The sequence below is a fragment of the Balaenoptera ricei genome, chromosome 10 (assembly GCF_028023285.1).
Source record: "Balaenoptera ricei isolate mBalRic1 chromosome 10, mBalRic1.hap2, whole genome shotgun sequence".
NCBI classification, from domain to species: Eukaryota; Metazoa; Chordata; class Mammalia; order Artiodactyla; family Balaenopteridae; genus Balaenoptera; species Balaenoptera ricei.
In genome coordinates, this window is record NC_082648.1 from 36,760,358 (window position 1) to 37,913,790 (window position 1,153,433).

General features: G+C 37.3%; 3 protein-coding genes, 1 non-coding gene and 1 pseudogene across 15 annotated transcripts; 3 read left to right on the forward strand and 2 right to left on the reverse strand.

Annotated features, from left to right (window-relative positions):
• Positions 1-6,215: 6,215 nt before the first annotated feature.
• Positions 6,216-6,288, reverse strand: TRNAE-CUC (transfer RNA glutamic acid (anticodon CUC)). Its single transcript has one exon. It is a non-coding gene; the product is annotated as a tRNA-Glu (tRNA).
• Positions 6,289-28,113: 21,825 nt separating this feature from the next.
• Positions 28,114-556,148, forward strand: TMEM117 (transmembrane protein 117). 12 transcript variants are annotated; one of them, XM_059935704.1, is made up of 9 exons: positions 28,114-28,201; positions 38,345-38,649; positions 124,747-124,879; positions 315,635-315,734; positions 371,795-371,892; positions 459,482-459,641; positions 470,245-470,319; positions 544,104-544,233; positions 555,167-556,148. In XM_059935704.1, the coding sequence occupies exons 2-9, from the start codon at positions 38,373-38,375 to the stop codon at positions 555,811-555,813; spliced, it is 1,620 nt and encodes a 539-aa protein (XP_059791687.1). In that variant the 5' UTR covers positions 28,114-28,201; positions 38,345-38,372; the 3' UTR covers positions 555,814-556,148. The 12 variants fall into 12 exon arrangements, with proteins under 12 accessions (XP_059791687.1, XP_059791696.1, XP_059791697.1 ...); XM_059935703.1 differs by lacking the exon at positions 28,114-28,201 and adding an exon at positions 28,510-28,790; XM_059935706.1 differs by lacking the exon at positions 28,114-28,201 and adding an exon at positions 311,257-311,300 and having other exon boundaries at positions 38,497-38,649.
• Positions 556,149-653,826: 97,678 nt separating this feature from the next.
• On the forward strand, positions 653,827-654,162 carry LOC132372492 (E3 ubiquitin-protein ligase RBX1-like; annotated as a pseudogene).
• A 15,424-nt stretch (positions 654,163-669,586) lies between these two features.
• On the reverse strand, positions 669,587-1,036,831 carry NELL2 (neural EGFL like 2). Its single transcript, XM_059935715.1, has 21 exons — positions 1,036,751-1,036,831; positions 1,036,275-1,036,360; positions 1,035,702-1,035,830; positions 986,419-986,569; positions 943,792-943,965; positions 943,609-943,705; positions 940,436-940,508; positions 940,183-940,265; positions 938,821-938,949; positions 937,232-937,334; positions 888,162-888,253; positions 884,911-885,013; positions 872,824-872,952; positions 825,267-825,392; positions 770,664-770,786; positions 767,802-767,897; positions 702,505-702,645; positions 683,190-683,383; positions 681,496-681,672; positions 679,787-680,011; positions 669,587-670,230 (listed from the first exon to the last, which is right to left on the reverse strand). The coding sequence occupies exons 2-21, from the start codon at positions 1,036,327-1,036,329 to the stop codon at positions 670,180-670,182; spliced, it is 2,451 nt and encodes an 816-aa protein (XP_059791698.1). The 5' UTR covers positions 1,036,330-1,036,360; positions 1,036,751-1,036,831; the 3' UTR covers positions 669,587-670,179.
• Positions 914,489-916,134, forward strand: LOC132373118 (dihydrolipoyl dehydrogenase, mitochondrial-like). The gene has a single exon (XM_059935716.1). The coding sequence runs from the start codon at positions 914,747-914,749 to the stop codon at positions 915,977-915,979; it is 1,233 nt and encodes a 410-aa protein (XP_059791699.1). The 5' UTR covers positions 914,489-914,746; the 3' UTR covers positions 915,980-916,134.
• Positions 1,036,832-1,153,433: the final 116,602 nt, after the last annotated feature.

The window sequence follows — 1,153,433 nt, forward strand, 5'->3', positions numbered from 1 at the left end:
AATTGAAAGAGAAAACCACATGATCGTCTCAGTAGATGCAGAGAAGGCTTTCGACAAAATTCAACACCGATTTATGAAAAAACCCTCCAGAAAGTAGGCATAGAGGAAACTTACCTCAACATAATAAAGGCCATATATGACAAACCCACAGCCAACATCGTTCTCAATGGTGAAAAACTGAAACCATTTCCACGAAGATCAGGAGCAAGACAAGGTTGCCCACTCTCACCACTATTATTCAATATAGTTTTGGAAGTTTTAGCCACAGCATTCAGAGAAGAAAAAGAAATAAAAGGAATCCAAATCAGAAAAGAAGATGTAAAACTGTCACTGTTTGCAAATGACATGATACTATACATAGAGAATCTTATGGATGCTACCAGAAAACTACTAGAGCTAATCAATGAATTTGGTAAAGTAGCAGGATACAAAATTAATGCACAGAAATCTCTTGCATTCCTATACACTAATGATGAAAAATCTGAAAGGAAACACTCCCATTTACCATTGCAACAAAAAGAATAAAATACCTAGGAATAAACCTACCTAAGGAGACAAAAGTATGCAGAAAACTATAAGACACCAGTGAAAGAAATTAAAGATGATACAAACAGATGGAGAGATATACCATGTTCTTGGTTTGGAAGACTCCACATTGTGAAAATGACTATACTACCCAAAGCAATCTACAGATTCAATGCAATCCTTATCAAACTACTACTGGCATTTTTCACAGAACTAGAACAAAAAATTACACAATTTGTATGGAAACACAAAAGACCCTGAATAGCCAAAGCATTCTTGAGAAAGAAAAATGGAGCTGGAGTAATCAGGCGCCCTGACTTCAGACTATACTACAAAGCTATAGTAATCAAGACAGTATGGTACTGGCACAAAAACAGAAATATAGATCAATGGAATAGGATAGAAAGCCCAGAGATAAACCCACTCTCATATGGTCACATTTTTGATAAAGGAGGCAAGAATATACAATGGAGAAAAGACAGCCTCTTCAATAAAAGGTGCTGGGAAAACTGGACAGCTACATGTAAAAGAATGAAATTAGAACACTCTCTAAGACCATACACAAAAATAAACTCAAAATGGATTAAATGTGAAGCCAGACACTATCAAACTCTTAGAGGAAAACATAGGCAGAACACTCTACGACATAAATCACAGCAAGATCCTTTTTGACCCACCTCCTAGAGAAATTGAAATACAAACAAAAATAAGCAAATGGGACCTAATGAAACTTAAAAGCTTTTGCATAGCAAAGGAAAACATAAACAAGATGAAAGGACAACCCTCAAAATGGGAGAAAATATTTGCAAGTGAAGCAACTGACAAAGGATTAATCTCCAAAATTTGCAAGCAGCTCAATATCAAAAAAACAACCCAATCCAAAAATGGGCAGAAGTCCTAAATAGACATTTCTCCAAAGAAGATACACAGATTGCCAACAGACACATGAAAGAATGCTCAACATCACTAATCATTAGAGAAATGCAAATCAAAACTACAGTGAGGTATCACCTCACACCAGTCAGAATGGCCATCATCAAAAAATCTACAAACAATAAATGCTGGAGAGTGTGTGGAGAAAAGGGAACCCTCTTGCACTGTTGGTGGGAATGTAAATTGATACTATGGAGAACAGTATGGAAGTTCCTTAAAAAACTAAAAATAGAACTACGAGTAGTCCTGCTACTGGGCATAGACCCTGAGATAACCATAATTCAAAAAGAGTCATGTACCACAGTGTTCATTGCAGTTCTATTTACAATAGCCAGGACATGGATGCAACGTTAAGTGTTCATCGACAGATGAATGGGTAAAGAAGATGTGGCACATATATACAGTGGAATATTACTCAGCCATAAAAAGAAATGAAATTGAGTTATTTGTAGTGAGGTGGATGGACCTAGAGTCTGTCATACAGAGTGAAGTAAGTCAGAAAGAGAAAAACAAATACCGTATGCTAACACATATATATGGAATCTAAAAAAAGAAAAAAAATGGTTCTGAAGAATCTAGGGACAGGATAGGAATAAAGACGCAGAGGTAGAGAATGGACTTGAGGACACGGGGAAGGGGAAGGGGAAGGGGAAGGATAAGCTGGGACGAAGTGAGAGAGTGGCATGGACTTATATATACTACCAAATGTAAAATAGATAGCTTAGTGGGAAGCAGCTGCATAGCACAGGGAGATCAGATCGGTGCTTTGTGACCACCTAGAGGGGTGGGATAGGGAGGGTGGGAGGGAGACGCAAAAGGGAGGAGATATGGGGATATATGTATATGTATAGCTGATGCACTTTGTTATAAAGCAGAAACTAACACACCATTGTGGAGCAATTATACTCCAATAAAGATGTTAAAAAAAATAAAAAATAAAAAAAAAACTCACATCCTCCATAAAGTTTTTATACAATGGAAGAGAATACAATGTGTACAGCATTAATGTAAGTAGTACACGTTTGTATATAATGGGTATACACATAAAACATAAAGAATCATTCATCCACCTTGTCTCTGAATGAGAAACTTGATGGAAGCAATCATTTCTTCTTTACTTTGTGAGATAATTTATTATAAAGAGCTGCACTATTTGCTTTAGGCTTTCCTGAAGAACAAACCCTGTTACAGGATAAAAAGCCGTGTAGAAGCTCTATGTCCCCGAACAAAAATTTTTAACCTGAGTCTCAGTTTTCTCTTATGTCAATACCGATGTCTCATGATTGTCATGGACATCAAGTGAGATACGATTTTATAAAGCTTTTGACATATAGTAGTCGCTCAGTGTATGTTAGGCTTCATATCTGCTAGTTGGAATTAAGTTCAACACAATACTGTATTTTTGAAGCATACAGTATGAAACATACAGTATGTTTCAAAATAATGTCATTAAAAACAGAACAAGTAAAGTTAGATTGAATTTCCAAACATCAAAAGCAATGATCCAACGTTGGTTTCTTATATAGGTTCATAAAACCACAATATCACTGTTAACTGCTTTGTCTTATTTACATTTCCTTAAAGTTATAAAGCATCAAATAAGAAAAATAACCCTTGGTCATAAAAAAAAAGGATCAAGCATTAAGCAACTCTTTATATGCATGTAATTATAACCCCCAACAATCTGTAATAAACACCTGGCAATATTGCTGAAACTTTTAACACAGTAGAGTATACCACAGAAGATTCTTCCATTTCAGTGGGGCTCTGTGTGTTTGAATGAATCACCAAGGAAACAGAGCAGTTTGGGTTAAAGATCAGTTCAAGCAAATAATATCGCTTTGTTACTCTCCCTGAGTGAAATCTGGGCTGAAGTAATCTTAAGTGATATGTACTTTCTAATGAAACAGTGAACGCTTTGGTTCAAAAGAGCTGTTTATAATGACAAGGATGCGTATTGGAATCAAAGTGCAGGAAAGCACAAGGCAATCAGCTTTTTAATGCATTATTTAAAGTGGGATTTTTTCACCCTGCTTTGGAGAAGTGCCTTGGCAACAGGATCTTGAACCTCATTCTCATTATCTCTAATGTCTTCATGTGAGTAGGATGGTTTAAATGGCTAATGGGGATATTTGCAAACTACTTTGAAAATACAGTGCTCTTTCCTTCCCTTTTTCTTTGTCTTTTCTAGGGATTCTAATTAACACCTAAAAGCTCCCCTAACATTTTAAGAGCACGCATGAGAAAGCCTCTCTAATACTAAGTCCAAAATGGGGGACAACCTTCTATGTCCTTTAAGTATTTTTGTAGTCACAAAAGAGGCAACTTCAGCATTTCCATATTAGAGGACTTTAGGGCTGGAATCTGCAGTATAGTTTGAAAGCAGTGCAAGGGATTGTGAAGCTGAGCTAACCTAGCAGGGGGTTTTGTGCTTGTGTATGTGTATCTGTGTGTGAGATAAACTTGAGAAAACCATTCATATCACATAATTGAGGGGGGGTGTGGAGTTAGAGCTGAGCAAGATTATGGGAGGGTTAAGGCCCCTTCACTCTCATCCTAAACTACACTTTGGGGGTGTCTGAAAACCATAATTTCATTGTTGGGATCCAAAACGGATTAACATTTTACTAAGTACAGCTCCTTAACAAAGACTATACTAAAGCTTCAGTGTATCTTATTCTGTTTTTTAGGGGTAGCCTAGTTTCATGTGGTGACTTTTATTTAGGAATGTGCCAGTAAAGGAGTTAACTTACATTTTATATGTTAATGATGGGCACAGTAGTACAATGAATTCCAGGAAAGGGAGTGTTCAAAAGTCATTGAATAATTATATTGGATCATATGTATTTTTAATGCTTTAATAATAGCTTTCGGTGAGACTGGTGGGTACTACACAATATTATTCTTTTTTAACAAGAAAGATCAGATTTTATTTGGTATGGCAAGGTACCCAGATAAAAGTTTGCATTTCTACCTCACTTGCAGCTTGATGTGACCTTGTGATTAAATTCTGGCCAATGAGATGGAAAAGTTGTTGGGTGAGTCTTGAAGGCTTCTTAAAACAAGGCTAAATAGCTGGTGAGGACCCTTTTTAATTTCCCACTTCCTCCTGTTTCCTACTAGAATGAGGATGTGAGGGCTGAAGTTTTAGCTGCTCTCTTGGACCTGAGGCAACCTTGATGAGAAAAGCCACAAATTTGGAGAGTGGAAAAGAAAGAGAGGAATCTCTCTCTCATATCAGACCTGGCATGCCTACCTTCAGACTTCCTTTACATAAGAAAAACATCTTCCGGGACTTCCGTGGTAGCACAGTGGATAAGATTCCGCGCTCCCAATGCAGGGGGCCTGGGTTCAATCCCTGGTCAGGGAACTAGATCCCACATTCATGTCGCAACTAAGAGTTCGCATGCCACAACTAAGGAGCCCGTGTGCTGCAACTAGGAGGCTGTGAGCCACAACTAAGGAATCCTGGAGCCGCAACTAAGATCCAGTGCAACCAAATAAATAAATAAATATTAAAAAAAAAAAGAAAAACATCTTCCATCCTATTTAAGCCACTATTATTTCCAGTCTCCGTTATTAGCAGCCACATATATTTCATAAGTGAGAGATTTTGTTTCACCAAAACTGTTTCATTTAGTTCATAGGGACCCAGGATAGCAGGTCTGTAAAATGAGAGATGTTGTTATCCAAATCCCTTTGGTTTCTGAATTTTGGATAACAATGAGCGAGAATTTGGTTAGCAAGGGATACATGTAGTTTTAAAGGTGAAATCACAGCTAGTTGGTATTCTACATTCCCTATAATCACAAGATAGAAAGTGTCAAAGTTTTCCTTTAACTTTGCTAAATAAGAGAAACAAATCCTCCTAGACCTAAAAATATTCCTTTGTACAAAAGCAGAGAAATATGCATTCTTTATCAAATTTAGAAATACTGTAGATCTTACAGAATATATAAATGTTTCTCTATTCTTTAAAAAACATTTTTAAACTTTAGCAAGACTCACTTCTATAATAACTGAAACATTTGGCATATATTTTTTGAATTTCAGCATTTTCCTAAATATTGACAAAATGGTATTTAGAAATTCAAAGAGTCTTCACTGTCTTGAAAAAATATTTAGGAGTCTGTTTGTTGCCTAGCTTTGCCAAATAGCATTGTAAACAGGTATCAATATTCCCTCTCTGAATTTATGATGTCATCTTACAATCCTGGTTTGTACCTCCTTCTTTGTTACCTACCGCCTTAGATTGGACATTATTTTATCTGTTCTCTCTTAAATGAGTTCTCAGAGACAGCTCCTAAAAGAGAAAACTCTTAGGAACAATTTCTCTCTGGTGTTTCATGTCAGTTATATCTGACCTGTTGTCAGTAGAGAGTCAAGCTTGTTGGAGAATTGAGTGGAATGTGACCAAGGATTCCTCGGGAGCATGGAGACTCGTCTCACCTTTTCTTTCTCTTTATTCACTGCAGTGCAGCACATTTTAATACAAGTCATGTGCACCTTGGATTTACTACAGTAAAAGGAAAGTGAAGGATATGTTGATATACCAGAGAAAGAAATGGCAAATTCTTACTTTTGTGCTTGCTATTCAGTTATCAGGTTGGCAAAGTTTTCTCTAGTTAATGGATTCTTCCATGTACTTCTCATTTCTACCTCCCAATTCATCATTAGCCTTTTCACTTGGCAGTTCTGATCAATCCATTTTTTTCTTCTTTTTTCCTGGCCACACCGCACGGCTTGTGGGATCTTAGTTCCCCAACCAGGGATTGAACCTGGGCCCTCGGCAGTGAGAGTGCCATGTCCTAACCACTGGACTGCCAGGGAATTCCCTGATCAATCTTATTAAACCAGTTTACTTTGATCCTAGGACTAGGCTGGTCTCTCTCATTAAGAGCAAGCTGAATCTGCCACTTGGCTCCCAGGTCCAGTTCCATTTGGCCTCAGTATTAGAACAGTGCTGCTTGGAGTCACGTGACTCACTGGCTCAGTGGATCCATCCCACCTACACTCATAATAATACTTTTACCAGTCTTCCCGATGATGCTGGGTGCTGGGTTTCATTCAAGTTTTCTGAACTGTTTTTCCTTTTCACCTTTCACATCCTGAACTCTTCTTTTTTTTCCTCCCTCAGAAATAAAGCACAGCTTATTTCTTTATGCAGTAGCCCTCTGCTGTGGCAGCCCACATCAGCCCACATCAGTGCATTTCTCTTGCCAGGGTTCATTAGGCTCCCTCTCAAAGAAGCTCATTTCACAGCCCTTACTCACTGGCTGTTGTTTCTTCCTGAACCATTCTTTCACAGGACAACAGCACAGGTCCAGTTAAATCACAGCTCACTTTCCCTGGCTCTAGACACGATAACCTCCAATCCACTTTAACTTTGATCCTGTTTGTTTTTAAAGATTGTTTTTCTTCCCTCCCTCCCTCTAGCCCTTCCATCCCATCTTTCCTCCCTCCTTCCTTCCTTCGCCCCACAGCCATTGTCAGTGCCCTGGTGTTTTCCATGTCACTATCCTAGCTCGTCAACAGTGAAGTGGAACAGAGGGAGAGACCCCCCAGGGGACCCTCAGGTATGTTCTTATTGTTGCGGCACATCTTAGATGATTATAATGGGGCTAGAATGAGTGTTGTGGGCTGCACCCCACAGCACTGCAAGCCCTGTACTTGCCCAGCCTCAAGACTGAAGAGCCTAAAGTCAGTGACAGAGCCATCTATGGTTTGACGGATGGTGGGAAGGGGGGCTTACGGGTCTGAGGCGAGCTCCTGAAGCAACACAGCACCACAGATGGCAGGCAGGACATGGCAGCCGTCTTCGCTAGTGGGGAGGGGGCGAAGTTATAGGGGGAACTGACGTCAAGGTGGCTCTTCGGTTACCAGGGAGACCAGCAGAGGAGCGGGCCTCTCACCTCCCCTTTGATAAGCCATCGTAGAGGAGTTGCTCTGATGTAAAGATTAGAACAGTCACTAGCTGGGGCGAGGGCAAGTGTGTAGGCATTTACTGGTTAGGCTCTATGATTAAGAGAGAAGGTCAGTCATGTGAGTAGCGTGTAGGTGAGGCAGGGACTGGTCGAGCAGGGGATGTACAGAGAGCAAGAGAACAGCCATCTTGGGTGGGCTGATCATACAGTGTTCAAAAGGATGTAGATCTTTCTGTTCTACAGTTCAAGTCTGGATAGAAATACATTTGAGAGAATGGGTAATGTGCCTGAGAAAAATACAGCTCAAAGTGAGGTAAATTGCACTTCTAAGAATTTAAAGTCTGAACGTTCAGATGGGAGGCTGTATTTCCCAGTGGTTCTACTCTCACGTCCGTGACTGCCTAGCTGTGTGACGTCGTATGTGAGATGTTAAAGCGGGTGAAGAAGGGACGAGAGCAGCATAGTCATCTTTGAGCAACAATAGATCCCCGAGGTGTTTTGGTACTTTCTTATCTTGCTGGGTTTCTTCTTTCCATTCTCCTCACTGCTGTCCTTCTAACATTACAGTAATTTTGTGATTCTTCCCTGGTTTCTCCGGGTGGTGTCTCACCCCAGCCTGCTGGTGCCGGGCCCTCTGCTCTAGACTGTACCTTTCCTTCCTCCTACCACAGCTAACTTGTCCAGGCTCTCACTTGTTGAGAATACCTGCCAGGTAACCGGAAGCCAGTCTGGTAAACTAATTCACCGCAAGGTGCTCATTCACGGATTCATCAAACATTACGGAACATCCCAGCTCCTGTGCGCAGTGTGAATGACTGACCAAGGCCATTGCTCTGCATTATCAACATACACGGTGGCAGCCTTGAGCTTTGGGGTCAGACAGTCCTCGGTTTGAATCTCACCCTGTCACTTGCTAGAAAATCTTCCATCCTGAAAAAGTTACCTAGTCCTTCTGGAATCTCACTTTCTTCATCTGTATAATGGATACAAGACAGTAATAACTATTTGCAGGAGTTTTTGAGTTCTAAGGGCAATTACATACAGTGGCTAGCTCAGAGTAGATGTTAAAGATATAGTGACTATTATGGTATTATCGGTTATCCTTTCCGTATATCATTTATGGGGGCCTTTCACATTTTAAGTTTGGATGTAAATTGACAGTGCCTTAACAATAATAAGAATTACAAGTCATATGCCAGGTTGTGAGAGACATTTAGTGAGTCAGAAGTCTTTCCCGGCCTCTCACCCACACCAGTTGTCTCAGTTCTGACACTAGAATACGCAAGTATCAGCTGTCTGAAGAACGGAAGCAGAGCGAATTGCTGAAGACACAGGAGAGGTGTTAAAAGGATACACAGAGGTATGTTTTCAAATGAGGCAGCCTGGCTCTCAAATGCCAGGAAACAGCGACAGCAGATCATGAAGTGAAAAGTAGGTCACTTGGGTGGAGTCAAGGTGTCAGGTAGCATGCAAGGTGAAGAGCCCAAAGCCATAAACAGTAACACGCTGTGAAGATTGCTGCAACAGCCGTGAACCAAATGGCTGCCTTCCTGCTTATGCCTGATGGATAGAACTGCTGGTCACGCAGCCGTCTTTTTGCCACACTTTCACACATGCAAAACAACACTGTCAGCCATCAGCAGTATCATTTTGAACGTAGAAGACAATGATAAATCAAGAGACCAGATAGCTGGTTATGCACATGGGCAGGAGGGCGACACAAGAGAAAGTGGGAATAAAGCTCCCCATTTGTTTAGTTTGCCACCTAAATGTGTGTTGTAATTTTCAACTGTTTATGGCTTCAGATTTTAGGGTGTCAAATTTCAGAGTGCCTAAATGAAACACCTGCTTGTTTGCATATTCTTGTACGTTGAGTAGGCCTCCTACTATTGTAAGATGTTCCTGTGTTGTGAGATTTTTTTTAAAATACTGGTTTTGTGTGCAGGTTATAAAGGATTTTAAACTCAAAGCCTGGGGCTACCACTTCAAATGGCATTTGAGCAGTCATCTGGGACTGTCAGCTTGGGGGGAAGGGAGGAGGGAGACAAAGTGCTGTTTGGATGGTGAGGGACACTAGTGGGCCGTACATTCTGCTCCATTACACGCATTGTCATCCCACAGTTCTCTCTTCTTACATTTGCCTCCTGCGCACTACCCACGACAGTCTAAAACTCTGGAGAGATGATTGAGATAAAAGAGTAGCTGAGGGAACAAGGATTTTGGTGAACCCCGGATTTAGGAACTCGATGCGAAGAAAGAAAAGACTTAGCTACGTATGCCAGTGAGTCATTTTGGCCATTTGATTCAAGCAGAATCCTCCACATTTCTTAGGCTCCTGATATTAACTGCATTATGATTATTACTTTTTAAAAGTGACTTATCTATCATGAACTAAAGAGTTCTTTACAGTGATGTATTAATATTGTTGACGTTACTGAAAATAAACTGCTTGAGACCCAAACTGTGATGTGATGCTAGCATTATTTTCTCTGACATCTGATACATATTAATTTTATTGCAAAAGGGTGTAACTAAAATTTCACACAACCTGAAGTCCATGAAGAGTTTAAAATAAATTGAAGTTACTTGGACACTAGGAGCTGTCCAAGCTGAAAGAATACAGAAATATCCTAGCTTCCCTAACCCTTTCAGTTGTCAAGGAGCACACTGGATTCTGGAGCATTCGAGCAGATAAAGGGCCTTCGAAAAGTCAACAAGTAAATGAATACAAATATTGGTTCAAATATGCTCTTTAAAAATAAGAATAAATGATGGAATTGAATAAAACTTCATATAATTTAAATTGCTAGGAAAAGCAATTTGTGTAGAAAGTGTGACTGTTAATCTACTCTCAGAAAGTAATTTTTATGGATCTCTGTCAAAGGCATTGGCCTTACCTGAAAGGATAACAGGCTGTTAAGGGAAATATATATTCCTGTTAGTAAGAGTTATGTTTAAAACTTAATTATTGAATAAAAATTCCTCTTGGGGGAAGAATTGAGGGTGATTTAGGAGATATTCCCTTTGTTGTATGATTGAGAAGAATACATACATTTTTTTATGTATTTATTTTTTTGGAGTCCTGACTTGACAAGAGCAAAATTTGAATTTATGGCCTTAAATGACTGGAATGGGTTTAGGATTTCCATAGATCTAGACAGCAACTAAGGAACGCTTCCACTCTTCCTAAAGGCAGTGGAAACTATTTAAGTATGTTAGAGTCAACTGACAAGGACCTACACCATTCTTTGGAGTTTTTTAAAAAAACAAACTTTTATTTTTCAGACTGTAAATTATGTTAGTATATGAACATCATTGTCCTGGAGTATTTTGGATGGAACACTCATTAAATTGGTTGATTCCACTTAGCATCAATGCAGAATATATAAAAGCACAGTTTTTTCTAAGCTCAGACTTACACTGAATTATTTCTTTATTTCCCACTAGCATAAAATTTACTTATATCAGCTATACTAATGCAAACATAAGAGCTTTATTCTTCAGAGAGGTTAGTTTCATGATCTAAATTTAGAGCTGCTTCTCAGTTTATCTCATGAGTGATGATGCTATTTAAAAAAAATAATAGAAGCAAAGAAACTTTATGGCCACTTTTGACTTTTCTTCTTGAAAATGTGTTCTAAGTGGTAGAACAGGTATATGCTTGCACTTACTTAGCAGCTCAAAAATATGGAGGAAGAAGGTCTCGCTTTTCAAAGATGCCTCTCTCATGAGTTTGTAGAATCTTAAGCACACCTTCAGAGTGTTATTTTTAAAAAGGACTTTGGTTCTTTTCCTATATGCACTTTAAAACTTGCAAGTAAGTTTATACAAATAGATTCTCACTTGTACCCATTTATGTATGATTAGTTCTAGGTGTCTGAGTGAATCAAATTTCTTGTGGAGAATAGAAAGTACATAAAAGTAACTGCTGACATTTTTTAAACATTCCATTTACTGGAAAATAAAATGAACTTTTCAACAAATGTTTTTCTAATTTATAAGGAATCTGCACTCCCCTCTCCCCATCTTAGCCTTCTCTTACTTTTTAATTTTTTATCAGTTCTCTTAATCTTAACTTTTTAATATCACCCTTATGGGCTCAGTTCAGATTTTGACATATTTTTTGACGGAGTGAGAAAAAGCAATTAGAGGGATGTGTATGTCCATAATTTGTTAAAGAACTACATATCTTCATAATACCTCTCCACTCTTGATTTCTTTTCATCACTTTCCTTTTCCTTCCTTGTCATTTGTTCTTTCAACTTGAAATTCCTCTCAATATCACATCACTCTTGCGAAACTGATGGGGTTTCCATAATTCTCCACGATGGACTGCATAAATTGAGAACACGGGGTTAACATGAGGCCAAAGATTCTGAATTGTAGAGGGAGAGGCAGCACTAGTTCACAGCTACTGATTAAGTCACTAAATAAGTGGGGGGGAGGAGGCCTTGTTGAACCAGTTGTTTGTTGACCTAATCATTCACTTCCTATGACGTGGTGTAGACACAGTCTATGCCAAGCTTTTACTTGTTTTCTTGCTTCTTAACTTTGGTCAAGGAAAAAAAGAATAGGGGCCTCTACCTGTCTCGGAGTCTTTCTATTTATTGCAGGTTTTTCTGATTTTCAATTCTAAAGCTTGATTGGTGGCAGACTCCACTGTAAGATGAACTTCCCTATCTTGTTTCTCGGAATAGTATTGCATTTCCCCTTATGATATTTCAGAAGGGATGTGTTTGACCCAACAGCATTGATTTTCTCTATTATCCTAGTTGTGATGGGGCAGTTAAATTGCAATATGCATCGTTACAGCACATAACTCTGTAGGCTGATGCTGAGTTCTAGAAAGAGTTGTATCGCCATTCTAATCATTTTGTGGTCCTTTTCTGTATGGAAAAGATCTAAGCTTATATTTCCCAGATAAAGGCATTTGCATAAATATGGTAAGATAAAATTAGAAAAAAAAAAAAGAAGTCTATGTTTTTCAGATATTCCAGCTCTCTAGTCCTTACCAGTATGTAATTAAAGGAATCAATGCAGAATCAATGCATTGCTGTAGAAAAATAAGCAACAAGCATTCTTTATTCTGCAGATGTGCAGAATCTGCATCTTGCCCATGTTATTGTCCTCATAATCAAAAGACATCGGGAGGAAGAGCACTGTTCTCTCATAAGTATAAGACAATTAGTCTCAAACATACAGAGACAAATAAGTGATTTAAATCTTTACCAAACCTGTCAATCTATCTATGAGCAGTTTTAAGACACAAAATGAATAAAATTTGCATTTATTACCACTCGGTATAAATTATTTATAACTAGAATCTTAGGGATTAAATAAGCTTAATTATCTGTGTCCAGTACCCTTATTGTTCACATGAAGAAATCTTGTGTATGTGTATTAGTAAAAATACACATAAGTACATGGAGTATAAACCTTGGGTGCGTTAGGCCCTGAAGGCACAGAGATTAATGAATTATCCAAGGTGATACAGATTGGCAGTGGCAGAGCTGACTAAAACCCACCTTTCCTGACTCCCCTTTTAATTCTCCTTTTGTTATATTTCAAATGTGATTATTTGCAAGACTACTGCAAATAATAATTTGCAATATGCATCATTACAGCACATAACTGTAATGTGCGTGTAATTTAAATCATTGTGTTTGTTTAGTGGGGAAGGGCAGGGATTTGGACCTCCTCAAGGAAGATACATTTTTATAGTAATTTATTTTATTTTGTGTATTTCTTGAGTGTCAGCCCTGAGAGTATAGAAGAAGACCACTCTGGGTGAACAAGCTATAGGTGTGCCCATGTGGGTGTGGGCCTACCATGATCCTGTTTGTGTCTTTCATGGGGACGACTACAAAGAAGTAAAAGATGATGGGTCTCAGTGTCTTTCCATAAACTTTAGGAGATCTGGGCATTTGTGGATATGGAACTGATATTCAAGATTTCAAGACTTCTCTGTGGGCACCCAAGGTTCAACCTACATGCTTATGTGTATCTTTACTAAGGCACAAATGTGAGTTGACGTCTATGAGAGACCAGTTTCAGAAAGATAGTCACTTAGCTATTGTGTGAACCCTGATAACCACACCCACATTAAAACAAGATGTTTATTTTCTTGCTGTTAAATCCTGCAGAGGAACTCATATGAAGTATTAGAAACTCTGGTTTTGCAGATTCAAGTAAATTCATGATTACTGCTTGTTCGGTAATGATAATATTGTAACATAGGTCAGTTACAAGACAAAACTAACTTTAATAATTTGAAAAATGGCTATAACTTAGTATTTATAACATCATTAAATGTCTAAAGAGCTCTTTAACGTTTTTATTATGTTTTACACATAGTTTATGAAAAAGTTATATAATATAATGATATTTTGGAAATGATGGAATCTTTTTTATAAGTTCCCTGGAGTTCTCTCTCTTAAATGCAGTAAATCTATTTGGGGACAAGGCATTCATACACAAAGTAACCTATGCATTCACAGAGAAGAACGCAAATTAACATAAAATAATATACAAGTAAAATGCCATTAAAACATGCTCTATTTGTAACGATAAAATTCTTTTCATAGTAATCTTATACTATCACCTGTTACTACTTCTGTGGATCCTTCTATGTCTCCAGGCAAAGCTACTGGTTCATAAGATACTAGTTCCTCAGTTTCTTTGTTGTAATAGAATGATACATATACTGGTCTTTTTCTCTATAAGGTAAGCAAGATAATGCTATCTTAGTTGTTCCTACAGTACACAGTAAATACTTGCTAAACAAATGAATTAAATATTGTTTGAAGTGGCGATCCATTGAAATTTGAAAATCTTTTTCTCTACAGAGAATTCTATTGTACAAATTGAACATATAACATGCATAAGAGGTACTGAGTAAAAGTCATGGACCCAAAGGGGTTCATGAGTTTCTCCATTAAAATTTTGGTGAAATATTCATATAGGAATTTTTTGGTAAAAATGTGAGGCCTTTCACTAAACCTGTTACCCATGGAAATGAAACTTAAAAAGAAGGAATAGAAGATGTACAAGGATAGACCAGATGTTTTACTATTTTGTTTAATCCTTCCTGTGTTCCATAACTTACATATTATTAGCCAAATATTTTAGACAAGGATATCTGTTTTAGAGTTTGTAGCAAAATAAGATTTGAACCCAGGCCTGTCTATCCAACTCCAAAAAATCTACTATGTTTTCCTTATACTACACGTTTACTCAAGGTAAGCGATGAGATGGTCAAGAATATTCTTTTGAGTAAGGCTGAAAACTATCTCAGACAAAATTCTATGAGTGAGTTTTATTTTTAATTTTTGTGTGCTAATAATAAATTAACTGAAACACTTTCCCCATCAGTTCAAATGCTGATTTTCAAGTTTTCCCCTGTTATTGTAGAGAGAAAACACTTTGTGCCAGCTTAGCAGTTTTAAGTGACAAATTGCTTGCATTAATATATGTATTCTTCCAGCACTAAAACACTAAAAATTACATGCAAAGGTCTAGCATTGCTATTCTCAAAAATAACGACCAATCCATTAGCTAATATCTGTGGATATAAGGGAAACAAGAGGCTTGAGAAAGTTCATTATTACAGGGAAGAGCATGCTTCTCAAATTCCTCTCACCAAACCCAGCCCTCCACAGACCTAAGGAAGCTCTCTGGTTAAACAAACCAGCGCTGCTACCTCCCAAAGAAGAGTGATTTCACTGAGGTAAGGGGCTTGCCAGGGTTCATTCTGGGGAACCCAGGTGTCCAGCTGATTTGTGGTAGCAGGGAGCTTAGCCCTGCTGGTAGAATGCAATAGTATCCATATCGGTGTCGGACTTCACCTTGGCCTGAGGTGAGCGCTGCTTCCAGGGCAACTGCCCCAGTTCTCGCCATGTGACCTGAGATGTTGGCAACTACAGCTCCAAGAAGTGTGCTTTGAATCAGAGGATAAAACCAGCAGATGAGGTAGGGCCCGTTTCACATGATTTCCCCATCTATGTGCCATGCTCAGGGGGACTTTGAAATCTGTGACAAGAGGCTAAGGAGATTGGGATGCAGGGGGTGGGGGAAGCTGAGAGGATAAAGCCCCTTGATAGAGTGCGTTATAGGCCTCAAATGTCTTCAGAGGTCAGGGGTCCAGGCATGTATCTCAGAAGGCCATTTTGGGGCAGCTGTTTTGCCAATCAAGAATGTAGGTCCAGCAAAGCCAGTTCTTCAAGTTTTCATGAGAAGCTAGAAATTCATTTTTTTTTTTTAATGTGAAATCTGTTGGTTTTTAAATATTTGCAACTAAGTTAGAGTTTTTTGTTTGTTTGTTTTGTTTTGGTTTTTTGGCCTTGCCGCGCGGCACGTGGGATTTTAGCTCCCCAACCAGGGATGAACCCGCACTTCCTACAGTGGAAGCTCGGAGTCCTAACCACTGGACCTCCAGGGAAGCCTCCAAGTTAGAGCTTTAAAGTGGTGTGAGGTCAAAGAAAATAATTCCACAGGCCAAATTGCCACCAGTTTGCAAGCTTTGATATAGGGCAGCTATCTGGGACTCTGGAGGGAAAGGACCTGCCTCATTTCCTCAAAGAGAGATGGATTTCATTGGTCTGGGATGAGTCCCAAGCATCAGATTACCCTAATGTGAAGTTGAGGTTGAGCCCTACTCACTTAATAGGTGGCATGAAGTGATGGAATTCCAAATGCTGCAGGGCCGTATCAACAAGGCTTCCCTGGCTGCCTTTTCTCCCACATTCTCTTATGCAACTTATCAACAGAGCCATAACTTCAATAATTCCCTCTGCCTGTGTTTCTCCAACGTAAATGTGCATAAGAATAACTCAGGAGCTTATTAAAACAGAAATTACTAAACACACTGCAGGAGATTCTGATTCAGTAGATGGGTTCTAGAATTTGCTCTTAACATCCACCTTAGTTTACTGTAACACAGATGGTCTGGAGACCACACTTTAGAAACACTGACTCATGATGGATACTGATGGCTGGCACATCTGTTATTTCAGCCCTAGTTTCTTGCCTAAGTTATATAGATCTGTATACACAACTGCCTGCTGGGAATCTCCACCATCTTTACCTGGATATCTCAAACTTATTGTCTGAGTCCAAGTGTATTATTTTCTTCCAAAGTCTGCATACAGGCATATTTTTTATTTCATTGAAATGCATCATCATCAACTTAGTTTCCCAAGCCAGAAATCTGCATTTGCACCTTTGATGGGTAGGGACTAGCATTCAGGGTGTAAGGGGTATACGGTGGGCACCAGCATGCCCACCAAGCAGCTGCTTTCCTATCCAAGCTTTGCCGCGTCTGCTCAGTTATTCTACCTTGGCTTTCTAAGTGTAATCCAGTTCTTCTGGGACAAGACAATAATAATAATAGCTTTATTTATTGAGGTTTACTTTGTACCAGGCACTCTTCTAAGTGTTTCACATGTATTAATTCAATCTTTTCTTGAAGCCACTGAATTCTCTGTCTAGTTTTTGCCAGCTCCATACTCCCTGAAGCTGAATCTGCTCCCCATCTTTCCATTTGCCGGCTGCGACCTCTGCTTCAAAATAGATAATGTCATCTTTTCCCCACAATCATACCAACCACCTAACTACAGACCCCGGGATCTAGGATCCCTGCTATTATTTTCTACTCCTGATTCCAGGGATATTGATGGCTTCCTGAATTGAAATCATATTTAACTATGGTATGATAAATCAGGTTGCTGCCTACTCTAAAACAATGGAGTGCTAGAGTCAGAAGGGTATTCAGAGATTGTCTAGTCCAATTTCTTTACATTACACACTTGGAAACTGAGGCTTCGAACCACAAAGTGATTTTCTAAGGGTAAGAGAGAAGTAGGAGAGCTGGGGATCAAACCTCAGTTTTCTGTTTTCATGTCTAATGCTGGAATGCAAACCCTATTCTAAGGGAGCTACCTGATACTGGGGATTTTTGTTGTGTATTTTCTGTATCTGCCTGCATATAGAATAGTGCCTGGAACAGTGCAGTGATTGTGAATATATACACCACAGACGCATCGATCTATGCTTGGTTGGCAATACAATGACCAGAAAACCCCTCTGACATGAAGAACTGTGATTACATTGCAGGAATTTTATTATGTTTAAGGTAGTATGTGGACTATTTACCACCTCTAGTAAAAATGCAATGAAGGAAATAGATATAAGATTGTGGCAGCAAGGAGCTAGCTTAATTATTCTGCGCAAGTGTCCCTCAAGAGAAACCTGCCCTGGCCACCCTTTCTAAAATTTCCATATCTTTCTCCATGCTCTGATTCTACCTACTTTTATTTATTTATTTATTTTTCCTTTTTTTTCATTGAAGTATAGTGGACTTACAATATTATATTAGTTTCAGGTATACAGCATAGTGATTCAGTGTTTTTCTGATTATACTGCATTAAAAGTTATTACAAGATAATGGCTATAGTTCCCTGTGCTATACAATATATTCTTGTTGCTTATCTATTTTATACATAGTAGTTTGTATCTCTTAATCCCATACCCCTAATTTGCCCCTCCCGCCTCTACCTACTTTTCTTAATAGCATGTCTCACTGCCAGAAATTATATCATTATGCATTTTGTGTTTACTATCTACACAGTCACTAAAATAAACTATATGAGAGCATGGGCTTTGTTTTTTTCAACACCACATCACTGGAAGTGTCTGACACAGTAGAGCTTCCTGAAAATGATGGTTTTAAGTTTTGGAACGGAAGCTTAAATAACATGCAACACTTCTGCATTCAGAGGCCTAATATACCTCTGCAAATAGAAACAAAATAAAGACCCAGGGCTGTACAGTGCTGGAGTCATAATGTGAGAGATTTGGATAACATTATTCAGAGGAATATTTACAAAAAAACACCTTATCATTAAGTAAATGACTTCTCCCATGTGTTTTTTACCCTGTATTGGAGGAGAAACCCAGTACTGTAAGTAAAATCATGACATTTGGACAGGGGATACTTGCTCATTGGTGAATGCAAATGTAATAGGTTGAATAGTGTCCCCCCAAAATTCATGTTCCCTTGGTAACTCAGAACATGATTGTATTTGAAAATAAGTTCTTTATAGATGTAATTAGTTAAGGATCTTGAGATGAAATCATGCTGGATTTGCGGTGGGTCCTAAATCCAATGACTGTATCTTTATAAGAAAACTGAGAGGGAGATTTGGACACAGAGACAGAAGAGAAGGTGATGTGAAGACTGGGGTGATGCACATACCAAGCTGGGGGACACCAGGAGCCTCCAGAAGCTGGAAGGGGCAGGAGAGGGCTCTCTCCTACACTCTTTGCAGGGAGAAGGCCCTGATGTCACCTTGACTTCAGACTTCTGGCCCCCAGAACTGTGAGCAAATCAGTGTCTGTTGTTTTAAGCCACCATTTATGGTGATTTGTCATAGCAGCCTAGGAAACGAACACAGTGAAAACAGGAGATATTTGCTTACTTGTGGATAGGAGGATGTGGATTGTGCCGTAGATAAATTAGTCTACAATATTTTGAAGTTAAGTATTATAATACCTAACTCACTATAAGAAGATAATGCTCTCTGTGAGACTCATCCTTCTTTTAAAATTAATTAATTTTTATTGAAGTATAGTTGATTTACAGTATTACATTAGTTTCACATGCACTACATAGTGATTCAGTATTTTTGCAGATTATACTCCATTATAGGTTATTACAAGATAATGATTATAATTCCCTGTGCTATAAAGAATATCCTTGTTGCTTATCTATTTTATGTATAGTAGTTTGTATGTTAATCCCGTACCCCTAATTTGTCCTTTCACCTCCCCTCTCCCCTTTGGTAACCACAAGTTTGTTTTCTATGTCTGTGAGTCTGTTTCTGTTTTGCATATATATTCATTTGTATTTTTTTTTGATTCCACATATAAGTGATATACAGTATTTGTCTTTCTCTGTCTGACTTATTTCACTAAGTATAATATCTTCTAGGTCCATCCACGTTGCTGCAAATGGCAGAATTTCATTCTTTTTTTATGGCTAATATTCCACTGTGTATGTATACCACATCTTCTTAGTCCAATCATCTGTTGATGAACACTGAGTTTGTATCCAAGTCTTGGCTACTATAAATAATGCTGCTATGAACATTGGGGTGCATGTATCTTTTTGAGTTAATGTTTTCATTTTCTTCAGATGTATACCCAGGAGTGGAATTACTGGATCACGTGGTAGTAGTTCTATTTTCAGTTTTTTGAGGAACCTCCATACTGTTTTCCATAGCGGCTGCACCAACGGTGTACAAGGGTTACTTTTTCTTTGTATCCTCTCCAACAGGTGTTATTTGTAGACTTTTTGATAATAGCCATTCTTACAGGTGTGAGGTGATGTCTCTTTGTGGTTTTGATTTGCATTTCTCTAACAATTAGCGATGTTGAACATCTTTTCACGTGCCTGTTAGCAATCTGTATATCTTCTTTAGAAAATGTCTATTCAGGTCTTCTGCTCATTTTTTGCTTGGGTGGTTTATTTTTTTGATATTGAATTGTGTGAGCTGTCTATATATTTTAGATATTAACCCCTTGTCAGTCACATCATTTGCAAATATTTTCTCCCATTCTGTAGGTTGTCTTTTCATTTTGTCGATGGTTTCCTTTGCTGTGCGAAAGCTTTTAAGTTTAATTAGGTCCCATTTGTTTATTTTTGCTTTTGTTTCCCTTGCCTTAGAAGACTGATTCAAAAAATGTTGCTACAATCTATGACAAAGAATGTTCTGTCTATGTTCTCTCCTAGGAGTTTTATGGTTTTCATTCTTACATTTAGGTCTTTAAACCATTTTGAGTTTATTTTTGTATATGGTGTGAGGGAATGTTCTAATCTCATTGTTTTAGTACGTGTCTCTCCAGTTTTTCCAGCACTACTTGAAGAGACTGTCTTTTTTCCATTGTATATTCTCACCTCCTTTGTCATAGATAAATTGACATAGGTGTGTGCGTTTATTTCTGGGCTCTCTATTCTGTTTCCTTGATCTACATATCTGCTTTTGTGCCAATACTATACTGTTTTGATTACTGTAACTTTGTAGTATATTCTGAAGTCTGGGAGGGTTATGCCTCCAGCTTTGTTCTTTTTTCTCAAGATTGCTTTGGCAATTTGAGGTCTTTTGTGGTTCCATATGAATTTTAGGATTATTTGTTCTAGTTCTGTGACAAACGTTATGGGTATTTTGATAGGGATTGTGTTAAATCTGTGGATTGCTTTGGGCAATATGGCCATTTCAGCAATATTAATTCTTCCAATCCAAGAGCATAGGATATCTTTAGATTTCTTTGTATCAGCTTCATTATCCTTCATCAATGTTTATAGTTTTCAGAGTATAGATCTTTCATATCCTTGGTTAAGTTTATTACGATTTTTTTTTTTACTTTCTCTTTCTGATATTTCATTATTGGTGTGTAGATATTCAACAGGTTACTGTATATTAATCTCATATCTTGCAACCTTACTGAATTCATCTACTCTAATCGTTTTTGGGCGGAGACTTTAGGGTTCTCTATATAAAATATCATGTCATCTTTATTTTATTTATTTATTTATATTAACTAGAAATAGAATTTAGTTAAATATTTAAGAAAACAGAATAGAGGGCTACATAAAAATCCCACATGGTAAAACTTAAAAAACACTTATTCTTTTTAACAAAGGTTTAGGCATATTGTTTAGACTTTCACTTGTCTTCAATAATATTAATAGCATCTAACATAATATTGGATGTTGTATCTGCTATTTCACAGGTAATATTCTATGCCACCTAACATATTTTGACTCATTTATTCCCAACAAATCTATGTCCTAGATACCGTTATTATCTTCATTTTACAAATGAGGAAACAGAAACACAAAGATGAGTGAATTGACCAGGGTTAAATGACGATCATGTCATCTTTAAACAGTGACACTTTTCCCTGTCACTATTTGCAGAGACATCTTTTTAATGACTTTCTAAAACTTGGAGGAGTGGGCCAGCCAGGCTTCTGGGTTGAGCAGCTCTGATGGAGGAGGGGGCCCCAGGCACTGAAAAAAAGGCTTTTGAAGCCCCTCCTTATTTTTTCATAAATTGAAGAAGTGGAGGGTGGGGAGGACAGCTCCCCCTAACCCTTATGGGAGGCAGGGAGAACAGCCCTTCTGGTCTACGGGTAGAGTCAGGCTACTGTTTTTTATTTCATGGCTACATAAAAACAGGGCCATTGTCGTCAAACACAGAAGTAAATCATTTTCATTTCTTATTTTTTAAAAAATTCCTGGTGCTAATTATTTCTCTTATTATCCCCCTGCCCTGAGCCCCTTAGTGCTAACATAGCTAAAACTGAAAAGTCCATTTTCAATAATCTGGCTTTCCTTACTTCTCCAAAGACATAATTCACTGTCCCCTACAATCTGCTCCTGTGAATGGACCATAACATTCCTGATCCTTCCAGCTTCTTCTCTTCATCCCCTCTTCCCACTTTCTCTCCTACTGGTCTTCCCTCTTTTTCTCCCCTGCTTCAGCGTGTATTGATTGAGAACCTTATGGGGAATGAGCATTGTTTCTGTGCTGCTCCCCTTTGCCTGGAATTTCTTCTTTCTCCCTTTTCTGCTTATCTAAATTCTCCTTATCCTTTAACGTTTGCTTCTAACACCTTCTTCCATTTTGTTAATACAGCAATTACTAAGGATAGTTTTTGGGGTTTTTTTTCTCCATTTCAAATTTCTATAGCTCTTATGGTCAGTAAAATGCATTTGGCCTTGATCACATGTCATCTTTTATTACTGTTTATTGTGATTATAATCCATCTCTTGTCTGCTCATTTCGATCATGAGTTTCCTGAGGAAACAGACAGGCTGTGTTTGTCTTTGAAACCTCAGCACCTTGCAGTGCTTTGATGGACTAGCTGCTTTGGATATGTTTATAGATTGGGTGGTATATTTGGTACTTTATATGAAATCAAGAGTTTTGGGGCTTCCCTGGTGGCACAGTGGTTGAGTATCTGCCTGCCAATGCAGGGGACACGGGTTCGAGCCCTGGTCTGGGAAGATCCCACATGCCGCGGAGCAACTAGGCCCGTGAGCCACAACTACTGAGCCTGCGCGTCTGGAGCCTGTGCTCCGCAACAAGAGAGGCCACGATAGTGAGAGGCCCGCGTGCCGCTATTAAGAGTGGCCCCCGCTTGCCGCAACTAGAGAAAGCCCTAGCACAGAAACGAAGACCAAACACAGACATAAATAAAAATAAATAAATTAATTAATTAAAAAAAAAAGAGTTTTGAAGGCTCTCAAATCAAGCTTCTCCCCCTTGGGCTAGGTCTATGAAACCTGTCTAAATGGGTCTGTTGGAAACAGTGTGAAGAAGAAAAAAAAAAAGACCATTTGTTTTAGGAGAAATCAAGCAGGAAGAAAGCGAAGGTCAGCTCAAAACTGCCCAAAGGCAAATTTGCCATTTAAAACCAGCAGTCGCATTCCTGTGGATGAAGTCATCCCCAATCTCAGTCAAGGGCTGCTTCTTGGCAGTGAGGCACTGGTCAGTTCTTAGGGTCTCTTGTATTTGCAAGAGTGGGTGAGAGGCAGAGGAGAGAGCGAGAAGAGGTAGTAAAAAGAAGTGAAGGGTGTGGCCAGTGAAACAATTGCCCCTCTCTGTCATCATAACAGAAATGGTTCTTTGAAGGAACTGTTGCATTTATGCAGACTCTTCAGGACGGGTGTGAGTCAGGGCTGATGTGGCCACCAAGTATGTGGCAGCTCTACTTCTGCTATGACTGCTAGTCTGCCCTTTGTTTGCATGACTCCTTTGTTCTAAAAACTGTACAGAAAAATCCCTTTGCCTGGCCATTTATAGGCTGAAATGGAGGCTAGGTGAATCAGTCATTTGGTAAAAGAAACTCTGTGGGAATATAAGCAGGGCAGGGATGAGATAAATAATTATGATAATAAAAAGAACATTTATGGAGAACTTAATATGAACGAGGCCAAATGTTAAAAGTAAAACACACATTATTTAATCCCTCTAACAACCTGTGAGGCAAGTACTAAGTAATTTGCTTAATATCACATTGCCACTATCTGTGCAGAACCAGGATTTCAGAGCACAGGCTCTAATATTCCAAGCAGTAGACATGTAATGATCTTTTCTCAAGCAAAATTCAGGACATGTGGACTAACTAAAATATATCAGGGACTTGCCTGGTGGTGCAGTGGTTAAGAATCTGCCTGCCAATGCAGGGGACACGGGTTCGAGCCCTGGTCCGGGAAGATCCCACATGCCACGGAGCAACAAAGCCCGTGTGCCACAACTACTGAGCCTGCACTGTAGAGCCCGTGAGCCACAACTACTGAAGCCCGCGAGCCTAGAGCCCGCGCTCCGCAACGAAGAAGCCACTGCAATGAGAAGCCCACGCACAGCAACGCAACTAGAGAAAGCCCGCGCGCAGCAACGAAGACCCAACGCAGCCAAAAATAAATAAATAAATAAATTTATAAAATATATCAGTGTACGCTGGGTACAGTGGGACTAGACATTTACAATTACGTCTGCTGAGGAAAATCCTGGCAAGAGAGTCATTGACCTTTAAATACCAGAAGAAAATTATGGATCAGTTTCAAATTTCTATTCTTGCCTCTTTGGAAACAAGGGAATTATACTGTTTATATTTTGAGTGTGCAGTAAGCATCATCTTGATTGACCTATTGGAAGTTAAAAATAATTTTGCTTGGAATACATCAAATCACTGATGAAAGGGTTTCCTGATAGACTTGGTACAGACTACTGATGCTTCCTCCTATAGTTTCCTTTTGCTTTCAAAGGGCCATTTAGAGAGGATACAGTTTGGTCATGATCAAAGTTTTCACCAAATTTTGAAATGTATATTGAGCTTGTCTTTTCCTTTTTTTAAAATACAGAGTATAACTGTATTATTAATCTACTGGGATAGATGAGGCAAACAGAAGAACATCATGTGGTTACTTCTAATTTCTGCCCTCTTGGGTCAGACTGTACAAAGGAATTATATGTAAACAAGACATATTTTAAGCCTGTCTGTCTGCAGGGTTGACTCTGTATGTGGAGGTAGAGTAGGCAGAAGACCGGATAGTGGCATTTTAGAGTTTCCTACTTGAACTATTTATATCATTGCCCTGACATTGTCTGAAACTGTGGCCAATTTACTGCCTATAAAGAAAAGAAACGGAGCTGTCTGGGTTAAAATATGGATGGGATGAGTGTGAGATATGCAGCTCTGCCATCTTGGTTTCTTCTTGGGGCTTCTATCTACAATACCATTTTCAAACACTGCTGGCCAACACTAGAGAAACGGTTAATTTCTGTGAGTAAACAGTCACCATCTGTGCACTGGACCAAAACATTTTGGTCTGGAGGAAAGTTTTCATAGACCATTAAGGTTTGATGGGAAGGAAGAATGGCCTTTATTGAGAGCCTATCATGTACCTGGCATTCTATATATAGGTGTCTTACACACATTAAGACATTTAAAACTCCCAGTAGGTCTGTGTGGTAGGTGGCAACTGGGATGGAAAGAGACTGGAGAATAGGGAGAACAGTAGCCTAAATCCTGAATAGGATCTGTCCTTGAACAGGCCAAAAGACCTACCTTGGGCCCATAAGTCCATGTCCAGATGTAACATCTCACCACTTTAATGGTGAAGAAAAGAAGACCTAGGGATTCTTACGGTCATCTTATAGTAGCAATCTGCTCAGGGTTGCAGCTAGGGTTGTGATGGAACCAGAATTCACACCCATATTCCTTATTCAAGGCCTCCTAACTGTAAAGCCAACATCACTTTTGAGGTACACAGGGAGGAAGTATAAGATGAGAGGTTAAAATGTGGGCTGGTGAGACACACGGCCTGGTTTCTGATCTTTACTCCACCGCTCTGGCTAGTCCTGAGATCCTGCATGAACTGCTCAGTCTCTGCTTGTCTCTTTCCTCAAAGGCAAACATAGAAGTGAAACTAACAGCAGTATCTCACAGGTCTGTTGCAGAGATTAAACACTTTAATACATGAAATGGGCCTGGTGCACAGTAAGCCTTCAGGAAATCAAGCTTTTATCACTACATGTTATTGTGACAGAGATCAAGTGTAAAGGCTATTCTCCTGTCTGGTTCTTAGATAAGGGTGAACGGGAGATCGTGGATGGCTGTTAAAGCAAAGGGCACAAGCTTCTTGGTCAGTGGTAAAAAGGGAGCATTGATATTGAAGAAAATCCTGCTCATTTCAATATTTTGCCTTGAAGTGGTCCTGGAGAACTGTATTCTTTAAAACTTGAGACCTCTCAATTAAGAACAAATAGTAAGCATTGGTTAAGTTTATTCTTAAAATTATTATTAAAGGAAGCCAGACCATGAGTTAAGAAGGCAGGGATCTAAAGGTAGGGTAATGAGCACCATGCAACCGAGGCCAGACTTTTCAGTTCTGATTAACTGAAATTCATTCTAGTAGATACCAGAGTAATTCAACCAGTCATGGTGTGGAGTGAGTTCTATCTTTCAAGTAGACAGAAGAGAAGCTGCTCAATGATTTTTACCCCAATATCCTTTGAAATACAATGTGTTGTACACACTGTCTTTCAGGGATAGGAAAAGTGTCTTTTGTTTTGCTTTGTTTTGTTTTTCTGGGGGAGGGGGTGCTAGTTAAGAACCCACAGGCCTCAGTATTATGCTGCACAATTTTTGAAGCTTTAATATTTTCCAGTTTTAACTGATTGAAGATTCCTTGCTTTAAATGAAGATATAAGGAAAATATAGCACGTGGTGAAGAGGTGGAGAAAAGGAAACCCTAGTACACTGTCAGTGGGAATGTAAATCGGTGCAGCCACTATGGTAAACATTATGGAGGTTCCTCAAAAAACAAAAAATAAAACTACTATATGATCCAGTAATCCCACTCCTGGGTATATATCTGAAGAAAACAAAAACACAAATTTGAAAAGATACATGCACCTCAATGTTCATTGCAGTATTATTTACAATAGCCAAGATATGGAAGCAACCTAAGTGTCCATCAACAGATAAAGAAGATGTAGTATGTGTATATATATAGATATATATAGATATATATATATAAAATGGAATACTACTCAGCTATAAAAAAGAATAAAATTCTGCCATTTGCAACAACATGGGTGGACCTGAAAGGGTATTATGTTTAGTGAAATAAGTCAGACAAAGACAAATATTGTATGTTATCACTTATACATGGAATTTAAAAAATAAAGCAAATGGATGAATATAACAGAGACTCACGGATATAGAGAAAAAACTACTGGTTACCAGTGGGGAGAGGGGTGGGGGGAGGGGCAACATTGGGTAGGGAATTAAGAGCTACAAACTACTATGTATAAAATAAATAAGCTACAAATATATATTGCACAGCACAGGGAAATATAGCCATTATCTTATAATAACTTTGACTGGAATATAATCTATAAAAATACTGAATCACTCTGCTGCACATCTGAAAGTAATATAATATTGTAAATCTATAGTTAAAAAAAAATATATATATAGCATATGGAACTCATGTTAGTTACATGGTTTAATAATTTTTTGTAAAATAATCCTGATTATAGTTACAAAAGCACAGTAGACTCTAATAGTTAAACTGTGGAATTAATCTGCTATTTATTGAGCCATTACTATAACTCATTATGTTAGGTATTGAGGATGCAATGGTGAGTAAGATTTAGTCTCTGCCTTCAAAGACTTTGTTGTTTAGTGGGGGAGAAAAAGAAGTTGTAAAAAAGTACAGCAAATGTAAGAAATGTCACAGTAAAATGTACAAAGTCCTAGCATAGGAAATAACTCTTTCTGGGAAAACTTGTGAAAGCTTCACTATGCTGAGAGTTCCATAAGATGATCACAAACTGTGACTACAATGTAGATATATGTGATCATTCTTAGAAGTAGAACAGATGTCAGACTAGTGAGAAGTATGGCAGTGGACTCCCAATGATTCCTGTGTACACTAGCTACACTGCAGGACTTGGGAATGGCTCTCTCTATACCATCTCAAAATCTGCTGACATCTCAGCTCTCCCTGTTGCTACCCAATTTATTCCTGAATCATGCTGCCAGGCCAGGAGAGAGGCTCTTCTCCTCCTAAGTTTGCTACTGTTAAGTAGATATGAATTATCACATTTTCCATTTGACTATACAAACTAGTGGTCACTTCTGTTAGCATGGAATATCAGTATGCCGGATAGCAGTTTTTAATACATTATAAGCAACCTGTAAATTGAGGTAGCAGTTGTTATTGGGTGTGGATGGAAACAAGGCCACACACATATATGATGGAAAAGACGCTACAACAGGAAGAAAGGAACCTGTTAAATGTGGTCAGAGGGTCTTCCTCCTGCATGCTGCAAAGGAATCATTTAAGCACTACAGAATGATAGTTTATTGAGAGCTTCAGGCTGCAAAAAGGTTAAAAATTGTGCTCCTGTGTGCTTCCGTATATATGTGTGCATAAATGCATGTATGCATTTATATATGTGTGTATACATATGCAGCTCACTTCTAAGCGTGTATGAATGTGTTTGTGCTTATAAAAGTGTGTACATGTGTGAATATAGTAGCATATGTTTTGTGTAAGTCAGGCTGGAAAGTAAGTTTCAGACTTCTCAGATCGTCGCGGGCTCTGTCTCTTCCCACCCCCAGCCCTCCACGCCACCAATAGACAAAAGCAGGAAGGATGCCCTGTGACCCGACCGCGTTAGAAAGTTTGCAGCTCTTAGAGGACATTCCACCTGGGAACCTCATTGGTTGCCCGCAGGATGGTGGGTTTTATAAGAAGTCGGCCGATTCCCCCCGGGAAGAAGGGGCTGCTGTTGACAGGCTAGGCTGAAGCCCTGCCGCCCCCGGCCGCTACCCCCTACCCCTCCGGGTACCGAAGTCGGCCCCCGCCCGCCGCCGCCGCCACCGGCTCTGCAGAGGAGGGCCCGGCCCGGGCAGCTCGGCCGCGGCGCACGACCCGCGGGCTGGAGTCGGGCCGCGGCGCGGGCCCGAGGGGAGGGAGCGGGAGGCCAGGGGCGGGGGCGGCGGGAGGGCAGAGGCGGGGGCGGCGGGAGGCCATGCCTCCAGCTGCGGAAGCTGCCGCACAGCTGGAGCCGGCGCAGTCTGCGCGGCGCTGTCGCCCTCGCGCTCCCGCTGCCCGGCCGGCGGCCGGCGGACTTTGCGGAGGGCCCCCGGCGTAGGCGGCGACGGGTGTGGGCCGAGCCGGTATTTATAGCTCGGTGACAGCTGCGGTGGCAGCGACGCCGCCGGCCCGTCTCGCCGCGCTTGCCAGCGAGGCCGCGGGCGCGGCGGAGGGCTGCGCTCCACCGGGTCTCCCGAGTGCGGACGCCCTGAGCCCGCGCGGCCCCCTTGGTGAGTACGCTGCCCGGGCGCCCGGCGCGCCTCCCCCGCCGCTCGGTCCCGCTGCGGCGGAGCCCTCCCGGTCCGGCCGCCCGCAGCCGCGCCGCCTCCTCGTCCTGCCCGCGACTGCGGCCCCGGCCGCGTCCCCCGGCCCGCTGCCCAGCGACTCCTCTCCTCCCTTCCCGGGGTCGGCGCGCCAAGGGGCCGTGCAGTGCCCGGGAGGGGGGCGCGCACCTGCCCTCCAGCAAAAGGAGGAGGAGGAGGAGGAGGGCTAGGGGAGGGCTCGGGGCTCGGGGCGGCGGACCCTCAAACTACCGGGATCCGAGGGTGAGGGTAGTCGCCAGGACGGACGGTGAACTTTCTTCGCTTCAGGGGTTCCTAGGATGCGAATAGAGTAAAAGCCCCAGTATTGTTCGTTAATTAATTTAACAGGTTGTAGTTCAGGAGTGTTCGCCTTAAAAAACAAACCCCTCCATACCCCACAAAACTTCAGTGTTTGGGTGTTTACTGTCTTCATCGTGATTAATAAAGCTATTTGTCGAGTCCTGTTTTTGAAAATGCCCGAGGCCCACAAGTGTGTTTGACTCATGTGGGTCCACTTTGGCTGCCCTTATTCATTCTACTCGCTGTGGAACAATAAACGAGTGTGTGTGTATGAGAGAGAGATGCTAGTAAACATCACATGCTTATTTTAGTATTTATGTGTAGGTAAAAGTCTCATGAACAACATTTTTTTTTTCGAGTAAAAGTGTGTTGAATAAATGTATTTGAATAAACGTATTTTCCCCCTAGTTATAAATGATATGTTGTTTGAAATCCAGAGAAGGACTTCCAGGAAGATTTCAGGGTTTTGTTTTGTCTTCAGAAAAAAAGTTCTTCCAATTTATTGAATGTGAAGTGTAGTAGAATCCCTGTAAAAACAATTTTTGTTGTAAAGTATTGAATTTTTGCCATGCTTATACTTTCTAACTCTATTCCTTCTCCCCCAGTCTTTGTACTTTAAAGGTAATTATGGATTTTGACATTTTGACTCAGATATTTACTCCCACCCCATCCCGCCTTCACCTGATCCTTGTGATCAGAAACCAGTACTTGTTTGTTGTATTTAATTTGCTTCTTAAAACTGTCAGTCAATTAAAAGCAATTTCAGATTGAGTGAATTTTATTTTATTCATTAACTGTTACCTTATTTGATGTTGTGTTTGGAATATGATCATGGCAATTAATTTTTTATCATCAACACATGTAATGAAAAGGAAGTCTAAATATTTTTAAAGAATTCATTGGTGATTATTTTTCAACTTTAGGACATGAAAAGGACATTTTGATCAAAATTTTGCCATTTTGATGGAAAGTTGGCTAATGTGTTAGTTCAGAGAGAACCCCAGAGCTGCTTTGCTTTCATGTTTTCTATTTTAAACACTTGCATTGGTTCAGTGCTTTGTTATCCCAAAGACTGAAGGACAATAACAAGGGAAGAACATAATTTAAAGGTTGAAACTATGTGAAGAGAAAGTCTAGGAAGTGATTTATGGATGCGATCCTCTAAATTAGCTAGGGTACCACAAATACAATCCTGGTATTTGTACAGAGTCACTTATGGTGGTTTCATTGATTGACTAAAAGGTTGATTTTTATTTAAAAGGCTGTGTGGTCTCTTGCATTGGACTAAAAGTAAGAAGTTCCAATTTTACCTCTGTTATTTACTGCTGTTTGTATTTTTAAAACCTGTATTAAGCACTTGCATTACGTAAAAATACTGTGTGTCATCTCCTCATGCCTGCCTGCCTTTTCATCTAACAATTCAAGATAGTAAACTAAGACCTATCCTAACCTCAGGACTGGTCCAGGCAAATATATATTTGGTTTTCTCACCTTCTGACATTTCTCATTTTACAGACTTGGATATTCCATTATCCAGAGTCTGTTCTGTCTGGAATGGAATATTCAGTGCTTTTTTTCTCACCCAAGACTGGCCTGGTATCCAACCGTCATCACACAGTTTTTCATTTACTCATCCATCAGCAAAGATTTATTGGGTGCCTACTAGGTGCACATCATCACCTAATTCTTACCCTTGCTCCCTCCCCATTGGAAGTTTATTAGGTGTTATACTTTTCAGGGTAGGGAATACACAGTAATTAAGAGTATTGACTTTGGGGTAATAAAGAGGTAGTTCTCTCTGCTTCTGCCAGTTGGTAGCTGTATGACCTTGGGCAAATTAGAACCTTTTAAAATCTCTATTTCTTCACTGGTAAATCCAAAGGTTTGGTCTAAATGTTAATTGAAATAATGCATGAAGAATGCTTGCCAAGAGCCCAACACATAAAAAGCACTACACTATGTTAGTTGCTATTATGTTGCCTGTCTGCTCCAACAGTGGTCATCTCAGGAAATGCATTCCCATCTCAGGAAATGGCAAATCCATTCTGGGGTTTGCCAGGCCATGTGCACATCCAGTCTATCAGTACATCTTGTCATCTCTTCTTCTTAAATGTATCCAGAATCTGATAAATTTCCAAGCATCAGGCAGAGTGGTCAGATTGCATCACTCTCTGCTTCCCATCTCCCACAGGGTGAAGCCCACATGGTAGGATGGCCTCAAGGCCTGATGGTGATGCTGCCTCCCAGATCTCTAGTCCTTTCATACTCCTCTGCACCCACACCCTGTCTAGTCACACTAGCCTCCTGGCTGTTCCTTAAATGCACTAATCATGCACCCGGCACAGGCCTTTGCAACTGGGAGTTCCCTCTGTCTGGATCACTCTTTCCCCAGATATCTGCTTGCCTCACTTCCTTCTTTCACGCCTGGGCAATTGTCCCCTTACAGTGAGGGCTTCTTCAACTTCCCTCACTCCTGACACCCCCTATTAACTTTCTCCTGTTTTAATTTTCTCCAGCGACTTATAACTTTCTAAAATAGTGTGTGTTTCATTTTTCTCTGTTTAATGTCTGTTTCCCTCAATTGAGACTCTAAGATGCAAGGCAACAGGGGTGTTGTCTGTTAGTAACCTTCCCACATAGGCCAGTGCCTGGCACAAATAGGCAATTGGTAAATAGTGAACAAATGAATGAAGAAATTATGGAATTAGTATGGAATTAACAAAAAGTGGACTTCACCACTTTCTGTATATGATTTTGGAACAAGTAGCTTGACCTCTCTGAGCCTCATTTTCAATATTTGTAAAATAAGGATGATATTCATCCTTTATGTTGTTATATTAAAATCCTTTGACACTGAGAATAGCATGTGAAAAGCACTCAGTAAATGTAATATAGAGTTGATATTATTTTCATGCTCATGTTTAGTGGGAATGACCAAGAGACACTTGTATTTTAATAGTGGTGCTCAGGGTAGGAAGTTCCTGAAAGTGACCAGGCACTTTACAAATGAAATCTCCTTTTGTCTTCACTACAACCCTATGAGGAAAGTACTTGCATTAGGATTCTGCTGGTGAAGAAATGGAATCTCAGGACGGTTAGGGATTCCCTCAAGGTCACGGAGCTAGTGAGTAGCAGGGTCAGGTAGAACTGGCCCATATTCCTCCCACCGCCATTTGTTTTGCCTTCCTGATTCCTTTGATCATTTCTATAAAGTCATTCTAAAGGTGTGATTTCACCCATTAAGAACACTAAGAGGTAAAATGTGATATAAACATAGGCTATCATTGTTTATCTGTTAAGGAAACAGTATTAAATAATTTAAAGTTCTGTCTGCCCTTTTGACAGGCAATTTTAAAAGCGATGATTTCCTAGGGATTAAATGAAATGATTGTAAAAAGTGTTCTGTTAACTGCAAAGAACTTTACATACATTAGCATAATACTATAGCTAGGTAACTGAAGAAAATAGCCTTTAACTTTGTCTTGTACTAATACAGCCAAGAAGTGTCCAAAACACAGCTGTCTGCTGCACAAATTGCATACCGCAAAAACTAAAGCACAAGAAGTCTTTTTAAACGTTATTTTTTAGGAAATTAGACTCAAGGTGCTGGAAGAAAGTTCACATTCTTGGCAGAGTACAGGCGCAGTCATCTTTAATAAGCCCTTTGACAAGAGCTAAGAAGGGTTACAGGTGAATTTTCAGACATAAATACCAAGGAGCTTCAAAAATTTTGGAGAAATTCTTTTTTTTATCCTAGAATAGTACTCCACAATGAAAATGATGTTATTACCTGGTTAGGTATCACTAGATGCTAAGACCTACGTTAGCAGAGCTGGGCTTTGAGGGAATTTGACTTGGCTAGTAACAATGTCTTTTGTATAGCATATTTTATTAGTTCTTCAAGGACTTTGCCATACGCATTCATAAATTTTTTAAAATAGAAGTGATACGCTCTATCTTGATGATACTTGTCATTATGCAAAAAGTATCACCTGAGCCAGGGTTCCTGCTGAGGAAACATGAAATTCATACTCCTGAAGTTCTTGAGTATTTTCACTTATTTGTAAAAATCCTAATAAGTAAGGAAGGCAGGGTACTCTTGGTGTAATCAAACAAATTATTACAACAATTATTAGGGCGTCGATGTTGTCCAGGTCCAGGATCTGCTTATCTTTTACGTAAACTGTTGGAGGGGCCTCCAAACTAGTCTCGCCATTTTCATCATACCTCATACCAGTGGATCATTTTCCAAGCTGGCAGAGAAATCTTTTTAAAACCCTGCTCCAAACAATTGTACTGCTCTTCGGATCTGAAAACTTTGAATCTGTAGTGTCTACTCAGTAAAATACAGAACAGTACTTTTGTATAATCTTCCTTGTATAACTGGCCCCAAATTACCCTCAACTCTCCCAGGATACTCCCAAGTGCTCTATGTTCCAGCCACACAGAACTACTGATACATCTCTGTGCCTGTCCCAGATAGCCTTTCCTGTGCCTTTGCTCAGCTGATCTTCCCAACTTGAGTGTAATTACCCTACCTTCCATTTTTCCATCCTTAGCCTTTAGTACCAGGTGAAATACTGGCTTGTAGTAAAATGCATGACGTTTCTAACATCTACTCTAAACATTAGTCCCTCTAGAGTTGGAAACCATGACTGAAGGCCTATGGATTATCAGACGGTATATAAAGTTTCAACCTGTAGTTAACCATCATCTTCGTCATTGCTATTATGTGAAAAAGCAGAGGCTTCCAAGGTATTGATGGTGGCATCTACCTAATGATGATATTATCAGGAGAGAGAATTGAATGGTGTGAATTAGTCTAGTTCTCAGAGGTGCAGTGTTCTCCCTAAGCAGAGTTGGAAAATCACAGAATGAATATCAGTGATGCATTGCAAAAGGACACTCAGATCGACTCAACTACTTATACTGATGCTCAAAGGAGAAGGAAGAAATTCGAGGAATCCCAGTTCTTTCTGATCATGCTACCAAGTCAGTTTGAATAGTAATAGTAGACTCATTTATCCTACAAGTACTTTGAATCTTTTATATCAGTGGGCTTTATTATTAGGAACTTTATAAACAACATGAAAAGGGCAAGATTTTGGAATTTATGTCTTCGCGTGGGGAAGGTGTAGCATAGAATGTTGAAGCCACGTAGCTTGGATTTGAATGCTGGCTGTGGCATAGGCTTGTTTTGTTCTGTCATGCCAGTTACTAAACTCAGTTTCAACATTGCTTACAATAGATTATCTCTTCATTGGACTGCTATGAAATGTAAATGAGATGTCTGTAAAGCTCATTAGCATAGTGTCAGCTATATGTTAAGTCCTGAATAAATGTTAGCCTTAGTAATAATGATAACAGTGCAGAACCTGGGGCTGAAATGAGATAGTAACTGTAGGGGTGGGCATGGGGTGTGTCAGTGCTTGTTCCTGGCTGAGTCATCCTTGCAGTCTTTGGACTCAGCTGTTCTTCTCTTCCCTTAGCGGAAGGAATGGCAGATTGCTCTGCCTTCTCATCTCGCCTAAATGAGAGGACTGATCTCCGCTCAGCTTATCCACTAGGTGCTTACTGATCACCCACTATGAGCCCAGCACTTTGCTTGCTCTGAAAGTAAAGAGCCCCTTCTCTGGGGACTTTGTGTTCTAGTGAGGGAGACAAACACATAAAAAACAGATCATTTCACTACTATCTGCTAAGAGCTACGATAAAAGCACATTTATTTGCGATAAAAGCTCAACTGTGGTAGCAGAATTGAATTTTAAAAAGTTAAAAAAAATTTTTAGACTGTGTACACAGTGGAGCATTGCCAATTTGAACAACCTCAATCCTGGATTATTAACATTAGAGTCAATTGGTTGTATTGATCATCAGGATGCTTTATGGGAACTACAGAGAGGAAAGCAGTAGTTTTGGTGCTCTGGATAACAGGCCGAGATCACTTGGCAAACTTTTGGCAACCTTGTGTATGAAGTCAGGAAGTGGAGATGAGCACAGGTGTTGTTTAAGTTATGATGTAGGTTTGGAAATTTGGGACCCTCTAGAAGACATCACTTCCCCTTTAGAGTATGAGGCAAGAATAAATAACCACATTTAGCATAAAATAAAAAGACCAAATGATCCTGTTCACTAAGCTAATGTCTAAGTCACTGAATCTAGTTAGGGGAGATGAAAACTAAGCTGTAAACACGATGGGAACTATTTATTGGAACAAACACTTCTGGCTTTGTGGTGGTGTATTAGAGAGATCAAGGGCTAGGAATGGATTTTGATTGAAGTGCTGGCTCTTCCACTCGCTAGATATGCAAATTAAGTAGGCAGCACCTGCTCTGCTCCTTTGTTTTCTTACCTGTAACATGGGAATGATAGTAGCATTCATAGCATGCTGTGGGAATTAGGATCTCTACTAGGGCAGGATTGTTGTTCAGTACTATAGTTCTCTCTCTTGAAACAATATAAATATTGGAGAGGAACAGCTGTCTCCAAGTTTTTTGAATGTTGTAATTCAGTTTGGACATGTGGACATTACATAGCCCACAAAGCAAGGTTCTGAAGTTAACAACAACAACGATAAACTAAGTATATGCCAACTCTCCACAAAGCATTTATTTAAAAAAACAATCAAGGTTATATGTAATCAGTGTTCTAAATCCTGCTGCCTTGCTTGTGTGTGGGTGGGGAAGGGAGGTGGTGGGACAGTTACACCAGAATTCCCCACTGGTAGGAGAAGCAATGTAGAAACCTGTTAACTTGTGAACTGACACCCCTGTCCAGTTCTGATGGGCATGTAGGAACGATTCCTGCTTCAAGACTCATTGGCCTTGAGGTGTTTCTATATATTCTCTTCTAACAGTGGTCTTTCGACATTTCCAAAGATGTTGCATAAAATCAAATTGACAGCTGACCCATTCTGGCATTCTAGCATATTGAATACTGTGAAAATGCATGACGTGTTTTTTCTTCACCACTTTCTCTGCTCTCTTTGGTGTGAGAACCACACAGGTGTTTGGGTGATGAACCTCACATAAAAAAAAAAAAAAAAAATCACCATTCTTTAGTGATCTGGGCTACACATGCTGGGAACAGATATTTTGGAGTATTCATGAAGATCACAAAGGACTTGAAATTGCTTAGAAGGTTTATGAATCCGAGGCACAGTAACTATTTGTTGTGCTAAATTTTACTGCCAGTTGTTTTGTGTGTTTACATAGCTTTTCTAAAATAGCTAAGCCAAGTCTTCATTAGCTTAGATTGTGGGTTGACTTGACATTCATCAGCCCAGAATTCTGGACTGGAACTTGGGAACCAGCCTTGGAGCCTGTTCTCAGATCTTCCATTGACTTCAAGTTACTTCAGGTTTGTGACTTGCTCTTTGTATTTTTAGCCACGTGTAAAATGAGAATTTTATTATTATTATTATTATTATTATTATTACCCCGGATTTAATCAGCTTTCTTGCTGGGAAAAAAAGAGCTATAGCTTAGTCTGAGCACCAAATGGGCTCCCCAGAACTGAACCCCAGAACTAGATAGACTTAATCACCCAGGCCCAGACCTGATGGACCTAGACAGGCTTGTGTTCCTATGGGCAGGCTGGCTCCCAAAGAGGAAAGAGAGAGGAGCCGAGCAAGACTTAGGGGGCGGGGCCTGGACATCAGCATTTTAAGAAAGCTTCTGTACTCGAAGTGTACATCCACGTTAGGGCCCAGCCCTTTAGGCATATCACATCTTTTGCGAGGCTTGTGTGCCTTTGCATACGCCTAAATTGAGCATCCTTGCCTTCTTCACTGGGGAAAAAACCCTGCTGATCCCCCAACCTCCAATTCGGGTATGTCCTCCTCTGTGAAATCTTCCCTTTCCTCTTCACTTCCCACAAGCAGAGTTGCCCAAGCTCTCCTACCTGCAACTACTCTGCCCTAGACTTAGCTATTTCATGAACCTTATTCTGTGTTGAAATTATTTGCCAGGTAGACTGTGAACATTTTTGTAAAAGCCCCCCCCCACACACATTTGTCAATGTGAAAAAAAAAAGAAAAGGTCTGAAAGTATATCCATCAAATTATTAAGGGACCTTAACTCTGAGGAGAGGGGTTTGGTCAGAGGAGGATTTTTTTAAAAATAAATAAATAAATACATTGATTTATTTTTAGCTGCGTTGGATCTTCATTGCTGCCCGTGGGCTTTCTCTTGTTGCGGCCGCGGTGCGCGGGCTTCTCCTTGCGGTGGCTTCTCTTGTTGCAGAGCACGGGCTCTAGGGCTCATGGGCTTAGTTACTCCACGGCACGTGGGTTCTTCCCGGACCAGGACTCGAACCCGTGTCTTCAGAATTGGCAAGCGGATTCTTAACCATTGCGCCACCGGGGTAGCCCAGGAGGATATTTATATTTTGTTAATATGTCCTCAGTTTACCTCTACATTGCTTTAATTTTTAAATGATACGTATTATGATTGTAACATAAAAATGATAATCTAAAAGAGGAAGAGTGTTGCATTATTTTTTTGCTGTATATTGCCTCCTGAGATGATTTTTTTTTAAATGGTTTTCCTTTTTTTAAAACATTTTTATTTATTATTTATTTATTATTTATTTTTCGCTGTGTTGGGTCTTCGTTTCTGTGCGAGGGCTTTCTCTAGTTACGGCAAGCGGGGGCCACTCTTCATCGCGGTGCGCGGGCCTCTCACTATCGTGGCCTCTCTTGTTGCGGAGCACAGGCTCCAGACGCGCAGGCTCAGTAGTTGTGGCTCACGGGCCCAGGCACTCCGCGGAATGTGGGATCTTCCCAGACCAGGGCTTGAACCCGTGTCCCCTGCGTTGGCAGGCAGATTCTCAACCACTGCGCCAGCAGGGAAGCCCCTGAGATGATTTTTACCTATTGTTTCAGTCATCATCCCAATTTTGGACCATGATCTGCCCTCTCATGTCCCTCCCTCTCCCCCTACTCTTTCCAATACTCTCCTTCTTTGCTAAATCCCCATAGATCAGATGAGATGATGGGGAAGGGACCATCCTCAATCTCACTATCTTACTATCCTCAATCTCAGGCTTGTCTTGGTGCCATAAATAGGAATAGGTCTTTTCCAAATACCTCTCTATTGAGCTGTTATAAATCTGAACAGATAACAGGAAGAGAGATACCACTTGTTTTTCTGCTCTAACCCTGTGTATCTTTTCTTATGCAGGTAAACTACGGAATTGAAGTTTTGAAGGATGGATAAAGACTTCCGTTATTATTTCCAGCATCCCTGGTCTCGGTTGATTGTGGCTTACTTGGTGATCTTCTTTAACTTCTTAATATTTGCGGAGGACCCGGTTTCTCATAGCCAAACAGAAGCCAACGTTATTGTTGTTGGAAACTGTTTTTCATTTGTAACAAATAAATACCCTAGAGAAGTTGGCTGGAGGCTTTTGAAGGTGCTTCTATGGCTACTTGCCATTCTCATAGGACTGATAGCTGGCAAGTTTCTGTTCCATCAGCGTTTGTTTGGTAAGTACCCATGAAATGTAATGTAAATAATTATTTAGTTCTATACTCCAAGATAGAACTTTGTTATTTCTAAATGCCAGTTTAGAATGCATTTCAGTTTGCCTTCCAGCCTTAATTAGTTATGTGCTGTTGTAGCTCTGGTTCTTCAACTGTTCTGTGTTTAATGGTGTACTTTTCTATGGCCTAAGGAATATTAGCATGAGGTAAAATTAGTTCTAAACTTAATTTTAAAAAATGGTGTTACATCTAAAATGATTGTGTGTGTAATCTTATTTAAAGAAGACATGTAAATAGCTCTTTTCCCATAAGTAGTACCTAAGTATGATATCATAAAGGGTTTGTAAATCATAAAGAGAATGCTTCCGTATCACACCACATTCTCATTAAAGTAAGTTAACCATTGCCCATATATTTACACATATTGTTCATTCGGGGAATTAGAACAGGAACTCTTAACTTTTTCCCCTCATTTCTTTCTTTCCTTTTTTTTTTTTTTTGTTTTTGAACATTGGCTTTAGAATGTTTATTTTGAGCCTCATCAACCACAGAACAGTATTATAGTAAGGAATCTCTTGGTAGTAAGCAGCAGAAAAAGAGACTAAATTTGTTTAAGTTTAAAAGGTAACTTACTATACGGGTATTGGGATATTTCACAGAGACCAAGAGTAGAATTTGTTTTGATAATTGGGATAATGGAAACGGGGGTTGAATTCTACCAGGATGTTTTTTGTCTCGACTTCTCTCTCATATCTGCTTTATTCTCCTTTCACACTGAAGATCAGTTTACATCCACTTAGAGAGACTGGCTTGACTCTTGGTCCCAAGTTTAAACTCTTAGATTTAAACGAAGTTGACCCAGGTTGGGTGTGATTCCTACCTCTGGCCCAATCGATTTTGGCCAGGAGGTGGGTGCAATTTATTCAACAAATTCATTGGTTACTTATTATGCCAGGCACTATTCTAGACATCGAATCAAAAAAGCAGGGTATCTGCCCTCATAAACACATCCTACAGGAGGGAGAAAGGTTCTAAACAAATAAATGTATAAAATGCAAAGAGGTGATAAATGCTATGGGGGAAAAGAAAGTTTTAAATGCTACTGGGTCAATTAGGGAGAGAACTTAGCAATGAAACTTGGAATTTAGCAATTATAAGATCATAGGTGACCTAGTGTGGGTGTTTTCAGTCTAGAAGTTTGGTTAGAAACAGATGGCAATGGTTCAGGGTATAAACAACAAATATATATGCATACATACACATAATATTATATATATATTCTTCTCAATCTCTACTCCTCAAACTGTTGCCATCTGTTTCTATTGCATAAACATATAAAATGTACATATTTTATATTATAAAATATGTAGTTTCAAGAAATTTGATGAGGAAATGGAAGAAGGAAATGGGAAGTAGCTATAAATGGAAAAACGGCTAAGGGGAGATTTTGTTTTTCTTCTTATTTTTGATGATGGTGATTTTATTTGAGCAGTGAGATTAATTGATCTGCTTGTCATGGGGGAAGAAGCTAGACTGAAGTGCAGGTAAAGATATAGAAGGAAGACAGCATCTCTGAAGGTTGCTTTGGTCTGTGACTTAGGACACAGGCCACAAACAGTGGCCTTAGAGAGGACAGGAGGAGAGACCCCAGTTCCTCAGAAATAGTCATGAGTGAGATCAAGGTTGGTACTCTAGGAGGTACATTTGAGGTGGAGAAGTAGAGAGGTGAGTGTGCTCCCTCCTGGTGATTTCTATTTCACTACGAGGAAGGAAGAGCTAAAGATAAAGATGGAGGGATTGATGAGCAAGGGGCTTAAGAAAGTGGTCAAACTTCGGAAGAGCTACTGTAGGGAATATGGATGTGAACTGACTAGGACAAATGAAAGGGTTACTGATGACCACCGAGGGCTGAGGTGGTTAGTCACTATAAATTTGAATGATACCAATCTGAATAGTTGAGCAGCTTTCTCTGTGAGAGCTTAGTCACCTGGAACAGAATTTGAGTGATTCACCTGGTCGGGGAATACTCAGGCTTGCTGTACTGGAAACAAAGGATGGAAAATCAATGGAGAGTTCTAGTAAAAGAGGTATTGATTTGATTAGCAGGGGGTTCTGGCTGGGTGTGGAAAGGAGGTGAGGAAAAGGGTGGTTTCGGAGGAGTGGGCAAGGGCCTGAAGATTTGGGTGCAACGGAACAGGTGAAACCGGAGTAAGAGAAGGGAACGGACTGCTGGGTGTGGTTAGATGGCATGTTGTAACAGGAGTATAGCCATTCTTTAGTGGTGATTCCCAACTAGGGTGTGTTCTTTAGAGAGTGGGTGCTAAAGTTAAATGGAGAGATGGGGGTCATTGACACAGGATAACTGGGAACTGGGTGTGAGCTGGGCCATCCACCGAACATTGAACAAGCGTGGTGTTGTTTATAGTAATCATATGGATAGAAGAGGTCAAGGGGAGGGGGTAAGCGAGAGACGGTCAGTTTTCAAAAGCGGGTGAAGGGTGCTGAGCAGGCAAAACAATAGATGTCCATTACAAGCAATGGCTGGATGCATCTGTAATCCACTCCATAAACTTGCTCAGGGTGGAAAGCTAAGGCAAGCTTAGACCAAAATATACAGTTTGGAGAAAAGTTATCAGCCTATATTATAAAAGACTGAATGAAAATCATATGGTGGAGGTAATGATATTAATAATAAGGGCAGATCTTTGGTTTTGTAATTACTACATTTCATTAAGTTATTCTATTGCCGTCCTGTCTCTTATACTAAAATCACATTTAGTCGTGGCTTACTTTTTAATTCTCTTATTGGTATAAATAATTCAGCCCTGAAAAAAAAATCATTCTAGATTTCAAGTAGTTTATTGACTACAAATTATTTTAAAACAATGCAAAAGTGTGTCCTTTTTTTTTTTTTTTTTGCTTGCGATAGCTAAGATTTTATAATATAGTGAACTTTATCATTTCTATTTGGTAAGTTACTTTTTTCTTTTTTTCCTGTTATTGAAAGTCTATGAAATTACATGGGGCATTAGAGAAGGGATGATAATCTGCAAATCTTGGTGATAACTGGCTAAGATAACTGGACTCCCGATTGAATTTTCTAATGAACTCCAAACTGGTCTTCTCCTTCTTTCTTTCTTCATGGCCATTGTTTCTTCCTTCACTCACAAACTGTTATTAGTCGTTTGCTCCTAATAGTTCTCTCCTCCTCCAGTTCATTCTGGATTTTGCTACTGGAATAATTTTTTTACATGGCTAAGTGGCTCCTTTCACCTACAGAATAAAATCTAAACTCCAGAGCATGTTATGATCTGCTCCTGCCTGCCTTGTAACCTGGTCTCTTAACATTCCATACTCTACAGAATTATTTGCTGGCTCAAACCTGTTGTCTTCTCTTACGCCTCTGTGCCTTTGCATATGTGCTTTCCTATGCCCATCATGCTTGTCCTCTTCTTGTTAACTTGGCCAATTTCTCTTTGTCCTTCATATCCAAGTTCAAGTATTATCTCCTCTGTGGTATTTTCTCTGTCTCCCTCCTGTCAGACTGAAGTTGTCTTTTCTTCAGTTCCCACTTGTGTCCACTTGCACCAAAGCATGTACAGCAGGGTGCTTTGGAACTGACATCCAAGCAACCTTAGGGAAAAGAACCCCAAATTTAATGCAAGCACACACATTGTCCTCACTGGCTTGGAATGTGATAAATGATTCCACCCTTGTCCCCCACAAAGTAGTATTTGTACGTAATTCACTTTTTTAAAAGGCCTTATTTAAACCTTTAACAATTTGTAGATGCAAGCTTGTGGTAGGTGGTGGTAATGGTAATGATGGTGTATGTAGGTTGAGAGGAGTGGGATTGTTCACTACAAGCACAGAAACTTTTGTTACAGAAATTGGAATGGTTTACAAAATAGTCAGAATCATTTTGTGTGATCAAGTAAACAGTTTCTTTTTTTTTTTGTAGTTCTCCAATGAAATGCCAAATAAAAACATTAGAGTGCCACTACCGCTTTCATTTCATTAACTTGAGTCTTCCCTCACTTATTTTATTATGGAAAGTCTCTTCTTTGTAGATTCCAAAAAGACGACACAATATTGCCATTTTAAAGCATGCATGAGGAAGAGTGAATGATTCTGTGATCACATGATTTAATCCAGTTCATTGGTTATAAATTTTATTTTTTATGAGACATGAATATTACAATGCTGTGGCTATTTAGTTAACAACATGAAACCCTCTCATGATTTATAATTTGTAGTGGGATTTGTCCCAAATAAAAATGCTGACTCTTGCAAATTGGAAATTACTTTTTATCAGAGACAGAAACGATTAAATGCATTTAAAACTATTCCTCTCTCACCTGTGCTGTATGATTGGAATAAAATGAGAGAGTTGGTTTTCCTACATATTAGCACTAAACTTGTAAGATTTCAGGCTGGTCACAAATCCCAAATTTCCCAAATGCAGAGTATAATTTAAGAGCACATGTGAAATGAGAATTAATACATTTCAAAAAAATTTCTTTAGGTTTAACACTGAATCTTGTTGAGGTAAGTATTATATCAGGATTTATGAAAATTAGATTCCATTGGAATATCAGTTTATACTTTTCCAGTGCCTCTCTTTTCAATTTTTTTGGATGATTCCATTGTTTAAAAAAATAAGCGTGTGTTCAAATAATGCATCCTACCCTTTTGGAGGATTATACATTTGGGATATCCATGAATAGAGAAATCAAATTATTATGCTGATAAGGCTTACATAGAAAGGGGAACTTAATTTTTTGAGCTTATTGAAGAAATCATTTTTATTCCAAAAAAAGAATTGAAATGACTTACAAACACATTTATGTTTAATACAATAGGAATAGTAAATAAGTACCACAGAATCAAATATGTTTTGATTTCATGAGTTTTGCTACCTTGTTGGTTTTGAGCTTCCTTGGAGGCTGGGCAAAAGGGGAAATGTGATACATTACATAACTTTGGATATCAGAAATGAAAATTGCAAGTTTCACGGGGGAATTTTTCTTTGCACTAAATTCTGGAATTTCTTGCCCTAAACTCTGGTAAGGAATTTTTTTTTTTTTTTTGGTATAGGACACACTGCATGGTGAGGTGGCAAGTGCAGAAATGGATTTCGTATTCTTGTGTTTTAAAGCAAACTTTCATAAAACTTTCAAAAAGCATAAAAGAAATTTGTGATATTGTATTCACTGAAAGTAATTCTATGAAGGGCAAAGTGATCAGGGTCTAAATAATGCCTTCTGATTGAATAGCTTTATCTAGGGATGGATATTAGAAGATCAAGTTTATGACAAATGTATTTCTCAAACAGACTGCTCTTGCTATTTGTATTCCTTCATTTCTTTTTGTTTTCTAACATGTGCAGAAAGCCTCTATTAGTTGCACTTTTCTTTTTAACATGGATGAAGGGCAGGCCGACTCAGAATGCTCTGACAAGTATAGTGTATAGAAATGATTCTAGACCTGTTAATATTGCGTAGTTCCTTTTTTGAAACGTATATATTCATGTATATAGTTATTTCCCTAATTATTTCATTAATGTTTCATGTCTTAGCCATACTATAAGCCTCACAAGGGCAGGGATTGTGCTGTGTTGCTTATCATTTAATCCTCAGTGCCTAAAACAATGCCCGGAATGTAGTATTATTTGATAAATTTGAATGAATAAATAAATTAATATTCCTTTGTCTTTTACATGTTATCTTTGCCAGTGTTGCCTTTTTATTGTAAGCTATAGAAGAGTATTCATTTGTTCATTTATAAAATATCAGACATGGTCTCCGCTCTCAAGGAATTTAAAATCTGGTTAAAGAGATAAGATGTATATGCATGAAAAATTAATTACTCTGACAATACAAGGAAATGCACATCAAGTATCAAATGTACAGACTGTGAGAGTTGTGGGAATTCAAGAAGGGAGGTCACGGTGGGCCAGGAAGGGGAAAGAAAACTTTGCTGCCAACGTGGGATGTAAAGGAGTCTGAAGCATGAGTGGGATTAAAATAGTCAAATATGATGCAAAGAATTCATTAGGAATTTTAGGTCATGAGGTAGATGGTGTGAGCAAAAGAGATGAGAACAGTTGAGATTTTTTTTAGAGTGGGGGAAAACTGAGGAGGTCGTGCTCATTTTGACTGGAGTGAAAGGTTTGTGTTAGGAAAGAGCAGGAGATGCAATAGCAAGGTAGGCTGAGTCTGAATTCTTTGTCTTTTTATGACGGTCTTGTACTTTGGTCTTTCTCCCTTCTACTGCAGTATTTGGATCAAGGAAAGTATTTGAACAAGATGGGAGATGATGACAGGATTAATCTTGAAGCAGAATCTAGAGGGAATTGGAGAGGGAGAGATTAAGGGAGTAGAAAAGAGTAGGAAAGTATTTTTGGAGCCTTGTGCAGTCATGCAGGCTTGAGATAGTTCAGGCCAATCTGGAATAGGGGTGGTACAGCGGGCATCAGGGTGGGGATTCTCGGAACCTTGTGAAGCTTCAACAGTTGATGAGAAGATAATGAGTTCAGTAAATGATGAGTTGAGGTAATGAGAACATAGGCAATGGCCCATTTACCTTGAATAGTGCTCAGTACAGCACAGTATGGATTTATTTACCTTAATCCAAGCCCACCATTTCTTATCCAAACCTTGAGACCAGACATGTTTCAGACGTCAGTGCATGTGCTTACATTTAGTAGCTTGCCCTATGGGACTGAGGAAATACTCCATCATCAAACACATCGATATATCTGTAGCTGAATGTGTATGTATATGTATATGTATATGTATATGTATATGTATATGTATATGTATTCACATGAAGTGGTGTAAAGGCTATAAACAGCCTCAGATCAGTTCAGATTAGGTCTTGCTGCTAAATGAATTCAGGTTTGGTCAGGTCTTACCAACACATCAGCTACAAATATAGAGTCTTTCAGATTTCAGAATTACAGTAATTGGATAATGGACCTGTACTTGACTATAAGCAACATTTCATGTAAATCTTTGGTCCCCCCAAGATATCCACCTGCATAGAAATCACAATTCTTCTTTTCTTAAATCACAAGGCTGTGATTTAAAAAAAAAATTATGGTTTGACTGATAACTAGACATCTACAAAAGAAAAATACATGTTGAAGGTTTTTTTCTTATGTTTATATTATGCAAAATACTAAAGAGTTTGCTATTTTCTGTGTACCTATGTCTGTTTTAGTTTTAAACAGGAAATTCTAAATAAAGCATTCTCAATACATCTAGAAATCTGAGGAAACAAATTCTAGGGTTTTTTTCTTTCATTTTATTTAAACAAAAAGCTGTTGCCCATAAAATACCAAGTAACTCAACAATGTTTTGTCATTTAATGGATTTAATAAAGGTAAATGCTTGTTTGTTTTCTGTTGTCTTAGCTTTAAGTCTAGTTTGAATTTTTTTCTTTGTGTTTGAGCTACACATGTGATTTTATCATTTCAGAATAGAAAAGTTTCAGATATTCCAGAAAGTGTGAGTAAGATAGTCTTGGGGATACAGGAAGATCAACACATGAAGAAACAGATTTCATCAGATATTTAGGAAGGAAAAACTATTATTTTACTGCAATGATGTGGGTATGATCTGACCTCTTTTGTGTTAATTTAAGATCTGAATACCTGAGTAGTGTAAATGACTCTGATAGTTGATAGTAACTATCCTGATAGTTTATAGTACATTAAAAATAGTATATTTATTATTACCCAGGGTGATTGTCAACAACTGATTATTTTAAATATTGCATTCTCAAGATGGTAAGTACTTCCTTTTGGAGGAATTACTTGAACAAATGCTATATATGTGGTCAAATGATACTTAGATAGAATATCTACAGTTTTAAGCTTTGTCTTCTCAAGATACAGTGTTTGATACTCATGATAGATATTATTTAAATGTTTATTACCATCTTCATTCTCAACCAGTGTATACACCGTGCCAGAATCTTCATTTTTCTAGACGCTTGAATTGTCAACACATAATTCCTTTTTGTGGAGTAAAATAATTTTGAGCTCAGAGTGACCACAGAATTCATGTTAGAGAAAATGTTATACCATTGCTTGGAGTGGCCTTTCACATGGGAGAAAAAAAGCAAGGTTTTTGATATGAGAGGTTAGGAAAGGTAAGCTGGGAAAATGATATTTAGCATTAAAATAATCCCCAAGGAACACCCCTCTTCAAAGGGGAATTTGATGTCTAATAGTTACTGAACTTGGTAGCCCTTTACAAAAAACGTATCCTGTTACTTTAATGTTCTCTCTCATTGAGCAGGAAAGGAAGGTGAAGCTGGAAGCCCCAACTGTACAGCCGCTTCCTCCCATACCTACTTATTTGGTGCCTTCATTAGTTTGCAGTGCAGTCAGCTGTGCACCCATTAACACTAAAGGGCCACCAGCTGCAGCTTCCAATGTGCTGGGATTGTCTGGCTGCTTAGTTCCCATAGGACAGAGGATACAAACGCTGTAAAAAGATACCTCGAGGACTTAATAAAACTAACTCAGGTTAGAGCATTGTAATTAAGCAATTATTAACCAAGCACCTTTCTCGGTGCGTTTTACTGTACTTGGTAGAGATGAGTCATTCAGGGGCCAAGGCACTCTTTCCTTTCCAGGTCCAATCCTGGCCTCCACTTCCTCTTCTCATGTCCCACCTATGGGGGGTAATGGCAGAAATTTCTTACGAAAGCAGCTATCAAATGGAATTGCCGCAACTAGACCCTCACACGCGGTGCTAAGAGAATCCGCTTCACTGATGAGTGAAATATAACTTGCCAGGGTGGAACTAGCCAGCTGGTTAAACAATACATAGTAAAATTGGAAGCGAAGAGTGCTTGATCACTTGTTCATTTAAAACCACATTGACAGAAGTTTTGTTTGTTTTTCAAATGATAGGGTAAATAGTCCTGGGTGGGAGAGGAGTGTGATTTGAAAGGACCCTGACAAATAAAAGTTTTCCGTGGTTTGTTTTCTTTTCTCTTTTATTAATGCCCATACCTAGAATCATTTCTTGAAGGTATTTTCACTGGCTTGAAGTCTTGCGCTACTTGGGAGGGTGATGAACTAACAAGGATGTTAACAGTCGGCATCATCAGGAGATCTGTTTCCAAGGGTGAGTGTTGGTAGATGGGAGAACGCAGGAGAACATTCTGATATGGTAGCTGTGTTGCTGTGCAGGATTCCAGATAGAAGGGGGAAAAAAGGCCATTAGAAGACCTGGGGGTGCACAGGGGCTCAGGCTGGAATACGGGGTGCACAGCCTTGCCAAAGTCTGGTTGCTTTCCGGTGGTGGACTTGAAGCTGCATATTTGATTTTGAGTATCAGTGGTAGTCGAAGCAGTTCTGTTGTTTTTGATTTGTATTTTTATTGTGGCTGTGACCCAGACTCATTATTGATGGGTAAACAGAAATGTACAGGGTTGATTTGCCTGGCTCCAAGGTCACAACAATAGCCAGCAGTAAAATTGGAACATAAACTGAAGCCTCCTGGTTCCCAGACAGGTGCCTTTTCAGGCATCCCAGATGGGGAAGTGGCAGCCGGCGAGCCTCAGGCCTGGGTTGTGCAAGGCCACTCCCCACGGCTTCGCTCCACTTTGCCTGCGTGCAGGGATCTTTTCTGGCACCACCTCCTGCCTGACCAGCCCTCTCTTTTGGACAGAGAGAGTCATTTAGTTGACCCCACAAGAAGTTGTACAGTTCCCGGACAGAGCCTGTCATTGGTGCTGACCCAGAAGATCTCAGCACGGTGCTGTCTGCCCTGGCAGCCATCAGGAATCTCACAGCCTGTGCTGGACTTTACTTCTTCCCTGGATTCCAGAGGAATGTGATTACGCTTCAGGATTTGCCTAGGCTTGTCCGTGCTCATGGTGATTCTTTGTGTGTCCTTGAGGACACGCCCATCGAAATGGATAGACCCGCTAAGAGTACGTGAGTGTGTACACAGGTAAACCTGGGAGAGCGAGTTTGAACTTACCTTCCAGCAGCCCGGGGAAGTTAACGTTTGTACTGTAAATTTTAAACTCCATATTTTCCTGCTGCTTCCACATCCCTATTAACAGGCTGTGAGCACCTGACCCAGGTGACCAGGTGCACCAGTGTGAGGCTGGCCTTTCCCACAAGTTCCCCTTCTTACCCTCCCCTGACTGTGACCTAGTGACATTCAAACACACCAGTCAAATCCGTCACACCTTTTGCTTATGTGGCCCTGACCCCCTGTAAAGGCACTTGCCCACGGGTCCTTACTTTCTTGCTTCCTGCCTGGCTGGTTGAGCTTGCTCCCTTGGCCCTCCAAGCCTCTGACCCTGTGTGGCCTCCTTGTGGCATGTCTCTCTAGGACCTGTGAGCATAATAAATGTTTTCCTTTGTCTCTCTTTGTGTTTCCTCTTGTGACTGTACCTGACTGACCATCTCATGAGAGAATATAAAACAGTTTCTTGCTGCTTCATGACCTATCTCCCTCTTTCTTTTATGTCCTTCCCAATTGATTCCTGTTTGAACTGTACCATTTTTCAGCGTCATCACTGACGAACATCAAGTACCTCTCATTTGCAAGGGACAGTGCTAGGTGCCATGAGACACTGTCTTTCAGGAGGTTGCAGTGAGCTAAGAGATTAGACACATACATGAAAATACAGCTGTGCTATAACTGCAATGCCAGCATATGATAATTGCCATGTAAGCAGGATGGGCAGTCTATTCTGAAGGGGCAAGTGGTCATTCCCAATAGAAATGGTTAAATAAGTCTTCTTAATAGGAGTAGGAATTCATGGGAGCCATAGCATCTCAGTGTGAATGGAGTTGGTGAGAGCATCCTTGTTATATTTTCAGCCAGTATTTGAGCACCTCTAATAATGGTGAACTCACCATCTCCCAAGTACTGTGTATCTGACCACTGTTTCTACAGCAGTTCTTGAGTCTGAATCTGAGCCTTGCCTTGCACTTCCAGTAGAATTCTGTTGGATAGAGAAGGAGGGCATTCCAAGCTGGAGAAATGGCAAGCACAAAGTTGTGGGGAGGAAAAGGACGAATGGTTCTGGGGTACAGTGTGAATCTGCATCAGCAGATTTGAGGCAGGAAAGGGAAGCTGCTAGGCAAATTGTGGAGCGTATTGAATTTCAGGTTCAGAAGCTTAAAATTTATTTTGGAAACAATAGCAAGCCATGGAGCATGTCTGTCCCTTCCAAATTTTAAATTACAAAAGTAGTACAAGCTTGTTGTGGGAAAAAACCCAAAGCCTAAAATATGTGAAATCAAAGAAGAAAATCAAAAGCTTTGACCACAGGATGACAAGATCAAGGTACTGTTGTTGGAAGATGAACGCAGGATGAGTTGACCTTGAGGCAGGAGGTGTGCTTCTGTGGCTGGGGTGCACCTGCCCTCAGGTGATCAAGGCTCGATTTAGCAGAGGCAGTGAGGATGGGGTAGCAGGGAAGGAAGGAAGAGAGGGTGTGAAGGAGGTTCAGGCACACTCACTATTCTCCTTTTATTGATAAAAATAAGATCTTGATTTCAAGGACTGCAGTTTCCTGAGTCCATGCCCATCATTTACCAAACATAAGATATATCAATCCATTTCTAAGATTGGAACTTAAATTATCATGAGATCATCCTACCTTCTTTTGTAAGTTTGCTGAAAGAAATGAATGTATTATTCTGGTTACTTGTAACACTAGAAGACACTTTAGGAAAAAGCAGATTTACGCTCACAGATATAAATAAAGCTGTGAAGACACTGATGGCGCTGAATTTCTGTTTTGAAGCTTAGTGTCTGTTTGCCCTTGTCCACTCTTTTGAATCATGCTCTTTGAGTTGTCTCAATTCACTTGCAAAGTATAGGAACCTTAATTATATAGGGCTTTATTTTGTTCATTCAGTCAATATTTACTGAGCATTTTCTAGGCCCTGGGGATCCAGCATGGAACAATACAAAGTCCCTACCCTGATGGAGCTTATATTTTAGTGGGAAAAGATGGACAATAAACAAATAAGTCATTACATGTTATGTCAGAGGGCAATAAATTCTGTCATGACAATAAAGCAGGAAAACTCTAGAGAGGGTTCTGGGAAGTTGCTCTAATTCCCTCTCTGAAAAGATGACATTTGAGCAAAGGCCTGAAGGAGATGAAGGAGCAATCCAAGTAGCTTTGTGGGGTGGGGGGGAAACTACAGAAGAGAACAGGGCAAGCCCCAAGGCAGTCGTGTATTTTGTGTTTGATGAACAGCAAAGAGGCCAGTGGCTGAGCAGAGTGAGAGGAAAAGAAAATGGAAGTGGGGTTGAGATGTGCTGGCAAGATCACAGGCATTTCATTGTAAACAGTCCTTTTCCCTTAAGTGCAAAAAGGGGAACACCAATGAACAAACACATCAGCGTGACTTTAAGAATGTAGTTTCTAATATAGATATACTGTATTTAAAATTGGTGTTTTAGTGAAGCCCTTGAGTCCTGCTTCTTGGTTTACTCTGAAATAGTGCACAATCAATCATTTTTATTCTGGCAATTTCTTTACTCTTCTGAACTCCCCATTATGGCTCTTTTATGGGAGTTCTTACCTCACCTCCCTCCCTCTAGTGGGGTATAGAAGGGAAGAAAGCTGCTTTTTTAATGGTGAGTGAGTTTTTAAGTGATTTTAAATAATTTTAAAGGCGCTCTACTCTGTGCCTGTTCCCAACCCTGCCGCTAGCCGTATTAACTCTGTAGTGGTATTTTCAGCAGTGGAGGTGGGGAAGACGTTCCTGGGGGGCAGCCCCAATTGTCTGTCCTGACTCTCATATTTCCCCCATAGAGTTTTAAGCATCTTTTCTTTCTTTAGGGATGAATAGATGGTCTGTCCATATAAGGGAGTGGGGTGTTGTAGAGATGGAGGTTCGCAGCCCTTCCCAGGTTTTTCCCCCATTATAACCCCAGCTATGAGTCTGTTAGTTTAGCCCCAGGAAAAATGACCCTATTCATTTATTTCTAGGTTGCTGTCCTGCTTCTATTTAGAGCCTAAATAGATTACTAGATTGTCCCCTTCATTAAATTTTGTAAACACAAGCACTTGACAGTCCTTGTTTAAACCAGGACAGAGAATGTATTTAACAGCTGAATTTTAGATGGCAGATCAAATTGAAAATGAAAGGAGAGTATTCTTACTCTTTCTCAGGAAACTATCAGCAGTGGTGGAGGAAGATTTTCAGACAAAATACTTGGAGCAAGTCTAGATTTTCTAGCCCTAGATATACAAGAAAGATTAATGAAAGAGATTCATTCAAGAGGTATTTCTAGAGTGCCTGTTTTATGGGAGACCCACCCAATTCCAGGCACTGGGGATACAACAGTGAATAATAATAAAAACAAGAAGACACTCAGGATTCTTTTTCTCATATGTTGTATGCTCTGGTGGGGATATATAAACAATAGTGGTCATTCATGCAGTTCATCAAATATTTCTGTCTCACACATCTCTGGAACATGGTGGGGTTGTACTTTGTGGTCTTGTAATTAATTCTGACTGATTAGTTGTGAGCAGGAGTGGTGTGTAGCACTTCTGAGCTAGAGCATTTGATTGCACATGCAAGACCCTCCAGTCTTGTTTCCTTGTTTCCTCAGCAACCAGCAATGCTCCAGATAGTTGTTGCTCTATTGACCTGAGACCCAGAGTGAAGGCAGTGTGGAATAGAGCTCTTAGCTGACCCTTAATGGACATGTAGTATGAGAAAGGAATAAACTTCTGTGCTTTAAAGTCATTGAGATTTTGGAGTTGTTTGTTGTCGTGGTATAACCTGGCTTATGCTGACTGATATAGTAAGTTAAAAATAAACACAATTTTAAAAAGATAACTTCAAATAATGCTATATTCTATAAAGAAAACAGGACAGGGAGCTGTGACAGAAAGTGCCTGGAGTACAGTATACAGTCTCCTCTAAATAGGGTGAGGAGGTTAGATTGGAACTAAGACTTGACTGGTGAGAGGGAGCTAGCTGAGGGAAAATCTGGAAGAAGTGCACTGCAAATTGAAGGAAGAGCAAATCAAAAATCAAAAAATCAAAAAGCAAACCATTTTGGTATGATTGAGAAACATCAAGGATGTTCATGGAGACTAGAGAGGGCGGAGGAAGAAGAAGTAGGTAAGAGCTAATGTTGTAGGAGTTGGCAGGTCATGGTCAAGAAATTTTGTTTCATTTTAAGACTAAGCTATCATAGGGCTTTGAGCAGAGAAATGACATGATCTGATTTTTATAGTAATTATTTGGGTTGCTCTGAAAAAAAATGGCTGTATGGGGGAAATAATGAAAACAGGGAGACTAACTTCTAACTGGTAGTTAGGAGATTGCTGTATTGGTCCTTATCAAAGAGTATGATGGTTTGATTCAGGATGGTAGTATGGAGATGGGGAGAAGTGGATGGAATTAGGATGCATTTTGGAGGTTGATCCTATAGGATTTGATGATGGTTTGGATGTGGGTGATACACATAAGATTTAAGGATGGATCGTGTGTGTGTGTGTGTGTGTGTGTGTGTGTGTGTTTGAGCAACTGGGTGGATTGTGTTGCTATTCAATAGAGAGATTGGGGGAATAAAATATTTAGGTATGAAAAATCAAGTTTCTGTTTTGGACACATTGAGTTTGAAATGCTTATCTATATTCATACTTATTCAATACATGTTGGGTATGTTTGAGATTCCAGTTCTAGTAATATGAAGTAGCTTATATCAGACTAACCTTCCTGCAGATAGAAATTCTAACTTTTTATCCTTCCTCCTCCCCCAGTACTACTATGTTAAGGCATTGGAGAATGACCAAAATAAGGCAGAAACAGGAGGGGATTCAATCTTGTTAAAAGGGTGCCATACTTGTGAGATCCATATAGCTTTAACCCTGAAGGTACTTCCCAGCCCATTAAGCATGGTAACAGCTAGAACTCCAGTATAAAGCCACAGTTCTTTTGATTTGAGGACTCAGAATATACAGTTCAGGGCTGATGGAGCAGTTGGAAAGTAATGAGGGAAATCCTGGAAAAGTCATATCCACAGAGTGGAGTGCTCCAAATTTTATGTATAAACTCTGCTTGAATTCTTGACTGGCCCTGGGCTGTACATTCTTGGTGGAATCTTCAAGAATCCCAACAAAAGCACTAGCTAGAAGGTTGAAGGAGCTGAACAGAGGTTTCACTGTCTGTCTACCACAGGAGAGACAGTTTGGAGTTTGACTCAAACTAAGTTAGAAGGATTGGTAAACACCTTGGGCTTTCCATTGAAACTCCAGAAGGGCTGTCCCTTAGAAATAAAGGCTATATCCTAGGGCTATGGGATTTGCCGCAGGCCTGAGGAGGAAACCAACACAGACCCACCCTAACCAAGTATAAAATCAAGCCTACACAAGTTCCAGGTGATTAGCCAATAATTTAAGTGCATGGTAGAACAAGAAATCAACACTCTTTAGAGGAAGATAACAGAATGCAGAGTCTCTACAATGTATCATTCATAATGTCCAGCATAAAATAAAAATTGATTATATTTGCAAAAGCAAAACAAAAACAAAACCCCAGGACAATTTGACCCATAGTCCAAAGAAAAAGTAGTTAATAGAAACAGACACCTAGATTACACAGAAGTCAATTAGCAAACAAGGACTTCACAGTAGTGTTTATACATTGTTCTTAGGCAAGTAGGATAATACGAAGAAGACCACTAACAATTTCATAATCAAACTGCTGAAAATCAAAGATAAAATGATAGTGTTGAAAGCAGCTAGAGAATAAAGTCACATTTTATATAGGGGAATAATAGTATGAATGATGGCTAACTTCTTGTTGCAAATAGAAATCATAAATATGGGGATAAGTTAGAAGACTATTTTTTCCTTTTCTTAATTTCTTTAAAAGACAACTGGATGTATAAAGGAAAAATTATCATATTGTATTGTGGAGCTTTATAAAATATGATATAAAATATATGACAATAACACAAAAGATGGAGGTAAATGGAATTATACTGTGGCAAGATTCTCATTTTTATGTGAAGTGGCACAATGTTAATCTTAAACTATGATAAGTTAAGGAGTCATGTTGCAATCTTTAGAACAATCACTGAAAAATAATACAAAGAGGATAGATCAGAAATCTAATAGGAAGGAAATTAAAATTAACTAAAAAAAATATTTGATTATGCCAAAAGAAGACAGGAAAGAAGTAGCAGAGTAGCAGTACACAGATGGGATAAGGATAAATCAAACAGCAGAGTGGTAGACCTAAACCCAAACATATCTATAATTAGATTGTATGCAAAAAACCTAAACATTACAATTAAGAGGCAGAGATTGTCAGACTGAATTTAAAAAGCTTTATCCAAGCATATGCTTACTGTTTGTAAGACATAAACTTTACGAAGACAGAGCAATTGAAGTTGACAGGATGGAAAATGAATATATCACATAAACAGTTAGTATAAGAAAACTGGTGTGAATATGTTAATGTCAGACAAAGTAACCAAGGTAGACATATCAAAATGATGAATGGCTCAATTCATCCAGAATATGTAGCAGTCATAAATATATATGTACCTGATTACAGAGGTTCAAAACATCTGAAAGTAAAACTGATAGTATTAAAGAGAGGAAAATCAAATCCATAAACATAGTTGTATAATTTTACTGTTTTCATTTTAGTAATTGATAGAATTAAATTAGACAGAAAAATTAATAAAAATATAGGTTATTTTAAAACTAATATCAAACATCAAACAAAAAACATCGGAATACACATTCTTTTCAAGTGGAATGGAATATTCACCAAGGTTTATTCTTCTCTAAGCAAAAGGGAGAATCAAGGATTTATTTATTTATTTAATTTACTTACTATGGAACATACAACAAGTCTAAATGAATTTCAGAAGATACTCATACAGAGTATGTTTTCTGATCACAGAGGAATTAAATTAGAAATAAAAAACAAATACACACAACACAGAACACGTATACACACACAGAGGAAATCCCCAAATATTTGGATATTTAAAAACACAATTCTAAATACCTATGGTCAAGGAAGAAGTTACAAGAGAAATTAGCAAATATTTCTAACTGAATGATGATGAAGATATAACATCAAAATTTATGGGATGTAACAAAAGCAATGCTTAGAGGTAAATTTATATTTTAAATGCTTGTATTAGAAAAGAAGAAAGGTTTTAAATCATTTCTCTAAGTTTCCATCTTCAGAGGTTAGGAAAAGAAAAGCAAATTGAACCAAAAGTAAGTAGAAAGGAGAAAAAATAATGAAGATAAGAGCAGAAAGGAAAGAGAAGAAGGACAAACAATGGAGAAAATTCACAAAGCCAAAGGTTGATTATTTTGAAAAAATTAATAAGACTAGAAATTATGCTAAGATTGACCAAGAAGCAAAGATAGAAAACAAATTACCAATACCAAGAATTAAAGAGGGGGTGTCACTGCAGATTCTAAACAGATCAAAAGTGTAGGGAATGCCAATTTATTTATGCCAATAAATTCCCTCAAACCCCACAAGAGACATAGATAAATTTCTTGATAGACATAGTTTAACAAAACCGACTTAAGAAGAAATAATCTGGATAGCTTTATATGTATATAATAAATTGAATTCATTATCAAAAATCTATCCACAAAGAAATTTCCTGGCTTAAATGATTCCATTTCTTGTGGCCTTGAGGAGTTATAGGTGTTATCCTCTAAGCAAAAGAGAAAATCAAGGATTCATTCATTTAATTTATTTAATACTTGTATAGTAGTTATGTGCCTGGCATTGTTCTAAGCACTTTAGAAATGATAACGTATTTGTCAGATGTTTACGGTGGTAAGGACATGGAGAGATGAAGAAAAATTTCAGGAATGATTACCTCTTACAATATATGCTATATACTTAACAAAATTGAATGCTTCTGGCTGTTTTCTGCCCACAGATGACAGAAATTTGTGGGCAAACTGGAACATGCTTTCAAATGTGTACTCTGATGTTGTGATCTATCAGTCGGTGTCGTATTCTCATTTTCTTTCTGCATGCAGAGTAGAATGCAATTGTTAAAATCCGGAATATGAGGCCTAGTTGTGTTGCTTTCTGTTCCCTGTTCTTGCCTCATCATTTTCTGCCTTTCAGATTCATGCCGTCTGTTCCCTTGCATCTCTACATGTCAAATCTTATCTATTCATCACAATTTATTCCAAATGTTTCCCCCTGATTTGTCTTTGTATAAACCCTTTTCATATTGCATATTGTAGGGGTTTCATAAGCATTTTTTGAATTGCATGAATAGAGGAATGAATGAAGGCAGGTATCTATTATGTTCGATGATGCAAACAAGCCACCTCCTCTTTGCAGTTTCATCCTCACTGGTATCGTGCTTTTATGACTAGAAATTAACTGAATAAAATGTCTAGTTTGGCTGCACAACAGTGACTAGCATTTAATACAATTGCTATTACAGAGCAATTTTGCAGCACTTGAGAGTGGATTGCCTTATTGATTTGATTTTGTAATTGATGTATGCCAACAAGAAGTTAACGTTTCACAAAAGATTAATTGGAGGTATTTTTCTAAGCATTTATGAGAGATCTTTTTTTCCTGTGTTTGGAACACAGTACTAGGCCTTACTGGGTCTTCAACAATTCATCCAGGTATTGTTCTGATAGAAAAAAAGCATGCTATCAGTTGATAAGCTTTCTGGGTCCTATCTTAATTCCTTCATTCCTTAGACAACATATTTGTTAATTATTAAATATGTAATTGTGCTAAATCATAAATGGTAATTGCTCAAAGGCTATTGATGTAAATGAGTACAGTAGTCTCTGCTGTCTCATGGGGTGAGTTGTGACTAAGGCTTTTCAAAGTCCCCTATCTTCAGAACCACCTGCTACCTATACAAACCGGAGGCTCATCATTCTTCCTTTTTGACTTAATATCCTGTAGTTATCAAGGATTGGCTTGGAAACAGTACAGGTACAGACCATCATTATGAGCACAGATACTATTCTAAAAATAAATGAAAAAATTGTCGTAGAAAACCTATGACTAAAGCATTGTATCTATTTGGCCAATGTAGAATGCAGTGACATAGCAGGTATTAAAAAGCAGGAAAACTTTTTTTTTTTTGCAAGATACTTTCTTTTAGGCATCTGATTTGCTAACTTTTAGTTGAGAATTTCTGATTATTTACCTTGTGTGTGTGTTTTAAATGTTTTTCTTGACAATGACCCTGACTTTTTTTAATATTTATATTTATTTATTCATTTATTTATTTATTTATTTATTTTGGCTGTGTCGGGTCTTCGTTGTGGCATGCAGGATCTTTGTTGTGGCATGCGGGATCTTTTTGTTGAGGTACGTGGGCTTCTCTCTAGTTGTGGCGTGTGGGTTTTCTCTCTCTAGTTGTGGCACCCAGGCTCCAGAGCACATGGGCTCTGTAGTTCGCAGCACACGGGCTCTCTAGTTGAGGCCCGTGGGCTCAGTAGTTGTGGTGCATGGGCTTAGTTACCCTGTGGCATGTGGGATCTTAGTTCCAGGGATCTACAACCAGGGATCGAACCCATGTCCCTGCATTGGAAGGAGGATTCTTTACCACTGGACCACCAGGGAAGTCCCTGTGTGTGTGTTTAAGTGTTACCAGAGAACTAGCTTACTCAAGAATGAAAAATTATAAATCATTATATGACCTACTTGAAGAGGTTGAGCGTGATTTGTTGACAATCCCCCGGTTGCAAAGGTAATTTTGAATCTTTCCATCTTTAAATAATGGCATTTAAGATAATAATGTGCCTCCCCACTCTACCATCAAGTAGTATATGACTTGCTCCATGGTGCAAAGAAATAATGTCATGAAGTAAAATTTAGCCATCTTTGAATTCTTAATACCCTTACAAGCATTATGCAATTTCTATAATATCCATAGATTATAGCCTACTTTTCTTCTTGTGATTCTTTTCTGGCAAAGAGAGAAAGAAAAATGATGATACAAATGAGGTATTTTACTGCAATGGAAAATATATTGAAATAGAATATTATAAAGTCAGAGTCTGAAATGTAGGGACAGTAGTCAAAGAGGATGGAGGAAGACCAGAAGAGAATTCTTCAAAGATGCCATGGGAAACAAAATTTTAAGAAGTGGGTGCTCAGTAGAGATGAATGCTTTAAGAAAGACAGAAAGATGTTGCAAATAGAGAAAGAGTCATCAAATGTGGTGATAGTTAAAATAGCAACAACAGTTTATAATAGAAAACTGCTTCCATTTTGTCCTTCTTTATGGAATGATAATGCTTTATAGATTTAAATTCTTAGAGTGTTATCCCTCAGTTTGAAAAGGAATGAAAATCTTACTTTTCTTTCTCTTAAAAAAGCTTAGTACAGTATAAGATGGCACATTTAACAAGTGCTGTGTAGCATAGGAATTATTTACAAAGTTAATTATCTGTTTAAGAATCTACTTTAATCAAAACCTTTAGTATATGAGAGTATATTTACATATATCTGAAACCTTTTAACTCTAATGTAGGATATAAAGGAATCAAGCTCATCCAGCACATTCACATGTTCACAGCTCTGATGAAGCTCTAATTTATCAGTTATTTTTTGTATCAAATGTAATAAAAAGATTGAATCTGCTATTGTTTTTGCTTGTCATGGATATTAATCAAAATCTGCGACTTATACTGAAGCAGGAAAACATTTTTGTTAATATTGTCTCATTAAAAAAGAAATAAGCTGCTCACTTTCATTTTAATATTTTAAAGTTTTTTTCTTTCTTTACTGTTTCTACCCATTTTTACTGTATCTTTTTTTGTTAGCTTTTATTTCTTACCTTTTGTTACCTCTTACCTCTTTCATTCTGAGAGTTTGTCTCTTGCCTTTTCCCAACATCAGTACTTGAGTTTTTGCTATTTTGTTTCTTGCATTCTTTTTATTCTAGCTTAAAGTTATCTGCATATACTTGTTTCCTTTTTTATTTCTTTTTATTCTTTCAATCATCTTTTACTTATTTATCATTACAGCCTGTGAGTTATAATTGTTATTTTGTAATAGCTTACTATTAATCTGAACTGAAAAATCCATATATATCTTCACTCACTGTCCTCTAATCTATTTTGACTTCCTGCTTTTCATTTCTTTATTTTACTCTTCTTTTCTTATCCTAGTTTCTCCCACTTTGTAATTGTTGGTGTTTTTTTCTTTGGACTAGTAGAACTAAACTTTCTTACTTTATAACTTTATAGGAGGGAATGAAAATAGTGAAGAGAAGAGAACATTCTGCTTTTCCATCACAATAAATAGGAAGGTATTATGGAACTTTAATTTGTCTCTTCTTTTCGGGGTGAGAGCTTCAAAAAGATGTATAAGCAGTATTAAATCCTGGAAGATAGCGTCATCTAGTCTGTCTGTTTTCCCCAATTTCTATTCCCTCTTTTTGTTTTAATCTAAACAGGTTCTTGGATAGTTGATCCCGCATTCTTAGTGTTCTTTTTAATTTGACTTGTTCTTCAGTTAAAGTCCTTTGTTAGTACTTGGCACTCATATAACACGCCGTACATTATCAGTTGAGTTAATTTGAGCTACTATCTAATGTACCGGCTTCATCACACACCCAAACCTGTAATTTCTGGAAGGGTAATGGTGATACCAAATTGAATCTTGTGGAATGGAGTAAAGCCAGCGTAGCCTAAAACCCTCTGGGGGTGCAGGTGGGAATTATGTTTTCTCAGTAGTAAATAACATTTGATATTTAATAAGTTTTCTCTCCTAGTTTCTCAAGTAATAGGAGATCCCCAAGGGAACTGAACTGGTTAATACAGACTGTATTAATTCTTCTCTGTGAAATACAAGTTAGCCTCAATCATTCAATAGATACAAGTTACCCCAAAGTATTTTATAAATGATACATTTTTTAAAAGTGAAATACAAATAGTTTCTTTGTATCATTAAGATTTGCTAAAACCCAGGACAAGGGGTTGGAAAGAACGGTGGGGAACAATGTGTGTATGTGTGCGTGTGGGGGGGTATATGTATGTGCGTGTATATATGTGTGTGTGTGTGGTGTGGTAATGAGGTGTGTATAAACAGAGTCAGAGTCTGGTAGGTCAAAAGGATAAGCAGAAAGGGCTGAGCCTAAGCTGAGTTTTACAGGAGGTCCAGTAGCTGCATGTCTCCTACTATCCATAGTCCTGGGTGCTCAGACCCCTGGACCAGATGTGACTGAGTTTTTTTTTTAATTGGATTAAAATTTCTTTACAATGTTGTGTTAGCTTCTGCTGTACAATGAAGTGAATCAGCTATATGCATACCTATATCCCCTCCCTCTTGGACCTCCCTTCCGCATCTGAGCTTCTGAGATATGTTACTACTTTATGCTTCAGTAGCTCAAGCAATTCAATTTGGCTTCTGTGTTTCTCATTTCCATTCTAAACGTCATGCAAGATCATGTCTAATGGAGTTTCTTTCATAAATTCATTTCTCAATCTCTTTATTTCCTTTTTCCCCTGACTATGACTTTGGCCGGATTGAGCCTCTATCTGCTTAAAATTCAAAAAATCTAATTTGGGACAGAACCTAGAACAAAAACATGCTGGGCTGCTTTATTTATTGTTGAAAGGAAGAGTGACAAATTATCACACCGTTATTGAGTTTGGCGACCAACGAGCAAGGGAAAAAAATGTGAGGCCATTTTGCCTTGTCTTTATATCTCACCCTTTTCTCTTTCCTATTATGTATTACTTTTTCAGAATGATGTGGGTCCACAGGCCCAATCCACTGTGTAGCTGGAGCCTCTGCCTTTAGTTGCATTTGGTAAATGTACTCATGTGGAATAATTTGAACAGCTTAAAATTGTAGTCTGTTCAAACACCAATACCTTGTTGGGGTAGTTTTGATGGACTTAGTCCCTTTGGGTAAATTACTCGTTATTTCAGATTTCCTCTCCAAAATGTCATCTTGAGGTATGGTAGAAGAGTGTGCCTTTCATGATCTGCATGGTGTCCAGTGGCTCATCCTGTCTCCATGGCTTTGTCCCTTTCATTCTGGCTCTTGTTTGTCTTACTGGCATTTATGGTAAAGATTGGCAGTTGATAAAACTCCTGATTTGGTTTCTCTTAGATTGTTCAGGTGTGGTGGTGATCCCTGGCTGATTGGGCTCTCTGGGTCTTGACTGGTTCATCTGTTGGCTCCTACCCTAGGTGTTCCACCTCTTCTTTGCCATGGCTGGCCTCAGCCAGGTGTGGGCTCTCCACTCAGTTTCCTTTGGTGGTGTTCTGTCATCTCTAGGCTCATTCAGGAACTTAGGCTGGCCTTCAAGATGTGGTTTTCAAGGGCACCCCTCTCATTAATATCCAGCTGCCAGACAGAGGACAAGAGGATGGAAAAGGCATACTTGCTTCTAACTACCTCTGCTTGGAAGCAGCACACATTATTTCTGGTTATATTCTATTGGTGAGAATGTTGGAATCTTAAGATCTGAGTCTTAATATTCTACTGCTTACCTGCTCAGTAACCCTCACTAGGCATGGTAATAGATTAAATTATACAATTTCAAGTGTTTTTTTGAACCTTTGACCTGCCCTCTCCACCTCCTAAAGACTCTCTCTTTACCCTTTCTGAGTGCGCCTGTTCTCTTTCTGCTTTAACAGACACACAGTAATTTTCATAAAGTTACTGCTTTTATCAACACTGTGCTTAGCATAATGCCTGATATATAGATATACAATAACTATTTTTTGAATAGATGTTAGACAAGCAAAAATATGAAGTGAAAAATTATACTTAATCTTACCCCAGAGAAATAACTATTTTTAGCATATCTTTTTCCTCAGTATCCCTCTCTTTGAAATTATTTTACAAAAGTGAAATTCAATTAAGTATTTTCTTTCTTATTGAGCAGTATTTTTATAAACATCTTTTCTTGTCAAGAAATATGTATTTTCAAAAATTTTAATGCATAGTATACACTCAATTTTAGTGTATGCTTAGTGTTCCATTGGGTGTGTCCAACATAATTTAATAGTTTCTTTAAATTTTTGGATATTTCCCATTTTCCTCTTTCATAAAGTTTCAAATAATATTCATGTACATGCATTTTGAAAAAAATCTATGCTCCTTTGCTCAATTATTTCTTTCCTAGAATTGGAATTTGTGAGTCAAAAAATATGCAAATTTTTGAGTTGTTATTTATTGCCAATTTGTCCTATGAACTTTGATTTTCAACTTGAAGAAATATCTGTTTATTCAAAAGCAGCTATAATCTTTGACCCATTAATTGGGAGAATCTATCCTATAGAAATAAAAGTGGTTTTATGTAAACGTATGTGTAAATATTTATGGGACTTGTAGCAGCAAACAGCTGAAATCAATGTGAATGACCACAAATAAGAAAAAGGCTGAATAAAATGTGGACCATCCATGCTACATAGTATTATGTAGCCATTAAAATTTTCTATGTCTATTGACCCATGGTGATGTCCATGATGCTAAGGGAGAAGTACAAGTTCCAGAGTAATGTGCCTGGTATAATTTTGTATTTGTAAAACCAAAAAGCAAAACACATGCACACATATATACATATAATCACACTTTATATGTGTATATACTTTTTTAAATTTGTTTGAACACAGAGAAAGTTGTGAAAATCCTTTCACTCAGGTTTTTAAAACTATATCTCAGGCAGTGTGTGTGAATACATCTTTTTATTGTTTCACATGTTACAGTAGGGAAGTTTTACTTTTGTAATAAAAAGTTAAAAGCAAAAATCAAGAAAAATATCACAGCCCTAACAAACCACTCTAACTTTTCTACAAACTGCTTTCTGGACTAGAGAGCTTCCTGCAGTCCCCAGAGGAATTTCAGAGCTTTGAAGCGTGTGCCCTGAAGTTGGGATGACTTTTATAGTTAACTTAATTGGTATATTATTTTATGCAAGGTAACAGCTAAACTATTGGGATTTCTCCAGTTATTGATGTTCTCAGAGGTGATCATCCTCAGAAAGACCGCTGAAAATAATGGTCTGCTTACATCCTGGCCTGGTTCATGTCAAACAACCAATTTTTCAGAAGAGGAAATAGTGAATGAAATAGCAAAAGTATATCAATTTAGGAAATTATTTTTAGAACTAATCTATAACTTTCAGTAGATAAGAGGAAGGAACAAATTTTGCAGCAGCTAAAAATATAGAATCAAATAGGGTGAAACAATAAGGTGTACTAAACTTTGCTTTTGGCAACTCATCAGATTTATGAAGATTTTGATTGAAATTTCATCTTTGTAAGGGAGAGCAGTAAGTGTTAAAAGGAAAAAACTTTTGTTATGTTTTAGAAATTTTAAAGTGTGGTACTATAGAAAAATCATTTTATAATGAGACATTTTAGTAATTTAAAGAACATACATAAAATGAGTACCTTATTTAGAAAGTAAAATTGGTTATTGCTCATGGATAAGAGTTTGATAATTGAAAGCCTCTGAACAGACAACACAGTAACTTAAATATAATAGTTGATCAGTTTATAAATGTGTACCAAGGATATTTTGAAAATATCTATTGAAGTGAGTTCCTGGAAAGCTGTACTTATACTTGATTAGCCAATAAACAAAATATATTTGAGTTAAATTATAAATGATAATCATAAATGCTAGTATACATGCTGATTTGTGATTAAGTTTGTTAAATATTACTAGATTAGGGGTCTGAACACTACAATGTTAATATTATTTTAATATGGTTATATTTTAGCTGCACATATAGTTTTATCCATGGCATATGTTGAAATTATTCTACTCCTGTAAGAGTTTCAGAATTTAAACTCTGCGATAAATTCAACACAGGTCATAAATGAGTGGTAACATAAGTTAATGAATAAGGCAGATTTTATCTTATATTTTCTAAAACTTTAAAATCAATAAAATTTAAAGCATTTTTTATTCAAAAAATTTAAAGCATTTATACAACTTTATAAGCAAAGAACTTTAAAGTACTCAGTGATATTGGATGGCGAAATAGAAATGAAAATCTTCTATGGTAGTTATTGGTGACCACCATATGTATCAGTATATAATTCTTTCTATAATCCCATTGCTCCGCATTGGTAAGGTCAGTGGGAGTACCACATCTCTCTGAAGCAAACTTTTTTTTTTTTAACATCTTTATTGGAGTATAATTGCTTTACAGTGGTGTGTTAGTTTCTGCTTTATAACAAAGTGAATCAGCTATACATATACATATATCCCCATATCTCCTCCCTCTTGCATCTCCCTCCCACCCTCCCTATCCCACCCCTCTAGGTGGTCACAAAGCACCAAGTTAATCTCCCTGTGCTATGTGGCTGCTTCCCACTAGCTATCTATTTTACATTTGGTAGTGTATATATGTCCATGCCACTCTCTCACTTCATCCTAGCTTACCCTTCCCCCTCCCTGTGTCCTCAAGTCCATTCTCTATGTCTGTGTCTTTATTCTTGTCCTGCCCCTAGGTTCTTCATAACCATTTTTTTTTTTTTTTTACATTCCATATATATGTGTTAGCATACGGTATTTGTTTTTCGCTTTCTGACTTACTTCACTCTGTATGACAGACTCTAGGTCCATCCACCTCACTACAAATAACTCAATTTCGTTTCTTTTTATGACTGAGTAACATTCCATTGTATATATGTGACACATCTTCTTTATCCATTCATCATGCGATGGACACTTAGGTTGTTTCCATGTCCTGGCTATTGTAAATAGAGCTGCAATGAACATTGTGGTACATGACTCTTTTTGAATTATGGTTTTCTCAGGGTACATGCCAGTAGTGTGATTGCTGGGTCGTATGGTAGTTCTATTTTTAGTTTTTTAAGGAACCTCCATACTGTTCTCCATAGTGGCTGTATCAATTTACATTCCCACCAACAGTGCAAGAGGGTTCCCTTTTCTCCACACCCTCTCCAGCATTTATTGTTTGTAGATTTTTTGATGATGGCCATTCTGACTGGTGTGAGGTGATGCCTCACTGTAGTTTTGATTTGCATTTCTCTAATGATTAATGATGTTGAGCATTCTTTCATGTGTTTATTGGCAATCTGTATATCTTCTTTGGAGAAATGTCTCTTTAGGTCTTCTGTCCATTTCTGGATTGGATTGTTTGTTTTTTTGATATTGAGCTGCATGAGCTGCTTTTAAATTTTGGAGATTAATCCTTTGTCAGTTGCTTCATTTGCAAATATTTTCTCCTATTCTAGGGTTGTCTTTTCGTCTTGTTTATGGTTTCCTTTCCTGTGCAAAAGACTTTAGGTTTCATTAGGTTCCATTTGTTTATTTTTGTTTTTATTTCCATTTCTCTGGGAGCTGGGTCAAAAAGGATCTTGCTGTGATTTATGTCATGGAGTGTTCTGCCTATGTTTTCCTCTAAGAGTTTTATAGTGTCTGGCCTTACATTTAGGTCTTTAATCCATTTTGAGTTTATTTTTGTGTATGGTGTTAGGGAGTGTTCTAATTTCATTCTTTTACATATAGCTGTCCAGTTTTCCCAGCACCACTTATTGAAGAGGCTGTCTTTTCCCCATTGTACATTCTTGCCTCCTTTATCAAAAATAAGGTGACCATATGTGCATGGGTTTATCTCTGGGCTTTCTAGCCTGTTGCATTGATCTATATTTCTGTTTTTGTGCCAGTACCATACTGTCTTGATTACTGTAGCTTGGTAGTATAGTCTGAAGTCAGGGAGCCTGATTCCTCCAGCTCCATTTTTCTTTCTCAAGATTGCTTTGGCTATTCGGGGTCTTTTGTGTTTCCATACAAATTGTGAAATTTTTTGTTCTAGTTCTGTGAAAAATGACATTGGTAGTTTGATAAGGATTGCATTGAATCTGTAGATTGCTTTTGGTAGTGTATACAGTAGGATTAATTTGCTATCAACTTCATTCTTAGGACTGCTTTTGGTGCATCCCATAGGTTTTGGGTCATGTGTTCTCATTGTCATTTGTTTCTATGTGTTTCTTTATTTCATCTTTGATTTCTTTAGTGATCTCTTGGTTATTTAGTAGCATACTGTTTAGCCTCCATGTTTTTGTGTTTTTTACAGTATTTTTCCTGTAATTGCTTTCTAATCTCATAACGTTGTGGTCAGAAAAGATGCTTGATACAATTTCAATTTTCTTAAATTTACCAAGGTGTGATTTGTGACCCAAGATATGATCTATACTGGAGAATGTTCCATGAGCAGTTGAGAAGAAAGTGTATTCTGTTGTTTTTGGATGGAATGTCCTATAAATATCAGTTAAGTCCATCTTGTTTAATGTATCATTTAAAGCTTGTGTTTCCTCATTTATTTTCATTTTGGATGATCTGTCCATTGGTGAAAGTGTGGTGTTAAAGTCCCCTACTATGATTGTGTTACTGTCGACTTCCCCTTTTATGGCTGTTAGCATTTGCCTTATGTATTGAGGTGCTCCTCTGTTGGGTGCATAAATATTTACAATTGTTATATCTTCTTCTTGGATTGATCCCTTGATCATTATGTAGTGTCCTTCTTTGTCTCTTGTAATAGTCATTATTTTAAAGTCTATTTTGTCTGATATGAGGAGTGCTACACCAGCTTTCTTTTGATTTCCATTTGCATGGAATATCTTTTCCTATCCCCTCACTTTCAGTCTGTATATGTCCCTAGGTCTGAAGTGGGTCTCTTGTAGATAGCATATATATGGGTCTTGTTTTTGTATCCATTCAGCCAGTCTGTGTCTTTTGGTGGGAGCTTTTAATCCATTTACATTTAAGGTAATTATCTATATGTATGTTCCTATTACCATTTTCTTAATTGTTTTGGGTTTGTTATTGTAGGTCTTTTTTTTCTCTTGTGTTCCCTGCCTAGAGAAGTTCCTTTAGCATTTGTTGTAAAGCTGGTTTGCTGGTGCTGAATTCTCTTAGCTTTTGCTTGTCTGTAAAGGTTTTAATTTTTCTGTTGAATCTGAATGAGATCCTTGCTGGGTAGAGTAATCTTGGTTGTAGGTTTTTCCCTTTCATCACTTTAAATATGTCCTGCCACTCCCTTCTGGCTTGCAGAGTTTCTGCTGAAAGATCATCTGTTAACCTTATGGGGATTCCCTTGTATGTTATTTGTTGTTTTTCCCTTGCTGCTTTTAATATTTTTTCTTTGTATTTAATTTTTGATAGTTTGATTAATATGTGTCTTGGCGCGTTTCTCCTTGGATTTATCCTGTATGGGACTCTCTGCACTTCTTGGACTTGATTAACTATTTCCTTTCCCATATTAGAGAAGTTTTCAATTATAATCTCTTCAAATATTTTCTCAGACCCTTTCTTTTTCTCTTCTTCTTCTGGGACCCCTATAATTTGAATGTTCGTGCATTTAATGTTGTCCCAGAGGTCTCTGAGACTGTCCTCAATTCTTTTCATTCTTTTTTCTTTATTCTGCTCTGCAGTAGTTATTTCCACTATTTTATCATCCAGATCACTTATCCATTCTCCTGCCTCAGTTATTCTGCTATTGATTCCTTCTAGAGAATTTTTAATTTCATTTATTGTGTTGTTCATCATTGTTTGCTCTTTAGTTCTTCTAGTTCCTTGTTAAACATTTCTTGTATTTTCTCCATTCTGTTACCAAGATTTTGGATCATTTTTACTTTCATTACTCTGAATTCTTTTTCAGGTAGGCTGCCTATTTCCTCTCCACTTGTTTGGTCTGGTGGGTTTTTCCCTTGCTCCTTCATCTGCTGTGTGTTTCTCTGTCTTCTCATTTTGCTTAACTTACTATGTTTGGGGTCTCCTTTTCACAGGCTGCAGGTTCATAGTTCCCGTTGTTTTTTGTGTCTGCCCCCAGTGGGTAAGGTTGGTTCAGTGGGTTGTGTAGGCTTCCTGGTGGAGGGGACTAGTGCTTGTGTTCTGGTGGATGAGGCTGGATCTTGTCTTTCTGTTGGGCAGGACCGCGTCCGGTGGTGTGTTTTGGGGTGTCTGTGACCTTATCATGATTTTAGGCAGCCTCTCTGCTAATGGGTGGTGTTGTGTTCCTGTCTTGCTAGTTGTTTGGCATAGGGTGTCCAGCACTGTAGCTTGCTGCTCGTTGAGTGAAGCTGGGTCTTAGTGTTGAGATGGAGTTCTCTGGGAGAGCTTTTGCTGTGTGATATTATGTGGAGCAGGAGGTCTGTGGTGAACCAATGTCCTGAACTTGGCTCTCCCACCTCAGAGGCACAGGCCTGACACCTAGCCGGAGCACCAAGATCCTGTCTGCCACATGGTTCAGAAGAAAAGGGAGAAAAAAAGAGAGAAAGAAAAATAAAATAAAGTTATTAAAATAAAAAAATAATTATTAAAAATAAAAAAATTAAAAAGTAATAAAAAAAGAAAAAAAAGAAAGAAAGAAGAGAGCAACCAAACCAAAAAACACATTCAACAATGATAACAAGCGCTAAAAACTATACTAAAAAAAAGAAAAAACAAAAAAACCAGACAGACAGAACCCTAAGATAAATGGTAAAAGCAAAGCTATACAGAAAAAATCACACAAAGAAGCATACACATACACACTCACAAAAAGAGAAAAAGGAAATATATATATATATCGCTGCTCCCAAAGTCCACCTCCTCAATTTGGGATGATTCGTTGTCTATTCAGGTACTCCACAGATGCAGGGTACATCAAGTTGATTGTGGAGATCTAATCTGCTGCTCCTGAGGCTGCTGGGAGAGATTTCCCTTTCTCTTCTTTGTTCGCAGAGCTCCCGGGGTTCAGCTTTGGATTTGGCCCCGCCTCTGCATGTAGGTCGCCTGAGGGCGTCTGTTCTTCTCTCGGACACGACAGGGTTTATGTAGCAGCTGATTCGGGGGCTCTGGCTCACTCAGGCCGGGGGAAGGGAGGGGTACAGAATGAGGGGTGAGCCTGCGGCGTCAGAGGCCGGCGTGACGTTGCAACAGCCTGAGGCGCACCGTGCGTTCTCCCGGGGAAGTTGTCCCTGGATCACGGGACCCTGGCAGTGGCGGCTGCACAGGCTCCCAGGAGGGGAGGTGTGGATAGTGACCTGTGCTCGCACACAGGCTTCTTGGTGGCTGCAGCAGCAGCCTTAGCGTCTCATGCCCGTCTCTGGGGTCCGTGCTGATAGCCGCGGCTCGCGCCCATCTCTGGAGCTCCTTTAAGCGGTGCTCTGAATCCCCTCTCCTCGCGCACCAGGAAACAAAGAAGGAAGAAAAAGTCTCTTGCCTCCCTCTTCGGCAGCTCCGGACTTTTTCCCAGACTCCCTCCCGGCTAGCTGTGGTGCGCTAACCCCTTCAGGCTGTGTTCACGCAGCTAACCCCAGTCCTCTCCCTGCGATCCGACTGAAGCCCGAGCCTCAGCTCCCAGCCCCCGCCCGCCCCGGCGGGTGAGCAGACAAGCCTCTCGGGCTGGTGAGTGCTGGTCGGCACCGCTCCTCCGTGCGGGAATCTCTCCGCTTTGCCCTCCGTACCCCTGTGGCTGCGCTCTCCTCCGTGGCTCCAAAGCTTCCCTCCTGCCCACCCCGTCTCCACCAGTGAAGGGGCTTCCTAGTGTGTGGAAACCTTTCCTCCTTCACAGCTCCCTCCCACTGGTGCAGGTCCCGTCCCTATTCTTTTGTCTCTGTTTTTTCTTTTTTCTTTTGCCCTACCCAGGTATGTGGGGAGTTTCTTGCCTTTTGGGAAGTCTGAGGTCTCCTGCCAGCGTTCAGTAGGTGTTCTGTAGGAGTTGTTCCACATGTAGATGTATTTCTGATGTATTTGTGGGGAGGAAGGCGATCTCCACGTCTTACTCTTCCGCCATCTTGAAGGTCTCTCTCCTGAAGCAAACTTTTTACAAGCTGTCCTGGTGCAGGACCCAAAGTTGTAAATAAATATAGTTCTGCTATTGGGTGAGGCAAGTGTATCAGTAGTTAACATGCAGAGAGGTGCAGTTCCTGCCTACTCCTCATTATGGGTCTGATGTGGGCTATGACTTTTCCACAGAGAGTTTGGATTCTAAATGATCTTTTACCTACTTGCTGTATTTTAAGGAGAGCCTGCCTCCTCTCTGCAGATTTCATCAATGTATACTTTATCAGAATGCACAGTTTGAAACATTCACTTATTCAAGTTTATCTAACACAGATAGCTGCTGATTTGTTTCTGCTGCATTTGGGATAATCTATCCCCAGGCCTTTCTGTGTTATCTTGAATAATCGAGAGCCTGCTGGTACACAGAGCAGCAGTGCTATAGAAGCGCTGCTGAGCTTCCAAGAGGCTCCCTTCACTGGTGGAAGATTGAGAGTGATTCTGGCTGGCTAGAAAAAATGTCCATGAAGGCTGTAATAGACCTTGAGAAAGGAAATCTGTTTCACCAAGACAGAATAATGATTCATATGTAAGGGAAGTAAATATTTTTCAAGTATCATTTTATTTTTTAACATTCCTTAGTTCATCAACTTTCAGTAGGAGACCTTCTGAGTCTTAGTTTTCTCATTTATAAAATGAAGTAGTAATAACTGCCTTCAATTCTACAGTTTTGTGAAGATCAAGTAGTTAGGGGGATGCAAAAGCTCCTATAAATTATAAATTTGCACACCACTCTAAGGCATTATTTTCTTTCTCGGTGTTTTTTTTTTTTTTTGCCTTTTTATTACTTTGATAACTTCCTGAACTAAATACTACTCCTTGAATACAACATATAACTATGTTACATAGTTAGAGGACTTTTTAAAAATTTAATTTCTCATTAACTTGAATTTTTATCTTTTATTTTTTTCTGTGCAGAAGGGAAATCAGCCTGCAGTCACTCATGTCCAGTTTCAAAATTATCTTGTAGAATTAAGTAGTTGAGGCTTTGCAGAAACTTAGGGGACATGAGGAATGGCAGGTGAGCGCCCATTCCTTCTGGATGTGCCATTCCTAAGGAAAAAGTTATATCGCCCACTTCCAGTTAGTTGTGCCTTGGAACCGGGTGCAGGGGTCCCTGAAGACGCACCTGCAGGCCCAGAGGCAGTGCTTTCCTTTAGCCACTTTTCCACTGAGCCAGAGTGTGTGACCTCTTTCTGCTGCAGGTTCTCAGAGTGATTGTATTTCACTGCTCTCATGAACACATTTTGTAAAAGAAACAAGGTTGTCTTTTAAACTTGTGCTCCTGTTGACAAGAAAAATAAAACCCAGTCTACTTTCAGGACCTTAGGTCCTGAAAAGGATTCTTAACAAAAATGAAAACGATTGACTTCTCTTATGTCCTAATGAGAAGTCAATCCTTTTCATTTTTGTTAAGAATGCTTTTGTATCAACTTCCCATTTTTCATGTAGAAGTACAGCATATTATGAAGAAAGAGAATCGGTATTGATAAATAGGCCATTTATGCTTTTTCTATCTGGGACTAGAAAGTTCTAACTAGCAGGGCTGGTTAAATAGAGAATTCTAAAACGCATAATGAGAAGATGCTTGTTAAATCCATTTTTTAATGCTTGTTCTTTGTTTTCATTATTATAATCATGACATGCAATACCCATCTTATGTATGTGACAGCTTGCAAATTTTTGGTCTGCTATACCTTCCTATATATTTTATGCCTGGCTATGTCAGTAACACAGATATTATTAAATAAGGCCAGGATTTATTTTATTTTCCATCCATAGGTTATGCTCCAGTTCAAAGCTTATAGAGATGAAGGGAATTTAGACCAATTATTTTCATATGATTTATGACAAAAAAGCACTTGTGAATTCTTTTGTGTCAGTAGTGAGGGTAAGAAATCTATTTGCATTTTTGCTTATATATATTATTTGACCAAATAAATATAGGCTGAATGTTTAGTTTTTTAATCAGAAATTAAATGTGGTGCTAAATGAAGTAGGTTAGATTCTCTAGATTCTCTCTCTCTCTCTCTTTTTTTTTTTTTGGAGCAGAGAAAGTTTTATTGCAGGGCCAGGCGAGGAGAATGGGCAGCTCATGGCTCTTGTCAAAAAACCTGAACTCCCCGATGGTTTTCAGGGAGTAGTTTTTATAGAAAAGATTTGGGGTGAGGGCTACAGGGTATGTGACTTTCTTCTGATTGGTTGGTGGGGAGGTAACAGGGCGGTGCTACAGGAATCTTGTGCTCAGCCTGCAGTTACCGTCTTCCACCTGGGTGAGGACCTTAGTAGCCATTGGCCACATGTGACTATTGAGCACTTGATGTGAGGCTGGTACAAATTGACATGTGTTGGACAAGTAAAATGCACACCAGGATGAGTACAAAAAAAAGATGTAAAATATTTTACTAATAATTTTTACATTGATTACATGTTGAAATGATATTTTGGATATATTGATTAAGTAAGATATTATTAAAATCAATTTCACTCTTTTTTTTCTTTGATTTTTGACTGTGGTTACTAGAACATTTAAAATTGCATATGAAACTCATTATATGTCAATTGCACAGTACTGCTCTAAACAGTCTTGGTATAGATGTATTGTTTAGATCCTTCTCTTCATCGAGTTCCCTCATTTAACCCCTGATTCTGAGGGCAATTTAGGGAGATGTGCACTTTCTGGAAGCATTAATTTTCATTGTTTTGCATCAAAAATTTCATTAGAATTATTTCAAAAGTTTGCTCATTTCTTAGAGGTTTCATTTATAGAAAGTCGATTTTAAACTCACTTTGGGTCAGTGAGCATGAACATTATGCAGTTTAGCTGTGTATATAAAGGAGGCTCTTTTAGGGAGAGGGCACCGTCTTGTGGAATGTACTGACTACAGCAGTTTATTTCAACGATCAGTTGTAGTTTTTAAGATCCTGGAATAGGCAAGTAATTTATTTCAGATATTTGGAGAAAGAAACTAAGACTAATGATAAAGATATCCACTTTTCTGTAGCATCTTCTTTCACAACTAGGTCTCATTTCAGTTCTGGGACTTATATTTCCTAGTTATGCAATGCTTAGTTTGAGACAATGTAATAACATGCTGATTTGGTGTGCTTTTTAAAAATAATGAAGCTCCCATTCAAGTTCTTGACCTATTTTTTTCCCTCCCCAAATTTCCAACTGAGACTTTTGTATTTCATTATAAAAAGAGTTCTATATTTTTGTCTTTTTTCTTTGCAAAACATGAGGGTGTTTAAATTATTTGATCCAAACAAGTAAGCTTCATTGGATAAATGAGGGAGAAAAGATATACAAACAAGTCATTAAATTCTCAAGAACTAATTTTAGTTATTTTGTAAACACAAATTTTAAAAAGGGAAACTGTTGAAAGAGTCTGGTTCATGTATTTCTTGGTTTTTTTAAAATGTTTCTTCTTGATGTATTATGTGTACATATAAAGACTAATTATTCAATTTATATCTTTTCATCATCACATTTCATATTCAAAGCCTGTCAAAAGTAACTGCCAAATCACTGAGATCTTAATACTGAGAACAGAATAGATTTCTCATGATTTGGAATTACAAACCAGTCCAGCAAAACAATTAGGATATGAGGCAACATCCAGCCAATCAGTTAACCAAAATTCTCCAAAGCATTTGTTGCCTTTTTAAGCTGATGTAAGAGAGACTAAATATAAAGAACGGCTATGAGGGAATGGGTCAGTTGGATTTTCCTTTCATTTGGAGTCCCTGGCAGCCCATTTCTAAAATTGTGGTTGTTTTATACATATTACCTTTTTCGGAATCCAACAATAATATGAAAAACTATGGAAGCATAACACAGATACCAGGACAAGACAAAACCAAGAAACTAGCCAACCAAATCTGTCTTAAGAAGGAAACATGAGATTGGCTTACTGCATTAGAGAAAGGAGCCAAAAGTTACCCATATTGACAGCAAGGAGCTGAAATAATTGTTTCATTCTTATGAAAATATTATTGCTCTCTCTTGCTTTTTTAGTTAAAAAGCTTTCATGCATTTCAATGTGGGAACAGACTTTAAAATCACTATTTAATATTACATAGTATTTTATTTATTTATTAGATAAATAAATTCTCAATGAAATAAAAAGTTCATTCAAACTCACTTTACCAAAGAGTCAATTTTTAAATTTACAATATTAGTTTTAGTCATAACTATTGTTCAGTTCTATTTCCAGAAACATATGCTTGTTTCACAGCCTCCAGTAAAGGCTTCTGTTGATGAGAGACCTTGACTCATGTCCTTTCGAGAGGACAACATTTTTTCGGTAGGGCTTATCCATTTAAGTGGAGTCTTTCAAGCAACTGTCTCCACCGTCTCCCTTTGTTCTTGCTCCACTCCTGCTGTTTTCGTTTTTCTGTCCCATCCCATTTGTGAAAGCGAGGCAGTGAGCCAAAAAACACCTCATGGATTAGTAGCAACTGCAGTCACTTGAGAGCAGGGTGGCCACCTGGCCTCTTTTGGTGTGAACAATCCAGCTCTGTGTGTATTGGTCCTAGTCAGGGCGGGCTCTGTAAGGACACTGTTTGAGAACAAGGTGCCCCGTGCCCAGGTAGGCTTGTTGTCAACACGTGAGTGCTTCAAAGAGAACAGGATGCAGCTTCCCCCTTTGCTGTTCTCTTGCTCTTGACAGAGATGGAAGGGCCTCACCTATCTTCAATGAGGTGTTGAATGGTTGCGCCAGCTGTCATTCTTTCCCAAAGTAGGAATCAGGACTTCTGCTTGGAACAAAGCTAGAATCCAGTTCTCAGGAGGAGATTTCCTAGGAGAAAATGTTATTTGGTATCTTGTAAATAGCTGTTCTCTAGGGACAGTAATGATTAATGCAGGCTAAGAATAAAGAATGTACTTTTCTTCCTGCTATTTCCTGCAATGTACACAAAACTGATTGAAACAAATCGTTGCAGGTTGTTGAAACAGCATCATGAAAAATAGTTGGAAGGCAACCTTTGGTGGCAAATATAGGGGCTTTTACAAGAAGCTAAACTAAATATCCTTTTTAAAAAGGTGCAGCTGGAGTCTGCTTAGGGTTCGGTCTGCTTTGTGACCAGGACTTTGAGCCAGTGTAGACATGAGAGCTCAGAACAGGGGCCCCAACTGCAGGAGGGACAAACACTCAGACTCCAGCAGATCTAATGTGCTGCTTCTCACTGCCAGGCCTGGAGGATGGGAAGGGGTAGCAGAAATTATACTCATTTGGAATCAGAGTGAGGGCTGGTGTAGCCTCAATGCCCAGGAAAAAGTCAATCTACTCAAGGATGACAGGGGTGAGAAGACAGATTCCATAGACTAGGTGTGGAAGCAAAGGGAATGTGGTATTGAAGAGTAGATTGACGATCAAGTCAGGGATTACAGACTCCTTTCTGCTATGCTCTGCAGGCGGTAGTCTCTTAGATGGCTCTGTGTTTCTTTGTATTGCTGGTATGCCAGAGGTAGCCTCTATATGGGGAAAACCTGTAGAAGCGGGGTGAAGCAAAAGAGATCTTATAGAGCAATACACAATATCTATATGCAGAAAAACTAAGTTACATATTGGTTCTACCACTTAACAGATGGGTAGCTTTGAACAAATTGCTTTCTCTGAGCATCACCAGTTTCATATCTGCAAAAGGGCATAATACCTACCTCATAGTGTTTTTATGAGGATTAAATATAATATAGTATATAAACACTCCACATTGTACCTGGCATATTGTAAATGCTTAGAAAGTGCTAAGTTACTATTATTTATCAGATTCTATATACTATGAGTACTACTTTCTCATACCTTATTGATCAGATATATCATCCGTTAAGCACACACATCTTTCATATTGCATGCTCTTCATTATTAGGACTTTGCATCATCAGTGCAAATGCGTGGCTATTATGGGAAAGCAACTCTAAACTCCTGACCCATTGTTAATGAGTGGAGAGAAGAGAAGGGATATTTGTTGGGCTGTTACTGTATGCTTTTGTGTACGTCACCTTAGTTTACCTTTACAACAGCTTTATGAGATAGGTGCTATTATCTTTTTGTTAATAAGAAGAAACTGGGAATCAAAGAGTTTAAGTTGTCCAAGCTCACATGGATTAATGGTGGAACTGGAATAGTTTTTTTGAAAGCAGGATGTATGCTTTTTCACTTTTATCACATTTCACTTTTTTTAAATAAAATGAATTTTGGGGGGAATATACTGTAATAACCACTTTGCTGAAATTGTAAAAAAAAAAAAAAGTAATGCATAGATTCTATTTACATTTCATTCTTAGAACAACGGGTGAATCATTCACCTCCCAGGCAACCATTGGATGCCAGCTGGGAAGGGAGCATGACCCTGGTGATGGGTGAGGCAGCTCTCTTCAGCAAAGGGTCATTCTTGGAGAGGGCTGAAAGCTGAGAGCTGTCAGCTGACAGCATTCCCAACTGACGAGAAAGCAGTTTTGAAGGGGGACTTGGTAGGTGTAGCCCAGCATCCATGACACCTTTGGTGATTGATAGTAATTTAGAAAAAGGAGGAAAGTCACATTTAATATAGGAATACAGATTTATTTTCAGTGTTCTGTTTTCAAAGCAGTTATAAACTGTTTGAAGCTTAATTTTCTGTGTTTTCCTTTCAAATATTAACAATTCCCTTTGCAATTTCTGTATTAGGTTAACTGTTTCCACACGTTGGTTTTGCCTCTAAGACCACTATTGAAAATCTGTCAATAAATCTCACTCCAAGCAGTGTAAAATAGTGTAAAAGTACTTTTTCTCTCCAGTTCACATGAAGATCATTTGTATGTACAGCCATTCTGGTTGGGTTTAAGATAAAACTAGTGTCTTTTCCTTTTTTCATCAGGTTTTAGGCCTAGAGATAAGGACTTTATCTAAGGATTATTTTCATATGAATATTATTAAAGAAGACACTGATTCAGTTCAATTCAATTAGGTATCATGTTATATATATTCTATAAGTATTTTAGAAATTCATATTACTTTTTTATCTAAAGAAGAAATCTGGGTAGAAAGACAGTGCTTTCTGTTACTCTTATTGGTTCCTTAATGATTTTTTTCCAGAGAGGTGATCATGGACCTTGCCTCTTCTCTTCCAGGACCTCCTTCTCTGCCCCTCATAGCCTCTTACTTTACTGAGAGTTATGAGATAATCATATTTGACATCTCTCCATTTCCTTCTTCCATACTGCAAGCTCTGTGTTTTTTATATGACCTTTCTTCTTTCCTTACCATTTGTCGAGTACATACCATGTGTTACGTTCTCTTCTAGGTGCTTAGAATATGCCAAAGAACAAAACACACTGAAGTCCCTGCCCTCACTGAGCTCACAGAATAATATACATTTATATTAAATAGGTCCTTATTTCCATTCTTAAGTCCATCTCTTAAATGTTTCCTTTGGAAAATTCCTCTTGAATCTATAAACTTTCTAAAAGTATACTCATATTCACTTACTTTAATATATATATATGTTTATAATCAGGCTACCCTAAAACCACCACACTCTCTTATTTTTTTCCTCCTTTGTCTGAGTAGTCTGCATCTAGTGTCTCATCTTCTTCAGTTCTCCTTCATTCCTTGTAATCCAATGTCTTACGTTGAACGTTTGCAAAATTTTTTCTGGGAAACTATACTCACACATTTACCTCTTTTAGCTTCCACTGCTGCCATACTGCCTCTCTCGGACCATTGCAACAGACTCTTTCCTAACAGGCCTCTTTGGCAATTACTTCAGTCTTCAAGTCTACCTTATAAACTGCTGGCAGAATATGCTTTGTGATGGGAAGTCCCCAACACTAACCCCAGTTTTGATGATTCACCAGGACTCATAGGCCACAGTATATATTAGTACTCAATGGCTGTGATTATGTCAAAAGGATACAAAGCAAAATCCATGAGAGGAAAAGCTACATGAGGCAGAACACTGGGGAAACCAGGCACAAGCTTCCAGAGTCCTTTCCCAGTGAAGGCACACAGAACACATGCAATTCTTCCAGAAAGGAGTTGTAACGCCATGTGTGAAATGTTTCCAGCCAAGGAAACACATTAGAGACTCAGTGCGCAGAGTTTTTATTGAGGGCTGGTCACACAGGCACCCTCTGCCTCTGGCAGATATCCAAATTCCAGACTCCCAAAAGGGAAGCATGTTTTTATTTTTTTATTTTTAATTTTTAATTTTTTAAAAATTCACAATGAAAGCAAATTTTATTTTGCTATCTTTTGTATTTAGTTTCATTTACCATAGCACTAGAGTTTAAATTATATCAATTTGACTCATTTGGCTTAATTTCACACTTAAGAGACTGCAAATTTGGAAATCACACTTACACGTAGCATAGAGTTTAAATGTTTTTAGCATGGTCGTATTATTTATACAAATAGTTTAGGCACAATGAGACAGCCTTATTAGTTATAGAATGGTGAGAATTTCCAAATCCAAATTCCCACATGCCAGCCAAGGGCCAACTTTGCAAGCAGGCCTTTCTAAGGATAGCAGTTTAGGCCCTCTATGTTAACTCTGGTCTGCACACTCCTCTTAAAGAGTAGCTCTGATATTCATTCATTCACTAAATATTTATTAAATATCTACAATGTATTGAATACAGTGTTAGGTACTAGAGATGCAGTAGTGAGCAAAATAGATAAAATCCCTATCTTGGGTAATACAATTTCAGGTGGTAATCAAGGTTATGAAATAAAATAAAGCAGTTTAATGAGATAAAGAACAGTGAGATGGGGTGGACATTGTTTTAGATGGAGTCACAAGGGAAGGCCTGTCTGAAGAGGTGAAATTGTAGTAGAGACTAAAAAGAGGATTTATGCAGAGGGAATAGCAAGTGAAATGCCCAGAGATGAAAACAGCAAGAAGATTACTACAGCTAAAGTGGAATGTGGAAGATTACTACAGCTAAGAGAGTGGAAGGAGATAAGTTTGGAGAAATTGTCAGAAACTGCACTATTTCTCAAAGCTTTGGGAACAGTGAGTGACATAATCTAACATTTTTAAATGTTCATATTAGTTGCTGTCAAAAACTAGGGCAAGAGTGGAAGAACACTCTGTTCTAGAAGTCTTAAGATGTCATGGAGGGTTGGACTAGAGTGGGAGCAGTGGAATAATGAGAAGGTATTATGACACTTTACTGCTTAAGAACTCCAGTCACCCAATGGCTACAGTATGTAGTTCTGATACCTTACTCTGACCTTCAGTGCATTTTTGATCTTGAACCAATCTCCTAACCACCCAAAATTTCTCAAAATTTCCTCTTATATACTCAATATTTAAACCAACCTAAGTTTCTAGCCATTAATTAAATATGATATATTTTCCTCACCTCCATAATTCATTTTATACTCGTCTTCTTGTGAAAAATTATGATCCCCTTTAGCTATTCTTTTGCATCCGGATGTTACTTATTCTTCAAAACTCCTTTTCTATGCATCCTTCCCGATTTTCCACTTTGGAATTAATTTCTCTTCCCATGCATTTCACTTCTCTACTGCCACCTAAAACTCTAACTTAAACTTTGTGGCTTAAAATACCAGTTTTACTTTGCTCATGATTTGTGGGTCAGAAATGCAGGAAGGGCTCAGCTACATCGTTCACCTGATGTGTCGTCAGCTAGAGTAGCTGAGACTGGAGGATCCATTTCCAAGATGGCTACTTCACTCACCTCCGTGCTTCTTGGCATTTCTCCATCTCCACCTGGTGCTTCACCCTTCAGGGCTTTGGTTTCTCGCAGCATGGAAGCCTCTCACATGGAGCCTGAGTCCTCTAAGAGACCAAGATGGAAGCTGCCAGTTGTCCTAAAGGTTAGGCGTGGAACTGACATACCATCACTTTTATCATACTGTACTTCTCACTGCAGTCACAGGCCAGCCCAGATTCAAAGGAACGGGGGAAAGGCTTTATGCCTTGTCAAGAGAATTACATGTGTATACAGGGAGGAAAGGAATTAATAGCAGCCATTTTGGAGACACCTATCACACCATAGTACTTTACTCAAATATCTATTTTCATAGTGTTCCCTGGTATTATATGTATTTGTATAGATGTCTCATATCTCTTATTAGATTGAAAACTCTTTGAGGGAGGAAATAATGGCTGGTTCATCTTTGTATTGCTAGTGTCTAATCTGTTGTCTGATTTTCAATGCTCATTTCTTGAACAGAACTTACATGGCAATATTCTTAGAAAATACATACTGAAATGAAAACATAATTCAGTTCAACAAATAATTATTGAATATCTACTAAATTCAGTAGGTAGATTAATAGTAGGGTGTGAACATTTCTTACATTTGAATAGTTTTACAGTTTACAGGTGAATTAAAGTCTTTAAACATTTACTGGGTAAACATCTGTGATGTGTGCTATGGGGGATCTGAAGATTAATAACACCTTATTTAACATCCATTTTTAAATTTCATTTTCACAACCATGTTTGAGGTGTGTGGAAAGAATTTGCCAGCCTCATATTACAGATGAGGGACAGTCAAGGGAACTTTTGGCAGATCTGGGCCTGTAATTTAAGTTATTCTCTTGATTTCCAGGGCAATGATATTTCCTACACCATGTGGAGGTCTAATGCTCAGACATTAGAGGCCCTGCATAATATGGCCATAAACCTACCCTTCCATTTATACTGGTCACTACTCTTTAAGTACTGGGTATTCTTCTCCTGTGAACAGACCCAAAACATTCTCATAATTTTGCTGATGTTTCCATCTAGTTTCCCCTTACTTATTTATACTTATTAACATTTAATATTAAAATATTAATATTGATTGAGATGCTACTTGGTGAGATACTGTACTGGGCACTAGAGATACAAAGGTGAGAGGGAAATGTTCCTTACCCTCAAGGGGTTCTCAGCCAGTGTTAGAGACAGTGTCTCCTAGATAGGGCCTCATCCCTCTTCCGCTTCCTTTTCCCATCTCTTGTTGAAATCCTACTCGTTTTTCAGATGTCAGAAAAAAATGTCACCTCCTCTAGGAAGTCATTTTTATTTCTCTGGTCATCTTATCACTTTTATATAGTAGTTTTTGTATTGTTCACAGTTTGTAATTGTATGGTTGTCTTCAATTTCTTTGAGTCTCCGACTGGGCTGACATTCAGGAAGAAGCAAAATTTGGGTTCAGTTTATAGGACCTAGTATGATATATGTACCCCCCACAACTTGGAACACTGATTAAATTATAACAGCTACTCCCAGGTTGCCTGAAACAAACACGTCTTTTGTGGTTCCCCCCTCCTACACACCCTTTTGGAATTCTGCCTCAGTCCATGGCCTCTGCTAATGGCCTTGGTGACCATGATTATCCCATGTGACTTCCCCTTACTGCTGTTGATTGGACTAGGAGTGTGGACATGACCCAAGGCAATGAACTCATTAGCTGAACCACAGCTTATCAGCTGAAGCTTGTCAGATTCTCTCATGAGTTTGCACTAAGACTGGGAAGTTTCAGTTTGTGGTAGACATTCGCCCTATAATTTAATCTGCTTTTGAGTCAAACGACCGTATTGGTCTGTACACAAAGAGAGAAGACAAAAATTAGAGACTCTTGAGAGGGTGGCTTTGGTTGTAATTGTTCCCCAGTTCAACTTCCTCTATGTTTGAACTTCACTTTAGTTTCTTTCTTTATGAGATTGCCTCTCAGATGATTAAATAAATCCTCCTTTGCTTGAGTATTTTTTGCAATCCAAAATGCTTTGACCAAAACATTGCCAGATTCAGTCTTTTCTCAGTCCATAGCTTCCTGTCTCTGACCACATTTTTAAACTGCTGGACCACGTTCTCGAAATGTATGTTTTCCTTGGCTTTTAAGGTATTGATTATTCTAATTCCTCCCTCACCTGACATCTCCTTCTGTGCTTGCCTTTCTTTTTATACTACAAAATATAGGAATTCCCTGTGGTTTTTCTCTTGGCTTTTGTTTCCTTTGCACATACTTCTCTCTTGTTCTTATCTATTCCCATGGTATTAGCTGTCATCTCTATGAAGGTGACTATTAAATATATTTCACACACACGCACACACACACACACATGCACACATGCAAACACACTCTTCATAGCCTTGACTTCTCTCCTAAATTCCACTGTTTGCTTATTGGCATCTGAAACTCAACAAGTCAAAGCAGAATTCTTTATCTTTCCCTCCAGATGAGTTCATATAGCTACTGTATACTTTTTAAATTAATCCTATGAATCTGAGTCCTCATGACTTTCTTATTTTCTTTTAATAGTGTTATTTTTCTCTTAGTAATATAGTTAGAATTTTATTTATACCCTTCTGGGTACTTTTGGTGTCAATCTAGACTTTGAGGATATATTATGATTAATAATGATTGATAATAGACCCTACTTGAGTCATGATTAATAATAGTGAACCCTACTTGAAGTACGCATTTCTAGACCTGGCCTAGATCTGTCTATGGGGTAGGAGGTTGTTTTCATCTCATCTGTAATTCATTTTAGATATCTAGGATGTAGGAAAATAGTGACTCCAGAGTCCCAGCAGTGTGTTGATCTTGACCTAATACGGTGTCCCCTAAACAGTTCTGTATGGGTGAGAGCACCTTGTGATGTTGGTATTGAATAACTTAGTTCACAATGTCCAGCACAGTAGTTATTTGTGCTCTAACAGACTGCTTCTCTTATACAACACTTCTCTTGAAATTCAACTCCTGAACTGATTTGTTAACATTTGCAATAGAACCAGAGAGTCTGAGACCTACAGAAGGTAGGATTGGCTTTAAGATGCAAGTGGCCTTACAGGTAGTTGGAAAAGCAACCTATCTGACTACTTCAAGAACTTTCAGACTCTTAGTCCAGCCAAAGGAGACAGTAATCATCTTCCACTTGGCGTGGAGCAGCTGTCAGTCAATGGGTATATATCAAGTATACGTGATAACCAAGCCTTATGGCAAGATCAAAAAGATCTTGAGAATGAAGCCTCTGCCCCAGGTACTTTTCAGACTAATGAGAATTCAATACAAGGCCTAATTCAATCATGTGAGAGCAGCTGATTATTATGCTGTTTTGTTTAAACTCATATTCCTTGAAGTCTGGTCCTGAACATTTTTAATAAAGAAACCTAAAATATTTCCTTTGGCTCCAATTGAAGGCATCGTAATAGCAAAGAGCTTTGTAAGGCATGAAGTAAACATCGGATTATCTAGAGCACAGTTTCCTGAATATCTTTACTGATGGGTCCTCCGTCTAGACCACAGTGGCAATTTATATTCACGATTTGTGAAAGATTCCAAACTGTCTCCTGGACTATCAAAAGACAAACTTATTTTCAGTGTATGTTAGAGGATTTTATTGTGTAAAACACTGGTGGTCCATATATGCATTTTGAAGTAGCAATGCTAAACAGCCTTATTTCTTGATCATTCTGAATAAACAGAAATGTACTACATAGTAAATTCAGTGTATTGGACTCACGTAGGAAATTGTGCTTTGTTTTCTTAATGAGCAAATTCAATGAACAGAAAGCCTTTGAAATTCATTTTAGGTGCATTTTCCCCACATTTTAATTCTTTTTGAAGTGAGAATGTACAAAAGTCACTAACTTTCAGCAATTGTAAAAATAACTGTCATTATTGAGCACTTGCTCAGTGCCTAGCACAGTGCAAGGTACTTTATATACATAATTCTCTTTAGTTGTCCTGTCTTGAATTAGCAGAATCATTAGCCCTAAGTAGTGTATTAGAAAGAAAATGAGCTTCGGAGGCCATCAGATCTGGATTTGCCACCACGTAGATTTGCGACCTGTACAAACTAATTTTCTTATCTCTGAGGAGGTTTGTCATAAGGATTCATGTGTACTTGTTTTATCCTCATATGTATATTAATATAAAGCTGGTCAAAATCAGTAGCACTCAGTAAGAGTTTACACTAATCCCTTGGATGAGAATTGAAAGTGAGTTTTTATTTTGAAACTTGGAGCCCGCCTACAGTTTTCTCAATCTGTTCTCAAACTGTCTGATTCTCCTAACAGCAGTAAAAATCTACTGGTGGGATTAGACAGCTGGAGCTTGCTACCTTGTATTGCATTTGAATAAGATATTTACATACAGTGCTTATGGTGTATTTGCTTGCATGCGTTTTTCTTAAGATCAGCCTTAGAGATCTGCTGGGGCCGTGTTCTGAGGATAGGAGCAGCCGCCACACAGAGGTAGATTAAGAAGTTGGGGCTTCCCTGGTGGCGCAGTGGTTGGGAATCCGCCTGCCAATGCAGGGGACACCGGTTCGTGCCCCGGTCTGGGAAGATCCCACATGCCGTGGAGCAACTAGGCCCGTGAGCCACAATTACTGAGCCTGCGCGTCTGGAGCCTGTGCTCCGCAATGGGAGAGGCCGCGATAGTGAGAGGCCCGCGCACCGCGATGAGGAGTGGCCCCCGCTTACCACAACTAGAGAAAGCCCTCGCACAGAAACGAAGACCCAACACAGCCAAAAATAAAAATAAATAAAATAAATAAATTAAAAAAAAAAAGAAAAAAAGAAGTTGTAGCACTGAGTGCAACTCTTTTGGGAAACCATCCCTGTTAATTTATTAACGATTTAAAAAGGGAAATCAATTCGATCCTTTATTATACTTGAAGATACTCTCATGCTTTTAAAGTATTTTATATTCTTTATATTTTTTCCAGGTTAAGAGCAATGCATACTTAGTATAGAGCATTTGAAAACTATAGAACCAAATGCTCGTGCGAGAGACAGAGAGGAAAGAAGATTAAAATCATCTGCCATTCCACCACTCTTGACTAACCAGATTACAGTTTTGATTCTGGATTTTGCCCATTTTATTAAGTATTATAAGGCAACATAATTTAAAAAGACTATATGGTTTCCCAACATATATCTATCCTGTAATTTATTAAACCAAATCTCGTTGATTACTTAGGTCATTTTTTTTTCTGTTAATATAAATGAAACATTTTTGTGTATAAATCTTTGTCTCAATATCTGAATTTTTTAAGGGAAGACCACTAGAAAGGGAATTATTGGGTCAAAATAAATTGAATGTTTAAAAAATTCTGGAAACAAATTGTGCAATAGCTTTCTGAAAAGAATGGAACAAGTTACATTTCCACCAGTAGCATATAAGAGTTCCTTTTTTTCCAGATGCCTTCTTTTTCAACAGTAGAGCATTCATTTGGCCTTCTTTAACTTATTTGCATTTACCATTTTCCTCACCAAGAAAATTAAAGTTAAATTTGTATTAGTGTACAAAATAAGAGAGCAAAGGAATTTCAGAACTACTAACTTTTTAGAAGGATTTATGAGGAATAAGTGAAGCATCTGAAGGCATACTTAAGATTTGTTTCAAAAAGAAAAAAGTGTACATATTCCATGAAATTATTATTAATCCTTTTGCCTAATCATTTTTGGGGGGGAGCCTAGGAGAGAATGGGATTCAATTTTCAGCAAATATTGTACTATTTCTATGTCATTGCCTAAAATTTGTACTTCTTTTTCTGTTATGTGGTTATAATGATGTCATATATAGAGAAAATGATAATGTTAACATTTCATGGCTTTGGTAAGACTATTGGTTATTCAACCTACATAAGTTTAGAAATCTATCAAAAATCCTTTTTGATCAATTATGCATTCCGTTGGTATTGGTGAATTTCCAGTTGGTTGTTGTATATCTTGAGACAGAGTCAGGCGAGACAGTGTTCACTCCATTGGAACAGAGGAAGTTTAGGGGATCTGGAAGTTGGAACTAGACATGCCCTTGAGTGGAGGAAGTTGAGGATAGGATAAGATGTGGGACCAGGACATAACTACAGACACTGTGGGGGAATCCATTCAGGAAAGTACTTTGGGGTACACAGAGAACAGATGTAATGGTTTTATCAAGACAGAGAACCAGGCACAGAGGAAGTGAGCAAGAGACCCAGTTACCACAGCTAGAGGATCAATTGGGACTTGGTTTCAGGAACAAGCCAGAAGCCTAGTTGTTAAAACTTTGCCAAAGGATCAGTTATCAGAGTTGGACTAAATAAGTTTGACCTGATATCTAGTGCCCTATATTGAGCCAAAGTTCCTGTCTCATGAGGATGCTATTGGTCCAAAGCCCGAGATAAGACTGAACATCCAGGAGAGATTAAATGGCTCCCAGTGTGGAGAAAGGAGACATGGGGGTAAGAGGGTATTGGAATGAGACAGACCACAATAGTATCACTGAAAAGTGACTATCAATGTTTTAGAAGAAGTTAGATGGGTATTTGGTGACCCAGAGGAGCCAGGCCTCAATTTAGTGCTATTTAACACTTACATTAAATTGATAAATTAGAGAACAAGCCATTAATTACTCAAATGACATTAAATAAAAATAGTAGCTTGTAATTTGGGAAATAAGATTTCAATATTATCTTGAAAAACTGGATAAATGATTAAAACCCAACAGTAGCTTAGCAAGGACAAATGCCCAACAGTAATTTAAATGGAAAAACAAGTGCTACCAATAAATTATTTCTACTAAATTACAGACTAAAGGATTGAAGACCTTTATTTTATGGTTGATCTTTTCTGGAAAACTAATGAGCTATTAATGGAATTTTTTAATTGTGACATTAGTAATTTTATTCTTACCAGTTTTAATGTCTCTTGAAATTTACTTGATTTTGTAGTGTCCAGTTACATTTAGAACAAGAGTAAAATATATATCAGACCTTTCTTGGTGCTACTTGGCAGGTGCTTTTCAGAATAAGTATTGTGTTTTTTTGGCTCCAAGTTAAAGAAAGTGGATACCATGAAATTATGAAAAGGAAAATCTGGTTTCTCTAATGCTGGTTGGGAAAAGGTCACTAAGCACTACTGATTACTGCTTCTTCTGGTATTTTAATAAGAACTTTTATAAGATACTGAGTTTTGAGGACATGAGGCCAATTGAATACAAAAGGGAGCTATTGAATATAGAACAGAGAAAAATACAAATTAGCTGAGAAGACATCAGAATGAGTCATCCCACTTTTCTTAAATGGAAATATCAGTGCAGCAGAAAATTTTATTTGAATGATTTTCATGTGTTGCCTTCAATTTCATTCAATTGTTATAATACTTGAAAAAATATAACCCATTGAAGTGGATTTTTAGGTAAAGACAAGATGAAGAGGTTAGTGATAAGGGAACATTTATAGCCTAAGATGTGGGCTTTTCAGGAGCTCTGACATTAAAGAAAATGTAAAAATGTCTGATATAACTGCACTTTTTAAAAAAAGTTTCTGCCAGTGGGCTCTTTTTCTTGGAGATGATTCAACCCAAGCAACACTCTATCTGGCGGCTCAGCTCAGCCTGGACTATTTATATGCCTAGCCATGGTTATCTGATTATCTGACCTTTTGGAACAGGAATCCTGTACTTTATAATCTTCCTACCACCAAAAGTGGGTGAGTGAGTGTTTACTTCTGCCTCAATGTCTCCTTTATGTACTCAAGTACCATTCTTCTGATGTCTTAACTTTTTCTTCCACAAAATGAAACAAAGCTCAACTCTTTAACTTTATCACTATCATATTTAAAGATCGTGCATTCACAGAGTATTGCGTTTTATCTAAGTCAAAGCATGATCATCTTGTCAGGTGGTATAATTTAAGAAAAGAAACATTTTGATTTTTCTAAAATTGGTTTGCCTGAGCAATCTTAGCACTGTCACAGATTAAAAAGGATGATTTAAAAAAAATCTTTTCAAAATCATAGGATAAACCAGATTCTTTAAATAATTCACTAAAAGAAATTTTATTTGGGTCTTCCCTGGTGGCGCAGTGGTTGAGAGTTTGCCTGCCAATGCAGGGGACACGGGTTCGAGGCCTGGTCTGGGAAGATCCCACATGCCACGGAGCAACTAAGCCCGTGCACCACAACTACTGAGCCTGCGCGTCTGGAGCCTGTGCTCTGCAACAAGAGAGACCGCGACAGTGAGAGGCCCGCGCACCGCGATGAAGAGTGGCCCCCGCTTGCCACAACTACAGAAAGATCTCGCACAGAAACGAAGACCCAGCACAGCCAAAAAAATAAAATTAAATTAAATTTAAAAAAAATTTTTTATTTACTTAAAAACAACCGTTTACTTTTAAAATCCTTTATGATATTAGTGTTTTAAATGATAGCTTCATCTTTTAAATGGGAATTTCTCAGTATACCCGGAATTGCTGGCAACCATTTTATAATGTAGACGGTTGGTTTTTAAAAGATTCAGAAACTATTCCTTTCATTTGTGAGTGAAACAAGCATTGAAATTGGTGGAAAAATTCATGGCTAGACAGATGAGGCATTTTTCTGTTTCTAAATCCAAATAGCAGAGAAGAATGTGTTTGAATCAGAGAGATCTGCTGACAATGATTTGATTTTTGAGTTGCCACTGAATCTCCATGGCCTGAAGAAAAATCTTCACCCAGTCCAGGGAAATGTTTACATTTCAGTTCAACATGCATATATTAAAATACACTTAACATCAGGCCTAAAATTACATGAGTTCATTAGTTGGCCTATAGCATAAATGTTAAAATTGATTTTGATACTACCAGCCCTAGAGTCCTCACCTGCCCTTTCACAGGGGAGTCTTCCTCCCGAGGTCCTGGCCAGCTCTTTTGTACCAGTTGACCATTTATCACCCTCAGGTGAACGCCTTGGCTTCCATCTCTCTGGTCCTCTACCCATCTGAAGAAGGAAAAACAATCATACAGCTAATACTCTCTGTATCCAAGAAAAACAACTCCTCTATGTCATTATACCAAGCAGTTTAGTCGCTTATTGTTCCAGTTTCTTCATTCCAAATAGCATTTGATTCAATATTTGCATATCAAAAAGTCTGTTTTTTGAGCGCAAGGGTGTGTGTCCAGTCTCAAGATTTCTAGTTCCCTAAATTTTGCAGAGAAAGCTTTGAAATTGTGGCTTCGGTTGAAAGGCATCAGATGAGTTTCTTAGTACTTAAGCTAGAACACTTGAAGATTCCTTGTTCTTTCTCTTATCCTCAACATGTACCCAATTGAGTTTTTGAGGCACACAATGGGACAGTTGGTGGGCAATCCTGATGGGGAGTGGGGAGCAGAGAATAATTTTGCTTCTCTTCCTGACCGACCCCATGGATCCATTACATTTCTCTCATCAACTGTTATATCAATTCACATATACTTTTTAAACCATTTGTAATATCTTATTCTATTTTATTTGTGTGTGTGGGAAAGAATAATGCCAGAAAAATACCACGTCTGGGCTTTTTATCTGTAGTTTAAGTGTGTTAGAAATAACCTGAAGTGTTCAGATTAGAGAAGGATGAAGACTAACTTATTCATTTAATTTAGGACAGTTATTTAGGCTTGGAGCAAGAACTTTCTTTTTCCATGAACTCCTGGATCTGGCTCTGACATATCCTTATACTTTATAGAGAAGGGAGTAAACTCTGCCCCCAACCTATTCTGTTGACAACCCTATTTTTCATTCCCTACATGTTATCTTATGATCCTGTACTCCCAAATCCCTAAAATTTTTCTGTTGCTTTTGTTTAGATCAGGTGACTGAATATAGTCAAGAAGATATATTTTCTTAGAATTATCAAGCACATAATATCCTTTATTTCTTTATTTATATACAATATGTTGTGGTTACCATGATTCTGTTCATTTTTACCAAATATCTTTACCAGCATGTTAAGCATTACGTTGTATTTTACCAACTAATAGTTTTCTACCCAAACATTATTTTCTCTGTAACATATTTTCTTTTTATTTCTATATTACTTTTTCTATTTTATTTCTATTCATACTTATTCATAGTTGACCAATATATGTTAGATGAATTATTAAACAAAGATGGTAGAATGGAAGCTCCATGAAGGCAGGGATTTTTGTCTGTATTTTCAACACTTACAAGAATGCCCAGTATATGGTAGACACTCAATAAATATTTGTTCAATGAATGAAGAAAATATGATTCCCCCCCCCGCCTTGGTTAATATTGTCCTTAAGGTGCTGATGTTTTTATTGGTGATTTTCCATGTGATTTTCAATTAACATGTAGCCTTTAATCCCTTTTATGTCCTTCAAGAAAATTAGTCTCATTACTTTATATTTTCATTTCAACCAGAAATAAACTTCACAGTTTAAGCATTTACCTATCATATTTTTACACTGTGATTTTGGATGACTTTAAAAACCAGAGCCCACTCGAAGGAAGACTTGGCATCATTGAGATTTTTCACAAAAGATGTCCTAGGCTTTGAAACATTCCGAAGGAAAAGTTCAAAAAATGTTTTGAGCAACTGGAAATATTTTGAGAGATGGAATACTTTTTATAAGCCCCAAGTCAGTGGTTCTTAACCTCATTGGGGCCACCAATCCTTTTGAAAATTTGGTATCTATCAAACATCTGACCCTGCCAAATGGACTTACCAATGTATAACACAGTGCATTTGCTTTAAGAGGTATATAAGCCTCTGAAAGCTTATTCGTGAACTGTCTATGTGTTCTTGGACTCCTGTTAGGTAACCTGACTTTAAGGACATAAATACCAAACTTTAAATCCTTGAGCTGGATGTCTGATTCTGATTCACCCTCCACCACGGTAAAGTGCCTTATGCTTAATAAATATTAAGTGAAACGATGTCTAGTAATAAAAAAGTCATAGTTTTATGATCATATTTTAAACTTTTTACTGCCCACATATTCACATAGGTTAATAAAATTTGTCTTAGGTATCTGTCCTGTCATGTTGCAATATAAAGGACCTAATTATATCCAAGGGGAAGGGAGCTAACTGAGAAGGACTTTTCTTTATAGAAGGCTGGGACTATTTGAATGGCATTTGCACAGGAACTGGACACAAGGGAAGGAGCAGAAGCTATTAGAGGTATATTTGACTGTGTGCAACTGTCACTCTATTTAATCCTAACACCCAGTTGTCTTAAGTTTATGAGTCATTTCCATTTTTGCCACTGTGTGACAAGTTGCCATTACTGCTAGACTGTATTATCTCCAGAAAATCAATATAAATTGGATTTATGCAAGGCACAGTGTCACACAATATACTTTAATACGAGAATAAAGGAGAACTTGATGTCTCCTTTTCATCAAGCACTTTGTTCACTTCCATCTTGGCAAAAAGAAAAATAATTTTTTATTTGTTTACAGAAATACAGTTGAGAGCAGCAATATTACAAGTGAGAGAATGTTAAATATATCTTGTCAAATAGGATAAAAGGTATCATGGGGACTTCCATTTATATTGATGCATTTCAATAGACTTAATTCTCCCATATGTTTTTGGGATGTTAGGTATAAATATCCAGATGTGAAAGGTAGAAATGCTTTATCCTTTCCAATGTTTCTCTGGTGCATCCTGAGGTAGACAAAGGATCACAGGAGAAGGCTTGGGGTAAATTCAATTAAGTGCAAGCCCAGATCCTGCAGCCTGATGTATAATCGATGTGTGGAGAGCGGGGGTCAGGAAGCGGGGTAGGGAAAGGATAGGTGTGGAGGGCTTGGTGCTAGCAACACTTGTCTATGGAGAAAAAAATGGAGTTAGTAAACTTGTTCTGATTCTGCGTTGGTTTTTACTCCTCTTCCTCTCCGTCAGTCCTTATTCCCCTCCTCATAGCTGAAGGTGTCTTAAGAATGAACACACTCATTCTTCCTTGAGATTGTGATCACTTCTTATTCTTCCTTATCTTGGCTGCAAGTCTGATATGGTGATTGAATGAACGAATTCATTCATTTCTCAAGTGATTGTGGAGCTCCTACTACGTTCCAAGCACTGTGCTAAGTATTCAGTAGAGAACAGAAGAGACACAGTTCTGGCCATTGGAGCTCTCAGCCTCTGGTTAAATGCGTGATAGAGAAAGATATGGGGAACAGTGGGTTACTCTTACAGTCTCGGACTGATAAATCTCCATATGGAAGGGTGCTAGGATTGATGAAATTGGGCAGTAGCAGTGGCTCATCTTTCTTCTTCTCTCTCTCGTTTATGAAATCAATTCAATTTTAAATCGAGGCTCTGTCTAAAATGCATTTGCGTATATGGAAACTTTGGGATCAAAGGGAGAGGAAGCAGGAAGCTTCAGAGGGTAGAGGTTTGATCATAGTTGACTTTGTTCATAGTGTAACAGTTATGGATCACTCGATAATACTCAGTGGTGTAAATTCACCACCACCACCTCCCCCAGCCCACAAATTTGAATTAAAACCAGTTATAGATCTGCATATCAGAAAGTACGCAGTATCTCCTTGGGGATTTCCTTCTCCTCTTGATTTGCCCAAGAACCCCAAGCTTATACTCTAAAGGGACGGTCTGGGTGCCTTCATCCCCAAAGCAAAGCACTGATGTTTGAACCGTATTATTGCCGTTTCTTTTTCTGCTTCTACACCCTGTCAGCATAAGTGATGGTCCCTCTCAGGCCGACAGGTACCCCTGTTCTGCACTGCCCTCAAGGCACAGGTCCTACCCATTGTTCTATGAAGGAGGTTTGGCCCACCCTTCAGTGGCATTTACCAAAGGAGCTTCACACTTAGCTTTCCCCTTCAGTTAATATTCCTGTGACCAGACATTGCCCCCTAGGGTCCAGGCACTGTGACAGGTGGCTGGAAATGGAGGACAGGCCAAAGTCATCCCTCTGCTGTGGACCCTGGACATCTTGTTTTGAGTCTGGTTCATCAGCCATGGCTCTCCTTGCCTCGGTTATTTTGTTTCTAGACCTTTATTACTCTTCTTTGCCCCGGACCAATAAATCTGCCTAACTTCAAATCTTAGTGGCTCCTTATGCTAATTGATCTACATCCCCTTCAATGATAACTTTGCGTAGCCAAACACTCTTGCTTGATCACAAAAGGGTTTATTGCATCTTAGTCCCGGGATAATGGTTGTCTACTAACCCTAGAATTGCCTAATTTAGATGACTGCTCAGGTAAAGGAGGATAGAGAATGTTTGCTTCCATTATTGAAAGAAAAAGAAAGAAAGAAAGGAAGGAAGGAAGGAAGGAAGGAAGGAAGGAAGGAAGGGAAAGAAAGAAAGGGGGAAGGAGGGAAAAATTCAGTAATGTTTATTGAGTATATATTATCCTCACGTAGAGGAGCAGGTGAGGGTAAGGAAAGACTATTTTTTTTTAATGGGGGGATATGACCACATTTCACTGTTGCTACTATAGACATTGCCACTTCCTGCCCCTAACACTAACAATTCTCCTATTTGATCTAGAAAAAGAACTGCCATGGCCATTATGGTGAATAGTGGCAGGGAAAGGGTGAGGACTGGGTAAGGAAAAAGGAGAGGATAGAGTCATAGCAACTACTAACTCATTCTCCTCTCCCCAGCTATATTTTGGGGCCACCTGATTGTACTGGTCTCTTTGGCTAGCAGAAGAGGGAACGCATGGAGGGAGAAAGGTACAAGGGGAAATGGAATGGAGAGAGGGGAGGGATTCCCTGTCCCAGCTGTTTGCTCTTCACTGCCAAACATTTTCAGTGACTTAATGCAAACCATGTTAACCATTTTTTTTTCTTAAAAAACATCGCTTATATTATTAAGCTAAAATAAGAATATTGTATTGAATTTAGAAAATGTAGCAAGATTCAAAGAAGAAAAATTCTCTTGTAATCCTTTTGTCTAGAGACCACCACTATTAATATTTTGACGTGTTCTTGGGAATATGTATTTATAAAATATGAACTTAGACTGTGTATTCAATATTTATTATAATTCCATCCCTTCCAGGTCATTAACTATCATTTATAACTGCATCTTAATGGCTGCATGATTTTATCACTTTATTGCACCCTGATATTTGGTTGAACATTTAGGATGTTCATAGGATGCTGCCTTTTTTACTAGTTACAACACTCCAATGTGAACATCTTAGTCCATAAATTTTTCTACATTGTCAGAAAGACAAACACAATGAAGTGCTGTTACATTACTGCTGCTGGAATATGTAACTGCTAGGTCCTGATGGGGCTCTCTCTGCAGCTCCTGGGACTGAAAAATCAAAGATTATCTATTGCAGCTTTCCTACTCCATCACAGGACTCATCTATTCCCTAGGGTTGAATGGGCTAAACCATAAGCCAGGTAGATATACTGGGCAGAGCCTCTGCTTCCATCTGATTTCTTGTTGTCCTGAAGTAGATGTAGGCTTCTTCTGGCTGGTACAATTTCAGTATTCAATGCCTACACTCCCCTCTGCTATTCCTCCGTTGTCCATCCTTCTTTCCTGCTACAGTTAGATCCAGGTTAGGGTTGCAACCTCCTAGAGCATATTCAGATTATCTGACACCACTTAGGTAAGACCCTTCTATGCCCAGTTGTAGATGTGATGAGTTGCATGCAGAGATCAAATGTGATTTACTGATGCAGAGATAAAACAATAATAACAACTCACCTTGAGGGCATGCTTTGTGTCAGGCTCTTGAGTAAGTGATGTATAAGTTGCAATACAACCCTAAGAAAAATCCTAAGATGTGGTTAATATTAGTACCCTCACTTGGCATATGAAGAACCAGAGGTGGAGAGGGTTACACAGCTGGCTCTAGGTCATCCCAGTGGGCAGTGGCTAAACCATGATTCGAGCCTTGGTGGTCTGTTTCCCAAGCCCTCACCCTTACTCATTATGTATAGCGTAAACGTAGGTGTATAATTTTTAGCTTAATTTATTTTTTTTAAGTTCCTGGGCTGAAATAAAACCAGGAAGGTTCATAATTCTTACATGAATTTCCAAACTAATTATTTTATTTATTTCTAACATTAGGTTTCTTTTAGACTTTTATCAGGCAAAAAGCAAGAAATTTTATAAGGATTTATAAACTCACAGAATGTTGCAGCTGGAGTGAGGGATCTCAGCGATGCCCTTTCCCTATGGTCTGGTTGTGTAGACTTAGGTTGTGATTTTAGACCTTGGCTGGTTGAGGTTGATTTAGATTTCTGTTCTGATCTCTATTCCAGTCTCTCAGTCTGTGACATTTAGTCATCCTTACTGGTTTGTTAGATTGATATCTTAGTGTTCTTCTCTAGTGGGTAGGGGAATCCTTCAGTTTCTATTTCCACTCCATCAGAATGCACTTATCATCAAGGACACAGCCTGGGATAGAACATAACTGCCAGACACACTCATATTATTTGACAAAAATATTGCATACATGGTGCTGTAGGACTCCCGGCAGAGTGCTGTGATCACGGTTTTTACCAGAGACCTCAGTCTGTCCTCGCCCAAACATTTCTTTTTTATTTTTATAGTTAGTGACTGTGCACTTTTTGTGTAGGCAGGCTCCATCTGGTGTAGTCCGATGAAAGTTGATGGTTATTTTTATGTCGTCAGCAATCATATTTTTTGGTTCCATTTTTAGAACATCTCTTGCAGGAATTTTGAATACATTTTTAAAAAATTTCTCTTTTTTAACTTGTCACCAAATTCCAGCAAAGTTTTTCAGTGCCAACCTCACCTGAGAATTAATCACTGCCTAAACAAAAGGTTATTTCACCATACTAATCCTTTTGGATGGCTTTGTATAACTGAGTAGTTAGTTAGAAGCTACTTCTGATTCTATATTTCAAGATAAATGCTTTCTGGACTCTAGGCCTTTGAACTTTTTCCCCCTCTCCTTTTCTTTCTTTCTTTCTTTTTCTTTTTTTTAAACTAATATGATACTTGCTTGGTACAATGCTTGAAGTGGGTCTGGGTTGCTCTTGGCTCTATGCCTGCCTCCTGTACACAGTTTTTTTTTTTTGGCTGCGCCTTATGGCTCGCGGGGTCTTAGTTCCCCAACCAAGGATTAAACCCATGCTCTCGGCAGTGAAAGCGCGGAGTCCTAACCACTGGACCACCAGAGAATTCCCTCTATGATTGCCTCAACACTGGGAATTACCCTGTGTTCTACTGAGTTCCACAGCTGTCTGTCTTAGCCACCACTCAAAGCCACTTTAACATTCTCACCATGCTTCTGGAAATGCTTTCTTCAGTCTCAAATGACCTGTCTTCATTCTTTCAATCTCTGTAAAATTTGATACTGTTAACTGTACTCTCCTTGAGGTTTTCTTATTTGATTTCCATAGTAAACATTATCTACTATATTACTCTGCTTTTGTTTTTTTTTGTTTTTTTTGGTCTCCTTCTTTGGTTTCTTAACTTCCAGTTTCCTACAAGTACTAAGTGAACCACATGACATAGTTGCTTCTATGATTCAAAAGCTCAAACTTCTATGATTCAAACACTAGAGATAATGTTGTATCTCTAGTCCTCCTCTCCATTCTTTTCTTCCTCAATGGATGCTTTCTCTTTTGGTGACTTTATTTACTCTAAAGAATTCACTGATTAGCTCTGGGTTCATGCAGTCCAAGTTCATATCTCTAGGTCCAACATCACTCATGATATTTCCATCTCTTTTAGGACCTCTCCATTTTGAGATTTTACTAGAACTGCAGATTCAGATTCGACCTCTGATTCCTTCCCTCCACGGCACCCCTACCCCAGCTGTCCTTCTCTACATCTTTCCCTTCTCTGTTACCGCCATTACTATTTTCCAGTTTCCTGAGTTTGAAACACTGAAACCGTTCTCTGACCTCTCTTTCCTTTATACTCAAGAGGATATCAGTTACCAAATTTTATGGATTTTATCCCTTAAATGTCTTTGTACCTCTTCCTACCCCTCTCCTTTTTTCATTCTTTTTGCCATCATACCACTTCAAACCTGTACTATTTCAATAGCATTTTAAAGTCTATTCTTTACAATGTGGATAACTTTGTATAAATTTATCTTCTGAAGCATAACACAGAGAATCCCTCTTCTCTGCTTGGAAACCTAATTATTCATTGTGTTCAAAATTAAACATAATACTTAGCCAGATATTTGAAGTCTTCCACAATCTGACCCCAATTTACCTTTTTGCTTTCCCTCCTGCAGTCTGCTTCCTGTATCTTATACTTCATTTACACTATTGCTTTTTGTTAGTCCTTGATCTATATTTGCTTTGTATATCTTTTACTCATGCTGTCCTCCATAACTGGAGTCTTTGGCTCCAGTTGTAATAAACCTGCCCACCTTTCCATCTTTTATTATGCCTTTATTGATTCTCTTAAAATAATGTTATCTACCCTCATTTGAACCCTATAGCATTTTCTGGTTTTTCTGTTGTGCTTTTCCTACTTAGTTCTGTTTATTTGCATTTGTCGGTCTGCCATCTATCTATCTATCTCTGCCTAACTACCTATCTCTAGCCTAGAAGCTTGAAAAATGTAGACACATGGTTTTCTTTCTGATCATTTCCCTCCAGCACATGCATGTACTCAGAGAAGGTATTCAGTAAATATTTGGTGGATGCATAGATGAATCAATGTGTTTTGCTCCTTTTCCAGCACTTGGTTTCCCTTACATACAGTTTCTTATATTAAAAAATTATTGTTTGGTGGAAAGAGAAAAAGATTTGGAATCTGATAGAGCTAGATTTAGATCCTAGACTTACTAGTTATGTGATCTTGGACAAATTATGTAATTTCACTGAGCCTTTACTTTCTCATCTGTAAATTGGGGGCAATCATACCTAGTGCTTACTGTGACATTTGAATGAAGTATATGTGAAAGACCTTGGCAAAGAGGAAGAGTGAGTAAAAGTTTTATTTTTTCTACTCTCTCTTTCTTCCATTCTTTCTTCCTTTTTTCTCTATTATCATATATTAAATAACAATGCAAGTGTTATTTAATCATATTTTGTTATTTACATTTTGTTACTGTGTGTCTCATCTCCCCAGCTAATGTCAAGTTCCTTAAGGGAAGTAAGAGTTTTCACATTCATAACAGAAGTTAAGATTAGGCTCTACATAAGAGAGTCGCTCAACACATATTCATTGAATAAATGAGTTTCACCTCTTTACTCAGTTGACATTCTTTCCATTCAATGACTTTCTTATATTGGCTGCTTTTCCATCCTTTCCTCTGTTTGGTTGCTTTCCTCTTGTTCTTCACACATCTTCCAAATGCCCGCTCTTATGCTCTTAAGGTGACCTTTCTTCCTGAACCTTACTGTACACAGTCTTAAATCTTTCTTTCTCCAAATTGCCTGCACTAGAGCACCTCTTGTCAGCAGGACCAGAAAAAAGCACAATAGGGAGTCTTTTTGTTGGATTTAACACTGAGTCAAATATATCTCACAAACTTTGGTTTCTCTCAACACTTGCCTAGTCATTCCTTCTCTTTGGTGTTAGAAGACAGCGTGCTTGCAATGGCTTCTCTTAATAGGAAGGGCTGTACATTTAGGGATTGGAGCAGTAACTTCATTGTCTGTAAAGGTTGATTATGAATCTAATTATTTCTAATTTTTTGTTTGTGCTTAAGGACATTTTAGAAAATAAGACATCCTTGATGACATCCTGATAGTGATGGAAAACAGAGAATGCTACTGAAATTAACAAGCAGGCAAATCTAGCCTTATTTGTGCTTCTGGTTTAATTATACTAAGTGATTTATATGTCTGTTTTTTTTTTAAAGCAAAGTCATTACACTAAGGTGATGAATTTGGTGAATTTATGTTAGCATGACATCATCTTAATATTATGTTTCAGTTGGTCTGAATATCATCTTTGCTTTGAGGTTTTCTTGGTTAAGCCATGTTAATTTATTAACCTTACCTTTGCCTAAATTCTTTGAATCTCCTTATTGTGACTTCAAACAACTTAGGTAGTTTGTATAAGTATAAAAGTTGGAATTCATGAAAATGCTGGTTATTGTCTGGGTGGTTGCATTTTGTCTTTCTGTAGAGTATTTGTTTGTTCTAATCACTGATGATTTTAAGTCCTTTAGGAGACCCAAGAAGAAGCACCCCTCTTCTCTGCCCAAGTTTTAAATAAATTAAGAAGTAAGACAGAAATAAATATTATGGTGACCAAGATATTACCTCTATTCTGACAATGTACTGGGGAATGTAGCTTGTATCTGCAGACAAGAGGACTTCTTAACACTCACCTCCAGAATTAAGTAGGCTTCCCAGTCCCAGGCAACACGGCATGGACACACCTCCCCTGGAGGAGCAGAGCAGAATTTGTCAGGCTCTCTAGGAGAAACTGGGTCTCTAGAGAAAAGATGCTAAGCTACACATGCCAGTTTTCTTCCAGAATGATCAGTCAGATAAGTCACTTCCCCTCTGAAGCGGAGAGAGGCGAGAAGTAATGTACCTGGTGGAGTATTTTCTACCTGGAAGGAAACAACCTGGTGTGGGGAATAGACATTCTCCAATAGTGTTAATCATCTTGTGATAATTTGGTGGTTAGAAAAAATGGTATGAACAGTTATAATGGATTTATCTTGACATATTTAATAAAAGAAATAGCTGAGATTTCAGATAATACTTTGCATTTAAAAGCTGCCTAAAAATTTTTTTTTCATGTATTTGATGTGCAAATTACGGTGACATCTAGTCACACATTGGCAATTACACAAATGATTCCCAATGTGGTCCTACAATAGGTATCACTGTTTTATCTTATGTCTTAATGATAAACCACTGTAGCATCTAGCCTGTTACAATATCAATATTCATCACCACCAACACATCATAAGTTATTACTTCCCCCAGGCACTGGCAAATAACTATTTCTAACACTGTACAAGAGACTAATTCAAATGAGATTATATTTGGAAAGATTTTCCTACTGATCTCTCTGAAGCTGCTGGTTTGCATACTTGATTGAACAAAACCAAAATTTGTCTGTCATAATTTCAAGTTGGTGTACTACAGAAATAGTCAATTCCATTTTGTATAGTCATGGAACTGCACTGAGGACAAATAGTTCTTTGAATTGAAAGTATTGAAATATACCAATATTCTAACCACAGATTTTTCATGCCCTCTCATACAGAAAATAAATGTCAGTAATATTCAACAGTGATTAAGTCATAGAAGAGAAACAGTTGTGATGTTCAGGATGGGAAAGCAATTTACACTATACAAATATTAAATATTAAATTATAGCCATCAAAGCTTAGAATAAAGCTACATAAGTAACTCTTTAATAAAATACCTATAACACAGCCTAGAAGACCATAACACTACATAAGTGTCTATTATATAAGAACTAAATAAAAATAATGGATTCTGTAGGAGTAGGATTTCAAGCAAAAATGGTACAGTAGATTCTAATGGGTTGTATACATTTATCTCTTTTCTGTAAATACAATTTGTAAATGCAGAATGTGGTGTGATTCTTTGTTTTGCTTGTTTATTCTTTTTATATCTGAGATAAATTATAAATATTAGTAGATTAAAACTTGGAAGTACTATTGCTTGCATGCTCAAAGATGAAAAAAAAACCCTAACATCTAAATTATAACGCATTGTTATTCATTCAGTTTGCATAGACACTGATCATCTAAAGTAACTCCTATATTTTAAATTTTATTGGTAATATATGCATCAAAACTCTGACTAATAGTGTATAAAATATAGTAAGAAATATGACACATTATGTGCATTATAGAAGAGATCCAAAGAAAATATTAATAACATTTTCTCCACAAAGGTTGCCCTTTGAAATTCCTCAATTATTTCAAGGCTTTTATGCTATGATGGTTATTTCCACAAAAGTTCTTTTGCTCTGTCACCATAATGTCAAACACTTTATTAAGGTAAAGTAAGCATTTACACTATGAATATTGTACTTTTATTTTCTATTTTGTGATCTCAGGTCTTTCATCATAAAAACCATATATCATATTAGGTTTTGTTATTTCCATGCTTCACATTCTGAAGTGGCTCCTATTAGCTTTTGGAATAATTACAGAGCCTAGAGTTATTTATTGCTGTGTAACAAATTATCCCAAAATTTAGAGGCTTAAACAACAATAAATATTTGTGATCTCACACAGTTTCTCTGGGTGAGGAATTTGGGAACAGTTTGGCGGGTTCTGCCTTGGGAATCTCTCATGAAGTTGCTGTGAATATATCAGCCAGGGCTACAGGCATGTGAAGGCTTGACTGGAGAGTTCTCTTCCAAGATGGCTCTCTCAAGTGGATGGCGAGTTGGTGCTACCTGTTGGCTGGACCCCTCAGTTCCTTACCACGTGGATTTTTTTTCATAGGGCGACTTGATTGTCCCCAAGACATGACAGCTGATTCCCCCAGAGTGAGAAATTCAAGAGAGAAACCAAGGTGGAAACTGCAGTGTCTTTCAAACTTTGTCTTGGAAGTCACTCATTGTCACTTCAAGCATATTTTATTGGTCACAGGCCAGTCATAGTTCAGTGTGGGAAGATTCTACACAAGGAGTGACTAGCAAAAGGTGAGACTCAGTAGGAGCCATCTTGGAGTTTGGCTATCACAATTTACAAATGTGTGTTTTGGTTAAAAGTATTGAATTGGGTTAGAGGATCGTATTTATGTGCCTAACCATTTCACTGACTCTTTGCAACCTCTAATTTCTAGCCTTCTTTAAAATCTCAAACACTTATTTCTTTTAGTCCCCAGGGGCATATCATATGGGCTGATGAAGCTATATTCTGTTCTAGTGCCTTCTGTTGATGTCTACTGCCTGGAGGTGGAGTGGGGTTGAAGCTGGTTAAGGCTGGTGCCTCCATTGCTATGGCTTCATGTTTTAACCTACTCAGTTTGAGATCCATGCCTATGCTCTGGTTTCCAAGCGCTCCCAAAATTATAAGCTCTCAAGCTGCTAAAATAAAGATGAACTCCATGAAATCCTTCTTATTTTAAATTTGTACCAATTTCCACCCAAGAATAGAAAAAAGTTTCTATTTGCATCTCTGAATTATATACTTTATTCCTAAGTACCCAAAAAGTATGCTCTTATGTCTCACAGGGCTCAGACCTTGATCCACAGGCTGAGCTTTACCATAATATGTACCACCGTACTTTAGAAACAGTGTTGTCTTGCCTGTTTCATTTTATACTCAGCTAGAATATCTCAAGAAAATAAAGTATTTAAATTATTAGGAATTTTTCCTTTCAATTCATCAGACCAGTCTGAATCCCAGCTTTAGGCTCAAACCAGCCGTCTGCCACGATCTGCATAACATGGCATGTGTTAAACATATGTATCCCCAGTACTTTTAGTAGCTGTGTAAATAATATTTGTTGGAAAAATATTGAACTTAGAAGATTGTTAACCTATATGCTCATTAAATATATGTTGAGAAATATCCAGATTTGGTTCTGTATGTTTTGGAATTATTTATTGCAAACATCTGTCAAGGTATCTTTGGTACTTTAATGGAATAATTCAACTCAAAATGGGCAGTGTGAAACTCAGGAGAAGCACTCTGGCATATCCTTCCCAAATACGGATAATTGATTTTCCTACATTTTATGTAAAGTGCTATGTAACTGTAGATTCAACGCTCTTCTTCCCTCTTCCAACCAGCTGCATCTACTAAACTCCTATCCTATAGAATTTCAGGAACTGTAGTGCTTAAGTTCTTCTGAGAAGTTTTTTTCATAAGCTGTGGAATATGTCTGAGAAAACAAATAACAACATCTGAATTTCAGATTTAAATTAACATTAGCCAACTTAGTCAATATCTATTCTTTTAAATAGACATTTTAATGAATTATAAAATCCTAGAGGAAAGAGTTTTTGAAAGATTGAAATTATGTGTTACTTAAATGTTTAAAAGAACTCCATTATCAAACCATCTAGGCATGATATTCTCTTTATAAAAAGATGTTTGAACTACTGAAGAACTCTTTAGTAGTTTTAGAATAATTCAAGTTTTATGCTTCTTTAATCAGTTTTGGCAAGTTAAATATTTTTCAAGAAATTTGTTTCTTTTGGATCGCTGTTGTGTTTGTGGTTATGTACCTTTTTCATTTCTAGTACTTTTTATTGCCTTCTCCCTTTTTTCTTCATCAATCTAGTAAGACATCTGTGTGTTTTATTAAATTTAAATTGTTTTGGCTTTGTTGATTCTTTGTATTTTATTTTTACCTTCAATTTAATTAATAATTGTTCTTGTCTTTAACATCACCTTACAAGTTTATTCTTTTTTCCTTAAGTTGGATATTTAGCTTATAGATGTTCAGGCTTTCTTTTTTAATATAAGCAATAGATGACTAAATTTCCCATTTTGTAATGCTTTCTTTTTTATTCTATATATTTGATATGGAATATTTTAAAAATTGTTTAATTCTAAGTATTTCTTCATTTCCGTTAAAATTTTTGTGTTATGCATGAATTATTTTGAAATACGTTTTAAAATTTCTGAACTGTGAGATATAAAAATCATTAAATTTTTGTTATTGATTGCTAACTGATTGTATTTTGTTTGGAAATGTGGTCTGTGTGATATCTGATCTTTGAATTTTGCTGAGATTTGTTTTGTAGCATAATACATGGTCAATTTGTAAAATTTTCAGTGCATGTTAGAAGAGAATATGTATTCTCTAATTGCTGTATGGAGGGTTCAATATAAGTCCATTAAATCACGTTTTAATTTTATTATTCAAATATTCTATTTCTTTGTTAATGTTTGGTGTCTGCGTGACCTATCAATAAATAGCAGAGGGATGTTAAAATCTCATACTATGATAGTGGGTTTCTTAATTTCTCCCTCTAGTTCTATCAGACTTTATTTATATATTTTGAATCTATCTCATTTGATGCATTGTGCCAACTTGAAGATCATTGTATTTACCTGGAGAACTTAATGTTTGTCATTATGTAGTTATTCTCTTTGTTCCTAATATTATTTTCTCACTTAAAATCTATTTGTCTAGAATTCATACCCATTCTAGCTTTCTTTTGGTTAGTTTTGTCTGATATATACTTTTACACCCTATTACTTCCAACCTTACTGTATTCTTGCACATGTCTCTTGCAAACACACATCTTTGATTTTATTTTTCTGTCAGTTTTCTATCTTCTATCTAACAATTATTGTACTATGTAAGATCAACATATTACATTTATATTATGATCTGATTCTCCCACTTTTTTGTGTGTTTTCTATTACATAGTTTTTCCTTTTTTTTCTTCTTTCTTTACTTTTTTGGGAAGGGGGGATGAGGGTGATTGTATTTTATTCATTTGTTTCTTTCACTTTTCTATCTCTCCTCTACCTCTCCATTTGGTTTATAATTTATGCTTTCAATACCTATTCTTTTAGTGGCTATCCTTGAAGTATCACTGTTTCAAGTAAAATTTAAAAACCTAGCAACTGTACAGCTAATCAATGTCTTAGTCATCTCCCGTATGATAAAAATTCTTAAAACATTTTAACTAAGGTCAATGTTTTCTTAGTTACATGGGATTGTTGTTGAGTATTCTGGTTTATTTTTATTTTTTATAAATTTATTTATTTTTGGCTACATTGGGTCTTCATTGCTGCACAGGCTTTCTCTAGTTGTGGTGAGCAGGGGCTACTCTTCATTGTGGTGCACAGGCTTCTCACTGCAGTGGCTTCTCTTGTTGTGGAGCAGGGGCTCAAGGCGCACAAGCTTCAGTAGTTGTGGCACGCGGGCTCAGTAGTTGTGGCTTGCAGGCTCTAGAGCGCAGGCTCAGTAGTTGTGGCACATGGCGTTAGTTGCTCCGTGACATGTGGGATCTTCCCAGACCAGGGCTCCAACCATGTCCCCTGCATTGGCAGGTGGATTCTTAACCACTGCACCACCAGGGAAGTCCTCTGGTTCTCTTTTTAACCCCATAAAGTAGACAATAATATTTTTATTATTTTATATAAACAGTGTTTGTTTAGATTGGATGTGTGTTGATCAGTTTCTTTTTTCACCGTTCTTTCTTGTCTCAGATATTTCTTTTGAGGTCATTTCTGGAGGCAGGTTCATTTTCCTTGAAGTACAACCTTTAGAAGTTTTTTGAAGGTATATAGAAGATATGCTCTCTCAATTTTTTTTTCCTTCTATTTTTAAATCCTTGTGACATTTGTCTTTCAATTACAATTTTTAGTCCATTTGTACTTATGTAATTATGAATGTATGCATGTTTAAATCTGTCATTTTGCTACAAACTAGCTTTTTATTTGTCTAATATTTTCTAAGTTCTTTTTTTCCTCCTCTTTGCTTTCCTTTGGATAAATAAAATATTTTTGTATTTTATTTTTTCCCACTCTATTTCTTTGTTGGTTATACATACTTTTATTCTTTCAGTGATCACCCTAGAGCAGTGGTCCCCAACCTTTTTGGCACCAGGGACTGGTTTTATGGAAGACAATTTTCCCATGGACTAGGGGGTGGGGGATGGTTCAGGATGATTCAAGCACATTACATTTATTGTGCACTTTATTTCTATTATTATTACATTGTAATATATAATGAAATAATTATACAACTTGCCATAATGCAGAATCAGTGGGAGCCCTGAGCTTGTTTTCCTGCAACTAGATGGTTCCATCTGGGGGTGGTGGGAGACAGTGACACCCGACGTGTGTTGCTTATGTCCAGTCTACTCCGTAAGATGTAGCTTAATTGTCACTTGCCACTTACTGATAGGGTTTTTTTTTTTGTTTGTTTTTTGTTTTTAAGAAGCACTGGTGGGCACTAAGGAGGCTTGGTTTCTTTTTTTTTTTCTTAATTTTATTTATTTATTTATTTATTTGTTTGTTTGTTTATGGCTGTGTTGGGTCTTCGTTTCTGTGCGAGGGTTTTCTCTAGTTGCGGCAAGTGGGGGCCACTCTTCATCGCGGTGCGCAGGCCTCTCACTATCGCGGCCTCTCTTGTTGCGGAGCACAGGCTCCAGACGCGCAGGCTCAGTAGCTGTGGCTCACGGGCCTAGTTGCTCCGTGGCATGTGGGAACCTCCCAGACCAGGGCTCGAACCCGTGTCCTCTGCATTGGCAGGCAGATTCTCAACCACTGCGCCACCGGGGAAGCCCACTGATAGTGTTTTGATATAAGTTTGCAAGCAGTTGATTTATTACTGTCTCTGTGCAGTCAGACCTCTCTGCTAATGATGATCTGTATTTGCAGCTGGTCCCCAGCACTAGCATCACCGCCTCAGCTCCACCTCAGATCATCAGGCGTTAGATTCTCATAAGGAGCGCGCAACCTAGATCCCTCACATGCGCAGTTCACAGTTGGCTTCGAGCTCCTATGAAAATCTAATGCCACTGCTTATCTGACAGGAGGCAGAGCTCAGGTGGTAATGTGAGCAATGGGGAGCGGATGTTAATACAGATGAAGCTTCACTTGCTTGCCCACCTCTCACCTCCTGCTGTGTGGCCCAGTTCCTAACAGGTCACGGACCAGTACCGGTCCATTGCCTGGGGGTTGGGGACCCCTGCCCTAGAGAGTAAAACACATCACTGACTTATCAGAGTCTACCTTTAATTAATATTGCCAACACTTTACAAGACCTTTATAGCTTTTAACTCCATTTACTCCTTATTTTTGTCATAACTTAAATTCCACATATGTGTTAAACCAAAAAGATAATATAATTATTGTTTTATTTTAAAACAACTTTATCAAGGTATAATTGGCATACAATAAAGTACATATATTTAAGTATAATTGGCATACAATAAAGTACATATATTTAAGTGTATAGTTTTGACATATGTATACATCTGTGAAACCATCACCACAATCAAGATTAAAGTTTCTCCATGAGCTTTTGTAATCCCTTTCTCTTATCCCTTCAAACCTCTGGGCAACCACTGTTCTGCTTAATTTACATTTTCTAGAAATTTATATAAGTGAAATCATACAGTATGTACATATGTAACTGCTGTTAAATTTATCTATTGGTTATTAATTTCAGTTATTATTTTTTAGTTCCAGACCGTCCAGTTGATTTCAAAAAATAGATTCCAGTTCTTTGATAAAATTCATAATCTTTTAATCTATTTCTCGAACATATTAATTATAGTTATTTTGACTTCTATGTGCATCATTAATGAGTTTATATTATATATTTTTTTCTATTGGGTTTTCAGTAATTTTTCTTGTCTTGTTGTCCTGTGTGCTTATTTATTTATTTTTTTTATTGAACATCAAGGATAATATATGAAGAATTACAGAGGTTCATGATGATATAATCTTTCCTAGGGAAAATTTAATTTTCTTCTGGAATGCACATAGAAAATGAGTTTCAGGCTTTGTTTGGGCTGGTCTGTTTCTGGTTTGCCCTCACTGTTGTGTTATAGCCCTTAATGTACCACATCTGAAATCCTAGACTTCATTCAGAGTTCCTGGTGTATCCTGAATTGGTGTATCCTGAATTCCAATTTTTGTTTCCTCAACATCATGAGACTGCTAAAACCTATGCTTAGGGTTTTTCTCTTAGTTATTCTTTGCTTGGTATTACCTCTCGCCTACATAGTTTAGGTGTCAGCAAATACTCTATAGGAAATTGTGTTAGAATTTTGGGCTTACTTTCGGAGTTTCCCTTTTTCTGGTAGTTGGTCCCTTGTGTCCTTGTGGCATTGGTAGCCCAGAATTCCAATTTCTGTCTCTCTCACCCAGTGAGACTGCTTCAAATTATAAGCCACAGTTTTCCATATGGTCTCTGAAAATCAGCAAATCTCCCAAGGGGAAAAAGCAGCAATAAATGAGAACTTATCTAAATGCATTTTTCTTTCAAGGATCTTGGCCTTCAATCTTGGCTGCCTTGTTTGTTCTTTGGTGCCTTCAAATAGCTGCCTTTGTTACAATAGACACTTTTGCTAGGTTTACAATTCTAGGTTGACAGTTATTTCCTCTCAGCACTTTGAAACACTGTTTTATGACATCCACTGTTACAGTTAGGATATCTTCTATGGGTATGTTGTTGTTACTTTGAAGAAATCTGCCTTTACTGACTGGTTTTAAGATCTTCTCTTTGTCTTTTTACATAAGTGAGCCCTCCAATTACTCCAGTTTACTTCTTGGAGAGAATTTCCTGGCTTCAATGCAGGAAGAGGGAAATCAGGCAGAGCCTGGTGTCTTCTTGAATTGAAGAGACAGAGTTTGGTGTGTGGGGAGGGCAAGACAGATAGATTTCACAGGGCAGAATACTGGAGAGGAGAGAGGAACACAGCAAAATAACTCCAAAGATTTTTCAGATCTCCCTTGAGTCTTCAATTGAGTCATGATCAGCACATGCATGTGAGGAAACCACCCAAGGTGGGGAAGGAACCATTCAAAAGGAGCAGGGGTAAAGTCCTTGGCTCTCACACAGGGCCAGGAATAGTTTGTGTCCCCACAAGTCAGAGGAAAAATCTGGAATTTATGGTGCATCAGGTAGAGTACTCAGAACGACGGTAGTGGGACAAAATTAGCCCTAGATTAAAGGCTTCTTTGATCCTACCTAACAAAGTCTAAAAGCAAGACTCAATAGGATCAAACTGTTCACAAGTAACTTAAATGCATCTCAGAACAAAACTCAGAAGTACTAATAGGAATACAAAAATATCTAGCACCCAAGAAGATGAAAATTCATAATGTTTGGAATTCATTAAAAACTTATCAGGCATGCAAAGATGCAGGAATATATGACCCATGATGGAAGAAAAATTAATCAATAGAACAAAGCCAGAAATGACACTGTTGACATAATTAGTAGACAAAGGTATCAGAAATTATTACTGTAATTCATATGTTTAAGAAGGTAGAGGAGGTGGGGTGGGGATGGTGGTGTGCTGAATTGGGCGATTGGGATTGACAGGTATACACTGATGTGTATAAAATTGGTGACTGAAAAGAACCTGCAGTACAAACAAACAAACAAACAAAAAAAAACAACTAATACTAAAAAAAAAAAAAAAAAGAATGAAATACTGACATGCACTACAGCATGGCTGAACCTTGAAAGCATTGTCTCACTGAAAGAAGTCAGACACGACAGGCCACGTATTGAATGATTCCATTTCTATGAAATGACCCAAAGAGGTAAATCCATGGAGACAGAAAGCAGAGCAGTGGTGACCAGGGACTGGGGTGACAGGAATGAGGAATGACTGCTTATGGGGGGGTGGGATTATCTCTTGTGTTGATGAAAATGTTCTAAAATTGGTTCTGGTGTTGGTTGCACAAGTCTGTGAATATACTAAAAGCCAGTGAATTGTGTACTTTAAATGGGAGAATTGTGTGATATATTATCTCAATAAAGTGGTTTATAAAAAAAAAAAGAAGGTAGAGGAATGCTAACATGTGTTAAGACAGCAGATTTTAAATACTTTATATTTGGTAATTCCAATATCTGAAGTACTTGTATGGTCTAAATATTTTATTTGCTGTTTTTGTCAACTCTCACTCATAGTAACATTTCTTTTTGTGTTTGGTGAGTATTAATTTTGAACTAATAATTTAATAATATAATCTGTGGGAATTCTGAGGATTTAAATTAGGCTTGTTTTCTTCTAGAATGTATTTGGGTTTGCCAAGTTTGGAATCCAGGAGACACTATTCTTTTAGGACAACTTTAGACTCTTTGGAGGATCGTGATTTACTGTGGAGACTCAGGTTCAGTTCCTAGTATGCAGTACCTCCAGGTTTAGTTTTATTTCATTTTCTTAGTGCTCTTATGGGCCTTTGGCCCTAAAGTAACCCTAGATTTTAAATTTGCTCACTAGTACCCTTTAAATTTTAGCTTACTATACTTCTTGCTTCCTGCTCCTTTGCAATACATGAAAATGTACATTTGTTGTATTTTCAAAATTATATTTATATTATATTTACATTATATTATATTTATAGAATATAACACTTGACAGGCACATAGTAGGTGTTCAACAAATGTGTAAAATGAATCTTTTTGTTGTGAAAATATTACCAACAAAATTAAGAATTTTCCATATAAGCTACTATCATAAACATCAAAATCTGTTTTTACTTTCGAGTATGCCTTGTAATCTTTTTCTTGATAACTGGACACGATGTACCAGGTATACATAGGCCTTTAGTAATATGGTGGTAAGAAGTGGGGGAAGAGGAGGCATTCTATAGTCCTATGATTAGGCCTCAGTGTTTTAGTGAGCCTATGCCTCTGGACTGTGAACTTACACGTGCTTCTTAGTTCCCCCACGGTTCTCTAAGGTGGGAGAGGATGGTTAGAGAGGGCTAGAGTTGGGTATTTCTTTTCCTCCATATCACTTAGGTTCTGATTGAAATTCAGCAAGTTAGGTCTGGTGAAGTAGCTTCTCCTGAGGGCAGTCCTTGTTAAGAAGAATAGTTTCTATATAGGGGCAGGACAGGAATAAAGACGCAGACGTAGAGAATGGACTTGAGGACACAGGGAGGGGGAAGGGTAAGCTGGGACGAAGTGAGAGAGTAGTATTGACATATATACACTACCAAATGTAAAATAGATAGCTAGTGGGAAGCAGCTGCATAGCACAGGGAGATCATCTCGGTGCTTTGTGACCACCTAGAGGGGTGGGATAGGGAGGGTGGGAGGGAGACGCAAGAGGGAGGAGATATGGGGATATATGTATATGTATAGCTGATTCACTTTGTTATACAGCAGAAACTGACACACCATTGTAAAGCAATAATTAAAAAAAAAAAAAAGAAGAATAGAGTGTTCTGACACATTTTAAAATGAGCCCCCCTCCTACCTCTCCTATGGCTAGGTTTCTCTGGAGTTTTTAATTTAAGTCTTGTACACACTAAGCCCTCCAGCAATTTGTTAATTACAGTTCAAGTCTTCCTATGCCAGCACTGGTTCCCAAGGCAGTTTTTTTTCGTGAGTTTCTGCTGCAGTCAGCTGTGACTCCCTGTATTCGCCTGCCTGCCTCTCTAATCGTGGGGGCAGTGGTTTGACTTCACCTCTGTTACAGAAAAGTTATGATTTCTTAGAAAAGTTATGGATTTTTCAGTCTGTTCAGATATATGTGGAACTGGGAACCTGTTATGAATTTTTAATATCTTTATTTAGTAAATCTATAAATGGAATAGGCAGAGAAAACAACAAGTTTGCAAATACAAGGAACCAGTCTGAGTTAGAGGACTTGTGGAAAGCTGTGAATGAAAGCCAAGTTCAGGATAGCAGGAAGGAGTCATGTATACATGGATACAGATGATAGGATACTGGAAATGTGGGTGACATGGCAGAATTTTGGCCTGGTTTTGCCTTGCCAGTATTTACGGTTGTGGGAGGACCATTCCCTCCTGTCCCATCTCCATCTGTGATCAGGGAGCCAGTGTCCAAGCCTTGTGATTGACCAGGATTGCTTGAAACCATGGATCAGCCTTCAAGGGATTAGTTTTGACAGCTTAACCTTTCTTTTTCAGTTGGATCAGTAGAATGCCCAACACTAAATAAAAACCTATTTTAAAAGTATAAGTATTGGGCTTTCCTGGTGGCACAGTGGTTGAGAATCTGCCTGCCAATGCAGGGGACACGGGTTCGAGCCCTGGTCTGGGAAGATCCCATATGCCGCGGAGCAACTGAGCCCGTGAGCCACAATTACTGAGCCTGCGCATCTGGAGCCTGTGCTCCGCAACAAGAGAGGCTGCGATAATGAGAGGCCCGCGCACCGTGATGAAGAATGGCCCCCACTTGCCACAACTAGAGAAAGCCCTCGCACAGAAACGAAGACCCAACACAGCCATAAATAATAAATAAATAAATTTTAAAAAAAGTATAGGTATTATTATTTTTCAAAGCTGGTATCCATATAATAATGATGATGTAAAAATTTAATAATAATAGTGATGATATTAATGTTTAAAAACAGGAAGCTATACTTTCTATCCCATCGCCCATTTCAAAATACAAAATTGTGATAGTAACAACCTGTATCATTTCCAAAAATATTTTATTTTTTACTTTTTTTTTGACGGGTTTTGACTCCAGAAATGCTGTTTAATATGATTCCACTTAGTAGATACCTAGGAAAAAAGAACAAATTGATTTCATCAAAATTATAGACTTTTATAATATTATATGTGTGCATGAATTAAGTGTGCTGCTAAATCTTATCTTACAATCTTATCCTAGGCTACAAGCTAAGATGTAATGTTAATTTAATATTCATTTTCTTCAATAGCTCCTTTCTCCTTAAAAGGAAAAGTAACAGATAATAATAAGTGAATGCCTTTTATTTCCTTTTGGAGTTATGTTTTTTCCTCTTGAGCAATAATAAGCAATTTAAATCAATTAATTCTAAGAATGATCTAATGGAAATAGCCATATTATAATAGTAAAATATAATATTTGGACTTTCTCAATGAAATGGAAGATTTATTCCTGTTTTTCCTGGGGAGAATAATTTATGTCAATATTTGTTTATTTAGTGGATACATATTTTACTCAAAATTATTGTAATACATACATTTTTTAAAAATTGACATTAAACCCTAGATCTGAAAATACTATAGTTTTTGCTGTTTCTAACCATGGTCTTATTTTCCTTTCTTTCTAGAACCTTTTGAAATACATATTATAATGCATATTTTTAGTATCATATGCAATTATATTTCAACTCTCCATATTTGATTTTCTGTCGAACTCAGTGAATCACAAACATTTTCTGTGTAAGCACCTACTTCTAATAAGGGATAATAGCCATCTGTTCAATGTTTTAAAATTCTCTTTGTACACTGAAATAACAAGATTTGATCTGAATATTAATGAAATGGTGCCCTTATGGTATAAAAGTTTCATCATTTTATACTTATTATATAAAGCCATGTTTGTCTAACTAGAATATCCTTCATCCCTAATGATATTCTGGTGTGTTTTGTTAGATAATTTTCTTTGTTGGTGTCCCATGCATGGAATGATTCTCTTATTTTAGTTACTTTTATTTTATTGACATTTTAAAATTAGTAAATCTTAAAAAATATCATGTTCTTATAAACTATAATTTATACAAATCCATCATGAATTCTTCATATACTAATTTTAGTCTGATTGGAAGTAAAGTTCAATTAATTTTCAAGTGCTCTGATCCAATTTCACTTTATACTTTACTCTTCTAGATATAAGAAACAGGACATATCAATTGTCACATATTCTAATATTTAAAATGTTAAATGTTAACTTTAAAGAATCTTGTCAGTGTGTTACTTTGGGTTCATTTTATATATTAGGCATATGATGACAGATAAGACATAAGAAAGAATACTGTTTCTCTTAACGGGTAAGACTAATTTCTTTTTTTAAAAAATAAAAGTGTTTTGAGTTAGCAGACTTTGAGCTAGTCTCTCACCAATACAACAAACCCTACAATCCTCAAATTTGACTGGATCATAAAAATCATGTAATCCAACCCATTACACTTGGCTTCAGTAGTGCCCATTCCTCCTTGTTTGCCCTGAAGGGAACTTACTACCTCCTGAGAGAATCGATCCTATAAGCTCTTCTGACGATTACTCCAATATATGAAATATTTAACAGTGGGGATGATTTCCTAGAGGAGATCATCTCTGACTTACATTTTAAGGCCCACAGGAAATATAGGTGTTAGTTGAGTGATGGGAGAAGAAGAGTATCTCAGGCAGAGGGTCAGCATTAACATAGGAATCTGCAATCTGTTTAGTGTTTATGCAACTAGAGTGAAAGGTAGGGAGTGGTGAGAGAGGAAAGATAGCGTGGGTCAACTCAAGCAATGCCTTGTATACCATGATAAGGAACTTGAATTTTATACTGTAGGAGAAGAGTGATCATTGAAAGATTTAAAGTGAAGGGACGATGTGACCATATTTATATTTTAGTTAGATTTATTGGGGGTAGATTGAGATGGGAAAAGAGGCTGGAGTAAGGAAGACCAGTTAGGTTGTTGCAACAGTCCCATTTAAGAGACAATGGGAATCCAAATTATGGGAGAAGAGCATGCATGGAAGTTTATAAAATAATAAGACTGTTGATTGAAATGGAAGGTGTGGAGGAATCAAGAATCAAGAATGAATCTAACCTTTAGTTATTTTGAAAATGATAAGATGGTAAAGTCAGAAGTAGGGGTGGATTTAGGGACGGAAAAGGTCAGATTGGAAATGTGGGTATACTGTGTGTTGGGATGAGAGGTGGAAAATTTGAATTCTTTTCTGTATACTGAGTTTGAATTGGCAGTAGGACATCGAAGAGGACAGTGGGTAAGTGGCTCTTCCAGTCTGAAGATCAGGAGGAAAAGTCTATGCTGGAGATATTGGATGTTAAACCCACAGATTGAGTGAGACTGTTACTGAACCCAGGTCTGGCTGCTCGCCGCTGGAAAGCCAGTTCTTGAGAGACAAGTGTTGGTAGGAAAGGAAAGGTTGCTTTATTTCGGAGGGTGGCAACCAGGGGGTAGGGCAGATGCCTGTCCAAAGACTGACTCCCCCCTTGACAATCAGGGGGCAAGAGCTTTTATAGACAGAGGGAGGGGGCTACATGCAGAAACAATATAGTCAGCTCTGACAGTCATCTTGAAATTGGTCATCGGTGGTCTGACCAGCGTCGTCTTGGTTGTTATAAGTACAGTTAATCTTTAGTTCCAGGGTTTGTTCCCATTTCTTTGAGGCCAGTTCTCGGAATTGTGGCAGCTTATGTCATGGCTTCAATTTCATGGCTTCAATTTGGTCATCATGTAGTCATCCTCCTCCACTTGGTGGGGGCTTCAGTATCTGCAAAACAGCTCATGGAATATGGCTCAGAATACTATCTGTAGACCTTAAGGAGGAACTAAAGGTCCTTGACTATGCTTAATGATTAAACTATTATTATTCGGTCTCCTTTGATTGTTTTCCTTTGTTTCTGCATTTTCTCACTTCTCTGATTAACTTTTTTTAATTTTTGGCTGTGTTGGGTCTTCGTTGCTGCACGTGGACTTTCTCTAGTTGTGGCAAGCGGGGGCTACTCTTTGTTGTGGTGTGCAGGCTTCTCATTGCGGTGGCTTCTCTTTGTTGTGGAGCATGGGCTCTAGGCACGTGGGCTTCAGTAGTTGCAGCATGTGGGTTCAGTAGTTGTGGCTCATGAGCTCTAGAGCGCAGGTTCAGTAGTTGTGGTACATGGGCTTAGCTGCTCCATGGCATGTGGGATCCTCCCGGACCAGGGCTCGAACCCGTGTCCTCTGCATTGGCAGGCAGATTCTTAACCACTGCACCACCAGGGAAGCCCTCTCTGATTAAACTTATTCTCTGGCTAAAGTTTTTCCACAGGCGAAAGGCAGGCTGAGGACATGGGGGGGGCAAGGACCATAGGGTCCTGCTCCATTTCAAGACCACGTAGTGGTATGACAAAGAGAAAGACTGAGGGCAGACCATGGGGAACATTATCGTTTATGTGACAAGCAGAAGAGATGCCCCCAAAGTGATAAGAATAAACAAAGTGGAAAAAGCACAAGGAGTATTTGGTGTTAGGGAAGCCAAAGAAGTAGAGTGTCAAAAAGGACAGAGTGGATACTGCAGTGTCAGATGCAGCCAAAATGTCCTGTAAGTTAAAGGCCAGTATATTTCTATTGCGTTTGGCAATGGTGGGGGCCATTAACATTTGCCAGAACAATTTCAGTAGAGTGTTTGCATTGCAAGTAAGATCTCAGTGAGTGGGGCTGATGAAGATTACTCTCTCTTGAAGTCTGGATGAGAAGGAAAGTTGAATGGATGGTAGTTCAAGGATATGAGGTCAAGAAAGCCTTGTTTATAGGATGGACCTAAGAGGCTTTAGAGGCAGAGGGAAGAGAACCCGGAGAGTGGGAGAGATTGGAAACACAAAGGAGAGAAAGAATGGATGATGAAGCAAGGCACCAAGAGAGAGGAGGGTATGTTTTTAAAAAGGCACACATGGTCTCTTTTGCGGGAGGAACACAAAGAAAAACAGAAGAAGAAAGTAAGAATAACAGAGAAAGTAGATAAGTGGATGAATGTGAGTGGGAAGAATGTTGAAGGAAATCATATTTAGTAGTAGCAACATTTTCTTGAGGTTGAGACTAAGGTCATATTCTGAGAGTGAAAGAGGCTTAGTAGGAGTTTTGAGATGAAATTTGAAATGGATGTATTAATGTGCAGTGCTGTGGTAGCAGCTGAAGTTGGGGATCATGATTATGTAGTAGCTTATCAACCCATTTGTGTAGCTTTTTCCACAGTTTACTGAAATTGGAGAAAACAAATTGTAGCTCTGAATCAGAGTTGGGGTTTTGAAGGGCAAGTATAAAATAAACCTGGGGTGCACAAGAAACAAGGGTGCTGCGGAAAAGAAAGTCTGATAAGGAAACAGGAGCTTCATGCTGAGTAGGAGGGAATAGATCTCAGGAGGTAGTTAATTTATGGGGAGAAAATGAGGAGGAGGCAAAGCTTGAAGAACTGCAGGGCTCCACGGGGCTCACAGGGCGGGTGCAGTAGGCACCAGATTTACAGAGACAGAGGGCTTTTAGTCATACAGTGGAATATTGTTTGTTCATTTGTTTGTGTGTCCCTTCCTTTTTAATCCATTGGACAAATATTTATTTATTTAAGACATTCTATGTGTCAGTGCCATGGGGACACCAGTGGTGAGGAAGACAAATATGGCCTCACCGTGTTGCAGCTTGTAGACAGGTGTGGTGCATGCACAGTAGACAACAAACTATACAGTCTTGGGCATTAGGTCTTTGAGATTGAGTGGTCTGAGTGATGACTACATCATTGCCAACAAGATGTGTTTTCCTGCATATTTTACTTGTAGAATTTTTCTTTTGGAGGACTTGAGGACAGGTCTTAATTTTCCTTCTAGAATCTGCCCATCAGGATTTCATCCAATATAAATATTTTACCATGTGTTTTGCTGAGTACTAGGGACATAAAAAAGAAAAAGAAGTAAAGATTCCACTTGGGCCATTTTTTTTTTTTTAATTTTTAATTATTTATTTATTTATTTATTTATGGCTGTGTTGAGTCTTCGTTTCTGTGCGAGAGCTTTCTCTAGTTGTGGCAAGTGGGGGCCACTCTTCATCGCGGTGCACGGGCCTCTCACTATCGCGGCCTCTCTTGTTGCGGATCACAGGCTCCAGATGTGCAGGCTCAGTAATTGTGGCTCACGGGCCCAGTTGCTCTGCGGCATGTGGGATCTTCCCAGACCAGGGCTCGAACCCGTGTCCCCTGCATTAGCAGGCAGATTCTCAACCACTGCGCACTTGGACCATTTTTAACCCCATTTTTTCTTACCTTCTCAGGGCTTTTTATTCACTGGTCATCTTGTATCTGGTAAGACAATGCTAGCTGCAGTAATAAAACCCTACAAAACATAGAATGACTACATCTCAATTGAATTTCTCACTCATTTAAGCCCAAAACATGGCAGGCACCTCTGTTCCAAGCAGTGATTCAAGGACCCAGGGACCTTTCATCTTAGGGCTCTACATTTTTCAACTTGTTTGCCATACTTGCCTTGCATTTGTGGATCAATGTAGCGCTAGGGAACTAATTTCATCTGGCTCTAGGAGTGGAGCATGTGACATAGACTTAGCTAATCATTGCTTTTCATAACTCCGGCTATGGTGTTTGGTTCAGGACCCAAACAAGCCCAACTGGAGTTAATCACATGACTTCTCAAGAAATCCTAGGGCAAAAGTAGCATGCTTTCCTCCCAGACAAAAATGAAGACACATTCGTCAGGATTGCTACAGTCATTTTAGGATTACAAAGAGTATGTATGAATGTGCTGGAGGAGCTGGCTAAAATGGGACTCCACCCTGAAGAAACAGAGCTGGGAAATGGAGATAAATCAAACCTTGGTCATATTGTTTGAGTGCTGGATGAAGCCTTTCTTGAAATCATATTATTGTTTAGTTAAACTAAATCTACGTTATTTTCTAAACATTTATAGTAAGGAGAAAACTATTTTTTGTTCAGGGAACAAATATCCTTGTTAGGAAATATGAGAAGCCTATAGACTTATAGTTTAAGCTGGTATTAGTTTTTTGTTTGTTTTATTTTTCATTTTTGTTTTTTAATTTAAAAATGATATTTATTTAACTTATATCTTTTGTAACACCATTTTTGGAGCACATCTGAAGTCCAAGTGTTCCGTAGTGATTAAAAGCAAGGGTTTGGAACCATTGTTTTTGTTATTTGCAACAGAAAATATTCTTACTGGTATGTTAAATGCCTGCTATGTTGATTTTGACTGCTTTTTGACCCCAACAAATTAAATATATTCCTTTAAATAACTGCAGATTACATTTGTTTCTTATGTATATCTATGAATACATTAAGTAGTTGCATGTACACATTATGTATACATTATAATTGGCTGCATCATATGTAGGATATTTTGCAGCAGAAGACTTAATGGATAGTAGTGTTAACTTCAGTTTAGCGTCCTCTTGAGGAAAATGCCTCCTTTCGTATTTCCTGGTCAGGGTAGTATGTGTAATGCCATACTTTTCCCTCTAAATTAAATAAACCTTGCTTGAACTTCCCGCTTACCAAGGTGAACAGAGAGTACAAAATTGGTAATTTTTTAGATCATCTTTTTTATATCTAAAGTTTAAAGCAGTCTCAGGGCTTATAGGGGTCCTGGAAACAAATCCTTGAGTCTGCATTTACCTGTCTTCCCCTCTCCCATTGCTGCTTGGGTGATGGTTTTCTGCCTCTTCTTTAGCACAATGGTGCAGTCTAAGAGAGCGTAGGTTTGCAACCTCAGGAACTTCCTGGGTGAAATCTGAAACTGGCCCCGTTCTCAGAGGGAAAGGACAGACCAAAGAATGAGGCAGACTGCTCCAGATTGGTAGGTTTAGCAAGCAAAGGAACTTATGTATGAGGCTTGTCTTGAGCGGCCGCAAGACAAGTAGATCTCTATACCTGCCCACCAGGGTCAAAAGTTTATACAGAGGCCTTAACTGGGTTCATCACATATTCTGTGCAGATGGTCTCAACAACACATTGCTCTCTCAAGACTGTCTTCTTGAAAATGGTCCCACTGGGGGAACGGTGGGCAGAATGTACATTCCAAGGCCAGGGGAGGGGGTGAGGAACCTCTGATTGCCCAGGTCCAGCTCCTGGGTCAGCCAGCTGTCACATCCTCTCGATGACCTCCACCATCCTAACCAGGTCACTGTGTTCCTAATGAGGGTGGCTGGCTGGCTCCTTCCCTTGGGGCCAGCTCAGTCTCCTTACCTGAATTCCAAGGCCATGACCCTTGATACTTTGGCCTTCACCAACATCCATGGAATCAAACCCAAATGAGGTTCTGTCACCTTGGAGGCCAAAATCTTTGTATCCTTAGTGAATCTAGACACCCTCACTCTAATCTTGCTTTAACAACTTCCCAGGAGTACCTTAATCTCTTACCTGGAAGCACAAACACTTCTACTCCTTCTCCTCTGAGATTGTATAGTCTATTTCTTTGTTCAAGGCCTCTTTGTGAAAACTACTCCTGAAGAAAAGGCACCCAGAACTTAGCATAAAAGTCTGGCTGTGAGGTACAAAGGAAATGTTCCTTTCTATTCTTTTGCTGATGAGAACACAGCAGCAAAAAAGCCAAGAAACCGAGTAGTTTCTCCATAATTCTCTTACACTCATCTACCTCCATCTTCCACAATATATGTGAGCTCATCATATATTTTAAAATATGCTTTTAGGTCATTATCCTTGTTAGAATCTTATGACATCTTAGTGGTTCTAAATCTACTGTATCTCCAGGAAAGATTCTGAGGTTCTAGGCTATTTCAGTTTACTTTAATCAACATTTGTAACAATTAATCCCTGTGCCCTCCAACCCTAACCTCCAACACAGATATAGGCTTGTGTACCACCTTGATGCTTCGGATTGTTTTAAGATTTGTTTTCCAATTACCTTGACCATATCAAAGTAACATAAACATACACTCAGATTTACAAATATATCTATGATTAAAATAAAAGTCATTATCACCTTGTCAGAAATGTACCCCTCCTAGTGATGTCTTTTACCTCTGTTGACCTATGAAGACTGTTTTCACTCAGTTATCTCCTGAAACTCCTCTGACGTGTTAAAAAAAAACTCTGAATTCTGTGACCTATAGGAAAGCTGGCATATAACTTATTGTCCAAACCAGTGCACTTCAGAAAGGAAGGGGGCACTATTAATAATTATTCCAGGACAACAGTTATAAGCCACTGATGTTCCAGGGAAACCAAATATATGGTCACGTTGCAGGGGGAGGAGATAGTGCATTTTCATGTGACATCCTGGGGTAAATCTGAGGTTCCTGGTTTGATTAGATTTCATGGGGAGTCAGCTGATGGCCGTCTGTGTATACAAGTTTCTATCATTAGGATGGACACTCAATGAGTTAAGTTTAAGTAGCTTATGGGGAATTTTTTTAATGTGATTTGACTCAACATTTGGGTCACACCAGTTCTGGCCTTAATATATTGCAGCACTTTTATTGTGTGTTTCAAGTGAATTGCAAGCCGTGTTAACCTGCCATTTTGTTCTAATGACTCTAATGACTGAAATTAGTGCTAGGCAATGAGTTTGGCGATGACAGCATAAATGGTACTGTCACATTTCTCATTTTACTAACTCTGTATTATTTCAGCCATGTACAGTTAACCCACTGTATTTTATTTGCAAAGCACTCTTAAGTCACCAGCATTATTATTTGACTTTTAAAGTACATCCATTAGTGAATTTTTTGACATATGCATATGTTAAGAAAGAAATTCACATTTTAATTTTCCAAGAACTCTAATTGCTGGTCTTAGCAGTTCTTCAATATCAACTGCTGAATTAAATAAATAGGTCAAGGCTGAAAGACTTGCAGCAAAGGGAACATTGAGTCAAATCAGTCTAAAATAAGATCACATTTTCATTAAATACCCAAATGATGGTTGACTTTGAACACCTTCCTACCCTGCTCACAGCTGTATCTCCAGCACCTAGAACCACAGCTGGCATGTAATAAGCACACATTAAATATTTGTTCAAAGAATAAATAATATTCTTTACAGCTTGCTTTAAGATATTTGTGGCATGGGTTTTTTACTCTCAAGCATTCTGTGTTAAATATCTATTTATAATATTCCTGTCAATGTGTTGTGTGGAGACTTGCAAATCCCTGGCTTTCTATAATAATTATTATTTTTTTATTTTTTATTTTTTAATTTTTTCTAAAGCCTGCCTTTTTTCTGATTTGCATATTGTCCTTTAAACAAGGCCTGGGAATGCACAGTAAGACTGATTGGCATACTTATACTACTTTATATATTCAAATTTTTACTTTATGATTATACTTGCTGATACTAGGATTTTTAAATAGAAAATATGCTCTATTGTAAATATTTTTGAATATATTAGAATCATAATAGCTTGCTAAACATCAAAAAATCACATTTATGGTCAATTAATACTATGGATTATGTATTTCTCATAACTCTAAATCTTTGTTTTGTGTAAACCATCTCTCTTTGAATTTTTTTTTTTCTTTTAACATCTTTATTGGAGTATAATTGCTTTACAATGGTATGTTAGTTTCTGCTTTATAACAAAGTGAATCAGTTATACATATACATATGTTCCCATATCTCTTCCCTCTTGCGTCTCCCTCCCTCCCACCCTCCCTATCCCACCCCTCTAGGTTATTGATTCAGTTAATCAACAAGTTCTGTAAGGCTGTAATATGCAGCGTTAGTATCCTTTGCTTCAGTAGAACATTTTCCACATTCTTCTTTCAGTTATAATTCACATTCCCCCTGACTTTCAGATTTGTCCTTTGCTTCTCTTGTTCAGGCCACGAAACCAGATAATGTAACCAAATCTCCCGTTTTTGCTCCATTTAAAGTTTTAGCTAGGGTAGTGTTTCTGTGAGTCTGGTTTCCAAATGAAATCTGAAGTGCTATGTTAATAAAAGAAAGGGACAAGGGAAAATTAGTAGTTAAATCTTAAAAGATGATTTCTTCCTATGCTCAGTAGCCTACATGAGAGCTACTGTCTGTCCCTAGAGAGAACATTTACAGATGGAAATATACATATTTTCCCCATACCTTTAACATATCATCAAAAAAAGGGAATATTTTCTCTAGTGAGAAATTTTACTGTTAAGGTTTCAGGCCTACCCTATTTGAATTGTAGTTCCTATATGTGAATCATCTCCTTTATCATTATTTAGATAAACTTTCTCTTAGGAGAAGCCAGGGTGACCTATGTTTATTTTTTTCTTAATCCTGTTTTTTTTTTTTTAATCTTCTTCACCTTTCAGGTTACTAGTGCGCTCAGTTCTCTTTATCATAAATCAAAATATTTATCTGGACTAATTATGATACTAGTAATTTTTACTTTAGTGTTCATCTTAATACATTTTCCTCTTTGAAGTATTTGCATTTTAACATTCTTTTTTTCTTTTTTTATTGAAGTATAGTTGATGTACAATATTATATGTTACAATATTATACATTGTTTCACAATGTTTAAAGGTTATACTCCACTTATAGTTATTATAAAATATTGGCCCTATTCCCTGTGGTTTACAATATATCTTTGTAGCTTATTTTATACATAATAGTTTGTACCTCTTAATCCCATACCCCTATATTTCCCCTCCTCTTTCCTTCTCCTCATTGGTAACCACTAGTTTGTTCTCTATATCTGAATCTGCTTTTTTTTTTTTTTGTTATATTCACTAGGTTGTTTTAGTTTTTAGATTCCACATATAAGTGACATCATACAGTATTTCTCTTTCTGTCTGACTTATTTCACTTAGCATAATACCCTCCGAGTCCATCCATGTTGTTGCAAATGGCAAAATTTCATTCTTTTTTCTGGCTGAGTAGTATTCCATTGTGTATATACACCACATCTTCTTTAGCCATTCATCTGTTGATGGACACTTGCTTCCGTACCTTGGCAATTATAAATAATGCTGCTATGAATATTGGGGTTCATGTATCATTTTTAATTAGGGTTTTTGTGAGGTTTTTTTTTGATATATACCCAGGAGTGGAATTGCTGGGTCATATGGTAGTTCTATTTTTAGTGTTTTGAGGAACCTCCATACTATTTTCCACAGTGGCTGCACCAATTTACATTCCCACCAATAGTGTACAGGGGTTCCCTTTTCTCTACATCCTCACCGACATTTGTTATTTGTGTTCTTCTTGATGATAGCCATTGTGACAGATGTGAGATAAAATCTCACTGTGGTTTTGATTTGCATTTCCCTGATGATTAGTGACGTTGAGCATCTTTTCATGTTCCTGTTGGCCATCTGCATGTCCTCTTTGGAAAAATGTTTATTCAGGCCTTCTGCCCACTTTTTAATCAGGTTGTTTGTTTTTTTGATGTTGAGTTGTATGAGCTGTTTATATATTTTGGGTGTTAACTTATTGTCAGTCATATCATTTGCAAATATTTTCTCCCATTCAGTAGGTTGTCTTTTCGTTTTGTTGATGGTTACCTTTGCTGTGCAAAAGCTTTTAAGCTTAATTAGGCCCCATTTGTTTATTTTTGCTTTTATTTCCTTTGCTTTAGGAGACAGATCCAAAAAAATATTACTACAATTTTATGTCAAAGAGTATTCTGCCTGTGTTTTCCTCTATGAGTTTTATGGTTTCCAGTCCTACATTTTGAACTTTAATCGATTTTGAGTTTATTTTTATATATGGTGTTAGAGACTGTTCTAGTTTCATTCTTTTACATGTAGCTGTCCAGTTTTCCCAAGCACCACTTATTGAAGAGACTGTCTTTTCTCCATTGTATATTCTTGCCTCCTTTGTCATAGATTAATTGACCATCCTTTCTAATTTTAGCCATTGTCTTTGTGAATGGAATTTTAGGTATCAGAGTAGAAATTATGTTTTGCTAGGAGCCATACCAACTCCGTAACACATGCACACGCCACCAGGCCCCACACGCCCCACAGACTTGGGCACCAGCCTGTATGTGGTTATGGATATTTTAGCTAAGAGTAGGGCTAAGCCTTCTCTCTCTTACAACAGAGACTTTATTTTTACTGTTCATGTTTTCATGTACCTTTAACAACTGGATCTTCTTATAAGTGAAGTATGACTTGGTTTTATCATCTGGCCAGTATTGGGAATGGGTCTATGGGAGCAAAAGGGAATTATATGGAATTTATGCAACATCGTTACCATTTGCCTTACTTAAGTAGTTTCAGTAAATGAACCAAAAACATATTTGTGAAATAAAAAGTAGCTGGTAATAGTGTTCTAATTAATCTTGTTTTCATGCCAGCCTAATGAGTGATCTCTGTATACCAGATTCTCATACTAGTATTGTTTGCTCTAGGTTGATGATATGGGGGTTGTCTTGGGCTTCATCATTTATGTGCAAAAGAGCAAAAAGACATTAGATAGTGGTTTCACCTGTAAGACAAGTGCTAGGGCAAAGGCTTCAGAATATTTGTGAGATAATAGAGATTCACTAAAATAAAGCAAAGCTGTATGGATTTTGAGTTACAGTGTACACTGATTTCCAATAATATTTATATTGCAGGTCAGTTGCTTCGGTTAAAAATGTTTCGAGAGGATCATGGATCGTGGATGACAATGTTCTTCAGCACAATTCTCTTTCTCTTCATATTTTCTCACGTATACAACACGGTTCTTCTAATGGATGGGAACATGGGGTAGGTTGTCTTTCCCCTTTCTACTGTGGTGAGTGTTATATTTGAAACTTGTAAGAATTCAATAATTTTTCAGTTTGTAGTAGCCTAAATCTTTGTTACAAATATTCTACCCTAATAAGGATAATCTGTGCATTTTTCTTAAGACATTTAGAGTCTTTTATCCAAGAAGCTTATCGCACTTTGCAATACTTATATAGTTTTCCTTATTCTTTAGGTCTTCTCTGTGGAGTAGTTTGAGAGCAGGCAGTAATTTCATTATAGTGACAGAGAGTATGAGAATCAGGAAATCTTCTTGACTTGTTTATAATCACGCAATCAGTAGAACTGTCCTAAGATGTAGCTCTCCAGGTTTGCAATTACATTGCTCTACAATGTGTGGCTAAATAAAAGTGTTTGATACTGGTGGCATTTTTTTTTTTTTTTAAACTCTCTTGGCAGTTCCAACAGAGAGACCTTTGTTATAAATGGGCCTTTTTAAAAGTGGGCCACCCTGTATTAAGTCCAAGGTTGTAATCTATACTTATCAAATCACTAATCAAATCACCATGGCATGAAGATGTGCTAACAAGTAGATTGTAGATTTTTTTTTTAAACTTTCTCCAGTTCTTGGTTTGCTCTTTACAAGTTTTAAGGGCAGAATGTAAGGAGAATGTCTTAACTTACAGCTTTAAGAATTAGATTAGTGACAATAAGAAACCACTTTAGATACTTGTTGTACACTGAAGTAGTTCCTCTAGAAGGTTTTGATCTATCCTCCCCTATAGATTGGAAAGCTAGCTCATATCCTTTTCTTCTAAATGTAGGCCAGGCAAGACTGCCGGCCAGTTCTACAGTGCAATTATTTTGATGTTATGTATAGATTTTATCCACCACTGTTCAGTGCTGAGAGGGATAACTCAATTAAAATTTTATTGTTTTTTTCCCACCATTAAAGAGATGAATAGTAAAAGAAAAGCAGGTACTTCACAAGGTTTATACTTTAGTCCATACTAACAAGTGGTAAATTCAAGAATGTGATTGCAGATCAAATGTTCAGGCTTTAGGAAGTTATTAAAATGCTTTGTCTGTAATTATTTCTTGGGCTTCAAATGACGCCATTCCTACTGGGTCTATTTTTAAATGGTGGAGTTACAGATTCTAACCCATGGCTAGTCAGAATAAGCCTCAGCCTTAGAACAGTGCCTGTATAATGGACCCGGGTAATGGTGTTCTTGGATTTATCTAACACAATCAAAAGTCTCTCTGAGAGGAACTGTGCATTCTCAGCCCTGGGACCAGAAGAGGAAGTGATCGATGTAAAACTTACTCTTTTTAAGCTGTTGCTGGAAATAAAATGTTAAATAGTATATGTACATAAAATATATCCTTTGCTCTGAAGTTGACTTTTCATCTAATTCTACTTTTTTATTTTTTTATTTTTTTTATGGAGCTAATGAGGTCTGTGCTAACCAGAAGTGCTTATTCTGAGGAAGGAAGCAGAATTAAAAATAATAAATTAAATGCAATAATAGATATTCCCTGGCACATTGTAAAACAATCAACAGCTAATAACAAAGCTAACCTTAGTGAGAGCTAATGGTTATTGACCACTCAGTAAGAGACACGAATTGTTTCAAACCTCACAATGACCCTCTGCAATAGGTATTTTTATTATCTCCATTTTACAGATCAAGAAACTGAGGACCAGAGAGCTTTTGTCACTTGCCCAAAGTTACATTATAATTAAATCTCTATTTTAAGCAGTAATAGAGAAGGGGTTGAGCTATTAAGTAGTGAATTCTAGTAATACAGCCTGCTTTTAAGCTAGCACACATTTGATGGATGGTTGATCCTGTTACTCAATCACCATATGCCTATTAGCCTTTCTTTGTATTTTTATCATTCAAGCTGAATTTGAAAATTGAAAGAAGTAGGAGATATGTGCAGGAAATAAGAGAAGGGTTAGTCTAGAATTTATGTGTATCTGTCTTAAGTAAAATTGAAGGTGATTGTCTTTTATTCTCAGACTATATAAATTCCATATTCTTATGTAACTCTTGAACTCTTCACCAATATGCCTCATCTTTGTTGAAAAGGATCTTTGCTTGAGAGGACATCTTTAATGGTGCTACTTCTTAAAGAAAAATCCAAAGCAAGGGGAAAATGGTATAGTTCTACAGATTAAAAAATTAAATCTCCATTTATAAAAGAAGTATTATCAACAATTACAACACATGCCATTTGAACTAGTGAGCGCTTTAATGTAGGAATGCAAACCTGGAGGAAAATCAGTTCTTAGAGCAGGTGGATACCACTGTGCCTTTGGGGTAGAAGCACCATGTTACCTGAGGCGTTGCCCTATCCTGTTTAGGGCAGGGAGTGAGGGAGCCAGAGGGTACAGAAAGGACAACAGGCTCACAGATGTCATGACTGACTGGTTTTCTATCAGAGGATTGCTGGTGGTAGAGAGGAATTCTGGATTCTTTACACTGAATCTGATTTGCATTGGGGATTTCAACCTGTGCTGGTCTGTGGATCTTTCTAGGAATATTGGTCTAGAACCATTCTGAAAAGGATTTCAAGGATTTTCTATGATGGCTAGACTTGTGTTTATGTATTTTAGAACTCCTTTCCAAAACAGAAGCCATTAGGCCTACAGAGAGTGGATTTAGGATTTAAGAAAGGAAAAAAAGAAGTTTCCCTAGAATGATTTGCTTTTTTCCCTCCCTTCCCGTCCCCCCACCACGCAATTTTAGAATTGTTTGTAAATTTAGTCTCAACCAGAGTCCCTTGATCCCTTGTTACCGAGAACAAAGTCCCTAGGTTTATCTGATCAGAACTGATAGTTTTAGCCAGAGCGCCCTTGATAAGAGTCAAGTTGCGTGCTCCTGGATCTCTCCTTACAGCTAGTGCCCTGAAGTGTGCACTCACTCATGGCTTCAGCCATCTGTGGGGAGCCAGGCTGAGAGGGAGTGAGATGGAGAGGGAAAGAGGGGAGTTAGAGATGTGCTGAAGGGACCAAAACAATCCTACACTCAGGGGAAAGTCTCCTCTCACCTTTGATTCTCCCTCCACACCTCCTGCCACCAAAGTGCTGCTTTATTCTTTAAGTCACCAAGATGAACTCAGTTCATCTTCCATAAATGTGTGAGGTCGTAGGTGAGGGATCTTCTACAGAGAAGGCTGTCATCCTGGGCAGAGTTTTACATCTAGACATTTTATGAACAACTTCCTTTTTACAAGGTGGCAGACTAGCTAACCTGAAGCCTCTCCTCCTACAAAACCTTCAGGAATGCTGAAAAATACAATGCAGCCTTAGACTTTTTTTCCCTCTTCATTTAATATTATTTGCTTATTTTTATTTTTTAGATGCGATTAACATTGATTGAAATATAGTTGATTGACCATATTATGTCAGTTTCAGGTGTACTGTACAGGGATTTGACATTTGCATACATTATGAAATGATCACTATGATAAGTTTAGTAACCATCTGTCCCCATACAAAGTTATTACAATATTATTGACCATATTCCTTTTACTTAATATTACATGCCTGTGGCTTATTTATTTTATAACTGGAAGTTTGTACCTCTTAATCTCCTTCACCTATTTTGCCCCTATCACTTCCCTCCCCTCTGGCAACAACTTGTTTGTTCTCTGTATCTATAACTCTTTTCATTTTGTTTTGTTTGTGTCTTTGTTTTGTTTTTTAGATTGCACATAAAAGTGAGATCATATGGTGTTTGTCTTTCTCTGTCTGACTTATTTCACTTAGTGTAATACCCTCTAGATCCATCCATGTTGTTGCAATGGCAACGTTTCATTTCTTTTTTTTAATGACTATTTGTATATGTAATACCACATCTTCTTTATCCATTCATATATGGATGGACACTTAGGTTATTTCCATATATTGGCTATTGTAAATAATGCTACAATGAACATATATCTTTTCAAATTAGTGTTTTTATTTTGGGGGGGTAAATACCCAGAAGTAAAATTGCTAGATCATATGGTAGTTCTATTTTTCTTTTCTTGAGGAGCCTCCATACTGTTTTCTATAGTGGCACCAATTTACATTCCCAGCAACAGTGCACGAGGGTTCCCTTTTCTCCACATCCTCACCAATGCTTGTTATTTGTTGTCTTTTTGATGATAGCCATTCTGACAGGTGTAAGGTGACATCTCATTGTGGTTTTGATTTGTATTTCCCTGATGAGTAGTGATGTTGAACATCTTTTTATGTGCCTATTAGTCATCTGTATGTCTTTGGAGAAATGTGTATTCAGGTCCTCTGCCCACTTTTTTTTTTTTTTTTTAATTAATTTATTTAATTTTTGGCTGTGTTGGGTCTTCGTTTCTGTGTGAAGGCTTTCTCTAGTTGGCGGCGAGCGGGGGCCACTCTTCATCGCGGTGCGCGGGCCTCTCACTGTCGCGGCCTCTCTTGTTGCGGAGCACAGACTCCAGATGCACAGGTTCAGCAGTTGTGGCTCACGGACCCAGTTGCTCCGCAGCATGTGGGATCTTCCCAGACCAGAGCTCGAACCCGTGTCCCCTGCATCGGCAGGCAGACCTTCTACCCACTTTTAAATCTGGTTGTTCTTTTGATATTGAGCTGTATGAGTTCTTTGTATATGTTGAATATTGACCCCTTATCCAATATATTGTTTACAAATATCTTCTCCTATTCAGTAGGTGACCTTTTCATTTTGTTGATAGTTTCCTTCGCTGTGCAAAAGCTTTTTAGTTTGATGTAGTCCCATTTGTTTATTTTCACTTTTGTTTCCCTTGCCTGAGGAGACAGATCCAAAAAAATATTGCTAAGACTTATGTAAAAGAGCATACTGCCTATGTTTTCTTCAGGGAGTTTTATGGTCTCAGGTCTCACACTTAAGTCTTTAATCCATTTTGAGTTTATTTTTCTATGTGGTGTGAGAAAGTAGTCCAGTTTGATTTTTTTGCTTGTAGCTGTCCAGTTTTCCCCAAACCCTGATGATAGACTTTTTATAAATGCATAGCTGAGCTTACCCAAAGATAAGGAAAAACCCTGAGGCCAAAAATGAAGAAGGATCTGAACACCAAGGCAGTGAGCCTGTGAAGTGACACTCAGGCAGTGACTCAGGAACTTGAGTTTTAACTTTCACATTTGCATCAGAAACAAGGATCTGGGCTTGTATAAGTGAGAAATTGAAACAGAAGCCTCCACATTAGATGGTCCTGCAAACTGCTACTGAGAAAGGATGGACTGGAAAACATATATAACCACTAGCACAGGGAACATCAAGAAGCTTATCTGACTTAGATTGGGCTTTGGGTAGAACACAAAAGTCTTCCAAGAACTCATAGCCACAGGTGTGGTTTTATGGTTTTCATATACATTTTCCTTTGGACTTTAGAACCCTCCACCCCCCCACCCAAGTCTCCCTGGCTGTTCTCTTCTCCCAGTTTCAAGTTTCTACTTCTCTCTGGAGTACCTCCCCACCCCCAAATAACTTCCAGAATTCCTCTGTTTCCTTATACAGAGCAATTTAGTTCCCTCCAACTTTTGCCCACTTTGATTTATCTGGGGCTTTTCCTTTCATAACCAAAATCATATTAATGCATGTTCCCATCAAAAGGACCAATACTCTAAGATGAATGCTGTTGACTTCTCAGAATATGAAAGGGCTGCTGCCATGGCATTTTGCAGATTTTAAAAATAGCAATTGTCCTTTCTCCGTTCCTTCAGCTGTGTATTTAATTAACTGTCTCTTGGGAGAGAAAAACGAAGATGCTCAAAGAAAAAGGGGCAAAGCAAGTAACCAAGTTAAAATTAGGGTTATGTAATAATCACAGTTCAACAATACAGTGACTTGTTTACATACAGGACTGAAGCTTCAAGGCAGCGAGACATAAATAGGAAAGAAACACGAAACCATTTTCTCCTACAGTTACAGGACTTGGTTAAAATTGATTCTAAATGAATCTCTCTCCAATTTTTAAAATTTCCTCTGTGTTCACTAGGTGCCTTAAAGCCAATCTATTAGAAGTTCTTTATGGATAGAAATGGAGAGCTCTGCTCCCAAGTCCAGATTGAGGACTTTAGTGACAGAAACTGAGTGAGACACATAGGGCTGGGAAGGGTTTTCAGTGTTTGGACACTTCACACCCCTTTTGACGTTGTCTTTCTGAAGAACTTCTTAGTCATGGAACATTTTAGCACCCATAGTATTACGCTCTAATTCAGGAAAGGCTTGCCTGGTCTTTTCAAATATGCCAGTCTCCCAAAGGATAACACGTGTGTAATGTGTGAGAAATGAAACTGGGGGAAAGAAAAGCATTTGCACCGTGGTTGAGGCTTATAAAAAGATTCTGAAAGCAGCCACTTGATGGCAGCAAAGGGCATGTTTTCATCACTGATTGTTTCAATGTCATCACTGGCAGGTTTTCTCTCCTTCGAAAAGAAGACTCTTCCCCCTCTGAATTTCTGAAACTTGGTGTTGAAATATTTGCTCTCTTAGTGTTTAATGGCAATCTTTAAGAAATCCACATAGTGAGCTCTCTAATAAGCACCTATTTCGTGATGTGCTTGGCCCCCTTTTACGTTCTAAAACAAGTTTAAATAATAGCACATATAAACATCTGTATGCACACATGCACATCTATATGTTTATAGACTTATTCCAGTGTTACAAGGATAAATATCGTGTTTCTCACTGAGGAAACTAGACACTTGACTCACTGATAAAAATTCCTCTATGAACTAGAATGTGTCCAAAGAGTGCATACTATTTAGAGTAGGATATGAAGAAGCTGATGTTTTCTAGTGTTAATCACAAAGAAAAGTTTTATTTTTTTCCTGATACAAAGCCTTTTCCAGAGGAGTTTTACAAATATTAATTAATATATCAATATGTGTTAAGTATTGCAGGGACAGAATTTGAGAAATTAAGACAAAGTGATTCAGGCAATTTCAAAAAATAAATATTAGTATTCATATTCAGGACCTGAAAAAAATGGAGGTAAGAATTAGGTGATGAGTGTAATGAAAATGGAGTAAATTCTGTCTCTTCTGTTTTCTTTCTGATAAGTTTTAGTAAGAACTTGTACGGAGCACTCACTGATCGCCGTGAGCACAGTGGGCGCTTGGTTGAGGAGAGGAGACAGGAGGGAATATTTGAAATGGACACTCTCTTAACATCTAAAATGCATGGCTTTTAAGTACAGAAGTGGCAGCAAAAGCAAGCAAGGAAAAATAAGAAAAACAAGTGAGAGACTGGTTTAGACTACTTGTCTATAGGTTGCATGAAATTGTTCAAGATCTAATAATGCTTTGTAAAGTCCATGTGTACGGCTGGCCTAGGCCTTAGCGTGTCACTCTATTATCGTTTTTTTTGTTGTTTTTCTTTTTAAAGAATGACCATACTCTGGTCCAACAGTGTGTCCATACATTGTATCAGAAAAGACTCTGATTTATAGCTTCAGTTTCTCTTGTCAGGGATGTATGTTTCAGCACGTTATTTTGCCCAAAGATGAATTATCCTTTAATGGAAAAAAATCAGGTGAAATTATACTCTAGGCAGTACTTTTTTCTTTACTAAATTCACTACTTTTAAAACCTTCACTAATGCTTTCAGATTCCTTAATCAAACTTTTCCTCTTTCTAGTCACCACTGGTCTAGAAATAGGAGCTCTGGTACATGTTTTTATTGTTAAGAACTGTGATTTTCATTTGCTTTTGCTCTTCAGCACAAAGTTGGTTGACCTGCTACCACTGTTTATACTGGTAGCTTCATTCTAAGGAAGGAATGTTTGTGAGTTTTTTGTTTTTTTTTTAAAGATTTTAATTTATTTATTTATTTTTATTTTTGGCTATGTTGGGTCTTCGTTTCTGTGCAAGGGCTTTCTCTAGTTGTGGCAAGCGGGGGCCACTCTTCATCGCGGTGGGCGGGCCTCTCACTATCGCAGCCTCTCTTGTTGCGCAGCACAGGCTCTAGAGCGCAGGCTCAGTAGCTGTGGCTCACGGGCTTAGTTGCTCCGCGGCATGTGGGATCTTCCCAGACCAGGGCTCGAACCCGTGTTCCCTGCATTGGCAGGCAGACTCTCAACCACTGCGCCACCAGGGAAGCCCTGTGAGTTTGTTTTGAAAGATGCTAAATTTATTTTGGGAAATGACAAGACAAAATTTAAATTGTCTTTAATAATGTTAAACTATACAGTTTTTGTATGACCTAAACTGACAAAATAACTGAAGTACAAATGTATCCATTTAAATTGTAGTAAATGAAAGAAGGGATCTGATGTTACCTTCAGTGGCATGTAATTAAACACTGAATTTAGGGATGGGTAAAGGATGGAGGCCTGGGGCAGGGTTCAGGAGCTGGGGTGGGGAGAAAGCCTAGCTGTGTTAGTGAAGCCTGGAAGTACTTGAGTCAATGGCTGAAAAGCTTGATTGGCTGCTAATACAAGGCTGAATGCAAATTTTGCTAGAGTGGTGCTTTAAATAATTTGTTGGCTTCACTCTTAATTAGGCTAAACATTGACTTGCTCGTACGTTTAATTCACAATAATAGCAGAATTAATTACTAAGGCTGGGAGGAAGGGGCAGAGCTGGTTGCCCAGAATGGGCTCGTGAGAAGAAAAGCTGGAAATGAATAGCTGAGTCTGGTCAAGACAGCTGACCCAGTGGGGTACTGGGGAGAGGGAGGGAAGGAGGGAGGCTGGTGAGAAAGAAAGGAAGGGAGAAAGGGAGGCGGGGGGAGAGAGAGACAGACAGACAGACAAACTTATTTAGCCAAAGGCAGTATAGCAACAGGGCTCAGGTGGCTGCTTTTAATACTATTGGTTGCACGTTACTTGGTTTTGATGGTACAAGGGTAAAATAGCGCAGTGTGCCCAAATTGTCACAGGTTTACTGTTAGTGTTGTCTCCATTGATGAAATTTTAAAACATTAATGAAAAACACAATCAATGTTGCATCCTTATTACTCTACGGCATACATTATCATCTGTCCAGAATCGACATTGATTTGACACACTTTGGAGGTATTCTGTGATCATTGTTCATAGTTGCTTTTTTCAACTCTCTTATTAAATAGTTTATCAGCTTGTTACTGGGGAAGAATTCTGATCCAGGAATCAGATACCTGGGTTGGAGCCCCATCTTAGCTATGTACTGGCAAAAATAACTCAGAAAAGTTAAACAGTTTCCTTTTTTTTTTTTTAGAAATTGGTTGTTGTGATAGGATTCTTATTAGTATTAGTGTTATCAGCATCATCATTATTATTATTAATCTGGGGGAAATGCGTGCTTCTAAAGTGGAGAAACAAACTAAATTAAAGATTGCTAAAAATCTTGATTGCCTTTTGTTTTGCTTGGTATGCAAGGCAATGTGGTGTGGTAGAAACAGCATGGACTTCTGTCCTGACACCCTGTATCTGTGTGACCCTAGGGAAACTACTTCCTGAGCCTGAGTTCCTCCAGCATACAATGGGGATATTGGTACCTACCTTAGTGTTGTTGTGACAATCAGAGATAACAATGTATGCAAAGCAGTTGATGTGGTTCCTGCCATGCCATGAGCTCCTGATAAATGCTAGCTGCTGTTATAATAACAGAACATTTTAGCTTCTCAAATCTTTAGCTCTCAATAAATATCAGTTGTTATAGTAACAAGTACTTTGGTTAATGTAATGAAATGACATACTTTATGGCAATGATCTTATTACATTATAATCAATTATAATAATTACTATCAATTTCATAAAAAATGCCCAAATCAATGCCTGGCACCAGTAGGTCTTCAGTAAGTATTAATTTCCTATGCCATGAAACATCATACATAATCTTAAATTTACTTGATTTAGGAGTGAAATTAGTACATGGAATACATAGCACCTGGCTCAAATGCTATTGGAACACATCTTTATGAGTGCGCATAAGCTATTCTTTCTTTTGTTTTTCATCAGTGAAAAGTAAATACAGAAAACGAATATTTCATTAGGATTCAGAAAAGCAAATCAAACACATATTAAGTTACTAAAGGATTATTCGCTAATTTTGACCTTTTTGAAAAGAGAGGGAAAATTTGGTGGAATTATGGCTGACATCATGTAAATTAATGACATAGTGGTCTCTGTGTGTGTGCATGTGTGTTGTGTGTGTATCTATTATCTAGAGACTATATAATAATAAGCATCTTTAGGTTCCTTCTCAATTCCTTTTCCTCAGTGGTGAACATGCAGGAAATAAATACTTTCCAGAAATGAAAAACTGATGTATACAGTAACCCAAGGTTCAAGGTTTACCAAAAGTTGTATAGTTAAATAAATTAATAAGAGATGACTCAGCACTAGCTTAGAAGTGACATTTCTATGACAAGTTATCCCATTTGTAATCTATTAACCCCGTAGTTATTCTTGAGGGATTGATGAAAAGCAGTAAACAGAGTTCTATTGATAAAATATTTCATCATTCAAATAGTTCCTTGTTCTAGTAATGTCAATGGCAGAATAATTATAGACACTGCTCTGGCAGCTTGGTTCAGAATGTCTACAACCTCTTTTGCACCAGAGCAGGAGGATAATGACTTTTTCATGAAGCCTGCCTGAGCTCTTCTCAAGGGGAGAATCACATTGGAGCTGGTTAACTTCTCTCTATTTCAGTTTCCTTTAGGCTACCATGAGGGTACCCTGACACTCTACATTTTTTTTTTCTAGAGAAGCAAGTGTGCATAATACACTGGATTAAGTTACTGTCAAAAGACACAGAAGAGCATAATAATAATTGAAATATTGAAATTCCTTAGAAATGGGATATGCAAAGACAGATCCTGATTAAAGCAACATATTAAGTGAATATTCTTACCTAGTTAAAAAAAAAAACTGTATTACATCCTTTATAATAAAAGATCAAAAATATAAAAAAATTTGAAGAAAGTAAAGAGGTATTAGATTTTGACTTATATTTTGTAGGCTACATATTTTAATTCTCTCTCCTTAAAATACGTATTTTAAAAGATTAGGAGGATGGTTCTCAGGTATGTTGAAAAGTGTAAAATATTAAACATCATGTGCAGTTAACAGGAAAAAATATATATCACATATAAAATGATTATATTCTTTTAGCAAAAAAATTAATGGATTTGTTTGCTTCAAGACTGTCCATATAATATATTTAATGTATATTCTGTTATTTTGATATATTATAAAATATACATTATATATAATAGTATATATTATTCAGTATACTGTTATACACATATATGTATATATGTATAAAATGTTAATTATTAGGTAATCAAATCTATTTATTAATTAAGTCATTTACTTTTATTAGAGAGTTTGATGTGTAAACTTAAAGCTAAGCACCCAAAATAATTCACTGATGATAAAGTTATGAGTAACTACCCAGGGAGAAGAAATTGCAGCAGTATGTATGTTCTGAACCTCACAGAGTCATCTTAATTGAATATGTGGATATTCATAAAAATGAGAAATAAGTAAGATTTTGTAGGTGTTAAACGAGTAACAGATGTGATATTTATGTTGGGATTATGTCAAGTTAATGCATACATAGGGTTCAGAAAAAGGAGAAAGCTAAGTCAGCTTCTTAAACAATTTAAGTGTCTGGAGAAGATGGCATTAATCATCATTTCACTACACCATCTACAGTGGAGTCAGTTTAGGGTAAGTTTATGAAAATTCACTGACCTAAACTAGTGAAGAAGCTAGATTTGTGCACCTATTTGGTGAATTGCTTCTAGGGAATTTACCTATTACTTAGACCCTCAGGCTATGGGACAGTTCTTAGTTAAAATTCACAATAGCGGGACTTCCTGATGGTCCAGCGGTTAAGACTCCATGCTTCCATTGCAGGAGGCATGGGTTCAATCCCTAGTCAGGGAAATAAGATCCCGCATGACGCATGGCATGGCCAAAAAATAAGTGAATAAAATAAAATAAAATTCACAATAGCCATTTCTCCTTATGTTTCTTAGGAACAGGGTCTCAGACAAAGTCAGGCTATTGACACTGTTAATTTCTCTGAGCTTGGCCTCATTGATTAAAAAATACACTTTTTGAGTCTTCCTTTGGGTACCAATCACCAGTTATAGTTTAGAGACTCATCTCCCTGAGATCAAAGAAATATCCAGAGCTGGTTCAGGAAGCAGGTTACAGACACATTTAATCATAGCCAGACAATGAGTGATGATGGATTACAAAGATAAGGTAAGAATCTAGGACTAGGAGATCCAAGTCAAGGTTGGCAACAAGAGATTATCTGTCATGGTTATAGACTAAATGTATAGATTACTTAAGAGTCAGCAACAATTAAAAAAAAAAAAGAATCAGCAACAAGGTAGAGATAACATCAGGAGTTTTGGAGTGTCTAATGATCACTGTGTACCCTCTTTCCCAGCCTCCCAATTTTTGTGTACAATATGAGGAAGTTTATAGACTTCATGTTGAGAGCCGCTGAAGTAGGTATCTCAGAATTAGGACACTAAATAGGAGGCTCCAATGAAAAGATCTTAAAACTAAGATATATCAGTCAGGAGAGGTTAGTGTCTGTCTCTACTTCTACTTCTCAGTAACAAATGTATTGTACTTCTCCTTCCTATGTACATTGCCTTTAATAGCCTTCTCTACCTTCTAACACACAGTGTCTGTCTTCCTATGAAGGGAATAGATATATAAACTTATTTATTTATTTATTTTTAAAATTTTATTTATTTATTTATTTTTGGCTGTGTTGGGTCTTCGTTTCTGTGCGAGGGCTTTCTCTAGTTGCGGCAAGCGGGGGCCACTCTTCATTGCGGTGCGCGGGCCTCTCACTATCGCGGCCTCTCTTGTTGTGGAGCACAGGCTCCAGACGCGCAGTCTCAGTAGTTGTGACTCACGGGCCTAGTTGCTCTGCGGCATGCGGGATCTTCCCAGACCAGGGCTCGAACCCGTGTCCCCTGCATTAGCAGGCAGATTCTCAACCACTGCACCACCAGGGAAGCCCTATAAGCTTATTTTTTTAAAAAAAAGTCATCCTCCTGTGATTTGACATAAAAGGCAAAGATGAATTTTTCATCAGAATCTAATACTTATTCAATTGTATATGGTGATAATATTAGATGGCCGATCAGGATGTTAAGTGTGCCATGACTGATCAGAGGAGAAATCTGTTTGATAGCAGGAAGGAAAGATATCCAGGTTAGTTCGATTGGTGATTAGTATGCCCTTGGTTTGGTTCTTGTCTATAGCTAGTATACATTCTGATTTGGTGAATACATCCATTCTGATAGGTACTTCTCATGCCAAGTCTGTTCTAAACACTTTGAATAGCATCCCTGGTTAATAGAAATAAATGAGTTAATTTAGTGAATTCGGGAGAAAAGACACAGGTCAGTGAGATCTTAGGAAGGTATGGATAAAATGTATAATAAGTCAGAGGAATTATGAAGTGTTTTACCTTATTATGACTACAAAAATGAGATGAGTCAAGAACACAGAATTTGATCAGTTAGAATAAAGGAGCCAACTGAGGCCAAATTTACGCAGTCCTTCTGGTTTCCCTGGCAACAGGGCCCCCTTCCCAAGCAAGTAATGTTATAGTATGAGTGAAGTAATAACTGGAGGTAGAAGAATATGTGTTCAAGTCAACTCCTACTTCTGGGAAAGTTAAGGGAGCAGTTTGCTAAAGGCAAAGGATGAGGTCATGAGAAGGGAAGAATTTAAATTAAAAAAGAAAAATCAAAGAATTAAATTAAGGCTGAGCTTGAAAGCTTCCGGGCATAGTACTGCATATAACAATGTTTCTTCCCTGATTTTGGTTGAAGCCAGAGTAGATAGTAAATCGCATGGCTGAATATCTACATTATCTTTTCCATCATAGCCCAGAAATGGCACTGAGAAATGGTGATCTGTGTAAATTGGCTTGGATTGGAGCCATATGCTGTGTGGATAGCTCTGCCTGCTTTTACAGTTACCCAGGAAGTTCTCATTTGCCCAGAAGGATCAAGAGGCCGTCAAAACAGGCTTGCCCATATATTTCTGTGAATTTAGTTTACTTTGTTTTTAATGTTTCTGTAGGTTTTATTTTTCCCTGCTAAATACATCTTTTCAAAATCTGCCCAATGGTCTGAGCATTTTCCACTTTTATTAAATGTATGTCATATGTGCACCACTGCTTGGAGAACCGAGAGGCTGGGAAGAGTCCACAATGGGACAATGAGAACCTCACTTTTTCAATTCTATTTTTCCTTCTCTGAACCTTTCTCACTAGAAAAAGAAGAGGAAAAGAGGTATTCCCTCCATTCCACTCTCTATATCTCCCTAAACAAATCCCTATAAAAAACAGAATAGAAATAAGGAAAAAAACCCCACACAGTATTACCTAAATATAGGATGACTTTATAATTTATTATCCAAGCCAGGACACTATTGGAAAGGAAGGGGAGTGCTATTAATAGTAACATGAGAGAAAAGGCATAAACTGTCATGTTCAAGGCTAATTGAAATGTATGGTTACCCTACCTAAAATCAGTAGGTGATAACAGAGAGATCAGGAGGGAAAGAAGATCATCCGGGGATGTTCTAGAAGAAAGTCTTGGCCTTGATGCACACTGAGTATTTGAGTTCCTGGACAGTTGTAACTAATTTGCAATCAAGTTCTATTCTAATAAGGACCATGAGATTCTTCTTTTTAGCTACACTGTGTCTTATTGTTTTGGATTGGTGCCCACTTTTCATTATTTTATCTTTGCAGTATTTTCTAAAATAGCTTGAGGTATAAAAATTACATACAGTAAATTGCACATACTTAAAGCCTTCAATTTGATGCCACCCTCCTGCCTTTCCCTATCCTGACCTTCATCCCCGGGCACCTCTCGTCTTTCTATCATTATAGTTTAGCTTTCTTTTACTAGAATTTTATAAATTGAATCATACAATATGTGCTTTTATTTGGTCAGGATTCTTTCCCTCAGTAAGATTGAGATTCATCTATGTTGTTGCATGCACTGACGGATCTTTCCTTTGAATTTCTCAGTAGTATTTCTTTGTATGAGTATACCACAATTTGTTTATCCATTTGCCTGTTGATGGCTATGTGGGTTGTTCACAATTTTGGGCTATTTGAGATGATTTTAAGATTAAAGATCCTTGGATCTTTTCCAGAAATAACCTGTATCAGGTTAAAATGTAGGAAGAATGAGTTATTAGGGAAAAAATGAAGTGGTAGGGATCCATATTCATAGTGAAGCCTCAGAAAGGGCCTTAGTGATTGACCAAAGAATGGCCAAGGTTAAGGGCTGACTTCTGCACCCATGGCTATAGTTTAGGAAAATTAAAATCAGTTCCCTTTTGCTTAGGGCAAAGCAATGGAGCACCATTTTCTCATCTTAGATCCCAACAGGAGTGAAGAAGAGTCCCCGTAATGTGAGGAAATGACTGCAACTGTGTGCAGTGGGCAGTGTCTGAGATGGTCCCAATGATTCCCCACTCCTGGTGTTCAAGCCCTTGTGCTCCCCTCCCCTTGGGTGTAGGTTGAACCTAGTGACTCACTTCTAATGAATTGAATATGGTAAAAGTGATGGGATGTTAATTCCAAGATTAGACTTCTGTCTTGCTTTCCCTTCTGTTCCCTTCCCTTCCCTCCCATCCTCTTACCCGCCCCCCGGCACCCTTACTCTGGAGAACACACTGCCCCATTGGGAGTTGTCTTATGGAGGAGGCCCACCTGGCAAAGAACTGTCTGCCAACAACAGCCAGCAAGGACCTGAGGCCTGCCAATAGCCAATAGCAAGCCAAGTGAACTTGTACCCAGATCCTCCCTAAATCAAGCCTGGAGAAGACTATAGCCTCAGCGAACATGGTGATTATAGCCTGTAAGAGGCCGTCAGGCAGAGGACCCAGTTAAACTGTGCTCATATTCCTGAGCCACAGAAACTATGAGATAATAATTGTTTGCTATTTTAAATGACTTCATTTTGGGATAATTTGTTTTCCAGTAGCAGATACACTGTGCTTAAAATAGTGAGTTCTACGTGATGAAAATGTTCAGAAAGAAAAGCAATACATACATATTTAGACACACACACATCCAGAATGGCCACAAAATCCCTGTGTATGCTGGATGGGAGTTTTTCCTATGTTTTCCTCCATTCTCTGCCCTAATTTTTATTTTCAGCTCTGTTTTTCTGGCTGTCTTCTTTCATGTTGATGGTGGAGAGAATTTAGAGCAGTCCCATGGAATATTAGCAAATAATCAACAGATAATATCAGGCACAGAGACCATATATTGTATCATACGGTGAATATTTAGGAGAAGCACTATTGATCTTTCTTATGGAAATGGTAGAGAAAATTTTCCAATGAGTTTTCATAGAGAAGACCCTCTAAAAATATAGAGAATGGCATCCTCAATGACATTTCTAGTAATTTCCTTCCAGTAACTAGAACATTAGTGAATTTTAGTGAACTGATTCTTTTCAAGTGTGTCAATATGGTCTTTATTTCCAGTCTTAAGGACTAACCTAATTGTAGGTATGGCACCCAAGTGGAACTCATTAGTTTCCCAGGAGAGCATCTTACATACTGGGCTTTTTCAACAATATCAAGCATCACAGCAAAGGCGTTTGTCAAATTTTTTCTGCAGGTGGTTGGTTTCTTTTATACATAAAGTTCTACTTGTGAGCAAGGAAAAAGTAGTTGGCAGGTAACATCTTAAATTTTTTCTAGTTATATAATTCCATGATTTGTTGTCTAAAACAGATTTTTTTTTCTTTTTTAGTATTTGTTACAAAAAAGGTATATATTCAGCTTGAAAACCTGCTGAAGGAAGGTTAAATCCAGGCGACTTCTCATCCTATTCTGACTATAGGGGTAGCTAAAACTCTGCAGGATTTTTCTATTTCTCTCTTTAGAGCAGTGCAAATTCTTCGAGTCATCAGATTAGAGGTGCCATATACCACTTTAATTTAGGAGTAATTGTGCAATGCTCTTTCAGTTAGGCCTGAGAAAGTACCTGTATTTAAAACGATTTCCAGACTTGGCAGTTTTTACTGCAGCCTGCACAAGAGCAAATAATTCTTACTAAAATCACTTAACACTTTCTCGTGAGCTTTGTGTGACACACTGATTTATATGTATATCCTTTTAGCAGGAAATGAGGTTGAATTTTACTTCAGGAAGTAAGAATGATATTACAAGCAGAAATATAAAAAGATATGATAAAACACTTTCAGCTAGTAATGTCATAGCATCCCTTATCAAAGAAGGCACAACAGAGCCATGGGAATATCCTTTTACTTCGCGGAATGAAGCCGAAAATTCTCTGTAATAGTTTTAAGAAAAGATAGGAGCAATATACTCTTGGTGATAGATGTCTGTTAGTGTGCTGCAGATTTATTATCATCCCTTCAAAAATCAATTTAAAATTATACCCTACTCTCATATAAAAACGCTTGGAGGCTTCCGGCATTCACTTTGTAATTCTTCCGTCCTGTCATCTGGCAACTTGCTGATCATCCTCTCTCACTCACTAAAAGGCTTTAGCACCTGTCTCATAGCCTTGCTCTTTGCTGTAAATCTTGCCATTGTTCTGGGTGTATCCAAAATCCACATGGTCACTTACCAACTACCTGTAAAACCATCTAATGTATACTTCTCAGTCTTTATTTTACTTGACCTCTTCTTCTCGCAATTGGCCCTTATGATCATTCCTGCCTTCTTGAAATGCTCTATATTCTTGGTTTCTATGTCCTCCTCTGTTCCATACAGTGAATGGCACTATTATCTAACTAGTTTCTAAGGCCAGACACTTGAGTACTGTTCATTCGTTCTTGTCTTTGTTTATTTCATACATGTGATAAATCACAAAGGGTCTTTGATTCTACCTGTTAAGTATCTCTCAAATCCATCTACTTAGGTCTGTCCTTACTGCTACTCCCTTATTGCATTGTTCCTTGGATTTCTGCAACAGCTGCCCCTTCCCATTCATTCTCCACACTATGGTGATTCCTCTAAAACATGGATATCCCTGCTTACAACTCTTCAGTCGATTTTCATTGTTTTCATAATAAAGTCCAAGTTCTTCCATGGCTTAAAGGCTCAAAATAATATGGCCCCAGCTTACCTCATTATTTTGCTGTTTTGTTACTTTTGCCCAAAGACTAAGTTCCATCCAGAGGGAACTTTTAGTTCTATGAATAGAACGTTCTCTTTCTCACCTCTGGCTAACTCTATTCAGATCTCTGCTTAGATATCACTTCCTCTGAGAAAATCTTCCTAACGCTTAAAGGTCAGGTAAAATGTTCCTTCTTTATATTCCCATAATTTTATGCATCATCCACATCATAACATTTCCCACACTGTGTTTTAATTGCCTTTTTACCTGTACATATTTCCAATCAAATTATGGGTTTTATGAAGGCAGTAGTTTTTTAATTTTTGTTTTGTTTTGTTTTTAGGCCAAAATGCACTTTGTTGACATTTGTGCACATTATGAAATGATCACCATGATAAGTCTAGTAACCATCTGTCCCCATGCAAAGTTATTACAATATTATTGATCATATTCCTTATGCTATATATTGCATCCCCATGACTTTTAAAATTTTGTAACTAGAGATTTGTACCTCTTAATCCCCTTTAGCTATATCCACCCCTCCTTCTCCTCTGGCAACCAACTGTTTGAGTCTGTTTTCATTTTGTTTTTTTTGTTTGTTTTGTTTTTTCGATTCCACATATAAGAGAGATCATATGGCATTTGTCTTTCTCTGTCTGACTTATTTCACTTAGCATAGTACCCTCTTGATCCATTCATGCTATGACAAATGGAAATACTTCATCTTTTTATGGCTGAGTAATATTCCATTGTGTATATAGATACCATATCGTTTTTATCCATTCATCTCTGGACAGACACTTGGGTTGCTTCTCAGAAGTGAAATTGCTGGATCATATGGAAGTTCTATTTTTCATTTTTTGAGGAACCTCCATACTGTTTTCCATAGCAGCTGCACGAATTTACATTCCCATCAGTGAGGGTCCATTTTTCTTTACATTTTCACCAACACTTGTTACTTGTTGCCTTTTAGATAATAGCCATTCTGACACATGTGAGGTGGTATCTCATTGTGGTTTTGATTTGCCTTTCCCAAATGATTACTGATTCCTGAGTGAGCATCTTTTCATGTGACTGTTGGCCATCTGTGTGTCTTCTTTGGGAAAAGAGTCTATTCAGGTCCTCTGCCCAATTTTTAATCAGATTTTTAAAAAAATGTTGATTTGTATGAGTTCTTTGTATACTTTGGACATTAATCCCATATTGAACATTTCATTTGGAAATACCATCTTCCATTCAGTATGTTGTCTTTTGGTTTTGCTGACAGTTTCCTTCACTGTGCAAATTTTTTTGTTCAATGTAGTCCCATTTGTTTATTTTTGCTTCTGTTTCCCTTGCCTGAGGAGATGGATCACCAAAAATATTACTAAGAATTTACTGCATAGGTTTTCTTCCGGGAGTTTTATGGTTGTAGGTCTTACATTTAAATCTTTAATCCATTTTGAGTTTATCTTTGTATATTGTATGAGAAAGTAGTCCAGTTTGATATTTGCACAAAGCTGTTCAGTTTTACCAGCACATTTATTTAAGAGGCTGTCTTTTTCCCATTATACATTCCTGTCTCCTTTGTTGTAGATTAACTGACCATGTAAGTGTGGGTTTATTTCTGGGTTCTCTATTCTGTCCCATTGATCTGTTTTTTTGTGCCAGTACCATACAGTATAGGTGAAATCAGGGAGTGTGATACCTCTGTTTTTTCTTTCTCAAGATTGCTTTGGCTATTTGGAGTCCTTTGCGGTTCCATACAAATTTTAGAATCCTTTGTTGTAGTTCTGTGAAAAATGTCTCTGGTATTATGATAGGGATTGCATTGAATCTGTAGATTGTCTTGGGTAGTATTGTCATTTTATCAATATTAATTCTTCCAATCCATGAGCACAGTATATCTTACCATTTGTATGTGTTGTCTTCAGTATTTTTCATCAGTGTCTTTTAATTTTCAGAGTACAGATCTTTAACCTATTTCATTATATTTGTTCCTAGGTATTTTATTCTTTTTGAAGCAACTGTAAATGGGATTGTTTTCTTATTTTTCTCTTTCTGATAGTTTTTTATTAGTGTATAGAACTGCAACATATTTTTGTGTATTAATTTTGTATTCTGCAATTTTACTGAATTCATTTATTAGTTCTAATAGTTTTTTGGTGGCATCTTTAGGATTTTCTATGTATAGTATCGTGTCATCTACAAGCAGTGACAATTTTACTTCTTCCTTTCCAATTTGGATTTCTTTTATTTCATTTTCTTGTCTGATTGCTGTGGCTAGGACTTCCTATACTGTGTTGAATAAAAGTGGCCAGAGTGGGCACTTTTGTCTTGTTCCTGATATTAGAATAAATGCTTTAGCTGGCTCTGTCATATATAGCCTTTATTATGTCATGGTCCCACTATATCCACTTTATTGAGTGTTTTTATAATAAATGAATATTAAATTTTGTCACAAGCTCTTTTTCTGCATCCATTGAGATGATCATATGATATTTATTCTTTATTTTAAAATTTGGTATATCATATTGATTGATTTGCAGATACTGAACCATCCTTGCATCCCTGGGATAAATCCCACTTGATTATGGTGTATGATCCTTTTAATGTATTGTTGGATTTGGTTTGCTAATATTTTGTTGAAGATTTTTACATCTATGTTCATCAGTGATATTGGTTGTAAATGTGTGTGTGTGTGTGTGTGTGTGTGTGTGTGTGTGTGGTGTCTTTGTCTTTAGTATTGGGCTGATGCTACCCTTGAAGAATGAGTTCAGAAGCATTCTTTCCTCTTTAACTTTTTTGAATTGTTTGAGAAAGATAGGTGTTAAGTCTTCTTTAAATGTTTTGTAGAATTGTCCTGTGGAAAAAAAAAAAGTCCTGGACTTTTTGGGAGTTTTTTTATTACTGGTTCAATTTCATTACTGGTAAATGGTCTGTTCATATTTTCTATTTCTTTCTGATTCAGTCTTGGAAAATTGTACATTTCTAGAAACTACTCATTTTTTCTAAGTTGTCTATTTTATTGGAGTATAATTGTTTGTAGTAACCTCTTATGATGCTTTGTATTTTTCTTGTTTTGGTTGTCATGTCTCCTATTTCATTTCTGATGTTATTTCTTTGGGCTCTCTCTCTTGTTTCCTTGATAACTCTGGCTAAAGGCTTATAAATTTTGTCTCTTCAAAGAACCAGCTCTTAGTTTCATTGATCTCTTCTGTTTTTTAAAAAAATTCTCTATTTTATTTATTTCCTCTTTGATCTTTATTGTTTCTTTCCTTCTAACTTTGGGTTTTGTTTGTACTTCTCTTTCTAGTTCCTTTAGATGTAAGCTTAGTATGTTTATTCAAGATTTTTCTTGTTCAGAGGTAGGCTTATATTGCTATAACCTTCCCTCTTAGAACTGACTTTAATGTGTCCCATAGATTTTAGAGTGCTGTGTTTTCATTTTCTTTTGTCTCCAGGTATTTTTTGACTTCCTCTTTGATTTCTTGAGTGACCCATTGGTTGTTTATTAGCATATTGTTTAGACTCCATGTTTTTGTGTTTTTTTGCAGTTTTTTCATGTAGTTGATTTCTAGTCTTATACCATTGTGGTCAGAAAAGTTGCTTGATATGATTTTAATCTTCTTAAATTTATTGAGACTTTTTTTTGACAAAGCATGTGATCTATCTTAGAGAATGTTCTATATATACTTGAAAAGAATATGTAGTCTGTTGTTTTAGAATGGAATGTTCTGTATGTACCTATTAATTCAATCAGACCTAACGTGTCATTTAAGACCAATGTTCTTCTGCCTGTTTTCTTTGCTGCAGTATTAACGGCCCCTACTGCAGTGTCTACCTGGCGCATACTAAATAAATATTTGTTGATTGAGTGGACTTATTGGATTTTCTTTCCAAAAGATGTATTATTTAGCAGCCTATAAAGGTGACATTTTAAATGATACTACAGTGAACTGAAAGAATTAATATAATTATCAATTGCCTAAATTGCTACCAGAGAATGACTGTCCAACACATATAGGAAAATCTTATAAATGTGTCAATGGTATAGTACCATGGCACTAAATTACCAATCAAAAAATAATAAGCTGATCACATGTTAATGAGATAAGTGTTTTGAATGATTTTTCTAGGACTGATGTGTCTCTAGAACTACTGTGTTTACTACTGGCATTTTACTTATTTAGTTCTTTAGCTTCAGTGAGCCTTTCAAAACTTTTCAGCTCACTCATCATATTTTGTCAGCATTCCTCCATGACATGGAGTTTGCAGATAGGACAAAAATATAAAGCTGCTTTACAACCAAAAGGTTTTACCCTAAGTTAAGTGATGGATGCATCCTTTTTTACAACATTGAGAGATTTTTTAACATCAGTACCTTGATATCTGTCTGAAGGTGCCAAATTGCAGACTTAAGACCCCGAATAGCCAAAGCAATCTTGAGAAAGAAAAACGGAGCTGGAAGAGTCAGGCTCCCTGACTTCAGACTATACTACAAAGCTACAGTCATCAAGACAGTATGGTACTGGCACAAAAACAGAAATATAGATCAATGCAACAGGATAGAAAGCCCAGAGATAAACCCACGCACATATGGTCACCTTATCTTTGATAAAGGAAGCAAGAATATACAATGGAGAAAAGACAGCCTCTTCAATAAATGGTGCTGGGAAAACTGGACAGCTACATGTAAAAGAATGAAATTAGAACACTCCCTAACACCATACACAAAAATAAACTCAAAATGGATTAAAGACCTAAATGTAAGGCCAGACACTATAAAACTCTTAGAGGAAAACATAGGCAGAACACTCCATGACATAAATCACAGCAAGATCCTGTTTGACCCACCTCCTAGAGAAATGGAAATACAAACAAAAATAAACAAATGGGACCTAATGAAACTTAAAAGCTTTTTTACAGCAAAGGAAACCATAAACAAGACAAAAAGACAACCCTCAGAATGGGAGAAGATATTTGCAAATGAAGCAACTGACAAAGGATTAATCTCCAACATTTACAAGCAGCTCGTGCAGCTCAATATCAAAAAACCAAACAACCCAATCCAAAAATGGGCAGAAGACCTAAATAGGCATTTCTACAAAGAAGATATACAGACTGCCAACAAACACATGAAAGAATGCTTAACATCATTAATCATTAGAGAAATGCAAATCAAAACTACAGTGAGATATCATCTCACACCAGTCAGAATGGCCATCATCAAAAAATCTACAAACAATAAATGCTGGAGAGGGTGTGGGGAAAGGGAACTTTCTTGCACTGTTGGTGGGAATGTAAATTGATACAGCTGCTATGGAGAACAGTATGGAGGTTCCTTAAAAATCTAAAAATAGAACCACCATATGACCCAGCAATCCCACTACTGGGCATATACCCTGAGAAAACCATAATTCAAAAAGAGTCATGTACCACAATGTTCATTGCAGCTCTATTTACAATAGCCAGGACATGGAAGCAACCTAAGTGTCCATCGACATATGAATGGATAAAGAAGATGTGGCACATATATACAATGGAATATTACTCAGCCATAAAAAGCTTTTCATTTTGATTTTTGTGTGGCTTTAGCTTGCTTGATCACAGATGGTGTTAATCTGTGCACAGCAAAGGTTCAAACACTGTATGTGTCAAATAACCACAGCTGGCACTCCTCACCACAGCAGTTCAAAAGAATGGTTGTCTATGGCCATTTTGATCACTATGAGCATGAATATGGCATTTGCTTTGAGTTATTTTCTGTAGTGATTCAAGATTTAAGGCAATCTTCCTGGGCTCTCTTGCATTTTTTTCTTCATGGAGAAATATAATTTTTATTATAAATAAACATGTCTGGGAAGTGTTACATTTTCCTCCATATATTTCTTGCTCTTCTTAAAAAAGGGAAAGCATACGTAGAGGAACCAAGAGGGTAAGACTTTGGAATTGGAATAATGGACAGCCTTTGCTGGTTTAGGAGATTTGGAGACAGTTAATTGGGCAAATATAACTTTCTCAGTAAGGCGGTGGAGGTTTGAGTCTTGATCTGTTTATTAGATGTCAGATCTTAGGCAAACTGTTTATGTCTTTGAGCTTCAATTTCCATATCTATAGATTGAAAAAATAGCTTTTAGACTTGTTTTGAGGAGCATATGAGATGATGATGGTGGACTTGAAAGTGTTCATGCAGTGTAAAGTGATGTAACCCTTTCAATGATGATGTTTTGTTGTTTTCGATTTGTTTTTCTCCACATTAAAAACCAGTTAGTACTTTGGAGTGTATTTAGTGGAAAAATCTGAAACAAGACAGGCTGCCCTTTGCAATGGTATGTACTTTGGGACTGTCATATGCTTACTGCTGCAGAGCTTGGCATTCAAGCCTACTCAGGCAACCTTGGATCCTTGGTTTGGGATTAGTTTCCAAGATGGTATAATTCTTACTAAGATACTTCTTTGGATGCCTGCTATTTAAAGGAAGCTACAATTGATCTTTGACTATTTCTAAGTCAAGATTATGACCCATTTTTATAAGCCAAATTTTAGTGACTTTCTTATTTTTTAGTAGTGAAGTTTGCTTGAGTACTGAGACATCTGAGAAGCTAAAATAGACAGTTTTGCATAGTTTTGTCAGTTTAGGTATATTAAACAAGAATTCTTATGGATTGTAGTAGAACTGTATGTGACCTAGTCTTTTCCACAGAACTATTCTAGTTGTCAGGCAAGAAAAAGAAGGGCTTAATTAGATCGAATAAATAACTTTTTCTATACCCTTCAGTCATTTGAGTTTAAGCCACAATTGGAAGAGTTTCCTGCCATTGTTATGCTCTGAAAAGATCTGTCTGTATCATCCTACCTGGCTTTTCACCTGACACAGAACTGTGACATTTCACTATCTTTTGTCATCGATCTCAGTGTCTAGAGAAGCCCTGATTGTACACCTCTGATTGAGTCCTAATATTAGAGACTTTAAGTAAACTTCAGCATTTTAAAATTTGATCTTATTCAGAAAACTTTTTATTTTATAGGAGAATATTGATGTTATTGTTTGTTTAAAATGAAAGGACATGTAACTGGGAATTATTCTTTGAAAAGTAAGTTTTATGAAGGACTTACTCTATTTCTGAGTTCTTGATTCTTTAACATATTTTTAAAAGAGTGCTTAGTGCTTAAATACACGTTACACCGACTGATATCTGATAGTGGAAGAATGCTCTTTTCTGTTCTCTCAGAAGAACAGAGTTCTGTCCTTAATTCTCTTTGTCTTCTTAATCTGATAACTAAGGTAAGCCAAATTTGTGATCTGTCCCTCTGTCTTACCTTACCTTGTTCCAGATGTACATTTTTTGTTGTCTTTCATCCCAGTTACCATGTATTTAATACATCCTCCTCAATTTTGTTACAACATGGAGATAGATTTTTTTTAGTAGAAAAGCATAAAGTAGACAATTATGTTTTTTTGTATCTTTATATTCTTCCTCCCCAGCTTTACTGAGTTATAACTGACAAAAGTTGTTTATATTTAAGGTGTACAATGTGATGATTTGATATATGTAAACATTGCGCAATGATTCCTAAAATCAAGCTGGTTAACATATCCATCCTCTCACATAATTACCTTTTTCTGTGGTGAGAACATTTAAGACATACTCTTTTGGAAAATTCCAAATATATAATGCAGTATTATTGATTTTAGTCACCATGCTACACATTAGATCTCTAGACCTTATTCATCTTGCATAACTGAAACTTTGTGCTCTTGGACCAACATCTGCCATTCCCCATCCCCCACCGCCTGCCTCTCAGCCCTTGGTAACGACCTTCTATGAGTTCAACTTTTTAGTTCCACATATAGGTGAGATTATGCAGTATTTGTTTTTCTGTTTCTGGCTTATTTCACCTAGTGTACTGTCTTCAAAGTTCACCCCTGACGTTGCATATGACATGATTTCCATCTTTTTAAAGGCTGAATAATATTCAATTGTATATATATACCACATTTTCTTTACCCATTCATCTTTCTATGGACATTTTGGTTGTTCCCATATCTTGGCTACTATGAATAACACTGCAATGAACATGGGTATCTCTTTGAGATAATGATTTTCTTTCCTTTGGGTATGTACCCAGTCATGGAATTGCTGGATCATTATGGTAGTTCTATCTTTAATTTTTTGAGGAACCTCCATACTGTTTTCCATAATGACTGCACTGATTTGCATTCCTACCACCAGTGTAGGAGGGTTCCTTTTCTTCCATATCCTCACCAACACTTGTTATCCTTTGTCTTTTTGATGACAGCCATCCTAAGAGGTGTGAGGTAATATCTCATTGTGATTTTTTTTTTTTTAATTTTTTTTATAGACTTTTTTACTTTTTTTTTTTAAGTATTTGTTTATTTATTTATTTATGGCTGTGTTGGGTCTTCGTTTCTGTGCGAGGGCCTTCTCTAGTTGCGGCAAGCAGGGGCCACTCTTCATCGCAGTGCGCAGGCCTCTCACTATCGCTGCCCCTCTTGTTGCGGAGCACAGGCTACAGACGCGCAGGCTCAGTAATTGTGGCTCACGGGCCCAGTTGCTCCGCGGCATGTGGGATCTTCCCAGACCAGGGCTCGAACCCGTGTCCCCTGCATTGGCAGGCAGACTCTCAACCACTGCGCCACCAGGGAAGCCCCTCATTGTGATTTTGATTTGCATTTCCCTGATGATTAGTGATGTTGAACGTTTTAAAAATATATCTGTTCAACATGTGTATGTCTTCTTTCAAGATTTATATCCTTAGTAATATTGATGTGTCTGTTAATAAAGTGTAATGCTAATGAATAATTTAGCCTCCTGAGTGTAAATTTAGGGGCAATCTAAAGCCCAGGAAGTTCAGGGAGGTATTAAAGACCAGAAGAGTTTATATAACCCATCAAAGTCAAAATGCCATTCAGCATTGCCCTCAAATACTTAGCAACAAAGGAATTTGTTGCTACCTCATGAATGTCCTACCTTGAGCTACCGCTTCTCTATCTTGTAACTCATCTTGATCCTGTGACCTAGTTCTTAGCCTGGTTTTTTTTCCTTAAGTTGTCACTATAAAATCTCTAACTGGCCTATGTCTTTGGTTCCATTTTTCCTTTTATTAGTCTCAAAATCTTATTTCTATTTTTTATTGCATCAAAGGATATGATCAGGAAGACTAATTGTATTTGCTAATAAGTAAAAATTAGTTCTATATGTCCTTGACAATGCATATTTGTAACAGATTTGGGGTCAAACTCTGCTTCAAATCCTGCCTCTGCCACTTTTCTAACTCTCTTGTCTTCGGCTATAATAATTATAGATAATACTTATCAAAACCTTACTGTTTTCCAGGTGCTGTGTTACATGATTTATGTGTATCATTTTATGTAATGCTCATGAAAGTCTTAGGAGGAGAGTCCACTAACAAAGGTTAAGTAGCTGATACTGTATTGGACAGAGTCAGAATTCAAATGCAGGCTGTCTGACTCCAGAGAATTTGCAGTTTTTGCCACATTGAGTTTTCCTAGCTATAAAGTAAAAATAGTAATACCTACATTATAGGATTCATTTGGTGATTAGTAATATAATGTGTGAATATGATTCTCTTCTTTTTAAAATCAACCTTTAAACACCAAATATTAGCAGACTCTCAGGGTACATTGCATTCTCCACTAAACAAAGATGATTTTTGCTGGAAACCCAAATGCCTTTGTGATAGCGATTCATTATCTTATAGTGAAAAAATATATAGAGAGTGTTTTGGTTTTAGGATGACATGGAGAAGCACATGTTAAAAAGACCAATAGCCAGATGACCCTCAGCATCTCTAATGGTGTGCCACTGGGCTCTGGATCTGCCCCTGGCCTGTCAGCCTATCAGTAGCGTGGGTGATGGTAAAGAGGCTGAGGAACTTGGCTAAAGGAAATAAGAATCCTTTCTCCATAGACTAGAGTGATGGGTTGAAAGTAACAGGAAAATTAAAGGCAACTTTAGACCCTACTCTTGGACTCTACCAGAAAAATACAGGTTATACTCTTAATGGAAGTTTCTTTAGTAAAACTCTTAAAGTTTTAGCCGACTAGTGTGTCATGACTATTAACAGAGCTAATACCATAATACATAGAGTTGTTTTCCAAAATAAGGAAAAGATTTGCACTCTGCAGTATCAGACCATGTCTCACACATTTTGATCAGGTCTCGGTTCATATGCCCAAAGGTTTATGGGCCATCTGCTTGTATTTGGAGACCAGACCACACTAATAAAGGATTTTCTGACTATTTGATTTGAGGAACTGTTAAATCTGGGTTTTAGTCCCAGGAATGTTATCTCTATTTCAAACACTTGAAGAGCTGTCATGTACAATTGGGAATAGTTTTAATCTTTTAAGTGCCAGAGGGACAGAAAAGAAAGATGAATGAATCACAGTTACAGAGAATCAGTTTGGGCTTAATATAAGAAAGAGCTTTTTAACTATTAAAGCCATCTGAAACTAACGTGACTGTTCTGTTGGTAGAGCAATGAGTTAGTTCCCTGCCAGGATTCAAACAGCTACTAGATAAACCACTTGTCAGGGAGAATACAGAAAAGATTTTTGCTTTGAGTGACTGTTTAAACCTGGTGAACTCTAATGTCTTTTCCAAGTCCCAAATCCTTTATTGTTAAGAAAAAAGGAGACATTAATGTTTGCAACAGAGCAAAATATTGCCTCATAAAATGAAGTCTAAATGAGGAGAAAAATGGGTTCTACTATGAAAAGTAATATCTACTTTTCAAGAGATATTAACTTTTAGTTTTTTTAATTTGTACAATTTTAAAATTTATTTTATATGTATTTAGTTTTACTTGTACAAGTAAATAACACTTTCTTTTTATCTATAAGTAGGAATGTGAATTTATTACTTTAGGACAAAACTCCAAATGTCAGGAAAACTGGGTCAGCTTAAATAGTTTCCTTGAAGAATGCAATATTGGAAGTCAGATTGTCAGAGGGATCCAGGGTGAGTCTGAATCTGAACAAAGGGGAGTATGTGCATAACTGAATGTTTACTCACATCAGGTTCTAATGCCTCCATCTCCACGAAAGGGAGAGGTCTGGTAGACAGACTCAATGGACCCATTGACTTGACAACTACCCTCTTTACTAAGTATAGGAAAGGATAGGTCCAACCAAGAAACCCACACACTCCTGTTTTCTGGCCATTTCCCTTCTAATTAAACACATTAAAAGATAGTACCTTGGATCAAGTTATAGTTAAATCCATAGTCTTGTAGTTAGTTAGTTATTTTAAGATACTTTTATTTTTGCTTGGACCCTATATTTGTGTTTTATTGCCCAAATTTCTCATGAAGTACTTTATTATGACCCATTTTTAAAATTTTTATTTTTTTAATTAATTTTTAAAACTGAAGTATAACTTCAATGTTGTGTTAGTTTCTGGTGTATAGCAAAGTGATTCAGTTATACATATATGTGTATATTCTTTTTCAGATTCTTTTCCATTATAGTTTATTACAAGGTATTGAATGTAGTTCCCTGTGCTATACAGTAGAACCTTGTTGTTTATCTGTTTTATATGTAGTAGTTTGTATCTGCTAATCCCAAACTCCTAATTTATCCCTCCCCCATCCCCTTTGGTAACCCTAAATTTGTTTTCTATGTCTGTGAGTCTGTTTCTGTTTGGCACATAAGTTCATTTGTATCATTTTTTAGATTACACGTGTGTATGACCCATATTTTAAAATTGCCTATTTTGATCTATAAAGTATCTAAGAAGCCCAGTGATGAAGTCTCTTTTTAAATTGATGGTGAATTTATTATGATTTAATTTTTTACATTACTATAATTATTTTTTTCCATGCATATACTTGACAAGTTTTTGAAATATCATCGTAATATTTTTCACTTTGCTCATACTAGGGAAAGGTCTCTATTTTCTTTCAAAAGTTATTATGTCTGCCTCTTTCTTTCAGGAAAAATCACACACTGAAATACTCAGTTGCAATCTCTCCTGGGAGTAACCTGGGAATAAAATATTCTTTCCTTTACTTCTCTTGTGATATCACCAATCAGAAAATAGAGAGTATTTATGTATTATATATTTTGTTTAGAAGCTCAGCCATCAAAGACTTGAGCTACATGAATTTTTGGAAAAAAAGTCCTTTGACCCCATTTCCCCTGGTTAAGGATTTTCTTAATATGTGTCTTTTTAAGCAAATTCTTATTTTAAAAATCTTACTACAAAGATGAAAATAACTATGCAGTTGAAAAAGCTGCACAATAAACCACCTCAAAATTGAGTGGCTTAAAGCCAACTTATTTAGTGGCTTAAATGAGATAGCCATTTTATTTGTTCATGTTATCTGTGGGTCAGCAATTCAGGTTGGGTTAGCGGGTGTTCTTTTGCCCATCTCATGCAGCTGTAATCTGACATGTTTTAGGATGACCTTACATGTTTGTTGGTTCCTGCTGTCGGCTGCACCACAAGTCCCCAGCAGGGTTGTATAGGCTTATTCACATGGTGGCAGCATTTCAAAAGTTGCAAGAGAGAGTTCCCAATAGCAGGAAGACAAGCCCAATGAACAAACAATTTTTAAGCCTTTGTTTGTGTCACATTTGCTTATATCTTATTGGTCAAAGAAAGTCACATGCTGGTGATGAAGCGCACAGTGCAAGGTCATGGATGCAAGGAGATGTGACCAATTGAGTTGTTACTATAGCCATCTATCATATTTGTGTGTACATTTATTTTAAATTTTTTGATGCACTTTAACTTTTGGTTTTGGTCAACATAAGATGAGCATAGACTCTAAAGAAAGTAAAAGTGGTATGGACAGGAGGGTATAAAATGCATTGAGAGCTCATGGTACCAAGAACTTCACATATGTTATCTCATTTAATTTTGTGAATCAGAGTGAAAAAACTGAGTTTAAGAGAGAGTAAATAACATGTCTAAGGTCACAGTTAACAAGTCTAATGGTCTCAAAATCAGTTTAAAAAAGAAAGAATAGAGTAGAAAATATTAGTAATGATACATATGAATGATATCAACTGTTTTAGAAACTGTCTTTATTTTTATGTGTTGATTCACAATGCATAATAAAATTCTTACAATGGATAACTTTTCAAAAAGCTTTCAAGCCACTCTATTAGCCTGTATGGTCTCCCATGAGCATGTGAAACCAGAATGCTCATAACGAGGGGGGATTAAAAATATACCACTATTTCCCATTCCTGATTTATCTGAAAGGTGTACCTTGACTACTGTATTACATTGACATAGTGTTTTAATCAGGTGATGAGAACCTGACCTTTTCCACTGCAGCTAATCTCTTTTTATCAGCGTCTGCTAACATTTCTTTGAGACTTAAAGAAAATCATGACCTTAGGAAAGATTTGATATTCTGGAGTGGAAGAGATTAGAACATAAATTTCCCTTATTGATAGACCCTTTTAGAAACCAATAAAGAGCAAAGCAGGCATTGAAATAGTTTGGATGCAACACTGGTTTGAACTGAAACATTTGTTACTCAGATGTGGTGTCTGAAAGAGGTGAGGGGAAAGCATTCTATCACAATCTATTACTATTTCTTTTAAATCTCATTTTTCTTCAATCATGCAAAATGGAAGGTTCATTTTAAAATCAGCCCACATACTGAAATGTCTTCTTTTATTTGCAAAGCGGAACCTTTCCATTAAATGTTGGAGGAGAAAGAGACTTTTAAAGAAATATCAACAAAATAGGAGCATTTCCAATGGAAGTTTCTTTGAACTGAAATAAGTTTCTGCTTGATGGGTTTATTTGAAGCTTCTCCCTTTGAGATTATTTTTTCATATTTACCCAACATGAATAAAGATTGCAAATTAATAAACTGGAAAGCACTTGGTAGAAAACAATAGCAAGAAAAAGTCCATAAATTCCTACAAATCTCTGCATGCAAAGAATTCAAACAGTAGCTTGAAATTCACAAGAGTGCTTTATAGATTGAGTAGAGATTTTTTAAAGCTGTCATCTTCTGTGCTCACCAAGTAAAGTGTGGGCTGGAAAGTTATTTTAAAGTTATTTTATTGCAAGGAAAACAGCAGGATTCTGCCAGAGCCCAAATGCTAGTAAAATTTCAATGGAACATTGAAAATTACAAGGTCAAATCTTCATATGAAAGTAATATTCAGACAAAAATGAAACATTGAAAATTACAAGCTCAAATCTTTATATGAAAGTAATATTCACACAAAAAAAGGTGATGATTTTTCTAAAATGTGGCATATTCCAAAGAAGCACTGAGAGACAAAATAGCCAGCTTATTTGTCATGATATATTTTGATAATTACCCCCAGTTTAAGAAATTATAGTGAAGAGCATAACTTTAAAGACATGACGGGTTTTCATTTTAAAAGTGCTTGTGAAATGTAATTGTGGTGTGATTATTTCTTACTGACTTTATTTTCAAATACTGTTTTGTATTTGGAGTATTGTTTTGGAAGGAAAGATTCAGCAACAACAGTCAGCTTGTAATTACTGCCAGATATGTTAAATTAAAAAAAAGATGTTAGTAAACAAATGATAGAAACTGAAAATGAAGGTGATTAAAAGAAGGTAATTTCCCAAACAAAATAAGATTAACTGAGTATGGAACCCCAGCAGGATTCCTACTTTGGTTCATTGGGCCATACTTTTGACTGCTGACATAATAGGCTCATCCATGCTGGAAGAACAAACCATTAGGAGAGACCCAGTGTGGCCACCTTGAATAGAAAGTTCTATAATTTGTTGGTTCAATAATATTTTGTTAGTACAATGTTATAATTCCATTACACCTGAATTCCAATCACCCTCCCACTTCTTGTCTTAAATTGTCATTTTGGGGTCACAAATTTTATTGGAAAAGAATAAAATCCTTTGAATGAATATTTATTTATTTATTTAGGTTTTTGTTTTTTCACTTTGTGAAATTATACTTTTATTAGAAGTACTTTTACTATTTACAGTCAAAGTTATACCAAACAGTAAACAACCCGATACAAAGAATCCCCTTCACTATACATCATTTAAACATGAATGATCAATTCGGTTTTCTATTAAATCCATTTAACATTTTTAAATTGAAGTATAGTTGACGTACAATATTATGCTAGCTTCAGGTGTACAACATAGTGATTTGACATTTAAATACACTATGATACGATTGCCACAATGTCTAGTCACTATACAAAATTATTAGAGTATTATTGACTATATTCCTTATGCTGTATATTACATCCCTGTGGCTTATTTATTTTATAACTGGAAGTTTGTACCTCTTAATCCCCTTCACCTATTTCACCCAACCCCCAAACTCCCTCTGCTCTGGTGACTACCAGTTTGTTTATCGTATCTATGAGTCTGTTTTGTTTTGTTTGTTCATTTGTTTTATTTTTTAGATTCCACATAAAAGTGAAATCATATGGTATTTGTCTTTCTTTGTGTGACTTATTTCACTTAGCATAATACCCTCTATATCCATCTGTGTTGCCACAAATGGTAAGATTTCATTTTTAATGGCTAAATAATATTCCAGTGTGTGTGTGTGTGTGTGTGTGTGTGTGTGTGTGTGTGTGTACCACATCTTCTTTATCCATTCATCTGTGAATGAACACCTAGGTTGTTCCATATTTTGGCTATTGTAAATAATGCTGCAGTGAACATAGTGGTGCATATATCTTTTCAAATTAGTGTTTTCCTTTTTTTTTGGGTAAATACCCAGATGTGGAATTTCTGGATCCTATGGCAATTCTATTTTTCATTTTTTGAGGAACCTCTGTACTGTTATCCATAGTGACTGTACCAATTTACATCCCCACCAACAGTGCATGAGGGTTCCCTTTTCTCCAGATCCTTGCCAACAATCGTTATTTGTTGTTTTTTTGATGATAGCTATTCTGACAGGTGTAAGGTGATATTGTTATTTTAATTTGCATTTCCCTGATAATTAGTGACATTGAGCATCTTTTCATGTGCCTGTTGCCCATCTGTATGTCTTTTCTGGAGAAATGTCTATTAAGGTCCTCTGCCCATTTTTAAATCAGATTGTCTCTTTTATATTAAGTTTTATGAGTTCTTTGTATATTTTGGATATTAACCTCTTAACATACATACCATTTCCAAATATCTTCTCCCATTCAGTAGGTGGCCTTTTTATTTTTTAATGGTTTCCTTCCCTACGCAAAAGGTTTTTAGTTTGATGTAGTCCCATTTGTTTATTTTTTCATTTGTTTCCCTTGCCTGAGGAGTCAGATCACCAAAAATTATTACTGAGATTGATATCAAAGAGCTTACTGCCTATGTTTTCTTCTAGCAGTTATATGGTTCTAGGTCTTACATTTAAGTCTTTAATCCATTTTGAGTTTACTTTTGTATATGGTGTAAGAAAGTGGTCCAATTTAATTCTTTTGCATACAGCTTTACAGTTTTCCCAGCACCATTTACTGAAGAGGCTGTCTTTCTCCCATTGTATATTCTTGCCTCCTTTGCTGTAGATTAATTGACCATATGAATGTGGGTCTATTTCTGGATTTTCTCATCTGTTCCATTGATCTTTGTGACCATTTTTGTGCCAGTACCATATTGTTTTTTATTACTAAAGCTTGGTAATATAGTTTGAAATCAGGGTTGTGATGCTTCCAGATTTGTTCTTCTTTCTCAAGATTGCTTTAGCTATTCAAGGTTTTTTGTTCTATACAAATTTTAGAATTATTTATTCTAGCTCAGTGACAAATGCCATTGGTATTTTGGTAGGGATTGCATTGAATCTGTAGGTTGCCTTGTTTAGCATGGTCATTTTAACAATATTATTTCTTCCAAACCATGAACATGGGATATCTTTCCATTTATTTGTGTTGTCTTCATTTGCTTTCATCATTGTCTGATAGTTTTCAGAGTACAGGTCTTTTTTTTTTTTTTAATTAATTAATTTATTTATTTATGGCTGTGTTGGGTCTTCATTTCTGTGCAAGGGCTTTCTCTAGTTGTGGCAAGTGGGGGCCACTCTTCATCGCGGTGCGCGGACCTCTCATTATCGCGGCCTCTCTTGTTGCAGAGCACAGGCTCCAGATGCGCAGGCTCAGTAATTGTGGCTCACGGGCCCAGTTGCTCCACGGCATGTGGGATCTTCCCAGACCAGGGCTCGAACCTGCGTCCCCTGCATTGGCAGGCAGACTCTCAACCACTGCGCCACGAGGGAAGCCCCAGAGTACAGGTCTTTTACCTCCTCAGTTACATGTATTCCTAGGTATTTTATGGTTTTGATGCAATTGTAAATTGACTGTTTTGTTAATTTCTCTTTCTGATGGATTGTTATTAGAGTATAGAAATGCAACGGATTTCTCCATATTAATTTTGTGTCCTGCAACTTTACTGAATTCACTGATGAATTCTAGTAATTTTTTGGTGGCATCTGTTGGATTTTCTATGTATACTATCATGTCATATGTAAGCAGTGACAGTTTTACTCCTTCCTTTCCAATTTTGATCCTTTTTGGGTTTTTCTTGTCTGATTGCTGTGGCTAGGGCTTCCAATACTATGTTGAATAAAAATGGCAAGAGTAGTCAACCTTGTCTTGTTTCTTATGTTAGAGGAAACACTTTCAGCTTTTCACTGTTGAGTATTATGTTAGCCTTAAGTTTGTCATAAATGCCCTTTATTATGTTGAGCTATGTTCCCTCTATACCCATTTTATTGAGAGTTTTTAACATAAATGTATATTTAATTTTGTCAAAAGCTTTTTCTGCATCTGTTGAGAGGAACAAATGATTTTTATTCTTCATTTTGTTAATATGGTGTATAACATTGATTGATTGACAGATATTGAACCATCCTTGCATCTGAGATCAATCCCACTTGATCATCATGCACGATCCTTTTAATGTATTGTTGAATTTGTTTTGCTAATATTTTTTTGAAGATTTTTGCATCTATGTTCATCAGTGATATTGGCCTGTAACTGTCTTTCTTTTCTTTTCTTTTTTTTTTTCTTTTTTTTTTTGTGGTGTCTGTCTGATTTTGTTATCAGACTGATGCTGGCCTTTTAGAATGAGTTTGGAAGCATTACTTCCTCATCAGTTTTTTCTGATAGTTTGAGAAGGATAATTTTTAACTCTTATTTAAATGTTTGGTAGAAGTCATCTATGAATCTGTCTGGTCCTGGGTTTTTTGAGAGTTTTTGAATACTGATTCAATTTCTTTATTAGTTATCAGTCTATTCAAATTTTCTATTTCTTCCAGATTCAGTCTTAGAAGATTGTATGCTTTTTGGAATTTATCCATTTCTTGTAGGTTGTCCAATTAGTTGGCATATAATTGTTCATAGTAATCTCTTATGATCCTTTGTATTTCTGTGGTGTCAGTTGCCACTTCTTCTCTTTCATTTATGATTTTATTTTGTCTCTATTTCTTGTATTTCTGTTCTGACCTTTATTATTTCCTTCTTTCTACTAACTTTGGATTTTGATTGTTCTTCTTTTTCTAGTTCCTTTAGATGTAAGCTTAGATTGTTTATTTGAGATTTTTCTAGTTTCCTGAGGTAGGTCTGTATTGCTATAAACTTCCCTCTTAGAATTGCCTTTGTTGTGTCCCATAGATTTTGGAATGTTGTGTTTTCATTTTCATTTGTCTCTAGGTACTTTCTGATTTTCTTTTTGATTTCTTCAGTGATCCATTGGTTGTTTCCTAGTATGTTGTTTAGAGTCCATGTGTTTCTATTTTTTTGCCATTTTTTTTTCTTGTAGTTGACTTCAAGTTTCATTGCATAGTGGTTGGAAAAGCTGTTTGATATAATTTCAGTCTTCTTAAGTTTATTGAGACTTTTTTGTGGCCTTGCGTGTTATTCATCCTAAAGAATGTTCTATGTGCACTTGAAAAGAATGTGTATTCTGCTGCTTTTGGTTGTAATATTCTGTATATATCTAATAAGTCCAACTAATGTGTCATTTAAGGCTAATGTTTTATTATTGATTTTCTGTCTGGATGATCTGTCCATTGATTTAAGTAGGTATTAAAGTCCCCTACTACTATTGTATTACTGTCAATTTCTCCTTTTATGTCAAGTAAATATTTGCATTATGCATTTAGGTATCTCTCTCTTATCCTTCTGGGACCCCTATAACGCGAACATTAGCATGCTTGATGTCCCAGAGGTCTCTTAAACTGTCCTCATTTCTTTTCATTCTTTTTTCTTTTTTCTGTTCAGTGGTAGTGATTTCCACTACTCTGTCTTCCAGCTCACTGACCCATTCTTCTGCCTTATTTAGTCTACTATTGATTCCTTCTAGTGTATTTTTTATTTAGTTATTGTATTCTTCAATTCTGTTTGCTTGCTTTTTATATTTTCTAATTCTCTGTTAAAAACTACTAATTTCTCGCTCTGTTCATCCATTCTCCTCCCGAGTCCTTTGACCGTCTGCCTATCTCCATGGCACTTAGGTTTTCTTCTGGGGTTTTATCTTATTCCTTCATCTGAAACATATTTCTCTGTTGCCTCATTTACTCTAAATTGCTGTTTGTATTTTTATGTATGTGGTAGATTAGCTATGTTTCTTGACCTTGGAGAAGTGGCCTCCTGTAGGAGACATCTTATGCATCCCAGCAGTGCTGTCCCAAGGGCCAGGGGCCAGCTGGTCCCAAGGTAGTGTTTGGCCTATGTTTGCAGACTTGGTCTATAGGCTGTGGGACTCTAGTTTTCTTGCTTCTGGTGTCTGCCCCCTGGTGGGTGAGGCTGGGTCTTGGCCCTCTGGTGGGCAGCACTCTGTCTAGGAGTATGTCTAGAGGCAGCTGTGGGCTCAGAAAGTCTTTAGGCAGTCTATCTACTGATGGGTGGGGCTGTGTCCCCACCCAGTTTTTTGTTTGGCCTGAGGCATCCCAGCATGGGAGCCTACAGGCTGTTGGGTGGGACCAGATCTTGGTGCCAAGATGTCAGCCTCCAGGAGAACTCACGCAGATGAATGCTCCCTGATATGTTCACCACCAGTGTCTGTGTCCCCAGGGTGAATCACAGCTGTCCCAGCCCCTGCCTCCCCAGGAGACCCTCTAAGACCAGCAGGTAGGTCTGGCCCAAGCTCCTATCAAATTACTGTTTTTCTTGTGGGTCCTGGTGCATGTGAGATTTTGTGTGCACCATTTAAGAGTGAAGTCTCTATTTCCCCCAATCATGTGGCGCTCCTGCAATCAAGTCCCATTGGCCTTCAAAGACAAATGCTCTGGGGGCTCCCCTTCCCAGTGCTGCATCCCTGGGCTGGGAGGCCTGACATGGGACTCAGAACTTACACTCCTGTGAGAGAACCTCTGTAATATAATTATTCTCCAGTTTGTGGGTCTCCTACCCAGGGTTTATGGGATTTGATTATATCTTGAGTCCACCCCTCTTACCCATCTTGTTGTAGTTCCTTCTTTATGTTTTTAGTTGTAGAAGATATTTTCTGGTATGTTCCCTTCTTTTTCATCAATAGTTCTGCAGTTACTTGTGATTTTTGTGTGCTCATGAGAGGAGGTGACCTTAGGGTCCTTCTACCCCGTCATCTTGGCTGCTTCTGTTTAATGTTAATTGTTAATGTTAAAATATTAGATGTTAAAAGCAACATTGGTTCACTGTAGAAGTTTTTAAAACACAAAAAGTATAAAGAAGAAACAAAAATCACCTATAATTCATGTACTTAGAAGTAATTATAATTAACTTTTTGGTATAAATACATGTACTTTTTTGTTTGTTTGTTTGCCTTCTTTTTTTGAATGAAGGTGTAGCTGGATATGGAATTACAAATGACTGTTATTTTCCTTTGGCACTTTGAAGATATTATTCTGTTGTCCTATTGCATCTATTGTTGTTGACATCTGTATAATTTTTATTCTTTTCTAGATAATAATTGTTCTACTTCCATTACTGCTTTTATGATCATTTTGTGTTTGAAGTTCTGCATTTCCCTGCAATATGTCTAAATGTGGATTTCTTTTCATTTATCTTGTGTAGAATTTTTTTTGATTCCCAAATTTTAGAATTAACATCTTTTGTTATTTTTGGAAAATTCTCAGCTATTATCACTGTAGATATTGCCTCTTCCTCATTTCAATAATATCCTTTCTGGCATTTCAATAAGACATAAATTGTACCATTTCATCTTATTCTCTTTCCTTCTTAATTATTTCTCCTTAAGAATAAGATCTTCTTTTTCTATCTATCTCTCTGTGCCATATTATATGTTGTCCACAGATGTTTTCCAGTTCACTAATTACCTCTCAAAACTTTGAACTAAACTTCTGCTGTTTAACCTACCACTTGGAGTTTACATTTTAGATTGTGTTTTTCATTTCCATAAGTTTTATTTTATTTTAAAATCAGTCTTTTTCCTCTTTCCATACTGTTATGGGCTTAACTGTGTCCCCCCATTGAAAGATTTTCATCATGAATTTTGTCAAATGTTTTTTCTCATCTGTTGGGGCAATCATGTGATTTTTATTCTGTACATTTCTTGGTGGCAGTTTTTCTTTTGGCACTTTGAATAGGTTATCCCACTACTGGCCTGCAGTGTTTCTGTTGAAAAATTCACTTATAGTGTTATGGTGGTTCCCTTGTATGTGACAAAGTCACTTTCCTGTTGCTGCTTTCAAAATTCTCTCTTTGTGTTTAACTTTTGACAATTTGATTATATTGTGTCTTAGTATGGATATCTTTGGGTTTATCTTTTTCTTCCCCAGACTTGGGACATTTTCAACCATTATTACTTTGAATAAATTTTCTTGTCCTTTCTCTCTTCTCATTATGGGACTCTAATAATGTGTATAACAGTTCACCTGTTGGTGTCCCATAAATCCCTTAAGCTTTCTTCACTCTTTTTCATTCTTCTTTTTTCTTTTTGCTCCTTTGACTTAATTATTTCTAATGATATATCTTTGAGTTCACTAATTCTTTCTTCTGCTTACTCTAGTCTGCTGTTGGATCCTTCTGGTGAATTTTTTAGTTCAATTATTGTGTCCTTCAGCTCTATGATTTCTGTTTGGTTACTTTAAAAAATATTTTCCATCTCTTTGTTAAAATTCTCCCTTTGTTCCTGCACTGTTCTCTTGACCTCAGTGTTTATTTTTATGACAGTTATTTTGAATTATCTGTCAGGTAAATCATATAAGTTTTTTGTTCTCTATGGTCAGTTTCTGAAGCTGTACCTTATTCCTTTGCTTGTGATATTTTTGCCTGATTTCTCATTTTTCTTGACTCTGTGTGTTGGTGTCTGTGCACTGGACAAAGCAGACACCTATTTCAGTCTTCACAGAGCAGCCTTGTACAGAAAAAGACACCCATCAATCATCCTTGCCAGCAGTTCTGGAGGCCTCTATAAGCTCTTTCCATCTTGAGGGTGAAGTAGGCAGCTTTTGTTTTAGTCTACTTGTTCTGTGGTGAGCTGGGGAGGAGGGAAGAGCTACAGCAACTATCAGTGCAAACTTCTGTCTATTCTCCCTCAGGTAGCTAGACGATGCTTGACCTGTCAGAACTTCAAAACTGGTAAGACAAATGCTAATTATTTAGGCATCCCTGGAACAGTTAGGGCACTGGATGTACGGATCAACTTTTCCTCCCCAAGGGGAATCTGACAGTTGGGATTTTTCATCTGCTTTTGGTATGTTGAGCAAGGGGGAGGATCTGTGGTCTATTAGCCCAAGGTGTCACCTTCATTCTCCCCCAAGCTGCTAGACTGTGTCAGACTCCATTGGAGCTCCAAGATTGGCAAGACAGATGCTAGTTCTTTGGGTGGTCCCAGAGAAGTTAGGTCATTGGACATACAGATCACCTCTTTCCCTCCCCAGGGGGAAATAGAGATGGGATTTTTTTCATCCACTCACTTGTGCTTAGCAGGGGGAAGATCTATGGTGTCTACCAGCCCAAGACGCCATCTCTGTTTTCCCCTGGGTGGCTAGTTTGTGCTGAATCCATCAGAGCTCTAACAGTCAAGGCAGAAGCCATTTTTCTGGGGAGGCCCTGCTCGACACATGAACCGATCCCTTTCCTTTCCTGAATGAAGCTGGGTGTTAGGGGGTTTCTTCCTGATCATATGGCATTATACCAGGGACAGGACTCTGACAAGAGGATATCCAGAATCTCCCAACTGGCTTCATTAAGTCTGATTTTGCATTCTCCAATGTGTAGGAGCCTTCCAATGAGTTTCTTGATTTCTCACAAAGGTAATTTTTCTGGGAATTGTTGCTGAATTAGTGTGTTTGGTGGTGATGGAGGGAAGAAGAAGGATTCAGGGCTTCCTACTCCACTGTCTTACTGATATCACTCCATTTTTCTAGTTAGTTTGTTTCTTGGGAGTCTTGTGTGCCCTAGGTCAGTTTAAAGAATAATGATCGAATGGACAAAAATCGAATCTCATTTTAATTTGTTTTACTTTAGGTACTAATGAGTTAGAACGTTTAATATGCTTACTGACTACATGCGTTTCCTCTTTTGTAAAATTAGGGTGAGTATACATATTCATCTTCTGGAAACAAAAGTGAGTTCATTTATCAGCCTACATTCTGTTCTGATGATTCAGTGTTATCCATTTCTGGGTTCTGCCATATCTGCAAGTTATAAGTCTTTCTTGGCCTCCTCCAGGAAGTTGAAAATTAATATTCATTTCTATATTTGACAGAAAAACACATGAGTGTTTGCAGATGGGGTGGAATCTTGTTTTTAACTCTATTTAATACCTGCCATTAATCATAGAAAACCACCAATTTCAATCTGCCAGGATATTGTTACCATATTCTAATTTTGTAACAACTAAAATAATACACTCTTTTTGGGTTAAAACCCTTTTAGAATCTTAGCCTTAGGAAAGGACATTAGTGCTTTGGAAAACATGAACAATTGAAACATTGTAATAGAAAAATTTCAGTTAAATATCTTCTTATAAAAGAATAAAATAAGATACTGTGTGGCAATAGATCTCCACAAAAAGGGCACATAAGACTCACCTGTTGATTAAAAAAATATATCAGATGCCTAGCAGCATTTGCAAAAGTGAGGTCTAGATATATATCTTTGTGTTATTTAGCCCTTGGTTTAGAATTACTTTTCACAAGAGATAGCAGAGTGTGAGTTACAAGGTTTAACTTTTATAAATTACATATATGTCATATATTTTTCAATTTTTAATGACTGAAACTTGGCAGTGTTATAATTTATGATTATACTACATTAATATGGTAGTGTTTCATTTGCTGTCATTGTTTTTCTTTAGGAAAGCTATTGTTAAATTGTTGTAAATTAGAATGAAAACATTTAGACTTGAGGAAATATGAGAGATTATAATGCCTTAGGAAATTCTGTAAAGAATTGCACTAAATATTTAACAGTGGTTACCAGTGGGAATTGTATGGGGGGTAGGTTGGGAGGTCAATTAGAGGTTGCTCTGAATGATAACTGGCATTTTTCAAAACTATTCTATGTATTTTAGTGTTTGTTAAGTGTTAACACATAAATGAAAAACCACTACTTTTTATTTATAAGCAACTTTTTTTTCCCATTGACTTTCTAAGTTGGGCATGGGGAAATAGATGTCACCTTAGAACCAACTTCAGTTGATAGGTAGTGACTATGTGGGGGCAGTGTTTTAAAGAGGATTCAAAGACCCTCTCTGAGCAAAGGTGCTCAGTGGGAAGTATCATTTTCCAGTAAGCAGTGTTTACGGTGCAAGAGGAAAGGGAGGGATGGTATCAGTGTGGGGTGTTTACTGACACTTCTACAAGTGCTAATAAGATAGAAAATGTAACATCCAATTTTTTATTATTTGGTTCTCATAAAATATTTTAACAATAGATTTACAAATGGCACAACTTTATTCCTTCCAACTTTTTTTTCGTATTTCTGGGACAGGTTTACGGAATTTGTTATTCTTGGGCATATGTTTATTTTATTCATTGCTTTCCAGTCACTGCTCTTGATTCAGACCTTACTGGAATTGGAATTAGGCTGACTGGCAGTTTTGCAGTTATACTTTCCTGATAACTCATTTGTATTTGAAATTGAGTTCTGGTTTTACAAATGTGAGGCCTAGAATCTCTCTACTGCTACATTTTCTTTAACTGCAGTATTATTCCACATTCTACCGTTTATTCTACCCATGGATGGTTTCTCTATCCTTTTGCAAAAACTGGTTGATAGCTGTGAATGTAGCTTAACATTTGGGTATTGGAGATTTCAGCTCTGACTTACAAGATTCCAATCAGATTAATGACCTCTTTTCATCTGAACATATATATTTTTCTGGACAGTTGTCCTCTCTGTTAGGGGATTCTGCAATTAGCTGCTTAAGCCTTCTAAAATGTTAAAGCTCTTTTTAGCAAATTCCGGCTCCATGGAACCTGTTCCTCTATTTCTCAAGTAGGAGTAGTAGTAGTAATAATAACAATAATAATAATAATGACAATTATTATTATTACTTGGTTTCTGCCCAAGATTTCATCCTCAAATGACAACATGGAATGATTTACTTACATTTGTGAGCTTAGATCTTAAAATCTCTTTTATCTTCAGGATCAGTGGCATTTCCTGACTCCTAAAGAAAGATTTTTATTTCTGTATTATATCTGAATACCTTAAAGGCAATACATTTGAATGAAACAATGACTATATTATATACTTGCTCTCAGATAGCATTTTAGGCTGTATCTCCAAAATGGGAAACATGCCCTTTGGTAAGATTTAACCTAGTACATAAATCAAGCCAGCATTTCCTAATGTAGAAGTTGATCTGCCTTAGGAAATATTAATTGTAAGAAAATTGATTTAAAAAAAGCTCTTAAAGGCAGTGCTTGGAATGGAGAGTATTAGAGCAATGGATCATCACCCCTCAGTCTAGAACTCTAGCATTCCTGGCAGCTGTTAACCCTCTGCCTGCTTTAAACCCACATTAGAAATGTAGACAAATGTAGGTATTGAGGGTCAAGCGAATATGAGGTCTTTTCTCTTGCAGTTTCAGAAATTAGACTTTAAACCACTTTATCATCCAAAAATGACTTCATGGTAACTGCATTTCCTTTTAAAATGCTATCATGAGATATTTCACTATCCTCTGGAATTTTAGAAGAAGATGAAATTTAGCACTACTGGCTTTTAATCTAAATGGTGAGAGCATTTAGAAAATGATCTTGTATTTAAAAGTTTTTATACTTCACACTGTAGAAGTTTTTGTAAAGTTTATAATATCGCAGTCCATTCCTCTGAAGTGTATACATTAATAGGATTTGTATACATCTTTAATTCATTTAAATTAATTAGGATTTAATGTGTTGGATCTTTGATCCAGAGATCTCAAAGCCTCTTACCTGTCTATATGAGCTCATTATTTTTTCACTATATCCCTGTGAGGTAGTTGTTAAGCATTATTCCTTATTTTACAAATGAGGTACAGATGAAGCTGAGAGAGGCTTAAGGGACTTGCTTAAAGTCCCAGAGCAAGTTAATAGCAGAAAAGCAATAAAGGCATAGTCCCCGGACTTGAGAGATTTTCAATCTTTCCTCAAAATATATTCCTAATTCCACTCTAAAATGCTACATTGTCCATGAAAATTAGCATATTATTACATGCCCAGTGCTTTAGGAAATTAAAATAGACCTAAGAGGAATTTAATAAAATATCTCTTTCTCTCTATTACAATTGTTAGTGTTTCCAAAGAGCTATGTGTGATCGAAGTGTCCTCACTGCACATAAGTAGGTATTTTCTTTTGTCCAGTCATATAAGGAGCCCTGAAAGACGGCATCAGAAATAGTAACCAGAAGAGAACATGGTGACTGTAAGTGTGGTTGAGATTAGTGGTAATTTTCTTACTAATGGAGATTCTTACAAACTCAGGGATTTTTCTATTAATTAGCAGGTATTCGTCCTTTAAACTCACTGAATCATACAGTCATTGAAATGTTAGTGTTATTAGGGGCTTTAGAATTTTCTGGAAGCTTACACAAAATGCAGGATTTTGTTCCAAAACATTCTTGACAAGTCATCACACAGTCTCTGCTTGAGCACTTTGGGAGATGGAAACATCTCTTTCCAAGAGACTTTGTTCCACTGGTGAATAATTGTGATAACCAATGCACAAATATTTATTGGGCACCATATATATTTATATATATTTCTTTTATATATATTATATAATGAAAGAAATATAAGGTAATGTCTCTGATCTTGAGAACCTTGGCCAAGTTAATTTCTGAACCTCAAATTCCTCATCTATATAATGAGAAATTGTTTTGAGGACAAAATGAGTCAACCATAAAACTTTCAGGAGAGAACCTGCTATGTAGTAAGTGTTCAATAAATGTCAGTTCTTATTATTCTCTATGGACGAGATGAGAGAGAGAGAGAAAGTTACTTATTTGTTTATTTGTTCCCCATCCCATTGCCTTAGATCAGCCCATCATCACTTCTTACTTGAATTACTGCAGTAGCCTCCACACTGGTCTCCCTGTTTCCAGCCTCTGCCTTTGCAGTCCATTTTCCCACATCGAAAGAAAAGAGAATTTAAAATACAAATCTGAGCATGTTAATCACCATCTTAAAAGTCGTTGCTCTGCATGTACTTCAGTATGAACTGGTTTATATGACTGACAACGCCCTTGGTGATCCAGCCCCTGACTGCTTCTTCAGGCTTATTTATACTACACCTGTCCTCTAACTTATAATTCCACATTCTGAAATTTAGACAATGTGGCAGCTCTGCATGCTCTCTCAGGTCTGCAGGTCTCCAGGTCTGGCCTGAGCTCCCATCCCACTCCTTGCCTGAGCTGCGGTACACTTCCCATCGTCTGACCCTATTTTACTTCCTTTACTAAGGCTTTGTTCTACTCTTCTGTCAAGTTCAGTTTATACACCTTCACCAAGAAGTAATTTGATCTCTAAGGTGCTCTCAAAGACTTTTATTCCTACATTCCTATCTACTTACCACATGGGGTTACAATAACATTTTTTCACTCTCCACCTCTAAATTCAAGAGCCTTGAGATCAGGGACCATGTCTTACTTGCTGGTCTTTCCCCAGAGTCCAATTCTTGGCACATGGTAGATACTCAGTAAATGCATGTTGAATGAATAATAATAGGCAACAGTGTGGAACTGTTAAATAATTGCTTCAGAAAAATAGTGTGATAAAAGTTACAGAAAGGGGAGACTGTCCCTGACTATGAAGTCAGAGAAAGGAGCACAGAGATGGAAGTACTTGAGCTAGAATATTTTTCTTTCTGGAGTAAAAGGCATTCAAATAAAACTCTAGGGCATCAGTTACTCAAACTGTAGTCTTTGTGCCAGAATGTAATCCCAATTTAGCTACTGCCTAGCTGTAAGACATTATACATCTATACAATGGATATTATAATGATATCTATTACTATTATATACCTCAGCTCAATTAAACCTATTCTTAACTCTTTTGAGAGATAGACTAAGGAGATGTAAGCTGTCTTCCTAAGCCTGATGATGGGGAACACATATATACTTGGTATATACACTAAAACTTATGTTAAGGATTTGGGATTGAGCAGAGAGCCCTGAAGAAGATGGAAGGGGTGAAAGGTCTGAGGAGAAAATGGAAGGGAAATGAAAACATAAATTACTATATATATGTATATATTTATGTCTCAGAACAGTTATAGAATTATGTATGTGAAATTCTTTTCAAAATACCTATAGTTAAGAAATTTTTTTCTTTTAAAACTCTAGTTTTATCATGAGAATGTTTGAGTTGTTGTATTTTTTCATGACAATGGAGATGTTAATGTAGAATATTTAGATATACTTAATCTAAGCCAGGGATGAACCCGAATCTATTGGGACTCCTATGAATAGGAGTTCTGGATGGGGTTACTCCTGGAAATTAAAAAAGTGCAAAAGTTTGTTAATGCATTTCTCTTTCTCTGAGGAGAGAGACCATTTTATTCTTAAAAGGTCCCATGGTGTTACAAAAGTCAAGAATCACTGGTATTTCTGTACTTTCTCTAGTCAGAGTCAGGTAATGAGCAGTATCTCTGTATCTCTGAGGAACAGAGGTGTGCTTATTAATAATAGACCCCTCAAAATATTTAGTTACAGTGGAATATCATGATTCAACAGACTTGATATATCTTTATCTTCTAATATTCCTATTTCTCATTATAACAAAAGAAAGCTTACTAGGTCATTTTAAATTTAGCATTTAATGATGTATAAAAATTCTTTCCATAGCGTAACTTTTGTATAATCATTAAGTTTTGTTATTTTTCAGGATCAGAGCTTGGAAAGCAAGCAGACAAACAAACATACACATAAACAACAGCAACAAAACAGTAGTAAAGTCCAGGATTTTGGTGATTAGGAATAGCTACATGGTCTTGACATTTTGTATTTTTCTTTCTTTTTTATCTAGTAGTACATTTCAGTGCTCCTTTTCCTTTTCAGTAATTGAAAGGCTTCTATTATCCCTTTGTCAGAGTGAATATATATGTTCAAGGGAAATAACATTTGTGTTTATTTACCTGGCACATGATTGTTAGAAAGTGGCCTTTGTTGGGATTGGGAGAGGAGAGAAGGAGAGGGGTTAGGATGGGGGTTGAAGGAGAAAAATGGACTTTTGATCCATGCCCAGTGTGTGCCAGACCCATCATGCGTATACTGCAAGTGTTAGCTCATTTAATCCATACAGCAATCCTGTTGTATGTTAGAAGCAGCATCTTTGTTATAGGTGAGAAATTTGGGGCTTCAGAAATTAAGGAATTTGCTGAAGGTCACACAGCTTGCAAAATTGGCCTTTAACCTCAACTTTGACTCTGAAGCCTATAAGGTTCCCTCCGCCTCCCCCCGACCCCCAACTAGATACCTTTTGCAAAAACTGGTATCTTCCAAAGGCCTTTTTAGATGCCTTAGTGTTTACACAGGAAATGACATTACTGTTACCAGATAAATTGGAACTATTTCCCCATACTCTTTGGAGAGCTAGAATAGCCCTCAGAGATGAAAGCATCCCCAGTAGTTAGTTGTCTTCTCATTAGCTAGTCTAGCTACTGATCTGGACTTTGTATGATCTGTAGAATACTGAATGATCAGAGGTCACAGGCTATAACAAAGTGGACTATTAAACATCACAGAAATAATAATGGTAATATGATAAACAACCAGATTATGAAATTAGCAACCTATGTGATTTTAATGGGTCATCTCTGAAAACTTCCTCTTGCAGCTCTGTCTTTAAATAAGCACATAATCGCTAGACAACTTTCACAAATCCTATAGAAGTCACAAGAGAGTTTATAAAACTTCTGTCTCAGGCTCAAGGGTTGTTACTAGGGTTATAAACTGAGCTGAGTATGAACCAGAGTCTCAGGTATTGCAGGATTTAATCTGAAACAAGTATTAAAACAACAATAATAACAGAAATCTTTTATTGTTTTCCCTCTGATTGTATAAGTAATAATACAAGCCTGTTTAAGAAAAAAAATGTAATGCAGTAAAACATTTTTATGAAAATGAAAATTATTTATGATTCTATTACCCATGAAAAACACTTAATATTTTAGTGTATTTTCTTACAATGATTTTAGTATATATTATTTTCTAAAGTTTAGATTGCACTCTATATGCAGTTTTATATCCATTTTTACTCAAATTTGATGTACCCATTTTCACTGAAACATATTATTAAACTTTTTGTAAACATTATTTTGATATTTAAGTGGTTTAGAAATATAAATTTAGTGGATATCTATGGGATTTTCTGCTTAGCATCATCTTGTCTCCTGTGTCTGGTCCTCCGCTGCCTGCATGATTGCTGTAGAAGCAACCACGTTATCATTTAACCATATTCCATTGGCTGTATTTGGTTGGATTGGAGGTGGGCACTTGGCCAAACTTAGCTAATTGGAGTGCTTCCCCAGGAAATTTTTAAACGTGGGATTTCTCTGGTAGCTGAAACCCTGGGAGCTTTCGTTGGCTATATTTGTTGGTCCTAGTAAGAAAAAATTAAATTGACAATGCAGAGAGCAGATACAAGAGTTAGAAAAAAGCACCCTGCCAGTGTCTTTAGTTCCAGTTGTTCTTGAAACTCAGCTTCTTCTCTGGCTGCCCATGACTCAAGTTCAAACTTTCTTTCAATATCTTGAGCCAGTAAATTCTCTTCTGTTGAAGCTCGTTTGAGCTGGATTTCTGCTGCTTTCTACAAAATATTTTGACTAGCACGTTAACCTTGGAGGTTATAGATGAGAAAACTGAGGCTGAGAGAAATTAGGTAAGCTGGAAAATGGTAGAACTGTGATAAAACTCAGATATATTTGACTTCAAAATCTGCACACTCAACCATTAAGATACATACTCCTGGAGCAGAGATTTTCTGGGACTTCTATTTCCACGTGGTTCTCTCCAACAAAAATAGCAGCAAGAAGGGGAGAAATGATGTATAGGCACCTATTAATTTTAGTTTAGTTTTAATTTTTTATTTTCTTCTTTTCTGGTACAGGGACAGAGAACTGAATATATAACAGTGAAGAGATTCTCTTTCTGCCTTTGTGTTTCTGTGTTTCCCACCTACTACTCTCAGTGTATACCCTGTCCATAAAGTCCAGACTGCTTCTCATACAGTTGGGACTAGTTATCAACTCTTTTGTTAAAGATAACTGGTTTCTTGTTTCTTCCTTTGCCCTCCCCATTTCTCCCATTACCCTCAAGGTTTAAAAATAAGAACATCCACATGGAACCTGTGATATTTCATCATCATCATCATTACCATCATCACTGACATTAATATTTACTGAGTGATTGTCATGGGCCTGGAGTGATTTAGGAACTTGATGTGTATTTTCTCATTTAATTTTTACTAATGAGACTTTTTAGGTACTTCTACTATTACTCTTCTTATTGATGCCATTGGTTTTGTTTTCTCCATTTTACATATGAGAAAACTCTAAAGAGATACCTTTTCCAAGGTCGGATACATAATAAGTGATGGAGCCCAGATTTGAATCCAACTCTGTCTTCTCCCAAAGCCCATGCTCATACCCACTCTAATGTTACTGCTTACGACAAATTCAGTGGTAGGCATGGTTCCCTCAACTGCACAGGGCAAGGGAGGTAGATCAGGAGACTGTATTCTTTTTAGTAGTGGGACTGGCTTCTGTGCCAAAGGGTTCAGTGTTTAAAGGGTTGTGGAATGGAGTAGACAAGATAAGATCAACACAAAAATCCATCTCAACTTGTGTAATATGCAGATCACTTTGCAAGGAGGATTGTGGTTCTGCCTCTAAGTGTAGGATGTAAATTACTGCTTAAGAATTACGGAGACAAGGTAATCTAGGCATTGGCAGAGGGAAAGGCAAGGACTGGAAATGTTGTCAGAGCTCCAGCCAAGAGTATAGCTGTCAATGGAGATCTCTGGATTCAGCCAAAGAATTGAAATGCATTAGAAAACAAAGGCAAAGTCTAGTTGTGGAAACTAGCTGATCACAAGCAAGGTTGAATGGGAAAGTTGAAGAAGCATGTCTGTGGGAGCCATGGTGTTATTGCAGCTGTGTTAGCATGTAGGTGTGCTATATTAGTAGGGGTTCTTCAAAGAAACAGAACCAATAGGAAATATATATATGAAAAATATATGAAAACTATATGTAATATATATGAGAAAAATTATATATATGTAAAAAATGAGATTTATTCTAAGGAATTGGCTCATGTAATTAGGAGACTGGGAAGTTTTATGATCTACCATCTATAAGCTGGAAGGCCTTCCGTCTAAATTCCAGTCCTAGTCCAAAGACCTGAGAACCAGGAGGGCTGCTGGCACAAGTCTCAGTCCAAGGGCAGCAGCCTGATATCCCAGCTGAAGTAGTTAGGCTGAGAGAACAAATTCTCCCTTCTCCTGCTTTTTTTGTTCTATTCAGGCCCTCAACAGATTGGATAATGTCCACCCACATTGGGGAGGGCCATTTGCTGCACTCAGTTCACCAATTCAGATGCTAGTCTCATCTGGAAACAACCTCACAGACATATCCAGAAATAATGTTTAATCTGAGCACCCCATGATCCAGTCAAGTTGATACATAAAATTATGCCAAGTAACAGCCTTTAGAAAGACTAATTTTAGAGTGTATCAACGAATGGGCAAGACCAACGATTTGGAGATTAGCCAGCACCTGCTTAACCACTTGCTTGCCGACTGTCCTTTAGCAAATTATTTCACCTCTCTAAGCCTGCATTCCCTCATCTGCAAAATGAGGATAAAAGTATCTATCCCATACAGTGGTTAGGAGAACTGAATCAACTTATAATTTATATGTAATGGGATGCTATTTTGAAATATTAAAATAAAAATTCTTTGGTTTAAAGAAGGGAGAGTAGGAGGAGAAATATATTAGTCAGGGTTCTCCATAGAAACAGAACCAGTAGGGGATGGAATGAATACACACACGCACACGCGCACACACACACACACACACACAAAATGATCCAAGGAATTGGCTCATGTGATTGTGAGGGCTGGCAAGTATGAAATCTGTAGTGCAGGCCGGCAGGCTGGAAACTCTTAGGCAAGCGCTGATGCTGCTGTCATGAAGTAGAATTTATTCTTCTTCAGCAAAAATCTCAATTTTGCATTTAAGGCCTTTCAATGGATTAGATGAGGCCACCGTACATTACTGAGACTAATCTCCTTTACTTAAAGTCAACTGATTGTAGATGTTAACCACACTTACAAAATACCTTCACAGCAATGCCTATAATAGTGTGTGAATAACCGGGTTATTCAAGTGACTCATAAAACTAACCATCACTGGAAGTAAGAGAGTAAGACACCTGCTGATGTTGGCTACTGAGAATACCCAGCGAGCTTTGCAGGGAAGTGGCACAGGGAGAAAAACTGTCTCCTCAGACACATTTGGGGAAGGGAAGTTCTGTGTCTTGATCATTGTGTACAGCCCGGGAGGTGAGATGCCATGCTCGGTAGCCTCTTCATTCCTAGAGCACAGCGGCCATAGAGCAGAAAATGTTGCAGGTTGATAGGCCAAGGCAGGTGGAAGGGCAAGGCAACCTTACGGAGTTCCAGTGGGAACTCTGATGCAGAGAATAACAAAATCCTTTCCGTCCTTGCCTCTGACAGTGGTATGGACATGTTCTGTCCACAAGTCAGGTGAGATGGGAAAGATGAGAGGATGAAAAAATAAGAAAGGTGGACAGAAGACCTTAGACCCGGGGCACTGAGGAACTGCATTTATTATAACTAACATGAAGTTTCTGCTTCCAGGCAGAATATGAACTAGAGGTGCGAATTTCTATTACAGAGAAAATAAAGTGATGTTTTTGCACATATGGGATGATAGACTAAAACATTGTAAGCACAATACTTGGCACAGTGCCTGTCATATAATAAGCACTCAACCAAACAACACTAGCAATAGGAGTAATAGTAGTAGAGTGAGCAGTGGTAATAGCAGAATTGGGCTGCTGGAGATGGTGATGGTGGTAGTAATAGTGGTACATTGACTACCAGTCTCAGGGTGGGCTCAGAGACTAGATGGACCTCAGGCTATGGCTAGAAGGTTCTGAGTGTCTACAACTGTGGTGTTGAAAAATGGCAATGATGTTATAGCACATCTTGGCCTCTAGGATATATCAGTTTTCTGTGGGAATTTTTCAAAAAGACATTCTACCCTTAACCTCCACCTGCAGCCTCATACAATGTTCTAGTGAACTTCTGATACTGATGGAAGTGTACCCCTTCCCGCAGGTGTGTAGATGTCAGCAGGAAGTCTGAGAGCTACACAGACTGTCCCTTATTTATTTACCTAATTTATAGTTGAGGAAACTGGCCCTAAGTGCTCAGGGTAAATTAATTGCTAAAATTGAACTCAGGTCCTCTGCTACCCGGTAGTATTTCTACCATACCACCTTACATCTCCTCAGGAGAGACACACAGCCACTTACATCTTGTAAAGAACATATCAGTGTATGCATTGTAGGAAATCAAAATAATGAAAGCAAATCTAGAAATATACCATTGGAAGAATATAAGGCCCAGTTTCTAAAGCTCAACTCCATGAGATGTAAATATAAAATACAACTTTTCATACTGGTGTCTACATTTGGTTAACAATATTCTTCAGGAAGTCTCTTCCTGTTGAATATTTAAAAAGAGAAACTTCGTAGGAAAGTTTGTTTTTAGGAAAGGTAAGTAATGCGGAGGTGACTATAAACTGTATTCCAGGAAATCAGACTAATGACTAGCAAAGTAGTCATGGTAAAAAAAGACTCCAACATTTCTGTTTTTGTTTCACAGACTATGATATTGATATTTTGATGTCCTGGGGAAATATATGTTGCGTTTAGCAATCCTTGTTTCTCAGACTTTTAGGAAATTGGTAGGGGTGACTTTCAACATAAATCTCCAGATTTTCTTGAAACAAGAGCCTGGGAAAAAATAGCTGGGAGCACTGGCCCCTGGTTATTGAGCCTTATCCTCCACGTAGATTCACTCTGCACAGCACACAGAAGAGAGCTGGAGAGGAGAAAGGGTAATGATGAATCTTAGGCTCCAAGTGGACATAGAAAATCACCTACTGATGCTTGAGTCTCTTCTGTGACATCTCTACTAAGACTTCTTCAAGTCTTTGCTCACATGCCACATGCCCACTGAGACCTGCTCTGGCCTTATTTAAATTCTAATCCCAACTCAACTCCAGTACTCCCAAACCCAAAGATCCTACCTAATTTTTTTTTCCTTAGCATTATTTATCATCTAACTTACTAATAATTTCCTCATTTAATGTGTGTTATGGGTTGAATTATGTCCCTCCCAAAAAAGATATGTTAGAGTCCTAATTGCCAGTAGGATTAAGACCTCAGAATATGACCTTATTTGGAGATAGGGTCTTTATAAGGGTAATTGAGTTAAATGAGATCATTGGGCTGGCACAATCCAGTACAACTGGCATCTGTACAAAAAGGGGAAACAGAGACACAGAGACAGACATACACGGAAAGAAGATGATTTGAAGAGACACAGGGAGAAGACAGACTCCTGCCTTATGGCTCTTAGAAGGAACCCACCATGCTGACATCTTGGTTTCGGACCTGTAACCTCTGGAACTGTAGGAAAATACGTTTCTGTTGTGTAAGCCGTCCAGTTTGTGGTCCTTTGTGATAGCAGCCCTAGGAAAGATACAATATGTTTACTATTTAAGGTGTGTTTTATTCCACTGGAATTATAAGCTCCAGGAAAGCAGGGATTTTTCAATCTTTTGTTCACTGATAGATCCCAAGCATCTAGAACAGTTCTTGGTAGGTGCTCAATAAATATTTTAAAAAATATGAATGAATGAATAATTAGGCTTAAGCACTAGTGGTCTCAAGGAGCTGGCTACCTGTATCAGGTGGGTATTACGGTCTTCTTTTCAAAGATGAGGAAACTGATGCCCAAGATCAGGCTGTTCAGAATCATCACAGAACTTGAACACAGGTTTTCTGAATTCTGCTTCCAATTAAGGTCAATATATGATCCATCACAATGGATCTCAAACTGTAGTGTGCAGCAGAATCACCTGCAAGACGTGTGAAGACCTAGATGTTCAGATTCAGAAGGTCTAGGGTGGGGCCTGAGAATTTGTAGCAAGTTCCCAGATGATGCTGATGCTGGTTCTGGGAGAGTACTTTGGAAACCCCTGTACTATGTTATAGCCAACTTTCTAACCTTATATGATTTGGTAGGTATAAGTAGCTCAATGCATGATCAAAAGCTATGATACACTACTCATTACCATGGGTTGCGTATCTTTTGAAACTTGATGATTAATCACCTAGATGTTGCAAAGAAAATGGACACTTGTATTTCCATTTCTTGGTTACTACTATTTTTTCTTTCTTTAATGTTGTGCTTTTATGTTGGCTCTTTTCTTTCTTTCTTCATTTTCTTTGTTCTCCTTACTGTGATCTTTCTTTAGAAACTGTGTTTGTTATATTGTGTTTTTTCCCCATGTTTTGTAAAATACTGTGATAAGTATGTGAAAATAATATAATATAATTAAGCTTAAGGTGAATTATCTTGCATTTAGCCCGAGAACAGCACAAAGCCTGCCATAATTTCTATTATTAAGTTCACTTTGGAAGTTTTATTTGTTGAGGGGCATCTGAAAAACCTTAGAAACTTAGTTCAGAAAAAACAAATTGGATGACTGCAGTAATAATGTATAAATCAAAGATTTGAGATTTCAGGCACAGATGATGAAGTTACCATGGTAAACATTATTTTCCCCCTCTCTGGCTGTTATCACTCGGTTACTAGCTATAAGATCTGTCCAGGAATAGTGCATCGTCTGGAAGAGGGGAAGCTGGACTTCAAAAAACAAAAAGAAAATAGAAAATTCAAATCAGAAAAATGGCTGTCTTAAATTGCTCATTATTGTGTCCATATGGATGTCCTTAATTAAAAAGAACAAAACCAAGGGAGGCCTAGATTGATTCCTCAAATGACATATTTTTGTGTCATGACCAAGTGAGCAGTGATTAAATTTTGACTGTATAATAAACTCAATAATATTTACTAGTATTTCCCAGATACAAAATTCTTAGATTGTATATTTCTGAGACTTTTAAATATACACAGTCATTTCAAATATGGAACTTTGTTCTCGGAGCATTTGCTCAGAGGACTCTTTTTTTTGTTGTTGTTATTTTTGGTTTATCTGTGTTGAAATGACAATTAAAACAGCTAGAGGGCACTATGGATAAACACTTGTACCAAAGATATCTATTCAAGAGATCTAACTTGCCTGAATTTAGTTGTACAGGAAGTTTTCAATTACCCCTATGTACTGTTCCAAAATTTTGTTTTTAAATTACTACTTTGGAACTCAGAATGCATTTTTCTCACAGAACCAATAAAGTAAGTAGTGATATATTCCTAAGTTAACCCCCAAGAGTCTGTTCAATACACATTGTAACTGAGGTTTATTTGCTATATCAAAGTAAAAACAACAGAAAAGCCCCAATAAAATTATACAACTCATTTATGTACAGTGGGGTTTAAAAAACGGAATGTAGAGGTTTTTTGAGGGGCGAGGGGGCCAGTTTAATTATAGAAGCCCACTGGCTTAGAAATACTGCAAAGCTGCAATCTCTACTTGAAAAACGATAGAACAAAAATACTCAGTCATGAACTGCTAATCCGTGGGTGCCCCCACTAGCTAGATTGCTAGCACTAGCGCCCCCCTCCCTTCTGTTGGTGGTGGGCCGGGTTGACTGCATTCTGCCTCCCTAGAGCCTGATTAGCTACTTCGCTTTCTGATGACCACTACTTCTGGCCACCTCTGCTTCCTTACCTGGTACTCTTCAGGAGCATTTCTTGCTCTTTTTCCTTTACCTTAAAGGGCAGCCAGCTGTCCAGCCAGCAGGATGTGTGCAGTTATTTCCTCCTGGCCTCAAGCTAGCAAGGGTGATTTCCTTTAGCAACCATCTCCTCCAGATCTAGTTTCGGGAATTCCACTCAGCTCTCTTCCCAGAGGGAGCAGGACCACGCCGACAGACACAGCAGTCTCCCCTCTTTCCCTCTGTTCCTCTGCCCCAGGAATGGTTCCCTCTTCGACTTTTGTCCTCCTAGCTTAATGACTGTTTTTGGAATATCCAATTTTTTTTTCTCTAGGGCTTTCACTCCATTAGTCTACATTTCAATCAATGACTATTTTGACCTAGATGGGAAACAACACCATGCTTCCCTTTGCTGTTTAGCCAGAGTTGAAAATCAGTTTTCTTTCTTCTCCTCAGAGCTCATGGGGGTGAAGACGGAGGTGAATGGTGAGCAAAGTGTCTGAAGGTGTGTGGATGAGAGGAATATCCAGAAGGGCTCTTCCTCTCTGGATGGTAAACACCACAACCGCCCTCATAATTTACGTTGTATCAGTATCACCTGGGAGTGCTCGTCAAAAATGCAGGTTCCCAGAGGTGTGGAGTGAGACCTAGGAAGCATCCATTCCGAGGAGGGTGGTATTCAGGCTACACACTGATAAATTATGCAATAGGCCTTCCATCCTCAAGCCTCTTTCAGGCAAATGTGTTGTGATTTTAGAGTGCAATCTTTTGTTTATGGGTTTTTGTTTTAAGGCAGCACACGTGTCACTATCACCAAGGAGACAGGAAAGGTATTTAGTTGGTTTGTTTGGTGAGGTTATGAAAAAATAATGTTTAGTAAAGATGGGCATCGATCTGATCTGCCCATTTAGGAGTATGCATGTAAGTATTTCCACCTACACTTTTCACAAAAAGGGAAAACATTGTTCATGAAACCTTCTGTGTGTGTGTTCTTTTTAGATGATAAATAATTGAAAGTAAAGGTTGGCATCAGTATGCCATGTCAAGCTTTTCTTTTCCTTTCTTTCTTTTTTTTTTTTTTAAGGGTAATGAGGAGACAGATGGTATTTTTTTCTACAGACGCCAAAAAAAAAAACAAAAACCTCCCAAATCTCACAGTTGTGGAAGCAAGTCTTACACAATTTCTAAAAGCATCTCTCAGATGCTACCAGCCCCTTCTTAGCCCCCAAGGACAGTGAATTTCATGAACGGTACATTCACCTATCCTGACTGCCTAAATAGAGGGGTTTTGGTTGAAACCAGAGCTTTCTAAATATACAGAAAATAAACATGTAAGAAGTGAGAACCGTGTCCAGCTGATTAGTAGTGGCTAGATTTCAAAGATGCTGGGGTTTAAATGAATAATAGGAACTGCACTATCCCCCTATACACACTTCAAAGTATTGCTTCATTTTAGTATTTATAGCCTTTCACAACATCAAAAGTAACATTATTACTTAAACAGAAGGAGGAAATCAGTTTTAGAAAGGGAAAAGTTTTTCAGTGTGTTTTGGCTAGACAAATGATGGCAAAAAACCCCAACTTTCTGATGCATCGTTTTTATAGATCACTGAAATGACAGAACTTTGATCTTTTTCAGTGTTCTTTTTAACATTTGACAAGTCTAAGTGCTTCTATCTGCATAAGTCACATACTAATTAGCAATTAACCACTGTTATTTAATTAGGCTATCTAGTTGGTGGATCATGCATTAATCACTCTCAATTTGGTGTGTGCCGGCTGCTTGTGGTGACTAGACCACTCTGCTGGGCTTCATTTCATGCTGTGTGATATGCAGCCACAACCTTTTGCTTGCCTTTGTCTTGAACTTAGAGAGGAAACATCAAAATGGGTGGAACTGTGCTAACCTTAGCTAGTCAACTAGACTTCCAAAATGGTTACAAAAGACAAAAAGGAGTCTTTGCTGATTGAATGAGGAAAGGACTCTTTCATTTAAGAGATTCATTACATTTTCTTCTTTCTTAAGCTTTGGATTTGCTCTCAGATCATTTGAAAATATGTATGCTTTAAGGAAAGGTCAAAATTGTATCTTAGACCTACTGAATTTGCAGGAACTGTAAGCATGCAATAAAAACTCAAATTTTCAACACTTTTCTAAAGTTTTTGGTAAATAGGTTATATTAGATGAAATACATTTGAAAGAACCTTAATTAGAAATGGCCACGGTAATTTGGAGCCAGTTATTTTAATAAAAATGTTAGCGATTCTTAGAATTTTGAAACTAACTCTTCTTTTATTTTTATTAGTTTATTTTTATTAGTACTTTTTATTCTATTAGTTGTTACGTAAATGGAGACTACTGCTACTATGAATTCTTCTAACTGCATATAATATGTCTTGAACAACAACTCCAAGGACCTTATCAATTATTTTATCCAGAAAGTACTCTTGATAATTAACTCTCCACTCTTGTAGCTGCACTTAACCATAAGTAGACTTCATCTAAGTCAGTGGTTCCCAGCTCTGGGCAGAGGTCAGGGAAGGAGGTGATTCATTTATCCTAATTGCCTGTGGAGGTTTTTTGCTTGCTTAATTGTATTTCTGTATGGAAGACTGTTGTTTCCATGGGGCTTTATGATGAAAGGCAGCCATTTTTTTCCAGATCTTGGGGCAAGCTTATCTGGTGTGACCAGACTCATCATTCCCCCACAATGTGAAACGTGCAAAAACCTGAGGTAAAGACCATTTCAGGCAAATCTGTACAGCAGTCAGACTTCCCTAAATGATCGCATACATGCAGTTCTCTCTGCTGGAAGATCCATTATATTTCCCAAGCATGCTCACCTACAGCAGCCCAGAGACAGAGGCAGCCTAGAAACTGAGGCTCTGAGAGGATATTGACTCATTCACATTTGCACTGTTAATAAGCCCTGGAATCAGGAGCAGGACCCAGATCTTTTGATACCTGGTCTGCATTTCTCTTCAGTGTACATTTCTCCACCTCCTCCTTATCTTCCTTATCTTCCTCTTTTATCTTCTTCTGAATAAAGGCATTTAGACAAAGAAGTTCAAGTTTAATGTGGTCATTATTTTAAGTTTTATGTAATGATTTAGTCCGTAAACATAATTTTGGATTAATTTTTATTTCTCTAAAATGGCAGGTTCATCAATCAGCATAAATATTTATGGATTACCAACTAGTCAAGTGATGCCTTATATACTGCATACATTCCTAATTATTGAAAGATGGAATTATATCTCTGGAAGTGTTTAAATAAAGGTTCTATGAACATGAATAATGAAAAACCCTGAGCTGCTTTGACTTTCCTCATTCCATGTATGATAACCCCTAACTTCAGAAAAAAGCGTCTTTGAACAGAATGAAGGTTCTGTTCTTTGAACAGAATGATTGTTGTCACATTGTGATAGAATCTGATGGTGATAATACTCAGCAAATAGAAATCCTTCGTCCCTCTACCACTCTAGCATAGGAAATGTTTTAGTCAGTAATAGCATTTCCTTATAAATTTGCAGGTATTAACTACGTTTATTAAAAGTGAATTAAGAACAAACTGGGAGACTTCCCTTGTGGCACAGTGGTTAAGAACCCGCCTGCCAATGCAGGGAATACAGGTTCAAGCCCTGGTCTGGGAAGATCCCACATGCCGCGGAGCAACTAAGCCAGTGTGACAAAACTACTGAGCCTGCGCTCTAGAGCCCGCAAGCCACAACTACTGAGCCCACGTGCCAGAACTAATGAAGCCCGTGTGCCTAAAGCCCTTGCTCCGCAACAGGAGAAGCCACCTCGATGAGAAGCCTGCGGCGCCGCAACGAAGAGTAACCCCTGCTCGCCGCAACTAGAGGAAGCCCGCACACAGCAACGAAGACCCAACTCAGCCAAAAATAAATAAATAAATTTATATATACACATATAAAAAAGGAAAAAACTGGGATTAAAAAATTCCAGGTCTTTTGGACAAATCCAATGATCAGATCTATGATATCTTTGATAAGAGAAACAGCTTACCTTTTTAAAAAAAATTTTTAATACAATTTTTAAAGGTTACTTTCCATTTACAGTCATTACAAAATATTGGTTATATTCTCCATGTTGTACAATACATCCTTGAGCCTATCTTACACCCAGTAGTTTATATCTCCCACTCCCCAACCCCTATATTGCCCTTCCCCACCCCCCACCACTGGTAACCACTAGTTTATTCTCTATGTCTGTGAGTCTGCTAGAGAAACAACTTAACTCTTTCAATGAAAATAGTAAGTTTCTGTGTTAGCAGTATTCAGATATCACAATCAGTGAATCAGAGTTATTTTATGTCTTTAAATTACATGGAGTCCCATCTGACAAGAATCAACATTCTAAAAGAACACATGGTGTTATGCCTCATACTACCTTCTGTATATTCTTCCTCTGGTCAAAGATCAACTGTGAAAGATTTATCAAGTGGTAGCGTGGCATAGTAGAACTCAATAACTCATTTTGAATTCAAGACTCCTGACTTCTATCATTGGCTGCCATCTACCATTGTGATCTTGGGACATCATTAACTCCCATCTATAAATTGAGGGAATTGTCCTAACATTATCATTTATGCCTTTTAATCCTAAAGTTTTGTGTGAATATTTAAGTAAATATGCTTCAAATTCTGGGCAAACTCCCCCTCTATGAATGCTGATTGAAACCTGGGACTAGGGAGTTTTCATTTAAACTCCAGTGATTTTACAAACATTCTTGAGTTCTCAATAGTCAGGGTATTTTATGGATATTTTTAAGGGGTTGGCAGTTTGCTAAAATTAGCTAGCAGCTAGAACTTAGTCCACAATCTCTACTCCGTCTAGGAAAATGCTGAAAACACAACGGAGACTATAATACATAGAAATGACAAAATCCAAAATTGTTCTTCAGTATGCTCCTCAGTTTGTTAAACCAAAAATGTATGCCATGATTTCTAGTGCTATTGAGGTTGGTGATAGAAATTACAAAGCTTGCAAAACCCAGGTATTTCTTTCTTTCTACTCGAAGTCTGAAATCAGAGCAGAACGTATGAGCTTGTTTGTTAAAAATATAAACAGGAGTAAAACTCATGTATTTAACTATTATTCTTTTCCACGGCACAAATTAATTAACATTCAGTCTTTAGAGTGGAGATTTGTATATAATTATGTAAATGACCCAAAGATGGCATCTGTGTACGAATTAGTCTAACAAGGGTTTCTATGTTCACTTCATAGCAGGCTAGGATAGTTAGCTGGCATCAAACAAATTCTCATACATTCAGTTGCTTTTCTATGTGTCTGGTGTGTTCCCCCTTGGGTTTATCCTGCCTGGGACTCTCTGCTTGGTGACTAGGGTGACTGTTTCCTTTCCCATGTTAGGGAAGTTTTCAGCTATTATCTCTTCAAATATTTTCTCAGGTCCTTTCTCTCTTTCTCCTTCTGGGACCCCTATAATGCTAATGTTGGTGCGTTTAATATTGTCCCAGAGGTCTCTTAGGCTGTCTTCACTTGTTTTCATTCTTTTTCCTTTATTCCATTCTGTGGCAGTGATTTCCACCATTCTGTCTTCCAGAGCACTTATTTGTTCTTCTGCCTCAGTTATTCGGCTATTGATTCCTTCCAGTGTATTTTTCATTTCAGTTAAGTATTGTTCATCTCTGTTTGTTTGTTCTTTAGTTCTTCTAGGTCTTTGTTAAACAATTCTTGCATCTTCTCAATCCTTGTCTCCATTCTTTTTCAGAGATCTTGGATCATCTTCACTATCATTATTCTGAATTCTTTTTCTGGTAGGTTGCCTATCTACACTTCACTTAGTTGTTCTTCTGGGGTTTCATCTTGTTCCTCCCTCTGGGACTTATTCCTCTGCCATTTCATTTTGTCTAACTTTCTGTGATTGTGGTTTTAGTTCCGCAGGTTGCAGGGTTGTAATTCTTCTTGCCTCTGCTGTCTGCCCTCGGGTGGATAAGGCTGTCTAAGAGGCTTCTGCAGGCTTCCTGCTGGGAGGGACTCCACTGGTGGGTGGAGGTGGGTCTTGTCTGATCCACTGATGGGCAGGGCCATGCTCAAGCAGACTGTCTGCTGATGGGTGGGGCTGTGTTCCCTCCCTGTTGGTTGTTTGGCCTGAGGTGTCCCAGCACTGGAGCCTACAGGCTGTTGGGTGGGGCTAATGGTAGCCTCTGGGAGGGCTCATGCCAATGAATACTCCCCAGAAATGCTGCTGCCAGTGTCTTTGTCCCCACAGTGAGCCAAAGCCACCCACTGCCTCTCCAGGAGATCCTCCAATGCTAGCAGGTAGGTCTGGCCCAGTCTCTTATGGGGTCACTGCTTTTCTTCCCCCTGGGTTTTGTTGCACACAGGACCTTGTATGCGCCCTCCAAGAGTAGAGTCTCTGTTTCCCCCAGTCCCATGGATTTCCTGTGATCAAACCCTGCTGGCTTTCAAAGCCAGATTCTCTGGGTGCTCCTCCTCCCATTGCTGGACCCCCAGGATGGGAAGCCTGACATGGGGCTCAGGACTTTCTCTCCTGTGGGAGGACCTCAGTGGTACAATTGCTCTCTAGTCCGTGGGTTGCCTGCCCAGTGGGTATAGGATTTGCTCTTATCATGATTGCGCCCCTCCTACCATCTCCTTGTGGCTTCTTCTTTGTCTTTGGATGTAGGGTATCTTTTTTGGTAGGTTCCAGTGTTTTTCTGTTGATGGCTTTTTAGTTGTGGTTTTGGTGTTTCCGTAAGAAGGGATGTGCCCATGTCCTTCTACTCTGCCATCTTGAGCTCCTCCTGACCAGTACTCTTCCAAAATGTCAAGATCTTCAAAAACAAGGAAAGTCTGAGAAACTGTCACAGCCAAGAGAAGCCCAAGAAGACAGGACAGTCAACTTTAATGTGGCATCCTGGAAGGGATCCTGAGATAAATATATTGGGACAGGAAAAACTTGTAGGTGATCCTCAAACCTTATCAGTGCCACACAATCCTTTCTCACCTCAGGGGGCTCAGTGCTCAGTGCTACAGCAAGTTATGAAGACTGAGAAGTCCCACAATCTACTCGGCAGGTTGGAGACCCAGGAGAGCTTATATTTCAGTTCAAGTCCAAAGGCAGGAAAAAAAACTGATGTCCCATTCTGGAGGCTGGAAGTCCAAGATCAAGGCACTGGCAGATTGAGTGTCTGGTAAGGAAAGCCAGCTTCCTGGTTCAGAGGTGGTATCTTCTTGTTTTTCTCACATGATGGAAGCTCAGTTGCTTTAAATATATCCCCAATAAGCATATTTTTAGCCATTTAGAGCCTGCCTACTTTACGTACCCATGAAACTGCACCTAACATCTACTAACTATAGGTAAGACAGACTCTAGCTATGAAAGACCCCCAACTCTTTTGCCCTTTGGAGTCTCTGACCCAGAGACTCTGCCCATTGGTGCTGAGCAACATCATCTAGACACAGAAATCCCCTCTCCAGTTTCTCCTGCCCCATGAGGTCCCTTGCCCTATTCCCCTTCTGAGTGGTGGCCGGTGCTGCTGTCTCTGGAAGGTCTGTAGTTGGGAGGAACTTCCCCTCTTAAGCAACTCTCATGCTGTCCAATAAAGTACGTTGTGTGTTACTGCATCTCATGGCTCTGCCTCTTCCTTGATCAATCCCCAAGTCCTCAAACTTACCACATATGCTCTGATGTATATCTATGAGTATATTTTTTAAAAACAATAAACCAGATAGGCTTGCTTTAGTCTGGGCATGGAGAAAAATGAATCTATATAAATGATGTGCTAATAATTGTTATTCCTTCATGGTGTGAAATAGTAATTTGGTTGATTTATGTGAACAATAAAGGCAGCATGATATAGTGAAAGGAGTTAAAGTCAGAAGCCTTGAGTTTGAACCTTGACTATTTATTACTGGGTGACCTTGGACAAGACACATAGCCTCTCTGAGGTTCAGTTTCAGAGCTATAAAATAATGATGATACTACTTACAATCCTTTTTATTGACCTCACGACAATACAGAGGTGACAAAAAAGGCATAAAATAAGTTGGTAAACTCTAAAGCACTGTGTAATTAAGAGTATAAACTCTATCTTCAGATCTTGACCATACAACTTAGGTGACCTAGGGGAACTTCCCTGAACCTCATTTTCTTTATTGCCAAATAAGGATAACAATACTACTTCCTTCATAGGGTTGCCCTGAGGATCAAAAGAATTCCCATTCAAATATTTCTAGTGAGCAGACATAAATGTGTATTTATGAGCAGACATAAATGTGTTTCAATGGTAAAAAGAAGTGAAGTACAAGTATCATATAAGACATCTACAGGTGTCATGAGGCATGTGAGCATATTACAGAAGCAAGATGTGTCAGAGTATGTGATACTCAGTTCTAAAAAGCCATTAAGACTTTGGGCAATAATTCTGCATTTATGTGAAAGACAACTCTGAAATGTGAATAGTGTGAAATATTAAAAGGAAATAATATTTAAGAATAAAAATGCCCTTAAATGATCAAAATAATTCTCATATGTCCCTTTCTCATGGTTCATATTTATGTAGTCTTCACATATATTATACTTAAACCACAAAAATATTACCCAAGTACAGAGATGGATTAAAAAAAACAAGTAAGCTTCCTGTTTTAATTTAATTTCCAGACAGTGAATTACATCAATGAGTTCTGGCATCTAATAAAATACTACAAAAAAAGAAGCAGATTAATTATCAGACTACAGTTCAGTGGCTGCAACATGATGCTGAATGCCTTTTGTCATGTTGGATTGATGAAGCCCGTCTTCTTAACAGAAAAAAGTAGAGACTGTGCTTGAACAGCAACAGTAAGGTTACTTAGTCTTCCTGAAACTATCCACATGAGGATGGGAAGCCCTTTCCAGAAGACTAGCATGGTAAAGTGGGATAAGAATACACAATGAACTTTTGACATTTGCTCTTTGTGAGCCAATGCACAATATTGCTAAGTGCAGCTATTAGGTGTGTACACTTGGTCTGGTGCACTGCATTAAGGGGGTTACAGCAAAGACAATGTAGCTAAAATGAAGAAGTCAATTCACACATCTACTTAGACTACATGCTGAGCAACAGAAATGCCTTTGATGGAAAATGAAGAAATAAAAATAAGGTGACCTGGACAATGTATACGATAAAAATATTATTGCTGGATAGGCAGATGGGAAAGGGAGCACTCCTTAACCTTACAGTGTTTATTTCTGTGATGAATGGTTTAGAGTAGGGGTCCCCAACCCCTGGGCCACGGACTGGTACCGGTCCTTGGCTTGTTAGGAACTGGGCTGCACAGCAGGAGGTGAGTGGCAGGCAAGCACACGAAGCTTCATCTGTATTTACAGCTGCTCCCCATCACTAGCATTACCGCCTGAGCTCCACCTTCTGTCAGATCAGTAGCAGCATTAGATTCTCATAGGAGCACGAACCTGACTCTGAACTGCACATGTGAGGGATCTAGGTTGCGAGTTCCTTATGAGAATCTAATGCCTGATGATGTGAGGTGGAGCTGAGGTGGTGATGCCAGCACTGGGGAGTGGCTGCAAATGCAGATCATCATTAGCAGAGAGGTCTGACTGCACAGAGACCGTAATAAATCAATTGCTTGCAGACTCACAAAACCCTATCAGTGAGTGGCAAGTGAAAACAAGCTCAGGGCTCCCACTGATTCTGCATTATGGTGAGTTGTATAATTATTTCATTATATATTACAATGTAATAATAATAGAAATAAAGTGTGCAATAAATGTAATGCACTTGAATCATCCTGAAACCATCCCCTCCCCCCACCAAGTCCATGGAAAAATTGTCTTCCACGAAACCAGTCCCTGGTGCCATAAAGGCTGGGGACCACTGGTTTAGAGAGCATAGATTGACCACATGCACTGATGAAAACAAGTTATTAAGAAACAAAGCAAGGAGTTTATTTAATGTCTGTTATATGACAGATAGCTATGCTATAAATCTTTTGGGGAAGAAAGCAGGATACAGCTGAATAAATGCAAGGAAGGAAGGGAGGGAGAGAAGGGTAGAGGGAGGGAGGAAGAAAAGGAGGGAGGGAAAACAAATAACAGATGAAAAGAAGTCAAGGGATTATGGTGATTGAGGGACAAATTTACCCAAACATCTCCTACTTGATTTTTCTTAACATATGGATAAGTACTTTAATCATTAGTCAGTATAGGTATAAAATATTGTATCTTTGAATATATATATATATATATATATATATATATATATATATATATACATACATACACACACATATATACCTTTGAATATGTATGTGTGTATATATATATATATACCCATATTCTTTATCCATTCCTAAATATAGACTGTTTAGATTAGTTAGATTTCCAGTTACAACTAAAAGGTGAATAGGTTGCCCCACCACTTATATGATAGGGCTCACTACATAGTAACTAAATGAGTGAATGACCTTAGACAAATAACTTGATTTTGCTAGGCTTTAGTTTCCTATTGTATAGGATGGAGATTGTAATGCTCAAATGGTTGTAAGGAGTAGATGAAGAAATGCCTGTAAAATACTGACATACATTAAAGACTTAATTTTTCGTCATCATCATCATCAACATCATCAAACAATGAGGGAGAAGGCAAGTTGAACAGATAAAACCTAGGAGCATTTGACCATCATAAGCAAGGAGTATGCAACTGTGTAGATTCATGCAATACTGATTTTCATTTAAGAAGGAACTAGGTAAAGTTGAGATTTGTTTAACTTTTCATAAATATACATCCTAGTCAGCCTTCTCCTTCTGCTAATATAGAAATAGGCAGAGTTGAGACTTTAACTCATGTGGAAATTTAGGAAAATAGACTATGAGGGTAAATGAAAGATATGGAGAAATGAGTAAATGTTAGAATTGAATTCACTTATTTAAAGGTAAAAAACAAGAATGCAGAGAGAAATTCCTCTTTTTTTCATTGCTCTATTGATTGGTGTTGAAAGGACTTTTCATGAGTTTAGGAACATTTAGTAATGAAATGCTGGGACAATTTGCGAATTCAGATGTTGTATTTTAGGGAAAAAAATGATGCTGGCAGCCTGTTGGAACACCTCATATTTTATTCTACTAAATTTGTATTAAAGAATCTTCTTTCCTTGAGAAAAGGAACATTTCTAGAGAAGATTTCTGAAGTTTAAATATGATAACAGATGGTATTTCAAATCTTCTGTCAATTACATATGTGATATAATTCCAAATTTAGATTCATTGCACAGCTGCAATTCTTAACTGAAATATTATGAAATTCAGGTACCGTCAAAGGGATATCCATCTCCTCATGGACCACTTATATATCCGTTTGGAGGAAACTTCAGATTGCCCAGGTCACCTGTCCTTCCCTTTCAAAGATGACTCCGAGAGTGATTACTCTTTAGTTGTCAACACAAATCAGTGTGGGACCAAAAAGCTTTTCCACCTTTTTCATGGTAAAGCATATTGACTAGTGTGAGGCTGCAGCAAGTGACCCTGTTCGTCTATAACTTATCACTTCTTGGCCTTGTGATTATTCTAACTCTTTCACTCAGATGAGAAGTACGGGCTTTTTCCTCACTGTGGCTATTTTCTAAATGTCTACAGTGGTATTATCAATACTTTGTTTGACGCATGTCCATATGTCCAAGATAATACCATAGGCTATTCTGATTTTGTACTCCTGCTGCTTTGGCTCCCTGCTGCCATACTTATTTTCCCCTGTGTTTCCTTGTAAATTTAGACACTGATTAAAAACCTGAGACCCACTCCATGACCTTAACACTTACTATCCCATATGCCTTTGTTGCTTTTCCAGAGGTTTTCATGTGTCTGTGCTTGTATGTCACTTTCTCAGAAAGACATTCCCTGACCTTTATATCATTGGTTCCCACTGGTTCCCACCTTCCACCTACTTCTATTATTTCTTATTTAAGTACTGTGGGTTTTTTTCATAGCACCTACCACAGTTTATAATTATAGTATATTTTACTTTTTAAAAAATCTGTTTCTCCTCTACAGTCATGAAGGTGGGCACCGTGTCTGCCTGAAACATTTTTATATTCCCAGATCCTTGACTGGTTAATAGACATTTAGTTATTTTCTTAGCCATTTATTTGACATAATTTTTTTTAAACATCTTTATTGAAGTATAATTGCTTTACAATGGTGTGTTAGTTTCTGTGACATAATTTAAAACTTGTAAAGAAGTTGCTATAATAGTAGAAGAACTCCCAGATATCTAGATTCACTATTACCATGATTGCCATACTCGCCCAATCATTTTCTCTTTATATATACCTATTGTTATTATGTATAAACCCCTAAATACTTCAGTTTTACATTCTAAAAATGTCCCTTTAAGGACATTTTTTGTTGTTGTTGCTTGTAAACACAAGCCAATTGTAAAGATCAGGACACTTAACACTGATATGATATTAATGGTTAATCCACAGTCCACATCCAAATTTTGACAACAGTTCCATCAATGTCTATCATAGCAATTGTTTCACCAGTCCAAGATGCAAGCCAAGATCACACATTGCATTTAGATATCACATCTTTTTATTCTCCTTTAACATCAAATGAATGCTTAGCTTTTCATAACTTTGACCTTTTAAGAGAGGATAGTTCAATAATATTGTAGAGTATCTGTAAATTTGGGTTTATCTGATGTTTCCGCATGATTGGATTCAGGCAGTGCATTTTTGTCAGGAATATTACCTGAGAGATGTTTCCTTCTCACAATATCACATGGGGAGGCACGTGATGTCAACCTGCCACATTTTAATCAAATTTCCTTTTTTGAAAACATTTAAGTTCTGTTCTCTTAGCAAATTTCAATTATACAATACAGTGTTATCAACTATAGTCCCTGATATTGTACATTAGATCTTCAGACCTTATTCATCTTATAATTGAAAGTTTGTGCCCTTTTACCAACCTACTTCCCTCACTTTCTAGCCCCTGGCAACCACTTTTCTACTTTCTGTTTCTATGAGTTTGAGTTTGACTTTCTTTCTTTTTTTTTTTTTTAAGATTCCATATATAAGTGATACCATGCAGTATTTGTCTTTATCTCTCTGATTTATTACTAAGGAGTTTATTACTAAGGAATTTGTTAATCAAATTCCTTAACAGTGACTGACTGAGTGAATGGTAGAGGGTTACATTCTAGAACTTCAAACATACTGTTAGTCAGTATGCCTTACAAGTGGTTTTAATGAAACTGTTCAAATATAGAGATGACTTGTGTGTGAATCCGGGCCTCTAGGGTCCTTCTGTCAGGTCTAGAGTTGGATGTTAATGCACTCTTAGGTTTTCTATATGTATTTGAAGTATATACCTGTTATTTACTGTCAATAAGTAGTTTGACAAGGTATAGGTTATTGTTATTTTAAAAAATATTATATATTTCCATACATGCCTGTATGACTAGAATATAAGCATGAGGTGAATGAATCAATGAATCAATCAGTGTTCACATTTAGGTTTATTCCGTGATAACATGCCATTTCTGAAAATTGATCCTTTGATTGTCTCCATAATATGTCCTTGATAGAACCATACTATATCATAGCTATAGAGCATTTCCCTATTTCCCTCAGCCATTTTCCTCAGCTAACAGATGAAATAACTGAGGTCTTAAAATTATGGAGTGGTTTGCCAAAGTTCACGCAGTGGCGTGATTGGGATCCAAATATTTCCTTAACGGTGGTCTCCAGATTTTAGGGTAATTCTCTTAATCTCTTTACCAGAAAGGATTTTCTAAGTGTAGAAGCATATTTTGACATCAGCTTCCAGTTTTCTTCTTTCTCCTTCAAGGATGACAAGAGAATCTAATAAAAATGCTTTTACTGTAACTCTCCTTGATTGGAGAAGGGTAATGGACTGGATGGGGCTCTGCCAAATGGGTGTTCTCAACTCGCCTCAGCTTAAGGATGCTGGTGATTTTCTCAAGACATAATCAAAGGCCATTAATAGAGCTTGATGTTTTCTTCAGTTCAATGGAGAAAGAAATGTACTGATTTTGTTTTTTGTGATTCTCGTCTACCTTGTCAACAACAAAGATCATTTGTGTCATTATGGTATTATCCATTCATTCTCTGATGCTGTTAATCTTAGAGCACTGTGTGCGTTTTTAAATACCTCAACAAAAGAAAGATGAGAAAAATAAGGAGATGGAAAATTCATTCCTTCTTAGGAAAGAGGTTACACAGCTATTTCCTGCTTTTCAAAGGTTTCCTTTACACCACTTCACTTTAATGAAAGACTGATATTGGTACCTGTTTTCACTAACCAAAAAAAATCTTGCTTTTATGAGGAAGGTGAAAGTGAAAATAAGGTTTAGGGTTTGTTTTGTTGCAGTGAGTCATTATGGAGACAGCACACACCCCAAGCAGCAAGAGAGCGACTGCCAAACTCCTTTCCTGGGAACTGCAGGTAGCATCTCAGCATCAAGCCACCATAGCTTTGAAATGTGTCTGTGAGCATCAGTACTTTTTCTTGATTTATTTTGTGCATCCGTTAGCAGGATGTGTCCTAAGGTAACTGCTTCTTCACTTTGCATTTTTTCAGCTTTCGAAAGGTTTCATAGGAATGCTCTACTTTTGGATAGTGGGGGAAACCTGTACTTCCACTTACTACATTATGACAGATTTTACATCGGAGAAACCCTCCTGCTGCAAATGTCTAGAAATGCTGGATAAGAAACAGCAAACATACTCTTACGTTAGTAGCTGAGACCATAAGAAAATAAAAGAAATTCACAGGGACCAAACATTGAGAGTGATGAAAACAGGGGTTCTGTCCTGGGTTTTAGTGGCCTCGCAGGTAAATCAGTAACATTTGGCTTTGCATGTTATTGTATTAGTGTTAGAGTTAAATAATAGATATAAATAATAAAATAATAGATATAATCAATATAAATAATCGTTGTTAAATTAGTCCAAATAAATTAAAACATATGTGTGACTTTAAGTGCAGTTAGGTTTATGGAGATTGCTCCTAAAGTCATGTTAGAATTCTGCAGATGCATAATTTTGTTTTTGGTAGCTATGGTAGACTTTAATCTTGGGTTCAAAAACATTGCTAAGAGAGAGGGCTCACATAACATTTTAGTGGTTGAAAACCTACCAGAGCTATCCACTCAACAAATCAAACTAAAATAAAATCAAAATTCAGAAAATTAAAATGAATGATTATTTTACATTTTGAAAAACGTGAACTTTGTAAGAAGGTACTATATTATATACATTAAAAAAAAAAGATTCAAACAAAACAACTCTCTAGGTATTTGAGAAGTCTTCGTGGTCTCAATTTTCTCACCTGTGAAAACAGAGGATTCGAGGATATGAATGTTTATGTATTGTGATTAGGATTTTGTTCATTTTGTATTTATTAACTGTTTACTATATGCCTGATGCTGGCATTTGAAGATGAATAAAGTATCGCTCCAGCACTCAAGAAACATGGTCTAGTGAGGGAAACAATCATATGCTGATCGTTAAGACACAGTATTATATTTACCTAGAAATATACATAGAATGGACTGATTAAAGAAACTTGAAGCAGGGAGACTGGACAGAAGACAACTGCATTAGTCCAGGGTTAATACTGAACTGATTGTTCTCATTCATTGCTGTTACCTTAACCTAGCATTTTAAACTGAAATATGCTCCTTCTTTAAAGTCCATGGTCTTTATCATTATTCTCAATCTGGGTTAGATTTAGATGACTTTCACCTGCTGGTAGTGCTACAGTGTTGAGGCCTTGCAATGAGCTAAACCTGCTATGCCTGATAAAACCTTCGGTGGGTGAGAATGGGATCATTCATTCCCTCTGTGTGAATGTCATTTGATAACAGATGAAAACAACTAGAATCACACTAGAAAGGTAAAGCTGGCAATTGTAGAGACTGTTGAGGGTCTCTTGAGTTTTTTTTTTAACATCTTCATTGGAGTATAAATTGCTTTACAATGTTGTGTTACTTTCTGCTGTATAACAAACTGAATCAGCTATATGTATACATATATCCCCATATCCCCTCTGTCATCCGTCTCCCTCCCACCCTTCCTATTCCCACCCCTCTAGGTGGTCACAAAGCATTGAGCTGATCTCCCTGTGCTATGTGGCTGCTTCCCACTAGCTATCTATTTTACATTTGGTAGTGTATATATGTCCATGCCACTCTCTCACTTCATCCCAGCTTACCCTTCCCCCTCCCCATGTCCTCAAGTCCATTCTCTATGTCTGCATCTTTATTCTTGCCTTGCCCCTAGGTTCATCAGAACCATTTTTTTTTGATTCCATATATATGCATTAGCACACGGTATTTGTTTTTCTCTTTCTGACTTACTTCACTCTGTATGACAGTCTCTAGGCCCATCCACCTCACTACAAATAATTCAATTTCATTTCTTTTTATGGCTGAGTAATATTCCACTGTATACATGTGCCACATCTTCTTTATCCATTCATCTGTCAGTGGATACTTAGGTTGCCTCCGTGTCCTGGCTATTGTAAATAGAGGTGCAATGAACATTTTGGTACATGACACTTTGAATTATGGTTTTCTCAAGGTATATGCCCAGTAATGGGATTACTGGGTCATATGGTAGTTCTATTTTTAGTTTTTTAAGGAAACTCCATACAGTGAAGAAGGGAGAAGACTCAAATCAACAGAATTAGAAATGAAAAAGGAGAAGTAACAACTGACACTGCAGAAATACAAAGGATCATGAGAGATTACTACAAGGAACTATATGCCAATAAAATGCACAACCTGGAAGAAATGGACAAACTGTTAGAAAAGGACAACCTTCCAAGACTGAATTAGGAAGAAATAGAAAATATAAACAGAACAATCACAAGCACTGAAATTAAGACTGTGATTAAAAATCTTCCAACAAACAAAAGTCCAGGACCAGATGGCTTCACAGGCGAATTCTATCAAACATTTAGAGAAGAGCTAACACCTATCCTTCTCAAACTCTTCCAAAATATAGTAGAGGGAGTAACTCTCCCAAACTCATCCTATGAGGCCACATACCCTGATACCAAAACCAGACAAAGATGTCACAAAAAAGAAAACTACAGGCCAATATCACTGATGAACATAGATGCAAAAGTCCTCAACAAAATACTAGCAAACAGAATCCAACAGCACATTAAAAGGATCATTTACAATGATCACGTGGGGTTTATCCCAGGAAGGTAAGGATTCTTCAATATATGCAAACCAATCAATGTGATACATCATATTAAAAACTTGAAGGATAAGAACCATATGATCATCTCAATAGATGCAGAAAAATGTTTTGACAAAGTTCAACACCCATTTATGATAAACACTCTCCAGAAAGTAGGCATAGAGGGAACCTATCTCAACATATTAAAGGCCATATATGACAAACCCACAGACAACATTGTTCTCAGTGGTGAAAAACTGAAAACATTTCCTCTAAGATCAGGAACAAGACAAGGTTGACTACTCTTATCACTATTATTCAACTTAATTTTGGAAGTTTTAGCCACAGCATTCAGAGAAGAAAAAGAAATAAAAGGAATCCAAATCAGAAAAGAAGACATAAAACTGTCACTGTTTGATTAATATGTGTCTTGGCGCATTTCTCCTTTGGTTTATCCTGTATGGGACTCTCTGCACTTCCTGGACTTGACTGACTATTTCCTTTCCCATGTTAGGGAAGTTTTTGACTATAATCTCTTCAAATATTTTCTCAGACACTTTCTCTTTCTCTTCTTTTTCTGGGACCCCTATAATTCGAATGTTGGTGCGTTTAATGTTGTCCCAGAGGTCTCTGAGCCTGTATTCAATTCTTTTCATTCTTTTTTGTTTATTATGCTCTGCTGCAGTTATTTCCAACATTCTGTCTTCCAGCTCACTTATCCGTTTTTCTGCTTCAGTTATTCTGCTGTTGATTCCTTCTAGAGTATTTTTAATTTCAGTTGTTATGTTGTTCATCACTGTTTGTTTGTTCTATAGTTCTTCGAGGTCCTTGTAATGTTTCTTATGTTTTCTCCATTCTATTTCCAAGATTTTGGATCATGTTTACTATCATTACTCTGAGTTCTTTTTCAGGTAGATTGCCTATTCCCTCTTCATTTGTTTGGTATGGTGGGTTTTTACCAAGCTCCTTCATCTGCAGGATATTTCTCTGTCTTCTCATTTTGTTTAACCTGCTGTGTTTGGGGTCCCCTTTTCACAGGCTGCAGTTTCATAGTTACTCTTACTTTTGGTGTCTGCCCGCAGTGGGTGAGGTTGGTCCAGTGGCTTGTGTAGGCTTCCTGGTGGGGGGGGGGACTGGTGTCTGCGTTCTGGTGGTTAGAGCTGGATCTTGTCCCTCTAATGGGCAGGATCATGTGGTGTGTTTTGGGGTGTTTGTGAGCTTAGTATGAGTTTAGGCAGCCTTTCTGATAATGGATGGGGTTGTGTTCCTGTCTTGCTAGTTGTTTGGCACAGGGTGTCCAGCACTGGAGCTTGCTGGCTGTTGGGTGGAGCCAGGTCTTAGTGTTGAGATGGAGATCTCTGGGAGAGCTCTTGCTGATTAATATTCCCTGGGGCCAGGAGTTCTCTGGTGGTCCAACCTCCTGGACCCAGCTTTGCCACCTCAGAGGCTCAAGCCTGACCCCTGGCCAGAGTACCAAGACCCTGAAAGCCACATGGTGCAGAAGAAAAGAAAAAAGAAAGAAAGAAAATCAACAGACAAACAAAACCTCAAGACAAATGGTAAATACAAAACCAAACAGACAAAAACACACAAGGAAACACACACACATACAAAAACAGGGGGAAAAAAGAGAAAACAAAAAAGAAGAGAGCAAAAAATAAACGGCCCCCAAAACAAAAACAAACAATAAAACCTAAACTAACAAAAACAAAGAACAAATCGAAAGCAGAAATCAAAGTAAAAAAAGGCAAAGAAAGCATAAAACCAACACACAAAAACGATTAAAAAAAGATAAAAACAAAAGAGAGAAGAAAGCAAAAGGAAAAAACACAAAACAACAAAAAAGTGAACTAAAATAGAAAAATATAAAATATAGTTTAAAAAGATAAAGACAAAGCAAAACAAAGGGCAAAAACAAGGAAAAAAACACAATATAACCAAAAAAGTAGAGTAGAAATAGAAAAAAACAAAATAAAAACATATTAAAAAAAAGCATAAAAAAGAAAAGAAAAAAATTTAAAAAGAATTAAAAGAATAATAAAAAACAACAACAGAACAAAACAAAACAAAATAATAATAGTAATAATAATAATATTTTCCTGGGTCCTCAGCTGTCAGTGTCCTTGCTGCCACACTGAGCCACAGCCATCCCCTGCCTGCCCAGGACGTCCTCCAACACCTCCAGGTAGGTCTGTAGACCTGCTGTGGGGCCAACTCAGACTCTGACCTCGCCCAACCACTGTGTGTACTTGCCCCCAAAGTCCACAGTTGCCCCCAAAGTCCACAGCCTCAATTGTGGGAACACTCATTGTCTATTCAGATATTCCACAGACTCAGGGTTTACCAATCCTATTGCAGGGATTTAATCTGCTCCTGTGGCTGCATGGAGAGATTTCCGTTCCTCTTCTTTGGTTGCACTGTCTCCGGGGTTCACCTTTGGTTTTGTCCCCGCCTCTGTGTGTGGGCCACACTCAGGCAACTGATCCCCACCCAGGCCCAGGCAAGAGGGGGCAAAAGCAGAAGCTGATTAGGGCACACTTACTTACTCAGGCCGGGGAGAGGGATGAATATGGCAGCCACAATTGGGATGTGGTGGAGTGTCTGCAGTGGCAGAGGCTGGCAGGAAGTTGTAACAGACTGGGGTGTGCCGTGCTGTCTCCCGGGGAAGTTGGCCCTGGATCGCAGGCCCTTGGCAGTGGCGGGCTGCGCAGTCTCCTGGGAAGGTGTGGGCAGTGACCTGCACTTGCTCACAGGACCCCTGGCGGCAGCGGCGGCAGTGGTAGGAGCTGCATCCACCTCTGGGGTCCAAGATAGCAGCTGCGGCTCATACCCACCCCTACAGCTCATGTAGGCATGCCCTGCTGTCTGTGAGCACACGGAGAAAGAAGCTTCTATAGCAGGCCCACCCCTCTCCTCACGTACCCCCCAATAATGGTCCCCTGTCTCTGTGGTGGGCCCAGGCTTCTTTCTGGACTCCCTCAGCTGTGGCACGCTAGCCCCCTCAGTCTGTCTTCATGCAGCCAACCCCAGTCCTCTCCCTGGGGTCTGACCTCTGAAGCCAAAGCCTCAGCACCCAGCCCCCACCTGCCCCAGCAAGCAGACAAGCATCTCAGGCTGGGGAGTTCTGGTTGGTACCAATCCTCTGTACAGGATTCTCCCTGCTTTGCCCTCTGCACCCCTGTTGCTGCGCTCCTCTCTGTGGCTCTGAAGCTCCCCCCACCCCACCCCATCCATACCAGTGAGGGGGCTTCCTAGTGTGTGAAAACTTTTCCTCCTCCACAGCTCCCTGCCAGAGGTGCAGTTCCTGTCCCGATTCCTTTGTCTCTTTTTTTTTTCTTATCTTTTTTTTTCTTTTGCCTTGCCCAGTTACGTGGATATTTTCTTGCGTTTTGGAAGTCTGAGGTCTTCTGCCAGCGTTCAGTAGATGTTTTGTGGGAGTCGTTACACATGTAGATGCATTTTTGATGTATCTGTGGGGAGAAGGTGAGCTCCGCATCTTACTCCTCCGCTGTCTTGATGATTCTCGAGATGATAATCTCTGAGAACTGCAATGATCCCTATGATCTAGAAACTTTTGACTCTATTATTAGCACACAAAAACCTGTATAGAAGAGTGCAGATCTAAACCACTGACAGTAAAGAGTTTGAAAACACTCTGTGGGAGAGAATGGGACATGGCCTCCAATTGTGCAGTAAAATACTTGCCATATCTTTCGTTTGATAAAACACATAAAGAAAAATCAAGAGAAAAGATGCTTCAGGCAACTTCCTTTCAAACTCCACTTTTCCCATAAAAAACGTGGTGCCACCGCTTCCAGTTTGAGGTGGCTGCTCTTGTGGAGTGGACTATGGCAACTCAGGAAGTCACTCCAGGAAGCCAGTCACAGGAGAGCAATGCTTTGGACCTGCCATCAGCTTATGATGTAAGGGATTATGTGTTGCAGAGACCCAGACAGGTGGCCAACAGTGAGGCTTTTAGTTCTGAGGAAGTGCTTTCTATTTCTTGCTCTTTGGATGTGATTCCAGCCGTGTGGCTGACAGGGTCTTGGTGCTCCGGGCTGGTGTCAGGCCTGAGACTCTGAGGGGGGAGAGACAAGTTCAGGACATTGGACCACCATAGACTCCCACATAACGTCAATCAGCAAGAACTCACCCAGAGACCTCCGTCTTAATGCTAAGACCCAGCTCCGCCCAACAACCAGCAAATTCCAGTGCTGGATGCCCCATGCCAATCAACTAGCAAGACAGGAACACAACCCCACTCATTAGCAGAGATGCTGCCTAAAATCATACTAAGTTCACAAACACCCCAAAACACACCACCAGATGCAGCCCTGCCCACCAGGAAGACAAGATCCAGCCCCACCCACCAGAACACAGGCACCAGTCCCCTCCAACAGGAAGCCTACACAAGCCACTCAACCAACCTCACCCACTGGGGGCAGACAGCAAAAACAATGGGAACAATGAACCTGCAGCCTGAGAAAATGGGACCCCAAACACAGTAAGTTAAACAGAATGAGAAGACACAGAAATATGCAGCAGATGAAGGAGCAAGGCAAAACCCCACCAGACCAAACAAATGAAGAGGAAATAGGCAGTCTATCTGAAAAAGAATTCAAAGTAATGATAGTAAAGATGATCCAAAATCTTGGAAATAGAATGGAGAAAATACAAAAAACATTTAACAAGGACCTAGAAGAACTAGAGAGCAAACAAACAATGATGAACAACACAACAAATGAAATTTAAAAACCTCTAGAAGGAATCAATAGAAGAATAACTGAGGCAGAAGAACGGATAAGTGACCTGGAAGATAAAATAATGGAAATAACTACCGAAGAGCAGAATAAGGAAAAAGAGAATGAAAAGAATTGAGGACAGTCTCAGAGATCTCTGGGACAACATTAAACACACCAACATTCAAATTATAGGGGTCCCAGAAGAAGAGAAATAGAAAGGATCTGAGAAAATATTTGAAGAGATTATAGTTGAAAACTTCCCTAATATGGGAAAGGAAATAGTCAAGTCTAGGAAGTGCAGAGAGTGCCATACAGGATAAATCCAAGGAGGAACATGCCAAGACAAACATTAAACAAACCATCAAAAATTAAATACAAAGAAAAATATTAAAAGTGGCAAGGGAAAAGCAACAAATAACATACAAGGAAATCCCCATATGTTTATCAGCTGATGTTTCAGCAGAAATGCTGCAGGCCGGAAGGGAGTGGCAGGATATATTTAAATTGATGAATGGGAAAAACCTACAGCCAAGATTACCCTACCCAGCAAGGATCTCATTCAGATTCAATGGAGAAATCAAAAGGTTTACAAACAAGCAAAAGTTAAGAGAATTCAGCACCACCAAACCAGCTCTATAACAAATGCTAAAGGAACTAGTTCTCTAAGTGGGAAACACAAGAGAAGAAAAAGACCTGCAAAAACAAACCCAAAACAGTTAAGAAAATGGTAATAGGAACATACATATTGATAATTACCTTAAATGTGAATGGATTAAATGCTCCAACCGAAAGACACAGACTGGCTGAATGGATACAAAAACAAGACCCGTATATATGCTGTCTACAAGAGACCCACTTCAGACCTAGGGACACATACAGACTGAACATGAGGGGATGGAAAAAGGTATTCCATGCAAATGGAAATCAAAAGAAAGCTGGGTTAGCAATACTCAGATAAGATATACTTTAAAATAAAGACTGTTACAAGAGACAAGAAAGGACACTACATAATGATCAAGGGATCAATCCAAGAAAAAGATATAACCATTATAAATATATATGCACCCAACATAGGAGCACCTCAATACATAAGCAAATGCTAACAGTCATAAAAGGGGAAATCGACACTAACACAATAATAGTGGGAGACTTTAATACCTCACTTACACCAATGGACAGATCATCCAGACAGAAAATTCATAAGAAAATACAAGCTTTAAATGACACAATAGACCAGATAGATTTAACTGATATCTATAGGACATTCCATCTGAAAGCAGCAGAATACACTTTCTCCTCAAGTGCACATGGAACATTCTCCAGGAGAGATCACATCTTGGGTCACAAATCAAGCCTCGGAAAATTTAAGAAAATTGAAATCATATCAAGCACATTTTCCGACCACAGCACTATGAAATTAGAAATTCATTACAGGAAAAAAAAAGCTATAAAAAACAGAAACACATGGAAACTAATCAATATGCTACTAAATAACCAAGAGATCACTGAAGAGATCAAAGACGAAATCAGAAAATACCTAGAGACAAATGACAATGAAATCACGATGACCCAAACCTATGGGATGCAGCAAAAGCACTTATAAGAGGGAAGTTATAGCAATACAATCCTACCTCAAGAAACAAGAAAAATCTGAAATAAACAATCTAACCTTAAACCTAAATGAACTAGAGAAAGAAAAACAAAACAAAACAAAAAAACCCCAAAGTTAGTGGAAAGAAAGAATTCATAAAGATAAGAGCAGAAATAAATGAAATAGAAACAAAGAAAACAATAGCAAAGATAAATAAAACTAAAAGCTGGTTCTTCGAGAAGATAAACAAAATTGATAAACCTTTCATCAGACTAATCAAGAAAAAGAGGGAGAGGACTCAAATCAATAAAATTAGAAATGAAAAAGGAGAAGTAACAACTGACACCACAGAAATACAAAGGATCATAAGACAACTCAAGCAACTATATGCCAATAAAATGGACAACCTGGAAGAAATGGAGAATTTCTTAGAAAGCTATAACCTTCCAATACAGAACAGGAAAAAACCGAAAATATAAATAGACCAATCACAAGCACAGAAATTGAGACTGTGATTAAAAACCTTCCAACAGGGGCTTCCCTGGTGGCGCAGTGGTTGAGAATCTGCCTGCCGATGCAGGGGACACGGGTTTGAGCCCTGGTCTGGGAAGATCCCACATGCCGCGGAGCAACTAGGCCTGTGAGCCACAACTACTGAGCCTGCGCATCTGGAGCTTGTGCTCCGCAACAAGAGAGGCCATGATAGTGAGAGACCCGCACACCGTGATGAAGAGGGGCCCCCGCTCGCCGCAACTGGAGAAAACCCTCACACAGAAACGAAGACCCAACACAGCCAAAAATAAATAAATAAATAAATAATTTAAAAAATCCTTCCAACAAACAAAAGCCCAGAACCAGATGGCTTCACAGCCGAATTCAATCGAATATTTAGAGAAGAGCTAATACCTATCCTTCTTAAACTCTTCCAAAAAACTGCAGAGGAAGGAACACTCCCAAACTCATTCTATGAGGCCACCATCACCCTGATACCGAAACCAGACAAAGATGTCATAAAAGGAAATTACAGACCAATATCACTTATGAACATAGACACAAAATCCTCAACAAAATACTAGCAAACAGAATCCAACAGCACGTTAAAAGGATCATACACCACGATCAAGTGGGGTTTATCCCAGGAATGCAAGGATTCTTCAACATATGCAAATCAATCAGTGTGATACACCATATTAAGAAATTAAAGAATAAAAACCATATGATCATCTCAATAGATGCAGAACAAGCTTTTGACAAAATTCCACACCCATTTATTATAAACACTCTCCAGAAAGTGGGCATAGAGGGAACTTACCTCAACATAATAAAGGCCATATATGACAAACCCACAGCAAACCTCCTTCTCAATGGTGAAAAACTGAAAGCATTTTCTCTAAGATCAGGAACCAACCAAGGATGTCCACTCTTGCCACTATTATTCAACATAGTTTTGGAAGTTGTAGGCTTGGAAGAGGAGAAAAAGAAATAAAAGAATACAAATTGGAAAAGAAGAAGGAAAACTGTCACTGTTCACAAAGAACATGACACTATACATAGAAAATCCTAAAGATGCCACCAGAAAACTACTAGAGCTAATCAATGAATTTGGTAAAGTTTCAGGATACAAAATTAATTCACAGAAATTTCTTACATTCCTATACACTAACAACAAAATATCAGAGAGAGAAATTAAGAAAATAATCCCATTCACCACTGCAACAAAAAGAATAAAATACCTAGGAATAAACCTATCTAAGGAGGTAAATGACCTGTACTCAGAAAACTGTAAGACAGCGATGAAAGAAATAAAAGATGACACAAACAGATGGAGAGATGTACCATGTTCTTGGATTGAAAGACTCAGTATTGTGAAAATGACTATAGTACCCAAAACAATCTACAGATTCAATGTAATCCCTATCAAATTGCCAATGGCATTTTTCACAGAACTAGAACAAAAAATTTTACAATTTGTATGGAAACACAAAAGACCTCGAATAGCAAAAGTAATCTTGAGAAAGCTAAACAGAGGTGGAGAAATCAGGCTCCCTGACTTCAGACTATACTACAGAGCTACAGTAATCAAGACAGTATGGTACTGGCACAAAAACAGAAATATAGATCAATGGGACAGGATAGAAAGTCCAGAGATAAACCCACGTACCTACAGTCACCTTATCTTTGACATAGGAGGCAAGAATATACAAGGAGAAAAGACAGCCTCTTCAATAAGTTGTGCTGGGAAAACTGGATAGCTACATGTAAAAGAATGAAATTAGAACACTCCCTAACATGATACACAGAATTAAACTCAAAATGGATTAAAGACCTAAATGTAAGACCAGACACTATAAAACTCTTAGAGGAAAACATAGGAAGAACACTCTTTGACATAAATCACAGCAAGATCTTTTCTGACCCACCTCCTAGAGTAATTAGAATAAAAACAAAAATAAATAAATGGGACCTAATTAAACTTAAAAGCTTTTTCACAACAAAGGAAACCATAAACAAGATGAAAAGACAACCCTCAGAATGGGAGAAAATATTTGCAAATGAAGCCACTGACAGAGGATTAATTTCCAAAATATACATGCAGCTTATGCAGCTCAATATCAAAATAAAAACAAACAACCCAATCAAAAAATGGGCAAAGACCTAAATAGACATTTCTCCAAAGAACACCTACAGATGGCCAAGAGGCACAGGAAAAGATCCTCAGTGTCACTAATTATTAGAGAAATGCAAATCAAAACTATAATGAGGTATCACTTCACACTGGTCAGAATGGCTGTCCTCAGAAAATCTAGAAACAATTAATGCTGGACAGAGTGCAGACAAAAGGGAATGCTCTTGCACTGTTGGTGCGAATGTAAATTGATACAGCCACTATGGAGAACAGTATGGAGCTTCCTTAGTGCAATCTCACTACTGCACGTATACCCAGAGAAAACCATAATTCAGAAAGTGTCATGTACCACAATGTTCATTGCAGCACTATTTACAATAGCCAGGTCATGGAAGCAACCTGAATGCCCATCGACAGAGGAATGGATAAAGAAGATGTGGCACATATATACAATAGAATATTACTCAGCCATATAAAAGGAACAAAACTGTGTCATTTGTAGAGACGTGGATGGACGTAGAGACTCATACAGAGGGAAGTCAGAAAGAGTAAAACTAATATTGTATATTAACGCATATATGTGGAATCTGAAAAAATTGGTATAGACGATCTTATTTACAAAGCAGTAATAGAGACACAGACATAGAGAACAAAGGTATGGATACCAAGGGGGAAAGGGGTGGTGGTGGGATGAATTGGGAAATTGGGATTGACATATATACAGTATTGCTACTATATATAAAATAGGTAACTAATGAGAACCTCCTGTAAAGCACAGGAAACTCTACTCAGTGCTCTGTGGTGACCTAAATGGGAAGGAAATCCAAAAAAGAGGGGATATATGTATACATATGACTGACTCACTTCACTGTACAGTAGAAACTAACACAGTATGGTAAAACAACTATACCCCAATTTATAAAAAAAGAGATTATCTTCTCACCTTGCAGTGAGAACAACTCTCCCACCAAAATTGCTATATATATTACTCTTTCTAGAATCAATATAGGTATTATAGAACATATCATGTAGCAGAGTATATAAAATGTTTGCAAGTTTAAAGAATAATAATGAAAGGAACAATCCTCTACTCACCACTCTGCTTAAGCACAAGGACCTTAGCGACATCCTGACACACTCTCTGGGCACCCCCTTCCCCCTACTCCCTGCGCTGGGGAAATTTCCATAATGAATTTTGTGTTTATAATCGTTTGCTTTTCTTCATATTTTATCACATATGAATGCATTTAAATGAATATACTATTTATTTTTGCATTTCTGGAACTTAATATGAATAATGTATGTTTCCAAGACTTGCTTTTCTTCACTCAACTTATTTTGTCTGAGATGTATATTGCTGTTCATGACTAAGGTTTATTCATTTTCAGTGCTGTATCACATTGAAGGAAAATACCACACATAATTTGTCCTTTCTGTTCTTAGTGGAAATTTTGGTTGTTTGCAGTTTTTGCCATTTCAAACATTGTTGATAAGAATATTCTTTTACATGTCTCTTTGTGTAGATATGTACAGATAGCAAATATTAGTAGGAGTCAAATTGTAAGTTGTAGGTTATGGGCATCTCCACTTTGTTAGATAAGAGCAAATTATTCTCCAAATTGACTGTTCCAATTTACACTTCTATCAGCTGTAGATCAGTTCTTATTTATTCACATTCTCATCATACTTTTAAGTTTTTGCCCACCTGGTAGGTATAATATGACATCTGCTTGGAGTTTTAATTTTAATTTCCTTGACTGTAGATGGAGTTGAGTGTCTCTTTTTATGCTTATTGATATCTCATGTTCTTCTGTGGAAAATTTTCATGTCTCTTGCCCCCACCCTTTTTTTGTGATTGAATTCTTTATTTTTTTTATTAAAATTTTTAGGAGTTCTTCAAATGCTTTGGAGGTTAATCTTTTTTTCTAGGTATACGTGACATTAATAATTTCTTCAAATTTGTGGCCTTTTAGATCTTTTATTATGAAACGTTTCAAACACACAAAAGTGGAGAGGATTGTGCCCTGAGCCCAGGTAACCATTGTCTGGCAACAACAGTATCAATTTCCTCCTCAGTATGTGGTTACTCTTGTTTCATCTGTATCTCGACCCACAATCCACTCCCCATCCATCAAGCAAATCCCAGTTGTCATATAATTTTATTGTGGTTCGGTTTTCACTTTGTTGGTTGTTCTTTTGATGAACAAAAAAGTTCTTAATTTTAATGTAGTTGAGTTCATTAACTATTTTTCTCCACAGATTATGTGTTTATATTTCTTGTTTAAGAAATCCTCTGTAAACTTAGATCATGAAGATATTCTCGTGTCTTCTTCTGTATATTTTAAAGCTTTCTTTTTTTTTAAACATCTTTATTGGAGTATAATTGATTTACAGTGGTTTGTTAGTTTCTGCTTTATAACAAAGTGAATCAGCCATACATATACATATATCCCCATATCTCCTCCCTCCGGCATCTCCCTCCCACCGTCACTATCCCACCCCTCTAGGTGGTCACACAGCACTGAGCTGATCTCCCTGTGCTATGCGACTGCTTCCCACTAGCTGTCTATTTTACTTTGGTAGTATATATAAGTCCATGCCACTCTCTCACTTCATCCCAGCTTACTCTTCCCCCTCCCCATGTCCTCAAGTTCATTCTCTATGTCTGCGTTAAAGCTTTTTTTTTCACATTTAAGTTCTTATTACTTTTGAAATTAATTTTTATGTATGGTGTGAGATATAGATCCAATTTTCTTTGTTTGCTCATTTTGTTTTTAAATAAGAATACCTCTTCGTCTAAGCACTAGTTATACTAGGTACCCCCTGCCCTTCCCAGCCAATCTTTAATGCTATCTCTGGCATGTATGAATTTTCCAAATTTGTGAGGATTTGTTTCTGGACTCTTATTTTGACTCTCTGCTAATGCCATGTTATCTTAGTTACTATAACTTTATAATAAATTATTAATAAAATAAAAGCTCTCAACCTTGCTCTTCATCAGAAGTCTTGACTATTCTTGGACCTTTGCTTTTTCTTGTAAATTTTTGAATTAGATTATCAAGTTCTACCAAAAACTTTTGGGATTTTTATTGGTACCACAATCCACGTATAGATAAATTTGTGGTGAAATTCTATGTTTCAAATTTTGGGGTTGTAACATGTGAATGTGTTGCTTTTTTCCATTTGTTTAGTTTTTTCCTCTCTTTATTCTGTTCTTTAATTTTCTTCTTCTCAGTGAGGTCTTCCCTGTCCAGCCTACTTAAAATTATAACCCCTGTCCTCTCCTGCAATGCTTTTATTTTACTCCCATAGTGTTTAACCCCGTATTACATATTGTTTCTCCTTGATATAAGTGAGAGCAGATTTTTATCTGTTTAGTTACTTCCTGGACTAGTTCCTGGTACACAGTAGGTACTCAATAAATTAATTTTTATAATATCCTCCATGAAGATCTTTAACATCTTTTGAGAGGTTTATTCCATGGTTCAGTGATATGTTGGTAAATGTTTAACAATAGGTCTTCTGGGGTAGGGGAGAAGGGGAATGATTGGTAGAGTTTGCTAATTTCCATGGTGTAAATTATCCTACCATGGCCAATTTCAAGCTACTAATGTGAATGCAGAGTTGGGAAGAGATGTGAAGTAGTACACAATTATAGTATTCCCACCAAACAGAAACAATAGATGTAAATAAACTCAAGGTCATAGATAATTGTAAAAATTTTTTTAACATCTTTATTGGAGTATAATTGCTTTACAATGGTGTGTTAGTTTCTGCTGTATGACAAAGTGAATCAGCTATACAAATAATTGTAAAATTTAATAACATAACTGAGTATTTAATTGTACATTTATATAATTTAATTTTTAACAATGGCTTTGCTTAACAATTGGCTTGCAAAATTCTTGAAAATTTAACAATGAGTTTTTGCAAGCTGTATATACCAACTCCAGAATACCACTGTCTAGGTTCTTTCTGTTTTGTGTGACTATTCTAAATATCTTTTCTCGCTTTATGAAATTAAGTTTTCTAACACTTTTTTTTTGTTGGTGTATAGGAATACATTTAAGTTTTATGTAATGTCCTTATATCTGGCAAACTGGGTAAAATCTGTTCATAATTTGAATAATTTATATGTACATTTTCCTAGGTTTCTTTGTAGACAATCCTATGATCTGTAAATAATGACAGTTTTATTTCTTCACTTCCAATCCTTACATATTTTATATCTTATTGTTCTGTTATTGCATTGACATGAACCTCCAGTACAATATTAAATCTTAGTGGTAAGGGAAAACGTCTTGCTTCTGATTTTCAATGAGTGATTTAAGATTTTGTTTCTTTTTGATATCTTCTTAGTTAGACAAAAAGTTTTCTTTTATTCATAGTTAGATAAGAATTTGTTTCCTTTTTCCATGAGTGGGTGTTAAATTTTATGATATGATTATTCTGTATCTATTGAGATGATCATATACTATGTAGCAAAAAATGTTAAACTTGCCAGGAGTATTTTGTCACATACCTAATAACATAGCATCAAAATACAGAGAACAATGATTAACAGAAGTAAAAGGAGACATGGAAAAATAAGTACACCGAAAAAATAAATGTATGTGAACAATATAATTAGATACTTGATCTACTGGAGGAAAACAGATCACTCCATTGAATAATGTAAGAATATGTAATATTCTCAAATCACATGGAATATTTACAAAAATTGGCCATTTAATAGGTCAGCTATAAAGCAAGTCTCAGAAAACTTCACAGAATCTGTATCATGCAAGCAGTGTTCTCTGACCACACTAAGTTTCTTTACTACCTCTGAGTAACATCTTCATATTTATACTCCATTTCACTAATTCTCCTTTCAGCTACATATAATTTTCCTTTTAGCCTATTCATTTTTCTTCACATTTATAATTATAGCTTTCGGTTCCTAAAATTCTATTAGTTTTTTGAGGGGAAATCTGCTGTGGTTTATTCACCTATTTTTAATAATCTCTTAAAATCTTTGCAAAAACTTTCCTCAAATATCATTAAACATAGTTATTGTATATTAGATTACATGCTGAATATAATTTCAACAATTTTTGCCTGATTTTGTTGTTGTTTCCTGCTATTTCTGTATTCTGGTTGTTTATTTCCTCATGTTAGTATAATATATACACTTGAACTTAGAATCCATGGAATTTTTTGAGCTTTGCATTTAAAGTGCTTTACTGCTGAGAGAATTTGAGTTTGCTTCATGCATAACTATAGCCCCTAGCGGCCTTGGATTACTTGATATCAGTATCTCAGCTTGAGTTTTTTTTTGACCACACAAATATTGTGAATTCAGTCTCCAAATCCCTCACCTCCATCTGTATTCAAGACAAGTACACTTTTTTCCTCTCATTCCCTTCTGTAGGGTGTATTTTATTTTCTAGTTCATTATTTTGTAGAGGGTATTACTTTTTCAAAATTCTTACTTTATTCAGGAGTCTATAGTTTTACTAGCTAATTTTCATAGTCCATAGGCTTTGTCTCCAATCCCTTACATGATTATTGACTATAAAACCCAAAGTGCTAGGCCTTCAGGGAAAAATCCCAAATTGATCAGTGTTCCATTCATTATATGTTTTACTGGATATGGTTGGCTGATATTTTGTTTAGGATATTTGCGTTTATGTCCACAGGTGAAACTGACTTCTAATTTTCCTTTTGCATCAATTTCTTATCAGAATTTAGTATCAAGGTTATGCTGACCCAAAATAAGTTGAGAAAATGTCCCTTTTTACCTCTTCTCTGGAAGAGTTTGTATAAAGATGGCTTTATTTTTTTTCTCTAAATGCTAGTGGTAGTTCCCAATGAAAGTATCTAGGCTTGAAATTTTGTTGGGAAAAAAATTTTAATTACAGATTTAATTTCTTTAGTAGTTATAAGACTGTTGAAAATTTTTTTCCCTTATGTCAGTTTTGTTGTACTGTTCTAGAAGTGTATTAATTTTATTTACATTTTCAAATTCATTATCATAAATGTTCTAATAGTCTTATGATTTTAATATTTATAGATTTTTATAATGATGTCCCTTTTTATTCCTAACATTATTACCTTTGCTTTTTCTCTTTTATTCTTGATTGGTCTTTCCAAGGGATTATCAGTTTTATAGTCATTCCAAAGACCCAACATTTGGCTGTGTTGATCCTCTCTAATTTTTCTTTGTTTTCTATTTCTTTAATTTCTTCTCTAACATATGTTAATTTTCTTTTTCCACTTTATTCATATTTATTTTACTGTTTTATAACTTTTTGAGAGGATATTTAAGTCATTAATTTACAGCTTTTTTCTTTTATATACATTAAAGGCTATACACATTCCTATACATTTCTACAACAGTATTAGCAGAATCTGACAAATTTTGGTGTGTAATGTCACTTGCAAATCTTTTTTTTTTCAGCTCTTATGGATTAAAACTGTTTTCATTGCACACAAATACAGGGCAAAACAGTTAAATGAACAATAAATATTTCAAAGCATGTTCAACTCCTAGCAAGGTAGTATGCACATTGGTTAAGAAAATTTTTAGCTTGGTAGAGTAATGCCAATTGGCCAAAACCGTGCAAAGTGTATTTGTCACACTAGCTGTCAATGGGTGTGAGCATATTAACATTCAAAGCATAGGAGATATAAACACACATCATTTGGGGTGTTTCTTTATGGAAAAAACTAACACTTTCAGAAACAGTATTACAACAAATCAGTATTTCGTAGGAGTGGCGTTTAATGATGTAATGATGTTTGTCTTTATATTCTTTACAGCTCTTGGCACAGTACTGATATTTGAATGGACAGTATTAGAAAATATATATTAAACAATGAATAATTCCATCCTAATTTTAATGGTGGTTGAAGAATCCCTCAGTTAGCCCCTATACATGTGTTTATTTCTTTGCATGTGATGTTATGTGTGAGTACCAATAGACAAGTTTATATGTATTCATGAATAAAATAATGACTTTTTTATTACTCTACAAAATCATTAATCTAAAATTTCAAATTGCCTGTAAAAATGATTTTTACCCATGACACATATTCAGAATATAATTTGAAGAATTAAATAAAAATAAATGATTATAGTTTTACAAATTATTATTGTGGGATTCAGATTAGGAAATACCTAATTTTTTAATATTTTTAAGGATTAATCAAAACGTGTGCAAAATTTATAAAATATTTTTAAGACTATTGAAAACAAAGAAAACTGAAACAAAATTTAAATACAGTCAAACCATTTAAGAAACATGACATCAAACATAATCATTTGTGCCCTCCTGTGAAATGAAAGCCTGGGTTAATGGGCTTTTCAGTTGGAAAGAAAGGCCAATGAATTAACTTAAGATTTTGCCACCTTGCAAATAAAAAACTTTCCAGAGCAAGTAATGACCACTGCTCAGTGAATAATAAAGCTTTGTTTTATTTGGCAAATGTTACAGAAAAGTTAACTACAGTCAATATTTGGTTAACCAGGGGGGTGGAGGGACAGATAAGGCACAGCAATCATTAATTCACAGTTCTACTGCAGAATGAAGGGAAGTGAGGTGTGGTGGCACCACTGGAAAGCTAGGAGCTCTGTAGGGGAACAAGCTGCTGGATAGTTGGGCAACCCAGACCACAGTCTTTGTTTGCTGGGTGGGACTTTCCAAATGGCAGCTACAGCAGGTCAGAATGTAAAACAGGTCAGTCTACCTAGCAGACTCTAGGTACTGAAAAGTTGATTTGTAGATGAATCTCTTTCCTGGTTGTCTCTCCCAGCCCTTTGCCCCTGTCTCTCTGAATCTGTTTCTGTCTCTCCTTTAAAATCTTTTACAAATCTAATATTGATGGCACAAGCATATTTTGAGGCATCGTACTTGCTAGGTACATGATCTCAAGGAACTATCAATCTGGTAAGAGAACCATTCAGAGATCTCTTGCTAATAATATAGTTCTAAAGAGTGATTTCTTAAACCATTTTTAATCTGTCACCTTTTGTTTCACAAAGAATGTCTTATAGTGCCTTGAGTTAAGAATTTACATCAGTAAAGAGTGAAGATTTAATCTTACTGACAGCCCTGAGGACATTCAAGGGCAATATCACCCATGTTCTGGAAAGTTTAGGAGTGAGAGTGATGGCATGTATTAAGGATATTCAGATTGCTACTTCTTCTAAATGAAAATTTATTATTTCATTATTCCTGAGCCTTCATTTATTACGATCCTTGGGATTTGAGATAATTGAAGACAACAATAATAATCCTTTTATGTGTTATATACTGTGGAGTCATTCATTTTGAAGGATTCCCAACTGTGTCGCAGGCTGCATATAAAGTTCAGGGTGGGGAGCTCTGGAATGGTGAAAGAAATGTACATAGACATACACATGGATGCCCTAAATATCCTGAGGGGAACTTGCAGTCTCAAAATATGATAAATCCTGTGGAATGTCAGAGGTGTTGCAAGCCCTCCCCCCTAATTCACAATAGCTATGGCAATTTGATGCTGGAGGGAGGATAATAATAATAATGATGATGATGATGATAATAATAGATAATATCTACATTTGTTCTAATGAACAACAGTAGCAAAAACCATGCTATATATATATGCAAGAAATGTCAAACCTCTTTTCATTTCTCAGGAAGAAATGAATAATAAAATATACTGGAAGCCTGGGGGAATATAATTAAAAATTATTGTAAAACTAGGCTCTGGCAGGGCTAATGTTGTAAGAGGAAAATTGAGCATTATGTATTCTTTCATTACATATTTCCCCTCCTGTCAAGTGGTAAATCAGGTAACCATTTAGGGGCATTATTTAGATTTTCCATGATCAAGTTGTTTGACAATGCAAATCATATCATCCTAGTAAAGAAGTTGAGATGCATAAAATGGTAACTAACAACTGTGTGAATGGGAGCAATGGTGAGACAGAGATGGGGACAATATGGGGGCATTAGTCCCTGAATGGCCGTGTCCCACATGCACCCCATTTATTATTCAAGTAAATGGAGAAACAGTTGAACCTGAGTATGTAGTAGCAACTTTAAAAGAAATCATATGGACTTAATCAGCATTATCCATTTTGGCAATATGTTTTTAAAAACCTACATTCAGTTGGCAAGCTAACATGATACATTAATTAACGGCACCATCACTGATGTCAAAACGATCTGGATTCAGATACCAGCTCTACCCCTAAGTAGATGTGGAATATTGGTAAGTTACTTCGTTTTCCCAAGTTTCAGTTTCCTTATCAAATATAAAGATGAAAATAATAGTAACCATAGTTCACAGAGTGATCATGTAGATTAAATGTGTGTGGCACATAATAAAACAATAAATACTAGCAATGCTGGTAAAGTTATAGGAAGATATTTATCTCATTGAATGATTGGTTTTCTTCAAAATGTTCGAGGCGTTTTTTTTTGCAACGGTTCTGTGGGACTTGTTCACCCTTTCCAATCCCCTTTGATGAAATAAAGGCCATATCACATGACTTCTCTGGCATCTTTTATGTAAAAATAAATTCACGTGGCTACTTCTAGTCCCCCTTGAAGTAGGCTCAGTACAGTCAGGGGCAGTAATCAAACTTCCCAATGTGCTTAGTGAAAGCCCCTTTCCTTCTGACTCAGGCTGCTTCAGGCTGACTGCTTGCAATGGTTGGCCTATTTATTTCATCACCTGGCACTCTGATTTCTTTTCCCAATTTTCTAGGCTGCCTCTGGCTCCTCCAGCAAGGGAAGGGCCAAGAGGTAAGGGGTTGGAAAAGTCATAGTTGACTGTAACTGTCATGGTGAGCTTTGCTGGCACTTTCCAGGCAGTCGTAGGTGCTTTTGTGAATTCTTTGGAAATCCTCATGCAGCATAGCTGGGAATTTCTCCCTCCTAGTTCCCTTGATGTGGATCTCTTTGACTATCAATTCTGGTTCCACCCTCATTTTCCAGAATGGTCTCTCCATTGGCTAGAATCTAAGAAAACTCTTGTTGGCCCTCTGAAATGTGGCCCATCCCTGACCCAGGGCAAAGAGTCACAAACACTTTAGCTCAACTCATTCTGCAACTGTGGCCTGTCCCCAGTGCAGGGACCACTCTGGTCAAGGGTGTTGGGTCAGGTAGCCAGCCAGAGTCTCTTCCTTGTTAGATTTCTCAGGTGTAGACCACATACCAGCTGAGTGTATCATCTTAGTTCTAAAGACACATATGAATCTCTCTGATATTGCTTTCCCAGGGCTTATTGTTCAAGAACATCACTCCTTAACTGTCAGGAATACCAAAAGCTCTTATAATTTCCAGCCTCTCCTCTCAGTCTCTCCAGCCTCAGATGTGGGTATTCAGGTCAGGGTTGTAGAAGGTTCTTGATCACCTCCTTTGTAAGGTTTCTTTAGAGGTCTCTGACACAAACTGGGCATCCTACAATTCAATTCAATTCCTAACTACCCTAGTTAGCACACACCCTACAGGTTAAGGGTCTGAGTTCCACATGACAGTTCTCGTTTCAGATACTAGCTGCACGCCCTCCATTCCACTGCTGCCTGCACTTCCGTCCAACTTGGTTACAAATTCAGGAGTTTCCACAATCCTCCTTCATGTTTGAAAATATACTAGAATGACACAGAACTCAGGAAAGGACTATACTTACAAAGACTATTTTATTATAAAGGATACAAATGAGCAGCCAGATAGATAGATACTTAGGGTAGCAAGTTCTAGAAGAGTCCTGAGCAGAGCTTCCATGCACCCTCCAGGCACATCACCTACCCAGCACATCAGTATGTTCTCCAACCAGGAAGATCTCCAAGCCTCAGTGTTAAGAGTTATTCTCTAGGTTTTATTTCACAGGCATGGTTGAGTAATTCATTGGCAGCATTATTGAACTCAATTTCTAGTCCCCTTTCCCTCCCTGGAGGTTGGGGTGTGGAGCTGAAAGTTCTAACTTTCTAATCCTGTGGTTGGTTTCTCTGGCAACCAGCCTTTCCTTCCAGAAGCTACCTGGCCACACTCCACCCCTCCCTCTCACCACCATGCATCACTTCGCAAGCGTAAACTTTGGTATCATCCAGAGTGGCTTGTATGGAAAACAAAGAGACTTAGGAAACCCAAGAATTTCTGAAGATTTTTGTCTGGAACCTGGGACAAAGATCAATATATTTTTTTTTATTACACCACCACCTTGAAATTTGGGAGTGATTGGTACCTACTGTTTAAGGTCCCAGCCAAAAGTGAGACAGAAGAATCCCATTTAATATCCTGTTAACAGTGAAAGTGCAACATAACTATTCTGATGTAAATGTTAGTTCATATAGGACAAGTATGACCTTTAAATTTGGGTGAGATAATTTTAAATGTTCTTGGAATTTTGTAATCATGAGTGAAAGGAAATGATGCAAATCAAAGCACTTGTTGAAAAATGGCATCCCTGATAACTAGTGACATATTTTTAATGTTTGCTGTAAACACCATGAAGGTCTTACCTTTGGTGGACCAATTTGAATGGAGATCCCCTGGGTACCAAAGCATATATTGAGAAGGATATTTTCCTATTTTGAAAGGTTTGTATTTAGAAAGAATCTTTGTGCCTGTAAATCTTAATCAAGGATTAGAGAGGAATAATTTATCTGGTAATTTGTAAATTTTCAAAGATGTCTGAGGAAACTAAAATGCTTTGACTTTGAAGAACGCCTTGGGGTCATATTGAGACTTCTCAAAAGGCTGCTCTTTTCCAGCATCTGGAAATTGATTTTCTTGCAAATCTCCCTGAATATATGAACAATCAGTTTTGAAATTCAACTGAACTGTGTCAAAGCGTTGGTTATGATAATTGTGAAAATCTGCATGGAGAGGTTATCTTAAAAACCATATGTCATATTTCACAAAAGATGGCATAAATAGAATTAGGAAACTTTGGAATTCTTTGCAAAATATGTTTTAAAGATCAGAAGTATCTGTTATCACTTGGAGCACAATTTTCCATTAGCTTTTTTTTTTTTTTAATACTTTATTTATTTATTTATTTATTTATTTATTTATTTATTTATTTATTTATTTATTTATTTATTTATTTATGGCTGTGTTGGGTCTCTTAGTTTTCGTGTGAGGGCTTTCTCTAGTTGCGGCAAGTGGGGGCCACTCTTCATCGCGGTGCGGAGGCCGCTCTTCATCGCGGTGCGCGGGCCTCTCACTATCGCGGCCCCTCCCGTTGCGGGGCACAGGCTCCAGACGCGCAGGCTCAGTAGTTGTGGCTCACGGTCCCAGTTGCTCCGTGGCATGTGGGATCTTCCCAGACCAGGGCTCGAACCCGTGTCCCCTGCATTAGCAGGCAGATTCTCAACCACTGCACCACCAGGGAAGCCCCTCCATTAGCTTTTAAGCTTATGAGTTAGGTCGTGTGATGAATGATATTTTAGATAACAATAAGACTGTTGAGGTAGACTTACCCTGTTCTCCAAAAAATGTCCATGCCCCCAAATACCAGCATAGTCTGCAGACCAGCCACACCATAAGCTAACCTGTGTTAACTCTACTCAGATATTTAGCAGAGAGCTTCATATGAAATCAAGGGTGATAATTAAACAAATCCATTTCATCTGCCATCACTAATCAAGGTTGTTTTAATGGTTGCTACAGAAGAATTGCATGTCCTCAAAAGGGCACATCGCCTACATAATTAGATGTTTGCCTGAGTTATTTTCCAGGACCTTGGAGTCAGCTATGTCTAGTTTGAACTGAGCTGGTTAAGACTGGATAGGACCTCTGACCCTCCAAGCTGGGCATGCGCAAGAGTCCGCTCAGTGACCTTTTGAAGTCAGGGGGGTGAAAACCCCGCCCTCAGGTCTTGCTAAGCGCCTTTATTTTTGGACATGTTAGAGGCCTATATCTTAGTTACACCTGCACAGAATGACAATTACCACACCTTTTCCCAATCACCTTTCCCCACGCTCCCCACATTCCCCACACTTTAGACCACCCCGCTTCTTTATTCTTTATCCCATAAATACCCCTAGCCCCTCACTTTCAGGGAGGCAGATCTGAGACTCGTTCTCCTATCTCCTGGCTTGGCTGCCTTGTGAATAAACCCTCTCTTAGCTGCAAACCTAGGCATCTCAGCGGTTTGGCCTGCTGTACATCAGGCAAATCAAACCTGGTTCAGTAACATATTTATTACTTTATTTATAATAGATAGACAATTGTATGATTCAAATTCATACTGTTAACATAGAAAGCAACTTAGAATAAGGCAAGTATAAATTTGTGGTACAAATTTTAAAAAGTTAGCAGGAAGCTTTTTATTTTGTTAAGCAGAGACAGGAAAATTCAAATTAGATAAACCTGTATTAAATAAAAACTTTTTATATCTCTACTGATTATTTATACCTATGACTTTTTTTTCATGAAAATAAATACACACTTTGGTGAAGAATAAATATTTAGCTGTTGGGAACGTTTTCCTAAAAATAATACAAATTCACTGTAGAAAAATTTAAAATATTGATAGTCAAAAATCAATCTTAGGAAAAAAATTTAGTGAATAAGAGCATGGACTCTGGAGCAGAACCCTTGAGATCAAATCCTGGCATGTCCACTTCCTAAGTGTGTGACATCAGGAGGATTTGCTTCCCTCTCTGTGCTTGATATTCCCCATCTGTAAAGTGGTAACAATAATAACACCTTTCTTATAGGGTAGATATGAATATTAAATTAGTTAATGTTTGTAAAGTGTTTAGAACAGTGTCTGAAACATATTGAGTGCTGTATAAATTTACTTTAAATAAGGTATATACACATGCTCTTTGAGCAAAAATTTTATCCTACTGTACTTGTTCCTGTTTTTTCATGTATATTATAATCATTTCCACATCTTTAATATTTTATACAATTTAATTATTAAACTCTTAGAGCAATTTATCGCCTGTTTAATCCAAAAATTGTATAACCTATTATTATACTTTTGGCTTTGTTGACTGAAAGAAAACACACAATGTAAAAGCTGTGAGACGAGTTTATTCAGTGTCTTAGTGAGGACTGTAGCCCAGGAGACAGCCTGTCAGGTAGCTCTCAGAAACTGTTGCAAAGAGGTAAGGGGGGAGGTCAGTATAAATGTGATTTTGGTGAAGGGGGTCCATTCAACCATGCACACATGCCAGTAGAATGTTGCTGCTAGTCATGAGAAATAGATATCTTAGTTAATGATTTTAGTGCTTTTCTAAGTATGGGAAGATGCAAGAATCAGGTTCATAAAAATTTTCTCCTGAAAATATCTATCTGAAGAACTGTTCTGCCAGTTTTCCCAGAGCACAGAGTGCCTCATTCCTGATCTCCACCGTGAACTCCTTTCAGGGTGTGTTGAGGGCCAGCAACTGCAGTGGCTAGTGACTTGATTTGTGTAGAACCACGTGGCCAGTGACATTCTTTAGTTAGCAGCTTGTTTCCAGCCTTTTATTCTTTAAAACAAAGTCATAATGTGATTCATACATCTAAATTTGTAGCAGTCAGGATTCTAGGATAAACTGTAAGACGTGGAATTACAAGATATATACATATATACACATTCATAAGCATTTTTAAATAAATTTAAAAATTGTTTTTTTAAATGTCCCACTCATTTTTTTCCCAGGATCAGGGAATGAGGATATTGCCACCCCTTTTAAACCTCAGTTCTCAAACTACCTGTTTATACCATATTGGGAAACGTGTTTCCAATAAAAACTTTCTCATTTGTGAAACTAACATTTTAGCTTATATTTTAATCTTTTTTCCTAGAGATTAAGTATTTTAAAGTCTTAATTACACTTACTTGCACAGAGAGTTGGAAGGAATTTTTGAATGTTAATAGCAGTTGTGGGTGTTAGAATACAGCTTTGAAAAGGTGTGTAGCAACTTTAGCAGATAACAGGGACTTGAGCTTGACTGCCTCTTTTGTATTTTAACATAGATTTATACTCAGACGACATCTGTGGAAAAGCGCACGACACAGGTGGAAAAATGAACAATAGGTCGTCCATTCAGCCGGATAACAACAACTAACACTATGTACCGGGCACTGTGCTGAGTGATGTGTGTGTGAATAAGTATAAATATGAATATATATAGCACATGTATTTCACACAATTTCAAGTCTTCATAATACCTTTATGGGACAGGCTGTATTCTTATCCCAGTTTCGAAGACCAAGAAACTGAGATACAGAGAGGTTTTATAACTTGCTCACGTTTCCTTAGCTATAAGTGGTGGATCCTCACAATTTAAACCGGGCAGTCTGGTTCAGACTCTGTGAGTGACACATATTACCTTTCCAGATTCCTTAATCCAGGAATCAAAGGCAAGAAGAAAGCCACAAATTTGACGTTTGGGGAAAATTGCCTTCAGAAAGTGGAGCTATAAGTGGAGCCTACATCACGGTTTCAAGGATAGAGAAGTAGCAGCCTCGTTTAGGTCACCTGAAGGTTTAATGAGCCGAGCGTGAAGTGAGGCTTGGGTTGCACTTAAGGCCGGCACAAGCTGTTACATACAGAGCAGACATGAGCAGGTGCCTATGTGCAGGGTGGAGGAAAGGATGCCGGAGCTTGATCAAAGAAAGTCTCATGCCTATGAGTTATCTCGGACTCTCTGGGAGAAAGCCAGAGACCTCGACCTATTTGTGCCTAGGAGTTTTGAAGGAAATTACTTTATATGATGGTTCTCTTCCATTTCTGTAGCTTAAAAATTTATATTTTACTTTGAAGTGTTAAACCTAAGGCAGTGGCTGTGTGGTGTGATTCCCTGACCCCGTTAGAAAAGTAAGCTGTGTGTCTAAATCACCAAGGTGGTAAGAGTGTCTTCTGAATGAATCACTGATTCAACGAAAAATTTCTTGGTCACCTACTATGTGCCAGTTATGGTCCTGAAGTTCTGGAGATTCATGCCTAAATAAGACAGAGATATAAGCCTTGTTCTTAAGGAACTTCTAGTAGGAGGCAAATAATCTGCAAATACACAAGATAATGACAGACCAGAGGGGGAATAAGTGGTCTCAGGAGAAAACAAGGGATATAATCGAATAACTGCTTTGTGAACTCCCCAAACACAAACTGCTTTGTGTATACACTATATACACTACTCGTGTCTCTGAAAGAGTAAAAGATTTTCTCCTCTAAGTTAGCATATGGTGGCAGAAAATGTCACAGAAGTTCTCAGAGAAAATTTGCTGTAAAAAGTCAGTGCTATGATTATGTGTTTTGGATAAAAGGCTAGAAACTGTATGGCCAGCTGACAGTTTAGAAAACTGAAGATTTGTCCAAAAATATGTCAATTGCATTTAAATTATTGAGGACAACCTGAAGAACACTATTCAAAGTATTTAGAGATCTAGGCTCTGGGCCTAATCCTGCCATTGATAAGCTGTGTGACTGTGGGGGAAACCATATATTTCTCTGTTCCTTGGTTTATTTATCTAAAAATAAAAATATAAACTATATGTCAGGATAAAATTGGATAACAAAGCTTGCATGAAACTGACTTGTTTTGCATTAAATGGTGTCTGTATTTTAAGCACTGGTGACTGAATCTGGTCTATCCAGCACCTATATAGGCTGCAGTTCACAATATCAGGATTTCACCGGCTTTTCCAATTTTATTTAACCAAGGTTATTCTATGTAAAAATAAGTCATTGCTGAAACATTTCTTTCATTCCAGTTATGTTGATAAGAAGCCATTTGAAAGCAGCTGTGTTTCATTATTTATTTTTATTCAGTATTTAATTTGGAGAAAACCAACAATATAGAGTTGTAGGAAATAGAGGTGCTCTTTTCTGGAACAATCATTATACTTGTTATTGACATCAGATACTGGATAATTTAACTTGCTCAAAATAATATATTCGCTAAGAATCTCAGCAGCCTCTAGTCAAAAAGTGAAAGCTCACTTATACAACAAGAGATAGTCAAATCAGTATGACAAAATCTGAAACCTATATTTTCTCGCTGAACATGATCTCCTATAATCACAATAGAAAGCTATTTCACCAGGTGTTACCCAGGAAGGCATTGGTAGGTGATATTACCTGGATCAGTTTTGCTATGCTGTGAATACCAATGTAATCATTTTCTTGGGTTTTTGTATTTTTCTCCACTATCCATTTAAAGACGAACAAAACAGTGGATCTTATTTTCGGGATACTTCTTCCTTTACATTGTTTCAAGCAGTTAAATTCATATACTGAAGGAGTAAAAGTTGACATGGTGATTTTCAAAAAAATCCACATAGATACATTCATTCTAAAAAGTGTTTCTTCTTTAGCAGGGAAGTGGTTCCTGTAATGCACATACAGTTATCGCAGTAAATTGGGGTTGTGGATATGAAGCTGTTGTAGACTCATATGGATTCTGCTTTTAAACCTTTTCTTCAGCTTTTTTTTTGGTTCACTGTATTGTCAATGTATTTTGTACATTTTCCTCTGTCAACTTTGCAGATCAGAGAAATCAGTTGTATGAACTAAAGAAGGAAAGAATGTATTTTAGTTTATTCAGAGCATCTACAGTTTAGAAGGAAATTAGAATAACAGATACATTTATAAACAAATGGCTTATTGACACCCACCTTCTTGTCACTTTATCAAAATCTCTTTAAGATAAAGCCAAAATGTATAAATAAATAAATGTGAAAGAATTATATATCACTTTTTTTTCAGAGTCCCCACTGTTATAAGGAGAGAAGCTCATCTTCTGAGACAATTCTGCCTACCTTTGTGCTAGCAAATGTATTGCAGTAGTTCAAAAACACATGATAATCAGACTCTTTCTGTTTGGGGAGGTCCTTACTTTAAAAAACAGTGTAAATGGGTTATGGCATCATTTTGTAAGTCATTTACAAAAGTTTGCACCATTTTACCTCTTGTCACATTGAAGAAACAAGGCATAATTTTCATTTTGTCAGCAAATCACTCCGTGACAGGCAAGTACCTACATAGTGTATACAGCAACCTTCTCTAATGGATTGCAAGTCCCACATGAGAACTTGCACTGTGCTCATTAAAATTATAGCAACAGAAAAAGCAGAAAAAATTGCCACCAAGTATTTGACTATGACATTTATATGTACTTCTTCTTAACATGCCTATGGGCATGTCAACTGTAAATTGTCCATGAGGATCATAGTGACAGCTTTATGGACTAAAGTTAGAGACCCATCCTCTCACTCAGCTAAATGGTGACAGCCTCAATATGAAGAACATAGTGAAAATAGCTTATATGTAGCTGTATAATTCTGTTATGACACATTTTAGGCATAGACTATCCCAAGTACCTTGGGAAATTGAAACAAAAAATGAGAAAGTGAGTATCATCAAATGATTTCCAAATATGACTAATAGAGAGGCTCTTAGCCCTGGGACAATTACACATGCAACAATAGTATCTACCTCTTAGGAGTATTGAGAGGATTAGTGAAAGCTTCTAGCCCAGTGACTAGAATATCTGAGAGACTTCATATATATTTCATTTTTCTTCTCTTGTAGCATTACCCATCTTTTCCTTTACCAAACTATGTAAGGAAACTCATGTGAGGTGCAAAAGGTGTGGTATCAACAACAACCAGTGCAGTCATTCAGGGGGAAAGTTGGAACAACTGAAGAAGAATCAAGGGAGAGGCAGAACATAGTCTAGTCTTTGAAGGGACTTGGAATGTAAGTTAAAGTTGGGGGAAATGCAGAGATTATTCTAGACAAGAGGACCTGCAAGAGCAAAGGCTGAGCAGTGGGGGTTCACTTGGTGTTTCTGAGGGTCAGTGGAGGAACAGCTGAGGCTGGAGGCTGATGGCAGAGGGTTCAGCATGATATGCCCAGAAGACTGTGGACTTTGTCTTCTAGGCACTGGGAAGTTGTTGAACAATTTTACTTGCTAGAACAGTAGCAACATTTATAGAGAAAAGTTTGTCTGCAGGGGAGCTGTTTTCAGAGATAAGAAGATGATTCATTTTTAGACATAGGAGATTTTAAGAGAAGAAGGAGTAACAGGAGAAAGTTTAGGGCTGTCTATGTCAAAGCCATAGAGTTGGTGAGTTTTCAGAGACATACACAGAGATACAGAGAGAGACACACACATAGAGACATACAGAGAGGGAGGGATGAATGGATGGAGGGAGGGGGAGAGAGAGAGAAAAAGAGAGAGGCTAACAAGAAGATGAAGAAGAGGAGGAGGACAGGACCAAGAGGGGAAAGTACAAGGTCTTGACTAACTTTGGCATATGCTAACATGTAGCAGATCGGAGGAGGCAAAACCAGTAAAAGATAAAAGAATGGTCACTGAGTGAAAAGGAGAAAGGAGAACAGAGAGGATTGTCAAGTGTGCTGGTGGGGGGGGGGTGACTTAGCTCCTACTAGGTTCAGTCACTGTATGGTGACTTTAACTCACTTTATTTTTATAACAACCCAACTGTCGCCAAATTCCAGAACAGAAGGGGCGGTTTTGGTTATTTAAATCAGATCATCCATGCAGTTTTTAAGTGGCAAAGTTGGATTTACACCAAGGATTATCTGACTTCAAGCTCTGCTTTTATGATTACATCCCCAAGGCAAGAGTTCATAAAGGAAGGTTTTAAGTGGTTCTGAGAAGATAGACAGAAAAGAAAATTAGACAAACCCATTGGCTTTGGTAGTTAAGAGATCTTTGGTGAAGGTCAAGAAAATAGTTTCAATTGAGAGTGGAAAAGTTTCACTGCATGGGAATTAAGGAGGAGTTCATGGTTAAAAATCAGAGGCAGAGGTCCTATATTCTCTGGGGAAATTGGGCAGTGCAAAAGAGAAATATGATAGTAGGCCTTTGGTGTCTGAGGTCAGAGGAGGGTTTTGGGTAATGATATGGAGAGCATTTTATCCTCTTAGCAACTCATATGAGAATATCTTTGCAAGATGGGAAGAACTTTTCTGAGAAGATGATTGAGAGGAAGCTGCAGGAGCTTGGCTGAGCTATGTTTTATATTGAAGCAAAAAAGTTTTACTCTGAAAGATAAATGAGGGAGAAAGAGGAAGGGTTGGTCTCAGCTCTTTCTAGTGGGAGGATTTCCAGGCAAGATATAGTGGCTGGGGTCAAGGAAAGAGACTGAGGTAGAGATGTGTTTAATGGAGATTTTTTTTAGTGAAAATTTATATGTTGTATGACATGACACCTTCTGTTATCCTCACACATTTCAGTAAAACTACAAAATTCAACATATACTTGGTACTATTAGTTGTTTTTTCTTGTAAGATTTATATCAGTGTTGGTGAATTACTGAGATAGTCACTTCATAAGGAGGAAGGCTCATAGTCATAAGCATTTAATTTGTTATGGCTGTTTTATATCACTTTAAGATTAGAATAGTTGAATTAATAAATTTATGGGGTAGATGAAGGAAGTAGTAGAGAGCAAGAGATCAAAGGTACAGTGAGATTAGATGGACTCAAAAATAGGTGTGAGGAAGCACGGTTGAATGTTGGGCTTGAGGAAGGCAAGTGTTTTGGCCCATCTGAGTGAACAAATGAATAAAATGATTGCCAAGCAGCAGAGACAGATAGTTTTCAATGCCATTGCATTAGTTTTATAAATTTTTCTAGCAATGTTGCCATCTGGAGTAGAAATGAATAAAGTCTAGGGATATATTTAAGTAAGAAGGTCTATATGCTTGCTTCAAATTGTATCAGGAGGGCGTATGTCAGTTTTCTTAAAAGAGAAAGTCCCACTAATGAAATGTATATGTCTTAGGGCATCTAATTAAAGTATCTATATAGGTGTCCATATCATCTATAAAATATCTCCATTTTTTTGTCTCTGAGACTCTACCCTTTGTGGAATAATCCAAATGTGGTTAATCCCCCCATTAACTACTTCAGTATTTTTCTCTTACGGGCTATATTAAATGTTTCATGGCATTTTCTCTACCCATTGTCCCTCCTAAGAGGAACGTTCATGTTTAAAGTTCCCACTGAAGGGATGGACCTGGGAGTCATGGTTCTAACCAAATTGTCTGAATCTGCCCTGGACCACAGCTGATTGGAGTATGGGAGTCCCCTGACATGCGACAGCTAAGCGGTACTTACTTAGTGACTTATGGTCCGTGGCTGAGCAAGAAAAGATGAGCTGGGCCAATATGTTTCTCCCTCTAGAGAATCTTATTTGATAAATGCCGTGACAAAAAACTGCAAGTGGTTACTGAAATGGAAAGAATGTCCCGAAGTTTACCTGTGGCCGTAATGGTGGGATAATCGTGATTCTAGATCCAGTTTCTAAAAGGACCTTAAGATGTAATCCTAAAAATATAATTTTAACACTTTGTTTTTAAAAAGCATTAACTCTCCACCTCATGCATAAAAGGGTGCAGTGCCCCTGCTGTTGGAGCTGCGTGATGTCTTCTCACTTGAACAGTCAGAATATTTAGCTGAAACTGAAACAATGCGGTCCCACCTCCGACAGAAAGTGACCGCTCTCAGAACCCGTAAAGAGACTCAGACTTCAAATACTGTCTCCAAGAATCTTTTATGGTTTTCTTTACTAAAACATGAGGACTGTACATTAGTATTTCTTCAATATAGAATTATTTCTATTTTGAAGCAAGAAGAAATTTTTAGGAGTGTGAAAGAATGTTGAAAATCCATTAAATCCCTCACTGACAGTTTTTAGTCTCTGCATAACCTTGAATATTTTATTAGCAATGCCAGTTTGCTTTTCAATATGCAACCTTACTGCTCAAAGGAACCTCAGTAGACTTGCCAGTTGAAAAAATAAAGTTTCTATGCAGTTAAAGAGGATAAAAACTTGTCACTCCTGGTTTTATTTCTTCACTCTGTACATGGTTCTTACTCCATTTCATCCTTGGGAGATGTAATAAGGCCAATTAAAATTATATGCAATTTTCTGATGTTGTAAAGGATGCATGACTCTGAGGGAAGAAAGTGCCTAACGGTGGTTGCCAGGGACAACCAACAAAGAGGCTGTAAATGGATAGGCTTGCTCCTTTCAAATATGGCATTAATCGGATGGAAGGAGGGAAGTTTAAAATTGTTTCTTAGGGGAAAAACTTCATGCGTTTGGGGGATTCTTAGATTCTTAATATGTTTGCATGTCAAGTTGAATTTATGGGCCTCTTGGGGATCTCCTTGAAGAGATTACTGAGAAGCAATTCTGAAGAGAGACCTATGGTTTGCTGGATCAAAAAAGAAAACCACAGAGCATGAGGTGATTCGCTAAAAAGAGATGATGACAAACTTCGGAAGTCAAGCCAAAATTAAATAGTTTGGGTGGAGGTTTTTCCTTAAAGCCATGGAGACTGTGTCAATCAGTTGACGTTATTTCTGTTTTGCTTTAGAAAAGTTTAAAGAGCATCTGCTTAAATATTGATGCTTATTTTAAGTTAATTTAAACTTTAGCTATTTGCATAATATATGTGCTTTTAATTGCAAAAGGATTTGGAAGCTCATGCTAATTTGTTATTTCAATAAAGTTTAGGGCTTGCAATTTAGACCAAAAACAAATCCATGATTCTGCCACTAATTGGTGCTAAAGTTATTTAAATTGTAAGGGTATTTTGTCAAGTGGCTCCTTGAGGAAGGTGTGTGCATGTTGTGTAAGTCTGTTGGTGAAGACTTTTATGAAATGCTTTGCAGTGTCATATGTATAATGACTCAGGTGATGAATCCATTTTTTAAACAGAATTTTCTCTTCTGAATGGTACGATTCCCAGTGTGATATGATAAACTACTGTTTCTCTCTTCAGTTTTAAGCAGTAGGAGACTTATGCTTAATTTGGTGCACAATTGCAAAGTCCCTATTAGGTTACTTTTAGTAATATGACCTGATAAAATAAAGATTAAGATTATTAATAATAGTAAACTATAAACTCCATGAAGCAGAGGCTTTGGTGATTTTCACCACTATTCTCAGTGCCTAGAATAGTTTCTAGACATATTTGAAGTTCAATAAATATTTGTTTATTTATTTGAAGTATAATTGACTTACAACACTATGTTAGTTCCTGGTGCACAATATAGTGATTCCATATTTCTTTACATTACAAAATGATCACGGTAAGTGTAGTTACCATCTGTCACCATACAAAGTTATTACAATATTACTGATTGTGTTCCTCATGCTGTACATTTCATCCCTGTAATTCATTTATTTTGTAACTGGAAGTTTGTGCCTCTTAATCTCTCTCACCTATTTCACTCAAGCCCCAACCCCCCTCCACTCTGGCAACCACCTGTTTGTCCTCTGTGTCTTTGACTCTGTTTCTGTTCTGTTTGTTTACTTATTTTGATTTTTAGAATCCACATATAAGTGAAATCATAAGGTATTTGTCTTTCTCTGTCTTACTTATTTCACTTAATATAATACCCTCTAGGTCCATTCATGTTGTCCCAAATGGCAATATTGCATTCTTTTTATGGCGGAGTAATATTTCATTGTGTATATATATATATACATGCCATGTCTTTTTTGACCATTCATCTATGGATGGACACTTAGGTTGCTTCCATATCTTGGCTATTGTAAATAATGCTGCAATGAACATAGGGGTGTATGTATCTTTTCAAATTAGTGTTTTTATTTTATTCAAAAGATGCCCAGAAATGGAATTATTTTTAATTTTTTGAGGAACCTCTGTACTGTTTTCCATAGTGGCTGTACCAAGTTACAATCCCAGAGGCAGTGCACAAGGGTTCCCTTTTCTCCACATCCTTGCCAACACTTGTTAATTGTTGTTTTTTTGATAATAGCCACTCTGACAGGTGTGAAGTGGTATTTCATTGTGGTTTTGATTACATTTACCTGATGATTAGTGATGTTGAGCATGTTTTCATGTGTCTGTGGGCCATCTGTATATCTTTGAAAGAATGTCTATTCAGGTCCTCTTTAACTCTGGTAGTTTTTTTCATGTTGAGTTGTATGAGTTCTCTGTTTATTTTAGATATTAACCCATTATCAGATAAATTGTTTGCAGATATCTTCCATTCAGTAGGCTGCCTTTTCATTTTGTTGATAGTTTCCTCAGCTGTGAAAAAGCTTTTTAGTTTGATGTAGCCCCATTTGTTTATTTTCAGTTTTGTTTCCCTTGCCTGAGGAGACAGATCCAAAAAAATATTGCTATGACAGATGTCAAAGAGTGTACTCCCTGTGTTTTCTTTTAGGAATATTATGGTTTCAAGACTTACATTTAAATCTTTAATCCATTTTGAGGTTATTTTTGTATATGCTGTGAGAAAGTGGTCCAGTTTTATTCTTTTGCATGTAGCTGTCCAGTTTTCCCAACATCGTTTATTGAAGAGGTTGTCTTATTCTCATTGTATAGTCTTGACTCTTTTGTAGATTAGTTGATCATATAACTGCAGGTTTATTTCTGAAATTTCTATTCTGTTTCATTGATCTACCTTGCTGTTTTTGTGCCAGTACTATACTTTTTTGATTACTTTAGCTTTGTAGTATACTTTGAGGTCAGGGAGCATGATACCTCCTGCTTTGTTCTTCTTCCTCAACATTGTTTTGGTTATTTGGGGTCTTTTGTGTTACCATACAAATTTTAGAATCATTTGTTCTAGTTCTATGAAAAATTCTATTGGTGTTTTGATAGTGATTGCCCAGTATCTGTAGATTGCCATGTGGAGTATAGTTATCTTAGCAATATTAATTCTTCCAATCCATGAGCATGATCTATCTTTCCATTTTTTTGTGTTGTCTTCAATTTCCTTCATCCATGTCTTATAGTTTTCCCAGTATAGGTATTTACCTCCTTGGTTAGATTTATTCTTAGGTATTTTATTCTTTTGGATGCAATTGTAAATGAGATTATTTTAATTTCAATTTCTGATAGTTTGTTGTCAGTGTACAGATTATGTATATTAATTTTGTATCTGGCAAGTTTATTTATTAGTTCTAATTTTTTTTGGCATTGTCTTTAGGATTTTCTATATACAGTATCATGCCATCTGCAAACTGACACTTTTACTTCTTTCTTTCCAATTTGGATTCCTTTTATTTATTTATTTTCTTGTCTGATTGCTGTGGCTAGGACTTCCAAAACTGTGTTACAAAAAGTGGTGAGAGTGGGCATCCTTTCTTGTTCCTTATGTTAGAGGAAATGCTTTCATCTTTTCACTATTGAGTATAATGTTGGCTGTAGGTTTGTCATATTTAGCTTTTATTGTATTATGTTCCCTCTATACCCACTTTGTTGAGAGTTTTAACATAGATAAATGTTTCATTTTGTCAAAAGCTTTTTCTGCATCTATTGAGATGATCATACAATTTTTATTTTTCAATTTGTTAATGTGGTGTATCACATTGATTGATTTGCAGGTATTGAACCATCCTTGTGTCCCTGAAATAAATCCCACTAGATCATGATGTTATGACCCTTTTTATAATTTTTGAATTTGGTTTCTTAATATTTTGTTGAAGATTTTTGTGTCTATGTTCATCAGTGATATTGACCTATAATTTTTCTTTTGTGGTATGTTTGTCTGATTTTGGTGTCAGGGTGATGCTGGCCTCATTAAGTGAGTTTGGAAGCATTCCTTCCTCTTCAATTTTTTTGGAATAGTTTGAGAAGCATAGGTGTTAACTCTTCTTTAAATGTTTGGTAGAATTCACCTGTGAAACTATCTTATCCTGGACTTTTATTTTTGAAAAGTTTTTTGATTACTGATTCAATTTCATTACTGGTAATTGGTCTGTTCTTTTTTTTTCTATTTCTTCATGCTTCAGTCTTAGAGATTGTACATTTCTAGGAATTTATCCATTTCTCTAGGTTGTCCATTTTGTTATCATATAATTGTTCATAGTAATCTCTTATTATCCTTTATATTTCTGTGGTGTCAGTTGTAACTTCTCTTTCATTTCTGATTTTATTTATTTGGGCCCTCTTTTTTTCTTGAGTCTGACTAAAGGTTTATCAAATTTGTTTATCTTTTTAAAGAACAAGACCTTTGTTTCATTGATCTTTTCTATTTTTTTAGTCTCTGTTTCATTTATTCCCACTCTGATCTTTATTACTTCCTTCCTTCTACTAACTTTCAGTTTTGTAATGTTTTGACATCACATTTTACATCTTTTTATCTTGTGTATCCCTTAACTACTTATTGTGTATGTAGATGATTTTACTACTTTTGTCTTTTAACATTCCTACTAGCTTTATATGTGGTTGATCTACCACCTTTCCTGTATGTTTGCCTTTACCAGTGAGATGTTTCCTTTCATAATTTTCATATTTCTAGTTGTTTTCTTTTCTGCTTAGAGAGGTCATTTGTAAAGCTTGTTTAGTAGTGCTAAGCTCATTTAACTTTTGCTTCTCTGTAAAACTCTTTATCTCTCCTTCAAATCTGAATACCCTTGCCTGGTATAGTGTTCTTGGTTATAGGTTTTTTTCCTTTCATCATTTAAAATATATCATGCCACTTCCTTCTGGCCTGCAGAATTTCTGCTGAAGAGTCAACTGGTGGTCTTATGGGAGTTGCCTTGTATGAAACTAGCTGCTTTCTCCTGCTTCTTTCAAGTTTCAGTTTTTATCTTGAATGTTTGCCATTTTAATCACAATGAGTCTTGATGTGGATCTCTGTGGGTTCTTCTAAATTGGGACACTGTGTTTCCTGGACCTGGATGTCTGTCTCCTTTCCCAGGTTAGAGAAATTTTTAGAGAACTTCAAAAATTCTCTGCTCTTTTCTCTCTCTCTCTTCTCGTTCTGGGATCCCTATAATGCAAATGTTTTTATGCTTGATGTTGTGCCAAAGGTCCCTTAAACTTTCCTCCTTTTAAAAAACTCTCTTTCTTTTTTTTTCTGTTCAGTTTGGGTGACTTCCACTACTCTATCTTCCGGATTGCTGATCTGTTCCTCTGTATTATCTAATCTGCTATTGATTCCTTCTAGTGTACTTTTTATTTTGGTTATTGTATTCTTCAGCTCTGTTTGGTTCTTCTTTATATTTTCTAACTCTTTGTTAAACTTCTCACCGTATTCATCCATTTTCTCCTAAGTTTGTTGAGCATTTTTATTATCATTACTTTGAAGTCTTTACCAGGTAGATAGCTTATTTTCACTTAACTTTGTTCTTCTTCTGGGGTTTTAGATTGTTTCTTTGTTTGGAACATATTCTTCTGTCACCTCATTTAGGCCAATTTTCTATTTTCATTTCTATGTATTAGGTAGATTGGTTACCTTTCCTGATTTTGTAGAAGGGGCCTCATGTGGGAGACATCTTTTGGGGCCCAGCAGTACATTCACCTCTGGTCACTAGAGCTACATGCTCTCAGGGTGCCCCCTATGTGGACTGTGTGGGCCTCCTGTTGTGGTGGGAATGACTACTATGGGCACGCTGCCCTGCCTGGTTGGCTGTCAGACCCTGTCTTGTGTGGTAGCTCCTGGCCCTCTGGTGGGTGGGTCTGGGTCCTAATGCAGCTGACTGTAGGACCTGGGGGGCCCAGGACTTGAAGTTAGCTGGCTGCTGAGCAGAGCTGTGTCCCAGTTTGATGGCTGCATGGGCCAGGGTATCCTGGGACTGGTGCTGGCCTACTGGTGGGGGGGACCAGGTCCTGCAGCAGCTGGCAGCAGTTCCCAGGGGGCCCAGAGATGTTGCCAGCCTGCTGGTGGGCAGAGCTGAGTCCCTGCAAGGCTGGCTGCTCAGCCTGGGGGAGTCCCATGACTGGTGCCAACCGGCTGATGGGTGGGTAAGCCCCCGCACTAATAAGCTAGCGGGAAGATTCCTAAATAGTGCTTACCAGCACCAGTGTCCTCGTGGTAGAAGGAGCTCCCTAAAAGGGCTGTCACCAGTGTCTGTGTCTCCATAGGGAGTCCCAGTTGCCTCTTGCCTCTCTGGGAGGCTCTCTAAGATCAGCAGTTAGGTCTCACCCAAGCTCCTTTAAGATTACTGCATATGCACTGGGTCTCAGAGTGTGTGAGATTTTCCATGTGCCCTTTAAGAGTAGAGTCTCTGTTTCCTTTAGTCCTCTGGCTCTCCTGTACACAGGTCCCTGCTGTCCTGAGCAGGACCACTAGGCTGGGGAGCCCAATGCAATGATCAGACAATTTGCACCCTGGGGAGAACCTCAGCAATTGTGATTTTTCTCATGTACATGGGTTGCCTACCTAGGGGTGTGGGTCTTGATTATACTGGGTCTCTGCCCCTGCTGCCAGCTTATTGTGTTTCTTGTTTTTAATCTTTGGTTGTAGAAGACCTTTTCTGCTAAAATTCAGGTCATGCTCATCAGTACTTATTCTGTAAATAGTGGTAATTTTGGTGAGTCTGTGGGAAGAGTTAAACTTAGGGTCTTCCTACTATATATACCATCTCAGCCACCCAGTCATTATTATTTCTTGAAAAAATTGCATTAAAAATTCATAGAGAAATATATATATGATTATAGGATTATATTTTTTATTTGGAAAGTATAAAACTCCAGAAAATTACAAATTTTATTTTGTAAAACTCCATGTAAATCATTCAGGGTCGGGGGCTTCATAAAAAGTGTTGAACTGAAATTTTCCTTGTAATCAAGAAAGAGTTCATGTGGTGAGCAACAGAAATGAGATAAAGAAGAAATCCCACTCTTGTGCAGATAAACAAATGTAGCTGAAATTCAGTAAAGTTGTTACTGAGTTCAAGTTTGTGCTGCTTGCCACATGGTAGACCAGTAAAGTGAGAAACGAGTCGTTGGGGCAAGGAATAGTGACTTTATCTGGAAAGCCAGCAGACTGAGAAGATGGTGGACTAGTGTCCCAAAGAACCATCTTACCTGGTTAGAATTCAGGCTTTTTTTATACTAAAAGGGGAGGCGGGGTGGTTGGTTGTTGCAGACTTCTTGGTGTCAGAATCCTTTATTCTTGCATCTGTCCAGGTACGTCAGGTCATGATGTTCCTGTAAACCTGCAAGAGGACAAATGTTGTTGACGACAAATGTTATTCTCTGTTCTGCAACTTTTTATCTCTATGTGAATGGGAAAGTGTTATACCTTTAAAGTCAGAGCCTTGAGAATGGGCTATCCTGTATATTTCGTGCTACAGGCAGCATTCTTTTGTAGCAAAAGCAATAGAATACGGAGGTTAAAGTAAAAGAAATGGACCCAATATGGAGTCAGATTTGTTCTTCCCTATTAAAAAGTGGGGCAGCGATTTACATTGTTACCTTTGTAATGTGGTCCCTCTCTACATGTTAATGATGTTATAAGGAGAACATCACATACAAATGAAGTAAACAGTAAATTAGTTTTGAGATCCAATTAGGATCTTTAAGAATGATCAGGTGAGGCATCTGGCAAGGATTTGAGGGATAAGTAAATGAGATTATGGCTATGGGCCTTAACTTTAGAAGTAAAAGATGGTGTTCTAAGCATTCTCTGGAATTGTTTGTAGAGTTGTTTATCTTCCTGCTGACTTGGTGAGTCAGACAAAACAGGCTAACTGTTTTGAGTTACCTGTGTCACCTGCTCTGATTTGAAGCCATTGCTTAATTGGAGGAAACCCCAGGCCTTGAAGAATATGGACTGCATTTATTTGGTGTAGGCAGCTTTGTAAATTGGCATGGGTATCTAGCAGTGATGAGAGCTGGTTGTCACAATTAATTATTTTTTTGATTCTTACAGAGGAGTTTGAGCCCACCCAAAGGGTTTAGAATAAGTAGAATGGGGAATTGCCATTTAAATCGCTATTCCTTATGACTTTTAATTATGTTTATTTATGTAATGGTTTACTATGCATGTGGCTTGTTATAAAGTGCCTCAAATCTTTGTTTTGGATGTTGTCATGGCATAAATAATAATTTTAAAAAATGGTGTTAATCTTTTTACAACTCAGAAAAGTATAAGCCCTCAGGTATTAACTCAGCTTTTTGAATGAAACCTATAGTTTTCAGGAAATATAGGGATCTGTATTAATTTTAAAAGTTATGTGGATAAGTAAAACAGGGCTAGGAAGGGGGACTTTTTGCAATTTGATATTGGGTTAGCAGAAAGGCCTCACTGAAAGGTAACATTTTAGCAAAGACCTGGCGAAAGAAAGGGAGTGAGCCTGGCAGATATCGATGGGGAGGAACATTCCAGGCTGAGAAAACAGTAAAGAAAATAAAAAAGGCTTGAGGTAGGAGTGTACCTGGTGTGTTAAGTCAAGACCAAGGAGTAGACCTAGTCAGGGGAAAATGGCAGGCGATGAGGTCCAGGCGTTCACAAGAGGCAGAGTGTGTAGGGCCTTTTTCGGTCTTAGGAAGAGTGCCTATACTAAGTGAGGTAGGGGGTCATTGGGGGCGTTTAGAAGCAAAGGAGCGACATGACCCAACTTAAGTTTTAAAAAGGATTATTCTGGCTTCTATCATTGTCTCAGTTAGGAACACATGTGGCTGCAAGACACAGAGTATCTAATAGTAGTTTAAATGAATAGGGGATTCATTTCCTTATATTTGTTTTTAATACAGGAGATTTCTGGAACTGGTTCAACATTTCCGTTTTACCATCATAGACTCAGGCTCTTTTTATCTTTCTTTTCTACCATCCCCCACCTACTGGCTTTCCTCCTGTGCTCTTTGCCTCCTGGTTATAGTGTGGCTGTCTAGTACAGCATAGAACAAAGTCATCACATCTTTGTTCAGGGAAAAAAGGAGGAAGGAAAGGCAACACTAGCCACCTCTACCTGGAAATCTCTATCTTTTTTTTTTTTTTTTTAAAGCTTGATGGTATTCACATTGCTTAATTTGTGTCATGCTTTATTTATTTATTTATTTATTTAATTTATTTATGACTGTGTTGGGTCTTCGTTTCTGTGCGAGGGCTTTCTCTAGTTGTGGCAAGTGGGGGCCACTCTTCATCGCGGTGCGCGGGCCTCTCACTATCGCGGCCTCTCTTGTTGCGGAGCACAGGCTCCAGACGCGCAGGCTCAGTAGTTGTGGCTCACGGGCCCAGTTGCTCCGCGGCATGTGGGATCTTCCCAGACCAGGGCTCGAACCCGTGTCCCCTGCATTGGCAGGCAGATTCTCAACCACTGCGCCACCAGGGAAGCCCCGGAAATCTCTACCTTTGTGTAACAGGCTATTCTTTCTGTAAGAGAGGATGAAAAAGTTATAATATTTGTTTTCTTGGCCTCTACGGAGAGGCAGGAAAAGGAGTTGGGGATGGGTGCTAGGTCAGTTAACCTACAGCGTCTGACAATCGCGAAACCATTTTATCTGTGTTGCTTTATCAATTTACCAGGCTCTTTGATGTACATTTTCTCATTTGGGTCCTATAGTAATCCTTTGGGGGAAGGCAAGGAAGGGGTATTAAGCTCCATTGGAAAGATGAGAAAGTCAAGACCCAGAAATGCCTGCCTCACTGGTAGTTTAGTGACAGGTCAGGGACAAGAAAAGATGTCACTGACTCTCATGCATTATTTCCTGGCACCTAACTTTAGAATCATGTGAAAAGCCTGGCTTCTCTCCCTAGCTGATGCATTACCACATGCATGCAGCCTCCTCCAGTAAATGAGAGGCTAATAGAAGGCTCCTGCTCTCTCGGAAGGCTTGGGGACTACAGTCCTCTGTGGCCTGTTTTCTGGTTACCTGAGGTCTGAGCTCCTTGAGGCAACACAGAAACCAAGGAGTAAAGAAAAGCATTATTCTGGGGATGAAAGAGGCGGAGTCATCCATCGGGCCTGTGACCCGGTGGAAAAGTTGCTGAAAATTCATGGATTGAATGTTTTTCTGGCAGAAACATTTAAAATGCACCAGAAGAGCTCTCTCTGTAAAGGAAGTATCTTTTAATTAACATTATGAATTGTATAATTATTTTATAAAAGTAACAATTGCCCTTTGTCTCTTGACCAAATCTGTGGTTTACTATTTCTATAAGATGTGCCTGAAGCTGGGTTTCCAAGTGGCTCTGAGAAGCAGAACAGCTGCGCTCTGGGTCAGACGAGATTTTTCCTCCTGTCTCAGAGTGGATGCAGCTAAGAGGGGCTGGTGGGTGTAGCTCTTCAGCTTTAGATCCATCTTCTGTCCAGGTGTGCATTCACCCTTCCCTTTCACAAGACTGGTGTTGTTTTATCCAAGCGACCTTGGGACCAAAATAATTAATGCCCTAAGGCTCCGACTTGGCTATGAAAAAACACAGCAAGCCCCTAAGTTTAGGAATAAAAATGTAAAAAATTATAAGGAATGGAAATTTTAACTTATATGTGATACTGAGAATGCAAACTGCATTTAATCCTTTCAAAAAAACGTGAAATGTTACTATTTTTATTACTATTTCTGTTTTACAGGTAAAGAAACTGAAATCTAATTAAATTACTTAAAGTTACACCCAATAAGCAATTGAAAACCGGGTTTTAGATCCAAGCATGTTTTACTCAGTTAAATACTAACAGCTTTCTGCGTCCTAAACACTCTAGCGAAAAACAAACACACACACACAAAAGAACTCTAGGGAAAAATTAGGAAAGGTGATAAAATTCTAGAAAGTCTCAGGGACTGAATTCAGAAACAGGTAATACCAGAGGTATCCTATAAATGGGATTTGTTATGGCCTGGTTCAAGGTCAGTGTGGTTGGTTCTCAAATATCTATGTGCTTGAAAATCGTTGAAGGAGTTTCTTTTAAAATGTACATTCCTGGGCTCCAACCCAGAGGTTCTGGTTAAGTAGGGGTGAGGCAGAGTCTGGGAATCCGCACCTGGTAAGTATCCAGATGACTTTTATGCAGGTTCTCTGCAAAAGACATTTAGACAAATATTGCTCAAAATTGAAATTCAGTAGTCAGAACTGCACCAAGAATTCAGGAGCCTTCCGGCTTCACATCCAGGAGTTGGGAGAAAACAGATTGATGCACTGCTCATGAATGAAGATAAACAGATTTTCTCCAATAGAGACTTTTCCCATTTATTCCAAGACTTTGAGAACTTAGAGAAGGTATAGAAGAAGCAGAGAAACCCCTTCCTAGGTAAGATTACAGAAATTAAAATATGTATATATAAAGAGGGAAATGTACACCATGTTTATTATTTTTCCCCCTTAATTTGATTCTATAATTTTTTTTTTTATTTCCCTCACACAGCCAGACACACTAGAAGAGAGTCTCAGAGGAAGCTAAAAATACTGCTCTTGTCACTAACAGACTTCACATCCCCATTGCTTCTTTCTTTCTGAATCCTTAGTAGAGAAGGTATTTTTTTGTCTCTTGCCTTTTTCTGACAAGAATTAGGTTCCTGGGCTCTGAGTTACTTTTGTGATAGGTTCTCACCTCTCTGGCCAAATTCACCAGACCTGCATTGAGACCAAGAGTTCAGTTCCCCTGGATGTCACTCAGACCTGATGTTGGGCTCAGGCTGAGCAGGGGCTTTATTTTAAATAGAGAGCTCAGCCTGGCAACACAAAGAATAAAACAGAACAAAAGTTCCAAGGCTGTAGTCTTGAATATAAGTTTGTTCCTTCATTCAACAAATGTTTATTGAGTGTCTATTGTTTGTCAGGTGTGTGCCAGGTGCTAGGCCGAGAAATAATTTATAGTTAAAAGAACTGATTTAGAAAACCACATTGTCTTTGGTTTCCTGTTGGAAACCTTTAAAATTTGCTTACCTATTCTGTATTATAAGCTTATTTAAACATATGAATAAATAAATTACTCTTGAGAATTTATTACTATGCCTGTTGCCCAGAAAACTCTGTGTATTTTGAGGTCACGTAAAGAAGAACAGTGCTAACAGCATAGACTTAAGAGTCAAACTGATTCTGGGTCACATTTGGCTTTTGATTCCTGTTAGTGGGGTGAACCCAGGCAAGAGTTGCTTCTCTCCTTTCAGCCTCATTTTTAAAAAAATCTATAAAGTATACTTTAGAGGCTCTTTCTGAAGAGTAAATAAGTAAAGAATGTAAAGCATTTGGCACATATTTAATATTTAGTAAATTTCAGTTACTATTATTGTTGAGGTTTTTCAAATGTGCTCAAGGAGCTTATAGTATAGGTGGGGACACAGATATGTCTTTATATTTAAAGGTGAAAAGCAAGGCAGTGCGATGAGCACCAGATTGGTCAGAGCAGCACCAAGAGCTGTTGGAGATGGGAGCAAGGAGAGTTGTTGGAAGGGACCTCCCTGGGAGCCACTCCTGACCATGACCATGTGGTGTAGACACAGCCTGACACCACCTTTGACGCCGCCCTCTGACTCTATTTGCAAATCGATCTTCAGTGTGCCGTTCTCTATTTTGAGCTACGCGAATCGAGAAATATCGAAAATGTAAGCGATAGAAGAAAAAGAACAATTATTTCTGTAAGGGAAAATGAAAGGATGTGTGATTATTTTAATGTAGGAACATGGTTCTTAATAAAGTTTCTGGTCCATGAGCCATTTTGGAAAGGCAAGAAAAAAAAAATACAAGACAAGAAAAAACGAATGATAGAGCTTTTTGTTTTCATTTTTATTGCCTTCTCGTGCCTAACAGGGGTTATAGGAAGCAAGTGCCAATTAAACATGTGTTGAGGAATGAATGTGATTTCTCTGTTTTCTGACTGATTTTGCATTCAAAGTCATAAACAAAAATGATTTTTGTTAAAAACAACTTATCTGGAATGGGAGGATGGGTAACTTTTGAAGTTATACCAGTTGCATTATAGCCAGGGTGATCATAAAATCTATCATCCAAAAGGGGACACTTCTGAGAATAAAAAGGGAATTTTTATTAATAACTAAGCTGAGATGAGTGTCAACTTGGGTTGGGTAAATTGGAATATATGGGCAGCATAATGATAGTTCTTATTTATTAAATATACATCATTAGTCATTTCTTAGTTAATATCGGAAATAAATTCATAGATCCTATAAAAACAAGCTTAGAAAGGCTCAGTCATGCAAATGCTATGAGAAAAGTTAAGTGTTTAACATAAAAGAAAGAAATGAAAATAAATAGTTATTGAATGCTTATTTGTTAGGCATCATCTCACTCAGTCCTAGATATAAAGCTCAGAGAGATATAAATTCCTCAAGGCTTCATTGCCAGTAAGTAATAGATATAAATGAGGCTTTAATTCCAGATCCATCTGACTTGGGATTTTATCAGAATATACGTTGACAGTTCTGGTATTAAAGCAGAAAGATATATACTAACTGCATTTAAGTAAAAATTGTGATTCTTAAAATAGTTCACAGTGTCTCAGAAACAGCAAGAGAATTTCAGAGGAAGAGGGAAACTGAACCTCTCCATGAAGGTTGAAGTCTCTCTTCCTGGAATCCTTCAGAACACGGGAGCATCCCTTACTCTGAGTTAATTTAGAACAAAAAATGGAAAGGGATGCAAGCTATTATCCATGTACACTCATGCATTATTTTTTCTTAGTCCATTTCTTCTTTACTCCACAGGTCCATTCAATTTTCTCAGAAATTGCGTGTTTTCAATTTACCCTTGCCTTGTGCTTTTTCCGTGGTGATAAATGCTGATTTCTTTTTTTTAATGTGCTAGACCTTTTTCTTTTTCTTTCTTTTTTTTTTTTTATTGGAGTATAATTGCTTTACAGTGTGTGTTAGTTTCTGCTGTACAACGAAGTGAATCAGCTATATGTATACCTAGAGTCTGTCATACAGAGCGAAGTAAGTCAGAAAGAGAAAAATATCATATATTAATGCATATATGTGGAATCTAGAAATATGGTACAGGTGAACCTATTTGCAGAGCAGGAATAGAGACGCAGACGTAGAGAACAGACCTGTGGACATGGTGGGGGGAAGGGAGGGTGGGATAAATTGGGAGATTAGGTTTGACATAAATACACTACCATGTGTAAAATAGATAGCTAGTGGGAACATGTGGTATAGCATAGGGAGCTCAGCTCAGTGCTCTATGATGACCTAGATGGGTGGGATTGGAGGTGGGTAGGAGGAAGGTCCAAGAGGGAGGGGATATATGTATAGGTAATGCTGATTTCTTAAAGTGGCTCACTGGTAACCTTGTCTCTATGTAAGAAACTAGACTAGGGTTACTTTGTGATTCCCATCTTGAACCTAAGCTAGGCTCTCTCATTAGGTTTTGGTCAAGACTGGGCACATCTGAAGAGTGATGGTGATGTTGCATGAGGAATAGGGGAGCTGGTGACCTTGAATCTGGGAACATAGTGCTGGCTATAGTCAGACCTCTGTTTTCAAATCCCTATTCAGGCATGCAGTAGCTGTGTGACTTTGGGCAAGTTACTTCACTTCTCTGTGCAGGGCTGGCTTCAAGGATGTGTGGTCTATGCAGTTACACAGGGCCTGGTGCTCAGGAGGACTCTGCCCTTGGTTTAATGCTCTGCTATCCCTATCTTGAAATTTGTAGTATTTTTTGAACAAGAAGCCTTACATTTTCATTTTGCACTAGGCCTCAAATTATGTAACAGGTCTTGTTTCTAATTTGTTTTATTCATTTATAAAACAGGGATAGTGACATTTTTCTTCATCTTAGGGTGCATAGGATCCTCTTAGGAAAGGATATGCCAGCAGGAAGGTTGAGTCAGGCAATGAACTTAACCCAAACTGTTTAATTCATTAAAAAGGAAGGTTGAACTTGACCATCATGTGGTATTCACTCCTCTCCGTGTCTGTTGGTTTAGCTAGCGGTGGGCATGTGCCATGGGTGGGAAGTGGGCAAATAAAAGTGCTCTTTTAAATGAGGATATCTAGGAGACATTAGAAGCACAAGGCAAACGTGTATGGAAACACCATCACGTAGTACGACATGAAGATTAGGGAAGTTTCTCTTTACTTCAGCAAAGCTGGGCTGTGGTCCCACCATGTTGGTGCTGGCATCATGGCATCGGCACCGTAGCTTGGTGGACTGGCATTGGCCGAGTGCCAGTGGCAGTGCCGGCAGTGCTGGCAAAGTTCCCTCTGAGGTTCTAATCTAAAGGGCCTCAGAGAGCCAAGCAGCAGATACACCCACCACCACTACCACCACCACAAAAATGAACTGACGTCATCATGGGAGGAAGAGGGGGAGAATGGCGGGCATCAGGTGGTTCCTTAGGCACTGTATTAAAAACACAGGTGAGAAATTTTCTGAACACTCTGAGAAATAATTGGAATGGATTTTGTAAAGGGCTAGAGGTACTTTAAAAGCTAGTGAGGAAGAGGCATCGGAGAAAGGTGGGTTGTTGATAGAATTAAGACCTGTGTTGTATTCTGAGTTAGTGTGGTCTGTGACATAAAGGTTACCTCGACAAATGAGCCTCCTTTATTACTATTAATTAATGTTGGGAATAATTGTATTTCAATTATATATAAGGCAATATAACTTTCTAGCAAATCATAATCTGAACAGCAAAAGCAAGGAAAAACAACAACTCAATAAAAATGTTACTAATTCATCCCTTCTTTATAAAAAATAATAACGGATTATTCCTGTGGTGTTTAGGAAGGTTTTTATTTCTTGCTCACACCTCATGGCTCATGAAGTTGAAGGCCATTTAGTATGCAAGTGAAGGATTCTGTTCATGAGCCTACGTTTATACGGTAGAATTAAATATGGATAGCAAATCAGCACATATTCCCAAGTAGCCGATACTCAATGTATTTGAGTAATCAGTGTCCACAAAAATATGTTGATTTTTGGTAATGCATGGATAAAAAGAGTTGTCTTCTTAGCAGTTGAACTTTGTTATTGAGATGAGTGATGGATAAAGAGCTGACTGTGGATTCACTGTAGCAAGTTGTAAAATGGTTAGCCCAGTGGAGGAGACAATGACAACAAAAATAAAATCCACCACCCACTTCTAGGAACCAAAGTAAAGACGCGACTTAAACTATTGGTTTGACACTTTGTACAATGTACTTTAAAAAACGCAGCACTAAGAAGCAGATTTCTCAGTCTGCAGTGCCTGCCGTGGAGAAGAAATATGCCATTTAACAAGTACCTTGCCCAGGTGTTTTTGCTCCTACCAGCTGGCAACTACAGAATGTAGCACTGGCTTATACTCACCAGGAGACATTACAACAAGTTCCCAGGGAGTTAAATAGAAGATATCCAGGCATGCTCAGCAGGAATGAAGCTTTGATATTCTTAACCTGCTGAAGGCAGTGGAAAGTGTTCATTAGAGCAGTTGCTCAAATGAGTCACGTTTATATCTCCCTCCTAACCTGTTTCTTTACTAGGCTACTCTGAAGCTGGCATTTCCACAGGTACAACTTGCTGCAAACAGGTCAAGAACTCTGCTCTGAATTTTTGCGAAACTTAGAGAGCTTTGTTTTCCTTTAATGTTTGAACCATTTTGGTTTATAGCCTATGTGAGAATATTTACCAAAAGACTTTTTGGGGGGCTTACTTTGGAATGGTCTGAGCTACACTTATTACTTAGAAACGCAGACAATGGCTTGAACTATACACTTTCTAGCCCTTTAAGTGACCAGATACAATGTCACACTTCAGCCCTGAGCTTGGTTAATTCACTGCACCTTTATGTTGATTGGAAGGGAATGACTCCTGTAGGGTTTTGCTCTCATTTTCAAATACCATCTGCTAAATTACTAAATTATGTTCTAAGCATTTTTTTTTAAATTAAGGTTTACCTTCTAAGAACAACTTAGAAACATTAAGATAATTTCACTTGCAGTCGTATCTTGAAAAAGAGGCAAAGTGTTACTGCTTCATGATTTTGGCAGAGTACTTCAAACTAAACAAACAGCACTATTTCATTTTTATTTTATTTTTTAACATCTTTATTGGAGTATAATTGCTTTACAATGGTGTGTTAGTTTCTGCTGTATAACAAAGTGAATCAGCTATATGTATACATATATCCCCATATCCCCTCCCTCTTGCGTCTCCCTCCCACCCTCCCTATCCCACCCCTCTAGGTGGTCACAAAGCACTGAGCTGATCTCCTGTGCTATGCGGAAACAGCACTATTTTATTATTCCATTTGCCGACAATTCCAGGTTCCTGGTACATATGTTAAATTTATTATTCATAAAAAATATATTCTTCTCAAAGACATAGCTTTAGAAATTCCCTGATACTGAAATATGTTGTTATACTTACAGTACACAAATCCAAAGAAACTTGAGGGACAAAACCCCCAATAATTCCTTGACATTTCCTATAAACAAGTAATTCAAAAGAAATGTAAAATCAAGGGACGAAATTCAGAAAGGAAAATTATAGGAAGTAAATAATCATAAGTTATGTGTTGATAAAAACTCAGAAAAAGTAAATGTAATTATTTGAAATGTTTAATTTTAATAAAGGAAACACCATTTGTTTAAAAGACATTTTCATACTATTAGCCCTTTTTTTTTTTGCTTCAGCTAATGTTTTGCAGGAGCATTCCTCTGGAGCAGAGAGATCTGCCAACTATCCATAAGCATTTAAGATCCCACAGAATTATCTGATTTCTTGTAGAAGGTACTAAAACCATATCAAATAATAGAAAGTGGATGAGCTGGCTGAGAATAGATGTCATGCAACACATATGAAAGAGCTCTTTTTTTTTTAGAACATCTTTATTGGAGTATAATTGCTTTACAATGGCATGTTAGTTTCTGCTTTATAACAAAGTGAATCAGCTATACATATACATATATCCCCATATCTCCTCCCTCTTGCATCTCCCTCCCACCCTCCCTATCCCACCCCTCTAGGTGGACACAAAGCACCAAGCTGATCTCCCTGTGCTATGCGGCTGCTTCCCACTAGCTATCTATTTTACATTTGGTAGTGTATATATGTCCATGCCACTCTCTCACTTCATCCCAGCTTACCCTCACCCCTCCCTGTGTCCTCAAGTCCATTCTCTACGTCTGCGTCTTTATTCCTGTCCTGCCCCTAGGTTCTTCAGAACCATTTTTTTTTTCTTTTTGATTCCATATATATGTGTTAGCATACGGTATTTGTTTTTCTCTTTCTGACTAACTTTACTCTGTATGACAGACTCTAGGTCCATCCACCTCACTACAAATAACTCAATTTCATTTCTTTTTATGGCTGAGTAGTATTCCATTGAATATATGTGCCACATCTTCTTTATCCATTCGTCTGTCGATGGACACTTAGGTTGCTTCCATGTCCTGGCTATTGTAAATAGAGCTGCAATGAGCATGTGGTACATGACTTTTTGAATTATGGTTTTCTCAGGGTATATGCCCAGTAGTGGGATTGCTGGGTCGTATGGTAGTTCTATCTGTAGTTTTTTAAAGAACCTCCATACCGTTCTCCATAGTGGCTGTGTCAATTTACATTCCCACCGACAGTGCAAGAGGGTTCCCTTTTCTCCACACCCTCTCCAGCATTTATTGTATGTAGATATTTTGATGATGGCCATTCTGACTGGTGTGAGGTGATACCTCATTGTAGTTTTGATTTACATTTCTCTAATGATTAGTGATGTTGAGCATCCTTTCATGTGTTTGTTGGCAATCTGTATATCTTCTTTGGAGAAATGTCTATTTAAGTCTTCTGCCCATTTCTGGATTGTACTGTTTGTTTTTTTGATATTGAGCTGCATGAGCTGCTTGTAAATTTTGGAGATTAATCCTTTGTCAGTTGCTTCATTTGCAAATATTTTCTCCCATTCTGAGGCTTTTCTTTTTGTCTTTTTATGTTTTCCTTTGCTGTGCAAAAGATTTTAAGTTTCATTAGGTCCCATTTGTTTATTTTTGTTTTTATTTCTATCTTTGTAGGAGGTGGGTCAAAAAGGATCTTGCTGTAATTTCTGTCATAGAGTGTTCTGCCTATGTTTTCCTCTAAGAGTTTTTAGAGAGTCTGGCCTTGCATTTAGGCCTTTAATCCATTTTGAGTTTATTTTTGTGTATGGTGTTAGGAAGTGCTCTAATTTCATTCTTTTACATGTAGCTGTCCAGTTTTCCAAGCACCACTTATTGAAGAGGCTGTCTTTTCTCCATTGTATATTCTTGTCTCCTTTATCAAAAAAAAGGTGACCCTATGTGTGTGGGTTTATCTCTGGGCTTTCTATCCTGTTCCATTGATCTATATTTCTGTTTTTGTGCCAGTACCATATTGTCTTGATTACTGTAGCTTTGTAGTATAGTCTGAAGCCCGGGAGCCTGATTTCTCCAGCTCTGATTTTCTTTCTCAACATTGCTTTGGCTATTCGGGGTATTTTGTGTTTCCATACAGATTGTGAAATTTTTTGTTCTAGTTTTGTGAAAAATGGCAGTGGTAGATTGATAGGGATTGCATTGAATCTGTAGATTGCTTTGGGTAGTATAGTCATTTTCACAATGTTGATTCTTCCAATCCACGAACATGGTATATCTCTCCATCTGTTGGTATCATCTTTAATTTTTTTCCTCAGTGTCTTTTTTTTTTTTTAATATTTTATTTATTTATTTATTTATTTATGGCTGTGTTGGGTCCTCGTTTCTGTGTGAGGGCCCTCTCCAGTTGCGGCAAGTGGGGGCCATTCCTCATCGCAGTGCACGGGCCTCTCACCATCGCGGCCTCTCTTGTTGCGGAGCACAGGCTCCAGACGCGCAGGCTCAGCAATCGTGGCTCACGGGCCCAGTCGCTCCGCGGCACGTGGGATCCTCCCAGACCAGGGCTCGAACCCGTGTCCCCCGCATCGGCAGGCAGACTCTCAACCACTGCGCCACCAGGGAAGCCCTCCTCAGTGTCTTATAGTTTTCTGCATGCAGGTCTTTTGTCTCCTTAGGGAGGTTTATTCCTAGGTATTTTATTCTTTTTGTTGCAACGGTAAATGGGAGTGTTTCCTTAATTTCTCTTTCAGATTTTTCATCATTAGTGTATTGGAATGCAAGAGATTTCTGTGCATTAATATTGTATCCTGCTACTTTACCAAATTCATTGATTAGCTCTAGTAGTTTTCTGGTTGCATCTTTAGGATTCTTTATGTATAGTATCACGTTATCTGCAAACAGTGACAGCTTTACTTCTTCTTTTCTGATTTGGATTCCTTTTATTTCTTTTTCTTCTCTGATTGCTGTGGCTAAAACTTCCAAAACTATGTTGAATAATAGTGGTGAGAGTGGGCAACCTTGTCTTGTTCCTGATCTTAGAGGAAATGGTTTCAGTTTTTCACCATCGAGAACAATGTTGGCTGTGGGTTTGTCATATATGGCCTTTATTATGTTGAGGTAGGTTCCCTCTATGCCTGCTTTCTGGAGAGTTTTTATCATAAATGGGTGTTGAATTTTGTCAAAAACTTTTTCTGCATCTACTGAGATGATCATATGGTTTTTCTCCTTCATTTTGTTAATATGGTTTATCACATTCATTCATTTGTGCATATTGAAGAATCCTTGCATTCCTGGGATAAACCCCACTTGATCATGGAGTATGATCCTTTCAATGTGCTGTTGGATTCTGTTTGCTAGTATTTTGTTGAGGATTTTTGCATCTATGTTCATCAGTGATATTTGCCTGTGGTTTTCTTTCTTTGTGACATCTTTTTCTGGTTTTGGTATCAGGGTGTTGGTGGCCTCGTAGAATGAGTTTGGGAGTGTTCCTCCCTCTGCTATATTGCAAAAGAGTTTGAGAAGGATAGGTGCTAGCTCTTCTCTAAATGTTTGATAGAATTTTCCTGTGAAGCCATCTGGTCCTGGGCAATTGTTTGTTGGAAAGTTTTTAATCACAGTCTTAATTTCCATGCTTCTCATTGGTCTGTTTACATTTTCTATTTCTTCCTGGTTCAGTCTCAGAAGGTTGTGCTTTTCTAAGAATTTGTCCATTTCTTCCAGGTTGTCCATTTTATTGGCATATAGTTTCTTGCAGTAATCTCTCATGATCCTTTGTATTTCTGCAGTGTCAGTTGTTACTTGTCCTTTTTCATTTCTAATTCTACTGATTTGAGTCTTCTCCCTTTTTTTCTGATGAGTCTGGTTAATGGTTTATCAATTTTGTTTCTCTTCTCAAAGAACCAGCTTTTAGTTTTATTGATTTTTGCTATTGTTTCTTTCCTTTCTTTTTCATTTATTTCTGATCTGATCTTTATGATTTCTTTCCTTCTGCTAAATTTGGGGGGTTTTTCTTCTTCTTTCTCTAATTGTTTTAGGTGTACAGTTAGGTTCTTTATTTGAGATGTTTCTTTTTTTTGCGGTAGGATTGTATTGCTATAAACTTCCCTCTTAGAACTGCTTTTGTTGCATCCCATAGGTTTTGGGTCATCGTGTTTTGATTGTCATTTGTTCCTAGGTATTTTTTGATTTCCTCTTTGATTTCTGCAGTGATCTCTTGGTTATTAAGTAGTGTACTGTTTAGCCTCCATGTGTTTGTATTTTACAAATGTTTTCCTGTATTGATATCTAGTCTCATAGCATTGTGGTTGGAAAAGATACTTGATACTATTTCAATTTTCTTAAATTTACCAAGGCTTTATTTGTTACCCAAGATATGATCTATCCTGGAGAATGTTCCATGAGCACTTGAGAAGAAAGTGTACTCTGTTGTTTTTGGATGGAATGTCCTATAAATATCAATTAAGTTCATCTTTTTTAATGTATCATTTAAAGCTTGTGTTTCTTTATTTATTTTCATTTTGGTTGATCTGTCCATTGGTGAAAGTGGGGTCTTAAAGTCCCCTACTATTATTGTGTTACTGTTGATTTCCCCTTTTATGGCTGTTAGCATTTACCTTATGTATTGAGGTGCTCCTTTGTTGGGTGCATAAATATTTAAAATCGCTGTATCTTCTTCTTGGATTGATCCCTTGATCATTATGTAGTGTCCTTCCTTGTCTCTTGTAACAGTCTTTATTTTAAAGTCTATTTTATCTGATATGAGTATTGCTACTCCAGCTTTCTTTTGATTTCCATTTGCATGGAATATCTTTTCCATCCCCTCACATTCAGTCTGTATGTGTCCCTAGGTCTGAAGTGGATCTCTTGTAGACAGCATATATACAGGTCTTATTTTTGTATCCATTCAGTCAGTCTATGTCTTTTGGCTGGAGCATTTAATCCATTTACATTTAGGGTAATTATCGATATGTCTGTTCTTAATACCATTTTCTTAATTGTTTTGGGTTTGTTATTGTAGGTCTTTTCCTTCTCTTGTGTTTCCTGCCTAGAGAAGTTCCTTTAGCATTTGTTGTAAAGCTGGTTTGGTGGTGCTGAATTCTCTTAGCTTTTGCTTGTCTGTACAGGTTTTAATTTCTCCATTGAAACTGAATGAGATCCTTGCTGGGTTGAGTATTCTTGGTTGTAGGTTTTTCCCTTTCATCACTTTAAATATATCCTGCCACTCCCTTCTGGTTTGCAGAGTTTCTGCTGAAAGATCAGCTGTTAACCTTATGGGGATGCCCTTGTATGTTTTTTGTTGCTTTTCTCTTGCTGCTTTAATATTTTTTCTTTGTATTTAATTTTTGGTAGTTTGATTAATATGTGTCTTTGAGTGTGGCTCCTTGGATATATCCTGTATGGGACTCTCTGTCCTTCCTGGACTTGATTGACTATTTCCTTTCCCTTATTAGGAAAGTTTTCAATTATAATCTCTTCAAATATTTTCTCAGTCCCTTTCTTTTTCTCTTTTTCTTCTCGGACCCCTATAATTCGAATGTTGGTGCATTTAATGTTGTCTCAGAGGTCTCTGAGACTGTCCTCATTTCTTTTCATTCTTTTTTCTTTATTCTGCTCTGTAAGAGTTATTTCCACTATTTTATCTTCCAGGTCACTTATCCATTCTTCTGCCTCAGTTATTCTGCTATTGATTCCTTCTAGAGAATTTTTAATTTCACTTATTGTGTTGTTCATCATTGTTTGTTTGCTCTTTAGTTCTTCTAGGTCCTTGTTAACCATTTCTTGTATTTTCTCCATTCTGTTTCCAAGATTTGGGATCAACTTTACTATCATTACTCTGAATTCTTTTTCAGGTAGACTACCTATTTCCTCTCCATTTGTTTGGTCTGGTGCGTTTTTATCTTGCTCCTTCATCTGCTTTGTGTTTCTCTGTCTTCTCATTTTGCTTAACTTACTGTGTTTGGGGTCTCCTTTTCACAGGCTGCAGGTTCATAGTTCCCGTTGTTTTTGGTGTCTGTCCCCAGTGGCTAAGGTTGGTTCAGTGGCTTGTGTAGGTTTCCTGGTGGAGGGGACTAGTGCCTGTGTTCTGGTGGATGAGGCTGGATCTTGTCTTTCTGGTGGGCAGGACGGCATCTGGTGGTGTGTTTTGGGGTGTCTGTGACCTTATTATGATTTTAGGCAGGCTCTCTGCTAATGGGTGGGGTTGTGTTTCTGTCTTGCTAGTTGTTTGGCATAGGGTGTCCTGCACTGTAGCTTGATGGTTGTTGAGTGGAGCTTTGTCTTAGAGTTGAGATGGAGTTCTCTGGGAGAGCTTTTGCTGTTCGATATTATGTGCAGCCAGGAGGTCTCGGGTAGACCAATGTCCTGAACTCGGCTCTCCCACCTCAGAGGCACAGGCCTGACACCCAGCCGGAGCACCAAGACCCTCTCAGCCACACGGCTCAGAAGAAAAGGGAGAATAAATAAATAAATAAAATATAATAAAATAAAATAAAGTTATTAAATTTAAAAATTAAAAAATTATTAGAAATAGAAAAATTTAAAAGTAATAAACAAAGAAAAAAAAAAAGAGAAAAAAGAGAGCACCGAAACCAAAAAAAAAAAATCCACCAATGAGAACAAGTGCTAAAAACTGTACTAAAAATAAAGAATAGAATGGACAGAGAGAACCCTAGGAGAAATGGCAAAAGCAAAGCTCTACAGACAAAATCACAGAAAGAAGCATACACATACATACTCACAAAAAGAGAAAAATGAAAAAAAAAAAAATCTATATATCTATATATATTTAAAAAAAAAGGAAGAAAGCAACCAAATCAGTAAACAAATCTACCAGTGATAGTGCACTCTAAATATTAAACTAAAATAAACATAAAACCAGAAACAAATTAGATGCAGGAAGCAAACCCCAACCTACAGTTGCTCCCAAAGTCCACCCCCTCAATTTCAGGATGATTCGTTGTCTATTCCAGTATTCCACAGATGCAGGGTAGATCAAGTTGATTGTGGAGATCTAATCCGTTGCTCCTGAGGCTGCTGGGAGAGATTTCCCTTTGTCTTCTTTGTTCGCACAGCTCCTGGGGTTCAGCTTTGGATTTGGCCCCGCCTCTGAATGTAGGTCACCTGAGGGTGTCTGTTTCCATCCAGACAGGATGGGGTTAAAGGAGCAGCTTATTAGGGGGCTCTGGCTCACTCAGGCCGGGGGTAGGGAAGGGTACAGAGTGCAGGGCAAACCTTCATCCGCAGAGGCTGGCGTGACGTTGCAACAGCCTGGGGCGGGCCGTGTGTTCTCCCAGGGAAGTTGTCCCTGGATCACGGGAGCCTGGCAGTGGCAGGCTGAACAGTCTCCCGGGAGGGGAGGTGTGGATAGTGACCTGTGCTTGCACTCAGGCTTCTTGGTGGCGGCGGCAGCAGCCTTAGCATTTCATGCCCGTCTCTGGTGTCTGCGCTGATAGCTGCGCTCACGCCCACCTCTGGAGCTCATTTAGGTGACGCTCTGAATCCCCTCATCTCATGCACCCTGAGACAATGGTCTCTTGACTCTTAGGCCAGTCCAGACTTTTTCCCAGACTCCCTCCCAGCCAGCTGTGGTACACTAGCCCCCTTCAGGCTGTGTTCACGCAGCCAACCCCAGTACTCTCCATGGGATCTGACCTCTGAAGCCCAAGCCTCAGCTCCCAGCCCCCAACCACCCCGGCGGGTGAGCAGACAAGCCTCTCGGGCTGGTGAGTGCTGGTCAGCAGCGATTTTCTGTGTGGGAATCTCTCTGCTTTGCCCTCTGCACCCCTATTGCTGTGTTCTCCTTCGTGGCTCTAAAGATTCCCCCCCCCACCCCCGTCACCCCCTGTCTCCACCAGTGAAGGGTCTTCCTAGTGTGTGGAAACTTTTCCTCCTTCACAGCTCCCTCCCAGAGGTGCAGGTCCCGTCCCTATTCTTTTGTCTCTGTCTTTTCTTTTTTCTTTTGCCCTACCCAGATACGTGGAGAGTTTCTTGCCTTTTGGGGAGTCTGAGGTCTTCTGCCAGCGTTCAGTAGGTGTTCTGTAGGAGTTGTTCCACGAGTAGATGTATTTCTGATGTATTTGTGGGGAGGAAGGTGATCTCCATTTCCTACTCTTCTGCCATCTTGAAGGTCTCCCCCTCAAAGAGCTCTTTAAGATTGTAGGAAAAGCGACTCTCCTCAGCTGGATATTCCATTTCAATACCATTTATGACACACAGCTGGTTCATCCATGGTCAGGCATTTGTGGCAGAGGGTGTACTCTGTGGGCAACTCAAGAATGTATGAGTGATTGGATGAACCACAGGGAAGGCACTTTTGACTCAACTTACAATATCTTTGCTTTTACATGTTTCAGTTCCAATGTTTAAAGATATATCAATATATTTTGAATAAGGCAGATCTGATGAACTCAACATAAGATTTTATAAGACCAAGGGGAGACACTACAATATTCTTCATCCTCAGAGAGGTACTTTTAAAAATGAATTCAAATTAAATGCAATAAAAGAGTTCTTCTGTAAGTATATGCTGGTTTGATAATTCTGTCCAAGGTACCAGTTTTAGAACTTTTAAAGCCATATTAGAAACACAGTAAAGTTTTTTGAATGTCATGCATAAAGATGATAATTTTTAGAAAGAGACTTTTCTGAAAGAGAATAACTTTATATCTAAGCCAGGTTCAGTAAACTATGGCTCATGGGCCAAATCCTACCTGTTTTGGTATGACCCATCAGCTATGAATGGTTTTCTCATTTTTTTATAAAGTTAACATTTATTGAGTACGTATTCCACGCCAGGTGCTACATGTCTTAACTTACTTAATCTTCACTATATACTCTTATGAGTTTAGCATTATCATAATCTCCATTTATCAATGAGGAAACTGAAACAGAGAGAGCCAGAGTCACCCAGCTAGTAAGTGACAGAGCCAGGAGATGGGCAGTTTGACTCCAAAATCTGTGATTTCAACCAGCATACTATACCACCTCTGAAACCTAAACTCCCTAGTATGCGCTCTATGTTCTTTTACTGCTTGCTTTATCCTTATTCTTCAATAGCTTTCTCTGTATATCTTTGGCTCTAGACAAATGAAACTCTTTTCCATTGCCAACGTGTCTTCTAATCTGTGCAGGCTGTGGATTGCCACTGAGGTTTGTCCCCCTCACTGGAATGCTCTTAACCCATCTCTATCTTTTCAAGTCCTGACAGCCCTTCAAGCACTAGCTGTTGCTAGTAATAACCAACTAAAAGATGCTCTTCATATTAAAGTTAATAAAAAGTTAATAAAAAGTTAAAGTTAATAAAAATTAAAGTTTTGGTAAACTTTTAGCAACCAACTAAACAAAGAAGATATTTATAGAATCATAGGAGAAAATTTGAATAACTGGAATGGTATTCACATTTTTAAATGGCTGAAAAAAAAGAAAAATAATATTTCATGACACACAAAGTATATATGAATGAAATTTCAACGTCCATAAATAAAGTGTTATTGGACTACAGCCATGCTTATTAATTTATGCATTGTCCGTCATATATTGTCTGTTGTATGTGGCTGCTTTTATGCTGAAATAGTGGAGTAGAGGTGCTGCATCAGGGACAATCTGTACAAAACCTAAAATATTTACTATCTGGCCCTTTACAGAAAAAGTTTGCCAACTCCTGTTCTAAATTACTTAGTTTCTGATCTTGATCTGCAATTGTATAATGAAAAGGTAAGTAGTTTTTAATAGTTAAACTGGACTTTATGTCATAATTATTTATGGGCTAACATTATGAATGCATAATTGTAACATGTTTGATTGTGTTGGCATTTTCATGTTATGTAGTAGGTTCCCAGTAAATATATGGTTTTGAAGACTTGTTTAATTTAGTCATATTTGTCATGTCCCTGAAGCAATTAATGGCTATAAATTTGAAAACAATACATTTGTGAAATCACAAACCATATTTGTGCCTGATTTAACCCAGCTAAATGTAATCCTAATTAGATGCATGGTGTTCTAGCATTTCTTGTTCCCAATTCATTTTCTATGGTTCTTCTGTGCCATGCAGTATTAAAAATATGTGCAAATCTCTATGATAATTCTCGCTGAGAGTCAGAAGCTTCTGTGATCTGTAATCATCCATTTATACATAAAGAAATTGATTTGTAAAGAATCAATAGTTAGATGGCCTTGGAACATAAATCTTAGCTTTCTGCTGTAGAATGGCTTTCTTCTGTTGACACCTCTCTAGGTTCTAATCTGAGGCTTCTATGATTATTGATTATAATTATTTTTAAAGTTAATGACTCCCTTGTGACTTCTTTTGAGGCTGGAGTTAAGTCCAAAATGCAAAACTTCTGACTGAGTTAGTAAATAAATAAATCTCTAATCTTATCAAGCAGGTTCTTTACTGGAAGCTGTGTAAATTAGAAGCACAGTGTCTCACAATTCCATTAATAAAATCACATCAGCATAATATAATAAGTCACATATGTAACAGTGAGGTTTTGGAGCCAGCGCCACCATTACTGTGAGAGGGAGTTAGTTGTATAAATCTTAATCTCAGAAACTATTAAAACCTTTTCAAACAGACAGGGATATGAGAAAAACTTTCCTAGGTAAAGACTATTAAAATATTATTTAATTTCTCTTTATGAAATCTTAAGCTGTATATTTGAGATATAAGATCATTTGAACAAAAATGACTATTTGCTTATATGTAAAATAAATAGAATAATTCTCTTAGAATGGCATTGATACCATATTAATCTTTATTTATGCTGTTTAATATAAAATCAAAACTGTACACATGCTATTTATGGGGTCTCTGGTAATGTAGAAAATTTGAGTAAGTGTTAGAAAAGGATTTAACAATTAACATTTTTAAGGGTCTCTTAGTCTAAATTCAGTTTTTTCACTAGGAATATGTGAAACTTAATTGACACTTCTGACCACTTTAAATGACCTCTAAGTGTGTATGAAGTATTTTCTATAGGTTTTATAGCTACTGTTTTCTATAGGTTTTCTGTTTCAAGTTAATCTTTCTATAGAGCTATAGACATAGATATTATAAAATATTTTTCTTATAAATAAAATAGTAAATATCACATTACCTGTTCTTATGTTTTTTTCACAGCATTTATAGATGATTAATCAATAAAATATAGTTGGGGAAAATGAGTTATGTAAAAGTACTTGTAGGAAGTAAAGGAGGAAAGTTAGAAATAATTACAACTATGAAATGATAATTATGTAACATGGTGTTACATGTAAATCTTTAAAGACATGTAAATATACCAATTTACAAATACAGAATAATGCATTCAACATGCAGGCATGTTATTACAGCACAACAATATAGTGAGTACTACCGCCCACATCAAGAATCAGAACACCAGTATCCTGGATCCCTTCAGACATTATTTTGAATTTTGTTTTTATTATTCCCATGCTTTTATTTAAAAATAGTTTTATGGGGAATTCCCTGGGGGTCCATGGTTAGGACTCTGTGCTTTCACTGCTGAGGGCCAGGGTTTGATTGCTGGTTGGGGAACTAAGATCTCACAAGTTGCGCAGCTTGGCCAAAAAAAAAACCCCCAAAGGTTTTATGTATCATAACCCCCCTCCCCCATTGCCAGTATTGCTTATCTTTGAACGTCTTTTGTAATTTGTTTTTTCTATCCCCGATATTGTATCTGGTGTTATTTCATTCATTTTCTCTGCAGTAAAATATTCCATTGTGTGAATATACTACAAATTATTTATCCTTTATCCTATCATTAGACATTTGGGCAAGTTTGTTTTTTCCCCCTATTTTATACTGTGCTGCTATGAATATTAGTGTAAGCACCTTTTGACATTTGCAAAAGTTTCTCTAGGGCATATAATGAAGAAGAGTAGTTTAAGCTATGGAAGATCATAGTTTATCCAAATAATGACTTTACCATATAATGACACATTGTTTTTAAAAATACTTTTGCAAATTTATCACCAGCAATATTCCATTTGATCCACATCCTCACTAGCACTTGGTATTGTCAGAATTCTTAATTTGTGACCATCTATTGGGTGTAAAATGATCTCATTATAGTCTTTTTTTTTTTTAAACATCTTTATTGAAGTATAATTGCCTTACAATGGTGTGTTAGCTTCTGCTTTATAACAGAGTGAATCAGTTATACATATACAATATGTTCCCATTTCTCTTCTCTCTTGCATCTCCCTCCCTCCCCCCCTCCCCATCCCACCCCTCTAGGTGGTCACAAAGCACGGAGCTGATCTCCCTGTGCTATGCGGCTGCTTCCCACTAGTTATCTATTTTATATTTGGTAGCATATATATGTCCATGACACTCTCTTACCCTGTCACATCTCACCCCACCCCCTCCCCATATCCTCAAGTCCATTCTCTAGTAGGTCTGTGTCTTTATTCCGTCTTGCCACTAGGTTCTTCATGGCCTTTTTTTTTTTTTTTTTTCCCATTAGATTCCGTATATATGTGTTAGCATACTGTATTTGTTTTTCTCTTTCTGACTTACTTCACTCTGTATGACAGACTCTAACTCCATCCACCTCATTACAAATACCTCCATTTCATTTCTTTTTATGGCTGAGTAATATTCCATTGTATATATGTGCCACATCTTCTTTATCCATTCATATGTCGATGGACATTTAGGTTGCTTCCATGTCCTGGCTATCGTAAATAGAGCTGCAATGAACATTTTGGTACATGACTCTTTTTGACCTATGGTTTTCTCAGGGTATATGCCCAGTATTGGGATTGCTGGATCATATGGTAGTTCTATTTTTAGTTTTTTAAGGAACCTCCATACTGTTCTCCATAGTGGCTGTATCAATTTACATTCCCACCAACAGTGCAAGAGTGTTCCCTTTCCTCCACATCCTCTCCAGCATTTATTGTTTCTAGAGTTTTTGATGATGGCCATACTGACCGGTGTGAGATGATATCTCATTGTAGTTTTGACTTGCATTTCTCTAATGATTAATGATGTTGAGCATTCTTTCATGTGTCTGTAGGCCATCTGTATATCTTCGTTGGAGAAATGTCTATTTAGGTCTTCTGCCCATTTTTGGATTGGGTTGTTCGTTTTTTTGTTATTGAGCTGCATGAGCTGCTTGTAAATCTTGGAGATTAATCCTTTGTCAGTTGCTTCATTTGCAAATATTTTCTCCCATTCTGATGGTTGTCTTTTGGTCTTGTTTATGGTTTCCTTTGCTGTGCAAAAGCTTTTAAGTTCCATTAGGTCCCATTTGTTTATTTTTGTTCTTATTTCCATTTCTCTGGGAGCTGGGTCAAAAAGAATCTTGCTGTGATGTATGTCATAGAGTGTTCTGCCTATGTTTTCCTCTAAGAGTTTGATAGTGTCTGCCCTTACACTTAGGTCTTTAATCCATTTTGAGTTTATTTTTGTGCATGGTGTCAGGGAGTGTTCTAATTTCATACTTTTACATGTACCTGTCCAATTTTCCCAGCACCACTTATTGAAGAGGCTGTCTTTTCTCCACTGTATATTCTTGCCTCCTTTATCAAAGATAAGGTGACCCTATGTGTGTGGGTTTATCTCTGGGCTTTCTATCCTGTTCCATTGATCTATATTTCTGTTTTTGTGCCAGTACCAAACTGTCTTGATTACTGAAGCTTTGTAATATAGTCTGAAGTCAGGGAGCCTGAGTCCCCCAGCTCCATTTTTCGTTCTCAAGATTGCTTTGACTATTCGGGGTCTTTTGTGTTTCCATACAAATTGTGAAATTTTTTGTTCTAGTTCTGTGAAAAATGCCATTGGTAGTTTGATAGGGATTGCATTGAATCTGTAGATTGCTTTGGGTAGTAGAGTCATTATCACAATGTTGATTCTTCCAATCCAGGAACATGGTATATCTCTCCATCTATTTGTATCATCTTTAATTTCTTTCATCAGTGTCTTATAATTTTCTGCATACAGGTCTTTTGTCTCCTTAGGTAGGTTTATTCCTAGATATTTTATTCTTTTTGTTGCAATGGTAAATGGGAGTGTTTTCTTAATTTCACTTTCAGATTTTTCGTCATTAGTGTATAGAAATGCAAGCGATTTCTGTGCATTAATTTTGTATCCTGCTACTTTACCAAATTCATTGATTAGCTCTAGGAGTTTTCTGGTAGCATCTTTAGGATTCTCTATGTATAGTATCATGTCATTTGCAAATAGTGACAGCTTTACTTCTTCTTTTCCGATTTGGATTCCTTTTATTTCTTTGTCTTCTCTGATTGCTGTGGCTAACACTTCCAAAACTATGTTGAATAATAGTGGTGAGAGTGGGCAACCTTGTCTTGTTCCTGATCTTAGTGGAAATGGTTTCAGTTTTTCACCATTGAGGACAATGTTGGCTGTGGGTTTGTCATATATGGCCTTTATTATGTTGAGGAAAGTTCCCTCTATGCCTACTTTCTGCAGGGCTTTTATCATAAATGGGTGTTGAATTTTGTCGAAAGCTTTCTCTGCATCTATTGAGATGATCATATGGTTTTTCTCCTTCAATTTGTTAATATGGTGTATCACATTGATTGATTTGCATATATTGAAGAATCCTTGCATTCCTGGGATGAACCCCACTTGATCATGGTGTATGATCCTTTTAATGTGCTGTTGGATTCTGTTTGCTAGTATTTTGTTTAGGGTTTTTGCATCTATGTTCATCAGTGATATTGGCCTGTAGTTTTCTTTCTTTGTGACATCTTGGTCTGGTTTTGGTATCAAGGTGATGGTGGCCTCGTAGAATGAGTTGGGGAGTGTTCCTCCCTCTGCAATATTTTGGAAGAGTTTGAGAAGGATAGGTGTTAGCTCTTCTCTAAATGTTTGATAGAATTCGCCTGTGAAGCCATCTGGTCCTGGGCTTTTGTTTGTTGGAAGGTTTTTAATCACAGTTTCAATTTCAGTGCTTGTGATTGGTCTGTTCATATTTTCTATTTCTTCCTGGTTCAGTCTCGGCAGTTTGTGCATTTCTAAGAATCTGTCCATTTCTTCCAGGTTGTCCATTTTATTGGCATAGAGTTGCTTGTAGTAATCTCTCATGATCTTTTGTATTTCTGCAGTGTCAGTGGTTACTTCTCCTTTTTCATTTCTAATTCTATTGATTTGAGTCTTCTCCCTTTTTCTCTTGATGAGTCTGGCTAATGGTTTATCAATTTTGTTTATCTTCTCAAAGAACCAGCTTTTAGTTTCATTGATTTTTGCTATTGTTTCCTTCATTTCTTTTTCATTTATTTCTGACCTGATCTTTATAATTTCTTTCCTTCTGCTGGCTTTGGGGTTTTTTTGTTCTTCTTTCTCTAATTGCTTTAGGTGCAAGGTTAGGTTGTTTATTCGAGATGTTTCCTGTTTCTTGAGGTAGGCTTGTATTGCTATAAACTTCCCTCTTAGCACTGCTTTTGCTGCGTCCCATACGTTTTGGGTCGTCGTATCTCCATTGTCATTTGTTTCTAGGTATTTTTTGATTTCCCCTTTGATTTCTTCAGTAATCACTTCGTTATTAAGTAATGTATTGTGTAGCCTCCATGTGTTTGTATTTTTTACAGATCTTTTCCTGTAATTGATATCTAGTCTCATAGCGTTGTGGTCGAAAAAGATACTTGATACGATTTCAATTTTCTTAAATTTACCAAGGCTTGATTTGTGACCCAAGATATGATCTATCCTGGAGAATGTTCCATGAGTACTTGAGAAAAATGTGTATTCTGTTGTTTTTGGGTGGAATGTCCTATAAATATCAATTAAGTCCATATTGTTTAATGTATCATTTAAAGCTTGTGTTTCCTTATTTATTTTCATTTTGGATGATCTGTCCATTGGTGAAAGTGGGGTGTTAAAAAGTCCCCTACTATGATTGTGTTGCTGTCGATTTCCCCTTTTATGGCTGTTAGTATTTGCCTTATGTATTGAGGTGCTCCTATGTTGGGTGCATAAATATTTACAATTGTTATACCTTCCTCTTGGATCGATCCCTTGATCATTATATAGTGTCCTTCTTTGTCTCTTGTAATAGTCTTTATTTTAAAGTCTATTTTGTCTGATATGAGAATTGCTACTCCAGCTTTCTTTTGATTTCCATTTGCATGGAATATCTTTTTCCATCCCCTCACTTTCAGTCTGTATGTGTCTCTAGGTCTGAAGTGTGTCTCTTGTAGACAGCATATATATGGGTCTTGTTTTTGTATCCATTCAGCCAGCCTGTGTCTTTTGGTGGGAGCATTTAATCCATTTACATTCAAGGTAATTATCGATATGTATGTTCCTATTCCCATTTTCTTAAATGTTTTGGGTTTGTTATTGTAGGTTTTTTCCTTCTCTTGTGTTTCTTGCCTAGAGAAGTTCCTTTAGCATTTGTTGTAAAGCTGGTTTGGTGGTGCTGAACTCTCTCAGCTTTTGCTTGTCTGTAAAGGTTTTAATTTCTCCGTCGAATCTGAATGAGATCCTTGCTGGGTAGAGTAATCTTGGTTGTAGGTTTTTCTCCTTCATCACTTTAAGTATATCCTGCCACTCCCTTCTGGCTTGCAGAGTTTCTGCTGAAAGATCAGATGTTAACCTTATGGGGATTCCCTTGTGTGTTATTTGTTGTTTTTCCCTTGCTGCCTTTAATATGTTTTCCTTATATTTAATTTTTGACAGTTTGATTAATATGTGTCTTGGCGTGTTTCTCCTTGGCTTTATCCTGTATGGGACTCTCTGTGCTTCCAGGACTTGATTAACTATTTCCTTTCCCATATTAGGGAAGTTTTCAACTATAATCTCTTCAAATATTTTCTCAGTCCCTTTCTTCTTCTCTTCTTCTTCTGGGACCCCTATAATTCGAATGTTGGTGCGTTTAATGTTGTCCCAGAGGTCTCTGAGACTGTCCTCAGTTCTTTTCATTCTTTTTTCTTTATCCTGCTCTGTAGTAGTTATTTCCACCATTTTATCTTCCAGGTCACTTATCCTTTCTTCTGCCTCAGTTATTCTGCTATTGATCCCATCTAGAGTATTTTTAATTTCATTTATTGTGTTTTTCATCATTGCTTGGTTCCTCTTTAGTTCTTTTACATCCTTGTTAAATGTTTCTTGCATTTTGTCTATTCTATTTCCAAGATTTTGGATCATCCTTACTATCATTATTCTGAATTCTTTTTCAGGTAGACTACCTATTTCCTCTTCATTTGTTAAGTTTGGTGTATTTTGACCCTGCTCCTTCATCTGCTGTGTGTTTTTCTGTTGTCTCATTTTGCTTATCTTACTGTGTTTGGGGTCTCCTTTTCACAGGCTGCAGGTTTGTAGTTCCCGTTGTTTTTGGTATCTGTCCCCAGTGGCTAAGGTCGATTCAGTGGGTTGTGTAGGCTTCCTGGTGGAGGGAACTAGTGCCTGAGCTCTGGTGGATGAGGCTGGATCTTGTCTTTCTGGTGGGCATGTCCACGTCTGGTGGTGTATTTTGGGGTGTCTGTGGCCTTATTATGATTTAGGCAGCCTCTCTGCTAATGGATGGGGCTGTGTTCCTGTCTTGCTAGTTGTTTGGCATAGGGTGTCCAGCACTGTAGCTTGCTGGTCGTTGAGTGAAGCTGGGTCTTGATGTTGAGATGGAGATCTCTGAGAGATTTTTGCCATTTGGTATTACGTGGAGCTGGGAGGTCTCTTGTGGACCAGTGTCCTGAAGTTGGCTCTCCCACCTCAGAGGCATGGCCCTGATGCCTGGCTGGAGCACCAAGAGCCTTTCGTCCACACGGCTCAGAGTAAAAGGGAGAAAAAATAGAAAGAAAGAAAGAAAGAGGCTATAATATAGTGAAGTAAAATAAAGCTATTGTAAAGCAAAGCTATACAGACAAAATCTCACCCAGAAGCATATACATATACACTCACAAAAAAAAGGAAAAGGGGAAAAATTAATATATCCTGCTCCCAAAGTCCACCTCCTGAATTTGGGATGATTCGTTGTCTATTCAGGTATTCAACAGATGCAGGCACATCAAGTTGTTTGTGGAGTTTTAATCCGCTGCTTCTGAGGCTGCTGGGAGAGATTTCCCCTCCTCTTCTCTGTTCGCACAGCTCCTGGGGATCAGCTTTGGATTTGGACCCGCCTCTGCGTGTAGGTCGCCTGAGGGCGTCTATTCCCCGCCCAGACAGGACGGGGTTAAAGGAGAGCTGCTTCGGGGGCTCTGGCTGACTCAGGCCGCGGGGAGAGAGCGGTACGGACGAGGCGGGGCGAGCCTGCGGCGTCAGAGGCCGGCGTGACGTTGCAGCAGCCTGAGGCGCGCAGTGCGTTCTCCCGGGGAAGTTGTCCCTGGATCACGGGACCCTGGCAGTGGCGGGCTGCACAGGCTCCCGGGAGGGGCGGTGTGGAGAGTGACCTGTGCTCACACACAGGATTTTTGGAGGCGGCAGCAGCAGCCCCAGCGTCTCACGCCCGTCTCTGGGGTCCGCGCTGATCGCTGCAGCTCGCGCCCTTCTCTGGAGTTCGTTTAGGCGGCGCTCTGAATCCCCTCTCCTTGCGCGCCGCGAAACAAAGAGGCAAGAAAAACTCTCTTGCCTCTTCGGCAGCTGCAGACCTTTTCCCGGTCTCCCTCCCAGCCAGCTGTGGTGCGCCAACCCCTTCAGGCTGTGTTCACGCCGCCAGCCCCAGTCCTCTCCCTGCGATCCGACCGAAGCGGAGCCTCAGCTCCCAGCCCCGCCCGCCCCGGCGGGGGAGCAGACAAGCCTCTCGGGCTGGTGAGCGCTGCTCGGCGCCGAGCCTCTGTGTGGGAGTCTCTCCATTTTTTCCTCTGCGCCCCTGTTGCTGTGGGGTCCGCGCTGATAGCTGCGGCTCGCGTCCTTCTCTGAAGTTCGTTTAGGCGGCGCTCTGAATCCCCTCTCCTCGCGCACCAGGAAACAGGGAAGAAAAAGTCTCTTGCCTCTTCGGCAGCTGCAGACTTTTTCCCTGGACTCCCTCCCGGCTAGCTGTGGTGCACTAACCCCTTCAGGCTGTGTTCACGCCGCCAACCCCAGTCCTCTCCCTGCGATCCGACCGAAGCCCAAGCCTCAGCTCCCAGCCCTGCCTGCCCCGGCGGCTGAGCAGACAAGCCTCTCGGGCTGGTGAGTGCTGGTCAGCGCCGAGCCTCCGTGCGGGAAGTGCGGGAATCTGTCCGCTTTGCCCTCCGCACCCCTGTGGCTGCGCTCTCCTCCGTGGCTCCGAAGCTTCCCCCCTCCGCCACCCGCAGTCTCTGCCCGCGAAGGGGCTCCTAGTGCGTGGAAATCTTTCCTCCTTCACAGCTCCCTCCCACTGGTGCAAGTGCCGTCCCTATTCTTTTGTCTCTGTTATTTCTTTTTTCTTTTGCCCTACCCAAATACAGGGGGAGTTTCTTGCCTTTTTGGAGGTCGGACGTTTTCTGCCAGCATTCAGTGGGTGTTCTGTAGGAGCAGTTCCACGTGTAGATGTATTTCTACTGTATCTGTGGGAAGGAAGGTGATCTCCGCGTCTTACTCTTCCGCCATCTTCTCTCCTCCTCATTATAGTCTTAATTTTCATTTCCCTAATTACTAATGAGAGTGAACATCTTTATATTTTTATTACTTTTACATATTTCTTCTTTCATGAAATATCTTCTGTCTTGTCATGTCTTTTGTCTATTTTTTTCCCTCCCTATTGGGTTATTGTCTTTTTTTATTGATTTGTATTAAAATACATTTTCTTAAATAAAATTACCCTTAAGTACAACAAAAGACACCAGCAAAATATTTTGGAATCCAACAGGGCTTCAAAAAATTATGTGGATTCTGTAAAACAGTGATAATTTCTTTTTCTTTTTCTTTTTCTTTTTTTTTTTTAATCAGTCATCAATTTTTTCACATCAGTGTATACATGTCAATCCCAATCGCCCAATTCAGCACACCACCATCCCCACCCCACCACGGTTTTCCCCCCTTGGTGTCCATACGTTTGTTCTCTACATCTGTGTCTCAACTTCTGCCCTGCAAACCTGTTCATCTGTACCATTTTTCTAGGTTCCACATACATGCGTTAATATACGATATTTGTTTTTCTCCTTCTGACTTACTTCACTCTGTATGACAGTCTCTAGATCCATCCACGTCTCAACAAATGACTCAATTTCGTTCCTTTTTATGGCTGAGTAATATTCCATTGTATATATGTACCACATCTTCTTTATCCATTCGTCTGTTGATGGGCATTTAGGTTGCTTCCATGACCTGGCTATTGTAAATAGTGCTGCAATGAACATTGGGGTGCATGTGTCTTTTTGAATTATGGTTTTCTCTGGGTATATGCCTAGTAGTGGGATTGCTGGATCATATGGTAATTCTATTTTTAGTTTTTTAAGAAACCTCCATATTGTTCTCCATAATGGCTGTATCAATTTACATTCCCACCAACAGAAGCAGTGATAATTTTTATTTATTTAAAATGGTCTCCAACAAGAGAATGCTCATCTCTGATTAAATATTATATTCAAGGGTAGATGATAGACTAAACCATATATATATATTAGTTAGAAATATGTTTATGTTTTTTAAACCCAGAGCTAAGAGTGATCTTTCATTCTAAAGCCTTTTAATTCTAATATACATATTATTGGGACAAGCTGAGTACTAAACTTGGCTTCACACTTTTATTTTATGTTAATTAATTATCATTTTTACTTTGTACTTTGAAAAGTCTTCCAATATCCATTGAATTAAAAAGTTCAGCATGTTAACTACTTAGGTCATAGCTATCATATCTTTAGGTCTTTTTAATTTTTAATGCTCTTGCCAGTAGTATATCATCATGCCATTGTCAATGGTAACGTAGTATCAATATAAAAGCTACTTAAACACTATTATATTAATTATTGTAATTATTTAAAATACAACTTTAAAATCCAATTGTGCTCTAAAGTGATATTTCAACTGTAAGAGGAGAGTGTATTCTTTGAAGCATGAGCTTTCCCTGTTAGGTGTTTTTCGTTCTTTCCTTCATCTGTATCAGAAAAGGTCACCAGAACTTGTAAGTAATAAACTTGGTTTACTTGTTTCATAAAAAAAAAAAAAGAAAAGGTCACTATCTGGGGATAATTATTCACTTCACCTTTTCCACCTGGTGATATGGCTTGAATTCCCAAGACCTTTTCTTTTCAGTGCTTCTCACTGGATCTCAGGCCCCCATGCTAAGTTTAATTTATTCGTTGACTTCATATGTTTACAGTAGCATAACAATGACTGTGTTGGATTCGGTGCCGAAAATATTCTCCATGCTGTTGCTTCCTATATAAAAGGACACTCTACTTTGCTGGTATCATCAGACATTTAAGCCAGTGCTCCCAGATGGGGTGAGAGTTCATCTTAAATCCAGTTTCTGAGGAGTAAGGAAACTTTATATGGGAGAATTTCTCTGAGACTTTTGCTTCTCTGTACCATCTAATATTAGCAGAATATCTGAAAATTACATTCAGTAGTTGCTGTGTCTAAGGGGATTGTGAAAATTAAATGATGTCAGTGCCTGACATGGAGTTAGTGTTCATTAAGTATTACCAATGAAGAAAATGATATTGCTTCTATATTATTTACAAATTTGATGTATGCCATGTTTTGCTATTAATTCATAAGCCTGCCTTACTAAATCTCTATTTTAAATATGAGCAGCTCTTATTTTATAGCTTTTGGGGGGCTACCTTTGTACTTGTATTATTACCCATAATCAGCTGAAAACTAATTTGACAGAGACTTTGTCTCATTTCACAGATAATAAATGTTTGATAAATATTGTTTTGGTTAAATAGTAAAGGATCCATGTGTATTTATGTCATAACCACAAATTTAAGAAATGTAGTTAGCCAGTAGAAATATAGCATGTATTCACTTGAACTTTTAAATAAAAATCGTATTTATAAAGCCATTATCATTTCAAAGTGGCTAGTGGTTCTGGGGGCTCTGTTATAACCACATTCTCTGGTTCACTATCACTAAATTATCCATGGGGAGCTTGATCTGAGTATACTTTCAAAAGTAGATCACCTCCAGCTTTCTCTTTCAGGGATTCAAGAGTCCATTTTCAACAACACAGAAAATAGAAGGAGAAAGATATATTAGGGGAAAGCAAAATGGTGCTTTCTAACCTGTGAAAGATAGTTGCTAATAGTAAATTTTAGCCCATGTATATTACCTCACTGAATCTGTACTACTTCAAAATTATATAAGTTCTCTTCTCACTGGAAGAGAGAAGTCATCTTCTTTATCCCCATGCCTAATTACTTCTGAATATAACAATTTTAAAGTGTGTAAACATATTTTTGTCCCCTTCCTGTGGTTATCTTTTCCGGAGAGAAGAAGGAGAAGAAATAAAGTAGAGTTTATTTTAAAATTGTAACTTCTTCTGGAGTCACAGTTTTTGGAGCGAGAGAAAGGGAGAGAGAGAGAGTTATTAAATTTTCCCTAAAGCCATTATGGCATGCTCTAATTCTAGCCTGTCTTTTTATTGACCTCATCTTTATCAGACCTAATTTTGCTAAAGTAATCTTTATTATAGTCTTTTCTATGGATTTCAAGATAATCTCTCAGGTTACTCTGCAATATGAAGTTCTAAATTGCATGAATTCTTCTCCTTTACCAAAGTTCCCTTCTATAAGTCATCTAAAGAACAATTTACTCCCAAGCATCAGTTTTAACAAAGAAGAGTGATCCAGAAAGCTAACAGCAGGGGAAGATGGAGCTAGTCTCTGCCATACTTTTACTTCATAGGATACTGAATGTTTAAAATGCTTTGGCTTGGGGTATCCTGGATGTTGCTTCCAACTCTTCTGCTTACATCCTACTTTGGTCATGTTTTCCAATCCAAAGCTAGGCTTGTTCTCCATTCTGGCTTCATACTCGGATTCTATTCAAATTCAGACCTGCTTGACTTTCTCTGCTTCTGGCTCAAATCCCAAAAAAAAAAATCTATCTGGATAGATCAGAGGTTCAGATGTTTGAGGGCCATTTGTAGGCAGCTGTGTTGTCTAATTGAGATTTTGGTGAATTCTTACAACATCAAACAAAATGGTGAAGCCCAATTTCCCCCCCAGTTTTATTGAGAAATAATTGACATACATCACTGTGTAAGTTTAAGGCATACAACATGATGGTTTGATTTACATATATTGTAAAATAATTACCACAGTAGGTTCAGCTATTATCATCTCATCTCATACAAGTACAATAAAAAGAGAAGAAGAAAAAAAAAAAAGTAACAAAAATTTTTCCTTGTAATGAGAACTCAAGATTTATTCTCTTAACAACTTACTTATATATCATACAGCAGTGTTAACTATAGTCATCATGTTGTACATTACATCCCTAATACTTATTTATTTTATGACTTGGAGTTTGTACCTTTTGACCACCTTTCTCCAGTGCCACTCCCCACTGGTAACCACAAATCTGATCTTTTTTTCTATGAGTTTTTTTTTTTTTAATTCCACATATAAGTGAGATCATGCAGTATTTGTCTTTCTCTGTCTGACTTATTTCACTTAGCATAATGCCTTCAAGATCCATCTTTGTTGTCGCAAATGGTAGGATTTCCTCATTTCTTATGGCTCAATAATATTCCATTGTGCATATATATATATATATATATATATATATATATATATATATATACCCCAGTTTCTTTATCCATTCATCCATCAATGGACACTTAGTTGTTTCCATGTCTTGACTATTGTTAATAATTGAAGGACAATTTTTAAAAATAGTTTTCAGTTGTGTCGTAATGCATGAACACAGTATATGAGGCCAAACAATACTTTGGGGTTATTATTACGACAACCAAGATCAATTCTTGAGTCTTGTTTCCCAAGGCCAACAACTTTTGTCTCGTTTTAATTAAATTAACGTTTATTATTTATATTATCATGACTTTATAAATAATATTGATTGTGAATATAGATCTCTTCCTATTCTCTTTTTACTTTTGTCTGTGCCATACATACCTTTAGTTCCAAATTATGTCTGATTATGTTACTAATTTTACCAACAAAAAGTAACTCAGATTTTTAATCAACATATTATATTTATCTATAAAATACTATTTTGTTAACTAATTGTCTCAAGGTTTTTGAGCAGGAAGTGTGTTGGACTTTTCTTGTGTGTGCCTTAGAGCAATCTGCTAAATAGTAAAAAGTACTCAGTAAGCATCTTAGTTGATATAACAGAACTTGCAATGTTTTTATTTTCATTCTTATTATTTTTAAACTGATAAGCTCATAAGCGTATAACATTTTTTAAAAATTTATTTATTTTTGGATCTGTTGGGACTTCGTTGCTGTGCGTGGGCTTTCTCTAGTTGCAGCAAGCAGGGGCTACTCTTCGTTGCGGTGTGCAGGCTTCTTATTGTGGTGGCTTCTCTTGTTGCGGAGCATGGGCTCTAGACACATGGGCTTCAGTAGTTGCAGCACGCAGGCTCGGTAGTTGTGGCTCGTGGGCTCTAGAGCCAGGCTCAGTAGTTGTGGTGCATGGGCTTAGCTGCTCCACGGCATGTGGGATCTTCCCGGAGCAAGGATCGAACCCGTGTCCCCTGCATTGGCTAGCAGATTCTTAACCACTGCACCACCAGGGAAGCCCTAAGTGCATAACATTTAAAGATATTTCTTTCTTCCTCTGTAATCTGCACATATATTTAGCAAAGGAGCAGTGTGCGTTTTATTTGCTTATAAAGTCCATTTAAGCATCTCTAAACCTATATTATAAAACAGTAGTTCTCAAACATTTTAATATCAAAACCCCTTTACATTCTTAACAGTTATTGAGGACCCCAAAGGTTTATTTTAGAAAATTCTGGAAAACATAAATGTGCACAAGCACACCATTCCATCAGCTGATAGAGTGATGATGTCACCATATACCACTGAGCCTCAGGAAAACTCCCTGGTACACTTGAGTTAATCAGAGTGAAAAGTCAAATAACAGCTTATTTTAGTTATAAAAATAGTTTTATTGCAGAGCTAAAAGGGTCTTGGTGTTTCCAGGTCCCCCTGGACAATATTTTAGAAACTGCTTGAATAAAATGTGAAGTGGTAGTAACAAGAAATATTTGTAATTAGCTTGAAGTTTGCAATGTGATTTAACAAATGTTTTCTATTTGACTCCCCCCAGTAGCACTGTGAGATTATGATTATGTCATTTTACATATAAGAAAAATTATATTCAGGGAAATTAAGTGATTGGCTCAAGGGAGCTCAACGAGTAAAATTAAACTCAATTCTTCCAATTGCAGAGCCTGTGATTTTTCCATTATAATATATTTCCCCCAAACCTGTGCAACCTGAAAATTCTCCATGTAACTCGGTTAGTTGAGTTAAATCTAGTTCCAGCACAGCCTCTGGAGCATGAGACTGATTAGAATCAGAGCTGAAGTCTCCATTAAACTTTTGAGAGATCCTGTGATGTCTCATCTATCTGGTGCTGGGTGACACCTGAAAGGCAGATTTTGTTCCTGGGTAACCCAGAGATTTGGGGGTCTTCATTAGTTGGATCCTGGGATTATATCTATCTCGAGCCTAAATTTTTGCCTTAGAATGTACCTGTACTTTTCAGAGAGTCCTGATAGGCACAAATGGTTTGTAATTGAGCTACCACTCAGAGTCACTGGATACGTGGAGAGACTTGCTAAGATTTTCCTAGACCCCAGCACTAGACTCAAATGGCTGATGGCCAGGAGCAAAAATATCACATACTGTTCGCCTGGGAGATGGCCCTGATGTATTTATCTCTTTGGAGGACTGCACTTTCTGTACTGTCTTTAAGCGTTAACCTTTGGGCAAATCAAAATGACAGCACCATACACCCTGTAAATCATAAAAGGACAGGATCAAAGACCATTCTTTATCTCTGTTGCTGCTCAGGGCTTTGATTCTTCAAGTAATAAACATGAAGAAAATATGGATCCCAGGTGTAAGGAACACAAGTATGTGCTGGGTAAGAAACTATAAATAACAATGTTAAATTTTCTTTGAAATGAATGAAAAGGAAGGATGGATTTATAGAGATGGTGTAAAAAGCTATTTGACTATTTTCTTTGCTCTGCAGTAAACTGATCTAGTTAAATGAAACAAAATGTCTGCTTTGCTGAGAGAAAAAATGGTAATATTTTCTAGACTGTATCTTTTGTTTGTTTCACTTATCTGCTAAATCAAAGCAAAACACATAAAACAGTAACCATCATAACAAAGCTCTCTTCTGCTGACTGTGAAGAGAAAGTCCCATTTCTTCACTTGGCCTTTAGGTACTTTGTCATTCTGTGCCCAACTCAAAACCACCATTTCCATGTGGTCACCACTTCTTCAAACAATCACCCCACCACTGTAAGCCAGGTGGGTCTCTGTATTGCTCCAGGCCACAGATTCCCACCTCTGCACTTTTGCTTGTTTGGTTCCTTTGGCTCAGAGTACTCCTCCCTCATTTCCTTCCTCCACTGATTTCTACCCATTCTTTGACCCCTTCTTTATCAGTCCAGTGCACAGCAATCTCTTCTAGAGCAGGGGTTGGCAAACTTGTTTGGTAAAGACAGTAAATATTTTAGGTTTGATGGGCCATAAGGTCTCTGGTGCAACTACTCAATTCTGCTGTTGTAGCACAAAAGCAGTCTTAGATAATATTTTAAAAAGTGAGTGTGGCTGTGTTCCAATAAAATCACCTACAAATAACTTGTCATAATTATTTATAAAGGAGCCATAGTGTTCCAACTCTTGTCCTTGAGCATCTATTGTGATTAGTGGTCATTTGTCATGTACTTTCTTCTTTTCTTACTGCTTTCATGTATTTATCTGACACTTACTCAACTAGACCATAAGCTCCATGAAGACAACCTTATTCTTTGTATTCCATACATCTTTCCTGGTACCTTAAACATGACATATATTTAGATATTTGTGATTTACTTAAATACCTTTTTAAATCAAGAAAAAAACCTTGATCCCTCTTTACTTCCATACTGTTGCCTTTTTGTTTGTGTACTAATTCTTAATGTTGCATTTATGTGTTGGTTCTTTGCTGAGTGCAGGCACCAGCCCGTGCTGAGTTGTAGTGTATTGCCTCTCTATGTTAAGACATATATTAAAGATCAGGATAAATGCTTTGACATGTATCCTAAGAAAAGATTTTATGACTTATTTGCTGACAGAATGGTTGTGATGAAACCTCTTGCTTAGCCTGCCAACATAACACTCATTTCTTAGGAGAACAAAGTACCATAGGTTGGCCTCCTGATAGAAAGCCTGCTGAGTTTCACCACTTAATAAAATAGAGTACACAGTGTAATTTGTACAATGTCAAACTTCAAAGAACAATTTATAACAAGAATGTTTCTATTTACAGCATGCCACTAAGGAAGGGATAATAAAATGTCAAGTTTGACAATGTCCACTGATTGATATTAAGGTCAGAAAGGAAAATATTTCTACTCTCAGCATCGCAGAGTCAGTTGGCACAACGGAGGGCAGAATACAATCAACTTTGTATTCTTTTCAAAATTCAAGGCTTTGGAATGGGCAGCAGCCTAGATGTTATATTTACCCAAGAGAAGCTTGAGTAGAAAAACAGAAACAATTGAAAATTGCATGTTACCAGTTTTTTTCCCCTCTCTGTTAGCCTGGAAAAAATTCTAATAAATGTAGTCCAGTCATAAGTTTTTATTCATGCTGTATCATAACAATCTATTTGGATATGTTAGCTGTTCCTTGCAAATACTACACCCACATTCTCTGGCAACAATGATGGGTTATGAGAAGATTAATTATAAGCCATGAGATTTGTAGAATTGATGAGGGGGCAAGTATAGCTGCCCCAGGTACACAGGAGATACTGAGCTCAGATGCCTCATCTTGGAATATGAATAAGCGTGATTCACTGGTAGCAAAGAAAGGTTACTCCAATCACAGTGAAGCATCTGATATGTGTCAGATACTTCTCTTTATAATAAAATAACACAGAGCTAGGTATAGAATTAAGTCATTCTCATATCAGTGTGTGGGATTATTTGCTCAACTTTGTGAGGCTCTTATTGAATTCTGGATTCTTCACATGTTGATAAAATCATAGAATTTCTGAAAGTATATTTCTCACTCACACCTTCTGTCAAGATGTTGCTGTCTCAGAGCAAAACAGTGAGCAGCTAAGCTCAGCCCCATGGCCCAGGTATGAGGCAGGGCTTGAAACCTAGAACTGGGGGCTTTCCTGAGTGACGTGTGATGAGATCAACTCACCTAGGAGGTGGAGGGTGATGTGCTTTAATTCCGGCTTATGTAGATGACATTATTTTATCACCACCTAGGGAACACCCAGAGGCATTGAACACCCAGAGGCATTGAAATTGCGTCACCTTTCACCCCACACGTAGGAGTGCGGTATTGCCAATAGAATAGCGATTGTGGAAGCCAGTTCACAGGAACAAAAATGTTAAAATCATTCAAAAGTAACCACACACAATAGAAAACCAGAGAATTCAAGCTGTGTGGAAGAGTTTCAGCACTTTCCACGTAGAGACTGAGAGGCTGAGTATTAGTTTCTCACTTTTTTTTCTGCTAATAGTTATTGAACTTGAATGCTAAACCAGGGGACAGACATGAACAGAATAAGACAGACATAACCCCTGTGCACACGGAGCGTACATTGCAACCAAATAACTTTGTGGTTATGATGTTTTTAGGTGCTGCAAACGAGGAGTAAAAGTGCTCTGAAAGTCTATAATAAGGGGAATTGACCTGACCTAGTTTGGAGCAGGGTTGGGGGCAGGAAAGTTATATTGAAGCAGTGACATTTAAATTGCAGTCTGAAAGATGACCAGAAATTAGACTGAGATGGGGATAAGAAGAGAGGGCAAGTGTTCCAGGGAGAGGGAGAGAGCCTTTGAAAATTCAAGATGAGCATGATAAAGTTCTGGATCTACAAGAATGTTCGTATGGCTTCAAGCTGAATTAGGCTAAATTGGTTTTTTCTGAAGAAAGAATAACACGATAGATTTTCTCATATTATTTGAATTAAATTAATTATCCCCAACTCCCTATAGTATAAATCCAAAAAACTCTTTTCTTTCTCATTTTGGTATTTCTAATTATTACCATTTTCATCAATCCCATTTTTATCATTACTCCTATAATTGTACAGTTTTTTTTAAGTTTATGAAGCGTTTTTACATATTTTTACATGTATCATTCAATTCTCACAATTAATATGAATAAGAATCATAGAGAGCAGAAGCAAGAAGAACTACAATCCTGCAGCCTGTGGAACAAAAAACACATTCACAGAAAGATAGACAAGATGAAAATGCAGAGGGCTATGTACCAGATGAAGGAACAAGATAAAACCCCTGAAAAACAACTAAATGAAATGGAAATAGGCAACCTTCCAGAAAAAGAATTCAGAATAATGATGGTGAAGATGATACAGAACCTCGGAAAAAGAATGGAGGCAAAGATCGAGAAGATGTAAGAAAAGTTTAACAAAGATCTAGAAGAATTAAAGAACAAACAGACAGAGATGAACAATACAATAACTGAAATGAAAAATACACTAGAAAGAATCAATAGCAGAATAACTGAGGCAGAAGAACGAATAAGTGACCTGTAAAACAGAATGGTGGAATTCACTGCTGCAGAAAAGAATAAAAAAAAAAGAATGAAAAGAAATGAAGACAGCCTAAGAGACCTCTGGGACAACATTAAATGAAACAACATTCACATTATAGGGGTCCCAGAAGGAGAAGAGAGAGAGAGAGAGGACCTGAGAAAATATTTGAAGAGATTATAGTTGAAAAATTCCCTAACATAAGAAGGGAAATAGCCACTCAAGTTCAGGAAGCACAGAGAGTCCCATACAGGATAAACCCAAGGAGAAACATGCTGAGACACATAGTAATCAAATTGGCAAAAATTAAAGACAAAGAAAAATTATTGAAAGCAGCAAGGGAAAAACAACAAATAACATACAAAGGAGCTCCCATAAGGTTAACAGCTGATTTCTCAGCAGAAACTCTACAAGCCAGAAGGTAGTGGCATGATATATTTAAAGTGATGAATGGAAGAATCTACAACCAAGATTACTCTACCCGGCAAGGATCTCATTCAGATTCGATGGAGAAATCAAAAGCTTTACAGACAAGCAAAAGCCAAAAGAATTCAGCACCACCAAACCAGCTCTACAACAAATGCTAAAGGAACTTCTCTAAGTGGGAAACACAAAAGAAGAAAAGGACCTACAAAAACAAACCCAAAACAATTAAGAAAATGGTCACAGGGACATACATATTGATAATTACCTTAAACGTGAATGGATTAAATGCTCCAACCAAAAGACACAGGCTTGCTGAATGGATACTAAAACAAGACCCATATATATGCTGTCTACAAGAGGCCCACTTCAGACCTAGGGACACATACAGACTGAAAGTGAGAGGATGGAAAAAGATATTCCATGCAAATGGAAATCAAAAGAAAGCTGGAGTAGCAATACTCATATCAGATAAAATAGACTTTAAAATAAAGAATGTTACAAGAGACAAGGAAGGACACTACGTAATGATCAAGGGATCAATCCAAGAAGAAGATATAACGATTACACGTATATATGCACCCAACATAGGAGCACCTCAATACATAAGGCAACTGCTAACAGCTCTAAAAGAGGAAATCAACAGAAACACATTAATAGTGGGGGACTTTAACACCTCACTTAAACCAATGGACAGGTCATCCAAACAGAAAATTAATAAGGAAACACAAGCTTTAAATGACACAATAGACCAGGTAGATTTAATTGATATTTATAGGACATTCCATCCCAAAACAGCAGATTACACTTTCTTCTCAAGTACACACGGAACATTCTCCAGGATAGATCACATCTTGGGTCACAAATCAAGACTCAGTAAATTTAAGAAAATTGAAATCATATCAACCATCTTTTCTGACCACAGTACTATGAGATTAGAAATCACTTACAGGGAAAAAACGTAAAAACCAAAAACACATGGAGGCTAAACAATATGTTACTAAATAACCAAGACAACACTGAAGAAATCAAAGAGGAAATCAAAAAAATACCTAGAGACAAATGACAATGAAAACACGAAGATCCAAAAACCTATGGGATGCAGCAAAAGGAGTTCTAAGAGGGAAGTTTATAGCTATACAAGCCTACCTCAAGAAACAAGAAAAATCTCAAATAAACAATCTAACCTTACACCTAAAGGAACTAGAGAAAGAAGAACAAACAAAACCCAAAATTAGCAGAAGGAAAGAAACCATAAAGATCAGAGCAGAAATAAATGAAATAGAAACAAAGAAAACAATAACAAAGATCAATAAAACTGAAAGCTGGTTCTTTGAGAAGATAAACAAAATTGATAAACCATTAGCCAGACTCATCAAGAAAAAGAGGGAGAGGACTCAAATCAATAAAATTAAAAATGAAAAAGAAGTTACAACAGACACCGCAGAAATACAAATCATTCTAAGAGACTACTACAAGCAACTCTATGCCAATAAAATGGACAACCTGGAAGAAATGGACAAATTCTTAGAAGAGTATAAGCTTCCAAGACTGAACCAGGAAGAAATAGAAAATGTGAACACAGAAATCGCAAATAATGAAATTGAAACTATGATTTAAAATCTTCCAACAAACTAAAGTCCAGGACCAGATGGCTTCACAGGTGAATTCTATCAAACATTTAGAGAAGCGCTAACACCCATCCTTCTCAAACTCTTCCAAAAAATTGCAGAGGAAGGAACACTCCCAAACACATTCTATGAGGCCACCATCACCCTGATACCAAAACCAAAGATACTGAAAAAAGAGAAAAATAGAGATCAATATCACTGATGAATATAGATGCAAAAATCCTCAACAAAATACTAGCAAACAGAATCCAACAACACATTAAAAGGATCATAAACCATGATCAAGTGGGATTTATCCCAGAGATGCAAGGATTCTTCAATATAGGCAAATCAATCAGTATGATACACCATATTAACATATTGAAGAATAAAAATCGTATGATCATCTCAATAGAGGCAGAAAAAGCTTTTGACAAAATTCAACACTGATTTATGATAAAAACTCGCCAGAAAGTGGGCATAGAGGGAACCCACCTCAACATAATAAAGGCCATATATGACAAACCCACAGCAAACATCATTCTCAATGGTGAAAAACTGAAAGCATTTCCTCTAAGATCACGAAAAAGACAAGGATGTCCACTCTCACCACTATTATTCAACATAGTTTTGGAATTCCTAGCCTTGGCAATCAGAGAAGAAAAAGACATAAAAGGAATACAAATTGGAAAAGAAGAAGTAAAACTGTCACTGTTTGCAGATGACATGATACTATACATAGAGAATCCTAAAGATGCCACCAGAAAACTACTAGAGCTAATCAATAAATTTTGTAAAGTTGCAGGATACAAAATTAATGCACAGAAATCTCTTGCATTCCGATACACTAATGATGAAAAATCTGAAAGAGAAATTAAGGAAACACTCCCATTTACCATTGCAACAAAAAGAATAAAATACCTAGGAATAAACCTACCTAGGGAGACAAAAGACCTGTATGCAGAAAACTATAAGACACTGATGAAAGAAATTAAAGATGATTCCAACAGATGAAGAGATGTACCATGTTTTTGGATGGGAAGAATCAATATTGTGAAAATGACTATACTACCCAAAGTAATCTACAGATTCAATGCAATCCCTATCAATCTACCACTGGCATTTTTCAGAAAACTAGAAAAAAAAATCTTAAAATTTGTATGGAGACACAAAACACCCCAAATAGCCAAAGCAGCCTTGAGGGAAAAAAACGGAGCTGGAGGAATCAGGCTCCCTGACTTCAGACTATACTACAAAGGTACAGTAATCAAGACAATATGGTACTGGCACAAAACCAGAAATATAGATCAATGGAAAAGGATAGAAAGCCCAGAGATAAACCCACGCACCTATGGTCAACTAATCTGTGACAAAGAAAGCAAGGATATACAATGGAGAAAAGACACTCTCTTCAATAAGTGGTGCTGGGAAAACTAGACAGCTACATGTAAAAGAATGAAATTAGAACACTCCCTAACACCATACAAAAAAATAAACTCAAAATTGATTAGAGACCTAAATGTAAGACTGGACACTATAAAACTCTTAGAGGAAAATATAGGAAGAAAACTCTTTTACATAATTCACAGCAAGATCTTTTTTGATCCACCTCCTAGAGTAATGGAAATAAAAACAAAAATAAACAAATGGGACCTAATGAAACTTAAAAGCTTTTGCACAGCAAAGGAAACCATAAACAAGACAAAAAGACAACCCTCAGAATGGGAGAAAATCTTTGCAAACGAATCAATGGACAAAGGATTAATCTCCAAAATATACAAACAGCTCATGCAGCTCAATATCAAAAAAACAAACAACCCAATCCAAAAATGGGCAGAAGACCTAAATAGACATTTCTCCAAAGAAGACATACAGATGGCCAAGAAGCACATGAAAAGCTGCTCAACATCATTAATTATTAGAGAAATGCAAATCCAAAGTACAAGGAGGTATCACCTCACACCAGTTAGAATGGGCATCGTCAGAAAATCTACAAACAACAAATGCTGAAGAGGGTGTGGAGAAAAGGGAACCCTTTTGCACTGTTGTTGGGATGGTAAATTGATACAGCCACTATGGAGAACAGTATGGAGGTTCCTTAAAGAACTAAAAATAGAATTACCATATGACCCAGCAATCCCACTCCTGGGCATATACCCTGAGAAAACCACAATTCAAAAAGACACATGCACCCCAATGTTCATTGCAGCACTATTTACAATAGCCAGGTGACGGAAGCAACCTAAATGCCCACTGACAGACGAATGGTTAAAGAAGTTGTGGTACATATATACAATGGAATATTGCTCAGCCAAAAAAAGGAACGAAATTGGGTCATTTGTAGAGAAGTAGATGTATCTAGAGACTGTCATACAGAGTGAAGTTAGTCAGAAAGAGAAAAACAAATATCGTATATTAACGCGTATATGTGGAACCTAGAAAATGGTACAGATGAACTGGTTTGCAGAGCAGAAATTGCAACACAGAAGTAGAGAAGAAACGTATGGACACCAAGGTGTGTAAGCGGCAAGGGGTGGGGGTTTTGGTATGATGAATTGGGAGATTGGGATTGACATGTATACGCTGATGTGCATAAAATGAATAAGTAATAAGAAAAATAAATCAGTAAATAAACAAATAAAAGAATCATAGAGGCCAGGATACTTCTCAAGGGAAATGGAGGATGTCAGCACAGGCTTCACAGTTTTGTTTTAGGTCAGTTCTAATGTTTACAGTGAAAATCAGACAGATATCAACAAAAATTATTTTTTATTTTCAACTCAAGTATAAGAGGTTCCTATTTTTTGCCAGGAAGTTATAAATCAACCACATCACTGAGAATCATCTTTTTTCATTGAATACAATCTTTTAAAAAATGTCACTTCTCTGATGATTAGTGATATTAAACATTTTTTTTTTTGGTATACCTATTGGCTTTTTTTATGTCTTCTTTAGAGATATATCTGTTCAAGTCCTTTGACCATTTTTTTCTCCAGCTTTATTGAGATATAATTGATATATAACATTGGCTAAGTTCAAGGTGAACAACGTATTGATTTGATACACATATTTTTTTTTTAACATTTATTTATTTATTTATTTAGGCTGTTCCTGGTCTTAGTTGCTGAATGCAGGATCTTTAGTTGTGGCATGTGGACTCAGTTGTGGCATGCATGCGGGATCTAGTTCCCCGACCAGGGATGGAACCTGGGCCCCCTGCATTGGGAGCTCAGAGTCTCACCCACTGGACCACCAGGGAAGTCCCAATACACATATATGTTGACAAATGATTAGCACCATAGCATTAGCCTTTGCCCATTTTAAAATTAGGATTTTTTTCTATTTAACTGTAAGAGTTTCTTACATATTTTGGAAATAACCCCTTATCAAATATGTGGTTTGTGAATTTTTTCCCCCATTCCTTAGGTTGCCTTTTTACTCTGTTGATTGTTTCCTTTATTGTGCAAAAGCTTTTTAGTTTGATGTAGTCTCATTTGTCTATTTTTGCTTTTGTTGCCTGTGCTTTTGGTATCATATCCAAGACACCATTGCCAAGATCAGTGTCATGAAGATTTTCCCCTATGTTTTCTTCTAGCATTTTAGTTTCAGGTCTTCAGTTTCCATTTTAATTTATTTTGAGTTGATTTTTGTGTATGGTGTAAGATATGGTCAAATTTCTTTCTTTCTCTCTTTCTTTCTTTCTTTCTTTCTTTCTTTCTTTCTTTCTTTCTTTCTCTCTTTCTCTCTTTCTCTCTTTCTCTCCTTCCTTCCTTCCTTCCTCATGTAGAAATCCAGTTTTCCCAACACCATTTGTTGAAGGGACTATCCTTTCCCCGTTGTGTATTCTTGGTGACCTTGTTGAAGGTCAGTTGACCACATATGTGTGTATTTATATCTGGACTCTCTATTCTGTTCCATTTGTCTCTATATCTGTTTTTATGACAGTCCCATTCTGTAAAACCATAGTGAGATATCACCTCATCATAGTTAGGATGACCATTATCAAAAAACAAGAAAAAACAAGTGTTGGTGAGGATGTAAAGAAATTGGAAACCTGTGCACTGTTGATGGAATATAAAATAGTGGAGCTACTAGGAAACAGTATGGAGGTTTCTCAAAAAATTAAAAATACAACTTACCATATGTTCCAGCAATTCTACTTCTGGGTATATATCCAAAAGAAAATCAGGATCTCGAAGAGATATTTGCGCTCTCATGTTCATTGTATCATTATTCATAGTAGCTAAAATGTGGAAGTAATGCAAATGGTCATTGAGATATATATATATATATACACACACATATACAGATATGTATATATATATGTATAATGAAATATTATTCAACCTTTAAAAAAGGAAATCCTATCATGCAGCAACATGGATGTATCTTGAAGGAATTACACCATGTGAAATAAGCTAGTCACAGAAGGAAAAAATACTGCATGACTCTAGTTATATGAAGTATATAAATTAGTCAAACCCATAGAAGCAGGAAGTAGAATGGTGATTACTGGATACTAGGGGTAGGGGGAAAATGGGAGTTAGTGTTCAATGGGTATAAGGTTTCAGTTGTGCAAGATGAAAATATTCTAGACATCTTCTGTACAACATTGTGCGTATAGTTAATGATACGGTATTATACAATGAACAATTTGTTAAGAGGACAGTTCTCATACTATGTGGTTTTTTACTGAAATATTTTAAAAAAGAAATATCACTAACTCATTACTTTATCTTGGATGCTAGTAAGAGAGAACCATCTGAGGGACAAAGAGGTTTAATACCTGTGAGAAAATGAATTCTTCTTAAAAGAAGGCATATAGGCTGGATGACCACTTAAGATTCCTTTAGCTATGGGTTTCTATGATATAAGAACACCTCTGTTTGAAGAAGTTTGAAGTGGTTTGCATATCATTAGGAATGCTGTTTCTAGTATAGGGGTAATTTAGTAATACTAATTTACTAGCAGAGTATATTAATATACTAATGGTGGCATTTAAAGCGCTTGTGGATAAAAAATCAAGGAGAATGAAAAGCAAAGCATAAAAGGATCTACTTTAGCTATGTCATTTATGATGTATTATGGTCCTTGTTTGATACATGACTGTAATAAAGCATTGCCATTCAATTAGAGTAAGTTAACTTTAAAATTAATATTGCGCCTATGCTTGATTCCATTTAAAGGGCTGGAGAAGGGGAAGAGGATTTTGAACCATTCACTATGCATTAGCTTCAATGACAGAATATAAATCATAGTAAGTCATGGGCCTCTGCCCAGTTCTGATCTCTGTGTGGTGCATGTCAATGTCAAACTTTAAAAATGTGTACCTCGGTTAAAACGGCATGCATTTGGTAATTGGACAGAAGTGAGTGGAATGAATAGGAGGTTAAAATCTGGCCCTTTGGAAATGTTTTGACACTTTACCCAGGAGCCTGCATTTATTAATAGTAATGGTTCCTAAATTTTTATTTTGGCCAGCTTGCTGGTTATATAGAAAGCCCCAGAAGGAGTGATGAAGGAAATACATTAGCGAAAAGTATTAAAAAATTATCTTTGACATCTCTAGCACAAAGAACAAGATCAGGTGGTTGATAAAAGAGCATAATTCAATCGATAGGAACATCCATTTTAATTTTTCTTTCTTGTTAGATATTTAATTCTTCCCATTCTTGTTATGAAGATACATCAAGAATTCCATTATTACTGAGAAAATCCATCCTGTGGGCATACATTTTGATCTTTGAATTTTGGTCTTTCTCAAAATTCACTCACTATCAACTAATGAACAGGACAATCAGGGAAATAAAATGCACACATGTGGAAGTGTACATATATAGTGTATACTCAATTGAAGAGAAAAAGAGAGAAGGAATTAAAATTTCAAAAATCCCTACTGTGCCAGGGACTCTGTTAGACACTTTAACTAGTTTATAAATAAGTAATAAATATTATTTGTCTGAAAATATGTGACATTCTTTAAGATCTACATACCACCACATTTTTACATCAGTTGTGTGATCTTACCAAGAATAGTTAATTAATTAATTATTATATTACCATGATGATCAACTTTTTTTTGGTGGGGGCTGGTAAGACAAAAAATATATTCTTCAGGCACTGAAGAGATTCACTACATCACTACAACCTGTTCTTTCTGCTTCTATAATGTGGTAATCAGTGTAAAGGAAGAACATCTGTCTATTATATGTTTATCTATTTATTTAACATTTACCTATTGCATGTATATAGGTATATATACATACCTGTCCCACTAAAATAAATATTGCACAAACACATACCAGCATTTTAATGAGAGTCTGATTCTGAAGCATCAACATTTTTACGTGCTTTATTCAGTTTAATTTTTTTTTTCTGGCATTTTGTGTATGGACTCTTCAAGACAGACAATTCCTTGGCAATAACATTGAGGAAAAAATAAGCAAACTCATTCAATGACTATGATTGGGAAGTCATCTTGCATGAAGTTCATGCCGAAGATGGTTTTGAATGAAGGGGTGGGTGGTTTGCAGATAGAAATTTGGTGGGACCACATGGAAATAAGTAGGAAAGTGACATGAGAAATAGAAATTATTTCTTAGATGCAGAATGGAATGGAGGTTGGACAGTGAGTATATGTCAGTACAGGAGTAGAAATGAGAAATGAAAGTGGGCTCTTAGATTCAAAGGAAAGCTGCGGAGAAGAAGCACTGGGGATAAAGAAGAAAGAGAGAAGAAAAGACTCAGCTCACAGTTTCCATTTACTTCCAAGTAGGTGTTAATTCCCAGGACTTAAAGATGGCTTCTCGATCTTCACCAGTGGCCATGTTGGAATTATGTCAAACAGAAATAATCTGGACTAGGTCAGAGTGTTTATGGTGCTTGGGGACAGTTCACATATGCAACCATAATGAATTCTGAAATAAGGAATATAGGCTGTCCCTCCTGAGAGTTCATATTTAGTCACAGCAGATGTAGGCCAGCAGGTTCTATGGTAACCTGATTGAATATTAACGAATTTGAAACAGAATATGCATTGGTTAGCCTTGCAAAGATAGAAAAAGGTGAATTGAGTTTGTTCAGCCCACAAATCTATATTGAATGCCTACCAGGTACCAGACATGGGACATGGTGATGAACAAGAAGACAATGTCCTTGACCCTCTCACAGGACTTAGAATCATTGAGGTATGGCCATTAGCATTCTGTGTGTTATATTGGTCTACTGTGAGTCCACCCCTAAGGGATGGAGCCCTTCTTAGAGTGCTACCAAAATCAGGTTGTTGAGTCTTGAGGGCTGGGGCCCAAACCCTATGCTATCATCAATCTCTCAGGCTCTTGAGAAATAGCCAGCTTGACCACTTGGTGATATCCAATATTTTTGATTAGGTGTTCTTGTGCTCTCTTAATACTTCTGGAAGGGATAGGTCTTATTCAGTTCCTCCAAATAATATAGAGCATGGGTCTGAGAGATACTACTTTTAAGTCAGTGACAGAATGGATAAGCTCTTCTTTCTTGCTTCCTTTTAGTGGTTCTCTTGTGTCACTCCTTGATCTCATCTTATCCCAGACATCTCCTGCCTCAGGTATGGCTGGCAAAGGGCCAACCCATCATCTTATGAGATGTCTATCTACTGTTCAGGGGTCAGAGTCACCTCATGATGTGTTAAGTTGCTTTTGACATTTGTTTCCAGTCCATCTGCTTAGAAGTCTGCTGTTATTTGGTTACTGGCAGAGCCAACCTCAGGCTATATCGAAAAAAAAGAAAAAAGAAAACCTGAAGTTACCTGCGGTTTTCTAAAGAGACTGTTAAGTAGAGCAGCAACTAATTATCCTTTCACAAAATGTCTTTTCTTGGTATCAGCATTTCATTTTTCTTTTCTTCTTATTTTTTAGAACTCGTGAGCACAAAATACTTAAATAGATTTGTGCCTGATGACTAATATCTATTTTCACCATTGTCCTATGCAGATCTCAGTGGTATTTTGCTTTTCATGCACCAAATGGTATTATAATTCACAGTGGACTTGGTTGAAGAGATTAGTATTAGCACTGTACTTTTTTCATCCAAATTTGAAATGTGAATGTGAACACTTTTCTTTAGGGTGCTCTAAGTACTGGCGTATATGTTTGTTTAATTATTTCACCATTCCTTAGGTTTGTAAAAAACAATAACACAAGAGGATGTTTAAAATTTTAAAAAACAGGGTTTTGATTTTGTTTTGTTTTCAAACTAGCAGTAAACCCTGTTTCCATAAAATATGGTGAACCTGATAAAATTAGAGAGACTCTAGCTAAAGCCTGGGTGGGCAGGTGAATTTGGTGGAATCCTGGCTTAGAACTCTATACAACACCTTTTTAAAATCTGGAGGTTAGAACTGCAATGTTAAATGCTATTGGTGGAGAGAAAGAAACAGAATATTACTTTGCCATGTGTATATATGGAAGAGCACTTTGAAAAAGTCCACCAAGACAAACTGGTATCAGTAGAAAGGCTGAAATGGACCTAGAAGCCACAGCGAATTGGGAGCAGAGCAGGCATATGGCCATGGGAATGCTGAGGACGATGACCTGACACTGAGTTAAGGGGAACGCTAGTTACAGATTGCAGAGGAACATCGCAATCAGACTGCAAAAGCTTTCAGGAAGTGTTTAAAATTGTATTAGAATTTGAATGATTCTTTTTGAGCAAAGGAATCAGGACTCCAAAGATAGTGACAGAGTTTAGTTTAATCCATTTATCCTCTATAATGGTCTGGACATAGTGCTAGGTACTTTCATATTATGTGGTGTACTGAAAATAATGCTGAAGCTAAAAATTAAAAACATGGTTATTTCATGCCTCATAAACATGCCAGATGGGAATCACTAGCATTCTATTACCTACTAATATGTGGGGCAACGATATATAATGATCAATAGTGTTAGAATTGGGATTTATTCTTTGTATTTGCAACACTGGTTAATTTTTTTTTCCATATGGGCAGTGCTAGTAAGAGAGTTTGGAATATATAAAAATATCTATACATGCAGAGACCAATAAATTCCATTTAAATATCCTAATTGTCTCAGATTTAATGTACATATTAATGCTTAGATACTGCATATCGTAGGAGTATTTAGTGCCAGATTCATTCTATTTTTAGCTAAGCCTCACTCATTGCCAAGTACTGATGTGTTTTCATCCATAAAAAGATAATGCTTGATGATACTTTGCTCATATTCTGCTTATTCTCTTCTGTCTATAACCTTTCCCAAAGCAAAACTCCTCTGCCCCTTCAGTTTCCCTCACATTTATCTTATTCCTTGCCACCACCGTAAAGCTCCCAGATAGCAGTTTTTATCTCTGAGTATTTCCTTCTCAGCCCACTGCAGTTTGTCTCCTGCCCTCACTGCTCAGAATAAGCAGCCCCTCGGGTCACCGTGGCCACCCACCAAGTGCCAGTTCTGGAGCTTCTCGGCAGCCTCTGTGCCACTCTTCCCATCGCTCCTCCGGCTTCTTTGACTGCTTGCTCTCAGTCTCTTTCATGGGCTCTCCTGCTTCTGTTCTTTAATGGCCCCTGAACGTGGGCCCACATCTTCCATTTCTGTAGCGTTTGCCTTGGTTTGGGACTCATCACCTCTCACCTGGTCTGTTTCAAGAGACTCAAAATCCTCACCGATTATTGGGCACAAGCCTCTCCCACCAGCTCCAGATCACACTACAAATGGTGGTCAGAGTAGTCACCCCTTAAAACAAGCCTGATTCTCCACTCGATTGCTCAAAACATCCATTGCCCAGTGGGTAAAACAAAAGTCCTTACCATGGCACACAGACCCCCTGAGTCTGACTTCCCTTCTCCATCCCTGCCTCGTGTCCCTTCTCTCTCCTCCCTAACAGGGGCTGATGCCTCTGAACTGCTCCTGCCCGTGTGTCTGTCCCCCTCCCGGTCTGGGAGTCTCCAACGCCTTTAACCTCTTTATGCCTTTCCTCATCGATAACAATAAGGGTAACTGCAATGTCTGTATTAAGAAGAGATTGTGATGGTTGAAGGAAATGCTGCCTGTGTAACTGGTGAACTTCCTACAAGCACTGTATGATGATCTATACATGTTCATTGTGGCTCCTGTTATTAGATCACTCTGAGGTGGGCTCGAGAGGATTTGTAGAGGATGCTCAGGAAACCAATAAAGATAATTAAAAGTTTGGAAAATTAGAACCATGGAAAACAGGTAAACGAACAATTATTCAGCCAAGGGAAAAGGGGAGATACAAGAGTGAAAAATTATTTCCTAGAGGATAAACTCTGACCATCCTCTATTAATATAGAGGAGAAAACACAACAAAGCATGTAGGATTTATATTTGCCATAAGAAATTTATATTTCCCAGATAAGGGATTGGCTATCTAGAACTGTTTATTCATGAAACTCCAAAAATGTGTTTATCTATAGACCTAAAAAGATATATTTTCTTCTGTCTAACCAGTTTAGGTATGAAGTGGCCTGAATGCAGAGAATTGGATCAGGGCAGCGGTCCCCAACCTTTCTGGCACCAGGGACCATGGAAGACAATTTTTCCACAGACCTGAGTGGGGGGGATGGTTTCGGGATGATTCAAGCACGTTACATTTATTGTGCACTTTATTTCCATTATTATAACATTGTAATATATAATGAAATAACTATACAACTCACCATAATGCTGGCAGGAGGCAGAGCTCAGGCGGTAATGTGAGCAATGGGGAGCGGCTGTAAATACAGATGAAGCTTCGCTCGCTCGCCTGCCACTTGCCTCCTGCTGTGCAGCCTGGTTCCTAACAGGCCCAGGGGTTGGGGACCCCTGAATTAGGGGATCTCATGAAGTCCTTTTTCCCTCAGTAAGTCTGTCTCTTTTTGCCCCTATCCAAACCCTCTGAATATCTCTCTCTGGCTTTCTGTCTCTCTGCCTTTGTATTTCTGTTTCTTTCTCTTTGTTCTCTCCTCTTTCTCCCTCCACCCCCCAATATTTCTGCCCCATCCTCCAGCCCCAGTATACAGTATAAGCAAAAGTTTTTCAGAAATGGTCGAAACACTGCTATTCTCCTCTTCTTATCTCAAGTTCATTGTATTTTTTGGTTGGCATTACAAATATTTTGGGTTAAAGGAAAATTTCTATTTCTGTAATGAGTTGAGGGCAGAAAAGTTTTTATGATCACTTTCTTTGACAGTGTTATTTTCTGAGATCTTCTTCCTCCTGCCATATACTTTACTCAGCAAAACTCCCTGTTTCTTCCTTTTGAGAAGATTTTTTCCTATAACTTCTGGACAGTGCATTTGACCAGAGAAGTGTAAAGTTCCTTCATTGCCTGATGTTAGAAGTCCAAGGGAAGGGGCATTAATCGTAGCACTGCTCTGAGGAACACAGAGCCCTGCTCACCTTTGAGCAATATCTTTGAAGGTCCCATTTCTAACCCTGGGATTTTGTAGACTGTAGTTGTTGTATCTTTCTACTTATGTGTGGACTTCCCTTCTTTCTTTTGTTGATGCTGGTGACATTCTTCTTTGTCTTTCTCTCGTTAACATTGCCTCATATTTCTTCTCTATGATTTTTTCTATTCTTTTCATTTCTTTTTTAATTTTCAGCCTTTGGGGCAGATTTCCCCCTTATCTTTTTATGAGATTGGCTCTCCATGGATGCAACCTATGCTAGCATCCTATCAATCGGCCTGCTGATGGATTAGCACCTGCTACAGGAATCCACGTGGCAATGAGGTGACAGATATTAAAGCTCATGTATATGTGAGAAAGTCATATGGCTGAATTGATACAACCATTTTTCTTTTCTCCTGAGCAGGGACAATATCTCATCCTTGACTTTTTTATTAAATGTTTACTAGATTTTCCCCTTAAGCCCTTTAGAAGTTAAAGGGTAATTTAATTTTGTTCCTTTATTTCTTTTTCTTTTTCTTTTTTTTTTTTACTAACTCTCATGCCATAGTTGAAGAGAACCATCTAGTGTCCATTATCACAGGTTCATTGTGACCCAGCAAACCCCAGAACTAAAGCTTCACAATACAAACTCTAGGGAGAAGAGTGAAATTGACACAGCTCTTGAAGGGTAGAAGAGAGGAAATTAAGATATGAGAAAGGATCAGTGGTCACTGTTAGCAGTGTAAGTTTCCAGTGTATGAATGACCACTCTGGACTACCATTTCAACAGGTGCCTCCAAACATAAGCTGCCCTGGAACAGTTATTGGGAACTGAGTGTAAATAATGCTGCTGTAAAGTAGAATTATTTGTCAGTATATTAACTGTAACAGCAAAATCAAGTCACTTAAATCATAGCTTTGTGTTCCCTCCCTCTATCCTTTTCTTCATTTTTAAAAATTATTTTGAGCACACACAATAAATTCAATCGAAATTATATCATTTAAATGTTTTCAATGAAGTAGGGTTTAGGTTGTATTTTTCATGTGTGTGTCACAAATATTTATTGAGGCAGTACCATTTGCTAAGTGTTACTAAATTATCTTATTTATTAATTCATTTAAGCCCCACAAAGGGCCTATGATTTGTATTATTATCTTCATTTTAAATATATGCAAGCAGACACAGTTTTATAAGAGGGTTAATAACTTTCTTGAGGTCAAACCATGACTATAAGTGACAGAGCCTAAGATATTTGGAAATTGAACTCCAATTTTCTTTCTATTATACCTTAGCTGTTCCAGTGGATCTGTTGCTTGGAATGACAATTATATATTGTTATTATGGTGAATAACAATTATATATCTGGGAAAGTACAATTGAAGTATGGAAAATTTCTTCTACAGGTTATTCAAAACAAATTAATACCGACACCAAATTAATAATTGACAAATAATAGATATTGAGTATTTTGTTTTTGGAATAAAAAATGAGTTCTAATTATAGATTGAATATTTCCTATGTCAGATTTTGAGATTGCTTAGTCCCATTCAAAGAAATGTAGACTTTCTTTTGTAAAACAGAACTTATATGGTAAAAATTTTCTTGTTACTCTTATATCTCTTTTCTCTTTATTAAGCTACTTTACTACTAACACTGCACTCATAATTTAAGGTATCTTCCTTAAATGGCAGTCGGGATGAATGATGACTTGTCTACCTCTCAGTAAAGTTGATGATGGTATAATAAAACAATAACAACAGGGCTTCCCTGGTGGCGCAGTGGTTGAGAGTCTGCCTGCCAATGCAGGGGACATGGGTTCGAGCCCTGGTCTGGGAGGATCCCACATGCCGCGGAGCAACTGGGCCCGTGAGCCACAATTACTGAGCCTGAGCGTCTGGAGCCTGTGCTCCGCAACAAGAGAGGCCGCGAAGGTGAGAGGCCCGCGCACCGCGATGAAGAGTGGTCCCCACTTGCCGCAGCTGGAGAAAGCCCTCGCACAGAAACGAAGACTCAACACAGCCATAAATAAATAAATAAATAAATAAATAAAAGACCGTGAATTTCTTTAAAAAAAAAAAAACAATAACAACAACAAACAGACATTTATTGAGTAATTTTTAGGAGTCAGAGAAGAAATGTTAAGTAAACTTTCCCATATTCCCCAGGGCTGGTAAACTGTAGGGTGAGGATTTGAACCCAGGTTTGCGTGATTCCAAAGCTCAGAGTATCAACAGCTACAAAAATTTAAAAAATAAAAGAAACTCAAGAAATACAATACATTTTTAAAAATTTAATTCAAAAAATACTAGAAATTCAAAAACTCTTCGAACATCTGCCCAATTCACAGTCCCTTTGAAGAAATATTAATATTAAAATTAAAATGAATTTCATAAAACAGTCTTGTTTTCTTTGTGGACAGAATTGTATATATGAAACATTTTTTCTTCATATTTTGGAGACAGGGTATGCAATCATTGTAGGATAGAGCTTCTAAAAGTTGCTCATTTCCTACACTGAACCAATTTAATAACATGGCAAAAAATAACATGGCCATTAGTGTCTGACCTGGCTTCTAGGGGCCAAATAGGCCCTTGCAGTATTTGTTTATTTGGGTCTATAACTTTGACTGTTTATTTTTCATTCTGACACTTTCTAGTAAAATAATAAAATCTTCTCAACATTTTAAAATGGACTAAATCTTCGTTCATAGATGTGTTGAACTATGATCAATGCATCCACCAGATAGAATTTAAAAGGAATAGTTCATCTTCTCTTTCTCCTTACTTGTCGCACTAATCACTTGTGCCAAAGGGAACATATGATTTAGTTAAGTTTCTATTTTAAAGAAAAATGGCAACTTTCACTTCCCTATTTCCTTCTTATGTCTCTGCTTAATGGCAGGCAGGAATGAGGTAGCTGCTGGTGCTTGCAAATGAGCGGCTATGGAAATTATACTACTTTGTGGCAAGATAGAAACTCAAAGTAGTGGGCTCACCTCTGCATTTAGGACTGTTTTTTAGCATAGTATTGGGTGAATGTTATAACTCAGGGGTACTGAGTCCAAACCTCAAGGGGACCTTTCTCTGTACAGCTCTCGAATACTTGAGCATATGCCTAAATCAGGTCTTGGATCTGCTTGACCAAAGAAACCATTCTCACATCCACTTCTGGTTTGCTCAGTAGCCCGTGAAAAGTAATTTATTCTCTCTGTGCTTTGTTTCCCCATCTGGTCAGTGAGGCTAATCATACTTACTGCTAACCTCCGTCACAGCAGTCTGCTGAGATTAATAAAAGAATATCCACTGAGCATCATGTGCTACTCCCAGATTCCTACATGGAGATTCGATAGTCTAGCCATGCTAGTTTGGTTTTTACAAAAAAGAATCTGAAACAAGCCATGGATAAAACATCTCTCCAGTCTTCAATTCACTGTAGGATTTTCTTTTTAAAACTTTATTCTGAATGAATTTTCAGAAAAAGACCATAAATCACATATCTTTCTTACCTTTCAGAGCTGGATACATGAACTATTTTAGGGTTGGTCAATAACGTAGCACTTGTGTTACCCACTCCTCTTTCTGTACCCATAGCAGACATTGCCGATCCCTTAAAACCCTCCACTCCCTTGAGTAAAGACAGAACCTTAGACTTCATAACACTGTGCCAGGCAGTTAGGACCAATCCATCAGACTCGGGATGAATTAAAGCTTCTGTCATTCCTGATCAACTTTCTAATTCACAGAAAAAGTGTCTGAAGTCCAAATATTATGTATTTTTTTACTAAAGTCATGCAACTTGTTATTTTTTATGTCATATGAACTAAAACTCAGATGTACATGATCCCCTCCAGTTTTATTCTGTGATACGGTTGTTTCTATAAGTTTTAAGTCTGGTTGCATTTATAATATTCCTTATATTCTTCATATTTTTCTGATTGATTGCCTCATTCATTTACTCCCTGATTAAGTAACATTTATTGAGCCACTACTATGCCTGAGTTAGTGTTTCTGCAGTCAAACAACTTAGAGTTAAGTAGAGAAAATGAGTCATGTACAAAAATAGTCATGATGCATGATAACGTGCATTCTGATTCAGTTCCCTCCTTTAGAAACACAATTGTGTCTCTCTCTTTCCTTAAGCCTATGTGGCCTAATTATCCGTGTGTCTTTCTGTCCCTTTACAGGCAAGCTTTTGGAATTAAAATAAATGCCTGTACTCATTGTCTCCATTTCCTTTCTTCCTAAATATGATCAGACCCCCTGCACTCTAATATTTACCTCTACTCAACTCCTGGCATGTTCTTGCTTAGATCAACAGTGATCTAAATGTTAAATTTAACAGATATATTTCAATTCTTAATTTTTCACCTCAATTAAACATTTCATACTGTCAATCATTTTCACTTTAAAAAGTTTCTTATTATATTCCATTTTCTTGAATTTCTTATTGTATTTCATTCTGACGATACTCCTAATTTTTTCTCTCTCTAGACAGATCCTGTTCCTGGATCAGCCCTCTCTTTAAATAGTGTGGATTCTTTTTCTCCTTACAATTCCTTTGAGGTTGATGTTCTTGGGATTCTGATCTTAGTTCCTTTCTTCTCTTTATGGAACTTTACCCACTTTTATAACTGCGAAGTGCAAACTCCACCTCTTACCTAAGTGCTCTTACATCCTTCTCTGCCTTCCAGTACAGACTCGTATATTCAGCTACCTATTGAGCATGTCTCTAGTGTTCCACAAGCAGATAAATCTCAGCTTTTCCAAAACTGAATGTATTCTTCACATTGGCTTTTTTCCCTGTATTTTCTGATTTGATGAATGGCATCACCACCCACTCAGTTGCTGAAGCAGAAATACAGAAGTTACTCTTAACTCCATCCTTTCTTTTACCATCGTCATCCTACAAATGAGGAAATTCTGTCCCTTATTAGCTTTGACTGTGTCTCCACCTCCTCCTCTCTGCTGCTGGTTCCTTAGTCAGGCCCCTATCTTTCACCTGACTCATTGCAGCGGCCTCCTAACTGGTCAAATTTCATCTCATTGTGGCCCTATCAATCAAGTCTCCATGCTGCTATCAGCTTAGTATCAATAGAACACAAATTGAATCATTTGACATACAAACCTATGATCATTGAAAGCCCCCTTTACATTCAGGATTCAATTTAAACAATTCCGTCTTCCAGATCTGTTCCTGCCTGCATTTTCAGCTTTGTCACTCATCACTCTGATCCTCTTCATCAATTAACCCTTAGTTTGGGATTCAGTTTCCGAGTACTTTGAGCTCCTTGAATGCGTCATGGTTTCTCTTGCCTAGTTATTCTTGCATAGATGGTTTCTTCCACCTGAAATTCCCACTACCCCTCTTGCCTTCCCCAAATTGACTCATTCATTAAATTCTAGTTCTGATGCCATTTCTACATCGAACCTTTCCTTGAACCATAGTGTATTTTTTTTTGTTTTTAATTACAGCACTTTCTGCATAGCATTGCAATTGTCCTTTTTGATCTTTAGCTGTCTATCCCAATGCCTTTTACTATTCATAACCCATTAGTTGAATCAAATGCACCATAACTGGTTCTTTCCCCAAAGTCTACCCACTCTGTCCTGGGGCTTCTGGACATACCCTTGACAGAGTTCCTCTGCTGGGGTTTGCCAATGCATTGGCTAACGGTGAACAATACGCAATATCTGATCCTGAAGTCATCAGGGTTTGAGATAAAACCAGGCTATGTCTTGCTTTTGACTAGTGAGGGAGAGAAAAACAAGAGAATTATGGAATAACTTCCCACTTAATTTAGAGCATCATTTTAATATCATCTATATCGGGCATGCAAACTGTTTGTGTTTTTATCTTTTATATTTGTGGTCAGTCAGTACTGTTCGCTTCACAATGATATATGTCAGAATGATACTATTTGACTCTTTCAAGTACCTCCTGCTTCTTCGAGTCAAAAGATCTTATCAGTAAAATGTCTTACTATATGTTTGTGTTATAGATTTATTGGGATGTATTGATTATCAGTTGTCTTGTTTATAATCACTTTATAATTTATTTTTATAAATTATTATCTATCTAGTTATCTATCATCTCTCTAATCTTCTGCCACATTTTGTCCTTACTCACACCTTGATTCTTTTATTTAGAAAATATGTAGAAAATATATTGGAGGAAATTGTAGTAGTTGTTCTGAATGATGGAATGTCAGATGACATCTTCCCTTCAATTTTTAATGCTTTTTCTATTTTAATTGTGAATTTTTTTTACCTTTATGATTAAGAAAACTTTTTAAAAGAAGAAAAGCAACAAAATAAAGAGGACATATATTCATGAAAAATAATAACATTTTATATTCAGACCAGTTCCTTTCTCATTGAATAATGACCCAAGTTTCCATTTAAGAATTATTCAACCAGCAAAAGTTTATTAAGTACCTAGATTAACCAGGGGAAAAAGTACTGTGATTTAGAAGACAGAAAAACCCAACTCAGCTTTAGAAGGTAGGGGAAGAGGACAAGGAAGAGAAAGTGATACTGGAGCTTTATTTCAAAAGATAAGCAAGGGTCGACTGCTGAAAAAGATAAAGGAAGATATTTCAGGCATAGGAAACAGCAATGTACAAAATCTCACAGATATAGAAAAGCAAGGGGGACTAAGTATGGGTGGAGATTACTATGCGTATGAGAAGGAGAGGAATAGAAAGTTTGTTCGCCATGTTATTTTGTTCATCCATAAATTTTGGTAGGAATTGGTGAAAGGAAGTACTTCTTTTTTTCTTAGCTCTTCAAGTATTATGCAGTATATCATTTTATTAAAATTAATATACATTGCATTTTTTCTTCAGCCTCCGTTTTCCAGGTATCAGTACTTTTTCACTTCTTTAAACATCACAGTTTATTTGTATAACACCCTTTGGACAAAACTCGCTATATTTTTATTTTGTCATAAGTAGTTTCATTTTCATCTATGGTTTTAAAACACAATTCTTGCATTTTATTTTTCCTCTTCTCAGGCATCATTGGGGAATATAACTCAGCCATTAGCAAAGAGACTTTCCCCAAATTTCTAAAGAACCTAAAGTAATACTAAACTGCCCATCTTTACTCATAATTCATGTCCCATAGGGTTTTTTGGGGGGAAACTGACTCCAAAGTGAACAAGAGCAGTTAGGGTGGGGTTATAGTACTTCTGATGCTTCACTTTGAATGCAGTGTGCCAGGCACATCCCTTCATGATTGCAGCTCATTTCAACCAGAAGGTCTCTAATTTAAATAAATTCTGGTTTTGTTAATCATCAAAGATATAATTATGTCATCATATGCTTTGTGCTTTTAAATCAATGATTCTGAAGCAGATTGTTCTTTGATATTTCCATCATTTTTTCATGAGCTGGCATCGGGAATTTGGGCAGCTAAAAGAATTTGAGCACGCTGAGCAGAGTTTAGATGTCTCCTGATGGCTGGATGGTCACAGTTTTTCTGAATGAGATTGACTATTAATCTGGTGAACCGTGTCTAATAAATAAATGAGGGTCCTTTGTTGGAAGTAAGGAGGCCGTAAATGTTTCCTTTTCATAAGTCCCAGCTTTGATCATTCCTGATCTACCCAAATGTACTTAAATGTGTCATTTTGGTGCTTATCATTCTTAGGGTGCTTATGATTCTTAGAATATATTCTGCTTCTTATGGCATATTCTGCTTTACAATGGTCCTTTGTAATGACTCCCGAGACCCTTTGTGGCTCAATGTGGCCATGATGCTCGCTCCAAATTGCCTTCCAGACCACCAGGAGCAGTGTAGCAGTGCCTTAGCTACAGCAGTGGTTCTCAAGTCAGGCTGTGTGTTAGCATCACCAGGAGATTTTTAAAAAAATACTGATGTCTGAAGCCCACACCAGCTGAAGTTAGGCTTTTTTGGGAAGGGGCCCAGGCAATGACGTTCTTAAAAGTTCCTCAGGTGAATCTAGATGTAACCAGGACTGAGAATGAGCTGAGCATGGATCAAGACTGAAGGATGGGCAGGGCAAGCTCACCTGTGGACCATGGTGAAGGGAGCTGAGAAGTCTGGGAAGCAGTGTCTTGGAAAGAGAGGAAATGAAATCCAGATAGACTCTTTAAGGTAGCAGTAGTCTGGGTGGAGAGGAAGAGTCAGGCTTAAAGTCGACAGAATGACGATTGGAGGGCTTGAAGAGGGAAAACTCAAAGCGGAGGGTAGAAGATGGGGGCCGGAACAGCTGCCGTGCATTACCTGATGTCCTTGAAGTTGTGTGCCCAGATCAGGTAAAGCCATATTGTGAAGAGACAAGTTCAGGGAAAAAGGGACAGTTAGTTAAATAGACAACAAATACTTCAAATTAGTAGAACTTCAAATTAGTAGAAGTAATAATTTTCCTCGTTGCTGTCTTCTGTTCTCAATTTTGAGGGCAGCTGATTTGCATGTGGATTGTTAGACGAACTAAAGCCACTGATGACTTTATCAAGACAATGTTAAGTAAAAGGTGCCATCTTCCTGGTTTTCCTTACATGTCGGCGTTTATGCATGGCCTATAACAATCAGGTAAGTTTCACCAGGCTCTGATACTGATATTCATCTGGAGGCATCCCTTGGGCCTGATCTTCTGCTCATTTGAAGCACTCCTACCATGCCCTTGCTCCAGCTCCAGGAGCTGGATAAAAAGCTAACCATGTGGAGATCAGCTCAGTGCTCTGTGACCACCTAGAGGGGTGGGATAGGGAGGGTGGGAGGGAGACGCAAGAGGGAGGGGATATGGGGATATATGTATACATATAGCTGGTTCAATTTGTTATACAGCAGCAACTAACACACCATTGTAAAGCAATTATCCTCCAGTAAAAGATGTTAAAAAAAAAAAAAAAGCTAACCATGTGTATAACCAGAGGGCCTACTTTTAAGCTCAGTAGTTGCTACTAGCTTCCCTTGTGCCTGCCTACGGACATGGTCTGATTTTATACTTTGGTGCCCGTGTTTCCATTAAATCACCTCCCTGGAGCTGGTGATTTGGTTTCTTCAATTGTCTGAGCATCTTTAAATAGGCCTTAGTTATCTGCTAAGCCTAGATTTGGGATCCCAGTTCAGACTCCGATCGCTCAGGCCCCGTCCTGGTTTCTGGTAGTTGGGACACATACATGGCAACCATTGTCAAGAGGTTGAGAAGTGTGTCCCCATGCCCTCTCCTGCCTTGTAACCCACAATTTCACAGGGAATGAGTCACTTAAGGACTCTATAAAGATGTCTAAAAGTATATTTTTGAGTATGAGTGATCCTCAAATTTATAATGAATATATGCTTTTCTATCAATAACTGACCATAAATGTATGCAATACTCAGTTTGGTTTGATATCAACTTCCAGGCCTTCCTCACCCATCAGAGGTTGTGTTTCTCCAGAAGATGAAATTTCTCTCCCTTTCTCTTCAGATTTAACATACACTCACTGAACACCCGTAGCATTGGATACTATGTTAGATACTTCTACTTGTGTTTATATAATGCCCTGCAACTCTTGGGATTCCAAAAATAGTTTCTGATTTTCAAGGTTCTGGCTGCCAGTGATTTCATATGCTGTTAAATATTCTATGGTGTTTCTTACAGGCTGATGACTGCTTACTAGAAAGTGCTACTTGTATTATATACAAGGGATAGTGTGTTCAAAGGATAGTCTATTTTTGATGAACAAAATAGGCCATAATAAAAATGACTAATATAACCACAACCTCTATGTTCAAGAGGAACTAAAAGTGAATACCTTGGGGTTTCAAAAGAATGCTTTTTATGTTGGACATGAATGTACATAATTTACCTGTTGCCATGTAGCTGCAAACAGAAGAGTAAGAAGTTGATGCTTGAAGCAAAAATAATTTTAGTGTAAGAACCTCAGAAAGGGGCTAGAAGGAAAAGAGCTTACAGAGTCTCGTGCTGAAACAACAAAACATAACGCATTACAGATTAAGGTGCAGGTATGTGTTCATGGAAATTGAATTACAATTTCAGAAATACTGTGAAATTTCACAGTTTGAATGATAAAATATTAAGGTGTGACTAAATGAGTATGAACTTCTCAGAGTATTGATGAGAAACATCATCTCTATTTGATGAGGCACTATTTGTGTATTTTGTGTGTACGTGTATTGGGGAAAGTGGAGGCAATGTTACAGGACTTCTGTGTTAAATTCCAAAATTACAATCATAGGGATTTAAAGATGTTGTAGCAGGTGTTGGTGGGAGTCGTAGTTTTTGGCTGTAAAAACAAGTGTATCTTTAAATGTAAATTGGGAATATGACTTCTGTGCTGGTTTGTTTTATGCGTCAACTTAGCTAAGCTCTAGTACCCAGCTGTTGAATCCAACACTAATCTCGGTGTTGCTGTAAAGGTCTTTTGTAGATATGGTGAACATCTGCAATCAGTTGAGTTGAAGTAAAGGAGCTTACTCTCCATAACGTGGGGCACCTCATCCAGTCAGTAGAAATGCCTTAAGAGCAAAAAACAGGATTCCCAGAGAAAGAAGAAATTCTTCCTGATGATTGCAGAATCAGCTCCTGCCCAAGAAGTTCCAACCTGCTGGCCTGCCCTGCAGATCTCAGGCTTGCCAGGCTCCACGACTGCATAAGCTAATTCCTTGAAAGAAATCTTTTTGCTTATGTGAATGTATGTGTGTGTGTATGTACTTGTGCCCATCTTTCTATATCTATCTGTATATCTACCTATCTACCTATCTATCTATCTATCTCCTACTGGTCTGTTTCTCTGGAGTATACTGACTGATAACAGTTTCCTAAACGGAAGGCATTTTAAAGACATGAAGTCGATAATATTCAGGTAGATGTTGGGATAGTTGAGTGGGGCTTATTGTTCTAATGTTCCAATATCAGTGAGTATTTTAAAAAACAGACTTTGTGAAGGCTCTGCAAAGCCTTCAGTGATACAGCCCTGGCTTCCTGGCCTCCCTTCCTGTCTCACTGTGCATCTGGACAGCAGCCCTGAACTGCCCCCGCTGCTCCCTTTAACATGCTTGCTGCTTTCAACCCTCTTTGCCTTTGTATGTCTGTTTCGTTCTACTTCAAATGCATTTTCCTTCCTCTGTCCCTCCTCTTGAAGCCTGCTCTTCCCTGGGCCCCTCTCCTTCACATCAAAAGAATTGGGAATCTCTCATTTCTACCTCTCCCCTGGCGTACAGCATTTTCCACATAGGGCACTGTTGGTTTATTTGCATGTCTTTTTTCATTTGCTAAATGGTAATGACTACATCTTGTTCATCTTTGTATTCCCAGCACCTTGCACACTTCCAGCCGTATGGGAGGTGTTCAGTCAACACTGTTGAAAGAATGAATAAATAGGTGACCCTCTCAAGTTAAATTGCAGACTGGGAGGCATCTTAAGTGGCTATTCTTTTAGGGTTGGATATGCCCCTTGTATCTGAGGTGCCTGAAGAGAAATCTCCAGGCAAACAAACCTTTAATTCCTACCCAAGGCCTCTGCTTTCAGTGTTTGTGGAGGATGATATATACGCCAAGCAGATTTAAGCTGATTGTGCAGAAATATCTGGCATCATATGTTGGTGGCCTGATTTATTTTAACCTATCTAATTGATGACTTGAGACTCTGCCTGCATTCATTAGCAAGGAGTCCCGTCTCCCTTTTGAAGTTTTACCTACTCAATTGACCTTAAATTCAGTGCCTTACCTAGTCCAATGTGGGGTCACTGGGGTCTTTTTCAAGTATGAGCCATAGAGGAAGCTATTGATTATTCTCCTACTGTCCATGTGTCTCGCTGCCATATAGTGTGGCTTCTGAAGCTTGCACCTGCATAGTTAACACGCACTCCTATCCACTCAGCCTTGGTGCCCTCCCTGGCCCAGACCCAGCCTTGGCCATGAGCGTATCCCTCACCTCAGAATGACTGGGTTCAGAAGAGCTCCCATCAGTCACACGGTTGCTGAAAACAGCTCTCCCATCCCTGCCCCTGAGTCAGCAGTTTGGCCACCGCTTTGCTTATGATATTTGTTTGAGGAGACCTCATGATTCTTTCCTGCCACTGGGCTGCAGTCACGTCCTCCACAAGCCTCTGTACCTCCCCTCTTGAGGAGTAGATGGACCCATTTTCTCCCCTGTGACCGTCTCTGCATGTCAGGGATCTTGGAGAGCGTTGCCAGAGTCTCAGAGGTTGAATACACCCTTGCCTATTCCACTTCCCCAGTAACTTTCTTATCCTAATGCATGGAGCTCCTGGGAAATTACCGAAGTGATTCTTCCAGGAACCGAGGGAACAAGTGCTTCTAGGTGACTTTCTGCTTCACCCCTTGAAATCAGTGAAGCAGATATACATTTTTATGGGTCTTTCAAACGGCACTTGATTTAATCTCCACCTTAACAGGCATTACGGATGTCAAACTGGTAGTTCTTGCATTTGATAAGGTGATATCACCTCTTTTCCATTAAGAGATACCAAGAAGCATGGTTAGTGAAAAAGCAGAAAGATGTTTAAAATGCAGCGCCTTATGGAAGAAACTCAAGCAATCTAAATTCCAAATGTGGATTGTCCACAGGCTCTGAAACAGGAGCTAAATTACCTTGTGGGTACTCAGTAACCTTCCCTACATAATTAGTTTTCAGCTTCATCTTTCATTTTTCTTTTATACTGTGCTTGCTTTAGCCAGCATCCTTCACTAATTGAACTGCTCCCACGCAGCAGGCTTGCTCACCCTTCAGGAAGCTCTCCTGCTCCTCTACGTCCCTTTGTGGTACTCTCCAATCCAACCTAAAAATAACTTTCTCCCAAAAGCTGTGTTGGTCTTTTGCGACCCCAGTGTTTCTCGTATTAGGTGACAGTAATAGCTACCATTTCTTAATATTTTCTATAATAATAAGTACTTTCTTTTTGGTAAATTTTTTGAAAATATGGAAATAACATACCTATACAAAAGCACATAGAACACATATATACAGCTTAATTATTGCAAAGTGAATTATTATCAAATATTTTTAAGTGAACACCCATTACCCATGTTATTACCATTTGTATTAAACAAACAAACGAACAAAACATTGCCAGCACCCCAGAAACCCTCTGACTGTCTTTCCTTATAATAAAGCTCTCTTTCTCCAAAGTAACCCCTATCTCACTTTTATGCTCTATGCTTTCTTGCTTTTTGTTGTAGTTTTACCACTTATAATACTTTCCTAATCACTGTAGTTTAGTTTTGCCTGTTTCTGAGCTTTATATACTTATAATCATACAATATGTTCTCTTTTATTTTTGTCTGGCTTCTTTTATGTAAGTCTCTGAGCTCCATACAGGCTTTGTATAGCAGTAATTTGTTCACTTTAGTTGTTGAATCGTCTCCATTGTATGGCTGTGCCGTGATATATTTATCCATTCTTCTGTTGCTAGACATTCTGGCTGTTTCCAGTTTCAAGCTATTACAAATAATGATGGTATAAACATTCCTGCACATTTCTCTTTGGCTCATGTGCACATCTGGGCCTGGAACTTTCCTGTGGAGAAGTTTCTAATTATAAATTCAAGTTTGTGAATAGATCTATGTTTTAAATTCTTTTTTGGTTCCTATGTACATTTTGGTAATTTGTAAATGTTTTTCTAGACATGTGTTGATTTCATCTAAATTTCATCAAATGCACGCTTATTATTTGTTTAATCTCTGCAGGATCTGCAGCGATTCCCCTTTTTCATTTCTGACATGGTTATTTGTCAGAAATTGTTACTTGTACCTTCTCCCTTTATATTTTGATCAGTCTTGCTAGAGAATGATCAATTTTGTGTCTTCACAGAACCAACTTTGTTCATCCTATTGTATAGTTCCATTTTTTCTTCCTACTTGTTTAATTATATTTTATTTTTAAAACTTTTTATTATTTTTATCTTTTTGGGTGTATTTAGCTACTTCTTTAATTTCTTGAGAAAGATTCTTAATTCATTAATTTTTAGCGTTTGTTCTTTTTAAAATATATTTGTTTAAAATTGAAAGTTTAAGCATGATTTTAGGTATATCTAACAATATTTTTATTACTATCCAGTTCAAAATATTTTCTCTGTCCCACGGAGATTTCAATTTTGACTCACATGTTACTTGAAGTGTATTTCTTCATTTCCAAGGATCTGGAGGGATTGTCAAGTTATCTTTTTATTATTGATTTATAGTCTAGTTACATTATGGTCAAAGAATATCCTTTATATAATTCAGTCATTTAAAAAATTTTGAGACTTGCTTTATAGCCTTGTTTATTTTCAAGATGTCTAAATGTTCTCTGTTGCATGAAAATAATGTGTATTCGGTACATATGGAGTGAGTATATATATATATATATATATATATATACACACACACATTAGAGAGTTTGCTAATCATCTTATTCAAATCCTTTATGTCCTCACTGATATTTTCGTCTGCTTGTTTCATTGGTTATTGAGAGAAATATGTTGATGTACATTTTCTATGTGAATCTGTCTATTTTTTCTTACCACTTTATAAATTTACTTTAATTCCTATATTTTAGTGGTACCTTTTATCTTCCTGATGGGTTGAATCTTTTGTCATTAGTAAGGTTCTCTCAATTTATAATAATACATTTTGCCTTGATTGATATTATTATAGCTATACCACATTTCTTCTTGTTATTGTTTGCATGTTATCTTTTAAACCTTTATTACTATTCTACTTTCAACCCTCATGTAGTGTTAGTTTTAGTTGTATTTTTTTATAGACAGCATATAATTGAATTTCAAATTTGCATGTCTGAAAAATATCTTTATTCTCTCTGGACACTTTTTTCTCTGCTCTCTGTACTGTCTGTTTCCTCTGAGTGAGTACCTCATTTTTGTTTAGTTTTGAGCTTCTTTTTCTTCTTAGAAATTTACCTCAAATACATGGTAATGTATGAAGTGAGTTCATTTTCAATAGTGGGCTGTAAAAGATGATTGGAAAGTCTCTGTTCATAAAAAGCCTTGTGACCGTAAGACTTGTATGGGGGATTGTGGTCGATGGGAATTTGCTTATTTCACTGGGTGATCTTCAATTGCTAATGAGTTTTTTGGAGAGGGCAGAGCTGGTCAGTTTTCTTTGAGATGAAACTTCTGTCTTCAACCCATATAAACAGTATTTAGGTAATGGGACTCGTTTAATATAAAAAGTTGTATTTTTATAGCTTTTCTTCTCATTAAGGTGTCTAACTCTCTGCTTGAATTTCTCCAGGTAGCAAATGCTCATCTTAGCTCGTGGGACAAAAGTCATTTTCTGGTTTTATTGGCTGGAAGAGCGTACATGAACTACTCATCATGCAGGATTTCCAACTCCTGTTTTAAGTTCCATCCTTCCTCTCCCTCACAACCAGAAATACTGAGCCTTCAGTCCCTGAGTATTGTTGAGGTTCAGAGGCAGAATTTAGTTCCTTCCTTAATATCCCCAGAAGGATTTCATACAACAGAAAAAGTTGAAACCATCACTATTTCTCAATCTGCTTTGCAAAAAATTTATACTGCTTTGGGTAGTATAGTCATTTTCACAATATTGATTCTTCCAATCCAAGAACATGGTATATTTCTCCATCTATTTGTGTCATCTTTGATTTCTTTCATCAGTGTTTTATAGTTTTCTGAGTACAAGTCCTTTGCCTCCTTAGGTAAGTTTATTCCTAGGTATTTATTCTTTTTGTTGTGATGGTAAATAGGATTGTTTCCTTAATTCCTCTTTCTGATCTTTTGTTGTTAGTGCATAGGAATGCAAGAGATTTCTGTGCATTAATTTTGTATCCTGCTACTTTATCAAATTCATTGATTAGCTCTAGTAGTTTTCTGGTAGCATCTTTATGATTTTCTATGTATAGTATCATGTTCTCTGCAAACAGTGACAGTTTTACTTCTTCTTTTCCAAATTATATTCCTTTTATTTTTTTTCCTTCTCTGACTGCCTTCCAAAACTATTTTGAATAAGAGTGGCGAGACTGGACATCCTTGTCTTGTCTGTTCCTGATCTTAGAGGAAATGCTTTCAGTTTTTCACCATTAAGAATGATGTTTGCTGTGGGTTTGTCATATATGGCCTTTATTGTGTTGAGGTAGGTTCCCCCTATGCCCACTCTCTGGAGAGTTTTGATCATAAATTGGTGTGGAATTTTGTCAAAAGCTCTTTCTGCATCTGTTGAGATGATCATGTGGTGTTTGTTCTTCAAGTTGTTAATATGGTGAACCACATTGATTGATTTGCATATATTGAATAATCCTTGCATCCCTGGGATAAATCCCACTTGATCATGGTTTATGATGCTTTTAATGTGTTGTTGGATTCTGTATGCTAGTATTTTGTTGAGGATTTTTGTGTATACGTTCATCAGTGATACTGGTCTGTAATTTTCTTTTTCTGTGACATCTTTGTCTGGTTTTGGTATCAGGGTGATGGTGACCTCGTAGAATGAGTTTGGGAGTATTCCTCCCTCTGCAATTTTTTTGGAAGTGTTTGAGAACGATAGGTGTTAGCTCTTCTCTAAACGTTTGATAGAATTTGCCTATGAAGCCATCTGGTCCTGGACTTTTGTTTGTTGGAAGGTTTTTAATTACAGTTTCAATTTCATTACTTGTGATTTGTCTGTTTATATTTTATATTTTTTCCTGGTTCAGTCTTGGAAAGTTGTACCTTTCCAAGAATTTGTCCGTTTCTTCCAGGTTGTCCATTTTATTGGCATATAGTTTCTTGTAGCAGTCTCTTATGATACTTTGTATTTCTGCAGTGTCCATTGTAACTTCTCTTTTTCACTTCTAATTTTATTGACTTGAGTCCTCTCCCTCTGTTTCTTGATGAGACTGGCTAAAAGTTTATCAATTTTGTTTATCTTCTCAAAGAACCAGTCTTTAGTTTTATTGCTCTTTGCTATTGTTTTCTTTGTTTCTAGTTCATTTATTTATGCTCTGATCCTTATGATTTCTTTCCTTCTACTCACTTTGGGTTTTGTTTGTTCTTCTTTCTCTAGTTCCTTTACATGTAAGGTTAGATTGTTTCTTTGAGATTTTTCTTGTTTCTTGAGGTAGGATTGTATTGCTATAAACTTCCCTCTTTTTCGGGTTTTCATTGTCAGTTGTCTCTAGGTGTTTTTTGATTTTCTCTTTGATTTCTTCAGTGATCTCTTGGTTATTTAGAAATATATTGTTTAACCTCCATGTGTTTGTGTTTTTTACTTTTTTTCCCCTGTAATTTATTTCTAATCTCATAGTGTTGTGGTCAGAAAAGATGCTTGATATGATTTAAATTTTCTTAAATTTACCAAGGCTTGATTTGTGACCCAAGATGTGACCGATCCTGGAAAATGTTGTGAGCTATCCTGGAGAACATTCTGTGTACACTTGAGAAGAAAGTATAATCTGCTGTTTTCAGATGGAATGTCCTATAAATATCAATTAAATCTATTGGTCTATTGTGTCATTTAAAGCTTGTGTTTCCTTATTAATTTTCTGTCTGGATGATCCGTCCATTGGTGTGAGGTGTTAAAGTCCCCCACTCTTATTGTGTTACTGTCGATTTCCCCTTTCATGGCTGTTAACATTTGCCTTATGTATTGAGGTGCTCCTATGTTGGGCGCATAAATATTTACAATTGTTATATCTTCTTCTTGGATTGATCCCTTGATCATTATGTAGTGTCCTTCCTTTTCTCTTGTAACAGTCTTTATTTTAAAGTCTATTTCATCTGATACGAGTTTTGCTACTCCAGCTTTCTTTTGGTTTCCATTTGCATGAAATATCTTTTTCCATCTCCTCACTTTCAGTCTGTATGTGTCCCTAGGTCTGAAGTGGGTCTCTTGTAGACAGCATACATACAGGTCTTGTTTTTGGACCCATTCAGCCAGTCTATGTCTTTTGGTTGGAACATTTAATCCATTTACATTTAAGGTAATTATCGATATGTATGTTCCTATTACCATTTTCTTAATTGTTTTGGGTTTGTTTTTGTGGATATTTTTCTTCTCCTGTGTTTCCAGCCTAGAGAAGTTCCTTTAGTATTTGTTGTAAAGCTGGTTTGGCGGTGCTGAATTCTCTTAGCTTTTGCTTGTCTGTAAAGCTTTTGATTTCTCTGTTGAATCTGAATGAGATCCTTCCTGGGTAGAATAACCTTGGTTGTAGTTTTTTCCCTTTCATCACTTTAAATATATCCTGCCACTCCCTTCTGGACTGCTGAGTTTCTGCTGAGAAATCAGCTGATAACCTAATGGGGATTCCCTTCTATGTTATTTGTTGCTTTTCCCTGGCTGCTTTTAATAATTTTTGTCTGAATTTAATTTTTGTTGGTTTGATTAATATCTGTCTTGGTGTGCTTCTCCTAAGGTTTATCCTGTATGGGATTCTCTGCGGTCCTTGGACTTGGGTGGATATTTCCTTTCCCATGTTAGGGAAGTTAGGGAAGTTTTCAACTATGATCTCTTCAGAAATTTTCTCAAACCCTTTCTCTTTCTCTTCTTCTTCTGGGACCCCTAAATTCGAATGTTGGTGCATTTCATGTTGTCCCAGAGGTCTCTGAGACTGTCCTCAATTCTTTTCATTCTTTTCTCTTTATCCTGCTCCTTGGCAGTTATTTTCACCATTGACTTTAAAGGACAAATGACAAATGTAATTTTGCAGTATACATTTGAAGGGTGATGAAATAAATTTTCTTTCTTTTTTCACATGGATAAAATAAATGTATTTTGCTATATAGCTCTTTCACTGTTTGTGCCAGCAAATTGGCGCACGAAGTTATAGATTGATATCTAGCCTCATTTAAAAGGATTGTTTTAAAACAGTAAGATTCAGTAGATACCATGCAGAGATTTTACAATATTTCACTTTTTTCATTATTAGCCAACTAACTTATATTCAAATTAAATAAATTTCCAGTGTGTGATTGCAGAAAGTCAAAGATGGGTTCTTTATTTTGATTTGATTATATCCTACCCTCTACTTTTTTATTCTAGGAGAGATATAAACATAATACAATGATATTCTATTCTAACTTTGTTAGAACATCATAATTAATTACATAGTCCACAATTTATCTGTGGTTTTCTTTTAGTTTTTCTTATATTGCGAATCCTTGTTTTTATCTTTATCCCTTTATTCTCTTCCTAGTTGGCCCTGGTGTCAGATGATCTAAATAAACTTTTTATATTAATTCATTCATTCATTGCTTCATTCATTTAAGTATTTTTGTATTCCTAAATCATACTATACACCAAACAAAAATTTTCAGCTGCCTAGATGAAAGAAATATTTTCTTTACACTTGATGAACTAAGTCTTGTGGTAGAAAGGGGCAATGTGAGACAGTCATTAGAAGACTTTGGGAAATTTGTTTAACATAGAAGTATATTCAAAGTGTTACAGTAACACCAGGGAAGGGGTGACTTATAGGAATAATAGCAGTCGATTTCTCAGTGGACAGGCTTAGTTAGTAATCTTAGGCCAGAAGAAGGGTATGGCATTCCAGACAATGGGAGCATTGGATGCAAACATGCTAAGGTACGTCATAGAATGGTGGGATAGTTGGTGAGATTGGTTTCATGGTGGGAAAGAGGACCTAAGAAAAGGAGACTGTGAGATGAAATATGAATCTGAAAAATAAGATAGCTTGGAGAGAGTGAAGGATCTTCTTAGCCATGCTTTGCTTTTTGGGAACCACTACATTATTTTGGAAATGTGAGCCCGTATGTCAGAGATCTAACATTTTTTTTTCATACCTATTATGAAATAGTTGTGCTAGAAGCTCTATAGTCTTTATTTCATGTAATCCTCAAGAAACCCTGTGAAGGGAAGTTATTTTTATCCCCATTCTACAGATAAGGGAATGGATGATTATCAAGTTAATCATTTGTCCCAGGTCATAAAGTGGGGAGGTGTTTTGCAAATCTAATACTTTCTGGTTCTAGGACTCTTGCTCTTCTAGTACACCATATTAATTCTCCAGAAGTTACCATAGTGGCGATAAAGAATCTATAGTGAAGTGAAGATAATCATAGGGAAATAGGAGATTAGATTAATTCATATTAGAGATGGTTATGAACAGAGTTAAGACATTGGTAGTGGTGATAACAGAAAAACAGCATACATTTGAGGCCCTTTCAGAAGTAACCTCAGTGGTTAACCAAATGTTGAGGGTAAAAGACAGGGAGGAATTGATGTTATAGTAAGGTTTCTGTATCTACTACAAACGAATTTCACTGAATGGGCTTAAGCAAGACAAAAATGAAAGGAAGAGTTGATGTGTGTATGTGTCAACAATCAGGATGGATTTGTCCAATGACAACTCCATCTATAGTCTTATATATATCTTCTTTATAGAAGTTAGAGGGAATGAATGACTAAAGTTGGGGAATTTGCCTTGGTATTTTATCTGTACGCATTTTTGGGTCCAGATGCAATTTTGATAACTCCAGCCTCCTTCTAACAATTGTCTGCGACATTTGTCACCTTCCAGTGGATCTTGCTCTGTAGCTTCATACCGTAGGTCTTGCCTGGAAGGTCCATACACATGTATTGAGCTCTATCAAAGTCTTTCAATAGTCAAGAACTAGCTATTTTGAGCAGAAATACTAAAATGTGGTTATTTGGATAACAGTTGAACAAGTGACTGGATTAAAGGCTATTAATCATTTCATTACAAGTGAAAAGATTGAGAAAGGTTAATCCTAGGTTTAATTTCTGGCATTTTATAGTGACAGATTTTCACCTCAAGCCTTAAGAACATTTAGAGTTTTTGCTTGAGTTTCATTGTGTTTAATGCAGGTAAGTCAACTTCTTGTCCATGATTTACTTGTGTATGAAGCCCCCAATCTTGTTTATGTTGCCTGAACATGGCTGAGAGAGACAGCTGTGACATTATGAATCCAGCTGGCCACAGATGGGTCTTCAGTGAAGCATGAATCCATACTGGTTTGGTGATCTATGTTTACTGATTCAGGAGATTCAGCTCCTAAATCACCTGGCATTAACTGCATCTACTTACATATAAGTAGTAGACTGAAGTAAACTGGAGCCTCTGTTGCTAGTGCTCAAGACTCTCACCGGTAAGGCCAATTCATTATATTATCATTTCATCGACTATTTAGCCCATGTTAGAGTCTGTTTAGTTTATGGCCATTTAGCACATAGGTTTCACTAGGTACAGTAGGCTTAGTAGCTCATGTTTTCAGGTTGTTATGATAATTATGAACCTTTCCAAGATCCTGTTGACGTTTACACACATATGTTACGGATTTGACAGTTAAGCTTGAAATCTCAAGAAAAAAAAACTGAAGTTGTAGCTTGAAAAGAAATTCGTTTAGAATCTTTAAAGAAAATATCAACAATAAATACTTACCTGGAAGGCTGGTAAGACTGCAAGCTTTTCTAGGTCTAAGCATGGATAGCCAGCTAAAGCTCAAAGCAAAACAAACAAAAGATGTATGAATAGTTGAAATAATTAGCTAAAACTCTGAATGAAACTAAAACTTTAACGGTGCCCCCTAGCAAATAAAATTTAAACTGTTGTGTATATAAACTCCACAACTTCACATTTTCAGAGTCTAATATGACAGTCAAACTGACAAGAATTGCTGATATAAATATATACACACTCTGTCCTTTACAACCTGAGCAGGAAGTATTGTTAAATGTTAATGAATGTGCAAATCAGTGAAAGTTGAAAGTTTTTATGGCAGGTCTGCATATTTGTAATTCTTCTTTACATTTGTCCAAAACAGCAAAATTAAGAATAACTACTAAATGTTTTGGTACAATATATCTTAAAAAAAATTTTTTTTTATTTTATGTGGGACTGTAGTTGATTTACAATATTGTGTTAGTTTCAGGTGTACAGCAAAGTGATTCAGTTATACATATACATTTATCTCTTCCTTTTCAAATTCTTTTCCCAGTTAGGTTATTACAGATTTTTGAGCAGAGTTCCCTGTGCTATACGGTAGGTCCTTGTTGGTTATCTATTTTAAATATAGTAGTGTGTATATGTTAATCCCAAACTCCCAATTTATCCCTCCCCCCCACCTTTCCCCTTTGGTAACCATAAGTTTGTTTTCTATGTCTGTGAGTCTGTTTCTGTTTTGTAAATAAGTTCATTTGTATCAATTTTTTTAGATTCTGCATATAAGTGATGTCCTATTATATTTGTCTTTCTCTGACTTACTTAGCATGATTATCTCCAGGTCCATCCATGTTGCTGCAAATGGCATTATTTCATTCTCTTTAATGGTTGAGTAGAATTCCATTGTGTGTGTGTGTGTGTGTGTATATATATATATATATTATATATATATTATATATATATATATTATATATATATTATATATATAATATATATATAATATGTATATATATATATTTTATATATATATATATTATATATATATATATATATATATATATATATATATATATATATATACATCCTCATCCATTTAGGACATTTAAGTTGCTTCCATGTCTTGGCTATTGTAAATAGCACTGCAGTGAACATAGGGGTGCATGTATCCTTTCAAACCATGTTTTTCTCTGGATATATGCCCAGGAGTGGGATTGCTGCATTATATGGTAGCTCTATTTTTAGTTTTTTAAGGAACCTCCATACTGTTCTCCATAGTGGCTGTACCAATTTACATTCCCACCAACAGTGTAGGAGGGTTCCCTCTTCTCCACACCCCCCTCCAGCATTTATTATTTGTAGACTTCTTGATGATGGCCATTCTGACTGGTGTGAGGTGATACCTCATTGTAGTTTTGATTTGCATTTCTCTAATAATTAGCAATGTTGAGCATCTTTTCATGTACCTGTTGGTCATCTGTATGTCTTCTTTGGAGAAATGTCTAAAATAACTACTAAATTTTATATATCACTCTTCACTTTTAAATATATTAATTAATTCATAAATTCTCTGTGCCATCTCCTCTGCATTTTCATGGCCAGTACTCACCATGTGCCCACAGCCACAGAGGAGGGACATTCCCCTATTTTGTGCTGACATATCTTTCTAGATGAATACAGGACAGTTATTCTGTAATCAAGGAAATGCAAATGTAGTTGGAGAAGTGAAAACACAAAACAATTTAAAAACATATTTAATGGTTTTCTCTGTGGTAAATTCTTCATTATTCAATCTTATTTTATTGTTGTTTCTAGGGTTTAATATACATAGGTTTACCTATGTAATATATGAATAAATATGAATAACTTGGGTCACTTTGTTAATTCATACATTAAGCAGATGTTTATTGATCACATACTGTTTTCAAGCAGTGCTCTAGGTTCTGGGGAATTAACAGTGAAAAAAATAGCTAAAATAACTCCCAGTCCTCCTGGAGCTTATTATCTAGTTTTAGCTATTTTCTTCTCTCATGGTTTTCAGTGATGGGAACCTCTTTCTTAACATCCTAGTAATTTTTGAATGAATGATGGATTTTATACATAAAAATGTATAGAGGATCTAGATGATACTTTATTCTTCCTGAAAAGGTTCACTCTTTCCTCTGTTAAGTGGAAAGAATAGAAGCTGATCACTTTAATTCAGTCATGGAATGGACTGGGTAAGGACTGATTTACAGTTTCATCAAGGACCCATCCATCTCTGGTTTTCTCTAGCCTGCCAGACCCCTGTATATCTTGGGCCATTCTCTCTAGCAGGCTCTGAACTGTAATAGTTTCCTCAGCATGGCGAAGTTGCCAAACCTCTGCTATACTTTACAGAGGCTTTCTGCTTAGTCTCTCAGCATCCCCAGTGTTCAAGTTCATAATTTGGTAAATGTCTTGAAAGGACAACCAACTGTGTATCATGCTCTCTTCTGAGCCTCTCTTTTCTCACAAGAATCTTGGCTCCTTAAATTTCAAATGTTGCCCCTCTAACCCACTGAGACTGCCCTCTGCCCAGGAAAACCCCAGATCCTCCTCCTCTTGCCTTGCACACAGAATCAGTTAATGTCTCCAGAGAAAATATAGTATAGTTAACCTTTCCACAATTCTCTCCAATCTGGTATCTTGGTTTTTCTTGTCCTCATTGCTTCATCAGCTCTCAGATGCCTTTAAGCAGATTTTGGGAGTGACTTTTATATTTTGTTTAGATCTTTTAGTTGTTCTTGGCTGGATCATTGGTCTGTTGCATGCTTACCATCTCATCCCTATTTTTAGATACTGAAATAGAAGAATGATGCCTTCTCTTACACAAATCTATACAACCACAAAGAATGTAGCTGGAAATTTCTACCCTAGCCCAATGTATTCTAGAATTAATTGGCAGAGTGGACAGGTAAAGATGTATCATTGAACAAAATCTTCAAAATAGGTGTCATTGAAAAAGCTGGACAATTAACAGAGCTAATACTCCATAGTACACTGAGCTCACTGCCCAGGAACTGCTTAGATGGATGAACTCAGTATAAGTGGGAGTCCAAAACCTAATGGTAGCTCTGGGGAGTTGTAGCTTCTGGATGCGACTCTTGACTTCTTATTATGAATTATCTTCACAGGAAGTAATTCTTGATTGTCTGTCTTACTAAAATACTGGGGAACAGAGATATTCTTTGTGTTTTTTATATCTCTACTAACACTTGTAGGAAGAAGGTATAGCACAGTGGTTAAGTGCCTGGATTTGGGAGTCAATCAAATTTAGATTCAAATCTTGTCCATTTACCAGATGCTTGACCTTGAGAAAGTTGCAAAAACTCTCTAAAGCCTTAATTCCATACCTGTGAAACAGGAATAACAATACATTTCACTTTTCTGATATGAAAGTTGATGGAGACTCAGTTTTCAAAGTGCTAATAACAATCTCTAGAACATTGTTAGCATGCAATTTATGGTAGCTAAAAATTTTTTGGCTATTATGGAAGCACATGGAATTAGAGACCCAGAATTTTGAGATGAGACCTTAAGATATTTACGTAGTCCCTCCATAGACTTTAAGATATTTACATAGCCCCTCCAAAGAATGAAGCATGTGGAAAGAGTTGTTTTAAGAATTCATAAGTTTGTTTTTGTTGTTAAAAAACTATGTAACTATCTGTTTATATTATGGATAAAAAACTATATGAAATAACTTTGGGAAAAAATAACTGAATTGGAAATGGTTTAACTCTCAGTGACTTCAAAAATGTTCTTCTTCATAGTTTCAATAGATAACTAACAAACATATCATTCTCTACTGCATATTGTTTTAAAGTTAATACTCCAATATGAAATAAAAAGTTAAAAAATGAAGTTAATCTAAGAAGAGTCATGTTTAACTGGTACTCTAAGTTGTACAGGTATTATCATGTTTAAGAAAAGGAACAAAATTTAAAGGAAAAGAAACCTAGCAACTAACCCCAAATAAATTAAAAAAAAAATAAAGTAAAAGAAATCTGAGTGAAAAACTTAGAGTTAAAAATATAGAGAGAGACAAATTTGGTTCCTAGCTACCATTCATTTGTTATGTGGTATTGATTGAGCAGGTTAAGTGATCTCTTTGAGTCCCATTTTTCTCAGAGAAATTACAAGATGGTAAAAATGATACTTAGAATTTTCTTGACTATCAAACAAGAAAATGAAAATGCTTGATAAACAATAAGCATGGTCTTATTACTTGTATTTAATGATTGGGTGTACCTTTGAATCTCTCTTTGAGCTGTGAGGAATATGAATTGGTGTTACATAGCAAGCAAACAAGAATTCGCTATGCAAAAAGAGTGATAAAATGAAATCTTCTGGTTATTGCTACTTAAGTAATAATTTAAACCACGTATATTTGAGTCAATTTTTACATCACTTCACTGTGTGGAAAATTTTCTCTAATCTTGATATTCTTCTGAACATTATTCAGATATGATATTATACCTAAAGCTTATTCCCAGCACCTTTTCAATAGTTCTGACTCGACAGAACTGAAGGAAAGTGAGCTCTTCTCTTCCTTTCAAGTTACTCTAATTCAGGAATTGTTTTCTGCGCTCCTCATACTTGAGTGAGTGTGAAATGATGCCTTTGCTGAGTATTTCTGTTTGATTTTCCAAAAGCTATTGTCAGTCCTATAGCTCAAAAACAAAAGGCACATGGTAATTGGTATAGTCACAGTCAGTCTTCGAATCTAATTGGAACTGACCCAGACACCCGCAGAGCTCCTCCTATCCTTTCAGATTTGTAAGCATAAATGATGAGATGAAAGCAAGAAAGCTTGTGGAAAGGGGAAAAAGCCCTTTTGTGTGTTGCTGAACCAGAAAGCTTTGACTGTATGGCTCTCTGAGTCCGGACAATGTCTTGTGTGTTTGTTTCCACAGAGCATATATCATTACAGACTATATGGGCATCCGAAATGAAAGTTTCATGAAATTAGCTGCAGTAGGGACCTGGATGGGGGACTTTGTCACAGCTTGGATGGTAAGAAATTTTAACTTCACCCATTTCAAACGTCAGATGGAAGACATGTTCATAATGTTGGATACACATTACTTTTTTTTTTTTAAACAAATAACTTCATGAATTATTTTATTTCATGTTACATGTCAAATAACATTCCAAAGTAAAAAAAAGGATCTTGTTTTCATGGTTAGCATTATTACATTTGTGCAAAGCCCTCAAACATGAGAAAGTCTCATTTATTTCACAAAATTTGAACGTACAGTCATTTAGGTAACTGGTTTGTTAGATAATCCAAGTCCAGTTATCCCTGGTTTTTCAAGCAACAATTCACAGGAAATGCTGAGCTCTAACTGTTTGTGTGCCTGTCAGCCCAGCATCCTGATCTCCAGCCCCTTTTTGACACAGCCGTTCTCTTTGTTTTGTTATATCATTCCTCTGTCCTCCCAAGGATTAGAGATATAGTTTCATTTTCTCAACTAATGTGAATTGGATTTTATTGGATACACACTGCTTTTCATGGTTTAGAGCAAAATAGTTACCTCTGTTTCAAGGGGAACAAATTCATGAATATGGACAAATCTAGAGATTATATGCAATATCTGTTTACCTCAGGAAAAAACATCAATACAATTTTAATACTAATGACTGTCCACCAGGATATATTTATTTATAAAATGCATATATATGTGTATGTACAAAAACATATACATATGCACATATGTGTGACATACAAACATATACACATTCATAAAATTAGTGGAAAATTCTTTCCTGTGAAATTCTAAATAATTTTGTGACGATTGTCTGTTTGTTGTTTTTTGACATGTACACTTTTCAGGTAAGAAATGCTGTATGGCCTGTCTCAGAAGACCATATGAAACATCCTTTAAGGACTTTAAAAATAGTTTTCTACATTTGTTTTCCTCACTGAACCTACTAACTTACTGGTAACTAGGGAGTTCTGAGAGTTGTCTGTTTTAATCTCTTTTGTGCATTATCAGTCTTTATTACTATACGTCTTCAACAATTAGACAAACCATGTTTCATGCTGTGATCATCTGCCAGGAGAGTAACTTCTGTTTCTAACCATTGAGTTAATTAAAGACAATATGTAGCTTAAAGGCCTTAGGTCCTGTAAGTTTACAGGAGAGTCTCAGAGTGCAAAGAGTGTAACTCTCATAAAAAAGGAACACTTTAACCTTCATTGACACCATTCATAAGTGTAGTCAATCCTAATTAGCTTCATTCAAATTCATTCACTTGAAAATGAGAGGACTTATCAAAAGAAAGATGATGCCCAAATTAAGCACGACTTGGCAGGGACATGCAACTACAGATGTGTTCCTGATACTGCAGGGAGGTTCTCACAACAGTTACTGCCACTTCTATTGATAGCTTTGCTTCTTACCTAGAACAGGTGTTTTCAGGGCACAGGAAGCAGTTATATCTTAACTGCTACTACTGTCATCATCCTGGAAGAGTATCAAGTAACCATAAAAGAGTTTGTCTAGCCTGTTTTTGAGCTCTCTCCCACCTCTGTTCAATTTTAGAATGTTACCAGAACAAATTACCAGATGCATTCCATTTTGTTAACTTTAAAATCGAAATTTGAAGATGTTATTTATTTGTAATCATTAGAAATAGCAATGAGAATAAGCCAGATGTTAAGACCAGGCTGCCTCATCTATTTCCATTGGGAAAAACTATTTAAAAGGAAATATATGAACTTTAAGCTTGTAATTTCCTTACAATTTGAGGTAATGCCTTTTGGAAATTTCTGCATTAATTGTGGATTATGATTTTGACACCATTTTATGATGGCTCTACTTACTAAAATGGAAAAGAGAACTGGAACAGGAGTTCAGAAATTTGGATTGTCTGACTTGCCACCTACGGTTTGACCTTCCACAAATAGTGTACAATCCTTTGAGCCTTAGTCTGCACATTTCTTAAAAGGGGTCAATAGTTCCTACTGGTGCTACAGGTTTTTTTGTGACGAGTAAACGTGTGGTCCTAGAGCAGGACTTAAAATGCTGACATGTAAGGGAGGTATAAGTGCTTTATTGTTATTGTTCATGTTTTTGGACCCGCATCCTCTTGACTGGGCCCAGTTCCTTGAAGTAATGGCAAAGGCAGGTCATTGATCCAAACCTTAGTCTGCCCAGACTTCCTGTCTCTTCTGTGAAGCTCCAGGAGCATGAGAATCCCACCTTATCCCAGGCCTGGGGTTCAGAGCATCTGGAGTTTCCTTCCTATTGCGCATGCTAGAGCAGACAAAAGCAATAGAGTACATTGCTTCCTCACTTCTGCCTGTTACTGGTCCTGATCAAAGTCAGGGGAGAGCTAAGAGCTAAGAGCAAAACCTAAGAGCTGCTCTGGAGTTTTCAGGCTCAAGTCAGCCATTGGATACATAAATCATTTTCTTTCCCATGATGACATCATTATTTATTTGTAACCCAGTTCCACCCAACTTCTCCCCAGACTTTCCCACAAAACAGTGTTTCCTAGGCCATATATAGCTCTGCCCCTATTTATTGGTTATATTATTATTTTTTTTTAAATTAGGCTATTTTTCTTTTGAACCATAAGGTGGGGTCCAATGCCTAGGCAGTATTGAGAGGCAAATGCATAGTACAGCTTTGACCAAAGACCTTTAACCCTTAATCCTGGTTGGAGTTTTACCATGCACTCTTCTGCCCTACTCTTATGGTTTAGGGGAATACCAATAATTCCACAGTTCAGTCTGTAGTCTTTCTCTCTCTCCATCATCTGTCTGACCTTCAGAGTTTCTCCTAAGTTTACTACTTTAATGCCTTCTATTTCTATTAACTAACCTGATAACTTTTTACCTTTTCCTATACCATAGATTACTGCTCCAATCAATGCTTCCAATACCACAGAAGTAGGACTAGATTGAGGGTCAAGAAAACTATGTTATAGGTTTAACCCAGCAAACCTTCTGGGGTCTCTCATCTGTTCCTTTCTGAAAACTGAGGAAGAACCAAAATCCCTTTCTGCTTATGTGATCTGAAAAACTGACCTTTCCCCATTAGCCACAGGGGTAGAAATGGCAAAAGAAACAGTTCTCTCCTGATTTGAAAGTACAGTCACACAGGGAGGATTCCCAGAGCACATCATTTCTATTCCCATTTCTATTCACTGACTAGGCAATATGTTTCCATATAAATATTTATATGTCTACATATGTGTCATTGATAACATTTTGAAAAAAATAATAGTTTTCCTCATGAGGGGAGTCTAAGGAAGCTTTGACCTTCATTTCTCCATAGAATTCTCATCATGAAATGAATATCAATGATGGTTACCATTATGGAAAACCAACGGACTATTTACATTTCCAATAAAAGCGTGGCTTTCAATGCAGTTCAGAAATAGAGGCTTTTTCTTTGGTGGAAATAATTCAGAACTTTTCCTTGGTTTTAAAAGGCACATCAGGACTGATGTGCTCCACAGGCAAGGCTGATATCAACCAATCTGACAAAAATCTTTGACCCTCACACTACCGAGTGTCAAGCTCTGCTAGGTTCAGTTCCCTGGCAGTCCTGACTTTTCCGGGCTCTGTGGTATGCCTTGTACAGAAGGCTATAAGTATATGTCAGGGTTCAAGTTACTAATTTTTTTGTCAAATAGACTTTTTAAAAATTAGTATAAAAGAAATACATAAAATGACCAGTGATGTAATTCATCACTGAGCTGGCCCTTTATGTTAAAGAGTTGCAGAGACGAGCTCTATCACGAGGGCACGTGGAAAGCAAAAACGCTGGGTGTCTCATGCGACACCATTGCCATGTAGCCCCATGTTTGCCCATGCTCTGTGCCATTAAGCAAAGAGCCAATGAGGGTCGGCTGTTCCACAGCACATGTCTCCAGCTTGACCACCTTCCCCATTTGGAAGACAGAGGTCACGACCTCTGCTGAGGTCTAAGGTGGCAGGGGATCCTGAGGACATCATGATGGCCCTTGCTTCTGCCCCTTACTTAATACCAGAGGGAAAAATCACTTCCGGTATATGTATACCTAATTATCATCCCCTTTCTCCAGCTCCTGATTCCTCCCGCTCTGGTGGCTTTCTCTTACAGCAGTAAGTGGTACATGGCTCATGATGGTGACAGGGACATCAGACTCCAGGTTTGAAGTTCATGGTTGTGGGGAGGTGAAGGAGGTTACAAATAAAGTGAAGACAGTTCTGACGGTAAACACTAAAGTCATCATAAAACTTATACATACACCCTACATCATAAAACCACATACTGTGTTGTAACTCCCAGTAGTCATGGGACCTTGGTTGGCCTTGACATGTCATTCCCAGAATTGTGTGTGGGCCTTTGTGTATATATGCCACGACTGGCAAAGCTTCCACCATGGAGTCATGTCATACTCTCATAAAACAATTCACATTTTTGTCAATAGCCTTTGCCTTTATTTCAGGTTATTACAGTTTTTACTGAACCAAACCTGGGTCTGCTTGCCCGCGCACAGTAAAACCAATCTACTGACACCGGCTTGTGGTGAAGGAGAGTACAGCGTTTATTGCAGGGCGCCAAGCAAGGAGTCCAAACAGCTAGTATTTATAAGGCCCAAACTCCCCGAAGCTTTTCAGGGAAAAGTTTTTAAAGACAGGGTAAGGGAGGGGGATTATGGGGTGTGTGACCAGCTCATGGACAGTATTCTGATTTGTTGGTGGTGAGATAATCAGGAGTCAACATCATCAACCTTCTGGTTCCAACCCGTCTGGGGTCCACATGCTTGTGGGTGGAAGAGTTAAGAAGTGAACTCCTTCCACCTGGTAGGGGTTTCGGGATCTGCAAAGCAGCTCAAAGGACATGGCTCAGAATATTATCTACAGCCCTTGAGGAGGAACTAAAGGTCCTTGACTTTGTTTAATGGCTAAACTGATTATTTTGTCTTTTTGCCTGTTTTCCTTTCTTTCTGCATTTTCTTGCTTCTCTGATTAAATGTACTCTTTGGAACTCAGGGAAGCCTATGAGACTAAAGTCTTTTGACAAACAAGAGGCAGGTGGAGGACATAGTGGGGTTCTGTTCTTGGAAGGCCTCATAGGTTCCTGCTCGGTTACATAGTGATCATTTGTTTTTAAAATTATGCGTGATTTTAACAGGCTTTTTCTTCATCTTGAAATTGGAGATGTATTAGAACCAGACAAGCTCAGTCAACACCTTCATGTGGAAATGCATTTGGATTGATAAAACACAGCCTTTGTAGTTGTATTAGAACAATAGATAAACTTTTAAAATTTGCTTAGTTGTTTCTTTCTTTTGAAGCCCTAGTAAGAATATGATTTTAGAAAAAAATAAGTTTTTAAGAGTATACTTTACCCTTCTATTTAACTTATTTATTATTATTATTTTTAAAAATATTTATTTATTTATTTTCTGCTCTGCGTGTCAGTTGCGGCACGTGGAATCTTCATTGCCACGTGCAGCATCTTCGTTGCAGCATGGGGATCTTTAGTCACAGCATGCATGATTTAGTTACCTGACCAGGAATTGAACCTGGGCCCCCTGCATTGGGAGCACGGAGTCTTAACCACTGGACCACCAGGGAAGTCCCTTACCTCTCTGTTTTAATCCTTCCTGTTTTATGTGTAAATACTACATTATCCCTCTAAATATTTGAGTGAAAAATTTTGCCTTCCTATTTTTCACACATTTTTCATTTCTTCAGAGACATTTTTTTGATTCATATTTATGTTGCTAATATCTTTGCTTCAAAAGGTTGTGTTTATTTAATAGGCAAAGCTGAAAACTCTTTCTACCTTACTTGACTATAAACTTCTTGAGTGGAGTTACAATGTCAATTGTGTTCACAATTATATTCCTAGCACCCAACACAGTACCAGGCATAAAAAAATAAAAGGTGCTCAAGAAATATTTATTGAAAGAATAAATAGATATAAGAGTACATAAGCAGTAAGTTCTATTTCTTCTTTTCTCATTCAATTTTGTGACTTAGTGTTATAAAATGGGCATTCTAGAATATTGAAAATGTGGAGGGATGAGACCTGTACTGTTCCAGGTGCCTCGATATCAACTCCCTTCCTGCCTCCCCCCAATAAAGCTCTGCATTTGCTCTTGCTTAGCTTGTTTCCGTAACCAGGAGGACACGTGCTAGGAAACACCCTTGAATGGGCATACTAGATTGTATTTTAAATTTTTATTGAAATATAGTTGATTTACAATGTTTACAATGTTTACAATTACAATGTTTACAATGTTGTGTTAGTTTCAGGTGTACAGCAAAGTGATTCAGTTATATATATATATATATATATATATATATATATATATATATATATATATATATTCACACACATATATCCACTCTTTTTTAGATTCTTTCCCATATAGGCCATTACAGAGTACTGAGTAGAGTTCCCTGTGCTATACAGTAGGTCCTTATTAGTTATCTATTTTATATATAGTAGTGTGCATATGTCAATCCCAATCTCCCAATTTATTCCTCCCCCTGCCCCTTATGCCCTTGGTAACCACAAGTTTGTTTTCTAAATCTGTAACTCTATTTCTGTTTTGTAGATAAGTTCATTGGTACCCTTTTTTTAGATTCCACATATAAGTGATATCATGATATTTGTCTTTCTCTGTCTGACTGACTTAGTATGACATATATATTCTTTTTTAGATTCTTTTCCATTATAAGTTATTACAGGATATTGAATATAATTCCCTGTGCTATACAGTAGGGCCTTGTTGGTTATCTTTTTTATATATAGGAGTGTGTGTATGTTAATCCAAAACTCCTAATTTATCCCTCCCCATCCTTTCCTCTTTGGTAACCGTAAAAGTTTGTTTTCTATGTCTGTGAGTCTGTTTCTGTCTTGTAAATAAATTCATTTGTATCATTTTTGTTGATGCAATTCTCCTAAATGGTGATGTAACCTTTTGTACAATTTTGCATTCTTTGGCAAAATAAAGTTTGAGACTCTCAGATCCCCCCAGATGATTCCTTGAGTGGTCATTGTTGCTTTCAGGAACATAGTTCTGCTGCTGGGGGCAACAGAAGGAAACTAGGTTGAGATATATCCCTTTAGCCACTTAAGCAGAGAGCTTTTACTGTACTATGTAAGACAGAAAATTGGTTAAACTTCAGTGGACAGAGGCAGAGAGGATTAAAGAATGGTGTATACTTGAGAATAATTTATACTCCTGGGTTAGTATTTATTATTTACAAATCTAGAACAGAATAGAGAGAGGAACTATTTCTGCAGCATTCAAGAGTAAAGTATTCCTTCTAGCTTAAATATAGAAAATATGAAATACATTTTGTAATTATAAATACATACCTAAAATTTGGTGAGTTTTTCTATTGTCCCATGTTTATTTCACACTTACTAAGGAAGGAGTGTGATTATCTGTGCTATTTTCATTTCACCAAATTAGTAATAGTTTATTTAAAGTTTTCTGTTATACATGTCACCATTTTGTGGACTGTTCTGCACATGCTAAGTTTGTCAGTGAACAATAACCTGGAATATAACTGACATAATATCTAGCTTGTTATTCTGTCTGGAATTGAGTTTTTCAATTCATATTATGATCAATGCCAGTTTTCTAATTATTTCTTTTCCACTGATATTTCAAAATGACAGAATAAAGAGCATAATTGAATTGATTTAATATCTGAAATAAAGTAGCAATAATAGCTTTACTGAAGTTCATAATAAAAGAGCATTTAAACTGTGAAATATTGAATAGAAGGATCATAGTTAGCAAACCCATCGAACAAGTATATGACAAGTGGAAGGGGCAAATCAGATATTTAACCATTGGAGCTGGACCCAAGAGCCCAGCATTGCTTTGAGATGTTCTCTTTTGCTCTCTTTCTCTGCCTGTTCATTGAAGCTATTTTGTGGTTGCAGTCTACTTTCTGATTAGTTAACCCCATGTCTGGTAAATTTATGTTGCATTTCCCTATTTTATACAGTAAAGTTGGAAACTGGATCAAGCATTTAAATAAGTAATATACTATCTTTCTATAAAGATTCTCTCTTAAGTGAGATACCATAGAAAAAGAGCATGTCTCAGAGATTTGGGGGCACATGGTTTATTGAGGAAATGCTCTTCAGGGAAATCTGTAAGGAGAGGAGAGAAACAAGAGAGAGATGGGGAAGGAGGAGAGCAAAGGTGTAGTCATATGGTCTCAGGTCGTCTATCCTTGGCTTGACTCACTGGGCAGGTGTTATGTTCTTGGGGAGTGGCGTGTACCAGTAAGTGAAGGGGATCTGGGTGGGACACCAACATTGATTACCACATTGAGAAAATCCAAGGACATTAGATTGAGTGGCATCCATAATTGCCAGAAAACATTGTCAGTTCGTTTGATTATTTGATTGAAACAGAGAACGTAAGAGAGGAAATTTTTTACATTTCTTTTTTATGCATTAGAAAATTTGAGGGAACCAAATGTGGTCATTTTGCTTCTGCGTGTATAAATATTTTAATGTATCTATAAATATTTTAGCACTGTGTTTCATGTTCCTTCAAAATAATAAGTTCTTACTAAAAAATTAATAAGACAGGAGAGTCTAACCTCCTGTTTTCTGATAGCATCACAAATGGTGATCAGGAGTCTTTTAATTTTTAGGAATCTTAGAGTTTTAAAGTCCTAACAGAATATTATATGAAAAAAAGTGTTTCTGAGTAGAATAGATTATAGTATAGAATATAGATATTTAGGAATAGAAGCACAAATTCTGTCTCTGCTGTAACTCTCCTAAACTCAATCTCTATCAGAAATTCCATAGTATGTTATAGGTATATTGTATGTAATTTATATTCATTTATTAAAAATTTATGCAATATATTATTCTAAGTGTATGAAAGGCATCAGGGAAGTGTATTGGATTGAACTGCATTAAGATGTGAAAGACACTAAGCACATCTCTTATAGAAAGACATCCCTACTAGAGGCAGGAATGCTCACTTTTCATCTTTTCCATTCCCAGCTTAGTTTTAGCATTTTTCAATTCCATTACACTTTATTCTATTACTTGGTTTATACTTCCTCAAGGCAGGTTTCCTTTTTGTCCACACATTTGTTATGATTTTTCTAACAACATGATGTTCCACACCTTTTAAAACATCATTTATCAGTCATTTGCCTGAAGTTTAAATAAAAGCTGGGGGACATTGATATTTTTTCCCTCTGAAAGTCAATAATATAATGAAATGAGTACCAGTTGTTAATATTAGCTCAGAACCTCAAAAAAGGAGCTATGTGCTTTTTTTTGTAGTCATTTTAGAAGTAGTTAAATTATTCCCCTTATACATTTTTTTAATGTTTTATTTAGTGCCTATTCCTGTGGTCCAAGCACTATTTTATGTGTGTGTGTATTGTGTGTGTTGTGTGTGTTGTGTGTGGTGTGTGTGTGTGCTGTGTGTGTGTTGTGTGTGTGTGTGTAAAATTTTAATTAGTTTTCAGAGTTTTCAGTGCTTTCAACTACTATGCTATTTTACCAAGCTAAATAATTTTCTTGGGAATATTTAGTCATAGATATCAACAAGACATGGAATATAGCTGTAGAAGTTGGTTTGATACTTTTTTTCTGCCAGTGTGTCAATAAAATTTGTTGAATTTTGTCATTAGTTGGGAGAGGTGAGTTGCATATCTTTTTAGGTACTAAATGATAGTACATCACATCTTCGCCAAACTATTACTTTTAAATTTTAGAAAACTCAGATATTTTTTCCTGTTCCCTTTTGATAAATATAGGTGGTTGAAAGCCTCTTATTTCTGGGACTGGAAGAATGTAAAAAATAGCTTTATATAATCTTTTTAAGATAGATACTTCAATTCCTGGTTTTTTAAGTGCTAAGTGTTTTGTTTGTGTAAAATTGCTATCCTTTAGCAGTTGTTTGCCCCAAGAAAGATTTTTAAATTTACAGTGTATGTTGCATTTGTAGTTAAATGTTCTATAAACATCAAAATGAAATTTATAACATGAAGTGCTAGTACTTACGTTTTATTTTTGTTGCTTTATAAAAACTATTACATCATATTTCAAGAGACTGAAATATTTGAGTGAACAGAGGAATATTTTGATAATGAATGATCTATGTTTGGCATATATTCTTCTCTGTTCTTATATATCTGAAGGCTGATTTGGAAATAAAGAACTTCCGTTTGCCTTGACTGACAAAATACGCTAAGGTTTATCCCAGACCTGAGCTTGACTCCAGTATCCTTCACTAGTCTACCAAGTTGCTCAATGAAACATCTTATGTAGCTTTGTGAACATACTATTGCACAAGGAAAGGAGTAAATTGTGCATACAATACTAATGGAACTTATTAATTAAGTATAATATCAAATAAATGACCTTTGCCATTTCTGAAGATATCAAATAGAACAGATGATTAAGTTCACATCAGTAGTTTCTTTATTGCAACAGACCAGGGCTCACAGAAAGAAAGTTAGGACACCACATGTGCCAACTTAAAAATTCCAAATTGTTCTTGACTGCTAAGCAGAGAATATATTTGAGAAGTATTGCCTAAATGAGTCAAGTGCTTGAGATGAAACAGGAAACCTGGAGAGATGCCTTCTGTTTTCACTGAAAAGAATAACACCTCTCATAATGGTTTTAAAATATATCATGAAAGATACTGTGAACCTGTAGCTTTGGGAGAAAAATGAAAGCTAATAATTTTCAAGATCTGAGTACTTTTTCCCTCAACTTATCTTATAATTATCCTAATTTCTATTTGACATTTTCAATTTCAACTAGAGGTGACAGAATCAATGAAAGATTTTTGACAAATCCAAGTGCAGATTAAAAAAAAAAAGCAATGCATCTTATTTCACTTCAATAAAAAATTAGCAAAATGAATCAACTTTCTGTGTAACCATATGCTAGATATCTAAACTCATTTATTCATTAAATGAGTATTTATTTATATAGTGACCTTATATTTTACTCTACAACCTTATTATACAATACTTTTCAGTATTAAAGTGGATTAAGTATAATTAAAATTATAAAATTGTTGAAATATTTATTGACCAACAAATTGGATTTACTATATTGGTAGAGATATAAAATGTCTTTTCAAAGACCATTTAAAAATTCATTTTTTTTTCTAAAGTAAAAAAATAACATATACCCATGTGTAGTAAAGCAAATATATATTTTACAAGTCCTTTATTTTGATTATATGAACACAAATAAACAAGCAGAATAATTATTCTTGGCACCAGTTCATGTACTTTACTTTCCTAGTGCTAAAAGTCTCTATGGTAGTGTCATTGGTATCTTTCTGAAGTTGTTGACACCTCCAACTGACGATATAAATCAGAATATTTTTGAGAAAATATGTTCTCTAGTGTCAAAAGCCCTGTGAAACTCAGTGTATTCTACTAAATGGATGATTGTACAAATTTATTTTTAGAAGTATTTTAGCCCCAATATTTCTGCAGATATCATATTTTTGCTTCCATTCAAACTACGTTTTTTTCACAAATATTTTTACATGATACAACTCATCAAATAAGTTTTCTCTGTGTCATTTTAAAATATTTTACCAAATTTTGATGCTGCGAAGTTATAGACCTTTAGCAGCCCAAGACAATTCTGAGGGTCTCCTTCCCTTATTCATTAATCTATTCACTTAATAAATACACACTAAACACCTACAGGATAATAACAAATGAGTGATGGAGTAAACATTAGAATATATTAAATATGGTACAAATGGAGTTCTAATATCATTGCGTTTAACATTAATTTCCTCTTTTTAAAGGAGTCTCCTAAGTGCCTTGCCCTAGCCAGCCCTTCACAAGACTTGCTGGGTTAGCGAGTATTCAGGCTGTGTGGAAATTGTTGTCCTACACCAACTTTTGGTCTATTCAGATCTTCCCCACCTTCTTTGAGTATCCTCAGTCATCAATTTGTGGTGAGGTTTTAATGAGTGACGGTGGCTTTCCGTGTTAAACTTGCATAAATAATAAATGCTGGAGTTGCAAATTCCAATGCCCTGAGGGCCAGGCCACTCTAGTACACTGTGAGACATCTGGTATGAGATAAAACGGTGTGCAGTCGGGGGTAGCTGTGTTGAACCAGAGAGCATATTCTCACAAAGAGGCGACAAAAATTCAGTTTTGTGCAAAAATACCAGGAATGAGCTGTAGGCTATAATTTCAACACAGATTCTGCCCGATGTCCACCTGCTTCGTGCTCTCATTAAGCTGCAGACTGACACAGGACATGAACGTGGAGAGATGGGTGTGAGGAGTGAACTTTGGGCAGGTGCCACTTCGGAACATCTCAATCACACCTCTTAAACCTATCCATCCTCTAAGAGTTGGTTCTCCCTTTTTGGTTACGGCCACTGACATGCAGGGGAGACAAGAACTCCCTGTGCTCTAATCACAGCGGATGAGAACACCCTGGGTCCTTGTACCATTTAGTGCTCATCTCACCCAAACAGTGCAGGCTCAAGTGGGCAAAAAACATTTTCACAGTAACACTTTCTGAAGTGTTAATGAAATGCTTGTTATTGAGGTCAAGCTAGCCATTACCAGCATGGGTGCAGAGAGACCCAGAGCTCATGCCGAATTTGTTGACTGACTAGCTTTGGTTCATCATAGGAACATGGTGTGCAGGTGGATACCTAATGACTATGCATTGTGCAGTTCTTAAAGTGAATGCAACTGTCATTAAGGTTTCAACATTTTTAAAGCTCTGAAGCAGTTTCTAAGTAGGTACAATGAACCAAGCTCATTGTTTAGTTGGTAGCCCCAATCAATTTTTTTATCTGCATTCCATAAGGCAGTGGTTTGCAAATTTGTCTTTACATTGGAATCTCCTGGGGAGCTTCAAAGACCACTGATGCCTATGTCCCACTCCCAGGGATAGGGACTTAAATTATCTGGACTGTAAACTGGGTGTTGGAATTTTTAAAAGGTTTCCAGAGTTCTAATATGCAGACAAGTTTGGGGCCATTTCTCTTAGGTGATTCCAGGAAGTTTGGTGTGAGAATATTTTGACATATGCTATGCGGTCATAACCATCTGATATTAAGGCTGATGGGAAATCAAAGGAAGGAGTCTTGTGTTGCTGGGAGACTATACAACAGAGAAGCAGGCATGAAGGCAAAAAGGGTGAGAAGAGGGCTGGCCTCATCATTGAGTCTCAGCGCCCCAAAGGCACCTTGCCACAGGGCGATGTAAGTGCTCCGTAAATTTTCCCTCGCCTCCAGTGGTATGTCTAGAACTTGATTTGGGCTTCTTACAGAGCAACTTTGGCCTTGGCTTCCTTCTGATACTCACAGCAGACTCCCCTGAATATATACCAGCCTTGCTAAAAAGCTGACCAATATCATCTGCCTTGGCTTTGGCTCAAATTATTCAAGAAGTCTGCCTCTCTAGATAGCAGGACAGGCACCCCCCACCTCCTTCCAGCTCATAAGATGGAGAAGAATAGTCATGCCATCATTTTGCCTATTCTAATAGAGTATCATCTATGTAAACTTCCTTTCAATCCACCCCTACCAGCAAATGACCCACTCCCCCAATTCTCCATGTGCTTTAATTTGATTCTTTACTTCTCATTAAATGTTACTAAGTATTGGTGCCATTCACTCAGAGGGTGGGTTACTTTTAATAATTATTACTTAGAGAATATGGCTGTGAACTGCTGTGAGATAAAGATAAAGCATGTGGAATTATGACTGTTACTATTGTTAGTGTTACTTAATTTAAAAAAATTATAGTGTTTCATAAATGAGAACATCTTAAAATACAGTCTGCAATTTGCATTTTCTGAATGAAGACTTTTTGCTAATTTTAACATCTTTTTATTTTTACTATACTGTCCTTCCCACAGCTCAGCCAAACTGAACTAACATCAAGATTGTATAGTCACCATTTTACATGTTTTTTTAAAATGAGGTCAGCTTTAAGTAGATCACTCTAAATTATAAATATACATGATGTTACTGTTATGTCATTTGCCAGGATCTCCTCTGTTTATAGGAATTAATATATGAATTATATGGATTATGTTTAGTGATGAAAACTCCCAATGAAAAGTTTATATTCTTCAACAAATGCTTATATCTCAGCTATGCTTTCCAAAGGTTGACAAGAGAATCTTGAGTAAATAAATCATAGTTCCCATTTACTAAAATAAGTGATTAAAAAGTAGTATTGAAAAACGCTGAATTTTAAAATATAATTTTGACACAAAGTAGATAATTTAAACTTTTAACTGCCATGAAACTTTATCTCATAATTTTCTCTCCTGATGGGCTCTGAGTTCCAAATAGTATTGAAATTCCTCTACTAAGATTAGAGGCAAAAAAATAGGCTCATTTAAAAAGGTTTCTTGCCATTTATTTTTAGTCCTGTTTATTTTAGTAGGATCCAAGTTACAGGTTTTATTAAAATACTAATTTTATAGTCTCTAAAATGGATTACACGCAGAAAAATATGAAGGGAGGGGGTTTGGGCCAAATATGCCATTCAAGAAGCAAAATTGAGAAGCAGATGTGTAAAGATGACATTTTCCCAGTCAATGACAATTATCAAGAGCCTCTCATCTGATTTTCCTGCCGCGTTATGTTTCCACAACAGTTCATTGACTTGTCTCTAAAAGTAAAGCTTGGAGTCAATTAAGGTGTGACAACAAAAGAATTCAATAGAAAACTCAGGGGTTGTAAGATAAGTGTAGATTTTAATTCGGAAGTTTTGAAAAAACAGCTGCGCAAGAACAACAATTTTTGATGCACAGTGGATCTTGACAGAAGCTCAGATCCCTGATATTTCAGTCCTGTTCATTTGTCAACATAAAGGCGAGATAGAGTCTTATGGGATTAAGCAAACTCCACATCTAAAAATATAGTTTGACATTTCTTGAATGCACTTGACAAGACTCCACATAAAATTATATGAGCATTCTTTCCAGCTAAGAGAAGAATTTTAAGGGAGGCTGAGTTCTTTTATTCAAATTCAAATTTCATCTTTGGTTGCCATGGCATCTTAAAAATTTTAATTTTATATTGTTGAGTTTTAAATGTTAGGTATAGGGTGTTTGAGTATAGATGGAAAATAACAAACTTTAAAAATGTTATTGTAAAAATTAAATCGCATTTGGACACACACAAAAAATGAGCAAGGCCTGAAAAATGTCAATTTACAGAGATTCTACACAATAGGAAAAGTGATTATTGACTGTGTTGTCAATAACTGTCTGTGACCGCCCTGCTCTCTGGCTTCCTTGTTGCGGTACAGCTGGCTGACAGATTGTGGCTAATGGGCAAGCGGAGAAGAAAGGTGGTGAGGAGTGAGGGTTGCAGGATACAAGATGCCAGCGGCCTGAGAGACTGGGCTGATGCATGTGTGATGGCCAGCGCTGGTGAGGGGCGGGGATCTGCAGGAAAATTCTGTGGTGATTGGGATGATTGGGAGTCAGGGGCGTTAAATGAAAAATATTTAATGGAGAGAGAAGTGGAGGGAATTGTGTAGGTCTTGGAATAACCTTTCATCAGTGGGGGCAGTGAGCAGCAATGATTGCTAACCATCAAATACTACAGCTATGGGAAGTGGAAGGCTGGTACATGTAGCGCCTCAAAATGCTAAGTGCTCCTCTTCAGATATAATGTCTGTTACCACCTTAAAAGCTCTGCCTTCTTCGCTTTTCCTTCCCTTTGAGAAACATTTGCCAGCTTGTTGGACTTGAGCTCTTATTCTCTTTTCCTGCAAGAACAACAGACTGCAGCCTCCAACCACATTATTTACTCTTTAAAAACCTTTCTTTTCTTTTTTTAAGAAACAAAAGTCAGATGGTTTAGTTTTCTAAAACGAAAGCAAACGTGTGAATGGTTAATGAAGCTGAAATAATTGCAGAGCTGTGCTTTTGAAAGCTTGCCGAATGCCAGCCCCACTTTTGAGGTTAGCATTTTTTTTTTCCTAAACAGTGGGCCCATAATTTTTAACGGGCTTTGCCCATTCATCCTTGAAATTCATGAGTATAATGTGCAGCCAGATAATCACAAGATTTGGTGTCAAACTGTGAGGCATATAATTTCTGCATGCCTATGAATTAGCACTTGATACCCTCAAATATATTTCCTGTTCTCCCTAAACATACCGTTAAAAGTAAAAATGCTGACAAAATTACTATTAATTACTTTGTAACTTTGTTGAAATCATCAGCAGAATAAACTTAACTGGGATGGTTCTTGAGGTACTAAAAGTGACTTAAAAAAAGAATCCAAGCTACCAGATTACCTGGTGAGAAACAAAGTGCTGAGGTGGAAATGACGGAGAAGGCAAAGAAACAAATGTAGGCAGTTTACAGTACTGTGCCTCTCCACTCAGGCTCCGAGTTTCAAATCAGAGAGTGGATGAAAGCACAAAAACCCTGGCCAAACGAAGGCTGAGAGAGAAGCGGCAGATTGTAAATTAGCAGGACACCGTCACTAACCTGGAAAACAACATGACATTTCCCGAGCTGTTCTGAGGATCAAAATAAAGACTGAGAATGTGTAAATATCCAAGGTACTCCCTGGAATAAGGCTCATGCATTTGTAATCAGTGGTAACTGTCTTAAATCACCAAATCGGTTGTCATTTTAGTGAGCATCTAAATTACTTTAGTCATGTACTTTTTCTCATATATATATGTATATATGTATCCATATACAGATACACATATACATATATATATATATATATGATTCATATGGAGGAAAGTCAATATATAAAAAATCTAAGTTTCTCCATTCTTCCTTACCTTTTAAAATTTTTATTTTAGAAAATAAATGATGAAAGGAATGATTGGTTACAGTGCAAAATAATCCATCAATGAAGCTTATTTTTTAAAAAATGAATTGTACATAATTTTTCAGGAATACTACTATTGAATAGTATGGGATTTCATTTTACTGTTTAAAAAGCTATTCTGTCCGTGCCCTGTTTCAGATTGGTGATTCTAAAGGAATTATTGTAGTTGCCATAGTAACAACAATCACATATAAAATTCATCGAGCCCATGTGCCAGGACCCCTTCTAAATGTTTTAAATCTATTGAATTATTTAGACCCAGTCCTATTAGATGTATTTATTATTACTCCCATTTTACAGTTGAAGAAATGGAGGCATTGTACGCCAAAGATTACACAATTATTAAGTGATTATAACCAAGAGGTTTCATGAGCCTCGGGCAATGGGGTTATTAATGGATACTGAGTAACATCTCATTTATGTGACACCAAAAATGTTTTTTTCCCACTTAATATTTAATATAAATGCAACTTAATCCCTGGAGGTTTGTGATTGTAATTGTGTTTTGATGAAAATGTTGCTGAAGTTTGTTGTATGTGTCCCTATCTTAATAAGCAAAAAATGATAAAGATAAGTTAACCCTTTTTATTTATGGTGGAAAGAATGTTGAATTTGCCTAGGGCTGGGTTCAGATCTCAATCCTATTTCTTAGGTGTTACATGACCTGGGCCTTAGTTTCAGTATTAGTGAAATGTACTGATACCTACATCCTTGTAAATCACTTAGTGTGGAACTTGAGTCTCGGTAGGCTGTCATAAATGCTAGCGGTTATTACTTTTATTACTTCCATTTCCTTAAAAGGAAAGTGAATATCATGCTCACTTTATAGGGGTTTTGTGAAGTAAATCAGTAGAATTGTATATGCTGTCATTTCTAAATGTGTATGTGTGTGTGATATACCCTAGCATAATGCTTAGTAGTTAAAATTCAATAAGCATATAGATTACATGGGTTAATGCAGACGGAGCACTTAGGAAAATGCCTGGCACATAGGAAGACTGATTGCATGTTAGTTATTGTTATTACTATGGTATCATTGAGTTTCCATCCTTCAGTTTTTTTGTCCTGTTATATTTATTCCCTATTCTTGTTGATTTTTGGTTATGGTAGGTTAATTAATTCATTAATTTTTATTGAATGCCTAGTTGTGCCAGGTGATTTCTTAGGTCCTTCTCACCAAGGTCCATAATTCGGGAAGGAGAGAATTAGATAGTGAGGAAGGTGGTGAGATCAGCTATACGTGTTGGTTTGAGGCATCTATGGGACATCCGGGTACAGGAGCGGAGTCAGCAACTGGATATAGAAATTAAATCGGGCTCTAGACAGTCATTTGGGAATCATCAAAATTTTTCTATTATTTGAAACCATGAAAGAGAATTTAAAGAATAAGAAAGGGAGTTATGATGTATTGGAGCTCCAGAGAACATAGACATTCTAGACAATAATTGATACATACAAAAATAACTAAAAATAAAACAGAGTGAATAGTCAGAGACATAAGAAGAGAACCATAGCAGCTTTGGGCACTGCATGTGAGCAGAGCATTCGCGTTCCACCCTGACCTTCAAATGCCTATCCAATTCTTCTATGACAGTTGACATCGTGTCCCTTGTTTAGGCCTTCATACAGACTTTGGGGTTGGTTGCTGCTGCCTGGTCCCACTCTCCCCACTTCCTAAGTGTCCTCTGCATGAAGCAATCTGATATCTCTCCAGGAATGGCAGTTGACACTCTGCCTTCACAGTGCATTTTTTCTCCCTCCCCAGAGCTGAATGGTGTTGGACAAAAGAACTTGAGGCTGATCTTTCCTGTTAGAACTACTCCCTCATCTGTCACTCTCTGTATCTCTTAGGTCCTCAGGATCTGACCTAATGCATAGCCATTAATTGGCTGCTTGAGCTGCCCTGGTCCAGAAGCTTTTGTTGCCAAAACATTAATGCTTTCACAAATCGCTATTATCTCTTCTTTTTTTTCTTCCTTTCTTCCACTTCTATCTGTTTACTGTAGCATTAAGATGGAATGGTTGAATGCATGGATGAGGTTATGGTAGTTGTCAGATTGAATGAATACTGATCACACAGAGGCCCATGTACTTGTTCCATTGAAAACATCTCTGCTGTCATCTTGCCTCTGTTTCATAAAAGAAGACTAATGTGCATTTAGTTGTGTGGTCATCTCTATGGGTATTATACACTTGCCTTTCTCAAAATTAATTATTGAATCACAGATTTAGAAAAACAAACAAACAGCCTTTTCCAAGATATTTTTGTACCCTAGAAAAATCTTCACTGATGCTATCTGTGTATTTTGACTGGTCAGCAGCATTGGGTAAATACATACGGCTAATTTCTGCTATGCCAGCTTGTGGATCAAAGACACCTCCCGGCCAGCCTCAGCCCTCTTTTCTGGCTCACTTATATGTCTTACAGAAGGCATTTGCCATTTGAAGAAGTCAGCTAAAATACTTTAGAAATGGCTTCCTGCAAAGTTTACATTTTCTTATTGGGAAGAAAGAGAACAATTTAGCAAATCCATAGCGTCTACATTTAAACAGAAGTCTAGATACCAGCACACTTAAGAACTAAGATTAAAATTCTTCAGCAGTATGTGCATCATTTTTAAATTGCTCACCAAAGCTGATTTCAAACATTCTTAATAACTTTAATAACAATTATAACTTAATAACCATTTCAAACATTCTTAACAACTTCTGTCCACAAGATGATTCCATAACATAACATCTAGGGATATGGGGAGCTTAAAAATGCTCTAAAACCAATTTTTTTCAGGATGAGCTCTACATTTATCTAGCAATAGTATAGAATTTCTATCTTTAGCTAAGTCTGCATTTCTGAAATGATCTTTCACTGAAGTTACAAGAAGATAAGAGAATCAGTCAGTAAATAAATTCTTACCTTTGCATGCTTTGCCTTAGAAGCAATAGGTAAATGTGTGACACTTTTGAAAGCACGGTGATAAAGAATTTTGATAGTCATCAGTTTTATTTGTGAGAATTTATAGCATTGAACATGAAAAGAGAAACACTGGATTTATTTTACTTAAGCTAGAATGATGATTGGAAAAACTATTTCACTGACTCCTCTGAGAAGGAAATGGTGAACATCACCAAACCCTACTAATTTCAAGCATTGTTGGATTGCCATTGATTTGCTAGTATTCAGAAATGGGAGCTCTAAAATGTAACATTCTAGGTAGTATCCTGATTACTTTCTATGTTTTAAGACAAGCATATCTAATCTTTTAATGGCATTTAGGATTATTGAAGCCACTCATCATAATATGCCAGGTCAACTGGATTTTTTCTGAAGTATTTTCTTGTTTTCATTTAGCATTGAAGCCCTAGATTGGAGCAACCTGTTGTTTTCTTTCTTCCCAAATAAGAGGGATCCCAAGTTAATTGAACTGGCTCCCAAGACTCCTGGGGTCATGGGCAGGAGCTAGGGTGGTTTTGGGCATAATGTCTTCTCCATCGCCCATGGAATACACAGTGGAATGAAGGAGACCAGAGACACAGCACCAAGGAGTCAAAATGTAAACCAAAGCCACAGAACCATACCACTCTGAGGGGCTGGACGAAAACCCTGGTCAAAGACAACAGGATGGGAATATAGAACAAGAGTTTTGAAAGGGAGAGAATAACCTAGGAAGATTCCTTAAGCTCTAGAACCTAATAAGGGGATTTCTGAATTAAGGGGCTAGCAATCTTAGCTGTGGTCGGGTGGGCAGTTGGAGCAGCAGATAGGAATACAGTGACCCTGTCAATATTCTGAGAATTGCTTAAGCTAAGGTCTGGATGGTACATTTTAACCACATTCATGGTTAGTAGCACTAAGTCCTTCAGTTGACCTTTTTTTTAAAGTGAATCTATAAAAATGAACATTTGGGGGGAGGTATTACCAGTAATTTTGTGGAAGAAATGAAGTTTCACGCTGTGTTTGGACAAGAGTCAACTTGAATCTTCTTACTAAGAAGAGTCTTCCAGGGAGAGCCATTGAAAATGCTTGCATTTAGGGGAGGTGTCTTTATGGGGTGAATTACACAAGACTGGTCTATTTCTAAATGGACAAATCAAATGTTCTAAAATAAATATGTTTTACTACTTAAGTGGTCATGCTGCTACAAGCCTTGCAGTTAAAAGATTATATTTATTAGCCCCCTAGTCAGACTGTTATGTTCACTGATATTTAAGCATTCTGTGAAATCTTCCTTATTGAATGGTTAAGAGCAACTTCTGCACAGAATTCTCCAAGTACTCTGTCTTTGAAATTAGCCTCCTTACCCAGATTTACAAATCTTCTTATCAAACACAGAAATAGCTTAAAATATACCCAGAACCTGTCAAATCTTAAAGCCTATAATTTTTCATTCCATACTAGTATTGTATCTAGCCCCCTGTAGTTGATTGATAAATGTGTGTTGAATGAACACTCTTCTTATAAAAATTGCCACATGTGTTGTAGGACTTTTACATCTTTCTCCTACTTGAGTTTTCCAGAAGTTTGGGATACACTAGGATAGCTCCTAGAGTATTTTTTTCCTTAATGGATTTTTATCTAAAATCATATGCAGTAAAATGTGCTTTGTTGTACTAAACATGAATTTGTGTATCACAGGAAATATCTCCATGGATGATTCTACTGTCAAATCATGCAGCATAACAATACTGAATGCACTGTAGTCTTGTTGGATTATAGAGTTTGTCTTATATTAAATTCTCCTCCCCCCTAGAGACTAATACAGTTTTTTTTGGATGCCTAGGCACACTCTTCTTGCCCCTATTGTATTTGAGATTTATAGTGTAGAAAAAATAGAAATTGTGGGATCAGATGATTGGGGTTCTGGCTTCAGTTCTGCCATTTCCAATCTGTGGGACACTAAGTTACATAGCCTTGTTGAATCCTAGTTCCTTTCCCAGGAGAGTAAAGAAAGTGATGTGTACAGATACACAGTTCTGAGGTTGCATTATGTAATATAGGTCATAGTATGCATAATACAGGTGAGTAGTTCAGAGCCCTGCACAGTCAGAGCTAAAAGAAAAGTTATTTAGTCTCCTCTTGAAAATTCCAAACTGTCCTTTTATTTTCTAAGTTCCTATGTTTTTAGGTCAGGTAAAAAAATCTTGGATCTGCAGGATTGATAAGTCACCTTGTAGAACTTGCTGCTGTGATGATTATCCTCCCAAGGCATTTTACTTGTACAAGAAATATATGGGTGTTACTGAAGCAATGGAAAAGAAAAGAGAAAAAAGAAAAAAATAATCACTCATTCCAACCACCTGAGAAAACCATGGTTAATATTTTATTTTCTTTAAAAATGTTTATGCCTTTGTAAATTATTATAATTACATTTCAATGTTATATTCTAAATTCTATCATTTAGCACACTAACACTAGCATTTACTCAGTGTAATCAAAATCTTTGTAATGACTGCATCATAACTCTGTATGACTGTAACCTAGTTCGATTAAGATTTTTCATTGTTACGTATTTAGGCTTTTTCTAGTGTTGTGCTATTCTAAATAATGATGCATGTTGTGTATGAAGCTTCTTCAATTTTGTCACATTATTTTCTTGATAGAGATTCCCCAAATTAGAACTTTTGAACCCCCAAATATGTACATAATTTTTTATTGTGGTAATATAAACATAACATAAAATTTACCATTTTAACCTTTTTTTTTCAATGAGATACCATCAGACTGCCACAAGGGCAAAGAGTCATAAAATCTAATGTTGGGAAAGACATGTGGAAATGGTCATTTTCATACATTGTTGGGCATTGTTCAGCATTTCTACAAACTTTTAAGAAAGAAACTATCCCACACCAAAATTTTAAGTCAACTATCTTTTCATTCAACAATTCCACTCCTAGGAATTTAGCCAACAGAAAATACTTGCACATTGCAAAAAAAGTGAATATACCAAGAATTTCACTACTATGTTAATTATAAGGGGAAAAAGTGGGAAATAACCCAAGTGTATATCAGTAGTCAAAGAGTTAAATTATGATATGCTCAGATTTTAGAATATAATGCAACCATTAAAAAGAATGAATTAGGGATACATATGCCTTCATGGAAAGTTTTCCACAATGGAAAATATCTGGAAGCATATATGCTAAACTATTAAAAGTTAACTATTTTTAATTATACAGTTCAGTGGCATTAATTCTCATTCTTGTGGAGCCATCATAACCATTCATCTCCACCACTTTTTTATCTTTCCAAACTGAAACTCTATATCCATTAAATGATAACTTCCATCCTCTCCTTCACCCAGCCCCTGGCAAGAAACATTCTACCTTCTGTATCTATGAATTTGACTACTCTGGGTACCTTATATAAGTGGGATCATATAATATTTGTCTTTTTGTGACTAGCTTATTTTACCTAGCATAAAGTCCTCAAGATTCATCCATGTTGTAGCATCTACCAGAATTTCCTTCATTTTTAAGGCTGAATACTATTCCACTGCATGCATATACTACCTTTTGTGTGTTCATTCATCCAATAGAGGATATTTGGGTTGTTTCCACCTTTTGGCTAATATCTGGCTATGAATATTGGTGTACAGATATCTCCTGAAGTCCCTGCTTTCAGTTGTCTCTCCAGAAGTGGAATTACTGTATCATATTGTAATTCTGTGTTTAATTTTTTGAAGAACCACCATACTGTTTTCTGCAGCAGCCGTACTATTTTACATTCCCACCAGCAATGCACAAGGGTTCCATTCTCACCAACAGCTGTTATTTTCTGTTTTGCTTTGTTTTGTTTTGTTTTGTTTTTTAGTAATAGTCATCCTATTGAATGTGAAGAGGTATTTCATTGTGGTTTTTATTGGCATTTCCCTAATGATTGGTGATGCTGAGCATCTTTTCATCTGTTTATTGGCTGTATGTATATCTTCTTTGGAGAAATGTCTATTTAAGTCCTTTGACCATTTTTAATCAGATTGTTTGTTTTCTGTTATTTAGTTGTAGGAGTTCTTTATATATTCCAGATATTAACCCTCTATCAGATATATGGTTTACAAATATTTTCTCCCATTCCACGAGTTTCCTTTTCACTGTTGATACTGTCCTTTGATACACAAAAGTTTTTAATTTAATTGGATGAAGTCCAGTTTATCTGTTTTTTGTTCTGTTGTGTGTGCTTTAGGTGTCACATCCAAGAAATCATTGCCAAATCCAATGTCATGAAGCTTTTCCCTTATTTTTTCCTCTAAAAATTTAATAATTTTAGCTCTTATATGTATAGGTCTTTGATTTATTTTGAGTTAATTTTTGTATGTGGTATAAGGAAAGGATCTGACTTCATTCTTCTGCATGTGGATATCCAGTTTTATCAACACTATTTTGTTGAAAAGACTGTCCTTTACTGTTGAGTGGTCTTGCTCCCTTGTCAAAAATCACCTGGCCGTATATGCAAGGGTTTATTTCTGAACTCTCTATTCTATTCCATTGGTCTGTATGTCTCTCTTTATGCCAGTACCATATTGTTTTAATTACTATAGTTTTGTAGTAATTTTTGAAATCAGGAAATGTAAGACCTCCAACTCTATTTTTCTTTTTAAGATGAACTTTTTATAAAACTGAATTTTCTATGTAGAAATATGCACATTCATTTTAGGCCAAAGAACCAAGCAAGTTTCTTCCTACCTTCTGGAGGGAGAACCAGTAAATTTTACATCCTGATAGATCAATGCACTCTTTTCCCTGTGACTTAATTTTTTTTATTTTAAGCTTTTTTGGGGGAAATAATTTTAGACTGACAAAACCGTTGCAAAAATACAGAGTGTAACTTTGTATCCTCCAACCTACTTCCCCTAATATTAATGTCTTATATAACCATAATTTAATTATATGAAAGAGAAAATTGGCATTGGTACAACACTATTAACTAAATACAGATCTTATTTGAATTTAATCAGTTTCTCTGCCAGTGTCTTTTTCTGTTCCAGGATCTGATCCAGAATTCCACATTTTCTCTTTGTAATTGACAAAAAAACCTTTGGAGATATACCTTTGAGATAACACAAATATTCTATTTCTCCTCAGACTTTTGCCACTAACTTTAACATCCATTAGTGAATTTTTCCTGAAACAATTATTACTGTGGTGTTTTCCTAGTAATGACTTTATATTTCCCTCATTCCGTCTACATTCATTGATTGGACTTCTTTTGAAAGGAAGAACTATCCGTTCTTCCCCATTTATTTATTTAGAGCATATTTTTAAGCCTCTAATACAGTTAGCCAAATTGATTCCTAAGAGATTTCTCCCAAGTTATGCTTCTTAGCAATAGTATTTAATATTATAATAAAAATGTTTTGCTCAGTCAGTGGGTCAACATATCACCTTCTCAAAAGGCTCTCTCTGACTACCCTATCTATGTTAGACTCCCCCCACTCTAATATTCTCTATTTTATAAACTGAGCACCATGAGAGAGAATATCAGGGGACAGTAACTTAAAGGGGATGGTCAGAGACGGTAAGATTTTTGCTGAGACCAGAAGTGTGAGAAGGAGTCAGGCAGAGAGAAAATGGAGGTAAGAGTGTTCCAAGCAGAAGAAACAGTGCGTGTACAGCCCTGAGACAGCTAAGTCATTGGTGTACTCAGGAAACTCAAGGAAGGCTAGTGTGGCTGGAGCATAGTGGGCAAGGCAGAGATGCTTGGGAGATGAAGTTGGGTGGTAAGCAGTGGCCACATCCGGCAGAGTCTTGAAGACTTTGTTAAGAAGGATGGTTTTTATGGTAGGGACAGTGGAAGCCACTGGACGACAATTTTCATAGGTTGTTTCAACGTTGTCAGTTCTGTTATTTACATCTGAATTTGTTTCCTAGGGCTGCTATAACAAAGTAATACAAAATAACAGGATTAAAAAAAGAGATATTTATTCTCCCACAAGTTAGGAGGCTAAAAGGCCAAAATCAAGGTTTTAGCAGTACCGTGCTCCTTTTGAAGACCCTAGGAGAGAATCTTTTCTTGCCTCTTCCCCGCTTCTGGTGGCTCCAGGCATTCTTTGGCTTGTGGCAACATCTGTGCCTCCATCTCCACATGGCTGACTTCCCCCCGTGCATCTCTGTATCTTTATATAGTGGCCCTTCTCTGTCTCCCTGTGTCTCTCTCCTCTTCTAATGAAAGACACCAGTCATATTGGATTAAGAGCCCACCCTATTCCAGTCGGACATCTTAACCAATTACATCTGCAAAGACCCTATTTCCAAATAAGGGCGCATTCTAAATAAGGTACTAGGGGGAAGGATTTCAACATATCTTTTAGGAAGACACAATTCAATCCATAACACTGCCTGTATTTTTTTCTTTTACTTTTGCACACCCGCCTATACGGTAGGTTTTGGTAATTTTCAAAATCTTCCCTGTTGTCAAATTGTCCCCCTTTTAAGTAGCCTGTTCTTGTTTTACTAATGTAATAACTTCATGTATTTTGCTTAGGCTATAAATTAGAATTGTTTTTGCAATGGAATTTTATAGTTGGGAGCCATTTTCCCTGATATCTAGTTGATTGCCTTCTTTTGAGTTAGAATATTCATTTTTCCATACATTTGTGGGATATGTGTAATTTCATGAATTGTCTGTTTTGACATTTATCCTTTGATCACTTAGAACACTAGAAATTTTCTTGCTATCATCTATAAGTACTTAATATGGAAATTATATTAATGCTTCATCTGTTAAATTTCTGCACAAAACATCCCAATTTGTTTTTGGTACTTTAAATATTTATTTATTTTAATTTTTATTTATTATTTATTTATCTATTCATGGCTGTGTTGGGTCTTCGTTTCTGTGCGAGGGCTTTCTCTAGTTGTGGCGAGCAGGGGCCACTCCTCATCGCGGTGCGCGGGCCTCCCACTATCACGGTCTCTCTTGTTGCAGAGCACAGGCTCCAGATGCGCAGGCTCAGTAGTTGTGGCTCACGGGCCCAGTTGCCCTGCGGCATGTGGGATCTTCCCAGACCAGGGCTCAAACTCGCGTCCCCTAGCATTGGCAGGCAGATTCTCAACCACTGCGCCACCAGGGAAGCCCCTATATATTTATTTTTATAAAATGTTTAGTTTGGATTTTTTAATATATTTTAGTTTTTTCTTTGAAATTTCTTTTATAAATTTTGAGCACAGAAAATTTATTAAGAAGTCAAATAAATATTCTCCCCATTTGATCTTCTAGTTTTTATGGGTGAATTTTCTTTACATTTAAAGATCTTTAATGCTTCTTTTTCCTAATTATTAAAATGATGCACTTCATATCTATTTATAAATGTAAAATAAGTGGTTAATGTTTAAGAAAATTCAGAAAGGTTTGAAGGGAAAACAGTTTCCCATACCTCTATGACTCACTGGTAACTGCTTTTAACATTTGGTTTATTTATTTTCAGGCTTTTTTCCATGCAAATATTTTAACCATATTAATTAAATCTCTGTGTACAATATTCAGAGTCTCAGTTTTCTTGACATTATGATCACAGCATGTTATTGAACATACTTTGTAAATATTTTTAAAGATTGCCAAATGTACCATCATACAGATACTTTAATAAAGGGGTCAGAGCGCTATGGCCCATGGACCAAATCCAACCTACTGTTGGTTTTCGTAAATAAAGTTTTATTGGAATGCAGCCACACTCATTTGTTTACATATTGTGTGTGGCTGCTTTTATGCTACATTGGCAGAGTTGAGGAGTTGTGACAGAGACTGTATAGACCAAAAATCCTAAATATTTCCTATCCAACCCTCTACAGAAAAAGTTTGTAAACTCTGCTCTAATATACTTTATTATTCTTTGAGTTTTGTAATTTAAGTAGTTTACTTCTTTTGACTTAATATATAACATGGCAATAAAATTTTGCCTGTTATATTTTTCTTTATCTTGAGTTTTCTTAGGCCAGAATTTTGAATATCTTTAATATAGTTATTCGTTTATCCTTTCCTTCATTCAACAAAATGTATTAAGTATGTGTTTTATAACTAATGCTGTATTAGTTTCTGGGGATACACTTGCAAACAAGATACACATGATCTGTTTCTTCATAGAGTTTACAATTTAACAAAAACATATATATTAAAACATGTTGAGCATTTAGACAAGCATTTTGATAAGCATTATACAGAACTTATTTAATGAGATTATCACACATCAGAAAATCCTGGCTTAAACTGAGGAGGTCAGGCCACTTTTTTTTTTTTTTTAAAGTGGTGGCATGTGAAGAATGAAGATCAGCCTTCAGGTGGAAGAGTGGCATTGGCAGCAGGAATATGGAATCTCAGGGAGAAGCAACACAATGAAAACATCCAAAGAGAGATTCAGAGAAGTATAAGGACCTCAAAGTCTCAGGATTCTGGCTGAAGTAGCAGGAATAAGGGGGAGATAGAGCTGGAGAGATTGAAGGACCAGGTTTCAAAGGCTTTTTTAAGGCCGTGGTAATTATCTCGGATTGTGTTTAAGAAACTACTAAAGCAGATTTGCTCATTACGTTAGCTGGAAAATGGAGACTGTTTTGGAGAAAATGAAGAGTCAATGCAGAAATATCAGTTAGGAGTTCAGGCCAGAGAAGATGGTGGTTATGGTGAAGACAGAAAGGAGGGAACATTATTTGAGGGATATTTTGGAGGTTGGGTTGACAAGATTTTGTGGTAACTAGTGGTAGGCATTGAGAATAGGGAGAAACCAAGGATGACCCCTGTTTCTGGCTTATGAAACTGGGAAGACTTTCATGTCATTCAGTGAGACAAAGAGCATTGGAGAAGAAGGAGTTTCTTGGGAGTGGGGATGGGGATTATGATGATGAATTTGAGACGGCTGAAAGACTCCTGAAGGCCCATTACTCAGGAAGAGTATAACGTTGGAGATACGTATTCTGACATCTGTGGCCGACAGGTGATTATAGATGTCATGGGAGTTGGTAGACTTACCTGAGTATAAAGTGAGGTGAACATGATAGCCTAGGATAAAGGTCCAAGGAACATCACCATTTTTGGTTAGATAAAGGAGGTAGAGCTATAAAGTGTAGAATAATAAAGGCTGACAACACAGATGGGAGTAAATCAGAAGAATGATATAGTAAATCAAAGGACAGAGAGTTTTTAAAGAAAGGAGTGACCAACAGTGACAAATGTTCCTGAGAATCATGCCAGCAAAATACTGGAAAAGGGATTACTGGTTTTATTGAAATGGATGGTCTTTAGTGATATGTATGAAATTAGTTCAGTCGAGTTGTGATGTAGAAATGACTTGGAGATTGTTGGATTAAGTGGGAGGCGAAGGTAAGGAACAGCAAGTGTAAATGATTTATTAAGAAGTTTGTGAAAGAAGAGAGATAACATAGAAGCGCAAGGGTGAGGTAGAGCTAAGGAAGGTTTTTTTGTCTACTTGTTTGATTTTTAAGAAAGAAGCTTAATCTTATACATATTTCCAGAATTCTTCTTGAGTATTATTACTAATTTGTGCTTCCACCATTGGCATGTGAAAGTGCTTGCCTCACTTAGGGCTAACTAGAAGAGTAGAATTTAAGCTCTGCTAGAGCAGGGATTTTTTTTTTTTTTAACATCTTTATTGGAGTATAATTGCTTTACAATGGTGTGTTAGTTTCTGCTTTATAACAAAGTGAATCAGCTACAGATATACACACGTTCCCATATCTCTTCCCTCTTGCATCTCCCTCCTACCCTCCCTATCCCACCCCTCTAGGTGGTCACAAAGCACCGAGCTGATCTCCCTGTGCTATGCAGCTGCTTCCCACTAGCTATCTACTTTACATTTGGTAGTGTATATATGTCAATGCCACTCTCTCACTTTGTCCCAGCTTACCCTTCCTCCTCCCCGTGTCCTCAAGTCCATTCTCTACATCTGCATCTTTATTCCTGTCCTGCCCCTAGGTTCTTCAGACCATTTTTTTTTCTTTTTTTTAGATTCCGTATATATGTGTTAGCATACGGTATTTGTTTTTCTCTTTCTGACTTACTTCACTCTGTATGACAGTCTCTAGGTCCATCCACCTCACTACAAATAACTCAATTACGTTTCTTTTTATGGTTGAGTAATATTCCATTGTATATATGTGCCACATCTCCTTTATCCATTCATCTGTCGATGGACACTTAGGTTGCTTCCATGTCTTGGCTATTGTAAATAGAGCTGCAATGAACATTGTGGTACATGTCTCTTTTTGAATTATGGTTTTCTCAGGGTATATGCCCAGTAGTGGGATTGCTGGGTCATATGTTAGTTCTATTTTTAGTTTTTTAAGGAACCTCCATACTGTTCTCCATAGTGGTTGTATCAATTTACATTCCCACCAACAGTGCAAGAGGGTTCCCTTTTCTCCACACCCAGAGCAGGGATTTTTTTTTAATAATCTTTTTTGTTCTTTGTTGTATACCTAGCACCTAGAACACTGTCACAGAGTAGGTGCTCCGTAAATTCACCTGTGGAATGAATGAATGAGTGAACCATACATCCTTGTTAAATTGAGATGTGTAAGTGGTATCTCATTAGTGCTTAAGTGTGGAAGTCTTTGTTAACCAGTAATCGCATGCATAGAGATCCCTGTTAAACTGTGAACTCCTCGGTGGAAAGAGCTATGATTTGTTAATATATGTATCTCCACATCTTGTACATATTTTAGCACCTAACAGGCCTTAAACATGTTTGTTCAGAATGACTAAATTTCTGCCTTCCATATGTGGGGGAAGGAAGATAGTTCGATTAACAACCTAGACTCCAAGGGATATTGAACAGAGAAATTGTTTTCAGCTTTTTAAGCTTTGGTTTACTAAACCAAAAGCAAGTATTTTCCCTTTTAAAATATTCTGTAGTAAGATTAAAATCGGGTGGTCTTCACTTGACTATGGCCATTTCACTTTCTGCATTGCCCCAGTGCTGGAATTCCAGCTGATGATGGAGAGAATGTTATGTAATGGTCTTAACATAATTAAAAAGCTGCCCTCAAAGAATTTTATAAAACAACACAGGAAGAGAGGGACCAAGTTAAGAATATGAAAAAAAAAAATAGCTACTGAGGAGTGGTACGGTATAATGGAGGACCAGCTCAGAAAGGAAAGGGGTAAAGTTATATGTGACTAAGGCCCGTATGTAATGCATGTTGGCAACCTGTTATCCCAGCTGCATTTCTCAGATTTAAAAAAATTGAGTTACAAACCATTAAAGAGATACAAGTAGCGTTTCCAGCAAAAACCCCATTCCTTGCTGGTTTCTTGTAGGAAAGAACATTCTGTTTACAATGCAGTACAGACCATTTCAGGAGGGAAATAATGCTTTAGAACAGAAAGGTACACAACTATTTTGGGCAAAATGGTCAATACACAACTATTTTGGGCAAAAAAATACTGGGCAAAATGTTGAATGTCTGTCTTCCTTTCCCTCTTTTCACAAAAGATTTACTGTTATAGTTCATTTAAAGCTCAATGCCAAATGAACACTCTCTTGGCCGTCCCATCACCTAAATCTTAAAACAATCTACTCTTTCCACATGTATAATCACAGACCTGGACAGTAATTGAAATATTTATTTATTTATAACTTATTTGTATTCTACATTTGCCTGTGGCTATGATTCTGCAGGTACTGTGAAACGGATTGTTGCAAATTTCATTAAAGGTGGTGAGCTGGGTATACTCAGGCTGAAACCCCTCACACTTCTTTTTCTTAGATCTTTGCCTCACCTGATTCACCATGCCTCAGGAAAGTTATTAATAATTCAGTATTCACAACTTATAAAGTGAGGACTGATTGGGGTATGAGTTGATTAAAATTTACAGTTACAAATTATCCATTTAATTATAGTTCTTCAGTTTTGAAAGAGAATATAATGATTATTTTATTAATGTCAATTATCACTGGATTGTTACCTACAACTTTGCCAATGAATTGTCTAGATAGACTTGTATGCCTCCAGTGACAAAGATCTCATTACCTCACGGGAAACCTCTTCTAGCTCTTGACAAGTCTGACTATTTGAAAGCTTTTCCTTATAGTGACCTGAAATCACTTCTCTTGAGCTTATATTTTGGGATTGTTGTTCCAACTGTTGCAGACATACCAAAATTTCCTATTATATATTTAAAGATACATGACATAATTCACCTACATATTTTCTTCTCAGGGCAAGCATCTACAACTTAAGTCATTTCTCAATTGACTTGACTTCAAGACGCCTCAATATCCCAGTCACTACTTTATCAATATTTCTCTTTCTTTTTTTATTAATTAATTAATTTATTTATTTTTGGCTGTGTTGGGTCTTCGCCTCTGTGCGAGGGCTTTCTCCAGTTGCGGCGAGCGGGGGCCACTATTCATCGCGGTGCTCAGGCCTCTCACTATCGCGGCCTCTCATGTTGCGGAGCACGGGCTCCAGACGCGCAGGCTCAGTAATTGTGGCTCACGGGCCCAGTTGCTCCGTGGCATGTGGGATCTTCCCAGACCAGGGCTCGAACCTGTGTCCCCTGCATTGGCAGGCAGATTCTCAACCACTGCGCCACCAGAGAAGACCAATATTTCTCTTAAAATGTGGATTATGCAATATAATTCATTACTCCAGCTATGGCCCAGCCAACCCAGAAAAGAACTATACTATCATCTCTAATGTTTTAGATATACTAGTAATTTAGCCCAAGATTGCATTTGTTTTTGATAATCCCATCAATGTATTCATTCATATTGAATGTACTGACAACTATACTTCCTCACATAGGATACTGCTAAGCCATGCCTCTCCCATTCTGTCTAATTTGTTTATTGGCTATGATGATAGAAATGACATTTGACCTTATTTAATTTTAACTTGTAAGATTCAGGCCATTTCTGCATTCCTTTAATATATGCTTTGATCTTTTTTTCTAATCTAGTCTACTTATTCTGCCAATTCCTTGTCACCCACTGGTTTGAAGCATAGAACTGTATATTATCCAATTCATTTATTGATACGTTAAACCTCAGCATTCCCTCTAGGTGGGAATTTTTAATTTAAAATAACTTTCTAGATCTATTAGTTGCCTTCCCTATCTTATTATATACCCTTACTTTTTTTTCATATTTTAGTGTATTAAAATACTCCTGTGGACATAATTACAACTATTTTAAACCATTAATTGTGTTGTTTTTTTTTTATATATAGGATTGTAGGATTTAGTATACTCAGAAATACATAATGAAAAAAGCAAAACATTGCCAATAATCCTAAGGTAGAGATAGTAACAGTTTAAATTTTGGTATATTTATAATATTTTCCCCACTCATATAAGAGAATTGTTGTTAATTGTTATATTACATTATTTGGTTAGTATAAATATGTCATTGTTCATTCAGGCATCCCCTATTATTGGATGCATGTCCGCATAGCTGTTGTTGCATGTGCCATTGTATTGCACTCTACTCCCTGAATCAGGTAGAGGGTGTCTGCTGTATGAAATAACGGTTTGGGGGTCATTTATTTAATGGTTTTCCCACTTCTGTGTAACATGATGCACAGGAAAAAAGAATCTGGTTGATGTTTGAGATTAAGCAGTTTATTAGACCTCTTGTTCATTCTCAGACCTACTTAATGTATACATATAAACTCCTAATTTCTTACAGTGTTATTATTAGTGTCTTTTTTTTTACATGCCACCTACCACCCATTCTAACACAAAGTAGCAATTTAAAAACAGGTCACCAGAATGTTCTGTAGCAATATGAGCAGAACGTGATACATATCCAGTAGGAACTTCTAAGGGCATTTCAGCAGGAGGAATGCAGAGCGATCAGCAGATGATTTGCCTAGAATCGCTGCCAAAACCCCCACTGTGTGAAAAGGGCCTTTGGGAGTCGTGATAATGAGGTGTGGTTAGGATTCTGACATCTGCTCCTTCAGATATCATGGGAAGCCCTAGCCCTTCCAATACCGACACTGACAGCTGAGTCAAGCAACCCCTGTTGACTTGTCTTCCCACTGAACCTTACGCCTCAATGAAAATAATCAGAACATTTTCTCCTACAGAGACCTAGGGTTGGCAAATCAAGAAAAGTTGGTCCAATGAGAGCAGTATCCTTCACTTTACAACTTGTTTGTTTAATTGATAGCCAACTTAGCAAATTCTCTCTGAGCTGTTAAAGGCACATGAAAAGATGCAGAGAGAGAGGCTTGCATGTGTGAATTGCTTACCGTCAAACCTCCCCATATGTTGTGTCATACTTACCCAGTTTTCCTGTGGAACAGGGTAGGTGAAAACGAGAATGATTTACTATCATAATAGCCTATAAGAAACATGTTTTAAAAACCTAGTAATATTCAGAACTCTGTTCAGTTGAACATAATTTCAAGTAGCCACGTTGTATATCTAGGAAGATTAATATTACTGTCCCTAATAGAAGGACTACCTTAGCATCCTTCATTTTATAACAACTTTGTAGTAGAAAACCAAGAGGAAAAAGGTTATGAATTTGTAAAAAAAAAAAAAAAATAGATACTTTTACACTAGGCAAGCAAAAGTAATTTCATCTCCAATCTCCCAAATCACTGCTATTCTGTGCTCAGTTCTTTGGAACACATTAAAATTTCAATTCATGAGAGTAAGACTCAGTAATGGTTCTCTGGTGGGCTAAAGGAATTACCCTATCTTTATTTTATTTATTTAACATCTTTATTGGAGTATAATTGCTTTACAATGGTGTGTTAGTTTCTGCTTTATAACAAAGTGAATCAGCTACATATACATATAACCCCATATCTCTTCCCTCTTGCGTCTCCCTCCCTCCCACCATCCCTATCCCACCCCTCTAGGTGGTCACAAAGCACCGAGATGATCTCCCTGTGCTATGCGGCTGCTTCCCACTAGCTATCTATTTTACATTTGGTAGTGTTTATATGTCTATGCCACTCTCTCACTTCGTCCCAGCTTACCTTCCCACTCCCTGTGTACCCTATCTTTAAACATGCCTAACGTTCTCTTCAGGAGCGATTTGAATGGAGAGAACCTGGGAGTATGTAGAAAATAATCTTACATTAAACCAGCAGTAATTTTATATTTAAGCATCCTCCTTATTTAATTCTGAAGGCCGTCAAGTTTTCTAGTACAGATTAGTTTCTTGCACAGATGGACTCTCACTAGGGAGGCTTCTTAAAACTATTTAATGTATATGTGTTTTTTAATTGTATCCAGACTTTTATATTTGCATATTTATTTTCCCCATATCAGTTTAATCCAGATGGACAGAAGTAAATAGGAAAAAATATCAAGGTCATTATGATCTTGACTATTTTCTCTGATTCCTATGATTTGTATGTTTGTCAAAGCAAACTTCTCATTTTTCTATTTTTCAGAAGTATATTATTTTGTGTTATATGCTTTAAGAGGAATTTTGACTATGTGTAGTTTCTCCTATTATGCCCTTTAGAGCGAGTGGTGTTAACCTAATATTTCTTTTTTCATTTAATCATTTATCAAATATTTGAAAGTCCCTGAAGAGCAAGGGCCATATATTTTTAATGTTTGGCCCTCAATAATGTTTTTTGAAATAATATAATGTGCCAAAGAAAGGGTGGAGGCATTCAGGTTGAATACATTGGGATCTGTAACCTAGAGGTGCTCACAGTCTAATGGGGGAGATGGGTATATTGTATTTGTGCTGGGTCTTGAGTCATAAACAGAATTAAACCAAAGAAGTGGGTAGCTTCTCAGGCAAAGTACTATGTCCTAATGTTTGAAGATCAATCATCTACTGCCCTTAAGTAATCCCATTTGACCATCAGTATTTGCTTTTTGAGAGAGCTGCTTTATGTAAGGGGTGCAAGTATACACATATTGAGCAGAGAGATGCTTTTTAAGATCCTAACTGACTCCTATGGAGCTCTAACCAATGATTTACTTAGTATTGATCTATCCACTAGGTCTAAGGAAGAATCAATATAGCCAACTTTCTATTTCAACAGGCAGCTGATGACATTAAATCCTTGCTTTTAGGTGGCTCTGAGAATGGTTTAAGAGATGAAGTAAAAGAATCCAACCTGGTGTTTGGGGGGAGAACTTGCACATAGTGCCTCTTTCGGAACAAATTTAAAGAGGGATGTAAAATACAGTAAAATAGTTAGGGGCACCTCATGAAGCAGGAAGGCATACATTCAGGCCTCACAGATCACATTAAATTACTTGGACAATGTGAGCTACTTACATCTCCATATCTCATTTTACTTCTTCCTGATTTGGGCTCCTCTTTTAGGCCTGTGGTTCTGTGTTCTCTTTCAGTAACTTTAGTCATCTTCCGTTTGAGCATCTAATAAACGACTTTGGCTTTACTTTTCTGCTGACCCTTTGCTGCTAATCCTGATTCATTTTTCCTTATTGTTTTTCTGCTACTGGTTTTCCGTCTTACTACATCTTAATGCTTAACAGATTCAAGGACCCCTTAACTTGGTAAAGAGAATCTGAGAGTAATGGCAGATTGTCATGGTTTCTAGAGCAACTCAGCCCTAATTGTGCCATTCCTAGTGGCCAGAGGGCCAAAGAACTCATCAGGTACCAGTTACTTCTTGACTCTTGTCTTCAGAGGTCACTGGATAAATAAAGGAGGCCAGCAGACTTTAGTGCTGAGCCTCCTTGCTCCGGCTGCTCTGCATTTAGCATCTTCCACCTGCTGTTCACTTTGCTCAAATGCCACCTTCTCAACGAAGCCCAAGTACAATTGCAGTCATCACCATCTTCAGCTACTGCTTCCCCCTGGCATGCCCATCTGTCTTACCATGCTCATGTTTTTCTCTTTTCCATGTCACTTATTGCCTTATAATATACTATGTAACCTATTTATGTTTATTGTTTAAATTTTGTTTCTCCTTCTACAATGTTAATACCACAATTTTTGTTTGTTTTCATTGATGTTGCCCAAGAATCTAAACTAGTGCTTTAGCACCTTGAGAATTCTTAATGAATTAAGAATTCATAATAGAATAAGTGAGTGAGTGATTCCCATGTCCAATTCGTTGCCATAATTAGGAATGGATTTAGTTTGCATTCTTAATACTTATTTCAAATATCTATTTGCTGGGAATCTTTCTTTCAGTCAAGTGCTATTGCAGAAAATGGTATTTCTCTGTGTTGTATGAAAGGATTAGTTAGCGCTGTGAAAAATATATAAAGTTTTGTGAGAATGGTTTTGATAAACTAGAGATGCTAAAAGAATGTTAGATTTTCTTCTGTACAATAGTATATTCTGAGACATAAAGGTCTTAGGCTCATTTTATCATAAGCATGAATTTTATTAACTTGTTTGTAATGTACAAAAGGATATGACAGCATGCTATACCTGAAAAAAAAAATAACATATTGTCTTGTTACTCCTCAGAACAACAAAAAAATCTCAGCCACCTGCAATGCTTAAACATCTCTTTTGTAGAAGGGAAAGGGAAAAAGGTTCAGAAACCTTAACTAGGCAAAGAAAAGCAGTAGTGTGTTGCTCTTCTTCAAACTTAAAGGAAAGAACTTAGAAGTGGTATCAAAATTAACTTCTCTGCATCACTATAAGGGGATGTAGAAGTGATTTCAGAAAAATTAGATTTATTTTATGAATAAAAATCCAGAGTTTAAATCATTTCTTCTAAATTCTTGGAGCTATGTGCTAGATGAGACGGCTGAAAATGTGTGAAATTCTGGGGTTACCTGTTTTTAAATGAATAGCAACCAAGCATGATTTTCTGACAGAGCTTCATAGACCTATGCCAAAATAAGCTTCATAGACCTATGCCTATGCCTGATTAAATTGCTCAATTAAAGGAATAGAGATGACAAACAGGACCAGCTCTAGACCAAGGATTGATCCACACCAGCTGTGCACACAGTGTGAACTGTAGAAGTGTCCAGCTAGGGAAAGTAATAATAATGAAAATGGCCACTCAAAATACAGAATTTAATTAAATAGACAACCCACTTTCACGATATTCTAATATCATGAAATTTAATTTAACTTAACATGAAACATTCTTGTTTGTTGATTTTCTTGAGCTATTAAACCAGATATAGAGCAAAGATATTGTCTCTTAAAATCGTGGTTCTCAAAAAAAGGATGTATAGAAAATCATTTGTCGGACTGTGGAAAAAATACTGAGATCTGGATTCAGACAAATGGGATCCGATTGCCCTGGGGTAAAGACTCAGCAACTGAGTGACAGGAATGTTACTTAGGTGATTCTGATGCCTGTTGTGGCTTCTACCAGAAAGAGAATTCATTTACTAGATAACTCTGTGGATAAATGAAAGGAACAGATTGAGTAAGAAACTGATGATAAATAATTGTTTCGGGCTTCCCTGGTGGCGCAGTGGTTGAGAATCTGCCTGCCAATGCAGGGGACACGGGTTCGAGCCCTGGTCTGGGAAGATCCCACATGCCGCGGAGCAACTAGGCCCGTGAGTCACAACTACTGAGCCTGCGCATCTGGAGCCTGTGCTCCGCAACAAGAGAGGCCGCGATAGTGGGAGGCCCGCGCACCGCGATGAAGAGTGGCCCCCGCTTGCCGCAACTGGAGAAAGCCCTCGCACAGAAACGAAGACCCAACACAGCCATAAATAAATAAATAAATAAATAAAAATTAAAAAAAAAAAAAAATAGTTTCAGGTACATATGCCTGAGATTTATAACTCTTTATCCACAATTCCAAAATCTCAAAAGCTTTGAAAGCCAAAAAAAAAAAAAAAATGATTTTACAACTCACTTCATGGCAAAACCTACCCGGCCTTCATTTTTGGCAAAACCAGATCTGAACTGACACAAGGCTCTTTGTGCTCTTTATTTACCCCAACAAGTGTGAAGACTCACGTGTTTTGTTACAGAAATATGAATATGTTTTATTGTGGAAGTGTTACCTCCTAAACTTATGTCTACTATGTTCCCCTTCTAGAATCTGAAGAATTCTAAATCCTAAAATGTATCTGGCCCCAGTAAATTTTAGATAAGAGTTGGTAGACTTGTAATGGCTTCAACTGACATTTTATTTTGTCTTGAATCGAACTGATTTGAGATTTTCTACTGACTGGTTCTAAACTCCTTGAGGGCAGGGACTCTGATATGCTTGCTTTGTTCAATAATGACCTTACATATTGGATCATTTAATAGTATTTTCTGCTCTAGGCCTGTATTAGTCAAGGCTCACCAGAGAAACAGAACCAATAGGAGATATAGATTTAGATATAGATGTAGATTAGATATAGATATATGTATATATATGAGGATATTTATTATAGGAATTGGTTCCTGGGATTTTGGAGGCCAAGAAATCCCATGATCTGCCATCTGCGAGCTGGAGAGCCAGGAAAGCCAGTGGTATAATTCAGTCTGAGTCCAAGGGCCTAAGAGTAGGGGTTCGTTGATATAAGTCCAAGTCCAAAGGACTTTGAGAACATGGAGCCCAATGGTATAAGTCCCAGTCCGAGTCCTGAAGGCCCAAGAACCAGGAGCGCTGATGTCCAAGGACAGGGGAAGATGGATGTCCCAGCAGGAGCAAAAAGAACAAATTCACCTTTCCTCCACCTTCTGGTCTATTCAGGGTCTCCATGGATTGGATGATACCCCTAGTCCAAGGGCTATCTTCTTTACTCAGTCTACCAATTCAAATATTAATCTCTTCTGGAAGCACGCTCACAGACACACTCATAAATAATGTTTCATCAGGTATCTGGGCATCCCGTAGCCCAATCAAGGTAACACATAAAATTAACCACCACAAGGCCCACAGCAATCTTGTGAGGGACACAGGGCTTATCATCCCCATTATAAGGATGAACAACCTGAAACAAGTCAATGGCCTATCATAGTGCTTAGTGGAGGTCACAAGGTTAGTGATCAGTGAGTATTTAGTAAATTGAACATTGCTTTAAATTGAGTTGAAGTAGCAACTTATTTTTTTCCCCATAAGTAAAGAAGTACTTTAGTGTGTGGTGGTTCAAAACTCTTTAAAAGAAAAATATTTCATAAATACTTATAAAATACGTCAACATTTTCCAAATCCTGTGATAAAACATAAAGGAGTCAATGGAGGCATATTTTATTTGTGTATTTATGATCAGAATAAGCTTTACACATAAAGAGGAATGTATAAGGGTAAGATTGACACTAAATTGTGGATCTAAGATGTTTCTTTCTAATTTTTCAGATTTAATGCAGTAATCACACCCCTTTGTATACCATTGCCTTAAATAATAATTTCAATCTTAGTGGAGTAGACCAGCAGTAGGGGAAGTGGGTTTGGGATAAAACTGTAAAGGATAATCACATGTCAACTCATTCTCACTCCCGCAGTAGAGTCTTCAATAACAGAGCCAGGGGGCCACTCATAGCATCCAAGGTCCTCTGCATCTGAAGCTTGGCCCTTGGCTTCCTGCTCTGACTGTCTCTTAGGACATACTGGATGCCCAGTGTTTTCAGACTTTTCTAAAGGGGGTTGTCATATTCCAAATGTAAGTGTCAGTGAGGGATGAGGATTAAGAACAAGATGGCCTACTTTGGCTGTAAATGCTAAATTGCTCTGTGCATGTCATGAAACTCCTCTGTGTCTGCTTCACCATTTGTTAAATGAAGATTTTCAATTGATGATAAATTATTTCTTGGAATAAAACATCGATAATATTAATGAAGTAGACACAGAGCACACTGGCTCACAGCTTGGACTTTGGAATCGGGCATACTGGCATTTATTCTGCATCTTGGTTCTGCCACACTCTGACCTTGGACCAGTTATCAAGCCTCCTCTGTCCCAAAACTGGGAAAACAGTAATGCCTAGATCATGGAGAAAATGCATGTGAATTTGCTATCAATAAACATGTGTTAAACTCCCAAAGATATAAATTGAAAACTTGATTAGCATCTTCTCTGCTTCAGATTAAGGTAGAAATGAGTTATGTGTGGGGAGGGGAGGCATTTCTCAAGTGCACCCAGCTTTGTACTTGTAGACTGGAAAACAAAACGGAGAACCTATGAGTTTATTTGGCTATGCACCTTTGAAAATTATTGAATATCTTTATTCATTCTAGAATTAATTATTTCTAGACATTAATCTAGCCTTTCTAGGATTAATGATGAAAACTTGGTGTCTTTGTTGAAACATCATGTTCTGTACACTGCTAAAGTGAGCGTGATAGAAAGGGTGTGGAAAAATTGAACTGTTACTGGGAATATGGTGAACTGGATAACTGGGAAAAAGCAAAAACAATAACAAAATCAACCACCTTCCAATAACAAACACCTTGACTATATTCATATTTTTAAATCAAACAAATAGAAAATAAAAATAGCAATCTTTTCAAAACCATGGTCTTTTTCTTTTTGGAAAATAAAGGATATCCTTACAGACCAAAAGTAAAATATGAATCAAACCCAGATAGTTAAGGAGAGGGGCAGTGACTGGCCTGAGGGCATCTGCCAATTGTTAGTGACTTAGAGCTCTTTTTTTTTTACACTCATGTGAGGAAAAGAAGACAAAACTGATGGTCCAGACGAGATGTACTGTCAAATTAGAAACAGTCAACAAAAAGCCAGGAACCTTGAAAAACTTCACTCTCAGTGAGAAAGTTGACTGGTAAAAATTTGCCCTAAATAAGGAAACACCTTAGAAACTTGGCTGCCTTGTCATGGGTTCTGAAGAGAGAAGAAAATGAAGTCTCCCCTGAGAATTTATAACCATAAACTGTCCCCCAAGTGGGTGGATGGCCCAAATTCTCACTTCCTGCAGGTTCATAAACTTTACACTAAGAATTTATTTTAAAGTGATCCCAGGTTGGAAGTTTTCTTAAGCCCTTCACAGAACCAAGCATGAATTCTCACTGAGGGAACATGTTAACAAACCTGTCCTTAAAATATCTCCATAAATAAAATGCCAATAAACATGACTGTATAATCAAAAATTACAAAAGACACAAAAAATAAGTATCATGAGTAACAGCAGTGAATACAACTAGCAGACCCACACAGATTTTAGTTTTTAGAATGTTCTATGTAGCACATTAAAACATATTTTCAAATAATATATTCAAATGAATAAAGAAGGAATAGAAAATATGACTAAGGAGTGAAAGACTGGGTAATTTGAAAATGACCCAAACAGAACTTTTAGGAATAAAAATACATAATGATTGAAGTGAAAAATTATTTGTTGGGTTAAAGAGCATATTAGACAAAGATGGATAATTGTGAAAGTATAAAATAAAAAAAGGATAAAAGTATAAAGTATACTTATACTTTATAAAGTATAAAATACATCTGAAATATATCTGAATATATTTTTCCATAGTGATATATAGAGAAATAGAAAATATTTAAAAGAAGGTAAGAGACATGAAGTGACAAGTTCTTATGTGCATCTAATCAAAATTCCAGAAGGTGGAAATAGGACGGGGTGAAGCAATATTTGAAGGAAAAAAAAAAAAAGCTTAGATTTTACAAATTTTCAGCTTCCAGAATCACAAATAATTCAACATAGGAAAAAAATTCCATCCCTAGACAAGTGAGAGTGAAACTACATATCATCAAAGGAAAAATAACCTTAAAAGTAACAAGAGAACAAAACAAGTTACCTATAAAGAAATGACAGATTGACGATTTCTAACCAGCAACAAAAGAGGCCAGGAGAATATCTTCCATATGTTAGAAGAAAATTTTCTTAGAACAGTAAAGCCCATAAAAACTCTTGTGTAACAATAACAGCCAAGTAGAAATTTTCAGAGGAAAGTAAAACAAACTTTATCTTTACAAACTCACTAAAGAAACTTCGCAAGGCAATATTACAATGAAGATACAAGAATAATGATTCTAAAAAGGCAATCTGAGATGCTAGAAGAGATTTGTGGACAAAAAATGTTTAATATGCTTTTAAATATAAGCAAAAAAATGTGAAAAATTAACCATAATGACTTATTTGTTAAAAATAAGCAGGTGGTAATAAAAGCCAGATGGAACTAAAATTCTAGACAAATTTGCATGTAAGTTGGGAAGGGGTGATCGGAATTCAATCACTATAAGTTCTTTGAATTGTTTGGGAGAAGAGTGGTGATAGTGATTAACTATATTTTACTAATTTATGTATACTGAGTAGAATTTCTAGGACAAATTCCTAGTAAATAGAAATAAATACTATAGCATCCAAATCAATACAGAAGAAAGAAAGAAATGAAATGCAAATAAAAACTCAATCAATCTGAAAGAAGGCAAAAATGAAGGAAAAAAAGAAAAGTTGAAGCAATAGAGGTAAAAAATGAAGTGGTAGAAATAAATTATACTAGTAAGCACAGCTAATGTAACTTTCTTCTTAAAAGACAAAGATGGACAGATTAGCTTAAAGCACTTTTAAACTATATGCTGTATATTAGTTTTCTGTTGCTACATAACAAGTTATCACAAATTTGGCAGCTTAACACAAAACCCATTCATTAGCTTACAGTTCTGTGGGTCAGAAGTCTGTATGAGCTCCACTGGGTTCTCTGTTTCAGATCTCACAAGTCTGAAATCAATGTTTTGACCATCCTGGGCTCTTACCTGCAGGGTCTGGGGAAGAATCCCCTTCCAAGCTCATTCAGCTTGTTGGCAGAATTCACTGGATCAATTAGGCAAGGGTCATTTGGGATCATTCTTCGAATTCTGCCGGCCACATGCTGTTTTCAAGACTCATGCCCCAAATATAAAGAAACAGAAATTTTGAAAGTAAAGGAATGGAAAATAGGTACTAGGGGAACAGTATCCAAAATAAAATTGATGAAGTTACATTGATAGCAAGCAAAATAGACCTTTGGGAGGGAAAATAAAGCATTTTTAGGGTTAAAGAGAGTTAACCATGGGTTAAAATGAATTCACCAGGAAGGTGTAACAATTTTAAACTAATATGTACCCTATAACATACCTTTAAAATTTATAAAGGATAAATTGACAGAATTTAATAATTGATAACTCCATCAAAATACTTACATTAAAAAAAAGAAACACTGAAAATGAATAAATTAAGTATACAGCATTAAGATCTTAGGGTGAATAAAAACAGGAGAATCACTTAAAAAACAGAAGGAAGGAATAAATATGAGCAGAGATTAATATAATATAAATAAAGGTACTATAGAGAAATTAAAATAACCAAGGAAATTTTGAAAGCCTAATAAAATTGACAAATCTTTACAAGAGTAATCAAAATTAAAAGAAAAAAGGTACAAATAAACCATATGAAAAATGAAAAAGAAATTATCAATACAGATGCAGTGGAGATCAAAGGTATAACTAAATGCTTCATTCTAGATAAATCTCAGAAAAATAATGAGTGAAAAAAGCCAGATGCAGGAAAATCACACTGAATTATTCTGTTTAACTACAAATACGCAAAATATATATAACTAAATAATATTTTATTATATTTGTGGTTACATCCAGATGACATAAAGCCACAAAGAAAAACAAGAAAATGGGAATTATAAAATACAAGATTTAGAATTGTGGTTACCCCAAGGTAATTTGACTGGGGATAAGTACACAGAGGGCTTAAAAGTTTTTGTTTTTATTCTATTTTTTTCAAGGTACGTAGTGGAAGATGCTGTACTATTTATTTGTATTCTTTATGCCTTAATATACATTATATGCTCTTTGATATAGACACAATTTTAATAATTTTAATTAAAACATCTTGAATATGTAGATGTCTGTGATATATTAACAAAACAACAGAAAACATATTGATTAAAGCAACTTCCTAGGTTTAATTTTTTAAATATGCTCTAAAACCAATATTTTACTTGTATTTGAAATGAAAATATTTAGTTTTACTTTTAGACACTGAATGCTGAAATAATAATCCTACTTCAAAGATACCTATTTAGGATACAGCTTTTGAATTCTGAGCTTGCTATTATGTCACCCAAACATTTAGTCCATAGTGTTATAATTATATCAGGCACCAATATAACATAGAAATAATGCTTAAATTTATAAGGTATGTTACTTGGTGGTTGCCTTACTTGATAATCTCTCAAATTTTGAAAACAGAACAAAGGTGGTTATGTCAGATGGTTGATTTATCAGCCTTTTCTTGAACTTACTATTTACTAACAGTAGGAATGTCAAGCCAATTCTTTTCAACCCACTGGCCTATAGATTTGGATTTGGCACCTTTCAGAGTTGACTGAAACATTTTAATAAATATCATGCAAGCAATATGGCAGGTTACATAGTGGTGCTGGGTCTGGGAGACTGAGCCAACTCCATTGGTTCTGTCATTAGAGCTAGCATGTTTTAGGCATCTCACTCAGAAACTGGAATGCTGAGATCCTTAAAATGAGATTTATTTTCCCTTTAAGGAGATGTTTGCCCTTTCTGTGTTCTAAGGCTGCTTGGTGAATAATGGTTCTTATAATCACATTTCTGAAAGCATCTTTTATTATGTCTTTCTATTGGCCCTCCATTCATATGTACAGTCACAAAGCTATCATATTATGGCCTATTTTGTATAATTAATTTCTCTAGTAGCAATTTCTTATCTATGTTAACAAAATAAGGAAAGTATGGATGCTGAAAACTGCTTATTCCTTCAAGCCACAAAACAAAATAAATGCTTAACCATTTAATATTAAGCTACTATCATTTGATAATTTAGCCACTCATAAGGAATAACATGGCAGAAGATAGTCTAAATATTTTTCTGCTGGCTTCTTGCTCAGCAAAATCAGTAATAATTCTAGTTCTTTCCATTTATTCTATATTATAATTCAAAGTGCTAGACAGCAAATTGTACTGGGGCACATTGTATTTATTCTGCATCTGTTAACACACTATTTGAAACTGTGCAGACCTTGCCTGGGAAGATACTTTTAGATTGTGTATATTTCTGTATTCAGGTAAGTCAGGTATCTTTTTCTTAATGCTTTTATATAATGAAACATGCCCAATCTCCTTACTTAATAATAAAACAGTCCATGACTCTTTGTAAATCAGTAGGGATCCAGCAATAAGGTGCAATATAACACAAAAGCAGTGTAGGCTATCAAAGGAGATAATAAGCAGGTGCATTAATATTCATGCCTATGAAATCCTGGTTGTGCTTCTAAAAAGCTGTAGAATACATTCCAGGTTTAATGTTCACCAGTAGATGTTTGCCAGTGATTTTCAGATATTTCTTGTAGCAATTCATTCAAGGCATCCCTAGGTAATTTAGGAAAATTTCATCCGTATTTTCCATTTACTTAATTGTATACTCAGCTAATATACCTCAGTGAATATGCATAATCCTTTCTGGTTGGCCATTGGCTCTTTCTTTGACTCAGCTGGAAGTGCTGTTCTGTAAGACTGACTGTATGTGTGTGTCCGTGTATATGGTATGGTGTGTGTAGTGGGGGTCAGGTGGCAGCGATAGGAGAAAAACTACATGCGTTGTCCTGTACAGTACAGTATTTCCTTAGTGTCAAAGAAGTGCATTTAGACTTTGTTTCCATATAGAGTGACCTAAGAGGGAGGATAAGAAAATAATGCTATGCTACAAGAAATGCAGAGATACCAATAAAACAGGACCACTACGTAAAGATGCACAGGCTGGGTACTGTCCAAGTCCAGAGGCCACCACACACCACCCCCCAGAGTTATACAAGGTATCAACACCACAAAAAAGGCATATGAAAGCATACTACTGTTCAGTCTTTAAAATAGGGGATTGCTATGTGTCCTTATTTAGTTCATCTATAAATAAATTCATAATAAAGCAAATATATTATGCACATGGATAATGTGAGTAGCATGCATCTTAGACTTAATATCCTTGTCTGAAATTGTATTTGATTTCTTTATTTTTCCAGACATTGATAAAGACCACTTCTACCTCTTTTGGAATCTTAACTATATACCTCCTGTGTCTTCCTACCTTTCCAAGAGGTGAAGGGGCGGGGTTGGGAGGAAAAGGAATATTCTACCATCCATGTACTACACTCCTACCACCACTACTGCTACTGCCGCTATTAGCACCATCATCACCACTAATTACTGGAGAGGCTTAAACAGAGAATTCTGAAAGAGCTCTTTAGACTAACACTATTTATCCTAGCCTTCCCCACTGGTCTGTTCTGCATTCCATGCTCCTCTTGATTCCCTTTGTTTACTATTCATCCAGTTATCCTTTTATTCATTCATTCAATAAATGTTTACTGAGACCCTACAGTATACTAGATAGAATGCTAGAGGATGGGGACAGAATGTGAACAAAATATACAAAATCTCTGCAATCATGGAGCTTATATTCTGATAATGAGTAGGTTTGCAGGGTTAATTCAACCACTTTAAATCTTTTGCATTTTACAGAGTCTCCCTTTACATTCAGGATATTGTTGCTAGAGCTGGGAGCTTTTACTTCCTCCCTATTTTGTATGAAGGGTTTATACCACATCAGCTTTTTAAAAAATTTTCAATTAACACTTTTATTTTGAGATAACTGAGTCATGTGCTATTGTAAGAAATACTACAGAGAAATCCCATACACCCATTATCCAGATTCCCCCACTGTTACTTCATAGTACAGTATCACAGCCAGGATATTGACATTGGCACAATCCACCAGTCTTATACAGATTTCTCAAATTTTACTAGTACTTATCTGTACGTGTGTATGTGTGTGTGTTTTTAGTTTTATACCATTTTATCACATATATATGTTTGTGTGTCCATCACCACAGTTAGGATACAGAACAATTCTATCACCACAGGGATCCCTCATGCTGCCTTATACAACCATATTCACCCCCCGACCTTTGCCACACCTTGTTTCCTAACCCCTGGCAACCTCTAGTCTGTTCTCCAGTTCAAAAATTTTGTCTTTTCAAAATGTAATCTAAATAGATTTAAAAAGTACGTGACGTTTTGGATTGACTTTTTTTTCACTCACCATAATTCTCTGGCAATTCATACAAATTGCTGTATGTATCAGTAGTTTGCTCTTTTTCATTGCTAAGTATTATTCCATGACACAGATGTATAACCATGTATTTATCCACCAACTGAAGGATATCTAGATTGTTTCCAGTTTGGGGCTATTTTTAATAAAGCCCACATGAACATTTGTGTACAGATGTTGGTGTTATCATACATTTATTTTTGTCTAGGAAAAATGCCCAAGGGTGCAACTGTTGGATTGTGTTGAAATTGGTGTATAGTTTCATAACAAACTGCCAAACTGTTTTCCAGAGTTTCTGTAACATTTCACTTTCCCAGAATATATGGGAGATATTCTCCCACAATTTCTCCACACCCTCATCTTCATTTGGTGTTGTTACTGTTTTTCATTTTAGTCACTTAGGTAGGTTTTGTCTTTATATAATATTAACCTTTGATGCATGGAACTAGAGTTTCAAGAATACATTGACATTTCCTTGACAATCTCTTAGGAGTATCTCAGTTGATTTGAAGCCTTTTGCACTGCTGTTTGGTGATGAGAATATGTTTGTATCAGAAGATGCTAAGATTCCGTAACAAAAAGTTAGGATCTCAAAGAAGACCTGAGAAAAAAATCACAAAGAACCCTCTATTTGTCATGATGATGTCAAGTTGCTATTGTTGTGACCGTTCTGTAGAAGTAGGATGGACCCCATCTCAAATTTGTTCAAGTGTTGACAGTGATGATGCCACACTTGCACCAACAGAGTATGAAAAGGTTTATTCCTCCCATAACGAAGGTTCTCAGAGAGCATGGTGGCTCCCAAACAAGGCCAAAAATGTCTTGAAGGAGTCAGAAAAAGAGACTGACATGGGGTTTTTATGGTGGATTTGGGGTGGGTCTGGGGTGAGAATTCCTGCTCGTGGTTTGGACTTCCTGCTGATGCCAAGGGAAGGAGTACTAGGGTTTTCTCATCAACTTACCCAGATGTGGGGCAAAAGGAGAAGAGTGGATGGTGAAGCTTAAAAGTAGTCAGCAGTCAAATATCAAAAAAAAAAAAAAAAAATATGGAGTCAGACTTCTTACTATAATTTTGATGACATTGGGAAGAGTTTGGGGATAAATGGCTGCAGCATGAACAAGGACTTTCCATCAATCTGCTTAGAAGCATAGAAGTAAAATGGACAATTTAAAGAAATACGGGAGCCCTGCTCACCATCTTTTCTTCCTCTCCAGCTTAAGTGCTGACATTTCCTGGTTTGTGACCAATGACTTATTACTCACTGTCATGCTCATGTTATTCATAATGATAAGCAATCTCTCCTCTTGGCCTGGGTATGTGAAGATTCACTCATTTTGATATTGGCTTTGGCTATTGGTAAATCAATGTGTCCTGAACCATAATTCTTTGGGCAGCTAAAGCCCTCAAAAGTAAAGTTTGCTATTACAAATTAAAGGAACTTTGTAACTTCCCATCCTGTCCCTGAATGAACACTATAGGGAATTTCAAAACACCTGCCAAAATATGGGTTTGCTTGGTATTGAAAATTGGCATTAATTGCCTATTCATGCTTCGTAAGTGCCAATTACTGGCTTATAATTCCATCTAAAGAATTTTGTACAATTAATGTGTACCTGTGATATGCCTCAATGAAATCTAAATAAAAGTGGCATCAATAAAGTCAGGGAAAGAATATTGCAGCTGTGGGGCAGTATATTACTAATAATCTCAATTTACTTTCTTAACTGGACAAGGAACTAAAAACAAACAAACGAAAAACAAATCTTGGTCATAGTAACAATTACACAAGGACCTTTATCCAAGTGTTTAAAAAGTAATTGTAGAAATCCATGAAAATCATCCATTGCTGATGGCATATTTTGCTCTAATTTTCATGAGATGGAAGACACTATTAAACTGGGAAACTATTAGCACTATTACCTTTAAGAGATGAAAATTATAAATGCTCTTACAGAATACTTATCATTCCATTAACTAAAAACTTTTTCAAAATTCACTTATATAATAAATATAGGTAGCCAGATAACCTAATTAAATTTTTATATTACACATATGCTGAATACGAAGCAAAGCTTTTCTTCAGAATAATCTCTCAGAAAATCTGAAACTACCTTATGTTCAAATACCTACAAAATCTCATATTACATTTCATTATTTTATTTTGAATAAAGTTGTATTTGAGGAAGGCATTAATCTAAAACAGTGTTAAGTAAAAACTAGCTTTGAATGCTATTTAGGTCATCTGATGGATACCATTAAAACAAGGAGACAAGTATATCACAGATGTAGTAATTATTTTTGATGGTATAGCCTCGAAATGGCCCAAAATACCTGTCATCATGAATAAGGCTTTTAATAATCATTTTACATAACAATACAGAATTTCCATTTTAAAATAGGAAGATTTGGGCAATGAACTAAAAGAGTGTGGAGTATAAGTGTCAGAGATTCTAACTTTATCTTTATCTAACTTTATCTGATTCTAACTAAATCACATCTCTAAATCAGAAGCATGATCTATGGTGGAGGGTTGCCAAATGTAGTGACTGTCAACTATGTTTCATGACAATGCTAAGAGGACATATGGTGACTACAGATCTCAGGCCAAGTTGGCAAAGAACAGTTCTCCAAAGTAGGTGGCCCTCCCTGAAAGGCCTGGAATAATGGGGATGGGATGTTCTGATTGGGAGTGGGCCCTGTCACCCCTCAACATGAGCCTCTTGCAGAATGCTAGACCAGGGAAAACCTCACATCATTCAGAAGGTGATCCATTCCAAAGGAACCAGTATGAGAATTTTGTCATTAAGAATAAAAGAGGAAGAAAATAACAAGAAAATCCAATAACAGGTTAAGAACCCTCCACCAGAAAAATGATACCACAAGCCAGAGGAAAATTTTGATAAAAATATCCCAGTGAATTTAAAAAATTAGTGAAATCATTGTCTTTATAAAATAAGGTTTCAAAGCAAAGATACAAGAATTTAGAGAGGATGGTGTGAGACAGTAGAAGATGAAACAAGAGATGGTAGGCTCAGGAAAGGAATGCAGAAGAGAAAAATGTAGAGAAAAAATGGTCAGATTGGAATCTCCACAAACATTAGTCAACACACCCAAAATCGTAGTAAGGGATATGATATGACTGAGTGAGTAAAATTAAAAGTTAAAAAGAGGTGTAGACATAGAAGACAGAAAAAAACCCAGAATCTGCATAATTGTCTCTAAAAAATAGAACTAAAAAAATGGATAGGGCTTCCCTGGTGGCGCAGTGGTTGAGAATCTGCCTGCCAATGCAGGGGGCAGGGGTTCGAGCCCTGGTCTGGGAGGATCCCGCATGCCGCGGAGCAACTGGGCCCGTGAGCCACACTTACTGAGCCTGCGCGTCTGGAGCCTGTGCTCCGCAACAAGAGAGGCCGCGACAGTGAGGGGCCCGCGCACCGCGATGAAGAGTGGTCTCCGCTCGCCGCAACTGGAAAAAGCCCTCGCACAGAAACGAAGACCCAGCACAGCCATAAATAAATTAATTAATAAAAAAAAAAAAAAAAAAAAAAAAATGGATAAGTAAAGTAATGGTTAAGTTTTCCCAAAAGACTTAATAGAATAAAGAAACATGTGAATCTTTAGACTTAAAGGGCAAATTGTACCTAGAAAAGTGACAGACAACAATCAATAAACTTAGCAAAATTATTACACTAAAAAAAATAAAAGAGAGAATACTGTGGGCATCCAAGCAATTAAAATATCAATTCACCTGTAAAGATGGAAAAAAAATTTTCTGGTTCCAGTTTTCTGATACTGCTCCTTGGCATCACTCAACAGTGTTAAGAAAGTAAAACAATGCCTTCAATTCTAAGGAAAAAAATTGTGATTCAGTATCTTTATACTCAGCCTAATTATTGGTCAGGTGTAAAGAAAATAAACAATTTGGTTGTAGGCTGCATTGTTTTCACAAATCTTCTGGAAGAATGTGTTATAGAGAAAAGTTCAGGCATTGGAAGTAGTGGAAAAACTCCAGCAGTAGTACTGGAAAAGATTGTTGAGGCAATTTGATTGAAGAACTAAGGTCAAAAGAAATGCATGGCTTCTGATTATAGACCAGAATATAGAGGTATTCCCAAACCATAACAACATAGAAATGATATATGGTGTAAAAAAGTATAATATTCTGATGTTCACATCTTTTATAGATGAGGGGAAAAGATATCATTTAAAGATGATAAATAAAATAGGGACTTAATATATTCAAAGAGTCAAAAAATTAATAGGAAAAATAATATAATAAGTACAATAGGGTGATTGAGGGGGAGAAGGCAGAGGGAGAAGAAGCAGAAAAATAATTTTGTCAATGCTCATACTAGTGAATAAATAAAATCAAAAGAAATAATAAAATACATCTATTAAATGGAGTTTAATTATAAAGATAATAATCAGAAAAAGTGGAAACCTTTTATATTACAGTAAAATGCACATAAGAATGTAGGATAGAAGACGAAAAAAAGAGGAAACTATTTAAATAGTTTTACAGGTACTGATGTAAATATAATAATGTTCAAGATATATTGTTAAATAGAGAAAAGTTGTAAAATAGCATTGCAAAATTGTATGTGTATGTTTGTTCATTAATATCCTTAATGTATATATGCTCGTGTATCAATGGCATAGCACTTATTTCTCTTAAATGATACTCCACTGCATAATAGCTATCTCAAGAGAGGCACTATGTAGCTACTGTTATTGTTATTATGTTATGACCTTGTATCCTAATAAATCAGTATTTTTTATTAATATCGCATGCTTAACATAAAACTATATGTAGTACCTACATGTGAGTACCTACATGTACAGTCGGGCTAAGAAAATAAGCCTGGAAAAATTGGAGAATGGTACAAGATACAAATTAATTCTCGGTTATGTTACACAAATCTACGAAACCTTCTTAGATTATTGCAACCTTTGGTTGCTGACCTCCCTTCCCTTTGATTTTTCACAGCAATTTAATCTGTAATGTATTTTAACATTGTACTGTATCTTTGTCACTTTCTAACGGTTCAATATATGATAGTTTTGTCTTTATGAAAGAGATGAGACTGACTGTCAATCCCTTTGACTCCAAATCCAGTTATTCAACACAGTCACAGGAAGCAGAATGATAGACATCAACAATAAACATCAATAATTACTATAACACCTGCTAACATATACTGTGTGCCCATAGATGATGAATAAGAAACTGAGACACAGAGTGGTTGATTACTTTGCCCCAAATCAAAAAAATAGTAAGAGACAAAACTTGGATTAGAAGCCAGGGAGGCTGGACCCATAACTGGTGCACACAACAGTACATTAGAAGTGTGACCCTGCTCACTAACTTCTCTTTCTCCATGGGATATAATGACTTATTTTATAAAGTTGCTACAACAATTATTAAGAGGAGTACATCTAAGAGCTTTGTAATCCATGAAGCTCTCTAGCAAATGCAAGATATCACCATGCCATTGTATCTTCTTGCTGCCCTTGTTACCACCATGTCATATAGGCTCAACTCACAGAGGGGCCAAGTTTTCACTTAGATTCCTGTAGAGATCACTTGCTTTTACGATCATTGACTGACTTTTAAATCTCAACATGCATGTTCTTGCTCAGACTGTACTATACTCAAGCCCCAAAATAAGCTTATATTCTACTGAGAAAGACTACCGACAAGGCATAATGTGATAAGGGGCATAATGAAGTTCTGAGTTTTGTGCGAAGACCTAATAGAGAGGAAAGGAGAAGGGAAGGATTGTGAGACTCAAAGAGTTAGAGAAATGTCTCCCAGCTTAGAAAAAAAGACCAGCAATTTCAAATTCTAATAATCTTCCCTAGAGTGAAGCATCAACAAGTTTCACATTGTATTTATGCTACACAGCAACATTTTTGCATTGTCTTCAGTCCCCCCTTTCCTGCATCTATTCCCACAAAGACTGTCCTTGACCAACACCAGAAATGAATTTGATTTCTCTAATGCAGAAGGTAATTGGATTTTTCTTTATTGAATGCATCCCTTTAATGACTGTCTCTGCTCCTGCCAATTTAGCTGCAAGTGACCTGACATTGATCTGATGATATGACTTAAAGAGTTGGAGCTGGGAGTGGAAAAGACCAGCTGTCTGGCATCAGAAAAAATGTTTTTTGCCTCATCTTGCTATTTTCCTGAGAAAATCCTTTGTCCTTGAATGTCATTTTTACAAAACATGCTGCTGTGATAATTGGTCATATAGCAGCAGATTGCTTCCTTCTAGAAAATATGATAAGTATTTCCCAGAAATTCAAAGGATTGTGAGAGATTACTACAAACAACTATATGCCAATAAAATGGACAACCTAGAAGAAATGGACAAATTCTTAGAAAAGCACAACCTTCCGAGACTGAACCAGGAAGAAATAGAAAATATAAACAGACTAATCACAAGCACTAAATTGAAACTGTGATTAAATATCTTCCAACAAACAAAAGCCCAGGACCAGATGGCTTCTCAGGCAAATTCTATCAAACATTTAGAAGAGCTAACACCGATCCTTCTCAAACTCTTCCAAAATATAGCAGAGAGAGGAACACTCCCAAACTCATTCTACGAGGCCACCATCATCCTGATACCAAAACCAGACAAAGATGTCACAAAATAAAACTACAGGCCAATATCACTGATGAACATAGATGCAAAAATCCTCAACAAAATACTAGCAAACAGAATCCAACAGCACATTAAAAGGATCATACACTGTGATCAAGTGGGGTTTATCACAGGAATGCAAGGATTCTTCCATATACGCAAATCAATCCATGTGATACACCATATTAACAAATTGAAGGAGAAAAACCATATGATCATCTCAATAGATGCAGAGAAAGCTTTCGACAAAATTTAACACCCATTTATGATAAAAACCCTCCAGAAGGTAAGCATAGAGGGAAGTTACCTCAACATAATAAAGGCTATATATGACAAACCCACAGCCAACATCATTCTCAATGGTGAAAAACTGAAACCATTTCCACTAAGATCAGGAACAAGACAAGGTTACCCACTCTCACCACTATTAGTCAACATAGTTTTGGAAGTTTTAGCCACAGCATTCAGAGAAGAAAAAGAAATAAAAGGAATCCAAATGGGAAAAGAAGAAGTAAAACTGTCACTGTTTGCAGATGACATGATACTATACATAGAGAATCCTGAAGATGCTACCAGAAAACTACCAGAGCTAATCAATGAATTTAGTAAATTAGCAGGATACAAAATTAATGCACAGAAATCTCTTGCATTCCTACACACTGATGATGAAAAATCTGAAAGAGAAATTAAGGAAACACTGCCATTTACCACTGCAACAAAAAGAATAAAATACCTAGGAATAAACCTACCTAAGGAGACAAAAGACCTGTATGCAGAAAAGTATAAGACACTGATGAAAGAAATTAGAGATGATACAAACAGATGGAGAGATATACCATGTTCTTGGATTGGAAGAATCAACATTGTGAAAATGACTGTACTACCCAAAGCAATCTACAGATTCAATGCAATCCCTGTCAAACTACCAATGGCATTTTTCACAGAACTAGAACAAAAACGTTCACAGTTTGTATGGAAACAAAAAAGACCCCGAATAGCCAAAGCCATCTTGAGAAAGAAAAACTGAGCTGTAGGAATCAGGCTCCCACAGTTGAAGGGAATGGTGAAAACATCACAGTGGTGATGTGACTTTACCCAAGACGGGCAGGATTTGTGCACCTGAGAAAAAGAGGTAGAACATTTTTGGAACAATACTGGATAATTAGAATAAATATGCCATAAAAAGGGTTCAAGTCTCATATCTCACATATCATTGAAGGGAAAAAGGGAGAGAAAGGAAGGTAATATTTTGACTAGTGATACAGGTAAGAATCTAGACATAGCAGGAAGTGTTTGAATTTTGGAGTTTCTGATTTAGACAAACTTAAAAAGAATATGACATTTTATTTATTATGATTTTGTTTCTATGAAGAAGTTAATAGTATCTTAAAGATGCCTCCTTGGATAAGGCAATCTTGATGTTTTTTAAAAAAATATCACTATTTGATATGTTGAACAGCCTTAAATATGCTCATTCATTATGTGAAGTCAAATGAACTGTTAAAACTTTTAAATGAAGTATAGTCTTATAATTTTTATCTCTGCATATATTCTAATGTTAAAATACATACATATTTTATTCTTAGCAAAATGTGAATTATATACATATTTAAACCTGAATGGAAGATTTCTGAAAGTGCTAAATAAGTTTCTTTCATTGCTTCAGGTCACTGATATGATGCTTCAGGACAAGCCCTATCCTGATTGGGGAAAATCTGCAAGAGCTTTCTGGAAGAAAGGAAATGTTAGGATTATTTTATTCTGGTAAGAGATTGTTTCATTTATTGACATGTGTCTTGCCTCATTCACAAGGACTTGAGTTGGATTTAGTTTTCTTTAGATATATAAAATTCTATCTAGAGAGGCACTTCTAGTGGACACTGTGCTCCATTGAAATGATGAAAACCATTATCCTATTTATCAATTAATTTCTGCTTACACATTATTGCATATACACATTTACAAGAGATACATTTACTAATATAGTAAAGCAAATAAGATTTTACCAGAGGTAAGTAGGTTTTTGAGTCAGCAAAAATAAGCTATAAGTTTCATCAATGGAATCTGGTATAAAAACGTCCCCAGTAAGTACTGAATTTCCAGTGTATTTAATAGGATATAATTTTGCTTTGAAGAAATCATACAGTGAAGGAACCTCTTTACAGATCACATCTGGCTCACTGGCACTTCTTTTTGTACCAATAATTTCCTTTAGCTCTCCAGCCCAATCATTGCAATTAAAAAACAATCCATGTCTCATGGAACTTTGTTTTTTGTGGAGTCAACATTATTTATGTATATTTGAAGAAGCTTAGACAGAAATGGTAGGAATATAGAGACAGCAAGAAGGGCACTTCCACCAGGCCGTGTGACAGTGCCCAAACACAGTGATTCAACCCGATGTATGAAAAGTTATCTACATTAACACCCAGAAGCCTTGAATTGATGATGACTTGTGCTTCATAAATTGCATTCTGTTCACCTGCCTTTCAAAATGAAAAAAAAAAAGTCTGTTTATTCTTGGATCTAACTCTGAGGGTTGATTTTTTTTCATGTACAAGCTACAGAAATCATGGTCACTAAGTACTTGGGGGAAAATATACACTCTAAGCTATCTTTGTGCTTTAGCACTATTACTAAATGTTGCTTCAGATATACGGCATTTTGAACTCAATTAACAGCAAGTAAACAAAAAGTAGATTTTTCAATAACGTTGTAAAAATGAATATGATTTTGTAGCTGTTTATTCACAACTTGCCTCTGAGTCAAGTGTGGCCTATTTTATGGCACATTTAACCTTCATATTGTTTCCTGTTTGTAAGCTCCCCATGTAGCTTGACTAAATAATATGTAATATAATAATTTTAGCAAGTATTCATTGAAGATATGTTTTGCTCCAGGCACTATGCTAAGAACTTACTCATTTAATCCTGATAACCCTGTAAGTAAGTACTATTATTATAAGCATAGGTCTCTGAATTCAGGGCCCCAGTTATTAATCATTACATTAGACTGTCTCTAGAAAAACAAAGGATACATCAGTGTGCAAAGTCCAAATGATTATCCTTAATCCTTGTTTAGGTAATGGTGCTAAATAAGAACGTGAGATTCTGGGAAATCATTCTACCCTATAGAATTCTGTACAGGGGTTTTAAGAATCATAATTTAAAAGGAGATAAACGCTAATATTAAAAGTCTTTATGGGCTATCTCTCTTTTAAAATATCTACTTACTATGTTTACAGATATTTTGTATTATTTAATGTATCTTCAAAGGCAGCCCATTGATTATTGTTCAATGTGGCCAGTTACCAAGGTCACACATATATCATTTGCAAAGGTGAGCCATGCATATCTGAATGCCTCTATTATTGTTGTCATTAGCTACTCTTAGTTGCAATTGTTGTTTCAGAGGAGAGGAATCCATACTAGATTTCTCCTTAATCATCTTAGTACATTTTCCTTGAACGTTATTACTCAAATCTATGTATTACCAATCTCTTTTTATACAAGTGGGTTTATTTTTGACATATGTGATAACACAGTCCCAATGGATAATCTAAAGTGTATTTTGAATGTTGTAAAATAATTTAATTAGTCACTGACAAATAGATAATATTCTTAAATGGAGAGCAAACTAAAATTCACACTTATTCTTGTAGTCATTGTTTCTGTAAAATTATTGATTATTAGGTAATATATTTGAGAGATGATTTTTATTGTTATATTTCAGAAGTAATATTTCAAATCATGGAGAGCATAAAACAACTGGAGGAAAATTTAAATGCCACTTTGAACATATTTTTTCCTATTTTATCCATTACATACTGTTAGATTATCTTGACAACAGTATTCATGGTTTTAAAAAAGAAAAATCTGATGCAAAATGTTGAATATGGAAATTATGTGGGAAGCAAAAAATCTCCCTTTTTGTCCATACTTTTCAGATAAAAGGGATTTAGCAAGTATAAAGGGCATTTGTTTTTCTAGCTCTAGGAGATAAAAATACAGAAATCATTGGCAAGGTTTTAAATGAAATAAAAGATAGTATCTACATACTATGTGTCACCCACTCAAAAAGAGGTATTTTCTTTTGGTTTTACCCTAGTTAAGGAGAGACATATTCATGTAATAAATCTGTGGTGAAGAAATTTTGCAAAGGAAAGCTTTTATACGTTGCAATGTGATTATGAGTTTAAACAGTACAACATGCAATTTTGTTGTAGTAAACTTACCTTTACCTAAGTGAAGCTGCTTTAACTCACAAATGCCTGTCAGAAACTATTTCATTTGCAACTGTGTGGCTAAGTTCTTTCTGATTCTTCGTGATAGATGTCTCTACATTGGAAAGAATGGTTCCTATTTCTTTCTGTAATTGTGCAAACATGAGTCTGCTATAATACATGGGCCTTTATGCCTGGGAGGAGACTAAATTGTAGTTGATTTGAAAATACTAATTGGGAAAGGGCAGACTATTTATAGAACTTCCCTTACAAAGCCCCATTCCCAGCCCTTTTGTTAATTAAAAAGAATAAAAACTTAAAATCAAAATCCTAGATTAATGCCATATACTGTTCTATTTTCCAGAGGGGCTACCAATACCCATTTTCACTCACCTGTGTCTGAAGTAAATGTACACATAAACATAGACATAAAAAAAATAAGTAGTATGATATTTATATTAGCTTTTTTCTCCCCGCTTTATTTACTCTCTAGAGACACAATTTATATGCTTTTGAGGGGAAACATCTTGGGATATTTCCCAAAGGCTTAACTTTTTAAAAAATAAGGAAGACACTCTTCTGTGATTAGTAGGGGAATTGGTGGAGGAAGGAGTTGCGAGAGCTGGTGGTCATTAGGGCTTCCTGGATACTTCAATTCCTTGCCTTGGAGACACACGAGAGATTTGCACCTTTCTGCCCCCTCTGATCACATGACTTGCTTAGACCAATTAAAATGTGAGTGAAAGAGGCTTGTGTCACCTCTAGGTAGAAGCATTTAATTGCCAGCGAGAAGCACTGAAAGGGGCTCCTTTCTAGGTAGCCGTTGTGGAAGTTTGTGTCTAGCTGGAGCACTTGTCATTCATGTTCCCTGAATGACCTGGATAAGCCCAGCATCCTTTACAACACATGTAGTGTGAGCGAGGAATATACCTCTGCAAATGGTAAGCCATTGAGATTTGGGGATTATTTGATACTGCAGCATAAACCAGCCTATCCCGATGTATCCGGTCACTGATTCCTGGAAATGGAGTGCTGTCACAGCAGAAAGCAGAAATTTTAGTCTTGAGGGCTGGACAGCAAATGGCAAGAAAACCAATGAAGGCTGGAAAGATAGTAATACAGGTATTATAGTGGCAAAGCATTTGATAAAAACTGTGGTCTGTGATTACTTAGATGCCTGGAAATTGGAAAACATAGTGCATTGCTGTGTGCATCTGTGTACAACTGTCCACTTCCATTCCACTCTGTTGCACAGAGAAAATTATGTGTTTTTTTTTTTTGATTAGTATATTATATTTAAAAAAATACTTCATCTAGTGCTCTCATGGTTTGGGCGGGCATCTTTTGATCATGATTAGCTTTATTCTTGACTGAGAAACAAATGAGCTGCTGCTGGTTTTCCTGCTTTGAGTATCATGGTTATTATTCAAGTCTAACAAGGTTGTTTAACTTTAACCATTCAAGAACTAATCAAGAAACAATTATTGTCTTTTTTTTTTTTATGGGGAAACTTCTTTATTTTTATTTTTTTAACATCTTTATTGGAGTATAATTGCTTTACAATGGTGTGTTAGTTTCTGCTTTATAACAAAGTGAACCAGCTATACATATACTTATATCCCCATATCTCTTCCCTCTCGCATCTCCCTCTCTCCCATCCTCCCTATCCCACCCCTCTAGGTGGTCACAAAGCACCGAGCTGATCTCCCTGTGCTATGTGGCTGCTTCCCACTAGCTACCTATTTTACATTTGGTGGTGTATATATGTCCATGTCACTCTCTCACTTCATCCCAGCTTGCCCTTCCCCCTCCCCGTGTCCTCAAGTCCATTCTGTAGTAGGTCTGAGTCTTTATTCCCATCCTGCCCCTAGGTTCTTCATGACCATTTTTTTTTTAGATTCCATATATATGTGTTAGCATACGGTATTTGTTTTTCTCTTTCTGACTTACTTCACTCTGTATGACAGACTCTAAGTCCATCCACCTCACTGCAAATAACTCAGTTACGTTTCTTTTTATGGCTGAGTAATATTCCATTGTATATATGTGCCACATCTTCTTTATCCATTCATCCAATGATGGACACTTAGGTTGCTTCCATGTCCTGGCTGTTGTAAATAGAGATGCAATGAACATTGTGGTGCATGACTCTTTTTGAATTATGGTTTTCTCAGGGTATATGCCCAGTAGTGGGATTGCTGGGTTGTATGGTAGTTCTATTTTTAGTTTTTTAAGGAACCTCCATACTGTTCTCCATAGTGGCTATATCAATTTACATTCCCACCAACAGTGCAAGAGGGTTCCCTTTTCTCCACACCCTCTCCAGCATTTATTGTTTCTAGATTTTTTGATGATGGCCATTCTGACTGGTGTGAGGTGATATCTCATTGTAGTTTTGATTTGCATTTCTCTAATGATTAATGATGTTGAGCATTCTTTCATGTGTTTGTTGGCAATCTGTATATATTCTTTGGAGAATTGTCCATTTAGATCTTCTGCCCATTTTTGGATTGGGTTTTTTTTTTTTTTTTTTTTTGGTATTGAGCTGCATGAGCTACTTGTAAAATTTGGAGATTAATCCTTTGTCAGTTGCTTCATTTGCAAATATTTTCTCCCATTCTGAGGGTTGTCTTTTCATCTTGTTTATGGTTTCCTTTGCTGTGCAAAAGCTTTTAAGTTTCATTAGGTCCCATTTGTTTATTTTTATTTTTATTTCCATTTCTCTAGGAGGTGGGTCAAAAAGGATCTTGCTGTGATTTATGTCATAGAGTGTTCTGCCTATGTTTCCTCTAAGAGTTTGATAGTGTCTGGCCTTACATTTAGGTCTTTAATCCATTTTGAGCTTATTTTTGTGTATGGTGTTAGGGAGTGTTCTAGTTTCCTACTTTTACATGTACCTGTCCAGTTTTCCCAGCACCACTTATTGAAGAGGCTGTCTTTTCTCCATTGTATATTCTTGCCTCCTTTATCAAAAATAAGGTGACACTATGTGCGTGAGTTTATCTCTGGGCTTTCTAGCCTGTTCCATTGATCTATATTTCTGTTTTTGTGCCAGTATCATACTGTCTTGATTACTGTAGCTTTGTAGTATAGTCTGAAGTCAGGGAGCCTGATTCCTCCAGCTCCATTTTTCTTTCTCAGGATTGCTTTGGCTATTCGGGGTCTTTTGCGTTTCCATACAAATTGTGATATTTTTTGTTTCAGTTCTGTGAAAAATGGCATTGGTAGTTTGATAGGGATTGCATTGAATCTGTAGATTGCTCTGGGTAGTAAAGTCATTTTCACAATGTTGATTCTTCCAATCCAAGAACATGGTATATCTCTCCATCTGTTTGTATCATCTTTAATTTCTTTCATCAGTGTCTTATAGTTTTCTGCATACAGGTCTTTTGTCTCCTTAGGTAGGTTTATTCCTAGGTATTTCATTCTTTTTGTTGCAATGGTAAATGGGAGTGTTTCCTTAATTTCACTTTAGGAAACAATTATTGTCTTAACATACATGTGTGGGAGAGTGACATGATAATAATAATAAAAAATGGAATAAAGTAATAAAAAGGACCTAAGAATCAGGGGAAATGTCAGTTAGAAGGGTTTTAGTAATAGCTCTACTAATATCCAACTGTATGACCTGTATGACTACTTTGAGTTTCCATTTTCTTTTCTGTAAAAGGGATGTTTTGTTATTTTTTGTGGTCCTTTTCAGCTCTACAATGCTATTTTCTACTGTAAGATTAAGGTGTGGGCGAACGAGTAATTCTGTCTGCTTTGCTCCAGAGGCCAGAATATGGACTGCTCTAGTCTGAATGTTTGTGTCCCTCCAAAATTCCTGTGTTGAAATCCTAATGCCCTATGTGATGGTATTAGGCAGTGGGTCCTTTGGAAAGTGCTTAGGTCGTGATGGTGGAGCCCTCAGAAATGGGATAAGTGAGTTTATAAAAAAGGCCTCACAGAGACCCCTAGCCCTTTCCACCATGTGAGGACACAGCGAGAAGGTGCCAGCTGTGAATTAGGAAGGAGGCGCTTACCAAACATAGCCATGCTGGTGCCTTCATCTTGGACTTCCAGCCTCCAGAATTGTGAGAAATAAATTACTGTTGTATATAAGCCACCAAGTGTGTGATACTTTGTCATAAAAGCCCAAATGGACTAAGATATGAGTCAAAGAGTGTTAAGTCACATGGAAGCAGCTTTGGATACATGTATGAAAGAATTCCCTAATAATGCGAGTGTCTGAGTGCTGAAAGAGCCTGCCTGATGGACTGCTGAATTCCCCGTCAGTGGAAGTATTCCTGCCAAGGCTACATAGTCTTTCAGGGATGCTATACAGGATTTTCACATTGAATGAGAAAAAAGTAAATCACTTTAAATTTTCATGAAACTTGAAGGTTCTGTGACTCGACATTTTTAACTAGAAAAGTACTGCAGGGCTTCCCTGGTGGCGCAGTGGTTGAGAGTCTGCCTGCTAATGCAGGGGACACGGGTTCGAGCCCTGGTCTGGGAGGATCCCACATGCCGCGGAGCAACTGGGCCCGTGAGCCACAACTGCTGAGCCTGCGCGTCTGGAGCCTGTGCTCCGTAACAAAAGAGGCCACGATAGTGAGGCCCGCGCACCGCGATGAAGAGCGGCCCCCGCTTGCCGCAACTGGAGAAAGCCCTCGCACAGAAACGAAGACCCAACACAGCCAAAAAATAAATTAAAAAAATAAATAAATAAAAAAAATTTAAAAAAAAAAAAAAAAAAAGAAAAGTACTGCATATTGATTTTATATAGAGAGGATGCTAATTATAATTTGATATGCTCTGTTTAATTCCATCATAATTATGAACAGAATTTTTACATTAGACAATGATTCATGAAAGTTTCCAGGGGCAACTAGAGTATGCACAGCTTTTTGCCTCACTTCCCAAATAATAAATTAGCCCATATCTTTTCTCTGGATGGATTTTGTCTTTTTGCCTTCAGCCTTCCTTCCATCTCAACATGTCTCTTTACACAGTTGTCTATCTTTAATTAAAAGCTGCCTCTGTGAGGAAAAGCAGAACATTTTTAGCCCAAAGCATGTAACTGTACCTACTGAATCAGTCACCTTAACTTTAAACATTGCACTAAGTTAACAAGCTCCATTTAAATCTGGCTACTTCTCAGCAGAAGAATCCAAGGATATGCTTCACCTGGTTTTCTTGCTAGATGTTGTTCCCTACTTCTGGCTGAAAAGATGACTGATGTTGCATTACTGTTTTGTTGAATTAATGTGTTGTCATATTATTTAGAGATTTTCATTTAAAAACTAAATTATATATTTATGCCTGAGGGATTTAACTCTCAGGTATATATTTATGCCTGGGCATTAACACAATCCCATGCCCTTCAAGACTTAATTTTGCTGAATTAAGAACAAATCTTGTTTGCATTTAACTTATTTAAGTAAATACTTAAGTGCTGAGTACAATATGAAATAATGTTTAGAAGCAGACTCTGAAGCCAGTTGCCTGGCTTTCGGTCCTGGTTTTACTACTTACTATTGTGTGTTAGTTGTTTTAACTGGTATTATATGTTATGACTGGTATTATGAGCACCAGGTGCTCTCCATGATGCTGAGAATACAACTTTGAGAGAGAAAATAAGGACTCTGACAGCATAATTTTCTGTCCAGTGAGAAATATGGGGGCAGGAGGTAATACCCACCAAGGTGTAGGTTCAAGGTGAGCTCTCGGGATGGTTTTGCTAGGGCTGAAGTGTCTTCTCAGGATAAGTAGGAGCCAGAAACATGGTGATTGGTTAGGTATGTGGAGTGAGGCAGAGGGAGAAGTTCAGGGTATCGTTGAGTATTTAGGCTTGAGCAGCTGAACAGAAGCTTATGTTACTCACTGAGACAGGAGATCCTGGTGGAGAACTGAGTCTTAAATGGAGGCATAATGAATCCAGGCTTGAGCATGCTGAACTTGATGTACTAATTGAGATACCTAGTAAGCAGGTCCTTATACGGGATCTGAAGCTGAGGAGTGAGAGAGTGAGGTCTGAGACAGAAATATAACTAACATTTATATCTTGGTTTACATTTTTATACTTTTGTAGATGTCATTATCTACATGTATGGGGTGTTTGAGTGGGTGTACAGTGAAAATAAAAGATCTACTAGAGTAAACCTACAGAGCTCTTTTATTTGGGAGCAGGCAGAAGAGGCATCTGGAGAGAAGACAGAGAAAGAGGGGACAAAAAGAATGAAAAGTCCGAAAAGTGTGTGTCATAGATGCCAAGAGAAGAGAGAATATCAAGAGACATAAAAATGTCAGTAGTCAAATGCTAGCGATATATCAAATAAGATCAAAATGCAAAGTGTCTATGGGATTTCACTCTAAGAGGACCATCAGTGATGAGCTTGGCAAGAATGGTTTTCCGGAATGTTGCTGACAGATGCTAGACTTGTACCGGGTCAACCCACGATTAGGACAGGAAGAAATAGGGACAGGGAGGATATTCAGAAGGTAAGAGACAAGGCTGGAGGGATATCTATATTTAAAAATGAATATTCCCCAGGAAAAATTTAAATGTATTTACTGATTTGGCTATTAATTGATTTATCTTGTCCAGAGCATATTCATTTTTCTCCCAAGAGATGGAGGTCATTTCGAATTACTTGTTGCCCAGGTACTGAATAAAAGGCTCTTAAATTAAATTTTGTGGTGAAAATTTACTGTTTGTTATTCTCATTTTTTAGTAGGAAGATAGACAATAAATAGTTCATAGGGTTTTAAATTTAAAAACCTTTAAAAATTTAAAGAAATGCATTAAAATCAAAATCGTGACTAAGTTCTCTACATATTTCTGCTCAGATCGCATTACTTGAGATCAGGATAGCATCTCACTGATCGTGTCCCTACGACTTAGCATAGTGCCTGGCACACAGTAAGCGTTAAATACACTCTTGCTGAATTAACTACTTTGGTGAGGACTTTCAAATATATAATAATCTAGGACATTTTTGAAAATTTCTTTAGATAGAGGACTTCACTGAAAATGATAAAAGGACAATTAAAAGTATTTTGGGGGCTTCCCTGGTGGCGCAGCAGTTGAGAATCTGCCTGCCAATGCAGGGAACATGGGTTTGAGCCCTGGTGTGGGAAGATCCCACATGCCGCGGAGCAGCTAGGCCCGTGAGCCACAATTACTGAGCCTGAGCGTCTGGAGCCTGTGCCCCGCAACAAGAGAGGCCGCGATGGTGAGAGACCCGCGCATCGCGATGAAGAGTGGCCCCCCGCTTGCCGCAACTAGAGAAAGCCCTTGCACAGAAACGAAGACCCAACACAGCCATAAATAAATAAATAAATAAATAAACCCAAAGTTAAAAAAAAAAAAAATGTACCTTCATTCCTTGAACATTCATATCCTTTAAAAAAAAAAAAAAAGTATTTTGACTTTGTGATTAACTGATGCTTTATAAGAAGATTTATAATCCTTATGAATTTTTTTTCTGAAAAATTTTTAGAAATATTTATTTTCAGTACTTTAAAAAAATCATCTTGGTTGCAAATTATGTGCTTTACCTACAGCTAGAAGGTGCATTTAAAAATCGTGGGATATGTTTCTACAGTGATGCAATGTCAGCCCCACACTGACCCTGAGGGGTTTTAACTTAGGATCTTTTCCTCATCTCTTAAAGGTGAGTAAGGTTTAAGGAAAAAGGATTAAATAAACAATGTTAAATTACTTACTAGTAACCTCCCTATTATAGGCCTTCATTCTAATTGCTAAAGCCTGGAATAGCAACTCTGAGTCCAAGAACAATCCTCCAATTTATGAATCTTTGAAAGAAAATGCCCTTTAATAAAGGCTTGGAAATACTGCATAGTTTTTCTGTATAACAGCTGTTGGTAGAACATAGTTATTCCTCTTCAGTCTTAAATTTACTGGTTGAATGGAATACTTCCCTGAGTTGGGAGACCTAAGTCATACTTATTATATTTCTAAAGTATAGGTCGTGTTTTCAAAGTTCCCTGAGTTCGCATATAATAGTATAAATGCACGAAATTAAAATAGAAACAATAAATTCTAGAAGAATAGAAAGCAACATTTAACCAAGTTTAGTGACTCGATCCATTTCAGCAGTGTGGGAACCCCTGCCTGTCTTTTCCTTCTTTGTCATGAGTGTGTGCCCCCTGTTGCACCATCTCTAATAGACAAAAAATGCAAATCTTTCATATTAACAAAACTCCAAGTATTTCTATGACTCCACCTGTTAGAAAGCCCAGATATTCTTTTCACTTTTGCTATTTCCCCACATCTCCCAGTAACCACTGGTAGAATTCTTTGAGGTATTTATCTTCATCCTGCAAATATTTACAAAGTGGCCACAATACAAATGTCTTAAAGTGTCTTTGCTAGCATAAAAGTCCTCCTTAAAAACGTGTTTGTTTTTATGTGCTTTGGTCAAACCTGCCTATTAGGATTAAGATTTCCTATTCAGGAGACAATTATCATATCAGAAGAGCTGTCATTCTTTATTTAAATCCCTCCCATCAGCTTTTTGTAGATTGAATGGGCCGAGAAAAACGTCTCAGTGTCACCAAGGTACAGCTGGTTGTTTAGTGCCCATGATTCACTATGGTTCACATCCAGTGCTGAGATTTGCAAGCCACCAATTCAGTTTTTGTGGTACATTAGTCACTGTTGGAAACTCACAACTGATCGATTTTCAAACCAGAATTGCTGGTAACTAATACTCCGATGTTCTCTGCAAGGCAACTCTTTTACCATTATCAACTGGAAGTGAATCATTGTTTATTTCATGAACCACTGGTCAAAATTAAGGGAGATGAAGAGTACAGGCAGGCTTCATCCAAAACAAGCTGAGGCCTCTATGACAGTCCCCATCAATGTGCAGTTTCTTTCTGCTACCAGACTGCTGCTATCACCCAGATCTAATATGAATTCCCCCCATTCGTGCTGGTCCCAAAATGCCAGCTCTTGTTTTCAGAGTATCCTGTTCCTACATTCCCCCCACCCCTGCCAGCCAGAGCTCCCTGTGCCTTCTCTCTTTAGAAGAAGGGATGGATGCATTAACCATATTAAAGGCTGAAATGCTTTGATGTTTGCTGTTGCACCTAGGAAGCTTTCTGATGAACTAGAGGTAGAATGTATAGGCAAGTGTCAAATCAGATAAGGCACTCTGAGTTTGTCCTCACATGTATATTTATTAGCCTGAAGGTTAAATATAGTCTAATTATAATGGCTGGGCATATGAGTAACCCACATTCTGGAAACCAAATCAGAACCAATGTCCCCATATGTAAGCTGGACGAAGCTTTGCTATTGAGTGAAAAACAAAAATTCAAGCTTGTCTCATTCATTCATTCAATCATTCATATTTGTTGACTGTGTTAGGTATTCTACTGGGAATGCAACAGTGAATAGGAAACATACCTAGTTCTTGCCCTCATGTAAGACTTACTGTATATTTTACCAACTAGCTTGTTGGTAGGATAGAAAAAAAGAAATAATTAAATAAAAAATTATAAACAACAGTAAGTTCTAGGAAGGAAACAAATATCAGGGACTGTACCCCTTTCCACTTCTCTCCCTCTTCAGGTCACATTTCTTGAAAGACTTGCCCACACTCACTCTCCACCTTGTTATTTGCCAATTACACTGTCATCTCTTCTCCTCTTCTACTCCATGGTGGTTTCTTGCCATCAGTTCTCCTGAATTTCAGCTTGTGTCACATTTCCACTGCACAAACCAGCACTGTTTTGGATGTTAATCAAGCATTGGTGACTTTGGTGGGCCATCTTTTATTTAAAGTGGGCAGTTATGGAGGGACATAGTTGAAAAGTAAAACACTTTGACTTTTTTTTTTCCATCATTTTCAAAATCTCAGCTTTATTGAGATATAATTTACATAAAATAAAATTTTATTTACAAAATATTAAGCGTACATGGGAGTTTGGGATTAGGAAAACATTGTGCTAATTAACACAACATTGTAAATCAACTATACTTAAATTTAAAAAAAAACACATGGAGAGGGGCTTCCCTGGTGGCGCAGTGGCCAAGAATCTGCCTGCCAATGCAGGGGACACGGGTTTGATCCCTGGTCCGGGAACATCCCACATGCTGCGGAGCAACTAAGCCTGTGCGCCACAACTACTGAGCCTGCGCTCCAGAGCCAACGAGCCACAACTACTGAAGCCTGCGCACCACAACTACTGAAGCTGGCACACCTAGAGCCCGTGCTCCACAACAACAGAAGCCACTGCAATGAGAAGCCCGCGCACCGCAACGAAGAGCAACCCCCGCTCGCCACAACGAAGACCCAACACAGCCAAAAACAAAATGTAAACAAATAAATAAACAAATAAATAATATCCTGTGATAAACCACAATGGAAAAGAACAGGAAAAATAATGCATATTTATGTATAACCAAATCACCCCTGCACAGCAGAAACCAACACAACACTGCATATCAGCTATACCTCAATAAAATAAATTGTTTAAAAAGTGGTATACCTGATGAAAGGCAAGTACAGTAAGCCATGGGCATAGCAGGTAGACTTAACCCAATCTCGGGAATCAGAATGTTGCTCAAGCATTCCAGGAGAGGAAAGAACGTGTGCCAAGCTCTGAGGGGGCAAGCAGGGTGACCTTGATGAAACAAGTGAAGTCCGATACGGCTAGAGCCTCATAAGCAGCACAGGGGCTCAAGCTCATTACAGTAGGGGAGGGCCTGGGACTCTGTGTTTTTGCCAAGTTCTCCAAGCTCTCCTGACGCCCTGAGAACCACGGCCTTAGAAGAGTACTACATGAGGCTCCGTTTCCCACACCAGGCCAAACACCACCCCTCACCGGATGGAACTTGCCTCCTAACAGATCTTGTGTCAAGTCTCCACATTGTGCAATCCTCTATCACTTCTTCAATTTTTTTGCAGACTGTGGGGTTTTTTTTTTCATTATTATATGCCTTCATTTTTATTATTATTTTTTAAGTTGATGTATAGTTGACTTACAATGCTGTGCCAGCCTCAGGTGCTCAGCAAAGTGATTCAGTTATACATATACATATATATATATATACATATATATTCTTTTTCATGCTCTTTTCCATCATGATCCATCACAGGACATTGAACACAGTTCCCCATGCCATCCAGCAGGACCCCGTTATCTGCTTTATATATAGTAGTGTTATGCCTTTATTTTAAAAATCAGCTTTGTTCAGGTGCAATTTATATACAACAAATTTTACCAATTTTAAGTAAGAAATTCAATGAATTTTGACAAATGTATACAGTTGTAAAACCACCATCACCCAAATAAGTTATTTTGTGCCCTTTGCAGTCAGTCCTCTTCCCCATTCCCAGCCCTGGGCAACCACTAATCAGTTTTCTGAAAGAATAGTTTTGTCTTTTCTGTAATTTCATATAAATGAAATTATACAGTATGTGGTCTTCCACGTCTAAGTTCTTTTCATTTGTATAGTGCTTTTGAGATTCATCATTTTGATGTGCATATCAGTAGTTCATTCCTTTTAGTTGCTAATTCGTATTCCATTGTGTGGATGACCATGGTTGTTCACCAGTGGATGGACGTGTGGGTTGTTTCCAGTGTTTGTCTATTACAGATAAAAATTCTGTTAAAAAAATAGTATGAGTTTTTGTGTGAATGTGTTTTCATTTGTCTTCAGTAAATACCCAGGAGAGGGATCACTGGGTCACACGGTAAATGTATGTTTAACTCTGTAAGAAATGGCCCAACTCCTTTCCAAAGTGGTCATTTTGTGTCCCACCTAAAGTGTGTGAGCATTCCAGTTCCTCCACGTCCATGTCAACTCTTGGTCTGTCAGTCATTTTTTAAAAAAATTTTATTGAATTATAGTTGATTTACAATGTTTTGCTGTTTCAAGTGCACAGTAAAGTGATTCAGTTATACTTTTTCAGATTCTTTTCCATTATAAGTTACTACAAGATGTTGAATATAGTTCCCTGTGCTACACAGCAGGTCCCTGTTGGTTATCCATTCCACATACAGTAGTGTGTGTATGTTAATCCCAAACTCCCAATCCATCCCTCCCCACCCTCACTATCCCCATGGGTAACCGTAAGTTTGTTCTCAATGTCTGTGAGTCTGTTTCTGTTTTGTAAATAAGTTCATTTGTATCATATTTTAGATTCCACATATAAGCGATATCATATGATATTTGTCTTTCTCTGACATCAGTCTTTTCAATTTTACCCGTTTCAGATTGTGTTTTAATAAAATCACTCTTCCTGCAGGAAGGAAAATGAGTTTGAAGGGACAAAAGACCCACTGGGTGGCTCTTGCAAGAGCCTAGGTGGGAGGCTCTGAGAGAATTAGAACATCTACGGTCTACTTTCCCATCAGCAGACAGAGGGCCTGCAGGAAAGGAATTGTAAAGAAGAAGAATTTACCTTTGAATGTACCGGACACACTGATTTCACAGAGGAAACATGGACATGACCAGCATTGAATGGGGAGCGAGTGGCAGGGCCAGAAGGAAATGACTGTCCTGTGGATACCTGCTCCTGACCCTGCTTTGGGGACTGTGGACCCCAGCGGTAGAAGGGCAGGGGCAAGGTAAAGACGTAGTTCTTTTGTCCTTGGCTGAGATGATGAAGTAAATCCTCACAGGAAGGGAGTTATAAGTAGTGGTTAGTTGTCTTTAGAAATAATGCCAACAGTGCTCGATTCATTCAATATTCATTTTCAAAGTGGCTGAACTTGACGGGCGCTGCGTCCTGTCTGGGAGCACAGACCTCCTGTCAAGTTGCTCACAGTTAGGGGAATTCCCTGGTGGTCCAGCGGCCAGGACTCGGCACTCCCACCACCAGGGCCCCAGGCCCGATCCCTGGCCAGGGAACCGAGATCCCGCAAGCCGCTTGGTGTGGCCAAAAAAAAAAAAAAAACTTGCTTGCACACAGGTTAGTGAGTGAGTGAAGGGAGCTGACCATCATTTCTAACAGTGTTTCCTCAGGTGTCTCATCTATTTATTTGTAACCCCTTGCTGAGTGGGCCCAGACATGCCCAAGGACAGCCCTGGAGTGAATATCCCTGTTGGACAAGGTGAAGTTCACTGCACTAACTTTGCAAGGATGAATTAACATAGTTTCTATCTTCCAGCCCTGAGTGGGTACATCCTCAGCTCTGGTTCCCAGAAGCCACCCAAGCACCTGTTTTGCGCTGCCCTCCCCCACAACCTGAGCAAGCTGAGATGGGGGTCGACCCCAGAGAAACATTAGGAAGACAGAGGTTATAGAAGTATACCAATGCCAATCAATGGCACAGCTCGCAGCTCACCAGATTTATCATGAAGCCAATCAGCTCTCAGCATTCCCCGGGGAGAAAAATACTCATTTCTTGGGAGAACAGAAAGTGGAGCTTTGGCTGAAACCACTTTGCCTTCGAGAGCAATTTTTTAATCCCTTTGTCTGGTGCATGAAATCAGTTCCCAGAACACAGGGGTTATTAATAACTGTGGGACATTTTCCCAGTCTCCAGATCAACTGGCAGAAGCCTCTGGTTCCTTCCTTCTGGATGCTTCTATTATTTAGAGCTGGGAAGTGGCCTCCTCCTTGAAATGCGTATAGTTTTTTATGTGACTTGGGAATTGCACAGCCGCCCCCCCAGCCCCCAGCCCAACAAACCCAGTTCACCAGGAGGCCTCACTCTCTAGTCTGTCTTCCCGAGCTGGCTCAGCCTGCTGGCGTCTTTGCTTCCGCCGAGATGGCCTGCTCTCTGCAGAGCGGTGCAGCCTGTACCTCTCCTCCAGGCTGGCTCCTCACGGCCAAGTGCAGGCCCGAGTGCTGACAGGGATCCAACTGCCAGCAGTAGAGCCGGCCGGATGTAGAATAAGGTCACTCTGAGCCGGCTTCTCTCCTGCAGCTGGTGGAGGCCCCAAGGCGGCTGTTGGGTAGGTGCTAAGCGAGGCCCAGATCTCAACCTGGGGACATGGGGGATGCTAGGCCAGCAGCTTCCGTGCAAGGGGAGTGTCGTAACATAGGTCTTCCTCCAGAGCTGCCTCTGTCCTCCTCCTCCTCTTCCCCACCCCTCCTGGGGGCCTAGCCATGCCCGTGGCTTTCCCAGGCTCTCAGCTCAGGAAATTTGGATCCTCTGTCTTGTATCCTCCAAGCTCCACACCACCCCCCTGTCTGTTTGCCACCTCCCCAGAGGTGGCTCGCTGGCACCCTAACCCCAGCACAGCACGGGAGAGGGGCAGGCCTGGGGTCACCTCCTGGCCCCAGGCCTGTTAGCTCCCTGTGAAGAAGCTAACACAAGAACACCCGCCTTGTGAGGGTGGGTGACAGCGGGCTCAAAGCGCTGCCCACACGCGCACACAGCGGGCACATCCTAAGGGATGCTCAGAGCTTACCGCATCTTCCCACAAATCTGCTCCTTCCCCATTAAACACTAACCCCCCCTTCCCCTCCTCCCAGCCACAGCACCCACCCTTATACTTTCTGTCTCTATGAATGTGACTATTCTAGGTGCCTCACACAGGTGGAATCACACAGTACTTGTCATTTTGTGACTGGTTTATTCCACTGAGCATAATGTCCTCAAAGTTCATCCAGGTTGTAGCCTGTGTCAGGATTTCCCTCCCTTTTTAAGGCTGAATAATATTTCATAGTATGGATATACCACACTGAAAAAAATCCAATCATTGGTCTTTTTTTTTTTTTTCTCTTTTGGCCACACAGCGCGGCCCGTGGAATCCCAGCTTCCTGACCAGGGACTGAACCCAGCCCGCCACATTGAAAGCGCCAAGCCCCAACCACCAGACGGCCAAGGAATTCCTTCCTTGGTCTATTTTTTTAAAGGGTTTTTGGAAAGGAAATTAACACACAGAATTTTTTTTTTAAGCTTTCCAAAGTGTTTTTTTTTTAAATCACCCTTTTAATTAATTTATTTATTTATATTTATTTATTGGCCGCGCACCTCAGCATGCAGGACCTTAATTCCCCAACCAGGGATCGAACCCGGACCCCCTGCACCGGGAGCATGGAATCTCAACCACTGGACCCCAGGGAAGCCCCCAACACACATAGTTTTAAAACCCACACGATACAGAGGACTGTGTAGTGAGAGCGCGTCTCCTCCCAGCTCAAGGCAGGGACGCCCCCTCAGCACCACCCCTCTGACCCTCCCCCAGCAGTGACCATCCCACTGCCCGATATTTTCCAGTTCTCACTGGTTTCTCCAACCCAGACTCTGCCTTCTGGGAGCTCTCCTGCCGGGCTGCCAGCGGGGCAGTTTTCAGGCGAGCCCTGGCTGTGGCCCTTACCCACAAGGCATTAAATCTGTGGATCAATTCAGAAAGTGTCTTAAAAGTATGAAGCCTTTTGGTCCATGAACACGCCATGTCCTTCCATTTATTTAGGTCTTCCTTAATTTCTTTCAACAATGTTCATTGTACAAATTTTCTACTTCTTTTGTTAGATCTATTCCTAAGTATTTTATTCTTCTTGATGCTATTAGAAGTGGAATTGTTTTCTTCCTTTTCAGAGCAAATGTCTTTTTGCTTCACTGGGATCCATTGGAATCCTCTCCGGGTTGCTGCTGTTTTACTTAGTGACGTTGAGTGATGACAGAGGCCTTGTGTAGGCAGGCGTCCAAGGCCTGGATCTCTCGTGGGACACATGTGTGAGCTCTCTGAAGAAGCTTCAGGTCTCCACAGAGCACAGTTCGCTGCTGTGGGATACTGATCTCCAGTTTCAGGATTCCAACCTCGCCACTCAGCTCTGGCCCTAATGACATCCCCCGTAGCCACTTTCTGGGTTTTCCTCCCTTCAGTGTGCATCCTCTTGGGTAGAATTCAAGAGCAATAGCTCAAATGCAGTAGCTCCCACTCTGTTCACCTGACAGGTAGAGGCTGACTTTCCAGATCTTATAACTTATCAGACTGTTGTAAAGGAGCCCAAAGCACAGACAGGAATTCTGGAGGTTCAGGTCTCAGTTGCAGCCTTGGTCCCAATCAGCCATGTGACGTTGGGGAAATCATTTTTCCTTTTGGGTCCTCTATTTACTCATCTGAGTTTTGCTGCAACTCCTCAGGGGGGGCCCAACTCCATTCTCTTGACTTTTTTTTGATGTTCTTTAAGTCAAACAGTGAGGTGGAACTTTTTCATATGTGTATTAGACATTATGCTATTTTCTTAAATATAAAATGTCATTTCGATAAAATTAATACTAGTATATGAACATCTTTTCGATTATTTAGAATCAGAATGATACTCTAGAAAAGCACTTTCTCTTCATTTTTTAATTAACACATATGTGTTACATGATCACTCACTTTGTACAGGTCCTTGTAGTTCAGTATTTGCAAACTTCTGAGTTTTGGAAATGGAATGAGAGGAAGCAGAGTTGGGAGGAAGGATCTGGCATGCCTGAACTACCCATCAAAATGTGGAACAAAACATGCCTCAAGAGGTAAAATGGGAATGTTAACTGACGTGAGAGGTAGGAGACATGTATTACATGAGCGTAAACTGTAGACTGAATGTTTGTGTCCCTCTAAAATTCATAGGTTGAAACCTAATCCCCAATGTGACAGTATTTGGAGGTGAGGCCTCTGAGAGGGGATTAGGTCATGAGAGTGGAGGAGTGGAGGCCTCGTGAATGGGGTTAGTGCCCTCATGGAAGAGGCCCCAGATTGCTCCCTCACCTCTTCCACCAAGTAAGGACACAGCAAGAAGATGGCTGGCAGTGAGCCAGGAAGCAGGTTCTCACCAGACACTGAATCTGCTGGTGTCTTGATCTTGGATGTTCCAGACTCCAGAATTGTGAGAAATACATTTCTGTTGTTTGTAAGCCTGTCGATGGTATTTTGTCATAGCAGTCCAAACAGACTAAGACAGCATGTCCAGCATAAATAATACTTTAAATATTTTACTGGTTTGAATGACAAATCTAATGTTCTTATTTTGAAATATTTCCAGCTTACAAAGTTGTAAGAATAGTACAAAGAATTCCTGTATACCTTTCACCCATATTCCCCAGCTATATAATTAGGTAAATGTAATGTTTCAATATTAATTTTCTGATTTTGATAATTAGACTGCAGTCATGTGAGATAATTCCTTCTTTCAGGAAAGGATAAATATTTCACTGTACTTCCTAAAACTCTTTTCTTTTAGCAAAGAATAAATACTTTGTTTTATTTCCTAAAACAAGGATATTTTCTCACACAGTCTAGTTGTCAAAATCAGAATATTAACATCACTACATTATTTTATTCACAGACCTTATTCAAAGTTCACCAATTGTCTCAATAATGTCCTTTTGATGAAGAGAGAGAGAAATAATAAAAATTAAAACATTGTTTTGTTTTCATCTAGTTTGGTATTCAGTACAGAAACATGCAACACATTTATATGTCAAGCCTCTTTAGAATTTTTTAGATGCATGTTCTTTTATGGGTGCTGAAATAAAATATCTTCATCAATTGATGAAGATATATGAGAACTCCTTCAAGATTTGATGAGCTTTAGACAACACATCATATACTATGAATATTTTTTTATAATACACGCATTTCGGAATTGAATATATTCTTAGTATAACACATATTCAATTTGGCTCAGTGAACTTTTGAAAAATAAATGTTGCTCTCTGCCATTCTTCTTTAAACCTGTCCTTATATTTGTCTTATGTAGTTCAGAATCAGCAGTACTTTAAGCAAGCATTCAATAAGCTGCTAAAATACACTCCATTTTGGGCTTGAATTGTGGAAGAGAGAGAAAACTTGCATCATGATCTCAGCTCCCAAGATCCATGCAAATGATTTGGGCAAATCAAAACACACATAAATACAATGGATGGCAGGTAACGTGAGATGGTTCGTGAACAAAAATTATCTCATGCTGACTATGAGTTCCATTTGGGAATGGAACATTACCAAAGAGGATTAAGGTTGTCATGGAAATAATCATAGAGGAAGTTGGATCTAATTAGACCCTTGAAGAAAGCAAAGGTTAAGAAGAAGCACAGAGAAATAGAACCTTCAGATAAAGCAAGAAGTAACAAGAACACTCATATAGGAAGATTGGAACAGTCAGTATTCTAGGGTCCAAATGGGTACCAGGCAAAAAGAAAGATTTTTTTTTACATTAAGAATCTTGTCACAGGGCTGGGGTTTCAGAGCAGGAATTGCCCACAGTTCTCGGAGGCACTGGGGTACTGAGAGGTGGGTTACACACATGGACTTTTCTGAAAAGATAAGACTGCCTCTTAGGAAATGCCAAAAGCCTATTGACCATAACTAAGCTCCAAACTCAGAACTAGACAAGCAACAGTGTTGGCCCAATGCTGTGTTTCCCCTGGGTTTGAGTCGAAGATACTTAGAGTCCTCTAATCTCCAATGAAAGACTAAGATTTACAGTTTAGGCTTTATTCCCAATTATGCTAAGAAAGTCTGCATTTTTGTGGTTTTCTTACCATGATCTTCCAACTGTGAGTTCAGGGAAGGGACCATGTTTTGTTTTGCTCAGTATTCCCAGGGCCTACTAACCATTTAACAAGTATTTGTTCAACTTCTGATGCCAGAATAAACGAGTACAATCTTCCTTGGTAAACAAAACTAGAACCTTCTGTTATTTTTTTTTTTTCAGTAGAGAGTTGTTCTGGAATGAGGACATCCTTGTGGGGAGGGTTCATCAGTACAAGTAGCTCCAGTTTCGTCCCTTGGGGTCTTGCCCTTCCCTTGGGGTTGTCTCATTTGCATTCCTGCCACCATCACCAAAACCTGGGCCAAGCATGATAAGAAACACATTCTTCGTTTCTCATTATCATAGTTAATAGAGTCCAAAATGTCCCAGAAGACCAGTACTAAACATTAAAAAAGAACGAAAAGAAGTAGTTTCAGAATGTGAAGATGTCATAAACACAGTCTGGTATCCTACATACAGGTCTGTGATCCTCTACCATCTCCTCATTTCAGACATTTGAACAATTTCAGGGACCTTTTACCTTTTTCCACTTGCTGCTCTGCCTGATTCTTTGGGGTTAGGGCCACCATATTTCTGGCTGAAATGGAGTCCTTTCTGAGTGAGTTTGGCACAATGCTACAATTACCTTTCCAGATGTGAGTCTGAGTTATTGACAGACAGTGGTGATCAATCCACCACAGTCTGATCTTGCCCTCCGAGTAGCTATTACTCTACCCAGAGTATTATATGTGAACCATACAGGAGCCCAAACCTCCATAGAAGAATTAGCAGTAGCTTCAAGTCCCTTTTATAAGATTCTCAACCCTATTACCTTTTCAGTCATTGCCTCACTATTGAAATATCCTTATAAGTCTATTCCAAAATGACTGTCATTTGCTGAGTGCTTCCTGCATGCCCAGGACTGGGCTGTTCACAGTCATCGTTTCATTTTATCCACACCACCACTCTGCAAGGTGATTATCATCATTATCTGCAGTTTAAAGAAAACCTGTGGCTTACAGAGGTCACATAGCTGGTGAGTAACAAAGCTGGGATTCGAGTGAGGGCAGGCTGATTTCAGAATCTGCACAATACTGCACTGAGCAGCCTCACTTATTCCAAGATTTTAAGACATTTAGCACAGTTAACAATGATTAGTCACATTTTTCACAAATAAATTGCTATAACCCTTTCTTTCTTCTTGCAAATGAATTTGGGTTGACTAAATAAATAGACAAAGTCCAACAATCCTTTGAGTTTATCTACTTATGTTCTAATACCCTCATATTATTGACAAAGAAATTGAAACAAAAGTCAGTCCAGTGACATATTCAAGGTCACAAAATTAATTAATGTCTCTATGGCAACGAAAACTCAGGGCTATTGGTTCCTAGTTTAATATACATTTTTTTCCTGTATCACATTGCTTCCCTATATATTTTTTTTTAAATCGATATAATTTAGACTAAAAGAACTTCCTGATGATTGGATATGTTAAGGTAACAGGTCTTATAAGCCAATAGTAATAATCAGAACATTCTGTGTAGTTTAAATTAATGTAATTATATATCATTTTTTTCTCAATTATAAGAATCAGGTAAGAAGAAGTTGCACAATATGTAGTTTAATATGTCAATAAAGCATGATGTATTAACAGAACCTTCACTTAAGTGCTCATATAAAAAACCAATTGCTGTTTTTCTTATTTTATCTTCAGGAGTTTCAAGGACTTGATTTCTTTAAAGCATATTTGCAAAGTTGAAAATAAAGATTACAGTTGATGTCCTAAAAGCTGGTACTAACAACCACAACAAAAAACACAGCATTTTACTAGGGAACACTAGAAGTGAGAAGATATTAAACATTACAGCTAGTCAAAGGAGGGCCCTTTCTCCTTGGAAAACAGTTAATTTAACATTCCTGCAGAAAATATCTGCCAGAGAGAGAGAATATTTCAGCATTGATTGCAAGAATAGACTAAGTGATAACCAAAGTTTTTGTATTCTAAAATTCTATGATTCTGGGTAGACAATTTTCTTATCTAAGTTTATCTATGTGTTTGGACAGACATGAAGTGCTCAGAACAATAATTAAGCAACTCAAAGTAACACTATAAGGAAATGTTCATTTTAGCTTGCTTATTTTATGGAACACTATCCAACCATTAGAAGCTATGCTTTGGCAGGATATTTAATGACATGAAAGGTGGAGATAAAAAAAGATGCCGATCTAAGTAAATTTGGGAAACTGTTTTGACTGGGAACTGAAAGACCAAAAAAAAGGGAACTAGACATAAAGAACTGTATTTATTTGGTAAAGTTATTTCTCATGGGGACAAGGGTTAATTGTCAGAATTAACAATTCTGAGCCTGCTTCACATGCATACTGGGATTGATCAATGAATAAATGAATGGTGCATAGTTTTAAGCAGATTTCTCACTGTGGAAGAGGAAAGTTAGAAATAAGCAAGGCAGGTTGCGGGGAGGTCACCATGAATAATGTGGTACTAGATTAGACTCAGAAACATCAGTATAAACTCATGTTTAGCTTAATATAGAGACAGATGGATACTTACAGGAATAATTTTAGGTACATTTGTATATATGGGTTAGAATATATACATATATTCCCTGTTCTGTGCCCTGAGAGGGCTTAGTCAGAATGACACTTTGGTAGCAAATAACACACCCGGGGCCCAAATCTTGGTTTCTAATGTTGTTCTTCAATAAAAGGAACCAGGGCACTTGGGAGAAATGACTGATTCTAGGTCTGGGTCAGAGAATATATAAAATGATCCTGGAGTATCTTGTTGTACCAGAAGTTAAGGAAGTGTTCAAAACCAAAATGATAGAGGCATGTCATGTATCAAATAAATATTCATGAGTTCATACTAATAGAAATAAATGATTGAGTAAATAAATGGAGAAGAAGATAGAAGTCTCCCATATAGAAGAATTCTGAATAATTTATGGAGAAACTCCTCCCTTCAAGATAGTGAAGCCTAACTCCTCACCCATTGAGCATAGGCTGAAGTTTGTGTCTTGCTTCCAAAGAGTAGAGTAGGGAAAGGGGGAAAAAGTAACCTTACAGTGGAGAAATCTGGAAAACATTACCCCAGCTCTGTGTTCAAGCTTAATAACATCAGTGATGAATCATGTTGGTAGTATATAGATTAAGACTCCATACATCTCTAAAATGCTGTCCTATTATAAACATTTTATATTTACTTGGGCTCAATTTTTGAACTTCTATATCTTCATTAGATCAGAAAGAGAGAAGAAAAGGCTGTTTATCCCCTTTTCTAACAATTTGAGGGGCCCTTCTCCCAAGCTGTTAAGTAAACTTTAGTTGTTTATAGGGGGAGATGTCTACTTCTGGATAGACCTCAAGGCGGTAGCAGCCACAGGCTTCATATGGCCAGTGATCTAGTCTTTGAATAAGATTCTAATTATGGGCTTTTTTGTTTTATTTACTGATATCATTCCCATCTCAGTATAGAGATATCTCAAGCATATATGTGTTGTAGGTATGCAAAGAAGTTTGAATATATTGTGTTCTCTAACTGATCATGCCTTTCTTACAAGCTGTCACTACTAGGATTTGGAGATATGGGAGATTATCACAAAAATTTAAATTAATAGTGATACCTCGGAGGCTTTGGGTCTAAATGGTCACTTTTGGAAGACTCAGTCTTATTTAGTTAAGTCTGTCTATTTTGGGTTAATGTTCAGTTTTTCAGATCTCCTTCCCCCACCCACCCTCTTGACTTTCTTGCCTTACTTGATGACAGAGGAAAGGAAAGTCTCTGTATCTTTGCTGATCTCCACAGTGGAATTGTTGCTTTAGCCTTATCTGTGGACAGTGATGACTGAGGTACAATTGATTCTGTCTGACCTTTTAAGTCCTTTTCTAGTTAGGAATTCCATTTGGCTCTCCTGGCTTAAGTCTCAACAGTCCCTTTGTCTTGACTGCAGGTCTCTGCTGTCCTCTCCAGGAGGTATCTGGAATGGGTTTAATCTTTTGTGCCTAGCCCCATCCCTCTACAAATGCCCTAAACCTGTGATATCATTCTTTTGTGGGAAAGACCTGCCACCTTCCTTGGGCTACAGCCAGAGAAGCCTTGACATGCTTTCTTATTCATCTGGGCATTTCTACATGTCACTACTTCCTCCTTAAAGTGGACCCTGGTCATGTAGGGGAAAAAGATACTTGCAGTCTGGTCTCTTCATCCTTCTTCTATCCCTCTTTTATTTCCAATACTCCATGGCTGGAAGAGCAGATTTCTCCTCTTTCCATGGACAGGAATTTCTCTTATATTATATCCATCCTGTATCCAGTCCTCTTGATAGAAGAGCCCTGAGATATTAGAAACTAGGAATCACCAAGGATACCAAAGATTAAAATATATTGGCTTAACAGTTTCAGAATATAATCCCCATTGCATCTCTGCCCTGGTCTTGCATGCAAGCAGTAATATTATGCCCTATATTACACTTTCTAGGAATTTAAATCTTTTCAGAATACTTCATTCTGTAAACCACATATGGTGGTTGTAGACCCAGGAAGATGTTGAAACTATGAACTTTGGGGAAAAGTCATAAACTGAGAATTTGAAAAATCTCCTTGAACTTTCATTTAGTCCCCAGTCCCTAGGCCACTCCATATGAATTTCTTTGCACTGTTTCCCTTATTCCAGCATTATAATGCCAGTGTTCCTATAGATGACTTGGGCCCTTCACCTGTGTCAAAGTCCCCTCAACCTTCACCCCAGACCTTCTCTCCTCGTGGGGGCTTCTACCTAGACCATCATTTGAAGCTCGATCCTTCAGTTTTTATGTGTGTTTGAGAGAGTCTTTCTTACCACCAAAATTAAAATTCATTTATTTTTCATACATGGTTCTAAACAAAGGCTATTAAAAAATATTCTAATTTTCCCCAAATTGACACTTCCTTAGCTGCTAAGAATATGCCACTCACTTTTTTAATCCAAAGCACTCCCTTCTTCATAAACCATGAGTTTTCTACAAGTTTCAGGGTCTTGCCTCTTACTGTCCACACCAGAGTTTCACCATAATTAACTACGTCAGCAAAGTATAGGTTGTATAGGCTGACTTGGGAGGTCCTATAACAAACAGATGCAAAACTAGAAATATAGGTCAATAATAAACAAAAATACCAAAAATGCCAAGAGAAGCTTCTGAGAAGTATGATTGTTTGCCTCACTCTGCCAATTGGCTGGGCCTTTTCAGAAGATGAAGACTTCCTGGGATGTGATCCGTCACCCTGGCTGTCAACGCACCTCCCCCATATCTTGATAACTTTGTACTATTTACAAAGTTTAGTGTTCTCTCATCTTTTTTGGTAAATATTCCTTTCCCTATGCCCTAACCCTTATAAACTCCCTTCTTACTCAAGGAAAATACCTGTAAATTCATTCCAATTTCTATCGCCTGTCTTTGCCTTGATCCCCTTACACATACACACTCATGTACAATACACCTGCATGTGCATACACATTCGCACACAAACGCACACAAGCCCACACATATATACACTCAGACGTGCAGGCACACACGAACATATAGTGAACCGATCGCAATCCTTGGTCCATGACAGTTATTTTATTGACCCAGGTAAGACCGTCTTTTTTCTGTACATCTAGATAAAGTCAATCTTGCACTTTATGGATTTCAATCATTGTCAATCTGCCTAAGAACCCACAAAGTACAATACTTTAAATTGGACTCTTTTGTTCCATCCACCTCAAATCTACCTACTCTTTGATAACCTTTCTCTACCCCCTTCACCTGTGTGAAGTCCAAAACAAAGGGGAGCCAGGAATGAGTAATTATTTTTTAAGTATTTATTTTTTTTTAATGAAGTCTTAATCTAAAAGGAAATTACCTTTGGCAAAATTTCAAATATTAGAAAGCATGTGAAGGAGGATTTGGAAGTCATTGGGGACTTCATTTTTGCCTCTGAAATCCTACTGTATAAGTATGATCCCCAGTCCCTTTGTTTGTGAAGCTGGCCTTGCTTCTGAATATTCTTTTAGTAACCAAACCACGCCAGAGGTCATGTGATTCACTATGATAAATCAATGAGTGCAGCTGTCATTGTAGGAAAAATGGAGAATTTCACCATAGCTTTGTTCTCTGTAGGCCCAATGCATTTCAGTCTTCCTCAGCCCTCCTCTGCTTACATCTCCCCAGAGCTTTCTGGAAGCTTAGGGCAGAGCAGTCACCTGTCCCACCAGGCTTCCACCCTTCCCTCCATCCATAAGGGATGGGAATGCTGAGCTCAGTGCCCCAACATATGCATGTTTTATTCATATCTGCAGCTTTGGTAAAGTAGAATCACTACATGCTACGCTTTCTCAGTGCAGCATTTTCATGTGCCTTGGTGTGGAGTGGTAAATTTGGGGTAGGGAAGGGAACAAAGACTATATGTTGAAAGAAACACTTTATTTTACTCAAATGAGGAAGAACACACCGCTTTTAGGTTTTTCCTCACACTTGTAAAATACTGGCTGGGATTCTCTTGTAATGTATCATGAAGCAACTTAGTACTTGATGAAATGAAATTTGAGTACCACGATAAGGAAATGACAGGCTTAAAAACTGCCATGAAACTACATTAAAATATATTTGACGTCCATTTGAATTATCCCAGTCACATTGCAAAAATAGTGCCAAGTTGCCCTTAGGCACTTACTGCAGTCTGTTCAGGTTCCGTGGCCATTTTCTCTGTGTCAGTGGACACTGGGCTGAGACGTGGGCTCTGTTTCTGGATAAGAACGGGATGGAGGGCAGAGATAAAGGTCATTGAAATGCCCTTAAAATAGCATTAATAGAATGGGTTTTTTCTAAATAAGATATAATATGCAACCAGCAGACCCCCTGGGTTTAGATTTTCTTCTACGCTGAAGTGGGGAGAGTTTACCTCACTTAAACTGCAGTGAAATCAATAAATATATTGAACTCAAAACATCTTTATATGTGTATATATGCATATATTTAATATAAAATAGATAATACATGTCTAATATATGTATATATACACAAATATCATAGACATGTTTTATGGCCTGAATATGTCTCCCCAAATTCATATTTGAAGTCCTAACACCCAATACCTCAAAGTGTGACTGTAATTAAGTAATTAATAGTAATAAGTTAAAATTAGGTCATTAGGGTGGGCCATATTCCAACATGACTTATGTCCCTATAAGAAGAGGAAATTAAGTCACAGATACACATAGGGAAGATCATGTGAAGACACGGGGAGAAGACAAAGGAGAGAGGCCTCAGAAGAAACCAGCTCTGCTGATACCTTGGTCTTGGACTTCTAGGCTCCAGATTTGAGAGAAAATAAATTTCTGATATTTATGCCACCTGGTCTGTAATGCTTTGTTACGGCAGCCCTAGCAAACTTATACACATGTATAATATAAATATAATAAAAATCAGCCCAACCGATCCCAGTCCCCAAACAATGAATTTTTTAAAAAGTAATAAAGAGTTAAATAATTCAAAAATAACCTAATATCATGGATTTTTGCAAAGGCAGTTTCTCAAGCCTGGATGCCATTGGCTCATTACATGTTATGTCCAGTCTTCCACATATTCAGTATTTGCACTACAGAGTCACAACAGTGGTTGATTTGCAGAAACATGACCCTGGGGCACTTTATTATTTGCAGTCATGAAAGAAAAGATTCAATCATGTTTAGTCTATTACACTTTTGAAAGCAAGCAATGGATTATTTGATTTTTGAAATATTTGCAAGTTGGAACAAAATGGGTTTTCAAGTTAGCTAGAAATTCAGTTCACTCAAACAGCTTTTTCTGCCTTAACATGTGTTAAGGCAGAGCAGACTTTACCGAAAACAAACCTTATACTTACTTCTGTATTTGAACAATAATACGAACTTACACGGTTTGCATTTCTAGTGTGCTTTACAAGCGATAAAGGACCTTTCAAGGCTTGTCTCCTCTTCTGTGAAGCCTTCCCAGGCTCTGCCAATAGATTCAGCACCATTTGATCTCATGTCACCCAGCTTTCCCTCTGTTATAGCTTTCACTGCACCATAATGTGGTCTGTTTACTGCCATGTTGATCTCCTCAAAGGCAACGACTAAGGCTGTTCACATTTCTGTTCCCAGGGCCCAGCAGAGTTCCTGGCACACAGCAGGTGTCCAGTAAATATTTGTGGAGCTTCTTATGCCTTCCCAGAAATACTATTTTTACAACTGAGGAACCCAACATCCAGAAAGTTTAATTGACAAGTCGGGTTAGGGAGAGACACAAAAACCAGAAGTTGGGATAGGCGAGGTAGTGATATGGGAGCACTGATAGGCAGTCAGAGGCTGGGTCACCTTAGGTGTTAAGATTTTATTCTAAGGGAGATGGAAAGCCATGGACAGTTTTAAACAGATGCACAATATGATTTCATTTACATTTTTAAAGATTGCTCTGGCTGCTGAGGGAAACAAGGAGACCAATTAAGAGGACATTACAGGCACCCTTGAGAGAGACATTGGTGGCTTCTCAAGAAGCAGCTGAGATGAAAAGATATAACTTGATTCTAGAGATATTTCAGAAGGAGAACTGAAAGGATTTGCTGACATATTAGACACGAAGGGGTTATTTATTAATGTGGCAAATATTTATTACCTGTTGTGTGTTAAGTCACTGTTTTAGAAACTGAACAGATATGGGAAAGATCAGATAAGATACCTGGTATCAGGACATGCAGTTTACATTCTGGTGGAGTTATACAGGCAAAACCAAACAAACAAGCAAATAATTAAATAAAAAGCCCATAATGGTTTTTGCCATAAAGAAGATAAAACAGGGTGGTGACCCAAAGAGGCCACTTTAAATTGTATGGTCAGGGAAATTCCCATGGAAACTTAATTAGAGAACTGAATGACAAGAAGGAATCAACCTTATGAAGATCCAGGAGAAAGTATTCGATGCAGAGGAAATGGTTCATGCAAAAGCCCTGAGATAGGAACAAGCTTGGCATGTTCCAAGAATAGAAAAAAGGCCAGTGTGGCTTACAGGGAGTGAAAAAGTTGGAGAGTCCTTCGAGATTAGGTAGCTCCAAAAGGCAGTAGAGGGCAAGATGTGGTATGGAGCCTGTGGGTTACCCTAAAGAGTGGAGCAGAAAGCCATTGTGAAATTTTAGTCAGTTTTGAAAAATAATTACACTAGTTACTGTGTACAGAACGGACTGTAGGAAGGCAATATGAAAAACAGTGACCTGGGCAAGACATGATGTTAGCTTGCACCAAAATGATAGTGGTGGAGTTGGAGGGGTGTACCTTGATTCAGAATATATCTTAGAAGAAAAATTGACATGAGGAGTAATAGAAAGAGATGATCCGAAGATGACTTGTAACTTGTGGCCTTGAGCACCTGGGCAGATGATGGTGCCATACAGAGATGGAAAATTGGCAGAGGAGCAGATTTGGAGATGAGAATCAAGATTTCTCTTTGCACGTGTGTCTATTAAACACCCAAGTTATTATGTCAAAAAAGCTGATTATCAGAGAAAGAAAAGGAAAAGAGATGTTACTTCCAAAGTTTCTGGTTTGAGCAATAAAATATTAAATGTTAAGTTGAGATACATATTAAACATCATGTTGGAGATACTACTGAAACAACCTAGCTTATGTAGACCATTCTAGCTTAAATGAATCAATACCAAACAAAACAAAAAACCCAAACTCTGTATTTATGAATGAGTGGAGCCACACCACCATGACCTCCCATAGGTTGAGTCAAGGTTACAATTCCTAGTACATAGTTGCCAGAGAGGGACATGTGCTTACTGAACCCAGATGGATGGATGTACCATGCTCGAGGAAAGGGCACACCACACAGCTCATGCACATTGCACAGGGAATCTGGAGCAACTCGCTCCTGGATTACCGCATTCCCCATTTTTCACTTTTTAGACACCATTTTTTGACTCCCTCTAATCCCCGGGAGCCTTTCCCACACATTTGCCTCCTTGCTTTGTAAAGCTGGTAGAGACCATAGATATGCTTCTATTTTCACCAGCTCCACTGTTTATAAGACATCCTTTGGGAACTATAATTAATGTTTTAACACCTAACAAGTGTTCACTACATTGGAAGAAATTTTATTGTAGATTACACTTGTAAGCGTTGGGGGAAAATGTTACTCTTTATTCCAATGCTTTTAATATGGAGTCACATTCAACACACAAATCAATGGAAATATTTACTTATAAAATTAACACAAATCAGACTAAGTTTACATTTTAGAAATCCTGCTTTGTTCAATTTTGTGAGCTACTTAACTCTTCAGTCACATGCACGTGCTTAATGATATGTTTTTCCATACAACATCTAAAAGCACCTTATTATCCTCATTCCAGATTCAGATTCAGTGTCAAGCCACTCTTCTGACCTGAGCAAGGTGCTTTTATACTACCTAATTTAATCAGCACATCAACTCTGTGTAATAGTAATATTACCCTGTTTTGTACATGAGGAAACAAGAGTGGCCCATGACTTGCTTGATATCATGTAGTTAGTAAGTAGAGGATCTGACACCCATACCCTTCTTTTGAATCATGATCAAGTTAACTTGGTTTAAAAATTAATCATGCCACATTGCCCTACTGTAATTATTCTTCAGCTTGCTCTTTAGCCAACTTATTGAAACATATGCTATGGTTTTATAGAAATATTTACTTTCATTCACTAAATTTTCTTATTCCAAAAATACAAAGTGTAAAGCAAATGGTGGTTCTCAATTCTCTTTCTCCACCTGGCTTTTACCTGAGCTTCAGATTTATGAAAGTTTCATAAGAGCAGGGCCTCTGTTGTTTCACCCTTATATTCTCAGTGTCTAGAACAGCAGACATCTAATAAATATATACCAAATGGTTGGTTAACCCTATTGTTTTCTGAATATCTCATCTTGAATGTCCCAGAGACTCCCAAAGGGAATTAATTGTTTTCTGCTCTATTCTGCTCTTTTCTCCTCTCTCCCACCCCACCTCCCATCTCCCTCTCCCTCTCTCCCCCCCATCTCTCTGTTTCTGTCTGTTTCTCTCTCTCTCCCATTCTCTCTCTTTCTATATAAGAATGCCACTATCATCAATTTACTTTTATTTTCTATTCATCACTGCTACATCCAATAATTCAGCAAGTCCTGAAAATTCTTACTTTTCATAGCTGTGGAATCTGTCCAGTATTTGCTATCCTTTCTGCCATTTCCCCAGTTCAGATTATCACCCTTTTTCTTCTGAAATACCACAACAGCTACCTAACTTATTTTCCTGCCTACATCGTTGCCCTTTCTTAACCCATTCTTCACTCAAAAGCCAGAATAAAATGTCTGTCTTGTTTAAAGCCTTTCAGTGGTCCCCCTTAAGATGGCTCTTATGATAACCTCCAAAAAGTTTAATAGGATTTCAAAGCAAATCCAACAATATATTAAAAGGATCATACACCATGATCAAGTGAGATTTATCCCAGGGATGCAAGGATTCTTCAGTATATGCAAGTCAATCAGTGTGATACACCATGTTAACAAACTAAAGAATAAACACCATATGATCATCTCAATAAATGCAGAAAAAGCTTTTGACAAAATTCAACACCCATTTATGATAAAAAAAACTCTTCAGAAAGTGGGCATAGAGGGAACCTACCTCAACATAATAAATGCCATATATGACAAACCCACAGCAAACATCATTCTCAATGGTAAAAAACTGAAAGGATTTCCTTTAAGGTCAGGAACAAGACAAGGATGTCCATTCTCACCACTATTATTCAACATAGTTTTTGAAGTCCTAGCCACGGCAATCAGAGAAGAAAAGGAAATAAAAGAAATCCAAATCAGAAAAGAAGAAGTAAAACTGTCACTATTTGCAGATGACATGATACTATACATAGAAAATCCTAAAGAGGCTACCAGAAGACAATTAGAGCTCATCAATGAATTTGGTAAAGTTGCAGGATAAAAAATTAATACACAATCTTTTGCATTCCTATACACTAACAATGAAAGATCAGAAAAAGAAATCAAGGAAACAATCCCACTTACCATAGCATCAAAAAGAATAAAATACCTAGGAATAAACCTTCCTAAGGGGACAAAATACCTCCACTCTGAAAACTATAAGACAGTGATGAAAGAAATCGGAAATGACACAAACAGATGGAAAGGTATACTATGTTCTTGGATTGGAAGAATCAATATTGTCAAAATGAGTATACTACCCAAGGCAATCTACAGATTTAATGCAATCCCTATCAAATTACCAATGGCATTTTTCACAGAACTAGAACAAAAAATTCTAAAATTTATATGGAAACACAAAAGACCCTGAATAGCCAAAGCCATCCTGATAAAGAAAAACAGAGCTGGAGGAATCAGGCTCCCTGACTTCAGACTATACTAGGATTTCAAAGTCGATTTTATGAAATTGTGTTTGACTTTTTAGCTTCATCCCTTGTCACTTCCCACCTGCAACTCCCTTGGCACTCTTCCCTCTAGCCATAATGAATGTCTTTGATTTCTACATGGATTGACACTACCGCTTGCCTTTGTATCTTTACACATTTTTTGCCCTCTGCCTGGAGCACTTAAAACTTTATTTTTTTAATTGTGTAATAAAACGCACACAGAGAAAAAGACTTAAACATAAGGTACTATATAATGAGTAATTATAAAGTGAAAACGTGTGTATCCTCTGCTAAGTCAAGAAAAAGAAAAAAAAAAATCACCAACATCCCAGAGGCTCTCCAATAGCTCTTTTATATTAAACCCTCCTTATCGCCTTCCCTCCGCAGCCAAGTTAGCCACTATTTGGACTTCATTTCCTTGCTTTTTAAAAAAAACAGTTTACCAATCACACTTGAATTCCTAAACAGTATGGTTTAGTTCTTTCCCTTTTAAAAATTTATATAATCATGCTCTATATTTTCCTTCTTTCACGCATAATTACGTTTGTAAGCCTTATACATGCTTTAGTGAGTATCTCTAGTTACATCAGCATGTCAATTTCCCCAAGAAAATTGGAATTTAGACTACAACTTCACTGAAACTATAGATCAACTTGTGAAGAATTCACATTTTAACAATTTTGAATTCCAATTCTTTTTTTAAATGTCTGAAACATTTATATTAACATATTTCCATACAAATAACCCAATGAAAGTTTAGTATTAGTTGTTTTGTTTGTTAGTTTTTTATACTGCAGGTTCTTATTAGTCATCAATTTCATACACATCAGTGTATACATGTCAGTCCCAATCGCCCAATTCAGCACACCACCATCCCCACCCACCCCGCGGCTTTCCCCCCTTGGTGTCCATACGTTTGTTCTCTACAGCTGTGTCTCAACTTCTGCCCTGCAGACCGGTTCATCTGTACCATTTTTCTAGGTTCCACATACATGCGTTAATATACGATATTTGTTTTTCTCTTTCTGACTTACTTCACTCTGTATGACAGTCTCTAGATCCATCCGCGTCTCAACAAATGACCCAATTTCGTTCCTTTTTATGGCTGAGTAATATTCCACTGTATATATGTACCACATCTTCTTTATCCATTCATCTGTTGATGGGCATTTAGGTTGCTTCCATGACCTGGCTATTGTAAATAGTGCTGCAATGAATATTGGGATGCATGTGTCTTTTTGAATTATGGTTTTCTCTGGGTATATGCCCAGTAGTGGGATTGCTGGATCATATGGTAATTCTATTTTTAGTTTTTTAAGGAACCTCCACTCTGTTCTCCATAGTGGCTGTATCAGTTTACATTCCCACCAATAGTGCAAGAGGGTTCCCTTTTCTCCACACCCTCTCCAGCATTTGTTGTTTGTAGATTTTCTGATGATGCCCATTCTAACTGGTGTGAGGTGGTACCTCATTGTAGTTTTGATTTGCATTTCTCTAATAATTAGTGATGTTGAGCAGCTTTTCATGTGCTTCTTGGCCATCTGTATGTCTTCTTTGGAGAAATGTCTATTTAGGTCTTCTGCCCATTTTTGGATTGGGTTGTTTGTTTTTGTGATATTGAGTGGCAGATGCTGCTTGTATATTTTGGAGATTAATCCTTTGTCAGTTGCTTCATTTGTAAATATTTATGCACCCCACAAAGGAGCACCTCAATACATAAGGCAAATGCTAACAGCCACAGAAGGAGAAATCAACAGTAACACAATAATAGTGAGGGACTTTAACACCCCACTTATACCAGTAGACAGATCATCCAGACAGAAAATTAATAAGGAAACACAAGCTTTAGATGACACAATAGACCAGATAGACTTAATTGATATTTTTAGGACATTCCACCCACCAAATTCTGTGTCCTCCTAGTCTGCCATCTTGACTCCACCCCCTCACATTCAAATCTTTAATCAATTTTGAGTTTATTTTTGTGTATGGTGTGAGACAGTAGTCTAGTTTCATTCTTTTGGATGTGGCAATTCAGTTTTCCCAACACCACTGTTTGAAGATATTGTGTTTTCTGCAGAGTATGTTCTTTCCTCTTTTGTTGTAAATTAATTTTCCATATATGGTTGGGTTTATTCCTGGGCTCTCAGTTCTGTTCCATTGGTTTATGTGGCTGTTTTTCTGCCAATACCATACTGTTCTGATTACTACAGCTTGAGGTAAAATAATTTGAAGTCAGGAAGCATGATACCTCCAGCTTTGTTCTTTTTTCTCAGGATTGCTTTGGTATTCTGGGTCTTTTGTGGTTCCATACAAATTTTCGGATCTTTTGTTTCATTTCTGTAAAAAGTTTCTTTGGGATTTTGATAGGGATTGCATTGAATCTGTAGATTGCTATTGGTAATATGGACATTTCAACAATGTTAGTTCTTCCAATACATGAGCTCGGTATATCTTTCCATTTGTGCTTTCTTCAATTTCTTTCAACAATGTCTTTCAGTTTTCACAGTACAGGTCTTTCACCTCTTTGGTTAAATTTATTTCTATGTATTTTATTCTTTTTGATGCAATTATAAATAAGATTGTTTTCTTAATTTCTCTTTTTGGTAGATCATTATTAGTGTTTAAAAATACTACACACTTTTGTATATTAATTTTTTTATCCTGCAACTTCATTTATGAGTACTAATAGTTTTTTGACAGAGTCTGCAGGGTTTTCTATATACAGCATCAAGTAATCTGCAAACGGTGACACTTTTACTTCTTCCCTTCCAATTTAAACGGCTTTTATTTCATTTTCTTTTCTGATTGCTGTGGTTAGGACTTTCAATACTATGTTGAATAAAAATGGCAAGAGTGGGCATCCTTGTTTTGTTCATAATCTTAGAGGAAATGTTTTTAGTTTTTCACCATTGAGTATAATGTTAGCTGTAGATTTGTCATATATGTCCTTTATTTTGCTAAGGTATCTTTCCTCTATACCTACTTTGTTGAAAGTTTTTATTATAAATGGATGTTGAATTTTGTCAAAATCTTTTTCTGCATCTATTGAGTGATTATGTGATTTCTATTCTGCATTTTGCTAATGTGCTGAATCACGTTAATTGATCTGCTGATATTCAACCATCTTTTCATCCCTGGAATGAATCCAACTTGATCATGGTGCATAAACCTTTTAATGTATTGTTGAATTCAGTTTGCTAATATGTTGTTGAGGATTTTTACATCTATGTTCATCAGGGATATTAGCCTATAACTTTATTTTTTTTGTATTGTCTTTGTCTGGTTTTGGTATCAGGGTAGTGGTGATCTCAGATAATGAATTTCCCCTGCTTTATTTTTTGGGATAGTTTGAGAAGGACAAATATTAATCTTATTTTAAATATTTGATAGAATTGACCTGTGAAGCCATCTGGTCCTGAACCTTTGTTTGTTGGGAGTTTTTTGATTACTGACTCAATTTCATTACCGGTAATTGGTCTGTTCAAATTTTCTATTTCTTCCAGATTCAGTCTTGGAAGATTGTATGTTTCTAGGAGTCTATTGATTTCTTCTAGTTTGTCCAATTTGTTAGTGTACACTTTTTCATAGTAATCTCTTATGATATTTTGTATATCTGTAGTGTCAGTTGTAATTTCTTCTCTTTCCTTCTGTTTTTATTTATCTGGGCCCTCTCTCTTTTTTTCTTGATGAGTCTGACTAAAGGTTTATCAATTTTGTTTGTCTTTTCAATGAACCAGTTCTTAATTTCATCCATCTCTTCAATTGTCTTTTTGGTCTCTATTTCATTTATTTCTGCTCTGATATTTATGATTTTTTTTCATTCTACTATCTTTGAGTTTTATTTGTCCTTATTTTTCTAGTTCCTATGGTTGGATTGTTTATTTGAGATTTTTCTCATTTCATAAGGTAGGCTCGTGTTGCTATAACCTTCCCTCTTAGAGTTGCCTTTGCTGCATTCCATAGATTTTGGAACATTGTGTTTCCATCTTTATTTGTCTCCAGGTATCTTTTGATTTCCTCTTTGATTTTCTACAAGGACACATTGGTTGCTTAGTAGCATGATGTTCAGACTCGATGTGTTTGTGTTTTTTGCAGTTTTTTCCTTTTTGGTGATTTCTAGTTTCATAGCCTTGTGGTTGGAAAAAATGTTTGACATAATTCAGTGTTCTTAAATTTATTGTGACTTATTTTGTGCCCTAACATATCATTTATCCTGGAGAAAGTTTGATATGCACTTGAAAAGAATGTGTATATTACTGGTTTAGGTGAAATGTCCTGTTTATATCTATTAAGTTCATTTGATCTATTGTGTCATTTAATGCCAATATTTCCTTATTGATTTTCTGTTTGGTTGATCTATTTATTGATAAGTGGGATGTTAAAGTCCCCTACTATTATTGTATTACTGTCGGTTAATATTTGCTTTATGTATTTAGATGCACCTTAGTTAATCTTCTTGACTGTATTTTTTTCATTAATTTCTGCTCTTATTTTTTTCTTATTTTGTACATTTTTTACTGTTTTTTTTTCTAACATCTTGAGATGAATACTTAGTTCATTACTTCACAGGCAAACTTTTCTAATATATGCACTTAGTTATATATAAAGTATTACTTTAGTTACATATGAATATTTTTTAATTATCTATTTGTTGATTTTTAGCACCTTTGAATTTTGGTCAGAGTATGTACTTTGTGTAATATCAACATTTTGAAATATGCCAAGACGTATTTATAACCATTTGTTTACAGTCACTTTTTGAAAATCTTCTGATGTGTTTAAAAATTTGTATTCTGTATTTTGGAAGTACATAGTTATCTCTATGTCCTTTAGGGCAAGTTTATTCATTGTATTCAATTCTTCTATATTTTTGCTGATTTTTTTTGTCTGCTTATTTCAGTTACTAAGAGCTATATGTAGGTATTAAGGCTACTCCCCAAAATTATGGGTCTGTTTCTTTACACTGTATTAATAATTTATTTTAAATTTTGAGACCATCTTAATGATGCATACAATTTAAAAATTCTTATATCTGCTGTCATTTTCTAGTGATTCTCTTTATATCTGAAAATGCTTTTTGCCTTTAAAGTCTGCTTTTTCTGATATTAATATAGAAAACCTGCTCTCTTCTTTTTTTCCATTTGTTTACTTTCAGCATTTTGGATCTTTAGATGTCTCTTAGTGCACAAATGTTTTTAAAATATCATCTATAATTATTTCCTTTTGACTGGAATATTTGGCCCATGAATTTATCAGAAAATACTGATACATTTGAGTTTAAATGTATCATCTAAATTTGTGCTTTAATTTTTACCCTTCTGTCCTTTTTTGGTTGGATCAGTATTTTCCCACTATTTTATTTATTTTCCCATCAATATGAAAGTTATAAACTCAGATTTAAATCTATTAGAATTACTGTAAGAATTTTAAGAAATTAATCCTTATCAAAATATAATGTTAACATCTTTACACTTTTCTCAACTTGTTTTCTTTTTCTTTTTTCTTTTTTTAAAGTTTTATTGGAGTCTAGCTGATTTACAATGTTGTGTTAGTTTCAGGTGTACAGCAAAGTGAATCAGTTATACATATATCAATACATATATCCATTTTTTTCAGATTGTTTTCCACATAGGTCACCACAGAATATTGAGTAGAGTTCACTGTGATATACAGTAGATCCTTATTAGTTATCTATCTTATATACAGTAGTATGTATATGTCAATCCCAATCTCCCAATTTATCACTTCCCCCCCCCCCCATGTTTCTCCCTTTGGTATCCATAAGTTTGATTTTGAGATCTGTGAGTCTGTCTCTGTTTTATAAACAAGTTCATTGTATCATTTTAAATTAGATTCCACATATAAGGGATATCATATGATATTCAGATACCAACATCCAGCTCATCCTTGCTACAGAGCATCAAAAGGAGCAGCTGTGGTATCATCATGATCCTTTTCTGGATGTTCCAAGTATTCTTGTCCCTGAAGCCTGGTTTGTCCTGCACAATGATTCTTCTGGAAGCACATTTCAGATGTGCACCAGCTCAGAAATGAGTCAATGTTGTCCCACCATCAGTTAATAAAAATCCTTCTTCTGGTATCCCTGTGGGTCTCACTCTCCACTACCCCACTCCACATAGCTTTCACGCCAGCTGTGTGGACAGCCGTGGATTTCCCCAGTGTCTTGAACTTTTCCACCTTCATACTTTGCTCATGCACTTCCTCAGCCTGGGGTGTCCTTTTCCCACTTCCGTTCCCTGGGTTGAAATCAATCCATCTATCCCAGATCTCAGGTTCCTCCCTGGGCTACTGCTACCTCCAACCAGCTAGATCCCATGATCAGAAGTGCTATTCCAGCAAATGTTCTGCACACCTGACCTTTAGGTCAGATGATCATACTCAATCCAATGCCATTTAGTTTGGAAGAGATTTGGCACTTGTATAACACACTCAGGAAGAGGCACTGATCATATGAGCAAACTGCCAAGATGAGAGAAAAAGAGAGAACACACTTCTCCAATGATCCAGAAGTGACGACTTAAGGACAGGTTCCATGAAACACAACTCTGCACCAAAACTTTAAAAATCTTCTACTGGATGGAAGGATGTGACCACAGAGGGAAAGCACAGGGAGTTTCTAGCAGTGAGGAAACTGTTCTGTAACCTGATGGTGGGGGTGTTAACACAAAAACCTCTAAATGTGGCAAATTTGTGGAACAGAACACCAGGAGAAAGAAAAGTCAACTTTCCTATATGACCTTTTTCTAAATTTTAAGTGTTCCACCAGAGAAATGAACTATGCATTAATAATCAGTCATTACTTTTTCTGAAAATAGCTGTCAAGCAGGGTGGAATTAATGAATTTTGGTGTGAGTCCAGCTCCAAGGTGATAAACAGCATTGGCTTTGTGTTTGGGAATGAGGGGAGGCAGTTGAGGAAAGAGAATATTTTGTGCCAAACAATACTGTACAGTTAGAAAACTTTGGCCTTGGTCTGTGTAGCACTAGACTTAATTTGCATTTTCCTTTCCCTCAATTTGTTTTCTTTTTTCTTTATTCTTTTCTTTATCTATTATCTTCCACCTGGGATCATTTTCCATCATTACTTCTGCCTGAAGTAAATTCTTTATTATTCCTTTAAACATAGGTCTATTATTAGATTATAATATTCCCCAGTCATTTTTTGAAAATGTCTTAATTTCACCATAATCTTGAAGAACATTCTGCTGACCATGGAATTCTAGGTTGGAATTCTTTTTTGCATTTAATATACTGAATCTATCATTCAAATATATCATTTAACTGCCTTTTGGTTTCCATTGTTTCTATTAAGAACGTGGGTGCTGGTCTAAGTATTTCCTTTATAGGTAACCTGTCCTTTCTCTGTAGCTGCCTTTGAGATTTGCTCTTTGGTTTTATTCTCTTTCTCTTTTTGAAAAATGATATGCCTATGCCTTGATGTGGATTTAAATATCTATATATAAAATGATGTGTATATCTTGCTTGGAATTCTTGTCATTATTGAATCAGTAGACTGGTTTCATTCCTAAGTTTTCATAATTTCTTAATTTCTATTTTTCTCACATATTGCCACTATGCTATTCTCTTCCACTTCTCTCTCTGGGTTGCCAATTAAGTGCATATTAAATGTTCACACTATATCCTCTATTATCTTGCACTCACCTCTGTTTTTTCATCACCACTTTGTCTCTACATGCTATGTTCTTAATAGGTTCTTCTAGCCTGTGTCTAGCTAATTAGTTCTCTCTTTAATATTCTGTTAATTCTGTTCTTAATTTCATTCATTATTTTTATATATAGAGTTTGGGTTTTTTCCCCAAATTTGTCACATTATTTTACTAGTTTTTACTTCACTCTTGAAATTTTAAGTCTCAAGTTTTATTTTTTGACTTTTATTTCTTAGGACTTAGTAAGCATAGTTGTTTAATGGTCTATGTCTGATACTTCTACTATCTGAATATTTTGAGTGAATGCTTATGTTGTTTCTGTTTGTTCTCACTCTTGGTAACTTGTTTCCTTTCATACCTGGGCATTATTGGCTCTATACTGACATTTTGTATCTTAAGAAAAAAAACAAAAAATGCTTTATAGGCATAACTTGAAGCTTAAAATGATGGCTTCTTTCTTCAGAGTAATTTTTTTGTTTCTTCGACAAGATACTTCAGAGCTTCCTCAATACAAGTTCAAGGCTTGAAGCATCCTGAATTACCCATAATGAAGTAATAAAGCTGGGATGAGACTCCATGCAAGGGCTATGTTATTAACAGTTTACCCTGTCTTTAGGGTGTAGCCTTTCATGTTACTAACTTAAAGCCAGGGATGATTTATCAGAGTGCCCACCCTCGTGAGTAACTAGGCTTTCATTTTGAATTACAAACTGCTCAAGGTTGTCAAGTCAGAATTGATTGGAAGACGTCTTCCAAGCAAAACCATCTTTGACTGACAAGAGATTACCTCTCTGGTATATCTTTCTTTTATATTTTATCCCAGTAACTTCTCACTACTTTGTTAGCTCTTTGATACTTTTAAAGAATATGGTTTTTATATCTTATCTAGCCTTTTTAGTTTCTTTCTTTTTTCTTTTCTTTTTTTAACCAGGGTTTGATCTGAATTTCCTAGTTCCCTATTTCCTGATTCTGTATTCTCAAATTTTTTCTGCCTAGAACACTCACTCTTCATCTGCTTAATTTTTTATATTCTTTAAGAATTATATAGACATCATTTTTTCAGTAAAGCCTTCCCAGGCCATCAAATATTGTTTAAATTGCCTTCCTTGTTTTCATAGAATATCTTTCTTCTCTATTACAGCATATATTGTATGTTGTAATTTACAGTTGTTTATATACCCCCGCTAGTCAGTAAGGTCCTTGAAGACAGTGAGTATAGCTATTTTTTAATCATTTATTCATCATTATCCAGTACAATTCATGACATACAATAGATATTAAGTAGACATCTGTTGAATAAATGAATGAATGTTCATGTTCAGGGCACAGATGAAACACTATAATTTGGAAATAACTTTATGTATTTTAAATACACACATACAGAAATATTATTTCTGCATTCATTGAAACCATACTAAAAAACAATTATATCTGCAGATATTTATTGAACATTGATGGATGTATGCAAAATGCTGTACCATAATAGGGCACTCAAACTCATTTATAGACTCAAGAGAAAAAACAGCCGTGAAAGTAATTCTTTATATATGGTCATGGGTTTGAGTTCATCAGTGAAACATGCTTAAACTTTCACATTGTGTTAAAAATAAATGTGAAGAAATTACAGATAGGAAGAAATATGTATATTTTGCAACATAGCATTTATAAGAAAAGTTGAAAGTGAAGCATAGGCAAGAGGATGAAGCATTACTTAATTAAACAGTTCCATGTGGAGTCTATTTGCAAAGATTATAAGTACATGATGGGATTTAAAATTGAGTTTTGTGTCTCAAATGCCAATATAGTTGTACATAATAGTAACAGTAAACATTTGAGGAAGGGAGGATGAAAAGTAAGGTGGGAAGGAGGAAGCAGGCAAGCAGTGGGTTCCAATTTTACTAGATCTAGTCCTTTTATACACATAAGGCTATAAAGGCTCAACCCAATTGCAACTCTATTCTCAACAGTAATTCTCATCATAGCTAAAGACAAAGGTATGTTTTCCTTATCATCTGTGAAGTCACAGGATTTGTTCCCTCCCGAATCCTACTGACATATTCAACTAGCTTCAGTTTGATTAGGGTATCTTTTAATACAAATACACTCAACTGATCATCATGCACCACATGTGATCTTATCATTTGGATCACTCTTATCCTAGATATTATACTTTTAATTCTGCCTGAAGTTACTTTAGATTATTTTGATAGTCATGACCCACTGTGTGTTCAAATAGAGCTTAAAGTCAAACATATCTACATTAATATAGGCCTCCCCCTTTTTAAATCCTAGTGTAGGATTTTTAATTTGCCCTTGTTAAATATATTTTCTTATTTATTTCTAGGTTAAACTATCATTTCCAGCTTGTCATGGTCTTCTAAAATTGTGATTTTGTCATTCAAGGTGTTATATTTCTCAACTTTTTATGAGTCATAAATTTTGTAAGCAAGATCTGTAAATGTTTATCTAAATAATCAATTAAAATGTTGAACAGGATAAGGTTGAACACAGACCTGACAACTTGACACTACTGCCCTCTCTCCTCCAGGCAGACATTATAGCTCTTGCTGTTTATCACTTTTGGGGACTGATAATTCAACGAACTACAGCTCCACCTGCAGCATTACGGATTGTCCCATCAGAAAATGTTATCAGATACACTGAAGTTGATACTCCCTAGCACTGCATTACACTCATTTATCAACCCCTCATCAAAACATGAATTGTTCATTTGTATGATTTGCTCTTCTTGAACCCATTTTGGCTCTCAGTGATTTCCATATTTATCCTAAATAGTTCTGATCTGTTCAATAATCTGTTATAGAAATTTTCCAAAGGGTGGCATAAAATTTACCAATATATTGTTTTCAAAGCTATAAAATGTGACTTTAGAAATTGGGGCATTTGATTATCTTCACACCTTTAGCTTTTTTTTCCTTTCATAAGTTTATAAAGCAAGTTAATAATACCAGAATTAACTCATTTGTCAGATGCTTAGTTATCTTGGGATAAAGTCATACACACACACGTGTGTGTATGCACACTCATACTTGGAACTGAGGGCTTTTGTCAAAATTTTAAAGATCTTTATTGAGTCACAAAAGACATAAGCCAAGTAGACACTGATAATTTCTGCTTTCCATTTGATAAGATAACATTCTTTCTATGATTTTATTTAAAATAATAACATATAGAAATTATTTCAAATAGGAAATACATCCACATAAAACAAAATTCAAGTTAAGTGAAATACATTTGGGCAAAATGAATTTCCCTCTATATTAGTTAGGATCATGTTAAACTGAGAGTGACAGAAACCTAAGAATGACAGTGGCTTGAAAGACTCCAGAAGTGGGCAATCCAGGGCTGCATGATTTGCAGACTTCCAACCTTTTTATATTTTGCTGCACTGTAATCTTTAGCATTCTAACTCATGAGCCAAGATAGGTGCTGGAAATCCAGTTTAACTCTTCACATTTCAGCCTGTGGGTAAGAGGAAGGGAGTAAGTAAGAGCATGCATCTCTCTCTCTTCTTTTAAGGGCACTTCCCAAGAGTGCACATATGACTCACATTTACATCCTAATGGCCTAACTAGTTACATGCCTACTTTTGGTTTGGCTGCCAAGTGCATATGGAATAGTAACGTGTTTATCCCTATGGAAGAGGTGGAACAGCTTGCAATAACTATGGCCTCTGTCATCCTTTCCAACTCTCATCTCCCAGTCACTCAGTTCTCCCAGAATCTATTGGTAACTATATTTTGTATCATTTTAGAAATGATGTGAGTACATTTATATTTTATACATATACACATGTATATATTTAATTGCTTTTTTGTTTATTGTATAGCAATGTTATCAGAGTATATTATAGACACTGTTCTACGCAATGCTTTTCATTTAATAGTATGTTTTGTAGATCTTTCTGCATAACATAGATGAACCATAATTTATTTAACCACTCCCCTATCCTTACACATTTATATGTCTTCAAATGTTTGCAGTGAATATCTTTTTAACATATATTATTTCACATTTGTATGAAACTCAGTATATGTTGCTACAAATGTAATTATTGGGCTAACTGGAATGTGCATTTTTAATTTTGATAGGTGTTAATGAAATGATTTTCTTAGAAGTTGTACCAAATTGCACTATCACCAGTAATGCATGAGATTATTTTATAACTTATGTTTTATCAGACATTTTTACCAACACAGCATATTATCAAAAATTTTAACCCTTGCTTTTGATAGATTAAAGAATGGTGAGTCCTTGTAGTTTTGATTTATATTCCTCTTATTTTGAACGGGATTGATAATTTCCTTCTTATTTATTAATGGTGGGCTTTTTGGGGTTTTGAGGGGGGGTTGCCTTACAGAAATATTTTATTTTTATGTAGTTTAACATATCAATCTTTCTGTTTATGGCTTCTAGGATTTGTATTACAATTAGAAGTTCTCTCCTGCTCTGAGATTATGAAAAAAATTATTTTTCCTTCTTCTGGTAGTTTTATGACTTCATTTCTTTGTGTTTAAGCCTTTGATCCATCAAGAATTTCTTTTGTTTTAGACTATAAGGTAAGAAATCTACCATTTATTTTTAAGTGGTCAATCTAGTAGTCCTACCATTATTTGTTCACAGAGCCTTCTTTTCTCTCACAGATTTGAAATACCATGGACATTATAGACTAATCTGTGAACTTTTTAAAATTTTCTCTAGTGATGCACATTTTTCATCCTTCTATGAATACTAAACTGTTTCAGATTGTCTATTTTATTGGCATGTAGTTACTTGTGGTAGTCTCCTACAGTCCTTTGTATTTCTGTGACATCCGTTGATAACTTCTCCTTTTTCACTTCTAACTTTATTGATTGGGGCCCTCTCCTTTTTTTCTTGATGAGTCTGGTTAAAGGTTTATCAGTTTTGCTTATCTTTTCAAAGAACCAACTTTTAGTTTCATTGATATTTTCTATTGTTTTTTTAGTCTCTATTTCATTTATTTCTGCTCTGAAAAAAACATAAAATGTTTTAATTAGTGGAACTTTATATTTTAATATCTGGAGGACTGGTCCCCATTTCTTTTCATTTTCTTAAATTTATTGGCTATTCTTTTATATATTTAAGACAAAATTAAAATAGATACTTTAATTTTAGAGTGAGATTATGATACTTAAACATGCTGTTGACATTTTTGTTAAGAAGCTCTTCTCTTTTACCAGTGGCTCTCTCCCTTCCTTGCTTTTCTTTCTTTGCATATAGTACAGAAATCCCTTTATTGATATATTTAACATTTTCCTGAAGTCATCTAGTCATTTTTCCAATCAACTCCAGATAATTGTAGAAATTAGAAGTCCTTACTATTCTTGTGTTGACCTTTGATTTTGAATTCTTCTTGTTATCTTTTTGTGCATTACCTTTTTTTTTTTTTTAGCATCTTTATTGGAATATAATTGCTTTACAATGGTGTGTTAGTTTCTGCTTTATAACAAAATGAATCAGCTATACATATACATATATCCCCATATCTCCTCCTTCTTCCGTCTCCCTCCCACCCTCCCTATCCCACCCCTCTAGGTGGTCACAAAGCACCGAGCTGATCTCCCTGTGCTATGCGGCTGCTTCCCACTAGCTATCTATTTTACATTTGGTAGTATTTGTAAGTCCATGCCACTCTCTCACTTCGTCCCAGCATACACGGCCCCTCCCCATCTCCTCAACTCCATTCTCTACGTCCACGTTTTTAATGCTGTCCTGCCCCTAGGTTCTTCAGAACCACTCTTTTTTTTCTTTTTAGATTCCATATATATGTGTTAGCATACGGTGTTTGTTTTTCTCTTTCTGACTTACTTCACTCTGTATGACAGACTCTAGGTCCATCAACCTCACTACAAATAACTCAATTTCATTTCTTTTTATGGCTGAGTAATATTCCATTGTATAAATGTGCCACAACTTCTTTATCCTTTCATCCATTGATGGACAATTAGGTTGTTTCCATGTCCTGGCTATTGTAAATAGAGCTGCAATGAACATTGTGGTACATGACTCGTTGTGAATTATGGTTTTCTCAAGGTATATGCCCAGTAGTGGGATTTCTGGGTCGTATGGTAGTTCTATTTTTAGTGTTCTAAGGAACCTCCATACTGTTCTCCATAGTGGCTGTATCAATTTACATTCCCACCAACAGTGCAAGAGGGTTCCCTTTTCTTCACACCCTCTCCAGCATTTATTGTTTTTAGATTTTTTGATGATAGCCATTCTGACAGGTGTGAGGTGATACCACATTGTAGTTTAGATTTGCATTTCTCTAATGATTAGTGATGTTGAGCATCCTTTCATGTGTTTGTTGGCAATCTGTATATCTTCTTTGGAGAAATGTCTATTTAGGTCTTCTGCCCATTTTGGATTGAATTGTTTCTTTTTTTGATATTGAGTTGCATGAGCTGCTTGTAAATTTTGGAGATTAATCCTTTGTCAGTGGCTTCATTTGCAAATATTTTCTGTCATTCTGAGGGTTGTCTTTTCATCTTGTTTATGGTTGTTACCTTTGCTGTGCAAAAAATTTTAAGTATCATTAGGTCCCATTTGTTTATTTTTGTTTTTATTTCCATTTCTCTAGGAGGTGGGTCAAAAAAGATCTTGCTGTGATTTATGTCATAGAGTGTTCTGCCTATGTTTTCCTCTAAGTTTTATAGTGTCTGGCCTTATATTTAGGTCTTTAATTCATTTTGAGTTTATTTTTGTGTATGGTGTTAGGAAGTGTTCTAATTTCATTCTTTTCCATGTAGTTGTCCAGTTTTCCCAGCACCACTTATTGAAGAGGCTGTCTTTTCTCCATTGTATATTCTTGCCTCCTTTATCAAGGATAAGGTGACCCTATGTGTGTGGGTTTATCTCTGGGCTTTCTATCCTGTTCCATTGATCTATATTTCTGTTTTTGTGCCAGTACCATATTGTCTTGATTACTGTAGCCCTGTAGTATAGGCTGAAGTCAGGGGGCCTGATTCCTCCTGCTCCGTTTTTCTTTCTCAAGATTGCTTTGGCTATTCGGGGTCTTTTGTGTTTCCATATAAATTGTGAAATTTTTTGTTCTAGTTCTGTGAAAAATGCCATTGGTACTTTGATAGGGATTGCATTGAATCTGTAGATTGCTTTGGGTAATTTGAGTCATTGGGTAGTATAGTCATTTCACAATGTTGATTCTTCCAATCCAAGAACATGGTATATCTCTCCATCTGTTTGTATCATCTTTAATTTCTTTCATCAGTGTCTTATATTATTCAGCATACAGGTCTTTTGTCTCCTTAGGTAGGTTTATTCCTAGGTATTTTATTCTTTTTGTTGCAGTGGTAAATGGCTGTGTTTCTGTAATTTCTCTTTCAGATTTTTCATCATTAGTGTATAGGAATTCAAGAGGTTTCTGGGCATTAATTTTGTATCCTGCTACCTTACCAAATTCGTTGATTAGCTCTAGTAGTTTTCTGGTAGCATCTTTAGGATTCTCTATGTATAGTATCATGTCATCTGCAAACAGTGACAGCTTTACTTCTTGTTTTCCAATTTGGATTCCTTTTATTTCTTTGTCTTCTCTGATTGCTGTGGCTAAAACTTCCATAATTATGTTGAATAATAGTGGTGTGAGTGGACATCCTTGTCTTGTTCCTCATCTTAGTGGAAATGATTTCAATTTTTCACCATTGAGAATGATGTTGGCTATGGATTTGTGATATAAGACCTTTATTATGTTAAGTTCCCTCTATGCCTACTTTCTGGGGGGTTTTTATCATAAATGGGTGTTGAATTTTGTCGAAAACTTTTTCTGCATCTATTGAGGTGATCATATGGTTTTTCTCCTTCAATTTGTTAATATGGTGTATCACGTTGATTCATTTGCGTATATTGAAGAATCCTTGCATTCCTGGGATAAACCCCACTTGATCATGGTGTATCATCCTTTTAATGTGCTGTTGGAGTCTGTTTGCTCATATTTTGTTGAGGAGTTTTGCATCTATGTTCATCAGTGATATTGGCCTGTAGTTTTCTTTCTTTGTGACATCTTTGTCTGGTTTTGGTATCAGGGTGTTGGTGGCCTCGTAGAATGAGTTTAGGAGTGTTCCTCCCTCTGCTATATTTTGGAAGAATTTGGGAAGGATAGGTGTTAGCTCTTTTCTAAATATTTGATAGAATTCACCTGTGAAGACATCTGGTCCTGGGCTTTTGTTTGTTGTAAGATCTTTAATCACAGTCTCAATTTCAGTGCTTGTGATTGGTCTGTTTATATTTTCTATTTCTTCCTGGTTCAGTCTTGGAAGGTTGTGCTTTTCTAAGAATTTGTCCATTTCTTCCAGGTTGTGCATTTTGTTGGCATATATTTGCTTGTAGTAATCTCTCATGATCCTTTGTATTTCTGCAGCGTCAGTTGTTACTTTTCCTTTTGCATTTCTAATTCTACTGATTTGAATCTTCTCCCTTTTTTTCTTGATGAGTCTGGCTAATGGTTTATCAATTTTGTTTATTATCTTCTCAAAGAACCAGCTTTTTGTATTATTGATCTTTGCTATCAATTCCTTCATTCCTTTTTCATTTATTTCTGATCTGATCTTTATGATTTCTTTCCTTCTGCTAAATTTGGGGTTTTTTTCTTCTTCTTTCTCTAATTGCTTTAGGTGTAATTTAGGTTGTTTATTTGAGATGTTTCTTGTTTCTTGAGGTAGGATTGTTTTGCTATATACTTCCATCTTAGAACTGCTTTTGCTACTTCCCATAGGTTTTGGGTAATCGTGTTTTCATTGTCATTTGTTTCTAGGTATTTTTTGATTTCCTGTTTGATTTCTTCAGTGATCTCTTGGTTATTTAGTAGTGTATTGTTCAGCCTCCATGTGTTTGTATTTTTTATAGATTTTTTTCCTGCAATTGATATTTAGTCCTATAGCATTGTGGTCAGAAAAGATACTTGATCTGATTTCAATTTTCTTAAATTTCCCAAGGCTTGATTTGTGACCCAAGATATGCTCTATCTTGGAGATATTCCATGAGCACTTGAGAAGAAAATGTATTGTGTCGTTTTTGGATGGAATGTCCTATAAATATCAATTTAGTCCATCTTGTTTAATGTATCATTTAAAGCTTGTGTTTCCTTTTTTATTTTCATTTTGGATGATCTTTCCATTGGTGAAAGTGGGGTGTTAACGTCGCCTACTATTACTGTGTTACTGTTGATTTCCCCTTTTATGACTGTTAGCATTTTCCTTATGTATTGAGGTACTCCTATGTTGGGTGCATAAATATTTACAATTGTTATATCTTCTTCTTGGATTGATCCCTTGACCATTATGTAGTGTCCTTCTTTGTCTCTTGTAACATTCTTTATTTTCAAGTATTTTGTCTGATATGAGAATTGCTACTCCAGCTTTCTTTTGATTTCCATTTGCATGGAATATCTTTTTCCATCCCCTCACTTTCAGTCTGTATGTGTCCTTAGGTCTGAAGTGGTTCTCTTGTAGACAGCATATATATGGGTCTTGTTTTTGTATCCATTCAGCAGTCTATGTCTTTTAGTTGGAGAATTTAATCCATTTACATTTAAGGTAATTATTGATATGTATGTTCCTATTACCATTTTCTTAATTGTTTTCTGTTTCTTATTGTAGGTCTTTTCCTTCTCTTGTGTTTCCTGCCTAGAGTAGTTCCTTTAGCATTTGTTGTAAAGCTGGTTTGGTGGTGTTGAATTCTCTTAGCTTTTGCTTGTCTCTAAAGGTTTTTATTTCTCCTTCAAATCTGAATGAGATCCTTGCTAGGTAGAGTACTTTTGGTTGTAGTTTTTTTCCTTTCATCACTTTAAATATGTCCTGCCACTCCCTTCTGGCTTGCAGAGTTTCTGCTGAAAGATCAGCTGTTAACCTTATGGGGATTCCCTTGTATGTTATTTTTCCCTTGTCGCTTTTAATATTTTTTCTTTGCATTTAATTTTTGATAGTTTGATTAATATGTGTCTTGGCGTGTTTCTCCTTGTATTTACTCGTATGAGACACTCTGCACTTCCTGGACTTGACTGACTATTTCCTTTCCCATATTAAGGAAGTTTTCAACCATAATCTCTTCAAATATTTTCTCAGTCCCTTTCTTTTTCTCTTCCTCTCCTGGGACCCCTGTAATTCGAATGTTGGTGTGTTTAAATTTGTCCCCGAGGTCTCTAAGACTGTCCTCAGTTCTTTTCATTTCTTTTTTCTTTATTCTGCTCTGCAGTAGTTATTTCCACTATTTTATCTTCCAGGTCACTTATCTATTCTTCTGCCTCAGTTACTCTGCTATTGATTCCTTCTAGAGAATTTTTAATTTCATTTATTGTGTTGTTCATCATGTTTGTTTGCTCTTTAGTTCTTCTAGGTCCTTGTTAAACGTTTCTTGTATTTTCTCCATTCTATTTCCAAGATTTTGGATCACCTTTACTACCATTATTCTGAATTCTTTTTCAGGTAGACTGCCTATTTCCTCTTCATTTGTTTGGTCTGGTGGGTTTTTCCCTTGCTCCTTCATCTGCGGTGTGTTTCTCTGTCTTCTCACTTTGCTTCACTTACTGTGTTTGGGGTCTCCTTTTCACAGGCTTCAGGTTCGTAGTTCCCATTGTTTTTGGTGTCTGCCCCTAGTGGCTAAGGTTGTTTCAGTGGGTTTTGTCAGCTTCCTGGTGGAGGAGACTAGTGCCTGTGTTCTGGTGGATGAGGCTGTATCTTGTCTTTCTGGTGGGCAGGACCACGTCCGGTGGTATGTTTTGGGGTGTCTGTGACTTATTATGATTTTAGGCAGCCTCTCTGCTAATGGGTGCGGTTGTGTTCCCATCTTGCTACTTGTTTGGCATAGGGTGTCCAGCATTGTAGCTTTCTGGTCGTTGAGTTGAGCTTGGTGTTAGCGTTGAGTGGAGCTTGGTGTTAGCATTGAGATGGAGATCTCTGGGAGAGCTTTTGCCATTTGATATTACGTGGAGCCAGGAGGTCTCTGGTGGACCTGAACTCGGCTCTCCCACCTCAGAGGCACAGGCCTGACACCTGGCTGGAGCACCAAGACCCTGTCAGCCACAAACTCTGAAGAAAACGGAGAAAAAAAGAAAGATAGAAAGAGAAAAATAAAATAAAATAAAGTTATTGAAATTAAAAATTAAAAATAATTATTAAAAATAAAAAAAATTAAAAGATAATAAAAAAAGAAAGAAAGAAAGAAAGAAAGAAGAGAGCAGCAAAACCATAAAGCAAATCCACCAATTATAACAAGTGCTAAAATCTATACTAAAAAAAGAAAAACGGACAGACAGAACCCTAGGACAAATGGTAAAAGCAAAGCTATACAGACAAAATCACACAAAGAAGCATACACATACACAGTCACAAAAAGAGAAAGAGGAAAATATATATATATATATATCTATATGTAAAAAAAAAAAAAAAAGGAGGAAGAGAGCAACCAAGTCAATAAAGCAATCTACCTATGATAATAAACTATAAATATTAAACTAAGATAAATATAAAACCAGAAACAAATTTGATGCAGAAAGCAAACCCCAAGTCTACAGTTGCTCCCAAAGTCCACTGTCTCAATTTTGGGATGATTCGTTGTCTATTCAGGTATTCCACAGATGTAGGGTACATCAAGTTTATTGTGGAGATTTAATCCGCTGCTCCTGAGGCTGCTAGGAGAGATTTCCCTTTCTCTTCTTTGTTTGCACAGCTCCTGGGGTTCATCTCTGATTTGGCCCTGCCTCTGCTTTTAGGTTGCCTGAGGGCATCTGTTCCCGCTCAGACAGGATGGGGTTAAAGTAGCAGCTGATTAGGGGGCTCTGGCTCACTCAGGCTGGCGGGAGGGAGGGGAACGGATGCGGGGCAAGCCTGCGGTAGCAGAGGCCAGTGTGACGTTGCAACAGCCTGAGGCACACCGTGTGTTCTCCGGGGGAAGTTGTCCCTGGATCACGGGACCCTGGCAGTGGCGGGCTGCACAGGTTCCCAGGAGGGGAGGTGTGGGTAGTGACCTGTGCTCACACACAGGCTTCTTGGTGGCGGCAGCAGCAGCCTTAGCATTTCATGCCGTCTCTGGGGTCCACACTGATAGTTGCAGCTCACGCCCGTCTCTGGAGCTCATTTAGGCGGCGCTCTGAATCCCCTCTCCTTGCGCACCCTGAAACAACAGTCTCTCACCTCTTAGGCAGGTCCAGACTTTTTCCCGGACTCCCTCCCGGCTAGCTGTGGCGCACTAGCCCCTTCAGACTGTGTTCACGCCGCCAACCCCAGTCCTCTCCCTGGGATCCGACCCAAGCCCGAGCCTCAGCTCCCAGCCCCTGCCCGCCCCGGTGGGTGAGCAGACAAGCCTCTTGGGCTGGTGAGTGCTGGTCGGTACCGATCCTCCATGCGGGAATCTCTCCGCTTTGCCCTCCGCACCCCTGTGGCTGCGCTCTCCTCCGTGGCTCCGAAACTTCCCCCCTCTGCCACCCGCAGTCTCCACCCGCGAAGGGGCTTCCTAGTGTGTGGAAACCTTTCCTCCTTCACAGCTCCCTCCCACTGGTGCAGGTCCTGTCCCTATTCTTTTGTCTCTGTTTTTTCTTTTTTCTTTCGCCCTACCCAGGTACGTGGGGAGTTTCTTGCGTTTTGGGAGGTCTGAGGTCTTCTGCCAGCGTTCAGTAGGTGTTCTGTAGGAGTTGTTCCACATGTAGATATATTTCTGATGTATTTGTGGGGAGGAAGGTGATCTCCACGTCTTACTCTTCCGCCATCTTGAAGGTCTCCTCCGTCTGTTAGCTTTTGATAAAAAATCATCCCTTGGTATCTACAGGGGATTGGTTCCAGAATCTACATTACCTTTTCAATGCTGGCATTATCAGATTTAGATCAGATTAGAACTAATGTCTTCACAGAATATACAGAAATAGTTCTCTAGATTAATATCTTGTATGATTTAAGGCCAGGATCAATTAATTAGAGGCTATGCCTGAGAAACCCTGGAGGCAACTCTATTTGTTATTACAATCTAAGAGTTTACATATTTCTCAGGTTAAAAAAATCAGATTAAATACTAAGTATGAATGAATTCAAACCATTTATTCTTTAAATTTAATTATTTAAGGAAAAAATTGGGAGAGGGAACTAAGAAAGTACTACTGAGGTCTCTGGATGGGATAGTTAAGAGGGCTAAAAGGAGCACTTTTGGTGGACATTAGAATGATTATTTGGAAAAAAAGGTGGTAGGATCAGAAAAACAAGACTCTCTATAATCTCAATTTAGCTTACATTCTTAGATGGAAATGACCATTTAAAAGAAATGTATTACAGGTACAGTGGTACATAGCATTCCTATAACTTCATATGTGCAAGGTCAAAACAATTATTAATGCATCATTTTGTAGAAAGTGCTTTCACTCATTCTATATTAGGCTAGAGGTTTAAGAATTTTAATTTGACCACAGACTGTAGCATAACAAAGAGGTGAATAAATATGAAAATTATGAGGTCAGTTTCTCAAGCTGAACCACATTATGTTAAAATTAATTAGTTATATTTTATCTTTAATGACCCATGTATGAAGGTAGAAATTTTACTTTGTTGGTAGGGTAATGTACACTTCACCATTTTAAGTCTGTTTGTAAAAGAATATTAAGAAACATTTAGCTTTCTCTCTTGAGTAGAACTAAATAATAAGGTATTCTGGGTTTTAGCTTTCTGTTTCTGAGTACAAGATTTATGTTTTCTTTCTATAAATATATTTACCACATGAAGGAGAGCTAGAAGTTGGCAGAATAAGTTATTAATGTATCCACAATGTTTATTCTCCTTTTAAAGAAGACAGTGTGCTTTTGCCTTGAAAAATCTGTTTCAGCTTCTTTTTTTTTTTTCCAGCTTCTGTAACTTAGTTTGCTGCACATCATGTTTTAAAAAGCCAATTCAGCTAAGATGTTTAGTGTCATCATTTAGACATGCCGTTTTCTCCTGCTACAAGGACTTTAAATGACAGCAATATATTTTGAACAATTCCTGAAAACACACTTTTTCTTTTAATCTATACACAAACTCAATTAGCATTCAGGTCAGTAAGTAGGAAGGCATTTATAAAATCAATCATTTTGGGTTAAGGAGTAGACACCCTGAAAGCTTATAAATTAATGGAATGGAAATAATGCCTGGAACCTCTCCAAACAGTAAAAGTCTCAATGGAGCAATTAAATATGTATGAAGAATATTTGCTGAGAAGTTCAAACACATCAACCTGGGGTTTATATTTTTGGTTTAATTTATTCAGCACCTTCCGGTGAGCTGATGCTTAATCGTCTAAAGACATTTCTGGGGCCTGTATACACTGCATCCTGCACAGAGCTTTGAAGGACAATCACTCAGAAACCGTGGTTATTTTTAATCATCTCAAGAAGTGCAGGAGAGGAGGGAGAATAGGAGTTTGGGATTAGCATTCAGGAACCCAGCACTGCCTCGTGAATAAATTTGGCACTGTTAAGCGTATGCCAGACAGTCTTCAACCCATTTAATTGAAAGTATCAGCATTATCAAAACTCCTGTTTCTGCTCACAGCAGTGGCATTTAGGCCTTCAAATTACAGTTCACTTCTGTTATTGCTGTAATCTGCATCTTCAGATCATTACTTTTCCCTCTCACAAAGAGAAGTCTGTGTGGTAGTGACTTGCTGCACTTTATGCCATTAGTGAATAATGGAGCTATTGTAATATTACTGATTAAATCAACTATAAAAGAGATTTTGTGAAAAAAAGGCAACAGAGTGATAATGCAATATTTTCTTCTATGTGCTAGTCTTTTTTTTAATTACAAAGAACATGAAGATATTTAATAGAGAAGGGTTTTGTTTGTTTTTCTGGGGGTTTATATTCAAATGTATGTGGGGCACTACTGATGATCTCCAACTGGATAATGGTGCTCATTATGCTAGGCTGAAGTCTGCAGTAAATGAAATTATCAAACAACTAGAATCCATATAGTGGGCAGAATATCCCAAAAAGGTCAGGGTTTTGAGAGGGTTCTCAGTGGAATGATCGCTCTGGTAGATGTCCCTACCCTTTCCCTGTTACATATAATGTCATCCTGGGAAACTGGCATTACAGGGATGAGAGCCCTACAGCAGAGTGAGTGACAACTCTGAGGGATGCACCACAAAGCCCAGGCATTCATCTTTGAAGTAGATTTACAACATTATTAAAGGAAAAGGCTGAAGCATCACCATAATTTAACTGGATATAAAATGAAAACAGGCCTTCTAAAATGGAAACCTGAAATCCCAGGGAGGCATTTAAAAGGTGGTTACTGACAGATGTGTCATGGCCAATATATGAGCTGTGAAAGCTCCCTGCTTTCAAAGCTTCTTTTAGGACCCCGACATTTAGAGCGCATAGGCCATTGGTTGGATGCTTTCCTCACCCTGAGAAAATCCTAAAGGTGCTTAGAAGATAATTGATTCAGCTTCCCTGAGACCTGGCATTTAATGGTCTGTGATGGCAACATACGGCCAAGTGTAGTTTGACCACTGTCCCAGATCACCGAGGAAATGTTTCACCGCTCCTTCACACATATGTAAGGTAGTTTTTAAAAATGGTGCAATTAACTTGTAACCTTGGCCACTGAATATTTGGAAATATTGAATAATCTTATTAGTTTACACTGAATCTACCAGCAGTGCTAACTAATCTTTTCATTAGTGACTCTTGTACCCTAGGTGGTTAAAGAAAATGATGTTAAAGTCCTTCACCTGTAGGTAAGTCAAGCACGCATTTCTGAGGTCACAGACTAGTAGATAACAAAGTAAAACAGGCAGCACTAGCTTCTGAAAATGCTGATTGGACTGGATCACTCTCAGAAACCTCTCCTCTCTCAGTGGTAAGAACCCAGCCAGAGATCATCCCCACCCCACCCTCACCGCCCCCTGCCTCCAGCTTCATTACTAACAAAAATATAGCTTCTTACCATAGTGTTCAAGGCTTTACATCATCTGGCCCATCTCCATTTGCTGTTTCCATCCTTTGACTTCCTGTACATCAGCTTACCTGCCATCTACTCACAAGCCCACAAGCTCTCCATGCGCATCTTTGGGGAGATATGGACCATGCTCCACCCTTACCTAGAAGGCCTTCCTCCCTTTTCCACTTATTTAACTTTATCCATATCCCAAGATTCAGCTTAAATGCCATTTTTTATGGAGTCCTCCTCCATCTCTATTACATATTCAGGGCTCCTTCTCTTCATTTTATTTCCCTTGGCTCATCCTTACATTATAGAATTGCTTCCTAGTATTTGAGTTGGGTGTTGACACGGGCTTGATTTACACTGGGATGGAATGCCTTTCTCAGCTGAGTGACCTGGAACACCTTATTTAACCTTCTGAGCCTCAGTTTTTCCACAGGGTTGTGGAAAGCACCTAATGGTGTTTGACGCAGAGTAAGCATTAAAGGCATTTAAGGAATGTCAGACCCACCTACCCCTGTCCAGGAAAGAACAATACTTATTGTTCTCCAGCAAAAACGAGAACAATAAAGATTATCAACTAGGATTTTATTGTTGTTGTTGTTGTTGTTATAGTAATTACTTAGCTAAGAGAAGAAGACAAAAGCAATGATTAAGAAAGAAGAGAAGGAGAGAGAAAGATAAGAAAAAATGCAATCCTCTCTATATTTAGCCCATAATTTAAAAAAAAAATCAATGCTTGAAACACAAATGTCTAAGAACCAATGCATTTTTGATCTATGGTTTTAAACGGTATGGCTAAGATTACCTTCCTACTTCTTAGAAAAGTTACCCATCAAAACACAGGAAAGAAATAAATGAATGAGAATTTTTTAAAATTATTTTTTATTGAGATAATTATGGCGTGTAATATGTGTAAGTTCAAAGTGTACAATGTGTTGGTTTGATGCATTTGTATATTTCAATATGGTTGCTTTTTCAAGTTGGTAACCAAACATTAATGAATAGGGTGAGTATCTGTGAGTGGGGGAGGACATATTTGACCTGATTTATTATATTTTTATTTTTATTTTTTTTTTAGTTTATTTATTTTATTTTTGGCTGTGTTGGGTCTTCGTTTCTGTGCGAGGGCTTTCTCTAGTTGTGGCAAGTGGGGGCCACTCTTCATCGCGGTGCGCGGGCCTCTCACTATTGTGGCCTCTCCTGTTGCGGAGCACAGGCTCAGTAGTTGTGGCTCACGGGCCTAGTTGCTCCGCGGCATGTGGGATCTTCCCAGACCAGGGCTCGAGCTCGTGTCCCCTGCATTTGCAGGCAGACTCTCAACCACTGCGCCACCAGGGAAGCCCCATGATTTATTATATTTTTAAATTATACAATTAAAAATTAAAGCATTCTGATATTGGCCCCAGAATCAAAAAGCAGATCAAAATATTAGGGTAGACATTGCTGAAATTTTCACCATATTTGGAAAGGATGTTCAGGAGGATCAACTTAAAATGTGGACTCCTATGATTTATGCACAGCTCAATCTGCCCTAAGGTGGCACCTTAAGGCAAGAAGCAACCATCCACTCAACACACTGAAGCTAGAAAACTGGAGCATAACCACGTCAAGAGATGGAGAAAAGGCTGGAAACGGGGAATGAACCAAGTGCTGTTGTAAATGCTATGCTAAGAAGGCTCCAATTATTTTCTCCTACAAATAATGAGGCAGGGGGTGGTGAAGGTGGGGTGGCAGTAGACCAACATGAACTTCCCCAAATTGAAAGTCAGAAGGTCAGAATTGCTGAATTTCAAGTGTTGATTGTAAGGAGCTCCTTTTCCCAAAGACAAATCTAAGTAATGGACTCCAGGAGATTAGAAACCGTATTGTTTGATGGCTTGATTGATTCAGCTAGTAAGTCAGTATTCTATAGGTGCTTTATATGCTGACTTCATGCCATTCTCACAGCATCTGTATGAGGCTGACATTGTTACCCACACTTCACACTTAGACCATTTGGGCAGAGAAAGATTAGGTAATTTGTTAAAGGCCACACACTAGTAAGTGGAAGAGCCACACACATCCACTGTGATTTCAGAATGTGCATAAAAGCCACGATGCTATACTGACACCCCTGTACGCCCTGACAACACACACAAACACACAAGGACACAATCGAAGGCAAACATTACAAAAACATGAAGAAAGGTCTTGTTGTCAGTAGAGAAGCTTAGAAAATGATCTTTTGGGAAAAAAATTATTTGGTCCTCATTTCTTTCCCTTTACCCCATTTGACAAAAAAAAAAAGCAGACTAAACAACAATTCAAGCAAAGTAATAATAACCACTATGAAACAAAAAATAAAAAGAAATATTGATTAGAATGGCTTATGTGTGAATAGTTAAGTAAACTCATAACAAATTTATAACCATCAAAAGAAAAAATGACAAATGAAAATATTGTTATATTGACTACATAATATATATGTATGTATATTTGCTTACATATATTTTGGGTAGAAAATAGTTATAAAAATGTTTAAATGATTGGCACACTAGAAAACTATTTTCAGAGGAGATGATTAATATTCTTACTAGATAAAAATCAATCAATTTGAAAAACACTGTGAAAATAGACAAAGTTTATAGAAAAGGCATAATTATGACTACTAAAAATGTAAAATTCACAACTTATTATTAGTCACAGAAATTCAGATGAAAACTGCAGGATACCATCTTCACCCATCAAACTGGCCTAGGTATTTTTTAAGTTTCTACTGAGTAAGATAAAAATAGACACTCTCTTACACTGCTGGTGGAGAGTGTAATTTGAATCAAGTTTCCAAGAAACAACTTTTAAAATATGCAAAATACTCATAAAATAATCATACCCTTTGATTCAGTAATTATTCTTCTTGTAAGAGTATAACTTAAGAAAATACTAGATATTGACTGGGATCTATAATACTGACATATTAGAAACAAATAACAAGTCTAAATAAGTTAAATAAGTTTGCGTTTTGGAATATTGTTTAATATTAGCTGTTTAGCTAAGATAATGTTTTTGAAGGATATTAAAGATTTCTGATAAAAAATATCCAATGTAACAAGTTTAGTGTAAAATCAGGATACAAACTTGGAAATGGCAGGATCACAGTTTTGTAGCACACACGTGGGCATGTGTACATGCATGCACACGGGCATGCACACATAGCTATAGAGAAAATACTGGAACGAAATACAACTAAAGAATTACAAAGCACTGGCAGGAAATCATCCATCAAATTACTGTAAGAGTAATTTTATTTTCTATTATGTACTTTACTATAACTTTCATGAGTATTAGAACATAATTTTAAAATGGAAAATAAGTTTTGAAAAACAATCTTTACATATTTTACAATTGTCACTCTAAACATTGCTGGATATAGATGATAACTACAGGATTGTTGTTCAGTGAAGTGAACTATTGATCACCTGACTTAGACAATCCAGACAATGCCTCAGATCCCCAAGGGCATTTTATATTAAATTATTCATATCAGTCACTTATAACTCCAGTTACAGTACTGGAAACACTAGTTAGGGACATCATTTGTGGTCAGCAGTTTTGAAAAATCTTTGTTTTCAAATATATACATACACACTATATGCACATATATATATATATATATATACACGCATATAAAGATGTATATATAATTTATATATACCTAAGTTGATATATAAATTTTATATATCATGTATGTACATATATAACAAACTACATGTATATTTTGTAAGGAATAGCATACCTTTTTCTGATTTTTTTTATTGCATTTCTGCATTTTTAAAAATTGCAGCCACATCTGACCTATAGTATTTAAAGCTCTGTTGGTCAGATATATAGAATCTCATTATTATACTTAAAGCAGTTAGTATTGAATGTGGACCCAAAATGTCATGTTTTAACCTTTTAAATATGAAAAAGGGAAGAAATATGCAATCATATATTTCACTAAAACTAAATTTCATTTCAGCCTCATCTCATTATTTATGATTTGATCAGAATCACAAGATGAAATTACTCTTATAAATAATACATGGGTGTTTCATGTGGATTTTGATGTAGATTTATACAATGTGGAATTTTACTGCCTTATATTACTATGCATTCTTGGATTTTATACCAAAAGTTATGGCCAGTAGTAATATAATGCATCAGAATTTTGTATGATGTCACAAACCCCAAAAAGAATTTACAGATACAACTATAAAGTGTAAAATAACATGAGCTTTTATTTTATTTGAATTCTGCTTCTGAAAATAGCATTATTGGGGATAATAAAAGAAATGTTTATGTTTTAAAAACTCAGTGCCTTTAAAGCATTTTCATTATCTTAAAAAAATGCACAATTTTTTCTACAAGCTATTGATTTTTACCAATCCCAGTACGTGATGATAATTTGTTTGGTTTTAAGTCTTTTTCAAAAGGGTTTGTAACTTGGACATTATTTAGATAAACAGCCCAGTTCTATGCTTAGTCTCTTCCATTTTTCCAGGTCTGTGACTGGCTCCTGCTGCCCCTAACAAATGACCTCTACCCGTCCTATTAACCCTTCCTCACATAGAGGAAAAAGGATTTATAAAGTGTCTATTATATACCAGATGCTTATACACATGCTACCTCATTGACCCCTCAAATAGCCCACGTATTAAGTCACTGGAAGAGAGGGGAAGGAGATGTTGCACACCCATGAGCCTCTCCTCTTTCTAAAACCAGCCACGCCAATCTGGACGCCACTCGACCCCCAGTCCATTTGTTCTACTCAGTGAAATAAAACACATCATGCAGAAGAAGCTTTTTGTTTTGCATTTCCTTCTCAGAACAAAGAGATATAATATGCAATGAGGAGGAAATCCAGGAGAAAAATATGGTGTTTCTATTTTAAATAAAGTATATGTTGTGCACATATGTTTTTCAGTTGAGCCAAAATTATTTCTGCTATAACATTTCTTAACTCATTGCTGTTCAGTCATAACTTTGGTAATTTTCATCCTCTTCTTTAGAATAATTTGTATCCCATATCTTTAAAATAAGCAGATTCAGAAAACCTGGAGATTATTATATTTATTACCATTATAGAAAGAAACATAATTTGAAATGGAGAGACATTGGTTTTGTCAAAGGGTACAAAGTTTCAGTTAGGCAGAATGAATAAGTTCTGGACCACTAATATACAGCATGGTGACTATAGTTAATTATATTGTATTGTATACTAGAAATTTGCTAAGAGAGTAGATCTTAAATGTTCTCACTACGAAAAAAAGGATAACTATGTGAGGTCAAGGATTTGTTAATTAGCTTGATTGTGGTAATCATTTCACAATTATGTGTTTATCAAAACATCACATTGTACACCATAAATATATACAGTTTTTATCAATTACACCTCAATAAAATAAAAAAAAGAAATTGTATTAATAGTTTGAATATTACTTTTTTTCATGATGAAACTTAATTACCTTTTTACTAGGAATTTTCTTATCTTGGCTTAGCTTTGATTTCAACTCAGTAGGTACTAAAGCGTTAGGTAGAAATTTGTGAACAAAATGCATCTGTGCCGTAATGTTTGATGTTAGACAGTAGTACAATCCCTTCCAAAGCATAAAAGAAGCTCTCTATTCATTCCATTAAGTTTTTAAAAGTATGTGTTTATATTTTTGCTTTGACATTAGCTCTTGTGACCTTAGGCAATTACTGTCTATAATGTATGAACAGGTATGGCCTCATTGAATAATGGCTGTTCTATTTCTTTCAATAGTTTGAAAGACTTGTCGCTCATATGACTGATTATGAAGTTTCATTCACTTATGAAAAAAAATTTTTATCTTCTTCCCTGATGACATATGGTGTGTATTCTAGGGAAATATTTTTAACATTAAAGCATCACCAGGGAAAAAAAGATTAGAGTGTTTTGACACTTCTTTTATTTAAACTTTTAGAGGAGAAAAATCAACCTTGTTAGATGAAAGAATCTATATTTATTCAAACTCTTTTGAAGAAACATTAAAGATGGGTTCAAAACATTTGCAATTGCATTTTACCTTGGAAAGCTTTCCACAATTCAATAGTCAATGTTTCTTTTAAGGCATCTCGATGGAGAAGATAGATTTCCTTGAGAATCACATGTAAAACTCAGAATTAGCAAATGTGCAGTAGTGGCTGTGCTCACAGGCTGCTGGAACATTGAGATTAGTATTGATCAGTTCAGCCCCTCATCCAGGTGTTGCATCAGTCTGCATTTTTCAACAGGGGGCCACCAGCAACAGGTGGCTACTGAGTGTGTGAAATATGGCAGTCTGACCTGAGATGTGCAGTAAGTGTAAAGTACACCATGGATATCTAGGATTTAGTAAGAGAAAGAAGAATGTAAAATATCAAATCCCTAAGTTTACATTGATTATATGTTGTAATGATAATATTTAGATACATTGGGCTAAATACATTATTAAAATAAATGTCACCATTTCTTTTCACTTTTTTTTTAATGTGGCTACTAGAAAATTAAATGTTATGTATGTGGCTCACATATGTGGCCTGTGTTATATTTCTGTCTTTGTGTACAAAACATTTGAATGAAAATATGCTTCTCTATTCATGTCCAAGTCACTGTTGCTTACTAAATTACATGTAAGGAGGAACTGCTCTCCTAATGGTCTGAGCTGGGTCCTTCTCTGAGGTGGCAAGTCTTATACTCAATGTTCTAGTTATGCAATATGGCAGCCTACAGTATGAATCCCTACAATATACTGGATGAGTTACATAAATCAACTCATTTACTCTTCTCAACATGCAGTGATGTAGTTATTAACTAACCCCAGGTTCAAAAGGAGGAAACTGAATCTGAGATGGCTTAAAAACTTGTCTGATATTACAGAGTGACTAAGTATCTGAGTCAGGATTCAAAACTAAGAGTCTTTACAGCCCATGCTTCTTTTTTTTTTTTTTTTTTTTTTTTTTTTTTTTTACTGTGAACTGCTTTTCTTTCTTCTATTTCAAGGCTTTCCAGGACATCTATTAAGATATTGACTTCTATCAAGGAGTGATGTCAAAGTGTATTGATCTTTGGGGGCGATGATCATGATTAGGATGATTATGGGCAACAGTTATACAAGATTTCTCCAACCTTAGCTGCTCTACAATTAGTATGCAATTAAATATGTAACTTGAGGGACAATAAATCATGGCATTGACTGAAATGGGCACTTTGATATTTCTGTGCACATTTATCAATACAATGATTAAATAATAACAGTGCATATTAAACATATTAAAAATAACATTAGCATCTTGGAACTAAAATGATTTCTTAGAGAAAAAGGCATTGGAAAGCAAATATATGCTATAAAAACTCATTATTAAATTGTTTATACCCTTGCCCATTTTTAGTACTACTAATATTTGATGAGTTGAATAATGAAGCCCATTTGTTTATGAAATCATTTTCTTCTTTAAAAAACTAACATGAAAATGATTACGGAGGTACATGATATTTGAGAACATTTAGAATATTGTGTTGATACCTGCTTCGACTAGGTTATTCTGGTTCGCTTCACTGCTCAAAATTGGCTGTGGGGCATCTTCCCTATCAGCTTAATAGGCCAAGGTAGGGACTGGTGGTAGCTGAGGTATTTTTCCAGGGCACATAGTTCTTCTGTCCAGAAGACCCGACTTGGCCACCAAAATAATCCCACAAGTATCCATAGGTTAGAGAAAGGTAAGAAAGCATGTTCTTAAGCAATTTGTAGTCACCACTGTGTTTACAAGGGGAATTCCTATGAAATTGTGCCTTATAGATCCACTTGTGATTTTCTGACTTCTTTCCTGGCTAAGAGGGGTCTAAACCTTTCCTCAGATCCTGCCTTGGCAATCAGGAGCACAGATATAAAAACTCCTTTAATGTTAGATGAGAAGCCATGTGATATCAAAAGAAATTGTACCTAAAGGATGCTGTAATTGTTACTTATCCAAAAGAGGTCTTTAGTTAGAAAGAACTTTCCATTTTGTAGGCTTTATCTGATATCCTCTATTTTCAATCCATTGGTCATACCATCCATTATTATCTACTACAATAAATACAAAAATCAAAACTTTGTACATTATTTCTTACTTGATATTTGGGGAAAATACTATTCAGAGTGAATTCATTTTAAAGCTGGCTACTCCAGTGATCGTTATTTGCCATGACAATATGTACTTCAGGCTATGCAAGTTTAGGAGGAAAAAAAGACAAATATCAATTCATGGATAGAGTTTAGTTTCGTTTTTTTAAACTATCTTCCATATTTCTTTACTCCCCACTAGTTTTACAGTGAGAAACCATATGTAAATTATAGATCCTGGCAGCTGGAGAAGAGGCAGATGGGCATAAATCTTGAGGTTAAGCATCTTAATCAGACTCCACAAGTAAAAAGAGGGAGAAAAAATTTAACAAGCTGCTTTAAAAATATTCAAGTTGGTATTTATGAGTTGCATATTAGAATTTATATAGCGTACACTTTAATCTACTAGTATCCTTATTAATTGAATAAATAGAGTTCTTCACCATTTGTCGGAATTTTTATATATATATATTTTTAATTTTATTTATTTATTTATTCATTTATTTATTTTTGTCTGTGTTGGGTCTTCGTTTCTGTGCGAGGGCTTTCTCTAGTTGCGGCAAGCGGGGGCCACTCTTCATCGCGGTGCGCGGGCCTCTCACCATCGCGGCCTCTCTTGTTGCGGAGCACAGGCTCCAGACGCGCAGGCTCAGTAATTGTGGCTCACGGGCCTAGTTGCTCCGCGGCATGTGGGATCCTCCCAGACCAGGGCTCGAACCCGTGTCCCCTGCATTGGCAGGCAGACTCTCAACCACTGCGCCACCAGGGAAGCCCAAGAATTTTTATATATTTTTGAACAGTAAGTATATACAGGTTACAAAAATATACTGTATGCTGTCCTTCTTAAAATATAAATTTAAAAAAATATAAATTAAAAATGCAAAAAAATAAATGAAACACATTTATATTATTTAGTAAGGTTGATCCCCAGCATTTACTATATATTTGCCTATACTGGTGGGATTTTTTTCTTTCCTATAGATACTGACTTCTTCTTGTAGCCTTTTCTCTTCCGTTAGAGAAGACCCTTTAACATTTCTTTTATGGTAGGTTTAATAGTGGTGAACTCTTTTAGATTTCACTGGTCTAAAAAATTCTTTATCTCTCCTTCAGTTCTTGGTGATAATCTTGCTGGGTAGAGTATCCTAGGTTGCAGACTTTTCCCTTTCAGTACTTTAAATATAACATGCCACTCCTAGGGGTGCAGGTCCCACCTGATTGCTTATCTTGTCTTCCTATCTGATTCTGTGTGATCTTTCTTACAGCCTTGAGTATTATTTACCAGAGTTTCTCTGCCAGTCTCAAGTCAGTTTTCAGCGAGAATTGCTTCGCATGTAGGCGTATTTTTGATCTGTTCTTGGGGGCACATGAGCTCCACGTCCTTCCATCATCTTGTTCTCCCCCACCCCCACTGGAAATCAGGGTAGGTACTATCTTTTTCTCACAGGTGAAGACACTAAGGCTTGAAGACGGTAAATAACTTACTCATTATCACATAATTAGTAAGTAGCAGAGTTGTGATTCAGACATAAGTCTGTCTAACTCAAAAACTAATTTTCCATGCCATTTGATCAAAATATCAAAATATAATATGGAAAGTGAAAAACATCTGAAGTTTTTGGTCCCTATAGCACCAAAATTATGGATTTTTAGTATCTTAGTTAGAAAGCACTTTGATATCATTAAAGATTGGCCTATTTGCATTTACTTAAAGGTTTCTATTCAAAAAAGTTGATGCTGCAGATGTTTGTGAGTATTATTGTTTTATGAAAAAGTCATATTAAAAAATAAAGCTTAAGGAAGCAGTCCAATTTAATAATAGGAACATAGATAGAAGATACTGTGATGTTCAATTACTCCTGCTGTTGATATTATGCCATTTAACTGGTAAAGAAAACCGCTGTAATTTTCCCAGTTGAGTGGTAAATTGAAAAGTAAGAGTGTTTGAAAAACCTTTACATGTGCCAGCATTTTGAATGGAGTTTGGAACGATGCATTATAGTAAAGCTCAATTAAAAGCAAATCAGGAAGCCTATCTGAAAGAAGTTCTGGAGTAGCTTTTTTTTACTTTGCACCCTGTAAAAATCACCTTATTGTAATTCTCTATTGATTTGAGTATAAATTTCAAGATAGTGACCTTTGTTCAAAGTTAGAAAATTACCTTGTTTAATGAACTGGAATGTAAACAGCCAATGTTTTTGCTATTAAAAGAAAATCCATATGGGCTTTACGTAAAAGAGATACCTGTAAGGATTAATATAGGTGTGTGCCAAATTCTTCAGGGTTTTCCCTGAACATTTTTTATACTAAAGACAAGTTCTGTCTTAAGAGTAAGAAAAAAATATTATACAGACTATATTCAACATTCTAAAATTTGAATTGTACCACAAGTTTTTCAGTTTATCACACATACACATATTATGCAATGTGTATGTATGTGTGTGTTCCTATTTCTATAAATTTGCAAAAAAGCATGATTTATTTGTTTGTAACTGTAATACTATAGAAATAAAAAGAAAACTCACTTTTCCTCTGGCTGAATGTTGATGGCAGGGATCCTTTATTCACTCAATGAAGAACAAGAAGAACAGGGAATTCTGTTCATTCCTGTTGCTTCCACAAATGCACATGTTTGAGGAAGATGAAGAAGGTAGCTTGTCTGAGGTACAAAAGTAATAGATATGAATACCTTCATACTCAGCCACCTGAGTAAAGTTTCATGTGGCTTGTGTTCCATTTTGTATAATTTTATAGCAGTTAACTTAATATGATATACCACCATTTTCATGGAATATGATTCATTTTTAATATTACTGTCTTCATAAATGAAGCAGTTACCTTTAAGAATGGAAGCTAGGTAAGAAAAATCTCTTGACAAGAATTTGTGTTAATCCATGCTCTCTACTTTTTATGTAATATTATTTATTGAAATTGTGCTTTGTATAAACCTCTGATTTTTGCTCTATCACAGAGAGGTAGTAGCATTTATAAGTTAACACTTTAATTTAAATAGGCCAGTGTCATGCTTAAGTGGGGTTTATCCCAGGAATGCAAGGATTCTTCAATATACGCAAATCAATCAATGTGATACACCATATTAATAAATTGAAGGATAAAAACCATATGATAATCTCAATAGATGCAGAAAAAGCTTTCAACAAAATTCAACACCCATTTATGATAAAAACTCTCCAGAAACTAGGCACAGAGGGAAATTACCTCAACATAATAAAGGCCATATATGACAAACCCACAGCCAACATCATTCTCAATGGTGAAAACTGAAACCATTCCATCTAAGATCAGGAACAAGACAAGGATGTCCACTCTCACCACTATTATTCAACATAGTTTTGGAAGTTTTAGTCACAGCAATCAGAAAAGAAAAAGAAATAAAAGGAAGCCAAATCAGAAAAGACGAAGTAAAGCTGTGACTGTTTGTAGATGACATGAGACTATACATAGAGAATCCTAAAGATGCTACCAGAAAACTACTAGAGCTAATAAATGAATCTGGTAAAGTAGCAGGATACAAAATTAATGCACAGAAATCTCTTGCATTCCTATACACTAACAATGAAATCTCAGAAAGAGAAAGTAAGGAAACACTCCCATTTACCACTGCAACAAAAAGAATAAAATACCTAGGAATAAACCTACCTAAGGAGGCAAAAGACCTGTATGCAAAGACTATGACACTGATGAAAGAAATCAAAGATGATACAAACAGATGGAAAGCTATATCATGTTCTTGGATTGGAGGAATCAACATTGTGAAAATGACTATACTACCCAAAGCAATCTACAGATTCAATGCAATCCCTATCAAACTACCAATGGCATTTTTCACAGAACTAGAACAAAAAATTTCACAATTTGTATGGAAACACAAGGGACCTCGGATGGCCAGAGCAGTCTTGAGAAAGAAAAATGGAGCTGGAGGAATCAGGCTCCCTGACTTCAGACTATACTACAGGGCTACAGTGATCAAGACAGTATGGTACTGGCACAGAGACAGAAATATAGATCAATGGAACAAGATAGAAAGCCAAGTGATAAACCCGTGCACATATGGTCACCTTATCTTTGATAGAGGAGGCAGGAATGTACAATGGAGAGAAGACACCTTCTTCAATAAGTGGTGCTGGGAAAACTGGACAGCTACATGTGAAGGAGTGGGATTGGAATACTTCCTAACACCATGCACGGGGATAAACTCAAAATGGATTAAAGACCTAAATGTAGGGCCTGATGCTATAAAACTCCTACAGGAAAACATAGGCAGAACACTCTATGACATAAATCACAGCAAGATCCTTTTCAACCCACCTCCTAGAGAAATGGAAATGAAAACAAAAATAAACACATGAGACCTAATGAAACTTAAAAGCTTTTGCACAGCAAAGGAAACCATAAACAAGATGAAAGCACAACCCTCAGAATGGGAGAAAATATTTGTAAACGAAGCAACTGACGAAGGATTAATCTCCAAAATTTACAGCAGCTCATGCAGCTCAATATCAAAAAAACAAACAACCCAATCCAAAAATGGGCAGAAGATCTAAATAGATATTTCTCCAAAGAAGATATACAGTTGCCAACAAACACATGAAAGGGTGCTGAACATCACTAATCATTAGAGAAATGCAAATCAAAACCACAGTGAGGTATCACCTCACACTGGTCAGGATGGCCATCATCAAAAAATCTACAAACAATAAGTGCTTGAGAGGGTGTGGAGAAAAGGGAACCCTCTTGCACTGTTGGTGGGAATGTAAATTGATACAGCCACTATGGAGAACAGTATGGAGGTTCCTAAAAAAACTAAAAATAGAACTACCATATGACCCAGTAATCCCATTATTGGACACATACCTTGAGAAAACCATAATTGAAAAAGATTCATGTACCACAGTGTTCATTGCAGCACTATTTACAGTAGCCAGGACATGGAAGTAACCTAAGTGTCCATCGAGAGATGAATGGATAAAGAAGATGTGACACATATACACAATGGAATATTACTCGGCCATAAAAAGGAACATAACTGAGTTATTTGTAGTGAGGTGGATGGACCTAGAGTCTGTCATACAGAGTGAAGTAAGTCAGAAAGAGAAAAACAAATACTGTATACTAACACATATATATATGGAAACTAAAAAAAAAAAAAAAATGATTCTGATGAACCTAAGGGCAGGACAGGAATAAAGACACAGACATAGAGAATGGACTTGAGGACATGGGGAGGGGGAAGGGTAAGCTGGGATGAAGTGAGAGAGTAGCATTGACATATGTACACTACCAACTGTAAAATAGATAACTAGTGGGAAGCAGCTGCATAGCACAGGGAGATCAGCTCGGTGCTTGTGACCACCTAGAGGGGTGGGATACAGAGGGTGGGAGGGAGACGTAAGGTGGGGATATGGAGATATATGTTTACATATAGCTGAGTCACTTTGTTATAAAGCAGAAACTAACACAACACTGTAAAGCAATTATACTCTAATAAAGATGTTAATAAAATAAAATAAAGTAAAATAAAATAAAAAATAAATAAGCTGGTGTTGAAATAGATAATACTTTCCATTTAGGAAGTTAATGATATGGTAAAATAAATTCAGAGTTGCTTTTACCTATAACAAAGTTTTTTTAGAATTCTAATGCTTCTCTGTATGTTTGTTTAATATGATTTCTCATGCCATTTAGAAAAATATGAGATCAGTTCTGCATTTATTATTTTAAGCATTTCTTGCATGATATGACAGCTTTAAGGCAAGATATTGCCATCTAGATAAGAGAGCTATCCCTGGAGATAATTGGCTATTTGATTGAGTTGCCATCAATGATGCTATACCTTTTTTGGAATTATTGGAATTATTTGTCATTATGCCTCTTGTAAGGAAAAATAATGGAAAAATGCTTTACTGTACATGAAAAACACAAATAGAAAATGCACATATTCTTTCACCAGCTAAAACAAAATAGAGTAATCAAGCCATATTCTTATAGTTCATAATTTATTTCATTGAAGGTACATTTTATATCCTGGAGGATCCCATTAACATTTTCAAAGTAATAGAATTGTTTAATGTTTTACAACATTTCAACATAATAATTAGAATCTCTGTTTTAGGCTCTAAAATGTTACTTACTCAGTTTCATGTCTTTCTAAAGAATTCTCGGTATAGTTACAAACAAGCCAACATTGACTATCTATATATATGAGGTACAGTTAATATGATAGAACTATCAGTTTAATGGGTGATTAGGAGATAACATATTGTTTTCTGAATAGGTTATTTTTCCTCTGTTTCTTATTCATTATTTCTGTCTCTGTTTTCTGCCTAAAAGATTTCCCACTAGCTGGAAGTTCAGAATCCATTCTCAGTGTTCTCTCTCACCTCCTTGATTTTACAACTATTAATTAAGCTTCACCCTATAGCATTTGTTTTCTTCACCAAGCACAAATGTGAACATTGACCTTCAGCATGACCCAGTAGCAGTGCTATTCCCCTGAATATCTGTTATCTTAACTCTGTGGCTCTGGGGACATAGGACAGTGTTTTTGAGAGGAGGGTATGTGTGTGTGTTGGCGGGGGGTGGAGTGAAGAAGCCTACTCAGAGATCCCTCAGATGGGAATGACATTGATGAGGAGATGTAAGGGAAGGCAAAGGAGAGGGGAGAAGTCTCACCTAACTGAGGCAAGGGAAGTAAATAATAGCATGGGCAACCTTTGTTATTTAGTGCATATGTGTATGTGTGTCAGGTGGGCTAAACTACTCAGAGAACCACAGAAATCTGACAAAACGGATGCTTTTCTAGATACCATAAAACCAACAAAAGGAGAAAAATATAAAGATGTGGTTTGACTACATATATATTATAATATAATATAATATATATTACATTATATTATATATTATAATATGTATATTACATATAATACATATAATACTGAATTTCACCATGTATACGGTTGTTCACTGAAAGAGCCAAAATAAATAATAGTAACTACCATATATTAAAGCTAGCAACATTTTTGAACATTCTATAAACATTACCTTGTTTAATCCTCACAACAACAACCTGATGAGTTATGTACAGGTAATGTAAGTGGTTCCCAAAGTGACAGAGCTGGAATTAGAAACCAGGCTGTATGATTGCAGAAAATGTGTTGTAGGGATAGTGGGTTGATGAACAAACAAATGAAAAACCAGCAAGAGAAAAAATATCAGCTTTGTGAAGATTGCTTGTTGAGAAGTAAAATAAGATGACATGAAAAAGAATGCTTAGGTGACTAGTTTTGATTGGGAGTTCAGAGAACACTTATCTGAGGTTTAAGCTGAATACTGCATAAGAAACCAGGAAAGCAAAGATGAGAACAGGAATTCAAAGGCTGCAAAGCAAGAAGGAACTTGGTGTGATCCAGGAACACAGGACAGGCCAGAGTGAAAGTGGTACCAGATGACATTGGAGATGGGAACAAGGTGAGATCATGTAGGTCTAAGGTAGGGTTTTTGGATTTCATTCCCAGTGCAATTGAGACACCGTTGGAGGAAGCGAGTGATACAACCTGGATTATATTTAACAGGTCATTTTTGTTGCTCTGTGCAGCATATATCATAGGGAATCAAAAACTAGAAACAGTATACCAAGTACCCACTACTTAGGTCAAGAAATAAACAAATATAGGGACACACCACCCACCAGACTCTTAGATTACAGTTCTTTACTCTGTGAGGTAAACAGATTAAGGTAACCAGAATTCATGTTTTATAATAATAATTTATTTGATTTTCTTTATAGTTTTATAAACTTACACATACATCCCTAAATAATATATTATGGATTACCCATTTTTGAATTTTATGTGATTGTATATATTCTTTTACATATTGCTTTTTTTACTCAACATTATATCTGTGAGTTTCCTCTGTGTTGTTGGTGTACCTGTGGGTTATTCATCTTCATCACTGTGAATATTTCTTTGCATTAATACAAGGCAATTTACTTATCCATTGAATTAATGTTGCTTCCAGTTATCTTTTTGTTAGTCATTATGATCAGTAATGCTAGAAATATTCTAGTGTGCATTGCAAGAACTTCTTTAGAGTATATACCCAGAAGTGGCTTGTATAGTATGTGCATTTTCAATTATATTACATAACACTAAATTGTTTTCCAAAGTGGTCGTAACAGTTTAAACGCTATAATTTAGTTCACACTGTTCCATATCCTCATCACTACTTGGTATTGTCAGACTTACATTTTTGTCACACTAGCAGGTGTGTGGAAGTATTTCTTCGTGGTTTAAATTTTAATTTCCTTGAACTTTAATTAGTAAGAGCACCATTTCATATTAAGATTGACCCATAGTTTTCATTTTGTTACTTTGTCAGACATTAAATGAATTGGGAAACTTTCTCCTATGCTTTATAATAATATTAACTTTATGGAGGTCTGATACCTAAGACAAGTTTTCTTCTGTCTCTGCTGTCTAACGTTTAAACTAGAATGGCTTTGTGGTTTGTTATGTGATGTTATTACCCTGTAACTAACGTATTACGGTAAAGACAAAAATTCAAGTGGCACCAAAAGACATAAAATAAAAAGCAAACCACTACCACCTCTAGGCCCACTCCCAAGAGTGGCCACTTAAAACTTTTCCTGTATTTAGTTCTTCTGGTTTTTCTAATCTTAAATAATCCTAAACAATTTTTAATTGTATCAAGTTTAAACAGTAATAACAACAAACTATCAAAAATAGGAAATTTACTCTCCTATACCACCTTCTAATGCCCCTCCAGCCCAGTCTTTGCAGCGTTTCTTATTTATTCTCTTAGTGTTGGTTCTTCTATTTCTTGCCTTTAAATAATGGCTCCATATTTCTCTGTACCTTTTTTGCCCTTCCACACCCTCCAAGCTTCTATCAGCTATATATTTTTTACACTGTTGAGGTTAATTACACACTTATTGTTGGAAATGTAATTGCCTTCCATGTTTTATCTATTGATTCAGCCCAACATTTGTAAACCCACTAATGGTTTTTAAATTATACGCTATATTTTTTAATTTGATTCACTGAAGAATCAAATAATATGACAGATCATGCAATTAAGGTGATGACATTAAATCTGACATTAAGAGAAGACCACGTAATCAGTACCAATGTCAGATAGATCCTCTCTTTTCATATTCAAACAGCTGCCCAAGATCATGGATAGTAAAAGAGAATAGAGAGAATTCTACCACGGCACTTCTCTTCCTGCTTTTCATACCTGCCATCTCCTTGCTTTGAGCTCCCCAGAATCTTACTGAAATGAAGGCCTCTCTACTAAGCCTTTGTGTGTGCCTATGCTCCTGCTTCCTTCATTCTGTGTCACATATATCTAAATCCAATTATCCCCTTCTTCTGGAAATTCAAAGTCTTTCTCACTCATGTTCTCCTTGCTATTATGGGTTTACTTCCTTTTATAGATCATCACTAAAACATCAATGGGATTTGGAGTGGTTAACAAAAGAACTCAGTTTATCATCTTGATGTAAAAGATGTTTATCTTAGCTAATTGTGGTTTAACATTTGCTAAAAGTCCATAACTGCACCATGACAAGAAAGGCTATTGGTAGAAAAGGAAAAATTACTTTCCCTAACAAGTATAAACAGGTAAGAATTTGAGGCTTGGCACAAGCAGACATAGGGGTCTAGTCAAGGCTTATTTGGAAAAGCAAAGCATAGATTAAGACTATTTGATAAGATAGGTTCAGAAAGCTCTTTCAGGATCAAAAGTCATACATTTAAATACTAGAAAGAAGGGATTTTAAAAGACTAATTTTCTTTGTTTTTCTTTTCACATTTTTTTCTCTTTTTTCTTTTTTCTAAAATTTTTTTATTGAAGTATAGTTGATTTACAATGTTGTGTTAGTTTCTGTTGTACAGCAAAGTGATTCAGTTATATATAAATATATGATATCTATACACACATATTTTTTCAAATTCTTTTCCTTTATGGTTTATTTATAAGATATTGAATATCATTCCCTGTGCTATGTAGTAGGACCTTGTTGTTTATCTATTTTATATATAGTAGTTTGTATCTGCTAATCTCAAACTACTAATTTATCCCTCCCCCAGCCTCTTTCCCCTTTGGTAACCATAAATTTGTTTTCTATATCTGTGAGTCTGTTTCTGTTTTGTAAATAAGTTCATTTGTATCATATTTTAGATTCCACGTATAAGTGATATCATATGGTATTTGTCTTTCTCTTTCTGACTTACTTCACTTAGTATGATAATCTCTAGGTCCATCCATGTTGCTGCAAATGGCATTATTTCATGCTATTTTATGGCTGAGTTTTTTTCTCTATATATATTTCATTGTTCTGTAGTTAAGCTTCAACTCTGTGGCAGCATTCCCCACTTCCCCCTCCTAAACACATCTCACTTCTCCTTGAGGGTGGCCCATCTGGGGTCTGGAAGGGGAAGAATGTAGGAAGAAAGAGTCCCCACCAGCTAGTACCAACATTTTGGACTCCTATATCCCACAATGAACAGTTCGAACTATTATCACAAGCATAAGAGTAGATGTTTGGCATTTCTTTTGAAGGTTCCCATCCAGTATGCTGTAATAGTGCTTATTAGGCCCATGCAGTCCCAACATCTTGTTACCAAACACGCAGTGAAATTCATGTGGCATCACCAGTGTCAAAAGATCTGTGAACCAGGAAAGAGTATAAACATCTTACAGTGGAAATGAGGAAAAAAGGATGACCTTCTAAAATCCCTCAACTGGAAAGGAAGGCAGAATGGCACTAGAGCCCTTCATTCTTAGATGAGGAATGGATGGTATTAGAACAATAAGGGCCTAAACTGTAGCTCTAGGGAATGGGGCCAGTAGACTAAGTATAATAAAATGTACAAGTTTGAACTGGATGAGTTAATTTATCCAAATTTTATTTATTTCAGAAAAGAAAAAAAACCCTCCCTTTGAAAACTACCTACCAGAGAGTCACACACCTTAGATCCTTTAAATGTTCTTGAAATTAATCATAATATGATGATAATTTTTGAAAATCACCTAATTTCATTAAGTTAATGGATGATACTTTCCAAGTCTGCATTGGGCCAAATCAGATATTTCTGTGCCTGTGCAAGCATACAGCCAGCTCCAGAGTGGGTAGTCCTTTTTTAACTTAATGCTACCAAACAAAGCAGAGCAAATTACTACCAATGAGAAATAAGGGTTTGTGTATTAAACACATCACCTCTAATTTTTAAAAAAAACACACAAGTCTTATAATTCAAAAGAAAATCTCCTTAACTCCTTGAGAGTCAGATAATTTGTAGTAGCTTTATCCTTGAATACCTGCTGAATAATTTGGAGAAATAAGACTAAAGAATGATTGGATTATTACCTTTAAAATATAAAAACAATATTTAAAATCTTCAGTTATCTCACATACATTCCTCACAACATCATAAATAGGTAAGTGAGAATAGCACAGTGTCTAAGAGCTTGGCATTGAAGTCAGAGACACATGGGTTTAAAATCTAAGCTCCATATTTAATAGATTTGTGATCTTGTATTATTTAATCTCTCAAAGTCCAGTGTTCCTTATGCAAAACGAGGTGATTAATTGTACTTACCTCATATGATTGGTTTGAGAATTGAGTATATGGGTACAGTAATATAACTACCTAATACTTTATAACTGCTACATCATCATTTACTTCTTTTTCATCATCATCATAATCATTATCACCAGTTCAGAGATAAGAAATTAATCCTGAGAGGGTAACTGACTTTGCTGAGTACACATAAATAAGTACTATAAGCCATGACCAGAAGCTTGTTCTTCTCTTTCCCTTGATGAGGTTTTCTTTTTAAATATATGAAGAGTTTTTCTCATGGAGTAGATTCTGACTAATAACCTTTTAGTGCAAGGATAGTTAAATTTAACTAAGAGAAATTGCATTTGGGTATTAGGTGGCATTTTAATATGCTTGGATGCACTTTGAAAGCATCGTTTTTTCTTGTTACATTTTAAGAAAAGACATCGATAGAACCTTCCCTGTACAATTATTTATGCACTTGAAGACAAGAACCTGGACCAAAACTTTTTTTAAAGCTAATTTTGGTTTTTTAATTCAGTGAGCATTTTCCTGTGATTAGATGTTTCACAGAAGCCTGGGTTTATTTTCCAGATTGGATAGGTAATGATTTTAATTGATCTTAATTATCTCAGATTTCAAGAGCTAAGCATTTCTATATGTGGCTTGGAAATATTTCCAATAAGCAATTATTTTAGGATCCCAAGAATCCTAAATTTCTAGAGCTGTATTCGTTTTCTATTGCTGTATAACAAATCACCACAAACTTAGTGTTTAAAAAAAAAACCCACTCGTTTATTTTCTTATAGTCTGTAGGTCAGGGCTGGCAAGATGTGGCTGGATTCTCTGGCCAGGCTTTAGTCAAGTTGTCAGCTCGCTTCTCATCTGGAGCACAGGGTCCTTTCCAAGCTCCTTTCTGTTGTTGGCAGATTACAGTTCCTTGTAGTTAGAGGACTGACATCTCCATTTGCATGCTGTCTGCCAGGGCTGCTTTCAGCTCCTAGAGGGTCTCTCACATTCTTGTCCCATGACCCCCTCCATCTCAACAACAGAGAACCTCCCTCTCACACTGCAAATCTCTCCAACTGCCTCTACTGCTACCAGCCAGAGAAAACTCTCTGTTTTTAAAGAGCTCATGTGATTAGGTTAGGCCCACCCAGATAATCTCCCATTTGATTAACCCAAGGCCAACTGATTAGTAATCTTAATTAAGTCTGCAAATATCCCTTCTGGCATATAAAGTAACATAATCACAGGAATGATACCTCACAGTATTCATAGGTTCTGCCCAGACTCAAGGGGAGGAGATTGTACAAGGTCAAGGATAATTGAAGGTCATCTTAGAATTTTGCCCACTTGCAGGGCCCAGGGTACTACCAGCGCAAATATAGGTTTCTGCAGCTCTCTGAATAGCCATCTCATAGTCTGTTCTCAAACCAACTTTCTTTCCAACCTCCCTATTTCAATAAGTATTATCCGAGTTTAGCATAAGTTCTATTAATTTTGCTTTCAAATATATTTTTTATTTATCCTCTGTATCATTATACCCATATCGTTCATGTATTACTGCAATTGTCTACATTCTACTCTTTGTCAATCTGTGCTTTAACTTCCCTTCAGGACTGAAGCCATCCTGCAAAACAATGATTTTGCTTGCGATATTTGCATAAACTCTAATAAAATTGTCAATTACTTGGCTAATTGCAACCAAATGGTTTTAAATTGATTACCCAAATAATTTCCTCAGTTGTCTCTTCCTCTTCACTAGTAGAGATCCTGGGAGCAGAACACAAATTAGGCCCATATCTGAGTTTACAGAGAAAATATCTGAAACTATATTTACATCCAATTTTGCAATTTTCAAAGGAGTCGTGTTAAAGAAAGAAGTGTGCTCAACAGTGGTCCATCTTCAGTCTGTATCCCATAAAACCTCTATGTGGTATTTGGGGGTTTTGACCACAGATTCATTCCTGAAATTATCTTTCTCTCTGGCTTCTATAATATTGTTTTATTTTGGATTTCTTCATATATCATGTCATATGTCTATGGCCTTGTCATCCTTCGGCCTTCTCTGGATACCATAAAAAGAGGTGATTTTCAAGACTCTGTCCTTGATTTTCTTTGTTCTTTTTATTCCTTTTTCTTTTTTTATCCGAAAAATCTTATTAATCTTCATGTCTTTAACAATTACTTGTATTTGAATGAATCAAAATTCAGGGCCTGATCTTTCCTTGACCCAGATTCCTATCTCCAGTTGACTATTATTCATTCCTGTATAGATGTCCTACCAGCTCCTTAAACTCAACAAGGTGTTCAAAACAGGATTCGTAATATTTCATTCCTGGTTTCTTTCATATTTCTCACTTCAGTTAGTGATGTCACAATCTTTTTAGTCACACAATCTAGAAACTTTGGAAACATCTGGCACTCTTCCCTAATACTTCACTACCACCCACTACCATTTCCATATTTTCTTTCAAATTTGTCTTTTGCCTGCAATATCCATTCCACTATTGCAATCTACTCATTTTTTATGTCTAATTTCATTAAAAGTCCTAGCTACTTTTCATACCTGAACAAAAATAAATCAGATATTCCTGAAAACTTCCATAACATCATGGTTTTTGCTTAACTTCGGGTTTGATTGTTTTGTATATATTGCCATCCCTTAGCTGGTGACAAGTTCCTTAAGGGCAGAGATCATTCCTATGTCCCTTCAATTTATGTCTGTGCCTTATATGCTCAATAAGTGTTTCTTGAATTCTCTGTGCCCTTGCATGCATTACAATATGACTTTCTCTTTCAAAAAGCAGCTCTGTTTTTCAATCTTGTACATTACCTGAAATTGCTTTTTCTACCAAGGAGCTATCTAAATTCTTGATAAAATTACACTTTTATGTAGCTTTAAAATTCTCCACTGGGTTGACCAGACAAGGTGGATGATCTGCTTTTAAATTGCCAACAATCTATTCTTAATTAAATCAAATTTATAAGTTGGTCCTCTGATCACTAGTGCCAACATGCTCTTTCCCTATTTTTGAGTGAGGTAGTGTTTTTTTTTCTAGCTGGTCCTAAATTATTTATAAATAAATCAAAGATTCTTCACAGGTTCCCAAGAGAAAACAAATATATATCTGCGGTCATAAAGCTTTAGATGTTTTAAAAACTCTTTTCCATTAGAATTCAAGAATGAATCATGTCCCTTATGAAACCTAATATTAATTTTTTGATCTTCCATTGTGACATGACATTATTGCCTTTAAATATTTTTGCATAACTTTAGGGAATTTTTCTGTTCCTGGGGTCTATTTTGTAGTCTTCTTTCATAAAAGAAAGTATCTTATGTTCATAATCTCTACTTTCCTAGCTATTATATCATGTCCCCAATGTCTTTGAAAAGATTCTTTCTTCCAGGGATACTTGTGGAGAGTTCTGAAAGCATTCTTCCCAATGGACAGTCTCCTGATGATACATCTTCTTCAAGAGATATTTGAAATGATACTGAAAATATAATTTTGGTCTTGGTTTGACTTATGTAAACATCTTGGCTGGCTTCAACAAAATCACAAAATTTTACCTGAACCTTTATTTTTAATCCAGTATGTAAATTCATCCTTTTTTTTTTTTTAATTTTATTTATTTATTTATTTATTTGTGGCTGTGTTAGGTCTTCGTTTCTGTGCGAGGGCTTTCTCTAGTTGCGGCAAGTGGGAGCCACTCTTCATCACAGTGCGCGGGCCATCCTATTTTTTAAATCAAATAAAGCATACTTTCGTCCTGCTCACCCCAGAAGATCCTAGATTTTCTTATTTTTTAGAAAAGCAAATTTAACAGGAAAAAAATGCAGCATGGTATGTTTAACTTAAATTTTCTACTTTGCATTTTGAAAAGTCAAAAGTATGTTTGGAGTATCATAGCTATCATTTTATTTTCATTAAATAAACAATAATGGGTATAGTTCTTGCTGGCATTATCTGTAGTTAATGAGCATTTATTTATAGCCTTATCTCTATTACCACTTTCATTACTGAACTTGTGGTAATATTTTATACCTGGGGTAACAATTAGTAGAGTATATCTCGTATGCTTCATTCTACTGAATTGGTGAATTATTTAGTAATTAGAAGGTAATTCACTAGGAAGAAAAATTGGGCTGGTGAGTTTGCTAAGAGACACAGAGGATTAACATGCCCATTAAGTCCATGCAACCTAATTTTGCATTGCACAGTCCTCTTTCTTTGCTCTGTAAATACTGGAGGAAGTACCATGAGTTGCAGAAGTATCTGAACTTGGTGAAGGGTAAGGGATAAGTATTTCCAACATCAGGTTAAATAGATTGATTTATTCATACTGTTTTTTAAATATCAACAGTGTGCTGGTCATTGATAATCAGTAATGAATGACACAGCCCCAATCCTAAGGACTTTGCAGTCTACTAAGTACTTTTTCCTAGAACATGTGTTTTATTCCACACCTAAAACTATGAAACACAAAGAAACTAAAATGATTTCTCCTGACCAAGACTAACTCTGCTCTGTATCAATAAACTACGTTTAAGAACCTCTGAGTAAACTAACATCACTCGAACATAGGTAGAAGAATTCAAGCCACTAAAAGAAATGTGGTCATTTCATTTCCACCTCTTATATCAAGATTGCCAATGGCCAGGGCTCCGCATAAAGTTGCAATGGTTGGACACTGCAGAACTCCAAGGGACATTGTTTACATAGATTAGGATGCCAGGACACTGTCCACATAAATTACAATCTGCGTGGCCAAATGGCCCAACCCAGAGGTGCCTTTTTCAGCCACCTCTTTCATGCCCTTTCAGGAGCAAGAGTTACCAAGTTCCTTCTTCATTTCAATTTGCTCAGTGTTTTTTGAGCTCCTGCTGTGTTCAGAGCACTTTCCTTCATGGAATAATAGACAGATATAAAGATAAATAACACATAAATATATACTTTAATGGACAACATTAGAGTCTAATAATTTCCTTTATAGACTCCAGATCCCAATGCAGCCACAAATAAGACAAGTTAATAACTACATCTTCTTTCTCAGGGATCCTATCTTAACAAGTGTGTTCAGGTTGGCCAAGAACTGACTGTGACATTTACTTAATGAAAGCCACATGGAGAAGCTGTGCTCCCTCCCTAGGTCACTTAGCAAGCATCACCTTTGTGTTCCCTTGGTGCTTCCTGATCCCAAGAGTGGGAAACTGGAGGGACACTAAAACCATTTCCTTACAGACTTCTAAGGAGCAATCTTGACTTTGTCAGCTAGGCTACAGTGCTGAGTAAACTCATGAATTTCAGGATGAACTGGCTTGAGGACTCAAGTGGTGACTGTTTGACTAACAGAGTTGCAATGGCAACATTGATCATTTAAACAAGCAAAACGGAAAGTGTCAGCATTCTCTCATGGCCATCTGTGACTTCTGTGTGCTGGTAGTTGGTATTCAGAATGGAACTGGTTGCTTGAACTGGCTCTCAGTTTTGCAATGAAAAGTGAAGGAAAGCATTCTTCTGTTTATGCCTGCTTGTTGTATTTTTCCCTCTAAACCACATGGCGAGAAATTATGATATTAAATCATTTAAAATTCTATTGCCATGCCACATTTCATTTCATGTATTTCGTACTTTGAAATATGAGACTATATCTAACTTAATTGTGAGATTAAATTTGCTATCTTGATCCGTGCATTCATTCTTTTTTGCAGTGATAACATTAAACCTTTCATTTTTAATAAGATTTGCAGATTTTTATATTGCTATGAGAAAACATGAAACACGATCTGACTTGTTTTGATTGAGTTCCAACATTTTAACACAAGTATTATAGAAAGAAATTAAAGTGATTTTTTCTTCCTTTAGCCATCACAGTAATTGTGCAGCAAGATCAGAAAGGAATATGACATTCATGACTGGAATCAAAGATTATAAACATTTTAGAACATGAATAATGGCTAATATATTAAAACACATAAAAGCATATTTATTATGTTGAATCACATGAAATTGCTATTTTTAGTAGGATAAAACATGGTTAAATTTTGGCAATTTTGTTTGGCTCAACATATATTCATTTAGTTAGGAGATTCTGTACATTCTTGCGGCCTGGTTTAATCAAAATGAAATCGTGTGATAATTAACACTGAGTTAGCCCTCTGTGGATAATCGAGGCCTAATGCCAGTTCTTCTCTCTCTTGATTTAATCCCTGATTTCAGGCTATTTAACTATGCAATAAGTCTATCTTAAAGTGGTTATGATTCGAAGAAGAAAAGCAATATTAACTAATTTAGTTACTTAAAATAGAAGTTCAGTATTTTTTAAAATCCAGAAATTAGTGTGAAAGAGTGGTTTAGACTATGAATTAAACCAAATTGGGGGATTATCTTGATTCATTTATATGTACTACTCTGTTTCCAGTCAACATACACAATAGATATTTGAGTAGGATATAAAGCATGTTTCCAGATGAGATCCAGATGATATTAAAATTTCTAGCATATCTGAAGATTTTTAGCGAAAGAGAGAAAGTGGTTTACTACAGGGCAAGTCCTTGCTCAGAGTCAGTTCTCATGGTAGTTCTGTCCCTGGCAGTCCGTGTGACATGAGTGAGTCCCCTAACCTCTCTGGAAACATTTCATTTTTTCACTTTACAGACAACTCATAGTGCACATATAAATTCACACTTCTTAGCAACTCTGTGGTTCCCAGGAGCCCAGCCCAGAGATTGGGAAGCAGTGAATTAAAAAAGCTCTGTTAACGCTTCTTGGTCTCACATTCTAATTCCTATTAATCTAAGAGGAATTAGCAACAATTGAGGAAAAGCAAACAAACTGGAAATCTGAAAACAGGGAAGTGAGACTAACGACTCGAGCTGATAATTATGTATGAGTTCTTTCCCTTTGACTGGTGGCCAGAAACCAGAGACGGTAGAATTGATGAGCCAGGATGTCCTGCTGGTGCTGGCTGCATATTGAAAGGAAATAATCCAGATAATTGTTTAATTGGATGCTATTTAAAAAGAGAAGCTGAAACTCCCAAGAATCGTGATCCAGAGTAAACATCTTTTCAACCATACTGGTTAAATAAAAACCCAAGGGTGCTGCATTGAAGATTAGCATCCCTGAGGTTCCATTTTCACTGCCATGAAAATATCCCTTTTAACTGTTTCCTGTCAGTCCTTGTCAGAGTCTCTGTGAGTTTTACTTTTCAATATTAAGTACTCCTGGATGATAATTTTCCAACATTATACTTATAATAAAAATGGAAAATAAGTGAAATCTTAGCTACAGACCTAGTAACAAGAGTGTAAAATCAAGTGCTTCCTATGAGAGACAATACGTACAATGGTTGTGACACATATTGTCATGAGCCAGCCTAGGTTTGAATCATCTTATATCTTATATAATGTATAAAGTCTTTAACTCAGGTCCAGTTATTTGAACTTTCTGTGACTCAGTCTCTGCACTTGTAAATTGGAGGTAGTGACAGTAGGCTTGTAGTAAGGATTATACTATTTTGTGTAAAGCTCTTATACCAGACCCTGACACATTACAAGTGGCATATGACTGTAACAGTAATTTGTAATTGAGTCATGGCTCTTTTAAACTGGTGTTTTAACTGAATTATCATAGCATGGTAAAGTCTATCAATTTTACAAGATGTGGCTCAGAAAAACAAACCACAAGCAATACATTTGCTTCCATACCTATATCTAGATAAGGCATTGAATATAATTTTGGAAGTGGAATGACCAATTAATGTATTTTGGTCCCCCTTCTCCTTTTCTTTTTTCCATTCTCTTGACTTTATTTTTACAGCTCTTTCTCTGAGCTATATGCATTCATATTTAATGATTGCCATTTTTATTCTTTTTGTAGTATTAAATATTAAATATAGGGCAGAATACCTCCTTTAATTTCCCTTTAGAGTAATAAAATATTACCAGTAACTTTTCTTAAGATCTGTAGCAATACTCTTTGTCAAAACAGAAGTACTTAATAAAGCCAGGAAAACACCTATGAAAAGGTCTTAGGAAGAGTATTATTATATATTGGATAAATGAAATGTATCAAATAAAGCAAACATCTAAGACATGAATTGGTGCAGATTTGACCTCAGGAAGCTCTTATACAACAGGCTTCATGATAAATTCTAATTACCACAGGGTTTTAATGATTAATTTTAATGACTTTATTCACAATGATATTGTTAGCATGAATAAGAATAACTCCTTTGAACAGATTTGTGGTTGCCAAGTGGGAGGGGGTAAGGGAGGGATGAATTGGGAGTTTGAGCTTAGCAGATGCAAACAGTTATATATAGAATGGATAAACAACAAGGTCTTACTGAATAGCCCAAGGAACTATATTCAATACCCTGTGATAGACCATAATGGAAAAGGATATGAAAAAGAATGTATATATATATGTATAACTAAATCACTTTGCTGTACAGCAGAAATTAATGCAACATTGTAAATGAACTATTCTTCAATAAAATAGATTTTAAAAAAAGAATAACTCCTTTATAAATCTTGTAATAGATGAGGTTTGTGATTGCTCAGCAAACACTTATTCCAAAATCTCAGATTTTGTCACCTAAAAATATTCCTCTGCATTAGTATTTAATTTTACAGTATCAGTTTACAACAAAGTACAACAAAGTACCATTAGAGTATGAATTCCAATGTAATCATTTGTCTTCACAAAAAGAAGTTTCCAAGTAGCTCTTGGGGAAAATGCAGGGATGATATTAAAAATACTAACCTGTCGGGACTTCCCTGGCGTTCCGGTGGTTAAGACTTTGCCTTCCAACGCAGGGGGCATGGGTTCATTTTTCCCTGGTTGGGGAACTAAGATCCCACATGCCTCGGGGCCAAAAAACCAAAACATAAAAAAAATAACAGAAGCAATATTGTAACAAATTCAATAAAGACTTTAAAAATGATCCACATCAAAAATATACTAACCTGTCAACCACAGGCTTGAAACAATAGGATGGATGCTGGCCATAGAGTTGGAGTGAGGTGCTAGAGTACCCATGTTTCACCAAGACTTCACCCTGTAGTGCTAGATAACAGGAAGGTGTGGGGCCTTGTGAAGGAAGCTGGGGAGGAAAAGAAGGGGGAGCTTGAGAGAATTGGGATCCCAACCATTTACCAACCTGTACAGTCATACAGTACATCCTGAAGAATTATATATATTCATAGCATCCTTGTGAAACACACATATGAAAAGCCAAGAGTGATGAGGAAATACCCTTATTACCAAAAGGAGATTCAAAGAATAGTCAATATTTATCTGTTCTTCATGGAAGTTGTTATATTCCTTGTTGACAAAAGAAATTGTGGTAATTGCATTCAAATTTCCTTGAAGTTTATCAAACTCAAAAAGACAAAAACAAATGAATCAACTTAACCTGGAGAAAATTTTGTTTAAAATTCCAATATTCTTATGTTTGACTATATAATATTTGCAATTTCTTTCTATTGTATTTTAATAATTATTTTGGATTTCTCCCATGCTCATTTAATCCATTTGAATTTCTGGAAATGCTCAAAGATACTCTAAACAGTAGCAAAGATAATTTTTAATTTATGTTTTGGAGATCATGAGTCAAATTCTTTTGAGAGTCTGCAATTTTAATAAAATAAGTAAATTTAAAAAAAAATTTTATTTTCCAAAATAAAAAAAAAATGTATCTTTTCTATTCATGGGGGAAAAATCTAAAGAGGAGCTCATTATACTTATTTTATCAGAGTATAACTTGTTCCAAATAAAAAGTTGTGAAAAGGAAAGCCAAAATTTCAGTTTAGAAATTTGTATTCTGTTCAATTGTTAAGAGAATTCCAGGATGATTCATATTATTCCATTTTTCTTTTCTCTTATTTATTTATTCCTTTACATTAAAATTATTTTCAAAATATTTGTTGTTCTTTATTTTCCTTTTTATAATTTAAAACAATCTCTATATACAAATATAGCTCTGAAAGCAGAGGCTTTACAACATTATGGACAATTCTCTGACAGATTCAATTTTCACTGCCCAGATTTCCGATTTACTTTGAATGTCAATATTAAAGACTAATTTAAATATTTTTTGATTTCTATAAAAAGCTTAATTGATAATTGCTACAATTTCAACAAACATTCTTTGAACTCTATCTGCATATAATTATGTAAGATTTTACGGGGGCTACAAAAATAAGTAAGAGAAAAATCTCAGGCCCCTAGTATCTTATAACGACGGATGGAGGATTAGACATGGTGTGACCTGGACAGGTCACTAGGCCACAGGATATCTATGATATGAGTACCATGAGGAGAAGAGGCTACGTGGTTGGCACGTAGAGGTGGTTCCTCTACAGAGCTCATCAGGCTAGGGAATAATGAAGGGACCAGTCTATTTTCCGTCTCTTTTGTAGGATAACCATGGAATCCAAAGACTTCCTTACCCATCTGCCTTATGTTCCTATATATGTTTGTTCACCACCCTCAGTAAAACAATGTACGTGTAATGAGAGTTACAACCAATGCTCTCTTTGGGACATATATTGCACTAACCAAGATTATTTGTAATATTTTATTGTTAACTATTTGTTCTATAACCATTACCTTATTGCCCTTTAGGGAAAATCTTGGAAGAGATGCTGTCATACTTTTTTCTAATTGCTTTTGAAAGAAAGCTTTTAATTTGCTTCTTTTTTCATCTTCCTTTGGTGACTATGCCTTAGGATAGGTACTTGGCAAGGGGTAGACTTTTAATACAGGAGATCACATGCACTCTGCACTGTTTATATTATTACATCTAATGTTCTTTACTGAGTGTCTTGTTCCTTGCAGGACGGTTCTTTTCACTCTGACATCTGTGGTTGTACTTGTCATTACAACTGACTGGATCAGCTGGGACAAGCTGAATCGGGGATTTTTGCCCAGTGATGAAGTTTCCAGAGCCTTCCTGGCTTCTTTCATCTTGGTCTTTGACCTCCTTATTGTAATGCAGGTAAGTGTATTTTCCTCCTCTCACTGAAGCCACTCCATGCTTTGTTCTCAATAAACAAACATTGTACAGTGAAAGGCTCCGTAAAGCTAGAGAAATGCATAGTTTACAGTTGCTGTAAATGGAGTCTTCTCTGATCATATTTTCAGCAATTTTACTGAGAGGATAAACCAACTGGGCTTTTATGAGAAGGGCACCAAAAAGTCATTGTATGACCATTGAAAGGTGGCCCCTGGAAACCATACAGAATAGTTGTGGTATTTTTGCCAAAGCTTCAGGGAAAAAAACAAAACAAAACAAAAATAAGCCTGCCATTTAGTAAATGGAAAGCTGCAGAGATGAGGATGATATAAGCCAACAAAGCAGGGATAAGCAATTGCCAAAGCAACTTAGGGTTTTAGAGCAGTTGAAATGGAATAATATAAAAATGCTTTTTCTGGTTATGGAAATTATCACTTTCTTTCAGTATTCACCAGAGATCATTCCATTTTCATGTAAACAATATTTCTGCCTTGCTTAGCAACAGATTCTTTGTACAATGGCATCGTGCTCACCAGTGCTACTCGTGTAATCTTCTGCTGTGAATGCTTTGAGGTCTTAGGGGTGTTCCTCTGAATCGAGAGGAAAGAGACATTAACTATTACTTGGCACTTTATCTTGTTCATTAAATGCCCTTCCATTTGCTAGACATTTTCTTATTGCTTTCATAAGGCAATTTTGTGTTTTCCTCTCCAGAGGTATTGTAAGTGACCAGAACAAAGGCTCCATTGCTGAAGGGAAAGTAAACTTCATTGTGTTCTGAATTTATGTGAGATTTCACAGGATAGCAGATTGGTTTTCTCATTGCTACAGGCAAAGAGAGGCCTTTATAAGAGATTAAGTGTTTTAGTGTTAGTGTTTTGAAAGAGAATAACAATCTGGCATGTTTTTGTTTTGTTTTGGTTTTGGGGTTTTTTTGGTATATAACATAGCCGAGGTGTGAGGCTCAAGATGGTTCCTAGAGTATATTATTATTTTAATAGATGATGATTTAAAATACATTATTGTTTTTAAAAATTAAATGAAGTTGAATTCTTTGTCTCATCTAAAAATTGATGTATTCCTTTTTTTATTTCCCATGGGATAGTTTAGCATAGTGAAGAAAGACCTGGACTTTGAGTAAGGAAGCATTGGCAAGGTTCCATATCTGTCTCTCACTTGCTATAGGACCTCCTCTGGATATTTATAAAATTGAATTTATAGAACTTATGCAATAATGTCGTGCATTACTTTTTAAAGGCTATTTTATCTTTTTTCATCTAGTACTCCTCCTAACTAATATACTATTATATGTAAAATATTTGCTTTGGCCAAGTGGCCTACTGGTACCTCTTTGAACCCATCTTAAAGTCAAAGGTATTAGTAGCCAAGTAGACCGTTATCTTTTAATTTGTTTAAATTTGTATATGTGAGAGCAGAAATTTCCTGATCTCCTACTACCATCCACCGTCTTTTACCCTCGTTATATAGTTTTAATTATTCTTGCAATAGGTTCACTAAAATCAGGGACTTGAAGTGGGAAAATGTAACATTAAAATTTGCAGATATTATGGACTCACTCAAAAAGTACTTCATAAAGACAGATGGAAGGAAGGATAGTCAGGATTTATGCAGGCAGAGTCAGCAGGATTTGGAAGGGAAAGGCATTCTAGATGAAGGAAATGGCGTGAAAATGTGGAGTCAGTAAAGTCCTGAAGTGTTTACAGAGTGGCCAGAGCACCAATTGACTGAAGATGGAGGGCCCCTGCTGAGGAATATATCAGTTTGGACCATTTTGGCTACAAGTAACAATAACACTGCCAAGCCAGCTTAATCAAAGAGGGAAATGTATTACTGCCTTATAAGGATGCCCTGCATAATTAAAGTGGAGGGATGCAGTAGCATTTTAGGGACACATGAAAGCAGAGACTAAAGTGTAACAGGGAACCCCTAGCTCTTATTCTCCATCTTTCATCTTTTTTTTTCTTTCACTTCTGCTTTCTTTTTCTCTCTTACTGTAAAGCAGCTTTTTCAGCTTTCCAGTTCACGTAGAAGAAGATGGCCATAGCCAACACCTCAGAGGGAGACTACTCTTGGCTGTCGGGTCTAATTCTGGATTCTAGGGAAGGAATAGCAGGGACTGGATTGTCCTGTATCCATCTGTGAACTGACTGGGGGTGAAGCAGTCCCAGAGAAAAAGGGGGAGAGATTGGGCCTCACAAACCAAATTAATACAAGGAGGAGTTGAAAATGGGGCCCCCAAAGTAGGTCTGTTAACTCCTTTTCTCTCTCCCCCAACACCTGGTCAGCGAGCCAGGCCTATCGATTCATCGTTTGTTATGTCTCTTGTAGCCATATCTTTCCTGCTCATTTCTCTGCCACCACTCCAGTCCTGGCTCTCCTCTATACTATTGTAAAATAATTTCCAGTGAAACCTTCTGCCTCCAAATGTCGTCTTGTCCCACACGCCCTACACAGCTCACCTTCCTAAGCTTCCAAGCTGAAATGCCATGTTGTATATGTCACTTTTCAACCAAAAATATTGTCAGTGACTCCCATTGTCGGAGAATGAAGTCCAGACTCTAGGAGCTCTCTCTCAGGGCTCTCCTCGGTCTGCCCTTGGCTGTGTTTTCTCCCATATCTTCTGTGCTCTGGCTCTACCCAGCCCTGAGGGTTGTTGCTTGGCCCCAACCACAGCATGCTTATTCCAGGATGTCTGTGAGCCTCTGTTTCCTCCCCAGGTTGTGTCTCTCTCCTGCTCTGCTCATTTAGACTTTACCATTGAAGACCATTCCAATGCCCTCAGTAAAACCAGGGGATGAATTCCTCCTTGCAAGTCCTGCAGCACATTTTACCTGAACTGCATGATCAGCATTTCACCTTTTCCTGCTCTATAGAGCAGAAACCATAGCTTATAATGATATATCCCTGGACCCTCTCTAGCACAGAGCCTTACATGGGCGGCAATAGGCCCAGAGTAATAACTGCTTGATGAGGATAAAGAAGTGGCATTTCAGCATTGAGTCTCATGCAAACTCTGTCCCCCTCTGGGAGCATCATGTTGAAGTGCAAGGAACTAGTGCATGTGGTGAGAGAGTGAATTTAAGGAAATAGCCCCAGAAGCCATATATAGTCAAGCTTTTTAAAAATATCTAATACAAATGTCCTAACAAGTCCATAACCAACTAAACTCTGATCTAATCCACTTTATATTCACATATTTTAGACAAAAGAGCAATAGAAAAGTAGCAAAATTGGTGGAAATGGAGGCAGTAGTTTTACTGAAAGGTTTTCCCTCATTAGAATTAAGTGATTGAAAAGCAATAGACCCTAGGCTTTTCTAATGGTAGGAAAATTCAACTTATGATTGAAAGAGATTTTAATGTTTGGTTAAAAAAAAAGAAAAGAAACCATTAGAATATGATACTACTGCTGTAAAGATTTTATTTTAACAAAATTAGTAGACCAATTCTGAATACTTTTAGAGAAAGTGCAATTATTTATTTTTATGAATATTTTAAATAGAATTTTTGTACGTTTATTGTGAAAACTATTTGTTGTATCACATATTTCTGTAGTTTTAGGAAATTCACTAGAACTAAGGCATAAACAGATGCCAGTAAAGTATAACATGACTCATATAAATCACACATTACTACAGAACATAAGAAGTAAATTGTAAAGATCACTTCCCTCTGAGGAAATCTTATCTCAAATTCGTTTAATATTTATAATTATGTCATTTAACTTTTATATACTCCTTTAATTCCTTGCATTTAAGTATTTAATTTGCAGTTCTATCCCACCTACTCATCTTTTCTGCTAGATTGAAGAAAAGATATACCTAAGACATATAAGAATTAAAGATACAACATGTTATAGAGTAAGCAAATAACAAAAATGTGTCTTAGGAGTTCACCAAAAAAAAAAAAAGAGAGAGAGAGAGAGCAGTGTAGACGTGTAGCCAGGGTAGTAAGGGAAAGCTTCAGAGAAGAGATTAGATTAGAAGGACAGGTAGCTAGAATTTGAAAAAGCAGAGCAATGAACAAGAAAAATTTTCTAGCTGGGAGTAGTATCATAATCATCAAGGTAAGAATCAATTTTGTTCCATTAAGTTCAGAAATTGTTCACAGATTCATTTCTAGTGTGCACTGAACACGGTGCTGGAGACGGGGGACAGGGGGAAGGGAGATCAAAGATCAGTGACACACCGCACAGGAGTTTGTAGCTGCAGAGAGGAATTCACAGTTTAATAGAATAAATAGGAGTAGAAAAGTAGAGGCATTTGAGAAAGACTATCTTTATTTAGATGAATGGTTCAGGTAGAAAGTAAAAATTCCTACCTCACACTTTTAAATTCAACTAAACCACGCTGCCAGGATCTGTTTCCTGATATGAAGGCTTTAGAAGAAGGAAGTTTCTCTTCATAAGCTAAAGAACATTCTGGGCTTTTTACTAGACAAGAAGAGAGAGAGTGAGAGAGGGAAGAGAGAGGAGGAGATGGAGGAGGAGGAGGAGGAGAGGTGAGAAGCCAGAAAGATGGATACAGGCAGGAACGAGTGCAGGAGCCAGTGTGTGTGGGAGGTGGCAGGATTAGGCAGTGGTGATGACCACGGAGGCTGATGAAGTTATATCTATGGACAAGTTTCTCATAAATGCTTTACGTAACTGAACTCTGGCAGATTGGTTTAAGGAGATTAAAAAACTCTTCAGTTTCACAACTGGACCAATGTGGCCTAGCATCAAGATAGCATCTGCTGAACAAAGTGCCCAGGAGGTGGACACAGTTGTGAGCTAAATTGCTAGAGTTTATAGCTAACTATGGGAAGGTTTTACACATATATATGTATCCTTGAACCGTTCTTTTCTTTAACAGCCTCTCCCCTAGAAAGCTTCTTGCATTATCTTGTGTGTGTGTGTGTGTGTGTGTGTGTATCTTAGATTTATGTATATTACGTATATAAATAGATACATAATATAGATAAAATACACATCATATATGTAATAGCTTTATGTGCTTCAAGGTGATGAGAGAAATCTTTTAGAAGAGAGGCTTTTAAGGAGAAGAAAAAAGATTCAAGGATCATATTTTGGTGAATATATGTGTGAAAACACTGTGGATACATCTTTTCAATACCTCCCTTGTAATTTATCTATATACCTGCCTATTATCTTTGTACCTACATACCTACCTTTCCCCTGTAACATATGAGCTCAAGGAGAGGAAATGTATTTTTTCATTCCCACAGCTAACTCATGTTCAGTACATTGCAGCTTTACCATAAATATTTTGCTGAATGAAAGAATAAAGGAATGAACATAACATTATTTCAGGAAAGCCAAAGAACATGAGATTTTTCAAGAAGTAAAGTGTTTACCAACAGCAAGAGAATGAACCATCAATACTATTAGATTAGGTCATATCCACTGAAGTATGATCCCACAGTAATTAAATATCCAAATAAAAATTTGAATAAAATGCTCAGTTAAGTGTTAAAAAGGACTCTTTGGACTAGTTGGAAAGCATGTAGAGAGAAGTGATATTTCCTGAAAAGTCCTGAAAATATTTCAGTGCATTAATTCTTAATGCACTGAAAAAATAATTATGAAAATTACATTCAACAAACATCTCACTGTGTAACATCTAAAAATCTAAATTTTTTTTTTTTCTGTTTCGTGACTCATTCTTAGAAGCGGATTGACTAGTTTTAAAAAAAATAGACATTATGCCTCTTAGTAGACTTTAAAACTCTGTTGACCTGACTTTAGTAGGGCACTTCTTTTGAGGTCATAATTTTTGAAAGTGGAATCAGTTCCTTTAGAACGTAGGGCAGAGCAACAAGTGTGAAACTATTTTAATTAAAGAGCCATAGTGTTTTGACCAGTGGTCATATATTTTTAGGATAAGTTATTTCAACTGTTTTGCTTACAGGTTACTTAGAAAGGGTTGTTTAAATGTCTGTCCACCAGTTTTAACATGTTCTTCAGCTTTGGGCATACTTTATATAGCTTTCTTCAAAGTATTTAAAGTTCCTCTTCACATTTATTTTGCATCTTTATTTTTCTTATGCAAGGTCTACCCTCCTATTTGAAAATGCAGTAATGGTAATTTCTGTTATGGGTCCCACATGACGACATGGAATAAGGGTTAATCCTTTAAATAGTTCCTAGATTAACCATAAATGCCTGTTCTCTTCATGATATGTGTCTAAGAGGTTGAATCGCAACTTTATTTACTGTCACCATTTTGTGCTTCTGACATCATTGTTGGTCCAGTGGGTAGACAGACTGTTATATATTTATATATATACAGATATAAATCAATATATTTATTAGTGGTCCCAGAAACTGGTCTCCACATAGCAGACAGACTTACCACGATAAGTCATGTTCATGCAGCCTGATGGAGGCCAGCCAAGTGGGCAGGAGATGCCAGAGAACAGGCCTTGGCAGGTGACCCAAGGTATCAAGAACATTTGGCAGAAGGTAATAGGTGAGTTGGAAGCATTGGGGTTATCAGGCAAAACAAAATTTAGCATCCAATCATGGGTACTGGTGTGACAAATACACTCACTCAAAAATGAAACTAATAGTCTGCTTAACCTATGAAATAGATCACAATTTTGAAACAGGCAGTAAGTTCTATGAGGAATTATTGTGAGCAGGAAAGATCACGCAAGTCTTTATGGATAATGTGGGGAGAATGTAGCTTGAAGGAATTATAAGATTTGGTTAAGCGAGCGGAAAACAGAGACATTCAAATTTTAGCCCCGTTTAAATGCTTCAAACCCTGAGGTATTTTTTTTAAAACAAAGCTAGAATGTGTTTAAAAAACTGGGAAGATATAAATTCTATACTATTGCACATGAGCAGTAATTTTTTCAAAGCCATGCTGAGGCAGCAAAATAGATCTCCCATAAATTAGTATTTTTCCAGTGGATGCATTGTTTCCAGGTGCTGTGGAATGATCAGTGCTTGCTCATCATCCTGAAAAAGTTTTCCAGCCCTGGCCTCCACCCCATCTTTGTGTGTGTGTATCACCGTTCTCCCTGGATGTCTTGTGTAGTGTTGCCACTTGTCATTGCATCAACAGTACATGACAAAAAAAGTGCAATGTTGAAGACTGACATGGTCGGTCATTTCATCCAGCCCTCAGCTTCACTGGGGCAGGTTTCAAACAGAGTATTATACTTCAGGTCAGAGCTTTATAGGTTTGTTGGAGGAGGTAATGAAGAGGATGTGGCCCCACCAGTTGACCCACAAGCAGGACCTGATACTCGAAGACTTCTCCCTGCTCCCCTGTGTTTGGTATACCTGCTGTCCACACTCTTCCCATAGTGGGAGCTGCTTTCAAGGGTGCAGCCTTGAGAGAGCAAAATCTAGTGGAGACCATCTGACAGGTAGTTTCTAAGTCAAAGGTCCATTAACTCTGGATTTGAACATTCAAGAAATACTATGCAGCAAGTGGCTCAAAGTGCAGTCTAGTCTAGTTAGACTAGAGATTGGGTCTAATACTAGGAGACCATAGTGAGAACGTTTCATAGTGGAAATGAGGAACAAGCTATGAAGAAGGGCAGAGTGTGCAATGGAAACATAACTGGACTAAAAAGAAAACAGGGATGGAGGGAGACAAGGAAGCAGGGAGGTAGAAAGAAATGTAAAAGACTGGCATTCACTGAGCACTTACTATGACCTTGATGCCTAGACACACTATATCTTTTTTAATCTTCTCAAACCCCCCTACAGGATTCACATTGTTATTATCTATAATTTTACAAATGAAGATGGGAATTGCCCAAGGTACACAGATAGAGTCTGGCTTCAGGGGAATGGAGATTAAAAAACAGAACTGTATGACTCCAAAGCCCATACATTTTTCAGACCTTGTAGTATTGTGCATATCAAATTAAGTAATATACACAAGTAATGTCCAAAGCAAAGCACTTGACATGTGGCAGGAAGCTTGGTGAATGAAGGGAACACTCCTGCAATAGACTAGAGCCAGGACTCTATTTCTTTTCTCTTTTTTTAAAAAAATTTTTATTGGAGTATAATTGCTTTACAATGTTGTGTTAGTTTTTACTTTACAGCAAAGTGAATCAGCTATATGTATACAGATATCCCCTCTTTTTTTGGATTTCCTTCCCATTTAGGTCACCCCAGAAGACTGAGTAGAGTTCCCTGTGCTATACAGTAGGTTCTCATTAGTCATCTATTTTATATATAGTATCAATAGTGTATATATGTCAATCTCAATTTCCCAATTCATCCCACCCCCCCCTTCCCCCCTTGGTATCCATACGTTTTTCTCTACACCTATGTCTCTTTTTCTGCTTTGTAGATAAGATCATCTATACCAATTTTTTCAGATTCCACATATATGCGTTAATATACGATATTTGCTTTTCTCTTTCTGTCTTACTTCATTCTGTCTGACACTCTCTAGGTCCATCCATGTCTCTACAAATGACCCAATTTCGTTCCTTTTTATGGTTGAGTAATATTCCATTGTATATATGTGCCACATCCTCTTTATCCATTCCTCTGTTGATGGACATTTAGGTTGCTTCCATGTCCTGGTTATTGTAAATAGAGCTGCAGTGAACATTGGGGTGCATGTGTCTTTTTGAATTATGGTTTTTTCTGGGTATATGCCCAGTAATGGAATTGCTGGGTCATATGGTAGTTCTATTTTTAGTTTTTTAAGGAATCTCCATACTGTTCTCTGTAGTGGCTGTATCAATTTACATTCCCACCAACAATGCATGAGGGTTCCCTTTTCTCCACACCCTCTCCAACATTTATCATTTGTAAATTTTGTGATGATGGCCATTCTGACCGGTGTTAGGTGATATCTCATTGTAGTTTTGATTTGCCTTTCTCTAATGATTAGTGATGTTAAGCATCTTTTCATGTGTTTGTTGGCAATCTGTATATCTTCTTTGGAGAAATGTCTATTTAGGTCTTCAGGCTATTTTTTGATTGGGTTGTTTTTGTTGTTGTTATCGAGCTGCATGAGCTGCTTGTGTATTTTGGAGATTAATCCTTTGTCAGTTGCTTCCTTTGCAACTATTTTCTCTCATCCTGACGTTTGTCTTTTCGTCTTGCTTATGGTTTCCTTTGCTCTATTTCTTAGAGTGTGATCTTGGTTAAGTCACTTCATGTCTAGGAATCCATTTTCTCATCTCTGGCATGACAATATTTTCCTGACCCATGTTATTTTTATGATAGTTTTAAAAAGGCCCTTGAAGTGAGATATTTTTGCATATTGAAATTACATAATCTGGATAGAAGAAAATAATTTGGTTGGAAAGAAGTTTCAGAGTTATGCTTTGCATTACAATTAATCATTCAGGCTTGTTTTGATCTTAGCTAAAGAAAACTATAATAATGTGATGGTATATAAAGAAGTTGGAGTCTCAGTGCATTGCAGCCATAATATTCTAAAAGAGATGTATGCTAAGGGGATGATTCAAACCCTTACCTGATCATAAAAATCACCAAAATTCTTACAAAAAATGTGAATTCTCTGGCTATAGGAAGATTGCCAGAAGTTTCTGGCTTTGTATGTGTGCAGTGGTACCAGGGGATTAGGCATTACAGATGATTCTTGTGACCATGGTCACCTAGAAGCCAGTTTAAAATGCAGATTCTTGGGTCTTCTTCTTACAGCTAGTGGCATCAGAAGTACTAGAGGATTTGGCCTGTGAATATGCGTTTTTATTTAGCCTAAATGTGATTTCTCTGAAGCTCACTGCTCTAAGGTAATGCCCTAGAAATAAGTGAATGTCTATAGTTACTACGATTCAGATGGCTATACATAAAAGAAACCCAAGAAAATTCCAAATTTCCAGATGGTACTTGGAATTTATTGCAGTTGATGAATTGTTCAGAATTTTGCATTTCTCCTATAAAAATACATCATTCCTGTGGTGCATACTGTGAAAAGCTGAACAGTTAACATCAAATATGTACGTGGTGCATTTTTCTCTAATTTTTGATGAAAATATATTTTATAAATATCCCTTTGCTGAAAATGTATTTATGTCTGAGATGCTTACCATTTATTTAATCTTTGTTTGATTTCAATAGCTGCATACGTTTATTTGGCAAGTTGAGTAAGATCTAAAGTATAGGAATAGCATGAAACCAAAGAGGTATATATTTCTCAGTTTTATAACAAAATTAATTTCTACACAAAAGTATGTCTGGGAAAAAAAAGAGAATTAGTAAATTAGTTGTTTATAATTCTTTTCATTCCTTCTAAAGTGAATAGGTACCAAGGAATATCCTTTGTTTTAATGAATAGATTGATAGGTATGGATGCAAAATTAGGAAACTCAAGGACATAGAGGCAGTTCCTGCTTATGCAGTAGGACAGTAGGAGCCAGAAGGTTGGAAGGAGTTGTTGTGGGGAAAGAAGGAGAGAATACATAGAGGTGGCAGCTGCTACAGCTAATAGAACTTGGGAGAGAGAGGATTTTCTGAAAAGTTTTGTTCTATCATATGCAATGTTATACCCAGATTCCCAAGAAAATTTCAGTTAAAATATATATTCTCCAATCCTTTTGGCATTATTTTCCCCCAGCCCCATCCTGCTTTTGCAATTCAAGATGGGCTTCTGGACAAGATTCAGGGGAAGGACAAGGTTGTAGAGGCCAAGGTACGTTTTGATTACACATGAAATCAAAAATTAGTGGATGAAAATTAGTGGATCTTTACATGTAATGAGTAAGTGTAGAAATAAGATCTCAAGGGGGCATTTGCTTTATCTTACGACTGCCTCAATTATTAAACATTTGAAATTCTTCCGTTTTTTGATTTCCATGGAACTACCTCTGTATTGGTTCAAAGCCAAACTATATGTCTCTTTCTTTTCAATCCCATTTGTCAAATCCCCTTCCTCTTACTACCTTTAAACATCAGTATACTCTGAGGCCCTGTCCTAGACTCTTTATCTTTTCTTCCCAGCTATTTTTCCAAGGCAGTTTCATCCACCACCATGACTTCAAGTCCGTATAGACTGATTTTTCTCTAATATTTCCCAAGTCCAGATGCCTCTGCTGAATTTCAGACCTGGATATCTAACTGCCCACTGGCTATATCTGCCTAGATGTTCCATGGGCTTCTCTGGTTTATCATGTTTAAAACCAACCAATCATGAATCCCTCAGACTGCTATCAACTCAGTCACTCAAATAAAAAAAAAATTGGGAAATATAAAAGATGTCTCTCTCTCTCACATATCTTCCAGCCAACAGTCAAGCTTATGTGTTCTTTTTGCTAAACATCTCTTGAATTTGTTTCTCCTTTAGACCCTTTAATAAACCTCTTCCTCAGTGCAGGGTACCATCAACTTTCACTTACATGAGTACAATAGTATTTTGCTTCTTTTAGGCTAACCCCATTTCTCCAAAATAATCTTTTTAACATAAAAATTTGATCCTCAAAATTCTTCAAATAGAAATTCATTCCCATGCTATACTGGGCCTTTTATCACCTAGTCCATGCCTTGCTGCTTACCTATTCCTGGCTGACACCTTCCCTTTCCTCCCTGATCCCCACCCTTTACATTTTATATTCCGTTAATTCTTAAATATCTATTGATTACCAAATTGGTAAAGTCTTTCCTCACGGCACAGGCCTTTGCACATGCAATGCAAGAGTCTCTCCTCAATGCACATGCTTGGTTGCCCTCCGCCATCTTTCAACCCTCAGCTTAAATGCTATCTTCTCTGTGAAGCCTCATCTGCCTCTCTCAGATAAACTAAGTGCTTCTTTTCTTATATGTCCATGGAAATTTTTATAAATTTCAATTACAGTTATTCCCCTATTGCATTACATTTATTCATTTGTATGTATATAACTATTTCACTGAAAAGTTGTGAGAACTGTGTGGAATAGTTAGTTCAAACAGAGAATATTCAACAGATGTTGGTTAAACTTAGGCCAGTTCCTAGACCAGTACCTGACAGGTTGCTGGGACTCAATAAACATGTTTTAAATGAAAATTTTTATAATATTTGCAAATAAAAGTAATTTTTTTTTAGGCTTTGGGGTCAGTGTACTTGTATGAGCTACTTATAAGTTTTCTAGTGAGAATTGTATTTGTATTGATCAGAAATTGAAATATTTGTTTTTACAGGGCTTATTTAAGGTTTTGTTGATATTAGACAACTTATACATTAAATTTGGTGTAGGTTCTAGAAATATTTATCATCTAATTCAATTTTCTTTATATTTTGCAAGACACAACCATCATAGACCCAGAGTAGAGTCTTTGTTCTGACTATACTGTGTATTTCCCTGAGCCCAGTTTTTGCTCAGGTAGACTCTCCTAGTTGAAACTGGTGTCCTCCATGACTGCTATTAGCGTACCACTTACAGACAGGTACAAAAGAGGCTAAAAGAGTAAGAAATTTTGGTGCTATGATTGCTCCTCCCTGTAATATGAAACAGGCTAGAAAAGTCCTGATTGAAAAGTCATCAGAAAGAGATTCTGAGCATGACAGACCTGCTATATTTTTCCTAATCCCTGAAAGAAGGAAAAGAGGTAAGAATATTATGACTGAGCCTTGATTTACCCTGTCACTGTTGTTAGGAGAGACATGGTGACTCCCCCAGAAGGGCTTCCTTATGGATGGAGTGATGGAGAACTACAACTGACTTTCACATTAGGAGTAAAACCGTCTATTATTATGGGTGAGAAAACTACACCAAATGAATTAACACTTTAAAACTTTAAAAGCTCATAATCCTAAATTCAGTCATAGAGAGTCCATGATACTTTATTAATTTATAAAAATAGCAACCATCTATTTTCAACTCAGAACTATGTAATATTAATAATAACATCAGTCTGTTTTGTATCTTAATATAGAATCACTCAAAGGTTCAAACTTAGTGACAGATATACATTTAAATATATATTTACTAAATTTTTATAATACAGTTATAAAAAGTTATGGTTTATTTTGATGAAGAGAGGAAAAAATTTGTAGATTTTAACAAGGTAAAGTGAGAGAACTTGAAAAAGGGATTCTAATAATATAAGATGTTCTAACTGGAAAAATCTCTAGCCATATGATCTGGAGGACAATGAACTATAAAAAAGACATAATTTGATTAGAATAAAATAAGTTGATGATGTTTACCAGACAAGCCTTGTCATGGAGAAGACACTAAACCTATCATCCTCAGCATGGTCCAGGTGTTAGTTCTTTCTGCATTTGTATGGTTAGCAGCTCAAGAACATTTTCTGTTTGACCTCTAGAGTTCTCTTGATAATACAATGTGTGTTTTCTGAGATGGTCCCAATGAGATAAATTCTTAAATGAATAATGGAACTTCTTTTTTAAATTATTAATTCTCAAAGATCTAGAGTGTTTAGCAGTCTCACTCTTTCTGTTCAAATTCATGAGACACTTCATCTCACCACTAAAATGGCTTTCTGACTTCCTCATCTCGCAGTAAGAATAAGTCTGATGTGTTTTTGAATGTTTTAGACAATTATTTCCATCTCTGAATGATTGTAACTTGCTTATGAAGTCAGAAAGGGTAGATCATCCACCACCAAACTTGATGGAGGTGGGCCAGTGTAAATATTTTCAATACTTCTTTTGAGATCTGTTTTAAAGCTGTGCTATAGGGAATTTGTAAATCGAATTAATATACAAACATAGTCCCATGATGCACAGTAAGCTTCAGGGATATTTTAAAGCCAATCTGCCAGAAAGATTATGACAATATATACACTACCAACAGTGACTAAAAATACCTGGCATGGTAGGCAGAATAATGCCCTCCCACCACTGCACACACACACACATGCACACGCACACACACAAAGATATTCACATCCTAATCCTTGGAACCTCCAAATATGTTAAAGTATATGGAAAAGGGAAGTTAAGTTTGCACTGGAATTAACGTTTCCAGTCAGCTGACCTTAAAATAGGGAGATTTTCCTAGAACACCCAGGAGGGCCCAATGTAATTATAAAGGTCTTTAAAAGAGGAAAGGGGAGGCAGAACCAGAGACATGGTAACATGAAAAAGACTTGGCCCAACACTGCTGGCTTTGCAGATAAAGGAAGAGGGCCAATTAGCCAAGCAATGCAGGCAGCATCTAGAATCAGAAAAGGGCAAGGACATGGATTTTTCCTAGAGCTTCCAGAACAAAGACAGCCCTTCCAACACCTTGATTTTAGCTCCATACGAACCATTTTGAAATTTTGACCTCCAAAACTATAAGATAACAAATTTGTGTTGTTTTAAGGCACCAAGTTTGTAGTAACTTTTTATAGCAGTAATAGGAAACTAATATATCTTTCTCCACATCTTTGCTAATATTGGGTATTATTGATCTTTTAAACCTTTTGCTAGTCCAAAGGTCAAAAATATCTTACTGTGTTTCAATTTTTTCATTGTTAGTTAGAGTTTATTTCCTTCTGCTAGATATTTGATGGATATTAAAATTGCTTTATGAACATCCAGCTCATGAGCTGATCCTATTTTATTATTTATCTTTTTTTTTTTAAACATCTTTATTGGAGTATAATTGCTTTACAATGGTGTGTTAGTTTCTGCTTTATAACAAAGTGAATCAGCTATACATATACTTATATCCCCATATCTCTTCCCTCTCGCGTCTCCCTCTCTCCCATCCTCCCTATCCCACCCCTCTAGGTGGACACAAAGCACCAAGCTGATCTCCCTGTGCTATGTGGCTGCTTCCCACTAGCTATCTATTTTGCATTTGGTAGTGTATGTATGTCCATGCCATTCTTTCACCCAGCAATCCCACTACTGGGCATATACCTTGAGAAAACCATAATTCAAAAAGAGTCATGTACCACAGTGTTCATTGCAGCTCTATTTACAATAGCCAGGACATGGAAGCAACCTACGTGTTCATCAACAGATGAATGGATAAAGATGATGTGGCACATATATACAATGGAATATTACTCAGCCATAAAAAGAAACAAAATTGAGTTATTTGTAGTGAGGTGGATGGACATAGAGACTGTCATACAGAGTGAAGTAAGTCAGAAAGAGAAAAACAAATACCATATGCTAACACATATATATGAAATCTAAAAACAAACAAACAAAAAGTTCTGAAGAACCTAGGGGCAGGACAAGAATAAAGATGCAGATGTAGAGAATGGACTTGAGCACACATGGAGGGGGAAGGGTAAGCTGGGACAAAGTGATCCTATTTTATTATTAAGGTTCTAGGTTTTTTTCCTTACACGTTCATTTGACCATTAAGTTTCATTTTTGCTGTTGGTGTCTAACACATTAAGAAAAGTGTTTTCTAAGTTTTATCAGGAATTTATGGTGAATTTTTATAAAATAAAGCAGCTTTTCAATATCATGGGAGATTATCACAGATGTGTTTTCTTTTAGTATGTTTTACACTTTGAACTCTTAATATAATAAACTGTGAGAATAGATTTCTTACTTTGACCCATCCTTACATCACTAGAGTATATCCCACTTTGTGACAGTGCATTATTTATAATAAACCACTGAATCAGTTTTGCAAATGTACTTCTAAGTGAGATGTGTGTCACCTTTTTTCCTGCTAATTTTTATCCTCTTTACTTTAGTCCTATAAATGAATTGAAAGCCTCTGACTTTTGCTGTGCTCTGGAACCATAAAGGAGCTATTTGTGTTACACTCTGTATTATTCCATGCCTGGCTGCACATCCTCTTTCTCTACCCCTTTTTTGTGTAAGGTCAGTAATCTCAAAGATGTTTAGAGAGAAAAGGAAAATACCCGTATTATCTCGAACTCCTATTTTGAGGTAGTACCTCCTTACCCCCATCTTTTAAAATTAGAGTTTTATATTTTCACATCCTTCAGCCATTCCTGTCATTATGGAAGAAAAAGGAGGGGAGACATAAGAAAGGACCTCTGTGGAGAAGTGTTTTTGGCAACATAGCTTCTCGTTGCCTGTAATGTCATTAGATTTCTTTCCCTATGATGTTTTATTGTTATTACTATGACTGTCTTTATCACTATCATGATTATGCCTTATATGAAAGCCTGTTTGTAGTATACCAAATTATAAACATATTGTTAATTCATCTTTTATTATGTCAACTTGGACTGTACTAATAGAAGTATCCAGGGTAAAAGAGGTAATAGCCCCATGTTATTTTATCATGGTCAGAACATTTCAGCAGAATTGTGTTGAGTTTGGGGTACTATATTAAAAATGTATTATTAACTTCCTTTAAATTGAAGTATAGTTGATTTCCAGTATTGTGTTAGTGGCAGAAAGGCTTTCAGCTTTTCACTGTTGAGTATGCTGGCTGTGGGTTTGTCATAAATGGCTTTTATTATGTTGGGATACGTTCTCTCTATACCCACTTTGGTGAGACTTTTTATCATGAATGGATGTTGAATTTTACCAAATGCTTTTTCTGCATCTATTGAGATGATGTGGGTTTTGTCATTCCTTTTGTTAATGTGCTGTATCACATTGGTTGATTTGCATATGTGGAACCATCCTTGCGACCCTGGAATGAATCCCACTTGATCGTGGTGTATGATCCTTTTTACGTATTGTTGAATTCAGCTTGCTAATATTTTGTTGAGGATTTTTGCATTTATATTCACCAAAGATATTGGCTTGTAATTTTGCTTTTTTGTAGTGTGTTTGTTTGGTTTTTGTATCAGGGTGGTGGTGGCTTCATAGAATGACTTTGGGAGTGTTCCCTCCTCTTCAGTCTTTTGGAGTACTTTGAGAAGGATAGGTATAAGTTCTTCTTTGTATGTTTGGTAGAGTTTCCCAGTGAAGCCATCTGGTTCTGGACTTTTGTATGCAAGGAGCTTTTTTTTTTTTTTAATTACAGATCCTATTTCACTTCCAGTTATCAGTATGTTCAAATTATCTGTTTCTTCTTGACTCAGTCTTGGCAAGCTGTATGTTTCTAGAAACGTGTCCTTTTCTTCTAGGTTGTCCAATTTGTTGCCATATAGTTGTTCATAGTATTCTCTTATCATTTTTTATATTTCTCTGGTATTGATTGTTATTTCTCCTCTTTCATTTTTAGTTTGTTTATTTGGGTCCTCTCTATTTTCTTCTTGGTGAGCCTGGCTAGACATTTGTCAATTTGTTTTTCTTTTCAAAATATCAGCTCTTGGTTTTCTTGATCTTTTCTACTGTTTTTTGATCTCTATTTTATTTATTTCCTTTCTGATCTTTATTATAGCCTTCCTTCTGCTTGGGCTTTTTTGTTCCTCTTTTTCTAATTATTTTTGGTGGTAGGGTAGGTTGTTTATTTGAAATTTTTCTTGTTTCTTGAGGAAATCCTGTTATCACTATGAACTTCCCTCTAAAAACTGCTTTTTTTGCATCCCATAGATTTTGTATGGTTGTGTTTTCATTGTCATTTGTCTCAAGGTATTTTCTGATTTCCTCTTTGATTTCATCAATGACCCATTGGATTTTTAGTAGCATGTTGTTTAGTCTCCATGTAATCATTTTTTTTTTCTTGTTTTTTTTCTGCAGTTGATTTCTAGTTTCACACCATTGTGTTCAGAAAAGATGCTTGAAATAATTTCTACCCTCTTAAATTCATTGAGGCTTGTTTTGTGCCCTAGTATGTGGTCAATGCTAGAGAATGTTCCATGCCCAGTTGAAAAAAATCTGTATTCTGGGGTTTTTTTGGATGTAGTGGCATATAGATATCAAGTCCCACTGTTCTATTGTGTCATTTAGGATCTCTGCTGCCTTATTGATTTTCTGTCTGGAAGATCTGTCCATTGATGTCAGTGGGGTATTAAAGTCTCTTACTTATTATTGTATTCCTGTCAATTTTTCCTTTGAGTCTGTTAGTATTTGTTTTATATATTTGGGTGCTCCTATATTGGGTACATATATGTTAACAAGTGTAATACTCTCTTCTTGTATCATTATATAGTGTCCTTCTATGCCTTTGTGAACTTTATTTTAAAGTCTATTTTGTCTGATATGAGTATTGCTACCCCTGTTTTTTTAGTCATTTCCATTTGCATGAAAAACCTTTTTAATCCCCTCACTTTCAATCTATGCATGTCTTTTGCTCTAAGGTGAGTCTCTTATAGGCAGCATATTGCAAGGTCTTGCTTTTTTAATCCAATCTGCCACTCTGTGTCTTTTTATTGAAACATTTTGTCCATTGACATTTAAAGTAATTATTGATAAGTATGTATTTCTTGTCATTTTAAACATTGTTTTCCAGTTGATTTTGTCGTTGTTCTTTGTTTTTTTCTTCTTTTTTTTCCTTTTGTGGTTTGATGGTTTTATTTTGTATTATGCTTAAGTTCCTTTCTTTTGCATTTTTGTGAATCTATTGTACATTTATGATTTGTGGTTACCCTGATTTTCAAGTATGTTAACACATAAGTATATCTACTTGCTTTAGACTGATAGTCATGTGAGTTCAAACACATTCTCAAAGATCTATATTTTTTACTCCTTGCCCCTACATTTTGTGATTTTGATGTCCTATTTTATATCTTCATGTTTATCCTTTTGCTGTTAATTATAGTTATAATTGCTTTTACACAATTTTTTGATTGTTTTAATCTATGTATGACATTTAAGTGATCTTCAATCCGTTTTTTAAAAATTTATTTATTTATTTATTTTTGGCTGTGTTGGGTCTTCATTGTTGTGTGTGGGCTTTCTCTAGTTGCAGCAAGCGAGGGCTACTCTTCATTGCGGTGTGCAGGCTTCTCACTGCGGTGGCTTCTCTTGTTGCAGAGCACGGGCTCTAGGTGCGAGGGCTTCAGTAGTTGTGGCAAGCAGGCTCAGTAATTGTGGCTTGCGAGCTCTAGAGCACAGGCTCAGTAGTTGTGGCACATGGGCTTAGTTGCTCTGCCATATGAGGGATCTTCCTGGACCAGGGCTCAAACCCATGTCCCCTGCATTGGCAGGCGGATTCTTTTTTTTTTTTAAAGATTTATTTTATTGATTGATTGATTGATTGATTGCTATGTTGGGTCTTTGTTTCTGTTCTAGGGCTTTCTCTAGTTGCGGCAAGCGGGGGCCACTCTTCATCGCGGTGCGCGGGCCTCTCACTATCGTGGCCTTTCTTGTTGCGGAGCACAGGCTCCAGACGCGCAGGCTCAGTAGTTGCGGCTCACGGGTCTAGTTGCTCCGCGGCATGTGGGATCTTCCCAGACCAGGGTGCGAACCCATGTCCCCTGCATTAGCAGGCAGATTCTCAACCACTGCGCCACCAGGGAAGCCCTGGCAGGCAGATTCTTAACCACTGCACCACTAGGGAAGTCCCTCAATCCTTTTATATATTTGCCTTTCCTACTGTCTTCTTCCCTTTCCTATAGATTCTTGCTTATTTTCTATTTCGAGAAGACCTTTCAATATTTCTTTTAGGGTAGGTTTAGTATTGCTGTGTTCTTTTAGTTTTTGCTTGTCTGAGAAATTCTTAGTTTCTCCTTATATTCTAAATGATGTTATTGCTGGGTAGAGTATCCTAGGTTGCAGGTTTTTCCCTTTCAGGACCTTGAATATATCCTGCCACTCCCTTCTGGCCTGCAAAGTTTCTGTATAGAAATCAGCAAATAGCCTCATGGGGGTTCCCTGATAACTGACTTTTTGTTTTCTCTTGCTGCCTTTAGAATCCTTTCTCTTTTTTGCTTGTTTTTATTTATGTATTTTTTTAACTTTTATTTTATACTAGAACATAGTTGATTTACAATGTTGTGTTAGTTTCAGGTGTACAGCAAAGTGATTAAGTTATACATATATCTATCCTTTTTCAGATTCTTTTCCCATATAGGTTATTACAGAGTATTGAGTAGCATTCCCTGTGCTATGATGTAGGTTCTTGTTGTAGAATCCTCTATGTTTATTTTTTTTAATTAATTAATTAATTAATTTATTTTGGCTGTGTCGTGTCTTCACTGTGGCATGTGGGCTCCTCTTGTTGTGGCACATGGGCTTAGTTGCAGTGTGTGGGATCTTAGTTTCTTGACCAGGGATAGAACCCAGGCCCCCTGCATTGGGAGCATGGAGTCTTAACCACTGGACCACCAGGGAAGTCCCCTTTCTTTATCTTTTACTTTTGCCATTTTAATTATGATATGTCTTGGTGTGCATCTGTTTGGGTTCATCTTGTTTGGGACAGTATGTGCTTCCAGTACCTAGAAGGATGGAATTTTGTTAAGTTTTCAACCATAATTTCTTCAAATGCATTTTTGACCCTCTTTTCTCTTTCTTCTCCTTCTGGAGCCCCTATTATGCATAGATCGGCACGATTTATATTGTCCCACAGCTCTCATATGTTGCTTTCTTTTTTTCTAATTTGTCTTTCTGTCTGCTGTTCTGATTGGGTGATTTCCATTATTCTATCTTCCAGATCACTTATTCATCCTTCTGCATTATTTAGTCTGCTAGTCATTGATTTTAGCTCAATTTTTATCTTGGCAATTGAGTTATCTAATTTTTATTCATCCCTCTTTATAGTTTCTAGTTTCTTGTTACAGTGATCTGCATTTATCCATAATCTTCCTTAATTCCTTTAGCATTTTTATTACCTCCTTTTTAAAATTGGGGTCTAGTAGACTGGTGAGGTCTGTTTCACTCTTTGTTCTCTCAGGGAAGTTCTCCTGCTCTTTTGATTGGGAGTAGTTCCTCTGCTTTTTTCATTTTACATAAGTTTCTCTGTCTCTGTGAGTTTAGGAGAAACAGTTATCTACTGTGGTCTTGAAGGACTGTTTTTAGGTGGGAGTATCCCTGTGTAGACTGTGTGAGTCCAATATTTTTGGTGTGAGGGGTGTTTTTGGTATGGATGCCAGCCATGTCTTTCCTCAGTGTGTGCTGGCTGTTATCCCCTTGATAGGGGGTGTGACTTGTGTTGTGGTGACCAGAGCCTGCACTGGATGTTGGGCACTCTTTGTTCTGTGGCTGTCATAGCTCTGTTGGGGGTAGGATCAGCTCCCCAGTTGGAATAGAAGCTCCCAGATCTGGCTCCAAGCTTCAGTGTGAGGTAGGTGAGACTGGAGTGCTCTTGTGGGGAAAGGAATGGCTGAGTACTCTTCCACAGGGTCTGTCTGTGGGACGTGGAATTCTGTGATGCTGCCCATCACTTGGTGTGCAAACCAACAAAGTCTGCTGCTGCTGGACCTGCCCTCGGACCCGTCCCCACTGTGGTAGAGCTAATGACAGGCTCAGGTGTCAGCCCTGCTCCATCCTGTGTGACATCACAAAGCCTACTGCCACTGGAGCCATGCCCTGTTGAGCACGCTGACAATGGGGTTCTAATGGCAGACCCATGCCCTGTCCTGTGCGCAGTGATATTGGGGCTCCTATAGTGGAACCACACTCCACCCTGTGCACATTAACAATGGAGGCTGGGGACCACACTCTAGGCCCTTCTGGCTGTCTCTGCGCAGCTAGACTGGGTCCTCTCCCAGGGACTGTCACTGGAGCCTGAGTTTCAGTGATTAGATACTGTGCATACCAGCAGCCCCATCCAGCTTTGGTTTCCAGCTGGGAAGTACAGCAACTGACAGCCATCAGTGCCCATCTCTCTCTGTCCTGATTGTGAGCAAGCCAGCATCCGCACACTCCTGTGAGCAGAATACAGTCCTGTCTACCTCCCTATCTGTCCCAGGAGACCCCCCCAGCTGGCAATGGGGGTTCCCAGAGCAAGGGAACATTTCCTCTTTCACAGATCCCTCCCAGGGGTACAGGTCCTGTCCTGATGTGTTTTTTTTTTTTGGTCCTACCCAATTGTAAGGGAATCTTTCTTGCAGCTTTTGTTGTGTAAGAGATCTGCCAGTTTTCAGTTGCTTTTCTGTGAGAATTGTTCCACATGTAGATGTATTTTCAATGTGTTTGTGGAGGAAAGTGAGCTCCACGTCCTTCTACTCCACCCTCTTGAACTCCACTTCTCAGGTGTTGACTTTTAAATTACAGAAACTTTACAAGTTTTTGAAAAAAATTGGAAAGCATAGAGCTGAATAAGGAAGAAATACAATTATTTATAATATAATATTCCAGATAAATTCATCATTATTTGTAGACTTTAGCTTATGATAATAATTACATTTTTTTTCTGAAAACAGAATCATCCTCTACATTATTATTGCTTTATAACCTGATTTTTCACTTCACAATGTTATTAAAATTTTCCACGTTATTACATGTTCTTTCACAAAATTATTTTAATCAATATATTATAATTTTAACAGTGACAGTATTGACAGATTCTCTATTGTTAAACATTTGTTTCCATTTTATCACTATTTGTGGTGCTTCAATGAACATGACACAGTGAATATTTTCTTGAGATAAATTCCTACAAGTTGAATTGCTAGGTAAAAAGGGTTGCATGTTATAATGACTTCTAATATGCTTGACTTAATTTCCTTCTAGAGGTTGTTTTATTTATAATTCCCACAATAAGTGCTGGAAGGTGACCATCCCCCTCAACAGCAAAGAATATTGGATTTGTATTAATAGTTTCCAACTTGACTGGCAAAAAAGGAGTATTTCATTTTGATATACATTTCCTTAATTATACTTATCCATGATCATTTTAATTCAACTCTTTTAAAATTTGGATTTCTTTTTGAGTTTTAACAAGATAATACAGATCTGTACATTCTCCAACCACCTCAGGGGGCCTGGGGTAGCACAGCCAACTATAAACAAACAAAACCTTCTGCATCCCTCTGCAGTGAAACACGACTATCCACACTAAGTACGACATACAGAGACTATCAATACCCTCTCTTCTTGATGGGTTTTACCACCGAATGAGCTCAAGTCAGATTAAATTTTACTGCTGTATGAATGCTGGAAATATCTTTATTTTCAGAGCTTTTCTACTTCGAAATTGAGTATAAGGGATGGTAGACATGTAGTGAAGATGGTCATTTTTTTCCTTCTCTATTGTCTATTTATATTTATTCTTTTTATAAGTTGGTTGTTCAGCTTTTTATTAGGATGCTTACTATTTTCCTCATTGGCTTGTAATTGCTGTTTGCACATTGAAGATCTTACTTCTTTTCCTGTTACATGTATCATAAATATTTGTCCTGAGTTTTGTTATTAAGATTGTTTGCAACAGCTGTTGTCAAGCTTGAGTCTACCCAAGAATCACCTAGCATGTCTGTGTGTGGTGAGGAGAAGCTGTGTATGTGTGCATGCATGTGTGTGTATGTGTATGCACGTAAATGTTTAATGCAAATTCCTAAACACTGCTCATAAAAAATATGGTATAAAAGGTCAGGGTAGAATTCTGGAGTCTGAATCTTAGAAGGCCCAAATGTGATTCTGATACAGGTAATCAAAGACTCACATTTCGGTTTGTGGCTGAGTTTGTTCAATATGTAGCTGTTTTCAGTTTAGGTCTGGTGAAATTTATCAATCTTTTCCTCTGTGACTTCTGCCTTTTATGTTAAGCTGTGGGCACTGTGTTTCAAAAGAGACATTGACAAACTAGAGAACATGCCTAAAGGCCAACAACCAAGATGTTGAGAGAACCAGAATGACAAAGGAATGATGGAGGGAATGCGATATTTAGCTTGAAGCATAGATTTTGGGAAGGAACATGCTAGCTATCTTCCACTGTCAAGTGGAACATAACATGTAACCATTCTCTGCTGTACCAGAAGGCTGTACTAAGAGCAATGTGTTGAAGTCCAGGGCATCAAATCCATCTTCCACTGTGAATTTCCATTTACAAAATGTCTTTCATCATGTCGCTTCTCTGGAATCCTTTATGGCTTTTGTTGTCTCTAGGACAACACTCAGTGTCCTATGAGAGCCCTCACAATCCCAGCTCATCTGGCAGCCTCACCCCTTCCACACTCACCCAATGTGCTGCCCAAATGAGGGCTTGATGTTTCTCAAAATCTCAACAGGTTCATGAGTCTTTCCTCCTTCTCAAATCTGAGTTTCACAAGCTATCTGATCTGCTAACTCCCCTTCCCTCTGCCCTGAGCCAGATGTTGAGCTCTGGTCAGGCCAGAATCCTTGGGAGTTCGTTTCTCACATGATCCTCTTTCTGGAATCTCACCACTGTGACCTTACCTGGAAAAGAAGTCATTGAAAAGCCCAAAGTTGTACTTATATGCATTTACATATATTAATATGTAGTTAATATTTTATAGGCTAGGTATTAGGGCTACGAAGATGAATAAAATACGTATCCTTTTTTCTAAGATTCTCAACATCTCAGAAAAGAAGAATTAAGGAACATTAAATGGGAAAGTTTAGTGAATATTTAAAAATTGGAGAGGGCATCACGACTATGTAATTCACATTTCAGCAGTTATCGAAATTCGAGTGATTTATAATGCATCCAGACATAAAACTATGTTTAAGAGAATAAATAAAAAAGAAAAGCATTAAATTTGCCTGATTTATATAGAGGACTAGCAGCATTGCGTTCTGAACCAGATGCATAATTTTTGCCGAGATGATTAAATGGAAGATGTTTATGCTTCTGCTGAAAATTTGATTGGTGTTATACAGCATGTTAACCGAAAGACATGCTCATTTTTACTTGCTTAGGAATCCCTATAATGTTCAATAAAGCGGCTGCATTTTTTGCATAACAAAAGGGAAAGTGCCTAGTTAATCACTGAATGTCTTGGGATAATGAGCCTGTTACACATTTTAGCATCTGTTACATTTATATTTTATTGTGGCCATTAATGGATATTTTTCCTTTCCACTATATAGTAGAAATGTTTTTTTTCTTATTGTCACACAACAATTTGAAGTAGGAGTGTAGTTTTTCTAGAAGCAAATTACTCAACTATATTATTGTATTTGGAGTCACTCCTTTCAGATATCAGTGTGGTGTGCCGCTGAAGTTCCGAGTCAGTAAGAACCCCACAATTGCTAGGTCAGAAGCTCTCAATATTTTAATTCCATATCTCCACACTTCCAGAGTTGGCTAGTGAGCTGTCATGGAATGCCCATTAAGGAAAGCATTCCTCAACATTACACACAGTGACTTAAATGGCCAGACCCAAGCCCGAACTTCTGTGACAGATTACAAATGTGTTTTACTCTGTAGAGCAGTGAGCCAGCTAAGTAATTTCTAAATAGTAGACTTGTCATCCAAATGCAGTTTGACATTACCTCTAGTTGATCAAAAATCTGACCTTTTTCTCAAGGAATTAATAACACTTTTATTCTTTGACTATAGAACATCTTGAGATTTGATACTAATTGTATTAGCTAAGGCTGATTTTCTTTGCAAGTTCCAAAGCAATGCAGCATGCACTATATTGTGAGCTCCTTGAAAGCATGAGACATCATATTTATCTTAGCATCACCACCATTTGGCCAGTGTGATGCAATAAGAGTTTCCATAAATATGTATTTAGTTGAACTAACTTCATTTGCCATGGATTATAAAAAGTACGAAGAATTTCAGCACTATTAACACTCTCAGTTCTACTTAAGAGTTTGAAGCTTTAAGGAACAGTGATTTTATTCTGCCAGTAAGTAAATGACTCAATGAAAGAACTATTAGCTCTTGTAGTTCATTCATTCAGCTACTTTTGGAAAACTATCATCCCAGACCAGATACAGCAGCAAATTCTAGCCAAGACAAAGCAAATGTTATAATCGATGTTATAATTTATAACTAAAAGATATCTTTGATGGGATTTGGACCAATTTTTCCCAATCTTCACCTAAATATTTTCTACCATTTCAGCTCATTTGTTTCTAGAGAATTCTAGAATCTTCCTGCAGCAGAAAGATCTTCTCATTACCAGGGAGTTCAGAGACCATTAAAAAGCCTAGTGATATGAAGTAAAGGGAAAGTCAGAAATAGTTTTTAAAAGATACAGTATATAAACAAAGTCTCCTGTTGCGTCAATAACGTCTTCTCTCAATGACTCTTGAAATCAGGGTGAGTTGCTTAAGGAATTTAGGGAGCTGATACGATGTCAGAAATAAGAAAATACATCTTGATATCTCAAGACACAATTGTATTTCCAGAACCCTAGCTTCTGCAGATATGCCACAAGGGCCATTGAGGGGGAGTCAAAGGCAATAAAAGTGGTAGTGAATGGAAAAGGGATTATCCACCTTCAGAACATCTTCAGTTTTATTGCAGATTCCTATGCAATGTCTCTCAGAGTTTCACTGTTCAAAATATTTTGGACACCACCCCTCTAGAACAATGGACAAAAGTAATTTTAAATAACTTATGAAGAAGTGTAAGGGTTTTGAAAAATCAAGCTGCCAACATACAGAATAGAAGCTTAGTAACAACAGGCATGAAAACATTGCTGAGTATGAACCAACACCATGCTGTGGCTGCCAAATCAAAAAACAAACAAACCAAAAAACTTAATAGGAACTAAGGCTGTATTAAAAGAAATATGGAATTTAAAACATTGAAGGTAATAAATTCAGTTCTAGTATGAACTGATCAGCCCAACTTATCCAGAACTGTGTTCAGAAAGATCATGTAGAGATTGGTTCAAGATGGTGGGGTAGAAGGACATGCACTCACACCCTCTTGCGAGAGCAGCAGAATCACAACTAACTGCTGAATGATCATCAGCAGGAAGACACTGGAACTCATCAACAGGAAGACACTGGAATGATAAATGTATCAATGCAAGAAGAAGATATAACAATTATAAATATATATGCACCCAACATAGGAGCACCTCGATACATAAGGCAAATGCTAACAGCTATAAAAGAGGAAATCAACAGTAACACAGTAATAGTGGGGGACTTTAACACCTCACTTACACCAATGGACAGATCATCCAGACAGAAAATTAATAAGGAAACACAAGCTTTAAATGACACAATAGACCAGATAGATTTAATTGATATTAATAGGACATTCCATCCGAAAACAGCAGATTACACTTTCTTCACACACGGAACATTCTCCAGGAGAGATCACATCTTGGGTCACAAATCAAGCCTCAGTAAATTTAAGAAAATTGAAAACATATCAAGCATCTTTTCTGACTACAGTGCTATGAGATTAGAAATCAGTTACAGGGAAAAAACGTAAAAAACACAAACACATGGAGACTAAACAATATGTTACTAAATAACCAAGAGACCACTGGAGAAATCAAAGAGAAAATCAAAAAATACCTAGAGACAAATGACAACAAAAAAACGATGATCCAAAACTTATGGGATGCAGCAAAAGCAGTTCTAAGAGGGAAGTTTATAGCAATACAATCCTACCTCAAGAAACAAGAAAAGACTCAAATAAACAATCTAACATTACACCTAAAGGAACTAGAGAAAGAAGAACAAACAAAACCCAAAGTTAGTAGAAGGAAAGAAATCATAAAGATCAGAGCAGAAATGAATGAAATAGAAACAAAGACAACAATAGCAAAGATCAATAAAACTAAAAGCTGGTTATTTGAGAAGATAGACAAAATGATAAACCTTTAGCCAAACTCATCAAAAAAAAAGAGGGAGAGGACTCAAATCAATAATATTAGAAATGAAAAAAGTTACAACAGACACTGCAGAAATACAAAGCATCCTAATAGACTACTACAAGCAACTCTATGCCAATAAAATGGACAACCTGGAAGAAATGGACAAATTCTTAGAAATGTATAACCTTCCAAGACTGAACCAGGAAGAAATAGAAAATATAAACAGACAAATCACAAGCAATGAAATTGAAACTGTGATTAAAAATCTTCCAACAAACAAAAGTCCAGGACCAGATGGCTTCACAGGTGAATTCTCTCAAACATTTAAAGAAGAGCTAAAACCCATCCTTCTCAAACTCTTCCAAAAAATTGCAGAGGAAGGAACACTCCCAAACTCATTTTATGAGGCCACCATCACCCTGATACCAAAACCAGAAAAAGATACTACAAAAAAAGAAAATTACAGACCAGTGTAGCTGATGAATATAGATGCAAAAATCCTCAACAAAATACTAGCCAACAGAATCCAACAACACATTAAAAGGATCATACACTATGATCAAGTGGGATTTATCCCAGGGATGCAAGGATTCTTCAATATACACAAATCAATCAATGTGATACACCATATTAACAAATTGAACAATAAAAATTATATGATTATCTCAATAGATGCAGAAAAAGCTTTTGACAAAATTCAACACCCATTTATGATAAAAACTCTCCAGAAAGTGGGCATAGAGGGAACTTATCTCAACATAAGAAAGGCCATATATGACAAACCCACAGCAAACATCATTCTCAATGGTGAAATACTGAAAGCATTTCCTCTCAGATCAAGAACAAGACAAGGATGCCCACTCTCACCACTATTATTCAACATAGTTTTGGAAGTCCGTGCCATGGCAATCAGAGAAGAAAAAGAAATAAAAGAAATCCAAATTGGAAAAGAAGTAAAACTGTCACTGTTTGCAGATGACATGACACTATACATAGATAATCCTAAAGATGCCACCAGAAAATAACTAGAGCTAATCAGTTAATTTGGTAAAGTAGCAGGATACAAAATTAAGGCACAGAAATCTCTTGCATCCCTATACACTAAAAATGAAAGATCAGAAGAGATATTAAGGAAACAATCCCATTCACCATTGCAACAAAAAGAATAAAATACCTAGGAATAAAGCTACCCAAGGAGGTAAAAGACCTGTAGTCAGAAAACTATTAGACACTGATGAAAGAAATCAAAGATGGCACAAACAGATGGAAAGATATACTATATTCTTGTATTGGAAAAATCAGTATTATGAAAATGACTGTATTACCCAAAGCAATCTACAGATGCAATGCAATCCCTATCAAATTACCAATGGCATTTTTTACAAAACTAGAACAAAAAAATCTTGAATTTTGTATGGAGACACAAAAGATCCTGAATAGCCAAAGCAATCTGAGGGAAAAAACGGAGCTGGAGGAATCAGACTCCCTGACTTCAAACTATACTACATAGCTACAGTAATCAAGACAATATGGTACTGGCACAAAAGCAGAAATATAGATCAATGGAACAGAATATAAAGCTCAGAGATAAACCCATGCACCTATGGTCAACTAATCTATGAGAAAGGAGGCAAGGATATACAATGGAGAAAAGACGGTCTCTTCAGTAAGTGGTGTTGGGAAAACTTAACAGCTACATATAAAAGAATGAAATTAGAGCACTCCCTAACACCAATACAAAAATAAACTCAAAATGGATTAAAGACCTAAATGTAAAACCGTGACACTATAAAACTGTTAGAGGAAAACATAGGAAGAACACTCTTTGACATAAATCACAGCAAGATCTTTTTTGACCCACCTCCTAGAGTAATGCTAATAAAAACAAAAATAAACAAATGGGACCTAATGAAACTTAAAAGCTTTTGCACAGCAAAGGAAACTATAAACAAGACAAAAAGGCAACCCTTAGAATGGGAGAAAATATTTGCAAACAAATCAACAGACAATGGAGTAATCTCCAAAATATATAAGCAGCTCATGCAGCTCAATATTAGAAAAACAAACAACCCAATCAAAAAATGAGCAGAAGACCTAAATAGACATTTCTCCAAAGAAGACATACAGATGGCCAAGAGGCACATGAAAAGCTGCTCAGCATCACTAATTATTAGAGAAATGCAAATGAAAACTACAATGCAGTATCACCTCATACCAGTTAGAATGGGCATCATCAGAAAATCTACAAACAACAAATGCTGGAGAGGGTGTGGAGACAAGAGAACCCTCATGCATTGTTGGTGGGAGTGTAAATTGATACAGCGACTATGGAGAACAGCATGGAGGTTCTTTAAAAAACTAAAAATAGAATTACCATATGATCCAGCAATCCCACTACTGGGCATATACCCAGAGAAAACCATAATTCAAAAAGATAAATGTTCATTGCAGCACTACTTACAATAGCCAGGTCATGGAAGCAACCTAAATGCCCATCGACAGACGAATGGATAAAGAAGTTGTGGTACATATATACAATGGAATATTACTCAGCCATAAAAAGGAATGAAATTGGGTCATTTGTAGAGACGTGGATGGACCTAGAGACTGTCATACAGAGTAAAGTCAGAAAGAGAAAAACAAATATCGTATATTAATGCATTTATGTGGCATCTAGAAAAATGGTGCAGATGAACCAGTTTGCAAGGCAGAAATAGAGACACAGATGTAGAGAACAAATGTATGGACACCAAGGAGGGAAAGCAGGGGAGGAGGGGGGGGATGAATTGGGACATTGTGATTGACATATATACACTAATATGTATAAAATAGATAACTAATAGCAACCTGCTGTATAAAAAAATAAAATAAAATTCAAAAAAAAAAAGAAAGATCCATGTAAAACTGGACAATTTTCAGAAGAAATTGTCCAGGATAGTGAAGATTACTACAAAATTTGGAAGAGAAAGTTTGCAATAGAAATAAGATAATTTTCTTAAAATACTAAGACGTTGATATAAGACAGAGACTTTGTCTTAAGGATAAAGTCCTTAACCTTATTAGGTGATGGAAATGAAGTTTTCAAAATTTAGATTGTGAGAAAAAGAGAAGTATGAAAGGTATGAGCCATAGCTTGGGATTTTTTTTTTTTTTTTTTGGTAATTTTTTTATTGTGGGAAAATAATGATAACCTAAAATTGACGAACTTAACCATTTTTAAGTGTACAGCTCTGTGGCATGAAGTACATTCACATTGTTGTGCTTTTGACAAAGGCTCTCTCCTTGACCAGAGTCTAATCAGGCTCCTCTGAGTGCTCTTCTCCACTAGGTCTCCTCCTTGCGCCTTGTCCTCATGCCTGCCTAGCCCAGTTGTAGCAAAAATCATAATAAATCAGCTTAGAGTGACTGCCCAGCCTTGGATATCTGATCACCTGGTGTGCCTTCAGCAAGAATCCTGTTAAGGTGGTATAGTAATAATCCCCTATCCTTGATGTGTCCTTTTAGTAATTTTCCACCCAGGAACACCACCACCCCCATCCCCCTTCCCCAGCCACTCCGCTCCTTAGATGTAAATTCCCAGCTCTCTCTACTGTGTTTAGAGTTGAGCCCAATCTCTCTCCCGTATTACAGTGGTCTTGACACCTATTGCAATAGTCGTGAATAAAGACTATTTTAACAGTGTCAGAATGATTAACAGTGACAGAATGATTTCTTACCATTTTAACAGTGTCGAAATGATTTTTTTCTAAACAAAATCATCGCCACCATCCATCTCCAGAATTTTTTCATGTTGAAAAACTGAAACTCTGTACTCATTAAACAGTAACTCCTCATTCTCTCCTCCCCTAGGCCTTGGCAACCACGATGCTACATTCCGTCTCTATGAACTTGACTACTCCACGTATCTCATATAAGTAGAATCACATGGTATTATACCTTTTGTGACTGGCCATTTCACTTAACACAGTATCTTTAAGGTTTATTCATGGTTGTAGCATGTGTCAGAATTTCCTTCCATTTTAAGACTGAATGGCGGGGCGGGGGGCGGGTGGTGGGATGAATTGGGAGATTGGGATTGACATATATACACTAATATGTATAAAATGGATAACTAATAAGAACCTGCTGTATAAAAAAATTAATTAATTTAATTTAATTTTTTAAAAAAGACTGAATAATATTCCATTGCTTGGATATACCACATTTCGTTCATGCATTCATCCGTCATGGACACTTGGGTTGCTTCTACCTTTTGGATATTGTGAATAGTGCTGCTGTGAACATGGGTGTACAAATATCTACTTGCGCCCCAGCTTTCAATATTTTGTGTATATACTCACAAGTAGAATTGCCGTATCATATTGTAATTCTAATTTAAATTTAATTCTAATTTTTTGAGGAATTGCCATACCATTTTCCATAGCAACTGCACCATTTTCCATTCCCACCAATAGTGCACAAGGGTTCCAATTTCCCACATCCTCTCAAACACTTGCTATTTTCTGGGTTTTTTTTTTTTTTAAATAATACCCATCCTAATGAATGTAAAGTGCTACCTCATTGTAGTTTTCATTTGCATTCCCTAATGATGAGCCATTCTTGTTTTTCTTTAAAATTATAAACTTTTTGTATTTCTGAGTTATTTGGAGCCCTCTAACCTCCTAAGCTCCCATGTTGTAAGATAGCTCTGTCCAATAGAAATACAATGTGAACTATCTATGTAATTTTAAGTTTTCTAGTAGCCATATTTTAAAAAAGAAATGTATAAAATTAATTTTAATAATACATTTTAATACAATATATCTAGAAAACAATCATTTTACAATGTAATCAATATAAAAATTATTGGGATATTTTACATTCCTTTTTCATACTAAGTCATTAGTGTGTGGTTTCTGCTTATAGCATATCTCACTCAATTCTAACTGTCCCCATTTCAAATGCTCAATAGCCACATGTGGCCAGTGGCTACCGTGTTGCACAGGTCTAAGCTCTTGATTCTAACTAAATACTCATTAAAGCTATGAAAAATTATAAGGCAAGAAAAACCAGTTATCAGTACATGATGTACAGAAATCCTTTGTACACGGGCAGCTTGTGGGTGGATGAGGACACATTGCCGCCTCACCACCATCCACACATTGAACACACGTGTACACAGACTCACACATGGAAGGAAATCTCCCTCTGAACAGCAGCAGCCAGAGGGTCTCTCCATTTTGTTATATTACTGTTAGGTGATAGTATTGTTTTCTACTATTTTACATTTTTTAAAAACTTACAGCATTTCAAATAAACTCTAAATTGTAAAACATGGTTCAGCTAGTCTGAACCACAAATGCTTTGATTGCCCTTTGAACCAATATATAAACAAAGTTTGGAATCACATCATTTATGAATTGGTCAGTTTCTGTAGAGAGGTGACTTCTTCAATATTTGATTTGTGGATCAAATAAAGGCCTTTTAATCAGCTCTAATATTTCCCCTATTGGCATGCTGATTTTAAGTTTTTCGTTTTCATTTTCTTTGTTCCAGCAGCCCATGAGTCACATAAGTGGTGCCATTCAAACTCCTTGATTATCTAAGTGCCTTTCTAATCTCTGCAGAAGCTAAGGCACTATCCTGTAAATAAGGCACCATGGGTGCCAAATCAGAAATTGTCACATGACATATTAGATTTTCCGAGATCATTGTCGGTTTTAATAACAATTACGTTTCATAAGCCAAGAGTCCCCTTTGGGGCCAAACCGTCACTAATAGCCATTAAGTTCTAGCCCATTTCAGTGCTCCTCAGGGTTTCATATTTGTTTCATCTATGTACAGCCTGCATGCCAAAAAGTTAAAGAGCTTTTAAACAATTAAGAAGGAACCTCTTGTCAATTTAAGCTTAACTGTTGACAGTTTGGATCACAGGGTAATTGTTCATGAATTAGTGATAAAGTGAGGTTCATTGAAATTTAATGGACAGTATTGACTACCTTTCTAAGCTTCCTATAGAATTCAACATTTTTTACTACTCAGAGTATTGGATACCCCTTCTTGTACACTGGATTGCTCCCTCCCTTCTAGAGAGTAGCTGTGTGGGGACTGAATCCCTGCCTGCTGCCACTCTTCTGTCCCTCAGGGCACCCAGCTCCACCATAATGCTCAGTGACACGTACCCATGGGCTGGCTAGCCTGGCAAGGAGAATTTTCATTCTTACACCTTGGGCACAGTGGTTTTACCTATGCTTCCAAAAATAAATTTAGCTCATTAAAGTAATATTTATTCAATAATTATGTGAGCGCCTACCAAGTGCCATCTCTGTGCTGGAGGCATCACACTTATTAATTTATCACATAAATCAAGCACTGATTATTTTTCTCTTATGTGTGTGTAAACTGAGGCCCAGAGGAGACACACCCTGCATGGGTCACTTACCAGCCCTGGTGCACTGGATACGTTATGGAACTTCTCTGAGCTTCAGCTTCCCTTATTTATGTGATGAGATCAGTAATACTGCCATTAAGTGTTGCTGTAAGAAATAAATTATGTAATGCTTTATTTTATCCCTTTTCTTCTTTTCTTCACTTTGCAGAAATGGAATAAGTTTGTACAGAGCATTTCACTTCTTATCAGAAGTGGAAAAAATATCTCCTCATTTAGACTAATGAAGCCAGTGTTTCACTGCATTATACCAGATTGTTCTGTATCAGACAAAGAACTCGGCCAAATGAAACAAAAACTAAATCTGCTTATTTAAGGCTACCTTTGAATGTTTTGTAGTAATATGACCACTGGTGAAACTGTTCTGTAGATCCCTGTTTTAGTCTAAGTTAAAAATTATGACCCCAGCATAATTAATATGTAAGTTCTCTAGCACTAATATAATCCTAAGACTTTTTTTAGGCAGTATCAGCTTACATCTGGAGGCTTATAAAAACAAAATTAAACTATACACACACACACACACACACACACACACACACAAATGTAGAATTGTATCACTATGGAAATACTGATATTCAATTTATATTGAATACTGATATTTCTAGTCAAGCATATGAGTGTGTGTATATACAGTTTTAACTAATACCAGAGGATTTTAAATATTTGTAACTTTAAAATACCTTTAAAATAATTTTATATAAAGCTATACCTATTCATTTGAAACTGATACTAATAGATTTAAAATAGGTCTTCGTATGTTGACAGTTTTTTTATCATGTTATATATTTTTATTACAATTGATGAGTGATAAATTACTAGAGTGTTTCTTAATATTTTCAAACCAATAAACAACAATTGTGTTGTCAAAAACAACTCAGACAATTTGTACATCTCTCACCTCTCTGAGACTGTGTTGTTCCTATTGGAAGTGTCTTTGATCAACCACTCCCAAGTTTCTTGCTTCAGACTGCAGGGTATAAATGTCATTTGTTTGATAAGTACTTATTAAATGCCAACAATATTCCATGCCCTGGGCATAAAATGTGGTGGATAAAAATGGTATTGCCCTTTTGGAACCTGGAATCTAGTGGCAGAAGCAGATATTAATCAATGAAGTATAGAAATAAATATGAAAATACAAGCTGTGGTGATTTTTCTTATGGAGAAGTACAAGGAGATATGAGAATATTGAAAAGGGGGGACGTGGTATGGTCTGGAGAGCTTGATTACAGATCACTTCTCTGACCAATCAACTAGGTAAAGAAGGTGATGTAGGGAAAGACATTGGACTTTGGATGGATATAAGCTTGAGTTTCAAATATGTCTTCTTTGTCCTGACGTAAGTTGCTTAAATTATTTGAAATCTCAGTTTTCTCGTTTATAAAAGGACTTTATTGTATTTACCTCAACACAGTTCTTAAAGACTGTAAAACAGATTTGTTAGTGGCTGGCACATAATGTGCATTTAGTAAATGATAGTGTCCTATCTCTCCATTGCTCCTTTGATGACAAACTTTTTCTTAATGTCTAATAAGGTAGCATTCTTCTTCTTAAGTATTATTACAGATTCTATCCAAGTCAAAGACAAGTAGTTACACAATAGTATTGTACCTGCAGTAAATACTGGAATTCAATATAGGGCATTTTATTTCAAGTCAAATGTTTGACCAGGAGTGTAATTAAGGGAATGGATTCATCGACTTTAGGAAAATAGCATGCATTATGCATATCATTAGCTTGACTGAGTAAAACCTTGTGTCTTAATGGAAAACCCACCAAACTAAGAGTTAGGAGAACATGATTGTAAATGAGATGCTTGGAAAGTCAGGGTGCAGCTCTGGGTCTCAGAGCTAAAATTTCAAATCCCTTTTAGCTCAATCATCTTGGGAAGCTGAAAAATTAAATTAGTGCCCATTTCACATGGTTGATTCATATTCTTTCTGGGATTCTTAGCTTGAGGGTCACCTCCTCTGAGAAACCTGCTCTGACTACCTAAAGTTTGGGCTATGGTCACTCCCCTAGGCTCCCTTAAAAGAAGAATCTGGCTACTATTTACTGAATGTGTGTGCATAGGACTGACTCTTCCCCACACTATGCTCTCCATGAGGAGGTGAACAGTGCCTGCCTCACGCCTCAGCTCTTGGTACAGTGCCCAACACTTAATAAGCACCATGCTGCTGAGACAATATTTGGTGCATCATCTAAGTCAGAAGAAAAATAACCAGTTATGTGCTCAGCACCATAAAAATGTTCTGAAAAACCATATAGGCTGAACTTTCACCTTAAGGAGATTATAGTTAAGTTAGCAGTGCAAGACTAAAACACATCACAGATGTAGAGAATAAACTTATGGTTACCAAGGGGTAGGGGGGGTGGTGAATGGGGAGATTGGGCTTGACATATATACACTACTATGTATAAAATAGGTAACTAATGAGAACCTACTGTATAGCACAGGGAACTCTACTCAATAATCTGTGGTGACCAAAATGGGAAGGAAATCTAAAAGAGTGGATATAGGTATACGTATAACTGATTCACTTTGCTGTACAGCAGAAACTAACACAACATTGTAAAGCAACTATACTCCAATTAAAAGAAAAAAAGACTAAAACACAAACAAACAAAAATCAGACAATATAAGAATGGCATCACTGGACTTCCCTAGTGGTGCAGTGGCTAAGAATCCACCTGCCAATGCAGGGGACACGGGTTCGATCCCTGGTCTGGGAAGATCCCACATGCTGCGGAGCAACTAAGCCTGTGCACCACAACTACTGAGCCGGCACTCTAGAGCCTGAGAGCCACAACTACTGAGCCTGCATGCCAAAACTACTGAGGCCCACACACCTACAACCTGTGCTCTGCAACAAGAGAAGCCCGCACACCGCAACGAAGAGTAACCCCTGCTCACCGCAACTAGAGAAAGCCCGCGCGCAGCAACGAAGACCCAACACAGCCAAAAATAAATAAATAAATAAATTTATTTTAAAAAAAAAGAAGGGCATCATAAAATGAGGTATGCATCATAAATTCTTCATGGGGTCCAATGATGGTCATGGAAAAGATGGGGTTTTGAAGACTGGAAGAGAATTCACTAAGTAGAAAAGGAATGGACAGGCCATGACTGAAATATGAAGCAGTGTGTCAGTCAGGGCTGAAAAGAGCAGCAGGATCCATGGTAGTTAGTGGTGGGAACTGAAGCCGGAAGTCAGGTTGTGGAGGGTCTTGTCTATCAAGAGGAGCCATTTACAATTTTCAGAAGTTTCACACACATGATTTCATATAATCCCATAGTAACCCTCGTTTTTAATCCTCTACTCTTACATTGCCCTCCTTCTCTCTCCCCACTGGTAACCACTAGTTTGTTCTCTATACCTGTGAGTCTGCTTCTTTTTTGCTTTATTCACTAGTTTGTTGTATTTTTTACATGCGACATACAGTATTTGTCTTTCTCTGTCTGATTTATTTCACTTAGCACAATGCCCTCCAAGTCCATCCATGTTGCTGCAAATGGCAAAATTTCCTTCTTCTTTATGGCTGAGTAGTATTCCATTGTGTGTGTGTGTGTGTGTGTGTGTGTGTGTGTGTGTATATATATATATATATATATACACACACACCCCATATCTTCTTTATCCATTCATCTGTTGATGAACACTTAGGGGCTTCCATACTTTAGCAATTATAAATAACGCTGCTATGAACATTGAGGTTCATGTATCTTTTCCAATTAGTGTTTCTGGTTTTTTCAGATATATACCCAGCAATGGAATTGCTGAGTCATATGGAAATTCTATTTTTAGTTTTTTGAGGAACGTCCATACTGTTTTCCACAGTGGCTGAACCAATTTACATTCCCATCAACAGTATAGGAGGGTTCCCTTTTCTCCACATCCTTGCCAATATTTGTTATTTGTGTTCTTTTGATGATAGCCATTCTGACAGGTGTGAAGTGATATCTTGTTGTGGTTTTGATTTGCATTTCACTGATGATTAGTGATGTTGAGCATCTTTTCATGTGCCGAGAATTTAAAGAATCTTTTGTTAAAAAAAAAAAAAAACTAATAAAGGCAAGTTAGGAGAAGGATGAGAAAGAAAGAAATCATGCAAATAGTAAGACTGAGTCAATTGTATTTAAGAAACACAACTTATCTTTCTTATTTAGAAAAGATTTTGGCCTAGAATTAAGTAGGTGAGCATTTCCTCTTTAAAGTAGAGCATGGGAATAAAAGAAGAAAATGATTAGGAATGCAAAGAGTTAAGGGATAGAAGAAAAAAAAAGAAAACACCCAACTGATTCAGAATTTATACCAGCTTTGGCACAGACTTCGTCTTTTTTTTTTTTTTAACTTTACATTTAACTGTGTTTAAACATTTTAATAATGAAAAAAAAATCAAGAGGAGTGTGCACTTGATGGGTTTGGAAATGTGGGCCCCTGATGGCATTGAACGTGAAACTAACATGCTCATAATAAAGTTTCTAGAAATTTAGGATAGATTTTTAGGATAGAAGTAAGTCTAAAAGAAGGAAGGGTCTGAACAAAGTCATTTTAAAATAATATTTTATGTTTAAATAATGTCCTGAACATCTAACTCATGCCCATTTCTTTTATCTCATTGATCATCATAGCAGTTCAACCAGGTAGGGCAGCATTTACAGAGGAAGAACAGATGCTCAGAGAGGTTAAGTAACATGTTCAGGGTCATCTAGGTAATTAATGGCAGAGTCAGGATTAAAAGGAAGAATTCCTGAATTTCAAATCTATATCATTAAAGTTATAACTAAAATTTATCTAATGGTAGCAATGCTATAGTTCCGTTTTTTAGTATATATTGTCTAAAGACATTTTAACGATAATCTTGGTGAAAACATGTAGAGATTTCTGTTGGTGAGGTTTTTTTGCTTTTAGGTTAAAAACATATGCATGTTTGTAAACCCACAAAACAGCATCGAAGAACATTAGTCAGATTTTGCTGGATAAACCCAAATTTATAATACTTACATGTAATAATACTCAAATAGTAATATATGTTACTTTAGCTTACATACAAAAAGCCAGAAACAATTCTTGCCATTAAAACTACATAGACTTTACACTACAGTTTTAAAGGGAAAATACTTTAAGTATAAGAAATAAAACAAGAAATTAGTATTTACTACAGAGGCTGCTTTTTCCTGTAGAAGAGACATGATATGTGTTCTATAAATAGAGTGAATTTAGGACATGGTAATCAACACGTTTAACGTAATTTCTTGAGTTCTGTTAGCTGATTCATACCCTTTGGCCAGAGAACAATGCATGTGACCATTTACTGCTGAATGCTTTAGGGGTGTCTGTGTAGTATTTGTGCTAAAGAAGACAGATTCTAGAGTCAGATTTGCTGTGGTACAAACCCTGATCCCCCATTTACTAATCTGTTATTTTTATGCAAGTTTCTTAACCTCTGTAAGTCTTATTGTCTTTGTCTATAAAATGTGGATAATAGTAATAGTAAATTTTATCTATGAGTCCTTTAAAATAGGATAGGAATAAATAAATGAATTTATGGTAAGGAATAAAAAGTTCTCATGCAAGCAAAACCACTGCTATGCATATATTTTATACATAGGTACAGACATACATATATTCCCTATTTGCCATGAACTACTAATTTGTATTCTAGGACATGTCTATTCCATTCCATTTTCTAACCATTCGCTCCAGAAGTGTCAGCGTTAGGTTTGCAGGAAAATGGAATGGAAGCTTTTATGACATTTTACTGATTTTTAGTGATCTGTGGTGATTAATGAAGCTTTATTGGAAACCAAAAAAAATAATTCCTGTATTCCTGGTTTTATGTTTTAAAGCAATCCATTAGGCATTGGAAAAGTGCCTGAAAGTTATATTTTAAAGGCTTTTCTTTTTAAACCAAAGCTTTTTCTTTTTCCCGATAAGGTCTATACGTAAAACATGATATCAGTCATAGGGTAAGTACATGTTGCTGGTAAGAGTACTTACTTATGACTGTATTTTATAAATGTTTAAATCTAGATTTTTCTTCCTTGCCCTTCCTCCCCTCTCATGCTGCACTCTACATGTGTTACAAAATTATTCATTCAAAACAACTTGAATAAACTTCATCAACAAGACCTGCTGTTGGCTAGAGCAGTTCTTGCACACCCAGAAATTGAAGCTGCTGACAGGGCTAGTGCTATGAATTTAAACATGTGAGAAGCAAGACTGATCTTTTAAATATTATTTGAAACTCAATGCCTTCAGTAACTGATATTCCTTTCTGCTGTGTGTGATAGCCTTTGTGGTTGCTGAAACTTGTAGAAAATATCTGGTGGCATCTAATAAGGTAAGAATGTAGCAGAGCTGCTGTGAGGGGATAAAGAGGTCCAAGGAGATGGAGGGGTGATCCCAGCTCTGGTCAATCATGCCTTCCATCCTTCAGAGACATCCTCTGCTATGGACTGAAAACTCAACTCCAAAGGAGTTCCAAAGGACCAAATCATATATTTGTCTGAAAAGAAAAATTATGTATCTTCTGACAGAGATGAAGACAACCAGCCTTGCAAGAGATCCTTAGGAGTCAGAGTCACAGCATGCAAGCCGTTCTAACACGCACATTTTCACATCTAAATGCATCTCAAAAGTCAGTGAATAAATTTAATGCATTAATTCTATATTCTTTTCATTCAAAAAATTGTTATTACATTAATTGTTAGTGTATCTTACAATAGACTTTAAATATTCACTATATATATAAATATATTTATTTCATTTATTATATATATATATACTTTATATACACACATATATATTCAAAATATTTTGGCATTAAATGAATTAAGAAATGCAAAATATTTACTTTGTGAAAAATTGTATAAATCAAATGTTGATGAAAATATGTACAGTCTAACCATATTTCATTCCTTTGCAAACCACAGAACAGAGAAAGCAGCAGTGAATGATTAAGAACCACTAATCTATGGTGGGGAAATACTGAAAATACTTAAAGTAGAAGGAAAAGCACAGTTGATTTTTGATTTTATTTTTTTCCATTACTCTAGAGGGTGGATCAAAAAAGATATTGCTGTGATTTATGTCAAAGAGGTTCTTCCTGTTTTCCTCTAAGAGTTTTATAGTGTCTGGCCTTACATTTAGATCTTTAATCCATTTTGAGTTTATTTTTGTGTATGGTGTTAGGGAGTGTTCTAATTTCAGTCTTTTACATGTAGCTGTCCAGTTTTCCCAGCACCACATTTTGAAGAGACTGTCTTTTCTCCATTGTATATCCTTGCCTCCTTTGTCATAGATTAGTTGACCACAGGTGCATGGGTTTATCTCTGGGCTTTCTATCCTGTTCCATTGATCTGTATTTCTGTTTTTGTGCCACTACCATACTGTCTTGATTACTATAACTTTGTAGTATAGTCTGAAGTCAGGGAGTCTGATTCCTCCAGCTCCGTTTTTTTCCCTCAAGACTGCTTTGGCTATTTGGGGTCTTTTGTGTCTCCATACAAATTTTAAGATTTTTTGTTCTAGTTGTGTAAAAAATGCTATTGGTAATTTAATAGGGATTGCATTGAATCTGTAGATTACTTTGGGTAGTATAGCCATTTTCACAATATCGATTCTTCCAATCCAAGAACATGGTATATCTCTCTATCTGTTTGTATCATCTTTAATTTCTTTCATCAGTGTCTTATAGTTTTCTGCATACAGGTCTTTTGTCTCCCTAGGTAGGTTTATTCCTAGGTATTTTATTCTTTTCGTTGCAATGGTAAACGGGAGTGTTTCCTTAATTTCTCTTTCAGATTCTTCATCATTAGTGTATAGTAATGCAAGAGATTTCTGTGCATTAATTTTGTATCTTGCAACTTTACGAAATTCATTGATTACCTCTAGTCGTTTTCTGGTGGCATCTTTAGGATTCTCTATGTATAATATCATGTCATCTTTAAACAGTGACAGTTTTAATTCTACTTTTCCAATTTGTATTCCTTTTATTTCTTTTTCTTCTCTGATTGCTGTGGCTAGGACTTCCAAAACTATGTTGAATAATAGTGGTGAGAGTGAACATCCTTGTCTTGTTCCTGATCTGAGAGGAAATGCTTTCAGTTTTTAACCATTGAGAATGATGTTTGCTGTGGGTTTGTCATATATGGCCTTTATTATATTGAGGTAGGTTCCCTCTGTGCCCACTTTCTGGAGAGTTTTTATCATAAATGGGTGTTGAAGTTTGTCAAAAGCTTTTTCTGCATCTATTGAGATGATCATATGGTTTTTATTCTTCAGTTTGTTAATATGGTGTATCACATTGATTGATTTGTGTATAGTGAAGAATCCTTGCATCCCTGGGATAAATCTCACTTGATCATAGTGTATGATGCTTTTAATGTGTTGTTGGATTCTGTTTGCTAGTATTTTGTTGAGAATTTTTGCATCTATATTCATGAGTGATATTGGTCTGTAATTTTCTTTTTCTGTAGTATCTTTGTCTGGTTTTGGTTTGAGAGTGATGGTGGCCTTGTAGAATGAGTTTGGGAGTGTTCCTTTCTCTGCAATTTTTTGGAAGAGTTTGAGAAGGATGGGTGTTAGCTCTTCTCTAAATGTTTGATAGAATTCACCTGTGAAGCCATCTGGTCCTGGACTTTTGTTTGTTGGAAAATTTTTAATCACAGTTTCAATTTCATTGCTTGTGATTGGTCTGTTCATATTTTCTATTTCTTCCTGGTTCAGTCTTGGAAGATTATACCTTTCTAAGTGATTTTTGATTTTAAGGGATATTATAAGTGTTACATTAGTACTAAAGTTTGCAGAAATTTGTTTTTAAAATATTTTTATAAGAAATATTTTTTGAAATTTATTGAAATAATTATTTCTTAAAAACAGATGTTGACCTTCTAGGAAATTGATGAATTATTTGAGAAATTTAACACAGTGTCCTGATCTAAATTAAGGTGAAGAAACATGGAATAAGTTTGAGCATAATTTGATGGATTCAGAACTGATTGAAGATAAAAATATATTAATTAAAAAAATCAGTGTCAGTCTTTAATGTGATTTCTAAAGGTTTGCAGCAGGTGTTTATTTTTAGTCCTCTCCTATTTAAATTCTTTCTTTTTAAGAACATTATATAAATTGTATTCTGGTGAAATTTACAGATGAAACAAAGATGAAAGGTATAGATAATATATTGGATTATAAAACTCTAGACCAAATCTAAGAAGATGCAGTTTAACAGAAATAAACTGTGACTTCTATCCTTTAAACACACACATGTGCACGTGCGTGCACACACACACACAGATGAAAAAGATGGTGGAAAATAGTCTTTAAAGTAACATGTATAAAATATTTTTTAAAACAGTGGTTGAAGAGTGGATATTTATTGACTATAAATTGGCTTTCAAAGCCGGAAACTAAAGGAACCAAGGAGGAAAAAAAACCCATAAAATTATAAATGAGAAGAGTAAATAACCATGAATATAGAGGAAATTAAAGGAATAATTTCAAAAGCATTTCAAAAGCATTATGCAAATATATTTGTACCTGTGTACACAGGCACACACACTTTCAAAAGCCAGCAACATACTTAATGGTTAAATATTAGAACTCTCAATACATTTCCTTTCAACTTAGGAACAAGATAAGGATGTTCTCTCATTAGAGTTGGTTGGCAGAAACCAGAAGGCTTTCTAGCTAGTTTAAGTAAATATGGTCACATGGCAGAACTGATTATGAAATTGTTGGAAGAGTTTGTGGAGCAGGCTCTAGGCTTAGCTTCCAAGTGTGTCTCCCAGAATGCCAGTCTAGAACTGGTCTGCCAAGAGAGCTGCTCTCACTGTCATGATTATGAAATGGGGAAATCTGGCAGCCACTACCCCAATGGTTGGCTCCGTGACCACACCATCTCAGGTATGACCTATGGCAGCAAAATGAATGCCCTGCCCACTACCTCTCAATACCTACAAAAGTAGCGATTAGACAAGGATCTCTGTATGGTTGAGAAAACCTCAAAACCTCTATGATGGTGCTCCTGGTTTGCAGAATCAGCAGACCAGAAGCACAGCCCAGCTTGCCTTACTTCCACCCTCCATATCCCATGAGGAGACATCTTCTCCTTCTCAATGTGAGACAGATTACAGGTAGAATCCAAGCTTGAAGTGACCCTGGGAAATAGTGTCTTAGTTTCCTAGCCTTTAGCAAGTGATAAGTCATTTTAAGAGGAAAATGAAACAGCCATGATTGAAATGATCTAAAACATCTGCCACATTACTACCGCATTGCTCTGGAAGTAGTAGCCAATGAAATTTAAAAAGAGAAAGAAAGCAGAAGTATAAAGTAGGAAGCAGAATTATCATGTTTTTAGTTAATATGGACATATACTCAAAAAACCAAGGGAATCAGCACAAACACTACTAGAAAGTTTTCAGAAAGATATTTGGTTTTAAAATTAATATATAGAAATCAAATAGCTTTTCTATAATCAGTAACCACTTAGACAATACAATGAAAGAAGTTATCCCATTTATAAGCACAACCACAACAACAAAACGTATACCAGCTCCCATAAAGTTAATAAAAATGTGTAAGTTTTATGTGAAGAAGGCCTTGAAAATTCCTGCTAGAGTATATAAGAAAAAACACATGTAAAAACATGCTTTGCTTTGAATAGCAAGATTCAATTACCAGTATTTTAATTTTCCTTAATATGTAAGATATATATATGTATAATATATGTATTATAATATATATTCCCAAGTCAACAAGACTTTTTTTGAACCTGACAATTCCACATTTAAAATGAAAAAATACGTATGCAAAATTAGCCATGAATATCTGAGCCAGATATTAAAATATATCATGAAGCCATAACTAAAATCATTTCTGCATTAGGAAAGAAATAGAAGTTCACTGGATTAGGGTAGAGATATAGAACACATCTAAAATACATTTAGAAATAATTTAATGTAAAATGAAGGTGATATTTCATATCAGTGGGGAAAAGATAGATTATTCAATAACTCCTGAGACAACGGGCTAGGTATTTGGAAAAAAAATAAAGTTGGATCTCAACCTAAATCGTTAACAGCAAAATCACTTCTAGATGAAACAAATATATTAAGGTGAAAAATTAGTAAAAACTATGAAGAGATAGTTGATAAATATAAATGGGTAATAACCATTAAAGGAGGTTCAACCTCACTCATAACTTAAGAAAAACCAATCAAAGTAAAGATGTATCATTTTTTAGCTATCAGATCTAAAGGCCATAGGATTGCATTTGTAAACACTGTGATCTGGCTGTGCTTTCTACTTTTCTGGAAAGGTTAGCCAGCATTACCACAGTTCAGTATTAGAATGTCTGGGGAGCCTGCCTACTCACTTTTTAGCCAGTTTCCAGCTATAAGAGGTCCTTTCCTGTTAAAAACATATGAAGCTTGGGGAAGAAACATCTCATCCTCTTATCGCTAACCATCTAACTACTTAGCTGTGCATGTAAAGAATTTGTTTTCTCAAGAGATACCACATAGTTGCCTTTGGTGGGGAGGTGGGGAGGCGTGGGCTAGAGGCCTTGGAGGAGGGGGAGACTAGTTTTGAATTAGTGGCATCTATATGCCTATAGGCATGTTGGAATTTCTGACCACATGAACATTTTCATATTTTAAAAGCGCCATAGCATCTAGAATAGGGTTGGCGTTTGTCATGCTCTGTCCTGAGGGGGTGAACTGGGCTAGGATTGGGTTCAGATGTAGACACTACCCTCTAAGATTGGTCTGTGAACCAGCCAGAACGTTTTAGGAAAAGCAACCGTGACATAAGGGAATTTGCAGTCATGCCAGAACAAGCATCCGGATGTGTCATGTAGTTGGATGAGGAACTGGCATAGAAATTAGAGCAGTGTTCATGAAAGAGAGTCTGGAAAACGCAGGAAAACATGTTGGCTGTGGGCTCAAGGGATATGATGGCATCAGGGAGGATATTAAAGGAAACAATTTTGGATTGTTGAAAGAAGAGAATGCTAAGCAGTGAGGCTCTCCAAGGAGGCTGCCATGTTCGGTAGTGAGTTCTCCCATCGTGAGAGCTGTTCAGAACTGAGCCTCCTGTCAATCAGGTAAGGGGAGCAAGAGAGATAGAAATCAAACTCGGGATTCTACAGACTCACAGACGTAGAGAACAGACTCATGGCTGCCAAGGGGGAGAGGGGGTTGCGGAGGGATGGATTGGGAGTTTGGGGATAGCAGATGCAAACTATTATGTACAGAATGGATAAACAGCAAGGTCCTACTGTATAGTACAGGGAACTAACTATATTCAGTATCCTGTGATAAACCATAATAGAAACGAATATGAAAAAGAATGTGTATATATATATATATATATGTCTGAATCACTTTGCTGTACAGCAGACATTAACACAACATTGTAAATCAACTATACATCAATAAAATAAATAAAAAAACAAACTCGGAGTTCTTAGAGGCTGTCATAATCCATCTTGTACTCTCTGTTAGTAAGAGTCCCCAGATATTTTAAAAGACAAGAAAGGAATAGTTCTATATAAGAAAACAAACTTAAAATAAGTTTTAAAGCTAGGAGTCAGCCAAGTAGTCTCTCAAGAACTATTCTGGGGAACCAGCTCTTTAAAGCAGAACCACAGCAGAATGTTTGTCACGTCTAAAGGCCACAGGACCACTTGTATTACCTTTTAGATTTTGCTTTTGATTTGCTCTCTGATTTTTTCTAAAGATTAGCCAGCTTTACCACATCTCAGCTTCCTGGAAAATTGAGGGAATCAACCCTGTTCTTTTCAGCCAGCTTCCAGCTGATGAATTCCAGACAGCTGCTTGTAGGCAGCAAGAGGAGGTGTGACCTTGGGGCAAAGGTGGTAAAGCAACTTTGGTCTGACCTTCCCTTCATCACAGACCACCAAGCCCTGAAAGTGAATGTTTAATACCCTTGGGAAGATTTCTGGTCTTTGTTCCAAACAATTACTGAACTAATCTAAATTACACAAACACAGACCATTTATCAAGGCCAGCCTGCAAGGAGTTGCATATCTAGGCAAAGTGTTCCCAGTACAAAGGGTGAACTCAGGATAAATAAAGCAGAAACGAGGTGCTGATTAATCAAAAAAAAAAAAAAAAAAAAGACTCATTAAATATCTAACAATGGAAGAGTTTGCAGGCTGTTTACCTGAATGATTTTATTAGTATGTAGACAAAAAGATGTTTTTCTTCTTTTATAATAACCCAAGAAACAAAACCCTTTGCAAGTTTAGATTGAGACATTTGAATTCAAAGGATTTTAACATTTTTGACAAATAAGGAAGACGTGAAGGAAAAGAGACAGCCAGCTTGAGGGAATTGGTGATAGAGACAATATTTACAACCCAGAGACCAGATCCAACTCTCCTTTTCAGGCCTTATTTCCTACAGCAATGAGAAAATTCTCTAAAAGTTAGTGGCTGTCTATTAATTGCCCCTAATTAGAACTGGGACTCTCCTTCAGTTCTACACACTCACCCGAAAAATTTACATCAAAAGTTAATATCAAATAAGCCAGTCCCCAAAAGACAAGTGTTGTATTGTTCCACTTATGTGAGATAACTGGAGTAGTCAAATTCATAGAAGCAGAAAGTTGCCAGCGGCTAGGGGGAGGGGAGAATGGGAAGTTATTTTTTAATGGCTACAGAGTTGCAGTTTGGGCAGATGAAAAAAGTTCAGGAGATGGATGATTATGAGGTTACACAACAGAGTAAATGTACTTAACACTACTGAACTTAAAAATGGTTATGATGGTCAATTTTATGTTATTTAACCACAATTTAAAATAAACAAAAAAGTTAAAGATCAATAAATGATATTCATAGATGAGAATATTATAGTGACTGGCTTAAAAAGTCCACAGTTTTGCATCTGCTGTGTCACAGTCTCTCTGGAATAATATTTTTAGTGGGAAGAACTTGGCACTAAGCTGATCATCCTTGAGTGTGTTGGGCGGACACTGAAGTGTACCATGAGTCGGGACCATGCCCATGGTCCTGGCAGGGAGTTTGGAAGCCTGATAGGGTCAGACAGGGAGGGCAGCTCAGACTCGTAGGTTGCCTGGCTTGGTCGATGCTGAGCTCAAGGGTGATGGGGAGTAAATATAAAAGCGGGTCTTATAATAGTTGAGAAGTAAGTAGGGAGAAGCAGGCTTGCATTCAAAACCAGAACTACAATGTCGCAGAACTATAGGTAACTAATTAATGCCACCTGAGAACCAAAAGTTATGATGAAAAGCACATGTCTGCTGCTCTACATATTTTTAATAATAGAGGCATCGTATTGTTTTCATACCCTCAGAGGAAAGCCAGCTGGGAGTATGATTTTCACCACGTAAAGACTGAACAGGCATCCTGGGTCAGCTTCGAAGGCGTGCAGCCTGCGCAATCACACGGGTCCCGTGCTCAGAGGACCTGCGCTTGGTTTAAGGCTCTGCTTCGGGGATCTCAAAATTTTTAATACTTTTTGAACAAGGGACCTGACATTTCATTTTGTGCCGAGCTCCACAAATTATGTAGCCAGTCCTGCTGGCAATAATCAGAACATCAAACGGCTACCTAGGCTAAAATATCATGGTAATGCAAAGAGGTGGGTGCACAAGCCGAATTTGGGCAGATAAGGTGTATTACCAAAAGGACTGAGGTTGGTACAGAATCTGGTGGAGTCAAAACAGGATCACAGACAGGGAAATATGTACTGTTGTACACATATGTGACTCTAAGCGTGCCTGTCGGTCCACTGCTGGGGACAGAGCCCTGTGGGTGGGCAGTGTCATTATGCAGTTACACAGTTGCAAACGCACATTGTTCCTGCCTTTCTACTCACACCAGGAAGGAGATCCTGGATGGGAAAAGGCCAAGGCTCTGTCTCTGGTTCTCCAAGTGACTTGACCTAGGATTGCAGGGTCCCCCACGCCTCCCACCGGGACGTCTTATGGTTTACATTGCTCTTACAGCTCTTGCTGTCATTTTTCATCTTTAGCCCCCAGCAGGATGGGCCTGCCCAGATTGGGGCGCATTAAACCAGTCATCGGGTTTTAGACCAGAGATTTCAACCAGCTGGGAACTGGGAGGGAATTGGGATTTCCAAGCTGCAAGCTGGGACTCGAGGCCTGGGTGAAGGACAGAAGGGAGAACGGGGGGCTCCTTTGGCGCCTGGCATGGTGGAAAGGAGATGGATCCACGCCCAGGGCTCTCACCAAAGGAGGACTGTTGTCTGGGCGGAGTCACCTGAGCTGAGTCTTCTGGAGGGAATTGTATTAGCTCTGAATTTCAGTTCATTTCACTGGCTCCCTTTTCTCCAGGGCATGTTCCCCTCAGTTCCTTTGTCATGTGGAAAAGCGGAGAGCGAAGGAACGCAGCACCTTGACTTCAGTCTGACCTGAACTCATTTCCTGGAATTGTCACAGAGCAGATGGGACACTTTGAATAGGTTATTTTACCTCTCAGAGCTGAGTTTACATATTCTTAATTTTATAAAACAATGAACACACTTTCATAATATTACTGTGAAGATTAAATAACATAAAATATGTCAAATGTATGAGCACAAAACAGATCCTAAATGACTTGTATCTATTATTAATATTATAGGCATTATAATTATCATGCAGATAGTGAAGGGCTGAAAACATATCAGACAGACTAGTACAAAAGTCTATAGGGATTAAGGTGAACAGAGAGCTATCTGTGATTCATTTACATAGTCAACGTATCATGATTATTACTTTATTTTCTGATTGTTAATGTTATTTTGTAGGTATAGATTTAATTAATTCTACATTTTAAAATTGAAAATATACTGAACAGTGAGCCTGGTACTGTTAGAGTCTCTTTTTTTCTGGTTCTGCAAATAAAATGACAATTAGGGACAGTAGATAGCTGTTCCTACTGTTAGGGATAGCTTCTTATCCTCTACTAAGATTATTTATTTCGTGTGTAGAAAAACAGGATATTTTAAAGGTAAAAGGGACCTTACAGATCATCTACTAAGGTTTCCTCTTTTAACAAATGAAGAAATTGAGATCTGTGAAACTGTGTCTTTTACAGTATTGAATTACTTTCCTCTAAAATTCTATCTGTTCAATAAAAATAGAATCATTTTATTTGTTTAATTCGGTTATCTTTAAATAAGTTAACTTACATCACTTCAATCTAGGTTCTAGCTGGGAAACAAGACTTCTATTATTTGCTACCCCTGCTCTCCTTTTATTACGCCCTTGAAATGATTATTTTGGACAAGTGCTTGCCAGCGTATTTAATTTATAAATGGCATGTTGCTTTAGTAATGGTGTATACCACTTGCCATATTCCACCAGGGTGGATTTACATTATTTTACCCGCACAACCTTCAGTTCCTGCATAATGATGCGTATTCTATGCCCTTCACTCATTCAGTGGGTTAATAGGGTTTTGGTCATTCTGCTTCAAAATACGGAGTGTGGTTGTCCATAATCTCATTTTCAAAATACACAGGCAACATGCAGCACACAAAAAACACAACAGAGTCTCTCTCTCAGTCTCCCTCTCTCTCTCTCTTCCTCTTTTTCCTTTTCTCAACAGTAAAAGGACTCATAAGTCTATTTGGCTCTTAGACTCTTGCACACACTGCATGATAGCCAAGGTCTGAAGCAGCAGAACATGCTTGGTTCCTTGTTTTCTGGGCTGTGTCACTTCAGCATATGTTGCTGAGTTGCTCCTCACTGTGTCAAATGCAGCTTGACCAATTGAGAGTTGAGTGCCTGCTCTGTAGTTGACAGTCTATGTGCATCTTAACTGAGTTTTCCAACACAGGGGAAAAGATGCCATAGGCCAAATATAAGTAAAATCTTCAGCTCACTGAAGTGGTTGTGCCTTTGCAAATGGGTGTATTAAGTAAGCATATCATTGAAAATAATGTCCCTTTGAGGGAAGCCTTGTGAGAAGAAATCATTTTGGGGGTCAATGAATTAATTTTAATTGCTTTTTGCCTGATAAGGACATTGATTTGCCATTTGTTTACACAACTGAATCTAATTTGTTTATTTGTCAGTCTTCTCCATCATGATTTATATCCAGTCTATTTTTACACACACACACACACACACACACACACACACTGTGTATGTATGTGTAGTCTTGCAATTAAATCAATCTTACCTATCCTGTAATATTTTATTCCATGGTGAATAGTTTTCTAAATTAAAAGTTTGAAATTTTCCCTACAGTTTACAGATTCTGGAATGATTTCAAAGCCATGCATGTTAAACCTCTACTTAACGTACAAAGATGTAGAAATAAATTTGAACTCAAAAAAACTCACAACCTGTGATAGACTCATAAAAATCTCTGGTGTGCTCCCAAGAATACTCTTGGGTTCAAAGGAACTTAAGTTTTAAATATTCACAGAGGAAAAAGGTATTAGTTTCTCTGAATGATTCCTATCTTTCAGCATAACCTCACAGTTTCGATGGTGTGCATTAAGTATGTATTTAGTTGTGAAGGAAATTCTCTCACATAAACCCCAAATCTTCTGTGTATGAGCATAGGAGAGCTCTGAAGAGACAATCATCAAGGTAATTAATTAATTTTCTTATATCTGGCTCTGTTCCCAAAATAATTCAGGGTGGCGACATTCTGCAAGTAAGATGTTGCTTCCATCTTAGGGAACTTGGTGTTTTGCTTAATAATAGAGATCATTTTCTTATAAGAGTTAGTAATCATGGGACCAAAGTGACAGGACAGCATTTTTAAAAACTCAGAGAAATAGTCAGAAACCATTAGCTGTCCCTATCATCAGAATTTTTCCTGTAAATGTTTCCGTATTCAGCTCTTAGAACAATGATTTCAAATTCAGCTGTACATTAGAGTGTCCTGAGCTTTTAACCTAAGTGTCCATCAACAGATGAATGGATAAAGAAGATGTGGCACATATATACAATGGAATATTAGCCATAAAAAGAAATGAAATTGAGTTATTTGTAGTGAGGTGGATGGACCTAGAGACTGTCATACAGAGTGAAGTAAGTCAGGAAGAGAAAAACGAATACCGTATGCTAACACATGTATATGAAATCTAAAAAAAAAAAAAAAAAAACTGTTCTGATGAACCTAGGGGCAGGACAGGACTAAAGACGTAGACATAGAGAATAGACTTGACACGGGGAGGGGAAAGGGTAAACTGGGACGAAGTGAGAGAGTGGCATGGACATATATACACTACCAAATGTCAAATAGATAGCTAGTGGGAAGCAGCCGCATAGTACAGGGAGATCAGCTCCGTGCTTTGTGTCCAACTAGAGGGGTGGGATAGGGAGGGTGGGAGGGAGACACAAGAGGGAGGAGATATGGAGATATATGTATACGTATAGCTGATTCACTTTGTTATACAGCAGAAACTAGCACACCATTGTAAAGCAATTATACTCCAATAAAGATGTTAAAAAAAAAAAAAAAAGAATGTCCTGAGCTTTTAAAAAATGCCTATATCTGAATCTCACTGTCAAGTAATTGAAGTGACTCTGTAAGGGTAGAATCCAGTGAGTCAGGAATGAGCACCATGGCCTCAGAGGGATATATTTATGCTTTATTAAGAGGGTTAATCACAAACAGGGACCAATAGAGTAATAGAAAATACTTGACTTGGCTTTTACTTAGAATCTTACGTGGGCATTGTGATAACAAAAAAAAAACCCAGAGGAACCTTTGGGAGTTGATGTGTTTGGAGGCTATAAAAAGTGTTTTCAATGGAGATTTTCTTAAAACAAGAACATTATTTAACATAATGACGGCTCAGAAATTACCAAGGCATGCTTTAAGGTAGAACACACCAGATAAAAAGTTCTTAGTGCCTAGTAGGTCATGGCATTAATTACTGTAGTTTCAGAAACTATATATATAGTTATATATAGAAACTATACATATATATAAACTATTTTTGTATTTTTTATGTTTATATCTCAATTTTTTTCTTAAATTTTCTTTGGAATGTTAATACTAGACCTAGTTACATTTAAAAGAGCAAAGGGAAAAGCATTTTGTTTCAGTTGTGGTTTTTGTTTTTGGGTTTAAAAAAGGGGACTTTTTTTATCTTTGGGGCAATGTGTGCTGATGGCAGGAAGGACCAAACTAAAAAGCCTCAAGACATAGAAGGAAGCTTGAGGGTAAAGCATTGAGATTATTACTATGGACCTCTTCTTCCACCAGAGTTTATTTTTCTCTACAAAGCTCACTTTTTTCTCATCCTTAAAGTGTGTTGCTTTTGTTAAAGAGCTGATTCCTTTACATCCTAGCCTGTATTTCCAGGTTTAAAGTCCTGTGCCAGTGAGATAATTAAAACAAAATTTGCGGTTGAAAGCCTTTCCCAATCACAGTGAGTACTGAAATTATATTATTAATCAAGTATACATTTTTAACACAGATCCACTGGTACAGGAGTTCAAACAAACTGTATGTTTGCCCCTCTTAAAATACTATAGGCTGATATCAATGATATATTTCCTTATCACTTTCAAAGGCTTAGATCATAAAGTATGATGGAATATCTTCAAACTTTTGCAAATCTATGTTTAATTTTTTTCTGTGAAAGTTAATAGATAATAGATCAATTTAACTCATTCTTCGGGGCCTCTGTTAAACAAATTTTCTGTTGTTTAAACAAACAATAAGTAAATTTCTTTATTACAAACACATGTTAAAAGAAAACCACCCTTTCAGTAAAATATGAATGAGGTAGTTATTTTAACAGCTATGAAAACTGGAATCAGGTTGTCTGGGTGCATTGGCAGAATTTGTAATGGAGGAAATGAGGCTCCTTTTCGTGTGTGTTGATTTAAGCAGTGCAAGCTGCTTCTTTCTAAGCTCTTGTAGTATCTCTCCATTATTAATCACAGCATGGCAATTGACATTCCTGTCAGATCAACTTCAGAGTGCTGGGTGCTGGTCTATGTCACTCCATGTGAGAATACTTTCTGGAATCTACTCTTTAGGTTCCCAGACAAATGCTGAGCACTCTTTTGGAAGCAGCATCCTTCTCCCCCTGGGGGCTTAATCTGTCATTTTTTTCCTAATTTAGTAAAATGCAGCTGCCTTATGGAATAGATTCACTCAGCCACTCACTCACTCACCCGTTCTTTCGATTTTTTTTTTTTTTTTTCCATCCTCTTACTCTGTTCTCAAAACTGTGTCAGGCGCTAAGGACATAAAAGATGAATAAGACAAAGTCCTTGCCTTCAAGTTATTACAATGTAACACAGGAGAAAGACAAAATCAGCCAACTTGCCATATGCAGGGTACTCCTAATTCAGCCAGGAAAAGCAAAGATGGCATCCAAAGAAGGTCATGAGGATCCTGGCTTCAAATGTCAATGAAAGGAAATGAAATACAGGATGGAGAGAAGTAGCCAACCAATGGGTTACGTTTTCAACTGACTCAGTTTTTATCCAAAGAATAAGCTCATATCATTGATATTTTCTTAAAAATCCTCAATATTATTTTCTATTTCTTCTAAAAATAGTTCATTTCTGGGACTGGCCTATCTTCATTGGGAAAGACTTGACATACTTTTTGATTCATTCAAGTTCTACAAATAAATTTTGATTCTGGTACAGAAATCTAATTTGTCACACAGGGAAAATAATAATTACATTTTGCTTGTGTATTTTTAATAAAAATTATTTAAAAATTCAAATCAAACTATTCCATTTGTCAAAATTCAAGTGAGTTTACAGCAATTAGAATATATTTTAGAGTATTTTTGACAACTCATCCCAAGTGATTTCTGAAAACAGAACTGCTTTTAGAATGAAGTCCCTGTTCTCCACACAGCACTGAAATTGGTAGATATATCACCATGGCATAAAAAAAGCTGAAATTGCATTTCACAGCAATCGCCCTCAGTAAAGCCTTTTCTGCATTGGGGTCATATAGGAGGCTAGTGAACAGCTTTATCTTCCCTTCATTTTTATTTACTTTTCTTGCCTTTCCCCCCCTTTCATTTCTTAAGACAGACATATATGCATGATAACTAAATGGTGTAAAAAGAACATTTTACTGAAAAGAAAGTTAAGTGCTTTTAATTTGAGAATTGATTTTAGTAGTATTAAGCTGTAAAGAGAATGTCATAGGAAGAAATTTTATGTCTTCTAGTTCTTTTGAAAATTCTGTGCAGAACCATAATCACTGGAAAAAGCATGAAATTATAATTAATCTGACCAGCATACTTATAATATATAACTTTTTATTAGTATTAAAAATAATAAAATCAGCAGACCCAAAGTAAATGGATATACAGTGCTGTTTTTATTATTATTTCCAAAGGCTGAGGTAACTAAAGTTTCATGCATGATGTTGTAAAAATTAAATGATGCACAATAATTTGAAAAATGAGTTTTTCTTATACAAGTTGGCCTTTTCAGCTCTATATTTTTGTTTAGAAGTCTATATCTTTTGGTTGATATTGCTTTAGAATGATCAAGTTTCTGTTTGAATTTAGTAATGAGATAGTGTTTTGAACTTCTCAAAATGAAAGTCTAAGACATAAAAAGATTTAATTCTGTTTGATTTGACACTTCCTTTCCATTGGCTATTTGGAAATTACATAGACTCTACCTGGTTATTCCATTTGAGACATGTGGCATTACCCATGATCACCCAATCTGTATTTACCTTGAATCAGACATGATCAGATATGTATGGAGAGCCCTAGGGGACTGGCTTGCCAAGAGTTCATTTGCATGATGGATTGAGGAGGATTTGGGGAAATAATCCATCCTTTAGGAATAGAGAAGCTTGATAGAGTAGGCTATATATAGCACCAGAAGAATGGAGTGCATAGAACAGAAAGAATGACTGCAACAGGAGGCCGGATCAGCCTGATTGATACCTGACCCCAAGAAGAAGTAGAACTGGAAACATCTTCAACAGTCATTGGTTGGAGGCAAAACCAGTAATTCTAGCAGTGGAGGCAGACAGTTTCACAAAGGCTAATCAGAATCCTCAGTGTCTTTCCAGTATTTTCCTAGCAAGTTCATGAATAATATCTTTTGTGGTCAATATCTTTTGTGAGTCAGAAAAAAATAATGGAAAATGCAGATGCTACTTGGTAAAAGCAAGAACCAAGTTCATGTGCAATTGTGAGACCCATTGGTCAACTTCCTGGTACTAGTGTATGTGTGGCAGTGTGGGGGGAGGTGATGAGGCAATTTTTTAAGAATAAGAGGTCTTGAAATGCCTTAACTTCCTTTTCCTCTGGAGGTGTCTTGGGGAAGACAAATGAGTAAGATGTGATAAGAAAAAGAAGGACAGATTACAAGATTATATGTAAAGCAGATAAAGGAAAAGAACTGCACTTGTCAAACAACAACAAAATGAAACCCAAATTAAAATTATAAAGGCGCAAAGTGTAGTTAAATTAAGCTCCTTTCATCCATTTCACATTTATAGTATTGTCTTCTGAATGAGTCTGCGGAGTCAGCAGAATCCTAGGAAGAAATAACAGAATTAACAGAATAAGGGGGATCACAATAGTGCCTCACTAGGTATTCAGCTGAATTCCTATAAACTATTTTCTTCCGTTTATTATATTTGGAATATTTTTTCCAGTTTCTTTCCAGCTTTGACTTCTTCTCCAAGCTGCAGACCCACATTCCACTTGTCTTCTGGACACTGCCACTTGAATATCCCACAGGAGTCTCATACTTAACAGTCAGAACTTGTTTTATGACCTTACCATTCTCCACCAAATTGCTCTGCCTCCTATATTTTGTGGTTGTTGTTAATTATGTCACCATCTATTCAGTCTCTCAAGTAAGGAAAATAGATTTGCCTTTTGCTTCTCCCACACCTTTGGTTCTCATATCCAATATATTGACATCAGTGCCATCATTAATTTCTCAAACCTCACTCCTGCCCTCCTAGCACTGGCCTCATCAAGTCTTCCATAGACTTTTACAGTAACTTCTTATCACAAGACTCTCCCCACTCTAGTCATTAATCTACCTACATTATTACTATAGTCATCTTCCTAAGGACAGTTCTGATCATGTCATTCACCAGCGCCAGAATCTCTTGTTGGCCCCATTGCATGTTGCATAAAGTCCAATCATGGAAGCATTGGAAATAAAACCCTCAGGCCTGGCCTCTCAGTCTCATTCCTACCACTCAGATTCAACCATACCGAACTTCTCACCCTTTCCTGCACAAACCTGGCCCATTCACAACTATTTTATGCTCTTTTGCTTCAGCTGGCAAAATCTTAGCCATCTTAGTCATCTTTTCAACAGGAGGACAAAAATCACCTTCTCTGGGAAGCCTTTTTGAATGCTCTCAGGCAGGATGAATTTCTTCCCCCCTCTCTGTCCTTTGACACTTTACTTCCTACCTGCAACATAGCACTTACCATGTTTATGATGATTTCCCTATCTTGGTGTCTGCGCCCATTAGACTGTGAGATCCTGTAGGACAGAGAAGTATCAAAAATTCTCTGTGTCCCCAGAGCCTCACAGGGAGCCTACACAATGGCTAGAGTAAGTGTTGACTATATGAATGAATAAAAAAGCATAGTGAAACGACTAAGTCAGAGGATGGACACTTAGTGTGGCTTCAGAAAGCAGAACAACAGGAAGGCAGGATCTGGCTAAATGCAGAGTAGAACATTCTAAGTGTCAGAGTTTTTTTTAGGCAGTAAACGCGTCCCTTCTCTAGAAGTGCTCGGAAGTGGTTGACCACTTATGAGTGGTTGGCTAAGCGATTTGTGCATAAAGTAAGGGGTGGCCATACTATATGCCTCTAATTCAGTTCAGGAGTTGTGTTATTCTTCATTAGTACACAGGCCTCAGATCATCTGACGATTTCGAGTAATCAGTAATAGCTGAATTTTAACCCTAGCTCTGGAAGCTTATTTCCCATAAATAACTGGGAATGTATTCAGTTGGAACTCAGCAGAGTGGTATATCAAGCAAACACAAATGACACATTGTAATTTTTAGAGGATTGTACATAAAAACCGAAGTATCCTGTTTTTAACCTTGAGAGGAAGTGGGAGTTTGCCTTTTGGTACTCTCAGTGCAGGGAGCAACTTCCTCCCACTCTTGTCTTCTAGTTTGGCATTAAGGGACATTGCCCAGCCAGAACTTGGATTGAGTCCAACCCTGTCTCCTTGTGCTAAATTGTAGGTCTAATATCTCTGTGGTTTTATAATAATATAAATAATTATAATGCATTGTTTTTATATAGCACCTTTCTCTAAGGAACATAAAGTGCTGCATAGACGTTATCTCATTAAATCTCACAGCGCACTGGGGACATTGAGAGAACGCAGGTGATATTGTATCCCCTTTGAACCCAGAGTTGAAAAGGAATTGCTTCAACCAAAAGTAAATAAAAGCAAGATTGAATAAAAGCAAGATTTATAAGACAATATAAGGTTAGAGTTTAAAGAAAGAAATTGTTGGAATTAAAGAGAGATTTAAAAAAAGAAAGGAATTGCTCTGAAAAATGTGAAAGTGTCTAGAGTGTGTTTATAAATATTTGTAGCTACAAAATTAAAATAATATATGAACACTTTAGAAATTTGAAAAGCAAGGGCTTTTTAAACCATCAGTAATTTTACTGCAATACAGAACAAATTTGGTATATTATCTTCATATCTTTTGCTAGCTTTTTGTTTGGTTTGTTTTTTAATACTGTGTATATGCAAGATTACTCTTAGAATTATAGTGTATATTCAATTTTATATTATGTACTTTTAACTTAACAATATATCATAAAGTTTGCATAGTTTTAATTCTGAGAAGCTTGTATAATTTTCCATGGAATGATATACCATAATACGTTTCACTCTTCTATCATAAGATTGTTTCCACTTTTTCACTTTATTGAGTAACAATAAATTGAAACTCTATCTTTATTCATAAGGATTTTTATATTTTAAGTTATTTCCTTAGCAGAAAGATTTCCACATGTAGAATTATCAGATTAATATGGATGTATAAGTATGTTAAAACAAGTCTATATAAACATACTCCAAAATTAACAAATAAGTCAGAAAAAGAAATAGTAAGAAAATAAAACTATCTAAAGATTTACTATGTTCATAAGTTGGCAAAGCAGCCACTTTAAAAGTGGAAAAGTAAGGAATATTTGTCTATGCACAAACAAGTGTTTTGATTTTATTTTCCACCATGTCTATATTTAATTACTTTGATAGTGTGAAACCAGATAGAAAAGAGAAAGATGACTCTCATAGAAAACACAGATTTGTACCAGATGTAGGAAAGTAGATTTACTTGGATAGAACAGATAATTTCTCTGCCATTTTAATTTACATGGCCAAATGTTCCCTGAAAATAATTAGGTATGTGTGCATATACCAATACATGAAGTCCCATTTCAAGGAGGTAAATAAGATTGTAGTTTTCTTATTAATTATAGAAGCATTGGGGGAAATGGTATGCACATAGCTGTTTTCAGTGGTGAGCTGTTATATGGTAATCTGATTTATGCCATAGTCGTTTACCAAAGTAATTACCTCAAGACTGAATCAGGAGGGAATAGAAAATATGAACAGACCAATTGCCAATAATGAAAATGAATCATTAATTAAAAAAAAAAAACAAAACCTCCCAACAAACAGAAGTCCAGGGCCAGACATTTACAGGTTAGTTCTTCCAAACATTTAGAGAAGAGTCAAACTATTCCGAAAAAATTGTAGAGGAAAGAACACCTCTGAACTCTTTCTACAAGGCCAACATCACTCTGATAATAAAACCAGACAAAGATATCATAAAAAAAGAAAATTATGGGCCAATATCACTGATGAACATAGATACAGAAATCCTCAACAAAATATTAGCAAACCGAATCCAACAATACATTAAAAGGATCATACACTGTGATCAAGTGGGATTTATCCCAGGGATGCAAGGATTTTTCAATATCAACAAATCAATCAATGTGATACACTACCTTAACAAATTAAAGAATAAAAATCATATGATCATCTCAATAGATGCAGAAAAGCATTTAACAAAATTCAACATTTATTTATGATAAATCCTCTAAACAAAGTGTTATAGAGGGAACATACCTTAGCATAATAAAATCCATATATGACAACCTTACAGCTAACATCATAGTCAATGGTGAAAAGCTGAAAGCAGTTCCTGAAGATCAGGAACAAGCTGAAAATGCCCACTCTTGCCACTTTTTATCCAACATAGTATTGGAAGTCCTAGCCACAGCAATGAGACAAGAAAAATAAATAAAAGTAATCAAAATTGGAAAAGAAGTGAAAGTGTCACTGTTTGCAGGCGACATGATACTACACATAGAAAATCCTAAAGACACCAGTAAAAAACTATTAGAACTCACCAATGAATTTGGTAAAACTGCAGGATATAAAATTAATATACAAAAATCTGTTGCATTTCTATACACTAAAAATGAACTATCAGAAAGAGAAATTAAGAAAGTCCCATTCACAATTGCGTCAAAAGGAATAAAATTCCTGGGAATAAATCTAACTAAGGAGGTAAAAGATCTGTACTTGGAAAACTGATGAAAGATATTGAAAGTGACACAAACAGATGGAAAGATACACTGTGCTTATGGATTGGGAGAATTAATATTGTTAAAATTACCATACTACCCAAGACAATCCACAGAGTAAATGCAATCCCTATCAAAATACCAATGAACTTTTCACAGAACTAGAACAAATTAGTTTAAGACCTCGAATAGCCAAAACAAGCTTGAGAAAGAAGAACAAAGCTGGGGGCTTCCCTGGTGGCACAGTGGTTGAGAATCTGCCTGCCAATGCAGGGGACACGGGTTCTAGCCCTGGTCTGGGAAGATCCCACATGCCACGGAGCAACTAGGCCCATGAGCCACAATTACTGAGCCTGCGTGTCTGGAGCCTGTGCTCCGCAACGAGAGGCCGCGATGGTGAGAGGCCCGCGCACCGCGATGAAGAGTGGCCCCCGCTTGCCACAACTAGAGAAAGCCCTCGCACAGAAACGAAGACCCAACACCGCCAAAAATAAATAAATAAATTGATTAATTAATTAAAAAAAAAAAAGAACAAAGCTGGAAGAAGAACAAAGAGCATTCCCTGATTTCAAACTACAGTACAAAGCTACAGTAGTGAAAACAGTATGTTACTGGCAGGAAAACAGACATACAGATCAATGGAATAGAATAGACAACCCAGAAATGAATTCACACTTATATGGGCAATTAGTCTATGACAAAGTATGATTTCACTTATACGCAGAATCTAAAAACAAAACAAATGAACAAGCATAACTTACAGAAGCAGAGTCATAGATACAGAGAACACATGGGATGATGACTAGACTTATGGTGATCATTTTGAAATGTATAGAAATATGGACGCACTATGTTGTCTGCCAGGAACTAACATAGTTTTGTAGGTCAACTACACTTCAAAAACAAACAAACAAACATAGAAAAAGAGATCAGATTTGTGGCTAGCAAAGGTGGGGGATGAGGAGGAATTAGATGAAGGCAGTTAAAAGGTACAAACTTCAGTTACAAGAAAAATACATACTAGGGATGCAGTGTACAACATGATAAAGATAATTAATACTGCTGTACATTATATATGAAATTTGTTAAGAGAGTAAATCCTAGAGTTCTCTTCACAAGGAAAAAGATTTTCTATTTCTTTATTGTTGAATCTATATGAGGTGTTGGATGTTCACTAAATTTGTGGTAATCAAATCATGACATATGTAAATCAAATCATTATGTTGTATACCTTAAACTTATGCAGTGCTATATGTCAATTATATCTTAATAAAACTGGGGGGAAAAGTGGACTTGTGAATGATGATCCTTAGATAACCTAAAGTTAGATAAACCAAAATTATTCACTGGGAAAAGTTCATTTGGTCTGTGTTTAAAACCAGTAACTCCTCAAATTATAGCAAAGGTGAGCAATTTATATGGCTCCATCCTATTCCTACAGCATGGTGATGATCTACACACTCTCAATAGCCTGTGGTTACTGTGAAAATGGAAGATAGGAAATGATTGGTTAATTCACTTGTTCTCTCAATGTTTGAATAGAAACTCCTACTGGGGACCTGTTTAATGCCTCTGTTATTATGTTTCCATATTTTCCTGCAAGTACTGTTTAACTTGTTTACTTCTTCTCTAGGGAATGAGTTTCTTGAATTTTGATTTATATCTTTGGTATCCACAGCCTTGTACAGTTTCTGGCATACTGTAAGCACCTTGTAAATATTGATGAATAATTAAACCATGAATGGTTTTTACTTCCTACTATGTGTTTAGCATTATGCTGAGGACTGAGAGAAACATAAAGAAGTGTACCTTCAAGAAGCATATAATCAACACATAAATATGAAAAGTTAATGAACGTCATGCAGTAGTATATCATGTAGCTATAACAGAAGATTCTTTGGTGCCAGCACTGAAGAAAATAGCCAAGAGTTACATATACCAAAGACTGTGACATTGCGACGGTTAAGTGAGTGACGGATGGGCATGGCCATGCAAGTTAACCCAGAAGTATCAAGGTCTATTTCCATCATTATGTTATTCATGTCTAAATTGCCCACTAGACTATAAGAGCCAAGAAATCATAGTGCACATAGGCTTTTGTTCACCATTGTATCGCTAGGACCAAGCAGAGTAACTGGCATAAAGTAGAGAATTGAGCACTTGCTTTGCACAATATTCTCTGTTTTTTGTGTGGCTGGATCAGTCCCATCCTCAGTTCTCAGATCAGGTATCACCTCTTCCAAGATGCCTTCCTGAGTGGCCTCTTTGTTATTCTCTTTCTCAGTCTTCAGTTTATTTCCTTCAAAGCACTTATTACTTCTTATTTCATTTAATTGACACTAAGTCTTTCATCTTTTGCTCCCTCTAGACTTAAGTTACTTGAGAGCAGGGACTCTGTTGGTTTGTTTTGGTCCCTGTTGCATCCATAGCATATATCACAGTACCTGGTACCTTTCACTGGAGAGGTTTTATCCACCAAAAGATCTTCTCTAACCCTATCTAAAGTAGCTTCTGCTAATCAATCACCCTGACTTATTTTCTCTTTAGCACTAATCATTTTCTGAAATTATTCTGTTTGTGTGTTTATGCTACATTCAAACTGTAAACCCCATGAAGGCAGAGCCTAGAACCAGATCTACCTGGTTCCTTACTGTATTGACAATGCGGAGAAAAGGGGCTGACACAACCAATTGCCGTGTGTACAAATATTTAGTAAATAAAAGATGTGGCATGAAAGGAAAAGACAAGATACATTTCTTTTAAAAAAGGCAAAAAAAAAAAAAAAAAAGAGAGAGGGATTAGCTTTCAGCCAGGATAGCAAAACAAGTGTTAGCTTAGAAATGGTGGTGGCGGAAGCGAGGTCTACTTTTAATGGAAAATAACGACTGTAGAAATCACAGAGTAGGGAGGAGGGAAAAGAAACAAACAATTGTGGCCAACTCATTGGCTCCCTTAGGACTCAATGAGGGAGACAATAAAACAAAAACAACAACAACAAAAAAACAATGGTTAAACTAAGACAGTAATAGGTCATTTAGAGGCAGGACATGCTAAATTCCTAGTCACCTTCCTGAGTGTGGTATAAAGAACACCGGGTATGAGGCTGGGAAGACCTGGGTTTGGCTCCTACTCTTCCACTTATTACCTGTATGATAGTGGGTAAGTCTGGTACCTTCTCTGAACCTGGGTTTCCGTAACTGCAAAATGGGAAAAGAAAACCTACTTCATACCATTGTTTTAAAGATAAAATAAGGAAATGTATGTAAATAGGTATGCTGGTGCAGAGCCTGTTTCATTTAGCTCATTGAATAGTGGCCGTTGTCATAACAGTTCACCACTTACAGTGCCCAGCTGGAGGTGTGGCAAGCAGAATATTTGATAATATTGTAAAAAGAAATCCATTTCCTTACATTTAAATCACTTTAGAGGGCATATCTTTATTTTGGACCATAGCATGAGTAAACTATTGATCATGCTATATAATTGTCAGTGAAGGAATGCTAAATCATAAACCACTGACTTGAAAAAGAAAAATAGAAAAACTGTTAATTATGCTCATATTTATTCTTTCCCATTGTACATAATTGAGCCTCAGAAAGTACAATTGAAATCTTTCACTGATTCTGAGTTAATTAGCATCTCTTGCAGGTGCTTACATTAAAACACCCAAACATTCTTCATCTGTATTTTTTCCAAAGAAGAGATATGAAGAAGTCTGCATTTCTGGCTAAGGCAATCCTGTATCTGTACTGAAAAGCAAATGATACATGATTAGTTGAAGTTTTTAATATGGGTGTGTAGTTGTTAAAGAGTGGATTTATTATTTAAAAGAGAAACACAATATTAAAAGTCCTGGTATCTCTGAATTGGAAGTGGGGGTGGGGATCTGTCAGCAAGTCATAACTTTGTAAAACAATTTGGAACCGTTTTCAGAAAACTAATTTCTGAAGATAGTCTATTGCCTGAACAGTTTCATAACGATGTTGATTTGCCAACTTCTCCTTTAGTGAGAGGTAATGAATCAAGTGCACCTGGGTTTATACAGGAAAAATAGCATATTAATTGATTTATGTCTATGTGTTGCAGATATCCATAAAGCAAAGCCTTTGGCAACTGGCAAATGTAATAATTTCACATTTACGTATGACTCACCAAGTACAATTCAGTGCTTGAAGGCAAAATTTTGTGTTTTATTTTTAGTTTTTATGATTGCTTTCATGTAGCTTCTCTGTGCATTAAGAGTCAATTTTCAGAACCATAGGCTTACCAAATTTTACAAATAAAAATGTTAGGAGATATTATCCTGAGGTACCATAAAATTATTTTCTGATAATTTTTACCACCTTCCCAAAGTTCACTGTTACTTTGTTTCCACATATGCTTAAGGATAGTTTGTAATATTTCTAAATATGACGCATTTCATTAGAAATCTGATATATTACACAGAGATGTTATATGGAGCTTCATCCTCATAACGTTACCAATGTATTTTTCAATGTTGTTTACACGGATAATTCTGTTTAAAATCAAATATCAAGATGGGCTTTGAATAGATTATTAATAATGTTACATTTATGAAAATTGTGTCATCTTCTACCTGTCATAATTATGAGCAAGAAGAATTAATCCTTGAAGTAAGGGGTGCCCAGTAACATAGTAAATTAGTCCACTGATATACAGAAGAAGGAAGACTTGAGATAAAATAAAATAGTTTTTTAGATAACTATGCAGAATATATATATTTTATATATACATTGCATAAAATTATACTATACATATGTAGATAAACACAAGAAAGAAAACTATAAGGATAATGTAGGTTATATTTGTTATATTGTCCTTATAGTTCTCTTTCTCATGTTTTTGCACTGCCTCGAGTCACCTACATAATATAAAATTTTATCACTTAATGATATGTCCAGCCACAATGTGTTAACAGCACAAATCTCACTGTCATACAACTTCCAAAGAAACATAAAAGTTTTGTCTTTTTAGGAAGTTGCAAAGTTTGATAGCCAACACTAGTGGGCACTAAATCATCCCCAAATCCATGCTGTTTTCCAATGCAGTGATATAGGAGTCTGCCATCAGAGTGCCTATGTATGATGAAAAATTTCCTCAGGTGAGAAAACCAAAGTGCAAAGAAGTTGGGGAGATAGTATACATTACTAGAAATATTCTAAGTTTAGAGACAAATCTATGCATTGGCAGTAAAAATTCTAAGATGGTCATAAACCATCTAGAGTTAAATGTGCACCTCAACCTGCATATTTTGCAGGATTTGTCAATGACTTGCAGGATAAACGTAGACCCGCTGCCATTATTTCACTTTGCAGTGGCAGTGAGACAGGATTCCTTCTTCGTGTGCTGCAGGTACCAACATTATTTCAAGATGAGCTACAACATACCACTTAAAGGAAAGTTTCCATTACAGATAAGTTAGCATCCAAAGGAAACACATATTGGCATGACAGTTGGCTTTTAGGTGGGAAGATAATTGCAACATTAGAGCTTGAACAAGCTTGGTATGGTATAAAAAATATCTTTGGAGTCAGACTGACCTGGTAACCAATCCTTTTGGTACCCATTGTGCAGCATTGGGCAAGCTACTTGACTGTTCTCTTAGCCTCAGTTTACTTCCTTATAAAATGAGAAAAAGCTTACTTGCCATATATATTTGCATGTGGTTTACAGTGGATCAAATGCTTGACACAGAGCAAGTTTATGATAAATGTTGGTTTGCTTTGTCTGAATAGCATATGAAAATAAAGTCAATCTCCTAAACAGGGTTTGCTTTCTCCTAAATAGGATTCTCAATAAGGGGGGTGCAGTGAAATACAGTTCAAGGTGTACTGATTGAATTTCATCTAATCTTTTCTCTACCAGTTGTCTGTTGGGTAATATGGGAAGAATCTAGTGACCTCACTGACCCTCACTGTCTATATCTGCAAAAGGAAGAGTGTAATTTCTTTCTTTATTAATGCCATTAGATATTCTTTGAGAATAAATGCTTTGCCTATAGTCAGCATTCAATAAGTGTTGAATTAGTTGAATAATAGTGTGATACTATCCTATGTGGAAGTTGCGTGAGTTACTGGAAACTTCTGCAAGAAATATAGACTTCTCATTCGCTCTAAAAGTGCTATGTGGACTCTATAATCCAAACCCACTGTAATCACCTCGGGCTTTTCTGAATGCATCGTGTCAGTATAAGAACAGGGAACTGCTAACATGCGTGTAAGGCTTCTTTACCCCAGCTTGGACTTGTTTTCCAAAAGGACCCTGAGGGTGGTAGAATCTCTCTCACATGGGTTCCCAACAAGGAAAACAATGCATTTTAGGTTTTTCTTGGCCATTGACCTCTGGACTAAAAATAGGTTCAGAAAACTTTTCAGTTCACTGAGGGTATAATTCTCCAACAACAAAATGTATTTTATTGTTTCCATCCCTCCACCCTGCCTCTATATATCTTGTTTTCCTAGTCTATCCTCTCTTACTTGAAGGTTGATAATTTTTCTCTAGAGCTCAGAGGATGAACACTCTTGACCTAAAACACATTGAAGAAAGGCGTGTGTCTGGCAGTTCAAATCCATTGCTCTAAAGGTTTTACTTTCTGTTCATGTTATCACCGGGTGGTTCGTGGGGGTCAGAGGCAGACATTCTGTGATTGTCTTTACTGAGAAAGATGAAACAGAAGGAAATCACATTGGTAGAGCAGCAAGGATCCAGCCTACTGTTTCTAAAAGTCTGCTACATTCCAGATACAATTAACTTAACCTAGCGTTGTTTTGTTTTTTCAGGAAAACAGCCATTTTGACTTCACAGACAGTGATAGTCAAAATATTTAACTACTGATACAGTGGAGGTATTCATCAACCAGAATGGACACCAGCTGTAAACAATCAGCACATCGACCCTGGTGCACACCAGCTTTTAACTTTAGCCATTGCAGAAGCTACTTAAAATATAAAAACGATATTTCAGGTCCCACTCAGAGTCCCTTATCCTGCCAAAATTGACTTTATTTGACACTAACAAATTTATTTGAAATTAACAGAATCATAGTATCTCTCCAGTTACTGCCTCTTTACTCTGTTCCCACTCACAGCAAAGCTCCTCATAAGAGTTCTGTAATTATTGTCTCTACTTCTCACTTCCCATTTTCTCTTGAACCAGCTGCAGTCAGGGCTTTGTCTCCAACATCAGCTTCCTCTGGAGCTTGGAGGTCTTATCGAGATCAACAACTCCTGGAACTTCCCTGGCGGTCCAGGGGTTAAGATTCCATGCGTGGGGTGCGGGTTCCATCCCTGGTAGGGGAACAAAGATGCCGCACCGTGCAGCCAAAACAAACCCCACAACCGCTCTCCTACAGTACTGAATCCTATGGTTAACTTTCAGTCTTCTTACTTTCAGCTGCATTCAACAAAGTTGACCGCTTCTGCCTTCTTGAGACACTTTTCACCTAGCTTCTAGGATGCACTTTCTCCTGGTCTTCTTCTTCTTTTTTTTTTTTTTTAAAGATGTGCTAGAAACTTAAATGATTTTTTTTCCATATTTTAAATTTATTTATTTATTTATTTATTTATTTATTTATTTATTTTGGGCTGTGTTGGGTCTTCGTCTCTGCGAGGGCCTTCTCCAGTTGCGGCAAGTTGGGGCCACCCCACATCGCGGTGCGTGGGCCTCTCACTATCGCGGCCCCTCTTGTTGCGGAGCACAGGCTCCAGACGCGCAGACTCAGCAGTTGTGGCTCACGGGCCTAGTCGCTCATGGGCATGTGGGATCCTCCCAGACCAGGGCTCGAACCCGTGTTCCCCGCATCAGCAGGCAGACTCTCATCTCCTGTTCTTCTTATACACCATTCTTGCCTTGTTTTCCGTACTGGCTTCTCCTCTTCCAACTTCCAAATGTCAGAGTGCCTCAGCGGTCAGTCCCCAGCTCTCTTCTCTTGGCTTTCTGTACTCCCTTTCTAGATGATTTCATCCAGCTTCGTGGTTTTAGATCAGTAGGTGCACAGGTGACTTCCACACCACATCTCCCGTCTTGATCCCTCCCGTACGCTTCCCAACTGCCTGCACAATACCTCCACTTGATATATAGCGTGTTCTAAATAGACCTCTGGATTTCTTACCCACCTCCCTATCTGCTACAAGTTTATTGGTTCCCCAAATTCTCCCTTCTCAGTAAACGATGCTGTCATTTACCAGTTGCCGGAGCAACTGGTAAGTTCAGAAGCTCAGCTGGTGACACTTCAAAATACATCTTGATCTGAACACCTGACCACCATTGTTTAACCACCATCATCTCACACCTAAATTACTACAGTTTTCTTTAAATTGGACTTTATTCCACATACAGCCAACCTCCCACTCTCCATATCACTCACACTCCTATAGCCACTCTATCCTTGCTGTTTCTTGGACATTCCCAGCTCATTTCCTCCTCAGGGCCTTTGCATGTGCTCTTCCTTCTAGCTGATCAGCTCCTCCTCCAGAGATTTACAGAGCTTGTTCTTTCATACCAGTCAGCACTCCATAAAAGGTCATCCTCAAAGAGGCTTTCTTTTGACTAACTAAACTAGCACCCACCCCTAACTCACCACTCTCCATCCCCTTACCCTGTTTTATTTTCTTTAAAGCATTTATCTCTATTTGACACCATATTTTTTGCTATTTGCTGATTGACTGGTCTCTCTTCTATTAGAATATATGCTCCATGAGACATTCTTGACAAAAAATTATGAAAATAGAAATGAACTTATTGCAAGAAACACTAGAGGCCCTTTACCTCAACCACCCATCTGATATTTAGATCAACTTCATACCCTCTCTATTGTTTGTGAAGTGAATATTTTTATATTGAATCACATTTATCCACTGATCTCCACTATTATTAATTTTTCACGGAGAAAAATGACTTCAATATTAAATAAAAATTTTACCAAGGATAATATCTACTCTTTTGACAGTATGCAATTAATTTTCCTATATAGCCTATAGAAGAAATTAGTTATTCAGACAATTGAATGTGACCATTCCTGGCAGCATGCATAGAGCCAGAACAGATACTGGAGCAGTGACATTTTATACCAAATGTCCAAATACAATAAAGCACAGAATAAGCAAGGGCTGTGTGCCATTGAACTGCAGCCAGTGTCTGAAAAATAACATGAAAGTATGCTGTCTAAAAATTTCCTTCCACTAGATTTCACTCTTTCCTCTTTAGGAAAAGAGGAGTTATCAGGAGTTCTCATTTAATTTAAAAAATATCGATTTATTATGTAGCTAATATTCACTCTTCTTAAGAAGTGCAAAGTAGGTCAAGTTGCTGTTTGATGATGGATGGAAGACTTTATCCAAAAGGATCTATCATTGAGTTATGCCACTGTGTTTCTTTAGACTTTGCACTAGCTTTAGTTGTCAGCAACTTGTCCTAGTCAATGGTTTGTCTACACACCTCCACACACATATACACATAGGAGTCTCTAAAATGTCAAGCACTCTTTCCTTGCATATTGGTGAACTCTATTGCCCTAGTGAGAGATATTGATTTCCTATTATTCCTAGATGCCACATGATGAATTTCTATTAGTTGTAAACACTTACAAGACTGACTTTTATTTTCTGCTTCATCGCATCAGTCTGCCAGGGCAGGACATCTGTAAATGAGACCCAGTGCACTTCATCAGACACTCTTCCACCTTGGTGCTTAAAATAATGATGCTTTCAAGCTGTCTAAATATAAAAAACTTGTCTTTAACAACCCACTGCTATCTTGCCAGAGCCTCACGGTAAAGTCTCTTAAAATAACAAACTACACTCACTTCTCAAATCTACTCTGGGCTTGACTTATTTGCTTTTTCTACAGGCACTAAACTGTTACTTATATCTCATTGATGTACGTTGGCTTCAGAATTAGCCAGGAAAATTCCTATTGGCCTTTGCAAGTAAGAAAGATTACTGATGAAGAAAATACATTAAACCACACTACAAAATAGGCCTTCAGGATGAATTAGATTGTTTGGACAACGACAATTTTGAGAGTTCATTGGTATCTTAGAATGCATAAAAAACACATGTCAACTTCTTTAAACATTTTAAGTAAGGATTTACAGTTTGACTTGGATTTGTTTTAGTGATGAATGAGATCTGCCGTCTCTTCTACTTGTTGAAAAAAGCCTACTTCAACCAGAAAGCCAAGATTTTTCCCCAGAGGTTTTAAATCTTTTAAATAGCATATGCGACTCCTGAGAGAGAACTCCAAAAGGTTATGGAATTCATTTGCCATTGAGGGAAAAAAAAACCAATAGTGAATATTAAGAGAAAATAAGAGTATAACTTATAAGAAAAGAATATTTGTCAAAAGATATTTAAGAAGTAACCTGCTGGTCTTTCTCTTTAGTATATCCTTCACATTTACTGCAGGGTGTCTCTGATATTCAACATTGCCTTGACCACCTTCCTGGCATCATCCACTGTGGGAAATGATCCCCCATATTTGTTTAATCACATGTTGGTTTACATTCTCTTTCTTTATTCTCTGACTTGGTTGGACGTGTCTCATGAGCTTCTTTACATTTATATGATAACTAAAATATGTCTTGGATCATCCCAATGAGCATTTTTACTAATTTTCCAAACATTAACTGCCTCATCTCACAACAGTTACATTTGACCACTTTCTTCCTCCCATTATCCACTCTCTCTTCTCCTCTGTAATCTTTGACAAATGCTTTATCTTTAGGTTACTCTCTGTGTAATTCCAGTATACCTTGTTTATAGGGAAAAAAATAAAGCAACAATTTTCTTTCATAATAAAGAATCTCAGTTTGATGTGTAATATTATTTATAAAAACAAGTATTTTTTGTCTCTGTTTACCTAAATTCCATTTACATGAAACCAAAAAGAGATGGTTGTATATCTTTAAATTTCAGAGAGCTCCATTCATCAATTCAACAAATATTTGAGTTCTTACTATATGCTGAGTACTACTTCAGATATGGGGAATATAACAATGAACAAAACAGGAAAAATTTCTGTATGCTCCTTGGAGTTTACATTCCAATGGGAGAGGCAGGTAATAAACAAACAAATAAGCAACACCTACTATACGTCAAGATATCCAAGGATTTATTCAGCTAAGTGACACCACGGCAGTTTTGCTAATTAGGAGAAGCATAGGGTTACTGAAAGAAATCAGGCACTCGAGATTCTAAATAAGAAACAAAAATATCACCCAAAGCATGAGTACAATTCTTCAGGTCACCACTGCTCACTGTCATCTTAAATCTTGTTGCTAGGACATACTAAGCATAGCAAAGCTAAGGACACTTTACAAGCTGGGGACACTTTTGGTAGAATGATGTTCTGATATTCATGGATCTAAATTCAGTTCTGAATAGGAGAAATAGAAATTAACAAAGAGAAAGAAGCATATCTGTAAAGTTGGTTTTTGAAATTATTTAAAGCTTTATAATCTAATTCCTATGAAGAGGAGATATACAAATTATTACATTGAAAAATGTTGATATTTTATTGGTATTTAGGAATCTATTGTCATTCTATTCTAAGTCGTTATCAATACCTTTCGTTAAACTATAATCTAAATTGCATCTTAAATTTCTCAAAAACCAGGTGGACAGTCTTTAGCCTCCAAAATACGACTTTTGTTCTGATACCATGGTTTCATTTTTGCAGGGTAGAGTACTCAGTGTTATTACATTTTTATCCTTTAATGCTTCTCTAAATAGAAATGGGGTCCCTTCATTTGATTTGGGAAATTGAATGCCAGTTGGGGAATTCAAAACCATGTTGGTTTCAAGCTTGAGTTCCTCTGCACAGTACCAAGTTCTTTTCCTTGGCCCCAAGGCATGTGTCTCAATGAGGAAATGTGGGGAAATGATGAATCGAGGATATCCTGAGACCATCTTGCCTAGATACTTAACATTGTCCTGAAATTCTGTCTAGATGTGGCCCATGATTAATAGGGCCACACTTGGATGTAATCACATTTGGACACATCCATCCAAATTACATGTCCAAATACAATTTGGACATCAGTGTTCAAATGTGATTTTTATAGCTATAGGCAAAAGTAAACCATTGTATGTAAGAAATTGGAGTAGATACATACCATGGTGCTGCTCATTTATTTTTATATGGGAAATATACCCTTCTGAATAAAAAATAACTTTTTCTCCTATATGAAGCAAGAGACAAAGTTGGAACTCTGTTCATCACCATAAACTGATGAAAACTACAATAGGGTGCGTGACACAATGTACCTAAATCATTCTCACATCACTGAGTCACAAATGGGACAGACAGCTGAAGGCATTGTTAGATTTGATAGCAGACTGTAATAAGGAAGCTTTGAATTATTGAATACTGATAACATTTCTTAAAGAACAGAGTAAATGAACGTTTTATAATATACAATCACAGGACCAGACTGTCTCTACCCTGGTCTTAGTAGCCGAACACATCTTGCCTTGTAATTCTCTTAATTCAACACTTTCATCTGGTTTTCAAAATGTAATTTTTAAAACGTATGCAGAGGGGAGACCTTCAAGATGGCAGAGGAGTAAGATGTGGAGATCACCTTCCTCCCCACAAATACATCAGAAATACATCTACATATGGAACAACTCCTACAGAACACCTACTGAACACTGGCAGAAGACCTCAGACTTCTCAAAAGGCAAGAAACTCCCCATGTACATGGGTAGGGCAAAAGAATAAAGAAAAAATAGAGACAAAAGAATAAGGATGGGACCTGCACCACTGGGAAGGAGCTGTGAAAGAGGAAAAGTTTCCACACACTAGGAAGCCCCTTCACTGGTGGAGATGACAGGGTGACGGAGGGAAGCTTCAGAGCCACAGAGGAGAGCGCAGAAACAGGGGTGCAGAGGGCAAAGCGGAGAGATTCTCATACAGAGGATCGGCGCTGACCAGCACTCACCAGCCCGAGAGGCTTGTCTGGTCACCCGCCGGGACTGGTGGGGGCTGGGAGCTGAGGCTCTGGCTTCGGAGGTCGGATCCCAGGGAGAGGACTGGGGCTCGCTGCTTGAACACAGCCTGAAGGGGGCTAGTGCACCACAGCTAGCTGGGAGGGAGTCTGGGAAAAAGTTTGGACCTGGCTAAGAGGCAAGAGAACACTGCTTTGGGGTGTGCAAGGAGAGGGGATTCAGAGCACTGCTTAAATGAGGTCCAGAGACAGGCGCAAGCCACGGGTATCAGCGCAGACAACAGAGACAGGCATGAGACGCTAAGGCTGCTGCTGCCGCCACCAAGAAGCCTGTGTGCAAGCACAGGTCACTATCCACACCTCCCCTAATGGGAGCCTGTGCAGCCCGCCACTGCCAGGGTCCCATGATCCAGGGACAACTTCCCCAGGAAAACACATGGCCCGCCTCAAGCTGTTGCAACATCATGCCGGCCTATGCTGCTGTAGGCTCGCCCCGCATTCTGTACCCCTCCCTCCCCCTGGCCTGAGTGATCCAGAGCCCCCTAATCAGCTGCTACTTTAACCCCGTCCTGTCTGGGCGGGAACAGACGCCCTCAGGCAACCTACACGCAGAGGTGTGGCCAAATCCAAAGCTGAACCACAGGAGCTGTGAGAACAAAGGAGAGAAAGGGAAATCTCTCCCAGCAGCCTCAGAAGCAGTGGATTAAATCTCCACAATCAACCTGATGTACCCTGCATCTCTGGAATACCTGAATAGACAATGAATCATCCCAAAATTAAGACAGTGGACTTTGGGAGCAACTGTAGACTTGGGGTTTGCTTTCTTCATCTAATTTGTTTCTGGTTTTATGTTTATCTTAGTTTAGTATTTAGAGTTTATTATCATTGGTAGATTTATTTATTAATTTGGTTGCTCTATTCCTTTTTTTAAAATATATATAGATATACCTATTTTTTTCCTTTTTCTCTTTTTGTGAGTGTGTATATGTATGCTTCTTTGTATGGTTTTGTCTGTATAGCATTGCTTTTACCATTTGTCCTAGGGTTCTGTCTGTCCATTTTTTTCTTTTTTTAGTATAGTTTTTAGCACTTGTTATCACTGGTGGATTTGTTTTTTGGTTTGGTTGTTCTCTTCTTTCTTTCTTTCTTTCTTTCTTTTTATTATTTTTAATTTTTTTTAAATTTTCAATAACTTTTTAGGGTTTTATTCTAATAACTCTTTTATTTTATTTTTTTCTTTCTTTTTTTCTCTCTTTTTTTCTGAGCCATGGGTCTTGGTGCTCTGGCCAGGTGTCAGGCCTGTGCCTCTGAGGTGGGAGAGCCGAGATCAGGACATTGATCCACCAGAGACCTCCCGGCTCCACATGATATCAAACAGCAAAAGGTCTCCCAGAAATCTCCATCTCAAAGCTAAGACCCAGCTCCACTCAACAACCAGCAAGCTACAATGCTGGACACCCTATGCCAAACAACTAGCAAGACAAGAACACAGCCCCACCCATTAGCAGAGAGGATACCTAAAATCATAAGGTCACAGACACTGGAAAACACACCACAGGACGTGGTCCTGCCCACCAGAAAGACAAGATCCAGTCTCATCCACCAGAACACAGGCACCAGTCCCCTCCACCAAGAAGTCTACACAACCCACTGAACCAACCTTACCCACTGGGAGCAGACACCATAAACAATGGGAACTACGAACCTGCAGCCTGTGAAAAGGAGACCCCAAACACAGTAAGTGAAGCAAAATGAGAAGACACAGAAACACACAGCAGATGAAGGAGCAAGGTAAAAACCCACCAGACCAAACAAATGAAGAGGAAATAGGCATTCTACCTGAAAAAGAATTCAGAGTAATGATAGTAAAGATGATCCAAAATCTTGTAAATAGAATGGAGAAAATAAAAGAAACGATTAACAAGGACCTAGAAGAATTAAAGAGCAGACAAACAATGATGAACCACACAATAAATGAAATTAAAAATTCTCTAGAGGATCAATAGCAGAATAACAGAGGCAGAAAAACAGATAAGTGACCTAGAATATAAAATAGTGGAAATAACTACCACAGAGCAGAATAAAAAAAAAAAAAAAGAATAAAAAGAATTGAGGACAGTCTTATAGACCTCTAGGACAACATTAAAATCACCAACATTCGAATTATAGGGGTCCCAGAAGAAGAAGAGAAAAAGAAAGGGACTGAGAAAATATTTGAACAGATTATAGTTGAAAACTTCCCTAATATGGGAAAGGAAATAGTCAAGTCCAGGAAGCGTAGAGAGTCCCATACAGGATAAATCCAAGGAGAAACATGCCAACACACATATTAATCAAACAATCAAAAATTACATACAAAGAAAAAATATTAAAAGCAGCAAGGGAAAAACAACAAATAACATACAAGGGAATCCCCATAAGGTTAACAGCTGATCTTTCAGCAAAAACTCTGCAAGCCAGAAGGGAGTGGCAGGACATATTTAAAGTGATACAAGGGAAAAACCTACAACCAAAATTACTCTAACCAGCAAGGATCTCATTCAGATTTGATGGAGAAATTAAAACCTTTACAGACAAGCAAAAGCTAAGAGAATTCAACACCACCAAACCACCTTTACAACAAATGCTAAAGGAACTTCTCTAGGCAGAAAACACAAGAGAAGGAAAAGACCTACAATAACAAAACCAACACAGTTCAGAAAATGGTAATAGGAACATACATATCAATAACTACCTTAAATATAAATGGATTAAATGCTCCCACCAAAAGACATAGACTGGCAGAATGGATACAAAAACAAGACCCGTATATATGCTGTCTACAAGAGACCTACTTCAGACCTAGCAACACATACAGACTGAAAGTGAGGGGATGGAAAAAGATATTCCATGCAAATGGAAATCAAAAGAAAGCTGGAGTAGCAATTCTCATATCAGACAAAATAGACTTTAAAATAAAGACTGTTACAAGAGACGCAGAAGGACACTACATAATGATCAAGGCATCAATCCAAGAAGAAGATATAACGCTTGTAAATATTTATGCACCCAACATAGGAGTACCTCAATACATAAGGAAAATGCTAACAGCCATAAAAGGGGAAATCGACAGCAACACTATGATAGTAGGGGACTTTAACACCCCACTTTCATCAATGGACAGATCATCGATAATGAAAATAAATATGGAAACACAACTTTAAATGATACATTAAACAAGATGGACTTAATTGATATTTATAGGACATTCCATCCAAAAACAACAGAATACACTTTCTTCTCAAGTGCTCATGGAACATTCTCCAGGATAGATCATATCTTGGGTCACAAATTAATCCTTGATAAATTTAAGAAAATTGAAATCATATCAAGTATCTTTTCTGACCACAATGCTATAGGACTAGATATCAATTACAGGAAAAAATCTGTAAAAAATACAAACACCTGGAGGCTAAACAATACACTACTAAATAACCAAGAGATCACTGAAGAAATCAAAGAGGAAATCAAAAAATACCTAGAAACAAATGACAATGAAAACACAACGACCCGAAACCTATGGGATGCAGCAAAAGCAGTTCTAAGAGGGAAGATTATAGCAATACAATCCTACCTCAAGAAACAAGAAATAGCTCAAATAAACAACCTAGCCATACACCTAAAGCAATTAGAGAAAGAAGAACAAAAAAAACCCAAAGTTAGCAGAAAGAAAAAAATAATAAAGATCAGATGAGAAATACATGAAAAAGAAATGAAGGAAACGATAGCAAAGATCAATAAATTAAAAGTTCGTTCTTTCAGAAGATAAACAAAATTGATAAAACATTAGCCAGACTCATCAAGAAAAAAAGGGAGAAAACTCAAATCAGTAGAATTAGAAATGAAAAAGAAGAAGTAACAACTTACACTGCAGAAATACAAAGGATCATGAGAGATTACTATAAAAAACTACATGCCAATAAATTGGACAACCTGGAAGAAATGGGCAAATTCTTAGAAAATCACAACCTTCCAAGACTGAACCAGGAAGAAATAGAAAATATAAACAGACCAATCACAAGCACTGAAATTGAGACTGTGATTAAAAATCTTCCAACAAAGAAAAGCCCAGGACCAGATGGCTTCACAGGTGAGTTCTATCAAACATTTAGAGAAGAGCTATCACCTATCCTTCTCAAACTCTTCCAAAATATTGCAGAGGGAGGAACACTCCCAAACTCATTGTATGAGGCCACCATCACCCTGATACCAAAACCAGGCAAAGATGTCACAAAGAAAAAAAACTACAGGCCAATATCACTGATGAACATAGATGGAATAATCCTCAACAAAATACTAGCAAACAGACTCCAACAGCACATTAAAAGGATGATACACCATGATCAAGTGGGGTTTATCCCAGGAATTCAAGGATTCTTCAACATACGCAAATCAATCAATGTGATACACCATATTAACAAACTGAAGGAAAAAAGCCATATGATCATCTCAATAGATGTAGAAAAAGCTTTTGGCAAAGTTCAACACCCATTTATGATAAAAACCCTCCAGAGAGTAGGCATAGAGGGAACTTACCTCAACATAATAAAGGCCATATATGACAAACCCACAGCCAACATCGTTCTCAATGGTGAAAAACTGAAAACATTTCCTCTAAGATCAGGAACAAGACAAGGTTGTCCACTCTCGCCACTGTTATTCAACATAGTTTTGGAAGTTTTTGCCATGGCAATCAGAGAAGAAAAAGAAATAAAAGGAATACAAATCAGAGAAGAAGAAGTAAAGCTGTCGCTGTTTGCTGATGACATGATACTATACATAGAGAATCCTAAGGATGCTACCAGAAAACTACTAGAGCTAATCAATGAATTTGGTAAAGTAGTAGGATACAAAATTAATGCACAGAAATCTCTTGCATTCCTATACACTAATGATGAAAATTCTGAAAGAGAAATTAAGGAAACACTCCCATTTACGATTGCAAAAAAAGAATAAAATACCCAGGAATAAACCTACCTAAGGAGGCAAAAGACCTGTATGCAGAAAACTATGAGACACTTATGAAAGAAATTAAACATAATACAAATGGATGAGACATATACCATGTTCTTGGATTGGAAGAATCAACATTGTGAAAATGACTATACTATCCAAAGCAATCTGCAGATTCAAAGCAATCCCGATCAAACTACCAATGGCATTTTTCACAGAACTAGAACAAAAAATTTCACAATTTTTATGGAAACACAAAAGACCCCGAATAGCCAAAGAAATCTTGAGAAAGAAAAACGGATTTGGAGGAATCAGGCTCCCAGACCTCAGACTACAGTACAAATGTATAGTAACCAGGACAGTATGGTACTGGCACAAAAACAGAAATATAGATCAATGGAACAGGATAGAAAGCCCAGAGGTAAACCCATGCACATATGGTCACCTTATTTTTGATAAAGGATGAAAGAATATACAATGGGGAAAAGACAGCCTCTTCAATAACTGGTGCTGGGAAAACTGGACAGCTACATGTAAAAGAATGAAATTAGAACGCTCCCTAACACCATACACAAGAGTAAACTCAAAACGGCTTAAAGACCTAAATATAAGACCAGACACTTTAAAACTCTTAAAGGAAAACATAGGCAGAACACTCTATGACATAAATCACAGCAAGATCCTTTTTGATCCAGCTCCTGGAGAAATGGAAATAAAAACAAAAATAAACAAATGGGACCTAATGAAACTTAAAAGCTTTTTTACAGCAAAGGAAACCATAAACAAGACGAAAAGACAACCCTCAGAATGGGAGAAAGTATTTGCAAATGAAGCAACTGACAAAGGATTAATCTCCAAAATTTACAATCAGTCCATGCAGCTCAATATTAAAAAAACAAACAACCCAATCCAAAAATGGGCAGAAGACCTAAACAGACTTTTCTCCAAAGAAGATATACAGATTGCCAACAGACACATGAAAGAATGCTCAACATCATTAATCATTAGAGAAATGCAAATCAAAACTACAATGAGATATCATCTCACACCAGTCAGAATGGCCATCATCAAAAAATCTAGAAACAATAAGTGCTGGAGAGGGTGTGGAGAAAAGGGAACCCTCTTGCACTGTTGGTGGGAATGTCAACTGATACAGCCACTATAGAGAACAGTATGGAGGTTCCTTAAAAAACTAAAAATAGAACTACCATATGACCCATCAATCCCACTACTGGGCATATACTCCAAGAAAACCATAATTCAAAAAGAGTTATGTACCACCATGTTTTTTGCAGCTCTATTTACTATTTACTATTTACTCTATTTACCACCATGTTTTTTGCAGCTCTATTTTTTGCAGCTCTATTTATAGCAGGACATGGAAGCAACCTAAGTGTCCATGGACAAATGAATGAGTAAAGAAGATGTGAATATACAACGGAATATTACTCAGCCATCAAAAGAAACGAAATTGATTTATTTGTAGTGAGGTGGATGGACCTAGAGTCTGTCACGCAGAGTGAAATAAGTCAGAAAGAGAAAAACAAATACTGTATGCTAACACACATATATGGAATCAAAAAGAAAAGAAAAATGGTTCTGAAGGACCTAGGGGCAGGACAGGAATAAAGACACAGACATAGAGAATGGACTTGAGGACACGGGGAGGGGAAAGGGTAAGCTGGGACGAAATGAGAGCGTGGCATGGACATATATACACTACCAAATGTAAATAGATAGCTAGTGGGAAGCAGCTGCATAGCACAGGGAGATCAGCTCGGTGTTTTGTGTCCACCCAGAGGGGTGGGATAGGGAGTTTGGGAAGGAGACACAAGAGGGAGGGGATATGGGGATATATGTATATGTATAGCTGATTCACTTTGTTATAAAACAGAAACTAACACACCATTATAAAGCTATTATACTCCAGTAAAAACGTTAAAAAAAAAAAGTATGCAGAAGGAAAGAAAGCCATGTCTCTATAACATGTACATACAATCTGTGCATGAAACTGCTATACATACATAGACTTCATGCCAAGAGAATCTCAGTATTTGCTAGTAATCTCCCGTTCATCAGATCTCCCTACTCAACAATCTGATTGGAAACCAACTATCCCGAGGCAGTTGCTTAGTGGAGAAAAATTTACAGTTGGTCTTCTTGTTCAAATTAGGGTCAGATAAAATGTGAGAACCTTCTGTGGTCGTGGGGAGGGATAGTTTAAAGCCCCTGATGGAGCTGACTTTGAGTGAGAGATGAGCAGGTGATGAGTGTCATCAGTGATTCTCTATTAGAACAGGTACAGCAGGTAAAAATAATTCCAGTACTTAGTCAAAAACAAAAAGGTTGTCACTTTTCACGGTTAGAGGCTGCGTGGCCCAGCAGAAATTATGTATTCTTTAGCCCGGGCTCTGCCACATGACAGCTACATCATTTTGTGACAATTTAACCTTTGTGAAGCAAATTCTTCTCATCCGTAAAATGGGTTAATAAGAGCAACATTTGGGGATGATTTTGTATGTAATGTAACTCTGTAGCTTAGGATGATGCTAGAACACGGCCAGTGCTCAATACTTTATACCGCAAGCATCCGCAGGTTTCCTTTAGCCTCTCATGTTGCTGGCTTACCAGCTCCCGCCTACACAGTAGCAGTGCCAGCCCCACCACACTGCAAGTCCTCCACAGTTATTTCTATGTCGCCACAGTGTGACCCACATTGCACAGTGTGACCCACAATTTGCTCCTGTTCTTCTATCCTTCTTTGAAGCCACCTCATACGTCTCTTTGAGAGAGGTGCCCCTGTCTATGGTCCCGCTCCTGGTACCCTCTGGGAGGACTCAGCTCTGACCCAAGTCCCATCAGAGACCTCAGGAGGCCATTGCTGTGCCATGGATGAGGGCAGAAAGGAGAAGATGGCCGTTTTCCTTTTTCATCTGGACCTTGAGGCAGCCCTGGATGCGATCCTGAAAACAGACCTATCTGCTTCCTCTGCTTCACTCTCAGGATAACCCTGACCTTGGAATCATGCTTGGAAATCAACCATGCTTGCTGGCCTTTCTCTGTCTCTTCCATCTGTCTCCAGCAATGTGCTAATTACTGTCCAGGCATTGTGTCATCCTCGCAAGAAGCCTGTGAGATTGACAGATGAAGATGGGGATTCAGAATATCATCCTCTCTCCTCTTCTATCTCCCATAAATAAATACTTGGGGTATCACCACCCTCAGATGCCCCCATTAAGATGAGTCTAAAACATATTGCAAGTGGTAGCAATGGTTATTATTTTTATAAAGACTTTTTTGATGTGAACCATTTTTAAAGTCTTTATTGAATTTGTTACAATATTGCTTCTGTTTTATGTTTTGGTTTTTTGGCGGCGAGGCATGTGGGATCTTAGCTCCCTGACCAGGGATTGAACCTACACCCCCCTGCACTGGAAGGTGAAGTCTTAACCACTGTCCCATCAGAGATGTCCCAGCAATGATTATTATTATCATTCCATTCTAAGTCAAGGTCAAAGTTTATGCTGATTCAACGAGTCTGCAGAAATATGCAGAGTAGGAACTGAACTACAGAAATCAGAGTACCAGGGAGAGAATGGGGGTAGGGAGTTAGAAGACTAGGGAAGACAGATTTGAAAACCAAAATCTGGTCATTATAAAAAATAATGTATAAGTGGGGAATCTAAGAAAATGTACGTATCATCTCTTTTATTAGTTCTCTTTGTTTTCAATTTATTAGATGGCATAAGATACTTCTCTCACACTTTCCCCCAAAATCCCTGCCTTGATCCCTTCTTTAAAAAAATAAAAGGACAAGTAATGCCATCTTCTAGATGAAGAGCAAGACTTTCTCTTCTCTTTCCCCTACTTTCCATTTCCTTAATTCATCTTTCTATCTCCAAGTACAGGTGGGAAATAATTGAGGAACAATTTTGGGGGGAATGAAATTTTGATCCCAGTCTACAAGAAATCTCTAGAGATTACTTTCAAACTAAAATCGACTTCATACCCAGTAGAAAGCTTTCATTTCATGAAATGAAAAGCTAAATGCTAACAGTCTAAGAACATCTTTCCAAAAGAAGGCACACTAAGTGCACTTGCCCAATTACTACCAAGAAGTATTCTCTTCCATTTTTTTTTTCTACTTTTTTAAAAAAATTGAAGTGTAGTTGATTTACAATGTTGTGTCAGTTTCAGGTGTACAGAAAAGTGATTCAGATATATATATAGAGAGAGATACAGATATAGGTATTCTTTTTCGGGTTCTTTTCCATCATAGGTTATTACAAGGTAATGAATATAGTTCCCTGTGCTATACACTAGGTCATTATTGTGTATCTATTTTATATAGATAATAGTGTGTATCTGTTAATCCTAAACTCCTCCTTAAACCAAGAAATAAGAGAGAGAATTTCTCTACAGATCATGTTCTGTGTTTTTTAGCCAGGGCTAGTGAAAGATTCTCTGGTTACCATTGCCAAGCATAATTTTTTTTATGACAGATGTCAGTTATATTTTAGCAAAAGACTAAATTCATTTTCAATTCTGTTGCAAGAGTCTTCCAAGTAGCATAGAAAGAACAAGATATTATCAGTGGGGAAAAAAACCCCAAAAACAAATGCACTTTAATAAAATGCAATCGTTCACAAGTATTATTACCGATCCATTGTCTACTAATATTTTAGATCAAAATGTTCCAAATTTATTCAGCTCCAATGCTTTGGGTTTTCTGAATTTCCAAAATTACATGTCTATTTGCTGCTGAAATCTGAAAAACCAGGAGAGGCGAGACCAACAAGAAATTTGCATACACACCAATAGAAAGGGATGATATTGCATCATTTTCTTCTTATATATTTATTTCTTATTAGAGGTTTAAAGTGATCCATAGATCAAGAAATTAATAGACGTTGAAAACTTTCCTGGTTACCACCACTCACACACTCGCCTTTCCTTTAAGGTCTATTCTGCCTTAATCAGAATTTTTAGCAAAGAGGGGAGTGGAATGGAAACTCCTAAAATGTTCAGGCACACTATTATCAGCACACCTCTATTAGCTGCATATAAAGAAATCTTGGAAAAAATTAAGTTTTTTATATTGAGATAGCAGATTGAAATCTTAAATTAATATTTTGTTTATTAGTTTTTCATATCCAAGTTTTTAAAAAAATATTCTTTAAGTATAGGACTGTTAATTTAGTGATCATTTCATTACTAGAAATAAAAATATGGATTCAGCTTAAAGGTTTCTTCATTATTTAGTGTATTTCTTCTTCACATGCTAGTTATGAACTTTAGTTTGGTACCTCTATCCAAAAACCAAGAGCAGATGAGACACCTAAAAATATCTTCATTTGCATCTGTTTTCCTTCCTTATGAGAAGGAGAGCCATCCCACCTGATTTTGCCTTGACAACAAGGAAATAACTAATGACAATTTGGGAATTAATTCACTGTTCATCTTGCAAGCTAGTAGGTCAGGCCCTCCATCGTTTGGTTCAAATTGATGCTAAATTTCAAGAGAGCAGGACAGGAGTCTTTGGCATTTTTCCATTCCATATAGCTGCTAGCAGAGATGATTAATAATGCTCCCTTGATGTGAATTAAGGAACTCGGTTAAGTGAATTAGATCCTATTTACCTTGTCTTCATACACGAATATGCTGTTATAAGGTTCTTATTTTTAAAAAGTAGTGGAACAAAATATAACTAAATTACCCCATATTTATAAAATATGGATCACTTCCTTCCTATAAAAGTTTAAGACCAGGTCTCCAGAAAGAAAGACAGAAACATGTATTGATGCACATCAAATCTGCATTGGTTTCTTATTATCACATTAAAGAGACAATCTAAGGATATAAGTTATGACTTAATTTTGATTTTGTTTGCATACCACTACCCAATGTAGATAAAACAACCATCACAGAACAAAACGGATACACCCAACAGCTGGCTGCATTTAAATGATTTTAAAATAGGTGCTTATAAAAAGTCAATTTTGGGTGTTTAGCTGCTTAGGAATGAAACAAATCACAGGTATGTTTTCATGTTGATTTTCTCTGGCAGGACTGGGAATTCCCACATTTCATGGGAGACGTCGATGTAAATCTTCCCGGTTTGCACACGCCTCACATGCAGTTCAAGATTCCTTTCTTCCAGAAGATCTTCAAGGAGGAATATCGTATTCACATAACAGGTATAATTTTGAACAGTTTGATTGTCTCCTAGTTAGAGTCATGCTAGCTGCTATAAAAGGCAAAGCACATGGTAACATTTTAGAGGCATACAGGAATATGGTTTTATTTTACTCACGTAACAGTGCAAGGCGGTTGCAGATCAGCAGGGGGCTGTGGACCATCCTTCAGGGACTTAGATTCCTGGTGGCTTTAACAATTTCAACTTCAACATCCAGTGGGCAAATGGGAATAATGAGAATGGGGAAAATGACTAAGAGGGTTTGCCTGTTTCTTAACCCCCTGGCCTGGAAATAAAACGTGTCATCTCATGCACATTCCATGGGGAATAACTAGTGAGATAGCCCCACGTAGAGTTGAGGAGAGCAGAGAGATGTGGTCCCCCATTGGGCAGCCACTTGTGATGTCAGGTCTCATGTTCCAGCCTAGGAGTATCAGAGATGAGCCACACCTTTGTTATGGATCGTTTGCCATCTCTGCCACACTCCATAGACCACTACACCTTGGTTTTGTTCATTAGGTGGGTTTCTTTTTCACAACATACAGCTCAGTATATTTTTTCATCGTGAATACTCTTTACGCTTTGTTCCTCATTTGCTTCTGAGATCAAAACAGTGGTACCCTAGAGCTCCAATCAGACCATGTGCCTTTAGGGAGTTGGACCACTTCTCATTTGATTGAGTGAAACTTACTGCTGTGGCAGGGCTCATGTTTGTCTCAGGCGATTCTCTTGTGGATCCTCAGATTATTCCATTTTCAGATGTGTCCTGCTCTTGAAATAGCTCGAATATGATTTATTATAATTTTCTTTCATGACGACTCAGTCATTCTCATCTAAACAAGGCTTCCCAGAGCTTCGTTTTATACCTCTTTTTCTCTTTATAACAAGAAGCAGTCAGCTGAATGTTCACAGAGAGAGAATGGCATTAGTTCTCAAGCTGTTCAAATGCAGGTAGTGAATGTGTGTGTGTTTTAAGGACAGTGGCCTAGGATCCCACACCTGCTATAATAGAAACTGCTGAAGAAATCTGTGCTTACACGACCGTCTGTGCTGCCGAATAAAAATAGCCTGAGCACAGAAAACGTGAACATCTGAGTACTGCAAAAAAAACCTTTGCTCAACTTGAAGGCTGTTTTTTGCTTTGAGCATGAGGCAACCTTCCTAAATTGGAGAATGAGCTCATGAATAGGGAAGATGCAGCAGGTTTCTTTTCCTATTCAAAATGAATGAGGCTCTTCTATTAAATTCACTGGGTAAATCAATCAATTTGAGTTCAGGTCACATAGTGTGGTTTCAGAGTCCCCACTTAATCTCTGCAGCATGCTACCCTCTCGGACTTCTAAAACAGCTATCACACACGTGGTATCATCATATCCCTTTGGGTGGGCTTTCACTGGGACCATCTGTTCTTGCTATCAGCTCTTGTCTCAGACCATCATGGCACTAATATTGTCTCTGACTGAATATCAGAAGCCCTATCAAAAATATACTGTTTGAGTGCAGAATATCAGGTTTAAAAAAGGGGGTAATGGAGGAAGACTCAGAAAATCCACTGGCCAGAAAGAAAAATAAAACTGTTAAAAATATTTAATTTGGGGCACTTTTGCATAGCTTTGTTATATATGCTGTCATTTATAGACAGGGGCAGGGGTAGGTTTTGTGGGTCCCAAAGCTTACACAATTTGGAATGCTTTACTTAAGAATATGAATACAAAATTACAACTAAAACTTGTATTCAATGTCTGGGAAGGGAGCCAGGCATACAGGAATCTCTGATGATTCAGCATCATTACTTTCAAGGTAAAGCCTCCTGTGCCTTTGAACTAAAACCTTCATCCCACCAAGTATTATTTTCTAAAAACGTAAGGGGGAAAGGCTAGCTAAGTTTTTGCAATAGAGACTTCACATTATTAAAGTTTTCCAGAAGATGGGAATATATTATAATTAAGGCTTTGGGGTAGTATTTGTCAAATTATGCTGATTATCATATCATCCAGGAATTTTATAAATATACAGATTGTTGGGCCCCATTCCTAGTGGTCCCAACCCAGTAGGTCTGGGCAAAGGCCAAGGAATGGGACTTTTGTAAAGCTGCCTTGGGTGATGCTGACCATTGAGAACTGCTCCTTTCTGATTGAGAAGACACCGGTGAGGTCAGACTGTCTGCCTGAGAAGAACCATGCAAGTGATTGGGTATCTGGACCTACTAGGAAGGCTTTCGAGGATTCTGGGGCTTAAATTCAAAATAAGATAGGATACATGTGGGCTTTGGGGTGAAGGGCTCCACCATAAACTATTTAAATCCAGTTTGTGGTAAGATGGTCATGTGCTTCCCCAAATCCAAGATAAAAATTTCTAGGAAAATGGTGACAGGTTTGGAGGCTGAAAAAAGAACTTTCCCCTCTTGTTTTGTTCTGTTGCTCTCTTTGTTCTATGAATTGGTGAAGAGGTTGCTGAACCCACTCTGGAGTATCACCCAACTCCCCTGAAAGGCCTTTGACTTTATCTGATGTAAGATAGTTGTTTCTGGGCAAACTCAGGTAAAACCCCCAAAACACAGTGCTACATGTTGTATTTTAACATGCTCAATAATTAGTAGCCCACAAATTTGCAAGTGAACCACAAACACTAGCTTGATAGGTTCCTTCAAGTTCTACTTCTTTTTGTAAAGAGACCCTAACGCTTTCCTTGTTCAGCAAATCACCCCCAGGAGTATTAAGCATGAAACCCTCTATATCCATTTATGTTTCTCAAATTTTATGTGTATGAGAATCACCTGGAGAGCTTGTATAAAAGATCTATCAGCCACACACCCAGAGTCAGATGCCTGAGGTAGGAGGTGGAGCCCAGAATCTGCCATCCTCTTAAGCACCACCAATGATGCCTATGCAGGCGGCCAGAGAACCACACTTTGAGAAGCACTGCTTCTGAGAAACATTTTCTATAGTTAGAATTCCTCTCATCTCAGCTTTTATTTATTTTCTATGCACTTTTTAAAACAAAAGCCAAGGAGCAGAATGCAAATTCAATAGAAATGGGGTAGCCAGTGAGAAAGGCACATGGTAGGGGCCTGGCAGGAGCTAGAAAGTTCAGAGCTGGGGCCAACAGAGGAGGTCCCAAAGCAGAGCATGACCGACCGGGGAAAGGTCCAGAAGAAGCTGGAGTCAGGGCTAGGAAGGGATCCTACAGACCTCCAGATAACTCTGTCTTTTGCTTTCTCTGTCTGTGTTTGTTCTGCACCAGAAGAGCCTAGACAAGGCTGGCTGGGGTTCTCCCAGGGTCAAGGATGGCTTGATGGCCTCAACTATTATTTCTCTGTGATCTAGAAAAGATGTTCAGTGCATGCTGAGGCAATGGAATGTAAAGACTTGGTGCATAGGTTCCAGCCCTGCTACTAACTGGTGGCAGGGCCCTTGTCAAGCTCCTTAACCTCTTAGAGGTTCAGTTTTTTCATCTGTTAAATGGGGACAGTAATGGTACTTATCCCATAGGATTGCAGTGAGAATGAAATTAATTAATATGTACAAGGCACTTAAAACACTGCCTGCCATGAAGTAAGCACTCAATAAGCTCTCAGTATTTTTACCTAAAGCTTTTCCTTTCATCCCTCCAGAATCTGGCTTTCCTATTTAATTCACAAACATTAGGTAGCCTGAGAGAGGGCTCTCAAATTATTTTCCCACTATTCTGAGTTCTTTCCTGTTACTTACTGTTCTGAGTCCTCAAGAAAGAGAAATCTAAGAATGAAAAAAAAAAATCTCTCTCCCAATGAAATGCTCTGTATGTAGAGGGTCATCTGACACTGATGAGTTCCCATTGACATTTTAAAAGCCTTTAGGATCTGAGTATTTTTTAATCCTGATTCCTAGCTAGTTTTATTTATGCATGTCAGAAATAACTTGAATTGTTGCATCTGTTTAGCTCATCTGGATCCCCCTTGACAGATGGTTTGCTGCAGTATGTATGAGCTTTCAGTTTATAAGCTGGGCTACAGCTTATAAAAAATAAATCATCTCTATCCAAGGGTGTGTTAAAATATTTTTTTCTGGGAATTTTGACTTCAGTAACAAAGGGGATAAATGGTTAGTGATTCGGTCACATTGGTGTTTTTAGCCCAAGTCCATTGTTCTTCTCCTAAAAGTAAGTGCTAAATGCAACTGTGTAATTATCTCTTTTGCCCTCTTCCCTTTTACCTATAAGGTGAGTGCAAAGATGGATTCAAAATGTGATGTACTAAGTCTCAAGAGAGGAATGGCCTCTCAATTCAGTCTTGGAAGCTCCTCTGAGCCCTATTAATGCCGATCCCGGTGGAAGCTCTGCCATCTGTCATCCCAGCCAGACAAAGGAAGTGCCCCATTGGTGGCCATCATCTGAGTAAATTAGGAGAGGGTTGGGGGAAAGGCCAGAAGGAAGGCCTGTGCATCTGTGAGGCGAGAATTCGCACTGCTGGCACGATGATACCCATGGGAAGACTTTCGGCAAAAATGGAAAATGTAGAAGTAAACAAGCCTCTGTAGGTCTGTGTTCTATTTCAGTTTCCTGAGATGCGCGAGGGCACAGGTGCTTTACAATGGTGAGAATGTGGAAAATAATGCTGAAAACCCCTTCATTTTATTTCCATAGGTGCCTGATTTCTGGCAAATGAGTTCCCAAAGATTGTTTTTTAAAGAGCTCTCCTGTGTCAAACAGATCATGGAAAGTGCTGGCGAGGGCAGGCCAGTGGTCCATCCTGCAGAATATTCTGTCTGGCAAAATTAGCAAGGGACTTGTTATAGGGAAATACAATGCATCCCCTTCACCATGACAGTCCCCAGTGATCGTGAATTTATCCAAAGTACACAAGGATCTCTTGCTATTCTCTCAGTTATGAATTTTTCTCAACCTTTCCTGCAGCAATTTCCATTTTCAACACATTTGTGAAGCTCTAGGAGTTTACTATGTAAGTAAACTATGTTTACTTCTACATAAAGCAGCAATCCCTTTTATTTGTCCCAAACTCATCTTCTTCAAGGCCATGGTTGCTTTGCCCACTGTCTGTCAGTCCTTGCTGTCCCTAAGCTGGTCTGTCTTGTTCAGGCTTAGGTGTTCTGGGTTCACTTATGCATACATAGATGAGGATTTTTGTAATAAAACTCACGTGGTTTTCAGGAATTTGTCTTTACATCCAGAAGAAAGACTTGAAATATATAATTAATCATAATCTTTGAGACAAATATTTTGTTTTTCCCAATTTTCCAGATTTTATCTGATTTTAGCAGTATCCTGGAATTCACCAGATCATGGTGACACGTGTATTTGACTTGAAAGACTAGAACTTCACTCCTCGAAATTTTTCAGTATCTCAGACATTTACCTAATGATTAGTGGACATTTTCTGAGCTAACATGTGTCTAAAACTAAGCTAAGATCTAGGGAATACGGAAATAAGTGGCACAGTTCCCAATCTCAAGAAAGTCAGAATTTGCGGGTCCTCTAATTCAGTACAACTGCATGGCCTTTTCTTTCACATTTTATCTTCACAAGTTTCTACCTCTATTCATCATATTGGATTATGTCCTAAAGGAGTAGTCTCCCACTTACAGAAATGACAATGACAAGAGAGGTACTTTGAGAAGCTATATTCATTTGCTTTTAAGTCTTAAGGAGATAATTTATTAACTCAAGTAACTCCCATTAGTTCATCAATTATTTAGTAATTATCTCTCAATTTGCTAAATGATCTCCATGGCCCAAGCACTTAATGTGGTTTCTAGATATCCCTAAAATACCTAGGGGGGACTTAAAGAGATGCTAGCTCAGTGAGCACTGTTTTCACTGATCATGTCTGGAATGAGAGGACATTGAATACGGCCAAGAAACCTGTTACAGCAAACTGTTATGTATTTAATTATCCGAACGTCGGCTTCTTCAAGGCCATGGTTTCCTGCTATCCCATAATGGACACTAAATGGTTCTGTGGAGCTTGACCACTGGACGCAGGAGTCTGGCTTAGCGGTGACACCCACTTGGTATAGAGGGTGCTCACAGCACAGCTCAACCTCAATGCTAACTGGCAACCCTACTGAGTAAAAGATTTTTCAAAATATTATAATTGCATATTTGAATCATGAAAGGTTCATTATATGGTGGAAATATCAGCACTTATAGTTTTCTTCCTTAGTTGAAAAAATAGCGCTTTCCCCCAAACTGTTGTCATTTCCTATGCTGAGTGAGGGTGATATTTAATGAAGAATTCTTTTAAAATTAACTAGCCCAGGATTCTGTAAACTCCCACAAAGTAAAATGATAAAATTACCACTGTAATATCATTTTTGGCAATCAGTAAGATTCATTAAAAGCACAAAACACAAGAAAGAGGTAATCACACCTACACCATGCAGGGATTTCTCATTAAAGGAGACAGTGAGGTATTTCAAGAAGGAGATTAATAGAAATAATGTATGGATTATTACCCTTCCTCCTTGCTGATTTACATTATGCTATGTAGTTGAAACAACAGGGGAAAATGCAAAATCTCTCATGTGATAAATGCCGAAATACCAAACCTCTTGTTATGGTTGATTGTCGGTTCACAACAACACACATGGAAAAATGACAGAAGAAGTACTTCTAGTCTTTTCTTTTTTGTGTCTTATACCTTGTCATGTGTGTCATTTCAGGGACTCAAATTTATTATTTTATGGTAAACTGCGTTTCTCAAAATATACAATCTTTTTTTTAAGGAAAGCTTTCTCCATCTGAAAATTGTGTATTGCATCTTTTTTTTTTGCTCTAATGGTGAGAATTTTCTGGCCAATCATAAAACATTGAGGTTTAGGTGATGTTTATTTCACAGAATCACCAAAGAGACTTTTAGGACAGGGAAGAAATCTTAAGGATTATATAGCTCAACTCCTTCACTTTATAGGCAAGAACACTAAGGTTGAGTTGTCCCACCTGATTTTGCTTTCTAGTCTGCTGCATCTCATAAAAGTAGTTTTTTAAAGAGGAGAGAGCATTACCAAAGTAATAAAACACTGTATAGGAAAATGAAAGAATGGATGATAAAGATGAACATCCTTCCTTGTACAAATGGATAAATGGACCAGAAGTTATGTCAGGTGGGCAGGAAACAAACAAAAAGTAAGAAGAGCCATTTCGTCTATATTTTCAGCTGTTCCAAGTTTCAACTGAGTGGCTACAGCAGTGGGGGGAAGGACAATGCTACCTTCACAGAGGAGAAAAGGATTCTTTCCTCTCTGCACTTCCCCACCCCCAACACGATCTGTCTGCAGGGGAGGGAAGAATCTATCTGCTTCCAAATTTGTGTATAAAAGACCTTGTCTCTGGACTAATACTACTGCAAGCTGTAGACAAATTACAATTGCTAAGGATTTTTAACAAGTTAAATATGGTGATTCATAAAGCATATTTACATATAGCTATACACTGGATCCTCTTGGATAATTAGTCCAGTGATAGCTACCCAGTAATGTCAGTGCTCAGTAATTTATTCTGTTTTATCCAAACTGAAACATTTAGGATATATCTTTGTTACAAATCCTTACACACTCTTCTCTCTCTCTTTTCTATCACTAAGATCTTGTATTAACTGGATTGAAGAAGTAGAAGGAAGAAATGGCAGAAATAACGCTACCCTACATTTTTGGCAAACAATACATTTCAGAGAACTTTCAAATATAACTTCTCATCTTATCCTCACAATAATCCTTTGAAGTGGTTATGTTGGTATTATTCTCCATTTCATAGAACAAAAAATTGAATAGTTAATAAGTAGAAGGATTTGGGGGAAGAGGACAGAATCATAGAACTGGGAGGCATCTAGTTCTGTTTCTTCAATTTGAAAATAAAATTGCTGAGATCTGGAGAGGTTAAACAAGTTACCCAAGGTTGTATTATTTAAGATGAGTATTAGATCTCCACCTGCTGGTGTCCAGCCTGCAGTTTTTGTCAATATGGTACTCTCTCTCACAAATCAGTAAAGATGTGTTAGAGCAGGGTGATGGTATCCATGTCAGGCAACACATTCTTAATGTGTGTCTACTTCACCCTATCTAAATATTCAGACACCAGGTCATGTGAGAAACAACATAACGTGATCCTTTAGTGTGACAGTTTAGTGGTCAAACTGACCCAGCACCATTCAACTTGGGTAGAGAAAATAATTTGAAAGAATGGAAAAAGGCTCCTTCTATCCTCAGGGTTCCTTCAGTTTGATCACTGTACATTCACTACCACTTTTATTCTCTGATTTTATTTTTTTCCTTTGACTATTAAACATTCCCTGAGCATCTTCTCCCCACCAGAAAAGCACCCTTCTCCAAGCTCCATGAGCATTCCTCTTTTTCCTCGCTGATTCCGTGATGCTGCTTATATTCAGTTTCTGACGTCAATACCCTGGAAACAGGACCCTTTATGAAGGACTGTTCTGTTCATGAGTTTATAAAAGTGACCTAGAAAGGGTGCACATTTTTCCAAGGGACCTTTATGAGTCAAGAAGGTGATGGTCAGTCACACAAGTCCAAGGACCTCTTCCCCTCACCATCCAGTCTGGCTTCATAACCCATGTAGTTTACAACAAGGGAATAAGTATGGATCTTCTCAACAAAGACGCATCCAAAGCCCCTCTCCCAACTGCTTCTATCACAGAAGCTACAAATTAGTGCCTCCGAGATACTGAATGATAATCCCTGAACTTTTATATATCACCTGTCTCTCATTCTGGTTGACCTTTTTTTCCTATGATATTCTCCATTCTTTCCCTTTTCTCTCCCCTCAGGCCCTCTCTTCCACATTACCTGATCTTTTTCTGTATGTTATTCTATCTGTAGCATAATAAAAGCATATACTAAAAAGAAACATAACATTTTCCAAACTGTTCCCTGTCTTGCTTTTCTTTCTGGGACCACATGAATTGCTATGTCCTTCAAAATCTTTTCTGCAGAAATTAGCCCTCAGTTTTTATTCCATTTTCTCAACATCTGCAGCATTAATGGTTTGTATCACTCCTTTGGCACCTCTTAAATGTGGCCTCTTATTATTATTTATCTGTTGATGTCTCTATCCTATTTCCCCCATAAGATGATGAGTTCCTTCCTAGAAGGCAGTAACATATGTCTTCAGCATCTACAAAGGTACCCTCCACAGAGTCTATTCTGAGCACAATAAATGTTTGGTAATGATGCTCACCTTTGTATTTGAATTTCTCTGGCTTGAGTTTTCTTAATTTGTTTTATGGTTGATTCTGTTTTCGTTCTGAAGATTCAAGAGGGCAGGAGTGGTTTGAACTTAACAGTACCAGATGTTATAAACATTTTATCATATCTGGAAACGTTTCCAATGTTCTATCTTACTTTGCAGTTTGGGTGTGCCAAATAAATCATTCAGGCAAGAGCTTCCATTACAAATATTATAAACCCTGTATAGTTGAATGATTTCAGGACAGGCAGAGTTATAATTTCCCTTCATATGGTTTACATAAATTCTCTTCATAGAGAAGAAGTTGCACCTTCCCATGCAAATGAAGACATTATCATGACTTAGGCAAGGCTTTGATGATAATAATAGTAACAATTACTGAGTTCCTATAATGTACCAGGCATTGTGCTTAGTATCTAATAATCTCATGAAATGCTAACAGCTTAATAAGTACTCTTATTTTCTGCTTGTAAAGAAATTGGAGTTTAGAGAATTTAAACAACTAACCCAAGGTCACATAGCTAGTAGGTTTGGGAGCCAGCCCTGGATTAAAGTTCTTCAACTTGCATATAATAGGAGATTGAAAATGTGTAATGATGATGATAAAATACTTTCTTTAACTCCTTACAAAGTTATACCTTTATAGAGCTATGTGTTCTATTGGAATACATATTAAAAAATACATTTTTACCAATCTTAGTTTAAGAAGTTTGCCCAAGATCCTGTCTCTCATGTGAAGCAGTAACTTAATAATGTTCACTATCACTATTTTTAAATACAAAATAAAATAATTTTGACATAACACATATAATTATAAATAAAACTTTGAGAACCTGTTATATATATCAGTTAATTTTGCAAAACTATGAGCTGAGTATTACTATATTATTATGATACACTAAAACTTGGAATAAATTATAATAAAAATTATAATGGAATCTAGTATCCCTTGAAATTTTTTCAACATTCTTTCCATTTAAAGATGCAAAGATTTCACTAGGTAGTATGTCTCTAAATAATACCTTAATTAGGTAAGATTTTTAAATACTACAAAGAAGTCATAATAATTACAGTCTCTCCAAATCATGTCTTCTACAGCTTTGGTTATATTTATACGTCTGATAAATGGATTCTGTTCAATGAGAATTTGATGCAATTATTTTTAAAGTCTTGAAATGAATGCTCAGGATTATTGATCTGAATCACATCAACTAATGGCTTAATCAACAGGTCACCTACAAAGAGCAATGTGAATTCAATTGATATACTGCTGTGCTTGCACTGCAAAATGATTTATTTCTTTCCCTGGCTTAATTATAAAACTGTAAGAGATAGTCAATCATACGTTGGACTTTTCTTAAGAATTTCATCAGAACTTTGTTTTTAAACCTTAATTAATTAATTAACTTAATTGTTCTATAGAATAACCTACATGGAACCAAATTTGAGTATAACTGTGGTGCCTTAAAAACCAGGAGATTTAATCTAGAAAGTGTAAATACCATAAATTACTGGCTCTGGGATCTACAGTTACATTTTCACGTGCCTAGAATCCATTTAGGAAATTTCCATTGCCAATTCACTTAATGGCAGCATAATACTCTCAAAAAAATTTTAGCAGGTCTAAAATATTAATAATTTATGCTATGATACCAGTATCTCCATTTTGTAGGAGAAAACTCTATTGCAGTTTTATAGGTCTTTGACTAATATGCAGTATTTCTTTTTTAATGCAGGTAAATGGTTTAACTATGGGATTATCTTTCTCGTCTTGATTTTGGATCTTAATATGTGGAAGAATCAGATATTTTATAAGCCTCATGAATATGGACAGTATATTGGCCCAGGGCAGAAGATATATACAGTGAAAGACTCAGAGAGTCTAAAGGATTTGAACAGAACCAAGCTATCCTGGGAATGGAGGTCCAATCACACCAACCCTCAGACTAATAAAACCTATGTTGAGGGAGACATGTTCTTACACAGCAGGTTCATAGGGGCAAGACTTGATGTCAAGTGTCTGGCTTTTGTGCCAAGTCTGATAGCTTTTGTGTGGTTTGGATTCTTCATTTGGTTCTTTGGACGGTTTTTGAAAAATGAACAAGGCATGGAGAATCCAGACAAAGCTTACACACGCATGAAAAGAAAATCCCCATCAGAACAAAGCAAGGACATGGGAATCACGCGAGAAAACACCCAGGCCTCAGTGGAAGACCCGTTGAATGACCCCCCCTTGGTGTGCATCAGGTCTGACTTCAATGAGATCGTCTACAAGTCTTCCCACCTAACGTCGGACAACTTGAGCTCGCACTTGAATGAATCGACCAGCACCACAGGGGGCGACACAGATCCAACGACTTCTAAAAGTACACCGACGAATTAGAACCGCTTATTGGGGGATAGCACAAAGAGCAACCCTGGGTGTAACTTTCAAAAGTTAGTCTTTCCTTTTGTAAATGTTAAGGTTTATGTAGCGTTAAGTAAAGAATTACAAACAATGCCACAACGGTGCTCAACATGCTTTTTCTAGGACTCATTGTTTTCTATTTGTATACCTGTGCCTACAGTATATCTAACAGTCCTCTAGAGATTGCTTTTTCACAGTTGCACAAGCTACTTACTGACTTTACAGCCTAGTAGATTAGCTGGTTACCCATGTATCTGATGTTCAACCATTGTGGTGCCTTGAGACATTAAACTTTTTAACTGTACCAGAAACGAAGTGTGGAACAGTTCTCTAACCTGCTTCACATGGGTTTTTTTTCATACAATTATTTTGATCTCCACTTGATGTCTGAGCAGGAAACAGATATAGCCAAGATGTGGCTCAGGAAGTATGTCTCGGTTTCTTATTCAGCAACGGAGTTGGTGACTTTGACAGCTGGACTGCAGAGAAGCATTGTGATTACCTTTGAATTTTTATTGGCTGTCTGCCAAACACAAATACAGATGCAGAATTCAGTAATAAGGGAGTGATAATCCATCATGGGTCACTACTTGTGAAATGTGACTTTCTCCAACCAGTAATTGCAATTAGATAATAATACCTAATTATGTTTTTCCAATTAAGGTAAATTGCTACCTGATTAAAAATCCTGCCCTTCACCTTTGGGAACAAAGGTTAAGATGCACAGTTAGGTGAACTCTCAAATTTATTGGCATTTACACAAAGCCCTAGAAAACCAAGAAACTGAAGTTTTAATCATGTGAGGGTTGCACAGCCTACCATTCACAATATTTGTACATCTTTCTGTAAATATGGTTGTTGACAGTGAAAATTGAAAAACATATGCCAACCCTGAGCAAGGGAACTCCTCTAAAAAATCATGCTGTGGAACTTTGTAAGGTAGAAAAAAGGATGTGCATGAAAGGGTCTGTTTACTGGCTTGTTTTGTGTATGTGTGTTTTGTTGTTTTTGTTTTGTTTTTTTAAGAACTAAACATCACACATTAATAAATCAGAATTATACATCAGTAATTATGTGATGTAAGTTTTTGTTTATAGTAGAAGAGATCAATTGTATCTTAGTTTAACAACAGCTCATTAATTTTTTTTTTTTTTTTAACTCAAAGCCAAGCAGGCTAAGAAATGGAATGCTCCCAACTTGCTTTAATTTTGTTCCATAAATTGTGGTTACATGTTCCTTGAGGGGGTTGGGGAAGATCACTTTTAAGGTAAAATTATTTTCCTGTCACATACTGACATAGCTGTATTTTGTCTTTATGATTTTTTAAAACCTCTCTTGTTTTGATCTATCTGCTTTTAAGCTTGCAGCATGTTAAATTTAGCATACATAATAGAACTGTGCATTTATCTGTCACTTGAGAGTCAGCTTTAATAAACATCTTTCTATGATTGTTTACTAAGCAACTGGAACCATACCCCTGCTGTTTATTTTACCTTTAATAGCCACACATGGTGTACTTAGAATCATAAGTATCTCTGACACTAAAATTGCAGAGATCAAGCTCACTATAGTAACCCACTGACCGTTCTGCCCAAAGAAACTTACCATGTTATCCCTGACATGTAGGAACATTGGCCATGACCAAATTTGCATAGTGGAACATTCAACTTTGGGCTTTGGGACAAGTAAATAATGCCACTTAGGACTATATTTTTATTTATTCTGAAAGTCATTGTCTTGTAGAATGAAGAAGAAAGTTGATTTAGAAAGTGGGTGTTATTATCAGTATGTAGTCCTTATGAAGATATTATTTGAGAATCTTTATGTGGCTTTTAAGGAAAAAGTGCTTCAATGAAGGAATCTAGTCGGCAGAAGTAAGATAGAAAACAAACCAACCAACCAATCTTAGAGCACTATGCTTATACATTTCAAAGGATTGACTATCAGCTGATATGAATATTTGTCTTTAAAGTTTCCATGAGTTTAGTATCAAATAGAATAATATCCAGGTATGACACTTTAATAGTCAAACAAGATTCGATCCTTCAAAAGCTTCCAATATTCAATTGTATAGACCAATCTTGACCTTTTTATCGGCATGTGGGTCTCCCTCCTTCTTTTGCTGCCTCTTTTGTGTATTGCACATTTCATTTGCACCTATTCCAACTAAAGATTAGAAAATGAAATAAAATCTAAGTCAAAATCTCACCCATCCGTGTTTAGTCTCAGATCCTGAGTCATATGTCACTGGACTATGACTCAGCAGAGCTTTATGAATATCAAAATTTTTGGACTATGGAGGACACTTAAAAAATGTGTAGTAAATTCATAGACATTTTAAAAATTCAGAAAAATGGCGAATTTAAAAGGAGGATTAAAAAATTACTAACCAAAATTCTAAAGAAAACATAACAAATATGATGCCTTAATTGCAATGATGTTTAAAGACTATAAACAATTATATATCTACTGTTCAGTAACTATAGTATTTTCTTTCATGCAGTTCAGAATTTGTACTTATTTGACACAATTTTAGTATCCTGCATCATAGGGGACTTCATTAGTAGTATAAATTGAAAATTAAATAAACCCTATGACTTTATGCCTGATAATATATGCCTAGACATAAATCTTATCACCATGTGCCTGTTTAAATTATATAACCACAGTCAGTTATCTCATCTCCTTATCCTGTTCACTTATCTTCTAGCACATCTAAAATCATCAGTGAATCCTATTAGAAATGCTAAGAATTATTTCTTCCTCATTTGTCCTAAGAGTCAGCCAGGCATAAAATCTCCTGTCACTTTTATACCATCGGATTTCACAAGTAATGTCCAATAGTACTACGGGCTGACAGTACAAGAAAGAAGTTGTTCAACACAGACACTCATATTTGAAGGTGCGAGTAGCACTGTGGTGTCTCATCACTGGGCTCTGGAGCAATTCTGTTACATTCATTGGCTGTCCTGTGAGTCCCAACACAACCCAAAACAAAACATGAGAAAGGTAATGCTGACAAGCCTCTTATATACCCTCTTCCACCAGAGGGCAGAGAGCAGAAGCAAGAAAAACTACAATCCTACAGCCTGTGGAACAAAAACCACATTCACAGAAAGACAGACAAGATGAAAAGGCAGAAGGCTATGTACCAGATGAAGGAACAAGATAAAACCCCAGAAAAACAACTAAATGGAGTAGAGACAGGTGACCTTCCAGAAAAAGAATTCAGAATAATGATAGTGAAGATGATCCAGGACCTCGGAAAAAGAATGGAGGCAAAGATCAAGAAGATGCAAGAAATGTTTAACAAAGACCTAGAAGAATTAAAGAACAAACAAACAGAGATAAACAATACAATAACTGAAATGAAAACTACACTAGAAGGAATCAATAGCAGAATAACTGTGGCAGAAGAACAGATAAGTGACCTGGAAGACAGAATGGTGGAATTCACTGCTGTGGAACAGAATAGAGAAAAAAGAATGAAAAGAAATGAAGACAGCCTAAGAGAACTGTGAGACAACATTAAACGCAACAACATTCGCATTATAGGGGTCCCAGAAGGAGAAGAGAGAGAGAAAGGACCTGAGAAAATATTTGAAGAGATTATAGCCAAAAACTTCCCTAAAACATGGGAAGGGAAATAGCCACCCAAGTCCAGGAAGCACACAGAGTCCCATACAGGATAAACCTAAGGAGAAACACACCGAGACACATAGTAATCAAATTGGTAAAAATTAAAGACAAAGAAAAATTATTGAAAGCAACAAGGGAAAAACGACAAATAACATACAAGGGAACTCCCATAAGGTTAACAGCTGATTTCTCAGCAGAAACTCTACAAGCCAGAAGGGAGTGACATGACATATTTAAAGTGATGAAAGGGAAGAACCTACAACAAAGAATTCCCTACCCAGAAAAGATCTCATTCAGATTCAATGGAGAAATCAAAAGCTTTACAGACAAGCAAAAGCTAAGAGAATTCAGCACCACCAAACCAGCTCTACAACAAACACTAAAAGGAACTTCTCTAAGTGGGAAACACAAGAGAAGAAAAGGACCTACAAAAACAAACCCAAAACAATTAAGAAAATGGTCATAGGAACATACATATCGATAATTACTTTAAACGTGAATGTATTAAATGCTCCAACCAAAAGACACAGGCTTGCTGAATGGATACAAAACCAAGACCCATATATATGCTGTCTACAAGAGACCCACTTTAGACCTAGGGACACATACAGACTGAAAGTGAGGGGATGGAAAAAGATATTCCATGCAAATGGAAATCAAAAGAAAGCTGGTGTAGCAATACTCATATCAGATAAAATAGACATTAAAATAAAGAATGTTACAAGAGACAAGGAAGGACACTACATAATGATCAAGGGATCAATCCAAGAAGAAGATATAGCAATTATAAATATATATGCAACCAACATAGGAGCACCTCAATACATAAAGCAACTGCTAACAGCTATAAAAGAGGAAATTGACAGAAACACCATAATAGTGGGGAACTTTAATACCTCACTTACACCAATGAACAGATCATCCAAACAGAAAATTAATAAGGAAACACAAGCTTTAAATGACACAATAGACCAGATAGATTTAATTGATATTTATATAACATTCCATCCAAAAACAGCAGATTACACTTTCTTCTCAAGTGCTCACAGAACATTCTCCAGGATAGATCACATCTTGGGTCACAAATCAAGCCTCAGTAAATTTAAGAAAATTGAAATCATATCAAGCATCTTTTCTGGCCACAATGCTATGAGATTAGAAATCAATTACAGGGGAAAAAAACGTAAAGAACACAAACATATGGAGGCTAAACAATACGTTACTAAATAACCAAGAGATCACTGAAGAAATCAAAGAGGAAAACAAAAAATACCTAGAGACAAATGACAATGAAAACACTGCGATCCAAAACCTATGGGATACAGCAAAAGCAGTTCTAAGAGGGAAGTTTATAGCAATACAAGCCTACCTCAAGAAACAACAAACATCTCAAATAAACAATCTAACCTTACACCTAAAGGAACTAGAGCAAGAAGAACAAACAGAACCCAAAGTTAGTAGAAAGAAAGAAGTAGCAAAGAACAGAGCAGAAATAAATGAAATAGAAACAAAGAAAACAATAGCAGAGATCAACAGAACTAAAAGCTGTATCTTTGAGAAGATAAACAAAATTGATAAACCATTAGCCAGACTCATCAAAAAGAAGAGGGAGAGAACTCAAATCAATAAAATTAGAAACGAAAAAGGAGAAGTTACAACCGCAGAAATACAAAGCACCCTAAGAGACTACTACAAACAACTCTATGCCAATAAAATGGAAAACCTGGAAGAAATGGACAAATTCTTAGAAAGGTATAACCTTCCAAGACTGAACCAGGAAGAAATAGAAAATATGAACAGACCAATCACAAGTAATGAAGTTGAAACTGTGATTAAAAATCTTCCAACAAACAAAAGTCCAGGACCAGATGGCTTCATAGGTGAATTCTATCAAACATTTAGAGAAGAGCTAACACCTATCCTTCTCAAACTCTTCCAAAAAATTGCAGAGGAAGGAACACTCCCAAACTCATTCTATGAGGCCACCATCACCCTGATACAAAAACCAGACAAAGATACTACAAAAAAAGAAAATTATAGACCAATATCACTGATGAATATACATGCAAAAATCCTCAACAAGATACTAGCAAACAGAATCCAAAAACACATTAAAAGGATCATACACCATGATCAAATGGGATTTATCCAAGGGATGCAAGGATTCTTCAGTATATGCAAATCAATCAATGTGACACAGCATATTAACAAATTGAAGAAGAAAAACCATATGATAATCTCAATAGATGTAGAAAAAGCTTTTGACAAAATCCAACACCCATTTATGATAAAAACTCTGCAGAAAGTGGGCATAGAGGGAACCTACCTCAACATAATAAAGGCCATGTACAACAAACCCACAGCAAACATCATTCTCAATGGTGAAAATCTGAAAGCATTTCCTCTAAGATCAGGAACAAGACAAGGCTGTCCACTCTCACCACTATTATTCAACATAGTTTTGGAAGTCCTAGCCACGGCCATCAGAGAAGAAAAAGAAATAAAAGGAATCCAAATTGGAAAAGAAGAAGTAAAACTGTCACTGTTCACAGATGATATGGTACTATACATACAGAATCCTAAAGATGCCACCAGAAAACTACTAGAGCTAATCAATGAATTTGGTAAAGTTGCAAGATACAAAATTAAAGCACAGAAATCTCTTCCATTCCTTTACACTAACGATGAAAAATCTGAAAGAGAGATTAAGGAAACACTCCCATTTACCATTGCAACAAAAAGAATCAAATACCTAGGAATAAACATACCTAGGGAGACAAAAGACCTGTATGCAGAAAACTCTAAGACACTGATGAAAGAAATTAAAGATGATACCAACAGATGGAGAGATATACCATGTTCTTGGATTGGAAGAATCAATATTGTGAAAATGACTATACTACCCAAAGCAATCTACAGATTCAATGTAATCCCTATCAAATTACCTGGCACCTTTTACAGAAGTAGAACAAAAAATCTTAAAATTTGTATGGAAACACAATAGACCCTGAATAGCCAAAGCAGTCTTGAGGGAAAAAACAGAGCTGGAGGAATCAGACTCCCTGACTTCAGACCATACTACAAAACTACAGTAATCAAGACAGTATGGTACTGCCACTAAAACAGAAATATAGATCAATGGAACAGGACAGAAACCTCAGAGAAAAATCCATGCACCTATGGTTAACTAATCTATGACAAAGGAGGCAAGAATATACAATGGAGAAAAGACAGTCTCTTCAATAAGTGGTACTGGGAAAACTGGACAGCTACATGTAAAAGAATGAAATTAGAACACTCCCTAACACCAAACACAAAAATAAACTCAAAATGGATTAGACACCTAAATGTAAGACCAAACACTGTAAAACTGTTAGAGGAAAACATAGGAAAAACGCTCTTTGACATAAATCACAGCAAGATCTTTTTTGATCCACCTCCTAGAGTAATGGAAATAAAACCAAAAATAAACAAATGGGACCTAATGAAACTTAAAAGCTTTTGCACAGCAAAGGAAACTACAAACAAGATGAAAAGACAACCCTCAGAATGGGAGAAAATATTTGCAAATGAATCAACGGACAAAGGATTAATCTCCAAAATATATAAGCAGCTCATGCAGGTCAATATTAAAAAAACAAACAACCCAATCCAAAAATGGGCAGAAGACCTAAATCGACATTTCTCCAAAGGAGACATACAGATGACCAAGAAACACATGAAAAGCTGCTCAACATCACTAATTATTAGAGAAATGCAAATCAAAACTACAATGAGGTACCACCTCACACCAGTTAGAATGGGCATCATCAGAAAATCTACAAACAACAAAAGCTGGAGAGGGCATGGAGGAAAGGGAACCCTCTTGCACTGTTGGTGGGAATGTAAATTGATACATCCACTATGGAGAACAGTATGGAGGTTCCTTAAAAAACTAAAAATAGAATTACCATATGACCCAGCAATCCCACTACTGAGCATATACCCAGAGAAAACCATAAATCAAAAAGACACATGCACCCCAATATTCATTGCAGCACTATTTACAATAGCCAGGTCATGGACGCAACCTAAATGCCCATCAACAGACAAATGGATAAAGAAGTTGTGGTACATATATACAATGGAATATTACTCAGTCAGAAAAAGGAATGAAATTGGGTTATTTGTAGAGACGTGGATGGATCTAGAGACTGTCATACAGAGTGAAGTAAGTCAGAAAGAGAAAAACAAAAATCGTATATTAACACATAGATGTGGAACCTAGAAAAATGGTACAGATGAACCGGTTTGCAGGGCAGAAATTGAGACACAGATGTAGAGAACAAACGTATGGACACCAAGGGGGGAAAGTGGCAGGGGGTGGGTGTGTGATGAATTGGGAGATTGGGATTGACATGTGTACACTGATGTGGATAGAATTGATGACTAATATGAACATGCTGTATAACAAAATAAATAAAATTCAAAAATTAAAAAAAAAAGTAATGCTAATAAACCACTCTTAGCTGCCCCTATAACTAATGGTTTATGGTGCCCACTGTATTATCTGGCATTCACCCAAAATCTCAGCACCCCACCATTGCTTATCACCTATCTGTCCTCACTGTGAACTGACCCTTATTTTAAATTAACACTCTCGTATACGCAACCCCGATCTGGGTCTTGTGCTTTTATTGTCTTTTTTTCCCTCGGACAGTGACATGGCTTCTTACTCTAGCTGGCCTGATTTCCTCCAGCTTTGTCTTTCAGGACACAACTCTTACCTGTTAGCCAGCCCTGCCCTTAAGAGGGGGAGAGCAATTGAATTCGTTTTGCCACAGATAAACTGGCACTTTTCTCCTTGGTCCCTATTTTTATTTTTAAAGACGTTTGTGTGCATGGGGTTGTGATTAATGAGAATAAAAATAGATGAGACTCGAGGTCATACATGTTTGGCCTACTACCGTTTCGGCTGGACCAGAACTGTACTATAATTTGAACAATTAGAGAAGTTGAGATGTAGTATTTGTAGCTCACAAGTCACACTTGTTGAAGATAACTGGAAAAAGCTGTGGCTATTTATAATGGAAAGACAAGGTAGACGGTGGAGCATGGATGGAAGCAGCAGCAAGGAAGACTTGGAAACGAAAAACGACAGCTGTAGTGCAGATGAGCTTTAAAACTTCAGGGAGAGGAGGGAGGCGTTGTCAAAGGAACTTCAACATAAAGTTATCATGAGTGCAGTACTCCTACCTGTTAGGCAGGAGACTCAAAAACATATGTTCAACACAACTGAGCGGGTTACACAAAAGGTTGGTTGGTTGGTTTCTTAAGCATCCTTGCTTGCACTCAAGTTATGCCACTTCTGCCCCAGGGAGTGTGGTGAGACCCAGGAGAGGAGGCGTAGGACCTGGGAAACAAACTACAGAAGTAGGTGTGGGGAGAGTGGGCAACACGAGAAGAGAAGGACAAAATCAACACAACATTTCAGAGAGACTGCAGCATCCTTGACGGGAGAACAAACACGAGGGCAGAGTCTGTCTGTTAACATATTATCAGCAAATAAAAGCCGACATCTTGTAAATAAAAATATCTTGCAGATACTTCGCAATAGACATTCTGAAAATTTTTAGTGAGAAACAAAATTAGATAGTATTATTACTAATTTAACACGTGTAAAATACCACCAATATTATTTTAATTGTGTGTGAAGTATCAGTTATTTTACTTCAGAGAATATAAAACACATACAATGTATTTCATAGGTTTGTTCTAAAGCTCTGTCCTCTAACACAATTTTTCATAAGGTCTTAAGTTTTTTAACACCAAATAATTGTGTTACTGGGCATTTTGAGGACTTAACCTGCATGATTGAGAAGGACCACTATAATTTATAACTGAGAACTACAGTAATAAAACAAATTTATAGATGTTCCTCATCTTAATAAATATTTTGCTCTATCTAGATCTTTGTTCAATCCTCATCTTAATATTATACCATTTTGAGTATTTTCTATGTGCAAACAAATTATCCCACTTAATCCTCACATTAACCATTAAAGGTAAGTATGCTTAATTTCACCTTATAGATGATGGAACTGAGATTCAGGGAGGTTTCTTAACTTGCCCAAGGTCACGAAGCTGGCAAATGCAGAGTTAAGATTTGAACCCAAGTTTGTCTGACTCCAAAGCCCCATTATTTTCCATGACAATCCTTCATAAAGATCCATCCAAACTAGAGTGTCCGTTCCAAACAGGATCTTTGCTGAGAATGACCTGAGGAGCAGTTGTAAAACCATAAGATGCTTTATTTCTAGCAATTTTTATCTCTCAAGAATCTAAGTTAAATAATTTCTAACAGCTGTCTGGAAGCAATTTACAAGTTAAATCACATGATCGAAAAGATAAGTTTGAATTAAATGGCAGAAGCATTCCGTTCATTGCCAGGTGTTCTGATTTAAGCTACATTTATAAAACCACAGCACAGATTTGTCCTAATACAATTTCCAGCATTGGAATTGGTTTCTTTCATGGTTTCACTTTCCTGGGGGGAGGGGAAAGAATGGACCTCTGCACGTTTTGAATACATCCCCAGGCAGATGTCAGGAAAGTAATAGGTAGTTATGAATATTTAAACTAGGGAAAAAATGATTAGAGATTGGCCAGTTTTAGAAAGCATAATTTGAATATGGGCTCTGGAAACAACTATATTTTGAAGTAATCATCCATAATTTATCTTTTAAAATCTTTACCAAGGTGAGCAAGCTGTGCTGTGGTATAAACAAGCACTGATATTGAAAACATGTCCCTTGAACACTATGAACCTTAGTTTCTCATCCCCAAAATGGGAATAGCGCACAGAGCTTTTAAAGAGAATCAGCTTAGACTGTATGTGAATGCATCCTGTGAACTGCAGTGAGCAGTGCAGTTGGAAGGTAATATCACAGACGTGAGCTCTAGTTCCCTCCAGTGCCCCCCTTTCCAGGGAGCCCACTGGGCTTGCCTTCACCAACAGCTCCAGACACCATTGAACATGGTTAGGCAGTTTGTTCCCAATTTTCTCTCTCCCTGTAGTTGTTTTGAACTCTACAAACTGCAATGTAATCCCTTTTCACTTTTAACAGAAGTTCAGATTCCTTAGTTTAAAGCAAGTGACTAAATTGTCTGAAATCAATGGCCATAATCCCTTGGAGCTGCTGGGCCAAACTTATTCCTCAAGGTTTCCTCTGCTCTACAGTTCTTCAATTATCTCCTTCCTTTTAGGATTGCTTTACCAGCTTCTCTTATGGGGACTTTCTCATCATGCCAGTAATCCACCACCTTTCATAAATCCTGAAGTGAAAGTGCTTGTGTCTTCGCATTTAAATGAGAGCCGACACACACACCTGAGCCCCTGCCTTCAGCATCTTCCGGCTGTATTTGGATGCAGTTGAGGTAGCCATTTCTGAATCAGGGTGTCACCCCAGCCTTGCCTTTTAGGAAGAGCCCACCTCCATATCCCATGGCATCAAGCTGACACCTCAGCCAAGCCATGGTGCTTTATAGAATGATATTTTCATACAGGATCGTGGTTTTCCATCCAGCTTATAGGCTTATTTGCCTTGAATTCATTATTTTATCTGGATAGTCCGGTTGACTTCAATCTAACCAACACCAGAAAAGATCTGCGTTTAAAATAGTCACTCTTGACTGAAACAAAATGTGTAAGATCGGAGAAAGAGCAATAGCCAAATGAGGAACTCTAACAATTACTATTCAGATTTGATAATGATGAAATTACTCTAAAATTATCTTTGAACGAATTATAATGTTTCTGAATTTTAAGAGCAGTATTTAGAGCTTGAAATATGCCAGAAAGCTGGGAGATCCTGCCGTTTACATATCCAGACGGCTTCCAGTGGGAATAGATTGTATTTACTTTGTGTCTCACAGGTCTTCTCTCCGGCTGTCTGTCATTATCACTTAGTGCCATGCAGAGATCTCATCGTCTCTCCCCAGGATAGCTGCAGTGTTGTCTTAACTGGTCTTCCCAATGCTCCCCTTATCCAGTGTAATCCATTTTCCACACATTTATCAGAACAATCTTTCTAGAGTCTGATCATATTACTTCGCCTTTTCAGTTACCACTGATTGCTCAGTAGTGGTTTTTAATATTATTGTGCACAATTCCAAATTCCCAATGCCTTCACACAATAAGATTTCATTTCTTGCACATGTTGCCATTGAACTGGGTGTCCACTGGCTGGCCTTCCATTCAGCCATTTGGGGATCCAACCTATTCCAACAAGCAGTTCCTTGACTCTAAGTTTTCTGTGTATCTAGTTGGCTGGTGAGGAAAGAGAGAGGGTGAGGAAAATCTTACAGAAAGTTTTAGGAGGAGACCTGGAAGTGACTACATCACTTTCTGCCTGCCGTTGGCCAGAACTCTGTTGCGGGGTCTGCCTAACTGCACGGGATACTAGGAAACGCCTTCAGCTCTCTGCCCACAAAGGACAGGGACAATTGGGGTAATTTCTAGTCAGAGAAGCATTTACAAACTATAAACTCAGCCAGGTCTCACATCTGCAAGTTCAAACTCAGTGGCTTTAGGCAACTCTGCTATTGTCACAGTGTCTCCTGTTTGGAATCCCCTTTCCCACCATGACCCCTAAGATTAACTCAAGTATCATCTCTTTAAGTCTTTCTTCACCTTCCAAAGTGAAAATTACTGCCCGTCCACTGTATTCCTACATGACCTACCTTTTATCTATCAAAGCGTCTTTAACATTCTCTTCCTTTATAGGTTTGCATGTCTGTACCTCCTGTTCAATTATAAACTCCTTGATCTTGCATATAAGGATGACGTGAGGTAAAATTTGATTGAATAACTATGTAGTGAAGCAATGTACTTAGAACTGTCTCATTTGTGTAGCATAATATTCTCAAATTCTCTGATCCCCTTGATGATAAATACTGTAGGGGAATGGACTCTGCCAAACAAACCCTTTCAGTTAGGTAGGAGGCAGGGTCATTATTTACATTTGATCTGGGGAGTGAGGGGTGTACTAGTGAGGGTTCTCTAGAGAAACAGAACCAATAGAATATATAGATATAGATATAGGAGCTACAGATATGTACATATAGATATGAAGATATATCATGAGGAACTGGTTCAAAAGATAATAGAGGCAAAGATGTCCTGCAGCTGCTCTTGGCAAGCTGGAGACCCAGGAAAGTGGTGATGTAATTCAGTGTGAGTCTGAAGGCCTGAGAACCAACGGAGCTGATGCTACAAATCTCAGTCTGAGGACAGGAGAAGATGAAATGAGACATTCCAGCTCAATCAGTAAAGCAAGGAAGGAGGGACAGATTCCTCCTTCCTTGGCCCTTCCATTCTCTTCAGGCCCTCAGTGGATTGGATGATACCGAACCACACTGGGGAAGGCAATCTACTGAGTCCACCAACTCAAGGCCTTATACCCTCTGGAGACACCCCTACAGACACACCTAGATACAATATTTAACCTGAGCTCCCCAGGCCCCCTCAACTTGACACATAAAGTTAACCAAAATCTAATTGAAAGGGAGTGTCACAGTTGAGCCAAAAAATGTGTACAAACTCTTCCTCAAGTAAAGGAGGCTCAAGAGAGGACCTAAGAACCAAACCAGGACAAAGCATGAGCGAAGAGAAACAAATCAGAGCGGCGACTGGAAGTCTATGTTCTAATCCTGAGACAGAGGTTCTAGATCCTCACCTGACTACGTATTTCAAATACGTAGTCAGCTGCTTCTACTACACATTAGCATGGGTGAGTTTACTGTGATTGGTTGGGTAGGCAGTGACATGATGACTGACTGTGTATCCTGAGATGCTGTCTCTTAGAAGAAAGGAAATACACTACTTCATTCTATGTAACTTTGTGAGCAGTCCAGGGGCAGGGCACCACAGAGTGAAGAGAGATGATGAAACAGGTTTGCAGGATTTTACGTGTTGTTCTCTGGAAGCCAAAATTGGAAAATAAACACAAGACAGGAGCTCTGAAACTCAGATGAACGGTGATTATAGCAGTACTCCTATAACTTGTATCTCAGAATTCCTTAGAAGCCATTTACATATTGAAAACATCAATTATTCCTCCCGTTTGAAATACGTAGTCCTTGTAATCAACTGCTTTGAGTCAATGTTCAGAATTATTCATGAAAGAGTTATATTTTAATGGCATTAGATGAGAACCAGCAGCGGCATCCATTAATTTGACTGGTTTTGTATGGGCTGGAAGAGAAAACTGGCACGCAGCCTTAACTGAATCAATAGGGTGGGGTCTAAGTGTGAGTATCCCAGCCAGCCTCACCAGCCTGAGATCCAGCAGAATGATGGCTGTGGTGGAAAGCAAAATGTCAGGGAGGAGATGCCTCATGTCCTGTCCTTCTGCCTCCTTGGCATTTTATCATCAGTTACCTCTTAGTTCCAAGCAGTGAATGTACACTGTATCCTTCTCCACCCCACCACCAGCCTCACTCCTTGTTGTCCTTTCTAAAGGACAGAGCAGAGAAGTGTTTTTCTAAAACCCAAGGGCTTACATATGTGTCACAGCCCAACCTGAAAAAAACAGGGTAATGAGTCTGCACGTTGAGGAAAACAAGAGTCAGGGCCAAGGGTTTCATTTCCCTGCATGGTTCATCCATTTGAAAAGGCCGAGGAGCAGCTGTCCAAAAAGGCAGAAAATGCTCTGTATCCAAGGGATCCAGTGAGGGGGTGGGGTGGCAGCAGACACTGCTGAAGCTGTCAAGGTGTTGTCATGGTTCCAGAGTAACCTGTCCAGCTTGAAGCAGGAAGCATTCCTGGGAGAGGTCCAAGGAGGGGCACAGGGATGGCCCAGAGCTGGGAGATTGACCAGTTTGCAATTTCTGGGGCACTTGGCCTATATTTAAGTGGTGTGGGATTCAGGGAAGGATACCAGTAGAGCTGGAAGGCAGACAAGAGACCAGGCTGTGTTTTAGCCCTGCCCACCAGACACACCGAGTAGGAGGGAGAAAAGAAATATCTTAACACCCACTGCACCCCAAACAGGAGCTGGCTTATGAGAACAGACCTCACTGCTAAGGATGGCTCTTCCGGGACACTGAGAAATGTTGGTAGGAGTCACACAGTGACTGAACAAAGCTGAATCCACAGATATAAGGACGTTCTTGTGAAATTAAAAATAAAAACAAAAGCCAGAGAATAATGCCATGCTGAGACAGAAAATATTGCATTAGGTTTTACAGCAGGCTATCTTCAAAAAAAACCCAGAAGTAATGGTAGTGCTTCTCGTTAAGTCTGATTAAGTTATTATTTGTGTAATCATGTGATTACCATATATTTCTCTCTCTCACTCTAGTTGTTTTTAAGGCTCACTCCTGTATCTCTAGCTCCTCTCTCAGGTGGGAGAGGTGGGCGGGGCAGATCATGCTTAGGTCTTCTTGACCAAGTTGAGGACTTTGCATGTTTTTCTGAAGATAATGGGAAACCTCTAAAGAATTTTACATAGGAAATAATATCATTAGATATAGCATATTTTAAAAGATCATTCTGACAAAGAATGGATGTCAAGACCCCATCAGTACAATAAGATAATTAAATAAACCTAGATTTGACTTTGCTGTCTTTAGGTCCCTTCTCTACAATTGGACAACTTACTCATCTCCTGCTTGTGTGAGGATGACACACCAAACAGGCCTTGTTTTAACTAAGATTCTTAGTCTGTGAGTTCACTGTCTGCAACAGGGAAATGGTAACAAATATGGGTTGGAGCATCCAGTTTAAAGACCCCAGAAGAGGCTCTTGTAACTTAGATCTTCATAAGGACTGAAAGATTACCTGCAAAGATTTCAGGTCATACAATGAAGTGAAATATATACTGTTCTTCAAAAAGTTAACCTAAGCCTAGAGATAGGAAAATAAAGAGGTAGATGTGTCTGGGTTTACATTCAAAGATAACATGCAAGTAGAAATATAATCATGTATCTCAGTTCTAGCTCTGGTCCACTCCTTAAAAAAAAAAAAAAAAAAAAAAAAAAAAAAACAGCAAAAACACCTCGGTTCTGCAAATAGTTGTCAAAAACACCAACAATGCCAATAAAAAGCCTCTTAATGACTTGTGGTGAACATGGAGATGTGCTGCCCTACAAAGGACTTGCTGCCCAGCTGCAAGGGATGCCGTCAGCGGACACCTCTAACTGTCAGCTCTTCAGGTCAGCCTCAGCTGCAGAGCCACCCTTCCTACAGCAACATAAATACATTGTTTTCTATCTCAGTCAGAAAGGAGTATCAGAAGCCATTTACATTCACATGGATCAAACAAAAATATTTACTTACAGTGTTACCCACGGAGAATTCACCTGCACTTTATAAAAACATCATCCAAAGAAATCTGGATCATCTCAACATCCTACAGAATTTCACACTGACTAATTTCATCAATGATATTATATTTATAGGGCCAAATGAGCAAAAGATGGCTAGCATACAGAAGGTCTTGGTAAGAGATATGATGGGCCCTGAGAAAATTCAGGGGCCTGACACTTTCATAAAATTTTCAGGGGTCCAGTGGTTGAGAACATACTGAGACATCCCCCTCAAAATTAGTGTATCTTGCATCTCCTGCCACAAAAGAAGAAGGAGAAGAGAACTGAAGGAGAAGAAGAAGAAGGAGGAGGAGGGGGAGGGGGAGGGGGGAGGGAGGAGGGGGAGGGGGAGAAGAAGAAGAAGAAGAACATGGTGATGGAGGAGAAGGAAGAGAAAAGAAGGAGGAGAAGAAGAAGAACACTGCCTAATGAGCTACATTTCACATACAGAAATATAGCCCCAGTCCACATACCAGGCAATGAGAAAGGCTTCTAGATTTAAGTGGATTTAAGCCTTGATCAGGAAAGGACTGCAGCAGGTTTAAGATGAGGGGCAAGCAACTCTGCCACCACTTGGACCATAAGATCTGCAGACCCTACAGTGTTGGTGGCATCAATGATGAATAAAGAGGCTGAGTGGAGTTTGTGCCATGCCCCACTGAAAGAATCACAACACAGGCCCCCTGGGTTTCTGGAGCAAGGCCATGCCATCTGAAGCAGAGAATTATATGGGTAAAACAACTCTTGACATGGTATTAGGCTCTGGTAGAGATGGGACACCATCTGACCATACAGCTCAATTGCTTATGGGCCAGTGATAGGTTGGGTAGGCCCAGCAACAGTTCATTGTAAGATGAAAGTGATACATCTGGTATCAAGCACAAGCAGGACCAGAGAGCACAAGTAAGGGACGTAAGAAGGTAGGCCAGACCCCACCCCTCCCTGCCATGGCATCTGCATATGAGTTCCTCAAACTCATATATTGAAGCTTAATCCCCAATATGAAGGCATTTGGAGGTGAGGACTCTGGGAGGCTATCAGATTTGGATGAGGTTTTGGGAGTAGAGACCGCATGGTGGGATATGTGCCTTTATAAGGAGATAAAGAGCCCAGAGTGGAATCTCTCTGCTACATGAGGATCTTACAAGAAGACAGCTGTCTATGAACCTGGAAGCCGGTCCTTAGGAGACACCAAATCTGCTGGTACCTTGATCTTGGACTTCTCAGCCTCCAGAAATGTAAGAAATAAATGCCTGTTGTTTAAGCCATTCAGTCCATGATATTTTTTGTTATAGAAGCCTGAACTGACTAAGACAGCATGCACATCTATCATAATAGCATACTTCCCTCATCTCTTGTATGGATATATGACAGATCCCAAATGACCAATTAATAGGAAAAAACCCAAGCTTGGTTAATGGATGGTTTGACTTGGTATATGAGAGTCAGCTAAATATGAACAGCAAATCTAATATGGCTCATTCAGGGGTGACCTTGAAAGACATGGGAAAGAGAAATTCTTCCCAATGGAAAGTGCTGTGGTCGGTTTACCTGGTCACATACTTTGTGTGGAAGAAAAAAGTAACCCAAGGCTGGAATATATATGGACTTACAGGTTGTGGCATGAGGCCTGGCAGGCTAGTCAGTGGTTGTGGAGGCATATGAAAAGACATAAGGAGAGGGATCACAAAGTGTGAAGGTCTTTGTATCATATGCTAATGCTCACAAGAAAGCATTCACCATGAAAGAGGAATTAAACAGCAAAATAGAAAAAATGACTCAGCAGTTGATGTCAGCCTCTACCACTGGACACCCCAGGTGAAAAAAATATATATGACGTATTCTGCCTTTGCTTTCTAATCTTGCATTTGTGCATTTTGGGGAATTGCTGGGGCTGAGTCATCATGGCAAAAAAATTAACAAGGGTTAAACTAGAACAGGCAAGCTGGATGGGCAGCTTCTACAGGAAGAAACCAGAGCTGCCCACTGAAAACCTATCATGTTGTGAGAGATGTTTTGTCTGTCATAATCCAGAGAGATTTTTCAGCAAAATCAGTTACTTTGTGCTCATTAAAACAGCAAAAACAATATGTCAACCTGACCCTCTCCACCATCTTTCTGTGAGCCTTGGGGCTGTCCAGAAGCGATGGGGAGACCTGCCTGTCCTGACAGCTGATTAGAATACTTCAGCGAGACGCTGCTATGAATAGGAATTCTTAAATAAGTGCAGTAAGCTCTTTCCTCATTCTGCCTGGGTACTCAAAGACTTTCTAAGGATATTGAGATGCTTTTTAAGAGAGTACATTAATTAGGGAATATTGGATCAGATGTCTTCTTGCATCCAAAGAACATGTTTATTCCAGCATCTTGAGATCGAAAAGCAAAATATAGAAGACTAGCAAAGAAACAAAGACAGATACACAGATGCAGTCCTGTTTTTACTGCACTAAAATAATATCACCCTTATTGAACAGATGCAGAATTATCCGATAATCCATAACAGGTGGGAATTCACTTATTCTAGAACCATAAAGGCTGATGTGGCAGGGGATGGATATTCATTACCAGGTGATTAGGCAAGCTGTCTCTGTAAGTACCTCTTCCAGTGTGGGCATCAGAAGAAAAGACAAGCAGTGCTCCCATGGGAGCCAAATCTGATATTGAATTGTCTCCCTAGGTAGAGGAGGGAGACCCCACCATGGCATGCTTTCTGAGGTTTTCTTCTCCAAGTAGTGTGTTATGGAGCTTTAATTTTGTTTTGCAAAACAAACTTCCACACCAGAATAGTGGTCACTACACTAAAACCAAGTAGATTAGCATAAGTATTTTGTACACCCCCAAAATCTCTAAACACAAAGCTTGTGTAAGCATGCATGTGTGTGCGTGCACACACACACACACATACACTCACAAAGTGAACCATTTCAGCACCTGTGATGAGGTGATGATTTGGATTTTCTGAGTATGCAATGTTTCATTGGAAAGATAGTAACAAATTAAACGTAATGATATTCCTTCAGGAGCCACTCCATGAAACCTGTCTGGTTGATGGGATTATTGGCCCCTTCATAGCAAAAGGCATGTCTTATAAAGCTTTCTATCTTAAATAGCATCTTCAATAAATACATATTGAGTGGATGAATAAATAAAGGAAGGAATGAATGAATAAATGAATAGAGGAATGGATGAATGGAAGGATGGATGAATACAATGTAAGTGGTGTGAGAGCGTTACATAATATATGATTTTATCCCTTTCATTTTCATAACTAATCTCTTAAAACTTGCTTGCCCAAATTATCCAGAATCCAGTAACACCTCCCTGAAGGGTTCTCACTTCAATTGTTAACCCCAGGTCACTCAGCCCATCTGCATGTGAGAGATATGCCAAGTCTGCTAATCCATTATCATTACTGATCCTCATTGCCATATGTAGTTGCAGTTGGAAATTGGTCCCTTTTAGTCACAGGGGTTGATTCACATTTCTGAGATGACTCCCTTAAGAACTTATACCCTTTAAAAGGGATAGGATCAAGAGGAATCACCCCCCCCCGCACCCCCACTTTAAGTTCCCAAAATGAAGCCCTTTAGTTTATTTATCCTCAGTGTAGGGCCATTTTTTTATACAGAGCACAATGCAATGAACAGGATGCTGGGTCCTGAGAGTCCCTTGGCTTTGGTATCATAATGCATTGAAAGCAGCCCTGCCCACAAAGCATTTTTAAACTTGGTGTTGAGCCTAGACCCTCCCTTCCTATATGGTGCACACTCCTTTGGGGCCCTTGATGTTCCTTCTTGCCAGATAACTAACTGAAAGCATGGGAATCCGTTATAAAGTTGCTGATAATATTGAACCTCAAAGAGGTGATGCAGGTCTCTCTTCCTCCCAGAAGGCTTCTGGGCCCCATATTTACTCTCCTCTACATACCAAGAGGGAATCCCCTTGTCCATGACCAATGCCCTACTCCTTCTTCCTCAAGGGAAATCAGCCTTACCTTTACGTACCTATTACCTAAACACAGAAGAGCTGCCACAAGGTAAATTGATGGGTCTACCCAACAAAGGAAAAAACAACAGGGCCATGGCAAAGGACCACAGCTGCTACAAGAGTTTTGAGTTCAGTCTCACCCAACACTGCACTGCAGTGAAGACAGTAACATGTGTTGAATCCCTTACTGTGAGCCAGGCCTTTTGTTAAGCACTTCACACTCATTAGGTCACTTGATCCCCACATAATCTCTGTGATAGACACAATCATTATCTCCTTTTTACAGATTAGGAAACTGAGGCTAAGAGAAGTTCAGAAACATGGATAATGTTGCAGAACTAGTATAGCCAGATTTAAATTTATAGACATATAAGTAATCTATAGATATATAGTTATGGTAGGGGAGCAAAGCTTGCTACCCTAAAATATCTCTTTGGCTTGCAGATTATTTTGAGATGAAAACACTAGGTAGGCCCAAACAACTCGGGGAAGAAACTTTGGCCTTACCCTTAACTGCCTGAAAGAATTTAGATAGAGGGCCTGGTCCCAGAACAGAGCTATCACCAGAGATATCTGCAAAGAATATAGGCTAGCTTTGGTGGAGGAAACTCTAGGCAGGGCCTAGAGATCAGAGTCTACTCTGTGTCCCATTGTCTCTGCCTGGCCCAGCAAACGTTTGCTTTTCCATCTCCTTGTGAATTGCCTCCCCCCACTTTGAGGTCTCAAACCACTACCCCTAACATCCTCTTTGGTCTTTAGCTGAAGGTGGTATTTAAGGTGAGGGCTTTGGCCATTTTGGCAAGTTACTCAATTTTCCTGGGTCTCTCCCATGTACGTATGTTATTAAACTTTTGTTTGATTTTCTCCTGTTAACCTGTTTCATGTCAATTTCATTCTATGATCAGCCAGGAGAACCTAGAAGGGTAGAGGAAAATTCCTTCCTCCCCAACAATATGTATAGCCCTGCTCTGTGCTTACACCCAGACTTCATACCAGTAGTATGATGGGAAGACAGCAGGAGGCATGGAGGGAGAGATCAGAGAGATTCTTCCAGTAGAGGTCTGCTCATTTTGTCTTTTTGCCTGTGCCATTGTGGTCCTTTGCCACGGCCCTACAAACAGAATTTATTTTTCATGCCCTCCCTGTAACATCTTGTAGAATTAAGGTAGGGAAGTCTCAGTATCACTGAATCAAATTGGATTACAAACATATTGTATGCTTCATTTTCTGCAGCATTCTGTGAGAATTAACACACAAAATTCCTACATGTTGCAATGTGTCATTTCTTTGGCCATTTTTTGCCCTGATATGATCTTTCTTTTTTTACTCCTTTGTAAAACCAGTTTTCTTAAATGCAGATTCCAAGAAAAAATGCTAGTGGAAAACTGCTTTTAGCTTTTGCTATATGCTTCTATTGGCAGAGGATTTTACATGGTGCCAAAGAAAAGCAAAGAATAAGTAAATTTGAAAAGAGATTGTTTTTAATGATCAAACATCCACCTATTATGCACAGCTATATATTTTTGTAAAATGTCAGGATTTACATAAGCAACTTATTTTTCCTTCCTTAAAATCATTCCTCTTCTTGTATTCCAGATCTTGCTGTTATAATATGTAAAATTTACTTCAAAGTTCTTCAACATAGGGTGATACAAATGTGTGCATGTTTGTGTAAACTATGTTCTAGGCAGTAAGTGGTCCTGAAGGAAATCTCATTTCTAGGGGGGTTAGTATGATGAATGCCAGAAATGAGCTCTCATTGGTGAAATTAATATTTAAGTGATGAGGATATTTTAATGATACTTCTCATTTTTGGATGAACGCAGAATAAGAACCTGGCAAATCCGGTGAATTGTACTCTTAGTTTACTCAAGACTTAATCCCTAGAGGACCCTTGGGGGTCCAGCCACTGGATCAGGGAATCCTTGTTTCCTGATGATTACTAGAAAAGTGACCACATTCTGCCTCTAAAGTATTGTTCAATCTGTCTCAGGTGAAACTTTCATGCAAGTTGCATTGTCACCTAAGAACACAGAGAGATGGAATGTCAATAAGATTACAAGACAGTTTGTATGCACTGTTTCATGCCTATTTAGAAAATACTTAATAAATGTCTAAGGGGGAGGCAGAATTTTGTCTAAGAACCTGCTTTCATTATGAAATGCTACCCTTAACGCATAATAGGTAATCTTCATCATCTCAAATTTTAGAGACTACATTTATCTATGAAAGCATCTAAGAGGGGTGCATCATCCAATCAATTCAAGACTGTTTGCGTTTGGTTATTGTTGTCATTCATCTACTTACACAAGCCAGAAACCTCAGCATCAACTTTGATATTACTCAATTTTTTAAAAAATAAATTGAAACTAGCAGCAAATCTAAACCTTTCCAATATACTTCAGATACCTTCTTCTTTACCTCCACAGCTACCATCCAGACTACCTTTTTATCATCTATCACATGAATTACTGCCACCTGTCTTTCTTGATCTGCTCTTTCACATTTCTGCCATAATATTTCAGTGTTACCCACTGTTCAGAAACCTTCAATAATTCCCCTCCCTCTTTTCCTTTTATAAGAATAAAACAGAATTTCTTACATTGGAATTCAAGGGCTGTCACCAGTTTACTTTCTGGTTTCATCTCCTCCTCCCAATTCTCGCACAGTTGCCACACATCCGCTGGTCATCACCAAGGTCCTTGCTATTGCTCCTGGGGTTCCCTCTGCCTAGAACACACACCTTTCCTTCTTTACCTTTCAAAGCTTAAACGTAAATTTCACCTCCTCCACTAATATTTCCTGATCCCCTTACTCAGAAGTAATCTTTCCTTCTTCTATTACTACATGTATCTAAGATTGATAAGCATCATAATTCGTCATTTTATTCTGACCCCCTACTAAGATATCCATGTTTTAAAGACATGGATCACATCTTCATGTTCTTTATAGAACAGCAATAGTATATACCCACTTGATACCTTTGAATTGCATGCAGTGCATTCAAACTCAGTTTAACTTAGTGGTTTCTTAAATGTTTAATCTAAGAGCAGTGGCATTCAAATTTAAGTGAATATAAAAACTATGGTGGTGCTGGTGGAACAGGAGGATGAGGGAATTATATTTTCAGATTCTACAGCCCAAACCCCAAGATCCTGACTCAAGATCCAGAACACGCACTTTTAAACTCACAGCCCAAGTAAATCTGAAGCAGATGGTTCCAGGATCACATCCTGGTATATGAGTGGGTGGCAGGGCATGAACTAGGAAATACTAATGTGAGTCCAGGGTGAAGGACTCACTGGCACTGGGAAAGGAAGCCTGGAGAGCTAGTTGGCAGAATGTCATTCTCTCTGGGTTCTATGTCTCCATATTGCACCAATAAACCCAAATTGATGTTGTAGGGTTTCACTGAAGAGTAAAGTGATCTGTGACAACATTCTTTGTTTTGAATTACTCTTAAAGGCCACTTGCAGGAATACATCAATGTTGACTATTTCCTTATTTTGAACAGAGCATACCAGAAGTTGTTTAACAGACTTTGGTATTTATGTCAGGAAGTGGAGCGGGGGCTGGGGGGTGGGGTTGGTAGAAGGAAAGTCTAATAGAATCCCGTCATTGTAGGCTGAAACAATTTGTAACCAATCAGTAGTAGTTCTTCTGCAATCATTAATCCAAGTGCTTAAGCTCAATTGTATTATAATGAATACATGAAAAAAATGAGCAGTTGATCATTTAAAAGGATAAGTAAAACAGTTCTGGAACATGTAAAGAACTTGGAGGCTCCCATCTTTACACTGTGAAAAAGCTGAACTAACTGAAAATCAATGTTTCTTAGACTCGTCAGTGAAATTGAGGTCACAGGGGCAAACTGCTACCCTGAAAGTTGGAAAGACAGGTGAACACAGAGAATCACAGCCAAACACAGAGAATCACAGCTGACATCAGCTTATCTGGATTAGAAGCTACTGGAGCCCAAAACTGGTAAGAACACTTAACTGATAATTTTGATGAGTGGCTAGAGTCTGAGTGCAGACTAGCTTGAGAGTAAGAACTCTTGGGGGCCCAGTCTTTGGGGGGACCCCACACTTCCTTGTAATCCCCAAGTTCTCATGCTGAACAGCCAAGAAAAGAAATTCACCAATTTCTTGCAGGGAGAGGGCAAAATAAATCATTTTGAGAAATATCCATTCTTTATAACAAAAGCCCAATCTCTAAGAGAAACAATTTTGCCAGACCCTTATCCACCTGAGGGAAGAGCAATTATCCAACTCCAGTTCCTTCCAGCTCTCTCATCTCACCTACGGAGAGAAAAAAACAAATTTAGAACCTCTGTAAAAGTCACAGCCCAGGGACACAGACCCACTAAAAGACTGAGATTCATCATAAAACTGTAGAATGTTTCTCATCCCCCAAACCCTACCATCACATCAACAAGGATTCAGTATAATAATAGTGGATTACAGCTGAAAGAGCTGCAAGATAGAAATTCTATTTAAGAAGCGGTTCTTTGGGAAACCCAAGATGAGAGGATATATAAACAAGGACATTAAAGGAAACTGAAGCCTCTGTCACCTACAACTACAATAAATATTAAACATGGCCCAAGTCCCAGTCAGATTAGCATAAAACCTTACACTAGTTCCTATTATCCTACACATATCCAGCTTTCAACAAAATATTACAAGACATGTTATGAGGCAAGAATAAAACACAGTCTAAGGAGAAAAAGCAAGCATAATAACCAGACTCAGAGATGGCATAGATTTTAGAATTATCAGTTAAGGAATATAAACACTATGATTAATATATCAAGGTCGCTAATGAAAAAGTAGACAACACAGAAGAACAGATATGTACTGTAAACAGAGATATGAAAAATATAATGAAATAAACAGAAAATGCTAAAGATTAAAACCTGTAATTAAAATGAAGAATGCCTTGGTGGGCTCATCAATAGGCTAAACACAGCCAAGGAAAGAATAAGTGGACTTGAAGATATGTCACTAGAAACTTCCTAACTGAAATGCAAAGAGGAAAAAAAAAAAAAGAATAAAAATTCAAGAACTAGAACATCAAGAACTGTGGGACAATTTCAAAAGATATAACATTTATGTAATTGAAATACCAGAAGGAGAAGAAAGAGAAAACAACACAGAAGAATATTAAAATTTATAATGTCTGAGAATTTTCCAAAATCAGTAACAGACACTAAACTACAGGTAAAGGAAGCTTAGAGAATACCAAGCATGATTAATACCAAATAATCAATACATAGGCATGTCACATTCAAATGGCCGAAAAACCAAAGAAAAAGAGAAAACCGTAAAAAGAAGGCAGAGAAAAAAGTTACGTCTTACCCAAAAAGGAATAAGGATAGAAGTTACATTGGACCTCTTGTCAGAAACCACGCAAGCAAGAAGCGAGTGAAATATTTAAGAGCTGAAAGAAAAAAATCAACTTAGAATTCTCTACTCAGTAAAATTATCATTCAAAAAAGGAAACATAAAGACTATTGTAAACAAAAACTGAAGGAATTCATTGCTGTTACACCTGCCCTATAAGAAGTTAGAAGTTCTTCAGAGAGCAGAAAAATTATATAGGTCAGAAATTTAATCTACGTAAAGAAAGGAAGAGAGTTGGAGAAGGAATAAAGGAAGATAAAATAAAATCTTTTACTTTTCTTCTTCTTAAATGATCTGATACACAACTATTTGTTCAAATTAACAATACTATCATAACAAACAATAATACTTGGGGTGATTATGACTTATGGATGAGTGAAATACAAGGTTATAAGGGATGAGAGGTATTGGTAACACTCTGCTGTAAGGTCACTGCACTACATGTGAAGCAGCACAGCGTTATTTGCAAGTGAACTTAGATTAGTTGGTAGATTGCAAATCTGAGGGCAACCACTAAAAAGAACTTTAAAAGAAGTATAATTGATATGCTGAAAAAGGAGAGGAAAATAGAATCATATTAAATGACTCAATCCAAACCAGCCAGAGAAGGCAGAAAAAGAGTAAGATTAAAAAAAAGAAAAAGAAAAAGAAAAGAATGAGTACAACAAATAGAAAACAGTTACAAACATGGTAGATAAATCAACTATAACACAGGCTGCCATAACAAAATTCCATAGAGTGGGAGGCTTAAACAACAGAAGTTTATTCAGAAGTTGATTTTCTCACAGTTCTGGAAGTTAAACATTAAAGATGGAGGTACTAGCTGTTTCAGCTTCTGGTGAAGGTTGTTGTCATGGCTTATAGACAGATACTTCCTTACTATGTGTTCCTATGGTCTTCCCTCAGGGCATGCTGAGAGAGGAAGAGAGAGAGAGAGAGAGAGAAAGGGAAGAGAGACAGAGAGAGAGCAAGCAAGCGAGCTCTGGTGTCTCTTCTTATAAGCCCACTAATCCTGTTAGATCAGGGCCCCACCCTTATTACTCCTTTTAACCTTGATTGCTTCCTTAGAGGCCACATCTCCAAATACAGCCACCCTGCGGGTCATGTCCAAAAAGTTTGCCTTATATTTCTGAAACAAAATGATTCAAATAGAAAAATACACATATACAATATGTGCTGCAATATAGTTGTCCTGTTTATCAGATAGTAATGGGATTTCTAAAATATATTAATTGCATTAATTTGTATTATAGACAGTTGAGTCACAAGGTAAAGTTATATGATGAATGCCTTAGCCCATCCTTCTCAGTTTTGGTCTCTGACTGCATATAATAATTATAGTAGCAGCTAACACTTACTGAACACTTACTATGTTCTATCTCAGGACTATTAAAATCTTCTATTGACTATTAAAGTTGATAGTATTATAATCTTCATTTTACAGGTAAGGAACTTAAGGCATAGAGAGATGATACAATGTCCCCAAGTGTCACAGCTGGCAAGAGTGGACCTGGGATCTGAACACTGTTGGTCTGTGTGTATAACCCCACATTCCACAGCCTCTGCCTCTATGCAAGTCAATCAAATCATCTGGAGAAAACAAGAAAAAAAGTTTTAATTGTCTTCTTGTGAGTGTGAGATGCCAATCCCACCCTTGTAGGCACCAGCAAGCTCCTGGAGGTGGTCCCAGCCAGTGGGACCACCTCCAGAAGAAGAGGGACCACATAACTCTCACAGCCCGTGTCAGTCTCTAGGGGAAACGCCATTGGGATTTGCTCTCAGTGGCCACACAAAGAACTAGTGGCTGTGACCAGGTGCTGCAGCTGGTGTGGGCCATTCCTCTCTACCTGGCAGCCCCAGGAGACCTACAAATTCAGTTTAAGACCTCATGTGGCAGAGAGAAGAGGACACATGGCCCACCAAAGAGACACAATCAGTAAGGAATGTCTGGTGAGAGTTATGCAAATATTGCTCCTCACAAGTGCCTGACCTCGCTGAAGAGCCAAGCACCTAATTCCTTCCCCTCACAGAAAGAATCAGACATCACCATCTCCTGAAAGTCCTCCCTCAGGGTACTGTGTCTGCCCTCTCCTTCAATCTGCCACTTAGAGATGCTTCTTCCCAGTGATCACATTGTTTAATTAAGAAGCTTCATTAAGCTCTGAGACAGGCCTGGGCCTTCCAGGAACAGAGTATTTAAACAGCTTTTATTTAGAGAGAGTAACTTGATTTTCTGTTTTAGAAATAAACAAATAAAAGAAAATCCCTACGTTTCACTCACCTAGTAAAACCACCTCCCTTGTCTCCGTTGCTAAAATGACATTAATTTTTATTTTAGTAACAAAGGGCACAGGCATCATATTGCTTTTTTTGTAGTTATGTGATGTTGGGCAAGTAAGTTAACTTATTTGTGGCTTGGTTCCCTCATCTACAATAGGTACAATGATAACACCTCCCTTACAGGGACTTTTGAGGATTTATAAGGCAATATAAGCAATTAGCGTAACCATTCTGATTATTATCCATGAGGAATGGAAATCAGTCAATCTACCCAGGGTTGATTGTGCAAACGAATTTTTAACTTATATGTATACTACTCAGGCCAATTCATTTTGTCCTTCTTTTTCATCAATTCTCTTTGTATTAATGATGCCCAATTCTACATTTCTAAGACCTCGCTCCTTAACTTTAGATTTAGATATGTAAATACCTGCCAAATGTATACACTTAGTCACCAAAGGCATTGTACATTTAGTGTGTCTAAGACTTTCCCACAGGCCTTCCTATTATATTGATAATTTACTTTAAAAATTTACATTAAAAATTTACTTCATAAACAGTGTGAAGTATTTTTAAGTTTTAAACAATTATACAAGTTAATTTCATGCTACACCCCCGGGGGGTTAGTTAGTATTAGAAGTACCCCATCAGAATTCAAGCTCCAAGGGTTTTTACTAAATATTTGAATTACCATTATGAAAATCTAAGACCCTCGAGTAAGTAATTAGCCTAAGGGCTATTAGAACTTTTTAAAAAATAATTATTAAAGATATGAATGTGTTCAAGAAAAATAACTGGCTATGTTCTACAGTCTTCATTTGCACAAACACGGAGTAAGAACCCAACAAGAGCCTGAGGCTAACATGCCAGTGGTGGGGCAACCCCCCACTCCACACAGAACTTTGTAACCCAACCAGGCCAGAAGGCTGGCTGCCCCTTTTCTCAGAAAGTTCCGGAATCACTTCTCCTAAGCCTTTTCTGCAAGGTGCTAGTCAGGTGGCCGGTGCAGTGTGGCACTGTTCTTGTGACTTTTGGCTAAGCACATTTGGGCTTTTAGTAGAACTTGACCTAAGACTGGGTTTCACAGTGGCACACTATCTAGTAGCAAGGTTGTAGGGAAGAGAAAGCTTAGACCCCACCTACCTCTGCTCCACCAGAGGCTACCATATTTACCAAATAAGCTGATGTCTTCTGATCTGCCAAATAGGCTTTAGAACAGTTTGCATCCATTTTTTATTTGATAACTGGCCCTACAGTTCACCCAGATGCTCAAGTCATGAAGGTAGAAGTTATCCTAGATTATTTGCTTTCCCTAACTTCACCCATTCAATCAGTCCACATACCTAGTCTCTACATCCATATGTTTCTTCAACTACATCCTTGATAAACGTGCCATAATTCAGACCCTCCTTCTTATTCCTGGAACTCTAGAAACGTTTTTTAGCTTTTCCTCCCTCTCATCTTGCCATACCTTCTAACACACTCCCCATTGCAGCCACTCCAACATACTCAAAGTCTCACCGTATTCCTTATTCCACTGCCTTACACCATCAGCTTTCCTGGTTGGCCTCTATAATCACCTGAGCCAATCCCGGTAATAAACGTGTATTGCAATATATTGCAACTACTTTGTTACATGGTCTTCTGTCCCCTAGACTGAGGGTTTTGGGGTTTGGGGTTTTTTTTTGAAGGTAGGGGCAGTGTCACCCTTGTAGCGTAAGCCCTGAACACAGTATCCACTGTACTCTAGTTGCTCTTTGAAGTCTCATTTTCATCTACCAACCCCTTCTACCTCCCCTCTAAATCACATCCCCTTTCTTTTTCAAAGAGCATTCAGAGAAAAAAAAAAAAAAAAGAAGGAAGATATTTATCAGCCTGAACATTTTCTGACATCAAACTGATACCACTTTAACCAAAAATAACTAGACATTTGTCACCTTTTCTAGTTGCCTTTATGATGCTGGGGTGAAAGAGGCACAGCTCCTCAGACCTTGCCCTGGACAGCTGGCAGGAGGAAAGTGCTTACCAAGGCACAACAACTCAAGCTTATGTTAAAATCTTCAGCTAATGCCGTTCAGGAAGAAAAGGTTTCTGATGAATTTCTGCTGCCCAATTCATGCACAGAGAAATAAAGAACAGCAGCCAGTGTAATTAGCAAGCAGATCTTCCAGCAACAGGATTTACACCTGGACATAAATATGTTCACTGAGGTTGGGATGAACATTTGCTAAGGTAAACACTTTTTGAAAAATTGTAAAGCTAATGATCTTGCACTGACAGCATAACCTTGAGCTTATTGCCAAATAGAATGCCAAGTGTAAACACTTAATGAAAGAAAACAAGGAATGATAATGGTCCTTCTTGTGACCCCCAGATAGTGACACTTTGAGTGCTTTTGAGGTCAGTGGAAACACTTTCCTACTTGCTGGTAATTTTGTTTGCAGTTTTATGTACTTTTTGATCTGACTTGATATGGATGAGAACCACTTCCTCAGTCAGGGCAAGATGCAATAATTGCTTTTCTTCCTCTGATATCTTATCCCCAGAAGTAGAAATAATCAGCCCTGAACTGCAGTAGAGGCCAGTTATTATTTTGAAATATTGGTGAAGGCCATAGGTAAAATCATTAAGGCTCATTCTGTGGATTAGGGACATTTCTGGATTTTATCATGTGTGAGGGTCAGGAACGGGAACCACGTGAAGGTAGTAGAACACACAATAAACTTCCTATCATTGGAGCTTCCAATAACCAAACCTCTCTTAACCAGAAAAACAGCATAATGAAAGAAACACAGGGTATAGAATGAAAGGACTTGGGAATTAATTCTGTTGTCCAACCTCAAATAAGCTAGACAACTACTCTGAACTCCCAGTTGCCTTATCTCAAGAAAAGGTGGATAGTAATTTAGAGATTATAAGATAGTTATGAGAATAAAATGAAATAATAATATATGTGAAGCTGACTTGTATGGTACCTGGAACAAAGAGGTCAATAAATATTACTGAGTAAATGTGAAATAATAATAAGTATTCATCCATTCTTTAAATTAAATGATATCCATATTTTAATATTTTTCTTTCTTTCTTTTTGCCTCTCCAACATCCCATTTCTTCCCCACATTGGGAACTGCCCATCTGCATATATGTGATGAAGTGCCCACTTTGATTATTACAGAAGCGGAAATAGGAGATATGCCCTCTACTTACTTACAGAAAACCAGTAACAGGCACATCATCCTATTATATATTTGTTTATTTATCATATTTATCGTTACTGTCTGCACTTTCTTCAATACCATAAGCTTCATAAGGGAGAGCACTTTTATATATTTTGTTTGTGAGTACATCCCCAACACATGGAATGTAACCTGACACACACAAAAAACTCAGTGGATTTGATGCTTCTGTCTATAATATTGAGTTGTGAACAAATAATGCAGAAATTAAGGGAGAGTTAAAATTTATTCCAGCTGGTGGACCATAGAAGTCAAGGTGTTTGGTGGAGGTACTCAACAGAGGTGATGTCCGCAGAACCACTGCACTAGCAGAGGAAGAGTCATGCTAGAATCTTCCTGCCTTTCAGCTTCCAAAGACCTCTGGGTTCCTGCCTGTTTTCAAATCCTGCTTTAGCAGACTCTCCCAAATCTTGTGAGCTACTCAATATCCTTTCTAAAAATCCATTTTTTCTTAAAGCAGATTTGGTTCCTGTTTCTTGAAGCTATGTGACTGATACGGAACTTATGTTTCTTTGGTGCCTATAGAAGAGTAGCTGCTAAGATCACAGTTAGTGGGAACATTATGACAGATGCAATCACATTTTGATGGTGTCACATATGACTTGAACTGACCACCCATATGTTTAATCATCAACTAAACAACTGGGAAGACAATTAGCTGCATTAGATTCATGCTCTTCCAGCTCTAATAATCTTGAATTCAACAATCACATAAACATCACTGAATATCTGCAAACAGTGCCTTGAATTAGAAATAATTCTTGATTTTAAAATGGTGACATAGGTAGGCAAAGATTTTTTTAGGCCATAAATAGTACTAAGAAAAAAAGATATTTAAACTTCTGCTCTTTAAAATATAATTTTAAGAAAATGAAAAGGCAAACATCAATGGGAGAAAATATTTGCAATTTCTAACAAATGACTTCTATCCAGAATATATAAATACATATGAAAATAAATTGATATAAGTATAAATAATATAGAAAGGACTCTTACAACTCAACAATAAGAAGACAAACAAACCAATTTTTTAAATGAGCAAAAGACTTGAATAGATATTTTTCAAAAGAAGATATAGGAACAGCAGTAAGCACATGAAAAGATGTTCAACATCTTTAGTCATCAGGGAAATGAAAAATAAACTCTCACACATTGGTGGTGGGAGTATAAATTATAAAACCACTTTCAAAAACATGTTATCTATTTTATATAGATAAACAATGCTTATCGTAAAATCCACCTCTTCTACCCTGAGGTATTTACACAAAATAAATAAAAACTTTTGTCCACAAAAGGCATCCACATAAATCTTCACTGGAGCTGTATTCAAAATAGCCCAAACTGGAAGTGATCAAATGGTCTATCAGTGGGTGAATGAATAAACAAATTATAGTATATCTATATGACTGAATACTACTCAGCAATAAAAAAAAGAAACAACTGATACACACAACAACATGAATGAATTTCAAATATTATGCTGAGTGAAATCAACCAAATTCTAAAGAGTTTGTACTATATGATTTATTCTAGCCCTAGAATTGGCAAAATAAACTCTAATGATACAAATTTGATTAGTCATTGCTTGATGCAGGAATCAGTGGGACAAGGGGGACTGACTGCAAAAGGCATGACAAACATCTCTGTGGTGATGGAAATAGTCTATATCTTGACCGAGTTAGTGGTTAGATGGGGTATACATTTGTCAAACTCCTCAAACTATAAACTTACAATGTGTGTATTTTATTATATGTAATTTTTTTTACCTCAATAAAGCTGATAAAAAAAAGATGGTTGATAATTTGAATATACAAAGCATGAGGCAGGATGTGGTAGGTGCTACCATAACAATAGAAAGTTAAATATCAAAGGAAGAAAGAAAAATTACTTTCACCTGGAGAAGTTAGACAAGGCCTAATGGAAGACACAGTGTTTGAGTGGAGGTTTCGGGTCTGGATGGCATTTCAATAGAAGAAGATGGAGGAAGAAGCACCAATAGAGTGTACAGGTGATGGCAAAGAATCGGGTATGACTGGGGTGCATGTTGCACTTATTCATTAATTCATCAATATTTTGTTGATGGCCCGCTAGAACCAGACATTCTCACAGCAGACAATATGAAGTTCCTGCTTTCATGGATCTTACATTCTAACGTGGAGAGACATACGAAAAACAAATAAATTTATAATACATCAGCTGTGCAATATATAGCTGAGAAAAGGGAAAAGAGAATTTAGGGGTGGGGGATTGGGTTGCTTTGTTAGATGAGTAGTCAGAAAGGGCCTCTCTGAAAGGGTGACATTTGAGCAGAATCATGAATAAAGATCACTGCCTATATCTGGAGGAAGCACATTTCAGAACAAAGGAAGAGTTAACGTAAAGACCTTGAAGATGCAGCATGACAGGTGCATTCAGAGAACAGCAATGAACAAGGAAGGATGTAGTGACTCCAGGGGCAGGTCAAGGGGGAGCTTGGCAAGAAATCTGGAAAGTGATGGGGATGGTAGGAGAGGAGCAGAACTCACAGGGCTGTGCTTCTCATTAGTGTGCAATACGAACCACCTGAAGATCACATTAAATCTTCAGATTTTGATTCAGTTGGTCTAGGGATAAGACCTGAGATTTTGCATTTCCAACAAACTCACAGGTGATGTGAGATTACTTTTAAATAAAAAGTATTAGGACCTTGGAGGATATTTTAAGGAGTAGTATCATCTGCCAGTTGCATCTCGGGGGTCAAAGGCAGATTCAGGGAAAACAGGAGGCATTTGAAATACATTCAAGAGATAATGGTGATTTGGACTAAGATAGCTATGGAGGAGTAACAAGAAACAGTTGAGTTTTTGATATGTTTTTCAAATAAAGCTGAAAGGACTTTTACCGACAAATTAAATTTGTCATGTGAGAGTAAGAGAGAGGTCAAGGATGACTCCAAGGATTTGGTCCTAGCAAATGAAATAGTCTATGAATCTGTAGTTCAGGGAAAAGGGCCAAGGTTGAGATATAAATTTAGAAGTGGTGAGGGTAGAGATGTTACTTCATGCCATGAGATGAGATGAGATCACCAAGTGAGTGTAGAGAGATATCCTAGCACTGAGCCTGGGCATACTCTAAAATTTAGGAGTCAGGAGATTAGGTACAACTGGTAAAGGAGGCTGAGTGTAAATGATACTGACCAGGGTTCTTGGCCTTCCCCAATCAATAGAAATTGACTAGAGGCCAGACAAGAAATTCAGGCAAGGCTTTATTGGGGCCGGCTGCAGGAGGGAGAGAAGACAAGTAACAGGTTCCCTTGCTCGCTCTCTGAGGAGAGGCGAGCTGGTTCCTTATGAGGGTAGGGGTGTGCCCAGGGGTCGGGTCAGAAGGGTGGCTTAGGTGTTCTGCCTACCCCTTTGTGGTGTTGAGTGCAGGGGGCTTGCACAGTACCCTGCTTTTGCTCCCGACACCCAGTTTTTGCTCCCAGCTCTTCAGAAATGGCAGTTGGGTTTGTCTTTTTGTATCTTTTGGTCCAGATTTTGACCCAACTGCACATGCACGCAGTTATTTTTAGTCCCATGCAGTTTCTTTGTCTTCCATTCCTCGAGGAGAGGTGTGTCCAAATGCAAACACTGCAGCTCTGCAGCAAAGCTTCCCAGTCCGCAGGCCTGTCTCATAAATGGTCAGTGAGGTATGAGAATCAAGAGGATGGTGTCCCAGAAGCTAAATCATGAGAATTTTTCAAGAAACATCGATCAGTGTGTCGAATCTGCCAATTAGTTGGGTAAGATGGAGACTGAGAATGGTCATTGGGTTTAGCAAGGTAGGGGCCATGAATGACCTTGACAAGAGCTATTTTGTTGGAATGGTGAGTTATAAAAGCCTGATTAAAGTGGGTTTTAGAAAGAATGAGAAAGGAGGAAGTGGAAACACTGAGTTTCTGTGGTTCTTTAGTGAAGCTCTGGTATAAGGGAGAACAGAAAAATGAGACATAACTGGAAGAGAAATGAGGGTCATGAGAAGAATTGTTATGATGGGAATTATTACTTTATGCTGTATGTTGATAGGCATGACTTAGTAGAGAAAGAAAGATAAGGGATAATTGCTGGATGAAGTTCTTGAAGAGATGAGAGAGTGAGGTATTTAGAGCACAGTTGGAAAGAGTGACCTCAGAACCATGATAAAAGGTGGGAGGGCAGAGTATATGGGTTTAGATCTAGTGAAGTAGGTATGTATAGTGTGAGCTGGTGGAAGGCCTCATTGGTTCAGTGCTTTTTCTTTTTTCAATGAAAAAGAAAACAGCATCAGGTAAGAGGGGACAAAAGGTGCTAGACTTCTGAAGAGAGAGGGTAAGTTGTGACATAGTTGTCTGAGAGGATGGGAGAAAGGCTAGGGAAATGTTATCAGATTGGCAAACAACAAAATTCAGTTTGAATTTAAGCAGAAAAAGTCAACATATTGACTTCTGTAAGATGTTATGGAAATATCTTACAGAAAAACCCGAACAAAGTTTTTGGCCAACCCAATGGTTTGTCTTTTCTCCAACCATGACATAAACTGTGAGTATAGATTGGGAATAGGCAGAGAGTTGGAGTTAAACAGACTTCTGCCAGACAAATATGTTGCAGGGAGAAAAAGGCACAAAAGATAAGAGTATACAAAAAGAAAAATTAAAGTGATGGAATATGGGATGTAAGCATATAAGGAAATATAGGATATAAAAAATTGAGAAATACTGTAAAGGTGATCATTTGATTGTACGTCTCTGTGAATAGAGTCACAGAAGTTTTGAAATTTAGATAATAGAGTAAGCCAGTTAATGTATTATGATCGGAGAGAAAGAGTGTTGGAATTTATATTATCAAGGTTGTGTAGTTTTCAGCACTAACATGTCCTAGGATTTCCAATGAAAGGGGCATGTGGCATAAGTACTGATAAGATGAGAATATTGAAGAAGAGATTAAGGTGCCCAGGGGCCAAGACATTGGAAGGATCATCCATATGAACACTGAAATCACCAAGATTTAGGACTAGGTGGAGGAAACTCTTCCCAGTTTCAACAGTTGGTCATATATTTATGGCAAAAGCATCCTTGGAGATAATACAGGGAGCCAAATGCTAAAATAGTCAAGAAATGAGGAAGAATGGCGTATAGAGGACTCTGAAAAAAAAAATGTTTCAGGATGTCACCTGGGGTTTTTACAGATGTACAGAAGAAGAAGAAATGGTCTAGAAATAACCGTAGAGAGCAAGAAGGACAAGAATTTCACTTGTCTGAGAGGGAAATGATGATTTAAGAGGAAACCTTAGTTCAATCAGAACACGAAGGCCAAGAGAACATTCAAAGAAGAGGATGATGTGGAAGGGGTTGGTAATTTGCTGAGGATGGGCCATCAGCATGAAGCAGACTAATGCAAGATGCGACTGAAAATGTAGCTAAGGACCAATCAGGGAGAACCAGAAATAAGGGGGGTTTAAAAGAACTGTAAAGGAATACTAAATAAAATTCAGAGACAATTATAGAAAACTATCCTAGTAAAATACAAATTTCCCAAGTTTTTTTTCCTTATTTTTTATTTTTTAAAAATTTTTATTGGAGTATAGTTGATTTACAGTGTTGTATTAGTTTCTGTTGGTTAGAAGTCTAACATGGATTTCAAAGGCTTACAATCAAGGTATAAACAGGGCTGTGTTCCTTTCCGGTGGCTCTAGGGAAGAATATATTTCCTTACTTTTTCCAATTTCTAGAGGACTCCCACATTCCTTGGCTTATGGGCCTTTACTCCTTCTTCAAAGCCAGTGAAGTTGCATATTTCTGACCTTTCATCTGTAGTGAAACTTCCTACTGGCCATATCTTGGAAAGTTGCTATGGAAACGACTCATATGCTTAGATTGAGCCCACTCAGACAATCTAGAATAATTTTCCTATCTCAAGGTTCATAACTTAATCACATTTGCAAAGTCCCTCTTGCCATGTAACACAGCATATTCATAGGGATCAGGACATGGACATCTTTGGGGGGCCATTATTCTCCCCATCACACACCATGGAGGTGCTCTAGACCACCCAGCCTCTTAGGGATTGTCCTGATTGAAGGGTGTTCCTTCTTTTTAATTATCTTTATTTAGTATTCCTTTTGTGTGTTTCCAATCACTCTATTGTTAACTATTTAGATTTAACTATGCAAATGCAGAACTATTTGCTCATAACCAATGCCTCTCCTCTTACACTTCTCCTATCTTGAAGTTTCTATTCTGATTCATTTATAATGTCTATTATTCTTGAGTGGTTTTTCTCCGACAGGGTGGTATCATGGCATATTCTTTGAATTGTGTATCCTCAAATTTTTCATCATAACTAGTGGAGAATATCATGCTCAGATATGAGATTCCTAGGCTGGAGTCCTCTCTTCTCATCAGTCTGTAAGGTTTTTTCCCCACTGTGTCTAGTTTTATTGCTGCTACTGAGAAGTCTGATACAAAATTGCTTTCCTTTTTAAGTGTTTTCATTGTTATTGGAAACTTGTATGTTTTCCTCTTATTCTTAGAGTTCAGAAATTTTACCAGAATATGCCTAGGTGTATGTTATTTTTTTTTCAGCCATTCCTTCCTAGAGCTCAGCAAGTCCTTCTAATCTCTAGATTCAAGTCATTCTTTAACTCAGATGAAATTAATTCCCTCTCCTCCTCCTCTTCCTTCTTCTTCTCTTCTTCTTCTTTAAATTATAACCTATTTTCCATATACTCCGTTACCTTCTTCTGGAATTCCCATATGTCTATGTTATGTTTATTAAATCTGTCCTCCAAGTCTTTTACATCTTCCCTGATGGTTTGCATACGTTTGTATTTTTTTTCTGTATTTTGAAATATTTCTTCTACTTAGTTTCTCAAGCTTCAATTTTGGTTCTCAATAATGACAATTCTTTTTTAAAATTCATTTATTAAATATTTAAATTGAAAATCAGTCCTTTGAGAGGCTATAATTGAATGTCTTTAAGGACACTTAGTTTTCCTTAGAGGAGTTGCCACACATAGATATGTTTACAATACGGGCTTAGAAAGAGCTTCTAGTCGTCCTTGAGCAGTAGCATTCCCTTGTGTGCTGCTGAGAGTATAGCAGTTTCTGTTGCTGTGGGCTAATTTGGGAAGCTATCAATCCTGTATCGGGGTTCCAAGAAGAACACTGTGCTCTGTTGCCTCCCAAGCTATGAAGCCTACTAGTCTCTAATTTCAGGAGTAGAGAGGGTTCAGCCCACTGTGAAACTCTGCTGGCTTAGAAGGTGAGGCTACCAGCACATCCTTACAAGAACAATCAAGAAGAATGTTACCACTGTTGTTTTGTTTTATTCTTTTTGAAAGTCTATGGATCTCTAAGGACCAAGATCAATCAGGATCCAAAAGCCACTTTTCTCTCTCTAAAATGGGAATAATATTCCTGAGAGAAAGAAAACTATATGCGTAAAATGCAAAAATAAAGTTAAATGCAATGTGAAAAATATATGTAGTTGATAGATGAATATATTTCCGTATCTTCCTCTTCCTCCCGGATTAAATTTAAGAAACTCTTAATTATCTTCTAGTTTAAGCCAGACAATCTTATATACATTTTCATGTATATTTATTTTATTTCCACAAAAAGACCCATGAACAAACAGTATTCTTTAGAGATAAGAAAAATGTTGCTCTGAGCTTCTATAAAGTTTTTACAGAATTCAAGCTCAGATCTTTGATTCCAGGTCCAAAGTGCTTTCCACTATTCCACAGAATTGCCCTTACAATGTAATATTATGTGCTCTGGCTTTAAAGAATGTCAATTCAAGGGCTGTCCATTCTGAAAGCATTTATACACCTTTTGCAAGTCATAGCATCTCTTATTTAATGACATGCAATAAATTTATGCTTGAGTTTAGTTTATGAAAAAAGTTTCTCTGTTGACAAATTTAAATATTTTCTTCTGCCAGAACGTCAATGCTTAACTCCCACATCTTCTCTCTCCCTTTTTTTTTTCCCCTCTAATGCCAGGAAATTTAATTCAGCCAAATTAAGACCTAATTATGGTAATCAAATCATCTTGAGTAACTAATAACACTGGATCCCTTTACTTCCTAAATTTAAGGGATCTTCTTCTCTTTCTAACATTTTTTTCCTGAAATCATCAAATAATTTTGAATAAATAAATTTTAAAAATCCACAATAAATAAAAATGAGTTGTAACTTTCTGCAATTTTGACAGATATTTTAAGTGGTTCTGGGTCCAAAACATTAGAGAACAGTTGGGTTAACTAAATAATTTTGGGGGCAATTTGGGGCATAGATGAGGAGTAAGACAAAGAGAAAATAAAACTGCTCTCCTGAAGAAATTAAGGAAAATTTACTAGGGTTGGAAGAAAGTGATTTCGGGAGGAAAGACAAGGGAGAGGAGACTGAATCAGAGAGAAAAGAGTATAACAAACACTGGAAGTGTAGAGCTCAGATACAAGAGATGACCAGTGAAGATCCCTCAGGAGATCTCATGCATATGTCTAGTCCAATAACCCTGATGTAGAGCTCAGAAACTGACATGGGGGGTGCACTGGCCAGCTGACCTCCTTTACCTCTCCCTCAGCTCCTGTTGCTAAACTTATATCACTTGGCCTTTCACTAATGAAATCACATCAAGACAGCTATAGCACAGCTACCAGCCACAGCATCCCCCTGGAATATGGAAACTCACACCTCCTTGCCACTGTGACCTATTACTTCTCTTTTCTCCCTGAAAATACAGGCTGTTTTAACTTCCTGCCTGTTTTGTGCTGGTCTTAGCCTATCAATAACCAATGTCATGATTGGACCAGTCCTTATGCTCTTTATTTTGATTATAAGACATCCTTTAGTAACAACCGTCAGGAAACTTTGAAAAAATAAAGGTTTATTACTTACAGAATCTGGAAATTATAATAGCACACCTGGAACCACACAGTGAGGTAACAGGCAGGCCTGGGGTTCTGTTTTTATTGGGGGTGAGGATACAGGCCTAAGATTTCAAGGACTCAATCTTTATTGGTGAATTTAAAACGTAAGAGCACAAATTTAAAGCTTAGGAAGAGAATTTTAAAAAGTGGCCCAAATGGTAAGCTATCAAAATCAACCAAGATGTCTAAAACAAAAGAACCTCAGTTGGGGAGGTAGCCTGGCTCTTCATACAGTTGGATGGTTGGCAGTGTGTTTATTTGAGATAGCTGTCTTTGAAATGGATGCCTTTTTTGAAATGGATACCTGGACAATCAAAGCTTACGTCAAGAACTTGCATTACAAAAAAGAAAAACAACAACTGTCAGGGCTTACACAACACTGCTTAGCTTAAGGTTCTCCAAACCTAGAGGAAGCAGCATGTTAACATATGACCTCAACTTTAGATGATGGCTTGTCCAGCTCTCCCAAGAACTCTCTTATGGTGTTCTGTTGGAACCAAGGTATCCTCATCACCCAGGATTCTGCAGTTCTGGTAATTTCCAACTAGGGAATAAAATGTCTAGGCAACCCCAAACTCACTTGAAAACTCTTCTAGGCCCCCTTCTTTGACTTGGAGTAAAAAGCAGGTGTGGTCCACAGGAAAGGAGAGCGAAAGTTCAATTATTCCCTCTGTAAGTTTATATCATTCTTCAATTCTTGTTTCAAATAGACTGGAATGTTTGACAAGAGTTCATGGTCACAGACTAGCTCTTCTCCCTTTAAGTATATTCAGCATGGATGTCTCAGCACCTCTTATTAGACTTTGGGAGAAGTTATCACCAATTGTCCTCAAAAAGCCCAGATGTACAATTAGTTCTCTGAGAATAGACTCTGAGACTCCGAGATTTGAATGCAGGAGGTATATGGGGAATGTACTCCAGGCCTACACCTATGAGGGGTGAGTGAAGTGGAATGGGGCACAGGAAGAAATTAAATTGTGAAGAAGTTGCACCAAAAATTTCAGTTAATCCTACAGGGAGCTCTGGAGCTGGGAGAGCCCTTCAGAGTTACCCCAGATTGGAACAAGGACTTGAACCCTGCATGAAGGGGACATAACTTTGGGGGATGGAGGAGAAGGAAGAGATAGAAGAATGAGTTACTAATCAATTCAATAACGTCCTCAATCTTTTTGGTCTTTTATCTTTGACTCGCCTTTTTCAATGGCAATTTGCCATGTCATTCCACCCAATTTTAACTGCAGAAAATAAAATATACCATCCTAGGTGAATGCCAAACTGATTTCCTTAAGCCTTAGTGCCACAAATGGAAAAGTACTCAAAAGGCACACCAAAGTCAGAGAAGAGGAGATTGGTTCAAGATGGCAGAGTAGAAGGTCGTGCACTCACCTCTTCTTGTGAGAGCACCAAAATCACAACTAACTGCTGAATAACCATTGACAGAAACATGCTGGAACTCACCAAAAAGATACCCCACATCCAAAGACAAAGGAGAAGCCACAATAAGATGGTACAAGGGGCGCAATCATGATAAAATCAAATCCCATAACTGCCGGGTGGGTGACCCACAAACTGGAGAACAATTATACCACAGAAGTCCACCCACTGGAGTGAAGGTTCTGAGCCCCACATCAGGCTTCCCAGACTGGGAGTCCAACAACAGGAGTAGAAATCCCCAGAGAATTTGACTTTGAAAGCCAGTGGGATTGGATTGCAAGACTTCCATGGGACAGGGGGAAACAGAGACTCCATTCTTAGAGGGAACACACAAAGTCTTGTGTGCACTAGGACCTGGGGGAAAGGAGCAGTGATCCCATAGGAGACTGAACCAGACCTACCTGCTAGTGTTGGAGGGTCTCCTGCAGAGGTGGGGTGTGGCTGTGGCTCAATGCAGGGAAAAAGGTACTGGCAGCAGCAGTTCTGGGACATACTCACTGGCATGAGCCTTCCCAGAGGCTGCCATTAGCCCCACCATACAGCCTGTAGGCTCCAGGGCTAGGTCACCTCAGACCAAACAACTAACAGGGAAGGAACACAGCCCCACCCATCAGCAGACAAGCAGATTAAAGTTTTACTGAGCACTGCCTTGTCCACCAGAGCAAGACCCAGTTCTACCTACCACCAGTCCCTCCCATCAGGAAGCTTGTGCAAGGTTCTTATACAGCCTCATCCACCAGAGGGCAGAGAGCAGAAGCAAGAAGAACTACAGTCCTGCAGTATGCAGAACAAAAACCACAATCACAGAAAGTTAGACAAAGTGAAAAGGCAGAGTATTATGTCCCAGATGAAAGGACAAGATAAAGCCCCAGAAAAACAACTAAATGAAGTGGAGATAGGCAACCTTCCAGAAAAAGGATTCAGAATGATGATAGTGAAGATGATCCAGGATCTTGGAAAAAGAATGGAGGCAAAGATTAAGAAGATGCAAGAAATGTTTAACAAAGACTTAGAAGAATTAAGAACAAACAAACAGAGATGAACAATATAATAACTGAAATGAAAAATATACTAAAAGGAATCAATAGCAGAATAACTGAGGCAGAAGAACGGATAAGTTACCTGTTAGACAGAATGGTGGAATTCACTGCTGTGGAACAGAATAAAGAAAAAAGAATGAAAAGAAATGGAGACAGCCTAAGAGATCTCTGGGACAACATTAAATGCTCCAACATTTGCATTATATGGGTCCCAGAAGGAGAAGAGAGAGAGAAAGGACCCAAGAAAATATTTGAAGAGATAATATCTGAAAAATTCCCTAACATGGGAAAGGCAACAGTCAACCAAGTCCAGGAAGCACAGAGAGTCCCAGACAGGATAAACCCAAGCAGGAACATGCCAAGACACATAGTAATCAAATTGACAAAAATTAAAGACAAAGAAAAAATATTAAAAGCAACATAGGAAATATGGCAAATAACATACAAGGGAACTCCCATAAGGTTATCAGCTGATTTCTCAGCAGAAACTCTTCAAGCCAGAAAGGAGTGACATGATATATTTAAAGTGATAAAAGGGAAGAAGCTACAACCAAGAATACTCTACCCAGCAAGGCTCTCATTCAGATTTGACAGAGAAATCAAAAGCTTTACAGACAAGCAAAAGCTAAGAGAATTCAGCACCACTAGGCCAGCTTTGCAACAAATGCTAAAGGAACTCCTCTAGGCGGGAAAGAGACTAGCAACTTAAAAAAACCTTGTACATATATAGACTGCTATATCAAAACCTCATGGGAACAGCAAACCCCAAAATAACAGTAGATACACAAACAAAAAGGAAAAAGCAAGCCAGACACAACACTAAAGATGGTCATCAAACCACAAGAGAAGAGAACAAAAGAGGAAGGGAAGAAAAAAGACCTACAAAAACAAACCCAAAACAATTAAGAAAATGACAAATGAATGTACATATCAATAATTACCTTAAATGTAAATGGATTAAATGTGTCAACAAAAGAGATAGACTGGCTGAATGGGTACAGAAACAAGACCTGTATATATGCTGTCTACAAGACATTCACTTCAGATCTAGGGACACATACAGACTGAAAATGAGGGGATGGAAGAAGATATTCCATGGAAATGGGAATTAAAAGAAAGCTGGAGTAGCAATATTCATATCAGACGAAACAGACTTCAAAATAAAGACTATTATAAGAGACAAAGAAGGACACTACATAATGATCAAGGGATCAATCCAAGAAGAAGATGTAACAATTATAAATATCTATGCACCTAACATAGGAGCACTCAATATATAAGGCAAATTCTAACAGCCATAAAGTGAGAAGTCAACAGTAACACAATAATAGAGGGGGAATTTAACACCCCACTTTCATCAATGGACAGATCATCCATACAGAAAATCAATAAGGAAACACAGGCCTTCAATGACACACTAGATCAGATGGATTTAATTGATATTTATAGAGCATTCCATACCAAAGCAGCAGAATACACATTTTTCCCAAGTGCACACAGAACATTCTCCAGGATTGACTACATGCTGGACCACAAGGCAAGCCCTGCTAAATTTAAGAAAACTGAAATCGTATCAAGCATCTTTTCCAATCACACTGCTATGAGATTAGAAATAAACTACAAGAAAAAAATATAAAAAACACAAACACGTGGAGGCTAAACAACAAATGGATCACTGAAGAAATCAAAGAGGAAATTAAAAAATACCTAGAGACAAATAAAAATGAAAGCACAATGATCCAAAACCTATAGGATGCAGCAAAAGCAGTTCTAAGAGGGAAGTTTATAGCAATAAAATATTACCTCAGGAAACAAGAAAAGTCACAAATAAACAACCTAACCTTACACCTAAACCAACTAGAGAAAGAATAAACAAAACCTAAAGTTAGTAGAAGGAAAGAAATCATAAAGATCAAAGCAGAAATAAATGAAATAGAAACAAAGAAAACAATAGCAAATATGAATGAAACTAAAAGCTAGTTCTTTTAAAAGATAAACAAAATGGATAAACCTTTAGCCAGACTCATCAAGAAAAAAAGGGAGAGGACTCAAATCAATAAAATTATAAATGAAAAAGGAGAAATTACAACAGACATCACAGAAATACAAAGGATCATAAGAGACCACTACAAACAACTGTATGCCAATAAAATGGACAACCTGGAAGAAATGGACAAATTTTTAGAGAGGTACAGTCTCCCAAGACTGAACCAGGAAGAAATAGAAAACATGAACAGGCCAATCACAAGCAGTGAAATTGAAACTGCGATTAAAAAACTCCCAGCAAACAAAAGTCCAGGACCTGATGGCTTCACGGGTGAATTCTATCAAACGTTTAGAGAAGAGCTAACACCTATCCTTCTCAAACTGTTCCAAAAAATGGCAGAGGAAAGAAAACTCCCAAACTCGTTCTATGAGGCCACCATCACCCTGATACCAAAACCAAACAAAGATACCACAAAGAAAGAAAATTACAGGCCAATATCACTGATGAACATAGATGCAAAAATCCTCAGCAAAATACTAGTGGTCCAAACCAAACAATACCTTAAAAGGATCATACACCATGATCAAGTGGGATTTATCCCAGGGATGCAAGGATTCTTCAATATCTGTAAATCAGTGTGATACACCACATCAACAAATTGAAGAATAAAAACCATATGATCATCTCAATAGATGCAGAAAAAGCTTTTGATAAAATTCAACACTCATTTATGATAAACATGCTCCAGAAAGTGAGCATAGAGGGAACGTACCTTAACATAATAAAGGTCATATATGACAAACCTACAGCTAACATCATACTCAATGGTGAAAATCTGAAAGCATTTCCTCTAAGATCAGAAACAAGACAAGGATTTCCACTCTTGCCACTTTTATTCAACATAGTTTTGGAAGTCCTTGCCATGGCAATCAGAGAAGAAAAAGAAATAAAAGGAAACCAAATTGGAAAAGAAGTTAAACTGTCACTGTTTGCAGATGACGTGATATATTACATAGAAAATCCTAAAGATGCTACTGGAAAACTATTAGAGCTCATCAATGAATTTTGTAAAGTTGCACGTTACAAAATCAATATGCAGAAATCTGTTGCATTTCTATACACTAACAATGAAAGGGCAGAAAGAGAAATTCAAGAAACAATCCCATTTACCATCACATCAAAAAGAATAAAATACCTAGGAATAAATCTACTTAAGGAGACAAAAGACCTGTACTCTGAAAACTATAAGACACTGATGAAAGAAATCGAAGAAGACACAAACAGATGGAAAGATATACCATGTTCGTGGATTGGAAGAATCAGTATTGTCAAAATGACTATACTACCCAAGGCAATCTACAGATTCAATACAATCCCTATCAAATTACCAATGGCATTTTTCACAGAACTAGAACAAAAAAATCTTAAAATTTGTATGGAGACACAAAAGACCCCGAATAGCCAAAACAACCTTGAGAAAGAAAAACGGCTCTGGAGGAATCAGGCTCCCTGACTTCAAACTATACTCTAAAGCTATAGTCATCTAAACAGTATGGTACTGGCCTAAAAATAGAAATATTGATCAGTGGAACAGGATAGAAAACCCAGAAGTAAACCCACTCACCTATGGTCAATTTATCTACAACAAAGGAGGCAAGACCACACAATGGTGGGAAGACAGTCTGTTCAACAAATGGTGCTGGGAAAACTGGACAGTTACATGTAAAAAAAATGAAATTAGATCATTCTTTAACATCATACACAAAAATAAGCTCAAAAATGGATTAAAGACCTAAATGTGAGACCAGACACTATAAAAAACTCATAGAGGAAAACATAGGAAGAACACTCTCTACCATAAAGTGCAGCAATATCTTTTTTGATCTCTCTCCCAGAATAATGGAAATAAAAACAAAAATACACAAAAGGGACCCAATTAAACTCAAAAGCTTTTGCACAGCAAAGGAAACCATAAACAAAACAAAAAGACAATCCACAGATTGGGAGAAAATATTTGCAAATGATGTGAACAACAAGGGATTAGTCTCCAAAATTTACATACAGCTCATGAGGCTTAATATCATCAAAACAAACAATCCAATCAAAAAAATGGGCAGAAGACCTAAATAGACATTTCTCCAAACAAGACATGCAGATGGCCAAGAAGCACATGAAAAGAAGTTCAACATCACTAATTATTAGAGAAATGCAAATCAAAACTACAGTGAGGTATCACCTCACACGAATCAAAATGGCTTTCAACAAAAATCCACAAACAATAAATGTTGAAGAGGGTGTGGAGAGAAAGGAACCCTCCTATGCTGTTGGTGGGAATGTAAACTGACACAGCCACTATGGAGAACAGTATGGAGGTTCCTTAAAAAACTAAAAACAGAGCTACCATATGACCTTTCAATTCCACTCCTGGGCATATACCCAGAGAAAACACAATTCAAAAAGACACACACACTACAAGGTTCATTGCAGCACTATTTACAGTAGCCAGGACATGGAAGCAACCTAAATGTCCATCAACAGAGGAATGGATAAAGAAGATGTGGTACATATATACAATGGAATATCACTCAGCCATTAAAAAGAATGAAATAATGCCATTTGCAGCAACATGGATGGACCAAGAGATTGTCATACTGAGTGAAGTCAGACAGAGAAAGAGAAATATTGTATGATATCCCTTATATGCAGAATCTAAAAAGAAATGATACAAATGAACTTATTTACAAAACAGAAACAGACTCACAGACTTAGAAAACGAACTTATGGTTACCCAGGGGAAAGGGTGGGGAGAAGGGATAGTTAGGGAGTTTGGGATCAACATGATGTACACACTGCTATATTTTAAATGGATAACCAACCAGGACCTACTGTATAGCACAGGGAACTCTGCTCAATGTTATGTGGCAGCCTGGATGGGAGGGGAGTTTGGGGGAGAATGGAGACATGTATATGTATGGCTGAGTCACTTTGCCGTGTATCTGAAACTATCACAACAGTGTTAATCAGCTATACTCCAATATAAAATGAAAAGTTAAAAAAAAATAAAGCCTTTCATAATCCAAAATAAAAAAAAAAAAGTCAGAGAATACCATTAGTCAATGACCATGTCTTCCATATTAGTAGGACCATCATTCAATCTAACAGTCACAACCAAAGGGTACATTCCTATTGACCCATTGCAGAGGCTTTGAATTTATTACCTCTGCTTCCTCTAATTAGAACTTTGGAGACCTAAACAAATAATATAATCAATTAGAATTTAGAGTAGAAAGTCGCTCTCAAAGGGCAGTGTTACATTTTCTGTCAAGATTTGCTCATTGCTCCTAATTTAAAAAGCTACACTCCATTTTCAGTGTCTGCATGGGCATAGACTACACCACAGAAATGAGCATTACTGAAACGTAAGTATTTTCCTCCATAGCACATCTAACATAGATTCACATTAAAAGTCAGTTTTACTTAAATGATTTCTGGTAATGGCACTTTATATTTAAATTGCATAAATGCTTTTAAATCTGGGACTTGCTATGTGGCTTTGGGCAAATCACTTTCCCCCTTGTCTCAGTTTATCTATCTTAAAAGACATTAGGGGAAAGAGAGAGGTGAAAAAATTAATACCTGTTCTGTGCAACAACCAGATTCGTTCTGAGGATGAAATGTGTGAAAGCAAACAAAACAAACAAGCAAAGAAACAAACAAACATAAAACCATTCAACAGTCTTATGTAGATGATTTGCTCAATGATACTATAGTAGGATATAGGGGTTCTTAAACTGCCTATACATTGCATTGGAATTACTTACAGTACTTATTTCAAATGAGATTCAACAGGCGCTATTGCAAGAGATTCTGATTCTGTAGCTCTGGGATGGAGCCCAGAAATCACCATTTATAACAGCTACCGAGACAATTCAGATACAAGTGGTTCAGATCCACATGTGCAGAAATACTCAGAGTAGCATAATTATGGCACCCATATTTCCTTTCCTGCTCTGCTGGTTATTGGTATGTGGCCATGGACAATGGCACTCAATGGTCCTGAGCCTCAGTTTCATCACATGAACATCTGGAATTAAATGGATCTTACTTGAAAGAACTGCATTAAGAAATGAAAAGGATATTCTTTGTAAGATGCAAACCACTCTGTAATGATTATTAGTAGAATTTTATGTCCTTATTCCTGGAAAAAGAGAGTTTAGCAGGAATGGGTAGAGATGTGGTTAAAGTGATATAGCTCTGGAAAGGTTAGGTGAGAAATAGGCAGAAAAAGAACATAGGTGACATTCTTCTTGGAAAGGTAAGAGTGAGTAATGAAATAAAGAACTAAAATGTGGTTCTTCTCAAATCTGCTTACTTCCAGCAGTATTCATTTTAATGACATTCCAGATCAGGACTACTATTACTACTTTTGTGTAGGAGTCATGATTTTTAATAAAAATGCATCCTACCATGATAAGCAGTATAAAATACAGTTTTTACTCCAAGGCAATTTTCCACTAGTATGTTTTGCCTTAAGTTTAAAAGTAGCAATAGCCATATACTCACCAGAATGTACATATGAATTCATTATGCTCAAGTGCACAAAAATGACTTCCAGCTCTGATTAAACCAACTCTCCATTACTCCTTTCTCTAATAATCAGCAAAATTAAGTAGGTTAAAATTACTGCTACATTTGACAGGTATTTAAAATCAAAAACACTATCACACTAACCTTGCACTTTTTGATATGTGGAAAGTGTTCAGATTTCTCTTTGTTCAATCACTACCACACAGCTTTGCAGGTGATGAATAACTTTCTTCCAGTTACTTAGCCAGCCTTAACATTTATTGAGCACATTCAAGGATACAAAGCTCTATGAAACTGAATTTGACAGGAAAGGGTGGTTATTGATACACTCATAACACCCTCAGTAAGACCTTAAAGAACCATAAGATCTAACCTTGAGAAGTTCTGCAAAACTGTCAATTACTCCTTGTAAACTGTGCATCTAAATAGGAAAAACATGTATTTCACTGTCAGGAGGATGCAGAGCTTGACTGAATCTTTTCCTGGGCTTATTCATCTCACTGAGGTTAAAAATGGGCTGTTGACTTTTCTCACTCCATACAGTCTGCTGAGGAAAACTAGCAGAGGTACCTGCCCAATAAAAAGCAGGCTAAGGTTATTATGCTATAAAAAATGAGATGCTGGAAAAGTTTTGACAACATGTAGCACTAATTAGCGAGCACCACTCAGAATATAAAGCAAGTTACCATTATATGAAACATTTAAAAGTTTGTGTCGCAAATCTCATCTCAGGTTATTCTGCCATTAAGTGCAATGCTGGACTAGCACGCTATTAATAGTACCTCCTTCTCTGCAAATAAATGACATCTTTGAAAACATATTCTTTCAGAAGAATCACTGAAGACAGCTGGATCATTTTAGGGGCACTGATGTATTACTCATTAGCAGAAAACAGTATCATGATGCAGAGGAAAAAATGAATTGGTTATAAGGTAACTTTTGGTTCTAAAATTGTCATATTAAAATTCAGTCATTATCTTTCTCTATACCCCAATCTGGAAACTAAGCCTTGTGTTTATTGAGGAGCAATTAAAACTGTGAGAGGACCCAATGCTTAGTGAAGTAAGTGGCACAGGGTAGGAAATCAATAAGTAGTTCTGTACTGAAGAAATAAATTATTTTTTGCTTTTGATTTGTCAGATTGCGATATTTATAGTAATAGATCTGCTGACAACTTGCACAAACAGGTAAATATTATTAATTGACATTAATTTAACAGTTCATAGTCAGTAGAATGGATCAAACAACTTCTAGAGGACAATGATGACCAGTGTTCAAACTCCAGGAGAGAAATTACAGTGCAGAGTCAGTTTTTCTCATGACCAGTTCATTGGATTGCTCTCAAAATGTCCTTATCGTGTTATAAAGACCTTAAAACACTTGGAAGGGTGTTTTATTGGGGCCTACATGGTACATAAAAGTATCTTTACAAATGCTTTTTTCCAAAATCATTAGTTCTGCAAACAAGTGTATTTAACCCATTAATTGCCCCACACTCTTTAGCCTTCTTAATCATGAATGACACTACAGTGAGGCGGGCTCTGGTTTCAGATTCCTGTGTTTAATCCTGGCTCTGCCCACTCATTAGCTGTGACACCTCATGATGTTCATTTCAGCTAACTGTGCCTCAATTCCACCATCTGTAAAGTGGGCCTAATGAAAGCACTGTTGTAAGGATCAATTAATTGCACTAGTTAATTAATAACATGTGAAGCCCCTAAAAAGTAGAACAAAGTATGCACTTCATAAATATTAGTTATTATGGTTATTCATGGTTTATTTTAATACAAAAATAATTTGTTTCTTACATGGATAGATATCATAAAAGTGAAATAAATATGCAAAAGGCAAATCAAAATGTAATATGTGAATTCATGATCCATGACTTGATTTTGATCTATTCCATCTTTTGGTTTTCATTTTACCAGCCTCAAAGTCTCTGAGACTTATTTTGGATAAGAGCTTATTTTGATGATACCTTTATTATATTTCAGAATGATCAACCCATAGCTATATGGGCATCTTTGTGGGATCATTTGCATTAACTGTTTACTAATTTTCTGAGTTTATAAAGAGTTGCTTTTGCTCTCCTGGGTCATAAGCTCAGAATTCCCTTCTGAGTTAATGTACATCCAAGAGCTCAGGAATCACCTTGATTCCTCCTCTCCCTTATCTTCCACATCTAATCCATAAATCCTGATAGCTCTGTATTACTGATTCATCCACTTCCTTCTCTCTCCAGAGCCTCCATCCTATTCCAAGCCAAGATCCTCTCTTCCTCATTTGTCTCCAGTCACATCTGCCTTCTATACTCTTTAGATATTCAGGCTTTTGTATTTGCTGTTCTATGTCTGGAATAACTTCTACTTGAACATCTTATAAGGTTGTCAATTTTTCTGCTTTGCTATGGGCTGAATTTTGTCTCCCTAAAATTCATATGTTGAAGCCCTAGTCCCCAGTGTGATGGTATTTGGAGACAAGGCCTTTGGGAGGTAATTAGGTTTACATGAGGTCATGAGGGTGGGTCCCTTATGATTGGATTAGTGTCCTTATTAAGAAGGTACACCAGAGAGTTTGCATGCTCTCTCTCTCTCTCTCTCTCCCCCCTCTCCCCCTCTTCCTTTCTCCCCCTCTCCCCCCACCATGTGAGGCCATAGCAAAACATCAGCCATCTGCAAGCCAAGAAGAGAGCCCACACTGGAACCTGACCATGCTGGCACTCTGATCTCAGACTTCCAGACTCCAGAACTGTGAAGAAATAAATTTCTCTTGTTTAAGCCATCCAGTCTATGGTATTTTGTCATGACAGCCCAAGATGACTGAAACAATTTCCTATACAGCATATATCACAATCTGGATTTATCTTGTTTATTTGTTTAGCTCCATAAAGGCCAGAGTTTTATTGTCTTATTCACTGCTCTACCCAGCAGCTAGAACATTGACTGACACACACATAGTAGATACTGAACAACAATCTTTGAATACATGAGCAGTGATGCACTGATGAGACCCTTCTTCCAGATGTGATATTTTTCCTTCAAGGAATATTACTTGAGAGGTGAAATACCAAAGTTTTAGTGAAAATCCAGTTTATAGTCCACCGATTGAGTCACAGATTCTACTCCATTCCATTTCTAGGCAAAGAGAAATAAACCTCCGGTAACTAGTTGCATACTCTTTTTTAAAAAATGTCCTGAAGTGTAGAATTTATGTGTGACTCTCAATACTTTATGGCTAGGATACTATGCTTATAGCAGGGAGGCCCAGTTTGCCAGTGTAAGTCTTTTTTATTTTTCTCTGGAATCCAGATTTGACTAAATACTTCTGAAAGACTAATGAGAATGGGTATGACATCAGTTTATTTGCTTTGGGAACTGAGAGTAAAGTCCTTGGGGGAAAAATGTTAACCTAAGGGAATAGAGGACTGAGGTTCATAAATTTGAACAAAGGAAAATGGGCCATTATTGAAAGCAAAAGCTAACGACAAAAGGGAAGAGCCATTTTGGGTTGGACATAAAGTTTCTAACCCTGCTCCTAAGGGCAAAGGAAAGGAGAACATATCAAAATTCCAAAGACACCTTAAAGAGCTGTTTCACTAATGTGGAGACAGTGGAGGCACAAGGCAGCTCTTCTCTGTAGCCTATGATGAGTGCAGTTTGCAGGACAGTGAAGGGTGGACTTCCCATTTGTAATTTTTGTTGTAGCACAGTGCAAACCTAGCAGCTCCAACAGCAAAACAGAACAATGAACATCTGGAAAGGAGCCACCACAGAGGAGGACATTCTGTCTTGGTGATTTCATTCATCTCTGGCCTCTATGGCAGCAATCATTGTGTCAATGCCAAACAGGGCACGGCAACTGAGAAATAGTCCCCAAAGACTCTTGGATCATTATGGGTTTAATTAAGGTGACCTGTTAAGAATGGAGAATTGATTCTATTGTTGGAATTCTAATTTTTAGCTCCAGGCTATTGTACTAGATATTGCACTTCTGGTGCATAACATCAATCTTCACTGGGACTTTGGTCCTCAGTCTTGGAAATAAATGGCTGCTTAATAAATCAGCTCTGATATTCTATCTCACGTGATGACTACTCTAAAAATATTCATATAGTGTTTTATACTGTACAAAGCCAATCTGCCCAGCAACTCAACAATGAGAGTAAAGTTTGGGTTTTAGGGAAAGAATTCAGTGAATTCAAAGGGAGAGCCATGAACTTCATTTTAATCCCTGGTTCTTCTTAATCAAAACTTCTCACAGTGCTCAGCAAATGCAAATAATTTTATTCTCAGTTGTTTCTCTCACTGTCTCAGGACACCATTCAGGACCTCAGGGGAACAGAGAGAATTCAATGAGATACACTAGTATCAATGGGACCCGCTTCCCCCCACTTCATTCAGGCCTGGACCCTGAGCAACCTTAAACAGGTCATTCTGAAGAACCAGCAGGAGAAAGCTGTAATTAGGTACAGAGGACTTCTATGAAAAGGAATCTATGTTCAGGCTCAGGCTGTCTTATCCTGACTTTGTAGAAGTGACATATTTGTAAAATATTAAAACAACCTGCCCTTGATGTTCATACATTATAAAATTGTACAAAATATTTTTTTTTAATTCTCACACTAAAAAAATTTAAAGATACACATTTTCACTAATTGAAAGGAGAGAAAATTTATATATCTAATTTATATATCTATATATATACACATATATATTTTGTCCAAGGAGGAGAAATGTAGCATCTAAGTCCATAGTTTTCTCCTTATTCTATGAGGATCTCCCATTTTACAGATGAGAAAATTAAAGATAAAAGAGATTTTATAACCAATAAGTGATAAAACCAGATCTTTATCTCCAGAATTATCATCCTCAGTTTGGGAGGGGGTCCATTTTGGAACTCCAAGCTAACTCCCAGTTATGTAGTTTTCCCTCACACTCTTCCCCAAAGGAATATGACTCTTAGGCATTGAGCTGCTTTCTTCTGAAATTGCCATTAGTCTTTTTTTTTTTTTTTGAACTAAATATCAGAGCACCAACTGGCCTTTCAGTTCTACTAGTCCATCAATGTGCTCTTATTTCTATAGCAAGGATTTCATCTTTAGTCCAATCTATGTATAGCTGACATTCTGGTAAGTCTAGAAAACTTTGGCATGGCACTGACTGAAGTCTCTTTTCACAGGGTCTGAGAGGCCTCCTGGAAATGTGTTCGTATAAAGGGAAGAAGGAAGCAGGCATGACACACTTGTAACAAAGCCTTTGTCATTGAAAGAGAATGAGCATTTTGAGTACATAATGGCTGTCACTCAGATCCATCACTAGCTCAGATGCATGTCTAGAGAGACAGAATATGATAACTAAAAACTGAAAGAGCAGTTTTACATAAAAGCTCTGAAAATGTTGGTGTACAGGCAGTGCTGCTTGGGGACCCCTCTGACAAATTATAACACAAGGGAAGAGAGGCGTTCCACCTCCTGCCCATTTATCTACTGTGGACCTGAGTGCATTGGCAGTGGTGCCTGGGGGAGCAATGGCAGAGTTTTCTAGAAGATTATGGTGCCCAGAGGGATCTTTGGAACCTAATGGAGCAATAGCAGAGTCCCAAGGGGGCATAATTGCATGTGAGAACACATTAGATAGCCCTTTGGGTTTCTTAGAACTACTTGGGAGTGAATATTGCAGGAGCTGAATCGACAAGTGGGTGCAAGAGCCAATGAAATTTATTTATAATAATTATATGTTTTAATTATTATAAATAAGAAAGTATAACTTTATAAAGATTAACCTCATTCTCTACTCACAAGTTGGGGATGCCTTGGAAACAAAGATTAAGCTTTTCTCTATTTTAACTTCTGTCAACTGAGCATGTAGAACTATGGAGGGTAGAATGGGGGAAGTACCTTGCCAGCTAAAGAATGTTACTTGCCATCCAGCTCTACAAGGATTGAGTCATTAACCACTGCAGTCATTGACCTTCAACACCCCCTGAAAGGAGTTCAGGGTAGAGATCAGGAATGAGGCACTCCGTGCTCTGGGAAAACTGGCAGAACAGGTCTTCAGATAGATATTTTCAGAAGAAATTTTTTTAAGAACCTGGATTCTTGCATCTTCCCATACTTAGAAAAATATTAAAACCATTAACTAAGATGCCTGTTCCTCATGACTAGCAACAACCTTCTCCCAAAATGTGAGTTTGGTTGCATGTACCCTCTTCACCAAAATCACCTATATACTGACCTCCTCCCTTACCTCCTCTGAAGTTTCTCAGAGCTATCTGAGAGGTTGTCTCCCAGGCTATAGTCCTCAGTAATCACTGAATAAACTTGACTCACACCTTTTATGTTTGTTTTTTTGTTTTTCTTTAGTCAACAACCTTTAATTAGGCAACACATTCCCAAGCCAAGACCTTGGGACCTTCCCGGATAAAATCTGAAACTGGTCCCCATATATGGCAGGCAAGGGGAGTCCCAAGAAAAAGGTGGACCATTCCAGACTGGTAGGTGGCAGGTTTAATACTCAAGGGAATTTACAAACAGGACTTGTCCTGGGCAGCCACAAGATGAGTAGATCTCCACCCTCACCTGCCAGAATTTTAAAAGTTTATATAGAGGTCTTAATTGGGTTCAGTCACATATACCATCCAGATGGTTTCAACAACACCTTACTCTCTCAGGGCTGCGCCCTTGAAAGCAGCTCCCACTGTGGGAATGGTGGACAGAATGTACATTCCAACACCAAGGGAGGTGGTGAGGATCCCGATTGCCCTGCCCAGGTACAGCTCTTGGGTCAATTGGTGGTCATGTCCTCTTGAGGACCTCCTTCTGCAGCCACAGTTTTCTAAGGTTTTTAATAAGGAAGTAATTGTAATATATGCAGTTGCTTACATCCACTGCTTGTCCATGCAATTCCAGGGTTCTATGACACTTGCCAGTTCCTGAGGCCATTTCTTCTACTAGAGTTTTAGCCAATTATAAAAATGAGAATTAAATGTAAATATAATAGTAAAGCAATAGGTAGGAGCCTGAGACTCAAAACATTCCATCTTCTAATCTATTACCAAGGAAATCAGCCAACATATTCCCCTTATGTAAGGGGAAATGAGTACTTCTGGCATATTTATATATGTTATGTGATTGTGTTATATATATTTTAGCCTGCATGAACATGTTTAAATGTATTTTTACTTTCATGTATGTGTGCATATATTTTAATGTATTTTTAAAATCATATCCCCATTTTCTGTATCAGCTCTTCAACAGTGACTGTATTTGCCTCTTCAGAAATATTTCCATGGAATGTTATTGTCAGGTTTTTGGGACTTTGTTTTTAATGGATAAACCATTTTTGTCCTAGGTTAATGGAGGACATGCTATCCCACTGATTATTTTTTAAATTCATAAATCTATCAAGTTAGGAAAGTTTAACATTGTCAGAAAGGTTAGAAGAAGAGATGTAGAGATCATGTGTTTGTTAAAGAAAATAGCTTTAGATATTTTTTAAATGAAAAAAATGCTTAGTTCTGGGCATTTATACAAGTACAAATATGAAATTATAACGGGCAAGGTGATGTGGTTCAACATAGGTGCATTAACAAAATCACAAGTCAAAGTTACATTTAGATTGTGCCACCCTTTTGTCTAGTTTCAGGGAAGAAGCATTTTAAGGACCCAGGTCTTCTTATAGGAGACATAAAAAGTAGCTTTGACCTAGGGCTGAAAATGTACATTAGAACAAAAATGTTCTAACTTTACAGGCAAAATTAGAGGGTGAAAACCATTTAAAATATTCTGAATTTTTCTGATTGGGTTTCAGGGGATTCTGTGTTTGGAGACTGGAATTGGTGGAGGGTCTAAGTTTAACTAACATGGAGAGATGCTGGTGTTCTCTTAGCCTCTGAAGACAGAAGAAAGAGTAATGAACTGAGAGGGAAAGAGAGTATTTGCAGGCCGACCAGACTCTGCCATATGTGCACGTGGCATAATCATGAAACATTTAATAGATATTTTATTCTAATTTTATGGCACATAAAGTTGGTTAATATTGGCAAGCATGTTGTAATAGTAGCAATTCCATTACTTAGTAACCATTGATCTTGAGTTGGACCCTTTGCTTTTCTGAAACTTAGGTTCCCATCTGTAAAATGAAAAAAATCATTATCTCTAAGTATCATTAAATTCTGAGGATTAAAGGAGAATATATGCAAGTTTTATATGAGTGTAAAATATCTTTGATGAAAACTACGTTTAACATTGATGAAAACTACATTTAACAAACACTTGATCAGTGTGTCCCCACACACAGACAAATAGAAAGGCTCAGGACCTTCCTACAAAGTAGCAGTGAGGAAGGGAAGTAGAGAGAAAGAGAGGAAGGAAGGAAGGAAGGAAGGAAGAGCCCAGAGACAGTGACAGAGACATCAATGATTTTTGGACAGGGGATCTTACACATTGGAAGCAAAAGAGTCCTGGAGCGACACCCCATCGTGGATGGCAGGTGGCAGGCAGGACATAGCAGCAGTTTTTGCTACCAGGGGAAGAGAGAGGTTACCAGTTATAGGGGAAATTGATGTCAGGTTGGCTCACTGGTTCCAGCGAAACCAGCAGAGGAGCACGCACCTTACCACCCCTTTGATAAAGTATTATAGTAGAGACATTCTGATCTAAAGATTAGAACAGTCACTAGCTGGGTGGGGGGCAAGTAGGCATTTACTGATTAGGCTCTAGGATTAAGATATGGAATCTAGAAAAATGGTACAGATGAACCTATTTACAGGGCAGGAATAGAAACGCAGACATGGAGAATGGACGTGTGGACACGGCAGAGGGTGGGGGGAAGGGGGAGATGAATTGGGAGATTGGGACTGACATATATACACTACCATGTGTAAAACAGATAGCTAGTGGAAACCTGCTGTATAGCACAGGGGTCTCAGCTTGGTGCTCCATGGTGACCTAGATGAGTGGGATGGGGAGGGCGTGGGAGGGAGGTCCAAGAGGGAGGGGATATACGTATACATATAGCTGATTCACTTCATTGTACAGCAGAAACTAACACAACTTTGTAAAGCAACTATACCCCAATTAAAAAAAAAAAAAGATGGAAGGTCTGTCATGTGAGTAGGGTGTAGGTGAGGCAGGGGCTTTTTGAGCAGAGGATGTACGGAGAGCAAGAGAACAGCTATCTTGGGTGGCCTGATCATAGCGGAAGGAAGGAGGGAAGGAAGGGAGAAAAAAAAGAAGGGAAGGGAAAGAAGAAATCAGCCAATCTAGTTGATGACGTATTTCCTCTTAAAAAAGAAAAAAAGAACCAGATTTAAGCTGAATTTAGTCAAACTGTTTCTTGTAAATAGAAACAATGCCATCCATTGATGAGCTCCTATTTGAAAGACTAAACTAAATAAAACATAAGAAAATTCTATTAATTACTCGCCATAAGTTTAGAATTTTTTCAAACAAGCAGAGAAAAAAGCTAGTTTATTCTCTGTGAATGTATCTTTCTATGAAAATTAATAATAAATATAAATAAGGTTACAGGTGGAAAGGAGTTTAAGCCTCTTCAGAATAAACTTTTCGAGATGTCCTCAGGCCATTTAGCAATATAAATAATTGACACCTAATTATAAATCATTTTGATCTGTTCAAAAGTAGGTCCCAAAGGGCTGCTGGTAAGCAATGCTTTTTTGACTACTTCCAATTATTGTATTAATTAAAATTTAATTGGACAACCAAGCTCAATTTCAATTACTTAATTAATTAATTAACTAATATAATAGCAAACCAATTGCATTAATTTTACAATTAATCAGATTAGCTTCCTCAGGAAACATGAATTACTGTGGTGTTAATGGTGTTAACGCAGTTGCATTTACTTTCACATTTTGCCCTTTAATTCTCAAATCTTTCACATTTGTAATCCTCCCACTTCTTATTTTCTAACTCTGTCAAGTCACAGCACTAGCGTTTGTCTTTAGTTTCCACATCCAAGCTCAAAGCAGTTTTGTTCAACCAGCTTATTCATAAATATTTGAACTTCACCAAGATGTGTCATTTTGGTTGAATTATTTACAATAGAGATAGAGACAAGACACACTGTGACTTCTAGGTCATAGTCCTGGTTTTAAGACACAAGAAGAACTAATATGAGGAGCTTGCTTAATTTCCATGGCATTTTGCTAGTCTATTTAACTTTCTAATTCTCTTTCACACTTAGGTAATGTGCTTGGCCTAACAGTTGCTTTCTTCCCAGGAATCCCTGGAAAAAGTCTAAGGTGTAAGCAAAAGTAGTGAAGTTGAACAATTTCTGTTCTCTCTTGGCTTTAATTAAAGCTTCTGATCTATTAAAATGTCAGGAACAGTGCTGTGTCTTATCTGTGGCCTCATTACAGACATCCATTCATCCATCAGAGCAGAAGTCTTGCTATGATATTTTGCTTTGGTCACAGTGAAAAGAGAGGTGAAGTAGGAAAAAGGGATTCTCAGCCAGGGAGTAGTCCCTCAACACAAAGAAGAAACAGTGGAGTGGTAGCTGGGGCTCAGAGTGACCTTGCAGATTAGTTTCCTTGCCCATCCCCATCCCAAACAGCATAGCAGGAAACTCTCCTCCTCCTCCTACTGCCAACTCCTTCTCGCTCCCTTCCCCTAGTCACTGCTCCCAGCACATGGTCACCTCTTGTTTCCATGAGGTGCTAATTTCAGGACCCACTGCAAATATGTTTGGGCAGTAGAACAAATAAAACACTCTTGAATGAGTGTTGGAAAGTTTTGGAATATTCGTAGAGTAATAGTACATTAAGTGGTTGCTGGGAGGACAGGAACCATGGCTTTCTTTTTCAATTTTTCTTCCCATTCTCAGAATCCTTATCACACCTGACACACTTTGGAGTTCTGATAAATGCTGGGTGAATTAATGGACAAATAATCTTAAAGTCACCACAGAAAGAAGCCTTGTCCATGGAGTCTGGCCATAATTCGTCCATTTCTTTTCTCCTGTTCACATATCCTGTTGTTTTGATAAGTGGATTCTATGTGGAAACTAAGTTATCACAATGTTAATTCTTTCTCACATGTTATCATACCCAAGATGAAAACAGATTCATTGGGAATGAAGACTGACTTGCATAGAAATTTAAATCTATTGTTTCACTCTGAAGTTGAGGAGGCACTTGGCTGAACTCTGGAAGCATAGAATCTGGTATTTCATTAACATTTCCTGGTAACTTCCAAAATGTTACCCAGTAGTCAGGCAACAATCCACAGTAGTCAGGCAACAATCCAAGATTCCTGCTATGGTTAATTTAAAATCTGCCAAAGCCAATGGTCATTCTTTAAAAGTTAGAAAAAAGCACTGAGTCAGTTCAACATTGTGGTTTTCAAGATTCAGCATCCAGTAAAGATGGACTAAGTAATTTGGATCGGCTCTGAGGACTGTCACTGAGAACAACTAGGAAAGATGGACACAAGATAAAAATCAGCTGCTTAAAGGTTTAGAGAGATAACAGACAGTGAGGAATATCAGGCCACACTGGCAAGAGAAAGAGATTCCTCCCGAATGGCTGGTTCTGGCCTGGGGACATTTGCTGATCCTGGTAAGACAGCTGAAGACTAAACAAAATTTTCACATCCTTAAAGGTCCACAGCTGGAGTTTGCTAAACCAGCTGTATCTTGGATTGGGACCCCAAAAGGCTATACCTCAGGAGAAAAGGGGACCCAGAAGTACACTAGCCTTTCTCTGACTGAAGCCTGGTTTCAAAATGAAACCAAGCAGGATACTGTGGGACCCTCCTGGGCACAAAATTCTTTCTGTGTCTCTCATTTCTTGTTTGTAGGAAATAGGCTTCATTCAGCCTCCTTGCCCTTCCCTGATTTCCAAAGGGCAGATTCAAACATTTCCTAATCAAGGAAGGGAGGGAATGCAGAAACAAGGGAGGAGAAGTCAAAGAACCATAGCTCAGCCTTGAGGCAGTGTCCTGGTTCCTCCTCAGTGAATATCTTTGAGTTCTTCTGCAGGAACAAAGGGCCCCACAGGGGTGGAGGATGGTAATTTCAGGCTGAGCAGAAGATTCCTGGAAAACCTGCCCTGTTACTTCACCACCAACCAATCAGAAAAAAGTCACACACCTTGCAGCCCTCACCCCAAATTTTGCCTATAAAAATTCTCCCCGCAAACCACCAAGGAGTTCATGGTTTTTGAGCACGAGCCACCTGTTCTCCTTGCTTGGCCTTGCAAGAAACCTTTCTTTGCTCCAAAGTCCAATGTTTCGGTTTATTTGGCTTCACTGTGCATTAGGCACACGAACTTTTGTTCAGTAACAGAACCATCTATATCACTCAGAAAATCTCATTTTGAAATTGAAATAAAAGGATCCCTGAATATTAATGCCTCCAGGTACCTGTAGAAGCAAATAAAAATTCTCCTGGAGGAATACATTGTTTTATACCTCAAAGTATTTCTGGGAGTATTTTTTCAAACCAAAGTCACACAGAGAATCAATGATGTAACAAAACCCATGAGGAGATAAGACAACGTGACTTAGACTAGCAGAAGAGAAGAGACAAAGGAGCATCCTGAGGTTCCAGATAGCAAGTGGGAATTATCAGACACCTTGGAATTCAAAATCACTAAAGGTAATTTAAAATTAATTTAATTACAACAAAGAGTTGTTGAGTACTCCTCTAGATAAAATCAGTAGTGTAAGGCATTGTTCCCACTTTCAGGGAATTTACAGTGTAGTCATAGAAAATATGTACAGGCAGACCTTGGACATATTGCAGGTTCTGTTTCTGACCACCACAACAAAGCAAACATCTAAATAAAGCCAGCCACATGAACTTTTTGGTTTCCCAATATATATAAAAGTTATGTTTACACTATACCATAGCCTATTGTATACAATAGAATTATGCCTTAAAAATTCCATAACTTAATTTTGAAATATTTTATTGCTAAAAATTGCTAATTATCATCTTAAAATGCAGGGTTGCCACAGACCTGAAATTTGTAAAAATGCAATATCTGTGAAGCAGTGCAATCAGTCGAAGCACAATAAAACGAGTTATGCCTGGGTACAGTTTTTTTTCCTTTTATTTAGTATCTTTTTAAACATCTTTATTAGAGTATAATTGCTTTACAATGGTGTGTTAGTTTCTGCTTTATACCAAAGTGAATCAGCTATACATATACATATATCCCCATATCTCTTCCCTCTTCCATCTCCCTCCCACCCACGCTATCCCACACCTCTAGGTGGTCACAAAACACTGAGCTGTTCTCCCTGTGCTATGCGGCTGCTTCCCACTAGCTATCTATTTTACATTTGGTAGTATATATAAGTTCATGCCACTCTCTAACTTTGTCCCAGCTTACCCTTCCCCCTCCCCGTGTCCTCATGCCCATTCTCTACATCTGCGTCTTCATTCCTGTCCTCCCCCTAGGTTCTTCAGAACCTTTTTTTTTTTTTTTAGATGCCATATAAATGTGTTAGCGTACGGTATTTGTTTTTCTCTTTCTGACTTACTTCACTCTGTATGACAGACTCTAGGTCCATCAACCTCACTACAAATAACTCCATTTCGTTTCTTTTTATGGCTGAGTAATATTCGACTGTATATATGTGCCACATCTTCTTTATCCATTCATCTGTGGATGGACATTTAACGTTGCTTCCATGTCCTAGCTATTGTAAATAGAGCTCCAATGAACATTGTGGTACATGACACTTTTTGAATTATGGTTTTCTCTGGGAATATGCCCAGTAGTGGGATTGCTGGGTCGTATGGTAGTTCTATTTTTAGTTTTTTGAGGAACCTCTATACTGTTCTTCATAGTGGCTGTATCAATTTACATTCCCACCAACAGTGCAAGAGCGTTCCATTTTCTCCACACCCTCTCCAGCATTTATTGTTTATAGATTTTTTGATGATGGTGATTCTGACTGGTGTGAGATGATATCTCATTGTAGTTTTGATTTACATTTCTCTAATGATTAGTGATGTAGAGCATTCTTTCACGTGTTTGTTGGCAATTTGTATATCTTCTTTGGAGAAATGTCTGTTTAGGTCTTCTGCCCATTTTTGGATTGGGTTGATTGTTTTTTTGATATTGAGCTGCATGAGCTGCTTGTAAATTTTGGAGATTAATCCATTGTCACTTGCTTCATTTGCAAATATTTTCTCCCATTCTGAGGGTTGTCTTTTCGTGTTATTTATGGTTTCCTTTGCTGTGCAAAAGGTTTTATGTTTCATTAGGTCCCATTTGTTTATTTTTGTTTTTATTTATTTATTCTCTAGGAGGTGGGTCAAAAAGAATCTTGCTGTGATTTATGTCATAGAGTGTTCTGCCTAAATTTTCCTCTAAGAGTTTTACAGTGTCTGGCCCTACATTTAGGTTTTTAATCCATTTTGAGTTTGTTTTTATGTATGGTGTTAGGGAGTATTGTAATTTCATTCTTTTACATGTAGCTGTCCAGTTTTCCCACCACCAATTATTGAAGAGGGTGTCTTTCCTCCATTGTATATTCTTGCCTCCTTTATCAAAGATAAGGTGACCATATGTGTGGGGATTTATCTCTGGGCTTTCTATCCTGTTCCATTGATCTATATTTCTGTTTTTCTGCCAGTACCATACCGTCTTGATTACTGTAGATTTGTAGTATAGTCTGAAGTCTGGGAGTCTGATGCCTCCAGCTCCGTTTTTTTTCTCAAGATTGCATTGGCTATTCGGGATCTTTTGTGTTTCCATACAAATTGTGAAATTTTTTGTTCTAGTTCTGTGAAAAATGCCATTGGTAGTTTGATAGGGATTGCATTGAATCTGTAGATTGCTTTGGGTAATATAGTCATTTTCACAATAGTGATTCTTCCAATCTAAGAACATGGTATATCTCTCCATCTGTTTGTACAATTTTTAATTTCTTTCATCAGTGCCTTATAGTTTTCTGCATACAGGTCTTTTGTCTCCTTAGGTAGGTTTATTACTAGATATTTTATTCTTTTTGTTGCAATGGTAAATGGGAGTGTTTCCTTAATATCTCTTTCAGATTTTTCATCATTACTGTATAGGAATGGAAGAGATTTCTTGTTCATTAATTTTGTATCCTGCTACTTTACCACATTCATTGATTAGCTCTAGTAGTTTTCTGGTGGCATTTTTAGGATTCTCTATGTATAGCATCATGTCATCTGCAAACAGTGGCAGCTTTACTTCTTGTTTTCTGATTTTGATTCCTTTTATTTCTGTTTCTTCTCTGATTGCTGTGGCTGAAACTTCCAAAACTATGTTGAATAATAGTGGTGACAGTGGGCAACCTTATCATCTTCCTGATCTTAGTGGAAACGGTTTCAGTTTTTCACTGTGGAGGACGATGTTGGCTGTGGGTTTGTCATATATGGCCTTTATTATGTTGAGGTAAGTTCCCTCTATGCCTACTCTCTGGAGGGTTTTTATCATTAACGGGTGTTGAATTTTGTCAAAAGCTTTTTCTGCATCTATTGAGATGATCCTATGGTTTTTAATCCTTCAGTTTGTTAATATGGTGTATCACATTGATTGATTTGCATATACTGAAGAATCCTTGAATTCCTGGGATAAACCTCACTTGTTCATGATGTATGATCCTTTTAATGTGCTGTTGGATTCTGTTTGCTAGTATTTTGTTGAGGATTTTTGCATCTATGTTCATCCGTGATATTGGCCTGTAGTTTTCTTTCTTTGTGACATCTTTGTCTGGTTTTGGTATAAGGGTGACATTGGCCTCATACAATGAGTTTGGGAGTGTTCCACCCTCTGTTATATTTTGCAAGAGTTTGAGAAGTATAGGTGTTACGTCTTCTCTAAATGTTTGATAGAATTCACCTGCAAAGCCATCTGGTCCTGGGCTTTTGTCTGATGGAAGATTTTTAATCACAGTTTCAATTTCAGTGCTTGTGATTGGTCTGTTTATATTTTCTGTTTCTTCCTGGTTCAGTCTTGGAAGGTTGTGCTTCTCAAAGAATTTACCCATTTATTCCAGGTTGTTCATTTTATTAGCATAGATTTCCTTGTAGTAGTCACTTAGGATGCTTTGTATTTCTGCAGTGTCAGTTGTTACTTCTCCTTTTTCATTTCTATTTCTATTGATTTGAGTCTTCTCCCTTTTTTTCTTGATGAGTCTGGCTAATGGTTTATCAATTTTGTTTATCTTCTCAAAGAACCAGCTTTTAGTTTTATTGATCTGTGCTATTGTTTCCTTCATGTATTTTTCATTTATTTCTGATCTAATTTTTATGATTTCTTTCCTTCTGCTACTTTTGGCGGTTTTTTTGTTCTTTCTCTAATTGCTTTAGGTGTAAGGTTAGGTTGTTTATTTGAGATGTTTCTTGTTTCTTGAGGTAGGATTGTATTGCTATAAACTTCCCTCTTAGAACTGCTTTTGCTGCAACCCATAGGTTTTGGGTGGTCGTGTTTTCATTGTCATTTGTTTCTAGGTATATTTTGATTTCTTCAGTGATCTCTTAGTTATTAAGTAGTGTATTGTTTAGCCTCCATGTGTTTGTAATTTTTACAGACTTTTCCCTGTAATTGATATCTCATCTCATAGCATTGTGATCAGAAAAGAAACGTGATATGATTTCAATTTTCTTAAATCTACCAAGGCTTGATTTGTGACCCAAGATATGATCTATCCTGGAGAATGTTCCATGAACACTTGAGAAGAAAGTGTATTCTGTCGTTTTTGGATGGAAGGTCCTATAAATATCAATTAAGTCCATCTTGTTTAATGTATCATTTACAGCTTGTGTTTGTGTTCCCTTATTTATTTTCATTTTGGATGATCTGTTCATTGGTGAAAGTGGGGTATTAAAGTCTCCTACTACGATTGTGTTATTTTCAATGTCCCCTTTTATGGCTGTTAGCATTTCCCTTATGCATTGAGGTGCTCCTATCTTGGGTGCCTAAATATTTACAATTGTTATATCTTCTTCTTGGATTGATCCCTTGATCAGTATGTAGTGTCCTTCTTTGTCTCTTGTAATAGTTTTTATTTTAAAACTATTTTGTCTGCTATGAGAATTGCTACTCCAGCTTTCTTTTGATTTCCATTGACATGGAATATCTTTTTCTATCCCCTCACTTTCAGTCTGTGTGTGTCCTTAGGTCTGAAGTGGGTCTCTTGTAGACAGCATAAATATGGTTCTTGTTTTTGTATCCATTCAGCCAGTCTATGTCTTTTGGTTGGAGCATTTAATCCATTTACATTTAAGGTAAGTAATGGTATTTATGTTCCTATTAACATTTTGTTTATTGTTTTGGGTTTGTTATTGTAGGTCTTTTCCTTCTCTTGTGTTTCCTGCCTAGAGAAGTTCCTTTAGCATTTGGTGTAAAACTGGTTTGGTGGTGCTGTATTCTCTTAGCTTTTGCTTGTCTGTAAATTTTTTAATTTCTCCATTGAATCTGAATGAGATCCTTGCTGGGTACAGTAATCTTGGTTGTAGGTTTTTCCCTTTCATCACTTTAAATATGTCCTGCCACTCCCTTCTGGCTTGCAGAGTTTCTGCTGAAAGATCAGCTGTTAACCTTATGGGGATTCTTTTGTGTGTTATTTGTTATTTTTCCCTTGCTGCTTTTAATATTTTCTCTTTGTATTTAATTTTTGATAGTTTGATTAATATGTGTCTTGGAGTGTTTCTCCTGGGATTTATCCTGCATAGGACTCTCTGCGCATCCTGAACTTGATTAACTATTTCTTTTCCCATATTAGGCAAGTTTTCAACTATAATCTCTTCAAATATTTTCTCAGTCCCTTTCTTTTTCTCTTCTTCTTCTGGAACCCCTATAATTCGAATGTTGGTGTGTTTAATGTTGTCCCAGAGGTCTCTGAGACTGTCCTCAATTCTTTTCATTCTTTTCTTTATTCTGCTCTGCAGTAGTTATTTCCATTATTTTATCTTCCAGTTCACTTATCTATTCATTTGCCTCAGTTATTCTATAATTATAGAAGGAATGAATAATTCCTTCTATAGAATTTTTAATTTCATTTATTGTGTTGTTTATCATTGTTTGTTTTCTCTTTAGTTCTTCTAGGTCCTTGTTAATCATTTCTTTTATTTTCTCCATTCTATTTCCAAGATTTTGGATCATCTTCACTATCATTACTCTGAATTCTTTTTCAGGTAGACTGCCTATTTCCTCTTCATTTGTTTGTCCCAGTGAGTGTTTACCTTGCTTCTTCATATGCTGTGTGTTTCTCTGTCTTCTCATTTTGCTTAACTTACTCTGTTTGGGGTCTCCTTTTCGTAGGTTGCACGTTCATAGTTTCCGTTGTTTTTGGTGTCTGCCCCCAGTGGCTAAGGTTGTTTCAGTGGGTTTTGTAGGCTTCCTGGTTGAGGGGACTAGTGTCTGTGTTCTAGTGGTTGAGGCTGGATCTTGTCTTTCTGGTGGGCAGTACCACATCTGGTGGTGTGCTTTGGGGTGTCTCTGACCTTATTATGATTTTAGTCAGACTCTCCACTAATGTGTGGTGTTGTGTTCCTGTCTTGCTAGTTGTTTGGCATTGTGTGTCCAGCACTGTAGCTTGCTTGTAGTTGAGTGGAGCTGGGTCTTATCATTGAGATGGAGATCTCTGGGAGAACTTTCACCGTTTGATATTATGTAGAGCCGGGACATCTCTGGGGGACCAATGTCCTGAACTCGGCTCTCCCACCTCAGAGGCACAGGCCTGACACCTGGCTGGAGCATCAAGACCCTGTCAGCCACACAGCTCATATGAAAAGGGAGAAAGAAAGAAAGAAAGAAAGCAAAAAATAAAATAAAGTTATTAAAATAAAAAATAATTATTAAAAATAAAAAACTTTAAAAGTAATTAAAAAAAAAAAAAAGAATGGATAGAAGAGAGCAACCAAACCAAAAAACAAATTCACCAATGATAGCAAGTGCTAAAAACTGTAATAAAAAACAAACAAACAAAAAAGGACATACAGAACCCTAGGACAAATGGTAAAAGCAAAGCTATACAGACAAAATCACACAAAGAAGCATACACATACACACTCACAAAAAGAGAAAAAGGAAAAATATATATATATCGTTGCTCCCAAAATCCACCACCTCAATTTTGGGATGATTCGTTGTCTATTCAGGTATTCCACAGATGCAGGGTACATCAAGTTGATTGTAATTCACTGCTCCTGAGGCTCCTGGGTAAATTTCCCATTCTCTTCTTTGTTCGCACAGCTCCTGTGCTTCTCTGAAAGAGAGCCAAATACTGCTACATGGGTAAATGTTAGAAGTAGGGAGAAGTGACTGGGGTGATGGAGGAGGAGGCTTACCTGAGTCAGTAATAACTGGGCTGTGGAAGAAGTGTAGAATTTTACTGGCATTATCTTTCAGAATGACAACTTGAGTACACATCTCCTTGACTGAAAACATTTAGCATCTTTGCATCCACTGTAAGATAAGGTCTGTGTAACAGGCTTATCCAATGGACTGAATCAGATGATACAACTGATTTGCAGCTCAGATGGAGAAACACATCCAGCCCAGTCTGAATTAAAATTTCAGTTTAGCCTCCAATTCAATGCTAGGGGATCCTGTAGCAGGGAAGGGGTGGGGAAGCACTGTCTCTTCTTTTATTTTTCTCTAATTCCTCCTCTCATTCTGTTGCTTCTAGCTCTAGGATCTGGGCTGGTGAAAAGACTGAGAAAAACAAGGGGTGAAAGTTTCTTAATCACATAGGGATGTATGTAATTCTCTCTTCACCAACAGTGCCCTCCCAGTAGTAGCATCCAGATGCTGGCTGTCTTGTGGAACATTTTTGTGGGCTCCTCAGACGGATCTCCACACTGCATAATTCACACAGTGGGTAAAGCATTCTCTCAGGAACCTGTTTTGGACCCTTCCATGCCCCCCACCCACCTGCCTGACAGCACTTGCCCTGGAAACTCAACACATGGTGTCTTATCCCTGAGGCACCCTCATCCTGGGAAGCAGCTCTCCCTTGGGTGAGCATCTGTGAGGCACCTTTGAAACTGGGCACCTCAGATTGGGACTTGAACCCACGTGTCAGGACTCTAACCCAGCCAAAACCCACGGTCTTCCAACTGAGATCATACACCTGGTTTCAGGACTTAATGAAGCTCAAGTTCTTGATGTCTCATCACAGAAAGAATTCTGTGAGAGACAAAGTGATAGGTAAGAAGTGGATTTATTTAGAGAGAAACACATTCCACAGACAGAGTGTGGGCCATCTCAGAAGGCGAGAGCGGCACCAGGGTATGGTGTTGTCAGTGTTTATAGGGGTGGGTAATTTCATAGGCTAATGAGTGGGAGGAATATTCTGGCTATTTCAGGAAGGGGTGGGGATTTCCAGGAATTGGGCCACCGCCCACCTTTTGATCCTTATGGTTGGCCTTGGAACTGTCATGGCGCCTGTGGGTGTGTCATTTAGCTTGCTGATGTGTTACGATGAGCAACTTGAGTATACTAAGTCTCAACGTCTAGTGGAAGTTGACTTGCCCGCCATCTTGGGCCCATGTGGTTCTGATCAGTTTAGGTCATGTCATTCTTTCAAAGGTTGTGCCCTGCTTGTTTCCCTCCTGTTTCACCTTTGGCCACCCTGACGCCAGGTGAGAAAAGAGCCCTGACATTCTCCTTATCCCCAGCCTTGCTGCCTGAATGTGGATCTCTGCTCGACTTCTCATCCTCAGGGTTCTCTGGTCAGTAAATATATACATCCTCCAGGTCTATGTATGTTTCTCAAGAATTCTCTCCCCTCTGGGAACCCCAATGGGAAGAGCCTAAAAGTTTCTGTAGTTAAACAAGCATCGGCATAGGGGTAAAATGCTGGCTTCTTTTTGCTGGCACCCTCAGCTTCTCTGAATGTCTCTCTCTCATTCATTCTCTCTGTCTCTCTCTATCTCTCTCCATTTCTCCTAGTTTGGGGAGATGAAGAGAAGAAAGAAATGCAAAATACTTTTCCTCTAAGCATAAGATTCACTGCCTCTATCAATCCTCTCTTCAACTAACTGAATTCTTATATAAGCTGGAAGGAGGGGTGGGGAAAAGAGGAGGAAGAGTGCTTTGGACTCATCTTAAAAAGATCTAATAAGGTGTCGGTTGCTCCTCTTCACAATGGCCCTCAATTTGGGGGCTTTAGACAAATTTGGAGAGAACAAGAATTGTATTCAACATTCAGTCACTTCTGATTTCCTAATTATGACTCAGAAGACACTCAAGATCTGATTCCCTGACTTCTATACTGCCAACGTCCTTGATTTCTGGTAACATCCCAAACATGATTTGTTCTTTCATGCCCCCCCCCCCAAATTATTGCCACTTCCCGTGGAAATCTCTGTTGTTTCCCAGCGGGTCAGCCAAATTTCTATTGACCTTTCCAGAGAAAAGCAAGGCTCCCTTCTGTGAAAACAGCCTCCTTTGTTATACCATTGCCTCTTTATATATATCCACCATGGCAATATTAAATCAAAGAGTAATTATTGAAATCAACTAAAGTTTACCAAGAGATTAAAATCTCTGTCCTTCTGGAGTTTAGAATCTCATTATCATTAGTCTAGGAGCTCCAAGAGGGCAGAAGGCATATTTCAGTTACTGCATGTTCCCAGAGACAAACTAAACACCCTTAAGAATTGAATGGTGGGGGGAGGAGAGAAGATGGCGGAAGAGTAAGACGCGGAGATCACCTTCCTTCCCACAGATACAGTAGAAATACATCTACACGTGGAACTGCTCCTACAGAACACCCACTGAACGCTGGCAGAAAACGTCAGACCTCCCAAAAGGCAAGAAACTCCCCCCGTACTTGGGTAGGGCAAAAGAAAAAAGAAATAACAGAGACAAAAGAATAGGGACGGCACCTGCACCAGTGGGAGGGAGCCGTGAAGGAGGAAAGGTTTCCACGCACTAGGAGCCCCTTCGCGGGCAGAGACTGCGGGTGGCAGAGGGGGGAAGCCTCGGAGCCACGGAGGAGAGCGCAGCCACAGGGGTGCGGAGGGCAAAGCGGAGAGGTTCCCGCACTTCCCGCACGGAGGCTCGGCGCTGACCAGCACTCACCAGCCCGAGAGGCTTGTCTGCTCAGCCGCCGGGGCGGGCGGGGCTGGGAGCTGAGGCTCGGGCTTCGGTCGGATCGCAGGGAGAGGACTGGGGTTGGCGGCGTGAGCACAGCCTGAAGGGGTTAGCGCACCACAGCTAGCCGGGAGGGAGTCCGGGAAAAAGTCTGCAGCTGCCGAAGAGGCAAGAGACTTTTTCTTCCCTGTTTCCTGGTGCGCGAGGAGAGGGGATTCAGAGCGCTGCCTAAACGAACTTCAGAGACGGGCGCGAGCCGCGGCTAACAGCGCGGATCCCATAGCAACAGGGGCGCAGAGGGAAAAATGGAGAGACTCCCGCACAGAGGCTCGGCGCCGAGCAGCGCTCACCAGCCCGAGAGGCTTGTCTGCTCCCCCGCCGGGGCGGGCGGGGCTGGGAGCGGAGGCTCGGGCTTCGGTCGGATCGCAGGGAGAGGACTGAGGTTGGCGGCCTGAACACAGCCTGAAGGGGTTAGCGCACCACAGCTGGCTGGGAGGGAGACCGGGAAAAAGTCTGCAGCTGCCGAAGAGGCAAGAGACTTTTTCTTGCCTCTTTGTTTCGCGGCGCGCAAGGAGAGGGGATTCAGAGCGCCGCCTAAACGAACTCCAGAAACTGGCGCGAGCCGCGGCTATCAGCGCGGACCCCAGAGACGGGCGTGAGACGCTGGGGCTGCTGCTGCCGCCTCCAAGAAGCCTGTGTGCGAGCACAGGTCACTCTCCACACCGCCCCTCCTGGGAGCCCGTGCAGCCCGCCACTGCCAGGGTCCCGTGATCCAGGGACAACATCCCCCGGGAGAACGCACTGCGCCCTCAGGCTGCTGCAACGTCACGCCGGCCTCTGACGCCGCAGGCTCGCCCCGCCTCCTCTGTACCCCTCCCTCCCCGCGGCTTGGGCGAGCCAGAGTCCCCGAAGCAGTTGCTCCTTTAACCCCGTCCTGTCTGGGCGGGGAACAGACGCCCTCAGGCGACCTACACGCAGAGGCGGGTCCAAATCCAAAGCTGATCCCCAGGAGCTGTGCGAACAGAGAAGAGGAGGGGAAATCTGTCCCAGCAGCCTCAGAAGAAGCGGATTAAAACTCCACAAACAACTTGATGTGCCTGCATCTGTTGAATACCTGAATAGACAACGAATCATCCCAAATTCAGGAGGTGGACTTTGGGAGCAGGATATATTAATTTTTCCCCTTTTCCTTTTTTTTTTTTTGTGAGTGTATATGTATATGCTTCTGGGGGAGATTTTGTCTGTATAGCTTTGCTTTACAATAGCTTTATTTTACTTCACTATATTATAGCTTCTTTCTTTCTTTTCTTTCTTTCTTTCTTTCTTTCCTTCCTTCCTTCCTTCCTTCCTTTCTTTCTTTCTTTCTTTCTTTCTTTCTTTCTATTTTTTCTCCCTTTTACTCTGAGCCGTGTGGATGAAAGGCTCTTGGTGCTTCAGCCAGGCATCAGGGCCGTACCTCGGAGGTGGGAGAGCCAACTTCAGGACACTGATCCACAAGAGACCTCCCAGCTCCACGTAATACCAAACGGCAAAAATCTCTCAGAGATCTCCATCTCAACATCAAGACCCAGCATCACTCAATGACCAGCAAGCTACAGGGCTGAACACCCTATGCCAAACAACTAGCAAGACAGGAACACAGCCTCATCCATTAGCAGAGAGGCTGCCTAAAATCATAATAAGGCCACAGACACCCCAAAATACACCACCATACGTGGACGTGCCCACCAGAAAGACAAGATCCAGCCTCATCCACCAGAGCTCAGGCACTAGTTCCCTCCACCAGGAAGCCTACACAACCCACTGAACCAACCTTAGCCACTGGGGACAGATACCAAAAACAACGGGAACTACAAACCTGCAACCTGTGATAAGGAGACCCCAAACACAGTAAGATAAGCAAAATGAGACGACAGAAAAACACACAGCAGATGAAGGAGCAGGGTCAAAACACACTAGACTTAACAAATGAAGAGGAAATAGGTAGTCTACCTGAAAAAGAATTCAGAATAATGATAGTAAGGATGATCCAAAATCTTGGAAATAGAATAGACAAAATGCAAGAAGCATTTAACAAGGACGTAGAAGAACTAAAGAGGAATCAAGCAATGATGAAAAACACAATAAATGAAATTAAAAACACTCTAGATGGGATCAATAGCAGAATAACTGAGGCAGAAGAAAGGATAAGTGACCTGGAAGATAAAATGGTGGAAATAACTACTGCAGAGCAGGATAAAGAAAAAAGAATGAAAAGAACTGAGGACAGTCTCAGAGACCTCTGGGACAGCATTAAACGCACCAACATTCGAATTATAGGGGTCCCAGAAGAAGAAGAGAAAAAGAAAGGGACTGAGAAAATATTTGAAGAGATTATAGTTGAAAACTTCCCTAATATGGGAAAGGAAATAGTTAATCAAGTCCTGGAAGCACAGAGAGTCCCATACAGGATAAACCCAAGGAGAAACACGCCAAGACACATATTAATCAAACTGTCAAAAATTAAATATAAGGAAAACATATTAAAGGCAGCAAGGGAAAAAAAACAAATAACACACAAGGGAATCCCCATAAGGTTAACATCTGATCTTTCAGCAGAAACTCTGCAAGCCAGAAGGGAGTGGCAGGATATACTTAAAGTCATGAAGGAGAAGAACCTACAACCAAGATTACTCTACCCAGCAAGGATCTCATTCAAATGTGATGGAGAAATTAAAACCTTTACAGACAAGCAAAAGCTGAGAGAGTTCAGCACTACCAAACCAGCTTTACAACAAATGCTAAAGGAACTTCTCTAGGCAAGAAACACAAGAGAAGGAAAACACCTACAATAACAAACCCAAAACATTTAAGAAAATGGGAATAGGAACATACATATCGATAATTACCTTGAATGTAAATGGATTAAATGCTCCCACCAAAAGACACAGGCTGGCTGAATGGATACAAAAACAAGACCCATATATATGCTGTCTACAAGAGACCCACTTCAGACCTAGAGACACATACAGACTGAAAGTGAGGGGATGGAAAAAGATATTCCATGCAAATGGAAATCAAAAGAAAGCTGGAGTAGCAATTCTCATATCAGACAAAATAGACTTTAAAATAAAGACTATTACAAGAGACAAAGAAGGACACTATATAATGATCAAGGGATCGATCCAAGAGGAAGGTATAACAATTGTAAATATTTATGCACCCAACATAGGAGCACCTCAATACATAAGGCAAGTACTAACAGCCATAAAAGGGGAAATCGACAGCAACACAATCATAGTAGGGGACTTTAACACCCCACTTTCACCAATGGACAGATCATCCAAAATGAAAATAAATAAGGAAACACAAGCTTTAAATGATACATTAAACAAGATGGACTTAATTGATATTTATAGGACATTCCACCCAAAAACAACAGAATACACATTTTTCTCAAGTGCTCATGGAACATTCTCCAGGATAGATCATATCTTGGGTCACAAATCAAACCTTGGTAAATTTAAGAAAATTGAAATCGTATCAAGTATCTTTTCCGACCACAACGCTATGAGACTAGATATCAATTACAGGAAAAGATCTGTAAAAAATACAAACACATGGAGGCTACACAATACATTACTTAATAATGAAGTGATTACTGAAGAAATCAAAGGGGAAATCAAAAAATACCTAGAAATAAATGACAGTGGAGATACGACGACCCAAAACCTATGGGACGCAGCAAAAGCAGTGCTAAGAGGGAAGTTTATAGCAATACAAGCCTACCTCAAGAAACAGGAAACATCTCGAATAAACAACCTAACCTTGCACCTAAAGCAATTAGAGAAAGAAGAACAAAAAAACCCCAAAGCCAGCAGAAGGAAAGAAATTATAAAGATCAGGTCAGAAATAAATGAAAAAGAAATGAAGGAAACAATAGCAAAAATCAATGAAACTAAAAGCTGGTTCTTTGAGAAGATAAACAAAATTGATAAACCATTAGCCAGACTCATCAAGAGAAAAAGGGAGAAGACTCAGATCAATAGAATTAGAAATGAAAAAGGAGAAATAACCACTGACACAGCAGAAATACAAAAGATCATGAGAGATTACTACAAGCAACTCTATGCCAATAAAATGGACAACCTGGAAGAAATGGACAGATTCTTAGAAATGCACAAACTGCCGAGACTGAACCAGGAAGAAATAGAAAATATGAACAGACCAATCTCAAGCACTGAAATTGAAACTGTGATTAAAAACCTTCCAACAAACAAAAGCCCAGGACCAGATGGCTTCACAGGTGAATTCTATCAAACATTTAGAGAAGAGCTAACACCTATCCTTCTCAAACTCTTCCAAAATATTGCAGAGGGAGGAACACTCCCAAACTCATTCTACGAGGCCACCATCACCCTGATACCAAAACCAGACAAAGATGTCACAAAGAAAGAAAACTACAGGCCAATATCACTGATGAACATAGATGCAAAAATCCTCAACAAAATACTCGCAAACAGAATCCAACAGCACATTAAAAGGATCATACACCATGATCAAGTGGGGTTTATCCCAGGAATGCAAGGATTCTTCAATATACGCAAATCAATCAATGTGATACACCATATTAACAAATTGAAGGAGAAAAACCATATGATCATCTCAATAGATGCAGAGAAAGCTTTCGACAAAATTCAACACCCATTTATGATAAAAGCCCTGCAGAAAGTAGGCATAGAGGGAACTTTCCTCAACATAATAAAGGCCATATATGACAAACCCACAGCCAACATCATCCTCAATGGTGAAAAACTGAAACCATTTCCACTAAGATCAGGAACAAGACAAGGTTGCCCACTCTCACCACTATTATTCAACATAGTTTTGGAAGTGTTAGCCACAGCAATCAGAGAAGACAAAGAAATAAAAGGAATCCAAATCGGAAAAGAAGAAGTAAAGCTGTCACTCTTTGCAGATGACATGATACTATACATACAGAATCCTAAAGAGGCTACCAGAAAACTCCTAGAGCTAATCAATGAATTTGGTAAAGTAGCAGGATACAAAATTAATGCACAGAAATCGCTTGCATTTCTATACACTAATGACGAAAAATCTGAAAGTGAAATTAAGAAAACACTCCCGTTTACCATTGCAACAAAAAGAATAAGATATCTAGGGATAAACCTACCTAAGGAGACAAAAGACCTGTATGCAGAAAATTATAAGACACTGATGAAAGAAATTAAAGATGATACAAATAGGTGGAGAGATATACCATGTTCCTGGATTGGAAGAATCAACATTGTGAAAATGACTCTACTACCCAAAGCAATCTACAGATTCAATGCAATCCCTATCAAACTACCACTGGCATTTTTCACAGAGCTAGAACAAAAAATTTCACAATTTGTATGGAAACACAAAAGACCCCGAATAGCCAAAGCAATCTTGAGAACGAAAAATGGAGCTGGGGGAATCAGGCTCCCTGACTTCAGACTATACTACAAAGCTTCAGTAATCAAGACAGTTTGGTACTGGCACAAAAACAGAAATATTGATCAATGGAACAGGATAGAAAGCCCAGAGATAAACCCACACACATATGGTCACCTTATCTTTGATAAAGGAGGCAAGCATATACAGTGGAGAAAAGACAGCCTCTTCAATAAGTGGTGCTGGGAAAATTGGACAGGTACATGTAAAAGTATGAAATTAGAACACTCCCTGACACCATGCACAAAAATAAACTCAAAATGGATTAAAGACCTAAGTGTAAGGGCAGACACTATCAAACTCTTAGAGGAAAACATAGGCAGAACACTCTATGACATACATCACAGCAAGATTCTTTTTGACCCAGCTCCCAGAGAAATGGAAATAAGAACACAAATAAACAAATGGGACCTAATGAAACTTAAAAGCTTTTGCACAGCAAAGGAAACCATAAACAAGACCAAAAGACAACCCTTAGAATGGGAGAAAATATTTGCAAATGAAGCAACTGACAAAGGATTAATCTCCAAGATTTACAAGCAGCTCATGCAGCTCAATAACAAAAAAACGAACAACCCAATCCAAAAATGGGCAGAAGACCTAAATAGACATTTCTCCAAAGAAGATATACAGATGGCCTACAGACACATGAAAGAATGCTCAACATCATTAATCATTAGAGAAATGCAAATCAAAACTACAATGAGATATCATCTCACACCGGTCAGAATGGCCATCATCAAAAAATCTACAAACAATAAATGCTGGAGAGGATGTGGAGGAAAGGGAACACTCTTGCACTGTTGGTGGGAATGTAAATTGATACAGCCACTATGGAGAACAGTATGGAGGTTCCTTAAAAAACTACAAATAGAACTACCATACGACCCAGCAATCCCACTACTGGGCATATACCCTGAGAAAACCATAGGTCAAAAAATGTCATGTACCACAATGTTCATTGCAGCTCTATTTACAATAGCCAGGACCTGGAAGCAACCTAAATGTCCATCGACAGATGAATGGATAAAGAAGATGTGGCACATATATACAATGGAATATTACTCAGCCATAAAAAGAAATGAAATGGAGGTATTTGTAATGAGGTGGATGGAGTTAGAGTCTGTCATACAGAGTGAAGTAAGTCAGAAAGAGAAAAACAAATACAGTATGCTAACACATATATACGGAATCTAAGGAAAAAAAAAAAAAAAGGCCATGAAGAACCTAGTGGCAAGACGGGAATAAAGACACAGACCTACTAGAGAATGGACTTGAGGATATGGGGAGGGGGTGGGGTGAGATGTGACAGGGTAAGAGATTGTCATGGACATATATACACTACCAAATGTAAAATAGATAGCTAGTGGGAAGCAGCCGCATAGCACAGGGAGATCAGCTCGGTGCTTTGTGACCACCTAGAGGGGTGGGATGGGGAGGGTGGGAGGGAGGGAGATGCAAGAGGGAAGAGAAATGGGAACATATTGTATATGTATAACTGATTCACTTTGTTATAAAGCAGAAGCTAACACACTATTGTAAGGCAATTATACTTCAATAAAGATGTTTAAAAAAAAAAAAAAAGAATTGAATGGTAAGTGAATGAGTTAGTGAAATAGGTATTGTCAAAGGAAGAATACAGATATAAAGAAAACATAATGGGAACACAGAAGGGAGAGGGACTCCCACTACAGCATCAGGAAAGCATTTTAGAGGAAGTGATATTTGTTCTAGACTTTGAAGGAAGGTACTATGTGTTGAACTGTATCCCCTAAAAATACATATGCTGAAGTCCTAACCCCCAATACCTCAGAATGTGTCCTTATATGGATATGTCACTGCAGATGTAATTAGTTAAGATGAGGTTATACTGGAGTAGGGAGGACACCTAATAGATATGATTGATTATATTTATATGATTATAAAAAGAGGAAATTTGGACACAGATATGCACACAGGGAGAACACCAGTAAAGATAAAGGCAGAGATCAGAGCAATATAGCAGAGGCCAAGGAACATCAAAGACTGACAATAAACCACCAGAAGCTAGGAGAGAAGGGCCTGGAACAGAGCCTTCCTTACAGCCTTCAGAAGAAACCAACCTTGAGGACACCTGATTTCAGACATGTAGACTCCAAAACTGTGAGACAACAAATTTCTGTTGTTTAAGCCACTGAGTTTGTGGTCCTTGGTTACAGAAGCCTTAGCAAACTAACACAGAAGGAAAAGACTTAATCAGGCAAATAGGGAGATGCACAATACACCTGGAAAAAAATCTAGAGTGAGAAGAATGCTGAGTGTATCCTGTGACCAGCTGATATTCCTCAGGAGTAGAACAAATGTTGCATGAACCAGGAGACAAATATACAGTGGAAGTTAAGATTACATCAGGATTTGGGAACCCAGCTGCTGAAAACCTGGAATGTTATGCTGAAAAGCTTGGGGGCATGGAATTTTATGGGGGGTTTATTTGGTGGATTTTTGTTTTGTTGGGTTTTTTTGTTCTTGTTTGTTTTAGGTAATAGGAAAAATTCACATTGTTAAGTTGAAGAGAATCTTATCAATCATAATTCAATCACTCATTTAATCAACAAGCACTTATTGAATGACTTCTACATTGTTCTAGGCACTGAGGATACAGTAGAAGGAGAGAGACAAAAAATACATAAAACAAACAAATAGTTTTCTGAGGAACCTCCATACGGTTTTCCACAGTGGCTGCACCAACTCATATTTGAGAGAATGACAAAGACCATATGACATCACTTATATGTGGAATCTAAAGTATGACACAAATGAACCTACTTATGAAACAGAATCCCGGACATAGAGAACCTTGGTGGTTACCAAGGGGAGGGGGTTGGGGGAGGGGTGGAGTGGGAGGTTGGGGTTAGCAGATGTAAGCTTTTATATAGAGAATGGACAGACAACAAGGTCCTCCTGTATAGCACAGAACTATATTCAATTTCTTATGATAAACCATAAGAGAAAAGAATATTAAAAAAAGAATGTGTATATGTATGACTGAATCACTTTGCTGTACAGCAGTAATTAATACAACATTGTAAATCAACAATAAAAAATAAATAAATGTCATATTGAGAAAACTGTTGTGGAAGGAAAAGTCAGGATAATAAGTTGGTAAAGATAGATTAAATATATGTCAAATAGTGTTATCAATTGAAGAAAAATAAACCAGGTTGGGGAGATAACGAGTTTGAGACAAAAGAAGGGGTGGGGGGAGTGGGATTACTGAGGAAGGTGGTCAGGGAAGATGTCTCTGATAAGTGGCATTTGAGATCAGCAGGAAGTGGGGAGCAAGCTGGGCTGTATTTGGAACGGTAGCAGCCCTGGCCCCAAGGGTGGGGGTGGGAGTGGGTGGCATGTGCCTTACGGTGTCTGGGGGGAACAAGGAAGCCAGTGTAGCTGTCATGCGATGAGCAGAGGGGAAAGTTTTAAGAGATGGAAGTCAGAAGGTTTGGGAGGAAGTGAGTGATAACAGGATGTAATGATGAGAAATAATTAGAGCTTGCTAACTCTTGGTCCTTTTCTCTTGGGATTGCACATGGAAAGGTATGGCCATTCCAAACTGACCACTGTGTATTCAGTCAAGACTGGGCGTCCACTTCCTGCCCTGGAATGGCCAAGGAAATATGCTGATACATTATATGCCACCGCTCGATTGTTACACCCTCAAAGACACAGAAGGTCTGATGACACCTCCAGCTCTTCCAGTGAACAAAAGCAATTTCAACATTGTTGGATGTATGGATAGCACTTCTGAATGTGTCGGATCTTCACCCCAGAAGAATGGTGAATTGTTGAAAAGCACCCAGCTTGACTCTTTTTTCCCTGCAACACATCCTTTCTCATAGCATTTAAAGCATAGGAGCCAGGAAACTTTGCCAAATGTTATGTATAGGAAATGTTCTCAACATCTTAAGAGTCGAGTCACCAATAGAGGTGATTGAATATTTACATAATTAGAAAGCATGGTCAGAATTTAAATAAATCATTATAGGCACTGTCTCCACCGAAAGCCCTAAAGCTCCCACCCAGCTCCAAATTAATGCAAAGGGAAGAATGGCACCGAATACACACCAGACCCCAGCTGTAATCATTACTCAGACCTCAGTCAATAATTTGGCCAATTTTAAATTAGACAGAAACCATACTTTGCAGGTATCCATGCCTATCATTTGATTAACATTTACAAACAAGAATGAGTACTCACAGCTCTTTGGTGAAGCATGAAATATTTATTTTCCTCTCTTTGGAGGCAGAGAAGTTTGCAAGAATAACTTAAGATTTTTTTTTCATGATTACCCAAAAATCTTGGGTAAAGCAGAAAATTGAACTTGGTCTTATGCTCTAGTTGAGAGGACAATACTCATTTCCAACTTCCTGGAGGTTTGAAATCTATCCATGGTGGGAAGACTGACAAACCTTATCTAAATTGCCATTTTTCAAAAGCTTGCTGCCAATGTGGTAGGGGAAAGCTGTTCCCCTCCGTACTCTCACCCATATATAAATAGAACGTACTCTCATTAGTATTTCATTTTAGATTCATTGGAAAAGACATGAGTTTCACTTCTGAAGTTTCTATCTTATCAGGTATAAAGAATATCCATGGGGAATTAGAAAACATTTTTGTAAAAAAATGAAACTAAATACTGCTTCAATCTAGGTGTCATTAACATCAGCTTCTCTTTTTCTTTTCATGTATTCTCTTGAATAGGTAAAGCAAACTATCTAAAGCTCTTTATGACCACCATTCTCTTTTCTATGTAGAAAGCAGGATTCAACTGTTTGAAAGAGAAAGATGGCACCACTGGAAAGAATCTTAGAGTTTATCTAGTTTAACCCCTTCACTGTAAGAACCGTTGCCCAAGGGGCTAAATAACTTGCCTTAGGTGACATGATAAAAAGAATTGCCCTGATATTAAATACAATTCTGAGATACGGATTTGAAGTCTTCTGTTCAAAATGAAGTATTTAAGCTCCTAGGGACTGAACTAAATTTCAAAACTCCCAATCCTGACTAGCTACAGCATCACGGTTTCAATGAAGTAGGATAATGATGTCTCCAAGAGATCATGTCTGAAATGTTTTGGCATGTATGTTAATAAAAGTTAGCTATTATTATCAAGAAATAGTTTTTGGCTGCCCACACATATTAGACAGCTCTTATATGTCTCTATGTTTATGATATAAAGATCCTCCAAAGCTCAGTGCCAGGACAAGAACAATTTCTTAGCTATAAAGTCATATGGAGATTTAAGGACACAGAAAATATAAGGTAAGAATGCAACCCCATCATCTTCTACGGACATTAAAACAAGAGCATCTGCCATCTCAGACATCCTTTGCTTGCCTATTGTAAGGATACCTGAGATTCTGGCTCAGAGTATGTTGCCAGGAGCTTCCTGGGGACAGAGGCAACTCAAAGTGGCCGACCACGTGCCCACTCCCTAAGGACACTGGGTGGAACTCAAGGCTTTGGTCTGAGTCTGAGCTGGAGGCAAGGCACAACCTGATATATGTAAACACTGACAGTACTATATCCTATTCTTCCATTCCTGCCCAATTATTTCAGGTGTGGGATCCCTGGCTAAAGAAGGAGGAAGAAAGAAGAAAAGGAGGACTATTTCTAGGTCTGGACATCCTTCCTTTCCACTCCTTGGATTCCGGGTGGTTGTCCCTTTTATCTTCATATCACACATCATGAAAGATGTTAAGTAATCATTGATTTAAAGTTTATGGCTGTGCAAGGCTGTGAGTTCCATAAGAATAAAAACCATGTCTGTTTGGTTTATTGCTTTTTCTCAGTGTCTACCATGGTCCCTGACATATAGCAGCCCCCCAGGAATTGCTGTTGAGTGAGCGATGCATGCATGCATTCCTTCTGCTGATAATGTATGGGGTGGCTTCAGGTCCTCTCCTTGCAAACAAGGAATGAAGGAAGAAAGTGGGTTGGAGGAGGAAAGTGAACTAATATTTATTGATTATCCCTTATGTTCTATGCATTTTCATATGTTGCTTCAGGAAAGCCCTACCTTGCAAACGGTGGGCAAGAAAATGCAGACCAGTTGCTCGTCTAACAGCCACGTGCATTCCACTTCAGGTGCATTAAATGTGTTTCCTGCTTACTTTTCCTACTGTTCATGTGAGAGTGCTCAAATTTGGAGTCGTTTTAGTGAAGGACTAATTAACCAATTAGCAACTGTCAACTTTATTTTCTTTCTTCCTTTTTTTCTTTCTTTCTTTCTTTCTTTTTCTTTCTTTCTTCCTTCCTCCCTTCCTCCCTCCCTCCTTTCTTTCTTTCTTTCTTTCTTTCTTTCTTTCTTTCTTTCTTTCTTTCTTTCTTTCTTTCTTTCTTTCTTTCTCTCTCTCTCTCTCTCTCTCTCCAGGATTCATGGCTTCTTTTCTATGTTAAGTCTCTGTCTGAGAATTGGTTTATGTACGTGGAAATCCTATCTCTATAAGTACAATATAAGTGGAAAATTCTTCCTATTTCCTCCTGCTCCCTGAAAACATAGTTCCCAACTGTGTCCTGAAGTCCTTTGTCCTCTTGTAGGTGATAGTATCTGCTCCCTTCAAAACCCTCCCCACCTCACCAAGAGGAAAAAGAAAGGTCTGGGTAGACTGTATAAGAAAATAGATACAGATGGACAGGAAGAAAAAATTTCTAGTGTCTGTTCTGCTCTATTCTATGATACATTTATATTGAATAATTATAAAAGTTATCCCAAAGATGATTGAGCTGAAATTAAACTGGCAGTAGTCATTTCTTGGGAGTACAGAGCAGAACACACATTCGAGAAAGTATCCCATTACCAGGCTCACTCTAGATAGACCAGGCTTCTGGGGACTCTGCCATGTATTAGGTCTACAACACTGAACAAGTTACTTAACCTCATTACATTTGTTGCCTCATTTGTAAAATAAGGATAACAATAGCAGCAATTAAATTAGATAATGCATATAAATTGCTTTCCACAGTGCCTGGTATGTAGCTAAATGCCAAATAAAAGGTAGCTCTTATAAGTATGCATTCAACAAACATTTATCAGGCATTGTTATATAGCAGGCATAATATTCAATGCTGGGGATATAAACACATTTTTCCTCTAGACTTTGCCATTTAGGCATAGAATTATTTTGAGAAGGAAGTACTCTAATTATTGAGATGATGTCCTGTATGTGTATTTCCGATAGGAAGGCCCTCCATACCCACTTTGGCCAGGACTCACAGACAAATCAGACTGTCATCATTTATCCAGTTAATGTAGGAGTGTAGAAGGTCTGATGGATTCATCAGGATAATGTGAAATTAAGCCAGAATAATTATCTAAGTGAACTGGGAAATTTTTGACTGTCCAAAATGGATTCTTTGGCTACCAAATATTTGAATATCCTTCTGATTATGGGGACTCTATCTCTGTGTATAAGTGCAGGATCTCCCACTGGAGAAAAGGAAGGAGTCAGATATCTCTACTCACCCTCCAGCAATGAACATATGATGTGAACAATCAGCTGCTCTCACCTTGGACTTTGAATCTTGAGAGAATTGGGCAAAAAGGCAGAGATAATTGATACCATATTTCCAGATGGAAGGTTGTGAGTGTAATGATGATTGTCTAGAAGGTCCAGGTGTGGTGGTGGCTGCACAGAAGCTCTAACTGAACTGACTGATGGCACCACCAGGCTGTGTTTCTTGATACCAAGTCTTCTTGATTCTGGTCTGTTTTCCAAGACTGGTTCTCCATATGTTCCAAGGATTCTATGAGCTCCCAAAATCCTCCCAATAACTTTTTCTGCTTAAGTTAGCTAAAGTTGATTTCTGTTGCTTGCAACCAAAAATTCTAACTGAAATACTCTTATTTTCTTTGACTAATAGTTCTTGGTGCTCTGCTCTGATCTAAACCTAAGGAGAATTACATTTTCTCCTGCCTCAGGAGTATCCACATATGCCTGGAGGTGAGACACTTGACTGGTTGCAGAAGACGCTTCTGATGAATGCAAGAAGAAAGAAAAAGGAAAAAAAACAAAAGACTAGGAATATTAGATGTTTCTTAAAAAGACTGATGCTGATTTCTTTTAGGGCTTGAGTCCAGAGGAGTAATTTTATTTTCATGTCAGCTCTGATGACTTTGGGGCATAAACATGAATCTGCTTTAAAATACATATTCACATTCCAGGAAAGGGCTCCAGGAAAGATTCTAGTTAGTTGTTAATACATTTAAATTTTGAAGCACAAATGAATAGTTAAAGATGAAAACATAATTATATCAATTAATAGCCAGTAACCGCCATTAGTAGGCCTGCAGACACCACATTTAATTTTTACAGCCTTCATCTTTGCTGTGTCTATTCTACTCTATATAATGGAGACATACCAGAATATGGTTTCATTTCCTCAAGGCACAGGTTAGACCCCTTTAAGAGTGATAGGGTGAGCAAGGCGAGGGGCCCTTTAGACAGTCTTTTTAGCCTGCTGTTCGTGAGGCATTCCATCTTCAGGAATTTTCCTTAAGTACCCTTGAGAGGGAACATACCTTAAGCCCTATGAGCTACCCCATCTTGTCTTAACGAGGTAGCATGTTGTGTGGGGGGAACAGAGCTATGAGTCAGCGGCCTCACCCCAGTCAGCCCCATAGTCTCTTGAGGCCTCAGTTACTGCCCCAACTTCTGCCAGACAAAGAGGTTTGCTCACTTCTCTCTAAAGTCTCCTGTAGCTTTCATTTTGCTAGAGATGACGTGCTACTTTAGCAGTTGAAATTAAGAATTGGGCTCAGAATAGGAGCTAGGAAACAGAGAGAGGAAGAAAAATGGGGACATTGGCAAGGAGGAAAAGAGCTTTAACTTTCCACATGGCACAGCAGAGAGACACAGGAAGTGCTGAAGAACAGAACGAAGCCCAAACCAAGAAGTTGAGAAAGTCTTCTAGTTCTCACCTACTTCCCATCCTCACTGTCAGGGATCCCTGGGCTGCATTGCTCAGGTGGAAGCATGGATGGGGCTGGAACCATACCACTTAAATCCTCCCCTACCCTAGGGAGGCTTCTCTGAGCCCAGCTTGAGCACCTGAGATGCAGTGGGAGGAAGGACAGGCAGACCAAGGTGGTCTGCACCCAGGTTCTTCCACTGAAAAGCTGAATGAATATGAGCCAGTCATTTAAGCTCTCTGAAACCCTGGTTTCTTCATCTGTAGAAAGAGGATAATTGCACTGCCCTGTAAAGTTGTAAATATTAACAATATTTTTTTAAAGCTTCTTGGTGTTGCAAAATGAGCAATCAGTAATTGGTAACCAAAATTATTGTAATTATTGCTGTTACTATAGTTATCATTGTCATATTTGTCCTGAACAACCATGGCATGCCTTGGGTTGGCAAGTCTCTAGAACTGATTTGTGGATGTGGACCTAGGTGACCCAGAGAGATTACACAGAAAGGACTGCCAACTAATCTAATCTTAGTATTAATTGGAATAGAGACATTTCCAGAAAGGAATGCGTAGACTCCAGATTGTACCCAGGGAGTGCATCTTGAAAAAATAATATGAAACCAATGCTTCAGCTCAGCTCCAAAGACAGGTGTGTGCCACTATGTGCTGTTACATGGGTTATCTCTTCTAATGCAGACATCATGGAAATGAATACATTCTGTGAAAATGTTCTGTAGGAGGATTAAATGAGATAGTGTATGAGAGGCAGCTGGGATTCTAGAAACAGGGTTACCTGAATGCAGCCTCCTTCCTCTCTGAGCAACTCCAAGCTGTGTAGCTCCAGATTCAAGCAGCTGCTATAAGTTACTGGCAAGTGGGTATAAAGGAAGTCTTGAGTTCTGTTGTGGTCCTAGGGAAAAAAAAAAAAAAAACCCGAGGGGCTTCCTCTCCTGTGATCTGGGTAAGCAATTGCTTAATGGCATTGAGTCTGAGGGTTAGAAATTTAGCCTATGAATACAGATAAGATCTGTGTATAGAACTCTAGGGTAAGGTCAGTGCCAATCTTACATTACTGGAAAACTACAATGGAACTTTCAAATAAACAGGGAGCAAAAGATGGAATGAATAGCAAATTAAATAAAACAGCAATAATTTTAAAAAAGGAAAAAAGCAAATTATGAGATAAAAGAACCAATAAACTTAAAAGAAAGAAATAAAATCAGTATATTAGTTATTATACTACATGTCAGTGAAAGACTTAAAAGACAGAAATTGTTAGACTTTTATATACTTTATATATTATATTACTTATATATTATATTACTTATTATTTCTAAGTAACCTACATAAAATAAAATAATAATGAAATTATTTTATAAAAAAGGACACAGCTGGATAAAGAAATACCAGTCAAATGTAAACAAAAAGAAAGCAGGAGCAGCAATATTAATATCACTCAAAATGGAATTTAAGGTCAAAGGTACTACACAGATTAAAGAAAATGATTATGTTACAGAGTTTCAGTATGAAAGGACCAAGGGAATGGACAAGGAACAATATTTAAATAGATGATAGACAAGGATTTTCCAAAATTAATAAAAGACATTTAGCCACTTTTTTAAGAATCTCTATGAACACCCATCAGAATAAATAGGAAACCACATAAAAGTACATCACAATAAAACTGCTTAAAAACAAAGACAAGAGAACAGCATTTAGACAGCCAGGGCCATATTTTGGCTGTTTTAATACAGCAGAGAAATGATATGGAGTGACATTTTTCACATAAAAAGAGTAACACAAAAAATGGGAAGGGAAGGGGAATGGAGATTAAATGTTCTAAGGTTGTAATATTACAATTAGCTAGGGGAGTGGGGAAAAGTAATCATTTTTATTATACTGTAATAAGTCAAGTTTTCTCACTGGTTATAAAAGGAAAAAGCAAGTATATGCTGCTTACTAGAAATATGCATTAGACATAAGATTGAAAACAAATGGTAGGAAATGATCTATAATACAAACTCTTAAACCACAGTGATGGGGTCACCATCAGATGATGTTAAGACTGTAAAAAAAAAAGGAGCATTATTAGAGATGAAGAAAGCCATGCCATAAAAACAAAATATTAATTCACAGGAATATATGAATCCGATAATATGGTGAGAACAGCCACTGCCCCTCCTGATAGAGAATTTGGCTGGACCCCGCTAACTAGGAACTGCTGATGGAACCAGGTTAAGTATGGAGTGTGGAATCTTACTGCTAGAGGTCTTGCCCTTCCCTACCCCTAATATGAGTTACTTTGACATCTGGGGGTTGTCTAAAGATTATTATGTTTATAGTGACTATTTCTCAAAACCCTGGGTGCTGACTTACACCAGGTAGAGAGTTTTTAGATTGGTGAATGATATGGTCCAACGTTAAGAAGATGACACAAAAATATCTTCCTTGACTTCAAGCAACTTACACTCTGGGGAAGACCAGCTTATAAAAGAAACTGCAATACAACACATAGCACGATAAATGTGATAAGAATGGTAGAAGCAAAAGTATACAAGGCATAGGATACTGTCACAAAGAGAGTTACAAATAAAGGCAAAGCTAAAGTATGAAAAAATGAATTAAAAGTCACTAATTCAAATGCAGGGTGATAGAAACCCAGGTTTCCACTTCACATCCAGTGCCAGAATTGCCACAAGTTTAAAGTGCAATAGTATAATATCTCTATGGGGGCTATTAGACAGGGCATCACACATCTTTTATTCTTGTATCTAAGAGTAGCTTTAAATCTATTTCTTAAATTACGATTTAACAAAAGAAACATGTAGAAGATTAAACTGTAAAAACCTGGAAGTTCCTGTGAGACCCTTACTTCATGAAGCTTTCTGTAGAAACCATCTTGGTTGGAGGAAGTCTGATTTCTACATTCTCTCTTGAGCCTTCAGTAAGAGTGCATCTGTTTGGAAGGGATGCAGACACAGGGCTCCCAACTGCCTTCAAAGGACTGCCATGCTGAGCCAACTCAATAGGATAAAAAGAAAACAGTTGAGATAAGCTGTAGCTTCCCAGATAGCATCCATAGCGCTTCCATGTAAAAATTGTAGGGCAGAAATCGAAGGGAAACATAGGGGCATTCGGAAAACAGATGGTAGAATAATCATTCTACCACAGTGCCTGATGTAAACTAGGACCAACTGATTCCAGCATCCTCCTTTTCCCATTTCCCTCCTTTATATTCCCATCTGAATATAAACCCAGCTCATGGCTCTCAGTTGAAGATATAGCCTCACATTCCCTGCAGAAGTGACAGGCCAATTGAAATTCTTTGATAGCAAAAGTTATGTCCTGAATAAGACCAGGACACAAAGCTAAGGATTTTTTAAAAATTTAATTAATTAATTTATTTTTGGCTGCGTTGGGTTTTCATTGCTGTGCACAGGACTTTCTCTAGTTTCGGCGAGCGGGGACTACTCTTTGTTGAGGTGCACGGGCTTCTCATTGCGGTGGCTTCTCTTGTTGCGGAGCACCGGCTCCAGGCGCACGGGCTTCCGTAGTTGTGGTGCGTGGTCTCAGTAGTTGTGGCTTGCAGGCTCTAGAGCGCAGGCTGAGTAGTTGTGGCACACGGGCTTAGTTGCTCCTTTACTAATAAAGGTCACTTTTGGTCTTTAAATATTATATAATATTTATACTTGGAATGGAAATTGAAATGCAAGGGAAAGAGAGAAGTTAAGGATGATTCCTTCTCTCTATATCTTGGCAAATAAAAAATTTTAAAGACCAAAAAAATTGGTAAAAAAGTTCTTTTATTTAATCATGGTTTTTCCCCCCACTTCTATTAATATATTGAAGGTTTTATTAAAAAAAAAAAAAGAAACATGATGTCCTTTACTTTTCTTTAATCCTCTCCAACCTCCTCAACCATTTTCCCTGAAAACTAGGACAGTGCTCTGCAAGTAGGCATGTTCAAAAAATACTTATGGATTGAAAATATTTACTGTAATATATTATTAGGTTATTATGTTGACTTAAAACTACATACTTCCTTGCTTATCATTCAAGTCAAACACTGATGTCAAGTGAAAATTTCTTAAATATCCTAAATTATAAAACCGGGACTTTGTATCATTATTTATCACAGATCTATTTAAGTATCTGGGGTATAAAGAACTTTTTACTTACAACTTTTATGTTAAAAGTGACCTTTTCTTACTTTATAGTTAATTAAGAAGACAGCTGTGTTATAATAAAAGTGTCCTAAAATAGAAACCTAAATTTCTGGGTTATATTCCCATTGTTGTCATAAACTAAGAAAGTATGTGGTCTTATCTGTGTACATCAGTCCTCTTTTCTGAGTCTCATCAGGAAACTGAGGAAGCAGGATTCAATAATTCCCATGATTCTTCAGTGATGCTATGTAAGTGCTGATATCAAGTTTAAAAGTTTCAAGAACATTTGAACAATTGTATGGATTCTCACAACTACTTGTAACAAAACCCTTTACCTTTGTCTTGTCAAATACAAGTGAAATGGTTTTATGGTTAGACAAACTGAGAGAAACCATGTAGCTCCCATGTGAGGAAAATTTGTAAGAATTATTTTAAAATAAGTTTTCTTAATAAAAAAAAGTCTATTGTTGAAAATAAGAAAAATACTAAACAGTGTAGAGAATATTTAATGAAAATTAACAGAATTGACTGTAGACTGCATTCCTGATCTCTAGAGATTTAGAAAGAATAAGGTCAGTAGAACCCATTTGTTATTAAAATTTAACTTTCAAATACTTTGTATACCTATAGTCCAGTGTTTTATTGATAGGTCACTCATTTGAAATTAAAGAGATTGTAAAAACTTAAAACAAATGCAAATTATCTAAAATCACCTTGACCCTGGATTATTAATATTAAATATAAAAATATTGATATAACACTATCAAAATTATGACTATATGTTATGTATCCCCTATCAAAAGAAAAGAAAATTTTGTATGTAATTAAGAAAAGAAAAACAATAAAGTTAAAAAGAAGGCTAAAAGGAATATAAACTTATAACTCAATTCCTTTTTTTTTTGACAACTAAAGAACCACTTTCATAATTGATATAATCTGATTTAGAAAAAAGTTCTGTCTCACAAATAGTACAGCCCAGTCCCACTGTAATTTAAATGTTGCCAGTGGCTTTTTGCTGTATCCAATGCTCTGTTCTATGAGAAGAATCTCAACCTTCATTTTGCTCAAAACCTGCCATATTTGGTAATTATTCTGATAATTCAGTTTCCAATTCAAGTCATATCATGACTTGCATTTTAGTTGGTTTTTGTGACTCTGTCCATGGTACCACAGACAGCTTTTTGATGGGAAAGGCAGTGGCCACTCATCTTTGTATGCCTAGAACTTTGCATAATGCTTGGTCCATGAAAAGATTCCAACAAATATTTGCTATATTAAACCAATGGATAAGTTCAAACAGTGATTGGAAGCTGAATCACAAAAATAATATCTAATCTTTTGTTCTGATGTGGGCTAAGTGATTTAGGAAGGCTAATTGAGTTGAAGAGCTAATTGAAGAGCAACTTCAGTATTCACTAGAACAGAAGATATTTTTGCCAAAGAGAAAAGATAGGGAAATTTATCAGCATATCTGATGACAGGTATGCATTCTGTCTCATGGAAATAAGAAGGAATCAAAGAGGGCTGGAAGCCAAGTTAGACAGGTGAAAATGTATCAGGCCTTTAAAAAGGCTAGAAGGGAGTTTGTTCTTAGGGAATTAGATAGTTTATATATGGTTTGTATTTTCCTCTTTCTTAATTTTATCTATCTTAGAATCATAGGTAATTTTTAAAATGCCAATAGCTCAGCTGTGCTGAAAGTTATTAAGTTTTTTTTTTCCATTGGTGGATCATGGTTTTAAAGAGTGAATACGGCATGATAATGGGAGTGAGGGAATCCTAGCAGAAAGATACAAGTCATGGAGCTAGATGAAATATTATTTGGGGATTCTTGTCCCAAAGCTCCCCTCTATTCAAACCTTGGGAATTCCATGTTTGATGATAAAGATCAGCAAGTGGGACTGATATAAATGAATAAAATAAAATTTTCCTCAGCAGAGTTTATATCAACTTGTATAACCTACTCCTCACAGCTCTTACACCTCAATGTCTACCACCAATCGTCAGCCATACCATTTCTTAGGGCAATCTTGACCTTAGGCAAGAGGGATGTATGTACTAGTCCAGTGTTCTGGGGCTTAATTTTAAGCCACTTAATGGCAACTTGACTCTAAATGTGAGTGCTGATTTTGATAACGTAGATTTTGTTCTTATTACTAAGACCAAGCTATCACGTCAACACCCACTTAATTGTAAGGGGTTTAGAAAACCAAAACCATGCAAAGGTAGGCTTGGCATTCCAACAGAAGGTAGCAGAGTTGTTCCAGGACATATCTTGATGGGCTGGCAGTGACCAATACTAGCTCAGAGCAACATTTGAAACACGACATAGGGTCGCAGAGTGGCCAGCCAGTGAGCAAGGCAAAGAGGTGAAAATCATAGTATTCAGAGATTTAGGTTGGTAAGTAAAATTCCAGACTATGTAGGTCCAATGCTTGTTTCTAGACCCTGCATATTCTTTTTTTTTTTTTTTTTTTAGCCCTAATATACCATTCAAGCCTTGAGGCAAGAAAAGGCTCTGGAAGTTTTACCTTGATAAGAAGTAGTAACTCCTTTAGACAGTGCTATATTATTCAACAAATATTTACTGACTATTCATCAGTTCATAAAATTCTTTATGTAATTATTATGTAACAGTGCTGTCAGGCACTGTTCTAGGTGTTAGGATTGTAACATTGAACAAAAAAAAACAAGCAGAAATTTCTGCCCTTATGAAGTTTATATTCAGATGGTCTTCTTCCTTCATCTATCACATTTGCCGCTTTTCTAGAAAGGGTCTGTGGTCTCAGCCTAAGGGTGGTCCCCACCTGGAGAAGCAATGGTAAAAAGGCTTACTATGATCCTTGATCCTTTGTGTTGGGAAGGGAGGTGGAGTAGAGAATCAGTGGGCAATCATACTTGCTGTCCAAATATCAACCCAGGATCTCAATGGCATCTTGATGCCATTAATGAATCTTCTCACAAACACATTCCTATACAATGAGAAAAGAATAGGTTTCTAAGAGACAGAAACAATGGTACTGGTCTAGAACCCACTGCGGTATAATGTTAACATTGATGCCATATTCTTTATTAGTCACAGTTTAGTTGAAGAAACAGAAACAACTCTGGGTATTTTAAGCAGGAACTGACATGATGCAGAGAATTAGATGCTTACAGAATAGTTAGAAGTTATATGAAAAGGTACTTTCCTGTTTGAGCCTCCAGGAACATTCTAGAACAATAGGTCATCATTGGAACTACGCCAGAAAAAAGGGACACCGCTACTACCTCTGAAACCGCCACTGTTCAACACACAGAAAACTGGACAACAGATACTGAAATATTACCTGAGAAAACTCATGACCACAGCCATGCCTGAGAGCAGAAATAGCCAAAAAGGGGCAGAAAGGTAGCTTCCACCTTGCTTTCACCTTCCAAATGTTCTGCAAGTGCACTCTAACTAGGGGAATTAATTTGCAGCCAGAACTCTAGCTGCAAGAGAGTCTAAGATGGCAGAATGGAGGCTGAGTGAGCCCCATTCAAAATATGCAGCATCCACTTTAACCTCCAAGGTGAATTTGTGAAAGTACAGAGTCTTAGGCCTTCATTTGATCTAATGAATCAGTTTCTGGGTACAAAAACAGACACGTTAACAAAAACTTACCCCGAGGGATTCTCATGCTTAGGAACATTTGGGGAAAAATTCATTAGAATGATTAGGATGAGATCTGGGATACACAGTCATATTAAACACAACCAGAAAATATTTTTAAAATATGTGATTTTAAAAGAAATATTGAGCCATGCTTATATAATTTAATTTTTTGGACCTGATTCTACTCTGAATCAGAAAGTGAAATGCTTATCATCTCAGGTAGTTTTTCACTTCACAATGTGAAATGGGGAAAAAAAAATTTCTCTCCTCAGTGTTTTGCTCTCTCTAGTTCTTCATGCATCTGGGACAAATGCTGACAATTTGGTGGCTGCATTTTATTACAGAACTTTGCCTAGTGCTCTCTCTGGGGGTATTTCAAAGTAATGTCCTATTCAGACCTCAAATTTTACTCTTTTCTAGTTTGCAAGCAAGGAACAGTTTAGCATTATTCCAAGGAATGAGAAATTGCTCATTTAGGAAAGCAAAAATGCATATTCTTTCTTCATCTAGGGGAAGATTTCCATTGAATAAATGATTGCATCTGGCTTCTAAAGATTTATTGATTTAAATGCATTAAATTGCTCAACTCAAAAATAAGTGGGAATTTATAATTCAAAGAGAAACATCAAATCAACCTTGCATATAACCTTCCTCACAGTGCCTTGAACAATGTTGGCTGAATTAATGAAAGATGAATTTCCTGTGCTGATTTACCTTGCTAAGATAATGATGCATCTGTAGCTTTTTCCCAAAGTGACTTAGTACTTCCTGGAAATTCTCATGGTTTTTGAGGTTTCCTTAAATGTGACTTTCAATCATGTAATTAAAAGGTTGTTTTAGTCATGGTAAGTAACACTGGCTGTTGTAACAAACAACCCACAAGTCTTGGTGGCTTAAGACAATGAAGGTTAATTTCTTATTCAGTGATCCAACTGACTGTTGAGTGATCAGCTCTCCATCTAGTGATTAGTATTGTAGTCTGCTGGTATCTAATAGCTCTACCTCTCCTAAATCAGAGTCAAAAAACATTTTGTGTAAAGGGCCAGATAGTAAGTATTTTAGGCTTTGCCAGTCAAGAGGCAAAATCAAAGATATTATGTAGGTACTTACTGAACAAAAGAAAAAACAAATTTCAGCAAATATTATTTTGATGAACTTCAGAATATATGGTAACTGAGTGCAGTTATTTGTAATACAAGCTTACCAATGAGAAAAATTGAATTATTTTGTTGGGGGATACAATTTTGCTTGATTGAGGTTTAAATTACTTTTCCTATAGTCAAAATGACTGCAAATGTTCATCAGTTAATGCTAGTCTGTATTGAAATTTTTTCTTATTTCATCTTTTCACGTGGATAAGTTCTGCCAATACTGATATCAGTCCATGAGTGTATGATTTTAATTGACTGTATTCATTTCTTGAAAGGTAGTTTCAGGATTCTATAAGATTCTTCTCTTGCCTTTTAACCTATCATTACATGGTAGACTAATCACTTCCGATTGAAGATTAGAAGGAAGCTCCTCAACTGAACAATTATATGGATTATGAAATGTGAAAATTTTTGTACTTGCATCGAGATACCAGAAATACTGCTGTTACAGTAGTCTGAGCTGGGAAAGCATATCACTGCAAATTTGTGTGGGAATGGAGATTTGGGTTTTTGTTTTAAATTTACAGCACAGAAGGTGTATAAAGCAGCTTGAGGTTACCTGTGGCTCAAACAGAATTAGGTTGTTATGGAAATGACTACAATGTATGTGTTTCACATGTAAGTGCTATTTTGCCTTGAAATTCTAGGTTGAATTCAGTAAGCATTATCAATTCTGTGGAAAAAGATGATTTCCAAAGTCATTCAGTATTTGATGATAGTGGCTGAGCACAGCTTTCCTTGTTCAGAAAAATTTTAATTTTGAGTCTGTTTATTTTGACAATAAATTAACACTGCTAAACCATCAGAGTACTGTGTAGTAGGGCAGGGTAAGAAATCCAGCTTCTATTTCTGATGAAAATTCATGGAACTGGAGATGGATAAATCCATGAAAGCAAATGAAATATGCTGTTGACACTTCTGTTTCAATAACACATGATAGAGTCAAATATTTTCTGCAGAGTCTTTGCTCATAAATAAGACAGTTAATAACCGTAGGCTTTAAATACCTTATTTTTTCACAAACTTTGTGAATTTGTCCAACAGAACCTTTTTCTGTTCCACACATATTTTTACCACCATCGGTTGCAATACATCTTAGCAGATTCCACTTTATGTTGTACTGAATTAATGTTTTTTTCAACTTCTCTGAAAAGGTACTCACCTGTATTTGTTCCACGCAGATGATTCAGTAACTTAAAACTTGGCATCCAATAAACAACTGAGTGGTATAGGTAACATTTACTCATCAAGAACCAAAACAAACCACTCAAAATCATCTACCTTATGATTAATGTTTTTGTCAACTCTCCATGTTGTTTCCAATAACCTTAACTTTTTGAGCAACTGTTCTCATCAAAAGGGTAATAGTTTTGAATTATTTTTTTCTGGATGCATTTCTTCAGCTGCAATCAAACACAATTAAATTAACTCCTCATAAGTAAACAGCTTTCTTGCTTGGCTGATAAAATGAGCCACTGGAAAATGTATTTAGGTTGCAGCCTTATTTTTTTCTTTACTTTTGTGAAGAAATTCTACTGTGATAAGATATTTTGTTTTAAATTTTCTAATTTTTCTGGACATTGTTTTCCTGTCAGTTGGGAATATTTCAATATGTGCTCTGTTTGGTAATATCAAGACTTATTGTATTAGTTTCTTATTGCTGTTATAACACCACAAACTTAGTGACTTCTTAACACAACACAAATTTATTATCTTACAGTTCTGGAGGTTAAAAATCCAAAGGGAGTCTCACTGGCTAAAATCAAAATATTGGGGAGTCTGTGTTTTTTCTGGAGGATCTATGGGACAATCCAATTCTTGCTTTTTCACAGTCTCTAGAGGGTTCCTAAATTCCTTGGCTTATGGCCCCAGCCAGCAATTACATCACTCCAACATCTGCTTCCATCATCCCATCTCCTCCTCTGACTGACTGTCCCGCTTCTCCCTTTGTAAGGACCATTGTGATTACATTAGAACCACTAGGGTGATAATGGTCTCAGTGCCTTTCTGGAATGATGAGATTCTGAACCAGACAGCCAGAACTGCAGGACTGCTGTTAAGGGATTTTAAATTGTGTGTTTTTAACACTGCAGTGAAATAACTTAAGATATTCTTTGCGTTCTTAGTATGAGGGGCTATTATATGTCATGTTGGCATAAATTGTTTTGTTAAAGGGAATGTGTTTCTAATGGTGTTTCAGTGTTTGTATTGATACAAAGTAAATTATTACTTTGCTCTGGGTGTTTTGGCCACTGAGAAAATACTGTATTGCAAAGGAAACAATCTTATTTCTTAAGACAACAAACATATTTTAACAAGTTCTTCACTTCTGTTCATTGATTTCTAATTGACTTCATGCTTCACGCTGGGAATTGAGAAGTTGTTTGAAGTAGGATAGGTAAACCTCAGCATATAATATAAAATTCATTCAGGTCAGCTGCAGTGTTTAAATTACACATTTCAAATCCCTTTTTACAGACACTAAAGTAAAAAATATGTCTTTCTGGGTTGTAAACATGTGGTAATAACAGAATATTATACAGTCAATGTTAAATAAAACCCAAAAGTGGAATGTGCAGAAAATAGGATTTGGTTAATTTGTGGAATCATTTTTATGTTTGCCTTTAACTTTTTTAAAAACAAGATTCCTAGAATAGGTTGGTACATTCTGTTAAGACTTACAGCATTCCATTTTGCTTATAGTGTTGTATCACAAGGGACTCCCCCAGGGACCATGACTTGCTGGTGTGTGTATATATTTACAAAAAAGAAAAAGTTACCCATTGGGATACAAGGTAGCAGTCACAACTAAAGACTGTGGCTTTTTGAGGTGCAATTCCCTGATTTACAAAATTATTTACAGTGGGTCTTATTGTTTTTGTGACAGGATTTATTCAGAGTGCTGTGTTCTACATTTGATGTGCCAAAATGCTATTAATCTAAATATTTGTAAATAAAGTCTTGTATCTAGACTAAATTTTAAAATCTCTACCTCAAGATCCCTTAAATTAGTTGAACCTGCAAAGTTCCTTTTTTTCCTTAATATTTTTACTTTACGTATTCATAGTTCCTTTTGACATGTAAAATAACATATTCACAGGTTCCAGGAATTAGGATATGGACATCTGGGGGTGGTGGTGGTGGTGGTATTATTTTGCCTACCACAGCTAAAAGGTCATTGTACAAAAAACACAATGCTTTGCCACCTAATTTGTTAACAAAATAATCCACACTCCAGTATGCTTCAAACATGCACCATATGAAGTCCACTTTTTTCTTCCTTTCTTGTTTTGACCTGATGAATATGCACTGATAGTAAAAGGATAAAATAAAATAAAATGTTACAGTACAGTGATATGGATGGCAGTCAAAATGTGGTCAAGTTATAACTGCATCATTGCAATGTAGAATGCACTGAGTCAGCAGGGGGCAGCAGTGAGGGCACCACACATGGTCTCTGCTGTAGCTATTCAACCCTGCCACTTAATATGAAAGTGGGCATAAACAATATAGAAATGAATGTGAATGTGGATGTGTTCCAATAAAACTTTATGACATTGCAAATTAAATTTTAAATAATTTTGAAAGTTGTGGAATATTATTATTCTTATTTTTAAAGGTAATTGAAAAATGTAAAGCCATTTTAGCTCATGGTTGTACAAGAATAGGCAGTGAGGACCACAGGGGTGTGTTTCCAAAATGGCAGCAGTGATGGATATGGATACCCCACGTGGCACCAACAACAACATGGGCAAGAAGCACATTGAAGAGAAAAAATGAAATGCAGTAGCCCTCTGGGCCTGGGATATTGTGTCTCATAACTGTGCCATCTGCAGGAACCACATTATGGATCTTTCCATAGGATGTTGAGCTAACCGGGCATCTGCTACTTCTGAAGAATGCACCGTTGCATGGGGAGTCTGTGACCGTGCTTTTCACTTCCACTGCTTCTCCTGCTGGCTCAAAACATGGCAGGTGTGTCTGTTGGACAACAGATAGTGGGAATTCCAAAAGTATGTGCACTAGTAAAAAAGAATTCTTCTATCAAGCTCAGCTGTTCTGTTATTCATTTAATGACTTGCCCTCTTGTTCCTTAATTATAAATTAGATAGACCCGTGTCTTTTACGCTTTGTCTTTCCAGTTTGCTATTCTTGCAGCCATATTGTATTGATATTCTGTGTCAAATGAAATCCAGGTGGATTCTAGAACAGATGCTGTCTGTTGTATATATGTGAAAAAAGTAAACATAAATAAAGAGTCCCCTCTTCCCAGGTTGGAAAGCCAGCTTTTGCAAGAGAGATGCTTGTTCATTAGAGACAGAGCAGAATTGTCCTGTGAGCACATCGCTTGGTCACGAGGAAACCTGCTTATTGACGGCAATCTTGGGAAAGTTACCTCTCTGCTCCAAGCTTTCCTCCTCTATCAAGTGGCTTCTAAGGATTAAATGGCATCAGGTGGACACAGAAAGAGTCTTTGTAAACTGTAAAGACACTGTACAAATGTGAACTTTCTGTATGACATGTTGCTTTCTCTTCTTAGTTTGAAAAAGTAAACTTGAAAAAACCTAATATGTAATCTTGGCTGGCTAAGAGCAATTTTTGAACATAAGTTGAAAATTGATATTTAAAATTGAGTTAATGGGAGAATTCAAGTTTCCTTCCCTACTACCACCCTTTGCAATTTGTTTAAAATGTCTTTTTTTTAAATGATTTTTTTTTAAAGAGTTCCTGACTTATTTATTTATTTATTTATTTATTTAATTGTTTTGGCTGTGTTGGGTCTTTGTTTCTATGCGAGGGCCTTCTCCAGTTGTGGTAAGCGGGGGCCACTCTTCATCGCGGTGCACCGGCCTTTCACTGTCGCAGCCTCTCTTGTTGCGGAGCACAGGCTCCAGACGCGCAGGCTCAGTAGCTGTGGCTCACGGGCCTAGTTGCTCTGCAGCATGTGGGATCTTCCCAGACCAGGGCTTCCCAGACCAGAGAACCCGTGTCCCCTGCATTGGCAGGCAGATTCTCAACAACTGCGCCACCAGGGAAGCCCCCTAAAATGTCTTTTTTTTTTTTGGCAGTGCATGTGCCATGTGGGATCTTAGTTCCCTGACCAGGGATCGAACCTGTGCCCCCTGCATTGGAAGCGCTGAGTCTTAACCACTGGACCGCCAGCGAAGTCCCTGTTTAAAATATCTTGGTCTAATACTGATTCAATAGCCATATAGTCTCTAACTGAGAAACAGTATAGTTTACTGCAGTGGTTCTCAAAGTATGGTCTGAGGACTCCTGGGGGTACCTGAAACCCTTTCAGAAGTTTCATGAAGTTCCTTTTCCAACTGTATGACCATGAGGCCAGCTTTTCTTTATATGCTTCAACCAAAGCAACATGTTGAATGAAGAAGCTGACATGAGAATCCAGCTGTCTTCTATTGTCAGATATAAAAGAGATTTGCAAAAATGCTGCTCTTCTAATGATTTTTTTTTTGTTTTGAAAAAGTTACTTTTAATAAAAATATGCCAAAAAAAAAAAAAAATAGGCAGTGAGCCAGATTTGGCCTGTGGGCTGTAGTTTTCTACCTACTTCTAGGGCCTTGGAGCCCTCCACTGCAGGAGGCTGTGTGAACTATGCCTAGAGTTAGACTACTTCACTTCTGCCCACCTTCCATTACTTAGAACTCAATTACCTGATCATACTTAACTGCAAAGGAGGCTGGGAAATGTAGTTTTACTATGTGTCCAAGAAAAGGGAATATGTGTATTGCTGAACATTAGCATTTTCACCATTGCCTGCTCTTTCTGGTAACCAAATTTTCATTCTCTCCCCTTTTCCCACATATAGATTACACTCATTTCCAGGATCTCAGATAATGCATGTCCTCTACAATCTATCAGATATAGTTTCTCATAGTCCTGTGACTATGCACTTAGTATCCATCCCCGATATCCACCATAAAGAATAGTTCCATTTGGAAAGGGTAAAACAGGGAGACACAGCCGTTACTGGTCAGAGGTAATCCAGTTGGACAAACCCAGAGAGCAGGGGGAGATCTTTGACTCTTCTCTGAATCAGCTCTCTGGAAGGAATTCTTTTGCACATTGTGCTCTGTGGCCTCCTGACTCCATCCTTTGGGAGCTTCCTCCTTATCTCTTATCCTCCTTGCACATCTGAAGTGGGCTGTGCCTTCCTGGGGCTGCAGAGTTTTGTCAGCCCACTGTTTGCCCGATGATTATTTTACGCTCTTTAATTACAAGCTCCCTGAGACCACCCACGTGGTTTTATGTGATATGCAATTTCTTCATGAGCAAAGCTTCAGGTCTATTTGCTTGCAATCAGTACCATGTGCCGTAACCATACTCAGAGATGCTTCCCAGACATTGATCTCTAATCAGCTTGATTTTATTGCCTGATCCCTCCAATTGTTTTTCTTAATTTAATGGTGGCTAAAAATGGCTATTAATGTGTGTGATCTTTGCTGCAAGACTGAAGTCACTTTGAGCAGCAGAAGTTTTTCGGTTACTCCAAGCCTTTCTCAATCACATCACTTACAGTTTAGGATCTAGAAACAAAGATATTTCCAACACTTTGATGGCCCACATTTTTAGATTTTTTTCTATTCCCTCTCATTTCCGCTTACAAAGTGACCAACTTTTTCCGGAGCTCATTTCATTTCTTTCTTGTGCCAGATGCGGACAAACACTAGTTTGTACGCACTAACATTGTTTTCTAACCTCTTTCCCTAGAGCTACAATTCAGTAAGCACAAGATCTGCCTACCAAATTATTGCTGGCAACAGATTTTTGCAAACGTCTTTCCCTTAACACAATGCTTTCCTGATTTTCAATCTGCTGACTACCTTCCTACTGATAAACCATAGTCTCCAATTTCCACTGGAAAATTTAAGTGTTATTTAGGCTAAGTGCGGTAGCAAACAACATTAAAATCTCAATAACTTAAAGCAATTCAATTTTTTTTCTCATTCATATCATGAAACAATTTGGTGTTCATTGGGCAGCTTTCTATGCAGTCATTTAGACTGTAGTCCTTGGGAGGGGATTTGAAAGAGCTAAATAAGGTTTCAAACCTAATGAAATAGGAGTTTAGGTATAAGAGAGGAACTTGTACATCTTAGGAAACAGTAGACCAAAACTTAGGTCCAGATTAGGAGCAAGACTCATTAGCTGCCAAGTGCCAGAGAACTGGGCTAAAGCTCTTAAAATATCTCCTCGGATTCTCCTAGGATTGATCAAGAAATTCCAATCAGCAGGGAGGCATATATTGGCCTCAGCTGTAGGATCTAGAAGGAGACGGGAAAGGAAACCAGAGAGCTGTTACATCTCCCTCCAAAGAGCACCCTAGCATGTCTTGTGAGTTGACCAGGACCTGGGCAGAGCTCCTGCTTTTTTCCTTTTTTTTTTTAAATTTATTTAATTAATTTATTTATTTTTGGCTGCGTTGGGTCTTCGTTGCTATGTGGGCTTTCTCCAGTTGCGGTGAGCGGGGGCTGCTCTTTGTTGCGGTGCGCAGGCTTCTTATTGCAGTGATTTCTCTTGTTGCCGAACACGGGCTCTAGGCGCACGGGCTTCAGTAGTTGCAGCATGCAGGCTCAGTAGTTGTGGCTCGCGGGCTCTAGAGTGCAGGCTCAGTAGTTTTGGCGCACGGGCTTAGTTGCTCCGTGGCATGTGGGATCTCCTGCTTTTAAAGTGGGAGTTGTCACTCTTTCCTTGTATTGCTCATCATTTGCATTGTAACCGTGGAAGTTGGTTTAAAGCTTAGGAGTACCTTTCAATTTCTTTTGTTTTGTTCTGGAATTCACAAAGTTATTTATATCAGGATTAGCTGTGTATTCAGTCCTATGGTGAACCTTCCTTGATTTTCTTTCTTTTCCCAGTTAAAACCACTAATCTCAGTGACTATATAATATAAAACATATAAATAAGTAAAAGAATGTAATCTTCTTGACAACTTTGTATGTTAGATATTATTGTCGATAGGACAATAATGTTAGGATAGATATCCATTTTTTAGAAAGTGAGCTTCACCGTGATTAAGTTAGGAATTGACAGGGCAGGGATGTGAACTCAGGTCCAAACATTCTTGGTTTTTAACGACTTTCAGAATATTTAAGGGAATTTTGGATAACTAGTCTTGCTGCTCCTCCAATAACCCCAAGATGCAGACATCTTTGAGGACATACACTAAAAAAGAGGTCCCTGTAAATGCTGGCACGTCCTTGAGTTGGGGTAATGGCTTGGGATCCTGTATTGATCCTGCTAGATAGTAAATGGACCACTTCAGAGGACAGTGGGTAGAACTTGCCCTGAGCAGGCAATATTTTCTTAGAGCTTATATTAAAGATATTTAGCCTTCATTTGCTTCAAATGGAGGAACATTCTGATGTTATTTCTAGGGATCTCAAGAAATCTAAATCTATCTATCTCTCTTACAGTTTTGGTAGTTAGAAATCAGGTTGCTCTGCAATCTTTCCCAAACTTTTCTGAACTGAGGAACTGAAGCCTTTCTCTGCAGGGCTTTGGCTAAATTAGAAGCCCTCATGGGACAGCCCTCTGGTACATCTGCCTCATATCCAGAGGAGCCAGGACAAGACTGGGCTTCCCAGAGCCCTGGTGAGCTAGATTTTGCAGCTGCCTCTAGGCTCTGAAAGAAAAATTCTGTGTTTGAATAATAATATATGTAACGGGCTCAGGAAGAGAAGTGTAGAAAGTATGACTTATATTTGCTAACAGGGAAAGATTGACTCATTTGAGGATCTGAATAAATGAATAGCTCTTGGGAAGAAAATTTAACAGAATAATTGGTAGCAAACTAGTGGCTTTAGGTTGCTGTTAGTAGCTTTTTGTAAAGGAGTTAAGAGTGAGATTCTTCTACCAGCCTCTTTGGCACCTGAGAATAATAATAAGTATTAAGAAAAATATACTTACTGCATACTTATATTAAGTACTGGGCTAGATACTTATGAATATTCATTAAATCCTCACAAAAGCCCTACAATGTAGGCAGTATTGTTAACTCCATTTTGTAGGTGAGCATACTTAGGCTGTCAGGCCTAGGGAAGATATCTGAGTCTGCCTCCCTGGGTTCCAAAGTGGTAACTCCACTTAGCCCAAAATTAGGGAAAATAAACTCACTTGCCTCTACATGTCAAATAGGGAAAGAAAATCCTGGGTGCTGGGTTTGGTTGGCTCTGTCCCTTATGCCTGATGAATCCTGAGAATCAGTTTCTAGAGCCCTGAGGTCTTCACATGTGCAGCAGTAAGACATTTATAGATCTTTGAAAAGGCAGAAGCCTTTCTGTGGACATAGATCCTCAGCTTTAATTGATTTAGGGTAAAAAGGTAGAGAGTTTGGGGCTAAGGGAAGAGGGAGGCAAGTTTCATTGAGGTGGGTTATGTGTGGATTCAGCAAATGTGATCCCTTCACTTTGGCTTTACTAAAATGCTTTTGGGATTTTGATCATGAATTTTCTCTATGTTTACATATAAGAAAGAGAACAACTGTTTGGGGCAACAAATTTCTGAATACCCAATGGGCTACATATATCGCTGTTGAAGTTTCCCCTGGTTCATATAGCATAGGGTAGAGGTTGACAAAGTATGGGTTATTGGCCAAAAATGGGCACTCATTCACTTATATATTATGCTCTCCAACACATGCTTTACCTTGATATATTAGCTGTACAAAAGCAGAGTTGAGCAGTTGCAACAGAGAATGTGTACCTGAACTATTTACTCTCTGGCCCTTAAACGAGACTTTGGTCTCAAACTCACTTTTAGTTAACTCTCTGGACTCTATGTGAGCTGGAAATTCTTTCATTCTTCCTTAGTCTAAGACCTGATGCTATAGGCAGAATCTGGTCCAAGATGGAGATAAGAGCCTCCCGAATTCACATTCTCCCATGGACATACTAAATCTATGGCATAATAGCAGACACATAGATCAATGGAAACAAAATAGAGAGCCTACAAAGAAACCCACGGAAGTATGGTCAATTGATACGACAAGGGAGCCAAGAATGTACCATGGGGAAATGATAGTGTCTTTAATAAATGATTTTGGGAAACCTGACAGCCACATGCAAAAGAATGAAACAGGACCACCATCTTATATCATACACAAAAACCAACTCAAAATGGACTAAAGTCATATATTTAAGACCTGAAACTGTAAAACTCCTAGAAAAACAAAACTGTAAAACTCCTGAAACTGTAAAACTCCTAGAAAAACAAAAGGGGATAAGCTATGACCTTGGTTTTGGCAATGATTTTTTTGGACTTGAAACCAACAGCAAAGACAGTAAAAGGAAAAATAAATAAGTAAGACTACATCAAGCTAAAAAGCATCTGCACAGCAAAGAAACTAATCAACATAATGAAAAGGCAACCTGTGGAATGGGAGGAAATATTTGCACATCCAATATATAATAAGGGGTTCATATCCAAAATATATGAACTCACACAACTCAGTAGCAAAAAACAGAAACATTCTGATTAAAAAAATGAGCAGATGATCTGTATAGACATTTTTCCAAAGAGGATATACAGATGTCCAACAGGTACACTAAAAGGTGCTCAATATCACTACTAATCAGGGAATTGCAAATCAATTTTACAATGAGATATTACCTCACACCCGTTAGAATAGCTATCATCAGAAAGACAAGAGATAACACGTTTGGGCAAGAATGTGCAGAAAATGAAACTCTTGTGCACTGTTGGGAATGTAAATAGGTGCCATCACTATGGAAAATAGTATAGAGTTTCCTCAAAAAATTAAAAATAGAACAACCATATGGTCCAGAAATCTGACTTCTGGGCATATAGCTGAAGGAAGTGAAATCAGGATCTTAAAGAGATATCTGCATTCCCATGTTCATTGCAGCATTATTCACAATAGCCAAGATATAGAAACAATCTTCATGTCTGTCAACAGATGAATGAATAGAGATCTTGTGTGTGTGTGTATAATATTCCAATATATATTGGAATATTATTCAGCCATGAAAAAGAAGGAAATCCTGCAGTTTGTGACAACATGGATGGACCTAGAGGGCAGTATGCTAAGTGAAACAAGCCAGACAGAGAAAAACATGTGTACTGCATTGTATCACTTATATATGAAATCTAAAATAAAAAATCAAACTCGTCAAAACATAGAGTAGGGCTTCCCTGGTGGCGCAGTGGTTGAGAATCTGCCTGCTAATGCAGGGGACACGGGTTCGAGCCCTGGTCTGGGGAGATCCCACATGCCACGGAGCAACTGGGCCTGTGAGCCACAATTACTGAGCCTGCACGTCTGGAGCCTGTGCTCCGCAACAAGAGAGGCCGCGATAGTGGGAGGTCCGCGCACCGCGATGAAGAGTGGCCACAACTAGAGAAAGCCCTCGCACAGAAATGAAGACCCAACACAGCCATAAATAAATAAATTAAAAAAAAACAAAAACAAAAAACATAGAGTAGAAAAGTGGTTGCCAGGGGTTAGGGACAGAGGAAATAGGGAGAGGCTGGTAAAAATGTAAAAACTTTCAGCTGTAAGATGAATAAGGTCTGAGTATCTAATGTAGAACATGGTGACTATAGTTGATAACACTGTACTGTATAATTGAAATTTGCTAACAGAGTAGAACTTAAATGTACTCTCTCTCTCTCTCTATATATATATGTAATGAATGTAATGTGTTAATTAACTAGATGGCAGAAATCCTTTCACAATGTATACAAATTGCAATTCATCATGATATACTCTTTAAATATATTACAATTTTTTTGTGGATTATACCTCAATAAAGCTGAAAAAAAATCTAGAGCATAAAAGTATTGATAGTCTATTCTGTGCTAGCCATGGGCCAAATATGCCAATGCAATAACTATCTTTATTGTTAATCATCATTTAATGAAGTGTTTTACTGGTGTCCCACTCTATGTAGAGTGAGAATTTCACCAAGGTGATATGACTCTGTTTCTATTGGCTTTGCTTCACAGTTAAAATGACTCAAATTACTAAAATAAAATCAAGTTGTTTTCTTCATAACAAGGCAAAGCTATCTTCCTTTGGAATATATTTTAGAGATGATGAAATGATGCACGAAGACCTGCACTGAGAAATGTATTTACTATAGACGAAAAGCCCAAATTACTAGGAAAATTCAATTTGAAGTAGAAAATACATGCTACTAGATTCTTTATGGAATAGTGAAATACCACCGAATACAACACGATTTTATACAGCAATGAATATGCTCTAAGAAAGACGATATCATAAACACACTTGGGAGAATATAATTTGAATATAAATGTTCTCTTATTTAGCATTTTAAAGTTTTTATGAATTTCAAATATATCAGAAGAGCTCAGTTGGTGAATTGGGAGAAAAAAATTTTTTTCTTCTCTGTAAAATAAAGCTCAGTAAAGGAGTCCTTATTTATAGTCTCAGGTCCTAAACCTAGTGTGTCCCTGGCTGGAGATATTTCTCTTGGAATATGGTGTTTAGTTCTAGGCATGACACATACATACACGGGCACATGAACAACAGGAAAACATCTAGAAAGGAACAACTGAGATTTTTTTCTCAAGACAGATTAAAGGAATTAGAGGAATTTAATAGTGGAAGAAGAGGGTTCCAGAAGAATATGTGAAGATGAGTTAATATGTCCCAGCGAATAGAACTAGGACCAACATGACATACATTAAGTTGAAATTTAAGAAAACTAATTTCAGTTGATGCTCAGAAGAACTCAAATAGTTCTTGGATGTTTTCTAGAGGAGGTGACTTTCCCATTTATGGAATATATGTAGGGAACTATTTGGAGATGTAATAATATGAATTTTGAACAAATATAAGAGGTTATAAAAGTAACCATCAGTGATACATATTAAAATTCTTTATACTAAAAATGAAAAGAAATAAACTATAAAAAGTAACTTAATATTTTGAGAAAAGATTGGCAAAAATTTGTGGAAGGATTTCCAACAATTATACATGAATATCTTTTTACTGTTTATCTCATGTATAATTGATCAAAGGACTAGAGATATATGAGCAAAGGACATATGTAGAAAATGGCAATGCCTACATAAGTTTAACCTCACAGTTATTTAAAGACATTAAAATTAAAACAGTAATGTACCATTTTACACCTATAAAAAACTACAATGGAGAGCTAAAATTAAATTGATAATATTCAATGGTGACAAGGTTGTTTTAAAAGTAATTGCAGGGCTTCCCTGGTGGCGCAGTGGTTAAGAATCTGCCTGCCAATGCAGGGGACACGGGTTTGAGCCCTGGTCCGGGAAGATTCCACATGCTGAAGAGCAACTAAGCCTGTGTGCCACAACTACTGAGCCTGAGCTCTAGAGCCCGCGAGCCACAACTACTGAAGCCCGTGTGCCACAACTACTGAAGCCTGCACGCCTGGAGCCTGTGCTCTGCAACAAGAGAAGCCACCGCAATGCGAAGCCCTTGGCAACTAGAGAAAGCCCAGGCACAGCCACAGAAGACCCAACGCAGCCAATAAATAAATGAATAAAATCTATCAAAAAAAAAAAAAAAGTAATTGCATACATCACCAGTGGAATGTTCTTTGATACAGCCTTTGGACAAGCAATAAAACACGTTAAATGAAGATAAGGGTAGGGGATTAAGAGGTGAAACTACTATGTATAAAATAAATAAGCTATAAGTATATATTGTACAACACAGGGAATATAGCCAATATGTATAATAACAATAAATGTAATATAACCTTTAAAAATTATGACTCACTATGTTGTATACCTGAAACTTGTATAATATTGTACATCAACTATACCTCAGCTAAACTACATTATTCGAACAGTTCACAACTTGCTTCATTAAATCTACTGTTGATAATATAGTCTAAAAAATAACTTACACCATATGAATTGCAGCAGCACCTATAATAGTGAAAAAGTTAGAAGGAAATAAACTATATTTCTAACAGATCAATGAAATATTAACTAGTCCTTAAAATTTTATAAACTTATAATAATATAAACATTGTTTACAATATTATGCAAAATGTAGAAATAAAAATGATACTGTGATTGCAACAATGTAAAATATGTAAGCATTTGACAAAGAGCAAAGAAAAATAAAACCAGTACCAAAGGTGGTTAGATCATGTGATCATTTTTTTTCTTTTATTACCTGTCTTTAACTAGTATTGTATTTATTTAAAAACATAATTAGGAATGGAAACCTTGTAGGCATTACGGTGTATATTTGTTTAAAGCCTTGCTTCCACAAATCTAGGTACTTCCATATGTGCATGTAAGAACTAACTGGCTTAGTTTTGGGTATAGAAATATAAATGAAAACACATTTAGTCGGGACTTCCCTGGCAGTCCAGTGGTTAAGACACCTAGCTTCCACTGCAGGGGGGCACAGGTTCCATCCCTGGTCAGGAACTAATATCCCACATGTTGTGCAGCATGGACCAAAAAAAAACCCCAAAACAAGAGAAACCCCACATTTAGTCAATTTGTAAATTCATTTACCTGAATGTCAGCAATAGATAGCATTATTTTGAAATATCTGAAATATACAGAATAAAACGATAAACAGATATTACCAGTTACACACCCTGTGTACCTGGCACCCCTCTTCCACCTCTCAGAGACAGCCACTATCCTAATTTGATATTTATCATTCCCATGCATTTTAATATGCATTTTATGCATATCTGTACTTGCATAAATATAACACAAAGTTTTGCGCATTTAAAAATTTTATGTCAATACTGTAAAAAATGTTCCTTTTTTGCATCTTGTTTTTTACTCAACATGTTTCTGAGATTCATCCATGTTGCTATATGTATTCATTTGCATCCTCTAGAGTAGTCTGTAATATAAACATACCACATTTTGTTTATTGCTGATCCCACTGATTGACATTTGCATGGTTTCTAGAATTTTATTACAAATAACGCTATTATGAATATCTCTTGCATGTCTTCTTATACACATTTATGAGCATTCCTATAGATCAGTGCTGTCCATTAGAACTTTCTAGGATAGAAATATCATTGTACTGTCTGTAAAGTAGCCACTAGCCACTAGTCACAGAGTAGCCATTGAGCCCTTGAAATATGCTCACGCAACTGAGGAACTGAATTTTAATTAAATTAAATTAATTTAAATTTAAATAGACACAAATGACCAGTGTCAACTGTATTGGACAGTGCAGCTCTAGATCATAAATGTAGGAGTATGTGCTGGATCATGACAAGGGCATATCCTTGACTTTAGATATTACAGAACTGCCCCCCAAAGTGGCGTAGAGGTAAGTGTGATGTATATCCCACTATTGGTGTGCAAGACTTCCTGCTGTTTCACATCTTCACCAACAATTGGTGTTATCCTACTTTTTAATGTTTTTAATTTTTAAAAATATTTTGTCATTATGGTTTTAATATAAACTTACCCGATGACTAGGGAGCCCAAGCAAATGTTCACGTTTATTCGCCATTTTGGGATTTCCTTTCTTGTGAAGCAGCTATGTATGTCTTCTGACCATTTTTCTATTGGGTATTTTGTACTTGTTTCCTTTTTAGGAATTTTAAATACATATATTCTGGTTACCAATCCTTTGTGAATATATATACCCCAATATCTTTTCTAGTCCATGGCCTGTCTTTTCATCTATTCCATTTAGTAGAATTTAACTATGATTTTATGATATATGCCTTTTGAGTCTATTTTAAACTATCCCCAGGTCAGAAAGCATTCTCCTAAAATGTCTTCATAAATTTATTTTGCTTTTTATATTTAGGTCCTTTATCTATGTGGAATTGATTTGTGTGAAATAAGGACATAATTTTATGTTTTTGCTTTTCCATAAGCAATTTCCACATGTCCAATTCTTCAGTATAACCTCTGTCACATATCAAGTATCCATTTGTCCATGGGATGCTTTCTGAGGTCTTGATGCTATTGTAGATTGATCTGTCATCTATTTTATTTATTCCCATAACAAAGACTCTTAATTCCTATAGCTTTATACCCTCTTGATATATGATAGAATAAGTCTCCCCTGCCCCCAGATATAACTCTTCAAAATATTCTTGGCCATTTGCTTTTCTATAATAGTTCAGGATTTTTTCCTTATTAGCACTAGTGGGGAGATGTGACTCTTTTATGACATTTAGTCTTCCTATCCATTTTTCACGTAAGCGGATCTTCTTTAATGTTAAATGGTCCTCACTTCTCTCCCTCAATGTTGCCATCCTAGTCCAAATTCATTATCATCTTGTTGGAAATTCTGTGGTATAAATGTACCTCCTGCACCCAAGCTCAGCACACACCCCACCTGGCCCCAATCCCGGGTCTATTCTCCATAAAGGGCATAGAGGGATTCTTTAATTGTCATCAGACTATGTCAGAGCTATGCGCAAATCTCTCTAACAACTTCCAAATCACTAAGAATAAAAATGCTAGGCTTCCCTGGTGGCGCGGTGGTTGAGAATCTGCCTGCCAATGCAGGGGAAACGGGTTCGAGCCCTGGTCCGGGAAGATCTCACATGCCGCAGAGCAACTAAGCCCGTGAGCCACAACTACTGAGCCTGCGCGTCTGGAGCCTGTGCTCCGCCACAAGAGAGGCCGCGATAGTGAGAGGCCCGCACACCGTGATGAAGAGTGGCCCCCACTTGCCGCAACTGGAGAAAGCCCTCGCACAGAAACGAAGACCCAACACAGCCATAAAAAAAAAAAAAAAAAAAGGCAGATGCTTGCTTTAAAAAAAAAAAAATGCTAATCTCTAATGATGGCCTAGGAAAACCTATGTGATTTGGTCACCAGCCGCTCCTGTGACCGCATCCTCTGTAAGGCTCAGCTTGCTCAGTCCACTCAGGCCACATCTCAGACCTATTCACGCACAGTTCCCTCTGCTTGTTATTCTCTCTCCAGGTGTGTGGATGCCTCACTCCCTCACTTCATTAAATATCTGCTCCAATGTCACTTTATCTTAGAAAGGACTTCACCCCCGCCCTATCTAAACTAGCACACTGGTCCATATCACTACTTCACTCAGTTTAATTTTTCTTCATAACACCTGACATAGCATCTATTTATTTGTTAATTTCCTTTTCCCTGCATTAGGATGTGAGCTCCATGAGGAAGCAATGTGTGGGTGCTTCCCCTCTGTACGCACTTTATTCACTGTGGTATCTGGACTGTTGCAGTGAAATTGGCTCATTGTATAAACTCTTCACACAGTGCCTAGGTATATTCTAGGACTTCAAAAAAAAATTTGTTCAAGGTGGATTTATATTTTCTCCATAAGACCATGCATCTCTTTTGATAAACTTATTCCTGGATCCCTTATATATAGATATATATTCCTGGATCCAGAAAAATTCAATCTGAACACATTCATTGGTTCAAAGGTCCTTGGAAGAACATAATCTTATTTTTTCCCTCTTTTCTTCTCACTGTTATGAGTTTTCTTTCTTTCAGAAGTCTATGGAAACCAGACTCTGAAAACCACCAGTATGCTCAGAGCCCTACAAAGACAACAGATTGGGAGTATGCAATTCCAGCCTTGCTTCTTCTTCCAGAAGGCATAAAATATCTAAATGATGAATATATACAAATATATGGATGTAGATTGTGAGTATGTGTGTGTATATACACACACACAGGCACATACTATTTCTCACTCTCCTCATAAAAACAAATAAAATAGATTTTAGGGAGATTTAATATGAAATCCCAAATCTATATATGGGAGAAATATGTAGAAAAAACTTCAAATTAATACCCTTTTGGAGACTAAATTGCTAGTTACCATAGTAAATAATGCCCAATAAAAATAAACTTAGGATTTCCCTGGTGGCGCAGTGGTTAAGAATCTGCCTGCCAATACAGGTGACACAGGTTTGATCCCTGGTACGGGAAGATCCCACATGCCACTGAGCAACTAAGCCCATGTGCCAAAACTACTCAGCCTGTGTTCTAGAGCCCGCGAGCCACAAATACTGAGTCTGTGCGCCACAACTACTGAAGCCCACGCACCTAGAGCCTGTGCTCCGCAACAAGAAAGGCCACTGCAATGAGCAGCCCGCACACCACAACGAAGAGTAGCCCCCGCTCGCCGCAACTAGAGAAAGCCCGCAAGCAGCAACGAAGACCCAACGCAGCCAAAAAAAAAAAATTTTTTTAAAGTGAAATAAACTTTATGCTCTGCTGAAATTTTAAATTAAATATAAAAAGGCTGCAGAAAAAATCGTTTATGATAAAACCAGGGAATATTGAGATACTTGAATTCACACATTCAATAAATATTACACATGCCAAAGTATTAAAACATTTATAAATGATCCTTTAGCTCAGCTCCTGTTAGGTTGTTCCCATAACAATGCGGAAGGGGTAGTTAAAATGCCACTTTACCACTTCTGTAGCTTGTGGGAGTCATATCCTATTCACTTCCTTTTTTTTTTCTTTAAAGAAGTCTCTAAACTAAAAGTGAATTTAATAATATCTTTATTTCCTTTTTCACCCTAGCACAAAACATATGACTAGGGCAATATTGGATTAACTCCTCTATTGGGCATCAATAAGTTAATTTTTTTCCTCCTGAGATTCTAGTGCATCAAAAACTTTAACATGTAATATCATAATGCCTCCTAAGATTGGGATTCTTTAAATTTTTATATCAAATTGTGAAGGACCAATTCTTGAAGATATTCCCAACCCTCACATACTCCCCTCCTTATGTATATCAGTCAAAGTCCTGGCAGGAAACAGATGGCACACTCGAGCTGGCTAATTAAAGACAGTTTAACAAAGGGACGATTTATAAAGATGCAATAGGAAATAGGGACAACAACAAGAAATCGATCAGGTACCTGAAAGGACAAAGCAGCCAGAGATGTTATTATCTCTAAGCCAGAAGAAGCAAACAGAAGTTATCAAAAACTGGAGGGGGTAGCTGAACAGAGAGGGTCACCTGTCAGGAGATGTCACATTCAGTAAGTGACACAGCTAATCATAGTAGTAACCTGGCAGGAAAGGAGCCAGCAGAATAAATATCCAAATGTCCTCTTTCTGATATCCTGCCGGTGGTCGCCACTGGTCAAACCGAATCAGAATCCAGAGGACAAGAGAACCTATTAATACAATGTATATAGGTCAGCCCCCAGGATATGAGGCAGGGTAAAAGGTGACTGAGAGGATCCAGAGAGGCAGAACAAAGGTATCCATCACCCATTCCCCTGCACTTTGGCATGTAATGTAGTGAAAATCACCTTTCAGTTTGGGAATAGCATGGTGGGAGTTTCTCATCAGCAGAACTAGAAAGCAGTTTGTATATTGAGGCATCTGTGGGGGAAAAGGAACACGTTATGCAGACACTCAGACATGTTATAAGGTAAGAGAAATATTTATTTAATTTTACACAAGAACGAGCTTATACTGAACAAATTCAACCAAATAATATTAAGTGCAGTAAAACAAGGAAATAAGGATGACATCTCTTGTTAGAAAATATTAAGTAACCATGCCTGTGCATTATTTTTATCATGACAATAACTCATTTCAGATTTCTTCTCAGAGTGTATACTGTACATATAACATGTTATAGCTTCTTTGCTTTGCTTCGGAAAACAGAATTCGTTCACTGCCTTACATTTTATTTTTTGCAGTGAAGAACTGAACTGATTTGTGAAGATTCTGATCTAGAGGAAAATTTTCTGCACCAGTGAAGCTAGAGCCTTCCAAAGCTCCCGTAAGCTCAGGCTTTACATCCAGAGGTCGTGATGTCATGGTGTGTATTTCACACCCATTCTTCTACATGCCGACGTCAGACGCAGTTGAGGTGGAATTCTGGTCTAGTTTTGCCCCAAGAAGTTTCCTTTTGTGATTTTCTCAAGCTCCACAAATTTCATAATCGAAAGTTTACTCAGCTATTAACAATGCTGCACTTCGCTGCACACAAATCATCCACTTCAACTTTTAATTTTTTTTGGTCTTTTTAATGAAAGAACATTCTTTAAACAGAAATTTCCAGTGAGACAGTTAACTTCACAGTTCCTGAAGGCACTGTGGATCCACTGAGCAACAGATGTGGCCATTCTAGAGAAAACAGAGGGGGAAAAAAGCATGGTATTACTTTTTCAGCCATTAGTCAATACTCATCGATCGGTACACATAACATAACTGAATGTTTTGTTATTTATGTGCCCCTGAAAGTTCAATAGCTCAATCACTTTTCATGCCTCTACTGTTGCAGAACAAACTATGGCCAGTTATTTGTGGCAAATCATAAGCTAGCTTTATTTACCCCATGGCACTCTCTTAGCTCACATTTGTTGTTTTATTTACTCATTGACAAAATAAGCATTGAGTAAATCGAACCCGAAATATGCTGATGAATGAATAAAGCAGATATGGTCACTACCCTCATAGGACAGGGCTTATAGTTCTGGGGGGGGAAATTAATAAGCAAATGTACAATCAAAAATTGTGAAAAGTGCTAGAAAAGAAACAAACTAGTTGATGTCATGAGATTAATAAATGTCTGGCTACTTAGATTGGGTGGCCAGAGTAGGCTTCTCTGTAGAAGTGATGTTTAAACCAAGACCTCAAGACAGATCTGTGAAAAGGTAGGCCAAGAGCACAGGGAACAGCATGAGTAAAAGGCTTTAAAGTGAAAAGAGTTTTGCGTAGTTAAGAAACCTAAAAAGGTTTGGTCTGGGTGAGAATTTTAAGTTGGTGAAGAAAACAGTGTAGAGATGAGGCAGGAAAAATAGTCAAGGAAGAGCCAGATATGCATAATTAGTTTTTATAACAAAGTACCAAAAGAGTATGGCGTATTACAGAAGAGGAAAAAAATTTGTATCTTGTTCTTTTGAATCCATGGTCTCTTACTTTCTTCCACTGGCTAGCTAATAATAATGAAAATGTTAGTATTGTTACCACAATCATAAGATGATAATACCCTTCTACTTTTTGAGTGTGTACTCTGTGTCAGATACTTTGCCAGGCACTTTAAATACGTTATCTAATTTCAACCTAAGAGCATTCCCAGTAGGATCGCTATTAATAGTCATGTTTTTTTAGGTTCAGAAACTGAAGATCAGAAAGCTTAAATATCATGGCCCAAATCACAAAGCTAATATAATGGTACAGCTGGGATTAAAATTCAGGTTAGTCTGACTCTAAAACTCATCTTCTATTTGATATATTCTCCAGATAATTGACTTTAGATGATTGAAAATGTATCAGGCCTTAATATGATAAAACCAAAAGGGTCTGTTCATGTAAGATAAAACTTAAGAAAGGACTTTGGTACTTTAGCCTTTGTTGAAGCTTACCAAATGAGGGAAAAGCCAGTCTATATCCAAGAAGAATATTATCAATTTAACTTAATCCTCTTTCTTTTTAAATTGTTATTAAGCAGAGTTCTTACTCTGACAGCAAAAGAAGGTGACATCCATCTCTTGGATCTCTAGCTGCATTTTAAAGCTTTGTCATTATGCTCAGAGGCAGAGGTTTTCTGGCCATAACCTGGTCACATGATCTTTCCCAATCCATTGACCCAATGAAGGGAGGGGTGTACCAGTTCCTGAGAATATCAGTTTCTCAAATTGTATGGATTTTGAGCAGAAAGAGAGTTAGGGAATGTTTGGAGTATGAGTATGTTTTAGGAAGAGAAGGTATATTTTCCAAGTCTTCCAGTAGTGTTTTTCTTATTCCATATCAATTCTGCTATAGCAACATAAATGCTCTACAGACCATGTCATTGGAAGCTCCCCAATTAGGGAAACATAGTTCATACAAGAAAGATTGATAAAATATTCCACTGGGGTTCCTGTTTCAGTAATGGCAGAGTTACTTGTTTAAGACTATCGACTATCCCTCCTATGGATAACTATAAAGTTTGGACAAAATATAAAAACTATTTAAAGCAAAGTGACTAAAAGCAGGTAGACACTGGAGGAGTTTCAATCTTTAAAAGAAGGAAGATGTACTATTTGAGATTCATTTTTACTTGGCATTTTCCCTTAGGGCACTCCCTAGTCTGTGAAGCTTAGGATAACTATAACTGAAGCAGAAAGCCACAATCTGATAGGGCCCACATGTCAGAAGACAATATTTAGGGCTCTGTTGGGCTACCAGAGTGGCTGGAAATTCAGGAGGAAATGTCTAGAAAGGAGGGAGTGAATCAGCAAGTCAACTCCCCTCAAATCTGTGGCGGGTCTTTGAATTGCAGAGGAGACTCTAAAGAGACAATCAGAGAGTCACAGCTTGAAGTTTGAAAGATTTGAGCAGATATTTCAGATGCTGCTCACTGTGGGTTTAAAATCTATGTCCTGCCAAGTTAGAAGGGACTGATAAAAAATTCAGGCTTTCCATTGAAAGCCCAAAAGGGCCATGATTAGGAAGAAAATGATGTCTCAAGATTAAGAGATTCACCCTAAAACTAAGGGTACACCTGGAATAGACCCACCTAACCAATGTAAAGCCCAGCCTTTCCAACTGCAAGATGACTGGCCAGTAACCTGCAATCTGCTAGAACAAAAATAGTCTTCAGAAGAAGCTAATAGAATGTAGGGTCTATACTATGTATTATCCACAATATCCAGTAAACCATAAACATTACTAGACATGTGAAGGAAAACAGAAAAAAGTGACTCCTCACCAAGAGAAAAACTAGTGAATAGAAATGACTCAAAGTTAATCCAGATGGTAAAGACTAGAAAGTAGCTATTACTAATACATACAAAGATGTAAAAAAAAAGGATGGTCATAATGAATGATAAAACATGGTAAGTTACAGCAGAGAAATGAAAGTATAAATAGAATTAAATAAAAATTCTGGAACTGAAAAGTGCAATATTTGAAATGAAAAATTCATTGGATGGGTTTAACAGCAGATTAGAGATGGCAGAAGAAATAGTCAATAAATTAAAAAAAAAAGAAATTATCCAATCTTTAAAAATAAGAGAAAAAGATTGAAATAACAATAGAACCTCAGTGACCTTCAGGATAATATTAAACCATATAATACATGTGTAATTGGAGTCCCAGAAGAATAGGAGGGAAATAATGTGGCAGACCAAATATCCGAAGAAACAATGGCCAAATTTTTCTCAAATTTGGTGAAAAAAATCTACTTAGATACTCAAAAAGCCCAGCAAACACCAAAGAGGACAAAAAAAAAAAAAAAAAAAAAATCATACTTAAGTTCATCATAGTCAAAATTCTAAAAACCAAAGATAAAGAAAGAATCATGAAAGGAGACAGAGGAGAAAAAAAAGACATATTACATATAAGGGAACAAAAGTACAAATGATAGCTGAATCCTCATCAGAAATAATAGAAACTAGAAAACAGTAGAGTACCACCTTTAAAGTGCTGGGACAAATCTGTCAATCCTGAATTCTATATTTAGTTAAATATCCTTCAAAAATAAGACATTTTCAAATAAATGTAAGTTGAGAGAATTTGTGGCCAGTATATCTGCAATATGGAAAATGCTAAAGGAAGTTATTCAAGATAAAGGGAAATAACACTAGATGGAGATTAACATGTGTGAGAAGAAATGAAGAGCACAAGAAATGGTAAATATGTGGATAATTATAAATATAAAATAAGTATAAAATTTAAAATATAGCATTTTTTCTTCTATTAATTTGCTTCAAAGATATTTGACTTATTAAAGCAAAAATACTGATAGTAATACAGATTTTTAGAGTTTATAGTATACATAGTTATAAATATATGATTATTATAGTGCAAAGGTTAGGGGAACGGGATTATATTGTTCCAAAGTTCTTACATTTTATATGAATTAGTATAATATTAAATCTTATTATACTGTAATAAATGAATGATATATGTTACAACTCCTATACCAACAACTAAACTAAAACAATCATAAAAAGAGTTCTAGTGAAGAATTCAAAAGAATAAGTAAAATTGAATAATATAAAAAATATTAACAAACAAAAAGAAGGAAGGAATAGATGATTAAGAATACAAAAAATAGATGGAACAAGTAGAAAACAAATGGCAAAATGGTGGCCCAAAATCCACCAATGTCAAAAACAATATTAAATGTAAATAGACTAACACTTCAATTAAAAGACAGAGATTGTCACACTGGATAAAAAAGTAAGAACTATTTATACATTATCTATAAAAAATGCACTTTAAATATAAAACCATAGATAGGTTGAAAGTGGATGAATCAAAACAATATACTGTGTGGCTACAAATGTACCAGACAATGGACTTCCCTGGTGGTGCAGTGGATAAGCCTCCATGATCCCAATGCAGGGGGCCTGGGTTCAATCCCTGGTGAAGGAACTAGATCCCACATGCATGCTGCAACTAAGAGTTTGCATGCCACAACTAAGGAGCCTGCCTGCCACAACTAAGGAGCCCACGTGTTGCAACTAAGGAGCTGGCAAGCCACAATTAAGGAGCCTGCCAGCTGCAACTAAGACCCGGTGCAACTAAATAAATAAATGAATATTAAAAAAAAAAAAAAGTACCAGTCAAAATTGACTTCAAGTCTAGAAGCCTTGCTAGAGATAAGGAGGGACATTACATAATGATAAACTGGTCAATTCACCATTAGATATAAAAGAATACATACTGTGTGATCCATTTATATGAAAATTTTAAATAGGAAAATAAATTTACTATAATGAAATAAAATTGAGGTTTCCTATGAGAAGTAGGTATTGTCTGGAAGGGGACAAAAAGGTACTTGCTAGATTGTTGGAAATAGTCTATATTTTGATTCAACAAGCTTATAAAATTATATACAAAATAACTATGCATTTCACCTTAACAAACATTATCTTGATAAAAACTAGAATAAAAGGTGACCCACTGAAACTTAGTCAGGTTGCTAGGAATAGTAACCACCTACTGTCATAACTAATTATAAAATCTATTTTTATGTAGTAACACAGTAAGTTTCCTTAACACCTTGTTATTTCTGGCTATATTTATTGGTAAAGAAGTCATCATCACTCTTTGCATGGTAAACTCTATAACATTAAGATTAGAAGACAGATGACTTTCAGCTTTCAGTAAAATGTTTATACATGATATATATAATGCATAATATATTTTACTCTTATTTATATTTAAGATATTTATTATTTACTTATCAATCACTATATGGTATTAATATATTAATATGTTTATAAATTATACATACTATAATATAATAAATATATGTAATTATATATTCATATATAATATGTGGCTATAAATAATCTATATAAAAATTAATAATTTTAAATCCCACTATTATCAATATTTTAGTATGTCCTAATAGAATTCACTTCATATTCCTTTATTTTCAACCTTCTTGTAATCAAAGTGCATATGTAATCACACATAGTATTTTTGTCTTAATTTTCATTATAAGCATTGTTAGTACATGAATAATTGAATAATGCAGTCATATAATTACATATTATATAATTATGATATAATGTTATATGTTACAGAGTTCCCATAATTTATTTAACCCATTTTTCCTTTGCTGGATATTTTGATTTCTTCCTTGATTCTGTGTGCCAATTAATGTTGAGGTTAATATTACGATGCATATAGTTTGCTCCACATTTTAGATTATTTCTTTAGGTTGGATTCTCAGACCCAGGATTAGTAGGATCTTCTGGATATTTCTGTGGGGATGGGGAGTGGGCAAAGAGATGTATGTATGGTTCTTGACATGTATTTTTCAATGTCACTAACATTGCATAAGAATTACAATTCCAGTACACCTCTGTCAGCATTGGAAATTATTGTGAAATATTTTTTTAGCATAGTATGTGAAAATAATAATTCATTATGTTAGTTTATATTTAAGTGTCAATTATTTAAAACACTGATTTCCTCTTTTTTGATAGCTGTATTCTTTAGTAAATTGTTTATTCATCCTTTGTTGATTTATTTATGGGGAAATAAGTATTTTAAAATTAATTTTCATATATTTTTAATCTAATAAATCATATCTGTTGAAAATATTTTTCTAGTTTCTAGTTGTGATCTTCTATTTTGCTAATTTTGTTTATCTACAGAAGCTCTAAATTTTCTTTGAGGTAGATTTTATCACTTTTAAATTAGAAAAGGCATCTTCCTTCAAGAATTTTGATAAATATTTGATTACTTATCTTTGCTTTGATTTATTTTTAATATCTAGCACTTTTTCCACATGGAATTTGTTTTGATACATAATATAACAGTATATACAACTTACATCCTTCAAACTGCTGTCCAGTCATTCCAGTATTTATAGAATAATCCTTTCTTCCTCTTTTGATTTGCGAAGCTCTCCTGATCATATATTAAAGTATTCATTATAATATTGCTCATTTATGGGGTATTTCTTTCCATAGATAGACTTAGTTATCTATTCTAATTTTAGCACAGATGTCCACTTTCCAAACTTTAAGTTTATGGTTTCTAATAGATGAAGGCAACATTTAGAAAGTTAGGAGCTTCATCCTCATAAAACTATTCTTTTCCATACCTCAATTATCTCAGTATTACATCTAGAGTCTCCCCAGGAGTTAAAAGTGGCCCTCTGGCTTCCAATTTCCCAAGTGTCCCACTCAGTGATAATTTATTAAAGGGAATGACCCTCTAATACCTCCTCCCTTTTTATTTCTCAACTGGGTACATCCCTCTTTATCGTCTGGAGCTCAAAACATAATTGCCTGAAAGCTCTCTGACCCATCATAAAGGTGTGTAGTCTCTATTAGATTTAGGAAAGACAAAATTATTAATTCTTTTTTGATGCAAGAATTCAACTTCTAAGTGGAGGAAACATTTTTTTTTTTTAACGTAAGCAAATTACATTTGAAGACATCTTTAAAAAGGGAAGGGAAACTCTTAACTCTATTTCTCCCAGCTAACTCTTAATTCCTCAGGAAGTAAAACTGGTTCATGCATTGTACAGCCTCTTAGCACAGTGCAACTTTCCTTTAGAGCATCCATCAGAGTTTGTAATGTTGTCTTTATCTGTTTCATGACTTAATTAATGTTTCTATACTCCACTACCTACAATAATAATAGTCAACATTTATTGAGCGCTTACTCTGAATGCATATGAAATGTGTAGGAAACTTTGTGTGGATCTTCTCACTTAATTCTTATAGCAACTTTCTCAAGTAGGTACTATAATTATTTCTAGGTAAGTAATATTATTATTCCCATTTTTAGATGAGAAAAATGGAGCCACAGAGAGATTAATAAATATCCCTTGAGGTGACATTGCTAGTGAGATTGACCAGGTTTTCAATCCAGGTAGCCGGATTCCAGATGCCACATTCTTCACCTCTAGGCCAGCGCTTTCCAATACAATATTCTGCGATGATAGAAAGGTTCTCTGTATGTGCTATCTAATACGATAGCCACTAGCACGTGTGAGCATTTGAAATGTAGCTTGTGTGACTGAGGAGTTGGATTTTTAACTTAATTTCAATGAATTTAAATAGCCATGTGTGGTTACTGCCTACTGTACTGGACAGCAGAGCTCTAGAAGCTGCTGGGCAAAAATTTCCAGGAACGATTGTACCCATTTTTGCTTATCATTCTACCCCAGTTCTGGCACAATGTCCCACATAATTTGTATATATTGACTAAAACAAATAACTCAGAAGCGGTAGGATGGGGAGATGATAAGCAAAAACGGTGCTCTGAAAGCACCAAATTGTGAAGGATGCTCACCTCCAATGAAATCTCTCAAGCCTGTTTGGCATAAGTTTCATTTTTAAAATAGCACAAAATAAACATAATAAGATGAGTATTAGGGATTCATTTGGTAACATTGAGGATATTCTTATAACTCATACTTAATAAGAAGGGAAAAGGGAAATGGCATCAAATAGTAACCTCTGAGAATCGGCACTTATCTGACAAGAAATGAATTTAATGTCAAAATACACTTTCTGGACTATATTTCTACCATGAGCCAAAAAATCCTAGTAGTTGTTTGTAAGATGGTGAATGACAAGCTCATTCACACTCTTTTCCCCAGAAAACACTCTAATGTTTTTCTGCCTATTACTGAATGTATCTTTCTTGTTGGAAGTATCTGTCTGAGCTATATCTGGTATTTTACATTCTATCACCCGGTATATGTATTTGTTGTCATTGCTCAGAACAATAATCTAACAGTTAGATTAAGAGTGTAAAGAGACTCAACTCTATTTGGTAATTAAATGTCAGAAAGTATTTCCCTATTGGTCATGAATGCTGAAGTTTCTAGATAATGCACCATTAAATGTACTCAAATGCACTCATATCAAATGTATATAGGGAGGATGGGAGGGAGGCTCAAGAGGGAGGGGATATGGGAACATATGTATGCATGTGGCTGATTCACTTTGGTGTACAACAGAAACTAACACAGTATTGTGAAGCAATTATACTCCAATAAAGCTCTATTTTAAAAAATGTATATTAAAGCAGCACTGAATATACATTATTAGTAACTTTTAGTAGTAAAAGTAACTTCCAAATGTGCTAATGCACTTTTAGAAAACTGCATTAAATGTTCCCCCAAAAAGCTGTGCTTGATTGACAAGCTGTGCTTGATTAAATTGCAATAATTGAAAGAGCTAGAAATTTTGGTTTGAAATAGATAATAATAGCATCTCAAAACTTAAAGCATTTCACATTTCTTTGTCCTGTTACATCAAGCCACTCTAGTAAGAAATTTGTACTATATGAATCTGAATGAAATTGCTCTATTGAAAAAAAAAATTTAAATGGAAATGCTCACTTAAAGAACCAGAGCAGTTATAGATATTTGGCTGTGCTATGGTGGGAAAAATCTGACATCTTTGCTTTCTTGTTGTTGTTAAGCTTTCCAGATTATTTACTTAGTTCTAGTGTTGATTCTAAAATTTTGACTATGAAGTACAATGACCATGAAATCAAATGTTTGTAGGAACAATAATCAAAGTAGAATGTTTTCAACTTTGTCACCATCTGTGAATTCTATATACTCTGTCTACATTACCAGTATTTCTATTCTCAGTGAAGTAAAAGGCACAATGCTCTATTTTCCTATGAGAATAAAAAGAAAAATCTTTATAATGATTTTTCTCCAGCCGTAGGAATAAAATATGGTAAACAACAGATCTTAAATTTTTCAACTCAATGTAACTCACCACCACAAACCAAGAAATATGCCCGTTTTTGCCATATTGATTTTCACTTTGGAAAACGTAATATGTTCACTTTGTTGATATATCTTATCTCATAAAAGGACTAGATAAAAATCAATAAAATAATATTGTCTTCTATCATGAAAGAAACATGAAGTTTGGTGTTGTATTCTTTTATTTTAAGATGTGTACAGTTAGATGCTTTAGGGCAATTTATGTAGGTTCTTTCTGTTCTGGTGATATTAGTAACCCATCATTCTGGTTTCTGACCAAGCACCTCCTTCTCCCTGAATATGCATTAGAGGATGCACAGGACAGTCAGCCTTGGCACTAATAAAGCTGAGTGGCCCTCCTCCCATCTTTGTTTGAACAGTAAATAGGAAAGAATATGCTTCCCATTGGCCAGGTTAAGCACATTAGTATCTGTGAATCCTGGGTGCAGCTGGCCAGGTGCTCCCTACTTGAATATAATGAATGAGCTTTACCTTGCACTGGCAGAGAGTACACTCAGTGCCATGTTTGATCCAAGAGGACCCAGTGAAGCGAACCACATTCATCTCGTCCAGGCAAGTTTTGGTGATGTCATTACGGATGGTGTCGGCCTGGCAAGGGTCGGTGACACAGCGCGGGCAGCACTCATTCTCTGGGAGGACACTGAATTCACACTCCACCTCTGGGCAAGGCAGGGGCCAACAATCAACTTCCCCTTGCTATAAGGAAAGCAGATGAACAAGGGCAAAGGGAGGAGGAGGGAGGGAGCACATTGTTTACTGAATAGTCAATTTATTTGCTGGACATTTATACTCAGACCTTCACAGCTATGAATCTTGCAGGGAATCCACAAAAGCCCTATCAGAGAAATGAGACCTATACTGCAGATGGATTATAAAACAGTCTTCAGGGGTTAAACAAGAACAACAATAAAGGAAAGCAAAAACTCTTTCTCTTAAAACAAACAAATTTGCATGCCCTTCTCTTTCCCATGACAAAGGAGAATTGTTTACTACAGAAGAGGTTTTTACTTAGTTTCTGCTTATGAGATGCTTTTTTCATTTTTACGATCTTTTCCCCCTACCTTCTCATTTATTCCCTTCTGCAAAAACAAAGTTTTGTCCACTGACAAAAAAGTAAACTGAAATATGAAGGAAATTTGACAGTTTTTCTTTGTTCATTTATACATTTCTCAGTGTAGGGACTTTGGAAAAAACAAAACAGAACAAAACTAGGAGCTGATTTCAGTCATTTTTATTCCACATGAGAAAATTATGTGAATTGGATCTTTTTAAAATTTAGTTCCCACCTGTTTCCTATTTTCTTCATAATTCTGAGTCTCATGGTCTTGGAGATGAAAGCGGCCTTCAGGCACAGAAACTGACCTTGCTCTTTTAATTGATTTTTGGGTTGAAAGTATAAAAAGGAAGCAATAAAAAAGCATTGCCTTAAAAATGTCTTCACACAAATAGAAAGGAAACTAGTCCTAACTTTAAAAGTAGCATCTGTGAAACTTTCTTCTATAAAGACATATAGACCAATTTTCCTTTTTATTTACACCACTAGAAAGAAATAAGAAATTTGGTTAAATGAAAAAATGATTGGTATTTTCTTTATCGTCTTCATTTTCTTTTTAACCTATTGTTTCCAGTAGAAGTTTCATAAATATATACATTTAATTCTAAGATTCTAGTAAGTATTTATTGCATATCCATATTATGTGTAAAACAGAGTGCCCACCAGAACAGCATTGACAGTAATAATCTTTAGAAAGAAAAAAAAGTGTGTTTTTTTTTTGTTTTTGTTTTCTTACATCTAAGCATAATTGATAGAAATGGATTAACAAAAGGTCTACTGGAAAAAGTGATTTTTTTTTGAATGCCATTATTCTGTTCATAACTGTCTCTAAGTAAACCTAAGCTGAGTGGGATTGGGGAAGCCAGGAGAGCCTTTTCTTCTTTTGAGTTCTGGAGGTAGCCCTGAAAGACTGACATGACATGGTGTACCACATCTACCCCCAGATATTCCTTCTCAGGTCCTGAATGCATAACCATCACCTTATCATCCTAACCAGGTTCACTTTTTGTAACTCCCAACACTATGGCCAGGTACTGAGTATCGGTGCAGGGGGCAGGGCAAGGTTGCTTTACGATTTCAATTCTGGGATTAAACGTTTCCCTGAACTTCACATAGCTGAACTTACCAAGCAGCGGCACTGCTGGCAATTCTGGACCCAGGTGTCACCACTGTTGTACAAGGTTTCCCCATTTTGATGGAGGCACTGACTGCTCAGCCTTGGGTCACATTCGGGGCAGCAGAAAAGATCAACCGTGGGATTCTCACAGTCACAGACCATCCGTCGACACATTACAAATCCATTCTGTATGACAAGGGAAAAAAAGCAGTTACCAGAAACCTCCATTTCTCAATATACTAACATCATATGTATGTGTGTATCTGTGTGTGTGTACATGTGTATATACGCACACATATACACATTTTATATATATTACATGCTATGTCTATAATCTCAGATGTTGATTTGGAAGTTGAGATGATTCACACTGTTTACCCAATATAACTGATTTTCTTTAAAATTCCATTTTGTAGCTAACACCCAGAAAATACTTAAGCTGGAGAACATTCAATTTTCTTTCCACACATTACTCTTTAAATGACTTGACTGGAAAGAAAATTTTCAGAAATAACCAGTTAAAATGATAACCACTGCATGGCTCTTATGTGTAAATAAATTGTGTATGTATATATAAATATACATTTACTTGTTTATTAATATAGTAATTTGAATACTAACTAAATTTTGTTTTGTGTGAGGGCTTGTATGTTTATATTTGGTAGCTAGTCAACAAGTTTTACATATTATTAAGTTTCTAGAATATTTTAACCTTATGATTTGTACAAGCTGTTATCAATTTCTTTAATAATAGTTGAGTCCTTGGTATTATTCATTTAACTATAATTTAAATGTCTATTATCAACTGGGTACACATAACAGAACACCTCTCTAAAACTGAAATATAACCCAAATAGATATTTTTCACTTGCAGGCCATAGCATATTCATTATGGTTTCATTTATACATTCATTCAAATATGATATTGCGACTATAGAAACATTAGCATAGTTAGAAACAAAATTTTACCATATGAATAAATAAACACATTGTGGCATTTCCATACAATGGAATACTATTCAGTAATAAAAAGGAATGGGTTATTGATACGTGTAATGAATATAAATGAATGTCAAAACATAATGCTGAGAGAAAGAAGTCAGACACAAAAGAGTATGGACAGTCTTCCCTTGGTATCCCTGGGGGATTGGTTTGAGGCCTCCCGTGGATACCAAAATCCGTGGATGCTCAAGTCCCTTATATTAAATGGCATAGTATTTGCATATAACCTATGCACACCCTCTGGTTTACTTTAAATTATCTCTAGATTACTTATAACATCTAATACAATGTAAATATTATGTAAACAGTTGCTGGTGTGGGGGAAATTAAAGTTTTGCTTTTTGGAACTTTCTGGAATTTTTTTTTTCCCAAATATTTTTGATCCACAGTTGGTTGAATCCATGGATGGGGACCCTGCAGATACAGAAGGCCAACTGTGTTATATGATTCCATTTATATGAGGCTCTAGAAAATACAAATCTAATCTATAGAAACTGGAAGCAGTGTTTGCTTGAGGCTAGGGCTATGGGACTAAGAAAGGACCGAGGCAACATTTTGGGTAGGTAAAAATGTTCTGTTATATTAACTGAGTGATGGTTAAATGGGCGTATGAATTTGTCTAAGTTCATCAAGCTGTACACTTGAAATATATGCAAATTACACCTCGATAAAAATGGTTACAATGTTTTGTTTATACTAACCTGACACGAGCACACAGAGCACCGGTCATTTTCCAACACCCAAATCTGACCATTGTGCTTAACTTTTCCATCATGGATGCAGTCCCCTGTGCAGTTCTTTCCGTGAGGACATCGGCAATCATATCCACCATCCAAGTTAAAGCAAATGGTATCATTGGCACAGCTGTGCCTCCCGGTCCCACACTCGTCAATATCTACAGCCAAGAAAAGGCAGCAGGCAATGTGCTTAGAATATGCTCCGTTTCAAACAACTGCAATCAGGCAAGTTGTCTCCTGACATAAAGCATTCAACTGGAAATTAATTTTCATCTTACTGGCATGCATTTCCTATTAATGCTGACTAAAGCAATGTTAATGATCTAGGGATTTCACACAAAAATATTATCATGCTTGATTTCAAACACCAAATAACCTTGGCTAGATTTTTAACTTTTATATCTCTGTAAATACCATTAGGCTTTATGAAACATCTATATTTTTTGAAAGTTAAGAATAGGACTCAATGTTTCAAACACAAACAGTTTGGCAGTGGAAATTCTAAAAGTGCCTATTTTTTTTTTAATTGGGGAAATCAACCTCAGTGTTAAAATGGTGCTTACACAAAATCCTTTCTTAGTGGGAAATGAAATGTCATGGAAGACCTGAGGCATTTTTATTCAGTTTCAAGCCCTGTTCTCACAGCTATGTCACCCATATGTAACCTCTGTCCAGTGTTCTGCCCAGGTGTTCTTCCCTTAACAGTCCAGGCATTTTCACACTGTCCTTACACCCTGCGTCTCACCCATGGAAGGGCAAGTGACCATAAGCAATTACCATCTCTCGCACAAAGAATCCCCCAGTTCTTAACTTTTCCATTTCAGATCGTTTCATCTCCTGCTTGACTCAGTTGGCAACTTCTCATTCTTCACCTGACCTCACCTATTCCATGGCAATCACAACCTAAAGCATTTTCATACAGATGAAAAGCAAACATATGTTGACCCACAGATCAGGTCCATATGAAGATATGAGATTCATTTTATTTATCCCCATCATTTAAAGGTCACAAGCCAAAATACATTTCAGGGATACTGTATGAGTGGCAGTAAGGAGTTATTTCCTTTTTCACCTGAGTAAAGGTCAAGAAAGAAAGAATTAAATCACAGCAGGAAAAGTGGGTTAGAGAGAGGATGGAATATATAGCTTTTAACTAGGGGAACTGTACACTGATTTCCCTTCAAAATTATAGAGTTTAGTAACTATCTTCCTTAAATGGTTTGATTTCAACATTGTTGGAGACATGCACTGGTCAAGATTATATTTTAGCCACATTTAAATTCTTAAATACTTAAATTCTGTCATATATGCTTTCCTGAAAATAAGTTACATGATTACTTCTCTCTATGTACTTTGATTTTTATTAGTTCCCATATCAATAAAACCAATGAATTGAGATGACAGCTGAAAAGGTTTCTATTATAACTACAGTAAACTTTATTATAGCTTGATTTGTCAAGGATAATACTGCTTAAAATTAAAAACTATGATCAAAAAAATAACTCTTAGCTAGCATGAGGATATATTAAAATTTTAAAAAATACATTGATATATATATATATATGTATACATACATATATATCAGATGAGAAAAAATTTTTCTCTTGGTAATAGAAATGAATTTTGTAAAACACGTCTATATTTGTTCTAATCCGAATAATAAGATGTCTTTGATGAGTTGATATTTGTCTCCCATTAAGTATTTTTGTAATTAGCAATTATAGTAAGCAAGAAAATCATTAACCATAGTTGTTTGGTCTCTTTGACAACAATCTCTACAAATACCTCTTACTACCCTTTTAATATCCACTATATTTATATATATTTTTTATATATTTAACCCTTTAAATATCCACTAATATAAGGACACTATTCCGTTAATGGCAATGGCTGGATTTTTACAATCATTTCATTTTGCCTTACATTTAAAATAAAAGCTCTGCTAACAGGTTTGTTTGCTTGCTTGGTTAAAGGCAGACAGATTCCTTGGATATGATGCAGAAGACAAAGAAGAGAAGATATACAGGTACAAAGAAAATATGTACCCTTAAATAAAGTACATTAAAAATGAAGAAATAGAATAAAAAGTTGCTTACAACAATGGTTGGCATGTACTTGTCATGCCTGGAGAAATATATAGGCAAAAACATCATAATGGACTATCCTATTAGATTTGAATTAATTTGAACTTAACTTTCCCGCTTGTTATCTATACTGGGTTTCCCAGTGCCGAAACTATTCTCAATTGAATGATAGTATAGAATTTTGGAATTCATTTTTACATATAGTTTTATCATAATATAAGATTCCTGCATTATATACATAATATATACATAAAGAGTATATATTCTGCCTTGAAAAACCTACTAAAGTATACAGAAATTCCAACTTTAAAAATACTGAGAAGCAGAAGCAAGAAGAACTAAAATCCTGCAGCCTGTGGAACAAAAACCACATTCACAGAAAGATAGACAAGACGAAAAGGCAGAGGGCTATGTACCAGATGAAGGAAAAAGACAAAAACCCAGAAAAACAACTAAATGAAGTGGAGATAAGCAACCTTCAAGAAAAATAATTCAGAATAATGAGAGTAAAGATGATCCAGGACCTTGGAAAAAGAATGGAGGCAAAGATTGAGAAGATGCAAGAAATGTTTAACAAAGACCTAGAAGATTAAAGAACAAACACCTAGGAGAATTAAAGAACAAACAAACAGAGATGAACAATACAATAACTGAAAAGAAAAATACACTAGAAGGAATCAATAGCAGAATAACTGAGTCAAAAGAACGGATAAGTGACCTGGAAGACAGAATAGTGGAATTCACTGCTGCGGAACAGAATAAAGAAAAAAGAATGAAAAGAAATGAAGACAGCCTAAGAGACCTCTGGGACAACATTAAAAGCAACAACATTCGCATTATAGGGGTCCCAGAAGGAGAAGAGAGAGAGAAAGGACCAGAGGAAATATTTGAAGAGATTATACTCAAAAACTTCCCTAACATGGGAAAGGAAATAGCCACCCAAGTCCAGGAAGCATAGAGAGTCCAATACAGGATAAACCCAAGGAGAAACACACCAAGACACATAGTAATCAAATTGGCAACAATTAAAGACAAAGGAAAATTATTGAAAGCAGCAAGGGAAAACCAACAAATAATATACAAGGGAATTCCCATAAGGTTAACAGATGATTTCTCAGCAGAAACGCTACCAGCCAGAAGGGAGTGGCATGACATATTTAAAGTGATGAAAGGGAAGAAGCTACAACCAAGATTACTCTACCCAGCAAGGACCTCATTCAGATTCGCTGGAGAAATCAAAAGCTTTACAGACAAGCTAAGAGATTCAGCACCACCAAACCAGCTCTAGAACAAATGACAAAGGAACTTCTCTAAGTGGGAAATACAAGAGAAGAAAAGGACCTACAAAAGCAAACCCAAAACAATTAAGAAAATGGTCATAGGTACATACATATCGGTAATTCCCTTAAACGTGAATGGGTTAAATGCTCCAACCAAAACACACAGGCTCACTGAATGGACACAAAAACAAGACCCACATATATGCTGTGTACAAAAGACCCACTTCAGACCTAGGGACACATACAGACTGAAAGTGAGGGGATGGAAAAAGATATTCCATGCAAATGGAAATCAAAAGAAAGCTGGAGTAGCAATATTCATATCACATAAAATAGACTTCAAAATAAAGAATGTTACAAGAGATAAGGAAGGACACTGCACAATGATCAAGGGATCAATCCAAGAAGAAGATATAACAATTATAAATATATACGCACCCGACATAGGAGCACCACAATACATAAGGCAACTGCTAACAGCTATAAAAAAGGAAATCGACAGTAACACAATAATAGTGGGGGACTTTGACACCTCACTTACAACAATAGACAGATAATCCAAACAGAAAATTAATAAGGAAACACAAGCTTTAAATGACACAATAGACCAGATAGACTTAATTGATATTTATAGGACATTCCATCCAAAAACAGCAGATTACACTTTCTTCTCAAGTGCTCACGAAACATTCTCCAGGATAGATCACATCTTGGGTCACAAATCAAGCCTCAATAAATTTAAGAAAATTGAAATTACATCAAGCATCTTCTCTGACTAGAACGCTATGAGATTAGAAATCAGTTACAGGATAAAAAACGTAAAAAACACAAACACATGGAGGCTAAACAATACATTACTAAATAACCAAGACATCACTGAAGAAATCAAAGAGGAAATCAAAAAATACCTAAAGACAAATGACAATGAAAACACGATGATCCAAAACCTATGGGAAGAAGCCAAAGCAGTTCTAAGAGGGAAGTTTACAGCAGTACAATCCTACCTCAAGAAACAACAAACAGCTCAAATAAACAATCTAACCTTACACCTAAAGGAACTAGAGAAAGAAGAACAAACAAAACATTTCTCCAAAGAAGACAAACACATGGCCAAGAAGCACATGAAAAGCTGCTCAACATCACTAATTATTAGAGAAATGCAAATCAAAACTACAATTAGGTATCACCTCACAGCAGTTAGAATGGGCATCATCAGAAAATCTACAAACAACAAATGCTGGAGAGGATGTGGAGAAAACGGAAAGCTCTTGCACTGTTGGTGCAAATGTAAATTGATACAGCCACTATGGAGAACTGTATGGAGGTTCCTTAAAAAACTAAAAATACAATTACCATATGACTTAGCAATCCCACTATTGGGCATATACCCAGAGAAAACTATAATTCAAAAAGACACATGCACCCCAATGTTTATTGCAGCACTATTTACAACAGCCAGGTCATGGAAGCAACCTAAATGCCCATTGACAGATAAATGGATAAAGAAGCTGTAGTACATATATACAATGGAATATTACTCAGCCATATAAAGGAATGAAGGTAAGAAAATGGCAGCCTCCAGGAGGGCGCACATCGGTGAGTACTCTCCAGAACTGCCGCCGGCCATGTCTTTGTCCCTGCAGTGAGCCATAGCTGTCCCCCACCTCTGCAGGAGACGCTCCAATACTAGCAGGAGAAGAGAGGGAGGATGAATAGAAGAATATAACAAGCTGGCAAGTTCTGGAATGCCATGTGGATGACAGGCTCTTGGTGCTCCAGCCAGGCATCAGGGCTGTGCCTCTGAGGTGGGAGAGCCAAGTTCAGGACTGGTCCACAAGAGACCATCCAGCTCCATGTAATATCAAACAGCGAAAATCTCCCAGAGATCTCCATCTCAATGCCAAGACCCAGCTCCACCCAACGACCAGCAAGCTACAGTGCTGGACATCCTATGACAAACAACTAGCAAGACAGGAACACAACCCCACCCATTAGCAGAGAGGCTGCCTAAAATCATAATAAGGTCAAAGACACCCCAAAACACACCACCAGACATGGACCTGCCCACCAGAAAGTCAAGATCCAGCCTCATCAACCAGAACACAGTCAATAGTCGCCTCCACGAGGAAGCCAACACAACCCACTGAACCAACCTTAGCCCCTGGGGACAGACACCACCACCAAAGGGAACTACGAACCTGGAGCATGCGAAAAGGAGACCCCAAACACAGTAACTTAAGCAAAATGAGAAGACAGAGAAACACACAATAGATGAAGGAGCAAGGCAAAAACCCACCAGACCTAACAAATGAAGAGGAAATAGGCAGTCTACCTGAAAAATAATTCAGAATAATGATAGTAAAGATGATCCAAAATGATCCAAGATGATTTATGTTGGAAATAGAATGGAGAAAATACAAGAAATGTTTAACAAGGACCTAAAAGAACTAAAGAACAAACAAACAGTGATGAACAACACAATAAGTGAAATTAAAAATTCTCTAGAAGGGATCAATAGCAGAATAATTGAGGCAGAAGAACGGATAAGTGACCTGGAAGATAAAATAGTGGAAATAACTACGGCAGAGCAGAATAAAGAAAAAAGACTAAAAAGAATTGAGGACAGTCTCAGAGACCTCTCGGACAATATGAAACGCACCAACATTCGAACCATAGGGGTCCCAGAAGAAGAAGAGAAAAACAAATGGTCTGAGAAAATATATGAAGAGATTATAGTTGAAAACTTCCCTAATACGGGAAACGAAATAGTTAATCAAGTCCAGGAAGCACAGAGAGTCCCATACAGAATAAATCCAAGGAGAAACACGCCAAGACACAAATTAATCAAACTATCAAAAATTAAATACAAAGAAAAAATATTAAAAGCAGCAAGGAAAAAACAACAAATAACACACAAGGGAATCCCCATAAGGTAAACAGCAGATCTTTCAGCAGAAACTCTGCAAGCCAGAAGGGAGTGGCAGGACATGTTTAAAGTGATGAAAGGGAAAAACCTACAACCAAGATTACTCTACCCAGTAAGGATCTCATTCATATTTGACGGAGAAATTAAAACCTTAACATACAAGAAAAAGCTAAGAGAATTCAGCACAACCAAACCAGCTTTACAACAAATGCTAAAGGAATTTCTCTAGGCAGGAAACACAGGAGAAGGAAAAGACCTACAATAACAACCCCAAAACAATTAAGAAAATGGTAATAGGAACATACATATCGATAATTACCTTAAATGTGAAAGGATTAAATGCTCCAACCAAAAGACATAGAGGGGCTGAATGGATACAAAAACAAGACCTGTACGTAAGCTGTCTATAAGAGACCCACTTCAGACCTAGGGACACATACAGACTGAAAGTGAGGGGATGGAAAAAGATATTCCATGCAAATGGAAATCAAAAGAAAGCTGGAGTAGCAATTCTCATATCAGACAAAATAGACTTTAAATCAAGGCTATTACAACACACAAAGAAGGACACTACATAATGATCAAGGGATCAATTCAAGAAGAAGATATCACAATTGTAAATGTTTTTGCACCCAACATTGGAGCACCTCAATACATAAGGCAAATACTAACAGCCATAAAAGGGGAAATCGACAGCAACACAATCATAGTAGGGGACTTTATTTAACACCCCACTTTCACAAATGGACAGATCATCGAAAATGCAAGTAAATAAGGAAACACAAGCTTTAAATGATTCAATAAACAAGATGGACTTAATTGATATTTATTGGACATTCCATCCAAAAACAACAGAATACACATTCTTCTCAAGTGCTCATGGAACATTCTTCAGGAGAGATCATATCTTGGGTCACAAATCAAGCCTTGGTAAATTTAAGAAAACTGAAATCGTATCAAGTATCTTTTCCAACCACAACACTATGAGACCTGATATCACTTACAGGAAAAAATCTATAAAAAATACAAACACATGGAGGCTAAACATTACACTACTTAATAACCAAGAGATCACTGAAGAAATCAAAGAGGAAATCAAAAAATACCTAGAAACAAATGACAATGAAAACACGATGACCCAAAACCTATGGAATGCAGCCCAAGAAGTTCTAAGAGGGAAGTTTATAGCAATACAATCCTACCTTAAGAAACAAGAAACATGTCAGATAAACAACTTAACCTTACACCTAAAGCAATTAGAGAAATAAGCACAAAAAAACCCCAAAGTTAGCAGAAGGAAAGAAATCATAAAGATCTGAGCAGAAATAAATGAAAAAGAAATGAAGGAAACGATAGCAAAGATCAATAAAAACTAAAATCTGGTTCTTTGAGAAGATAAACAAAATTGATAAACCATTAGCAAGACTCATCAAGAAAAAAAGGGAGAAGACTCAAATCAATATAATTAGAAATGAAAAAGGAGAAGTAACAACTGACACTGCAGAAATACAAAGGATCATGAGAGATTACTACAAGTAACTATATGTCAATAAAATGGACAACCTGGAAGAAATGGACAAATTCTTAGAAATGCACAACTTTCCGAGACTGAACCAGGAAGAAATAGAAAATATGAACAGGTCAATCACAAGCACTGAAATTGAAACTGTGATTAAAAATCTTCCAACAAACAAAAGCCCAGGACCAGATGGCTTCACAGTCAAATTCTATCAAATATTTAGAGAAGAGATAAGATCTATCCTTCTTAAACTCTTCCAAAATATAGGAGAGGGAGGAACCCTCCTAAACTCATTCTACGAGGCCACCATCACTCTGATACCAAAACCAGACAAAAATATCACAAAGAAAGAAAACTACAGGTCAATATCACTGATGAAGATAGATGGAAAAATCCTCAACAAAATACAAGCAAACAGAATCCAACAGCACATTAAAAGGATCATACACCATGATCAAGTGCGGTTCATCCCAGAAATGCAAGGATTCTTCAATATAGGCAAATCCATCAATATGATACACCATATTAACAAATTTAAGGGGAAAACAATATGATCATCTCAACAGATGCAGAGAAAGCTTTCGACAAAATTCAACACCCATTTATGATAAAAACCCTGCAGCAAGTAGGCATAGAGGGAACTTTCCTCAACATAATAAAGGCCATATATGACAAACCCACAGCCAACATCGTCCTCAATGGTGAAAAACTGAAACCATTTCCACTAAGATCAGGAACAAGACAAGGTTGCCCACTCTCACTACTATATTCAACATAGTTTTGGAAGTTTCAGCCACAGCAATCAGAGAAGAAAAAGAAATAAAAGGAATCCAAATCAGAATAGAAGAAGTAAAGCTGTCACTGTTTGCAGATGACATGATACTATACATAGAGAATCCTAAAGAAGCTATCAGAAAACTACTAGAGCTAATCAATGAATTTGGTAACGTAGCAGGATACAAAATTAATGCACAGAAATCTCTTTCATTCTTATACACTAAGGATGAAAAATCTGAAAGTGAAATTAAGAAAACACTCCCATTTACCACTGCAACAAAAAGAATAAAATATCTAGGAATAAACCTACCTAAGGAGACAAAAGACCTGTATGCAGAAAATTATAAGACACTGATGAAAGAAATTAAAGGTGATACAAATAGATGGAGAGATATACCATGTTCTTGGATTGGAAGAATCAACATTGTGAAAATGACTCTACTACCCAAAGCAATCTACAGATTCAATGCAATCCCTATCAAACTACCACTGGCATTTTTCACAGAGCTAGAACAAAAAATTTCACAATTTGTATGGAAATGCAAGAGACCCCGAATAGCCAAAGCAATCTTGAGAAAGAAAAACGGAGCTGGAGGAATCAGGCTCCTTGACTTCAGACTATACTACAAAGCTACAGCAATCAAGACAATATGCTACTGGCACAAAAGCAGAAATATAGATCAATGGAACAGGATAGAAAGCCCAGAGATAAACCCATGCACATATGGTCACCTTATCTTTGATAAAGGAGACAAGAATATACAGTGGAGAAAAGACAGCCTCTTCAATAGCTGGTGCTGGGAAAACTGGACAGCTACATGTAAAAGAATGAAATTAGAACACTCTCTAACACCATACGCAAAATAAACTCAAAATGGATTAAAGACCTAAATGTAAGGCCATACACTATCAAACTCTTAGAGGAAAACATAGGCAGGACACTCTTTGACATAAATCACAGCAAGATCCTTTTTGACCCACCTCCTAGAGTAATGGAAATAAAACCAAAAATAAACACATGGGACCTAATGAAACTTAAAAGCTTTTGCACAGCAAAGGAAACCACAAAGAAGACCAAAAGACAACCCTCAGAATGGGAGAAAATATTTGCAAATGAAGCAACTGACAAAGCATTAATCTCCAAAATTTACAAGCAGCTCAATATCAAAAAGACAAACAACCCAACCCAAAAATGGGGAGAAGACCTAAATAGATATTTCTCCAAAAAGATATACAGATTGCCAACAGGGACATGAAAGAATGCTCAACATCATTAATCATTAGAGAAATGCAAATGAAAACTACAATGAGATATCATCTCACACTGGTCAGAATGGCCATCATCAAAAAATCTACAAACAATAAATGCTGGAGAGGGTGTGGAGAAAAGGGAACCCCTTCCACTGTTGGTGGGAATGTAAATTGATACAGCCACTATGGAGAACAGTATGGAGGTTCCTTAGAAATATAAGAATAGAACTACCATACCACCCAGCAATCTCACTACTGGGCGTATACCCTGAGAAAACCATAATTCAAAAAGAGTCATGTACCAAAATGTTCATTGCAGCTCTATTTACAATAGCCAGGACATGGAAGCAACCTAAGTGTCCATCAACAGATGAATGGATAAAGAAGATTGGCACATATATACAATGGAATATTACTCAGCCATAAAAAGAAACGAAATTGAGTTATTTGTAGTGAGGTGGATGGACCTAGAGTCTGTCATACAGAGTGAAGTAAGTCAGAAAGAGAAACACAAATACCGTATGCTAGCACATATATATGGAATTTAAAAAAGAAAAAATGGTCATGAAGAACCTAGGGACAAGATGGGAATAAAGACACAGACCTACTAGAGAATGGACTTGAGGATACGGGGAGGGGGAAGGGTAAGCTGGGACAAAGCGAGAGAGTGACATGGACATATATACACTACCAAACGTAAAATAGATAGCTAGTGGGAAGCAATTGCATAACACAGGGAGGTCAGCTCGGTCCTTGTGACCACCTAGAGGGGTCGGATAAGGAGGGTGTGAGGGAGGGAGATGCAAGAGGGAAGAGATATGGGGACATATGTATATGTATAACTGATTCACTTTGTTATAAAGCAGAAACTGACATACCATTGTAAAGCAATTATATCCAATAAAGATGTTAAAAAGAAAAAAAACAGGAACGAAATTGGGTCACTTGTAGAGACATGGATGCATCTAGAGACTGTCATACAGAGTGAAGTAAGTCAGAAAGAGAAAAACAGATATCACATATTAATGCATATGTTTGGAACCTAGAAAATGGTACAGATGAACCTGTTTGCAGGGCAGAAATTGAGACACAGAAGTAGAGAAAAAACGTATGGACACCAAGGGGGGAAAGCAGCGGTGTGGGGAGGGTGGTGGTGTGATGAATTGGGAGATTGGGATTGACATGTATACACTGTTGTGTATAAAATGGATGACTAATAAGAACGTGCTATATAAAAAAATTAATTTAAAAAAAAAAAAAAGAGGAAAGCAAAAAAAGTACTGAGAGACAAAGGACAATGAAAACACAATGATCCAAAACCTTTGGGATGACGCAAAAGCAGTTCTAAGAGGGAAGTTTATAGCAATACAATCCTACCTGAAGAAACAACAAACATCTCAAATAAACAATCTAAACTTACACCTAAAGGAACTAGAGAACGAAGAACAAACAAAACACAAACTTAGTAGAAGGAAAGAAATCATGAAGATCAGAGCAGAAATAAATGAAATAGAAACAAAGAAAACAATAGCAAAGATCAATAAAACTAAAAGCTGTTTCTTTGAGAAGATAAACAAAATTGATAAACCATTAGCCAGACTCATCAAGAAAATGAGGGAGAGGACTCAAATCAATAAAATTTGAAACGAAAAAGGAGAAGTTGCAACAGACACCGCAGAAATACAAAGCATCCTAAGAGACTACTACAAGCAACTCTATGCCAATAAAATGGAAAACCTGGAAGAAATGGACAAATTCTTAGAAAGGTATAATCTTCCAAGGCTGAACCAGGAAGAAATAGAAAATATGAACAGACCAATCAAAATAATGAAATTGAAAATGTGATTAAAAATCTTCCCACAAACAAAAGTCCAGGACCAGATGGCTTCACAGGTGAATTCTTCAAACATTTGGAGAACAGCTAACACCCATCCTTCTCAAACTCTTCCAAAAAATTGCAGAGGAAGGAACACTCCTAAACTCATTCTATGAGGCCACCATCACCCTGATACCAAAACCAGACAAAGTTACTACAAGAAAAGAAAATTACAGACCAATATCACTGCTGAATATAGATGCAAAAATCGTCAACAAAATACTAGCAAACAGAATCCAACAGCACATTAAAAGGATCATACATCATGATCAAGTGGGATTTATCCCAAGGATGCAAGGATCCTTCAATATATGCAAATCAATCCATGTGATACACCATATTAACAAATTGAAGAATAAAAACCATATGATCATTTCAATAGATGCAGAAAAAGCTTTTGACAAAATTCAACACCGATTTATGATAAAAACTCTCCAGAAGGTGGGCATAGAGGGAAGCTACTTCAACATAATAGAGGCCATATATGACAACGCCACAGCAAACATTATTCTCAATGGTGAAAAACTGAAAGCATTACCTCTAGGATGAGGAACAAGATAAGGATGTCCACTCACACCACTATTATTCGACACAGTTTTGGAAATCCTAGCCACAGCAATCACAGAAGAAAAAGAAATAAAAGGAATACAAATTGGAAAAGAAGAAGTAAAACTGTCACTGTTTGCAGATGAGATGATACTATACATAGAGAATCTTAAAGATGCTGCCAGAAAACTACTAGAGCTAATCAATGAATTTAGTAAAGTTGGAGGATACAAAATTAATGCACATAAATCTCTTGCATTCCTATACACTAATGATGAAAAATCTGAAAGAGAAATTAAGGAAACCCTCCATTTACCATTGCAACAAAAAGAATAAAATACCTAGGAATAAACCTACCTAGGGAGACAAAAGACCTGTATGCAGAAAACTATAAGACACTGATGAAAGAAATTAAAGATGATATAAACAGATGGAGAGATATACCATGTTCTTGGATTGGAAGAATCAATATTGTGAAAATGACCATACTACTGAAAGCAATCTACAGATTCAGTGCAATCCCTATCAAATTACCAATGGCATTTTTTACACAACTAGAACAAAAAATGTTAAAATTTCTATGGAGACACAAAAGACCCTGCATAGCCAAAGCAGTCTTGAAGGAAAAAACCGGAGCTGGAGGAATCAGACTCCCTGACTTCAGACTATACTACAAAGCTACAGTAATCAAGACAATATGCTACTGGCACAAAACCAGAAATATAGATCAATGGAACAGGATAGAAAGCCCAGAGATAAACCCACGCACATATGGTCACCTTATTTTTGATAAAGGAGGCAAGAATATACAATGGAGAAAAGACAGCCTCTTCAATAAGTGGTGCTGGGAAAACTGGACAGCCACATGTAAAAGAATGAAATTAGAACACTCCCTAACACCATACGCAAAAGTAAACTCAAAATGGATTAGAGAACTAAATGTAAGACCGGACACTATAAAACTCTTAGAGGAAAACATAGAAGAACACTCTTTGACATAAATCACAGCAAGACCTTTTTTGACCCACCTCCTAGAGTAATGGAAATAAAAACAAAAATAAACAAATGGGACCTAATGAAACGTAAAAGCTTTTGCAAAGCAAAGGAAACTACAAAGAAGACCAAAAGACAACCCTCAGAATGGGAGAACATATTTGCAAACGAATCAACGGATAAAGGATTAATCTCCAAAATATATATACAGCTCATGCAGCTCAATATTAAAAAAACAAAAAACCCAATCCAAAAATGGGTAGAAGACCTAAATAGACATTTCTCCAAAGAAGACATACAGATGGCCAAGAAGCACATGAAAAGCTGCTCAACATCACTAATTATTAGAGAAATGCAAATCAAAACTGCAATGAGGTATCACCTCACACCAGTTAGAATGGGCTTCATCAGAAAATCTACAAACAACAAATGCTGGAGAGGGTGTGGAGAAAAGGGGACCCTCTTGCACTGTTGGTGGGAATGTAAATTGATACAGCCACTATTGGGAACAGTATGGAGGTTCCTTAAAAAACTAAAAATAGAATTACCATATGACCCAGCATCCCACTATTGGGCATATACACAGAGAAAACCATAATTCAAAAAGACACATGCACCCCCCAATGTTCATTGCAGCTCTATTTACAATCACCAGGTCATGGAAGCAACCTAAATGCCCATTGACAGATAAATGGATAAAGAAATTGTGGTACATATATACAATGGAAGATTACACAGCCATAAAAAGGAACAAAACTGGGTCATTTGTAGAGACGTGGATGGATCTAGAGACTGTCATACAGAGTGAAGTAAGTCAGAAAGAAAAAAACAAATATCGTATATTAACACATATATGTGGAAGCTAGAAAAATGGTACAGATGAACCAGTGTGCAGGGCAGACACAGATATAGAGAACAAATGTATGGATACCAAGGGGGGAAAGTGGCGGGTGGGGGGTGGTGGGATGAAGTGGGAGATTGGGATTGATATATATACACTAATATGTATAAAATGGAGAACTAATAACCTGCTGTATAAAAAAATAAGTAAAATAAAATTCAAAAAACAAATACTGGTACATGCTTTAGTGAGTGATTGGAGAAATAATGTTGCTGAAGCCAGTGGTCAAGTCTCACTTCCCGTCGAACTTGAGCTAGCAGCAGCTTTTGACACAGGTCCTTCCCTCTCCCTGATAAATGTCCTTTACTTGCTTCCTATCACACTGGTAGCTCTTTTTGGATGTTTCTTCTGCCCACATACACATTCTCCAGGTGTGGCAGTTACAGTATGAATAAGATTTAGCCAAGCAAAGAGGAGGTAAAGACTGGTCTAGTCAGAGGTAAGGGTGTGTTTGAGTCCCAATGTTCAGAGCCATCAAGATGTGTTAGAGGATCAGAAGTATTGGTATGACTTGAATGTCTAGGGAGAGCAGAGTGGGTAGACATGCAGCTGAAGAGGTTCTTAGGGATCAGTTAAAAGTCATGTTGTAAGAAATTTGAACCTTATCTTAAAGACAATAAAATGTCATTTTTGGGAATTGCAAAAAAAAAAAAATCATAATCAGATATCCATTTTTGAAAGGGTCCTTTGGCTTCACTGTGGAAAAGGGATTTAAATGGATTAGAAATTGAAGCTAGGAGACCGATTAATAGACTGTTCAGTATTCCAGGAAAGAGATGGTCATATAATAAAAGGAAACACTTATATAGTGGTTGGTATGTATCAAATTCTAAGTACTTTCGTATAATGACTCATTTCATATAATGACTCACAACAACCGTGAAAGGTACCATCATTATCTCCATTGTATAGATCAGGAAATTGAGGCCTAGACATGTTGAATAACTTTCTCAGGGTCACACAGCTAGTAAGGTATACAGCCCAGATGGGAACCCAAGCTGTCAGGCTCCAAGTCTGCGCTCGTAGGCATAATGCTGTATTGAATAGTAGCAGTGGGGATGCATAGAAAGAAACAACAAAACTAAAATCTTCCAAGATAGAAACAACAAAGATACAGCAACTTCTTAGTGATTTGTTGGCTTCAAAGACTAGGGTGAGAGAAGGGTCATGAATGATTAGATTTCCCGCTTGGAAAATTTGGTTGATGCTATTTATACAAAGAAGAGCAAGATTTTGCTGGAGAGTGGAAGTAGGTGGCAGGGATGAGCAAAGACATGAGTTAGTTTGACATGTTGAAATACACTTTCCTCTGGGCTTCCAGGTAGAGCTATCCAGCTGGAATTCAGAAAATAGGACTGGGCCAAAATATAGATTTGGTGGAGATACACTTTCATCATTCTCTTTCTCAAAAATAGACTTTCAGACTCAAGTTCAAACTTATGAGAAAGGCATTTAAAGCTACTTCCTTTGCTGGCACTCTCTTTCCCTATCTCAATGAGCCAATAATCACATCATACTTAAGTCCTGAAACAATGCTAGATATTCAATCCTTTCTTGATCCCAACAGGAAATAATTTCTCTCTTTGTTTCATTATGGCTCTGAATTCATACTTTTCTTATGTATTCATCATTTTCAACTTTGCAGCTTTCTCCTCTATTGAAAAACTTACTATATTCTATCTTGTATGACAGTTGTTACTGTACATATTTTATCTCGACTGCAAGCTGAAAGCAGTGATCATACCTCCTTTATATTTCTTCACAGCAGGTGCCTGGTAAAGTACCTCAAGGTACCTGTGCATAGATTCAGTAACCACTTCTTGAGTCGAAATAGATTCATTTCATTTTCATACTTTTCCCTGATTTAAGTTTAGAATTTATAGTATTTGGCTTGAACATAATACTCAAAAGATGTTACCCTATAAACATTTTTTTGGGGTCATACAAGTTCAAAAAATCCTCACCAAGCATAAAGATAATCCAGAAATAAAAGCTTTAAATAAAGGGAAATGTGGGCATGAAAATACAATATTCTTACCTGGAAAAAAAAATACTGGGCTTTATCCTCAGAGAGAGACAAATTTTCAGGCACATTAGGAATGATGATATGGACAAGGAAAATGGTACCCTTGTACATTACCTGGCAATTAAATGTCTACACCTCTGAGGTAAATGGATGAGCAAAACAGTTTACACTTTGTATGAATGCAGTTTATAAACATGTATTTGTAGATTACACAGCCTAAAAAGTAGTGAAACAGTGCAAAGTTATTTATTCACATTTTCAAATATGAATATTATACTTCAGCATAATTGTAAACCCACTGCTGTGGCTTTGTCCACGTTGAAATGCTTCTTTTCTTTTCCCCCAGCACAGAAAAATGGAACCTGCTCAGATATAATCACACTCTTAAAATTGCATCCTTCTAAATACTAATATTACAATTCTACAAATCACTGAAATTGCAGTAAATAGATAGTTGTTAAAAAGAAGCACTTTAGTTCTCTCTTGTTTTATACAACATAGGTGGGTTCTTTTAAAAGTATTCTTCAGAGCACACCGTCTTCTGAAAGAGTAGTAGATTTTTATGATAATCATTATAAATTATACTGGAAGATAATAATAGAATCATCTTTCTAGAATTGTGGTTCTTTTTAAAAAAATAAGATTTCCCATTCTTTCTGTATTTACGGAATTTCCTCAAAAAGCCTTTTCTGTGTAGGCATTTCATAGAATCCTTTACTTCCCTATATTCATCTTTATCATGTGTTATTTTAATGGCTAGTTTCACTTTGTTACTTTTGGACACCAATGAATGCACTAATTATGTTTTGTCATTTTGTCCTGACCGTTACATCTTTACTGTATATCATACCATATGTTTAGTGGAAAAGTGAAGTACTTCTTTTTTCTCAGTTAAATAAGCAGAGTTATCGACAGAGAAAGAAGAGAAAGAAAGTGGTATCTAAGATTTGAGGAGACGGAAGACGGTATGCAGGGGAAAGTAACTAAGAGTTGCAGGGGAAAGTAACTAAGGAAATAAAGTAGGAATACTGGGTGAGGTCGGTGGTCCTCAGAGCAGGTAGCTTACAAGATGGCCCCCAACGATCCTCACCATTTAATATTCACACGCTTGTGTAATCCTCTCCCCTTGGACTTACTGACTGGCTTCTAACAAATAGACTATGGGAGAAGTGATGAAATGTCACATCTGAGATTCAGTTATGGAAAGACTGTGGCTGCCATTTTGGGCACCTGCTTATTCTAGGGGAAGCCAGCCCCCAGCCCTGTGGAGTAGCTTATGTGTTAAGGAAACAAGGCCTGCCAATAGCCACACGAGTGACCTTCATTCTCTCCACTCCCATCCCAGACAAGTCTTTAAGATGAGACCACATCCCTGGGCAACAACTTGATGGTAGTAGCCTCATTAGAAACCTTGAACCAGAGGCATTCAGTTAAGCTGTGCATAGATTCCTTACCCACAGAAGTTGTGAGATAACTTTTGTTGTTTTCAGTTTCTAAGTTTTGGGGGTAACTTTTAACGCATCAATAGATAACTAATACAGCCCTCTTGAGACATGTGGTCATAAATTTAAAAGATAGTGAAAGCAGTTGCAAATATAAAGTAAGATAGTCAGCAGAGGTATGTATTTTTTCTAGTTACACTCTGATGCGCAGAAAAGGATACCAAGCAAAATTAAACACAGGTTACCCCTAGAGCAGAAGAGGAAGGGATGGGAAAAAGGGGGAGATGAAATAAAGATACATTTTCAGCTTTGCTCTATATATTTTTGTATGAATGGAATTATTTATAATCAGCTTGTATTCATTCTTTATGTATGTAACTTAAAATAAAATAAAAGACAATCTTAAAAAGGTAGCATTGAAGACTTCTTCCTCATAATATACTATAGAAAACAGGCAAAATATTTTATCAGGGAAGGGCAAAATCACACGGTTTGATCGGCTTCTTGAATGGCATTCTCTACAGGGCTGGAAGTACGCATTCTGGAACATTCACAAGTGCCAGGTAGAGCCTTCAGACACAGCTAAGTGCTTATTTGCAAATGCCAGGTTTTAGCCCCTGGTAAGGCAGTACCGTTCCCATTCCGTGTAACAATCCAGATGAACGTTCCGCTCAAGGTCCAGAGCTCTGCAGCTGCTGGCAAAGCACGCTGGGAGCCTTGGCATCTATCATCCAAGTCTGTTTCACTTTTCTCTGTGTGAAAACCTCTTGAGGCCCAAGGATAAAAGATATCTCATCATTTAAGCGTCAAGCACTGCTAAGTCAGATTCTCCAAGGCTTTCATCGACTGTGTCATTTTAGCCGCATCATTCTCTTAGGCTGTTACTCTATGAAGGTGTAAACACCAATGGAGAAAATAATGACTTCTTGAGGTTTGTTTTGTTTTCCAATCCTATGCCAAAGCCTTTTAGTATGGGTGGTTTCCCTGACAATTATTCACTGTGCTTTGCTTACTCTGCCTGCCTCCTAACTATCGTGCCCCTTAATAGAGGATATAAGGGAGCAGAGTTGTCAATTCACTGAAAATAAGTCAAAATTCATGGTAAATAATTGAATATAATCTTTTCAAATTTCCACTCTTATTAGATTGACATCTTCTGTGAAGCAGGGACCATATCTTCTGTATCCAACATTCACTAAATATCTCTGACTTTGCCAGCTAAGTGATACATTAGGAATAGCCCAGAGTAGCATGCATTATGTTTCCCTTGGCCATATCATCATTGTATTTCCTCTAGCCTCATTTTCCCTCTATCCTGCTTTCCTCATCTATTTTTTTCTAGCTCTTTTTTGGGTCAGATTTTTACATGCTGCCATTTAAAAAATTTATCTGACATTATGGGTTTATTCATTCTAAAACACCCTTCAACAGTATCCACAGAAAATTGGTTTACTATTGCAAGTTTTAATTATCTAAAAATCAGTTATCATAATTAGCAAGAGAAAGTTAGATTTTAACATGTTTCTAATCACTGTTGTATAAACACACAGCAAAAATCACCAATACCTTAAATATTAGATCAATGTCTACTATTTACATCTTACTGCATTTTCCTCAATTTTAAGACTTTAAACTTTAGGTCTTCTCCTTGTACTGACCTTCACATGATTCTCCACTTGGTGAAAACATCCCATTGTCATGGTAGCCATCTCTGCACTCACAGTGGTACCATCCAGGCAGGTTGATGCAGTTAGCACGGCTGTCACACTGAACAAAGCCATCAGAGCACTCATCAATGTCTATTTGGGAAAGAAAACAGGAACGGGATGTTATACAATTGCTGCCTTTCTCTCAAAGAAACTAAAATATTCTGTTAGATGGCTACTAAAATATTTAGTGCCAGCAAATCCTTAAAACTGAGAAAACATAAAATCAAGAAAGTCTACTTGGTTGTTGAAAGCTATACAGAAAGAATGTAGTGGTATTAGCAATAGGAGAAACACCTAGACAGCTTCTCTGTTGCAAAAGTCATCCAACTGTAGAAACTGGAAAGAAACCATCTGTGATAGTCATTAGTGCTGCTCACCAAATATTTCCAGCTCTTCTTCTGGACACAAGCTAGGATTGCCGTGTGACTTCCTGAAGTCAATTAGGGAATGACATGTGCCACTTCCAGAGAGAGCCTTAAAGATGCAGTGTGTGATTCACACATACCTTTCCCCCATCACAATGACCAGCGATTTCCAGAAGCTCTGAAGATCAGCCTGAGTCCTGAGTGAAGACGATATGGGGCACATTCCTCCTCTAGTTGGGGTGGACGTAGAGTATGAGCAAGAAACGAACTTTTTTGCTTTAAGCCACTGAAATTTTAGGGTCTCTTATTACTATCAACATAATCTCCAGTATATGGCAATAGCATTCATGCATCAACATGCTTTAGATTTTGGAGAATATATCCCATCTATGTCACCTTTTAATGTGTTTCACATATATCATTACTTCATTCAATCCTCAAAAAAAAAAACCTTGCCATTTAGACAGCATATTGAACATATGAAAAAAAATGAGGCAAAAGGAAATTATGGGATTTAACCAAGGTCACCTAAGAGTTCATGTTTGCCTGACTTTCTGGTGTGTGCTCCTTCATACAAGTAGACACAGGCTGAAATTGGCAAAATTGTCTAAACAAACAGAGCATGTATCTTGAGTTTCATATATTTCCTCCAGTGGCTTATTACTATTCCCAAATGTTGTGAGACTTTTATTCTTCTTATTCAGTCTGTTGATTAATGGGAACATCTGATGTCCATCCAAGTCTCTTTAATCAGTCATAGAGGAAAAAGTAATTCCTAGAGTTGCCTTACAGAGTGTCCCCTTCTTCTTAATACCTTCTGGGTTTCTGGGTGCTTTGGGGTTGCCTCAGACCTTGCTAAATGATCTGACGGCACCGTACCATCACAGCTGCCAAAAATATCCATCTTGACAACCCTTTGCCATGACTGCAGATTCCACTCGCCAAGGTAGAATAGCCTTTTCTTATATGTTTTCCGCACCTGCATCATATTCCCTGCTGCGGTGACCAGCATGACAAGTCCCTCCTATTGATGGGAAGATCAGATACTTTTTAGAGTCCTTTCCTCCCAGACAATCCACTCCAGCTCAGCAGTATCTACTGCCTTCTTAGTCTCATCTAACTTCAAATTCTTGGAAGTATATATTTCTTTCATTTTCTTTTAAAATTTCCTCTTTTACTATGTTCAATTTTTAAAGAGACAAATATTTGAATAAGTAAGATTTTTAAAAGAAAAAAAAGTCATCACTCATATACTTCTTGATAAGCCCAGAGTTCCTTCAGTAAAACAAGGCACAAACCATTCTCTTAGATTAGGTAGTAAGCCAAAATAAATATTTTATATGATTGCAAAATTTTAACATTATTTCTGAACTATGAGTGATTTGCCTCTGTGGTTTCTCTTCTAAGAGTCAGTTCCTTACAGTTAGTAATTCCTATTGTCAAAATAATTGTTAGTGGCCAAATCAGCTAAGCATTGACTTCCTGACACATAGCTGATGTGGATTGCTTCCATTTACTAAGGCCTCATAGGTTTTATGAAACAGCCTATCTGTACTTCAGGGGCCTCCCTAACCGATGATTTATAAATGGGACTAAAATGCTATGCTCATTTCAGCTTTATATGGGCTTTTCTTCTAACCCAAAAGATGCAGGAAATTGGTTATGTCATTTCTTAAGTGCATGGACAAAAGAAAACAGGTTGGAATTTAAGCTTTAGAAATGAGTTTGTTGGAAGGTCAGGAGGGGGATGTTTAAAGTACCTCATTTTAGAATGATTTGGTCATTAGCATTGGTGATTTGGAAGTAAATATTAATAGAACAGAGCCTTATCCACTGAAGCAACCTTCATATCTCTTACTTACCCTTTAATTTAGTTATTTTTTCTTGCTGCAACACAAGGGTTACCTCAGGTCACATGACACAGATATATCTTTCAATATTTACTCCTCACTCATTTTCTCCTGTCACTCTTTCTAATCACCAGGCCCACTCCTATACTGCTTCATCCCCATTTCTCTTTGTTTATATTACAGTAACCTTCCTTGATCTATATCCATTAAAGTTTAATAGAAATGTTACACAGTATATTAGTGCATATTCCCTGAAGACTGGGGATTGAAACATGTGCTGGCCATAATGTATTTTCCTATACAATCTGAGTATCATTATTTGACTATTAATACTAAGTAGTATTTTAGAGGATAGATATTCAAATATATATGTCACTCACTAATTTATCATTCAATACTTACTGAATACCTGTTATATGCCAAGTACTAAGTGCTGGGGAAACAAGGATATATAAAGCAGAAGTAATTTCTGCCCTTACTGGGTTTACTATCTATCTAAAGTGTGTTTTATTTTAAGAAAATTAAATTTATAAAAATCTGAATTTACAATCATGCAGGACAGTGTTTCCCAACATGTTATATATCTGCCGCCACTGGTATGGTATTTAGGTGATAACAGGCAAATATTATATTTTAATGGCTACATTTTTATATTTCTGAATTATTTCTATTTATAGCAAGTGATACTAATAGTACAGTAGTGAAATTGTATTTAAATTTTAAAAGTGAGAGGAAACAGAAACAACAGTAAGTAGATATTGGTATAAACAGTATATGAATATGACAAAACTTATTAAGGTGGCATATGAATGACTGGAGTTTTGAAAACACTAAGATACAGTATGGAGCAATTATCCATATCTCAGAAGGATTTACTGAGTAGTTCATTAGGTAGCGAAATGTCTTAATTCATTTAAAATATTACTCAACTTATAAAATATAGTATAAGTATACATATGTCATGGCTCAAATTATATACTTGCTACCATTTAGGATAGCAAAGTAAAACTAGCCAGATAATATACATTGCTTTGTTTTACACTCTCATGTTCCTGCTAATTTTGATCTGTTTATGAAAACTTCTCTACTTTGGTGAAAGTCGGTAGAAAATGAAAGTGTGCTTGAATTGCCAAAGTATGCACTTTCCACCAGAAGGTATGTTTGTTTGGCTCATGTTCTAATTAAAGTGAAAGATGAAACAAGCAGCCTTATCTGTAAGCTATCTGATGGTATGTATATCTTTAGTTACTCAGTAATCACTAATAAGTAAAGAATTGAAATCTGATCCACAATTTAAGAATTAAGTATATTTTATCTATACACAAATGTAGATATTACTATGAGTTAGAACATATAAATGCACACATACTGTGTGCAATTTCAGATATGCACATATTGTGCTTTACGTATCATATAATAACAGAAAGTAGTAAAAAAAAATCAAATGATTTATTTCTTTGGTACTTTCTTTAGGTCAGTTAAAAGCAAACTTTATATTATCTAATTGAGTTAGAAACACAGAGAACAGCAGACCTAGGGGGGAAAAATGTTGTTATTTTATTCCATATAAGAACTACCAAGTTTGAACAAATTACTTTCCAAACCGAATTAAGAGTATTCAAAAAGGTTAGTACAGGATGTATAAGCTCATATGATTTAGTCTTAATTATAAGGACCTTAATTTTATACTCTGTAGGTACATTATATAAAAAACTAAAAATAAATTTTATGAAAAACTGTGATTTCATTATATATTCTCTCTTAGAAAGGAACTAGTTCCTTAGGGACAATTAGAACTTTTTCACTAGCTACATTTAGAACAGTCAGCTAGTGATGATATTGAGATGCTGTCCCAGAGCACAGAGAATCTAAAATCCAAAAGATATTCAGCCATCCAACAGCAGTCACGAATAGCAGTCATACGCCAGAGGCCAGAATCAACTTAGAAAATGGAAGTGGAAGGCGCTGTGGGGATAGATTTTCTAGAAAGTACATATGTTTTGAGGTAATCATTAAAAACAAACCAACAAGCAGAAAACAAGAAAGGAAAATGTATGAATTAAAAAAAAAGCTCACATGTGTCAGTATCTTGTTTTCTTTGCCTCCCTCAGGTGTGGTGACACAAGACTGCATGCCTCCTACAATGTCACAGACCACTGGCTTCAGAGGAGGCCAAACAAAAATGGCTTTTGACATCAGCATTTAATGGGTCACTTTGGAAAATGACAAATTATTTCTTTGTAAAATTAAGTGTAGTTATAAAATGAGACAGTTGGAGGATAAACAAACCCTTTCTCATGCATAGTAACAGTTATTTCTATCATAACAACATAACTAAGAATAATAAAAAGTGTGTAAATATCTAGAACCATCCATACCTAAAACAGACCCTAATCATTAGTTTAACCTGCTACCCTATTCAAAAGAAAAGAAAATACAATTATTTTTTAAAATGAGCATGGTACTTTTAATGGCAAAGTCAAATCATTAGAGTACTGTGTTTCAACGTGTTTATTATTAATAAAAACCCGACATAATTTCTCATAAAAAAATAGTACTTGGACTATTTATATCACTATCCTATGCACTGGTAGTTAAATTATATTGATAAACAGTAGGCAATTAAACACCCTCAAAACAATTAATCAACTCTTGATTACCCACATGTGGATTATTTGCTTTCTAGATTATCTACAGCATTTTTTTTTAAATCACAAGGTCATTTCCCTCTGTCTTTTGTTGAGCTTCTGGGGAGTCGGCTTTCAACATTTAGATGGGAGTGCTCAATGAAAGCAAACTCTTTTGAGCATTACATTGTTTTTTACAACTGTTCCAGACTTGGGTATAAAATATCCAAAATTTCATAAAAAGACTGATTTTCTCATGTGAACTCTTTGAAAGTAAAATGACAATATATGTAAGTAAATTTTGAAAATCCTAAAATCCTCTTCACAAGTTGGATGATAACATTGGAGATTCAGTGAAAATTATTTTCACTACTTTATAGTTTATAATTAGGAAGTTAATGACAACTCTTTCAAAAAGCATAATATAATTTCTTCATCGTGTCATTTAGTCCTCACAACAGCTGTGTGAGCTATTCTTATCCTTATGTCATAGACAAAGAAGCAGTGAGAGCAAAGGCATTGCCCAAGGTCACACCATGGACCAGAACTCTTTCAACTCCAAGTCCAGTGCCCTTTCTCTCACCACAGGCTGCCTCTGAAGAACAACACTTGGCCAACCAGAAACAGCCTATACTTTGAGATGTCTCAGTATATCTCTTTTTTTTTTTTTTAACATCTTTATTGGAGTATAATTGCTTTACAATGGTGTGTTAGTTTCTGCTTTATAACTAATCAGTATATATCTTAATGTGAGTGAATTCCAGCTCTGTGGCTTGTCAGCTGTGTAACTTTGAGTTATTTTACTAAACTTTTCTGAGTTTTCTGTTTTTGAAATCGAAGTAATACTCTCTATTTCTTAATAGTTCGCTCTTAACTACTGCCATTAACTATACATGGCATCACAGGAGAAGCAGTGCCTGGCTCAGAATAGCTACTCCTCCTTATCTTTTTGCCCACCTTTCAAAAGTATCTTGATTCTTTGGGTTTTCTGTCTATCAGTTTGAAATTTCTCACAAAAAAACCCCCAAACAAAACCAAAAATGGGGGGAGGGGAAGTCTGAATTGATTCTATAGATTGATTTGGGGAGAACTGACATCTTTACATTATTGAATCTTTTCATCCACACACATGATGTATTTCCTCTTTCTCTAATAATTTTTATAGCTTTTATGGTCTTCATAGATTTCTGAAAGGACGCCTTCTATATAGTTTGCCTGGGCTTATTCCTAAATGTTTTTTTTTCTTCCTTTTTATTGAAACCAACATTATTTTTCTCCAGCTTTATTAAGGTGTAATTGACAAATAAAATTGTAAGATATTTAAAGAATACAATATGATGATTTGATATATGTATAAATTGTGTAAGGATTCCCCCATTGCCCCATTGAGTTAATTAACACATCCATCACCTCATAGATTTACCTTTTTTTTTTTTTCCTTTTGGTAAGAACATTGAAGTTCTACTCTTTTAATAAATTTCTATTATACAATACAGTATAATCAACTACAGTCATCATGTTATACATATTATCTCCTCAGACCTAAAACCAACTGTACTGAGGTAAAATTTATATACAAAAAACACCACCAACAATTTCATGAGTTTTGACACATAAACACTATCACAATCAAGCTATAAAACATTGCTTTCACCCCAAATTTTCCTTAATATCAAAATAGTTTAAAAATAATTTGTATAAATATGGGCTGTGACTATGCCTGTGTGTTTTTCTTTTTTTCTCTAACATCTAGCAAAGAACCAGACACATGGTTAGAGATTCATAAACATTTACTGAGTGAATGAATGACCTGTTTGTAATATCAGGTAACTAAGTGGCAAGCTCAGCATGACACCTTTTGAGTCCTGCTAGGTCAGGGGGAATTAAGGCAGGGGTGGCAGCTTGAAAGAATTCACTAAGATGCAATAACAAGATGATAAGATGACGCTTTCTCATCCTATTTCAAATATTTATGTCAAAAACTTGACTATAATATTAAATGGAGTAGAATTGGTATAGAAAATGTGTACATTATATATATATACATGAAATACAACAAAAATGTAATTATATATTTAATATATATAACATATATTATTAATTTTTTAACAAAAAGAGTACATCCAAACTTCTGATTAAAGATGAAAGATTAAAAACATTGTTAAATCTCTTCTTCTTCCCATCTTATAAGCATTACGTTAAAGGGACAAAGAAAAGTGTAAACAAAGATAAAAGGTAAAACGCCACCAGTGGAGAAGAAAATTCAATGAATTTCTGGGTTAGTTAAAGGTCTACTGATGAATAATCAACTCAAGCACCTCCTCCCACCTTGAGCAGACATCTGAAAGAAAGCAATTATCCCCAAAGCCAGAATGGATGGTTCTTCTGTAAAGAAAATAAATAAAATATCTGGAAGAAACTAAGTAGCTAATGTAGGAGTTATCCTCTGTAACAAAGTCCCCTGCATTTCAGTGTTTAGAGTTCAAAGTGTAAAAAGTGGCACCTTTTTAGCTCACCCAATGTAAGTCTATCAGTCAACAAACCTTACCTTCATATCAAAGGTCAATGTTTAATTCACTCTTAAACATTAATGTGAGATCAAGGAGAAACAAATACTTGAGAAAAGACTATAACATTTAACAGAATAACCAAGATATACCATCATAAAAACTGACCCTGAAGGAAACAGAGATAATGCACAGAACAGGACTTAAAATATTTCTAATTAATACCTTCTAATAGATTTGAAAGAATATTTCATTCATAAGAAAAGGACACAGTGCTATAAAAAGAAATATTCAGGGAATAAGAAGGAGCTCTTGGAAATTAAAAATATGATAGCTGAAATTTTTCAAAAATGCAATATAAGACTTGGAAGATCAAGTTGAAGTAGTCTTTCTAAAAGAGTAGCATATAGAAAATGGAAGAAAAATATGATAGGAAAAAAATCAAACAGCACCAACTCAAATGGTACATACAGCTTATGATTAAAGACAAATTTCATACCAAGAAAAGAGAAAAATCAAAGTGAAGAAACTATCTTAAATAATAACAATAATAATTGAAGAACTTTTCACAGGATTTTAGTCTTCAGATTAAAAGGGCCCATCAAGTTCTCCAAATAATGAACAATGAAATGATAGCCAATACTTACTGATGACTGAGTATATGGCAGCCACTGTTCTTTGCAATTTACCTATATTTACTCATATAGTGCAGACAGCAGTCCCATGAGGTAGGGAATTTTATCACTCTCTCAATTTTAAAGAGAAAGAAACCTAGATACTGGGAGTTTAAGTAATTTTCTCAAGATTATTGAAGGGCAAAACTAGGATTTGAATCCAGATACTCTAGATGTAGAGGTCAAACCCTTACCCCATATACAACACTACCTCAAATGAATGAAACAGATTCACATCTAAATGCACATTGTGAAATTTCACAATAAGTACAAAATACAAATCTTCCAGAAGGGAAATAACCCTTATGTGCAACCTAAAGGTTACACATAAAGGGATAAGAATGTGTCTAGCATCACATTTCTCACTGTTTGTTGTAAGACAGTGAAGCAATGATTTTGACCCTAGAATTCTATACTTGGCAAAACTGTCAAATACCTGGAAAAGCTGGATAAAGATATTTTAAGATATATAATTTCTTAGAAAGTTTTTGTGCCATTTACTATTTTTAAAAGATTTTACTGATGATGTAATGCAATAAAACAAAGGACTAAATCCATGTAATGAAACATCTATCAGTAGTTCACCACTCTCCTAAAACTCTCCATGTTGCAAGGATATACCACTGTCTTAGTTCTTTTACCTCATTGCCCCTGTATCTTGGTCTTCTTCTCAGGTCTTATCTTCTCAATCTCCAAAAGTTTGAGTTCCCTAGGGATCTATATTCAGATATTTTCTTTTCCATCTACTAACTTCTTAATGATTTCATCTAATACTAGGGCTTTAAATACTCAAACTCCATCAATATACTGAAAACTACCTGTAGTGGGTTGAATACTCTTCCCCAAAACTTCATGTCCACTAAGAACTCAGAATATAACTCTATTTGGAAATAGGGAAGCAAGGAAAACTAGGTATAGTAGATAAGACAAGAAATGAAGGTGAACACATATATTGGTGAAGGCTAAAAAGGTAACTTACATTAGAAAAGGGAATATGGAAGGGTGGTGGTATAAGGAAGGTAAATCATCATCTATCATAGAAAAAAGTCTACTGGTAATGTCTAAAATTGACCAGTTAAACAAAGCATGGTATAAACATATTAGAAGAATTGGAAAGTGGTCCCCCTGGAAAGTGATCCCCCCTAGCACCTTGTCTCAACTGGACTTTCACAAGAGAAATAAGTTCTAATGCCCTAAGGCATCCTGAGTAAATCATGAATGAACTTCTCTCCTGTGTATCTGGTATGGCACTAGTCATGTACCGTCCTTGGGAGATCTGAGAAATTAGTTGCTCGGGTCATTTTCTGGTTTGTAGTTCAGGTGAGGAACTCCTATTAAAAAAGCTGATAGAAGGTAAGCAGCCAGTGAGTCAGGGGACTATTGCTTTTCATTCCAAGTTCTTCTGTTTTTGATTTTTTTAAACGTGTCTAATTTCTTTCATATATGTAAAAATATTTTTAGAAAACATTCAGAAGCCTCATTTTTAAAGTGTTGAGTATAATATGATAGCAATTGGCTAGTAGTGATATCTAGATGAAAAGAAAGATGAGCCAGAAGCTCTGGAAAAAGATATCAGGACCAGAAACATGCGGATAATATAATCAGAACTGATACTACAAGATGCTTCTGAAATTGGAACAGGGGGATGAAACTACTGAAGTTGAGATAACAAAGAGACAAGAAAGAGCCAAGGACAGTCCTTGGGGAAAATGGAGGGAAAGAAAAGGCAGAGGAACTGTAGGAGGAATTGTTAGCAAGGTGGGAAGATCACAAGTGTAACCACAGGAACCAAGGGAGAAGAGAACCTCGAGGGAGAAGAAAGGACTGTCAACAATGCCAAGGAGTTTTTCCAATGTCCTCTTGTTGTAAATTTAAGAATAAATACTTCTGGTTTAACAGAGAGTTGAAACTCCCTCTGATGTATGAGCAACAAGTTGAACAAAGCGTTTAATAAAATGGAATTCTGGAAACTCCTTAAAACCTAAAAATCTTTGCCATTACAATATCCCTTTTGCAAGGTAGCTTAGCTTAATGTGTAGGATATGAGGCAGAATACTTTTACTCATTCATTCAAGTACATATCAAATGTCTCGCATAGAAAACACACTAGTCATTACGGTGGTATACTCAAGAGTTCACAGTCTAATAAAAAATGCAACATCAGCACAAGTACCTCAGATGCAAGGTAGATATGAGGCCTGTAGGAATAGTACAGGTGAAGAAATATGTGAATTCAGGAAAGAGACATGACCTCACTCTGAAACTCTGATCACTGAAAACTAGGCCACTGGAGTAAAACATGGCTGAACAAAAACTTCCGGATTTATTCCTGCAAATACTAGAAAATTACTTAAAACGTTTATTCATTTATTACATTGTAATCAAGTACCTACTTTTAAAATCGGCATGCTTTTTTTGTACATTAGATGGTATTATGGTTAGGCTCTCAAGATAATATGAATGTGAAGCACCTGCTGGCTCTGTAATAATAAGTAGACTGGTTTTAATCAGGGTAAAACCAGGAAACTCTTAATTCCTATGCTTCCCTGAGCCACTTTCTAATAGCAAGGATTAGATCGCCTACTTGATATTGAGATTATTTCCGGAAGGAGAAAAAAGAAGCTGATTTCCTCAAACTATCCAGCAAGAATAAGATGGCTAAAGTGCCTGTGTGTAATAATTTAATGCAAGCTTTCTAATGATTAATATAGCACTATAAAAGGCTTTTTGCATTTTGATGAGCTCACTTACTGGTTATTCAGAAAACAAGCTTTGAACGGCATGCCAGGAATGGTAAGATGACAGTCAAAATAGCTACTCTGTATTTATTTGTGAGCTAACTCACAAACTTATATCAGGAGAAATACTGCTTTGAGCTAAATGAGCTCACTGATGACAATAAAAAAAGAAATGGAATACTACAGTTTCCATACATATCTGAATGAGAAGTCATCGGATAGAGCTTTGAGTGGGTGCTAAGCAAGAAATGTACTGATGAATGGCCTCTGCTGGCTTTGAGCAAGTGTCAGATCTCTGACAGACTATCTACTTTCAGACCACTTTATTGTAACCACTGCTTCCATCTCTGCTAAAACACCCATTAGCTTGATACAGCCTTCTCAGCCAGTAATGAAACATCACAGCTCTCCCACTTAGTTAATTGAAGGGGAAAAATACCAAAAAGAAAGCAATTGAGCAAACCAATAACTCCTTCCAATTACAATTAAGTGAAACAGCCTATGGGTTTCTTAAAGACAGGTTTGCTCTTTTATGGTGCTCCCAAACCTCTTAACCACACAGGCTGATGGTCACTGCTTGGCCCTGTCAATATGAGGTCATTTAATCAAACTTCTTCCAGACTGAAAATATTTTTTTGTTCACTTTAACAACCTATTTCTTCATGATCAATCAGATCAGTTGTGCAATTAGACTTGATCACTAAGGCAACACCAAATCATACATCAAAGGGTTTCCAATCTTGAATGTTTGAGCTAACAGATTTGGCCTAATTCTGTACTTGAGTAATGTATTTTAAAAAGGAAAAAAAATCCTTTAGACAACATTTTTATGATTATCTGATATAAAGAAGGGACTAAGAGAGAGAGAAGATAACCGACAGTTGTCCGGCTACTAAGTGTCAGATATTTTATCTGGAAATAAAATACCATTACACTACTGTTTACATACACACACACTCAAACTTTTAAAAAATATTCATATAGTGACTGGAGAAATGATATGAAGGGACCCAAAGGGAAAACAATCCCTATATGAGCAAAGCTGCCGCAACTACTTGTAGTTTTCTATGGAAGCACATGTGTTTCCCAGGAATTCTTCCTGCTGCTCAGAGGCAAGATCCATCCAAAGTGGTTTGGCAAGGTTTGACCTTCTAGTGGTTTCAGTGTATCAGTCAACAACAGAAGCAACGGAAAGTCTAGTTTTATCTACACTATCTCAGTATTAAGCTGCTAGAGCAAAGATAACGATCTAAATGTACAGTGATGAGGGAGTGGTTAAATAAATGATGGCACATGTGTAAAATGGAACCCTCTACAGCTTACTAAAATGAGGTTTCTTTTTTTTTGTTAATAGGGGTATAGTTGCTTTACAATGTTGTGTTAAGTTTCTGCTGTACAGCGAAGTGAATCAACTATATGTATACAGTTATCCCCTCTTTTTTGGATTTCCTTCCCATTTAGGTCGCCACAGAGCACTGAGTAGAGTTCCCTGTGCTATATAGTAGGTTCTCATTAGTTATCTATTTTATACGTAGTAGCGTATATTCTTCTGAAAATTATTAATGACATGCAAAAGCACTTACGATAAATGTCATGTAAAAAAGCAGGATTAAAATTATGAAGAAAGTATTATTCCAGTATGTAAACATGTATTTCATTTTGAATAAGCAGTCATCTTCAGCTGGTGATATTACAGATTATTTTTGTGTATTTCTTCATTTTATAAATCTTGCAGATTAAATATACATTGCTTTTATAATTTAAAAAGATTGTTATCTTATAGAATATTGTATCTTATATAATTTTATACAGCAACTATACTTCAATACAAATTTAAGAAATTAGATATACATTGCTTTTATAATTTAAAAAGATTTACAGAAAGGATATGGAGTTTATAAATAAAACCAGGATGGATTAGAAGAGTAGCTCCTACGCACCCTTGTAAAGTAATGTCTCAAGAAGATGGTCAAGGCCATCTACTCTCATCTCCCATGTTACCCTTCCACAGATCCCGTGGTCCAAGACTCATACTGGCCCTCCCCTTCCTTGCACATGAACTGGACTCTTCCATCTCCATGCGTTTGCCTACAAGGTTCCTTTTTCCTCGAATACACATTCTCTTCCTTGGACTCATCAAAATCATATTTGCAAGGCTCTTCTCACGTCTTATGTATCCAGGATACCACTACAAAGTCTCTGGGTTCTAGTTCTCCTGCAGCACTTGCTGTTGAGTTTACCACAGTTGGCTGAGAGCCTATTAGACTTTTTTCCCTCCAGGTTTATAGACATATAATTTGCATATAATATTGTATAAGTTTAAGGTATACACCATGTAGATTTGGTACACTTATATGCTGCAAAATGATTATCACCATTGCTCAGCTAACATCTCCATCATGTCACATAATTACCATTTCTTTTTTTGTGGTGAGAACACGTAAGATTTACTCTCTTAGCAACTTTCAAGTATATAACACGGTACTGTTAACTATAATCAAAACTCTGTGCATTAGAACCCCAGAACTTATTCATCTTCTAGCTGGAAGTTTGTACTCTTTGACCACCATGTCCCCATTTCTCCCAGCCCTCAGGCCTGCCCTGGTAACCACCATTCTACTCTCTGCCTCTGTGAGTTTGGCTTTTTTAGATTCTACATGTAAGTGACATCATACAGTACTGTCTTTTTCTGTCTGACTTATTTCACTTAGCATAATGCTCTCAAGGTCCATCCATTGTCACAAATGGCAGGATTTCCTTCTTTCTTATGACTGAATAATATTCCACTGTATATATACCACATCTTCTTTATCGATTCATCCATTGATGGACACAGGTTGTTTCTAAATGAGAGTCCTCAGAGGGTCTGAACTTTACATTATTCATCTTTGAGTCTTCTGTTTCTAAGGTAAATATCTGTTGAATTCTTTTTTTTTTTTTTTTTTTAATTAATTAATTAATTTATTTATTTTTGGCTGTGTTGGGTCTTCGTTTCTGTGCGAGGGCTTTCTCCAGTTGCGGCAAGCGGGGGCCACTCTTCATCGCGGTGCGCAGGCCTCTCACTATCGTGGCCTCTCCTGTTGCGGAGCACAGGCTCCAGACGCGCAGGCTCAGTAGTTGTGGCTCACGGGCCCAGTTGATCCGCGGCATGTGGGATCTTCCCAGACCAGGGCTCGAACCCGTGTCCCCTGCATTGGCAGGCGGACTGTCAACCACTGCGCCACCAGGGAAGCCCCTCTGTTGAATTCTGATGAATTCATCCTTAACAAACAGGACTGAGTCCTGAGTAGGAGGCATCTGGATTGACATATGAGTGTTTGAAGGCATTTGAAAGACAATTAATGAAATGAACTTATTTAAACAATTATATTTCTTCAAAGGAAATAATTCTGTAGTAAATTTAAGAGCACAACTTAAGTGCTGTTCTTTTAAACTTTGGCTCACAGTGAGTAAACCAAAAACAAGAAGGATTTTGGGACTTTAAAATCAAAGAAAAAAACAATATCAGTGAGGGAGGCTGACTTAAAAGATTAAGCTGCCCAAGTTTTTTAACATGGTTTAAAGAATATCATATATACTGAGAACTGTCATTTTATTTTCAATTAACCAACACTTTATTTAAGAACTACACTAACAATATCTGCCCTGAAATTTAAATTTGGGACTGTAAAGCCAAATAATAAATAGTAAATTTGTTTACATTTTAACTGGAACTATTTCAAATATGATGAATAAAAAATAGCTGTAATGCAAACTATAAAATTCAGCAGTCTATGCTTCTAATTTCCTATGGCAGATCATTAAAAAACAGGAAAACCCTCTGTTAATTCACCTTTATTTATGCTCTGGTGGCATGTTCGCCCTGAACTATGAAGATAGCCTCTGGAATTCTTTCCACTCTAATATCTCTTGTGCTTAGAGAACAAAAGAAATTCACTTAACTGGAAAAGCAAAATTTATTAGACAGGCAGGGAAAATAAATTGATGAATTCTACCTCGTTGGCTGTAAATTTTTGTACCCACATATTTAATCTCTTGTTATCTTGAAGAACATAGAGTCATAGTACCTACTAATAAGAGAAATTCCTGGGAAGAATACAAATAGTTATAGTATGCTTACTGTGGCAGATTGCTAGCAGATCTCAGAAATCTGTTTCTTCTTCTTTCTTGGCACACAGATAGACTACCTGAGTTTCAGCCAATGGAACAGGAGTAGCCAAGGCTTTTAGGAAACAGATGTGCCGCCCTCTATCCTCTTTCTTCCCCTTCTGCTGGCTGGATACAGTTAACGAGGTCCCCAGAAACAGGAAAGGAGGGGTGGGAGAGGAAGCAAAAGAGAGAAGGAGTCTGGTTCCCTAAACTTACTACCAATAAGAAACACTTACTTTGGACAGTTACTTGAGAAATAAACTTCTATTATGATTAAGTCATAATGTATTTGGACTCTTATTTGTTATAGCTAATAGTCCCCTAATTCAATACTATACCCTATATAAACTATCTGAAATCTATCTTTCTAGCTCACATGCATAGGAAATCTAAGTAATGTTTGTCATGTGCCCTGCTTTATGATTTATTTTCCCTTGAATATAGATATTATTTTTTCTAGAAGCATATATAATATACATAAGACTTGTATGTCCACATTTATATTAATTTAATTTATTCATTCATGCAACAGATTTGACTGATAACCTACTATTTAGCACACCATGAGGATACAGGAGTAAAAAGAATATGGGACTTGACTTTGAGAAGCTCCTAAGGTAGTAAGAAAGACAGATCTGTGCAGCAGGAGTATCACCTGATGTACTAATAGGTGTGCTTCCTGTTTACTCGGCTTTCCCTCTGCGCTATGAATGGCCTTCTCTCCTAAGGGTCCTTCCTCCCTCCTCCAGGACCCATCCCCAGCTCACACAGAGGACACTGAGCTACCTACTTTGTAAACAGCAGCAAAGGCTGGAAAATTCAAAGGTGGAAAGATTAGTTAAGGGTGTTTGGAAAAATAGGAAAGGATTTAATGAGGAGACGATGCTAGGTCTGGGGAAGGATCCAGAAGACCATCTGAGGGTAGCATAGATAGGACCTGGTGCCCAACTTGGAGTGGAGAACCTCACAGTGACTGTGAGGTAAGTTTTGATTATTCATAAGACAAAGCACCCCTCTGTAACACTGTCTACAGGAATCCCTTCAAAGTAAGTGAAATTACCCTGGACACACAAACTGGAGGTGCCCAGGGAAACACGGGTCATACATGTAAGCATCTCCGGGTATACTCTGAAGAGAATGATCCCAGAAATTGACTGGTCTGATTGCCAATAATAGGGATTCACAGTGCACAGCCTTGGGATATTACTGCTAATACAGTATCGGCGGTGACGTCTGGAATGCAGTTATGCAATTAAAAAAAAATTACCTTGAGATCACTTAGTTAGATTATCTAGGTACTTTTCTCACTGCATGTAGTTTTGACAGCATTTTTAGATATAGTAAACACAAAATTTTCCAAAAGATTAATGTTATCAAAGGATTAATTGGTAACTTTGACTTGTTTTCATGTCTCTTACTGCTTCAATATTATGAAGTAGATGAATTATACCCCTTACAGCTTGTTCTTTTTAAAGATGATCCAGAAATTAAAGTCCTATAATTATATCCTAGAGGGGCTTCTAAAAAGTCTCTAAATATTTTCTTCAAAATAATAACTTTTTTCTGACTGATTGACCCAAACTCTCTCTACTCAGATTGACTGTGTTTCTGGAATTTCAAAGAAAACTTCAATTATAGGGGTCTCTTAGAGTGAAGCTAATTATTCTAAAATTTTACATGTGATTATTGCCTTTTTCTGGTTAAAAAAAAGACTTCTACCAATAGTTATTATTATTACTACTACTAGCTCTCTTCAGATTATACAGAATTCTCCACAAGGAAGACATTTACAAATTGATTTTTGGCATATGATGTTAAGACTATATGAAGACATGAAAAAAGGACAAAAATGAGCCACCTACATTGTACTTACATTGTGAAGAAACCATCCCAAATCCTTGAATGAATAATACTGCTCTTTTCTCAGTGTCTTATTAAAGTTATTGCTTTGACTTTCAAATTTTATTGTGTCATAGGCCAAGGATCCCAAATGTGCCATATGATATGACCTATAATTTGAGATTCTCATTGCTGAGGCTTCATTTGGTCAGCTTCTATTATCTACTCTATTTATCTCCCTATTTCAATTGGGCCATGGAGGGATGGTTAAAGGTGAACATTTCCTATAAAGGAGTCTCTTCACCTCTATTTCTCAGGTTGATTCATGACCTAACATATCCTTTGACCCTAAGAAGGCAGATTTCTAAGAGAATAACTGCTAGTTTTAGACTGTCGTTTGGCTTCATATCCACAGCCAGGGAACCCTATTAAATACACTTGAGAATTGCTCCCTCAGCAAATATATAAAATGTTCTTCCTTCTTCTCAAAAAAAAAAAAAAATTCTTTAAAAAATGAAGCAACAATTCAACTAAGTGTAAAGGATAAAAAATCCAAATATATAGTGATTTACATACACATTGGGAATACTTAAAGTAAGTAGTGTGTTTTAGTCGGTAAATCATGAAATGCAGGACAATGAATTGAACACTGTGAGAAAAAAGTGGTTAAGTGTTCCAAACTAATGAGAAGGCTGATTTCTATACACATACTAATGTACACACTCACACATTATTACACACACACACACCAGAGCTGTTTTCTTCCGGAACCTAATGCCTATCTTAGCTAATTTACGTATACTAGCTCCACCCAAATATGATTTGGCCATGTGCAAAATATTTTATGGCTTAATCAGACTCTAATATGGTAGAGGTACTAATGTAACAGGACAGACTTCAGATTACAGATATCATGTACTACATGTAGGAAATTACCTTATGTGGTGGTTGCTAAAGGCATGTTACTATATTATCATAGATAATTTTCAGGAAGGACTCCACAGTTAAGCTATAAAATAATGTAACATTCTGATGATAGAAATTTTAGAAGAATTGCACATTTGAAAATTCTGAATTGAGCCATAGTATGTTAAAATATCACTCTTCACATGCCTATCTCACCAGCCTGGATGCCGTGTCAACTAATAATAAAGATCAATAAATCAAATATAGAAAAAAGAAATGGTATAGTACACACTGTAGAATTCCATTTCCATAAAATTCTAGGAAATGTAAAGTAACATACAGTGATAGAAAGAAAATCAGTAGCTCCCTGGGGAAGGGGGAGGCGTTACAAAGGGGCACATTTTTTGCAAAGGAAAATCTGGGGGGGTGATGGATATGTTAACAATTTTGATTGGGGTGATGGTTTCACAGATGTATGCTATATATCAAAACATCAACTTTCTACATGTGCAGTTTATCGCCTGTTGATTTTAACTCAATAAAACTATTAAAAATATGTAATAAAAAGGAATATGTGTTCTCAGCTTGACGCACATACACGATAACAATAATCAGAAATTGGTTTTTAATCTTTTACTGGTGCGTAACTGTCGATGACTAAACAACTTCCAAGTACTCAAGTGAACAAACTGTCCTTAGAAAAGGAGCCAAAATTAGCAATAAAAATAAGAAAATCCATTACAGAAACTGGGGGAAATAGAGAGGGGGAGTTGGTGTAAAGGGAGACTGTGTGAGTTTGGGAACTCAAGTGTAGCAGTAATTAACAGGAAAGCAGCATTTTAGCCTCACATTAAGAAACAGAAATTTTGCAAAGGCACAGGTTCAGGAACACAGGTTGGGAAGCTTCCTTTGCAGAATGGGGAAACCAGGTGACAGAGGAAGGAGCACTACAGCCCTGAATATTCACTGAACTCAGCAGGTCAGTCTGCCTGGAAGTTCCTCCCAGATGGCGCTGAAAGCAATGATAACTGCATGGGGGTCTAAGGCAGCCCAATCAGCACTGGTTGGGGTTCCCGGGAAGGGTTGGTGGGCAGCAGGCTGCCCACCCTGTTTGGAAATCAATGAATCTCGTTGTGGGAAATAGAATCTTGAAAGGGCTAGAAGGGCAGGCCCAGTCTGAGATGGAATCTTTTTTCCCCCTGAGTACTTATAGCACTTGCTGGTTCATCATATGTCTCCTAACATAACTGACTTGCTTTATAGCTATTTTGATGTGTGTCTTACCACCAACAACCGTCTATTTGAGCTCATATTCCTACAGTGGAAAGCATTGTTTATGAATCTTTGATCCCTCATATTACTAACAATAAAATTGACTGAAGGAAAAAAATTAATGTTAGTAGGCTTTCCTAAGGCTCATTAGCACTGTTTCTCAGTCGACACCATCATCGGCTTCAAAGACACTGTGCTACAAATAGAATCAGCTACCTAGTTCACTTAAGTAAAGGAGGGACATCAGAATCCCAGAATTAACGAATGATAAATCTCGGACGTGGTTTATTAATGGTTGCAGAGGCTGCTGTGACAGGAGACCAAGAAATATGAACTAAATTCCCCAATTCAGAGAGTTCCTTGGGCTTGCCTGCTGTATGATTCAACTTGATTGGGGTTCTGAGCAGTCTATCTAAGCAGGAGACAAGTTCAACAGCAAATCTGCCTGGGGGTGGATAACATACTATTTATCTGTCGTTGCCACTTCCCTTACTTTATCAGTGGGAGACTGATTGAGGAGAGGATGGCTAGGTACTAGACAGTGGGAATCTGGGGAGGTTAAGCCGTCAAGGCGCACACACTTGAGATGCACACGTCCAAATGTGCATGCTGCCTTCAGGTCCACTCTGTCGAGCACAGCAGTCAGAAAGCACCACTCTGCATTATTGAGAACTGACCAAAATAAGCTCTTGAGCTGCTTTGGTCTCCCTGATACATGGAGGGGGAAGGGCACAGTCTCTAATTTGATGATGCTAATCCAGTGTAGCTGGCATGATACAAGGGGAAATACGGTTTCTGTAGTTTCCTTTAGGGCTTTTATGTCCAATTCAATCAGACAGATATTATGAGTCTAAGTTCCAAACACCATGTTGGGTGCTGTGGATGCAGCAACAAAGAAGCTAGTCGTCCCCATTCCAGGCAAGTAAGTGCCTTCCCAGAGGGGCTGGTCTGAAAGCCTAATCAGGACAGAAGGATGGGCAGAGCTTGCCCTTGGAGGTGGTGGGAGTGTGTGAGACCAAAAATTATGAGAAACAGGTAGCAATGAAACAAACACTAAACTTGGCAAGCGGTATTACCAGTCATCAGCCCAAAAGGGTTAGGAGTAGGGGGTGAAGCCAGATGCCAGATCATTGAAACAGAAGAAGAAGAAGAAGTGGGAATCAACCTGGAGGAATTCTTCTACCTAAAGAAACAGATATTGGCTCTTTTATAGCAAGCTGGGGCCTCCTTCAGGATATGAGGAGATTTGTTAAGAGCCCTAACCCAGGCCAGATCCAGCTCTGCAGAAGCTAGATTATGGGTACAAATATGTTAAGAAATCACTAGACATGAATTTGCAAAGGCTATACTAGAGGTATGTGCTCCGCCAGAAAGGCTAGGCAAAGCAAGTGACTTTCAAACTAACTAGAAAGACAAGCTGATGAAGGAATTCCAAACAGAGAGATCAGCCTACTTATAGACATAGGAGGATGACAGAGTTCAGAGAAGAGAGAGTGGCTCAGTTTGGCAGGGGCATATTCATGTGAGGGGAAGTGGCAAGTGACAAGGTAGAAGATACAGGTTGGGGTCAGATGGTGAAGGGACTTGTTTGTTGGAGCTGCAATTTTGGATACTATCCTGAAAGCAATGTGGAGACAAAGGAGCTTTTGAGTAGAGGGTGTTTACTCATGATTTGTCTCTTGAAGCTTTCTCAGCAGGCTTATGGTGACAAAAAACAGATAATGAGCTCCCACAAACCCTTGCCCATTCTCCTAGGCAATGTCTTGGTTCCAGCTTTGAACCTGAGTACCTACTCATTCTCTGCTTTGGGGAGCTTATCCCTTGACTATCCTCTCTGCCTTGCCCCTTTTGGATTACAGATTATTTACCAAACAGTAATCTGATTTTCACCCCAAGGGGCCACTGCTCCCACTAACTGCTAAAACAGTTGGTAAAAAGGAAACAAAAAGTACCAATATTCTTTGCCTGGTACTAGCCTCTGGAATGTTATTAATCAAGGGGAGAGACAGGGCACTCACATGGCCAGATCTGTTTGAAGGTAGATTAGAAGGGGAAGATGGTAGGAAGTAAGCTAAATTGGAGGAAGGAAGACCAGTAGGGACAACAAATAGAGATAATGATGGTAGCAGCAGAGAGGATCAATGTAGAGATACTGAAGAGGTATAATGTACAAGACCAGGTGTCTCATTGCCTGTTGAGGGAAAGAGGGAGAGAATAACAGAAGATCACTTTGCTGTTGGCCTTTAGGTGCTTATGAGACATCTAGGGAAAGATGTCTAGTTGACCAGTGAAAACACATATCTAGGGTTCAAGAGAGGTTAGAAACAAAGCACAGATTTGGTATTGTTTGCTATATACTCTTGTAAATGAAGCCATAAAAATGAATGAGAAAAAGGGGTTGCTAAAGGAGAGTATTTAAGATAGGAAGTAACACTGAGGAAGAGAAATCAAAGGCAGAAGAACAGCCTCAAGCAGTAAGAGGTGGAAAGGATTTCAAGAAAGAGAGAATTTTCAACAGTATCAAATTGGTTAAATAGAATGAAAATGGAAGAGAGGTCTCTGGGTACAGCAATTCATAAGGGAGCAAGGGGGTACAAATAGAAATCAGTTGAAAAGTAAATGGAAGATCAATAAAATAAAGAGTGTGTATACAGATTTCATTTTAAAACAGTTTGACTGTGAAAGAAAGGAAAAGGGTATGTTGGTATTTTGAAAAGAAAGGAAAAGCAAGGGTTCAAGGAAAATTTTAGGATTATGAAAGGAGTATATTTATAGGCTGAGGATATGAGACCAGCAAAAAAAGGAAAGACTGACCAGAGGGCAGACAGCAGAAGCAAGAAGAACTACAATCCTGCAGCCTGTGGAACAAAAACCACATTCACAGAAAGATAGACAAGATGAAAAGGCAGAGGGCTATGTACCAGATGAAGGAAAAAGATAAAACCCCAGAAAAACAACTAAATGAAGTGGAGATAGGCAACCTTCCAGAAAAAGAATTCAGAATAATGATAGTGAAGATGATACAGGACCTCGGAAAAAGAATGGAGGCAAAGATCAAGAAGATGCAAGAAATGTTTAACAAAGACCTAGAAGAATTAAAGAACAAACAAACAGAGATGACCAATACAATAACTGAAATGAAGACTACACTAGAAGGAATCAATAGCAGAAGAACGGATAAGTGACTTGGAAGACAGAATGGTGGAATTCACTGCTGTGGAACAGAATAAAGAAAAAAGAATGAAAAGAAATGAAGACAGCCTAAGAGACCTCTGGGACAACATTAAACACAACATTCGTATTACTGGGGTCCCAGAAAGAGAAGAGAGAGAGACAGAAAGGACCAGAGAAAATATTTGAAGCGATTATAGTCAAAAACTTCCCTAACATGGGAAAGGACATAGCCACCCAAGTCCAAAGTGCAGGGAGTCCCATAAAGGATAAACCCAAGAAGAAACACGCCGAGACACATAGTAATCAAATTGGTAAAAATTAAAGACAAAGAAAAATTATTGAAAGCAGCAAGGGAAAAACAACGAATAACATACAAGGGAACTCCCATAAGGTTAACATCTGATTTCTCAGCACAAACTCTACAAGCCAGAAGGGAGTGGCAAAATATACTTAAAGTGATGAAAGGGAAGAACCTACAACCAAGATTACTTTACCCGGCAAGGATCTCATTCAGATTCAAAGGAGAAATCAAAAGCTTTACAGACAAGCAAAAGCTACGAGGATTCAGCACCACCAAACCAGCTCTACAACAAATGCTAAAGGAAGTTCTCTAAGTGGGAAACACAAGAGAAGAAAAGGACCTACAAAAACAAACCCAAAACAATTAAGAAAATGGTCATAGGAACATACATATTGATAATTACCTTAAATGTGAATGGATTAAATGCTCTAACCGAAAGACACAGGCTTGCTGAATGGATACAAAAACAAGACCCATATATATGCTGTCTACAAGAGACCCACTTCAGACCTAGGGACACATACAGACTGAAAGTGAGGGGATGGAAAAAGATATTCCATTCAAATGGAAATCAAAAGAAAGCCAGAGTAGCAATACTCATATAAGATAAAATAGACATAAAAATAAAGAATGTTACAAGAGACAAGGAAGGACACTACATAATGATCAAGGGATCAATCCAAGAAGAAGATATAACAATTATAAATATATATGCACCCAACATAGGAGCACCTCAATACATAAGGCAACTGCTAACAGCTATAAAAGAGGAAATCGACAGTGACACAATAATAGTGGGGGCCTTTAACACCTCACTTACACTAATGAACAGATCATCCAAAATGAAAATAAATAAGGAAACAGAAGCTTTAAATAACACAATAGACCAGATAGATTTAATTGATATTTATAGGACATTCCATCCAAAAACAGAAGATTACACTTTATTCTCAAGTGCACATGGAACATTCTCCAGGATAGATCACATCTTGGGTCACAAATCAAGCCTCAGTAAATTTAAGAAAATTGAATAATATCAAGCATCTTTTCTGACCACAACGCTATGAGATTAGAAATGAATTACAGGGATAAAAAAATGTAAAGAACAAAAACACACGGAGGCTAAACAATATGTTACTAAATAACCAAGAGATCACTGAAGAAATCAAAGAGGAAATCAAAAAATACCTAGAGACAAATGACAATGAAAACACGATGATCCAAAACCTATGGGATGCAGCAAAAGCAGTTCTAAGAGGGAAGTTTATACCTATACAAGCCTACCTCAAGAAACAAGAAAAATCTCAGATAAACAATGTAACCTTACACCTAAAGGAACTAGAGAAAGAAGAACAAATAAAACCCAAAGTTAGCAGAAGGAAAGAAATCATAAAGATCAGAGCAGAAATAAATGAAATAGAAACAAAGAAAACAATAGCAAAGATCAATAAAACTAACAGCTTGTTCTTTGAGAAGATAAACAAAATTGATAAACCATTGACCAGACTCATCAAGAAAAAGAGGGAGAGGACTCAAATCAATAAAATTAGAAATGAAAAAGGAGAAGTTACAACAGACACCGGAGAAATACAAAGCATCCTAAGAGACTACTACAAGCAACTCTATGCCAATAAAATGGACAACCTGGAAGAAATGGACAAATTCTTAGAAAGGTATAACCTTCCAAGACTGAACCAGGAAGAAATAGAGAATATGAACAGACCAATCACAAGGAATGAAATTGAAACTGTGATTAAAAATCTTCCAACAAACAGAAGTCCAGGACCAGATGGCTACACAGGTGACTTCTATCAAGCATTTAAAGAAGAGCTAACACCCATCCTTCTCAAACTCTTTCAAAAATTGCAGAGGAAGGAACACTCCCAAACTCATTCTATGAGGCCACCATCACCCTGATACCAAAACCAGACAAAGATACTACAAAAAAAGAAAATTACTGACCAATATCACTGATGAATATAGATGCAAAAATCCTCAACAAAATACTAGCAAACAGAATCCAACAACACATTAAAAGGATCATACATCATAATCAAGTGAGATTTATCCCAGGGATGCAGGATTCTTCAATATACCCAAATCAATCAATGTGATACACCATATTAACAAATTGAAGAAGAAAAACCATATGATCATCTCAATAGATGCAGAAAAAGCTTTTAACAAAATTCAACACCAATTTATGATAAAAACTCGCCAGAAAGTGGGCATAGAGGGAACCTACCTCAACATAGTAAAGGCCATATACGTCAAACCCACAGCAAACATCATTCTCCATGGTGAAAAACTGAAAGCATTTCCTCTAAGATCAGGAACAAGACAAGGATGTCCACTCTCACCACTATTATTCAACATAGTTTTGGAAGTCTGTGCCATGGCAATCAGAGAAGAAAAAGAATTAAAAGGAATACAAATTGGAAAAGAAGAAGTTAAACTGTCACTGTTCACAGATGACATGATACTATACCTAGAGAATCCTAAAGATGCTAGCAGAAAACTACTAGAGCTAATCAATGAATTTGGTGTAAAGTTGGAGGATACAAAATTAATGCACAGAAATATCTTGCATTCCTATATACTAATGATGAAAAATCTGAAAGTGAAATTAAGGAAACACTCCCATTTACCATTGCAACAAAAAGAATAAAATACATAGGAATAAACCTACCTAGGGAGAAAAAAGACCTGTATGCAGAAAAGTATAAGACACTGATGAAAGAAATTAAAGATGATACCAACAGATGGAGAGATATACCATGTTCTTGGATTGAAAGAATCAATATTGTGAAAATGACTATACTACCCAAAGCAATCTACAGATTCAATGCAATCCCTATCAAATTACCAATGGTATTTTTTACGGAACTAGAACAAAAATCTTAAAATTTGTATGCAGACACAGAAGACTGTGAATAGCCAAAGTAGTCTTGAGGGAAAAAAATGGAACTGGAGGAATCAGACTCCCTGACTTCAGACTATACTACAAAGCTACAGTAATCAAGACAATATGCTACTGGCACAAAAACAGAAACATAGCTCAATGGAACAAGATAGAAAGCCCAGAGATAAACCCATGTACCTATGGTCAACTAATCTATGACAAAGGAGGCAAGGATATACAGTGGAGAAAAGACAGTCTCTTCAATAAGTGGTGCTGGGAAAACTGGATAGCTACATGTAAAAGAACGAAATTAGAACACTCCCTAACACCATACAGAAAAATAAACTCAAAATGGATTCAAGACCTAAATGTAAGACCGGACACTATAAAACTCTTAAAGGAAAACATAGGAAGAACACTCTTTGACGTAAATCACAGCAAGATCTTTTTTGATCCACCTCCTAGAGTAATGGAAATAAAAACAAAAATAAACAAGTGGGACCTAATGAAAGTTCAAAGCTTTTGCACAGCAAAGGAAACCATAAACAAGATGAAAAGACCACCCTCAGAATGGGAGAAAATATTTGCAAATGAATCAATGGACAAAGGATTAATCTCCAAAATATATAAACAGCTCATGCAACTCAATATTAAAAATACAAACAACCCAATCCGAAAATGGGCAGAAGACCTAAATAGACATTTCTCCAAAGAAGACATACAGATGGCCAAGAAGCACATGAAAAGCTGCTCAACATCAGTAATTATTAGAGAAATGCAAATCAAATCTACAGTGAGGTATCACCTCACACCAGTTAGAATGGGCATTATCAAAAATCTACAAACAACAAATGCTGGAGAGGGTGTGGAGAAAAGGGAACCCTCTCGCACTGTTGGTGGGAATGTAAATTGATACAGCCACTATGGAGAACAGTATGGAGGTTCCTTAAAAAACTAAAAATAGAATTACCATATGATCCAGCAATCCCACTACTGGGCATATACCCAGAGAAAACCATGATTCAAAAAGACACATGCACCCCAATATTCATTGCAGCACTATTTACAATAGCCAGTTCATGGAAGCAAGCTAACTGCCCATCGACAGATGAATGGATAAAGAAGCTGTGGTACATATATACAATGGAATATTACTCAGCCATAAAAAGGAACGAAATTGGGTCATTTGTTGAGATGTGGATGGATGTAGAGACTGTCATACAGAGTGAAGTGAGTCAGAAAGAGAACAAATATCATATATTAATGCATGTATGTGGAACCTAGAAAAATGGTACAGATGAACTGGTTTGCAGGGCAGAAGTTGAGACACAGATATAGAGAACAAACATATGGAAACCAAGGGGGAAAGCCATGGGGGGGGGGATGGTGGTGTGATGAATTGGGTGATTGGGATTGACACGTATACACTGATGTGCATAAAATTGATGACTAATAAAAACCTGCTGTATAAAAAAATAAATAAAATTTTAAAAAAAAATGATTGATGATACAGAACACAGAATGGATAACTGAGCTTTAATCCCATTTCACTACTTCTGCTTGCATGAAAAATAGTTCATAAAACAAATTATTTTATTCTTCTCTGATGTTCAAGATAGAAGGTAAGAAATGGATCTTTAGGAGATGGAAGTTATAGGTGGAATTTTTTTCTTTCTTCTCCTGCTTCTGCTACCAGTAAAATCCTGAGTCCTGAATTTGAAGCACAGAACATCATTTTAAAGGTGTTTTATTATTTAAATATGCATAAATATACTAATACTAATCCTAGTAAATAATCATTCATCTTCAATTTTTGGAAAGGGTGACCCTGCTTAACTTGAAGGGTGAGTCTAATTAAGTAGTCTAATCATATATAGCATTCAAGATATATTTCCAAATAATTACAAGATAAGAAAACCCATTAGCTATTAAAAGTATGCTGACATAACTCAGTCTTTCTTTACTGGTTTAGAAGGAACTTACAGTGCCCCAGGGCCATCATTATAAATATTAATTATCTTTGAATATATAGAACTGTCAGTTTTACTGATACTTTCTAGTAGAAATGGCCTTTTCTATTTTCAGACTTGCTAAATACATTGATAGATAGGTTGGAAGAAATAAAAGGTTAATGTCACAGATATTACAAATGTAGAGAACTGCCAGTTTGCTTCTGGTCCCTAAGATGCTATAATTATTTCCTGCTGAAAACTTCCTACCATGGTTATCAGTAATCCAATTTTAATAAATTCACTACAGGTCAAGAATAGAACACATATTGCTAGGACAACTGTTTTGGGAAAAGTACATAAATGAGATGATAACACATTTCTGTGGTTTAATGAACTACTTTGTGATATCACATGATGGAACATTTCTGTTTTCATATTCATCCAGCTAGACCATTTCAGTAATAAAAGGATATGATACTTGACTTACTAATTCCAACTAAAAATCATCCCTGAAGTTGTTAGTATGTTAAGAAATACTCAAGTCAGAAGGCGAATGTTATTAATATATAGGAGTGAGGTGCACCTGCAGAAGAAGTATTAGAAAGCAAAAATATATGTTTCTGGCAAAAGGGCAGCAAAACAAGCTATATTCAGGAAATGAAAATACTAAAAATGAATGAAATACTAAAAACAGCTTTGCATCCCTTAAAGCAGCGGTTCTCAAAGTGTGGACCACTTGAGTCAGAATCCTCTGAGGATGCCAGAAAAAATGCAGATTTTTGATCTCTGCCCTAGACTTATGAAGTCAGAATCCCAGGTAATGGAGTCTGGTGATCCGAATTTTCCATTCAGTGCCCAGGTAATCTATGTATGCCTCAAAGTTAGAAATCCACCCACCCACGGAGCCAGGAATGTTCTCCCCTCCAGCATTCAGATCTGTGAAAGTACTCACTTCCTTTTGTTTTAGCCTTCAAGAGACTTAGTATCAAAATTGATCTGGAACTCTAAAAATAACCATATTTTAATCAACTCCAGCTAATTCATTAATCAAAAGTTGCACATTATCTTATGTATCACTCAGAGAAAAATGCTGCCAATTAAACAATGATACACCATCAGTTATAAGATGCCTCTTGATTTTGTAAATGTTAAAATAGGATATATGTGTATCTAAGAATTGATGAAAGACTGTTATCCCTAAATAACAGTGAGAGGGCTGTCAAAATTTAAAGTTTTGAGGGATGAGCATAAGTTTGCTAGGAAGCTCTGTGTTGGAGAAGTGTACTTTCAGACAACAGGAAGGGCAGGTGCACAGATACAGGGACATGACATTCACAAGCCTGGTCTAGAGAGGGTTCTCAAATCAGTCTGCTTAAGTTCCAATATCTGCCTTGATATTTAGCAGTTGAGTGATACTAGAGCAGCCTAATTTTAAACGTTTCATACTTCTGTTTTCTTATTTGTAAAAGAGAATTTTAATCTACTTCATAGGGTTGTAAGGCTTAATTATAGAATACAAATGGAGTGTTGAACATTGTCCAATACATAGAACACATTCTCAATTACAGTTTATTATTATTAATTATTATTATTATTATTATTATTATTATTATTGCTATAGGGAATGGTCTAGTGGGGCAAGAATGGGAAGAGGGAGAAGCTGAAGCCGAAGTGGTAAGTGGGGATAGTATTTTGATGACTGCATATCCCTAGGGAGTTTAGAATCCTGGAGTCACTGGAAGCAGGAGAGTGGCTGGTCTCATATGCATTTCAGAACAATAACTCTGTCAGTTTGGACAATGCATTTCAACAGAAGAACCACAGAAACAGGGAGAGCACTTAGGAGGCTCTGGCCATAGCTCAGGCGAGAGCTGATTAGAGTGATGGCAATGGGGATGGAGGTTGGGAAAGACTTCCTAGACAGACTCAGAAGCTATTTAAAAGGTAAATTTACGTGACTTCTTGACTAATTTGATGTAGTGAGTGCGTGATTAGTGAGGCTATTTTCCAGGTTTTTTTAGTTTACAGAATTATTTATTTATAGACAATAGATGCATATTTTAGAGATTTACAACAGCCTTTGTCCTTAAGAAAATTAAAAATGCAAATGGAAAACCTTAGATGTCAAAATATAATTAGTACTCACAGATACCACTAAATAAAGAGAAGATAATGTCAGGGAAAAGAAATGGTATGGATGGTAGGTTAATATTATCAGGAATGGATGAAGTTGATTAGGAAAAGAAAACAACACATCAATCACAGAGTTCATATGCCCTTTTTGTCATGTAGCCTAGTAGAGACTTCATGTACACACACAAAAATCTCATGAATAACAATAAGGACTATAATAACGTGACATATATCCATAGCTGTGGGGGGGCTGTACCTGGAATCAGAAAATCTGAGTTCAAATCTTAGCATTGATCATTTAATATCATGTGCTCTAAGGCAAATTAGATAATTTTGCTGATCCAGCATCATAATCTGCTAAAACAGGGACAATTATACACCTATTTTGTAGAATTTTTATAAAAGTTTTTTGAAAATTGTGAAGTGCTGTATTTACTATACTATATACATTTTGTCTGATAGGGAGTTTTACACTTTCAATGAGACATAAAACTCTCTGTTTTAACAAGTCAGGTTAAAAAGTACTTAAATTATTTTTAGTTTTAAAAAAATTAGCTCAATTTTCATTTCCCAATGCCATTTACTCTTTAGGAACTGTAATATCTTTCTACTCAGTTTTCAGATACATCAGCCAATGAGATGTAATGCTAATGGAATTCTTTTGTGAAAAAAATACGAGCTAATAGAAAGGGAATGCAGATACTTAACCTACTTTAGGGCAGATTCTGATTTTCAGTTGTCAGGATATAAAAAAAATTGTTCTTGAAATAAGAATCAGAGTTGAATGACCTCTGCACATATAGTTGATTCAGAATTTTTCTAAATAACCCTGGGGTAATGAGAAAGTGACGAAGAGAGGAAACAGTATTAAAAGAAAGACCAAAATAAGGGAGCAAGAAATGATGATCTTGGCTAGTACCTGAACATAGCCTAGAAATATAAAAGAAAAAACAGGCACTTTTTAAAAATTAAAGGCATTTTAAATGCCTTTTTTAAATTAAAAGGCATTTTAACTTAAAGGCATTAAATGCAGGCATTTTAATTATGTGACATCATTCATATTGCATTTATCCTTAGGTTTTCTGTTTCTTAATTTCCACGTCGTTACCCTAGGTACAGGAATATCTTTCCTGGGTCTAAATAGGCCTACCTAAGCTACACAGAGTGGCCCATTTGTTCTGATCTAGGCCCATCTTGATAGTGTATGAAATGTCTAGTGCCTGTTCCAGCCCTTTTTTAAAAAAGGTAAAAATGTGTTTTTTAAGAGAGAAAAAAACTTATTTGGTGCCTGTTCTGTGTTCAGCCCTATACTGAGTATTGGGAATACAACTGTGAATTATGTAGACATGGTCCTCATGAAGTTTATCAGTTTAACAGAGTGAAGGATGATCAAATAGGTACTTACAATGCTGGGTATTATGTGCTATGGTGTAAGAATCTTAGGATATGTGGAGACACTTAAAAATGGTTCCCAGTTTGAACACTGGGGCCCCAGAAGGCTTCCCAGAGGAAGACATATCTAAGTTGAAATAAAAAATACAAAGGAGTTAGACAGGAGAAGACAGATGGCAAAAGACAGAAACATATTAAGGCCAAGAAGCTAGAGAAAAAGCTGGTTTCTCTGAGGACCACTTGGCTGGTGTGCGTGTGTTTGTGCTCATGAGCACATGTATGTGCCTTGGGGGTAGAATGAGGGAAACAGCAAGACACAAGGCTGTAGAAGCAAGCGGCGGTCAGAGCGTGAAGGTGCTAAAAGGCCACATCAAACAGCTTGATCTTTACTGTAACATTATTCAGAAACCATTGAAAAGTTTTAGGCCAGGATCCAACATCATCAATAATGCTTTAGAAAGAGCATTCTGACAGCAGTGTGGAAAAGAGATTGGAGGGGCAGCAAGAGGCAGACAGGCACACATGCCAATCAGGCACAGACACCAATTAGCCACTGTCACAATATTCCAGGAGAGAGTCTGACTCAGTGAAGTAGTCACAGGAATGGGTGGCGGGGAAGAGAGTCAAGCAATACATCATCCTGAAGTGAAATCATATCAAGGCCCTTCAGGTGGCTAAAAGTGGACTAGATATAGGATGAATTAGAACACGGAGCACGAAAGAAAAGGACAAAGGCCATAGAAATGAGAAGGATGCCTAAATATGCCTACTGTGTGCTCAGCACTATGCTCTGTGTATGATATCAGTTATCCAATTTAATTTTCACAATAATCTTGTAAGGTACCTGTCACTTTCCTTCACAGTTGAGGATTTTCCCACAATTTTACAGCCATTTAATAAGGAAGGCTGGCCAAGCTAGCAAAACGTATTTGAGAATTTTTAAATTTGAAAGGGACATCCAAGTACACACATAATGCACATAAGTAAACCTATAAAATCACACTGATCAAAAAATTAAGATTTGAATACTAAATACTTACAGAAGTAAACAGGAAAAGCATTTATATCGGGCATAGTTGGCCCGAATGGCAAGACGGGAGTCGTTAGAAGCTTTATGGATGAAAGGAAGGTTGAAAAGGAAAGGGATTTGATTTGATGTATGATTGTAAACTAAGTGATTTGGTGGCAGGAAATGTAGCTCAGTATGTGTACTGAGCTACATTTGCTTGATAAATGCTTGGTAAAAGTGAAAGGCTCAAACCTATTACAATTTCATGAAAGACTACATAATCATATAATTAGGAACCAATCTTAAATAATTTGATTCTACATTGTGGCTTACTTTATAACAAAAACTACGTCTTAGTTTTCATGTAATTGTGTTATTCCCATATTTTCAATGCTTTAGTTCTATTCAGACTGAATTTTGATTTGAGATTTGATATCATGGAAATGAAACACAATAGTGAGAGCATGGAAGCATAAAAGCCTTTGGATCCGATTCATCTAGAATAAGGTATTATATTCTATACTTCCACAGTTCATCATATCATTGCTATAATACTTAAAAGAGAATCACCTAGAAAGGAAATATAAACTGATTCTTAAAAGCTAGAACTTGAGGGATGCGTACATAATAATAGCAACATTACTAGAAATTAATGTAATTGTTTTTGACACATAAACCCTGATAGAATTCGCTTTTACAAGGTTAGACTGCCACACGGTCATTTGTGATTCCGAACTATAGCGCGCGCATGTGCGTGATTGTGTGTATGTGTGTGTGTGTACGTAAAGCACACTGTAATATAGCTAGCCTGTTAATTAGAAAGCAGTATCTACAATATGCCTACCATGATGAACTACTTTCTTTAGCTAAACTAATCACTGCCACTTACACTGAAAATAATCTTAATTTGAATTTATAAATGGCTCTGTTTTAGACATGGCTAAAGATTTTTAACGTTATGTTTAGATTTCAGTTTGATATAATTTGAACATTATGTCCAAAGGCTTTTATGACTTGGGATCCAGAAATAATATGAAGCTACTGATATACTTATTAAGATACTAAAATTTTGATTTATGAAAATTTTTATGAGAAGACATTCATTGTATTCAGAGAAGCCTTTGATCATCACTCTATTAGGTAGCACTATATAACTCAAAAACATTTTTCTCCTTAAAAAGAACAAGGACTAAGAAATGAGTCACAGTTTCCAGCCAGGGATTTAAAGACCAATTTCAAGGCACTACAACAGGTTGAGTTAACACAGCAGATAAGTTCTTCCCTATACATTTCCTATTGATAAGTTTCGTGATAGAACAAGCCTCATCTGCAAAGCAGGTAGCATTTTTTTATCTGAGCAAAAGCATGATTGCATTTTTTAAAAGTACCCTGTCTATGGAAAACCTATTTAGTTCTATTAATGAAAAGGAAGCACAATGTGATTGACAACGTAATATGGAATTATAGTTCATTAATTCTTCGAGTATGTAATTTTCCAGGCTCCTGATCCCCCAATGATTTCTGCACACCCCCATAGGTCCCACTAAATGTGAGCAAAAGGAAATTTAACTGTGTTGCTATATCATGCGTGGCAATGGTGATGCTCTCAATTAGGTAGAAACATTGTGAAAGGGATTTTTCCAGCGACTGCTTCGCCATATAGCCCTGTTAACATTTCTTTGTTGTCAAAAATTGATCAATCACAGGCCCACAGACAACTGGGATGGTAATAGTTTCCTATTAGGTGGCCAGTACTATCAAAGGAGATGACACTTGTGACAATCGAAGCTGATAATTCAGAACACTTAATTAGGCATGAGAATTAGTTGTATGTTTCAATCTTTTTTTTTTAAAACTTGTATGCAATGTATTTTCCTATTGGTATCATTGCCATGAAGTATGTCAATGCCCATTAAAATTTAAACTAAAAAAATATGTATACTGAATGATAGAACACAACTGTAATTTTGAGGGCTGGCCCCAAAAGTTACATCCTGATTCTCTATCTTTTATAAGGACTGTCTCTTTAAAATGATAATGCTCTATTTATCTCCCTGCCGGATTGTCCTTGGAACTTAAATTGCTTCATTTACCCACATCTCAGACATTTCAAAATCGTTACCTGTAGCCCGTGAATATGGTGTCAATTAGTGAATGTCACTATATGCCATCTGAAGAACTGGACAGAAATGCATTTTGTCCAAACCAAATGTAGCAAAATGTGTAGTACTGCCTTCTTGCCTTGTAAGGACAGCTAACATTTCAAGCTAGCTGTGGAAGCTGCACTGACAATCCCACTGGGGTTCTTCACCCCCAAGGAATCAAGGTCACAACAACCCTATTGTGCTTTATTAATAGGCTCACAGCACAGCATATACTTTATATATTAAGAGAAAAAAGCCAGGTGGAATCTTACAAAGAGTATTCTGAAAACAGCTGTTTGAACAAAGGCAATTTTAGCAGCAAAAGGAAAATCCACCATGGAGGTCAGCCTTTAAATAGTCCTTACAATCATTTCCCCTTTTTAGACAGTAGAGTAGCAAATGGGGCAATCTTTAAACAGTTTCAGCTATTCATTCTTCTGCCTTTATATATTTTTTTGCATAGTGGTGCCTTTTTGGCTTAGCCCAGAGTATATAGGTCTGTCACTCAGAATACACAATTCAGGCACAAGCCAACAATTAGCCTGCACTGATATACTGATATACCGTCTCTGATCTCAGATCAGCAATGGCTGAGTTTGAAGGGTAAATGGTTAAATTTGAGAATGCTTATTAAGAACACAATCAGGTAATTATTTATTTTTTCACAGATTGATTGTCCATTTCCTTCATTCTGAAGTAAAGCTATATAAGGGGAGGGATTTTATCTTGTTCATCAGAGGATCTCCAGTCTTCAGAAGAGTTCCTGCCACATGGTAAGCATTAAATAAATATTTACCAGATAAATGAATAAGTTAATTTTCCATATTTGGTAAATATCTTTATTAAGATACCAAAATGAGTTTTGAAGCATTTCAGCACAATACATGGAATATGAGTTCTTACCCTCAGATTTACAAATATTTTGGGGGGGCCCCATGACTATAAGACAAATAAACTGCACAAAAAGTTGATTACACAATGTCTTTTCTCTTGGCTCAGGTCTAAAACAGTTTCCAAGTTTTCAACTGTATTTTAGTAGGAACTTATGGCTCAGTATCAACCATAAAAATTTCTTAGTCGGAGTATGTAGATTACAGCCACCCACATGAACAATAAACATAACAAGAAAAAGAGAAATATGGGACTTCCCTGGTTGGCGCAGTGGTTAAGTATTCGCCTGCCAATGCAGGGGACACAGGTTCGAGCCCTGGTCTGGGAAGATCCCACATGCCATGGGGCCCGTGCTCCACAACTACTGAGCCTGCACTCTAGAGCGCACGAGCTACAACTTCTGAGCCCGCATGCCACAACTACTGAAGCCCGCATGCCTAGAGCCCGTGTTCCGCAACAAGAGAAGCCACTGCAATGAGAAGCCTGCGCACTGCAACAAAGAGTAGTCCCTGCTCGCCGCAACTAGAGAAAGCCCGCATGCAGCAACGAAGACCCAACACAGCCAAAAATAATAAATAAAAAAATAAATAAATTTATTTTTAAAACAGGGAGAGAAAGAAAGGGAGACCATAACAAAAGTGTTATGAACTTTTTAATATTACTAGTAAAACAGCACATAGCTCAAAACAGAAATAACTCTGGATGGGTCATGATGGCCATTTCGTATTTTCTTCCTCTCTTTCAAGAAATTTTATTACTCCAAGCCCATCATTACATGTTTTATTTATATCTAATACTTTTAAGATCAAATGACTCAAATGTTTCTTATTTTTGATAATAATAATTTGATTTTTTTAAGAAATATAACAAACACAAAGCTCAGCTAATTAGAAAACACTAGGAATTTCTTTTTAGCAAATATAGAAAGCTTTAATATTCATCTGTTTTAAGATATCTTTTGGACAACTATGTTTCAGTGCTGTTTGGTTTTGAGTCTGTTTATATACAGGTAAATGAAAGAGCTACAGTAATATAAGGGTGATGGGAGATTTACTGTTTAGATGGTAGAATGGACAACAGCACAGATTTTAGCAACAACTACAACAAAAATCACCACGAATAACTAACCAAGCAAAAGGGCACAGTGCAATGGCTTACCTAAAGAAACCTAAGTTTCTGCAGCCAACTGCAGCCATTGTGACATGATCAAATTCCTTTTCCCATCCTATTTCCAAGAAGCCATGTGGGAGAATAGACCAGATTCTGAGATTCTCAATAATACTCTCAGATCTGGCAAGAGGAAAACTAAGTGGCTTCTCTCTTCTGTCTAGGGAGTAAGAGAAACAGCAGCAGGGGAAACCAGGTTGAAATAGATGTGCAGGACAGGACTGATTCTCGAAGAGGAAAGTACCAAAGTGACGCATAGAATCAGGGGCTGACCCGAAGCCTGCGGGTGAATCTCTATAGAAATGGGACAGTTCTCTAACTTTCTGGATTGAACTCTGACACCAAACATTTGATGAAATCCTAGAAGTGAAGGTGAAGCTCAGATATCACTCCCTGGGCCGAGCTCTCCCCTCAGCCTAACAGGTCCTCAAAGCCAGAGAAAATTAGAACTCAAAATACTGAGTCTTTAAACCACAACTGAGGAAGGCACAGCAAACAGTTCTCAGATGGCACGGAAAGAAGTCAAATAGAAAATCTGGACCAAACTGTCCAAGTGTGAGTAAAATATGAGGAAAGGGCATTGGATCCAATGCACAAAAACTATGGAAAACACTCAAAACCATATAGCACAGAAAGACAGAAAATATTCAGCCTAAGAAAAAGCATAACACAAAAACAGAAGGAAATTTTCCACAGCACTTAATAGGAATATATTGATTTAAAAAAAAGCTTTATAAAATGAGACAGTAGAAAAAGAAAATAGAAAAAGAAAATTGCAAGCCTAAAGGAAATAAAATTGAAGACCAAAACAACATCTCTACCGAAGTAATGCATATTAGAAACAGAAACAATGAAACATACATGGCTTAAAGTTTCCAACTTAAAAGAAAGCTTGTCATAATCAGAGAAAATATAGTTGGAAGGAAAAAGAAGATTTAAGTCATTAGGATGAAGCTAATAGATATGGAAGACTGGCAAACATAATTCAGCTAAGGGTAACTGGGGTCTCTGAAATAGAGACCCTAATACATGCAAGAGGAAACTGTTTAAAAATATTTAACACAGTTCTTCACAATGAAGAAAGATTTTAATTATACACAGGAACACCACACCATTTTCTAGGAAATATGACACAGAATGTTCACACAGACACACTCTGCACTCAGATCTTTGTTTGGCCGCCATCATGGGAGCCTTCCAGTCTTGGCTCAAGCATTACCCACTAAGAGAGTTCTCCCCTAAACATGCAATCCCTAGTACTTTACTTTTATGTAACCAGAGTTTTGCTTATTTGTTTCCTCCTACTTTCACCATCTGAAAAATCTATGCAAGTTATGGTTACAAAAAAACTTAAATTTCACAAACTTTGAAAATGTATAGGGGGACCTTCAAGATGACGGAGGAGTAAGACGTGGAGATCACCTTCCTCCCCACAAATACATCAGAAATACATCTACATGTGGAACAACTCCTACAGAACACCTACTGAATGCTGGCAGAAGACCTCAGATTTCCCAAAAGGCAAGAAATTCCCCACGTACCTGGGTAGGGCAAAAGAAAAAAGAAAAAAACAGACACAAAAGAACAGGGATGGGACGTGCACCTCTGGGAGGGAGCTGTGGAGGAGGAAAAGTTTCCACACACTAGGAAGCCCTTTCGCAGGCGGAGACAGGGGGTGGGCAGGAGGGAAGCTTCGCAGCCACAGAGGAGAGCGCAGCAACAGGGGTGCAGAGGGCAAAGTGGAGAGATTCCCGCACAGAGGATCGGTGCCGATCAGCAATCACCAGCCTGAGAGGCTTGTCTGCTCATCTGCCGGGGTGAGTGGGGGCTGGGAGCTGAGGCTCGGGCTTCGGAGGTCAGCCCCAGGGAGAGGACTGGGGTTGGCTGCGTGAACACAGCCTAAAGGGGGCTAGTGAGCAGCTAGCCAGGAGGGAGTCCGGGAAAAACTTGGACCTGCTTAAGAGGCAAGAGACCATTGTTTTGGGATGCATGAGGAGAGGGGATTCAGAGCACCACCAAAACAAGCTCCAGAGATGGGCGCGAGCTGTGGTTATCAGCGAGGACACCAGAGGACGGCAGGAGATACTAAGGCTGCTGCTGCCGCCACCAAAAAGCCTGTGTGCGAGCACAGGTCACTATCCACACCTCCCCTCCTGGGAGCCTGTGCAGCCCGCCACTGCAGGGTCCCGTGATCCAGGGACAACTTCCCCGGGAGAACACACGGCTGTTGCAACGTCATGCTGGCCTCTGCTGCTGCAGGCTTGTGCCGCATCCGTACCCCTCCCTCCCCCCGGCCTGAGTGAGCCAGAGCCCCCGAATTAGCTGCTATTTTAACCCCGTCCTGTCTGAGCGGGGAACAGACACCCTCAGGCGACCTACATGCAGAGGTGTGTAATAATATATACTTTTATTTTTTATTTTAATTATTTTATTTTATTTTTTCATTCATTTTTTTTTTCTCCCTTTTCTTCTGAGCCGTGTGGCTGACAGGGTCTTGGTGCTCCAGCTGGGTGTCAGGCCTGTGCCTCTGAAGTGGGAGAGGCAAATTCAGGACATTGGACCACCAGAGCCCTCCTGGCCCCACATAATATCAAACAGCTAAAGCTCACCCAGAGAACTCCATATCAACGCTAAGACCCAGCTCCACTCAATGACCAGCAAGCTACAGTGCTGGACACCAAATGCCAAATAACTAGCAAGACAGGAACTCACTCCCACTCATTAGCAGAGAGGTTGCCTAAAATCATAATAAGTTCACAGACACCCCAAAACACACCACAGGACACAGTACACCCACCAAAAAGACAATATCCAGCCTCATCCACTAGAACACAGACACTAGTCCCCTCTACCAGGAAGCCTACACAACCCACTGAACCAACCTTACTCACTGAGGGCAGACACCAAAAACAATGGGAACTATGAATCTGCAGCCTGCGAAAAGGAGACCCCAAACACAGTAAGTTAAGCAAAATAAGAAGACAGAGAAATACACAGCAGATAAAGGAGCAAAGTAAAAACCCACAAGACCAAACAAATGAAGAGGAAATAGGCAGTCTACCTGAAAAAGAATTCAGAGTAAAGATAGCAAAGATGATACAAAATCTTGGAAATAGAATGGAGAAAATACAAGAAACGTTTAACAAGGACCTAGAAGAACTAAAGAGCAAACAAACCATGATGAACAACACAAAAAATGAAATTAAAAATTCTATAGAAGGAATGAATAGCAGAATAACTGAGGCAAAAGAATGGATAAGTGACCTGGAAGATAAAATAGTGGAAATAACTACCACAGAGCAGAATAGAGAAAAGAGAATGAAAGGAATTGAGGACAGTCTCAGAGACCTCTGGGACAACATTAAACACACCAAGATTCGAATTATAGGGGTCCCAGAAGAAAAACAGCAAAAGAAAGGGACTGAGAAAATATTTGAAGAGATTAGAGTTGAAATTTTCCCTAATATGGGAAAGGGTATAGTCAATCAAGTCCAGGAAGTGCAGAGGGTCCCATACAGGATAAATCCAAGGAGAAACACACCAAGACACATAATGATCAAACTATCAAAAATTAAACACAAAGAAAAAATATTAAAAGCAGTAAGGGAAAAGCAACAAATAACATACAAGAGAATCCCCATAAGGTTAACAGCTGATTTCTCAGCAGAAACTCTGCAAGTCAGAAGGGTGTGGTAGGACGTATTTAAAGTGATGAAAGGGAAAAAACTACAGCTAAGATTACTCTATCCAGCAAGGATCTCATTCAGATTTGACGGAGAAATTAAAACCTTTACAGACAAGCAAAAGCTAAGAGAATTCAGCACAACCAAACCAGCTTTACAACAAATGCTAAAGGAACTTCTCTAGGCGGGAAACACAAGAGAAGGAAAAGACCTACAATAACAAACCCATAACAATTAAGAAAATGGCAATAGGAACATATATATTGATAACTACCTTAAATGTAAATGGTTTAAATGCTCCAACCAAAAGACACAGACTGGCTGAATGGATACAAAAACAAGGCCAGTATGTATGTTGTCTACAAGAGACCCACTTCAGACCTAGGGACACATACAGACTGAAAGCGAGGGGATGGAAAAAGATATTCCATGCAAATAGAAATCAAAAGAAAGCTGGAGTAGCAATTCTCATATCAGACAAAATAGACTTTAAAACAAAGACTATTACAACACACAAAGAAGGACACTACATAATGATTACGGGGTATCAATCCAAGAAGAAGATAAAACAATTGTAAATAGTTATGCACCCAACACAAGAGTACCTCAAAACATAAGGCAAATTTTAACAGCCATAAAAGGGGAAATTGACAGTAACACAATAATAATAGGGGACTTTAACACCCCACTTTCACCAATGGACAGATCATCCAAAATGAAAATAAGTAAGGAAATACAAGTTTTAAACGATACATTAAACAAGATGGACTTAATTCATATATATAGGGCTTTCCATCCAAGAACAACAGAATACATTTTCTTCTCAAGTGCTCACAGAACATTCTCCAGAAAGACCATATATTGGGTCACAAATTAAGCCTTGGTAAATTTAAGAAAATTGAGACCGTATCAAGTATCTTTTCCAACCACAATGCTATGAGAGTAGATATCAATTACAGTAAAAAAAATATGTAAAAAATACAAACACATGGAGGCTAAACAATACACTACTAAATAACCAACAGATCACTGAAGAAATCAAACAGGAAATAAAAAATACCTAGAAACAAATGCTAATGAAAACATGACAACCCAAAACCTATGGGATGCAGCAAAAGCAGTTGTAAGAGGGAAGTTTATAAAAATACCACTCTACTTCAAGAAACAAGAAACATCTCAAATAAAAAACCTAACCTTACCCCTAAAGCAATTAGAGAAAGAAGAACAAAAAACCCCCAAAGTTAGCAGAAGGAAAGAAATTATAAAGATCAGATCAGAAATAAATGAAAAAGAAATGAAGGAAATGATAGCAAAGATGAAAGAAAAAAACTATAAGTTGGTTCTTTGAGAAGATAAACAAAATTGAAAAACCATTAGCCAGACTCATCAAGAACAAAAGGGAGAAGACTCAAATCAATAGAATTAGAAATGAAAAAGAAGTAACAACTGACACTGCAGAAATACAAAGCATCCTAAGAGATTGCTACAAGCAACTATATGCCAAAAAAATGGCAACCTGGAAGAAATGGACAAATCGTTAGAAAAGCACAACCTTCCGAGACTGAACCAGGAAGAAATAGAAAATATAAACAGACCAGTCACAAGCACTGAAAATGAAACTGTAATTAAAAATCTTCTAGCAAACAAAAGCCCAGGACCAGATGGCTTCACAGGCGTATTCTATCAAACATTCAGAGAAGAGCTAACATCTATCTGTCTCAAACTGTTCCAAAATAAAGCAGAAGGAGGAACACTCCCAAACTCATTCTACGAGGCCACCATCACCCGGGTACCAACACCAGACAAAGATGTCACAAAAAAAGAAAACTACAGGCCAATATCACTGATGAATACAGATGAAAAAATCCTCAATAAAATACTGGAAAAGAGAATCCAACAGCACACTGAAAGGATCATACACCATGATCAAGTGGGATTATCTCAGGAGTGCAAGGATTCTTCAATATATGCAAATCAATTAATGTGATACACCATATTAACAAGTTGAAGGAGAAAAACCATATGATCATCTCAATAGATGCCGAAAAAGCTTGTGACAAAATTCAACACTCATTTATGATAAAAATCCTCCAGAAAGTAGGCATAGAGGGAACATACCTCAACTTAATAAAGGCTATATGTGACAAACCCACAGCCAACATCGTTCTCAATAGTGAAAAACTGAAACCGTTTCCACTAAGATCAGGAATAAGACAACGTTGCCCACTCTCACCACTATTATTCAACATAGTTTTGGAAGTGTTAGCCACAGCAATCAGAGAAGAAAAAGAAATAAAAGGAATCCAAATCGGAAAAGAAGAAGTAAAACTGTCACTGTTTGCATATGACATGATACTATACATAGAGAATCCTAAAGATGCCACCAGAAAACTACTAGAGCTAATGAATGAATTTGGTAAAGTAGCAGGATACAAAATTAATGCACAGAAATATCTTGCATTCCTATATACTAATGATGAAAAATCTGAAAGGGAAATTAAGGAAACACTGCCATTTACCATTGCAACAAAAAGAATAAAATACCTAGGAATAAACCTACCTAAGGAAACCAAAGACCTGTATGCAGAAAATTATAAGAGACTGATGAAAGAAATTAAAGATGATACAAACAGTTGGAGAGATATACCATGTTCTTGGATTGGAAGAATCAACATTGTGAAAATGACTCTACTACCCAAAGCAATCTACAGATTCAATGTAATCCTTATCAAACTACCAAAGGCATTTTTCATAGAACTAGAACAAGAAATTTCACAATTTGTGTGGAAACACAAAAGACCCCGAATAGCCAAGGCAATCTTGAGAAAGAAAAATGGAGCTGGAGGAATGAGGTTCTCGGACTTCAGACTATACTACAAAGCTACAGTTATCAAGACAGTATGATACTGGCACAAAATCCGAAATATAGATCAATGGAATAGGATAGAAAGCCCAGAGATAAACCCATGCACATATGGTCACCTTATCTTTGATAAAGGAGGCAAGGATATACAATGGGGAAAAGACAGCCTCTTCAATAAGTGGTGCTGGGAAAACTGGACAGCTACATGGAAAAGAGTGAAATTAGAACACTCCCTAACACCATACACAAAAATAAACTCAAAATGGATTAAAGACCTAAATGTAAGACCAGACACTATCAAACTCTTAGAGGAAAACACAGGCAGGACACTCTATGACATAAATTACAGCAAGATCCTTTTTGACCCCCTCCTAGAGAAATGGAAATAAAAACAAAAATAAACAAATGGGACCTAATGGAACTTAAAAGCTTTTGCACAGCAAAGGAAACCATAAACAAGCTGAAAAGACAACCCTCACAATGGGAGAAAATATTTGCAAATGAAGCAACTGACAAAGGATTAATCTCCAAAATATACAAGCAGCTCATGCAGCTCAATATCAAAAAAACAAACAATGTAATCCAAAAATAGGCAGAAGACCTAAGTAGACATTTCTCCAGAGAAGATATACAGATTGCCAACAAACACATTAAAGGATGCTCAATATCACTAATCATTAGAGAAATGCAAATAAAAACCTCAGTGAGGTATCACCTCATACCTGTCAGAATGGCCATCATCAAAAAATCTAGAAACAATAAATGCTGAAGAGGGTGTGGAGAAAAGGGAACACTCTTGCACTGTTGGTGGGAATGTAAATTGATACAGCCACTATGGAGAACAGTATGGAGGTTCCTTAAAAAACTAAAAATAGAACTACCATACGACCCAGCAATCCCACTACTGGGCATAAACCCTGAGAAAACCATAATTCAAAAAGAATCATGTACCAAAATGTTCATTGAAGCTCTATTTACAATAGCCAGGACATGGAAGCAACCTAAGTGTCCATCATCGGATGAATGGATAAAGAAGATGTGGCACATATATAGAATGGAATATTACTCAGCCATGAAAAGAAACGAAATTGAGTTATTCGTAGTGAGGTGGATGGAGTTAGAGTCTGTCATACAGAGTGAAGTAAGTCAGAAAGAAAAAAACAAATACAGTATGCTAACACATATATATGGAATCTAAGGGGGAAAAAAAAAAAAAGGTCATGAAGAACCTAGTGGCAAGACGGGAATAAAGACACAGACCTACTAGAGAATGGACTTGAGGATATGGGGATGGGGAAGGGTAAGATGTGACAAAGTGAGAGAGTGGCATGGACATATATACACTACCAAATGTAAAATAGATAGCTAGTGGGAAGCAACCGCATAGCACAGGGAGATCAGCTCGGTGCTTTGTGACCACCTAGAGGGGTGGGATAGGGAGGGTGGGAGGGAGGGAGATGCAAGAGGGTAGAGATATGGGAACATATGTATATGTATAACTAATTCACTTTGTTCTAAAGCAGAAACTAACACACCATTGTAAAGCAATTATACTCCAATAAAGATGTTAAAAAAAAAAAGCTGTTTGTATGCAACTATTCCCAATAAATTTATGTCACATAAAAAAATAAAGTAAAAGATTTTTCTAACCACTAATATTCGTAGTCTACCACGTTAGTCTATTTATTTTCTTTATAGTATATCACATCACATATCATTTATTTATACGTATGTTTGTCTGGATCCCCACCAAAATGGAAACCTTGTGAGAGCATGACCTTGTCATCCTGGTCACTATGGTCTCCTGGGGGCCTAGGATAGTAACAAGCACATCTTAGGCATTGCTCACTGAGTAAAACAAATGAATAAACTAATGAAACTACTGATTAGGCTTTTTCAGTGTGTCGTGAACTATGCTAATTGTTAATGAAAAGACAAAGATTTATAATAATATTAGTTTTCTTTAGGAAGTTCATTCTATAGGAGGGTTTAGTTCTTGAATGGATGAAAACACTAGGAAATATATGACATGTACCCTAAGTGTGATACAAACTGTTGTAAGTGTTCAAAGGTACAAGTAAGGTGGTTTCTCTGTTTTGGCTCAGATGTCACTTGAAGGATGCCTTCCACACTCACCCCCTAGACTAGGTCAGGTGCCCTGTTATATCTTTTCATAGCACCTTCAACTCTTATCACAAAGATACTTAAATAACTATATAATTGACTTTTAAATGTGTGTTTCCCCTCTGAAAATGTAAGCTCCATGAGGAGAGGAAGTCTCTACTTTTTCTAACACTGTCACCTCAGAGCCTATTCCCAGACGACCAGAGTGACCATCTTACAGGACAAATAGCCTAATGACAGAGCAACATGTGACAAACATCATTCAAATGACAGAGATTTCATTAAGATTTGCTGATAAAGCAGGCACGCAATTCCAGATCCCGTGTTACACAACACTCTTTCAGCCAACAAATCTATCACGCTCTATAACCAGCTCTTTCAGTTTCATATGAAACGTAATGGCTTGAGTATTATTCCTGTATTATATATCCGGGCCTTATTTATACAGTTGTTTTGTTTGGGAAAGGTTAGGGGAAGAGATTATTTAATTCAGGTTTTACCTCTTCCATTTTTAGCCAACATCTCGTTCTTAGAATTCATTTATTCATGGTTCCTTTTCTAATGATCTCAGTGGATGACTTCTTTTCTGGTTTATTTTTCCTCTGCCTTACTGAAAAGCTAAGTAGCTATAAATCCTGTGGACAATTGCTGTTCCTCCCGCTACCAGGCAGTTAGGTGAAGGCAGATGACACAGTGGATCATATTAACAAGGCAGCCAGAATCCATTAGCTCTTTGGTAACTTTTCCAGCACAATGTGGACAGTGGATACACCTGCTATGGGCTTAGTCCTCTCACTGTTATTGTTTGTGTAACAGGGATTTCTGTGATCATCACAGTCTACTTTCTAGTGACCATTATTATGTCTTTGATACAGCTTATTGGGCTTTTGTGGCTTCATCCGTCCACACATTCTTGAAATCAAGCACAATTTTATTTGCTTATGTTATATTCCTTTTTAGTAAACACAGTTGCCAAGTTGAAAATATTCCTGTCATTCTCATAGACAATCGGTGGGAATATAACTTGGGCACATCCTTTCTGGAGGGGTTGGTGATACCTACCAAATTTTTCAGTGTTCATACAATTTGACTTTGCAATCTTACTTCGAGGAAATAGTCCTAGAAAAATGCTGTCATGTTTGTACAAAAATGTGCATATGAGGATGTTCACGGCAACCATTTGAAATAGCAAAAAAAAAAAAAGAACCTAAATGTCTATTCATATGAGAAGAGTTAATTAAGTTATGATACATTTACACATACATAAATGCTATGCAGTCTTCCGGAATGAGACAGAACTAAATGTACTGACTGAAAGACCTCCAACTTGTAGTAAGTAGAAATAACAAATCACGGGATAATAAGTACAATATTATCCCATTTGCACACCATGAGAGTGTGTATGTTCAGGTGTGTATAAACACACCGAACAGCTAATAGTTGTTACCTCTAATGTAGGGTTTTTAACCTTACGTCCAGTGCCACTTTGCTACGGGGCTCTGTCCTGTGCAGTGTAGCACGGTAGCAACATCCTTGGCCTTTAGTCACATGATACCAGTAGCATTCCCCACCTCCCCAATTATGACTATGAAAAATGTCTTCACACATTGTCACACATTCTGTGGGGGACAAAATCACCTCTGATTGAAACCACTGCTGTAGTGAGTGGGGTAGAAGCAATGGACTTTGAAGAGAGACTAGATAGATAGATAGATATACAGACATATTTATGTGTCATATACATAAACTTTCTTAAAATGAGGATTTATTTTATTGCTGTTAATTTTTATAATGAATTACCATTCTCATAGGCTCTGCTAAGACTAGGATTACTTATGTACCCATCTAATTCTAAAATTTCTCCCCCGTTTTGCAAAGATATTTAAAGTAATTATATAGAATTTACCAAATAGCCTGATAAGAAACGCTACAGTTTAACTTGTCTTGCAAGTGTCTTAAGGCAATTTCTTCTCTTCTAAAATAGGGATAATGAAAATTATTTCACAGGGTTTCTATGTCATGTACAATACCAGACACATTGAAGTAGCTAATTTTCCCCCATTTTGTTCTATAGCATATTAGCAACTAAATTATTTAGATATAAGGGTTATGTTTTGAGGAGGTTGAAATAGGCTTTATGAGAGCAAGGATGTTGCCCAGTTTCTCTCCCCACCATACTCCCAGTACCTAGACCAGTGCCCTGCACAAAGCAGGAGCTCAGTACATATATGTTAAGGGACTAAAAGCGTATCCACCTCACATGCAATACAAATAACAACTATCTCTAATCTAAAACACTAGTTGTTGAGTGACGTATGGACTTAAACATTTTAAAATTACATACACAGTTACCCCTAATCAGAATGAAATGAAACTAAAATAATTATCCTAATTATTACTGACAAACAATAGCAGCTTAAAAATAACAAGTTTAATAATCATTTAAACTCAGTAAGTGCATATTTCATTACAAAATTATCACATGTATTATTTCATATACATTTGCATAGCTTGGTAAAGGAAATGATTTGAAATAGCACTTTTCTTTTCATGACTAGTTATGCTGTGTGGGTACGATTTATAGAATCAGAATCAAAAAGAACTTCTGACGTCATGTAATCTAACCCCATGTGTCAAGTAGGTATCAGATTTTATTTTTAAGTAATTTCAATGTAGCAAAAGAGATGTGTTTATGTAATAACACTAGATTCTCTAAAATCTATCAATTAGTTGGAAGAAATCTCAAGGAAAAATGTCTTGTCTGGGTCTAGTGTTTCTTAATTTTTATGGACCATATAATGAGCCCCCTTGGTGGTCACCAGTCTACTGCTAAATTAGTAAAACCTTCTGTTCCTAAAATGATCAACAATGTTTATGATTCTGTAAGAGTTGGTTTAAATTTGGAATCCATGTGTTTGATTGCTTGACCTAGATGAAGTGGAAAGGAAAATAGCTGGCACAACTGGTGGTGACTGATAAACACCATAACCGAGTTAGTCTCATCAAGCCTCGTCACTCCTTGTGAGGCATCAGGAAAAAGCTCCCAAACCATGCTCCACCGCTGAAGCTGTGGGGATCTGTTAGTGCAAGTGTTTCTTTCCTGACCCTGTGCCCTAGGGGCCCCAAGACTGCCGAGATGAGCTCCTAGCCCCCTTAGGGGACCTCTTGGAGGGCACGCTACCTTGGGGATCTTCCCTTTTAGATCACAAAACACTAGAGGTGGCAATGAAAGAGTCAGTATGTTAGACCTGAAATTATGTAAAATGTGTGTTTCCTGGAATTAGTCAGAACCAGAAGAAAAGAATCTGAGCCTAAGTGACAGTCATCATTCATAAGCTTTCTTTTTTGTTTTATTGTGTAGATGTTATATGACACAAAATTTTCAATTTTAACCATTTTTAAGTCTACAGCTTAGTGGCATGAATTAAGTCCACAATGTTGTGCCATTATCACCACTATCTATTTCCAGAATGGTTCATCACCCCAAACACAAACTCTGTACCCTTTATGCAATAACTCCCTATTTCCCCCTCCCCTCACTCCCTGATAGCATCTAATCAAGTTTCTGTCTCTGTGCTTTCATTCAGTTAATTTCAATAGAATTAGCTCACTTAATACTCATTACTGCCATAAGGGTACCTGGTTAACTTTCTTACAAAGGAGGAAGCTGAGATTAAGAAGAATGCAGTCACTCACTCAAGTACCACACAGCCTTAAGCGGTGGACCTGGGAGAGTGAACTCCAGCATCCTGACTCCAAAGCTTCCACTTTTGACCGTGATGTTAGTCTTCCTACATTTTGGAACCTCTGAGTTTGTGCTCATTCCTCTCAGTCAGTTCAGTGAAAAACGAACCACTGGACACCAAAATACTCCTTTTATGACATTTAAATTCAAAGAGGAAGATGAAAAAGTTTGCTCCAGGCAGTCTTTTCAAGTCCAAAGAAGCTGTACTTTTAAGCAATACTTGCTAAAAAAGTACTTCCATTAAGGTTCCTCTTAAGTACTATTCTTTTTTTGTGTGTGTGTAAGTATCACTTTTTTATTGAGATAGAATTCACATAACCAAACAACTAATCATTTTGAAGTGTTTGAGTCTGTGGTTTCTCGTATATTTACAATCTTGTGCAATCATCACCACTACCTAATTCCAGAACATTATCATCTCCCCGTTCTCTGCAATTCCCCCAGCCCTTGGCAACCACTAGTCTACTTTCTGCCTCTGTAAATTTGCCTATTCTGGTCATTTCCATGTAAATGGAATCATTAAGTACTATTCTTGATTTTGTTTGTAACAACAAAAGCAAACCCAAATTTCTTCAGAATGCCTGTTGATGTCCTTCTCACAGAAACTTTGCACAGACCCGTTCTTTTTCTGGAAATTGCCAATTGGCTCCAACCCACTACATACGTACCTTACCTGTTGCTCAAATGATTTGTGTGCACTTTCAGTCTCACCTTCTTCTTATACCCATTCCATCTGAGAAAGTATCCCTGCCTCCATCTCTTCCTACTCCCCTCGTTGAGTCACATTAATGCCCACTCAACTCATAACTCATAGTTTAAAATATACTCACCCCAATCCAATCTGTAAGTACTGATTTATCCTTTTTATGCATATGTCAGTAGCCAAATTCATCAGACTCAGGTGAGAGCTATTATTAGTAAGTCATTAATTAGGCTTGTAGTTGTTTCCCCTGTCAACTAAGAACAACTGATTTCTTTTAACAGACGCCCCCAACTCCTTGTTATAGCCAACATCACCCGTTAGGAAAGATGACACACTGCATTTTCAAGTCCCTGAATGACACAAGTATACATTTTCTATAATGCAGCCCAGGTTCATCACTTAAGGGACGTAAGCCTTATAAGTAATACTCTGTTTAAGGTATTAAATGATTTCCCTTTTCAATAGAATTTTTTAAAGTAGCATACTTATGAATTTCATAATAGTCATCTCCTTTATCTAGATAAAACAGAAATGTTTTTTAGCATAAAAGCCAATCCGTAAATTACTGGGTTGATTTCCATGAATCATTGAAACTCCCTAAAAGTTTAAGATAATGTTCTTGTGCTTTAAGACTAATAACAGTACGAGGTAATTTGAGGGAAGTAAAATGAAATTGGCACAAACGTCGTTGTTGAGAGGAAGGCAAGAATTCTTCTGGTTGGACAAATCAAGGAGAGTTTCACAAAATAGTGATACTTGGATGGTGAAATGAAGAAGAGGTGATGAGTGCATGTCTGGGGCCAGGTGTAACTAATTAGATCGAGAGCCTACCATATGCTTGCTATGGTGACCTTGGAAGCATTATTTAACCTCATTAAGCATTGTTTTTTAAAATGATCATGGAAATAATTACACATACCTCAGAGTATTGTTTTTATGATTAAATCGAGTTAATAAATGTAAAGCAATTAGCACAATGTTTGGCATATGGTAAGTTTTCAATAATGACTAGCTGATGTGTCAGGAAATTTTAAAAGGCAGTCCAAAATAATGACTGAAATAGTTTTTACATCATAGGACAGTGGCACATGTCATAACAGAGGAAAAAGTCTTGCTTTAGGAAAATATGCTGATGACCCCTTTGGGTATGAAAGGTGTTGCTGCCACTCCCAGAGCATGGGGAGAGGAAAGGGGGTGGAGAGAGGGGAGAGGGAGAGAGAGAGAGAGATTTAAAGGTTTAAATTGAGAGCTACAAAGAGAGGAGAAGGGTCTCAGGAAAAAGAAGGATCTAGAGAGAACAGAAGTATGATACCAGGGCTTTAGAGTAGGAGATATCCTGCCTGGGAAGAATTACTCTGTAGGAATGAATCTGGGGACCAGAAGCCTTTATAATTCTGAGGGTCCCTTCAGAAAAAAGAGATTACCAAGATATATAACTATTTGCTAATTTTACAAAAATATATGACCAGGTGAGCACATTGCTAGGGCTCTTCCTAAGACCTTGAAAGAAGGAAGCACGGTCAGATAAGTAGAGCTTAAGCTTTATTGGCTTAACAGAAATCTGCCTCTGACTCAGGCAAGAAACAGTCAAAGCATTTCAGAAAAATGGCATCTCTATTTGATGTTGGTTTCTGGCCTTTGCTTTGTTCCTATTTAGACCTCAGTCTTTATGCTCAAATCTTTGGTTAAAATTCTATTACAGATTATTGGTGTTGCTTTAGGGGAATGAAGGAAATGAAGGGAGATGGGTGGTTTTTCATGCCAAGGTGATTCCAATACGGAGGAAGGAAAGCATTCAGGATCCAGGTAACACAAGGGAAGCGAGCTGCTGTGTAGTGCAAAATGTCCAAGTAGAAAGAGATAGTACCCCTTTGAGGTGTGGGAGTTAAGCTGTGGAGGTGTCTGGACAGGATGATTCCTTTTGAAGACATGAGGGTAGACGAGCTCCACATAGGAGACAGTGTTAAGAAAGAGATCAAGTGTGTAATTTAATCTCCACATTCAGGAGATGAGAAGAAGGAAAAGAAACTGCAAACAAAGGCAGTCAGGCAGGAAAGGAAGATCAGTGAGAGCTCACGTGTGTGAGGGCTGTCAAGTTGGGGTACAGGGCAGCATTTGCTGATGGGCTTTAGATTTAGGTCATCCTGTGTTTAACTCCAAGCTCTTCAATTGAATAGCTATGTCACCTGGGGCAATTCACTTACTGCTCTATCTTTTCCCCCAAAATGTGAGTCATAACACCTACAACATAAGGTTGTAGGTGTTACAACAGTCTGGAGGTGTACAGCAGATGTACGACAGTCTGGAGAAAATGTCATGTCAAGGAAACCAATAAAAGGGGTTGCCTGAAAGAATTTGGTGCAGGAAGGTAAAGAAACTTGAAGACTTTAGAGATAGTGATTAAGAAGTTATATTCAATTTCCAAAAGAGTCATTCCAGTAGTGGGGCAAAGTATAAGGTAAATGAGCACAGCAAGTGTACAGCAAACATCTCCCTTCTATTTGCCTTTCAGGAATGTAAACTTGAAGGTAAAGATTTGATCTTAGATAATATGGTATTAATATTTATTAATAATTTCAACAAATTCTGATAATTCTCCCCATTCTGCTCCTACATAAGCTAAAATTAGTTGATTGACTCTAATCTAATTGATTTTAGACACTTACTAAATATTACCTCTCATTCAGAGTGGGGTGCAAAATTATCTGTGTAACAGAGATTCAGCACCCTTTGGTTTGTAATTAAGTTTCGTGACTTATGGAAGGAGTCCCTTTCCCATCATTCACTGAGTAAAGGTTTTGACATCGTGTAATATGAAACTTTTTTTTTTAACATCTTTATTGGAGCATAATTGCTTTACAATGGTATGTTAGCTTCTGCTTTATAACAAAGTGAATCAGCTATACATATACATTTATCCCCATATCTCCTCCCTCTTGCGTCTCCCTCCCACCCTCCCTATCCCACCCCTCTAGGTGGTCACAAAGCACTGAGCTGGTCTCCCTGTGCTATGTGGCTGCTTCCCACTAGCTATCTATTTTACATTTGGTAGTGTATATATGTCCATGCCACTCTCTCACTTCATCCCAGCTTACCCTTCCCCCTCCCTGTGCCCTCAAGTCCATTCTCTACGGCTGCATCTTTATTCCTGTCCTGACCCTAGGTTCTTCAGAACCATTTTTTTTTTTAGATTCCATATACATGTGTTAGCATACAGTGTTTGTTTTTCTCTTTCTGATTTACTTCACTCTGTATAACAGACTCTAGGTCCACCCACCTCATTACAAATAACTCAATTTTGTTTCTTTTTATGGCTGAGTAATATTCCACTGTATATATGTACCACATCTTCTTTATCCATTCACCTGTCAATGGACACTTAGGTTGTTTCCATGTCCTGGCTATTGTACATAGAGCTGCAATGAACATTGTGGTGCATGACTCTTTTTGAATTATGGTTTTCTCAGGGTATATGCCCAGTAGTGGGATTGCTGGGTCATATGTTAAATTGATACAGCCACTATGGAGAACAGTATGGAGGTTCCTTAAAAAACTAAAAATAGAACTACCATATGAAACTTACTTTTGATTCTTGGCTATTCAGGACTGTTTATAGGTCTCTGTGTTTTAATTAATTTCTTTTTGTTATAAATGGTCAAAACCAGGAAGATAGTAATGAATAAGTTGTCATGTTTACAGAATCCATCGGGCCGACTGACTTTCAAGCAAAAAGAAATACAGTTGCAGTTAAATGATTTTATTTTCCTTGAATTAAACATTTTTAACAAGAATAATAAGTAGTAAAAATATTCTTGGCTCTATATAAAAAAGGAAAAAAAGTAAGGTTCATTTTAAAACCGGGGTTGGGCCTTTTAAAATCTGAAGAAAAAAATACATGCTTGAGCGAGTGATTTATATTTTGAAGGCTTCTCAAGGCAAATGAAAACACCTCATCTAAGAAGGAGTGGAAAGAGTTCCACATCTTAAAAGACTATCAGAGAATTCCTTTCACCTCTTTTGTTAAGGCTTTTGATTAAACAAGAGGTGGAAGTTCACTCTTATTCAGCCTTATAATTACTTTCAGACTGAATATTGAGAAAATTGGCAATAAAAAGCCTAACAGTTTAGATTGCACTTTTCACACATTTAATCAGCTGTTTGCTTGCCTTCCAGGCCCCACCAATAGGTGTTTATCATGAAGCTTTCCCCTATAAATTACAACTGCCAGATTACAGCTCCAGAATTCACTCTTCTTCAGAGCAATTTCTTCTGGGGTTACCTTATCAGACAAGATTAGTAGTTAGCAATCACGTAACAGGTATTACTATTATTGTTGTTTCCACCTGCTCTTTCTCTGTCATTTAGGTAAAATGCTCCCCTGTGCATTAGACAGATATAAACTCACAAGGGAAAAAGAAACCCTGCCTTTCACTTTCTGCATCTTCATATGCCCAGGAACTTAATAAATGTTTAATTTAGATAATTTGGCACCTGTATTCCACAAAGTTTGTTGCCATTTTCAAAGGCATTTAATCATCTTTATGGTGCAGTAGAGGTCAAATATCAGAACAGAAAGATCACAGATTACTTTAATTTGATCAGCCCTGGGCATGATTCCTTACTTCCCCACTTTACTGGCTATATAGCCCAGAAAAAAATTACTTAATCTTTCTGAATCTTACTTTCCTCATCTGGTAATATTAACTTCTCTAGAGGGTTATTGTAGGGATTAGGGGTAAGGTCATAATAATAACTAACATGTACCAAGTCAATGCTGTAACTGTTTGTATGTATTAACTACTGTAGCCTTCTCAACAATACAATAAAATAAGGATTATTATTATCATTCAATTTTAAAACAAGGAAACAGAAACATATAAAAATTCAGTAACTTGCCCCAGTCCACACAGTTATTTAGTGGCAGAGCCTGGGTTTGTACCCAGAGAGCCATCTTCCAAACCCACTCTTAACTCTTAATCATCAGGCTACATTGCCTTTTTATTATTTCAGGAAGTACCCTTAGACACGCAGTTTGAAGTAACTACTGTTATGAAAAATTGTAACAAGAAGAGTCCTAGATCATTCCAATAAACCAAGGTCAACTAGACCCATGTGAAAATCCTCTAGGCTTTAAGTGCTTCTAATATTTGGTCATCTAGACTCTACTGGAACATGGAGGCTGGGCCATCCCACTTTCATATGATTCTTGAGATCAGCTTATTTCTTATTTGGAGCTCAAACTTGTCTTCTGGTAAAGTTACTAGTTTTTCACATTACAGCTACACATAAAATCCTAAATTCACATACTAGTTTAGCTCTCCATGTATTTAAGGATAGTTTGTATGCTATCTTTCAAGTTTCTTATTTTTTGCATCTCTTGGTTAAACATCTAGGGTTTATTCAACAATCCTCTTATATCTGCCAAGGCTTTCATCTCTCAGGTAAATTTTCCCTAATCACACTCCCATTTGCCAATAACCTCTTAAAATCTGTTGGCCAAAGTGAATATAATATTCCACCATGGAATAAGTAATACAGAATTCAGGGAGACTATTCTTTATATTATTTTGTGGACTCTGTTTCTCTTAACACAGACTAAGTATATATTTTCTTTCAGAGCTAGCGCATTATACTTTTGCTCATACTTAACTTGGATCAGCAGTCAAGTAAACCATGAAACTGTTAAAGTCGGTTTCCTCTATCCTGTGCAATTGTTTTTTCGAACCCAAAATCAAGAGTGTATTTATATTTTATTAACATTCATTGAATGCGTACTATATGCAAAACATGATGCTGAGCCTTATGAGAAACACAGAATTGTAGGTTTCCTTTCTATTCTCAAGGAACCCATATACCAGTAGGAGGGAATAGGGAAAAGAGGGAGAAGAGAAAGGACAACTAAAGAAAAGAAGACAGTTGAAGGGTAGGGCAAAGGGCACAATGAATGTGGGCCCAAGATGTAAGAGCTCAGAATTAAGAATCTAAAAATGAAACTCTGGTAGAAGCAGTGTGTCCTTATTTGAAAGCTGAAAGTAAGACAACTACAGGAAGTGCTTTTAAATGTTTGTTAAGTGTCATAGGGTTATTTCGATCCTCTTGTTCCTACAATCTGAATAAATTTGAATCTTGGTTCTGTTTTTTGCCATATTAGCTACCTTCCCCAATCTATGTCATTTGCAAATTGGATTCATCTTCTTTAACTTGAGTGTATACCCATATATTTGATATTAAACTGTCCCTGTGCACCACATTTTAGTCTAAATCTAAAAATAAATTACCTAGAATATATTTTATTCTCTCAAAAACCAGGAGAGTTCTTAAGGAAGAGTCACTTATCAGCTGGATAAAGCTGACCGTTATGGGTTTGTTGTACCTAAGTGCCAGTGGCTTCCTCCAGAAAGCTTACATGAAGAAAGAAACAGAAACTAGCCATGGATATGAACCCTCCAAAAAGAAGTACAGACTCTCTTTGGGAGCATCAGGAATTGAGGGAAAAGAAAGAAGTAGCTGCATCCACAGCTCTGTTCCTAGTATATTCTATTAAGCTGTTCATATTATAATTGTTTCTTCCTGTGTTCCACTCCATTTTCATTCTGCCACCATGAGTGTCACCTCACAGTCTGCAGATTTATTAGCAACCAGAGTTCAGAACTCACAGGAGTCACTAAGCATCAATAAAATCACACTTGTGTTTAAAATGAGTGACTTTTTTTCCAATTTCAGTCATACCTAAAACTGCATCACCTTAAAACCTTCTTTCTACAAACGCATGGCTTCAAAATAATTTTAAATTCATAAGTGAGGTCATTTTTAAAAATGGAAATTCCTATATGGCACAAGAAGAAGCTAAACACCAGATTTGGATTTTATGGCCCACATGGTGACAGCAGGATCCTTGAAGGGCTGCCCTTCAGCTTAAGTGTAGGATAGAAACACACATACACACGTACACACAAATAAAACATTCACCACCACAGGAGATTAGGAGAAGACACCATTTTGCCTGTACTTCAGTGGGGAGGAAGAAATGTTTGCTCTTACAGAGTTCTGAGCTTTAAAATTATACCATCTCTGTGGTATACCACTTGGCAAAGAAATTAACTCAAATATTGATTGCAGTACTCCTGGTATACCTGCAGAAGCAAATGCAAAATTCCTCTGGAGAGAAAAGACCTCAGGTTTCACAGGCAAATCTTCAATGAAGATAAGATCAGACATTAAAAAGAAAAAAAAAACAAAAAACACATACGGCAACACTGTATCATGGGCAAGAGTCAGCAAACACAACAAAAGGCAGATTTAGATCCCCTTAACTTCAGATGATTTAGACCCCCCTGAACTTCAGACAATACAGCAACATGATAAAGATTATAATGTAATATAAGTGTTTTAAAGACATAAAAGAAGGAATCAAAACCACAAGAAATGAATAAGAACTAAGGGAAGAAAAACAAAAGAACTAAATGATTTGAAAAAAATAACTCCTAGGAATAAAAAAGATAGTTATTTAAAAAAAAATTCAGCAGATAAGCTAACAAAGGATTAGACAAAGCTGAGGAGAGGAGATAACTGATAGACTGGGGGACAGATATGAAGAAATCACAAAGGTCACAGCACGAGAGATAAAGAGATGGAAAATACTAAAGAAAGTTGAAGAAACATAGAAAGATAATGGCCAACATACATCCAATAGGAAGTCCAAAAGGAAAGAATAGAGAATGAGAGAGAAGCAATATTCAAGGACATAAAGATGAAGTGTTTTCCAAAACAGATGAAAGAGACGACTCCTCAGATTCAATCATCTAAATGAGCCCCAAACAAGATAAATAAAAATACAGATATAATGCACTGAAACCACAAACCCCAAGGAAAGGAGGATCTTCAAAGAAAAGATGTATTTTCAAATGAATTATTGATACAATTGAACTGACAGCAGACCTCTAAACACAAATCTCAGAGGCCGGGAAGGCAGTGGTATACTTCCCTCACAGTGCTTAGAGAAAACACCTGGAATTCTACACCTAGCTCACCTAAGACTGAAAATGGCATAAAGCCCATATTAGAGAAAGAGAGTTTGCCATTAATAGACTCACTCTAGGAGAGTACTAAGGTAGGTCCTTCAGGAAGAAAGAAACAAAACATAGAAGAAAGAAATGGAATGCAAGAAGCAAAGATAATTTGACTATAAATTAAATGTGTCCTAGATATATTTTGAATTAGAGAAGACTAAGTCCCAGATAGCTATTCGTGTCTTTACCACTTTCTAAAGTCTCTCCAAGATATCAAGTTTGTACCTCTCCCATTATATTTCTAATGAATAGAAATTCATTGGCTTATGTCTGTAAAAAAAAATTTAGACTATATGAAGGAGAAAGTGGCAGAACATTCCCAACCAAAGTATGGGGGTGCCCAAAGGAGAAGAAAGATCTTGTACCCAAGATGTGCATTCTTATTAGCAACCCCAGAGTTACAAATTAAAAGTCTATTATTTGAGTGGTAGCATGCTCCTATAACACTGACTTTCCTATTTGAATCATTCTGTCTAATGAGAATATATCAATAGTATGATTTCCAAGGCATACTCTTAAGGGGAAAAAAACAGATGTTTAGGGAAGAGATAAAAAGGAAATTTACTTTTCATTGTATGTCCTTTGTCCTTTTAAATTTTATACCATGTACATAAATTGCTTTTTCAAATATTAAGTATTCAGTTAATTAATTTTAGAATAATATCAAAGAAAAATCTAAAAAGTGACTTTATTTGGTTTGCTTTGAATGAAAAGAAGAAGAGGGGATATGGATACTAGGAACTCAAGGGTATAATACAATATAAGTTATATTCAAGGGTGATCCCTTGAAAAAATTAGCAATACTTTTAAAGCAAAAGTGAAGATCTTTTCCAAATTCCCAAATAATCCATTTGGCTATTTAATTTTTTTTTTTTTCTTTTTTGGAGACCTGCCTTCTAACAGCTTGAAACCTACATTTTTTTCCCTAACATTAAGTCCATGATGTGTCATCATTTCCAGTGTTAATTAGGTAGGCCTTACAATAAGAGAGCCTGAAAAATTTCCCCATCAGAGTTGTTATCTATTATACATGACTGATACATGGAAAGAGTAAGATTTTTTTCCAATTAACCTGAAGGACTTGGAAGAATGACTTTGAGATTTAACACTGAGAACTTTTAACTACTTTTCGAATAGTACAAAGACAAATTTCCATAAAACATTACTTTTTAAAGATTTGCATTAGGACTAAAATACAGCAATTATAAGTAAATGTAAAGAATGCAAACTCCTAAATTAAACATTTTAAACCATTACAGTGTAGTAAAATTATACTTAAAGCAGGTTTATAAATAAATCAAGAAAACCAGAATTATTTCTAATTCCTAACCCTTATTTTATAACATTTCAGGGTACATACTGCTAATTTAAGGACATCTAAAAGCTTCAAACAGCTCTGTATGTACATTTTACTTAAAATGTATAATATAATCACATCAAATATCATTTATTGAGTGCTTACCACATCAAAGACATGGTGCTGTGCACCTTGCTAACATTACTTCTTTTAATCTCCAGAACAACCCATGAGGTAGATATTATTATCTTCATTTTATACACATAAAAATTAAGGCATGAAAAAATGAAGTAACATAGAAAAGGTCACACAGCTGGTCAACAGTAGAGCTAGGACTCATGCTGATGTCACTCTGACTTCAATTTTTGTGTTCTTGACCACTCTGTTAAATGCTTCAAGGAGAACCAAGGTTTGGCATAACATTAAGCAATTAAAGGGTTATTTAAAAGAGGTCAAGGATCACCAACATAAAGAGAAGACATGTCTTAAGTACCTAAGTTAACTCATATGCAGGTATGGTCAAAAAGCTTTTGGTGAGAGTTTTTGTTTTTAATTTGGCAACAGGAAAAAGTAACATTGGGATCTAAACACCTAATTCTTCCAAAGTTCATTACTATGCATTCGTTCATCAAATGTAATTTATTCACTTTTATGACTAGAGACCAAGTCTGAAGACCAGCAAGTATGACTGGAGTCTCCATCTTAGGCAGAAAATGGCTTTTGTATGTGAAGTTTGTATTTGTTTAGCTAGAGCAAAATGAATTCAAAATAATATTAAAAAAAGATCACCGTTGTTGGTAAAGCGAAGGTATTTAAAGTTTTTCTTTCTGTTTAAACTATGTTAGCTCAACATTTTTACTCAAATTCTCCTCTTCTCCTCCAAAAAGATATACATTTTGGTAATGGAATTTCACTGTGAGTCATTTTGGTTAAAAAAACCCCAAAACATTGGTTGCTATGCATACTATGTATGCTATGGCAGAAATGTTTTGAAATTTTTCTTTTGTTTCTGAATTTTTTTCAGTCTATGTAAAATGATATAAAATGATGTAAGCGTCTAAAAAATATGCCTTTTAGAAAAAGTTACATGATCATGAAATTAAATCAATATGTTCCTTTAATGATGAAAAATGTGCTAGTGTAACAATATCAGGAAATGTAATACAGTTCGACATTAATAATAAATGCTAACTATGCATACTACTGGCAAAATAACTTTGTTACTATAAATGAATTGAAGGATTTTTACTACCTCTACTGTAACAGTAATAATACAAACTTTTAAAAAATCAATCAACCTCAACCAATTTGAAGTTATCTTGGACGTAAAGCAACGATCACATATGCCTCATGCTTCATTTTATCATCTTGAAACTACAGATATTAAAAAGTTACAAAAACACTTAGGAATGCAACTTAAATTTATATTCATTTAATTACTCACTGTAAATAATTAAAATCTCATCTCATGTTTTGATCTGTGGTCAAGAACACCATTATTTTACACACACACATACACATAGACACAAAGCCATGTGTCACTAAAATGTCTGATTTCCTTTTCTTTGATATTGCAGCATATTTTTTTAGCTTTGCCATTTGATATCAACTTTTTCCCAGTTATAAGCATCTCAATTTGATTTAAGTCAGCAGTTACTTATAGGGGACTGTCAAATCTTTTAGAGTTATGCTGTAAATCATGACTGAAAGATTTACTTTCAGTATAATAAGACAGCTTTGCATATTAATTAGATCAGCAGACACATGTTTGCTGAGGTTTAGCAATTGTGCAATAAATATAGCATGGCAGTGATAGAGCTATTAAACCTCAGCACATAGATTTCTAATACATTTTATTGAGTTTATCCAAGAAATAATCACCTTGCTAAACCCAAGTTAACCACATGATGGAATATTAGGATGTTTAATTAAAAATGAAGTTATGCTGTACAAGTGGGTAACCTTACACAGCGGCTAAAAAAAGAATGCCATGAAAAATTAATTTTACTCAATAAAAACATACACATAGCCCTTTTGTGATGTTGGTAAATGGATTCAACCATTTCACTAAGATACACATGATGCAGAAATAGACTAAATAAATTTGAGGGAAGGGGTTCAGAGGAGACTTTTTCAACTAAAGTAACAAGGGTTGGTAAATGTCATGCACATTAGGATTGTCTTTCAAAAAATCAGTAAATCCTTTTACATCATCCTCAGAGATCCATTGTGAGGGCTCAACAGATGACCACTGGGGCCAGGAATTAATCTCCTCTGTAAGCTATCAGGCAGCATTCAACTCCAGCAGGCCACATTTATGTCATTCCTATACATGGGCAATCTAGGCAATCCTGATGCTTTCCCTACCTTGGGAGAGAAAAACTGCCACAGAAGTCACTGTTAAAGACAACAGGATTATCTGGTAGCTGAAGGGGTGGGCATAACAAAAACACAGACTTCATGAGTGATGACAGTAGGATGAATTCCTCTGAGCATATACCATGGCATAGGCAGAAAGGAAAGAAGGAAGGGAGGAAGGGAGAGAGGGAGGGAGGGGGGAAGGGAGGGAAGGAGGGGGAAGGGAGGGAGGGAGGGAGGAAAAAGGAAACACTGGAATAAGCATCAGAAGATGAGTTCTAAATTGCAGATCTGTATCTATAATTAAACACCATATATAAGTAACTTCACCTCTCTGCGCCATAATTACCTCATCTGCCATGTGAAAGTATAAGACCAGATGACCCTGAAGCCCTCTTTAAACTAATATTTTAAAATATCCAGCAAATATGGAAGCAACCACATCATCTCTTTCTTCCTCATTTACACCTTTGTTTATTTACTCAACAAATAGTTGTGGAGCACCTAATAAGGTATAGGCCTTACACTATGTCTCAAAGATTCAACAGTGAACAAGTTATACCCTTTACCCCCATAAAGCTCCATGCCTGGTGTGGAAGTGAAGAGAGGAGACAGATGGACACGAAAGCGAAAGCTGGGTAGATTAGCGGGGGTCAAATCTTGAAGGTCATGGTAAGACATGTGACCTTTATCCCGAGGGCAATGGGAGGCACTGACTTTTTTTCTGTCTGGGGTGATATGATCAGATTTGGGCTTTTATAGTCTGTGGAGATTGCACTGGAGAGAGATGCCTGAGAGGCCTGACCTACTGTAGTTGCAGCCAGACTTGAAAGAAAGGGACCCTAGTACCAAGAACATAAAGGACTTGACTGGATGTGGAAGGGGTGTGAGGGGGATGATTCCTTGAGTACTGGTGGGAGGGAGGGAGAGGGGGAGGAAGGGGGCGGGGGCGGGAGGGCAGGAAGAAGGGATAAAACTTGGTGGATACGGCTGCCACTCACTGAAACAGGAAATAGAAGTGAAGAACCGGGTTTTGGAAACAGAAGAGGAAGAGGACATGAGGCAGGAGTCATGGAGGCAATGAGGAGCTCAGTTTAGGGTCTCCGGATTTAAGGTTCCCAAAGAAACATTGGACATTTGGGTTTGGATCACGTGCCACAGAATGAAATAGCAGTTAGTTTTCTTTATGAATCACTGAAGATTCTCTCTCTAGAGGTTCTTAACTATTTGGAAATCGTATAACACATATGAAATCTTTAACAGCCCGGGTTCTCCCTGCAGAAAAATGTACACCTGCACAGATACTCAGGGAATTCATGGACCCCAAAGCCCATCCACAGACCTACAGGGGTCCAGGAATTCCAAGGTGAGAATCCCTGCCAGGGGGATGAGGATAAATATGGCAGTGATCGAAAAAGGAAGTAACTCAGAGTTCCTTGTCCTGACGACATCAGAGAAATACAGAAAATGTTTTGATTGCTTTGAGTAAATTGCACTAGCAATGACAGACAGCAGCTATGGCAAGAGACTGGCCTGATGCTCACCAAACCAGTTTCATCTTCCTGGACACTCAGCTCAGCTACATTTTCTTAACCCCTTGAATCCATGTGGTTAGATCTTACCAGTGGTATGTGAGGGGAAGGGACACTTCTGACCTGAGGCAGTAACACTGGGGGTACATTTTCCATGCTTTCTCTGTGGTCCTCTTCTCTAGCAGTTTTAGAGGTCATGTACTGGGCATGGCTTCTTCACTAAATGGCAATAGCCAGGGTCCCTAGTTTGAGGAATCACAATCCCAATCCCCCTCAACTCTCTCCTCAATACCACATCAAAATATCAAACTGAGATGTGAATGAGCAATACACCTTTTATATTAACCACTGAAATTTTGGGACTTGATACAGAAGCTGAGGTTAGTTACCTTTATTAATAAAGTAAATGTCAATAATAATAATAATAATAATACCCATCACATGTAAGGTCCAGAGGTTAATAGAATAATTTTATACTATCTGCTTTAGTTTTCTTTACAGGACCTATTGTTACCTGACATTTATTTTCCTGTGTAGAGTCTCTCTATTCCACTAAACCATCATTTCCATGCAGACAGGGCCTCAGTTTTGTGCACTGCTATATCCTGTTTCTAGATCAGTGCTCAGCATATAACAGATCCTAATTAAATATCTGTTGAATAAATGGGTGAATAAATTATTTCAAATGGGTCTCTTCTCATCTGAAGGTATTTTTTTAAAGGGCACACCTTCTATTTATAACTACATCAACAAAAATGGTAGTGTTGGGAGGTAAGGAATTGGGATCTAACCTGGAGCAATAATTGGGACAGATGCCTTAAGGCAAGTGTGGGTATTACATTTTCCCAGATAGGAGGCATTCTCTCTCCTCTGTCATTAGAGTGACTTCAGAAGAAACTTTGAAAAGCAATTATATAGATAAAAACCTGGATTTGGGGGTAGAAAGACCTTAGTATTCAGCTGCTAGCTCTGTGATGTTAGAAAAATTAAATCATGACAAACCCAATATTTTTGTTTGTAAATGGATAATACCTCCAAGATAATACCTATCTTCGAGGAGACCTGTGAAGAGTAAGGTGATGTACAGAGGGTAAAAGACACAGAAGTTATGCACCGTGCCCAAGGCCACATAACAAGGCAAGAGTAAAACTAGATTTTAAACCTACATCTTTCTCAAAGCCCTTGGCTTTTTGTGTTTGTCCTCTTACAGACTGAAAGTTCAAGGATAATTACACAGAGAAAGCTAGATATTCTGCTGGGTTACTTTTAACTCCAGTTTTAAATTTTACATTGCTCAGATTAATCTTATGCCATTCCACACTTTCACAATCTCTCCATATAATTTTTTTTTAGTGGGGAAATGATACGCAGGATTGAGCATGACCATTATTCATCCCAGATTTTCTGGGACAGCCTTTATTTCAAAATTGCACACCACTGAAATTCCCTGAAAAAGCCACTATTTCAGTATCCAGATTTTGTACCAGAAACAGCATAAAATACTGTATTCAGGAAACATAGTTACCATAGGTCTCAATGTACACCTTGTTAGTGTACCTTGATGCATGTGTGGGTACTACTGGAGATCATGGGATAGAAACATTGTAGAACCACTGCACTGGAAGTACCTGATCTTGATCTACTAAATCCTATGATAGTTAATTATCAGAAATCTGTATTTTTTTAGCAAGTTAACAAGCTCTATGGGTGATTCACATGCATGATGAGTTTTGGAACTCTTGATTTTGGAAATGATCTCCTTAAGAAAGAGGCCCACATATCAAAGGTAGCCACTAGGCATTTTCTGTTAGAGACCTTTGTAACCAGTTAGTCACTGAAGTTTGAAAAGCACCACTTAGAGGTACTTGCAGAAAGAAAGGATGTAGTGATGCTTTGGTGAGCATCCTTCTGTGCTCGGTGGCAGTACTTATTCAGTAAACTTTTCACTTCTCAAATGGACCAGAGCATTTTCTGTCTCACATTCTGATCAGTGTATTTATTAAACCCGATGACTGCAGGTGGGATGGAGACAGGACATTCACTGCATCTACTGCACTGAGATATATGGAAAGCAAGAGGAGGTGGTAACCACTAATCACTGGTGGCAGCAGCTTTCTCTTAGGCAGAATAATCAGACTTTGTGAGGTCATCTGCTATTAGAACCCACTTAACCCAAAGAAACCAAAACTACTACTGATATGATTTTAATTAGGGGCTAATACTCAAGGCACTTTTTAAATTCTCAAGGTGTGTTTTCAATGGACAAAACATCTTACTTTGAGTCATAAGCTATATACAGACTACACATATATATATATTTTAATATTTTTAAAAGTTTCTAGTATTAGTATCTATCAGAAAGAGTAAGTTCAGAACAGACTTGGATGAGGAATAATTAAGGGGTAGAAAACTTTAAACACTTTGTAAACAGACAACAATGAAAAAATATTAAATGGACCAGGTAAAAATTTACTAAAAATTCTCAAATGTGGATGCAGGAAGTAGTGTGTCCCAGGAAGTGAGTTGGCCATAAGCTTGAACTCTATCCTTTAATATGGGCATATAGATTCCAGGAAAACTGGGCTCCAAATGAGTAAAGCGAATTATGAAGTCATAAAATCCTGGGCGATCCCACATATTTTTCTGAAAAAGTTCAATATACCTCTAGTTATAATAGCTGCAAAACCTCCTTAGAGTGACTTTGGGCAAACGCCCAGTGACTACACCTCACTGAAACTTCCCACCTCCTGCCTCCTAAGCTTCCGTGTTAATAGCGAGCGCCATGCTTTGAGAGCCCACTTGAAACATTACTTTCCTCATGGGTTACTTTATACATTGGCATAAAAATTCATCTTCTAGAAGATGGTATGATATTCTTACCTGTTTCACAGCTGGGCCCGGTGAAGCCTTGTGGGCAGGCACACACGTTAGCGGCAATACAAGCTCCTCCGTTCCTACAGCCATCTTTGCAAAATGCTAAAATAATTCAGATACATAATTTTAGCACTTTAGAAGGAAGTAGTTCAAGATACTCCAAACTAGCTTTTCTTTATTGCCTCTGATATAAATGCTATTATAATTTCATATTCAAATAATACTTTCCATATAGGTAAAAATTTCAACACAATTTGTAGACTAGTACTCTTTCCATTGTTAAGTATTTCACCTGTAAAAGAAAATACTGAGCTTTCTTTTAACAAACAACAGTAGCCTTACAACACAGGATTTAGAAGTAGTATTGCACCTCAGTGTAGCAATCCAGCTTGAAATTAAATCTAAAAAAAATGGCAGCTATCCTAGGCATCTTCTTAAGGAAGAAACCACCACCTAAAGAATAAGACACAGAAATAAGAAATAATTGAATCCTATACGGCTCTGATCATTCTACACACTGTCCAAACTGTCAAAATACTAGAGAAGTGCCCCATCCTTCAAAAAGTTCTAAATCAGTCCTGGTGATGAATTAGCCAATAATGAGAATTTGATAAAGGAGTCTTCAAGAAGGGTCTTGAATCCCTCTGCCAAGGATAGGCCAGGATCCAGGATCAAGGGCAAAGGCACTGCATAGCCTGTTGTGTTAGAGTGGGTTTGTGAGTGAGGGGAGTTCTTCTGTGAGTAGAAAAAGAAGCCAAGCTCTGAGCCACTGCAAGCGTGATCTTTTGAGATGCGCTGCCCTCAAAAAAGGTGAGAAAAACAAGATGGGCAGGATGGAGTACCCTTAGAGACTTCTGTTTCTACTTCAGCTTATTCTTTGACTCTGTAAGGCAAAGGTTGTTCCCTTAGCCTGGCAAGGCCTGTTGTGGATGAACTCGATCAGCCTGTTCCATGCCTGGGGCAAAAGCTTTTGCTCTAGTTTTCTGGCATGTGCTTCCTCTAATTAGTTAGGATGTACTTTCTCAGAGTGGGAAACTGTAGAAATATGAGGTTCTGCTACTGAGTTAAAGGAAGGGGTACAAAGAGGCCATTTGGCTTCTTTGGTTCTAGGTCTTAATCTGTCTTCATCCTAGGCAAAAACAATACCTAGTCACCACGAACTTGCAAAGAGATTAGGAATTGAAGCCTCATGAAAAGAAAGGGTACACCCACCAGACCATGTGTATATCCTCCTTGGAGTAATTTGCAAGGTTGCAGCCTGTTGATAGAGAATAGGACTCAATAATTCAGATCCTACAGCTAAACTACTTCTCTCTCAGCTTTTGACGTTCCCAGCAGAGATGCACACAGGAACGGAGAGTCTTTACTCAGGCAACCTATAGTTCTAATTTCCAGAAGAAATTTATAGACACTGGAAAGTTCTCCTTCCTTCAAAAATAAGAATTATCTGTCTGCATCTTCTCACGGCTTCAAGAATTCTTTACGCTATAAACTTTATTTTTCACATTAATAAGGAGTGAGAGTCAAATGCAAATAAGAATGAGAAGCTGTTGGGCTTCCAGATGAAATCTTAACTCTCAGAACATCCAGATGTTTTGGGGAAGTCCTAAGGGTGCATTTATACCATGCTATGGACTTGAAAGTCTAGCTTTCCTCAGGATCCGTCCAGTTTCTGAGGAAATCTTTGTGGGATTTAGACTCCCAAATGCGTAGGCCTTTACAATGCTCTAAACTACAGATTTCCATAGACTTTGACAGAGTAATCCTCTGGCCCACCCCTATCTGCATCCACTGTATGATTGTAGACCAGGCCTGAAAGTCATGACCAAAGGACACAGCATTAGTAACAATTCTTTGTTATCTCCTGTCTCCCATATACACGTAACAAAGAAAATTAATTTTGGTAAACTCCAGGATAATGAACACAATACATTTTAAGGAATGGACCAGTTTTGAAGCTTAAAATGCCTGAATTAGACGAATGATAAATAAATCTATATGACGTAATAAGGAATATGGGCTTTATCCTATGGAAGTTGGTGGAGTTTCCAGAATAGGACCTCCGTTTTCCTTGTGAAGTGGGAGGTAAGCTCATCTGATGAAGGAAAACAAGGGCATGGATAAAAGAGTGAATTAATGGATGGTGGTGCACTACAGCTGGAGTATCTGCTGATGGAAATGAAAACCTGAGAATTATTGATTGGTAATGACAAACCAGGTAAAATGGGAAATGGTAACACATAGAAACCTAAAATTCCCAGTTAATTAGTACTCAGCTCAAGAGAGAGAGAGCAGAGAAAAAAGCTCTCAGACTGACCCCAAATAGATATTTCACAGTGGATCATGGTAGTAAAACAAACAGGTTGATAGGGCTGCTGAAAAAAATATAGCTGTAATGTTTGGACTCAAAAAGAAATATCGGAACCTGGGAGGAGACTGGTAATCTGGATGAAAAGGACAGGTCAGAGAGATTAAAGATGAAAAACTGTGGAAAGAACAGAGTGGGCAAACTGGAAGCAGAAGGACGTGGGGTTAGATAATAAAAAGCTAAAGTTTAGATTTCTAGAGTGGAGTAGTTCTGTACAAAAATGCCCAGGATGTGATTATGGTTATGATTCCACTAGAGAGGAATAGAGGTGGAAATCACTGTGATTGAGGTCATGCAGCATTAAATCAGAGTTGTTGAACAGTTTGGCCATTTAAACACTGACGTAATCCAAGAGGAAGCCCATGAGCTACACTTCAAAGTTCTCAATGGCTGTGGGAAGTACCCAGAAGGCAGGTAACAGTGATGAGAAAGGGTGGAGGGAGGGAGAGATGGATTGCATGATCTCTAATGGAAGAGGTGCCAGCACTTAATTCTTTTACCTTTGCACGTCGTTCCATTCCCAGTATAGCCTGGCTTGCAAACGCAGTTGTGTCCTCCGACAGTATTGAAGCATAAAGCATTTTCATCACAGTTGTGCTGATTTGTGACACATTCATCATGTTCTGAAATGAGGATACGTTTTTGTTACTCAAAGACAGATTTTCAAAACCACTGTGCTTTAAATTGCACCTTCATCTTTGTTACTGTATGCTATTTCTTTCCAACACAGACATACACAAATTACCTATTAAAGAAGAGCTTGTATTTTGAAGTACTGGATACTCCTCTTGAAGTACATACATAGTGTACACACCCACAAACCTTAAACACAAAAGGATTTGGATACAAGGCCCACCAATAGTAGCAAGGAATAGAAGGAGAGGAGAGGGAAGGATGGGGATTAATTCTCAGAAGTAGATCCCAGAGCCAGCTGTTTACAGTCTCAGCGGTTAATATTTGGGGAATTATCTCATTATATAAGTCTGCTACCTAACTCTTTCCTGTAGCATGGAAAGGGTGATAGGAAAGGATGTGTAACTGTATTGCTCCATGAATCCTGACCTGCAGGATAATGGACTTGAAGCCCTGTGGAATTAGATGCAGTTAACATCTACAACCACACTTGCAGGCATAAAGATACACGTGCAAACTGCTGGGGGAACATCTGAGTTTCTTAGTAAGTTCCCTCTTTCTGCAAAGGAAGTATCACACTTTTATTAAATAAGACTAAAACTTGCCTTTATAATATGTGCAAATGCAAACTCTGAGATATACAATCAATATGATACCTCCTTTAACTGTGTGTAACTTGACACTTTCAAAAGCACTGAATCATTTGATTCTCCCAGCCCCGCTGTGAGAGAGGCAGAACCAATGTCATTATCATCATTTTAAAGATGAGTCAGTGGTGGCTCAGAGTGCTTCAGTAGCCTGCCCAAGTTCATGGAAATATTAGGCAACTTCAGAATGCTAGCTCAGTGTTCAGCAAAAATGTAAGTGTGAGGAATAAATACAGTAAATATGAGAAAGAAAACAGATCTAACATCGAAATCAAGATGAGTAGGAAATGAAATACAAGTGAGGAAATGCATACAAGTTAGTTCAGCCATCTAAAATCCCTACAGCCTCACTACTTATTACCCAGTCTCTTACATAAATAGTATTTAGGTCTAAAATTAAATATATATTTTAATACACTTACATTGATCGAGCCATTAATTCACTATGATATAAATAATCAAAGCAAAAAGAAATATTGCTTTTCCACTTTAGAACTTTTTGCATTCCAAACAATATGTATCTATCTATATATTATTCTAGACAACATAATAGTACTGTATCTGTAATTTTGAAAAAAAATTGCCTTTGACATATGTAGTTGAGATTAGACTAAAATCATTTATTTTAACTATAATACTAAAATAGAATGCTCTTTGTTTTATATTTAAAAAATAAAGACTAACATTTCATGATGCTATGTCCTGTGTTATGCAAGCACAAAGTTATGATAGTTTTAGCTATAGACCTACAATAAAATCTATAAAGATTATTCCCAATAACCTTTCAGACAGGTTTCAATCACTAAGGTTTTAGAATTACACAAATAGATATTCTCCAAATTCCTGGCTGAATTTCCCCAAATTATATAAAATTCCACCTTTATTATCTAGAATCAGAATACTCCAGAGTTTTAAATAAATTCATGCATATTGATGATAGCTTAGAAAATGGCTGGATCACACATGGGTGTCCTAATTGGGGATACCCTTGGACACTATTAAATATCGGAGGGACCAGAATGGGCAGCCCACCTCCTTCTGGGTTCAGCTGCCTGAAGCAAAATAAAACCACACTGTGAAGTTTGCAGCTGCTGCCAATTTTCTTCCCACTGCAATTCAAAGTGCTGCAGTTAATCTATAAATCTCTATACAGACAGCCGTGGGGCCCTTTAAAGACAGCTGCTGATTGATTTGATGTTGTTTTCACCCCTGCCTTGGTTGTCCTCTTAATTAGACGGTACTCACTGGGTAGAGGAAGGGCCTAACAAGATTCAGTTTAGCAACCAGTATGATAATGTTCAACAAATGTTAACTAATTACGCAACCTGGAATCTGGTTTGTCCTTTACTCTTGGTGGCCACTGAAATGAATAAGTGGCTTCTAAGCAACTCAAGGGTGAAGACAATTTTCCGGTTTTTAAATGCACTGGCGCGCACCTGTACATATATTGTCCCCTCTGCCTGCAGTGCCTGCCCCATGGATTCTCCTGGAAAACCCTTACTACTTTTAAAGATTACACTAAAATGGCATGTCTTCTGTGAAAATACCTTTCTCTCCCCCTCCCACAGAGCTGGGGCTTCTGTCTGTTTTCCCTAGCACCAGATACAAGGCTGTTTTACTATATTTTATCAGAAGTGTCTACTTCTCCTTGGTTCTCTATTTTCATGTCCCACCTGGGAGTGTGAATTTTTGGAGAAGAATTTTATATTTTTCTTTGTATTTCATTTCAACATTCAAAGAAAGTGTCTTGAATAAATGACTGAAAGAATGAGTGACCAGGGACTTCCCTGGTGGTGCAGTGGTTAAGAATCCGCCTGCCAATGCAGGGGACATGGGTTCGAGCCCTGGTCTGGGAAGATCCCACATGCCGCGGAGCAACTAAGCCCGTGTGCCACAACTACTGAGCTGGCGCTCTAGAGCCTTTGAGCCACAACTACTGAGGCCCGTATGCCTAGAGCCGGTGCTCCGCAACAAGAAAAGCCACCGCAATGAGAAGCCCACGCACTGCAACGAAGAGTGGCCCCTACTTGCCGCAACTAAAGAAAGTCCACACACAGCAAAGAAGACCCAGTGCAGCCAAAGGACATACTTCCTATACCGTTATCATTCAAGTCAATTCCAATTTGTTCAATTGTAGACTAGACACCAAATGGAAAGCTACTGAAACCTAAGCTGTTTTTTACTGATTTTACTATGGTGGTGTTTTACTTGGTTTGGGATATTTCAAATATTAATTAAGATAGCAGGACATATTTTGAAAACAGAAAGTATTAATTCTTTTATATTGTCACTTTAATTTTTTTCAAAGTACTTAAAATAAAGTTGGTTATACTCACAATTATCAACTAAACTGTGATCTTAAGAGAAGCCTTTTAAAAAGCCTGTACTGTAATCTCACAGAAGAATTAACTTTAATTTGACAGCCCTTTAAAAAAGAGAATGTGAATGAAGCAAGGAGCAAATATTCTATAAGGTCATCTCAATAAATAGTTAATTATTGCTGCTCCATATCCACTTTTGGTCAAATGTCAACTTCATACTGTTTCCCTGACTGACATACCCCTAAGGACTCAACCACCAACCCACCAGTCAGCCTATCCATTTTTAATACTTCCTTCAACATTTTTAACATATAATACATAAAATTAAATAAAATAAGGAGGGAAATATTAAGACAGAATTTAAATCCATATTACATTCCAGTGTCTGAGAAGAGCATGTCAGGATATAACTGTGAATAACTTCTAAGTTTTATTTCACATATATTGAAAAGCAGACACATCAGATCTGATATTCAGAATATCCAATCCATAAGATCTAATGCTATCTTCATATCCTCAGATAAAATGTCATTGTTCATGTGACATGACAGTCCAAACAATAGCTGGGATTGAAACCAAATGCACTCCTTTCTTTTTCTTTCCTTTAAAAATATTAGCACATAATAATTTTAATCAAAATTTAATCACTTTTGTACCTATGAATTTTAAATTTAAATAAAATGGAAAAAAAGGAAAAACATTATAGAAAGAAAACATCACCCCTCAACAGTTCTAAACAAAAGTAGTATGGGTGTCAATTATATACAGAATAGATAATGTTACAGTGATAGCTAGCAAAGATTTGTCCTGAGTGCCATATTTTGTATGCTCTGCATCTTTACATACTATGTAAAGCTGATTTCATACCAGTGACAAGGGTCAGTATAGTAAAATTCCTCTATGAAAATAAAGTAATAATATACACATTTGGATTTATCTAAATGCAGATGTTACATATAACAATAATACTTCAGTTTCACTGATTAACTCCTAACCTGTTTAAGTTAATGTATCTAAAATCATTTTAAGACTCAACACCCAACAGATCATCAGTCAGAATGACATAGAGTTGGATTCAAATTGGATTTTAAAATTGGTATTCATATTGAGCTGTTTCCAGAATGAATGTACTATCTAGAGACAAGACGGCCATTCTAAAATTCATATAGCTTTTCTCACTATGATTTCAGCACAGACATGTAAAACACAGAGCACATGTTCTATTCAAGAATTTCACTATGATACAAAAGGCAAATACTACAGAAAATAGGAGTGAGAAGTAATTTAAATATATCTACATTTCAATTCAATTAAATACAATTTTCTTCAATGTCTATTGTGTTTTAGGATCTTTTCGGGATTAGAAGTATGATTATAAATAGTAGCTATCCTCACAAAGCTTATAGTTTAGTTGGGGAGATAAGACAAAAACAGTTGCCTTTAGTGCATGGCTTCATTATGAGAAATGCTGAAGCAAGGAAGAAATCTCTGTTTTAAAAGGTCATAGAGATCAAAGGAGGAAGTCATTTCTAGTTGGGTCAGGTGGGAATGCAAGAATAACTTCATGGAGAGCAGAGCATTTGGCATGGATATTTTTTATGCATGTGTGGGGAAGAGGCAGGTTCCAAACTGAAACAGCATTTACATACTTTGCTTCTTTTGTTTTTGGAATCTTGAGTCTCTTACAAATTTGACTGAACCTGAATGACTTGTAAGAATCCTAGTTCTATTTCAGTGCTTGCATACCACATACTTTGTAATATACACTATCTCATTTAATCCTCTTATTAATTAGGAAACCTTATTATTTTTCAGAAAATTAAACTTGGCTTATAGAAGCTGAGTATCTCACCTGAGATCACACAGCTGGTAGGTGGTAGAGCTGTGAATCACAACATCTGACTCCAAAAACTAGGTTATTGATTGCTATGCAATACGGCCTCCTGACATTTAATGCGTAGGTTTTCCCTGATCTATTTTTTTTCCTAGTGTTCTTTTTTGTAATTATCCAGAGGTTTTGAATGTTTACACATTACAAGTCTTCTAATGTTTCACACTTAGGAAGTTATCATCTCTTTATTGTATTTTCTAGTATTTTTTTAACCCTATAGGAGCCTTATTAAAAATTATAGAACTCCTAGGGCAAAGCACTGAGGTACTTTCTGTTTATACTAAAATCTACATTTTCACACAGTTGAGAGACATTTTCAAAAGAAAAGGAAGATATCAATATGGTCAAGTACAAACGCCTGAAAAACAAAGTAACCAGCTCACAGAACTTGGACTCCAGCACTAATTCTCCCAGCTTAAAAATCTCTGGAAACTCAACCGTAATGTAGTTTGGCAACCAGATAACTCCAGTGTCCAAGAGTCCTCTCCTCTGATACCAGTGGTCAGGCCCTAGTAACACTGTCCACTGCTTCTCGAGAATTCTGTTTTATATCCCCCAGCAATATACTAGATCCTTGGGCTGACACTTTTACACAGCAAATTCCACTCTTCTGGTAACAGAATGTAATATAGCTTCATAGCTGGCCCAATACCCTCAGAGAATCTTTCTTTTCCTCTGATAGATTTCTCCAGTTACAAGAATTATATTGTCTATGCTGCATCTTCTACTTTCCTTTCCAAATCTAGAGATGTTGGGAAAACAGCAGCTATCAGGGGTAAGGGGTAAGTTCCACAAAGAAAACTGTTTCACTTTCCCTGACCCATGTGTTTCCTGGAATATAAATTTACAGTGAGCAAATTCTCTCTTGGAATGTAGTAGGATATGGCTCTAAACCTAGTGACAATCTACCTCAGGTCTTAACCTGGGAACAAGCTCCCTCAGGCTTAAGACTGAATAAGTCTTGGAGCAAGGAAGCCCATGGAAGTGTAATAATCCTAGTTTATTGATAACACCATCAAACTGGATGCTTAGATGGGTGGTTTATCTCAAAAGTGAAGAGGTGCTTGGTTATTTTCCTCTTATATTTCCAGAGACCAGATTGCTTGCCTTAAGATATCAATGAGGTTTGCACCAGTTCATCCATGAGTTTCACTCATATGTGTCCCCACCAAAGTCAGTGTGTACTTATGTGTACTGGCCTGTGAAGAGCTTCAGAACAAGACAGCCCATGGGCCTGCAAATGAGACCTCTTAATTTACTCTGAAAAGAATGATGACAATGGTGAATCCCCAGACAATATATGCCATCTCTATTTCTCAAATGAAACAACTCTTTGGACTTAACCACAGTTCCTTAGTACATTCACAAGATAATTATTCATGGTAGGTCTTTTCAAAGTGAGTAAAAACTGAAAATAAAGATTGTTCTCTATTACAACTCAACAATTTCTAGATAGTTTGGGGGTTTATTGGAAAGAACTGGAATTCCTTCCTTCCTTCTTATCCCTCCTTCCTTCCCCTCCACAGATATTTAGTGGTCTGGTATGTGAACACCAATATTGTGCTCACTGCCACCAGCAAGACGCATCCCTGAAATCAAAACATTTGTCCTAATGATTACTGCTTCGTAAGGATGATTGTTACAATTCATTAGGTTAAAATGTCCTCCATCAACTGTTCTGTACTAGGACCCTAAGTAAATATGAAGACAAAGTAGAAATATGAGAAAATTATGTACTATTTTAATAAGCAATAGCAGTGAAGCAGTGTGATACATATGCTTTCCAGACAGGCTTGGTTTGAGATGCTATTTTATCCTAAGTTCTCAGTGGCCGTGTGAAAGTTAGCCGATCTTTCTAAGTTTAAAATGAGAAAATTAAGACCTATGTTATTAGAGAACTGCTACAAAGAATAAACTTCAATGATGAATGTAAGCACCCTGGCAAATCACAGACACTCAACAACTATTAGTTACCTTCTCATCTTATTATCTACTTCAGTGGGAAAATTCATTTTGTCGTTATTGGCTAGATGATGTCCTCTATTTCAATTTGCAAAACCTAAATGTCTCACAGAATTTGCTCTCTTCATAATCTTCTCTGAAATCAAATACATTTTGGACATTTTTCTGGTTTCCAAAATGCCACTGTAATAACTTTCAATGGTTATATTAAGGAAAAAGAAACCTCTATCATGCTTACCCAAAGCTATTCATTTTGTTTCTTATGGTTACCTTATTTACTCACTTTATATTACAGAGAAAAATCTATTTAGTACAATGTCATTTTAACAGAAGTCTACTTTTACTTTTAACACTATTCAAGTAACTATAAGAAATTATACTTTAAACTTGCTCAATGCCTACAACAGCAGCAAACCCACTAAAACTCATTTTTAGCACCCAAGCATTTCTTGTTCACTACTCAAGTTTCCTGTTCATTGACCACACCAATTCAATACTGACTTCTTGTTATTCTTCAGTTTGTTCAGCAACTAGGAATTTGTTCAGATTTCCTTCCTCCGACATGCTTGGTTTATTTTCTTCTAGTATTTTCACTGTACGTTCAGCCTCCTTGCCTAATCCCTATTTGATCAAGAATCTTAACAACCAAAGCACACTCAAATTTCCTCTCTACCCTTACAGTAATTTCACAAAGTAATTCAAATTCTATTTTTATGGCAACATCTTGTTTTGTCCTACTTGGTGTTTCAGGAAATAAGCTTTGTCTGAACACATTGTAGGGCAACAAAATACTTTTAGCCATCAGTCAGATAGTTTTCATTTGTTCTTTCAACACACATTTATGAAACTTCTGCTGTGTGATTCTAGTGCTCCGGAAGAGGCAAAGATGCATCAAAATGGGATTTGTGACCTCAAGAAACTTTTGAACTACTACAGGATCAGTGATGTGAATAGACAATAACTGTGATATACTGCAGCCATTGTTTAGTGCTGTAAGAGAGAAAATAATAGTAATAATGGCAATAGCTAATTTTTAAGTGCTTACTACATGCTCTAAAGAACTGCACTAAGTGTTTTATATGCATTATCCCCTTCAGCCTTCACAAAAACCTTTTCAGGTCGGTACTATTATTACTCTTATTTTACAAATAGGAATAGAGAGCTTTCCCAGAGAAGGACACATCTTGCCCAACATCACACAGCCAGGAAGTGACAAGGCCAAGAGCCTTCAATGTTTGAAAAAACTACAACCTATAAACAAAGATTTCAAAAGGCTTAAAGAGGAAGAGATGAAGATCGACTGAGTGGGATTCCCATAATCCTGGGAAAGTGTCATATAACAAATAGGCCCAAAAAGTGAGTCTTAAAAGATAGGAAGGGTTTTAACAGGAAAAGGGTAAAGATGAGAACGAATATTCCATATGGAGAGAGCATGAGTGCAAAAGACAAAAGCATGGGGTATGGTCGGGCTGTTCAGCGGTTGAACTGGCATAGGTGATGACTGACAGGGGAGAGTAAGGAACAGCGTGAACAGGTCAGGAATACAGTGTGATTTTACCTGGTGGGCAATAAATAGCCACTTCCCCCTGTACCATAAAAGGTGGAATGAGAAATTAAAGTTGATTTTTAGGGAAATTAACTGTAATATGCAGATGAGGAGAGGCTAGCTTTCCTTGACAAAGTAGGAGTCCTGTGTTAGCAAGCCAGCCTCCCTCTCTCTCCTTAATCCTTCTTTCTTCCTTTTACTCTTCTCCTTTGGAATCAGAGTTAGATTATTACTGAGAGTTGAGAAAAGAGTCTGTGCAACACTGAGAGGCGAAACAAAGGGATAAGGAAGAGGAAGGGGAGGAGGAGAGGACGCGGAAATGGAAGAAAGCAAATAGACAGAAACTGAGTGCTTATTATCTGCCCAGCACTGTGTTGGGTAATGTACCTGTACAGCATAAGGAAGTACTACAAAGACATAGGAAGAATAGCTGAGAAGCTAGCCCCCCAAATCATAAGATTCAAATCCCTTTAAGGCAGCAATCATGTCTTACTCATGTTATACAGCCCAGTTCCTATGTTTTGTGGAAGGAAACTGTGTTGAAAAGAGAGCCTGCAATAGAATGGACCACAGTGATGGAGAAAGAGGGGCAGATTTAGACACAGAACTAATACACCCCACAGTGAATCCATTTTTGAGTCAAAAGAAAGAAAGGTATTAAAAATAGCTCAGATTTCAAATCTGGGTGACTGGGAAGATGGTGGTGAGATGAATAGAAATGAGGGCTTCTTTAGGGATTCTGTTATTCTTGTTCTTGTTTTAGTTTGGTTTGATTTGTTTTTTTATGGAAAAGAAGAAAACAGAATTAAGACGTTAAAATATAAAGCAAAGATCATATTAGGAAATTGAATTTACTCTACTGATGGTGACAAGCAAACCAAGCAAAAATTCCCCACCCCAAATCTGTCAGATAACCACCTAGACGCTAAAGCCTTGGGTCTAACTCATCAATCGCCCCCAACATCCAACAAAATGACTGGCACAAAATTGATCTCCAGTGAGCATTTGTTAATGAGTGAATCAATCACCATAAAGTACGTCTCTAACATGCAAAACATTCAGAGATTTGCTAATGCCAACTATTCAAGGTGTGTATCTTGTACAATTCTGTACATCCCTGCTTTCTCTTGCATTCCCCTCAGCAGCTTTGCTGCGTTCTCTTAAAATGCCTGCCCCATCCTCATTCCCTCACTCTTGGCACATAACCTCCCAACAACTTCACAGAAAACCACCAGGTCATCGGGAAAGAATATCCTCCAGTTTCCCACCCACAGATGAATCTGCAGCTACGTGTACCAATAAGCCTTTCTTCCTCCCAAACCAGGAATCTGGGAGTCACCACAGACCTCTCTGCACTTCCTCCCACTGACTGCATCCAGGGACCAATTCATCCGGATTCTACTTCCTTGGCAATTCTCATCCCTATCCCCCATCTCCATACCCACTGCTCTGCAGTTGCCCATATTTGGGCACGAAATATCTCCTTTGGATTATTGCACTAGTCTCATTATGACAACACTGCCCCCAGTTTTGTACGTTTCCAAAGCGTTACCAGAATGACTTTTCAAATAAAAACTGATACTGTCTATCTCTCCCCCATTCTCTTCTTCTCAATTTTTCTAGTGACATCCCATTATTTTAACTAGCCATCAAGGCACTGCCTACTCATTAAGAGTTTCATTATGACATTTTGCTCTCACCATACTGCATCATTTATACTTCCCCCATGGCATCTATTTATTAATGATGACATTAATTGAGATTCCACTAAAGGTCAAGGATCATACCAGCCAATCCCTGTATATTTCACACATGCATCCTTGCTTTTTGCCCCAAAGGCCCTTCCCCACTTTCTTTGTCTACCTCTCCTACTCACCTCCCACTCAGATCAAACAATGATTCCTTCTTCAGAAAACCTTAACCTTAAAACTCCGTCAGTCTAATTTAGCTGAGCCCCTTAGGACCCATGGAGCCTTGTGCTTAATCCCATCACAGCATTTAAAAGCCGCAATAGTAGTATTAAGAGTAAGGACTTTGGAGTCAGCGTACCTCAGTTCAGATCCCAGCTCTGCCTTTTGCTAGCTGTCAAATCTTACATTAATTACTATTTTTTAAACATCTTTATTAGGGTATAATTGCTTTACAATGTTGTGTTTGTTTCTGCTTTATAACAAAGTGAATCTGCTACACATACACAATTATCCCCATATCTCCTCCCTCTTGCATCTCCCTCCCACCCTCCTTATCCCACCCCTCTAGGTGGTCACAAAATACTGAGCTGATCTCCCTGTGCTATGTGGCTGATTCCTACTAGCTATTTTACATTCGGTAGTGTACATATGTCCATGTCACTCTCTCACTTCGTCCCAGCTTACCCTTCCCCCTCCCCGTGTCCTCAAGTCCATTCTCTACGTCTGCATCTTTATTCCTGTCCTGCCTGTAGGTTCTTCAGAACTTTTTTTTTTTTTTTTTCAGATTCCATATATATGTGTTAGCATACGGTATTTGTATTTCTCTTTCTGACTTACTTTACTCTGTATGACAGACTCTAGGTCAATCCACCTCACTACAAATAACTCAGTTACATTTCTTTTTATGGCTGAGTAATATTCCATTGTATATATGTGCCACATCTTCTTTATCCATTCATCTGTTGATGGACACTTAGGTTGTTTCCATGTCCTGACTATTGTAAATAGAGCTGCAATGAACATTGTGGTACATGACTCTTCCTGAATTATGGTTTTCTCAGGGTATAGGCTCAGTAGTGGGATTGCTGGGTCATATGGTAATTCTATTTTTAGTTTTTTAAGGAACCTCCATACTGTTCTCCATAGTGGCTGTATCAATTTACATTCCCACCAACAATGCAAGAGGGTTCCCTTTTCTCCACACCCTCTCCAGCATTTATTGTTTGTAGATTTTTCAATGATGGCCATTCTGACTGGTGTGAGGTGATACCTCATTGTAGTTTTGATTTGCATTTCTCTAATGATTAGTGATGTTGAGTATCCTTTCATGTGTTTGTTGGTAATCTGTATATCTTCTTCAGAGAAATGTCTATTTAGGTCTTCTGCCTATTTTTGGATTGGGTTGTTTGTTTTTTTTGATATTGAGCTCCATGAGTTGCTTGTAATTTTGGAGATTAATCCTTTGTCAGCTGCTTCATTTGCAAATATTTTCTCCCATTCTGAGAGTTGTATTTTCGTCTTGTTTATGGTTTCTTTTGCTGTGCAAAAGCTTTTAAGTTTCATTAGGTCCCATTCGTTGATTTTTATTTCCATTTCTCTAGGAGGCGGGTTAAAAAGGATCTTGCTGTGATTTATGTCATAGAGTGTTCTGCCTATGTTTTCCTCTAAGTTTTATAGTGTCTGGCCTTACATTTAGGTCTTTAATCCATTTTCAGTTTATTTTTGTGTATGGTGTTAGGGAGTGTTCTAATTTCATTCTTTTACAGGTAGCTGTCCAGTTCTCCCAGCACCACTTATTGAAGAGGCTGTGTTTTCTCCATTGTATATTCGTGCCCCCTTTATCAAAAATAAAGTGACCATATGTGCGTGGGTTTATCTCTGGGCTTTCTATCCTGTTCCATTGATCTATATTTCTGTTTTTGTGCCAGTACCAGTCCGGGAGCCTGATTCCTCCAGCTCTGTTTTTCTTTCTCAAGATTGCTTTCGCTATTCGGGATCTTTTGTGTTTCCATACAAATTGTGAAATTTTTTTGTTCTAGTTCTGTGAAAAATGCCAGTGGTAGTTTGATAGGGATTGCACTGAATCTGTAGATTGCTTTGGGTGGTAGAGTCATTTTCACAATGTTGATTCTTCCAATCCAAGAACATGGCATATCTCTCTATCTGTTTGTAACATCTTTAATTTCTTTCATGAGTGTCTTATAGTTTTCTGCATACAGGTCTTTTGACTCCTTACATAGGTTTATTCCTAGGTATTTTATTCTTTTTGTTGCAGTGGTAACTGGCAGTGTTTCCTTAATTTCTCTTTCCGATTTTTCAACATTAGTGTATAGGAATGCAAAAGATTTCTGTGCATTAATTTTGTATCCTGCTACTTTACCAGATTCCTTGATTAGTTCTAGTAGTTTTCTGGAAGCATCTTTAGGATTCTCTATGTATAGTATCATCTCATCTGCTAACAGTGACATCTTTACTTCTGCTTTTCCAATTCGGATTCGTTTTATTTCTAATTCTGCTCAGATTTCTGTGGCTAAAACTTCCAAAACTATGTTGAATAATACTGGTGAGAGTGGACAACCATATCTTGTTCCTGATATTAGAGAAATGGTTTCAGTTTTTCACCACTGAGAATGATGTTGGCTGTGGGTTTGTCATATATGGCCTTTATTAAGATAAGTTCTCTCTATGCCTACTTTCTGGAGGGTTTTTATCATAAATGGGTGTTGAATTTTGTCGAAAGCTTTTTCTGCATCTACTGAGATGATCATATGGTTTTTCTCCTTCAATTTGTTAATATGGTTTATCACCTTGATTGATTTGCTTATATTGAAGAATCCTTGCATTCCTGGGATAAACCACACTTGATCGTGGTGTATGATCCTTTTAATGTGTTGTTGGATTCTGTTTTCTAGTATTTTGTTGAGGATTTTTGCATCTATGTTTATCAATGATATTGGCCTGTAGTTTTCTTTCTTTGTGACATCTTTGTCTGGCTTTGGTATCAGGGTGATGGTGGTCTCGTAGAATGAGTTCTGGAGTGTTCCTCCCTCTGCTATATTTTGGAAGAGTTTGAGATGGATAGGTGTTACCTCTTCTCTAAATGTTTAATAGAATTAGCCTGTGAAGCCATCTGGTCGTGGGCTTTGGTTGTTGGAAGATTTTAAATTACAGTCTCGATTTCAGTGCTTGTGATTGGTCTGTTTATATTTTCTATTTCTTCCTGGTTCAGTCTCGAAAGTTTGTGCTTTTCTAAGAATTTGTCCATTTCTTACAGGTTGTCCATTTTATTGGCATATAGTTGCTTGTAGTAATCTCTCATTATCCTTTGTATTTCTGCAGTGTCAGTTCTTCTCCTTTTTCATTTCTAATTCTATTGATTTGAGCCTTCTCCCTTTTTTTCTTGATGAGTCTGGCTAATGGTTTATCAATTTTGTTTATCTTCTTAAAGAACCAGCTTTTAGTTTTTTTGGTCTTTTGTTTTGGCTATTGTTTTCTTCATTTTTTTTCCATTTATTTTGGATCTGATCTTTATGATCTTTCCTTCTGCTAACTTTGGGGTTTTTTTGTTCTTCTTTCTCAAATTGCTTTACATGTAAGGTTAGGTTGTTTATTTGAGATGTTTCTTTTTTCTTCAGGTAGGAATGTATTGCTTTAAGCTTCCCTCTTAGAACTGCTTTTGCTGCATCCTGTAGGTTATGGGTGGTCGTGTTTTCATTGTCATTTGTTTCTAAGTATTTTTTCATTTTCTGTTTGATTTCTTCAGTGATCTGTTGGTTATTTACTAGTGTATTGTTTAGCCTCCATGTGTTTGTATTTTTTACAGATTTTTTCCTATAATTGATATATAGTCTCATAGCCTTGTGGTCTGAAAAGATACTTGATACAATTTTAATTTACCAAGGCTTGATTTGTGACCCAATATACGATCCATCCTGGAGAATGTTCCATGAGCACCTGAGAAGAAAGTGTATTTGGTTGTTTTTGGATGGAATGTTCTATAAATATCAATTAAGTCCATCTTGTTTAATGTATCATTTAAAGCTTGTGTTTCCTTATTTATTTTCAGTTTGGATGATCTGTCCATTGGTGAAAGTGGGGTGTTAAAGTCCCCTACTATGATTGTGTTACTGTTCATTTCCCCTTATATGGATGTTAGCATTTTCCTTACGTATTGAGGTGCTCCTATGCTGGGTGCCTAAATATCTACAATTGTAATATCTTCTTCTTGGATTGATCCCTTGATCACTATGTAGTGTCCTTCTTTGTCTCTTGTAACATTCTTTATTTTAAAGTCTATTTTGTCTGCTATGAGAATTGCTACTCCAGCTTTCTTTTGATTTCCATTTGCATGGAATATCTTTTTCCATCCCCTCACTTTCAGTCTGTATGTGTCACTAGGTCTGAAGTGGGTCTCTTGTAGATAGCATATATATGGCTCTTGTTTTTATATCCATTCAGCCAGTCTATGTCTTTTGGTTGGAGCTTTTAATCCATTTACGTTTAAGGTAGTTATCGATAGGTATGTTCCTATTATGATTTTCTTAATTGTTTTGGGTTTGTTATTGTAGGTCTTTTCTTCTCTTGTTTTTCCTGCCTCGAGAAGTTCCTTTAGCATTTGTTGTAAAGCTGGTTTGGTGGTGCTGAATTCTTTTAGCTTTTTCTTGTATGTTAAGGTTTTAATTTCTCCGTCGAATCTGAATGAGATCCTTGCTGGTAGAGTAATTTTGTTTGTAGGTTTTCTCTTTCATCACTTTAAATATGTCCTGCCTCTCCCCTCTGGCTTGCAAGATTTCTGCTGAAAGATCAGCTGTTAACCTTATGGGGATTCCCTTTTATGTTATTTGTTGTTTTACCCTTGCTGCTTTTAATATTTTTTCTCTGTATTTAATTTTTGATAGTTTGATTAGTATGTGTCTTGGCATGTTTCTCCTTGGATTTATCCTGTATGGGACTCTCTGTGCCTCCTGGACTTGACTGACTATTTCCTTTCCCATATTAGGGAATTTTTCAACTATAATCTCTTCAAATATTTTCTCAGTCCATTCTTTTTCTCTTCTTCTTCTGGGACCCCTATAATTCAAATGTTGGAGCATATAATGTTTTCCTAGAGGTCTCTAAGACTGTCCTCTCTTCTTTTCATTCTTTTTTCTTTATTCTGCTCTGCGGTAGTTATTTCCACTATTTTATATTCCAGGTCACTTATCCGTTCTTCTGCCTCAGTTATTCTGCTATTGATTACTTCTAGAGAATTTGTAATTTCATTTATTGTGTTGTTCATCATTGTTTGTTTGCTCTTTAGTTCTTCTAGGTCCTTGTTAATTGTTTCTTTTATTTTCTCCATTCTATTTCCAAGATTTTGGATCATCTTTACTATCATTGCTCTGAATTATTTTTCAGGTAGACTGCCTATTTCCTCTTCATTTGTTTGTTCTGGTGGGTTTTTACCTTGCTTCTTCATATGCTGTGTGTTTCTCTGTCTTCTCACTCAGTTTCACTTACTGTGTTTGTGGTCTTCTTTTCACAGGCTGCAGGTTCGTAGTTCCCTTTGTTTTTGGTGTCTTCCCCCAGTGGCTAAGTTTGGTACAGTGGGTTGTGTAGGCTTCCTGGTGGAGGGGACTGGTGCCTGTGTTCTGGTGGATGAGGCTGGATCTTGTCGTTCTGGTGGGCAGGACCGCATCCGGTGGTGTGTTTTGGGGTGTCTGTGACCTTATTATTATTTTCGGCAGCCTCTCTCTTAATGGGTGGTGTTGTGTTCCTGTCTTGCTAGTTGTTTGGCATAGGGTGTACCAGCACTGTAGCTTGTTGGTCGTTGAGTGGAACTGGGTCTTAGCATTGAGACGGAAATCTCTGGGAGAGCTTTTGCTGTTTGATATTAGGTGGAGCCAGGAGGTCTCTGGTGGACCAATGTCCTGAACTCGGCTCTCCCACCTTAGAGGCACAGGCCTGACACCTGGCCGGAGCACCAAGACCCTGTCAGCCACACAGCTCAGAAGAAAAGGGAGGAAAAAAGAAAGAAAGAAAAAAATAAATAAGACAAAATAAAGTTATTAAAATAAAAATTTAAAAAAATATTAAACGCAGAAAAAATTTTAAATAATAAAAAATAGGAAAGAAAGAAAGAAAGAAAAGAGCAACCAACCCAAAAACCAAATCCACCAATGATCATAAGCATTAAAAACTATACTAAAAAAAAAAAAAAAAAAAAAAACAGACAAAACCCTAGGACAAATGGTGAAAGCAAAGCTATACAGAAAAAAATCACACAAAGAAGCATACACATACACACTCACAAAAAGAGAAAAAGGAAAAAATATATATATATATCTATATATACTAAAAAAAAGGAAGAGAGCAACCAAATCAATAAACAAATCTACCAGTGCTAATGAACTCTAAATACTAAACTAAGATAAACATAAAACCACAAACAGATTAGATGCAGAAAGCAAACCCCAAGTCTACAGTTGCTCCCAAAGTCCACTGCCTTAATTTTTGGATGTATTGTTATCTATTCAGGTATTCCACAGATGCAGGGTAGATCAAGTTGATTGTGGAGATTTAATCCACTGCTCTTGAGGCTGCTGGGAAAGATTTCCCTTTCTCTTCTTTGTTCTCACAGCTCCTGGGGTTCAGCTTTGGATTTGGCCCTGCCTCTGCATGTAGGTCGCCTGAGGGCATCTGTTCCCGCCCAGACAGGACAGAGTTAAAGGAGCAGCTGATTCGGGGGCTCTGGCTCACTCAGGCTGGGGGGAGGGAGGGGTACAGATGCAGGGCGAGCCTGCGGTGGCAGAGGCTGGCATGTCATTACAACAGCCTGAGGCGCGCCGTGCGTTCTCCCGGGGAAGTTGTCCCTGGATCATGGACCCTGGCAGTGGCGGCTGCAGAGGCTCCCAGGAGGGGAGGTGTGGATAGTGACCTGTGCTCGCACACAGGCTTCTTGGTGGCTGCAGCAGCAGCCTTAGCGTCTCATGCCCGTCTCTGGTGTTAGTGCTGATAGCCGTGGCCCACGCCCATCTCTGGAGCTCGTTTAAGTGGTGCTCTGAATCCCCTCTCCTTGCGCACCCCAAAACAATGTTCTCTTGCCTCTTAGGCAGCTCCAGACATTTTCCTGGACTCCTTTCCAGATAGCTGTGGTGCACTAGCCCCCTTCAGGCTGTGTTCTCACAGCCAACCCCAGTCCTCTCTCTGGGATCCGACCTCCGAAGCCGGAGCCTCAGCTCCCAGCCCCAACCCGTCCCGGCGGGCGAGCAGACAAGCCTCTCGGGCTGCTGAGTGCTGGTTGGCACCGAACTTCTGTGCGGGAGTCTCTCCGCTTTGCCCTCCGCACCCCTGTGGCTGCGCTCTCCTCCGTGGCTCTGAAGCTTCCCCACACCGTCCATCCCCGTCTCCGCCCGCGAAGGGGCTTCCTAGTGTGTGGAAACTTTTCCTCCTTCACAGCTCCCTCCCAGAGGTGCAGGTCCCGTCCCTATTCTTTTGTCTGTTTTTCCTTTTTTCTTTTGCACTACCCAGGTACATGGGGAGTTTCTTGCCTTTTGAGAGGTCTGAGGTCTTCTGCCAGCGTTCAGTAGGTATTCTGTAGGAGTTGTTCCACATGTAGATGTATTTCTGATGTATTTGTGAGGAGGAAGGTGATCTCCACGTCTTACTCCTCCACCATCTTGAAGGTCTCTCCTTATATAAATTATTTAATCTCTTTACATCACTTTTCTCCTCTGTTAATTGGACCTAATAATAGCATAGGAGTAAAATCTCCAGGAGGATCTGGGGCAGTACTTGGTAATGAAACAAATATTTCTGTGGTAAAAGTGTGACTATTCATACCAAACTGGATAAATAAAGATGAGAAATAACATGGAATCAGATCAAATTTTGCTGCTAAATGAATTAAAAAAATAAAAACATCCACTGTCCAGAGCTGTCTGGGACTTTTTGGAGTTCAGAATTATAGAGAAGGGATTGTGCATCTATATTTTCTTCACAAAGTTGCAAGAATTAACTGAGGTAATGTATAAAAGGCACTTAGAACAATCCAGTGCAGGTAAATGTTTCATAAATTAGCATCACACTGTCAGGGATTGTTAATTCTTTTATCCATCCCCCATTTATCAGCATACGTCCTGAGATAGCAAATTTTTATTATAGATCTTTGAATCCTCAGTTCTTGCCACAACACCTGACATGTTTTAAGTGCTTGGTAAATGTGGATGAATAAATATTCAGCTTCAATCTATACAAAATCAGTGTTTTCAATTTCTCAGAGTATTTCACATGTGATACTTTACATTTTACATTGTACTCATTCAAAATCCATGTAACGTGCTTGGGATTTATCATTTAGCGCAGTACCTATATATTGCTTAAGAGATCATGGGATGCTTAACTTCACCAAGGCAAAGGTTCAAGCTTGATACTCCTATGTTTTCATGTCGGTGCTGCCTCTAAATGTGGATGGAGGCATGATTTTTTCCATTTATTAAGATTTATTTGAAAGAAAGGAAAGGTGTTCACTAAGCTAGTGAAAACTTCTACTGCAGGAAAAAATCATCCCCACCTAACGCCATGTGATCTATTCTTTCATTTAAAGCTCTCAGCCCTGCTCTGCTTTAATGCCTACAAAAAATAATAAGAATAGAGAGTGTATTCAACAAATTGCATCAGAAAAAGTATCTCAAAAAATGCAACATAAAAGGGAATTTTTGAAATACAAAATTATCTAAGAAAAGCAACCACAGTATTCCAATCTAGACAAGTCTTTTCAATGCATTTTAAGATGATCTTAGATTTCCATACTTAGATCAGACATCATATCCTGACCCTTTATCTTCCAACTTACAGACAATAAAATGATTCCTCAAATATTAAAGGGTTGGAACTATGGGGCAAAGGAGAATCATTGACCTTTTCACTTGGAAACTTAATTTTTAAAATGAGCTTCATTACAAAATTCATCTCTCCTAGAGCAAGTTATTTGAGTCTTTACCACAGCAAAATACAAGATATAAAACTCTTTTCGATTCCAAAGGATTTTATATATATATATATTTCTTTAGTATCCTTAGTAAATAAAACGTAAGATATTTGTGAAAGTATTTTTGATACACTTTTATTTCATGCTTCTCTGCGTACTCTGTGCTTCACAGCATTTAACTATCTCTGATATGTTAGAGCTGGTATCTTTTGATATCTTTTAGTACTTCTAATTGCAATAATGTTTATTGATATTACCAATATGTAAGTTCTACTATGCTTAAGAGTTGTAATTGTTATAAGACAAATAAGACAGAATACCTGTCCTCAAAATATTTATAGCTGTTGTTTTCCCATAAAATAATACACACAAATGTATCTCTTTATGTGTGTGCAGTATGTGTGTGAATATATTTTGTATGAGTGTGTGTATATATATATGTATATGTATGAATGCATATAATTTGTATGCACTAGACATAGAGAGAAGATAGACAGCAAGTGGACGACTAATTTTTACCTGTGTTTTTTTAGTTCTTGAGAGGCAGGAATCAACTTAGTAGTATAGTAAAATCTTTTTTTCTGTCATTTAGAATCGATTTCTTAAAATCCAAAAATAATTTTCTCTCCTGATAATATGGTTAGTGTCTCTTCTTTTTATATTATATTCTTTTCAAGAATTTAAAATGGTTTTTACTCTAAACCTCATTCTGAATCACTCACTTTTACTTGATGAGTTTCCTTCAAATGCAGTAATTCTTTTCTCACTGTTTCTCACAGAGGGGAGCTCTTGCCCCCAGGAATCTCTGAAAGTGTTCAGAGGAGTTTAAGAAAGACTTTAACCTGCCATCCCATCATTCACATTCTCTGAATAGCATACACCCCACCTTAACAAGCTGACAATTCTTCCCTTCTCCTTATGCCCCTCACGGGTCCTCACACCTTTTGGCCTCTGGGATCCCAATCAGATTGCTGTTTGAATGTGAATAGAAACCTGACCTCAAAACCAGAAGATGTGTAGCATAAGGAACAGCTGAATAACAAGTGGGGCTCTATCTCATCCTAACTTCCTTTTCTTGCCTTCCGGTTCCATTACTTGCCTTCTTACCTCTTGGTTTCTTGCCCTTATTTCCCAGTGCAAGTTTTATTTACATTCCTCCCCAATTTACTCATCCTGCTTTCTTTTATTCTTCCACAGTATCAGTTAAAAATTTTTTTAAACTGTAACTTGTAATCTTCTCCCTGACTGCAAGTATGTTTTAATTACAATCAGCAATGTCCTGCTCTGGGGAAAACACGTGATCTTTGTATTCACAGATCTTATTCTCCCCTCCTCTAATTACACCCAGCACCCCCCTCATCACTACCTGCTTTCCTCCCCTCCTTTCTCTGGGGGCCCAGATCTAGTACAACTGGCAAGTAAGTGTATTTAAAGGCTCCCTCTTTTAGTTCCACATATCTTTGAACCAATGATAAAATCCATTTGCTCACTCAGAATGTCCCTTTAAGATGAAGTAGGACAAAAGGAAAAAGGCGAGAAGGCAAAATGGGAAATATTTGCAAGTTACCAAAGAATAGGTGGCTCAAGTAGCCTCCTGGGCCTCTATGGCAGATTGACCAAGTAGACTGTGACTTACTTCTCTGTTGGCCAGTTCTGCTTCTGTCTTCTAATCTGGTCTCTGCATTATTCATCCTCCATCCTCAACCCATTGTACCCCAAGACGAAATGATAAACTAAGCGTTATGGACTAGATATTTATGTCTCCCCAAAACTCTTTTGTTGAAGCCTGATCCCCAATGTGATGGTATTTGGAGGTGGGGCCTTAGGGAGGTGATTAGATCATGAGGATGGAGCCCTCATGAATAGGATTAGTGCCTTTACAAAAGAGACCTCAGAAATCTCTCATGCCCCTTCTGCCATCTGAGGACACAAGGAGAAGACTGTCATCTATAAACCAGGAATCAGGCTGACACCAAACGACCAACATGCCAGCACCCTGATCTTGATCTTCCCAGCCTCCAGAACTGTAATAAATAAATGTTTGCTGTTTAAGCCACCCAGTCTGTTATAGCAGCCTGAACGGCCCAAGACACTAAATCAAAATGATTATTTTGAAAATGGGATATGGCCATTCTTAAAAGTCCCAGAGCTAGGAAAAATAAAATGATAGGATCATGGTTGGAAACCTTTGAGAAATAGAATTCTCTAGAAGAGAAGATAGAAATCATTCAGCTATATATATTTCTGAAACACTGAATGTTAGGAAAAGTACAATATGATGTTAATTATAGATTTATTTTGGGAACAGGAAGGTAGAAGTGCAGAGATTTATTTGTCCTCTTTCTTTAAATTGCCATTTCCTTTGTCACTACCTCATCACTTTCATGGCTCAGCATCTTTGCTTCACCTGTTTCCTTAGCTTGCTGTGCTTCCTTCTATTATAGGACTGAAATGCAGTTGTCTATGTACTTACCAATTTTCACTTCTAGGTTATGCTCTCCTAATGACAAAGAAAATGTGTTTTGTTTTTATACCCAACTGACATTAAAAAGATCGATTGGAAGGGACGTTAGTCCTGCCATAATGGGCAGCAACAAACTTCTAGCCATTGCTGGACATCTAAGTAAAGATAGAATGTAGGTTTGAAGTGTAAACACAGCTTTAAGAGATTCCTAGCTCCCTAGTCAAACGTATTTCACCAGCAAACTTTCTGTAGGTACCCTGCTAAATCTCAAGTGTTTGGCAGAGTGTTTGACTAGAACTTAATGTTCCACCTATGTTTGTTGATTAAATGTTTTTATGCATTAAAAAAAATCAGTTTGTCACGATACACCAACAGAAGAAAAAAACCCATCAAGAATGTTCTAAGAAGCTACTGGCCTGTACACTGAATATGTGCAGGCTTTTCTTCATGTCTAATTGGCTCTCTCTGTCCCAATTCAACTATTCTAGAGAAAGATACCTAGAAAAGTGTTCATTATTTTGTGTTTAATCACATTTACTAATACACTACCATATCTCCAAATCTTTCCTGAATTAGGTTGAAAACTAAACATGCCAGCACAAATGAAGTTAACATTTTTCTTCCTTTGTGATTATTCCTACCAAGTCTACATTATCTAAGGTAAAATGAAACTCAAAGGTAATTTCAAAAACATCAAAAGATATCAAAAGAACCTCAACTGTAATCATTAGTCTTCTCTGACATCTCTACAAAAATTTTTCCCTATAAATTTGAAATCACGTGATTTTTTTAAAGTGGCCATTTATATACCAATATATTTGAGTATATTCTGTTAAAATGCGAATATTCCCACTGGGAGCCTTATTTCATAAGGCAGGCAGAAAGATTCTTTCAAAACTTAAGATGTCCACAACATCTTTCTCCTCTTAACTCTTCCCTGGATTCTCTTCACTCACACTTCGAATAAAATCCAAAGTCCTTGCCATGGCCACAGTGTGCCCCAGTGAAGTCATCTTCTACCTCTCTCCTCCTCCCAGCCACACTGGCCTCTCTGTGTTCCTTGAACAGACAAAACATCTTGCAGTTTCTTCCTCTTGAGATGCTTTTAACCCACACGGTTTCATGGTTCAGTCACTCACTTACTTCAGGCCTCTGCTCAGAGGGCACCTCCTCAGAGAGGCTCTGTCTCACACCTCTGTTTACCTGGATTCCTTCTTCGCAACACCTGCTTTTATCTGATGTTAAACTATATAAAAGTGTTTGCTTATGTGTTTATGGTCTGTCTTCCTCATTCCTCATTAGAATAAAAGTTTTGTAAGGGCAGCAACCCTAATTTGTTCACTGGTATATCTACAACACCTAAAAGAGAATTTATTCCCAGTAGAAACACAGAGAATTTTGAAAAGGAAATTGGACCTTAGCGGGTGTATCCTTCACCAAACTTTTTATCGACCACATGAAGAAACTGAGGCTCTAGAGGATTAAATCACTTATCCAAGGTTAATGGTTAATAAGCAGCAGAATTGGGTCTGAGTTATATTTATTTCCAGCACAACAGCCTTTAACTATATGAAACAAAAATGAAGAAGAGGAATGCCTAGGTCGACTATCAACTTTAGAGAAATTTACACTTTTTGTTTTCTAGAAATTCTCTCTATAAAAGCTGCAATAGTTTTTAATCTCACTTTATTTTTGTTTCCCTTTCATTCACCAAGAGTGAGTCCTAGTGCGATTTTGCAAATCCCAGAACATGAAAGCTAGCGGGGTGTGACAGCTGGTATGTCCCATGCTCGTCACATTCAGTGGTCTGTAACAGGGTAAATGACACAATTACCTGCTGTAATTACTGCTGCTGACAATACAGTCTCCCTGGTGAATGCTTTATGAAATTCAGAACTGTTTTCCCCGTCAATAAAATAAAAATCTTTGCCTACAGATTTCAGGCAGTATTTTGCTAAATACACATTTAAAAATTAAAACCCAAATCTAAATGGACATTTATTACTTAGCACAATTCAAATATTGTGTATTCATTCTGCTTTAATCTAATTTTTGCATTGGAATGCCAAGTTTTGTAACAAAGTTTTGCTTTAAATCAAGAATGTGTTCTCAATGGTTATAAGGATGCACGGAATACTTCACAGAAAAGCAGATGCACCAAAAAAGTCAGGAGAACTGAATAAATTAAGTTTCCGCCAAAATATTTGTCTAGAGTGGTCTAATGTACACCAAACGTGTTACTTATTTCATTTCAACTATAAAGACACTTGAGAATACATACAGAAACAAATAATTGTAATAGTTGACTGCTCTCAGTTTGGCTGCCAGCCAAAATCCTTCACAAATTACTGGTAGGCTGTCAGGATAAAAAATAAAAATGCACAGGTATATACTTGCCTGTAGAAATAACTTGTTCTCCTTTTCTTTTTAAAAAAAAAGCTACTATTACCAAATTCCATTCTAAGACTGGGATTAGCAGATTGAATAGCCTATACATGATATTAAAAACCAGCACACTTAGGAGAAAGTTGTACAAACTCTTTTTGCAAATACGTTCAATGAACTCACTTTTTTCTCCCTGTGGATAACACCAATATGTTAACAGAAGTATAGAAGTAACCAGATGATTTTGATTTTGCCAATAAGTGGTTCCTGCTTTAATCATGCAATATATTCCTGGAAACCATACCAGAAGACCAATTATCATTAAGTGGAACTAACTGTGTCCTTATTGGGTTCATATGTTCCTAACATAGTTTGGCATCATCAGCAGAAACCGATGCATAAATGGGGGAGGAGGTCAAGAGTAAAGGACTTGTACTTGATAATCAGTGTTGAATGTGCCCAGCAGTGAAACACAAAGATGAGAAGAGAGGGCTGATATGGAATTCAAGTACACAGTGACTTGAAACAAACAGAGATCCTCATTCTATAGCGACACAAAAGAATTGGACCCATCTTAACTTTTAAATTTAATATTCTTTGTTTTTTGTAACAAAATGAGGGTTAATAAGTGCTATCCAAATTTCAAGATGGAGATGGTATATATCAAGAAGGAAGAGTTAAGGATACAAATCTCCACATATACCTTATATCTTAATGCACTAAGAGCAGAAAAATTGTACATTTCACGACATAACAACATGCAATGCTAGTTAATAGTACAATGGGTATTATAGTGTCACTTTTGAAAGTGGAGGCAATAGTAATTCAGTAAATCCTCTCAATTTTTCAGACTTTTCAGTTTTCCAGTGGTTGCTGAAGAATTGCAGCATACCCACCCACTTATATGGTAGAAAGTGGTAAACCACTTAGCTACTTGCAGTATGGCACAATCCAAGTCAAAATGTGGTCTCAGGCAGCTGAGACTGAAGGTGAGTAAATCTGTTATTCCAATGTCCAATCCCACTGGGTTCTGTATAACTCTCCCCCCTTGAGACCTACCCTCTGTTATTGGTCAGCATTTTGTTTCACGGTATTTGGACTTGCTGATTTCTCTACCTGTAATGTTCTTCCCCAGGCTCTTCCTCTCTCATGAGCCCAGTGAGACTTTGTCTGATCATATAATCTAAGTAGGTACTCAATGCTGGTCTCTATAGCATTTCTTCATAGCAAATATTTGAAAATATTCATCCATTTGCTTGTTTACTAGTCTTCTACCTACTCCTACCACCCCCCCCCAGATGATGATGAAGGCAACCAGAGCAGGAATTGTGTGATTAGCATTGCACCCAGCCCAGAGCAGACTCTCAAAAATTATGAATTGGATCCATGTATCCTTCAGATTAAAGGGCTTCTTTCCCTCTGTATGCCGTTTATTACACTTCAGAACTCTAAACTTGAAGACTAGTAAAATATGCATTGAGGGATAAGACTAACAGCTTCTCTATTCAATGTAAAATAATTGTATACTATCAGGCTTTTATTTGAATGCAGTTACATTTCAAGACATATGGTATTATATAAAGTGTATCTAAATTTGGGTAAAAAGGAGTCCAACAATATAATTTTATTCTACTGTACTAATTTTACTTATGAATGAGAACTATTACTATACAAATGGCCTAAATAGTGACTTTCAAATTGAAGCATGAAAGGGTATAATTTCAGTTCCAGCATATTAACAGAGTCCAATACAAAAGCAAAATATTGGGTTAGTAGAGTTTAATGTATCTGCAAAAACAACAAACAAAAACAAAGAAACAAAAAAACAAACCCACTTGGAAATCACCTAAGGAGAATTTTTTTTAAAAGTTTACTGAAAATATTTTTTCCTATTCATAAGATTATCTAGTCGATAGAAGTATCTAAAACCAGGTTTAGATAATTTTTTAGTTTTTAGAGGATTTAGATACTTTTTGGTTTTTAGAGGATTAAAACATGAAGACCCCGCTAAAGAAATACTGTGTTTAGCAATAGAATACAGGGTTGTGTTGCCCCTGTAGTAATGAATCAGAGGCAAAAGCATCACAAAAATATTAGAGGCAAGTTGGTATGGAAACGTCCAGGATGTCACCTTCAGACTCACAAATTAATACAAGAAGGTCTTCAGTGATGGACTCCACATTTCAGAGGTGAATTGGGCAAATGCAATGAAATAATATTATACATTGGCAACTCTCTCTGTCACTTCTGGGTTAAAATGTTATTTTCCTCATTCATTTTTATGAATATCATGGTAATTGAATCAAAATGCAGACTGAAAATATTTATTAGCAAATCGCTTTCCCCAGACTCCACCGTCAACCACCAAAGCTGGCTTACATTGTTATTTTTGCCAACTCTGTCATAAATTTTCAACTACACTGCAATTGTTATTTCCCAGCTAGATAAGTACATGGAGGGTTTTAGAATATAAGTTTACCCTAGAAATGTCTTTTCTAATCTGCCTTTGTCCTCTGAAAAGATTCCCATAAATAGTACAGTCTTGACTAAAAACAGCATCATTTAAAGCATAACCTTTTGGTTACATGTTATAATAAATAGTGAAGCACTCACTATTACTTGTTCCTATGTACTAATAGCCCCATTAATCATTGTTCATTATCCATACAGAAGCAAGGCCTATATGCATATTTTGCATATTTAACATTCTACCACTTTGGGGATATAAAATTTATACTGGTATAATCGAGTCGAGTTGATGTGAACAGGAAAATGCCTCATTATTTGGCTGACATTTATACCCAGGCCTATATTTAGCTACTACTTGTTGAACATTTACAATGTGCCAAGTACTACACCATGTGATTTACTTTGTTCTTTGATTTAATTTTCATACCAACCCTATGAAATAGGTATTGTTATTCTCATTTTATAGATGAGGAAAATGAGGCATAAAGAGGTTAAATAAATTCATCCAATGTCATAGAATTTTAAGTGGAGCAGCTAGAATTCAAAGTCAGATCTGTTGAATTCCAAGTCTGAATTCTTAAACTTTACAATAAGTTAAGAAGACCTAATCAATCTAACTGATCTTCTTCATTTAAAGTCTTACACCTTATGAAAAGTAAATGAGTTACTCCTTAACTGTCCCAGTCACATGGCCACACTGTGGATTTGACTACTACAAAGCATTATTCCATATTCAAGATTTCACAGTTGGTGTTTTCTTGTGGGTTTCATTCTGGGAACTACCCTTCAAGAAGTCATGGATCATGTCCTGTTATAAGGGTCCCACTTAAGAAGGATTAAGTTTAACTAACATATCAATAAGCAGTCAAAATGAAGAGACTCATTAGGAATAATAACTGAGGGAAGAGTTAGTTAATTCAAAAAGGATACTTGCAGAGACTTAGTAGTTTTATGAACATTATTTTGAGAGCTGTTATATGCAACCAAGATTAGACTTATTTCCTGTGTTCCAAGGGGCAAAATATGGATGGCCTAGTCATTGACCCAAGAACACAGTATTTTTTCCGTGATGACTTCATTTGTGTTGGTCTCCTTGCTTGAAATCCCCTTCCTTTACCCAATTCACCCAAATTCTATCCTCCCCATAAGACCTAATTCACATTCCACCATTTTCATGAAAACGTTTCTGATTGAGACAATACCCGTTGAATTTCTCATCCCTAGAGCTCCTAGACATTGTTATAATGTTTTCTTTTGATCTTATTTGTTAAAAGTTTCTAACCAACTGAACTCTTTGAGAATAGGATCCATATCTTTTATTTATAGCATGTGAAAAAGATGTATAGGAACAATGCTGTGCTACCCTTCTCATTTTCTTAAGAATTACAGCAATAAAATTCAAAACATAATGAATAAAAATAGATGTTTTTACCTATGCACCCCAACATTCATAGCAACACTACTTACAATAGCCAAGATATGGAAGCAACCTAAGTGTCCATCAACAGATGAATGGATAAAGAAGGTGTGATCTATATACACAATGGAATATTAGGCAGCCATAAAAATAAGGAAATCATATGTGCAACAACATGGATGGACCTGGAGGGTATCATGCTTAGTGAAGTAAGTCAGATAGAGAAAGACAAATACCATGTTTTCAATTATATGTGGAATCTAAAAAATAAAACAAATGAATAAATATAACAAAACAGAAACAGATTCACAGATACAGAGAATAAACTAGTGGTTACCAGTGAAGAGAGGGGTAGGGGTAGGGGCAAGATAGGGGAAGGGGATTAAGAGGTACGAACTACTAGGCATAAAATAAATAACATACAAGGATATAATGTGCAGCACAGGGAATATAGCCAATGTTTTATATTTTATATTAAATGGAGTATAATCTATAAAAATATCGAATCACTATGTTATATACCTGAAACGAATATGACATTGTAAATAAACTATATTTCAACTAAAAATAGATATCTATAAAAGTTACTTTGGGTAAGTAATTTAATAAAGTAGTAAGCAAAGGTTCCATATGTTGTAGGAAAAACACATCTAAATAGTCCAAGTGTTAAAGAGGAATCACAATGGAAATTATGAAATATTTAGATCTAAATGATACAGAGAATACTGCATATTTAAATCTGTGGGATGTAGCTTAAGTAAAGATTAGATAGGAATGTATAGAGTTAAATGTATTCATTAAAAAACATGGCTTTCAAAACGAGTAGACCTGGGCACCAGTATTTATTACTAGTGAGATTTTAGGCAAGTTATTGAAAATTCCAATGCCTCATACTCCTCACTTATGCAAAGGGGCTAATAATACCAAATGTATGGTATTGTTTTGAAATTTAAAGCATCTAGAACTACGCCTGACACATTGGAAGAAACCTTTTTTTAACATTATCTTCATGTCCACTTAAAAAGCTGAAAGAATAAAGTGAAAAAGAGATGTTGACCAACATGTAATCAATGGCATTAACATATTTAAAAGAAGAAGAAAAAGATTGTCTACATAAAGCCTGGAAGTGGGAAACTGAAGGAGGTAGAATTTGATATATTCTTTCTTCATTACCTGGGGAAGGGGTACACTGACAAAATACACCAATATCCCAATTTTCTTAGAAGTATCTCATTAATTCCTTTTGCTCTAATCATGATTCAATTTTCCCTATGGTTTTTATACCAAAGGAGAGTGCTGTAACTAGTTCACAGAGAGCAACAGTCTTCTTGACAACTATGCTCCAATATAAAATAAAAAAATTTTTTAAATGAAGAAAAAATAGTGAATGGGACTCTCAGTGAAAATAGTATGAAGAAAAAAATCAAAATTTTAAGAATAGGAAACAGGGTAAGAAAAAAGGAAGAAGAAATATAAGTCCATAAAGGAGTAGGAGGAAAAAAAAGCAGGCAGATAGGAAAAAGAAAAGTCAGAATAGTCTGGTTAATATAAGCCAAGAGGAAGACAGGTTTAAGAAGCAAAGGCAACAGTATAAAAGGCTAGAGATACATAAGCAAAGGTGTTTAAGAGGTCACTGGTCACTGGTCCATGTAAGCCAATTCAGAGGAGGAGAAAAAGAAGCCAGTGTATAAGATGTGAACAAGTGGTAAAGAAGAGCTGGTGAATCAGAGTATTAAACCATACTCTTCACATATGTTGTGGTAAATGGTAGCTAGATTGAGGTCCTCTCCATGCTATAAAATGTCAAATCCATAGGAAATCTTTTGCCCAGTGTGATCAGAAGTCAGGTGATTGATAGAGGAAGAGAGAAATCACAAAAGGTAATGCATACATAATTTAAACACTTTACTTAAAATATACAGATGAGAATTTATTTGTCAGTCTCTAATGGAGGCCAAGTCTTTTGCCTTGAGTTCCTCAAAGTCTTTCTTTCATAAATCATACTGATTATGCATTCTGTGGAAGTTCCAACTTTAACTTATTTAAAGTGGAGTGAGAAATTAAAGACACTTGCAGAGCAATTTGAATGAAGAATAATAGATTTCTATAATTTTTCCAAATATTTTACAATTTTCTTACCCATACCTAATTTGATAACACATTTTTAAGTGACTTGACCTGAATCAAGTTTTTCATACATATTCAACTTATTTTTTGTGTGTGAAACAACACTATTTTTGGAAAATATCAATATATCTGGTGGGTAGGTTAAGTCGTGGTTGGTTAAAAGAGCTTCTACTATGTAGGAGAAAATGCTACCTTTCTTCCTGCACTTATACCATCCCTGTAAAATTCTTTACCCTAAGGGAAAATATATTCAGACATAAAAAAAGGTTGCCAGGTGAAAAGCTCAGCCTTAAATTAAACCTTTATAATTGACCACATATCCTAAATATAACTGACACTGATCCATTTCCATCCAATACTAAACAAGCCTCACAAGTTCAGAAAGAAGCGGGTATAAAACTGAAATACATCTTCATGAGAAAAAAAGAAGTATGTATATAAAAGTGCTCAATATATTTGCATTTTCTATGATGATTAACCTCAGGAAACCACCTGGCCAATGGCAATGAAGTGCACAACATGTAATTCTGAGTGGGAAGAATTGATTAGAGGAAATTCACAGGAAAAGTCTATCAAACAAATCTTGAGGAGAAAGAGCTAAATCTTCTATGGAGGGCAACAAACTATGAGAAGAGAAATCAGCAGAGCTCTGGAATGTTTTGCAGATATCCTGTATTGTGAGTTGTAGAGGGTTAACACTCTGCTGCAGGTAAAGCTATTCTGTAGCTTCACCCAAGGACCCTGGTTAAGTGTTTATTGATAATACATCTTGGAATGACTCATTCACATTATCTCACTTGCTCTACACATCAGGATCACCGCCTTCAAGAAACTATAGACTGGCAATACGGAAACTCACTCTTCAGGTGGCCCACGTAGGTTGGCATGAGTTAGAACCACTCTAGATCAGCACGGCCCAATAGAAACGTAATGTGAGGTGCATGCATAATTTTTCTAATAGAAAAATTAAAAATTTTAATGAAAATGTTAATAATATATCTTATTCAACCCAATCATTTCAAAATATTATTTCAACATATCAATATAAAACTTGTGAGATATTTAAAATCCTTTCTCTTCATATTAAGTCTTCAAAATCTAGTGTATATTTTACACTTGATCACGTTAATTCAGTTGAGCCACATTTCCAGGGCTGAACAGCCACATGTGGCCAGCGGTTACCCTAGTGGACAGCCAGCTGTTCTTTGTGTTTTTCTCCCTGTCCTCATCACCCTCCATGAGGATCAGGCCTGCCTATAGAGGAAAGCAGAAAAGAAAGTCTACAGAGAGTAGACCTGATTGTAAATAAAGACACAAATGGATAAACGACACACATCCACATATATTTGCTTGACATCTGTGAACCTGTGCCAACTAACCCCTTTCCAACTTTAGCTTGTCCACCCCACCCCATCCCATCCCGGACACACACGTGAATCATCCTGAGCTGAACTGGGCCACCTGCTATTTCCTAACAAGACCTTGAGTTCCTTCATTGCCAATTCCTTTACTTAAAAAGCTATTTCCTCTTCCTTGCTCATCTTGACATTTTACTCATTCTTCACTATCACTATGTACCCAGCTGCTCAATCTAGAAAGATGAATCATGCTTGACTCCTCTCTTGACCTCATTCTGTACAACCCATAGATCACAAGTCCTGATGATTCTCTCTCAAAATGTTTTGAATCCGCTAGCTTTTCTCCATTTCCAGGGCCATCACCCTAGCCTGGGTCACTGCCATCTTTTTTTTTTTTTTTGGCTGTGTTGGGTCTTCATTGCTGTGCATGGGCTTCTCTAGTTGTGGCAAGCGGGGGCTACTCTTCGTTGCAGTGCACAGGCTTCTCATTGCAGTGGCTTCTCTTGTTGTGGAGCACGGGCTCTAGGTGTGCGGGCTTCAGTAGTCGTGGCACACGGGCTCAGTAGTTGTGGCTCATAGGCTCTAGAGGGCAGGCTCAGTAGCTGTGGCGCACGGGCTTAGTTGCTCCTCGGCATGTGGGATCTTCCCGGACCAGGGCTCGAACCTGTATCCCCTGCATTGGCAGGCAGATTCTGAACCACTGCACCACCAGGGAAGCCCCGCACTGTCATCTTTAACCTAGACGAGCCTCCTAACTGGTCCTTCCAAGTTCACTCTTACCTCCAACCAAACTGTTCTCCAAACAGTGTCTTTAAAATATAAATCAAATCCCATCTCTCCTTTGCTAAAAACACTTCAAAGGTTTACTATGATACCTAGACTAAAATTCAGTGAATGATTTGACTCCATCCCACCCCTTCATTCTCACCTCATGCCACCTTTCCCCTTTGCTCACTATGCTCCAAACCCTAGGCCACTTTTTAGCTCCTCGAACACATTAACTTTTTCTCCTAGCTCAGGGCCTTTGCATATACTGGGCAGTCATTATCTTTTCTCTGGTATATATATATCTCCCAAATGAAACTGTAAATTCTTTTGGCGGCAAGCACTTATTTGTGTAGCTTATTACTCAAGGCTCATGCTCAAGAAGTATTTGTTGATTGCTTCAAAAATACGAAAGGGTTAAAAAATGGTTAGCGTGATCTTTTGAATTACCATCATCATCATGATCATCATACTATTAACTTACTGAACACTTCCTGTGCACCAGGAACTATGTGAAACATTTTTCACTGAATCTTTACAACAACCCCACAGGGTACATGTTATTATCACTACTGTAATAATGACGATAAAACTGAAGCTGAAGGGGTAAATATTTTGCCCACTGTTTCCGGGATTATTTAAATAATAGAGCTGGGATTTGAATCCTGATCTGTCTCTACAAACAATAAATCTGTCTCCTTGAATTTCCAAAAGCTTTAAATTAAGCACTTAATTTTTCTCTAGCTTTGATTAAAAACCATATTAACAAACTCAAAATTTGTAAAAATCAGTACATGTGTGATCAGTTTCTATGTTCTACATTGTTCAGATAGCTTAGCTGACATTGCACTGCTTCAGCTGCTATTTTGGGAACATGGTTGCCTAGCAACGAGCATTATTAGACTGAATGAACTTCTATATTATGTTTGTTATAATATAGTTAACATGCTATTCATATAGAAATATCTGAGGAACAAGGTGGGCAAATTTAGTGCAGCATATTATAAAGCAGAAACTCTGCAATAAAGCATAACCAATAAGGTGGATGCTTTTCTGTTTGGGATGCTTTAGTTTCCAAATACTTCTTTCAGTCATCATATGTATTTAGAATCCAAAAGAGTTTGGGGTGATAACATGGAACTGAGGATGTTAAAACTTTAGAATTAAACCAGTTAAGAGGAGTACTGTTGGAGAGAATTATGTTTACTTTATAATGAGGAAAAAAATGTTCCACAAATATCAGATCCTATCCAGAATTCTCACAGCTACTTTCTTTTGGAACCAGATGTAACTAAGGAGCATATGGCTAGCTGCATACAAAGCCATCACCACTTAAAAAAAAAAACAAAACAAAGCACGTATCAGAAAAATGGTGACTAGTACTATCATCTTTATGAAAGATAAATTAGTGGGGAAAATAAGTAAGCACAAAATACACAGCCAAAGCATGAAGCAGAAACAATGCAAAGTGGGTCTTAATTCCTTGTCAGCTAAATCATATCTCTTTTCCTTCAGCCTATTTATTAAAATATTTTCTTTCCAGAAATAAGTAATAAAATTAACTGCAAAATTCAATCAAATTTAGTTCATGATAAAAAGAGATTTGGACAAGATGAACGATAATGAAATGATTCATGTTTTGCAAGGCATCTAGTAATGCCCAGCGCGTGACATAAAGCCAGTCTCCCCTGAGGACTTGAGAGGCAACCTAAAACCACATTGAGGAAAATGCCCCTTTTAGTGCTGATGTGTTGTTAAAAAAAATAGTGAGGAAAAATAAATTATAATAAAGAGGAAAGGAAAAAGAGGAAATCATAAACACAAGAAAGGTGATGTAGCAGATTTGGCACCTAAAATCCTAGTCAGGGCCCTGGTATTTAAAAATTGTGACGCCTTGTATCAATTTCTCAATTTTCAGAAGTACAATTTTCTCCTCTGTGAAATGGGGATGGTATTTCCTTCCTTGCAATATTCACAGGATTTTTTTGAAGCTAGAAAATATTGATCAATGAGGTCACTATTGTACTTTCCTGCTACTCAGTTTTTGAGTCTCCTGGGATGGGTATGGGCTGGTAGAAGAAGCTGGTAACTAGATTATCTTCTAGGCAAGAATTTCTAAATGATTCTTAACCTGATAATTGTGCTATCCAACCTGAAGAAGATTTTGAAAACCCATATAATTTTTAGAAATCAATAAGAAAAACATCAACAACCAAAATAGATAAAAGGGTCAAAGGATACGAACACACAACTCACAAAAGGAAAAAAAAAAATACACACATGATAAAACAATGTTCATATTCATTGGTAATAAAAGACATCAAAAACGCCAAGATATATATGTATTTAAATCTTAAAATTGATAGATAAAAGGGACAAAGTACCAGTGCAAAAGAGAGTTCAGGGAACCTTCTTGTATACTGCTGAGTGGGAATACAATTGGTGCAGACTTTCGAAGGACAATTTGATAATATACATCTGAAGTATTAAAATGCACAAAACTGGGGCTTCCCTGGTGGCGCAGTGGTTGAGAATCTGCCTGCCAATGCAGGGGACACGGGTTCGAGCCCTGGTCTGGGAAGATCCCACATGCCGCGGTGCAGCTGGGCCCGTGAGCCACAATTACTGAGCCTGCGCGTCTGGAGCCTGTGCTCCGCAACAAGAGAGGCCGCGATAGTGAGAGGCCCGCGCACCGCGATGAAGAGTGGCCCCCACTTGCCACAACTAGAGAAAGCCCTCGCACAGAAACGAAGACCCAACACAGCCAAAAATAAATAAATAAATAAAATTTAAAAAAAAAAATGCACAAAACTTAGGCTTAATGATTCCCTTTATAGAAATGTATCCTAAAGAAATTATTAAAGAGGCTTTCAAAAATTCCCACACCACATATTATCGGTAACAATGAAACTTTTTAAAATTTCAAACATATATGACTGACTAAATAAATTAGAGTTTATCTATTTTGTAGAATGTTAAACAACCATTATAAATAATGCCGTGAAATATTATTGATATGAGAAAATATTCATACCAAATTGATCATTTTAAAAGATTAAAAAACAATATTATAGTATGATTCCAATCTAATTTTAAAAGGTATACATGCATTGCATGCATAGATAAAGGACTATTTCTAAAATATTAACAGCAGTCTCCCTAGGAGATGGGATAGTGGGGGATCTTTATTTCCTTCCTCCTTTTGGGGGCTTTTCTGTATTTATTTTACTGGGCACATCTAATACTTCTGTATCAGAAAGAAAATAAAACATATATAAAAGAAAACATGTAGCAATATGAAAGCAGTAAAATTTAGGGTTTCATGTAAATGTGGTATATTTAAATTCACCAATGTTGAGCTTTTAAAAACATGTGTGTTTGTTTTCTCTTGAATTTCGATAGGGTTTCTATTGATAAATATTATCCTAATTCATTTTGGTGGACTGGTTCTGTTATGTGCATATGAGATTTTACAAAATTAAAAAGAAAATACCATACTTTAAAAAATACAAGACTTTAAAAAAAGACTAGAAACATGGGTAAGAGTTTCTACTTGGAACAGTATCAATGAAACCACCAAGGAAAATCTAATCTAATCTAATCAGGGAAATGTTTGATAGGATAAGACAAACTAGAAAGGAATAATAATAGAAGAACATTTGGGTTGAAAGTGCCTCAAATTTACATTTACTACTGTTAACAAAAAGATTCAGCTATTGATAGACTGTGAACACAGAAACCAGTGCAAGCAGATTAACAACGTCATTCTATTCCTCTGCTGGGATAATCTTGGGATAACATATTCAGGTCATTATGTTGCAGTAAAAGAAAAAATACAGACAAAATAGGCTTTGTTTAGCAATAAACATGAGTGAGGGGCTAGTAGGGCTGAGAGAGATGAGCTCATTGTGTGGCATGTAACTGAGTTTAATTTTGCATAATAATCTGAGATAAATTCTATGCAATGTAACTTAGAAATGAAAAAGTCATGGCAACCACCTACTAGTATTTTAGAAGGTATACCCCAAACTTTGCCTCAAATAGAATCAGACAAGTATGGCAACTGGATATGACAAAGGAGAAAAGTCTTAACTTAATTCAGTCTCAGCTTCCTGGTGACGTATTTGTCAATCTTTCAAAAGCACTAATAAACTCCGCAGATACGCTATAGCAGACAAAGTATATACATATACAACATTTCACATTCCCTAATATATTAGTTTTTTATTCTGTAAAACTCTGATGTGATGTGCTTTGATGCTCATGGTAGCTAATCAACAAATATTTGTTGAATCAATTAATGGACCCAAATGTCTACTAATAGTCATTCATCAAGTACCTCCCAGGAACTGTTCTGGGTATCCAGTGATGAACAAAGCAGAAGTAGTAGACATTTTCCCTGCCTTTGTGGAGCTTACAGGAGCTGGAAAACAATAGGCAATAAGTAAGACAAGCACATGGGAGGGTTTGTGTGTATTAAATTTTGAAGGAAACATAGGTGGCATGATTGAGAACCACAGGGGACAGGGAAGAGGCTAATTAGATAAAGGGGACAAGGAAGGTAATATTTAAGTTAAAACCTAAAGGACAGGGAAAGTAACTCTGCAAAAGGAAAAGGAGGAAAAGTGTTCCAAATAAAAGGGACAGAATATAGGAAATCTTTGAAGAAGAGATAGGTTTGGGATTTCTTCCGGGAAATAAGAAGAAGCCAATGAGACCAAACATGAGAAGCAAGGCAGAGTGGAATAAGACAAGGGAGAAGAGGTCAGGAGAAGCTGTATCATAGGTTTGTAAAGGGAGTCACTGAATGGCAATAAGCAATGGCATAACATAGTTCAATTTTTGCTTTTAAATTATTGCTCTGACTGCTGTATGCAAAACAGATTGGAGATAGTAAGAGCAAACATGAAAAACCAATATGGTGGTGACAATAGGGTGACTTAGACTTGTATAATGGGAGGGAGATGGAGACAAGGGTGTGGATTTGAGCTCTTATTTTGAAAACTAAAACAAAGAACATGTAAAGGAATTGGATGTGGAGGGGGAGTGAGGAATCAGGGCAGCTTAGTTGTCCACGGCTTTAGCAAATGGGTGTTGGCTGAAGCAAAAATGGGTTAGATTGGGAAAGAAATGTTTTCTTATTCTGAATTCCAAATTTCTCCTTGAGTACAATAGTCTCTTTTATAGTTAAATAATAGAATAAAATTCCATATTGTCTGGTTAACCATTATGTTATTTTACAGTCATCTTTTTTTTTTAAATTTTTATTGGAGTATAGTTGCTTTATAATATTGTATTAGTTTATACTGTACAGCAAAGTGAATCAGCTATACGTATACATATATCCTCTCTTTTTTGGATTTCCTTCTCATTTAGGTCACCACAGATCACTGAGTAGAGTTCCCTGTGCTATACAGTAGGTTCCCATTAGTTATCTATTTTATACATAGTATCAGTAGTGTATATATGTCAATCCCAATCTCCCAATTCATCTCCCCCACCCTTTGGTATCCATATGTTTGTTCTCTACTTCTGTGTCTCTATTTCTGCTTTGTAAATAAGATCGTCTATACCAATTTTTGAGATTCCACATATATGTGTTAATATATGATATTACAGTCATCCTTATAATACATTTATAAGGTGGGTATAATTTCTCCATTTTACCAAGAGAGAAAGAGTCTCAGGGAGGTATAGTAACTGTTGAGTTTTCCAGCTAATAAGTGATAAGTCCTTTCATACACCCCTCATTTCCTAATTTCTAGCCAATGTTTTTCCCCTCATTTCTTTTTTCCCTCATTTTGTGTCCATTCTTATAATTTTGTACTAGCAAATGGCCATAGTACATTGCCTGTAACTCTGTTTAGCAATTAATTAATTTGTCTTTTATTAATTTTAGTTAACTGGCTAAATGAATATATTTCTATCTTATCTCATAGATTATAAAGTCCCCAAGGGATAGGTATAGGTATTATTTATATTTTTATCATCCAAAGCAACAAGCACATGTCTTCCAAATTGCAGTTAATAAATATTAAAAAAAATACTTATGCCAAGCACTGCAATATATATATATATACTGCAATATATATATATATATATATATATATATAGTTTCTAATCCTCACATCAAGTGTAAGGTAAGTATTATTATTTTCATTCCCATTTTATAGAAGAGGAAACAGAGGCACTGACAGTTAAGTACTTGCTAAAGGTCATACAGATAAGCTGCGTAGAGAGAACACAAACCCAGGTGATCTGGCTCCAGAGTGATGCTTGTGTATAGTCCTATACTGTCTGCTGAATATGAAGTGAAGAATTCAATTAAGAAAAGAAGTCAGAGAAAAACTTGAATGAATGGAACTTAAAATCACTCTTGATTCACGCAGCCATTTTGATTGCTAAATCAAAATACTACTGGGGCACAATTTTTGCCTCCCTTAGTGGCCCTATCACTTAAAAGCTTACAAATTTGGGATGGTACATAAACTTCTTTGGCTTCAGTTCCTTCATATGTAAAATGGGGCTGACAATAGTGCTGATCTAAAAGATGGTTAATAAGATTAAATGAAAAAATGCATATAAAGGGTTTAGCACTGTATCCAGCATATAGTAAGCACAAATAAATGTTAGCGCTTGTTATTATTAGCACAATGTCTTATGTCTAAGTGCTCAATAATTAGTTGTTTAATGAATGCCTGGCTTTATGAGTTCTGCTGGAGAGGACATAATGAACTGTGACAGTGCACATTCATTCTAATCCTCTAGAAGGAATTTGAGCCTACTAGAAACCAAAGGCATTGAGGAAGATGCCAAGGAGTGGGTAGTAGGTACCTTATACAATGCTACCTGGGACTAGCTCTGATACAAAACCTAATGGCCATGAACTTGAGAATGGTGAGACTCAGAGCCAAAATTCACGAATGCATGTTTGGCTCACATAGTTATGCTCTGGGGACAGTTTTGCTTTCCTTAAAATGAAAGAAGAAGGCTTCCCTGGTGGAGCAGTGGTTGAGAATCTGCCTGCCAATGCAGGGGACACGGGTTCGAGCCCTGGTCTGGGAAGATCCCACATGCCTCGGAGCAACTAGGCCCGTGAGCCACAACTACTGAGCCTGCGCATCTGGAGCCTGTGCTCCGCAACAAGAGAGGCCGCGATAGTGAGAGGCCCGCGCACCGCGATGAAGAGTGGCCCCCACTTGCCACAACTAGAGAAAGCCCTCGCACAGAAACGAAGACCCAACACAGCCAAAAATAAATAAATAAATTAATTAATTTTTTTTAAAAAAGTTAAAAAAAATTAAAAAATAAAATAAAACCCAAACTTTAAGAAAAAAAGAAAAAGAGACTAGCCAAATGTGCTTTCCTCTCCTTATTTGAATAGGATTCCTCCACTTACAATAAATGAGAACTTGAGCAAGTTACTCAACCTCTCTTCTCATCTATGAACAGGGATATCTCCTGCATGAGATTAAGTTAATTAAAATGTGGAAAGCGTTCACAAGATGATAGCTATACATTCCATAGAAATGCTATCCAGCTCTAAGACCTATTTTTGAATTCTGTTGATAAAACTACTTCTGAAAACACCAAAGTGCACTGATTGTGTTAATGCTTTAGCCAATCACTTGCTTGCTCTCGTTCTAATGGAGATAGGATACCAACTTTAATTAATTGATTCAAGAAATATTTATTAAATTCACCAAGTTTTACTCTGTGGGTGTGGAGATGAAAAAGACATAAAAGCCTGTCTTCAAATAACATGTATAATTCAATGGGGGAAGACAGATATGTAAACAACTAATTACAGAAGTAAACAGATATAATTAAGAGCTACAGAAATGCAGATGAAGAAATCTATTAAAATATCATGCTGTGACTAAGAAGGTGAATACTAAATCCACTTGAACTTCATGCCATTAGCTGCTAAATTAACTCACACTTTCTAATGAGAAGACTCAAAGAAACTTCATTCAGGTGAGACCATGTTCACTGACTCACAGAAGGTGAGTAGCATTTCAGTAAGAAAAAGGGAAAGAAAGCTATTTTGGCCAGTAAAAACTACATCAGCAAAGACATTCTTCGAGAATGGTACAATAAAACCTGCCACAATGGGATAAGCGGGGTCTAAAAATCTAATCGAGTAAGACAAAGGAGGTAGCAATGAGGTTGATGGAAATACTACTTTTATTTGGTTGCCCAGTTGCTGTGTGATACATCGCGTGGCTGGAAGGGGAGCAGACAGGGGCTGCTACTCCTGGTTCTCGGCAATTTAGCGGGTCAGTTTTCTTGGCTGAGACTAGAAGGAAGCAGGGGAGACCGCTGTGCAGGTCACTATGTTTGGATGCAACCCTGTTGTGCGGGGGAGGTGTGCAGAAGCAGACAGGGATGGTTATAGGGCTAGACTCTGAGATTGACACATGTTGGGAGCATTGAAGCCTTCTCCTGCTGGAAGGCTTTGGAGCATGCTCTCTGTCGAATCCTTACAAAGTTAAATATGCTTTGAATTGAACTGCTGAAGTCTCAGATGATCATAAATCAGTAACTTCCCACTTCCTTTCTTCCTCCCAATACCCTAAAAAGCTAAGACCTTTGGTTCATCCAGGTGCAGAACGGGACTGGAGCCAATTACACCACAATTTGTATTATAGTGTAGTACCTTATCAAGTTTTGCGTTACAGTGTGGTACCTTGTCAATTTCTATAGTCGTTTTGCAAAGCAGAAGAAGCCTGTGGCTTGTAGAAGGATATAGTTGGACATGAAGCTGGGAAGACAGAGTGCTTTGCTAAGCTGTGTCAGTGTTACCCTCTGAACAATGAGAAGTCACTGAAGTTTCTAGAGAAGGAAATGACTGCACAGGATAGGAAGACAAAGCTGGTGACAAAGTTGAGGTAATAGTGGAGAGGCAAAATATTGCAGACAGTGAGATAGCCAGTAGTACATCTAAAACGTCCAGGTGAAAAGCAATGAAGGTTTGAACTGAGATAGTGACAGTGGGAATAATAACAATAACCATACCATGTTATGTTTTTATAATGCTTTGAAAGGTTTTCAGCCTTCTTTTACTTATAGTCTTATCAGAGAACCCACATCAGCTGAGAAGAAGTAAGGACAATATAGACTTCTCTCTCTGTCTCTCCTGTCCTCTCCACCCCTGCCCCACTCTTTGCCTATCCAGCACCTCAACTGCTTGTCTGTTTTGAAAACATCTTCTTCTGTGTGAGTCTAGGTAGGAGGCAGAGCACCTCTCCCACCATGGAAGCCAAAAGAAGGCAAGACATTTATCCCAGCCAACCTCCTGTCACTTGGCAAATACACGGCCGTGTGACATAAACTAAAACAACTACATGCTTCTGCCCAGGAAGTCTGAATGTAGAGTGGGTGGCTGGGAAGCAAGGGGATAGTTAGCTTTCATGTTCAGTGCTGTGTGTCCCCAGCAGCAGGGGTGACAACATCTTATAATTGCCCCCTCCTGAGAAAACTGTTAGAGCTTCGAAGCCTCCAGAGGTGCCCTGGTCTCTGAACATTTTCCAGACGGCTTCTCAAGCTTTATATGTTTTCTCTGAGCCACTTACACTTTTCCGGGAAATCCCTTTAAGCTTAAGATAGCCAGAGTTTTTCCTATTACTTGCGCCTAAGAGCACTGACTACATACAAACAAATCATATTTTCCCTGTTTGCTGACAGGAAACTGAGATGCAGAAAGGCTGACAGCCGCCTGTGGTCACAAGGACAGTTGGTAGGTAACCACACAGGGCTCTCTGCCCCTCTGCTCTCTTAGTTGTTTATCACCAGACTCGTCAGATTCTACATAGAAATGTGGAGAGCTTTACTGCTAAAGGAGGGATAATATCACTAATCGTTATGTGTATAAAGAGAAGCCAAACAAAATCAAAAGTATAATTAATATCAACCAAGCTAAAGCCAACAGTCCCTGGCCCAGCTCCTCTAGCAGAGGACTTGCAAATGGTAACAGCCTCTTTCGCTGATTAACTCACAGTGAAATCCTGCAAACTGAATCTAGGTGTTATATTCCCTTAGATAATTACATTCATCTCCTTAGAAGCCATTGACTGCTACCCCCTTTTGTAAAATATTACCTCTATCAAAGAATAGACTGGCCATTAGAAAACAACATTTATTATTCAGAACAGTTTCACTTCCATGGACCTTTTCTAGTATATCAATAAATTTTTAGTGTTTTTTAGTTCTAAACAATTTGTTCTGTATAAACTTTGCAATGAACTCAATTTTTAGGAGTTTTAAAAATTGGCCAACACTACACTAGAATGGCATATATATTCTGCTTGTGATATTACTATTTAAGGTTATTTAATTTCACAAGGAAATCCAATACAGATGAATTCAAAATTTACTGAAGTGTCTGATGGTTCTCCTGAGGTTTATTTCAAGGTGACTTACAGATTTGGTAGGAACATGACTCATAAAAAAGCCAAACCTTTGACATTATTTCTATATTAAAATCTCCATGGCTTAAGATGACCATATTTATGATCACTTTAATACTATAAATCATAGGTTGCAACTGAAAATACTCTAATTCATGAGTCAGAGAGATAAGGTAAATGGACGAGGCAGACTGGCTATAGGAATTCTGAAAGTCAAACATCAGTTTTCTTACTGGAACCGCTGAGTCTCAGGGGCTGGGAGATGAGGACTTGTGATGAACTAGGGAGACCCTCTTCCCCTAAGAGGGTTGCTACTATTCAGCTGCATTTGACAGCTGAGGTGCAGTGATGCAGACCGAGGATTAATGGGGAACAATCTGGAAATCTGGCTGGAATTCCACATTTTCATAATGAAATCTTTGACTGTTTAAATGTTCAATCATTAAGATGTCCCCAAAGCCAAATATATTGCCTCTGAGAGCCAATTTTGGTCACTCTCAGATATAGTCTTGCTGGCATGGAGCCTTCCTGAATGAAAAGGTCATTCTCGACATCCCTGCATTCCATCCCGAAGACCTATGGTAGCAGCATTCCCCCAACAACTAAGTCTACACATGCATTTTTAAAAGAGTGTTTTCAAAGTTACTGTCTGCCGACTTTCTTCATATTATGAAGTTCAGAACCTTTTTAAAAGTAGGCAGATGGGAAATGTATTATGTCATCATTGGATTTACTGTGTTTGGGTAAATGTATAGTCTATTTCTGCATAACTTTGTGTATTTGTATCGATACATGTGTTTGTGTTCATTAGACTAGGAAAATGTTTTTAAAATAACGAGCACCCTAAACTTTTACACCAAAAACCAAATATGAAAAAAGCAACTCAATCATTAAAGTGAGGAATTTGGACATAAATATGAACTGGATCCCCTCTCTATTTAATAGACTATCTTTCTAACTCTCCCCACAAACATCAGACTTGCTCCAGTATTACTGGAACTGAATTGTTGCTCCTCAACAATTAGAAAAGAGATGGGAACTGAGAATCATTTTTTAAATACAGTTTTGGACAATTCAACAGTGTTAGCTAATAATAATAGTATATTAGTTTTCTATTATCACCATAACAAATTACTCTCAACTCAATGGCCTGAAATGACATAAATTCATTATCTTATAGTTCTATAGGTCAGAAGTCCGACCAAGCTAAAATCAAGATGTCCAGAGGGCTGCATTCTTTTCTGGAGGCTCTGTTTGTTGATTTTTCCAGCTTCTTCAGGTTGTTCCTCTAGAGGCTATTCCAGTCCAGGGCACCCCCTTCATGTTCAAAGCCAATAATATTGCAACTCTCTGACCATTCTTCCATAGTCACATTTCCCTCTGACAACAGCCGGGAAAAGTTCTTCTCTTTAATCAACTCATGTGATTAGATTGAGCCCACCCAGATGATCCAGGATAATCTCCTCATTTCAAGGTCTTTAACCTTAATCAGATATGCAAAGTCCCTCTTGCCATGTACGGAAACATATTTAAAGGTTCTGGGGATGAGGATGCGGACATCTTTGGAGGGACATTATTCTGTTTACCACAACTGGTAACGATAATAACTATCACTTCTAAATGCTTACTATGTCTCAGCTGTCATGCTGATGACTTTGCATGCTTCGTCTCACAAGACGAAGGAGATATGGGGATATATGTATACATACAGCTGATTCACTTTGTTATACAGCAGCAACTAACACAACATTGTAAAGCAATTATACTCCAATAAAGATGTTAAAAATAAATAAATAAAAATAAAAACAACGTATAAAGTATGTAATATTATTGCATTTTAAAGATGAAGAAACTGAAGCTAAGAGGTTAGATGAATTGCTCAAGATCACAGCTAGTAGACAGCAGAACAAAGATTCAAATCCAAGAAGTCTGAATGAGCTAGTATCCGTACACTAAAACGCCACAAAATATTCATGGAGAAGAGGGGCCCAGGGGGGAGATTAAGATTTGATTTGGACCAGCTAAAGAGAGAAGCTCTATGGAACTCTTAGCCATTTCCTATCTTTTTGGTTGTTGTTTGCTGTTGTTGCATTTACTAACATTTAATGGATATGTATGTGCAAATCTATTGTATAAAAATGTCTCAGGTAGTGACTTAATGGTTATGATTTTGTTCTAGAAAAATTCTAAATTCGGTTCTCATTAGGACACACTGAAATTATTCTTTCATGGGGTTCCAAGAACACCGACAAAGCATTCTGTCTTCTTTGAAATGAAATATCCTATCACCTTGATTCTAGCTCTGCATTGATTGTTAGAAGTATCATCAGTTTAATAATCAACTTTTCAGCAAAAAAGAAAAGTCACATAAAACAAAAACAAAGCAAAACATGGACACTTCAACATGCACATCTCAATTAGAAGGTGCACAGACTGAGTGAAATGTTTTAGAAACCATAAAATCTTAGGTTTATCATAAATTTATCATAAAATCATAAAACCATAAATTCTTATCTTAGAATTTCCACAGGGTTTTCTGGCTTTATCTCTAACAATTCCATTCACACTAAACTTGCTATTATACAACCCATACTTTTATACCTACTCTTCCTTCTTCCTGAAATGCCTTCTCTCATTTCTTCCTCTCCTGAAATGTCTGTTCATCCTTAAAAACCTCAATTTAAATGTCACTTAGTGATGCCTGCCCAAAATTGGGCTTAAACCAGATTACTCACTGCCTCTTCTGGGGTGGCCACAGCTCTCTGCACATTCCTTTGTTACAGAATGTACCACAGTGTACAGTAATGATCTATTTATACCATCTCCATGTATTAAATCAGACAATAACCCTACTATGCGCCCAGATCAAAGCTCTGGTGTCAAGAAAAGTGAAAGAAATGAAAAGTGAAACTTATCATGAATTTTTCACAATCACTCACACACAGTTCTTACACAATGAATTTTTACTACTTTTTCATTACTCTTAACCTGGTGCTCTTTATCAGTCCTTAGCTGAAGCAGGTTAGTTAACTATTGATAATATTTAATGTCTGTAGTAGGCAGCCTTTAAGATGGTTCCCAGTGATCTCCACCTCATGATAGACATGCCTTTGGGTAATCCCCCTCTTTAGTATGGGCTGGACCTAAGTGATTTTCTTCTAACCAATATACTACAGCAAAGGCAATAGGATGTCATTTCTGTGGTTAGGTTACAAAAGATGTTGGTTCCGTCCTGCCAGCAGGCTCTCTCTCTGACTGGCTTTGATGAAGCGAGCTGCCATGTTGGAAAGGACCACATGGCAAGGAGCTAAGGGCAATCAACAGTCAACAGCCAGTAAGGAACTGAATCCACCAACAACTACAAAGGTAAGGTTAGAGAAAAACCCTTCCCCAGCCCTGGTGGACACCTTGATTGTAGGCTTCTGAGAGACCCTGAAGGAGAGGACCCAGTTATTCTATGCCCAGACACCTGACCCACAGGCTGTGAGACAATAAATGCATGCTGTTTTAAGCTGTTAAATTTGGGGGTTATTTGTTATGCAGTAGTAGATAACTAATACAATGTTAGTCCCTCTGATAAAAGAAATTAGTTTAAGCAACCTCTTATGTGGTATCAGAAGTTATCTGAAGAAAGTACCAATCACTGAAATATGTGGCAACAGATAGACTAGTGAAGGCACTACCCAAACAATGAGTGAGGCTCTGCCATTCCCCAGCAGAGGCACACAGGAGAGAGAAGGCTCTGGATTTGAGAGAGGAAACTCACCCTCTGAGCCCAAACCCATGACCTGAATGTGACACTGCAAAGGCACCTTGGGCTGGGGAGAAAAGGGGAACACCAAGACAGGGCGATGTCACCAGGTGGATACACATCCACTGCAAGATTAGATCAGCAGTAGAGCCAGACGATGAACTCTGTTGCATGGAGCACACAGTGAAGAGGCACAAGGAAAGCCAAACTTCCATTCCAGCTAACATGTCAAAGCCAACAATAAAGGAAGAAAGTCAAAGGCATCTATTAAACCTCCACTTCAATAATCCTGTCCTCCACAGGTGTCTGTTGCTAAGACACCACTATTATTACACTCCTGGCATGTATAATCTTTTTATTCCCCTATGTGAGTTTTCAGCTCTGTGCTCTTCACATAAAAATCTCATAATAAAACTCAAACAAGAATCCATTTGGGACAAAGGTGAATTCGAGTTTACCAACCAAGTCAAAGCAAGTGAGGCTGCCTAATGAGGCGGCTCCCATCAACTCAGTGCTCACGTGAGCTTGCACAGAGGCAAGCTTGTGTGGACACACGCCACCGGGTGCTTGGATCAAACCACGGCCGGGCTGGAGGTCAGACATGGATACGAGGGCTGCGCTGAGATGCTGCATAAAGGCTTTGACAAGCCTGGAAACTGCTACATGGGTGCTGGTGTGTGACCCCCACTCACTGACAGATTCAGATAGCACAGGCTCTTTTCCAAGCTTTTCATCTTGAAAAAGGCAATTCGGCTCCCTGAGCCTTTGAGCCTGTTCCATTTTGAGCTGACTGCTAATTGTATGCGTGCATATATGTGTTTCAGAAAAGAGATAAGCACATTGCCTTGGCCTCCACACTCACTGTGCAGACGGGTCTCACTTCTGTTCTCTGCAAGTTTTCCAAACATGGTCTGAAGTTTTCTAAACATTAACCCTTCCTGGTAACCACAGTACACATTCTTCTAGAGAGGTTTTCTTGATTATGTTTGCTTAAAAACTGCTTTTCATTATTAATTCTTTGAGTCCTAAGGCTTGGTATTTTAATTTGCTTTTGTGATCACGTTTAGATGTTCAAGTTACTCAATAATAACTACACAGCATAATAATATATAGCAAACTACAGGAGATGAATGACACAGCTTTTAGTATTAGAGGCCGTATTTAAAACCCCAAATCTGACTTTTCATATTTTATGAAATATGCCACAATTGTATCATATTTTGTAATGCTGATTCCAGAAAAAGAAAATTTGGAGTGATTGCTCATAAAAATGCAAAAGTCTTTCCCAACTGTCATGGCAACTAGTGGCCAGATGGTAGGATTGTCTGATTGCTGACTGTGATTCTTTAGAAAAGAAATCCACATAGAAGCAGCCAGGCTCATAAAATCTGCCCTGCTTGAGAACTGACCAGACTCACTAATTCTTTAGAGGCCATAGACTCTACTCTGGGTAGACTAGTGTCCACAGTAGGGCCTGGATGCAGATATCTAGCTCCAAGCCTCCCCATCTAACACTCATTCTCAAGAATAGGAGGAACCTCCCTGATCCCAGGAAGTACAACAAATCCTCCTATGGAAGGATTTTTTCTAACTTCCAGAGAGAGTGCTATTCAGTTACACCAAGGTTTCTCTTTCTTTTTTAAGCCCCTATTCACAGGTACATAATAAGTCAGTTGACTAAATAAAAACACGTTGAATCCATTGCTCCAGCAAGGCTATCTACTTATAATAATAATAAAAATTACTCCATTGAAAAGTAACCAGAGAGAAGTGCCCAGTTGAAAAAATCCTAGGGAAATAAGACATTTCCTCAAGAGGATCACTTCTCTAATCACAATAGAAACAACAACAATAATTGTAGCTAATGTTTATTAAAGATTTCTTCTGTGCTAGGCATTTTACTACAGATAAAGAGCCAAGGCTTTTTATAACTAAAATGACTTTGTTTATTTAGGAGTTTTGTGAGTGCTGATATGCATATTTTCACTTCCTCTTCTTTATCACTGTTCTCTCTGATCTGTGCCTCTCCTGGCCCCCTACCCTCTCTGCCGTTGTCCACAATATTCTTACTTCCTTCACTATTTATATACCGGTAATTATCATGGTACACACACAATGAATTATCTACCTTCTTCCATACTTGTGATTTTGATAAACCCACCGAGAGCTATTTTTAAACAGTTGATAATAAAGTTATTGTACATCCATACAATAAATTACCAGCTTCAATTTCAATTCTTTTTGGAAGACTGCAGAATGAAAAAGAATACTGTTATGCTGCCTTTCCAAAATATCATCTCTTTAAGAACTTTAAGCAAATTACCTTTTCTAGCATTAATTAATAGGGAACTTCAAAGAAACACACAAAAAGGAGACAGCTATTTGAGAAAAGGCCACGCCTGGTTTACAACGGACTTAAAATCTTTGCTCTGGTTGCACAGTAGTAAATCCTCTGCAACCTTCTGTGCATGTCAATAGCATCCAAAACTCTTGAAAACGCTAGAAAGCCAACAGTAAAAAAGCTCGACAAATAGGATGGTAATGATGATTTTTTTTAAAAAGTCAGTATTGACCTTGTTAGAGAAAAAGAAGTAACTACAACGAGAACATAAAATGTAAGTGCTAGGAGTATTCGATGCTGTAAAAAGTTAAGTACTTTAAGAAGTAAAACTCCTTGGGGAACACCAGAGGAGGCTCTTTGTTTAACAACAAAAATCAAGTATCCAGAAGGATTTCTTGTGCTCAGATACTTTGTGGACCTTCTGTGATATGTGACATGGGCCAAAGCCTGCATTAGAAGCTCTGGAAAAACGGAAGCAGTCAGGGTCAATGGAAAGCATACTGGGAAGACATCAGGATAGCGTAATTTGAGAGGCCCTAAGAAATCCCCTCTGCCACCTCTGTGAGGTCTGCGATTTTTCCACCTGTTAAGCTAAGAACAGGTTCTTTTTTTTTTTTTTTTAATTTATTTTATTGAAGTATAGTTGACTTACAATGTTGTGTTAATTTCTGCTGTACAGCAAAGTTATTCAGTTATCTATCTATCTATCTATCTATCTATCTATCTATCTATCTATACATTCTTTTCCATCCTGGTTTATTTCAGGATATTGAATATAGTTCCCTGTGCTATACAGTAGGACCGTGTTGTTTATCCGTTCTATATATAATAGTTCACATCTGCTAAGCCCAAACTCCCAATCCATCCCTCCCCCACCTCTCTTTCCCATTGGCAACCACAAGTCTGTTCTCTATGTCTGCGAGTCTTAAGAACAGGTTTTTGGTAAGAGAAAGGAGAGGAAAGAACTTGGGGGAAAGTGGGCCTTACTGAGAAGGGGTACCTTTTGTGGCCAAAGGCCAATAGAAGGACACTGGGTATACCTCAAGAACTGAGAGAAGACATCACTATACAAGGCCTAAAAGAAACCTGGAGAGGAAAAGGGAAATTAAAAAGAAAGTGTACATCCTACAGTTTCGAGTGGGTGACCCTAACTTCTCAACCTTGGCACCACTGACATTTTGTGTCATATAATTCTTTATTATGGGGAGGCTGTCTTATACTGGATGCCCTGTGCAGGATAAAGATTAATGACTCAGTTGGAAAGTAACCAGAGAAAATTCCCAGTTGAAAGGGTTCCAGAAAAATAAGACATTTCCTCAAGAGGACAGCTAGTCTAACAATATTATAGGATGTTTAGCATGTCTCTGGCTTCTACCTATCAAATGCCAGTAGCAACCCCCTTTCCCCACAGCTGTGATAACCGACAGTGTGTCCAGACATTGTCAAATAACCTCTGGCAGGTAGGAAGGCAAGATCGCCCCTGTTGGACAACCAGTACCCTAAAGGATGAATTTTCTCCCTAAGTTGGGCAAGGCCTTTTCCATTCCTTGGTGGTAGACTGGTCCACCCTTCCCATTCTCCTGTTCCCACTCTAAAAAACTAAACAAGAGGGGAAGATTACAAGCTCATTAACACAAAAAAAGAATGAGAATTCTGTTTTTTAGTTGTAATACTCAAAGCAGAGAGATATATCGGAAAGATCTGAAATGAATGCCTTTTCCTTCAGAATATTTTTATCCTTTGATAATTCCAAAATTCTTGATCCCATCTTCATTTCCAGAGCTATCTTATTCTTTGTCCATTACACAAGACTAGTTTCAATATGAGCTGTCTAGTAGGACTCAGAAAGATTTGCCCAATTTAATCAGTGCTTATGTGAGTGAACCAAGAAAGGCATTAGTCTAGATAAATAATAAAGACACTGTTATGCATGAAAATTAAGTTATTATTGAAATCAGAGAGATGGAAGAATGGGCTTCTAACATCTTGGCTCATATAAACCAAACCCTTTTCCTTCCCTTCCCTCTGGCCTTTTCTATCCTTTCTTTCCTTCTTTCCTTCCTCCTTCCCTCCTTCTCTGCCTCCCTCCCTTCCTTCCTTTCTCTTTTCTTGTAGGTATAACCATGCTTTCCTCTAGAATAGGACAGGATGTGAGAAGGACAGAGATGATGAAGTATTAACTAGAAAAAAAACACCATCACTGGAAGGAAAATTATATTAATGAGTTCAGAAGAATATAAAGTGCTGCATCAACACTTTATCAAGAGTATAAACTATGCAAATGGTGCAACTGAGTCATCAGTGAAACTGCATAATAGAGTCAGAGGCCCAGAAAATGGCAATTTCTATTTTTTCTACTGACTTCTGATTTAGAATTGTTACTATATGATCTGTAGGGGAAAAATTCCTCTTGGAGTTGAAGCTAATGAAGTGAAACTATAGAAACGCAGTTTAACTACTGAATATTATAAATTGAATAATGCAGTTCTAGATAAAGTATGAATCTTTTCCCCTTACTTATTTTTGTGTGGTTGCAAATTAAACCAACGGTGACTAATGTAAGAGCTAAGAATAAAAAGTCTTATCCTCTGTCCCCCTTTTGCTTCTCACTAACTGTATGACCATAGGTAAGGCAATTAATCTCTCTGAGCCTCAATTTCCTCATTTGTAGAAGTTAGGAAATTGGATTAGATTATCTGTAAGAATTCTTCCATTTCAAAATTTTCTCATCATGGGAAAAATATAACTCAAATTATCTGAAAGTGAAAGAAAAAAAAAAAAAAACTGTGCAATTCTACCAGCTGTGGAAGGTGATTACCCTATAGCATACATAATTTCTATGCCAGACTACAGGGTTATAAAAGCAAAAAAAAGGCTTCTTTTATTGATCAAAGTTCTTGACTATAAAGTAACATGTATTGCCTTGGATTCTTCCTTAAATTAGAATGTCTATGATTAATTTTCAGATGGGGTAAGCATGTTTGAGAGTCTGCTGGGTACAGTGTTGACAATGTCACTTGTGACGCTATGGCAGGGTGCTCTTCAATAGCAAAGAGGGGCAGGGATACAGAAGCAAAGCACATTCAGAACTTCAAGAGCTCAGTCACAAATATCAGAGAATGGCTCTGCAGTGGTGTTTTGACATTTATTCTGGAAGGCCTACTCCTGCAAGTATGTAAATATCCGTTTCTAAAATTCAGAGAAAATAAATCCCAATCTTTATCAGAGATATAAAGTCCTACTCTGGTCTTATGAGAGCTCTTGAAAAGGTACAGCCTAGATGCCTTCAGCCATAAGGCAAACCCACATCATAGAGGAGCCAAGCCTTCTTCAAGCCTTCTGTGCAGATGCTAATGCTAAAGGGTAGAGGAAAAGATTCAAAAAGGGAAAATTTAAACATTCATTGCCTTTACAGGAACCTTAAATATGTGCTGGCCCAGCAGGGTTTAGCATAAAATGTTGTGTCAAAGATCACCTGACTCTGGAGGACAAAGTAAAATCCACTCATATTCCCAAGAAAATCCAACTTTTATGTACGGATGGAAATTCTCAAATTTGCAGACCTACTCAGAGTAGGTAGAAAATTTCAGGGCAAGAAAGTCTCTCTTCTTTAAATGGAAGCATAGAAATAGTGGTGCTAGTTGGAAATGCTGGTGCATCATTAAGGAAACACATTCCATCATCTGCCAGATCATGAAATTCCTGGCTCTGGCTCCTTAGGCAAAAAATCATGGCCTGAACAGCTTTTCCTAAGATGATTTTGGCCTTCCTTGGTATTCCTACAAAGGGACACTTCATTTTTATCATTAGATACTTTGAAATCTTAAGGGGAAATTCTCCGTAAGTAGTCCAAAAAAAAAAACCCCCCAGCAATTTGTGGGATTTTATTTGGAAAGAAAATACACTGGGAGAGGTAAAGCCAAAGCAGAAGATGCTCTGTAAGGAATGACAGCTGAACTAGTCCTTGGATTTACAGCCAACAGACAGGCTCAGGATGGAAATGAACCTCTTGAAAATACCCTCCCCCAAGAAACACTCCTCATTCAACACTAGGTCAAATCTTGTGTTGTGTACTCTTCCTTACTTGTCTCTAACACTTTTTAAGATTGTAAGAAAAACAAAAAGAATCACTAGGAAGTACAAAAATATACAAAGCTTTTTAAGTCTCTAATGCCAAAGAATTAGCAGACTCCTTGAAAATTGCTAGCACTCTTATTTTTAATGAGTACATCTCGAAATATCACTCAAGTAGTTTTATCTTAGTTTTTTTGTTTTGTTCTGTTAACCATTACATTGGAATGCAGATTTATTGATATTACCAATATTACAGCAAACTGTTTATTTTATTCTTCATGTATTCATTAAGACGTGTTCTTTTATATTCCTTTTTTATGTTGAAAAATATCTCCATAGTGCTCTGTCAGGATACTTTGCCACTCAGTGTGATTACATTTTTTCTAAAGAAAAAGTGCAGAATTGTTCCCATAATGTGGAAATGTTTAGGATGAACTGACAAAAAAGCAAGAATCTGTAAATCCATTGGCAACTCTATGTTAAATATATTTTCTACCTTCAGAATATCTTTGGTTATTCTCCATAGACTGAGAAGGCAATTCTCATTACATTTTATTTTCATCATTCTGTTTTTATATGAATGCTACACTTGAATTTAGAGGAAGGACGGTCCCTTTGTTCTAACTAATAAACAGGATATCAAGTCTAGACAGTCCCCACTTAGAATGGTTTGACTTATGACTTTTCAGCTTCATGATGGTACGAAAGTGATAAACATTCTGTAGTAAATGTACTTCGAATTCTGAATTTTTATCTTTTTCCAGGCTAGTGATATGCAGTATGATACCTTCTTGCGATGCTGGGCAGTGGCAGCGAACCAAGTGTAAACAACCGATACACTTAGAACCATTCTGTTTTTCACTTTCGCTACAGTATTCAATAAATTACATGAGGTATTCAACACGTTATTATAAAATAGGCTTTGTGTTAATTGATTTTTTCCAACTGTAGGCTAATGTGAGTGTCCTGAGCACGTTTAAGGTAGGCTAGGCTAAGCTATGATGTTTAGTAGGCTAGGTGCATTAAATGCATTTTCAACTTATGATATTTTCAACTTATGATGGGGACATAACAGTAAAAATGACAAGATAACACTTTAAGTGCTCTCCATTTTTATGATTTTACATGTTTTTCTAAAATATCATATGTATATGTTTCTTCTATTTAAAAAAAAGTCAAAAGAATGTTGTATTTCACACCCACATTTCTTCAATCCCCATAGGCTGCAAGCTACTCTGCTAGCACCATTTTCTTTCATATTCTACAGAATATGAAGTGAATAGGTTGTTTTATCCTAGGACCAACTACAGACATTACTAACACTCGAGATATCCCTGAGGAGGACTCTGGATGGTACTGATGGGAGTGATATTTCATAGCACAAACATAAGCAAAACTTCTTTGATGTAGATACTCCACTGTACTCCCCAGAGGCATGAAGAAGATTTTCCCATTTCCTAGCACTCCACGGATCTATTTCTGAAAACATTACATTATTTATGTCATTATTCCTCTATTCAAAAGTCAACTGTCATGTAAAGGAAATATTATTTAAGGGTGTTTCTCAGATTTGCCATAGAATTCACACAAGTTTTGAGTATAAATACTATTTAAGTATAAAATTAGTAAAATATTGATTTTGTTCCTCAGTTTATCTTTACATTTCTAATAGGAATTTCTTATCCAGAGCAAGGAGCTAGCCCTTTCCTTAGAACAGATTCAGAATTAACTACCAAATCAAGAAGATATGCTTTTGCTTATAACTTGTTTTGTTGTAAGGGGGTATATATGGCACACTTCTCCAAACACTTAGAGTTAAAAGGAACTTTTAAAAGTAAATTTAAGGCATAGAAAGATTTTATGTCACAAATAGTCACTGTTTACCTGTGCATGAATAGTCGTCAATTCGGATGTATCCAGTTTTGCAGATGCACATGAAGGAACCTGGGGTGTTGACACACATCGTGTTCTCACGGCAGTAATGGCGCCCTTCAGCACACTCATCAACGTCTGTGAAGAAAAAGTAGGGCAAAGAGGTCAACAGTGGCCAGTATTCTAGAGTTTCTCTATAATTTTCTTTGGTGGGGAGAGGGCAAAAGTTACTAATTGAAAAGCATTTTTAAAATGTATTCAAAGTATCTCCTTTAGTAGAAACATTTGAGGTTCAAATAACAGAAATTATAACATTTTTTCCTAAAAGCTCTTGCTGGAGTTTCAAAGATGTCTTTATATTTCAACTTGCATCATTCTAAAATACATCTGAAAATATCAGTCCGTTCATCTACCTTAGATAGAATGTTTGATAAAACGAATCAGAAAGTAGAGACTGGGCTGCCTTAGAATCATGGACGTTTCAATCACTGAGCTGACCACATATTATTTTTTGATTCACTGGCTATTCTGTACACTTGGGGAGACCCTGCAAGAGGTAAATAGAATATTCAATATACACCAGAACTTGAAAAACTTCACTTAAAGATATGAAACCAAGAACATGTAGTTTATTAGAGATACGAGTAGAGATATAGCTATACCAGTAAGTGTTGAACAGAGATGAAATTACAATCTAGAGCCTGATAGAAATGAGAAGCTGTAAAATAGCAAAACAAGATATCATATTGAAGAGCTTCCACAGTAATTCACACACCAAGTTTTGAGTGTAGAGACTTGCAAATGCTAAGCCATAATAAGCACTAGTACTAATTGGGAAGAATGTGAATTTTAACAATAAAACTGTCCCCATTTTATAGCACCTCTCTGCCTGAAACATAAAGTATTTCACAGGTATTTTATCATTATGTTATACTCTTCATTAAGGGCCTTAATGCATTGACCAGGCAAGGTGCTTCTCCTCCAGAAGTCTGCTTTCTCAAATCCTTGTGGTAAATCCACAAAGTAGCATTGACCTCATTTGTACTATTAAAAGAAAGGGATCAATTACAGGAGATAGCCAGGTGACCCAATACTAAAAAAGTCATGCCATTCATATAAACTCAACTATGTTCTCAGTCCTGAGAGTGTCAAAAGAAATAGCTGACACAGTCTCTCGAGGGGCTATACTTTAGAGCTAGAGGGACGGATGAAAATACTGAGATTTAGAGAGATTCAATTTTCCATTCAACTTCTAAATGAAAGTCAACACAGCAAATTACAAACATCTTAGCATACAAAGCCCCTCCCAGTTTGGCCATTACTTTCTGGCTTTATATTCTATGGCCTCACTCCCTCTTCCCTCTCAGTGTTCTGGCCACACTGAGCTTCTGGTCATTTCTTGAATGGGCCACACTCTTTCTTACTTATGTGCTTTTGCATATGCTGTTCTCTCTTCTATTTCTCTCCCTATCACCACCCACAGTGGATCTTGTCTACCAGTAGATTCACCCTTCAAGAATCTGTTTAAATGTCTCTCTGAGAAAACTTCCCTAATGAAGTGAAATGCTCCCTATGCTGTGCTCCCTTGGAACTTTGTAAATGCTTCCATTATAGATATATCCATTGTACCTTTATTAATTTTTGTAAGTTTCTTTTTCCAATAAGTCAAATATACCCTTGAAGGGTAGGGATCATCTATTTGTGTTTCTTAATTCTGGCTACACATTATATTCATGTGAGATGCTTTTTAAAAAGTTAGTTTTTGTGCCAACTCCCCAAATCCCACTCCAAATTCTTATTTAATTATCTGTGGTGCAACACAGACATAATATTATTTTTAATCTTCTCTATGAAGAGTCTAATGCAGGGGTCAGCAAAAATTTTCAATAAAGAGCCAGATAGTAAATATTTTAGGCTTTGGGCGCCATAAGTTCTCCATTGCAACTACTTAACTCTTGTTGTAGCATGAAGGCAACCATAGACAATATGTAAATGAATGAGCCTGACGATGTTCCAATAAAGCTTTATTTACAAAATAAGAAGGTGAATCAGATTTAGCCTAAAGGCCATAGTTTGATGACCCCTTGTCTAATACATAATCAGAGTTAAGAATCACTCAGAAGGACCGAAAAAGAGGAGTAGGAGGATGTGAGGCTCACCTTCCCGCAACATCAAAAATACATCTACATGTGAGACAATTCTCATAGAAAATCAACTGGAAGCTGTAGAAGATCTCTTATACAACCAAAGCTGCAAGAAAAATCTCCACATAAGCAGGTTGGAAATTTAAAAAAAAGAAAGAGAGAAAAAGGCATCAGGACGGAACCAGCACCGCAGAGAAGGATCTGTGAAGGAGAGAAAGTCCACACATAGACCCTTGTCCTGGGGAACCTCCTTTCCTGCTAAGAGGTCAGCTGGGATGGGTGGGGCCTGGACTTTGCTCCAGAGGAGTGTGTGCATGCTGGCTTGCTAGTAATCATGGAGGAGAGAGAGGGGAGCTGACGGCTGCCACCTCACCACACTCCCAAAAGTCTGAAATGCGTGCTGGGCAGGGCCGCTAGCGCTCGGTGGCTAGGCGCTAAATCTCGGGCAGAAGGGCCCTCACAGGGGACTCGTTCTAGCTGCGTGGAGACAGCCCAGAAGGCCTAGGGAGTGGTCCATGCCAAATCTCAAAGCCGACTGTCAGCACGGCACACACACGGCAACCATGGGTCTGGCACTGGAGCCATGATCAGTGCTCGCACAGGCGGAGGTGGGTCCAGACATGGCAGACATTGTGGGCTCACACGTGAAGGCGGCAGGTCTGGCCTCGAAGCCCATTTTCAGAGCTCACAGGGTAGGGGCAGTCTTTGTCAAGTGGCACCACAGAAATGCATGTCTTAGGCGGACAGCCCCTGGGGAGGAGGATACAGCCGTTCATTTCCAGAGGGAGCCCTCTGGTTCCACCCACCCCACACCACAGCTTGGAGCCAGATCTGGGGCACACAGGTCTTGGGAGAGGCCTGCCACAGAGGCAGCCCAGGCCCCAGGAAGCAGCATAACCATCTCGATTCCTGCAGCCACAGCACTCCAGCCCCCAGCACCAGCCCACTCCACACTGCAGCCTAGCACTAGGTCTGGGACAAACACAGTGGAGAAAGGGACGCACACAACCTTGGGCTGCTTCTGGGCAAAACCACGGATGCCTGCAGGGACAGCACATATGTTCCCTGGGCCTCACTTGCTTCACTGGTCACAACCTTTGGGACAGAGCAGGCAGGCATTCAAGGGCAACAGAGCCTTATAGAACCTGGATCTCAGGGCTTCTAGTCCAAGAACTGGGGAGCAGACCCCACCCCTGACAGGGCTGTGACAGCCACAGAGTAAAGAGGAGGCCCTGTCCAACACTGCTGTGCAGTCTCTGGACACCACAATGCCAGTCACACTCCCTATCAAGGGGCTAAGAGCCAGCATTCTCTGAGGAAAGACGTGGCTGGCATCCAGATAAAAAACAGCCCTTGCAACAAAAATATTGGACTCATACAGTCTACAAAGGGATGCTCCCACATGAAAACAGCCCTTTTAGATCACGGTAGATAATGATTTCTCCTAAATTCATAGAGACAGAGAAAGTTAAGTAAAATGAAACAGCAAAGAAACTACTGCCAGTTGAAAGAGAAATCCTCTGAAAGAACAAATAATGAAGCAGACCTCACCAGTCTACTAGACCCTGAGTTCAAAAAGGAGGTAATAAAAATGCTAAAGGAATTAAAAAAGATTATCAATAGAAATGCAGATCACTGTAACAAGGAACTAGAAACTATAAAGAGGAACCAATAAAAATTAGACAATTACTGAGCTAAAGACCTATCTAGAAGCAATGAATAGCTGACTAAATAACATAGAAGAACAAATAAGTGATCTGGAAGACAGAATAATGGAAATCACTGAATCAGAACAGCAGACAGAAAGACAAAGGAAAAAAAAATAAAAGCAACATACGAGATCTATGGGATAATATAAACTGTGGCAACGTACGCATAACAGGGGTTCCAGAAACAGAAGAGAGAGAAAAGGAGATCGAAAATTTGAAGAAATTATGGCTGAATACTTCCCAAATCTAAAGAATAAGACAGATTTCAAGGAATAGGAAGCACAGAGGGTCCCAAACAAGATGAACCCAAACAGACCCACACTAAGACATATCTTAATTAAAATGGAAAGAGCTAAAGATGAAGAGAGGATTCTAAAGGCAGCAAGAGAAAAACAAAGAGTCAGTTACAAAGGTACCCCTATAAGGCTTTCAGCTAATTTCTCTGCAGAAACTGCAGGCCAGAAGGGAGTGGCATGATACATTCAAAGTCCTGAAAGGAAAAAACCTGCAACCTAGGATACTCTACCCAACAAGATTATCACTTCAAATAAAAGGAGAGATAAAGAATTTCTCAGACATGCAAAAATTAAAAGAATACAGCAATACCATACCTACCCTAAATAAATATTGAAAGGTCTTCTCTAAATAGAAAAGAAGCAAGAATCTACAGGAAAGGAAAAATCACAATAGGAAAGACAAACATATAAAAGGATTGAAGGTCACTTAAATAAGCCATTATATAAATTAGAGAAAAAAATTTTTTGTAAAAGCAATTATAACTACAATTAACTGCAAAAGGATAAACATGAAGATGTAAAATAGGACATCAAAATCACAAAACACTGGGGAAGGGTGTAAAAAAAATGTAGATCTTTTAGAATGTGTTTGAACTTATACGACTATCAGTCTAAAGCAAGTAGATATAGTTATGGATCAACATACTTGAAAAGCAGGGTAACCACAAATCAAAAACATACAATAGATTGACAAAAATCAAACAGAAAAGAACTCAAGCATAATACAAAAGAAAACCATCAAACCGCAAGAGCAAAAACAAAAACAAAAAGAAAGGAAAAAAGAACTACAAAATCAACTGGAAAACCAGGTTTAAAATGGAAATAAGTACATTACTTTAACTGTTAATGGACTAAATTCTGTAATCAAACGACACAGAGTGGGGCTTCCCTGGTGGTGCAGTGGTTGAGAATCTGCCTGCCAATGCAGGGGACACGGGTTTGAACCCTGGTCTGGGAAGATCCCACATGCCGCGGAGCAACTAGGCCCGTGAGCCACAACTACTGAGCCTGCGCATCTGGAGCCTGTGCTCCACAACAAGAGAGGCCGCGATAATGAGAAGCCCGCGCACCGCGATGAAGAGTGGCCCCCACTTGCCCCAACTAGAGAAAGCCCTCGCACAGAAATGAAGACCCAACACAGCCATAAATAAATAAATAAATAAATAAAAATTAAACTTAGAAAAAAAAAAAAAAGACAGAGTGGCAGATTGGATAAAAAGCAAGAACCTACAACATGCTGCCTACAAGAGGCTCACTTCAGGGCAAAAGACACACATGGATTGAAAGTGAGGGGATGGAAAAAGATATTTCATGCAAATGGAAATGACAAAAAAGCAGGGATAGCAATACTCATACCAGACAAAATAGACTTTAAAACAAATTCCATAAAGAAAGGTAAAGAAGGACATTATATAATGATAAGAGGATCAATACAAGAAGAGGATATTACACTCATTAACACATATGCACCCAATATAGGAGCACCTAAATACATAAAACAAATACCAACAGACATAAAGGGAGAAACAGAGGAATACAATAATAGTAGGAGACTTTATTTAACATATCACTTATATCAATGGACAGATCTTCCAGACAGAAAATTAATAAGGCAAGAGAGGTCCTAAATGACTCAATAGACCAGTTGGACTTAATTCATATTTACAGGACACTACATCCAAAAAAAACCAGAATATACATTCTTCTCAAGCATGCATGGAGCATTATCTACTCCTGCTACTTCTGTATGTTTGCACTGGTCTGTAAGGAAAGTATCACAATCAATTACAGCCTAAAAAAAATCAAACTACCAGCACCCTGGTGGAATATGATGAAAACTCATTTGCTTCCAGAGTCTTAAGATCATAATAGGAATCATATGGGATTATTAAGGTGTTCAGTTGGATCAAAGGACTTTAACCCTGCCCTTCTGAGAGGGTAATGAGGAGAAGTCAATATTACTGAAAGCCACTGTATAAGCTCCCTGGGCTTAAGCTGTGAGCTGGAGGAATGGCCACAAAGAAGTGCGTGTACACAAAAGCATGAAGAATTTATCTTTGGAGATGAAAGAGCCAAGAATAATGAACATAACCCAGGGACAGCATCTTGGTTATCAAAAGGAAACACCACTGAGTACACTGTGACATCACCTCAAAACAAGAGTAGTTCCTAGTGAGAGGTCATAGTTCCTGGTAGAGTCAAGGAAGTAGCTTCAGTGCCTGGAGCAGGACTGAGTCCAGCTGAAACAAGCATTAAGTACAGAAGACACTGTGCCTCTCTCCAAACACTACCCTAGAGAAGAAAGCCTACCCCAGCAGGAGTAGCCACCAAACCTGCCAAATCCAACTCATAAGTACGTATGAAGTAACCTAGACCCTTCCCAAGAACACTTAAGGAATGGGAACTTTGAGAATACTAAAGTCCTATGGGATGGGATGGAGAAAAGAGACAGTAAATTGGGGTAATTTCTGTTAATGTGGCTCTATTTACAGCTACAAGCTATGGAATATTTTGATTTGTAAGATGAATAAAGGATAATTTGTGAAAGGGTATGTTGGCCTTCTAAATACTGTCTCTAACAATTGCTCATTGTTAGGTCTACATCCCAGACTGTTGGGGGACATCAGCCTGTCCAATTTTCTCTTGCAGATGTTTCCTTTTTAAGCTGTCATATAGTCAGAGAAAATATATTCCGTAACATCTTACAGAAAGACCCAAGGGAACTTTTTGGCCAACCCAATTCAACATAGGGTTGTAAAGCAAAAATGAGGAACCTATTTAATATGAAGCCTTTTAGGAATTTGAGTGATTTGGATCACATAGGAATATAGGATTCACGACAAAGAGATATGAAGTGTCAGACCTATTTCCTGGAGCAGTGTTGTGAGGGGAAAAGAAGTAAAATGCCAAAAAACTATCATCGCAATACTGTATACCTAATTGCCAATTGCCTTTTTAAATTTCTCATGCCCCATCTTCAGGAAAGGAACTCTCCAAAGAGTCGCATTTACATACTAGAACTACAAAGCTACATAAACGTCATTTCCGTTTACATCTGCAGATACTCACAGGCACAAAAATGGCATAACTAAAAAGTAATCTGATGAAAAACATATTCAATCTTAATCCAAGGTATGTTTTAGTTCCAAATCCCAATTCAAAAACTCAATGAGTCAAATTCTTACAATTCAGTTCAATTCTCTATATATTTATTGAATGTTTTCTATGTCCAAGTCACTTTACTGGAGTTTCAGTCATACTGATGACCCTAGGGGGTAAAACAACAACCATAGGTGGATAGTACCATGGACAGAGTATGCTTCAATAGAATTCTCTATTAAGTGGGGAGAACAGCACAATATTAGAAAGGGCTGCTAGAAGGTAGCTTCCAGCCAGGTGGAAAAATTCAAACATGGCTGGACACACTGTAGAGATTCAAGCAAAGGGTACATTGCTGAACCATGGGGCTTTTAACATCCTTTCCAAAATTCAGTACAAAGGGCGTTAAAGCATAAACCCTGCCTTAAAAGGACTTACAATCCAGGAAATAGTAATATCATCATCATTATCATCATTATCCTTTTAGGTGCCTTCTATGTTTTAAGCCTACATTTTAGAGAGTACTATCTCTAAGAGATTCATGGTTGCTTGAAAAGACAGTATTGCATGGTCAAATAATTTCAGAACCATTATATTACTATCCTGTCCCCATTCCCCTCCTTAAAAATCACAATGTACATGAGCAAAGTACAGACTTTGAAATATCTAGTTGTTTTTAAAAAATCTTCATTCATTTATTCAACAAGTATATAATGGACATGAAACATGTCTATATACTGCATGAGGCAAAAAAGACAAACTCTAGCTGAAGAAATAATACTTAAATGATAATGTTATGAAGTGACACATACTGTCTATCTGAAACATACACCATGTGCATTAAATAGGGAGCAACCAACTTTTTTTTTCTTAACACAGTGCCTATTTCTTCTGAGCACCATTTAATTCAGAACAGATTAGGGAATTTATATTTGGTGATACAAATGATTTTATAACTCTTCCCTCCCCCAACTTGAGGAGCTTATAATGAAATTAAGAAGCCAGGACATACTTACGTGAATAACAACATGAGGTCTTATATGCTAAGTGCCAAAAGAAAAAAAAAGAGGAAGGTTGATGACTAAGGACAGAGGCAACCAAGGAATATGTGATGGTGTGGCAGGACTGAAAGTGGCTTTTGAAGAAGTAGGCTTAAAGTGACTGACTTGCACAAAGTTGGAAGGCGCTGCCAAAGAAGAGAGTTTCCTGTCAAACAGAGGTATTCAAAAAACAGTACTGTAAAGATTGAAGTCTGGTGTAGGCAGCAGAGATGGCAAAAATATGAAATATTGAGGAATGATGAACATTCCATTTGAATGAAGTTTGTGCAGGAAAAAACCGGAAACACTGTTATGGGATAGAAGACACATGAAAATGCACTTAAATGCCCAACAAATAGAAGAAAGGTATCTTCTTTGTTGTGATATGAAGACATTAAAGCATTTGGAATGAGGAGTTTGGGGAAGCAGCATAGAAAAATACATCTCACAGGAGTTGGTAAGGTGCAATTGTGGAATTAATTTAAAAAGGTACAATCAAGGTGAAGGAGAATGTTCATGAATTAATAGAAGTCAGAGTCTTAGGTAGTTACTAAATCTAAAGTAACTTTCCCAGCCCCAGTTGCTCCACGTTACTTATCAGTGTCTGAAAGCATCTTATTAAGTTATTTGTTAGTATGTCTGTTGTCTACTTCTATTGGAATATAAGATTCTGGAGGGTAGAGACCTTGTTCTAGAATAATGGCTGGCCCTCACTAAATATCTGCTGAAGGAATCAATGGACCCTTTCATGGCTTTTCATCGGAAGGAGAAAAGATAAGTATCCTCATTCACACTGGCCTGACCTGGAGCTCAACTTGGCAGAGTGAATCCTTTGTCTTCCCAGGATACTGCCCAGGCATTCACTTAGACGTGGGCTTTTTTGTATGAACAGTGAACATAAGCCACAGTGGTGAAATTGTCTTGTGTCATGGAAAAACACTGCGGTGGGAATAAAGAAGGCTGGAGTCTAGTCTTTGGCTCTATTATAAACCTGACAGGCATTTCATCTCTCTGGACCTTAATTTAATCATCTGTAAAGACAAAGGCTAGAGGTTTCCAAGTCGTTACCAGCCCTCATAATTTACAGTTCTAACAAAGAGAACATGATCTATATGATTGCACTGAAGAATCTGATTCTCTAGGATTTTGTAGGACACACAATCCTACTCTATCAAACTTAAAAAGCAGAAGTAAACTGTGTTTCTTATACTTGAACAGCTTCCCTTGCCCCAGGATAATTCAAGCTGATATATTTTAGAACAGGAATTTATAAATTCCCTTTTACCCTATCTGAAAGCTGAGGCCGACTTTGTAACTATTCAGAATCATAGATTTTTAGACCCAAAAGGAATTTTAGAAATCATCTAAACTAATCCCAGTCATTTACTATCGAAGAAATGGAGGCACAGGGATGCCAGAGACAAATTAAAAAGGTGGCAGGGATCAGTCAGATCATGAAACTTTCGTGAGCCCCATTAAAAAATTTGGACTTCATCCTATACAAAATGGGAAAGGTTTTAGGAGAGGATTAATTGAATCCGATCTGTGTTTTTGGACGATCCCTCTGATATAAGTTTACATGGTTAATGAGTGACAATCAAAATGAGAACACTGCTTCCAAACCCCAGGTCCCAAGTTAATGTTCCTTTTGGCCATAGACTGGTCTCCACACTAACCTTGGAGGCAGTGTGCACTCAGGCATGCTGCCCCCTCACCTATGTGCTTCTGCCATGCAACTCAGCTACCCCCATCTTATGCCTTGCATGTCACTGGTGCCATTTTTTTTAAAAGCATGGTGTATTTCTAAGGCAACAGCATTTTCAACACTGTCCTGTAAAAAGATTATATTAGCATGGTAATGAACACTAATGCCTTCTTGCTCAGCCAGTAAGGTCTTAAGTCATACAGCTCAACAGCAAGGACTCCTCATACTGAAGAATGATACAGATCAGTATGGGTTATTACTAAATCTTGGCCCACCAGCTGTGAAAAACTGGCTTGGGAAAGTTGGCAAAGAGATCAAAAATTTAATTCATAAATCAAGAAAAAGACGAAGTTCTGAGAAATGTAATTCTGGAAGGAGAATTGAGAGTCACATTTGGGAAGATAAGAGTATTTTTAAGAATAAAAAATTTGCAAGTCAAAGTAGGCTGCTCAGTGAAAAATCAGTAAAGAATAAATTAAAACGTCATTTACAAATAAGCTAGCATTTAAAGGAATTGCCAGCAATCATGTTTTAAAGTCAGTGGCACTAATGAGTTTGTTTACCAAATATTAATTTTTATGTATTAAAAACTATAGCTATCATACGCTACTTAAACATATGATTTTTTTGACATCTCACATGAAATTAAGCAAAGGGTACATTGAACATATTTCCTTCATTTATTTTTTAAAAATTCATTCATTGTAAATTGTACGGTACATTCTTCAAGAGTGAAACCATTAGCTTTATATCAGTTTCTTGCTACTCTTAACAGACTATATTCTCCTAGCTTTAGGATTCCTGATATATATATATATATATATATATATATATATATATATATATATATATATATATATATATATATATATATATATAAGAGACAGAGACAGAGAGACAGAGACAGAGAGAGATAGAGAAAGACATGCAGTAGGACAATTTGAGACAGGGTTGAGAGTGGATCATCAACTAATACCTATGGGGCAAGGTGAGATAATTTGAAATATTAAGGGGCAGAGGAAACAAATGCATGAGTAGTTTATCCATATGTAAGTAATATTTATTGATTTCTTACTATGTCCAAAGTGCTAACATGGAAACCAACGGCATAGCCTTGAATAAGCCAGATGTATCTGTCCTTGCAGAACTTGTGGTCTTTCTGACAAGAGACACAATTAATAATAATGATAATAATAATAATAATAATAATAATAATAATAATGATGATGTTATGAGTCTGATAAGGACAGTACTACCTAGAAAAAAAGTGAGGGCTCAAAATCTAGTCAAACAGGCTTCCCAGAAGCTGTGACATCTGAGCAGAGGACTAAAGGAGATGGGAAAGAAGAGAGCATTTCAAACAAGGGAACTATGTGCAAATGCTGGAAAGTGAGAGAATTTTACATATTCAAAGAATAGCAAGACATTCAATGTGGCTCACGAAACAAGCAGGAGCAGTTTTGTGTTGAGGTCTTGCAAACCACATGAAAGAGTTTGACGTTATCTTGCGATCAATGGAAATCTACTGGTTTTTTCAGTCAATTTTCGAATACACCATACGTGCACATGGTATAAAAATTTTAAAGATACAATAGAGTGCACAATAAAAGTAAGTCTGACCTTCAGCCACTCAGTTCTCCCATCCAAATCCCCAAGACAGCCACGGTTACTAATTTCTGGTGCAACTTTCCAGAGATATCCTAGGACCACATAAGCACATGCAAGGGCGGGGGGGAGGGGCGGAGGGCGGGGCGGTGTGTGCTTCTCCGAAGGGCATTAAGCAGGGGAATGAGATGACATGAGTTGCTCAGCAAGATCTTTTTAACTGCAAGGTAGAGGATGGATTACAGAAGAGCAAAACTGGAAGCTAGGAGGAAGCTCTCCTAGTAGTTTGGGCTCCTGTGACTGTGACAGTCTATTCTAGTTGAATATGGAGAGAGTGTGGCAGATTCAAAACAATATATATGGGATCTAAAAGTGACTGCACTCTGGGACTGACTGTATACCTGCAGATGAGAGAGGGAAGCTCTCAAGGATAACATCTTCCTTCTCAGCAATTAGATGGACCTGTGCTGTGGGGAACTGGAGGAATGCATTTGGGTTACAGAGGAGTATGGCTTTAGACATGTTGATTTTGAGGTGCTTAAGACACATCCAAGTAGAACTGTCCAAAAGGCAGTCAGATATGTGGCCCTAGAACTCAAAACTGGAGATCAAGATTTGGGGGTCCTAAGCACAGAGAAGGTAATTAAAGCCATGCTGTTAGACATCACCACCCAGGGAGAGGGTTCAGAATGAGGAGAGAAAAATTAAGATGGAGCCCTGGGGAACTTCAACATTCCAGGAGCAAGTAAAGAAAGGGGACTGAGAAAGACTGCTCAGGGATGTAGCAGCGAAATTAGAAGCATATTGGAGGTAGACGAATGTTGAAATAGTGGTAGCTACCACCTCTTCAACGCACCTTCTCTATTTGGGGCATCTCCATCTCCCCAAGAGAGAAGTCACAACTCTAGTTTTCAGTGTAATTGGCAGCTAGAATATAGACCTATGGCCTAGGATGGCCAATCAGGGGCACTCATGCCAAACCTCAATTCAGAAGAGAACTCCTGACTAAGCAGGTTGTGAGATCTTCTAGCAAGCATGGTGGAGAAGGCAGTGGTACAACTTCCAGAGTCCAGTCCTGGGTGTCAGCAGTGAAAAGTGTGCAGTATTTGTGTGAGTTGCAGTGCTGATACCAAGAGGCGGAGAGAGTGGGATCTGTACCCAGATGTGACAGGTGTTGTTGTAGCTTAACATCATCTAAAGCTGTCCTCCCACATATATTGTGAGCCACCTAACATCCTTCACTATATTCCTCTTCTGTTTAAACTGCCAGAGTGGATTCTGTTGTTTGCAACTCTGACACCCGATTAATACAATCTGCTTTCATGAAGACAAGGTAAATAAGTGTTTGAAGGCCGGAGTGATCAGTAGAATTAATTGCTGCCTAGAGGTCAAGCAAGGTACGCACTGAAAAATGTCTGATTTAACAATATAGAAGTCATCAGAGACCCTGGTGAGAGCAGTTTGGAGGGGATATGGGATGAAAAATCTCGACTGAAGTGGTTTAAGGAGAGCACCTGACATGAAGAAATAAAGACAGTGAAATCGGATCACGTCTTTAAGAAATTTGCCTATAAAGAAGAAGGGGGGCAATAACACAAAAGCTAGAAAGGGAGGTAGGGTTAATGGAGAAATTTAAGGATATTTAAATGCTGATGGGAAGGAGCAACTAGAAAGAAGTTGAAAACTGAGTTTGAGAGGAACGGATGGAGAAAGTTTCCTCTGAAGACAGGAAGAGATGAGATTCAGCACTGAGATGAACTCATGACTCCTGGGAGGAAGGGTATCTACTCCACTGAGACTAAGGAAAGGAAGAAAGGGTGGGTGTGAAGCATGTGGGTTTATGTAATGACAGCAGGAGGATGAGGAATTACGTTTCCATTTTCTGTTTTGTTGGTAAAGAAGTTATCTGCTGAGAATAAGAGAATGGGTAGACTCAAAGGTTTGTAGGGAATGGTGAAGGTCTGAAATAAACATTATAAGAAATGAGAGGAATCTGAGCTGGGGTGCAGAGCAAAATCACCAAGCAGAGTACAGCACACAGCTCGGGCTGGTAACCTAACACACACAGTTGTAAAGATCGACCACCTGACATTTTTTGTAACACCTTGATTCTTACAGTTCATGTTCATAGGCATTATATGTTCATTCTCACAATAACCCTGTGACCTAGGGAGAGCATATAGAGGTACCCACTTTTCACAGCCAAGGAACATGTTTGAAGTTAAGAAGTTTCTCAGATGTTTGCTCTAAGTCAGTGGTTGGCAAATCTAGAGCAGAATCACTCCATGTAACCCACTGTTCCTCCACAATCTGGTCTCTATTGTTACAGTGTAACCTGCTAACACACCTGGATATAAGCCTCCTGTTGCAAAAAAATTCCGAGACATGTCTTGCTCTTTCTCTTTACTTACTTCTCTCTACCAATCTAAATTGCATTCACCCTTCAGGGCCCAGATGAAGCCCCAATTCCTCCACAGTGTCTCCCAAATCTCTTTGGCCACAAGGAGTCCATCTGTCTCTACTTCTGCACTTTTTATCTGTGCGTATGCATGACTAGTTAGTAGCTGTTTTGGCTGAATCCAACTTGCTTGAAACTAAGGAACAGACAGGCTCATTTGGAAGATTGCCTTGCCATGTTGGATGTGAAAATTCATCAAGTTGAACCACATTCATTCCAAGAAGGCAGATTAGTATTTTTAATATTAAAAATTAACTTAACACATATATATTTATTTTACCCAAAACAAGTCATTACAATATCCAAATTGCTGCCCATTCAGAGTTATTAGATTAATCTAAATATTACAACAGTGCTTTCGTGAAAGATATGAAGCCGCTCCAATTTCCAATTATTTGTTTACACATAAATCACTGACTAAATTGCATTGCTAAATTTGACAGTATTAATCAATGTTTAATGCTGATTAGGAAGTATGACCTCACAACAACTCAGTATAAACAAACGTATGTGTTCTACAATTTCAGCCCCATTTCTTTACCATCACTTTCTTATTTAAGGATATGAACAATTTGTAAAAATCTGTTTAAAAGCATATTCTTCATATTAAAGTAAAATTACTTGGAAGAAATTTAAAATGGAATTAAAAGTAAAAATGAAAATATTTTTATGTATTATTGAAATCCTAGGGATCTATTTTTATACCACACCAATGAATATGAGATCCAAATTAGAGCCATAATGTCTTTGCCTTTTTACCAATATTTCACCTTCATTAAGGGTAGCACCAGTTTCCTAACTACCCCTTCTGTCCAAACACATACAGCTATTTTTGCTCTGGAATTGTCATTTGCCCAAAAAAGACAAGTCCTTCTCCACATAATTCAAATTTCTCACTCTTCTCTGACATTTAATTTGTGCTTCTCACAATCTACAGATATTGTCTCCTTAAAACTTATTCTTATTTCTATTCATAATATTAATAATGAGACTAATATTTATTCCAATGTCTGTTGCTTTCACCATGCCATTTCATTTTTCTTCACAGCATCACATGTTGTCACAACTGATCCCAAACATAATTTTACATCTTGAATCAAAGTTAGATTTATTTCATTTGTGCATTTCTTAGGTATTTGTAGCTATATTGTTTTGCTGCCATTAACCATGCTCAAACTTCCATCTCCTATCTCCAAGCCTTTTTTCCCCAATGTCCTTTCTGCTCATGATAATCTTATTTTATATTGGAGCTGTTCTTCTTTTTGAAGCTAAAGAATATATAATGAGAGGAAGAGAATTGTAAGAGGAATGCTAATAGTTGTGTTTCACTTCAAGCAAGCATTTGCTAACTGGCTTCGACACTTTTAACAAATATAACTAGAACATATGACTTGGATTTCTTGAAAGGCAAGATAGAGTTGGTATTTGTAATTATAATCTCTAAGTTATATCTGACCTTAAACTTCATGAAGTTGCAAAAAGGACTTTTTCCATCAATTTAAATTTAAACCCTCCTACACTGTTGATGGGAATGTAAGTTGGTAAAGACACTATGGAGAACAGTATGGAGGTTCCTTAAAAAGCTGAAAATAGAGATACCATATAATCCAGCAATCCCACTCCTGGGCAGATATCTGGAAAAAACTATAATTCAAAATGATACATGCACCCCAATGTTCATTGCGACACTATTTACAATAGCCAGGACATGGAAGCAACCTAAATGTCCATCAACAGAGGAATGGATAAATAAGATGTGGTACACATATACAATGGAATATTACTCAGCCATAAAAAAGAATGAAATAATGCCATTTGCAGCAATATGGATGGATCTAGAGATTGTCATACTGAGTGAAGTAAGTCAGACAGAGAAAGACAAATATCATATGATATTGCTTATATGTGAAATCTAAAAAAAAGGGTACAAATGAACTTATCTACAAAACAGAAATAGAGTTACAGATGTAGAAAAAAAACTTATGGTTACCAGGGGATAAGGGGGTGGGGAGGGATAAACTGGGAGAATGGGATTGACATATACACACTACTATATATAAAATAGATAAAACTGATAAAACCTATTGTATAGCACAGGGAACTCTATTCAATACCCTGTAATGGCCTATATGGGAAAAGAATTTAAAAGAGAGTGGATATATCTATATGTATGGCTGATTCACTTTGTTGTACACATGAAACTGACACAACATTGTAAATCGACTATACTCCAATAAAAAGTATAAAAAAATAAATTAGAGGCCTGAATCAAGATGGCAGAGTAGAAGGACGTGCTCTCACTCCCTCTTGTAAGAACACCAGAATCACAACTAACTGCTGGACAATCATCGACAGGAAGACACTGGAACTCACCAAAAAAGACACCCCACATTGAAAGAAAAATAAGCCACAATGACACGGTAGAAGGGGCACAATCACAGTAAAATCAAATCCCATAACTGCTGGGTGGGTGACTCACAGACTGGAGAACACTTATACCACAGAAGTCCACCCACTGGAGTGAAGGTTCTGGGCCCCACGTCAGGCTTCCCAACCTGGGGGTCTGGCAACAGGAGGAGAAATTCCTAGAGAATCAGACTTTGAAGGCTAGTGGGATTTGTTTGCAAGACTTCGACAGAACTGGGGGGAAAAGAGATTTCACTCTTGGAAGACACAAACAAAGTAGTGTGTGAATTGGGACCCAGGGGAAGGAGCAGTGACCCCAGGGGAGACTGAACCAGACATACCTGCTAGTGTTGGAGGGTTTCTGGCAGAGGTGGGGGTGGCTGTGGTTCACCGTGGGGACAAGGACACTGGCAGCAGAAGTTCTGGGAAGTACTCGTATGCATGAGCCCTCCCAGAGTCTGCCATTAGCCCCAACAAAGAGCCCAGGTAGGCTCCAGTGTTGGGTTGCCTCATGTCAAACAACCAACAGGGAGGGAACCCAGCCCCACCCATCAGCAGTCAAGTGGATTAAAGTCTTACTGAGCTCTGCCAACCAGAGCAACAGGCAGCTCTACCCACCACCAGACCCTCCCATCAGGAAACCTGCACAAGCATCTTAGATAGCCTCATCCACCAGAGGTCAGAGAGCAGAAGCAAGAAGAGCTACAATCCTGCAGCCTGTGGAACAAAAACCACATTCACAGGAAGATAGACAAGATGAAAAGGCAGGTACCAGATGAAGGAACAAGATAAAACCCCAGAAAAACAACTAAATGAAGTGGAGATAGGCAACCTTCCAGAAAAAGAATTCAGAGTAATGATAGTGAAGATGACCCAGGACCTCAGAAAAAGAATGGAGGCAAAGATCGAGAAGATGCAAGAAATGTTTAACAAATACCTAGAAGAATTAAAGAACAAACAAACAGAGATGAACAATACAATAACTAAAATGAAAAATACCCTAGAAGGACTCAATAGCAGAATAACTGAGGCAGAAGAACGGATAAGTGACCTGGAAGACAGAATGGTGGCATTCACTGCTGTGGAAGAGAATAAAGAAAAAGACTGAAAGAAATGAAGACAGCCTAAGAGACCTCTGGGACAACATTAAGTGCAACAACATTTGCTTTATATGGGTCCCAGAAGGAGAAGAGAGAGAGAAAGGACCAGAGAAAATATTTGAAGAGATTATAGTCGAAAACTTCCCAAAAATGGGAAAGGAAGTAGCGACCCAAGTGCAAGAAGTGCAGAGTTCCATACAGGATAAACCCAAGGAGAAACACGCCAAGACACAGAGTAATCAAATTGGCAAAAATTAAAGACAAAGAAAAATCATTGAAAGCATCAAGGGAAAAAGGACAATTAACATACAAGGGAACTCCCAAAGCTTAACAGCTGATTTATCAGCAGAAACTCTGCAAGCCAGAAGGGAGTGGCATGATATACCTAACGTGATGAAAGGGAAGAACCTACAACCAAGATTACTCTACCCGGCAAGGATCTCATTCAGATTTGATGGAGAAGTTAAAAGCTTTACAGACAAGCAAAAGCTAAGAGAATTCAGCACCACCAAACCAGCTCTACAACAAATGCTAATGGAACTTCTCTAAGTGGGAAACACAAGAGAAGAAAAGGACCTACAAAAACAAACCCAAAACAATTAAGAAAATGGTCATAGGAACATACATATCGATAATTACCTTAAACGTGAAAGGATTAAATGCTCCAACCAAAAGACAAAGGCTTGCTTAATGGATACAAAAACAAGACCCATATATATGCTGTCTACAAGAGACCCACTTCAGACCCAGGGACACATACAGATTGAAAGTGAAGGGATGGAAAAAGATATTCCATGCAAATGGAAATAAAAAGAAAGCTGGAGTAGCTATACTCATATCAGATAAAATAGACTTTAAAATAAAGAATATTACAAGAGACAAGGAAGGACACTACATAATGATCAAGGGATCAATCCAAGAAGAAGATATAACAATTATAAATATATATGTACCCAACATAGGAGCACCTCAATACATAAGGCAACTGCTAACAGCTGTAAAAGAGGAAATCGACAGTAACAAAATAATAGTGCGGGACTTTAACACCTCACTTACACCAATGGACAGATCATCCAAAATGAAAATAAATAAGGAAACAGAAGCTTTAAATGACACAATAGACTGGATAGATTTAATTGATATTTATAGGACATTCCATCGAAAAACAGCAGATTACACTTTTTTCTCAAGTGCGCACGGAACATTCTCCAGGATAGATCACATCTTGGGTCACAAATCAAGCCTCAGTAAATTTAAGAAAACTGAAATCATATGAAGCATCTTTTCTGACCACAATGCTATTAGATCAGAAATGAATTACAGGGAAAAAAACGTAAAAAACACAAACACATGGATGCTAAACAATACATTACTAAATAACCGAGAGATCACTGAGGAAATCAAAGAGGAAATCAAAAAATTCCTAGAGACAAATGACAATGAAAACACGACGAACCAAATCCTATGGGATGCGGCAAAAGCACTTCTAAGAGGGAAGTTTATAGCTATACAAGCCTACCTAAAGAAACAAGAAAAATCTCAAATAAACAATCATACCTTACACCTAAAGGAACTAGAGAAAGAGGAACAAACAAAACCCAAAGTTAGCAGAAGGAAAGAAATCATAGAGATCAGAGCAGAAATAAATGAAATAGAAACAAAGAAAACAAGAGCAAAGATCAATAAAACTAAAGCCTGATTCTTTGAGAAGTTAAACAAAATTGATAAACCATTAGCCAGACTCATCAAGAAAAAGAGGGAGAGGACTCAAATCAATAAAATTAGAAATGAAAAAGGAGAAGTTACAACAGAAACCACAGAAATACAAAGCATCCTAAGAGAAGACTAAAACCACCTCTATGCCAATAAAATGGACAACCTGGAAGAAATGGACAAATTCTTAGAAAGGTATAACCTTCCAAGACTGAACCAGTAAGAAATAGAAAATATGAACAGACCAAGCACAAGTAATGAAATTGAAACCGTGATTAAAAATCTTCCAACAAACAAAAGTCCAGGACCAGATGGGTTGACAGGTGAATTCAATCAAACATTTAGAGAAGCACTAACACCCATCCTTCTCAAACTCTTCCAAAAAATTGTGGAGGAAGTAACACTCCCAAACTCATTCTATGAGGCCACCATCACCCTGATACCAAAACCAGACAAAGATACTACTAAAAAAGAAAATTACAAACCAATATCACTGATGAATATAGATGCAAAAATCCTCAACAAAATACTGGCAAACGGAATCCAACAACACATTAAAAGGATCATACATCATGATCAAGTGGGATTTAAACCAGGAATGCAAGGATTCTTCAATATACACAAACCAATCAATGTGATATACCATATTAAAAATTGAAGAATAAAAACCATATTATCATCTCGATAGATGCAGAAAAAGCTCTTGACAAAATTCAACACCCATTTATGATAAAAACTCTCCAGGAAGTGGGCATAGAGGGAACCTACCTCGACATAATAAAGGCCATATACAACAAACCCACAGCAAACATCATTCTCCATGGTGAAAATCTGAAAGCATTTCCTCTAAGATCAGGAATAAGACAAGGATGTCCATTCTCACCACTATTATTCAACATAGTTTTGGAAGTCCTAGCCACGGCAATCAGAGAAGAAAAAGAAATAAAAGGAATACAAATTGGAAAAGAAGAAGTAAAAGTGTCACTGTTTGCAGATGGCATGATACTATACACAGAGAATCATAAAGCTACCACCAGAAAAGTATTAGAGCTAATCAATGAATTTGGTAAAGTTGCAGGATACAAAATTAATGCACAGAAATCTCTTGCATTACTATACACTAATGATGAAAAATCTGAAAGAGAAATTAAGGAAACACTCCCATTTACCATCGCAACAAAAAGAATAAAATACCTAGGAATAAACCTACTTAGGGAGACAAAAGACCTGTATGAAGAAAACTATAAGCCACTGATGAAAGAAATTAATGATGATACCAACAGATGGAGAGATATACCATGTTCTTGGATTGGAAGAATCAATATTGTGAAAATGACTATACTACCCAAAGCAATCTACAGATTCAATGCAATCCCTATCAAATTACCAATGGCATTTTTTACATAACTAGAAAAAAAAAATCTTAATATCTGTATGGAGGCACAAAAGACCCTGAACAGCCAAAGCAGTCTTGAGGGAAAAAAACGGAACTGGAGGAATCAGACTCCCTGACTTCAGACTATACTACAAAGCTACAGTAATCAAGACAATATGCTACCGGCACAGAAACAGAAACATAGATCAATGGAACAAGATAGAAAGCCCAGAGATAAACCCATGCACCTATGGTCAACTAATTTATGACAAAGGAGGCAAGGATATACAATGGAGAAAAGACAGTCTCTTCAATAAGTGGTGCTGGGAAAACTGGACAGCTACATGGAAAAGAATGAAATTAGAAAACTCCCTAACACCATACACAAAAATAAACTCAAAATGGATTCGAGACCTAAATGTAAGACCAGACACTCTAAAACTCTTAGAGGAAAACATAGGAAGAACACTCTTTGACATAAATCACAACAAGATCTTTTTTGATGCGCCTCCTAGAGTTATGGAAATAAAAACAAAAATAAACAAATGGGACCTAATGAAACGTCAAAGCTTTTGCACAGCAAAGGAAACCATAAACAAGACGAAAAGACAACCCTCAGAATTGGAGAAAATATTTGCAAATGAATCAACAGACAAAGGATTAATCTCCAAAATATATAAACAGCTCATGCAGCTCAATATTAAAAAAAACAAACAACCCAATCCGAAAATGCGCAGAAGACCTAAATAGACATTTCTCCAAAGAAGACATACAGATGGCCAAGAAGCCCATGAAAAGATGCTCAACATCACTAATTATTAGAGAAATGCAAATCAAATCTACAATGAAGTATCACCTCACACCAGTTAGAATGGGCATCATCAGAAAATCTACAAACAACAAATGCTGGAGAGGGTGTGGAGAAAAGGGAACCCTCGTGCACTGTTGGTGGGAATGTAAATTGATACAGCCACTATGGAGAACTGTATGGAAGTTCCTTTAAAAACTAAAAATAGAATTACCATATGATCCAGCAATCCCACTACTGGGTATATACCCAGAGAAAACCATAATTCAAAAAGACACATGCACCCCAATGTTCATTGCAGCACTATTTACAATAGCCAGGTTGGAAGCAACCTAAATGCCCATCGACAGATGAATGGATAAAGAAGATGTGGTACATATATACAATGGAATATTACTCAGCCATAAAAAGGAATGAAATTGGGTCATGTATTGAGACGTGGATGGATCTAGTGACTGTCATACAGAGTGAAGTAAGTCAGAAAGAGAAATACAAATATCGTATATTAACGCATATATGTGGAACCTAGAAAAATGGTACAGATGAACTGGTTTGCAGGGCAGAAATTGAGACACAGATGTAGAGAACAAACGTATGGACACCAAGGAGTGAAAGCGGTGGGGGGGTGGGGGTGGTGGTGTGACGAATTGGGTGATTGGGATTGACATGTATACACTGATGTGGATAAAATTGATGACTAATAAGAACCTGCTGTATAAAAATAAAATTCAAAAATCAAAATAATTAATTAATTAATTAAAAAATTATTAATCATGTATGCTTTACATATCAGTTCAAATGGATACTTTTCCAGGGTGGTGCCTTTTTTAAAAAATGACTTTTTTTATCTAATAAAAAACTGATAGAGAACCACTGCTTCACATAAGACACCTGTAGCTGATTTTGCTTAATTCAATGCAGACGTTTTCTCCCTAACACTAATAAACAAGTACATATACATGTAATTATCAAGTACTTTAACCTGCTACTCATTTATAGAAAAATAACATGAATTCCCATGGTTACATTTAAAGTTTTATCATATAATTTACAAAATGAGGACAAATTATACATACTCTATATCCAAGAACTGGTTAGAATATTATTCATTTGGCATAAAGTGGTTTGGTTCTAGAAATAATCCATGATAAGTTAGTTACTGAAGTAGCTAAAGATCTCATTATAAGTGGCTGAAAATATGACATTATCATATTGACTCTGAGTATTGCTGCCTCAAGTTTCCAATAAACTAATAGTATAATATCTTAGTTCCCAAAATAAATTCATGTTGCATGAATTGACTGACACACTGGTAGTAATAAATATATGTGTAAAACACAAGTTCAATGGCACACTCTTACCAAAGACTTATTTTTCTGGAAGGCATTTTCACCTACTTAATCTTGTTTAACCTCCCCTCCCACAGCAACCTCATGAAACAATTTCTCCCTGTTTAATAGGTGAGGAGACTGAGGCTCAGATATATTAAGTGATTTGTACAAGTTCCCACAGTTAGTAAATGGAAAGATTTTGATTTGATCATATAAACATTTTACATTCATTTGTCTATTAAATCCCCAAATTTCTTCTAACATATATTTAAAAAAAAATAATTACGGGTAGACGTACATCTAAATCTGCAACGTATCCATCTGGGTACCAGAATACCTCCTTATGCACAAGGAGTTGTACAAAATAAGTATTTGTTCTAATTGACTTTTCAGCATCGACTAGTAAAAGGGTAATGGTTATAAATGCTTGTTTAACACTGGCAGGTAGTAAATGTCTCCATCATATTACAGAGAAATGAAAAGGTAAGCATTCTGTTGAGAATAGCAGGTCAAACAAAACCCAAAACCATACCTACCAGAAGGTCAATAATGTTATAGGCTATGGATACAAACTTCCTTGGCTGCTGATGAATCTGAGTCCTCCCTTGAAAGTCTCTTCAGTTACCCTGAGTGTTTCTATGGATTCTAGAATAAGTCAGCGCATACCATCACTGCCCAATACCCTGCCCCTGGGCATCCTCTAGGCCTTTCCCTGTCCTCTGAGTCTCTGCCAAAACTAGTACATATCCCTGTGTCCCTAATTTTGCCCCTTTAAAAAAAGCTCCCATCCCCAAACTACAAAACTCTTGAGATACCACATAGCATCTTTTTCAGTCTTCACAGCATGAAAAAACAAAAAAAAGGTTCTTTTACCTAACTTTGTTTTGTTCTTTGGAACCTAGGCCCTACAGTAGCCTTGTTTATGTCTTACATATGAGAGTTTATCCCCTTTCCCATCATCACATTATGTCTCTCCCACCATTCAGTGTTAAACCAGCCCAAAGGTCCAGGCAGCCCTCACAAGCTTGTACATAAACCCCTCTTCACCTTTGGCATAAATCCAAAAGCCCTCAAGAAAATCCAATAATATAAACAGACACTGGGGGTAGGCATCATGCTAGCATATAGCCATGTTCCTATTCTTTACTTAATTCAAACCAACGGTTCTCAACTGGGAGCAATTTTGCCCTCCCAGGGAAATTTGGCAATGTCTGGAGACATTTTTGTTTATCACAGCTGGAAGTGGGGAGATGGACATAGGTGTGCTACTGGCATCTAATGGGTAGAGGCCAGGGGACAGCACCCACAACAAAGAATTATCCAGTCCAAAATGTCAATAGTACCAACGTTGAGAAATACTGGTTTAAACTAACACCACTGTGATACACAGGGATATATGACCACACAGGCTCAACAATTCATCTTTCTAGAGAGGAATAGATTAATTAAAGGCTCAAAAGTAATCACAATTTTGAATCCATCCTGAGAAGGATGTCAATATAGAACTAGTTTAGAATAATCCTTTTCAAACTTGAACGTGCATGAGAATCACCTGTGAAGCTTGTAAAAATGCAGATTTTTGAGACCCAACCCAGGATAAAGGCTGCATCCAGGAATGTGTATTTTTAACAAGCTCTTTGGGTGAATTTGATGCAGCTTGAACCTCTAAACTCTGAGCACTCTAAGAAACTAAGCTGAGGAAGTGAAACGGTATACTGATGAAAATAAACTGAGTTTGTGAACACTAAACTTTTCCTCCAGTTGAACATATGGCTAAAAAACACTGGATAGCTGCCAAATCATTGAGATGATATATTAATAAACTTTATGCCTTAAACCAGTGCTCTTCAAATTTTCATATGCATAGGAATCACCTGGAGATCTTGTTAACATGCAGATCTGATTCAGTAGGTCTTAGATACAGTATGAGATTCTGCATTTTTAACCAGCTCCCAGGTAATGGCCTATATTTTTAGTCCTTGGACCAGCATGTTGAATAATAAGGTCTTAAAAAACAACTGCCAAAAGAATACAAAGACAGGACTACTTATTTCAAAAGTGCAAAACCATCAATCACAATTCTCATCTCCATCTGCATCTGGAAAATGGACATAGACTTTAGATGTTACCTCCACTACAAAGTCAGCTCCACGAGAGCAGAAGTGTAATTGGTTTTACCCATGACTTTATGGCCAGCACCCATTCAAGACCTGGCACATAGTTTGTACTCAACAAATCCTGCGAATAAATGAATGCTAACAGAGAGTCTCTATACGAAGTCTAGTGATAAAAGCCAATCGTAAATCAATATGCCAAAAAAAGCCTAGAGATCCACCTCAGAAAGAAGAAAATACTTGTTCTTAATCCTATTTAATACATAGATATATCATTAATTGATAACTGATTTATGATTTCTCCTCTATATAGTATCCAAAGTGATCATGAACTCAGACTTAACTATGAGTGTTTTCTAGAGATGTGCATTCTTTGGGGGAAAAAATCAGCTGACCATAAAAATCACACAAGTATGGTATTTTGTTTCAAAAGAATAGTATATAGGTAGCATTGACAGCTTCTTCAACTTCCTTTGCATGAGAAACTATGCTTAAGAAGAAATTCAGAGAAGTTTAATCTTTATTAGGTTTGATTTAAAAAATTTAAAGTCCTCCCTTCATATCAGAGGAGGCCTTGGCTTCAAAGAAAAAATGCCCTTTTCCTTTGATTTGAGTATCTTAATGTAAACTTAATCAAGTTTACAAATGAACAGAAATTGAGTTAGAGAAAGCTGAAGTTAAGTATCACAGACAGTAAATGATGAATGAGGCCAGAAAAACCACTGATGCAAGTTCAAATTTTGTTATGTCACTTGATAGGGATTTTCGAAAGTTTTGCACCAAAAATCCTTAATTGGAGAAGGAATGATTTTCATGAAAACACAAAACAATACAAAACAGTATTTCCTCAGCATTGTAAACATGTTAAATAGATATTCCTCAATGCCTAAAAACACTTTAATACTTCCATATATCATATTAATTCTAAAATCTGTTTTATGTGGTAACTTTTTCACTTAATTAGATGGATAGATGATGCTATTAAAAGGTTAATTCATATTTGGAAACATCAGAAATACTTTTTCTCATCTCCTTTTTTTGTTGTTGTTAATTTGTAACTGTATTGGTTAAGTTTATTCGTCAACATGCCTAGGCCATGGGGTAACCAGGCATTTGATCAAATATTATTCTGGGTGTATCCATCTGTGACGGTGCTTCTGGATGAGATTTACATATGACTTGGAATAAAGCAGATTGCCCTCCCTAATGTGGGTGGGCCTCATCCAATCAATTAAAGACTTGAATAGAACAAAAAGGCTGAGTAGGAGGGAGACTTTGCCTGTCTGACTGATGAGCTAGGACACTGGTCTTCTCCCGCCCTTGGAATCGAACTTACACCATTGGCTCTCCTGGTTCTCAGGTCTTTAGACTTGGACTAAAACTACACTATCAACTCTGCTAGGTATCCGGCTTGCTGACTGTAGATCTTGAGACTCTTCAGCCTCCATAATCACATGAGTCAATTCCTTATACTTTCTCTCACTCTCTCTCTCTCTCTCTCCTCTCTTATCTATTGACATATATGTCTTATTGGTTCTGTTTTTCTGAAGAACGCTGACTCACACAGTAACCTTGGACCTTTTTATTTAAGAAACTCTACTGTAATACTCAGTAGAGCATGTATCATTAACCATAGTTTTGAAAGCTAAAATCTGTTAGAATTTCCTAATTAATCCCATAGGGCTTGGTCCTCTGGTTATTTATCCCTACTCTGTTAGCAGGCCTCCCATTAGCTCCAGTGGAGAGTTGTGTGCTAGTTTACAATCAGAGAATTGAGGTCATTCTGCATCTTTTCCTTCATATCTCTTGGAGCAACTCTGTGAGGCTATCACTCATCTTACTGTTAAAGAAATCCTCTCAGATTGGCTCTATATTCCATAATTAATGAAATGCAGATACTGTGTCAGGAATTCATTACTAAATGAATTAGATGTGAAGCTGAGAAAGAAAAAAAAGAAGGAAGGAAGGGAGGGAAGGAGGGAGGGAGGAAGCAAGGAGGGACAGAGTAAGCGAAGGGAGGGAAGGAAAGGGCAAGAAAGAAAGAATGAGAGAGAGTTTGTTTTCCCATTGTCTTCCAGTGTGGATTATTTACCATGGTCCCATCTCATTACAGTTTCTCTAATGCCAAGAAGCTGCTTTTCAGATGGACTACAGTTTGTTTTTTTTTTTTCCTTTTCAGAAACATTCAATTTTTAAAGCCAGTTAACTGCTTTTAAAAGAAAGTCTTTCTGAAGAAAAATCTATATGGTATTCTTACCCATAAAAATAAGAATTAGATTAGGTATCTAATAAGTAAATTAAAAGTAGTAAAAGTTTAAAAACACCAAATTTGAAGATAGGTGACATGAATTTGAACCCTCGGTTTACTGTTTGCTATCTAAATAAGTGATTTTGGGGAAAATCATTTTATTTCCAAGCTCTTCAGTTTTCTCAACTACAAAACAGGAGATTATAATGATGCCTGCATCATAGGACTGCTGGACGAAATAAATTGTTGTATGTGGAAAGCTTTCTAAATGTCTCTAAAGAGCAATATGGTTATTATGTTGGTCTTGTTTTTTTATATTAGCCTTAGTGGCAAACAGTATAATAAGAAAAAAGAATACAACATAGGAAAAAAACTGAGAAATTACTTGTTTTCATTAAGATTTATGCTCACATTATTTTGTACATGGGCCAGAATTTACAGAAATGCATAACAAAAAAGAAGGTAGAAAAGGTATCATTAGCCAAAGGAATGAATTAAAAAGACAGGAATGGGGTGAGAGGAGACAGTGTTTATTTTGGTGTGACTGGTGAAAAAAACAAACAGGTATTTAAACTGGGTATCTAAATATAGTGGTTTATAGTTTATGTTTGAAGGTGTGCCATGCCTGGTGCATAGCAAGTGCTAACCAAATGTTTATTAAGAGTCCAATCTTCACATTCAACTAGCATTTAGTTAAGCAACTTCTACATACCAAACATTTGATGTTCAAGTCAGTTGGTTTGCAAATTGTAGCTAGAATTCAAATCTTAGGTGAAAACTTAGAGTGTTCAGTAAAAGCAATGGTGGATATGGGAAAATTTCTGGGATTTGTAGTCCTTTAAGTATGTATGCCATTTATCAGTACAATGAGTGATATAAATGAATAAATTCCTTTCCTTGCACTACTCAAAATATTTTTCAAAAGAAAATGCATATCAATCTAAAACAACTGAATCCATTTTTAGTTATAAAAATCTATATGACAATTAGACTTTCTTACACAATATAAGCACAATTTAATAAGTTCAATACTTATCCTGAATAATTCTTTAGTGATGAGGTAGCCTAAAGGTGCCCATCTGTTCAGCATATCTAAGCATTTCAAACGATCAATAAACAAATATTTCTTAAACTCTAAATTGTCTATCTCTATTTTAGAAGTCTTGGAAAATTCAAGGAAAGTAAACAGCCTGTGACCATGAAACACTTATATTATAGGTGGTAGAAATATATACAAATGCACATGTATGAATCCCTTAATAAATAATATAGTAGATAATAAAGTATATTACAACCGGACAATTGGATATAAATTAGTACAGAACAAGGTATTAATTCTTCAGTCAGATAAAATAAAAAATAGATTTGAGAAATTAAATTTATGTGCACCTAATTCATCAAGAAAATCTTTTAAAAAAATTAAGCAGTCTCGAACAATAATTAAATCATAGATAGTTAGAACAAAAAGCAGAAGGTATACCTGTCAGACTGTATTAGTTTTCTAGGGCTACTATAATAAAGCATCACAAACTGGTGGCTTAAGCAACAGAGATTTATTGTCTTATGGTTTTACAGCCTAACAGTCCAAAATCAAGGTATCAGCCTTTCTAAGGGCTGAGAAGGACAATTTGCTCCATGCTCCTCACCTTGCTTCTGGTACTTTGCTGGAAATCTTTGGTGTCCCTTGGCTTGTAGGTGCATCACCCCAATCTCTGCCTGCATGTTCACATGACATTCTCCCCGTGTGTCCGTGTCAAAATTTCTCCACTTTATAAGGACAACAGTCATATTGGAGTAGGGTCCCAGCATTTTCCAGTATGACTTCATCTAAACTAACTACACTTGCAACAGCCCTATTTCCAAATAAGTTCCCATCCTGTGGTAACAGGTTAGGACTTTAACATATGACTTCTTGAGAGGCACAACTCAACCCATAACACAGACGAACTATCATGAGCAAAGAAAACGATGAAAATACTGGAAGAGACTTGCTATGGATTAATGGATAAATAGTTATGTAGGGCCAGGCAACAGAAAGCCTTGGAACCTTGGCAAAGGAGTTTGAGCTTGATGTGTTGAGCAACAAAAAGGCACCATGGGCTCTCAAGCAGAAGAAATGGGTTTTGTAAACATTAATCCGGAGAATGGGTCCTGGTTGGGTAGGAGGGAGCGAGACACTAGAGACAGAATGACTAAACAGAAGGTGACATGAAGTAAAAAAAATGATATCTGGCAGCAGCAGTCAGAATGAAAGACATAAGATGAATCCAGGAAAAACTGGTCCATCAGCAAGGGATTATTCTTTTAGGGGGTTCAGATTTTCTATATTCTCATTAATTTGAAGAAATGCCTCACAAACTTCCTTTCATTAATAAGGCATCCATTACCAATTTTGGTAAACAAATGTGATATGCAACTATATAAATGACTCACCTATGCAGAATTATTTTCCAGTTCTTAGTGTACTGCCAAAAGCTTGGAGAGCAACAATGCCAGCAATTTTAAGGTGTTTGGGAAACAGGAACAAGCTTCTTCATCATAATGCACTATTGGGCTGACACAACTGTAATCCCTGGCACCTATTATGCACTGAAGAGAGAAACTTACCAAATAAATGACTTCTGAAGACACTATCTAAAATGGAATGCCAAGATGGTCCTAAAATAGTACTCAATAGTGTAAGGAAGTGTCAAGAGGAAGTATAGTCAAAACATCAAAAGCTCCTACCATTTTCAGTTTAAAGTCAAGACATGTAGCAAAGGATCATTCTTTAAAACACAATGTCCAATGTAATTTTTGACAACTTTTATAGACTGTATGTATTGCAAGAGACCAAATGAAGGGGAAAGTATTAAAAAATTTGGTAACACTCTGTAAGGAATGAGGAACACTGAATGGATGGAGATGGACAAATAATTTTTAAAAGATAAATATGATAAACATATAGTTCATAAGAAACATAAAGTAGGGCAATATACTCTCAGATATTTTAGAACTTTAATATCTAAAAGCTGGACAGATCATCTAGTTATAAAATCCTAACTTAAGTCATGTTCATAAATATCTAAAGAGTCACAAAACTCTTTCAAAAACACGAAGCTATCATCTGCATGGCTGAGTTACTGGGGGTGAGGCCAGACAGAACCGAAAAGGAAAAAACAGGTGGGAAAGAAACACCCTTCCTTCGCCCCACTTTGCCTTAAGCTACTGCTTTCTCTTTCTCCTTCCCTTCATAAGCAAACATCTGGAAGGAGTTCTCTTCCTTCATCAGAACCACTTTTCCCATTATGCAATACTGAATGTACTCCAAACTGGCTTTTGTCATCACTTTGCAACAAAATCGCCATGGCTGGCCCTCAGTGTCATCCATAAAGTTCAACACAAAGGACATTTTTCAGTCTTCATCATTCTCGATCTCTCAGAAGCATTGTACTTTTTTTGAAATCCTCTCTTTTCCTTGGTTTCTGTGACACCACCTCCTCTTCTCTTCCTAATTGTCAGCCACGACTTTCCTCTCTCCATCACCAAATCATCTTCTTCATAAAACACTCAAATACCACAGTTTTTCAAAACTCTCTAGGTAATTTCTTCCATTTTCTCAACTACCATTTATATGCCAAAGAATCCCAAATGTTATGTACAACTTAAACTTCTCTGAACCCCACACTGAAGTATATTCAACTGGCCACTCAACTGTCCCTCAAGAACAACCCAACATGATGATTTTCCCACTGAATCTGTTTCCTAAGTGAGCAGCACTAACACCTGCCTGTTTCTCAGGACAGAAACCTGAGTATCACCCTTGAAACCTCTCTACTCATCATCTACAAGCACCAATCAATCATCAGGATTGGTTTTACCTCACTAATGCTCTCACATACACCCACATCTCCATCCCCCTTTCTTCTGTAGGCCACCGCTGTCTCCCATCCACTGGTTTCCCACATCCAGTCTTCCCTTCATTCAGCCTGAAGCAGAAGTGATTATTTAAAACACCAATGTGATCAGGGCATTCCTCTGCAAAACTTTTCATTGGCTCTCCCTTGTTCTTAGCACAAAACCCTTAGTCTTTACTGTGCCCTTCAAGGCCCTGCTTCCCATCATTAATCTCATTGGGCACCTCTCCCCTGTTCTCTGCCTTTCTTCAGTTATTACAAAGTGCTTCTTTTCACCTTAAGGCCTTTAGACATGGTGATTCCTCCAAAGGAAATTCCCTTCTTTCCCACACTTAACTTCTATGCATAGCTGATTTTTACTTAATCTTCAGATTACAAAGAAAAACTCTTTTATTCAAGCACTACCACCCACACAGATCAGAACCCCTGTTAACCTATTTCTCTTTTAGCCACTTGCCACATGTGCAATTAAATGCTCTTTGGTGCAATGATCTTCCTTGCCTGAGAGAACATCAGTCATGTACACCTTATTTACTGCTTCACCTCTAGCCTAGCCTGGAACAAAACAAGCATTCAATAAATATTTGTCAAATGAATAAATAAACTCCAAATTTTACCAGTGCTATTTTAACTATGATCAAGAAAATTATAGTAAAATAAATAACCTCAATTATAGTTATATCATTAAAACAACCCCACAGATTTAGTAAATAAAATTTATTTTATATCACTTGCTTACTTTTGTTTATAATGACAAGTCTAATGTCTTAGAGGACCAGAACTCTATAAGACAAGCTGATAGACAACATGTACAATTGCATAAAAAATTTTAAATGCTGCTTCTAGTGAGTCAAACTATCCTTAATGGGATAGCCCTGGCCCCATAGGCAGCTACAATGGGAGTCGGCCCACACAGCAGCAGGCTGGAACCAGTCCCAAGATACCCCAGCTCCTGTAGCCAGCCATGCCAGGACTCAGTCCCACCCACCAGTAGGAAGCAGCCATGGCACAGGAAGGAACTAGCAGCTGACTGGGCAAGGGGCCAGGCTTGCCTAACAGTGTGCCAACAATTGTTGCATTGTCACAACAGAATGGCCAATACAATCCACATAGGGGACACCCCTAGAACAGATAGGTCTGGAGCCCAGAGGGTAGTGTGCTGCTGGGACCCATAGGATGTATCCTACATAAGGCCACTTCTACAAGATCAGGAAGCATAACTGACCTACCTAATACCTAGAAATAAACAAAGGGAATTTGGCAGAATGAGGAGACAAATGAATATATTCCAAAGGAACAAGACAAAACCCCAGAAGAACTAAATGAAGTGGAGATAAGTCATCTACCCAAAAAAGAGTTCAAGGTAATGATTTTAAAGATGATCAGTGAACTGAGGTGAAGAATGGATGAACACAGTGAAAAGGTTAACAAAGAGTTAGAAAATATGAAGAAGAACCAAACAGAGCTGAAGAATACAATAGCTGAAATTAAAAATACACTAGAGGGAATCTAGGAATACACAGTATATTAGATGATACAGAGGAATAGATCAGTGAACTGGAAGACAGAGCAGAGGAAATTACACAAACTGAAGAGAAAAAAAGAAAGAAGAATTTTTTTTTTTAAATGAGGATAGTTGAAGAGACTTCTAGGACAACATCAAGTGTACTAACATTTGCATTACAGGAGTTGTAGAAGGTGAAGAGAGAAAGAAAGGGACAGAGAATTTGTCTGAGGAAATAACAGTTGAAAACTTCCCTAACCTTAAAAAGGATATAGACATCCAGGTCCAAGAAGCAAAGAGAGTCCCAAATAAGATGAACCCAAAGAGGTCCACACAAATATACATTATAATTAAAATGGCAAAAATTAAAGATAAAGAGTGAATCTTAATAACAGTAAAGGAAAAGCTACTAACTTTTCCTAACTAGTAGCTTTCCATACCATAAGAGTATGCTCTGACTTTCCAGCAGAAATTTTTCAGGCCACAAGGTGAGTGGCACAATATATTCAAAGTGATAAAAAGAAGAAATCTACAACCAAGAAAACTCTACCCAGCAAGGTTATCAAGCAAAAGCTAAAATACTTCAACACCACTAAACTGGCTTTACAAGAAATGTTAAAGGGACTACCCTACGCAGAAAAGAAGATTATACAACTAGAAATATGTAAATTATTTTTAAAATAGTCTCATTAGTAAAGGCAAATATACAATAAAGGTAGTATATTATCCACTTATAAAGCTAATATAAAGGTTAAAAGACAAAAGACATCTGTAGCCCCCAAACTAGTTAAGGGATACACAAAACAAAAAGATGGAAAATATAATGTCAAAAACATTAAACAGGGTGCGAAGAGTAAAAATGCAGGGTTGTTAGAATGTGTTCATACTTAAGAGATCCACTTAAAATAATCAATATATATACTTACATATATAGTGTTATATATGAAACTCATGATAACCACAAATTAAAAATCTATAATAGATACACACATTCAAAAAAGAAAGAATCCAAACATAACTAAAGACAGTCATCAAATCACAAGGGAAGAGAGCAAAAGTAGAAGAAAGAACAAAAAAGAACTACAAAAACAGCAAGAAAACAATTAACAAAACGTCAGTAAGTACATACCTATTAATAATTACATCAAATGTAAATGGACTAAGTGCTCCAATCAAAAGTCATAAAGTGACCAAATGCATAAAATAGCAAGACTCATATATATGCTACTTATTTCAGATCTAAAGTCACACACAGACTGAAAATGAAGGGAGAGAAAAAGGTATTCCATGCAAATGGAAACAAAAAGAAAGGGGGGTAGTAGTACTTATATAAGGCAAAACAGACTTTAAAACAAAGCCTGTAACAAGAGACAAAGAAGGACATTACTTAATGATAATGGGATCGATTCAACAAGAAGATATAACATGTATAGCTGGTTCACTTTGTTGTAGAGCAGAAACTAACACACCATTGTGGAGAAATTATACTCCAATAAAAATGTTTAAAAGAAAAAAGAAGATATAACAATTATAAATATTTATAGACCCAACACAGGAACATCTAAATACATAAAGCAAATATTAAAAAACATAAAAGGAGAAATTAACAGTAGCACAATAATTGTAGCAGAATTTCACACTGCAAGTAAATCAATGGACACATCATCTAGACAGAAAATCAATAAGGAAACACTGGTCTTCAAGGACACATTAGACCACATGGACTTAATAGATATATATATAGAGAGAGCATTCCTTCCAAAGCAGCAGAATACACATTCTTTTCAAGTACACATGGAACATTTTCCTGGATAGAGCACATACTAGGCCACTAAACAAGTCTCAAATAAATTTAAGAAGACTAAAATCACATCAAGCAACTTTTCCGACCAAAGTGTCTGACTAAAAATCGTCAAGAAAAAAACTGCAAAACACAAGCACATGAATGCTAAAAGATATGTTACCAAAAAAACCAATGGGTCACAAAAAAAAAAAAAAAATCAACAAGGAAATAAAAAAATACCTGGAGACAAATGAAAGTGGAAACACAACAATCTAAAATCTATGGAACCCAGCAAAAGCAGTTCTAAGAGGGAAGTTTATGGCAATACAAGCTTATCTCAGAAAAATCTCAAATAAACAACCTAACCTTATACCTAACGGAACTAGAGAAAGAACAAACAAAACCCAAGGTTAGTAGAAGGAGAGAAATCATAAGGATCAGAGCAGAAATAAATGAAATAGAGACTAAAAAAAAATAATAGAAAAGATCAATGGAACTAGAGATGGTTCTTTGAAAAGATAAACAAAATCAATAAAAAAAATCAAGAGAGAGGGCCCAAATCAATAAAAGGAGAAATGTAACAGAAGTTACAACTAACACCACAGAAACATAAGATCACAAGTGATAACTACAACAACTATATGCCAACAAAATGGACAACACAGAAGAAATGAATAAATTCCTAGAAACTTACAATCTTCCAAGACTGAATTAGGAAGAAACAGAAAATATGAACAGACCAATTACCAGTAATGAAATTGAATCAGTAGTAAAAAGAACTCCCAACAAACAGAAGTCCAACACCAGATAGCTTCACAGGTGAATTCTACCAACCACTTAAAGAAGAGTTAATGCCTAGACTCCTCAAACCATTCCAAAAAACTGAAGAGAAAGGAACACTTCCACACTTGTTCTATGAAGCCAGCATCATCCTCATACCAAAATGAGACAGACACCACAAAAAGAAAATTACAGGTCAATATCACTGATGAACATAGATGCAAAAATCCTCAAAAAATATTAGTAAACCGAATTCAACAATACATTAAAAGGATCATATGTTATGATCAAATGGGATTTATCATCAGGATGAAAGGATGGCTCCATATCAACAAATCAATGTGATAAATCATATTAACGAATTGAAGAATAAAAATTATATGATCATCTCAATAGATTCAGAAAAATCTTATGACAAAATTCAACATGCATTTATGATAAAAACTCTCCACAAAGTCAGTATAGAGGGAATATACTCCAACATAATGGAGGCCATATATGACAACACATGGCTAATATAACACTCAATGGCAAAAAGCTGAAAGCATTTCCTCTAAGATCAAGAATAAGACAAGGGAACTCACTATTGTCACTTTTATTCAGCATAGTATTGAATGTGCTAGCCCTAGCAAGCAGACAAGAAAAAGAGATAAAAGGCATCCAAATTGGAAAGGAAAAAATAAAACTTTTAATATTTTCAGATGACATGATACTATATATAGAAAATACTAAAGATTCAAAAACAAAAAAAAATCAAAACTAATAAATGAATTCCGTAAAGTTGCAGGATACAAAATTAATATACAGAAATTTGGTGTGTTTCTATACACTAGAAATTATAAGAAAGAGAAATCAAGAAAAAATCCCATTTAATGTTGCATCAGAAAGAACAAAATACCTAGGAATAAATCTAGCCAAGGAAGTAAAAGACCTGTACTCAGAAAACTATAAGACATGATGAAAAACTGAAGATGACACAAACAAATGGAAAAATGTGCTGTGCTGATGGATTGGAAGAATTAGTGTTGTTAAAATGACCATACTCCCCAAGGCAGTATACAAATTCAATGCAATCCCTATCAAAATACCAATATTTTTCACAGAAATAGAAAAATAACTCTAAAATTTGTATGGAAACAGAAAAGACCCCAAATTTCCAAGGATAGCTTGAAAAAGCTGGAGGTATCATGCTCCCTGATTTCAAACAATACTACAAGCTACAGTCATCAAAACAATATGATACTGGCACAAAAACAGACACATAGATCAATGGAACAAAAGAGAAAGCACAGGAGGAGCTTCAAGATGGCAGAAGAGTAAGACGTGGAGATCACCTTGCTCCCCACAAATACATCAGAAATACATCTACATGTGGAACAACTCCTACAGAACACCTACTGAATGCTGGCAGAAGACCTCAGACCTCCCAAAACGCAAGAAACTCCCCACGTACCTGAGTAGGGCAAAAGTAAAAAGAAAAAACAGAGACAAGAAAATAGGGATGGGACCTGCACCAGTGGGAGGGAGCTGTGAAGGAGGAAAGGTTTCCACACACTAGGAAGCCCTTTCACGGGTGGAGACGGCAGGTGGCGGAGGGGGATGCTTCGGAGCCACGGAGGAGAGCGCAGCAACAGGGGTGCAGAGGGCAAAGTGGAGAGATTCCCGCACAGAGGATTAGTGCCGACCAGCACTCACCAGCCCTAGAGGCTTGTCTGCTCACCCGCCGGGGCGGGCGGGGGCTGGGACCTGAGGATCGGGCTTAGGAGGTCAGACCCCAGGGAGAGGACTTGGGTTAGCTGCGTGAACACAGCTTGAAGGAGGCTAGTGAACCACAGCTAGCTGGGAGGGAGTCTGGAAAAAAGTCTGAAGGTGCCGAAGAGGCAAGAGACTTTTTCTTCCCTCTTTGTTTCCTGGTGCGCGAGGAGAGGGGATTAAGAGCACCGTTTAAAGGAGCTCCAGAGACGGGCGCGAGCCGTGGCTATCAGCGCGGATCCCAGAGGCGGGCATGAGACGCTAAGGCTGCTGCTGCTGCCACCAAGAAGCCTGTGTGCAAGCACAGGTTACTATCCACACCACCCCTCGCAGGAGCCTGTGCAGCCCACCACTGCCAGGGTCCCGTGATCCAGGGACAACTTTCCTGGGAGAACACACGGTGCACCTCAGGCTGTGGCAATGCCACGCCGGCCTCTGCTGCCACAGGCTTACCCCGCATCTGTACCCTTCCCTCCCCCCGGCCTGAGTGAGCCAGAGCCCCCGAATCACCTGCTCCTTTAACCCTGTCCTGTCTGAGCGAAGAACAGATGCCCTCAGGCAACCTACACGCAGAGGCGGGGCCAGATCCAAAGCTGAACCCCAGGAGCTGTGCGAACAAAGAAGAGAAAGGGAAATTTCTCGCAGCAGCCTCAGGAGCAGCGGATTAAATCTTCACCATCAACTTTATGTACCCTGCATCTGTGGTATATCTGAATAGACAACAAATCATCCCAAATTGAGGAGGTGGACTTTGGGAGCAATGAAATATATATATTTTTTCCCTTCTTTTTTTGTGAGTGTGTATGTGTATGCTTCTGTGTGTGATTTTGTCTGTATAGTTTTGCTTTTACCATTTATCCTAGGGTCTGTCTGTCCGTTTTTTTGTTTTTTTTGTTTTTGTTTTTGTTTTTTGTATAGTTTTTAGAACTAGTTATCATTGGTGGATTTGTTTTTTGGTTTGGTTGCTCTCTTCTGTCTGTCTTTCTTTTTTGTTTTTGTGTTTTTATTAGTTAAAATTTTTTTTAATAGTTATTTTTATTTTTTATTTTAATTATTTTATTTTATTTTATTTTATCTTCTTTCTTTCTTTCTTTCTTTTCTTCCTTTTATTCTAAGCCATGTGGATGACAGGCTCTTGCTGCTCCAGCCAGGCGTCAGGGCTGTGCTCCTGAGGTGGGAGAGCCAAGTTCAGGACACTGGTCCACAAGAGACCTCCCAGTTCCACGTAGTATCAAATGGCGAAAATCTCCCAGAGATGTCCATCTCAACACCGAGACCCTGCTCCACTCAACGACCAGCAAGCTACAGTGCTGGACACCTATGTCAAACAACTAGCAAGACAGGAACACAAACCCATCCATTAGCAGAGAGGCTGCCTAAAATCATAATAAGGCCACAGACACCCCAAAACACACCACCAGACATGGACTTCCCCACCAGAAAGACAAGATACAGCCTCATCCACCAGAACACAGGCACCAGTCCCCTCCACCAGGAAGCCTACACAACCCACTGAACCAACCTTAGCCACTGGGGGCAGACACCAAAAACAACAGGAACAAGGAACCTGCAGCCTGCAAAAAGAGACCACAAACACAGTAATTTAAGCAAAATGAGAATACAGAGAAACACACAGCAGATGAAGGAGCAAGGCAAAACCCCACCAGACCTAACAAATGAAGAGGAAATAGGCAGCCTACCTGAAAAAGAGATCAGAATAATGATAGTAAAGATGATCCAAAATCTTGGAAACAGAAGGAAGAAAATACAAGAAACGTTTAACAAGGACCTAGAAGAACTAAAGAGCAAACAAACAGTGATGAACAACACAATAAATGAAATTAAAAATTCTCTAGAAGGGATCAATAGCAGAATAACTGAGGCAGAGGAACAGATAAGTGACCTGGAAGATAAAATGGTGGAAATAACTACTGCAGAGCAGAATAAAGAAAAAAGAATGAAAGGTATTGAGGAGAGTCTCAGAGATTTCTGGGACAACATTAAATACACCAACATTCGAATTATAGGGGTCCCAGAAGAAGAAAAAAAGAAAGGGACTGAAAAAATATTTGAAGAGATTATAGTTGAAAACTTCCCCAATATGGGAAAGGAAATAGTTAATCAAGTCCAGGAAGCAGAGACAGTCCCATACAGGATAAATCCAAGGACAAACACACCAAGACACATATTAATCGAACTATCAAAAATTAAATACAAAGAAAAAATATTAAAAGCAGCCAGGGAAAAACACCCAAATAACACACAAGGGAATCCCCATAATGTTAACAGCTGATCTTTCAGCAGAAACTCTGTAAGCCAGAAGGGAGTGACAGGACATATTTAAAGTGATGAAGGAGAGAAACCTACAAACAAGATTACCCTACCGAGCAAGGATCTCATTCAGATTTGATGATGAAATTAAAATCTTTACAGACAAGCAAAAGCTAAGAGAATTCAGCACCACCAAACCAGCTCTACAACAAATGCTAAAGGAACTTCTCTAGGCAGGAACACACGAGAAGGAAAAGACCTACAATAACAAACCCAAAACAATTAAGAAAATGATAATAGGAACATACATATCGATAATTACCTTAAATGTAAATGGATCAAATGTTCAAACCAAAAGACACACTGGCTGAATGACTACAAAAACAAGACCCGTATATATGCTGTCTACAAGAGACCCACTTCAGACCTAGGGACACATACAGACTGAAAGTAAGGGGATGGAAAAAGATAATCCATGCAAATGGAAATCAAAAGAAAGCAGGAGGTGCAATTCTCATATCAGACAAAATAAACTTTAAAATAAAGAATGTTACAAGAGACTAAGAAGGACACTACATAATGATTACGGGGTATCAATCCAAGAAGAAGATATAACAATTGTAAATATTTATGCACCCAACACAGGAGTACCTCAAAACATAAGGCAAATTTTAACAGCCACAAAAGGGGAAATCAACAGTAACACAATAATAATAGGGGACTTTAACAAACCACTTTCACCAATGGACAGATCAACCAAAATGAAAATAAATAAGGAAACACAAGCTTTAAATGATACATTAAACAAGATGGACTTAATTGATATTTATAGGACATTCCATGCAAAAACAACAGAATACACATTCTTCTCAAGTGCTCATGGAACATTCTCCAGGATAGATCATATCTTGGGTCACAAATCAAGCCTTGGTAAATTTAAGAAAATTGAAATCATATCAAGTATCTTTTCCGACCACAACACTATGAGACCAGATATCAATTATAGGAAAATATCTGTTAAAAATACAAACACATGGAGGCTACACAACACATTACTTAATAACCAAGACATCACTGAAGAAATCAAAGAGGAAATCAAAAAATACCTAGAAACAAATGACAATGAAAACAGGACGACCCGAAACCTATGGGATGCAGCAAAAACAGTTCTAAGAGGGAAGTTTATACCAATACAATCCTATGTTAACAAACAAGAAACACCTCAAATAAACAACCTAACCTTACACCTAAAGCAATTAGAGAAATAAGAACAAAAAACCCCAAAACTAGCAGAAGGAAAGAAACCATAAAGATCTGAGCAGAAATAAATGAAAAAGAAATGAAGGAAACGAGAGCAAAGATAAATAAAACTAAAAGCTGGTTCTTTGAGAACATAAACAAAATTGATAAACCATTAGCCAGACTCATCAAGAAAAAAAGGGAAAAGACTCAAATCAATAGAATTAGAAATGAAAAAGGAGAAGTAACAACTGACACTGCAGAAATACAAAGGATCATGAGAGACTACTATATGACAATAAAATGGAAAACTTGGAACAAATGGACAAATTCTTAGAAATGCACAAGCTTCCGAGACTGAACCAGGAAGAATGAGAAAATATAAACAGAACAACCACAAGCACTGAAATTGAAACTGTGATTAAATATCTTCCAACAAACAAAAGTCCAGGACCAGATGGCTTCACAGGCGAATTCTATCAAACATTTAGAGAAGAGCTATCACCTATCCGTCTCAAACTCTTCCAAAATACAGCAGAGGGAGGAACACTCCCAAACTCATTCTATGAGGCCACCATCACCCTGATACCAAAACCAGACAAAGATGTCACAAAGAAAGAAAACTACAGGTCAATATCACTGATGAGCATAGATGAAAAAATCCTCAACAAAATACTAGCAAACAGAATCCAACAGCACATTAATAGGATCATACACCATGATCAAGTGGGTTTTATCCCAGGAATGCAAGGATTCTTCAATATACGCAAATCAACCAACGTGATACACCATATTAACAATTTGAAGGAGAAAAACCATATGATCATCTCAATAGATGCAGAGAAAGCTTTTGACAAAATTCAACACCCATTTATGATAAAAACTCTCCAGAAAGTAGGCATAGAGGGAACTTTCCTCAACATAATAAAGGCCATATATGACAAACCCACAGCCAACATTGTCCTCAATGGTGAAAAACTGAAACCATTTCCACTAAGATCAGGAACAAGACAAGGTTGCCCACTCTCACCACTATTATTCAACATAGTTTTGGAAGTTTTAGCCATAGCAATCAAAGAAGAAAAAGAAATAAATGGAATCCAAATCGGAAAAGAAGAAGTAAAGATGTCACTGTTTGCAGATGACATGATACTATACCTAGAGAATCCTAAAGATGCTACCAGAAAACTACTAGAGCTAATCAATGAATTGGGTAAAGTAGCAGGATACAAAATTAATGCACAGAAATCTCTTGCATTTCTATACACTAATGATGAAAAATCTGAAAGAGAAATTAAGAAAACACTCCCATTTACCACTGCAACAAAAAGAATAAAATATCTTGAAATAAACCTACCTAAGGAGACAAAAGACCTGTACACAGAAAATTCTAAGACACTGATGAAAGAAATTAAAGATGATACAAATAGATGGAGAGATATACCATGTTCTTGGATTGGAAGAATCAACATTGTGAAAATGACTCTACTACCCAAAGCAATCTACAGATTCAATGCAATCCCTATCAAACTACCACTGGCATTTTTCACAGAACTAGAACAAAAAATTTCACAATGTGTATGGAAACGCAAAAGACCCCGAATAGCCAAAACAATATTGAGAAAGAAAAACAGAGCTGGAGGAATCAGGCTCCCTGACTTCATAGTAAACTACAAAGCAACAGTAATCAAGACAGTATGGTAGTGGCACAAAAATAGAAATATAGATCAATGGAACAGGATAGAAAGCCCAGAAATGAACCCACGCACATATGGTCACCTTATCTTTGATAAAGGAGGCAAGAATATACATTGGAGAAAAGAAAACTTGTTCAATAAGTGGTGCTGGGAAAACTGGACAGCTACATGTAAAAGAATGAAATTAGAACACTCCCTAACACATACACAAAAATAAACTCAAAATGGATTAAAGATCTAAATGTAAGGCCAGACACTATAAAACTCTTAGAGGAAAACATAGGCAGAACACTCTATGACATAAATCACAGCAAGATCCTTTTTGACCCACCTCCTAGAGAAATGGAAATAAAAACAAAAATAAACAAATGGGACCTAATGAAACTTAAAAGCTTTTGCACAGCAAAGGAAACCATAAACAAGACGAAAAGACAACCCTCAGAATGGGAGAAAATATTTGCAAATGAAGCAACTGACAAAGGATTAATCTTCAAGTTTTACAAGCAGCTCATGCAGCTCAATAACAAAAAAACTAACAACCCAATCCAAAAATGGGCAGAAGACCTAAATAGACATTTCTCCAAAGAAGATATACAGATTGCCAACAAACACATGAAAGAACGCTCAACATCATCAATCATTAGAGAAATGCAAATCAAAACTACAATGAGATATCATCTCACACCGGTCAGAATGGCCATCATCAAAAAATCCACAAACAATAAATGCTGGAGAGGGTGTGGAGAAAAAGGAAGCCTCTTGCACTGTTGGGGGGAATGTAAATTGATACAGCCACTATGGAGAACAGTATGGAGGTTCCTTAAAAAACTAAAAATAGAACTACAGTACGACCCAGCAATCCCACTACTGGGCATATACCCTGAGTAAACCATAATTCAAAAAGAGTCATGTACGACAATGTTCATTGCAGCTCTATTTACAATAGCCAGGACATGGAAGCAACCTAAGTGTCCATCAACAGATAAATGGGTAAAGAAGATGTGGCACATATATACAATGGAATATTACTCAGCCATAAAAGGAAACGAAATTGAGTTATTTGTAGTGAGGTGGATGGACTTAGAGTCTGTCATACAGAGTGAAGTAAGTCAGAAAGAGAAAAATAAATACCGTATGCTAACACATATATATGGAATCTAAAAAAAAAAAAAAAGTTATGAAGAACCTAGGGGCAGGATGGGAATAAAGATGCAGACCTACTAGAGAATGGACTTGAGGACACGAGGAGGGGGAAGGGTAAGCTGGGACAAAGTGAGAGAGTGGCATGGACAGATATACACTATCAAACGTAAAATAGATAGCTAGTGGGAAGCAGCCGCAGAGCACAGGGAGATCAGTTTGGTGCTTTGTGACCACCTAGAGGGGTGGGATAGGGAGGGTGGGAGGGAGGGAGATGCAAAAGGGAAGAGATATGGAGACATATGTATATGTATAACTGATTTATGCTGTTATAAAGCAGAAACTAATACACCATTGTAAAGCAATTATACTCCAATAAAGATGTTAAAAAAAAAAAAGAGAGAAAGCCCAGAAATAAAACCAAACTTATGTGGTCAATTAATCTATGAAAAAGGAGCCAAGAATATACAGAGGGGAAGGATCGCCTCTTCAATACATGGTGTTGGGAAAACTGGACAGCTACATGCAAAAGAATCAAACTGACTACTTTCTCACACCATATAAAAATAAACTCAAAATGGATTAAAGATTTAAATGTAATACCTGAAACCATAACACTCCTAGAAGAAATCATAGGCAGTACACTCTTTGATATCAGTCTTTGAAATAATTTTTTGGATCTCTCTTCTTAGACAAGAGAAAGTAAAGCAAAAACATACAAATGGGACTGCATCAAATAAAAAGCTTTTGCAGAGTGAAGGAAACTATCAACAAAACAAAAGGCAGCCTACTTAATGGGAGAAGATATTTTCAAATGATATATCTAATGAGAGGTTAATATCCAAAATATACAAAGAACTTATAAGACATAAAGAAAACTAACAACCTGATTAAAAAATGGGCAAAGGATCTGAATAGACATTTTTCTAAAGAAGACATACATATGACCAAGACGCACATGAAAAGATGCTCAACATCACTAGTCATCAGGGAAATGCAAATCAAAACTACAATGAAGTATCACTTCACACCTGTTAGAATGGCTATCATCAAAAAGACAACATATAACAAGTGTTGGCAAGGCTGTGGATAAAAGGGAATGCTTGTGCACTGTTGGTGGGAATCTAAATTGATATAGTCACTATGGATGACAGTATGGAGGCTCTTCAAAAAATTAAAAATAGAACTACCATAAGATCCATCAATTCCACTTCTGGGTATTTTTCCAAAGAAAACAAAAACACTAATTCAAAAAGATATATGCACCCCTATGTTCATTGCAGCATTATTCAAAATAGCTGAGATATGAAAGCACCTTAAGGGCCCATCGATAGATGAAAGGATATATAAGATGTGGTATATATATACAATGGAATATTACTCTGCCATAAAAAGAATGAAATCTTGCATTTGTGAGAACATGGATGGACCAAGAGGGTATTATGCTAATTGAAATAAGTCAGACAAAGAAACAGAAATACCATATGATTTCACTTATATGTCAAATCTAAAAAACAAAACAAGTGAACAAATATAATGAAAGAGAAACAGACTCAGATAAACAGAGAACAAACTGGTGGGTGCCAGAGGGGAAGGGGGTTGGTGGATTAGTGAAATAGGTGAGGGCTATTTAGAGGTACAAACCTCCAGTTATAAAATAAATAAGTCTTGGGATGTAACACAAAGCATAGGTAATATAGTCAATAATATTGTAATAACTTTATATTGTGACAGATGGTAACTAGACTTATCATGCTGATCATTTTGTAATGTATCCAAATATCAAATTACTATGTTGTACATCTGAAACTAATATAATATGTAAGTCAATTATATTTCAATAAAAAATTATTAGCAACAACAATAAAACAAAATGAAAAAGAAAATCAAATTTGATCAGAATACTGCAGAATCTGTTAACATGAATAACAAAAGATACACTAGAAGTACTCATGTATAAAAAATTCAAGATCCCTATAATAGACCAACAAGTTTTTCCATTATTTTAACTTCTGAAGATTACTTCCTTAAATGAAAAATAAATAACATGAGGAAATTTACAAACCATTTTTCAGTATGATCCATTCAGAATAGAAAACAGCTGCCAATTTGCACTGCAGATAAATGTGTACATAAAAACAGAGATCTAGTCTTTACAATTAAATCAATTTTCAACAGGTTGTATTGATAAATAATCTAAATTTCTGGCCTCTTGCCTTGAACTCTTTCCTGTCTCAATAAATGGCAACATCATCCATGTGCCGCTCAAAATCAAAACCTTGACTCCCATTTATCACTCTTTAATTCTCCTCTACAGTAAATTATCAGCAAGCGTTGTTGGCTCTACTTCCAAAACATACGTAAATATGCTCCTTCTCTTTATCTCTCTTACCACTCTCTTAATTCAGGCCATCAACAGCTTTGCTTAGGCTTCTGCAATAGCCTTCCAACTGGTCTTCCTGTTTACACTTCTGTTCTTCTGACCACATCCAACCCCAGAGTTCATCTTACACCTTGCAGCCACAGCTATCTTTTTTGATACAAGTCTGTACATATCACTCCCCTACTAGATGAATCTAAAATACTTACAGCCTCCCTACATTACCTGGCCCCTACCTAATTCTCCAATTGCATCTTAACTGACTCATCTGCTCCATCACATTATCCTTTTTTCTGTTTCTAGAACATCCAAGCTAGTTACCACTTAGGGACTATCTACTTGCTATTCCTTCTAGTTGGAATGCTCTGTTGCAGATCTTTCCGTGTTACTTCCCTATCATCAAGTCTCAATTCAACTGTCAATCCCCTCCCAACCCCAAACCCAGAGGCTTTCCTTGACCATCTCATCTAAATTAATCCCCAATCGATTTCTATCACATCATCCTGTTTAACTTTCTTCCTATTATTTATTACTACCTTAAATTGCCTTCTCTACTTCTAAGTTACCCACTTATTCTCTGTCTTCTCCCTTGAATGTTAGCTCCTGAGCACTGGAACCTTATCAGTCTTATTCACCATTTACTACCCAGTGCCTAGAAAAGTGCTTGGTACACAGTAGGTGCTCACTAAATATTTATTACAAGAGTGAATATACTTAACAACAACAAAAAGAAGCAGCTCAAAATATGAATAATTATCGTAAGATTAAGATTCAAGAAGAGGTATCGTATGAATTTATATCATGTGATTTCATGTTACACACATTAACAATATCAGTGGAACTTATTACATATTAGAGATCCCAAATATTAATGAAAAATACATTATTTTACTGTTACTTTAAATTCATTTCTAATATAAAACCTTTCAAAATGAGGAATTTTAAATAAAATCTACTTATGAATGGGGAAGGGAAGCTATATGTCTTTCTTTTGGCAAAAATAGAATGGTCTCTTTAGGACTGAATCAGAAGCATTTAAAGGAATATGCTGAGAAAAAAAAAGGTCAATTTAAAAAGTGAATACCAATTTTTAAGGCAGAGAAAATCTATCGAAACCTGAGGGAAACAAAAGAAATTGGTTTCCCAAGGGCCAGTAAATCATCATGTAGCTAAACATGATCTCTAAGGACTGATGGCACATTCTTGACATCTGGAAAGGGTAAGTCCAAAACTGTCCAAGTGCCCAAATACCACCATATCAGTGTTCTTACTTGCAAGACCCACTCGCTAGTCACACAATTAATGAGAATGATTCAAATGTGTGCCTTGGGGAAATTATAAATTACTACATCTCATGGACTTCTAGGGTCTTCCCGAACAGTCAAAGCCACAGTATTTGTGAATGCCAGGGGACTCATCACTGTATTTGGACTGTTTCAATGAGACAATAAACTACCTGGGACATTAGTTAAGATTTTTAAAATAACTAGGAAACTATTTTCTCCACTGGAGCTATTTACTAAATACCACAGAGCGTGAATACAACCACTGAGATTACTGACAGTAGCAGACAGAAATGGTGCTGGGCACTTTATCTTCCTGTTAATTGACTGTCTTTGTTATACAACACTGTCGGAAAAAATTTGACTACAATTCTTACTGCAAGCCACAGTAATCATGTCAATGTGTGAACTACCTGAATATCTAATTATGAAAAAAAGAAGGCAATTTCACAGTGGAAGCATTGTCCTAATTCAAGAAACCCAGCCATATTAACTGATTAGTCTGACATGTAGCAGATAGCTGAAAAACTTTAATTTGAAAGATAATTATTTTTAGCTGATTAATATGCTTCGGATTAAATTCACTGCTTTTAATGGGCCCATCAACTTGACGACCTGGGAAATTAATAAATTTTGCATGCAGTAATCCTAGGAAATTTATACAGCCAAGCTACACATCATTACAAGGATTACCTTCACAGTAGGCATTGTCCTCTCGAAGAGCCCTAAAACCATCTCGACAGCTACAAACGGCCCTGTCATTCAGATTTCTGCAGACAGAATTCTCCATGCAGTTATGCCTTTCAGAACAAAAGTCATAACCTACAAGAAAAAAGAAACTTATTAGGGTAAATAAAATCATAACAAAGCAAATAAACTTTGTCTCCTTAAAATCTTTCTTTGATTTAGAAGCTATATTTCTCTAAACAATTAAGTGGATATCTTCATCCAATGTTTATAGGACCATATGCTATGTGTACTAAAAAGTTTTTGAGTGTGTTTAACTCAATTAATTCCTTCTTGAAGTTAACTCAGTTAATTCCTTCTTGAAGTCTCCTCTATTTCTGACTTTATAAATGCTATCTCTAGTCCCTAATATTCCAATTACAGCCCTCCAAATATTGGAAACAAAGAAAGATTCTTGGAGTATAAAATGAAGATTTACAATATAGAAGACAACAGAGTGAGGAAGGAAAGTGATCTGAGAATTAGTGATTGAACACTGTCAATAACTATGAGTAATACAGACCAAGCCAGATGGGATGTGCACATTATGCATTTAAGAAATGAAAGAGACAACTTGGCATCCTTAAAAAACCCCACAAAACTCTAAACGTGTAAAAAAAATCACATCACTTTAATTTAATTTTCTCAGGAAATCTGCAAGACAAAGTATGTCCACTCAAAAGAAAAAGAAAGTTTTTATGAATTATGAAGATTTCACAGATTCCAGAGTCTTTATGTAGAGGAAAGAAAAATGGAACATTTCATAAACAGTGACACCAATCGTGTAATTTCTCGAATCTCTTTTTCCTGTGTGAATCCCTGTTCAAAGACCATCTAAGATGCTGAAATAAAAAGCTGGAACACTGGAATCCATATTTAATGGAAATTATATGATTATACATCATTCAAACAATTTTCAAATTGCTTGATGCATAAATTTTCTGTCTAGTTTTACACTGTCTAATGAATTACTTTTTCACCATGCGTAAAAGGAAAGAGGTCTAGAAGAATACATTTCATGTAGCTCAGAATAAACTCATCTGCTTACATGCAAGAAAAGACTTTTACTTGAGCAAATCATGAAGATGTAAGTTCTACACTCATCTTATTTGTTATCAAATTAGCATAGAGTGCTGTGATTCAGTGAAAGGGTGAACTAAGCTATACCACAGCCAAAAGGTATACTCTGGTTCAGCACAATGGTTGATGTCCATTCCAATTGGTTTGTGCCCATAAGGACTATGTTGAATATTGACCCAGAGTTAAAACAAATCTCCCATGAAATGCAACTACAATGTATAGTAAAATAGTGTTTGTACAATTTAATAAGCCTTAGGAAGGGTGAGGCTCTCAAAATACAGTGATGCATTTAAAAAGGATAGGAGGGCTTCCTTGGTGGCACAGTGGTTGAGAATCTGTCTGCCAATGCAGGGGACACGGGTTCGAGCCCTGGTCTGGGAAGATCCCACATGCCGTGGAGCGACTAGGCCCGTGAGCCACAATTGCTGAGCCTGCGGGTCTGGAGCCTGTGCTCCGCAACAAGAGAGGCTGCGATAGTGAGAGGCCTGCGCACCGCGATGAAGAGTGGCCCCCACTTGCCGCAACTAGAGAAAGCCCTCGCACAGAAACGAAGACCCAACACAGCTATAAATAAATAAATAAATAAAATTAATAAAAAGGATAGGAAAAATCGAAAGAATTAGTGATTTCTACAGAAATAAAATAAAATAGAACAGAGTGTATGAAGACTGGAAAAATATATAGTCAATAACAGCACTGAAATCACTTGACAACTTTTCTTGACAAGATTCTTCACAATCTAAATTCTCATGATTAAGGCTGAAATTTTAGAAGTAAAAGGTTCACTCTTAAGGAAAGGAAAAGTGAAAAATGTTTTCTCCTTGGGTCTTTTTATTTCCTTCTTTAAGTAGCTAAATTGAGACCATATTTCTTAAAATGTATTCCAGTGTCTTTTTACAATGCCTGACAAGGGATAATTTCAGCTAAAAAGTCATCCTCATTCTCTATCCCAATAGCTCAGCACATCATCAACCTAAAATGAAAATGATCCAAAAAATCACTTTATATTTATTCTAAATTAAAACAATGTTACTAAAAAAAACTGGCCCACTCCTTAAGATACACAGAGAATTAAGAGACCATGTTTTAACACAGCGCTAAATCTGTAGAATTTTACCTGTAATGCTTCAAACAACTTTTAGAGAGCAGTGACTAAGAACAGGAACTGTTCCTGAGGCACTTTTACTTTTCTTTCATAAGTTTATATTTTTCAAAACTATCTTTCAACCCTTCATTTTGATGCATCTTCTCTTCTATTTTTCAGACTCTGTCCAATCCATGCTGTCACTGTCTATGCCGTAAGCCTCCTCTATTACTATCCATTTCCGGTCTCTATAAGTAATGGTAAGACCCCCTCATCTCAGCATCAAATATCATGCACACGCTCACCATGCAGTGTTTAATTGCTGCAAGAATTTTCTAACTATAAGATAACAGTATGATTCTACTTTTCATTGTTTTAGGTTCAGTTAGGGAGTACTTCACTTTTCATCAGATGAGTTTTTTAAGTTAACCTGGAGACTTGAAAACTGAAAATTGTGTCAAATACTAATTTACTCTAAACAATGTCAGATAGCTATTTTGATTTAGCCTTTCAACAAATAAGTTGATTGAATCTATTGGTTGTTTTACTGCTTAGATTCAAAAATGCCAAGGTTAAAAGGTTAACTACTGATGGTTAGAAAATTCAGACTCAGTTAAAGGGGCTTGTTTCCAATCTATAGCGAAGAACTTCAAAAAAAATCAGAGTATGGGTGGGCAATAAACCATAGTCCTACCACCATTATAGCCGCATTCCTACTCATCTGTGCTTGGTTTTTGGAGTTGAAAGACCTGGATTTACATCTGATCTCTAGCACTTACTGGCTGTGTAAATTACTAGCTGTGTAAGTTAATTAACCTTTCTAAACCTTCAGCTTTTCTCACCTGTAAAATTAGGATAATATCTACCTTGCAAAAGGTTCAAATGAGATCATCTATGTAAAAGTGTAATAGTATAGCATTTGTTAATAATTAAAGCAACTAGAGTATTACTAATAAGCCACAAACCAAATGTGTTGAGATACCTATCATAGGAGAAAATTCAAATATTTGCTATAAATGGATAGATTAATGATATAATACAATCAGGTCTTTCTTTTATTTCCTCCTTTGGGTTTTAACCTCAAGGATACCAAGTTTTCTATTCCTTTTAAGCTTTCCAAATTTACATGAGATTCTTTCATTAAGTGTACTAGATCGTTCTATAACATATTAATAAGCATTTCTCTATGACTGAGGATACAAAAGGGTAAGGAAGGGTCGGATACAAAAGATTATGCATAAGAACAATATAAATAAATGTTATTCATAATAACCAGGAGAAAGAGAATGCAATAGTTTTGAGGTGAATATTTGTTGGTTTTGCTTTACAGGTGTCTATTCCTCCTTTTTGTGGAAAAAACCAAAACAAAACAAAAACCTAATCATACCTGGGATGAACTCTTCACCTCTACTGTTAGCCTAGGTGCTTACAGGAAAATGGACTACACTGCCCACTGGTTAAGGCCACACCAATCAATGCATCCCATTGGCTTGGACATAGTAATTTCTTCAGGTCTGAGCAAATGATGCAGTTCAGTTTAATGCAGATAATTGAAACTCAATTCTGGGACCTTTGTTCAACTCACGAGGATATTGAATTTACTCTTCCACCTACTTGAGTATCATAATAACGTGAGCATAAGAATGTCAGGGAACACATAGAGTCTGAAAATAAGGCCACCTCAGAGGAGACAAACAGAAAGATGCATCTAAGCAAAGGGGCGAGATTTGAGATCTGAGTCAAACCACTCACTGGGGCCATGTATTCCACTGTTTGCTTAAGTCAGTTGGATTGGGTGTTCTATCACTTGTACCTGAAAGAATACTAACTCATATCAGTATCGTCTTCGAGATGATGGATAATCCTGATTTTTCCCAAAAGGTAGTTCACGTGCATGGATGAACATTTAAAAAAACAGTACTGATAGCAATGGAATTATTTAAATGTGTATTAAAAAAATACATGAATCTAACAAATAATCCCATTATTTCATGGATACCACTGCTTAGGAATAAAACTAAATTTTCACAAAATGAGTTGACTAACAGTAGACATTAAAACATTAACTAAATAATGTTATTTGTGGTACACAGATAACAAGAATCATGAAGGTGTAATTGAATGATGTGGGAAACTATGAATTGTCCAGAAGTTGGGTGCAAACAATCTACACCCACTCAGCCTTATGCACACAGTGCCTCTATCACTTCTAATTGTAAGGCAAAGTCAATGCTAAATTAAAGTTGGGCATCCAGTGAATAGGACTTGATGGTCTGTAAGCAGAGAAAGGGGAGGCCAAGGGAGGAGAAGAAGAATGGGAAGGGCTGAGATATGAAAACATATAGTTTCACGTTATTTCTGTACCTTTCTAAGCCAGAGTCCTTGCTGTATCATGAAGCCTCTGTCGTGTTGTAATTTGTCATAAGCTTCCTTGAAAGAGCTCTCAGATATGAAAAAAGTGAAAAGAACATTCCTGCTACACTGTTCCTGAGCTGCTACAATGGAAGACAGCAGGGTACCTAGAAAACAGCCCTGGCTGGATTTGACTTGGTGCCTAGAAATCTGGAGCCTTATTTCGGTGCACAGCTTGGTTTCCAACCACCGGCCGAGCCTCCAGTGGAAAGGTCAACAATTTAATCTCATGCTCTGCCCTCAGGGAATATTTACTAACTGTTGTTGAACAACTTAGTTTTTCAGATGTGAACACAGCATCTTTAGCACTAGGCAGACAGGCCTGGAAACTGGAGGCCAACCTTACTACAAATGAATTTGTCACAATACGTGTGTAGGAGTTGACTCAAAATTTAAGCCTTTAAAAACTTGACGTTTTTTAGTTTAAAAGTCAGAGAATGCCAGGAGGACTCATTTGTTTATTTATTTGAAGTCAGAAATGGAAGTAATCTTTATTTTAAATGGTGCTAAAAGTTTCAAGAAAGGCCAACTTGTCCAATTTCAATTCCAGTTCTAAACCAGAGGTTCTCAATCCAGGCTGAGTAAAATAACTTATTGAAGAGTGTTTTTTAAGGTGATACCAAGGCTCCATCCCATGTATCTGAAATCTGGCTCTGAAACACTTATTCAGGAATTAGGAAAAGGGATTTGAGCTTCTGCCTTAGCGAAGGCAACTCCATATTGGAAGCTCCAGTTCCATTTTGAGAAAAACCTATGACCTAGGCCTGAATAAGCTATAATATGATTAAATGCTTAAAGAATAACCTTCTGCATGCTTGAGAAATTCCAGGAACTACAGGACATTTCAAGCCTGCAGCTACAGATTAACTGCTCTCCCTACACCATCAAGGTGACTCGGACCAGACCACCGCACCACCAATTTCAAGGTGATTATCGAAGCAGACTGTGCTCCTCCACACATAGCCCCCTACTGCACACCTCTGAAACTTTTCCTTTACAAACTCTTGTCCCCTAACTGGCAACTCGGAGATGGTTTTGGGGACACTAGTCCACCATCTTCCCAGGTTGCCGGCTTCCTGAATAATACATCTTTCTTTTTCCACCAATCCTTGTCTCTAGAACATTGACTTTTGAGCAATGAGAAGCCAAACCTGAGTTTGGTTCTGGCTCTGGCCGGTCACATATCAATGATATCAGGATATCAGGTGGAGGGGGTGTAGGTCACGGTATATTTTTTTTTTTTTTTTTAATGTCTGAAACATTTATATTAACATATTTCCATACATATTTCCATACAAGTACAAATATAAGATTTTTAGAAATTTCATGTAATGTCTGAAACATTTATATTAACATATTTCCATACAAATACAAATATGATTTTTAGAAATTTCATGTAATGTCTGAAACATTTATATTAACATATTTCCATACATATTTCCATACAAGTACAAATATAAGATTTTTAGAAATTTCATGTAATGTCTGAAACATTTATATTAACATATTTCCATACAAATAACCCAATGAAAGTTTAGTATTAGTTGTTTTGTTTGTTTTTTTATACTGCAGGTTCTTATTAGGCATCAGTTTTATACACATCAGTGTATACATGTCAATCCCAATCGCCCAATTCAGCACACCACCATCCCCACCCCACCGCAGTTTTCCCCCCTTGGTGTCCATATGTCCATTCTCTACATCTGTGTCTCAACTTCTGCCCTGAAAACTGGCTCATCTGTACCATTTTTCTAGGTTCCGCATACATGCATTAATATACGATATTTGTTTTTCTCTTTCTGACTTACTTCACTCTGTATGACAGTCTCTAGATCCATCCAGGTCTCAACAAATGACTCAATTTCGTTCCTTTTTATGGCTGAGTAATATTCCATTGTATATATGTACCACAACTTCTTTATCCATTCGTCTGTTGATGGGCATTTAGGTTGTTTCCATGACCTGGCTATTGTAAATAGTGCTGCAATGAACATTCGGGTGCATGTGTCTTTTTGAATTACGGTTTTCTCTGGGTATATGCCCAGTAGTGGGATTGCTGGGTCATATGGTAATTCTATTTTTAGTTTTTTAAGGAACCTCCATATTGTTCTCCATAGTGGCTGTATCAATTTACATTCCCACCAACAGTGCAAGAGGGTTCCCTTTTCTCCACACCCTCTCCAGCATTTGTTGTTTGTAGATTTTCTGATGATGCCCATTCTAACAGGAGTGAGGTGATACCTCATTGTAGTTTTGATTTGCATTTCCCTAATAATTAGTGATGTTGAGCATCTTTTCATGTGCTTCGTGGCCGTCTGTATGTCTTCTTTGGAGAAATGTCTATTTAGGTCTTCTGCCCATTTTTGGATTGGGGTGTTTGTTTCTTTGATATTGAGCTGAATGAGCTGTTTATATATTTTGGAGATTAATCCTTTGTCCGTTGATTCATTTGCAAATATTTTCTCCCATTCTGAGGGTTGTCTTTTCGTCTTGTTTATGGTTTCCTTTGCTGTGCAAAAGCTTTGAAGTTTCATTAGGTCCCACTTGTTTATTTTTGTTTTTATTTCCATTACTCTAGGAGGTGGATCAAAAAAGATCTTGCTGTGATTTATGTCAAAGAGTGTTCTTCCTATGTTTTCCTCTAAGAGTTTTATAGTGTCCAGTCTTATATTTAGGTCTCTAATCCATTTTGAGTTTATTTTTGTGTATGGTGTTAGGGAGTATTCTAATTTCATTCTTTTACATGTAGCTGTCCAGTTTTCCCAGCACCATTTATTGAAGAGACTGTCTTTTCTCCATTGTATATCTTTGCCTCCTTTGTCATAGATTAGTTGACCATAGGTGCGTGGGTTAATCTCTGGGCTTTCTATCTTGTTCCATTGATCTATGTTTCTGTTTTTGTGCCAGTACCATATTGTCTTGATTACTGTAGCTTTGTAGTATAGTCTGAAGTCAGGGAGTCTGATTCCTCCAGCTCCATTTTTTTGCCTCAAGACTGCTTTGCCTATTCGGGGTCTTTTGTGTCTCCATACAAATTTTAAGATGATTTGTTCTAGCTCCATAAAAAATGCCATTGGTAATTTGATAGGGATTGCATTGAATCTGTAGATTGCTTTGGGTAGTATACTCATTTTCACAATGTTGATTCTTCCAATCCAAGAACATGGTATATCTCTCCATCTGTTGGTATCATCTTTAATTTCTTTCATCAGTGTCTTATAGTTTTCTGCATATAGGTCTTTTGTCTCCCTAGGTAGGTTTATTCCTAGGTATTTTATTCTTTTTGTTGCAATGGTAAATGGGAGTGTTTCCATAATTTCTCTTTCAGATTTTTCATCATTAGTGTATAGGAATGCAAGAGATTTCTGTGCATTAATTTTGTATCCTGCAACTTTACCATATTCATTAATTAGCTCTAGCAGTTTTCTGGTGGCAGTTTTAGGATTCTCTATGTATAGTATCATGTCATCCGCAAACAGTGACAGTTTTACTTCTTCTTTTCCAATTTGTATTCCTTTTATTTCTTTTTCTTCTCTGATTGCCGTGGCTAGGACTTCCAAAACTATGTTGAATAATAGTGGTGAGAGTGGACATCCTTGTCTCGTTCCTGATCTTAGAGGAAATGCTTTCAGTTTTTCACCATTGAGAATGATGTTTGCTGTGGGTTTGTCATATATGGCCTTTATTATGTTGAGGTAGGTTCCCTCTATGCCCACTTTCTGGAGAGTTTTTATCAGAAATGGGTGTTGAATTTTGTCAAAAGCTTTTTCTGCATCTATTGAGATGATCATATGGTTTTTATTCTTCAATTTGTTAATATGGTGTATCACATTGATTGATTTGCGTATATTGAAGAATCCTTGCATCCCTGGGATAAATCCCACTTGATCGTGGTGTATGATCCTTTTAATGTGTTGTTGGATTCTGTTTGCTAGTATTTTGTTGAGGATTTTTGCATCTATATTCATCAGTGATATTGGTCTGTAATTTTCTTTTTTTGTAGTGTCTTTGTCTGGTTTTGGTATCAGGGTGATGGTGGCCTCATAGAATGAGTTTGGGAGTGTTCCTTCCTCTGCAATTTTTTGGAAGAGTTTGAGAAGGATGGGTGTTAGCTCTTCTCTAAATGTTTGATAGAATTCACCTGTGAAGCCATCTGGTCCTGGACTTTTGTTTGTTGGAAGATTTTTAATCACAGTTTCAATTTCATTACTTGTGATTGGTCTGTTCATATTTTCTGTTTCTTCCTGGTTCAGTCTTGGAAGGTTATACCTTTCTAAGAATTTGTCCATTTCTTCCAGGTTGTCCATTTTATTGGCATAAAGTTGCTTGTAGTAGTCTCTTAGGATGCTTTGTATTTCTGCAGTGTCTGTTGTAACTCCTCCTTTTTCATTTCTGATTTTATTGATTTGAGTCCTCTCCCTCTTTTTCTTGATGAGTCTGGCTAATGGCTTATCAATTTTGTTTATCTTCTCAAAGAACCAACTTTTAGTTTTATTGATCTTTGCTATTGTTTTCTTTGTTTCTATTTCATTTATTTCTGCTCTGATCTTTATGATTTCTTTCCTTCTGCTAACGTTGGGTTTTGTTTGTTCTTCTTTCTCTAGTTTCTTTAGGTGTAAGGTTAGATTGTTTACTTGAGCTTTTTCTTGTTTCTTTAGGTAGGCTTGTATAGCTATAAACTTCCCTCTTAGAACTGCTTTTGCTGCATCCCATAGGTTTTGGGTCGTCGTGTTTTCATTGTCATTTGTCTCTAGGTATTTTTTGATTTCCTCTTTGATTTCTTCAGTGATCTCTTGGTTATTTAGTAACGTATTGTTTAGCCTCCATGTGTTTGTCCTTTTTACGTTTTTTTCCCTGTAATTCATTTCTAATCTCATAGCGTTGTGGTCAGAAAAAATGCTTGATATGATTTCAATTTTCTTAAATTTACTGAGGCTTGATTTGTGACCCAAGATGTGATCTATCTTGGAGAATGTTCCGTGCGCACTTGAGAAGAACGTGTAATCTGCTGTTTTTGGATGGAATGTCCGATATATATCAATTAAATCTATCTGGTCTATTGTGTCATTTAAAGCTTCTGTTTCCTTATTTATTTTCATTTTGGATGATCTGTCCATTGGTGTAAGTGAGGTGTTAAAGTCCCCCACTATTATTGTGTTACTGTCGATTTCCTCTTTTATAGCTGTTAGCAGTTGCCTTATGTATTGAGGTGCTCCTATGTTGGGTGCATATATATTTATAATTGTTATATCTTCTTCTTGGATTGATCCCTGGATCATTATGTAGTGTCCTTCCTTGTCTCTTGTAACATTCTTTATTTTAAAGTCTATTTTATCTGATATGAGTATAGCTACTCCAGCTTTCTTTTGATTTCCATTTGCATGGAATATCTTTTTCCATCCCCTCACTTTCAGTCTGTATGTGTCCCTAGGTCTAAAGTGGGTCCCTTGTAGACAGCATATATATGGGTCTTGTTTTTGTATCCATTCAGCCAGTCTATGTCTTTTGGTTGGGGCATTTAATCCATTCACGTTTAAGGTAATAATCGATATGTATGTTCCTATGACCATTTTCTTAATTGTTTTGGGTTTGTTTTTGTAGGTCCTTTTCTTCTCTTATGTTTCCCACCTAGAGAAGTTCCTTTAGCATTTGTTGTAGAGCTGGTTTGGTGGTGCTGAATTCTCTTAGCTTTTGCTTGTCTGTAAAGCTTTTGATTTCTCCATCAAATCTAAATGAGATCCTTGCCGGGTAGAGTAATCTTGGTTGTAGGTTCTTCCCTTTCATCACTTTAAGTATATCATGCCACTCCCTTCTGGCTTGCAGAGTTTCTGCTGAGAAATCAGCTGTTAACCTTATGGGAGTTCCCTTGTATGTTATTTGTCGTTTTTCCCTTGCTGCTTTCAATAATTTTTCTTTGTCTTTAATTTTTGCCACTTTGATTACTATGTGTCTCGGCGTGTTTCTCCTTGGGCTTATCCTGTATGGGACTCTCTGTGCTTCCTGGACTTGGGTGGCTATTTCCTTTCCCATGTTAGGGAAGTTTTCGACTATAATCTCTTCAAATATTTTCTCTGGTCCTTTCTCTCTCTCTTCTCCTTCAGGGACCCCTATAATGCGAATGTTGTTGCGTTTAATGTTGTCCCAGAGGTCTCTTAGGCTGTCTTCATTTCTTTTCATTCTTTTTTCTTTAGTCTGTTCCGCAGCCGGGTCACGGTATATTTTGTCATTGTATTGATATTTTGAGTGGGCTGTGTAAACATATTAATTTTTAAAACTATAGGCAATTTAAATGTAACCAGTTTTGTAGCTAGCTTTTCCGTTCTTAACTTGCTTTTGGTAATGTATTATTAAGGCTCTTTAAAAAGATATGGATGCAATCAGGCCGTCTTAATTGAATGGATGGAAGAAGTAGCTAAAAAGAAAATGAAAAAACTGTACCACCCTCCTAAAAATGGGAGAGAGGGATCTTCTGTTTCCTTTTTAATAGATGAGATTAAAAGGAAACAAAATGTTATATGTTTTATAAAGTTTCTTTTTCTTACTTTTTTCCATTTAAGTTTTATTTTGCACCAATAAAGGCTATTACTAAAACAAGTGCTAGTAGCTCATTTAAGGCACTGTTATACAGTACCAACTACATGAGTTATGAGCCTCAACTACATCCCAGGTGTCATACTAGGTATTAAGAATATAGAGATGAATATAAAGACCCAGCCCTGCCCTCAAGGTGCAAAATCCAATGAAGGAGATAGATTCACAAACACATAATTTCAGGATAACACAAGAAGGCACATATAATTTCATGATTGGTAGGGAACATAAAAATTCCATATAATTAATCCTTTAGTTTAATACTTAAATCTATAACAAAATACCAAGTTTAAGAATCTTTAGTGATGGGCAACTCACTGCCTCCTGGGTAGTCCACTGCATTTCTGAATACCTCAAGTTTTACTGTTTTCTTATATTGAACTAAAAATCTAAGTTCCTTCTACTTATTGGTCATAGGCTTATCATCACAGAGGCAACACAGAACAAGCAATGCATGTCTGATGGCCTCTCTCTTCTTGGTAGTATAGAAGCCTATCAGTGAAGGAGAGTGGAATTGTGAAGAGAGGGATTTGAACAACATGGGAATTATGCTCAGACAATTATAAAAACAGACTGAAGAGAAAAGAAAGGAAATCCCCCCCCCCCACCCCCGGCAAAAAAAAGAAACAATAAAACAACTCAACACTGTTGTGTAAATGTTTTCAACAATGCCATGCTGACTCAGAACAAGTACACAGAGAGAAGTATAGAAACCCAGAGCTTGAGACAGGTACAATACACCCTGCAGAAATGCATGGGAGCATCTCGATTTTAATTCGATAGTCTTTGCAAATAACTTGATTATAAAAAGTTCTATTTCCTATCAGTTGAACTAGCCTCTTAGAATGACTCACGCACAGACATTTTATTTTACAGAAAAGCCTTACCTTTACAAACTTTGCAACAGCTATGAGACAAGGTAATCTGATGAGACTCTGGACAATCCAGGGCTGGACAGCCTGAACTCTCAACCAGCTTCATGGTCTGGTCCTGTCAGACAACAGAAAATAAAAGCTTCAAACCTCTTCATTAGGAATAACTCAGAAGTTTCCAGATCCGGCATCCAAGAAATTTCTTCGAACATGAGAGTAAAATTTTCACCCTGAGAACCTCTGCACAGGTCACACACTCACTTGCAAAATGACATTAAATGACAACTGGAAAGCCTTTCAAATGGGCAAGCAGCTCTGGGAACGGAAGCAAGCCACATTGCAGCCAGGCCTTCAATTTCCAAACACCAGAGTGATCCTGAAGATTCTGGTAGTTTACAACATATTTGCACATCCAGATGACAACTGTGGCAAAGACACGGCTTGAATTCCATCAATAGCTCACTTTGGAAAAAACGATAAATAAAACCCGGGCTTTTTTAACATTCTCATTTCAAAGTTTCCTAAACTATTATAGATTACCCCAAGTGAGTGTGGTGAGGAATACTGGGGATCTCTCACGAAACTATAAGGAAAATGAGGGCAGGATTTATGTCTCTTGAGCATGAATGTCTTGCATTTTTCCTAGCATATAATAAGCAATCGAAAAATTTTCCTGAATGAATAAGTCAATGTAAAACGATTATAGTTCTAGCCACCAAAGTAGATAAAACCCTTCTCAAAGAGAAACCAAAATACAGAACAGAACACTTTTCTGATAAATGTAACAGCACTGCCCTTGAAGCAAACATTTTGCTTCTATACTGTCAACCTCCAGTCTCTTTAAGAGCGAGGGTCATTAACTCTTATACTATGCTTACCAATACATAAGTAATAAAATAACCGTTGGAACTTGAAGGCTTCCAATTTAATACTGCTCAATAGCTTAGCTTTTTAGATATCATTTCTATAAGTACTGCTTTTATTGAAGAAATCGTAATTTCAATATCTCCCTCTTCCTGGCTTATCGATGGAAAGGACTTTCTCCAAGTCACCATAGTGGCAGGAAAAAAAAGAAAGAAAGTGTCAGGAGACATGTATACTGTGGAGTCAAACGCTATTCTTCCTTTGGTTTGACGGTAATATCCATTCTGATAATCTTATTTTCAGGACCACAGTATTTTTCTGTGTTACTATGAAACTCACAGACCCCCCAGGACACATTTTCAAGGCCACAAAACTGACAATAAAGGAACAAAGAAGGACTAGAATTGACAGCCCAGAAAATGGAAGCCTGAGAGAGATGACAATTATGTAAAATAGCTCAGGGGCCTGAAGGGAGAAAAAACAATGGGAGTCCTTAATGTCAAGAATTTAGTGAAGAATACAAAAGCTTATGAAATTCTGGTAGAGCTGTGCTGTAGAATCCATAGCCACTAGCTATAAGATTTTGACGACTTCGTATGATAAAATAATGTAAAATATTTCATTAAGAATTTTATATCGATTACATTAGAAATGATAATATTTTGGATATATGGGGTTGAATACAGAAAATTTAGCCCAAATAAAAATCACATGTGTGGCTTGCATCGTATTTCTACTGGACAGCACAGCGTTAGAGGGTAGGAAGTGATTTCTTTTGTTTGAGCAAATAAATGGTAACATTTATTCATTCACCCAATATGTATTAAGCACCTGCAGAGTTGCCTATATACAGACTTCTCACAAACCGAATTTAAAATAAAATCACTCTATAGGTATTTTAAAATCAAGTAGGAAACTATCTCAGTAAATTTTAAATCATAATTATCAGTATTATGGAATACACTTGTCAAATGAAAAGAACACACACACACACACAAAGTGAAGAATCTTCAAATGCCCTCATAATTTTCAGATTTAGGGCTGATATTTCAAAGTTAGAGTTTACTTAGAAACCAGCTAACAAAAGTTTTCCACCTTCCTTGAAGTAAAATTTCTCTGATTTCCTTGGTGCTGCTAGATCTCACTCCAAGCCTTCCAATCTTTATATCTGCAGTGGGACCTGCTCCACTCAAAACAGCATTGGTGAAGGGATGCTGACGGAGAAAAATCCATCTTGAAATACAGCTTCAGCAATTGTGTTAATGTTCCTATGCCCCAGCTCCCTTAACTTTAAGATGGTAACCTACATCATGGGAGAGCTGATTTAAAGCCAAAAGAAGCAGCTAGAATACCTAATAATGGACATGAACAAATCAGAGCTTTCATGTTCTAGAAACCAAATCTGTCACAGTTTTGCATCTTTATGTCTCTGCCTTGCTTATCCCAAATGTCTTCCAACTTAAGATGCATGAGGTATACAGCTGGATTTTTCAGATTCAACTTATCCTGGCAAAATTCTGAGGATTTTCCTTTCCCCAACACTTAATCATATGAATGCTCACAGTTTATTGCCAGCAGGGTAAATCACTTATCTTAATTTTCTAAATAATCTATACATACTAAATCATCCCCACAAACCATGTACAGGAGGCATTTGAAGAAGAAAATTAAGGATCAAATGTAAATGAACCCTAAAGCAGAAACTTTATATGTAGACAGTTTCCTTTAGATAGAATATGGCTTGAAATATAACATTATGGTCAAGGAATATAAAATCATAGTTTATAAAAGGTAAATGTGAAAAGTGTTATGAAACATATTTAGTTTTTCAATTAGTAGGTCAAGAAGCAGACTTAAAATGAATCATGTTTGCTTCAGAAGCATACGTCAAGAGCACATTTATAAAGCATTCCCCTTAAAATTATTTAAAAGATTCCTCCCAAAGGAATTAAGATCAATATCAGTCTCATCTCCATCCAACAGCTGATTTTTATTAGGTAAATTTTGTTCTGATTTTAATTGGACTGAGTGATATTTATTACGAGTCAAAAGCAAGAGTGAGAACAGGCTGAGTCTAATTTTATCTAATACATTTTCTTCAAAACAGCAAACAAGGAGTTGATTTGTATTTGGAAAATATAAGACAACTTCATAAAACTTTAATTTGACAAAAGAGAGTTTTTATTTGTTGGGAAAATTATTTTACAACCACTAATTTACATGATTGCAAAAACAATGAGAATTTCTATACATTTGAGCTATAATTATCATCTTAAATTTCTTAAATTTTCTCTTTGCCTTAGAAGTTTTAAAGGTATTACAAGGGTGAGGTTTTTAAAGGAACATTTACTGTGTTCATGTAACTGTAAGAATTTTGAAACACACAGGAAGCGCTTCCTTACCTTGCACTCATAGAGAACACATACTCCAGAAGAGGAGTAGACCGTATTTCTTTCTCCTTCAAAGTAGGTTCGTCCATGAAATTGGCATATAGCTTTGGAGTAAAAAAATATATATATTTTTTAAATGTTTCATTAAGAAAAATAGCTTACAGGTGTTCAGATCATTTTGCCACAATATTTCACATGTCCTTGTGACTTTTCAAGGTGTTTGAGTAACTGTAAACCTAAATTCAACCCAATATAAGGCACATGTAGGCTCAAGTTATTTTCATTCCCATTAAGTTCAGAGAGTAAAATAAGGTACAAAAAGGATAAGGGGCAATGGCAAGTCAGAATTAAACTCTGAAAAAGGAGTGCTGATAAGCAGACTCAAAGCCAATTACTTGCCTGTTAGATGATGTCCCACTTCAGGGCATATTAAGCAGGTGCTCAAAGCAGCTACAAATCAGGGGCAACCAAATATGAGAAAAGTTCATTTTTATATACCATTACAGAATTTTAAAACAGAAAATTAGAAAGAAACTATTTTAATTCCAGTACATACATGTAAATATTATGTTTTATGGGTTAGTATCATTTTATTTGTAAGTACATGTGGGTTAAGGCACCCTATTTAAGATGTTGAAAGGTCTTAATCTGGGCCTGCCTTGCTTCCATCACAATTAAATAAAATTTTAAGATGGAACTTCAGACTCAGTGGCAAAAATATTTTTAATGAGTGAAAATGCATACAAAGTGTCAAAGAATTTTTTTGAGACTTTCAAAATATTTACAATTCACAGCAAACATTTAGCCAATGGAAACTGCTTGCTTGTTTTGAAATGAATGTTTCCCACTACCCATGTTGACTCATCACCTAAACAGAGACAGATTTACCCTGAAGCTAATTAAGCTTAACTTTCAGTATCCTTCTAGGGCTTATTAGCCCTCCATTCTAAGACTCTGAACCAACTTTTGTTTTCACAGATTTGTACGGTTTTCCTTTCAAAGGACACTCAATATTGTAGATCTTTGGAGCTCCATTACATCTAGATCAACCCAAGCTAATCATTTCAAAAGACCAGAAGAAGCAGTCATCTGATAGGAAAAAAACTCAAGCAGTTTGTTAGCCCTACTTACTAAATCAAATTTTTAATTTTAACTACATGGATTTTACAAAAGGGGTATGTACACTTCCTTTTAATTCCATTGTGTGAGTTAGAATAAAGTCCCTCTTCAGAATTTATATATCCCATTATCTTTAAAAGTATCACATTGCCTAAAAAAATTTATAACAAAGAAATTAGACATACATCTATTAATAATATTGAATATATATATGGTTGTACAAATATTCATATTTAAGCCAACTTTCATCTTTGCACAAAAGTTAACTGATTATTTAAAAGGTGCACATTTAAATAATGGAAAGCATGCACATTTTAAAAATGTCATCCTTCAACTGATCTCCTTACTCAGCTTTTATTAACAAATTTCACTACATAATATATATTACTGGCAAATTGATTTTAAAGTTTTGGAGGTTGTTGGAAGGGAATACAACTTACTTGCATAAATTATATTACTTAAAAGCTGGTTGAAGCTTGCTCACTCATGAATATTCAAAATGAAACTAGGGAGTTGTCAGTTGCATACTATCTATCATATATGAATTACAATAGCATGTGCATTTACTTAATGAACCTGATTGATTGTAAAATGTCTCTCTCCAACGTGTAATTTTTAAGATTGTGCTTTGTTTTTTCTTATGAGATTCAATAACCTCAAAATACCAAGATCTGGCTTATGGCGTGTTCAATTATACTTAAGTACCACATTTTATGAGATAAGGAGAATAAATAAAACCTTCTTCTATTCAGCACCTGCCATTCAAAGGTTCCTAAGCCTATTATATTATACAACTCGATAACTGCAGTCTATTCAAGTCCAAGGGTATGTTGAAGCAAAAAAACTGATGTTCCAAGTCTTTCTTAGAGCAGAGGGAAAAGGAAACACTGTAAAAACACAAGGGTAAATTCTCCTTATACAAAGTCTTGTGATAATTTAATATTCATGCAGAGCAGATGGACCTTCTTCTCTAAACTCTTAATTCCAAAGACTCAAATAGGCAACTTGTGAGACAATAGGGCACCAAATGGAGCTTGGCAGAGCGAGAAGCACAAAACGAATGAGATCACAATTGCTTCATTTCCTTTCAAGCAATCAGCACAAACAGTGTGAATTTGGCTTAGAGAGAACCCAAAGCAAGTGATTTTTGTCTCGTTTCTTTTTTGATCAGTTGCTGTGATTCTCCATAATTCTGAAGTTTACTCTAAATACCTAGTAATGCCATCAGGGTATGCCTTCCCTAGGTTTTTTAGGGGAAAAATGTTAAGAAACCCAGAAATATATACATATATACATACATATATACATATATATGTATATATTCCTAATCATTCCTAAAAAATACTACAAGGAATCTTGAAAATCCATAAGGATGGCTCTGGGACATAGAAGTAGACTGCAGGAGTAAAAGTCGTATTACTTTGTTGATACATTTAACAAATATGTACTGAGCTCCTGCTAACATGCCAGGTAGTCTGCTAGGTACTAGGATTCAAAGATGAAAGAGACATGTTTCGACCCCTCACTACTGAGGTGGGAAGACAGACTCGTACACAATTAACTATACTAAAAGCCAAGCTTAAGTGCTATAACTGAGAAATTCATAAGTGACATGTAAACACAGGAGACCAAGTGGTAAACTTGGGGGGGCCACTGGATCAAAGGTGAGGAAACAAGGGCTGGAGAAGGACCCAGACTCTGGCAATAGCAACAAGTCATCGTCACCCTAGGGTTAAGGAACAGGGAGAGGAAATGGTTTTATTGGAGCCCACAGTGAGCCAGAGTTATGAAGGAGAGGCAGCCCAGTGGGAGCCGAAATCATGAGAGACACAGGTACCACCAGAAACACAGCCTGGTGCAGGGAAGGAGCAGGGAAGAAACGCGGCCAACTCTCTCTCCTCTGGCGTTCCGATTTCCTGCCAGTGCATCTCATTGGCAAACTCTGCCCAAAGCCATCTGGCAAGGAGACCAGGGTGATACAGTCTGCAGAAGTCCAGCTCCTGGGGTACAGAGTAGGGCAGAGAAGGACAGGTGGGGTGCGTGGGGTGCCCAGGAGAAAGAATAACCAACCCCCAGCACTGGTGGCTATCACAGTAATTCAATTTAGACCATGAAGAGAAACAGTTTACAAGGACAAGTTGCTTAGTAGAGCATGAGAGAATGGAACACAGTACAAATAAATTTTGAAGAGGGAAAATTGAGACATTTAAAAAATACAACTCTATTTTAAAGAAAAATCCAGATAGCTTATCAAAATGAGATCCATAAGCAAGGAGAAGGCAAAATGAAGGAACTGGGCAGATCAAGTGTTAAAACAGAGGAGAGGAAGCAGATTAGGTGTTGCCCTGATTTTAACCAAGGCTAGCCCCTGCAGGTATCAGGGACAAAGCCTCAGAGATAATAATGATCACTGTGGCTACCACACTGACTGCAAGAAAGTCTCTAGAATTCCCTAACTGAACTGCACCTCCCTGCTTACCCTTCCCCAGCAGAGTATAAGAAATCACTTCCTCAACAAAACAACAAAGGAATAATCATTTTGCTGTATTGATTTCTTCTTCAATTCAGCTGCATTCACAAGTTCATAGACAGAAGCTTCATTTCTTTCCTATTTTTGGGGTCTGTGTCTGTGTTTGCTGGTGTGTGCATATATAGCAATAAGTTTCTTGTGACATAACTCTGGATTCCTATGTCCAAATCATTTACCAGCTTAAAGCAGAATTATGCCAACTAGGCTGCATTTTCAGAGATCTACGCTAAGTGATTTATTGAGTATATTACATGTACATATTCGAAGGTAATGAAGCCTCTAGGGGGAAGGATATTAATTCACTGATACAGTCTTATGCCCTTGCAGACTAAGAAGCTAAGCCCCCATGCAGTCAGACTAACCCATAGCACTACTGCTACTCTTAAGTTATTAATATTAACCAATGTCAAATGCATATTCACTATGACTCTCAGATACACATATACACACATACACACTCACAAACACACACACCAGGGGGTACCGTTCATATCGTGTGAATTATGTCACTCAGAGCTGTCCAATGAACAGCCTATTCAGCCAGAAGGAGAGAAATTAACTAGAACTTGGGGAAATTCAATAGGATGCTATAACAATTGGTATATATGTTTTACCAAGGCTATATTAAATATCACTAATTACATAGTTAATAGCACCATAATTATGAGAAATCTGCAAAAGCAATTAATGTGAATTATTTTCACTTAACCTCTCCTCTACTTTAACAATTAACAAGAAATAAGAAGACAGAAAATGCTACAGATGCAAATTTGAGTCTTCAGTTGTAAAAAAGTGAAAAGGAATTTATAGAACAGACTGAGAAATGGATAAGGGAAAGAAGCCAGTAAAACTCTAAAAGCTGTAAGTTACACATTAAAATCATGATTTATTGCTCATTAATGCAAAGATAGAAAATGGAGATCCCTCTAATGAGATCTAAATCAACGTCTGCAAACCTTTGTAGAAAAAATTATCCAAATCTATCTAACAATATTTTAGAATATAAAAGCAAAAAGACATATATTTCACTTCTAAACATTTCCTCAGTCACTACATATTTAGATTCTTTTTATTACTGGATTGAAAATACATGAGTCTACACTAAATTTCCTGACTGGTATCAACACCTTTAAAAATGATACAACACAGAGGGCAGACAGCAGAGCAAGAAGAACTACAATCCTGTAGCCTGTGGAACAAAAACCACATTCACAGAAAGATAGACAAGACGAAAAGGCAGAGAGTTATGTACCAAATGAAGGAATAAGATAAAACCCCAGGATAACAACTAAATGAAGTGGAGATAGGCAACCTTCCAGAAAAAGATTCAGAATAATGATAGTGAAGATGATCCAGGACCTCAGAAAAAGAATGGAGGCAAAGATCAAGAAGATGCAAGAAATGTTTAACAAAGACCTAGAAGAATTAAAGAACAAACAAACACAGATGAACAATACAATAACTGAAATGAAAACTACACTAGAAGGAATCAATAGCAGAATAACTGAGGCAGAAGAACGGATAAGTGATCTGGAAGACAGAATGGTGGAATTCACTGCTGCCGAACAGAATAAAGAAAAAAGAATGAAAAGAAATGAAGACAGCCTAAGAGACCTCTGGGACAACATTAAACACAACAACATTCGCATTATAGGGGTTCCAGAAGGAGAAGAGAGAGAGAAAGGACCAGAGAAAATATTTGAAGTGATTATGGTCAAAAACTTCCCTAACATGGGAAAGGAAATAGCCACCCAAGTGTCAGAAATGCAGAGAGTTCCATACAGGAAAAACCCAAGGAGAAACACGCCGAGACACATATCAATCAAATTGGCAAAAATTAAAGACAAAGAAAAATTATTGAAAGCAGCAAGGGAAAAACGACAAATAACATACAAGGGAACTCCCATAAGGTTAACAGCTGATTTCTCACCAGAAACACTGAAAGCCAGAAGGGAGTGTCATGATATAATTAAAGTGATGAAAGGGAAGAACCTACAACCAAGATTACTCTACCTGGTAAGGATCTCATTCATATTCAATAGAGAAATCAAAAGCTTTACAGAAAAGCAAAAGCTAAGAGAATTCCACACCACCAAACCAGCTCTACAACAAATGCTAAAGGAACTTCTCTAAGTGGGAAACACAAGAGAAGAAAAGGACATACAAAAACAAACCCAAATCAATTAAGAAAATGGTAATAGAAACATACATATGGATAATTACCCTAAATGTGAATGGGTTAAATGCTCCAACCAAAAGACACAGGCTTGCTGAATGGATACTAAAAAAAGACACATATATATGCTGTCTACAAGAGACCCACTTCAGACCTAGGGACACATTCAGATTGAAAGTGAGGGGATGGAAAAGATATTCCATGCAAATGGAAATCAAAAGAAAGCTGGAGTAGCAATACTCATACGAGATAAAATAGACTTTAAAATAAAGAATGTTACAAGACACAAGGAAGGACACTACATAACGATCAAGGGATCAATCCAAGAAGAAGATATAACAACTATAAATATATATGCACCCAACATAGGAGCATCTCAATACATAAGGCAACTGCTAACAGCTATAAAAGAGGAAATCGACAGTAACACAATAATAGTGGGGGACTTTAATACCTCACTTAAACCAATGGACAGATCATCCAAAGTGAAAATAAATGAGGAAAGAGAAGCTTTAAATGACACAATAGACCAGATAGATTTAATTAATATTTATAGGACATTCCATCCAAAAACAGCAGATTACACTTTCTTCTCAAGTGCGCACGGAACATTCTCCAGGATAGATCACATCTTGGGTCACAAATCAAGCCTCAGTAAATTTAAGAAAATTGAAATTATATCAACCATCTTTTCTGACCACAACGCTATGAGATTAGAAATGAATTACAGAGAAATAAATGTAAAAAACACAAACACATGGAGGCTAAACAGTACGTTACTAATAACGAAGAGATCACTGAAGAAATCAAAGAGGAAATCAAAAAATACCTAGAGACAAATGACAATGAAAACACGACGATCCAAAACCTATGGGATGCAGCAAAAGCAGTTCTAAGAGGCAAGTTTATAGCTATACAAGCCTACCTCAAGAAACAAGAAAAAACTCAAATAAACAATCTAACTATACACCTAAAGGAATTAGAGAAAGAAGAAAAAAACAAAACCCAAAGTTAGCAGAAGGAAAGAAATCATAAACATCAGAGCAGAAATAAATGAAATAGAAACAAAGAAAAAAATAGCAAAAGATCAATAAAACTAACAACTCGTTCTTTGAGAAGATAAACAAAATTGATAAACCATTAGCGACACTCATCAAGAAAAAGAGGGAGAGGACTCAAATCAATAAAATTAGAAACGAAAAAGGAGAAGTTACAACAGACAGTGCAGAAATACAAAGCATCCTAAGAGACTACTAAAACCAACTCTATGCCAATAAAATGGACAACCTGGAAGAAATGGACAAATTCTTAGAAACGTATAACCTTCCAACACTGAACCAGCAAGAAATAGAAAATATGAACAGACCAATCACAAGTAATGAAATGGAAACTGTGATTAAAAATCTTCCAACAAACAAAAGTCCAGGACTAGAGGGCTTCACAGGTGAATTCTATCAAACATTTAGAGAAGACCTAACACCCATCCTTCTCAAACTCTTCCAAAAAATTGCAGAGGAAGGAACACTCCCAAACTCATTCTATGAGGCCACCATCACCCTGATACCAAAACCAGACAAAGATACTACAAAAAAAGAAAATTACAGACCAATATCACTGATGAATATAGATGCAAAAATCCTCAACAAAATACTAGCAAACAGAATCCAACAACACATTAGAAGGATCATACACCATGATCAAGTGGGATTTATGCCAGGGATGCAAGGAATCTTCAATATATGCAAATCAATCAATGTGATACACCATATTAACAAATTGAAGAAGAAAAACCATGTGATCATCTCAATAGATGCACAAAAAGCTCTTGAAAAAATTCAATGCCCATTTATGATAAAAACTCTGCAGAAAGTGGGCATAGAGGGAACATACCTCAACATAACAAAGGCCATGTACGACAAACCCACAGCACACATCATTCTCAATGGTGAAAAACTGAAAGCATTTCCCCTAAGATCAGGAACAAGACAAGGATGTCCACTCTCACCACTATTATTCAACATAGTTTTGGAAGTCCATGCCACGGCAATCAGAGAAGAAAAAGAAATAAAAGGAATACAAATTGGAAAAGAAGAGGTTAAAGTGTCACTCTTTGCAGATGACATGATACTATACATAGAGAATCCTAAAGATGCCACTAGACAACTACTAGAGATAATCAATGAATTTGGTAAAGTTGCAGGATACAAAATTAATGCACAGAAATCTCTTGCATTCCTATACACTAATGATGAAAAATCTGAAAGAGAAATTAAGGAAACACTCCCATTTGCCATCGCAACAAAAAGAATAAAATACCTAGGTATAAACCTACCTAGGGAGAAAAAAGACCTGTATGCAGAAAACTATAAGCCACTGATGAAAGAAATTAAAGATGATACCAACAGATGGAGAGATAAATCATGTTCTTGGATTCGAAGAATCAATATTGTGAAAATGACTATACTAACCAAAGCAATCTACAGATTCAATGCAATCCCTATCAAATTACCAATGGCATTTTTTACAGAACTAGAACAAAAAATATTAAAATTTGTATGGAGACAAAAGAGACCCCGAATAGACAAAGCAGTCCTGTGGGAAAAAAACGGAGCTGGAGGCATCATAATCCCTGACTTCAGACTATACTACAAAGCTACAGTAATCAAGACAATATGGTACTGGCACAAAAACAGAAACACAGATCAATGGAACAAGATAGAAAGCCCAGAGATAAACCCACACACCTATGGTCAACTAATCTATGGCAAAGAAAGCAAAGATATACAATGGAGAAAAGACAGTCTCTTCAATACGTGGTGCTGGGAAAACTGGACAGCTACATGTAAAAGAATGAAATTAGAACACTCCCTAACACCATACACAAAAATAGACTCAAAATGGAATCGAGACCTAAATGTAAGACCGGACACTATAAGAGGAAAACATAGGAAGAACACTCTTTGACATAAATCACAGCAAGATCTTTCTTGATCCACCTCCTAGAGTAATGGAAATAAAAACAAAAATAAACAAATGGAACCTAATGAAACGTCAAAGGTTTTGCACAGCAAAGGAAACCATAAACAAGATGAAAAGACAACCCTCAGAATGGGAGAAAATATTTGCAAATGAATCAACGGACAAAGGATTAATCTCCAAAATATATAAACAGCTCATGCAGCTCAATATTAAAAAAACAAACAACCCAATCCGAAAATGGGCAGAAGACCTAAATAGACATTTCTCCAAAGAAGACATACAGATGGCCAAGAAGCACATGAAAAGATGCTCAACATCACTAATTATTAGAGAAATGCAAATCAAAACTACAATGAGGTATCACCTCACACCAGTTAGAATGGGCATCATCAGAAAATCTACAAACAACAAATGCTGGAGAGGGTGTGGAGAAAAGGGAACCCTCTTGCACTGTTGGTGGGAATGTAAATTGATACAGCCACTATGGAGAACAGTATGGAGGTTCCTGAAAAAACTAAAAATAAAATTACCATATGATCCAGCAATCCCACTACTGGGCATATACCCAGAGAAAACCATAATTCAAAAAGACACATGCACCCCAATGTTCATTGCAGCACTATTTACAATAGCCAGGTCATGGAAGCAACCTAAATGCCCATCAACAGACGAATGGATAAAGAAGATATGGTACATATATACAATGGAATATTACTCAGCCATAAAAAGGAACGAAATTGGGTCATTTGTTGAGACGTGGATGGATCTAGAGACTGTCATACAGAGTGAAGTAAGGCAGAAAGAGAAAAACAAATATCGTATATTAACGCATATATGTGGAACCTAGAAAAGTGGTACAGATGCACTGGTTTGCAGGGCAGAAATAGCGACACAGATGTAGAGAACAAACGTATGGACATCAAGTGGGGAAAGCGGCGGGGGTGGCGGTGGTGGTGTGATGAACTGGGTGATTGGGATTGACATGTATACACTGATGTGGATAAAATTGATGAGTAATAAGAACCTGCTGTATAAAAAAATAAACAAAATAAAATTCAAAAATTAAAAAAAAAGTTTTTAAATGAAATAAATTCATTTAAAAATAATAATAATGCATTTTGGAAAAATAAAAAATAAATAAAAATAAATAAAAATGATACAACACAAAATTAAAGGTTTTAGATACCAAGAAGAAAACCAGTATAATTCACTTAGTGTGAAATGGGATTTATAATTTCTTTTAAATTCTCTTTGAAAACACCAGGTATCAGTGATCTTTAAATTGTTTAAGCTGTCTGTTAAGGGCAGAGTTGTATAAAGTAGTGGCTTTTACATGGTGTTCTTTCTAATCTTGATTTCCACTGGGAGGGCTCTTAAAAACCCCATGTACAATGGCAATTATTTCATTTTGAGTCAACCTGATACTTATTTGTTAGAGATATACAAATCAAAACTGTTGGATGGGAAAATATCTCATTAACTGTAATTATGTATAAGTATATTTTTATTATAGCTTTTAAAACAGAATGCACAATAAATGTATTCATGAAACAGGCTAAGATTCTGTGGAATCAAACAAAAAAATCTGAAAGGGTTTCAATATTCTTAGAAGACTCCAATCAGTCATGCTGCATTTATCCAGCCCACATTCTTTTTTGAAATCTGGACTCACTTGGAGTCAATTCTTAACAATATGGTTGTAATAAAAGTTTTGAGCACTAAGTGCTATAAATTAATTTTCCCTCTTTCTACAATGCTTAAATTTCTATTAGAGCACTGAACCCATTTTTCCTTTCCTCTATTTAGTTGTACACTTTTTTTATCTTTCCTACATGAGATGGGGGCAGTGTCTTAATTTGTCTTTGGATCTTGTACTCAGCACCCAGCACTGGCCATAAATAATAAATTCTAAAGGTTTGTTGAATTTTTTTTTGTAAGTTCTCTTCCAGCTTCCTATTTGATGAAAAGCCTGAAAACAAGAAAATTGGCCTCTCTGATCTTCATGTGTCCCTTTATAAATGGCCCTATCCTTTGATTTTGCCTCTTATAATAAAGGTCCTATAAGTTGGGTCTCACAGAAATATTTTACCTTTTCTGTTAAATGGCAGCTTATTTTCCACTGAAGTAGAGCTGGAGCACTTGAACTGGGAGCAGATCTATCAGTTACTGAAAAAGTAGCTGGCTACTGTCAGAGCAGTATGAATAATACAAGGCAACACATACAACGGAAGTCTGCTTGGACAATCTGATGACCAAACTTTCTCCTTTCTCTACATAAAACCAATTTTTATGAGTCAATGCTGTTTAAATGATCAAAATTTCAGAGTGTTTAAATAATTCACAAATTCATTAATTATACATGATCGCTTCCTTTAACTAAATCTCATTAATTGTTTGGAAATTTGGTTGTTTGCAAAACTAATATCAGAGTTTAGGAAATGAGAGCATGAGAGTAGATGCACAAACCTCCTTTCTCATCCTATATATATCATGTCCTTGCACTTCTAAAGGACCAAAGAGTGCTTCTCCTAGGGGGCCTTAATTTAGGTCAGTAGCCTATTCTTCCAAAATGAGAACAGGCCCTGAAACACCATAAATCTAGCAGTAGTGAGGGGTTAGGAGGCAAAGGAGGATAAAAATAACTTCCAGAATACAACGAAAGCATAAATTCTAACACCCTATCCAGATCAGCCTTTGGTTAGAAGGCTAGATACTGGGAAAGCAAGAATTGGATATTTAGAAGATCATAGCAAGATGGCCAATCCTATAGCTGGAAGGAGGAATTCAGTACTTTCTTTTGCCCCTAATTTGATTCTACCCATTTAAATTGTAACTAAGATAGATCCTGAAATTCTTTTCATTTAGCTACCTTTCTACCACTGGCCTTATTCTTGATCCTACCTCATATACCATGGGATGGATTCTTTAAAAAAAACAATGTAATCAATTCATTTAGCCTCCTGGGGATAAGAAAAATAAATTTAATGAGTGAAGGTAAAGATTTGGAGAAAAACATAATATTCATGTCAGTACATGAACACGTTTAAAGTGACAACATGAACATACATGAGGTGACAGCTTTTACAAAAAAAACATAATATATAATATAATATGGAAACTGCCACACACTGCTAGTTTCAAAGCCAGAACTAGAACTCCTCTGAAAAAAACTTCTGCATATATTTTCTTACCACTAAGAACCCAGTGACCTCAGTCAAAATTTAAATGCCTAATCTTTAGTTTAACTTTGAGGAACATATTTCCAAAGTGACTGGCACCTTTTAGACATATGCTGTTTCATTATTATATTGACAAAGATATTGAATGTTTTGTGAATTGTAAAGCATGATCCTTTTCATTATAAACCACACACTAGTGCTGAACTAAGAGATTACAAGTAAAGCCCCTGAAAGAGTGATTGTGCAATTTTAAAATAGCATCTGTGTACAGGCAAAACAAAGAAGAAAGTATGGTAGGGGGTGGGGCCTGGGGAAGGTAGCTCTCTTAGGAGGACATATTTTAAATGCAGTTGTCTGAGTGGTATATTAATAACGCCTTCTATTATGCAAAGCATATGAGCCAAGGGAAGAGAAGAAGCACAAGGTTAAGGGGGGCCAGCTCCGTGTAGAATAAGACATGCAGACGGACAGCACACTGAGGAGGGAGGAGAGAGCAGAGGAAGCAATGGAGGACAACAAAATTATAAAGCATAAATTGAGATGGAGCCGGAGAAAGGAAAGCAGAAAGCAACGAAAGGTTAAACAAAAGGAGCAAAATAAGTTCATAGAAACTTGCAGCAAGAGTGGCAACACCTGGTGGAAATAAGAAGCATTTACGATAACCTCCTGTCCACCAGGCACTGTCCTAGGAAGGCGCCTTCCTGCCTTCAAGGAGCATTCAGTCTAGTGTGGGAAACAGAGGAGCACACATACGAGGAGCTCCACACAACTCAGAGGAAGAAAAACGTCTTACGAGAGTGAACTGGAAATGCTTTCCAGAGGATGGACATTTGAAAATGACCACTGAAGGAGAATCGCTCTAATGTGATTTAAATCAGAGACAGAGTACTCACAATACAGTCAGAGACCAGAATAGAATAATAATCATAATAATAGACTTCGGACCCGGATCCTAAAGAACATCTCATCAGGATACCTTTATAAGCTGGAATTCATTTACGATCAGTTGATTTTATAACCAATTTATATACTCCCAATCTACTGGGCCAACAGTTCTCAACTGTGGATGCATATTAAAATCACTTGAAGAACATTTAAAACTGTATGCCCAGCTGCATAATAATAAGAATCTCAGAGGGTAGGACTTGGGCTTCTTTATTTTTTAAAGCTGCAAACGTATACAGCTAAGCTTGAAAACTATATTACTATGCAGAGGAAAAAGAACTAGGAAAAGAGAAAATTAGAATTAACATTTAAATAAGGACAGTCACATAGATATTCAGTAGAAGACTCTTTATTCCATGTTATCTGGATAGGTATTTGGTCCATTGTTTGAAAAAAGTCAGTTAAAGTGAGAAATCATAGGCAACAAAAAATATGTACCCTAAACATTTTAATTAAAAACACATCCTCACACATTCAACGTTTTGAGGTAGAACACTTTTCTTCAGTATGGATTCTTTGATTGTGCTTCATTGTAATCTTGATTATGTAAATAAAATTTATAATGTGTTGCTCATAATTTCTAAGTTTTTGTTTGTTTTAAGGGAAACAAGATAGATACTCACGAAGCAATCTGAAGAGAGATCATTCTTATCCTATGTTTTCTTTCACGTTTTACAACTGCCTTACTGACACCTAGTTCAAGAGGATATTTTTTAGCAGTATGAGTTTATCATCTTTTTCCAAAGCACTCAACTTAACTTTTATTAAAAGAAAATTTATTTCTTTTCACATTCATATTTCATTGGCTTGCATATTATGTTATGCATATGTATTTATAGCATTTCAATGGTATTAGAATTACAATACAAATACAGTTGCCATAAACAGGTTTGGGAACAAACATCTACCTCCTGGTTAGCATGCAAATCTAACTTATGCTGTCACGGCAGCGCCAATGGAATCACAGAGGAGTGTTTCTCAGATCACCTGGAGATCTTATTTAAATGAAGATTCTCGTTAGGTAGATCTGGAATGGGGCCTGAGATTCTGCATGTCTCACCAGTTCCCCAGTGATACTGATGCCGCCGGTCCAGTGATCCCATTTTGGGTAGCGAAGTTGTAGACCATTGATTATTAACCCAGCTTGCACATAAGAATCACCCAGGGAGTTTGTTGAAACTACCAATTTGTGGCACCCAGACCAATTAAATCAGAATCTCCGGGGGAGGGGTCTGGGCATCAGTATTTTGTAAGAGCATTCAGGTGATTCCAGTGTATGGCCCGTGTTGAGAATCACCTGGGTAGATTAATCCATCTAGTCAATTCAGTGATCTTTTAATATACATCTCCATCCTGGATAATATCAGAGAGTAACTGATAGGATGTTACTAAAAGAATTTGGCCAAAATTATTTTAGTCTCATGCTATAGTTAAGGATAACATCATAAACCTAAAGTTCTATTTCCAGTGGCATCTTAACTTCTAAATCATTTTCTTATGTTTATAACTACAAAAAAGTAAATGGAAGTGGAAGACAAGGGAGAGGGTGAAGGAGAGGGAGGGATGCCAGGGAGAGACAGAAAGAGAGAGAATTCACACACCCTGTAAGACTAAAGATTAAGCCTCGTTAAATACAGCTGTACTTGTATTTTGGGACAAAATATTTGTTAAAATACATCACTTTTTCCTATTTTCAGGCAATTTTCCCCCTTAGGGGGCCAATTAAGCAAAATTTTCTACAGCTATGCTAAATGAAACATTGAGGTTAAAATGTTAAACACATTAAGTCTGGAAATTAAGACTTAAATTACCCCCAAATTTAACACTTCTCATAATAATACATCAAAATGTGATTACATTCCCCCAAAGCCTCTGGAATTAAGAAGTGAAAGGGCTTCCCACAATTTTTTATGCCTTTGAAGATACTATCACATGTATTGCTGCATTTCTCCTCACCTCCATTTATTAAGAAGAAAATTATGGAAACGTTCATTCTCATCCTCTCGATAAATACTTCTTGAATGGCCACTATACACCACACACTGTGCTCAGCACTGGGGACACAGATGTGAACAGAAAGAATGAACTTTGCCCTCATAGAATCTGCAATATAGAGGAGGATTCAAAAACAACTAACCAGGCAGATATGCAATAATTGCAGGTTAACACTAAGTAAAGAAAACAAACAAGAATCAGGCACTGAATAACTAGGAGGGTATTTTAGATTTGATCAGGGAATACTCCTTTGGGTTGATCAGGGAATACCTCTCTGAGGAGATGAAATTTTAGCTGAGACTGAAGGCTGAGAGAACCTAATGTGGGGAAAACGACAGGAAAAATATTCCAGGCAGAGGGGGAAATTAGCTTGGCTTATTTGAGAAACAATGAGTTCCAGCATAGGATTTTTTTATTTACCTATTGTTACTGATTTCTGGCTTATTTGCATGCGGTCAGATAGTATACCCTATATAATTTAACTCTTTGAAATTTGTTGAGATGAGCTTCATCATCCAGCACATAATCAATATTTGTGAATGTTCCGTGGGTGCTTAAAGGAACACATAAAGTGCACTTTGGGAGCATAATGGTCTATATAGGTTCTTTAGGTGTGGATTGTTAATCACATTCAAGTGCTCTGTATTCTTAATGATTTTTTTGTGTGCTTGTATTCTGTCCATTCCTGCAACTTCATTCTGACTGTGAATTCATCTCTTGCTCCATATAGTTCTGTCAATTTTGTTTCATATATATTGAGGCTACATTATTAGGTGTATACAAATTTAAATTGCTATGTCTTATGTATGGAATCTAAAAAAAAAAAAAAAGGTTATGAAGAACCTAGGGGCAGGACAGGAATAAAGCCACAGACATAGAGAATGGACTTGAGGATACAGGGAGGGGGAAGGGTAAGCTGGGACGAAGTGAGGGAGTAGCATGGACTTATATATACTACCGAATGTAAAATAGATAGCTAGTGGGAAGCAGCCACATAGCACAAGGAGATCAGCTCAGTGCTTGTGACCACCTAGAGGGGTGGGATAGGGAGGGTGGGAGGGAGACACAAGAGGGAGGAGATATGGGGATATATGTATATGTATAGATTATTCACTCTGTTATAAAGCAGAAACTAACACACCATTGTAAAGCAATTATACTCCAATAAAGATGTTCAAAAAAATTTTTTAAATTAAAAAAATTGCTATGTCTTCCCTGTGATTTGAAATGTTATCATTACAAAGTAACTGGTAATACTTTTTGCCTTAATGTCTACATTGTCTGATATTAATTGGGAGAAACTAGCTTTCTTTTCCATGGGCTTTTACTATTCTTTCACTTTTAAACTTTCTGTATCCTTATGTTTTAGATGTGCATCTTTTAAACAGTAGAGCTGGATTTCATTAATTCAGTTTCAAAATATTTATTTTTTAAATGGGATCATTTAGCCCATTTACATTTAATGTAATTAATTTTTAAATCTACTATCTTGTGTTTTTTCCCTCTGCCTATGCTGTTTCTTTTTCTCCCTGTTTTATAATTTATTTTCTATTGTTTTTTTTCATTCTATTTTCCCTTATACTCAATGACACATTTTAACACATTTTACTCCCTGCTATACTATAATGTTATTGTTGTATTTTAAAATTCTATATATTCTTAAATAAGATCTTATGAGAATGATGATAATTGTCTTATTCTATCAATATTCATTTAGGTTTACTCACATGAACTTCATTTTTTCAGCTTTTTATATTTCTGAAACATTTTTACTTCATCTATGAAATTATTCTTATTAAAAACAGAATTCCAGTCAGGAACTCTTCTCCTTCTGTATATTGAAGATACCATTTCACTCCCTTTTGGCTTCAACTGTTGTTATTGAGAAGTCAGTGGACACAATTTGGAAGGAGAATAAAGTTAGAGGACTGACTCTACCCAACTTCAAGACTTACTATTAAGCTACAGTAATCAAGAGAATGTGATACCGGCAGAAAGAATAGACAAATAGATCAATGAAACAGAATAGAGAGCCCACAAATAGACTCCCCATAAATCTAGTCACCTGATCTTTGAAAAAGGAGCAAAGGAAATACAATGAATCAAAGGCAGTCTCTTCAACAAATTCTGCTGGAACAACTGGACGTGCAAAAAAATAAATCTCGATCCATCACAAAAATTAATTCAAAATGGATCATAGAACTAAATGTAAAACACAAAATTATAAAACTCCTAGAAAATAACAGAGGAGAAAACCTAGATGACCTTGGGTATGGTGATGCCTTTTTAGATACAACACCAAAGGCAAGATTCATGAAAGAAATAATTGATAGATAGACTTCATTAAAATTTAAAACTTCTGCTCTGCAAAAGACAATGTCAAGAGAACCAGAAGATAAGCCACGGATTGGAAGAAAATATTGGCAAAAGATACATCTTGATAAAGGACTGTTATCCAAAATATACAAAGAACTATTAAAACTCAACAACAAGAAAACAATCCAATTTAAAAATGGACCAAAGACCTTAACAGACACTTTGCCAAAGAAGATTCTCAGATGTCAAATAAACATCTGAAAAGATGCTCCACATCATATGTCATGAGGGAAATTCAAATTAAAACAATGAGATACCACTACACACCTATTAGAATGGCCAAGATCCAGAGCACTGATAATACCAAATGCTGGAGAGGATGTAGAACAACAGGAACTCTCATATATTGCTGATGGCAATGATTAGAGTCACTTTGGAAGACAGTTCAGCAGTTTCTTATAAAACTAAACAAACTCTTACTATGGGATCCAGCAACTGCTCTCCTTGATATTTATCCAAAGTAGTTGAAAACTAATGTCCACACAAAAAACTGCACACAGATGGATGTTGCAGCTTTATTCAAAATGTCCAAAACTTGGAAGCAACCAAGATGTCCTTCCATAAGTGAATGGATAAATAAACTGTGGTGCAGCCTGACAATGAAATATTATTCAGTGCTAAATTGAAATGAGCTATAAAACTATGAAAAGACACAGAAGAACCTTAAATGCCTATTACTAAGTGAAAGGAGCCATCTGAAAGGCTACATACTGTATGATTCCAAATATATGACATTCTGGAAAAAACAAAACTAAGGAGACAATAAAAAGATCAGTGGTTGCCATCAGCTTGGGGAAAAGGGATGAATAGGCAGAGCACAGAAGATTTTTAGGGCAGTGAAAATACTCTGTATGATATTATAATAACAGATATATGTCATTACACATTTATCCAAACCCATAGAATGTATAAGCCAAGAGTAAACCCTAAGATAAATTATGGACTTTGGGTGATTATGATGTTCAGTTGGTTCATCCTTGGTAACAAATGTACCATTCTGGTGAGAGATGTTGATAATGGGGGAAGCTATGCATGTGTGGGGTGACAGAGTATATGAGAAATCTCTGTATCTTCCTCTCAATTTGGTTGTGAACATAAAATTCCTCTAAAAAATAGTCTCTAAAAAAGTCAGTGTGATCAGTCTATTCATTACTGCTTTGAAAGTAACATTGTTATTGACTCCTTTTTAGAATTTTTCTTTGTCTTCAATTTTCTGAAGTTTCACCATATTGTGTCTAGATGAGGATTTACGTTTATTTATCTTTTATGGGATTCACTGGGGTATCTGAATCTGTAGATTGGTGTCTTTTATCAATTCCAGAAAATCCTCAGCCATTTCCCCTCCCTTCTCCTTTTGGGACTCAGAGGAAACGTATATTAAACATTCTCCTACATCTTCCCTGTCTTCTTCCTTCTCTTTAGTATATTCCATCTTTTAAAAAAATCTTTGTTCTGACCTCTGGATAATTTCTTATGACCTATTTTTTAGTTCTTTAATTCTCTATGTATCTCTGTCTACTCTGCTATTAAGTCCATCTGTTGAGGTTGTACTTTTTCCCAGTTATTGCATTTTTCATTTCTAAAGTTTGTTTCTGTTTTTCAAATTAGTTGTTTTCCTGTTCCCCGAAAATAAATCCAGACTTACCTTGTTATTTCTTTAAACATATGAGCATGCTTGTATTACATTAAATGTTGGTTAATTCTAATCTGACCTCTCTGCAGTCTGTTTCTGTTGTCTGTTGTTTCTGCCAGTTCTCATTCTCAGTGTTTTGTTTCCTTAGGTGTCTAGTAGTACTTGAAAAAAATATTTCTAAGAATAACTTGAAGTCTAAGATGAAGGCAGATTGCTCCAGAAAGGAGGTTCATTTTCTTTCACCAAGTGCATTATATACGACTTTAAACTAAATCCAAGGCCTGAGGCCCCCTGAACAACCAAGATGACTGCAACTCAGGCTTCATGTCCTGAAGGTGCAGTCTTTAGGATGCCAGCTTATTGTGACGAGGGTATCCTGTGTACTCTCACCTTATACATCTGTTGGGTTTTTATTTCTGTCCCCTTTGTCTCATAAGGCTATAGGGAGGAAAGCTCAAAATAAATAAATATCAAGATTAGAATTTCTTTGGTCAAAATAGCTTGTAGTGGTCCTGAGGGCTGACTCAGTGTTGACAAACTATGGCCCACAGGTCGAATACATCTGCCATTCATTTTTTTTTCCAGTATCGTCATTTTTCATTATTTTTTAAAGTGAACTATAGTTGATATACAATATTACATAAGTTATAGGTGTACAATATTGTACAGCCTGGGAGCTAATACTAGTTTTCACATCTTTAAATGGCTGGGGGGAAAAAAAGAAGAATATTTTATGACATGTGAAAATTATATGAAATTCAAGTTTCAATGTCAATAAGCATGGTTGTACTGGAATATAGCCTGCTGGTTCATTTACACGTTGTTTATATGTAGAGACAGAGTTGAGTAGCTGCAAAAGAGAACATGTGACCTGCAAAACAGAAATACTTACTGTCTGGTCCTTTACAGAAAACAATTTTCCATCCTCTATTCCATCCAAATTGTTATTCTAGGCCAAACATGGTAATCCAATTGCCTTTGCTAATGATAAGTTGAGTTATGAGATGTGACACAATTCTGGCCAATGAGAAATGGGGAAACCTGTGAGGAGACTTCTGGGAAAGATTTTCTTGCTCTTAAGAATGTTATACAGATACAGACCAGCTGATGTTTCCCTTATTTCTCTGGATGCACTTTGTCTGGATGTAATGTCTGGAATTGTTATAATCATCTTGCTATGATCTTGAAGATCAAGCCAATACACAAAGGAGGGTAGAAAAAAGAAGCAAAGAGAAACAGAGGCGAGACTGTGGCATACCTTTCCCTAAGTTGCCCTGTCTGTGAAGTGCTTTTTGTATGATACGATAATTTTCTCTTTTATTTTCAGTCCACTTGCATCAGAGTTTTCTGTAACTTGCAGTCAAAGACATACAAAGCTAAACCCAAAACTGTATGGCATGGTATTGGACTGTGAACAAGTGAAAAAAAGAAAACTTGCTACAGCATTTAGTATAGGAAAAGACATTTTTACAGTTTAAAATGCAAGATAAAAAGCTAAGAAATAGAGCCTAGAATGGGGGATGGTGTGAGGTTTAACAAAGGGGCAAAATGAGAAAAAAAAAGTGTGTGTATATAGATAGATAGAATATATAAATTCTAATGAACGTGAACTAAACATTCTTTAGTTTTGGACTTGGTTTCTTCTATACCAGTTACCAGTTGACATGCAGGTAACCTCTGTGCTGTACCAAGGAAAGGTCTAAAATTCACATATGCCCATTTTTCAGCATGTGGTCTTTGAATTTCAGATAGAGGTAAGATACAACATAGCATACTAGGAGGGCAGCATGTGTCACGGCAATAGCATATGGACAAGAGATAAAAACTCTGACCCAGGACCAATATGGACAATCAATGTGGTCACATAGTAATAAAAATGATAGTAGCAATAATAGCTAACACTTTTTGGAGCATATTACATACCAGGTAATGTTTCAAAGTTCTCTCTCTCTCACTATATACATATATATAATATTATAATATATATATTATGTATATGTATATGTGTGTATATATATATATGTATCTCAACTCTAACTAACTCTACCAGTAAATCCACTTGAGTAACCAAAGTCACTCACATGGTAATTGGCAATGTCAGGATCTGAAACCAGGTGGTCTTGCTCCAAAGTCCAGGCTTTTAATCACTGTTACACCATCCTTTGTCTGACTCTCAATTTTCTCATCTATAAAATGAGGATTCTTCATCAGAGGAGCAATATACTCTATAAAATGTGGGCAGAGCAAATTACCAGCACTTAGTGACAGCAGAAGATTAGAAGTCACAAAGGCGTTTTTCAGAAATTTCAAACTGATGGACACATTTGTCAATATTGTCATCTTAGAATACAAATAACATTAACATTCATACAGGCTAACAGATAATATGTAAATAAAAGTGTCCCTTTATACTTCTTTGTGTCTTAAATGTAGTCAACAACAACAAAAAACCCCAGCTGTTTCACAGTACATACGCTTTCATAAATCATTGGTTAGAGTATTATTTGCCTTATCCCTTAATCTCTATAGACAAAGAATCACTCCTTATTTTGCATTTCCTCATCATTTTCTGTTTTATAGAAATAATATAATTAAATCTTATCAAGTGTATTCAACAGACTTTTTCTCTTCTTTAATACTTAAAATACTAAATATTACTCATGCCAAGGAACCAAACGTAAACACATCAGTATTGCTATTATTATCCTCACTATACCTATAATGTGGCTTGAAAGGGATCATATAATAGACTGAACATTGACAAATACTTAGTTTCCATGGCACTGTAATTAAATAGAGCATACTTCGTTTATTGAATAGGATTGGAAACATCCAGCAGCTTTGGCTTACACAAACCAAATTCTTCAAACTTGGACCATGTGAAAGCAATGAAAAGGTCTATCCATTTAGCGAATTAAAACAGTCAGAATTTAAGATCAGCTTTCCAAATTAAGTATTCATGCAATAAAATCAAATGCCAAAGAGGGAATATTAAAGACTAACAAAGAGAGAGGAAGAGACCAGAAAAAAAAAAAAAAAACAATTAAAGTTACTATTACTCCACTTTATAGGATTTGTATTATGGTAAATTTGCACACACATAAATAATTTAGAGATTGTGAGAGGCAAAATTGTTCTGATAGAAGCAGAGATCTCAGCATTAACTTAATATCACTCATGCCACATCAGCCTTGCATGATGAAATCAGTCCTCTAAACAAAAAGACGACTCCAAAAGGACTGATATTTTGCTAGCATTGACAAGGGTTTAAATCAAAGATTAACAGGTAATGAACCTCCTGAAGCTCCCTGTTACTTTAGTTCAGTCTCTCCCAACAGGTTTAGCTAAAGGCAAACTGCAAAAGAAATTTCCCTGGAGGATTCAGGATAGCAGGAGCTACTATAAAGGTGAGAAGATAAGTAATGCATTATAAGCTCTTTTAAAAAATTATTTATTACACATATTTAATATTTTTCAATGCTATCTCAATTTCCCTCTACATTTCCTTGCTCTTTTTCTCAAGTATACTGACATATGGGGAAAAAAGAATATAAATTTTTGTCATCGTCCTACTATATTTCCTGATTCTATTTTAATGTACTTTCGGCCACTTTTCTTTCCTTCTGGCTTTCCCCAGCTAGGGCATATGTAGCCCACATCAAAAATTACTGCAGCACTGAACATTTCCATCCCTTAGAGAAGAAACTATTTAGTCACCTCTTTAGAAAAGAGAGTAAGAAGAATTTATGGCATCTGAGGATTATTGCATGTATTTCCAAGATGCCATTATGCTTAGCTAACGAGAGAGAGGTGATGGATACCTCATAGGAGTAGAGAAGGAGAGGGGAGTAGTGAAGGTGTTCTTAGAACAACTGCAGATCGTGGTTGGAGAAGAGGAGAGGTGATGCCATCATCCAGAATGTAGTTATGCAGAAAGGCAAATTGATGCCAGAGCCAAGAAATGGCCATAGCATAAGAAGCACACTATCTTGCACATTCTGTCACTTGGTGAGTATACCTGGCACTGAAACGGCGGGACAGATTCTCAAGCAACAACATTATCACCACAAAAGGGGCACAGAAAGTATGTGAACCATGAAAATCAGCCTAGGACACTAGAAGGAAGAGAAAATTAGAAACTACAGAGGGGATTCCAAGTACATCTATCCGGCTCTATGTAATGTGCATTGCAAGAAAAGACCTCTCCTCCACAGGGGGTTGGAACTAGAAAGGTGTCCTTTTTCAAAGGGAAAGAAGTCACCCAAAGGAGATTATTTTTTCCTTTTTTACATTTTTTCAAAAACAAAAGGGAGTTAACAAATGCATATTGCTAAAGATCAATTGAAAGGGGGAGGTATGTTTCTTTACAGCCTGTACAGCAGATGGTATTCAGAGAAGCCCATAATTGCCTAGCAGAGCTAAATAGATAAGAAGGGAAATTTTATTAAAATTTTATGTTAGGACAAATTATTTTGAGGCTTTTATGAGAAGGTAGATATTTCCTAATACATTTATGCTACAGGGTTCACTGACAGGAAACAAGAAGCCTTAGGGGGGTTATAAGCTTGTATTCTTTTATGTGACTATATTGTATAATGCAAGCAAAATCAAGCAACTCGAAAAATCCATTTATTCTATTAACAGTTCTGGATTACCAAGGCTAAACATCACTAATAGAAAATAGAAAATAATCAGAAAATAATCAGAAACTTGCATTACTAGAAAATTCACTGCATTCAGGTGAATATTACCCATGGAAAAGCCTCCTTCTCATTCTTTTCTCAGTTGCCCCTCTCCCAGGCGCCATAACAGCCAAAGCAACATGGTTGGCTAAAGCTTTCAGGCAAGCCTACTTCTTTCTATTATGTTTCTATACATCCAGGCTTGGATAAATCACACACATCCAGAGAGATAAGGCTAGATAACAAGCACTAAAATATTTTAAATGGAAAAATGCAGATTAACAGGTTATGAATGCAATTAATCAGATGATTTAATTGGAATTCTGCATTTCTAAAAGTGATCCAATATCAAAAGAAAATTATAAGAAGAGTAATTATAAAAGCAGAGTGGACAATATTTGAGTTATCTTTAAAATACTTCTAACAGGAAGAAAAATAAAAATCATGACTTGGCAACAGCCTTTCACTCCTAAAGTTAGAGAACAGAAACAAAGCTCCCGAAAGGGCCTTGCAGAGCAGATTAAATGACCACAGAATTTCATAAAGAACTCACTGAATGCTTAAGCAGGCTTCTGTGTAGGTCAAAGAGGACCAGTCAGAAAATTGAGGTCATTAAGGCATGAGAGACAGGGAAATAGAAAATAAAATACAATTACAAAGTAAGTGAAAAGGGGAAGGAAGGAATAGCAAAGGTATTATTACTGTTTTGGTTTCAGATGAATCATTTTTTCTTAAATACATTCAAAGACGAACTTAGATTCTTTTTCCATTCAAGTATATTTTATTCTTTATATTCTGTTTTAGATAGAGATCCTAATGGTCTCAAGGGGGCGGCTCAGGTGCTAGGAGCAGCTGAGCCTCTGAGATAACTATATTTCACATACATCTCATTGAAAATGTGAAGCACATTTTATCTTCCTTTTAAAAATAATCATTAAAATTAACTATTAGCTACACATATTTAATTTTAATTTTGTTTTCAAGAAACAAATCTGTGAAAGATAAAACCAGAAACTATTGGTAAGATTCAATACCTACTTCTCTGGCCAAGACTTCATTTCATATTTTTCCTACATTTACTTTTGACTCCCTGATTCCAAAGCTACATACATTATAAAAACATTATTCCTTCAACTTTTACACAAGTCTTCCTTAATTTGCTGAAATTCATGGGCAAAATAATGAGGTCATCAAAATTTTCAATATGTGAACTTGTAATTTTACTATAAAACTACAAAATTACATTATTCTGAGCTTCAATTAATTATCTAAGCCTGCAATTTGAACATTTTTGCAAAAAGGTAATGCCACCATTTTGCTTTACATACATTTCTATAAAACATTGACTACTCTACGATTGTCTAAAGTTATAAAATTAGTACAGGAGTTACTACAGTTAGAAAGCAGTACAGAAAAGACCAAGAACTCAGTTTTATCTACATCATTAATACCTCATACCTAGTTTCTTTCACCTCATGAAGTTACTTCATATACATTACGTAAAATAATCACCCAGTATTGATTAGTTATCATAACAGCACCATTTAATAAGGGTTTATTTTGTTCCAGCAGTATAGCTGACATACAGTGTCTCATTTAAGCTCACAACAAACATAGAAATAAATAAACAAAAAAATTAAACTTAAATGACTTAACCAGGTTCACAATGTTTATACATGACAGAGACTGGACTCTAATCCAGACCTGACTTCAGCTGCAGTTAATGACAACCACACTATAGATTTTGGTTCCCAGCAAAGGTAGTACGTTATTAGAAGACCACTAAATCTCCATTCAGAAAGTCCTGGAAACTGTCCTCTGACTCAGCCCAGGGGACTCAGCTCTACCTCAGTTTCCTTCTTATGTCTCTAATCCTTCCTGGACCACTTGCCATTCCCTAAATGTATACGTTCCCAACTTCCTACCTTCAGACTGTATCCTCTTCTCCTGAAAATCGTCTTTTCCTCTCTACACAGCACCATCGTTCTCAGTCACTTCAACTGTGCCTCATCAGGCCTCAAAATGTTGGTGTCATTGACCCCTCCGCCAACCACATTCAGTCAACTGCCGAGTCACGCGCTGCCACAGGGGCGCCCCACTCACTGCCACCACCCAGGCTTGAGTCCTCATTACTAGCCCCTAAATCACTGGGCAGGCTGAGAATAACATCCCAGGTCCTTACCACAGTTTGCAAGGTCCGGTGGGATCTTGTAAGCCAGGCCTCCTTTCCCACCATGCCTCTCAGGCTTCCCCACCCCAGCCCTGGGCTTTTCACAGTTCACTGATCACATGGGGCCGAGCACACGCCTGCCCTAGAGCCTCTGCACATCCTGCGTCCCAAATAACCACATGGCTGGCTCCTTCGCTTACGTCAGGTCTCCGCTCCAATGCCACCTCCTCGACAGACCACAGCGCCCTGCCCCATCCTGCTCCATACCCTTATCCTGACTGTTCTTTCATGGTACCTTGAGTCTCACATCACTATTTATTTTGTGTTTATTGCCTCTCTCCCTCCCACAAACAGTAAGTTCTACTCATGCCAGAGAGAGATTTCTGTCTCTATAATTCCTTATTCAAAGGTCCCCTGCCGTAGTAGAAAGAAAGAGCCAAGGAATTCTCTTCCTCACTGGTTAGTGCTTTGTCCAGCATGAATAGGTGTAGCACAGAATTGTGCAAAAGGCAGGGGCACACTGTGGTTTGCTGCTGATTGACTGCATGAGCTTAGAGAGGCCATTTCAATAGAATATCTCATGGTCTGCAAGGAGTTTCTGCAGTGCCACTGAGAACTTATGCAGATCAACCAATTGATGCTGATGTAACAGTGATAGGTTCTGGTCCTGGAGGATATGTTGCTGCTATTAAAGCTGCCCAGTTAGGCTTCAAGGCAGTCTGCGTTGAGAAAAATGAAACACTCGGTGGAACATGCTTGAACGTTGGTTGTATTCCTTCTAAGGCTTTATTGAATAACTCTCATTATTACCATATGGCCCATGGAAAAGATTTTGCATCTAGAGGAATTGAAATGTCTGAAGTTCGCTTGAATTTAGAGAAGATGATGGAGCAGAAGAGTAATGCAGTAAAAGCTTTAACGGGTGGAATTGCCCACTTATTCAAACAGAATAAGGTTGCTCATGTAAATGGATATGGAAAGATAACTGGGAAAAATCAGGTCACCGCTACGAAAGCCGATGGCAACACTCAAGTTATTGATACAAAGAACATTCTTATAGCCACAGGTTCAGAAGTCACTCCTTTTCCTGGAATTACGATTGATGAAGATACAGTAGTGTCATCTACAAGTGCTTTGTCTTTAAAAAAAGTTCCAGAAAAGATGGTTGTCATTGGTGCAGGAGTAATAGGTGTAGAATTGGGCTCAGTTTGGCAAAGACTTGGTGCAGACACGACAGCAGTTGAGTTTTTGGGTCATGTTGGTGGAATTGGAATTGATATGGAGATATCTAAAAACTTTCAACGCATCCTTCAAAAACAAGGATTTAAATTTAAATTGAATACTAAAGTTACTGGTGCTACTAAGAAGTCAGATGGAAAAATTGATGTTTCTATTGAAGCTGCTTCTGGTGGTAAAGCTGAAGTTATCACTTGTGATGTACTCCTGGTTTGCATTGGCCGACGACCCTTTACTAAGAATTTGGGACTAGAGGAGCTTGGAATTGAGCTGGATCCTAGAGGTAGAATTCCAGTAAATACCAGATTCCAAACTAAAATTCCAAATATCTATGCAATCGGCGATGTGGTTGCTGGTCCAATGCTGGCTTACAAAGCAGAGGATGAAGGCATTATCTGTGCTGAAGGGATGGCTGGTGGCGCTGTGCACATTGACTACAATTGTGTACCGTCGGTGATTTACGTACACCCTGAAGTTGCTTGGGTTGGCAGATCAGAAGAGCAGTTGAAAGAAGAGGGTATTGAGTACAAAGTTGGGAAATTCCCATTTGCTGCTAACAGCAGAGCTAAGACAAATGCTGACACAGATGGTATGGTGAAGATACTTGGGCAGAAATCAACAGACAGAGTATTGGGAGCACATATTCTAGGACCAGGTGCTGGTGAAACGATAAATGAAGCTGCTTTTGCACTGGAATATGGAGCATCCTGTGAAGATATAGCTAGAGTCTGTCATGCACATCCGACCTTATCAGAAGCTTTTAGAGAAGCAAACCTGGCTGCATCATTTGGCAAATCGATCAACTTTTAAATTAGAAGATTATATTTTTCTGAAATTTCCTGGGAGCTTTTATAGAGGTAACATTTCTGAACAGGAAATGCTCACAGCTCCAAGAATTTCTAGGACTGAATTATGAAACTTTTGGAAGGTATTTAATAGGTTTGGACAGAATGGAATAATCTCATCTATATTTTAAATAAATTTAATATTTTATTTCACTGCATTAATACTGCAGAAAAAATTTAAAAAAAAAAAAAAAAAGGTCCCCTGCCCTTCGACCTCTGCCTGAAAGATGAAAACACTGAGTTATTCAATCAGTTGATGAATGAATGACTGGATGAATTTCTACTCTTTTCCCTCTTTGACTTTACCATTAACAGTGCAGTCAATGTGCCTCAAATCACATCAAAATAAAACACGGAGTTGTAAAATATATGGTATTTTTAGGGAAGAGTGAGTAGGTTGGTAAAATGTAGCCTAGGACTTGGCTGTGTGACCTGTATACATTACTTAACCTCTTAACACTGTGTTTCCTCAGGAAATAATAATAATGCTTACCACATAGGACCATTTCAGGGATTTAATGAGGTAATGTATATAGTAAGTGTATATAAAATGGTAGATGCAACAAGGGCTGGTACACAATAAGCATTCAGTAAATATTAGCTAGTATTATAATGGCTTGCTTGCTGCCAGGTTTCCACTGCTGGTTTAGGGCTTTAAACATCATGTTGAGGAGTTTGCACCTAATGTATTACTAATTAATATTTTTTGTTAAATTTATTCCTAATAAATTAATTTTTCTAATAAATAAGTTTTGGTTTAATGCTATTCCCTTCATATGGAGTTCCCAGGCCACATTTCCCTCTTTCAAAATGCTATCCATCTGGAGTTATGAAAACTAGGTCACTCTTTGGAGGAAAAGAATCATACCTGTACCTCACACCACATACAAAGATAAACCCCAAATGTATTTAAATATTAAAATCATACCAGTAGAAAAACTAACATAATATTTGTCAGACCTCAAATTAAGGAAGGCCATTTTAAGAATTCATAAAGGAACAATGAGATACCACATTCCTCCTTTGGATCTAACAACAAAATTCTAAATGATCACAATGGTATTGGTGAAGGAGCATGTTAACATAGCTGGTATGCAGTCTGGTAGTTTGTGACTAAAAGTATTAAAATGATAAATAGTCTTTGGCCCAGTTATTACCTTTCCAAACACTAACCATAAGGAAATAATCCTATACTTAATAGTGAAACACGAGCGGCATCCTCCTTGTGTTTCTCTGTTATCTAAGTGGAACTGTTGAAATCATCTTTACCTCTCTTCTTCCAGACTCTATATATTCAGTCAAAAGCTAAGTATCGTATTATGAAAACTATTCCTTTTCCTTCAAGTTCACTGCCACCCACTCTGGCTTAAATTCCACTAACTTTTAACTAGACTATTGCATACATTTTCTACAAATAAAATCCAGTCCTTACCATAGGCCAATATCTGATAAGGATTTCCACAGCCACCGCTACTATTAGAATTAATGTGATTAGAAGTGTATTGGAAAAGGGACAAAATGATCCCTATTTATGAAAGATATGAATGGTTACCTAGAAAAAAAAGAGAATCCTTGAGAAACTATTTGAAACAATAACTGAGTTATAAAATAAGTAGACCAAAATCAATAGCTTTCCTTTATAGAAATAATAAAGTATAAAATTAAAAAAAGGAAAATCTATTCACTTAGCAGCAGAAAATAATGTAAAATACTGCGAAAAGCACTGCAAACCCACAATTTTTCCAACAGGATATAATATTGACAACACTATGAGACAATTAATTCAACAAAAAGTCAAATGTCTCCTTTTTTTTTTCCCCTTTGTGAACCAACCAGGTGAACTCTATTCATTCACTCTTCCTGAATACCAGTCTTTATACTGCGTATGATTCTTTTCTTATACCCCAGAAATCTCACTGCCAAACTCACCTAGTCCTCTGGAATTCTAATTCTATCTCTTTTGTAGCTTCATCCCCTTGGGTTTTGGCCTTAACTGAATTCTGGTTTCCCCACAAGATTACCACTTGCCTAATGGACCTCTCAAGGGATAACTGTATGCTCTTTTACCACCACGGATACTTCATTGTTATGAGCTGATTCCCCTAAAATTCAGATGTTGAAATTCTAACCTCCTGTACCTCACAATGTATCCACAGATGGAGGTAAGGCCTTTGAAGAGGTGATAAAGTTAAAATGAGGCCATTAGCGTGGGCCCTAATCCAACTTGGCTAGCGTCCTTATAAAAAGAGGAAGTTTGGACACAACAGGAATGTGCAGGCACAGAGGAGAGGCCGTGTGAGAACATAGTGAGGAGGCAGTCGTCCGGAAGCCAAGGAGAAGGGCTCAAGCGAAATCAAACGTTCCAACACCTTGGTCTTGGACTTCTAGCCTCCAGAACTCTGAGAAAATAAATTTCTGTTGCTTAAGCCACCCAGTCTGTGGTATTTTGTTACGGAGCCCCAGTAAAATAATACATTCATGTACACTGTGAAGTTCACATTCCATACTTCAGAGTAAGAAGATATAGTTCGTGTCACTTCTCTACTCTCATAAAAAATATCTGCTGTTTGAGGCTCACATCACCAACTTTCCTACCATTTTATACACGTGCACGCACACACACACAGTACTGGACACTCCCCTTCTTTCACTGCTGACTTTGAAACCTGGGTCTCCATCCAATCTTTCTCCATCCAAATGTCTGCAACATTCTGGAAGAGTTTGGCATCCATGTGATTGACCCATCCAGCACCCCACCTCGTGGCTCCTTTTGACATCACCCTCACCTCTACCTCGCCTGCACGTTCGTATTCTGCCCTGTCTCCTCAAAATGGCTCTGCCTCCAAAATCTCTAAACCTGATGTTCTACTTACTCTCCAACTCAAATGCTTCACGCTTCCAAGTTGCCTCCTCAACTGCTCTCACTGCATTTACTCTTCAACTCTATGAGTTTTTCCTGTTCAATATGAACCCACTTTCTCCCTATTGACTAGCCCTCAACTGTCCTTACCTTCTTTTCTATCTACCTTAAATCTTGTGAGTCTCTAGTTCTGATCCATTTTTGGCCAACATCATAACCCTCTTTATGGGATTTTTGTCCAGAAAGCAAAATCCCAGCCATGGATAAATCAATCTACTTTCCTCATGCCTACGTCTGGGTTGTCAAACGGTTAAGGGAAGATTTTATAAACTGATGGAGGAATAGCAGCCTCTAGTTAGCAACTTTAACATTTCTTAGCCAAATATCTTTCAACCCATCTCTACTCAACCTGTGACTCTGCTTCTTCTCCCCAATATTTCACCTTGGGTCTCACTTCACAGAGAAAATAAAAGTTGTCAGATGCCACTCCTTCAACTTCCTTTCCACCAAATCAATACATTTAGCTGTATCTGTATCCACCCACTCTCCTTTCCCTCTTGCTCTACATACTGAGTATCTCTCCACCCAGCAGAGGCAAAACCCTCTAATTATGCTCTGAACCCTATCCTTTCTGCTCAGTTTATACCATCAATTAATTCCTCCCTTCTATTTTCAATCCCTCTTTCTCTTTCTCTCATGCCACCAATATTTAAATATGATCTATTCCTATTCCATGCCATCTTAAAAAAAAAATCCCTGGACCCTACCATGTGCTCCCAGTAAATTCTCCATATCTCTTCCCATCCACACACAAATTTATTATTACAAAAAGCATCACCACTTTTCCTCCTATCCATTCCCCATAGCCCACTGTAATCTGGCTTCCTTTCTGGTCCACCAAAATGCTCTCACAATGTCAGTCACCTCCAGATTTTGAATCTGATGAAAAATGTTGGTTATCATCGTTCCTGTCCTCTCAGCATATTCTGTTGTTGTATACCACTCCCTCCTTCCAAAAACACTCTTCCCTTAGCTTCCCTGGTACAAAAATGCTTCTGTTCTTCCATGTAAATCTCTGGCAACAATTTCTCAGACTATTTTACAGGCTCATCCACCTCTTATAAATTTTAAATGTTAGAATACCTGAAGGATTGGTCCCTGTCCTCATTTTCTCTCACTATAGTCTCTCCCTAAGTAACTCTAACCATGCCCATGGCTTCAATTATCATCTATGTACAGATGAATTCCATATTTGTGTCTCCTGTTCAGATTTTTCTTCTAAACTAAAAATTTATACACCAAACTTTAATATTTTCTCTTAAATATCATGGGCATCTCAAACTCAGTATGATCAAACTAAACTCATAATCTCCCCAAACCTGCTTCTACTCCAGTGCTCTCTACTTCAGTAAGTAGCATAGTCATACACCTACTTGCATCAATCTGAAATATAAAATTTATTTGTAATGCATCTCTCTCCTTCATTCTCTGAAATCCAATCAGCATAAACAATCTATCTACTTCCTACATATTCAAATCCATTCACTTCTTTCCAATTCCACAGCCATTATCCTACCCCAGACTGCAACCTCTCTCAGTTGGACTAGTGTTTATGTTTCCTAATGTCCCCACATCCCCTCCTGCTCCTTTAAATCCAGTTTTCATACTGCTGCAGAGTAATCTATCTAAAATGTAATACTTTATCACACTTTACTATTTTAAACTCTTCAAATGCTTCCTAGTGCTTTAGAGTTAAATATCAAGATCTTTCAAAGGACTAGAATGAATAATTCTGTATCTACAAATTTGATGACTTAGATAAAATGAATCATATATGGATGGTAGCTGATTTAAATGGATGTATAAATTTGTCAAAACTCATTAAAATTTATGCTTAAAATGTGTACATTTCATTGCATGTAAATTGTACCTAAATAAAGTAGATTTTTTCAGAAGACTAAATAAATATCAAGATCTTTCATATCACCTGAAAGACCCTGTATCATCTGCCATTGCATCTTTCTCCACCTTCATCGCAAAATACTCAACTTACACTGTCACACCATTCACTATACTTGAGTCACACTGGACGAAGTACCATATACTATACATCAAATTAGAAAATATTTTGTTTCTAATATAATGATGACAATATCTTGTGCTGGAGTGGCATATAGAAACAGGCAGTCATATATTACTGAAGTATAAATTAATAAAACCTTTGAGAACAATTCAACAACCTGTGTCAAAATCCTACAAATTTTGTACAACGTTTGACCTATAAATTCCTGTTCTTTTAGATTCAACCTGATATAATAATTATGGCAATATTTTTACAATAGTGAAACCTGGAAACAAAATGAACATCAAGCTTTGTTTATCTGGTATAACGTATTTTCTTTTATGTATGGGAAAGGTCTCTTTTGATACAGGAGATATGTTGACCCAACATTAATACTGCATATATGCAAACTCATCACTGTTTTTAGCATAATCTAAAGAGACTATCCCAGATAAATGTTTTTAGTTTTCTGATATGTTATCTGTGATCACTGAATTATTGGGGAATTTTTTCTTATCCTCAAAGCATTCAAAATCAGGAAATGGTTTTAACTTGTCCTGAGTGAAAGTCTGCAACATTCATGACAAAGTAAAGAATTTAGAAAAGACAATTCCTTCTATTCTTTTCTTTTAATATTTATTTATTTGGCTGCACCGGGTCTTAGTTGCAGCACACAGGATTTTCATTGCGGTGCGCGGGCTCTTATTTGTGGCACGTGGAATCTAGTTCCTTGACCAGGGATCGAACCCGGACCCCCCGCATTGGGAGTGTGGAGTCTTAACAACTGGACCGCCAGGGAAGTCCCATCCTTCTATTCTTTTCAGGATGAATGTTTTTCTAAATGCTATTAGCTTTGTCAATTGCTGCCACACATAACCCCTGGTTACTCTGCTTTATTAAAGCCCCACTTCAAAATATAGAAAGAATAAACTTGACCCAGTGAAGAAAAGTACAATCAATTATTCTTTTTGCAGAAGATGCACAAATATAATAATTTAAACCTACTGTTAATATGCATAGAAGAGCTAGAGTACAATAAAAAATTCTCAGAAAAGGGGCCAAAATATGGAATACCTTATTCAATAAATGATGCAAAAACATTTATTGAGCATCTACTGTGCATTAGATACTGTGTCAAGTGATGGAGATACAGCGATAAATGACAAATAAACCCTGCCATGTGTGAAACAGAGCAACAATTCATTCTATATAAACCTGCGCTAGAATTTCTTCAGAAGCCTCACTCCTTATTTGTCTCACCCACTGTTATTTCTACCTTGAAACTGAACTTCTGGGAGTTACCTACTTCTGATCCTTGCCTTTCTGGGACAGTATTCTTTAAAAGCACCATACTACATTTCTCTTCTCTTCTATTTGAATCACTACCCAAAAAGTAAAACTTCATGCCTCTAACATACCATCTGTTACTTCAATCAGGAATGGCCTCAGCCATGGTGGTTGACAACTAGATTCACCAAGTTCCTGTTACCACTGAGAATTCAGGCTGCACCAGTGTTGAAAGTTAGCCCCAGGGTAAGAATCGAGTTCTTGAGGTCAGTGAAGCCCACCATACTTCATATCCCGTCATTCTTGACCACAACTCCACAGTCTGAAAGCAGCAACCAGATACATCTCTCCTGCTTTCATCCTCATATCTCTCTGGATTTCCTTCCCTCTGAATCATCCTCCCAAGGTACTGAAGATCGTGGAAATGGCTACCGCTTTCTACTACCTGTTTCTATGCCCCTTTCAAAGTGACTTTACAGATCCTCCATCATCGCACTGGCCTTGTGACTTGACTTGGCCAAAAGAACATGGTGGAAGTAACAATGTTTGACTGAGTTCCTAGCCTAGGTCTCAAGAAACTTTGCAAGCTTGGACATTCTTAGAAATCTGTAGCTGTCAGATAAACAAGCCTGGACTAACCTGCTAGTTTGAAAGAAGGCATGGAAAGAGACTCCCGTTATCCCAGCCACAAAATGTGAGGCTGTCCAAAAACAACCAAGTTAACCCACCAGCTAACTAAAGATGCATGCACAAGTCCTGCCAAGACTAGACCAACCAAATCAAGACTGAAAAAAAAAATTCCCAGGTGCTCAATCCAAATTTCCAACCTGCCAAACTACTGTTTTAGGCTACTGAGTTTGGGGATGTTTTGCTACAAAGCAAAAGCCAACTGATCCACAGGGCTTCCAACCCTCCATCACAACCATTGTCCATATATATCCTCCACAATCTAACACCTTACAGAATGCTCTCTTCACTTCCCTCCTTTGATTGAAACTTAGATTTTCAGTGAGGATAATGTTTCTTTCTCTGAAACCATGCCGTTTAGATTTTTCATTTTCCCATACCACATTTATGCCTGTGATAGGAGGGAAGTGTCACTTCCAAAACACCACTCTTTCATCCTTATGGAAGAATCCATCCTCCTTTGATTTCCATCCCTTCCCCACTACTACCTCTCCTTATTAATATCATCTATCTATGACTGAGTCACTGGAACCTAAAAAGAAATCTTCCTTTCCACTTTGTCTCGGGAAACTTCGAAAGGTCTTTGGAAATTTTATTCAACACCTAGAATCTAAGTTTCCTTGCCTCCTGGTATACAGCGAATTTCATTCCTTCACCACTTAAGCATCCTATTTCCATAGCCATACCCTTGAACTTGTCAACACCCAGAATTACTCCACCCTGAAATACTGCATATCTTAAACCATGAAACTGCTTTCAGTAATACATACAAAATAACAAACAAAAATAACCACAGAAACATTTTCTGTGTTATCCATCAAAGAATTATCACAAAAAAAGGTACCAGAATCAGACACACATATGACTGAGCTTTGAAAACCGTTTAGGAACAGATAATTCTCATGATATGTAAAAGTCATCTGGAAGCATAAATGAGAGAAAATAACCCAAGGAAGTTTTTAGAAAGAAAAATGATGGTTTTTCCAGATAATAACTCATACTAAAAGGCTAAAATAATTCAAATACTGTAGAATCAGTACTATAAGAGACAAATAGATTAATAGAAAATAAGAGAAATCTGGGACTTCCTGGTGGTCCACTCGTAAAGAATCCACATTCCAACGCAGGAGACACGGGTTCGATCCCTTATCGGGGAACTAAGATCTCACATGCTGGGGCAACTAAATCCACACACTGCAACTTCTGAGCCCGTGCGCCTCTACTAGAGAGCCCACGTGCCACAAACTACAGAGCCCACGCGCTCTGGAGCCCGTGTGCCACAACTAGAGAGAGAAAACCCTCACGCCACAACTAGAGAGAAGTCCACGCACTACAATGAAGAGCCCATGCACTGCAATGAAGATAACACGTGCCCCACCTAAGACCAAAGCAGCCAAAAAAAAATATTTAAAAAAGAAGTCTTGTGGTTGAATTGTATTTCCTAAACACCATCTTACAGACTGATCAAATAGAATAAAATAAAAATATTACAGTAAAATCTTTAAAAAAAAGAAAAAGAAGAGAAATCCTAGAAACAAACCTAAATACATGTAAATACGTAAATATTTAATATAAGATAAAGTGGCATGTTAATCAGTGAACGAAAGAGCTAGTCAACAAATGACACTGGAATTATTGGTAACTTGTTTGGCAAAAAAAAAAAGTTAGCTAGAATTATTATCTCAGGTATGCAAACTAAATCCCAGATTGTTTAAACTTAAAATGAAAAGGGAGGGGCCATTCAGAAATTAGAAGGTAATATTTTTATGAATAAAAAGAGGAAAAGGTCTTTTTTAGCATGACTCAAAGACTCCATTACATAAAATTTTTAATCTTCTTTATGTTGGAAAATACTAAATAGAAGGAGTAACATTATGAAAATATATTTGCAACATACATAACAGATGAGTTTTAGTATAAAAAGAGCTCTTATGAATCAAAAAGCAAAAATACAAGGAATTAAATTTTAAAGTGGACAATGTAGATGAAAAATTAAATTAAAAAATAAATACAAATTTCCAAGGAACGCAGGAAAAAATTCCACAATTCAGATCCTTAGCTCTACTTTTGACCACTGTCCCAGACTCCAGACTCAAATATATAACTACTTGCCTACATGTCCATTTAAGTGGCTAATACACCTGTCAAACAGAACATATCTAAACTGAACTCTTATCTTAGCCACCCTCCCAAATCCGGCTCAATTATCCATTTTCTCATCTTGGTAGCAACTCCATCCTTCTACTTCTTCAATCCAAAAACTATGGCGTCATCCTGACTCTTCTCTTTTAACTCATACCCATATCAAGCCATCAGAAAATCCTGTTGGCTCTACCTTAAATATATATCGCTTCTACTTAATGAAGCTACCATCATCTTTTCTCTGGATAACTGCAAAAAAAAAAGACCTGCCTTGCTTAAAATGTGCAACTTGCATCCCATTGCCCTTAGGATGAAAATAAAACTCCTTAATCTGACCCCTTCTTATCTCTCCAGCTGCATCTCACATTGTGCCCTTGACTCTCTGCACATCAACCACATCAGCTTCCTTTCACAACATCCTACCTTCCTACACAAAGCCTTTGTATATTAAATTCTCTCAGCCTGAACATTTCTTCCTTCTTCTTTTTACTAGTGTAATGCTATTTATTTATCAGATCTCAACTCAACATCATTTTCTAAAGGATGCCTTCTCTGATCTCCACGCTAGATGAATTTCACTTACTACAGGTGCTTTATCAACATCTTACTGCTGCAACATTCCACTGCATACTTGATTATAATATGATCAATGCTTGTCTCCCTGACTTGATTATTAGGCTCATGAGGGCAGAGAAAAATCTTATTTTGCTCACCACTGTATCCCCAGTGGGTAGCAGAGAGGTGCTTAATAACTATTTTTCAAATTAATGAAAATTATAGGAAAGAGACACAGTGGCAAGATACATGATTTCACCTTTATTTCCCTCAATTTCCATATGCATAGGACAATCATCCCCTTACTACTATTTCCAGTATTATTCCAAGCTCTCCAGCTCCTAAGCTCATTCCTAGGCCTATGGCAAACTCAGCCAGGAGAGTTCATCCAATTCCATTTCACATTCAGCGGATTGTCTCCCCCAGCTCCAAGTCCTACAGCATTTAGAAATCCTGGTCTGAAGGGACATTAATAGATGAAATAAACCAGTGAACAAGTACAATGTTCGTCTTGTTCTATACAAGCCCACCCCCTCCCTCCTTCCTGACTAACAAAAGTGACCTTTCTGAGATTCAGGGCCTGAGAAACGCTGGGGGTAAACCATAGGCATCAACACAAATGAGAAATTCTTAACACTGCTTGCTGTGAGATAAACTCATTTGTGCTCAGAAAAGCACAAATTTTTATTGGTTTAAGGACATGATACTTACCCACAAAATAGTGTGAGAAGAATGTCTTACCCACTGCTCTTTTATTCTCTTCCTCCAAACGTAATAAAGAATTAGCTTCCCAAATCTAACAATAACAACTTAGGAATAAAAAAAAGTTCCTCTTTCATGTCTTCTTATAAATGATTCTACAATAAACTATGAGGATTAGGTTGAATAAAAACTTGAATCGGTTGAATAGCTAACTCTTTGCTAATCAAAGTGTGTCCAGTGTGTTCCACAAAACAGCATCACCCAGGAGCTGGTTAGAAATGCAAACTTTCAGGCCCCACCCCAGAACCACGGAATCATAATTTTCATTTTAACAAGATCCCCAGGTGATTCATATTCCCATTAAAATCTGAGAAGCATGGAGCTAAGCGATGTGCTCCTGCGTACAGGCGTCACAGCTTGTTCAATGAAAATTCAGGTCTCAGGAAACTTACGAATATATGTATCACGGATCATTGGGATCACTTGCCAATGGTTAAAATCATAAATATTATATCTGTATATGATCTATTACGCTCTGGAGACTTAAAATTCGCTCCTAAGTTTCTGAGTTTGTTGCACAAGTGTTTGTGAGACATGCCTTTACAATCCGAATTAATATTTATAAGTGAGGGCCACTCTGAAGTCAGCCAGCTCAGAAATGTTTTTATACCAACAATGTAATTAAAGTGTAAAACAAACAATAAGACCAAGATCTGAACATCAAATCCTAAAAACCCGGTGTGGCCCAAAGTCCAGAGATCATATAGCCAGTTCCCCAGTAGAGGCAACATTCCAGCAACTGGGGTGAAGAGGGTGTAAATAGCAGCTGTTGTGATTTAGAAGCAAAATCTAGGCAAAGGTTCTAGTATGTAATGTGGATAGAATATTCTAGTAGTAGGACATGGGATTATAGCAGCCATTCCAAAGAAGAGATATTTTACAAGTTTAACATTCCTGAGTTGGATGCAGCTCCATTCTTACCACCACCAACTCCAGTAATGACTTTTAAAGCAATTTCATGTGATTTCATATGTATTTTTTATAGTTAAATAGTTCTGAACTGGAGGCCAGCTTTTGTATAAAAAGAAATGTGCCTGAATTGTACTCTATCACAAGCATCTCTAAACTGAAAAAGAGAATGCTTTTCTGATCCTTCCTCACACTGAACTCCTATATCATTATGTTTTCTTCATCTAATTTTTAATCTATACTAATTTTACACAGTCTGTAAATATGTACCAGAGAGCACAGGCCACACACAGGCATCCAGAGGGGAGGCTGGTGATGCTGAATTGCTACTTCATCCGTCCTGTTGGGGACGGTGGGAGCCATGGCTTTATTCTCCAATGGGCACTATGACGTCCATTTACCTTTACTATGCAGTTGGTCTTCCTGACTCACTACTTTCCACAAAATTGCCAAAATCAACTTGTAAGATGCTTTAAATTGCATATGTCTATTTTTCCCTATTCCTAATTTCAAAATGCCATTTTGTCTGATCTCTATTGAGAAGAAAATAAGCTCATTTTTAAAACAATTACCTAACAACACGGCAAATAAGAAGCTGCATTTTCTGTCTAAGATAAATATTTCTTCTCTCAAATTGTGTCTCCCATGAATTATCGCTCTTTTGCTTTGGTATAAATCTCAAATCCTCTCACTCATTTCAAAGCCTTACACTACTAAGAAGGACTAGCTTTCTGATCACCTAAAGCGTCCCATTTTTAGTCTCCTAGAACTGTGCTAGACAGTTCGATTTAATTATTATTAAAGACAAATTTGCATAAAGCTTTCTTCTGAAGAGTTTGAGGCCATTTAAGCAATGTCATTAGATGGGCAGAGATATTCTTTTGAGAAAATGTAATGGGGCATGAAAAATAATAAAATCCACAAAATACATTTATTCAAGTATCTTAATAATTAAGAGAAATTACAATTCACAGTAAAGAACTAGAGGCTGAGGACTCTCTATTATTTTAAAATAAAACATAATTAAATAGGCATAGCAGGATGCATCAAAATCAGAGGGCAGTACCCGTGTTATGTCTTCTGGAAAGCCACTTTCATTTCAGAAAAAAATAAATTCAATATATTCTCATGCCATCTATGGAATTTACCAAAGATGCAGAACAGCAATTAATTTTAATAATAATTTCCTATGAGCTCACCAGACAATACTCTTTGAGGTAAAACAAGAAAGTTCAGACTTCCATAGACTTATCTTTCATGGAGGGATCTCCCATGAATTGATATTACCTTGTCAAAGTCGCTTGGGAAAAAGAAAAATGCCCCTGGTGCTCTTTTTAAAGACCTCATGAAACTGAGAAAAAAGTGGTGTTTTCAGTTTTCCCTCAGCACTGCCACCAAGTGCTCCTCACTAGAAGGGAAAAACACCCAGCTTTTTGTAATTTAGAGTAAGAAAATAATTGTAGAGCAAAAGCTGACAATATTTAAAAGTGCCACAGTCTCTGACCCAGCAATTCCACCCTCAGCAATTTACTATATAAAGCCATATAAAAGTGCACCAAGATTATGCAGGAATGACATCCCACAATATTGATTTTCATAAGAAAAACTACAACAACAAATCAGAAAAAACAAAAATATCCTTTGAGGGGGAAGAAATAACATTATGATAAATTATACAGTGGAGTACTATGCAGCCGTTTTTAAAAGTTTGTTGATACAGAAATATCTCCAAGATAAAAGTACAGGAAGACGTATGACATCATTTACTGTACATGAAAAGCCTACACACGCATATGTGAGTGGACGCATTGAAAATCACCTGGAAGGATACACAAGAACTAGAAGTTCAGGGGATTTCATGGTGAAAAAAAAAAAAAAAGTTCAGGGGAGGGAGGAGAAGGGAGATTTTTTACTTTTTATTTTATATCTTTTTGGATGGATGAATGTTTAACGTATGCAGGCATTATTTTTAGTTAAAACATTAAAAATGCTGGTTGCCAAGGGTGGGTGGGAGGGGTGGCTTGGGAGTTTGGGATTAGCAGATGCAAACTATTATATATAAGATGGATAAACAGCAAGGTCCTACTGTATAGCACAGGGAACTATATTCAATATCCTGTTATAAACCGTAACGGAAAAGAATATGAAAAAGAATGTTTTATATATATATATATATAAAAAACTGAATCACTTTGCTGTACAGTAGAAATTAACACAACATTGTAAATCAACTATACTTGAGTAAAATAAATTTTTTAAAATGCTGTAGTAGGATTAGGAAGAAAGAATGATAGAGTCAAACATCTCAGAACTGTGGAGTACAGGACACAGCAGCAAATCATTGTGACATTGCCATCGTCCTATAATTCTGCCCTGCCTTTGCCTGGTATCTCAGCTCTGCTACAAGCTGACAAATTAACAATAGATTTTTTTATTTTGCTAAAAGATCATTAAAATGTATCATGCAGTGTCTCATACAGTCATTAATCCAAAGGCTATATTGTTAATTATTCTTGCTTATTAATATATTGCCAGTTCAGTGTTTTTTCCTCTGATTTGACATTTATCAGTTTTCATAATGCTTAAAAGATAGCAGTATGCCAAGTGCCTGTTTGAAGAGTTTATGAAAAAAATCAGCACAAAATTAATGATAGTGTTCAGGAAGCCTACAGGATTATCTTGATGAAACCTCTCTTTAATAAAACTTAGCTATTTGTCTTTAGTGAAAATACTCCCTATCACAAGTTCAATGACCTTAACTAATACACACATGAACTATTTTCTCACCCATTTCTTCATACTTACCTATAGAATTAGAAAAGTGTCATAATTCTGTGATTTATCCAGTATTATTTTGAATACTAAATTAAGGTAATTTTGGTGAGAAAAGACAATCCAAACCAAGGCCATGCACTTGATTTACACCAACACCATGAGCGCTCAGCTCATTCAATTGTTTGCTGACATAATATTCCTTAATAACCACAGACATTCAGGAAACTTCCCCAAAATATTGTGTTTGATATGTAACACAATACACCTTCCTTTTGATTGCTATTTCTACCTTTTTCATTATTGTGTAGATCCCCCCGAGTCAGCATTAGCATTCTGGTCATGTAGCCCCTCGTGTCTCTATAAAGCCAAATAATTTATAATCGTTTTCATGCATGAGAACCTCCAGTGCATACTGCATATTTCCCATGCTTCCAGAATTACTGTAGAGACAGCTAAGTTTATTGGTTATGTTGCTCCAAGATTATTTTCTTTTTTAATGTAGCCTATATAAATTATGCGTTTCTTTTTTTTAAGAAAAGAGATTCTTGGTGAACTATATCCCATTGCTTTTTCTTCCTCCTCCCTATATTCACAGGTTTAAAAGTCTCTGAGTCAGTTTCATTACTGCCATTCCTTTCTTTAAAAAATCCCCAAATTACTTGAGTGACTGTCATTTAATCTCTGTCCCTACTTTGCTATGCATTTTAAGTGACAGGGCTAGGTAATCCATATTTGCATGCTAACATGAAAATAAAAGAATCAAACCTCCAAAACTAAAAAACCAAGAAAAATGCTTTTTGGGGAAATGTTTGTATTTAAAAATCTACTCTTATTTTCTATTATTTAAAATTAGGGAAATTGGTCCATAAATGTATGAAAAAGTGCTCATCTTCATTAGTCATCAAGGGAATGCAAATTTGAACTACAGTACAATATGATGTACCAATATAATTTATCATAATGCCTAAAATTAAAAAGACCAAAAATGCCAAGTGTGGGTGAAATTGTGGAGCGACTGGACTGTTCATACACCACTGGTGGGAGGCCAAACTGGAATAAGCACTTTGGAAAACTGTTTTGCTATAGAATAAAACAGTTTTTACCCTGTGGCCAAACAATTCTAAGGTATATACCCATCAGGCATGCATAACACCAAAAAAGATGTAAAGAACATTTAGAGAAGGACTATTTATAGAGCCAAAAACTGGAAACCACCTAACTCACTCTTCAATAATAGATTGGATTGTGATACATTAACACAGATGGAACATATACAGCAATAAGTATGAATAAACGACGTCTACATGCAAAAATATGGATGAATCTCACAAACATGATTTTGAATGAAAGAAGCCAGACTCAAAAGAATATATAAAGCATGATAAATTGGTTCCACGTGTAAACCTTGGTCAAGACCTATCCAAAATATTGAGGGTGGAATGGCCTTAAAAAAGAGTAGTACTGTATATCAGAACAGAATTTGAAAAAAAAAATTACCTTGCATTACAAACTAACTGTTTGATCTTAGAAAAGCAATTTAACCTCCCTGGCTTCATTATTCCTATGTAAAATAGGGATACTGAAGCTTTACCTCCTCAAAAGCAAATTGCTATTCTGAAGATCTCTAGGTCCTATGTAGCTTTAAGATCTATGACCAAATGAGTTTCACTAGTCTGTATTTTCATCAATAAAAACATAAATGATTCTTTTAATAAAAACAGTAATAATAGGTAACTTCGTTCTAAGCACTTTACATATATTACTCATTCAGTCCTCACACCAACCCTTACATATAATATCATGGATGAGGAAACTGAGACTCTGAGAGGTTAAGTAACTTGACCGAAGTTGCACAGCTAATAAGCTAATAAGCAGTAGAACCAGAATTCAAACCCAGAAAATCTAACTCTATAACCCACATGCTTAACCACTCAATATGCAAAGATATCAAAAGTCCATTTTATCTAAGCTAAGAGGGTTTTTAAATTAAGTTTAAAACAATATGATATCTAATCAGCACAAAACATATTAAAATGTAATCTATATTACATATTAAAACCCTGATTTTGTTCAGCCAAAATAATGATTTTAACTTATTCATATAAATCTGGCCTCTTTGAGAAAACACCAATTAAAATAACTATGGCTACTAGGCAAGCACCAACCAATTCTGACGGTCACATTCACATTTCCTGTATTTGATGCCTTTCTAGAAATGGAGAGGAAATCTGCCTTCCTTGTTGTTGTTTATTAAAACATAGCCTTTTCTGCAAAAGTCATTACAGCATTAGTTCAGATTTGCTTCAGATTCCCTATTTTCATGAATCACTTTTTCTGTGAAGCAGAGCTCTGTGCTCAAACTTGAATCTACAGTCCACTGAAAGAAAATAAATGAATTCACTGAATACTTTAAAAATGTTTTCTAAGTTCAGTGACTTTAGTAACTTTCTATTTCCTAGAACTTTAGTTGATTATTTTCTGACAATTTTTTAAACTGGGTTGAGATTTTATGTACTTTAATTAGTTTGACTTCATCCTATTTCAGATCTCATGTCACCCAAAATATTTATACTTTACATTTTCTAGAGCTGCCTTGAATTTGCGTCAGTCAATCTTGTTGTGGGCTAGTTGAGAGCCTGGGATTGGAATAAAGGGTATGGCAGTGGTGGCTGAAAAGTAAGCAGAGTGGTACCCTGCGTACTTTGTAATTTCACCTAGACTTAGCCAGAACCCCAAATGGCTTTGTATGGTAAGCTTAGTTACCAATCGATGAAAGTAGATCACTGAGATTAATTACAGCAGGTGGTTTTAAAGAGGGAAGTAGGCTGGCAAAGCACAGCACTTTCAGATAGAATTTCTCTGGCACATCGAACTAAATGTGTGTTCTTGGGCAAGTCACATAATCCCTCTAATGAGGAAGACGGAGACAATGCCTACCTTATACAGTTACTGTGAAGTTCACCTGAGGAGCAAAGTATGTGTCCTCTAATCTGAGGAAGTGATATGACTTCATTATAGTTGTGACTATTATTACCTTAATGATTTTGGCACTGGTGCATTCCTGCCTTTGGATTTCAACCTGTTTAATTCCACCACAGTGGCTCAACGGTAGAGGCATAAAAGGTTTAGCCCCTCCTCCCAACGCTTTGCTTATGTCGAGTCAAATAAAGAAAAGTGACAGGCTTGGTTCTCTCTGACTTCTTTCCCAGAATAACAACCTTCTTACTATTCAACAGTATTTATATTTGGATAAAGGGCTAGAGCTGAAGTTACAGAGGGAAAATATAAAGCAGGCTGCAAAATAGGGCTGCTCAGAGTTGCACAAACAACTCTGACGCAACAAGGCTGAAAACAGTAAATAAAGAACACCAGAAAGGACTGGCCGCGTGCACGTGCTTTGTTCCTTTCAGCCTTGGCAGAGTAACAGTTCAGCGGTTCGGTTACATGTTTTCCCTTCCGAGGGCTTTAGAAACAATAAATGATTAATCTCTTTAAATAGTTCTCACTAAAGAATATACTTTGTTAATTTTATGTCATTAAAAAGGCTATGGAGCCAAAGAGTTTCAAAGATCAAATGAGTGCAGCGTGTAAGAGGAAGGCTGTGGTGAAATGTCTATTTAGGTCTTCCGCCCATTTTTTATGCTGGAGAGGGTGTGGAGAAAAGGGAACCCTCCTGCACTGTTGATGGGAATGTAAATTGATACAGCCACTATGGAGAACAGTGTGAAGGTTCCTTAAAAAACTAAAAATAGAACTACCATATGACCCAGCAAGCCCACTCCTGGGCATATACCCTGAGAAAACTATAATTCAAAAGGACACATGTACCCCAATGTTCACTGTAGCACTATTTACAATAGCCAGGACATGGAAGCAGCCTAAATGTCCAACGATAGATGAATGGATAAAGAAGATGTGGTACATATATACAATGGAATATTACTCAGCCATAAAAAGGAACAAAACTGGGTCATTTGTAGAGATGTGGATGGACCTAGAGTACTTCATACAGAGTGAAGCCAGCCAGAAAGAGAAAAACAAATATCGTATATTAAAGTATATATGTGGAATCTGGAAAAATGGTACAGATGAACCTACTTATAGGGCAGGAATAGAGACGCAGATGTAGAGAACAGACATGTGGACACAGAGGGGGAAGGGGAGGGTGGGATGAATTGGGAGATTAGGTTTGACATAAATACACTACCATGTGTAAAACAGATAGCTAGTGGGAACCTGTTGTATAGCACAGGGAGCTCAGTTCGGTGCTCTGTGACGACCTAGATGGGTGGGATGGGGGTGGGAGGGAGGTCCAAGAGAGGGGATATAGGTATACATATAGCTGATTCACTTCATTGTATAGCGGAAACTAACACAACATTGTAAAGCAATTTTACTCCAATAATAATAATAATAATAATAATAATAATAATAATAAAGAGGAAGGCTTATGTTTGTGTTTTAAAAAGTAAAACACATAGAAATTATATTCCACTGAAATTAAGTTCTCGTAAATTGTAACACTGATACTACTGGGGAAATTTACATAGGAAAATGATACTGTTTCCTTCCCCTCATATGTAACAGTGAAACACACACACACACACACACACACACACACACACATACACAAACACACAGAACATCATGGATCTGTATAACTATTAGCTTCTCCCACTTTCAGCACATATGAAAATCTGAACTATCTAAACAAGTCGGCTAATGATTGTTAAATTTATTGTAAATATTATTTATCCTTTATAAAATATTTTTTGCAAAACTTTTCAGAAGCACATTTCCTGAAATACTTCTAGTGACTGTTTTTAAATTTATGCATGTGGATACTGTATATTGCGTTTATATGAAATGCCCAGAATAAGCAAATACATAGGAACAGAAAGTAGATTAGCGGTTGCCAGGGGTTGGCAGGAGAGGGGAGGGCAGAATGATTCTTAACGGTTATGGGGTATCTTTCTGGCATAATGAAAATGTCCTGGAATTAGGTAGTGATGATGGTTGAACAACCTTACAAATATACTAAAATATACTGAATTGTACACTTTTTTTTAATGGGTAAATTACATAGTATATAAATTATACTCAATAAAAAGTTATTTCTTTTCTGCATAAAAAGTTTTGTGCATGAGACACATTCCCAAATAATCTCTAATAATATTTACCATATGAACTAAATACCTATTTCTCGTAGGAAAAAAAAAAATCTATGGGTGTTTACTGAAAATATCATGCTAGCCCTCGTAAAATGTTGAATTCATCAGAACTAGAGGTTCAAATACTCGAAATATAACCAACTATAGGACACAAATCCTCTATATTCCACAGCACTCATATCACTGAATATGACCAGAAAGACAAAGTCACTTAATCCTTATTATTTTTTAACCGCATGAAATGAAAGACTCAAATGAATTATTTTGATACTTTTCCAGTGATGCTATGGTCCCCTCATTGATCACTTACTTGCAGCTTTCACTATTTTATGTATGAGATACAGTTGATTTCCAATCATTAACACCAAAGTCTGCCAGAAACACTTTGCATTAATGAATTTCAAAATATTTTACCATTTCATTAAGTCTAACTACATGCTTTCTGGGAAGATTTCAAGCACAGTCTGATTTAATCGGCAGCTTACTCTTGGTAACAGAGACAAATGGTAAAAGCAGAACTGAAATTCACAACTTCTGACTAATCCATCTATCATGATGGTCCATTATTTCAATCAGCCTGTCTCTAATAAAATCAACATCACTTAATGTAAATGTGAATGTAAATATTCACAGGTAACAATGTAGAAGTATCAGTGGAAAGGATGAAAGAAATAAAAGCCAAAAGTATGATTCCTGCTACTGTTGTGTTATGACTATAAAGTCCTAGAGAGGGCCCTTCTTCCTCCTACCTCCAAGCATCTACGAAGAAAACTACAGAATATCATCACGAGCTTTTCATTATTAATACAAGTTCAAGGAAGAACTCAGATTACCCCTCACCAAGGAAATTAGCTGGTGACATGTGTGAGAACGACTGCATTCAACCTTTCCTGGTTCAGCCAAATTTACTTGACTAGGCTAATACACTCTCATGAAATGGATTGGCTTCAAGGTAAAGTCTAACAAAATTAAATATACATGAGCTCCTGAGGGAATTACATCAATGGACTACAAAGCGACTTCCTGATTTTTCTCTGAGAACTTGTCACTCTCACCAGAAGGAGCATCTTGCACACTGTGTAGGCAAGAGGAAGGTACGGCAGTGGTAAAGGAGACCAGTGAGCATCAAATCCCTAGAAAGAGCAGCTGTTACTTGTGTTTCCCTCTCCCTTGCCCTCCCCCCTTTCTGTCTTGTGTGCGTGTGCGTGCATGTGTGTGTATGCTTATACTGCACTTACACAGCCCTATATAGTCTGCAAACTTTGTAACTACCCAGTTTTCATATATGTTACTATTGCATGGTAAAAAAAATAATAATAATAGCTAAATTTTAAATGCTACTTTTAACATGGACTTAAGGCAATCTTTTAAAGTGTAAGTAATAGAGATGCGATGATTTATGTTATTAAATAAATGATTTAGAACCCATCTGAGGATAGCTATCGATTCAAAGAGCATTTCCAGACATCAGAAGTGAACTGCATACAACAGCTGCTAAAAGGCAGATGGCTTCCTCATTCAGTGGCATGAGCCTCTTCTTATGAATTAAGACCATGGCCCTGCCCTGTCCACACTGGACGCTCCTATAACAATGAGCACTTCTGTGGTTTGGACTAATAGAGTTTTGTATCTTCTGCTGTTGAAGGTCACTTGTATCTTGGATTTTCTTGTTTATCTTGACTGAGTGTGGACTATTCTCAACCTAGTTGAGAGGTATTTGTATCAGGCAGTGTTAATGAGAGAAACACTTTCCACTAAGTTTCTTACACAGCTTTGCTACTACTGTCACTATACAGAATAGATCCCTCCAAGAAAAACTTTCTTGCTAAAATACAAGTATAGCACTTTTAAGTGGAAAAGAATTGCTCAACCAAAATAGAGAAGGTATTTCCATCATTTCTAAAAGCTATTTAGCTTACCCAGATTAAACCCATGATGGGTGAATATTTATTAATACAAAGCTTTATTTTTGCCAAAAAAAGTATTCATCATAAAAGTTATGCTCACATTTGCATTCCTTACAGCACTTGCCATCCACGTATGCAGGAGCCGACTTGAGGGGGCAGTCAGGATTTGGGCAAATCAGAGTTTCACACTGGATGGTTCCATTCTGAAAAGAAAACAGTATTTTAAAGAATTTCCAAGTTGCAGCTTGGTAGCTTTCAAGTATTGTTTAATATATTTCTTAAATTTCAAACTCTTCATGTAAAATGTCATAAATACCACTATTCTCTTTGGTTATTATACAGCAAAACCCATAATACAGTAAAACCCACAGTAATACAAGTCGGGTCATAACACAGATGGTGATTGGCTCCATTTTCTGTCCAGCAACTGAGCTAGAGTTCTCACCTCCTCTTGTGAAGTGGATGAGGACAGGTGTGGAGGGAAGGGCACCTGCTGACAGGGAAACAGCAGGCTGAGGGTCAGCCTGGGGCACTCGTGTCTCCCCAGATGGCTCACAAAATGAGCATCAACAAAGGAGGAGATTTTTGGAAGAGCTGCTGCCGCGCTGGAGACCCAGTCTCAGGATGCCGAAATCTTCCCAAGGATATTTAAGCTTGGACAGGCCACCACCATGAATTGATGCTGACAATCATCACAAGAGGTGCCACACTGCAAAGGGGACCTCAAGGAATTTGATTCCCAAAGGTCACCCAGAACTCCCAGGTAGGTTAGCTGCTTTTCTAGTCGCTTTATTGAGTTCACCATACCACATCTTGTATTTTACTCAATTTGATTTTTGGCGCCCATTTAACAAGTTGGGAAGGTTTTACTGTATTTGTAAAATGCTATGACTAATAGGAATATATGTTCCTGAACAGAAATCATACAAAGCAGGCACACACGTACACACATGTACGGTTATTTCACAGCTAACTTTGAACTTCTTACATCATGATGTTCCACTTTTGAATAAACTGGATGAACTTGGGAAAAATTTTTTTAGACCTCTGACTTCTTTCCAGTCAACGAGTTTTAACAGATAATTCATGTGGAATTTAAAAGTTCAAAACTAAACTCATTTTGAACTTTTCTTTGAAAATGAACTTACATGTGTGAAATAATAATGCACTAAATATTCTACTTAATTAGTGAGCAATTAAAGAACTCAAACTTATTTATACTCTATAATTTGTATTCCACTGTATTAGTAAACTTTTAAAGATTATTTAAACTCCATTATTTGTTTGTACAGCCCAATCTGGACACAGTATTTCCTGTTGCACTTAATTTAGTTTTATCAAAATGCATTAATAAAACATGAGGGGAAAATCCCTGAAAAAGTTAAGGATAACAGGATAGAATCCTTTGGGAATCCCTTTACTCACCCAATTTAAATTGTTAACTTCATGTGTGGACCAATAAACTTAAAACTTTAGAGCATTCTTAAACCCTGATCATCTTTATAGGCTAGAAAGTGTCTTTAATAATGCAACACACAGTTCTTTAGATTTGACCGGGTTTACTGGCACTTTAGTGTTGTGTCTTGAGGAAATGGGTCTTGAAATTTTCATGATGACATTGTTTTAATAAATTTTTAAAGAGTGGGGACATCTGAGTTCCCTTAGTCTGAACTCCAGCAAAAGCCATACCAGGCATGTGCAGTTCTTACAGCCGTCTGTCCACAACTCGAATTCTCGGTAGGTGGTTCCCTTCATGGTGCAAGTCCTTTCACAATAGCACTGGTCCAATCTATTCATTCGCTGTTCGGCTCGAGACAGCTGTGGCACAAAGGAAGGGGTTCATATTGTTCACCATTCCAGCAATGCAGAAAGGCAAAATACTCCAACAGGCATCTGACTGTTTTTCAGGTGAATAGCTGTAATGATGGCTGTGCCCATCAACTATTTATTATAAATATACGTAAGCCTTTATTTTTTTCATTTTATTCTTTTCCATTGTGATCTATTACAGGATATTGAATATAGTTTCCTGTGCTATACAGTAGGCCCTTATTGTTTATCCACTCTATATATAATAGTTTGCATCTGCTAATCCCAAACTCCCAATCCATCCCTCCCTCACCCACCTCCCCCTTGGCAACCACAAGTCTGTTCTCTATGTGTGTGAGTCTTTTTCTGTTTCATAGGTAAGTTCATTTGTGTCATATTTTAGATTCTACATATAAATGATATCGTATGGTATTTGTCTTTCTCTTTCTGACTTACTTAATTAGTATGATAATCTCTAGGTCCACCCATGTTGCTGCAAATGACTTAAGCCTTTAATTTAAAAGAAAGGATTTTTTCCCCTCTTCTTTTTGTAGTAAACTTGCCCCCTGCCTTTGGGGGGAAAAAAGCAGGATTTATATGATGCAAAAGAAGGCTAAGTCAAAATAGCATCATCCACAATGCAGAGAAGCATTTTCCATTTTTAAAAATGTTTAATTTCATGACTATGTTTGCTCGAGTGCAAACATAATTTTAGAATATATATTGGGTCAGAAACAAATCACTGATATACAACACAACTTTCAGGTCATACGTAACTGCTATGCAACATGACAACAGCCTGGTGAAACTATAGGTAAACTTGATACAGGCTTAAGACAGCCAATATTCCTACAACTGTAACACAGTGGTAGAAAGATTTTGTGGGACCATTTCCTTGACATAATTCTAGTGCTCATATTCTTTACAATGTCCTCTGGGCTCCTTCCTTGCAAAGAAAAACTAAGTAATAATAAAAACTAAATTAAACAATAAATCCTACTGTCGTAATAAGCAGGGGAGTAATCTGCCTCATTCTTGATTTACTGAATCATTTGTTATACAGATGGCAAGGGTTTGAATATTTATAAGCCCCTTTCTTGAGCAGGGATTTCGGTTCAGTCCTGGTACACGGTAGGGTATAAGAAAAGTCTCAAAGGTGAACAACTGTGGTTATAAAAGGAATTGTAAGGAACCTCAAGGATTTTTGAGCTCCCCCAGACTCTCTTTCTAAGGAGCTTTTACCTTGGCTGATGTTTTGGCTAAAATGTCCTGCAGCTCCATGATTTTCTGCACGAGTCCATGAAAGTCATTGCAAGTTGGACAGGCTAGAATTACAAACACCACATTGGTCAAGTTATATTTATAAGGAGTTCAATCTGGTTAAGTCTATGCTGACAACTAATATATGAGAACTCCAATTTCAAACTGACATTTTGGACAAAACTAAGCAAGAAGCATACTTTTCATTACACGGTGCGAGAACTAATGGACTTACTGCGATTAAGATCTGGGCACTGAGCAATAAATCCTTGGGGCATGACAAGTAATTGCACGTCTTGCATTATACCCTGTGTGAGAAAAAATTTTGAAAAAGACGTATTACTTTCATCTACCCAAATTATGTTCAACAGTCAAGTTCATGAAGGGAAACATTACAGGATAGACTCACCAAAATCCCTGAATAAAATCTTTTTGAATACATTGCTTTGACTTCAAACCAAAGGGAAAGAAAAACATCAGGCAGGCAAAATAGATGATTACCTACGTACTTTCTTATTGATAATATTTTCAAAGCCTTAAGATTAAATGTCAAGATATAATTAAGAGGCAATAGTATGTGTTTGGGGAAGTTATTTTTAGTTAGCCACTGAAGAAAGGCTTGAAAATGACCTTTAAAAATCAACCTGAAAATCACTTTGGGTTTCAACAACAGTGAAACTGATACCAGTTTTAAGTTAACTGCAATCATCAAAAAGAAAACAAGAGAAAAGCTAAGTCATAAGAGCAATGTTTATTTGAGCATTTCTTGTTTCTCGGTTGGATATTTTAAAGTGAATTTCTCAATTTAAAAAGGACAAGAGGGCTTCCCTGGTGGCGCAGTGGTTGAGAATCTGCCTGCCAATGCAGTGGACACGGGTTCGAGCCCTGGTCTGGGAAGATTCCACATGCCACGGAGCAACTGGGCCCGTGAGCCACAATTACTGAGCCGGCGCGTCTGGAGCCTGTGCTCCGCAACAAGAGAGGCCGCGATAGTGAGAGGCCCGCGCACCGCGATGAAGAGTGGCCCCCGCTCGCTGCAACTAGAGAAAGCCCTCGCACAGAAACGAAGACCCAACACAGCCAAAAATAAATAAATAAATAAATTTAAAAAAAAAAACAAAAACAAAAAACTGCTGCCTCATGCAAGAGTTAACCTCCTCAGCTTCCAGTTTCCCTTTCTGGGGGAACAAACTTTAAAAAAAAAAAAAAAGGACAAGAGATTTATTAAACAGCTACAGCAAGACTTAGTGATGAGTCCTTAGGAGTACAGAAAGTTTAGCCTAAAATTTTTTAAAATGCCAACTGGAAATGACCCATTTTATACAGAAGGTCACATCACATGTTTACATGTGAAGTTTACATGCATCCTTTGTCATTAAGATATAATTAGCTTCCAGCTTACAAGGCTCTTAAAGCAATGGCCAAATGGTAGCTCAGAAACGACCTCATCAGACACACTCCAGCTGTCCCTTTCATTCACCACCCCTCTCTCTTCCTTCAACATCTTTATATATTTTCTTTAAGTAATATTTCACTTTATCCCTTTGAAAAATGGAAATAGAACGTTTAATGTCAGAGGTGACATACCAACATATTATTAAGACAATTTTGAATGTACCTACAAAGATTTACTAGTCAAATCCTGGCCTATATATCTTCTACATATTTAATCTGATTAATAGCATGGTACAAAAACAGTGTCAGGGGCTTCCCTGGTGGCGCAGTGGTTGAGAGTCTGCCTGCGGATGCGGAGGACACGGGTTCGAGCCCTGGTCTGGGAGGATCCCACATGCCGGGGAGCGACTGGGCCCGTGAGCCACAATTGCTGAGCCTGCGCGTCTGGAGCCTGTGCCCCGCAGCAAGAGAGGCCGCGATAGTGAGAGGCCCGCGCACCGCGATGAAGAGTGGCCCCCGCTCGCCACAACTAGAGAAAGCCCTACCACAGAAACGAAAACCCAACATAGCAACCAATCAATCAATTAAATAAATAAATCTTTAAAAAAAAAAAAAAAAAAAAACAGTGTCAGTGTAAATGATAAATATTTAAGTATATTATGTGGCAATTGCTGGATCTGCTGTTTGCTTGGGGCTTGGATCAGGGAAGCAACTTGTATACAACAAAATCCTATCACTTGGTAGCAGCAACATGAAAGCAAAGCTACCATGTAGAGTTCTATAGGTTGTGCACTGCCCAAATCTAGTGAGCACCATTTACAGTCTACAGTAAAAATTATGGCCCCTAGAATAGTACACATAACGGACGTGTGAGAAGGTTTCTGATGCCACATCTGGGCTCCATGGGGAAGAGTGCCATGATTAAATAGAGGAGAGACTCGGCACCTGTAGCACAAACTTGCTATCCATTATGTGGGAAAAGAGCACTGATTTTTCAGGACTCACAAGCATGGGATCAATTCCCCATGACTGGCTTTGGATAAGTTGTTTAACCTCTCTGAACAGGTTTATGCATATGTAAAAGAGATTTTAAAAAAATAAAAAAGGCCCTGCACCAAGGCTAGCAAGACTAGGATTCGATGAAATAACATATTCAAAGCACTTGGTTTCCAGGTGGCAGTTTAAGTAAGTTTTTAAAATACCTTTCCGGGAATACAAACCTTTCTTTGAACACAATTTTAAAGTTACTGGTACCTACTCTAGCTAGAAATCCATGAGTTAGACACATCACCTATCATTCTTTCATTTAACAACCATCTGTCGATCCTCTTCTGTATGACAGGCAGTGTCAGAGTCACTGGGGGGAAAATGATTACACTATGGGCTTGTAGTCAAGCAATTTTCTGGACTTTATTTCCTCAACCTTAAAATACTGAAAGTTAAATGGTATGTCTTTTAGATCCCGTGATGCAATTCCATGGAGTGTGTCTCTAAATAGACAATAAGAAAAAGATATAAATTATAACTGCTATCTAGCTTTGATGGATTTGTGCATATATATGTATTCCTTTCTCACTTTCAGAAGTACAAAGAGACCATGAATAATGAATATTGAAAAGTTTTAATCCTCTATTATTAACACCCCTATAAAAGTATCATCAAAGGTTATGTTTCAAAGGCAGAGAGTTTATTTGTATATTAACATTTTAGATTTTTATTACTTTGAGTGCCTGATTTCAAGAAGATGTTAACTGCCCTGACTGAGCCTTGTGATTATCTCTGTTATGTCTAAAGTTCAAACTCATTCAGGAAAAAAAAGAGAAAATAGTGCTGACCGGCTAAATTAAACACCAGTGTAAAAAAAAAACTAAAACAGAAATAGACACAAATAGAAAAAAACTATACACATCAAATTATTTTGCTTTACACCATAAAAAGCAAAACGTACTTTTCCGAATTCATTAAAAAGCATTTATATTTACACTTTACGCTCAGAGTTTAGTCAGAAAATACCTTAAAATATCCGTGTGCATTATTTCTCTGTCCCAGCCAAAATGATGTGCCCACAGGCAAGTCTGTGGAAGGCTTTTCCACGACTCTTTCATATATTCTGTAAAGAAGCATCAGGTAAGTAATGTGTATTAACCATCGTTTCTTAGAATCTTCCATTACCTGAACTGAGAACATTTCACTTACTTATTGCAGTCGACGTGTAAAATCAAGTGGGAGGCACTGATGGCTAAGGAGAGCTTGTGCCACTTATCATCAGCCAAAATGTAAGGAAACACTTCTGTGTGAGGATGGTGGCTGCCGGAGTGGTAGTGCAGTCTGACTTCATTCCGATGGCCGCTGCTTTCCAGTTCCAGGTACCTGCACAGAGAAGAAGAATCACACGAGGCCCATTGAAAATAAAGCTCAAAAATGATGTACATGACCTCTGTCTCCAGAAAGATGGAATAGACATACTTTTCCTATTCCTCCCAGTAAGTACAACTAAAAAGTATATTATAAAACAAACAATAAGAGTCTGAAAGATGGAGAAAATTTTTTAAAAATGCAAGGGCACTCAGGGCCCGAGTAACAACAGAATGGTGAGTGAAGTGGGTTTTCTTTTTTCCTCATATATGCCAGTCTTGGAGCTGGAGAAGCCAGCAACCTGGAAATACCAATGGATGCAGACAAAACAATTCCCCTCAAAAGCCTGCTCACTCCAGCTAAAGTACCAAAAAAGAAGCCCAGAAAGGCAAAAACTTTTAGAGAACAACCACTCTATTCCAGCCAAGTACCACAGGAAAAACTGTGATTCCATCCCCAAACATGTCAGCAAAGGCTAAGTGGGGAGTCTAGATTTCCACTCTCTTGAGGCAGAAATCAGGTACCCAACACCTCTGCCAGGGTGGTGCCAGCAAAGGCCAACTAGAGAGCCAAGAATTGTAACCCTGTCAGCCAGTAATGAGATGAACGATGGCATCAGTGGAGACCATGTTCCATCCCTAGTAACAAAGCACACTGCCTTCTCAGAGGAGGCCTAGTGGAGAGTCAGAACTTTCACCATCACCCTGTAGTAATGACACCATCCCTACCAGAGTGTCTGGTAGAGACCGTGTGGGCAGTTGGAACTTCCACCCCCTCACCCAGAAATAATAAAAGTTCTCACTTAATTGTCAACTGAAGGCCTAGTAGGGAACATGGATTTCTAGTTCCACCTGGAAATAACAAGATGACACCCCCTCATCCTCTGCCAGTGCATTGTCAGAGAAAGTCACATAAAATATGCAGTTTAAATGAGATCCAAGACTTAGAACATCATACAAATATATCCATGTTTCAAACCAAGTCTCAAAACATTATACAAAAATATCCAAGTTTCAATCAAAAATCAAACACCATACCAAGAATCAGAAAGATCTCAAATATAATGAAAAAAGACAATCAATAGATATCAACATCACAAGATGACAGAGATGTGAAAATCACCTGACAAAGATTTTAAAGAAGCATTGATTAAAATGAGCAATTACAAACATATTTGAACACACTTGAAACAAAAGAAAAAAAGTTAGAGGCTGAGATTGGTTGAAGATGGTGGAGTACAAGGATGTGCTCTCCCTCTTGCAAGAGCACTGGAATCACAACTAACTGCTAAACAATCATCAACAGGAAGACACTGGAACTCACCAAAAAAGATACCCCACATCCAAAGATAAAGGAGAAGCCACAATGAGATGGTAGGAGGGGCACAAGCACAATAAAATCAAATCCCATAATGGCCAGATGGGTGACTCACAAACTGGAGAACACTTATACCACTGAACTCCACCCACTGGAGTGAAGGTTCTGAGCCCCACATCAGGCTTCCCAACCTGGGGGTCCAGCAACGGGAGGAGGAACTCCGAGAGAATCAGACTTTGAAGGATAGCAGGATTTGATGGCAGGGCTTCGACAGGACTGGAGGAAACAAAGACTCCACTCTTGGAGGGCACACACAAAGTAGTGTGCACATCAGGACCCAGGGTAAGAAGCAGTGACCCCACATGAGACTGGACCAGAACTACCTGCTAGTGTTGGAGGTTCTCCTGCAGAGGCGGGGGTGGCACTGTCCCACCGTGAGGACGAGGACACTGGCAGCAGAAGTTCTGGGAAGTACTCCTTGGCGTGAGCCCTCCCAGAATCTGCCATTACCCCCACCAAAGAGCCCGGGTAGGCTCCAGTGTTGGGTTGCCTCAGGCCAAACAACCAACAGGGAGGGAACCCAGCCCCACCCATCAGCACACATGTCAATTAAAGTTTTACTGAACTCTGCCACCAGAGCAACACCCAGCTCTACCTACCACCAGTCCCTCCTATCGGGAAGCTTGCACAAGCCTCTTATATAGTCTCATCCACCAGAGGGCAGACAGCAGAATCAAGAAGGACTACAATTCTACAGCCTGTAGAACAAAAACCACATTCACAGAAAGATAGACAAGATGAAAAGGCAGATGGCTATATACCAGATGAAGGAACAAGATAAAACCACAGGAAAACAACTAAATGAAGTGGAGATAGGCAACCTTCCAGAAAAAGAATTCAGAATAATGATAGTGAAGATGACCCAGGACCTCGGAATAAGAATGGAGGCACAGATCGAGAAGATGCAAGAACTGTTTAACAAAGACCTAGAAGAATTAAAGAACAAACAAACAGAGATGAACAATACAGTAACTAAAATGAAAAACACACTAGAAAGAATCAATAGCAGAATAACTGAGGCAGAAGAACGGATAAGTGACCTGGAAGACAGAATGGTGGAATTCACTGCTGTGGAACTGAATAAAGAAAAAGGAATGAAAAGAAATGAAGACAGCCTAAGAGACCCCTGGGACACCATGAAATGCAACAACATTCGTATTACAGGGGTCCCAGGGGAGAAGGGAGAGAGAAAGGACCAGAGAAAATATTTGAAGAGATTATAGTCAAAAACTTCCCTAACATGGGAAAGGAAATAGTCACCCAAGTCCAGGAAACACAGAGAGTCCCAAGCAGGATGAACCCAAGGAGAAACACGCAGAGACACATAGTAATCAAACTGACAAAAATTAAAGAAAAATAAAAATTATTGACAGCAACAAGGGAAAACGACAAATATCATACTAGAGAACGCCCATAAGGTTAACAGCTGATTTCTCAGCAGAAGCTCTACAAGCCACAAGGGGGTGGCATAATGTATTTAAAGTGATGAAAGGGAAAAACGTACAACCAACATTACTCTACCCAGCAAATATCTCATTCAGCATTGATGGAGAAATCAAAAGCTTTACAGACAAGCAAAAGCTAAGAGAATTCAGCACCAACAAACCAGCTTTACAACAAATGCTAAAGGAACTTCTCTAAGTGAGAAACACAAGAGAAGAAAAGGACCTACAAAAACAAACCCATAACAATTAAGAAAATGGTAATAGGAACATACATATCAATAATTACCTTAAACGTTAATGGATTAAATACTCCAACCAGAAGACACAGGCTCACTGAATGGATACAAAAACAAGACCCACATATATGCTGTCTACAACAGACCCACTTCAGACCTAGGGACACATACAGACTGAAAGTGAGGGGATGGAAAAAGATATTCCATGGAAATACAAATCAAAATAAAGCTGGAGAAGCAGTACTCATAACAGATAAAGTAGACTTTAAAATAAAGAATGTTACAAGAGACAAGGGAGGACACTACATAATGTCCAAAAAGAAGATATAACAATTGTAAATATATATACACCCAACATAGGAGCACCTCAATACATAAGGCAACTGCTAACAGCTATAAAAGAGGAAGTCGAAAGTAACACAATAATAGTGGGGGACTTTAACACCTCACTTACAACAATGGACAGATCATCCAAACAGAAAATTAATAAGGACACACAAGCGTTAAATGACACAATAGACCAGATAGATTTAATTGATATTTATAGGACATTCCATCCAAAAACAGCAGATTACACTTTCTTCTCAAGTGCACATGGAACATTCTCCAGGATAGATCACATCTTGGGTCACAAATCAAGCCTTAGTAAATTTAAGAAGATTGAAATCATATCAAGCATCTTTTCTGACCACAATGCTATGAGATTAGAAATGAATTACAGGGAAAAAATGTAAAAAACACAAACACATGGAGGTTATTTTATACGTTACTAAATAACCAAGAGATCACTGAAGAAATCAGAGAGGAAATCAAAAAATACCTAGAGACAAATGACAATGAACACAAGACAATCCAAAACCTATGGAATGCAGCAAAAGCAGTTCTAAGATGGAAGTTTATAGCACTACAAGCCTACCTGAAGAAACAAGAAAAATCTCAAATAAACAATCTAACCTTACACCTAAAGGAACTAGAGAAAGAAGAACAAACAAAACCCAAAGCTAGTAGAAGGAAAGAAATCATAAAGATCAGAGCAGAAATAAATGAAATAGAAACAAAGAAAACAACACCAAAGATCAATAAAACTAAAAGCTGGTTCTTGAGAAGATAAACAAAATTGATAAACCATTAGCCAGACTCATCAAGAAAAAGAGAGAGAGGACTAAAATCAATAAAATTAGAAATGAAAAAGGAGAAGTTACAACAGACACCACAGAAATACAAAGCATCCTAAGAGACTACTACAAGCAACTCTATGCTAATAAAATGGACAACCTGGAAGAAATGGACAAATTCTTAGAAAGGTATAACCTTCCAAGACTGAACCAGCAAGAAATAGAAAATATGAACAGACCAATCACAAGTAATGAAATGGAAACTGTGATTAAAAATATTCCAACAAACAACAGTCCAGGACCAGATGGCTTCACAAGTGAAATCTATCAAACATTTAGAGAAGAGCTAACACCCATCCTTCTCAAACTCTTCCAAAATATTGCAGAGGAAGGAACACTCCCAAACTCATTCTATGAGGCCACTGTCACCCTGATACCAAAACCAGACAAAGATACTACAAAAAAAGAAAATTACAGACCAATATAACTGATGAATATAGTTGCAAAAATCCTCAAGAAAATACTAGCAAACAATCCAACAACACATTAAAAGGATCATACACCATGATCAAGTGGGATTTATCTCAGGGATGCAAGGATTCTTCAATATATGCAAATCAATCAATGTGATACACCATATTAACAAACTGAAGAATAAAAACCATATGATCTTCTCAATAGATGGAGAAAAAGCTTTTGACAAAATTCAATGCCCATTTATGATAAAAACTCTCCAGAAAGTGGGCATAGAGTGAACCTATCTGCATATACTAAAGGCCGTATATGACAAACCCACAGCAAACATCATTCTCAATGGTGAAAAACTGAAAGCATTTCCTCTAAGATTAGGAACAAGGCAGGACATCTACTCTCGCCACTATTATTCAACATAATTTTGGAAGTCCTAGCCATGGCAATCAGAGATGAAAAAGAAGTAAATGGAATACAAATTGGAAAAGAAGAAGTAAAACTGTCACTGTTTGCAGATGACATGATATTATACATAGAGAATCCTAAACATGCCACCAGAAAAGTACTAGAGCTAATCAATGAATTTGGTAAACTTTCAGGATACAAAATTAATGCACAGTAATCTCTTGCTTTCCTATACACTAACAACAAAAGATCAGAAAGAGAAATTAAGGAAACACTCCCAATTACCACTGCAACAAAAAGAATAAAATACCTAGGAATAAACCTACCTAGGGAGACAAAAGACCTGTATGCAGAAAACTATAAGACACTGATGAAAGAAATCAAAGATGACACAAACAGATGAAGAGATATACCATGTTCTTGGTTTGGAAGAATCAATATTGTGAAGATGACTATACTACACAAAGCAATCTACAGATTCAATGCAATCCCTATCAAATTACCAATGGCATTTTTTACAGAACTAGAACAAAATATCTTAAAATTTGTATGGAAACACAAAGGACCCTGAATAGCCAAACCAGTCTTGAGGGAAAAAATGGGAATCAGACCCCCTGACTTCAGACTATACTACAAAGCTACAGTAGTCAAGACAATATGATACTGGCACAAAAACAGAAATATAGATCAATGGAACAGGATAGAAAGCCCAGAGATAAACCCACACACCTATGGTCAACTAATCTATGACAAAGGAGGCAAGGATATACAATGGAGAAAAGAGAGTCTCTTCAATAAGTGGTGCTGGGAAAACTGGACAGCTACATGGAAAAGAATGAAATTAGAACACTCCCTAACACCATACACAAAAATAAACTAAAAATGGATTAGTGACCTAAATGCAATACCGGACACTATAAAACTCTTAGAGGAAAACATAGGAAGAACACTCTGACATAAATCACAGCAAGATCTTTTTTGACCCATCGCCTAGAGTAATGAAAATAAAAACAAAAATAAACAAATGGGACCTAATGAAACTTAAAATCTTTTGCACAGCAAAGGAAACCATAAGACGAAAGGACAACCCTCAGAATGGGAGAAAATATTTGCAAACAAATAAACGAACAAAGGATTAATCTCCAAAATATATAAACAGCTCATGCACCTCAATATTAGAAGAACAAACAACCCAATCAGAAAATGGGCAGAAGACCTAAATAGACATTTCTCCAAAGAAGACATACAGATGGCCAAAAAGCACATGAAAATCTGCTCAACATTACTAATTATTAGAGAAATGCAAATCAAAACTACAATGAGGTATCACCTCACACCAGTCAGAATGGGCATCATCAGAAAATCTACAAGCAACAAATGCTGGAGAGGGTGTGGAGAAAAGGGAACCCTCTTGCACTCTTGGTGGGAAGGTAAATTGATACAGCCACTATGGAGAACAGTATGGAGGTTCCTTAAAAAACTAAAAATAGAATTACCATATGATCCAGCAATCCCACTGCTGGGCATATACCCTGAGAAAACCATAATTCAAAAAGACACATGCACCCCAATGTTCACTGCAGCACTGCTTACAATAACCAGGTCATGGAAGCAACCTAAATGCCCACTGACAGACCAATGGATAAAGAAGCTGTGGTACATATATACAATGGAATATTACCCAGCCATAAAAAGGAACGAAATTGGGTCATTTGTAGAGACGTGGATGGATCTAGAGACTGTCATACAGAGTGAAGTAAGTCAGAAAGAGAAAAACAAATACCATATATTAATGCATATATGTGGAACCTAGAGAAATGGTACAGATGAACGGGTTTGCAGGGCAGAAATAGAGACACAGATGTAGAGAACAAACGTATGGACACCAAGGGGAGAAAGCAGCTGGGGGGGGTGGTGGTGTGATGAATTGGGAGATTGGGATTGACATATATACACTAATATGTATAAAATGGATAACTAATAAGAACCTGCTGTATAAAAAAATAAATAAAATAAAATTAAAAAATTAAAAAAAAAAAGTTAGAAAGCCTCAGCAAAGAAATAGAAGGACCAAATAAATAAAGAAGAACCAAATGGAAATTTTAAAACTGAAAAATACAATAACTGAAATAAAAAGCTCAACAGCAAAATGGAGGGGACCAAAAAAGAGTCAGTTAACTGGAAGACAGAACAAAAATTATCCAATTTGAACAGTAGAGACAAAACAGACTGAAAAAAAATGAACAGTCTCAGAGCCCTGGGAGATTATAACAAAAGTTCTAACATTTTTATAATCAGAGCCCATAAAAGAGGAGAAAGAGGGTGAACTAAAAAAGTACTTGAAGAAATAATGGCTGTAAGCTCCCCAAATCTGGTCAGAGACATAAACTCACAGATTCAAGAATCTGTGCAAACCCCAAACAAGACAAACTCAAAGAAATACTGATCATAATGAAACTTCTGAAAACTAAGAATAAAGAAAAAAATATTGGGCTTCCCTGGTGGCGCAGTGGTTGAGAGTCTGCCTGCCAGTGCAGGGGACACGGGTTCGAGCCCTGGTATGGGAGGATCCCACGTGTCGCGGAGCGGCTGGGACCGTGAGCCACAACTACTGAGCCTAAGCGTCTGGAGCCTCTGCTCCGCAACAAGAGAGGCCGCGATGGTGAGAGGCCCGCGCACCGCAATGAAGAGTGGCCCCCACTCGCCGCAACTGGAGGAAGCCCTCGCACAGAAACGAAGACCCAACACAGCCAAAAATAAACATAATAAATAAATAATAAATAAAAATTTTTTTAAAAAAAGAAAAAAATATTGAAAGCAGTGAGAAAAAAAATTGACACATTATGTATAGGAAAAAACAATTAGAATGGTAGTGAATTCCCCAGAAGAAACAATGAAAGCCAGAAGGAAGTGGAAAAATATTTTTGATGTGATGAAAGAAAAAGCTATCAGGCCAGAATCCTATACCCAGCGAAAATATCCTTCAGAGATGAAGAAATCAAGGCATTCTCAAATTAAGAAAAACAAGGATCATTTGAACCAAGTTTTAAACTTAGATATGTTATGTTTAAAGTACCTAATGAGCAGTCAAGAGGACATGTAGGGAGGTCAGCTAGATCTACCAGTCTGAGATGGAGAGAGGTCCATTATGGAAATAGGACTTGGGAGTCATAGACATAGAGATTGTATTGAAAGCCATAAAGGCATAGGGATTACCCAGGGAATTATTATTTTTTTTTAAACATCTTTATTGAAGTATAATTGCGTTACAATGGTGTGTTAACTTCTGTTTTATAACAAAGTGAATCAGTTATACACATACAATATGTTCCCATTTCTCTTCCCCCTTGCATCTCCCTCCCTCCCACCCTCCCCATCCCACCCCTCTAGGTGGTCACAAAGCACCGAGCTGATCTCCCTGTGCTATGCGGCTGCTTCCCACTAGTTATCTATTTTACATTTGGTACTCTATATATGTCCATGACACTCTCTTACCCTGTCACATCTCACCCCACCCCCTCCCCATATCCTCAAGTCCATTCTCTAGTAGGTCTGTGTCTTTATTCCCGTCTTGCCACTAGGTTCTTCATGGCCTTTTTTTTTTTTTTCCCTTAGATTCCGTATATATGTGTTAGCATACTGTATTTGTTTTTCTCTGACTTACTTCACTCTGTATGACAGTCTCTAACTCCATTCACTTCATTACAAATACCTCCATTTCATTTCTTTTTATGGCTGAGTAATATTCCATTGTACATATGTGCCACATCTGCTTTATCCATTCATCTGTCGATGGACATTTAGGTTGCTTCCATGTCCTGGCTATTGTAAATAGAGCTGCAATGAACATTTTGGTACATGACTCTTTTTGACCTATGGTTTTCTCAGGGTATATGCCCAGTATTGGGATTGCTGGGTGGTATGGTAGTTCTATTTGTAGTTTTTTAAGGAACCTCCATACTGTTCTCCATAGTGGCTGTATCAATTTACATTCCCACCAACAGTGCAAGAGTATTCCCTTTCCTCCACACCCTCTCCAGCATTTATTGTTTCTAGATTTTTTGATGATGGCCATTCTGACCGGTGTGAGATGATATCTCATTGTAGTTTTGATTTGCATTTCTCTAATGATTAATGATGTTGAGCATTCTTTCATGTGTCTGTTGGCCATCTGTATATCTTCTTTGGAGAAATGTCTATTTAGGTCTTCTGCCCATTTTTGGATTGGGCTGTTCGTTTTTTTGTTATTGAGCTGCATGAGCTGCTTGTAAATCTTGGAGATTAATCCTTTGTCAGTTGCTTCATTTGCAAATATTTTCTCCCATTCGGATGGTTGTCTTTTGGTCTTGTTTATGGTTTCCTTTGCTGTGCAAAAGCTTTTAAGTTTCATTAGGTCCCATTTGTTTATTTGTGTTCTTATTTCCATTTCTCTGGGAGCTGGGTCAAAAAGAATCTTGCTGTCATGTATGTCATAGAGTGTTCTGCCTATGTTTTCCTCTAAGAGTTTGATAGTGTCTGCCCTTACACTTAGGTCTTTAATCCATTTTGAGTTTATTTTTGTGTATGGTGTCAGGGAGTGTTCTAATTTCATACTTTTACATGTACCTGTCCAATTTTCCCAGCACCACTTATTGAAGAGGCTGTCTTTTCTCCACTGTATATGCTTGCCTCCTTTATCAAAGATAAGGTGACCATATGTGTGTGGGTTTATCTCTGGGCTTTCTATCCTGTTCCATTGATCTATATTTCTGTTTTTGTGCCAGTACCAAACTGTCTTGATTACTGAAGCTTTGTAATATAGTCTGAAGTCAGGGAGCCTGATTCCCCCAGCTCCATTTTTCGTTCTCAAGATTGCTTTGGCTATTCGGGGTCTTTTGTGTTTCCATACAAATTGTGAAATTTTTTGTTCTAGTTCTGTGAAAAATGCCAGTGGTAGTTTGATAGGGATTGCATTGAATCTGTAGATTGCTTTGGGTAGTAGAGTCATTTTCACAATGTTGATTCTTCCAATCCAGGAACATGGTGTATCTCTCCATCTATTTGTATCATCTTTAATTTCTTTCATCAGTGTCTTATAATTTTCTGCATACAGGTCTTTTGTCTCCTTAGGTAGGTTTATTCCTAGATATTTTATTCTTTTTGTTGCAATGGTAAACGGGAGTGTTTTCTTAATTTCACTTTCAGATTTTTCGTCATTAGTGTATAGAAATGCAAGAGATTTCTGTGCATTAATTTTGTATCCTGCTACTTTACCAAATTCATTGATTAGCTCTAGGAGTTTTCTGGTAGCATCTTTAGGATTCTCTATGTATAGTATCATGTCATCTGCAAATAGTGACAGCTTTACTTCTTCTTTTCCGATTTGGATTCCTTTTATTTCTTTGTCTTCTCTGATTGCTGTGGCTAACACTTCCAAAACTATGTTGAATAATAGTGGTGAGAGTGGGCAACCTTGTCTTGTTCCTGATCTTAGTGGAAATGGTTTCAGTTTTTCACCATTGAGGACAATGTTGGCTGTGGGTTTGTCATATATGGCCTTTATTATGTTGAGGAAAGTTCCCTCTATGCCTACTTTCTGCAGGGCTTTTATCATAAATGGGTGTTGAATTTTGTCAAAAGCTTTCTCTGCATCTATTGAGATGATCATATGGTTTTTCTCCTTCAATTTGTTAATATGGTGTATCACATTGATTGATTTGCGTATGTTGAAGAATCCTTGCATTCCTGGGATAAACCCCACTTGATCATGGTGTATGATCCTTTTAATGTGCTGTTGGATTCTGTTTGCTAGTATTTTGTTGAGGATTTTTGCATCTATGTTCATCAGTGATATTGGCCTGTAGTTTTCTTTCTTTGTGACATCTTTGTCTGGTTTTGGTATCAGGGTGATGGTGGCCTCGTAGAATGAGTTGGGGAGTGTTCCTCCCTCTGCAATATTTTGGAAGAGTTTGAGAAGGATAGGTGTTAGCTCTTCTCTAAATGTTTGATAGAATTCGCCTGTGAAGCCATCTGGTCCTGGGCTTTTGTTTGTTGGAAGGTTTTTAATCACACTTTCAATTTCAGTGCTTGTGATTGGTCTGTTCATATTTTCTATTCCTTCCTGGTTCAGTCTCGGCAGTTTGTGCATTTCTAAAAATCTGTCCATTTCTTCCAGGTTGTCCATTTTATTGGCATAGAGTTGCTTGTAGTAATCTCTCATGATCTTTTGTATTTCTGCAGTGTCAGTGGTTACTTCTCCTTTTTCATTTCTAATTCTATTGATTTGAGTCTTCTCCCTTTTTCTCTTGATGAGTCTGGCTAATGGTTTATCAATTTTGTTTATCTTCTCAAAGAACCAGCTTTTAGTTTCATTGATTTTTGCTATTGTTTCCTTCATTTCTTTTTCATTTATTTCTGACCTAATCTTTATCATTTATTTCCTTCTGCTGGCTTTGGGGTTTTTTTGTTCTTCTTTCTCTAATTGCTTTAGGTGCAAGGTTAGGTTGTTTATTCGAGATGTTTCCTGTTTCTTGAGGTAGGCTTGTATTGCTATAAACTTCCCTCTTAGCACTGCTTTTGCTGCGTCCCATAGGTTTTGGGTCATCGTATCTCCATTGTCATTTGTTTCTAGGTATTTTTTGATTTCCCCTTTGATTTCTTCAGTGATCACTTCGTTATTAAGTAGTGTATTGTGTAGCCTCCATGTGTTTGTATTTTTTACAGATCTTTTCCTGTAATTCATATCTAGTCTAATAGCGTTGTGGTCAGAAAAGATACTTGATACAATTTCAATTTTCTTAAATTTACCAAGGCTTGATTTGTGACCCAAGATATGATCTATCCTGGAGAATGTTCCATGAACACTTGAGAAAAATGTGTATTCTGTTGTTTTTGGGTGGAATGTCCTATAAATATCAATTAAGTCCATCTTGTTTAATGTATCATTTAAAGCTTGTGTTTCCTTATTTATTTTCATTTTGGATGATCTGTCCATTGGTGAAAGTGGGGTGTTAAAGTCCCCTACTATGATTGTGTTGCTGTCGATTTCCCCTTTTATGGCTGTTACTATTTGCCTTATGTATTGAGGTGCTCCTATGTTGGGTGCATAAATATTTACAATTGTTATACCTTCCTCTTGGATCGATCCTTTGATCATTATATAGTGTCCTTCTTTGTCTCTTGTAATAGTCTTTATTTTAAAGTCTATTTTGTCTGATATGAGAATTGCTACTACAGCTTTCTTTTGATTTCCATTTGCATGGAATATCTTTTTCCATCCCCTCACTTTCAGTCTGTATGTGTCTCTAGGTCTGAAGTGCGTCTCCTGTAGACAGCATATATATGGGTCTTGTTTTTGTATCCATTCAGCCAGCCTGTGTCTTTTGGTGGGAGCATTTAATCCATTTACATTCAAGGTAATTATCGATATGTATGTTCCTATTCCCATTTTCTTAAATGTTTTGGGTTTGTTATTGTAGGTGTTTTCCTTCTCTTGTGTTTCTTCCTAGAGAAGTTCCTTTAGCATTTGTTGTAAAGCTGGTTTGGTGGTGCTGAACTCTCTCAGCTTTTGCTTGTCTGTAAAGGTTTTAATTTCTCCATCACATCTGAATGAGATCCTTGCTGGGTAGAGTAATCTTGGTTGTAGGTTTTTCTCCTTCATCACTTTAAGTATATCCTGCCACTCCCTTCTGGCTTGCAGAGTTTCTGTTGAAAGATCAGCTGTTAACCTTATGGGGATTCCCTTGTGTGTTATTTGTTGTTTTTCCCTTGCTGCTTTTAATATGTTTTCCTTATATTTAATTTTTGACAGTTTGATTAATATGTGTCTTGGCGTGTTTCTCCTTGGGTTTATCCTGTATGGGACTCTCTGTGCTTCCAGGACTTGATTAACTATTTCCTTTCCCATATTAGGGAAGTTTTCAACTATAATCTCTTCAAATATTTTCTCAGTCCCTTTCTTTTTCTCTTCTTCTTCTGGGACCCCTATAATTCGAATGTTGGTGCATTTAATGTTGTCCCAGAGGTCTCTGAGTCTGTCCTCAATTCTTTTCATTCTTTTTTCTTTATCCTGCTCTGCAGTAGTTATTTCCACCATTTTATCTTCCAGGTCACTTATCCGTTCTTCTGCCTCAGTTATTCTGCTATTGATCCCATCTAGAGTATTTTTAATTTCATTTATTGTGTTTTTCATCATTGCTTGGTTCCTCTTTAGTTCTTCTACGTCCTTGTTAAATGTTTCTTGCATTTTGTCTATTCTATTTCCCAGATTTTGGATCATCCTTACTATCATTATTCTGAATTATTTTTCAGGTAGACTACCTATTTCCTCTTCATTTGTTAAGTCTGGTGTGTTTTGACCCTGCTCCTTCATCTGCTGTGTGTTTTTCTGTCGTCTCATTTTGCTTATCTTACTGTGTTTGGGGTCTCCTTTTCACAGGCTGCAGGTTCGTAGTTCCCGTTGTTTTTGGTATCTGTCCCCAGTGGCTAAGGTTGGTTCAGTGGGTTGTGTAGGCTTCCTGGTGGAGGGAACTAGTGCCTACCCAGGGAATTATTATAGATGAAATGACACATTAACATTTTGAGGAGGAACTAGCAAATGAAATCAAAGGCCAATGAGAGTAGAGGAGAAAACAGTGATTGTGGTGTCACTGTCACTAAAAAAAAAATCTGATAAAATACCAACTATCCACTCATAGGGGAATTATACCTCCATATTCTGGAACACTATGCCACTCTCTGAAAGCATGAGGTTCTGACTTGAAATAATGCCATATTTAATTATCAATATTAAACTAAAAAAAGCTCTATAGAATCCCATTTAGTTTGAGAAAACTGTGTGTGTGTGTGTGTGTGTGTGTGTGTGTGTGTGTGTTTAGAGAAAAAAAGATCAAGAAGGATATATGCCAAAATGTTAACAGTAGTTACCTCAGGGGAGTACAATTTGGGGGAAAGGATGCAAGAACCTTCTCAAATATTTTTATAACCTTGAATTTTCTCCATTAATTATGTATTACTTCTTTAATATAATACACACGTACACACATATATAGTAAAATTCTATTTTAAGATAAAAAATAAACTAAGTAATCCAGAATATAAATCATGTGTAAACTTATTAAGCATAAATAAAACACCAAGTTGTTTGGTCTTTGATCCAGAAGATATCAATCAGAGAGTCCCTTCTATCTTATTATTTGATAACAAGTATTCATTATTTAATCAACTAGTGAGTTCTATGATGATAGAGAGATATTTGCATTTAAAAAAATAACATCAGCAAACACATCACCCCATTGCTATATACCTTCAGTTCTTTTACCACATGGAGGCAAGAACCCTACCACTGCTGTCGGTCTGGTCTCTTCCTCTAGATATTACTGTCACCTGTATTGAATTCCTAAATTTGAGGCACCAGAATTATCCTTAATAGCACAGAGGCTGACACTATGCTCCACAAACAAAAACAACCCTTCAGTAGTTAAATATTTTTCCAAAAATTACATTTTTATCAGCATCATTCGCTCAGTTTTTTTAAATGAAATAGATATGGAATACACAAAAAACATCTAGTGAAAAGAAAAATAAATAAAGATGTAAAACACTTAGAAGTGTGCCTGGCACGTGGTGAGTATTCAATAAATATTATTCATTTCCAGAACTCCACCTGTCCCCCATTGGGTGGCATCTAAGTGGGAGGTGGCCTCCCCTCGCCTCTCCTCCCACCCCAAGGCTCAGCAGATCAGTGTGGTTAAACACCCAAGCCCTAAATCCTGACCTCCGCTTCACATCCTGGTAGCAGTAAGCTACTTTGTCTCTCTGTGCCTCATCTGGTTACCCAACTACAAAACAAAGATACAAATTGCACTTGCCTCAAAGGACTTCCGTGAGGATTGGAATGAGTTAATGTAAGAAAGCACTCAGAACACTGTTGGGCACGACCAAAACACCTTAGATATTTTTTTCATTTCAAAAAGAAAAGGTCAAGTCCTCTGTCTTCCTCCCCGTGGTACAGCGAGGGACAGGTCCATGACACAACTTAGCAATCTGACACTCTTCCCTGGGACTGGGTATCTGGATGAAGCACAGCAAGGAAGAGAGGGAGGAGGGACCCCTACATTACGATAGGGCAGCAGCAACCCAGCCAGCTATATTAAGGTCACTCTGCATCTTGCTTCCTGTTTGCTGACCTGCCAGGGCACTTTTGATTATTGCCTCCTCCAAATTCTGGTGCCTCAGCCTCCCATCACCTCCCAGTACTGTAAGCTGCCCTGCCTGTCCACCACCCCCAAAGTCACCTTACAAGCAAGAACCCTAATTAATACATTACAATTGTGACCATGGGGAAAATATATAATTGGAATAAAATGTATCAACATTTTTAAAAGCAACTGAGTGATAGAACTATGTATGAAGTTTAACCTTCTTTGTATTGTCCTTTATTTTCCCTTTTATGTTTAATGAGCATTTACTACCTTAAATTGAAATCACATTTTAAATCCCAAGAAGGTAATTTGTCACACTTCAACATATTATGTCTCCCTGATTTGTTATTCATAATCTTGAGAAGTAACTAAAATCAGAAATGAAGTTCACCCTTTATAATAATTTATGCCCTTGTTAATCAAATATCCTTTGCAATGGCAGAAATATAAACTAAGACTAGGCTTTCGAGAAATAGGCAACAGTGGCAGGACATCATTCATTTTAACAACCTCCTTCATAACTCAAGATCAAAGGATAAAAATAAGGTCATGTCTCATCCGACAAAAAGGTTGCACACAACATGAAATGAGAATTTTTCTGCCGCCTTAAATTAAACCTAAATAGAAAAATGATCAGATCATCTCAGAACATTAAGCTACAACCCAGTTGTAAATCAGTCACTTGAGGAAAAGCCACAGGCACTTCTAGTGCCAACTATATCATTAGTGTGGTTCATGGATGGTACAACTGCAAAGGAGTTATGTGCACAGGCTTTGGAATTGAAAACCAGCTCTGCCTCTCACTACCATCTATGACCTGACCTCTCACTGCCTCAGTTTCCTCATCTGTAAAATAAGGATTCAATGGGATAAGCCATATAAAGCCTGGCATCTGAAACATAGGAAGCACTCAATAAATGGTAACTATTTTAATTATTTCTCAATAGTCCCAATTAGTCATCATTTATAAAGTTCAGCTTTTTATAGCCAATTCTGTGAATAACAAACAATTTGAACACATTTTTTTGAAAATTTTTTGAGACAAAATTCTCATAACATAAAACTTACTGTTTTAAAGCATACAATTCAGTGTGCTGAATACATTTTTAATTGAAATAATGCAGAAACCAGGAGGCATAACTTGTAGATAAAAACAGAAGATTAATCCACTCTCACAGAAACTAAATGGACAGCACTGGTATTATGGGGGCTCTAGTGTAACCAGTAAAATATGAAACATGAAGTCCAGTGGTAGGGCCAAATTTACTGTAAGTTAGGCTGCTGCGTTCACTTATTAGAAAGAAAACGGCTGCTTCACCTCGCCTCTTCCAATGATTCCCTCAAGTATTGAGGGAGATGGGAGAGTGAGGAGTAAAAGGTGTACTTTTTGGCATTCTTCATTAGAATCATATTGATTCTATTTTTATTAGTTTTTAACAGTATTTAGTCATCAGCAAGGCAGTATAATGCAGCAATTTAAAAGACCTCAGAGTCTTAATCCTGTCTCCATAGTTCACAACTGGACAAGTTAAAAATCTTCTCCAAGCCTCAGTTTCCTTCCCTATCAAATAAGGGTAATAAGAGTTGTGAACTTATATGGTTGTTTTGTAAATGAAATAAGTTATAAGAACTTACTTTACACAGTTCCTGATAAAGAGTAAGCACTCCATACACATCATGATTATGATTTATATTTCCTATGACATATTTATGCATGTTATTTAAACATCAGCAAATTTTCAGGACTGATTTTAACTTAAACATGAATATCAGACAGAAAGTAATTTAGTGAGAATCTACCCAAATAATGATGTTTGCATCTCATCTATGATATTCCCATCAAATGGTCATCCAGTTTGTTTGAATTCATCTGGCGACCAATAATTCATGACTTCCTAAGGCCAATCATTTCATTTTTATAAAACAAAGACCTTGCTTATATTAAAACATAAAGGGAAGATGGTTTTTTAAACTATGATTTATTTGTTCATTTATTCCAGCAAATATTTACTATGGGAACTGAGAATATGGCAATGAATAAGGCCAAACAACGGTGAAGCTTGGAGATCCTCAATAGTAAACACATTATTAATTGAAAAATAAGTTTAGCCATTTCAAAACTAATAATAATACTACTATAAAAATCTTGCTGCAAGAAGAGGAATGTAGCTAGATTAGTGAGGGTAACAAAGCTGCTTCATGAATAATATAGCTAGGAAGCAAATTTATATCACCAAAGGGAAAGAGCAGTAGCAAATGGAATTGTTTCATGATTGAAGCCCTGGCATCATACATGACGGCTTGAATAACAATCTCTCCATCTTATTACCCCACATAACTGAGTAACTCACTACTCACTCATTTATTCATTCAACAAATATTTTCTGAATGTCTATTTGTCCTAGGCTCTGTTCTAGGTTCTGGGGATACAGAAGAGAACCAAAGAGATAAAAATACCAGTTCTCCTTGAATTTATATTAAAATAAAGTAAATTAATAAAATATATCAAATAAACAGGTTACATGGTGATAAAATCTATGAAGAAAATTAAAGTGGGGAAGGAGGCTAAGGAGTATGGTAAGATGATATCTAAAACAGGATGTTCAGAGAAAGCCTTATTGAAGAAGTGACATATAGTGAAACCCTGAAGAAGAGCAATGACCCTGAGGCAGGAGCCTGCCTGGCAAATTCAAGGAATATCACTGAAGCCTGTGTGGCTAGAGTGGAATGAGGAAGGGAGGAATAGGAGGAAAATTAGGTCAAAAAGGCATCAGAAAGCAGAAAGGCAGACCATTTAGGGGCTAAGGGTCTAAAAAATAACTTTGGCTGCTGTAGGTAGAAAGCCATGGGAGGGTTTTTTGAACAGAGTTTTAATATAATCATTTTGGCTGCAGTGTTGGAAATAAACTGTATGAAGGGTGGGAGATTACAAGGGCTAAATCAAGGAGATGAATTTGAACATTATTGCTAGAGGTACCTTGAACCAGGGAAGGTGGTGAAAAGGGTGAAAAAATTTTCTTAGGATTAAATGTGCAGTGTGAGAGAAATCAAGAAACACTTCAGGGTTTTTAGCCTGAACAACTAGAAGAATGCAGTTACCATTTACTGAGATGGGGAACACTGAATGAAGAGCAAGTTTAAGGAAGAGGACGATGAGTTTGACTTCTGACATGCACAGTTTGATATTCCAACTTATGCAAGTGAAGATGCAGGTGAGCTGTTGGATATACAAGTCTGGAGTCCAAGAGCAAAGGTCAAGATAAGAGAAAAAATTAATAATCCATTGTTTCATAGAGATGGGATTTAAAGCCCTTAGACAGTATGAGATCACTTAGGAATTAAGTGAACATGGGGAAGAAGTCTGGGCATCAAGCCTTAGAACAGTCCTACATCCAGATGTCAGGGGTGTGAGGAGGAAGGAGCCAGGAAACCGAGGAATAAAACCAGAAAAGTGGGAGCTCAAGAAAAGAGTTTGGAAGGATGGAATAATCAAAGTCCAATACGATGAGGACTCTGAATTGGAGAATGGACTTTGCAAGATGGACATCAGTGGCAACTGTTACAAATACATTTTCAGTGAAGCAGAGAGTAGGGTCCAATAAAGAGTGAGAGGAGGGGAACTGGAGACAACAAAAGGGAAACAGAGGAACAGCAGTTGAATAGGTAAGCTCAATAGAGGGTTTTACATTTGGCTTGCTTTTCAGACTATAAATAATATAGCATATTTATATGTTTATGGAAATATCCGATAGAGAACGTACAAAGTAATAGTGCAAAACAAGAAGTGAATTCTTGAAGCAATGCCCTGAGAGGAAATGCAATTTAATACGCAGTTTGGAGTGCTGGCCTTTGTTAGGGTTAGGACACTAAACGTAGAAAGAAGGATAATTGTAATTAAAATCATCCCACAAACATTACTCCAGTCTCAGATGACTAGATCAGTGAATTCTTTTGAATACTTTAAGGAGAAAGTAACAGCACTCTTTCACAAATTCTTCCAGATTACCAAAAAGGGAACACATCCTAACATATTCTATGAGGCAAAAAACTGACAAAGACATTACAAGAAAGGGAAACTACAAACCAATTTATTTCATAAGAACAGACATAAAAGCCCTGAACAAACATTAGCAAATATAATCTAGTAATACAAAATAAGAATAATACATCATAACTAAGTGGGACTTATATCAGAAATGTAAGGTTGGTTTAACATTTTAGAAATCAATCAAAGTAATTCACTACATATTAACAAAATAAAGGGAGGAGGAACAAAGATGGCGGAGTAGAAGGATGTGCGCTCACTCCCTCTTGCGAGAACACCAGAATCACAACTAGCTGCTGGACAATCATCGAAAGGAAGACACTGTAACTCATCAAAAAAGATACCCCACAACCAAAGACAAAGGAGAAGCCACAATGAGACGGTAGGAGGGCGCAATAACAGTAAAATCAAATCCCGTAACTGGTGAGTGGGTGACTCACAGGCTGGAGAACACTTATACCACAGAAGTCCATCCACTGGTTTTCAGCCCCACATCAGGCATCCCAATCTGGGGGTCCGGCAAGACGAGGAGGAATTCCTAGAGAATCAGACTTTGAAGTCTAGTGGGAATTGATTGCAGGACTTTGACAGGAGTGGGGGAAACACAGACTCCACTCTTGGAGGGCACACACAAAGTAGTGTGTGCATCAGGACCCAGGGGAAGGAGCAGTGACCCCACAGGAGACTGAACCAGACCTACCTGCTAGTGTTGGAGGGTCTCCTGCAGAGGCAGGGGGTGGCTGTGGCTCACTGTGGGGACAAGGACACTGGCAGCAGAAGTTCTGGGAAGTACTCCTTGGTGTGAGTCCTCGGAGAGTCTGACATTAGCCCCAGCAAAGAGCCCAGGTAGGCTCCTGTGTTGGGTTGCCTAAGGCCAAACAACGAACAGGGAGGGAACCCAGCCCCACCCATCAGCAGTCAGGTGGATTAAAGTTTTACTGAGCTCTGCTCACCAGAGCAACAGTCAGCTCTACCCACCACCAGAGCCTCCCATCAAGCCTCTTAGATAGCCTCATCCACCAGAGGGCAGACAGCAGAAGCAAGAAGAACTACAATCCTGCAGCCTGTGGAACAAAAACCACACTCACAGAAAGATAGACAAGATGAAAAGGCAGAGGGCTATATACCAGATGAAGGAACAAGATAAAACCCCAGAAAAACAACTAAATGAAGTGGAGATAGGCAACCTTCCAGAAAAAGAATTCAGAATAATGATAGTGAAGATGATCCAGGACCTCAGAAAAAGAATGGAGGCAAAGATCGAGAAGATACAAGGAATGTTTAACAAAGACCTAGAAGAATTAAAGAACAAACAAACAAAGATGACCAATACAATAACTGAAATGAAAACTACACTAGAAGGAATCAATAGCAGAATAACTGAGGCAGAAGAATGGATAAGTGACCTGGAAAACAGAATGGTGGAATTCACTGCTGCAGAACAGAATAAAGAAAAAAGGAAGAACAGAAATGAAGACAGCTTAAGAGACCTCTGGGACAACATTAAACGCAACAACATTCGCATTATAGGGGTTCCAGAAGGAGAAGAGAGAGAGAAAGGAACCGAGAAAATACTTGAAGGGATTATAATCGAAAACTTCCCTAACATGGGAAAGGAAATAGCCACCCAAGTCCAGGAAGCACAGCGAGTCCCATACAGGATAAACCCAAGGAGAAACACGCTGAGACACATAGTAATCAAATTGGCAACAATTAAAGACAAAGGAAAATTATTGAAAGCAGCAAGGAAAAAACGACAAATAACATGCAAGGGAACTCCCATAAGGTTAACAGCTGATTTCTCAGCAGAAACTCTACAAGCCAGAAGGGAGTGGCATGATATACTTAAAGTGATGAAAGGGAAGAACCTACAACCAAGATTACTCTAGCCAGCAAGGACCTCATTCAGATTCGATGGAGAAATCAAAAGCTTTACAGGCAAGCAAAAGTTAAGAGAATCCAGCACCACCAAACCAGCTCTACAACAAAGGCTAAAGGAACTTCTCTAAGTGGGAAACACAAGAGAAGAAAAGGACCTACAAAAACAAACCCAAAACAATTAAGAAAATGGTCACAGGAACATACATATCGATAATTACCTTAAACGTGAATGGATTAAATGCTCCAACCAAAAGACACAGGCTCGCTGAATGGATACAAAAACAAAACCTATATATATACTGTCTACAAGAGACCCACTTCAGACCTAGGGACACATACAGACTGAAAGTGAGGGGATGGAAAAAGATATTCCATGCAAATGGAAATCTAAAGAAAGCTGGAGTAGCTATACTCATATCAGATAAAATAGACTTTAAAATAAAGAATCTTAAAAGAGGCAAGGAAGGACACTACATAATGATCAAGGGATCAATCCAAGAAGAAGATATAACAATTATAAATATATATGCACCCAACATAGGAGCACTTCAATACATAAGGCAACTGCTAAGAGCTACAAAAGAGGAAGTCGACAGTAACACATTCATTGTGGGGGACTTTAACACCTCACTTACACCAATGGACAGATCATCCAAAATGAAAATAAATAAGGAAACAGAAGCTTTAAATGACACAATAGACCAGATAGATTTAATTGATATTTATTGGACATTCCATCCAAAAACAGCAGATTACATTTTCTTCTCAAGTGCACACGGAACATTCTCCAGGATATATCACATCTTGTGTCACAAATCAAGCCTCAGTAAATTGAAGAAAACTGAAATCTTATCAAGCATCTTTTCTGACCACAATGCTATTAGTTTAGAAACGAATTACAGGGAAAAAACCGTAAAAAACACAAACACATGGAGGCTAAACAATACGTTACTAAATACCCAAGTGATCACTGAAGAAATCAAAGAGGAAATTAAAAAATTCCTAGAGACAAATGATAATGAAAACACAACAATCCAAAACCTATAGGATGCAGCAAAAGCAGTTCTAAGAGAGAAGTTTATAGCTATACAGTCCTACCTCAAGAAACAAGAAAAATCTCAACTAAACAATCTAACCTTACACCTAAAGGAACTAGAGAAAGAAGAACAAACAAAACCCAAAGTTAGCAGAAGGAAAGAAATCATAAAGACCAGAGCAGAAATAAATGAATTAGAAACAAAGAAAACAATAGCAAAGATCAATAAAACTAAAAGCTGGTTCTTAGAGAGGATAAACAAAATTGACAAACCATTAGCCAGATTCATCAAGAAAAAGAGGGAGAGGACTCAAATCAATAAAATTAGAAATGAAAAAGGAGAAGTTACAACAGACACCTCAGATATATAAAGCATCCTAAGAGACCACTACAAACAACTCTCTAATAAAATGGACAACCTGGAAGAATGGACAAATTCTTAGAAAGGAATAACCTTCCAAGACTGAACCAGGAAGAAACAGAAAATATGAACAGACCAATCACAAGTAATGAAATTGAAACTGTGATTAAAAATCTTTCAACAAACAAAAGTCCAGGACCAGATGGCTTCACAGGTGAATTCTATCAAACATTTAGAGAAGAGCTAACACCCATCCTTCTCAAGCTCTTCCAAAAAATTGCAGAGGAAGGAACACTCCCAAACTCATTCTATGAGGCCACCATCACCCTGATACCAAAACCAGACAAAGATACTACAAAAAAAAAAAATTACAGACCAATATCACTGATGAATATAGATGCAAAAATCCTCATCAAAATACTAGCAAACAGAATCCAGCAACACATTAAAAGGATCATACACCATGATCAAGTGGGATTTATCCCAGGGATGCAAGGATTCTTCAATATACGCAAATCAATCAATGTGATACACCATATTAACAAATTGAAGAATAAAAGCCATATGATCTTCTCAATAGATGCAGAAAAAGCTTTTGACAAAATTCAACACCTGTTTATGATAAAAACTCCGCAGAAAGTGGGCATAGAGGGAACATAACTCAACATAATAAAGTCCATGTACGACAAACCCACATCAAACATCATTCTCAATGGTGAAAAACTGAAAGCATTTCCTCTGAGATCAGGAACAAGACAAGGATGTCCACTCTCACCACTATTATTCAACATAGTTTTGGAAGTCGTAGCCATGGCAATCAGAGAAGAAAAAGAAATAAAAGGAATACAAATTGGAAAAGAAGAATTAAAACTGTCACTGTTTGCAGATGACATGATACTATACATAGAGCATCCTAAAAATGCCAGCAGAAAACTACTAGAGCTAAACAATGAATTTGGTAAAGTTGGAGGATACAAAATTAATGCACAGAAATCTCTTGCATTCCTATATACTAATGATGAAAAATCTGAAAGAGAAATTATGGAAACACTCCCATTTACCATTGCAACAAAAAGAATAAAATACCTAGGAATAAACCTACCTAGGGAGACAAAAGACCTGTATGCAGAAAACTATAAGACACTGATGAAAGAAATTAAAGATGATACCAACAGATGGAGAGATATACCATGTTCTTGGATTGGAAGAATCAATATTGTGAAAATGACTATACTACCCAAAGCAATCTACAGATTCAATGCAATCCCTGTCAAATTACCAATGGCATTTTTTACGGAACTAGAACAAATCATCTTAAAATTTGTATGGAGACACAAAGGACCGCCAGTAGCCAAATCAGTCTTGAAGGATAAAAAAGGAGCTGGAGGAATCAGACTCCCTGACTTCAGACTATACTACAAAGCTACAGGAATCAAGACAATATGGTACTGGCACAAAAACAGAAACATAGATCAATGGAACAAGTTAGAAAGCCCAGAGATAAACCCAGGTACCTATGAGCAACTAATCTATGACAAAGGAGGCAAAGATATACAACGGAGAAAAGACAGTCTCTTCAATAAATGGTGCTGGGAAAACTGGACAGCTACATGGAAAAGAATGAAATTAGAACACTCACTAACACCATACACAAAAATAAACTCAAAATGGATTAGAGACCTAAATGTAAGACCGGACACTATAAAACTCTTAGAGGAAAACATAGGAAGAACACTCTTTGACATAACTCACAGCAAGATCTTTTTTGATCCAACTCCTAGAGAAATGGAAATAAAAACAAAAATAAACAAATGGGACCTAATGAAACTTAAAACCTTTTGCACAGCAAAGGAAACCATAAACAAGATGAAAAGACAACCCTCAGAATGGGAGAAAATATTTGCAAACGAATCAACGGACAAAGGATTAATCTCCATAATATATAAACACCTCATGCAGCTCAATATTACAAAAACAAACAACCCAATCTAAAAATGGGCAGAAAACCTAAATAGACATTTCTCCAAAGAAGACATACAGATGGCCAAGAAGCACATGAAAAGCTGCTCAGCATCACTAATTATTAGAGAAATGCAAATCAAAACTACAATGAGGTATCACCTCACACCAGTTAGAATGGGCATCATCAGAAAATCTACAAACAGCAAATGCTGGAGAGGGTGTGGAGAAAAGGGAACCCTTTTGCATTGTTGGTGGGAATGTAAATTGATACAGCCACTATGGAGAACAGTATGGAGGTTCCTTAAAAACTAAAAATAGAATTACCATATGATCCAGCAATCCCACTGCTGGGCATATACCCAGAGAAAACCATAATTCAAAAAGACACATGCAGGGCTTCCCTGGTGGTGCAGTGGTTGAGAGTCTGCCTGCCAATGCAGGGGACGCAGGTTCGAGCCCTAGTCTGGGAAGATCCCGCATGCCACGGAGCAACTAGGCCCGTGAGCCACAATTGCTGAGCCTGCGTGTCTGGAGCCTGTGCTCCACAACGGGAGAGGCCACGACAGTGAGAGGCCTGCGCACCGCGATGAAGAGTGGCCCCCACTTGCCGCAGCTGGAGAAAGCCCTCGTACAGAAACGAAGACCCAACACAGCCATAAATAAATAAATAAATAAATAAATAAAATTAAAAAAAAAAAAAAAAAAAGACACATGCACCCCAATGTTCATTGCTGCACTATTTACAATAGCCAGGTCATGGAAGCAACCTAAATGCTCATCGACAGACGAATGGATAAAGAAGTTGTGGTACATATATACAATGGAATATTACCCAGCCATAAAAAGGAACGAAATTGGTTCATTTGTTGAGACGTGGATGGATCTAGAGACTGTCATACAGAGTGAAGTAAGTCAGAAAGAGAAAAACAAATACCGTATATTAACGCATGTATGTGGAACCTAGAAAAATGGTACAGATGAACCGGTTTACAGGGCAGAAGTTGAGACACAGATGTAGAGAACAAACTTATGGACACCAAGGGGGGAAAACCGCAGTGGGGTGGGGATGGTGGTGTGCTGAATTGGGAGATTGGGATTGACAGGTATACACTGATGTGTATAAAACTGATGACTAATAAGAACCTGCAGTATAAAAGAACAAACAAACAAAAACAACTAATACTAAACTTTCTTTGGGTTATTTGTATGGAAATATGTTAATATAAATGTTTCAGACATTACATGAAATTTCTAAAAATCTTATATGTTCTGGTATAATGTTATAAGTCATAATTCTAGTTATTACTTTAAAATGTATTTCTCAGAAATAACTAAATTTCCTTGTCAATTGCATTATTATGGACTTTCATCAAATCTTTAACCGTGGCCATTTTTAAGTCTTTTGTCGTTTACAGACAGTTCTGGGTGTACTCTGATGTTTTTGCAAAAATGTTCCTATAAAAGGGTTTCATCTTCAAGGAATTCATGGAAGACTCTGACAGGTACAGGTTTCTGGTAAATGACTATACTGCTGAACTGAATGAATAAGCATTTTCAGAACTCTAATGGAAAACTGATGAATTCATAAAAGTGCTAACAAAAGATCAAGCTGAAAAAAAAAATTAATTACATGGGACTGAGTGAACTGATGAGGATGATTATAATTTTTGTGACTTTCTGTTTGAATCAAAAAAAAAAATCCCCCCCAAAAAATAAATAAATAAATGAGAAAAATTAAATATTTAGCAGTTGCAGAAAATGCATTCGAGAAAATTTAGCATCCATTCTTTTTCTCAATTCTGAGGAATAAAACTGAAGTTGCTTTATAGAAGATGAAGAATCTACAAATAAACAAAAATAACAATAATAACTATGAAAAACATCATACTTAATAATGGGATATCAAAAGCTTTCCCCATGAGATTGGGAAGATAAAAATATCAGCCAGCACACTTTTATTCCATATTTATTGCATATTGAATAGCCAATGTAATAAGATAGAAAAATGTATTAAAGTTATGAGAATTGAAAAGAAAGAAATATCACTGTTATTGGTAGTCAATATTATAATGAATAGCAAATAAATTAATGAATAAATGAGTAATAATAAATTATAAATTAATGTAACAAAGGTCACTGGAAGATCAATGTACAAAACTCACTTGTATTGTTAACAAATATAAAACAAAATTTTAAATGTGCCATTTAAATTAACATCAAAACATCACATACCCCAGAATTTAACAGAAAATGTGCGATAACCTTACAAAACAAATGAAATAAAATGTTATATGAAAATGTTACTGAGAAAAATTTTTAAATCTCTAATGCAAATACGTAAATCATCTGTCAAATTTACGTAGAGATTTAATGAAATCCCTACCAAAAATCAAGCTGATTCTAAAATTACAAGAAAATGTGAAAAAGACAAGTATACCCAAGATAACCTTGAAGAAGAACAACAAAATTTGGAAGGTTTACACTACTATATCTAAAATTATTATGAAACCACGGTAGCTAAAGCTCTGCAATGTTGGCACATGAATAGAAATATAGACTAATGGAACCATACAGATAGTTTAAAAACAGGCCCATACATATCAGGTTCAGCTGATTATAGCAAAGGTGACTGCAATTTTAAAAGAAAATAATCGTTCTTTCAAAAAACTGGGGAGCACCAATTAGACATTCATATAAGGAAAAAGAAGATCCCTGCAATGATTCCCAACTTATATTTATCACCTACAAGTACAGGCCATGTACAGTAAGATCCCCACTTGCTGAAAACTCAAGGAATCTATTTGGAGATTGTATTCATCCCATGCCACTCCTGATGGCATCACCAAAGCTATTCTGCCTCTAGTCCTTACTCCAATGTAGAGATGCTAATGATATTTGAAAGGAAGTTAGAAGTATAACCCTTCACTAACTCTCCAAGAGGGCTTACACTGAAGAGTGGTAGGCTGAGAAAGGGTCAGTGCATTCTTTCCTTTTTTCTAAACTTTTTCCAGCTCACTATCCCTTTATAATATATAGCATTGTTCTAATTTCAGAAATGGTCATAATTTTTTCTATACAACTCAGATTAACATATTAGAGAGGAAAATTTAAAGATTTGGTCATTAAAAATAAGCACTAGCTGTTCTGTTTTGAAAGACTCTGAGGTGCGAATATTTGTGTGTGTGTGTGTGCACACGCATGCGCACACACAAGGGTATATTTAATATAGTTAAGTAATAAAATACAGTTGGTTCCAAGGGATTTATTAACTGAGGTATCACTTCATTTGAATTTAAAGATGAAACTCCTATTGAAAAGTTATTTTATAGTTATCTCTTTTTTTTTAACATCTTTATTGGAGTATAATTGCTTTACAATGCTGTGTTAGTTTCTGCTTTATAACAAAGTGAATCAGCTATACATATACATATATCCCCATATCTCCTCCCTCTTGCGTCTCCCTCCCTGAAAAGTTATTTTAAAAGACCTATATAAAATGTGAATTTCTTTTTTCCACTGAGTATATGTAATGCTATTTCTGCAGAAAGGAAGTGGAGTAAATTATCCCTGGATCTGTGAAACCATCTGTGATGTGTGTTAATGGTCAAGTAGGGTTCAAAAACTATAGAAATGATATTTTATGCATCAAATTCTCATAACATCCACTTTGATATGAAAGGATCTAAAAATATACATACATAGAAAAGTAGAGCACAGTCAGGGAGGGAATAACATACTCATTGAGGAATCATTAGTTACTTGATCCTTTAGTATATAAGCCACTATGTACTTAATTTTACATTAAAAAATCCATAATACATCATTTTTTAATTTCTGAATTTGGTTACTAAAGTCAATCTCTTTTGTGAAAAAAATTCACAAAACAAAACATCACAAAACAAAACATCTTTTCTGGATGTAGTTTTACCTGTTAGAATCATTTAAGTCAGCTCTGCCTGAAGGAAAGAACTTGGTGATCTCTTAAAATCCATACATTTATATACATAATTTAAACATTATTGTAGTTTTGGATGAATTGGAATTTGTGTGTATGTGTGTGTGTGCATGTGTAATTCCAAGAGAATACAGCAATGGTCTCTTCAATTTCGAGATACTTAAGTGGCTTTACAAGTGTATTAAAGTGTGCATGCAATCGTGCTATCTCAAAGTATAAACAACAAACAATATTTCTGGAAGAAAATTATGTTCTCAAGATGGTAACTTTTCATCATCACCTTCACCTAAAACAATGATTCATGATGCTTTTAGGAACACATCCATCTGGAGTGACTAAGTGACTCCCAAAGACCCTCGATGCCCTTTGATTCCAGGAAGTATTTTATCTGGTTTCAAATCTTCCTCTTAAGTTAACATTTTGCTTTCCTAAGGTCCTAAAAAATCGATAGGACTTCCTTAGGCCAATAGAGGTTGGTCTGTGCAGGAATTTCTGGCAGCTTTACACGTAACACATTCTGAAACTACAGGCAGACAATAAAGGAAAAGCATTGATGCATGTAAGGCAGCTAGAAGTTCTAGGGAGGCTGTATTTGAAAGAAAGGAATTAGTCACAGGGGAGAGTAAGCTGTCAACACTGCAGCATCTGTTTTCTGACATGCTTCATGGTCGTCATGTCTCCTCTATTGTTCAGAATAGATAAAAGCCAAGGAAGAAGGCAGCAGGATTCACGGGTCATCCACCGAGGTGACATTTTGCTCTTAGTGAGCCTATTACTTCAAGCATTCCCAATCGAAATGGCTACTGGACCCCCCTAACTAAAGAAAATAGATCCAACTGGGCCCCAAATTCTAGTAGGGAAATGCCAAAAATGTAGGAATCTTATTTTTAAGTTTTAGCACAAACTTTTTATGGAGAGGCAATTAAAAAAAATGAAAAGACAAAATATTTTCCCAATCATGCAGACCACGACAGCTTTATTTATACTGTTATCAACTTCAACAAGCCATGATGATGCTATTGAAATAAAGAAATAAATTGCAAGAAAGAAAACTTCCGGATAAAAATTTTTACTATAACAAAAAAGCTTAATAGCTTAAAATATATGATTGTTGTCTTCAAAAGCAATAGAAAGCAAGAGTATTAACCCTGTCAATAGAGTTCTTGGGTTTTGAGGAAGTACAAAGGCCATGGTGCTGCTCTAAAACAGGTAGAGAGAGAAGTTGTCAGGAAAGTGGTTACAGGAGAATGGGCTCTGGTGTCAGGCAGCCTGGTTCAAATGTTGATTCTGCCATTTACTGTAACCTTGGACTTGAGACAACCTCTCCAGGCCCCATTTTCTTATCTGGAAAATAAGGATAAGAATGGTATCTACCTCTAAGATTGTGTTGCACATTTAATGAGATTAATCCATGTAAGGTGTTTAGAAGACTACATGACACAGAGTAAGAACTTAATAAAGTGTTAATCCTTATAATGCAGAGACAATATTTCAATGAACGTAAGAAATCAGCCAACTACAATACACTGGATATCAGGAGATTCTCTGCACTTCTCATTCAGTCATTCCTCAAACATCTACCAGCCATCTTTACAGCAGGCACTATACCAGGCACAGAGAATACTGGGAAAAAGAGACAAAAGTCCAGGCCCTCAAAGAGTTCCCATTTCATCATTTTCCTGAATTGACACTCCCCAGGATGATGATTTGCTATAAATGTAGGCCTTCCTTTTTCGTGTCCAGAATTTTTATATTTCTGCCATATCTTTATTTTACATGACCAGACATTTTTATACTGTCTTATTACTCTACATTCTCAAATCTAGTTAGAAATGGAGAGATTAAAAATAAGCACAACTTTTCTTAATGTGATTGAACAAAACTCCTGCAATAGATCCTGAATTCTGACAAACTGGAGGATAGAAAGATTTTGACATATATTTATTTCAGTTACTAGCTGATGAATAACAATCAGAATTATTTTTTAAATGTAGAAAACATGCATTTTTAACCTATTAGAAATGTCAAAAAATGAAAATCCAATAACTAGATGTCATAGAAGGCTAAATGTATTTCCAGCAAAATTTGCCTGGAAATGTATCTTATATACACTCTGATCTTGTTTTCACAAAGGTCTTTGAGTTTAGTTCAATGAATGCAATACTGTATATAAAGCTATCAAGAAAAAGGTAGAAAAGTTGGGCAAATCAACTTTATGGAAATAACATATTATTTTCTCTGAATTTCATTCAGTATAAATGAATACTTTTCATTAAAGAAAAATACAGTAGTTAATTTAAAGATACCTTGCATAGTGAATGGAGATATGCACTTAAGATGAGATACAAAGTCTGAATTACCATTTTTTAGGAATATATTTTTACATGACACATATTCCTTAAGTTTTTGACAGTATAAAAAATGAATTTGAGTTAGAATGAGTTCAATTTTCCATTTTATCATTTTATTCGTGTCACTAAGAAGCAATCGTATCTTACAGGTGGGAACAGTCAATGGATGTTAAGGCAGGTGGGTGAAGGTCTGATGAGGAACAGGATATTGGAATGAAATTGAATAATCTCCCCATAAAATACTGATCAAAATCAAAGGGAAAAAATGGTGTAGAACCTGGCAGATCACTAACTTGACCAGGTGATCAAGGTTAATATCATCAGCAGTAGAACAGACTGACACAGTGTACCTCCAGATGTGGTCAGCATCATTTCTGTGGTATTCCTAACAAGAATGCATAGCCTGAGTGTGATGAGGAAACATCAGAAGGACCCAGGTTGAGGGTGATAATATGGAATGAAATGCCTATACTTCTGAGACTCTAAAGGATACAAAAAACAGGGAAAGACTGGAACTGCTCCAGATTGAAGGAAATTATAAGATATGACAACCAAATGAAACATGTGTTCTAGAATGGAATTATGGCCCAAGAAGGAAAAAGAGACATTGTTTAGATAGTTGGTGAAATTTAAGCGGGGTCTGAGATTGGATGATATTGTGCTGTCAATGTTGATTTCTTGATTGTATTGTGTATGTTGGTTATACAGGGAGTGTCCTTGTTTTAATAAAATATATACTAGAGTATTTAAGGGTAATGGAGTATATTGTCAGTAAAAGGCATACTGGACAGAGATAGAGGGTGATGGAGCAAATGAGCTAAAAATATTACCAATTAGGAATCTGGTGAGAGAAGAGGTAGGAGTTCTTTGTACTGTCTCTGTAACTTTTCTGTAGGTTTGAAATGATTTCAAAAAACATTTTTCAACTAAAAGCAATCATTAACCTGGGAACTCTCCTGCATATATAACTGACAATGAGTTGACATTCTTAACATATAAAGAATTTTACAAATAAACAAGAAAAATGACAAGACTCTGGTATAAAAATGGCAAAGGATATTTAGAAACTATTCATCTAATCAGAGACACCAACAACTTACTAATAAATATATGAAAATGTACAAATTCACTAATATTCAAAGAACAGTAAATTTTAGAAATGACAGTCATTTCTCAGATATCATATTTAGCAAAAGGTATTTTAAATATAGTGCTCAGTGCTTCAAAGTGTATAGTTCAAGTCATCTGCAAAGTAAATTGTTTCCTCAAAACACATATCTTACTTTCTTTTCGGTGCTGTTCAGGGTATTTTTACTCGTTAAATTAAATGGATTTAAGCTGAAATATTCACTGATTCATGTATTCTCTAGTGCACTCACATCCTCAATAATAATCAAACATAATTTTTACACCACCTAGAGTTTTAAATAACCAAAGGTTAAAATAGAAAAGGAAAGATGACAGCATGCCAATCATCTCCCTCTTTAAATGCTCAATGGGTAAAATCACTGAAAAGAAGAGGCAAAATTTGAATGACTTTCATTCAACTATTATGAAATACATCAATATATGGTTTCAAAAATATGACTCCTTGCCAAGATCAATGGAATGCAAGTGTATATAACAGCTAGGGAAATAAGATTTCTTAAGTAATGGAGATAACATAAACTCCATGTCAATAAGGACACCAAAATAATATTTTGCATGGACTTTTTTAAAAGGTACATGCTTCACCACACTACAGGAGATAACAAAACAAGTTACAAATAAGCTCAATTCTATTTCCTATCACTTCATAATAAACTGCAGGAAGATCATTTTAATTTGTTAAATCAGTCTTTTGAAAAATGATTTTAAGTGATTGACCAAAGGCCTAAACAGCATTTGGGAAGTTTCTCAACGACATTGTTAAGACTAAAAGGAGAAGAGTCTTAAGGCCAAAGAATTAAAATATATTACAACAATTCCTCAACATTCATCTTGGAAAAGATCATTGAAATGTCAGCGCATATCAATGTATGGCAGATTAAGAAAAGAGAATTAAATGAGCTTTGATGGCACCTTGAAAATTTTCTTATAATACTTGAGTTGCATCCAAATAATCCAACTTTCCTCTAGAGACAAAAGAGAAAGCAAGTTAAATACTATAGAAGATGTTACTTTTGATACAAATCAGAATCCATTTTTCTGGTAATATAGTAACTTAAGTCTTTTACAAATTAGAAAATATAATGGAAAAATAAAGCTCCCACTTGAGTAACAGAATAGCCTATAAGGTTCCTAGGAAAAAATCTAACAAAATATGTGTATGCCCTTTATAGAGATAATTATAAAGAAGAAATGAAAGAAAATGGCGAGATAAGTCATATCCCTGGATTTTAAAAAATGAATATCAGAAAAATGTTAGCACATTAATCTATAAATATGATATAATTCCAATACAAATCCCAATGGCATTTTTTTCATAAAACTTATCAAACTGATTCTAAAGTTTATACCAAAGAATAAAGTTTCAAGCATAGCAAAAGAATCTGAACAGGAAGAACAGAGACCTGAACTATGAGTTAGCAATCTTATAAAACTACAGTAATCAGAGTAGTGTGGTCTTCCTGCAGGAGCCACAGGCAATCAGTAGAGCAGAATACAAGGCCCAGAAAGAGACCTCTGAATTGATAGAGATTTGGTACTGCATTTGACATTACAAATATGTGAGAAAAGAATGGGCTTCTGGGTACCTGGCATTGGGACCACCAGCTTCACCTATTAGATATTACACTAGATAAGTATACCTAGATCTAAGTTCAAGATGTCCATTTCTTTTCTTTGTTAGGCAGGACAAAATGATCATTCATTGAATACAGCGGGGCAGATTAAGATGGAAAGTTAAATACAGATGTACCATTGTCCCCTTTCCAGATCTTCAATTAAAAGATCAATAGTAAACTAATCAACAGTATTTGCATTAATGCCTATGTATCAGTATTCATTGCAGAGTCAAATATTGGCTGAGATAATCTCTCCATTGTCACAAATTCTTCAACATCCAAAGAAAAAAGTTAGGTAGCATCAGGGACAGATGAACTTTTTTCTTACTTCCCCCAAACTGCCCAAAATCATGCCAAATTTTCTATTCTGTAGAGTAGACCATAAACTTCTCATAAAGGAAATTTTAAACCACAGAATATAATCTAGGGGACTGTACCAAAGCTACACCAAGGGACAGCAAAAGGATTTTATGTATCCTGAAGAAAGTGCAGTTTTGCAAAACATGGAAAAAGAGAACAGAGTCCTTTTGGAATTCGGGGAAATTTTCTCATTCATTTTCACTTACAAATATACTTTCACTTTTCAATTAGCCTTTACTGTTTTCATATTTCTCTTCTATATTTCTTGTACAAATAGATAAGTGAATAATATCTTAGAATGATTTCTCTAGTCTTTGTTTTTTTCCTTTCAAAACACAATAGCCAGAAAACTGTAATGATGAGAAAACTCCTTTGATCTGCCTAAGTGTCTTAATTCTTTCATACATAAAGTACCATATATTATTGTCTGTTGTTTTTAGGTAATACTGATGTTGGCTAAACATACACAGAAATGCCAGAAGAGCCAACAATCTTTTTACACTGTGCTCACGTGAAGTTTGTGGTCCAATTTTTAACAGCAGCCCCTACTTGAAAAACATCATTGGAAACCAGCATCTCAGGTTGGGAGGCCAAATGAGACTGCTCACGGCACACCAGGGCACTGCTTATAAGGTTCCCAGTAGCTTCATAATGATGTCACTTTGTTTGAAGCTGCCTTTCAGTACCAAGATGTGACTTAAGCGCACTTCCAGTCCCAAGATACTGTGATGTCTGCCTTTACCACTTCCATCTTGCTCTTAGCTCACTTCAGACACCCCAAGACCCAGAGCGCGTCCATTAGTCTCATATGTCCAAACCAACAGAGTTGTGTGATTAGGTTTCCAGCTTTCACACAGTGGCTGAGATGTTGCTACATAGCTCATTACAGGTGTCGTTATTCTCTAAGAACTTGACTTACAGTCATTTGGAAGCAGCGTCTGCCAGTTAGTGAAATCCTCACGCCTAGAGCTAATGGCATTTCAGGATAGATAAGGCACCCTGCATCAATAGAGCAATTTGAACATTCTCCAGATCCTTTACCCTAGCCTGGAGAAAACTTTGATGTCATTTGTGATTCCTGGTGTACTCATGATGATCTTTCGCTCGATCTTTCACTCATTTTTTCATCCACCAAATATTTATTTAGCATCTAACTTTGTATGACAGCATGGCAGGTAAAATGGAGTATGCAAGTTTAATGCATAATCCTTTACAGCAAAAAAAAACAAATCTAATCAAAAATCGTTGTCAGCTACATAAAATTTCAGGCAAACGCAGAAGTACTACTGGGAAAAGGATTAGAAAGCTACATCCTGGAGTCTTATGGTGGTTGTCTACAACCACCACAGGCATGGTGCTGATAAATGTTTAACATTCGGCTCTCTGTTCTCTAGAGAAATAATTCTAAGATATTGGTTCATTTATCCATTTGTTTAGGGAAGATAGAAGAAAAGAAATATGAAAAAAGTAGACTCATTGAAAAAAGAATATTTATCAACAAAAATACATTTTTTAAAAATAGCTCTACTCTGTAGCACTTGCTTATTTCTATAGTCTACTTCAAGCTACAACAGTAATGTCAGCCAGCTCACAAAGTTTCAACTCTTATCAGCCAGTAGGAGCCCGCTCCAGCACACCACTGACTGGCTGAGAAACATTTACTTCTTTTAACTTTTCTTATTTTCAAAATGTCTTTAATGATAATAGTGGCTGCCCCCAGGGACAGAAATCAGGTGGCTGGGGAGGGATGAAGGTAGACTTTTTCTCTATATCTTATTGTGCCTTTTAAATTTTGAACCATGGGATGTATTACCAATTTTTTTTTAATTACAATTATAATTTAAATTTTAAAAATCTTCAGTAAGTATTTGGTACCAAATAGATTTAGATTTTTAAAATTTAAATTGTGATCAAAGGCAGTGAATGATACTTTTTACCGTCTTATATGCAATTAATACATATGTATATATGTGAAACATTGAAACAACAAGATGTTATATGTTAGAATGCCAAAAGGAGGGGCCCAGATTTAAAAACCTGGAGAAAGAAATTAATGTAAACTGGGAAGGTCACGGTCAAGGTAAAAGCTTCACGGAGCTGTGAGTGAAGTTCTGAAGTGTGAACCGGACTTGGATGAGCAGAAAGAAAGAGACCTACACATAGATGATAGGCAGACTGGCCACTGTGCCTGGCATTTATACTCCTACTGAATGATACCACTTTTCTCCATCTCTGCCAGTGCCGGAGCTGACATTCCCCGCAGCCTCTATTTCTCACTGACCTCTCCCTACTTCATCTGGAGTCAGAGCAAGATGCACAATAGCCAGATATCTCAGGATAGCTCACTGCCATCAAGCCGCATGGAGATGAGAGTGAAGCCAGGGACTGACACGAGAAGCAGGGAAGCCGCTTCACATCACCTCTAGTAATAACATTCATGTTTATTTAGTGTTTGCTCTGCAGCAGGCACTCTATGGTCAAACTCACAAAGCCTAACTCACGGGGGAATAACTCAACCTCTGGCCTTCTACCAAGCAGGCAAGAAACTGCGGTCAGCAGAGCACCACGACCTCACCACCCCCCACACTCCCAAAAGCAACTAGGAAATGAGCTTCTTTCCTCATGAGGAAGAGCTCTTCTGTGAACTAGGACAGACCTGACGGAAAGCTGGATCCACATCTAATCACTGCCAGTTAAAGGATGACATCACCTGTTTATTTTGATGAGCATTTTTCAACATTTAACTGGTTTACAGCTAACCATCCTTTGAAGCACATAAATGTATTCACTTATCCAGGACCATATTTTGCAAGCTAGTCATCTTAATGGATACCTCAGATAGTTCTACTGAGCAAAATTTGACATTTTTTGGATAGTTTGGCTTTTTTAATGACAAAATTAAAACTGTGAGAATTTGATTTCCCTGATTTAATTTGCACCCAGTAATGGAATACTCTTTGGTCATTAATGAACAGATTATAAATGGATATTTATTGGCATAGGAAAATCCTCAAAAAATTTTGCTGAATTATAAAAAGTTATAAAATATTATGTACAGTGTGATTTAATTTTTTTAAAAAATAGTATATCTATACATTTTAAGTAGACATTTATAACTGAAAGTATTAGTAGAAAATATCCCCAGGGGGATAAAATTACAGATGATTTTTGCTTCCTTCTTTGTGATCTTCCTAATTTGTAAAATTCACTATAAGTATTAATATTATATGTAATGTTTGAAATTTGTAGCATAGTTAAAATTTCGACATTCTAGAGGATCCATCCATCAGTACGCTAGAGTAGAATCCACACTACTTACCCAGAAAAAGTCTGGCCCTGCCCTTGGGAACTGCCTACTTCAGCCACCACAGGAGGATGTGGGTACCTTCTGTTCAGGCATGGCCTTATTTGGCTCCTCAATTTTTATAATAAAATGTCAGTATTTCCTCCAACTCAACTGCTGCTGAGGCTCAACACTTAACCCTCATTTAACTGTCAACAAAGAATAGCTGCAATTTGGGTATTTATCAGAGAAGTCTAACTTGAATTCAGTATTATGCTCAAGACACTGGGAAAAGCAATTGGTAAAGAATATTGCCTAGGGCTTCCCTGGTGGCGCAGTGGTTGAGAGTCTGCCTGCCAATGCAGGGGACACGGGTTCGAGCCCTGGTTTGGGAAGATCCCACATGCCGCGGAGCAATTGGGCCCGTGAGCCACAACTACTGAGCCTGCGCGTCTGGAGCCTGTGCTCCGCAACAAGAGAGGCCGCGATGGTGAGAGGCCCGCGCACCGTGATGAAGAGTGGCCCCCACTTGCCGCAACTAGAGAGAGCCCTCGCACAGAAACGAAGACCCAACACAGCCTAAATAAATAAATTAATTAATATAAAAAAAAAAAAAAAAAAAAAAAAAGAATATTGCCTAGAAGACATGGTATTTTATCAGGATTTCATATAGGAGGTGCTATTGGCATTCTGAGCAGTAAAACTTGGTTGCACAGAACTTTTGTGCACGCTACCAAGGGCCTCGAAGACAGCACAACTTCAAACACCTTTACACCTAGATTCACGTTACTGGCATCGTTATAGATTTGCTTTTTCTGAAGCGCGCTGTGGCTTGATGCCACCAGCTGACACGAGGTCCTCTGAACTTGTTCCTCTAAAGGCACTCACTATATTTTACCATAAAAGGTCATAGGAGAAATAAGTCTCTGGTCTCAGAACCAAGAATAGTTGCATTCCCTTATCATCTAAGTGGTTGTCTATTTCTTCTTTGCCTTGGTTTGAATATTTCATTTTATTTTTGTCTTATTGTCCTGTAGATATCTCTATAAACCTCCTTAATTTTTTGTGAAAATAAGCAGAGAGTAAATAAGTGTTCAGGAAATGATGACACTAAAGAGATGGGTGAGAATAAGACTAAGGAAAGAAAAACACCTTCAGCAACAACAACAGGAAAAAAAACAATACAAACCAAAGCACAAGGTCTGTGAGGGTGATGGGAGGTTAGGAGATATCACAGTGGATGCGTAAAAATACCGGACTCGGGAATCAGAATTATGCTGAGTGTAAAATAAGTCAGACAGAAAAAGACAAATACCGTATGATTTCACTCATATGTGGAACCTAAAAACCAAAACAAATGAACAAACATAACAAAACAGAAAGAGAGTTACAGATACAGAGACAAACAGGTGATGGCCACAGGAGAGAGGGTTTGGGGCAAGGAGAGAAAGAAGTGAGGGAGACTCAGAGGTACAAACTTCCAGTTATAAAATAAACGAGTCACAGGTATGAAATGTACAGTGTGGGGAAGATAGTCAATAACTACGTATGTGTGTATGTATGGTGCCACCTTAACTTACTGTGGTGATCATTTTGAAATATATAGAAATACGTTGCGTAACAGGAACTAATAGTGCTGTAGGTCAATTATGCTTCAAAAACAAACAAACAAACTCATAGAAAAAAAGTCAGATTTGTGGTTCCCAGAAGCAGGGGATGGAGGAAGAGGGCATTGGATGAAGGCTATCAAAAGGTACAAACTTCCAGTTATAAGATAAATAAGTACTAGGGATGTAATGTACAACATGGTAAAGATAATTAACTCTGCTGTGTGTTATACATGAAAGTTGTTAAGAGAGTAAGTCCTAAGAGTTCTCAGCAGAAGGAGAATTATTTTTCTATTTCTTTGATGTTGCATCTATATGAGATGAGGGGTGCTCACTAAACTTACTGTGATAACCACTTCATGATGTATGTAAGTCAAATTATTATGCTGTACACCTTAAACTTATACAGTGCTGCATGTCAATTCTTGATATATCTCAATAAAACTGGAATAAAAAAAATCAGAAGAGGTGGGTTTGGGTGCCGACTCTGTCACCATCTAGATAAGTGACACTGTGAAAAAACAGGCAGAAGAGAAGCTAGTCTAACAACTTCAGACACTGAGAGAAGGCACAGCACAGAGGTGCAGGAGACCAGCTCTATAATCACACTACCTGAGTTTAAACCCTACCTGCATTTACTCTTGGGAGCCTTTAACAACTTAACCTCTCTAAGACTTGTTTTTCTTATCTGTAAAATGGTAATGAGAATAATGACCTTGCAGTATGATGGGACTTTTGTGGATTTTTTTCTCTAGTATCATCAAGCACTTTATACGGATTTACAGATGAGGAACCTGAGGTTCAGAAGAGGTAAGTGATTTACCCAAGGTCACAAAGCCAGTAAGTCTTCGAGCTATGAGTGGAATGCACGCAGTCCTTCTCCAGATCTGCACTCTGAACCGCTATCTAATATTGATGTAAAAGGAACTAACCCATGGAATGCACTGAAAACTGCGCCTAGCACACGGTAAGCCTTTAATAATTGTTGGCTTCCCAAGCAAATGAAAAGTGCCTTCCAAATAGACATGATTTTAAGTATCATAGAAAAATATCTTATATCTCAAATATGGTATTTGTTTAGGTAAATGTTATCAAATTTAAAGATGATACAAAGGAAGAATGAAGAATTAATAATCAATTTAACAAGAATAACTGGAAAGCATGAGAGCTGAGCCCAAAGATTTATGTGTAAATATGTTCATCACGGTGTTATTTATTAAAGTTAAAAAAGGAAATGAGTTCAGTATCCAAAAGTAAGAACAAACACCGACACAGACAAAAAACTGGATTAAAATATGACAGAATTTCAACATCAGTCTTCTTCTGGTGACATGATTTGTATGAGTTTTCCTATTTCTTTATTACACTTGTCAGTTGTCCACATTTTCTACAATGAAAATATATTGCTATGCTAATTTGAAAAAAACAAATATTATTTTTAATTGAAATAAGTCAATATAAAACCCTACACATAACTTTAACAAATTTACTTCATAGGAATAGTAAGATAGGATCTGTCTGACAGCAAATCTTCCTTCAAGGACTTACCTGATAAAAGTTGGGTATTTCGGTGGTCCATATCCTTACTATGTCTAAGGTGCTAAAAAAAATTTTCAAACTATTTTAATACGTATCAGTTGGAAAGTGCATAGTTTATAAGAAATCTATGCTGGTCAAATATTTGTAGAGTTAATGTATTCAACTCTAGGGACCAACAAAACATTGACCATCTGGATGGGATGGTCGTGAGGGATGTCATCTGGAAAAAGGTTAGGCGAGTTCCATGTCTCTACAAATGGGGTAGTAGGAAGCCACAGGGCTTAGAAAAATCTAGTGCCCAAGATACAGGGGAAATTTTCTTAGCAAACAGAAATAATCAGCAATAAGTCAGGCTGCTCTGTGAAGGAACAATATCTTTCACTGTATGTGAATCATGTTGCCTAAAGCCCGCTGGAGAAGGGCAGGGTCGCAGTGTTACAAACGAGGAGCTCCCCTCATATCAATCACCTGAAGACGAGGACCAGGAACATACCAAGGCGAAGAGCCCTGGTGAACCCTGGGAGATGGACCTCTCCCTTTCTTGCTCAGTCTTAAGGAGCCCAAGCCAATTACCTGGTGAATGTTAGGATGGCACCCTCCTTTCAAACACAGGCCAAAACCTGGGAGGAAAGAAACCCAAGTGAGGGGCCTGGGAAGTTATGCCAATCCTTTGGGACTAAAGATAGAATTAGATGGGGCCTTAAATCCCTGAGAGTAATCCAGGTAGAATATGATCAGGAACCCTGCTCTCTGTGTCAATTTTCTATATTTTGTTCTCCACATATATTTGCTTCTGTTTGCCCTTTAGTATTTAGCAAAGATTTGCCAAGTCCCAGGCTGCCCCATCTCTCATAAGAGAAACCAAGAAAAGAGGTTTCTGCCCACATCTGAACAGGATTACTAAATCCATTATATATGTAAAACACTTTACATATATAAACTCTTTGATCCTCACAACTACCTATGAAGGAGGTACTATTTCTATCCTCATATTTCAGATGAGGAAATTGAGGCACAGAGAGGTTATGTGACTTGCCCAACGTCCCCAGATAGTCATAAAGTGGGCATTCAAAATATGAATACAAGGGCTTCCCTGGTGGTGCAGTGGTTGAGAATCTACCTGCCAGTGCAGGGGACACGGGTTCGAGCCCTGGTCTGGGAAGATCCCACATGCCGCGGAGCAACTAGGCCCGTGAGCCACAACTACTGAGCCTGCGCGTCTGGAGCCTGTGCTCCGCAACAACAGAGGCCGCGACAGTGAGAGGTCCGCACACCGCGATGAAGAGTGGCCCCCGCTCGCCGCAACTAGAGAAAGCCCTCGCACAGAAATAAGACCCAACACAGCCATTAATTAATTAATTAATTAATTAATTTAAAAAAAAGGATTGCTCTTTAAAAAAAAGAACTATATAAACACAAAAGAACTTTCATTATCAGAACTGTGGTTATTCTTTCAGGAAGGAATCACTTTAAGCTGTTTGATATTACTTAGTAGCAATTTATGTATATGCTAAGTGTCATGAATGAATTTCTTCTTCCCCCTCTCCCCTCTTCCTCACTACTCCCACCAGCTCTCCTACATGCTTCTATGCATGCGAGAAGCTAGGAAATACTAGACAGCATTTTGATTCAACACACATCCAAGAATACAGCTGTAACTGCCACAGTCTAAGAAGTGCGCCGAAAAAGAATTTATCTGTCTGTGATTAAAATTATAAGACTATTAAACTCTAAACCCAGGCAATATCCTAAAGAAACAGAATACGGTATTTTTGCGGCTAACTGTTCACCAATTAAGAGAAAGTATGTTTGACTTTAACATTGAGGAGGATAACTCATGAGGAAGTTAGTAATTAATAAATGGGTTTTAGGAATGGTGACTTCCGTGCGCTCTTAGCAACATCAGAAGCAATAGCTCCTTCTGCTTTTAGGCTGATCTCAATTACTCGTGTTTCTGATTTTGCATAATGTAGCAAAATTATTCTTGCTGTTTTAAACCAATCATGAATATCTTGCTTTTGTTTACTTCTCTTTAATGTGTTAATTCCACCATATATAATGAAAACACAGGAAACTCCAGCAGCTGCACGTACCTGTGATCCAAGTGGTGAATGGAGAGAATCACTCCAGAATTTAAATGGGTCTGTTTTAGGGTCACCAGAACAGTAAATTCATGTTTATTTCTCAGCTTCTGAAAAAACTGTTCAGCTGTAGCAGTGGATGCTTTTATACTTCTGGGAGTATCTAAAAAAAGAAACATACAGTAAAGAGACTAGAACTTGGCTTTATAAAGCATCCTTTACAGGCAACATCTTTCAGAAAACATTACCAAGCAACTGCTGATAAATACCAAGCTCCAGACACTCCTGGTAAATTGGTTCAAAAAGACTTTTTGCTACACATAACACAGGACAGTAAACCACATGAATGACTGAGCTTGTGTTTCAGAGATCTTTTTTCAAAAATGTCTTTGAGGTGAAGAATCAAAGAGCCCTGTTTGAAGAACTGAGCTCCCAAGTTTTCTCCTCACACTCTTCCTAAATCCTGGATACCACAGCCACGTCAGTGTCAACATTGAACAAAAGGATGTCCTTCCGAGAAAAGGACCTAAAAAACCATGACAGAGCCATTTAGCTTTTCTGACACCTCGTGACAGAAAACTGGATTTAAATCAATGTGCCACCTTCCACATTGATATCTGTAGCCAGAAGGCTTGCTATAAGTAGATTTTTTAAAAGATCATTGAAATTAGTCACTCTCAGCCTTCTGAGCAGTGGATGAAACATTAAGATCAAATTATCGTGCCGTACTTTTGAAAGAAATGCACAGAACTCAATTCCCACGTCCCTCTCCCCAGGCATAGAGAACACCTAGACAAGATAGATTTGAGTGGGAGAGCAGATTTTTATCCGGCGCTTTCCTGTAGTTTAGTCGTGCACTCCAACCTCAGGACCCAGAGGACATGGGAGAAATAGCCGGGGTAGAAATGGATTTAGTGGACAGGAAAAACCTATCATTCAAGCCGTCCGCTCACAGAGCATAACGCTCTCCTATTCACAGTGCGTGCAGAGGGTTGATGGGAGCCAGAAACACAGTTTCTGTAGCTATCAAATCGTTCTCCTCTTTTCTGTGCTTTACACTAGATAGACTAGATAAGGAGTTCTCAATGGGGAAGTTACTGGCATTTGGAGAGAATAACCCTTCCTGTGGAAGACTGTCCTATGCACTACAGAACATTTAGCACCCCTGGTCCTGGCCCAGTGAATGCCAGTGGCACTCAGTCCTAGTCATTGTGACAACCCAAAGTTCTCCCACACATTTCCAAGCATTCCCTTTGGAACAGTGCAGCAGAAATCAGGCTGAGAACCACAACCTTGATGAAACAGAGATTATGAGATTAATCTAAAGTTCCCCACCTTTCCAGCCACACAAATTTATGGAATTAACAATGTAATCACCAGGTCTGTGTCCATCACTGGGGATGCATAGACATGGAGAAGCCCTTGAGATACCCATAAAATGGAGGAGGGGACAAATAATCCCAATAAAATAAAAGAAACGCTGTCATACACGTAAGTACAAAGTGGTGTTGGACCACAGAGGGAAAAGTAGCCAACATCATCTGGAGGGAAGGATCTCAAAACAGAAGGCATTTGGTCAGGAGCTCACCAGGTAGAGAAGAGAGGGAAAAGCATCCCAGTCATAGAAATAGCTTATGAAAAAGCAAAGTGATGTGAAGGGGCATGACATGGCTGAAACAGCAAGTAGCAGCCATTGCAGGATGGGGCTGGGTAGGAAAGCTGAAGAGGAGAGGCAGGGCTTTGTGTGCCAATGTAATAGACACTTGTTTCTGTCACCATCCTCGATTTACTCTCTAGGTAAAGAATAAAAAATAAATAATAATAACTCTTATCTGCCACTGAAAAACGATCCCTCCCCACTCTTAACCCATGGCTTCCTCTGTGCTAAAAGTACCCAATCAGAGTGTCGCCTATTCCTGTACACAGTAATTGATTCAGAAACAGGCACCTAATCCAGGGCAATGAAGTCAGGCCCAGGATACTGGTTCCAGGTTTTAGGAAAAAGAAACTTCCTAGTTTCCAAAAAGAAACTTCCTCAGTTCTAGTCAATAATCACAGTTCAAAAGCCTAATAATAATACGCAATTTCAGCCATGGTAAATGTAATAGTTTCTCCCTAGATTCCACTAGAGAGAAGACAGGCTTTGCAGAGATGCCATCCAATTCCTCTGAGATCCAAAACCGTCTGCTTCCCAAGGAGGCACAGAAAATGAGACTCTGTGAGAAAGATTTATCTAGTGTTAACTTTTAATCCACTCCGATTTATATACAAGTGAATCATTCACAAACTTCATGACTTCATTTCAATTTGCTAGATAAAAACAAATTAAAATTGAATTACAACTATTACACTCCCCTCCCCGCCCGCCTCCCCGCCCCGCTCCGACCCTTTTCAGGCAGGTAGAGCTTGAGCAGCGTCCTTTGCCTTGCTGAACAGGGTGATAGATGGGGACATAAAAGAAGGAAACTGAGGAAGGACTACATTAAATACAGGAATGATGATCAGAGCCACAGAGAGATGGGAAGGTGTAGCCCAGGAAGCTTGAGCTCTTATAGTGAGAGAAAAGAAATTGAGAAAAGTGTGGCAGCTGCCTGACAAGGTGGAACTTTAGAGAAGAGATGCTTGAAGAGGATTTTTAGAAAGCTTTGTCATTTGGTACGCAAAGAAAACCTTCACTAAATCTCAATATTATTCTCCACTGCTTTTGGAGTCAGATTTGTGAGAAGGGTTGAGAGACTGTATTATTTGTGTGGGTTTTTATTTGTTTTGTTTTCAGATGAAATGTGAAGACTGACCTTATGATGAAAGGAAGAAGGACCTAAAAAATGGATTACATTTGAGTATTGTTGGTAAAAATGTAAACCACCATGGTTGAAAACATGAGGAAGGCAAGTGTAGTTGAAGGGAAACCATTTTTTTAAAGATCTGTCAATCTGCATTTTGGAAAAATGTCTCTGGTAGCCATGTGGAATATTTGAAGAAAGAAAAAAAGTTGAACATTGGGAAAACTCTTGAGAAACTGGCAATTCAGGTGACTACTGACTTTTTGTTAAATTTCACATATTTTAAATATCACATTTTGACATCCCTAAACCACCTTTTCTAAATCAAATTGATGTTTTTGGCTTTCACCAGGAATCATGATACAGAACTACTTACTGGTTCTTTCACTGCCTGTCAGGCATGTTGATGTGAGAAGGGCCAAGTGAACCCCAGATGGATATCTGCATTGAGATGCTTAAGGAGACCTGCAGGGCAGAACCATCCTCTATCCCGCCAGGGTGGTAAGTGTGGTCCCAGAGGGTCTCCTCCATCCAGCTTGGACTTAAGCCTATTCACTTACGCAGGGTCACAATTCAGGACACGCTCTCTCACCCTGTCTAGGCTCTCCTCCCAGCCCATTACCTTCCTGTTTTGCTCCCTCTGTGGCGGTTACAGTGACTTGCAGGAAGAAGGGACCCTCCAATACCAAACATGTCCTGCAGAAGCTCCATTCAGCCTATGCTTTAGGGACAGGAAAAATGAAATTCTTTTTTTTCCATCCTGATTAACCAAGTTCACTTGTATAGGGGTTTAAAAACTGGGTCTTGCATGAATCTATAATCCCCAGGTGAAGACAAATTACTGAATGAGGCAGAGAGAGCACCTCTAGGAAGTATAGTAATTTTCAGCTTTCTGTCAACAGAACACCATCTCCCACCAATCCTTACCTCAACTTAATGATATTTAAATCTATTGTTCCCCCTTAAAAACATGTGTTTCAAAAATATATTATGCCTGAGTCCGGGAAGGATTTGATGGGAGCCTGAACTCTGTGAGTAGCTCAAAACAATTAGGGAGTATAATAATTTTATTATTATAGAATTCAAGAGATTTTTAGAAAGCAGAATCTAAAGAATTTGGTCACTGATAAAACACAAGCAAAAGGCAAAAGAACAGGAGAAAATTGAATCCAATTGAATCCAAAGCTTCTAGCTTGAGAGACAGAATGAAAGGAAAATGCAGTAGAAGCATGATGGTACCCAAATGGGATTTCAGTTTTAGAAACGGTCGTTCTGAGGTGTTCTGGAACGTGCATGTGGACATGTCCGGTAGGAGGCTGGCACTACAGAATTTGATCTCAAGAGAGAGGTCAAGGTCAGCGGTATAAATGTAGAGGTCATCAGAATACAGTACCTAAAGTCATAGGCATGCCTGAGTAAATCATAGGAATCACAGGAATGAGAAGAGGATAAAAGGATGGGCCATAAAAACACTAAATCTGTAGCACAGCAGGGACAACATATATAACTTTGTACACGTACTATACAATGCTGCACGTCTGGCACCATACAACATTTGTCCTTCAAAAATGTATAAATAATATATTTTCCCCTTTGAACCTACATTCCATTTTATTCTCACAACGCTTAACAAGGACAGCTATCACAATTCTGTGATTCACCCAAAGGCACCAGGCATGCTAGAGGTGTAATGGGGATGACAATTTCTGGTCCAGTATTCCTTCCACTAAATTGCCCTGCCTCCTGAATGTGGCATCCTTACTCATGCTTAACTGCCACTCACAAACAGAAAGGCAAATTCGGGAGCATCAACATAGAAAATAATCCAGAAAGAAGTAATTATATAACATAACATTTTTAGTTCCTTAAGGGACTCGCTTAGTAGTGATTTTAAGAAAGGTCACTTTCCCCATTTGCATTTCTGTTTCCCAATTTGTAAAATTAGCATCCCTGCCTTCTATTTTCATCTCAAAGATTATACACCGTTCAGAGAGACTTCTGAGTTCCTGTGATTATTACTCTAAGATCCAACTCTAGTCCTCACCAGAAAGTCAAGTCAAAGAAACCACCACGTGAGAATAATTTTACTTTATTTTTGTTATCATTTCAGTTTTCAGAATTCATAATTAAATTCAGGTATGTATTAAGCAATTTCTCAACAAGGTCTCCTGTTAGGAACCACACATAAAAAAATAGATGGTTATGAGAACAAATTCTCAACCCAGAAAAATAAGTTTCCAATGCCAGCTATGCAGATGACTAGCTGTGCTTGGCATGTAGCAACACCACGTGTTGGCTTTTAGAATTATGATACATATTATTATTACTCTCACAAGCAATGAGACTGTGGAACCCACTAAAACTACCAAGAGCCATTATACCCTTGTGGTGATTTTCTGAGCTTACTTTCATTCCAAGCATCTCAAACTCAGCCACAAAATACCAGTTCTCACATATGAAAATTAACATAAAAGTTTCTGGCAATGAAATTATTCTTAAGATAAATCCTGCCTACCACCCCCTGTTTCTAGAGAACTGTGAATGATCATTCTTTTATGGACAAAAATCAAAGTAAGCTGAATTTCTTTTCAAAGAAGGGCTGACGACCATCATTTGAACTGCCTCTTCAGAGAAAAACAGGCTGAGACAAGGGGCCCTTAATTGCTACTAGGAAGCCTTACAGAAGAACTTACCAGCACACCCATGCTGTATTAGGTCTTTTTAATTGGAGAACCGCTTGAGTTTAAAACAAAACTTTCTTTCCAAGTTTTCCATTTTTATTGCGTGCAGAAGCCTAAAAATCCCACTAAGAACACAACGGGTGGCATTTTCAAGCAATTATTAATAAATAATGAAGCAGGTCAGAAGCAATTACATCAAAATATTCATTTTTAGTCATGGGACAACCAGGATGGAGTTTGAATGCAGTGTATCCTATCCTCCACACACATAGTTAATGGGAGAGAGGAGAGTGAGGGCGAGATGGAGAGCTAGAAACTGGTTTCTTTCTATATAAAATAGACTGTAGCTTAATGCAAGTGTATCTGTGGTAGCAAATATGGATGTTTACTGAAAAAGAATCAGACTAGAGCTTCTTCAAGTATGTTTAGTGCATTAGTAGTAAAAGTAAAGAGAAGGGATCTGTCCGTCTCCCAATAACAAAGCAATCGGTAAGAATTCTTTTCTTCTTTTGCACTTAAACTGCATCACTACAATTGCCATCATGAATCAAATGAGTCTCTGGCCCCTGACAGGTGTCTATCCTGTCTACAGTGTCTATCCTGTCTGCAGTGTCTAGAAACCTAAATTGATTTCCCACCACATAAGCAGACTAATAAAAATACCAGGTGCAGATTCAATTATAAAAACGGTCTAATCTCAGGCATCAAGTGGTTGACTTAGAATGTCCAAAACTCACCAAATTACCCTTTTGTTCAGCCTCTAACTATGAAAGGTTGTTGTCTTCTAAATTCAGGTTAGAAATATATGAAATTAGAACTATTATTATATCAATAGTTGTTGTTCATTGCTCTTATTCTCCTTTCAGTATATCCATGCCTTTACAGTACAAAACTTTAAAGGCAAAAATAATAAAAATTTTAAAAGCCATTAAAATTTGACTAACACAATACATGCAGTTTGCAAAGTCCTTAAACATCAACAATCTCATTTAAGCCTAGAGCAACTTTGAATAAATGAGATTATCAGCTCCACAGTAATAGAAATAACAGATGAGGAAAGAGAGGCACAGAGAAACCAAGACACTTGTGATTATCTCTGTAAGTGGCTCAAAATCAGAGCTGATTTCCATCAACTTACTGTTTTAGGAACTTGTTGGTTCAAAACTTCGGGAACTTCCTGAGTGAAATCTGAAACTGAGCACGTACACGAAGGGCAAGGAGAGACCACAGGAAGAGGCAGATGGCTCCGGATTGGTAGGTGGCAGGTTTAACAAACAAAGGAACTTACACACCAGGCTTGTCTTGGGCGTTCACAAGACAAGTACATCTCTGCACTCGCCTACCAGAATTTTAAAAGTTTATATAGAAGCCTTAACTGGGTTCAGTCACCAATGCCATCCAGATGGTCTCAACAACACATTGCTTTCTCAAGGCAGTTGCTTCCTTGAAAAGAGCTCCCACTGTGGGAACAGTGGAATGTACATTTCAAGGATGGGAGGGGGTGAGGAGCCTCTGATTGCCCTGGTCCGGCTTGTGGGTCAACTGGCGGTCATGTCCTCTCAATGACCTCCTCCAACAGCACTGCCCAAGGCAATTATGAGAGGATATAGGAATAAACCTACCAAATTCAAGCGGCAGAGCCTGGATTCCAACCCAGGCCAAGGTGCTTCCTATCATTACAGGAGCACAATGCATACTCTAGAGAGTAGATAAACCCTCATTTTTAGTTAACTTTTATAAAAAATATATTCTGAAGATAAATAAATACATTTTTCTTGATCTTTGGATCAATTTAGGTTTTTCAGATCTACAAAACTATTCATATCACATAATCTCTCAGCAGATACTTGAAACTATTAAGATGTAAACAATACTAAATTTTAAAACCAAAAGCTTTTTAAAAAGACAATTTTAAATAATCCTCCGCAAAAAAGTTATTGGGCAAAATGTATGAGTAATCCACAACTTTTTTTCATCAGCAAACTCACATCTAAGGATGTCACATCCTCACCCTTTAGACATCTATATGCCCTTTACATTCCTAGGTTCAGGGAGTTCAAGGACATACTCTTGGGATGTCAACTTGGAAATATCCCTTCATTTAACCCCAAAACAATCTCAAAAGTTTCTTTCAAATCTACAGCTAATTATAATTTGATTCAATGCATAATAAACATATGTACCTTCATGTATTATTTACAAAAAATGTTTGTTGGCTTAATGTTGTGAATATCTAACAACATAAAAATATACATACATAAGTGAATATAATCAGAAATCAGAAACAAAAGCATCCACTAACTAGTCAAAGAAACAAAAACAAATAGCAGATTCTACTCCTGGATTTAGCAACTAACTGATTGACTTTAAATAAATCATTGGAATTTTCACTAGTAAAGTAGAACAAAATGTAGTCAGGGTGCAGGGGGGGCTACAAATAATAAAACACCTCTATATTTTGAAGCTTAAAATTAAAGTATTAAAATTATATGCATAACAGACATAAGACAAGATGTTAAAGTTATTCCATTTTGTTTGTTTTTATTCCATAGTAACAAACAACTTTCTGATAATAATTGGCTTCCAAGGTACATTTTCCTTCGGACACAGCAGTAGTGATCAAACAGTATGAGTATTCTGATTTCATTCATTATTATAATCCTCATTGTAGATTAAAATTAAAATTGGTACTTGAGTTTATAATCAGATTAATGCTTTTAGCTAGTGTTTAGCTGTCCCTCAGAAATTCACCAGTGAAATTAGCAGCTCTTTTGTTACCAGCAAAATTAAGAAGGTAAACGAGCCGAAACAGTATTCCTCTTTATCATCTCTTCTCTCAACTGCAATACTGCTCAAGAAGACCAAATAGGCAGAAATACTAAGCAAATAAAAGGGAATATGATGATCGATGACAATGACAATGACAATGCCAATAATGATGATGATGATAATGACGACATCATTCACAACTTCAATAGATTGGTTGCATTCCTCTGCTGATCCTGCCTCACTACTTATGGATAGCAGTCTCAACAACCTCATTTGAACATATGTAGCAGATTTGAGAATTAGTAATTTGCTAGACCTTTATTTAAAGTAGTCCAAAATATTATATCCAATTGAACCTAAACTGTATACAATGTGTTGGCTAATATCATGAGCCAATGTCTTAAATACATAAGGAAAACTAAATTCATGGACTGCCATAATTTACAAAACATGTTTTTGCCTTGACTAAAGCCACTGAAAACTTGAATAAATGTTTGAATTTCTTTTAAAAAAAGAAAAAACTTGAGTTTTCGCTGGTCCTACCATTAATAGTAGATGAAAAGGCTCAACTGCACCTTCCTATACTGATACAGTTATGATGGATGAGGTATTGCTTAAATTAACAAACTACTCATCTTAATAGTGAAGGGTACAAATTCATCAATTATGTAATCTTTCTTTTCTCTTGTAAACTATCCCATATACAGTACCTAGCTATACCTTAAATACACATATAATTACTCTTTGTAAAAATGTTCATCTATTAAGAGAGTAACTATAAATTCAAAAGAAATATATATAAATTAGTTTTTTAAGTGAAAAGTGAATCATAAGTCATTCCTTTATTTTCTTTGAAGTCTGATCAAATATTCATACAGTCCCTGAGAAGGATAAGAGAGAAAAAAAATATGTGCATTCACAAAGCTGGCTATCATTTTATCCACATGCATGTTAGTGTTTGGTTTAGCTTAGTAGATTTATTAGTGTAAAAAGAAGGAAGAAAACATACAGGATCAAGGTGAGATTTTCATTATATATCTTCAACATTCAATTGAACCTATTAATTGACAAGAATAAAGAATAGGTATCTCTAAGATAGTTTTACATCTATAAAATTATGAAGGTTATAAATTGTGTAACCTCAAATTACACAAGCAGATTCTAACAGAATCTCTGCTGAATAGCCAAAGAGATACTAAGTAGTGCCCCATCAATTATGCAGAGCTGAAGTGCTGAAATACACGATTTCATCTTCTACCTAATAGGCCAATTTGACCTGAGACATCAATTTTTGGGAGTTCTGCTTTTATCCTTCTTTAATTACAATAATCAGATTATTTTAGAATAACAAGACACCAAAATATCTGTTATCATGATTTATCACCCTATTGAAATTGTGCTATATTTTACGATTATTCTTTTCACTGCAAGAAAGAAAACAGCATTATAAAGTACCAAAGGACACGGGGCACAGTATAATCAGTTTCTCAGTTCAGAGTCTCAGACACCAGCCCTTATGTCAACCTCTGCCCTTGTTCCCCAGGCCCTGTATCTGTCTCCTCTCCATTTCTGAACCAGTTATGATAAAGATGCCAGAAAATTAGAAATGATGCTAAGAATTAAGTCTTACTGCTCAGAGATTCAACAAAAAAATTAGCTCTGAGAATTTGTGCAGCCTCTAAAATGAATCATTTCCCAGACCTGCTATGTTGGCCCAATATACAAAGTTGAGCTGCTGCTTCAGTTTCCCAGCCTAGAACTCAAAACCCTGCCCTGCCCCCACCCCCATCTGCTTGGTTGAGGCTCTAATGCCCAGTCAGGATCTTGCCAATTCTCTCTGCTGATCCTCAGGAATGGATGAATCCTGCTAAAAAGTGTCAGAATGCTAGACCCATCAAACGATGTCTGCCTGCCTTTGGACTGTGGAGGCTACTGGACTTTCCCCATTAGCAGACTGGATACCACCCCAACTCCCACTCATTCTCATACCCTCCCCTCATCCCACCTTACCATCCTTGTGGAGTTTTTCCTGCTCCTATGAGTTTTTCTAAATTACATTCTCTATTTAAGTGAGGATACTTTCCTTGGATAAAGCACAGAAGATTCACTTACTGTCTAAGCTCATCTCTGGACTTCACTTTACTAGAAGCTATATAATCTCCACTACTGATTCATCCATTCCCAGGAGGCTTACATCTAATCCTACCAAGCTTATGTCTCTCCCATTTTAAGACTTGGATTTCTCTTTAAGTGTTCATTCCTGGCCTAAGGATTGGCTCTAGTTTCCCGCTCACTTTCATTAATTCAACAAATATATATTGAGCACTTGCTATGTGCTGAGCATTCAGCAACGAAGATCAGGAATAATTCAATACGATGAACTGTCTACTGTGGCAGACACTGCTTGCTGTCCTCCAGTAGCAAAAATTACCTTCTTTTTAGTAATAAAACTCCCTACTTTCACCTGGGCACATGGCTGTCCAGCTAGAAACTACATTCCAGCTAAAGAGGCCAGGTGACTTCAGTTCTGGCAAAAAGGATGTGAGCAGAAGTGATATGTGCTATGATCCAGATTTTATTATTGAAAAGGAAACTGACTGCTCTCCACTCTCCTTTCCCTCAGGCTGGAATCAGGATATTGCGGTAGCAAGCCAAGTTCTTCCATGAGGACAAGGGCATTGTGGGGCCTTGAATAATCTCACATGGCAGAACTACCCATCAGCCGTGGAACACCTGCCTACCTCTAGATTGTTAGGTGAGAGAGAAATAAACTCCTTTCTTTTTTTTAATTTTTAGTGGAGTATAGTCTATTTACAATGTTGTGTTAGTTGCTTCTGTACAGCACAGTGAATCAGTTATACATATACATATATCCACTCTTTTTTAGATTCTTTTCCCATATAGGTCATTAGAGAGTATTGTGTAGAGTTCCCTGTGCTATACAGTAGATGCTTATTAGTTATCTATTTTATATATAGTAGTGTGCATATGTCAATCCCAATCTCCCAATTTATCCCTCCCCCTTCCCCCCCCCCCCCGGTTACCATAAGATTGCTTTCTACATCTGTAAGTCTATTTCTGTTTTGTAAATAAGTTCATTTGTACCATTTTTTTAGATTCCACATATGAACGATATCATATGATATTTGTCCTTCTCTGTCTGACTTACTTTACTCAGTATGACAATCTCTGGGTCCATCCATGTTGCTGCAAATGGCATTATTTCATTCTTTTTATGGCTGTAAACTCATTTATTAATTAAACACTGCATTTGGGGGTCTCTGTCACAGGAGCTTAGCCTATTCCCTAGGTAATATGTCTCCCCAACTCTCCTATGACTCACTCAGATGGTCCCTGAGGTATCATTCTTTAAAACAAGTATCAGCAGATGTGAGGTGGTATCTCATTTTGGTTTTGGTTTGCATGTCCCTTATGATTAGTGACGTTGAGCACCTTTCCATTTGCCTGTTGGCCATCTGTATGTCTTCTTTCAAAACATGTCTATTGAGGTCCTCTGCCCATTTTTTAACTGGGTTATTTGCTTTTTTGACTTTGAGTTTTATGGGTTCTTTATATATTTTGGATATCAACCCCTTACCGGATATATTGTTTACAAATATCCTCTCCCATTCAGTAGATTGCCTTTCATTTTGTTCATGGTTTCTTTTGTTGTGCAAAAGCTTTTTGGTTTGATGTAGTCCCACCTCACATCTGTCAGAATGGCTATTATCAAAAAAACAAGGAACAGTCTACCGACCCCTGGAGGCAACAAATGTAGATATAATTTCCCTTAGATAAAAAGCAATACCTTTAGAATAAAATTCTTTTAGAATAAAATAATACCACTTGCAGCAAAATGGATGGACCTTGAGATTATCATACTAAGTGAAGCAGTCAGAAAGAGAAAGACAAATACCATATTATATCACTTATATGTGGAATCTAAAATATGACACAAATGAACTTATCTACAAATCAGAAACAGACTCACAGACATAGAAAACAGGTTGCCAAAGGAGAGGGAGGATGGGGGAGGGATGGATTGGGAGTTTGGGATTAGTAGATGCAAACTATTATATATAGAATGGATAAACAACAAGGTCCTACTGTATAGCACAGGGAACTATATTCAGTATCCTGTGATAAACCACAATGGAAAAGAATATGAAAAAGATACATATGTATAACTGAATCACTTTGCTGTACAGCAGAAATTAACACAACATTGTAAATCAACTACACTTCAATAAAATATTTTTTTTTAAAAAAAGCAATTCTTTTATATCTTTAGTTATGTTTATGCCTAGAAAGTAAGACCAAAACAATGTGATGATTTGCTTAGTTAGAGCAAGTCTAGATGCTATAGAATCAAAAAAGAGACAAATAATTCCTGTTACCTTGCCTTCATCACTGCTGTTGATATGTATATTGGGGGCATATCCTATCTTCTCTCATTCTGTGATAGGTTTTCCAAGTGCAGGGATCAATTCTGTAATTCTCCTTCTTGGCACAGCCCATGTAGAAAATCAATATGCGGCCAATTGTCTTGTTCATTGATGACTTCCCCACCTACTTCTATGCCTTTTCATAACAGTGTTCGTTGTTTGCTCAAATAACTAAGTAAAGGCTAGAGATTTATTTTGCCTTCAAATACTCCTTTGCATTGCCACCCAGTTTAAAATTTATGATTTAAAAGGTAGAATAGATGATAACCCCAGTGAACTAAACTAGAATACGTACAAACAAGTTTACAATAATGTTTTATATTGTTATCTATTAAGACCGAAGGCTCTCTCTTTTCCCCTTGCAATACAAACTGGCAAGTCTGCAGAGGGACTCTAGATTTACGAAAAGAACTTAATCCTTTGTAGCACTCTGAGAAGAGCATGTTCCTAGAAAAAGGAATAATAGAGGTCTCAGTTAATGACAGGTTCAAAACTTTCCCCTCAGATGATTACACTGCCGGTTGAGGAGTTTCTTAGAAATGTTACAAATTTCCAGAAAGTCAGAGAAAATAACTTCTAATTGAATAGCAAGAAACACCTTCCAGAACCAAATGAAAGCACTGGACTTGTCTTCTCTCAGCTCCACCATCAGTTTTGGGATAGTTGTGAGCTGACCTACATAGAATATTCAGAACACTTAACAAATTAATGTTCTTGGTTTTTTTTTTCTTTTGAAAAAACTATTCAGGCAAAAAGTCTGCACAGTGGTCTACAGATAGTTTTCCTCACTATATTTTACACACTTTAAAACAGAGGAGAACCCAGGCATGAAAATAATCCTGGAATTATACTGCAATCAGGATTTAACATGTCACATCCCACCTTCTTGACAATTCTTTTTCTCTTACGATGGTCTATAGCTCTGATTGTTTATTACGCACTTTCATTATTTTTCAGTATAGCACTTTGTGCTGTCTTATGTCTTTGTCTGTTTCTTATATAATTTCTTTATACGCCAATCTTAAATCCTCAGAAGGGCTGATTTTAATCTCCTTGAAGGCAACGAGTGTACATTTTAGTTCTCTTCTATTCCTAACTACCAGCAATTATGGTCCAAGACAGAGAGAAGGAGTTGTTTGATAAATATTTGTTGAATAGAGTTGAATTAATTTTCCTTTTTAAGGTCTGGAAGATAAAACAACATACCCGCCTTGGTTGTGTAAGGATGTCATTCCCCTCCCCTCTTAATTCTCCACTGAAGCAAGGTTTACAACCCTGAACTCGCTGTACAGCTATAGGCAATGCCTGATAAGCTCACAGACAAACACAACTGACCCTGAATGCAGGTTTATGCAGAGGTCCTGGGAGGCATGGCCCATACTAAGTACCAGTCCCAACTATCTTATTAGTCCAGGCTAGGAAAATTGCTAGAGTTTAAAATTCTTTTGAAACCATAATCTCTGAGTGTATCTTAAAACAATCTGCTTCCTTTCATCCCAGAATTTCCTGTTTGAATGCTATCCCAAGTCATATATTTCTTCCTCTTTAGTTCATATTCCAATTCCACAAAATTGTTTTCTTTCTAGAATTTGGAAGATAAAATGGGTATTTCCACCTTAATGCCATATTTAGATATGGCTCTGAATTACATACAGATATGTGAAAGATATATTTCCATTTCTAATTTAGGAAATTAGGACCAAACATCAACAATAATATTCCCTATTTAAATACCAACATCTAATGATTCATTCACATATTTCCTCATTTGCAGAGCTTCTCTCCCTTATCTGCACAACCTCACATTCACTCACTAGAAATATACTCTAATTTTGTTTTTCTTCTGAATTCTTATTTTCAGTATTCTTATCCATTCTTCCCTCTTGTTTCATAAAGTATGAGCATAAATGCAGAAGATATAGTATATATTAATACGTGTGTGTGTATATATGTGTGTGTGCACACATACATACATACACTCACACACATTTTTGCTATGGTCAATCTACAATTTATAAATGTGGCTGTTTCTAAACCATCATTGATTGATCAGTTTTTAGGACTCTGGCCTGCATTTTTACACAGAAGCAACACTTTACATGATGGTTAGGTCCTGAGAAGACTCAATCTACTACAACATGCTGTGGCTGACTTAAATCCAATAGATTCTGGTTTCATAAATCCAGGATGCTGAACTCAGAACACCTGGAACCTCGATGGGCAAGGGAGAAATCTGGACGCCAAGATGAGGTAAAGGGATGGCATAACTGAACAAGCTGCAGACTAGATCCTGAAGAAGGCAGCCGGCAGTTCAATATCTAACAGTCAGAGAAGTAAACGTGAACCCTGGCTTGGTTCAAGTTGGGAAATTCAGGCAGAGAAAGCAATCTGTGCAAAGCACGTGGTATGCAGAAGCACAGTACCTTCATGGACCCACCAGTATTCTATACCGTTTATACTGCTGGAGCATAAGGCGTGTAGGAGGGAGGGAGGTGGGAAATGGAAGGAGTTGAGACGGGTGGTCAGGAACAGATCATGGTTTTGTGATCAGCCTTTGCAGAGACACTGTGTTACTCAGAAAACGGTAGGGCTAAGACAGAACCAAAGCAGAAGCCCAGTTATCTGAACCGGACCAGCAGAGTGAGGCGGAAAGAGAAGGGATGGCTTAGCAGGCATACAGCAGCACAGCACCAGGCACCAGTCATTAGCACAGTAAATTTTAATGAGTTGTACGCCCACACTAGTGGGGTGAGGTCCCAGTAAACTCCCTGTCCTGGTCAGAACTGGCTCAGGAACTGGGAATGTTTGGCATACAAGGCCTCGTTACGCAAGCCTAAAAGTGCTGAAACAGACCACCCTTTACAGCTTGGCCTCTAGGTGAAACCACATTCAAACTTCACACTTAGGACCCTAAGAATGTCTTCTCCCTAAACAGCCCTGTAAAGGGAATGGAGATTCACCATCCCTGAGCCACATTAGGCAACAAGAGCAAAAGCAGGAGCCTGAGATGCCCCTGGCAGCTCTGAGAGAATAAGGGAAGGAGGGGAGAGAAGAAACTCGGGGATCCCAGCACTGATGGAGAACGACTAAGATACCCAAAGCCAGTAAAGAAGGAAGAGGAGTAGTCCTGGGGTGAAGAGCATTCTCTAACTGGAGCGCCACTGGCATGAAAGAGACCTCCCCACTCACAGAGGACGCTTGGAGATACTGGCAATGTCTGCACATGGGTCGGGTGAGAGGTTTCTGATGCTCGAATTCCGATGAGTGTGATGGGGAAGCTAGGGCTAATAGTTTTCTTCTTTTTGTGGATTCTTCTAAGTCTAAAGGAGAGATTTTTATAAAGAGATGAGGAAGGAGCTTGTCCTTTAAGAGGAGGGAGGTACAGAGAGCGTGAGGTGGTCCCAACAGTGATCTATGCTGTTGCCCCTAAGGAGTGGTGGTCACCTCTGCAGTGACCCCTGCAGCCATACTGTATACATAGCACCTAGGCTAGTGCCTGCCACATAGAGAGCCTCCTACAAATAATTGCTTAAAGAATAACAAGAGTTAGTATTTACTATGTGCTTAGTATACGAGGCACTTTTCTAAGTGCTCTCTTTGCATTAGCTAATTGTCCTTATTTACAGAGAGACAAAGTTACTTGTTCTAGGTTGGGGTTCCTCAAGCGCAGTGCTATTCACGTTTCAGACTAGATAATTCTTCGTTGGGGAGGACCCACTGTTATGAGCACTGTGTGATGCTTAGCAGTAGCCCTGGCCTCCAGGAGAACCCCGCCCTGAAGAGTGACAACCTAAAATGTCTCTAGACATTGCCAAATGTGCCCTGTGGGACAACGTCTACCCTGGTTGAGAACCACTGCTTAGGATTTCTAGCTGATAAATGGCTGTGCCAGGATTTGAGTCCGGGTTATCCACCGCAGAGAATGCCCTTAACCTCTCCATCTCAGCTGCCAGAAAGCACACAAGCTAACATCTAGACACTGCTTGTTAGGAACCACGCGCCCTGTGAGCGCTTTCCCACACCCTCTCATCTCATTTTCACCATAGCTGTGCGTCTGAATGGCTACCTTGAAACCAAACAAACACTATAGAAGAATAATCTAAAGTATTTTTCTCAACAAGTTGATTCATATCTTCCAGATACTTTTTCAAATATTTTGGGAGGACTAAGAACTACATTTTGGTTTTCTGATGGCTAAGGCCCTGACTTTTCTGTCCCATTTTTGGGAAGTGCAGTGTTCCTTACAGAACTCAGTAGATTAGATTGTCCACATTAAATCAATTTGGATTTCTATACAGCATTAAGGACTTATATTGTGCTACTTTTATTACAATATCCTAAAATCATCTTAAAGTAGAAGCACAAATCAGTGGAGAATAGCTTCCCAAAGATGTGAGGTCCAGGAGTAAAATGGCCTTTTGTGAAACCTGCACAAGGGGGACTTGATTGTAATGCTGCCAGTGCCCTTCACAGAAGCCTCGACTCTAAGAACAACAGGAGCAAACCACAATCCACAGAGCTTCTCTCTCTCATTTTAAAAACTTATGTCGAAACTGAAGTCCAAGTGGTTTAATTTCAAATCCTTCTACCTGTCTTTAGTATTTAGAATACGTAGGATGAAAATATCCTTTATTAAAGGTAATAAAACCCACTGAGTAATACAGTATCAGAATTTGATATCATGGTGCTTCCCAGAGCACAAAAAGGATGTCTGAAATTATGTCGACAGAGGATACCTTGAAAGGTCAGTAAGAACTCTTATGTCATTGACTACAGTGAAAACCCAACAACGACCACTCATCTGGAACAAGTGTGAAAAACGTTTTTTGTAAGTAATGTCAATATGAGTTACGTAGGTAATTTACAAATTGTGAGCACCAATCTTTCACTGCAGAAATGGACCTACACTTTGAATTATCATTTTTGAATATGTGTGTGCACTCTGGACTAAGTGTTCACTGAATGTCTATGCTATTCCCATCATTTTTTAGCTTAATCAAGCTGTTTAACCTCTCTGGGCCTCAGTTACTTTGGCTCCCATGCGTAAAATGGGAATAATAATAGTACATAGGGTCATTGTCAGGATTTACATATATATATGTGTATATATATATATATATATATACACATATATATATACCACTTAGAACAGTGCTTGGCTATTAATAAGTGATATTAATAAGTGCCCAATTAATATCACACACACTTTGATATTCAAAGAATTCAAACTGATGTGTGTAAATGGATAAATAAATACATAAAACACTTCTCTAACAGATGTAGATATGAACAGTCATTTCAACATGCACATCAACAGCTTTTAGCAGCCACAACTGTAAATGAGTTCATCAACTAAATGGGAATATGTTGAACTATGAAATTTTCTTCTGCTGGTCTGGGAGCATAGCTTCAACATCTGAGAAGGAGGAGGACCTGATGACTGTAAGATGGCAATTTTCAGAGTGTGATGAGGGGATTTAATTTTGTGCAGCTCCCACACCTCCCCACACACGCTTCAATCTGTGCCACATGAGTGAATTTATGTTACACTACTTCCTGTTCTCGTTATGATCTTTGTAAAATTTTTCTCTCATTCCTTTATACCATCTGTGACGGATTATTCTGTACCATTGTACTAATTATGCTTCTGCAGAATATTTATGTGCCCCTTTGGTAACCTTGGTAACTCCGAACAAACATTTTAAAGACAGCTAAGACACTTTAATCATTTTTAGAAAAAACAGCCTATGTTTATGTTTTCATGTTACTTATGTATAACAATGGTACTAAAGAAAAAGAAAATTGTACTAGAGAAAACAGAGATGATCAATTATATATAAATTATACGCAACATGTCATAAAAACAGAATTATTTGCAACAATCACCCAGATCAATGCTTTAAGCATCCATAAGATTTCTCTTCGTAAATATCGATTAAGAACATGAGCACTAGTAATTAAACCAAAAAAATCCTGCATTATCTTAAGAATAATATCAGCATTTGAATAGTGAATAATATCACAACAAAAATGCTTTCCAAAAGGCCCTTCAGTTCTATGCAGAGATACTAATATGAAATGGGTACTGGTAAGAATCTACTTCAAGTTCTTTCCATTATTGGAATTTTTTTTCAAACTTCTAACACAACTTACTCAATGAAGTTTTCACTTGAAAACTATCATTCCCTCAGTGTGCTGTCAGGACTCTGATGATGGTGAAAAGTTTTCCTAATGACTCCACTGAAAAGGACCATAATAATTCTGCTCTTCTCGCCCAGGATGACACGATTTGCCTGCCATCTGGGGACACAGCTTTGGATTGCTTTTCTGGCAGCTGGGCTTGGCTGCACTGCTTAAGTCAGGCTTTCTCAGTTCCTCCCATAACCAATGGCACACACTTGCAAGACAGACGTCACAGGTCAGGTTTCCATTCTGATTCTCAGAATTCAACACTGCCTTACTGTCACTACCTTTCCAACCGCATCCCAGCCCATGCTCCCACATTCCATCCACACCGAACTACTTGCACGCCTCCAAGCGCACAGGTTCTTGAACTCCCCGTATCTTTGCCAATGCTATGCCTCTGCCTGGAACGTCCTTCCTTACCTCTTGGTCTGTCAAACGAGCACCTAAATGCTTTCCAAGTTCCAGCTTAATCAAGCACCCTGCTCCAGGAGGCAGTCCTGAAGACCCAGCTACAGTTGGTGGAGGAGGTGATTTATTCCTCAGAAGGCCAGTCCAGTGAGTGCTGGAGAGTTTACCACTGCAGAGCTTGCCAAACTACAGTGTCCTTCACTACACTGTGAACGCCTTGAAAACAGAACTCAGGCCTCATCTATCCCAATTTAGTCTACTTCCTGACATAACTTAAAACTCAATAAATGTGAATGGATTAATAATAACCCTCATTTATCAAGAACTTATGTTCCAAGATCTTACATTTTTTAATCTCACTCAACAATCCCATGAGGAAATGACAGATGACAAAAAAAAGATTTTTTGTCATCATAGAAGACAGTCTCCCCAGTGATGAATGCCCAAATGAAGAAATGAATGACGAATGAATAAATAAATCTTTCAAATAAACTAGAATATTGGGGCTAGTGATCATCACCACCCATTGACTCTCTTCCATTTCCATCACTTCCACTCGAGGTCAAGCTCTTGATATCCCACTTCTGGACTGCTGCAATCGTCTCCTAGTCTCCCTGTGTCTAATCTTGGCCTCTTCAAATCCATTCTACCAGATGGTTTATTAAACTGTATGTGCATGGATGCATTCCTAACAGTCCGTAGGTTACCTATAAGAATTACATCATTTTGTGGGACTTCCCTGGCGGTCCAGTGGTTAAGACTTTGCCTTCTACTGCAGGGGGTACAGGTTCTATCCCTGGTCGAGGAGCTAAGATCCCACATGCCTCACAGCCAAAAAACCAAAACATAAAACGGAAGCAATATTGTAACAAATTCAATAAAGACTTTTAAAAAATGGTCCACATCAAAAAAAAAAAATCTTTAAAAAAAAAGAATTGCATCCTTTTGTGACTTGTTTTGATACTAAAATTTAACATTTGTATTAATACACTCTTGAACATCTGGAAAACCACCTTCTGGAGCACTCTCATGAAATTTCGGTGACTGCCTCAGTATTTTTGTTTATAACTGCATTGACCCAAGCAGTACTATTATAATTCACAGAGACAACTATGAAAAGATACATGTAAGTAACATGACGGCTTTCAGGACAAGAGATGGCCAAGTTATAATACTGAATAAATACTAGGAAAGGTTTTACAGTATCCAGAGCAAAATGATGAGAGAATTGAGCCATCCCACAGCACATGAATCGGGCTTAAAAGAACCTGCATCCTAGCAGTCATGTTTATGTTGTAAATAACAAACATATTTGGTATCATATTTACATTGTAAACAGCAAAATATTACCTATCATGTTAAACTAAGGTTGTTAATTTGTATTTACAGCTTTGTTTGTATTTAAATTGTAAATGTGTTTTGATTAAAGTATAGTGTCATTAGTATAAATGTTATTAGCACAAGGAATTTATACTCTGTTTTATATTTACATACATTTAAGGAACAATACAAATAATTTAGGTACATAATGGGAGTCAGAAAGAATTATCTTTTCCTTTGGAAAAAGTTTATACAATATCCGTGGTTGAGAAATACTGACTAAATCATCCCAGTCATTCTATATAGTGGCCTCTTTTTTAAGTAATGTCTCTCCATAACCCAAAAGTCAAAATCCAAACTGGCCCAGTAGGTTCAAAATGCATAGCTATTGCTTTGATGTTGTAATGTACTTTCCTAAACAGGCTCTTTACTTTTCTTTCTAAATGGCATAATATATATTGCATCTGCTCTTAACAAACAGTAACTAAACAATGTGTCATAAAGGTTCCCTGACCAACAGAAATTTCTACCACTTTTTTATAGATCTGTAGCTTAAAACAAACTGTACTATGTATAAGTCAAAGGTGCTACAGTAAATGTAGCAATTCATTTTCTCTCCTTTTTTCCAAGGCAGAAATAGGTCAAATACATGGGAAAGAGATATCTTTTAAAATGCTAAAAATGTCTTTCTAAGGCAACTGTTTATGTGTCTGAATTCAGGAGATAACAAGTAGTTTTGCAAAACACTACAAGCAGGCAGACCCCTAAGCTTGATATTTTTAATATTCTGAAAGTAGTGTTTTGTTGTTGGCATAACTACCTATTGGGGGGAAACCATAATAATTTTATTAAAATTCAACAGTTTAAAACAAATAGCCCAGTGAACACTTGTGCACTGGGCAATGCCTCAGAAATCTATTAGCAGAAAGTACAATGGATAGAAGAGAACAGAAATTGGCAAGCTTTATGGTATGACATTTCAAAATGATTGCAATCCCCCTGACTGCCCAGAGTAATTGAACTTCTTTAAGTGTACCCCATGGTCTTTTTCGCATCCCTTACTTCTATATCATGTACTTGCCTCAATTTTCTATAGATCAAACCTTTAAAATTAGATATCGTCAAGAATCAAACTGACTGGTAATAATATTTACATTTCTCTTTCTGAAAGGATAGCACATGCTTCTTGTCTCAGCCATAATGCAGGAATGGCTATCAGACTTACCCTCTACTATCTAAAACTATAACATTAGACAAAATGTAGAAAGCAACTATTTTTAGTCACTGGACAACAGATGCCACAGGGTTGTGATCCTTGCGAGAACCTTGGCTTTCTGCCTAGGTGTACACTCCTAACTGAGGCATAGGCACAGGGAAACAGATGGAGCTCAAAGAGATAGCCACAGTCTTCGCTGCACAGAGGCAGAAGACAGATGTGCAGGCGAAGAGCTCCAGGAATCTGCATGGGGTTCCCAAGAACCAGCTTTAGCCAATTATTAAGCTGTGCATGCACTGAGAGAAACTCCAAAAGATTGGCAGAGAACAGCTCCTGGGGAGCAGGAGCCAGACTGAGATGCCAGAGGTCACACACAAGCCACTGGATTATGACCGTCCAGAGGAGACCGATCTCTTCAAGCACCAAGAGCATTCAAGCCAGAAAGGCCATGCCTTAGGAAGTGGATCCATTCTAGCTATAGAGTAATGGCTACTCTAGCGCCACCTTAACAAATCTTAAAACTAAGCCTTAACAGACTAATGATAATCCTCCAGTATCTGCCTGATTAAAACAAAACAAAACAACAAAATCCAACAAAATGCAAAAAGCCTGCAATAGTCAAAACAATCCTGAAAAAGAGGAAGGGCGGGAGGAAGACGCAAGACTTATACGACCTGATTTCAACACTTACCATAAGTCACAGTAATCAGAACAGTGTGGTATAAGAATAGCTCAGACAGTCTAGAAAAAGAGGTCTGTTCAATAAATTTTGACAAAAGCACCAAAGAAATTCAAAGGGGAAAAGGTAATATTTCAATAAATCATGCTGAAAAAATTGGATGTCCATATGGAAAAGAAAATCATCTTTGAATTCCATCTCATGCTATAAAAACAAAAACAAATTCAAAAGGCATTATAGACCTCAATGTAAAAGGTAAAAACTACAAAACTTCTGGAAGAAAGCACAAGAGGGTATCTCTGAGAACTTGAGTTGGCAAAGATTTACTATACAGAGCACAGAAAGCATCAGCCATTAAATAAAAAATAAATAAGTTGGATTTCATCAAAGTGAAAAACTTCTGTTTACCAAAAGACTTCATTAAGAAAATAAATAGGCAAGTCTATTGTTTTGAATAGTGTCTCCCCAAAATTCATGTTCACTGGAACTTCAGAATGTGACCTTATTTGGAATTAGTTGATAAGATCATACTTTAGTGTTTAGCGTGTGCCTAAATCCAATGACTGATATCCTTATAAAAAGGCCATGTAACACATGGAGACACAGAAACACAGACACACACACAGAAGGAAAAACACCATCTGAAGACAGAGGCGGAAATTGGAATAATGCAGGTACAAGCCAAGGAACACCTAGGATTGCTGGGAGCTACCAGAAGGTAGGAAGAGGCAAGAAAGGATTCTTCAGAGGGAGCTTTGCTAACGTCATGATTTCTTCTGGCCTTCAGAGCTGTGAGAGGATAAATTTCCATTGTTTTAAGCCCCCAAATTGTCAAATTGTGGTAATTTGTTACAGCCACCCTAGGAAACTGAAACTTCTCCTCATCAAAAGACTTCATTAAAAAAACAGGCAAGCTACAGATGAAAGAAATGATTATAAATATATACAAACTATATATATATTAACAATAAAAATCCAGTAAAAGAACTGAACAGAAACTTCATTAAAGAAGATATATGAATGACCAATAAGCACATGAAATATTGCTCAGCATTATTCGTCATTAGGGAATGTAAATTCAAGCCAGAGATACCACTGTATACTCATTAGAATGGCTAAAATTAACAACACCCTTACAAAACCAAACATAAGAGAAAACGTTGAACAACTGGAATGCTCAGACATTGCTGGAGGGAATATAAAATGTTACAAGTACTTAGAAAAACAGTTTAATAGTTTCTTATTAAGTTAAACATACACCAACCCTATGAGCCAGCAATTCCACTCCTCCATATTTACCAACTAAAATGGAATCATACATACAAAAAAGGCTTGTACAGGAATTTTCACAGCAGCTTCAGTAATAGCTAAAAATGGGAAACAACCCAAATATCTATCAACAAAAGAATGTAAATACAAGTTGTGATACATGTATGTAATGACAATAAAAAAAGACAAACTTCAGATGTACAATGTGAATGAATCTCAAAAACATTATGCTGAACAAAGAAATCTAGACACAGGAAATAGAACAAGCAAAACTGAGCTATGGTTATGGAAATCAAGAGTTTCCTCAGAAGTGGGGGTGGCAGAAGGGGACTGGCAGGGATCACCTGGAAAGAGATACAGGGATGCTTGAATTTGTTTTACATGAGAAATGTTGGAGTACCTGGAATCATGAGATACAGGATACATAGGTACACGTATTTGTCAGACTCACTGAGCTGTACACTTAGTGTCTGTGCATTTCACTGTGTATAAATTAGAATCTGAAAAATATTTTTAAAGATGAGCACAAGTCTACTCAGTTTTAAAATTCAGTCCATAACTTAAATAAATCATTATTGTAGTAGGAAGTATTCACTTCTGATGATCTGGTCACAGCAAACCTCTATTTTCCATATCTCATATTAGTAAAGAAAAACGCCTTAGAGAGTGTTTATGAAGGTGCACAAGTGATATAAAAAGAATCTAATTTTTAAAAATTACAATTGGTACCCATTCTATTATTTTAATTCTAGCAAGCCATGAACTGCCAGATAATTCCAACCTGTCCCTTACTGAATATTTTGGACATAGCTCTTAATCAGCTATATTTTCCATTCAAAAATGGGAATAATGAGAGTCCCAAAGTTCCAATAAATTTCCTAAATGTAAGGTGAGTCTCCTTTTCTATACAAACTAGAAAAATTCAAAGTATTTGATCACTTTCTAACTTGACAAAATGAGATTAAATAACACAGACTCCAAATTGTATTCTAAAAAGCCAGCTGTCCTATTAATTGTTGTACATGTCAAACCAAAGACCTTCCCCATCATAAATGAGTGATAAAGGAATAAAGACTATTAATTTAGTAAAAATACCTTTCTTTTTTTTAACATCTTTATTGGAGTATAATTGCTTTACAATGGTGTGTTAGTTTCTGCTTTATAACAAAGTGAATCAGCTATACATATACATATATCCCCATATCTCCTCCCTCTTGCGTCTCCCTCCCACCTCCCTATTCTACCCCTCTAGGTGGACACAAAGCACCAAACTGATCTCCCTGTGCTATGCGGCTGCTTCCCACTAGCTATCTGTTTTACATTTGGTAGTGTATATATGTCCATGCCACTCTCTCACTTTGTCCCAGCTTACCCTTCCCCCTCCCCATATCCTCAAGTCCATTCTCTAGTAGGTCTGTGTCTTTATTCCCGTCCTGCCCCTAGGTTCTTCATAACTTTTTTTTTTTTTAGATTCCATATATATGTGTTAGCATACGGTATTTGTTTTTCTCTTTCTGACTTACTTCACTCTGTATGACAGATTCTAGGTCCACCCACCTCACTACAAATAACTCCATTTCGTTTCTTTTTATGGCTGAGTAATATTCCATTGTATATATGTGCCACATCTTCTTTATCCATTCATCTGTGGATGGACACTTAGGTTGCTTCCATGTCCTGGCTATTGTAAATAGAGCTGCAATGAACATTGTGGTACATGACTCTTTTTGAATTATAGTTTTCTCAGGGTATATGCCCAGTAGTGGGATTGCTGTGTTGTATGGTAATTCTATTTTTAGTTTTTTAAGTAACCTCCATGCTGTTCTCCATGGTGGCTTTATCAATTTACATTCCCACCAACAGTGCAAGAGGGTTCCCTTTTATCCACACCCTCTCCAGCATTTACTGTAAAAAACCTTTCTTAATCAAATGTTATGATTACTGACCTAAGGTCCACCAAGCATAGGGAAGGTGACAGGAATGAGGAACAGTATTTAGAGCTATGCTATTCAGTATAGTACAGAGTCGTGTACTCTGTGGCCTGCAGTGTGGTGTGCAGTGGCTATATCAGTACACTAGCCATGTAAGCCTATTTAACTTTAAGCTATTACATTTTTTATAATTAATTTTTAATGGAGTATAGTTGTTTTAGAATGTTGTGTTAGTTTCTGCTGTACAGCAAAGTGAATCAGCTACATATATACATATATCCCCTCTTTATTGGATTTTCTTCCCATTTAGGTCACCACAGAGCACTGAGTAGAGTTCCCTGTGCTTTACAGTAGGTTCCCATTAGTTATCTATTTTATACATAGTAGTGTATATATATCAATCCCATTCTCCCAATTCATCCCACTCCCCCTTCCCTCCCTGGTATCCATATGTCTGTTCTCTACATCTGTGTCTCTATTTCTGCTTTGAAAATAAGTTTTTATCTGTATCGTTTTTCTAGATTGCACATATAAGCAATATTATACAATATTTGTTTTTCTCTTCCTAACTTACTTCACTCTGCATGACAGTCTCTAGGTCTATCCATGTCTCTGCAAATTGCATAATTTCGTTCCTTTTTATGGCTGAGTAATATTCCATTGTATCTGTGTACCACATCTTCTTTAACCATTCTTCTGTTGATGGACATTTAGGTTGCTTCCATGTCCTGGCTATTGTAAATAGTGCTGCAATGAACATTGGGGTGCATGTATCTTTTTGAATTATGGTTTTCTCCGGGTATATGCCCAGGAGTGGGATTGCTGGGTCATACAGTACTCTATTTTTAGTTTTTTAAGGACCCTCCATACTGTTCTCCATAGTGGCTGTATCAAGTTACCTTTCCACCAACAGCGTAAGAGGGTTCACTTTTCCCCACACCCTCTCCAGCATTTATTGTTTGTGGATTTTTGGATGATGGCCATTCTGACTGGTGTGAGGTGATACCTCACTGTAGTTTTGATTTGCATTTCTCTAATAATTAGTGATGTTGAGCATCTTTTCATGTGTTTGTTGGCCATCTGTATGTCTTCTTTGGAGAAATGTCTATTTAGATATGGAAACACAAAAGACCCCGAATAGCCACAGCAATCTTGAAAAAGAAAAATGGAGCTGGAGAAATCAGGCTCCCTGACCTCAAACTATACTACAAAGTTACAGTCATCAAGACAGTATGGTACTGGCACAAAAACAGAAATATAGATCAATGGAACAGGATAGAAAGCCCAGAGATAAACCCACACACCTACGGTCACCTAATCTATAACAAAGGAGGCAAGAATATACAATGCAGCAAAGACAGCCTCTTCAATAAGTGGTGCTGGGAAAACTGGACAGCTACATGGAAAAGAATGAAATTAGAACACTCCCTAATGCCATACACAAAAATAAACTCAAAATGTATTAAAGACCTAAACGTAAGGCCAGACACTATAAAACTCTTAGAGGAAAACATAGGAAGAACACTCTTTGACATAAATCACAGCAAGATCTTTTTTGACCCATCTCCTAGAGTAATGAAAATAAAAACAAAAATAAACAAATGGGACCTAATTAAATTTAAAACCTTTTGCACAGCAAAGGAAACCACAAATAAGATGAAAAGACAACCCTCAGAATCGGAGAAAATATTTACAAATGAAGCAACTGACAAGGGACTAATCTCCAAAATATACAAACAGCTCATGCAGCTCAATACCAAAAAAACAAACAACCCAATCAAAAAATAAGCTATTAAATTTAAATAAAAATTTAAGTGCTCAGTTCCTCATTCACACTAGCCACATTTCAAGTGTGCAATACCACACGTAGCTAATGGTTACCATATTGGACATTTCCACACATTACACCTTTCTATTGGACAACTCCAATTTAGAAAGCAAGCTGGGGCCAAGAAACAGTCCTTAAGGTAAAAGCTACATTTTAAATTCAATGGAAGCTTGGTATTCTGAGGCAAACGCAATGGCCCAATACTAAAGATTAAGATTTGGAACCTTGTGAACCAGAGATTTTTCATAAACACACACACACACACACGCATGCACGTACGCAACCCTAAAGCAAAATCTAGAGGTCAATCAGTCTTATTTCAGTTCACATGAGAGTCACCCCAAAGATCCTGTAACAGCAAATTCAATTTGCCTCCATTTCCAAGGAAAGTTTTTGAGCCAAGATGTACTTTTCTTTGTCTGGTTATTCTCTATTTATGTCAAGGATTTAATCCTGAAGGCTTTTAAAATTCAAGACTTTAGATTAGAAAATGACTTGAGCTCCATGCTAAGGCAGTGCTGATTGTGGACCTATAAAAATGCTAATATAATAAAAATGGAGTTGGAACATTTACACCAAGAGCACTAATCACCATATGGACTAATGATCGGAGTGGATCCACTGAAGTCACTGACTTGGCCCTGTACATGGTTTAAGGCCATTTAAGAGACAACTTATAGGCCAGATGTCTATAAAAGTGCTCTCATAGCATCCGTGGTTTGTTACGCAAGTATATATTTAGAGATTATTGACCCCCAAAGACCACAGAAGTTCCTTTGGAGCCATCGCAGTTAACGATGCATTTATCTTAAGGGAAAATTCCAGCACTGCCAGGCAGTCTATGGTGTCAGCATCCACATGGACAGTCTGCTTTTATGAAGATTCTTAATGCCACAGATGGGGATGGCTTCTTTAGCGCCACTGTGGTCTAATCATACCGAAGCCCGCTAAGAGAGTCCGCAGTTTATGGATCACTTAACAATATTGATCAGCACAGCTCCTCTGGAAGCATTATCATTTATCATGTTGATGTTACTCCTGCTGCCATCTATTGTATTTTAAGTTGCCACAATAGTAGAATAGCCTGCGTTCCAGGTGAAAAAATAATCTAATTTTTCTTACATACTCTCCCCTTCCAGACAATGTGCCAAAGCGTTATGACATTTTATTGTAAGCAATGGAACCCATCTAAGATGATCAATGCAAAATAAATCCTAAAACATATGTGTTCTGGTTTTTCTCAGGCCAATAACTTTTAAATTCTCTAAATGATCTTTCCATTTCCATTTGAGCTCTAGATGGATGATATATACAGATGTGACTTGGGATTTTTCAGTTACACCACTTTCCAGAATTAAAAACAATCCATCTCTCTCTCATGGCATTCCGACATCTCACAAACAATAATGTTCTGAAGCCAGTATCAGCCACAGGTCTTTGGAAAGTGGCTTTTTAGTCTCAGGATATCTTGTAGGGACATAGAGAGAGCAGCTGATTATCACCAGGCAAAGTTTTCCCCCATACTACATAATGCCAGATACCAGAACTCAGAATATTATGTAACATTCTATGCTTCTAATAGCTTCAGGCAAGCCAGAACAGAAAAAGAACCACAGTAGTGGCTAGATACTCAGCTGTACAGTCACCACCATCACTAGTATTACTATTGGCAGGGCAGTTAGTGACCCCATGCCAAGCTCACTGGTACAGTAAGGATGCAAACAGGGTTAAGAATGGAATATGTAAATCATCATTCTTATAAAGTAAGTGCATTGGATTAGTATCTTATTCATATACGTATTTTACTTCTATTAATCCTCTCTTCCAAACTAAGGTGCATGTTCCTGAAGCACTATAATCATATATCCTATTACTATTTACTGTTTAACTCCACTGAGACTAATATAGTAGATTTAACACAGTGGACTTATTTCTATTTCTTATGTGTAACAGGGACAATATTTTATAAATTATTAATATGCCTTTCTGAATGCATTCACCTTAGCTAGCCTAAGCATCCTTCTGCGTAGGAGGAAAATTTTGGCTCAGTACAGAAGGAATGCAAAGAAGAAAAGCCTAAGTAATATTCAACTTCTGTAATTCAAAAATAGGATTTTGCAGAAAGACTACAGCCTTGCAAGCCTGCTACTATCTCCAGAGAGGGTTTTATAAATTTCTCAAGTCCTTCCTTGTATATACCAAGAGTCAAGCTTCTAGAACACAGCTCTTAGAGATGCCTAGTAGTGTACTAACGATAACCCTTCCACCAGAGTAAACTCAGAAGTGCAATGGGCTAAGGAGGAGGGATGTCTTGAGATTTACCTTTCCCAAGGTCTGGTTCGGGACCTTGCCAGAGAAAAGACCAGAGAAACAGTGAGGTGGCTTTAACAAAGAGCGACACAGAGGGGTCAGCCATCCAGACTAGGGTCAAGTGGGAGTTAGAGCCAGACCTCGTGAGGCTCTAGAGCATCAGCAGGACCAAGATAAGGCAGTCAGCCAGGTGATACCACTGGCTCTGACCGAGTGCACAAGTACAAAAGCCAGTGTACAAGTAACAACAGCCATAGACTTGAGCCACAACTGCCAGCACAAGTAGCAACAGGTGGGCATGGGACATCACCCCAGAGAGTAGCAGAGAGATGGACATCAACACACACACACACACACACACACACACACACACACACACACACACCCTGCAGATAGTGGAACCAGAGGATAAGCCTCCCAAAGATCTCAAGTCTTTCCTTTGGGTATGAGGTCACCAAAGCCATATCCTCCTTATGAACCATCATCATTGTAGAAAAAAGCAGAAGGCACAGACTATCTGAGAGACTGGGGCTTTTTAATCAACAGACTGATCACTCCTTCTCACCTGAAAAGACCTCAGGCTTTAAGCAGCGGTCACTGGACAAAAATCATTTAATAAGAATCTATTTCAATAGTTCTTTAAGGCAGGGATTACAAAACCCCCAACTGGCCCATCCATTTCCAGACACATAAATTTGAATTTGAATAGCTTTAAAGGAAACTTGAACTTTCCATTTAGCTATTGACCTCACTACTCCTTATAATCTCATAGCTGGTTCAGTGAGCTTATTTCTGTTACTTACCCTGACCATGTAAGCAATAATTTTGTGATGGTCTGCTTTAAAAATTTTAAGATGATATAGGTCTGTTTCTTTCTGCTGAATTTACATGTTGGTAAGAAGGAACGCACAAATTAAGAAGTTTTTAAAATTAGATGAACATCAGATTTCTTGGACAGGACACAAAATGCACAAACCATAGAAGAAAAAAATGATATATTGGACTTCATCAAAAGTAAATATCCCTGTTCATCAAAGGACTCCATTAAGAAAATGAATAAACAAGCCACAACTGGGAGAAAATATTCATGAGGTATATATCTGATAAATAACTCATATCTACAATATATTGGGTTGGCCGAAAAGTTTGTTCGGGTTTTTACATAAGAGCTTACGGAAAACCCCGAACGAACTTTTTGGCCAACCCAATACGAAGAAATTCTATGAGAACCAACAATAAAAAGATTTTTATTTTAAATGGACAGAACAATTGAGCAGATATTTCACAAAAAGAAATAACTGAATAGTATATTATGCTATAGCAGGAAAATGCAAATTAAATCCAAAATGAGATACCCGTTCATACCCACAAAACTGGCTAAAATCAAAAAGACTACAAAAACAAATGTTGGTAAGGATGTGGAGCATTTCTATAGGAGCACAGAGTGATACAAAACAGTACAACCACTTTGAAGAACTGATTGGCAGTTTCTTAAGAAGTTAAATATACATCTACACAGCAACTTCTAACGTAGATATTTACCCAAGAGAAATAAAGCATATTATTCACATAGCCAAAAACTAGAAAAATACCAAATGTTTATCAACAGGAAAATGATCAAATTGTGGTACATTCATACAATGGAATAAACTCAGCAATAAAAAGAAACGCATTACTGGTACATACAACATGGAGAAAACTCAAAAACACTGTGTTAAGTGAAAGAAGCCAGACACAAAAGAATACTTACTGCATTATTCCAAAATATAACAGGGAGATCAGCTTGGTGCTTTGTGTCCACCTAGAGGGGTGGGATAGGGAGGGTGGGAGGGAGACGCAAGAGGGAGGAGATATGGGGATATATGTATATGTATAGCTGATTCACTTTGTTATAAAGCAGAAACTAACACACCATTGTAAAGCAATTATACTCCAATAAGGATGTTAAAATAAAAAAAAAAAAAAAAAAAATATATATATATATATATATGGGCAAACTTCATCTATCACATAAGAAATCAGAGCATAGTTGTGGGGGACGGAGTGGAAGACAGACTGCAAAGTAGCCCAGGGAACTTTCTGGGCGAATGGCAATGTTCTATACCTTGTTCTGGATGGTAGACACACAATTGTATACAATTATCAAAACATATCAAACTGGGGCTTCCCTGGTGGCACAGTGGTTGAGAATCTGCCTGCCAATGCAGGGGACACGGGGTCGAGCCCTGGTCTGGGAAGATCCCACATGCCGCAGAGCAACTAGGCCCGTGAGCCACAATTACTGAGCCTGCACGCGTCTGGAGCCTGTGCTCCGCAACAAGAGAGTCCGCGATAATGAGAGGCCCGCGCACCGCGATGAAGAGTGGCCCCCACTTGCCGCAACTAGAGAAAGCCCTCGCACAGAAACAAAGACCCAACACAGCCATAAATAAAATAAAAAATTAAAAAAAAATTTTTTAAATTAAAAAAACATATCAAACTAAGTACTCAAGATTTATACATTCAACTGCATGTTAATTGTGTCTCAATGAAAATGTATATTTATAGACCAACACAGTTCCATAGGGAATAATGATCATATTGAGAGAAAGAACTACTAACTTAGTAGTCCTGAAAAAGATTTTTTAATTATTATTTTTCATGACTATAAAAAAAACACAGACATAAATAATTCCAACAACATAAAAAAGGAACTAAGTAGGAAAGGAAGTCTCTGTGCAAGTGGAAAAGTGTAAGAGATTGAGTGACGAGGATGTCTATTCTGCGTACTTGGTCATTTTTTTAATGGTATCAGGAGAGTCATTTCAAAAACACTTTGATTTGCTCTAAAACCATAATATATTCATGGTTTTGTTAATAAATTGTTATTAAAGATTATTTTTTATAATATTTTTGAAGATTACATTTAATTAGAGCGTGAGGCTTCTCTCATCAAAGAAAGAGGGTATCGATACAAAATCGTAATTTTTTCTTCTGTAAAAAATACATATCGGAGGTGTACACGAAAACAATGGAGTACAGCTCATTGAATAAAGCAAATTTATGAAACAAGTTTCTCACAGTTGTTGCAAAATTTACCAACTTGAAGTATATGATGAACAGTAATAAAATGAATAAATAATTTGAAATGATAGGGACTTGCAACATAGCCCTGGCAACATTGTTAAACGGAGCCCATAGGGACTGTATAAACCTTTGGCAACAACTACAACAATGTAGATGTTAATGAAAGAGAACAGCCAAAGAGATCAGGAAGGAGAAAGTGCAATTTAGGAAGAAAGTGGTGAATCCAGATGAAGGGATTAGATGAAACAGGCAAATACGATTTTGCTCTTGGGGGTTATCCAGAGGCTCTGGGAGCCTAATAATCTTACATACAGTATGCTTAAAATACCTATACTGTAGGTACATATTTACATAATTATGAATAAAATTTGGCTAGAATGCTATCCATATTGTGTTAATCAAGTAATTCATCATTCCCTTTTTTGTTCAAAGAATTAGCAAGAGAACCCTAGACAGTTATTGTTTATAAAAGAAATACCTTAATCCATCTGGTCAGCACACTACTGTCTTGGAAAGATCTGACTAGGTTAGTCTGACAAACTCACACACCCACCACCACAAATCAAGAGGAATAAAGAATCCACATTCATAAATAAATATTAATGGTAAACTTCAGGAAAAATTTGGTAAGGGATTTCGTAAAGTCATTTCTATGCATTTTCTATAAGAAAAATACTGAAACATTAAATGGGCTAAAACTCCAGACAAGTCCAAATTTGGGTTTTTTTGCTTATGATTGCATGTCGATAACAATATATGTACATATTAAAAAAAGATAACCCACCACTGTTAGTTCATGGTAATACTAAACAGAATGATATAAAGTCAAGTATTATCTTTTTTTCAGTCTTTTTTAGCATCCTGCTAAATCTTCACTTTTCACCAGCAATTTGTTTATTTACTGCTATAGCTATAGACAGAATTAAACTATAGCTCCAAAGATATAGTGCTTTCAAAATCAAAATGCAAAAAAGCTTCACAGGTCTATCTGGAGGACAGAATAGTGGCTAACACTTGTTATAAACCCCATTCCTCCTACAGAGGGAGGATGTGCCATGTGCAAAATGGCCTATTTCAGTTCCAAATGTTGGCAGCAATCTGGACCAGTAGACCCAATTCCAGAGCCAGCAGTACCCAGGTCTTTTCACGTATCACATACTGACAGCTGAATCTGCTTGTGGTGCCTATGCCATACCGTGTTCTTCCTCAATACCTACAATGCCACAAAGACGGATTTTGTCCTTCAAAAACATTTGATCTTTTCTTTGAAAGTGCACTCCGTTCTACTTTCTCTAATTAAAAATAAGTCTCTCTGCAGCAAGAATGTAGAACATTCATTCTACACTTCCCATCGTCCTCTCTCATATTTTTATAGATTTATTTTACAAGTTCTCTCCATTTAATCCACTAAAATCTAAATGTATTCACTGTCCAATGGTCATCAATATCAACAGAGCATTTGATTTACTATTTTTCCTTGAATAGAGAGCCTTGTACCTGAAATTCTACATCTCAATTTAATGATTTGAACATTTCCTTCTGTGGAGTCATATCCCAACATACACTGTTGGAAAAAAAAAAAATAACAAATTATATTTTCCTTACCTACTTCTTCTACTACGATAGTGTGGAAAGAAAACAAAGCCTCCGATATCTCCCAGTAGTACACATTTGTTGCAGGGTTATATAATAACTTCAGAAAGTCTAAAAAGAGGTAGTTCTGCATTTGCACCTCTATTCTGTTTTCTTCCCATGAGAGGAAAGCTTTGTTACACACAGATGACTACAGTTTAAACATTCCGTCTAGTTTCTTCATGACAGCTAGGATAGTGTTTACTTAAAAGCAGGCCTTTTCTTGTCCATGCCTGTGTAATTAACATCAGTCCCGGAAAGTTTCAGAAATAAGACTGAGCCTGCAACTTTCCACAGCCTATCTGGCCTTTCCCCAACTTCACCCTCTGACTTTACTAATTTGCTGACCAAAATAACAAAAAGTAATCATCCATTAAATAGGTGGGTTCTCCCCACTGGACACTTTCCTGCCTGGTCAATGATTCACAGAGTGAACACTCATTTTTTTTCCATTAGTCTCTGAAACATGTTCTAATTTGGAAGTGTGTTATCAAAGAACAATTTAAATTACACTATTGTCACTGGAAATGCAACTCAATTATTAAAAAGTAGACCCACAGCAGCAAAAGGATGAAAGGTACTATGAGATACTTTGTTATAGAGAGGCAGCTATGATAAGGCTAATGAAATTTTTGCAGCAACTTGAAAAAAATTGACCTTTGCATCAGAGTCAGTGTTTCAGGTGAGTAGCAGTAAATACACATTTATTCTGAGCTCTTTTCTTTCCCTTTATAGGCCTGATTTCTTGCAAATTCCCATACTGCAACTTCACATTCCAACTCAAGTGCTTATATCCAATTCATTTCAACGTCAAAGAATTCTTAATTTTAACCCATAATAGCCTATGAAAAGTATAATTTAAAACAATGCCCTGTCTCTTCAGGATTATTTTTTATCACAGAAATTAGTGATGAACTTAAGGAAAAATTTGGTAAGGGTTATGGTAAAGGCAACTCAGATTTGAGTTTGAAATGTTAAAAGTCCAATTAAAATGACTTCCAACTTCTGACCCTCGAATTTTAAGTTAAAGAAATTTGGTAAAGTCATGTCCACATGTTTTCTTTCAGAATAGTAATGAAACATGAAGTGTTCTAAAACCCCAGACAAGCCCCAAGTTTGGATTCTTTGGTCTCAAATTTGGATGCAACAATCCCCCCTTTGAGACATCTTAAAGCAAATCTCCCCTTTACTTGGGGTATGATGTTTCCTCTCCTGTAGTGAAAAATCTCCTTGTTTTCATTTGAAAGGCAAAAACAGAAAGCCTAGAGTCACAGTGCTTTTCTAAGATGTTTGAATTAAATTATCTATTAAGTATCCTATAAAAATTCAGTCTGAACATCAGGGGATAGGAAGTATTAACAGAAGCAAAGTATTTACATTTCAACTGAACTTTTGAAAATGTCTCAGAAGGAAGGACAAACATGAATGATGGTAACATAAAATAAGCTGCCTCTCAGGAGTACTCAAACACTTTCAACAAATCTGTATTTATAGTATAATTAGCAATTTGATGAAATGTAGTAAGAATACACCAAAGTATATCAGTGAACATGTCCTCCTCCAAAATCGACAGGCTCTCAGGAAACATCCAGGTTCAACACTCAGTTACTAGGAGCACTGCCTCTCGTTGGTAGCATGCAGCAACCGTTTTTATGTGTCTTTTTTTTTTTTAACAATCTGTTAGTCTCCAGGAAGAACTCTGCTCAGTTACAAGTATATGTCAACACACACAACTCATAGTGAGGGTGTTCAGCTACCAATTACTGCCGGAAATTTAAATGAGTTCTAAAAATATAGGTTATATTCTGCTCTAAAATACTTAATCTATTTGGCACTTTTTCTGGGACATTTAATGGTCCATCAGTACAATGTGTTAGACTAGAAGAACATAGAATTAGACATACTGCTTGCCTAGGGGATTCTCTATTTAAATAGACAAGCAAAATAGATCAAACACTAAAACACCAGTGAATGGAAAAAATAAAGTGGATCACTACCATTAAGAAGGAATATTCATATGACACAAATGAACCTATCTACGAAACAGAAACAGACTCACAGGCATAGAGAACAGACTTGTGGTTGCCGGGAGGCATGGGGGTGGAGGGAGGGATGGATTGGGAGTTTGGGGTTAGCACACACAAACTATTATATATAGAATGGATAAACCACAAGGTCCTACTGTGTAACACAGGGTACTATATTCAGTATCCTGTGATAAACCATAATGGAAAAGAATATAAAAAAGAATGTTCATATATGTATAAGTGAATCATTTTGCTGTACAGCAGAATTAACACAGCATTGTAAATCAACTATATTTCAATTTTAAAAAAGAAGGAATATTTATAAATCAGATACAAAATGCACAGCACAGTAGTAAATGACAGGATATCTCTCCGTAGCAAACTTCAGAGTACTAGAACTTCACGATGCTTTTTAAAAGGGAACTGTTTTGAAGAGAGAGTCAAGGATTGTCAGACAGATGAAAAAGAAGATGTCCTGGACACCCGTGGTTACAATAAAAAGTTAATTAAAAGGGAAAAGATAGTAATTTACTTTTAGCTGGAACTTAAGTAATCTTAGAAATCATTTAGTCTAATCCCCACCCCATACCCATTGAAACATCTTCCCTGAAATAGGTCATTTAATCTCTATTTGAGTATTATTAGAAGCATGTTTATTGGATGGATGGATGGATGGATGGATGGATGGATGGACAAATATTGCTTAAAATAAGCCTCTTAATTTTTGAATTGATTTGCTGAAAATGCTTTTCTTACATTGACTCAAAAATTTCCTCTTCCTAACTTTCTATGCAGATCCTAGTTTTGCCCTCTATAACAGTTCTGCCCAGTAGAAGTATGAGAGCCACAAATGTGAGTCACATAAATAATTTTAAGTTTCTATTAGCCACATTAAAAAATAAAGGAACAGGTGATTTTAATTTTAATAATGTATCTATTTGACCAAATATATCCAAAATATTATTACAACATATAATCAACATTAAAATATTGAGATTTTACATTCTTTTTTTAGACTGTCTTCAGAACCCCATGTGTATTTTGATACTTACACTGCATCTCAGTCTGTACGAGGAACATTTCAAGTGCTCAAGAGCCACATGTGGCCAGTGGCTGCTATATTGGACAGCTTAGTTCTAGACAATGGTTCACAAATTTGGCTGAACATCAAAATCACAGGAAGATTTTTCAAAATATAGATTCCTAGGATTCACCCCCAGAAATACAAACTTAGTTTAGGAAGGCCAGAGAGTATTTTTAACAAGGCAGTCAATTAACCACTGATCATCAGGCTGACATTTGGGCATTACTGCTCTAGAACAACACAAAATAAATCTAAGTCCTCCCGTACATGACTGTCCTTCAAATATCTAAAATATAGGGTCATATCTCCACTGTCTTTTATTCTCCAGGCTAAAAATTCCAAGCTCTTTCAACTGTTCCTCATCTGACATGGTTTCCAAACCTTTCAATTCTCAGGATGCTGTCCTCTGGATACACTCCAGCTTGTTTGCTTGATTTGCAATAGTGGAGAAGTACCATAGCATAGATAATCCAAATCAATCCTATCTGCCTTGGACATCTTTCTTAGTACGTTCATATGAATATGGATGTCTCTGCTAAATGGTGAATTCACAATACTTCAAACTAAAATTTTAAACTCTCATTGCCAACAAGTGTTCACGATGTCCAGGTTCTTCACCATGCTGCTGTTTCCTCTGTGGCACACTTCATCTTGGGATAGAGAAGAGCTCTCTCAGAATAATTCAGAGACTAAGTTAAGCAGAACTACCCTTTTTCAATATCTCTCAACCCTCTTACCTTTTCTTATGACTGGAGAAGAACGTAGGTGTTTTGATTTAGTACAAGAGCTCTTCAGCCTTCTTTAAAATTACATAAATATAAAATATAATAATGTCACCAAAAAAAATAAGATTTCTCACGACTAAATGGACTCAATTCTACATTACAAATATTCACTTACTGATGGTTTACTGAGCATATTATGTGTGCCACCACAACAGGCCAGGAGGCCACAAGAAGGAACAAGGCAGTCCCAAGCCTCAAGGAGATCACAATCTAGTTAGCAAGACAAGTAGATTCATGTGACAAATATTTATGGAGTTCTTACTATATGCTAGACACTTGGGTGATATATTAGTTAATAAAACATCCAAGAAGCCCTGCTCTTATGGAGCTTACTCTCCAGAGGGAAGAAAGAGGATAAACAATTCAAATGACAAATAAGTGCATTACATAGCATGTTAGATGGTAAATGTTATGGAAATTAACAGATCAGAATAAAGGGTATCAATAATACTTGTGGGATAGAAGACAAGTTGAAATTTTACTCAGTGGTCAGGGTAGGCCTCATTAACAAACTGATATTTGAGAAAACATCTGAAGAAAGTTAGTGGGAAAACATGTAGATATCTGGGAGAGTAGGATTCCAGGCAGAACAAATAGCCAGTGCAAAGGCCCTGAGTCAAGAGAGTGCCAGGCCTATTTAAGGAACAGGAAGAAGGCCAGTAGAGTTAAAGCCAAGAGCAAGGTGGAGAGCAGCAAATTAGGCCAGAAAGTAATGCGGTGGGGTGGGAGTGTTCATGTAGGTCTTTGTAGGGCATAATAAGAACTTTATCTTTGACTTTGAGTGAAATGGGGAACCACTGAATGGTTGGGGCAAAGCAGTGACATGATGTGAATTATGTTTTGCAAAGATCACTCTGACAATTATGTTGAGAACAGACGGCAGGGGAGCAAGAGGGTAAACAGGAAGACTGCTTAGGAGGCTATTGCAATAATCCAGGCAAAAGATGACGATGGTGTGGATCGGGGAAGTAGCAGCAAGGAAAATAAAAGTGGTCAGAGTTTTTATGTTAAAAAGAAAACCCTAGCTATAATACAGTGGGGTGGTTGTTTCAGTAAAGAAAGCTTAGAGAACACAGAAGAAGAAACAACAATTCTACCAAAGGAAAGATTAGTATCTTAGGTGAGTCCTGAATAATATGTAAAAGTTCACCAGGAAAAAGAAAGAGGAAAAACAATGCAGAGACGGAACTGGCACAGAGTTGTTAGTGGCCAGGAAAAGTATATGGCATGATCCTTTCCCTGGGGAACTTATAGTCTCAATAGAGAGACAAGACAGTAAATCACTTAAGACCAGAGTCCCAGGTGCCACTGGAATGAAAACTGGCAGAGGGACTATAGAGAGAAACAATCATGCCAGCAAGATATTCAAGAAAAGCCAAAGATGTAAGCAGGAAATGTAGGGAAAGTGACTGATTCATAAAGGACCCAAAGGACCACCCCCAAAGGTTCTGTCAACATTACCCTGGCCCCTAAACCACCATTCAAGGTTCCCTGGAATCTTATCCTTTACCACCAGCTCCCACCAACAGACCAAGCTGGTACCTTGCCAAGGAAAGCCAAGGTGACCCAGACAGAGCCAGGGAAAACAACTGTGCTGTTTTTCAGAACTTCTAACACTTCTCCCCACAATACATGACTCAAAATCTAAGCTAAACCTTTAATACACTTAAAAAGTAATGTGTGTTGGGGTGACTGTAGCGGAACTATGTTCTGAATCTTCTTTTGCTGGTTTTCTCTATGCCCCCCCCACTTCTGAACAGTGGTACAACAGGGCAGATTTTACCCCTTCCTCTCCAAACCGACCATTTGTTCTCATTTCTCTCTACCCAAAACCGCATGTCTTCTTCTCCCAAGTAAAGCCCAAACAACAAAAATAGAACAGGAGATGCTTCAGGGCCAGTTTCTCCCCCACTCCACTCTACCTTCACCTTCATCCCTGCATCACACGAAAGTCACCTTAGGTTAGCTCCTCCACAAAATCCAGCATTTCTACCAGGGAGCCCCTAAAACAATCCAAGGGAGCTTGATCTGCTGCTAAGCTAATTCCAAATAAAAACAGTATTTAACGTGTACTGAATGTTTAGTAAATGCCATACACAGTTTTATTCATATAATCTACACATCAACTCTAAGAAACAGTACTGTCATTATCTCAACTGAAGCAGAGATACGTTAAATAACAAGTTCAAGTTCGCACTAGTGAACAAAGGCACCAAGATTTGAACCCAAGATACCTAGCTCTGGAGTCCATGTTCCTAATTACTACTGCACATCAGTTTGAACTTGGAATTGTATCTATCATTTCTTCCCTTTGTCTAGACAGGTAGAGCGTGACCTTCCGAGCACTGGTTTGTTGTCCTCATTCTAAATTTTCTCTTTGAAGGGAGAGACACTTGGTTGTCTGGGTTCCCCATCCCTTCCCCAGAATGAAGACTGTCAGGAGGGTTGCCATCAAGAACAACTCAGCAAATACTTGTCCAAGGGCCCATGTCCAGTTCCTGGCAGCAGCCCTAATGGGAAAGGGAAGAGCTGTGCTCCACTTTTCTTCCCATCTATTCTCTCCCTAATTCTTCTTAATTACAGTGGTTTATATCTGAGTTTCAACAAATATGAAGCAAAAGTTACCATAACACAAATTTTCCCCTAAAAAATGAGTTTCCACATGACTGGCATCTTTCTTCAATGTCATTTCTAAACTAAAACTAGCAAAAGATGAAAAGTTTCATAAAATTGATAAAAACAATGTAAGAGGAATGCTCAAATGACACACAAAGGCACTAACTTATGATGATCTGATATAGGTAGATAAATATTTAATGAGAAAAATAAAAATTTGACCAAAATGATAAATACCTCAAAATAAATGATTTCTTATTAAAAGGTTAAGAGACAGTCCTCAGATATTTTTGCAAAACTAAGCAAACAAAAAACCCCAACCCTTGATTTTATTTACTTGTTCTTATAATTGGTTAATAGTTAAATGATTACCTACATTTTGTCAAATGTAGACTAGGACAAATAATTTTCATAGTTTCTATCTTCTTTAAGATAAAGTCCCAAATTTACTTTTTCACTATTTACAATTAAATTTTGGTTCCTGCTTTACCTCCCATAATAACTTATGTAGACATCTTCTTTCCTCCATTATACTGTATGTCCTATCCTTATACATAATAGCAGTGCAATAAATATTTGTTATATTGAATTAAAGTAAAATCAACAGGAGACATCACACCATAAGGCCTTAATATCTAATACCAAAGTTACCAGTTAGCACATGGACAATAATTATCTGAATTATGGACAGATAATAACAAGGACTCAGAAAAGCATAGGTGTCTGCAAGAACGCGGTCTGGGACCAGCATGAGGTGAATGAGCTAGTGGGAGATGGAATAAAGCCACAGAAAGGCCCTTCACTTCAGTTATTATCCAGGGTGCACTTTAGCCATGACATTCTAGATCATTCACCAGTCAGAGCCTGTCAAGACTGCTCCAGCTCCTCCCAAATCAAACCTAGTTGGCATCCTACAGATATCCCTGGCACTTTTGATAGAGAACTCTAGTAATCCTTGCCCCTGTCCATAGTTCTGACTACCATAGTGACTGGGTGCCAAACACCATGCTAAGTGCTATCCATTCTACTTCCAACATATGCATGCTTTCTAATTTTCCCCCTCAACCTCTGGATGAAACTTTTGGGGGAAGAAGGGGTGCATTTTTGAAAAAGAAGCACAATTGAAAAAACCCACAACTTGGTTTTATTCTGTTTGTTCTCAGAATGTTCTCAGAATGATGGAGAGAATCCCTTAAAGACTCATCATTTAGTATGAAGACTCTGAATTTACACTTAAAAAACTTTTAAGTCCCAAATGACTAAGATAACTTTAACTGGCTAGTTCAAGCTTCCAACCACTGAACAAATTTACCCTCATGCATAGTAGAAGGAGGGCTCAAAAGAAAGTTTAATTCAGTTACAAAATAAATGAACGTTAACGTTTAACATATACATCAGTTTCCTATCGCTGCTGTAGCAAATCACCACAAACTTAATGGCTAAATCAAAGCAAATTTATTATCTCGCAGTTCTAGAGGTTCAGAAGTCCAAAATGAATCCCACTGGGCTAAAATCAAGGTGTCTGTGAGGCTGAGCTCCTCCTGGAGGTTCTAGGGGAAAATCCATTTCCTCACTTTTTACAGCTTCTAGAAGCTGCCCACATTCCTTGGCTCAAGACTACCTTCCAAGTGCAAAGTCAGCAAGGACCAATCAAGTCTTTCTCACGTTACATTACATTGACACTGACTCTTCTACCTCCCTCCTCCATATTTAAAGGAGTGCCATGGCCATGGCCCTGGGTACATGGCCCTGTGGGCACCCCCGGAGTGATTCCATGAAGTCCACCCAAATAATCCAAAATAATCTCCATATTTTAAAGTCCACTGATGAGCAACCTTAATTCCTTCAGCAACTGTAATCCCCCCTTACCCCATAACATAACATATTTACAGGTTCTTAGGATTTAGTATGTGGACAGTTGGAGGACCATTATTCAGCCTACCATAATCTGTCCTTCAGCAAGATTTATAACCATCCCACAGGCAAAACACATTTACTCTATCCCAAAGTCCCCCAAAGTCTCAACCCGTTAGAATATCAACCCAAAGTTTAAAATCTGGTCTAAATCTTATCAATTCAAAAGCCCTAAATCTCATCATCTAAATCAGGTATAAATGAGACTTTGGGTATTGTCCATCCTGGGACACAATTTCTCTCACCTGTGAACCTGTAAAACTCAAGAAACAAGTTATCTGCTCCCAAAATAAAATGGTGGGATAGAAATAGGATAACAGTTATAGACATCCACACTCAAAAAGGGAGAAAATGCAAGTTAAAAAAATTAGACACCAGATCCATGCAATTTTGAAATCCAGCCAGGTAAACTGCATTTGGTTTTAAGATCTGCGAATAATCCTCTGTGATTCTTGGCTCCACCCTCTAGGCTCTAAGCTCTGTCTTCTGGGCTCTCAGTTCTGCCCATGAAAGGTGGCACATGTTTGCAGCTGAGTAGTTTAACCAGCCTGTTTCTTGCTTGTAGAATTTTGGGGACCCAACAACCTTCCTTCATTACATCTTCTCAGTTGCCCTTTCAGGTTAAGCCAGGAGTGTTATTGCTGGTATGGTTTTCTCAAGAACCTTGTGGGTCTCCCACATGCATCATAGAGATTTACTCCATTAAAGAACAGGTTCCTCCACAAATATTTCCTGGATAAATCCATCTCTATTACAGGTTTCCACTGAGATGTCTGAGGGAATACATGAGTCACAGGTTCAATTTCTTCAAAGTGCCCTCTATGTGACTGAATACTCTGACCTTACTTCTAAGGCACTAGCAAAAGGTTTTTAGGCCACACTATTGGCTTTCTCTCCTGAGTAGGCTTTCCTGCCAGTGAATCTCCTAATTTTAGCATATTTTGCAATCTGGATACGTTAAGAATTTCTCAAATATCAAGTTCTGGTTCCTTTTTGCCTAACAGTTCTTCTCTCAATCTATCTCTCTCCTTTCACATTTTACAATAAGCAGCAAGAAAAAGCCAGGCTGTACCTTTAAAACTTTGCATATATATCACCTCAGCTACATATCTAAACTCATGTTTACAGGTTTTGCTTTCTACATAACTGCAGGGCAGAATTCAGCTAAGCTTTCTGCCACTATATAACAAGGATATCCTTTCCTCTAGTTTCCAATAACATGTTCCTGATTTCTATCTGAGCCCTCACTAGCATTGCCTTTAATGTCCATATTTCTACAAATAGTCTGTTCATGACAGTTTAGGTATTCTCAAAGGTGATTTGGGTTTTCTTTACCATGTTCCATTTTCTCCTGAATCTTCACTAGTAGAATCGCCAACGTCCATAGTTCTACTAACAGTCTATTCAAGGCAATCTAGCCTTTTTTATCATGTTCCTCAAAATTCTTCCAGCTTATGCCTATTGCCCAATTTCAAAGCCACTTCCACTGTTTTAGGTATTTCTTACAGCATGCCGACTTCCATGAATCAAAATCTGTATTAGTTTCCTATTGCTGCTGTAACAAATCACCACACACATAGTGGCTTAAATCAACACAAATTTATTATCTCACATCTCTGGAGGTCAGAAGTTCAAACTGAATCTCACTGGGCTAAAATCAAGGTGTCAGCTATGCTGTGTTCCTTCTGGACACACTAAATGAAAATCTGTTTCCTTGCTTTTCTAAATTTTGGAGACTGCCCACATTCTTTGGTCGTGGCCCACTTTTATCTTCAAAGCCAGCAATGACAGGTCTAGTCATTCTTCTTTGCTTCACTCTGACACTGACTCTTCTATATCCCTCTTCCAGATTTAAAGGACCTTTGTGATTACATGAGGCCTACCCAGATCATCCAAGATTTGCAACCTTAATTCCCCCTTGACATGTAACACAACATATTCTCCGTTCCTAGGCTTAGGGTGTGAACATCTTTGAGGGACTATTATTCTGCCCACCACAATATATCTTGTATAATGATAAATTTTCAATTCTTCTGTATAAATATGATCTACTGTGTAAACTGATCCGTGCTTTCTTTGTTCGCTTCATTTCATATCATAACGCTTACATTTCCACTACTCTGGATTTCTTCCATTTTCTCAAATGCACCATGCTCATTTCAGGTCAGGATCTTTGCTCATGCTATTTCCTTTGCCTGTGTTACTCTTCCTTTCTGAATCCCCACAGCTCCTCTTCCCCAGACTACTCTTATTTATCCTTTGACTATCAGCTTAAATGACTCTCCTTCAAAGACAGTTTCCTTGATCCTGTGACTCCCTAAACAAGAATGTAGATTCCCATTACATCCTTAGTTTCTCTTCATATCATTTATCTTAATAGTGATTAAATTATTATCTGCGTAATTGTTTGTTTAATGACTATTTTTAAGGCACTATGAAAGTAAAGTTCTAACTTCATTTGTTATAGGCCTAACACCTAGCAGAATAGGTGCACAAAAAAATTCTTCATAACATTAATTTTATAATTTAGGGTACTGAAGCTCATAGAAATTAAGTAACTTCACCATAGAAACACAACTAATGAAATTCCACTTGGGTCTAACTGGTTTCAAAGCCCGTCTCTTAGTCATTGTGTTATTCTATTCTAATGCGGCATCAAAATGACCATTGTCTCTAAGTCCACAGATACTCTCTGATTTTCATACTGAAGAAAAGTACTCACTGCCACCTCACTTTCCTTAATGCAGTTACCGTTGCCTAGTGAAGCCAATGACTCACCACCAAATGCCCAATTTCATTCCTGTTTTCAAATACTGGCATAAAGTAGACTTGTGAACATTTTTTTTTCCTTTAAAATCTTAAAGTTCTTTAAAAATAATTACTAAATATTTATTTCCCAATGACCAACTCAGGGAAAAAAAATATGCTTTGATTTTATCTACTTCTCTCGTGGGGATTAGTGACATTATAAAATCTGTGAACACCTTAGAAGAAACTTTATTAAACCAACAGAGGAAACTATCTAGTTTGGGAACCTGGTCAGACAAAATGTTAAAACCAAAGATGTAAAAATCATGTTAGAAAGTCCTAGAACTATGCTTCTGTATACTCTCATTCTTGGTGTCTCATGTACAAAGAGGAAAGATTATTATAATCATTATCTTGAAGAATATTCCCTAGACTTTAAACAAGGTTGATAGACTTCTATTTATAATTGCACTAGCCCTTAACATTTCAGGATTCTTTACAACCTTTCATAGGTCTTTTGACTGTCAGCACCTGGTCCTCTATTTTTTAAAACCATAAGTGTATTTTTGTGGCTATCAGTCAGATTGTAGCTAGAAATACATGGAAGATCTTGATATGGATTCCAAACTGTTGCCTGGTCACTTTTTTCTTTTGAAAAGTATTATAATTGGCACAGATCAAAAGCCGCATATATCAACAGATGATCTAATTTAGCATCTTATTACTTCAATTTCCAAAGCAACTATAAACCAAATTTCAACAACAACAAAACAATTTTAGTGATGATATATATGATAAAAATCAGGTATGACTTTGAAATACATTTCTACTTGCTTTTATTATACATATGTAATAAATATAATAGTTATTAAGTAATAGTAGATTCTTAGTGCACAATAATTTACAAAAACTATTTAGTTTCTAAAAGTACTGAATTATAAACATATTAACGAAAAATAAAGAGAAGAATGAACTAGCCAAATGGAGAAGCAATATTAAATGAGCAAAAATCATTGGGAAATTGTATGTTGAGATTTCTTTAATTTAAAGATAAGAGACAAAAGAAGATAGTTATATTACTGCACAAGAGATTTGATGGTTCAAAAAGCTCTTCCATCTATTTGGAACATATCTGATAGTACAAAGTAACTTATCTGATAGGTTTATGTGAAATCTGAGAACACCTCACAGGTTTGTAATGTGTTACTATTCCTGCTATGCCATTTTGAAGACTATACAAAAATATCCGCAGCACCCTCAGTTCACTATAAAACGAATCCATAAAATCTTCAGAGGCTGAAAGCTTTTGTCTCTCTAAAATCCATGTAATCCCAGTGAGGCCCAGAACTGACTTCTTAAAAACAGTTTCCACATTCTAATAGCAGAGAAAAGACCTTTCCAAGGTAATGCAAAACTATCAAGCAGGGCCAAAGGTCTACATGTTGTCAATTTTATAATCTAAATCTGAGAATAAGAGAAATCATTAGAGCATAATAAACACATCAGTAATACATGCCTACTGAGAACACAGCAGGTAGCAAATACTTGCTGATTGATTGGCTATATGAAATAAGGTGCATAATTTGGCAAGAAATAAAACTTTACATCTCCAAATCTCGTAAACTATATTTGTCAGGTATTTACTCTGTCTAAATATTGTGCTTGGTACCAACAAGGAAACAAAACAATTCATCAATGTGCACTGATATGTAGTAAGAATGGCCAATTCATTCGCAGCACAATGCCTACCTTGAAGAACTGGCAATTTAAATAAAAATGAATACTAAACATTTCTTATAAAAATTTAACCAGGAAAAGATATTGGTGCCTTGACACTATTTCCTAGAAATTGTCGAGCATCAGAGCATAAAATGCACAGTCCTGAAGGTTTCTATTTGTGACAGCTCAGACGGTCTTCAGAGAAAGGCAAGAAGAACACCAATATAATTTAAAGGACCTTTGGAAATTTTAAGGGCACTTCAACGCCATTTGTTTATCAGGAGCTTTAGCTTCTGTAAAGCTTTCCAGTTAATCAAATTGGCAGCCCTGAAATAATTTTCTTTCCAGCTCACAGGGATTGAAAAATCAGAGATTGAAAAAAAAGGAGAAGAAGAAAAAGAGAAAAACAGAAGCTTAACTCTAATAACACTTTTATTCCGCTCTGTGAATTTTGCTGACAGTCTAAGTCTTATTTCCTTTATTGGATTTGGTCATTGTTTTTAAAGGAGTCAATATCCAAATCACACCCCCACTCCCCACCAAAAAAAAGAACTTTAAGTAAATAAAATATTATCACGAATATCCCTCACAATAAAAGCATTTAGTGGGCTCACCATAATTAAAACAGAAAATTGCATTTAACTTATTGTAAGAGTAAACTTGCTTTAAATAAATGCAACACATGTCAATTTCCTCCTTTTCCAACCGTAAGCTTTGGTGTTACTGCCCATGGTGACACATACTGGCTATACCACGCAACAACACCACTACAGAAACACTCAAGTTTTATTTTATGCCTATTTCTTGGTGGCAACTTTGCTGAAGTGGTTTTATTTTGCATATCCAACTCTTTAGTAATTATGAGTTGCAATTTTTTTGAAGCCACAGCACCGAAATCACAAAAGGAAAACTGGGTGGGGTGGGGAGAAGATGCTTTAGTCAGTCCATCAAATATGTTAAACCAAATTCCATTTCTCTTTTGCCTTCATCTGTACTTTACCATATGTGAAACTAGTCTTTCTGTATGTGTTTAGCTACCTTTTAGAAGCTCATGTTACAGCACCTTCCCACAAACCAAGCAATCTTCAAAAGGGTTGGTAAATCAAAGCTGAAGGATCAATGCATTGGAATTTGCTTTGACTACATAACACACCTAAATATAAATTTAAATGTAGACACTTGTGCATAGCCAAAGTCCACTGACTTCAAAAAAAAGTTTTAAAATCCTAAGTACACGATTAATGGTGAGACAAAGTATACTTCTGAATTAACATTTATTTGAAATATTTTCAAAATAATTTTTAAGAGAATATTATTTCCTTTCTCCTGTCATTGATGGAGAAGAATCATTATCTTTCAGTGAGGAATCTTGTCTCAAATATAGTGTTTGTGACATACAGTAGTTAAAACTATTGAAAGATATTAATTTTTCCACAAAGCTACCCACATGAAGAAATTCCTCTGCAACTGGACACCACTGTACCTGAAACTTTCAGAGAGCAGTGTCTTAACTAAGATTAAGCTACCCTATTCCCTACCTAAATCAAGTTCACCCAAATGAGGCGTTTGTGTTATAATTCATTGTTACCCAGGCTCCAAAATCAACCATCTGCCATCGGAGTTTCTGTACAGTAATTAAGGGACTATCCATTAGAACTGGCAAGAGTACAAAGTAAGAAAGAGGAGGGGGCGGGGGAAGAGAGAAACCAAGCCACTTAAAAAGAGATGGAAGGTGTGTGTATTTCACACTGACCCCTCCACATCTTAGCTCAGATGTCATCCATGAGGCAAAACAGAAGTTTGGAGGAGGGGTCAGGCCAACTCCTCCAGGGGTTATCCCAACTGAAACCGCACTGGGGACTGAGCACGCGCCTCTTACCTTGGAAAAGAAAGGCTTTCGTCCCATTATGTAGCCCGGGGACCTGGCGCACTCCGATCGTGGACTCCCCAAGTCCTAACTCCGTTAAGACGTCAATCTGTTGGGAGGGGTCCACACCAAGCCCCCAGACTGGTGGGAGTGGGGGAGGGAGGAGGAAAGAAAGAAAAACCTCCATCAAAATACAAGTCTCTTCCTCCAAGGCAGCAAAGAATCGCGTCTTAGAGACAATATTGGAAACGGACAAGAGGCGACTCCCTCCGCTGCCTTACCTGAGATCAGCAATCAAGCTTTAAAGAGCGGAGCACCCAGTCCCATGTCCGTGACCTACTTTAAACCCCTCGCGGTGCAAAGTTCCCCTTGGCCCTCAGACCCTGGACTAGGGGTGTGACCCGCCCTGCGGTCTCCAAGACAAGCACAGAAAAAAATCCAAATCCAAACCCACCCCACCCCTACTCCAAGCTTCCCACTCCAGAACTACTTCAGGCGGAGGAAGAGCGAGGCGTCCCCAGGCTGCTCGGGCTGCCCCGAGGCGGGGGCCATCCCTTCTCCCGCCCCAGCTCTGAGGCCACTCACCTGCTCCGAGACCGAAGAGCAAACAGAATGTTCTCAGTAAGACCCGAGACTCCATGGTGTGGATCTGCTCAGTCCATCGTCTCCCTCTTTAAAAATAAAAATCGAAGAGGTTCTTGGAATCAAGCGGGGAAAAGAGCGTTTGTCTTTCCTGCCGCTGCCTTGGATTTACTGATTAGTAAGAGGAGTACGATTTGGCTGCCTAAGAAAAAAAAGGGAGGACCCCCCAGGCGCGGGCAGAACTTAGACCCTCCAACGCGCACATCATTTCCCCACACAGAACCCAGGCGGCGGGGCGCGGGCTGGGAGGGGGCCGGGAGGGAGGGGTCGGACTCGCCGGGGGCTGCTCCGCCGGGGAATTAGCTCCGGAGCCGAATCAAAGCAGCCGAAGGCACGCACACCCGGAGGAAGGGAGGCCTCCCCAAGAAAGCCGGGGCTGGGGCGGCCCCGCACCCGCCTGTCTTCCCCCGCGCCCGAACCTGTTGTAAAGGCAGAGACAATGGAGAGAGCGCTCGGAGACACGCGGAGGAGAGACGGGCTCCTCGGAGAGGGAGGGGCGGGCCGGGAGGCGGGGAGAGAAGGAGAAGGGAGGGAGCCCGAGGGCGAGGCGCCGCGCCCCGTGTCCCTCTCCCGCATGGACTCCTCGGTCTCCAAGCCCCGTCTAGCGAGCCCCGGAGCCGTTGCAGCCTCCGCCCTCCTTCTCCCTCTCTCGCCGACCCCGGCAATTCCAACCTCCTTCGGGATCGAAAGATTCTATTTCAAGGTGCTAAGTTGATGGGCGGTCTTTGCTCTCACCCCGCGATTTCGGGCGCCTGTCTAGAAAGACGGAGAGAGAAAGGACCACCCAGTCGCAGAAGGCGAGGCTAGAAGGAGACGCACTCGCCCGCCCTTAAGGAAAGGAGGGAAGCCCGCGTACAATCGCGCAACCCCGGGGACTAAAGAGGGGACTCCCTCTCGGGGGGTTGCGGAGGAAGACTGCTAAGGCAAGCTAGACTCCCGTGGTGGGGCTGGAAGTAGAGAGAAACTGGCGGAGACGGTTGGCGAGCCTGGGAAGCCCTGGGAGCTCTGCGGGAGAGGTTCCCTAGCCGGGGCGGGGCGCTGGAGAGCTTCCCCCGCGCGGAGAGCGCAGGGGAGAACTTAGCCAGGAACTGCTGGACAGCTCCGGGACCTCGCGCGCCCCCTGCCAAACACAGCGCCCAGACCCGGGCTCTGGTTCTCCAGGACAGCAAGAGGCAAGGCCAACAGAGTCAGCGTGCCTGCCCATGCCGAAAAGAAGAGATAAAAGATGATGATAGATAGATAGATGATGATAGATAGATAGATAGATGATAGATAGATAGATAGATGATAGATAGATAGATAGATAGATAGATAGATAGATAGATAGATGATAGATAATGACACACAAGGGGGATGGGGTCGAGGGGCGGAGAAACGAGCAGAAGACTACTACGGAGCCTGGGCAAGAGAGAAGAGCCACCCCATCGTTGACCACACTCATGCAGGCTCTACCCACCCTTCACCATATGCACCGAAACCATAACAGTGAGGTTATTTGAGATCTAATTCTCAGCAGGCAAAAAGTATACTTGAGGTTAACAGCATATAGTATTCTATACCCCTTAAATTTTGAGGTAAATTTTGAATAATGACATTAAAGTCCCATATTGAAAAAGTAAGTTTCAAAAACGATTAAATTGTTAATCTGTACAAAGATCAACTGAGTTTCTTAACTTTCCATCCAAACAAGTAGATGCCGAATTCTCCAAAAGGATCCTACACAGCTAGTTACCAAAATACCTACTGGGTAGAGTCTGAGGCTCCAGTAGAGCAATATGTACTATATTATACTATGATGGGATGAGGAGAACATATTTAGCTCTGTCCTTGGAATGTTTAAGGGAAAAAATTTAGAATCTGGAAGCTTTTCCAAATTAAGTTTTAATGCTCTCTCCTTGTCAGTTTTTCCATTTGATTCTATCTGTAATTTTGTAAACTTTGAGAAATATTCCAGTATATATATATGTGATGAAATATTGTTTTATGTAACTTTGTAAATTTGCAAAACTACACAAAATGAAATTAATGTAATTGAATTGAATTAATTCAAAGGAAATTATTCACCATGAAATTAAAGATCTTTCTATAGCAGTACAACCAAAATAATGAACTGTAATAAGTATCTACAAAAGTTACATTAAAAATTGAAACATAAAATGAGAGGGAAAAGTAAATATACATATGCACACATATTTACATGTAGAAGTTCTCCTAACCTACTTGCACTCAACCAAATCATAGAATCAGGGGTACTCGCCAATCTCTGACTCTCACCTATGACATGCTGAAAGCTGGGAGTTAGTAAACTTGTCACATATGCTTATGCTCCCTCCAGAAGAGTAGTATTTTGTATCCAGAATTATTCCAGTTGAACCTGCTATGGTAAATATGTGACCTAATTAAATTTATGGAAACCATTAAAATATGAGTACAGAGAAGAGCTGTTTCCATAAAATGGAAATGCAAAGCTTTAGAAAACCAGAATAAAGGTGAATCATTGTATTATTTAGGGCAGAGGTTCTCAACCTTAGAGCTATTGACATTTTAAGGTTGGATAGCACTTTGTTAGGATTGTCCTGTGCCTTGTAGGATGATTAAAAGCATCCCTGGTCTTTACCCACTAAATGCCAGTATTTTTAATATTCCATTTTATTTATATGTCTTATAACTATATCATTTTGTGTAGCTTTTTAAATTTCTGTTGTAGGGAATACAATATACATACTTTTCACCATCTACTCTAAAGTCCATGTGTTACTTCTTGAACTGGAATGTAGAAATTTTACCACCATATTGGTCCCTTTATCCTCACCCCTTTAAGTTGTGATTGTCTTATGTACTAAACAGGTCCTTTATACAACGTTAAAATTTTTGCTTTCAATCATTGTGATAGGTATGATAATGCTCTCTCCCCCAGCACACACACACACACACACACACACACACACACACAAAGGAACACAACCTTGCCAATACCTTGATTTTAGCCCAGTGAAATCTGCTTTAGACTTCTGAACTACAGAACTGTAAGATAATAAATTTCTGTTGTTTTAATCACTAAATTTGTGGTAATTCATTTCAGCATTCACAGAAAACTAATATAAATACTAACCACATAAAGTTCAGTCAAAATGGTAGACTCTGCTGACCCTGAAAGAATCCTCTTCTATTCATAAATACATCACAAAGCTAAATAAAATTTTCAAGATTTTTTTATTCATAGATGAACTTTAAATAAAAAATGAAAGAAAAAAATTTCCAGATGCTAGGGGAAAACAGAGATAGCTGAAAATTGGCAGAAAAAGGAGTAACTCATGCAATGATTGGGAGAGGGTAGGACACAGGGTTTCGGACACAGTAGGGGCCTTAAGACAATGGGGTAGGATTTTAACATCCACACAAGAACTGGAAACAATGAATTATGGCCAAAGCCAGAAGATGTGAAGATGTTACTGATCCCTCCAATAAAAATAGGGAGATATGAATGATTATATTACACATACATACACATATATTTTGCACAAATTGGCCCAAGAATTGACAAGAATGCTTGCCAGCTGTGCATGATCATAGGTGGAAAACAAAGTCACCTGTAATAAATGTCAAATCTCAAGCCTTGGCACTTGTAAGCACATGGTCCAAAATTACATCTGCACTGGTATAAGAAATTATAAAATCAGAAATGAGAATAAAACCCCTAGAGTCTCCTGAAGAAGCAAATGTAAAAATTCCATTAAGGGAGCTTCCACAACTTCTGGCATATAAGAGAAAAAATTCTGATGAAGATATAATAACAATAATTTCAATAGTAATAATAAATTGCATTGAAGTAAAATACCATGAAAACGAGTCAGGAGACAAACATACAAAAAAGAAAAAAGAGAATTAGAATCTCATGAACTCAGAATATCAGAAAAATGTGATCAAAAAGTATTAAAAAATATATTTTAAATGATTGGAGTTTTTTAAGGAATAGAAAAAAATAATGAAGGAACAGAACTGTATGAGGAAATATTAGGCAGATTTCAAAGGAAACCAAAAGGAACTTCTAGACACAAAAGAATATTTAAAAAAAAAAATTTTTAAACACTGGCTAGAAAAAGCAGCAGATAAAATAGAGCTGAAAATTAGAGAACAAAAAAATCTGGGAATAAAATATGAGATCTGAAGATATTATTGAAAATCTGGCAAGAATGATACAAAGATGGAAAATGTGAACAGTGTTACAATTAGAAGATCCAAACACAATTACTTAGAGATGTAAAATAAGAGACTAGAGAGAATGGAAGTAGATAGTGTTATTGGAAATATTTAAACAAATAAGAGTGAAAAGCTTTCAAGAATTAAAGCATGCATGAGAATCTAATCCTGGGTGAGATGGAATAAGCACACCCCAGCCTCTCTCTCCCACTTAATGCTACCAAACCTGGACAGAATGCATGGAGTATTTGAGGACTCTGAAAATTAAGTAGTAGCAGGCAAATTGAGAAAGAAGACCAGAGTTTGAAGTACCACCATAGTGACAGTGAGTAATTCTAAGAAATACACCATCACCCAAGTCACAGACTGCCTCTGGGTGGTACGCACATGAGATAAATCTGAATACACTACAAAGTCTTTGAAATCTCTCCAAAGAAGGCTAGTCAAAGCTGACAGTCTATACACAACTGGGCCAATTGCCTGCTTTTTTAAAATAAATTGACATTCTCCCTGGTACTTAAAATTCATAGTACTTACCATATTCAAATGTTCAAGATATAATCTGAAATTATTTGGCATATGAAAAACCAGGGAAACTTCAACTTACATAAGAAAAATAAAATCAACAGATACCAATGCCAGGATGACAAAGATGTTGGAATTATCTGAAAAAGACATTTAAAAAGCTATTAAAAATACTCCATAAAACAAGGGCAAACACTCTTAAAACAAATAAAAAGATAGAAAGTGGCAGCAACTAAATAAAAGATATAAAAAAAGAACAAAGTGGAAATTTTAGAACTGGAAAGCATAATAACAGAAATTTTTTTAAATTTAAATTTTAAATTTTTTAAATTTAAATTTTAAATTTTTTTAAGTCCGAAACATTTATATTAACATATTTCCATACAGATAACCCAATGAAAGTTTAGTATTAGTTGTTTTCTTTGTTTTTTTATACTGCAGGTTCTTATTAGTCATCAATTTTATACACATCAGTGTATACATGTCAATCCCAATCGACCAATTCAGCACACCACCATCCCCACCCCACCGCAGTTTTCCCCCCTTGGTGTCCATATGTCTGTTCTCTACATCTGTGTCTCAACTTCTGCCCTGCAAACCGGCTCATCTGTACCATTTTTCTAGGTTCCACATACATGCGTCAATATACGATACTTGTTTTTCTCTTTCTGACTTACTTCACTCTGTATGACAGTCTCTACATCCATCCACGTCTCAATACATGACCCAATTTCATTCCTTTTTATGGCTGAGTAATATTCCATTGTATATATGTACCACAACTTCTTTATCCATTCGTCTGTCGATGGGCATTTAGGTTGCTTCCATGACCTGGCTATTGTAAATAGTGCTGCAATGAACATTGGGGTGCATGTGTCTTTTTGAATTATGGTTTTCTCTGGGTATACACCCAGTAGTGGGATTGCTGGATCATATGGTAAATCTATTTTTAGTTTTTTAAGGAACCTCCGTACTGTTCTCCATAGTGGCTGTATCAATTTACATTCCCACCAACAGTGCAAGAGGGTTCCCTTTTCTCCACACCCTCTCCAGCATTTGTTGTTTGTAGATTTTCTGATGATGCCCATTCTAACTGGTGTGAGGTGATACCTCATTGTAGTTTTGATTTGCATTCCTCTAATAATTAGTGATGTTGAGCACCTTTTCATGTGCTTCTTGGCCATCTGTATGTCTTCTTTGGTGAAATGTCTATTTAGGTGTTCTGCCCATTTTTGGATTGGGTTGTTTGTTTCTTTAATATTGAGATGAATGAGCTGTTTATATATTTTGGAGATTAATCCTTTGTCCATTGATTCATTTGCAAATATTTTCTCCCATTCTGAGGGTTGTCTTTTCGTCTTGTTTATGGTTTCCTTTGCTGTGCAAAAGGTTTGAAGTTTCATTAGGTCCCATTTGTTTATTTTTGTTTTTATTTCCATTACTCTAGGAGGTGGATCAAAAAAGATCTTGCTGTGATTTATGTCAAAGAGTGTTCTTCCTATATTTTCCTCTAAGAGTTTTATAGTGTCCGGTCTTACATTTAGGTCTCGAATCCATTTTGAGTTTATTTTTGTGTATGGTGTTAGGGAGGATTCTAATTTCATTCTTTTCCATGTAGCTGTCCAGTTTTCCCAGCACCACTTATTGAAGAGACTGTCTTTTCTCCACTGTATATCTTTGCCTCCTTTGTCATAGATTAGTTGACCATAGGTGCGTGGGTTTATCTCTGGGCTTTCTATCTTGTTCCATTGATCTATGTTTCTGTTTTTGTGCCAGTACCATATTGTCTTGATTACTGTAGCTTTGTAGTATAGTCTGAAGTCAGGGAGTCTGATTCCTCCAGCTCCGTTTTTTTCCCTCAAGACTGCTTTGGCTATTCGGGGTCTTTTGTGTCTCCAAACAAATTTTAAGATGATTTGTTCTAGTTCCGTAAAAAATGCCATTGGTAATTTAATAGGGACTTCATTCAATCTGTAGATTGCTTTGGGTAGTATAGTTAATTTCACAATATTGATTCTTCCAATCCAAGAACATGGTATATCTCTCCATCTGTTGGTATCATCTTTAATTTCTTTCATCAGTGTCTTATAGTTTTCTGCATACAGGTCTTTTGTCTCCGTAGGTAGGTTTATTCCTAGGTATTTTATTCTTTTTGTTGCAATGGTAAATGGGAGTGTTTCCTTAATTTATCTTTCAGATTTTTCATCATTAGTGTATCGGAATGCAAGAGATTTCTGTGCATTAATTTTGTATCCTGCAACTTTACCAAACTCATTGATTAGCTCTAATACTTTTCTGGTGGCATCTTTATGATTCCCTATGTATAATATCATGTCATCTGCAAACAGTAACAGTTTTACTTCTTTTTTAATTTGTATTCCTTTTATTTCTTTTTCTTCTCTGATTGCCATGGCTAGGACTTCCAAAACTATGTTGAATAATAGTGGTGAGAGTGGAAATTTTTGTCTCGTTCCTGATCTTAGAGGAAATGCTTTCAGTTTTTCACCATTGAGAATGATGTTTGCTGTGGGTTTGTCATATATGGCCTTTATTATGTTGAGGTAGGTTCCCTCTATGCCCACTTTCTGGAGAGTTTTTATCATAAATGGGTGTTGAATTTTGTCAAAAGCTTTTTCTGCATCTATTGAGATGATCATATGGTTTTTATTCTTCAATTTGTTAATATAGTGTATCACATTGATTGATTTGCGTATATTGAAGAATCCTTGTATCCTTGGGATAAATCCCACTTGATCATGGTGTATGATCCTTTTAATGTGTTGTTGGATTCTGTTTGCTAGTATTTTGTTGAGGATTTTTGCATCTATATTCATCAGTGATATTGGTCTGTAATTTTCTTTTTTTGTAGTATCTTTGTCTGGTTTTGGTATCAGGGTGATGGTGCCCTCATAGAATGAGTTTGGGAGTGTTCCTTCCTCTGCAATTTTTTGGAAGAGTTTGAGAAGGATGGGTGTTAGCTCTTCTCTAAATGTTTGATAGAATTCACCTGTGAAGCCATCTGGTCCTGGACTTTTGTTTGTTGGAAGATTTTTAATCACAGTTTCAGTTTCATTGCTTATGATTGGTCTGTTCATATTTTCTGTTTCTTCCTGGTTCAGTCTTGGAAGGTTATACCTTTCTAAGAATTTGTCCATTTCGTCCAGGTTGTCCACTTTATTGGCATAAAGTTGCTTGTAGTAGTCTCTTAGGATGCTTTGTATTTCTGCGGTGTCTGTTGTAACTTCTCCTTTTTCATTTCTAATTTTATTGATTTGAGTCGTCTCCCTCTTTTTCTTGATGAGTGTGGCTAATGGTTTATCAATTTTGTTTATCTTCTCAAAGAACTAGCTTTTAGTTTTATTGATCTTTGCTATTGTTTTCTTTGTTTCTATTTCATTTATTTCTACTCTGATCTTTATGATTTCTTTCCTTCTGCTAACTTTGGGTTTTCTTTGTTCTTCTTTCTCTAGTTCCTTTAGGTGTAAGGTTAGATTGTTTACTTGAGATTTTTCTTGTTTCTTGAGGTAGGCTTGTATAGCTATAAACTTCCCTCTTAGAACTGCTTTTGCTGCATCCCATAGGTTTTGGATCGTCGTGTTTTCATTGTCATTTGTCTCTAGGTATTTTCTGATTTCCTCTTTGATTTCTTCAGTGATCTCTTGGTTATTTAGTAATGTATTGTTTAGCCTCCATGTGTTTTTGTTTTTTACGTTTTTTTCCCTGTAATTCATTTCTAATCTCATAGTGTTGTGGTCAGAAAAGATACTTGATATGATTTCAATTTTCTAAAATTTACTGAGGCTTCATTTGTGACCCAAGATGTGATCTATCCTGGAGAACGTTCCGTGCGCACTTGAGAAGAAAGTGTAATCTGCTGTTTTTGGATGGAATGTTATATAAATATCAATTAAATCTATCTGGTCTATAGTGTCATTTAAAGCTTCTTTTTCCTTATTTATTTTCATTTTGGATGATCTGTCCATTGGTGTAAGTGAGGTGTTAAAGTCCCCCACTATTATTGTGTTACTGTCGATTTCCTCTTTTATAGCTGTTAGCAGTTGCCTTATGTATTGAGGTGCTCCTATGTTGGGTGCATATATATTTATAATTGTTATCTTCTTCTTGGATTGATCCCTTGATCATTATGTAGTGTCCTTCCTTGTCTCCTGCAACATTCTTTATTTTAAAGTCTATTATTTTATCTGATATGAGTATAGCTACTCCAGCTTTCTTCTGATTTCCATTTGCATGGAATATCTTTTTCCATCCCCTCACTTTCAGTCTGTATGTGTCCCTAGGTCTGAAGTGGGTCTCTTGTAGACAGCATATATATGGGTCTTGTTTTTGTATCCATTCAGCAAGCCTGTGTCTTTTGGTTGGAGCATTTAATCCATTCACGTTTAAGGTAATTATCAATATGTATGTTCTTATGACCATTTTCTTAGTTGTTTTGCATTTGTTTTTGTAGGTCCTTTTCTTCTCTTGTGTTTCCCACTTAGAGAATTTCCTTTAGCATTTGTTGTAGAGCTGGTTTGGTGATGCTGAATTCTCTTAGCTTTTGCTTGTCTGTAAAGCTTTTGATTTCTCCGTCAAATCTGAATGAGATCCTTGCTGGGTAGAGTAATCTTGGTTGTAGGTTCTTCCCTTTCATCACTTTAAGTATATCATGCCACTCCCTTCTGGCTTGTAGAGTTTCTGCTGAGAAATCAGCTGTTAACCTTATGGGAGTTCCCTTGTATGTTATTTGTCGTTTTTCCCTTGCTGCTTTCAATAATTTTTCTTTGTGTTTAATTATTGCCAATTTGATTACTATGTGTCTCAGCGTGTTTCTCCTTCGGTTTATCCTGTATGGGACTCGCTGCGCTTCCTGGACTTGGGTGGCTATTTCCTTTCCCATGTTAGGGAAGTTTTCAACTATAATCTCCTCAAATATTTTCTCAGGTCCTTTCTCTCTCTCTTCTCCTTCTGTGACCCCTATAATGCGAATGTTTTTGCGTTTAATGTTGTCCCAGAGGTCTCTTAGGTTGTCTTCATTTCTTTTCATTCTTTTTTCTTTAGTCTGTTCTGCAGCAGTTAATTCCACCATTCTGTCTCCCAGGTCAGTTGTCCATTCTTCTGCCTCAGTTATTCTGCTACTGATTCCTTCTAGTGTAGTTTTCATTTCAATTATTGTATTGTTCATCTCTGTTTGTTTGTTCTTTAATTCTTCTAGGTCTTTGTTAAACATTTCTTGCATCTTCTCGATCTTTGCCTCCATTCTTATTCCGAGGTCCTGGATCATCTTCACTATCATTATTCTGAATTCTTTTTCTGGAAGGTTGCCTATCTCCACTTCATTTAGTTGTTTTTCTGGGGTTTTATCTTGTTCCTTCATCTGGTATATAGCCCTCTGCCTTTTCATGTTGTCTGTCTTTCTGTGAATGTGGTTTTTGTTCCACAGGCTGCAGGATTATAGTTTTTCTTGCTTCTGCTGTCTGCCCTCTGGTGGTTGAGGCGATCCAAGAGGCTTGATGGGAGGCTCTGGTGGTGGGTAGAGCTGACTGTTGCTGTGGTGGTCAGAGCTCGGTAAAACTTTAATCCACTTGACTTGATGGGTGGGGCTGGGTTCCCTCTCTGGTGGTTGTTTTGCCTGAGGCAATCCAACACTGGAGCCTACCTGGGCTCTTTGGTGGGGCTAATAACAGACTCTGGGAGGGCTCACGCCAAGGAGTACTTCCCAGAACTTCTGCTGCCAGGGTCCTTGTCCCCACAGTGAAACAGAGCCACCCCCGCCTCTGCAGGAGACCTTCCAACACTAGCAGGTAGGTCTGGTTCAGTCTCCCCCGGGGTCACTGCTCCTTCCCCTGGGTCCCGATGCACACACTATTTTGTGTGCGCCCTCCAAGAGTGGGGTCTCTGTTTCCCCCAGTCCTGTCGAAGTCCTGCAATCAATTCCCACTAGGATTCAAAGTCTGATTCCCTATGAATTCCTCCTCCCATTGCCGGACCCCAGGTTGGGAAGCCTGACGTGGGGCTCAGAACCTTCACTCCAGTGGGTGGACTTCTGTGGTATAAGTATTCGCCAGTCTGTGAGTCACTCACCCACCAGATATGGGATTTGATTTTACTCTGATTGCCCCCCTCCTACCATTTCATTGTGGCTTCTCCTTTGTCTTTGAATGTGGGGTATCTTTTTTGGTGAGTTCCAGTGTCTTCCTGTCGATGATTGTCCAGCAGCTAGTTGTGATTCTGGTGTTCTTGCAAGAGGGAGTGATAGCACGTCCTTCTACTCTGCCATCTTCCTTAATCAATAACTGAAATTTAATAACTCATTAGAATGGACTCAGTAGCAGAATGGAGATAACAGAGGAAATAGTCAGTGAGCTTGAAGACAGATCAATTGAAATGATCCAATCTGAACAACAGAGAGTGTTATTTGTTTGGTTGATTTCTGTTTTTGCTTTTATACTGTTGTTGTTGTTGTTGTTGCTTATTTTTAAGTGAATATAGCAAAAGAAATCTATGAGACAAAATCAAAGTAACCTTAATGCTATTAGGGTTCCAGGAGAGGAAAAAGAGTTCAATAGCAAAAAAAGTATTTCAAGAAATAATGGCCTAGAGGCGGAGTCAAGATGGCAGTGTGGGAAGACGCAGAGTTAGCTTCTCCCCACAGCTAGGGTGCCTGCCAGCCACTGGTGGGGGACTTTGATGCCCAAGGAGATGGGAGGAACCCTAAGGTGGACCGGTAGGACATAGGGGGACTGAGTGGGGAGGAGAGGTGGAGGTCAGACAGGATTGATGCCCTTGAGGTCGGGGAAATCAGGACAGGAAGGCGGCAGGAACTCGCTGGGAAGAGTGGGAGAGGAGCTGAGGATGATCACCTGGCCCACTTGGGCTGGGAGCCTGCTGAGCTCCCAAGCCAGTACCCCCCTCCAAAGCCCCATCCATGCTGCGTGGGTCCTGGGGGCATAGGAGGGAGGCCAGGGAGATCAGGAGAGGCAGGCAGGAGAGGCCTGCGGGAGGGGCCCTCCAGGAAGTGGGAAAGGAGCCGAGGGCATTTGCCTCACCCACTCAGGTCCAAGGAGCCTGCTGAGCTCCCAGGCCAATCCCCTGCCCTCCAAAGCCCCTTCCAGGTCGCATGGGTCTTTGGGGGCATAGGAAGGAGGCTGAGGGGAGAACAGAAGATGCAGGTGGGAGGGGCCCTCTGGGAGGAGCAGGAGAATAGCAGAGGGTGATTGCCCCTCCCACTTGGGAATGGGAGCCTGCTGGGCTCCCAGGTGAGGTCCCCTGCCCTCTGAGACCGGGGTGGGGGACACGACTGGGCCCTTTCTGTTGCTTGAGCCTAAGCCCCAAGCCCCACAGCCCCTAGGGTCTTTTCCAGCCCTGTGGGTCCTGAGTATTGGCCCCACCCACTGCCCAAACCTCGCCTTTGCTAAGGCCCTGCCCTCAACAGCCAAAGACTTTCCCCCCCACTTTTTTTTTTTCACTCCTCCTTTTTACTATTGTGGTACTGATGTACCTTCTGGTTGTTGATTCATCTACATTTTTATTTTTATATTCTTTCTAACATATCTGTTAGTTTCCTAGTCTAATTTTAGATTTTACTTTGTTATTGTTCTTTTCTTTTTTTTTTTTGCTGCTCCATGGGGCTTGCAGGATTGTCATTCACGAGCCCAGGGTCGGGCCGAAGCTCACGCAGTGGGAGTTTCGAGTCCAAACCACTCTAACAGAGAACCTCAGACCCCAGGGAATATTCATTGGAGTGAGGACTCACAGAGTTCCTCATATCAGCACCGAGACCCAGCTCTACAAAATAGCCTACAAACTCCAGTGCTGGAAGCCTCAGGCCAAACAACCAGTAAGACAGGAACACAATCCCACTCATAAAAAAAAAAAAAAAAAAATGAGATGGCAAAAAAATAAGTCACAGATGAAGGAGCAAGGTAAAAACCTACAAGACCAAATAAATGAAGAGGAAATAGGCAATCAACCTGAAGAAGAATTCAGAGTAATTATAGTAAAGATGATCCAGAATCTCGGACATAAAATGGAGGCACGGATTGAGAAAACACAAGAAATGTTTAACAAAGATCTATACGAATTAAAGAACAAACAAACAGAGACGAACACAATAACTGAAATGAAAAATACACTAGAAGGAATCAATAACAGAATAACTGAGGCAGAAGAACAAATAAGTAAGCTTGAAGACAAAATGGTGGAAATAACTGCTGAGGAGCAGAATAAAGAAAAAAGAATGAAAAGAACTGAAGACAATCTCAGAGACCTCTGGGACAACACTAGATGCACCAACATTCGAATTATAGGGGTCTCAGAAGAAGAAGAGAAAAAGAAAGGGTCTGAGAAAATATTTGAAGAGATTATAGTTGAAAACCTCCCTAACATGGGAAAGGAAATGTCACCCAAATCCAAGAAGCACAGAGAGTCCCATACAGGATAAACTCTAGGAAAAACACACCAAGACACATATTAATCAAACTAACAAAAATTAAATTCAAAGAAAAAATATTAAAAGCAGCAAGGGAAACACAAAAAATAACATACAAAGGAATCCCCATAATGTTATCAGCTGATTTTTCAGTGGAAACTCTGCAGGCCAGAAGGGAGTGGCAGGATATATTTAAAGTGATGAAAGAGAAAAACCTACAACCAAGATTACTCTACCCAGCAAGGATCTCTACCCATTCAGATTTGATGGAGAGGTCAAAACCTTTAAGGACAAGCAAAAGCTAATAGAATTCAATACCACCAAACCAGCTTTACAACAAATGCTAAAGAAACTTCTCTAAGTGGGAAACACAAGAGAAGAAAAAGACCCACAAAACAAACCCAAAACAATTAAGAAAATGGTAATAGGAACATACATAACGATAATAAACTTGAATGTAAATGGATTAAATGCCCCAACCAAAAGACACAGGCTTGCTGAATGGATACAAAAACAAGACCCATATATATGCTGTCTACAAGAGACCCACTTCAGACCTAGGGATACATACAGACTTAAAGTGAAGGGATGGAAAAAGATATTCCATGCAAATGGAAATCAAAAGAAAGCTGAAGTGGCAATACTCGTATCAGATAAAATAGACTTTAAAATAAAGTCTATTACATGAGATAAGGAGGGACACTACATAATGATCAATCCAAGAAGATATAACAATTATAAATGTTAATGCACCCAATATAGGAGGACCTCAATACATAAGGCAAACGCTAACGACCATGAAAGGAGAAATGGACAGTAACACAATAATAGTAGGGGACTTTAACACCCCACTTACACCAATGGACAGATTATCCAAACAGAAAATAAATAAGGAAACACTAGCTTTAAATGACACAAGAGACCAGATAGATCTAATTGATATTTATAGAACATTCCACCCAAAAGTGGCAGAATGCACTTTCTTCTCAAGTGCACATGGAACATTCTTCAGGATAGAGCACATCTTGGGTCACAAATAAAGCCTCAGAAAATTTAAGAAAATTGAAATCATATCAAGCATCTTTTCTGACCACAATGCTATGAGATTGGAAATCAATTACAGGGAAAAAAACTGTAAAAAACACAAATACATGGAGGCTAAACAGTGTGCTACTAAATAACCAAGAGATCACTGAAGAAATCAAGAAGAAAATTTAAAAATACATCAAAACAAATGACAATGAAAACACGACAACCCAAAACCTATGGGACACGGCAAAAGCAGTTTTAAGAGGGAAGTTTATAGCAATTCAATCTCACCTCAAGAAACAAGAAAAATCTCAAATAAACAATCTAACCCTACACTTAAAACAACTAGAGAAAGAAGAACAAAGAAAACCCAAAGTCAGTAGAAGGAAAGAAATCATAAAGATCAGAGCAGAAATAAATGAAATAGAAATGAAGAAAACAATAGCAAAGAGCAATAAAACTAAAAGCTGGTTCTTTGAGAAAATAAACAAAATTAATAAACCATTAGCCAGGCTCATCACGAGAAACAGGGAGAGTATGCAAATCAATAAAATTAGAAATGAAAAACGAGAAATCACAACTGACACTGCAGAAATACAAATGTAAGAGACTACTACAAACAACTATATGCCAATAAAATGGACAACCACGAAGAAATTGACAAATTCTTGGAAAGGTACAATTTTCCAGGACTGAACCAGGAAGAATTAGAAAATATAAACAGACCTATCACAAATAATGAAATTGAAACTATAATTAAAAATCTTCCAACAAACAAAAGTCCAGGACCAGATGGCTTCACAGGCGAATTTTGTCAAATATTTAGAGAAGAGCTAACACCTATCCTTCTAAAACTCTTCCAAAATATATCAGAGGGAGGAACACTCCCAAACTCATTCTACAAGGCCACCACCACCCTGATACCAAAACCAGACAAAGATATCACAAAAAAAGAAAATTATAGACCAATATCACTGATGAACATAGATGCAAAAATCCTGAACAAAATACTAGCAAACAGAATCCAACAGCATATTAAAAGATCATACACCATGATCAAGTGGGATTTATCCCAGGGATGCAAGGATTCTTCAATATACGCAAATCAATCAATGTGATACACCACATTAACAAATTAAGGAATAAAAACCACATGATCATCTCAATAGATGCAGAAAAAGCTTTTGACAAAATTCAATACCCATTTATGATAAAAACTCTCCAGAAAATGGGCATAGAGGGAACCTACCTCAACATAATAAAGGCCATATATGACAAACGCACAGCAAACATCATACTCAATGGTGAAAAACTGAAAGCATTTCCTCTAAGATCAGGAACAAGACAAGATGTCCACTCTCGCCACTCTTATTCAACATAGTTTTGGGAGTCCTAGCCATGGCAAACAGAGACGAAAAAGAAATAAAAGAAATCCAAATTGGAAAAGAAGAAGTAAAACTGTCACAGTTTGCAGATGACATGATACTGTACATAGAAAATGCTAAAGATGCCACCAGAAAACTACTAGAGCTAATCAATGAATTTGGTAACATTGCAGGTTACAAAATTAATGCACAGAAATCTCTGGCATTCCTATACATGAACAATGAAAAATCAGAAAGAAAAATTAAGGAAACACTCCCATTTACCATTGAAAAGAAAGAATAAAATACCTAGGCATAAACCTGCCTACGGAGGCAAAAGACTCAGAAAACTATAAAACACTGATGAAAGAAATCAAAGGTGACATAAACAGATGGAGAAATATACCATGTTCTTGGATTGGAAGAACCAATATTGTGAAAATGACTATACTACCCAAAGCAACCTACAGATTCAATGCAATCCCCATCAAACTACGAATGGCATTCTTCACAGAATTAGAACAAAAAATTTTAATTTGTATGGAAACACAGAAGATCCCGAATAGCCAAAGCAATCTTGAGAAAGAAAAATGGAGTTGGAGGAATCAGGCGCCCAGACATCAAACTATACCACAAAGCTACAGTAATCAAGACAGTATGGTACTGGTACAAACACAGAAATATAGATCAATGGTACAGGATAGAATGCCCAGAGATAAACCCACACACATATGGGCACCTAATTTACAACAAAGGAGGCAAGAACATACGAAGGAGAAAAGACAGGCTCTTCAAAAAGTGGTGCTGGGAAAACTGGACAGCTACATGTAAAAGAATGATATTAGAACACTACCTAACAACACACACACAAATAAACTCCAAATGGAGTAAAGACTTAAATGTAAGACCACACACTATAAAGCTCTTAGAGGAAAACATAGGAAGAACACTATTTGACATAAACTACAGCAAGATCTTTTTTGACCCACCTCCTAGAGTAACAGAAATAAAAACAAAAATAAACAAATGGGACTTAATTAAACTTAAAAGCTTTTGCACAGCAAAGGAAACCACAAACAAGACAAAAAGACAACCCTCAGAATGGGAGAAAATATTTGCAAATGAAACAGACAAAGGATTAATCTCCAAAATATACAAACAGCTCATGGAGCTCAACATCAAAAAAACAAACAATCCAGTTAAAAAATGGGTGGAAGACCTAAATAGACATTTCAGCAAGGAAGACATACAGGTGGCCAAGAGGCACATGAAAAGTTGCTCAACATCACTAATTATTAGAGAAATGCAAATCAAAACTACAATAAGTATCACCTCACGCCAGTTAGAATGGCTGTTATCAAAAAATCTAGGAACAATAAATGCTGAAAAGGGTGTGGTGAAAAGGGAACCCTCCTGCACTGTTGGTGGGAATGTAAATTGATACAACCACTATGGAAAACAGTATGTAGGTTCCTTAAAAAATTAAAAATAGAACTACCATATGACACAGCAATCCCACTACTGGGCATATACCCAGAGAAAACCATAATTCAGAAAGAGTCATGTACCACAATGTTCATTGCAGCACTATTTACAATAGCCAGGACATGGAACCAACCTAAATATCCATCCACAGATGAATGGATAAAGAAGATGTGGCACATATATACAATGGAATATTACTCAGCCATAAAAAGAAATGAAATTGAGTTATTTGTAGTGAGGTGGATGGACCTAGAGTCTGTCATACAAGGTGAAGAAAGTCAGAAAGAGAAAAACAACTACCTTATGCTAACGCATATATATGAAATCTAAAAAAAAAAGAAAAAAGGTACTGATGAAGCTAGTTGTAGGGCAGGAATAAAGAGGTAGACATAGAGAATGGACTTGACATGGGGTGGGAGGGCACAGCTGGGGCGAAGTGAGAGTAGCATCGACATATATACACTACTGAATGTAAAAGAGTTGGCTGGTGGGAAACAGCAGCATAGCACGGGGAGATTGGCTTGGTGCTTTGCAATGACCTAGAGTGGTGGGATACGGAGGATAGGAGGGAGGCTCAAGAGGGAGGGGATATGGGGACACGTGTATGCATATGGTTGATTGGCTTTGTCGTGCAGCAGAAACTAACACAGTATTGTGAAGCAATTATACTCCTATAAAAATTGATTAAAAAATATATATATATATACATTAAGAAAAAAGAAATAATGGCCTTAGACTTCCTTAATCTGGAGAAAGACATAAACTTAGCAGATTCAAGGAGCTCAGTGAATTCCAAATAGGATAAATGCAAAGGAATCCATGGCCAACCACATCATAATCAAACTGCTGAAAACAATATAAAAACAAAACTATCACAAAGAAAAAATTTTGAAAGCAACCAGAGAAAAATTATACTTTACTTATAGGGAAGCAACAGTTTAAATGAATGCAGGTTTCTCATCAGAAGCCATGCAGGCCAGAAGGAAGGGAACAACATTTTTTAAAGTGCAGAAAAGAATTCTGTCATCCCAGAATTCAATATCTGGTGAAACTATCCTTCAGGAATAAAGATGAAGGGAAAGTACTCTCAGATTAAGAAAATCTATAAGAACTGGTTGCCAAAAAACCTGTTCTAAAAGAATTGCTAAAGGAAATCCTTCAGACAGAAGGGAAATGATAATATAAAGGCAACCAGCATATCAGTAATGAAGAAATAGCAATAGAAATGGTAAATATCTGGGTAAACATAATAGATTATTCTTCTCTTGAGTCTTATAAAATATGTTTGATGGTTTTATTAGTTGTCTATTGATGCTATAACAAATTACCACAAACTTAGTGACTTAAAATAACACAAATTTATGATCTTACAGTATTGTAGGTCATAAATCTGACACTAGTCAATAGGCTAAGCTCAAAGCATTGACAAGGCTGTATTCCTTTCTACAAGGAGAATCAATTTCCATACGTTTTGCAACTTTTAGAGACTGTCTGTGCTCCTTGGCTCATTTCCCCCTTCTCCTATCCTCAAAGCCAGCAACAGCAGGCTAAGTCCTTCGCACAGTGGATTCTCTCTGATTCTCTGACTACAGTTCAGAAAGGTCCTTAACTTCTAGGGATATATATGATGACATTGGGGCTACCTCATAATCTAGGATAATTTCTCCATCTCAAGGCTCTTAACCTTAATCACCTGTGCAAAGTTCCTTTGCCATAGTCGTAGGTTCTGGGGATTAGAGTATGGACCTTTTTGGGGAGCCATTCTTCTGGCTACCATAATGATTGAAAGAAAATATTTTAAAGTACGCCAAAGGGGTTTCAATGTTTGTAGATTTAATACATAAGACAACCACAACATAAAGAGATGAGGATAAAGGTACCAATATAGTGGAAAAGTTTCTATATTCCAACTGAAGTGGTACCATATGGACTCTAAGTAGACAGTGAAAAGTTAAATATGTATATTGTATTCTCCAGAACACTAATTTTAGAAGCTATACAAAGAGATATAGTTAAAAGACAGAATAGATAAAATAAAATGGAATATTAAAAAATGTTCAGATAACTTGAAAGAAGACAGGAAAAGGATTAAGAGAGGAACAGATAAAAGAAGGAACAAAGAGAAAAGAAATAAAAACATGGAAAACCAAAATCCAAACATATCCATATTGCATTAAATGTAAATGGACTGAAAAACCAACAATTAAAATTAAAAGACCAAGACTGTCAGAATGGACTTGAAAAATGTACCCCAACTATGGGCTGTTAAAAGATACTCATTTCAAATATAATGTGGTAAATTTAAGGTAAAAGTATTAAGAAAAGATATACAATGTAAACGTGAATCAAAAGAAAGTTGGAGTCACTATTAATAACAAAAAAAGTAAATCTAGAGCAAAGAAAATTATCAGGAGAAAGGGGTACATTACCTAAAAATAAAATGGTCAATTCCCAAAGAAGACATAACTGTCCTACATGTGTATGCTCCTAATAGCAAAACTGCAAAATACTTGAAGCCCTAGAGAAATGGTGAACAAAACTGAAGGAAGAAATAAGAAAATCCACAATTATATTTAGAAACTCCCCATATTCCTCTCTCATAATCAATGGAAATCTCCAGTCCCAGATAGTTTCCATGCCAAATGCCACCAAATATTTTAAAAAAAATAATATCACATAAACCTTCCAGAAAATAGAAGAGGAGGTAATATTTCCCAACTCTTTTTATGAGACTAGCATTACTCATACCAAAACCAGACAAAGACAATACAAAACAAAAAAAGGAAACTAGAACATAGATACAAAATATACCTTTTGAACATGGATACTAAATATATCTTTTGAACATACATGTAAAATCCTCTATAAAATATTAATAAATCAAATCTGGCAAAATATAAAAAAGAGTAATAAACTGCAATGAAGTAGGGTTCATCCCAGGAATGCAAGGTTGAGTCAATATTTTAATCAGTCAATGTAATCCATCACATTTACAATCTAAAGAGGATAAATTATGTGATCATATCAATTGATGCAAGAAAAGTATTTGACAAAATTCAACAACTATTGATGATAAAATAAATAACTCACTACAAAGTAAAAGTAGGAGGAAACCTCCTCAGTATAATAAAGTATATTTTAAAAGATTCTACATTAACAAGACAACAATATGTTGAAGTTTCTAATCAATGCAATGAGCCAAGAAATAAAAGCCATTCAGATTGTAAAGGAAGAAATAATTTTTTCCCTAGATGATTTGGTCATCTGCATTTAAAAATTCCCAAAGCATCTATGAAAAAAAGCTACTAGAATTAGTAAGAGAGTTTAGCAATGTTACAATGCCAACATACGGAAACCAATTATGTTTCTATATGCAAGCAAGGAATAACTGAAAATATAAATAAAAAGCAACACCATTTTATAATAGCATGAAAATGGATAAATCTAAATATAGACAAGATTTTACACTGAAGACTACAAAATATTGCTGAGTGAAATTAAAGAAGACCTAAATGGATGAAAAGATTTACCATGCTCATTAATAAGAAGATTTAATATTTTTAAGGTATCAATTATACTCATATTTATCTACAGATTCAAGACAATCAAAATCTCAGTAGGCTTTTTGGCAGCAATTGACAAGCCAATTATAAAATTTATATGGAACATACAATGGAATACTACTCAGCCATAAAAAAGAACAAAATAATGCCATTTGCAGCAACATGTATGCAACTAGAGATTATCATATTAAGTGAAGTAAATCAGAAAGAGAAAGACAAATACTATATGATATCACTTATATGTAAAATCTACAATATGACACAAATGAACTTATCTATGAAACAGAAACAGACTCACAAACATAGAGAACAAACTTGTGGTTGCCAAGGGGGAGGGGTTGGGGGACAGACAAGTGGGAGGTTGGGGTTAGCAGGTGTAAGCTTTTATATATATAACAGATAAACAAAACGTCCTACTGTATAGCACATAGAACTATATTCAGTATCCTATGATAAACCATAATGGAAAAGAATATAAAAAAAGAAAGTGTATTTTATATATGTGTGTGTGTGTGTATATATATATATATATATATATATATATATACACACATATATGTATATATATATATATATACACATATATGTATATATATATAACTGAGTCACCTTGCTGTACAGCAGTAATTACCACAACATTGTAAATCAACTATACTTCAATAAAAAAATAAATTTAAAAAATAAAAAAAATAAAATTTATATGTAAAGGCAAGGAAAATTAAAAAGCCTGAAAAAGCACAAAATTGGAGTATTTATACTATCTCATTTCAAAGTTGCAGGACATTTTGTCCTGTCTAAAATGTTCATAAGACATTTGGTCCATGCCAAAAGGTCCTTGATATTTGGTCATATTTGGTCCTGTCCAAAATGACCACGGAGACATTTGGTTCATGCCAAAAGGAAAGTTTCTCAATATTTGGTGCTATTCCAAAACCATCTGACATGAACCAAATATGCTCATGGATATTTTGGATAGGACCAAATATCAAGGACCCTTTGGCATGGAACAAATTTCTTATGGATGTTTTGGACAGGACCAAATGTCTGCTAACTGACTTCAAGATTATACTATAAAGCTACAGTAATCAAGATGGCGTGGTATTGGGATAAGGATAGACATATCCACCAAAGGAATAAAATAAAGAGTACAGGAATAGACTCACATATATGTGATTAATTGATTTTTTACAAAGGCACCTAGATATTTCAATTGATAAAGGATAATTTCTTTAACAATGACTCGAACAACTGGACATCCATATGGGAAAGAAGGAAGGAAGGAAGGAAGGAAGGAGGGGAGGGAGGAAGGGAGGGAGGGAGGAGGGGAGGAAGGAAGGAAGGAAGGAAGGAAGGAAGGAAGGAGCTAAGGGAGGGAGGGAAGAAGGGAGGAGAGAAAGAAGGAGGAAGGGAGATAATTCTTATTTGTAACATTTATCTTGCACCGTATACAATAATTTACCTGAAGTGGATCAAAGCTTAAGTATAAAAGCTAAAACTTTAAAACTTTTAGAAGAAAACATAGGTAAAAATCTTGTAACTTGGGTTAGGCAAAGATTTCTTAAGCAGGGCACAAAATTCACATAAATTAAAAGAAAAAATTGATAAATAGTACTTCAAAATTAAAAACTAGATTTTTGGAAGGCACCATTAAGAAAATTAAGACAGGGACTTCCCTGGTGGCACAGTGGTTAAGAATCTGCCTGCCAATGCAGGGCACATGGGTTCGAGCAAAAGCCCATGCATCACAACTACTGAGCCCATGTGCCACAACTACTGAAACCTGCGGGCCTAGAGCCCATGCTCTGCAACAAGAGAAGCCACTGCAATGAGAAGCCCTCGCACCGCAACAAAGAGTAGCCCCCACTTGCCGCAACTAGAGAAAGCCCGTGCGCAGCAACGAAGACCCAACACAGCCAAAAATAAATTTAAAAAAGAAAATTAAGACAAAATACAGAATAGGAGAAAATATTTACAAAACATGTATCTAATAAAGGACTTGTTTCCTATTATATAAAGAAGTCATACTTCAGTAAGACCAAAGGTTTTTAATTTAAAAAGAAAACAGACAAAATATTTAAACAGACTCTTAAAAAAAGATATAAAGATGGCAAAAATATTCATGAAAATTGCAACATCAGTAGTCATTAAAGAAACCCAAATTAAAACCACAAGGAGATGCACACATATTAGAATGGTTAAACTTGTAAAAACTGACAATTCCAAGTGCCAGTAAGATACAAAATGACATGAACTCTTATTCTGTGCTGGAGGGAATGAACATGGTACAGGCCCTTCAGAAAACCGTTTGGAAGCTTCTTATAAAGTAAAATATTCACTCCTAGGTATTTATTTACCCTAGAGAAATGAAAACAGATTTCTTCACAAAGACTCATAGTAGCTTTACGCATTTTAACCAAACGTAGAAACAATCCAAATGTCCACAGACTGATAAATGGAAAAATAAATTGTGGTAAATAAATACAATGGAACACTATTCAGCAATGAAAAGCAATGAACTACTAATACATGCAGCAATACACTGCTTTCACATGTTGTTGACTGTGACAAAACTAGGGATGATGAGAGGGTGATTCCTGACTCATTTTGTCATTTCCTTCATTTTATACTAACAATCATCAGAGTACCTTGGTTTCTTTCCCAGGGCTCAAGGCAGAGTGGCTCAGATTTATTTAACCAACTACAGAGTCGAATACCTCCCTTACCCCACATGTCTTTTGAAAGAGTCCAACACTCCAATAACATTAAAATATCAAAAAGAAAAAGTATAAAAGAAAAAAGATTAGAAGAAGCAGTATCTCAAAATGAAAATGATTATGTACATTATGAAAAAAAGAATGGTAAGTGGGAGAAGAGAATTTATTTAACAAAGATGCTTTTCCTTCCAAAGCACACTCACTCGTGACAGTAGAAGGTAAAAGAGGTGCCCGTTTGGAACATGGAAGAAGGTTAGGTTTCAGTCAACATTCTTTATATTCTCCCCATACTTTGAACTACTCACACAAATCAACTGAAACGCTCTAAGAAAAATAAGGGAAGTAGTGCTTCAAACCCAGGACCAGGAGCAGTCTGGCAAAAAGGAACAAGCTTGGAACTTGGTCAGGAGCTCGGGGTCAAGGCCCTGGCCCACCTCCTCTTACCTGAGCCAAACACAACCTCCCTGCACCTGTCATCAGGATAGCATAATAATGAATGCCTAGCTATTCCAGGGCTGCGGAGGGTCAAGTCTACTTTGAAAATTGCCAGGCAGTATACAAATGTTAGTTCTTCCTGTTGTTGTCACATTAAACTGTGCCACATCAAGGTTGGCCTGTTTCTGTCACTCCCCTTTGTGATTCAATTACCGTAATGCAAAATATTGGTTATTAAAATCAGTGCATGAGAATAGGAAAGGAAAAGAGAACTGAAATATGTAAATGGTTAACTAAATAGCACTGTTAGCTAGTGAGCCTTGTTGGTTGAAAAATATATGTATATTTTTAAATTACATATATATAACTATACATATATAGTTATAATATAACTATATATATATAACTATAACTATATATATAACTATAACTATATATATAACTATATATATATATAGTTAACTATATATAGTTCTGAGGACAGGACTGACTTACTGGCTTATCAAATGTTACCAGTCTGCAAGAGCCACGAGTCATCAGTTTAAAAACGTATCCCACCATGCAACCCTTATTTTTAACTGCCAATAGACAAGCAGATTGAGCATTGGCTGCTTTTGCCAATACACTGCAGGACTTAGTGTTCATATGAATAGAATAAAGCATCCATGTGGACCCAGCTGGTCTGCTGGCTTCTGGCCCTGCTCAAGGTTTTCTATTAAAGGACAGGGTTTTGCCTAGCATTCAGAGACAAAGTAACCCTCCCCAGAAGGGCTAAAGGTCAGAATATTCTCAATGATATCCAGAAACCAGCTTTACTTATATCAGATTTCCCCCTCATCTTGTGAACTTAACTCCAGAAATGGTAAATATAGAAGTTATTAAAAATTCCATTTTAAGAGGAAGATTTTGATTTGATTCTGCCTCTGCTATCATCAAAAATCATTCTCTTTTTCTAAGGCTATTCATAGCCCACATCGTAAAGGAAATTGATTAAGTTCAGGCCTCAAGACACAATAATTCATAATCTTTCCTGACTCATCACATTATTCTTAGTGCTTAGCTATTGACATTAGAATCTTCTTTTTGATGAACATGTAGTTACTAGATGGGAAGTCCAGACCAGGTTTCCCAAATTCACGGCTTGAGAACAAGGATAAATTTATGTTAGTATCTTAAAGGGGCTGGCAGGGACCCAGATTCAGCATGAGCCTGGTCAAAGTATCCATTCACACATATCATCAAATCCTCTGACAGAAAGAAAAGCCTCAAGAGTTATGTCACCCTGCCGGAGCCAGACTCTATCTCCAGCTTTACTGTCTTGGCCAAAGGCTGGAGCTGAGAAGGCAAACAGAATGACATAGCTGCTGAGTGAGCAGGTAAATAAATGCGTTAGTGGTACAGGGGGTCTTCAGGTCATCCTCATCCTTTCCCTGAGCTGACTCTAACATTCACAGAGTTAAGTCAGGGACTTGCTGGGAAGACTGGCCATCACTCACGATCACTTAATACGAAAGCTTGAAAAGTTCTCATTTTGCAAGCTAAGACTCAGACAAGTCAAGCAATTTGTTCAAAATCACACAAATAATTAATTTCAGAGCTAGCTCATAAGCCTTGTTTGCCTAATTTAGTCATTTATACAACAGATATTTATGGAGGTCCAACTATCAGCACCATGCTCCGTGCCTCAGATCAGCATATCTCAACTAGGGCCCAGGCACCACTTTGGACAAAGGGACCTTATAAAGAGTGACAGATTAATCTAAAAATATAACTGCTGCTTCTTGATGTTCCAAGAAAATCAAGACGCACCACCCACATGGATTTTCATGAACAGCTACATGAAATCCCACCTATATCTCTCTGACCAAATCTCTCATTAACTACCCCTGAACTAACTCTGCTCTAGCACTTCTTGGGTGTTCCTTGAACCATCCAAGCACACTCCTGACCCAGGAACTTTGCACATCCAGTTTTCTCTGTCTGGAACACTCTTCTCCCACACAGCTGCTTCACTTCTTTCAAGTGTCACCTTCTCAGTGAAGTCATTCCCAAATGGCCCTATTCAAAATTGCACCCCCTATACATTTCTAGTACTTCCTACCCCCCTTATTTGCTTAATTTTACTTATTTATACATTTATTATTTACTTGCTTATTTGTTTACTGTCTATTTTCCCCCACCCAAGGATGTAATCTCCATTTTCCACAGGTTTTTTTCACGGATTTATTTAATTTTTTAAAATTTTTATTGGAGTATAGTTGATTTACAATGTTGTGTTAGCTTCTCTATACAACAAGGTGAATCAGTTATACATATACATATATCCACTCCTTTTTAGATTCTTTTCCCATATAGGCCATTACAGAGAATTGAGTAGAGTTCCCTGTGCTATACAGTGGTCCTTATTAGTTATCTATTTTATATACAGTAGTGTGTATATGTCAATCCCAAACCCCCAATTTATCCCTCCCCTCTTTTTCCCTGCTGGTAACCATAAGCTTGTTTTCTACACCTGTGAGTCTATTTCTGTTTTGTAAATAAGTTCATTTGTACCATTTTTTAGGATTTCACATGTGAGCGATAACATATAATATTTGTCTTTCTCTGTCTGACTTACTTCGCTCAATATGACAACCTCTAGATCCATCCAGGTTGCTGCAAATGGCATTATTTTGTTCTTTTTTATGGCTGAGTAATATTCCATTATATATATGTACCACATCTTCTTTATCCATTCATCCACTGATGGACATTTAGGTTGCTTCCATGTCTTGGCTATTGTAAATAGTGCTGCAGTGAACATTGGGGTACATGTACCTTTTCGAAGTATGGTTTTCTCCAGATATATGCCCAGGAGTGGGATTCCTGGGTCATATGGTAGCTCTGTTTTTAGATTTTAAGGAACCTCCATACAATTCTCTATAGTGGATGTGCCAATTTACATTCCCACAAACAGTGTAGGAGGAATCCCTTTTCTCCACCCCCTGTCCAGCATTTATTGTTTGTAGATTTTTTTTGATGATGGCCATTCTGACCTGGGTAAGGTGATACCTCATTGTAGTTTTGATTTGCATGTCTCTAATAATTAGTGATGTTGATCATCTTTTGCATTTCTCTAATAATTAGTGATGTTGATCATCTTTTCATGTGTTTTTTGGCCATCTGTATGTCTTCTTTGGAGAAATGTCTATATAGATCTTCTGCCCATTTTTTGATTGAGTTATTTTTTTTTTTGATATTGAGCTGCATGAGCTGTTTGTATATTCTGGAAATTAATCCCTTGTCAGTTGCTTCTTTTGCAATTATTTTCTCCATTCTGAGGGTTGTCTTGTTTATGGTTTCCTTTGTTGTGCAAAGGTTTCAAGTTTAATTAGGTCCCATTTTTTATTTTTGTTTTTATTTTCATTAATCTAGGAGGTGGATTGAAAAAGATCTTGTTGCGATTTATGTCAGAGAGTGTTGTGTTTATGTTTTCCTGTAAGAGTTTTATAGTATCTGGCCTTACATTTAGGTCTTTAATACATTTTGAGTTTATTTTTGTGTATGATGTTAGGGAGTGTTCTAATTTCATTCTTTGACATGTAGCTGCCCAGTTTTCCCAGCACCACTTATTGAAGAGACAGTCTTTTCTCCATTGTATATTCTTGCCTCCTTTGTCATAGACTAGGTGACCATAGGTACATGGGTTTCTCTCTGGACATTCTATCCTGTTCCACTGATCTATATATCTGTTTTTGTGCCAGTACCATACTGTTTTGATGACTGTAGCTTTGTAGCATAGTTTGAAGTCAGGGAGCCTGATTCCTCGAGCTCCATTTTTCTTTCTCAAGATTGCTTTGGTTATTTGGGGTCCTTTGAGTTCACATACAAATTGTAAAATTTTTGTTCTTGTGAAAAATGCCATTGGTAATTTGATAGGGATTGCACTGAATCTGTAGATTGCCTTGGGTAGTACAGTCATTTTGATAATATTGATTCTTCCAATCCAAGAACATGGTATATCTTTCCATCTGTTTGTGTCATCTTCGATTTCTTTCATCAGGGTCTTATAGTTTTCAGAGTACAGGTATTTTGCCTACTTAGGTAAGTTTATTTCTAGTTATTTTATTCTTTTTGATGCAATGGTAAATGGGATTGTTTCCTTAATTTCTCTTTCTGATCTTTTATTGTTAGTGTATAGAAATGTAGCAGATTTCTGTGTATTTATTTTGTATCCAGCAACTTTACCAAATTCACTGATGAGCTCTAGTAGTTTTCTGGTGGCATCTTTAGGATTTTCTATGTATAGTATCATGTTATCTGCAAACAGTGACAGTTTAACTTCTTTTCCAATTTGGATTCCTTTTATTCCTTTTTCTTCTCTGATTGCCATGGCTAGGACTTCCAAAACTATGTTGAAAAAAAGTGGCAAGAGTGACATCCTTGTCTTGTTCCTGATCTTAGAGGAAATGTTTTCAGCTATTCACCATTGACTATGATGTTAGCTGTGGGTTTGTCATACAATACATGGCCTTTATTATGTTGGCCATGTATGTAGCCATACATGTAGATTCCCTCTATGCCAACTTTCTGGAGAGTTTTTAATCATAAATTGGTGTTAAATTTTCTCAAAAGTTTTTTCTGCATATATGGATGTGATCATATGGTTTTTCTTTTTCAATTTGTTAATCTGCTGTATCACATTGACTGATTTGCATATACTGAAGAATCCTTGCATCCCTGGGATGAATCCCACTTGACCATGGTGTATGATCCTTTAAATGTGTTGTTGGGTTTGGTTTGCTAATATTTTGTTGAGGATTTTTGCATCTATGTTCATCAGTGACGTTGGCCTGTAATTTTCTTTTTTTGTGGTATCTTTGTCTGGTTTTGGTATCAAGGTGACGGTGGCCTCAGAATGAGCTTGGGAGTGTTCTTTCCTTGGTAATTTTTTGGAAGAGTTTCAGAAGAGTAGGTGTTAACTCTTCCCTAAATGTTTGATAGAATTAGCCTGTGAAGCCATCTGGTCCTGGATTTTTCTTTGTTAGGAGTTTTTTAATCACAGTTTCAATACTTGTGATTTGTCTGTTCATATTTTCCATTTCTTCCGGGTTCAGTCTTGGGATATTGTACCTTTTTAAGAATTTGTCCATTTCTTCCAGGTTGTCTATTTGATTGGCATATAATTGCTTATAGTAGTCTCTTATGATCCTTTGTATTTCTGTGGTGTCAGTTGTAACATCTCCTTTTTCATTTCTAATTTTATTGATCTGAGCCCTCTCCCTTTTTTTCTTGATGAGTCTCACTAAAGGTTTTTCAATTTTGTTTATCTTCTCAAATAACCAGCTTTTAGTTTCATTGGTCTTTGTTATTGTTTTCTTCATCTCTATTTCATTTATTTCTGCTCTGATCTTTATGATTTCTTTCCTTCTACTAACTTTGGGTTTTATTTGTTCTTCTTTCTCTAGTTGCTTTAGGTGTAATGTTAGGTTGTTTGAGATTTTTTTTTGTTTCCTGAGGTAAGATCGTATTGCTATAAACTTCCCTCTTAGAACTCCTTTTGCTGTGTCCCATAGGTTTTCAATCATGATGTTTTCATTGTCATTTGTCTCTAGGTTTCTTTTAAATTTCTTCTTTGATTTAATCAGTAATCCATTGGTTGTTTAGTAAAATATTGTTTAGCCTCCATATGTTTGTGTTTTTTACAGTTTTTTTTCCTATAATTGATTTCTAATCTCATAGCATTGTGGTCTGCTCTCCAAACTCCATGTTCCACCATCCAGCCCCCATGCATACTGGTGGACACCCACCTCAGGCTGGGGCAAACAGGGCTGTGGTATGGAATATCTGTGTAGGTCTCACTCTGTCCTGCCTGTCACAGACCAGTTGCTGTGCCCTCCTCTGAGCCCCTGAAGTTCCCCTTCTGTCCCAGCCGATCTCCCTGCTGGTGAGGGGGCTTCCCGAGATGTGAGACCTCTCCTCAACTTCAGCTCCCCCTAGGGGTGAAGGTCCCATCCTGCTTCCTCTCCTCTTCCTTTTCCCTTCTTCTTTCTTCCATCTGACCCAGTTACATGGGGATCTTTCTTGTTTTCGTTTTTTTTAAAATTAATTAATTAATTAATTAATTTATGGCTGTGTTGGGTCTTTGTTTCTGTGCGAGGGCTTTCTCTAGTTGTGGCAAGTGGGGGCCACTCTTCATCGCGGTGCGCGGGCCTCTCACTATCATGGTCTCTCTTGTTGTGGCGCACAGGCTCCAGACGCGCAGGCTCAGTAATTGTGGCTCACGGGCCCAGTTGATCCGCGGCATGTGGGATCTTCCCAGACCAGGGCTCGAACCCGTGTCCTCTGCATTGGCAGGCAGATTCTCAACCACTTTGCCACCAGGGAAGCCCCTCTTTCTTGTTCTTTTAGGTGTCCGAGGTCCTCTGCTAGTGTTCAGCACGTGCTCTGTGAGAATTGTTCCATTTGTATATGTATTCTTGATGCATTTGTGGGGAGAAATGAACTCGTCCCCCTACTCCTCTGCCATCTTCCGAGACCTCTCACAGATTTATTCTTAATACCTACAACAGTGCCTGGCACATTGTAAATATGTCGAATACAAGAATAATGTATACAAACACACCTAGTATGTGTCGGGCCTATAGTAGGCATTAAATAAATGGTAGCTATTACTACTTAGAATTTACTAGAATATGTGAACTTTTGATCAACAGGACATAATCCTCTAGGGTATGTAAAACCTCCTTATTAACTTCTACAGATCGTTCTACATAGTTGCTGAGATATAGCAAAAGCCCATCTTGTTCATGTCTAGATCACTACTATACATTCAAAATGGGTTCAACAAGTGATTTTTGATGGAGGTCTAAGTTTCTAAGCAAAACCTCTTGTGTAAAATTAGCTGCAGTTTTGTAACATAAATTTTTTTAGCAACAAAAAGAAACTGACAACTTATTTTCACTTGTTATTTATCTCAGTACTTCAGGCTCTTATTGGCTCTTATTGATTATACACAAGAATGTGCCTCAAAATGCCTCCAACTTAGGATGAAGCACAGATATTCGTTTCATTTCCTTTAGTTTCCTCCCTCTCCCCCAGCAAATTGCATCAATGTGACTGACAACTATTTTTCCAACATTACAGGCATATTTTTCACCTTATTGCTTGTCTACTCCCTTTATCCACACATGAAATTATCTTTTTCCTTTGGCTTAACTATTGTAGCACCTTGTTTCCTCCTATAAGGTAAATACTACTACTACTACTACTATTATTATCATTATTATTATTACCAAACTATTACAGATGAAGAAACCAAAGCATAAAGGAATTAAGTAACTACCTAAGGTCAATGTTAAGTAAGGGGCACAGTTGGGATATGAATCATAACTATTTGATTTCACACCCAAACTCTTTTTATAAAACATTGTAATTCTAGAGGGGATGTTAGTTTAAGTCTTTGGAAATTCATGTACCAAAAAACTGTTATTCATGACACTTTATCAGCACATGTACTAGTTTGCTAGGGATGCCATAACAAATTACCATAAACTGGGTGGCTTAAGACACAGAAATTTCTTCCTTCACAGGTCTGGAAGGTAGAAGTCTGAAATCAAGGTGATGGTCTGAAGCCTCTAGAGGAGGATCCTTTCTTGTCTTTTCTAGCTTCTGGTAGCCTCAAGTCTTCCTTAGTTTGTGGCTGCATAACTCCAATCTCTGTGTCTGAGACCAAACTCTTAATCAGTCCTCTCTATAGAACTTCTCTGAGCCTAAGTTAAATACATCAAATCCTTTTCAGCTCCAAAATTCTATTATTCTAAATAAAAAATAGCTAAAGTAACCCTTCACATACTTAGTAATTGTACATAATCATATAATCATGATTTTGCTAATAATAATTTAGCAGCAAAGGTCATCTATCACTTAAATGACAATTGTTAACATTATTTTAATGCAATTAAATCAAGTATTTCTGGGATCTAATTGGTACTTCTTCCTGAGCAGAGTGGGTAGAAGTTGCACATCAGGAGTGATTGCAGAGCAGCACTTGTACTATCTTAAATCGAGTTGGCAAATGTTTGAGACTAGCTGTGTTCTTGTTCTGAGCACCTACGCAAGCCCGACAGCTGGGGTCTCCCAAGCCTCCTAATTGTGAATATCCAGATAGCATCCTAAATAATGGGAACAGCAGCTATCCTTGAACATTCAAAGGCTTCTTCCTGCCCTTGGAACAGTGTCCACAATCCTAAACCTGCCTACAGAAGTGTTTCTCAAACTATCTGTAGTGACAGACTAATTTTCCCCCCAGTTTTATTGAAGTGATGAACAAATTTTTAATCTCTAAGCCATCGTGAATCAACAGATTAGAGATTCAAAATTTTATGTTTGTAAAGTATAATAAAATGAACTTCCAGAAAAATAAATTTTAAAAGACATAGAAACTCAACAGACCTAAAATTACATTTCAATAAATCTAATCAGAACAAACATAACAGGAAAAAATTATAGAAACTATATACATTGCTTATTGAAAGCTTGCATGTAGGAGAATAAAATGGAGAATTGCTGAATGTGCTCATATCTTTTGTCATTCACAATCATAAAGAAAAAAGTTATAAAGAAAATAGAAATCCCCTGTATTAAATTGCTTTACACACACTTTGAATGAACACCATGTATATCAACAGTTGAGCTTGTTTTCTGCTTGTTAACTTATCTGAGTTGGATTGATGACATTGCTGCTCTCAGGGGATAACATACATCTATGTCTTGTTTTATTAACACTCATCATAGAGAAATCAGTCTCACAAGGTATATTGTCAGGAATGGAAGAAAATGAATTACTGTAAGCTCAGGGTATATGTTCTTAATTTTTATCTAAAGTGAAGCAAACAATGTCGTATTTTCAAAATCCATCTTTAATCCTTTATCAGTAAATAGTTACAATAATTTATCATGTAAAGACTTGGTTAAATCTACATTATCTTTCAAAAATTAAAAGGAATGCTGGATCCACTATTTTTTATGCATAGATCTTCTTTTGATACAAAGTAAAATTCCAAAACTTCTGTCAAATTTGTAAGGTACTCACAGATGTCAAAATTCTAAGATCATAAATTATCCCATTGATATTTTTCATTAAATTATGGAACATGTCATAACAATCCATAGAAACTGTTCTTCCAAGCTTCTAACTCTCAATTTTACCATTCAGTGTTATCTATTAATGAAATATAGTTTGCATTCCGTCCTTGAATGAATGTATTTAGATAATTTAAAATACCAAAGATGTCAAATATATAAACAAATCTATGCTGTCCAATTCACAACTTTAAAATGTTGAGATAAAACTGATTTCTTATCTTGCAGAAAGACTAAGAGTTTCTTCTGTGGTTCATACGTTCTCAACTGAACATTTTCCCTCTATAATCATCATAACTCAGCCTGCAAAAACAGCTGCTTATGGCCAGCTTTCGTGTCCTTCACATCATCACAAAGAGAATAAGGTAGTAGAATTTAACACATTAGCCTTACCATACCTCACAATTTTTGCTACATCGCTAAGCACGCTGTCTGTTCAGCTAACTTTTTTTCTCATAATAAGACTGTCTTGATAAAGAAAGTAGTGTGTTACAGGGAACTATATTCAATATTCTGTAATAAACCATAATGGAAAGAATATGAAAGAGAATATATATATAATATGTATAACTATCACTTTGCTGTACAGCAGAAATTAACACAACATTGTAAATCAAGTAGACTTCAATAAAATAAAATTTTTTAAAAAGTAGTGTGTTAAATTATAAGCTTCTTAATCTGGGTATTTATTCCAGAATGCTTTTCTGTTATTACAGTTGGACCACGGGAGGACACTTCTACATAAAACTTAAACTGCAAACCATCTGCTTAGATATTGTGGTAATGTCAAAATGCAATCAGAGTTTCTAAACATTTCCTCTTCAGTTATCTCATGCAGACCCATTATAAACAGTTTAAAACTAGCATCACACTTTGAGTAACTCTGGTCTACAAGACTCTACATAATTCATCCTCACTCAGATCTCCAGCTCCATTTCCTGCCACTTTGCCTCTCACTCTCTATACTCTGGTCATATATAAATACCCCATGCTCTCTCCCACTTCACACTCCATACTTCCCCTAGTATAGATGCATAGTATAGACAAGATGAGCTTGTCATTTTTATAATCATTTTTTTAAATATCTGTGCTCCCTTCTAGAATGTAACCACCATAGGGACAGAGATTATGTCTACCTTCTTTTATCAAATCCCAAATGCCAGGAAAATTGCAGGTGTACAATAAATATGCACTGAACAGAATTTTTCTACAGCAGTTTACAGGGTACAGCAAACAAAAATGTCTCATATCTTTAGCAAAAAATATAAAATACCATTTTCAAACTCATTGGGTAGCAAAAGTGAAAAATGATCCCTCACCTTGATAGTACGACTGCATCCTTCTAGGAACTATTTAGCCCCTGAGTCTTCTGGAGGCAGAAGAAGAAAAGGAATTAAGGGGAGGTGGGGTAAGATGGAATAGGAGGGAGGGAAGAAAAAAATTCAGAAGAGGGGTAAGTACAAAAGCAGCTAAGTTTTCTGTATTATGCTGTTTGCTTTGTCTGGAATAGCTTTCCATATTTCACTTTGCATTGCCAGTCTCATCCCGCACCCTATCTGATGAACTTCCATCCAGCCACAAGACTCATGTGATTATCACCTTACTTACACACACACACACACACACACACACACACACACACCCACGCACAGTAGGGGTTGGACGCTCCCGGTTCTCTACTGTATTCTTCAAATCCATAACACTCAGCATTCACCTCTGTTGTAACAAATATCGCATCATTTCTACAAAGTTGTTTACTTATCTATCTTCCATCTACCTAGAATATATCTTCCTTGAGGGCAAGAATTCCTGTTCACCTTTTAGGTGCCAGAACCTAGTTTAATGCCTGACCCAGTGTAGATTTCAATATGTTTGCTGATATAATGAGTGAATAAGATTTATGTCCATAAGAAGTCAGAAGGATGGGGGTAAGGGGTGGGGAACAGGGGAGTAGGGAAAGGGGAAAAAAGGAATTAGGTATGGAGTGGGGGATGGAAATTAGGCCAAATGACAATAAAAGTAATTCTTAAGGATAAAGTAAATGAGGATAGATAGGTGGGAGAAAAATTAGATAAGGACAAAAAGGCACAACAGACCATTTTGAGTTATTACAAAAATGCCCTAATAGTGTACGAAATTTTATCTTTTTATTTGCCTTTTTTCTCTTTACTTGAGTATCTTTGTTCTTTTGTTTATTCGATGTTGTTGTTGTTTTTTTCCCAACAGTGATTTACTGAGAATCTACTTTATAGAAAGCATTGTGCTAGGTTCTAGGATATGAAGATAGAGACTGAGCTGGTAAGCATGATAAGAGCAAGGACAGAGATTTACATAGACTAGAATAAGGTCAGGGAAGAAGGACATCTCACCACCAGACCCTGCATATTTCCCATATGGATGCTTTCAGCCCTTCAGTCGAAGAATGGACTCATAATGTATTAGTCTTTATGAGATGAGTTCCCAGTGCTTTGCCCAGATGACAAAACATTCTGACCTAGAATTTCTTTTCTTATTTCTCAGTGTCCAAACTTAGAATTTGGCCTTTAATCAGTATTAATAACAACAAAAAATATACAAGGCTTCTCTTCTTTAAGGTATCTTCTTAAGCTAACCAAATAAGTAAATGATTTTTCATATTTTATGGATTATTTTTTCATTCCCACTTTTCTGCAGCAAAGAGATCAATTTTGCCCTAATTTATTTCTAATGTAACAGGGAAGGTACTGATTTTCTGAATTTGTTAATTTCACTTTGGTGACATTTTGCCTTGAATTTATGACATAGATTCATAATAGCCTAATGGAATATATCCATTTCGACCTGGTTTAGTAGCATCAATATTTGCATTATTGCCATTTCTGTAAAACCTCAAAGTTGATATCTGACGCCTGCAGCTATGTCTGGGATCTTTAAATTGGTAATCTGATGATAATATATGATAATTATAATTTTTGAACCCTATTAACTTAAAATCCTTTAGTGCATGCCAGGCAATAAATATTTATTTAAGTAAATAAGTAAATGTGAAAATAAATAAAATAAATACTTATCTAAGTTTATCTTTATACAAGTAAAATAAATGTTTATCTAAGTTCATCTTTATACAAAAAGTTTTGATTAAAAAATTTGAACTTCAGTTACATTCTGGTTTCTAAACAGCATGGTAACATGGTGTAGAAGTAGAAACTGAGTGTAACGCATACTGAATTTTCAATTAACTATTGATACTGCTTGCTACGTTTTCATAAATCAAAGAGAATGTGAGAAGGGTTGGTAAACTCCCTTTCCATAAGAAATTCTAGCTAGGATGCAGTCTAGAAGCTGTGATGACAGACAAAAAAAGAGACAAGGAGATGGGAGCTAAAAGATATAATGAGCAGTAAACACATGGGTGAGAGGTGTAAATCACAAGGGAGGTGATAAGAAAACAGGCGATATTTGTTTTCACATTTGACTGGTTGGAGTTGGCCAGGAGAAAAGACAGGAAGTAGAGAAAGTAGAAAGGAAGTCTCCTCCTGCGGTCTTTCCCCTTGGCACTTAGAGAAGAGTAGCAGATTGGTTCCTTGCTTTGGTGCTAGAAGAGCATATATTTATCAGGATGAGTGAGTGTCAACCCTGGTTAAAGTATGATATGATAACATGACAGCAATTTAGTAAGGAGACATAAGTTCAGTTAGAAGAAACAAAGCGGAACAGTTGAAATGTAAAGAGGAATTCCCAATTTGGTTCTAAGATTCCTATTTAACTTAGCCGTGCTTAATTGATTAGTATTCATACTGATGATTAAATAAAAATATATTGTTGCAGATACATGCAAAATCACAGTTTGGTCTAAATCTCCATTACAAACAAATAAAGGAAAAGTTTGTCTTGCAACTGTCACCATCCCATGTAGTTGAGTGAGAAGACCTAAAGCCATAATTTTCACACTCTCTCTCTTTTTTTTTAACACCTTTATTGGAGTATAATTGCTTTACAATGGTGTGTTAGTTTCTGCTTTATAACAAACTGAATCATCTATACATATACATATATCCCCATATCTCCTCCCTCTTGCGTCTCCCTCCCGCCCTCCCTATCCCACCCCTCTAGGTGGTCACAAAGCACTGAGCTGATCTCCCTGTCCTATGTGGTTGCTTCCCACTAGCTATCTATTTTACATTTGGTAGTGCATATAAGTCCATGTCACTCTCTCACTTCGTCCCAGCTTACCTTTCCCCCTCCCCGTGTCCTCAAGTCCATTCTCTATGTCTGCATCTTTATTCCTATCCTGCCCCTAGGTTCTTCAGAACCATTTTTTTTTAGATTCCATATATATGTGTTAGCATACGGTATTTGTTTTTCTCTTTCTGACTTACTTCACTCTGTATGACAGACTCTAGGTCCATCCACCTCACTACAAATAACTCAATTTCGTTTCTTTTTATGGCTGAGTAATATTCCATTATATATATGTGCCACATCTTCTTTATCCATTCATCTGTTGATGGACACTTAGGTTGCTTCCATGTCCTGGCTATTGTAAATAGAGCTGCAGTGAACATTGTGGTACGTGACTCTTTTTGAATTATGGTTTTCTCAGGGTATATGCCCAGTAGTGGGATAGCTGGGTCGTATGGTAGTTCTATTTTTAGTTTTTTAAGGAACCTCCATACTGTTCTCCATAGTGGCTGTATCAATTTACATTCCCACCAACAGTGCAAGAGGGCTCCCTTTTCTCCACACCTTCTCCAGCATTTATCATTTGTAGATTTTTTGATGATGGCCATTCTGACCGGTGTGAGGTGATACCTCATTGTAGTTTTGATTTGCATTTCTCTAATGATTAACGATGTTGAGCATCCTCAAACTCTTTTAAACTCATGTTCCCTTTATAAACATAACCCCAGGGGATTCTGATCTGTATCCATACCACTCAATAAAATTTTTGTTGAGTTTTTTTTTGTTTTTTTTTAAATTTATTTACTTTATTTTTGGCTGCATTGGGTATTTGTTGCTGCACACGGGCTTTCTCTAGTGGTGAGCAGGGGCTACTCTTCATTGCCATGCGCGGGCTTCTCACTGCAGTGGCTTCTCTTGTTGCAGAGCATGGGCTCTAGGCGCGCAGGCTTCAGTAGTTGTGGCACGCAGGCTCAGTAGCTGTGGCTCACGGGCTTAGTTGCTCTGCGGCATATGGGATCTTCCCGGACCAGGGCTCAAACCCGTGTCCCCTGCATTGGCAGGTGGATTCTTAACCACTGCGCCACCAGGGAAGTCCTGTTGAGTTTTTTTTTAATTTTTATTTTATATTGGAGTGTAGTTGATTAACAATGTTGTGTAATTGATTTTCATTTTCTACAGTTTATGTTATGAAATAATATAGCACTCCCCTACCTTTGATACCAACACCACCACCCTACGGCATATCCTTCCCCCTTGAGATTCACAGCCTTAAAGGAATCACTCAACATTTCTTTGGTGGCATTATACTGCCAACATAAATAGAGATGGAATAGACAACTGGGTTACATTATCATCTAACATGTCTACACTGGTAACCACTGAACTCGACAATTAATAAAACATAATACATACATCTATAAATAGAAAATATTTTGCTATATTTGGTTTTATAAAGTGCTATAGTCTGATTACAAAACCTATCTTCTTTTGGTTGCTATTTCTCTGATTAGGCTAGAGAAAATAAATCATTCAATGTGTTATGAAGAAAGAAAAAAACAAGAGTCTGAGATTTCCATTTAGGTCAAAGTAGTTAGAAGAGTAATTACTATTCAGTAAGACAGGGAGAGGGACTATCAGGGCAGGTCTTAGTTTGGCTAAATCAGAAAGCAAGATGTCATGTTTTAAAGGCTAAAAGTTGTGCCACTTCACAAAAATCATCCAGCTAAGCAATTCTTATTGGTTGCTAAATATATTTGCTAGTGTAAGCTAATATGAAATACACAGAAAAGTTTAAAAAAAGAAGAAAATGTGTATTTTAGTTCAGGATATCCAGCTGAGGTTAGCTCTACAAGCTTCCTTAAAAAAGCTGTCAGAAGATTTCTAACATCTCCATCTTTTAGTTGACTGTCCTTTGTTAATAAATGACAGAAATTAACATAATTTCACAATTTTAATCAAAATCAACTAACATTCCTTAAAGGAATTACATGGCTAAGGTATACACAGGAGTGGTTAAAAACTACAATGTAGTCTATTTCTAAGGGCATGTGCCCTTAAGGAATGTATAGTCTAGCCTCAGGGATATAGATGTATACACATGAAAACTGTTGGGCAAAATAAAACATAATTGGTTTTATGAGAGAGAAATTACTTAGAGTATTAGAGGAACACAGAGGACAAAGGCAATAGATTAATTGGTAGACCAGTGGAGTTTTCTTGAAGAACGGAGAGTTTGATCTGGGCTTCAAAAACTTGGTTTTTAAAGGGTTTAAGAGAGAATGAGGGACACTCCAGACAGATGGTACATCATAGGCAAATGTTTCCTCCCCGTCTGAAAAATAAAAATCTAGTTTAGATGCATAAAGTGGATAAGTAGGAGATAAGGATAGAAGGTAAGTGAAGCCCACAGCTTTGAAAGCCATAATGAGTCTGGATTTTATTTTGTAGACAATAGGAAACTGCTGAAGGCTTTTAAGCACCAGAGTGACTCAATCAGAGAACTTTAAAATGTCCTTTGTTCTTTTGTACAAATGAATATTAAATACATTACTGACATGCTTTTATAAAAAGGCTCATCTATACAGTACTGGTGAAATCAGAATCTTAAAAAGAAGCTGTGAATCCTCTCAAATTTGACAAGATAATATGAGTAATAATTACCTACCAAGGTTGGTCAAATACCTGTCGGGATTGCCAGATTACAGAACACAGTGCAGAAATTGATCGCAACATTCTCAGAAACAACAGAAAACCAATGAAGGTTCACACTTACAAAATATGATGTGGAAAAGAGGAGTGTTTTCCAGTGTTAAAACTTAGCATCTTTAAAATCTAGGCAAATTAGTAAGCATGGTCAGGAGCACCCAGAACAAAGCTATCAAATGTCTAGGACTCTTTTGGACTCTTTTGCTTATAAAGATAGCAAATTAAAAAACTAAATGTTACTTTAGAAATACTGTACTTTATTTCACTGCATTAAATATCTCAAATATGGGGGGAAATGGGAAAAAGCTAAATCAGACACTATGATAGAAATAATGCTATATGTTCAACAAACTCTATTTTCTTTTAGTCTAAAGACACAGCAAGAATAGATTTCCCAAGCTCCCTTGTTTAGCACATGCTCTTGACTGAGTTGTGGCCAATGGAATATGGGTAGAAGGGATATTCAACACTCCCAAGACTGGCTCCTAAAACCTCCATACTCTCTCTTTCCTCGTATGCTGGCCAGGTGCAAAAATATACAGTGCAATGCTCTGAGACTCTTGAAGATTTAAAAAGACAAAATACAACAAAACCACATGATGGAAGGAGATTAAATCTATGAATGTGTGGAAGAGGAGGCCTGCTCCTACTTCCCAACGACCCTCACTGGATTGTGATATGAACTAGAATATAAGCTACCGAGATGGGGGATTGTTTGTTATAGTCAGTTCATCCTGACTAATACAGATTCCCAAAACTTTATTCCTGTTTAAAAATCAGAAGAATTATACAACATACATTCTAATTCTCCTCAAATCACTTCAAAGTATTTCAAAGCAATAAATACACCAAAACATTATGTTATAAGTATAATCAAATATTGAGAATACTAAAAAGTAAAATTGAAGAGAAAGGATTTAAGGGAAAGGGATAGAACCAGTAGTCATTATATTTTGAAGTGAGGTAGCCTGATAATTCATTAAGGATTTACTTATTTCTTGGTGATTCTCCAGTGGGCATGTCCAGTGAGGATCAGACACAGTTTGAGGAGGAGACAAAAGAACCCTGAACACTAAACTACTAAACCAAATTTTCTTCAGCTTTATGTGTTTAAAAAGAAAATTCTTACATGTAAGAGTTCTGATGATGTAGATTTTTTTCTTGTATGTTTATTTTTTATTTTTCTAGGATATTCTTTATTCTTTCTTCTAATGTAGTTGTATTTGTCAGCTGGAATTTCTCATTATCTATTTTTAATATATTTTTCATTTTTTGGCAATTTACTATTTTACGTGGCATTTTCATACTTAAAATTTTTCCCTTTTGATAATATTCTAAGCATAAATTCTCATGACTGTTTATAAATCTTATCTAAGATGACTTTAATTTCCAAGTATGTTCCTTCTGTAAGATATGCTTTCTTTCAGTAGCATAGGTTTTTAAAGTGAGATTTCAGTGAGACCAGACTGACCAAGCAAAATGTAGGGATCAGAAAATGGGTAAGAAATCGATTAGTATAAATTCCTTCTTTAATATCTGGTCATTTGAGCACTGACAGATCCTTAATATCTCTTCCTAAATAATTTTTTAAAATAAACTGAATTATTTGATATCCTCTTCTGGCCAATATCATCATCAAAGTATTCTGTAATCCTCAGGTAGACCATGCATTACCTGACTGGCACTCATAGCCCCAGAGGGGGCCGTTTGGTTTGAATCCTCACAAATAGACATCCCTTTGGTACGACTATCATACATATATTCATTTATCAAACGTTTAATGAAGGTCTACTATGCACCAGAAATTGGTGATACATTAATGAACAAAACAGACAAAAATTGCTACCCTCTCAGAGGCTTATTCTGAGGAAAAGAAGAGATACAAATAATAAACTAAATTAACTACAATTAATTATACAGTATGTTGGATGGTTATAAGCACTATGGAAATAATAAAGTAAGAAAGTGAAATAGGCAGTTTAGAGAGAGGTTAAAATTTTAAATAGGGTGTTTAGTAAAGGTCTCACAAAGATGGTGAAATGAATACTCAGAATTACCTACGAAATTTACACAAAGTAAAGACTTGAGGCAGTTGTCACAATGATTAAATAAAACCAAAGCAGAACCCCCAAAATATTTTCTTCTATAAAAACTAGAGTTGAAACAAATTTTTGCTTTAATAATGTAGATATTTTGAAAAAATTGAGAGGAAAAACCATTAGTTTTTATTTTTTAGATAATTATCTCAAATATCTCCATTACTTCACATATGTAACTAAATGTAACAAGAAAAACAATGAAAGTTGAACATCTGTCCTCCTTCTTCATTCACTCATTCAATATCAGCAAGTCTGCAAGATTCTCTGCTGGGCACTTTAGAAACTACAATAATGAGTCATACACGATCCTAGCTTAGTAATGTGATTTATGAATATACTCAATTCTAATGTATACTAAATTAAATAAAAAGTGGAGCAATAATGTAAAAAAAAAAGGGCATTGGGGTCAAGGAGGTGAGCTGTGACAGTATCTTAGGGAAGAGGGTTTCTAAACAGAGGGAACAGCAAATGCCTTGAGGCAGGAATGCTCTAGGCATACTTGAGGAACAGAAGGAGAATAGTGTGCCTGGGGCAGTAGCTGTACGGCTGGGATTAGGGGGACAGTAAGAGGAGAGGAGGTCAAAGATGTAACAGGGCGCCAAGTCACCTGAGCCTGTGAATCACTGTAAGAATGCTGGCTTTTCCTTTAAGTGAAATGGAAAATCACTGAAGGATTTTGAACAGAGAATGATATTAAATGACTTATATTTAAAATGTTTAATTCTGGATGCTCTGACAATGACTGAAGGAGAAAAGGGTAGAGGAGCTAGGAGACTACTGCAATAATCCAGAGGAGAATGATGAAGCTCAAACCAGGGAAATAGTGGTTAAGTACAGCGAGAAGTGGTGAGACTGAGAATATATACTGAATTCAGAGCAGATAGAACTTACCAACAGATTGGATGTGGAATATGAGAAAAAGAGAGGAATCAAGGGGAACACTAAGAACACTAAGATATGAACAACTAAGAGAGATAAAATTGACATTTATTGAGACGGAAAATCTAGAAGAAGAACTGGCTAGGGGAAGAGAAGCGAGAATCAGAAGGTAAGTCTGGAACACATTAAACTTGAGATGACTATTAGACGTCCAAATGGAGATACTAAGCTGGCAGCTGGAGTTTCGTGATGCAGATTCAGAGGAAAGGCATGCAGAGGAAATATAAATCTGGGCGTCATTGGCATGTAGATGACTTGTAAAGCCATAAGACCAAATGAGATCGCAAAAACTGTGAGAAAAGACAGACAGAAAATAATAAGAGTTCTGGGGCACTCCAACATTAAGAGTTCTGAAAGAACAGAAAGACATAGCAAAGGACTGAGAACAATAAGCCAGTGAATTAGGAGTAAAACTAAAAGAAGGCAGTGTCATGGAAGTGTCAAGTGCTGCTTGCGGGTCAAGAGAAATGAAGATTGATATTTGATCTTTGGATTTAGCAACATGGAGGTCATTAGTAACCTTGGCTAGAGCTATTTCAGTTGAATGATGGAGGCAGAGCCAGTTTGGAATGCTTCAAGAGAAAAATGAGAAAAATGAAATTAGAGACAGTGAGGATAGACAACTTTTTGGAACAATTTTGCTATAAAGGGGAGGAAAAAAATGCAATGGTAAGCAGGAGAGAAAGAAGAGTAGGATCAAAGGAGGTTGTCTTTGTTCTTGTTTTAAGATAGAAGATGTAACAATATGTTTATAAGATGGTGAGAAAGAACCACTAGGGAGGAGAAAGCTGATGACTGAGAGAAAAAAGGGAGAATCACTGGAATGATGTTCTTGAGTACATTCTAGAAATGGAATCAAATACACAAGTAGAGGGTTGGCATTTGCTGAAAACTTGGATAGTTCTTCATCCGTACTAACAAGAGAAGATGGAGCTGAGGCATACAAAGGCAGAGGTGGTTAAATGTGATGGTACAAGCTTAAGGATGGTCTCTTTTGGTTGCTTCTATTTTCTCAGTGGAAGTTAGGATGGGGCAGAGATGTTGACGGTTTGGGGAAAGAGGGGAAGGTGTGAAATAGACATGTAGAAGTATAGAAGTATGAGTGACATGGGGAAGTATGATTGCAAGGCAGCATGATAAGTCTACTTGAGTTCAGTGATCAAAACTCTTGCCAGTCTTATGATGGCAAAAGATTAGAGGGTATGTACAAAAGAATTATATAGCAATTAATAATGAAATTTAAGCTAGGTTAAAACAGTGGTAAAATATGAAGAAATGAGGGATAGTAAATAGGTAGGGGTCAAATGATTGTTCAATCAGGGTATTAGGAAATAAACTGGAGATAAATAGTCAGGGAAGGATGCTTGGAATCAAGATTATGGCAAGGCTGCAGTTATTAGTTAGGATATGGTCTTGAATGAACATAGGTTGTATTTGAGGAATAATGGAGGACAAGATCTCTGAAGGAGAGGATGTCAAGGAACCAAGTGTCTAGAGTAGTAGAAGCATGATTCACATGGATATTAAAATCTTTAAGAATTGTGGCAGGAGAAATGTTGGGAGAAGTAAAGTAAGCCAGGAGCTAAAATATTCAATTCATAAGGTTATATTCAACAAGGAATCTAAAGTAAATGAATTGAAGAACCTTTGTGCTGCTAAAGACGGGTATTCATCATAAGGAATGGGAACCTGCTTTTGCCTTCTACAGAATATTAATGACCACACTAGAAAGACAGATAATTGAAAGCTATTTCAACCATCAAGACTAAAAAGGAATCTATTATATATTGGGTAAATCATCTGGACATCTTTAAGGTTGGCTCATGTCTTTCCATTCTATAGGAGGAGTCCTTTAGAAAAGATCCCCTATGACTAATGTACTTCAACTTTCACCGAAAGAAGAGTCAGCTGACATAATTTATTTAGATTTAAAGTATTTGACCTTTAAAAAATACCTATACACAGAGCACATAAGAACAGAGAAATTATGAAATCAATACAATGCTCTACTAAGTTTAAAAAGGAAAAAGTAGTTACATTTAAAAATAAAGTACTATTTTTCAAATATGGGGGCAGGAGGAATGCTAAGGAAGGAAACGTTTGAGCCATTTAACATGAGATTATCTCCTCCCTGAGTATTCTACCTACTGTACATCAACAGGGAAAGCTGCAGGTTTCAGACGAGTGCTGCTATCACTCTGACCATTGATTACATTTGTTCAAACTTAAGGAGACTATAAGAAATAACATATATTTCTGGTGGTGACCGTTTAGCTATATGATGGCATTGTGATTCAGCAGCATTTAAACACTAAGAAGTCCCAGTTAGATTTTAAATTATACTCACATAGTATAATCTTTCACAAAGATAAATAGATGAAACATCATCAAAAAGTAAATGTATCTCTTTAATCTTTGCCACTCCCAAAAGGAAATCTACAAAGCTCTTATGGGCAACCTGGTTTGGGTGAATGTATCAAAATCAAAAGTACAGTTTATCCTTGAAATATACGCTGAGAAAACCATAATTCAAAAAGAGTCATGTACCACAATGTTCACTGCAGCTCTATTTACAATAGCCAGGACATGGAAGCAACCTAAATGTCCATCGACAGATGAATGGATAAAGAAGATGTGGCACATATATACAATGGAATATTACTCAGCCATTAAAAGAAACGAAATTGAGTTATTTGTAGTGAGGTGGATGGACCTAGAGTCTGTCATACAGAGTGAAGTAAGTCAGAAAGAGAAAAACAAATACTGTATGCTAACACATATATATGGATTCGAAAAAAATGGTTCTGAAGAACCTAGGGGCAGGACAGGAATAAAGACGCAGACATAGAGAATGGACTTGAGGACACAGGGAGGGGGAAGGGTAAGCTGGGACGAAGTGAGAGAGTGACATGGACTTATATACACTACCAAATGTCAAATAGATAGCTAGTGGGAAGCAGCCGCATAGCACAGGGAGATCAGCTCGGTGCTTTGTGACCACCTAGAGGGGTGGGATAGGGAGGGTGGGAGGGAGATGCAAGAGGGAGGGGATATGGGGATATATGTATATGTATAGCTGATTCAGTTTGTTATAAAGCAGAAACTAACACACCATTGTAAAGCAATTATACTCCAATAAAGATGTTAAAAAAGAAAAAGAAAAAGAAAAAAATTCCAGGTATAACTCATAGTCAGCCCTCCATATACACAGTTCCTCTGTATCTGTGGTTCCACATCTGTGGGTTTGACCAACGGCAGATGGTGTACTACTGTAGTATTTATTATTGAAAAAACATCATGTATAAGTGGACCTGCGCAGTTTGAACCCATGTTGTTCAAGGGTCAACTGAAAATGAAAACTAAAGAAGCTTTTCAAGATAGTTCTCTGTCATGACAATATTTACTATGTGATAAGCAAACAAAAACTAGTACAAGACACATCCCTGCCTTCAAGTCATCCATAAACTAGAGAGAAAGACACACACATAAGAAAACTATATAGGTACAATATACATTTGCATACCAAATGCTAAGGGACCAAAAAGGAAGGGAGATTAAGTCTTTCTGAGTCAAGAGAGGGCCATAGGTGGTATCTGAACTGGGCCTGGAGAACTGAGTTAAGGCTCAGATTGAAGGAAGTTTATGAAGGTCTGTGTTCTGGAAGAAGGTGGTATTGGGAAGCAAGAAGGTCATGCAGATGGAAAATCATCAGCAAAATGTAGAGGAATAAATGCAAAGGACATTTACATTAATTGTGAAGAGAGGTGTGGTTCATGAGGAGAAACAATGGAAATGTTTTGTACAATGAAATTAGAAATGTAGCCTTGTAAGTAATTTATTTTTAGGTAGTTAAGTAGTCTGTTAGACTAAGCAGTCTGTTTTTACTCCTGTTAAGTAGTTATTTGCCAAAGTGTGTTCCATAAATATTAGTTCTATGGAATGTTGTCAGATATGACATGAAAAATGGCTCTCTGATCAAATAAGGTTAAACAAAATTTAAAGGATTTTTTTACTTTAGACTTTTCTGCACTTCTTAATACACATTGTGAATCTCAAAAAGAAAAGAAAATATATAGTTTTACAAATTAATTTGACCACAGGAACCCCGCCCCCACTTTTTTAAGGAGCATATTAGAAGACTAATGTTTTGTGGGAATGTATTCTGCAAAATGCTACTGGGCCAGTGAGGACATCACTACAATATAAACTGGCTTCCTACCACATGACATCATACATATCTATTCCTAACCCAATCAAATTTTTTTAGTACCTTCTACATGCCAAGCCTAATCATACATAAAAATACATGAGCTTTACAAATTCAAACTATGGTCATAGGAATAAAAATATTAGATTCTTACTGGGTTCATCTGAACAAAACAAAAATGAACTTGGATTCTTATTATAAAGGACACAAAATCATCAGGGTATAGTGGCAGTTAGAACTGAGATTCAGGAGCCGAACTGTCTAAACTTAAATCCTAGCTATTCCACTTACTAACTGTGTGAGCTCAGACAAATGACTTGACCAACCTGTGCTGATTTTCTCCTGTGTAAAATGGGAACTGTAACGGTACGTAACTCAGGGGTTGTTCTGATGATTAGATAAATTTAATAAGTTAATATTTATAAAGTGCTTGGAACAGTGCTAGGTATATAATAAGCACAATGTGTTTTTCTGTTATGTAAATAAAATAGATATGCTAGGGTCAGAGGGAGTGTTTTCCTTTCGCAAAGTATTTTATTGCACATTTATTCTGGGAAATTTTCGTAATAAATCCTTAGCCTGTTTAGAGATTGGTGAAAATGAGATAAAACAAGGCCATTTGAGCTCTTCCCTTAAGTAGGAAACTTTACTGAGACATCAGTCTTTACCCTAGGTAGTGAGCAAGTCTCCTAGCTCTCATTATTTTCTCCCCACACCTGGTTGAAAAAGTCAGGATGTAAAAATGTAACAGAAGGATGAAGGAATAAAGTCGATTACTAGTTTCTTTATAGTACTTCTTCCTATTTTTCAAACTTTCCAAAATCAGTATGCATTATTTTTATATTCAGGAAAAAAAGTTAGCTTTCAAACTAGAGTTAGAAACAAAGACGAATGCAATATAGTAATTTTTCTCCTTTTCAATCCCAAAAATAGTGGCCAGGAATAATTGGGAGCTCAAGGTAGGAGTAAGCATTATGTTTCAAATTAGAAATAGTTGTGAATTTACCAAAGAAATCCCAAAACTCTTAATATAATTTAAAAATTCATGAACATTCATATATTTTAAAGAAAACAATATGATTCACATTGAATTCTTAGCTGCTTAAAAATTCAGGTCACTGTACTTCTCTACAAAAAAAAAAGTGTTCAGAATTACCTTAAAAGTAAAATTGTAAGAAAGAGTTTAAGAACTCAAATTCTGAGGATTAAAACTAAGAAGTCTTCTTATAGACATTTCATAATAACAAGGTCTAAAAGGTTTCTTTTTCTTCCGGATTGAATAAAAGAATATTCCCCATTGCAGCAAGTGTTGGATGGATCATCCTGATTACTCAGGTCAAAAATCTTGGAACCATTGCTCTCATGTTCCACACCCAACCGTCCAATATATCCTTTCTGCTCCTCTTCAATATATATCCTGAGTCTGGCCACTTACCACCTCTACCCACAACCATCTTGGTTCAAGCCAGCATCCTAACTGCTCTCCCTGCTACCATCCTTCCCCTTAGTCTGTGCTCCAAACAGCATGCAAAGCAATGATCCCATTACAACACAGGTCAGATGGCATCACTCCTTGGCCCAAAACCCTCAGTGCGTTTCCATCTTGCTTGAAGTAAAAGCAAAAGTCCCTGCTGAGTCTTCCATGATCTGATCCATGTCACCCCTCTGGTCACACTCTTCCTCCCCTGTTCCATTTCAGTCTCCTCAGCCTCCTTACTGTTTCCATAACAAGCCAGTCAGACTGTTACTGACCAGGGTTCTTGGCCTCCTTAAGCAATAGAAATTGATCAGAGGCCAGACAACAAATTCAGGCAAGGATTTATTGGGGCCCCTGCTAGAGCAGTGGGGATGGAGAACAAACAACAGGTTCCCTTGCTCGCTTGTTCCCCAAGGGGGGCAACGAGCTTGTTCCTTATATGGGGTGAGGGTAGGGGTGTGTCCAGGGGTCAGGCCGGAGGGGTGGCTTAGGTGTTTTTCCCACCCCTTAGGTGGTGTTGTGTGTAGGGGGCATGATCAGTACCCTGTTTTTGCTCCCAACCCCTTGCTTTTGCTCCAGGCTCTTCAAATGTGGCAGTTGGGTTTTTTGGTCTCTGTATCTTTTGTCCAGAATTTGCCCTAAATGCACATGCATGCTGTTATTTTTAGTCCCTTACAGTTTCTTAATATTTTGTTGCTTGAGGAGAGGTGTGTCCAGGTGCAAACCCTGTAGCACTGCAGCAAAGGGGCCCAGGTCCCAGCCTGTCTCAAGTCCTGTGCCCATACTGTTCTTTCTGCCTGAAATGCTCTTCCTGCAGTTATTCATGTGGCTCAAATGTCACCATATCAATAAGGTTTTCCTGGACCACCTCTTTTTTTTTATAAGAAAGTTTTTTTTTAACTGAAGTATAGTTAATTTACAATGTTGTAAATGTACAGCAAAGTGATTTCAGTTATACATAATGAATATATATATATTTTAAAGATTCTTTTCCATTATAGGTTATTACAAGATACTTAGTGTAGCTCCCTGTGCTATACAGTAGGTCCCTGTTGTTTACCTATTTTGTATATAGTAGTGTGTATATTTTAATCCCAAACTCCTAATTTATCTCTCCCCTCCCCATCCCCTTTGGTAACCATAAATTTGTTTTCTATGTTTGTGAGTCTATTTCTGTTTTGTAAATAAATTCATTTGTATCATATTTAGATTCCACTTATAAGTGATGTCATATAATATTGGTCTTTGTCTGCCTTAATTCACTTAGTATGATAATCTCTAGGACCATTCATCTTGCTGCAAATGGCATTATTTCATTCTTTTTGGTGACTGAGTAATATTCCATTTTATATATATACATTTACCTGTCACTGGATATTTAAGTTGCTTCCACGTCTTGGCTATCGTAACTAGTACTGCTATGAACATTGGGGTGCGTGCATCTTTTTTAATTAGAGCTTTCTTCTTTTCTGGATATATGCCCAGGAGTGGGATTGCAGGATCATATGGTAACTCTATTTTTAGTTTTTTAAGGAACCTCCATACTGTTCACCATAGTGGCTGCACCAATTTACATTCCTACCAATAGTGTAGGAGGGTTCCCTTTTCTCCACACCCTCTCCAACATTTATTTATAGACTTTTTAATGATGGCTGTTCTGACTCATGTGAGGTGATACCTCACTGTAGTTTTGATTTGCATTTCTCTAATAATTGGCAATACTGAACATCTTTTCATGTGCTTGCTGGCCATCTGTATGTTTTCTTTGGAGACCTGACCACCTCTTTTAAAATTGCAAACCACCCCATACACATATTTTCTATCGTCCTTCCCAGAATTTTCTCTACATAACACTTAACACCATCTAACATCCTATATATTTTCCTTATTTATTTCATTGTCTCTCCTTAATGGAATGAAAGCTTCATGAAGGCAAGATTTTTCTGGTTTGTTCCCTGGGGTATTATTCCCAGAGGCTAGAACGGTGCTTAGCACATAAATAAGTGCTCAATAAATATCTGGTGAATGTTAAATGAAAGTGGAGTTATTGGGTAGGCAATTGAATATACACTCCTAGAATTTGGAGAGATGCCTGAGCTGGAGATGTAATTTTAGGAGTCATCAGTGAAGATGGCATCAAAAATAAAGCCTGGATAGACTCAGTAAAAAGGAAACTTTCAAGAGAACTCATTTTCATATCTGTTGGAAAAGTATAAAGATAAAAAATAATGCACTTTTTGCAAATTTCAAATTAGCAAAATTTACAAAACTGGAAGCAATTAAGATGATACAAAATATGCAACTAATTGCAGGAGTCTGAGTCAATTTTTAATTGCTTTCTAATTGCATTTCGCTTTATTTCATATTCAAGGTTATCTTACCTTCTCAGTAAATGAAGAACATGGATGTCTTCTCATCCCTCTGTTTACCATCTGATCTTAAAAAACAACCATGGAGCACTAATAAGGAAATGAAACACATGTAATGTGTTCTTAAAGAATTCGCATTCTAGTCTGCATCTTCTGTGACCTTTTAATTGTACTGGTGAGTGACAGGACATGTGGGAATTGAAAGTAATATACTTGGAAGTAAACGGAGATTGCAATTCTCTTTCCAATAATTTGAAACTTACACTGAAGCTTCTTCATAATATAAATGCAGTGTCCAAGGTCAGACAGCACTTTACTGAGAATCAGCCATTAGAATCTCAAATGGTCCCCTCAAAGACTCTGCTGTCTGCATGTAGTGGACACAGATGCGTAAAGTGGGAAAGTATTATAAAATAACCACCACCACTGCTTGGTAATTTGTGTTAATTAAATGTATGAAGTTGTCAGCCCACTGTACTTCTTAAATGATATCACTCATCAGTCCTTGCAATTTGTTTCAACATGATGCAAATACAGTCGGAAGTTGCCTAGCTGCAGAATAATCTAAAAGCTTTCCCAAACACCTTTAATGAATATTCACAACCACCACTTTCCAAAATGCAATATTTCATCACCTCCTATATTTAAATTTCTAAAATCTGCATTATATATTTCAAGTATGTTTAAATCAAAGTTAAAGTATTGGAAAAGCCGACATAATTTAACAAGTAACATGTATTAGAGGGTGCTGACTCAGCAGATGATAGGCAATCAATGGGCCACCCTTACCTGTATAAAAACTGCAAATAACTGCAGGCTTAAAGTTATGAAGATGAAGAAGCTGAGAAAGAAATTAAAATTTTATAAGAGAAATAGACAAGGGAAATCAAATGAAAAGAAAATGTACAAAGGCAAGAGAGTTGAAAATACAAAAACAACCTGAACAGTTGGTAAAATAGAAATCAAGTAAATGAAATGGGTTCAGGATCTGGCCTAAAAAGAAATTGGTATTACTCAACCATCATATAAAACTCACATTTTAAAAAACAGAAATTATTATAACCAAGGTGGGAGTAAAAGAAGCAAGAGAATCCTGGAATACTGTGGAAACTGATATGAAATAGGTCATGGCTGTGAATTTTTCTTAGTCTCCTTTCCAACAGAATCTCTAGAGCCTTCTCTTCTCTATCACATCTCTCTAGCGCTCCTCACTGCATAAAGCATTACACTACCTTCCTGACCACAGCACACCCATTTTTCAAAAGAGATTTATACGGAGTATGGAAGTCAAGAAAATGACAAAATTTGAGACCCTTCTGGTCGACTCATTATAAGTCATATTTAACACTCATTAAATGTCAGTGTCCTAGAATCATAGACTCTCAAGGTCAAAAGAGATTTTAAAGGTCTTCCAGTCCAACCAAGTATCCATTCTCAAATTCCCTCTGTAACATTCCTGCCACACAGCTGTATTATTTTTACTGAAACATGTTGATTGATAGAGAATCCACCATCTTCCAAAATGGTCCATTTCACCTTCAGCCTGTTATTCATCCCATTCTTATGTCATCCAAACTAAATACTTTACCTGGGACATTTATTGATAAGAAAACATTAAAAAATCACAGTGACTGGGGCCTACCTCAGAGAGACTCTGATTTAGAATCAGTATATTGTCAAAGCTCCCGAAGTGATTCTAATATGCAGCCAGGACTGAGAAACATTGCACTAGACTAGTTCACGCCACATCAGGATGATTATAAAGACTGATATACAGATGATGATACACTCCTTGCTGATTATACAGAAGAATTAGGCCACATGATAGCATGGAAAGAGTACAAGGTTTGAATTCAGACAGGCCTGGCCCAACCACTTCCTAAGTGAGTGACCTCAGCCAAGGTGCCTAGCTGTCCTGAGTCTCAGTTTCCACATCTGCAAATAGAGTATAGTAGTAACTACTGGGGAGTTTGAGGAGATACTATACTCCACATGACCAGTTCGGTGCTATCATGTCCACCTGAGCCTTCTCCAGGTAAACGTGGTGGACAGACCCCAGGGTGGTCCCACAATTCCCACTCCTTGGTGTTCATACCCTGTCAAATGCTCTCCCCTTGAGTGTATGTGGGACCTGTGACTTCCTTCTAACCAACAGAATATTCAAAGATGAGGTGATTTTGCAGATTATTAAGGTTCCAAATCAGTTGATTGTGAGTTAATCAAGGGGATGAGTCTCCTGGGTGGGCCTGACTTAATCAGGTGAATGCCCTTTAAAAGAGAGACTGGGTCCCCCCTGAAGGCACAGACAAGCAGGAGAGACTCTCTCTTACAAGGCAAGGAACTGTGGATGGGTCACTAGAAACTGCAGGTGCCTCTAGAGCCTGAGGGCGGCCTCCAGTCAATAGCCAGTAAAAAAATCAGAGTTCTCAGCCATATAGCTTCAAATGAATTCTGCCCACAACCTGAGTGAACTCAGAAGCAGACCCTCTCTCAGTCAAGTCTCTAAATAAAGATGTAGCCTGTGAGACCCTGGACAGAGGACCCAGTTAAGCTGTGCCCAGACTACTAAGCCATGGAAACTTTGAGATAATTAATAGCGTGTTGTTTTGAGCTACTAAGTTTGTGGTAGTTTGGTCTGCAGTATAAAACTAATACCATTTTGTTTGAATGTTTTCAGTCTTTTCATGGCTCTGGTAACGCTACCCCAAACATCTCCACTTTAGCTAAATTTCCTTTGAAGTGTGGCTTGCAAAAGTGGATGCAACCATCACAGAAAAAATTTATTCAGGCAGAAAGCATTAATGGATGTTAAATCTGGGGTTGTGGCAGTGGCCTAAATTTAATGAGAAACATGATATTTACAATTAAATTTGATTATGCCCTGTTTTTATATTTATACATAATAATTTATATTAATCTATTCTAGTTTGTATTAATCACTTGAGTTGCGTAACGACCTCACTAGCTTTACATTATTTTGGGATACAGCCATGTACATGCATGTGCACACACACCTGTGTAGATTCTCCTGCCAATCAGGAAAAATCTCAGAACCTTAGCATTCCTCTTTTCATATTTGCACAGGCAAAGTACATTTAGAAGTACTTCTAGCCACTGCATATCCAAACACATCATGAAGCCTCATTTTTCCACCCTTGCTCACTAATGATTTTACGTTAGGCTATATGAAATTATCTATCTTTAACTTCCAAAAGGAGCCTTCCTATTAATAGCCTTCATAAGGGGAAATGCAGAAGAAATTAGCAGCATCTCTCCTATGACAGACACTACCCAACGGTCATTCACTGCTTCCCTTTCCCCCTACAGGCAGTTCCTAATTCCCAATGTAGATGTGGTCCCAATAAGACCACATATGCAGTTTTCCACCTTCCTTATTGAGGTCATGAGCATATGACCCTAAAGAGACCTGACAAAGACAGTCAACGTGCTGAGAATGACAAAGTGAAAAGAGAGAAAGAGCTTGAGCTTCAGCACTGCTCAGCCAATGAATTAACTAGACCTTCAACCACCCTGCTGGTTCAGATCTCTTCAAACATGAAAAAATGAATTCTTTGTGTAAGACACTTTCTGGGAATTCAGTTCCTTGTAGCTACAAACATCCTAAATGATACAGTTGCCTATCTCTAACAAGTTTTTAACCTCTCTAATCCTCAGTTTTCTCAGCAATGGAAAAAGAAAGCATGGAAATATGGTCTTTGAAGATGATCAAGTTAAAATGAAGTACACAGATTCTGATACCAATTCCAAATACGTGGAGGGTTGGGCGGGGAGAAGGTGTTCCCCACATCAGTAAGCAATTCTTGGGACACTAAGTGGGTGTCCTACAATTCAAATCGATTCTTACACTGTCTACCCAGAGACAGAACCAGATTCCACACGTTAAGGGATCAGTCCTACAAGACTCCACCACCACTTCAGATGCCAGTCACAAGCCCAGGTTACCTGTGCTTCCAACCAACTGGCTATAAATCAGAGGGTCATAAGAACCCCTCCATTTTCACTTACTAGATTGCCTGTTTATTATAAAAGGATACAACTCAGGAAGGGCCAGACTGAAGAGATGTAGAGGGCAAGGCAGAGGGAAAAGGGGTGGAGTTTCCATGCCCTCTCCAGGAGCACTGCTTTCCTGGCACCCCCATGTGTTCACCAACCTGAAGCTCTCCAAACCCTGTGGTGCACTTTGGGGTTTTATAGAGGCTTATTCCATAGGCATGACTGATTCACTCATTGGTCACTGGTGATTGACTCAACCTCCAGCCCCTCTCCTCTCCCTGGAAGTTGAGGGGTGGGACTGAAAGTTGCAACCCTCTAATCACCTGTTTGGCTCCACTGGCAACCAGCCCCCATCCTTAGGTGCTTTCCAAAAGTCACATCGTTAACATAACAAAAGACACCTTTATTACACTTAGGAAATTCCAAGGTTTTTAGGAGATCTATGCTGGAAATGGGGATAAAGAACAAATATATATTTCTTATTGTATATCACAATATCACATGCAGTCAGTAGGGTGAGCCCATAATCCAATATGACTCTATCCTTAAAAAAAGGTGAAATTTGGACACAGAGGCACACACACAGAAAAAAAATGCCATGTGTACACGAAGGTAAGATAGGCTGGGACCTGGCACCCTTTACTGCAGTGCTTGCACCTGGACAAATGTCTCATTGAGCAACAAAACACAAAGAAACTATAAGGGACTAAAAATAACTGCACGCATGCGCAGCTGGGTCAAATTGTGAACAATAAGATACAAAAAGGCCGAAAAACAACTGCCACTTCTGAGGTGCTGGGAGCAAAAGCAGGGTACTGTGCGTGATCCCTGCACCCAGCATCACCAAGGGGGTGGGCAGACCACCTAAGCCGCCCCTCCGCCCAACCCAGCCCCTACCGTCAACCCATTTAAAGAACGAGCTAGCCACCCCCGTCAGAGATTGACCAAGGGACACCTGTTACTTGTTTTCACTCCCTTGGGCTGCAGCATGAGTCTCAATAAAGCCTTGCCTGAATTTCTCCTCTGGCCTCTTATCAATTTCTATTGATTAAAGAATCCAAGAACAGGTAGGTAACAGGTAGAGATCGGGGTGATGCGTATACAAGACAAGGAACACCAAAGATGGCCAGAAAACCATCAGAAGCTAGGTGAGAGGCTTGAAACAGCTCTCAGAGGAATCCAATTCTACCATTGCCTTGGTTTTGGACTTGTAGCCTCCAGAACTGTGAGACAATAAATTCCTATTGTACAAACATCCAGCGTGTGGTACTTTGTTACAGCCACCTGTTTAAAACAAAAGAGACAACAGGCCTAAAATGGGGTAACTTGTGCTAAGCCCCAAGTCAGCAAACCAAGACTTAAAACCTAATCTAACTGCAGTTTCAGCCTCTCCTAGGAATATAATCTTAACCAGTCATCCTGGAACTTCCTGGCCAGCACTAGTGAGAGAATCTGCCTTCCTCCAAAAGGAAGGTGATCTTGTCAGAAATAATCCTTTCTTTTATTTATGATTTCCTATCCCACTCATTTCTGACTTTAAAAGCCATTCCGGGCTGGGCAAGATGGCGGAAGAGTAAGATGCGGAGATCACCTTCCTTCCCACAGATACAGTAGAAATACATCTACACGTGGAACTGCTCCTACAGAACACCCACTGAACGCTGGCAGAAGACGTCAGACCTCCCAAAAGGCAAGAAACTCCCCCCGTACTTGGGTAGGGCAAAAGAAAAAAGAAATAACAGACACAAAAGAATAGGGACGGGACCTGCACCAGTGGGAGGGAGCCGTGAAGGAGGAAAGGTTTCCACGCACTAGGAAGCCCCTTCGTGGGCAGAGACTGCGGGTGGCAGAGGGGGGAAGCTTCGGAGCCATGGAGGAGAGCGCAGCCACAGGGGTGCGGAGGGCAAAGTGGAGAGATTCCCGCACGGAGGATCGGTGCCGACCAGCACTCACCAGCCCGAGAGGCTTGTCTGCTCAGCCGCCGGGGCGGGCGGGGTCTGGGAGCTGAGGCTCCGGCTTCCGCGCTAGCCGGGAGGGAGTCCAGGAAAAAGTCTGCAGCTGCCGAAGAGGCAAGAGACTTTTTCTTCCCTGTTTCCTGGTGCGCGAGGAGAGGGGATTCAGAGCGCTGCCTAAACGAACTTCAGAGACGGGCGCGAGCCGCGGCTAACAGCGCGGATCCCATAGCAACAGGGGCGCAGAGGGAAAAATGGAGAGACTCCCGCACAGAGGCTCGGCGCCGAGCAGAGCTCACCAGCCCGAGAGGCTTGTCTGCTCCCCCGCCGGGGCGGGCGGGGCTGGGAGCGGAGGCTCGGGCTTCGGTCGGATCGCAGGGAGAGGACTGAGGTTGGCGGCCTGAACACAGCCTGAAGGGGTTAGCGCACCACAGCTGGCTGGGAGGGAGACCGGGAAAAAGTCTGCAGCTGCCGAAGAGGCAAGAGACTTTTTCTTGCCTCTTTGTTTCGCGGCGCGCAAGGAGAGGGGATTCAGAGCGCCGCCTAAACGAACTCCAGAAACTGGCGCGAGCCGCGGCTATCAGCGCGGACCCCAGAGACGGGCGTGAGACGCTGGGGCTGCTGCTGCCGCCTCCAAGAAGCCTGTGTGCGAGCACAGGTCACTCTCCACACCGCCCCTCCTGGGAGCCCGTGCAGCCCGCCACTGCCAGGGTCCCGTGATCCAGGGACAACATCCCCCGGGAGAACGCACTGCGCCCTCAGGCTGCTGCAACGTCACGCCGGCCTCTGACGCCGCAGGCTCGCCCCGCCTCCTCTGTACCCCTCCCTCCCCGCGGCTTGGGCGAGCCAGAGTCCCCGAAGCAGTTGCTCCTTTAACCCCGTCCTGTCTGGGCGGGGAACAGACGCCCTCAGGCGACCTACACGCAGAGGCGGGTCCAAATCCAAAGCTGATCCCCAGGAGCTGTGCGAACAGAGAAGAGGAGGGGAAATCTGTCCCAGCAGCCTCAGAAGAAGCGGATTAAAACTCCACAAACAACTTGATGTGCCTGCATCTGTTGAATACCTGAATAGACAACGAATCATCCTAAATTCAGGAGGTGGACATTGGGAGCAGGATATATTAATTTTTCCCCTTTTCCTTTTTTTTTGTGAGTGTATATGTATATGCTTCTGGGGGAGATTTTGTCTGTATAGCTTTGCTTTATAATCGCTTTATTTTACTTCACTATATTATAGCCTCTTTCTTTCTTTTCTTCCTTCCTTCCTTCCTTTCTTTCTTTCTTTCTTTCTTTCTATTTTTTCTCCCTTTTACTCTGAGCCGTGTGGACGAAAGGCTCTTGGTGCTTGAGCCAGGCATCAGGGCCGTACCTCGGAGGTGGGAGAGCCAACTTCAGGACACTGGTCCACAAGAGACCTCCCAGCTCCACGTAATACCAAACGGCAAAAATCTCTCAGAGATCTCCATCTCAACATCAAGACCCAGCATCACTCAATGACCAGCAAGCTACAGTGCTGGACACCCTATGCCAAACAACTAGCAAGACAGGAACACAGCCTCATCCATTAGCAGAGAGGCTGCCTAAAATCATAATAAGGCCACAGACACCCCAAAACACACCACCAGATGTGGACGTGCCCACCAGAAAGACAAGATCCAGCCTCATCCACCAGAACACAGGCACTAGTTCCCTCCACCAGGAAGCCTGCACAACCCACTGAACCAACCTTACCCACTGGGGACAGATACCAAAAACAACGGGAACTACGAACCTGCAGTCTGTGAAAAGGAGACCCCAAACACAGTAAGATAAGCAAAATGAGAAGACAAAAAAAAAAAAAAAACAGCAGATGAAGGAGCAGGGTCAAAACACACCAGACCTAACAAGTGAAGAGGAAATAGGCAATCTACCTGAAAAAGAATTCAGAATAATGAGAGTAAAGATGATCCAAAATCTTGGAAATAGAATAGACAAAATGCAAGAAACATTTAACAAGGACGTAGAAGAACTAAAGAGGAACCAAGCAATGATGAAAAACACAATAAATGAAATTAAAAATACTCTAGACGGGATCAATAGCAGAATAACTGAAGGAGAAGAACGGATAAGTGACCTGGAAGATAAAATAGTGGAAATAACTACTGCAGAGCAGAATAAAGAAAAAAGAATGAAAAGAACTGAGGACAGTCTCAGAGACCTCTGGGACAACATGAAACGCACCAACATTTGAATTATAGGGGTCCCAGAAGAAGAAGAGAAAAAGAAAGGGACTGAGAAAATATTTGAAGAGATTATAGTTGAAAACTTCCCTAATATGGGAAAGGAAATAGTTAATCAAGTCCTGGAAGCACAGAGAGTCCCATACAGGATAAATCCAAGGAGAAACACGCCAAGACACATATTAATCAAACTGTCAAAAATTAAATATAAGGAAAACATATTAAAGGCAGCAAGGGAAAAAAAACAAATAACACACAAGGGAATCCCCATAAGGTTAACATCTGATCTTTCAGCAGAAACTCTGCAAGCCAGAAGGGAGTGGCAGGATATACTTAAAGTGATGAAGGAGAAAAACCTACAACCAAGATTACTCTACCCAGCAAGGATCTCATTCAGATGTGATGGAGAAATTAAAACCTTTACAGACAAGCAAAAGCTGAGAGAGTTCAGCACCACCAAACCAGCTTTACAACAAATGCTAAAGGAACTTCTCTAGGAAGAAACACAAGAGAAGGAAAACACCTACAATAACAAACCCAAAACATTTAAGAAAATGGGAATAGGAACATACATATCTATAATTACCTTAAATGTAAATGAATTAAATGCTCCCACCAAAAGACACAGACTGGCTGAATGGATACAAAAACAAGACCCATATATATGCTGTCTACAAGAGACCCACTTCAGACCTAGAGACACATACAGACTGAAAGTGAGGGGACGGAAAAAGATATTCCATGCAAATGGAAATCAAAAGAAAGCTGGAGTAGCAATTCTCATATCAGACAAAATAGACTTTAAAATAAAGACTATTACAAGAGACAAAGAAGGACACTATATAATGATTAAGGGATCGATCCAAGAGGAAGGTATAACAATTGTAAATATTTATGCACCCAACATAGGAGCACCTCAATACATAAGGCAAATACTGACAGCCATAAAAGGGGAAATCGAAAGCAACACAATCATAGTAGGGGACTTTAACACCCCACTTTCACCAATGGACAGATCATCCAAAATGAAAATAAATAAGGAAACAAAAGCTTTAAATGATACATTAAACAAGATGGACTTAATTGATATTTATAGGACATTCCACCCAAAAACAACAGAATACACATTTTTCTCAAGTGCTCATGGAACATTCTCCAGGATAGATCATATCTTGGGTCACAAATCAAGCCTTGGTAAATTTAAGAAAATTGAAATTGTATCAAGTATCTTTTCTGACCACAACGCTATGAGACTAGATATCAATTACAGGAAAAGATCTATAAAAAATACAAACACATGGAGGCTACACAATACACTACTTAATAACGAAGTGATCACTGAAGAAATCAAAGGGGAAATCAAAAAATACCTAGAAACAAATGATAATGGAGACACGACGACCCAAAACCTATGGGATGCAGCAAAAGCAGTGCTAAGAGGGAAGTTTATAGCAATACAAGCCTACCTCAAGAAACAGGAAACATCTCGAATAAACAACCTAACCTTGCACCTGAAGCAATTAGAGAAAGAAGAACAAAAAAAACCCAAAGCTAGCAGAAGGAAAGAAATCATAAAGATCAGGTCAGAAATAAATGAAAAAGAAATGAAGGAAACAATAGCAAAAATTAATGAAACTAAAAGCTGGTTATTTGAGAAGATAAACAAAATTGATAAATCTTTAGCCAGACTCATCAAGAGAAAAAGGGAGAAGACTCAAATCAATAGAATTAGAAATGAAAAAGGAGAAGTAACCACTGACACTGCAGAAATACAAAAGATCATGAGAGATTACTACAAGCAACTCTACGCCAATAAAATGGACAACCTGGAAGAAATGGACAGATTCTTAGAAATGCACAACCTGCTGAGACTGAACCAGGAAGAAATAGAAAATATGAACAGACCAATCAGAAGCACTGAAATTGAAACTCTGATTAAAAACCTTCCAACAAACAAAAGCCCAGGACCAGATGGCTTCACAGGTGAATTCTATCAAACATTTAGAGAAGAGCTAACAGCTCTCCTTCTCAAACTCTTCCAAAATATTGCAGAGGGAGGAACACTCCCAAACTCATTCTACGAGGCCACCATCACCCTGATACCAAAACCAGACAAAGATGTCACAAAGAAAGAAAACTACAGGCCAATATCACTGATGAACATAGATGCAAAAATCCTCAACAAAATACTAGCAAACAGAATCAAACAGCACATTAAAAGGATTATACACCATGATCAAGTGGGGTTTATTCCAGGAATGCAAGGATTCTTCAATATATGCAAATCAATCAACGTGATACATCATATTAACAAATTGAAGGAGAAAAACCATATGATCATCTCAATAGATGCAGAGAAAGCTTTCGACAAAATTCAACACCCATTTATGATAAAAGCCCTGCAGAAAGTAGGCATAGAGGGAACGTTCCTCAACATAATAAAGGCCGTATATGACAAACCCACAGCCAACATTGTCCTCAATGGTGAAAAACTGAAAACATTTCCACTAAGATCAGGAACAAGACAAGGTTGCCCACTCTCACCACTATTATTCAACATAGTTTTGGAAGTGTTAGCCACAGCAATCAGAGAAGAAAGAGAAATAAAAGGAATCCAAATTGGAAAAGAAGAAGTAAAGCTGTCACTGTTTGCAGATGACATCATACTATACATAGAGAATCCTAAAGATGCTACCAGAAAACTACTAGAGCTAATCAATGAATTTGGTAAAGTAGCCGGATACAAAATTAATGCACAGAAATCTCTTGCATTCTTATATACTAATGATGAAAAATCTGAAAGTGAAATTAAGAAAACACTCCTGTTTACCATTGCAACAAAAAGAATAAAATATCTAGGAATAAACCTACCTAAGGAGACAAAAGACCTGTATGCAGAAAATTATAGGACACTGATGAAAGAAATTAAAGATGATACAAATAGATGGAGAGATATACCATGTTCTTGGATTGGAAGAATCAACATTGTGAAAATGACTCTACTACCCAAAGCAATCTACAGATTCAATGCAATCCCTATCCAACTACCACAGGCATTTTTCACAGAACTAGAACAAAAAATTTCACAATTTGTATGGAGACACAAAAGACCCCGAATAGCCAAAGCAATCTTGAGAACGAAAAATGGAGCTGGAGGAATCAGGCTCCCTGACTTTAGACAATATTACAAAGCTACAGTAATCAAGACAGTTTGGTACTGGCACAAAAATAGAAATATAGATCAATGGAACAGGATAGAAAGCCCAGAGATAAACCCACGCACATATGGTACCTTATCTTTGATAAAGGAGGCAAGCATATACAGTGGAGAAAAGACAGCCTCTTCAATAAGTGGTGCTGGGAAAATTGGACAGGTACATGTAAAGTATGAAATTAGAACACTCCCTGACACCATGCACAAAAATAAACTCAAAATGGATTAAAGACCTAAGTGTAAGGCCAGACACTATCAAACTCTTAGAGGAAAACATAGGCAGAACACTCTATGACATAAATCACAGCAAGATCCTTTTTGACCCAGCTCCTAGAGAAATGGAAATAAAAACAAAAATAAACAAATGGGACCTAATGAAACTTAAAAGCTTTTGCACAGCAAAGGAAACCATAAACAAGACCAAAAGACAACCCTCAGAATGGGAGAAAATATTTGCAAATGAAGCAACTGACAAAGGATTAATCTCCAAGATTTACAAGCAGCTCATGCAGCTCAATAACAAAAAAACAAACAACCCAATCCAAAAATGGGCAGAAGACTTAAATAGACATTTCTCCAAAGAAGATATACAGATGGCCAACAGACACATGAAAGAATGTTCAACATCCTTAATCATTAGAGAAATGCAAATCAAAACTACAATGAGGTATCATCTCACACCGGTCAGAATGGCCATCATCAAAAAATCTAGAAACAATAAATGCTGGAGAGGGTGTGGAGAAAAGGGAACACTCTTGCACTGTTGGTGGGAATGTAAATTGATACAGCCACTATGGAGAACAGTATGGAGGTTCCTTAAAAAACTAAAAATAGAATTACCATACGACCCAGCAATCCCACTACTGGGCATATACCCTGAGAAAACCATAATTCAAAAAGAGTCATGTACCACAATGTTCATTGCAGCTCTATTTACAATAGCCAGGACATGGAAGCAACCTAAGTGTCCATCGACAGATGAATGGATAAAGAAGATGTGGCACATATATACAATGGAATATTACTCAGCCATAAAAAGAAATGAAATGGAGGTATTTGTAATGAGGTGGATGGAGTTAGAGTCTGTCATACAGAGTGAAGTAAGTCAGAAAGAGAAAAACAAATACAGTATGCTAACACATATATATGGAATCTAAGGGGGAAAAAAAAAAGGTCATGAAGAACCTAGTGGCAAGATGGGAATAAAGACACAGACCTACTAGAGAATGGACTTGAGGATATGGGGAGGGGGAGGGGTGAGATGTGACAGGGTGAGAGAGTATCATGGACATATATACACTACCAAATGTAAAATAGCTAGTGGGAAGCAGCCGCATAGCACAGGGAGATCAGCTCAGTGCTTTGTGACCACCTAGAGGGGTGGGATAGGGAGGGTGGGAGGGAGGGAGATGCAAGAGGGAAGAGATATGGAAACATATGTATATGTATAACTGATTCACTTTGTTATAAAGCAGAAACTAACACACCATTGTAAAGCAATTATACTCCAATAAAGATGTTTAAAAAAAAAAAAAAGTAAAGAAACACATTCTAATATGATACGTATGAGAAAACAAATTGGAATGAAAGTCTGGTTTCTCTGAAGAAGGGTTTATACTGATGTCAATTAATATTTAATATCACTTAATCTGAAAATAATATGTATCACATTGTTTTTTAAAATAATGGCACAAAGTTTTGTTAACATGCATCACTCAGGGATACTTTTAATGATAAAATGATAGAGATAAGACAATTAAGATATATCCTCCATTTATTTAACTAGTAGCTTATAGATGAACAGGATTTTGTCAAGCAATAAAACTCTATGTCATTCACTAAAAAAAAATAAAAATAAAAAAATAAAAGCCATTCCTTCTTTGCAGCTCTTTGGAGTTCCTTCCTATTTGCTAGATGAGATGTTGCCTCATTCATGAATCACTGAATAAAGCCAATTAGATCTTCAAATTTACTCAGTTGAATTTTGTTTTTTAACATGCCCTAGCAAACTAATACATAATTCAATGTTAAAAATAAACCCAAATTCCAAAGGAAACCAAAAAAAAAAAAAAAAAAAAACCCCACAAAAAATGAGTGTTCACTTTTTTGATAGTCATACATTCATAAGGTGATGTTTATTTTCATGGATAATGATAGTACAAAAAAATGATTCTCAAAGTAAAGTCTTTACACATGGATTGACCTTAGGTCAGAAACTGAAGAGATTCTTAAAAGAAAGAGGAATATTCTACAGAGAAAAAAAAAGGAATAATTTAGAGTGCATGTATTTTAATAGAAACTAAGGAAGAATTTTCAAATATACAAATGGAACAGAACAATAAAGAGGGTTAAGAGACAAGTGCACTTTCTTAATAAAATGATGAAACCACAAATGGTAGAATAGATTAAGAAGATAATAATGAGTTGTCAAAGAGAATCCATTTGGATATATCTTTTAAATTTTAATTCTTTCCAAAGAATTATAAATTGTTATATTTGCATATTTAATCATTACTTTTTAAGTCTTTCAGTTCCTTGAAACTTCCTACTAAAGAACTGTCAGTAAAAAGATGTGGAAAAAGATGTTTTGTGTTGAATTTGAATATATTATTCACTTAATTACAACCTTCTTGTAACAAAGGTTTCTTAATGTAGTCTCATCTAAAATTAATAGATAAATACTCAGTGAATCCAAATGTTTAATGAGCTACAAGGTTTATTAACATTCCCATTTTATTTATTTTTAGCTTTATTAAAGCTCATCTATTGCCCACAGGCTTGTGATGCACATATCACATAATAAAAAGGCAAAATTAAATTTGAATTCTTAAGTAGCAGAATGAATACGAACATGGCTACATTATTTCAGAACTGCCAAATTTAAAATTGAAGATTAAAGTTTTTATTTGCTATTAATTAATATTATATTTATACATGAAGAGAGTGCAAACAAGTGCAAAAGTTACCAACAGACTTATAAAATGATATTTTACATGAAAATTGATATAATTTGTAGCTTAGGGGTAGCGCTACTGCTCAAATAAATACCTCCCTCACCTACTGATGATGGCAGAAATTATTACAGTGATTGATTCCTGAGTAATATAAATATGTTTAAAGAGGGCAACATTTTAAGCTATCCTCAGTGAAAACACTTGAGATCTCAACCTAAGTGCACATTTTTATAGCTGGCAGGTGGGGGCTTAGGGAGGGAGTGAAGGAAAGAAGCATCTGGAGGCTGGAAGCACCAAAAGCGGCATTTGTCAGTGTCCTTATTTTATTTATATCTACCTATTCCGGATTCTATTTTTCCAAATGAACGTCTTCATGTTTTGGAAGTCATAGCCCCAGACACTGGATAGACTTGTGCAAACCATGGTCTAACTTCAATTTATTTGCAAACATTTATTGAGTATCTATTACGCCCAAGATACTGAGCTAGGTTTTATGGCAGATACAAACATAAGAAAGATATAGTCACCAAGTCTTCGGAAGCTTACAATCTGCAGGGGTATAAAATAAGTTTAAAATTTACTAACAACACAAGCAGTATAGCATGATGGGTAAGAACAAAGACCCAAGAATTACACTGGGTTGAATTGTGGCTCCCACCTAATGAGTCATGTAACTTCTCTGTGCTTCAGTTCCTCAGCTGTGCAATGGGAATAGGTTGTTATGAAGACCAACTGAGTTAATAAATGCAAAGCACCTAGAGCAGTGTAAGCCATAAGTATGAGGTAAGGGTCATTTGAGAAAACGAAAAACAAAGTGCTAATGGAATTCAAGGGAGGGCAAGATGGCATTTGGTGGGAAAATCAGGAATACTTTCCTAAGATAGAGAGCATAAGGCAGCAATATTAGTCATTCCCCCTCCCCCTTCATACGCAAAAGAACTTCTCCACATTTGTAGAAAGTACCTCTGCCATTCTGTTGCCTGACAGGTTCACTTCATGTGTGGGTAGTACTGTAACATATACTTTTTCTTTAGTTTTCTCTTTCTCCTTGGTCACAGTGAGAATAACTTGTGCTAAAACTGTCATTTTATAGCAAAAATATGTCAACATTCCACACACAGTCTTTGCAAGAATGTCAGGGTGAAATTTTATGATGTGAGTGTCATGAATATCCTTCCACATTCATTTATTTTTAATATATGAAGAAGTAAGTGCTTGTCTGCTAAGGGAATAGAGAACACGAGATGAATTTGGTTCACATCATGGTATTGATTTTTTAGGATGGCACAGATATTGGTGTGGTTAGGACTCAACCAATAGTCTAGAACAAATCAAAAATAATTTATCATGCTTATCCAAAGTAAAATAATAATGCCTTTACAAATATTTGTACATGACATACAACTTCCTTAAAAATAAGTCTTAAAAACTATATAAACTTTTAAAATGTTAACTTTTTCGATTTTCCTTTAACTTAGGGATATAGGTATTGTGGGTTGAATTATGTCCCCCCAAAAGATATACTGGAGTCCTAATCCCCACTCACATACCTGTAAATATTACCTTACTTAGAAATAGGGTCTTAGCAGATTTTATCAAGTGATTAAATCATCGTAGATTTCAGTGGACCCTGATCAAATTACAGTATCCTTATAAGAAGAGGTAAATTTGGACACAGAGATAGAGCACATAGACCCAAAGAGAAGAAGATCATGTGATGAAGAAGGAAGATTGGAGTGATGCACCTTTAAACCAAGGAATGCCAAGGATTGCGGGCAAACACCAGAAACTAGGAAGAGGTGAGGAAGGATTCTTTCCCAGAGACTTCAGAGGGAGCAAGGCCCTGCTGACACCTTGATTTTAGGCTTCTAGTCTCCAGAACTGTGACAGAATAAACATCCGCTGTTTTAAGCCACCCCATCTATATACTTTGTTATGGCAACCGTAAGAAACGAATACAGTAGGTTAGTTCATTCACTCAGCAATACTTATTGCGTCTGCCATGTGTTGAGCACTGTACCAAGTGCTGCGGATACTGTGAGCAAGGGCAACAAAGTCCCAGTTCTTGGGCACTTGTGTTCTTGCAGAGAAGACAAACATTAAGCAAACTAACATTCATGAAACTGAATGCAAACATTCTACGCAAAGCACCTCTCTCAAGTCGTTCTCTAACACATTAGTTTGTTTAATTTTCTTTATAATCTTCATCAAGATAATGAAATTATCTCGCTTGTTTTGTCCTATGACTGTGGTCAGTCTTCTCTCATTCTATCTCCGGTTTTTAGAAGAGTACGTGACATTGTAGACACCCAATAATTGCTGAAAGAAAGAATGAATGAGGGACTTCCCTGGTGGTCCAGTGGGTAAGACTTCATGCTCCCAATGCAGGGGGGCCGGGGTTTGATCCTTGGTCGGGGAACTAGATCCCGCATGCAGGCCACAACTAAGAGTCCCTATGCCACAACGAAGATCCCATGTGTTGCAACTAAGACAGGGCACAGCCAAAAAAAAGGAATGAATGAATGAATGAAAGAGAAAAGGTACAGAATAAGAGTATTTATTAAGGAGATGTGACCTCTTCTAAAAGATCAAAACAGCCTTCCCTGTAGAAGTGATATTTGGGCAGAGTTATAAATAGAAGTTAACCGCTCACCAGGGACTAATGTGAGTTAATTTGAAGAATAGGCAGGAAAGAATGTTTCAAGCAAAGAAACTAGCACTTATGAAGGCCCTGAGCCTTTAGAGAAAAGAATACAATACATTTTAGAAATTCAAAGGTCAAGGTAGCTAGGGCCCAAAAAGTGAAATGGAGGCTCCATCAAGGTGAGTCTGGTGAAGCAGGCAGTGGCCAGATCATTGAGGCCAGGTTAAGCATTTTGACCCTCTCCTAGTAGAGAGTGGGAAATCTTCGCAGGGTTTTCAGAAGGAGAGTGAATAATCATGTTTGCCTTTCAAAAACTTCTTTCTGGCTCCAGACTAGGTATTGAAAGCCGACAAGAGTGGACATGGAGGGGGGTGACTCAGTGGCTGTTACAGCAGTCTGGATGAGAGATAAGACTAGCTCAGAGCAGAAAACTAGCTACAGAGAAACAGATTCAAAGACTGTATAAGTATCAAAAAAAAAAAAAAAAAGCAGAAGATTGTAGTTGATTAGATGTGAAGGAGCAAAGGATGAAAACAAGGGTTCTGGTTTGTGCTGCTTGGTCAATGGGGTATCATTTTTTTCTGATAAGGAACTAGAAAAGAATCAGAAAGCAAAGGATGGGTAAGAGTTTAGTTTTGACCATGCTGAATTGAGGTTCTAATGACACATCCACATGCAGATGTTGAGTAGGCAGGGTCACAGATGAGTCTAGATCTTGGCAGAGAGGCCTGGGCCAGAGACATCAATGAAAGGAATCACAGACCTAGAGATGGTAATTGATCAAAATACTTAAAGAGAAAAAGGTTTTGGATTATGTCTTGAGAAACTAAAGCACTTGGATATATCCTTAATTTCTTTACAATCTAGAGTAAATCATTTTTATTTTCTTGAATACAAGCTCTCCATTGCTTAATTTGTTTTAAAAAATTAAACACGTACTGAAAAACATCAAATCTTCTGAATTTTATTCTTAACATTGAGATCTTAAATTTTACTAAATGGTGATGATAAAATTTAATTTGCTTCAAATATCTATCAACGATAAACCTATAGCAATTAAACCACTTGCATTTACTTTGTACATCTGTCAATCCCAAGTAAATTTTGGATAAATATTCTTCATATAAGACATTAACTTGCCTTGCAATATTCAAGCTTCCTGTATAAACATCTACATACAAACCCAAACCCAAGAGAAGTATTGTCATCAGATTGAATTCTCATTTCCTTCTCAACTTTGACCTACTCTTCCATTTTCAATATGCCTTTGGATTATTGAGAACTTGACCAGAAGAGAGGCAAGAAACAGAGCAATGACATAATACCATGACTAACTCACAAAACTAACTTTGGGTTATAAGAGTGTGAAAACACATGCAGGAAGCAATAACACATACAGAGTTTTCTTTCCAGAAACTGCTTTTGAAATGGGCAACATTAGGGAATGTTTATAGAATACAATTTCCACTTAATTCAGAAGGAAAAATGCAAATTTTAAGATGCCTTCCTATTATTTACAAAACAAAGCTTATTTATAACCAACCCATCCTTGAAGAGCCTTTCATGTTAAAATTTATCTATTCTGTCCCTTTCCATCATCCTTGACTCAAAACTTGATTATAAAGACATAAACACTCTCTCCTCTTCTCCCCTTATTATTTACATAATTAACTTATCAGTGTCGATTGCATAGAATCCTTTTTAGAAATCATTTGGTTCAATTTTATTTTCATAGGTGAGGAAACAGAAGCTCAAAGACATTAATCAACTTCTCCCAAAATACACACTACTTTTACTTTTCTTTGGTTCAAACCTGTACATTACCATTTATATGTAATAAGTCGCCTTTCCATATTTTGGAGGGAAACACTGTGCTGAACTAGACACTGTCTATCATTATACCCAAGTTTTACCCCACTATAAGTAAACTTCACTCTAACAGTAGACGAATCAACTTCCCAATTATCTTTTAATGGTTACTGGTATCCCATATTATATCAAATAAAACTCTTATGAAAGAATATCAGTGTACTTCAGTTTGAGCCGTCCTTCTCTCTATTGCATTATGAGGTATTTAGAATGCTCCTTTACCCCAGTATAAAGTAAAATCTGCATTTCCATGATGAGTATATTTGGACTGTACTTTACTTCATAATATGAAGGGCAATCTTAAGGGGAAATCACAAATCTTAACTCCTTATCACAAAAATAGGAATTTGACTCCCACTTTTCCAGAAATCTCACAAAGTAAAAAGGGTTTGTAAATGCTGAATTTTCTTAAAAAAAAAAAAAAGTTTACAAATATATTTTTATCTCCTCTTGAAGTTTACCCCATTTGCTTCTCATTTCTCAAAGTGGCCTTTGGAAACATTTCAATCCTCAATTCATGAGCAGGGAAAAACATTCATTCCTGATTTAATGAAGTAATTTTAGAAACGAGTTTCTAAAGAGAGTAATAGGGTATCACTATGGACACAAGGGAGGAAAAGGAAATTTTTGGCCAAATATGACTCAACATCCACAATCTCAGAATATACATTTATGTAATGGGAGAATTAGGTATACACTTAAGACTTTCTCATGTTCTCACTGCAACTGAATAAAATCCAAGATCCTTACTAAGTCCTAGAAGACCCGTCATCATCTTGATATTGCCCAACTCCAGCCTCATCTCAGAACACTTCCTCGCTCTTTACCTATCCACCACGTGTCCCTTGAAGATGACAACCTACATCTGACTTCAAGACCCTTGCTTTAGATTTTCCCAGTGCCTGGAATATTCTTACTCTTGATCTTTACATAGCAGAATGGCCTTCCCTGACCATCCTGTCTATACACACCTGCCCACCTCAGGTCTTCCCCATTATCCTGCAGGGCATTTGTTACTATCTGAAATCATTGCTATTTTAAGGTTTATTATCCATTTTTCCCCACTAGATTGTAAACTAAATGAGAAAAGGGAATTTAATCCTAATTTACTGCTTGGTTCTTAGGCATGTAGATCAGCACATAGCTGATGCTCAGTTAATAGGTATTAAATAAGTGTAACATTGATATTGGTCTAATGGTATCTTTTATTCACTCAACTACTATGTGTAAGATAATTTGCTAGGCGTTACCTAACAATAAAATTTAAAAAAAATTCTTCAAATTTCTAAAATCACTGCTAAAGGGGATGGTGGGGGAGGGATAAATTAGGAGTTTGGGATTAACATATACATGCTACTATGTGTGAAACAGGTAAACGGTATGGACCTTCTGTCTAGTACAGGGAATTATAGTCAGTATCTTGTAATAACGTATAATAGAAAAGAATCTGAAAAGGAATACATATGTATATATATGTGTGTGTGTGTGTATGTGTATAGCGAATCACTTTGCTGTACATCTGAAACTAACACAACATTGTAAATTAACTATACTTCAATTTAAAAAAGCAAACAAAAAATAAAAACAAAACAAACAAAAAAAAACAGGTGCCAAGAAAAAAATTTCTGAAATCAGAAGGAAAATCACAACACACAAGGGATTAATCTCCAAAATATACAAACAGGTCTTTCAGCTCAATATCAAAAAAACAAACAACCCAGTCAAAAAATGGGTGGAAAATCTAAATAGACATTTCTCCAAAGAAGACCTGCAGATGGCTAAACAGCACATGAAAAGATGCTCAGCGTCACTAATTATTAGAGAAATGCAAATCAAAACTGCAATGAGGTGTAACTTCCACTGTCAGAATGGCCATCATCAAAAAATCTACAAATAATAAATGCTGGAGAGGGTGTGGAGAAAAGGGATCGCTCCTACACTGTTGGTGGGAAAGTAAATTGATACAGCCACTATGGAGAACAGTACGGAAGTTCCTTAAAAAACTAAAAATGGAGTTACTATATGATCCAGCAATCCCATTCCTGGGCATATATGTGGAGAAAACAATAATTCAAAAAGATACATGCACCCCAATGTCAATTGAAGCACTATTTACAATAGCCAGGACACGGAAGCAACCTAAATGTCCATTCACAGAGGAATGGATAGAGAAGACATGGTACATACATAAAATGGAATATTACTCATCCACATAAAAGAACAAAATAATGCCATTTGCAGCAACATGGATGGACCTAGAGATCGTCATACTGAGTGAATTAAGTCAGACATAGGGAGACAAATATCATATGATATCAGTTATATGTGGAATCTAAAAAAAAGGGTACAAATGAACCTATCTACAAAACAGAAACAGAGTTACAGATGTAGAAAAACTTATGATTACCAGGGGTAAGAGGGGGGAGGGATAAAGTGAGAGTTTGGGATTGACACATACACACTACTCTATATAAAATAGATAACTAATAAGGACCTACTGTATAGCACAGGGAACTCTACTCAGTACTCTGTAATGGCCTATACGGGAAAAGAATCTAAAAAAAGAGTGGATATATGTATATGTATAACTGATTCACTTTGCTATACACCTGAAACTAACACAACATTGTAAATCAACTGCACTCCAATAAAATTTTTTTAAAAAAAGAAGGAAAATTGGGGCTTCCCTGGTGGCACAGTGGTTGAGAATCTGCCTGCCAATGCAGGCGACACGGGTTCGAGCCCTGGTCTGGGAAGATCCCACATGCCGCGGAGCAACTAGGCCCGTGAGCCACAATTACTGAGCCTGCGCGTCTGGAGCCTGTGCTCCGCAACAAGAGAGGCCGCGATAATGAGAGGCCCGCGCACCGCGATGAAGAGTGGCCCCCCGCCACTTGCCGCAACTAGAGAAAGCCCTCGCACAGAAACGAAGACCCAACACAGCCATAAATAAATTAATTAATTAATTATTTTAAAAAAAGGTTTTAAAAAAAAAAAAAAAAAAAGAAGGAAAATCAAATCCTAAAATTATAAAACTTTAGTATTGAACTTTAACTTAGAGATCACCTTGTGCAGCTTCTTTATCCTACAAAGGAGGGAACTAAGGGATAGAGATAACAGTGTCTTGCCGAAAATGACACATGTTTTCTCTATGTTTCTTGGAATGAAGTTGCTAAGTCAGATCCTCAATAGAATATTTATAGTGCTAACATATGAAGTTGCTTCCCACCAATGAAGTAAAATTTAATATTATAAACATTATTACTATGATTCTTACTACTACTTCTACTAAACTATGGTGTAGACGTGACATAGCATTTTATTTCCTAAACATGTGAATGACTATGTCTAAAACACACGCCAGATCCTTTAAACACCAAATAATTAGATCAATTCAGTCACCCAAATACATAAATTCCATCAACTCTTTATCAATGAACAGACTATCTCCTGCTTAAACAAGCTGACAATAAAAATCAAGGACTACAGCCCGCAAATGGTTGAATCAGCAGTCCTGTAAAAGATACAATCACACACTGAGGCGAAAATATTGAACTGATGATTTAATTCTGTCAGTAAGTTAAGGCTTGCAGTACCTCACACAGCGCCTGTAACAGCGGGGTCAGTAACTACAGAATTGACTATGTTACAAATACTAAGTAACCAACAAATAGCGGCCAGACAGATGGATGAAGGGAAGAATGATTTGATTCCTGAAACCTTCCATCACTAGGTGTGTGCTATCTGCTTCATACCTGTCATTGTGCTTGGAGCAGTTGATCTTTCTGGCATCATTTAGGGAAGCAAAGAATCCTCAGGGTTGGGGTTAATTTAGGATTAAAATAAGCTTTTTAAAGTTTATTTTATTTCTCTATGAAGACTTCACTTTACCCACATCCATCTCATCTAAATGACCATTTAGCTACTTTTTAGAGATATTCACAGCTGTGCTTCCTTTAATAACTTTTACATACTTTGCAACAGAATATGTAGAAAATCTGGTCCAATAACTAACACAAAAAGCCCTTCAACTGTCATTTTAATTTACCAAGTATTTTTTAAAACTCATATCTTTTCTTTCAAGAAAACATTTTGGAATAGAAACATTTCATCTTTTCACTCTGTTGGAAGGTAATGCATTTGGTGCGTTTTAAGTAATTTTTAAATTAATACAATCAGGTCTGCCCATTAGAGCCATGATAGCTTGTATTGTACATTGACAAAGTGACATGGGGGAAAGTTAAGGGGTGAGAGGAAGGAGGAAAACGAAGCTTCCTTTTCACCCCAGAGATGCTCTGCTTGCTGCCTCTATCATAATAACTTAACAAATCCCCTTTGCAGAAGCCCTTATTGTGCCCTAAATAGCATAGAAAGCCTAAGTTATTCCTTACACATTAAGAACACAGTATTTCACATTAAATGTGTAGACTTCACCAAGAGCTACACGACATGGTAATTACATACACAATATAAGTAAGCGGTTGAAATGGTTAACAGGCTCTGGAGTCATAGAAACTTGCATTCAGATCCTGGCCTCCACTCACCAGCTGCCTGACCCTTGGAACATTATCTAATTTCTCTAAGCCTCAGTGTCTTCATCTGTGAAATCAGAATAATGGTACCTGTTCCAAACCATTATTGTGAGTTAAATAAATGCTTGATGTCCCTGACACACAGTAGACCTTCCGGAAAAGTAATTAGTAGTAGTAATAATGAGAGTATAAATGGCTTAAATACTTCAATCACCAACTAAAAGCACAAACATATCTGTTAATGTGAATTCAGTGGTTTTAAACTTAACCATAGTGTTTCCACCCACTCACCACTACAAGATCCAAATGGGAATAAATGGACAGAAGTGAGTCACACAACCTGTATTCTCTTTTATGAGAGTTTTCTAATTAGCACACTAACGAATTCACTCCTTAACAAATGTGCAATTTGTAAACACAAACTGTTGTCTCAGACATTGATAACTTAAGTGATTTTATAAATGGAAATGCATTACAAACTCGCAATTAGACATAATTAAGAATTGCACACAGTTATTTGTTTTCTCTTCATGTTGGACTTTTTAAATTTAATAAATTTATGATTCTAACAAGGAGATTATGTCAGGCATTAATTAAAATCTTTAGTATTTGGGGTCAATATGTAACTTTAATTAAATGGATCCAGCATTGTCAAAATAAATCTCAAAAATAATTCACTCCCAAAATATTAATATATTAAATCTAAGCCTTCTGCATTGACATATATACACTACCAAATGTAAAATAGATAGCTAGTGGGAAGCAGCCGCATAGCACAGGGAGATCAGCTTGGTGCTTTGTGACCACCTAGAGGGGTGGGATAGGGAGGGTGGGAGGGAGATGTAAGAGGGAGGAGATATGGGGATATATGTATACGTACAGCTGATTCACTTTGTTATAAAGCAGAAACTAACACACCATTGTAAAGCAATTATACTCCAATAAAGATGTTAAAAAAAGTTTTTTAATAAAATAAAATAGGAAGCCAAAAGGCAAGGGGTAGGGGCAAGACGGCGGAAGAGTAAGACGTGGAGATCACCTTCCTTCCCACAGATACAGTAGAAATACATCTACACGTGGAACTGCTCCTACAGAACACCCACTGAACGCTGGCAGAAGACGTCAGACCTCCCAAAAGGCAAGAAACTCCCCCCGTACTTGGGTAGGGCAAAAGAAAAAAGAAATAACAGACACAAAAGAATAGGGACGGGACCTGCGCCAGTGGGAGGGAGCCATGAAGGAGGAAAGGTTTCCAGGCACTAGGAAGCCCCTTTGCGGGCAGAGACTGCGGGTGGCAGAGGGGGAAGCTTCGGAGCCGCGGAGGAGAGCGCAGCCACAGGGGTGCGGAGGGCAAAGCGGAGAGACTCCCGCACAGAGGCTCGGCGCCAACCAGCACTCACCAGCCCGAGAGGCTTGTCTGCTCACCCGCCGGGGCGGGCAGGGGCTGCGAGCTGAGGCTTGGGCTTTGGTGCTAGCCGGGAGGGAGTCCGGGAAAAAGTCTGCAGCTGCTGAAGAGGCAAGAGACTTTTTCTTGCCTCTTTGTTTCGTGGTGCGGAAGGAGAGGGGATTCAGAGCACTGCCTAAACAAAATACAGAGACGGGTGCGAGCCGCGGCTATCAGCGCGGATCCCACAGCAACAGGGGCACAGAGGGAAAAACGGAGAGATTCCCGCACAGAGGCTCAGTGCCGAGCAGCGCTCACCAGCCCGAGAGGCTTGTCTGCTCACCCGCCGGGGCAGGCGGGGCTGTGAGCTGAGGCGCGGGCTTCGGTCGGATCGCAGGGAGAGGTCTGGGGTTGGCGGCGTGAACACAGCCTGAAGGGGTTGGCGTGCCGCGGCGAACCGGGAGGGAGCCAGCCGGAGAGGAGGTCTGCAGCCGCCGAAGAGGCAAGAGACTTTTTCTTGCCTCTTTGTTTCGCGGCGCGCAAGGAGAGGGGATTCAGAGCGCCGCCTAGACGAATTCCAGAGGCGGGCGCGAGCCGCGGCTAACAGCGCGGACCCCAGAGACTGGTAGGAAACGCTAAGGCTGCTGCTGCCGCCACCAAGAAGCCTGTGTGCGAGCCCAGGTCACTCTCCACACCGCCCCTCCCAGGAGCCGGTGCAGCTCGCCACTGCCAGGCTCCCGTGATCCAGGGACAACTTCCCCGGGAGAACACACAGCACGCCTCAGGCTGCTGCAATGTCACGACGCCTCTGACGCCGCAGGCTCGCCCCGCCTCCTCCGTACCGCTCCCTCCCCCGGCCTGAGTGAGCCAGAGCCCCCGAAGCAGCTGCTCCTTTAACCCCGTTCTGTCTGGGCGGGGAACGGACGCCCTCAGGCGACGTACATGCAGAGGCGGGTCCAAATCCAAAGCTGAACGCGGGGAGCTGTACGAACAAAGAAGAGAAAGGGAAATCTCTCCCAGCAGCCTCAGAAGCAGCGGATTAAAGCTCCACAAACAATTTGATATGCCTGCATCTGTTGAATACCTGAATAGACAACGAATCATCCCAAATTCAAAAGGTGGACTTTAGAAGCAGGATATATTAATTTCCCCTTTTCCTTTTTTTGTGAGTGTATATGTGTATGCTTCTAGGTGAGATTTTGTCTGTATAGCTTGGCTTTCACCATCAGTCCTAGGGTTAGGTCCGTCCATTTTTTTTTTTTTTTTTTACTTAAAAAAATTTTTTTTCCTAATATATGTTTTCTTAATAATTTTTTCCGTATTTTCTATTTTTAGAAATTAAAACAATTTTTAATAAGTTTTTTCATATTTTTTATTTTAAAAAATTAAAATTTTTTTCTTAATAAATTTTTTTCTTAAAAATTTTTTTCTTATTTTTTACTATAAAAAATTAATAAATCTATTTTTAAAAATTAAAAAAAAATTTTTCTGAATACATTTACTCTTAATAATTTTTTTTCTTATTTTTTATTATAATAGCTTTATTTTATTTTATTTTATCCTCTTTTTTTTTCTATTTTTTTCTCCCTTATATTCTGAGCTGTGTGGATGAAAGGTTCTTGGTGCTCCAGCCAGGCATCAGGGCTGTGCCTCTGAGGTGGGAGAGCCAACTTCAGGACACTGGTCCACAAGAGACCTACCAGCTCCACGTAATACCAAACGGCAAAAATCTCTCAGAGATCTCCATCTCAACATCAAGACCCAGCTTCACTCAACGACCAGCAAGCTACAGGGCTGGACACCCTATGCCAAACAACTAGCAAGACAGGAACACAGCCCCATCCATTAGCAGGGAGGCTGCCTAAAATCATAAGGCCACAGACACCCCAAAACACACCACCAGACGTGGACGTGCCCACCAGAAAGACAAGATTCAACCTCATCCACCAGAACACAGGCAATAGTCCCCTCCACCAGGAAGCCTACACAACCCACTGAACCAACCTTACCCACTGGGGACAGATACCAAAAACAACGGGAACTACGAACCTGCAGCCCGTGAAAAGGAGACCCCAAACACAGTAAGATAAGCAAAATGAGATGACAGAAAAACACACAGCAGATGAAGGAGCAGGGTCAAAACACACCAGACCTAACAAATGAAGAGGAAATAGGTAGTCTACCTGAAAAAGAATTCAGAATAATGATAGTAAGGATGATCCAAAATCTTGGAAATAGAATAGACAAAATGCAAGAAACATTTAACAAGGACGTAGAAGAACTAAAGAGGAACCAAGCAACGATGAAAAACACAATAAATGAAATTAAAAATACTCTAGATGGGATCAATAGCAGAATAACTGAGGCAGAAGAAAGGATAAGTGACCTGGAAGATAAAATGGTGGAAATAACTACTGCAGAGCAGGATAAAGAAAAAAGAATGAAAAGAACTGAGGACAGTCTCAGAGACCTCTGGGACAACATGAAACGCACCAACATTTGAATTATAGGGGTCCCAGAAGAAGAAGAGAAAAAGAAAGGGACTGAGAAAATATTTGAAGAGATTATAGTTGAAAACTTCCCTAATATGGGAAAGGAAATAATTAATCAAGTCCTGGAAGCACCGAGAGTCCCATACAGGATAAACCCAAGGAGAAACACGCCAAGACACATATTAATCAAACTGTCAAAAATTAAATATAAAGAAAACATATTAAAAGCAGCAAGGGAAAAACAACAAATAACACACAAGGGAATCCCCATAAGGTTAACATCTGATCTTTCAGCAGAAACTCTGCAAGCCAGAAGGGAGTGGCAGGATATACTTAAAGTGATGAAGGAGAAAAACCTACAACCAAGATTACTCTACCCAGCAAGGATCTCATTCAGATGTGATGGAGAAATTAAAACCTTTACAGACAAGCAAAAGCTGAGAGAGTTCAGCACCACCAAACCAGCTTTACAACAAATGCTAAAGGAACTTCTCTAGGCAAGAAACACAAGAGAAGGAAAACACCTACAATAACAAACCCAAAACATTTTAGAAAATGGGAATAGGAACATACATATCGATAATTACCTTGAATGTAAATGGATTAAATGCTCCCATCAAAAGACACAGACTGGCTGAATGGATACAAAAACAAGACCCATATATATGCTGTCTACAGGAGACCCACTTCAGACCTAGAGACACATACAGACTGAAAGTGAGGGGATGGAAAAAGATATTCCATGCAAATGGAAATCAAAAGAAAGCTGGAGTAGCAATTCTCATATCAGACAAAATAGACTTTAAAATAAAGAATATTATAAGAGACAAAGAAGGACACTATATAATGATCAAAGGATCGATCCAAGAGGAAGGTATAACAATTGTAAATATTTATGCACCCAACATAGGAGCACCTCAATACATAAGGCAAATACTAACAGCCATAAAAGGGGAAATCAACAGCAACACAATCATAGTAGGGGACTTTAACACCCCACTTTCACCAATGGACAGATCATCCAAAATGAAAATAAATAAGGAAACAAAAGCTTTAAATGATACATTAAACAAGATGGACTTAATTGATATTTATAGGACATTCCACCCAAAAACAACAGAATACACATTTTTCTCAAGTGTGCATGGAACATTCTCCAGGATAGATCATATCTTGGGTCACAAATCAAGCCTTGGTAAATTTAAGAAAATTGAAATCGTATCAAGTATCTTTTCCGACCACAACGCTATGAGACTAGATATCAATTACAGGAAAAGATGTGTAAAAAATACAAACACATGGAGGCTACACAATACACTACTTAATAACGAAGTGATCACTGAAGAAATCAAAGGGGAAATCAAAAAATACCTAGAAACAAATGACAATGGAGATACGACGACCCAAAACCTATGGGACGCAGCAAAAGCAGTGCTAAGAGGGAAGTTTATAGCAATACAAGCCTACCTCAAGAAACAGGAAACATCTCGAATAAACAACCTAACCTTGCACCTAAAGCAATTAGAGAAAGAAGAACAAAAAAACCCCAAAGCTAGCAGAAGGAAAGAAATCATAAAGAGCAGGTCAGAAATAAATGAAAAAGAAATGAAGGAAACAATAGCAAAAATCAATAAAACTAAAAGCTGGTTCTTTGAGAAGATAAACAAAATTGATAAACCATTAGCCAGACTCATCAAGAGAAAAAGGGAGAAGACTCAAATCAATAGAATTAGAAATGAAAAAGGAGAAGTAACCACTGACACTGCAGAAATACAAAAGATCATGAGAGATTACTACAAGCAACTCTACGCCAATAAAATGGACAACCTGGAAGAAATGGACAGATTCTTAGAAATGCACAAACTGCCGAGACTGAACCAGGAAGAAACAGAAAATATGAACAGACCAATCACAAGCACTGAAATTGAAACTGTGATTAAAAACCTTCCAACAAACAAAAGCCCAGGACCAGATGGCTTCACAGGTGAATTCTATCAAACATTTAGAGAAGAGCTAACACCTATCCTTCTCAAACTCTTCCAAAATATTGCAGAGGGAGGAACACTCCCAAACTCATTCTACGAGGCCACCATCACCCTGATACCAAAACCAGACAAAGATGTCACAAAGAAAGAAAACTACAGGCCAATATCACTGATGAACATAGATGCAAAAATCCTCAACAAAATACTAGCAAACAGAATCAAACAGCACATTAAAAGGATCATACACCATGATCAGGAAGGGTTTATCCCAGGAATGCAAGGATTCTTCAATATACGTCAATCAATCAATGTGATACACCATATTAACAAATTGAAGGAGAAAAACCATATGATCATCTCAATAGATGCAGAGAAAGCTTTCGACAAAATTCAACACCCATTTATGATAAAAGCCCTGCAGAAAGTAGGCATAGAGGGAACTTTCCTCAACATAATAAAGGCCATATATGACAAACCCACAGCCAACATTGTCCTCAATGGTGAAAAACTGAAACCATTTCCACTAAGATCAGGAACAAGACAATGTTGCCCACTCTCACCACTATTATTCAACATAGTTTTGGAAGTGTTAGCCACAGCAATCAGAGAAGACAAAGAAATAAAAGGAATCCAAATCGGAAAAGAAGAAGTAAAACTGTCACTGTTTGCAGATGACATGATACTATACATAGAGAATCCTAAAGATGCTACCAGAAAACTCCTAGAGCTAATCAATGAATTTGGTAAAGTAGCAGGATACAAAATTAATGCACAGAAATCTCTTGCATTTCTATACACTAATGACGAAAAATCTGAAAGTGAAATTAAGAAAACACTCCCGTTTACCATTGCAACAAAAAGAATAAAATATCTAGGAATAAACCTACCTAAGGAGACAAAAGACCTGTATGCAGAAAATTATAAGACACTGATGAAAGAAATTAAAGATGATACAAATAGATGGAAAGATATACCATGTTCCTGGATTGGAAGAATCAACATTGTGAAAATGACTCTACTACCCAAAGCAATCTACAGATTCAATGCAATCCCTATCCAACTACCACTGGCATTTTTCACAGAACTAGAACAAAAAATTTCACAATTTGTATGGAAACACAAAAGACCCCGAATAGCCAAAGCAATCTTGAGAACGAAAAATGGAGCTGGGGGAATCAGGCTCCCTGACTTCAGACTATATTACAAAGCTACAGTAATCAAGACAGTTTGGTACTGGCACAAAAACAGAAATATAGATCAATGGAACAGGATAGAAAGCCCAGAGATAAACCCACGCACATATGGTCACCTTATCTTTGATAAAGGAGGCAAGCATATACACTGGAGAAAAGACAGCCTCTTCAATAAGTGGTGCTGGGAAAATTGGACAGATACATGTAAAAGTATGAAATTAGAACACTCCCTGACACCATGCACAAAAATAAACTCAAAATGGATTAAAGACCTAAGTGTAAGACCAGACACTATCAAACTCTTAGAGGAAAACATAGGCAGAACACTCTATGACATACATCACAGCAAGATTCTTTTTGACCCAGCTCCCAGAGAAATGGAAATAAGAACACAAATAAACAAATGGGATCTAATAAAACTTAAAAGCTTTTGCACAGCAAAGGAAACCATAAACAAGACCAAAAGACAACCCTCAGAATGGGAGAAAATATTTGCAAATGAAGCAACTGACAAAGGATTAATCTCCAAGATTTACAAGCAGCTCATGCAGCTCAATAACAAAAAAACGAACAACCCAATCCAAAAATGGGCAGAAGAACTAAATAGACATTTCTCCAAAGAAGATATACAGATGGCCTACAGACACATGAAAGAATGCTCAACATCCTTAATCATTAGAGAAATGCAAATCAAAACTACAATGAGATATCATCTCACACCGGTCAGAATGGCCATCATCAAAAAATCTAGAAACAATAAATGCTGGAGAGGGTGTGGAGGAAAGGGAACTCTCTTGCACTGTTGGTGGGAATGTAAATTGATACAGCCACTATGGAGAACAGTATGGAGGTTCCTTAAAAAACTACAAATAGAACTACCATACGATCCAGCAATCCCACTACTGGGCATATACCCTGAGAAAACCATAGTTCAAAAAGAGTCATGTACCAAAATGTTCATTGCAGCTCTATTTACAATAGCCAGGACATGGAAGCAACCTAAATGCCCATCGACAGATGAATGGATAAAGAAGATGTGGCACATATATACAATGGAATATTACTCAGCCATAAAAAGAAATGAAATGGAGGTATTTGTAATGAGGTGGATGGAGTTAGAGTCTGTCATACAGAGTGAAGTAAGTCAGAAAGAGAAAAACAAATACAGTATGCTAACACATATATACGGAATCTAAGGGAAAAAAAAAAAAAAAGGCCATGAAGAACCTAGTGGCAAGATGGGAATAAAGACACAGACCTACTAGAGAATGGACTTGAGGATATGGGGAGGGGGTGGGGTGAGATGTGACAGGGTGAGAGAGTGTCATGGACATATATACACTACCAAATGTAAAATAGATAGCTAGTGGGAAGCAGCCACATAGCACAGGGAGATCAGCTCGGTGCTTTCTGACCACCTAGAGGGGTGGGATGGGGAGGGTGGGAGGGAGGGAGATGCAAGAGGGAAGAGATATGGGAACATATTGTATATGTATAACTGATTAACTTTGTTATAAAGCAGAAGCTAACACACCATTGTAAGGCAATTATACTTCAATAAAGATGTTAAAAAATAAAATAAAATAAAATAAAATAAAATAAAATAAAATAAAATAAATCTAAGCCTTCTGAACATATTTTTAGCAGTAATCTTTTTTCTTTTACTTTTCAGATTGAGTGGATTATATGAAAGTAGCAGTGAAGTTTTGTTTTCCTGCTTAGATCCTATCTAAAACTGTGCTTTGCACATAAAAGCGGCTCAACATCACTATTATAAATGGGATTCACCTGCAAATTTGTATGCAAATTTGGGGAAGACAACTTCAAAACAATCAAAAAATATTTAGAACAAACCTGAGAATGCGATTAACACCAAAATATTTAGTAAAAAAAAATTAGTCCTCTATATAAGATGTTTTTCTACATGAGGACAAACAAAAAAAATTGCCCAGTGAATTCAACAACTCATTCTGAACACCCAAACTACAAGTAGTACTAAAGAACATTAAAATTGTATCTATAATGCTTTAAAAATTAAATGCCTAATTCATATTTGAGTTACACTATGTTTAACAATTTTCCTTTCTCTTGATAAACAATTGTTCAAAGAAAAAATAGTGCAAAAAACACCCTATTAAATCAGGTCTAGTAATTATTCATCTTGTACTAATGCCTGTTATTAGCTATTCTATGGTTATTCCTATGGACCTCTTTAAAATCAGATAGTAAATCTGGCCTTTTATGAGTGACAATCTTACATTCTTTCTTATATGTCACTTTTATATGTAAAGAATTAGAGGGAGGGGGAGTTACTTTAAAAAATAAAATAAAACCCTGGGCTCATAAACTCCAAATAATCAAAAGGGCTACAGCGCCATCTTGTGGAAAAACATATCTAATTAGTAAAATGCTTTGATTCCATTTCGAAAAAAAAATGTAATTGAATTCCTTGGCCACCAGCTGTAGTTTCTTTTAATGATATATTATTTTAAAACGCTTTAATCTGTAATGTCTGTCAAACAGCAAAGGATGGTATTATCCTAGAGGATTAACATATATAATGCAGAAACCAGGTGATTTATGTCCATGCTTTAGATAAAGAGAAATACAAGGTTAATATCTTTATTAGAGGTTGCTCTGGAACCAAAGAAGGAATCTGAAAAGAGTGAGAAAGAGAAAAGGGGGGGATGGCAAAAGAATAAAGCTGCAGCTCTTGGCTTTTCTACCCTTCTTTTCAAATTGAAAGGAAATAGGAAAACCCTTAATATGGCTGCAGCACAGTTTCCGAAGGAATTATTAAGGGAGCATTTTCTTAATTTCCATAATCAGAAATAAGGGAATTAGTCAAAGAGGTGGGAGGGAAAATAAAGTTGGTTGAGTGAGATCAGAGAAGTACACATCTCTTTCTTTCTTCCTTTAGTTCAATTAACCAAAAATGTGTTGGGAGGCTACAGTGTGCCAAGCGCTTGCTAGGCACCGGAAGTGAAAGAGGACTAATATGCACAGTCCCTCCCTGAACACACTTAGGGGACTAGTGAAGTACACAGATCATTTCAAGGTGGAGGGAATGCTGAGGAAGGCCACTCTGGGAATTACGCTGTCTGTAGGACATTGAACAGAACCTTGAGGGGTAAGAGAAAGAAGAGAAGATTTTTCACTCATTCTCCCAAATCAGTGGGTAGAACCAAATGCCGAAACCCTGGGCGAACCCTATCCTCCAATGTACTTTTCAAAGTACTTTACAGACGACTGTGCATCCCATACAAACCCTAAAAAAGCACAGAGTACAGAATGTCCCTTCTATAGAATTAGACAACCTCTCTTTCCTCTGTGCTCCCATAACAATTTACTCATAGCCTAATATGGAACTTAGTTCCTTATGAATAACTCTGAACAATATTTACCTGCCTGCTTCTCTTAAGACTGTGAGTTCTTTGAAAATCAAGCCTGTCTTACTCATCCTATTATGCTTAACACCAACCACAGTGCATATTCAGCACTCAACACGTTTGTTGAATTGAATCAGTTATATTTTATGATAGTGTTTGTCTCTGGCCACAGTGATAAGCTCCTAGGTAAGAATGATTCAGGTATTCCTTAAGTCACCAAGAGCAGCAGTAACCAATAGTGGTGCTGATTTGTTTCTAAGGCTGTCATTTACCAAGCTCTTGTTTTGGGGTTTTCAGCCCTGAATCCATTTTTAAAACTCCATCTCCTGAACAAACAAGGGCAGGGAATAAAAGAAAAATTGTCTCTGTATCTTTATCTATGTTTTTAATTTATGGCTGGGGGACTTGAGGGTGACTTTCTTCTAAAATGTTCTAAATTTTCTTTCTTTAATCAAATAAACATCGAAAAATGTAGCTTACTTACCTGCTAGAGAACTAAAAGAAAAAAAGCAAGAAAAAATAATACTATCCAAGAAAATGACAAATCTTAGTGTGGTACATTTCCCTCCTCCTCACCTCTGTCCTCTCCCAACTCTTAGCTCTCACTCCCCTGTCCCAAACCCTCACCCGGACTCTATTTCTTACCTAAAGTATTAACACAGGATTACAGAAGAGTTAGCAGCAGCCACAGAAAGAGACTTTGTTATATTGAATAAATCATTAACACAGAGCGATCTGGAATCCAATTTTTGTCTTATGTGACTAACTTTTATTTCTGCTTTATTTGGTCACACTTAGGCACTCACCTCAAGATATTCACAGTGCGCTTGATGTCAACAAGAAACAAAACTCACTTACCAACTTTTAACCAGCAAATGGAAGTAAAGATCTCTAGAGAAACCACTGTTAAACAAGTTCAACTTCTTGCTTCAGAAGTGTCCTACACTTGCTGTGTGCCTGGATACTAAAATAGGGAGGGCTATACAATGGAGAAAAAGCAGTCTCTTTAATAAGGGGTGCTGGGAAAACTGGACAGCTACATGTAAAAGAATGAAATTAGAACATTCTCTAACACCATACACAAAAATAAACTCCAAATGGATTAAAGACCTAAATGTAAGACCGGACACTACAAAACTCTTAGAGGGAAACATAGGCAGAACATTCTTTGACATAAATCACAGCAAGACCTCTTTCAATCTGTCTCCTAGAGTAACAGAGATAAAAACAAAAATAAACAAATGGGACCTATTAAACTCAAAAGCTTTTGCACAGCAAAGGGAACCATAAACAAAACGAAAAGACAACCACAGAATGGGAGAAAATATTTGTAAACGATGTGACTGACGAGGGCTTAATTTCCAAAAACAAATATCAAAAAAACAAACAACCCAATTAAAAAATGGGCAGAAGACCTAAATAGACATTTCTCCAAAGAAGACATATAGATGGCCAAGAGGCACATGAAAAGCTGCTCAACATGGCTAATTATTAGAGAAATGCAGATCAAAACTACAATGAAGGGACTTCCCTGGCAGCCCAGTAGTTAAGACTCTGTACTTCCATGTATGGAATGGGGATTAATTTGTAGAATAAAGTATGAACCCTGTTAAAAAAAAAAAAAAAAAGAAGAAGAAGACTCTGTGCTGCCAATGCAGGGGGCACAGGTTCAATCCCTGGTCAGGGAACTAATAAGATCCCACATGCCTCGTGGCATAGCAAAAACAAAAAAAACAAAAAAAAAAAAAACAAACTACAATGAGGTATCACCTCACACCAGTCATAATGACCATCATCAAAAAGTCTGCAAACAATGCTGGAGAGGGTGTGGAGAAAAGGGAACCCTCCAACACTGTTGTTGGTAATGTAAATTGGTGCAGCCACTATGAAAAACAGTATGGAGGTTCCTTAAAAAACTAAAAATAGAGCTACCATATGATCCAGCAATCCTAATCCCAGGCACATATCCAGAGAAAACCATGATTCAAAAGGATACATGCACTCCAATATTCATAGCAGCACTATTTAAAATAGCCAAGACATGGAAGCAACCTAAATGTCCATCAACAGAAGAATGAATAAAGAAGATGTGGTACATATATACAATGGAATATTACTCAGCCATTAAAAAGAATGAAACAATGCCATTTGCAGCAACATGAATGGCCCTGGAGATTATCATACTGAGTGAAGTAAGTCAGACATAGAAAGACAAATATCATATGATATCGCTTATATGCAGAATCTTAAAAAAATGATAAAAATGAACTTCTCAGACAGAAAACAAACCTATGGTTACCAAAGGGGAAAGGTGGGGGGGGGGGTAAATTGGGAGTTTGAGATTGACATATACACACTACTATATTTAAAATAGATAACCAACAAGGTCCTACTGTGTAGCACAGGGAACTCTGTTCAATATTCTGTTATAACCTAAATGGGAAAAGAATTTGAAAAAGAATAGATACATGTATATGTATAACTGAATTACTTTGCTTTACACCTGAAATTAACACAACATTGTAAATAAACTATAGTCCAGTATAAAATGAAAACTAAAAACATAAAAATAAGACAGGGGGCTTCCCTGGTGGCGCAGTGGTTGAGAGTCTGCTTGCCAATGCAGGGGACACGGGTTCGAGCCCTGGTCTGGGAAGATCCCACATGCCGCGGAGCAACTGGACCCGTGAGCCACAACTACTGAGCCTGCGCGTCTGGAGCCTGTGCTCCGCAACAAGAGAGGCCGTGACAGTGAGAGGCCCACGCACCGCGATGAAGAGTGGCCCCTGCTTGCCGCAACTAGAGAAAGCCCTCGCACAGAAACGAAGACCCAACACAGCCATAAATAAATAAATAAATTAATTAATAAATTAATTTTTAAAAAAAAGAGAAGAAATATTTATATAATTGACTATACTACAATTAAAATGTATGTATGTATGCCATAAAGGTAATGAAATTCAATCCATCTTCTAAAATATATTTTAAAAAAATAATAATAATAAGACAGGGAAGGCTGTAAGTATGATTGTTGTATATGTATGCAGATCAAGTACCTAATTCCCAACAACTATTTTTAAGCGAGGGCCAACAGTATTATAAGCTGGTTTGCAAGAGGAAATGCTTCAGCAATCATTAAATGAGAAGAAAAATCTTGATGTAAAATAATAATTCTTTAGCTTTCTATAGGGTCAAGAATTTAAGCATCCACATATAAAATGCAATGCTGAAACGGGGAACAGTCATGATAATGCACTGCAAATCTCTCTAAAATGTATTCAAACTGTACTCTTGTAACACAAAGTGCTAAGTGTTACAAATGTTCATATTAAAATCTATTTTTAACTCCTACTTTTGATTAAACAACAGAGTAACACAAAAGGTCCAGGCATGGTATCTGGTATTTAATTGTTTCCTTCTTTTTTCCCTTTAGAAGTAAGAGCACTGAGAGCATATTTCTCATTTTCTTGGAAAAATTGTGGAACCTATCTGAATCTCTGCTTCTTCTTGGGAAGGATAATAACACCGCCTCATCCAGTCATTGTAAGGGATAAAAGATGTAACAGATGTAAATAGCTAATTGTAAATAGTTGCTCAGTAGAAAATAGTTATCACTATTAGCACTGTTATTATTTTTTAGAGTGGTTTGTTATAAACTGCATATCCAAACTTCTAATCTTTACAATATTCACCAAAATTCAAATCTAAATAGACAAACTGCTCAAATCTTTTAGGTGCTATACAGAAAACCTCAAAGGTGATTAGGCAACTTTATGATTACATGTTTCTAAAATATGTGTTTGTTCAAAGCTTCAGCTTTGGGATTTTAATAATGAAGTAGAATTATCCATTTATATTCTGGTTCGTTCTTCATCAAAAATCAGTTTCCAAAAAGAAAATCCAATTTTACCAATACAAGAATCCTAGTAGTGGCTGGTTGAAAAATTTGAGATCTTGTTGAAAAAGACAAGAATATGTTGTTTTAGCAGCTCTGGGGTAGTTAAGCTGAAAATGCCAAGGAAAGTTATATTTTCCTGGTTGTTATTTTATTACTTTTTCCAGCAATTTTCCATTTTAATACCTTTTAAAACTGTAATTTAGCTACACTTTATTCTTTATTGTATTTCAATCTGGGAAGCAGATTGAAATTAATCAACCTAATCAAAGACCTGAAACCACCAAGAATTCTGATTCTAGTTCTAGTATTGATTTAGCTCTTAAATTTCCATTAATTAAATTAGGATAATAACCTAACTGCTTTCAGGACCATGGTGGCAAGGACTCTTCTGCTTCATCTTTGAGTCTCCCCTCTCCTTTCCACTGCCAGTGCTCAGAAAACATTTGTGGAACTGAATTTATCACAGTAAAATTGCTTCCATCAAACAATCAGATATTAATAAAATTCAACAAAAAAACATAAATGACTTTCCTCTTTCCTACAAACTATGCTTATATTCTTTTTCCCAACACAGTTCTAACCGCCTCATATGAAGCCTATGAAATTAATTTCTCCTGGTTTCGGTCACTCCAATCACTTCAGCAAGCCCAAGAGAGCCAAGGGCTGAGCTCTGGGGCATTCTGTTGTTTAAGACACAATTAAATGTCTAAAGAAGAATCCAGTCAAGGACACTGAGAAGAAAGGTAGATGATAAATCAAAATAGTATGGTGTCCTAAAACCAAGTTAAAATTTTAAAAAGTTTCAATAAAGTGGATGTGGTCAATTGTGTTAAACACTGGTGACAAACAGAGTAAGATGAGGACTGAGAATGGATCACCCAATTTGACAAGATGGAAGTTGCCATTGGCCCACAAAGGTGAGGGTTTTGGTAGAATAGGGGAATGAAAGCCTGATTAGAATTGTCATGAGGATGGGAGCTGAGACTGTGGAAATATTAAGGTTTGCTATAAAGGATGGTAAATAAGTTGATAGCCATAGAGAGCCTAGAAGCAAGGGAGGTTTCTTTTCTCCTTTTGTTTAATATTGTTAATTAATAATAGAGCACATTATAGCAGAGAAGAAAGACATGTAATGATGCAAGACAGAAAAGAGGTCATTATAGCAGTAAAATTCTTGAAAAAGTGGAAAGAGATGGAATCCAGTGCACAAGTAGAGGATTTTCCTAAAATAAGGAGACACTTTCATTGTAACAGAAGACTATAGATGAGGGTAGGCTGGTTGGTGGGAAAATAGCTTTATCTTCTGATTGCTTCTGCTTTTTCAGTGAGATTAGAAGGAAAATCATCCACTGACAGTGAGGAGCAGGGAAGAGGAGTTGGAAATTTGAGAAGAAGGTGTAAGATAGTAATCTCTGAGAGAGAGAAAATAAATCAATAAGGAAATGGGAACTATGGTCGACTGAATTGTAGAGACTGCATTAAGGCCCACTTGAGACACAGTCATAAAATTTAAAAGAGATCAGTCAGAATAGTTAGGAGTTTTTCTCCAGCCATGAACTGCAAGCTTGGGAAACATTTACTGAATGTTTATCATGTGCCAAGAACTGTCTAAGCATTTTACTTTTATTAATACTGTGAGCCCACAACAACCCTATGAGTTGGGCACACATGAGGAAATAGAGGCACAGAGATGTTCAGAAACTTTTCCAAGGCCACCTAGCTAATAAATATTGGACCCGGGATTCAAGGAGCTCACACCTTTAGCCACTAAATTATACTATCTTTCTATAAATTGTTGGGATTAATCAGTATTGATTTCTACCATTTGAGTAAGGCAGAGAGGGAGGCAAGGAAGGCATGGATTGGAAGCCCCAGTGTAATCAAAGAATTATCATAGAGGCAGTGAGCTGAAAAGAGAGGAGAGGTGGCTGGTGACCGGAATGTTAGACATTGAGATTTTGAGGGTAGTATCGTTAGTTATTCATAATTGACAAAATCTGAGGTGTGACCATAAGAACTGGCAGCGAAAGTCAGGGAGAAGGGTAAGGAAAAGATTGTAAGAGAAAAGGTCAAGGAACTAAAAAAATCAGGCATTGGATGGATTATCCACATGAACAGCAGCAGTGATGGAAAGAAGGATGTAAGTAAGTTGGATCTTAAACTCTTCACCAGATGAGGAAGATTGACCGGGAGATTGGGAGATTACTGCAGGAAGTAAGGATGTGTACAGTCAGGTAGCCTTGCTCCAAATAGAGGTTACCAACCTGTCCCAGTTTGCAAAGAACTTTCCCAATTTTAACACTGAAAGTCCTACATCCTGGTCCTCCATTAGCTGAAGATTTTGAGAGAGAAGAAAGAATGGGCTATTCTCGGAAAGATGCAAAAAAATATCATACCTGCTCCACCCCCAGGCTCTATGTGATACGGATTTTTAAATTTTAACTTAAGAAAAACTGTCATGTGGCAGGTATTACTACTCTATTTAACTCCTCATCTCAGAATAGGATGCTTTGCTCACATTGGCTGATTTGTTTGAGGCAAACATTTCCAATACATTTTCCTCCCATTTCGTCTGACTTGTTCCCTTAAGGGTAGTGATCGTGTTTCCTATCTCATTAAACCTAATATGCTCTAAAAGCTATAGCTAATTTTCTATGATCAACAAGTGTTGTAAGTGCCTGAATGGGCCCGATGGTAAATATTGCTGAGTTGAGAAAATCATATCCCACTAAAGAGCCTGAGAACTCAGGAAAGGATCAGTATTGCAATATCGCCCTAATCCCACATGTCTGAAATGAGAAATATCTCTGCCACAGAAACATCCGCATCTCCCACCCCACTGTTTCAAAGACTTCTTTTCTGCGCTAGGGAATGGAGAATCATAGTATTTCACAGATAGGAGAAACCCTAATGACACTTTAGAAGTTATTAAAGAGTCATGGAAACCATCTTCTTTGATTGAACACTTGCATGATCTTTCCACTCAGATCATGCACTAATTGTAGTTTCACCTGGCAACAAATGCTGTATGATATTTTCCAATTTGTTTTAGTACGTGGACAAAATCTGTGGCATATTAAATGATTTCAAAATAGTACATGCATAGAGAAAGGCTGAAAGAATAACTGAAAAATAATCCAAAAGCTGCAATGAGACCATCAGGCTGGTCTGAGCTGTCTTCCAGGTCTTTCCTGCCTTTTAACCCTACTCCTCTCTCTCCTTGCTCCTATCACTAAATTTCTCAAAATATTTCTTCAACTCCAACTCATTCCTTGGCTTGTAATCTGATATCAGCCCACACTCTCTAAAAAGGTCACTAATTACTACTTTGATAGTCATTTCAGGGAAAACCCCAGTTTCTTATATTTCTACGATTTTGAGCATATAAAGAATGAACGATGTAACTAAATATGAACTAATTTTTGTAGTACACATGTTAGTCACACAAATTTATAAATCAGGAAAAATTCCTTTGATAGACACCACATATCTTAATTTGGGGTTTAAACTTTGATCTCTCCAAATTCAGTAACAACCCTCCTTGAAATTTCAGTAACACTTAAAATCATTTGTTACCTCTTCTTCCTGAAATTGTCTCACCCTGTCCTATGTTTCAAACATCTGTTCTCTTATTATTTTCTTTTCTTCCTTCTACCTTCAAAATTAGTCCATTAGACTAATTTTCGTCCATTAGAATTTGTACAATTCTTGAACTTTTAGCAACACTTTATGTCATCTCCTTTTAAAATTCTGTTTCCCTGAATATATTTTCTGAATGTTCCTCTCTGGCTCCCTTAGTGGCTTCTTGTCTTCTTCCTCTGGTCTCCAAAGGCAGGTAATTACCAAGAACCTATACTTGAACTTTTCCTTTCATTCTACAGGGTTGATCTTCATTAGTCATGTTGTCTATTCTTGTGATTTCAACTGCCATTTCTAAACAGAATGTACCCCAAACCCAAACATTTTTAGAATGCTCTCCTGTAGGAGTTCCAATCTGTTGCTGAACACCACCTGGATGTCCCATAATCACTTCACACTCCGTCTAAAATAACACTCATCCTCTTAGCCATGATCAGTTCTTCCAATTTCCCTAATTCTGGTTAAGGAAGCCACCAATGTTATGGTCCCAAAAACTTCAAAGCTATATTTTTAACCCATCCTAGTCAGTTAAAATGGTCAACTTATTATACCTCCACCATCGGTCTGACAATCATTCCTTCTCATTCACTTCTACCATCATAGTAGCCTTTAACTGCCTCAATTGCCAACTTCCAATTTATCTAGAATATTACTGCCTAATTAATCTCCCAAATCCAATGTTATGACATCCTTATCCAGAAACATTTAAGAGTCTCCTACTGTGTGGCAAAATGTATGTATTTCTCTGATGATACTTATCTTACAATCGAGTCACACCCCTTAGATTCTAAAATCAGAAATAAGAAAGTCATGAATCATCAAAAATAATCAAAATTACCCTGGAAAACTCCTTCGACAGGATCTCCACTGGAGACCACGAGTTGGTTCAGCCCGGCCAGTTTTTCCTCCAGCATTAGAACAGGTTCCTGTTTCTTTGGTTGAGCACCAGATGAAGTAGTTGTCTTGCTTTTAGGGTCCATTTTATATGAAAAATGCATATATGCATATCTTTAAAAATTAGAATCACACTCATCTCAGTGACATGCTCAAACTTGAGAGGTCCCCAGAACAGAGACAACTGAGGAACCAAACTCTGAGGTTAGGAATAACGGCATATTCCTATTGCATCTTCTACAGCACTTAACACTATTAATTGGTCTATTTTAGATATAAGAATAAAATAATATCAATAAACTCCAGTGGAAGCAGTGAAATAGACATATACTTGCTATCTGTATTTGATAACCAAAATACACATGTTAAAGTATGTGTATATTTAAATACATTTATTTATGTTCCAAAATAATAAGAATAATCTAGAGTTATTGTATTAAATCAATAATAAGGAAATTACTGTAATATGTCATCATAATTATATTAAAATCAAGGGAAAAAATGATTTCCCTACATTATAGCATGTAAGGCTTGCCAGTATTATTTAAATATACCCTGTAAATATACCCCCAAAACATCCCAGAAAATCATAATTATACTACCCCATGTAATCTAAGAGTGTTACTAGAGCTATTCAAGTATTTACCTTGGGGAAGTATAAGATATCCAGAGCTGCTTCTGGGAGTCAATTTGAATAAATCACCCTGTGCATTTTGAGGGACACACGGAAATAAATTTTGGACTTGCTGCCGCATCCTCTAGATACCTGTATTTGATCGTTCCTGAGATTTAGAGATAGAATCTACCCTGTAGCATCCAAGAGTGCACACTTGGCAGGTTTGAGAAGTCATCTTGAGTTGGGGCAGTGCTAATGGACATGGCCCAGAAGCACACAAAGGGAAGCTATGAGGGTGACTCCAGGTGGTGTCACACAGTCTTGCTTCCCTGGGCAACACCCGCGGGGCTTTGAGAATGTTCCTGGGAACGTTGATCCCCGAGGCACGGTTAGAGTTTCCTACTGACCACTAGAGGGCTCAGGGGGATCATTTCTGCCGGCGGCCCTCTGGGGGCCGCGGAAGGAAACAGCCAACCAGCACAGGGCACTGAAGCTGAAATATATGAACATAGGGAAATGGACCTCAGGTATTTGAAGCTAGATGAAGATGCCTTCTGGGGCACTGATGCCTTGGCATGCTTAGCAGAGAAAGATCTTCCCACCTAGAACTTTTCACTCATATCCAAAGATGTTGCCCTGAAGGAGAAAAGTTACATGTCGGAATTAGAAAATAATAAAATATATACAAGCTTCGGGATCAGACAGACGTATTCAAATTCCAGCTTTGTCTTTTATTAGCATGCTATAATGAATAATGTGTTTAATCTCTCATCAGTTTCCTCATCTGGAAAATGTAAAGTGCTTGGTATAGACAGTGCTTCAAAAACAGAATGTATTCAATAAGAGGAAGTTGTATTTGTTTTTTTCTTAATTTTTATTTAATCTAATACAATTGGAATCTCTGAGACTCTGGATATATCATTCCGTGCTCCCCTCAGCTACCTTTAATAAAATCTGGCATCTCTGTCAAAACCCACCTAGACTCCAGACCAATAAGAGCCAGACCTGGTGAAACGTGAGGTGCCCCAGAAGTCTACTGCTCTTAAACCTGCTATGTTTTGTACCTTGGACATATATTTTCTTTTTTTTTAATTTTTATTTATTTATTTATTTATTTATGGTTGTGTTGGGTCTTTGTTTCTGTGCGAGGCCTTTCTCCAGTTGCGGCAAGCGGGGGCCACTCCTCATCGCGGTGCGCGGGCCTCTCACTATCGCGGCCTCTCTTGTTGCGGAGCACACGCTCCAGACGCGCAGGCTCAGTAGTTGTGGTTCACGGGCCTAGTTGCTCCGCGGCATGCGGGATCCTCCCAGACCAGGGCTCGAACCCGTGTCCCCTGCACTGGCAGGCAGACTCTCAACCACTGCGCCACCAGGGAAGCCCGGACATATATTTTTAATAGTTCTCATGAACATCAGAGTGTAGTCTATCTATCTAACCCCCCACCTGGTATAGCCAATACGGTTTACATGGAACTTTCAGCTGCATGTCTGGTACCTTTGGTTCCCCAAGGGCCCAGGAGCTTCATCCTGAATTATAGTCGTGGAGTCACCGGAACCAGCACGGCGGGGAGGAATATAGTGGGAGGGGCCAACTTACCTAACTAACCCCTGCCAGACCTTTTGCCCGGTATAGGTCTCTGTATCTAGGCTCCACCTGTTAAACACCGTCCGGCACAATGGCTCCCTGTTTAATGATTCTAATCCCACCTGATGCTGACACCCAGAAGTTTCCCCTGTCCCATCTGTCTTTGCATTCAACTCTTGGACACTGACTTCAGCCTAGGTTTAAACTGTTAAACCCTCAGCTTAGATTTTAAACTTTAGGTCTCTTTAGAGTCCATTTTCCTCAGGCCTTCACCACACAAATACCCCACCTTAGTCTCAGGTTGTTCCTATCTCCCTAACAGCTATCTGCAAACCGTACAGTTATGGCTGCGTTTTTTAACAGGAAAGATGAGGACTATAGTTATTGTCTTGAGACAATGGACTAGCACGAAAATTCTTTTTTTTTTTTTAACATCTTTATTGGAGTATAATTGCTTTACAATGGTTAGTTTAGTTTTTGCTTTATAACAAAGTGAATCAGCTATACGTATACATATATCCCCATTACTCCTCCCTCTTGCGTCTCCCTCCCACCCTCCCCATCCCACCCCTCCAGGTGGTCACAAAGCTCCGAGCTGATCTTCCTGTGCTATGCAGCTGCTTCCCACTAGCTATCTATTTTACATTTAGCACTAAAATTCTTAACAGACGACATGGCTATAGAAATAGGGTCGGGGACTTCCCTGGCGGTCCAGTGGTTAAGACTCCGCCCTTCCGCTGCAGGCGGCCCGGGTTCCATCCCTGGTTGGGGAACTAAGATCCCGCATGCCAGGCTGTGTGGCCAAAAAAAAAAAAAAAAAGTCAATTGATCCCACCAGTTAGTTTATATTCTTATCAAGGGAAAACCCAGAAACACACAAAAATGGCTATTAAAAGAGTTCTCCATCCTCAAAAATGTAGTTAATGCACAATAACTGTATATTATTAACTAATATGATGGCTTTTGTCTAAATCTCTTTATGCAGGAATGTGCCTGGAGTTTTGCACTTAGTTTTTTTTCTTTCGTCTTTTTTTTTCTTTTTCCTGTAATAATGATGGATTTCCACTGGTCCATCTGTTTTACTCCTCTGAAACTCCTTATAACCAAGAGCATGTATTTTCAAACTAGCTAGATGGGAGGTGAGTGGTGTAGGAATTAATTAGTGGCCCAAGAATTGCAAGGAATAATAAATGGTCCACAAAATATTACACAGAATTTAGACCTCGTTAGACCTCAACGTGTCTAATAGATGGACACTGATATTCATCTTAAAGTATTATAGAGTACCTCCATCTCCTCTCTGGTCTCAGCTTAGTATTCTACTTTTTATGCAAATCAATAAGATTTGTAAATTAATGAATTTGTTGAGGAGGTAAAATTAATTTATTTGACTGGATGTTTGTCAATATAGCTGCGAAAAAACTGTTCAAATGCTGTACTGGTACATTCTGTCCTACAAAAACAAGCACTGTCTCTATCCATATGTGAAACAGAGAGTTTGCCACAGCAGTCAATTACAAAAACTAACCTTTGAATTACGTTGAATTAAACATCAATGGATTAGATGCCTAAAAATGTAACAACGGATTTTTTTTTCCATATCCACATTATAAAACTGCAATTCTGAAAAAGGTTTTTCTAGGAGTTTACTGCTTTCTCAAGTCACTGGCATCAGATTTTGACATAAACTATTTCAGGCACCCAATTTAGAAAACAAACAGCTATTAAATGTCTAAAATGTCTATCACCATAGATGTTAATGTGCTTCTCTCTGCCTCTTTCTCAAAAAGTAGTCAGTTCAAGGTGTGTTTATTCATTCTTACAAATATATTTCCCCACTCTGTAAAACAGGGAAGCATAATTCAATTGAAGTAGATCAGAACTGTGCTTCCTTACACCATATAACGTGACAAGCTGTAAATAAAATGAACTTTTTATGAATACATTATGCATGGGATATGTTCCCGGGGTTGCATATAAAGAGTATTTTAATGACATACATTTCTCTAGGTAACCAAAAGCGAGCTGCTATGTCACCAACCCATGGACTGAATATAAAGCAATTTTAAAGTGTCCTAGCACAAACTCGGTAGTCCTAGCACCTAAAATATTGACATGCCGGCACAGTAAGTTTCATCTAGAAAATTATCCCCTTAGAAAGTTATGTTGGCCACCATGGATTTCTTTTTAATGCTTCAAGTATTTATTATCATATGAGTAGAATGTTTTGTTTATTTCAAATTTCTTCATGTGGTGTCTATCACTGCATATCCTTTAGATATAAATAAGCATGGACAATTATTATTTTATAAAGTTATATGAACAATTGGAAAACACATAATAGAACCAAAAATTGTATAATTTAGCAGGGAAAATAACAAACCAAAATCATGCATAATGTAAAAATGCTCACAATATATTATATTAAAAGGCTGGATATAAACTTTATATAGACAATAATCTTGATTTCACAAAAAGAAAAAATATATTTTTAGAAAAACCTGGAAGAAATTCAATGGAATGTTAATAATAGATATCTTTTGGGAGGTACATGTTCTTTCTTTGTATCTTCCTGTATTTTTCCATTCTCTACAATGAATGTTCATTGTTTTGGGGAAAAAAATAACATTCTTTTATTAAACAAATGTTTATTGAGCACCTACCAAATGCCAGGCGCCATTCTCGGCACTGGGTGTGCAGTAGGAAACAAAGAACTAATTCACGGCCCTATTTGTAGAGCTTATGTTCTTCAAGGAGCATGGGGGTGGGGCAGGGAATGGCAGATAATAACCAAATAAATGTGTAAGTAAATAGAATATTAGTGTTATGGAGGGGGAAAAAAAGCAGGTTAAGGAGATAGGGAAATACAGGGAATGGGAAAGTGTGATTTTATACGGGGTGGTCAGGGAAGGCATTACTGATGAGACAACGCAGGGAGGGAAAGAGGAGCAGGAAGTGAAAGAGTGCAGAGCGATCTAGGCAGAAAAAACTGCAAGTGAAAATCTCTGATGCAGAAGTGTGCTTGGCATATCTGAGGAAGGGTGAGAGTTGGAGCTGGGAGTGAGCTGGTATGTGATGGTACGTGATGAGCTCAGAGGAGGAGCCCAGAATCAGGGCTTGAGACATTGGCAAGACATCAGCTTAGGGAGATGATTGGGAGGCTTTAAGGAGAGGGGTGCCATGACGTGACTTACATTTAAAGGGGACACCCTGGCAACTGTGTGCAGAATAGGCTGCAGAAAGCAGAGGTGGAAGCTGGGAGACAAGTCAGAAGTTGGGACAGGGATCCAGGGAGAGATGAAGGTGGTTTGATAAGAACGGTACCTGCAGGGTGGTGAGAAGTGATCAGATATCAAAGTGCACTCTACACTAAGGGTGAACGAGTGAGGATTTGGAGATTGTTCACGATGAAGTTAAAGGATATATTTGCATAGCGGATGGCTAATTTTACATGTCAACTTGACTAGGTTAGGGGAAGTGCAGACAGCTGGTAAAACATTTCTGGGTGTGTCTGTGCGAGTGTTTCCAGAAGACATTAGCATTTGAATCTGTAGACTGAATGATGCATAAATGGCCTTCACATGATCTAGTCATTTGAGGGCCTGAATAGAACAAAAAGGCAGAGGAAAGGCTAATTTACTACCTCTGCTTGAACTGGGACATCCATCTTCTCCAGCCCTTTGTCATCAGTGTTCCTGGTTCTCAGGCCTTCAGACTCAACTGCGTACATCACTGACTTTCCTGGTTCTCCAGCTTGCTGATTGCAGATTATGAGACTTCTCAACCTTCATGATTGCATGAGCCAATTCCTATAATATATCTCCTCCTATAAGGTATATATATACTCTATTGGTTCTCTTTCTCTGGAGAAATACAGCATATTTCCTTTGATGAAAGGTCTAATGTTTAATAACTAAATGTTTCAGTTTTTCTAGCTTTTTCCAGGTTTTCTAGGTTTTAGTTTCAACAACTTTCTGCAAAAATATATTGAGTTCTTATTTTAGCACAGAAAGAATTAGTAAAATTTTACTTTTTTCAATCATTCATAGGACGACTTTAAACAGGTACAGTTAATTTTTCACACTAACTACATTCTTGCTAGTTCTTGAAGAATTAGTGTCAGGCATCCAGGGAAGACTCAATAGACAAGTTTTTCTAAAATACAATAGAGTCATCTTTTAAACATTCTAGGATTCTAAAGTGAGGAAATGGGTTTATTGCATCTTTAATAAATGCCATGCCTGTTTTCAGAGAGCTAGCTTTAGAGAATGGCCACGTGTTGACCCCAAGGGGTAGGTTTTATTAATAGAGTGATTTAAATCTCCAGTTCTTCAAAAACTAATTTCAAAGGATATTAAAAAAAATAAGTCACCGTTGTAAAAACGCTGTTTTTAATGTCGGCTTCAAAATATGGAATAAAAGAGTCCAAGAGCTGAAAATTCAGACTTTAAAGCAGATAGTTGGGTTTGAGTCCCTGCTTACCCTTTACCAGCTCTGTGACCTTGAGCAAGTTAATTAAGCTCTTTGAGCCTCAGTTTTCTCAACTGTAAAATGTAACAAAAGTGCATACCTCAAAAATCATTCTGAAAGATTTATGAATTCCAAAAGCCTCCTGGATATCACGGTCTGTGCTTTCCTTTAATCCCAGACTCTCCACTCCAGCCAAGTTTCCACCTTTCAGTCTCCCAAATGTGACAGCCCCTGATTACTATGTCTAGATGATTTCTACTGCAGCAGAAAAAAGAAATACAAGAGGCATCCTTTGAAAGCAGATACTACCCTCATTTCTAGGTCTCCTTAGTGCTACTAAATTTCAGATACACCTTCACAGTTACCTAGTTATTGAACTGTTTTCATTGTTAACTACATTTATTCAGTTTCTCCTTTATGCCAGGTACATTTTTGAAGCACTTTCATTCATTTATCTCATTTAATTTTAACAGACACCCTAAATGACTAGTGTCATTTTTCAAAATTAGGCAGATTAGTGGTCCCCAAAGATGCCCATGCTCTAATTATCAGGCCCTGTGATTATGTTATTTTACATGGCAAAGAAGACTGGCAGATGCGATTAAGGTTAAGGATCTTGAGATGCGGAGATTATCCTGGATTATCCATTAGGTCCAATCTAATTACATGGGTCCTTAAAAGAGGAGAACATTTCCCGGCTAATGTCAGAAAACCAGAGAGATGACAGTGTAAGAAGGATGGGACCCACCATTACTGGGGGTGACAAGCCAGGAAATGCAGTTGCCCCCCAGAGGCTGGAAAAGGTGAGGAGATGGTTTGTCCCCTAGGGCCTCCGGAAAGGAGCACAGTCCTGCCGACCCCCTGGTGTTAGCCCAGTGAGACTCTTGTCAGACTTCTCACCTCCAGAACTCTTAAGATAACAAATTTGTGTTATTTTAAGCCATTAAGTTTGTGGTAGGTTGTTATAGCAGTAATAGAAGTCAATATACACCCTTTCCCACATAATTTGAAAACTCTATGTATGGTCAGGCCACTCAAGATGGTTGTTCTCTTGCTCTCTGTACACCCCCTGCTCGACCAGTGCCTGCTTCCCCTACACGCTACTCACATGACTGACCTTCCTACATACTTGCCCCAGGCCCCAGCTAGTGACTGTCCTTATCAAAGGGACAGTAAGGGCTGTGCCCCTCTGCTAGTTTCCCTGGTAACCAACCAGCCAACCTGATGTCAATTTCCCCTATAACTGGTAATCTCCCCTTCCCCCTGGGAGTAAAGACTGCCGCCATGTCTGCTGCACACAGTGGGGTGTTGCTCCAGGATCTTGCTTCAGATATGTAAGCTCCCCCCATTCATTAAGCCGTTGATGTCTCTGTTGCTGACTATGGGCTCTTTCTTCGATCTTGAAGCTGGGCGAGTACAGGCCTTGCAAGCCTGCGCGCTACAGCCCAACACTCTAGAGAAATAAATTCTTCCATTCTAACTTTCACTCAGCCTCACCTTCTGGGTCCCCTCTCCCTTCACTTTGTCATCAGCCTTTGTTGTCCCAGCTCTAGCCACTACCTTTTCTCCAATGCTGTATCACACACATTTCAAGCATAGACTATCACTTCTTTTATGTTGATATCAAAGTATCTCATCTTTTATCTATCCCTCATGCAGCGGCATATATGCAGATATTAACTGTACAGAAAAAATATCATCATAGACTTTAGCTAAAAGGTAAATATGTAGAACCTTAAATATGTAACCATAATAAATTAAAATCTGGTTGATTTGTAAAGGCCTTAATTAAGACTTAAATAAATAGACCAGCTCTACCAGACTTCAGGTAATAAGCCCTCCAAGTTGGACACGTGATTTGATATGTCTGGCTTTTCCATCTGGGTCTGGAAGATGTCAACATCGCCGTTCACTACAAGAAACCCAGGTTGGAAAGATCCAGTCTGGTCTCAGGCCTAAAATCACATTCTCTCATTCTTGATTCACCTGAAAGCCCTGTACTTGGGGAATTACTGATTTGTCATTATGAAAGATGAAATCTTGATTCTCCCAGTATATGAATAAGAGAAATCAAATATTGTATCTAGTCTGTGAACACATCATACTGGATTATAATTGTATGGGTATCTGTCTATCCTTTAAATTGAACCGTGAGCTCCCTGAGTGCCCTGTTCAATGCTGTGTTCTCAGCACCCAACACAGTCCATATCACTGTGAGCAGACTCTCAGCAAATCTTGAATAATTAATTAATTAATTAACTAATTAATTAATTAAACAATAGGGCAAATGAGGGAGTAGGTCAAGTTTGTGAGGTTGTCTTTGTTCCTTCCCTGGCAATGCCTTTCTTCTACGTGTGGGTACTAGTTTCCTTTTCCTACCTCCGAATACAACCCCAGACTAGTCCTTGGTCCCCTCATGCTATTCCCTTTGTATGCCCTCCTGCCTCCAGCTCATTTCAATCTTGTACTTTCCCACCTAGGGAGAATGAGGAATACGATGTTTGATTTTGAACTGACTCTGTTGCCAAATGGCTTTAATTCTCTGGACCAGACAAATGTTTAAAGATGACCCATTTACTTCTGAGTGCTTTTGAGACTTTATCAGAAGTGCTTCTGCTGGGCCCCTTGAGCTGTAACTTCAGTGAAGGAAACAATACCTCTCGTTCACCTGATCCCTTTCCCCTCAGTCCCTGGATTTTGGTTTTATCCTCCATGCAGAGTCTCTTCCAGGAAATTCTCTTGGACAGGACTTCCAGTGGCTCTAGACAGCTCTCTTTGTCCTGTGGACCATATCTAGTCTACAAGGAACAGTCACACAACTAACCCACAGCTAGAGGGGAGTGCACTTGCTTCCTGGACACAGCAACTTGTGTTCACTCTCCCACAAAGTGGTTCACAGCCAGTGTCTCCTGCACAATCAGACTTCAGTCTCTGGGTCTCCCAGAATCCAGGAGACACATCTCAAGCTCCTGGAATAGCTGAACTGAAACCCCCTTGCTCTAGGCTTAAGATAAAGGTAATAAAAATCTCCATTCTACGTCCTTAAAAGGGGGTTATTGAAAAAACAACTTGACAGAATTTCTCTCCCAAGAAATCTTTTCACAAATATTTCCTTTTTTACACTTTTCCCCTTTTATGTCAATAGGATGATCAACCTTACCACTTTGCCTGGGACTGTTCCAGTTTTAGCACTGAAAGTCCGGCATCCTGGTAAGCCCCTCAGTCCCAGGCAAAGTGTAACAGTTGATAACTCTACCTCTAGATGAAAGGTCCAAGAGTCATAAAACCGATTTTTGTTCACATGCTTTCAGAATCTGCATTTTGATGTGCTGCCTCAGTTCAGTATGTAGTACGTATCAATATTATTTTATTGTCTCAAATTTTCAACTTAATATCCCATTACTTATATACAGACACACATATATATGTATGCCAGACAGAATTGTTGTGATTATCTCCACTTTACAGAAGAATAAATGGAAGATTACAGGATTCAGTAACTTGTTCAAAGTCTCACTGTTGTTGAGAGCAAGGAACAACTAGAATCCTTTTATGTTGCTGGTGGGAATGTAAAACAGTACATTTAGAAAACAGTTTGGCAGTTTTTTCTAAAGTTAAATGTATACTTTTCATATGACCCAGCAAACCCACCTCTATGAATTTACCCAAGAGGAATTAAAATATTCGTTCACGCAAAGTTTTGTACATAAATATTCATAGCTGCTTCAGTCATAATCGCCAAAATTAGAAAGAACCTAAATGTCCACTAACAGAATAGATTTTTAAAATTGTGGTATATCTGTGCAATGGCACATTGCTCAGCAATAAAAGGAAACAAGATATTGATACATTCAACAACATGGAAGACTCTCACAAACATGTAGTTGAGCAAAAGAAGCCAGGCACAAAAGACTACATGAGGTATTAGGAAACTCTAAACAAATGTCATCTATACTGACAGAAAGAAGAGAAGTGGTTTCCTGAAGCCAGGAGTGGAGAAAAGGTGTTATCTTGGAAGGTGCACAAAGGAATATTTTATAGTGATGGATATGTACTATATCTTGATTGTGGTGGAAGTTCCTCAGGTGTATACGTTTGTCATAACTTATCAAACTGTATACATAAACTATACCTCAGTAAAATTATTTTTAAAACTTAAGGAAATAGAAAAAGAAGAACAAACTAAACCCACAGCTAGCAGAAGGAAGGAAATAATAAAAATTAGAGCAGAGATAAATGAAATAGAGAATAGAAAAACAATAGAGAAAATCAATGAAATGAAAAGTTGGTTCTTTGAAAATCTCAACAAAATTGACAAACCTTTACTTAGATGTACTTAGAAAAAAGATTCAAATCACTAAAATCAGAAATGAAGGTGGAGACATTACTACTGATTCTACAGAAATAAAAAGAATTATAAAGAAGTAGTCTGAATAACTGTAGTCAAACAAACTGGATAACTTAGATAAAATGGACAAATTCCTACAAATACAAAACTTACTAAGACAAAATTATCAATAAATATAAAATCTGAATAAACCTATAACTATCAAGGAGATTATATCAGTAATTATAAATCTCTCAACAAAAAAAGCCCTGAACCTGACGAATTCTACTAAATATTTAAATTAGAGCTATTACCAGTACTTCTCAAACTTTTCCAAAAAATTAAAGAGGAGGGAACACTTTTCAACTCATTTTTTGAGGCCATCATTACCTTGATACAAAAGCCAGACAAAGACACTACAAGAAAAGAAAACTACAGCCCAATATCCCTTATCAACATTGATGCAAAAATCCTAAGCAAAATGCTAGTAAACTGAATTCAGCAGCACATTAAAAGGATTATACACCATGACCAAGTGGGATTTATTCCCAGAATGCAAGGATGGTTCAACATAAGAAAATCAATCATTGTAATACACCACATTAACAGAATGAAGGGGAAAAAACCCACATGATTATCTCAATTGATGCAGAAAAGGCATTTGACAAAATTCAACATACTTTCATCATAAAAACACTCACAAACTAGCAATAGAAAGAAACTACCTCAACATAGTTAAGTCATATATGAAAACACACACACACACACACACACACACACACACACACAAAATCGTACTTAATGGTGAAAGACTGGAAGCTTTTCCTCTAAGATCAGGAACAAGGCAATGATGCCCACATTCACCATCTCTATCCAACATAGTACTGGAACTTATATCCAGAGCACTTAGGTGAGAAAAAGATATAATCCAAATTGGAAAGAAAGAAGTAAAATTACCTCTGCAGATGATATGAACTTATATGTAAAAATCCTAAAGATTCCACGAAAACATTATTAGAACTAATAAATGAATTTAGTAAGATACAAAATCAACACACAAAAATCAAATGCATTTCAATACCCTAACAGTGAACAATCCCAAAAGGAAATTAAGAAAACAATTCCATTTACAACAGCCTCAAAAAGAAGAAAATACTTAGGAATTAGCTTAACCAAGGCTTTTACAATGAAAATGATGACATTTCTGAAAGAATTAAAGGAAGACAAATAAATAGAAACACAGTCCATGTTCGTGAATTAGAAGACTTCATGTTGTTAAGATGTCATTACTACCCAATGTGATCAATGGATTCAATGCAATCCCTATCAAAATTCCAATGATTTTTACAGAAATAGAAAAAAACCCATTCTAAAATTCGTATGGAATCTTAATGGGCCCCAAATAATCAAAACAATCTTGAAAAAGAAGAACAAAGCTGGAGGACTCACACTTTTTGATTTCAAAACCTTCTACAAATCTATGGTAATAGAAACAATGTGGTATTAGCATAAAGACAGAAATATAAACCAATGGAGTAAAATAGAAAGCCCAGAAATAAACACTCACATATATCTATCTAAATGATTTTTGACAAGGGTGCCAGGACTATTCAATGGAAAAAATCTAATCAACAAATGGTGCTGGGAAAACTAGATATTCACTTGCAAAAGAATGAAGTTGGGCCCTTACCTAATACCATATACAGAAATAAACTCAAAATCAATCAAATAAGCTGAAAATCAATAAAAGACCTAAATATAAGACTTAAAACTACAATACTCTTAGAAGAAAACATAAGGGTAAATCTTCACAAGATTGGATTTGCCAATGGTTTTCTTAGACATGATACCAAAGGCACAGACAATTAAAGAAAAAGTAGACAACCGGGACTTCATGAAATTTTCAAAAATTTGTGCATCAAAAGATGCCATCAACAGAGTAAAAAGGAAGCCCACAGAATGAAAGAAAGTATTTGAAAAGCATATATCTGATAAGGGATTAATATCCAAAACATATGGAAAACTACTAAAACTCAACAACAAAACAAAAACTGGATTCAAAAATGGGCAAAGGATCTAAATAGGTATGTCTCCAAAGAAGACATACAAATGGCCAATAAGCACATGAAAAGATGCTCAACATCACTAATCATTAGAGAAATGCAGATCAAAACTACAATGAGATACCAGCTCACATCTATTAGGATGGCTACTATCCCAAACAATTTTAAAAACAAAATAACAAGTGTTGGTGAAAACGTGGAAAAATTGGAACCCTTGTGCATAGTTTGTAGGAATGTAAAATGGTACAGCTTCTGTGGAAAACAATATGGTCATTCCTTAAAAAATTAAAAATGGAATTATCCCATGATAATTCTATTTTCATCTCCAAACCAGTTCATCTCCAAACCAGTTCAGGCTCACCTTATCACCTGCCAATTCCAAAAAATTCACAGATGGCCATTATATAAACCCAGGTGATGAATTTCATGACCTTTGCTCCTAAGACACACTCCATCTCAGAAAAAAAAAATGGAGACTCAATGATGGCTTAATACTTCTCTTTCAAGCAAGGTAGCATGTGGCGGTCATCTCTACCAGTAGAGGTGGCAGAGAGAAGCAGAGCAAGGAGACAGAAGAAGAGGAGAAGGAAGTAGATGAGAATGAGACTAAAAAGAAGAAGAAAGAATTTGGGGAACTAACAGTCCACATTAATTGTCCATCTTGAACTTTTCACTCTTTTTGCTTCTTTTCACAAACCCAGTGTCTTAGTTCAGCCTGCTATAACAAAATACCATACACCTGGTAGCTAAAACAACAGACACTTATTTCTCATGATCTGTAGGCTGGAAGTCCAAGATGAGAGTGCCACCATGGTCAGGTTCTTGGTGAGGGCCCTCTTCTTGGTTATGCCTTTACATTGTCATTCCTTGGTACACGAACACAGAGAACGATCTTGCGTCTCTTCCTCTTTTTAGAAGAACACTAATCCACCATGGGGACTTCACCCTCGTGACCTCATCTAAACCTAATCACCTCCCAAACAGTTTGGAGGTGGCTCCAAATACCATCACATTGGGGATTATGGTTTCAACATACGAACTTTGGGGAGACACAGTCAGTCTATGGAACCCAGTCAGAATTACAAGTTCAATAAAGTAACAATAATTAAACTCCATGACTGATATTCAGTGTTTACTTTTAAATTATTATATGGCTTGAAATACAAATACCTGTAAAATTGATTTAATTTTAGGTCAAGCAATAAACTAACATCTATTGCCCAAAATAATGGAATTATGTTAATTATACTAACAACTTTAGTGAATACAAGATTACAAATTTCCAAGTGCCAAGTTTCATAAGATCTAAAAGTAAATTTTTCCAAATGACTTTAATGTGGAATTTAATGCTATTTATTGGCACTGATAAAAGATTTCAAATAAAAGACATAAAATGTTAGTGTTTATCTAAATGGTGGAATAATGAGTGACTATTTCTTGCTGCCTCTTTTCACTTCTCTGTATTGTCCAAATTTCCTAAAATGTGTATTTATCAGTTTTATAGTTAAAAGAAAATTACCAGACTTCTGACTTTTAATACTACGTCTGGTAGCAGCGCATGAAATATTCTTTCCTCACCCAGATAATAAATATGAAAATGCTGAGAAAAATAGATGAAGGAATAATACTGTAAATTCAGTTTGAGATTCAAGCATGACACAAGGCAGTTTCCCAGGCATCAATCTCCTGGTCATCAGAGTGTAATAGTGACCTGGACAGGTATTCTGAAGTCACACTCTCTGAATTTAGGTATTTTCTAAGTGTACCCTAAATTGCTAAGTGAAATCATGGTGGGAGGAAGTCAGTTAACATCACAGAGGGAAAAACAGTAAAAGATTATTAGCATTTCAGTCACAATAGAAATTATCAGCCCTGTTTAAGAGAAAAAGAGTCAACCTTAATAATTATTATATATTTCTTGATGTTATACTAATGTTTCATTGTTGATAAACAATATTCAGAAAATAACAATGTTTCCTTCAGATATATCAACAGGGAAGGGGTCAAAAATAGATAGGGATATAGATGAAGCAGCATTGGCTACCAGTAGATAATCATTAAAACTGTGTGATGGAAATATGAGATTTCATAATACCCTGCTCCTTACACTCTTATTTGCTCAAAGTTTTCCTCAATAAAATGTTTCACATTTCTCATTTTAAAAAAAAAGTCGCCGGCAGGGCTTCCTTGGTGGCGCAGTGGTTGAGAATCTGCCTGCCAATGCAGGGGACACGGGTTCGAGCCCTGGTCTGGGAAGATCCCACATGCCACGGAGCAACTGGGCCCGTGAGCCACAACTACTGAGCCTGCGTGTCTGGAGCCTGTGCTCCGCAGCAAGAGAGGCCGCGACAGTGAGAGGCCCGCGCACTGCGATGAAGAGTGGCCCCCGCTTGCCGCAACTAGAGAAAGCCCTAGCACAGAAACGAAGACCCAACACAGCCAAAAATTAAATAATTAATTAATTAATTAATTTTTTTTAAAAATTAAGTAATTAATTAATTAATTAATTTTTTAAAAAAATTAAAAAAAAAAAGTCGCCGACATTGGTCACTTTTCACTCTAGTAAAAGAATAATCAAGAAAATGTAACAATGCCACCAGAATTAAATAGCACTGAGCCTATACCATCATTAAGCATGACAGTGACCTTGAATGCAATAACCTGCATAAAGAAAAAGAAAATAATATATTATACCCAATTGCTATTGACATTTACATTCAATTTGACATTTTCTGTTCCTTTTATTAATTCATAGATAACCATTTTATATATTTGTTTTTCCCCATAAATGATTTTAATGTTCTTTATATTAATACAATATGGCAAAAAAGTGTGTTAGGACTAACTTTTTTAGTCTAGTAGAACAAATCTTCTAATTTTCATTTCTTATAAGAGAGTAATTGGTGTTTAAGTTGTTTTGTATTATCCTCTGCTTTTCAAAAACTTTATTGTCAGTTAGATGAAAAGACAGGTGGCCCATCTACAAAGCTAGAAATGTATGGATGTCAAGGACTACAAATAATTATTTTACTTTATGTATTTTTAAAACCCAAATTGGGTAATCTGAGTATTTTCTAATTAGGAAATATTAATAAGAAATGTAAGGAAGATAAGGTCTTACCAAGCACCTGTTCCTATTGTCTTTCATCTAAGACTTAGAATAGTCCTATGCTATTATGTTGTACACACACACACACACACACACACACACACACACACACGCTCGTATACATATAATGTTGGGAAAATGTAATTTAAAAAAATCTTCTACCCGCAAAAATCTTCTCCACAAAAGTAGTAAAGGAAGAAAACACTTTCATTATTGAATAAAAATTAAAGCAGAATGGGATGTACATCACTGGCAACACACTAAGAGATTACAAAGACCCACCCTCTTATACAGCCAAGCAGACACAACCCATTACATACATGTTCTTAAGGTAAACAATAACTAGTCCTCAAGTAAGAGGACATGACAGTACCATTTGTCACACATAGTATATCCTAATTTACCTGGTAATTAGGATGACCATCTGGGTTGGTTAGATAATTGGCTTATCCAGAGGAAAAACAAACTTCTCATATCTTTATGGCAGGAGGAAGTTTTGCAATGTGGAGCAAGGCACCAAACAAAGATAGGCTTCTACCTTCCCAGAGACTAGAGAAAGGGGTGCTGTCCCCTTCAATGTCTACATTCAAAGAGGCGGCTCCCAGGTCCCCAGAGGAAGACATCCCTGGGTCAGAAAGTGACAAAATGCCTTTCTAGTCTTCCAAAGAATTTACATACATTTCAGAGAAGAGAAAGTACTTAAAAATACAAGTTTTCTAAAGTAAATGCTCTAAGAAAAAGGAGAATTCTCTTCCCTTATTTGCAATAGGGAACATTCAGCCTGCTATTTTTATTTTTATTTGTCCTTACAATAACTGTACATAAAAACTATATACACATATATGTGTGTTTGTCTATGCATGTAAACTACATAAAAACTATCTTTATATATGTGTGTATAAATATATGGTATGATATTAACTATGTATTTAAAAATGATGACAAAAAGATCATATGGTAAATAATGGTATGAAAATAGACTAGATGGTAAAAATACACCAAAATTTAACATCAGTTATGTCTGCGTAATAAAGTTCTGTGTCATTTTTCTTTCTTTCTTTCTACTTTAATGTATGTGAAATGATTTTATCACAAGTATATACTCTGTTTTTACTTGAAAAATAAAAGGTAAAAACATAGTTTAAAAAACATTGAAAAATATTTCCCAAAAATTCTCTGCAAAACTTCCCTGTATGTGTGGGGAAACAAGATGCCATTTTTTTTAAATTAAAAATAATGTGAGACATTCAGTACACAGTTCCATACTATGCTTTGTTTTCTTGGTTTCAGAGTGGTTTACTATTCAGTAAGGCAAAGATCAGTGGTGAGTTTCTCTGAACTCGGTTTCTACAGCTGGCAGCGTTCACATATCAGTGGAGGAGAAAAGTTGATTTGTTGTTAGCATGATGAGGGCAGAGAGCCAGACACAGGTTCAGTGGCAGAGTGGATGGGGAATAAAAGCATTTCATAACAACAGTGATTCAAGTAACAGTAACTAAGCTATTTTCAGAATAGTTCCCTCTTCTGAGATGTAAGACACTAGTACTGTTTCCCAACCTTAGGAATTCTTTTCTCACAAGAGACATGGACTTCTCTCCATTATGTAGCTCAACCCTTGCAAGTGGACACAAAAGCTCAAGGTATTTCCCCAAAAGCTTCTCAGCCTCCATGCAAATAAACTGCTCTGTGAATTGTCTCACCGGATCAACAAACAGATGGCAAAAGATCTGAAGGCAGAAATAAAAACAATCTTGGCTCAGGTTGACTAGTCCAACACGAAGGAACAAAGCACGGAAGTCAGAATGTGCAAGACCAACGTTCTGCTGAGATCTTTGCCATCGAGAGTGCTTGGAACACCAGAAGCCTCAGGATGGGAAGCTCTGGGGGACAAAGCCCTCTAAAGCAGGGGTCCCCAACCCCTGGGCCAAGGACTGGTACTGGTCCACGGCCTGTTAGGAACCAGGCTGCACAGCAGGAGGTGAGCGGCGGGTGAGTGAGCAAAGCTTCATCTGACGCTCCCCGTGGCTCGCATTACCGCCTGAACCATCCCCCACTCCCACCCTTGTCCGTGGAAAAATTGTCTTCCATGAAACCGGTCCCTGGTGCCAAAAAGGTTGGGGACTGCTGTTCTAAAGCATAGTGTAACATGCAGGAATAAATCCAGGCCTGGAAGCCAGGCAGAACTGACTTCAAATCCCTGCTTACCTACTAACTAGTTATACACCTATAGGTAAGTTACACCTATCGACCTTTGTTTCCTCATCTGGAAAATGGGGATGTTAATACATTCATTAAAGAGGCACTGTAAAAAGAAAAAAATATATGTAAAATTCTCAGCATAATGTAAGCACTCAATAACTGATAGCTCTGTAATATTCCCATAGTACTGCTGTGATGTGACTGGACATTGAGACTTGCTTGATTTGGTTATGAATCAGCCTACATATGCAATTTTATTTTATTTATTTTTTTTTTAATTTATTTTTGGCTGCATTGGGTCTTCGTGGCTGCGCACGGGCTTTCTCTAGTTGCGGCGAGCGGGGGCTACTCTGCCTTGCAGTGCGCGGGCTTCTCATTGCGGTGGCTTCTATTGTTGCGGAGCACGGGCTCTCGTCATGAGGGCTTTAGTAGTTGTGGCTCGCGGGCTCTAGAGCGCAGGCTCAGTAGTTGTGGCACACGGGCTTAGTTGCTCCGCAGCATGTGGGATCTTCCCAGACCAGGGCTCGAACCCGTGTCCCCTGCATTGGCAGGCAGATTCTTAACCACTGCACCACCAGGGAAGCCCGCATATGCAATTTTAGACACAGCCCACAGTGATCTCTCTTTTGCATATTCCTTCAACACTTGTATCCATATTATGCCTCAAAGCTATCATGTTCACCTTGTATTTCTAAATTTATTATATCCCACACTAGAGTTCAGCTCTTTGAAAACAGTAACCATTGGATTTATGATGGATTAATGTTTCATACTTCAAGCATATTTATCTACCTTGCGATAGGAACAGATAACAAAGAAGTAAGTTGTATTTTGTAAAAGAGAAAAAAATCTATGTATATTGCCTATACATCTGTGTTTACAACTAACCATTCGATGAAGAAGGCAAGCAAAAAAATAATTTAATTCAATGGTTTGTGAATTTTTTGCTTGTATTTTTCACATTAAGCCACATGAAGTGCTTTAAAGAGCTACTAAGTAAACAACATAGTATTTAAATGGGTGTATGGATGGATGTAAACATTATTACACAGATTTGGTTTGAAAGAAAAGGCAAAGATATTCATACTCTAATAAAAATATTAAAAAATAAATAAAAATAATAAAATAGACATCACAAATATGCCACCCAAACCATTTTTACCCAAAGAATTTATTAAACGGGGAAGGGGAGGGTGGGACGAATTGGGAGATTCGGATTGACATATATACACTACCATGTGTAAAATAGATAGCTAGCAGGAACCTGCTATAAAGCACAGGAAGCTCGGCTCGGTGCTCTGTGGTGACCTAGATGGGTAGGATGGGGGTTGGGGTGGGAGGGAGGTCCAAGAGGGAGGGGAATAGGTATACATATAGCTGATTCACTTCATTGTCCAGCAGAAACAAACACAACATTGTAAAGCAATTATACTCCAATTAAAAAAAAAAGTCGTTCAACAAAAAATAATTTTAAAAAACTAGGTAGCCCTCCCTTCCTTCCCTCCCTCCCTCCCTTTCTTCCTTTCTCTCTTCCTTCCCTCCCTCCCTTCCTTCTTTCCTTCCTTGCTCCCTTCCTACCTCCCTTCCTTTCTTCCTTTCTCCTTTCCTTCCCTCTCTCCCTTCCTTCCTTCCCTCCCTTCCTCCCTTCCTTTCTTCCTTTCTCCCTTCCTTCCCTCTCTCCCTTCCTTCCTCCCTTCCTTCCTTCCTTTCTTCCTTCCTTCCTTCCTCCCTTCCTTCCCTCTCTCCCTTCCTTCCTCCCTTCCTTCCTTCCTTTCTCCCTTCCTTCCCTCTCTCCCTTCCTTCCTCCCTTCCTTCCTTCCTTTCTTCCTTCCTTCCTCCCTTCCTTCTTTCCTTCCTTCCCTCTTTTTCTTGATGGTTCAGTGGTGAAACCACTAGGTTGGACCAAGCAAAATCAGCTCCAGTCTGCCTCTCCATCTGCATGCACCACTACTCCTTTTTATGCTCTGCTCCAGCTAAATGAAACCACTTGCTCTCTCCACCCTGTACTTTTGTTCACCCTGATGATTCTTCTGCCTATGATTCACTCCCAGCATCCTGCCCCACCATTCAGGGCCAATGTTTGAACCAGTTCCATCCACCCTTCAAGGCATAATATCTCAAGGGCTACCACCACCACCAAACAATATTTTCCTCCTCTCAACTTTCTCAGAACTTTCTCTGTATCTCTCTTATGGCATATCACTTCCTCTGCTGTCTTTTTATTATTTGAATATATCTTATCATCTCAACTAGTCTGTAAATTCATTCAGAGCAGAAAGGGAAGAAGTTATATCTAATAAATCTTGTCATTCCCTAAAGTACAGAGAACAGTCCCTGTAACACATGACTTGACATTTAATCAGAATCTGTTAATGATTTGTTGGGAGACAAAAAGAAGAAGTGCCATTCCAGGTGATAAAAGCAAAGAAATGAAGAAGGAACTTAACACATTCACTCATTCATTCAACATGTACTGAGTTCCTACCCTGCGTCAGGCACAGTGGAAAAAAAAAAAAATACCATGATAGATGGAAATAGTGGAAGACAAAGATATATGGTGGTGATGGAGATCATATGGCTATATGGTGATCACCAAAGACCAGACTGAAGAGTAGGGATTTCAGACTAGAGATGATAAGAAGCCAGTATAATGGTTTATAATTATTCATGATTTATTATATCATTAATAAATTACTATTTATAATTCTTCATTATTTATTAAGTCTCTTAATGCACATTATTTTATTCAACCATCACAATAATCTTGTGATATTTACAGATGAAGAAACACATTTTAAAGAGATTAAGAAATTTGCCTAAGGTTAGTAAGATTAATACTTGCTGCGTTAAAACAGGACAGGTCTGGGATTCAAACCTAGGGCAGTGTGGCTCAGAGCACTTAAACACTATGTTATATACCTACCAGGTTCTTAGGCAGAGGAAAGACTGGAAGAAAGAGTGTAATTGTAGGGAAATTCCTATGACAGTGACTTATTGGATTAACTGAGTTTGGAAGGAACCAAGGAGACAAACTGAAGATACATCCAGTGACTCCCTACCTTCATCCTCTAAGCCAGGTTCTCAGATGTCTCCAGAAAATAACGCTAATCCGCTTCTCATCCAAACCTGTTGTAGACGATGTGCGACATCAGAAATGTACAGGTGGCTATAAAGTCTTAATATAAATGCTTATTTTTTCAGAAAAGGAACCTAATTAATTAGCATTGTTTATGTGAAAAGATCATTACCCTACCAGGTCGAGGGACATTCTCCAAGACAATTGATCGTGACTGTTCAAAAATTTCACAGTATGAAAGACAAAACAAAGGCCTGTGAACTCATTTAGATTAAAGAGATTCAAGAGGCAAGACAACTAAATGAAATGTGTGACCCTGGATTGATTGCTGGATTTTTTTGAAAGGGGGTATAAGGAACATTATCAGCACAACTGAGGAAATTTGAGTACTGACTGTATATTAGATAATAATATTGTATAAATGTTAAAACCGTAGGTGTAATAAAGGCATTGCAGTATGTAGGAAAACATCCTAGTTTTTAGGAGATAATGCTGACATATCTAGGAATGCAGTGGCCCGGTGCTTGCAACTTATTTTTAAACGATTCTGCAAACTGAACAAACAAACGCATACACATATGTGAAGTGAAACAGAAAATAAAAGTAGCAATTCTAACAACTGATATACTTACAAGGTATTCTATAGGTGTTCATTTTTTTCAACTTTGAATTTTTCAAAATAAAAAGTTAAAAAAAAGATGTCATCTTCCCAGAAAAGTAGGGCTCCATTTCCAGATCTATATGACTGTTAAAATATAAACAGACTAACACTAACAGAAACATCTATTTGCTAAATTATCATCCACTTGGAAAGTTCTTGTAAACAGTATGGAAATATCCAACACCATCACTGGCTCTCATAAATCTTGAGGCAAATTGTATCCTTTAACATTTGTGTGAACTTTCAAAGCAGAAGTACACCTCAGTTAAATTTTCAAACTGAAATAATTAGGTAACTAAACAGTGAATGTTCAAAGCACTCTATCAGTTTCCTGCATTAATAGAAGAGCTTTCAAATGCTTAGCGTAATAGTCCTGTGGCTTTTTACAAGGATTAAAGTTAAATTTTTTTTTTTTTAGTAATCTCTGCAACAGTGGAGTGAGAGGGGTAATTTGTATAAAAATAATTAAGCAGAAAATCTTCAAGAATTACAGTCTTTAGAAATTCATTTCTGTTATTTTCTCCCTACAGCACTCCTGCACAAGAAAGGACTGAGGTGGTGCCAGGAATTTTTTACTACAAAACATTATGATGCCCGTGTGGCTTATACATCCAGGCAACATCTGGCACACCCAGTAAAGAGGACTACAATTAGTGAAGGGCCTGCTAAATATATGACACATTGAATAGTTAAATCATGAGTTCTTTTAATGATGATGAACTCAATTTGGAGATAGGAAAGTATAATTTCAGGTCTTTATTACTTATATTCTCTGAAGAGTGGAAAGAGAAACAAAAAAACTATTTTTCCCCCACACTGGAATTCTCAAAATCATTATTGAATTTCTACTTCATTGTGTGACTTCAAAATATATCTGAAAGCTAGTTTTGCTCTATCACTGTAGATGAACTTATCATAATTTCTATAGATCTTTACATGGTAGAAACGTTTTTCAAAATGTTTAAATATATGATACTTTCTATGAAGTATCTGCTTAAATCTAGAGTGACCCAACAATTCTTCAAGATGTAGTTTATAAAGTGCTAAATGAATGCTAGGTTTTTTGAGGGAGAAAATCACATCCCCTTTGAATTGGTGTTTCCTTTTAACCGTATCTCCTAGTTATAGCCACTATGCTTCAAAACCTTTAGGCTTCAAAACCTAAAGTTCATCAAGCATTAACTTAAAATCTATCATACACAGGTCATTGAACTAGGAAGACAGACCACAACTACATGGTCACACTTTTTCTAATTTTCCACAGCAAATGTTCCTTGGTCCCCTAGAAATGGGATGTTATCCAAGAAAGCTTAGTCATAAATTGCCTTGCAAAAAACTGTCCTAATACAAGTACTGTTTCAAGAAAAATAACTCTATATGGCAAAAAGGTCTCCAAACCATAGTACAAATGGTCCACTTTTTTGAATGACTATTCAAGGTGGTAATATTGCTTTGCTTCAAAATCACAGAAATCCTGTTTTATCTAGATGTCTCCTTCCATCTCCTGTCATCATTGGTGCTGTCCACAACATATTTGGCACCTAATAGGATGCACTTCTGGGCCGGTTTGAAGTTACATGTGACCATGTGACTTACTTTGGCCAATGAAATGTGAGCATAAGTTCCTGGCAGATACTTTATGGAGCCAGTGCAAAATAATAAGGAGTGTCTGGCTCTCTTTCCCTTTGCCACAGTGAGCAGCAACCTCCACCTGGAGCAGCTTCATCAGACTGAGTCCTGAAGAGAGCACACTGGAGAATATAACCCTCAGATTGCCCACTATGGTCATCCACAAGAAATAAACCCTGTAGTTTTAAGCTACTGAGGTTTGGGGGTTGTATATCAGTTACTACAGCATAACCAGGCCTATCCTGACTAGTCAACCTCCCATAGTTTATTAA

What these genes read in the sequence shown, in the direction of transcription:
- LOC132373118 (XM_059935716.1), top strand. Translation starts at nt 914,747, where the DNA reads ATGGCCCATGGAAAAGATTTTGCATCTAGAGGAATTGAAATGTCTGAA.
- TMEM117 (XM_059935704.1), top strand. Translation starts at nt 38,373, where the DNA reads ATGGATAAAGACTTCCGTTATTATTTCCAGCATCCCTGGTCTCGGTTG. An exon ending in GTTCCATCAGCGTTTGTTTG is followed by an intron (nt 38,650 to 124,746) that starts GTAAGTACCCAT and finishes TTTATATTGCAG; the next exon opens with GTCAGTTGCTTCGGTTAAAA. An exon ending in ACCTCCTTATTGTAATGCAG is followed by an intron (nt 459,642 to 470,244) that starts GTAAGTGTATTT and finishes ATTTTCCCCCAG; the next exon opens with CCCCATCCTGCTTTTGCAAT.
- NELL2 (XM_059935715.1), bottom strand. Translation starts at nt 1,036,329, where the DNA reads ATGGAGTCTCGGGTCTTACTGAGAACATTCTGTTTGCTCTTCGGTCTC. An exon ending in GTGTTCTCTATGAGTGCAAG is followed by an intron (nt 885,014 to 888,161) that starts GTAAGGAAGCGC and finishes GTTGTCTGACAG; the next exon opens with GACCAGACCATGAAGCTGGT. An exon ending in GCCAGCAGTGCCGCTGCTTG is followed by an intron (nt 680,012 to 681,495) that starts GTAAGTTCAGCT and finishes CTTTCCTTATAG; the next exon opens with CAAGGGGAAGTTGATTGTTG.